An 893,737-nucleotide genomic window follows, 5' to 3' on the forward strand; every position below is an offset into this window, starting at 1 on the left:
AGACAACTGATCTACTATGGTGACATGTAATGACAGCAGCAAAAAGAATAAAAAGAAGTCAAATGGGTTCCTTTGCAATAAAACTGAAAGCAATTCTTGTATCATCATTTGACCATGCCAGTAAAATGCAGCCAGTGTTAACATTTACATCACAATTACATGAAAACTCTGATAACATACTATAATACTGTACAAAGGTTTTAGGAACCCTTGAAGTCTGATACAATAAAATGTAGTCTGTTTAATTTTTGTACACAGATCTACTGTGGCAACCCCAAGTGAAAAAGGAAGACACCGAAAGAACTTTTATCTTTTTTGTCAGAATTTTTTTTTTTTAAATGGGCTTGAGTGTTACACCTGTCTTCAGAAAAAACTGTAGTTGAAATTTTACATTATTTTTAAGAAAATCATGTCTGTGCCAATCCACCATGAAACTGTGTAAGTGGTGATGCAACAGATATGCTGCTCTTTGGACAGACTCTCCATGCAAGAAGGAGACTGCTGATGTAAATGTCCTTCTGGTATGGACAGTCAGTTTTTGACAGATTTACCATTCAATACCATTCCATTCTTTCTTAATGCCCGATGCAAATAAAATTCAATACATAATAATAATAATAATAATAATAATAATAATAGCAACCTTTATTTATATAGTACGAGAATACACCCCAAAGTCTTTTACAGCAAAAAAAAAGTACATAACCCTAACCCTGTAAAAAAAAAAGATAAAATCCACAAAATTTAATGAATAACAATAAAAATTAGATAAAAACATAGCACAGTAAATAAATACAGCAACAAATAAAATGTCACAATAAAATAACTAATAAAACAACTTAAAAATGCTTGCCAATAAAAGACTATCAAAAAATAACACATATGAAAATAGTACAGTGCATTAAAGTTTTTGTGTTATCATATTTTCTGGAAAATAGCCAAAACATCAACTGTCAACTTTGCGCACAACTGATTTTGAAAATACTGAGTGAGCAAACTTCCCTTATATCTGTTGGTAGTGTGTTCCATAGTTTGGGTGCACAGTAGACAAATCCTGCATCCCTCATCTGTCGGCTGCTTCTGGGGACCATCTGTAAACCTGCAGGAGATCTCTGCAGTGTCCTACAGGGCAGGTAGCTCATCGGGGAGTGGGTGTTGTAGCTGGATCCTTGCCGTTTGGGTTTTGTATACCAGGACAAGGACCTTAAAGGCCATTGTAGATGATACAGGCAGGCAGCGCAGAGCAGCTAACACTGGACCAATGTGATCACTCCTGATTAAGGTCCAAGCTGCAGAGGTTTGGATGAACTGAAGTATGTATGTACCTTCTTTTTTCTTGGGGGAGGTGGCTATATGTAAGTGAGACACTTGCATATAGCAATAGTCAAGCAAGCAAAGGCATGAATCAGTTTCTCAGCTTGTTTTTTTTTTTAATGGTTGTACATTTGGAATATTTCAAAGAAGAAGTAAGTACTATATACACCCTGAGGCCCATTGGTGCCAGTGCTTATATATTTCCATACCATCAAGCAACTAAGAGTCTACAACTCCCCCCTGGATGGGACACCAGTCCGACACAGCCAGCACCCATTTGCAGCTGGGTGGACTGAGACAAAGCAGATAAAGTGTGTTTTTGTTATTTATTGTTTTTGTTTAATTTTTGTCATTTTGTGTTTGTTTTCACCATAAGTTTAAAGGGTATAACTTGAGAAATTTTAATAAAGAGTAGTGTAAATTCGCTTTTTTTATGTCATGAGAAAATTAGGATGTGTTAAAGGCCTGAGGGTTCCCAAACTTTAGTCTGCCACTCTACATGCATACATACATACAACAAAATAAAACAGATGCACAATGCAGTACATATACTCTGTACTGTATCCTGAAGAATACCTACTGCATCAGAGAAAATGTTCTCAGAGTCACTTGTATGAATAAATCATGGTGTCCTCACAGTATCGTTTGCCAGTTACATTAAAGTCTGGACAATACTGATGTGATTTATGGCACCCAACTTAATACCGGCGACAGGAATACTACACAGACAGGCTGTAACTGGCAAATATCTGTTTTAATAGAGTGAGAGCTGTGTGTAATATTCCAACGCTTTGATTTATCTAGTACTGCTTTTGATTGATCAACCTATCTATCTATCTAAACCTTATTTCATGTCTCTTGCATATTTGAGTACATTATGACATTACAGTATATCATAGAAACCTACCACAGAAAAGGATTAAGAGTGTTTATATTGTCATGAGTGTTGGGTGCTTGTATCCACAGTAATGTAGCATGTAAGAAACTCACAGACAGATTATTGTTTTGGCTGCCTATAGTTAAATTGTCCAGTGCTAACTGGCATTGAATGGTGGTCAAACAATTGATCATAAGTGTTTTCTGAGATTTCACAGTATATGAAGTGAACAGAAAGGTACAGTATAAGGACATTAGGTGGCACTTGGACATAGTAGTATGGACAACTGACCAAATGCAAAAAACTAACCCCTGTTCAGTCTTGTATTTTTTTAAAATCAGTAAAATGTGTGCTTGCTTATATTTTCAATTGATTTTTTTTTACGAGGGTAGGCTGAAAAGTTGTAAGGCTCCCCATGAAGGAGTAATGCATTAACTGCATTATAGTGAGCCTTAGAACTTTCCAGCCTACCCTCGTACATTTATTTTTCTTTATATAGCGCCAAATCACAACAACAATGCCTCAAGGCGCTTCACACATGTAAGGGCAAACGACAGTGGTACGGAAAAACTACCTATTGATAATGAGGAAGAAACCTCAAGCAGACCAGACTCAGAGGGGTGGCCCACTGCTTAGGTAATTCTAACAGTTACAAGGCTTATACAAAAGCAGGGAGGGGGCAGAAGAAACAGAAAAAAAAACAGAAGAACATCAAAAACATTTATTTATTATTTATTGAGATACAAATGGGCCATCTTGGTGCTTATTCTCTGTTTCCAGGTCTTCAGTACTTCTAGTAGCAGATTTCAAGCACAATGATGGGTTTTTCCAATCTTCTACATACAGGGCTAGTGTCCCTACAGTGTTCGTAAGTGCCTCAGAAAGAGCAAGAAAGAGCAGAATCAGTCGACTGGAATCACCAGCACCTAAAGGCATTTTGGTCACCAGCAGTAAATCAACAGGGAAGCAGGGAGAATACTAAGATGGTCATCAGCATCTAGCCCTGTGCTTCACTAACACACCCAGAATTTAGATGTTGTGAGGCTGAGACCTGTTCCATTGCTAATAATATGATTTCAAAGGAGAGGAAGCATAATTCCATACTACATTTCTTCTCGTATGCTAGCCATACAAGAAGAAGAATAGATGTATTTTTAGTCTGGACTTGAATGATCGATGCATAATGTCTTTTTGTGGTCTTTTGCAAAGCACTCGTAGGCTTTGGAAAAGCTTTGGCATGTACCCTGTAAAATGCAATGATTGAATAGACTGATGACTGAGTACATCTCTTCTAATTCGTTAACATAACTATTACCTTGTGTGTGTCTCGAAATTAAACCAGCCAGCAAATTTGTTTTGCTTCTGTAAAATCCTACAGACCTGCCTGCCACCTGCTGAACACTGACACCTGCTGGATGGTTAGTAGATGCTGTATGGATGGTGAAAGAGCAGCGGGTGTGGTTATCAGTGACAGAAACAGTCTGTTTCTGCGCAGAAATTTAATAAGACAAAGAAGTAAACTATTATTATTCTCGTATAACTTCAAATCAGAACATGTTGGGACAATATGGAAAATGCAAATACGTAAAAGGAAAACACATTGATCCTTAACTTTGCTTTGAATTGGGGTTCACTGCAGGCAGTATGAACCCAAGATATTTTATGTTTTGTGTGGTCAAGATCTTTTCATTTGTTGATATACATCCATTCCTACATTTAAGGCCTGCAACACATTCCCAAAAAATTTGGAACAAGGCCATTTATGCTAAACATAAGGATTAAATCATAACTTTTGCAGGCAATTTTTTGAGGGAAGTCGGGGGATGAATACATGAACACTTCCACATCACTGAATATGTATTAGATTTTATTTACATCAATTATTAAGGCATGCAAAAACAAGATACATACATATACATATGTATACATACATATGAGTTCCCATGGGATAAAAAAAAAGCTTTTCAGCCTACCATGGTTCTCAAGACCAGGCACCTAAGTGGCTCTGCTCTCTCTCTGTTTTTTTTTTTTAAGATATTTAGGTGTACGTTAGTATACACTAGTAGAGTTCCACCTTAGATTTGGAATGTATAATAGAAGATATATATATATATATATATATATATATATATATATATATATATATATATATATATATAATAGTAGTGCTATGTGACTAAAAGGATTAATACAGGTTTTGAGTATATTTCTTATTGTTACATGGGAAACAAGGTACCAGTAGATTCAGTAGATTCTCACAAATCCAACAAGACCAAGCATTCTTGATATGCACACTCTTAAGGCTATGAAATTGGGCTATTAGTAAAAAAAAAGTAGAAAAGGGGGTGTTCACAATAATAGTAGTGTGGTATTCAGTCAGTGAGTTCGTCAATTTTGTGGAACAAACAGGTGTGAATCAGGTGTCCCTTATTTAAGGATGAAGCTAGCACTTGTTGAACATGCTTTTCTCTTTGAAAGCCTGAGGAAAATGTGACATTCAAGACATTGTTCAGAAAAACAGCATAGTTTGATTAAAAAGTTGATTGGAGAGGGGGAAACGTATATGCAGGTGCAAAAAATTATAGGCTGTTCATCTACTGTTGTGTGGGCCGCTGAAGAGGAGGTACTGCTGGCCCACTACCAAAGGGCGCCCTGCCTGAAGTGCAGGCTTCAGGCACGAGAGGGCGCTGCCGCCTCACAGGAACAGCCAGGGTGACAGCTGTCACTCATCAACTATGACAGCTGTCACCAATCACCTGGTCTTCAACCACGCACACAAAAACCGGACGACATCTCCACTTGGTCGCCGAGATATCGTCTGCCTCTATGGTAAATTCTCAGCCGTTTTGACTGTGCCATTACACACATAATTCCTTTCTGAGTGTTTGCAGGAGTTGCTGTAGCTGCTGTCTGCTGGGTGCAGCGTTTTGTGGTTCCGTGAAAGTGATGTTCTTCACCCTCATGCCAAAACGCTAAGTAGCTCTTTGGCTCTGCTTACCTGTGTTCTGTGTTAAAGGTGGAGGTGTTGTTTCCCACCTAGAATATCGAATTGCTGACTGTTTACTGAGTGTATTGTCACACACTCATCACATCTGTTCTTCTGCCAGCAGTACCAGATCCGACAGTCGGAGACGGTGACCACCTGGGGACTCGGGACTTGGCGGCTCCAGTATCCTTCAGGTTCGGTGGCAGTGGAAATCCTGTGGGATCCGGTTCTTCTCGGGACAGACGTCTTCTATCCTCGAGCCTACCCACACATCACCTTGTACAATTTGATTGTGATCCAAATTCTGCATTTGTCTGTATTCTCGTTGTGCGTTTTTTCACATCAGTCAAGTGTTGTATTTTTGGCTCATCTATTGTCCGCTCATTTACGCCCCCTGTTGTGGGTCTGTGTCACTACACTTTCCCAACAGGATATCTCGGCCATCGTCATGGATCCCGAGGGGTGTCAACCATCTGTTGAACAGCCAATGGAAGAGCAAGGTGCACAGGCGTCTGCAGGAGGCGTGTTAGGTGAGTTGCAGCAAATCCTCACCACCTTTACTGCTCAGTTGCATCTAATGACCGAGCAGAACGTCATCCTCAATTACCGGATGGAGGCTCTCACCGCGCAGGTGGAAGCGTGCGCTCAGGATGCTGCTGCAGCTCCTCCTGCTGACCCGGTGCCAAATATAGACATTCCACTGGTCATTCAACGAACCCCCTCACCATCCCCTGAAGCATACATAAGTCCCCCAGAGCCGTACGGAGGTTGTGTGGAGATGTGCGCAGACTTTTTAATGCAGTGTTCGCTCGTCTTTTCACAGCGTCCCGTGATGTACGCGTCCGACGCCAGTAGGGTGGCTTATGTGATTAATCTGCTTCGAGTTGAGGCACGCGCCTGGGCTACGGCACTCTGGGAGCAGAATTCACGGCTCCTTACCTCTTATACTGGGTTTGTGAGGGAGTTCAGAACAGTATTTGATCACCCAAACAGAGGCGAGACTGCTTCAACAGCGCTGCTGTCAATGAGACAGGGGCATCGGAGTGCAGCAGAGTATGCGGTCGACTTCCGCATCGCGGCTGCGAGGTCCGGCTGGAATACCGCTGCACTCCGCGCCGCCTTCGTAAATGGACTGTCGTCAGTCCTGAAGGAGCATCTGGTGGCTAAGGATGAGCCGCGGATTTAGATGGGCTTATTGATCTGGTCATACGATTAGACAATCGGTTAGAGGAACGCCGTCGGGAGCGAGACGAAGGGCGTGGTCGGGTACGCGCCGTCCCTCTCCCTTCTGGTTCTGAAAAGGTACCGCCCTCCCCACGCTCCACTGCCTCAGCGCTCCGTTTGGCGACAGCTCCCCCTGCTGACGATGCTATGGACACGAGCAGGGCTAAAGTCAGAGCCACTAACAGACAAAGGAGACTGGTCCACGGAGAGTGCTTTATCTGCGGCTCAAACGAGCATCAGCAGAGAGACTGCCACAAATGGTTAAACACCAACGCCCGCTCTTAGAAACTGGGCTAAGGGTGGGCCAAGAAATACACATGGGACAAACCCGTCTTTCTGCACGACTCCCAGTTACGATCTTGAGTGGGGCTGTAACCCTTCAGGCCCCAGCACTGGTGGACACGGGGTCAGAAGGGAATCTGCTGGACAGCAGATGGGCAAGGGAGGTAGGGCTCCCTCTGGTGGTGCTTCCTTCACCATTGAAGGTGCGGGCACTAGATGGCACCCTTCTCCCTTTAATCACACACAAGACACTGCCAGTAACTTTGGTAGTGTCTGGGAATCATCGGGAGGAGATCGAGTTTTATGTGACTCCTTCTACCTCCCGCGTGATTTTGGGCTTCCCTTGGATGATCAAACACAACCCCCAGATTGATTGGCCGTCTGGGGTTGTGGCTCAGTGGAGCGAAACCTGTCACCGGGAATGTCTAGGATCCTCGGTTCCGCCCGGTTTGACCGCTAACGAGGAGGTTAAACTCCCCCCCAATCTTGCAGCGGTGCCTGAGGAGTACCACGATCTCGCTGACGTCTTCAGCAAAGATCTGGCACTCACTCTTCCCCCACATCATCCGTACGATTGCGCCATTGATTTGATCCCGGGCACTGAGTTTCCGTCCAGCAGGCTGTACAACCTCTCACGTCCTGAGCGCGAATCAATGGAGACCTACATCCGGGACTCGTTAGCTGCCGGGTTGATCCGGAACTCCACCTCCCCAGTGGGTGCAGGTTTCTTTTTTGTGGGCAAGAAAGACGGCGGCCTCTGTCCATGCATTGACTACAGGGGACTGAACGAGATCACGGTCCACAACCGGTACCCTCTACCCCTGTTAGATTCGGTGTTCACACCCCTGCATGGAGCCCAAATATTCACAAAAATTGATCTTAGGAACGCGTACCACCTGGTTCGGATCCGGAAGGGAGACGAGTGGAAGACAGCATTCAACACCCCATTAGGTCACTTTGAGTACCTGGTCATGCCATTCGGCCTCACCAATGCCCCCGCGACGTTTCAGGCTTTGGTAAATGACGTCTTGCAGGACTTCCTGCACCGATTCGTCTTCGTATACCTAGACGATATTCTCATTTTTTCCCCGGATCCTGAGACCCATGTCCAGCATGTATGTCAGGTCCTGCAGAGGTTGTTGGAGAACCGGCTGTTTGTGAAGGACGAGAAGTGTGAGTTCCACCGCACTTCTTTGTCCTTCCTGGGGTTCATAATCTCCTCCAACTCCGTCGCCCCTGATCCGGCCAAGGTCGCAGCGGTGAGAAACTGGACCCAACCGACAAGCCGTAGGAAGCTGCAACAGTTCCTCGGCTTTGCGAATTTCTACAGGAAGTTCATAAAGGGCTACAGTCACATAGTTAGCCCCCTGACAGCTCTGACCTCCTCCAAAGTACCATTTACTTGGTCGAATTGGTGCGAGGCCGCGTTTAGGGAGTTGAAACGCCGGTTTTCTACTGCACCAGTTCTGGTGCAGCCCGATCCTAGACGCCAGTTTGTGGTAGAAGTGGACGCCTCGAACTCAGGGATAGGAGCCGTGCTGTCCCAGAGTGGGGAGTCCGATCAGATTCTCCATCCTTGTGACTATTTCTCACGCAGGTTAACCCCAGCTGAGCGGAACTATGACGTGGGCAATCAGGAACTCCTCGCGGTGAAGGAGGCTCTTGAGAAGTGGAGACATCTGTTAGAGGGAGCCACGGTACCATTTACGGTTTTCACGGACCACCGGAACCTGGAGTATATCAGGACCGCCAAGCGGCTGAACCCCAGGCAAGCCCGCTGGTCATTGTTCTTCGGGCGTTTTGACTTCCGGATCACCTACCGCCCCGGGACCAAGAACCAAAGATCGGATGCTCTGTCCCGGGTTCACGAAGTCGAAGTCAAAACCGAGCTGTCAGATCTGCCGGAATCTATTATACCTGAGTCCACTATCGTGGCCACCCTCACCTGGGACGTGGAGAAGACCGTCCAGGAGGCCCTGGCATGGAACCCAGACCCAGGTAAAGGACCGAAGAACTGCCTCTACGTCCCACCAGAAGCCAGAGCTGCCGTCCTGGACTTCTGTCACGGTTCCAAACTCTTCTGCCATCCGGGGGTGCGAAGGACCGTGGCAGTGGTCCGGCAGCACTTCTGGTGGGTGTCCATGGAAGCCGACGACCGGGACTATGTCCAGGCCTGCACCACCTGCGCCAGGGGAAAAGCTGATCACCAATGGGCACAGGGACTCCTCCAACCGTTACCTGTGCCCCGTCGCCTCTGGTCCCACATCGGCCTGGACTTCGTCACGGGCCTCCCGCCGTTCCGGGACATGACTACCATCCTCACGATAGTGGACCGATTCTCCAAGGTGGCCCATTTCGTGGCCCTCCCGAAGCTCCCTACGGCCCAGGAGACAGCAGACCTCCTGGTCCACCACGTCGTGCATCTGCATGGGATACCAACAGACATTGTCTCAGATCGTGGTCCCCAGTTCTCCTCTCAAGTCTGGAAGAGTTTCTGCCGAGAACTGGGGGCCACCGTGAGCCTCTCGTCCGGGTATCACCCACAGACCAACGGACAGGCAGAACGGGCCAACCAAGAACTGGAGCAAGCCCTGTGCTGTGTGACGTCTGCACACCCAACGGCCTGGAGTGAACATCTGGCCTGGATTGAGTGTGCGCATAACAGCCAGGTGTCCTCTGCCACCGGCCTCTCCCCGTTTGAGGTGTGTCTGGGGTACCAGCCCCCATTGTTTCCCGTTGTGGAGGGAGAGGTCGGTGTGCCCTCGGTCCAGGCCCACCTCTGGAGGTGCCATCGGGTGTGGCGCACCGCCCGTTCTGCCTTGTTGAAAGCCCAGATGAGGGCCAAAGCCCATGCAGATCGCCGGCGTTCCCCGGCCCCTGCATACCAGCCCGGGCAGGAGGTATGGCTTTCCACAAAGGACGTCCTGCTACTAGTGGACTCCCCGAAACTGAAAGACATATACATTGGACTGTCTAAGATCCTCAAGGTCATCAGTCCTGCCGCAGTGAAGCTACAGCTCCCAGCTTCACTGCGGATCCACCCCGTTTTCCATGTCTCCAGGTTGAAACCCTATCACACCTCACCCTTCTGTGCTCCCGGACCGATGCCACCTCCTGCCCGGATCATCGACGGGGAGCCAGGTTGGACTGTGCGTCAGCTCCTGGACGTCCGCCGGAAGGGCCGGGGTTTCCAGTACTTGGTGGACTGGGAGGGTTATGGACCCGAAGAATGCTCCTGGGTGAAGAGGAGCTTCATCCTGGATCCGGCCCTCCTGGTCGATTTTTACCGTCGCCATCCCGACAAGCTGGGTCGGGCGCCAGGAGGCGCCCATTGAGGGTGGGGTCCTGTTGTGTGGGCCGCTGAAGAGGAGGTACTGCTGGCCCACTACCAAAGGGTGCCCTGCCTGAAGTGCGGGCTTCAGGCACGAGAGGTCGCTGCCGCCTCACATCTACAATGATGTCCAATGCTTTAAAATGGACAAAACAAACCAGAGACGCGTGGAAGAAAACTGAAAACAACCATCAAAATGGATAGAAGAATAACCAGAATTGCAAAGGCTCACCCATTGATCAGCTCCAGGATGATCAAAGACAGTCTGGAGTTACCTGTAAGTGCTGTGACAGTTAGAAGACGCCTGTGTGAAGCTAATTTATTTGCAAGAATCCCCGCAAAGTCCCTCTGTTAAATAAAAGACATGTGCAGAAAAGGTTACAATTTGCCAAAGAACACATCAACTGGCCTAAAGCGAAATGGAGGAATATTTTGTGGACTGATGAGAGTAAAATTGTTCTTTTTGGGTCCAAGGGCCGCAGACAGTTTGTGAGACGACCCCCAAACTCTGAATTCAAGCCACAGTTCACAGTGAAGACAGTGAAGCATGGTGGTGCAAGCATCATGATATGGGCATGTTTCTCCTACTATGGTGTTGGGCCTATATCTCGCATACCAGATATCATGGATCAGTTGGGATATGTCAGAATACTTGAAGAGATCATGTTGCCTTATGCTGAAGAGGACATTCCCTTGAAATGGGTGTTTCAACAAGACAATGACCTCAAGCACACTAGTAAATGAGCAAAATCTTGGTTCCAAACCAACAAAATTAATGCCTCACAGATGTGAAGAAATCATGAAAAACTGTGGTTATACAACTAAATACTAGTTTAGTGATTCACAGGATTGCTAAAAAAGCAGTTTGAACATAATAGTTTTGAGTTTGTAGCATCAACAGCAGATGCTACTATTATTGCGAACACCTCCTTTTCTACTTTTTTTTTTACTAATAGCTCATTTTCATAGCTTTAAGAGTGTGCATATCATGAATGCTTGGTCTTGTTGAATTTGTGAGACTCTACTGAATCTACTGGTACCTTGTTTCCCATGTATCAATAAGAAATATACTCAAAACCTGGATTAATCTTTTTAGTCACATAGCACTACTATTATTCTGAACACTGTGTGTATATATATATATATATATATATATACACATACACACACACACACACACACACATTCATCAGCTACTTTATTAGGTACACCTTGCTAGTGCCAGATTGGACCCCCAGAACTGCCTAAATTCTTCGCAGCATAGATTCCAAAAGGTGTTGTAAGCATTCTTCAGAGATGTTGGTCCATATCATATCAAATCAATTTTATTTATATAGCACCAAATCACAACAAACACTTGCCCCAAGGCCTGCTATGAACATAGCAGCATCATGCAATCACCCAATCTCCTCTGACCTCTGAACAAGGCATTTTTCTCCACAGAACTGCCGTTCACTGGATATCTTCTCTTTTTTGGACCATTCTCTGTAAAAACTAGAGATGATTGTGTTTGTAAATCCCAGTAGATCAGCAGTTTGTTAAATACTCAGACCAGCCCATCTGGCATCAACATCCATGCCACATTCAAAGTCAGTTAAATCCTTTTTCTTTCCCATTCTGATGCTTGGTTTGAACTTCAGCCAGTCATCTTCCCCGCGTCTAGATGCCTAAATGCATTGAGCTAATGCCATGTGAATGGCTGATTAGCTATTTGTGTTCACAAACAATTGAATAGGTGTACCTAATAAAGGTAAAGGTGTGTGTGTGCGTGTGTGTGTGTGTGTGTGTGTGTGTGCGTGTGTGTGTGTGTGTGTGTGTGTGTGTGTGTGTGTGTGTGTGTGTGTGTGTGTGTGTGTGTGTGTGTGTGTGTGTGTGTGTGTAAAAGCACTTATGGAGCCTAATATTATGACACTGAAGTCCATTCTAAAAGCTTCATGTGGTAAAGCGGGTTGTCCTTTAACTTCAGGCTCAGTGGATTGATACCCTGCTATTCCTGCATGTGTGTGTGTTAAAATGTAAGAGGACATTCCTGGCATGAATGTGTGATTATGAATTGATATGGAAGTCTCAATATGTGAGCATTAGAATAAAAAAAAAATCATTCCAGCCTCAATGGGTTTGTATTCTTTCAGTTGCTCAGTCTACAGTTTGTATTTAATTGTATTGTATGTTTGCTCGTACGCGGTATAAAGTGCCGCTGTAACTTTTTCCCTGATATGTCATCCCTGCTCTCCATTCCCATAAAGGGGTGCAGATGGGAGGTAAGAAGGAGAGAAATGAACTCCATCAGGAAGCTGGATAAAATTTCTCTGACACACACAACCTTGGTCCAGTAAGAATATCCCCGTATCCTGCTGTCATGTGATCTTCTGAATCTATCTGGGACAGCTTGTCTCACTGAACTCTAAACAAGTCCTTTCAAGCTGCATCATTCATCAATTTCATCCCTGTTTGTGGGCTGCAGATGATACCCACACGCTCGATAGCTGGCAGACATTTAACAATATGTCACAGGGGCGTTATTCGACAACCCGCCGTTAAAGGCTTTTACTAGTCTAACGCAACACGAAATGCGTACGTGTTGAGAAAAGCTGATCACACACTATTGTTGCCATAACAGCACTTAATCAACATTTATTTACAGGTGAGCCTTGCAGAATTGTCATTACTGTTCCTGACACCTGAGCATGTAACTCTGCTGGAGAAGACGTAGAGGTTTCAAGGCAAAAACCTGTCTTTCTTTGTGATGACAGGACAGTACGGGCAAAGCACTTTCTACTGATGGAGAGGTTCAGCAGATAAATGATGAAAGGAGTTCTCTGAGAACTGCAGTGATGGCTCTTTGAAGAAGTTTTTTGTTTTGTTTTTAACTGTCTTACTTCCCATGATTGCCGGAAGGTCCAAATGTCTGCACCACCCTGTGCAAATTGTCTGTCTTGTGTACTTTTGGACATCACTGATAGAGTGATTGAAAGACTGTATTAGTTGTGCTACACTTGTTATTTCACCCATATTGGCTTCTCTTCATTGGCTCCCTGTTAATTCCAGAATAGAATTTAAAATTCTTCTTCTTACTTATAAGGTTTTGAAATTAGGTCCCATCTTATCTTAGGGACCTCTTAGTACCATATCACCCCAATAGAGCGCTTCGCTCTCAGACTGCAGGCTTATTTGTAGTTCCTAGGGTTTGTAAGAGTAGAATGGGAGGCACAGCCTTCAGCTTTCAGGCTCCTCTCCTGTGGAACCAGCTCCCAATTCAGATTAGGGAGACAGACACCCTCTCTACTTTTAAGACTAAGCTTAACCCCTTAACGCAAATCGTCGCATATATGCTACAATCTCTGACTCAAATATGCAACTTACCAAATTGACCTATATGCCCGCTGTTGCAAATTTGCAACATACCATCATTATTATTATAACATTATAAAATAAAGTCATTACCAGAATACCCAATATTACTATCTAGTTATACTATCTAGTAATATTACTATCTCTACTGGTGGTTGGCTCTCACTGCGGTATTGTATCACTTCCTGTTCCGGAGCACAGCGGTGTTTTTCTGTATCTGTTAGCTGTTTAATCTGCGCAGTTAGATTGATCTAGTTATCTAGATTACGATTTGTTTCCCAGTGTAATCTTTACGTGCCTTAACTAAAGCACTCCTTCTGCTGAATCACCTCTAAATTATTTACACATTATTCACTTTGCGTGTTTTTGGGAATCCGCTAGCTTAGCGTAGCTACTAGCTCTTAGCCGATTTAGCATGGCGGCTTCTCCTGTCTCTCCCGCACTTTTCTGCTCTGGGTGTGAAATGTTTAGTTATTCCTCGGCCTCCTTTAGCAGTAACGGTACTTGTAATAAGTGTAGCTTATTCGTAGCTTTGGAGGCCAGGCTGGGCGAATTGGAGACTCGGCTCCGCACCGTGGAAAATTCTACAGCTAGCCAGGCCCCTGTAGTCGGTGCGGACCAAGGTAGCTTAGCCGCCGTTAGTTCCCCCCTGGCAGATCCCGAACAGCCGGGAAAGCAGGCCGACTGGGTGACTGTGAGGAGGAAGCGTAGCCCTAAACAGAAGCCCCGTGTACACCGCCAACCCGTTCACATTTCTAACCGTTTTTCCCCACTCGGCGACACACCCGCCGAGGATCAAACTCTGGTTATTGGCGACTCTGTTTTGCGAAATGTGAAGTTAGCGACACCAGCAACCATAGTCAATTGTCTTCCGGGGGCCAGAGCAGGCGACATTGAAGGAAATTTGAAACTGCTGGCTAAGGCTAAGCGTAAATTTGGTAAGATTGTAATTCACGTCGGCAGTAATGACACCCGGTTACGCCAATCGGAGGTCACTAAAATTAACATTAAATCGGTGTGTAACTTTGCAAAAACAATGTCGGACTCTGTAGTTTTCTCTGGGCCCCTCCCCAATCGGACCGGGAGTGACATGTTTAGCCGCATGTTCTCCTTGAATTGCTGGCTGTCTGAGTGGTGTCCAAAAAATGAGGTGAGCTTCATAGATAATTGGCAAAGCTTCTGGGGAAAACCTGGTCTTGTTAGGAGAGACGGCATCCATCCCACTTTGGATGGAGCAGCTCTCATTTCTAGAAATCTGGCCAATTTTCTTAAATCCTCCAAACCGTGACTATCCAGGGTTGGGACCAGGAAGCAGAGTTGTAGTCTTACACACCTCTCTGCAGCTTCTCTCCCCCTGCCATTCCCTCATTACCCCATCCCCGTAGAGACGGTGCCTGCTCCCAGACCACCAATAACCAGCAAAAATCTATTTAAGCATAAAAATTCAAAAAGAAAAAATAATATAGCACCTTCAACTGCACCACAGACTAAAACAGTTAAATGTGGTCTATTAAACATTAGGTCTCTCTCTTCTAAGTCCCTGTTGGTAAATGATATAATAATTGATCAACATATTGATTTATTCTGCCTTACAGAAACCTGGTTACAGCAGGATGAATATGTTAGTTTAAATGAGTCAACACCCCCGAGTCACACTAACTGTCAGAATGCTCGTAGCACGGGCCGGGGCGGAGGATTAGCAGCAATCTTCCATTCCAGCTTATTAATTAATCAAAAACCAGACAGAGCTTTAATTCATTTGAAAGCTTGACTCTTAGTCTTGTCCATCCAAATTGGAAGTCCCAAAAACCAGTTTTATTTGTTATTATCTATCGTCCACCTGGTCGTTACTGTGAGTTTCTCTGTGAATTTTCAGACCTTTTGTCTGACTTAGTGCTTAGCTCAGATAAGATAATTATAGTGGCCGATTTTAACATCCACACAGATGCTGAGAATGACAGCCTCAACACTGCATTTAATCTATTATTAGACTCTATTGGCTTTGCTCAAAAAGTAAATGAGTCCACCCACCACTTTAATCATATCTTAGATCTTGTTCTGACTTGTGGTATGGAAATAGAAGACTTAACAGTATTCCCTGAAAACTCCCTTCTGTCTGATCATTTCTTAATAACATTTACATTTACTCTGATGGACTACCCAGCAGTGGGGAATAAGTTTCATTACACTAGAAGTCTTTCAGAAAGCGCTGTATCTAGGTTTAAGGATATGATTCCTTCTTTATGTTCTCTAATGCCATATACCAACACAGTGCAGAGTAGCTACCTAAACTCTGTAAGTGAGATAGAGTATCTCGTCAGTAGTTTTACATCCTCATTGAAGACAACTTTGGATGCTGTAGCTCCTCTAAAAAAGAGAGCTTTAAATCAGAAGTGCCTGACTCCGTGGTATAACTCACAAACTCGTAGCTTAAAGCAGATAACCCGTAAGTTGGAGAGGAAATGGCGTCTCACTAACTTAGAAGATCTTCACTTAGCCTGGAAAAAGAGTCTGTTGCTCTATAAAAAAGCCCTCCGTAAAGCTAGGACATCTTTCTACTCATCACTAATTGAAGAAAATAAGAACAACCCCAGGTTTCTTTTCAGCACTGTAGCCAGGCTGACAAAGAGTCAGAGCTCTATTGAGCTGAGTATTCCATTAACCTTAACTAGTAATGACTTCATGACTTTCTTTGCTAACAAAATTTTAACTATTAGAGAAAAAATTACTCATAACCATCCCAAAGACATATCGTTATCTTTGGCTGCTTTCAGTGATGCCGGTATTTGGTTAGACTCTTTCTCTCCGATTGTTCTGTCTGAGTTATTTTCATTAGTTACTTCATCCAAACCATCAACATGTTTATTAGATCCCATTCCTACCAGGCTGCTCAAGGAAGCCCTACCATTATTTAATGCTTCGATCTTAAATATGATCAATCTATCTTTGTTAGTTGGCTATGTACCACAGGCTTTTAAGGTGGCAGTAATTAAACCATTACTTAAAAAGCCGTCACTTGACCCAGCTATCTTAGCTAATTATAGGCCAATCTCCAACCTTCCTTTTCTCTCAAAAATTCTTGAAAGGGTAGTTGTAAAACAGCTAACTGATCATCTGCAGAGGAATGGTCTATTTGAAGAGTTTCAGTCAGGTTTTAGAATTCATCATAGTACAGAAACAGCATTAGTGAAGGTTACAAATGATCTTCTTATGGCCTCGGACAGTGGACTCATCTCTGTGCTTGTTCTGTTAGACCTCAGTGCTGCTTTTGATACTGTTGACCATAAAATTTTATTACAGAGATTAGAGCATGCCATAGGTATTAAAGGCACTGCGCTGCGGTGGTTTGAATCATATTTGTCTAATAGATTACAATTTGTTCATGTAAATGGGGAATCTTCTTCACAGACTAAAGTTAATTATGGAGTTCCACAAGGTTCTGTGCTAGGACCAATTTTATTCACTTTATACATGCTTCCCTTAGGCAGTATTATTAGACGGTATTGCTTAAATTTTCATTGTTACGCAGATGATACCCAGCTTTATCTATCCATGAAGCCAGAGGACACACACCAATTAGCTAAACTGCAGGATTGTCTTACAGACATAAAGACATGGATGACCTCTAATTTCCTGCTTTTAAACTCAGATAAAACTGAAGTTATTGTACTTGGCCCCACAAATCTTAGAAACATGGTGTCTAACCAGATCCTTACTGTGGATGGCATTACCCTGACCTCTAGTAATACTGTGAGAAATCTTGGAGTCATTTTTGATCAGGATATGTCATTCAAAGCGCATATTAAACAAACATGTAGGACTGCTTTTTTGCATTTACGCAATATCTCTAAAATCAGAAAGGTCTTGTCTCAGAGTGATGCTGAAAAACTAATTCATGCATTTATTTCCTCTAGGCTGGACTATTGTAATTCATTATTATCAGGTTGTCCTAAAAGTTCCCTAAAAAGCCTTCAGTTAATTCAAAATGCTGCAGCTAGAGTACTGACGGGGACTAGAAGGAGAGAGCATATCTCACCCATATTGGCCTCTCTTCATTGGCTTCCTGTTAATTCTAGAATAGAATTTAAAATTCTTCTTCTTACTTATAAGGTTTTGAATAATCAGGTCCCATCTTATCTTAGGGACCTCGTAGTACCATATCACCCCAATAGAGCGCTTCGCTCTCAGACTGCAGGCTTACTTGTAGTTCCTAGGGTTTGTAAGAGTAGAATGGGAGGCAGAGCCTTCAGCTTTCAGGCTCCTCTCCTGTGGAACCAGCTCCCAATTCAGATCAGGGAGACAGACACCCTCTCTACTTTTAAGATTAGGCTTAAAACTTTCCTTTTTGCTAAAGCTTATAGTTAGGGCTGGATCGGGTGACCCTGAACCATCCCTTAGTTATGCTGCTATAGACGTAGACTGCTGGGGGGTTCCCATGATGCACTGTTTCTTTCTCTTTTTGCTCTGTATGCACCACTCTGCATTTAATCATTAGTAATCGATCTCTGCTCCCCTCCACAGCATGTCTTTTTCCTGGTTCTCTCCCTCAGCCCCAACCAGTCCCAGCAGAGGACTGCCCCTCCCTGGGCCTGGTTCTGCTGGAGGTTTCTTCCTGTTAAAAGGGAGTTTTTCCTTCCCACTGTAGCCAAGTGCTTGCTCACAGGGGGTCGTTTTTGACCGTTGGGGTTTTACATAATTATTGTATGGCCTTGCCTTACAATATAAAGCGCCTTGGGGCAACTGTTTGTTGTGATTTGGCGCTATATAAAAAAATTGATTGATTGATTGATTGATAGTTTTTGTGCAAAAGTGAAATTAATAATCTCAACATTATTTACCATCTACTTAAAGGCAAAAACACACACAAAACATTTTTTTATATACAGCTATATAAATTCGGGCGTTAAGGGGTTAAAACTTTCCTTTTTGCTAAAGCTTGTAGTTAGGGCTGGATCAGGTGACCCTGAACCATCCATTAGTTATGCTGCTATAGACTTAGACTGCTGGGGGTTTCCCATGATGCACTGAGTGTTTCTTTCTCTTTTTGCTCTGTATGCACCACTCTGCTTTTAATCATTGGTGAATGATCTCTCCTCTCTTCCACAGCATGTCTTTTTCCTGATTCTCTCCCCTTAGCCCCAACCAGTCCCAGCAGAAGACTGCCCCTCCCTGAGCCTGGTTCTGCTGGAGGTTTCTTCCTGTTAAAAGTGAGTTTTTCCTTCCCACTGTCGCCAAGTGCTTGCTCATAGGGGGTCGTTTTGACCGTTGAGGTTTTTCCATAATTATTGTATGGCTTTTGCCTTACAATATAAAGCGCCTTGGGGCAACTGTTTGTTGTCATTTGGCCCTATATAAATAAAATTGAATTGAATTAAATTGAATTATTCTCTGCTGAGTACCACATTTGATCTGGAATTCCATTCTCATGCATTTGCTAAATTTTTGTGATTGAATGGCTGTGATTTTGTGAGTGTTACAAAGGCAAATTAGAGAGGGAATAATTTGAAGGACAACCCTGTTGTAAAGGAGAAATATTGGAGGATAATACATTTAATTAATGAATCTTTATAACGTCTGCATATTTATTTTGACACTGCGTTTACACCAACATTATGCTAAGAGGGCCCCATTCTTTTTTCAGCTGTAATCCTTCCGTTTCTGCAGCTGTAATTGCTTCATGACTGCATTTTTTTTTTTCAGTTCATCAAGTGCAGTTCCAAATAGCATCGTGCAAAATAATGACTTCTTCACAGTGGAGGAAATGTTCACTGGCCACACTAGTCCTGTTTTTTTATTAATATATTTTAGTAGGTTCTTTTGCAGTGTGAATTTTTAATACATAACTCTGTCTGCTATACGTAGTCCTGTGCTAAAGCGTTATGCCCTCTATTGTTTCTATGAGTGTTTACATTATATATATATATATATATATATATATATATATATATATATATATATATATATATATATATATATATATATATATACATACATATATATATATATACATATATACATATATATACATATATACATATATACATACATATATACATATACATATATATATATATACATATATATATATACATCCATCCGTCTTCTACCGCTTAGTCCAATCAAGGGTCGCGGGGGGCTGGAGCCTATCCCAGCAGTCATAGGGCGTGAGGCAGTTTCCTCCCACATCCAAAGACATGTGGGTTAGGTGGATTGGAATCTTTAACAATATTGTCCAATATATATATATACACACACACAGTGCAGTTTCTCTAATTATTTTGAGCAGAATACCTATCTGTCAGGAACCTGGACCCAAAAAGCCTGGATACAAATGCAAGACTCACACAGAGGCCATGAGAAAAGGATTTACTGAAGAACCAGGCAAAGGTCGGTACACAGGTAGGCAAGCCAAAAACAGCAACAGTATCCAAGTCATGAGATGAAAGCGAGGTCAAAAAACGGGCAAAGGGTTCAATAATATCGCAAGGCAAAACCAAGATCAAGAACTGTGAAAAAAGGCTGGAACAAAGATACAAGGAACAACAAACTGGCAAAGACAGAGGGAAAACGGAGGGTTTAAATAATGGGGGTGATTAGGGAAAATGAGACAGAGGTGTGGGAGAACAACCAAGAAGAGGGTGTGGAAAACAAAAGGGACAAGATACACCCAGACCCACCATTGAACACATGACAAGAGAGTGCAGTCAGAAAAATAGACACAAAAACCTGAACATAAAGAAAAAAAACAAACATGAATTCAATGAAAATACAAAAACCAACACATGAAAAAACAACCCACATGACATCTTTCTATCTATCTACAACCCCTGGCAATAATTATGGAATCACGGGCCTCGGAAGATGTTCATTCAGTTGTTTAATTTTGTAGAAAAAAAGCAGATCACAGACATGACACAAAACTAAAGTCATTTCAAATGGCAACTTTCTGGCTTTAAGAAACACTATAAGAAATCAGGAAAAAATAATTGTTACTTTTTTAGACCAAGCAGAGGGAAAAAAATATGGACTCACTCAATTCTGAGGAATAACTTATGGAATCACCCTGTAAATTTTCATCCCCAAAACTAACGCCTGCATCAAATCAGATGTGCTCGTTAGTCTGCATCTAAAAAGGAGTGATCACACCTTGGAGAGCTGTTGCACCAAGTGGACTGACATGAATCATGGCTTCAACACGAGAGATGTCAATTGAAACAAAGGAGAGGATTATCAAACTCTTAAAAGAGGGTAAATCATCACGCAATGTTGCAAAAGATGTTGGTTGTTCACAGTCAGCTGTGTCTAAACTCTGGACCAAATACAAACAACATGGGAAGGTTGTTAAAGGCAAACATACTGGTAGACCAAGGAAGACATCAAAGCGTCAAGACAGAAAACTTAAAGCAATATGTCTCAAAAATCGAAAATGCACAACAAAACAAATGAGGAATGAATGGGAGGAAACTGGAGTCAACGTGTGTGACTGAACTGTAAGAAACTGCCTAAAGGAAATGGGATTTACATACAGAAAAGCTAAACGAAAGCCATCATTAACACCTAAACAGAAAAAAACAAGGTTACAATGGGCTAAGGAAAATCAATCATGGACTGTGGATGACTGGATGAAAGTCATATTCAGTGATGAATCTCGAATCTGCACTGGGCAAGGTGATGATGCTGGAACTTTTGTTTGGTGCCGTTCCAATGAGAATTACAAAAATGACTGCCTGAAGAGAACATGTAAATTTCCACAGTCATTGATGATATGGGGCTGCATGTCAGGTAAAGGCACTGGGGAGATGGCTGTCATTACATCATCAATAAATGCACAAGTTTACGTTGATATTTTGGACACTTTTCTTATCCCATCAATTGAAAGGATGTTTGGGGATGATGAAATCATTTTTCAAGATGATAATGCATCTTGCCATAGAGCAAAAACTGTGAAAACATTCCTTGCAAAAAGACACATAGGGTCAATGTCATGGCCTGCAAATAGTCCGGATTTTAATCCAATTGAAAATCTTTGGTGGAAGTTGAAGAAAATGGTCCATGACAAGGCTCCAACCTGCAAAACTGATCAGGCAACAGCAATCAGAGAAAGTTGGAGCCAGATTGATGAAGAGTACTGTTTGTCACTCATTAAGTCCATGCCTCAGAGACTGCAAGCTGTTATAAAAGCCAGAGGTGGCGCAACAAAATACTAGTGATCTGTTGGAGCATTCTTTTGTTTTTCATGATTCCATAATTTTTTCCTCAGAATTGAGTGATTCCATTTTTTTTTCCCCCTCTGCTTGGTCTAAAAAAGTAACCATTACTGACTTCCACAGTTTTTTTTTTTCTTGATTTCTTACAGTGTTTCTTAAAGCCAGAAAGTTGCCATTTGAAATGACTTTAGTTTTGTGTCATGTCTGTGATCTGCTTTTTTTCTACAAAATTAAACAACTGAATGAACATCCTCCGAGGCCGGTGATTCCATAATTTTTGCCAGGGGTTGTAGAAACTGGCCTTTACCACAGAATTAATTTGCTTGTCCATTTTGAAGGAGCTGTCAAAAATGACCCCCAAATTTCTGACAGAATCATGCACACAGGAAGACAAAGGACCAAGCACATCATATGAACCAGATGACCATGCAGGGCCAAAACCAATTATTTCAGTTTTATTCTCAATGAGAAATAGAAAGTTTTGAGCCAACCAAGTTTTCACTTCCTGCAGACAAAATAGTAAGAGAATTTGATGAGAGCTTAAGTGGCAGATAGATTTGCAGGTCATCAGCATAAAAATGAAAACATACACATAGAGAGAGAGAGAGAGAGGGAGAGAGAGAGAGAGTTTCAGAAAAAGATCAAATTTCCAAATGTTAAATTAAGCACAAAGTCAAATGTTGGAGGACTATGTCTATCTGAAGAGAAGTTTTAAAAAAAAGGGGGAAAAAAGTTTAATAGATAGAAAGACTCGTTTTGAACACAAACAGGACCAGTAATCACTAAATAGTTATTTGATCAAAATAATCTTTTTGTGAAACTATGGGATATAATTCAGTTTTTCAGGAGAAGAGTAGTAAAACTACATTTTTATCAATTATGTATTATTTAGTCTTTCATGTGAAGCACTCTTTATCACAAAGTATTTGACATTGAGAAATTTTTGCAGTATTTTTGTAGTATATTTTGCTGATGAAAAATGTTTCATTCAGATAATTTGTGCATTGTACAACAGAGATACACAGATAATCAGATAGATGTGCTAAAAATGTGGAAACCTGAATCACCTTTAAAATGCACTCTAATTTGTTACATCTAAATGTATTACTTTTGTCAATGTACATTTATAATATGGGTTGAAAACTTAAATGTTATTTCAGACAAAACAGTGAATATCAGTACAATATTCATTCATTTTCTGTATCTGCATATTCCAGTCAAGGGGCACACAGTAGATGTAACATATTAGACCACTTTTTAAGTTGATTCAAGTGTCACCTTTTTTTGGATAGATAGATTAGATAGATTAGATAAGATAGATAGATAGATAGATAGATAGATAGATAGATAGATAGATAGATAGATAGATAGATAGATAGATAGATAGATAGATAGATAGATAGATAGATAGATAGATAGATAGATAGATAGATAGATAGATAGATAGATAGATAGATGGATGGATGGATGGATGGATGGATGGATGGATGGATGGATGGATGGATGGATGGATGGATGGATGGATGGATGGATGGATGGATGACTTTTTCCAGCAGCAGCAGCATTGCATTATAATTATCTTTGTTGTGCATTAGATTTTTGTTGTTGTTTTGCATGGTACTATATTTTATTTAAAATGGCCATTATAATGGTTTTCTGTCAGATTTTTAAAAAAGAAAAAAATTCTCATTGCATTTGCTATCTAGAAATGTTCAAAGATGCTTGTGCAAAAACATGCAAAAATGCATCTTGATTCATTTCATTTTGTAGCACACCAAACTTAATTTGTTATTTAGGCCACTCTGACTTAATGGTGCGCCGTATGAGGGTGTGTAATAGAGCTGAAATATCATCCTTCTTCAGAATTACGAATGTGCTTTTGAAATGGCTTAATCGGTAGTCCTGCCATCTATTACACTGACAGCCGGGTTCTTGGGTTCAACACAGGGAGAGACTCGGCCCAAAAGGAGGCTCAAGTGTTTCCTTAAATGAATAAGACCAGGAACACTGTTGACTGTTGACCTGGGCCGTGTGCTTATCCTCTTCACCTGCGGTCAGTCTTCCCAGTTTGCATACATATTCTAATTGAAATGTGCTGAATAAAAGCAATAAGCTTCTGCATGACCCTGGGAAAACACTGAAAATAGTTTTGGTTATCCACATCAGGGAGATGAACACAAAGTGCACAATTCTCTAAATGTGACCTTAAAAAGTTAGAATCTAGTGTGCAGGATTGTCTGACAGAGCTGGAAGTGTGAGGGACAGGATAACAGAAGAAGTCAGCCACGCGCTTTTTTTTTTTTTTCTCTACCCCTCACTTTCCTGCGTCAAATTCAAGGCTGCATTTTTGAAATGGCTTGATCAGTAATGCAACCATCTGTCATTCTGGCAGGTTCAATACAGGACTCATGAGTGCAGCACTCAAAAGGAATCTAAGGTTCTTTCATGAAAGACAGCATCCATACAACGTTAACAGCACCTGCAAAACTTGCCATACTGGATAAAAATTATACTGTGGTATTGAGGACATCCTATAGCTGGATTTTTTTTGTTTTTTGTTTTGTTTGTTTGTTTTTGTTGTTTGGTTTGTTTGTTTGTTTGCAGTGAAAACATGAGAAGAAATTTGTTTATTACAGGATGTTTTCAGCAACCTAATATTAGGTCACCTAGGACCTCATTTATAAAATAAGTAAACGCAGAAGAAAAATGTGTGCACTATTTGCCACACGAACTGGAATTTACAAAATAAAAATGTGCAGTGAGAGCGTGCATACCCCGTATATGTATACTTTAGACCATGAGTACATTTTTCAGAGTAACTCAAGCCTGACATAGTGAAGTGGACATGTTAAGGAGAGGAAGAATTTATTGTAAAACAAAGCAGCCAGGGTCACAGAGCTGAAATTTCTTATTAAAATGAAGTGTTCTTGCACGCCCACTTACAAAATATGTGCAATTTGCTATTCACAAACAGCATTGGAAATGATTGCATATACACTGCATTTTATCAACACTCTCTCTCTCTCTCTCTCTCTCTCTCTCTCTCTCTCTCTCTCTCTCTCTCTCTCTCTCTCTCTCTCTCTCTCTATATATATATATATATATATATATATATATATATATATATACATACTAAAACTTTAACAATTAAATTTTTGAAAATGATTTTATTTAAGTTGGCAAACTCAAATGGTTTAAGGCAATTGGTTTCCTCAAATGATTTGAGTTCAATGAACTCATTGAGTTTTACAGTGTTGTAATGTCAATCTGAAGATAAAAAAAAAAGCCATTGACACCTGTAAATATGATAACACTGCTGTGTTTACACTGAGAATAATGCTACTGTAATGTTACTGTACTCACAGGTGGTAGTCACTGGAGAAATGGGAGCAAAACCAAAAGTGTTGCGTTTATATCGTTTATATTTTTGTTGAGTGTGTATATATATATATATATATATATATATATATATATATATATATATATATATATATATATTTTTTTTTTTATTTTTTTATTTTTTTTTTTTTTTTGTGGTTGCAGCTGTATGCTCTTTGCAAGTTGTTCACCTGTTCCTTTTTCCCATTCAGTAGCTTTTCTTTTGTTTGCAAATCCAGAACAGAGACCTTCATCCACAAAGGAAACGGTTACAGTCTTAATTTAACATTTGGCATCACTGTGTTTTTTGCATTGTTTGATTTTTTTTTCATTGCCACATTGCTCTCTGTGGTCTGTGAGAGGAAATGAATCACAGAGAGGTTTGATCATAACAAATGGAAATTTTGTGGAACAAGCTAAAATTTTCAAGATAGGCACAGAAAAAAGTCATGAATCACATACTAAATGGCCCCAACCAGCGTGTGTGTGTGTGTGTGTGTGTGTGTGTGTGTGTGTGTGTGTGTGTGTGTGTGTGTGTGTGTGTGTGTGTGTGTGTGTGTGTGTGTGTGTGTGTGTGTGTGTGTGTGTGTCTGCTCCCCCACCCCCCAAATCCCAAATGGTGACCAAAATGGCTACCATTTCACTTATTTTTAATACCCTTGCTTCTGGAATAGTTAAAATCTTAATTTAAATGTCTAAATTATGAAATTAACTAATGAAAAACTCTTAATGATTACCCAGAGCAGGGGTGGGCAACGAGGGCTGAGACACTGCAGGTTTTCCTTGCAACCAATCACCTCAGCACGTGGGTTGCTGATGAGCTTCTCCCTTGAACATAACCATCTGGTTGTCAATGAAACACCTGCTGAAACACCTGAACATTAATGAAATCACCTGCTGAGGTGATTGGTAGCAAGGAAAACCTGCAGTGCTTCGGCCCTTCATGGCACACGATTGCCCACCCCTGACCTAGAGGTTTCTATTTTTGGAAATGTCAGAAATTAAGATGTTGGCCATATTGGAATCAAAATGTGGTTGCTTTTGTATTTCAACCCGATCACACTTGCAAAAATGTGATTACATCACAAAAAGTGATTTAATATAGTAGTTTGTGATATCAATGTCACATATTTCATGACGGTAACATGAAAATTTGGGGTGATATGGGGGGGGGGGGGGGGGCGCATTCGGGTTATGATTATGGTTAAAAATAGTGACCAAAAGTTGACCGCGTCACGAAAATGTCACACATTTCGTGACAGTATTGCAGGGAAAAACAACCAGGAGACTGGGCTGTGTATTTATGTGCTTTACATATTTTTGCTTCCAGAAAGGTGGGATACCTGATTTAAGTGTCTTGGTACATGTTTTACAGTATGAGAAGCTCTGTTCAGTATTACATAGCGGTTTAATTTTTTTGAAAATGTAAGAATGTAATTAGATGATGTCCATATTTTAATCCAAAGGGCCACAATTTTACTTTGATTTATTTATTTTTTTAATGAATTTTTCTATTGATACGTCCACTGGCCACTGAGGATTAATTTATATGGCACACTCCACATGTTTAGTTTTCATCCCTCTTCACCTTGATGTTGTGTAAATAAAAGCAGTGCATCCGTGTAAGACTGCACTACTGTTCTTGCACTTCATTGTCCACTGTGGATTCTAAAACATATATTTAGCGTAATGATCCAGCCCTTTAGGGCCAGTTGTTGTAGTTCTGGACTCTTTTCCACTTCCGTGCTCTGAGCCTTCTGTGTTTTATTCATGTCATGTCTTCTTGGTCATGCTCAGTTTATTATTGGTTTTGTTTCATTTATCTTCTGTCTATCTCATTTTGCCATTTGTGCAGTTCTGCCTTAGTTTCTGTAGTTGTTTATTGTATTCTTTCACTCTTGGTCCGTTAAGTTACTTTAGTCTTAGTTTAGTTCTGTTTATCACATTTACTGTATTGTGCTTTAGTCACAGGCTTCGGTTGTTATTTATCTTCAGTGTTTCTTATCGGATTATGTTCTATTTCTTATTTATTGTATTCTCTGTTGATCAGTTATTTTCTTATTCTGTAGTCTCTGGTTTTGTCGTTCTGTTCATTTATTTTCGGTGTAGTTATAAGTTTACAGTATGTTGTCATCTCATTATCAGTTACTGCATTTACTTTTATACTTTAATCAGTATCAGTTCTGTTCTAGTTTCGATTATAATCATTGATCTTCTTGTTTCCCACTTTTTAGATTAGTCACATTATTTACTAGTTTTCTCCCTTTGTTTTGTTCACATTAATCAGTGTTTGTCGAGGACGTCAGATTTTGCACCGCTGGTGTTTCTGTCATTTATTTATTTTGCCCCAGTTCGCTTTGCTTTTGTCTCACTGCACTCTATTGCACTTAACTTTGTCTTCCCCGGTCAGATTTTGTGTCACTTCCCAGCCTTTGTCCCTTGCTTTGTTTTGTCCTGTTTTGCCTGCCAGTATTTTGACTTTGCCTGTTTTTGACCTCAAGTTTGCCTTGCCTCTGATAGCTTTAAACTGTGTATTTTGACCTGCGCCTGCTTATTGAACTACACGTCAGCCTCACGCCTGTCTGCTACCTCTGCCTCGCTGCTGGACCACACGTGTACCAACCCCCTGCTTGTTGTACTTGTTAAACCTCTTTTTGAACTCTATCAGTTGTGTGAGTTAGCAGTTGTGTCCATACAGTTTGTGCCATGCCTGATATTTAGACACTTCAGTCTGGTTCCTATCCTTTCCAGAAGCAAAGATATGTTTAAAAAATGAAATGGCTGCCATTTTGGATGCAATCTTAGATTTAGACAAAGCTACAAGAGGGATTTTCAGGCACTTTCAATATGTGATGCTACATATTTGTTGGACCTATCCTGAAATTTCATCTTGTTCTGCAAAAGTTCCATTATTTGACTATGTTTGAGATCATTCTCTTGGACTGTATGCAAATGATTATTTTACAGAGTTTCTATGTCCATTCATGACTAAAGATGGGAGGGGAAAACAGGCACGTGTAAATGCATATAATTTCATGATGGCTGAGATTCATAAAGAAGAATCATGCATGCACATGGCTTTATAACTCTGGCAAAAACAATGCATATGCACATTTCTGCCTTCATTTGTTATTCTATAGAGGGTTTTATAAATGAGACAGACCCCTGGTGTCTTAAAAGCAGATATTAAAATTTGGAGCTAAAAATACCCAAAACATAGAGGTGACTCATCTTCAAGTCTCTAATAAGCAGCCTGTTTGTGTGCCTGTCAATTTTCAATGGAAAGCCGCTGCTGTTCACCATATTCCCTTTCTCTTTGGAGGGCGTGTGTGTCTCTATGCTCCTCCTACAGACCAGTGGCAGGTGGGCTGGAAGAGTCTTAAATCATTTACTTTAGTGACCAATCTGCCTGGAATGAGAGCATTAAAGGCAGCGCTGTCATCTCTGAAAAGCATTCTCACAAAGGTGGGTGATCAGTGGCAATACCAGCTTTCTGTAGACCTATTCATTCTGTATGTAAACTGGTATGGATTAAAGGTGAGTAAGGGGCTGGTATGATGTGCTGCCAGACCAGCATCTCAAAGCACTTTTCTTTTCTTTTTCTTTTCCTGCACAATGTTTCCGTGAAGGCTCTCAGTTGTCCTGGTGGTTTCCATAGTAGAGAAGCTTGAATCTTCGACTGGACTGGGTTTCTTGCCACGAGGACATTTCGCTTCTAATCGCAGAAGCTTTCTCAGCTAAATTTCTTGCTCCGTTAGTCTGACTTCTGTCTTGACTTCTTCTGCTTCTGTTATTCTTCTCTACAAGAGTCAAGACAGAAGTCAGACTACCAGAGCAAGAAATTTAGCTGAGGAAGCTTCTGCGATTAGAAGTGAAACGTCCTCGTGTCAAGCAACCCAGTCCAGTCAAAGATTCAAGTTTCTCTACTATTTTCCTGCACAGTGAGATTATGGCTGTTGGCAATTGGTGGAAGTGTCATGTTTGTCTCTATCACTTTCATGTCACAGCAAGTGATGAAACAAAGGTCTTCAGTCTTCCTCGTGCAGACATTCCCTACTTACTTCAAATTGGCTCTAGTATGGTGCTTAAAGAGACTCCTGACCTCCTTTGTCAATCAGGGCTTCAGGCTTGGATGCTAGGGTACACCTGAATGTGTTTGTTGATTTCTCAACACAGTTCTGTAGTGAGAAGAGTACAGTGGATGTGTACTCATCCAAATTCTCATACGCAAAAATATCCCATTTACTCTGTTCAAAACAATCTTGAAGGTATGAGGAAGGTCTGGTGCCACTCGTATGCTGTGTGTATGATATGATACAGGCTGCATCAGAATAGGTGCTCTTCTGTAAATTTATAGCACCAAGCACATAGTCTAGAGGTATGCCAGTGTTATCATTCAGTGAAATGTAAACAGTTCTGACTATGACAACAGTTCGCTGTTGTCCAAATCAGAAGAACAGTCTTTGTTGAGGCTTTTGCATCAGTTTTTATGTTAAAAAAACATAACACCCTTCCCTTGCTCTTATCAGAGGCTTTGTTTCTATTCCAACAAAATGCTATGCAACTTGCTCACTCTTTGGCTACATGTGGGATAAGTGAGTGTAACTACATCTATGTTATTAACAGAATACAACAATTCACTGAGATCTACAGATTTAATTTGCCTGTTTTGCTGATAATGGCATTAGTGATCCCAGTGGCCTGGTTATCTATAATGAACATGGAAATTCACTTATAAGTGCCTGGTTCTGTTGTAATCCCACGATGACAAGAACTTTGTGATTGTAAGTGGGATTTGCACAGGCAAACTCAACAACGGTGAATAGACACAAAAACACATTAAAAAAAGGCACTGAAAAGTAGTGTCAAGCTTTTGCATCTGTTTGCACCGCCATGTTAAACATGCATGTTAATCACATAGGCTCAGTGGGCGTGTCTGACAGAGAACAGAAATGTTATATGTAGGTAATCGAGTTATGCCAACCAGTTCCACAAAACGTGATTGTTTAATTGGCCAAACATGCAATTAATTGTAACAATTTGTTCCCCCATTTAATCAACAAGGTCTGACATAACTAGATTAAGTAAATATAACATTAAATGTTTTTTATTATTATTTATTTATTTATTAGAGTGTGTATTGTCCACTCATTAAGAGATTGTATGAGTGTTTTCTCCCATAATTCCACATAGACTACAGAATTGCAGAATTCCCATTTGAGTCTGGTCTGCTTGAGGTTTCTTCCTCAAATCATCAGAGGGAGCTTTTTCTTACTGCTGTCATCTGTGTGCTTGCTCTAGGGGTTGGTAAGTTAGACCTTACTTGTGTGAAGCACCTTGAGGCAACTTTGGTGTGATTTGGCACTATATAAATGAAATAACTTGAATCGAATTGCAGACAGTACAGTATATGTTATGTTATAACCTTATTCCAAAATGGAGCAAATTCATTTTTTCCCTCAAAATTCTACTCACAACACATACTCACAGACTCAAGGCTTCTTGAATATGATGCCGCAAACTTAGCGCATCATTGGGCAATTTTGCCCATCACGTTTGATGGGGAGTGTCATTACACAGCCAATTTCAGATCTCTCCAGAGATATTCAGTCAGATTCAAGGACATTCACAGAGTTGTCCTGAAGCCACTCCTTTGATATCTTTGCTGTGTGCTTAGGGTCATTGTCCTGCTGAAAGATAAACCGTCACCCCAGTCTGAGGTCAAGAGCGCTCTGGAGCAGGTTTTCATCTAGGATGTCTCTGTACATTGCTGCATTCATCTTTCCCTCAATCCTGACTAGTCTCCCAGTTCCTGTGGCTGAAAAACATCCCCACTGCATGATGCTGCCACCAGTATACATCACTGTAGGGATGCCTGGTATTCACATAAAAGAGTTCAATCAGACCAGAGAATTTTGTTTCTCTTAGTGTCAGAGTCCTTGAGGTGCCTTTTGGCAAACTCCAGGCAGGCTGCCATGTGCCTTTGACTAAGGAGTGGCTTCCATCTGGCCACTCTGCCATATAGGCCAGATAGGTGGATTGCTGCAGAGATGGTTGCCCTTTTGGAAGGATCTCCTCTCAGCACAGGGGAATGCTGGAGCTTTGACAAAGTTACCATTGGGTTCTTGGTCACCTCCCTGGCTAATGCCCTTCTCCCCCACTGGCTCAGTTTAGACGGGTGGCCACCTCTAGGAAGAGTCCTGGTGGATCAGAACTTCCTTCATTTACGGATGATGGCGGCCATTCTCCTCATTGGGACTTTCAAAGCAGCAGAAATGTTTCTGTACCCTTCTCCGGATTTGTGTCTCGAAACAATCCTGTCTTGGAAGTCTAAAGACAATTCTTTTAATTCATAATTGGTTTGTGCTCTGACATGCACTGTCAACTGTGGGACCTTATATGTAGACTCATCACTCACTCACTCACTCACTCATCTTCAATTGCTTAATCCAATTAAGGGTCATGGGAGGCTGGAGCCTATCTCAGCAGTCATAGGGCGTGAGGCAGGCTACACCCTGGACAGGGTGTAGCCTGTTCTGTCTCAGGGCCACGTATAGACAGACAAATATATGTGTGTGTGTGTGTGTGTGTGTGTGTGTGTGTGTGTGTGTGTGTGTGTGTGTGTGTGTGTGTGTGTGTGTGTGTGTGTGTGTGTGTGTGTGTGTGTGTGTGTTTCCAAATTATGTCCAATCAACTGAATTTACCCCAAGTGGATTCTAATTAAGCTGTCGATACATCTCAAAGATGATCAGTGGAAACAGGATGCACCTGAGCTCAATTTTGAGCTTCACTGCAAAGGCTGTGAATACTTAGGTACATGTGAATTCTTAGGGTTTTTATTATTGTTATTATTATTATTATTATTAATAATAATAATAATAATAATAATAATAATAATAATAATAATAATAATAAATTTGCAAAAAATAAAAAAAAACCTTCTTTTCACATTGTCATTATGGGGTATTGTGTGTTTAATTTTGGGGCGAAAAATGAATTTCATCCATTTTGGAATAAAGGCTGTAACATAACAAAATGTGGAAAAAGTGAAGAGCTGTGAATACTTTCCAGATGAACTGTATATGGTGACTCTTCCAGTGCAGACTTTTTTTTTGTTTTGTTTTGTTTTTTTAAGTCTGACTTCATATTTTCTCTGTGGTGTTTCTTTTAGCCAGTGAGGTTATTTGCTGTAAATGTCACCTGGGACGCTGAGTGACAAAATAATGACAACCTTTTTTTGAGGCTGAGCAATTTCCTAGAATTGAATGAGCAGGATGTGTGCAGAGCGAACAATATGTGCACTCGCCTCTCGATTGGTCTCTGTCAATACCGTTCTGACATCTCTCTGAGAATGTGTTCAGACAAATAGATCAGACAGCTTCCCAACAGACACTGAGTGGTGTTGTTTATTTAGAACTCCCTTTAGATAAAGAAGTCAGATGCAGAAATGGAGCACATGGGCCGGGTCAAGAAATGTATTTCTGTTGGAATATGCTGCAACTGGAGCATAAATCAAAGCCAGAGCTCGCGCATACCTACATGTTCAGATATATGTATTAGTTCAAGTGTCACTGAACTAGGTGTGTAGTGTGACAGAAAAATCTATGCATTCCATTGACATAGTAACTGTATCTATTTACATGTCAAATGTCAAAAACAGTATTGAGTTTTGATGTGACAAATACACGTCTCACTAATTCCTGTTACATGACACCATTACCCGTGTAAAATGGAGAGCTGCGGCGTTGTTCAAACAAAAAGGTCATATTTGAATTGGAACCATAATCATGACAGCTCTTAATTCTTATGTTATGTTGATTATCTAGGTAATATTCCCAAATGTTATTTTTAGAAGAATAATCTTTCCTGTCTTTTGTTAATGACATTTTCCCCTGACATTTTTGCAAGGATGGGGCTGCACTGCTGAATGGATGGTGGTTTTTGTACATCTGCTGATAATTAAATGGTTCATTGAGTTTGAAAATTAAATAAAGGAAAAAAGTTATACCTTGCATTTTAGAAAAGGTAGTAAATGTTACCAAAATAATTCCTCGAATGAAAGGAGAACACATATCACACTGCAGGTATAAGCTGCAGTATCTCATGCATGGTTCTGTGATTTTATGTTTTTTTTAAATGGGGGGTGGAGGGGTGACTGAAATAAGGTCTGAGAAGCACTGAGCGAGTGCATAATAGGTTGGATTTATATAATGCATATTTTCAACAGTAAAAAAAAAAATCTGTGATAATTTCAGGTTAAAATAAAGATATCATATGTACAATTTTTTCCACAGATGGTTCTATAAATTTATCAATTCATGGGTGCAGTTCAGCAAATCAAACTTTCAATAGCAAGTTTTTCAGTTAACTTCAAAAACCATTAGTGGAACAATCACTCACTCACTCACTCACTCATTTGTTTAAAAATAAACTTTAATAGTCAGAAATGTTTGTCGCCCCTAAAAATCATATACGTTCACAAACTCATACATTACTCCAGCAAGCTAAACTGAGAAATTGCATAAAGGCAACAAGCATCATCTCGAGGAGATGGAGAAGCAGGAGGTAAACCCAGAGTAAATGCATTAATTAGATTATTAAAAATATTTCCCATCATAATTTTTATTTCTTAACATTTCTTAATTAACACTTTTTGTACTGTGGATAAACTGTACATTGAGTAGGAACTACTGTTTAATTTATTTTGTTCAATAATTATTTATGCACATTTTGATCATCTCATTTTAGCACACTAAACCTTTTTTGTGATCTTCTATGTTTACATAACGTTACAATTTCTGGCCTTTAAGTATGTTTACAGGGTTTTAGAGCCAAAAAACAAATCAAAACAAAAAAGCCAAAATTAAATTCATGTAATAAAAGTTTGGGCTTTGCAGTTGATTGTAGCTTCAGCTAAATATTCTAGTGCAACAGATACCAGAATATTTACAGAGGAATCTTTCAAATGGTGAAACAAGCAACAAATTCAGTACAAATGCTTCTTAGACATCACTCTTGAAAAAAACAGATTGGCCACTTGAATTTTCAATAGACAGCTAGGTAGGGATTAATTGTAGAATTACACAGGGGTCAAAATTAAAAGATGCTCCAATCATATTGAAAACTACATCACATTATTTGTTTGATCATAAAGGACTATGGACTATGTGACTGAATGTTATGGGGTAAAAATAGCAAGAATTGTGACAAAGGTCAATTTAGTTTGTACAGGTCAAAAGTTAAAGTTGCTCTAATTTTGATTTTAAAGATGGTGCAAATTATTGGGTGAGCTAATCGAATTAATAAATGGAATAGTTTTGACTGTCTGGAATGCTTGGTCTGCAAAGTAAAGGTCAAACAGTGTCGATGTCTGTTGCATTCTATGACGTGACATATATTATCCTGTAGCATAATAACGAAGCATGATACATGATGCAAACTATTCCTTTTTAAAACTATATCAACTATATTATCTTTTCATTTTGACCCCTGTGTAACTCTTCAATTGAGCCCTACCTGGTTGCCTATTGAAAATTCAAGAAGCCAGTCATTGTTTTTTTCCAAAAGAGTAATGTCTAAGGAGCATGTGTGCCAATTTTGGTGCTTGTTTCCAGAAATGAGGGATTGTTACAGTTATGTGCTCCACTATTTTCGTGGTTTGCCTGTTTAGCATTTAAACAGTTAACTTTTCAGTTTGTAGATTAATGGTTATGGTAGTTAACATTTAGGTTATCTGTACCCACTGCTGATATTTACATTCATTTAAAATCATAAAGGAGCATCGGCCTGTACTGTCCCACACACACGGGGATGTGTTGTATCGAGCACCTATCAGCTCAGCAGACATGCCTCACTGACCCCTTTACGGTGTCAAATCTCGTGCATAATCACGTTCTCGCTGGGGAGGTTGAGATTTTGTTGTCAGTGTAAACAAGCGTTTGCGGCAACTTGTTTGCAACATTGCGTCGTTATGGAGGTGAGTTCAACCAAAATTTGTATTTAGGTGTTTAACTGAGGTAATTGTGAGTCTTTAATGTGAGTTTTATTAAAAAAAAAAAAGCGTGTTGCTGTTAGCCAGTTTTTTTTCCCCCACTAAAGATAATTTTATTAACTACACAGATGTATAATAAAACAAATGGTGACTGGTTTATAACACAATGATGACTAGGGATGGGTATCGAGAACCGGTTCTTTTCGGGTATCCTTAAGAAATGATTCAATCCATCAACATCAATAGCCTTTTTGTTTAACGTTTCCCTTATTGGTCCTTCAGAGTAGCTGTGGTTTTTGGGGGAGTTTGTCAGGAAAATGATCATTTCTCTACATTGATTACAGACCCTGCGGGTCTGTATAATCAACCGTTTCTGCAGCGCGGCTTTGCTTTGAACCTTGAACCAATGAAGTGCTCTGCTTCACTGTTGCTTCATTGGTTCTTTATTTTATTTCGCTTTATCTTAATTTTTCCCCACTAAAACCCAAAAGGGCATATGTCTGAGTAATATTTACCTTTTTTTTATGTTAAACCAACCTGTTATGGTCTTCTGAAACAGTTGATAGATATATTTTATAACTTAAAAACTAGGGATGTCCCGATCCGATCACACGATCGGAAATCGGGCCCGATCACGTGGGTTCAGACTTGATCGAAATCGGACGTTGCATCCCAATCAGGAATCCGATATAGATTTTATCCTCATTATTTTGATCAGCGCTATTTCAAGCTCATTATTGCAGATGGGCCTTTCACATGTCGGAAGTGTCAGAGGCATCAAGAATCGGTCTAAAAAGCATTATTTTCAATGAGACACGTTGCTTTTTAGAGGCGTCAGAAGCGTCACGTCAAATACTGAGCTAAAGCGACGATTCTGACAGGAGCGCGCATTGCCGCTTGTTGGCAGGCTGACGCGGTCAAAGTTCAACCAAATCTTTTTTTTTCTTTTTTCTTTTTTTTTTTTTTATTGAACAAAAGAAAAAACATAACATAACAACCCAATCCAACTTTCGACACTCTGAGCTTTGCCTTAGCTTCGGGCTGTCCAATAGGAACGACGTGTCGGGCCAAAACACGGAAGACTAGTGGCACAAACCACTGATCTGTACAAAACAGAAACATGTCACAGGACTGCTCATTTATAGAGCAGTTTTCTGAAGAAAAATCCTTGGAAATGTTTTTTATTGTTGTTGTTTGTTACCTCAAATTTTCTGATTACTGTTTTAAAAAGTTTAGAACACTTGTAATTAAAATAGCTAAATCAATAAATGGTTCTTTAGAAACCTTTCATCTGTAAATTAAAACCACCTGTTATTTCAGATTAGATCATTTCTTGTTTGACATAAGGGACCTTGGACATTTATTTTTAGACAAATAAAATAACATGGAAATTTGTACATTTTTTTTAAGTCTGGTAGATTTTTACTTGATTCTTCAAGCTACCTCAAGGAGAAGTGCACTGTTTAAGTGATAAATAATAAAATAAGGTGATTAAAGCATTTATTCATTCAGTTTTTTAAAGTATCGGATCGAGACTCTGTATCGGCAGATACTCAAAATCAGATCACTCAGATCACTTTGGATTGGGGCCAAAAAACCTGATTGGGACATCCTTATTAAAAATGGGACCAATGTGAACACGTTAGCATGTCTATGGCATTTTCAGTGTTAAAGTTAGCATTAAGGTAAGCCATTTTCAAGTCTCCCTCCCCAGTGTGCAAAGGATTCTGGGATACTCGATAACCGTGAATAGGCACAGCAGGAGTCCACAAATTGAGTTGCGTAAATGTTGCTTAAATCAGTGTAGTACATACATACATGTACAGACCACAGACAGATTTCTAGGACACTGAAGTTGTTAAACATGTTTTGTGGCTTCTCTGGTTTGCTTGATGCCACCACAGCAGATCTGGTAAGGATCCTCACATGTTATACCAAATGTCCTATTTGACACAACTCCAATGATAATGGGCAGGGTGGGCTTTAAACCCTGGATCTTCTTACTGAGAGACGAGTCATAAACTTTTAACATGAAACCGTATTCACATTTAACTATAAAACGTAGATTAAAACCTGAATTTCCTCAAACTATTCTAATAGAACACAGTAGACAGCTCAAGAGTGATACAGGAGTATCCAGTCTTTGTAAAATTCATCCATAAGGGGTGCTGAATTTGACAGGATTGGCTATATTAAACAATATCATATTCTTTCTAGGGGGCCCTCCCTAATTACTTTTCTGCCAAGAATCTATTGCAGCTTGTCAGAGTTGAATGTCTCCAGTGGTTTTTTTTGTTTTTTCTTTTCTTTTAAGGAGCCATACTAATTAAAAGATTCCAGGTAGCATTTTCTCAGTGTGACATTGTGATATATATCAGGCGTACAGTATATCTTTTTCTCCTACGCTGTCAGATCCTGTGGTGGTAGACGAGGTTCTCCTATCAGACACTCAGCACAGCACCGGGAAGAGTGGCACAAAAGCAGGGAGTCATAAAACATTCAACATCATTCAAAGTCCTTCTCCCATGCACGCTAAGACAATGTGACATTCAAAACAACAAGAGAATGTCAGTCCAGGAAGCATATTTGAGGAAATATTTTTTGACTTGTGGGAAAAAAATGTTTCGGCATAACATTTGGACTGTCACCCACTGTGTGGTGAAGAAATATAAAAACAGTCACAACACTATATGTTCATATTTCCAAGTGTGCTTCAATTACATCATGTTATTATTCAGAGGCAGATGCACTGTATTTTTAATTGACATTATTTTTAAGCAGAATCTTGGTATTATTGTTGTCATATCACTGAAGGTACATTCTTTCTACAAAATGCACCTTTTTTGTTGGTTCATTTCTCTTACTTGGTTTCTTGCGTTATGTGTTTTTTCATCTGTGAGCGCTCCTTTTGTTTCCCTCTGCTGCACCTTTGTGGAAGAAACAAATCGGGTTACCGTGCGTTGAACTGTTTAAGAGCGAAGCAAGTGGATTTGATGAATTACAAGTCAGTTAGTCCATTTTGCTGACAGAATGCAAATTTATTTATGAACCTGAGACCAGAAGGGAATTAAATCATCATATATTTCCAAATATTCACACAGTGTTTTAGATTACAGGAATCTATTTTGAATGGAAGCACATTCTATGAATAAATTGCCCGCGTTTCTTCTCTGAGCAACGATTGGATGAGCGGTGCCTCGACCCCCCCCCCCCCCCACACACACACACACACAAACCGCCACCATCAAAACGTCTTAAATGTGAACATAAAGAATATGCATGAAGGGAAATCTTAATTCCCCCCGGTGTGACCGGATGCCCTTTCTTCCCGACACGTGGGGTGAGTTGCACTTTGAATCCGAAACACAAAATCAACTTTAATTTTTGGAGTGTCTGCTTTTGATTTATAGTCACGCAGGCCATTTCATATGATTTGGTGGTTACCCCATTTTATATTTTCATCAAATCACATTCTTGGCCCCTATCTGTAAAATTGAGAAATCATCAGAGCTGAAGTGGCGGGATATTGGAAGTTCAGCTTCATCAGCAGTCTGTGCTACTGAAATGAGAGACCTTCAGTATTGGCTCCTTCATCCGACCCCCCGACACACACACACACATGCACACCCACCATGTATCTCTCACTCTCATTTGGTTTCCCCCTCACTCAACTGCAAACCGACGTGGCAAGATCACACAGAGGATATTTTATCTCCACGTGTGTGTAAAATAATTTAATTAAAGGCACGGCTGTGTGTGTTGTGTCCGGATCATATAACATGTGTTGAATGCAGCAATCCGCCGATGGACGCGATAATTGGACTTGCACTAAAAGTATACGCGTAATGCTAATGTAGTGATGATGACAATGCCTTTTATAGCCCCTTGAGATAACATGATTTAACAACTTCATTATGAATTTTCAATGTCATTTCACAGAATGCTGCAAACCTGAGTGGTTAAGCATCGAGCTTCAAACCAGAGGCTCCTCAGTTCAAAACCCAGCCAGACTGGAAATTCACTAAGGGCCCTTGGGCAAGCTCCTTAATCCCAGAGTTGCTCCCAGTGTGTCGTGAGCGCCGTGCATGGCTGCACCCTGACAGCAGTGTGTGAGTGTATCTGCACTCACAGAAATATTTACTCTAACTTTTAAGATTTATGTAATTTTAATACATGACAAATTCCCATTTACTTTTTTAGATCATTTTAATACAAACCTACCAAATAAACCTTACATGATGCATGTTCATTAATCCTATTTATGTACAAAGCATAATTCTCAGCTTTATGTATTTAGTATTAATAAAATATAATTACTCTAAATCAGTAATAATGACAGTATTTATTTAAAAAACATAAAGTATATTGTTTGAATTGCATAATAATTATGTTACCTATGCCATTTATCTTGTATAGGTAACATAATTATTATGCAATTCAGACAATATACTTTATGTATTTTAAATAAAAACTGTCATTATTGTTGATTTAGAGTAATTATATTTTATTAATACTAAATACATAAAGCTGAGGATTATGTATTTCAAATAAATAGGATTTATTACAGTAATGAATATGCATCATGTAAGGTTTATTTGGTAGGTTTATATTAAAATTATCTAAAAAAAAAAAAAGTAAATGGGAATTAGTCATGTAATAAAATTACATAAATCTTAAAAGTTAGGGTAAATATTTCTGTGAGTGTGTGTGAATGGGTGAATGTGAGGCATAATTGTAAAGCACTTTGAGCTTCTGATGCAGATGGAAAAGCGGCATATAAATGCAATCCATTTACTATTTCAAAAAGAATGGAGGACACGCTGTAGCTGACAGTAAAATCTTGGCTTTTCATTTGTGATTTGTTCAGCTTCTAATTCATTTTCCTAACCTGTATCAGTAATATTTAATTAAATTGATACCCTATTGATCATCACAGTCATTTTACAGGGTACGTAATTAATGGCTAAAATGCTGCGATATGCAAATCTGAACCTCAATTTCATTCTCATTGGACTGCATCCTCATAAGTGGTTTGCAACGCAATATGCAATCCGCTGATGGCTTATTAAGATCTTTACAGTCATTTAATCTGAGACTGTGGTCAATTATATCTCTCTGGAGTAGCATTGCAGTTTAATTTGATATAAACAAAACAATAGGCTGTGAAGCTGTGGTCATGATAGTTGATACACTCGCTCTCTCTCTCTCTCCACAAGCCTGTGCTGGAATGCAGACAGTCAGAGCCTGAGCTGCATGCTCCTCGTGGGACCTACACTGCTGTTTGTAAACAATAAATAATATTAATTTCACACCGACACCTTTGCTGGATCGATGTGTATCGACAAAGCAAAGCTGATGCATGGGTTGTGTATGTTCAGGCGTAATTACTTCGTTTATGGAAGTATGGAAGTTTATGGTTTATGGCCATGTTTTCTTAATATCGGTCAGTGAATCTTGTCGGCATTGAAGATCTGCTCTGAATTATGCAAGAAAATGGTCAGTTTGAATTTTGTGACTGCAAGAGAGCACGCCCGTTCAAATCTTTCGATATTGTAATTCAAGCAGGTGACAGAGAAAAAAAATGAATTACAAAACCAAAAATCAATGAACAAGTGAGTGTGTCAACTCCCAAAAGTGTTGTGATTGTTCATTCTGGACACCAAAAGAATGAGTGGAAGAGCAGCAGAGGTCATGTTGTGGAACGCAATGAGTTCTGCTTTGATTCAACACACACACATTAAAGAAGAGCATTTCATGTGGAGGAGTTCAAGTGTCTCGGGGTCTTGTTCGTGAGTCGGAGTAAGTTGGAGCATGAGATTGATAGATGAATTAGAGCTGCGTCTGGCATTTTGTAGATGCTGTACCAGACCATCGTGGAGAAGAGAGCTGAACTGGAAGACAAGACTCTCGATTTGCGCTCCTATCCTCATCTATGTTGATGAACTTTGTGTAATGACATCAAGGTCATGGATACAAGCGGCGGAAAAGAGATTCCTTCATCAAGTATTTGGCCTTACATTGCATCCAGAAAGTATTCACACTACTTCACTTTTTCCACATTTTGTTGTATTACAGCTTTATTCTAAAAGTAAGTCTCTTGTTTTGCACTTGGGGTCACCACAGGAAATCCGAAGTGGATCTGCATTTTGAATTGGCACAAGTTTTATGCTAGATGCCCTTGTTGATGCAACTGCACATTACATTGAGAAATGTGGCAAAGGTAGGGTTTGAACCGGAAGCTTTCTGCACTGATACCAAGAACAGTAACCACTTGGCCTACAGCCTTATTCCAAAATGGATGACCCCCCCCCTCCCCCCAAAAAAAATTATACACACAATACCCCATAATGACAATGTAAAAAATGTTTTGTTGAGATATTTGCAAGTTTATTCAAAATAAAAAACTAAGAAATATCATGTACTTAAGTATTCACTCCTTGTGCCATGACGCTCAAAATTGAGCTCAGGTGCATCCTGTTTCCACTGATGCACATTCAAGGACAGGGCGATCATCTCAAATATCCACAAATAACTTGGAGTAGAGCCACTGCTTCTTCTCCTTGATAGGTGAGGATGTCCCTTGGTTGTCTCTCTAGGGAGGTCTTCCAGGCACATCCAATTGGGAGAAGGCCCAGGGGAAGACCCAGGACATGCTGGAGGGATTATATTTTACCCGCTGGCTTGGGAATGACTCATAATCTCCCAGGAGACATTAGAGGACTTGGCCGGGCAAAAGGAAATAAGGGATGAGCTGCTTGGTCTTCTGCCATAGGTACCGAGACCTGGGTAAGTGGCAGAAAATGAACTAATCACATATCCACATGCTCTGCAAGTTGGTAGAAAAAGACAACAAGCCAAAAAAATTGGACTGAAATCTGACCCACCTTGACTCTGTACATGCATAATAGAGAATTCAAAAGAATGCATGCACGTAATGTTACAATGGTTCAGTGTATTCTGTCTACGCCTGATGCAGAGATGGCGACTACTGCTCTTGTTTTGTACAGGTTAGAATACTGCAAAGTCTTATTGTTTGCACTCATGTTAGCACTGAAAGTCTTCAAACAGCTCAGTCTGTTGCCGCTCGGCCTCATGTTCTCCATCCATTTCCTAAGCCCACATGTTTGAGTTCAGGGTCACAGGGTGTTGGCGCCTATTCCAACAGTCATTGGGTGAGAGGCTGGTTACAAGGCCAATACATGTAGACACACGGTCACTCCCACCGACTGTCAATGTAAAGCAACCAATTCACCAAACCTGCATGTCTTTGGAAGCGGGAGCAAGCGGGTACACCTGGAAGGAACCCATGCAAACAGCTGGCGGAACATACAAACTCCACATACTCTCACTGTGAGGTAACAGTACGAATCACTTAGTACTTACACAGTAAAATCACAAGTGTAAAACTAACACTGACAGTGTTAAATTAACACTGACAGTGAACATATGTCCCACTCTGGCCAGAGTAGGACCATATGTTCACTGACAGTGTTAATTTAGCACTGGTGATCTGTGTATAATTAGCTGTTGTGTCTTTATGCTTATCCAGTTGCTCTGTTTGTAAAGCACAGGTTTCTCATCAGTGTTCATACGTATTTTCTGAAAAGATTTTTTGTCTGCTTGACAAAAAGCTGGGCCCTTCTCCATACCCATTCTTCTTCCCCTACATCTTTCAGCACCATCTCTCTCTCCACTTTGCTTTCTTTGTTTCTTGACTCTCAGATCTTCTCAGTGGACCATCAGTGACTTTCACTTTGGCCAACATCTTCCGTCATCTGCTGTCTATTCGCTCTCTCATATGGTTCTCTGACAATCACACTGACCTGATTGTCTGTGATAACTCACTTACTCACATATTTGTGTTCATTTCTCCATCTGTATCTCTGGTTAGGTATTCTGTTTGTTCATAACTGCAGTACTGTTGTGCATCTTTCTTTCAGCAGGTTTCATCATCCGATGCGAAGATCTGATGACAGATCTTGTGATGCTACTACAGATTCTGAGGTGATTGACATGTGACATCCGCAGTCCCTGCACTTAATTAGTGCCATTTTGGTAATCACTCTTCTTCACAGCATTATTATTACTGTGTGTATTTCCATCATGTGTCTCCTTTTGAGGAATTACTTTGATTAAGATGAAATGTCATTGCTATCAAGATATCCCCAAGCCTGAGCTTGTCACGGGTCATGTTTCTGGTGTTTGTTTCTGATCTCTGTGTTAGTCTGGTCCTGGCATTTGTCTCCCACGTATTATTGTTTTTCTGGTGTATTTATTGCTTTCTAGTTATTTTCCTGCATGCCTGTTCTCTTCGTCTTCTCTGGTGTCATTCTCTCTCATGTTAGATATTCTCTGTGTTCTCTGGTTATTCTCTCCCACATTAGATTATCTCTGGTACTTTTACACTGATGTCTCTTTTGCTTTCACTCCATGTACTGTAAATTCCTGTTTCTGGCCTTTAGGGTTCACGTGCCTCTGCGCTCCCACGTTTGTTTACTTACCTTTACAATCATCGTCAACGCGTTAACTCATCGCCAGATTGTCTAGGTTTCTACCTGCTCTCTCTCGCATTGTATTCTCCAGTTTTCTTCAAGTGTTTGCATCTTTGATACAGACTCATGCTGCTGTATTTCCTGAGTTTGCCTGTCGCTGCTGGATTTGTTTGCCTGGTATGATAGATCACTGTGCATTGACCTTCTGCTGTTCCCTCCTAAAAATGTTTGCCTGTTGGGCTGATCACCCGTATTCCTGAACTCTGCATGTTTTTAATGACCATGCCTCTTTTCTGCCGCTCTTGAGAACTGCTGCTGCAGCTGCCTATGTTGCCTGTGGAGAATAAACCAGTTTTTACTGACCATCTTTGTGGTTCCCTGGGTTGGGATCCACCACAGAGCTCATGAAGTTTAAATTTTCTGTCCAGATCACTGCTGTGGGGCAGATTATTATTTTTTTGGGGGGTGTTTTCACTGCCAACGGTAGCTTGGGCTCACCACAGCAGATCCGATACTGATCCACACTGAGATTTCTCATAGGTTTTACTCCTTAATTCAACTCTGGTTCTACGTACAAAACACGCTCAAAGCTCCTGGTGCTCATGACTGTGCTTATGTGAACTCAATGAGGTCATATTTGGATCCCTGTTTCCGTAATGAAGAAGGAAGAAAATGACAAACCTCTTGCTGGAACTTGGTACCACCGAGCAACACATAGTTTCTCCCTCAGTGAAAACAAGAAAGCTTACCTGCAAGGTTATTTTCCAACCAACTTTCTTGAGTTGGCATTACAACCTGGCACACAACATTATGCTGACATCATCCACAAAATTCACTCTCATAAAAAGCATTTTTTTTTCCCCCCCAGACTGTCTGTGTCAAATTTGCAGAAAATTAAACTACTTGGATCATTTATCTTGACCATTCACTGAGGCATATTTAATTTGGTGATCCAGGTGGAAGCTAGGCCGGATGATAGGTTATCACAAAATGGACTTTGTGCACTGCCTTTCTGTAGGCCCATGTCTTTAGGGTCCTGGTGCTACTTGTCTTACTGCACACAACACTTGAACACTAACCAGTGACCAAAGATGACAACAGGTTGTCTTCGGTTCTCAGTCTCTTTGGAGGATCCTTGGTTACTGCTGGAATTATTGTGTCAAATGAACGCTTACTTTGGGAGACTTGGATGAGAAGTACCACTTGCATTGTGAGGCAGCATCAGCCTCGACATTTCGGCCATGTGGCACATATATCCGTGCATGAGCCAGGATGTAAATGCCTCAATGTTGAAGACCCAAGTGACCAACAAGACGCCCACGGTCAATCTGGCAACAACAGATAGATGGTTACTTTTGAGAGATGGGAGTGGACCAGTTATCTGCCTTGGTGGGTGCCATACAGGACCAGCGGTGGTTCCATAGTGTAGCAGAAGTGGCAACACACAGCGCCAGTGCATGGTCCAGGAGCTGACTTGACAACCTGTTGCACTTTTTCTTCATCCGAGATGAACATCCAACATGCAGGTCAGAGATAGAGCTACATGCTGACTTGATACGTTTTTATGCTGTTCCTGATGCAACTCCGTGTTACATTTGAGCAAATTCAACTTTACTGAATTTACATGCCATTTGTCCACACTGAAAAAAAGGATTTGGTGACTCCACTTGACTCAGTCATGACATCATACAGCTTTGACTGAATTATGTTATGTCAATTACAGTGTCAAGGATTCAGCTTTATATAAAACTGACATGTTATACTTAAATACCACCCAATGCAACACTCAAGGCTCAGTTGGACTCACCAAATCCTTTTTGACATGGTCTCCAAGCTAGAAGATATGAAAGACTCTGGTATAAACAAATTTATTTAAAAACCTGCCTAACCTCAACAGTTCTGGTATTTATCACTAGAAGAAGACCTATGTAGGGCCCAGTCGAGGCCTGTCAGTGGCGGTCTTTATCTCCAGATTCCATAGCTATAAAGTGGATGAGAGTCTACAACTCCCCGCTGGACAGGACACCAACTGACTCTGGTTATTTCCCCAGCCAAGGACATTACCCATTGTCAGATGGGTGGACTGAGGCAGAACAGATTAGGTGTGTTGATACAGTATTTATCACAAGCTGGGCAATAGTTATAATTTGCAAATTTATGATTTGGAAAAATGCAGTTTAACTACATGCTGTGCTCTATTGCTGGCCTTATATTAATATTCTTTTTTTTCAGCAATTTGTTTAAAGTGAGATTTCTGTTGTACAATGCTGTTGTAAAAGTTTAGTAGTGTGCTTTACAGGCTTGAATGCTTAAAAAAAAGGTTGTAAAAAAAAAAAGTGAACATCCTTTGACAACAACGTAAATTCCTTCAAAAGCCTCTAAATTTTGAGGACGACATTGATTATTGTTTATTAGAGATGCTTGTGATCATGTGATTGGTCTCTGTAGCTGTGTATCTTCAGAACACTTAGACTGTATCTAAGCACTTTTAATCTCGTTGGGGTGAGTGGGTCGGTGGGAGTTGAGGGGTAATTGGTTTTGTGAGCTGGGTTGGAAAACAGGCCCTGGAAATAGAAAGAATCAGCATAGGGCAAAAAGCTTTTTGCAGCACGGTTCCTGGCTGGTTTGCTGTTTCAGACGGTTGAAGTCACACAACAGCTCGTGCTGCCTGTTCGGACACAAGCGCAGATTAGCAGAATGAAAATGAAATCATGATGAACATCCTCATAAGTCACTAAGGCTGAGTCATCCTTTTCCCATTTAGCTGCTGTGCATCTGCTTTCTTTGTCAACCCGTTCCCTACCCATCACGATTTGAACATCAACTACGGGTTTGCAGCAGTTGTATGTCGGCATGTGTGTGCATGCATATATGCTTTGTGCCGTCTTTGAGACTGTGACTCTGACCTTTACCAAGGCATGCTGGCTAGAGAGAAGACTTAATGAGTTTGTATGATATCTGAGCTCTATCTGAAGAATAATCCATCTACATGAGCCCCATAATTAGCTGGTAAGACAGTGGTCCAGTTCTTTGCTTCCACTTATTATTTTGCTGCCTAGAGTGAAGAAATGTATAAACAACCCGGTTTGAAGTATATTAATAATCTGTTGTCGGTTCTGGCAGGAACTGTAATAGGCACGGCTGAACAGTCTGATAATCACTCCTCTGACACAGAGACCAATCTGGAACATAAGTCGCATCTTGGTTCAAGTTCACTGACAGGTGCGCGCTCTGATGAGGGTGCTAATCCTGGCGGTTGATTGTCTGTGTGTGTTGGTGATGTTCCTGCAGGCAGCAGGGTTGCCACAATGCTAAAATTTCAAACTCAATACCGAAACCCAGTAAAATACTTGACAACATTTTCGATAGTGCATAATACTAAAAGATGATATTTTTAAGTCGTCTTAGGTTGTGCAAAAAATAAAAAAATCCCCCAACATATTCATGTCTTCCTTGTAAAGACAACAAAGCTTGAATATATTACTCTGTGCGTCAGAGGTAGATCCAGGATTTTTTTGTGGTGGGGTCTGTGTTGTGTGTTGGGGGGTGTGGCTGGATATTTTGGTGTTCTTTTCTTTTCTTTGCTCTTCAGGTGGCATGGAAACTGATTTGTCTGTGGAGAAGGTGCTGGCTGAAGAGTCCTCACCCTCATCAACATCATGTGTAGCACCTGTGACTGGTGCTCACATGCAACCTTAAAAAGACTTTCAGCTGAAGCAGATAATTGGATGGCGTTCTGCATTTAAGGCATGTGTGATTCAAGCAGAACTGCCGGGAACTCGACCTTGTGATGTTCGTTTGTGAGACGCTGAGGACCGCGCCTGGGTTTGACACATCAAGCCCGTGAGGCAAGGAAGGGTGAGGACACATGCTGTCAGCACACATCAAAGGTGATTAAGTGTTTGACTAATTGTTGATAGTAACTTGGTGTTTTGTTACACAGTATACTTGAATTGTGATGAGAATTGTGCAGCTTGCTTCTCACTGCTGTGGCGTGCGGATAAGTGATCCTCCACCTGTTGTGAGAAGCTGCTCATTTGCATAAAGTTAAAAAAGATACAGACCTGAATGTGTTGCTGATAGCGTGTGTCTTTTGAAAGATATTGTTGTAACTGCTGACTTACCTCACCTCTTCTTTGCTTCACAGAGAGTCGGTTTGTCGTGTCCACCTGGGGGGTGTTTGGTGGTGGTAGTGGGTCCAGGACCGCCGGGCTTTGATCCTTATGGGCGCTGGAGAGCGTGCCAACAGTCACTCCACCAGAAAGACGCTGTTTAGTTTGTACACATTGTTATGCACCAAAGAGGGTAAAAAATAAATTGTTTTGTTTTGGAACCGCTTTCTGGTTATTTTTAGCGCTGGGTTCTGTCAGACGCAGGTCCGCTCCTCAACCCGCGTCGACACATAACAGTAGTTCCCGGCCATTCCATAATGGACCCAGCGGCAGAAGCGGTTCCTTTTGCCGAAAAAGTTCAAGAACACTTGGAGAAAATATGGGAGCAAATTACAGCATCTCGTAAACCAAATTAAACAAACAGACGCCCGTGTTCCGCTTCCTGCTGCTCCAGCTGCGGCACCATCGATACTGGTGCAGATAACTTCGTCACCCAGAGATTCGGCGTCCGAACCGATTGTTTGTCGTCCGGAGCCTTGTACGGGAGATGTCGAAGCCTGTGCTTTGATGCAATGTTCTCTGGTTTCTGCTCAGTCAGGTTGGAGCGCCGCAGCTTTACGAGGAATGTTTGTAGATGGGTTAAATGAGTCATTAAAAGACGAGCCGGCAGTCCGTGACGAGCCAAACGATTTAGATGAGCTAATATCGTTGGTGATTCGTCTAGATGATCGGATGAAGGAGCGTGGACGTGAGAGAGGGCGACCTTCAGAGCGGGTTTTTTCGTCTCGGGGCTTTCCCCGACACCGATCTGGGCCGCCTCTTTTTCGCTCCACTGAGGCTCCTCCGACGGGACCTCTGGCTCCTCCTGTTGACGAGCCCATGCAGCTCGGACGAGCAGAGATCACTGTATTGCCCCGACATGTAAGCGTCAACAGAAATAATGGTGACGTATCTCCAAGTGTTCTGGGACAGGCAAAATAACACACATAAAAAAAAAAAAAATCTATCACGGGTAAATGTTTTGTTTTCTTTAAATAGGGGTTATAATTGTATGGGGAGTCAGAGGCGTATTTGGTGGAGTGAATGTTAGGCAGTTAGAAGTCTGCCTGGGCTCACGTCATTGTTAATATTTATGTGTTTTTAGGTATTTTCTGTTTGGGTTGTTGGGTCGTTTTATTTTGTTGTTTTTTTATTTCTCTACATCCCTAACCCCAACCTCACTTGCCCCAAGACCGTTTGTCTTGTGGGTTGTGGGGTGGTGCAGGTTGGTCACGCTGAGCATTCTCAGAAGACCTCTGCACCTAGGGGGGGGATGTTAGAGGCGTTTTTCTTGGTTTGGTTAGGGCCCGGTTCCACTCCAGCCTCGGTGAGCCTTTGTACCGTTCGTCATTGGTGTTGCCGGGGTGTGGTGCAGCGGAGACTTACCTCAGTCGGAGGGGTGGGCCGATCTGTTGCCGTTCGCCATTTCGGTAGTTCCACCCCTCCCGAGAGGCTGGGGTATGGTCGAGTTGGGGCACCGGACGTATTTCCGGTTCTCCGCTGCGCCTTGGGGTTGGAGCTGGGTTAGTTTTTTCCTGTTCCCTTCTCCGGCTTAATGTTTTGAGCCGTTCGCCAAAGTTGAGCCGCCGAGGGGCTCTGGGAGGGACCCGGGGTCTTTCGGGGTGCCGGGGAGGGTAACAGGGTTTACGGTCGTTTTATATCCCCCCGGGGTTGTTTTTGGTAGTCCTCCGGGGGTTGATTTTTGATTTTGTTCTGTTTCCTTCCGGGTTCCACCTCCAGGGTTGATGGGACGGTCCTCTGGGGGGAATTGGCTTGGGGTCAACTAGCCAAGTGTGACCGGGTCTGGGGTTCCGGGGTTGTGGGGAGGGTACCTCCTGGGGTTGATGGTACGGTCCTCTGGGGGGCGCCGTTTGCTCCATGTACACCTGGGGACCTTTGTGGGATTATGGTTCTGGCTGTTCCTCCTGGAACTGGCGATGAGGGCCTTCTGGGGGGGGGGGGTTCGGCTCTGCAGGTCATTCTGGGGGGGTTGTTTGTTATTTTTCTTTTATGCATTTACGTTTGTATTGTGTTTGTGGGGCTGTGTTGGGTTTTTGCGTTTGGGAGTTTTTCTTTTCTTCCCGGGGTTTGATGGGACGGTCCCCTGGGGAGGTTTGGGTGGGTTTTATGTTTTTTTCTGTGTGTTGAATTGTACTGGGGAATGTTTTGGGGCTTTTGTTGATGCCGGCCGGCCTTCCAGCTGCGGTGCCTGTCCTGCTGTCTGTGGTGGACCTTAGGAGCGTGGTGCTGTCTGCTTCCTGACGTGGACCCCGGAGGGAGGTGCTGTTCTCGGGCCTGGTCTGTTCGGTCGTCGGGAGGCTTCCCGTTGATGGGGGGGTACTGTTGTGTGTTGGGGGGTGTGGCTGGATATTTTGGTGTTCTTTTCTTTTCTTTGCTCTTCAGGTGGCATGGAAACTGATTTGTCTGTGGAGAAGGTGCTGGCTGAAGAGTCCTCACCCTCATCAACATCATGTGTAGCACCTGTGACTGGTGCTCACATGCAACCTTAAAGACTTTCAGCTGAAGCAGATAATTGGATGGCGTTCTGCATTTAAGGCATGTGTGATTCAAGCAGAACTGCCGGGAACTCGACCTTGTGATGTTCGTTTGTGAGACGCTGAGGACCGCGCCTGGGTTTGACACATCGAGCCCGTGAGGCAAGGAAGGGTGAGGACACATGCTGTCAGCACACATCAAAGGTGATTAAGTGTTTGACTAATTGTTGATAGTAACTTGGTGTTTTGTTACACAGTATACTTGAATTGTGATGAGAATTGTGCAGCTTGCTTCTCACTGCTGTGGCGTGTGGATAAATGATCCTCCACCTGTTGTGAGAAGCTGCTCATTTGCATAAAGTTAAAAAAGATACAGACCTGAATGTGTTGCTGATAGCGTGTGTCTTTTGAAAGATATTGTTGTAACTGCTGACTTACCTCACCTCTTCTTTGCTTCACAGAGAGTCGGTTTGTCGTGTCCACCTGGGGGGTGTTTGGCGGTGGTAGTGGGTCCAGGAGCGCCGGGCTTTGATCCTTACGGGCGCTGGAGAGCGTGCCAACAGTCACTCCACCAGAAAGACGCTGTTTAGTTTGTACACAATGTTATGCACCAAAGAGGGTAAAAAATAAATTGTTTTGTTTTGGAACCACTTTCTGGTTATTTTTAGCGCTGGGTTCTGTCAGACGCAGGTCCGCTCCTCAACCCGCGTCAACACATAACAGTCTGATTCATTGCAATTGGGCAATCCGCTGAGTGGATTCCACTCATTCGTGTAATGACAGCATAATATTGTCACTGATATTGGAAAAAAATACTAGTCATAAGCACCTCTTTCCATTGTAAATACGAACATAAAAAGTCAAATTTGCAAAGTAAAATATTTATCTTTATTGTAAACCATATCTTTTATAATCACCACTGAATTTTTGAAAGAATGGTCAGGAACCTCCAAAACAAACAAATAAAAAAACTTTAATCTATAATAGTATCATTCAGATCATAGACGTTTATCCATGGACCCATGATACAGCGACCACTCGAGATGTAGAGAAAGAGAAAAGATGATATTTTTAAGTTGTCTTAGGTTGTGGTCAGAGAAAGGAGCAGACCCTATAAGCATATTTTTTGATTGTAGGAGGAAACCAGAGTACCCACAGAAAACCCACGCAGACACGAGGAGAACATGCAAACTCCACACAGAAAGGATGGGAAGCGATCCCACGACCTTCTTGCTGTGAGTCATTAGCACTTATCACTACGCCACTGTGCCATCCATATATTGTGTATTAAGTGGAGGAAACAAAGTGTGTGTGTGTGTGTGTGTGTGTGTGTGTGTGTGTGTGTGTGTGTGTGTGTGTGTGTGTGTGTGTGTGTGTATAAAATCAAATCCGATACAAATTTTTAGTATTGATTAGTATCTGAGTCTCGAATTTTCTTTTTTATGGCAATCCTAGTACACACACACACACACACTAGAGGTGGGTGGATCGATCCTAATATCAATAATATCGATACCAATGCTGGTATTGATACTGAATGATCCTCGTGTAAAAAGATCGATATTTCAATTTATTTTCCTTTATATAGTGCCAAATCACAACAGAGTTGCCTCAAGGCGCTTCACACAGGTAAGGTCTAACCTTACCAACCCCCAGAGCAACAGTGGTAAGGAAAAACTCCCTCTGAGGAAGAAACCTCAAGCAGACCAGACTCAAAGGGGTGACCCTCTGCTTGGGCCATGCTACAAACATAAATTACAGAACAATTCACGGACGAATATACAAGAAATGTTATTGGCGCACAGGACAGGAGGATCGCCAACACGAATACAACTCCCATCTCTGGATGGAGCGGCACCTTAAACAGAAAGAAAAAACAATCAGGCATCAGAAAGACAAAAAATACTGTATAATTTACCAGCATTAATCAACAAGAAAAACAGAAGAAATACTAAGGTGATCGCCGGCCGCTAGCCCTAAACTTCACTAAAAGACCCAGAATTTAGGTAAAGTTGAGGCTGCAGCCCGCTCCAATTACTAATAACATGAATTAAAAGAGTAAAAAGCGTAAAACAAAACTGTACCAGTATGCTAGCCATATGAAAGAGAAAATAAGTGCGTCTTAAATCTGGACTTGAAAGTCTCCACAGAATCTGATTGTTTTATTGACGCAGGGAGATCATTCCACAGAACAGGAGCACGATAAGAGAAAGCTCTGTGACCTGCAGAGTTCTTATTCACCTTAGAGACACAAACTAGTCCTGCTCCCTGAGAACGCAAAGCCCGGGCCGGTACGTAAGGTTTAATTAGGTCAGCTAGGTAGGGAGATGCCAGTCCATGAATAATTTTATAGGTTAGTAGCAGAACCTTAAAATCTGATCTCACTGGGACAGGAAGCCAGTGAAGAGATGCCAAAATGGGTGTAACGTGGTCAACTTTCAGCTTTGTGTCAAAACTCTGGCTGCAACATTTTGAACCAATTGGAGACCCCTAATGCTAGACTGCGGTAAACCACAAAATAGAACATTGCAGTAGTCCAATCTAGAAGAGATGAACGCATGGATCAGGTCTCAGCATCAGCCATAGACAGGATGGGACGAATCTTCGCTATATTTCGCAGGTGGAAGAAAGCAGTCCTAGTAATATTTCTAATGTGGAGGCCAAAGGACAACGAAGGATCAAAAATTACCCCAAGGTTTCTCACTTTGTCAGTGTGATGTATGACACACGAGCCTAGGCTGAGTGTTAACTGGTCAAATTGATGCTGATGTCTCACTGGACCAAGAACCATCATTTCAGTCTTATCAGAGTTTAAAAGTAGGAAGTTTCTTGACATCCAACTTCTCACTGCTGCAAGGCAATCTTCTAAGGATTTTTTGTGAACAATACTTGAGTATCGATATCGATATTCAAGCTTTTTTTCTCTCCTGCATGCACTGACTATTGTACTGTGCACGCAGATTCATCAAAGTCTACTCTCTGTCTGTAAGAGCAGCGCTGCGCTGTGTCACACAACATGGAGCAGTGAACCTTTGTATTGTGGTTTGTCAGCCCTCTAACTCAGGAGATTTTGTTTTAAGTTGTGTTGAGTGATATTTTTTTAAACAAAAATGTTGATTGTGATAAAGTATTTTGTTGTCATGTACAATGTTTGGTGAAATTCTATCCTAGGTCTTTTGGATCCTTTGAATCTATGAAGCTTAAATATGAAAAAGTATCGGTATCGATATCGGCGATACTGGGCCTGTACGAGGTCTCTTAGAAAAGTATCTGACTTTATTATTTTTTCAAAAACCATATGGATTTGAATCACGTGTGATTGCGTCAGACAAGCTTGAACCCTTGTGCGCATGCGTGAGTTTTTCCACGCCTGTCGGTTGCGTCATTCGCCTGTGAGCAGGCTTTGAGTGAGGAGTGGTCCACCCCCCTCGGCGGATTTTCATTGTCAGGAAATGGCGGAATGATTTGGGCTTTTTTTCCATCAGAATTTTTTCAGAAACTGTTAGAGACTGGCAGCTGGAAACCATTAGAAAAATTTATCTGGCTTTCGGTGAAAATGTTAAGGGCTTGGTAGAGAATAAGGAGTGTTACTGTCACTTTAAGGACGGCCCCCAGCGGCTGTGGGGCACGCCGTGCTCCGAAACCGCCATCGACAGGTTGAACAACCATTTCATTTCTAAACGGATGGCTGTCTGGATCCGTGACCATCGTGTGCCATTTCTCTGGTTATCACAAGAGCTGGACATCAACCATTTTCCGGCAGATTTCACTTTTAACAAGAGATTTTGTCATGGAAAGCCGAGCGGAGGCTTCGCGCGTCACGATGGATTCGCTACTGGAGCGAGACAAAACCACCTCCGTTTTGGTCTCACGGGATGGCTTTGAGATGGTGTTCAGACAGCTGTCGGTGGTTTTTCCATCGAGTGATTATCCAAGAAATTGTGGATGTGCCTGGACATGCCAGAACATGTCCTGTGAGGCTTCATCACGGCGTTGCTGTGCACCATGCGGCAGCACCGTGACGCGCGAAGCCTCTGCTCCTCTTTCCATGACAAAAACTCCTGTAACAGTGGAATGTGCCGTTCATTTCCAAATTGGACGCTGTGTTTTATCCGGGACGTCGTCTGACTAGCACAGGAATTGTGAAAAGACGTGGACATCAGCACTTTTTTGGCACATTGAGACAGACGTGCGGAGGAATGTCGCGTGTCGCGGCGGTCCCGCATGGTGCAAAGCAACGCCATGATGAAGCCTCATGGGACATGTTCTGGCATGTCCAGGCACATCCACAATTTCTCGGATAATCACTCGATGGAAAAACCACTGACAGCTGTCTGAACGCCATCTCAAAGCCGTCCTTTGAGACCAAAACGGAGGTGTTTTTTTTCTCGCTCCAGTAGCGAATCCATCGTGACGCGCGAAGCCTCCGCTCGGCTTTCCATGACAAAATCTCTTGTTAAAAGTTAAATCTGCCGGAAAATGGTTGATGTCCAGCTCTTGTGATAAACAGAAATGGCACACGATGGTCACGGATCCAAACAGCCATCCGTTTAGAAATTAAATGGTCGTTCAGCCTGTCGATGGCGGCTTCGGAGCATGCCCCACAGCCGCTGGGGGCTGTCCTTAAAGTGACAGTAACACTCCTTATTCTCTACCAAGCCCGTAACATTTTCACCAAAAGCCAGATAAATTTTTTCTAATGGTTTCCAGCTGCCAGTCTCTAACAGTTTCTGAAAAAATTCTGATGGAAAAAAAGCCCAAATCATTCCGCCATTTCCTGACAATGAAAATCCGCAGAGGGGGTAGACCACTCCTCACTCAAAGCCTGCTCACAGGCGAATGACGCAACCGACAGGCGTGGAAAAACTCACGCATGCGCATGAGGGTTCAAGCTTGTCTGACGCAATCACACGTGATTCAAATCCATATGGTTTTGAAAAAAATAATAAGGTCGGTTACGTTTCTAATAGACCTCGTATTTACTTGGTATCGGATCAATACCAAAATCGCCAACCTCTAACACACACACACACACACACACACACACACACACACACACACACACACACACACACACACACACACACACAAAAAAAATCAAGACTATCCAGTCATAATAAGATGAAAGTCAATGACATGCAGATGCAATCTGCTTGGATTTGTATGCAAAGCACAGCATCTGATTCCTATTTACAGGACTCAATGTCATAGCCAACATTTTCATGTTATGCAGATGATTCCCCCCCCCTCCGTACTCTATGTCATGCAATCCCAGTACGTGGTTTGTTTTGGCTGCCCAATCAAAATATGCAAATCAGTGAAGGGGGAATAAATGACAGCAGAGTGCGGTGCGCTCTTATAGGACGATCCGTTCCACTCCGCTCCTGGTTTTGCGGCTCTGCTCCTCCTCAGCGCTCGCTGCTGCTGCTGCTGTCTGTGTGCAAGCTTTCTTTCTCACAGAAGCCACAGTTCTTGGCCGTTTTGGCGTTTGGAGAAGGCGCTGCTTCGTCGGGAGACTGCAAAGTGGGAACAAACAACAGGAAAGAGTCTGGCTGAGCTCCAGAGGGCGGAGCGGGCGACCTGCGAGGGGACATCGGCTTTTTTGGAGGAGCAGCAGAGAAAAGCTGCACTACCAGCAGCACCAGCAGTTTTGTTCTTCACCACACCTGTGATGTTCTGAGCCGCACCGCCAGGATGGCCACGCCACGGCGCTAGGATTTTCCTGCTGAGGAAAAGGCGATAAGTGTTCCAGTCAGAGGACACTAAGCTCTGGACCCTAAAACACCCCCTCTCCGCGGCCGTCCTTCATCTCTCCTCCCCGCCCTTTGAATCTTATGTGATAATAACAATTAAAAACAAACAAACAAAAATCTTCACGAAGATGCCCGCACTTCTGAGTCTCTTTGTCCGCCGTGGCTCCAGCGCTGCGCTCTGTTTCTTCTGCTTCTTCTTCTTCGCTGGTTTCACCTGCACCGGTGAGTTCATCGCTTTTATCTGGAATTTTTAAAAAGCCTTAACAGGAAGACGCCACAAGTTTACACGTTTGTTTCTTTTTCATTTGACGTGATAACACCTTAGGGGCGGATACATCCTCCAGTAATTAGCTATTACCATTAAATCAAAGTTAAAACTCAAGGGTGATGCTGGGAAACACCCCTAATTTCAGTTTGAAAACTTTTCAGCTCCCCGCGTTTTATAATATTATTAAACATGTTTCCAGCAGCTTTTAACAGTCTTTGTTTGCTGCTTTGGCTGAATGAAGCTACACCTGCGTGAATATATGAACAATGAAACTCGCGCTCCGTCTTATAAACAATAACGCTCCCCGCCTTATGTGGACCTGTCTAATTCCTGAACACTACCACCACTTATACGTCGCAGTTTAATTATTTTATTTTTTAAAACCACGTCGTGTGTGGTTGTTTATTTACAGCAGCAGCGGAGAGGGTGATTGAACTCCACGTTTTTGTTTTCTCTCTCTCTCTCTCTCTCTCTCTCTCTCTCTCTCTCCTCCGGCTCCGACTCGTTGCTGCTGCATTGGCAGTATGGTGACAGCTTTACGGAGTTAGACGACCTACTCCCACTGATGAGTTACATTTTATGACGTGGTCTGCTGGCCTCTCACACTCCCCAATGCATGCAAATGTGCCTTGATGGAGAAAACAATCACTAACATTGGAGAGAGTGGGGGGGGGGGGGGTATTCCGATCAACACAAGATTCAAAGCATCAGATAAAAAAATGAAAAACATTAAATACTGTAAAGCAATGCTGCTGAAAAGAGTCATTTGAGCTTTTTTTTTTAAAGAACAAAAATCAAAGCCAAATCAGACAGCAAATCATAAAGTCCAGTCTCATGTTTGAGGTAATTTCATTGTTCAGTGAAATCAAATGACAGTGTTGTTTCAGTTAGTCTATAGAGGGTTTTCATGTGACGTATCGGTTACGTCATTTTGTGTCCTGCGGCCATTCTGGATTACAACGCGGTGGCCGCTGTGATACACTACGTGCATTTGGCGAACAATTGCAGAAGCTTCAACGTCGGTGTGAAGAAGCCTCACGGCACCGTGGCGCTGGGAGAGATCCGCCGCTACCAGAAATCTACTGCTACCAGAATTTTTATTTTATTCGGCAATAAAATTATATAAGAATACATAAAAATACTGCCAAGGATAACACAAGAAGGCTTCCAATACAGATGCTTATTTACACTGTGGTCCTCGAGCACCGAGCTGCTGATCCGCAAGCTGCCCTTCTAGCGCCTGGTGAGAGAAATCGCTCAGGACTTCAAGACGACCTCCGCTTTCAGAGCTCCGCTGTGATGCTCTGCAGGAGGCCGGCGAGGCTGACCTGGTTGGCAGCTTCCTAGTTCACAATATTATAATTACTCATAACCATCCCAAAGACGTATCGTTATCTTTGGCTGCTTTCAGTGATGCCGGTATTTGGTTAGACTCATTCTCTCCGATTGTTCTGTCTGAGTTATTTTCATTAGTTACTTCATCCAAACCATCAACATGTTTATTAGACCCCATTCCTACCAGGCTGCTCAAGGAAGCCCTACCATTATTTAATGCTTCGATCTTAAATATGATCAATCTATCTTTGTTAGTTGGCTATGTACCACAGGCTTTTAAGGTGGCAGTAATTAAACCATTACTTAAAAACCCATCACTTGACCCAGCTATCTTAGCTAATTATAGGCCAATCTCCAACCTTCCTTTTCTCTCAAAAATTCTTGAAAGGGTAGTTGTAAAACAGCTAACTGATCATCTGCAGAGGAATGGTCTATTTGAAGAGTTTCAGTCAGGTTTTAGAATTCATCATAGTACAGAAACAGCATTAGTGAAGGTTACAAATGATCTTCTTATGGCCTCGGACAGTGGACTCATCTCTGTGCTTGTTCTGTTAGACCTCAGTGCTGCTTTTGATACTGTTGACCATAAAATTTTATTACAGAGATTAGAGCATGCCATAGGTATTAAAGGCACTGCGCTGCCGTGGTTTGAATCATATTTGTCTAATAGATTACAATTTGTTCATGTACATGGGGAATCTTCTTCACAGACTAGGGTTAATTATGGAGTTCCACAAGGTTCTGTGCTAGGACCAATTTTATTCACTTTATACATGCTTCCCTTAGGTAGTATTATTAGACGGTATTGCTTAAATTTTCATTGTTACGCAGATGATACCCAGCTTTATCTATCCATGAAGCCAGAGGACACACACCAATTAGCTAAACTGCAGGATTGTCTTACAGACATAAAGACATGGATGACCTCTAATTTCCTGCTTTTAAACTCAGATAAAACTGAAGTTATTGTACTTGGCCCCACAAATCTTAGAAACGTGTCTAACCAGATCCTTACTCTGGATGGCATTGCCCTGGCCTCTAGTAATACTGTGAGAAATCTTGGAGTCATTTTTGATCAGGATATGTCATTCAAAGCGCATATTAAACAAATATGTAGGACTGCTTTTTTGCATTTACGCAATATCTCTAAAATCAGAAAGGTCTTGTCTCAGAGTGATGCTGAAAAACTAATTCATGCATTTATTTCCTCTAGGCTGGACTATTGTAATTCATTATTATCAGGTTGTCCTAAAAGTTCCCTAAAAAGCCTTCAGTTAATTCAAAATGCTGCAGCTAGAGTACTGACGGGGACTAGAAGGAGAGAGCATATCTCACCCATATTGGCCTCTCTTCATTGGCTTCCTGTTAATTCTAGAATAGAATTTAAAATTCTTCTTCTTACTTATAAGGTTTTGAATAATCAGGTCCCATCTTATCTTAGGGACCTTGTAGTACCATATCACCCCAATAGAGCGCTTCGCTCTCAGACTGCAGGCTTACTTGTAGTTCCTAGGGTTTGTAAGAGTAGAATGGGAGGCAGAGCCTTCAGCTTTCAGGCTCCTCTCCTGTGGAACCAGCTCCCAATTCAGATCAGGGAGACAGACACCCTCTCTACTTTTAAGATTAGGCTTAAAACTTTCCTTTTTGCTAAAGCTTATAGTTAGGGCTGGATCGGATGACCCTGAACCATCCCTTAGTTATGCTGCTATAGACGTAGACTGCTGGGGGGTTCCCATGATGCACTGTTTCTTTCTCTTTTTGCTCTGTATGCACCACTCTGCATTTAATCATTAGTAATCGATCTCTGCTCCCCTCCACAGCATGTCTTTTTCCTGGTTCTCTCCCTCAGCCCCAACCAGTCCCAGCAGAAGACTGCCCCTCCCTGAGCCTGGTTCTGCTGGAGGTTTCTTCCTGTTAAAAGGGAGTTTTTCCTTCCCACTGTAGCCAAGTGCTTGCTCACAGGGGGTCGTTTTGACCGTTGGGGTTTTACATAATTATTGTATGGCCTTGCCTTACAATATAAAGCGCCTTGGGGCAACTGTTTGTTGTGATTTGGCGCTATATAAAAATAAATTGATTGATTGATTGATTGAATATCGGAGTGTGACACTGTCGGCCAGTTCGTTACATCACCACTAAATTCACTATCTGGTACAAGATACGGATCCACTGAACCAACTGCTACACATCTATCACAATAAATAGCTTTATCTCGAGGATTTAAAGCCTCGTAATAACTATACATTCTCTTCATTTTTCTATCACGCGCCAGCCTCCTTGTAATCCAGAATGGAGACGGCACCTGTACTACAGCAAATCGGTCACGTGATTGAAAACCCTGTATAGACAACCAATGGATGGAGTCATGTATTTTGATGATTGCCTCCTCCATCTGACAGAGGAAGGAGGATTATCCATCTGTTTGCCTTTTGACTTCAATACCTATATATGTTTTATGTTTTTATGGAACATTTTGTGGTACATGGTCATCTGTTGTAGAATAGTTGATGAAGTTATTTGATGCTGATAAAGAGCTTTAAAAAAAATCACATCCTTTTATTTTTTTCCCGGGCATTTCCAGAGCAGGTCTTATGACATCATAAATGTCTATATATACAGCAGGATACACAAAGACTGATAGAGCAGTTGCATGTCATCATTCCATTCGCTGCTGTGTATAGCAGGGCAGATATGTGTAATATGGCACTACGGGTTGTGTGTTTTATGGCAAAAGCAGCAAATTTTGTGCAGATATTGTTTGATATATAATAAAAAATGGATGTCATGTCAAGCTCAATTTTTTTTCTTTTTTTTTTAATCAATATAATTGTGGTTGGAATGGGTGCAGCATATTGGCAGCAAGGTGGCTTAGAGGTTAGAACTTGCCTCAGAGCAAGACGGTCCTGGGATCACTTCCCACATGGTCCTTTCTGTGTGAAGTTTGTATGTTCTCCCCATGTTTGTGTGGGTTCCCTCTGGGTGCTCTGTCTTCCTCCCACTTCTAAAGACATCTAGGTGAATTGTAAACCTTAAAATTGGCTGTAGATGTTTGTCTGTCTACATGTGGCCCTGTGATAGACTGGTGTTCTGTCCAGGGTGTATATATATATATATTATATATATATATATATATATATATATATATATATATATATATATATATATATATATATATATATATATATATATATATATATATATATATATATATATATATATATATATATATATATATATATATATATATATACACACACACACACACACATATATATATTAGGGCTGAAACGATTCATCGAGTAATTCAAATAATTCGATTACAAAAAATTCTTGAGGCAAATTCTTTGCCTCGAGGCTTCGTTTAAAGCTGTAGTACATACACCAGGCCTGTATGTGGTGCTGTAACGCTCCCACAAAAAATACAGAAGAAGACCATAGCGCTAATCAATGTAGCAGGCGATGCTACAAGTTTGCAAAGCCACACACTGAGTAAAATAAAGCCTTTTAAGAGAAAGGGTCTGTGAGGATTATCTGAAACGGACTTATTGCACATTTAAAGTGAAGCAGTGTGTTTGTATATATTTAAAAAACACATTTTGCTCCACTGGTCGTTCTCCACCTCCGCAGATGAAGCGAAAGGACGCGCCCTTTAAATGAGTCATGTTTAATGATTAAAATAAAGCTTTAATTCAGATTTGGTAAGAGTTTTTATTAAACATCAGTTTTTAGGCAGCTTTTGTGGAAACGCTGCAATCCACAGCCATTTTTCAAAGGCTCTGTTATTCGCCATGTATCCACAGAAAACAAAGAATTTGACTTTGGTTTGAGCTACACTCTGTACGGCATGTATAAATATACACTAAACACTGAATAAATCACAGTAATAAAAAGTGCAATGAAATATGCAATAAGAAGGGAAAAAAAGAATGCAGACTGAAGATTTCACAGACTGCCTGGGCTTATGGTTTGGCAAAGCTCTAAAACTCTTAATATGAAAAAAATTAATAACCCGGTAAAACAGAGAGAGGGAACACCCTAAACTTAAAAATCTGCATGATGGCACAGCAACATTGTGTTAGGGAGAGCCCTGCCACGACTGATATTGTTTAAAAATACAAAGGTACTTTTTATCTGATTACTCGATTAATCGATAGAATATCCGATTCCAAAAATATTCGATAGCTGCAGCCCTAATATATATATATATATATATATATATATATATATAGGGATGGGTATTGATAAGATTTTATAAATATCGATGCCATTATCGATTCCCTTATCAATACCTCTTGTGAATTTTCTGTGTAGTAAAAGTAGGCGTTTACAGGTTTTCGATGTCAACAACATTTTACTTGAGTCTTAAACTAAATAAATATGAAAATGGTCACTGGATCCTTGATCTCTGGACATAAATAAACTCTACATGGTGGATCCTAGATCTCTGGACATAAATAGAAATAAACAAAATTTGTAGTTTTTGTCAAAAGTATTTCCTTTCAGACATTAATGGCACAAATGGAACTCCATATATAGCCTCTGAGCTCAGCCGGCTGTGCTGCAAGTCAGGATGTAATTCATAAAGAACGCAGGGCATCTCATTTTGGGAGGAAAAAACATTTTGGTCGATTGTAGTTTATTCTTTGTATTACAACGTTTGGAAAGAGGTGTCATTTGATTTAAAATGGTGATTTGCTTTGAAGTTATTAATTCCGGCTGGACTCTAACGTGACTCGGCACAGAGCAGCGCAACGTTTGGAGCTATGCGAACGGAACGGAGGACGATTCTTGTTTCTTGCCTGCAACAAGACAAGAGTCCCAGTTAGTGACTTTAATCAGCACAAAAGTGACTCATGACTGACATCTTTAAATGGCTTTGAGAGGGGTTAAGAAGCGGAATTGCCACTTCTGCAAAGCAGAGAACCAATGAAGCAGCAGATTGGGGCATTGCTTTGTTGGTTCAAGCTTCAAGCAGAGCCGTGCTGCAGAAGCGGTTGATTGCAGACTCGCTGCAGTCAACCAGTTCTCGATAACGAACCGGTTCTCGATACCCATCCCTATTTTTATATATATATATATATATATATATATATATATATATATATATATATATATATATATATATATATATATATATATATATCAGAGACTTGCAGTGAGGTTGATGGCTGGTGAGGCACTGACTTCATCACAATCAGATTTACATGCATATGAACCCCACAGAGTAGCTTATTCACCGTTTGATTGGCAGCAGTTAACGGATTATGTTTAAAATCTCTCATCAGCATTCTTTACACATACAAACTGTAGCACACAAAAAACACATTTAATTTAAAAAATGTTATTATGGACTTACCTTTCAGGGGTCGAAATACATTTTTTAACCTACTTGCACTGGTGCTAGTAACAAAAAAATTACTTGCACCAAAAAAAAAGTTACTTGCACAACCAAAAGTCAGTCTTATATCAACCTTAAAACTCCTCCTCTGATGTGTCAGACTCTTCCTTTCTGGGGAGAGATTGAGGGGAGAGCAGCAGCAGCAGCAAAACAGTTTTTTTTTTTTCACGTGCGCGCGCGAGTGAATCGTCCGTGAAGATTATTTTATTTATTAACTACACAGATGTATAATTAGACAAATGGTGACTGGTTTATAACACAATTATGACAGAGTTTCAGGGGAGAGAGAGCGAGGAACTACGGAGCCCTGGAAGTGTCATCGCAAAATGTTTTGCATGTGGAGAGAATGTGCGCCCGTTTTAAGCATCGTTTGAGTAAAACAAGGGCACGATCTACTTAAACGTGGCCACAATTTGTAAAACGTGCACTCAGTTATTCAGTATTGTCTTAACACATAAATGTTGGCTATTAGTCAACAAACCAGCAGACAGTGTTATACATTTCCCCATTAGAAATGGATGTGGTCAGGGTATATCATCATGGTTTGGGCGCACAAGGACACATAGAGAACTCCAGCTGCCCAGCATGGCATCATCTGGATTTAAGTACATTAAAAAGGATGCTGAGGGTGAAGCGTCTCCCTGCCATTAGGATGACAATAAGCGAAGTGCGCATCGCATCTGCGCATGCGTGGGTCAAATGGGGGCAAAAATCCCAGCTACCACACTCACACTGCTCCCATTGAATTTCGTATACAGTAGCATTACTGGACTGTAAAAATTAAGGCTTACAGGGATTGTTTCAAAGGCTTTAAGCCTTAAGCGACACATACAATAATGACAGTTTTCAAATGCTCGAACGGAATTTATAGGCTTGAAAGTTGGCTGAAAACACACGATTACAAACCTCCGCCAAGACCAAACAAAGAGGGAAAGAAGAAGAAATGTGGTCATAAACCTCTGTTCATTCTACACAATTTCGCCACAGAAAAGAAAGATCCAGACGGACGTAAAAGACGGACTAAAATTGTAAGTTTCATGCACATTTATTGTGTCAATATCCTGAAACCGTGCCGCTGTTTTCGTGCATCGGCGTATGACTGTAATGTCGCGCCATGAATGACGTGGCGCGTAATATTGTAAAATTGGCATGTTCTATAAACAAACTGCATGCATGCACATATTATTGTATGTCTGTCAACTTATCAAAACAAACATGACACCAAAGAGGTTATATGTGAGACTCACCGTCATTGTCGTCATTATGAATTCAAGGATTCAAAGGATTCAAAAGAATTTTATTGTCATATGCACAAAGGAACATGTTCCCTGCACAATGAAATGTGTCTACTGCAATAAACCCATCCTAATTGCCATTTAGGAGCAGAAGTCGCCATTAGGCGCCCGGGGAAGTGTTGATCTTCTTGAGGAGGTTTGTTATCGCAGCAGCCTTGAAGTGCAGCTGTGTTTGGGGAAGCCAAATGAATATCCAGATTAGCAGACGCCTGAAAGATTCCACAGTTCTGAGAACAGAGTGGCTCTCAATACATCTGAATGTAGGATGTGGTCTTTACTGACGGCCAAAGCGGATTTCCAGAGCTGCAATCCTGCCCGAGATGTTTTCCAGCATGCGGTTAACACCCGCCGACTGTGCAGCCACTGCCTTCCCAATTGAATCAATCATTTGGGGCAGCCTGGACGGCCCAATTATCGCTGCTTCCACCTTCATAATTTTCCGGTAAACCAGTGCCATGCCCGCTCCACACAGCAGAAAGCCAGTCACCACCAAGCCAAATATATACACATCTTCGACGTCCTCCACAGAAAGCGTGTAAAGGCACATGACCTGCCATCTCCTACACGAGTCCATCACGTAACCCATCACATGCGTCCCGGCAGGACAGGTCGGGTCCTCCACCCCCGAATGTCTTGTGGAAAAAATAGTGTCAACTGCGTTCAGAGACCACTTTAACAGATCCATTTTTGTCATTTTCCAGAAGAGCAAAGCTGCAGCCTCACATACAACACACCACAGAAGCAGGAAAGATAAGGATGGAGGGAGAAGATAAAATGCGTCCATCTCGGCCGAGTGCAAGCTGGCAAAAAAAAAAAAAAAGCAAGCCGGCGGAGTCGCGATTTCTCATCCCTGCTTAGCAAATATTCTGCAATATCCACAGTTTCAGTCTCTGGACTTCGTCTAACCATCCGTCAGTGGCCTTCAAGGGGTCAGAAATTTGTTTTTCTCCAACTATCAACAAGCATGGGTCATTTTCGACAGCAGCGCGCTCTTCCTCCTTTGTCTACACTAACGGTACTTTCTGTACAGATGCAGCACACGCAAGCACAACCAGCTCTTCTTTCCATTTCTGTCCACTGCCGTACGTAGTCCTGGTTGTAACAGGCAATCCGCGGAGCTTACAAAAACGCTTTAAATCGTCAACTTTCCAGCGGTTGAAATGATCCAAATCACAGCACTCTTCGCTGCTTTCCGCACACACACACACACACATATGTATATATGTGTGTGTGTGTGTGTGTATGAAATATACGTGTGTGTGTGTGTGTGTATAAAACAATGTTTGATACAAATATACGTGTGTGTGTGTGTGTATAAAACAATGTTTGATACATAATTTGACACGCAAAATTTGGTGCTTTTACCATAAAACACAATTGTTTCACATTTGTCCTGCTAGTAGCTCCAATTTAGTTTTTCTCATTATTCTTAATACAGTGTGGTGCATGGGCGTGAAATCGTAGGAAGATTTCCACTTGAGTGCTGATCTCTTCATTCCAAGTTGTTTGTCCTTTCCCAGGGTTTTTAAGCAAAAAGGCAATTAAAAGTTATTGAGAGTTACAGGTTGTCTCCTGACAGTTCCCTAAACTTTGGCAATCGTAGTGTTGTCACATTTGTGAACAATCTTGCAATATTTTTCTGGGAAAATGTGAATCCACGTAGCTCAGTAGTGAAAAACCATGTACCGGAGCTCTTCCATTGATTTGTGCAATGTGGTGCTACTTTATGGCACATGTATAATGTGTTGTAATGTGGCATTATGACTAAAGACAAGACACATATTTTGCTCTTTCTCACAGTGTTGTTGTTGTTGCTGCAAGAATTTTAGTCATGTGCATCATTTTGTGGAGTCATTTTTAAGGAATAGAATATATCAGTGCTGTCACAACATTGCCAAGGCTTAAATCATGATTTTGAGCATGCAGCGATGCAAAGGTCACTGTTATGGGCCAGATTCCGATGCTACTGTAATTTCTAACATGTTGAATTTGCTTCAAAAAAGTTAGGTAAGTGATTGACTCTATTTCACCAATTAATGTTGAAAAAATTACTTCATCTACATAAGTATACTCCTTAACATGTTTTTTTTTTCTTTCAAATTGAGTTGTGCAGTGGAGTGATGTGTGTTTGTCAAGTCAAACTGAAGTCGGATTTGCAGTGTCTTTGTCTATCCAATCCAAATGCTGTGAAAGACTGCTGTAACAAAATGACTATAGCTACCTGACCTCAGAAATCCTGATATTTATCAATATCTCATCAATGTGCCACATAAGCTACAGTCTGTTGTTGTTGTTTTCTTTTTGTTTGTTTGATAGTATGTTGTAATGAAAAGTTTGAAATTTGTGATTACAATATAAAGGGAAAATCTTTGTGTAATGAACTACACTTTAGAATAATATTTACAACTCAGGCTGTAAAAATGAATGCTAATTGTCACTTGTTAATGGCTGCAGTGTGTTTGTGTTTTTATTTTGGTCAGTGGTAGGCCAAACAACACTTTGCAGTAGTAAGTTATTATGTACGTTGATGTGGAAGCTAAACACTACAGATGTTCTTACATTTATTTCTGCTGTCTACAGTGGCTTGCAAAAGTATTCAGCCCCTTGGTATTTCACACATTTTCATTTATTTATGCCATTTTAAATATAAAAAGTAAATCAGGCTTCTCAATGTAAAACTTTCTAAAATCATCTTCCTTAAACTTAAAGTCAAACCAAGTCTCTACAACTTGATATAAATTAATTAAAAATATAAAAGCCAACATGATTGGTTGCATAAGTAATGGGCCCCTTTGGTATAATACATGTAAATAATCAGTTTTAGCCAGTTTTCTTCAGATAAGTCAGGAGATGGATACATGAACATTTCCAAGTCACTGAATATGTCTTGAACTTTATTTACACCAATTATGAAGAAATACAAACAGTATGGCACTCTGTGGAAAATCTGTGTGGAGTAGACAGTTCTCAAAAACTGAGTGACTGTGCAAGAAGGAGAAGAGTGAAGAAAGACACCAAGACACCCAGAAAACTCAGAAGAAGTTATAGGTTTCTGTGGCTGTGATTGGAGAAATTGTGCACAGTGCGTTTTGCATTTTGTATCACCAGTTATACAGCTTCATGATGAAGTAGTGTAGAGGAGGATTTTCTTAAAAAGAAGAGCTGAAAGTTCAGCTACAATTTGCCAGAAGGTACAGCTGGGATGAAAACCTAGATTTGATGTTTTGCTCCACTTCATCATGAAGTGGTTGGAATGATAATCAAGAATCCTTCAACCTTGAACCTTCATGGATATTTCATAATATCATTCCAGAAAAAAAGGATTCATAATACAGAAATGTTGAACATCTAAAAAGTATCTTTTTTTTATGCACCCAATATTTAGTTGGGGCTTCTTTTCAGCCTGTGGTATTGCTGAGGTGCTGCAGAAGGCCAGGTTGCTTTGATAGCGGTCTTCGGCTCATCTGTAATGTTGGGTCTGGTGTCTCATCTTCCTCTTAACAATACCTCATAGACTTTTTAAGGGGTTCAGATCAGGAATTTGGCTGGCCAATCAGGTGTAGACAGTAATGCCATGGTCAGCAAACCAGTTACTTGGCTCTGTGGGCAGGTGCCAAGTCCTGCTAGAAAAAGAAATCAGTATTTCCATAAAGCTTATCAGCAGATGAAAACATTATGTGCTCTAAAATCTCCTGGTTGATGACTGCTTTGTGTGTCTGAAAAAACAACACTAGCAAATGACATGGTGCCCCAAATCATCACTGAAACCTCACACTGGACTTCAAGCAACTTGGATTCTGTACCGCAGTCTTTGGGACCTTGACTTAGCAATGAAATGTAAAATTTTCTTTCAACTGAAAAATGGACTTTGGACCACTCAGCAACGGTATTGGTCTTTTTCTACTTTTCACAGGTAAGATGCTTCTGACATTGTCTCTGGTTCAAGAGTGGCTTGACACTGGGAATGCGATATTTATAGTCCATTTCTTGGACATGTCTGTGTGTGGTGGCTCTTGATGCACTGACTCCTGCCTCAGTCCACTCCTTGTGAATCTCAGCCAAGCTCTTGAATCGGCATTGCTTGACAATCTTGTCAAGATTGAGGTCATCCCTGTTGCTTGTGCATCTTTTCCTACCACATTTCCCTTACTGTCAACTTACCATGAATATATTTTGACATAGCACTCTGAACAGCCAGCTCTTTCAGTAATGACGTTCTGTGGCTTACCCTCCACAGAGGTAGGCCTCCTTGTTAGTGTATGTCTTCTGGACAACTGTCAAGTCAATGGTCTTCACCGTGATTGTAGTTGTATCTAATGAACCAGACTTAGAGTTTATATGTATGGTATGTATACTGCATGAATAGTGAGTTACTCAGACTTGAAATTAAAAATTCTGATATTTAGAGATAGTAAAGAAGCTTGAATCTTCAACTGGACTGGGTCGGTTTAGAGATTTTTTTTTCTATTTTCTAGCTATAGCCATAATGATCAAACATAAAATAAAAGATGCGCAAAGCATTTTAGTTTATTTGTAATGAGCTTAGAATATATGTATAAAATTCTCTTTCTGAAATAATTCATAAAAATATTGGACTTTTCCCACAATAATCAGATTTTTTTTTTAATTCACATGTAAATATCCACAGCTGATCATCTTGAATTTTATTGCAGTACTTGAACACGATTTATTTATTGCCCAACCCACGTTGAAATCCGTATTTTTTCAACCCCGTGACCCTTATTTGGAGTAAGCGGGTGTAGAAAATGGATGGAAGCTCGCGAATGCAATAATAATAGGTACAACTACATGCTGTGACTGAATGTGCCTAGATTTTGTATTTAAAAAAATGCAAATACTCTCTGGTTTCAGTTTCTCAAATTTCTTCAAAAACAAACATTGAATTCTTTTGGGTTCTGTAATGTTATTTGTAACAAAGTTAAACTAAACAAAACAAAAACCCAGAAACATTTGAATGTGTCACATTCAGTTGTGGGACTTTTTGATGGAAACCATTCATTAATTTGTGGAATTTTTATCAAACATGCCAAAGGGTGGCAAACATTTTCGAGCACATCATAGTTACTGCTGCTTTGTTTTGAGTGGAGTTTTGTTCTGTTGTTGTAAAATTCTCATCATTGTGATAGTGTTTGTTTCTTTCTCTGACCAATGTGAGTTTCTTGTTTTTCTTTTGTTGCCTGTAAGACATCTGTCTGTGTTGTGTAACTAATGCTGTTTTTCCTCATCAAATCTTGCTAATGTGACTGATGTTCCCATGTGAGTGCTCCGCCCATCTCGGCATTTGCTCTGCATGCCTCATTTTGGGTACCACAGACGAAATGTTTAATTTAGCAAAAATAATAAACAAATTCATCCTTTATGGGAACAATCAGTATTTCCAGCCCTTCATCATTTTATTGTTGCCAGTAATAAAGGATTGTTAACCGAGTGCGAGGTCTGTATGGGGAAAGATCAGACTGAGGTGTAAGTATGGACCTCTCTGGCCCTCGGTCCATGCAAAAAAACACAGAGGTCTGATATTTCAGTACAGGCCAAGCAAGTGAGGTTACTCATTCATTTATTATATGGCTATTTTATATATATATATATATATATATATAAAATACGTGAATGCCCGAATATGGAAGCTGCTGACGGCTCATAGTCAGAGCGGAAGTGAAGCCATTCACTTCAGCAGTGGAGGTGAAATTTACCTCCAAAAAAAGAAAAAGAGCAACTTCACCTCCTCTGCTCACTTCAGAGGTCTGAAGCTGAGCTGAGCAGCGGCTCATCTCAGCTCACCTCCGAGCTGGCGGCCGGTGTCCCGACAGACCAGTGGAGCAGAGCAGGAACTTGCTAACAGATGGTCCGGTTGTTAGCTGGTAAGCATTCAATCTGTGTGTTTTTTCAGATGCTGTTTAGATATTTATGGAGTACGTTCATGTCCATCCGTGTGCATTTTTAGCTTCCTGGTTTGTAAAGAAAATAAGTGTTCGGACCGAAAGAAAGTATGTGTTCGGAGAGATTGTCATAGAAACCGGTCCAGATATAGATAAATATCAGACCAGTAATCAGCCAATCAGAGCGCGTAGCATCGCAGCCATATGATAATATGAAATATTCATGACACTTGGAGAATAATCAGATTATTTTTAGAGACATTTTTATCTTGAGGTTAAGAATTATCTTCTATAAATGCAGCACAGCTACAGTGGGCCAGGGAAGTATTCACAGCACTTCACTTACACTTACGTTACAGCCTTTATTCCAAAATGGATGAGATTCATTTTTTCCCTCAAAATTCAATACACAATACCCCATAATGACAGTATGAAAAATGTTTTTGGAGATGTTTGCAAATTTATTAAAAATCAAACAACAACAACAAAGAAATCATACTTGCGTAAGCATTCACAGCCTTTGCCATGAAGCTCAAACTTGAGCTCAGGTGCATCTTGATTCCACTGATCATCCTTGAGATGTTTCTACAGCTTAATTGGAGTCCACCTGCAGCAAATTCAGTTGATTGGACATGATTTGGAAAGGTACCTGCCTACATAATAAGGTCCCACAGTTGACACTGCATGTCAGAGAACAAACCAAGCATGAAGTCAAAGGAATTGCCTGTAGACCTCTGAGACAGGATTGTCTCGAGGCACAAATCTGGGGAAGGGTACAGTGACCACAGTGGCCTACATCATGCTAAAATGGAAGAAGTTCAGATCCACTAGGACTGTTTCTAAAGCTGGTCGCCCGTCTAAACTGAGCGATTGAGGGAGAATGGCCTTAGTCAGGGAAGGGACCAAGAACCCAATGGTCACTCTGTCAGAGCTCCAGCATTCCTCTGTGGAGACAAGAGAACCTTCCAGGAGGACAACCATCTCTGCAGCAATCCACCAATTAGGACTGTATGATAGAGTGGCCAGATGGAAGCCAATTCTTTGTAAAAGGCACATGACAGCCACCTTGGAGTTTGCCAAAAGGCACCTGAAGGACTCTCAGACCATGAGAAGCAAAATTCTGTGGTCTGATGAGACAAAGTTTGAACTCTGTGGCATGAATACCAGGCATCATGTTTGGAGGAAACCAGGTGCCATCCCTACGGTGAAGCATGGTGTTGGCAGCATCATGCTGTGGGGATGTTTTTCAGCGGCAGCAACTGGGAGACTAGTCGGGATTGAGGGGAAGATGAATGCAGTAATGAAAACCTGCTCCAGAGCGCTCTTGACCTCAGACTGGGGCAGTGGTTCATCTTTCAGCAGGACAATGACCCTAAGCACACAGCCAAGATATCAAAGGAGTGGCTTCAGAACAACTCTGTGAATGTCTTTGAGTGGCCCAGCCAGAGCCCAGACTTGAATCTGATTGAAAAGTCTCTGGAGAGATCTGAAAATGGCTGTGCACTGACGCTCCCCATCTAAGCTTCAGAGGTGCTGCAAAGAGGAATTGGCAAAACTGCTCAAAGATAGGTGCACCGAGCTTGTGGCATCATGTAAAAAAGACTGTAATTGCTGCCAAAGGTGCATCAACAAAATATTGAGCAAAGGGTGTGAATACTTCACACCCTAAATCATATCCTCAATGCTCACATCCCCTCATTCCACAGCAATACTGAAATAAACTGCAACCTTTTCATGCAATTTTTCACATCAAAAATAGATAACATCCGTACCTCATTTTCATCACTCGACAGTACTACACTCGACCTACCCATAACACCAGCCACAAACATACTTACCCAATTCACTGTCGCGGCGCAGCAGGAGGTCGAGAAGATCATCCATAGATCCAAACCATCCACTTGCCTACTCGATCCCCTCCCATCACCTCTGCTCAAAACTCATTGCTCCTCCATCAGCCCCCTTATCACAAAAAATAATCTATACCTCCCTAGAAACAGGCCATGTCCCTAACACCCTCAAAATTGCTATTATCAAACCCCTCCTCAAGAAACCCACGCTGGACCCCAAACCTCTGTCAAACTACAGACCAATATGTAACCTCCCATTTCTTGCAAAAATTCTAGAAAAAGTTGTCTCCTCCCAGCTCCATCATCACCTGAAATCTAATGATCTTTATGAAAAATTCCAATCTGGTTTCCGCCCTTCCCACAGTACAGAAACAGCCCTCATCAGAGTCACCAATGACCTGATCAGGGCTTCTGACTCCGGTTCCACATCCCTCCTCATTCTTCTCGACCTCTCTGCTGCGTTTGACACTGTAGACCATCACGTCCTCCTACACCGTCTCCAGCACTATACAGGTCTCTCTGGCACTGCCCTTCACTGGTTTCACTCCTACCTCTCTGACAGAACCGAGTACGTAGCTCTGGGGGAAGCAAGATCCACACCCCACACTGTTACCTGTGGGGTCCCCCAGGGCTCTGTACTCGGCCAAACCCTCTTCACCATTTACATGCTTCCCCTCAGTCGTGTCGTCAGCAAGCATGGAATTAATTTTCACTGCTATGCTGACGACACACAATTCTACCTCACCATCTCTCCTTCTTGTCCCCCCCTCGGTCACAGTCTCCCGCCTCAGCTCCTGCCTGGAGGAGATAGAGGCGTGGATGAGTCAAAACGTCCTGCAGCTAAATGGCTCCAAAACAGAAGCCATCCAAACTGGTACCCCCCGTCAACTCCGCTCCTCCCCAATCACCTCTGTTTCATTTTTTGGACACAACATTCCCCTCTCTCCCTCTGTGATAAACTTGGGGGTCAAATTTGACCCCCACCTCTACTTTGACAATCATGTCAACTCCATCTGTAAAATTGCCTTCTTTCACCTCCGTAATATCTCCAAACTTCGGTCTTCTCTTTCCCTCCCTGCTGCAGAGAAGCTCGTCCATGCCTTTGTCTCCTCCAGGCTGGACTACTGTAATGCGATCCTCATCGGGATCTCTGGCAGGAGCATTCAAAAGCTCCAGTATGTCCAAAACAGCACTGCCAGGGTCCTGATGAGGGTGTGCAGGCACGAGCACATCACCCCCATTCTTCACTCCCTCCACTGGCTCCCCATTCACTGCCGTATTCAATACAAAGTCCTCCTGCACACTCATCACTGTCTCCACAGTGTGGCCCCCACTTACCTCACTGAACTGCTCATTCCACACACTTCCACTAGGACCCGGTCAGGCCAACAGCACTGTCTAGCCGTGCCCAGGACACAGCTCAAGACCATGGGTGACAGGGCCTTCTCGGTGGCTGCTCCCTGTCTATGGAACGCCCTTCCAGACCACCTCAGGGCTCCACAGACTGTGGATGCTTTTAAAAAAGGACTCAGAACCTACCTTTTTACTCTGGCCTTTAGCTAAATAACTGCTGCTGTTTTATCATTCTTATTTTGATTTTATTGTTACTGTTTTATTGCTTTTACATTGATTTATAGTCTTCTGTGTTCTTCTGTTCTTCAAAGTGTCTTCTGCACTTTGGGATTTGGTGTCAAATGTAAAGTGCATTACAAATAAAATTTATTATTATTATTATTACTTATATACCGGCAATTTCTTAGTTTTTTATTAATAAATTTGCAAAAATAAGTAAAAAAAAAAAAAAAACTTTTTGATTTTGTCATTATGAGGTGTTGTAAGTAGAATTTTGAGGGGAAAAAATTAATTTACTCAACTTTGGAATAAGGCTATAACATATCAAAATGTGGAAAAACTAAAGCACTGTGAATACTTCCCGGATGCACTGTAGAAGCTGCTCATAAGTATCCAGCACACAGAAATGTCTCACATCATTTGCCTTCCTTGTCTCTGAACTGTTAGCCTCACTTTGGGCAGAAGGCATGTGTGTTAAAAGTAGTGTAATTGCGTCTCTTGCTTCAGGACATTAAAGTGATGAATTAAGAGGGATTTTCTTTTGTATTAATGTGTGTAATTATGAATCTTTTAGCAAGGGTTCTCAGATGTCAAACATGCTAAACTGAATTGTGCTGGTATTTGCAAGTTCTGTTGGTGTGTGTTGAGACTGATGTATTTTGATTATATTTTCTGGGTTATACGAGTAGTGTGGGGCTTCTGACATTTGGTTGGGTTGCCTCACTTTAAATGTGTTTATGTGTGTGTCTCCTCTTCTTCCTGTCTTTGCATGGGTTTGTCCTTTTGTTATAAAATTCTTACAGTAGTGATAGTGTTTGCCTGTTTCTTTGTTAGCTCAGTGATAGACCGGTTGGCTCTCCGTGGCGTTTCCCTGCCTTATACACAGCTCATGCTGGGATAAGCTCACAGCCCTTCTATGACCTTAAATAAAAGAAAACTGTTACAGCAAATGGATGGCTGCAGGGTTCTACGTAAAATTTATTTGAGCCTTTCTCTGTCTAGTGTGCCATGTTTCCAGCGAGAGCCTTTCTCTTTGTTTAGGTTGTCTGTCTGTCATATTTTAGGGCATCCTTATAAACTCCCAACACGGCTTACAGGCTGCTTTTATAGGACAGAACATGTTTCAGAAATGGATCAGTGGGTAATTTGGTAGCCCATTCTTTCTCCATCAGTGCTGGGACACTCTCAGCTGAGATCAGTCAACCTATCCTCTGTAGTGAGAGAACGTGCTTACTCAGCATTCGTCGGTATCGAAAGCCAGCTTGTCTTTTTTTGCAGGGAAACATAACTCAGTCAGTAATAAAGGTAGGCCTGTCAATCCAGAATGAGCTAGCTGAGCAGTTTCACTGTGGTGTGTGTGTGTGTGTGTGTGTGTGTGTGTGTGTGTGTGTGTGTGTGTGTGTGTGTGTGTGTGTGTGTGTGTGTGTGTGTGTGTGTGTGTGTGTGTGTGTGTGTGTGTGTGTGTGTGTGTGTGTGTGTGTGTGTGTGTGTGTGTGTGTGTGTGTGTGTGTGTGTGTGTGTGAGATCTGACGGGTCAGACAGGGTAAATATGCTTTCAGCCTTAGCAACAAAGACCTGTGCTGGTTTGCCTGTGAGTGCAATGCAGTTGATGTTTTCAATATGCACAGTGCATGTGTGTGTGTGTGTGTGAAGGTGTTTTCTCACCAATTTGCATATATGCATTTTTGCTGTGTAGGTTATGTGTAAAAGTCTACAGATTTGCCATCTTTCTGTCACTCTTGCATTCATTAAAAACATCTTAAAAACATCATAGCTCCTCCTGCTCATTTGCTTGTTTTTCATCCTGTATTACAGAGATCGTGTCAACAACCACTGCAGATAGAATAAAATCTTGAGTTTTTATTTGTTTTTCTTTCTGCCCAGGGAGAGTGTTGCCAAGCAGTTGTTGTGTAGTTCATTGAGGGACCATGGGATTTGATACCAGGCACCCTTTTTACTTGTGTGAACAGTCACCTCAGAGCAGTTTACACGCTGTGTAAAACCTCTGACGATGCACGGAGGTGGATGGTAAAAGACAATGAGCAGAATTCTGCTGCATAATATGAACATTTGCAAGTTTCTGTTTCTTGGTGTGGTGATATATATGTGATTCTTGTGCCAGATGTCCCTCGTAATCCTAATGGGAGCCGTTTCAGGCTTGTCGTACTCATAGCCAGTTTTGTCTTTTTCTCATTGACTCACTAAAGAATGCGATAAGGAGGGTGAAAGCTGAAATTAACATAATTTATTGGAGGAAATTGCCTTCTGGTAAAAGGAATTTAAAACCACTTTGTTTCCATCCCATAGCTAATGCATGGGAAATGATCAGTGCATATTTGTGGGAGGATGTGGTATTTTATAAGGAAGTGATAATTTACTACTATAAAAAAAATTCCTCCCTCAGGTCATGAGCGATGAATTCAATAGACATACACAAGGAAAACACAGTACAAACTAGGGGAAATATTTATGGCCATTTCTGGAAAAAGTCACCAAAGAAATTAGCATCAGTGTACAAAACAGACTGTTTCATCCAAAGGGGGGGGTGAAGGGGTGCCTACAGAATTTGAATTGTGTAAAAGCAAATTTTAAAAGAGACACAGAATTTGCAGGAGATGCAAAGCTGATCAAACACATTTTTCATTCACTGGCCATCATGGTAAATTGTCCATCGTATTTATTTACATAAAATATTCCCATACACGTCTCGTGGGTTTTAATTTCTTTAGCTACTTACTGTGATTAATGAAGGCATAGATAATAACTCCAGCATGAAAGAATAAAAGCTAAACAGTGTATGTCAGTATAGGTCATATTTAAACAATGGAGGTGCACGCTCCATTTGGTGACAAATGCACAGCCTGCTTATCTTTGAGAAGGCTGTGTCCCTGTCCTTATCATCTTCAAGTGGCAATCTTGAGGAGTAAGGGAAGGACACAGGCATTGCCGAGGACACAGTGAGGATGAACCTTGGAGAAGGGAGGTGTTAGGTGTTATTTTCTGCAGCCTGTGCACAGCTCCAGGTAAAGCACTACATCTCTGTCAAACCCTGCCCTTTTGTTTAAATTACTCCATTTCTATGATTCAGGTCTATGTGAGGGCTCTTACAGTGTTGAAGCTGGGCTGATTCCCTCCTGAAAGTAGCCACTCTGTAGTCACTCTGTAAACGTACTATTAAAAATTGACCTTTCACCTCTGATGTGCCACGAAATTAGCCTGTGTCTGGATGGGAACCTGAACGATAATTCATGGAAGGCCCCTGTATGTCATATTATATTACCAGTTGGGAAATTGCCCAAATTTCTGCTGTTGTGTTTCTGCCGCTCCTAAACATCCTATGCCAGCTGCCGACCTTACATGATCACCAGTGAGAAGTCAGGATGAATTGAGTTTTGAGTTTTCCCTGGAGGGTCAAATCAAACGTTCTTTTCTCTTGACCATCCTGTTTTCTCTGTCTCTCTGTGCCCTTGTGGAGAGATCATACAGCACTGACCTTAACCTAGCAGCTGTGATTTTTTTTTTTTTTTTTTTTTAACTTAGCACAGAGTAAGGTACAAGCAGAGGTTGATGGTCAAAGGTCAGTCTCAATAGAAAACTCTGCTCGCCAAGAGATTTTGTGATAAATCCATCTCTCAATTGCATGTGCTGAGACCTTTTTGTGGATGCTAACCTATTTCTTGATTTATGGCCAAGATGTGAGATACGTATGTGTGAAGTGCCAGGTATTTTTTTGTTTGTGTTGTTTTAAATATCAACGTTTCTTTTGCTGCTCACTTTGGATTATGAGAACAGTGGTATGTTCAGAGATGTCTTGCCTGCTCTCCAAGTGATCAATACTCTACTCCAAATAATTAATTGGCCATCAATCACTGTCAGTAGAAGTGCTTAGGAATCCAGAGGTGTCTTGGCGCAGCTCATAATAAGACTTTGTCCAGTCCTTTGGGCCCTTTCTTGGCCTTTACTTCAGGCCAGGTGGTGACTGGGGAAAGTGGATCTGAATGCAATATGGAGAGCTGTAGATTAATAGTTCCTTAGTAAGGCCACCAGGGAGCGATGTGAAAGCCACTTCCTCTTCATCATACAGTGGACTGCATGGAAAGTCTGCAAAGCATGCAGTGAGAGAGGAACAGTACTAAGGTCATTTGATCTAATCTGGTGTATAGCACATTTCACTCAGTTCATTCAGATTTTATTTTGTGAAAGCAGACAGTATTATAAATTTAAAAACAATTTATTTTTCCTTTACAATGGCACCATTGTGTAAAACATTATTTTTTTAAATCATAAACACTGTATTACTGTATTATTAAAGCTAACTTACCAAATTTTAATTTTTGCTGTGCTACTTTGCAGCAGTTCAATTGTCCAAGACAGTGACGGTTTTAGTTGTCAGTGCAACCTTGAACTGGAAATACACATTCATTCACATACACATACACACTGATTATCATGCTTCCCCCTATTTAGCAAAAGACATAATTAGAAATCACCTAAGGCTACCCAGATAGTCCTGCTAGAGCTTGAGTGGCATGGGTAACTGAGGGGGACAGGCTCAGACGATTTTGTTGACAAGACAGAAGGCAAACTGACCTTTCCTAATTATATGTATGTGTCCAGGCACTGATGCCTAAGGCAAGCAATTCAACTGAGTCAACAGAGCGCTGACACTCAGAGAGCATTCCGCCCCAGACAGCATTTTGTGCGATTTTAAGGTTAGAATATGCCGATGTTTGCAGCAAGCTTGTTAATTCAGGATACAAAATATGCCCTGAGAATGACATACATGTCTTGTATTGCTTCTTGGTTACTCAGTCATATTAAAAGGAACAAACTCAAAACTTGTAATACAGTCAGATTAGGCATATAAGTAGTCATATTGTAATATGTAAAATATAGCTAGACTTTATCTGGAAATGTGCATTGTTTTCCACATAGTATAATTTAATTAAGAATGTAATTTGAGAGTTATAAGGTCTTCGGTTGAATCCACCAAGGTCATGGTTTCACCTGTTTCTCTTTGCTTATTTCTTTGTTACCAGGCTTACTGATAAACGTAGGACCGGTCGTAGACGATCGGTACTTGGACCCAAGCTGTTTATTTTGTATATCAATGATTTTGTGAATGTATCCAATGTGCTTGGCAGCATTTTATTTGCTGATGATACAACGCTGTTTTACTCTGGATCAGATATACAGGAAGTAGCACAAGTGATAAATACAGAGTTGGAAAAAGTTAAACATTGGTTTGATATAAACAGATTGTCACTAAATATTAATAAGACAAATTTCATATTGTTTAATGATAGAGCGAAAAAAAAATAATGTGTCATTACAAATAGATGGAATGGATATACAAAGGGTAAAAGAAATGAAATTTTTAGGAGTCATGATTGATGAAGATCTTACATGGAAGTCACACATAAATTACATAAAAGGAAAAATAGCGAAAGCCATTGCTGTTTTGCATAAAGTAAAATATTCATTAAATAGTTATGGTTTATTAACATTGTACAATTCATTGATTGTCCCATATTTAACTTACTGTGTAGAAATCTGGGGATCAACATATACAACCTATATACAACCTTTATTTATTTTGCAGAAAAGAGCTTTAAAAGTGATTAGTAACAGTGGTTTTAGAGATCCATCTAATCCATTGTTTATTAAGTATAGGGTACTTAAATTTCATGATTTAGTCGATTTGAAAATATTACAAACGATGTACCAAGTTAATAAAAATACTTTACCAACAAACATTCAAAATATGTTTGAAAAAAGAGTAAGTAGTTATAAATTGAAAGGAATAGAAGGCTTTAAAAAACCAAGATTTAGAACCAAAGTAAAGGAAAGGAGTATTGCAGTAAATGGTGTCAAATTATGGAACAATCTTAATAAAGAAATTAAAGAATTAAGGTCGCTTAAATTATTTAAAAAAACATATTAAATTAGATGTATTAAGTAAGTATGAAACTATGAAGTAAGTCAGTGGGCTGCAAGAAAGTCAAAAAAAAGAAAAAGAAAAGTAAACTGTTAATAATGTTTGGAGTGTCTTAAGTTTAAATGTAACCTGTCAGTGTAATCTATTAATTAATGGTCATAATTATGAAATGGGTCAGTGGTATGTGACAAGTTAAAGAAATGCAATCTGTTAAATAATGTTGACTATGATGCTGTGAAAGATTGTATTGTTAAAAGGGGCAGAAATCATAAGACTTGTTCTTCTTTCTGCTCCTTTTCATTCTGGTATTGTGGTGCTTTTGTTTTTTGCTTTTCTGTTTTTCTTTTAAATGAATGAAATCAAAAAAAAAAAAAAAAAAAAAGTTATTTTGTTGAACAATGGCAGAGGGGTGCCGTGTGGGCTGAAGCCCCGGTCACACCACACTAACGAAGGACAGCGAAGCCAAAACAAAACAAGAAGTCTGGACTTGGGCTGACTTTCGGAGACATTGTTTAACTATCGTCCAGCGTCGTTCCTGTAGCTGGCATGTTCCTTTGGCTGGAATGTGCGTGTGCACACATGTTGTTGTAGTGAAGACAACCCTGCTGTCAAGACAACCAGATCTCATAGCTGCAGGTGGCGCGGACACCATAGGTTGGCTGCAGACTTGAACCCAGACTGGTCCTAAATGCTTGTATTTGCTTTTATTTCATTTTCAAATTTTTGTTAATAATTAGGTTTCAGTGCAGTTTGACTTCTAACTTGACTTGGCAGAGAGCTGCAGCATCCATTTTGGTGAGGAAAAAACACAACTTTCCTTATTCAAATTCATTCCAGTAGTATTCTGCCCTTACTAGGATGCAGCAGTTTTGTAGCTTGGCAGATAGTTCTGGAGGAAATCACACTGTTACGTCTCAAGAAAATAACAAATTGAAAATATGGTTTGACCGAAACAAATTGTCATTAAACTTAAATAAAACAGGGTGTTATGTGTCGGACGCAGCCCGGAGAACCGACCAGCGTTTGAAGGACCCAGTATAAAATAAGCAGAGCACGGTACAAAGGATAACAGAGTTTAATGAACATAACAGTGTTGTGAAAAAATATAAAAGTGCGCAGTCTGGCGTGGTGGTTTTGCGGTGCGCTCCCAGCAGCCGCCAACGGTCCGGAGCCAGAACCAATTCGGACCCAAGGACCCCGCCGACACCCCCCAGGTGGCCGCGACAAACCGAGTCTGTGAAAGAAGGAATCATTATGTGAGTCCACACTCAACACACAGAGAGAATGCTCAAAGGTGCACAAACAGCAAACACTTCCTGGCTTAATTACTAATCAGCTTCCCACCCTGCAGGCATGGAACATCCAGTTCACAAAACTCCACAGCAGTGGAAGCTGATTACACGACCAACATACAGCTCAATATAATAAGGTGTGAGGGACACCACATTTACTGACTGTATAAATGTTAGTCACAAAATCTAACGTACCTCAGGAAGTGTGCTGACGAGCGTGAGACCTCACCCCCTCCTCTTTCACAGACCATCCATCAAACCTGGACGTTCTCTGCATCCACTGATGATGAGATGGCTCCCGAGACGACGATCTCACCCGTCTGGTCACAAGGTCGAGTCTCTGGCAAATACACACTGTGTACTCCAGTCTTAAATGCCACCATGTTCCAATCCATTGTAGATGCACCACAGCTGTGAGTCCTGACGAGCCGCAGGTGATCAGCCTCAGGTGATCAGGGTGAGGTCCTGATAAACTCAGCTACACAGCCACTCAGTCCCAAATGCAAGCCACCTGGAAGGAAAAACAAAAGACAGGACAGAAAACAGAAACAAAAGGCAGCCAGGCCCCCCCAGCCACACAACACAGGGATGAAGTTGAGGTGTAAGAGTCACTAGGTGTTCACAGAAAACGGTTATTTCGATATGTATTTATTTATTTTCATTGTTCATTGGTTTTATCTTTTCTGTTGTGTTTTGTTTCATCAGTTTCTTTTTGTCTCTTTCTCTAAAATTGTATTGTAGCATTATTAGTTATTATGAGTTATTACTATTCTTGTTATTGCTATTATTATTAATATATGAATAAAAATACATTTTTAAAAATTACAATTTGACTCTTTACGACAATGAACGCTGAGCCATTAATTATTATACAGAAAACAAATGCACACAAACATGCTGAGATGCGAACAGCTTAATGCTAACTTTAACATTGAAAATGCCATAGATATGCCAACACGTTAGCATCTGTCCTGTTTTTAAGTTATAAAATACATCAACTGTTTCACAAGACTATAACAGGTCGGTTTAACAAATAAAAGGTAAATATTACTCACAGACATATATGCTCTTTAGTGTTTAAGCGGGGAAAAATTAAGATAAAGCGAAATAAAACAATGAACCAATCGAATCACTGCTTCGATTGGTTCAAGGTTCAAAGCAAAGCCACGCTGCAGAAAAGTTGATTACAGACCCGCTGCAGGGTCTGTAATCAATGTAGAGAAATGATCATTTTCCTGACAAACACCCCCAAAAACAACGGCCACTCTGAAGGACCGATAAGGGAATCGTTAAGCAAAAAGGTTATTGATGTCGATAGATCGAATAATTTCTTAAAGGAGACCTGCACTGAAATAAATGTGGTCAGATTTCAGAAAAGAAATAGCTGATATGTATTTATAAAACCCTTGTGAATGCAGTAAAGTAAATCTGTAAGCCCAAATTTGTAATTCAGCGGAGAAATATTCGTTTAAAAATGACAAATTTGCAGCTAACATTTAGCCCTCTGTGAAAACAGTTTGTACATCCGGATCATTTCCATGACGTCGGTGACAAGATGACGCGTTCCCGCCTTCAGTCCGATCCCGCATTGAAATTGATTTTATCTCTTAGTAATGTTACTGTTATACACATCCTGGTTTCAACATCCAAAACTAAGCTGCAATGAATGTGAGATACAGCTCTGCTTGCTCAGATCCGGGGATCAGATCAGCGGCGGCCTCGACAGCGGGCGACATTATTCCCCGACGCCTCGCTCTTACTGCTCCCGATACGCTTACCGAGTGCATGTGCTCGTTAAATGCCGCCGCGGCACTCACACCCCTGTGTCTGCTGTACAGCCAGCACCACCTCTCTGTCTACTGAATGGAGTTGCAGCCAACTTGGCACAAGTCCAGAGACTACGCTCGCCGTTTTAATGCAGTGCACGCGGTGACACCTGTTGCTGCGAGGACAGACTTCTTGCTGCAAAATCCGCAGCGCCGCACGTCTCGGTAATCGGAGCCGCAGAGCTCCGTGGCCGCTGAGAGAGGTTTATATATTTTTAATGACTTGAATTCTTTGCGGGTCTCGCCTCCGTAGCCCGCGACGGTACACCGGAGGTGAAAGACAGTAGATTTTCAATGCAACACCACTCAATCAAACAGGCGTATGAAAAAGTCCACAAAAATAATTTTCAAGCACAAATAAAAGAAATGTGTACTCACCAAGCATACCGCAAGACAATATGAAGTTTTAAAAAGTAGATCCTTCCGTATAAATACAAGAAAAAGGTGCAGATGCAAACTGACGTAAATCCACAAATTACAGTTGGCGCACGCAATGCATGCTGGGAGAGGGTCTTGTCCCTGACGTCTCGGCAGCGTCCATGATGAAAGGGACAGTTTGCGGAGGGCTAAATGTTAGCTGTAAATTTGTCATTTTCAAATGAAGATTTCACAGTTGAATGACAGATCTGGGCTTGCAGATTTACTTTACTACATTCAGAAGGATCTTATGTGTAAATATGTCATTTTTTGGTCCAAAGATCTGACTGCATTTATTTCAATGCAGGTCTACTTTAACAATACCTGAAAGGAACCGGTTCTCGATACACATCCCTAATGATATCCGATAAAGGCTACTGTTTGCTACAGGAAGCTCAGCACTGACATAATGTATCACCTTTTTACAGTAAAGAGCTGCTGTTGCTTTAAGATGTAACAGCTTTCATTATGAAGGACATTCAGGTAAAGATCACTTAATACCAGTCACTGTACACATTTTCCTCATGCATGTGCCAATACAGTAAAAAAAAAAAAAAAGCCTGAACCTCTTCAGGAAGAAAAAAAGCAACACAAAATTATTGTTAATGGTAAAGTAACCTAAAATTCCCAGTTGATTTGATGAAAGTGGTTCTTCAACTGTTGAATGTTTGTAACACATTTTCTGGCAAAGTGGTGTTACTCTACAAAGTCTTTCTAAAGCAACAGGTCTTTCTTGGATGTACCTTTTTAAAACCAAGCATTTTGGCATTACTATCTGTTTATGTTTTTTGTATATTTCACTACGTTATTAGTATTAAAGTAGAGCGGTCCCACATTTCTTGGGAACTTGTGCTGGCAACAGATTTGGAGCTTCCTTTTATAGAATGAGGTTCCTTGATTAACTGTTTGGCACAAAACAACAGTTTTGTGCCATTTTTTTTATTTAAACATCAACATACACATTAGTGATTTAGTGCTTTATTTACATTTCACAGACTCCTAAAATGAAATTGTGGCGTGTGTAGTAATATTGTTGTGTGATATTGTGCCATTTGATTGCCACAAAATGCAAACCATTTATCATCCATGTGTAGGTGCAGAACAGCATCTTGATCAATGCTGGGCCGCCCGTTATTGTTTTCTCAAACACTGTTTCTTGTTATGAAATGCAGTCTGAATTCAGATTCAGAGCTTAAAGCAAAGCAACAGATTTTCTTGGCAAGGCCATCAGGACCTCTAGGCTGATGGAGTTATGCATTCAAATAATGACTCCAGTAGAATTAATCATGACACCACAGCAGCCATTAGGATCAGGCACTCCTGTTTTACAGCATGCCTCACAATTGATTATGTCTTCTAAATGCCTAACTGTGTATTCACATTCAATTAGGGTAGGTTTTAGTGTATCTAGTTTCTTGGAATTGTGTTGCATCTTGTTTTGTGTTGTGCTGCTGTTTCTGTTAATTATCAGCTGCTGTATAATTGTTTCAGGCAAAATTCATCATGATTTTGATACTTGGATATTGTGATAATTGAGAAATATGTTGTGGTTTAGTAGGATCTAGAACTCTCACAGTAATTAATATATTGACTCATTGATATATTGATATGGTCAAGAATTTTTTTTGCTGAGCTTTATTATTTTTGTGTTTACATTAGGGGTGTCATGGTACACAGAAGTCACGGTTTGGTTCCTATTCGTGTTTAGATGTCACAGTTCGGTACAGGAGCTTTAATCTGTGGGCACCAGAGAGCTGCCGTCAGCCACTTTAGCACTGTGAGACAAAATGTAAATGCAAACTTTTTTTTCATCAAACATTTATGAGTTGGATTACAATTCTTGTCATTCATGTTTGGATAAATTTACTGTGCAGCGTGTTAATTGTTTGGTTTTTGTTTGTTTATGTCAGGCAACGTATGGAGCCAGACTCCCTTCAATATCTTGTTGATTTTAAGTTTGTTTTATTTTTGCACAAATGACAGCATCTCATAAAACGTCACTCTGTACAATTTTGAAATCATTCTACACATTGTTGCTATTCGGCGACCATCACATCCATGAAATTTTACAACCCCTGGCAAAAATTATGGAATCACCGGCCTCAGAGGATGTTCATTCAGTTGTTTAATTTTGTAGAAAAAAGCAGATCACAGACATGACACAAAACTAAAGTCATTTCAAATGGCAACTTTCTGGCTTTAAGAAACACTATAAGAAATCAAGAAAGATAGATTGTGGCAGTCAGTACCGGTTACTTTTTTAGACCAAGCAGAAGAAAAAAATATGGAATCACTCTATTCTGAGGAAAAAATTATGGAATCACCCTGTAAATTTTCATCCCCTAAATTAACACCTGCATCAAATCAGATCTGCTCATTGACATTGACCCTATGCCATGACATTGACCCTATGTGTCTTTTTGCAAGGAATGTTTTTGCAGTTTTTGCTCTATGGCAAGATGCATTATCATCTTGAAAATGATATCATCCCCAAACATCCTTTCAATTGTCCAAAATATCAACATAAACTTGTGCATTTATTGATGATGTAATGACAGCCATCTCCCCAGTGCCTTTACCTGACATGCAGCCCCATATCATCAATGACTGTGGAAATTTACATGTTCTCTTCAGGCAGTCATCTTTATAAATCTCATTGGAAAGGCACCAAACAAAAGTTCCAGCATCATCACCTTGCCCAATGCAGATTCGAGATTCATCACTGAATATGACTTTCATCCAGTCATCCACAGTCCACAATTGCTTTTCCTTAGCCCATTGTAACCTTGTTTTTTTCTGTTTAGGTGTTAATGATGCTTTTCGTTTAGCTTTTCTGTATGTAAATCCCATTTCCTTTAGGCGGTTTCTTACAGTTCGGTCACAGACGTTGACTCCAGTTTCCTCCCATTCATTCCTCATTTGTTTTGTTGTACATTTTTTGATTTTTGAGACATATTGCTTTAAGTTTTCTGTCTTGACGCTTGATGTCTTCCTTGGTCTACCAGTATGTTTGCCTTTAACAACCTTCCCATGTTGTTTGTATTTGGTCCAGAGTTTAGACACAGCTGACTGTGAACAACCAACATCTTTTGCAACATTGCGTGATGATTTACTCTCTTTTAAGAGTTTGATAATCCTCTCCTTTGTTTCAATTGACATCTCTCGTGTTGGAGCCATGATTCATGTCAGTCCACTTGGTGCAACAGCTCTCCAAGGTGTGTTCACTCCTTTTTAGATGCAGACTAACGAGCAGATCTGATATGATGCAGGTGTTAGTTTTGGGGATGAAAATGTACAGGGTGATTCCATAATTTCTTCCTCAGAATTGAGTGATTCCATATTTTTTTCCTCTGCTTGGTCTAAAAAAGTAACTGTTACTGACTGCCACAATCTTTTTTTCTTGATTTCTTATAGTGTTTCTTAAAGCCAGAAAGTTGCCATTTGAAATGACTTTAGTTTTGTGTCATGTCTGTGATCTGCTTTTTTTCTACAAAATTAAACAACTGAATGAACATCCTCCGAGGCCGGTGATTCCATAATTTTTGCCAGGGGTTGTACACTAATTGTTATAAAACATCAACTTAGAAGTTGGCAGTGCTTTCTGTGTAAACTTGTATGTGCATTACTATGGAGTTAAAATTGTCTCATTAATATTTGTAAATGCACACAGGGTGATCTACAAATAATCATTGATTTGCAAATGTGTTCAGATATCCACAAATGCAAATTTCATATTTGTAACTTGTAAATTGGTCTTCGCAAATAATGTTGTATTTGCAAATATAAAACTTAATTTGTAAAAAAAAAAAAAAAAAAATACATTTGTAAAACTGGAAATTGTATTTGTGAATTGAGTTGCAGCATTTGTGGATCACCAATTACATGCATTCATTGCCTCTGCGACGTCATTTTGAGACATTCTTTTCGCGAACGCAGATCCACAAACAAATGCCGACTGATTTACAAATACACACTCATGCACACTGGATATCCACTAGATGGCAGTGTGGTTCCATTCATTGATGTGGCTGAAACTATATGCTCCCGGATGAGAGAAGACCGACATTTCAGAATAAATCATTTCACATTACCGTAATGGAGGCGTCTGATGGATGGGTATCTATGTGGTGATATTATCTGCAAGGTCAATTATATTTTAAAATTATGGTGTGTCCGCGGATTTCATCATGGGGAGGGGGGCGGGGGTGTTAGTGTTGTACTCTTTAACGCAGTGGTTCAAATAAGCGTATTAAACAGCATTGCGCCTGTGCGTGCTCCTTGACACAGACATGCTGCATCCGAGGAAACTGATTTGTATCTACACAGATCAGTGTCCGCGGACTTATAAAACTTGCATGATGTCATAAAAAAAAGAACGCTTTGCGATAAGCATTTTAAAAACTCAGTAGCAATCACGATTAAAGAGTCATCCGGGAGCATATAGTTTCAGCCACATCAATGAATGGAACCACACTGCCATCTAGTGGATATCCAGTGTGCATGAGTGTGTATTTGTAAATCAGTCGGCATTTGTTTGTGGATGTGTTTGCGAAAAGAATGTCTCAAAATGACGTCGCAGAGGAAAGCAATGAATGCCTGTAATTGGTGATCCACAAATGCTGAAACTCAATTCACAAATACAATTTCCAGTTTTACAAATGTAAATTTTTTTTTTTTTACAAATTAAGTTTTATATTTGCAAATACAACATTATTTGCAAAGACCAGTTTACAAGTTACAAATATAAAATTTGCATTTGTGGATATCTGAACACATTTGCAAATAATGATTATTTATAGATCACCCTACGTGCATTTACAAATATTAATCAGACAATTTTAACTCCATACATTACTCTCGTCCAGCGACAGCGATTCAAAACAAATATAGGATTGTATACTTTCTCAACTTCCCTGAGGGAGTCTTCCCAAGAAATTAATAAAGTTCTATCTAGTCTAATGTAATCTAATCTAGTCTTTCATTTTTAGGTTCATATCTGGGAAGTAAAAGATAAGTTAACTAATTCCATTTATGCTTCCAAAATTTCTGATTGGAATAATCTGGTCGCTTATTTTAACAGGCTGTTTCCTATGTTTGACTCACACACAAACAGCTAAACAGCACAGACACTAAGCTTTGACTACACCTCCTGCACTAAGGGTCTGGCTACGCCTCCTGCACAGAGCATGAACCTGGAATGACACACAGTCTTTGGAAATGAGGTGAAATCTCAGTGACTTATGAAAACAAATCAGCACATGCCTATAATCATACTGTGCAGAGTCGTACCGTGTATTGTGCGTGCAGTTCTGTGCACTGAACCGTCACCTGTGTACCATACAATTCAATACAAATGCATGTATTGTGGCAACTCTAGTTTACATGCATGTTTGTTGTTTGTTCATAAGAAAGCCACCAGCATTTTTGTTTCTTGATGCCATCATAAACAACAGGGATTTTTACTAGAGGTGGTCAGCATAAATGGTATATTAGGCACACCAGTATTAATTTGGCCTATGGCAAATTAATATTAACCTCACAAACCAATATGACAGACTTAACAGCATCTGCAGGAGGGCCTGCGTGTGCGAATAATTTGTCTGAATAATTAAAGCAACTTTTTCTTTTTGGTTTTGTTTAATTCAGGATTTATAAGCCATCCCTGTAAAGGTTTAACATTCTCAGTCTGTATAGTTTTCATTGAACTATTTTGGCACACACAATTCTGCCAACTAATGAAATAGTTATATTGATTTTATTGATTACCTATGAATGATTTCTGGTGAGATATCATTGTTTCCAAGCGAAGGCAAATAATTCCTGGAAAAGATTCTTTAACCCTCTGGGGTCCGAGGGCATTTTTTGGACAGTTCACTCGCCTGGCATAAATGTTTTGTTATTGCTGTTAACAGCTCTCCCTGAATCCCACAATCAAGTTTTATTTCTCTTTTTTCAGGACAACCTGTGCTTTCATAATATATATGCTTTTGTTCAAATTCAAATTGATTAATTTATATAGCGCCAATTCACGATGAAATCGTCTCAAGGCGCTTCACACAACATAAAACAACAAAAAAAACTGAATTAAAAATTTAAAACACAATAAAAAGACGACCATAAAAGAATACAAGAATAAAAACACATCATAACACTAATGATAAAACAGGGAAAACAAATGAGTCTTTAAACGTGACTTAAAAGTCTCCACAGTATCCGACTTCCGTATGTGTGCCGGGAGATCGTTCCACAGAGCTGGGGCACAGTAGGAGAAAGCTCTGTGACCGGCAGACTTTTTATTCACCCTGGGAACACACAGAAGTCCTGCACCCTGAGAAAGCAGGGCCCGAGCTGGTACATAGGGTTTTATAAGTGTACATTTGGTACAGTGTTGTGTTTTATAAGTGTAATAAAGGTTTGCAATCAGAAATAAGAAAGGAAAAAGTAAAGCGGAAAATAATTTTCCACACACATTTATTCAAAACACACAGCGAACTATAATAAACAACTGTTTTGGCACTTTATAATGGTAATTTGAGGTCTTGTGTGAAAGACTGTACAACAGAAAGGTTCAAACAATAAACACAAATGCACATTTTGAACAATATATACAAAATGGTCTATGCGTTTTTGTTTGTTTTCATCTCAAAGCAATTTCTGTCTGCTATTACACAAAGGTTACATCACAAACTTCTACTGTGTTTTGGAGTGTTCTGTGCTGCTCCTAAAGCAGCTTTCATTCACACTTTGGCCCACTTTGGCTCCTTACAGTCTGAGGAGCGGCCCTCCCCCTCGCTCCATTGATATGGTAAACAGTGCTTTACGCAGAGAAAGCAACAGAGTTATCCAGTAACATTCACATGCAAACTAGTGGAGCAATCCTGATAGTTACACACTCTTTGTTTGAGCATGTGAGATTGTCATCAGAGGCTCTCTGTCTGCTTTCACTGATCGCTGTGCGTAATGGCGCAGGGCGCATGGAGCCCAATAGTATGTACTGAATTGGAGCACCCAAGGGGCTATTGAAATGGGCCAACTCGTAACATATCACTCCTGAAAACGTTCTTTGGCTTTTCACGTGAGGTAAATCTGCCCTACGATTGGATTTTGGAAAACCATGTGACGGTGAACCAATTCCAATTGGACACTCACATTGCGCACGTCATCACACAGCTTCTGTGAGGAGTACAAAGATGGCCGATGGCTGGCTCAAAAGTCCGCGGAGTTAACTTTTCAGCAAAAAAAAAAAAAAAAAAAGTAAGTTTCTATCTCATATCATTAAAAAGTTATTTATAATTTAGTAAAGCTTGTCGTATACGACAGTGTCGGCCCCAGAGGGTCAGTAGCCAAACCAGCATTAAACATCTTAATAGAAGAAAGATTTTTTTTTTTAATGAAATCCCATCCAGATCATAAACATTAAATGACTTTTATTCAGAGATATTTCTACAGTGAACCTGAAAGCAGTGGCCAATGAGCAAAAAAGAATTACGGAGGAATAGGGTACAGCAGATAGTGTCCAACTATCAACACATGCTCTTATGGATTAATTTGGCCAGTTTTCATCCTTATATTACAATATTTTCTGAAATATAACCCATGATTTTTTTTGTTTGTTATAGTCTGGTACAACTTATATGCTGAAAAATAATGATTTTGTACATTTTCATGACAGTGGAAATGAGAAACAACATTAAACTACTACTACTAAACTTTTTTTTGTTTTCTTTTAAATGAATGAGAGAGTAAGAAGGAAACCATGATAGGGTTCAGTTACTTTCAGCATGCGTTTAAAATTGGGTCACACAGTCGGGTCAACCTTAAAGTATTCCTTATATGAGTGACTGTGATGGCATCACTACTTTAATCTTTTCTCCATGTCTTTGTAATCGTCTGGCTCCAGAGATAAACAAGAATTAGCAGTTGTATTCATTTCAAGCAAATATGAATAAATGTCTTTACAACACTGCAAAATATCCTTCCAGATGACACCAACAATGGCCTAAATAGACGTCTGTTCTTGTGCACTGCTGCCCGAGATGTTTTACTGCACGCAGCAAAAAAAATCAGAATGTAAACAATGACAGCTAAATGCTATGGTGAGCTGGGTTTGCACTGGACTCACCTTTTTGTTGTACAACCCCTGGCAAAAGTTATGGAATTACCGGCCTCGGAGAATGTTCATTCAGTTGTTTAATTTTGTAGAAAAAAAACAGATCACAGACATGACACAAAACTAAAGTAATTTCAAATGTCAACTTTCTGGCTTTAAGAAACACTATAAGAAATCAGGAAAAATAATTGTGGCGCTCAATTCTGAGGAAAAATTTATAGAATCATGAAAAACAAAAGAACGCTCCAACACATCACTAGTATTTTGTTGCACCACCTCTGGCTTTTGTAACAGCTTGCAGTCTCTGAGGCATGGACTTAATGAGTGACAAACAGTACTCTTCATCAATCTGGCTCCAACTTTCTGTGATTGCTGTTGCCAGATCAGCTTTGCAGGTTGGAGCCTTGTCATGGACCATTTTCTTCAACTTCCACCAAAGATTTTCAATTGGATTAAGATCCGGACTATTTGCAGGCCATGACATTGACCCTATGTGTCTTTTTGCAAGGAATGTTTTCACAGTTTTTGCTCTATGGCAAGATGCATTATCATCTTGAAAAATGATTTCATCATCCCCAAACATCCTTTCAATTGATGGGATAAGAAAAGTGTCCAAAATATCAACGTAAACTTGTGCATTTATTGATGATGTAATGACAGCCATCTCCCCAGTGCCTTTACCTGACATGCAGCCGCATATCATCAATGACTGTGGAAATTTACATGTTCTCTTCAGGCAGTCATCTTTATAAATCTCATTGGAACGGCACCAAACAAAAGTTCCAGCATCATCACCTTGCCCAATGCAGATTCGAGATTCATCACTGAATATGACTTTCATCCAGTCATCCACAGTCCACGATTGCTTTTCCTTAGCCCATTGTAACCTTGTTTTTTTTCTGTTTAGGTGTTAATGATGGCTTTCATTTTCCCCATTTCCCCAATCCCATTTCCTTTAGGCGGTTTCTTACAGTTCGGTCACAGACGTTGACTCCAGTTTCCTCCCATTCGTTCCTCATTTGTTTTTTGGTGCATTTTCAATTTTTGAGACATATTGCTTTAAGTTTTCTGTCTTGACGCTTTGATGTCTTCCTTGGTCTACCAGTATGTTTGCCTTTAACAACCTTCCCATATTGTTTGTATTTGGTCCAGAGTTTAGACACAGCTGACTGTGAACAACCAACATATTTTGCAACATTGCGTGATGATTTACCCTCTTTTAAGAGTTTGATAATCCTCTCCTTTGTTTCAATTGACATCTGTCATGTTGGAGCCATGATTCATGTCAGTCCACTTGGTGCAAAAGCTCTCCAAGGTGTGATCACTCCTTTTTAGATGCAGACTAACGAGCAGATCTGATTTGATGCAGGTGTTAGTTTTGGGGATGAAAATTTACAGGGTGATTCCATAATTTATTCCTCAGAATTGAGTGAGTCCATATTTTTTTTCCCTCTGCTTGGTCTAAAAAAGTAACCGTTACTGACTGCCACAATTATTTTTCCTGAAAGTGTTTCTTAAAGCCAGAAAGTTGCCATTTGAAATTACTTTAGTTTTGTGTCATGTCTGTGATCTGCTTTTTTTTCTACAAAATTAAACAACTGAATGAACATCCTCCGAGGCCGGTGATTCCATAATTTTTGCCAGGGGTTGTACCACTGTCATTCACTTCAGGAAGTGTTCCACATACAGAGAATGCCACATCCGAACCGGAGTTTTCTCAACAGCAGAGTCGGTGCTACGTTAATGGGCACAAATTGTCAGATCCATGTGTGGTAATCAGTGATGCCGGTAACGCATTACTTAGTACTCTTCCAAACTTAGTAACGCGTTACTCTAATCTAACCACTTTTTTCAGTAACGAGTAATCTAACACGTTAATCTTTCCAAATCAGTAATCAGATTAAAGTTACTTCTCCAAGTCACTGTGCGTTACTATTATTTTTGCATTGTGGGTTGACAGCAGCATTAAACTTGGTCCGTGGGCAGGAGGTCGGGGTTCGACTGAACTGCCCACTTTAAGCGAGCTGTGAGCTTTTATCCGCGGTTTTCTGCAGCAGCTCATCATCACCTCTTAAAGCGCGGTGGCAACAGCACACCTGCACTGAGCTTTACAAAGACATTTTATGCTTTTTTTCTCCTTTATTTAGAATTCTGAGCTGAGCCGCTCCATATCTGCTCGTTAAAAACAGCTGATCCTCTGCGACGCGTCAACACCTAACACTATTTTCCACTCAAATGCACCTAAACTCTCTTTCTGAAGACCACATGATGTGAAAACGCAATAAAACTTTCTTACCTGTAAATCTGGTCATGTTTTCTGCATAAATAAATGTTATCCATTCTTTGTGCTCAAACGCCAAAGCAGGGGCGAATCCAGATGAATGGGGCGTGGGGCAAGGATGTGCACCCCCCCCCCCACAACACCCCTAGATTAAAGGTCCAGTTTTGAAGCCTTTTTTTCACTACAACTACTAATACTGCTTATAATAAGAATAATTTCGACAAGTAAAATGTTTAGAGATAATTTAAATGTTAGAAAAATGTTAGAAAGAATTTAATAGTTACATTTATAAACAATGTAGGTTAGAAATTGCAAGTTTTACTGTCACAGTACTGTCAACAGTTAAATATGAGGTCAAGAAAGAGGTCTTTATTTTACTTTTTATAAAAGAAGTATTTATTTTCATTGAAATCAAGAAAGGGTGACTATAAAGTGAGTTTTGGCTAAACAAGTATCATTGTCATGTTGAAGTGGCAGAGGGTTGTTGTCGGCAGCTGGGGAAAGTAACTAAAAAAGTAACTCGTAATCTAACTTAGTTACTTTTGCAATTGAGTAATCAGTAAAGTAACTAAGTTACTTTTTCAAGGAGTAATCAGTAATCAGTAATTAGATTACTTTTTCAAAGTAACTGTGGCAACACTGGTGGTAATCCGTCATTGGTTATTAAATGAGGAATGGAACTGTTCCCTAAAAGCAGATTCCACCCGATGTACAGGGACTCAAAAAAAAATCATCTTTTTCTGATCACGAAACTTAGGCTCATATAGTAGCAGTGGTTATCTTCTTCTGCTGCTGCTGCTGCTGCTAATGAAGAAGAAAGAATAAGATCCCTGATCTTGGCTTCTTATAAAGACGCCTAGATCGCTGCACCATGCTCGTTGTCTCTTTTGTTGACCAGTGGTCACTGAGTACAACACTGAGATGAATTCTGCATACGTGTGAAAGTAGGCTAACATACAAACTGTTATACCTTGTCAATGATATTTTCAATAAAAAGTTACAAATTACAATTTTAATGTTTTCTGTTCAACCTTAGCTTGTGTGTTAGAATGAAGTCCATTGGAACATATCAGGCATACTTCCTCCACAACACCATGTACGAGTATATTACCCATTTAGACTAGTCTTGAATCTGTGCAAGTCCAAATGTCTGATAATTCACCCTTTACTCTCAGCCAGTGGTGCGCACAGTTCCGCTAATCAATCAATCAATTTTATTTATATAGCGCCAAATCACAACAAACAGTTGCCCCAAGGCGCTTTATATTGTAAGGCAAGGCCATACAATAATTACGTAAAAACCCCAACGGTCAAAACGACCCCCTGTGAGCAAGCACTTGGCGACAGTGGGAAGGAAAAACTCCCTTTTAACAGGAAGAAACCTCCAGCAGAACCAGGCTCAGGGAGGAGCAGTCTTCTGCTGGGACTGGTTGGGGCTGAGGGAGAGAACCAGGAAAAAGACATGCTGTGGAGGGGAGCAGAGATCAATCACTAATGATTAAATGCAGAGTGGTGCATACAGAGCAAAAAGAGAAAGTAACACTCAGTGCATCATGGGAACCCCCCAGCAGTCTAAGTCTATAGCAGCATAACTAAGGGATAGTTCAGGGTCACCTGATCCAGCCCTAACTATAAGCTTTAGCAAAAAGGAAAGTTTTAAGCCTAATCTTAAAAGTAGAGAGGGTGTCTGTCTCCCTGATCTGAATTGGGAGCTGGTTCCACAGGAGAGGAGCCTGAAAGCTGAAGGCTCTGCCTCCCATTCTACTCTTACAAACCCTAGGAACTACAAGTAAGCTTGCAGTCTGAGAGCGAAGCGCTCTATTGGGGTGATATGGTACTATGAGGTCCCTAAGATAAGATGGGACCTGATTATTCAAAACCTTATAAGTAAGAAGAAGAATTTTAAATTCTATTCTAGAATTAACAGGAAGCCAATGAAGAGCTAATCCGCTAATTATCGAAGATAATGTTTTCATTATCAAATTAGCTTTTAGATAACTTTGAAAACCAGCATCAGATCATTTCTCTTTGATAAGTTTTGGTCCGATAATTTTTAGACCGCTAACATTTTTGCAGATGTAGCTTTTTGTAGTAGATGTGCAGTTCTATCCTCTACAAACAGAGAAGAGCTGGTTCTAGAAGAAACCACTTTATTTATTATTTACGTCCGTGTTGGAAACCATTCAGAAGATTCAGATGGCTTTCGGTGGCTTTTCAGTCTAGTGAGTTTCCGAGAAATTGTGTAACAGCTGGGCATGTCACAACTTGTCCTGTGAGACTTCCAACACGGACGTGCTTTTTGTTGTGCGCCATGAGCGGCTCCGTCCCGACGCGCGAATTCCTCCGCACGTCTTTCATTACAAAATCTCTTGTAACAGTGGAATGTGCCGCAGAAGTGCTGATGTACACCTCTTCCACAATTTCTCTGGTAGTCAGACGACATCCCGGATCAACACAGCCTTCACCTTGGAAATGATCTGGTCGTTTCAGTTTATCGATGGCTGCTCGGAGCGCGGCGTGCCCTGCACCGCTGTGGGCCATCTTTAATCCGGTTGTAATGATCCTTAATCTGTGTGACGCCCAGAGTATCTTCACCGAAAGCCGTCTGAATCTTCCGAATGGTTTCCACCTGGCTGTCTCTCACAGTTTCTGGAAAAATTTCATTCAGCACTGCTCCAATCGCTCAGCCATTTTCCTGACAATGAAAATCCGACACGGGGGGTGGACCAGAGCTCACTCAAAGCCTGCCCACAGGCAAATGATGCAACCGACAGGCGTGAAAAAACTCACGCATGCGCACGAAGGTTCAAGCTTGGCAGATGCAAGCGCACATGATTCAAATCTGAATGCAAAATATTAAACCCTGTTGTAGAAATAAGTGAAACTTTTGAAAAATTACCAAAGCATAACACATAGTTTAATACAAGCTTTAATAATATAAACATTAAACAACAGTAAGTACTGCAGTGAAATTGCAATCAAATTTATGAATTTATATATACAGTGTAGAGCAGGGGTGGGCAATCATGTGCCATGAAGGGCCGAGACACTGCAGGTTTTCCTTACAACCAGTCACCTCAGCAGGTGATTCCAATAATGATCAGGTGTCTATGTTCATGGGAGAAGCCCATCAGCAATCCACCTGCTGAGGTGATTGGTTGCAAGGAAAACCTGCAGTGTCTCGGCCCTCGCTGCCCACCCCTGGTGTAGAGTGTAGACTGACTAGACTGCAGAGTCTGTAACTGAGGAAGTAGTGACTGTTGCAGTTAATGTCTTCTTGCGGCAGTCTGGGTAATCTTTGTGGTGTTTTTCAATCATTTTTAGCAGGTACTGCAGCTGAGATTCATCCTTTGTAATAAGACCACAGTATTCTTGAACAAGGGCTACACCTGGCTCTGCATGATCATTCACAACTTTGATGGCCATCACAGTTTTGCAAGCCAGTTGGTAGTCTTCCCTTTCATCCCATTGTGCTGGTTCTACTTCAAGAAATGTTTCTGGCAATTTCAGCATGTTAAAGATAACCTTGGATTCTGGCGAAACAAAATCTTCAAGATTTTTGGTGTTGATTGAAGTAAGGTCTGCTTGGATTCTTTTGCTGTGACCAGTGTGACCTGTATTCTGGTCATCATCTGAAACATCGTCAACTTTGGACATTGCCATCACCATAAATCTCTTCGTTGACATGTTTGTCAAAAAATGCCAGACTAACTCTGCAATGAATTCAGCTTCCTTTTTATTTTGTGTTTCTGACTGCCGTCCTTTGTTTTTCTTCAGAAGTCGCCACTGTTCAAATATTTTTTCCAGTTTCTTCTGACAGTGCTGATTGTCTCTTATGGGAATTCTAGCTTTATTCCAAAATAGGGAAATCTCCTGCACTGCAACGTCTGATGCTTGTCAAACCGTTTTATTAACTTCTAGATAATGGTGCAGAAAGAAGCCAATTGCCATGTGAACTGATGGGAGTTTTGAACCTGTTAACTCTGTTACAGTAGATCCCAGCAGATATATAACATATTGTAATTTTGCTCTTGTTGCCATTGTGTTTACTTCACAGCTTGCCTGTAAATACACAGTTACGATGAAATTGCCAACTTTTGGAAAGTCAGTGAAAACATCAGACAATTTAATTCATTATTAAACTAGTTTGTCATTGACTAAGTTATTAAGAATCAACAAATAGTGTCCAAAAAGTCATAATTACCATGTCTGAGATTGGAATATGTTACTGGAAGAGAGACAGGAGGTTTCCAACTTTCAGTTATACCATGCCATTTGATGTAGAATTTAACTAAAACTATGACACTTTAGTCCAATTGAGCTACCAGTAAATATTAACCAAAAGCCCTAATATTTTCAGAATATGGTTTTATGTAATAGAGGAATAATTTAAGAGGGTGAGACCAATTTTCTTAACAAGTTAAAAAATAAGCTCCACCCTAGTGGTTGGGTCTTCCAGCATGACAGTGACCCCAAACACACAACCACGGCAACTAAGGAGTGGCTCCGTAAGAAGCATTTCAAGGTCCCAGAGTGGCCTGGCCAGTCTCCAGACCTGAACTCAGTAGAAAATATTTGGAGGGAGCTGAAACTCCAAACCTGAAAGATCTGGAGAAGATCTGTATGGAGGAGTGGACCACAATCCCTGCTACTGTGTGTGACATCTTGGTCAAGAACTACAGGAAATATATGACCTCTGTAATGGCAGATAAATGTTTCTGTACCAATTGTTAAGGTCTGTTTTTCTAGGGGATCAAATACTTATTTCATGCAAAAAAAAATGCAAATTAATTATTTAAAAATCATACAAGGTGATTTTCTGGATTTGTTTTTTTAGATACTGTCTCTCACAGTTGAAGTGTACCTACGATAAAAAAATACAGACCTCTCCATTCTTTGTAGGTGGAAAAACCTGCAAAATTGATAGTGGATCGAATACTTAATTCCCCCACTGTATTTACGTAACTTAAGAATTTATAATCATTTTTTGACTGTTTATGCTGCATGTCAAATCTTATTCATGTTTCATTATCCCTCTACAGGACTGACATTAGCAAGATTTGTTTTTTTTGGATTGAGCAGAGATTCTGGATAGTGCAGTTCTTGTTAGTGTTGCAATTTTCGTGAAAAAGAATGATGTCGAGCAATCTGGTTTAACAGATGCTCTTTTAGTATAATTGCCTATTGAATGTGTATCTGCTGGTTTGCTGCTTGTAGACTCGAGAATGCTTTTACAGATTATTGATGGAATTTTTTTGATTGCTTCTTTTGTGGGCTTTTTGTTGGCAAATTCAATAAAAAAGCAGCTAAGTTCAATTAATTTTGTTCTTTTAATTAATTTTCCTGACGTAGTTGGAGGGGGCCATTTGCCAATAACTGATAATATAGAGAACCATAGACATCCCATAAGAGACAGGTATTTTGGTCATGTGACCTGGAGCGCTGACCTGCCCATCTTCGAAGGTTGAAGCGCTGCAGCGGTCTCGCGCTGTCAGTGGGAAATGCATGTTCTGCGCTTGTAATCACTGTTGATTCTCTGTCAGATTTATCATATACTCAACAAAAATATAAACGCAACACTTTTGGTTTTGCTTCCATTTTGTATGAGATGAACTCAAAGATCTAAAACTTTTTCCACATACACAATATCACCATTTCCCTCAAATATTGTTAACAAACCAGTCTAAATCTGTGATAGTGAGCACTTCTCCTTTGCTGAGATAATCCATCCCACCTCACAGGTGTGCCATGTCAAGATGCTGATTAGACACCATGATTAGTGCACAGGTGTGCCTTAGACTGTCCACAATAAAAGGCCACTCTGAAAGGTGCAGTTTTGTTTTATTTGGGGGGGGGGGGGGGGATACCAGTCTGTATCTGGTGTGACCACCATTTGCCTCATGCAGTGCAACACATCTCCTTGGCATAGAGTTGATCAGGTTGTCAATTGTGGCCTGTGGAATGTTGGTCCACTCCTCTTCAATGGCTGTGGGAAGTTGCGACGACGAACTGGACTCAGGTCGAGACCCAGATGAGGACGACGAGCATGCAGATGAGCTTCCCTGAGACGGTTTCTGACAGTTTGTGCAGAAATTCTTTGGTTATGCAAACCGATTGTTTCAGCAGCTGTCCGAGTGGCTGGTCTCAGACGATCTTGGAGGTGAACATGCTGGATGTGGAGGTCCTGGGCTGGTGTGGTTACACGTGGTCTGCTGTTGTGAGGCTGGTTGGATGTACTGCCAAATTCTCTGAAACACCTTTGGAGACGGCTTATGGTAGAGAAATGAACATTCAATACACGAGCAACAGCTCTGGTTGACATTCCTGCTGTCAGCATGCCAATTGCACGCTCCCTCAAATCTTGCGACATCTGTGGCTTTGTGCTGTGTGATAAAACTGCACCTTTCAGAGTGGCCTTTTATTGTGGACAGTCTAAGGCACACCTGTGCACTAATCATGGTGTCTAATCAGCATCTTGACATGGCACACCTGTGAGGTGGGATGGATTATCTCAGCAAAGGAGAAGTGCTCACTATCACAGATTTAGACTGGTTTGTGAACAATATTTGAGGGAAATGGTGATATTGTGTATGTGGAAAAAGTTTTAGATCTTTGAGTTCCTCTCATACAAAATGGGAGCAAAAAGTGTTGCGTTTATATTTTTGTTGAGTGTAACTGTTGATCCTTTCTCCATATAAGGCTGTGAATGGAGGGTAAAGTGGGGCTCCTGTATGGGGCCATTGTTGTAGCACAAGTATTTGCAAATGCGTATTTTGATCTGTGTGTGTAAACGCATCCACAAATGCGTAAAAAAATCTGTCCGTGTGTATTCGTGTGTCTGTGAAAATCGGGCCACTTGATTGGATGTGTTCTTACACGTGACGTTTGCTACATTTCTGCCACGTTAGATCTGTAAATAGGGCTGCAGCTATCGAATATTTTTGGAATCGAATATTCTATCGATTATTTTATCGATTAATCGAGTAATTGGATAAAAAGTACCTTTGTGTTTTTAAACAATATCAGTAGTGGCAGGGCTCTCCCTAAAGCACTGGCACAATGTTTCTGTGCCATCATGCAGATTTTTAAGTTTAGGGTGTTCCCTCTCTCTGTTTTGCTGGGTTAATTTTTTCATATTAAGAGTTTTAGAGCTTTGCCAAAACATAAGCCCAGGCAGTCTGTGAAATCTTCAGTCTGCCGACAGTGCATTCTTTTTTATCTTCTTATTGCACATTTCATTTGCACTTTATTACTGTGATTTATTCAGTGTTTAGTGTATATTTCTACATGCCGTACAGAGCAGCTCAAACCGTTCTTTATTTTCTGTGGATACTTAGCGAATAACAGAGCCTTTGAAAAACGGCTGTGGATTGCAGCGTTTCCACAAAAGCTGCCTGTTGATAAAAACTCTTACCAAATCTGAATTAAAGCTTTTTTTAATCATTAAACATAACTCATTTAAAGTGTGCGTCCTTTCGCTTCATCTGCGGAGGTGGAGAACGGCCAGTGGAGCAAAACGTGTTTTTTTTTTTTATATACAAACACACTGCTTCACTTAAAATGCGCAATAGGTTCGTTTCAGATGATCCACGCAGACCCTTTCTATTAAAAGGCTTTATTTTACTCAGCGTGTGGCTTTGCAAACTTGTAGCATCGCCTGCTACATTGATTAAGGCTATGGTCTTCTTCTGTGTTTTTGTGGGAGCATTACAGCACCACATACAGGCCTGGCGTATGTACGAATTACTCGAATCGTTTCAGCCATATCTGTAAATGCGTGCAGGGATTTGTGTGTGTGTGTGTGTGTGTGTGTGTGTGTGGAGACTTGTCTGTGTGCCTCCACCAGAGGGCGCAAGCACCAATGACATTGCTCACAACTGTTGTTGTTGTTACACTGGTCTACAAATATTTAGAACTTGTCTGCTTCAGAAATAAAATGTGCTATTTATTATGGATTTGGTGTGTTGAATTCAAATATGACAATAACAATGGCTAAATGGCTGCTGTTTCCAAGATATACAAGGTTTTACATTTTGCATCTACATAATTATATAGTGTTAACAGTAGAGTTTTCAGGAAAAATCCTAATGTAACACTTTAAAAATCAGCAAAAGCGTTATATATTAATCCTTAGTAGACAGTAGTAGCATTTCTTAAAACTACAGCCAATCAGTTATTTCAAACGACATGTTCAAACTCAATCAATCGCAGCTATGAGCCATTATTGTAACAAAAGTATTTGCAAATTTAATGCAATCTGCATTTAACGAAATAAATGAGGTTTTGGCTCCGATAACCGTTCATTTGTAGATACCGCATGCAAATTAAACTGTGTGAGTCCCCGTCTGTGATTGGTGGATGATTTCAGGGGCGGAAACAAAGCAGTGTTTTTTTTATGCTGTGTGTCCAGCATAAACGACACACTGTTGCATCGTTGACTTGGAAAATTGTCTCATCTTTTCCAGCCCGACATTTGTCTTTTGGACATTTACGGGGCCATTATTGTAGGAAAAGTATTTGCAAATATGTATTTTGATCTCTTTGAGAGACCAGCCAGGGTTAAAACGACAGCGATGAGTGATGTCATTGGTGCTTGCGCCCTCTGGTGGAAGCACACAGACAAGTCTCCACACATACACACACACACACACACAAATCACTGCATGCATTTACAGATCTAACGCTGCAGAACTGTAGCAAAAGTCACGCGTAAGAACACATCCAATCGAGTGGCCCGATTTTCACAGACACACGGATACACACGCACAGATTTATTTTTTACGCATTTGTGGATGTGTTTACACACACACACACACACACAAATCAAAATACGTGCACACAGATTGAATGAAATCATGTGCAGAAGAGAAAAAACAGGCGGTAAAGCCAGAGCCAAGGCGAAGACTCGCTCCTCCCCTGCCACATTGTAGTTTCTAGTCAGCGGTGTCCGCTGTCTGCTAGGGGGTTGTGCGGGTGCCGGAGCCCCCGTTTACCTGGCGGCTGTGCTTGAGTGTCTGGCCGCTGGGATCCTTGAGGTGGCCGACGGCGCTGCTCAGGACAATGGGAAGACTCGTATCATTCCCCGTCACCTGCAGCTAGCTGTCCGCAATGACGAGGAGCCGGCCGGTTCGGGGATCTCAGTGGTCGGGTGCTCAAGTGCCGCTGAGTGGGCGGGCTCTCCGGCACCCACACACTCTGTGTGATTGCCCTTCTTCGGCGGGCAGTGGGCATGGTCGGCTGGGGACTGCGGTTCAGCAGGGATGATTTCGTTCTAATCCTTTGCTGTCAAAAAACACAGAGAGAAAAAATGAGGAATCAGCCAGAGACTTGACTGATGACAAGAGTTTTCTATTGACAGGAGCGCCACTTTACGCTCCATTCGCAGCCTTATGGGGAGAAAGGATCAACAGTTATAATAAATCTGACTTCAGAAATCGAATCGGCCAGAGAATCAACAGTGATTACAAGTGCAGAGCATTTTCCACTTACAGCGCGAGACCGCTGCGGCACTTCAACCTTCCAAGATGGCGGGGCTGCGATCCGCTCGGGTCAGGGCTTTTATACAGCTTGACCCTATCTAGTAAGTCTGTGTAGAGAGCTATCGAGAGTTTCTGCCTTTTTGCCTGGACTTGGTAAACAAATGGTTGACCCCTTTCAAGTTGTGTTTGATATACAACAGTAAATTTCCATTTAAGGCTGGAAAAAAAAAAAAACATAATTATCATAACATCTTTAACAGTATAAAGATAAGGTTTGGACATTTTACTTGATATAGATAGATCTAAGTGCCTGTTACAGAGCAGGAAAAACGTGAGGACAGCCAATCGTTGGATGTCAAGGCGCTCACCGCAAAATGTTGTTTGAACTACTGGTTGTGAAAAAGCCCTGAAAATGGAAAAATAATGGGTGAATCCAGGGATGAAAGTGACTGTGAAAGTAAACTCATGTCATGAAAACTGATGGAATAGTAATGCAACTGAGGGCTATAGCCGCACTTACCTTTCACAATAAAATCCAGAGGTGTCCAATATAGCTACAGTACATGACATCTGTCTGCGTTGAAAAACACATACATCGTGACAATATGCTACGCTGCCTAGAACTTGCAACAGGACAGAAGAATCAGTCCAAAGCGTAGTTTCATTTCTTGAAGAAAGATGAAAGAATGGTACGGTTAGTGTCTGTACAACAATGCTTTCAAGTAAGAGAGGAAATAAAAGCAGTATGTTTGACTCACATGTGCCGCTGCTTCTCAAATATCCTATGTTCAAACAGCATTCGCACCACTGCACACGTTGACACCGCTATCACATTTTTTTTTCTTTGAGTAAGAAAACCTAAATGAAAATGCTGTACAAATATTCTACATTTCATTCATTTTAGATGATGACGACAGAGTAAAGTGTTGCTACAGACGACTCTGAAGGTATAGCCAGTTGCTCGACTCCCAGATCAGCTCCCAGCCACCAGAACCCTTTCATGTTGTCTGCATGACGAAGGAAAATGAGAGAATAAGGCGTAAGAGTGTCACCGTGTAGTCACAAATTCTTAGGGAAAGGTTTTCACCTTTTCTTAACAACAGAAGAAGCAGAATTTTTTCAAGTTCAAATTCTATCCTTTAAAAAACAAGAGCAATGCCAAGTGGGGCATATGCCCCAACTCGTATGTGAAGTTGGTGTATGGTTTATAGTAGAGGTGATAATGAAGTCTGCAAATTTTTTGATAAGGAAAGACTGTTGTTTTAAAGATGCTGTATGGTCTTTTTGTACACCAAAAGATTGCTGCTTTACAGTTGGTATGTGATGTACTGACTTCCATTTTGAATTTTGAATGTAGAATTATTGTTCAGCTGTGTGGCGCTGTCTTTTGTCCACAGGAAAAACAGTGTCCCTCCGTTAGCCTTCTCCAGACTTGCCAGGGCTCCCAGCAGCTTAGGTTAGTTATTGGTTTAGCTCAGCTTAGCCAATAACACTAATGGCTAGCTGGTCCACACCATAGCTCTCCTGTTAACAGCAGTCTCTTGTCGTCACATTCTGTCTGACTCCATGATCATAGAAGCAGCTTCCTCAGCAAGACTCGGTGGCATCCCTCACATAGCAGCTTATCTTAGCATGGTGTGGCACAAACCACAAACATGGCTGGTTACAGGCTTTCAGAACAACACGCTTAGTTGAGGGCCCCTTCACGTATAACACAATTGAAGCTGACTAGTGCACGAAGGAGGAAAAGCACGCTATTTCTGAAAAATCAGAGCTGCCTCCAATGACTCGTACAGCTGTTGCAACAATTACTTGCGCACATCAGTGGCTGAAAAACAGAGAGAGCCCTGTGAGAGCTCATTCAATCCCTCTCGTAGCACGTGTCAGCCAAATTCCAGGTGACACACAAACCTGTGCTTGTGTTGTGCTTGACACTTGTGCAGCCATTTGCGCTGTTAGCACGAAAATAGTGAGCAGAGGATCACTTCTGAGCTGGATGTGAAATTTGTCTAAGTGCCCCCATGAGTGTGGCATTGCAAAGCAACACACATGGCATGCATGTGTATCACACGTGTGTCGCACTCCCCCCCCAACACATGTGGCGTGCGGGGGGAGAGCACACTTGCATGCTGATGATATGTATTTACAGACATGATCACAGCCACATCTGAGTGCACACAGCCGGGCTGCAGTGGCTGCACACAGCACACGTCGGCAGGCTGCTCCATGTCAAACGGACCGTCAGATCACACAGCAGGTGATCTGAATGTTACACGTGTCCGGACCCGGAACACGCTTGTCGCAGGACTATGACAATATGACAAGCAACAGCACCAGAAATATGCCACTTTCAGTCACGTATCACCAAAAATACGCAGTAACAAACGTCATTTTGTCAGTTGTTACCTCAAAATATGTTTATCTCCTTGTTTATTTTAGCCATTTTATGCTCCTGTTGTAAGACTGTGATTGTAGCACAGTGATAAAGTTTCCGTCTGGCAGTCAGAGGTTTTGTAAATTTCAGGTTTGAATCCCGTGAGTGGCATTTATTTTTTATTTAACCAGGGTTTTTTAACCGTAGGGTTCTGTATTTCATCCCCTTTTATTTTTTATTTATATCAACCTAGTGATATTCATAATTATACAGCTGGTTTTTATTTTATTTTTCTCCACATCAGTGGCGCGATGTGGTGCAACACGTTCCAGCTGCTCGCACTGTGTTCATGCACACACACGATGGTTCATAGTTCCCCATTTCGTGTTTGGTTCGCAGATTTTCTTCCGGTTTCTGCGTCTTTCGTGTTATGTGTGAAGGGGCCATAAGAGTTCCCCTGGCCACATGAATGGAAAGGATAAAATCCGTGGTTAGATCCCTGTTTTGAAGACCATTCTCACGCTGTGCTGGGCTTAATTTCTGCAGTCTGGCCCAGAGGCACTAGAACAAACAAAAACAACCTTCTCACTTTCCTCCTCAGAATATTATCTTTGGAAAATCTGTCCATCTAATAAGCAACAACATTAATTTTACTGCATCCTTGCAAGACACACATTTATCCATTTTGACATAAAAGTTTTTCCTATTCATTTTAATAGAGAGCCTCGAGGGGGCGTTACCCTGCCTGATGTCATCAAAGTCCAGTTTTCTGAGAGGTTCATGTTTCTGAGTGTCTATCAGCAGCAGGTTTAATCAGGCTAAATTCCTCATGTTTGTGACTTAATTTCTCAGGACATATGGCACCAAAAATTATGGCACCAAAAATAAAATTTAACTCATCAGACTACTAGAAGACTACTCAGAAGTAGACATTCAGACTTGTGTTAAACACATATTGTTTGATGGATTGGAATATATGCAGTTTGGGAAATTGAGTTTGTAAGTTTGAGCAAAGGTGCATATAAATACTCACGTCTGCAACTGTGCTTGTATTTGGTATGTGATTACATAATTTTTATAGCTATCTCAGATTATGCTTCAAATGACAAGACTTTTTTTGTCTTAATTAAAAACTTGTCTCTGAGAAATGCAGAAATGTGAAAAGCTATTGCGCAGAAGAGCTTGGTCGTCATTTTAACAAGATTGCTACAAAAATGTCCTGAATGCAGTTATCCCTCAGACCTCCTCAACTCCCTGTCTATATTTGTAAGAAGGGATTTGTCCTCCTTATGTTCAGAGGTTCAAGATGAAATTGTGAATCCAACCAATCCTCTGCATTGTAAAATACTTCTGTACTTGGATAGATTTTTAAAGATCTCTCCTCTCTCTTTTTTTTGTTTAGGCAGGCTTCAACTTTCCTTCGTGCAAGCATGTCTTACCTTTCAGACTCCATTATATTAATCAATGACATACCTTAACTGTCTTCACTCATTAGATGAGGTTTAAAAGCTGACAGTCCATTGGAAAATATGATCCCCTCCTCCCTACTTTTCCATGTTGTATGTATTAACTGCAGCTCAGATGTTTAATGTAGTTAAAGAAAGGAGTCCAAATGAATTTGCAGAACTTCTCGTCATAGAAACCGTAGTTATAGTTTTGTAACGTTGGCATTTTTATAATAAAGTGCTGCATTATCTGTGACCATCCTTTGTAACGGGCTGGCATTTTGTGTTAAGCAAGCACTGATGTGTTGAGCCTCCACAGCCTTGTGGAAATTGCCAGCGCCGAAAGGAAACAGTAGAGCCCATGGTCTCACAAGTACGAAGCAGCCAAGTAAACCCATTAACTGCTTACGCAGAGGTTTGTGCTATTGCCTTCATACTACACTGGCCATGTATGAACTACAAGTTGGTTTACCTTTTGGCTATTCCAAAAACCTTCATAACTTTGTACCTAAATGTTACAGCAAGTTAAAAAAAAATTGCTCACCTCATTTAACATTTGTGATGAGAGTCGTTGAAAAGTTGGAAGCTTTGCAGATAATTTATAGCTTTGAAAATCTGTGTATTGTACAGTAGCGCTGGTAAATCACAGCGTAAGCATTTTACTTGGAAGATATAATTTGACAAGTCTGCAACATTTCATTTTAGGGCAGTGAGGCATGATACTTTCTTATTCTGAATTCTTCCAAAAAAAAAAAAAACTCCCCAAGCCCTCCCCATTCTCTGAACATATGATGCCCGACTGTACAATTTATTTCAATGGTTAGAAGTTGTTTGAATTATGCTGAGTCTGAGCTATCAGCTGCAAACAGGCCATGTAGCGTCTTTCTTATCATTCCACCCAGCTGCTTGCAGAATTTCTGCATGTTTCTGAGCTCATCCCTAAATACGTGGACAACAATCATGAACAAAACACAGACAAAAAGTGCTACTTGCAGCAAAATGAGAGCTTCACCCTCTTGCCTAATGTTTGTGTCAGATTACATTACAGTATGTCTGACGAGAGGTCAACTTTGTCATGTTTAGGCACAATTCAAACTGTCATGGCTACTACCCAGTGTGGCCCCTGTCACAAAATTAGCTCCTTGCTTTTGAGATAGCTAGAACAAAGGTGAACTTGGACAGCTAAGCCTGTGTTCAATCAGAATGTAAGGGTGTTTTATGTGTGTGACACTCTGATCACTGTCGGGCACTTTCTTGACCAAAGAAGTCATTGGCTGTCACTAAAAATCACTGTCACCCTCCTCACTGATGGCATCGTCAGATTGTGCTATAAGAAACAAAAGCTGGTTGTACGGAATATTGAAGAAAAATAGAGCAATCCTATTTGGACTGCAGGCTTTGGAATTTAACAACGGCCGCAGGCCTATAGAAGTGTCACGTCGGATGTTAACCAAAGAAAAGTTATAAGGTGGTGTGCTTCGAGGTAAACTGGTACTTCCCTCAACAAAATAGAAGACAAGCGTAATAAAACAACAACTTCAGTTTCTCACCACAGTTCAAAAGATGTTTTATAGCTGCGTAGCTATATCTTATAACAGCAGTGTAATGCTGGGGGACACAGAAATCACACGTGCACAAAATCTTTCAATTTGTTATCATGGATAAGTAGTTGGGCTACCAATATGAAGAGCTTGGGTTTGATTTCCAGTCATGTTGCGTCTCTTTGTCCTTGGACACAGACACGCAACATGACCCAGTACAACCAGCTGTAAATGGGTACCATCCATGACTGGTGAAGTAACCCCCATCCAGGGGAAGCTGTAAACTCATCCACTTCACACTTCAGGATTTGAGGATCACCACTGAGTCATACAAGCGTCTCATCGTGACATGTGAGGGAACAAGCATAAACATAAGCTTGGAATCGCCACATCTTCCATAATTGCCCTTTCCTGCTACTTGTCAGCCACCACTACATTTGGTTGGACGGCAACTGCTTGTCTGTGTGGACCTTGAAGTCCCAAAATGCTTTAGCTGTGTTGTTCTCAACCACTTTTAGGGCTCTCCCCACTTGATTTTTTTTTTTTACCCCATGTCTGTATTTGGTGCAAATAATCATGTGCGTTATCTCAGCTACCTTTCACTATACTATAACACCTCGCTTCTTTCACTTTGAAACTATGTGCAGAACTGTGTCAGGGGCATCTTTGCGCTGTCTGCACCCCAGGTCCTGTCCACTGTGGTAGAACCCTTCCTCCTGTTCTTGTGCTGCCATGACCAAAGGCTCTGTGCTATCCTTCAGGGTTTTTGCCTTTTGTAGTCATTTTCTTGATGTCAGCCAACCTTTCTAACTGCAGCCAAAACTGCTGTAGGAGACTCTGCTCAGCTGCTGTGACACAGATGCAGTTGCCGTGACTCTGCACTGCCACGCTCAGCACTGCACTGCAGTAGCACAGTTAAAGCTTAGAGTCACAGCAAGAAGTGAAAGACATGTGCCGTGTTAAACAAAAACATACAAAGGCATTTAAACTGGAAATGGATCAGGCCCACAAAGCCGATTTCAGCTGAATGAAAAACATCAGCATTGAACTGAATTCCTGATTTGAACTGGTATTCGGTACTTTGGTCCTGATCTACTTAAGGTTTGCATGTGTTAAAATGTGCACAAACACCATAGCACTATATATATAGTACATATTTCCATTTCATGCATTTGCTTTTATGAATATGCACTTTGGGGGTTTGTGCACCTGAGGAGCAAAAGTGTGAGAGAGAACATGCAAATAGGTGAGATTTACACACACAACTCGATTTGTCAAGGTCAAAAGAAAATTTCGTGGATGCTGATACCATCTGTGTCTTGCTTATTTTAAACCTTGGCATTAACTTATTGCTCTTGACAGACAGCTGTTGCAGCATCAGGGAGGCCACTATCTCCTCGTAAACAGAATAAAAAAAAATGTAAAAAAAAAAAAAAAAAAAAATTCATTGTAAATGTTGGGCAAATTTAAAGAGTTAATGTTTACTTCATGCACGCTTCTTTAAGAATAAATATATTCATTTGGAGCAGGTGGACCATGGTACATTTTGGAGCAAGTCACGGTCCTTAGTGTCATGGATGTGTTACACTGTACCAATCAAATAAACACATGCACATCTCAGAGTCTTGTTTGGGAAGATGCAAAGCTGTCTGTGTGCACAGCAGTGAAACACACACACAGCTGTACACTTAGTGTGCACAGACATAATTAGTAACCCTTTTGCTTAAATACTGTGGCTGGAACAATAATTAAATGTCTAAAACAGGATTTGGTTTTTTTTTTTATTTGTTTTTGTTTTGTTTATTTGCCAACATGTGAATATGATCATTTATGTGGCACAATTTGTGCATAACAGGGCTATTCCACAGGATGCCGTTCTACTACGATTACCCATGATCCAAAAAGTGCAAAAACTGGATAAAGGGCTTAATCCGGCTTGCCTCCTAACAGGCTGGCTTATAAAGTGCAGACCGGGCAACTGGCTGTCTTATAAAGTGCAGATCTGGCAACCCCCTTGAAAAAAGAAAGAAAGGAGATGTGCCCCTTGGCCAGACGTGATCAAGTTGTTCAACTTTGAATAAAAACTGCAATAAATGCTGCATCAGCTTCAAATTTTGACCCTGATGGAACACGATCAAGCAAGTTTCAGTCCGTATTCATGACAAATAAGCCGTTTAAGGAAGTTCAGACATGATTGAAACCGTTAATGCCTGGAATTTACCACATAATATCAGCCATTTTGAGAATCGGGATGAAATTTTTGACCCATTCAGAAGTTGGATTCCGATTTCAAATGTGGTGCCAATGATGGCCATAACTATTACGTATTGCAAGTTTGCTCAAGATTGACGAAGATGGATCAAAAAGTTACTATGATGCTTCAAAACATGCCCAATCTGCTATTCGGGAATAAACGAGAAGGAATAGCATTGTGGAATAGCCCCATAAGGAAGCACAAGGTGCCTATCTGGAAGTGGCTGGCTTTGCAAATCCCTGTCCACCCCAGTGTGCAAAGAATTGGACTGCCTACCCAATTTAGCACTCATTGTCTGAGATCTTAGTAAATCAGACCCTTAATATTTTTTTTCCTGTTTCAGTCTTTTAAAAAATATGATTCCTTTTTATCCCACACTGGCCAAAGACCTGAAGGGGGATTTTGTCATGATGATCTCCGTCTGTCTGTCCATCCGTCCCAAAAAGAGTATAAGCATTCTGAAATCAACTCCTCTCACGTTTTTAGGAAGAATTTTGTGAAACTTGGTACAAGTCATTGTTAGAGGTTGGTAATACGTATATTATCATATCATTCAAGTTGGGCCCATTTTACCAAAGTGATGATCCTTGATTAACAAATATCGACTGCTTCAATTTCATGAGTGGGTGCCTGCATTCTGAAATCAACTCCTCATATTTTTAGGAGGATTTTTGGGAAACTTGGTACAATTCCTTGTTATAGGTTTTTAATATGCATATTGTAATATTGTACAAGATTGGCACATTTTTGCAGAGTTATGGCCTTTGATTAGCAAACCTAGGCACTAAAAGTTTCATGAGTTGGTGTCTGCATAACACATACCTTGTTATCAGAATGGAGCAAGCACTTGTACCAAAGCATTTGCCAGAGGGGATATTGTGTTCTCAGAGCACTCTTTATAAGGAAAGATTTACTCAGTTACACATTATAACCTACCATTTTCTGTAATTCATTAAAAAGACCTAAATTCATTTTTGTACAAAACAAATTAGAAAACAAACAAACACCACACAAAAAAGAGGCACAGCATTCATTTTCAAAGTGCCTTTTTTTTTTTTTTGAATGTTGCTCCAATGTAGAATGGTGCTCATGCTAATAATGACTCCATTGGGCTCTAAATACATGATTGCTGTATGCATTCACACAAACACAGTTCCATTCAACCTGTCCATGTCTAAGGGGTGGTTAATCATATGCAGACAAAAGAAATTTTTTATAATTTCCTTATTTCCTCTGAGAGGTGGCTGTGGGTAGCCCTAATTTGGGCTTTAGTCAGTCTGTTACTATGACACCTGAAGAAATGCGTAATACCACCTACCAGCTCCAGACAAATCATTCAAGATGGATTATTTTATGTACATTAGCAAATATCAGCAATTAATGTCCCCTGTTTTATTTCATAATTAGACACATCATGAGAAACGGAAACCAAAATTTCTAAAATGGGCACGTCTCAAATGGTAAAGAATTAGGATGAATGTACAATCTTGGCTTTTTCCTGATCTTTGATATGCTGATATTTCCAAAGTCATTTGGTGTGATATGATGCCAATATACACACATAGAATTAACTGATTACTTTTATTTTGATGCTTACTTGAATATTCAAAGATAGTGTAAAACAAGACACTGGTATTTCATGCATTTTAATTTGTTTATGGCATTTCAAATACAAAAAGTAAATCAGGCTTCTCAATATAAAATTTTCTAAAATTATCTTCCTTAGACTCAAACTGAAAGTAAATTTCTACAACTTGATATAAATTAATTAAAAATATAAAAGCCAAGATGATGGGTTGCATAAGTAATCAGCCCCTTTGGTATAATACCTGTAAATAATCAGTTTAATTGCCAGTTTTCTTCAGACAAGTCAGGGGATGGATACATGAACATTTCCAAGTCACTGAATATGTCTTGGACTTTATTTACATCAGTTATGAAGAAATACAAACAATATGGCACTCTATTGTAAATCTGTATGGAGTAGACAGTTATTCAAAAACTGAGTGACTGTGGAAGAAGGAAAAGAGAGAGGAAAGTCACCAAGATACCCAGACAACCCAGAAGAAGTTATAGGCTTCTGTGGCTGTGATTGGAGAAATTGTGCATAGTGCATGTTTTGCATTTTGTATCACCAGTTATACAGCTTCATGATGAAGTGGTATAGAGAAGGGTTTTATTATAAAGTAGAGCTGAAAGGTCAGCTACAATTTGTCAGAAGCTACATCTGAGATGCAAGCCTAGATTTAATGTTTTGGTGAAAGAAAATACACACACATGTGCGCGTTAACTGAGCATGGTTGCATTTCCAGTATGCGTCACGTTATGCAATACGAACAAGTTTGATACAGTGATGTCATTTTCAACAAGTGAACAATTTCATGCATGAATTGAAACATTAAAACATTTTCTGTAGGCTAACAGTGCTAACAACTCAAACAAACCTAATTTCCCATCATGCATTGCCAGTTCCCCAGCAAATCAAGATGGTGTTCATCATAGGGGCTGTATGATTGATCATATTAAGACTGCGATCTCTACTCATACCTGGATGCGATCTCACGTATTATTCGGAATTATTCTGACATATTTTCGCTTGTGGCATCAGTTGTATCAAATCAAGTGCTCGTATTTCTCCTCTAGCTCACAAAAAGGTGGAATTTAAACTGTGCAATAAGGAGTGGCAGAAACCAAAAGTCAACTAAGTGAAAGTGAGTGAGACGTAGTTCAGTTTAAATTTTGTTCAATTTAAACTGAACACAGAGTTTGTACATGGGGTTAAAAAACTACTCCTGTCTTCCCTTAATGATTCACACCCACACTGTGCTCATGTTGGAAGGGTTAATTAGGGGTTCAAGTCAGAATGGGCTAGAAACAGCCCAGTAGGAATGGAAATCCTATTGTTTTTGCTCTAATGGAGTGCCTCATTATGCAAATTACACTGAACACCCCCCCCCCCCCCAAAAAAAAACCCTTAACAAATTTACCAAAAATCACCCCTTTGTCCTACAGCGCTGAAACTTTTTCAGCATATCCAGTAAATATAGACCAAACTTTAAAACACTGGTATGTATGGTCTATTTTGAAGTCGGTCACTCTATATTTGTCAAAATATGACCTGGAGTGAATGCTGAAGGTGTGAGTAGGATAGTAACCATCTTTTACAACTCCCAGCTGCAAAAGTAGCTGCTCGTACAAAAACATTGTCATGACTTTGAGAATGTTTAACATCAAAATGTAATCATACTTAACATTAAAAGCCAGCTTTCTGATTTGGACCCTTTAAAAAAATTCTAGAATCTGTATCTTTGCCCATATTCAACTAATCGTTGAGGAGAAATGAGTCGTGTGAACACTCTTCACAAAACACAAAGCATTTAAGAGTATCAGATCAATATGTTTTTTTCTACACAGAGAGTGAAATTACATTGCTCTCACCATCAGGACAGGTAATCGGTAATAACACAAAAATGCAGTATGAAGAATAATTTGTAATTTTCCTGTGGCTATGGAAATTTGAATGAGCTGAATATTGTTTCTGATAACAAGTCGCTCCTAAATTAATTTTTATGACATGCCAGTGTTCGTCATCCTGCCAGTATTCAATCTAAAATGGCAGTTATCATTGCCAACAGACTCTGTATTTTCATTTCTTTATAATTATTGTCATAGAATCACTTTGAAATAGAATTAATGTATTTTGCTTCATAAAGGATTTTTTTTTCTGGAGTGTGCATGAAATACTTTAGTGAATTATGAAGCTTTGCTGCTTCATTATACACTTGAAACTGCAGCTGTTAATTAGACAAACCACAGACGACAAAAAAAAAAAAAAAATGCAATCAAAATAGTTTCCCCTGTTATGGGGCACAACTGTCTTCTTGGTAGAAATGCTAATATTAACAATTTCATAGGTTATTGGATTTGGATTTAATTGGATTAAAACACAAGCTTCTTTTCCACAGTTGTTTTGTGTTTTGTTACAGTGTGTTCATGCTCATAACTTGTTGTTCTCAAACTAACAGGGTGTGGTGTGATGATTTACAAGAAATAGCCAAAGGGAGATTTCTGCTGCTTTTGGTAAAGTCTTGGTTTTCTTGTGTAAGAGGTCAGATGTGGGAGGATGCACTGGTGCTGGGTGTCACTGCACCCACTACACCACAGAAGCACCCTGGGTCCTGGATGGCAACCACAATGGCAGACAACTGGTCCATCCCCTCCTTTGGAAAGTAACCTATGTATTTGCTGCAGCCAGTTGAAACGTGGTCCTTGGCCTTCTCCTTCTCCAGCCATTGGGGTCCTCAACACTGAGGTACTTGTATGTTGGGTCATGCACACAGAAATGCACTACATGGCGACATGGCTAAAATGTTACAGCTGACGTTCCCTCACAATGCAAATGATACTCCTGAATTGAGTATTCCTAAGTAACTGTTCGTTTGACACAAAGTCAATGCAGTGATACCAAAAGATCCTCAAAAGGGACCTGGCACCAGAAACATCTAATCATCACATTAGGTCACTTTCTACCATCTAAGTCTCAAAACATACAGTAAAAAAAGAAGCACCAGGACCCTAAGGATGTGGACCTTCATTCTCCTGCTAAGATACTGACATTGCCAAACAACTCTGTCCAGTGACCTCCTGACTCTATATTCTCTTCCCAGTCATCTCTCGAGCTCAAGGACCGAGACCTAGAGACATGAATGTCGGTCACTGTCGACATAAGTGAATTTCTCTACAGTTTTGCCACTTTGACCACATACAGATACACTTTTGATGGTTGAGTCCAGGAAGTCATTATAAGACTGGCTCTTCATCTTGATCCAGAGCAATTGTAAACCCAGACACTCAGATTCCTCACTCAGTTTTCTGGTCTGATCCTTTGTGTCACAAAGACTTTATTTCTAATCTTAATGTAATATTTCCACACAAAGTACTGGGGAGTATTGTATACAGAGTCATCTTTGAAATGTGATATATTTCTGTTGCGCATTGCAGGATTATAGTCACTTCACATTTATTTGTCAGTGACATATGTAGTTAAAATGTTAGCCAAGAATTGCAGACCCACTCAGTGTTGAATTTTAATTTTCTTTGACTGGCGCTCCTAATGCATCTGATAGAATTAACAATATGAAAGGATTACATAACATTTCATAGAATGTGCTGAATGAAATGTGCTTATGTTCATCCAAATTTCCCTGACGTCCTGCTGGTTTATCTGCAATGCCCTTGTTAATTCCACCTACATGCTGGGTTACTGCATGCAAACATCTTCTGTTGGTTTGTCCTGAATACTGGCTTACTCATTCATTTTTACCTCTGCCTCAGAGGTTAGGTTTCTCTTTTTCCTACTTTCATTGTTGTATCGTCTTCGGGGTGGATTCTATTTTTTAGCTAATATAGAGCTATCAGGGATCTGATCTGTTTATCGACTTCAGCACTAAAAACTGTTATCTGCACTGTGCATTGTTGCTGTTTTTTTGTTTTTTTGTACCAGTATGGCAATGTGGAATTTCTTATTCAGTTTGATTAAAGATACAAGGGCCCTCTGTCAGAACATTTGTACAATATTCATATGCCGCAAGAGGGTTCGATGGGCTTGCACAGCACACACGCTGTCTTTCAGCTGCTGGTGTGTGCAAATAGTTGTAGCAACAGGTATGCGAGATGTTGGAAGCAGCTACGATTTTATGCGTTTTGCATACGATTCCTGCTTCATGCGCACTTCATGCGCAGTTCGACCAAATTCGCACTATGTGTGAAGGGGCCCTTAAAATCTGATCTCACAGGGACAAGAACCCAGTGAACAGTCTGCGTGTAATGTGGTCAAACTTTCTGCCTCGTGTCAGAAGTCTGGCGGCAGCATTTTTAACCAATTGGAGACCCCTAGTGCTGGACTGCGGCAAATCAGAAAATAGAACATTGCAAGTTTGCAGTGGAAAACATGCAAACTCCATGCAGAAAGGACACAAGTGGGAATCGATCCCATGACCTTCTTGCTGTGAGGCAACAGTGCTAACCACAAATCCACCGTGCTGCCCCAATGAACTCATAAATGTTTAAATTTAGATTAAGGATAAGCATACACAGTATATGTCTACTTAATAATAAAAACAACAACAATAAATCCATTTGGGTACCACTCTATAATAAGAATGCCCTCAAAAATTCGTAAACTGGTTATTAGTTCATTAATTAGGTTGTGAATACTTTTTACTTTTTTTTACTTTTTAAAAAAGACACGGCAACAACCTGCTGCTTGCCAAATATTGAGCCCACATTTATATGAACTGCTTTGCCTCAAACCGGTTACTTGGCTTACTTTGTGTTTTCCATCAAGCAGTCCCCTTTGTATGTCTTTCACACTTTACATTAAGGGCCCCTTTTGGCAGTTAGAAAAGCATTAGTAACTCATAAGTAAGTGGTTGTGATTTTTAACACATAAATAAATGGGCATAATGATCTGCTGAGTGAAGATGACTGATAAAGTAACAAGACAGCAACAGCTCAGGTTTAACAGAATAAATAGATAATTGCAACAGTAATTTGATCTTGCCAATAGGATCCTCGGACTTGGGCTACCACGGTTGGCAACAATTATGTATGCACTGCAGGACAGACATGTTTTTGGATTTCTAAAGAACACAAAAACACACAAAACCCTAGATAATGAACAGCAGAAATTATTGCACTGACAAGTAATTTTGGTTTAATTTTAATTCCTGGTTTTCATCAGTGGCACCAAATTTTTTCAACCTTTATAGGCTGCAACTATTTTTTTTTTATTCAGTTAAGGATAGGCACACATTACAGGGTATCTTCGTAAAATATTTGACCTCTGGTTCAGATGGAAAACAGTGCTGTACAGGGGTGCACATAACTGGTACTCATTGTGCTCATGTGTGCTAAACATCATTGATGCACAGCAGAGGGAAACACTTTTCCTACAGTCTGTCATTGATTTCCTCTTATGAAGTTTTCTGCTGTGCATCATTTATTTTTAGCATGCACAAGCACCATGAGTATCAGTTATGTGCATGCCTGGCTATATAAATGCAGTCCATTCACCATGTAAATCACAGTTTTCCTTTCCCTTTAACCCTCTGGGGCCGACGCTGTCGTATACAACAGCTGAGACCAAGTTTTACTAAATTCTAAATAACTTTTTAATGATATGAGATAGAAACTTGCTTTTTTTGCTGAAAAGTTAACTCCGCAGACTTTTGAGCCAGCCGTCCATCAGCTTTGTACTCCTCATAGAAGCTGTGTGATGATGTACGCAATGTGAGTGCCCAATTGGAATTGGTTCACCGTTGCATGGTTTTCCAAAATCCAATTGTAGGGCAGATTTACCTCACGTGATAAACCAAAGATTGTTTTTAGGAGAGATGTGTTATTAGTTGGCCCGTTTGATAAGACCCCTGGCTGCTGGCTCCAATGCGCCCTGCGCCATTACACACAGTGATCAGTGAAAGTGAGCAGACGGAGGGCCTCTCATACAATCTCACGTGCTCAAATAAAGAGTGTGTGAGTATCAGGATTGCTCCACTAGTTTGCCTGTGAATGTTATTGGATAAGCCTGTGGCAAGCTCTCTCGCACCACAGCGTAAAGCACTGTTTACCATGTCAATGGAGAGACGGGGAAGGGGCTGCTTCTCAAACTGTGAATGAGCCTTGAAGTGTGAAAGCTTTTCAGTGCAGGAGAGAACAGACACACAGTTTGTGATGTGACCGTTGTGTAATAGCAGACAGAAATTGCTTTGAGATGAAGACGAACAAAACGCATAGACCATTTTGTATATATTGTTCAAAATGTGCATTTGTGTTTATTGTTTGAATCTTTTTGTTGTACATTCTTTCACACAAGAACTCAAATTACCTTTATAAAGTGTCAAAGCAGTTGTTTATTATAGTTTGCTGTGTGTTTTGAAAAAAATGTCTGGAAAATTATTTTTTGCTTTAATTTTTCCTTTCTTATTTCTGATTGTAAACCTTTATTACACTTATAAAACATCGCTATAGCATATATATTCTGAAAGTACAGGTTGTCCTGAAAAAAGAGACATAAAACTTGATTGTGGGATGCAGGGAGAGCTGTTAACAGCAATAATAAAACATTTATGCCAGGTGAGTACACTATCCAAAAAATGCCCTCGGACCCCACAGGGTTAAAATGTAGACCAGTCACAGCCATACTGTAAATAATTATTCTATTTATACTTGATGAAAGAAAATACAGCATGAATGACTGCCCAGATGGCATAAATACCAGTTTGAAATAATCAGAGACTCTGACTCTGATTTTCCGAGATGGCACCGTTGTATGTGGCCTGCCGTCGGTACTCGCTTCTTTTAGTGTCGTTTTTATTGTTTTTACACTTTGTTGCATGGAATGTGTCACCGCTCCTGGTGTATGATCGCCAGACTCTTATCAGCGTTCGGGCTTCGCTGGAGAATTTCGCTGTTCCTGGCTCGGGCGGACAGCCAGGGACGCGGCTGCCCCCGCCGCCTGTCTTAACGTCCGTACCAGACTTTCTACGCCGGCCGCTTGGCGTGTTGCCTCGGCGTCTGCGTCGCAGAGGACGTGGGAAGAGAGGAGGAGTCCGTGTTCGGCTCAGAGTGTGCCTGGCTGTTTCCTGCAAACATGCTCCACGACAATTCATAGCCGGATTCTTCACACCATATGACGGCTACGACGTGCGGCGTTCCCTGACTTTTCACTATCGGTGGCTCCGGCCGGTTGTCCGGGGTGCCGGGTCTCCACTTCCGCGTCGCCGTCCTGTGAGGAGCTGCAGTCGTGGCTGCGTGCAGGAGAACCTGCGCCCGCTCAGTCGTGTCTCGCAGCAGACTGACGTGCGCTCAGTCCGTGTGGCACTCGTCAACACAAGGTCACTCACAAGTAAGACTTTCATTTTGAATGACTTATTCTCCAGTCGTGATCTGGACTTTCTCCTGTTAACGGAGACCTGGTTGAAACCAGGTGAAAATAGCGCCTTTTCTGAGCTCCTCCCCCCCGGCTGCTCGTTTTTCAGCTCCCCGCGAGCATCAGGTCGAGGCGGGGGTGTGTCCACGATTTTTAAAGACAGTTTTAAATGCCGATTTTTATCTTCTAATGTCTACTCCACTTTGAACTTCAGTTGTTTGTGATGGAGTTCGACTGTCCTGTGCTCTGTGCTGTTGTTTATCGTCCACCAAAATTTAATAAGGGTTTTATTCCGGAGTTTTCTGAGTTTCTGGCAGATTTTATCCCAAAATATGACAAATTTTTGGTCTGTGGTGATTTTAATATTCATATCTGTTGTCCTTCTAATCAGCTGGCTGATGATTTTAAAAGCCTCCTGAACTCTTTTGGTCTAACACAAGTTGTGGATGGACCAACACATAATCTTGGACACACCTTGGACCTGGTTATTTCTTTTGGGCTCTCAGTTTCACTTAAGGACATATCAGACATTGCTATTTCAGATCACTTTCCTGTTATTTTTGAATTTATTGCTCCTCCATCTGCTAGTAAGCCACTTGTTCCTGTCTCTCGCCGCCGTTTGGTCACCTCCTCGACAGCGGGGGACTTTGCTGCTGCCTTCATGGACTCTCAGTTTTATGCCATGAATGGACTGGTTTCTCCATTACTCCCAGATAACATCCTCTCTTCTTTCCACTCTACATGCACAGTCATTTTGGACTCTGTTGCACCGATGCGCTGCAAATCCAGGAAATCAAAATCCGACCCCTGGTTAAATGCCACGACCCGTGCCCTCAGGCAACGCTGCAGACGGGCGGAGAGAAAATGGAAAAAGGACAAACTACAGGTGTCTCTGGGTTTTCTGAGGGACAGTCTAACTGACTATCAGAAGGCTGTGAAGGAGGCAAAAGCACAATATCTGTCTCATATTATTTCGAGCAGTTGTCATCGTCCCAGTGTGTTATTTCAGACTATAAACTCAGTTGTAAATCCACACACCTCTGTTTTGTTGGACGCTACAACCACAACCTGTGAGGAGTTTCTTCAGTTTTTTATTAATAAGGTTTCATCAGTCAGACAGAACGCTGATCAGAACTGTAATGTTGAGTTGTCTGCTCCTCGTGCACATTCTGCTGTGCTCGAACAGTTTGAGCCCATTTCTTTTGCATCTCTCGCTGATGTTGTAAAACACATAAAATCTACAAGTTGTCCTTTTGATGTTGTTCCAGCTAAGGTGCTGAAGGAGGTTTTTAATACTGTTGGGGCGGGTCTCCTAACTTTTATCAATGCTTGTCTTAGATCAGGGTCTGTTCCAGCTGCTTTTAAACATGCTGTGGTTCGACCTCTTCTTAAAAAACCTCACCTGGACTCATCAGTTTTATCCAATTTTAGACCTGTCTCTCATCTGCCATTTCTATCTAAGGTTTTAGAAAAGGTTGTCTTTTTACAGTTACAATCATTTTTAGAAGACAATCTCATCCTTGAAAAATTCCAGTCTGGGTTTAGATCGCGACACAGCACTGAGTCAGCACTTTTAAAAGTTCCTAATGATATTACTCTGTCGGTGGATGCAGGGAATCCTGCTGTGCTGGTTCTGTTGGACCTCACAGCAGCCTTTGATACTGTGGATCACACAGTACTTGTTTCCCGGTTGGAACATTTTATTGGCATTCATGGTACTGCACTTGAGTGGTTTAGATCATATTTGGCTGAAAGGAGCTTTTCTGTCATGATTGGGACCTTTCCTCATCAACTGCTCCTGTGTGCTGTGGAGTGCCGCAGGGATCTGTCCTTGGGCCGATTCTATTTTCTTTGTACATTCTGCCATTGGGGTCAATTATAACCCAGCACAATTTGTCCTTTCATTGTTATGCAGATGATCTGCAAATCTATCTGCCTGTGAGGACTAATGGGAGTGATGCTTTGTCATCATTATTTAATTGTATTCGTGATGTAAAGCAGTGGCTGTCCCGAAACTTCCTTTACCTGAATGATGGTAAAACTGAGATCATGGTGTTTGAGCGCACTGGCATACCAAATGTGGTAACACCAAATTTTGGTGCTTTGGCTAACTATGTAAAACCAGCTGTCAAGAATTTGGGAGTGATATTTGACAGCTGTTTGAGGTTCGATCAACAGATAAATTCTGTTGTCAAAGCTAGTTTTTTCCAACTTCGCCTCTTGGCTAAAATAAAGCACTTTCTCAGTAGACGTGATCTTGAGACGGCCATTCATGCTTTCATCAGCTCCAGACTTGATTATTGTAATGCACTTTATGCGGGCATTAATCAGTCGTCTCTTGTGCGTCTCCAGTTGGTGCAGAATGCTGCTGCTCGTCTTTTGACAAACACTTCTAGACGTGAGCATATTGCGCCCATCCTATACTCACTCCACTGGCTTCCAGTTCGTTTTAGAATTGATTTTAAAATTTTAATGTTTGTTTTTAAAGCTATTTATGGCCTTGCACCTCCCTACTTGTCTGAAATTTTAACTTTGCGCACCTACAGTAGGACGTTAAGGGCGTCTGGCCAGCTTTACTTAGATGTTCCAAGGTCAAGATATAAACGCTGGGGTGATCATGCTTTCGCGGTAGCTGGCCCCAGACTGTGGAATGAGCTACCTCTTGAGTTACGTACTATTCCTGACCTAGCACTTTTTAAATCTAAGTTAAAGACTTATTTATTTAAACTGGCTTTTAACACTTAGTGGGGAGGTGACATGTTCTGTTATTTTTATGTTCTTTTTTTTATGTGTTGTTTTAAAATTTTATTTTATATGTGTTTTATTTTGTAAATTTGTGTTTTTAATGTTAAGCACTTTGGACACCAGTCGGTGCTGTAAAGCGCTTTATAAATAAATGTTGATTGATTGATTGACTGATTCAGAACAGAAAAAAAAACTACAAGAGGAGAACTGTGAATAATATGAACAAATGTGTGCATTGGTTGTTGTATATTCAAAAATAGAATCTTTTGGCATGGTTTTTGGGATGTTTTTGTTTGAGATGGTTGAACATGTTTGGTGACAGTAGACTGCTGAATACCTGATCAGTAGAAATCAGGCCAATCCAAACAACAGAAATGGAACCAATCTTCTTGTTATCTTTTGCTCACAAAGGAACTTCTACCTCCAAGATGCATTTTTTTCATCCAATGAGCATTTTCTAACAATATCATCTAATCATGTTTGTGTTTCCTTCATGTTGAGTTGAAAGATCACTTTGAGGAGCAACACCACTGTTAATTATTTAATGACACATTCAGTATGATTCCCACGAAAAGCAGATCATATGCCAAATTAAGTTTGTCCTATATACAGTATGACCATGAGATCACCTCTATCCTCTTTTAGACACTTGTACAAGAAAGCTATATTCTAACAAAGGTAAATTTCACAACTGCACCCTCAATGTCATTGACATCTTATAACAAGGGAGAGCAAACATCAGTGATATAACTCCATTAAATAAAACCTTGACCTTGGAGATGCTGGGATGATCTATTTCCTCGAAGTCCTTTTACTTCCCTCCAGAATGGAGATCCCACAGAGAGATTGTTGCCGCACTATCTCCCTATCTTTAATTTAGAAATGCACCAAGACGGCACATGGGTGCGATGGTTATCCACATCAAGTGTCTGCCTTGTAGCGTCACACGTTAGCTTTGCAAAAGCCTCCTTTGGGACGTCATATCTGGCTTTGAGCCAGTACTTTAAAATTGCTCTTTTTGTCCATCTTTTCCCTAATGACCACTGATAGAGCCAGTGATGTCAGCGATAATATCCATCTTGATGCATTTTAGGTCTCACATATCCTACAGTAGAGGTCTTATTATTAATAATGTAATTCCTGCACAAAGAGTTGATGAACTTGATATGTCTATGAATGTTGCAAAATGAATTCTGCAGTGATGTAAGTGTTTGCATTTCAACACAAGGGTGAATGCACAGACTGAGGTAGGTCCACAGTAGTTGTGTCCTGATTAAGGACTGTGTCCCAATTCAGGCACCATATCCTTTGAAAACTGCATCCTACCCAGATGTGGCATTCCCGCCATGACCATGAAAGTCCTATATGAATGCAGTTCATTTGCCATTTGTCTCCTTCACTTTGGAAGGAATGAAGGTTGCATTCGCCTGTCTCCTTCCAGGGAGCCTTTGACATGAGACAGCCTAGTCGTGCCACTTATGATGTATGTGGCTGGATGTAGCCTGTGAAGGATGCAGCCCTTGACTCAACACACAGTCACTGTCTTTTCTAACTATAAAGTGTCCTTTGACTTCAAAATTAGTTGAATAATTGGGGGCAGCTGCTCATTGTTGTAGTTGACAGTCGATGGTAATTTGAAGTGACTAAAGATTAGTCATTGGAACAGAACATTTCTACTTGTATTTCACGACCACTGCAAATCCTCTCTAATGGAACGGTGCACACTATATCTAGTTTCTCAAGCTTAGAAATGTCTGCTTTTATCCCTTCAGTGATTTCATATCTTAGATTCTAAACTTAATTGACAAATTTACTCAGTTTTGTGCACTTTTTTCAAACCTGAATACTTTAACAAAGTGTTTTAGCTTTTGCAAGATACTGTCTGTTAAAGCTGTTGTTGCTCAATTCAGCACAGTGTCCTCCTGTCAGGTCTGAGCAGTGGCAATGACAGTGTCTCCAGGGTTTCATCTTTACTCCTTACATTTGCCTTAGAAAAAACTGAAAGCGAAGAAAACAGTGCAGCTTGTCTAAAAGGAAGTGAGTCTGATCAATAAGATTTACATTACAGTTATGTTTTCATACTGCAGTAAAGGCAGCTCTGATGAATGACGCATTATTGTGCTCGACCCCTCTCTCTCCCATGTCGATCTGCAGCTCCTGAGGCCTGTCACTGCGGTGACGCAAGAGTGCCTGGATGGCTTTGTGCATTGTAAATGAATTGTCCTTAATGTGATCTCTCCAGTCAACAGCTGTCCCTTTTGTCATTGTAGATTTTAGGCGGTGTCTTGAAGCAGAAATTGCCTTTGCAGAAAGATTTTCTTTCTGAGAGCTGCATTTGTTGAATTATCACTTGATCTCTAGTTCTTCTATAGATGGATTTAGGCAGTTTACCTGTGGCCCTGTTTAAAGCAAACTTAGGTTTGATCTCCTAATAATACTACTGTTCAAACATTGACTTTGTAAACTATGCCTGTGCAATGTATTCCCATGACTTTTTGTGGGAGGTGACAGGCCTAGCCTTGGCACGGTGTATATTTTCATTTTAGCCCCAGTATATTTTTTGGTATAGTTGCCTAGGCACCACATTTATATTCTTGCAACATCCAGTTATCTATCAAGAGGTTATCTATCAAGGTTCAGCCTTCTTCAAACAGCGGTCCCTGGACCACTGGTGGTCCATAAGTGACCCCTAGGTGTGAATATATTGGTACAATATCACATTTTAAATTAATATCATATTCTAACTTAAGGCAGGAGTGGTGGCCAAGTGATTAGTGCACTTTGTTTCAGTGCAGAAGGTTCTCGATTGATACCCCACCCCTGCCACATTTCTCCATGTAATGTGGACTTACAGGACATGCAGCATAAAACTTGTGCCAATTCAACATGCAGATCCACCTTGGATTTGCTGTGGTGACCCTGAGTGCAAATGAGAGCAGCCGAAGGGACTTACTGTCATATTCTAACTTAAGTGTTTCTGAAACTGTTTAATATTAAAATGTATACTCTGGGATATTTTGTGTTTTGACCATTTGGAACTGTGTTAAACTCTCATTTCCCATGCTTTCTGGGAGTGAGTTATTTTGCTATGTCATCATTATTCATATATGTACAACTCAATGTCTTTAAGACATTACTATAACATTACTATAAGGGCACACAATTCTTAAAAAGTCTGATCTCTTTAATTTGTTATCAAAGTGCACCAGATTGATACATTTCATTTTGAAATGTACACCATTGCTTCCAGGGGAGCTTCCCTGGAGACCTTAGAGCAGGGGTCACCAGCCCTGTTCCTGGAGATTACCTGCTCTGCATGTTTTCCATGTGTACTTGTTGCAGCCACAGCTGATTAGTCAGGTCTGTTATTTACGAGCTGTTGATTAGCTGAACACACCTGACTTAGATAATTAGCAGTAGGTGGAGCAGGGAGAATTGGAAAACATGCAGGGCACATGGCCCCCTGGTCCAAGATCCACCTAATCTCGCTCTCAAATGTTGTTGTTGTTGTCCTTTTGGCTGCTCCCGTTTTGTTTGGGGTCGCCACAGTGGATACAGCCAGATCCGCACTGGTATTTGCCACAGGTTTTACGCCGGATGCCCTTCCTGACGCAATTCCAGTGTTACCTGGAGAAACACACACAGCCGCTGGTGTTCCAAAGAGGTCTCCCATCCAAGTACTAACCAAATCCTGCTCTGCTTAGCTTCTGAGATCTGACGGGGATCAGGCTGACACAGAGCAGATCGGCTGCACCGATCTCTCACAAATCTCTGTGGGAAATACAAAACATCATAGTAATACTAAGGACCTTGCCCATTATGATTTGAACCAAGGACCCTCTGGTCATAAGCCTACCGCTTTAACCACGAGACCATGACCTCTCTTTTTGCAATGGGCAGTTGTTAAAATGAAACAGTGGTCCATGGCAGTGGACACATCACATGCAGGAAATGCTGATTAACAGCCATGCAGACAAGCAGTGGATGTAGGTGTAAACTGTGACAGCTCATTCTATAATTTGGTAAACCACTCTGTGATATAACTGTGACAGGTCAGCGAGATAATGCTACACAAAGGGCAAAACAAATCTGGCTTGCTCACACACGGTGGGGATTGCTCATTATGCCCTTGGCAAAGACAAAACAAATGACCATAGGCCTACAGGTGCATCCGATTTGCAATGCTGGTACATAATCACTATTCATCATGTGGGCCATGGCAGCATAATATTTATGGTTAGCGTTTAATGCTGTCTTATACATGCATGTCAAAGAAAGAAAGAAAGAAAAGGAAATTGCACTTGCTCTCGCAGCTTAGTTTGCAGACGACCACCCAGGCTTTGTCAAAGATAGCAGACAGCAGCTGTGAAAAATTGTGCAGCTTTACAAGTTATCTATTTCCTCTTTGTTGCTGTGCATCTGTGAATCACTTGTGTCTCCAGTATATTTGCAATTTATTAGGTTTTGTAGCTGGCTGTATTTAACTACATTGTATATAATGAATTATTAAACATTGAATGTGCACTTATACTTGATGACATAAAACCTGAAGTAAGCAAGTTGGATTGCATTGTTATTACAGACTATAAATCAACAGGCAGACTTGGACCACTGCTGTGGTCATTAAAAATGACTTTGAAAATGTGTTTCATCTGTCACAATATCAAATGACAGGAAAATTAGTCAATGTGCAGCTTTCTGTAAACACCATTTTTAATTTAACATTTATTTAACCATGTTAGTCCCATTGAGATTGAGATCTCTTTTACAAGGGACACTTGGGCCCAGTTTCATAAAGCAGTCTTGTTTAGTCGAAAAATATACAACCTCAATTCCAATGAAGTTGGGACATTGTGTAAAATGTAAATAAGAACAGAATACAATGATTTGCAAATCCTCTTCAACCTATATTCATTTGAATACACCACAAAGACAAGATACTTAATGTTCAAACTGATAAACTTTATTGTTTTTGTGAAAATATTTGCTCATTTTGAAATGGATGCCTGCAACACGTTTCACCTTTCCTTCTAACAACACTCAATAAGCGTTTGGGAACTGAGGACAGTAATTGTTGAAGCTTTGTAGATGGAATTCTTTCACATTCTTGCTTGATGTACGACGGACAACAATCTCCACCTGAATGTGGAGAAGACGAAGGAGATTCAGGAGAGAGCCTGCTCAGCATGCTCCACTAACCATCAATGGTGCTGAAGTGGAGCGGGTGAGCGGCACAAAGTTCCTGGATGTACACATCTCCCAAGACCTGTCCCGGAACATCAACACCACATCTCTGGCCAGAAAAGCCCAACAGCGACTCTACTTTCTGTGGAAACTGAGGAAAGCAACCCCATCATGTACTCCTTCTACAGGGGTACCATTGAGAGCATCCTGACCAGCAGCATCACTGTGTAGTACGGTGCCTGCACCATATCCTGCCGCAATACCCTGCAGCACACTGTGAAAGCAGCTGGGAAGATCATCTACCACACCCGCCAAGCCAGCAGGATCGCAGGTGACCCCACCCACTCAACTCAGTCTTTTCAGCCTGCTGCCGTCGGGGAGGAGACTGTAGAGTCTCCTGGCTAAAACCAGCAGGCTCAAAGACAGTTTCTTCCACCAGGCACTCAGGATGCTCAACTCCCTCCCTGCTCTGCCCCCACTCACCCTCCGTGACCCCTCACCACTGACTCTGCCCGCCCATTCACTCACCAACCTCAGGACTGCACACTTCACTTTATCCTCCCCCATTGCACTATTGCATCCACATCAGGACCGCCTATACTGGTACATTAGTATATAGCCATTGCACTATTGTATTTAATGTTATACTGTTTACATCAGCATACCGCTACTTGCACTATTGTATTTAATGTTATACTGGTTATATTAGTACACTGCCATTTGCACTACAGCATCATACTGTTATACTTACACTGTTTATACTGTTTTATATTGTTATTTTTATTTTGTAAATCAGTAGTATTTAAGGTAATTTTTTTACTTAGCTTAGTAGTAGTTTTTAATTCTATACTCTCCACCGTGGGTCTGAGAGGACTGAAATTTCATCTGTGCTGCATGTCGAGCATGTATAACATATTTGACAATAAAGTTGACTTTGACTTTGACTTGACTTCAGTTCAACAGTCCGTTCATAATGCGCCACACATTTTCAATGGGCGACAGGTCTGGACTGCAGGCAGGCCAGTCTAGTACCCGCACTCTTTTATTACAAAGCCACACTGTTGTAACACGTGCAGAATGTGTCTTGGCATTGTCTTGCTGAAATAAGCAGGGACGTCCCTGAAAAAGACGTTGCTTGGATGGCAGCATGTGTTGCTCCAAGACCTGGATGTACCTTTCAGCATTGACGGTGCCATTACAGATCTGTAAGTTGCCCATGTTATGGGCACTAACACACCCCCATACCATCACAGATGCTGGCTTTGAACTTTGTGCTGGTAACAATCTAGATGGTCTTTTTTCTCTTTTGTCCGGAGGACACGACGTCCATGATTTCCAAAAACAATTTGAAATGTGGACTCATCAGACCACAGCACACTTTTCCACTTTGTGTCTGTCCATTTCAAATGAGCTCGGGCCCAGAGAAGGCAGCGGCGTTTCTGGATGTTGTTGATGTATGGTTTTCGCTTTGCATGGTAGAGTTTTAGCTTGCACTTGTAGATGAAGTGATGAACTGTGTTATCTGAAAATGGTTTTCTGAAGTGTTCCTGAACCCACGCGGTAAGATACTTTACATAATGATGTCAGTTTTTAATGCAGTGCCACCTGAGGGATCGAAGGTCACGGGCATTCAGTGTTGGTTTTCGGCCTTACCGCTTACGTGTAGAAAGTTCTGCAGATTCTCTGAATCTTCTATTATGGACTATAGATGATGAAATCCCTAAATTCCTTGCAATCGAATGTTGAGAACCGTTCTTAAACTGTTGGACAATTTTTTTCACGCAGTTATTCACAAAGTGGTGATCCTTGCCCCATCTTTGCTTGTGAACGGCTGAGCATTTTGGGGATGATCCTTTTATACCCAATCATGACACTCACAATTAGTGTCCTCAGTTCCCAAACGCTTGAGTGTTGTTAGAAGGAAAGGTGATGTAACACAATGGTAAACATACCACTGTCCCAGCTTTTTTGAAACATGTAGACATCCATTTCAAAATGAGCAAATATTTGCACAAAACAATAAAGTTTATCAGTTTGAACATTAAATATCTTGTCTTTGTGGTGTATTCAATTGAATACAATAGGATACATGGTGTTCACCAGCAGAAGTCACATAACTGTGACAAGAGGAACTGACATAAGATCATTTATCATATCACACATTTTGAGGTATAACGTATGAATATAGCTATGCAACTAAGGCCTATTTTTTAAATCAGTTAACCTGTTTGTCATTTTTATAGTACCTATGCAGGGTTCTCACCAGCATTATAATAAAAAAAAATTACATTGCAGTTGGGCCGTTGTTTTTGAGGGTGTGTAATGGGAAAATAATAATTTCTCTATGTTGACTGTGGAGTTGCTGGTTCTGATGTAGAAGCAGCACATCCACAGTTTATTCATCAACCTGTATTAAAGCCATTCTGCCTTTTCTGCAGATTAAAGTCTCTAAACAGGTCTCCTTTTTCTGCGAGAATCGTCCACCGCTTCACACGGACAGTTTATATTCGTTCGTCATTAATGTGCCTATTTTGTGGGGCAGCCGACGACGCGGATTTCTGCCCATGGACTGGAACCTTAATGTCTCCTGCTTCTCTGGTTCCTAAACTAAAGTTAGTGTCCCTCATGAAAATAATAATAATAATAATGATAATATCCTCCGCTCCATGTCTGTGTGTGTGTTGTGGGATTTGCTGAGGCTCTCTGCCGAGTAAAGGTGGAAAGACATATCATTCGGCAATCAATAACTTAAAACCAAATCGCCGTTTTAAATCAAATGTCACCTCTTTCCAAATGTTGTCAAACAGACAGACTAAAACCTACCAAAACTGTTTTTCCCCAAAATGAGACGTCCTCCGTTCCATCGGGGAGAACTTATCCCGGTGTCACAGTCTCAGCAGTCCAGGCTGAGCACAGCCGTGCAGCAGCGCTCCAGGTGCGAGTATTGTAGGGGAGACCGGCGCCAAAGTAACATTTTACATTTATATCCCTCTGAAACACTACTGCCTGCAGTTTGAGGCCCAAATTTTGTGGAAACATGTGGCATAAGTAATTTGTTTCTTTGATCAACTAATCATGTAAAGCATATTGTGCAAACATGTTATCAGAATTAATTGGGACCTTCTTAGATCTCATGTCTTCTCCTGTAAAAAGTGTAGCCCTTAGCTTCAGGGATTAATCCTAAAGGAGATCCTGTGCTGTTTGTGTAGGTGTTATGATCCACTGTTGTCTTCAAAATGAAATCCCGCTTTGATGGGTGGTAGTTTGTTAGAAATATAGAGGTCTGTTGGGCTACTGTAATCGTTCATCTTCACCTGAGGACCAGTAAGATCTAGCACTGAGGAAATCACACCATTTTCCACAAACCTTGTATAGTTCAGTTTTACGTCATTGCAGGTGACATGAAACAAGCTGAATTGTAAACTGTCTCTGTGATTGTCTTAATGCCCAAGTCTTTTTTTTGGGGGGGGGGGGGGGGGGGGTTCAAGGTGCTTTAGCTGAAACTTGTTTCATACAAGTCAAGTTCTCCCATTTCCTTCTACACAACTCTACAAATACATACAGTTTCACAATCAACAGTTGGCTGTGGTGAAAGCGATTACAAGTGTTTCACAGTATGTTACCGTTTAATCTCTTATGATTATGATTTGTGTTTTGCTTCCACTGGCATCCTTTTTTTTAATCATAGTTCTCAAGTAAACATTTGGCTTTTTCCCCCTGCTAAGCCTAACTTCTGCATTTCCTTATCACTTGTTTCTCATCAGTTATTATTTTTTCCATTACTGTGGTATGTCACGTGGTCCTCATAGGAGGTAAATGGCAATAAGGGTTGTAACTACATCAATAGAGAATCAGGGCAGAACTCGTTTTCGAGGGATTACAGCAGGCTTTGTTTTGCTATTACATCCTGATCATATCACTGGCAGTCTGTTTCCTCTTTTGACCTTATTTGAATTCTTAGATAAGCATTGCTCTAACAAAATTGAACCAAATTTGTCCTTCATCTGCTTTTTTCTTCTTTTTCTTAAGGGAACACGTTGTCACTCTGCTTGTCTGCTGTACTTGTACTGTAGATATCCTCAGATGCTGGGTGATTTTTATTTTTGCTTCCCCCTTTCAATTCCATTTTTTTACATGGCTGCCAATGCTTATTTGGTTCCCAGACAGGGAGCACAGTGACCTTAGTCTAAACATCTTTAATGCTTCATCAGTTGTTCTAACAAACAGAGATGCCAACAAATCTGGTTGGGTCTAACAGTGTTCCAACACATTAAAATGCAAAAATAAACAGTAGGCTTGTTGAAGTCTATAACAGCTTGGTACTACAAGCTGGCATTACATTATCTCATGTATCTAAATCTGCAGGGACATTGCTTTGCTGAATAAAATATTTAAAGGCTCGAAATTTATTGAAGTCAGGGAACAATGACATATGAATGACATATTTAAATAGTTTTTATTACACTAAAGACACATATGCCGCAACTGTGCATATAATCACAATATATTTTGATATTTCAGCACTCATTAAAAGGGAGTTTATTATTTCAGATTAAATTAGTTCAGGCAGCAGTTTTTAATGGTCCTGTTCAGTGTTATTCAAACTTAAGTAAGTTAAAGCCAGTGTTCTTTTACCGTCTTAAATTTAATAATAAACTGGTCCAAATGTACTGATTGTGTAACATGATTTTCAAGTTTCCATGTATTACTAAATGTGTAATCCCATTGGATTTCAAGTCATAAAAAAGGTTTCATTCTGTGCTATTATCATTTTATTAGGATTCAAGTAAAGGATTTGCAATTTTACGTCACTAATGTGCTCAAAATGTCACTTTGGGGAAAAAAGGGTACTGCTATGCTACGTATAATAGTGTTAACTACATGGGGCCGAAGGAACATGGAAGACCTTAAATTGTGATTGAAAGGCTCCCCCTCCCCTCATTCTCCCCAAAATAGGAAACAAAAGTCAGCAAAGGACACAGCTGATAAGCGTCATAGACCCAACAGAGATCGGGAAGAACTGCAGATAAATCAGGAAATACTTCACTGTAATGTTTGGTGGATATGTGGTAGACACAGGTAAGACAACAATCACACAGGTCTACTGTGGCAGTTGTCAATTCCAGTGTTAGTTATAGGTAGAATGTTTTTACTTGGTTTGCTAAAATGAGTCAGTGGAGTGACTATTGGTTTATCTTAGCTTCATTGGATGTATGAGGGGTGATTGAGAAAATTTGAGCCGAACCAAGAAAAAGTATGGTTTTTTTGCATTCTGAGAAACCAGTATTTCTCAATATTGCACCCAGTGTGTCGAAACTTCACACATTCTTGAAAATGTTGGTTTCTCAGATTACAAAAGCTGGAGAGCCACGCCATAGTTTTTCTTGGTTAGGCTCCAAACATCTCAATTGTCCCTCGTATTTTTTTCCATATTGTAGTTCGGAAATTCCAATACCCAATTTCCATAGAATGCAGCATGAACTCTGAACGTTGCCCATGCACTTCCTTTTATATATATATATATATATATATATATATATATATATATATATACGTGGTCTGTCCATAAATTAACGGTCCTTTTTATTTTTTAAAAAACTATATGGATTTCATTCATATGTTTTTACATCAGACATGCTTGAAACCCTCGTGTGCATGCGTGAGTTTTTCCACGCCTGTCGGTGACGTCATTCGCCTGTGAGCACGCCTTGTGGAAGGAGTGGTCCCGCCCGTCGTCGGATTTTCATTGTCTGGAAATGGCGGAATGAAAAGGACTTTTTTCCCATCAGAATTTTTCCCGAAGCTGTTAGAGACTGGCACCTGGAAACCATTCGAAAAATTTATCTGGCTTTCAGTGAAAATTTTACGGGCTTCACAGAGAATATGGACTTTAACTACAGGTTTAAGGACCCCTTTAAGGACGGTCGGTGCGGCACAAACCACTGGATCATTTCTAAGCTGATGGCTCTGTGGATGCGAGACCGTCGTGTGCTCTTTCTCTGGTTATCACAAGACCTGGACATCAGCCATTTTCCGGCCGATTTCACTTTTAACAAGAGATTTTGTCATGGAAAGCCGCGCGGAGGCTTCGCGCGTCACGACCGATTCGCTGATGAAGCGCGACAAAGGAACACCTCCGTTTCAGAGTGTTAGAGGACAAGTTGGGACATGTCCAGCTCTCCACAAGTTCTTTTATACTCACTCGACTGGTAAACACTGAAAGCCGAGATAGACATGTCCATGGGAAAGAGGGTCACTGCGCCTCTTTGTTTTGGCTATGTGCCCCCTTGCAGATATTTTTTTGAGCATTATTCCTAGCATAGAGCCTTCCTCGCAGACATCGATTCTTCCGTAAATACATAGCATTGATGCCAGGAAATAGCAAGCCCATTCATAATAAACAGCAGGGCCCCTGGGCAAGGTCTTCAATCCCCTATTGCTCCCGGTGTGTAGTGGGCGCCATGTATGGTAGCACCCTCACACCGGGCGTGACGTGAGACATTATTTGTAAAGCACTTTGAGCATCTGATGCAGATGGAAAAACGCACTATATAAATGCAGTCCAGCCCATTTACAGCATTTTTTCCCCCCCAAAAAAACTAAAAACGTGCAGAATGACAGTAAGAATGCATAAACATGTCCTATTTCACGCAGTTCCCACACTCTGTGTTGTTGTTCCTGTCCTTCAAGAAGTCTCAGAATGCCCCCAGAAAACACCAGTATGTGTGTGTGTATATATATATTAGGGGTGGGCAAACATAAAAAATCTTAATCGCATTAACTCAATGACTTTCTGTGATTAATCATGATTACTGCATGGTATATGTGAAATCCAAAAATGAATTCAAAAGCCGCTTAAAGCACAGTTTTATTTGAAAATGTAAATGAACATTGCATAAATTTGAAAATGTAAATTTCAACTGAACACACTAATGAAATCAAATATAAAACCACCTGCAGGTCATTTGTTATCTGTTTCATATCAAAATAACAATATTCATGTCCATGACTAAATGTACTAAAACAAATATGTCACAATTGTACACATACCACAATTTGATATGTGTACAATTGTGATGTATTTGTTTTAGTATATTTAGATTTTGTTGTGATTTGGCACTTTAATAGCCGATTAAATTGAATTGAAATTGAACATTTTATTGAGTCTTAAAGTAACTAAATATGAATTTGGTCACTGGATCCTTAAACTTTGTACATACTGAACTCTACATGGTGAATCCTTGATCTCTGGACATAAATAGGAATTAACAAAACCTGTAGTTTTTGTCAAAAGCATTTCCTTTCAGACATTGGCATGAATGTGTTTCCATATATCTGAGCTGAGCTTAGAGCTGCTGTGCTTCACTTCAGGATGTAATTTGAAAAGAAAATACAGCACGTTTCATTTGGGAGGAAAAAAAAAACGTTTTAGTCGATTGTAGTTTCTTGTCTGTATTACATTTGGAAAGAGGTGTCATTTTTATTTAAAGCGGCGATTCATTTTGAAGTTTTTAATTCCGACCGGACTCTGTCTCAGGCGCGCAGCGTTTCGAGCTGTGTTGAACGGAACGGAGGACGATTCTCGTTTCTTGACAGCAACAGACAAGAGTCCCAGTTAGTGAATTTAATCCACACAAAGTGACTGACGATATTTTAATGGCTTTGCGAGGGGTTAAGAAGCGGCTTGCCGTTTCTGAAGAGCAGTGAATCAAAGAACCAACGAGCTACTGGATCGAAGCATTGCTTCAATGGTTCATGGTTTCAAAGTGGAGCCTGCGCTGCAGAAATAGTTTATTACAGACCAAACCCTGAATATCCGACTTTATTTGTACGTCCGTATGACTCTGAAACTCGGAAAAATCAGTATAATTTACGGACTATAGGTTGACATGAAAACCACCGAAAAGCTGTATTCACCGCGGGGACAAGTTCGGCTATTGAGATTATTCAAGTTTTTTTTACAGATGACGAACGAATGCGTAAAAAAAATTGATCCGGGCTGATCCTGTAGAAATTTGTACCGAAAATGTCCATTCAAAAGTTCGGCGTCTTTCTGCATTTTGTTTTGTTGTGCATTGCATAAGCCTGATTTTCTCGCTCCTCGAGTCGTTTCTGTGGAACTCAGCTATCAGCAGGAAGCTGCAGCTCGCCCCCGACTGACGCTTTCAAAATAAAAGGCAACGAGCAACAGTATAAAAGGCTAAAAAAAAAAAAAAAAAAAAAAAAAAACGCAGCGTTAAGGGGAGAGGAACAAAATTGTTGGTGATAATGACCTCAATAATTAACGCAACGTAGCGCGGTTCACGTTGCCCAGCCCTAATATATACCAGGGCTGTCAATAAAGTAACAGTCCTTTTTATTTTTTTTCAAAAACTATATGGATTTCATTCATATGTTTTTACGTCAGACATGCTTGAACCCTCGTGCGCATGCGTGAGTTTTTCCACGCCTGTCGGTGACGTCACTCGCCTGTGAGCACTCCTTGTGGGAGGAGTCATCCAGCCCCTCGTCGGAATTCCTTTGTCTGAGAAGTTGCTGAGAGACTGGCGCGTGTTTGATCAAAATTTTTCTAAACCTGTGAGACACATCGAAGTGGACACGGTTTGAAAAATTAAGCTGGTTTTTCAGTGAAAATTTTAACGGCTGATGAGAGATTTGAGGTGATTCTGTCGCTTTAAGGACTTTTCACGGTTGCGAGACGACGCGCAGCGCTCTCAGGCGGCGTCATCAGCCTGTTCAAGCTGAAAACCTCCACATTTCAGGCTCTATTGATCCAGGACGTCGTGAGAGAACAGAGAAGTTTCAGAAGAAGTCGGTTCAGCATTTATCGGATATTCCACTGTTAAAGGAGATTTTTTTTTAATGAAAGACGTGCGGACGGATCCGCGCTTTTCTGCACTGTGAAAAGTCCCTTAAAGCGACAGTATTCACCTCAAAATCAAATCTTCATCAGCCGTTAAAATTTTCACTGAAAACCAGCTTAATTTTCGAACCGTGTCCACTTCGATGTGTCTCACAGGTTTAGAAAAAAATTTGATCAAACAACGCGCCAGGCTCTCAGCAACTTCTCAGACAAAGGAATTCCGACGAGGGGGCCTGGACGACTCCTCCCACAAGGAGTGCTCACAGGCGAATGACCGTCACCGACAGGCGTGGGAAAAACTCACGCATGCGCCCGAGGGTTCAAACCATGTCTGACGTAAAAACATCTGAATGAAATCCATATCGTTTTTGAAAAAAATAAAAAGGACCGTTACTTTATGACAGCCCTCGTGTGTGTGTGTGTGTTGCCCCACCCCAAATGAATACCAGTAAGTAGAAAAATTAGCAGGAGGTTTAGAACAAACCACAAAAATAAAGGTATATTTTAATAATTAGATTTTGACAAAAAGTAAATTTGGTCAGTTTTGTGAAAAATGAGACTAACCCTTTAAGCATTGAGCTCCATTTATACCAACTACAATAGCTGATTCATTCATTACATAATGGTGATGGATTAGTAAATGTTTTCTGTTTTAAATTTAAAGTATGATGTCATTCCACTTGGATCAGGCCTGTTACAGTGAATACGAGGCGAGCAGCCACCTTGTGCGGAACACTTTCAGTATGTGTTGCTGAGGCTGGAATGAACAGATAAACAATTCTAAAGGGGAAATGATTCTGTCCTTAATCAGATTTATTTACACAGCCCACTGAGGAAGATTGATGTCTTATCTGTAGCTGTGGATTTCAATTCTCTATGCTATGATGCAGATAAACAAATCAGCCTGCCGTCTCTGGTGCTTTTTTTAATTGTGTATGGTCTGTGTGTGTCTGCAGGCATGCGTGCCTATTACTTCTGTCAGCTGAATTTTGACAACTGAGACGGTTTCGGAATAAAGCCACGTCTTTCTCTCTGGCTTTTTCACTATTTTTCATGGCTGTAAATGCCAGACATATGCTCTCACATCTTGTGACTAGCAATTGAAAAGTGGAGCTCAAGCAGAGATCAAACCACTGCTGTTGCTCTGTCTAACAGGGAGACATGTTTTCTCCTGAGTGCGAAAGAGACTGAGCCACCATTTTGACTGTGATATGTCATAATTCATGTAGCGTCTGTCTTTCGTTTTTTTTTTGTTTTTTTCTCGAATACTTAACGTTTTTGGAATACTTTTACATTTATACTTTTGTTTGGAGGGGGGTTTTCATGGTCCTTATGTTAGATTAAAATAAAATGCTCCTGAAGACTACAGTGACAAAGTGATTGCTAAATGAATTTGTCAGTGAACAACAGCGAGGTGCACTATGTCTGCTCACCCAAGGAATGGAGAACTCCTTACTTGTATGTTGGCCTATATTCATGTGGCACATTGTTTTAATGACTCACTGTGCAAGGGACATAGACTACTTTTTTACTATCATATAGTTATATGGCATATTGATGTTAAAGTTCAGTGTAGTTTCCATGGTACCGACTATATTTGATGACAGTGGCTCTGCACTGTGTTGCGTTGGGAATTAGTGGTGGAATGCTTTTTAAAAATAGGCCAGTCAAAGTAAGGTGTCAAAGGAGGAACCAGTTAAATACCTCCACAGGCTGGTGGAGCCTCTAAGGTGACAAATTCTATAGTAGGGCTGCGGCTAATGATTACTTTTTGGTTAGATTAATCTATCGTGTTTTTATAAATTAATCAATTAATATAATGATTTTCTTATTAGTCTGTTAATTCTTTTTGGATTATGTGACACTTAAGTAGATCCGTGTCATTTAATCGATTCAGAATCCATTTTCGATTCAAAGAGCTCTGAGAAATAGTATATTACTTAAAAAATGTTTATGTTTAAGAAATGCAGCTTTTACAAGGTTAATCAAGTGATTCTAGATGTATATTACTTATCTGCTTTGCTCGTCGGAGTTGGCTGGCAGTTTAGTGAAGCGCTGGTCAGTAGTCGGCAGATAACGCTGCTCCCCTCTTTTAGCGCGGGTGATAGCGTAGCATGTGGGCTTGCGGATTTGGAACTGTTTCCGAAGTTACTTGACTTTCATTTTATAGATTCTGCACACTGCATAAGTCATGTCAAGCTCCTTCTTACGCAGCAAATAATAAAATCCAAAATGCGCCCAAACAATTTGCCTTCAGCAAAGCGGTGCTGGCTGAATTAGCTCTTCGTCCACAATGCTAAGCTACAGCCACTGAACTCTGCAGCGCACGAGTGTTTGAAGCACGCCAGACCACCCCACCAACCCCCCCCCCCCCCGCTTTGCGGGGACGCTGTAGTACAGAAGCCGTTGCTTGACAACAGTACACACAGCAAGTAAGCAATATTCTGTTTAAAAAATGCTTTTAAAAAATCGATTTTTGGCCATTTTGGATCGATTCAGAATCGTAATAAATAAGAATCGCGATTCGGACGTGAATCGATTTTTTTTTCCAACACCCCTAATATAAATTAAATACTTTGAATTGAATTAAATTCTTTTATGGATTATTCCATTAGTTGTTTGGTCCAAAAATTATGAAGATACCTATCACCATTTCTCAAAGCTCGAGATTTATCCATTCATTTTCTGCCTCTTGTATGGGTCATGGTGGCAGCTCAGTTCATACTTGCCTATCCTGACCTCAACTCTTCCTGAGGGATCCTGAGGTCCCAAGCCGTGAAGTATAATTCCTCTAGCACTTCCCCGGGGCCTCGTCCACCTTGGATGTACCTGGAAGACCTCCCCAGGGAGATGAGCAGGAGTATCCTCACCAGATGCCTGAACCACCTCATCTCGCTCCTTTCAATGTGAAGGAGCAGTGGTTTTACTCTGAGTCCTTAAGTGACTATTCGAACTTCTCGCTCTATTCCTGAGTGTAAGCCTAGATAACTACAGAGGAAACCTCATGTCCGCCACTTGTGTCTGCAGTCTGTTATGTTGGACACTACTCAAAAACTGATGACTGATGACGTTTGATCTTACCTCTTCTCATAAACAAGACCCGGAGGCATAAGCCCACATGGATTTAAAGCCCAAGATGATGTCCTAAAATGTATTCTTTTGTCCACAATCCAGAGATATTCTGTAAACTGTCACAGATGAGCAAAGAAACGAGTAGAGAGACCAGTAGTACATTTAACAAGTGAAATCACAGAATTTGAACATTAAAAGGAAGACAAAAGAATAATTGATTGCCACAATAGTTGGTGATAAATTTAATTATTGAATAACAATATTAATTGTTGCTGCTCTGTTCCAGAGGTACGCTTTTTTATCCTTTCTCACACAAATTCAGATGTTGATTGACAGTGCTTAGGTTTTTGTAGTAATAAAGGATTTTGTGACTTTTATCGCATTGAAGCCTTTTCCCGAGGAGGTAAACTGCAACACAGGAGCAGGCGAGATCTGAGTGAGATTGCCTTCCCTCTCCCTACTTAGACAGCTCGTCTATTATCTCCTGAAATGGCAAGGTTACAGTACCTACAGGTGCGGAAGAAGGTGAAAGTGTTGGGATTTTAATCTTAAACCAGTCAACCTTAACAGGCAAGCACACCCTCAGAAGCATCATCAGCTCGAGGAGGAATAAACATCCTCTTGCATAGAAGTTTTGCCATTTAGTGAGCTCCTGGATGGGGAAATGGGTAGAGAATGCTGAATGTATTAGGTGTGTTAATGGACCCTACAGAAATATTGGAAAAACACCCTTGCTTACTTCTGGCATAATATAAATGTATGAGAAGGATTAGGCCAATCTCCTGCCAGAGCTGTGAGAAGTTCTTTTGTCAGTCAGCACACGTTTAGCATAAATCACTCAGTCGTCCTTTTTCTGCAGCCACCTGGAATCTATTAGTATTCACCTACATTTCTGTTGTACGGTATTTGGTTTATCCCAGTGTTCATTACTGGGTGAGATTTTGGCAATAGTCAGTTGCATTGTTGTTTAAATCCAACAAATGAGGAATGTATCTGCTGCATTAGCAAAATGACTCCCAGTACAGAAGGCATGAATGTCAGTCATGTCTTAATTTTTTTTTTTTCTTTCATTCTCGGCAGTAGTTGATCATTGCATTCCTCATTTGACCCTCTAAAAGTTGCAGAATCTTGTTCTTGCTGTCCTCCAATTAGTATGCTGATATGTTATTGTATTTAATATAGTCTTATTTATTTCAGTTTTCATAGCTGCTGGGCAATTTATTAAACCCCCAGAAGCAAAGGTGAGGGCGGGGGGTATCACCATCCATCTGTTCATCCATCTGGTAAGCATAGACCCCCCTAACCTGTTGGTGATTTCAGTGAAACTTCTTACAATGGCAGCACACATATGGAGATGTGCACAAAGGAAAATAAGTCCGGTCTGGTCGCCAATCCCATTGTGTCAATGGCAGGGTGACGATGAAGTCGTCGTAGCACACCAGTAGGCATGAAAATTCAGTAAGGTATATCTTATATATTATGTTCCATTTCTAAGGTGGAAACTATGCTAGTATACTAAGGTATATCTAAAAAGGAAGAGTAAAATGGAAGAGTAGAAAAGATAGAGTAGAGCCACTTAGGTGCCTGGTCTGAGAACCAGGGATGGTATGTACAGTGGGGAAAATAAGTATTTGACCCCCTGTCAGTTTTGCAGGTTTTCCCACCTACAAAGAATGGAGAGGTCTGTAATTTTTTATCGTAGGTACACTTCAACTGTGAGAGACAGAATCTAAAAAAAATCTAGTAAATCACATTGTATGATTTTTAAATAATTAATTTGCATTTTATTGCATATAAATAAGGATTTGACCCCCTACCAACCAGCAAGAATTCTGGCTCTCCATGACCTGTTCATTTTTCTTAAGAAGACCTCTTATTCTGCACTCTTTACCTGTATTAATTGCACTGTTTGAATTGTTACCTGTATAAAAGACACCTGTTCAACACTCAATCAATCACACTCCAACCTGTCCACCATAGCCAGGACCAAAGAGCTGTTTAAGGACACCAGAGACAAAACTGTAGACCTGCACAAGGCTGGGATGGACTACAGGACAACAGGCAAATAGGCTTGTAGAAGACACACAACTGTTATGATTATTTATTAGAAAGTGGAAGAAACACAAGATGACTGTCAATCTCCCTCGGTCTGGGATTCCATGCAAGATCTCACCTTTGTGGGGTAAGGATGATTGTGAGAAAGCTCAGAACTACACAGAAGGACCTGGTCAATGACTGAAGAGAGCTGGGACCACAGTCACAAAGATTACACTAGTAAACACATGATGCTGTCATGGTTTTAAAATCCTGCAGGGCAGCAAGGGCCCCCTGCTCAAGCCAGCACAATGTCCAGGCCCATTTGAAGTTCACCAGTGACCATCTGGATGATCCAGAGGAGGCATGGAGAAGGTCATGTGGTCAGATGACCCCAAAATAGAGCTTTTTGGAATCAACTCCACTTATCATGTTTAGCAGATGAGAACAACCCCAAAGAAACCATCCCAACATGGAGCATGGGGGGTGGAACATCATACTCTGGGGGTGCTCTTCTGCAAAGGGGACAGGACGACTGCACCGTATTGAAGGGAGGATGGATGGGTTCATGTATTGTGAGATTTTGGCAAGCAACTCCTTCCCTCAGTAAGAGCATTGAAGCTGGGTCATGGCTGGGTCTTCCAGCATGACAATGACCCCAAACACACAGCCAGGGCAACTCAGGAGGGGCTCCGTAAGAAGCATTTCAAGGTCCTGGAGTGGCCTGGCCAGTCTCCAGACCTGAACTCAATAGAAAATCTTTGGAGGGAGCTGAAACTCCAAACCTGAAAGATTTGGAGAAGATCTGTATGGGAGGCGTGGACCAAAATCCCTGTTGCAGTGTGTGAAACTTGGTCAAGAACTACAGGAAACCTCTGACCTCTGTAATGGCAGCACATGTTTCTGTACCAGTTGTTAAGCTCTGTTTTTCTAGGGGCTCCAATACTTATTTTATACAATAAAATGCAATTAATTATTTAAAAATCACTACAGTGTGATTTACCTGGATTTTTTTTTTTACATTCTGTCTCTCACAGTTGAAGTGTACCTACGATAAAAATTACAGACTTCTCCATTCTTTGTAGGTGGGAAACTTGCAAACGAACAGGGGGTCAAATACTTATTTTCCCACTGTATGTATGTATGCATGTACAGCAGCATGAAGAGTCCACTTCGACTGACCAAATCGAATGCCTTTGTCAAATCGAATGAACGCACGGTAAAGATGGCATCTGCTGCTCATGACACTTCTTCTGCATCTGGTGGAGTGAGAAGATATGTCCGCTGTTGAGCGACCAGCCCTGAAGCCGCACTGGGACTCTTGGTAGATGCGGGAGGTGAGGGCTTGCAGGCGAGTAAGCGCAACACAGGCAAACACTTTGCCAACGTTGCTTAACAGGGAGGTGCCCCTATAGTTGTTACAGTTGCTGCTGTCTCCTTTGTTCTTGTATAGGATGTTAGCATCACTCATGTCCTGAGGGATGTAGCCCTGTTCCTAGCAGAGGGAAAGCAAGTCATGAAGTGGCCTAAGCAAAGCAGGTTTCCCGCCCTTGAGGACCTCTGGTGTAATGTCATCACTGCCAGGGGCTTTCCCACACGCAAGGCAGTCGATGGCTTTGCTAAGTTCTTCCACTGTAGGTGGAGCGTCAAGCTCCTCCATCACTGGCATGTAAGGGATGGCGTTGAGGGCAGCATCAGTGACGTTTTCTGTCACGTAGAGTTCCAGGTAATGCTCTGTCCACGCTGAATCTGCTTTCCATGTCAGTAATGATCTCCAGTCTTCGACATGAGGGGTGCAGTTGGCTAGAGCTGGGCCCGTTGCCTTCTTGATGCCCCATACATTCCTCTCACATTCCCAATCTCAGCAGCTGTTTGTATGCTGCTGTAGAGGTTTAGCCAGTAGGTGTTGGCGCAGTGACGGGCAGTCTGCTGGGCTTTGCTTCTGGCAGTCCTGAATGCTTGACATGTGCTTGGGCTGGGCTGAGCTTTGTGTGCCAATAGGGCCTTCCTCTTCGCCTCAATTACGGGTTCCATTTCCTCCCAGTGTGCCTCAAACCAGTCGGTGCTTTTCCGCTCTTCCCGTGAGCAGAGATGGAAGAGTTGTACACAGCATCATGAAGGCGGGGCCATTTGGAGTCGATGGTGTCATCGGTAGGAGCTTGAGGGAGGTTGGCTTCCAGCTTATGATGAACTGCTGAGTTTTGTCAGGATTTCTGGCACAGCAGATGTTGATGCGAGGGTGCCCCTTCTTCTTTGCGTGGTGCTACTTCTTTGGTGTTATACGCACCTTACTAGCAATGAGGGCATGATCTGTGTTGCAGTCTGCACTGTGGTAGCTGCGAGTGAGGAGCACACTGGCGAGGTTCACGCGTTTGTGATAACTAAGTCCAGCTGGTGCCAGTGGCCTGAACGCGGTTGCTCCAGGACACCTGATGGATCCATTTGCAATTAATGAAGGTATTGGTCATGCATAAGTCTCGGAGGCAGCATAACTTGAGCAGTCTATGGCCATTGTCGTTGATATTTCCCCTCCCAAATCTACCAAGGCATGTAGACCAAGCCACGTGGTCAGCTCCTATTCATGCATTGAATTCTCCTAAAAGGTAGAAGCCTTCAGTGCGGGGGGTCTTAGATATTACTACATCTAGGGCTGGTAGAACTGGTCTTTCTCTTCAGAGGTGGAACAGAGGGTTGGGGCATAGACACTGACGATGTTGACTAGCCCTGAAGATGTTGATAGTCGAAGACTGAGGATCCTCTCTGAGCCTAGGTGGGAGGCTCGATGAAGCCAACAAGGGTGTTCTTCACTGCGAATCCAACACCGTGCTGCCTCAGTAGTTTTTCTGAAGCCTTTACTTGCCAATAGAAAGTGTAGTTCCTTCCCTGATGGTGCCATTTTCTGCCAGCCGAGTCTCCTGAAGGCAGGCGATGTCAAGGTTTAATCTGGCGAGCTCTCTGTTGATGACAGCAGTCTTCCTTGCGTCAGTCAGTAGAAGGTCTGCAGAGAGACCGGGACACATAGTCCTGACGTTCCAGCTAGCGATACGAAGAGCTGGAGGCTGCCCAGTTTGATGTGGGCGGTAGTGTCTGATGAGGTGTGATGATTTCTCCCACCGTCGGAGGTTACCCCTGGCGCTCATTCCTTCGCCAATCGGATGAGCTTATCACGGTGACTGTCCCCTCCGTGTTGTGCCGACATCTTGCAATGGCACTGGAGTGACCTCTCCAGTGGAGCGACAATAGCCTGGGCAGGAGCGTATGGAGGATCAGCTGTTGCCCATGGAACAGAAGCCCCCCCCAGAGCAATTGACGGATCCAAGGGAGCAACAAAGTCGATACAGCTTGGCATCAGCTGCACCGCAGGAGTTATCGGTGATGACCGCTATATTGTCAGATTGCCTTGGGACTCCAGCTCCGGATTTACTGTAGGGGTTTACTCCCTTAGCCTTTCCCATGAATGGGTTTGCTGCAAGGCAGCGGAGGTTTGAAATCAGAGTTGTTTTCTCCTAGAGGAGCTACCACCCAAGGTTAACGAGCCCATCTGCCTGAAGCAGTTGGTTTTAAGGTGCCAGCAGTCCGCTTTTCGCCCCTTCTGCTATTAGTGGAAACAGTTTTGCAGGGCTTATGACCTAAGCCGCACAAGAAGGCTAGGAGCTGGACTTGGTTGTCAGAGGCTATCCGAGACGCGCACCTTAGGGGAACTTTTATAGGGAGTGGGAGCTTATCCCACTTCCACCCCAGACTTAACAACCTTGAAACCACATAAGTCACACCACAGTATCACTTGCAGGACCACCCAAACTCACGACTTGTACTCCAGAAATTGCGGTAGTTTTTCTACATTGTATTGTTAGTGTTATTTTGTATTTTGTTTACTGTATATTTTCTGTCCAGCTGAGTTTTAAGCCATTACTATTCATCTAAGATGAGCCCCACAAAGCTATATTTCTGTTTATTAAAAACTAATTTACAGTACATACAATTTACAGTACTAACAAGCTGACTTAGCTTGTTAATTAAAACTAATTATACCATGGTCAGTGAGAATTCCATGTCTAACTGGCGTGCGTTATTTTCGTGTATACACACACGTAGTTCGGCGAGTTAAGTCACTCTAATATCACTCCACTCTGGTCATCACCATAGCAACGCGCAAATCAGTTGGCGCAGATCATGCGATAAAACATGGATTTACAAGTGAATTTTAATATTTTTGGCCAAAACAAAATGTTTGAGGAATGGGAAGAGGAGGAGAGCAAACGAGAACAACAGCAAAAGCAGCGGCATAAAGATTTAACATTGGACGAACTGGACAAGATTGAAGACAGGAAAGAAGAAGAGAACACGAAAAAAGTTAAATACATATTTGTGTGTTAGCTCAGTGTATGGGACCATGGCATAAGTGGATTAAACAACTTGAAGCCGTGCATTATACGGTTTGAATGCATGACGTGGGGTCTAAAACACCACAACGCGAAGCGGTGTTACTTCTCATTGTTAATCATTGTTGTTTAATCCTTACTTAAATGACACATTGATTCAGCTGTAACATTAATATGATTTTGAAACAGCAACAATTTGTGAATACGCAAGAATAAATACAATACAAAGTAGTCTAAATAGTAAATGCCCCTTTGGCGTATTTTTAACAGACTTATTTCCAGAGATTTATTTGAATAAGCTTCTTTAAAGGAGACCTGCATTGAAAAAAATGCAGTCACATTTTTTGAACAAAAAATTACTTTACACATGAGATCCTTCTGAATGTAGTAAAGTAAATCTGCAAGCCCAGATCTGTCATTCAACGGAGAAATCTTCATTTGAAAATGACAAATTTACAGCTAACATTTAGCCCTCCGCAAATTGTCCCTCTCATCATGGACGCTGCCGAGACGTCACGGACAAGACCCTCTCCCAGCATGCATTGCGCCAATTGTAATTTGTGGATTTACGTCAGTTTGCATCTGCACCTTTTTCTTGTCTTATACGGAAGGATCTACTTTTTTAAAACTTCATATTGTCTTGCGGCACGTTTGGTGAGTACACATTCTTTTATTTCTGCTTGAAAATTATTTTGGGGGACTTTTTCATACGCCCGTTTGATTGAGTGTTGTCGCAATGAAATTCTCCGGTACCATCGCGGGATATGGAGGCGAGACCCGCAAAGAATCCCAGTCATTAAAAATATATAAACCTCTCTCAGCGTCCATGGAGCTCTGGGGCTCCGATTGCCGAGACGTTGCGGTGCTGTGGATTTTGCTGCAAGGACAGACTTCTTGCGGCAACAGGTGTACCGGCCGCTTCGCATTAAAACAGCGAGCGTAGCGGAGGCAGAGAGCGGGAGAGGAAGAACGGCGCCCGCTGTCGATGTCGTTGCTGATCTGAGCACACAGATCTGTATCTCACATTCATTGCAGCTTACTTTTGGATGTTGAAACCAGGACGTGTATAAGTAACATTACTAACAGATAAAATCAATTTCAATGCGGGATCGGACTGAAGGCGGGAGCGCGTCGTCTTGTCCCCGACATCATGGAAATGATACGGCTGTACAAACTGTTTTCACAGAGGGCTAAATTTTAGCTGCAAATTTGTCATTTTTAAACAAAGATTTCTCCACTGAATTACAAATTTGGGCTTACAGATTTACTTTACTGCATTCACAAGGGTCTTATAAATACATATCAGCTATTTCTTTCTGAAATCTGACCACATTTATTTCAATGTAGGTCTACTTTAACTAATAAGCAAGAAGAATGAGTGGTATCCTTTTGCCCACTTGATCTCCATGTTTCTTTTGGTGGTTTTCACTATTTTGGCATCTTATTGCTAATGGCATACCATAAATTGGTGAAGTTATTGATTGTGCCTCATTTGCATTTGCCTGAAGCTTGTAATAAATTGAGCCATTTCCCTTCGTACATTCCTTTTGCTATCTGTCCATTAGTAGGAGGGACCTTTTACAGGTGAGGCAGCTCTGGTCTGTCATACAGTGATTCATGAATTTGGTGAATAGACTCTAATGAGCATCATATTTAAATCAGCTCAAGAATCAGGCAGGGAGCATCTCCTCCTGCTTTTAATGGTAATGGTAATTATCAAAGAAATGATGTGGTACATGTCTAATTTTAAAAGTTCATAAAGCCACATTTTAAACTCAAAGAATATTTTTTAGTATAATTACCTCCAGTGACCTCCATAAATTACAGTTTGACGAAATGCATATGTTTATTTGTATTTATTTTATTGTATAGCCATAGTTTATTTTAGCTGTTTTTACGCTACAGGTGTTGATGCCCAATTTAGATTTTCTGCCTATATCTGATTTTTATTAATTTATTTTATTCTTCTTAGTGTAATTTTTTATGCTTTTTGAAGTGGCCTTTTCTGATACAATAGTTTACATTGATCCAATCTCTGAAATCACGTTAAATTGTTCATGTCCATGCCTCTCGTCAGTGCATCTTCTGTAGTATTCAGATTAACGGATGAAAGAAGGAGTCAACCAGAAGAAGCATGTTTGTGTTTTTGTGTTTCGCTGTCACATAAGAGACTGAATGGGAGGTCTTTAGTCCGCACTGAGGGTGCACACAGAGTGCATTGTGCTGAACACACAGGCTGCACAGCATTAAATGCACACTTTCATTGTTTATTAAAACTACGTGTATGTGTGGCTTGCCTCACAACAAGAAGGCCATGGAATCGCTTCCTGCATGGTCCTTTCTGTGTGGAGTTTGCATGTTCTCCTTCTGTTTGTGTGGGTTCCCTCAGTGTGCTCCAGCTTCCTCTCACCTCCAAAGACAAGGTTAGGTGAATTGGTGACTCTAAATTGACCGTAGGTGTGAATTTGTTTGTCTGTCTGTATGTGTCTCTGTGACAGATTGGCATCCTGTCCAAGATGTACCCCATCCAGAGCTCATCATCCTTATCGACTTGATTTTTATCACAGTATGATATCATGGCCAAGTGGCCATTCTTGAACACACTCAACTGAGTTCCAGACTACTTTCACATCCAGGCCTAGTCACCTGTTTCTCGTGCACATCCCCATTCTCTGCATCTTTCCGAGTCCTTACACCTGTTTTGTGTATACTGTATGACCAGATTTTACATAAACATAAATCCTTCGCGGTTTAGTTCACTGCACATTTGCTAGATTGTCGTGTGTTAATACGGTCTCTCTCCGGTACTTCACTGTTGCCTACTACCAGTGTCTCGGTAACTTCTGTGTGTGATTCAAATTCTGCTTGCTGATTGAGATTGTATCTGTCTAGCTGTTACTATCTGTCTGGATGTGTCTGAACTGTTTGTCTTTGAGTCTGATTCTGCCTGCTGCTTCACCAAAATTTACATTAGAGGGAGACTTTTTGGTCATTTTACCAATTAAAGACACTGTCATTTGTGTCTGTAGTTGGGTTCTCTGAGTGTACCTTCAATATAATTAAACCTTCGTGAACCCAGCACACACTGCAGGTTTTTAGGCCTCCTGGTCTACCAGGCTCCGTTAGGTACATCAGAACGTGAGCGAGTTCATGCACTATGCAACATGCAACATCTGCAGGTCAAGAGTGAGCAAAAAACGCAAAGAACGCCACCCTGGCTGCTTCAGCACAGTTTCCAACACCACCCAACTGCCAGACCCACCCTTGTCTAGTGAGCCAAGCAAGTACTAACAGTTTTTCTCCATGTGCGTCATCATTTTTCTGCTAAAGCCAAAGATGTACACCACTGAATGACAGTTGGTGAGGTACCTAACGTCATGGTTACACCATCACCCAGCTGAGTGGTTCTGTGTTCTGCCAGTCACCAGATCTATTCCAAGAGCAGCTTAAACAGATCTGGAGCATGTTGCTGCCTGGCAGGAAAGCAGCCCACATCCTCCTCCACATTTGACAAGGAAGACGCTCAGTGGATGCGTACACCAATGAGTTCCACAATGTAGCAGAAAACAGTACCTGAAACCAACCCGCACTTTTTTTTATTTTTTTGTAAAGGACTCTCAGATTGAACCAAAGATGAACATGTGCCATGTGGCACCCCTGGCTCTTAAGATGGTCACGTGCCATTAAGCCAAGGAATTATACTGCAGGTGCAGATTCAAGTGTTCCTTTTGTATTTCAGGGGCTTGGTCTGAATATTAAACCACACAAACTTTAGAAAAGACCTGTTTTGGGTGAGTGGTTATATCACCCGTATCTGTCTGAATTGAATTTATTACGTCTGCCAAGGACAGAATAAATTCACCTGCATCTTATGTCAAAACTGCTGCACGGATTTTGACAAAATTTTCACCACAGATAGATATTAGGCCATGGAAGAACCCGTTAAATTTTGGACTTGATCTGGATCCGGACCGGATTCCGGATCAAGTTTCACTTTATATAGGCTTTGAAGGATTGCTGTTAGCAAGATTACGTCAAAGCTACTGCATGCATTTTGATGAAATTTTCAACACAGATACATATTAAGGCGTGAAAGACTCCGTTAAATTCTGGATGTGATCTGGATCTGGATCTGGATTCTGGATCAAGTTTCACTTTGTATAGTTTTAGAAGGATTACGTCAAAACTACTTCATGGATTCTCACCAAATTTTCACCATGGAAACATATTAGGCCATGGAAGAATCCACTGAATTTTGGAGGTGATCCACATCGGGATCTGGATTCTGGATCAAGATTCACTTTATATAATCTTTGAAGGATTACATTAAAACTACTTCACAGATTCTCACCAAATTTGCACCACAGATACATACAGTAGTGTTCAGAATAATAGTAGTGCTATGTGACTAAAAAGATTAATCCAGGTTTTGAGTATATTTCTTATTGTTCCATGAGAAACAAGGTACCAGTAGATTCAGTAGATTGTCACAAATCCAACAAGACCAAGCATTCATGATATGCACACTCTTAAGGCTATAAAATTGGGCTATTAGTAAAAAAAAAGTAGAAAAGGGGGTGTTCACAATAATAGTAGTGTGGCATTCAGTCAGTGAGTTTGTCAGTTTTGTGGAACAAACAGGTGTGAATCAGGTGTCCCCTATTTAAGGATGAAGCCAGCACCTGTTGAACATGCTTTTTCTTTGAAAGCGTGAGGAAAATGGGACGTTCAAGACACTGTTCAGAAGAACAGCAGAGTTTGATTAAAAAGTTGATTGGAGAGGGGAAAACTTATACACAGGTGCAAAAAATTATAGGCTGTTCATCTACAATGATCTCCAATGCTTTAAAATGGACAAAAATCCAGAGATGCGTGGAAGAAAATGGAAAATAACCATCAAAATGGATAGAAGAATAACCAGAATGGCAACGGCTCACCCATTGATCAGCTTCAGGATGATCAAAGACAGTCTGGAGTTACCTGTAAGTGCTGTGACAGTTAGAAGACACCTGTGTGAAGCTAATTTATTTGCAAGAATCCCCCGCAAAGGCCCTCTGTTAAATAAAAGATGTGCAGAAGAGGTTGCAATTTGCCAAAGAACACATCAACTGGCCTAAAGAGAAATGGAGGAATATTTTGAGGACTGATGAGAGTAAAATTGTTCTTTTTGGGTCCAAGGGCCGCAGACAGTTTGTGAGACAACCCCCAAACTCTGAATTCAAGCCACAGTTCACAGTGAAGACAGTGAAGCATGGTGGTGCAAGCATCATGATAAGGGCATGTTTCTTCTACTATGGTGTTGGGCCTATATATCACATACTAGGTATCATGGATCAGTTTGGATATGTCAGAATACTTGAAGAGGTCATGTAGCCTTATGCCTCATGCGCTTGAAATGGGTGTTTCAACAAGACAATGACCCCAAGCACACTAGTAAATGAGCAAAATCTTGGTTCCAAACCAACAAAATTAATGCCTCGCAGATGTGAAGAAATCATGAAAAACTGGTTATACAACTAAATACTAGTTTAGTGATTCACAGGATTGCTAAAAAAGCAGTTTGAACATAATAGTTTTGAGTTTGTAGCGTCAACAGCAGATGCTACTATTATTGTAAGTCCGTTAGCCGCCGTTAGTTCCCCCCTGGCAGATCCCGTGCAGTCGGGAAAGCAGGCTGACTGGGTGACTGTGAGGAGGAAGCGTAGCCCTAAACAGAAGCCCCGTGTACACCGTCAACCCGTTCACATCTCTAACCGTTTTTCCCCACTCGACGACACACCCGCCGAGGATCAAACTCTGGTTATTGGCGACTCTGTTTTGAGAAATGTGAAGTTAGCGACACCAGCATCCATTGTCAATTGTCTTCCAGGGGCCAGAGCAGGCGACATCGAAGGACATTTGAAATTGCTGGCTAAGGCTAAGCGTAAATTTGGTAAGATTGTAATTCACGTCGGCAGTAATGACACTCGGTTACGCCAATCGGAGGTCACTAAAATTAACATTAAATCGGTGTGTAACTTTGCAAAAACAATGTCGGACTCTGTAGTTTTCTCTGGGCCCCTCCCCAATCAGACCGGGAGTGACATGTTTAGCCGCATGTTCTCCTTGAATTGCTGGCTGTCTGAGTGGTGTCCAAAAAATGAGGTGGGCTTCATTGATAATTGGCAAAGCTTCTGGGGAAAACCTGGTCTTGTTAGGAGAGACGGCATCCATCCCACTTTAGAGGGAGCAGCTCATTTCTAGAAATCTGGCCAATTTTTTGGGATCCTCCAAACTGTGACTGTCTAGCGTTGGGACCAGGAGGCAGAGCTGTGGTCTTATACACCTCTCTGCAGCTCTCTCCCCCTGCCATCCCCTTATTACCCCATCCCCGTAGAGACGGTGCCTGCTCCCAGACCACCAATAACTAGCAAAAATCTATTTAAGCATAAAAATTCAAAAAGAAAAAATAATATAGCACCTTCAATTGCACCACAGACTAAAACAGTTAAATGTGGTCTATTAAACATTAAGTCTCTTTCTTCTAAGTCCCTGTTGGTAAATGATATAATAATTGATCAACGTATTGATTTATTCTGCCTAACAGAAACTTGGTTACAGCAGGATGAATATGTTAGTTTAAATGAGTCAACACCCCCGAGTCACACTAACTGTCAGAATGCTCGTAGCACGGGCCGGGCGGAGGATTAGCAGCAATCTTCCATTCCAGCTTATTAATTAATCAAAAACCTAGACAGAGCTTTAATTCATTTGAAAGCTTGTCTCTTAGTCTTGTCCATCCAAATTGGAAGTCCCAAAAATCAGTTTTATTTGTTATTATCTATCGTCCACCTGGTCGTTACTGTGAGTTTCTCTGTGAATTTTCAGACCTTTTGTCTGACTTAGTGCTTAGCTCAGATAAGATAATTATAGTGGGCGATTTTAACATCCACACAGATGCTGAGAATGACAGCCTCAACACTGCATTTAATCTATTATTAGACTCTATCGGCTTTGCTCAAAAAGTAAATGAGTCCACCACTTTAATCATATTTTAGATCTTGTTCTGACTTATGGTATGGAAATAGAAGACTTAACAGTATTCCCTGAAAACTCCCTTCTGTCTGATCATTTTTTAATAACATTTACATTTACCCTGATGGACTACCCTGCAGTGGGGAATAAGTTTCATTACACTAGAAGTCTTTCAGAAAGCGCTGTAACTAGGTTTAAGGATATGATTCCTTCTTTATGTTCTCTAATGTCATATACCAACACAGAGCAGAGTAGCTACCTAAACTCTGTAAGGGAGCTAGAGTATCTCGTCAATAGTTTTACATCCTCATTGAAGACAACTTTGGATGCTGTAGCTCCTCTGAAAAAGAGAGCTTTAAATCAGAAGTGTCTGACTCCGTGGTATAACTCACAAACTCGTAGCTTAAAGCAGATAACCCGTAAGTTGGAGAGGAAATGGCGTCTCACTAATTTAGAAGATCTTCACTTAGCCTGGAAAAAGAGTTTGTTGCTCTATAAGAAAGCCCTCCGTGAAGCTAGGACATCTTTCTACTCATCACTAATTGAAGAAAATAAGAACAACCCCAGGTTTCTTTTCAGCACTGTAGCCAGGCTGACAAAGAGTCAGAGCTCTATTGAGCTGAGTATTCCATTAACTTTAACTAGTGATGACTTCATGACTTTCTTTGCTAACAAAATTTTGACTATTAGAGAAAAAATTACTCATAACCATCCCAAAGATGTATCGTTATCTTTGGCTGCTTTCAGTGATGCCGGTATTTGGTTAGACTCTTCTCTCCGATTGTTCTGCCTGAGTTATTTTCATTAGTTACTTCATCCAAACCATCAATATGCTTATTAGACCCCATTCCTGCCAGGCTGCTCAAGGAAGTCCTACCATTATTTAATGCTTCAATCTTAAATATGATCAATCTATCTTTGTTAGTTGGTTATGTACCACAGGCCTTTAAGGTGGCAGTAATTAAACCATTACTTAAAAAGCCATCACTTGACCCAGCTATCTTAGCTAATTATAAGCCAATCTCCAACCTTCCTTTTCTCTCAAAGATTCTTGAGAGGGTAGTTGTAAAACAGCTAACTGATCACCTGCAGAGGAATGGTCTATTTGAAGAGTTTCAGTCAGGTTTTAGAATTCATCATAGTACAGAAACAGCATTAGTGAAGGTTACAAATGATCTTCTTATGGCTTCGGACAGTGGACTTATCTCTGTGCTTGTTCTGTTGGACCTCAGTGCTGCTTTTGATACTGTTGACCATAAAATTTTATTACAGAGATTAGAGCATGTCATAGGTATTAAAGGCATTGCGCTGCGGTGGTTTGAATCATATTTGTCTAATAGATTACAGTTTGTTCATGTAAATGGGGATTCTTCTTCACAGACTAAAGTTAATTATGGAGTTCCACAAGGTTCTGTGCTAGGACCAATTTTATTCACTTTATACATGCTTCCCTTGGGCAGTATTAGACGGTATTGCTTAAATTTTCATTGTTACGCAGATGATACCCAGCGCTTTAATCCATGAAGCCAGAGGATACACACCAATTAGCTAAACTGCAGGATTGTCTTACAGACATAAAGACATGGATGACCTCTAATTTCCTGCTTTTAAACTCAGATAAAACTGAAGTTATTGTACTTGGCCCCACAAATCTTAGAAGCATGGTGTCTAACCAGATCGTTACTCTGGATGGCATTTCCCTGATCTCTAGTAATACTGTGAGAAATCTTGGAGTTATTTTTGATCAGGATATGTCATTCAAAGCGCATATTAAACAAATATGTAGGACTGCCTTTTTGCATTTACGCAATATTTCTAAAATCAGAAAGGTCTTGTCTCAGAGTGATGCTGAAAAACTAATTCATGCATATTTCCTCTAGGCTGGACTATTGTAAATTATTATCAGGTTGTCCTAAAAGTTCCCTAAAAAGCCTTCAGTTGGTTCAGAATGCTGCAGCTAGAGTACTGACGGGGACTAGCAAGAGAGAGCATATCTCACCCGTGTTGGCCTCTCTTTATTGGCTTCCTGTTAATTCTAGAATAGAATTTAAAATTATTCTTCTTACTTATAAGGTTTTGAATAATCAGGTCCCATCTTATCTTAGGGACCTCGTAGTACCATATTACCCCATTAGAGCGCTTCGCTCTCAGACTGCGGGCTTACTTGTGGTTCCTAGGGTTTGTAAGAGTAGAATGGGAGGCAGAGCCTTCAGCTTTCAGGCTCCTCTCCTGTGGAACCAGCTCCCAATTCAGATCAGGGAGACAGATACCCTCTCTACTTTTAAGATTATGCTTAAAACTTTCCTTTTCGCTAAGGCTTATAGTTAGGGCTGGATCGGGTGACCCTGGACCATCCCTTGGTTATGTTGCTTTAGACGTAGACTGTGGGGGGTTCCCATGATGCACTGTTTCTTTCTTTTTTTGCTCCGTATGCATCACTCTGCATTTAATCATTAGTGATCGATCTCTGCCCCCCTTCTCGGCATGTCTTTTTCCTGGTTCTTTCCCTCAGCCCCAACCAGTCTCAGCAGAAGACTGCCCCTCCCTGAGCCTGGTTCTGCTGGAGGTTTCTTCCTGTTAAAAGGGAGTTTTTCCTTCCCACTGTGGCCAAGTGCTTGCTCATAGGGGGTCGTTTTGACCGTTGGGGTTTTTCATGGTGGCCTTGCCTTGCAATATGGAGTGCCTTGGGGCAACTGTTTGTTGTGATTTGGCACTATATAAGAAAAAAGTTGATTGATTGATTGATTGATTGTGAACACCCCGTTTTCTACTTTTTTTTTTTTACTAATAGCCCAATTTCATAGCCTTAAGAGTGTGCATATCATGAATGCTTGGTCTTGTTGGGTTTGTGAGACTCTACTGAATCTACTGGTACCTTGTTTCCCATGTAACAATAAGAAATATACTCAAAACCTGGATTAATCTTTTAGTCACATAGCACTACTATTATTCTGAACACTACTGTATTAGGGCAAGGACGAGTCCACTGAATTTTGGAAGTGATCTGGATCTGAATCTGGATTCTGGATCAAGATTTCACTTTATATATGCTTTGAAAGATTATGTCAAACTATTTTATGTCAAAACTATTTCATGGATTCTCACCAAATTTTTTACCACAGATCAATATTAGGCCATGGAAGACTCCACTGAATTTTGGAGGAGATCCAGATCTGAATCGGATTCTGGATCAAGATTCACTTTATATAGGCTTTGAAGGATTACATCAAAACTATTTCACAGATTCTCACCACATTTTCACCACAAATACATATTAGGTCACAGTCATACTGGTCAGTGATGATTATGTAGCGATGTAAAAGTAATACATTTGGATGCAGCTATTTCCGCATCAGTATCACCAGTAGTGGTGGGTGGATTGATCCAAATATTAATGCCTATATTGTTCGATACTGGTGTAATGAGATTGATACTTTAGTTTTATTTTCTCTCCTGTCTGCAATGCTGTATTCAGAAAAGAAGTGCACTGAAGAAGATAAATTTTGTTTTGTTTTTGTATTTTATTTCCTGTACACACATTCTACTTGAAATTCTTCTTGTTTTATAACATTACTTGTGAAGTGATAATTTTGTACACTTTGTTTATTTAAAAAATCCAGAAAAGAAGTGCAATGAAGCGAGAAATTTTAGTTAATTTTTGTCTTTTAGTTTTGAACTCTGTGCCTGGAAAAAAAATAATTTAATTTGTTCTCTAATGATAATTTTGTACACTTTGTTTATTTAAGAAAAAAAATCTGAACCTGACAATGTATGGCAAAAATTGTTTTTGTTTTTTCTGAACAACAACTTTTATGATGACAATTAAGTATCAAATTCTGTCCTGTGTTTTAACAAATTAGTAATCCAAAGGAAAAAAGTAAGAAAAACACATAACGGTCATGGAAATTCATTCAGATTAAGCAATGTTATGATGCAGCCACCTTAATTATTAAAAAAGTATCTTTATCAGTATCAGTGATACTGGCCCTGTATTTACTTGGTATTGGATCGATACCAAATCTTGCAGTGTCACACAACTAATCACCACTATCACATGCCACTCTCCTATCACAGAACCTCGGGTACACAACATTGTTGAGAAAAGTTTCCTTTTGTCTTTGCGGTTCTTCACAAAGATTTTTAAACGCTCACGGTCTCGGCTGAACGACATGTTCACTGTGAGAAATGCTGTGTGTTCAGATTCACTGTCTATTAACACTAATGGACAGATGGTGGCGGCAATGCAGTTGTTGGTCTGGCAGCCGTTATAAAACTCCCTAGAAGAAGAAGCGTTATGACTAGTTAGCATGCTAATACTTTTGTCTGAGATGATAGTACCTAATTCTATATAACTGTGAGCAGCATGTGAAAATTAACCTCCCTATTTTACTCCAGGGTGTACATTATGTTATGTCACAGGGCAAAACTCACGTCGATTACCTGAGCCATTTTGGTGTGATGCAGGATCCGACGCACGGGCAGACATTTGGTGAATTATAGTATAGATTAAATAAATATGTAGAGTATATACAGAAAATATGATTACGGCACATGTAGAAATGTATAGATTCATTGATACATGCTACAGTACTGTATCTCTGGTTATACTTTACCTGACACGGCAGAGAGGCAAGTAAAATTTAAGAGAAATCCAAGATAACTCAGTCTTGCACATTGCTTCAAGCTCTATTCTGAGATAACGTTTTTGCTTTGTGTACAGACATTGCTTATTTGACTTGTTCTGTTATCAATACACTTTATTATCTGCAGCCCAAAATGGCTGCTGTTTGAGGATTGTTTGCATTCTCTCTGTGCTGGGTGTAATTGCGCCCAATAGGTAGTAAAGCCTGCATCATAAATCAAACTCTTCCACAGTTATGAATATGATGGGAGCTCAGCCTCTGTGCACAAACATTTACCCAGGTCTTCTGGACCATGATGCTCCGACCTTGGGGAGAAAAGCTTTGGATCAGGACCCTCAGCGGGATTCCCCATGCTACTGGAACCGGTTCAACAGTTTGAGCTCACAGCTATTATTAGAACAAGGTGTCCTCTGTCGATTTACTTTTCCTGGACTCTCAAATGGTCACTCACCCCCATTAATGCCTTAATGCATTAATCTTTTTATTATAAGACATACTAAAGTGATTTAAAATGGTAAGTAATGTAGTATACTTTGTCAGTATTTCTATGAAATATGTCGAAAGGTTAACAAAGGGATCAGTGAGCAGCAGAGCTTTATATTACATTTAAGGCTGCACGTATAACCTGAACATCATATTTAACATGGCTTCAAAGTGTTTACTCAATATGCACGTCAAGCAGCAAAGCTTTCATAACGCTCACCTCTCTCCGATAGGGCTTTTCATTTAATTTGTAGTGTTGCAACTCAATGAGTTGTAACTTTGGAAAGTAACCTATGATTTGCTGCAGCCAGTTGAAACGTGGTCCTTGGCCTTCTCCTTCTCCAGCCATTGGGGTCCTCAACACTGAGGTACTTGTATGTGGGTCATGCACACAGAAATGCACCATGGCGACATGGCTAAAATGTTACAGCTGACGTTCCTCACATGCAAATGATACTCCTGAATTGAGTATTCCTTAACTGTTCGTTTGACACAAAGTCAATGCAGTGATACCAAAAGATCCTCAAAAGGGACCTGGCACCAGAAACATCTAATCATCACATTAGGTCACTTTCTACCATCTAAGTCTCAAAACATACAGTAAAAAAAGAAGCACCAGGACCCTAAGGATGTGGACCTTCATTCTCCTGCTAAGATACTGACATTGCCAAACAACTCTGTCCAGTGACCTCCTGACTCTATATTCTCTTCCCAGTCATCTCTCGAGCTCAAGGACCGAGACCTAGAGACATGAATGTCGGTCACTGTCGACATAAGTGAATTTCTCTACAGTTTTGCCACTTTGACCACATACAGATACACTTTTGATGGTTGAGTCCAGGAAGTCATTATAAGACTGGCTCTTCATCTTGATCCAGAGCAATTGTAAACCCAGACACTCAGATTCCTCACTCAGTTTTCTGGTCTGATCCTTTGTGTCACAAAGACTTTATTTCTAATCTTAATGTAATATTTCCACACAAAGTACTGGGGAGTATTGTATACAGAGTCATCTTTGAAATGTGATATATTTCTGTTGCGCATTGCAGGATTATAGTCACTTCACATTTATTTGTCAGTGACATATGTAGTTAAAATGTTAGCCAAGAATTGCAGACCCACTCAGTGTTGAATTTTAATTTTCTTTGACTGGCGCTCCTAATGCATCTGATAGAATTAACAATATGAAAGGATTACATAACATTTCATAGAATGTGCTGAATGAAATGTGCTTATGTTCATCCAAATTTCCCTGACGTCCTGCTGGTTTATCTGCAATGCCCTTGTTAATTCCACCTACATGCTGGGTTACTGCATGCAAACATCTTCTGTTGGTTTGTCCTGAATACTGGCTTACTCATTCATTTTTACCTCTGCCTCAGAGGTTAGGTTTCTCTTTTTCCTACTTTCATTGTTGTATCGTCTTCGGGGTGGATTCTATTTTTTAGCTAATATAGAGCTATCAGGGATCTGATCTGTTTATCGACTTCAGCACTAAAAACTGTTATCTGCACTGTGCATTGTTGCTGTTTTTTTGTTTTTTTGTACCAGTATGGCAATGTGGAATTTCTTATTCAGTTTGATTAAAGATACAAGGGCCCTCTGTCAGAACATTTGTACAATATTCATATGCCGCAAGAGGGTTCGATGGGCTTGCACAGCACACGCTGTCTTTCAGCTGCTGGTGTGTGCAAATAGTTGTAGCAACAGGTATGCGAGATGTTGGAAGCAGCTACGATTTTATGCGTTTTGCATACGATTCCTGCTTCATGCGCACTTCATGCGCAGTTCGACCAAATTCGCACTATGTGTGAAGGGGCCCTTAAAATCTGATCTCACAGGGACAAGAACCCAGTGAACAGTCTGCGTGTAATGTGGTCAAACTTTCTGCCTCGTGTCAGAAGTCTGGCGGCAGCATTTTTAACCAATTGGAGACCCCTAGTGCTGGACTGCGGCAAATCAGAAAATAGAACATTGCAAGTTTGCAGTGGAAAACATGCAAACTCCATGCAGAAAGGACACAAGTGGGAATCGATCCCATGACCTTCTTGCTGTGAGGCAACAGTGCTAACCACAAATCCACCGTGCTGCCCCAATGAACTCATAAATGTTTAAATTTAGATTAAGGATAAGCATACACAGTATATGTCTACTTAATATAAAAAAACAACAATAAATCCATTTGGGTACCACTCTATAATAAGAATGCCCTCAAAAATTCGTAAACTGGTTATTAGTTCATTAATTAGGTTGTGAATACTTTTTACTTTTTTTTACTTTTTAAAAAAGACACGGCAACAACCTGCTGCTTGCCAAATATTGAGCCCACATTTATATGAACTGCTTTGCCTCAAACCGGTTACTTGGCTTACTTTGTGTTTTCCATCAAGCAGTCCCCTTTGTATGTCTTTCACACTTTACATTAAGGGCCCCTTTTGGCAGTTAGAAAAGCATTAGTAACTCATAAGTGGTTGTGATTTTTACACATAAATAAATGGGCATAATGATCTGCTGAGTGAAGATGACTGATAAAGTAACAAGACAGCAACAGCTCAGGTTTAACAGAATAAATAGATAATTGCAACAGTAATTTGATCTTGCCAATAGGATCCTCGGACTTGGGCTACCACGGTTGGCAACAATTATGTATGCACTGCAGGACAGACATGTTTTTGGATTTCTAAAGAACACAAAAACACACAAAACCCTAGATAATGAACAGCAGAAATTATTGCACTGACAAGTAATTTTGGTTTAATTTTAATTCCTGGTTTTCATCAGTGGCACCAAATTTTTTCAACCTTTATAGGCTGCAACTATTTTTTTTTATTCAGTTAAGGATAGGCACACATTACAGGGTATCTTCGTAAAATATTTGACCTCTGGTTCAGATGGAAAACAGTGCTGTACAGGGGTGCACATAACTGGTACTCATTGTGCTCATGTGTGCTAAACATCATTGATGCACAGCAGAGGGAAACACTTTCCTACAGTCTGTCATTGATTTCCTCTTATGAAGTTTTCTGCTGTGCATCATTTATTTTTAGCATGCACAAGCACCATGAGTATCAGTTATGTGCATGCCTGGCTATATAAATGCAGTCCATTCACCATGTAAATCACAGTTTTCCTTTCCCTTTAACCCTCTGGGGCCGACGCTGTCGTATACAACAGCTGAGACCAAGTTTTACTAAATTCTAAATAACTTTTTAATGATATGAGATAGAAACTTGCTTTTTTTGCTGAAAGTTAACTCCGCAGACTTTTGAGCCAGCCGTCCATCAGCTTTGTACTCCTCATAGAAGCTGTGTGATGATGTACGCAATGTGAGTGCCCAATTGGAATTGGTTCACCGTGCATGGTTTTCCAAAATCCAATTGTAGGGCAGATTTACCTCACGTGATAAACCAAAGATTGTTTTTAGGAGAGATGTGTTATTAGTTGGCCCGTTTGATAAGACCCCTGGCTGCTGGCTCCAATGCGCCCTGCGCCATTACACACAGTGATCAGTGAAAGTGAGCAGACGGAGGGCCTCTCATACAATCTCACGTGCTCAAATAAAGAGTGTGTGAGTATCAGGATTGCTCCACTAGTTTGCCTGTAATGTTATTGGATAAGCCTGTGGCAAGCTCTCTCGCACCACAGCGTAAAGCACTGTTTACCATGTCAATGGAGAGACGGGGAAGGGGCTGCTTCTCAAACTGTGAATGAGCCTTGAAGTGTGAAAGCTTTTCAGTGCAGGAGAGAACAGACACACAGTTTGTGATGTGACCGTTGTGTAATAGCAGACAGAAATTGCTTTGAGATGAAGACGAACAAAACGCATAGACCATTTTGTATATTGTTCAAAATGTGCATTTGTGTTTATTGTTTGAATCTTTTTGTTGTACATTCTTTCACACAAGAACTCAAATTACCTTTATAAAGTGTCAAAGCAGTTGTTTATTATAGTTTGCTGTGTGTTTTGAAAAAAATGTCTGGAAAATTATTTTTTGCTTTAATTTTTCCTTTCTTATTTCTGATTGTAAACCTTTATTACACTTATAAAACATCGCTATAGCATATATTCTGAAAGTACAGGTTGTCCTGAAAAAAGAGACATAAAACTTGATTGTGGGATGCAGGGAGAGCTGTTAACAGCAATAATAAAACATTTATGCCAGGTGAGTACACTATCCAAAAATGCCCTCGGGACCCCACAGGTTAAAATGTAGACCAGTCACAGCCATATGTAAATAATTATTCTATTTATACTTGATGAAAGAAAATACAGCATGAATGAACTGCCCAGATTGGCATAAATACCAGTTTGAAATAATCAGAGACTCTGACTCTGATTTTCGAGATGGCACCGTTGTATGTGGCCTGCCGTCGGTACTTCGCTTCTTTTAGTTGTCGTTTTTATTGTTTTACACTTTGTTGCATGGAATGTGTCACCGCTCCTGGTTGATGATCGCCAGACTCTTATCAGCGTTCGGGCGCTTCGCTGTGGAGAATTTCGCTGTTCCTGGCTCGGGCGGACAGCCAGGGACGCGGCTGCCCCCGCCGCCTGTCTTAACGTCCGTAACCAGACTTTCTACGCCGGCCGCTTGGCGTGTTGCCTCGGCGTCTGCGTCGCAGAGGACGTGGGAAAGAGAGGAGGGAGTCCGTGTTCGGCTTCAGAGTGTGCCTGGCTGTTTCCTGCAAAACATGCTCCACGGACAATTCATAGCCGGATTCTTCACACCATATGACGGCTACGACGTGCGGCGTTCCCTGACTTTTCACTATCGGTGGCTCCGGGGTTGTCCGGGGTGCCGGGTCTCCACTTCCGCGTCGCCGTCCTGTGAGGAGCTGCAGTCGTGGCTGCGTGCAGGAGAACCTGCGCCCGCTCAGTCGTGTCTCGCAGCAGACTGACGTGCGCTCAGTCCGTGTGGCACTCGTCAACACAAGGTCACTCACAAGTAAGACTTTCATTTTGAATGACTTTTCTCCAGTCGTGATCTGGACTTTCTCCTGTTAACGGAGACCTGGTTGAAACCAGGTGAAAATAGCGCCTTTTCTGAGCTCCTCCCCCCGGCTGCTCGTTTTTCAGCTCCCCGCGAGCATCAGGTCGAGGGGGGGTGTGTCCACGATTTTTAAAGACAGTTTTAAATGCCGATTTTTATCTTCTAATGTCTACTCCACTTTGAACTTCAGTGTTTGTGATGGAGTTCGACTGTCCTGTGCTCTGTGCTGTTGTTTATCGTCCACCAAAATTTAATAAGGGTTTTATTCCGGAGTTTTCTGAGTTTCTGGCAGATTTTATCCCAAAATATGACAAATTTTGGTCTGTGGTGATTTTAATATTCATATCTGTTGTCCTTCTAATCAGCTGGCTGATGATTTTAAAAGCCTCCTGAACTCTTTTGGTCTAACACAAGTTGTGGATGGACCAACACATAATCTTGGACACACCTTGGACCTGGTTATTTCTTTTGGGCTCTCAGTTTCACTTAAGGACATATCAGACATTGCTATTTCAGATCACTTTCCTGTTTTATTTGAATTGCTCCTCCATCTGCTAGTAAGCCACTTGTTCCTGTCTCTCGCCGCCGTTTGGTCACCTCCTCGACAGCGGGGGACTTTGCTGCTGCCTTCATGGACTCTCAGTTTTATGCCATGAATGGACTGGTTTCTCCATTACTCCCAGATAACATCCTCTCTTCTTCCACTCTACATGCACAGTCATTTGGACTCTGTTGCACCGATGCGCTGCAAATCCAGGAAATCAAAATCCGACCCTGGTTAAAAGCCACGACCCGTGCCTCAGGCCCTGCTGCAGTCCGGGCGGTAGAGAAAAATGGAAAAAAAAGGACAAACTACAGGTGTCTCTGGGTTTTCTGAGGGACAGTCTAACTGACTATCAGAAGGCGTGAAGGAGGCAAAGACACAATATCTGTCTCATATTATTTCGAGCCGTTGTCATCGTCCCAGTGTGTTATTTCAGGACTATAAACTCAGTTGTAAATCCACACACCTCTGTTTGTTGGACGCTACATAACCACAACCTGTGAGGAGTTTCTTCAGTTTTTATTAATAAGGTTTCATCAGTCAGACAGAACGCTGATCAGAACGTAATGTTGAGTTGTCTGCTCCTCGTGCACATTTCTGCTGTGCTCGAACAGTTGAGCCCAGTTCCTTTTGCATCTCTCGCTGATGTTGTAAAACACACATAAAATCTACAAGTTGTCCTTTTGATGTTGTTCCAGCTAAGGTGCTGAAGGAGGTTTTTAATACTGTTGGGGGAGGTCTCCTAACTTTTATCAATGCTTGTCTTAGATCAGGTCTGTTCCAGCTGCTTTTAAAGCATGCTGTGGTTCGACCTCTTCTTAAAAAACCTCACCTGGACTCATCAGTTTTATCCAATTTTAGACCTGTCTCTCATCTGCCATTTCTATCTAAGGTTTTAGAAAAGGTTGTCTTTTTACAGTTACAATCATTTTTAGAAGACAAATCTCATCCTTGAAAATTCCAGTCTGGGTTTAGATCGCGACACAGCACTGAGTCAGCACTTTTAAAAGTTCCTAATGATATTACTCTGTCGGTGGATGCAGGGAATCCTGCTGTGCTGGTTCCTGTTGGACCTCACAGCAGCCTTTGATACTGTGGATCACACAGTACTTGTTCCCGTTGGAACATTTTATTGGCATTCATGGTACTGCACTTGAGTGGTTTAGAATCATATTTGGCTGAAAGGAGCTTTTCTGTCATGAATTGGGGACCTTTCCTCATCAACTGCTCCTGTGTGCTGTGGAGTGCCGCAGGGATCTGTCCTTGGGCCGATTCTATTTCTTTGTACATTCTGCCATTGGGGTCAATTATAACCCAGCACAATTTGTCCTTTATTGTTGATGCAGATGATCTGCAAATCTATCTGCCTGTGAGGACTAATGGGAGTGATGCTTTGTCATCATTATTTAATTGTATTCGGGATGTAAAGCAGTGGCTGTCCGAAACTTCCTTTACCTGAATGATGGTAAAACTGAGATCATGGTGTTTGAGCGCACTGGCATACCAAATGTGGTAACACCAAATTTTGGTGCTTTGGCTAACTATGTAAAACCCAAGCGTGGCAAGAATTTGGGAGTGATATTTGACAGCTGTTTGAGGTTCGATCAACAGATAAATTTCTGTTGTCAAAGCTAGGTTTTTTTTTCCAACTTCGCCTCTTGGCTAAAATAAAGCACTTTCTCAGTAGACGTGATCTTGAGACGGCCATTCATGCTTTCATCAGCTCCAGACTTGATTATTGTAATGCACTTATGCCGGGCATTAATCAGTCGTCTCTTGTGCGTCTCCAGTTGTGCAGAATGCTGCTGTCTCGTCTTTTGACAAACACTTCTAGACGTGAGCATATTGGCGCCCATCCTATACTCACCTCCACTGGCTTCCAGTTTCGTTTTAGAATTGATTTTAAATTTTAATGTTTGTTTTTAAAGCTATTTATGGCCTTGCACCTCCCTACTTGTCTGAAATTTTAACTTTGCGCACCTACAGTAGGACGTTAAGGGCGTCTGGCCAGCTTTACTTAGATGTTCCAAGGTCAAGATATAACGCTGGGGGTGATCATGTTTTCGCGGTAGCTGGCCCCAGACTGTGGAATGAGCTACCTCTTGAGTTACGTACTATTCCTGACCTAGCACTTTTTAAATCTAAGTTAAAGACTTATTTATTTAAACTGGCTTTTAACACTTAGGTGGGGAAGGTGACATGTTCTGTTATTTTTATGTTTCTTTTTTTATGTGTTGTTTTAAAATTTTATTTTATATGTGTTTTATTTTGTAAATTTGTGTTTTTAAATGTTAAGCACTTTGGACACCAGTCGGTGCTGTAAAGCGCTTTATAAATAATTGTTGGTTGGTTGATTGATTGATTGACTGATTCAGAACAGAAAAAAAAACTACAAGAGGAGAAACTGTGAATAATATGAACAAATGTGTGCATTGGTGTTGTATATTCAAAAATAGAATCTTTTGGCATGGTTTTTGGGATGTTTTGTTTGAGATGGTTGAACATGTTTGGTGACAGTAGACTGCTGAATACCTGATCAGTAGAATCAGCGCCAATCCAAACAACAGAAATGGAACCAATCTTCTTGTTATCTTTTGCTCACAAAGGAACTTCTACCTCCAAGATGCATTTTTTTCATCCATGAGCATTTTTCTAACAATATCATCTAATCATGTTTGTGTTTCCTTCATGTTGAGTTGAAAGATCACTTTGAGGAGCAACACCACTGTTAATTATTAATGACACATTCAGTATGATTCCCACGAAAAGCAGATCATATGCCAAATTAAGTTTGTCCTATATACAGTATGACCATGAGATCACCTCTATCCTCTTTTAGACACTTGTACAAGAAGCTATATTCTAACAAAGGTAAATTTCACAACTGCACCCTCATGTCATTGACATCTTATAACAAGGGAGAGCAAACATCAGTGATATAACTCCATTAAATAAAACCTTGACCTTGGAGATGCTGGGATGATCTATTTCCTCGAAGTCCTTTTACTTCCCTCCAGAATGGAGATCCCACAGAGAGATTGTTGCCGCACTATCTCCCTATCTTTAATTTAGAAATGCACCAAGACGGCACATGGGTGCGATGGTTATCCACATCAAGTGTCTGCCTTGTAGCGTCACACGTTAGCTTTGCAAAAGCCTCCTTTGGGACGTCATATCTGGCTTTGAGCCAGTACTTTAAAATTGCTCTTTTTGTCCATCTTTTCCCTAATGACACTGATAGAGCCAGTGATGTCAGCGATAATATCCATCTTGATGCATTTTAGGTCTCACATATCCTACAGTAGAGGTCTTATTATTAATAATGTAATTCCTGCACAAAGAGTTGATGAACTTGATATGTCTATGAATGTTGCAAATGAATTCTGCAGTGATGTAAGTGTTTGCATTTCAACACAAGGGTGAATGCACAGACTGAGGTAGGTCCACAGTAGTGTGTCCTGATTAAGGACTGTGTCCCAATTCAGGCACCATATCCTTTGAAACACTGCATCCTACCCAGATGTGGCATTCCCGCCATGACCATGAAAGTCCTATATGAATGCAGTTCATTTGCCATTTGTCTCCTTCACTTTGGAAGGAATGAAGGTTGCATTCGCCTGTCTCCTTCCAGGGAGCCTTTGACATGAGACAGCCTAGTCGTGCCACTTATGATGTATGTGGCTGGATGTAGCCTGTGAAGGATGCAGCCCTTGACTCAACACACAGTCACTGTCTTTTCTAACTATAAAGTGTCCTTTGACTTCAAAATTAGTTGAATAATTGGGGGGCAGCTGCTCATTGTTGTAGTTGGACAGTCGATGGTAATTTGAAGTGACTAAAGATTAGTCATTGGAACAGAACATTTCTACTTGTATTTCACGACCACTGCAAATCCTCTCTAATGGAACGGTGCACACTATATCTAGTTTCTCAAGCTTAGAAATGTCTGCTTTTATCCCTTCAGTGATTTCATATCTTAGATTCTAAACTTAATTGACAATTACTCAGTTTTGTGCACTTTTTTCAAACCTGAATACTTTAACAAAGTGTTTTAGCTTTTGCAAGATACTGTCTGTTAAAGCTGTTGTTGCTCAATTCAGCACAGTGTCCTCCTGTCAGGTCTGAGCAGTGGCAATGACAGTGTCTCCAGGGTTTCATCTTTACTCCTTACATTTGCCTTAGAAAAAACTGAAAGCGAAGAAAACAGTGCAGCTTGTCTAAAAGGAAGTGAGTCTGATCAATAAGATTTACATTACAGTTATGTTTTCATACTGCAGTAAAGGCAGCTCTGATGAATGACGCATTATTGTGCTCGACCCCTCTCTCTCCCATGTCGATCTGCAGCTCCTGAGGCCTGTCACTGCGATGACGCAAGAGTGCCTGGATGGCTTTGTGCATTGTAAATGAATTGTCCTTAATGTGATCTCTCCAGTCAACAGCTGTCCCTTTTGTCATTGTAGATTTTAGGCGGTGTCTTGAAGCAGAAATTGCCTTTGCAGAAAGATTTTCTTTCTGAGAGCTGCATTTGTTGAATTATCACTTGATCTCTAGTTCTTCTATAGATGGATTTAGGCAGTTTACCTGTGGCCCTGTTTAAAGCAAACTTAGGTTTGATCTCCTAATAATACTACTGTTCAAACATTGACTTTGTAAACTATGCCTGTGCAATGTATTCCCATGACTTTTTGTGGGAGGTGACAGGCCTAGCCTTGGCACGGTGGCAATAAGCCCCAGTATATTTTTTGGTATAGTTGCCTAGGCACCACATTTATATTCTTGCAACATCCAGTTATCTATCAAGAGGTTATCTATCAAGGTTCAGCCTTCTTCAAACAGCGGTCCCTGGACCACTGGTGGTCCATAAGTGACCCCTAGGTGTGAATATATTGGTACAATATCACATTTTAAATTAATATCATATTCTAACTTAAGGCAGGAGTGGTGGCCAAGTGATTAGTGCACTTTGTTTCAGTGCAGAAGGTTCTCGATTGATACCCCACCCCTGCCACATTTCTCCATGTAATGTGGACTTACAGGACATGCAGCATAAAACTTGTGCCAATTCAACATGCAGATCCACCTTGGATTTGCTGTGGTGACCCTGAGTGCAAATGAGAGCAGCCGAAGGGACTTACTGTCATATTCTAACTTAAGTGTTTCTGAAACTGTTTAATATTAAAATGTATACTCTGGGATATTTTGTGTTTTGACCATTTTGGAACTGTGTTAAACTCTCATTTCCCATGCTTTCTGGGAGTGAGTTATTTTGCTATGTCATCATTATTCATATATGTACAACTCAATGTCTTTAAGACATTACTATAACATTACTATAAGGGCACACAATTCTTAAAAAGTCTGATCTCTTTAATTTGTTATCAAAGTGCACCAGATTGATACATTTCATTTTGAAATGTACACCATTGCTTCCAGGGGAGCTTCCCTGGAGACCTTAGAGCAGGGGTCACCAGCCCTGTTCCTGGAGATTACCTGCTCTGCATGTTTTCCATGTGTACTTGTTGCAGCCACAGCTGATTAGTCAGGTCTGTTATTTACGAGCTGTTGATTAGCTGAACACACCTGACTTAGATAATTAGCAGTAGGTGGAGCAGGGAGAATTGGAAAACATGCAGGGCACATGGCCCCCTGGTCCAAGATCCACCTAATCTCGCTCTCAAATGTTGTTGTTGTTGTCCTTTTGGCTGCTCCCGTTTTTGTTTGGGGTCGCCACAGTGGATACAGCCAGATCCGCACTGGTATTTGCCACAGGTTTTACGCCGGATGCCCTTCCTGACGCAATTCCAGTGTTACCTGGAGAAACACACACAGCCGCTGGTGTTCCAAAGAGGTCTCCCATCCAAGTACTAACCAAATCCTGCTCTGCTTAGCTTCTGAGATCTGACGGGGATCAGGCTGACACAGAGCAGATCGGCTGCACCGATCTCTCACAAATCTCTGTGGGAAATACAAAACATCATAGTAATACTAAGGACCTTGCCCATTATGATTTGAACCAAGGACCCTCTGGTCATAAGCCTACCGCTTTAACCACGAGACCATGACCTCTCTTTTTGCAATGGGCAGTTGTTAAAATGAAACAGTGGTCCATGGCAGTGGACACATCACATGCAGGAAATGCTGATTAACAGCCATGCAGACAAGCAGTGGATGTAGGTGTAAACTGTGACAGCTCATTCTATAATTTGGTAAACCACTCTGTGATATAACTGTGACAGGTCAGCGAGATAATGCTACACAAAGGGCAAAACAAATCTGGCTTGCTCACACACGGTGGGGATTGCTCATTATGCCCTTGGCAAAGACAAAACAAATGACCATAGGCCTACAGGTGCATCCGATTTGCAATGCTGGTACATAATCACTATTCATCATGTGGGCCATGGCAGCATAATATTTATGGTTAGCGTTTAATGCTGTCTTATACATGCATGTCAAAGAAAGAAAGAAAGAAAAGGAAATTGCACTTGCTCTCGCAGCTTAGTTTGCAGACGACCACCCAGGCTTTGTCAAAGATAGCAGACAGCAGCTGTGAAAAATTGTGCAGCTTTACAAGTTATCTATTTCCTCTTTGTTGCTGTGCATCTGTGAATCACTTGTGTCTCCAGTATATTTGCAATTTATTAGGTTTTGTAGCTGGCTGTATTTAACTACATTGTATATAATGAATTATTAAACATTGAATGTGCACTTATACTTGATGACATAAAACCTGAAGTAAGCAAGTTGGATTGCATTGTTATTACAGACTATAAATCAACAGGCAGACTTGGACCACTGCTGTGGTCATTAAAAATGACTTTGAAAATGTGTTTCATCTGTCACAATATCAAATGACAGGAAAATTAGTCAATGTGCAGCTTTCTGTAAACACCATTTTTAATTTAACATTTATTTAACCATGTTAGTCCCATTGAGATTGAGATCTCTTTTACAAGGGACACTTGGGCCCAGTTTCATAAAGCAGTCTTGTTTAGTCGAAAAATATACAACCTCAATTCCAATGAAGTTGGGACATTGTGTAAAATGTAAATAAGAACAGAATACAATGATTTGCAAATCCTCTTCAACCTATATTCATTTGAATACACCACAAAGACAAGATACTTAATGTTCAAACTGATAAACTTTATTGTTTTTGTGAAAATATTTGCTCATTTTGAAATGGATGCCTGCAACACGTTTCACCTTTCCTTCTAACAACACTCAATAAGCGTTTGGGAACTGAGGACAGTAATTGTTGAAGCTTTGTAGATGGAATTCTTTCACATTCTTGCTTGATGTACGACGGACAACAATCTCCACCTGAATGTGGAGAAGACGAAGGAGATTCAGGAGAGAGCCTGCTCAGCATGCTCCACTAACCATCAATGGTGCTGAAGTGGAGCGGGTGAGCGGCACAAAGTTCCTGGATGTACACATCTCCCAAGACCTGTCCCGGAACATCAACACCACATCTCTGGCCAGAAAAGCCCAACAGCGACTCTACTTTCTGTGGAAACTGAGGAAAGCAACCCCATCATGTACTCCTTCTACAGGGGTACCATTGAGAGCATCCTGACCAGCAGCATCACTGTGTAGTACGGTGCCTGCACCATATCCTGCCGCAATACCCTGCAGCACACTGTGAAAGCAGCTGGGAAGATCATCTACCACACCCGCCAAGCCAGCAGGATCGCAGGTGACCCCACCCACTCAACTCAGTCTTTTCAGCCTGCTGCCGTCGGGGAGGAGACTGTAGAGTCTCCTGGCTAAAACCAGCAGGCTCAAAGACAGTTTCTTCCACCAGGCACTCAGGATGCTCAACTCCCTCCCTGCTCTGCCCCCACTCACCCTCCGTGACCCCTCACCACTGACTCTGCCCGCCCATTCACTCACCAACCTCAGGACTGCACACTTCACTTTATCCTCCCCCATTGCACTATTGCATCCACATCAGGACCGCCTATACTGGTACATTAGTATATAGCCATTGCACTATTGTATTTAATGTTATACTGTTTACATCAGCATACCGCTACTTGCACTATTGTATTTAATGTTATACTGGTTATATTAGTACACTGCCATTTGCACTACAGCATCATACTGTTATACTTACACTGTTTATACTGTTTTATATTGTTATTTTTATTTTGTAAATCAGTAGTATTTAAGGTAATTTTTTTACTTAGCTTAGTAGTAGTTTTTAATTCTATACTCTCCACCGTGGGTCTGAGAGGACTGAAATTTCATCTGTGCTGCATGTCGAGCATGTATAACATATTTGACAATAAAGTTGACTTTGACTTTGACTTGACTTCAGTTCAACAGTCCGTTCATAATGCGCCACACATTTTCAATGGGCGACAGGTCTGGACTGCAGGCAGGCCAGTCTAGTACCCGCACTCTTTTATTACAAAGCCACACTGTTGTAACACGTGCAGAATGTGTCTTGGCATTGTCTTGCTGAAATAAGCAGGGACGTCCCTGAAAAAGACGTTGCTTGGATGGCAGCATGTGTTGCTCCAAGACCTGGATGTACCTTTCAGCATTGACGGTGCCATTACAGATCTGTAAGTTGCCCATGTTATGGGCACTAACACACCCCCATACCATCACAGATGCTGGCTTTTGAACTTTGTGCTGGTAACAATCTAGATGGTCTTTTTTCTCTTTTGTCCGGAGGACACGACGTCCATGATTTCCAAAAACAATTTGAAATGTGGACTCATCAGACCACAGCACACTTTTCCACTTTGTGTCTGTCCATTTCAAATGAGCTCGGGCCCAGAGAAGGCAGCGGCGTTTCTGGATGTTGTTGATGTATGGTTTTCGCTTTGCATGGTAGAGTTTTAGCTTGCACTTGTAGATGAAGTGATGAACTGTGTTATCTGAAAATGGTTTTCTGAAGTGTTCCTGAACCCACGCGGTAAGATACTTTACATAATGATGTCAGTTTTTAATGCAGTGCCACCTGAGGGATCGAAGGTCACGGGCATTCAGTGTTGGTTTTCGGCCTTACCGCTTACGTGTAGAAAGTTCTGCAGATTCTCTGAATCTTCTATTATGGACTATAGATGATGAAATCCCTAAATTCCTTGCAATCGAATGTTGAGAACCGTTCTTAAACTGTTGGACAATTTTTTTCACGCAGTTATTCACAAAGTGGTGATCCTTGCCCCATCTTTGCTTGTGAACGGCTGAGCATTTTGGGGATGATCCTTTTATACCCAATCATGACACTCACAATTAGTGTCCTCAGTTCCCAAACGCTTGAGTGTTGTTAGAAGGAAAGGTGATGTAACACAATGGTAAACATACCACTGTCCCAGCTTTTTGAAACATGTAGACATCCATTTCAAAATGAGCAAATATTTGCACAAAACAATAAAGTTTATCAGTTTGAACATTAAATATCTTGTCTTTGTGGTGTATTCAATTGAATACAATAGGATACATGGTGTTCACCAGCAGAAGTCACATAACTGTGACAAGAGGAACTGACATAAGATCATTTATCATATCACACATTTTGAGGTATAACGTATGAATATAGCTATGCAACTAAGGCCTATTTTTTAAATCAGTTAACATGTTTGTCATTTTTATAGTACCTATGCAGGGTTCTCACCAGCATTATAATAAAAAAAAAATTACATTGCAGTTGGGCCGTTGTTTTTGAGGGTGTGTAATGGGAAAATAATAATTTCTCTATGTTGACTGTGGAGTTGCTGGTTCTGATGTAGAAGCAGCACATCCACAGTTTATTCATCAACCTGTATTAAAGCCATTTCTGCCTTTTCTGCAGATTAAAGTCTCTAAACAGGTCTCTTTTTCTGCGAGAATCGTCCACCGCTTCACACGGACAGTTTATATTCGTTCGTCATTAATGTGCCTATTTTGTGGGGCAGCCGACGACGCGGATTTCTGCCCATGGACTGGAACCTTAATGTCTCCTGCTTCTCTGGTTCCTAAACTAAAGTTAGTGTCCCTCATGAAAATAATAATAATAATAATGATAATATCCTCCGCTCCATGTCTGTGTGTGTGTTGTGGGATTTGCTGAGGCTCTCTGCCGAGTAAAGGTGGAAAGACATATCATTCGGCAATCAATAACTTAAAACCAAATCGCCGTTTTAAATCAAATGTCACCTCTTTCCAAATGTTGTCAAACAGACAGACTAAAACCTACCAAAACTGTTTTTCCCCAAAATGAGACGTCCTCCGTTCCATCGGGGAGAACTTATCCCGGTGTCACAGTCTCAGCAGTCCAGGCTGAGCACAGCCGTGCAGCAGCGCTCCAGGTGCGAGTATTGTAGGGGAGACCGGCGCCAAAGTAACATTTTACATTTATATCCCTCTGAAACACTACTGCCTGCAGTTTGAGGCCCAAATTTTGTGGAAAACATGTGGCATAAGTAATTTGTTTCTTTGATCAACTAATCATGTAAAGCATATTGTGCAAACATGTTATCAGAATTAATTGGGACCTTCTTAGATCTCATGTCTTCTCCTGTAAAAAGTGTAGCCCTTAGCTTCAGGGATTAATCCTAAAGGAGATCCTGTGCTGTTTGTGTAGGTGTTATGATCCACTGTTGTCTTCAAAATGAAATCCCGCTTTGATGGGTGGTAGTTTGTTAGAAATATAGAGGTCTGTTGGGCTACTGTAATCGTTCATCTTCACCTGAGGACCAGTAAGATCTAGCACTGAGGAAATCACACCATTTTCCACAAACCTTGTATAGTTCAGTTTTACGTCATTGCAGGTTGACATGAAACAAGCTGAATTTGTAAACTGTCTCTGTGATTGTCTTAATGCCCAAGTCTTTTTTGGGGGGGGGGTTCAAGGTGCTTTAGCTGAAACTTGTTTCATACAAGTTCAAGTTCTCCCATTTCCTTCTACACAACTCTACAAATACATACAGTTTCACAATCAACAGTTGGCTGTGGTGAAAGCGATTACAAAGTGTTTCACAGTATGTTACCGTTTAATCTCTTATGATTTATGATTTGTGTTTGCTTCCACTGGCATCCTTTTTTTTAATCATAGTTCTCAAGTAAACATTTGGCTTTTTCCCCCTGCTAAGCCTAACTTCTGCATTTCCTTATCACTTGTTTCTCATCAGTTATTTATTTTTCCATTACTGTGGTATGTCACGTGGTCCTCATAGGAGGTAAATGGCAATAAGGGTTGTAACTACATCAATAGAGAATCAGGGCAGAACTCGTTTTCGAGGGATTACAGCAGGCTTTGTTTTGCTATTACATCCTGATCATATCACTGGCAGTCTGTTTCCTCTTTTGACCTTATTTGAATTCTTAGATAAGCATTGCTCTAACAAAATTGAACCAAATTTGTCCTTCATCTGCTTTTTTCTTCTTTTTTCTTAAGGGAACACGTTGTCACTCTGCTTGTCTGCTGTACTTGTACTGTAGATATCCTCAGATGCTGGGTGATTTTTATTTTTGCTTCCCCCTTTCAATTCCATTTTTTTACATGGCTGCCAATGCTTATTTGGTTCCCAGACAGGGAGCACAGTGACCTTAGTCTAAACATCTTTAATGCTTCATCAGTTGTTCTAACAAACAGAGATGCCAACAAATCTGGTTGGGTCTAACAGTGTTCCAACACATTAAAATGCAAAAATAAACAGTAGGGCTTGTTGAAGTCTATAACAGCTTGGTACTACAAGCTGGCATTACATTATCTCATGTATCTAAATCTGCAGGGACATTGCTTTGCTGAATAAAATATTTAAAGGCTCGAAATTTATTGAAGTCAGGGAACAATGACATATGAATGACATATTTAAATAGTTTTTATTACACTAAAGACACATATGCCGCAACTGTGCATATAATCACAATATATTTTGATATTTCAGCACTCATTAAAAGGGAGTTTATTATTTCAGATTAAATTAGTTCAGGCAGCAGTTTTTAATGGTCCTGTTCAGTGTTATTCAAACTTAAGTAAGTTAAAGCCAGTGTTCTTTTACCGTCTTAAATTTAATAATAAACTGGTCCAAATGTACTGATTGTGTAACATGATTTTCAAGTTTCCATGTATTACTAAATGTGTAATCCCATTGGATTTCAAGTCATAAAAAAGGTTTCATTCTGTGCTATTATCATTTTATTAGGATTCAAGTAAAGGATTTGCAATTTTACGTCACTAATGTGCTCAAAATGTCACTTTGGGGAAAAAAGGGTACTGCTATGCTACGTATAATAGTGTTAACTACATGGGGCCGAAGGAACATGGAAGACCTTAAATTGTGATTGAAAGGCTCCCCCTCCCCTCATTCTCCCCAAAATAGGAAACAAAAAGTCAGCAAAGGACACAGCTGATAAGCGTCATAGACCAACAGAGATCGGGAAGAACTGCAGATAAAATCAGGAAATACTTCACTGTAATGTTTTGGTGGATATGTGGTAGACACAGGTAAGACAACAATCACACAGGTCTACTGTGGCAGTTGTCAATTCCAGTGTTAGTTATAGGTAGAATGTTTTTACTTGGTTTGCTAAAATGAGTCAGTGGAGTGACTATTGGTTTATCTTAGCTTCATTGGATGTATGAGGGGTGATTGAGAAAATTTGAGCCGAACCAAGAAAAAGTATGGTTTTTTTGCATTCTGAGAAACCAGTATTTCTCAATATTGCACCCAGTGTGTCGAAACTTCACACATTCTTGAAAAATGTTGGTTTCTCAGATTACAAAAGCTGGAGAGCCACGCCATAGTTTTTCTTGGTTAGGCTCCAAACATCTCAATTGTCCCTCGTATTTTTTTCCATATTGTAGTTCGGAAATTCCAAATACCCAATTTCCATAGAATGCAGCATGAACTCTGAACGTTGCCCATGCACTTCCTTTTATATATATATATATATATATATATATATATATATATATATATATACGTGGTCTGTCCATAAATTAACGGTCCTTTTTATTTTTTAAAAAACTATATGGATTTCATTCATATGTTTTTACATCAGACATGCTTGAACCCTCGTGTGCATGCGTGAGTTTTTCCACGCCTGTCGGTGACGTCATTCGCCTGTGAGCACGCCTTGTGGAAGGAGTGGTCCCGCCCGTCGTCGGATTTTCATTGTCTGGAAATGGCGGAATGAAAAGGACTTTTTTCCCATCAGAATTTTTTCCCGAAGCTGTTAGAGACTGGCACCTGGAAACCATTCGAAAAATTTATCTGGCTTTCAGTGAAAATTTTACGGGCTTCACAGAGAATATGGACTTTAACTACAGGTTTAAGGACCCCTTTAAGGACGGTCGGTGCGGCACAAACCACTGGATCATTTCTAAGCTGATGGCTCTGTGGATGCGAGACCGTCGTGTGCTCTTTCTCTGGTTATCACAAGACCTGGACATCAGCCATTTTCCGGCAGATTTCACTTTTAACAAGAGATTTTGTCATGGAAAGCCGCGTGGAGGCTTCGCGCGTCACGACCGATTCGCTGATGAAGCGAGACAAAGGAACACCTCCGTTTCAGAGTGTTAGAGGACAAGTTGGGACATGTCCAGCTCTCCACAAGTTCTTTTATACTCACTCGACTGGTAAACACTGAAAGCCGAGATAGACATGTCCATGGGAAAGAGGGTCACTGCGCCTCTTTGTTTTGGCTATGTGCCCCCTTGCAGATATTTTTTTTGAGCATTATTCCTAGCATAGAGCCTTCCTCGCAGACATCGATTCTTCCGTAAATACATAGCATTGATGCCAGGAAATAGCAAGCCCATTCATAATAAACAGCAGGGCCCCTGGGCAAGGTCTTCAATCCCCTATTGCTCCCGGTGTGTAGTGGGCGCCATGTATGGTAGCACCCTCACACCGGGGTGGACGTGAGACATTATTTGTAAAGCACTTTGAGCATCTGATGCAGATGGAAAAGCACTATATAAATGCAGTCCAGCCCATTTACAGCATTTTTTTCCCCCCCAAAAAAACTAAAAACGTGGCAGAATGACAGTAAGAATGCATAAACATGTCCTATTTCACGCAGTTCCCACACTCTGTTGTTGTTGTTCCGGTCCTTCAAGAAGTCTCAGAATGCCCCCAGAAAACACCAGTATGTGTGTGTGTATATATATATTAGGGGTGGGCAAACATAAAAAATCTTAATCGCATTAACTCAATGACTTTCTGTGATTAATCATGATTAATCGCATGGTATATGTGAAATCCAAAAATGAATTCAAAAGCCGCTTAAAAGCACAGTTTTATTTGAAAATGTAAATGAACATTGCATAAATTTGAAAATGTAAATTTCAACTGAAACACACTAATGAAATCAAATATAAAACCACCTGCAGGTCATTTGTTATCCTGTTTCATATCAAAATAACAATATTCATGTCCATGACTAAATGTACTAAAACAAATATGTCACAATTGTACACATACCACAATTTGATATGTGTACAATTGTGATGTATTTGTTTTAGTATATTTAGATTTTGTTGTGATTTGGCACTTTATAAGCCGATTAAATTGAATTGAAATTGAACATTTTATTGAGTCTTAAAGTAAATAAATATGAATTTGGTCACTGGATCCTTAAACTTTGTACATACTGAACTCTACATGGTGAATCCTTGATCTCTGGACATAAATAGGAATTAACAAAACCTGTAGTTTTTGTCAAAAGCATTTCCTTTCAGACATTGGCATGAATGTGTTTCCATATATCTGAGCTGAGCTTAGAGCTGCTGTGCTTCACTTCAGGATGTAATTTGAAAAGAAAATACAGCACGTTTCATTTTGGGAGGAAAAAAAAAAACGTTTTAGTCGATTGTAGTTTCTTGTCTGTATTACATTTGGAAAGAGGTGTCATTTTATTTAAAGCGGCGATTCATTTTGAAGTTTTTAATTCCGACCGGACTCTGTCTCAGGCGCGCAGCGTTTCGAGCTGTGTGAACGGAACGGAGGACGATTCTCGTTTCTTGACAGCAACAAGACAAGAGTCCCAGTTAGTGAATTTAATCCACACAAAAGTGACTGACGATATTTTAATGGCTTTGCGAGGGGTTAAGAAGCGGCTTGCCGTTTCTGAAGAGCAGTGAATCAAAGAACCAACGAGCTACTGGATCGAAGCATTGCTTCAATGGTTCATGGTTTCAAAGTGGAGCCGCGCTGCAGAAATAGTTTATTACAGACCAAACCCTGAATATCCGACTTTATTTGTACGTCCGTATGACTCTGAAACTCGGAAAAATCCGTATAATTTACGGACTATAGGTTGACATGAAAACCACCGAAAAGCTGTATTCACCGCGGGGACACGTTCGGCTATTCGAGATTATTCAAGTTTTTTTTTTACAGATGACGAACGATGCGTAAAAAAAAATTTGATCCGGGCCTGATCCTGTAGAACTTTGTACCGAAAATGTCCATTCAAAAGTTCGGCGTCTTTCTGCATTTTGTTTTGTTGTGCATTGCATAGCCTGTACTTTTCTCGATCCTCGAGTCGTTTTCTGTGTGAACTCAGCTATCAGCAGGAAGCTGCAGCTCGCCCCCGACTGACGCTTTCAAAATAAAAGGCAACGAGCAACAGTCATAAAAGGCTAAAAAAAAAAAAAAAAAAAAAAAAAAAAACGCAGCGTTAAGGGGAGGAACAAAATTGTTGGTGATAATGACCTCAATAATTAACGCAACGTTAGCGCGTTAACGTTGCCCAGCCCTAATATATACCAGGGCTGTCAATAAAGTAACAGTCCTTTTTATTTTTTTCAAAAACTATATGGATTTCATTCATATGTTTTTACGTCAGACATGCTTGAACCCTCGTGCGCATGCGTGAGTTTTTCCACGCCTGTCGGTGACGTCATTCGCCTGTGAGCACTCCTTGTGGGAGGAGTCATCCAGCCCCTCGTCGGAATTCCTTTGTCTGAGAAGTTGCTGAGAGACTGGCGCGTTGTTTGATCAAAATTTTTCTAAACCTGTGAGACACATCGAAGTGGACACGGTTTGAAAAATTAAGCTGGTTTTCAGTGAAAATTTTAACGGCTGATGAGAGATTTTGAGGTGATTCTGTCGCTTTAAGGACTTTTCACGGTGCGAGACGACGCGCAGCGCTCTCAGGCGGCGTCATCAGCCTGTTCAAGCTGAAAACCTCCACATTTCAGGCTCTATTGATCCAGGACGTCGTGAGAGAACAGAGAAGTTTCAGAAGAAGTCGGTTTCAGCATTTTATCCGGATATTCCACTGTTAAAGGAGATTTTTTTAATGAAAGACGTGCGGACGGATCCGCGCTTTTCTCGCACCGTGAAAAGTCCTTAAAGCGACAGTATCACCTCAAAATCAAAATCTCTCATCAGCCGTTAAAATTTTCACTGAAAACCAGCTTAATTTTCGAACCGTGTCCACTTCGATGTGTCTCACAGGTTTAGAAAAAAATTTGATCAAACAACGCGCCAGTCTCTCAGCAACTTCTCAGACAAAGGAATTCCGACGAGGGGCTGGACGACTCCTCCCACAAGGAGTGCTCACAGGCGAATGACGTCACCGACAGGCGTGGAAAAACTCACGCATGCGCACGAGGGTTCAACCATGTCTGACGTAAAAACATATGAATGAAATCCATATCGTTTTTGAAAAAAATAAAAAGGACCGTTACTTTATTGACAGCCCTCGTGTGTGTGTGTGTGTTGCCCCACCCCAAATGAATACCAGTAAGTAGAAAAATTAGCAGGAGGTTTAGAACAAACCACAAAAATAAAGGTATATTTTAATAATTAGATTTTGACAAAAGTAAATTTGGTCAGTTTTGTGAAAAATGAGACTAACCCTTTAAGCATTGAGCTCCATTTATACCAACTACAATAGCTGATTCATTCATTACATAATGGTGATGGATTAGTAAATGTTTTCTGTTTTAAATTTAAAGTATGATGTCATTCCACTTGGATCAGGCCTGTTACAGTGAATACGAGGCGAGCAGCCACCTTGTGCGGAACACTTTCAGTTATGTGTTGCTGAGGCTGGAATGAACAGATAAAACAATTCTAAAGGGGAAATGATTCTGTCCTTAATCAGATTTATTTACACAGCCCACTGAGGAAGATTGATGTCTTATCTGTAGCTGTGGATTTCAATTCTCTATGCTATGATGCAGATAAACAATCAGCCTGCCGTCTCTGGTGCTTTTTTAATTGTGTATGTGTCTGTGTGTGTCTGCAGGCATGCGTGCCTATTACTTCTGTCAGCTGAATTTTGACAACTGAGACGGTTTCGGAATAAAGCCACGTCTTTCTCTCTGGCTTTTTCACTATTTTTCATGGCTGTTAAATGCCAGACATATGCTCTCACATCTTGTGACTAGCAATTGAAAAGTGGAGCTCAAGCAGAGATCAAACCACTGCTGTTGCTCCTGTCTAACAGGGAGACATGTTTTCTCCTGAGTGCGAAAGAGACTGAGCCACCATTTTGACTGTGATATGTCATAATTCATGTAGCGTCTGTCTTTCGTTTTTTTTTTGTTTTTTTCTCGAATACTTAACGTTTTTGGAATACTTTTACATTTATACTTTTGTTTGGAGGGGGGTTTTCATGGTCCTTATGTTAGATTAAAATAAAATGCTCCTGAAGACTACAGTGACAAAGTGATTTGCTAAATGAATTTGTCAGTGAACAACAGCGAGGTGCACTATGTCTGCTCACCAAGGAATGGAGAACTCCTTACTTGTATGTTGGCCTATTATTCATGTGGCACATTGTTTTAATGACTCACTGTGCAAGGGACATAGACTACTTTTTTACTATCATATAGTTATATGGCATATTGATGTTAAAGTTCAGTGTAGTTTCCATGGTACCGACTATATTTGATGACAGTGGCTCTGCACTGTGTTGCGTTGGGAATTAGTGGTGGAATGCTTTTAAAAATAGGCCAGTCAAAGTAAGGTGTCAAAGGAGGAAACCAGTTAAATACCTCCACAGGCTGGTGGAGCCTCTAAGGTGACAAATTCTATAGTAGGGCTGCGGCTAATGATTACTTTTGTGTTAGATTAATCTATCGTGTTTTTATAAATTAATCAATTAATATAATGATTTTCTTTATTAGTCTGTTAATTCTTTTTGGATTATGTGACACTTAAGTAGATCCGTGTCATTTAATCGATTCAGAATCCATTTTCGATTCAAAGAGCTCTGAGAAATAGTTATATTACTTAAAAAATGTTTATGTTTAAGAAAATGCAGCTTTACAAGGTTAATCAAGTGATTCTAGATGTATATTTACTTATCTGCTTTGCTCGTTCGGAGTTGGCTGGCAGTTTAGTGAAGCGCTGGTCAGTAGTCGGCAGATAACGCTGCTCCCCTCTTTTAGCGCCGGGTGATAGCGTAGCATGTGGGCTTGCGGATTTGAAATGTTTCCGAAGTACTTGACTTTCATTTTATAGATTCTGCACACTGCATAAGTCATGTCAAGCTCCTTCTTACGCAGCAAATAATAAAATCCAAAATGCGCCCAAACATTTGCCTTCAGCAAAGACGGTGCTGGCTGAATTAGCTCTTCGTCCACAATGCTAAGCTACAGCCACTGAACTCTGCAGCGCACGAGTGTTTGAAGCACGCCAGACCACCCCCCCCACCCCCCCCCCCCCCCCGCTTTGCGGGGACGCTGTAGTACAGAAGCCGTTGCTTGACAAACAGTACACACAGCAAGTAAGCAATATTATGTTTAAAAAATGCTTTTAAAAAATCGATTTTTGGACATTTTGGATCGATTCAGAATCGTAATAAATAAGAATCGCGATTCGGACGTGAATCGATTTTTTTCCAACACCCCTAATATAAATTAAATACTTTGAAATTGAATTAAATTATTTTATGGATTATTCCATTAGTTGTTTGGTCCAAAAATTATGAAAGATACCTATCACCATTTCTCAAAGCTCGAGATTTATCCATTCATTTTCTGCCTCTTGTATGGGTCATGGTGGCAGCTCAGTTCATACTTGCCTATCCTTGACCTCAAACTCTTCCTGAGGGATCCTGAGGTCCCAAGCCGTGAAGTATAATTCCTCTAGCACTTCCCCGGGGCCTCGTCCACCTTGGATGTACCTGGAAGACCTCCCCAGGGAGATGAGCAGGAGTATCCTCACCAGATGCCTGAACCACCTCATCTCGCTCCTTTCAATGTGAAGGAGCAGTGGTTTTACTCTGAGTCCTTAATGACTATTCGAACTTCTCGCTCTATTCCTGAGTGTAAGCCTAGATAACCTACAGAGGAACCTCATGTCCGCCACTTGTGTCTGCAGTCTTGTTATGTTGGACACTACTCAAAACTGATGACTGATGACGTTTGATCTTACCTCTTCTCATAAACAAGACCCGGAGGCATAAGCCCACATGGATTTAAAGCCCAAGATGATGTCCTAAAATGTATTCTTTTGTCCACAATCCAGAGATATTCTGTAAACTGTCACAGATGAGCAAAGAAACGAGTAGAGAGACCAGTAGTTACATTTAACAAAGTGAAATCACAGAATTTGAACATTAAAAAGGAAGACAAAAGAATTAATTGATTGCCACAATAGTTGGTGATAAATTTAATTATTGAATAACAATATATTAATTGTTGCTGCTCTGTTCCAGAGGTACGCTTTTTTATCCTTTCTCACACAAATTCAGATGTTGATTGACAGTGCTTAGGTTTTTGTAGTAATAAAGGATTTTGTGACTTTTATCGCATTGAAGCCTTTTTCCCGAGGAGGTAAACTGCAACACAGGAGCAGGCGAGATCTGAGTGAGATTGCCTTCCCTCTCCCTACTTAGACAGCTCGTCTTATTATCTCCTGAAATGGCAAGGTTACAGTACCTACAGGTGCGGAAGAAGGTGAAAGTGTTGGGATTTTAATCTTTAAACCAGTCAACCTTAACAGGCAAGCACACCCTCAGAAGCATCATCAGCCTCGAGGAGGAATAAACATCCTCTTGCATAGAAGTTTTGCAATTTAGTTGAGCTACCTGGATGGGGAAATGGGAGAATGCTGAAATGTATTAGGTGTGTTTAATGGACCTACAGAAATATTGGAAAAACACCCTTGCTTACTTCTGGCATTAATATAAAATGTATGAGAAGGATTTAGGCCAATCTCCTGCAGAGCTGTGAGAAGTTCTTTTGTCAGTCAGCACACGTTTAGCATAAATCACTCAGTCGTCCTTTTTCTGCAGCCACCTTGAATCTATTAGTATTCACCTACATTTCTGTTGTACGGTATTTGGTTTATCCCAGTGTTTCATTACTGGGTGAGATTTTGGCAATAGTCAGTTGCATTGTTGTTAAATCCAACAAATGAGGAATGTATCTGCTGTCATTAGCAAAATGACTCCCCAGTACAGAAGGCATGAATGTCAGTCATGTCTTAATTTTTTTTTTCTTTCATTCTCGGCAGTAGTTGATCATTGCATTCCTCATTTGACCCTCTAAAAGTTGCAGAATCTTGTTCTTGCTGTCCTCCAATTAGTATGCTGATATGTTATTGTATTTAATATAGTCTTATTTATTTCAGTTTTTCATAGCTGCTGGCAATTTATTAAACCCCCCAGAAGCAAAGGTGAGGGCGGGGGTATCACCATCCATCTGTTCATCCATCTGGTAAGCATAGACCCCCCTAAACCTGTTGGTTGATTTCAGTGAAACTTCTTACAATGGCAGCACACCATATGGAGATGTGCACAAAGGAAAATAAGTCCGGTCTGGTCGCCAATCCCATTGTGTCAATGGCAGGGTGACGATGAAGTCGTCGTAGCACACCAGTAGGCATGAAAATTCAGTAAGGTATATCTTATATATTATGTTCCATTTCTAAGGTGGAACTATGCTAGTATACTAAGGTATATCTAAAAAGGAAGAGTAAAATGGAAGAGTAGAAAAGAATAGAGTAGAGCCACTTAGGTGCCTGGTCTTGAGAACCAGGGATGGTATGTACAGTGGGGAAAATAAGTATTTGACCCCCTGTCAGTTTTGCAGGTTTTCCCACCTACAAAGAATGGAGAGGTCTGTAATTTTTATCGTAGGTACACTTCAACTGTGAGAGACAGAATCTAAAAAAAAATCTAGTAAATCACATTGTATGATTTTTAAATAATTAATTTGCATTTTATTGCATAAAATAAGGATTTGACCCCCTACCAACCAGCAAGAATTCTGGCTCTCACAGACCTGTTCATTTTTCTTTAAGAAGACCTCTTATTCTGCACTCTTTACCTGTATTAATTGCACCTGTTTGAACTTGTTACCTGTATAAAAGACACCTGTTCACACACTCAATCAATCACACTCCAACCTGTCCACCATAGCCAAGACCAAAGAGCTGTTTAAGGACACCAGAGACAAAACTGTAGACCTGCACAAGGCTGGGATGGACTACAGGACAACAGGCAAATAGCTTGGTAGAAGACAACAACTGTTATGATTATTTATTAGAAAGTGGAAGAAACACAAGATGACTGTCAATCTCCCTCGGTCTGGGATTCCATGCAAGATCTCACTTTGTGGGGTAAGGATGATTGTGAGAAAGCTCAGAACTACACAGAAGGACCTGGTCAATGACCTGAAGAGAGCTGGGACCACAGTCACAAAGATTACACTAGTAACACATGATGCTGTCATGGTTTAAAATCCTGCAGGGCAGCAAGGGCCCCCTGCTCAAGCCAGCACATGTCCAGGCCCATTTGAAGTTCACCAGTGACCATCTGGATGATCCAGAGGAGGCATGGGAGAAGGTCATGTGGTCAGATGACACCAAAATAGAGCTTTTTGGAATCAACTCCACTTATCATGTTTAGCAGATGAGAACAACCCCAAGAAAACCATCCCAAACATGGAGCATGGGGGGTGGAAACATCATACTCTGGGGTGCTCTTCTGCAAAGGGGACAGGACGACTGCACCGTATTGAAGGGAGGATGGATGGGTTCATGTATTGTGAGATTTTGGCAAGCAACCTCCTTCCCTCAGTAAGAGCATTGAAGCTGGGTCATGGCTGGGTCTTCCAGCATGACAATGACCCCAAACACACAGCCAGGGCAACTAAGGAGGGGCTCCGTAAGAAGCATTTCAAGGTCCTGGAGTGGCCTGGCCAGTCTCCAGACCTGAACTCAATAGAAAATCTTTGGAGGGAGCTGAAACTCCAAACCTGAAAGATTTGGAGAAGATCTGTATGGAGGAGTGGACCAAAATCCCTGTTGCAGTGTGTGAAAACTTGGTCAAGAACTACAGGAAACCTCTGACCTCTGTAATGGCAGACAAATGTTTCTGTACCAGTTGTTAAGCTCTGTTTTTCTAGGGGCTCAAATACTTATTTTATACAATAAAATGCAAATTAATTATTTAAAAATCATACAGTGTGATTTACTGGATTTTTTTTTTTACATTCTGTCTCTCACAGTTGAAGTGTACCTACGATAAAAATTACAGACTTCTCCATTCTTTGTAGGTGGGAAAACTTGCAAAACTGACAGGGGGTCAAATACTTATTTTCCCACTGTATGTATGTATGCATGTACAGCAGCATGAAGAGTCCACTTCGACTGACCAAATCGAATGCCTTTGTCAAATCGATGAACGCACTGTAAAGAGGCATCTGCTGCTCATGACACTTCTTCTGCATCTGGTGGAGTGAGAAGATATGTCCGCTGTTGAGCGACCAGCCCTGAAGCCGCACTGGGACTCTTGGTAGATGCGGGAGGTGAGGGCTTGCAGGCGAGTAAGCGCAACACAGGCAAACACTTTGCCAACGTTGCTTAACAGGGAGGTGCCCCTATAGTTGTTACAGTTGCTGCTGTCTCCTTTGTTCTTGTATAGGATGTTAGCATCACTCATGTCCTGAGGGATGTAGCCCTGTTCCTAGCAGAGGGAAAGCAAGTCATGAAGTGGCCTAAGCAAAGCAGGTTTCCCGCCCTTGAGGACCTCTGGTGTAATGTCATCACTGCCAGGGGCTTTCCCACACGCAAGGCAGTCGATGGCTTTGCTAAGTTCTTCCACTGTAGGTGGAGCGTCAAGCTCCTCCATCACTGGCATGTAAGGGATGGCGTTGAGGGCAGCATCAGTGACGTTTTCTGTCACGTAGAGTTCCAGGTAATGCTCTGTCCACCGCTGAATCTGCTTCTCCATGTCAGTAATGACTTCTCCAGTCTTCGACATGAGGGGTGCAGTCTTGGCTAGAGCTGGGCCCGTTGCCTTCTTGATGCCCCATACATTCCTCTCACATTCCCAATCTCAGCAGCTGTTTGTATGCTGCTGTAGAGGTTTAGCCAGTAGGTGTTGGCGCAGTGACGGGCAGTCTGCTGGGCTTTGCTTCTGGCAGTCCTGAATGCTTGACATGTGCTTGGGCTGGGCTGAGCTTTGTGTGCCAATAGGGCCTTCCTCTTCGCCTCAATTACGGGTTCCATTTCCTCCCAGTGTGCCTCAAACCAGTCGGTGCTTTTCCGCTCTTTCTTCCCGTGAGCAGAGATGGAAGAGTTGTACACAGCATCATGAAGGCGGGGCCATTTGGAGTCGATGGTGTCATCGGTAGGAGCTTGAGGGAGGTTGGCTTCCAGCTTACTGATGAACTGCTGAGTTTTGTCAGGATTTCTGGCACAGCAGATGTTGATGCGAGGGTGCCCCTTCTTCTTTGCGTGGTGCAACTTCTTTGGTGTTATACGCACCTTACTAGCAATGAGGGCATGATCTGTGTTGCAGTCTGCACTGTGGTAGCTGCGAGTGAGGAGCACACTGGCGAGGTTCACGCGTCTTGTGATAACTAAGTCCAGCTGGTGCCAGTGGCCTGAACGCGGTTGCCTCCAGGACACCTGATGGATCCATTTGCAATTAATGAAGGTATTGGTCATGCATAAGTCTCGGAGGCAGCATAACTTGAGCAGTCTATGGCCATTGTCGTTGATATTTCCCCTCCCAAATCTACCAAGGCATGTAGACCAAGCCACGTGGTCAGCTCCTATTCATGCATTGAATTCTCCTAAAAGGTAGAAGCCTTCAGTGCGGGGGGTCTTAGATATTACTACATCTAGGGCCTGGTAGAACTGGTCTTTCTCTTCAGAGGTGGAACAGAGGGTTGGGGCATAGACACTGACGATGTTGACTAGCCCTGAAGATGTTGATAGTCGAAGACTGAGGATCCTCTCTGAGCCTAGTGTGGGAGGCTCGATGAAGCCAACAAGGGTGTTCTTCACTGCGAATCCAACACCGTGCTGCCTCAGTAGTTTTTCTGAAGCCTTTACTTGCCAATAGAAAGTGTAGTTCCTCTCCCTGATGGTGCCATTTTCTGCCAGCCGAGTCTCCTGAAGGCAGGCGATGTCAAGGTTTAATCTGGCGAGCTCTCTGTTGATGACAGCAGTCTTCCTTGCGTCGTCAGTCAGTAGAAGGTCTGCAGAGAGACCGGGACACATAGTCCTGACGTTCCAGCTAGCGATACGAAGAGCTGGAGGCTGCCCAGTTTGATGTGGGCGGTAGTTGTCTGATGAGGTGTGATGATTTCTCCCACCGTCGGAGGTTACCCCTGGCGCTCATTTCCTTCGCCAATCGGATGAGCTTATCACCGGTGACTGTCCCCTCCCGTGTTGTGCCGACATCTTGCAATGGCACTGGAGTGACCTCTCCAGTGGAGCGACAATAGCCTGGGCAGGAGCGTATGGAGGATCAGCTGTTGCCCATGGAACAGAAGCCCCCCCCAGAGCAATTGACGGATCCAAGGGAGCAACAAAGTCGATACAGCTTGGCATCAGCTGCACCGCAGGAGTTATCGGTGATGACCGCTATATTGTCAGATTGCCTTGGGACTCCAGCTCCGGATTTACTGTAGGGGTTTACTCCCTTAGCCTTTCCCATGAATGGGTTTGCTGCAAGGCAGCGGAGGTTTGAAATCAGAGTTGTTTTCTCCTAGAGGAGCTACCACCCAAGGTTAACGAGCCCCATCTGCCTGAAGCAGTTGGTTTTAAGGTGCCAGCAGTCCGCTTTTCGCCCCTTCTGCTATTAGTGGAAACAGTTTTGCAGGGCTTATGACCTAAGCCGCACAAGAAGGCTAGGAGCTGGACTTGGTTGTCAGAGGCTATCCGAGACGCGCACCTTAGGGGAACTTTTATAGGGAGTGGGAGCTTATCCCCACTTCCACCCCAGACTTAACAACCTTGAAACCACATAAGTCACACCACAGTATCACTTGCAGGACCACCCAAACTCACGACTTGTACTCCAGAAATTGCGGTAGTTTTTCTACATTGTATTGTTAGTGTTATTTTGTATTTTGTTTACTGTATATTTTCTGTCCAGCTGAGTTTTAAGCCATTACTATTCATCTAAGATGAGCCCCACAAAGCTATATTTCTGTTTATTAAAAACTAATTTACAGTACATACAATTACAGTACTAACAAGCTGACTTAGCTTGTTAATTAAAACTAATTATACCATGGTCAGTGAGAATTCCATGTCTAACTGGCGTGCGTTATTTTCGTGTATACACACACGTAGTTCGGCGAGTTAAGTCACTCTAATATCACTCCACTCTGGTCATCACCATAGCAACGCGCAAATCAGTTGGCGCAGATCATGCGATAAAACATGGATTTACAATGTGAATTTTAATATTTTTGGCCAAAACAAAATGTTTGAGGATGGGAAGAGGAGGAGAGCAAACAAGAACAACAGCAAAAGCAGCGGCATAAAGATTTAACATTGGACGAACTGGACAAGATTGAAGACAGGAAAGAAGAAGAGAACACGAAAAAAGTTAAATACATATTTGTGTGTTAGCTCAGTGTATGGGACCATGGCATAAGTGGATTAAACAACTTGAAGCCGTGCATTATACGGTTTGAATGCATGACGTGGGGTCTAAAACACCACAACGCGAAGCGGTGTTACTTCTCATTGTTTAATCATTGTTGTTTAATCCTTACTTAAATGACACATTGATTCAGCTGTAACATTAATATGATTTTGAAACAGCAACAATTTGTGAATACGCAAGAATAAATACAATACAAAGTAGTCTAAATAGTAAATGCCCCTTTGGCGTATTTTTTAACAGACTTATTTCCAGAGATTTATTTGAATAAGCTTCTTTAAAGGAGACCTGCATTGAAAAAAATGCAGTCACATTTTTTGAACAAAAAATGACTTACATTTACACATGAGATCCTTCTGAATGTAGTAAAGTAAATCTGCAAGCCCAGATCTGTCATTCAACGGAGAAATCTTCATTTGAAAATGACAAATTTACAGCTAACATTTAGCCCTCCGCAAATTGTCCCTCTCATCATGGACGCTGCCGAGACGTCACGGACAAGACCCTCTCCCAGCATGCATTGCGCCAATTGTAATTTGTGGATTTACGTCAGTTTGCATCTGCACCTTTTTCTTGTCTTATACGGAAGGATCTACTTTTTTAAAACTTCATATTGTCTTGCGGCACGTTTGGTGAGTACACATTTCTTTTATTTCTGCTTGAAAATTATTTTGGGGGACTTTTTCATACGCCCGTTTGATTGAGTGTTGTCGCAATGAAATTCTCCGGTACCATCGCGGGATATGGAGGCGAGACCCGCAAAGAATCCCAGTCATTAAAAATATATAAACCTCTCTCAGCGTCCATGGAGCTCTGGGGCTCCGATTGCCGAGACGTGCGGTGCTGTGGATTTTGCTGCAAGGACAGACTTCTTGCGGCAACAGGTGTACCGGCCGCTTCGCATTAAAACAGCGAGCGTAGCGGAGGCAGAGAGCGGGAGAGGAAGAACGGCGCCCGCTGTCGATGTCGTTGCTGATCTGAGCACACAGATCTGTATCTCACATTCATTGCAGCTTACTTTTGGATGTTGAAACCAGGACGTGTATAAGTAACATTACTAACAGATAAAATCAATTTCAATGCGGGATCGGACTGAAGGCGGGAGCGCGTCGTCTTGTCCCCGACATCATGGAAATGATACGGCTGTACAAACTGTTTTCACAGAGGGCTAAATTTTAGCTGCAAATTTGTCATTTTTAAACAAAGATTTCTCCACTGAATTACAAATTTGGGCTTACAGATTTACTTTACTGCATTCACAAGGGTCTTATAAATACATATCAGCTATTTCTTTCTGAAATCTGACCACATTTATTTCAATGTAGGTCTACTTTAACTAATAAGCAAGAAAGAATGAGTGGTATCCTTTTGCCCACTTGATCTCCATGTTTCTTTTGGTGGTTTTCACTATTTTGGCATCTTATTGCTAATGGCATACCATAAATTGGTGAAGTTATTGATTGTGCCTCATTTGCATTTGCCTGAAGCTTGTAATAAATTGAGCCATTTCCCTTCGTACATTCCTTTTGCTATCTGTCCATTAGTAGGAGGGACCTTTTTACAGGTGAGGCAGCTCTGGTCTGTCATACAGTGATTCATGAATTTGGTGAATAGACTCTAATGAGCATCATATTTAAATCAGCTCAAGAATCAGGCAGGGAGCATCTCCTCCTGCTGCTTTTAATGGTAATGGTAATTATCAAAGAAATGATGTGGTACATGTCTAATTTTAAAAGTTCATAAAGCCACATTTTAAACTCAAAGAATATTTTTTTAGTATAATTACCTCCAGTGACCTCCATAAATTACAGTTTGACGAAATGCATATGTTTTATTTGTATTTTATTTTATTTGTATAGCCATAGTTTATTTTAGCTGTTTTTACGCTACAGGTGTTGATGCCCAATTTAGATTTTCTGCCTATATCTGATTTTTATTAATTTATTTTATTCTTCTTAGTGTAATTTTTTATGCTTTTTGAAGTGGCCTTTTCTGATACAATAGTTTACATTGATCCAATCTCTGAAATCACGTTAAATTGTTCATGTCCATGCCTCTCGTCAGTGCATCTTCTGTAGTATTCAGATTAACGGATGAAAGAAGGAGTCAACCAGAAGAAGCATGTTTGTGTTTTTGTGTTTCGCTGTCACATAAGAGACTGAATGGGAGGTCTTTAGTCCGCACTGAGGGTGCACACACAGAGTGCATTGTGCTGAACACACAGGCTGCACAGCATTAAATGCACACTTTCATTGTTTATTAAAACTACGTGTATGTGTGGCTTGCCTCACAACAAGAAGGCCATGGAATCGCTTCCTGCATGGTCCTTTCTGTGTGGAGTTTGCATGTTCTCCTTCTGTTTGTGTGGGTTCCCTCAGTGTGCTCCAGCTTCCTCTCACCTCCAAAGACAAGGTTAGGTGAATTGGTGACTCTAAATTGACCGTAGGTGTGAATTTGTTGTCTGTCTGTATGTGTCTCTGTGACAGATTGGCATCCTGTCCAAGATGTACCCCATCCAGAGCTCATCATCCTTATCGACTTGATTTTTATCACAGTATGATATCATGGCCAAGTGGCCATTCTTGAACACACTCAACTGAGTTCCAGACTACTTTCACATCCAGGCCTAGTCACCTGTTTCTCGTGCACATCCCCATTCTCTGCATCTTTCCGAGTCCTTACACCTGTTTTGTGTATACTGTATGACCAGATTTTACATAAACATAAATCCTTCGCGGTTTAGTTCACTGCACATTTGCTAGATTGTCGTGTGTTAATACGGTCTCTCTCCGGTACTTCACTGTTGCCTACTACCAGTGTCTCGGTAACTTCTGTGTGTGATTCAAATTCTGCTTGCTGATTGAGATTGTATCTGTCTAGCTGTTACTATCTGTCTGGATGTGTCTGAACTGTTTGTCTTTGAGTCTGATTCTGCCTGCTGCTTCACCAAAATTTACATTAGAGGGAGACTTTTTGGTCATTTTACCAATTAAGACACTGTCATTTGTGTCTGTAGTTGGGTTCTCTGAGTGTACCTTCAATATAATAAACCTTCGTGAACCCAGCACACACTGCAGGTTTTTAGGCCTCCTGGTCTACCAGGCTCCGTTAGGTACATCAGAACGTGAGCGAGTTCATGCACTATGCAACATGCAACATCTGCAGGTCAAGAGTGAGCAAAAAACGCAAAGAACGCCACCCTGGCTGCTTCAGCACAGTTTCCAACACCACCCAACTGCCAGACCCACCCTTGTCTAGTGAGCCAAGCAAGTACTAACAGTTTTTCTCCATGTGCGTCATCATTTTTCTGCTAAAGCCAAAGATGTACACCACTGAATGACAGTTGGTGAGGTACCTAACGTCATGGTTACACCATCACCCAGCTGAGTGGTTCTGTGTTCTGCCAGTCACCAGATCTATTCCAAGAGCAGCTTAAACAGATCTGGAGCATGTTGCTGCCTGGCAGGAAAGCAGCCCACATCCTCCTCCACATTTGACAAGGAAGACGCTCAGTGGATGCGTACACCAATGAGTTCCACAATGTAGCAGAAAACAGTACCTGAAACCAACCCGCACTTTTTTTTATTTTTTTGTAAAGGACTCTCAGATTGAACCAAAGATGAACATGTGCCATGTGGCACCCCTGGCTCTTAAGATGGTCACGTGCCATTAAGCCAAGGAATTATACTGCAGGTGCAGATTCAAGTGTTCCTTTTGTATTTCAGGGGCTTGGTCTGAATATTAAACCACACAAACTTTAGAAAAGACCTGTTTTGGGTGAGTGGTTATATCACCCGTATCTGTCTGAATTGAATTTATTACGTCTGCCAAGGACAGAATAAATTCACCTGCATCTTATGTCAAAACTGCTGCACGGATTTTGACAAAATTTTCACCACAGATAGATATTAGGCCATGGAAGAACCCGTTAAATTTGGACTTGATCTGGATCCGGACCGGATTCCGGATCAAGTTTCACTTTATATAGGCTTTGAAGGATTGCTGTTAGCAAGATTACGTCAAAGCTACTGCATGCATTTGATGAAATTTTCAACACAGATACATATTAAGGCGTGAAAGACTCCGTTAAATTCTGGATGTGATCTGGATCTGGATCTGGATTCTGGATCAAGTTTCACTTTGTATAGTTTTAGAAGGATTACGTCAAAACTACTTCATGGATTCTCACCAAATTTTCACCATGGAAACATATTAGGCCATGGAAGAATCCACTGAATTTTGGAGGTGATCCACATCGGGATCTGGATTCTGGATCAAGATTCACTTTATATAATCTTTGAAGGATTACATTAAAACTACTTCACAGATTCTCACCAAATTTGCACCACAGATACATACAGTAGTGTTCAGAATAATAGTAGTGCTATGTGACTAAAAAGATTAATCCAGGTTTGAGTATATTTCTTATTGTTCCATGAGAAACAAGGTACCAGTAGATTCAGTAGATTGTCACAAATCCAACAAGACCAAGCATTCATGATATGCACACTCTTAAGGCTATAAAATTGGGCTATTAGTAAAAAAAAAGTAGAAAAAGGGGGTGTTCACAATAATAGTAGTGTGGCATTCAGTCAGTGAGTTTGTCAGTTTTGTGGAACAAACAGGTGTGAATCAGGTGTCCCCTATTTAAGGATGAAGCCAGCACCTGTTGAACATGCTTTTTTCTTTGAAAGCGTGAGGAAAATGGGACGTTCAAGACACTGTTCAGAAGAACAGCAGAGTTTGATTAAAAAGTTGATTGGAGAGGGGAAAACTTATACACAGGTGCAAAAAATTATAGGCTGTTCATCTACAATGATCTCCAATGCTTTAAAATGGACAAAAATCCAGAGATGCGTGGAAGAAAATGGAAAATAACCATCAAAATGGATAGAAGAATAACCAGAATGGCAACGGCTCACCCATTGATCAGCTTCAGGATGATCAAAGACAGTCTGGAGTTACCTGTAAGTGCTGTGACAGTTAGAAGACACCTGTGTGAAGCTAATTTATTTGCAAGAATCCCCCGCAAAGGCCCTCTGTTAAATAAAAGATGTGCAGAAGAGGTTGCAATTTGCCAAAGAACACATCAACTGGCCTAAAGAGAAATGGAGGAATATTTTGAGGACTGATGAGAGTAAAATTGTTCTTTTGGGTCCAAGGGCCGCAGACAGTTTGTGAGACAACCCCCAAACTCTGAATTCAAGCCACAGTTCACAGTGAAGACAGTGAAGCATGGTGGTGCAAGCATCATGATAAGGGCATGTTTCTTCTACTATGGTGTTGGGCCTATATATCACATACTAGGTATCATGGATCAGTTTGGATATGTCAGAATACTTGAAGAGGTCATGTAGCCTTATGCCTCATGCGCTTGAAATGGGTGTTTCAACAAGACAATGACCCCAAGCACACTAGTAAATGAGCAAAATCTTGGTTCCAAACCAACAAAATTAATGCCTCGCAGATGTGAAGAAATCATGAAAAACTGGTTATACAACTAAATACTAGTTTAGTGATTCACAGGATTGCTAAAAAAGCAGTTTGAACATAATAGTTTTGAGTTTGTAGCGTCAACAGCAGATGCTACTATTATTGTAAGTCCGTTAGCCGCCGTTAGTTCCCCCCTGGCAGATCCCGTGCAGTCGGGAAAGCAGGCTGACTGGGTGACTGTGAGGAGGAAGCGTAGCCCTAAACAGAAGCCCCGTGTACACCGTCAACCCGTTCACATCTCTAACCGTTTTTCCCCACTCGACGACACACCCGCCGAGGATCAAACTCTGGTTATTGGCGACTCTGTTTTGAGAAATGTGAAGTTAGCGACACCAGCATCCATTGTCAATTGTCTTCCAGGGGCCAGAGCAGGCGACATCGAAGGACATTTGAAATTGCTGGCTAAGGCTAAGCGTAAATTTGGTAAGATTGTAATTCACGTCGGCAGTAATGACACTCGGTTACGCCAATCGGAGGTCACTAAAATTAACATTAAATCGGTGTGTAACTTTGCAAAAACAATGTCGGACTCTGTAGTTTTCTCTGGGCCCCTCCCCAATCAGACCGGGAGTGACATGTTTAGCCGCATGTTCTCCTTGAATTGCTGGCTGTCTGAGTGGTGTCCAAAAAATGAGGTGGGCTTCATTGATAATTGGCAAAGCTTCTGGGGAAAACCTGGTCTTGTTAGGAGAGACGGCATCCATCCCACTTTAGAGGGAGCAGCTCTCATTTCTAGAAATCTGGCCAATTTTTTTGGATCCTCCAAACTGTGACTGTCTAGCGTTGGGACCAGGAGGCAGAGCTGTGGTCTTATACACCTCTCTGCAGCTTCTCTCCCCCTGCCATCCCCTTATTACCCCATCCCCGTAGAGACGGTGCCTGCTCCCAGACCACCAATAACTAGCAAAAATCTATTTAAGCATAAAATTCAAAAAGAAAAAATAATATAGCACCTTCAATTGCACCACAGACTAAAACAGTTAAATGTGGTCTATTAAACATTAGGTCTCTTTCTTCTAAGTCCCTGTTGGTAAATGATATAATAATTGATCAACGTATTGATTTATTCTGCCTAACAGAAACTTGGTTACAGCAGGATGAATATGTTAGTTTAAATGAGTCAACACCCCCGAGTCACACTAACTGTCAGAATGCTCGTAGCACGGGCCAGGGCGGAGGATTAGCAGCAATCTTCCATTCCAGCTTATAATTAATCAAAAACCTAGACAGAGCTTTAATTCATTTGAAAGCTTGTCTCTTAGTCTTGTCCATCCAAATTGGAAGTCCCAAAAACCAGTTTTATTTGTTATTATCTATCGTCCACCTGGTCGTTACTGTGAGTTTCTCTGTGAATTTTCAGACCTTTTGTCTGACTTAGTGCTTAGCTCAGATAAGATAATTATAGTGGGCGATTTTAACATCCACACAGATGCTGAGAATGACAGCCTCAACACTGCATTTAATCTATTATTAGACTCTATCGGCTTTGCTCAAAAAGTAAATGAGTCCACCCACCACTTTAATCATATTTTAGATCTTGTTCTGACTTATGGTATGGAAATAGAAGACTTAACAGTATTCCCTGAAAACTCCCTTCTGTCTGATCATTTTTAATAACATTTACATTTACCCTGATGGACTACCCTGCAGTGGGGAATAAGTTTCATTACACTAGAAGTCTTTCAGAAAGCGCTGTAACTAGGTTTAAGGATATGATTCCTTCTTTATGTTCTCTAATGTCATATACCAACACAGAGCAGAGTAGCTACCTAAACTCTGTAAGGGAGCTAGAGTATCTCGTCAATAGTTTTACATCCTCATTGAAGACAACTTTGGATGCTGTAGCTCCTCTGAAAAAGAGAGCTTTAAATCAGAAGTGTCTGCCTCCGTGGTATAACTCACAAACTCGTAGCTTAAAGCAGATAACCCGTAGTTGGAGAGGAAATGGCGTCTCACTAATTTAGAAGATCTTCACTTAGCCTGGAAAAAGAGTTTGTTGCTCTATAAGAAAGCCCTCCGTGAAGCTAGGACATCTTTCTACTCATCACTAATTGAAGAAAATAAGAACAACCCCAGGTTTCTTTTCAGCACTGTAGCCAGGCTGACAAAGAGTCAGAGCTCTATTGAGCTGAGTATTCCATTAACTTTAACTAGTGATGACTTCATGACTTTCTTTGCTAACAAAATTTTGACTATTAGAGAAAAAATTACTCATAACCATCCCAAAGATGTATCGTTATCTTTGGCTGCTTTCAGTGATGCCGGTATTTGGTTAGACTCTTTCTCTCCGATTGTTCTGCCTGAGTTATTTTCATTAGTTACTTCATCCAAACCATCAATATGCTTATTAGACCCCATTCCTGCCAGGCTGCTCAAGGAAGTCCTACCATTATTTAATGCTTCAATCTTAAATATGATCAATCTATCTTGTTAGTTGGTTATGTACCACAGGCCTTTAAGGTGGCAGTAATTAAACCATTACTTAAAAAGCCATCACTTGACCCAGCTATCTTAGCTAATTATAAGCCAATCTCCAACCTTCCTTTTCTCTCAAAGATTCTTGAGAGGGTAGTTGTAAAACAGCTAACTGATCACCTGCAGAGGAATGGTCTATTTGAAGAGTTTCAGTCAGGTTTTAGAATTCATCATAGTACAGAAACAGCATTAGTGAAGGTTACAAATGATCTTCTTATGGCTTCGGACAGTGGACTTATCTCTGTGCTTGTTCTGTTGGACCTCAGTGCTGCTTTTGATACTGTTGACCATAAAATTTTATTACAGAGATTAGAGCATGTCATAGGTATTAAAGGCATTGCGCTGCGGTGGTTTGAATCATATTTGTCTAATAGATTACAGTTTGTTCATGTAAATGGGGAATCTTCTTCACAGACTAAAGTTAATTATGGAGTTCCACAAGGTTCTGTGCTAGGACCAATTTTATTCACTTTATACATGCTTCCCTTGGGCAGTATTAGACGGTATTGCTTAAATTTTCATTGTTACGCAGATGATACCCAGCTTTATCTATCCATGAAGCCAGAGGATACACACCAATTAGCTAAACTGCAGGATTGTCTTACAGACATAAAGACATGGATGACCTCTAATTTCCTGCTTTTAAACTCAGATAAAACTGAAGTTATTGTACTTGGCCCCACAAATCTTAGAAGCATGGTGTCTAACCAGATCGTTACTCTGGATGGCATTTCCCTGATCTCTAGTAATACTGTGAGAAATCTTGGAGTTATTTTGATCAGGATATGTCATTCAAAGCGCATATTAAACAAATATGTAGGACTGCCTTTTTGCATTTACGCAATATTTCTAAAATCAGAAAGGTCTTGTCTCAGAGTGATGCTGAAAAACTAATTCATGCATTTATTTCCTCTAGGCTGGACTATTGTAATTCATTATTATCAGGTTGTCCTAAAAGTTCCCTAAAAAGCCTTCAGTTGGTTCAGAATGCTGCAGCTAGAGTACTGACGGGGACTAGCAAGAGAGAGCATATCTCACCCGTGTTGGCCTCTCTTTATTGGCTTCCTGTTAATTCTAGAATAGAATTTAAAATTATTCTTCTTACTTATAAGGTTTTGAATAATCAGGTCCCATCTTATCTTAGGGACCTCGTAGTACCATATTACCCCATTAGAGCGCTTCGCTCTCAGACTGCGGGCTTACTTGTGGTTCCTAGGGTTTGTAAGAGTAGAATGGGAGGCAGAGCCTTCAGCTTTCAGGCTCCTCTCCTGTGGAACCAGCTCCCAATTCAGATCAGGGAGACAGATACCCTCTCTACTTTTAAGATTATGCTTAAAACTTTCCTTTTCGCTAAGGCTTATAGTTAGGGCTGGATCGGGTGACCCTGGACCATCCCTTGGTTATGTTGCTTTAGACGTAGACTGTGGGGGGTTCCCATGATGCACTGTTTCTTTCTTTTTTTGCTCCGTATGCATCACTCTGCATTTAATCATTAGTGATCGATCTCTGCCCCCCTTCTCGGCATGTCTTTTTCCTGGTTCTTTCCCTCAGCCCCAACCAGTCTCAGCAGAAGACTGCCCCTCCCTGAGCCTGGTTCTGCTGGAGGTTTCTTCCTGTTAAAAGGGAGTTTTTCCTTCCCACTGTGGCCAAGTGCTTGCTCATAGGGGGTCGTTTTGACCGTTGGGGTTTTTCATGGTTATTGTATGGCCTTGCCTTGCAATATGGAGTGCCTTGGGGCAACTGTTTGTTGTGATTTGGCACTATATAAGAAAAAAGTTGATTGATTGATTGATTGATTGTGAACACCCCGTTTTCTACTTTTTTTTTTTTACTAATAGCCCAATTTCATAGCCTTAAGAGTGTGCATATCATGAATGCTTGGTCTTGTTGGGTTTGTGAGACTCTACTGAATCTACTGGTACCTTGTTTCCCATGTAACAATAAGAAATATACTCAAAACCTGGATTAATCTTTTTAGTCACATAGCACTACTATTATTCTGAACACTACTGTATTAGGGCAAGGACGAGTCCACTGAATTTTGGAAGTGATCTGGATCTGAATCTGGATTCTGGATCAAGATTTCACTTTATATATGCTTTGAAAGATTATGTCAAAACTATTTTATGTCAAAACTATTTCATGGATTCTCACCAAATTTTTTACCACAGATCAATATTAGGCCATGGAAGACTCCACTGAATTTTGGAGGAGATCCAGATCTGAATCGGATTCTGGATCAAGATTCACTTTATATAGGCTTTGAAGGATTACATCAAAACTATTTCACAGATTCTCACCACATTTTCACCACAAATACATATTAGGTCACAGTCATACTGGTCAGTGATGATTATGTAGCGATGTAAAAGTAATACATTTGGATGCAGCTATTTCCGCATCAGTATCACCAGTAGTGGTGGGTGGATTGATCCAAATATTAATGCCTATATTGTTCGATACTGGTGTAATGAGATTGATACTTTAGTTTTATTTTCTCTCCTGTCTGCAATGCTGTATTCAGAAAAGAAGTGCACTGAAGAAGATAAATTTTGTTTTGTTTTTGTATTTTATTTCCTGTACACACATTCTACTTGAAATTCTTCTTGTTTTATAACATTACTTGTGAAGTGATAATTTTGTACACTTTGTTTATTTAAAAATCCAGAAAGAAGTGCAATGAAGCGAGAAATTTTAGTTAATTTTTGTCTTTTAGTTTGAACTCTGTGCCTGGAAAAAAAATATTTAATTTGTTCTCTAATGATAATTTTGTACACTTTGTTTATTTAAGAAAAAAAATCTGAACCTGACAATGTATGGCAAAAATTGTTTTTGTTTTTTCTGAACAACAACTTTTATGATGACAATTAAGTATCAAATTCTGTCCTGTGTTTTAACAAATTAGTAATCCAAAGGAAAAAAGTAAGAAAAACACATAACGGTCATGGAAATTCATTCAGATTAAGCAATGTTATGATGCAGCCACCTTAATTATTAAAAAAGTATCTTTATCAGTATCAGTGATACTGGCCCTGTATTTACTTGGTATTGGATCGATACCAAATCTTGCAGTGTCACACAACGCTAATCACCACTATCACATGCCACTCTCCTATCACAGAACCTCTGGGTACACAACATTGTTGAGAAAAGTTTCCTTTTTGTCTTTGCGGTTCTTCACAAAGATTTTTAAACGCTCACGGTCTCGGCTGAACGACATGTTCACTGTGAGAAATGCTGTGTGTTCAGATTCACTGTCTATTAACACTAATGGACAGATGGTGGCGGCAATGCAGTTGTTGGTCTGGCAGCCGTTATAAAACTCCCTAGAAGAAGAAGCGTTATGACTAGTTAGCATGCTAATACTTTTGTCTGAGATGATAGTACCTAATTCTATATAACTGTGAGCAGCATGTGAAAATTAACCTCCCTATTTTACTCCAGGGTGTACATTATGTTATGTCACAGGGCAAAACTCACGTCGATTACCTGAGCCATTTTGGTGTGATGCAGGATCCGACGCACGGGCAGACATTTGGTGAATTATAGTATAGATTAAATAAATATGTAGAGTATATACAGAAAATATGATTACGGCACATGTAGAAATGTATAGATTCATTGATACATGCTACAGTACTGTGTCTCTGGTTATACTTTTACCTGACACGGCAGAGAGGCAAGTAAAATTTAAGAGAAATCCAAGATAACTCAGTCTTGCACATTGCTTCAAGCTCTATTCTGAGATAACGTTTTTGCTTTGTGTACAGACATTGCTTATTTGACTTGTTCTGTTATCAATACACTTTATTATCTGCAGCCCAAAATGGCTGCTGTTTGAGGATTTGTTTGCATTCTCTCTGTGCTGGGTGTAATTGCGCCCAATAGGTAGTAAAGCCTGCATCATAAATCAAACTCTTCCACAGTTATGAATATGATGGGAGCTCAGCCTCTGTGCACAAACATTTACCCAGGTCTTCTGGACCATGATGCTCCGACCTTGGGGAGAAAAGCTTTGGATCAGGACCCTCAGCGGGATTTCCCCATGCTACTGGAACCGGTTCAACAGTTTGAGCTCACAGCTATTATTAGAACAAGGTGTCCTCTGTCGATTTACTTTTCCTGGACTCTCAAATGGTCACTCACCCCCATTAATGCCTTAATGCATTAATCTTTTTATTATAAGACATACTAAAGTGATTTAAAATGGTAAGTAATGTAGATATACTTTGTCAGTATTTCTATGAAATATGTCGAAAGGTTAACAAAGGGATGAACTCAGTGAGCAGCAGAGCTTTATATTACATTTAAGGCTGCACGTATAACCTGAACATCATATTTAACATGGCTTCAAAGTGTTTACTCAATATGCACGTCAAGCAGCAAAGCTTTCATAACGCTCACCTCTCTCCGATAGGGCTTTTCATTTAATTTGTAGTGTTGCAACTCAATGAGTTGTAAAAGTAAATGACATAAAATTGAAATAAACTTAATTGCCTCAAAATCAGGCAAAGTATTTTAATTAACCTTTTTAATTAAAGAGTCAACACTGAGCTGAAGGAGCAACATGTCAAGACCAAACCATTCTTTTCACACCAAGAGGAAAGTATATGTCTAAAAGTGTTCAGTATGTTTTAAGCATTCATAAACCACAAAGGCGTTGTTCTCTTGTTCACTCTGAAGATCATGTGATGTCAGATCTTTCAATGATGAGAAGCTCTAACATCATTTCCTTTTCTACCTACAATTTCTACTTTGTAAAAGTGTTTTCTGACACATCTTAATGTAAACAGGTCAGCAGCATAAAAAAAAAAAATCAGAAATCAAAATTGAGCTCATACGAGGTCTGTTAGAAAAGTATCGTACCTTTTTATTTTTTTTCAAAAACTATATGGATTTGAATCACGTGTGATTACATCAGCCAAGCTTGAACCTTCGTGCGCATGCGTGCGGTTGCGTCATTCGCCTGTGGGCAGGCTTTGAGTGAGCACTGCTCCACCCCTCTCGTCGTTGTTTCATTGCGAGGAAATGGTGGAATGATTTGGGCTTTTTTTCCATCAGAATTTTTTCAGAAACTGTTAGAGACAGGCAGCTGGAAACCATTTGAAAAATTTATCTGGCTTTCGGTGAAAATTTTACGGGCTTCACAGAGAATAAGGAGTGTTACTACAGCTTTAAGGACGGCCCACAATGGCGCACGGTGCGCCGCGCTCCAAGCCGCCATCGAGAGGCAGAAACCACCACATCATTTCTAAACGGATGGCTGTGTGGAGCCAGGACCGTCGTGTGCAATTTCTCCGGTTATCACAAGAGCTGGACATCACCATTTTCCGGCAAATTTCACTTTTAACAAGAGATTTTGTCATGGAAAGCCGCGCGGAGGCTTCGCGCGTCACGACCGATTCGCTGATGAAGCGAGACAAAGGAACACCTCTGTTTCGGAGTGCCAGAGAACAAGTTGGGACATGCCTATCTCGGCTTTCAGTGTTTACCAGTCGAGTGAGTATAAGAGAAATTGTGGAGAGCTGGGCATGTTCCAATTTGTCCTCTGGCACTCCGAAACAGAGGTGTTCCTTTGTCTCGCTTCATCAGTGAATCGGTCGTGACGCGCGAAGCCTACGCGCGGCTTTCCATGACAAAATGTCTTGTTAAAAGTGAAATCTGCCGGAAAATGGCTGATGTCCAGCTCTTGTGATAACCAGAGAAATTGCACACGACGGTCCCGTAAAAACATATGGATCAAATCCATATAGTTTTTGAAAAAAATAAAAAGGTGCGTTACTTTTCTAACAGACCTCGTATACGAGGTCTGTGAGAAAACTATCCGACCTTTTTATTTTTTTCAAAAACTTTATGGATTTGAATCACGTGTGATTGCATCAGCCAACCTTGAACCTTAGTGCGCATGCGTGAGTTTTTCCACGCCTGTCGGTTGCGTCATTCGCCTGTGAGCAGCCTTTGTGTGAGGAGTGGTGCTGTGCGTTCGGCGGATTTTTGTTGCAAGGAAAATGGGGGAACAATTTGAGCAACGCCATTGCATCAAATTTTGCCAGAAACTTGGCGACAGCCAAGTGGAAACCATTCAAAAAATAAAGACGGCTTTCGGGGATGAAGTTATGGGCGCCACACAAATTAAGGAGTGGTACAACCAGTTTAAAGACGGACGCGTAACGGTGGAGAGCGAGCCACGCTCCGGCCGACCATCGACGTGCCGAAATGAGGAGATCATTTCCAAAGTGAACGCTGTGGTAATGCGGGACCGTCGAGTGACCATCCAAGAAATTGCGGAGGAAGTGGACATTAGTACTTTTTCGGCACATTCCATCGTGACAGAAGATTTGGGCATGAAGCGCGTGGCTGCGAAATTCGTGCCGAGGTTGCTGACGGCGGCTGACCAAAAGTACCTCCGTGTTGAAGTCTCACAGGACATGCTGGACTCCATTCACACATCCCAACTTTATGGACACTATTATCACCGGTGATGAGTCCTGGGTGTCTGGGTATGACCCGGAAACCAAATTCCAGTCGTCACAGTGGAAGCATTCCACGTCGCCACGACTGAAGAAGGTGCGCCAAGTGCGCAGCAATGTGAAGGTAATGCTGACTATTTTTTTTTACTCCGGCGGTGTGGTACACCACGAGTACGCACCACAGGGTCAAACAATAACGAAGGAGTATTACAGGGATGTCCTCCGTCTCCTCCGTAATGCTGTACGGCGCAAGAGACCGGAGTTGTGGGACACAGGAAATTGGCGCCTCCACCACGACAATGCTCCAGCACATTCCTCGAACTTAATTCAGACTTTTTTGTCTCAAAACCAAACTCCTGTGGTTCCACAGGCTCCATACTCTCCTGACATGGCCCCTTGCGACTTCTGGCTGTTCCCAAAAATTAAAACACCATTAAAAGGAATGCGTTTTGAGACGAGGGAGGACATCATGGCTGCAATGACGGCGGAGCTGCACTCCATCCCAAAAGAGGCTTTTTTGGAATGCTTCCAACAGTGGCGACACTGCTGGGAGAAGTGTGTGGAGTCCCAAGGAGACTACTTCGAGGGTGATTAGGTTTCCAACCCTCCAGGTAAGCCAGTTTTTTTTCCCCGGCCAAAGGTCAGATACTTTTCTAACAGACCTCGTATCTTATATTCAGGCCTGTGGATAGTGCTGTGAATTAGGTATGTCCTGAGCAGGTTTTTTGGCCCCGATCCGATTCTGAGTCATCTGATTTTAAGTATCTGCCGATACTGAGTCCCAGTCAGATACTTTAAAAAACTGAATGAACAATGAACAAAATGCTAAATATATAATAATTTCATTTTAATCACCTTATTTTATTATTTATCACTTAAACAGTGCACTTCTCCTTGAGGTAGCTTGAACAATCAAGTAATAATCTACCAGACTTAAAAACTGTACAAATTTCCATGTTATTTTATTTGTCTAAAAATAAATGTCAAAGAAGAAATTATCTAATCTGAAATAACAGGTGGTTTTAATTTATAGATGAAAGGTTTTTAAAGAACCATTTATTGATTTAGCTATTTTAATTACAAGTGTTCTTTTTAAACAGAGTGTTCTTTTTAAACAGTAATCAGAAATTTTGAGGTAACAAACAATAACAACAAAAAACATTTCCAAGGATTTTTCTTCAGACACGTGGTTTCTGCTCTGGTCTGTGGTTCAAATCCCCGCCTGACTGGAAAATCACTAAGGGCCCTTGGGCAAGGTCTTTAATCCCCTATTGCTCCCGGTGTGTAGTGAGCGCCTTGTATGGCAGCACCCTGACATTGGAGTGAATGTGAGGCATTATTGTAAAACGCTTTGAGCATCTGATGCAGATGGAAAAGCGCTTTATAAATGCAGTCCATTTACCATTTGTACAGATCAGTGGTTTCTCCCACTAGTCTTCCGTGTTTTGGCCCGACGCGTCATTCCTGTTGGACAGCGCAAAGCTACGTCACAGCTCAGAGCGTCGAAAGTTCAAAAGTCAAATTGAAAAGTAAAAGGAAAATAAAAAAAAAAACAACTTACATTTGCGTCCTGACAGTCCTCAGTGTACACCCTCTGATCAGTGTTCAACAAGTTCAGAGCAGCGCAGTGAACGTGAATGAAGACGGAAACTCTTTAAGACACGCTCCTAAATGTGATGAGTGTGCACGTCGTGGCCTGTGGAATGTTGGTCCACTCCTGTTCAATGGCTGTGCGAAGTTGCTGGATATTGGCAGGAACTGGTACACGCTGTCGTATATGCCGGTCCAGAGCATCCCAAACATGCTCAATGGGTGACATGTCCGGTGAGTATGCCGGCCATGCAAGAACTGGGACATTTTCAGCTTCCAAGAATTGTGTACAGATCCTTGCAACATGGGGCTGTGCATTATCCTGCTGCAACATGAGGTGATGTTCTTGGATGTATGGCACAACAATAGCTGCGTTTACATGGACCAAAAGTAATCTGATTGAACAATCGGATCAAAATCATGCCATGTAAACAGCTCCATCTGATTAGAATAGCCCAATCCGATCGAAATTACGATCGGGTTAGAGGAGGTGGTGTAACCCTGTTTTTAACCCGATCATGTTCCATGTAAACGGCAGGTCGGATTGTCCGCCTGTGAGGAGCCTTACTGCGTATGTCTGTTACGTCACATCACCACGTGACGCTTCCTGCTCTGTGTTCACGGAAATGGCGACAGAAAAAACACAGCTGGACTTTACAAGAGACAACACTCCTCAACGTTTTAAAAGAATTTGAAATAAGTGGAAAAGTTTGACGGATGTAAGTTGGCAGCACAGACTTGTTGTGTCCGGAGTTAGCAGGTCAGTGGAGCAAATTAAAAACCGCTGGGAAGCAACGAGCGCTTTGTACAAGGAGAAGCTAAACAAGCAGAAGTGGCGCGGCTCCAACCAGCTTCACTTATTATGAATTAATGGATAATAATCGGAGGTCGACCATCTCCAAGGAGCACACTGGAGTAGAAGTCGGTTTTCCACTGGAGGAAAGTTCACCCGAGACACTGGAAATCCTGGAGGTAAGTCCTGATAAAATCACGCTAACTCAAGATTCCCTTTTCTTTTTTTTTCCTTTCTTTTTTTCCCGAGACGTACTTTGAGCCAAATGTGTGGCTTTAGTTCAAGTTAATGTTGGGGATTCATGTTAAGTTATCCCATAAGCTTATTCTCGGAGTAAAGTGCATGAACACAGTCTGATCGTCGAGTTAACCAACACTCTTTATCCTCGTTCACATTAGTACATCACGTTAATTTCTGCTCTCATATATACAGATGATGATGTAAACAGCACGTCGGAGATTGACGACAGCAGCTTAACACAACCTGAAGACCACAGAGGAGCCTCCAGACAAAAAAGTGAGGTTTTTTTAAAGAGTAATATGCTGCAAAATAAGACCGCAGTGAGTTATTGAAATTTCCTGTAGAGCTTGTTGAAAAAATAATGTTCGTCATTGCATATTTATTTGGAGTGCTTTATTTTTTAGAAATGGTAATATTACAAAGTTCCAGCAGAATATGACAGTTAATATCCTTTAGACAGTTGAGACACAAACATATTTTCATTTCAATTTTGTTTTCCTGTTTTGAGCTTTGTGAAGTCAAAAGCCACGTGGATGAGTACAACATATTTGAATATAGAAGCAGGATGATTCTTTGGTATAATGCATGACAGAGATCCACAAAGAGAAAAACATAAACCCTCTTTTTCTTTGCTAACTGAAATTATACGTTCTTTCTAGATCAAAAGCCATCATCTGGTGATGCCAAGCTCCTGGGTGATTGGTCAGCCCAGCAGAGATCTTTCCTGGACAACATGCAACAGCAGCATGAGAGGAATCTGGAAAGAGAAGAGAGGCTTCTTTCCAGGTTTATGGAAGAAAATACCCGCTCAACTGAAAGCATTATAGGGCAACGGTTTTATGGTCTTCAGGCTCTCCTTTCTCAGTCCTACTCATCAGCTCCACATTTACATGAACAAAGTTAGTCTCGGACCTAGCTGAGGCAAGCATGGAACAGCCCGAAAATGACCACTCGTCCCAAGTGTTACTTCAAATACAGCTGGATTTTCTAAACCGCAGCAGCTGTAGGTTTTCCAAGGTACTCGGTATGCTCAGAATGACCAGTACATGTTTAGAAGGGTCATAGAAGAGTGTAAAATTTTTATATTATATATAATTTTTATATTTTAAGAAAAAAACATTAGGTCAAAAGACCTACATACAGTCTGGAATCGCCACATATTTAGTATCTTAAACTTTCTGTTGTGGATGTTCCCTGATAATCTTTAAAACATTTAAGACCTCTAGATACTGCTGTCTGCCAAAGATACAAGGTTTGTTTTGTATTATCCACTTTAAATGCATATTCCATTGATAACAGGACTGAAAATAAAAATTTCATATTTGGAAAATGTTCGTTTTCTTTGGATGTGTGGTAATACGTTGACCCACTTATTTTAGCCATTTTCTCGTAAAATATCAAAATAGAAATTTTACACTCTTCTTTGACCCTCCCAAAAATGTACTGGTCATTTTCAACATGTTCAACACCTTGGAAAATCTCTAGCTGCTGCTGTTTAGAAAATACATCTGTATGAAAAAGGGTGTGGGCATTTTGGGCTGTTTGTCCTGGACAGAGATTTTGGCACATATCTCAAGTTGTTCATTGGGGTCATATTAGTCTGGAACAGGTAAGTTAATCTCTCCTAAATGATGTGCAAGCATCTCAGCTTGGTCCTCTACTAAGTCTACTGTTTCATCACCAATCACAGCAAGCCACCTGACCACCCAACCCAAGTTACCACCTGCCACTTCAGCACACGCAGAATAATCAAAATAACAGTGGAAACATTGACTACAGCCTACAATAATCAAAATAACAGTGGAAACATTGACTACAGCCTACACAACATGTAGAAACTGAATATAAGAAACTGGCCCTGATGTTTAGTTTCTTCAAATTTTCCCTGATAGTATGTTATTTTGCTGACAAAGAGCTGCCTTTAGGGTTTGGTTTTATGATCTGACATCACAGTAATGCCAGTTTAAGAAGTAATGCCAAGCTCTGATATAAGTGATTAAAAGTTTTTAGCACTATATTTTATTTTTAACCAAATTGTTGTGGTGCTGCCAGGTTTTTATTTTATATATGTGTATGGAAGAAAGTTGTATTCACTTTAATAAAAAAAGAGAAAATGTGTTTGTCAGATTTATTTATTTTTTTGTTAATGGAGATGACCATTTCGGAGAGGGAAGTGATTGAACATGTACTCCTTCAATGCCATCGTTGTCCTGCTCCCACTGGAATGGCTCTGCATCGAGACTGGTGGTCCAGGCTGAGGAAAGATGCCATCAAAGTGACCAGCATTCTCCAACCAGTTGTTGCTTGCGTTGTTCCTCTCATTTTGACAGAAATTAGGAAGTGCACAGCAGGTTGCTATCACAGCTGGTGTAAAGGTGAAGTGAAAATCTCCACCTCGACTTCAAAATCCCTAAAGTGTTTTCTACTGTTACACAGAGTGAGCTGAGGTTCACATTAACAAATTTCTCCTCTGGGTTCAGATGTGTAGAATTTATGCAGCCTTTCAGCAACCAGTCGAGGAGTGGATCTGCAGGGTCACCAATGATTTGTAGCCATACGTTTTTCACACCCTAAAACAGAAAATGGTTAAGTATTTTAAAATTCTGATGCTTAATGAGTCATTATATTCTTAAGAATAAATCAGGTGAACAAAGCACAGGGTGTAGTGGATATGACTTTTTCCTCTTAAGTTTGAAAGGTATTTGGCAGTTGTTGAGCTCTCAAAAAGGTCTGAATGGCACAAAACATTGGAATCTTGGGCTTTTCCAGGCATTTTGCAACTGATGTTGCAAAATCTCAAAGCAAACAACTTGTTTTAGTTGAGTAAAGTAAGTAGGAAATGTAAAAAGGCCTCTCACAAGGTTTGTTTCATTTATTCATGAAACTGCTTTATTGTCATATTTTGCAAAAGTTCATTGTTTAAAATAAGTTTTGTGAGATTTCATAGTGGACTCTACCTAAAAGCCACTGAAAAAAAAGAAGTCATAAAAGTGGCAGCTGTATTGATTGGGTCAATAAAAACGACAGACGTTCAGAAATAACCTACCTGCATGTGTCTGTGAGTCCCGTCAGTTATTTGAGGAATATGATGCGTTTCCTCAAAGCTCCGTCTGATCTCCAACGCTTCTTTTTCATTTGGCTCGTAAATCAGGTGTTTAATCCGTCGGTGTTTTCATTACGGCTTTCCATGCTACATCACGTAAAAACACATTCCGCCGCGCTCGTTTCTTTCTGAACAAGTCCTGAAGAAGAAGCATGTTCCTCTGATGCTACAGTTTCAAAAGAAACGTGCAAAAAATAACAGTAATCTTGATTACGCTGGTTAACAAATCCATTGTTTATACGGGCGGGCTTCCGGGTGCAACTCATTTGCGTATGTCACAAACAGCAGACGTCACAATTATGGGATTGCTCTACTGACTGAATCGGATCGTAACCACGGTGCATGTAAACACGCACAGCAAGCGGATCACTTTAGAGCACATTCATGTAAATAGGACAATCTAATCCACCAATCACATAGAATTCAATCAGATCAGAAATAAAATGTCCATGTAAACGTAGCTATTGGGAATCAGGATCTCGTCACGGTATCTCTGTGCATTCAAAATGCCATCAATAAAATGCACCTGTGTTCTTCGTCCATAACAGACGCCTGCCCATACCATAACCCCACCGCCACCATGGGCCACTTGATCCACAACATTGACATCAGAAAACCGCTCACCCACACAACGCCACACACGCTGTCTGCCATCTGCGCTGGACAGTGTGAACCGGGATTCATCCGTGAAGAGAACACCTCTCCAACGTGCCAAACGCCAGCGAATGTGAGCATTTGCCCACTGAAGTGCTGTTGGGAGTGAGGTTTACTAACTACATATGCACAGCGACACCTGCTGGCCTCCGTTACATAAACTCAAAATGAATGAATGGAATGCACTGGAAATACATCACCAACACTTAAATGCCCCAAAACTTTAAATGCACTTAAAGGAACTGAGTTGTTATGACAACAATTCGTTTTTGAGTTGGTTTAATTAATGGAAATGAGTAACTCATTTTTTCAAAGTTTGAGTTACATTAACTTAATTATTGTATTAAAATGGAGTGTTCGGTTTAACAGTGTAACATGTCGTGCTAATGTATTAGTGAAAATGCATTAGCCCTCCTTCTTATTTCCTCTGTGTTTGTGTATCATACAGAAAAGTGTTATAGATATTCAGATATGTCATATACCAGGCCAGTCTGTTAAGTCTGTTTGTTCTGGCCTTAATGGCCAGAACAAACAGACTTAAAAATAGCTTTGTGGGAAGAGCTATTTGTGCACTGAATGCTGCTGGACCTGCCATTTTATGATTGTGATTGAGTGTTTTAACTAGGTTTTATGTAGAATTTTTAGGGTTATTTATTATTCTATTTATTTATTTTAAATGTGCTTTTAAGAGATTGTTTTTAATTTCATTGTCATGCACAATATTTTTTTTCTGGTGTCATGTACAATGATAATAATAAATTCTATTCTATTCTATACAGTAGTGTTCAGAATAATAGTAGTGCTGTGTGACTAAAAAATTAATCCAGGTTTTGAGTATATTTCTTATTGTTACATGGGAAACAAGGTAACAGTAGATTCAGTAGATTCTCACAAATCCAACAAGACAAAGCATTCATGATATGCACACTCTTAAGGCTATGAAATTGGGCTATTAGTAAAAAAAAAAAAGTAGAAAAGGGGATGTTCACAATAAAAGTAGCATCTGCTGTTGACGCTACAAACTCAAAACTATTATGTTCAAACTGCTTTTTTTTAGCAATCCTGTGAATCACTAAACTAGTATTTAGTTGTATAACCACAGTTTGTCATGATTTCTTCACATCTGCGAGGCATGGAGTCAACCAACTTGTGGCACCTTTCAGCTGTTATTCCACTCCAAGATTCTTTAACAACATTCCACAATTCATTCACATTTCTTGGTTTTGCTTCAGAAACAGTTTCTTTGATGTCACCCCACAAGTTCTCAATTGGATTTAGGTCCGGGGATTGGGCAGGCCACTCCAAAACATTAATTTTGTTAGTTTGGAACCAAGATTTGCTCGTTTACTAGTGTGCTTGGGGTCATCGTCTTGCTTACATGGTGTGTCCATAAAGTAACGGTCCTTTTTATTTTTTTTAAAAACTATATGGATTTCATTCATATGTTTTTACGTCAGACATGCTTGAACCCTCGTGCGCATGCGTGAGTTTTTCCACGCCTGTCGGTGACGTCATTCGTCTGTGAGCAAGCCTTGGGAAGGAGTGGTCCCGCCCCCTCGTCAGATTTTCATTGTCTGGAAATGGCGGAATGAAAAGGACTTTTTTTCTATCAGAATTTTTTCAGAAGCTGTTAGAGAGTGGCACCTGGAAACCATTCGAAAAATTTATCTGGCTTTCTGTGAAAATTTTACAGGCTTCACAGAGAATAAGGACTTTCACTACAGCTTTAAGGACCCCTTTAAGGACGGTCGGTGTGCCGCGCTCCGAGCTGCGACTTCGCAGCACAAACCACTGGATCATTTCTAAGCTGATGGATCTGTGGATACGAGACCGTTGTGTGCTCTTTCTCTGGTTATCACAAGAGCTGGACATCAGCCATTTTCCAGCAAATTTCACTTTTAACGAGAGATTTTGTCATGGAAAGCCGCGCGGAGGCTTCGCGCGTCACGACCGATTCGCTGATGAAGCGAGACAAAGGAACACCTCCGTTTCGGAGTGTTAGAGGACAAGTTTGGACATGCCTATCTCGGCTTTCAGTGCTTACCAGTCGAGTGAGTATAATAGAACTTGTGGAGAGCTGGACATGTCCCAAGTGTCCCCATGTGACCAGATTTGAGACAATGCTTTGTTTTTACAGTGCATTGTTGCAGCCTTCCAAGTGTCTTGTTAGATAGAACATGAACACAATACATTAGATCTTGCCAAAGAGTCATGCAAGGGAGGTATTTCTGCATTATTTTAAGAAGAGTCATTTCTGCATTTCAGAAGTTAAAGTGAGAGTTATTTGCAAATTTATAGCAAGAGCAGTCAGATAAGACAAATCATTACCAGTGCTCAAAACCACCATCTGTTCAAACCTACAGCTGTTTCGTTGAGATGCAGGATATGGAAAAGAACCATTTATCTAAAAGAGAAAGTTAAAACAGAGAAAATCCCTCTTTAAGACAGATTCAGTTAGGACAAATCCTAACAAATCCTAATTGTTGTTTTTGTAGGGAGTATATAGGAATCAGTTTGTCCATCCATCTGTCCATGACTCTTTTAAGCACCAGTTTACAAATCTTCACATAATGGCAGCACACCATAAGATATTCATGAAGGAAAATAATTCCAGTTTGATGTCTTCAAGGGGAGATGAATGGAATTAGTTTTTTGTTTTTTTTTGGATGTCATATTTGTTAGTTTCATGCATAAGGGCCCCTTCACACATAATGCAAAGTTTGGTTGACGTCTGGTCGATTACAGCGAAACAGCGCAAAACAGTTCGAAATTAGTGCACCACAAACATCGCGCCAACAGGCAGGCGTGCATGAACCTGATGCGCGAGTTCGTGCACCCGCCTTTGTCTTTTGAGCAGGAACAGTGCCAGGTGCAGCACATGGCGCAGCTCATGTGGAAGAAATAAAACCCAGCTGGTAAGTGTGGAACCACATCGTGCCACTTATATGGAATAAATAAAAAAATAAAAACCAGCTGGTACCTGTGGGACCACATCGTGCAACTTATGTGGAATAATTAGAAAATAAAAGAAAGAAAAAGACACACCACCTGGGATGTGAACACGCACCTTTCAAAAGCTCTGATTGCCAGGCAGCGACTTTACCACTGAGCTACGGAGCTGTTCTTTGAAAGCTGCAGGAAGCTGCCTCATATCAGGAAGGACATGGAAATATTACAAAAAAAATTTAAATCCCACACCATATAAAAACAACACATTTATCAAGCGAGCAATACAAATATGATTTATCTGTTCCTCTGGTGATGATCCATGGTCACTGACATACAGTCATGAAATGACATGAATGAGAAGCAGTGTGCTCTGATGTCCACAACTCCTGGTCTGGTGCGTCCAGTCGGCCGTGTGCGTGTCCTGCCCGACACACGTGTCTTGTGGACGGCTCACTGCAGCACAAACACCGCTTCATGTGGAACAGAGCTCACGTGGGTGACGTGACGGTCAGATCACCTGCTGCGTGTTCTGATCTGATGGGCTGGTGGGCTGTCAGTGTCCGCTCTGTGCACGCATGCTGGCTGCAGCTTGTCGCCACTGCGATGTGGTTTTATTTATGTCCACGTAAATACAGCAATCAGACACATGTATCTCACAGTGGACAGTTGGTAGGCCATGTCTGTCCAAACACAGTAGGTGTTGTCTAGCTGGAATGTCCAGAATGGCAGATTACCACGGCTGCTTCTGTCATAGCCACACCTCCTGTTAGTTCTCAGCATGCACACCAAAGCCACAGTCGTGTGGAACTTAGACAGATTTCTCTGCCAGTATGACAGTAGTCGTCTGCAGTCTACTGTCGTATGAAGAGTGCGACTGGCCACACATTTTCTAAGTGCCATGCGAGCGGTTTTAGATGTTCGTGTGTGTCACCTGGAATTTGGCTGACATCTGCCGCGAGAGGGTGCGATGGGTTCACACAGCGCACACTTTGTCTTTCACCACTGGTGTGCGCAAACAGTTGTAGCAACAGGTGTACGAGGCGTTAGACGCAGGGACGATTTCACCTGGTTTGCTCACGATTCCTGCGTCATGCGCACTTTGTCCAAACTTCACACTCTGCGTGAAGGGGCCCTAAACAAGAAGCAAGAAGGTACTGGGATCGCTTCCATCCTTGTACTTTCTGTGTGAGGTTTGCATGTTCTCTCTGTGTTTGCTTGGGTTCCCCTCATGAAGGTTAGGTGAAATGGAAATTTTTAATTGACTGTGTGTGTTTGTGTGTCTATGCGATAGACTGGCGGCCTCCCCGGGATTTACCCCACCTCTGGCCTATTGAATACTCAGATATGCTCCAGCATCTCTACCCCCCCCCCCCCCCCTCCCCCCAATCCCTTAGTTGGAATAAACAAACCTTTTGGGCTCCTCTCTTAAGAGGATGACCGATTTGTTAATTCGGGTATTTCATCACAAAAGATTTACTACAATGGCTAAATAATACATAAAGGCAACTCGTATAGCTGGGGGGGCATTTTATATGCTTGTTCACAGATCTCTTATTTTTCCTCTCAGTAAGGTCAGTGTTATTTGGTAGGATATTTGTTTATTGTATATTTAGTGCCCAACTGAGTTTTCAGTCATATGTATTTATCTATCAGACGGTGCAGAGCCATTAAAGCAAGTACAAATAAATTGAAAAACAGTTTCTACCCAAATGCTGTTAGAGCTATGAATGCCACTGGAACAAAATAGCCAGGTCACATGCCACAGTTGAGTGCAATATTTGTTTATGTGCAGTATCCACTGCCACTGAAATATCCACAGTTTTGTACATACTTTTCTCTTTTTTTTAAATATGCAATCTATTTTTTTGCTACTATGCTCTTAGACTTTGTCTCCTTTTTTATTTTGCTCTCTGGACATACCTCTTTTGTTCACTTAAATTTTATGATTATTTTTCTTTTCTTATCCAGACCTTTCAATCTGCGTGTGGTTTACTCGGGTTTATATTTGCACTGAAAGACTTGCACCTGACCTTTCACTGTACAATAAATAATCTTTATCTGTATCTGTAAGGTGAGTCCTACAAAGCTAAATACATGTTTTGCAAGAAAAACTACTTTACAATTTGTACAATTTACAGTATTAATTAGCAGTCTTAGCCTGTTAAGTAAAACTAATTAAATGAACATTGAATCAGCTGTAACATGAACATGGCTTTGATACAGCAACAAGTGCTTAATGCTTAAGAATATATGCAGTACCAAGAAATCTGAACAGTTACTTCTTTTTGTGTGTTTGTTTTTAAACAGACTTCTTTCTGGAGATTCCATTGAATAAACTTATTTTAAAATGACAAATATATGATGTTCTAAAGAGCTTACATGTCGAGGATTGTTTGCTGTGACACTCCAATGATACAGTAATTACAAGGCGAATGACAAGCTTCTGTCTAAATAACATAAGACTTTATTCTGCTCTTTCATATCACTTTTGTGGCACATTCCACTGTTACAGGAGATTTTGTAATGAAAGACGTGCGGAGGAATTCGCGCGTCGGGACGGAGCCGCTCCTGGCGCACAACAAACACCTCTGTGTTGGAAGTCTCACAGGACAAGTTGTGGCATGCCCAGCTGTTACACAATTTCTCAGATACTCACTCGACTGAAAAGCCACCGAAAGCCGTCTGAATCTTCTGAATGGTTTCCAACACGGAGGAAGTTTGTTGTGCGCCATGAGCGGCTCCGTCCCGACGCGCGAATTCGGCCGCACGTCTTTCATTACAAAATCTCCTGTAACAGTGGAATGTGCCGCAAAAGTGCTGATGTCCACATTTTCTGCGATTTCTCTGGTAGTCAGACGACGTCCCGGATCAACACAGCCTTCACTTTGGAAATGATCTGGTCGTTTTAGCCTGTCGATGGCCGCTCGGAACGCGGCGCGCCCTCTGCCGGTGTGGGCCGTCTTTAATCCGGTTGTAATGGTCCTTAATCTGTGTGACGCCGATAGAATCTTCACCGAAAGCCATCTGAATTTTGCGAATGGTTTCCACCTGGCTGTCTGTCACAGTTTCTGAAAAAATTTTCATGGAGCAAAGCGGCGTCGCTCAGCCATTTCCCTGACAATGAAAATCCGACGAGGGGGCTGGACCAGTGCTCACTCAAAGCCTGCCCACAGGCGAATGACGCAACCGACAGGCGTGAAAAAACTCACGCATGCGCACGAAGGTTCAAGCTTGGCTGATGCAAGCGCACATGATTCAAATCCATATAGTTTTTGAAAAAAATAAAAAGGTCCGTTACTCTTTGGACAGACCTCATATCAAAAGAAAACTTTGGAGAATATATTTATGAACCATGTACTTACTATATGAGTATACTGCTAAGTTGTGTCACCGGCATATTACAGGCATTGATTCACAGTGCAGAAGAAGAGTAAAATAAATGCACCACATTATAAAAAGATAGGTAGTGGGGGTAGGGGGGAGCAAAAGAATCACTGAATAAGAGCATATTTGCTCAGTTCACCAAACATTTTGCTTAATGGGTTCAATCTGTCCCCTACAGATGGTTATAGCAGAGGTGTACCAGGGTGAATGGGTGCATAGAGCAGGTGGATTCAATCAAGCTGTCTAATGGAATGTAAATCTAAAAGACGCCAGGATCCATAGATCACGTCCTGCATATAGCCGTGCCCTTCACATGGTGGCTAAGTGCAGGAGCACATCAGATGACACTGGGTGACACTGGGGAGGAGGCAGTAATCGACTGTATGCAGAAGTAAGCATTCAACCCAGAGAATGTGTGGGGCGGTGGGAATATTATCAAGCTCATTGAAATAATGCACGTGAGGTAATGCCTGAGAGAAAAATTGCCTTCATCACTTTAGTGTCCTACATCCTCCCTCCAACTGTCCCGATGAAAGTGTGGGTGCGTCATTATTGTACTTTGAGGTGGAACGTAATTATCCTCCCTTTCGCACGGATGGTTCAAGTGATCCAGATGTGGATGGGGGCCAGCTTGTTGTGGCTCAGACACATCAGCCCCGAGGAGGCAGTTGAGGAGGCGATTTCAGTCTTTGTGTCACTGAATATTTCTTCCCACTTGTGCACCCGGGGGTTGTATCTGTTTATCCTGCAGTGCTGATAGCGCCGCATACGAGGGAGGAAGTGGAAGATGGAATGGATGCTTCTCTGATGTAGAAATGCCTTCTCTGAAATGTCTGCATTTAAGGTGGTGTATCTGTAGCACAGAGCACCTAATGTGGCATGGTTAGAGTGCTTAGCTGCGTAGCTAAGCACACATATCAAGTGGGGCAAGTGGCAGAAAGTCAACCTGCAAGACATTTACACGATAAATATTACATTCCAGACAAGAACTCTGCATTCCTAAGACATAGGCAGCAGGGAATCTTTTCTCTGTGCCATCGCTGTCAGATGAATGCTGGGGTCGTTGTGCATCTCCACCACCATGCTGACATGGGTTGTTCTGTTGTGGTTGAGGAAGGTTCCCCATATGGAAATTTTTAAGTCATGGATAATTCTCTTTTTTGAAACAATAATTTAACTGTTTTTCCCCCAAGCTCAGTTTATTTGTTGTTATTTGTTTTGCTTGTTTTTTAGTAAAATCACAAATGCCAAATGTCAAAACAGAAATGAAAAACACACCAAAATACACTTCGTATGTAACTAAGCATTAGAATCTGCTCAGTTTCTTGACAAATGCCGTTCATGATACTTAAACCTCAAACCAAACTTTTAGTAAATGAGTCCTGTAAAATCTCTTTGACCCATCAGGCTAGAACATTTCTGCATATACCTTTTTGTTATTATTATTATTATTATTATTATTGTTATTATTGTTATTATTATTATCATTACCTTAAATGAGGAGGATGAGTGTCGGCAACTCCTTCAGGACAGGTTGCTAATCCTTCACAGGTTACTTCCCCAGCCAAGGCTGGTAGTCGTTTATAGCTGTGTGGACTGGGACAGTGCACATGCATTGTCTTATTCAAAGACGAAGACAGGTAACCTAATGCACAGACCTGCAATCAAATCAGTATAATTTAATTTATTTAAATTTATATAGTGCCAAATCACAACAAAGTTGCCTCAAGGAGCTTCACACAAGTAAGGTCTAACATTACCAACCCCTAGAGCAAGCACCCAGGCGACAGTGGTAAGGAAAATCAACCTCTGTTGATTTGAGGAAGAAACCTTAAGTAGACCAGACTCAAAGGGGTGACCCTCTGCTTGGGCCATGCTTACCGACACAATTTACAATAGAATATACAGTAAATTTTGGGAGTCCATGCTGGTGCACAGGACGGGAGGTTTGCAGAAGAAGACACCACTCCTATCTCTGGATGGAGCCACACCTCAGATAGAGAGTAAAAATAGAATCACACATCAGAAACACAGCAAATACAGTATAATTTGTCAGCATTAAGCAACAAGAAAAACAGAAGAAATACTAACATGATCACCGGCCACTAGCCCTAAGCTTCACTAAAAGACCAAGACTTTAGATAAAGTTGAGGCAGCGGCCCGCTCTGTTTACTAATAAAATGAGTTTTAAAGAGTAAAAAGCATAGTAACATATTATGCCAGTATCCTCGCCACACAAAAGGGAAAATAAGTGCATCTTTAGTCTGGACTTGTAAGTCTCTACAGAATCATCTTCTTTGTCTTTCGGCTGTTCCCGTTAGGGGTCGCCACAGCAGATCAATCGTTTCCATCTCACCCTGTCCTCTGTATCTTCCTCTGTCACACCAACCACCTGCATGTCCTCCCTCAGTACATCCATAAACCTCCTCTTTGGCCTCCCTCTTCTCCTCCTGCCTGGTGGCTCCATCCTCAGCATCCTTCTCCCTATATACCCTGGGTCCCTCCTCTGCACATGTCCAAACCATCTCAATCTTGCCTCTCTGACTTTGTCTCCAAACCGTCCCACCTGAGCTGTCCCTCTGATATGTTCATTCCTAATCTTGTCCATTCTTGTCACTCCCAAAGAGAATCTCAACATCTTCAGCTCTGCCACCTCCAGCTCTGCCTCCTGTCTTTTTGTTAGTGTCACTGTCTCTAAGCCGTACAACATAGCTGGTCTCACTACTGTCTTGTAAACTTTCCCCTTCACTCTTGCTGATATTCTTCGGTTACAAATCACTCCTGCCACCTTTCTCCACCCACTCCACCCTGCCTGCACTCTCTTCTTCACCTCTCGACCACACTCTCCATTACTTTGAACAGTTGACCCCAAATATTTAAACTCATCTACTTTTGCCACTTCTACTCCTTGTAACTGCACTATTCCACTTGGCTCCCTCCCATTCACACACATGTACTCAGTCTTGCTTCTACTGACTTTCATTCCCCTTCTCTCCAAAGCATATCTCCACCTCGCCAGACTAGACTCAACTTGTTCTCTACTCTCACTACAGATCACAATGTCATCTGCAAACATCATAGTCCATGGGGACTCCTGTCTGATCTCATCCGTCAACCTGTCCATCACCACTGCAAACAAGAAAGGGCTCAGAGCTGATCCTTGGTGTAATCCCACCTCTACCTTGAATGAGTCTGTCATTCTGACTGCGCATCTCACCGCTGTCACACTATTCTTGTACATGTCCTGCACTACCCTAACATACTTCTCTGCCACTCCAGACTTCCTCATACAATAGCACAGCTCTTCTCTTGGCACCCTATCATAAGCTTTTTCTAAGTCCACAAACACACAGTGTAACTCTTTCTGGCCTTCTCTGTACTTCTCCAACAGTATTCTCAGAGCAAACATTGCATCTGTAGTGCTCTTTCTCGGCATGAAACCATATTGCTGCTCACAGATCTTCACCTGTTTTCTAAGCCTAGCTTCTACTACTCTTTCCCATAACTTCATGCTGTGGCTGATCAACTTTATGCCTCTGTAGTTACTGCATCTCTGCACATCACCCTTGTTCTTGAAAATAGGAACCAGCACACTTCGTCTCCACTCCTCAGGCATCCTCTCATTTTCCAAGATTTTATTGAACAATCTGGTTAGAAACTCTACTGCCGTCTCTCTTAGACATTTCCATGCCTCCACTGGAATGTCATCTGGACCAACTGCCTTTCCACTCTTCATCCTCTTCATAGCAGCCCTCACTTCTTCCTTACTAATCTCCAGCCTTTTCTCTCACTCATTTTCTTTATTCATCAGCTCTTCAAAATATTCCCTCCACCTTCTCAGCACACACTCCTCACTTGTCAGCACATTACCATGTGCATCTTTTACCACTCTAACCTGCTGCACATCCTTTCCAGCTCTGTCCCTTTGTCTGGCCAATCGGTACAAGTCCTTTTCTCCTTCCTTACTATTCAACTTCTTGTACAGCTCACAATATGCCTTTTCCTTTGCTTTTGCCACTTCTCTTTTCGCCTTACGCCATATCTCCTTGTACTCCTGTCTACTTTCTTCATCTCTCCGACTATCCCAAACCTTTTTCACCAACCTCTTTCTCCTTATGCTTTCCTGGACCTTTTCAGTCCACCACCAAGTCTCCTTGTCTTCCTTCCACTGTCCAGATGTCATACCCAGTACTGTCCTAGCTATCTCCCTCACCACATCTGCAGTACTTTTCCAGTTGTCCAAAATTGCTTCCCCTCCAACCAGTGCTTCTCTCACCTGTTCTCTAAATTTCACACAACAGTCTTCCTCCTTCAGCTTCCACCATCTGATCCTTTCTTGAGCCCTAAAATATTATCTACAGAAAAGCTGTCCACCTAATAAGCAACAATAGTCATGTGACTCCATCCTTGCAAAACACACATTTTAACAATTTTGACATATTCCCAGTCAAGCACCCAAAAAACACAGATTTTACACTGTACAAAATTGCATTTTCCCCTCATTCATTTCAGAGGCGTGACCTGAGAAAATGTCTCCAAAGTTCATATTGTTGTCAGCTTGAGGTTTCTAAACGTTTATTAGCAACAGGTGAAATCATGCTAATTTTCCCATCATGTTTATGACTTTATTTCTCTGGTCACAAAAAATAAAAAGAAATACATCAATATTTTCATGCGTTTTTATATATTTATAATAGCCAACTCATTTGACATTTTATTTACTAGTGATAGACACTTTAAACAGTTGCAATATACATCCATGCACATCCACAGTGGACAGTGAACAACTTTCACACATAGCAGTGGAGGCAGGGTGTTGATCCAAGTGTCAAAGCCGTCATTACACTTCCAATGTTTTGTGGTACTGATTCAACATGATTCAAGTCCTTTCCAAAAATACTCTCACTTCCAAGTGCACCCTCTCATTATCTGCGGGTAACCACTTGATGCACTTGATGGTTGTATGGAGATGTGGCCATGTTTATTTGTGGTTTCAAATGTGAACGCAGTGAAACTCAGAAAATGTTTTAGTTCTCAGTCACTTTTTTCCCTGCTAATGCTGCTATTTCTCTCTCTCTCTTTCTATTTCTATCTCTCTCTCTCTCACTCACTGACCACCACTGCTGCTCTCGCTTTCAATCATTGAGCCAGTAGGAGGGTCCAACTTTGAAAAAAGTAGATTCCCATTTGTGTTACATTGTATGTTGCTTTAAGCAACCTTTTGCAGATAAATGGTAGTATTACCCCCAGTCTGAGTCCTCCATCATAGGGGTCTGGTGACCTATGCACCTTCCAATTGTGACCATACTACAGTAATTAATAATAATTAAAAAAAAAAAAATAAATAAATATATATATATATATATATATATATATATATATATATATATATATATATATATATATATATATATATATATATATATATAATATAAAGAATATGGTAAATAATACCTTCTTAATTCAACTTACACCAAATAAATCTTACATTTTGTGATGAATAGATGTTATGTTTAAAATAAATCACCAATTTTAAAAAAGGAGAAGCTGAAGGGACTTACTGTATGATTTTAATGTCAGATACAGTGGTGGCACAAGTGCTTAGTATGCTTGCTATTGTACATTTAGAGTTGCATCAGGAAGGGCTGTGGCAACCCCAAGCAAAACAAGAGCAGCCAAAAGAAATTATTACTGTATTTACTGGAGTATAGATCACACTTGTCAAAAAATGCCACTTGAACAGGAAAAATAAATTTTTCTATAAGTCGCACTGTACTTTATCGCACAGAAAAGCTCTTTATTTTGGGATTTTTGTGCCTTGTTCAAGTGTACTTTTTATTATTGGCATTTATTCTGTTATTATTGGAGTTTATTTTGTTTAGTGCGTTTATTCCTTGAAAAGTCATATATAAATAGCTGTTATAAATAATTATTAACAAAAGTGTGATTTTTTTTTTTTTTTGTTTTTTTTTTTTGGTATATAAGTCGCTGCAGAGTATAAATTGCAGGGCCTCCCAAACTAGTAAAAACAAAAAAAACAAACAAACAAAAAAATATACTTCAGAAAATAAGATATATATATATATATATTGTGTTGGGAATTTCTGTATTTGTTTAAAAAATGTGAAAAAAGTCATTGAATATGAGACTGAAAAATTGATTAATTGATTGTAGCATGATTGTTAGTTGCAGCCTTCAAAATGTTTTTCTGGAGAAGGCAAGTCTTCCAATTGCTTCCATCTACTGCCTTTTTGTTGAGTAGTAGCAGTTATAAAATGCCACAAACAACTTACTTGTTGTGGTGCCCACCCTCAGGCATTGTTGGTTTTTAAAGGTTTGTTTTACTTCCCAATTCCGCACTTCGTTTATTTGTTGTCCCAGTTTTATCAGCCCCTCAGGCTTCATGTAAACAGGCTAATTTTAGAAAAGTTAATTGTAAACGCGTAGCTCTCTATGTAAAATGCAATCTGAAGACAGAAGAGATAATGAAATCCTTATAAAAAAAAAAATCCAGTGTGTAATTGGCAGTTTATTCACTGTGCAATAGTGAAGGATGGATAGCTCAAGCAGGAATGGCTGGTCTCTCAGCTTTCTTGTCTACTTTGACCATCATTTCATATGTAAATTTCTTACATTCTTCATCTTTGTGTTGTAATTATGCAACAAAAGTAGCTCATTCTTCAGTCCGTTATTTAAAAAAAAATCACTCTATTTAGCACGGCTGGCCAATCAGACTAGCAGAGTCATATTGCAGCTCATGGATTTCAATTATTTTGATACATCTGAGTGTTTTTTATGGCAAGTTATTCAACTGAATTATTTCTCTTTTTCATTGCACAGCTTTTGTGCAGATGCAGTTCATGATTTAGAGAGCCAACAAACCTGGATAGGCTTTGAAATGCAAAAAAAGGCTATATTTTCTGAATGTAAAGTTCTGTGTGTAATTACTCATAAAAGCCGCTCAGTTGCCATAGTGTGTGTAGATGGTATTATATTTTGTTTTGTTTTCACTACTTGCAAGTGGGTGTGTGTGTTTTGTGTGAGGCCTGTTAGAAGATGGATATTAGCGAATCGCCCTCAAGGGGAAAGATTCCATTTCTTGGGGAAAGCGCCATATTTCTCTGCCCACATGGCTTCATTGTACATAGCAGTCCCTGCGGTCCAATCAAATGCTGTTTCATTCAGACAAATGACTTTCACAGTGTTTGTTTGCTGGGTTTGACCACACTACCAGGCATTGATATCCCATGGTTTATTTTTGTTTTTCTTCTCTTCATACTTATTTCCCTTTTACTTCACACAGTAGTAACCTGGTGTCCACATAGATCACAAACACTCCCACGTAGTCCTCAGGTGATAAAAGACAGTCATCGATTTTTCCATTGCAGCATACCTCCATGCTCACTGGAGCTGATCCCTGGCTGTTGTTATTACAGCAGCAGCCATATGGTTAGTACGTTCTGCCACCTGCCTCTGGTGCTAACCAGGCGGGACTGGGAATAGGATGTCGGTTTGGGATGAAGGATTGGCAAGCTGGGCTGCCGTGAGAGCAGGAAATCACAAAGTCTCCAATCTGACTGAATGGACATGTACTGGTTGGCTGAGATTGGTTCACAGAGCACACAAGGACTTCAACTGAAAGCAAAGCCCTTCAGCAATGGAATTTAGGTCTGCAGCAACATTAGTAGGGTCATTTTGTTCTCTTTATAATTCAGCTGTTCATTTATTTTACATTTGCTCCTCATTTAGTCATTCTTTGTCCCATGAAATGTAAACTAATATACTGAGTTTAAACTACTTGGTAAACATAGCACTTAAAAGTGATCATGCTTCAGCTTCAGAAGAAACAATATTTCCAACCAAAAAATGCAGACTGGGTTGAACCCATCTATCTTGCTGTACAGTTTCCTCACTTACAGCAGATGTTTGTATTTGAGATTTCAGAATAATCAGAACTCCGATATGAAGTCATCACCTTTCAGGCTTCAACAAATGATTATTTTCATAATCCGTTAATTGACTGATGACTTTCTCGATTAATCAATTAATGGTTGGGCCCATAAAATGTCAGAAAATTCTGAAAAAAATTGATCAGTGTTTTTCAGAGCAGACAATGCCTTTGAATATGGACTCTAAAAAATTAACCACTGTCTCAATGAGAAAAAGTGATGTAAAAATTTGCATAGATTTTTTTTTTTTTGTTATTTCAACTTAACTAGAGAAGTCTTATTGCATTAACTCTGTTGAAAGTTGAAATAACTTTTAAAAAATCAATGCAAATTGTAACATCAATTTTTCTCGTTGAGACAGCAGTTCCTTTTTTAGAGTGTGGGCTTAGGGGGAATGGTTTGAAATGGGTTGGATGTTACCCCAGGAACAGGAGACAATTTGTGAAGATGGGGAGCCTATCAATCAGAATGTTTGGACATTGTCTGTGGTGTCACCCAGAGGTCCAAAACCTTTCATTATAGACATCAATGACCAATGTAAATTGATGCAAACACTGAAATTCATTTTATTTGCGGACAATACGAACCTTTTGAGTCCTGGTTAGAATTTTCAGCAACGTTTAGACACAGTCACTTCAGAATTTGCCAAAATGAAGTTATGGTTTGACATGAATAATTTATCACAAAATTTGAACAAAACTAAATTTATGGTGTTTGGCAGCAGTAGTCTTACTAATGATCAGGCACAGATAAAGATACAGTATGTAAACATAGAGAGAGTATATGAAACAAAATTTGTTGGAGTGTTGGTAGATGACAAAATTTGCTGGAAATTGCACTTTAACTACATTCACACTAAATGATCCAGAAGTATTGCAGTTATGGCAAAAGCAAAGTGTTTCTTATATAATAGATCACTTCATATTCTGTATTGTTCACTGATTTTACCTTGTCTAACCTACTGTTCAGATGTCTGGGCTCTCTACATTCACTCTTTATAGTGCAAAAAAGAGCCATTCGACTTGTTCACAATGTTGGGTTTCAGGATCATACACATGCATTATTTCTAATATCTAAAATACTAAAACTCTGTGACATTATTGAATTGCAAACCACACTGTTTATGTATAAAATGGGTGATTTGTTACCTAAGAACTTCTGGAAAATGTTTCACGACAGACGGGGAGCATAGTTTGAGGGGAAGACTAAATGTTAAGACCTGCAGTATTTGAACCACAATGAAAAGATTTATCGTATCAAGCAGTGGGGTTAAACTTTGTAATGGTCTGAAAGGGAAACTAAAACAATGTCCAAACATAATTCCGTCTAAAAACAAACATAAGATTATTTTTAATAGGTAAAGGGAGGAGGGGGCGTAAATGTCACAGGTATGTCTGTTAAGACGTGAGTAATTACACAGTATAATACAATATGTATATATGTAAGTAAGGTATTGTATAAAGTTGAGTATGTATAGCTGTATATATGTCTATATACGATACGATACACTTTATTGTCCCCTCAGGGAAATTTGTCTTGGACTCATGCTAGGTGCCTTACAAGAAAAGAGAAAACAAACAATACAGATAAAAACACAACCACATCCATAACAAATTAACATGACAGGAGTCAGGAGAAACACCACAAATATTGCATAATTCCAATTTTAAACATTATTGTTTAACAATTTAATAGACATGGGGACGAATGAATTTTTACTCCGAGGAACTCTGTACCTTCTCCCAGAAGGAAGGAGAGTGTACTCTGCGTGAAGAACATGAACTGAATCCATCAGTATTTCAATACAATACAGTACATCAATATGTTTAGGTGTATATGCTGTAAGTGTGTGTGTGTTTATTTATTCATATATATATATATATATATATATGTTCTCCACTCAGATTGTAATAGCCAATCACAGATTAGCCTTTCTGTCCATCATTTACCTGTATTTTGGCATGCTTGGCACCAGAAAGTTATGGCACCAAAAAGGCTAGGACCAAAAGTTATATTGGATCGGTTCCCACTGACCAATAGTGTTAGAGCTTACTGCCAACAGCTAGCCAATCAGAGCGCGGCATATGAAGGTCAGGAACTAGCTGACAGACGCTGGTTGAAAAAATGGCAACAAACTTGTCAACAGCAGCAACAACAGCTTTTTTTAATCCCTCTTTCTCTGTGATTCAGTCAATGCATTTCAGCTGGAGGCTGAACATGCAAGCCTCGCAGTCAGGTTTTTTTTTTTTTTTTACTATTATTATTTTATTTGAGTTACTGTGTTTGTGAAGTGTTGTGTATTGCCCAAAAAAGCAAAAATTAAAAAGTGAAACACAGTGCGAGTCTGAGCAAAACACAGAAGGAAGAGTGGACTTCTTCCAGAGACTGTTTGTCAGTGTGGCCGGGACGGAGCTGTGAGGACAGTGCTGAGCCACTCACACCGGGCAGAGAGAGGCAGCCACCGGCCGCCACGAGAATAGCCACTCCCCACGTAGAGCAGAGAGCAGGCAGTGGATGAAACGGCATTTTGTTTTATAAACAGACAAACACACTGCTTCACTTTAAATGCGGAGTAAACTATTTCAGTTTATCAGCATGGACGGTTTTTCTCCTAAAAGGCTTTAATTTACTCTGTCGCATTGGAAAGCTGTAGCTATTGTGCTAATTTGATTAGCGCTTACTCGGCTCATGCATGCTCTAGTCTTCTTCTGTTTGTTTTTCTGGGTACGTTACAGTGCCACACACAGGCCTGGCATGTGTACTACACCGTTAAGCGAAGCTTCGAGGCACAGAATTTGTACCTCGAACATTTTTGTTTCAGCCCTAGTACACCTGTTGCTACAACTATTTGCACACACCAGCGGCTGAAAGACAGAGTGTGCCCTGTGAGAGCCCATTCAATACCTCTCGCGGCAGGTATCAGCCAAATTCTAGCTGACACACACGAGCATCTAACACCGCTCGCTTGGCACTTAGTGTTGGGTATTTTCTCCTCCAAACATTCTTAAAACCTTTGATAAGACAAACAGAGTCAAGAAACACCAGTGAGACAGAAAGTCAAATTAATCACGCGCGGAGTGCGGCCAGGCTGTACACCAAGGCTACACTAAAGTCTGGCCTGTGCTCCCGCTCTTTTTATTAGAGATGCCCTCATTACATCATAAAACTTGTCCTAAGGGGGGGGGGGACAACGCGAGACAAGTTTCTTCCCGTAACATAAACACATACGTCAATAAGCGCAGCTGTAAGGACAAACAGTTTCTTTCTTTTACTCTTATCGTCGGAGGTCAGCACATCTCGTTCGTCTGTTGCAGTTATCAGCTGTTGTGCATCTGCCTGGAGTGTCCTGGTCTTCACACTAAGCATCACGTCACAACAGTCAAAACAACCTTCAGTTCTTTTACTCCCAGTTCAGCCTGACCCCGTCATGCTTCACTCCCAGTCGTTAGCGGCTACGAAAACAAGTTGTATAATAATAATAATAAGTACATCCAGCTCTTCATTCCCAGTTCAGATTGACCCCAGCATGCTAAAACAAGGTTGAATAACACATACATTCTCGGGGTTAGGTGCAAACAGCACAACACCGTTTTCATAAGAAAGAAGACGAAGGTACAAATGTTTAACAGTGATAACATATATATATATATATATATAAAATCCTTAACATTTCCCACCTGTTTATCGCCTGTTAAACATATAGTAGGCATCACCCAGCTTAGTTAGTTAGTTTATTAACTTAGTTTATTCTGTCCACGTTTTTATTAATTGAACACCACCAACAGATGGAAGATTCGAATCCAGCTGCTATTTGATCAACCAGTTTATACTCGTCAGGCACTCCTCTGGGGACTCCTATTGCGTCAATATATGTTGGATTTCCTACTCCTTTCCAATCTCTTTTTACTCTATGTCTGGCTATGCCTTTCTGCCAATCCTCAGGAATAAGAGAGGCTGCATATGTCGTAACGTCTTCAGGGGTCATGGGTATGGCTTTAACTGGTAACAATAATGATATTAATGCACAATAACCTGACACATTTCGTGGCAGTCTGTCAAAGATTCTGTTATCACCACACCACCACCATACATCACTTCGGCTGACTGGTATAAATGAACCGTTTTTCTGTATTATTCGACTACACCACTTGTCTTATTACTTTTTCAGCTAAAGCTTCATAGGCTAAGAGTGTGTTAACTCATCACGTCAACAGTTCAAGCTTGAACTGGAGTTGTGAGCTTTTCAATATCATCATAATTCTTAGTACAGTCATTATAGTTTTCTCCACTAAGGTCTGACTGTTTCAATGCTTGATATTTTGGCATAGTTGTTGGAAGGCCAGATTACACTGTACAAATGTATTTGACACCATTTTGCCAACCATTGTTTTGATATAAGGGATCACACAACACATGCAAAGTCCAATCAGAATTAGGACTATAATAACTGGTGTCACCATTTTCAATAGTAACTGCCAACATGGTCCTGAAGTCAACCAGGACCAGGGATTCCACCGGTTCACGGCTAGGGTGTCTTTATGCATTGCATCACGAAGTTTATTCAGCTCTTCCAATGCGTCCTGCATATCCACTGAATGAATGGAGTCTGGGATGAAAGTACAGCATGTTGTGTTCAGCAGAACACAAACTCCTCCCTGTGAACCAGTAAGCAAGTCTAAAACCATGCGATTTTGCATCACCATGGTACGTAAAGCATCTATTTCAGTGTTTTGAGCTGCTACTATTTTTTTAGTTACATTCATGAACAGACCCAATCGATAATTCAGAGTTTCAATCATTAATGAATTTTTTCCCACTCCTATCCAGGGGAACAATGAATGTGCTATTTTATCTCCTACAGACCACAATTTTTTGGTCCTTTAGTACATCCGAGCCCCACATGTGATCATGTGGTAACACATCTGGGTATATCAATCTCCTCCGTCTGGTGCTGCCATTCTTCTCTGTGGAGGTCCTACCACATATGTATGGTCAGTCACCTGGGTAGGTGCACACACACCACCCCAATTTGGTGGGAGACTCATGTACAGTCTGGAACCACAAAGCCAATAGATGTCATCATACACCGGAGTACCATTTACAGGTGGTAGCAAAAACTTACTAACATAAGCACATGATTCATCCGTTCCCCATGGACAGGAGCCTGTATAATTACATCCCCGTCCAATGTGATGAAGATAAGTACCATCCACATATTATGTTTTGGCTAGGCTTAAATTATTTGATAAAACATACGTTTGGGTACACAGACGTTTCTTAATTTTACCTACAGTTTTATTCCCTGTCCCGTAAAAGCAATTTGGGAATGGCCGTTGTGATGACAATTTAACGTGATGATATTTTTTGCGTTTCCCTTCAGTCTAGTCAATGGAGCAGCACTTGGGCACGCTTGTACGTCCTCTGTTGAAATCCCTATCATATAAGTGGTTGCACTGAGGCAAGTGGTGTTAGAACTGCCCCCGAAATACAGTTTGATTATGCATCCGTATGATAAGACATTCTGTCACCCTAGCAGGGTACGGTTTAGCCGTCAGAGCTGGGTGTGTTGAGGATATAGGTATTTGCGAACAAACATAACAATTAGTAACGTAATTCCATAGCCAATAAATGAACATATCTGTACCACATATTAGTATGGTATATATGAGGGTGTCCATCTGTCTCGTTCACATTATGAATAAACCTCTTCTGACGTTGCTTGCGTTGTTCTCTGGCTCGGTCCACAGTGAGCTGCAATTCTTGGGTCAACCACCAGGCCAGGAATCCGAGGAGCACGAAACACACTAAGATCACAACGCAACCGGCTGCCCTACCAACAGTCCGGCAGCGGCGGCGCTGAGCACGCCGCTCCGGGGTCTGCTGTAGTTCAGTCATGATTGCTAGGATACAGTGTTGTTAACCACCTCACCTAATAGTGCAAGGATCTCCCTGCTTCACTGGCATTGAGACAATCTATTGCTAATTAAATAGACTCCCTTTGTAGCCAGACTTCCCCTTACACTGTGGAGGCCGCCAACACACGCTGTATCTTACAGTGATGTATCCACGTTGATCTCTCCGCTATCTTTACTGCAGTTGGTGTTGTTAACAGCACTTGGTATAGACCTTCCCAACGAGGACTGGACTCTGATGAACACCCAGTCTCCTGGCTAGACTACTGGAAGGCCGTCCTGTGGAAGATCAAAATTATTCGGCAGTAAATGTGTTTAAGTTATCTGTTTCTGTGTTAATGTCTTTTTCATAAAATTTGCTAATGTTTGTTCCTCATCTGCTGTTTTAGTATCCATGTCAAAATTGGTAGACGATATGGTCGTCCATAAAGTATCTCAAATGGTGTTAACCCTGATGGTGTTGGTGTTATTCTCATATACAATTTTACTAGGTCCAACATTCAATCCAGGTTCGTTTTGTCTCTTCTATACATTTCCTTAATCTTATTTTTATTGTGCCCTTTGTCCTTTCCACTAATCCGGCACTGTGTGGTTGATAAGCACAATGATTTTTGAGATTGACCTGTAGCGCTTCTCCTACGTATTGCACTATTGTATTAACAAAATGCGCTCCATTATCTGAATAAACTGTTTCTGGTATTCCAAATCGTGGAATGATGTCTTTGCACAATGCCTTAGCCACTGTAAGTGCATCTGCATGTTTTGTAGGGAACAATTCTACCCATTTTGAGAAGGCATCAATTACGACTAAACAAAATTCCTTCCCTTCATGTTTACTCAGCTGTATATAATCCATGTGAATCACTTGAAAGGGATATTGTGGTGTTGGAAATTTGCCTCTTTGGGGTCTCAAATTGCCTTGTGAATTGTGTTTTGCACATGTCATGCATGCTCTACAATGCTGTTTTGCATATGCATCGAACCCATAAAGACAAAAAATAGATTGCAATTGCGATATCATACCCCCTGATGAGACATGCGTCACGCCATGGCTCATAATAGCTGCCCATTTAAACATATTTTTTGGCAATATGGGTTTCTTTTGTGGGCATACGTACAAATCATTTGCATACGTAGCTCCTTTATTTATCCACATCTGTTTTTCTTTCAGTTGCCTGCTGTTGCATGTCAGCAAGCAGTGTATGACCTAAATGCAAATCTGGAGTGGTTTCCTGTACAACAAAAATAGAAGAAGCTGCTGCTGCCTCTTTTGCTGCTCTGTCAGCAAAATCATTTCCTTTTGAAATACTGTCAGAGCCCTTGGTGTGAGCCGCACATTTGCATATAGCAATTTGTTTAGGCAATTTCACAGCCTTCAGTAGTGCAGTTAGGAGTGTGGCATGAGTCACTGGCTTTCCAGATGATGTCACCATTCCACGCTCTTCCCACAGTTTTGCAAACACATGCACTGTGCTAAAAGCGTACTGGCTGTCTGTATAAATTGTTACAGCCGTACCTTTAAACAGATAGCATGCTGCAGTTAAAGCAACTAATTCAGCTGCTTGTGCTGAAAATGAGGATGGCAATGAAGCAGAATCCAATACTTCTGAATTTGTGACAACAGCATATCCAGATTGTGTTTGTCCATAAGCGTTTTTAGTGGAAGAACCATCCACATACACAATTGTACTGTTTGGGATGGGTGTGTCCTGGAGGTCTGGGCGTGCTTTCGTACAGACCGTAGCTACATCAAGACAATTGTGCGGCTCACCATCCTCAGGTAAAGGTATCAATGTGGATGGATTCAATGTTGTACAGCGCTCTACCGTAAGGTGTGGTTGTGATAATAGCAAGGACATGCACGAAAGATGTCTTGCTGGGGACAAAAGGCTCATGTTTGTCTGCAACAGAAGTGCAGAAACTGCATGTGGAACTTTCAGTGTCAACTGATGGAATAGAACAACATTACTGCTACTTTGAACAGCCATAGAGGCTGCAACAACAGCCTGTACACATGGTGGTAGAGCACTTGCCACTGCATCCAATTTAGATGAGTAGTAGGCAACTGGCCTTAATTTTGAGCCATACACTTGAACCAAAACACTAGTCATGAACTTATTCTTACAATCAGCTGTTTGAATGAATGGTTTACTATAATCTGGTAGTGCCAAAACTGTGGATGACACTAATGTTTGTTTTACTTTTACAAAAGCTTCCTCAGCATCTTTGTTCCATTCCAACACGGTTGACATTGAAATATCATTCTTGTACATCAAATCAGAAAGTGGACTAGTCAATTCTGCATAACAGGGAATCCATGCCCTGCAGTAATTAGTCAGTCCAAGAAATGACATCATCTGCTTTTTGGTTTGTGGTTTTGGAGCGTGTAAAATTGCTTCCTTCCTGTCAGACAGGATCGTGCGCCCTGTGGCTGATAATTCATGTCCTAAATATTTTACTTTATCCCTACACAACTGAACTTTGTTTTTACTCACTTTGTGGCCATTATCAAATAAGAAACATAATAATGCTACTGTCAGTTATGCAGTTTTCTCGTGTGTCAGAGGCAATCAAAATGTCATCAACATACACTAATAGTTGGCTATCTGCCGGTGGAACAAAATTGGCTAAACATGCTGACATGACTTGAGAATAAATAGTTGGACTCTCTGCGTAACCCTGCGGTAATCTGGTAAATGTATATCGTTGTCCTTTAAAGGTAAAAGCAAACCAGAATTGACTATCTGGGTGTACTGGCACAGAGAAAAATGCATTACTTATGTCAATTACTGAGAAACTATTAGAATTTGGTCTCAGCGAATTTAACAAGGTGTGTGGATCTGGGACACATGGTGCTCTTTTAATCACAGCAGCATTTACTGCCTGCAGATCTTGAATCATTCTCCACCCCACTGAGGGCGGAGCCTTTTTTTACAGGAAATATGGGTGTGTTACATGGTGAATCTGGACATGGCACTATTACTCCTGCTGTTAATAAATTCTCTATTACTGGCCTGATTCCTTCAATTGCATCAGGTTTCAATGGATACTGTCTTACACATGGTCTGTATTCTGTTTTTGGTCTTATAACTACAGGTTGTGCATTTTTTATCAGTCCTACGTCTGAAGGACCTGTTGTCCACAATCCTGATGGTACCGAAGAGAGAAGATCATCTTCTTCAGGACTCAACTGAAACACTCAGGATTGTGAAGTGGACACATCAATGTGTGTTCCAGCTGTCAGCACCAATGAGACATTAACTGGCACTTTATACAATTTAGTTGATGGACTGAACTCCGTTCGTGGTCCAACTCTGCTCCAATCAGTGGCTGACAAAGCTGTTATGACTGTCAGTCCCAATTCTTGCCATTCTGTCAAATATGGCTTACAAAGTGACACATGTAATGGCATACCTGTGAATCTCAATTTTAAAACATCTTCAGTGGCACCTGTTACTGTTATGACAGCTGTTGAGTTGCCATCATGAATCAAATCGGTCATTGTCAGCTTCACAGGTGAAATATTTTTCAATTTGTTTTCATACACTGGTGTTCCTGGCAATATGCCACTATGGACTCTAAATACACTCTCAAATCTGCATCTAAACTCTGTCCATGGCTCTCCTTCTTTCTGAGTTGTCCTGGTAATTTCAGTATAATTTATCTTTGGTCCTAACACACCTTTTGCACGTGTAATCATAGCTTCCACTCTTGTTTTCAAGACTGGATCATCATGTGGCAATGGTACGCCATCCTGGTCTGCAGGATTCCAGTCTCCGCGTATCTGACTCCATTTTAGGGCCACATGCTTTCATCCACACCTGTTGGACTTCAGGTCCACTAAGGTGGTAAGAACTTCTAATGTTTTCTATATCCTGCATAAATCCCTCAATGTCGACATGTGGCGATGGTATCATGTCGACTGCTGCTTTGATATCATCAGCATTCCATGTTCGATATACGAGCATGGTTGATCGCTGTCCTGCTGTTATTGCACGAGGATTTGGTACTTCTGTCATAGGATAGGCACCTCCCTGATCACTATGTTCCACCATGGGAGGGGCTGTAGGCACTTTCGCTTGACTGCGTGTTTGTGGTTTTTCTGGTTTTTCTCTTTTTAACTTAGGTTTTACTGCCAAATCATACTGTGGTGGCGGTACATCGTCATCCTCTGGTAGAGGAGATAAAGGTCTCTTTGTCACCGACGATCCAGCCGGCGGTGATTGTTGAGGCTGTTCTGGCTCTCTGTGCTGAATTATCACATCTTCTTCTGCCTTACCTACAGCTTTCTTTTTCCTTGCTTTCTCTAATCGTCGCTTCTCTGCTCCCTTCTGTCTGTTCTCTGCTTCCTCCTCCCAAAATGCCACTAAATCTGCCCCTACTTTCTGCATCTTTTTCTCATCACCTTTATGTTGCTGTTCTAACTCCTTCTTTAGCTTCTGTATACTGATCAGGTTCAGTCGTCCGTCAAAGTCATGTTTATTTATCCAGGTCTCCAATTTCTTTGTTGCTTTTGGATTTTTTTTGCTTCCATAAATTTCCAGTCGTCAGTTGATAAATTTTCCTTATTTTTAGACGTCTTACCCCCCATTTTTATTATCCCTTGTTATAATTTGGACTTCAGACGGGGGCACACCTAGGGTGTTCTAAATCTGAAGTTTTCACACTTTCTTTGGACGTGACAATTAATTTGCCGTCGTGTGGTTGATTCCTTTCACCTCCCCGTAGGAAGCGGAATCACTTGCCTCTGCTTCCACACGCACGGTTGTCACTAACGTTGTCCAAAGTATTACACTTTCACACAGTTATTTACACTTACACAAAACACTATTTACACATAGAAACACTTTTAATAATCGTACGCGTATTCTTATGCCAGGGGAGCTCGCCCTCCCGTGAAATTTAACTAATGTCCTGCATTAGGGGACTCCGCCGTCCCTGCCAGATTTAACTGCTTTTTTACAGTGCACGTATTTCTACCCGGGATTTCCTTTACGTATTAAAACAGAGGAGTCCGTATCCTCCTTCCGGAATTTAACTACGTGCGTCCCTCGCAACCGTAGAGGAGTCCGCCCTCCTTACAGAGTTTAACTGTGTTTCATTAACAGACGATTCTGTATCATCGCTTACGGAGTTTAACTGTTTTATGTGATCACTTTTATCCCCTACCGGTACGCGTATATAAACAGAGGAGTCCGCACCCTCCTTACAGAGTTTAACTGCTTTGCATTAACAGACGATTCTGTATCATCGCTTGCGGAATTTAACTGTTTATGTGATCTGATCACCACTCACTCAGTACTGTTTACAAAGAAATTTTACTCACTGACTCGACTTCCTGTCTGTCTTCTTCGGGAAAATCTCGTCAACCAGACGATGCCAACGGTGGTCGACAATTGCAGACACGATCAATCGATCGGACCTTGGCCAAGGATTTACGTCTGGACTTGACGACCTCCGCTGGACACCTCCGGTATTGTTGAGATCCCGGACTGAGCCCCCAGTCAAGTTGGGTATTTTCTCCTCCAAACATTCTTAAAACCTTTGATAAGACAAACAGAGTCAAGAAACACCAGTGAGACAGAAAGTCAAATTAATCACGCGCGGAGTGCGGCCAGGCTGTACACCAAGGCTACACTAAAGTCTGGCCTGTGCTCCCGCTCTTTTTATTAGAGATGCCCTCATTACATCATAAAACTTGTCCTAAGGGGGGGGGGGGGGGGACAACGCGAGACAAGTTTCTTCCCGTAACATAAACACATACGTCAATAAGCGCAGCTGTAAGGACAAACAGTTTCTTTCTTTTACTCTTATCGTCGGAGGTCAGCACATCTTGTTCGTCTGTTGCAGTTATCAGCTGTTGTGCATCTGCCTGGAGTGTCCTGGTCTTCACACTAAGCATCACGTCACAACAGTCAAAACAACCTTCAGTTCTTTTACTCCCAGTTCAGCCTGACCCCGTCATGCTTCACTCCCAGTCGTTAGCGGCTACGAAAACAAGTTGTATAATAATAATAATAAGTACATCCAGCTCTTCATTCCCAGTTCAGATTGACCCCAGCATGCTAAAACAAGGTTGAATAACACATACATTCTCGGGGTTAGGTGCAAACAGCACAACACCGTTTTCATAAGAAAGAAGACGAAGGTACAAATGTTTAACAGTGATAACATATATATATATATATATAAAATCCTTAACACTTAGAAACAGTCAGCAGACGATCACTGTCAAGCTGGTGGTGAAATTTGTCTAAGTGTCCCCACAACTGTGGAGTTGCCTAGTACACATGTGGCATGCCAGAGTGTTGGCTCCCCCCCGCAACACGTGTGCATGTGTTTTGCGTGCTCCCTCCGCTCTCCCCCCAACACGTGCGTGTGTGTGGTTTGCGCGCCTCCCCATAGGCGAGGTGCCTCTCATCTGATCACATAGTGACACCTTGGTCTGTGCGCTGAACAGACAGGGGGCGTGGCTGGCTGGCTCTTTTCCTGGATGTCACAGTGGCAGAACACGTACAGTGTTTTGACGGACATGCGCGTGTGTGGAAATACATAAAAACATATATCGCTTTTGCAACGGGCTGGAGAACGCGCACATTGACAGGCTGCCCCAGCTGAAATGAACTCTCAGTTCATGTGGACACGCAGCAGGCAATCTGAATCTCACATCTGTCTGACAGGACACATATGTCCTGTGAGCGGCGTGTCGCAGGACTATATGACAAGCCAACAGTGCAACAATTGCGCCACTTTCAGTCACGTATCAGCAGAAATATGCCATATCAAATGCCATTTGGTCAGTTATCGCAACGTATTTTTTAAAAATAAAATAAATTTATGTCCTTGTTGATTCAGGCATTAACGGGGTTTACCTGTATTTAAATTTACCTTCCATTTTTAGAAACCTTGCATGTTATGTCCTATAATCTGTGCCTCTATTGTCGGACACGTTTATCTTGAGAGAAATTGTTTTTGTGCTGCTGGAATCGCCCGACTGGAGTGTCACATTGCAAAATGTGAGCAAAATCAATACAAAGTGTGGGGCGAGCTGTCAATTAAAACATAAATATAAAGACTATTTTTTGATGCATGTTCAGGTGCCTGTCAAGTCTTTCATTGTTATCTGCATTGTATTGGCAAATCAATTCGAGAAAGGCAATACTGAATGTCACGTCAAGGTAGCTTTCAATTCACTAACAGCTCACTTTTGTATACATGGAGGATCTCTGTCAAGTTTGCCATTAATACAATTATGTCCCGTTAAAATAATGAATCTTCTTCCTGTTTGAGTGATGCAAATCCATGTTAATAGGTACCTCATAGTTGTAGAAAGAGTGTTCCAGAGGACAATGCTTTATAGTCTGCAGCAGTAATGAGGAGACACTCCTGGCCTCCTAATTACTTGCCAGACCTCACCATGGCTCATCAGAGAGGGGCCTAATTGGCCATCACTACCCAGGCAAGCATGAGGCTAAAGCTAGGCCCGTCCTGGCGTGCTCACCGCTGCTACGATGCTTACAGAATAAGTAAGCAGCTCCATTTATTCTGCATTGCTGCCACTAATGAACACAGTTTAGCCCGAAGGGCTTGATCATTGTATCACACTCCATCTCAGTCTTTTCTGTGTTTGGTGTGTTTGTAACCGCAGTTTGTGAGTGTTCCTTTCTTTCATATTTTTCCCCCTTTTCTGTTAAGCATCAATGTAATGAAGTGCTTCCTGCTTTTGGTATTGGGGTCTCTAGTGCAAAGCTGACTCGCTGGGAGATAAGTGTTTTCAGCTGCTGGCAATCAATTTATTTGCCCTCTAATGTTGACTGTGGTGTGTGTGTGTGTGTGTGTGTGTGTGTGTGTGTGTGTGTGTGTGTGTGTGTGTGTGTGTGTGTGTGTGTGTGTGTGTGTGTGAAATGAATGCTGAAAGACACACAATGATAGAAGAGGAAACAGGAGTTAAAATTGCTGCCGATGTACATTCTGTCCTTCCTTTTGAAAAATGGTCCTTTCAGTGGAACTGTACATCTCTTCATGGACCATTACGTTATTCTGAAAAATACAATCACACATGAATGCAGGGATTTCAGAGCTTATTTTATTAGACACCTACTTACTGTTGACAGCCGAGCAAGAAATTTTCTGTTTTTTCCTCTACACTTTGCCATTTATGCATAATTGTTAGATTTCCTTGTTTTGTCTTGATAAGCCACACACTGCTTTTCTATGTGCACAAATATCTATCTATTTACCCTTCACAAGCATTTTCGAGTGAGACTTTAGCAGTCTGCCTCTGTCCTTGGAAAAGTCACCACAACCCTGAAAGAAAAAAGACACCCACACATAATGCAGTATTGATTGATGCTTAAATCAGTTTGATAACAGCTTTGTCAAATCAGCTCTTTTAACAATCAGATTAGAGCTTTTAGTACAATCGATCGGTGAGGGATTTCAAATCTACAAGATGACAGTTACAGAGGAGCGTACAGCTGGAGCTTGGCCACCTATGAAAAAGCACGTAAGCGTGTATCTGCAGTTCACAGTCGCTTCTCTTGTGTTGGATTTCAGTTATGCTCGCAGACCATTTTAAAGCAATCACTGCAACAGAGGAGTATGGCAGCGCAGAATAACCAGGTTTGTGAACAAACTGGTGTGCGACTTCTGGGATAACAAATGCTCAAGATTCTTTGTAGTAAATCCCACAGATGTGACACATTCATGTTGTGTGGGCCGCTGAAGAGGAGGTACTGCTGGCCCACCACCACCAGATGGCGCCCTGCTTGGAGTGCGGGCTTGAAGCACGAGAGGGCGCCGGAACCAGTGGAGTGACAGCTGTCACATCATCACCACCAGCTGTCACTCATCTACGTCAACCACCATAAAAGCCGGACTGCAACTCCACCTCCCCGCCGAGAAATCATCTACCATACAGGTAACTTCTCTGCTGAATCTAAAAACCTTGTGTAATAGTCTGATCTCATTTGCAGCCATTTTCCTGTGACGGTGTCCTTATTCTGCGGTATTGGCGTTTGGTGTGGACTGCGACGGCTTCGCCTCACACCCCAAACCAGAAAAGTGGTTAAACAGGAGCTGCACGAGTGTGTGACTGGAGGTGGAGGTGCTCCCTCCTAACTGAACACAAACTGTGGGATTACTGAGTGTGCGTACTCACACTCATCAAACTGTTTCTGTTCTCTGCCAGCAGTACCGGGTCTGACTGCTGAAGACAGTGGCCATTGGCGCAGTGGCGCAGGGCTTGGCGGCTCCGGTGTTCTTCAGATCCGTTGGTGGTGGAAGCTGTGTGGGTTCCGGCTCTTCTGTCACCAGACGTCTTCTATCTTCGAGCCTGCCACACGCCACCTTGTGTATGATTGACATTCCGCACTATTGTTATTGTCTGTACTTCGTTGTGCGCTTCACAACATTAAATTGTTACTTTATGGCTTATCCATTGTCCGTTCATTAACGCCCCCTGTTGTGGGTCCGTGTCACGACACCTTCCCAACACATTCATTTGCTATCTAAAGATAAAAAGATAAAAGTTAGAAATTTACTCAAAATACAAGAAACAAATCTGGGTTGTCGTGGTGTTATCCCCCCCGCTTCTGCTGGCTGTGTTAAGTGTGGGCTCATGTGCATTGACTGACTTCTGTTTGGACTTCCTGCTAGGGCAAGGTAAGAGTAAAAATACAGTTTTAAAAAAGGATTGTTCCTCTAAAAAAAAAAAACAACAACAACAACAAAAAAAAAATACTTTTTTGCCAATGTGCATTTGTTGCAGCGCCTTACTACCCACCCCCCTTCGGTGGTTGCATATAATCACAACTTTGATTCTTGCAGGTAAATTAGAAGTCTTATGTTGTGATGTGTAGCTGAAATGCCAAATAAAATGCCATCTTCCAGAGGTGACAAACCCCACAGTGACCAGATATTTGCAGAAGAAAGCCCAACCTGCTGAGACTACCACCGTTTCTACTTAAAACACAAGCCATTATGCTGTTCCAGCCATTATTTTAGTATGGTGGCTGAGCATGCATCTGGGATGAATTAAATGTGCCTTTATGATTCCCCACATCAGTTGGTGAAATGGAGCTACAGAACGGCGCTATTCACCAGTAATTGCTGATATTCACTATGTTCAATGCTGAAAGGTGCTCCCGTCGAGCTATATTTTTGGTTGCCAAGTCAGCGAGAGACGACAATGAGACTGTGCTAGCTTCTCTCTAGGGCTTCTTAATTGGCTTTGTTATTGCAGACCTGCGCAGGGTGAAGGCAGTGACAGAGAATCTCGGGCTTTGCTCGATAAGATACAAAGCTTTTGACTGTGACCCTCCTCCCAGGGGCAGAGTGTTCACAGCTGCTCTCTCTGGAGAAGGTGACCTGGCTTTGGATTCTTCTCCCAGTGGACTCCACCCCCTCCCCATCCTTCCCGGTCCTCTCATTCCTTCCTCTCCTCTCAGAGGTCATTTTCTCCATACTGTCATGAAGTTTTCTCCTCCCTCTCTTTCTGCATCCATCCGTTTGACCCAGTGGGGAGTCGATAATTCTCTCCGGTCTGCAGATTTCCACACTTTTCAGAGTGGCATGCCAGTGCTTTTTCCAGTGCCATCACCCCTTTTACACATGTGCACACACATAAACTCGCTTCCTTTTACTGCTTAAACCACATGCTTACTGGGCTTTTAGACGTGAGAGAACAGGGGTGGGATCTGTGCCAGTCGCAAAAGAGTAGCACTTTTATTTTGGGTTCTGCCACAGGCATTTGACATATTTACTAACAATGATGTTCACTGAGCATTTCTTCTGCTGACCACTGTTTTCAAAAGCTCAGGAATAAATGACTGTGAAGGTAGCTGCAAGCTTTCAGTGAGAGACGAGCAATTCTGTATGTGTGCAAGGTGGCTGACATTTGAGTTTGACAAAGATGGGCCAGAATCCAGGTGGTTTACTATGTTACTGCAAGAGAGCAATGTGCAGTCAACAACTTAGGGCCCTGTCCCACTGGCGTTTAGGAGGATTTGCGCATGGAATGCGCACAAAAGTGGCCCACATCCGCCAAACAACCGCAATAACCGTGTAACATTCCTGTATGAGTCGGCCACCATCCGAACACGTCCGTGATCATCCGCAGAGGCACGCATGTCCGCAGCCAGGATTTTTGAGCGGATGAGGTCCGCATCACTGGCTGAAAACATATTGAAGACATACGCAGGACATACACAACCAACACGCCGCATATCCCCTGTCATCCGCTGATATCCGCAACCGACGGGTTGGCGCGGCTTGGTGGTGGACTGGGACAGCGTGCAAAACAGATATGACGCGTGCCCAGCACGGCCACATCACGGTGGCAAATGGTATGTCGCGCATGCAGACAGAGTGGGCATGGATGAAGCGAGTGCATCACAGCCACTGTGCCCCTCATGGGGGCGCCTCCGCGGTCACCTTCGCTTCTGTTCCCTGTTATATCCACTTTTCTTCCTCATGTATTCGCTGATCCACCCCGGGACTTTTGTCATTTCCGCCCACCTTTGTTGCGGATGCTCAGCTGTTGTCTCCTCATTTCATGCGCAAATCCTCCTAAACGCCAGTGGGACAGGGCCCTTACATTCTTGACAGGGTTGGGACAACTAATGAAAATCATTAGTCAAGTACCATTAGTCATCGAGTAATCGATAACTCATCTTGACAATAAATGAATAAGGTCAAATCAATGCATTGAAACTGCACATTGGCTTATATATAAAAGTACAAGTTGAAAACAGCATTAATAGTGTGAACATGGAAATAATGTAAGATGTTTACTCAGGGCTGTTAAGTGAAGGGAGTGCTTGGGGCTGTTGGATGATGACCTGTGCTGATTAAAATAAACTATGATTAAAGTGAGGTGGATCAACAGCAAATTTAATTATTTGAAAATTATTTGAAAGAGATCATTTTTGTTCATAATTTACCCTTAAATTGTTGGAGAAATATGCTATCTGAAGTATCCGGCTAGTCGAAGAAAATGAAAATTGGTAGATTTGTCAGGTACTAGCTTTTCATTGTCAACTATTATGGTTAGTCATCCCAACCTTAATTGTTGACTTATTGTCTCATACAGCTTATTGTTGTTGTGTGTCTACCACAATGCTGTAGAGATAAAGACACATACATTTTATTATAACTCTGATTTCTAAATGATTTTCATGTAGACATTAGTGTACATGTGACTTCATTATGTTAGAATGGGAGGCAGAGCCTTCAGCTTTCAGGCTCCTCTCCTGTGGAACCAGCTCCCAATTCAGATCAGGGAGACAGACACCCTCTCTACTTTTAAGATTAGGCTTAAAACTTTCCTTTTTGCTAAAGCTTATAGTTAGGGCTGGATCAGGTGACCCTGAACCATCCCTTAGTTATGCTGCTATAGACGTAGACTGCTGGGGGGTTCCCATGATGCACTGTTTCTTTCTCTTTTTGCTCTGTATGCACCACTCTGCATTTAATCATTAGTGATCGATCTCTGCTCCCCTCCACAGCATGTCTTTTTCCTGGTTCTCTCCCTCAGCCCCAACCAGTCCCAGCAGAAGACTGCCCCTCCCTGAGCCTGGTTCTGCTGGAGGTTTCTTCCTGTTAAAAGGGAGTTTTTCCTTCCCACTGTAGCCAAGTGCTTGCTCACAGGGGGTCGTTTTGACCGTTGGGGTTTTACATAATTATTGTATGGCCTTGCCTTACAATATAAAGCGCCTTGGGGCAACTGTTTGTTGTGATTTGGCGCTATATAAAAAAATTGATTGATTGATTGATTGATTATGTGGCATTAGTTTATTTATTACCGAGTTATGAGCTGCTGTCATAACTAAGGCTGTCTTGGCACTTGCAAACACGGCATTGGTGTCCATTTGTGGAATTAAAGTTGCAAATAACCGTTTCCGTTTTTTTACACATATGAATTCAATATTTCCAAAGGATTATAAATGTAAAAAACAAATATTGTAAAATGTGGAATATACATATTTTTAAATGTGATATTGTACACTGTAAAACTTGAAGATTTTGTTCAACTTGAATTGCTTGACAAACAAATGGTAAATGGACAGCATTTATATTGCGCTTTTCCATCTGCATCAGGTGCTCAAAGCGCTTTACACATCAATGCCTCACATTCACCCCAATGTGAGGCTGCTGCTATGCAAGGCGCTCACTACAGTCAGGCTGGGATTTGAACCGAGGATCCTCTGTTCAAAAGCCCAACGCTTTAACCACTAGACCGGGGTCCCCAACCTTTTTTGAACTGAGATCTACTTTTAAAGTTGACAGTGTATCGAGATCTACCAAGCCATATCGAACGCCACAGTGTAGCCGCAATATATTGTGCGCCAATAACAATTTTCTGGCAGGTTTTAAGGATAATAATGCATCATTGAAGTAAATCTGCATGGTGGAAAAGAATAAGCACAAGTAGGCCTAGGACTGGCCTCAAGTTGGAAAAGTTGTTCCCTACCTTAGTGGGACTTCTGGCCCAGAGAGGAGGAAGCTGGTCTCTCATAGTCCGGACAGTAGGAGCTGAGTGCAGCCGTGAGCAGGCACTCTCTGTCTGCATTAGATTCCAGATTTGGACATTCATGTCAGGTGTTGTTCTGGATTTGAGCTCAGTGTCATTTTTCAGTGTGAGGATCCAGGTTGAAGAGTGATGCCACTTTGGACAATATACAGTCCACATCTATATTTTCCCCAAATGGATAACAGAGAAAACTGACAATAGGCTCTTTGGATGCAAAGTCTGTGAAGTGCCTGTCAAATTCTGACAAGATGCTCTGCACATGATCATCATAACGTGGACTCTTAGGCTTGACGGCCTTTGTCCTGGTGCTTAAGTTCTGTGTCCATGTGTGGAAAGTTCTGAAGGTCACACTGTTACAGCCTGCTTGATAACACATGTAATATGTTTTTAAACTTGCTTTCAAATCCAAAAGCTGTGCATATTAAGCATGATTTGAACGTTTCTGAAATTCTTTAATTTCAGGCAGAAGACTGTTCCAGAAAGGGCTGGACTGAAAGGCACTGTCAAAAGGGGTAATAGAGATAAGTGTAAAGATGACTGAATATATCATCAGAGCAGTAAACTGATCAGTCCATGTGAACGTCGCACAGAACGCTGCTCCGTTCAGGTACCGTCGGAAATTACAGGACTTTTTTGTTGTTTCAAACTCAGCAGTTACTTGTGGCAGGTGTGTGGTTTTTTTTTTTTTTTTTTTTGGTTAAAAAAAAAATTGTATCCACACAAAAGATTCATTCTGGCCTATATAATGTGCCTGAGCCCAGTGAAGTAGACCCCCCCAACCACATAAAAAAATCCAAGCACACAAGCTGGAATTTCCATCGGTACATGAACGCAGCAGCGATCTGTGCGGTGTTCACACGGACTGATCAATTTACTGCTCTGATGATATATTCAAGCGTCTTTACACTTATAGTTATTACCCCTTTTGACAGTTTTGTGTTATAAATCTATATATGGCTTAGTAACGTAATACAGTGATACAGCAGCCACCATACCTCTGCTGAGCCACCTAATGTCTGTGTGCAGCAGATATGTGTGTCCTCCAGCTGCGAACAAAATAAATGCGTCCTCAGACTCCTGGCCTGAACTGTAATCTTGTTCGCCACATTCATCACTCTTCATATTTATGGACCATGAATCATTGTGCTGCTCGCCGATTTTTCAATTCCTGGACTTTCCGAGTGAGCAGAGGGGATTTAGTCGGGTTAGCATTAGAAGTTACCATCGTATTTCTCGTGAATCGTCTGAAATGCTGCACCAAATTCTCTTTCTTCAGTAAAGCCACATTTACATTGCAGATAAGACAGATGGATTTGCCATTCGAATAAATGAAAAAATAATGCAAGATGAAAATTACAATTTTCCTTATCCACCACTGAAGAAGAGCTGTTCTTCTACTCTGGCGTTTAACGGTAGCTGGCATCCTTCTTGGTGCATTGCTGCCACCTGCTGCATCAGTCTGTTATAGCAGCACTAAATCCTCTCGAGTCCAGGTACAGATTTTTTTCGTGCAATCGACTAGAACTCAGCCCGATCGTGATCGACTGGTTGGGCACGCCAGCACTAGACCACTAGTGCCCCAAACAACTAATTACATTTATTTACGTTTAGTTAGCATACATCATTTACTTCCTTTTAGGTTCCTATTTCAATGCCCCCATTCCCCTTGTTGCTCCATCTGGAATTACATCAGGAAAGACATCCAGCGTAAACTTTTGCCAAACCAGTATGTGTTAAACCAAAGCAAACGGAGAAGTCGAAGAACTTAACAGTACATCATATTTTTCGACGGTTCTTTAGTTGGCCATCACATTTAAATTGGACTCTCTTCATCCTGTACTTGCTTCAAAGACACGTCACTGTTACCACCCAAACGTGTCAACGCCAAAAAAAGGAAACGCGGGACAACAGGAGGAATCCAGGAGTGGATTAAAAGGCAACCCTACAGATAATCTCTTCCATCTGTCATGCTCGCTAATGTCTGAAGCCAACATAACATATTGGATGAGCTGCGGGTCTGCACTCAGTACCTCTCGGACTACTGGCAGTCGTAACTTATCTGCCTGACAGAGGTGGCTTATGGGTGCGGACCCTGATTCAGCAGCCGAGCTGGAGGGTTTCACACTGACGATGGACTGCAACCAAAACTCTGAAAAAGCAAAGGTGGAGGTGTGTGTGTGTGTGTGTTTGTATTAATAATAAGTACTGTTACCCTGCTCACATTACAGTGAAACACCAGGTATGCATGAAGGACATTGAATTACTCGAGTTCAGCTTAAGGCCCTATCATCTGCTTAAGCTGGGGTTACGCTGTGCGAGTTTTGGCCCTTTTTGAGCCGATTTTTCACTCGTGTGAGTATTTTTTGGATTGCGCTGAGTTTCACCTTAATCGTGCGTCCTGCATCGTGCAGTATACATGGAGTAACGAGCTACGTTTAACCTCTCACGACCACCTCTCGATCGGCAATGGTATAGTTGGATGAAAATCAAACCTGTTTGATATTCTGGTTGTCCATCGTGAGAGTATCCCGCTGCTGAAGCGCTACAAGCGTCCAACCTCTTGCACTGTGCGTGTGCAGACACCGATGCGGAATTGGAGAGAGCATAAACAGTGATCATCTCTTTGGGAGAGCGGCTTCTGTTTCTTTTTCCCCCTTATTCTTCAACACATGTAAAGTCTTGTTTTGTTTTTTTATTGTTGTTGTTAAAACTTTGATGTCTCTCATCGAGAGTTTTTGTAAAATTAAGAAATGTAAATAAAGTTTGAAAAAAAAAAGCTTCTGTTTTCGTTTTGCTTCTGGAAACACGAGTCCGACGTGGTTTTTGAACGTACAATGTGAGTAGTCAGATCGCATCAGAGCATCGGGCCGTATAGTGTGAGAACATAAATCATGCGCTCTGAACTTTTACACCCTGCTGTTTTGTCGTACAGTTTGAGCTGGAGCTGAGTACAGTGATTGAAAATATCATACGGTGTCTGCCCAGCCTTAGAGAAATACACCAATAAGACTTTTTGTTGTGTATATCACCCCCTCTGTCGATACACAACTGCTTCTTTCACGATCCATGATCTTGTAGCTCAGGCAGAGTCAGAGGCTCCAGATTCTGCTAACTGTTGTGATGGGAGACTTCAATTTATGCAGCCTGAAGGAGCATTTACCCACATACCAGCAAACTGTCAACTGTCTCACTTGCAACACAGCCTGTCTTGACCAGTGCTATGGAAATATCCAGGACGCCTTCTACTCTAAAGCACTGCCCGGTTTAGGGAACTCGGATCACAACATGATCAAACTGATGCTCGCATATGTGTCCAGGTTGAGGCGTGAGAAAGTCAGAAAGGTGTAGGTTAAGAGCTGGACTGCTGCCGCAACGGAGGCACTGCGAGATTACCTGGAGCTCACTGATTGTAATGTAGTAACCGATGGGTCCAGAACATTTACAACGCAGCGCTTGCTATCTCGGGGTACATTGTTATGATGTTTCCAAACAACAAGACCTGGGTAACCCCAAAACTAAAACAACCTCTTAAGCAAAACAAAAAAAAAAAAGCGACTGTTCAGATCGGGAGGAAGTGCAGAAGAAAAAAGGACTGTGCAGAAAAACATGAAAAAGTATAATTATGGACTGTAAAGTAGCATATAAATGCAAATTAGAGAACGTTTTGAGAAATGATGCTAGGAGAGCATGGCAGCGGGTTCAGGCAATTACAGGATACAAGCCTAAGAAATATCTCATGGCAGTGAAAAACGAACCTGAAATGGCCAGTGACTTGAATGGTTTTTGTTGTAGGTTTGATGTTCATGATTTTGCAGCTGAGCAGGGATTGGTTTATAAAGATATCAGTATTATAAAGTGTGTGGACATTGACATTTCTGTAGATCAGGGGTGGGCAACTTGTTCCAGAAAGGGCCAAGAGGGTGCAGGTTTTCTTTGCAGCCAGACTCCACCAGGTGATTTCACTGATTAATATCACTTTGAGCAGATGGAATCAGTTAATCAGTGAAATCACCTGGTGGAGTCACATGCCTTGTTTTAGACATGTGAATCCTCGTAAAGCTAGGGGGCCTGATGGTATTAGTAGCAGGACATGAAGGGTTCTGTGATCAGATCAGCTGGCACAGCCCTTTCAAAAGCTGTTCCAGCTATCACTAGACACTGGTGTAGCTCCTTGTTTATGGAAAAGATCTTTGCTCATGCCCGTATCCAAATACAATAAATTTCGGGAACTTAATGACCTGCGTCCTGTTGCCCTAGCATCTACACCAATAAAATGTTTTGAAAAAGTAATCCTGAAACACCTTTTATGTGAGGTCATCCCTTCTTAGACCCATATCAATTGGCATATCGCGCGATGAGAGAGAGGGGTTGAAAGCACGCTGCTGACTTTGACAAACAACATATATGAGCACCTAGAACAGGCAAATGGTCTTGTCAAGATTGTGTTCATAGATTTAGCGATCAAGTTGTAGACCTCGAAAATTTAACCTACCTATAAAAGTAAATTTTGATTTTGACACTACCGGGGGCAGTGTTTAGCTAAACATAGCAAGTTTGTTTTGCTAGTGGATGACGACTTCAAGGAGCCAATGAAATCTGCTAATTCTACTAACACAAAAAACCAAATCCACTATGCTGGAAGCCGTCTGGAGGCATGAATCAGCGAGCAGCAGTGAGCGAGCAGCAGAGCAGACGGTCGGTGTTTGTGCAGATGGCCGTACTGCTTCCTACAGCCCGCAGCCATGTTTGGAGTCCACTGGCCAGGCCCGTGGGCACGTCTGTGCCCCCATCCAGGCTCGTGGCTCGTCGGAGGTTGCAAACCAGGCCCGCGGCTTGTCGGAAGTAGCTAACCATGCCCGCGGCTCATTGGTGTCTGCCACCCAAGCCAGTGGCTTGTTGGAGGCCGCCAGTCGGACCCGCAACTCGTCAGAGGCCGCTAACTGGGCCTGCGGCTCATCTGAGGTCACTAACCAGGGCTGCGGCTCATCGGTGTCTGCCAGCTGGACTTGCGGCTCGTTGGATGCTGCCAGCCGGACCCGTGACTCGTCAGAGGCCACCAGCTAGGCCCGCTGCAGTGGTGGAGGCCGCCACCACATTGGCATTCAGCTTGCCGTCCCTGCTTCGGAGCCCGGACGCCACAAGCTACGCTAAGCTTACCAGCTGGCATCGGGATAAGACCGGCCTTCAGCCGCACCCTTGTCGGAGGTCGCTCCAGCGGCAGCAAACCATTTTAAACACTAGCGGATACCTTTTGCTAGCAGTTAGCTGCGTTCAGCTAGGTTGACCCCCTCCTGCCATTTTCCTTTATTACTGTTTTTAACTGTTGTGAGTTTTAGCTGTTTTACTCTTGTGTCAATTTTAGGAGCGTTTTACTTTTAGGAGTTTTAGGAGTCTTTATGTAAATCCTGCATGATGCTGGCAGAAAGAGTGGCTCTTTTAGAGAGCCGTGTCCATAAGATAGAACAGCTTATTAGCTCAGTGGAGATAAATGTTATGGGCATTCCAGACAGTTGTTGGGCTGGCTGGCATGCCCATTGGCATCAGCCTTGAATCACCGGCTGTGGAAGACAGTTTTGGACTGTGGTTAGATGGAGGAAGTCACGTGGGGCTCTGCACCCAGTTGTGGCACCCAAATCACACTCGCCTCTGTGAACTGTGAGCCGATTCTCCCTTGGATATGCCTGATGTGAGTTCCTTTGAGCCCACGGTTGACTTCCACTCCTGTCTCCAAGGCCGAATGCCGGGCTTAGTGATACGGGAATCTATAACCTGCAAGTCTGGTTACAGATGTCAGCTAATGTTAAATGTATTCCTGGGGCTAGAACTTCTGACATTGCCTCCCACCTCAGGGTTCTGATGCTCCAGAAAGGTAGGACAGGACTAAGGAACATGCCATGAGATGCAACCACATACTTATTCACGTCGGCGGCAAATGATGTCAGAATGAAGCACTCAGAGGTCACAAAAATGGATATAGAGAGGACATGTGACCTTGCTAGAAAGATGTGTTGGCATTGATTAATAGTCTGTGGTCCCCTCCCGGGATAATGATGAGGTGTTTAGCAGGCTGATTTGTTAAATAGGTGGCTGGCACAGTTTTGTAGACAGCAAGGCTTTAGTTTTATTGATAACTGGCCTTTGTTTTGGGGCCGCCGTGACTTGCTGATCCTTTCCTTAAGAATCTTAAAAGGACATGTTTTGCAAACTTAATACCCATTACTACATTGGATTACATTGAAATTGAGGGTGGCCTGCTGGCTGTTCTAGCAATATTAAATATTCCGTGTCTGCTACCTACAATCCACATGGAATGTCTTAAACCTAATCCTACTTCCAGGCACCTTATGTATGCTGCTCTGGAACCACCCCTAAATCCGAACAGTCCAACTGTCAACCTCACTGAGGTCCTTAATTTGGGTCTCATTAACATAAGAGCACTGTCTTCAAATCATTGTTGATTAATGATCTAATTATGGATCATCATTTAGATATGATTGGGTTATGTGAAACCTGGCTTAAACCTACAGTTGTCTCTCCCTTAAATGAGGCCTGCCCACCGGCATACACATTTAGTCACGTCCCTCATGATGTGAACAAGGCGGGGTTGTTGCTCTTATTATAAATCTAGGTTACCTTATTAACTGTTGGGGGTCACAAATATAACTCATTTGAGCATCTCATTCTCAGGATACTACACATCGCCAAGGTCAGAAGAATAAAAAATCAGCCGTATTACTTTGTCACTGTATATAGTCCTCCTGGCCCATATTCTGAATTCTTAGATAAATTTGGTGCGTTCATCTCTCACTTGTCAACTAGTGCAGATAACATTCTGATCATTGGTGACTTTACGTGTATATAAATAAGCCTTCTGATCCCTCTGCAAATCATTTATTTAAAATTGTGGATGCATTAGGATTTCGGCAGTGCGTTCGGGACTCGACTCACATTAGTGGAAATACCCTGGATATGGTTCTCGCACGTGGTATTGCTGTCACGACTATTGACATCATGCCTCTTGCATCAGTGGTCTCTGACCACTCACTTACTAGGTTTACAGTTTTGCTGCCATGTTTAGTGGAACAACAACCTTGTTTATTATTGCGGCAACACATTACCTCCTCAGCTATAACTGAACTCCAAGCTAGACTGCCAGGTATCTTAGCTTCACGTTTGGAGAATGCCCAATCAGTAGACAGTCTTGTGGATAGTTTAAACTCAGCGCTCAAAACTAAACTTGACAAGATTGACCTCTATTAAAACCACGCCTTCCTAAAACACAGTCGCCTTGGTTCAGTGGTTACTTGCGTGACCTCAGGCAGAATGCTAGAGGCATAGAATGGAAATGGTGTAGCTCCAAATTAGAAGTATTCCACCTTGCGTGGTGTGATGCTATTTTAGACTATAAGCATGCACTACTAGCTACAAAGCTGGCCTATTACTCTGATCCGATCAATAAAAACAAGCATAACTCAAAAGTTCTTGTTTGAAACGGTGGCAACACTTATTCATGGACAACCACCTGTAACTCGCTCTCCCTTTTCAGCACAGGACTTCTTGGATTACTTCGAGAAGAAAATAGAAGACATTAGGTTGAGCATATCCCAGCAAGTCTTAACCAAGCCACACTACACCCTGCTATTGAGGTGGGGGCTACCACTGAGGTGTTACCTAGATTTACACAATTTGATAGTATCTCACTAGGCGTGCTGATGAAACTCAAAACGTCTACAAAAGCACAACCAACAAAACGGTTTAATGACCTGTGGCCCACTCTTGGGCCGACTGTCCTGGAAATTGTTAATTTCTCATTAACTTCGGGATCTGTTCCAAAATTTTTCAAATCTGCAGTGATTAAACCATTATTTAAGAAATCTAATCTTCATTTTTTTTTTCAATTTATTTCATTTATATAGCGCCAAATCACAACAGAGTTGCCTCAAAGCGCTTCACACAGGTAAGGTCTAACCTTACCAACCCCCAGAGCAACAGTGGTAAGGAAAAACTCCCTCTGAGGAAGAAACCTCAAGCAGACCAGACTCAAAGGGGTGACCTCTGCATGGGCCATGCTACAAACTTAAATTACAGAACAATTCACGGACAAATATACAAGAAATGCTGTTGGTGCACAGGACAGGAGGATCGCCAACATGAATACAGCTCCCATCTCTGGATGGAGCTGCACCTTAAACAGAGAGAAAAAAACATAATAAGGCATCAGAAAGACAAAAAATACTGTATAATTTGCCAGCATTAAACAACAAGAAAACAGAGAAATACTAAGGTGATCGCCGGCCACTAGCCCTAAACTTTACTAAAAGACCCAGAATTTAGGTAAAGTTGAGGCCGCAGCCAGCTCCAATTACTAATAAATGAATTAAAAGAGTAAAAGCGTAAAACAAAACTGTACCAGTATGCTAGCCATATGAAGGGAAAATAAGTGCGTCTTAAGTCTGGACTTGAAAGTCTCCACAGAATCTATCTGTTTTATTGACGCAGGGAGATCATTCCACAGAGCAGGGGCATGATAAGAGAAAACTCTGTGACCCGCAGACTTCTTATTCACCTTAGGGAAACAAAGTAGTCCTGCACCCTAAGAACGTAAAGCCCGGGCCGGTACGTAAGGTTTAATTAGGTCAGCTAGGTAGGGAGGTGCCAGTCCATGAAAAATTTTATAGGTTAGTAGCAGAACCTTAAAATCTGATCTCACTGGGACAGGAAGCCAGTGAAGGGATGCCAAAATGGGTGTAATGTGGTTGTACTTTCTGTTTCGTGTCAAAAGTCTGGCTGCAGCATTTTGAACCAATTGGAGACCCCTAATGCTAGACTGCAGTAAACCAGAAAATAGAACATTGCAGTAGTCCAAACTAGAAGAGATAAATGCATGGATCAGGTCTCAGCATCAGCCATAGATAGGATGGGACGAATCTTGGCTATATTTTGCAGGTGGAAGAAGGCAGTTCTGCCAATATTTCTAATGTGGAGGCCAAAAGACAACGAAGGATCAAAAATTACCCCAAGGTTCCTCACTTTGTCAGTGTGATATATGACACACGAGCCGAGGCTGAGTGTTAACTGGTCAAATTGATGCGATGTCTCACTGGACCAAGAACCATCATTTCAGTCTTATCAGTGTTTAAAAATAGGAAGTTTCTAGACATCCAACTTCTCACTGCTGCAAGGCAGTCTTCTAAGGATTTTATGTGAACGAGATTACCAGAAGTTTTCGGCATGTATAACTGAGTATCATCAGCATAGCAGTGAAAGGTAATCCCAAAACGCCGCAATATGTGCCCAAAGGGTTCCGTATAAAGGGAGAAAAGCAGGGGGCCTAAGACAGACCCCTGTGGAACCCCAAATTTCATGTCACTAAGGTTAGAGGTAGTGTTACTGTACAAAACACAGTGAGAACGACTGGTCAAGTATGACGGCAGCCATGCAAGGGCACTCCCAGTAATCCCAAAATGATTTTCCAGCCTATCAAGTAGAATATGATGATCTGCTGTATCAAATGCAGCACTGAGATCTAACAGCAACAGAACCGTAGTGGTGTCCGAATCCATTGTAAGCAGAAGATCATTCACCACTTTAGTGAGTGCCGTCTCTGTGGAATGATATTTTCTAAAAGCAGACTGCAGTGGCTCAAAGAGATTATTCTCAGTACGATAGTCTACGAGCTGCCGTGACACCACTTTTTCCAGAATGTTAGAGAGAAATGATAGCTTTGATATCGGCTGATAGTTTTTCAATACACTAGGGTCACGATTAGGTTTCTTAAGTAATGGTTTAATCACTGCAGATTTGAAACATTTAGGAACAGATCCAGAAGTTAAAGAAAGATTAATAATTTCTAGCACAGTTGGCCCAAGAGTGGACCACAGGTCCTTAAACATTTTTGTTGGTATAGGGTCAAATAAACAGGTTGTGCTTTTTGTTGACATTATGAGTTTTGTCAGCATGCCTAGTGAGATACTATCAATTCTTTAAATCTAGGTAATACCTCAGTAGTGGCACCCACCTCAATAGCAGGGTGTAGTGGCTGGGTTAAGGCATGCCGGGATATGTTTAACCTGATGTCTTCTATTTTCTTCCCAAAGTAATCCAGGAAATCTTGTGCTGTAAAAGAAGAGCGAATTACAGGTGGTTGTCCATGCTTAAGTGTTGCCACCGTGTCAAACAAGAACTTTGAGTTATGCTTGTTTTTGTTGATCAAATCAGAGTAGTAGGTCCGCTTACATTACAATCTTGACCCTAATGTATTGAAAAATTATAGGCCGATATCACATCTATTATTTTGCTCTAAAATTCTGGAAAAAGCGGATTCATGGCAGCTTGTGGACCACCTTACTGAGAATAATATTTCTGAGCTACTGCAGTCTGCCTTTAGAAAATATCACTCCATAGCTCTCACTAAAGTGGTGAATAACCTTCTGCTGGCAATGGACTCGGCCACCACTACGGTTCTGGTGCTATTAGATCTCACTGTGTTTGATACCGTGGATTATCATATTTTACTTGATAGGCTGGGCAATCATTTTGGGATTACTGGAAGTGCCCTTGCGTGGTTGACATCATATCTGTCCAGTCGTTTTCAATGTGTTTTGTATAATAACACTACCTCTAACCTTAGTGACGTGAGATTTAGGGTTCCACAGGGATCCATCTTTGGCCCCCTGCTTTTTTCTCCCTTTATATAGCACCCCTTGGGCATATACTCGGGGTTATGGGATTGCTCTTCACTGCTATGCTGATGATACTCAACTGTACATGCCAATAACTGCTGGTAATCCCTTCTACATAAAATCCTAGATTGCCTTGCATCAGTGAGAAGCTGGGTGTCTAGTAACCTCCTACTTTTAAACTTAGATACGACTGAAATAATGGTTCTTGGTCCAGTGAGACATCGGCATCAATTTGACCAGCCTAAGCTCATGTGTCATACATCATCCTGACAAAGTGTGCAGGGGTAATTTTTCCTTGGGGTAATTTTTGATCCTACATTGTCCTTTGACCTCCACATTAGAGATATTACGAGGACTGCTTTCTTCCATCTGCGAAATATAGCGAAGTTTCGTCCCATCCTGTCCTGAGACCCTGATTCATGCATTTGTCTCTTCAAGATTGGAATATTGCAGTGTTCTGTTTTCTGGTTTACCACAGTCCAGTATTAGGGGTCTCCAATTGGTTCAAATGCTGCTGCCAGACGTTTGACATGAAGTAGAAATGTTTGACCACATTTCACCCATTTTGGCATCTCTTCACTGGCTTCCTGTCTCTGTGAAATTGGATTTAAGGTTGTGCTACTGACCTTTAAAATTGTTCACGGACTGGCAACCTCCCTACTGATCTGGCTACATTGCTGATCTAATTAAACCCTACGTCCGGCCCAGGCTTTGCATTGCAGGATGCAGGACTACTTGGTGTCCCTAGGTGTGAATAAAAAGTCTGCGGCTCACAGAGCTTTCTCTTATTGTGCCCCTGTTCTGTGGAATGATCTCCCTGCTTCAATAAAGAAGTCAGATTGGGCCAGAATTTATACACATGCCCACCACACATACACCCGCCTCATGCGTGGCGGGCATGTGTATAAATTCCAGGTGCTCCATCTCGCCCTGCCCTTTGGATCTTTTGCTTTCACACCAACCACATGCATGTCCTCCCTCATCACATCCATTACCTCCTCTTTGGCTTCCCGTTTCTCCTCCTGCCTGGTGGCTCCTTCGTCAGCATCCTTCTCTATATACCCTGGCTCCTTCCTCTGTACGTGTCCAAGCCATCTTAATCTTGCCTCTCTGACTTTTTCTCCAGACCTTCTTACCTGTCCATTCTCATCCCTCCCAGTGAAAATGATCACATTTTCACCTCTGACACTTCCAGATCTGCCTCCTGTTTGTTTTGGGGTATATTTTTTGTTTGTGCTAATGTTACATTTGAGGTTCCTTGAGCCATTTGCGATTTATTACGTTTGATTAGCAGGGCAAGCATCTAGGCTTAATAAAGTCAGGCAGTGAGTGAGCAGGTTCAAAAAGGTTCCTCCAATAGCTCAGTTAAAACTACTGCTTGTTCATGTTTGACATTTTGGATTCTGGTAGATACTGGTAAGGACCAGTGAACCTCCGATTTTGGGCTCTGCTGGCATATTTTAATGTAATATCTTGCCATTATTCTTTTATTATATTTTAGTCTAAAAAGCAATGTTGACACATTGAGACATGTCTGGGCTTGTTCAGAAAAGCACAAGTAAAGTAAACGTTTTGTTTGCATATAAGGTAAGAAGTCTTTTTGCTAGTCGCAGGGTCCTGGTGGGCAGTAAGAAAACTGTAGCCTGTTTATTTAATATTTGCATTTCATTTTATTATGTTCCTTTTGTTTGTTTAGTCAAAATATCAGAGAAAGACTGTCTTTTATTTTGGAAGTCATTAAATCTTATTTACTTTTTTTAGTTTACTGGCAGAAAATCATGAGGGTGTACATCCTGGGATTGAGCAATAAAAACAGCATCCATTTGTGCAAAGAAAGTATGCAGTTCAGCAACCATGACATGCAGTAGCAATCCCTGACTACTCCTTTATGTCAGAGTGTCCTTGAGTCAGAAACTAAAGCCCAAATTTCTCCCAGACCAAACCTGATTAAAATTCCAGGGAGTTAGTGTGAGAAGTAACATCTGGCTATAAGGACCTTGGCCAAGTCTGTACAAACAACTTTGACCGTTGCGTACATGTGGGAAAAGAATATCTGTAAGGATGATACACCTAAATTAGAGCTGCTTTTTATTCTGAACACATGAAGTGTTTAAAATTAGTTGGAGGATCATTATGAATGAGTGCGCTACTTCAGACTGTTAAATTCAACACTTTAAATAGAATTATTTGATCAGTCCCTGATCAGCCAGGTTTGTTTTATGTTACTACAGTTAAAACATGTTAACGTGTTGGAAAACAGATTTGGGTTGTCATCCAAACCCTTACAATGCCAGCTTTTAAATAAATAAATAAAAGCTATGAAAACTGCATAAAAGTCTTGGAAAGGTGAAGTTCTAATAACTCATAATTGGTATATGCTGTAATTACATGCTAGTGACAATAAAATCAAAATGATGGGCACCAAGAGAATAGCAGCAAATGGATGTCAGCACTGATATCCTTCCTCCAGTGAATAATACAGCTAATGTGCCATGAAACAGTCACATCTGCAGAGTATGAATAAGGCTAGATTTTGGTTGAAGCAAAGATTAATGTTTGGTTTTGCAGCTATTTAGGCCTCTTGTTGCTGTTCGATAAAGCACCAGGACCCATTTTTTGAGGTGTGGAGTGCTTATTTGTTTGCAATGTGTTTCTTAGCAGCCTTTGTAACTTTGTGGTTAGAAAATAAAAAATCTTATCATGACACATTTTGCACAAATAACATTGGTCGGTGTCAGCTGCATCACATCCAAATTCTGATAGCAAACTGTTACCTTTCAGTACATGTCATTTCTAACCTCTACTTCTTGTTCGTTTTTATCTCTCCTCTCTATTTTCTGTATAGGATTTCAAGAAAAATCCTTTTGTAATTAGGTTCGTGCACTAGAAATCCTTTTTGTTCTCCATTTCTACATTGGCTCCCTTCTGCCACAACAGTGAAACCAACCACTGAGGTGAAACAATCATCTAAAAAGCACTCAGCGAGGTCAGAAACTTGATCATGTTTCAACCAGCACACACTCATTACAAATGCAGCATACGTCTTCATTAATGGCAAGTAATCAAAATCTCTCCTAGTGTAGAAGAAAGACGAGCTAAGGTACGTCTGATTAACTGAGCACAGGATGGAAGGGAGGCGACCGGGAGGGTCTCCAGGCTCGTTAACAGCAGAAAGACGCCGACACTTTGGTCTCAGATGGGTTGTGTTAATCACGACCTTACATTTGCTCATCATATTCACTTTTATAGTGTCTGGGATAGATCGGCAAGCCAATGACAAGCAACAATAGGGATTTGAAAAAGCTCTCACAATTACACCAAAAATTCCTTTAAATTTCCAAGCACTCCTCCAAGCAGTTGGTGAATGCAATACCAGGTCCTTTGTGCAGGGTCTTTGTTGGAGGCTGATATTTCAAGCATCTCTGCCCAGATCAATATCTGCTATCATCAAGAGAATAACTGAGCATGCCCAATAGAGCGGGGCCAGATGACAATGTAAAAGTCAAGTTGTCCCATTGAATGGGGGTAATGATGGGTGTTTTGAATCGAAGGCTTTAAACACGTGCTTTGTAATGTGTCTGGGAAAATGTGAGTGATGTGTTGATGTCGTTGTTTTGCATTAATATAAGGTAGATTATAAAATACTAGAAACAAACAAATCTCTAAGGTCATTATTTATGTAGCAGGCAAGATGTGCAACATGATTAGAAACCTCAGGTAAAATTGTCACCTGACTGGCTCACTGTGAGGGGTGTAATGTTTTGACCAAGTTAATTTTGTAAGAAGTGCAAGATTTATGTGGATGCTGTCATGTAGTTTCCACAATTAAAATCGTGAACTGGAGCCTTAAAATGAACTGTGGCTTTCATCATTAACTACGGCTTGTGTATGTTATTTACACTTGTTTCTTCACAGAAATATTCACCTATTCAGCCCCGCCCACTTTTACAACAGAGGTATTTCCGTTTTGTCTTAGGACTTTCCAGTGAGGGGTGTTTTCGGTATAGAACAATGGAGGATATTACATGGGTAAAAACAAAAACCTTTTTGAAAAGCTCAACGGGTCATAACAGAGTGGGAAGATGACATGAAAAAGAGGCCCTCGATTATTTTTAACTAATTTGTGTTGTCGCTCGGCATGGATGTTTGGCTATGAGGAAATACGAGCTCCGTGCCGCATAGCGGTGCGGAGCTTGTATAAAAGCACAATCAAGTTAAAATACTACCCGACAAGTAGTACCACCGTAATGCCAAGATTACGGTATGATAATATACGCATGGTGTTATTTCATGCAGTGCTTGGTTGTATCAAACACCAGAAAATGAATAAATTAGATAGCAGCTAACGCTATAAACACAGCTTACCCGTTTGTCTCACTAGCATCCGCCGTGGCGTCTTTAACGGAGCATTGTAGCTCAAATATTTCTCTGGGTAAATATCCAGTGGTGTGGGGTTTTTTTCTCCATAAAATCAAAAGAACAGACATAGGAACATTTGGGTGGATTTTTAAATTCAGCGCCTTTAGCCAGCACTGGAGATCCACGACTTTCAATGGAGGAGGGGAACAAGTTAAATGCTGGTCCACAGCACTTAGATATCTACTTTCTATTTTCAAAGCATCATTCTGAAAGTGACAGTTTCCTCTTTTTCCAGTTGTTATGGCACCCAAGAACTGAACAATTAATGCTGCTCATGTTTGGACACTTCTAGCATACTGTGTTCCCATGTAACTAATCATCAGACGCAGTGGCAAGCTGGAAGTTGCTTGACAAAATGGAGTCGCCCACCCTGACTTCCTGAATAAGGTGAATAGAGCAATTATAGAAAATAAACAGAAATTTTAACTGATTTCTTGAACAAAAACACTTGATTGATCCTTGTTTGCAGCTGTATTCACACATGCTCCTTATCACAAATAATTAGGGGGGTGATTTGTCTCTTTTTTTGTTTCATGGTGGTTTGGCAATCCATTCAAATTAGAAATTACATTTTATGTTTTCTTGAGAGAATCTCCTGCATATTTGTTCTGCTCAAAGTAAATTGTGCATTTGAGCTTCCAGCTGTGTTGTTGTCCATGTCTGTTGAGGGACTTCCACAGCAGGAGACCCTTCAGCATCACGGTACTAATTTGATTTATGTGTTGGTGAATTGCTAATGCATTGTTCGAAGGGGTGTATTTCTCATCGGAAATAAATGAATTTCAAACATTTGGCAGAATAAGTGTACTTTGCATTTTGAAAAAAGTCCAGGGGCGATTAAGCATTTTTTAATGCCATTAGAAATTGTGCAACATAAACACTGTACACACTTTAACATCATCAAACAGCATCAAAACACTGTTTTAATTTGCTTACTGCTGGCAACAGTAAGTGTAGTCTTTCTAGCCTGCAGTAACGGTTGAAGGGGAAGGTTAGTATGCAGAACTTGTGAAGGCTGATTGCATTCTCATGCAGTGAAGAGCTTGAGGCAGAACCTTCATTGACACATTAGGCAACCTTTGTATTCCCCTTAGAAAACTGTTCATATATGTGGCTTGATTGTTAAATTCATGTTTGTTTGCCACCAAAAAAAAAAAAAAAAAAAAAGCAGAGGCTATTTACATTCCCCAAGTTTCCATTTTTCCTCTGGCTGGAGCCACACAGAAAGCAGTGAAGGCTCGACGCACCACTCTGGCGCCTACAGTCAGACACTTGTGTTCACATTCTTATCAGTCAACATCATGGCATATGAATATATGTATACAGACCAATGTTTGTCTCTGTTAATGTATTTTTTTCCACAAGGTTTTAGATTAGGGCCATGTTGACAGTGTTTAGGATTCACAACATTGTCTTATTGGTGGCTTTAATTAACGCACAGGCAATTTCCTTCACTGCGTTCAGGGCATTAGCCAAAGGAAACACCCAAATTATCTCAAATCAGCAAGCACAACATGTGTTTGTGCTGTGTACAACCCATCTGCCTCTGGAATCCACAGTATATGTCAGAATGAACAAGAATACTGCTGTTAACCATTTGTCCATGGGAACAAATTCCTTCCCTCATCAGTACTGTAGAATATGTTAAACTAAGTTACAGGAATATACTGTAGGTGTTCTGTTTGATGCAACATTTGATTTTGAGCATCACGTTAACAAACGTAGTGTGCTTTCACGTCTACTCAGTTTGGTTTGGACTTTTGGATTTTTCAGTTTAGTAAAGCATTTTTGTGCATGATTCAGGCTTTTGGACCACTTTCAGGAAATTCCAGCAAATAGGTTGTCATCACTAGGGATGGGTATTGATAAGATTTTGTCTATCGGTGCCATTATCGATCCGATTCCTTATCGATTCCCTTATCAATACCTCTTGTGAATTTTCTGTGTACTAAAAGTAGGCTTTACGGTTTCTATGTCAACATTTTACTGAGTCTTAAGTAAATAAATATGAAATCTGGTCGGCTGGATCCTTGATCTCTGGACATAAATAAAAATAACAATATCTGTAGTTTTTGTCAAAGCATTTCCTTTCAGAGCAAAACAGAGGACGAGTCTCGTTTCTTTCTAACAACAAGACAGGAGTCCCAGTTAGTGACTTTAATCTGCACAAAAGGACTCATGATGTCATATTTTAATGGTTTTGAGAGGGGTTAAGAAGCAGAGTTGCCGCTTCGGAAAAGCATTGAAGCAAAGAACCAATTAAGCATTGAGTTGGAGCACTTTGCTCATGCTTCAAGCTTCAAAGCAAAGCCGCACTGTATGTATACAGTTTTGTTGAGACCAATAAAGTGAGTGATGACTAGGGTTGGGTATTGGGAACCGGTTCTTTTTGGGTATCGTTAAAATTAAATTTGTTAAAATCGTTAAAATTATTCGATCCACCAACATCAATAGCCTTTTTGCTTAACGATTCCCTTATTGGTTTTTCAGAGTGGCCGTTGTTTTTGGGGGTGTTTGTCAGGAAAATGATCATTTCTCGGTCGCTGGATCCTTGATCTCTGGACATAAATAAAAATAAACAATATCTGTAGTTTTTGTCAAAAGCATTTCCTTTCAGACATTTTGGCATTATTGTCTCACTATACCTCTGAGTTGAGCTCAGCTGGCTGATGCACGTCAGGCAGGACGTTTCATTTTGGGAGGGAAAAATACGTTTTGATCGATTGCAGTTTATTGTTTGTATTACAACGTTTGGAAAGAGGTATCATTTGAATTAAATGGTGATTCACTTTTGATATATTAATTCCGACCAGACTCTGTCTCTCAGCAGAGAGCCGCACAGTGTTTGGAGCGGTACAAACGGAACAGAGGACAAGTCTCGTTTCTTTCTTGCAACAAGACAGGAGTCCCAGTTAGTGACTTTAATCTGCACAAAAGTGACTCACGATTGTCATATTTTAATGGTTTTGAGAGGGGTTAAGAAGCAGAGTTGCCGCTTTGGAAAAACATCGAAGCAAAGAACCAATGAAGCAGTGAGTCGGAGCACTGTTTCATTGCTTCAGAGCAATAATTTTAACGATTTTAACAAATTTAACAAATTTAATTTTAACGATACCCATAAAGAACCGGTTCCCGATACCCAACCCTAGTCATCACTCACTTTATTGGTCCTCACACAAAACTGTATTCCCATGATTTACTGGATAATCTGCAGCTGTCTCCTCCTTTCATGATTACAACAGCGGTTTTCACACAACCATGTTGGTAAACTGAAATTCATTTTCAGATTGCTCAGAGCAGGTAGCTCAGTGGGATAGGAGTTGGGTTCATATCCCGGACATGCTGTACATGTCTGTGTCCTAAGACAAGACACTTCTTCTGCATGGTCTGAGTCCACCCAGCAGTAATTAGGTACCTCGGCTGTGGAGGTAACCTGCAGTGGACTGACATGCTCCAGAAAGAGTTGCACTTTCATCCACTTCATGCTTCATTATCTAGGGATAAGCTCTGGCCTATATCAGGGCCTATGTGTGACCTACATTTTTCTTTTTGATGCGCATTGTGCTTGAACTGTTGTCACTGGTAGTAATACCGTCGTAATACTATTACAACAGCATCTAAATTACTGAAAAAATGAACTATTTAAATAAAGTTTATTATTAATACAAAGACTAATGATAATGTGACTTAGCAAACAATAGAAAAATTTATCTAAATAACATCTTGAATGGATTATAATGCCCAGCTAGCCTGAAAGTACATGAAGATCACACAAGAAGGAAGAAAAAGTTTTAGCTTGGTACAAATGGATGGAAAAACAAATGAAAGGATAATGAAGTTAATTGGAAAAAATGGAGTTGCAATTAACTCAGAAAACAAGAGTCAAACACAGCGTCACCTGGACATGGTCATGACAGAATTGACCCAGACATTGAAAACACAGTGACATATATGAACAAACACAAATAACTGTCATACATTTTATTAAGATCAGACAAGCAAGCCAAAAACATGGAATGGATGCATGTTAGTATGGATAGAGTGACTTCTGATTTGACAGGACTTTATTGCAAAATGTTTTACATTTTACTGTATAAGTAAGTAAGTAAAATGATGTATCTCTTGTATGCTAAATATGTTGTTAAGTTTTGCTAAAAATGGGTCTAATTTGTGTTCTGTCAAATCTAATCATTTCATATTATGGTTGAGTAAATTTGAAAATAAAAATTGTGAAAACTATAACCATTGTGTTATTTATACATGCACACTGTTAAAGTGCTACAGAAGTTCTATTAATTTTATTTATTTATATAGTGCTAAATCACAACATAGGTCACCCCAAGACCCTTCACAAGGGTAATAAATAAAATAGTTTTTATTATTAGTTTATTATTTTATTATTAGTTTGACATTTTACTGTCCAGAAACTGTGACAAGCCACTATCAGAACATGTTATTACCAGTTTACAAGTGACTGAGACAAGTCATTTCCAAAGCCCAAGATGATGTTCTTTGCTTGGTCTTGTCCACAAATCAAAGATATTCAGTTTACTGTGAGAAAGGAGTAAGGAAAGCAGTACAGAAAAGTGGCAAGTGTTTACATTTAAGAAACTGAAATCAGAAAATTGAGATTTAAAGAAAATTAATTAGTGAATATGATTAATCATTTATCAAAATAGTTGCCAATAATTTAATAGTCAATTAAAAACTTCTCATGCGGGGAAAATGCAATTGAAAATGTGAATTCACAACAAAATGCATTAGAAAATGCAGAGAATTACATCAATAAAATTAAAAGGCTGTGTTCAAATTTTTTAATATTTTATGCACTGATAGTAATCTAAGCAGCCAAGGGCATGGTGGCCTCAAGTAAAAATGTGTGGTTTTGGACTTTTACCATTTTGCATCTAACCTCTTTAGTTGATTAATGGATTAATTATTGTAGCTCTTGTTTACACCACTCATAAATTTTGTTCTCCCAAAACATTTAAAAAATATTCAGACAATAATGAATGTAACAGCAGTTCTTAATTTGATTATACATACAAGGTGAGATCAAATCTGTGCATACAAACATGCCATAAACATAGACTATTGAGGTTTAAAAAAAGAACAGTATTACAGTAATGACAGGATAACAGAACAGCTCATGAAATGCTTTGTGTTATAATAGCATAAACATCCAGGTCTACGTATTATCTAAATATAATGCAATGGTCAAATACCCTCGGCTGTATGAGCATTGTTTCTTTATAATTTGCAGTTGCTTAATTGGTATCCCACAGCAAAATGTGTGTGTGTGTGTGTGTGTATATATATATATATATATAGATATATATATAGATATAGATATATATATATATAGATAGATAGGTAGTAGTTATTTACATTAATTATTAATATTATCCTATTGTTTTATGTACAATTTGTACACATTCAATCAAGCCCCTCTATTTTGACGTGAGAATTTCACAAGGACTACAATGGAAATAAGCATTTATGCTTTATTGTGTTATCCATGTGTCACTGATACATTCACTTCTGTATGTTTATATTGATTTTGCAGAATAAACTCAATCAGTCAGTCATAAACAATATTTTATTTACATTTTAATAGAGTCTGCAGGAGGGCGTGCATGTGCGAATTCATTAACTTTTGATGAGCGGAATTTAGCTTTGAGTTAGCGGAACTTAGCATGCACGCTGACGTCTGAGAGATGTCTTGTATATCACTCCAGAGGTGTTATCAGGTTACAAAAACAGCATTTTCAGTTTTTGAAGTGTTTGTTGGTAGCTTTTACATATTATGTGAGAAAGATGTTATATTTACACACAAACAAAGTGAAGTTAGCAGCTAGCTTGACCAGCCAGTGACATCATCACATTAACATCCGCCTGATGTCGTGTAAATCACTCCAGCAGTATTATCAGGTTACAAAAACAGTGTTTTCAGTTTTAGAAGTGTTTATTTCTCGCTAGCTTTTACATAATATATGAGAAATGTGTTTTAATTACACAGAAATGAAGCAGTTTTGGAGCGCCAGAGAGAGACCAGTGACGTTACGGTGCTGCTCTACTCTGATTGGCTGTTACACCTGCCCCTAAAAAAAACAAAAAAACAAAAAAAAATGGATTGGCATGATTCATAGCATAAAAATATGAAACAGAATGTGACTTTTTAACTTCTTAAAATAGGTCAAGGTTGGCCAGCTTTGAATTTGTCCAATGTCTGTGTCCCAAGATTGTTCCCTGTGAATTTGAAAACTCTGGCATTAATAGGACTGGACTTATGCTGAGAGATGGGCGACAGGACCCAAAGCCTTTACAATAGCCCATGTCCATGTTTGATGGCCTCGGGTAAAAATGGTGTGTGTTGTTTTGATGTAGTTTAATTATAGAGTCAAACTTTCAAATGTTGTTTTTCTGTAACATTCATTATGCTTTTAAAAGATAGTTTTACAGGAGTTAGTAGCTTTCTGTCTTATCATTCCTAAGAGACGTTCACATCATTTGTGTGTTATATGCTGTTAATGAGGAAGAATAAGTTCAATGTGATGTATATAGGAGAACCAGGTACGTTTGAATTAGCTCAAAACTCATCTTCCTCTTGCACTGACCTTTTTTTATAGGTTGTCCAAAAGAGGAATAGGAATTACTTTTGTCCTACTTTAACTTCAATTGTAGGAAAAGCTCTAATCTAATATGTCTATAAATAGGGGTACGTTGATTTAGATTCACTAAACTACACCAATGTTTATTAGCATATAAATGGTTTTCAGTTTGACAGCCTGTAGTTGAAATGCAATTACTATTTTTCCCATCATCGAAATCTTATCAAAACAGTGCTGCATTTGCGGTGAGGGACATGGCATGACATTATCACAGGAGGGAAACATGAGTTGGCAAGTTCACCATTTATTTTGCAGCAGGAACAGATCTGCAGCATGGAAAGCACAATCCGTTTGAGTGATCGCACCAATACAAATGTGGTCTTAGTTCTGGGCTGTCGATACCGTCATGCTCAGCTGAAGATAAGTTCCTCCATGATGGAGCCGCATGCTCTCTGCTGCTCTGCGTGCTGTGGTAGGGCTGTATCAGGACAGTCTGTGAGTAATACCACGCTGTTGGCTCTCATTGCAGCCGATTACTTATCTATTGATTGAAGCCAGCGTTGTGCAGATGGATGCTTCGAATGTGACAAGTGCTTTAAGAATCCTGAAACCTAATGCTCCTAATGTCACTCTGGGTCCATGTTAAGTAATGTCCCACCTCTAAGTCACCGGGATTCACTGACAGTCAATCTCGACCACGGAAAAGGAATCCATCTTGACTGGTTGTCTTCAGGCCAAAAGATCTATGGCCGCAATTACACGTAGCCACTCCTTGCTGCAGCTGGTAAGCTGTAATAAATAGCTTTAAGAACTGTGAAAATCCTTTAAATACACTCCCCACCCCCACCTTTCTCTTCTGCATGACAGTCGGGACAAGCAATGTATTCCCAGTGTTCGTTGGAAGCAGCCTGTGAGATGTTCTGCTGCTTATCACCTTCACTTAAGCTGCTGGGAGATTCGGTCACACTCAGATTTGTACACACCCACACAAACAAAAATATTTGGCCAACAATTTTATTGTTCATGCCAGGCAGGGGATAAAAAACAGTGCAGTGCCGCACTGGTGCTTTGTCCTGTTGATAGTTTGGTTCACATGAAAATGTTCCTCAAGACACCATGCTTACCTCTCTGATGTACTGCTGTGATGGACTAAATGTACTGTTTTCATATGAAACCAAGCCTTCTCAGATTTCCTTTGCTAGGATCTGGAAAGTGTTCATCACTGCTAAAGCCTGGGTCCAACCGAATAATAAGCCATGAATAATGAGCCATGCATGGGTGTGAAGTGATTATTCGAAGAATGGACCCACGTTTTCATCTATCACGTATCCACTACTAGGGCACCACTATGTGCCTCTCTGTACCTCGCATGTGCCATGGAGCAGCCTCTAGTGAGCCACGCTGACCAGTCATTAGAGCCTCGAATGGCTCGTATCAGCCACACTAAGCCACATATGTGCCACACTTGTTTCCTCATGGAGCAGGAAAGAGAAGAAAAAAGCGTCCAGATTAATAGTCTTCTTTGATTCCAGAAGCGATTAGAGGGTGTTTCCAGCATCCAAGGTTTGGCAGAAAATGATTATAATCCACTACAAAATAATTATTTTATATACAGCGTCCGGAGCACAGAGCAGCTGGAATTGTGCATGCAAAAGGGCAGCCGCTCCAAAAGCTTCTCAGGTCCTGCGTAGCTGCCAGGCGCTGGGATGATGGGCTTTTATCAGCCTCGTAAGCACCACGCACATGCCTCTAAAATCCTCATTAGTCGTCGTAGTAACTCGTACACAAACTGCCCCACGCTGTTGTTGCTAAATTTTGAACATCTTGAAATTAGCACCACGCTCAGAGAGGAGCCTTGTTAACTGAAGATAATGCCTCTAAGAGCCACTCAGAGCCACGAAACGCCCACAATAGTTGAATAACCCTCTCGTAGCAAAAAAAAAAAAAAGGCTCATTATTCAGCCTTCATTATTTGGTGGGACCAGGGCTTAACTATCAACCAGTGCTCAGCCAGTTATTTGCATAATCACAAGTGTTAAAGGCTGACACACCCACAAGGATATTAAAATGAGTTGACTCATCTCGTAAGGCAGAATTTTTACTTTAAGCAGTACAGGGGCCTGAAATGTACAAATCCAGCAGCTGAAGAAATAACTCATTGCTGCACAGTTTGCAATCATCAGAAATTATGGAGTCCATTATTTTAGGACTTGGCTGAATTTCAGATGTAACTAGAAAGGCATGCTTGAGAGTCAATCCACCAAAGGGACAGAAAAAAAGTCCAGCTTTCAACTCGTCTCATTGTTGCTCAGGGTCGCAACAACTGATGATTTATGGAGATCTGGCACAAATTGTATGGCAGATACCCTTCCTGACATAATTCCAGATGTATAGGGTGACCAAGAAAAAAAAAAAACCCAGAACCCATAAAAATTGTAAGGAATCCTACAAAGGTCCAAATCCTACTTACACTTCAGTCTGTGTACGATCTTGGTCGCTTTTTATAAAAGTCATATTCTTTCAAAATTATGCTCCAAATGTCATGATTTGTTGGCAAAATAGGCCTCCAGGCAGTCTGTCTTTTCCTTGGTTGACCAAGACATGTTGGGAAAGATGATTGGAACAATAGACACAGACCGAAGTTTAAGTCCAGCAAATTTCTTGAAATTTGTAGGATTGTTGTAACTTGTACAATTTTTATGGGTTCTGCTTTTTTTGAGGGGGGTGACCATGCATATGCAGAGTAGGGAGTAAGTGGCCTTGAACCTACATTGTTTGTTGAGAGGCAGGCACACTACTACTGCACAATCATCTTAGACTACTCAAAAATGTGTTAAAATCGTGGGCATATTATTTGATATTTACCACTCTTTTCTTGTTTTCAGAGCACATTGTATTGTTGCATGCACTGCAAACCTTTGCATACCTTTGTGTAAAAACATGGTCAGATAAGGGAAACTGACATTGTGATATTCCACTGGAGAAATCATCATCATACCATCTGTTAATTGCTTTGGGTGCTTCAACTTCAGAATCATTTTACATTCCTCTGACAACAACACCCAGAACAACGAGATTTGTGTGCTTCAGTCTCACCTGAGCAACACACTTGATTACATTTTGGTACCTCCATGACTGCTTCGTTATTTTTTGTTGCTCCTGAATATTTATGGTTTGACAGCAGGCATGGGCCATTGAAGGATTTTGACGCTATGCTGTCCTTTTCCAAAATACTGCGGTACACATAGATTCTGCATACGTATACTGAACAAACCTCTGTGATGTCACTCGTAGGTTTTCTGAAGAGTGGTTATGAAGCTGAAATGTGGCAGCTCTGAATGTCATTGTTTTAGTAGTGCTTAACGCTGTCTAACATTGGCCAACCCATCAATGACCAATACCAGCGTAACCTTGCCGCGCCAAATGAAGCTAGAGCATGCCCCCATCTCAGAGTTACCAAACAAGTTAAAGCTAATGGGCTAACCTTGGTTCGGGCGTTTTATCAGCACATTTTTGTTGTCTGGATGGTGTTTTGAATGTGGGTAATAAAATTATGACAAGTTTATTGCCTGAGTAAATGTGCAATAACAGTGGAGGTCACACCAGCAAGCTATGGATACCTGCTAACAGTGCTAACATACAAATTAAATAACAGGAAAATTTAGCTCAGTGGAAATACTGTAGCAGATTTCTTTGATGGTCTGTTCATGCTACTGACCACACAACAAGCTACATTATCTTAGATATTTGTAATAAAATGCTCAGAAAGGACAGACAAAGTCGGTCCACAACAATTAACACCTGCTAGCGACTTCTGCTAGCTGGGCTCTGGGCAAGTCTCATCAGCCATTTTTGTACCAGGCTGTAAACATTTATATTTTTGCTGTAAAGATGGGCATTTTAACAAGTGCTTTACAAAACAAAAATACAAAAATAATAATAATAACACACACATGAAAACCACACTATTACTAGTTCATGAAAAGTAAAATAATTTAAAATAAATTCCATCAAAGCAGAATTAAGACACTAAGCACCTTAAGACTCATTTCCCACCGTCAAAAATTGTAGGCAGCTGAGAAAAGGTGGTAGTGATCGAGATTAAAAAATGTCAAACAGAACTGACTGCCTAATCCAGCCTGCACTTTGTTCCCCACCAGCCCAGGTCACAGAATGCAAACGATTGATTTCTTCCCTAGCCTTAGGGACACATAGCAGACCAGCCCCCTATGATCCTAAGACGTAATTATGGCCGAATCAAATCGGCCGTATAAGATGCATTCAGCAGCTGCAAAATCTTACTAATCGCCACCATCATGAACAGGTCCACCCAAGGACGAATGCCAGCACTGGGGTTATGTGATAAAACCTTCAGTTCTTGAGTCAAACATACGCAGCTGACATTCAAGGACACTGCAAGATTTGCCACTCAACCAAGTTTGCCTCATTTAAAAGGACCAGAGGATGGGGCTTGGGTACCTGTGTTGACCACCTCCCTGGAAACATTATTTCATGTGATACAGATAGTATTTCTTTTTTTCCCCTCTCTCTCTCTTTCTTACTTTCTCTCTCTCTCTCTCTTCATAATCCAATGACAACATATTAATCAGAATTATTGTATCTTTTGGTTTCTCCACCTGTCGGCTACTATTATCTATCAGTTATGTTACTTTGAATTGTAAATATTGTATGTGTATTCTGTTTAAGTGTTTCCTGTCATGATTTATTTATTTTGGTATGTTGTGTAAAGACCACACAACATACCAAACATAAATAAATCATCTGTCTGTTTCTATGTTACTGGGACTACAGATGGGAAAAGAGCATCTTGCTATAATCTGTCCATATTTACATGTAACAATGTTCATTAATATGCATTGTCCCATTTCAATATATATATATATATATATATATTATATACTATATTTTTTTTTTTTTTTTCCCCCCCAAAGCAAAGCCTCACAGAGCAGCATGTTGTTTTAATTGAAAAACAAACAAACAAAATAATAATAATCCAATTCTCTGCTCATCGGTCAGAGATAAATTTCCAACAGCAGATTTGAGAGACCTCACATGACAAGTGTAATGCATTTTGTTGAGCAGTTTACTGACTGGCATTTGCACTTTGAATCCTGTCAACAACGAATGTCAGAGGGGCAGAAAAAACACCCCTCAGAAATCAGTAGGCTCATGAGCTGTGTTAGCTATCTCGTTAGGGAGATTAAGATATTTATTTGAATAAAGTACAACTCCCTACCTAGTTCATGATGTTGGTAATTTCAAAATTCAGAAAAGAGAAAGGGGCAGTGTGGTCCCCTCTTTAAAACACACTTTGTTATTAGGAGGCTTTCTGCCTTAATACTGCAGGTGTGTTGCGTGTGTATTTGTATGACAGAACATGTTTTCTCAAACTCATTTGGCTATGATATGCAGCTTGTGTCTGTATACTATGATATCACTCAGGAATGATTCGGTGTGATTGGATGCAAATCTTTGTTAAATCTAGACATTGTTTTTCATGATAATTACAATAAGCCAAAAAAGGGGTTGCTTATAGTTCAATGGGACATTCATCCGTTACCTGCCTTGCACTATCAGACATGGCTTTGTTTTTAATGTTGCAAAGTGAACATTCCTGTGACCAGTTTGGCGAGAGTCTCATTTGCCAACCTTTGAAGTTTTACAAGCTTTTGAAGACTAGGAATTAGCAGCGAAACAACTTAATTCAACCGATTTAAAAAGTTAAAATAGAGACAGTTGTCTTATTACTTTAAAAACAATTTAATTTGTAATGGTTGCTGTTTCACCTCCTGTAGCAACACAAACTTCAGTGACCAAACCCTGTAGAATGACGTCAGGTTGTTTAGAGAACTCTCTATGATATAGCTGAGCAGCAAATCTCTGTTTTGGCTCCATGGCATGTTCAAACTATGGTGTACTCAGAAACCGCTAATCGGCCCATGGATATTTGACAGGTGACCAAGTTCTGTTTTTGCTAAATGTCTTTACACAAATTTAACTCTGTTATAGATTTCATTTCATTTTTTCTTCCTCAGTATCAAATAGATTGAGATTGTACAATAATGATTTTTTTTTATTGTAATATATCTTTTTGTGTTATTCTGTTTTGTTCTCAATAACATCGTATTGTGTGAACAGCACATGTTCAGAGTTGTGCATTCTTACTTTGCCAGCTCTTTACCCTTTATTAAATCTTCTAATTCAAGCATTATTAATTTCAGACATGTCTCACAGAAATTCAAAGGCAGAGGATTTTTTTTTTTTAAATCAAACATCAAAGGAAGCTCATTTCATTGCATCAGCCCTTCGGCATAGAACACACAACAGGATTTCTGTTGGTTCAGGATGTTATTGCTTTCTTGTCTGTTTTTTATTTTGGCAAGATTACAATTTCTTTCGTTCTCACAATTTTTGCTCACTCGATGGCGCTTTTCATTTGCACTTTACCACAGCACAAGGACAAGCTCCCCCTGAGATTGACTAGTCTTCACTTAACCACAAGCCTGAAAATAGCTGGACACTGCGGCCTGTCTGGGAAAGAATACAGTGATAACTGAATATCCTGCTGAACTAGACCATTTGCCATCTCCACTCCCATTTACCATAGATTCGCCTTGATGATTTCCTGCTGAAAATCAATGATTCACTCACTTTCTGAATAGCAGTTCCTCTGAGGGTGTTGGCTCGGTCTCCAGTGCATATGATTTCAATCACGAGGTGTGCGAAGTCTCAGGCCTTTCACAATAGAATGGACACTCTGTAATAAATTGGACAAATAAGTAACTTCTGTGTAGAAGATGGATTTAAATTGATTCATGTTGCGACCTCTCAACACATGCTACATTCCCAGATGCTGCGTGCACAGTGCTGTGCAAACAGCCGCCACACACAAGCACTCAACTGTTCTGCAGGTGCAATGACCGACAATGTTTTATTTGAGAATGCTCAGATGTTGAGGCTCTTTGAACCAGAGCATACAACAAATACTAAGGGTATTCTTACATACATACAGGACACCTAACAACGTCGACCTTTATCAGGTTAATTGCCTGCATTGTGGTAGCTGTTGGTTGGGAGGGATAAAGGAATAGGGAGAAAATACCACATTTCTTCCATGACTGTGACAGAAGGTTGTCTGTCAAAGCTCTGCAAATTGCCAATAGATTTGGAATGAGTTTCTGAAATGCTGCATTGTTTTGATTGAAATTATTCATCCCAGTAGCACACTTGTCTCATTAATATTTACCAAATGTTCTGCTTGTTAACCATCGCATCAACAGCACTTATTCTGATGAATTTACAAAATGCAGATATCGTTTTTTTTTTTTTTTTTTTAAAATCCACAGCTAAAAGTTGTACTGCTAAGTGTTTTTTTTTTTTCCTATTTCCGAGTGCTGGTAAGCGTTAGGATTCAGGCATTTATATTGGGCATGATCTGTTTATTATCTTTTTATTTCTGACTGCACCAGTTAAATTGAAAATGTGCTGAAGCCTGCTTTAAAATCCAATAAACTCTCGTAGTATATCCATCTCAACATGGCAGAGAAAATAATAGCGCATGTGTCTGAGATGTTCATCTAAAAGGCACATCGCAATCTAATTTACAACTAAAGGTGCCATGTAATGTGTTTTAATCCTGTAAAACCACTACACGCTACTTTAATCCCATATTACCATTCAAATGAGACTACACTTGTCTTCTTTCCTGATGAACAAATGTCTCGCATATGTTCATACTCTCTAAAGCTTGGATGTGTCTTGGAGTAGTACATCCACTTTTGACTGTGATGGCAGGAAACTCTTGCAAATGTCTAGCAGCAATATTTGGATTTTGGAGAAGGATTAGCAATGTAACTGGCCGTAGCTTTTTGGACAGACACATTAAAATGACCGGAGAAAACTCTACACTGTGGTTTTTCCAGTTTTGACCAATTAGTTCACGTTGTTGCAAAAGTAGATTTAAGCTCTTAGTCTTGACTCTGCAGAAATTTTGTTGCAGTCCTGTTCTTTTTTTCCTCCTTTAAATTAATGGAGGTCTTGCTGCTCCAAGCCAGGTGGAAGCAGAGCAGTAATAAATGTGGTCCAATATATCATCCACAGCACATTACAGGGAAGCTGGGGGTGATTATTCATGCTGGCAGGGGCATGAACAGACCTTTCAGAGGTTCATGGGCTCAAACTTTGAAAAGGGCGTTTCCCTCATCTTTCTCAACAGGGTAGGTAGAGTCTCCCCTCCTTTGCTTTCATTCCGTTGGCTTTAAACTCTTAGTGATTGCAGTGAAAATCTTCAACATCCACCTGGATAATTGAAATTTGCCATTTCTTTTAGCTGATTGCTTGATTAATCTGAATTGTTTTTATGTGTATTTGTCAAGGGCCTTTAGTTTGTTGTCGCCCACTTACTGTAATCACCATTGAATTCTTTAACCTTAATCATCAGTGGCAAACACTGCAGCTTGTAATTTGTAGTGTTTACGTTGCATTGTTAGCTCTTCAAATCGTGATCATACAGACCATTCGATTAGGCTTCACTGAGTCTTAAGTCCCAAAATTAGCTTCTCAGATGCATGTAATCAACACCGTATTCACAGGGAATCAACATTTTTTTCATCATCAGCGACATTCTTGGGCTCGATTACATGCATCAGTTTTGCAGGCATTTAGTTGAGGGCTGTGAAATAATGGCATTGTGAGCAGCAGGACTGGTTGGTCATGGTAGATGAGGCGTTGTGTTTCGAGCAGCTTGCCTTTTCTCTGTTTGTGACTGTCACAGCATACACACAGACAGTTGAGGCACAACAGCTGGCCCAAATGCGTGTTGGGTAGGATCAGCCTGGCCCAGTCACAGCACATCAATAGGCACATGCGTTAGCTGACGCTAAACTGCACTCGCCTAGCAGGTGTCATGGGCACAGCCCCAGCACAGGTGAGAGGAAAATAGGCAATCTGTCTTTTTTAGTGGAGGAGTAGTAGTAGGGGTGCAGGGGTGCCACTGGACATCAGAACTGATCCTTCACAACAAAGAACAAAAGGATCCTTTTACACAATGGCGAACATTCATAAGCTCAAGCAGCAGCATTTCTCTGAAGCACCTGCAGGGAGCAGACAGGCGTTTTCAGTTTGATTTTCAGCCTGAGTCACACTGGGTGCCTCACTTATGACTAGATTTCATATCACAGGCATATTTTTCCTCTTTCATAGGGAAGCATATAGAAATATTAAGCTCCCTTATTCAGCTTATTCAGTCTTGTTTGTTCATGGCTTTTTTCCTCTCTTAAATTGTGCCAAAATTTACAGCAGGTTTGTGTCATCACTGCTTGTCAGAGAGACAAAGAGAGCTGTATGAGTGTTTCTTTAAACCAGATTCTCACATCATTTGATTCAGCCTTGTTGTATCAGCTTAGCCACACACACACACACACAACACACACACACACACACACACACACACACACACACACCACACACACACCACACACACACACACACACACACACACTGTTTAAAAATGTATGTTGGTTGCTAAATGCCAGCAATGGAGTGTGCAGTGTGGTGCATACCACACTGTATTTAGATATAGAACAAAATGAAAATGCAAGTGGAGCAAAATAAACTACAAAATAATGTCATAAATTGTATAAAAAATGAGATATTAAAGTACTTTTGTTTAAAAAAAAAAAAATTATTATACTGCACCGCCACATTCATTGAAAAGATGCATCATAAAATTCAAAGTTAGAAAGTGTTTTTGACGTAGGGATGCACCAATCAACAATTTTTCACTTCCGATCCAATCGCGATACCTGCATTTGGATATCTGCCGATACCGGTACTTTTCTGATCCGATACCAGAGCTCTGTTTGCTTTAATATTATTATCATTATTGTTGATTTTATAATTATATATGGACTTAATGAGTGACAAACAGTACTCTTCATCAATCTGGCTCCAACTTTCTCTGATTGCTGTTGCCAGATCAACTTTGCAGGTTGGAGCCTTATCATGGACCATTTTCTTCAACTTCCACCAAAGATTTTCAATTGGATTAAGATCCGGACTATTTGCAGGCCATGACATTGACCCTATGTGTCTTTTTGCAAGGAATGTTTTCTCAGTTTTTGCTCTATGGCAAGATGCATTATCATCTTGAAAAATGATTTCATCATCCCCAAACATCCTTTTAATTGATGGGATAAGAAAAGTGTCCAAAATATCAACGTAAACTTGTGCATTTATTGATGATGTCATGACAGCCATCTCCCCAGTGCCTTTACCTGACATGCAGCCCCATATCATCAATGACTGTGGAAATTTATATGTTCTCTTCAGGCAGTCATCTTTATAAATCTCATTGGAACGGCACCAAACAAAAGTTCTAGCATCATCACCTTGCCCAATGCAGATTCGAGATTCATCACTGAATATGACTTTCATCCAGTCATCCACAGTCCACGATTGCTTTTCCTTAGCCCATTGTAACCTTGTTTTTTTGTTTAGGTGTTAATGATGGCTTTCGTTTAGCTTTCTGTATGTAAATCCCATTTCCTTTAGGCGGTTTCTTACAGTTCGGTCACAGACGTTGACTCCAGTTTCCTCCCATTCGTTCCTCATTTGTTTTCTTGTGCATTTTCGATTTTTGAGACATATTGCTTTAAGTTTTCTGTCTTGACGCTTTGATGTCTTCCTTGGTCTACCAGTGTGTTTGCCTTTAACAACCTTCCCATGTTGTTTGTATTTGGTCCAGAGTTTAGACCCAGCTGACTGTGAACAACCAACATCTTTTGCAACATTGCGTGATGCTTTGTTTCAATTGACTTCTCTCGTGTTGGAGCCATGATTCATGTCAGTCCACTTGGTGCAACAGCTCTCCAAGGTGTGATCACTCCTTTTAGATGCAGACTAACGAGCAGATCTGATTGATGCAGGTGTTAGTTTTGGGGATGAAAATTTACAGGGTGATTCCATAATTTATTCCTCAGAATTGAGTGAGTCCATATTTTTTTCCCTCTGCTTGGTCTAAAAAAGTAACCATTACTGACTGCCACAATTATTTTTCCTGATTTCTTATAGTGTTTCTTAAAGCCAGAAAGTTGCCATTTGAAATGACTTTAGTTTTGTGTCATGTCTGTGATCTGCTTTTTTTCTACAAATTAAACAACTGAATGAACATCCTCCGAGGCCGGTGATTCCATAATTATTGCCAGAGGTTGTAAGATGAAACCTAGATTTGATGTTTTGGTGAAATAATTAAGTACTTTTATTTTTTATGGACTTTAATAGCCTTATTTTTATAGACTTAAAGAGAAAAGACAGCACTCTCTGTCTGTCTGTCTCTCCTTCTCAATTTTCAGTTTCAATTTATTGATATGGGAGACATGTTTACATTGTCATAGCAAGTGTTAAGAGTAAAAATTAAGTCCTCTGTCTCTCTCTTTCTCTGCCTGTCTGTCTCTCTCTTTCTCTACCTGTTTCTTTTGCTCAGTTTCTCTTTCCCTCTGTCTCTCTTTTTCTTTCACTCTTGCTGTTTTTGTGCTGCGCAAACTTCAAACTTTTTGGAAACATGAATCCTTTCAACTGTAAAATAAATGTATCATCATCGGCACTCACATGTAGGAGTTTAATGGAAACTTTTTTCCCTTTCAGTGGACAGAATTTCTATTCGCTGTCTTCCTCCACTGCATGCTGAGCTGGCTTTTCATAGCGTTTTACAGCCTCGGGACAGTGAAGTGGCTAACTTTCTAGACACATTTTCAAGCAACAGTTGAGTTAATTTTTCAGAAAATCTGTGCTCGACGAACACACAATTTGAACCCGAGAGCCAGGCAGAAATTTGCTGCTAAAACACTGCGGAAGAGAGCTCTCTCAAACAGCCCGGCTTTAGAAACAGCCTCTCCTCCTCCTGCTCGGCAGTAAACAAGCAGAGAGCAAACAACAGCAGTTGAGAGGATTCACAGTGGTCTCCGGTATTGGAAAATATGGCGCGTTGGATCGGTATTTTCTCATACGTGAATTACATCGGTATTGGGTTCCGATACGATCCGTGATCGGATCTGGTACATTCCTATTTTAAAGGGCAGGTTTTCTCTACATACAGTAGTGACTGCGTATGTTACATTTGTTTTTTATTTTTCTTTGTGCACTCTAATGTTAAGTTATTTCAGCTTCTTTCTTTTTTGTTTGGAGTCACCACAGCACACCCAATGTGAATATATTGATTTGGCACAACTTTTACACCTGACACCCTTCCTGACGCAACTCCATCTTACCACATCCGCCAAACAACCGCAATAACCGTGTAACATTCCTGTATGAGTCGGCCACCATCCGAACACGTCCGTGATCATCCGCAGAGGCACGCATGTCCGCAGCCAGGATTTTTGAGCGGATGAGGTCCGCATCACTGGCTGAAAACATATTGAAGACATACGCAGGACATACACAACCAACACGCCGCATATCCCCTGTCATCCGCTGATATCCGCAACCGACGGGTTGGCGCGGCTTGGTGGTGGACTGGGACAGCGTGCAAAACAGATATGACGCGTGCCCAGCACGGCCACATCACGGTGGCAAATGGTATGTCGCGCATGCAGACAGAGTGGGCATGGATGAAGCGAGTGCATCACAGCCACTGTGCCCCTCATGGGGGCGCCTCCGCGGTCACCTTCGCTTCTGTTCCCTGTTATATCCACTTTTCTTCCTCATGTATTCGCTGATCCACCCCGGGACTTTTGTCATTTCCGCCCACCTTTGTTGCGGATGCTCAGCTGTTGTCTCCTCATTTCATGCGCAAATCCTCCTAAACGCCAGTGGGACAGGGCCCTTACATTCTTGACAGGGTTGGGACAACTAATGAAAATCATTAGTCAAGTACCATTAGTCATCGAGTAATCGATAACTCATCTTGACAATAAATGAATAAGGTCAAATCAATGCATTGAAACTGCACATTGGCTTATATATAAAAGTACAAGTTGAAAACAGCATTAATAGTGTGAACATGGAAATAATGTAAGATGTTTACTCAGGGCTGTTAAGTGAAGGGAGTGCTTGGGGCTGTTGGATGATGACCTGTGCTGATTAAAATAAACTATGATTAAAGTGAGGTGGATCAACAGCAAATTTAATTATTTGAAAATTATTTGAAAGAGATCATTTTTGTTCATAATTTACCCTTAAATTGTTGGAGAAATATGCTATCTGAAGTATCCGGCTAGTCGAAGAAAATGAAAATTGGTAGATTTGTCAGGTACTAGCTTTTCATTGTCAACTATTATGGTTAGTCATCCCAACCTTAATTGTTGACTTATTGTCTCATACAGCTTATTGTTGTGTGTGTCTACCACAATGCTGTAGAGATAAAGACACATACATTTTATTATAACTCTGATTTCTAAATGATTTTCATGTAGACATTAGTGTACATGTGACTTCATTATGTTAGAATGGGAGGCAGAGCCTTCAGCTTTCAGGCTCCTCTGTGGAACCAGCTCCCAATTCAGATCAGGGAGACAGACACCCTCTCTACTTTTAAGATTAGGCTTAAAACTTTCCTTTTTGCTAAAGCTTATAGTTAGGGCTGGATCAGGTGACCCTGAACCATCCCTTAGTTATGCTGCTATAGACGTAGACTGCTGGGGGGTTCCCATGATGCACTGTTTCTTTCTCTTTTTGCTCTGTATGCACCACTCTGCATTTAATCATTAGTGATCGATCTCTGCTCCCCTCCACAGCATGTCTTTTTCCTGGTTCTCTCCCTCAGCCCCAACCAGTCCCAGCAGAAGACTGCCCCTCCCTGAGCCTGGTTCTGCTGGAGGTTTCTTCCTGTTAAAAGGGAGTTTTTCCTTCCCACTGTAGCCAAGTGCTTGCTCACAGGGGGTCGTTTGACCGTTGGGGTTTTACATAATTATTGTATGGCCTTGCCTTACAATATAAAGCGCCTTGGGGCAACTGTTTGTTGTGATTTGGCGCTATATAAAAAAATTGATTGATTGATTGATTGATTATGTGGCATTAGTTTATTTATTACCGAGTTATGAGCTGCTGTCATAACTAAGGCTGTCTTGGCACTTGCAAACACGGCATTGGTGTCCATTTGTGGAATTAAAGTTGCAAATAACCGTTTCCGTTTTTTTACACATATGAATTCAATATTTCCAAAGGATTATAAATGTAAAAAACAAATATTGTAAAATGTGGAATACATATTTTTAAATGTGATATTGTACACTGTAAAACTTGAAGATTTTGTTCAACTTGAATTGCTTGACAAACAAATGGTAAATGGACAGCATTTATTGCGCTTTTCCATCTGCATCAGGTGCTCAAAGCGCTTTACACATCAATGCCTCACATTCACCCCAATGTGAGGCTGCTGCTATGCAAGGCGCTCACTACAGTCAGGCTGGGATTTGAACCGAGGATCCTCTGTTCAAAAGCCCAACGCTTTAACCACTAGACCGGGGTCCCCAACCTTTTTTGAACTGAGATCTACTTTTAAAGTTGACAGTGTATCGAGATCTACCAAGCCATATCGAACGCCACAGTGTAGCCGCAATATATTGTGCGCCAATAACAATTTTCTGGCAGGTTTTAAGGATAATAATGCATCATTGAAGTAAATCTGCATGGTGGAAAAGAATAAGCACAAGTAGGCCTAGGACTGGCCTCAAGTTGGAAAAGTTGTTCCCTACCTTAGTGGGACTTCTGGCCCAGAGAGGAGGAAGCTGGTCTCTCATAGTCCGGACAGTAGGAGCTGAGTGCAGCCGTGAGCAGGCACTCTCTGTCTGCATTAGATTCCAGATTTGGACATTCATGTCAGGTGTTTTCTGGATTTGAGCTCAGTGTCATTTTTCAGTGTGAGGATCCAGGTTGAAGAGTGATGCCACTTTGGACAATACAGTCCATATCTATATTTTCCCCAAATGGATAACAGAGAAAACTGACAATAGGCTCTTTGGATGCAAAGTCTGTGAAGTGCCTGTCAAATTCTGACAAGATGCTCTGCACATGATCATCATAACGTGGACTCTTAGGCTTGACGGCCTTTGTCCTGGTGCTTAAGTTCTGTGTCCATGTGTGGAAAGTTCTGAAGGTCACACTGTTACAGCCTGCTTGATAACACATGTAATATGTTTTTAAACTTGCTTTCAAATCCAAAAGCTGTGCATATTAAGCATGATTTGAACGTTTCTGAAATTCTTTAATTTCAGGCAGAAGACTGTTCCAGAAAGGGCTGGACTGAAAGGCACTGTCAAAAGGGGTAATAGAGATAAGTGTAAAGATGACTGAATATATCATCAGAGCAGTAAACTGATCAGTCCATGTGAACGTCGCACAGAACGCTGCTCCGTTCAGGTACCGTCGGAAATTACAGGACTTTTTGTTGTTTCAAACTCAGCAGTTACTTGTGGCAGGTGTGTGGTTTTTTTTTTTTTTTTTTTTGGTTAAAAAAAAATTGTATCCACACAAAAGATTCATTCTGGCCTATATAAGTGCCTGAGCCCAGTGAAGTAGACCCCCAACCACATAAAAAAATCCAAGCACACAAGCTGGAATTTCCATCGGTACATGAACGCAGCAGCGATCTGTGCGGTGTTCACACGGACTGATCAATTTACTGCTCTGATGATATATTCAAGCGTCTTTACACTTATAGTTATTACCCCTTTTGACAGTTTTGTGTTATAAATCTATATATGGCTTAGTAACGTAATACAGTGATACAGCAGCCACCATACCTCTGCTGAGCCACCTAATGTCTGTGTGCAGCAGATATGTGTGTCCTCCAGCTGCGAACAAAATAAATGCGTCCTCAGACTCCTGGCCTGAACTGTAATCTTGTTCGCCACATTCATCCTCTTCATATTTATGGACCATGAATCATTGTGCTGCTCGCCGATTTTTCAATTCCTGGACTTTCCGAGTGAGCAGAGGGGATTTAGTCGGGTTAGCATTAGAAGTTACCATCGTATTTCTCGTGAATCGTCTGAAATGCTGCACCAAATTCTCTTTCTTCAGTAAAGCCACATTTACATTGCAGATAAGACAGATGGATTTGCCATTCGAATAAATGAAAAAATAATGCAAGATGAAAATTACAATTTTCCTTATCCACCACTGAAGAAGAGCTGTTCTTCTACTCTGGCGTTTAACGGTAGCTGGCATCCTTCTTGGTGCATTGCTGCCACCTGCTGCATCAGTCTGTTATAGCAGCACTAAATCCTCTCGAGTCCAGGTACAGTTTTTTTCGTGCAATCGACTAGAACTCAGCCCGATCGTGATCGACTGGTTGGGCACGCCAGCACTAGACCACTAGTGCCCCAAACAACTAATTACATTTATTTACGTTTAGTTAGCATACATCATTTACTTCCTTTTAGGTTCCTATTTCAATGCCCCATTCCCCTTGTTGCTCCATCTGGAATTACATCAGGAAAGACATCCAGCGTAAACTTTTGCCAAACCAGTATGTGTTAAACCAAAGCAAACGGAGAAGTCGAAGAACTTAACAGTACATCATATTTTTCGACGGTTCTTTAGTTGGCCATCACATTTAAATTGGACTCTCTTCATCCTGTACTTGCTTCAAAGACACGTCACTGTTACCACCCAAACGTGTCAACGCCAAAAAAAGGAAACGCGGGACAACAGGAGGAATCCAGGAGTGGATTAAAGGCAACCCTACAGATAATCTCTTCCATCTGTCATGCTCGCTAATGTCTGAAGCCAACATAACATATTGGATGAGCTGCGGGTCTGCACTCAGTACCTCTCGGACTACTGGCAGTCGTAACTTATCTGCCTGACAGAGGTGGCTTATGGGTGCGGACCCTGATTCAGCAGCCGAGCTGGAGGGTTTCACACTGACGATGGACTGCAACCAAAACTCTGAAAAAGCAAAGGTGGAGGTGTGTGTGTGTGTGTTTGTATTAATAATAAGTACTGTTACCCTGCTCACATTACAGTGAAACACCAGGTATGCATGAAGGACATTGAATTACTCGAGTTCAGCTTAAGGCCCTATCATCTGCTTAAGCTGGGGTTACGCTGTGCGAGTTTTGGCCCTTTTTGAGCCGATTTTTCACTCGTGTGAGTATTTTTTGGATTGCGCTGAGTTTCACCTTAATCGTGCGTCCTGCATCGTGCAGTATACATGGAGTAACGAGCTACGTTTAACCTCTCACGACCACCTCTCGATCGGCAATGGTATAGTTGGATGAAAATCAAACCTGTTTGATATTCTGGTTGTCCATCGTGAGAGTATCCCGCTGCTGAAGCGCTACAAGCGTCCAACCTCTTGCACTGTGCGTGTGCAGACACCGATGCGGAATTGGAGAGAGCATAAACAGTGATCATCTCTTTGGGAGAGCGGCTTCTGTTTCTTTTTCCCCCTTATTCTTCAACACATGTAAAGTCTTGTTTTGTTTTTTATTGTTGTTGTTAAAACTTTGATGTCTCTCATCGAGAGTTTTTGTAAAATTAAGAAATGTAAATAAAGTTTGAAAAAAAAAGCTTCTGTTTTCGTTTTGCTTCTGGAAACACGAGTCCGACGTGGTTTTTGAACGTACAATGTGAGTAGTCAGATCGCATCAGAGCATCGGGCCGTATAGTGTGAGAACATAAATCATGCGCTCTGAACTTTTACACCCTGCTGTTTTGTCGTACAGTTTGAGCTGGAGCTGAGTACAGTGATTGAAAATATCATACGGTGTCTGCCCAGCCTTAGAGAAATACACCAAATAAGACTTTTTGTTGTGTATATCACCCCCTCTGTCGATACACAACTGCTTCTTTCACGATCCATGATCTTGTAGCTCAGGCAGAGTCAGAGGCTCCAGATTCTGCTAACTGTTGTGATGGGAGACTTCAATTTATGCAGCCTGAAGGAGCATTTACCCACATACCAGCAAACTGTCAACTGTCTCACTTGCAACACAGCCTGTCTTGACCAGTGCTATGGAAATATCCAGGACGCCTTCTACTCTAAAGCACTGCCCGGTTTAGGGAACTCGGATCACAACATGATCAAACTGATGCTCGCATATGTGTCCAGGTTGAGGCGTGAGAAAGTCAGAAAGGTGTAGGTTAAGAGCTGGACTGCTGCCGCAACGGAGGCACTGCGAGATTACCTGGAGCTCACTGATTGTAATGTAGTAACCGATGGGTCCAGAACATTTACAACGCAGCGCTTGCTATCTCGGGGTACATTGTTATGATGTTTCCAAACAACAAGACCTGGGTAACCCCAAAACTAAAACAACCTCTTAAGCAAAACAAAAAAAAAAAGCGACTGTTCAGATCGGGAGGAAGTGCAGAAGAAAAAAGGACTGTGCAGAAAAACATGAAAAGTATAATTATGGACTGTAAAGTAGCATATAAATGCAAATTAGAGAACGTTTTGAGAAATGATGCTAGGAGAGCATGGCAGCGGGTTCAGGCAATTACAGGATACAAGCCTAAGAAATATCTCATGGCAGTGAAAAACGAACCTGAAATGGCCAGTGACTTGAATGGTTTTGTTGTAGGTTTGATGTTCATGATTTTGCAGCTGAGCAGGGATTGGTTTATAAAGATATCAGTATTATAAGTGTGTGGACATTGACATTTCTGTAGATCAGGGGTGGGCAACTTGTTCCAGAAAGGGCCAAGAGGGTGCAGGTTTTCTTTGCAGCCAGACTCCACCAGGTGATTTCACTGATTAATATCACTTTGAGCAGATGGAATCAGTTAATCAGTGAAATCACCTGGTGGAGTCACATGCCTTGTTTTAGACATGTGAATCCTCGTAAAGCTAGGGGGCCTGATGGTATTAGTAGCAGGACATGAAGGGTTCTGTGATCAGATCAGCTGGCACAGCCCTTTCAAAAGCTGTTCCAGCTATCACTAGACACTGGTGTAGCTCCTTGTTTATGGAAAAGATCTTTGCTCGTGCCCGTATCCAAATACAATAAATTTCGGGAACTTAATGACCTGCGTCCTGTTGCCCTAGCATCTACACCAATAAAATGTTTTGAAAAAGTAATCCTGAAACACCTTTTATGTGAGGTCATCCCTTCTTAGACCCATATCAATTGGTATCGCGCGATGAGAGAGAGGGGTTGAAAGCACGCTGCTGACTTTGACAAACAACATATATGAGCACCTAGAACAGGCAAATGGTCTTGTCAAGATTGTGTTCATAGATTTAGCGATCAAGTTGTAGACCTCGAAAATTTAACCTACCTATAAAAGTAAATTTTGATTTTGACACTACCGGGGGCAGTGTTTAGCTAAACATAGCAAGTTTGTTTTGCTAGTGGATGACGACTTCAAGGAGCCAATGAAATCTGCTAATTCTACTAACACAAAAAACCAAATCCACTATGCTGGAAGCCGTCTGGAGGCATGAATCAGCGAGCAGCAGTGAGCGAGCAGCAGAGCAGACGGTCGGTGTTTGTGCAGACGGCCGTACTGCTTCCTACAGCCCGCAGCCATGTTTGGAGTCCACTGGCCAGGCCCGTGGGCACGTCTGTGCCCCCATCCAGGCTCGTGCTCGTCGGAGGTTGCAAACCAGGCCCGCGGCTTGTCGGAAGTAGCTAACCATGCCCGCGGCTCATTGGTGTCTGCCACCCAAGCCAGTGGCTTGTTGGAGCCGCCAGTCGGACCCGCAACTCGTCAGAGGCCGCTAACTGGGCCTGCGGCTCATCTGAGGTCACTAACCAGGGCTGCGGCTCATCGGTGTCTGCCAGCTGGACTTGCGGCTCGTTGGATGCTGCCAGCCGGACCCGTGACTCGTCAGAGGCCACCAGCTAGGCCCGCTGCAGTGGTGGAGGCCGCCACATTGGCATTCAGCTTGCCGTCCCTGCTTCGGAGCCCGGACGCCACAAGCTACGCTAAGCTTACCAGCTGGCATCGGGATAAGACCGGCCTTCAGCCGCACCCTTGTCGGAGGTCGCTCCAGCGGCAGCAAACCATTTTAAACACTAGCGGATACCTTTTGCTAGCAGTTAGCTGCGTTCAGCTAGGTTGACCCCCTCCTGCCATTTTCCTTTATTACTGTTTTTAACTGTTGTGAGTTTTAGCTGTTTTACTCTTGTGTCAATTTTAGGAGCGTTTTACTTTTAGGAGTTTTAGGAGTCTTTATGTAAATCCTGCATGATGCTGGCAGAAAGAGTGGCTCTTTTAGAGAGCCGTGTCCATAAGATAGAACAGCTTATTAGCTCAGTGGAGATAAATGTTATGGGCATTCCAGACAGTTGTTGGGCTGGCTGGCATGCCCATTGGCATCAGCCTTGAATCACCGGCTGTGGAAGACAGTTTTTGGACTGTGGTTAGATGGAGGAAGTCACGTGGGGCTCTGCACCCAGTTGTGGCACCCAAATCACACTCGCCTCTGTGAACTGTGAGCCGATTTCTCCCTTGGATATGCCTGATGTGAGTTCTTTGAGCCCACGGTTGACTTCCACTCCTGTCTCCAAGCCGAAATGCCGGGCTTTAGTGATACGGGAATCTATAACCTGCAAAGTCTGGTTACAGATGTCAGCTAATGTTAAATGTATTCCTGGGGCTAGAACTTCTGACATTGCCTCCCACCTCAGGGTTCTGATGCTCCAGAAAGGTAGACAGACTAAGGAACATGCCATGAGATGCAACCACATACTTATTCACGTCGGCGCAAATGATGTCAGAATGAAGCACTCAGAGGTCACAAAAATGGATATAGAGAGGACATGTGACCTTGCTAGAAAGATGTGTTGGCATTGATTAATAGTCTGTGGTCCCCTCCCGGGATAATGATGAGGTGTTTAGCAGGCTGATTTGTTAAATAGGTGGCTGGCACAGTTTTGTAGACAGCAAGGCTTTAGTTTTATTGATAACTGGCCTTTGTTTTGGGGCCGCCGTGACTTGCTGATCCTTTCCTTAAGAATCTTAAAAGGACATGTTTTGCAAACTTAATACCCATTACTACATTGGATTACATTGAAATTGAGGGTGGCCTGCTGGCTGTTCTAGCAATATTAAATATTCCGTGTCTGCTACCTACAATCCACATGGAATGTCTTAAACCTAATCCTACTTCCAGGCACCTTATGTATGCTGCTCTGGAACCACCCCTAAATCCGAACAGTCCAACTGTCAACCTCACTGAGGTCCTTAATTTGGGTCTCATTAACATAAGAGCACTGTCTTCAAAATCATTGTTGATTAATGATCTAATTATGGATCATCATTTAGATATGATTGGGTTATGTGAAACCTGGCTTAAACCTACAGTTGTCTCTCCCTTAAATGAGGCCTGCCCACCGGCATACACATTTAGTCACGTCCCTCATGATGTGAACAAGGCGGGGTTGTTGCTCTTATTTATAAATCTAGGTTTACCTTATTAACTGTTGGGGGTCACAAATATAACTCATTTGAGCATCTCATTCTCAGGATACTACACATCGCCAAGGTCAGAAGAATAAAAATCAGCCGTATTACTTTGTCACTGTATATAGTCCTCCTGGCCCATATTCTGAATTCTTAGATAAATTTGGTGCGTTCATCTCTCACTTGTCAACTAGTGCAGATAACATTCTGATCATTGGTGACTTTAACGTGTATATAAATAAGCCTTCTGATCCCCTCTGCAAATCATTTATTTAAAATTGTGGATGCATTAGGATTTCGGCAGTGCGTTCGGGACTCGACTCACATTAGTGGAAATACCCTGGATATGGTTCTCGCACGTGGTATTGCTGTCACGACTATTGACATCATGCCTCTTGCATCAGTGGTCTCTGACCACTCACTTACTAGGTTTACAGTTTTGCTGCCATGTTTAGTGGAACAACAACCTTGTTTATTATTGCGGCAACACATTACCTCCTCAGCTATAACTGAACTCCAAGCTAGACTGCCAGGTATCTTAGCTTCACGTTTGGAGAATGCCCAATCAGTAGACAGTCTTGTGGATAGTTTAAACTCAGCGCTCAAAACTAAACTTGACAAGATTGACCTCTATTAAAACCACGCCTTCCTAAAACACAGTCGCCTTGGTTCAGTGGTTACTTGCGTGACCTCAGGCAGAATGCTAGAGGCATAGAATGGAAATGGTGTAGCTCCAAATTAGAAGTATTCCACCTTGCGTGGTGTGATGCTATTTTAGACTATAAGCATGCACTACTAGCTACAAAGCTGGCCTATTACTCTGATCCGATCAAAAAAACAAGCATAACTCAAAAGTTCTTGTTTGAACGGTGGCAACACTTATTCATGGACAACCACCTGTAACTCGCTCTCCCTTTTCAGCACAGGACTTCTTGGATTACTTCGAGAAGAAAATAGAAGACATTAGGTTGAGCATATCCCAGCAAGTCTTAACCAAGCCACACTACACCCTGCTATTGAGGTGGGGGCTACCACTGAGGTGTTACCTAGATTTACACAATTTGATAGTATCTCACTAGGCGTGCTGATGAAACTCAAAACGTCTACAAAAAGCACAACCAACAAAACGGTTTAATGACCTGTGGCCCACTCTTGGGCCGACTGTCCTGGAAATTGTTAATTTCTCATTAACTTCGGGATCTGTTCCAAAATTTTTCAAATCTGCAGTGATTAAACCATTATTTAAGAAATCTAATCTTCATTTTTTTTTTCAATTATTTCATTTATATAGCGCCAAATCACAACAGAGTTGCCTCAAAGCGCTTCACACAGGTAAGGTCTAACCTTACCAACCCCCAGAGCAACAGTGGTAAGGAAAAACTCCCTCTGAGGAAGAAACCTCAAGCAGACCAGACTCAAAGGGGTGACCCTCTGCATGGGCCATGCTACAAACTTAAATTACAGAACAATTCACGGACAAATATACAAGAAATGCTGTTGGTGCACAGGACAGGAGGATCGCCAACATGAATACAGCTCCCATCTCTGGATGGAGCTGCACCTTAAACAGAGAGAAAAAAACATAATAAGGCATCAGAAAGACAAAAAATACTGTATAATTTGCCAGCATTAAACAACAAGAAAAACAGAGAAATACTAAGGTGATCGCCGGCCACTAGCCCTAAACTTTACTAAAAGACCCAGAATTTAGGTAAAGTTGAGGCCGCAGCCAGCTCCAATTACTAATAAATGAATTAAAAGAGTAAAAAGCGTAAAACAAAACTGTACCAGTATGCTAGCCATATGAAAGGGAAAATAAGTGCGTCTTAAGTCTGGACTTGAAAGTCTCCACAGAATCTATCTGTTTTATTGACGCAGGGAGATCATTCCACAGAGCAGGGGCATGATAAGAGAAAACTCTGTGACCCGCAGACTTCTTATTCACCTTAGGGAAACAAAGTAGTCCTGCACCCTAAGAACGTAAAGCCCGGGCCGGTACGTAAGGTTTAATTAGGTCAGCTAGGTAGGGAGGTGCCAGTCCATGAAAAATTTTATAGGTTAGTAGCAGAACCTTAAAATCTGATCTCACTGGGACAGGAAGCCAGTGAAGGGATGCCAAAATGGGTGTAATGTGGTTGTACTTTCTGTTTCGTGTCAAAAGTCTGGCTGCAGCATTTTGAACCAATTGGAGACCCCTAATGCTAGACTGCAGTAAACCAGAAAATAGAACATTGCAGTAGTCCAAACTAGAAGAGATAAATGCATGGATCAGGGTCTCAGCATCAGCCATAGATAGGATGGGACGAATCTTGGCTATATTTTGCAGGTGGAAGAAGGCAGTTCTGCCAATATTTCTAATGTGGAGGCCAAAAGACAACGAAGGATCAAAAATTACCCCAAGGTTCCTCACTTTGTCAGTGTGATATATGACACACGAGCCGAGGCTGAGTGTTAACTGGTCAAATTGATGCCGATGTCTCACTGGACCAAGAACCATCATTTCAGTCTTATCAGTGTTTAAAAATAGGAAGTTTCTAGACATCCAACTTCTCACTGCTGCAAGGCAGTCTTCTAAGGATTTTATGTGAACGAGATTACCAGAAGTTTTCGGCATGTATAACTGAGTATCATCAGCATAGCAGTGAAAGGTAATCCCAAAACGCCGCAATATGTGCCCAAAGGGTTCCGTATAAAGGGAGAAAAGCAGGGGGCCTAAGACAGACCCTGTGGAACCCCAAATTTCATGTCACTAAGGTTAGAGGTAGTGTTACTGTACAAAACACAGTGAGAACGACTGGTCAAGTATGACGGCAGCCATGCAAGGGCACTCCCAGTAATCCCAAAATGATTTTCCAGCCTATCAAGTAGAATATGATGATCTGCTGTATCAAATGCAGCACTGAGATCTAACAGCAACAGAACCGTAGTGGTGTCCGAATCCATTGTAAGCAGAAGATCATTCACCACTTTAGTGAGTGCCGTCTCTGTGGAATGATATTTTCTAAAAGCAGACTGCAGTGGCTCAAAGAGATTATTCTCAGTACGATAGTCTACGAGCTGCCGTGACACCACTTTTTCCAGAATGTTAGAGAGAAATGATAGCTTTGATATCGGCTGATAGTTTTTCAATACACTAGGGTCACGATTAGGTTTCTTAAGTAATGGTTTAATCACTGCAGATTTGAAACATTTAGGAACAGATCCAGAAGTTAAAGAAAGATTAATAATTTCTAGCACAGTTGGCCCAAGAGTGGACCACAGGTCCTTAAACATTTTTGTTGGTATAGGGTCAAATAAACAGGTTGTGCTTTTTGTTGACATTATGAGTTTTGTCAGCATGCCTAGTGAGATACTATCAAATTCTTTAAATCTAGGTAATACCTCAGTAGTGGCACCCACCTCAATAGCAGGGTGTAGTGGCTGGGTTAAGGCATGCCGGGATATGTTTAACCTGATGTCTTCTTTTCTTCCCAAAGTAATCCAGGAAATCTTGTGCTGTAAAAGAAGAGCGAATTACAGGTGGTTGTCCATGCTTAAGTGTTGCCACCGTGTCAAACAAGAACTTTGAGTTATGCTTGTTTTTGTTGATCAAATCAGAGTAGTAGGTCCGCTTACATTACAATCTTGACCCTAATGTATTGAAAAATTATAGGCCGATATCACATCTATTATTTTGCTCTAAAATTCTGGAAAAAGCGGATTCATGGCAGCTTGTGGACCACCTTACTGAGAATAATATTTCTGAGCTACTGCAGTCTGCCTTTAGAAAATATCACTCCATAGCTCTCACTAAAGTGGTGAATAACCTTCTGCTGGCAATGGACTCGGCCACCACTACGGTTCTGGTGCTATTAGATCTCACTGTGTTTGATACCGTGGATTATCATATTTTACTTGATAGGCTGGGCAATCATTTTGGGATTACTGGAAGTGCCCTTGCGTGGTTGACATCATATCTGTCCAGTCGTTTTCAATGTGTTTGTATAAACACTACCTCTAACCTTAGTGACGTGAGATTTAGGGTTCCACAGGGATCCATCTTTGGCCCCCTGCTTTTTTCTCCCTTTATATAGCACCCCTTGGGCATATACTCGGGGTTATGGGATTGCTCTTCACTGCTATGCTGATGATACTCAACTGTACATGCCAATAACTGCTGGTAATCCCTTCTACATAAAATCCTAGATTGCCTTGCATCAGTGAGAAGCTGGGTGTCTAGTAACCTCCTACTTTTAAACTTAGATACGACTGAAATAATGGTTCTTGGTCCAGTGAGACATCGGCATCAATTTGACCAGCCTAAGCTCATGTGTCATACATCATCCTGACAAAGTGTGCAGGGGTAATTTTTCCTTGGGGTAATTTTTGATCCTACATTGTCCTTTGACCTCCACATTAGAGATATTACGAGGACTGCTTTCTTCCATCTGCGAAATATAGCGAAGTTTCGTCCCATCCTGTCCTGAGACCCTGATTCATGCATTTGTCTCTTCAAGATTGGAATATTGCAGTGTTCTGTTTTCTGGTTTACCACAGTCCAGTATTAGGGGTCTCCAATTGGTTCAAAATGCTGCTGCCAGACGTTTGACATGAAGTAGAATGTTTGACCACATTTCACCCATTTTGGCATCTCTTCACTGGCTTCCTGTCTCTGTGAAATTGGATTTTAAGGTTGTGCTACTGACCTTTAAAATTGTTCACGGACTGGCACCTCCCTACTGATCTGGCTACTTGCTGATCTAATTAAACCCTACGTACCGGCCCAGGCTTTGCATTTGCAGGATGCAGGACTACTTTGTGTCCCTAGGGTGAATAAAAAGTCTGCGGCTCACAGAGCTTTCTCTTATTGTGCCCCTGTTCTGTGGAATGATCTCCCTGCTTCAATAAAGAAGTCAGATTGGGCCAGAATTTATACACATGCCCACCACACATACACCCGCCTCATGCGTGGCGGGCATGTGTATAAATTCCAGGTGCTCCATCTCGCCCTGCCCTTTGGATCTTTTGCTTTCACACCAACCACATGCATGTCCTCCCTCATCACATCCATTACCTCCTCTTTGGCTTCCCGTTTCTCCTCCTGCCTGGTGGCTCCTTCGTCAGCATCCTTCTCTATATACCCTGGCTCCTTCCTCTGTACGTGTCCAAGCCATCTTAATCTTGCCTCTCTGACTTTTTCTCCAGACCTTCTTACCTGTCCATTCTCATCCCTCCCAGTGAAAATGATCACATTTTCACCTCTGACACTTCCAGATCTGCCTCCTGTTTTGGGGTATTTTTTGTTTGTGCTAATGTTACATTTGAGGTTCCTTGAGCCATTTGCGATTTATTACGTTTGATTAGCAGGGCAAGCATCTAGGCTTAATAAAGTCAGGCAGTGAGTGAGCAGGTTCAAAAAGGTTCCTCCAATAGCTCAGTTAAAACTACTGCTTGTTCATGTTTGACATTTTGGATTCTGGTAGATACTGGTAAGGACCAGTGAACCTCCGATTTTGGGCTCTGCTGGCATATTTTAATGTAATATCTTGCCATTATTCTTTTATTATTTTAGTCTAAAAAGCAATGTTGACACATTGAGACATGTCTGGGCTTGTTCAGAAAAGCACAAGTAAAGTAAACGTTTTGTTTGCATATAAGGTAAGAAGTCTTTTTGCTAGTCGCAGGGTCCTGGTGGGCAGTAAGAAAACTGTAGCCTGTTTATTTAATATTTGCATTTCATTTTATTATGTTCCTTTTGTTTGTTTAGTCAAAATATCAGAGAAAGACTGTCTTTTATTTTGGAAGTCATTAAATCTTATTTACTTTTTTAGTTTACTGGCAGAAAATCATGAGGGTGTACATCCTGGGATTGAGCAATAAAAACAGCATCCATTTGTGCAAAGAAAGTATGCAGTTCAGCAACCATGACATGCAGTAGCAATCCCTGACTACTCCTTTATGTCAGAGTGTCCTTGAGTCAGAAACTAAAGCCCAAATTTCTCCCAGACCAAACCTGATTAAAAATTCCAGGGAGTTAGTGTGAGAAGTAACATCTGGCTATAAGGACCTTGGCCAAGTCTGTACAAACAACTTTGACCGTGCGTACATGTGGGAAAAGAATATCTGTAAGGATGATACACCTAAATTAGAGCTGCTTTTTATTCTGAACACATGAAGTGTTTAAAATTAGTTGGAGGATCATTATGAATGAGTGCGCTACTTCAGACTGTTAAATTCAACACTTTAAATAGAATTATTTGATCAGTCCCTGATCAGCCAGGTTTGTTTTATGTTACTACAGTAAAACAATGTTAACGTGTTGGAAAACAGATTTGGGTTGTCATCCAAACCCTTACAATGCCAGCTTTTAAATAAATAAATAAAAGCTATGAAAACTGCATAAAAGTCTTGGAAAGGTGAAGTTCTAATAACTCATAATTGGTATATGCTGTAATTACATGCTAGTGACAATAAAATCAAAATGATGGGCACCAAGAGAATAGCAGCAAATGGATGTCAGCACTGATATCCTTCCTCCAGTGAATAATACAGCTAATGTGCATGAACAGTCACATCTGCAGAGTATGAATAAGGCTAGATTTTGGTTGAAAGCAAAGATTAATGTTTGGTTTTGCAGCTATTTAGGCCTCTTGTTGCTGTTCGATAAAGCACCAGGACCCATTTTTTGAGGTGTGGAGTGCTTATTTGTTTGCAATGTGTTCTTAGCAGCCTTTGTAACTTTGTGGTTAGAAAAAAAAAATCTTATCATGACACATTTTGCACAAATAACATTGGTCGGTGTCAGCTGCATCACATCCAAATTCTGATAGCAAACTGTTACCTTTCAGTACATGTCATTTCTAACCTCTACTTCTTGTTCGTTTTTATCTCTCCTCTCTATTTTCTGTATAGGATTTCAAGAAAAATCCTTTTGTAATTAGGTTCGTGCACTAGAAATCCTTTTTGTTCTCCATTTCTACATTGGCTCCCTTCTGCCACAACAGTGAAACCAACCACTGAGGTGAAAGCAATCATCTAAAAAGCACTCAGCGAGGTCAGAAACTTGATCATGTTTCAACCAGCACACACTCATTACAAATGCAGCATACGTCTTCATTAATGGCAAGTAATCAAATCTCTCCTATGTATAGAAAGACGAGCTAAGGTACGTCTGATTAACTGAGCACAGGATGGAAGGGAGGCGACCGGGAGGGTCTCCAGGCTCGTTTAACAGCAGAAAGACGCCGACACTTTGGTCTCAGATGGGTTGTGTTAATCACGACCTTACATTTGCTCATCATAATTCACTTTTATAGTGTCTGGGATAGATCGGCAAGCCAATGGACAAGCAACAATAGGGATTTGAAAAAGCTCTCACAATTACACCAAAAATTCCTTTAAATTTCCAAGCACTCCTCCAAGCAGTTGGTGAATGCAATACCAGGTCCTTTGTGCAGGGTCTTTTGTTGGAGGCTGATATTTCAAGCATCTCTGCCCAGATCAATATCTGCTATCATCAAGAGAATAACTGAGCATGCCAAATAGAGCGGGGCCAGATGACAATGTAAAAGTCAAGTTGTCCCATTGAATGGGGTAATGATGGGTGTTTTGAATCGAAGGCTTAAACACGTGCTTTGTAATGTGTCTGGGAAAATGTGAGTGATGTGTTGATGTCGTTGTTTTGCATTAATATAAGGTAGATTATAAAATACTAGAAACAAACAAATCTCTAAGGTCATTATTTATGTAGCAGGCAAGATGTGCAACATGATTAGAAACCTCAGGTAAAATGTCACCTGACTGGCTCACTGTGAGGGGTGTAATGTTTTGACCAAGTTAATTTTGTAAGAAGTGCAAGATTTATGTGGATGCTGTCATGTAGTTCCACAATTAAAATCGTGAACTGGAGCCTTAAAATGAACTGTGGCTTTCATCATTAACTACGGCTTGTGTATGTTATTTACACTTGTTTCTTCACAGAAATATTCACCTTATTCAGCCCCGCCCACTTTTACAACAGAGGTATTTCCGTTTTGTCTTAGGACTTCCAGTGAGGGGTGTTTTCGGTATAGAACAATGGAGGATATTACATGGGTAAAAACAAAAACCTTTTTGAAAAGCTCAACGGGTCATAACAGAGTGGGAAGATGACATGAAAAAGAGGCCCTCGATTATTTTTAACTAATTTGTGTTGTCGCTCGGCATGGATGGTTTGGCTATGAGGAAATACGAGCTCCGTGCCGCATAGCGGTGCGGAGCTTGTATAAAAGCACAATCAAGTTAAAATACTACCCGACAAGTAGTACCACCGTAATGCCAAGATTACGGTATGATAATATACGCATGGTGTTATTTCATGCAGTGCTTGGTTGTATCAAACACCAGAAAATGAATAAATTAGATAGCAGCTAACGCTATAAACACAGCTTACCCGTTTGTCTCACTAGCATCCGCCGTGGCGTCTTTAACGGAGCATTGTAGCTCAAATATTTCTCTGGGTAAATATCCAGTGGTGTGGGGTTTTTCTCCATAAAATCAAAAGAACAGACATAGGAACATTTGGGTGGATTTTTTAAATTCAGCGCCTTTAGCCAGCACTGGAGATCCACGACTTTCAATGGAGGAGGGAACAAGTTAAATGCTGGTCCACAGCACTTAGATATCTACTTTCTATTTTCAAAGCATCATTCTGAAAGTGACAGTTTCCTCTTTTTCCAGTTGTTATGGCACCCAAGAACTGAACAATTAATGCTGCTCATGTTTGGACACTTCTAGCATACTGTGTTCCCATGTAACTAATCATCAGACGCAGTGGCAAGCTGGAAGTTGCTTGACAAAATGGAGTCGCCCACCCTGACTTCCTGAATAAGGTGAATAGAGCAATTATAGAAAATAAACAGAAATTTTAACTGATTTCTTGAACAAAAACACTTGATTGATCCTTGTTTTGCAGCTGTATTCACACATGCTCCTTATCACAAATAATTAGGGGGGTGATTTGTCTCTTTTTTTGTTTCATGGTGGTTTGGCAATCCATTCAAATTAGAAATTACATTTTATGTTTTTCTTGAGAGAATCTCCTGCATATTTGTTCTGCTCAAAGTAAATTGTGCATTTGAGCTTCCAGCTGTGTTGTTGTCCATGTCTGTTGAGGGACTTCACAGCAGGAGACCCTTCAGCATCACGGTACTAATTTGATTTATGTGTTGGTGAATTGCTAATGCATTGTTCGAAGGGGTGTATTTCTCATCGGAAATAAATGAATTTCAAACATTTGGCAGAATAAGTGTACTTTGCATTTTGAAAAAAGTCCAGGGCGATTAAGCATTTTTTAATGCCATTAGAAATTGTGCAACATAAACACTGTACACACTTTAACATCATCAAACAGCATCAAAACACTGTTTTAATTTGCTTACTGCTGGCAACAGTAAGTGTAGTCTTTCTAGCCTGCAGTAACGGTGAAGGGGAAGGTTAGTATGCAGAACTTGTGAAGGCTGATTGCATTCTCATGCAGTGAAGAGCTTGAGGCAGAACCTTCATTGACACATTAGGCAACCTTTGTATTCCCCTTAGAAACTGTTCATATATGTGGCTTGATTGTTAAATTCATGTTTGTTTGCCACCAAAAAAAAAAAAAAAAAAAAAAAGCAGAGGCTATTTACATTCCCCAAGTTTCCATTTTTCCTCTGGCTGGAGCCACACAGAAAGCAGTGAAGGCTCGACGCACCACTCTGGCGCCTACAGTCAGACACTTGTGTTCACATTCTTATCAGTCAACATCATGGCATATGAATATATGTATACAGACCAATGTTTGTCTCTGTTAATGTATTTTTTTCCACAAGGTTTTAGATTAGGGCCATGTTGACAGTGTTTAGGATTCACAACATTGTCTTATTGGTGGCTTTAATTAACGCACAGGCAATTTCCTTCACTGCGTTTCAGGGCATTAGCCAAAGGAAACACCCAAATTATCTCAAATCAGCAAGCACAACATGTGTTTGTGCTGTGTACAACCCATCTGCCTCTGGAATCCACAGTATATGTCAGAATGAACAAGAATACTGCTGTTAACCATTTGTCCATGGGAACAAATTCCTTCCCTCATCAGTACTGTAGAATATGTTAAACTAAGTTACAGGAATATACTGTAGGTGTTCTGTTTGATGCAACATTTGATTTTGAGCATCACGTTAACAAACGTAGTGTGCTTTCATACTCAGTTGTTTGGTTTGGAATTTTTCAGTTTAGTAAAGCATTTTTGTGCATGATTCAGGCTTTTGGACCACTTTCAGGAAATTCCAGCAAAATAGGTTGTCATCACTAGGGATGGGTATTGATAAGATTTTGTCTATCGGTGCCATTATCGATCCGATTCCTTATCGATTCCCTTATCAATACCTCTTGTGAATTTTCTGTGTACTAAAAGTAGGCTTTATCGGTTTTCTATGTCAACATTTTACTGAGTCTTAAAGTAAATAAATATGAAATCTGGTCGCTGGATCCTTGATCTCTGGACATAAATAAAAATAAACAATATCTGTAGTTTTTGTCAAAAGCATTTCCTTTCAGAGCAAAACAGAGGACGAGTCTCGTTTCTTTCTCACAACAAGACAGGAGTCCCAGTTAGTGACTTTAATCTGCACAAAAGTGACTCATGATTGTCATATTTTAATGGTTTTGAGAGGGGTTAAGAAGCAGAGTTGCCGCTTCGGAAAAGCATTGAAGCAAAGAACCAATTAAGCATTGAGTTGGAGCACTTTGCTCATTGCTTCAAGCTTCAAAGCAAAGCCGCACTGTATGTATACAGTTTTGTTGAGACCAATAAAGTGAGTGATGACTAGGGTTGGGTATTGGGAACCGGTTCTTTTTGGGTATCGTTAAAATTAAATTTGTTAAAATCGTTAAAATTATTCGATCCACCAACATCAATAGCCTTTTTGCTTAACGATTCCCTTATTGGTTTTTCAGAGTGGCCGTTGTTTTTGGGGGTGTTTGTCAGGAAAATGATCATTTCTCGGTCGCTGGATCCTTGATCTCTGGACATAAATAAAAATAAACAATATCTGTAGTTTTTGTCAAAAGCATTTCCTTTCAGACATTTTGGCATTATTGTCTCACTATACCTCTGAGTTGAGCTCAGCTGGCTGATGCACGTCAGTGCAGGACGTTTCATTTTGGGAGGAAAAATACGTTTTGATCGATTGCAGTTTATTGTTTGTATTACAACGTTTGGAAAGAGGTATCATTTGAATTAAATGGTGATTCACTTTGAATATATTAATTCCGACCAGACTCTGTCTCTCAGCAGAGAGCCGCACAGTGTTTGGAGCGGTACAAACGGAACAGAGGACAAGTCTCGTTTCTTTCTTGCAACAAGACAGGAGTCCCAGTTAGTGACTTTAATCTGCACAAAAGTGACTCACGATTGTCATATTTTAATGGTTTTGAGAGGGGTTAAGAAGCAGAGTTGCCGCTTTGGAAAAACATCGAAGCAAAGAACCAATGAAGCAGTGAGTCGGAGCACTGTTTCATTGCTTCAGAGCAATAATTTTAACGATTTTAACAAATTTAACAAATTTAATTTTAACGATACCCATAAAGAACCGGTTCCCGATACCCAACCCTAGTCATCACTCACTTTATTGGTCTCACACAAAACTGTATTCCCATGATTTACTGGATAATCTGCAGCTGTCTCCTCCTTTCATGATTACAACAGCGGTTTTCACACAACCATGTTGGTAAACTGAAATTCATTTTCAGATTGCTCAGAGCAGGTAGCTCAGTGGGATAGGAGTTGGGTTCATATCCCGGACATGCTGTACATGTCTGTGTCCTAAGACAAGACACTTCTTCTGCATGGTCTGAGTCCACCCAGCAGTAATTAGGTACCTCGGCTGTGGAGGTAACCTGCAGTGGACTGACATGCTCCAGAAAGAGTTGCACTTTCATCCACTTCATGCTTCATTATCTAGGGATAAGCTCTGGCCTATATCAGGGCCTATGTGTGACCTACATTTTTCTTTTGATGCGCATTGTGCTTGAACTGTTGTCACTGGTAGTAATACCGTCGTAATACTATTACAACAGCATCTAAATTACTGAAAAAATGAACTATTTAAATAAAGTTTATTATTAATACAAAGACTAATGATAATGTGACTTAGCAAACAATAGAAAAATTTATCTAAATAACATCTTGAATGGATTATAATGCCCAGCTAGCCTGAAAGTACATGAAGATCACACAAGAAGGAAGAAAAAGTTTTAGCTTGGTACAAATGGATGGAAAAACAAATGAAAGGATAATGAAGTAATTGGAAAAAATGGAGAGTTGCAATTAACTCAGAAAACAAGAGTCAAACACAGCGTCACCTGGACATGGTCATGACAGAATTGACCCAGACATTGAAACACAGTGACATATATGAACAAACACAAATAACTGTCATACATTTTATTAAGATCAGACAAGCAAGCCAAAAACCATGGAATGGATGCATGTTAGTATGGATAGAGTGACTTCTGATTTGACAGGACTTTATTGCAAAATGTTTTACATTTTACTGTATAAGTAAGTAAGTAAAATGATGTATCTCTTGTATGCTAAATATGTTGTTAAGTTTTGCTAAAATGGGTCTAATTTGTGTTCTGTCAAATCTAATCATTTCATATTATGGTTGAGTAAATTTGAAAATAAAATTGTGTGAAAACTATAACCATTGTGTTATTTATACATGCACACTGTTAAAGTGCTACAGAAGTTCTATAATTTTATTTATTTATATAGTGCTAAATCACAACATAGGTCACCCCAAGACCCTTCACAAGGGTAATAAATAAAATAGTTTTATTATTAGTTTATTATTTTATTATTAGTTGACATTTTACTGTCCAGAAACTGTGACAAGCCACTATCAGAACATGTATTACCAGTTTACAAGTGACTGAGACAAGTCATTTCCAAAGCCCAAGATGATGTTCTTTGCTGGTCTTGTCCACAAATCAAAGATATTCAGTTTACTGTGAGAAAGGAGTAAGGAAAGCAGTACAGAAAAGTGGCAAGTGTTACATTTAAGAAACTGAAATCAGAAAATTGAGATTTAAAGAAATTAATTAGTGAATATGATTAATCATTTATCAAATAGTGCCAATAATTAATAGTCAATTAAAAATTCTCATGCGGGGGAAAATGCAATGAAAATGTGAATTCACAACAAAATGCATTAGAAAATGCAGAGAATTACATCAATAAAATTAAAAGGCTGTGTTCAAATTTTTTAATATTTTATGCACTGATAGTAATCTAAGCAGCCAAGGGCATGGTGGCCTCAAGTAAAAATGTGTGGTTTTGGACTTTTACCATTTTGCATCTAACTCTTTAGTGATTAATGGATTAATTATTGTAGGCTCTTGTTTACACCACTCATAATTTTGTTCTCCCAAAACATTTAAAAAATATTCAGACAATAATGAATGTAACAGCAGTTCTTAATTTGATTATACATACAAGGTGAGATCAAATCTGTGCATACAAACATGCCATAAACATAGACTATTGAGGTTTAAAAAAGAACAGTATTACAGTAGACAGGATAACAGAACAGCTCATGAAATGCTTTGTGTTATAATAGCATAAACATCAGGTCTACGTATTATCTAATATAATGCAATGGTCAAATACCCTCGGCTGTATGAGCATTGTTTTCTTTATAATTTGCAGTTGCTTAATTGGTATCCCACAGCAAAATGTGTGTGTGTGTGTGTGTGTGTGTATATATATCTATATATATATATATAGATATATATATAGATATAGATATATATATATATATAGATAGATAGGTAGTAGTTATTTACATTAATTATTAATATTATCCTATTGTTTTATGTACAATTTGTACACATTCAATCAAGCCCCTCTATTTTGACGTGAGAATTCACAAGGACTACAATGGAAATAAGCATTTATGCTTTATTGTGTTATCATGTGTCACTGATACATTCACTTCTGTATGTTTATATTGATTTTGCAGAATAAACTCAATCAGTCAGTCATAAACAATATTTTATTACATTTTAATAGAGTCTGCAGGAGGGCGTGCATGTGCGAATTCATAACTTTTGATGAGCGGAATTTAGCTTTGAGTTAGCGGAACTTAGCATGCACGCTGACGTCTGAGAGATGTCTTGTATATCACTCCAGAGGTGTTATCAGGTTACAAAAACAGCATTTTCAGTTTTTGAAGTGTTTTGTTGGTAGCTTTTACAATTATGTGAGAAAGATGTTATATTTACACACAAACAAAGTGAAGTTAGCAGCTAGCTTGACCAGCCAGTGACATCATCACATTAACATCCGCCCTGATGTCGTGTAAATCACTCCAGCAGTATATCAGGTTACAAAAACAGTGTTTTCAGTTTTAGAAGTGTTATTTCTCGCTAGCTTTTACATAATCTATGAGAAATGTGTTTTTAATTACACAGAAATGAAGCAGTTTTGGAGCGCCAGAGAGAGACCAGTGACGTTACGGTGCTGCTCTACTCTGATTGGCTGTACACCTGCCCCTAAAAAAACAAAAAAACACAAAAAAAAATGGATTGGCATGATTCATAGCATAAAATATGAACAGAATGTGACTTTTTAACTTCTTAAAATAGGTCAAGGTTGGCAGCTTTGAATTTGTCCAATGTCTGTGTCCAAGATTGTTCCCTGTGAATTTGAACACTCTGGCATTAATAGGACTGGACTTATGCTGAGAGATGGGCGACAGGACCCAAAGCCTTTACAATAGCCCATGTCCATGTTTGATGGCCTCGGGTAAAATGGTGTGTGTTGTTTTGATGTAGTTTAATTATAGAGTCAAACCTTTCAAATGGTTGTTTTTTCTGTAACATTCATTATGCTTTTAAAAGATAGTTTTACAGGAGTTAGTTAGCTTTCTGTCTTATCATTCCTAAGAGACGTGTCACATCATTTGTGTGTTATATGCTGTTAATGAGGAAGAATAAGTTCAATGTGATGTATATAGGAGAACCAGGTACGTTTGAATTAGCTCAAAACTCATCTTCCTCTTGCACTGACCTTTTTTTATAGGTTGTCCAAAGAGGAAAGGAATTACTTTTGTCCTACTTTTAACCTTCAATTGTAGGAAAAGCTCTAATCTAATATGTCTATAAATAGGGTGTACGTTGATTTAGATTCACTAAACTACACCAATGTTTTATTAGCATATAAATGGTTTCAGTTTGACAGCCTGTAGTTGAAATGCAATTACTATTTTTCCCATCATCGAATCTTATCAAACAGTGCTGCATTTGCTGTGAGGGACATGGCATTGACATTATCACAGGAGGGAAACATGATGTTGGCAAGTTCACCATTTATTTGCAGCAGGAACAGATTGCAGCATGAAAGCACAATCCGTTTGAGTGATCGCACCAATACAAATGTGGTCTTAGTTCTGGGCTGTCGATACCGTCATGCTCAGCTGAAAGATAAGTTCCTCCATGATGGAGCCGCATGCTCTCTGCTGCTCTGCGTGCTGTGGTAGGGCTGTATCAGGACAGTCTGTGAGTAATACCACGCGTTGGCTCTCATTGCAGCCGATTACTTATCTATTGATTGAAGCCAGCGTTGTGCAGATGGATGCTTCGAATGTGACAAGTGCTTTAAGAATCCTGAAACCTAATGCTCCTTAATGTCACTCTGGGTCCATGTTAAGTAATGTCCCACCTCTAAGTCACCGGGATTCACTGACAGTCAATCTCGACCACGGAAAAGGAATCCATCTTGACTGGTTGTCTTCAGGCCAAAAGATCTATGGCCGCAATTACACGTAGCCACTCCTTGCTGCAGCTGGTAAGCTGTAATAAATAGCTTTAAGAACTGTGAAAATCCTTTAAATACACTCCCCACCCCCACCTTTCTCTTCTGCATGACAGTCGGGACAAGCAATGTATTCCCAGTGTTCGTTGGAAGCAGCCTGTGAGATGTCTGCTGCTTATCACCTTCACTTAAGCTGCTGGGAGATTCGGTCACACTCAGATTTGGTACACACCCACACAAACAAAATATTTGGCCAACAATTTTATTGTTCATGCAGGCAGGGGATAAAAAACAGTGCAGTGCCGCACTGGGTGCTTGTCCTGTTGATAGTTTGGTTCACATGAAAATGTTCCTCAAGACACCATGCTTACCTCTCTGATGTACTGCTGTGATTGGACTAAATGTACTGTTTTCATATGAAACCAAGCCTTCTCAGATTTCCTTTGCTAGGATCTGGAAAGTGTTCATCACTGCTAAAGCCTGGGTCCAACCGAATAATAAGCCATGAATAATGAGCCATGCATGGGTGTGCAGTGATTATTCGAAGAATGACCCACGTTTTCATCTATCACGTATCCACTACTAGGGCACCACTATGTGCCTCTCTGTACCTCGCATGTGCCATGGAGCAGCCTCTAGTGAGCCACGACTGACCAGTCATTAGAGCCTCGAATGGCTCGTATCAGCCACACTAAGCCACATATGTGCCACACTTGTTTCCTCATGGAGCAGGAAAGAGAAGAAAAAAGCGTCCAGATTAAATAGTCTTCTTTGATTCCAGAAGCGATTAGAGGTGTTTCCAGCATCCAAGGTTTGGCAGAAAATGATTATAATCCACTACAAAATAATTATTTTATATACAGCGTCCGGAGCACAGAGCAGCTGGAATTGTGCATGCAAAAGGGCAGCCGCTCCAAAAGCTTCTCAGGTCCTGCGTAGCTGCCAGGCGCTGGGATGATGGGCTTTTATCAGCCTCGTAAGCACCACGCACATGCCTCTAAAATCCTCATTAGTCGTCGTAGTAACTCGTACACAAACTGCCCCACGCTGTTGTTGCTAAATTTTGAACATCTTGAAATTAGCACCACGCTCAGAGAGGAGCCTTGTTAACTGAAGATAATGCCTCTAAGAGCCACTCAGAGCCACGAAACGCCCACAATAGTTGAATAAACCCTCTCGTAGCAAAAAAAAAAAAAAAGGCTCATTATTCAGCCTTCATTATTTGGTGGGACCAGGGCTTAACTATCAACCAGTGCTCAGCCAGTTATTTGCATAATCACAAGTGTTAAAGGCTGACACACCCACAAGGATATTAAAATGAGTTGACTCATCTCGTAAGGCAGAATTTTTACTTTAAGCAGTACAGGGGCCTGAAATGTACAAATCCAGCAGCTGAAGAAATAACTCATTGCTGCACAGTTTGCAATCATCAGAAATTTATGGAGTCCATTATTTTAGGACTTGGCTGAATTTCAGATGTAACTAGAAAGGCATGCTTGAGAGTCAATCCACCAAAGGGACAGAAAAAAAGTCCAGCTTTCAACTCGTCTCATTGTTGCTCAGGGTCGCAACAACTGATGATTTATGGAGATCTGGCACAAATTGTATGGCAGATACCCTTCCTGACATAATTCCAGATGTATAGGGTGACCAAGAAAAAAAAAAAACCCAGAACCCATAAAATTGTAAGGAATCCTACAAAGGTCCAAATCCTACTTACACTTCAGTCTGTGTACGATCTTGGTCGCTTTTTATAAAAGTCATATTCTTTCAAAATTATGCTCCAAATGTCATGATTTGTTGGCAAAATAGGCCTCCAGGCAGTCTGTCTTTTCCTTGGTTGACCAAGACATGTTGGGAAAGATGATTGGAACAATAGACACAGACCGAAGTTTAAGTCCAGCAAATTTCTTGAAATTTGTAGGATTGTTGTAACTTGTACAATTTTTATGGGTTCTGCTTTTTTTGAGGGGGAGTGACCATGCATATGCAGAGTAGGGAGTAAGTGGCCTTGAACCTACATTGTTTGTTGAGAGGCAGGCACACTACTACTGCACAATCATCTTAGACTACTCAAAAATGTGTTAAAAATCGTGGGCATATTATTTGATATTTACCACTCTTTTCTTGTTTTCAGAGCACATTGTATTGTTGCATGCACTGCAAACCTTTGCATACCTTTGTGTAAAAACATGGTCAGATAAGGGAAACTGACATTGTGATATTCCACTGGAGAAATCATCATCATACCATCTGTTAATTGCTTTGGGTGCTTCAACTTCAGAATCATTTTACATTCCTCTGACAACAACACCCAGAACAACGAGATTTGTGTGCTTCAGTCTCACCTGAGCAACACACTTGATTACATTTTGGTACCTCCATGACTGCTTTGTTATTTTTTGTTGCTCCTGAATATTTATGGTTTGACAGCAGGCATGGGCCATTGAAGGATTTTGACGCTATGCTGTCCTTTTCCAAAAATACTGCGGTACACATAGATTCTGCATACGTATACTGAACAAACCCTCTGTGATGTCACTCGTAGGTTTTCTGAAGAGTGGTTATGAAGCTGAAATGTGGCAGCTCTGAATGTCATTGTTTTAGTAGTGCTTAACGCTGTCTAACATTGGCCAACCCATCAATGACCAATACCAACGTAACCTTGCCGCGCCAAATGAAGCTAGAGCATGCCCCCATCTCAGAGTTACCAAACAAGTTAAAGCTAATGGGCTAACCTTGGTTCGGGCGTTTTATCAGCACATTTTTGTTGTCTGGATGGTGTTTTGAATGTGGGTAATAAAATTATGACAAGTTTATTGCCTGAGTAAATGTGCAATAACAGTGGAGGTCACACCAGCAAGCTATGGATACCTGCTAACAGTGCTAACATACAAATTAAATAACAGGAAAATTTAGCTCAGTGGAAATACTGTAGCAGATTTCTTTGATGGTCTGTTCATGCTACTGACCACACAACAAGCTACATTATCTTAGATATTTGTAATAAAATGCTCAGAAAGGACAGACAAAGTCGGTCCACAACAATTAACACCTGCTAGCGACTTCTGCTAGCTGGGCTCTGGGCAAGTCTCATCAGCCATTTTTGTACCAGGCTGTAAACATTTATATTTTTGCTGTAAAGATGGGCATTTTAACAAGTGCTTTACAAAACAAAAATACAAAAATAATAATAATAACACACACATGAAAACCACACTATTACTAGTTCATGAAAAGTAAAATAATTTAAAATAAATTCCATCAAAGCAGAATTAAGACACTAAGCACCTTAAGACTCATTTCCCACCGTCAAAAATTGTAGGCAGCTGAGAAAAGGTGTGTTAGTGATCGAGATTAAAAAATGTCAACAGAACTTGACTGCCTAATCTCAGCCTGCACTTTGTTCCACCACAGCCACAGGTCACAGAATGCAAACGATTGATTTCTTCCTAGCCTTAGGGACACATAGCAGACCAGCCCCCTATGATCTCAAGACGTACTTATGGCCGAATCAAATCGGCCGTATAAGATGCATTCAGCAGTGCAAAATCTTATAATCGCCACCATATGAACAGGCAACCAATGGACAGATGCCAGCACTGGGGTTATGTGATCAAACCTTCACGTTTGAGTCAAAACATAAGCAGCTGACATTCAAGGAACTGCAAGATTTGCCACTAACCAGGTTTGCCTCATTTAAAAGGACCAGAGGATGGGGCTTGGGTACTGTGTTGACCACCTCCCTGGAAACATTATTTCACTGTTGATACAGATAGTATTTCTTTTTTTCCCTCTCTCTCTCTTTCTTACTTTCTCTCTCTCTCTCTCTCATAATCCCAATGACAACATATTAATCAGAATTATTTGTAATTCTTTTGGTTTCTCCACCTGTCGGCTACTTATTATCTATCAGTTATTGTTACTTTGAATTGTAAATATTTGTATGTGTATTCTGTTTTAATTGTTTTCCTGTCATGATTTATTTATTTTGGTATGTTGTGTAAAGACCACACAACATACCAAAATAAATAAATCATCTGTCTGTTTCTATGTTACTGGGACTACAGATGGAAAAGAGCATCTTGCTATAATCTGTCATATTTACATGTAACAATGTTCATTAATATGCATTGTCCCATTTCAATATATATATATATATATATATATATATATATATATTTTTTTTTTTTTTTTCCCCCCCAAAGCAAAGCCTCACAGAGCAGCATGTTGTTTAATTGAAAAACAAACAAACAAAATAATAATAATCCATTCTCTGCTCATCGGTCAGAGATAAATTTCCAACAGCAGATTTGAGAGACCTCACATGACAAGTGTAATGCATTTTGTTGAGCAGTTTACTGACTGGCATTTGCACTTTGAATCCTGTCAACAACGAATGTCAGAGGGGCAGAAAAAACACACCCTCAGAAATCAGTAGGCTCATGAGCTGTGTTAGCTATCTCGTTAGGGAGATTAAGATATTTATTTGAATAAAGTACAACTCCCTACCTAGTTCATGATGTTGGTAATTTCAAAATTCAGAAAAGAGAAAGGGGCAGTGTGGTCCACTCTTTAAAAACACACTTTGTTATTAGGAGGCTTTCTGCCTTAATACTGCAGGTGTGTGCGTGTGTATTTGTATGACAGACATGTTTTCTCAAACTCATTTGGCTATGATATGCAGCTTGTGTCTGTATACTATGATATCACTCAGGAATGATTCGGTGTGATTGGATGCAAATCTTTGTTAAATCTAGACATTTGTTTTTCATGATAATTACAATAAGCCAAAAAAGGGGTTGCTTATAGTTCAAATGGGGACATTCATCCGTTATACCGCCTTGCACTATCAGACATGGCTTTGTTTTTAATGTTGCAAAGTGAACATTCCTGTGACCAGTTTGGCGAGAGTCTCATGCCAACCTTTGAAGTTTTACAAGCTTTTGAAGACATGGAATTAGCAGCGAAACAAACTTAATTCAACCGATTTAAAAAGTTAAAATAGAGACAGTTGTCTTATTACTTTAAAAACAATTTAAATTTGTAATGGTTGATTGTTTCACCTCCTGTAGCAACACAAACTTCAGTGACCAAACCCTGTAGAATGACGTCAGGTTTGTTTAGAGAACTCTCTATGATATAGCTGAGCAGCAAATCTCTGTTTTGGCTCCATGGCATGTTCAAACTATGGTGTACTCAGAAACCGCTAATCGGCCCATGGATATTTGACAGGTGACCAAGTTCTGTTTTTGCTAAATGTCTTTACACAAATTTAACTCTGTTATAGATTTCATTTTCATTTTTTCTTCCTCAGTATCAAATAGATTGAGATTGTACAATAATGATTTTTTATTGTAATATATCTTTTTGTGTTATTCTGTTTTGTTTCTCAATAACATCGTATTGTTGTGAACAGCACATGTTCAGAGTTGTGCATTCTTACTTTGCCAGCTCTTTACCCTTTATTAAATCTTCTAATTCAAGCATTATTAATTTTCAGACATTTCTCACAGAAATTCAAAGGCAGAGGATTTTTTTTTTTTAAATCAAACATCAAAGAAGCTCATTTTCATGCATCAGCCCTTCGGCATAGAACACACAACAGGATTTCTGTTGGTTCAGGATGTTATTGCTTTCTTGTCTGTTTTTTATTTTTGGCAAGATTACAATTTCTTTCGTTCTCACAATTTTGCTCACTCGATGGCGCTTTTCATTTGCACTTTACCACAGCACAAGGACAAGCTCCCCCTGAGATTGACTAGTCTTCACTTAACCACAAGCCTGAAAATAGCTGGACACTGCGGCCTGTCTGGGAAAGAATACAGTGATAACTGAATATCCTGCTGAACTAGACCATTTGCCATCTCCACTCCCATTTACCATAGATTCGCCTTGATGATTTCCTGCTGAAAATCAATGATTCACTCACTTTCTGAATAGCAGTTCCTCTGAGGGTGTTGGCTCGGTTCTCCCAGTGGCAATGATTTCAATCACGAGGTGTGCGAAGTCTCAGGCCTTTCACAATAGAATGGACCACTCTGTAATAAATTGGACAAATAAGTAATTTCTGTGTAGAAGATGGATTTAAATTGATTCATGTTGCGACCTCTCACCACATGTACATTCCCAGATGCTGCGTGCACAGTGCTGTGCAAACAGCCGACACACACAAGCACTCAACTGTTCTGCAGGTGCAATGACCGACAATGTTTTATTTGAGAATGCTCAGATGTTGAGGCTCTTTGAACCAGAGCATACAACAAATACTAAAGGGTATTCTTACATACATACAGACACCTAACAACGTCGACCTTTATCAGGTTAATGCCTGCATTTGCGGTAGCTGTTGGTTGGGAGGGATAAAGGAATAGGGAGAAAATACCACATTTCTTCCATGACTGTGACAGAAGGTTTGTCTGTCAAAGCTTCTGCAAAATTGCCAATAGATTTGGAATGAGTTTCTGAAATGCTGCATTGTTTTGATTGAAATTATTCATCCCAGTAGCACACTTGTCTCATTAATATTTACCAAATGTTCTGCTTGTTAACATCGCATCAACAGCACTTATTCTGATGAATTTACAAAATGCAGATATCGTTTTTGTTTTTTTTTAAATCCACAGCTAAAAGTTGTACTGCTAAGTGTTTTTTTTTTCCTATTTCCGAGTGCTGGTAAGCGTTAGGATTCAGAGCATTTATATTGGGCATTGATCTGTTTATTATCTTTTTATTTCTGACTGCACAGTAAATTAAAATGTGCTGAAGCCTGCTTAAAATCCAATAAACTCTCGTATCCATCTCAACATGGCAGAGAAAATAATAGCGCATGTGTCTGAGATGTTCATCTAAAAGGCAAATGCAATTAATTTGACAACTAAAGGGTGCCATGTAATGTTGTTTTAATCCTGTAAAACCACTACAGCTACTTTAATCCCATATTACCATTCAAATGAGAATACACTCGTCTTCTTTCCTGATGAACAACATGTCTCGCATATGTTCATACTCTCTAAAGCTTGGATGTGTCTTGGAGTAGTACATCCACTTTTGACTGTGATGGCAGAAATCTTGCAAAATGTCTAGCAGCAATATTTGGATTTGGAGAAGGATTAGCAATGTAAATGGCCGTAGCTTTTGGACAGACACATTAAAATGACCGGAGAAACTCTACACTGTGTTTTCAGTTTTGACCAATTAGTTCACGTTGTTGCAAAAAGTAGATTTAAGCTCTTAGTCTTTGACTCTGCAGAAATTTTGTTGCAGTCCTGTTTTTTTTTCCTCCTTTAAATTAATGGAGGTCTTGCTGCTCCAAGCCAGGTGGAAGCAGAGCAGTAATAAATGTGGTCCAATATATCATCCACAGCACATTACAGGGAAGCTGGGGGTGATTATTCATGCCGGCAGGGGCATGAACAGACCTTTCAGAGGTTCATGGGCTCAAACTTTGAAAAGGGCGTTTCCCTCATCTTTCTCAACAGGGTAGGTAGAGTCTCCCCTCCTTTGCTTTCATTCCGTTGGCTTTAAACTCTTAGTGATTGCAGTGAAAATCTTCAACATCCACCTGGATAATTGAAATTTGCCATTTCTTTTAGCTGATTGCTTGATTAATCTGAATTGTTTTTATGTGTATTTGTCAAGGGCCTTTAGTTTGTTGTCGCCCACTTACTGTAATCACCATTGAATTCTTTAACCTTAATCATCAGTGGCAAACACTGCAGCTTGTAATTTGTAGTGTTTACGTTGCATTGTTAGCTCTTCAAATCGTGATCATACAGACCATTCGATTAGGCTTCACTGAGTCTTAAGTCCCAAAATTAGCTTCTCAGATGCATGTAATCAACACCGTATTCACAGGGAATCAACATTTTTTTCATCATCAGCGACATTCTTGGGCTCGATTACATGCATCAGTTTTGCAGGCATTTAGTTGAGGGCTGTGAAATAATGGCATTGTGAGCAGCAGGACTGGTTGGTCATGGTAGATGAGGCGTTGTGTTTCGAGCAGCTTGCCTTTTCTCTGTTTGTGACTGTCACAGCATACACACAGACAGTTGAGGCACAACAGCTGGCCCAAATGCGTGTTGGGTAGGATCAGCCTGGCCCAGTCACAGCACATCAATAGGCACATGCGTTAGCTGACGCTAAACTGCACTCGCCTAGCAGGTGTCATGGGCACAGCCCCAGCACAGGTGAGAGGAAAATAGGCAATCTGTCTTTTTTAGTGGAGGAGTAGTAGTAGGGGTGCAGGGGTGCCACTGGACATCAGAACTCTGATCCTTCACAACAAAGAACAAAAGGATCCTTTTACACAATGGCGAACATTCATAAGCTCAAGCAGCAGCATTTCTCTGAAGCACCTGCAGGGAGCAGACAGGCGTTTTCAGTTTGATTTTCAGCCTGAGTCACACTGGGTGCCTCACTTATGACTAGATTTCATATCACAGGCATATTTTTCCTCTTTCATAGGGAAGCATATAGAAATATTAAGCTCCCTTATTCAGCTTATTCAGTCTTGTTTGTTCATGGCTTTTTTCCTCTCTTAAATTGTGCCAAAATTTACAGCAGGTTTGTGTCATCACTGCTTGTCAGAGAGACAAAGAGAGCTGTATGAGTGTTTCTTTAAACCAGATTCTCACATCATTTGATTCAGCCTTGTTGTATCAGCTTAGCCACACACACACACACACACACACACACACACACACACACACACACACACACACACACACACACACACACACACACACACACACACACACACACACACACACACACACACTGTTTAAAAATGTATGTTGGTTGCTAAATGCCAGCAATGGAGTGTGCAGTGTGGTGCATACCACACTGTATTTAGATATAGAACAAAATGAAAATGCAAGTGGAGCAAAATAAACTACAAAATAATGTCATAAATTGTATAAAAAATGAGATATTAAAGTACTTTTGTTTAAAAAAAAAAAAATATTATTATACTGCACCGCCACATTCATTGAAAAGATGCATCATAAAATTCAAAGTTAGAAAGTGTTTTTGACGTAGGGATGCACCAATCAACAATTTTTCACTTCCGATCCAATCGCGATACCTGCATTTGGATATCTGCCGATACCGGTACTTTTCTGATCCGATACCAGAGCTCTGTTTGCTTTAATATTATTATCATTATTGTTGATTTTATAATTATATATATGGACTTAATGAGTGACAAACAGTACTCTTCATCAATCTGGCTCCAACTTTCTCTGATTGCTGTTGCCAGATCAACTTTGCAGGTTGGAGCCTTATCATGGACCATTTTCTTCAACTTCCACCAAAGATTTTCAATTGGATTAAGATCCGGACTATTTGCAGGCCATGACATTGACCCTATGTGTCTTTTTGCAAGGAATGTTTTCTCAGTTTTTGCTCTATGGCAAGATGCATTATCATCTTGAAAAATGATTTCATCATCCCCAAACATCCTTTTAATTGATGGGATAAGAAAAGTGTCCAAAATATCAACGTAAACTTGTGCATTTATTGATGATGTCATGACAGCCATCTCCCCAGTGCCTTTACCTGACATGCAGCCCCATATCATCAATGACTGTGGAAATTTATATGTTCTCTTCAGGCAGTCATCTTTATAAATCTCATTGGAACGGCACCAAACAAAAGTTCTAGCATCATCACCTTGCCCAATGCAGATTCGAGATTCATCACTGAATATGACTTTCATCCAGTCATCCACAGTCCACGATTGCTTTTCCTTAGCCCATTGTAACCTTGTTTTTTTCTGTTTAGGTGTTAATGATGGCTTTCGTTTAGCTTTTCTGTATGTAAATCCCATTTCCTTTAGGCGGTTTCTTACAGTTCGGTCACAGACGTTGACTCCAGTTTCCTCCCATTCGTTCCTCATTTGTTTTCTTGTGCATTTTCGATTTTTGAGACATATTGCTTTAAGTTTTCTGTCTTGACGCTTTGATGTCTTCCTTGGTCTACCAGTGTGTTTGCCTTTAACAACCTTCCCATGTTGTTTGTATTTGGTCCAGAGTTTAGACCCAGCTGACTGTGAACAACCAACATCTTTTGCAACATTGCGTGATGCTTTGTTTCAATTGACTTCTCTCGTGTTGGAGCCATGATTCATGTCAGTCCACTTGGTGCAACAGCTCTCCAAGGTGTGATCACTCCTTTTTAGATGCAGACTAACGAGCAGATCTGATTTGATGCAGGTGTTAGTTTTGGGGATGAAAATTTACAGGGTGATTCCATAATTTATTCCTCAGAATTGAGTGAGTCCATATTTTTTTCCCTCTGCTTGGTCTAAAAAAGTAACCATTACTGACTGCCACAATTATTTTTCCTGATTTCTTATAGTGTTTCTTAAAGCCAGAAAGTTGCCATTTGAAATGACTTTAGTTTTGTGTCATGTCTGTGATCTGCTTTTTTTCTACAAATTAAACAACTGAATGAACATCCTCAGAGGCCGGTGATTCCATAATTATTGCCAGAGGTTGTAAGATGAAACCTAGATTTGATGTTTTGGTGAAATAATTAAGTACTTTTATTTTTTATGGACTTTAATAGCCTTATTTTTATAGACTTAAAGAGAAAAGACAGCACTCTCTCTGTCTGTCTGTCTCTCCTTCTCAATTTTCAGTTTCAATTTATTGATATGGGAGACATATGTTTACATTGTCATAGCAAGTGTTAAGAGTAAAAATTAAGTCCTCTGTCTCTCTCTGTCTGTCTCTTTCTCTGCCTGTCTGTCTCTCTCTTTCTCTACCTGTTTCTTTTGCTCAGTTTCTCTTTCCCTCTGTCTCTCTTTTTCTTTCGCTCTTGCTGTTTTTGTGCTGCGCAAACTTCAAACTTTTTGGAAACATGAATCCTTTCAACTGTAAAATAAATGTATCATCATCGGCACTCACATGTAGGAGTTTAATGGAAACTTTTTTCCCTTTCAGTGGACAGAATTTCTATTCGCTGTCTTCTTCCACTGCATGCTGAGCTGGCTTTTCATAGCGTTTTACAGCCTCGGGACAGTGAAGTGGCTAACTTTCTAGGACACATTTTCAAGCAACAGTTGAGTTAATTTTTCAGAAAATCTGTGCTCGACGAACACACAATTTGAACCCGAGAGCCAGGCAGAAATTTGCTGCTAAAACACTGCGGAAGAGAGCTCTCTCAAACAGCCCGGCTTTAGAAACAGCCTCTCCTCCTCCTGCTCGGCAGTAAACAAGCAGAGAGCAAACAACAGCAGTTGAGAGGATTCACAGTGGCTCTTCTCCGGTATTGGAAAATATGGCGCGTTGGATCGGTATTTTCTCATACGTGAATTACATCGGTATTGGGTTCCGATACGATCCGTGATCGGATCTGGTACATTCCTATTTTAAAGGGCAGGTTTTCTCTACATACAGTAGTGACTGCGTATGTTACATTTGTTTTTTTATTTTTCTTTGTGCACTCTAATGTTAAGTTATTTCAGCTTCTTTCTTTTTTGTTTGGAGTCACCACAGCACACCCAATGTGAATATATTGATTTGGCACAACTTTTACACCTGACACCCTTCCTGACGCAACTCCATCTTACATGAAGAATGAGCATGGGTGGTCTTGAACTGGGAAGCTTATGTTTTGGCAAATGTATGCTTTATTTGTTCACTATTTAACTAAAATCTCCCTTGGGGGAAGCATTTTCAATATTTGTAAAATGTCAAAAATACACAACACCAAAGTAACTACATACATATTACAACGTAGCCCCCTCCTTTAAATGGGAAAGCTCTGATTTTTATGTTTCAAATGCATATTTTAAACAGGTCAGGTCTGGGATTATCTGATAGTCCCACTTGTTGCTGCACTGAACACACTATGGCAAGCATCCAGGCAAACAACCTATATTTTAAATACATTTTTAAGAAATACCACCCGTCCCTGAGAAGTACACTATACATTTCACAATAATTTCAAGGCCGTATTTTCATGTGTACAATCGGACCCTAACTGCACAAATGTGAGTTTAATTATAGTACCAATTTAAGCAGGATATTATCAAATCGATAACACCACGGTATTTTTGTGTGCATTTGTGTGTGTGTGTGTGTGTGTGTGTGTGTGTGTGTGTGTGTGTGTGTGTGTGTGTGTGTGTGTGTGTGTGTGTGTGTGTGTGTGTGTGTGTGTGTGTGTGTGTGTGTGTGTGTGTGTGTGTGTGTGTGGTTTTAACATTAAAATTGGGAAAGAGAGCCTCTGATAGTAAATCTGAGTTGGTGGATACAAGAAGCTTTCATCTGGTAAATCAGGTTGACAGGTGCTTTTAAAATTCCTTCATTTGTGCCAGAGATCTGACAGATTGTGAAAATAACATGACAGTGGTGTCCATGAAACATAATTCTGTTTGAAATGTCTTTATATTTCACTTTTTTGTTTCCTAGCTCTCCTTTACTTTGAAATATACAACTGTGGTCTATATTAGTCAGCAGCCAGGCATTTATTTTAAGACAGGGATGACTTAAGAAGACCACTTCAGAATTAGAATCATTTTATTAACTGTGTTTAATAAATAGAGGAATGTGGCATTAGTCAGACTCACAAATAATGCACAGAAATGCTGAGAGATGCATGGCACAGTTACTTTTCTTATATACATGCAGTTAATGTCGATAAGGCTTTTAATCAGTGGTGGGCACAGCTAACCAAAAATATTAGCTTTAATAACAGATAATCAGCTAACTGAAAAGTTATCTTTTATAAAGCTAAACTGATAAACCACCCAAAAATTTATCGGAAGCTACAGATAACCGATAAATTCCAGTATTGTCTCCAGTACACTTGCAGTTACTAATAAGCTGATTTTGAGTTTTAACACCACAATTGCTTCTGGGAGCATCAAAGACAACGACAGACGCAAACAATGAGTCAGCACTTCTGTCTTTGAGCGCCCTGCCCCATGCTGGAAGCTCATGTTTACTACATAGCTTCCAGCAGCAAAACAGTTGAGAGGAACAGCGAAGCTCTACTCAATACTCTACTCGATAACAGCGCTGCTGACTTATGGTTTGGTGTATAAATAAAATTAATACTGATAGAATAACTCCATTAGTGTCATTTCTGTCATTTGTACAAAGTTAAAATATAACATATATCTTTTATTGTTGAATAATGCACTAATTTTGAAGTTTTGTAACAACCACAGACAGATGGCAAAGGATTATGGGTATGTGCCTCCGCTAACACTGATTGGTTCACTCATTCATTCTATGTAAACACCAACACGTTAATGTGAGGTGTGTCGTGTTTTGGTGTTTACAGATAAATGTGCTTTTGTAAAATATGCCATTTTTTTATTTGTAAAAAAAAGCCAAGTTGTAATTAGATAACCGTCTGATATAACCGGTGTCAAAATAAATAGAGCACTGTCATGATCTACTGGTGCCAGACATTCAGTACTTAAGCTGGGCTTACACTGTGCGAGTTTTGGCCCTTTTTCAGCTGATTTTTCACTTGTGCGTGAATTTTTTGGATCGGCCCGAGTTTCAGGTTGATCCCGCGTCCTGCATCGTGTAGTATACATGGAGTAATGAACTGCATTTAACCTCTCACGACCACCTCCTGATCGGCAATCGTATGGTCAGAGGAAAATCAAACCTGTTTGATATTCTGGTCAAGCGTCGTGAGGGTTATCCCGCTGCTAAAGCACTACAAATGTCCAACCTCTGGCACTGTGCATGTGCAAACACCAGAGAGAGCATAAATAGTGATCATTTCTTTGGAAGAGCAGCTTCTGTTTCTTTTGCCCCCCTTTCTTCAACTCATGTAAAGTCTTGTAATTTTTTTTTAACTTTGATGTCTCCCATCGAGAGTTTTTGTAAAAATACAAAATGTAAATATAGTTTGAAAAAAAAAAAGCTTCTGTTTACGTTTTGCTTCTGGAAACACGAGTCCGACGTGTGGTTTTTGAATGTACAATGTGTGTGAGAACAAAAATTGTGCGCTCTGAACTTTTAGACCATGCGGTTTTGTCGTACAGTTTGAGCTGTAGCCGAGTACAGTGATTGAAAATATTGTACAGTGTCTGCCCACCTTTAGGGCGAATACAGTCATGAACACTACTGGCCAGTAGATGGCAGTAGTGTTCATGGCTGTAACTTGCCAAAACAAAATTCCAGATAATCTGTGTCTGCTACGTTTAAGATGCGTGGAATTTAATAAACGCAAACACAAATGCAATAACGACATCTATAAACTCGGAGAATATATTCACGAGAGTTTTAGGCACAATATACAAAGAGTTTAATGCTATTGTCCGTGTGGAGCCTGATCACAGCGTCTCAAATGCATTTCTTCTGTCATGAATGTACTGAGATACCCATAATGCACTGCTGCTGGGCACAGCATCTCCACACTAAAACCTTCAAAATTAGCGCATTACTTTAACACTAAAACATATATCTGATATTTTCACTTTATAAACCTCACATATGATGTTAATTTAAATAACTTGTCCAAAATTAGTTTGGTTAAAATTTTAACCATAAGTTAAACCTGTATGCCTGTGGATGACTTGGGTGATATTGCCAGCATATTAGTATGGGGTCAAAAGAAATGAGTTTTTTTTTTCTTTTTTGTGACCAGTTTTCCTTTGTCTGCAGAGGATAGAGCGGTCTCTTCTGGAACCAGTTCTCCTCTATTTATGGAGGGTAGAACTACACATCTGCTACAAAACATTTAATGAGTTGGTGCTAAACTGATTTAGAATTTTCTAAATGTTTGTAGCTATTCAGCTTTGTTTACCACATACGTTAGCGGTCTACAAAATTATTGAACCAAAACTTATCAGAAAATAATTAGTCCGATAATGGTTTTCAAAGTTATCTGAAAAGCTAATCCGATAATGAAAACATTATCTTCGAAAATTAGTGGTTAGCGGATTAGTGGAACTGTGCCCACCACTGCTTTTAATGACACATCAAATCATCCTCTCAGCAAATAACAGAAGAAGTCAAAATGCTGACTGCAGCAACTTAGGAAGTAGTGATAAAGATTTGAGCTCCAAAGAGCTATGAAAAACTATAAGGGTGTACCTCAGTACACCTCTACAGGAGGAATAATGACCGACCAACAGAGTTTGGTTGTTTTCCCTCTGATAGCATGTTTGCACCTATGCATGAAGTTTTCTGCAAATGACAAAGTTTGGATTCAGTCACCATGTAACATGCCCCATGATGGACTATGGATCTTTCCACAATCATCTGTATGTGAGCACTACTCATCAATCTTTGTGAAGTCACAAGACAAGAATGTTATAAATCAAGATCAAAGGAAAGCTTTGAGTAAAGACCACAGAGTTAAACTTTGATAATTGGTCACACCAAAATTTAAACAAACTTTTATTTGTGTTTTTTAAGTATGTGTGAAAATTTGTCATCATATACCCTAAAGTCCGCCTCTGGGTGTTTGCTTTTCCACCTTCCTCAGTCAGTTGGAGGTGGTAATTAGGGATGTCCCAATCCAATTGAAGTGATCGAAATAAGGCCAGATCAATTTCAGTTCAATTCAATTTCAATTTAATCATCTTATAATGCACCAAATCACAACAAAAGCCATCTCAAGGCACCTCACACAGAACAATTCAATATAAAAATTAAATAAATAATTAAAAATTAAATACATAATTCAAATACATAATTAAAAACAGAAGTAAAAGAATAAAACAGATAAGAAAGAGAATAAAAATAGGTTTTAAGTCTTGACTTAAAAATGTCCACGGACTCCGACTGCCTCACAGTCGCAGGAAGACCGTTCCACAGGGTGGGTGCACGATGAGAAAGCTCTTTGACCCGCTGACTTCTTCTTCACCCTGGGAACCCAGCAAAGTCCCACATCCTGCGGCGGCAAAGCCCAGGCTGGCACGTAAGGTTCCACCAGATCAGCCAGATAAGATGGCTCAAGTCCATGAACAACTTTATAAGTCAATAACAAAACCTTAAAATCTGCTCTCACAGAGACAGGGAGCCAGGGTAACAATGCCAAAATGGGTGTGATATGTTCAGACCTTCTGCTACGTGTCAAAAGTCTTGCAGCAGCATTCTGAACCAGCTGAGATCACAGAGGCTGAGATCACATAGCAGTCAACGCTCCCACTGAGCATAAGCTTGTATTTCGTACACTGCAACAACATGTTAAATTGCATGAATGTCAGTATCAGCTTTTACCCTGCTCCTGTTTCTTTGCTGCCTTAAATCATGTCTTCTCTCTGAAAACTCTGGCACTGTCTTTCTTGTCCTGTATGTCAAGGTAGTTCCAAATAACTTTGAATATCACTCAGGTATCCAAATGGCATTCAAACACTTGTCGACTGAAGATATATTTTACGAGGACCATTTTCTTGCTATTTTAACAGTAAAAAAAAAAAAAAAAGTCAAATAAAACACCTTAATGGTACTTAGTCACTGCCGCTTTCTTTTCTATGTAGCATTTAAGAAAGAAAAAGGTGTCATTTTGACTCAATTTACCAAAAAGTGTTCTTATTAATTTATGTAATAACCTTTCTTTCCTTTATGCTCGATGCATTACATCGGATAAGTCGACAGCCCTGATGACAAGTCTCCACTAGACCCATGACTGAAATTCTGTTGGTATATTTTCCATGTGCAAACTACCTCTTTTCAGATATTTATTGTCGGCCGCCTAATGCTTTGCTATTGTTCGTGCACATTATGTGGTTGGTTGGGGAAAGCAATTCTGTCTCTGTAATGTAGAGCATGGCCATCAAGGCTCTTTATGGATTTGGGAAAGTAGAGAGAAGAAAAACCCAGACCGGCCATTGTTGTCATTGTTGAAGAAAACTCAACATTTACAGTATAATTGTGAAAACACAAGCACCGGATTTTTATTTTTTTTTTTAACTCAATGCAGCTGGCATATTTCAAAGCACAAGAGTCTGTAGAAGACTTGAAGGATTGCTGGTGGAATTTGTCCAGAAGGGGATAACCCTCTACACATATGAGTGAGGGGGAAAAGGAGTTGACCACTGTGCTGATAAATTCAATGCCCTTCATCATTAGCCAGCATCATTTTTCCTCTTTCTCACTGCTGCAATGAGGCATTGTTTCTGCAAAACAAAGTGCTTTGGGCTGTTAATTGTTTACATAAAGACACACATTTATCATGACCCCCCTCCCCATGGTGGACATGAGACCTTTTATTGATTCTGAAACCATCTGTGAGGCAAGTTTGGACTACAACTAACCACTACTTCAGCATTTCATTCATCTGTTGAGCAATAATTTGGTTAACTTTTGTCAGTGTTTTATTACACTTCACAAGTATTTTGTTAAAAAATTGAATATCAGAAAATAGGTAAGTGTGGGTCATGTGACACTAGAGCATGTTTTTTGTCCAAGAGAAACAGAAATCAGTAGTGAAATCAATTGCTTTAAAAAAAAATATTATTGGATTTTATGGTTTTTGTTGACTAATCACTGCAGCCCCAATGCAGAAATAACTGTGGTAGATAATAGTTGTTATCTACAAGTATTATCTATTACTACTTAATCTGCAAAAATGCTATTACACATTGCCATTTTTAGCTTCCTGCACAGTAAATGATTTTCCATTTCACTATGTTGCGGACACAGTGTCACCTCACTCTAATCCCATTTTATTTGCACTCCTCATCACCTTGCCTGTTCGGGTCTCATTACCAGCCACTTTACAGTTTTTCCTCCAGCTGTTTCCTGTCTGTTGATTACATTCACCTGCTATTTATCAGATCATCTCCTCTAATGTATGAGCAACCATCTTATCCACGCTGGATTGTGCTCGTTTTCTCACACTTGATTTTATGTGTCATTTGGTTCTAGTGCTCGGTACAGAATCCACACTATGGGAAAAGACACTGGGTACAGCTTTGTGCAAGCATATCTTGATTGTTTCATTTTAACTCTATTGTAGTTATGCATAGAGGCAAAATTGCAAATATTGTATCTCTGCTCAAATACTTATGGACCTGACTGCAGCATTACAAGACCAAACATTTACAATGTCAAACTTGCAATATTTGACACAGTAAACGCAATATGACACTTTCTTCCAGTTGTGCATCCCTAGGTGCTCCCATGTCTTCTCCGGTGATAGGCAGTACTGTATGTAGGCTCCTCATTTCACAAAAATGAGACTTCTCAAGCTTGTTCGTCTGTACTAGTAACCAGTAGACAGTAATGGGGAGCAACCAGGTCGGTTATAACCAACCTTTATTTCACACTTCCAAGTGTGCATATTGTGCTTCATGACATTGAAAATCAAGTCACCTTAAAAAAATTCAAGATGTAAAAAAACTAATCAGCAGTATATGAAGTACTGAACCACCTGTTAAACTGAAGGGTAAGTGGACTGTATTTAATGAAGAGCACTTTACCATCTGATGCACTCACATAAAGCACCATTCATGCACACGCACACAGGTCTGGCATATATGGCACTCATCTGCAGATTTGACCCCCAAAAGTCCAGTGGGTTTAACTAGTGTGAGTGCACAGCACAATGTCTGAACCCACTTGCAGAGGTGGTCTGGGGCAAGGGTTCAGTTGAACATGAGGATGGTACGCATGTACTGTGATCGCTAACCGCACCCGAGTACGGATCTCAGACATCACGTCAATAGTACAGCTGCTCTATTCAACTGTTACGGCTAATATTATTATTACAACTTGAATATTACAGTCTTCAATTCATTCAAGAGCATTTATATTTAAAATGGTCTGTTCTCTCACCTTATTGATCACTGTGAATCAAGGAGCAAGGCTGTAGAGTGCGCCCTCATCACCTGCTGCCTCCATATAAATCTTGTAACACATGCAGCATGATTGATTGATAAATCCCGTATTGCATAATTTATCATGGTAGACACGTGAGAAGCCATTAAGGCCGAAATACGTCTCAACATAAACCACAAATTCAGTACTATGTCAAACTGCATTATTGTGGTGTTGGAGCCGTGTTGCCACGTCTGGGGTTTTTACTACAGAAATGGGCTAGTTTTGAAATGTTGCAGATTTTACTACTGTCTATAAGCACTTTTAACTTCTTCCATTCTTTGAGTTTATGATGATGTAAATGTGCTTGGGTGGGTAGGGAGTGGGATATTCATCTCTGTATAAGGCAACAAGGAATAGCACCTTTAGTGATGACTATGAGGGCGAAACATGCTGTCTTTCACCTTCTTGACCCACATTTCCCCATCTGGTGGGGAGATTGAACATATGACCTCAGCTGACAAGCTTAATTCTTTAAAACCCCCTTTACACTGGCTAAAGTTCATTGTGCTTCCCTTGTGCATCCTCCAAATGTGCTAGGACACCATTGGAAGCTCAAGGGAGGCACACAGGATACCCAGGTCATCCAAGGGATGCTCACTGGAAGCACGGACAGCGCTTTGAATGCTATGTTTGCCTTGAATTATTTACCATGGTCAAAACAAACGTTAAGCAGACACCGAGCTCGTTCAAAGAAGACACAGGGGAGGCACAAAAGAGGCACAGGGCAATGCCTAGGTCATTCAGGGATCACTCAGAGACACTCAACGGGTGCACAATGATTGGGGCTATTTGGGGCTATATGGAACAAGCACAGAGACTCATCTCTGTGCTTGTTCTGTTAGACCTCAGTGCTGCTTTTGATACTGTTGACCATAAAATTTTATTACAGAGATTAGAGCATGCCATAGGTATTAAAGGCACTGCGCTGCGGTGGTTTGAATCATATTTATCTAATAGATTACAATTTGTTCATGTAAATGGGGCATCTTCTTCACAGACTAAGGTTAATTATGGAGTTCCACAAGGTTCTGTGCTAGGACCAATTTTATTCACTTTATACATGCTTCCCTTAGGCAGTATTATTAGACGGCATTGCTTAAATTTTCATTGTTACGCAGATGATACCCAGCTTTATCTATCCATGAAGCCAGAGGACACACACCAATTAGCTAAACTGCAGGATTGTCTTACAGACATAAAGACATGGATGACCTCTAATTTCCTGCTTTTAAACTCAGATAAAACTGAAGTTATTGTACTTGGCCCCACAAATCTTAGAAACATGGTGTCTAACCAGATCCTTACTCTGGATGGCATTACCCTGACCTCTAGCAATACTGTGAGAAATCTTGGAGTCATTTTTGATCAGGATATGTCATTCAAAGCGCATATTAAACAAATATGTTGGACTGCTTTTTTGCATTTACGCAATATCTCTAAAATTAGAAAGGTCTTGTCTCAGAGTGATGCTGAAAAACTAATTCATGCATTTATTTCCTCTAGGCTGGACTATTGTAATTCATTATTATCAGGTTGTCCTAAAAGTTCCCTGAAAAGCCTTCAGTTAATTCAAAATGCTGCAGCTAGAGTACTAGCGGGGACTAGAAGGAGAGATCATATCTCACCCATATTGGCCTCTCTTCATTGGCTTCTTGTTAATTCTAGAATAGAATTTAAAATTCTTCTTCTTACTTATAAGGTTTTGAATAATCAGGTCCCATCTTATCTTAGGGACCTCATAGTACCATATCACCCCAATAGAGCGCTTCCCTCTCAGACTGCAGGCTTACTTGTAGTTCCTAGGGTTTGTAAGAGTAGAATGGGAGGCAGAGCCTTCAGCTTTCAGGCTCTTCTCCTGTGGAACCAGCTCCCAATTCGGATCAGGGAGACAGACACCCTCTCTACTTTTAAGATTAGGCTTAAAACTTTCCTTTTTGCTAAAGCTTATAGTTAGGGCTGGATCAGGTGACCCTGAACCATCCCTTAGTTATGCTGCTATAGACTTAGACTGCTGGGGGGTTCCCATGATGCACTGAGTGTTTCTTTCTCTTTTTGCTCTGTATGCACCACTCTGCATTTAATCATTAGTGATTGATCTCTGCTCCCCTCCACAGCATGTCTTTTTCCTGGTTCTCTCCCTCAGCCCCAACCAGTCCCAGCAGAAGACTGCCCCTCCCTGAGCCTGGTTCTGCTGGAGGTTTCTTCCTGTTAAAAGGGAGTTTTTCCTTCCCACTGTTGCCAAGTGCTCTCTCACAGGGGGTCGTTTTGACCGTTGGGGTTTTTTACGTAATTATTGTATGGCCTTGCCTTACAATATAAAGCGCCTTGGGGCAACTGTTTGTTGTGATTTGGCGCTATATAAATAGAATTGATTGATTGATTGATTGATTTGCTGTCATTTTCATGGATTGTGTGGTCGCCTATGATCACCAATGGATGCACAGAAGGAGCAGAAATGATGCAGAGAGGAAGAAGAAGGGTCGCCAAGATAGCTGGAAGTCGCCGATGGTTGCACAGAGGAAGCTCATTGGACATATAGGTCACTCATTTAATGCCCAAAAAACTGACCCAAAATTGCATTTTAGAATACAGAAACAACCCCCAAAGGATGCTGAAGCATTTACACAGAAACGTGTTTTTCACTCCTTCTGCCTCCCTTGTGCGTCCTGGCCGTTTTTAGGATACACACGGACGCTAATTGGACACCATCCTGTGTAAGTGGGGGCTTAAACTTTAGACCACCACTTCCCCACTGCTTACATGCTAACACTTGAGAATTAGTAGTGACTTATGGTATTTTAGAAATGCAGGTTTATCTTTGCTATCGTATTTCTGCCTTTTTTTTTAAATAAAATACCGGTATGTATTTCTTCCACAACTGGGAACATTCAGTTCTTCAGCCTCCTTTATGTTATACTTATTAGGTGTTTTTTTTTTTTTTTTTTTTACAGCAGTGAATGTACGGGCTTCTGTAGGACCTGAGACTCAGTTTTTGAAAGTGACCTGCTCTATACAAATTTACAACTCATAATAATGTAATCAATAAAAATCATATTACACATCATATTAAAAATTCTGTTTGTTCACATTGGTATTTTGTAAAAAAAATAATAATTAAAATAATCAATAAAAACATTAAGGAGCAGCTTCAATTGAAGGCAGTTTTTTATACGTGGCAGAGCTGTTCTTTTGACAAGCATATCCATTGGATTGACTTTAATGTACACATATTGGATCAGGAGTCTTTATTGGCTAATAACTACTATTAAAATGTAGGTGACACAAAAAAATGTGCACAAATAATCACGAAAAATGATGAAATGTTATTTTTAAAAAATCCTGAACAATAAAAGTTGATAAGTGCACAGGTGAAGGATAAATTACAGCTGTCTGAAGCCTGTACTCTATTTCAGCCCTCAGCCGCGGTCATATTGTTGCTACGTCATCACCGGAATGGCACGTGCTGATTCAAGCCCAAATCAATTGTAACACAGCGGAGGTCAAGCTGTTTCCGGATGATTTTTTTATAGTGTGGAGCTTTTTGTTAAAGTCTAGTCTGGAGGATGTTTTTTTTTTTTTTTGTAGTGTGGAACTGTTTTTTGTTTTTTTTTTAAATCCAGTCTGAAGGTTTTTCTGAAGCAGCTGTGGGGGACACAGCATTTATGGTTTAGAGCCTTATTTAGATGACAATAAACTTTGGAGGAAAACCTTCAGTCTGACAACAGTGACGATATTAGCAAAGTTCAGGACACAGAATGGTACTTATAAATAAATAAATAATGCAGGCGATTTCGGCATGGGTGGTGGTGATAAACTGGTTCTATTTTGTTTGTTTTTTGCCAGCTCTTTGCTCGTAATCAACTGATAAAAATTTGTTTTTCTATCTGTGAAATTAGAAAAAAGTGAAGTGTGGATTGTTTTTTATTTGTTTTTGTTTTTTTTGTTTTTTTTTAGAAACAATTTCAAATCTGAAAAATGACACGAGGGGCTGAAAATATCAACTATTTTTAAAATAAATATTGTTTTCCATCTTGAATACATTATTACTAAATATTAAAACCATTCACACAAGAAGTAAATATATAGTCTTACCTGTGCGTTTCAGTGAGATCATCTTTAAACTTGAAAAATAATTCCTTTTGTTCTGGTTGAAGAAAACTCCATTTGACACACAGGACTTTGGTGCTAGGTTCCAGCACCAGCTGTAATCCGTTATTGCGGCTGATCTATCCAGTCTGTGTTGTTAATGAGCTGCTTTGCGCTGCAGGAAAAAGACTGTCACAGCCTCATCTGCTCATAACATCTCAATCTGCAACCGACGACATTATCCCATGATCCAGAAAACAATAAAATAATCTGAAGATCCTCAGTTTTGTCTCAGTGTTGAGTGGAGAAGCCAGGGACTCCATGTAAGTGCGTGCTCTTCAATGTAAATGTTCCACCTGCCATTCTGCTGGCGAAAAGTAACCATTCTGACCCCGAAAACATGGTGCAGCTCCGACCTGAACCACAGGGCTGTCAGTAGCCTGTAAAAATCCATAAGTTAATGGGACATTTAAGATAATGGTTCCAGAGCTGGCGCCACTTCCTCCTTCTTCTTGTCCAATGTCACGCCGGGAAGTTCCTGGTTTTGTAGTGGCGCGCAGTTCAAAATCTGAATATTTATCTCTTCAAGAACTGCGCACCAGGAAAGGATAAATTTCAAACTGTTGTTTAATTTTAGTCTTAAATATTCATGAAAACATAGCATTATGTGTCACCTACACTTTAAATGGCTGCTCATGATTTGGTAGGTAAAATAAGTTGAACAAAGAGAAAAAGTCTGAATAGCAGATCAGTGATTAAAAGAATAAATCCTCCAGTGTCTGTAACTGTTGTTGCATTTAGAAATTAAAGGTTTATTTTGCAGATTAAAGGATGTTTCCTTCTGTGTTCCATGTGTTGGAGGCGTGGTTTAAATCAACTGCTGCTGCAAGGAGAAGCGGGGGCGGGAGGAGGGGTGAGAGGAGGAGAGTGGGGGGGGGGGGGTCATGTTATGTTCATCCAGTGTTAATATGTTATTAACCTATCAAACATTATTTATGACTTATGCGTAACATCAGATGACATGAAATATAACAAAATAACGAAGCAAGACATTTGCATCGTATTTACTGTATCTTAAATTGCCTTAAGTTGTAGGTATTACTACGGCCTTTTCAGACTGTTTGAGTGTCAGGATAAAATGTTAGAACACCGGCATTTTCAACAAAAGTAAGATTTTGATCTTGTTCACAAAGTAAAGACATGATAATATTACACTGACTGATATAATCAAAAACATGTTTCAATAGTCGTGACTGGAGGAAAAGGACAAGCTCATAGATTATTTCTCTGACTCTGTGACTCTGTGAGCTGAATGCTTCTGGTGTCATGACCATTTGTAGTACGCTTCATGTGGAAAACGGTGCCTTTGTGACCACGCCAAAACAGTAAAACACAAAGTTGCCCAAAAGTCTGTGCAGTCAGCAAAACAACTTTCAGTGATGTTTCTCGCTGCACAGAAGGCTATGAATGGTCATTGATTTTTGAAAAAAATATTATTTCCAGACTTTCTTGTGTTCATGAAGTGTTGGTTTTCCCGTTGATTCTGGGTATTTGCTGAAAGATGGATCATGTGTTGACTGTGGTTAAAAAGCCATTCAACCACTCGATTAATGCGACCTGATCTTACTGTGAGCAACCTGGAAATGGCTGAACTACTTAAAATGAAAATGAAATAAATTAAGTTAAATTCTGATCCAAGTGGTTCAGGTGTCATATTGGCTCAATAAAAGCTTAGTTCAACCTAAGCTGTTTCATTGTCACTGATACATGATAAAGCAGCACTGCCATGCAGTTTTAAAATTTATTATTTTGCCTCATATCATCTAGAACCTCAGTGTATGGAATCTACACAGCTGTGAATGACAGATGTATTCTACTTCTGAATATGAGGTCAAATAAGTTTAATTGAATATTGTTCAATCAGTTTACCGTGCGTTGTGGTGCAGTTTCAAATTCTGCATAATTGTGTCCTCGCTGAGGGGTGACTTGTATCTCATGAATGGAAAGTTATTGTAATGGAAATGCGTACAGTTTTTTTCCTGCTGCCACGACCCTCACTTTGGGAAAATATGTAAAATACAAAAACTTTTCAGGAGCAAATACGGACTTTTTGCTCTATTCATCCTTAAAATTGTGCTTAATGCACCATTTGGTACCCTTCCACACCCTCCACAGCGTTGACACTTGCAATCCAATGGTTTCAGATTTTTTTTTGTCCTCACGCTACTTACATGTCTGGAATAAGTGAAAACGGGTCATTTTTGTTTTTTTCTGTTTGCCAGTGATTTTATTTATTATTAGCCTATTCTAAATATGAAGAGAAAATCAAACCATTTTTAAAATTTCTGCTCATTCTTTTTGACCAGTAAAAAGAAATACAATTTGTATTTAATCTTTTGTATTTTAAAAGATTTCTGTTGTTTCTGATTGTTTTCTTAGCTGTCTCCACCTTGTTTTACCTTACATCCTAGGACATGATGGAAAAATTAGTGTCTATAAAAAGGAGATGGCGAACACCTTATGATTTGGCCTTAAAAAATGTAATCCCTGCTAATGACAAATGCAAATGAGCACGAGTCATTCTTAAATATAGAATGTAGAATATAGAAGTGTAAAGCCTGAGCTTGTTGAGTGCTGCTGTTCATATCCACCGATGTAAATATATCGTGCGTCTTCTGTCACGTGCTCACAGCTTAATTTCATTCTCACTGTATCCATATTAGTGCTTCACATATGTTATTGTGCTGACTTAAAGTGGCTAAGAAACTCCAATTCATTTCTGGAGGTAGATATAAGCTGAAACTGCGGAGGTGTTTTTGTGAGTAATGAAAGATTTGCTACTTTCAAACTGATTTGTATTCATGCTTTGCTAAATCGAGGATGTCGGGGTGTCTTTGCTTTTAGTTGTGATGTCTGGAGGGAGCTTTAAAAAAATCAACAAAAAATAAATAAAAATGGAGAGAATAATCAAAAAGCTGTTCAGGTTGAATTGAGTTTCTCCGACTGCTCACTGCCTTTGCCTTCCACTGATACCGCACACGCACACAGAGTTAAGATGTGCTGCAGTTTTGCTTTTGAGGGAATGTCACATCAGATAACCATTTTCTGTTTTTCATTTCGAGACAGGTTGACACTTATCTACATATTTCCTAGTTATATTTTTCTTTCAGGTCCAGAGCCTCTGGATCTGAGACCTTGCCACTTGTGAACAATGTGACATTTTTGTTAAAGGCATTTGTCTTTTGATCATGCTGCCTCCACTTTGACTTCACAGACAATGTGCAGCTTGCGACATCCATTATTCTCGCCATAGTCTTGGATTATATAGGCTTTATTTGGATTTCAGTGCAAAAGTATGGAAGATTTGGAAAAAAAGGAGTAGCTTCAAGTATTTATGCATGGCTCATTAAGTGAGTAACAACATTGTTAAAACTAGTTTATGTGACTTTTGTCATCACAACCTCAACAAATGGCACATTCCTTCTGCACTGAAGTATGTTTTCCTGTATGCGTACATTATTAAGGGCCCCTTCACACACAGTGCGAATTTGGTCAAAGTGCACATGAAGCAGGAATCATATGCAAACCATGTAAATTCATAGCTGCCTCGAACTCCTCATACACCTGTTGCTACAATTATTTGTGCACACCAGCAGCTGAAAGACAAAGTGTGCGCTATGCGAGCCCATCAAACCCTCTTGTGGCAGGTGTCGGCCAGTTTCCAGCTGGCACACACGAACATCTAACACCGCTTGTTTGGCACTTAGAAAATGTGCGGCCATTCATACTATCATCACAAAAACAGTCAGCAGACAATCACTGTCACTGCACCATGTTTTGACAGACACGTGCGTGGGTATGCTTGCTGTCCTCACATACGCCACTTTCAGTCACATATCAGCAGAAATACACCATACCAAACGCTGTTTGGTCAGTTATCACAGCGCTTTTTTCTTTTTCTTAGCTTGTTGATTTTAACCATTTCACGCTCCTGTTATGAGACAGTGATTGTGGTGCAGTGGTAAAGTTTCTGTCTGGTAATCAGAGCGTCCCCTTTTATGTATTATTTATATCAACCCAGTGATATTCACTATTTATACAGCTGGTTGTTATTTTATTTTCCTCCACATCAGCACTGCGCCTGCCCATCGGTGCAATGTTTTGTGGTGCGCTAATTCAAACTGTTTCGCCCTGTTTCGCTGTAATTCGACCAAATTCACACTATGTGTGAAGGGGCCCTAAAATTTAGTTGTGTTGTTATCTGGAAGTATTTTTTTTATTTCATTTCATCTTATTTTTTAAATGTAGAGTTGTGCATTGTGGCATACCTACTACGCTGAGTTACGCATCTCAGTGCCGACTTTTTGCTCCCTAACGCAGCAGTAAGTGGAGGGGTACGTGAGGCAGACACAAGAAATTAAACATGTGATCAGTGGACGGACTCTGAACTTTGTGATCTGATGTTACGAGCCGTGACGAGACAGCAGTGTTTTCCAAGCGCAGTGGTTTTCTGTACAGCCGGCAGGAGTGAACTGAAAAAGTATGTGCACATTTCTGGCGTACTCTAAACGCAACACAATGCAACTCTACGTTTGCGCCTGTGTGAAAGGGGCTTTAGGAGGCAATGCTTTGTGTCAAACTTGTTATGGATCATGTCAACATGTTGTATTGTAATTCACAATCTAATGAAGAAAAGCTTCCATGCGATGTCATTCTACAGTCATTAGAAAGGACACGTCTTCCCTGCTTCGTTCCCACTATATTGAGGGTAACAGCTGAGATAAGGAAGCGGAAGAGAAAGGAATCAGCTGGTTACCATGGTTGACAAGTGCCACAGGGGGCCTCAAGCTTAGAATGGTTTGTGTCAAAAGCCTCCTTAGATCAAACTGAATAACTCAGATCGAGCTGCAGCAAGAGCCAAAAGTCACACCGTCTCTGTTCGTTTGTCATTTCAACACATTAAAACTTCTTCTGTTTTTATTATTATTTTTTGTTTTGTTTTGTTTTTTATCTTGGCCAAGGAGGATGTCCTTCCTTGCTTACGTTCGGTTGTCAGCAGGATTCCTCAAAAACAAATTTGCCAATATTTAACAAAAAAATTGAGGGAAGGTTGCATGTGGCCCAGAATAGTAACCATTAATCTTTGACCCACATTTGCTCAGAGAAGCTGAGCCAAAATATTGCAAGTTTTTTCCTCTTCTTTTTATTGTTGTAATTTTTGATGTATTTATTGTTTGGTTGTTTGCATTGTGGGCAACATTGTGGCTTAGTTGTTAGCACTGTGGTCTCACAGCGAGACGGACCCAGGTTTGCTGGTCCTTCTGTGTCATTTGCATGTTGTCCCCATATTTGCATGGGTTCTCTGTGACCAGAAATTTTCAAGCTATTCTTAAATACATATTTTTACAAACATCTATGGTGTTTTGGATGTTGGTGGTAGTATGCATTATAATTACTGTTGATTAGTCATTTAGTTGATCAACAGATAATCAACTCTTTTGATGATGGAAGTATCCTACAGTATGTCTTTTTTTTTTTATCCTGGAAAACGTTAAAACTCTAAAGTCACACTCTAATTCTTATCTTGTGTCCATGCTTACTGCTATTTCTATACATGCAGCATTCCATGCCATATTCACAGATTTCAGACAGTTTTCCCAACTGACCATTTTTGATATGTTACATATTCACATAATTCATTTAATTGTACTCAACATCTCACTCAATTATCTTCAGCCGCTTGTCCGGGATCGGGTCGCATGGGCAACAGCTCCAGCAGGGGATCCCAGACTTCCCTTTCTTGGACCACTTTGACCACCTCTGACTGGGGGATCCTGAGGCGTTCCCAGGCCAGTGTGGAGATAGAATCTCTCCACCTAGTCCTGGGTCTTCCCCGGGGTCTCCTCCCAGATGGACGTACCTGGAACACCTCCCTAGGAAGGCGCCCAGGAGGCATCCTTACCAGATGCCCGAACCACCTCTGCTGGCTCCTTTCAATGTGACGGAGCAGCGGCTCTCCTTCGAGCTCCCCATCCATACTCAACATCTGCTATGCCAAATGGCTTGTATCTTCTTTACTTTCTGAGATATGGAAGCTTTACTTCCATTGGTCATTTTGAAAGTGTTCATGCTACCTGTTTGAAATTTGCACAGTTGTTCAACACTGTTAGACTTCTAAAGTGGTTGGCCTACAATTGCATATTTGCCAAGTTATGGTTTGCAGAAAATTGGATTTAAAAAAAAATATTTTGTGCTTTGGAGCTGCAGACGTTCTGTGTAAGCTTGATTCTGTCAGATCTCAGATGCTAAACAGAGTCACTCCTGGTTAGTACATGGATGGGAGACCTCTTCGGACAACCTGGTCTCACTGCAAGTCGTGATTCAGCAGCACGAAATATACGAGGTCTGTTAGAAAAGTATCGGACCTTTTTATTTTTTGCAAAAACCTGATGGATTTGAATCACGTGTGCTTGCATGAGCAAACCTTGAACCTTCGTGCGCATGCGTGAATTTTTTCAAACCTATCGATTGCGTCATTTGCTGGCAAGCAGCCTTTGTGAGGACGTGTGTAGTGCTCTCGTTGGATTTTCATTGCAAGGAAAATGGCGGAACGACTGGAGCAGCGCCGCATCAAATTTTGCCAGAAACTGGGCGACAACCACGTGGAAACCATTCGGAAGATTCAGATGGCTTTTGGTGTCGATGCTATGGGCATCACACAGATTAAGGAGCGGTACAACCGGTTTAAAGACGTCTGCACAATGGTGGAGAGCGAGCCACGCTCCGGTCGGCCATCAACATGGTGAAATGACCAGGTCATTCCAAAGTGAACACTGTGGTGATGCGGGGCCGTCGTGTGACTATCCAAGAAATTGTGGAAGAGGTGGACATCAGCACTTTTTCGGCACATTCCACTGTGACAGAAGATTTGGCCATGAAAAGAGTGGCGGTGAAAAGAGTGGCGGTGAAATTCGTGCCGAAGCTGCTAACGGCGGAGCAAAGGCACCTTTGTGTTGAAGTCTCACAGGACATGCTGTGACATGCCCACCTCTTCCACAATTTCTCGGATAGTCACACGACTGAAAAGTCACCAAAAGCCGTGTGAATCTTCTGAATGGTTTCCACGTGGTTGTTGCCCAGTTTCTGGCAAAATTTGATGCGGTGCTGCTCCAGTTGTTCCATCTTTTTCCTTCCAATGAAAATCCGATGAGAGCACTACACACGTCCTCACACAAAGGCTGCTTGCCAGCAAATGACGCAATTGACAGGCGTGAAAAAATTCACGCATGCGCACGAATGTTAAAGGTTGGCTGATGCAAGCACACGTGATTCAAATCCATCAGGTTTTTTCAAAAAGTAAAAAGATCCGATACTTTTCTAACAGACCTCGTACATTAATCTATTGGTTCGTGATAGTCACTGATATCATTGATCAATAAACCACTTAATTGTTTTGGTATCTGTATCATTTGTAAGTATATTATCAATAAGGGTAGCTGACTGAGAAGTTATTCTTGAAGGCCTAGTCGTTTTTGGATATAAATTTAAGTTGTACAAGGTATTAATGAAATCATCTGTCACTTTATGTTGATGCGGATTTAAAAGATCAATATTTATATCTCCACAGACAAATCCTTGCTTATTACCCATCTGTGAAAAATATTTCTCAATCCAATTTTGAAATTCTTCCATTTTTGAGCCAGGAGCTCTATAAATACAACTAATAATTATATTTTTACTTACCAATTGACAAAAGTGGCTCATTTTCATCACGGCAGCATGAATTCATTCTAATTCATTCCATGATGGCTGCACAAAATTAAGTAAAGCGTGCGGGGGGGCGTTATGGTTAGGGTGGGGGGGAAGGAGTAGGATTAGGTTATGGTTAAGGCTATGGTAGGAGTAGAGTTAGTAATAGTGAGTTAAAAAAGAAAGTCATGAAAATTTGACTCATTTCGGGATGGGAGCACAAAAAAAAAAAAAAAAAACGTGAGACTGGGCTGCTTTGGAACACCAGCCGCTGTGTGTGTTTCTCCAGCACTTGCAGATATTCTTCGGTCACAGATCACTCCTGCTACCTTTCTCCACCCACTCCACTCTACCTGCACTCTCTTTTTCACCTCTCTACCATACTCTTCATTTGGGCCCCTTCACACATATTGCGAATATGTACAACTCAGGGTGACTCACGGCGGTAGAGCTCATATGAGCACACCACGAAACATTGCGCCGATGGGCAGGCGTGCACGGTGCTGGTGCGACGGTTCGTGCACGCGGGAACACAGTGCGAGCAGCAATGCAATGCGTAACCACTAGGGCTGCAGCTATCGAATATTTTTGGAATTGAGTATTCTATCGATTATTCTATCGATTAATTTTTATTTTATCGATTAATCGAGTAATCGGATAAAAAAGTACTTTTGTATTTTTAAACAATATCAGTAGTTGCAGGGCTCTCCCTAAGCAATGGCACAGTGTCGCTTTGCCATCATGCAGATTTTTAAGTTTAGGATGTTCCCTCTCTCTGTTTTCCCAGGTAATTATTTATTTTTTCACATTATTAAGCGTTTTGGAGCTTTGCCAAACCATAAGTCCAGGCGCTCTGTGAAATCTTCATTCTGCGGACAAGACATTCTTTTTTTTTTTTTATTATTGCACATTTCATTTGCACTTTTTATTGCTGTGATTTATTCAGTGTTTAGTGTATATTTCTACATGCCGTACAGAGCAGCTCAAACCAAAGTCAAATTCCTTGTTTTCTGTGGATACGTGGCGAATAACAAAGCCTTTGAAAAAACGGCTGTGGATTGCAACATTTCCACAACAGCTGCACTGATAAATTAACTCTACAGCCTGTTGATAAAACCTCTTATCAAATCTGAAAAAAGCATTTTTTTTTTTTAATAGTTAAACATGATTAAAGTGCGCTTCCTTTTGCTGGAGAGCAGCCAGTGGAGCAAACCACGTTTAAAAAAAAAATATATATATATATATATATATATAAACACACTTCTTCACTTTAAATGCATAACTCCATTTCAGACAATCAGCACAGACCCTTTCTCTTAAAAGGCTTTATTTTACTCAGCATGTGGCTTTGTAAACTTGTAGCATTGCCTGCTACATTGATTAGCACTTACATTAGTTATGGGCATGCTCTACGGTCTTCTTCTCGTTTTTTGTGGGAGCGTTACAGTGCCACCTACAGGCCTGGAATCTGCACTACAGCTTTAAACGAAGCTTCTTTGCCTCAAACATTTTTTGTAATCGAATTGTTCGAATTACTCGATTAATCTTTCAGCCCTAGTAACCACATCACGTAGCTGCTATGAAAATAAAAAAATAAAAATAATGTCACCCGTGGGATTCGAACCTGTGCTTTCCAAAATCTCAGGTTCCCAGTCAGAAACTTTACCACTGAGCTACCATTGCTGGCCTGTGAAAGCTGCAGGAAACTGTCTGGTATCAGGAAGGACATGGACGTATTTAAAAAATAAATAAATAAAATCACACACACCATATAAAAACATTGCATTATATTGAATCCCTCTTATCAAGCGGGCAATACAAATATGATTTGTCTGTTCCTCTGTAGATGACCCATGGTCAGACGTATAATCATGAAATGACATGAATGAGAAGCAGTTCGCTCATCTCATCATGTCAACATCTGCTGGCATGTGTCCAGCCAGCCTGCTCGCGTGTCCTGCCCAACACGCATGTCTTGTGGATGGCGTGCTGCAGGACTGAAACCGCGTCATGTGGAACAGAGCTTACATGGGTGACGTGACAGTCAGATTGCCTACTGCGTGTTATGATCTGACGGTCCGTTTCAACATGGGGGCAGCCTGTCAATGGGCTGCAGCGTGTGCACAGTGGGCAGTTGTTTGTCCATGTCCATCCAAACACAGTAGGTGTTGTCCAGCTGGGATGTCCAGAACGACAGATCTCCACAGCCGCTTCTGTTGGCGGCCACACCTCCTGTCAGTTTAGCGCATAGACCAAAGCCACACTCATGGGGCACTTAGACACATTTCACTGCCAGCACAATAGTGATTGTCTGCTGACTGTTGTCGTGTTAATAGTGCGAATGGCCACCCATTTTCAAAGTGCCAAACGAGCGGTGTTCGATGTTCGTGCGTGTCACCTGGAATTTGGCTTACACCTGCCACGAGAGGGTTCGATGGCCTTGCACAGCGCACACTCTGTCTTTCAGCCGCTGGTGTGCGCAAATAGTTGTAGCAACAGGTGTACAAGGCAGCTGCGATTTTACACGTTTTGCGCATGATTCCTGCTTCATGTGCACTTTATGCGCAAATCGACCAAATTTGCCTCCTGCTCCAGCGTATGTGCTGATGTTCAATATACTGGTAATTTGACTCCTGAGGGAGCAGCTCCTTCTCGTAGTGATGTTAGAGAAAGGAAGTACCATTGAGACAAAGCTGCAAGCTGTTGCATTTGCCAAAACAAAACAGCAAGGTAGGTACAGTTTAGAATTAATTTTTTTCTAAGACCGCTGCAGAGTGTTGCCTTAAAATCCTAAGATGAAATGGCATGCCACAGTGTCATTTGCAGAGGAACGATGGTAGGTGGCGCACTGGTATGGATTTGATTTAGCACTGCATTGATTTCTTACGATCCCATTATAAGATATTGAGAATGTCTAACTAGATGCTACATGACAGATGCAAAGCGGCTGTCTTTGGTTCACCACACCCAGGGATATGTGTGAGCAATTAGCATTTTGTTAATATTTGCCGGCCCTGAATAATCGCCTGCCTCGTTTAGGCGCCGGGTCTGCACACGGTTTGAAAAAATAAACGCCCTGGCTTTTAATCAAAGAAATACGGTAACAAGAAAAGAACATGAGAAACCTTACGAGACTTTTTAAGATCAGTGAAACATGTATGAAGGGAAGCCATCAACACATACCTGTACTTTAGCTGTAACATCAGGTTACGGCCTTGATGTTGATTTAACATTTAGTGATTGCATTTAATAGGTAATAATAATTACATTAAATCAATGTGTGTTTTATAGGTTAATGCTCAGTGTTTGACAAATTGTCTTTCATGTTAACATCAATTGGCCAAGCTATTCACCTCCTACTGAAGACGGCTGCCTCTGATAGACAGTCTTGGCATTAGTTTGGACTGGTGTGGTTTTTATAGACCAGTTGGAAAACTGAAAATGTCAAATGAAACTGTGTAGTTTAATAAAAGACAAGTATATGAGAAAAATGGATAAATCTTATTTTAGAGTGCGGCATCAAGACATTCTAACCTTTTCAGTATTGTATTATGTACATAATATTACATTACATACATGATACATCCTTAGGCTGTTGCTAGATGTTCCTCAGAAGTAAATATAAGTGCCTTTGAATTCTGGACTTTTGCTTGGACACAATTTTGTAGGTGTGCGTTTTCTATTTCTACCTTTTTTTAGAACGACAACTCAGCAGATTCTAATAATTGGTATAGTTTCTAGTTGAAATAACTGAGTTGTAGCTTGAGGTGGTTCTGTAAATGAGGAGGGAGGATGTTTTCTAAAATGTTGGTGTATTTTTACTGACAGCATTTATATTATTGTATTCTCCAAGGCTAGCATTAGAAAGTTGAATTTAATCACAAAACTCTCTGAGTAAGGTTTACAATATTAGAAAAGGCGTGTTGACTTTATTGCAGCTGGGAGTTGCAAATTGCAGTTTTATAGGGTTTTCCTTGTAAACAGTGGTGATTACCAGTGATACCAACATGATTTTATTTCAGGTTTCTCAGTCATTATGGTTATCTTCTGCACTTTCTTCAGTTCCAGTGTTGGTCTGCAGTTGCAGAATACACTGAGAAAACCTCCCATTTTAGCTGTGAGCATAAATGAAGGATTAATTTAGTAATCTAAATTGTCTCTTGTCTTTTCCTTCCTCCTATTATTTCTAACATCCATTTCAAAGATTTAAGAACACCTTCTTCCCCTCTTCGTCTCTTTTCCTTTCCGTGCCCGCACTGAGTCCTGTAATCAGCTTGCTTTTGGATAACCTCATTTCCGGCTAAGCGTAAGGGGACGACAAATCCTCAAGCATGTTCGTGCCTGGGATGGCAAAGACTCTGAGTGCGTCTGCCCCTCCTGACAGCTCAGGATGTCTTCAGCTCCTTTGAGGATTGTGTGTAGTTATTAAGTCAAAATGTGTTTAAATCTCCATAGCTCCTTGGAAAACATGATGCATAACCCTGCCAAACAGGTACAGATTTAAAGAAGCTGGGACATTTACATTCAACTGTTTTACTACACAAAGACATTTTTATTTGCCCTCTAAATGAATACAGTCAATACATTTTTTCCTTGTGTCTGCACAAGCTTTACTAGCCCAAAATAACATCATTTTTACAATTCTTTATGAATGACTTTCTGTGGCTTTTCAAGCTGTGCAGCGTAGTAGTTCCAAATCTGACCCATATGGTACTGGTCCATAAAATACACATTTTCCAGTACCTGACAGTATGACAGAAAGGTTTTTCATGTTTTCTGCACATTTCATTGCATATTTCAATGTCACATTTAGAGATTTTTCTTATTTTAGTGTGAAAAATATTACAACTGATTTTTCAGTTTCACTTAATGCGTCATTGTAGTAGTAAAATTAGGGCACTCAGAGTAATATTCTGTTTTAGTTTTTAAAAATACATTTATTACACTTACACTATTATTGGCCAACATGATTTTTCTTGCATGGAGTTTTTTTCAACAGATTTTGGGTAATTTGGGGGTGCTCAATCCGAATCTGGTCTTAGTTTTTTACCAATCACATCACGTTTTTGAGATATGAACAGTGGTGGGCACAGATAACCCAAAAATTAACTTCGATAACAGATAATAAGATAACTGAAAAGTTATCTTTGATAAAGATAAACCACCCAAAAATGTATCAGAAGTTACAGATAATCGATAACCGTTAAATTCCGGGGTTGTCTATAGGACATTTGCAGTTACTAAAGAGCTGAAATTGATTTTTAACACTCTCGATTTTGAAAGCATCAAAAGCGGTAAAAGATCTAAAGAATAAGCAAGAACGTTTGACCATGCTGCCCCCTGCAGGAAGCAGCACAAACAAATCCTGAGAGCACCCACAAAATCAACTCTTTACTAATCATAATTATTTTTCTTTCAACATTCTGCCCCTGCTGGAAGCTCTTGTTTACAACAAGGCTCCCACCACAGAGGCACCCCGAGAGCAGCCATAAGGCCAACTCCCTAGCAATTTCAACACTCCGGTCAGACGGAGGTCTTGAAAAATAAAGTCATACTAACTTATGGTTTTTTGAAAATACTGATAAAATAACTCCATTAATGTCAATTCTGTCATTTGTACAAAGTTAAAATATAACATATATCTTTTAATGTTGAATAAGGCACTAATTCTGAGGTTTTGTAACAAACACAGACCGCAAAGCATTCTGGGTAAAAGTGCTAAACAGTGATTGGTTCAGTAATCCATTATGTAAACCAACACGTTAATGTGACGTGTGTCGTGTGTTGGTTTAAAGATAAATGTGCTTTTGTAAAATATTCCATTTTTATTTGTAAAAAAAAACTTAAAACTTTTATGATGTTGTAAAACGTGCACTCAATATTAGTAAGTAAGTAAGTAAATTTATTTATATAGTGCCTTTCACAGATATAAGGCCATGTACACACGTTGTCGGGTATTTGTAAAACCGAATATCTTACCCTTTCAGTTTGGGGAAAAAACTTCATCCACACTACGTCGTTTAAAAAAAAAATCCATCCACATCGAACCATATAAATGTGTTGTAATTAGTCTGCCAAACCTTTGGGTGGCGGTACTGATTAAAATTCTATCCAATCAGGAGCCTTATTCTCTTGTCGTCACTTCCACAAAAACTAAAAACATGGCGCCAGCCTCGTTCGTGTGGACCGATAAGGAGTCGGAATTACTTCTAACCGTAGTTTTAGAATACAAAGTTAACATATATGCACACAAAAAGCGCCTGGACAATGGACAGTACCAACACTTTGAGAGCAGCCATGTACCCAGACGTTTAATACTGCCAGGAACACTCCTGGCCAGTAGATGGCAGTAGCGGCCTTGAAAAAATGTCAAACAAAATTCCAGATAATCCGTGTCTGCTACATTTAAGATGCGTGGAATTTAACAAACGCAAATACACTAACGTGTATAAACCCAGAGAATATATTCACGAGAGTTTTAGGCACTAGAGTTTAATGCTGTTATCTGTGGACCCTGAATAGAGTGTCTGAAATGCATTTGTCCTGTCGTGAACGTCTGAGATTACCTTATGCTACCCATAATGCATTGCTGCCTGGCACAGCATGTGCTCACAAAACCTTAAAAATTAGCACATTACTTTAAAATGAAAACATATATGATATTTTCACTTTATAAACTTCAGACATGACAATAATTTTAAATAACTTGTCTAAAATGAGTGGTTAAAATTTGAACCATAAGTTAATATGTATGCCTCTGGTTGACTTGGTGACATTGCGATTATATTAGTATGGTGTTAAAGGAAATGACTTTTTTTTTTTTTGGTCACCAGTTCTCCTTTGCTTACAGATGATAGAGTGGTTTCTGATTGCAGAGGGTAGAACAACATGCCTATTAGGAAACTTTTAACAAATAGGTCTCAACAGCTTTAACAGTTTTAAAAATGTTTTTCACTGTTCAGCTTAGTTTAGTACGTTATCGGTCTAAAAGTTATCGGACGGTAATTCATCGGAAGATAATTAGTCCGATGATGGTTTTTAAATTTATCTAAAAAGATAATCCGATAATGAAAACATTATCTTCGATAATTATCTGTTATCGGATTATCGGAAGTGTGTCCACCACTGGATATGAAAAAATATTTCATGTATCAAGCATTGAAGCAAAAGCTGCAGTCTCGCACACCACTTCTGCGCCATAAAATATAATACAGCACTTGTTCACATTTCACGAACCTGGTTTAAAAACTATGCTTTTGAAGCTGCTTTTGTTTATAATTAGTGGCATCAAACTCATGAGTGAATGAGCAACTTTTGTGAAATCCATCAATACAGAACATGCAGATTGCAAAAATGTGATGTGATGAAGGAAATCTGTGCTCATAGTCAGATTCAGCACCCCAAAATGACCACAAATCAGTTCTCAAAGTCCATGCAAGAAAAAAAAAATTGTTCACCAGTGTTATAAAAAGGTAAAAAAAAAAAAAAAAACAATCTTCAAAAGTGGATGGAAAACAGACACAGTGACTAGAAGAAAGTGTTCATTTATGTGGGAAGCAATACCTGATTGGCTGGTAAGAATTTGCGCCATCTATCACAAATCAACTTGGTGTGTATTTGAAGCGAAGGAGAGTGACATGTTTTTAAGTGCGTGGTCGCAGCATCGGCACTTGGTTTATGAAACAGAGCAAAACTGGTGCACGCTGTTGATGTGTGTGAATAAAATAGACTTGCATATTTACAGCAATGAATAGCATTATGTGCTTTCAAAACGTGCACCGTGGTTCTGTGCTGAAGCTGCCATGCTGACTGTCTACTTGTTCTGCATGCACCGCGTGTACGAAACGGAGCGAGAGGAAAGATCTATCCATAAAAACGCTATAGGGGCACTGGGCCTCACACTGCAGTGGCTCGTGTGTATAAAGCCCTGATTGGGCTATTAATGAAAGTATGAGTATGAAATGTAGCGGCCGCACTGGCACAGGACGCCACAAAAATGGTGTCTGGCCATTCAGCAGGGCATAATATTGATTCTTGAATCTGCGTAGCTCCACAGCCCACCAGCTGTAAATGTGTATCGGCCTTGACTGGGGATGTAACGTCCAATGGACTGGTGTCCAATCCAGGGGGACTTATCGAATCTCATCTTCTTTCATGCTTCACTTTGGATAAGTGCGGCACGAGTGCACCCACAGTGTTTTTAGTCACAGCCACAGAAATGTGTAACATGAGTTGTCATGGGTGTCTTGGTAGCTTCCCTCGCTCGTCTCTTCCCTACATGGCCACTCAGTTTTTGAAACCTGCCTAACCATCTAAGCTTAAGGAGTTTTCCCCCTCCCCCTAACCAAGTATTTTGGCCCTTTTCAAATATCCTTTTTCATACAACCCCTGGCAAAAATTATGGAATCACCGGCCTCGGAGGATGTTCATTCAGTTGTTTAATTTTGTAGAAAAAAAGCAGATCACAGACATGACACAAAACTAAAGTCATTTCAAATGGCAACTTTCTGGCTTTAAGAAACACTATAAGAAATCAAGAAAAAAGATTGTGGCAGTCAGTAACGGTTACTTTTTTAGACCAAGCAGAGGAAAAAAATATGGAATCACTCAATTCTGAGGAAAAAATTATGGAATCACCCTGTAAATTTTCATCCCCAAAACTAACACCTGCATCATATCAGATCTGCTCGTTAGTCTGCATCTAAAAAGGAGAGAACACACCTTGGAGAGCTGTTGCACCAAGTGGACTGACATGAATCATGGCTCCAACACGAGAGATGTCAATTGAAACAAAGGAGAGGATTATCAAACTGTTAAAAGAGAGTAAATCATCACACAATGTTGCAAAAGATGTTGGTTGTTCACAGTCAGCTGTGTCTAAACTCTGGACCATATACAAACAACATGGGAAGGTTGTTAAAGGCAAACATACTGGTAGACCAAGGAAGACATCAAAGCGTCAAGACAGAAAACTTAAAGCAATATGTCTCAAAAATTGAAAAATGTACAACAAAACAAATGAGGAACGAATGGGAGGAAACTGGAGTCAACGTCTGTGACCGAACTGTAAGAAACCGCCTAAAGGAAATGGGATTTACATACAGAAAAGCTAAACGAAAGGCATCATTAACACCTAAACAGAAAAAACAAGGTTACAATGGGCTAAGGAAAAGCAATTGTGGACTGTGGATGACTGGATGAAAGTCATATTCAGTGATGAATCTCGAATCTGCATTGGGCAAGGTGATGATGCTGGAACCTTTGTTTGGTGCCTTTCCAATGAGATTTATAAAGATGACTGCCTGAAGAGAACATGTAAATTTCCACAGTCATTGATGATATGGGACTGCATGTCAGGTAAAGGCACTGGGGAGATGGCTGTCATTACATCATCAATAAATGCACAAGTTTATGTTGATATTTTGGACAATTGAAAGGATGTTTGGGGATGATGAAATCATTTTTCAAGATGATAATGCATCTTGCCATAGAGCAAAAACTGCAAAAACATTCCTTGCAAAAAGACACATAGGGTCAATGTCATGGCATAGGGTCAATGTCAATGAGCAGATCTGATTTGATGCAGGTGTTAATTTGGGGGATGAAAATTTACAGGGTGATTCCATAATTTTTCCTCAGAATTGAGTGATTCCATATTTTTTTCCTCTGCTTGGTCTAAAAAAGTAACCGTTACTGACTGCCACAATCTTTTTTTCTTGATTTCTTATAGTGTTTCTTAAAGAGAGAAAGTTGCCATTTGAAATGACTTTAGTTTTGTGTCATGTCTGTGATCTGCTTTTTTTCTACAAAATTAAACAACTGAATGAACATCCTCTGAGGCCGGTGATTCCATAATTTTTGCCAGGGGTTGTATAAGCTACTAGACAGTATTGCTTTTACTGAAGCAAAGAAGCAAAGAATTTTGTTATTCAAATGAATAGTTTTCCGTCGGGATAATGTGCTTTCTCTGAGGAAAAAAAAAATTATTTGATGTTGAAAGAGAACTTTTCCAAATTATATTGTATCTTGATCTTGACTGTCTTCAGTTTGAATTATGTATTTCCAGTAAACCTCTTGATCTCTTGAGATGTTAGAGAATATATAACGTGTTCGTGTACACGCTTAATTTGCAATGCAATGAAATTACTAATTAAAGACGACAGCTCATGTGTAAGTTAAAATGCAAGCCAGTGTTGTTGCTGAATTATGCAGTGTGGCCTCCAAAACTTTATTGGAGAGTCTCTACTAGTGATTAAATCTGCTCTATATACTGAGCAAATCTTCCAGCGCAATACTAAAAATACAATATATTTGGTAAGGCACCCAGTATATTGATTTATGGACAATGAGTTTTTCTTTTTGCTGCAAGAAAATACTGCTTTGCAGTGTGCATGGTTCACTGTATTCCTCATTGGCAAGTCCTTTTGTAATTTGATGAATCTCATGGAAGGGTTCCACATTAAGTACTGGTTTGCATTACCATGTCTCTAATTCTGGTTTGTGTAAAGTGATTTCCAGCTGGAAGGAAAAGCACGACTTTTGTGTTTGTTGGTGGAATGTCGCACCGTCAGGTTGCACCATCATTTGATGTTGATGTGTTCACTATTTTGCAGTTGTGGAGTCAATGCCATAACACACGCAGAACAACGACGCAGTCACAATGAATACTCATAGAACACCCACATCTGCGTGTCCAACGCCAACAACCTCATGTCCTTTCTGCTACTGTGCCATACACCAGTTTTGTTTCTCCAAGACCACAGTTTATCAGTATGAAACCTGAGTGTAACAATAAAGTTTATTTTCTTAAAGTCTCAATTAAGGCCACTGTAGGATTACAAAGTAATAATACTATAGAGCGGAAGGAGGGACAGGAAAACAATTTACGAATTTTACATGGTGAAAAAAATGGGATATTTTCCAAGATCAATTTGAGAATAAAGGGTAATAAAATCATGAGGGGAAAAATCCAGCCTCATTACATCACAGACACTTTGTGTCCAATGTATTCTCATGATGTGTTTCGTATAATATTATACAAAAAAGTAAATTGTGATATTTCATGCATATTCCTGTGAACCTTGCACAACACACATTTCATATTCAATAGTCAGAAATGAGTGTGTTTTGGTTCAGGTTAGTACTAGGGTTAAGTTTAGAATAAGATTAATAAGTAAAAGATGAATTTCCCTCTTGGGGGGAGTAAAAGGACTGCATATATGTAGCACTTTTCCATCTGAATTAGAAGCTCAAACACTTTACATTGATGCATCACATTCACACAAACTGATGGGTGCTGCCATCCAAGGTGATGAACTGCACACTGAGAGCAATTGGGCGATTAAGTATCCTTGAATATCCTGTGGTCTCAAGCCCACCGCTTAACTCATTAACTTCCAGGATGGGAGGGGTCCGCCATCTTGTTTTCAGATGCAGCTGATGAATGCATGGGATCTGAATAACGTTTTGTTCATTATTTTTCACATTTTGCTTCAGATTTTTTTGGTGAGGATAACCTGCAAAGCTGCACATTAGTGACGTGGAACAGCTTTGAATCTGGCCATATATTTATATTGCCATTAACTGTGTGTATGTGCATGCTAGAGAGACAAAAGCTCTCTCATCCACACAAATGCACAAACACACAGAACTGTTGCAGTGTATGTATATTGTTGCCAGTGCAGTTGACTGCATGTATTGAAACTCACTTCTTACATTGTCGCAACACTTAGGGCCCATCTCATTCATGGATTTGCCTCCCACAAGGACACAGTTTATAACCATGAGAAATTGACATTGCCCGTGCATGTGATCTAGTGCATGGTTTGATGACCTAATGCACCAGAGGTTCACAATGTCGTGTGTGAAAAACCAAAAATGAACCAATAGCTTGACTGTAGTGTAAGTTTAGCACAACCTTGTTGCTTCTGGAAAACCAACCGACTACATTACAAGTACCACGGAAATGCAAGGGATTACCAAAGTATTTCAAAGTTTGCAATGTACAAAAAATAATTTTTAAACATATTGAAAATGTCACCACTGTTAAAAATAAGACGCTATCACTATGATGGAATATCCTGGTTCAGCAAGGAGACTTCCAGATCCTCTGTTTAATTAAAACTAACTTTCCAGGTTGCGTATCTGTGAAAGGTTAACACGTCACCTTTCTGCTTCACTCCTTCATCTCAGGGAGCTTTGGTTTCCGCTGGTGTGCTGACATGTTGGCACACTTTTTGCAGCTGATTTATTTCATTTATTTTTTGTGCAGTCAAGACTGGACCCTCAAATTTTGGCACTCCAGTTTTCCAGTTGTGTTTTGGAAATAATTTAAACTTTAGGTTTTTTCTGGCATTTTCAAGACTAAATCAGTCAGGTTGCGCAATAGGGAAAATCCCCCCATTATTTGCAGACATAGTGTGATTCAGCTTCCACATGAAGCTGGTAACTGATTTGTTCATTGAAGCATCTACAAATAAATTGGGACAAATCATTTTCTGTAACACTTGAGCAAAGAATTTGGATATTTCAGTCTGAGAATTGTGTTCCTTGCAGTGTTAATGGTGCATGTAAGAGTCATAACTTAGTAATTGAATCATGTCTGCAAATTTAGATAAAGCCGTCTCCAATATTTTTGTGTTAGTATGTTTCACCATGTGCACAAATCCCAACTTCCAGCTGTTGCGTTTATTAAATATCACATTTAGCCATTTTTGTCACAGCCAAATGCGGATGTTCACATTTAACACCGAGAACTACACACACAGGCATACATGCCGTTTCAAGTTTTTCAAATTGTCAGCTCTTTTTTGTTGATAACTGAAAAACTGTCTCTATGGTTCCAAGGCAAAATGCGCCTTTCAAGACAGAGCTGCCTTGAAATTGGAATGAAGCAAACGTGTCGCCGAATGTCAGAGCTGGTGGCAAAGGTAGATGGTGCAAAGTTGTTTTTTTTTTTAATCCCTGCTTGAACCCCCTGCCGAGGCACTACTTCAAATAGATGACAGGAAAAATACTAAATACAAAATAAACAAAATGGAATAACTTGATGTTTAAGATCCTCTTCAAAGGTGTAATGCTGATTAATAGTGCTACTGTGCAGGTTTTTTTAATAACTCAGATAAAAACTTTTTCTTTTGTTGACAAATGCCTTAAGAACACAAGTCAGAAAACAGTTTTTAATCACTCCACGTTCTGCCTGTTTGAGCAGAAATGATTTATGTTGGTAGTTCTTGATGGCACGCCTCAAAGTCGACCAAGTAACCTGAGTCTCTTGAAAGCACCTATCGTCAAAATATTCTCATCAAGCGGCGCTGTTGGGCTTGGGCTGGGGGCCCGGTGGGGCCGGTGTATGTGGCCTCCTCCCCTCGCCGCGCCTCTTCTTCCGCCTGCTGCTTGGGGTTGGGCCTCACATGTCACACCCTTTTAATGCACTTCACTGGGTCAGCACCTACACGCACATATTTCAGGCTCCTCTCCTGTGGAACCAGCTCCCAATTCAGATCAGGGAGACAGATACCCTCTCTACTTTTAAGATTAGGCTTAAAACTTTCCTTTTCGCTAAGGCTTATAGTTAGGGCTGGATCGGGTGACCCTGGACCATCCCTTGGTTATGTTGCTTTAGACGTAGACTGTGTTTCATAATTATTGTATGGCCTTGCCTTGCAATGTGGAGCGCCTTGGGGCAACTGTTTGTTGTGATTTGGCGCTATACAAGAAAAAAGTTGATTGATTGATTGATTGACATATTGGGTTGTAAGTAGCACATTGTAGGTCTCACACAGATCTGCGGTAGGGTGTTGGGGATGTGTTTACAGGGCAGTCTGTGGCGTAGCTGTGTACTGCAGCCTTCCACTGCAGTCTCCATTCGCCACTCCTGCCTTGCAATTTTAATGCACACACCTTACTTCTACACGTTTAGTAAACACCACCAATTTAGAGTCAGGGTCACTAGGCCGTGGTGGGTTTGCAGGGCAGGCTGTGGCACAGCGGTGTGCCTTGGCCACCCACGGCAGTCTGCCACCTGCCGTCTCTTGCCCTGCTTTTAATGCAACACATTATCTTTGCACACTTAGGGGGTCGTACACAGCAAGGGAGATTAATTGTAACAACTATGTGGGGGCAGTAGATAGGGTGAGTGTGGCATGTGGGGTTGGCCCCAGGTGGCTGTGGATGTCTGGGCCTCTGGGGTGGGGGGTCTGCTTCGTCAGTTCTGCCATGGTCCCGTGGCCCTGCTCTGGGCCTGTGGGGCTTGAGGTCCTGCGATCTGTTGTGGGGGTGGGGCGCGGGTATTGGCACTGGGGGGTCGGCGGCTGCTGGGGGGATGGGGGCCGTGGTCTCCGCGGGGAGGGCCCCGCTCTCGCTCAGGTCATGGGCTTTGGTGTTTGGGTTGGGATCCGGGGTGGGGGAGCCTGCTGGTTGCGCTGGGGGGCCTGGGCATCCGGGGGCCTTGTGCTCTTCCTGGCCCCGGGGTTGGGCCTCGCCTCTTGTCTGGGGGCCGGGCCCCACCCTCGTATGGCTCAGTGGTCCCTACCTTGTGCTTTGGATTCAGTTGCGGTGGCTCCTTTGCCCCCCGCCCTTGCCGCCGCCCGTTCCCGCCCTCCGGGGCCGTGGCCCTGGTGGTGTGGTTCTGGGCTTCCCCCTATTGGTGGGCCTATGCCAGCGCCCTGTGTGCTTCCCTTGGGTTTGGTGCTGGTCCCCATGCTTCCATTGGGAGGGGTGGTGTCGGGGGTGCGTTCCGACGCCTTCGGGCCGCTCCCCTGTTGGTTTGCTGTGCTGCCCGGTGGCTCTGGGGGCTGCCTTTCCTGGCCCCTGTGCCCTTCTGCTGCCCCTTTTCTCCTAGTTCCCCCAGGGCCCTGCATCCTGGACCCACGTCCATCGGTGCTCGCGGCTGGCCGCATGGCTTCTGATGTGCCGGAGTGGTCCATGTCATATGGTAAGGTTCTGTACTCTTGTCTTGGCCCAACACACCAGCCACAGTAGTGATCGGATATTTAGCTGTGATCTGGGTCTCTGTGTGTGGTTGATGGTTGCGTGTTTGTGGCCGTCACCACAATTCGTTGTTTGGGTGATCTTAAGGGGATTAACACTACGGTGTTCTAGATTAGGGTATGGATGCTCACTAATTAGACAACAGACTGTTGCTGTCACTGTTTGTTCATGTGTGGTTGTTTGTCATGGTATGTCGTATGGTTGGGGCCCCGTCTCCTCGGTGTCTCATATCACAGTTATTGTCTTCACGACTTGTCTCTCATTCTTGTCTGTCTTCATGTTGTTTTGGTGGTCGGCCCTTCCTGATAGAAGTTGTCAGTTGGCTTTGAGTAGGATGTTGTAGGCTGATCGTTAAGGGCGGATGGGGGTCACACACACACCACATTCACTCATGCACTACATACCTTCTGTCTTGCAAGAATAAATCGCATATATGGGCATTAATGATCATAAATGGTTCTGCCAGTGTGGCACTTACCATTACTATATATGCAGACAAGGAAAAAAAAAATCAAGCGGCGCTGTTGTTATAACCCAGCTAGTTTACACACGCAGATGTGCAGCTCTTTATTGACGTATATGCTTATCGGATGATTTTGTATTTATTTAAATGGAAGAAAATGTAATAAATTCGCATGTGGCATGTGTGAGAATGATTTGCATGTTCACCCCCGTCCTCCCGGTCCTCTCCTTCTGTCTTTCAGTCTTTCTTTCCACCATGGATGCAAATGAGACTTAATGAAATTTGGGCTGCTGTGTGTGCTGTGAGTTTGTTTAATGCGTCTGGAATCTTTATTCAGAGTGAGCATTTTCCAGTGATTTATTATTTTTCAGATCAGCGAGAATGAGCAGGGATTTTTTTTGCAGAGGTCTCTCAATTTTTCAGTGTTTGAACATTTCTGTGAAACTTGTAGCTTCTGTGTTGTGTTTTGTGTATGCCTTCATTTGTTCTGTCTTTCAGCGGCACTTTGCACAAGTTTGTGAGCGTGTGTGTGCATTTGTCAGACAGTGGTGTGTATAGTTGACCGAACATTTATTGAAGCGTTGAAAAATTCATTCTGAGTCCCAGGCCTGCGAAGGAGTAAATATTTGTCATCTGCAGACAATCATACATCAGTCAGCCACGTTTCAGATTATACATGATGAGGGATAGAACGTTCCCCTCCTGCTGTTTCTTCTGTTTGATCACTGCCAATGTTCATTTTGTCAGACATTAATAAGCAATGCTCCCATGGCCAGGAGCCTAACAAACAATATCTTAAGCAGATTCTCAGTAAATACTCTAAAGAAAGCTGTAGGATCAAACCACAAAAACACTCAGCCCAGCAAGGTGGATGTGACAAGTTTGATTTTGCTTTGTTGTTAACGGCAACTAAACATGAAATGGTTTCATATACTGGATAGTAATTTTAATTTAATTAATTTCAGAGGGCATTGTAAGGCGCTGATGGTGTCATAAAACACTTGTTATAGTTGCTGTTCATCACTGCGGTGTAAATTATGCTCAGTGATTGCTCAATGATGCTTTCCTCTAGGGACATGACGTTGTAAAAAAAATATGTATAATTGACTCCAAAGGGCACACAGTGTGTTTGTGCCATGTGGGAGAAACACAAAAATGAGTTATTTTCTCTCCACCAATGGTTCCCCCATGCTGACATTGTTGCCTTCAACAATTTAGCAGATAATGAGGAGATATAAAAATAAATAAAAAATAAATTTCAGTTGATAATTGCACAGTATGTGGCATGTGTGCACTATCAGACAGATTATATGTATATGCTAGATATACCTCAGAAAACAGTACAGGAGGTGATAAGAAGAAACTAAAAGGAATGTTAACTGTAAAGGCAGTAGAAGTTCTTCCTGATATGCAACTAGGGCTCTTTGTTGTTTCTCAAAACTCAGTACAATACGATGTGATGTGTATCATTGAACGTCCGATGCTCGATACATATCATGATATTGATACATTTATGTGCTTAATACTGCTTCTATAAATTTTATTTAAATGCATTTCTGTGACATACTGGCGTCCTGTCCAGGGTATACCCTGCCTCATGCCTTATGACTGCTGGGATAGACTGGGATAACCCCCGCAACCCTTAGGGCCCCTTCACACATAGTGCGAATATGTACAACTCAGGGCGACTCACGTCGCAACAGCTCGTATGAGCGAACCACAAAACATTGCGCTGATGGGCAGGCATGCACGATTCTGGTGCGACTGTTTGTGCATGCGGGAACACAGTGCCACCAGCAGCTGCTGTGAAACTAAAAAATAAATTAAATTACATGCCACCCACAGGAATCAAACCCGCGCCAAAAGCTCTGATTACCAGTCCGTCCTTCTGTCTGTCCGGCAGCAATTCGTTCGCCGCCTGGTTCACACGCCAATATTCTAAAATTATCTGTAGGTTTCCAAAACCTGAGAGACCACACACGTGGAGATAAAAATATCATAGATCTAATGGTTTTGGTCGTACAGTGTGTGGTGTGCAGCCACATGGTAAAGACAACACACCACACACGAACAGATTTCATACACAAACATTTCCAGGTCAGACGGGGAATCTCACAAACTCTTCCGAGATTAAACGTGACTTCAGAGTAAACAAATGGAGATAGTTTGTGGACCATTTGCAACAGAGAAAAAAAATGATGGAAGAAGAAAAAGAAAAGGTGTTCTTTAGTGGAATGGAAAGACAGTGCGACCACTGGATTTTCTGGTAAGCCATAACAACCATTTTGAATTTAGATTCCGCTCCATCCGTCCATCACCTCGCTTTCTGATTGGCTGCATGTCACAGTCAGCAGGCTGCATGCTCATTTGTGGTCAGGGGACACCACACACACTGCAATATCGGACCAAGACAGTCCAACTTGTTGCGGTCTGAGCGCTCCTGACGTCCTTCTGAGCAGATCAGAGCGCTCTTAACACACCACACACGGCAGGAATGTCTGATAAGTTTATCTGTGGCATCATCACGATAATCGGGGTGTCCTTAAGATTGTCAGGAAGGGGAAGATCGGGTTGACAATAGACCCCCTCTGTGACTAGTGCCTCTTCACTGTGCAAACTCTAAGTCAAAATATGAATACACATGGGAGGAAGGATTGTTGTTGGCATGGAGAAGATGGTCAGTTGAATAAATCCGGAGGTCATCAGTAGTTAGCATCATGAAGACCTCTGCACCAGTTTGTCCAAAACTGATGTATTCAAGAAAACCTATAGGTCAAACCAGCATGCTACTGCACAGTGATACATTTAAAATGTCCATGTTACAGCAGGCTCTTACATAAATATGCTTTGTGTATGTAACTGCAGTAGGATTTTCTTAAAAAGAAGACCTGAAAGTTCAACTACAAATTGCCAGAAGGTACATCTGAGATGCAAGCCTAGATTTAATGTTTTGGTGAGAGAAAACCCTCCTCTATACCACTTCATCATGAAGCTGTATAACTGGTGATACAAAATGCAAAACATACACTATGCACAATTTCTCCAATCACAGCCAGAGAAACCTGTAACTTCTTCTGGGTTGTCTGGGTGTCTTGGTGGTTTTCCTCACTCTTCTCTTTCACACTCAGTTTTTGAGAACTGTTTACTCCACACAGATTTACCACAGAGTGTCGTATTGTTTGTATTTCTTCATAACTGTTGTAAATAAAGTCCAAGACATATTCAGTGACTTCGAAATGTTCATGTATCCATCCCCTGACTTGTCGAAAGAAAACTGCCAATTAAACTGATTATTTACAGATATTATACCAAAGGGGCTGATTACGTATGCAACACATCATCTTGGCTTTTATATTTTTATTAATTTATATCAAGTTGTAAAGATTTACTTTCAGTTTGAGTCTAAGGAAGATAATTTTAGAAATTTTTATATTGAGAAGCCTCATTTACTTTTTGTATTTGAAATGGCATAAACAAATTAACCCACTGTATCTGACGAACATATATGTCAACATGCATCCAAACAGCATCTGTAAATGTGAACAGTGTTCACTGTCTGTCTGACAGCATCTAATTTGATTAAGTATGCCCAGGTATAACAGAAATGCATGCTCAGGCACATTTGTACTGAGCAAACAGCTTACTTTTTGGGCAGTATACTAGTAGACTTAGTGGAAGTAGATATGATGGGATATTAGAAACAAAATAGGCTGTGTCCGCAAAACCATGCTTGATTTGAAGGTTTTAGTATGATTTTCTTGATCAAAGGCCCATATCCCATACAATACACCCAAAGGTGTTCAGCCAGTAAAATCTTTGTTGTTCAGTGTAATGTGTCTCTTCTTAAAATTAAAAGAGTGGACAGTCCTTCACCATCAGTCCTTCAATATCATCCAAAAGTGTATAAAATCATTTTGATTAAATAACAATTGAATCAAACATTTTGATTAAATGAAAATGGCTTTACGTTCTTTGAACACAATATTTCAGCAGACACATCTGCTTGTTTTTGTTTCAACTGTGTTCAGCTGCTTTTGTTGTGGAGACGCTCAGGGTCTGATTTGGGAATTCGCATGATCAAATGGACAGATGAGACATGAGGTCCATGTGCTCAAGGAAATTTGCCCAGGACATCAAGACTCAGGACAGCAACAGCTGGTGCACTCTTGCTCTGTGTTGTTTTCAGACAGTTGAATGGTTTCTGGAGTGAACAGCAGCTGCAGACAAATATCACAAAAACTGTTCTTTTGTAAAGTGAATATTCAGAGTAGACACTTGTTTTGTTTTTTTTGTTGTTGTTGTTTTTTTTTTGTTGTTTTTTTTTTGCCTTCATTGAAATTAAACAGGAAGCCACAGTGTTACGTAGCTTTCATTGTGCACTGTACCCATACAGCATAATTACCTCTGCCAACAAATAATAGTGTTTTCACCCCGTTTGTTTGTTTGTGAACAGCGTGTAACCTGCAATTTTTCATATATCAGTATGAAATTTTTACAGAGGATTTATATCCTGATAGGCAAGAACTGATTCAATTTTCAAGGTCAAAGTCAGGAAAAATCTTGGAGAATTGGAAAAATCCCTATCCTTTAACACTGAACAAATAGAGATAGATAGAATTCCTTTCGTAATTGAGAGCATTATGTAGCTCATCATCTGCTTGGGACTCCGACAAGGACGGTCGCATTCCTCCCCTCTCCTCTCCTCCTTTCTGTTCTCTATTTCTGCTTTGACCTTCAAAGTCCCAGCTTCACCAGACTGTGAATTCTTCAAATTAAAATTTGGATTAACCATGGAATTGATCATCTGGTCTCTCAACGCAATTGACACCATTTTTTTTTTGACAAGGAAATCAGGGCTGGGGGACCCTACGTGCCTTGATGGAACCTACCCAGTGGGCTATGCTCTCAACGCCTGAGAGAATGGAGTCTTTACATGCTTGGCTCCACTCTCTGTGGAAGATGTTGAGGATTTATTTCTATTTGCTTTAATGGTGGGAGGTTTGGCGCTGATTGGTTTCTGTGCTGCCCTGACCCACAGGAATATTAGCAAGACGGCTTGCTTCCAGAATGTCGTTCCCTCATCTGTCCGTCATGATTAATGAGTTGGGCAATGCTGTGAAATCTCAGACTGCGTGAACTCTTGAACTCAAACGCAAAATGGATACCATCTTGGAGCATATCACAGCATTACAAAAGAATGTGCTGCTGAGGACTGGAGAATATTCTTCATAAATTTGGACTCTAGATAGTCAGAGGTGTAGTAAATGGAATTGTGTATCTCTCCACGTAACATCAACATGGCAGCCTTATCGGCTCCTGAAGGCCAAATACCCTGCTCTTCCCCCAGAAGGATCTACGGCCTTGGTGAAGGAATTTGGCTCCCCCTTCTCATCTATCTACCCCCCCCCACACAACCTGCTAGCAAAGTCAGACTTTACACACACATGGACAGAAACTGACAGAAACTTAACTCATCTGCACACGATGCATGTCTCCCTCCCTCCATCCATATTATCCCCCCCACCCACGTCTCTCCACTCCCCTCACCCTGGCTTCCTCCCTGCCACCCTGGAGGCAGCATGGTTTATACTGCTGCAGCCAACAACTCCCCAAGCTGGGCAGCGCAGGCCCCTCCTGCTGCAGCCTTCACCGACTTTGCCTCAATTCGGATGACGGACTGCTTCAAGTTTAGTGCACATAAACAATGTCAAATGTATATGTGTTGTCTTTAATTCTGATGTGTGCCACTATTACGGTAAACAAGTAATAATTGTGGATTAATTGCTGTATCTTGTCTGAGGTAATTGGAGTGTAAACATAATTTTGTTGTTGTTGCACTTGTGTAATGACAGTGACAATAAATCTCATCTAATCATCTAATCTAATCTAGCGTTATGTAGGCTGGTATCTTTTATCGACTGACAAAGTTTGATCCAGTCCGGATTACAGATTTTGTCGGCATTTAAATTTAACACTGAAAACCCCATTTAATGTATATTTTACATTATATCTTAATCAAACATGCCCAATCACTCTCATATTTGAAAGTGATGCGCAGACTGGCACTAACTATCACCTAAAAAAGTTGATCTGATCTAGATTGTGGATTTTGTGGGCATTTGAATTTCATATTGAAAAGCCCATTTGATGTACATTTTGCATTACAATCAAAAGTGCCTCAGTCACACTTATTTGTGACAATGAGGTGCAAACTGGCACTCTCAATGAAATGACTAAGTTTGAGCTGCATCTGATCCATATTGCAGATTTAGCAGATATTGATTGATTTTGATCTTAATTTTAACATTGAAAAGCCCTTTTTGATGTATATGCTGTATTGCTTATGAAAAGCCACTTCTAACAGGACTGACTTTGAAAAATTTTTCCAAGGTAAAAAAAATTGTGGAATTGGAAACTAGTGTTGGTGGAGGATTGTGCTCTACGTGCGTGGTGCTCTAGTATATCAATGAAATCTTCTTCATTGGCCTTAGGATCAACAAGGGAGACATTTAATGGCCTGTGATTATTGTGTGTATGTGTGTGTAAAAAAAGTGATCTGGCAGTGGGCCCACAAGCCTGTAACATAATGGTGGCATTAGCCAATCGCATTCTGTGGATTCTAATGCAGTTCCCATAGAGCTGCTGTACGTCTATTTGATTTGTGCATTGACCCACAAGGAGTCTGTTAAGTGGCTGATACTCCCTGTGTGTGTGTGTGTGTGTGTGTGTGTGTGTGTGTGTGTGTGTGTGTGTGTGTGTGTGTGTGTGTGTGTGTGTGTGCGCTTTGACTTTGAAGTACATTGTGTCGTGACAATAATCTAAGCCAATTTACTCCACATCAGCCCTCCATTATGGCTTTGATATAAAGCCGTACGTGACTAGAATGTCCTCCCATAAAAACGGCAATTTACCTCTCAGAAGAAATTACGTGTTTAACCTCATTAACCTAAAGTGGATGTACTAAAGTGGACGGCTTACCACCCCCACCCTCCCCCAACACTTCTGATGACACACAAACACACAAACACAAATTTGAAACACCATCAAAAGTTGAGAGTTCATGTTGAACGTGACCCTGTGTAAATGAGAAGCCAGCGGTGTAACAGTTCATCAAGATGTTCTCACGACATGTGGCTGTCTCATGTGGCTTTGCTTTCACCCTCTCGACATCATATGTCCTCAATGAGATGATTAACCTGGCAGGTGTGAGGTGAGTCTCGCCCACTGTTTTACTGAGCTGTCGTCTTCAGTCTGCGGAGAGTACAGAGGGTCAGACTGGTCGGCTAATGACCGCGGTCACAAAGCTGGAAGCTGGCCCATTATAAGAATCATTAGGACCAACACACTTTCAACAACACACTTTCAAAACAGCCTGACCTGCTGGTCACACACTGTTTATTAGCAAAGTTTTGGCTCTCCGTTAAGGCAATTATGTGTTGTATTCATGATGAACTGTGGCCTCTTCCTTGACACCATGAAGCAAAACAAGATCAACACATTCATACTAAGTAATGTTTCTGTAGGATGTGTTCTCCGGGATAGGGAGCTGCCACATTAATGACATTCTCTTCTCTAAAAAAAACATGCTTGGAAAACTTGGTGGGAAAAAAGAAAAGTGTCAGCAAGTGATGTATGTCTTTCATTGGACACAGAACATTTAGTTTTCATTAAGACTAAACATGTACACGAAACTTTAATGGGGTTCAGCAGCGGCGGCCGCGTGCTTCACTGTATCTCATCCTGATAAATTAGCAACTCAGCACACAGGGGTAAAAGGGAAAAAAGGACATTAATATCATGTGTAGTGGCTACGGAACTGACAGTTAATGTCTTTATTCAAAGATTGGTGTTTATGTTTATGGTGCAGTGTAACATTATCCCTGACTGAAAGCACTGGCAAGCTGCAGGATGCGTGAAATGCAGGGTTAGGGAGGAGAGTCACAGAGGAGAGAAAGGTCAGCACAAGTGTTGCTGTTTCATTATGAGAGACGTGGACTCCCATCCTCCCTTGCTGCACAGGGAGTGATGGAAAGGGTTCTTAATGCCCAGTCTGTCAGCTGTATTGGATTTAGGGCAGTAAATTAATATTACACTCCTTTAACGTGGTTTTATTTTGGGATTGTTGCATTCCTCTGAGTGTTAGAGGTGTAAAGAGGTTATTTGTGCGTGTGTGTGTTTTTAACTATGTTTTGTGTCCTCTCTCTCGAGCTCTCGGGGATGGCTAATATGTTTAGAGAGAGAAACTGGATGTATGCACTAATGGCACAGTTGTGCCATTCTTCGTGTACACCATTTTTCTGCTAATGTGAAACTTTGCTGTAAATTGTACTTTTGTCCCTCTGAAGGATGGCTCCTCTATCTCTGCACGGTGGAGATGTTATCTTTTCGCTGTTTCTACATCATATGTCATGAGAGATTCTGCAGAAATGAAAGTGGCATCTATCGGATGTGATGTCAGTTTAACAGGCTGTCTGCCTGTCAGTCATCTCCACCCTCCTCCCTCTCGTCCCTTGTCTTGTTTAATGCGGGTTGAGTTAGAGTCCCGGTTGAAGAGCCGTATAACATACTGTGTAGTAGCCTAGTCGCTCAGACTGGATTTATGGTCGTCAGTCCTTCAGTGGTGATGCTAAAGGACTGTGAAGAGCAGGAGAAAAGATGCAGAACCCAATAGCCATCCAAACAGTCAACAGCACACAAGTCTGAGCTCTGTCAATGCCACACTCTTTCCCCCGTGTCTTCCATACAGTCTATCTATCTCTGTCTCCTTCTGTCTCTTTTATATGTGTGTGGGTGAGCTGCAAGTCACCAAGCACGCTGAATCTTGGCATATATGGTGTCAACTGTATTTTCATGCCACTCTTCACAAGCCAAGAAATCTCAACAACAAACACTTTCAATTATATTTTTGACTGATGTCCCCCACTGGGCACCTAAAATCAGGTTAGGTTTGAAAACCAGCACTGATTCTGTACATTCACCAGCTTATGTGGGTCTTGACTTGGGTTACCTAGACAGACCTGCCATCCATCCTTTTACCCCAACAATAGTCTTTTTTTTTCTGTGACATCAGACAATATGTCAGTTAGGATCAAAGCTCAGTGATGAGGTCAAAGATCACTCTTCAGAGTCAGAGGACACATAACTTGAATGTTATCTTTGTCTGCTCTACCTGCAGCTGATTTGTTCAGACAGGGGTCTATCAGTTATTGATCGGCTGAGGACACTTGAATGAACGAATTGAATTGTCGTAGAGCAGGGAGAGATAGAAAATGTGCACGTTATTTTCCCTGATTGCCAGGATTGGGAGCCACTGATCCATATCAAAATTGATTTTTAAAGTTCAGTGATCAGGGTCAAACATTAGCAAATGAAGTTAAAGGCCAAGAGCATGACCAAAGATGAGTGAGCAGAATCAGACGTCAGGATCAAAGATGAGTTATCAGGAATAAAGATCAGGATCAGTGGACATCAATTGGAAAGAAAGGTGAGGATTTGGAATCAGTGTCAAGATCAGGATTAGTAATTACTGTTCAGGCCCCCATGATTCTCTGTCTGTGTGTGTGGGGGGGGGGAATTCCCCCCGTGCATGCAGCTGATCTTACCGGTGGTCAGCTGACAGCACCTCTGTGAAACCACACGTTGTGTTGATCGTGGTATAATATATAAACTTAAAAACATGAATATATAAGTCCATATAGATTGGCCTGCAATGAACTGGCATCCTGTCCAGAGTATACCCTGCCTCAACCCCATGACTGCTGGCATAGGCTCCACTGCCCCTGCGACCCTTACTTGGAGTAAGCGGGTATAGAAAATAGATGAATGGATATTTAACTGGTTCCCATGGTATTCATGCAAGCTAAAAATAAATGGTGCACAACAGAAAACACAGAGGGAAGTGCTTTTTCTGCAGTCTGTTGGCATTGCTTTCTTCCTGAGAAGCAATTCCCTCCTTGTTCTGCTGTATGTACTTAATTTTTAAGATGTAGGAGCAGTATGAGCGCCAGTTATGGGCATGCCTATATACAGACGCACCATCTGAACCAGTAGCTTTTCCATTTTTAGCTTAATCTGGATCATGTGGATCATAGAGCTGTTTGTAAATTTTATTTGAGGAAGTTAAGAAGAGAAAAGTGATTTCTTGTCACCGGACAGCAGTTATGTGAATTTTTTCAATCACCAAAATTGTTTTTAAAAATCAGTTTTCATTTTTTTTTTTTTATGTCTGACTGCTTCCCCTGGCATAGAAATTCTATTAAAAGGTGTTAATTATTTAATGTCCCTGGTGTGATGTCAGTATGTCTGAATATCAGTTCTGTTTTTTCTGTGCTCCGCTCATGTCACACATGAAAAATAAGTACCACCCCGAATCTCTAGAAGGGCGTGGCAGCTGTGATGCGAAACATGCATCTGAGACGCTTTCCTCATGCTGGCAGTGCGCATGCTATAATCTGTTTTCACGGCTGCTGATATGAAAATCATCACACAGTGCAGCAGCAACGTGATTCAGATCTAAAGAATGAAATTTCATTTCTGGCTTTTAAAATAATGGAGATTGTGAGGCCTGTGTAGGTATGGGCTTTCCCACCGTAGTTTGTTTTTTTGTTTGTTTGTTTTTTTTTTTGCTTTTGTATCATCTCTGTAATATCTGATTCTTATCCTTGAAGGTTCCGAGCACACCGCCACAGCAACACTTCCCGCTGCTTTCTCAGACCTCTTACCTCACTTCTTGGTGGAGCCGGAGGACGAGTACATCGTGAAAAACAAGCCAGTCACTCTGACCTGCCGATCCACACCTGCCACCCAGATCTACTTCAAGTGTAATGGCGAGTGGGTTCACCAGGATGACCATTTGATTGAGCGGAGTGTTGACCCAGCCACAGGTACACACAGAACAAAACAGCTGCACTGTCTTTCAAAATATTTGCATTTCATTCTTGCTCACATTCCCACATTATTCAGATTACGGTTGGTATGAACAGCACTTTCATCTGTTTTGTGTTCTCTGTTGTCGATGTCTGTGTCTGACATATATGACATCAGATACATTATACATAGTGTTTGCACTCTGAAGCTAAGGTTTGCAATTTGCAAGTGATTACTGTGCTCCATCATGCTCTTGGCTCATCCTCCAGCCTATTTAGGCTGCCAGTCTCATAATAAGCACATTGGTTTCACTCTCAAAAATTTTCTTGATCACCTTGGAGACCTATTTGTTGTTCTTTCTGTTGTGCTGCAATCCTCCGCCTCTACCATCAGTGTCACAAACATGTATGACACTGATGTGGTGTGATTCAGAACTGATCTGCAAATTCAAACCATCCATTCACAGTCTGACAGCTGAAATGTGGAAATAACAGGGTTTTCTGAGGTGCAGCAAACACACTCATGCACATACATGGATGCACAATCACATTTGTAGCTGTGTGTAACAGGCATGTGAGCAAAGGTTGCCCTATCTGTTTCACTTTCTCACACATACTAGACATATTTGCATTTCTCTCATGGCACTCACTGTGGGGAGGTATTTAAAGTAAGAACGTGAAAATGCAGTATTGAACGTGTATGAATATGTGATTATGTTGGTGTTTAGTTTTAAAGGTGATTGCATACCTTATGTTAACATGAACCAACCCCTCAAATGAGGGGACACATTTTTCTGCCATGTACAGTGAGGAAAATAAGTATTTGAACACCCTGTGGTTTTGCAAGTTCTACCACTTAGAAATCATGGAGGGGTCTGAAATTTTCATCTTAGGTGCATGTCCACTGTGAGACACATAATCTAAAAAAAAAAAAAAAATCCGGAAATCACAATGTATGATTTTTTAAAATAATTTATTTGCGTGTTACTGCTGCAAATAAATATTTGAACATCTACCAACCAGCAAGAATTCTGGCTCACACAGACCAGTTAATTTTTCTTTAAGAAGCCCTCTTATTCTGCACTCTTTACCTGTATTAATTGCACCTGTTTGAACTTGTTACCTGTATAAAAGACACCTGTTTACACACTCAATCAATCACACTCCAACCTGTCGACCATAGACAAGACCAAACAGCTGTCTAAGGACACCAGGGACAAAACTGTAGACCTGCACAAGGCTGGGATGGACAACAGGCAAGCAGCTTGGTAGAAGACAGCAGCTGTTATGATTATTTATTAGAAAGTGGAAGAAACACAAGATGACTGTCATTCTCCCTCGGTCTGGGATTCCATGCAAGATCTCACTTTGTGGGGTAAGGATGATTCTGAGAGAGCTCAGAACTACACAGGAGGACCTGGTCAATGACCTGAAGAGAGCTGGGACCACAGTCACAAAGATTACATTAGTAACACATGATGCTGTCATGGTTTAAAATCCTGCAGGGCAGCAAGGTCCCCCTGCTCAAGCCAGCACATGTCCAGGCCCGTTTGAAGTTCACTAGTGACCATCTGGATGATCCAGAGGAGGCATGTGAGAAGGTCATGTGGTCAGATGAGACCAGAATAGAGCTTTTTGGAATCAACTCCACTTACCATGTTTAGAGAATGAGAACAACCCCAAGAAAACCGTCCCAACCGTGAAGCATGGGGGTGGAAACATCATACTCTGGGGGTGTTCTTCTGCAAAGGGGACAGGAAGACTGCACCGTATTGAAGGGAGGATGGATGGGGTCATGTATTGCGAGATTTTGACAAACAACCTCCTTCCCTCAGTAAGAGCATTGAAGATGGGTCATGGGGTCTTCCAGCATGACAATGACCCCAAACACACAGCCAGGGCAACTAAGGAGGGGCTCCATAAGAAACATTTTAAGGTCCTGGAGTGACCTGCCCAGTCTCCAGACCTGAACTCAATACAAAATCTTTGGAAGGAGCTGAAACTCCAAACCTGAAAGATTGGAGAAGATCTGTATGGAGGAGTGGACCAAAATCCCTGCTGCAGTGTGTGCAAACCTGGTGAAAAACTACAGGAAACGTTTGACCTCTGTAATTACAAACAAAGGCTACTGTACCAAATATTAACATTGATTTTCACAGGTGTTCAAATACTTATTTGCAGCAGTAACATACAAATAAATTATTAAAAAAAATCATACATTGTGATTTCCGGATTTTTTTTTTTTTTTTTTAGATTATGTCTCTCACAGTGGACATGCACCTAAAATGAAAATTTCAGACCCCTCCATGATTTCTAAGTGGGAGAACTTGTAAAACCGCAGGGTGTTCAAATACTTATTTTCCTCACTGTATATCTATCTTTGACATTTTCCACATGACGCTAAAGTACAAGATTTTTTATTTACTTTATTGATGAACAAAATAGTGGGGTGTGAGATGGAGGAGAAGTGAAATTTCTGGAGTGAGATAGGTGAGATGGTGGAAAGTTGTACCCAGTGAAGAAAAAGTTGTGATTGGAGTGGACTTCAATGGGCATGTTGGTAAAGGGAACACTGGTGATGAGGAGGTGATGGATTAGTGTGGTGCCGAGAACAGGAATGTGGAAGGGAAGAAGACAGTGGATAGTGGGTTGTTGTTTTTTTTTAAGTGAAGGAAATGCCTGTGGAGGTGACTACATATTTTAGAAAGATGACAAACACATGGTGACATATGAGTGGTGGAAGGTGCACACAGGTGCAATGTGTCCTATGCAGGATGTGCAACTTGAAAGAAATTGGAGACTGTAAGGTGGTAAGAGGAGAGAGTAGCTGCAGCATCGGATGGTGGTTTATAGTGTGACTTTGGTGGTCAACAGCAGGAAGAGAGCTACAGATGGTGCACAAGTTGAAGGAGGAATTTTGCCGTGTGAAATCTTGGAGGAGGTGAGACAGGCGCTGGGTGGTGGTGAAGAGATGCTTGATGACTGAGCAGCAACTGTTGCAGAAGTGGTGAGGGTGATAGTTATGAATGTACTGAGTGTGCCATCGGGATACAGGAAGGAAGAAGAGGAATGGACAAGGTGCACCAATGAAGAAGTAGAGGAAAGCATAAGGGGAGGATGGCGTAAGTGAAAAAGAATTTGAATAGGTACAGAGACAAATGAAGAAAACAGGAACACGATGCGAAACAGTGTAATGTCAACAGAGAGGCGGCAAAGGCTAAGGGAAAGGTGTATGTGGAGACTAAAGAAGGACAAAAGGACTTGTACTGATTGGCCAAGCAGAGGGTCTGAGCTGGAAAATCTCTGCAACAAGTTAGCGTGATAAAGGATGCAGATCAAAATGTGCTGAAAAGTGATGAGAGTGTGTTAAGAAGATTGGGGAGGTAGTTTAAATAGCTGATGAATGAAGAAATTGAGAGAGAGAGAAGGCTGGATGATGTGAATCAGCAAGGGATTAGTAAAGATGAAGTGAGGACAGCTAGGAAGAAGATAAAGAGTGGAAAAGCAGTTGGCCCAGATGATATAACAGTGGAGGTTTGGAAATGTTTAGGTGAAATGCCAGTGGTGTTTTTAAAAAGACTGTTGAATGAAATAATGGAAAACAAAAGGATGCCTGAGGAGTGGAGGAGAAATGTACTGGTACAGATAGAGAAGGTTGATCTGCAGAGCTGTAGTAACTACAGACACATCATCAGCCATGGCATGACATTATGGAAAAGGGTGGTGGATGTTTGACTGTGGAATGAGGTGAAGATGGGTTTATATGCATGCCAGGATGGACAGATGCAATGTTTGATGATGTTTGTTTGATGGAGATGTACACGGAAGGCCTAGAGGAGTTGCACTGTGTGTTTGTGAATTTAGAGAACACTTAGAAAAAGGCTGTTGAATGAAGATTTGTGATGTGATATGAGAAATTCAGGAGTGGCAGACAAGTTTGTGAAGGTGGTGCAAGATATGTATGAGGATAGTGTGACAGCAGTGTGTTGTGCAATAGGTATGATGGACAGGTGCAACATAGAAGTGAGATTGCAGCAAGGAAGTCTCACAATGCTGATTATATTGTGATCTGTTGTGAGGGCAGGGAGCAGGCTGAAACAAGCCTTTAAATGTGGAGGAACACAATGAAGAAATGGAGAATGAGGGTCTGCAAGAGATGGACAGAGGGTGACAGAAAGGTACAGTTGCGAGGAGTTGAAGTGGCAAAGGGTGGATATACTGGGTCAACTGCCCAACGTAAAGGAGAATGTCGTAGAGAGGTGAAGAAGAGAGTGAAGGCAAGGTGGAGTAGATGGAGAAGAGTGGCAGGGGTGATTTGTGTTAGAAAGGTATCTCCAAGAGTGTGTCATGTTTTGTCATGATGTGTTTCATATGATATGAAAGGTGAAGTGCAATATTTAGTGCATATTCCGACAAATTTCCATGTGCATGTGCACCGTGCGTGTCACATTTAACATTCAGAAACTCACATTATGATGCTTTCATATGTTGGCTGTAAGTGGCAGATGGTAAATCGGATGTTCCATTGTTTTCATTGAGAGGTTAATGAAAAAATTTTGTCACCTTTAGCTATGTGCACGGCATGTAATATCAAACTTTAAAAATGTTCAACTTTTGTGCTTACTACAGTGAAAGGGACAAACCGGATGTTGTTTTATCAAAGATGGATCGAATTGCGCATTAAGTGCGCATGAAGCAGGAATTGTATGCAAAATGTGTAAAATCGTAGCTGCATCCAACGCCTCGTACGCTTGTTGCTACAACTCTTTACGCACACCATTGGCTGAAAGACAGAGTGTGCACTGTGCGAACCCATCGAACACTCTCGCGGCAGGAGTCCACCAAATTCCAGGTGACACACATGCATATCTAACACCGCTTGCATGGCACTTAGAAAATGTGTGGCCAGTCGCACTGTTAACACGACAACAGTCTGCAGACAATCACTGTCAGGCTGGATGTGAAATTTGTCTAAGTGTTCCACGAGTGTGGCTTTGCAAACAGACACATTTAGTTCTGGACGTCACAGCTGGACAACACGAACTGTGTTTGGATGGACATGAACTACCAGCTGCCCACTGTAACACTCTTGTGTCTGTTTGCTGTCCTCATGGTGGACATACATAAAAACATTTATCGCTGTGGCGACAGGCTGCAGTGAGCGAGCGCATGCACGCCACGCACGTTGACAGGCTTCCCCAGGTTGAAACGGACCGTCAGATCATAAAACGCAGCGGACGATCTGACTGTCACATCACCCATGTGAGCTCTGTTCCACATTACGCGCTGTCCACCTTTTTTTTTTCATTTATTCCACAGCATCAGGCAATGTGATTCCACACATACTAGCTGGTTTTTATTTTTTATTTATTCCACAGCAGTGGCGCAGTGTGGTTCCACACATACCAGCTGGGTTTTATTTTTTATTTATTCCACAGCAGCGGTGCAGTGTGGTTCCACACGTACCAGCTGTTTTTTGTTTTTTTTTTTTCATTTATTCCACAGCATCGGGCAATGTGATTCCACACATACTAGCTGGTTTTTATTTTTTATTTATTCCACAACAGTGGCGCACTATGGTTCCACTAGTACCAGCTGGTTTTTATTTATTCCACAGCAGCGGTGCAGTGTGGTTCCACATGTACCAGCTGTTTTTTTTTTATTTTATTTATTCCACAGCAGCTGTGCAATGTGGTTCCACACGTACCAGCTGGTTTTTATTTTTTATTTATTCCACAGCAGCGGCACAGTGTGGTTCCACACTTACCAGCTGGTTTTTATTTTTTACTTATTCCACATCAGCAGCGTGATGTGGTGCACCTCGTCCCACGGAAAGACACTGTCGCTCGAAAGGCACCGTCTCGTGCGCAAACCATCGCATCATGATCGTGCACAACTGCCCGTCAGCGCGATGTTTCATGGTTTACTCATATGAGCTATTTCACTGTGAGTCGCCCTGAGCTGTACTTATTCGCACTATGTGTGAAGGGGCCCTTAGCGACAAATATGGCCGAGTGGGATCCTTTATGTTGCCCGGAAACAGCTGTACTGAAGGTATGTGTTCAAAGCCCCGTTTACACATAGACGGTTTTGTCAGCGGGTAGTACGTAGACTGAAGTTCACGGTAGTTCTGGCTGTTTTCGCGGTGGAAAGGGGTGGAGCATTTCACCGGCGTTTTGACCGCCGTACTATCTGCAAATAGGCGGATAAAACGCCTCTAAATCCGCCAAATAATGCGGCATTTTGACGCCATAGCATCCGGCACACGTCAGGCAACGGGGGTTAATACCCAGTTCTATCCTTTACAATCGCAGGTTAAGACGCCTCTGTCACTGCAGGGGGAGGGAGATCATCCTCAGCCTTTTCTTCTCCTTCCTTTCCCCCTCCTCAACGTGTTGCTCCATCTCCACCACAGGCCTCCCCTCTGCTTCTGAACCAGACCTCTTGGTTTCCTTCTTCTTTAAGTCCTTGCCACTGCCAACTTTCTTTTAGGAGGCATACTGGAGCTTCTCTGCAAAAATATCTGGAGCTGGCCGCGAGTGAGAGGCCTGCATGCAGCGCGCTAGTGTTTTTATACTGACTGCTGCCTATCGGCCGTTTGGAACACCGTTTTAACCGGGAGGTGGCGTTTAGAACGGCATACTGTCCGCTAGCGCCGCCGTTTTGTCTGCCTCTGTTGCCGGTTAAAACGCTGTTGTGTATGCCGATGTGGGCTCTATCTCCATTTTATACGCCGTTGATTAAGGATTCAACGCCGGCCGCCGAATAACGGCGGTGTAAACTGTGGCACTACAGGAAGGGACAGGATGAAACGGCGATTAAAAAGTATCAAACGCTGTTGTTCTCGTTGTCTCTGTCGTCACGCGAATTCTCCGGGAGCGCTCCCGGAATTATTCGACATGTTGAATAATTTTTTCGACGATTCCCGGGAAGCCGGAACTAAGCCACGCCCCCTAGCGCCGGCGTTAACAACAGCGTTTGATCCCTAAGACGGCCCGGAGGAGCCAAAAACTCTTCCGGGACGCTTCCAGGAGCTCTTACCGTCTATGTGTAAACAGGGCTTAAGGTGATCGCTGACAGCTAACCCTGAGCTTCACTAACAGACACAGAAATGAGGCTGAGACCTGACCCGCTGCTAATACGATGATTTAAAAGGATAGGAAGCATAGTTCCATAATATGCCAGTATGCCATATGAGAGGAAGAACAGATGCGTCTTTAGTCTGGACGTGAATGTCTCTACGGAATCTGACTTTTTTATCTCAGCAGGGAGATCATTCCACAAAACAGGTGCAAGGTAAGGAGCAGGCTTTGTGGCTTGCAGACTTTTTTAACCTTTGGGACAGAAAGTAGTCCTGTGCCTTGATAACGCAGCGCATAGGCCAATACGTAGGGTGTAATTAGGTTAGCTAATTAGGTAGTAGTAGTAGTAGTAGAAATCTCGCAAAACCTCAAGATCAAATGTGACTTCAGCGTAAACAAACATGGCGGAAGAAGAAAAAGCAATGGTGATAGTTTGTGGGCTATTTCTAACTGCGAAAAAAGATATGAAAATTAAAAGAAAAAGCATTGGTTAAAGGAGTGGAGACAGTGCGAGCACCGGACCTTTTGGTGCGCCATGACAGTTGCTTTGATTTTAGATTCCCCTCTGTGCTTACGTCAACTCCCTTTCTGATTGGCTAAACGTCACATTCAACTGGCTGTGTACGAGTTTGTGCTCAGGCACACCCCACACACTGGGATATCGGGCCAAGACAATCCAACATGTTGAATATTCACGATTTGACTTCTGAGTGGTCCTAACGTCCTTCCGAGCAGAGTAGAGCACTCTTAACACACCACACACAGCAGGAATATCTGATAAGATTACCTTTACAGCCGTCGCGATAGTCGGGGCTTCCTTAAGATTGTCGGAGGTGGAAGGTCAGGTCAGAAATTGGCATAATTATCTTGCCGTGTGAACCAGGCATAAACAATGTCATCGGCATGTTTTACAACAATAAAGTTGCAAAGATACTGATTGCGCTGTTTCTTTTACCCATCATGAGATGTTTCTTGTGTGACAGTTTGGTAATGAGGCAACTTTTTATAGGCCATCATTTGGGACTGAACCAGCTGATAACTGTTTTCTCTGACAAGAGGCCAGATTGTTTTCTAATTACTGATAGATTTCAGCTGGTGTGTCGGCTTCCGTGCCTTTTTGCACCTTCTTTTCTTCAGATGTTCCATGCTTTTTCCCTGTGTCATTTCACATTAATACACATGACCTAATTTATGGACACTTGTGGTTTGATTTCTTTGTATGTGTGGATTATTTAGGTTATTACCAACATCTGGTGAAAATTTCAACTTTCAACAGCAACTTTAGAAATATATTTACTGAGAAAAGTGGTGATGTGTTCAATACTTATTTTACCCCTGTCAGGGCTGGACTGGGACAAAATTAGGACCTGGACTTTCTGGTCCAAACTGGCCCACCACTACAATCCGCGTGCAGTTATTGTGCCAACATGCTCCCTGTTGAAGTGCATATAAACACACAAGCCCTTAATAACACTACTATCTAACAATATCCCTTTATATTCTGGAGTCTTGAATAAAATAAATGATGCAAATTGTGAAAATAGCAGATCTACATGCCCAAACCACATCACATTGCAATATGTGAGTTGTAAGATTGTAGACATGCAATTATACATGGCATCCTTTGATGAAAGTATAAAATGGTGGTTAAGTGGTTATTAATTGAAGCAACTAATCAGTTAATCAGGATGTGAACATGATATTGTTTTCCAGTACTTTAGATACCTAGATTTAGTTATAACACACTACACTATGCAGAGTTTGTTATGAGTTGAACGTTTATGGAGACGTAAATCTCTTAGACCCATAGGTGCAACCGTAAAAGGGGGGCTATTTTCATTTATATGAAAGGCTAAATATTTATTTGAATGTTTAGCCACACCATGCTGCCACACCTACTATCATCACCATCACCACCAGTCATCTCCTGCTCCTGTACCACCTCCAGGACAGCGGAAGCCTCACTGTCCGACTTTCACATCACTTGCTGCTGCTGACAGGGACCCACAGGTGCTCCTGCCAGGCCGGCCACCTCCGCAAACATCTCTGAAATTTTTCTGCTCTTAGCAGTATCAGTTGCGAGAGCTTTTTTTTCTTTTCCCTCAGTTTTTCTGCACTGCCTTTCCATATTTTTTCTCCATTTTGTTACTCACTTTTTTTTCATGTTCTGCTGTGTTGTTTGTGTCTCTCTCTCCCATCATGATTGCTCATCATGAAATGTGATTGGATGCGAGGGGTGTAGACCATGTGTGGGTGGGACTCCTGGGCCTCTGTAGCCTATCATAGGGCCAAAATTAGGTCAGGTATTCTTTTGACAGAAAAGCCACTGAGCCTATGTCCGGTACTCCCAATGGCCAATCCACCCTTGTCCCCTATGTAGATAGATATATAGATAGATAGATAGATAGATAGATCTCAGACAGAGATTTCTGCATAAAACACATGTGCAGCAGAAAAAGTAAAAAACTCACTGAATCGATGTCATCCACATCCTCCCTAGACATTGTTTACAAGGCTTTGAAATGCCGGTACTCTGCCTGCGCCGTGGTGCATCCTGGGAAGCACAGGGAGCCACCAGGGGGATAATGGGAAGCATTAAAGCAGCGAATGAGAGCATGCACTGGTGCTGCAGCATCCACTACACTACAGAACCACTCTGTGTCCTGTTTGGCAATCACCCAAGCAGACACTGAGGATGGGTTCAACTGCACCTCCCCAAAGTAGCCATCTCTCTGGCACAAGAACTGATAGCTGAGTGGTTTTGGAGTTGAGCCACCAATATGTAGACTCTCAGCCGTGCTACCTGTCTGCTTCTGCATTGTGCCAGTCTACCCAGCTGTAAATGAGTACCGGCCTTGGTTGGAGAACTAACCTGAGGTGGACTTGTGTCCCACCCAAGGGGAGTCATGGACTCTCATCCACTTCACACTATGGTGTCCAGCGATAAGCTCTGGCACCAATGGGCCTCAAGGCGTATGTAGGACAGACTACAAGTATCTGACACAGGCAGGTAATATCAGCTGCTGAGAGGTAAAATAACTATTTTTGACATAATGGTATTGTAATATCCTCAGTTTTGCTAGTTTTAAAATTAAATGTAGTTTGTTATGGCTTCCCACTTTCTTTGACATCTAAAATTGGCACTTCCTGAAAGATTTCTTTGTTTTCCAATGTTCTTTCTGAACTTTAAAGCCCGATATCTCAGTACATTGCCTCTCATATGTGGGTGTTCCCTTGGCCTTTTACAGTTACTGGGTTCCTGAACACTGAGGCACCTGCATGCTGGCTCACGTTCCAGGAAGCCATAGTGTCATAGCTGACCTTCCCTTCACAAAGTACTCTGCCTCATCTGAATGTCCCAAAGTACTTTCCCATTTAAAGCTAATTTTATTAAGATGCTGAATCCACACACTAGCAGATTTGATTAAAATTTGTCCCTGATTATCAATCATTTTCATATTACTTGTGTCGATTATCATTTCTGCTTGTGTTTTTCACTCAGCAATATGCTCGTACCTTATAAGTTTGCTGAGGGGAGTGATACAGACTTAAACTTTATCAACATGATAACAGTTTGCCCATGCATTAAAGAAATATTCAGTTTTGTCTTTCAAAACTCCTAAATGACTACCTATAATGAATACAGAGTGATTCGCACTACAGTGCACTACAGTGTTCCACCTTTTTTCTGTGTTATCAGGACTTGAATTTGGGATTTTTGTGCTTTGTTGTCATGTACTTTAATTATTGCCATTTAATCTTTTATTGCTGGAGTTTATTTAGTTTGCTGCTTTCATTCCTGGGAAAGCCATATAAATAATAATTATTATTATTAATAACAAACAAACGTTTTCAGTATGTCAGTCATATACATCATTAAATATAATTTGCAAATTGTTCAAACACGTAAAACACCATTTTCATGATTAATTTATCTGTGGTGCGTAGCTCATTGGCAGAGCTTCCTTTTCTTTTGCTGCAGTTGGCATCATGCTTGACAGTGTATTACTGCCACCTGCTGCTCCGGAGTAGGAATCGTACAATACATTTTCAATATATGAGAATTTATTAGCATTTTGAAAGGACAGGGGCATTTCAGGGGCCAATCTGTTTTCGGCTGAAACCAGCGCTCCTCAGACACTACCCCTGAATTAATGTAAAGTTTGGCAGATCACTATATTGCCACTGAATACTACTTTTACAATATCAAATTCACTTTTTTTCTGTTTTACATGTATGATGTCTTATTTGTAGCACCAGCTTTATGTAGCTTGCAAATACATGACATTACAGTGTCGGCTGCCTCGCTTTTTGCTGCTGTGAAGATGAATTACATTTTGTCACTTCTAAAGAACAGGATCTGCACCATAAACTGCAGAGTTTATGAGAACATTGCATTACCAATGCATGGTTGCTCTGCCAACATTTAATGATGATAGACCATTTGCCATGTGGTTATGTGCTGTTACAGTCAGCATTTATTTGTCTATGAAACAAATCTGCCATGCTGGGTGCCGTAAACACCCGCAGAACAGACAAAAAACACTGCAGAGCGCCAAGGCCTACTCTCAGCATTCCACATCGCCACCTTTGATGATGGATGTGTTATATGTGCCATTATGAAGGACGCGTGGCTGTCCAAAGGTATGGTTGCTCCAAGGTGCCCACATCGATCTCTCAAACACTTGTGCTGTTTAATGTCAGCACTGCCCTGAGGAGTTTACTGATAGCTCACTCTAATCCCGCTTCCTGCAAGAAACATGTGAAGCGCTCACATCCACCTGCAGTGAAGGCGTGTGCGTCAGTGCACATATAGCTCAGTCTTGTCAGGCTGACTGGTCGTCACAGTCACACTGGACTCGAAACTCTTACCTGTTGCCAAGCAACGGGGACGTGTGTCACACCAAAAGCTGCCTGATATCAACATCTTGCCTGGAGGAGGGAGACATCAGAGACTTATCCAGGTTTGACGAAAAAAAATTGATTGACAATTTGTACGGAGCATAACAGTGAAAAATATCTCCTCAAAGTGGGCTGTTTCTCTAAAAGGAACTCTGGGACAGAGTGGCTGTCTCTGACCGAGCTATGAGCAGATCCGACGCCCTAAAAAAAAGAGGGGAAGCGAGAAAATAAATACCAACCAGTAACAGTTGTGAAGTGACTGCGTTGTCAACCTCAGTGCCCCTGGCTTGCCTCATTGAGAAGCCATTGTTATGTAAATGAATGATGGGACTTAAGATGTAATTAATGCGTTTAATGCAAAAGGTAAAATAACATAAACAGCATGTATCTTACCAGAGTAAACAATCTCAGCTGGAGATGACGTGTTGAAGAAAATGAAAACTATGATCCAGGGGACCCTCAGACAGCATCTGCTTCCACCAAGGCCCAGCAGTTGTCACTTTGTCCTTGAATGTGCTCAAGTGCTGGTGGGGCACAATTTTACAAAAGTAATTCTAACATTTTCACCAGTGGGAGACATTATACGAGGTCTGTCCATAAAGTATCGTACCTTTTTATTTTTTTTTTAAACTATATGGATTTGATTCATGTGTTTTCACGTCAGACAAGCTTGAACCCTTGTGCGCATGCGTGAGTTTTTCCACGCCTGTCGGTGACGTCATTCGCCTGTGAGCACGCCTTGTGGAAGGAGTGGTCCCGCCCTGTTGTCGGATTTTCATTGTCTGGAAATGGCGGAATGATTTGGGGTTTTTTTCCATCAGAATTTTTTCAGAAGCTGTTAGAGACTGGCACCTGGAAACCATTCGAAAAATGTATCTGGCTTTCGGTGAAAATTTTACGGACTTCACAGAGAATAAGGACTGTAACTACAGCTTTAAGGACGGCCCACAATGGCGCTCGCCGCGCTCCGAGCCGCAACAACAGACACGAACCACCGGATTATTTCTAAAGGGATGGCTGTGTGGAGCTGGGACCGTCGTGTGCACTTTCTCTGGTTATCACAAGAGCTGGACATCAACCATTTTCCGGCAGATTTCACTTTTAACAAGAGATTTTGTCGTGGAAAGCCGCGCGGAGGCTTTGTGCGTCACGACCGATTCGCTGTTCGAGCTAGACAAAGAACGCCTCCGTTTCGGCGTGTCAGAGGACAAGTTGGGACATGCCTATCTCGGCTTTCAATGCTTACCAGTCGAGTGAGTTATAAGAGAAATTGTGGAGAGCGTGACGCACAAAGCCTCCGCGCGGCTTTCCACGACAAAATGAGGAAGAAACCACATCCACATTCTACTCAGATTCTGCAAACCCTTCCAAAAGAAGTCCTCTGCTCAAGGCTGAGGGCATAATGTGTTCTCTGCTATACTGTTTAAATGTTATAAATTCACTATATTTGCCCTGTTTGGTTGTTCAGTCAGCACAAGCAATTTGTAGACATTTAGAGAAAAGTGTGGAGTATTTTTCAAACTGTTTTCATTAATTTACTAGACTGAAAAAGTACTTCAGTATTTAAAAAATAATCAGATGACAACAGTCAAACATGAAATTAGTTGCAGGCCTAAAGCACCTTTTTTGCTATGTTAAAAATGTGGTAGTTCAAAGAACTGACCATTTAATAAAAACTAGTTGTTTAGCTTTTTCTATTAAACTGTGAACTTTAAACTGTGAGCTTAAATTAGTCTTTTAAGATTTTCTTCTGCAACGCTTGAATCAAAAAACAGCATGAAACAAAACCATTTTAAGGGTGGCGTGCTTTACACTGCTGTGAATTAATTTTAACAAAATCAGTCTCCTGTGACTTTAGGGTAAGAATATTTTAATGTGAAGTTTATTTGAGAAAATGATTTTGCTGGTTTTTATAATCAGATTGATTAAAAGAATGTACCACATGGGAAGAAATTGTTCAAATTTAAGCAAAGGAGCGAGAACATCTTTTTATAGCTTGAAAGTCATGCTGCTCATGCTGATTCCAAATGCATCACTGATGCACTTGAAGCAACCTTTTCTCTACTGCAACAATATGTGAATTGAAAATGTCAAGAATTTCTGACAATCTTAATGACTTATTTAATTCCTGTGAGATATAAAATGTACAACAGCAGATCATGATTTCAGGCTGAGTAACATTTATCCCAGTCCACTATTAGGCAGCTGTTCTTCCCTGTTTTATACAATCACAATTCCAATGAAGTTGGGATGTTGTGCAAAATGTAAATAAAAACAGAATACAATGATTTGCAAATCCTCTTCAACCTATATTCAATTGAACACACCACAAGACAAGATATTTAATGTTCAAACTGATACACTTTTTTTTTTTTTGTGCAAATATTTGCTCATTTTGAAATGGATGCCTACAACACGTTTCAAAAAAGCTGGGACAGTGGTATGTTTACCACTGTGTTACATCACCTTTCCTTCTAACAACACTCAATAAGTGTTTGGGAACTGAGGACACTAATTATGAGTGCCATGATTGGGTATAAAAGAAGCATCCCCAGAAGGCTCAGCCATTCACAAGCAAAGATGGGGTGAGGATCACCACTTTGTGAACAACTGCGTGAAAAAAATAGTCCAACAGTTTAAGAACACTGTTGCTCAATGTTTACTTGCAATTCCATCATCTACAGTCCATAATATAATCAGAAGTTTCAGAGAATCTGGAGAACTTTCTACACATAAGCAGCACGGCCAAAAACCAACATTGAATGCCCGTGACTTTCAAGGTTTTTCAAATCATTGTATTCTGTTTTTATTTACATTTTACACAATGTCGCATCTTCAGTGGAATCAGGGTTGTAATAACAGGAGTGAAACACCAATGCCAAAATAGGTGTTGTGTAATATAGTATCTTAAGATAAAAGTTGAACTGTAGAGACTGTCAAGGGAGGACAAACCAGGAACAATCTTTTCACCTTTGTACTATGGAAAGTTGTAATATCTGGTACATGTTTGTTTCAGAAAAGAACTGATCTTAAATTAATAACAGACCCGGTCTGAAGTGCAGACATGTCCTCAGCCAGACTGCTCAGTATTCAAAGCTGAGGCGGTAGAAAACACAACATGTGGATAGCAGACATGACCTCTGCCCTCATCAGACAGGTCTGTTTATCGGAACCAATTCTGTGCCGAAAAGACAGATGAGCTCCTTCGGCTGACTGTGCGCAGCTCAGAGTTACACTTGCAAGGCTATTGACACCATCTTTAATGTCTTCCTGCTTTGGAGTCACACATACACACACCTGCACACTTGTCTCAGAAGCTAATATGAACATGGAAAAGAACAGAGATGTCACAATTTGGCCTTCATCTCCTGATATCAATGCCCGATATCGATCCATCGTTACATCTATCAGGTCTTGCCCTCAGGAACACATTGCACTTATTATGGCTGTGGCTGTGGCTGGCTGCGCTCCTTTCCCAGGTCATCCTTCATACAGCAGGAGAGCCGCCTGCATCTGGCCAAGCCTAATAAAGATATATCCCCTCTGAACAAATCAATTCTGACAGTGTGTTTGCATAGATTAGGAGATCCTCGCGCACGCTATAATTTCTCATCACACACATGATGAGGAGAAGGGGAGATTGGCATTTGAGCAGAGGATTGTTGTATTGGCCAGGCTGATTTGATTGTGTTTGCATTTCATCTGCCAGCACTGATGGAGATGATTTGATCCATCCACTGCCTTGTCACCTCTGCCGCAAACGCTCTCAGGTGGAAAATACATGCATTTCACATTCCAATTTCAGTAAACATCAGCATCTGGTTTATGAAGATGCAGAGATTATATTTTCTTTGTTGATTAGGATGGGTGTCTGCAATAAAACCTGAAACGGATGGAGAAAGTAATCAAACCATTCACATTTCAGAGTTTAAGCCACTAATAAGTGCTTTAATATTGTTTTATTTAAATTACTTTACGTTATGTAGATGGCCATTGAGATACTTTGAACCCTGAGAAGAGAAAACGTCTCCTATAACCCTCAAGTTTATCAGCCTCAGCTCCTGTCCTCCATCAATCCTTTGAAGTCTAAATGCTGCACATGACGTCGCCAGTAAAGCTTTTAAAGCCATCGATCACTTTCCGAGTAAAACTAATAAATTGTGATGGTGCCACAGGGCTAACCCCTGTGCCTGCAAACCAACGAGGATTCACTTTACAAAATATGTATTTTCTGATTGACTAGATCCTGGATTGTGCTGTGATGACATATTTAATTTCTGATTTAAGGGGAGATAAGCTGAGCTTAGCTGAAATGATCTCTAACCTTTATTTTAATACCCCAGTACTTACCTATGGTATTATATCAGCCAGTCACCTCTCTTTGTCTCTCCCTCTCTTTTTCCCCTGTGTGTTGCAGACTTGTTTTTCTTTCTCTTTTATAGGTCAACAATATTGATTCAGTGTAGGTAAATACCTTTATTTTTACACTGACATAAATTAATTCCTCTGTATTTAAAAAAAAAAAGTGAACCTTTTTTTCTTGCTACAATTCAGGTAAATTTGAGAGAGCAGAACTCATGCCAGGGGCAGCACAACAGTGATTAAATATGATCTTTAAAGGAGTATTGAAAAGCAGTCCTGCTGCAATTTAAGCAAAACCTGATAGTCCTCTGAGCCAGAATGAACAAAAGGAAATAAGAGAATCAAGAGGAGCAGAACAATATAGTCCTAAATGAGCAAGCTGGCCTTGTACCACCTGCTAAGCATCGATCAGTAGCCAAAGGGACTAATTGATAATGTATTATTAACTGCTTCTCTATAATGGGGTTTGTATTTCATCCTGTCCTTGATTGCAAGACGAAGAGGGAGGGATTTGGCAGTGAAGCACCGAAAAACAGATGGCAAGGTGAATTGCTCCCATGACACATCTGCAAACGTGGCTATTAGGCTCCTCACGCAGGTCTGTATGATTCCAGTGTCTGTGTCCTCATCTGTGTGTGCACACACACATGCACATGTGGAGTTAGACCTTTCTCAAAGCAACACGCCTCTGACTGAAAAGGGAGTCAAAGTGGATTTCATTGAAGTTTGTGTTTATCTGGCCTTGAGACAACTGCAAGTGTAGTTGGTGTAGTGGGAGTGAAGTCAGGCAGGGAGAATTAAAACAGAGCAAGCTGCTGATTGATCTTGCCCACAGACTCATCCAAGCCAGTTTGTGTAAATTGTATTTTTTTATTAGGTGGGAATTTGAAGCATTTGGGTACATTTCTTTGAAGTTGGTCTTGACATTAAGGAAGAATACATTTCATAATTAACTGCAATTAATAGAACAAAAGGGGGGAAAGGATCATTGCTATTTGTCAAACAACGCTGGTGTTCAGATCTCCCACGCATGTAGCCTTTGTGCTCACACCAAAACATATCTTGTGTCAGCCCTATGCCTTCTTTCTCGAAATTATTTTTTATTTGCCATTTTCACAAAAGCTGAGCCCCTGCTGGAGGTTGGAACACATGCAGCATTTGGAGTGGGTATTTGTTTCACAGCAGTTGAAATTATTTTTCTTGTGTGGTAAAAGCAGTCATTGTCTCACTGTTGTCCCACAATGCAAGTGTTTGTCTGCATGTTGATGAATGAATGCTTGAATTGTTCAAGCTTACACTGTGCGTTTCACTTTTTACCTGAGACCATCAAATATGGCCATCGGATATTGCAAAGGCTTTTCTTCTCTCCGTCTGTCTGTGCTCAGCATAAGTCCAGTCCTGTTACTGCCAGACTCTTAGAATTCACAGGGAACATTTTTGGGACACAGACCTTGGACAAGTTCAAAGATGGCTAACCTTGATGTATTTTAAAAGGTTAAAAAGTCACATTCTGTTTCAATCTGATACATTTGTTTTTGATTGACATGGGTGGGTAGAGCTGCACCGTGATTTAATCGCTGGTCTCTTCAAAACCGCTTTGTTTTGTGTGTTTACATACATATTTCTCATATATTATGTAAATGCTAACAAGAAATAAACACTTCTAAATCGGATAACGCTGTTTTTGGAACCTAATAACACCTCTGAATGTATTGACAAAAACATTTCGCAGAACTTAGCATGGTGGCATCACTTCCTGGTGTACCTACTTGCTAACAGCTCCGTTTCTGGTATATTTTGTAAATGCTAGTGAGAAATAAACACTTCTAAAACTGAAAACGCTATTTTGTAACCTGATAACACCTCTGGAGTCATTTACAAGACATTTTGCAGATGTTAGCTTGCACGCTAACCTTCGCTAACTCAAAGCTAACTTCCTATGGAGTTAAATTTGTCTCATAATAACTGCAAATGCACAGAGGGTGGTCTACAAATATTCCTTTATTTGCACAAAATGAGCAAATGATGATTTGATTTGAATATGTACAAATTATACGTAAGACAATAGGATGTTAATAATTAATTAAACAACTGCAAATTATAAAGAACACAATGTTCACACGTCTGAGGGTATTTTAGCATTGCGTTAACACACATTAAAGTACGTAGGACTTCACAATTAATTCCATCAAAATCTGACATTAATTTCACCCTCGTCGGATGTGTTGCTTGAGGGCCCCTTCACACACAGTACAAATAAGTACAACTCAGGACGACTCACGGTGGAACAGCTCATATGAGTGAACCACGGAAACATCGAGCCAACGCGCAATCGTGCATGATGCTGTTGTGACGGTTCATACACGCGGGAAACACAGTGCGAGGAGCTGCACGACATGGTTACACATTGTGCAGCTGCTGTGAAAAAAAAAAAATAAAAAATACATACTGTGACGGTTTCGTGCACACAGGAACACAGTGCAAGCAGCTGTGCCACATCGCACATCTGCTGTGAAAATAAAAAATAAAAATACATGCCACCCACGGATTCGAACCTGCACTTTCCAAAAGCTCTGATTGCTGGTCAGACATTTTACCACTGAGCTACCATCACTGTTCTGTGAAAAAGGCGTGATATCAAGAAGGACATGGATGTATTTTAAAAAATAAAACCACACCATTTAAAAACACCGCATTTTATTGAATCCCTCTTATCAAGCAGGCAGTACAAGTATGATCTGTTTGTTCCTCTGTAGATGACCCATGGTCACATACGTACAGTCATGAATGATACGAAAGAGAAGCAGTGCGCTCTTATCATGTCCACATCTGCTGGCGGCGTGTCCAGCTGGCCCCGTGCGTATGTCCTGCCCAATATGCGTGTCTTGTGGACGGCGCGCTGCAGGACAGACACTGCATCATGTGGAACAGAGCTCACATGGGTGACATGATAGTCAGATCACCCACTGCATGTTATGATCTGAAGGTCCGTTTCACCCTGGGGGCAGCTTGTCAATGGGCTGCAGTGAGCTGCAGTCTGTCGCCACTACAGTGTTTTTATTTATATCCACATGATGACAGCAAGCAGACACGCATGTCACAGTGGGCAGTTGTTAGTTTATGTCCATCCAAATACAGTACGTGTTCCCCAGCTGTGACGTCCAGAACCACAGATCTCTGCAGCTGCTCCTGTTGGCAGCCATGCCTCCTGTTAGTTCAGCGCACAGACCAACATGTCACTGTGTCTGTTTGAAACACCACACTCGTGGGGCACTTAGACAGATTTCACATCCAGCTCGACAGTGATCATCTGCTGACTGTTATTGTGTTAACAGTGTGAATGGCCACACATTTTGTAAGTGTCATGCGAGCGGTGTTACAACCTCAATTCCAATGAAGTTGCAAATCCTCTTCAACCTATATTCAGTTGAATACACCACAAAGACAAGATATTTAATGTTCAAACTGATAAACTTTATTGTTTTTGTGCATATATTTGCTCATTTTGAAATAGATGCCTGTGACGTTTCAAAAAGTTGGGACAGAGGTATGTTTACCGCTGTATTACATCACCTTTCCTTCTAACGACACTCAATAAGCATTTGGGAACTGAGGACACTAATTGTGAGTGTCATGATTGGGTATAAAAGGAGCATCCCCAAAAGGCTCAGCTGTTCACAAGCAAAGATGGGGCGACGATCACCACTTTGGGAACAACTGTGTGAAAAAATAGCCCAACAGTTTCAGAACAATGTTTCTCAACGTTCAGTTGCAAGGAATTTAGGGATTCCATCATCTACAGTCCATAATATAATCAGAAGATTCAGAGAATCTGGAGAACTTTCTACACGTAAGCGGCAAGACCGAAAACCAACATTGAATGCCTGTGACCTTCGATCCCTCAGGCGGCACTGCATTAAAAGCTAACATCATTGTGTAAAGGATCTTACCGCGTGGGCTCAGAAACACTTCAGAAAACCATTGTCAGTTAACACAGTTTGTTGCTACATCTACAAGTGCAAGATAAAACTCTGCCATGCAAAGCAAAAGCCATACATCAACAACATCCAGAAACGCAGCTGCCTTCTCTGGGCCCGAGCTCATTTGAAATGGACAGACACAAAGTGGAAAAGTATGCTGTGGTCTGATGAGTCTACATTTCAGATTGTTTTTGGAAATCATCAATCAATCAATCAATCAATTTTTTTTTATATAGCGCCAAATCACAACAAACAGTTGCCCCAAGGCGCTTTATATTGTAAGGAAAGGCCATACAATAATTATGTAAAACCCCAACGGTCAAAACGACCCCCTGTGAGCAAGCACTTGGCTACAGTGGGAAGGAAAAACTCCCTTTTAACAGGAAGAAACCTCCAGCAGAACCAGGCTCAGGGAGGGGCAGTCTTCTGCTGGGACTGGTTGGGGCTGAGGGAGAGAACCAGGAAAAAGGCATGCTGTGGAGGGGAGCAGAGATCGATCACTAATGATTAAATGCAGAGTGGTGCATACAGAGCAAAAAGAGAAAGAAACAGTGCATCATGGGAAACCCCCAGCAGTCTACGTCTATAGCAGCATAACTAAGGGATGGTTCAGGGTTACCTGATCCAGCCCTAACTATAAGCTTTAGCAAAAGGAAAGTTTTAAGCCTAATCTTAAAAGTAGAGAGGGTGTCTGTCTCCCTGATCTGAATTGGGAGCTGGTTCCACAGGAGAGGAGCCTGAAAGCTGCAGGCTCTGCCTCCCATTCTACTCTTATAAACCCTAGGAACTACAAGTAAGCCTGCAGTCTGAGAGCGAAGCGCTCTATTGGGGTGATATGGTACTACGAGGTCCCTAAGATAAGATGGGACCTGATTATTCAAAACCTTATAAGTAAGAAGAAGAATTTTAAATTCTATTCTAGAATTAACAGGAAGCCAATGAAGAGAGGCCAATATGGGTGAGATATGCTCTCTCCTTCTAGTCCCCGTCAGTACTCTAGCTGCAGAATTTTGAATTAACTGAAGGCTTTTTAGGGAACTTTTAGGACAACCTGATAATAATGAATTACAATAGTCCAGCCTAGAGGAAATAAATGCATGAATTAGTTTTTCAGCATCACTCTGAGACAAGACCTTTCTGATTTTAGAGATATTGCGTAAATGCAAAAAAGCAGTCCTACATATTTGTTTAATATGCGCTTTGAATGACATATCCTGATCAAAAATGACTCCAAGATTTCTCACAGTATTACTAGAGGTCAGGGTAATGCCATCCACAGTAAGGATCTGGTTAGACACCATGTTTCTAAGATTTGTGGGGCCAAGTACAATAACTTCAGTTTTATCTGAGTTTAAAAGCAGGAAATTAGAGGTCATCCATGTCTTTATGTCTGTAAGACAATCCTGCAGTTTAGCTAATTGGTGTGTGTCCTCTGGCTTCATGGATAGATAAAGCTGGGTATCATCTGCGTAACAATGAAAATTTAAGCAATACCGTCTAATAATACTGCCTAAGGGAAGCATGTATAAAGTGAATAAAATTGGTCCTAGCACAGAACCTTGTGGAACTCCATAATTAACTTTAGTCTGTGAAGAAGATTCCCCATTTACATGAACAAATTGTAATCTATTAGACAAATATGATTCAAACCACTGCAGCGCAGTGCCTTTAATACCTATGGCATGCTCTAATCTCTGTAATAAAATGTTATGGTCAACAGTATCAAAAGCAGCACTGAGGTCTAACAGGACAAGCACAGAGATGAGTCCACTGTCCGAGGCCATAAGAAGATCATTTGTAACCTTCACTAATGCTGTTTCTGTACTATGATGAATTCTAAAACCTGACTGAAACTCTTCAAATAGACCATTCCTCTGCAGATGATCAGTTAGCTGTTTTACAACTACCCTTTCAAGAATTTTTGAGAGAAAAGGAAGGTTGGAGATTGGCCTATAATTAGCTAAGATAGCTGGGTCAAGTGATGGCTTTTTAAGTAATGGTTTAATTACTGCCACCTTAAAAGCCTGTGGTACATAGCCAACTAACAAATCATGGATGTCGTGTCCTCTGGACAAAAAGAGGAAAAAGACCACCCAGATTGTTACCAGTGCAAAGTTCAAAAGCCAGCATCTGTGAAGGTATGGGGGTGTGTTAGTGCCCATGGCATGGGCAACTTACACATTTGTGATGGCACCATCAATGCTGAAAGGTACATCCAGGTTGTGGAGCAACACATGCTGCCATCCAAGCAACGTCTTTTTCAGGGACGTCCCTGCTTATTAAAGCAAGACAATGCCAAGACACATTCTGCACGTGTTACAACAACGTGGCTTCATAGTAAAAGAGTGCGGGTACTCGACTGGCCTGCCTGCAGTCCAGATCTGCCGCCCATTGAAAATGTGTGGCGCATTATGAAGCAGAAAATACAACAACAGAGATCCTGGACTGTTGAACAACTGAAGTCGTACGTCAAGCAAGAATGGGAAAGAATTCCACCTACAAAGCTTCAACAGTTATTGTCCTCAGTTCCCAAATGCTTATTGAGTGTTGTTAGAAGGAAAGTGAACTTATACACTTTGTTTTTGTGCAAATATTTACACAAAAAACAATAAAGTGTATCGTTTGAACATTAAATATCATGTCTTTGTGGTGTCTTTAATTGAATATAGGTTGAAGAGGCAGGGCTCGACATAGCCATTTGCCCGCTGGCCCGGCGCTGATTTGGCCCACGTTCGGGCTACTTCGGACCAGTAAAATTTATCAAATGATGGCCTGCTCAGCCCACTACAAAAATACGCAAAATTCTATTTATTTCACCACATTTTGCGGCAGCAAAGTTGAATTTCTTCACATCTCTGTCATCAAACTTCACTGAGTCTGCCATGTTTATTTCGGTCTCGCACCACGCTCTATGCTCCAGAATCTCACGCACATTGAAATGTGTGTTGTTGATGCGTGGGGCGTGCATTCGGCCGTTTCCATCACCGATCTTCGGCAGTGTTTGTTAGCATCTTTAAATGCGCAGGAAGCTGTAGGAAACGAAGACAAACAAGATGCCCATCTAACAAAACGCTTTGAAATTCGAATTGAAATATGTTTAAACTACAACCACCCAAACCCGGACAACAACCAGGAAAGAGTTTTGCTAAAGTCATTGGCCAAAAGAGGAAGCTTAGTGATGATGAGTTCATGGAGAGAGACAGGCTATATGAAAGAAACAAGAGGAAGAGAGGTTTTGTCCCGACCTGGCCACAGAAATAGCCATGGCTTGATCATGACCAAGAGAAGAATGGGGTTTTCTGCCAAATCTGCAGGGCCTATCCGTCATATGCTGACAAGTAAAGTAAAGTATATGCTTGGTCCTGGTTGACCCTGGCTGTTCTGAAGCTATTTTAAAAGTCTAACCAGCTTGCCTTTGTGGAAACCCCACGGTGACAGCATTAGCAAAGGAGCCAAGCATAATTTATTTTTTTCAATTTTGAGATCTATAACTCCAATCCAGACAAGGCATACTTTTTAGTTTTAATATGGACCTACATCTGTATTTTACATTCCTGACTGTGAGTTAGCCAACTCTGAGGGTTGCTAAACAATGCCCTCTAAATTTTATTGGAGTCATTTCTCCAATTTCACTTTTTATTGGAGTCACTTATCACCCTCTGATAAATTCTGTTTTTTTAACTTCATGGTCCATAGACTATTTTATGTTTTTTTTCTGGATTGGTTTATATTATATAGGCAGTTTTATTTGCAGGATTTCAGGGTGAAATATCATGAACTCTCGCGCACAAAACCATGGGCCAATGCTCCTACACTGTGGGCCACTAAGTTCTAAATTCTACTGGCCCTGTGAGCCAGTGGGGCAAATTGGTTTATGTCAATCCCTGAAAGGATTTGCAAATCATTGTATTCTGTTTTTATTTACATTTCACATAACGTCCCAACTTCAATGGAACTGGGGTTGTAGATATTTGTGTGTGTCACCTGTAATTTGGCCGACACCTGCTGCGAGATGGTTTGATGGGCTCTCACAGCACACACTCTGTCTTTCAGCCGCTGGTGTGCGCAGATAGTTGTAGCACCAGGTGTACGAGGCGTTAGAGGCAGCTATGATTTTACATGTATTACATACGATTCCTGCTTCATGCGCACTTCATGCGCAATTCGACCCAATTCACACTATGTGAGAAAGGGCCCTTTGCATGTTTGTGAAGGTTATTGTTTGGGTGAGGTGTTTCCTGCTGTTAATGTGAAGGATCACCGCTGCAGTGTGTGTGCATGTGCTCTAAATGAGACAGCAGAAAAAAATATAATTTGTATGTTGCAGTGAAGTGCAGCACTGTCATTCCTCATGTTTCTTGTAGTGGCCTTACAAAAACAAAATGCTTACAAAAAAAAAAATAAAAAGGTAAACATCTTCTCTCCATTGCATTTTCCCCAGTTTTTGGCAATAACCTATTTTTGCATTTCACATTTTCAGTCATGTAACTTTATCTTTCAGCTTAGCCCCACATCCCTGGGAAAAGAAGGATATGATTGCTGTGCTGACAAGTGGAAACAAGAGTGGGAGTTTGTGATGTCACTCAACACCTGCTCTGCTGAAATAGTGGAGCTAGGAGGTGTAGCACGGGAGCTGACAGCTAAATAGTCAACGGAGAGTTGTGATAGGTTGGAGGAGATTTGGAGCTGACAGTTAATGCTTTGTATGTTTGGCCCCAAGCTGACTTTCATTGTAGATATTTTACGCACTCCTCTAACAAACATTAACTTATCATCCAGCTTCATTTTAAATAAGGACCTCGGGGCGTCCTGGGTATAGGGGATGCTGCCCCAGCAGGGAAAATATGTTCTGTTTTATACAGTGAGGGAAGAAGAATAACTTTAATCTTTTAATGATCTGTTGCAGAGGCAGAAAGCCTCCACAGGAGGGGAAAAATCTCTTGAATTATCGGAAATGGAATGTGGGGGTTTTTCGTGTTTAGATGGAGGTATGCTTCATTAGTCCAAGAAAACCTACAGCAGCAGGCTGCTGGACTTTGGTTCAGGTAGGTGAAAGAGTGAATAACAAGAACACAGATGTGTTCTGCCTCATGTCACAGACAATAAAAAAAACCCAGTATGTACAGTCACCTGATTAATGGTCTTGTGCACTTATAACGGTTCTCGATTTAATATCAGAGGGTCAAAGTGTCACACAAGAAGAACAAGATGCAGTAGCAACACAACATATGAAAGTCTTTGCATTGGAGCCACTGTTCAGGAACAAGTACTGGACTGTATGCCTTCAGGAAGCAATACTATAATATTATTAATATATTAATGATTCATCTATCACATGGTTTTAGACAGTGGTGGGCACAGCTAACCAAAAAAGTTAGCTTTGATAACCATTAATCCGCTAACTGAAAAGTTAACTTTTATAAAGCTAAACTGATAAACCCCTAAAAAATTTAGCAAAAGTTACAGCTAAAAGCTAAACCGTATTGACTCTCAGGGTTCTCCCCAGAAATTTTTAGTATAGCAGTGCTGTTAGGAAATATCACCGCACGCAAGGCTTTCACTCCGCGTCCTGTCCGACCTTGCGTCCTGAAGCCCTAAGACAAAAATAAAAATCTTTTAGTACTGTTTCTGGTCTGATTCTGTGCTGAATTGTTGATTAGTTAAATTAATCTAAAATGTTTGTGTTTCATTGACACACTATGTAACAAATGTTCAATAAACTTATTTGAAAGAAAAAAATAATGTACTGAAAGACAGTTTAAAATGTGGGAGATTCCATACTTTTTTCTACTTTTCCCCAGCATAGTTTTCAATTTGAAAAGTTTGATTTCCCAAGTCACAATATCACCAGGCTGGGGGCATTCACTTCAGAGTGTTAAAATCTCACATTGTCCTTGTGATTCAGATTTTGACACCCTTCTATACTGTCAAAAAAAATGGAAAAACAAAAGGTCCAGCTTTCCTCCCCGAGTCAGCAGGTGCATTTCTGGAAAACGTCTTATTACTCTGCATTTTAGTCTGCATTTGTTGGCATTTCTCGACGTGTGATGTACATTTTAGGAAAAGCAGAAACAACAGGCTGACACAGTGAAGAAACAAACACTACTTCATCTGATAATGAAGCTTGTGAGCTTTCATCAAAAATAAAGGTTCGGATTTACAGGAGCTGTACAGAGAGACAGGAGGCGACACACTTCACTGCAAAACTCTTAATTTTTTCTGAGTCTGTCTGATTTTGGATTCTAACGTGTGGTGACGCTGCTGTTTGTGTCACTGGACACTATTTTAGTCCTGCCGTGAGCATACACGCGGAGTGTATCCAAGTCGCAGTTTCTTTACCAGCTGGATACGCAGATGGATTTTTTTTTTTTTTTTTTACATTGGGAAAAAGTTGTAATACATTATTTTCAGGAGATAATGGACTTTCTATCCAACTGTGAAAAAACTTGTGAGGAGCTCCGCAAAACCGGCTGGCGATCGCGCGCGATCCGTGCGTGGGGACTCCTTTGGTGGAGCAGACTTTGGAAATCACAAGTGGATGACTGTTCAGGTTTTTCTTCTTCTCAGTGGATCTGGTAGGCTTTATTTTTATTTTACTTTGAGTGTCTGTCTTGACGTGAGACTGTTCTGTAATGGAGCAGCATGCACCACACTCGCACAGTTTTTGCACAGTGAAAAGCGACTGCTTTTACCGTGACTGCATCAAACAGTTATAACTTAAAAAAAAAACGAGTCACCATAACACCACAGCACACTTATATAAACTTTGTAATTAATCTGTGGTTCCGTTTTTAATGTTTACAGCGTTCAAGTGTGTGGTTTCCTCTAAGAAATGCTGTCGGAAACACTCGGAAATGTTCTGATTTCAGTGCGACATGTCCTTTAAAACATAGAAGAATGGAATTACACTCAACAAAAATATAAACGCAACACTTTTGGTTTTGCTCCCATTTTGTATGAAATGAACTCAAAGATCTAAAACTTTTCCTCATACACAATATCACCATTTCCCTCAAATATTGTTCACAAACCAGTCTAAATCTGTGATAGTGAGCACTTCTCCTTTGCTGAGATAATCCATCCCACCTCACAGGTGTGCCATATCAAGATGCTGATTAGACACCATGATTAGTGCACAGGTGTGCCTTAGACTGCCCACAATAAAAGGCCACTCTGAAAGGTGCCGTTTTATCACACAGCACAATGCCACAGATGTCGCAAGATTTGAGGGAGCGTGCATTTGGCATGCTGACAGCAGGAATGTCAACCAGAGCTGTTGCTCATGTATTGAATGTTCATTTCTCTACCATAAGCCGTCTCCAAAGGCGTTTCAGAGAATTTGGCAGTACATCCAACCAGCCTCACAACCACAGACCACGTGTAACCACACCAGCCCAGGACCTCCACATCCAGCATGTTCACCTCCAAGATCGTCTGAGACCAGCCACTTGGACAGCTGCTGAAACAATCGGTTTGCATAACCAAAGAATTTCTGCACAAACTGTCAGAAACCGTCTCAGGGAAGCTCATCTGCATGCTCGTCATCCTCATCGGGGCCTCGACCTGACTCCAGTTCGTCGTCGTAACCGACTTGAGTGGGCAAATGCTCACATTCGCTGGTGTTTGGCACATTGGAGAGGTGTTCTCTTCACGGATGAATCCTGGTTCACACTGTCCAGGGCAGATGGCAGCCAGTGTGTGTGGCATCGTGTGAGTGAGCAGTTTTCTGATGTCAGTGTTGTGGATCGAGTGGCCCATGGTGGCGGTGGGGTTATGGTATGGACAGGCGTCTGTTATGGACGAAGAACACAGGTGCATTTTATTGATGGCATTTTGAATGCACAGAGATACTGTGACAAGATCCTGAGGCCCATTGTTGTGCCATACATCCAAGAACATCACCTCATGTTGCAGCAGGATAATGCACGGCCCCATGTTGCAAGGATCTGTACACAATTCTTGGAAGCTGAAAATGTCCCAGTTCTTGCATGGCCGGCATACTCACCGGACATGTCACCCATTGAGCATGTTTGGGATGCTCTGGACCGGCGTATACGACAGCGTGTACCAGTTCCTGCCAATATCCAGCAGCTTCGCACAGCCATTGAAGAGGAGTGGACCAACACTCCATAGGCCACAATTGACAACCTGATCAACTCTATGCGAAGGAGATGTGTTGCACTGCATGAGGCAAATGGTGGTCACACCAGATACTGACTGGTGTCCCCCCCAATAAAACAAAACTGCACCTTTCAGAGTGGCCTTTTATTGTGGACAGTCTAAGGCACACCTGTGCACTAATCATGGTGTCTAATCAGCATCTTGATATGGCACACCTGTGAGGTGGGATGGATTATCTCAGCAAAGGAGAAGTGCTCACTATCACAGATTTAGACTGGTTTGTGAACAGTATTTGAGGGAAATGGTGATATTGTGTATGTGGAAAAAGTTTTAAATCTTTGAGTTCATCTCATACAAAATGGGAGCAAAACCAAAAGTGTTGCGTTTATATTTTTGTTGAGTGTAATACACGCAGCTATCCAGCACCAAAATCTCAAAGTGTGTCTCGGTACCTGAAGAATTTCGAATTACGTTCTGCTGTTTTCTTCATAAAAGCCTCCCTGTTCACTGTCACAGAGGCTGCAGTATCGTTCTTAGCCTCTGATCTGATCAATCCGACAGCAGACAATGTTATCACGAACCAATAGATTAATGTGTATTTCATGCTGCTGAATCACGGCATGCCGTGAGATATGGTTGTGTTGCTCAAGTCGGCTGTGCACCTGCCTCCATGACGCTCGGCGAATGCTGCGTCCCCGCCAAGACGAAACAAAAAAAGTGCAGAGATCTGGCTTCATTTAAGGCTTGTTTTGTCATGGTTTGTGTCATCTGGATGTAAACAGGATAAAATAAATAGCTGAAGTTGTTTATGTGAAATTTTCCGCAAAAGCGGGTTTGCATGCCTTTAGATTCCCACTAATGAATGGATGGCAGTGTTCATTGCCACACATTCGCTAAAAATGCTGAATCACTTAACAAACAGAATTTTCAGTTTTCAAATTGCCTTTTTTAATGAATGAAAAAAAATGACATATACAAATACAGATTTATTTGTAAGAACCAACACATGTTACAGTAACTTGTGTGTTGCTTTTTTTTTACATATACCGACTAGAGCCCGACCGATATGGATTTTTTGAGGCCGATGCCGATAACGATATTTGGATGAATTGTAACTAAAAATTTTCAAGGTAAAATTGGCTTTTTATAAGCTAAAATATAATACAAATTATAGATCAAAAGGGCTTTTCAATATTAAAATCAAATATCTGCAAAATTCGCAATACGGATCAGATGCAGATCAAACTTAGTCTATTAATTAAGAGTGCTGGTTTGCACCTCACTGTCACAAATGAGAGTGATTGAGGCACTTTTAATTGAGATATAATACAAAATGTACACCAAATGGGCTTTTCAATATTAAATTAAAATATCCACAAAATCCACAATCTGGATCAGATCTAGATCAAACTTTGTCAGGTAAACTTTGTCAGTGAGTACCGGTCTGCACCTCACTTTCAAATATGAGAGTGATTGGGGCAGGTTTGATTGAGATATATTGTAAAAAAAAATACATTAAATAGGGTTTCCATGTTAAATGTAAATGGCTACAAAATCTTTAATCTGGATGAGATCCATATCAAACTTTGTCGATAAAGGATACCGTCCTACATAACGCTCTCAAATATGAAAGAAATATGATCTTTCTTGACAGCTACAAATTTTTGAAAATTTGTTCAATGTTAAAGATAGGGATTTTTCCTGACTTCCCTTTGACCTATGGCCTTGAAATTTGAATCAGTTCTTGCCTATCAGGATATGAAACTTCAGTAATATAAGAAAAATTGTGGGTTACAGGCTGTTTAAAAACAGACAAACAACCAGGGGCAAAAACATACCTTAGGGCCCCTTCACACATAGTGTGAAGTTTGGATGAAGTGCACACTTAGTGCGCATGACGCAGGAACCGTGTGCAAACCGTGTAATGTCATCCCTGCCTCCAACACCTCATACACCTATTCCTACGCCTGTTTGCGCACACAAACGCCTGAAAGACAATGTGTGTGCTGTGCAAACCCATCGCACTCTTTCGCGACAGGTCCTGGCCAAATTCCTGGTGACACACAAGAACATCTAATACCGCTCGCATGGCACTTGGAAAATGTGTGACGAGTCGCACTCTTCACACGACAACTGACTGCATACAATCACTGTCATACTGCTGTGAAATTTGTCTAAGTTCTCCACGAGTGTGACTTTGCAAACACACACGCTGACACGTGGGTGTATGCACTCCACTCACGGGAGGCGTGGCTTCCGACAGAAGCAGCTATGGTGATCTGTCATTCTGGACATTCCAGCTAGACAACACCTGCTGTGTTTGGACAGTCATGGACTAACAACTGTCCACTGTGAGGTGCGTGTGTCTGATTGCTGTATTTTCGTGGACATAAATAAAAACATCTCTCGAAAAAGCTCTCGATTTACCGATCGATCTACATTCCGATCCTCACCTATGGTCATGAGATTTGGCTCATGACCGAAAGAACGAGATCGTGGGTACAAGCGGCCGAGATGAGTTTCCTCCGCAGGGTGGCTGGGTGCTCCCTTAGAGATAGGGTGAGGAGCTCGGTCACTCGGGAGGAGCTCGGAGTCAAGCCGCTGCTCCTCCACGTCGAAAGGAGTCAGTTGAGGTGGCTTGGGCATCTTTTCCGGATGCCCCCTGGACGCTTCACTGGAGAGGTGTTCCGGGCACGTCCCATTGGGAGGAGGCCCCGGGGAAGACCCAGGACATGCTGGAAGGATTACATCTCTCGGCTGGCTTGGGAACGCCTTGGGGTTCCCCCAGACGAGCTGGGGGAGGTGTGTGTGGATCGGGAGGTCTGGGCAGCTTTGCTTGAGCTGCTGCCCCCGTGACCCGACTCCGGATGAAGCGGAAGAAAATGGATGGATGGATGGATGGATAAATAAAAACGTATCGCTGTGTTGGCGATAAGCTGCAGCAAGTGAGCACGCGCATGGAGCAGACACTGACAGCTTCCCAGGTTAAAATGGACCATCAGATCAGAACACGCAGCGGGCGATCTGACCTTCACATCACCCACGTGAGCTCTGTTCCACATGGCACGGTGTCTTTGCTGTGGCGCGCCATCCACAAGACATGCGTGTTGGGAAGAACACGCACGCGGCTGACTGGATGCACCTGACCAGTAGATGTGGACATCAGAGCACACTGCTTCTCATTCATGTCATTTCATGACTGTATGTCTGTGACCATGGGTCATCACCAGAGGAACAGACGGATCATATTTGCATTGCTCGCTTGATAAATGCGGTGTTTTTATATAGTGTGGGATTTCTTTTTTTTTTTGTAATACTTCCATGTCCTTCCTGATCTAAGGCAGCTTCCCACAGCTTTCAAAGAACAGCTCCATAGCTTAGTGGTAAAGTCTGTAACTGGGAATCAGAGCTTTTGAAAGGCGCGGGTTTGCGTCCCGGGTGGTGTTTTTTTTCTTTATTTATTCCACGTAAGCGGCGCCGTGTGGTTCCACATATACCAGCTGGTTTTTATTTCTTCCACATAAGTGGCGCCGTTTGGTGCACTGGCACTGTTCCTGCTTGACGGACACCAGTGCGTGCATGAACTCTCGCACCGGGTTCCTGCATGCCTGCCCGTCGGCGCAATGTTTTTTGCACTAATTTCGAATTGTTTTGCGCTGTTTCGCCATTTTCGTCCAAATGCCATCCAAACTTCGCACTGTGTGTGAAGGGGCCATTGTGGTTGTCATCACTGCTTTATATACTGCAGAATATTTCCATCCTGGAATTAAAAAAGTATATACCTCTGTTTTATATTTATGGAGGCAGGTAATTTGAAGACTAACTTAACACAACATTTTATTGAACTTCTTTGCCAATCCTTTCAAAGACTATCTGCCTAATTTTTTCTAAGTTTGAGGAAAATAAAAAAACATCTTTGATCTTGTGTGCAACCACTGGGGTTTTGCATATAAGATTGTGCTTTAGTTAAATGCCTCGGGTCAAGTGTAACACGAAATAATGCAGGTAAACAACATGACGATATTGACTGTCCAAGGAAGTCTGATAGAGTATGAAAGATAGATGTCCATTATTGGACAAGACCAAAACATGTGAGTGTGCGATGCTGGGTTGCAATTACATCAATCACACAGTGAATCTATATTGGACAAGCTGAGTTCAGTCCAGTGTGTGATGTACAGTCTTGAAATGTTCTAGTCCATGCTTTGCGCAAATTGATTGGCTATGTACTATGCATAGAGCGGTCTCCCAAGACTCTTCAGTGATACATTCCCCAACTTCCTCCTCCCATTGGGTTTTTATGTCAATATATTTTATGGAATATGATAGAGCCATCAGTTTACTATAAATAGCTGACATAATGCTCTTAAATGATGGCAGCTGATCTATTATGTGGCCATAGGGGTGCAAGGAGGATTAGAAATACAGAGAAAATATTCAGAGGGAAGTCACAAATCAAAACTCTTGCAGTGCTTCACTCACTGCAGGTTATAACTTTTAACACTGGCATGCAGTGCTAGTGCATACTGGTGTATTGTTTCTGGTATTGTGTATCAGTGTGTTTTGGAATAAAAGAGTTTCAATTCAATTTGAACCAAACTTGGTGCAGCTGAGGGCTGCCCAAGAACAACGTGCTGATTGTCCAAGGCCAAAGCTTAACAATTCATAATTCATGGGTTTCAGGGCATTTTTCCTATGAACTATTTTTCATTTGTGAGACGATAAAAAAGACATGCACACAACATGGTTTGATGAAGACATGCAAAAGCTTTATAGATTCATTCAGAAACCTTCCATGGGATACAGAACAAGGTGTCTGCTGTAATCAGTCACTTTGTCAGGCCTCTGTCTGTGCTTTAGCTTTATCATCCATCCTTTTTCTATGCCCGCTTACTCCAGTTAAGGGTAACGGGTGCTGGAGCCTGTCCCAGCAGTCATAGGGCACAAGGCGGGGTACACCCTGGACAGGATGCCAGTCTATCGCAGGGCTGATGTGTATCAGTACATAACAGATCTTGCTGGAATTGTACTATTACTAAACTAGACTTGAAGGCCTTGTTGTAACTGCTATTGTAATAACTGCCATTATAGGCAGGTAACAATTACTTTCCTAATAATTACTACAACACCAGGCAAAATTGCATGCGAAACTCAACCACAACTGCACTAAATGTTATAGTATTGTCATTAATGCTTCTTTCAATGAATACAAGAGTCTGATTACGTATTCCTGATCAGTTAATCATTTTTCTTATAATTATTATGTCTCAGGTGCAAATGCGCAGTGAATCCTGCTTTTGAATGAACAGTGTTGTTTTCAAAGTCATTGAGCCCTATTTGTCATGGTGACCCCTCCGCAAACACACTCACACACCAATATCAGGGTGCTGCCATGAAAGTTACTCAACTGCAGACTGAGATCAATTTTGGAATTAAGGTCCTTGCTCAAATGCACCTTTGTGATTTTCTTATATTATCAGGTAATTGAACCTATGACCTTCTGGTTTGCTTCTCTAAATTTGCAGTGCTACCAAAGTGGTAGTGTATGTTCTTTACACTGAAATCTGGTTTGGGCATCTGGAAGTATTTTTAGGCCAGCACAGCATGTGGAGCAAAGGTGGGTGAAGAGCTGCAAATGTCAGAGTTTGAAACAAACGAGGCAGTGCCATGTCAGTTGCTGGAATTTTGCTGGAAATTGGGTGTTAGATGTGCTGTAAACAGACTATTTAGAGCAACATCTGTTCATGGCACAATCGCTTTGCAAATAAAGTGAAAATTCTGTCAAAAACCTGCAAATTAATTATTTTCTGTAAACATGGTGCTGAAAGGTGTAAATAGTTTCACGGAAACATTTTACGTAATATACACATTTTTATAGAGATAAATATATTTTTATGTGATGACAGCAGTATCTTAAGTGATCGATTGTGACCTGCGAATATAAGTATGTATGTGTGTGTGTTTGTTTGTTCTTAGCTACTGCTTTATAATGTATGACAGCAAAATAAAACAGATTATATTTAAAAAAAGAAAAAGAAAAGAAAAGAAAGGAACTTGCCCACTGCTTTAACCTGTTGACCATCAATGCAGTGGTGCTTCTCATTGTTTATTTTTAAACATTTTTCTTCAATACCTCATGATTATCAGCCAAATTTTGAGAGAAATTATGCATTAGTATGAAAAGATTAATATGTCTGTTTTGTATTTATTTTTGTTTTAGCTGATAAAAATCATCAGTATGAACTGGTTGTATATCAGCTTGGTACAAAATAGCACCAAGAATATAAGCAGACAACATGATGGTAGAGTATACCAGGGTATTGGTTTTGGTCCTGTGTGGCTGTATGTGTATGAATAAAATAGTTTTGGTACAGTTTGGACCAAACCTGGTGGAATGATTGACAGCCAGCCAAGGACAACATGATTTGATTGAACAAGCCCAAAGCTTGATAACTGGCTCATAAAGTACAATATGCTTGAATGTTGAAATCTAGTTATTACAAGAAATGTTATATCTGTGGAATATCACAAAATCTTACAGACAGCACGGAGGAGGAAACACATGCACAAGATTCAAAAATACATGCTGCATTTGATGGAAACTTGGAACGGGGACTTTCACACGTACCACTCGGGGGGAAAATGCATCTAATAAAGCTGTGATAAAACAGTCTCCCCACTGACTCATTTTGGCAACCCACATAAAACTATTGGGACTGTAGCTAAAGGTAGATTTGACAAATGTTACAGCAGACCTGTGAATGTCGTCTTACCTGTGTCAAACAGATATCCAGCGAACATTTTGTAGGAAATATGTCCAGATTTTATGTCTGGTGGCCTACACATTTATTAGTAGAGTTCATCACCATCTTTCAGTTTCCATTTTACTGTCTGTTGTAAAGCCAGAAAAATTATAACTCCAAAACGCAGGACCCGAGCACACTGAGGATGAGGTGAAATAAAGAGTTTTAGTATTAGTAATACTATTAATGGTGATAATGGTATTATTACTACTTCAAACGTGAAATTACATCAATCCAATCCACACTATAAGGAAAGAAGGAATCCAAAATAGGGCAATCATGAACGCCACAGCAAGCATGGTTGTGCAAACATAACTTTACAATTAAGCAGCAATTAACTGAAACAGAAGCAATTAAATTCTGTGAGGAAGCAATCAGGTGGATGAATGAATTAACAAAATGACAACAGCTGTGCAACAAGACATCGTGAAAGGACCACACCCACATGTACAGTGCATTTGTAAAGTATTCACAGCGCTTCACTAGTAAATTAGTAAATTAATTTGTCCCTCAAAATTCTACTCACAACACCCCATAAAGGCAAGATGAAAAAAGTTTTTTTTTAATTTTTGGAAATTTATTAAAAATAAAAATTAAAAAAATCACACATACATAAGTCTGCACAGCCTTTGCTCAATACTTTGTTGATGCACCTTTGACAGCAATTGCAGCCTCAAATCTTCTTATAAACCTCTTCTTACAAACCTTGGTGCACCTATTTTTGGGCAGTTTTGCCCATTCCTCTTTGCAACATTTCTCAAGCTCCATCAGGTTGGATGGGGAGTATCGTAGCACAGCCATGTTCAGATCCCTCCAGAGATTTTTAATCGAATTCAGGTCTGTGCTCTGGCTGGGCCACTCAAGGACATTCACAGACTTGTCCTGAATCCACTCCCGTCAGGATTTCCCCCAGATCCTGGTTTTAGCTCTTTGTTTTTACCAGTGTCATGTGTTTTTTTTCTCCACGAGATGGCACCCTCAGTTTTGTTTCACACTTGGATCAGATGAGAAACTAATTTCTGATAGACTATTTAAACCCAGACTTTCTGTTTTTTAATTGCGGGATTCTTCCAAGAGCCAAGCCAGATACTTCTCAGACCTTTGATCCTTGAGATTTCCTCGTTTTGCCTCACCAGCTTCCCATCCTCATCCATGATCAAGACAGAGACCCGAAGGACCAAGCCTGACGCATCTTCCGGCTGTGGATTCAAGACGCTGAAGCTGTCCGCAGCTTAAGCTCATGTAATGCTGGCCTCCCCCTCTAATTCCCGCATTTGAGTGAACCGTTTTTTTTCTGATGATCCAGACGATTCCAGTATGGCTCCCAAGCGGAGCTGGACCCTGGCACTCACCACCTGCACCGCAATGTCACTTTGTTGAGACGCATGGAGCACCTCTCAACTAAACGCCAGTTAAGTTCTCCTTCCTCTCAGTGGGATCCCGTTCTCACTTGTTCCTTTTTGTGACTGTGCTATGATAAAGAACTATTCCAAGAACTCTGTTTAAGAACTGCATGAACTCTGGTATAAAACAATTGAAGAACCCGGCCAGCTGTATGAAGTCCTGCTTAATTGGCACTGCGCTTCAACACACAGCACTTGACCTCTGACCTTTGGATACAACTTACGGACTATGAACAATTGCTGAACAGTGAACTGTTTTTATTAAGAAGATAACTCTATTTCATGAACTCTGAAACAGCCTGTGTTAACCCTTTTATGAACTTTACCTGGTTTGAGGCTCCAGCGTTACGAGTGATTCTGGAGTGCTCTGGAGCAGGTTTTCATCCAGGATGTCTCTGTACATTTGCTGCGTTGATCTTTCCCTCATCCTGACTAGTCTCCCAGTTCCTGCTGCTGAAAAACAGCACAGCAGGTGCGGCCACCATTATGCTTCACTGTAGGCATGGTGCCTGGTTTACTCCAAACATGATGCCTAGCATTCACTCCAGATAGTTCAGTGTTTGTTTCATCAGGTCAGAGAATTTTGTTACTCATGGTCTGAGAGTCCTTCAAGTGCCTTTTGGCAAACTCCAGGTGGGCTACCATGTGCCTTTTGCTAAGGAGTGGCTTCTGTCTGGCCACTCTACCATACTAGTGCAGCAGATAAGTGAATATTTACTGAGGGATCCTTCAAATGGTGATGCAAGCACCAAATTTGGCACACATACTCCTTAGACATTACTCTTTTAAAAATGCCGGATACCCACGTGAACTTTCAATAGGCAGCCAAGAAGGGGTCAGTTGAAGTATTACACAGGGGTCAAAAATAAAAAGTGATGCAAATTATTAGTTGGGTGAATACGGTTTTAAAAAGGAATAGTTTGCATCATGTATCATGCTTAGTTATCATGTTACAGGGTAGCATACGAGTATGTCACATGTCATAGAATCCAATGGATGCTGATATTGTTTAACCTTTACTTTGCAAACCAAGCACGCATTTATTAATGGATGCTTGCAAACCAAGCACCCATTTATTAATCCTATTAGCTCAGCCAATAATTTGCACCACTTTTTACCAAAATTGGAGCAAGTTTAACTTTTGACCCCTGTACAAACTGAAATTGACCTTTCTCAGTGTGCTTGCTGTTTTTACCCCATAACTCCAGACGATTCATTCACAGATAGTCCAAACTATACCTTTTTGGAATCTTTATGATCAGACAAATAATATGGAATACCTTTCAATATGATTGGAGCATTTTTAAATTTTGACCCCTGTGTAATACTTCAATTGACCCCTTCTTGGCCGCCTATTGAAAGTTCACGTGGGTACCCGGCATTTTTAAAAGAGTAATGTCTAAGGAGTATGTGTGCCAAATTTGGTGCTTGCATCACCATTTGAAGCATTTTTTTTTCAGTTATCCGCTGCACTATACAGACCTGATTGTTGGATTGCTGCAGAGATGGTTGTCCTTCTGGAAGGTTCTCCTCTCTCTTCACAGAGGAATGATGGAGCTCTGACAGAGTAACCATTGTGTTCTTGGTCACCTCCCTGACAAAAACGAAGTTCCCAGATCACTCAGTTTAAACGTGTGGCCAGCTCTAGGAAGAGTCCTGGTGGATCCGAACATTTTCCATTTACGGATGATGGAAGCCACTGTGCTTATTGGAACCTTCAAAGCAGGCAAAATGTTTTTGTACCCTTTCCCAGATTTGTGCCTTGGGGCAATCCTGTCTCAGAGGTCTACAGACAATTCCTTTGACTTCATGGAGACAGGTGTGTGCCTTTCCAAATCATGTCCAATCAACTGAATTTACCCAGGTGGAAAACAATTAAGCTGTAGAAATATTTCAAGGATGATCAGTGGAAACAGGTTGCATCTGAGCTCATAGTGCAGTATGGAGTGTACTCCCATAAGATTTTCATGCTAAAATTAATTTTGTTGCTCTTTGGGTTTCAATAGGGCCTAGACTGTCAGAAAATGATGGGGTTAAATTTTTCAGACCCCTGTTTCTATTCTGCAAAGGGACAAATGTTAGTATAGGGGTAAATTGAAAATCAAGTTAAATTACATTAAAATATATACCAATATATCCGTCTTGTTGAGAGGATTAAAATTAGGTATAGTTTGTCTCGGTTCCAACTAATAGTTAGACAGGTAAAGGTTCAAGGTCATCTGTGGTAAATGATCAGATGTTATTGAAAGTAGTGCCAAATGATTCCTCTTGTCATACTAAAGCAGAAAATGCATTTTAACTAATTTGGTGATAGCACCATTTGCAACATCCAGGGAAAATCTTGGTGACCTCATAGACCATGTAGACCCGTGATACATTTTACCATTTAATTATACAAGCAAATGCCACACACTCTAAAATACTACATTTTTGGATCCTACGAGACAATACGAACAACTTGTCACCAGTTTCAGCAAAATCTGAGCATCAGGTAAATTTTACCCTAGGATGACCTTGAACCATTATTGGGCTATACCACTTCAACTACAGGGTGTAACCTAGGCAAATATATACTTTTTTCCGATCCTTATAAGGAGACAAACATGTTAGTGTACATTAAAACACATTTTGGCTTGATTTCAGATTTCCTCCTGTACTGATATTTCAGCCCAGTCTCACGTTTTTTTTCGTGCTCCCGTGACGAACTGAGTCAAATTTTCATGACAGGATTTTTTAAACTCACTATTCCTAACCCTACTCCTACCCCCAACCCTAAAAGCCCTTTCACACCGGGGCTGCTCCCAGTTGCTTCCTGTGGTGTCATGACGACGCAGGAATTTCGGCGTCATGTGCGCGCAGCAGGGGGCAGAGAGGAGGTGAGAACGCAGCCTGCAGGTTCTCTGCACAGAGAAGTCAGAGTGCACAGTTTGGCTGCAGACAGACTGTGCACTCTGACTTCTCTTCTACTTGTTGTTGTGCTGAGCTGCAGGGCTGCCCTCTGTTATAGTTTATCTTTCCTCCCTTGACTGTGAGATGCGCACGCGCGTGCAAATGTGGAGATGTCTGGAGTTCTACTTGATGTTGACATGTCCTGGACTTATGGCCTTTTTTAACTGTGATGAGAGAGTCTGAGGAAAGAAAGGAACTAACTGCCTGCAGACAATTTTTTTTTCTTTTCTTTTCTCCTTTGACTGCGAGGTGTGCGCACGCGCGTGAATGAACCGTCAAGCAAATGTGGAGATGTCTGGAGTTCTACTTGATGTTAACATGTCCTGTCTCAGTACTTATGTCCTTTTTTGGCCTTTTTTTTTAACTGTGATATGAGAGTTTGAGCAGAGAACAAGGAAATAATGCTTACAGCCAGACTTTTTTTTTTCTTTTAATTGTTCACATGTGTGCGCATGAACAAACGTCCATGAGTGGACTAGAGATGTCCGGACGTTTTACTGGATATTTCTGACAATCAGTCTGCATTTTTTTTTTCTGTGGTCTTTTTTTTTTCAGCGTGTAGTTTTTACTGCATTAAGTACACGATATAAAAACAATCCTGCGTGATTTATACTGTGGGAACAATGGAACACAGCAGGAATCATAAATTGGCTTCCGAGTCACACCGGGTAACGCCTCTTTGCCCCGAGTTACGCCTCTTTGCCCCGACTTGCGCTGGAACCACTTCCTTTCTGCATCAAACACAGGACGGCAAAAAAACTTAAACAGGTTTAATTTTTCGGTGCCCGACTTGCCTCCTCCTTTGCGTCCTTCGCGCTGTTGTGGCGCCGAGCTGCATCGTCTCGGCACTGAGTTGCTTCCACGCGGCGTCGTCATAATGACGCACGGCACAACTGGAAGCAACCGGGAGCACCCCTGGTGTGAAAGGGGCTTAACCCTAACCATAACCACCCCGACCCCCACGCTTCACTTTTAATTTCGTGCAGCCATCACGGAATGAATTAGAATGAATTTGTGCTGCTGCGACGAAAATGAGGTGCTTTTTGTCACAATATCACAAACCAATAGATTAATGTACATTTCGTGCTGCTGAATCACACCTTGCTGTGAGACCAGGTTGAATATTTTCCCTCCTTGAAGAAGGAAGCAGCAGTCTGAAAATTTGAACCCCATCATTTTCTGACAGTCTGGTTCCTGTTGAATCCAAAACAGCAAGAAAATCAATTTTAGCACAAAAATCCTATGGGAACTGTTTCATTGACATACCATACCACTCTATCAATTTTGAGCTTTACGGCAAAGGCTTTAAATGCTTATGTACATGTGCTTTCTTAGCTTTTTTATTATTATGTTTAATAAATTTGCAAAAAGCTAAAAAAAAAACCTTTCATATTTTCATTATAGAGTATTGTGAGTAGAATTTTGAGGAAAAAGCTGAATTTCATACATTTTGGAAAAGGCTCTAACATAAGAAAATGTGGAAAACGTTGTGAATACTTTCCGAATGCACCATACAGAAGGAGTAGAGGGCAAACAGGAACAAACACTCAAAACATTAAAACTAGTGCACTGAAACCAAAGTGGGACTCAAAAAATGGCTAAAGTATAAAACAACAATACCCAATTCACAAATAACTAACAAAAATGAGACACTTTCACTCATAAAACCGGACAATACATTTCGAGAAGCTGTCTGCTTCAGAAATAAAATGTGTTTTTTTATGGATTTTGACATGGTGAATTCACATATGGCAATAAAAATGGCTGATGGGCTACTGTTTACAAGATATTTAAGTTTGTATAGTTTACACAATTATATTGTATTGATAGTAGAGTTTTCATGATAAATCATAAAGATAAGATATTTTCATGTTTCTCTGATTGTATTGTAATTTTGTCTTTGTCTTTTGTCTTCTTTTTTTTTGGCTGCTCCCATTAGGGGTCGCCACAGCAGATCAATCGTTTCCATCTCACCCTGTCCTCTGTATCTTCCTCTGTCACACCAACCACCTGCATGTCCTCCCTCAGCACATCCATAAATCTCCTCTTTGGCCTCCCTCTACTCCTCCTGCCTGGTGGCTCCATCCTCAATATCCTTCTCCCTATATACCCTGGGCCCCTCTTCCACACAGGTCCAAACCATCTCAATCCCACCTGTCTGACTTTGTCTCCAAATCGTCCCACCTGAGCTGTCCCTCTGATATGCTCATTCTTTTTCAGTTTTCAGTGTTTTTATTAGTGCCACTGTCTCTAAGCTGTACAACATAGCTGGTCTCACTGCTGTCTTGTTGACTTTCCCCTTCACTCTTGCAGATATTCTTCTGTCACAAATCACTCCTGCCACCTTTCTCCACCCACTCCGCCCTGCCTGCACTCTCTTCTTCACCGCTCTACCACACTCTCCATTACTTTGGACAGTTGACCCCAAGTACAGTGGTATGTAAAAGTTTGGGTACCCCTGATGATTTCCATGATTTTCCTTTATCAATCGTTGGTTGTTTGGATCAGAAATTTCAGTTAAATATATCATATAGCAGACAAACACAGTGATATTTGAAAAGTGAAATGAAGTTGGTAGGATTTACAGAAAGTGTGCAATAATTCTTTAAACAAAATTAGGCAGGTGTAGGGATGGGTATCGAGAACCGGTTCCTTTCGGGTATCGTTAAGAAATGATTTGATCCACTGACATCAATAAGCTTTTTGCTTAACGATTCCGTTATCTGTCCTTTAGGGTGGCCATTGTTTTGGGGGGTGTTTGTCAGGAAAAGGATCATTTCTCTACATTGATTACAGACCCTGCAGCAGGGCTGTAATCAACTTTTCTGCAGCGCGGCTTTGCTTTGAACCTTGAACCAATCGAAGCAGTGGTTCGCAGATTGAAGCAGTGCTATTGCTTCGTTTGTTAATTTTTTTCCTTTCGCTTTATTTTTATTTTCCCCCGCTAAAACCCTAAAGAGCATACGTCTGTGAGTATTATTTACCTTTTTTATGTTAAACCGACCTGTTATGGTCTTCTGAAAGAGTTGATAGATGTATTTTATAACTTAAAAACATGAGCGATGCTAACGTGTTAGCATGTCTATGGCATTTTCAATGTTAAAGTTAGCATTAAGCAGTTGCAGCTGTCATCACGTTCGGCTGCATAAGCGTTTGTTGTCGTAAAGGAGTCAAATATATTGCAAATTGTAATATTTTTTAAATTTATTTTTGTTTATATATTAATAATCTAATAATTAGTTATATACATTCAACAAAAATATAAACGCAACACTTTTGGTTTTTCTCCCATTTTGTATGAGATGAACTCAAAGATCTAAAACTTTTTCCACATACACAATTTCACCATTTCCCTCAAAAATTGTTCACAAACCAGTCTAAATCTGTGATAGTGAGTACTTCTCCTTTGCTGAGATAATCCATCCCACCTCACAGGTGTGCCATATCAAGATGCTGATTAGACACCATGATTAGTGCACAGGTGTGCCTTAGACTGTCCACAATAAAAGGCCACTCTGAAATGTGCAGTTTTGTTTTATTGGGGGGGATACCAGTCAGTATCTGGTGTGACCACCATTTGCCTCATGCAGTGCAACACATCTCCTTCGCATAGAGTTGATCAAGTTGTCAATTGTGGCCTGTGGAATGTTGGTCCACTCCTCTTCAATGGCTGTGTGAAGTTGCTGGATATTGGCAGGAACTGGTACACGCTGTCATATACGCCGGTCCAGAGCATCCCAAACATGCTCAATGGGTGACATGTCCGGTGAGTATGCCGGCCATGCAAGAACTGGGACATTTTCAGCTTCCACGAATTGTGTACAGATCCTTGCAACATGGGGCCGTGCATTATCCTGCTGCAACATGAGGTGATGTTCTTGGATGTATGGCACAACAATGGGCCTCAGGATCTCATCACGGTATCTCTGTGCATTCAAAATGCCATCAATAAAATGCACCTGTGTTCTTCGTCCATAACAGACGCCTGCCCATACCATAACCCCACCGCCACCATGGGCCACTCGATCCACAACATTGACATCAGAAAACCGCTCACCCACACGACGCCACACACGCTGTCTGCCATCTGCCCTGAACAGTGTGAACCGGGATTCATCCGTGAAGAGAACACCTCTCCAACGTGCCAAACGCCAGCGTATGTGAGCATTTGCCCACTCAAGTCAGTTACGACGACAAACTGGAGTCAGGTCGAGACCCTGATGAGGATGACGAGCATGCAGATGAGCTTCCCTGAGACGGTTTCTGACAGTTTGTGTGGAAATTCTTTGGTTATGCAAATCAATTGTTTCAGCAGCTGTCCGAGTGGCTGGTCTCAGACGATCTTGGAGGTGAACATGCTGGATGTGGATGTCCTGGGCTGGTGTGGTTACACGTGGTCTGCGGTTGTGAGGCTGGTTGGATGTACTGCCAAATTCTCTGAAATGCCTTTGGAGACGGCTTATGGTAGAGAAATGAACATTCAGTACACGAGCAACAGCTCTGGTTGACATTCCTGCTGTCAGCATGCCAATTGCACACTCCCTCAAATCTTGCGACATCTGTGGCATTGTGCTGTGTGATAAAACTGCACCTTTCAGAGTGGCCTTTTATTGAGGGCAGTCTAAGGCACACCTGTGCTCTAATCATGGTGTCTAATCAGCATCTTGATATGGCACATCTGTGAGGTGGGATGGATTATCCCAGCAAAGGAGAAGTGCTCACTATCACAGATTTAGACTGGTTTGAGAACAATATTTGAGGGAAATGGTGATATTGTGTATGTGAAAAAAGTTTTAGATCTTTGAGTTCATCTCATACAAAATGGGAGCAAAACCAAAAGTGTTGCGTTTATATTTTTGTTGAGTGTACAATTTTAGAGAAAGAGACAAAAAAGAACCTGAATAGAAACACAACTGAAAATATAAAACCAACTAACAATGAACATACATAAATAAATACATACATACGTACATACATACAGAAATAAATAAGTGTTTCCTGTGAACACTTAGTGACTCTTGAACCTCCATTTCATCCCTGTCTTATTTAAGTTTAATGACAGTTTGTTTCGGTCAAACCATATTTTCAATGTGTTAATTTCTTCAGTGATTTCCTCCAGAATTATCTGCCAAGCTAGAAAACTGCTGCATCCTAGTAAGAGCAGAATACTACTGGAATGAATTTGAATAAGGAAAGTTGTTTTTTTTTTTTCTCTCTCTCTCACCTAAATGGATGCTGCGCTCACTCCAGTTTATTGTCTGCAATAGTCCCAGATTGCATTTCAGAGCTTCTAGAATTCAAACATTTTCATGCAGGTGGTGTTGGGGGGGTAATTTTGGGTTTCAGCTTTTTTTGTTTTTCACCACTTTCATCCCTGAATATGTCAATTGTGAGTCACTTTTGTGCGGATTAAAGTTACTAACTGGGACTCCTGTCTTGTTGCGAGAAAGAAATGAGAATTGTCTTCCATTCTGTTCGCAGAGCTCCAAACGCTGCGCGGCTCTCTGCCGAGTCAAGTTAGAACGATAGAGTCCAGTCGGAATTAATAACTTCAAAGCGAAACACCATTTTGTTTATTTTTATTTATGTCCAGAGATCAAGGATACAGTGACCAATTTCATATTTATTTACTTTAAGACTCAATGAAATACATAGAAAACCTGTAAAGCCTACTTTTAGTACAAAATTCACAAGAGGTATCAATAAGGGAATCGATAAGGAATCGGATCGATAAGCAGAATCGATAATGGCATCGTTATCGATAAAATCTTATCAATACCCATCCCTAGGCAGGTGCATAAATTTGGGCACCCCAACAGAAAAAATACATCAGTATTTAGTAGATCCTCCTTTTGCAGAAATAACAACCTCTAAACCAGGGCTGGGCAGCGAGTGCTGAGACACTGCATGTTTTCCTTGAAACCGATCACCTCAGCAGGTGGGTTGCTGATGAGCTTCTTCCGTGAGCATAAACACCCATCAATAAAAGCACCTGCTGAGACACTTGATCGTGAAAGAAATCACCTGCTGAGGTGATTGGTAGTAAGGAAAACCTGCAGTGTCTCGGCCCTTCATGGCACATGATTTCCCACCCCTGCTTTAAGCGCTTCCTATAACTTCCAATGAGAGTCTAGATATCTTGTATCGAGTCTAATATTTTGGACCATTCTTCTTTACAAAATATCTCAGGTTTGTTGGTTTCCAAGCATGGACAGCCCGCTTAAAATCACACCACAAATTTTCAATAATATTCAGCTCTGAGCCATTCCAGAATATTGTACTTGTTCCTCTGCATGAAGGCCTTAATAGATTTTGAGCACTGTTTAGGGTCTTTGTCTTCCAGCCCCGGCACAACTTCAGCTTTGTCACTGATTCTTGAACGTTGTTCTCAAGAATCTGCTGATATTGACTGGAATCCATGTGACCCTCAACTTTAACAAGATTCCCAGTACCTGCACTGGCCACTACAGATCACAATGTCATCTGTAAGTATCACAGTCCATGGAGTCTCCTGTCTGATCTCATCAGTCAACCTGTCTATCACCATTGCAATTAAGAAAGACTCAGCTGATCCTTGGTGTTATCCCACCTCCACATTGAATGAGTCTGTCTTTCCTACTGTGCATCTCACCACAATCAAGCTATCCTTGTACATATCCTGCACTACCCTGACATACTTCTCTGCTACTCCAGACTTCCTCATACAATACCACAACTCTTCTCTCAGCACCCTGTCATAAGCCTTCTCTAAATCCACAGATCTGGCCTTCTCAGTCAGGATTCTCAGAGCAAACATGGCATCTGTAGTGCTCTTTTTTTTTTTTTTTTTTTTTTTTTGCGCATAAAAGCATATTGCTGCTCACAGATCTTCACATGTTTTCTAAGCCTTGCTTCTACTTCTTATTCCCATAACTTCATGTTGTGTCTGGTCAACTTTATGCCTCTGTAGTTACTAGGGATGTGAATCGTTCAACAACTCACGATTCAATTCGATTCCGATTCTTGGGGTGACGATTCGATTCAGAATTGATTTTCAATTCAAAGAGCTCTGAGAAATAGTTATATTACTTAAAAAATGTTTATGTTTAAGAAAATGCAGCTTTACAAGGTTAATCAAGTGATTCTAGATGTAAATTTACTTATCTGCTTTGCTCGTTCGGAGTTGGCTGGCAGTTTAGCGAAGCGCTGGTCAGTAGTCGGCAGATAACGCTGCTCCCCTCTTTTAGCTCCGGGTGATGACGTAGAATGTGGGCTTGCGGATTTGAAGTGTTTCCGAAGTACTTGACTTTCATTTTGCAAATTTTTGCACACTGCATAAGTCATGTCAAGCTCCTTCTTACACAGCAAATAATAAAATCCAAAATGCGCCCAAACATTTGCCTTCAGCAAAGACGGTGCTGGCTGAATTAGCTCTTCGTCCGCCATGCTAAGCTACAGCCACTGAACTTTGCAGCTCACGAGTGTTTGAAGCACGCCTCCACACCTTCTAAGCACACTTTCCTTGCTTGTCAGCACACTTCTTTTCACCTCTTTTTGTAATCCTTTGAAATGAGCAAAATGGCTATGTATTAACCCTTTGTAGCACAGCAGTAACATTTTAAAAACGAGAGCCAGTCAACGATTTCAAATATCATGGCTTAAAATTTGTAAAGTTTGACTGTATTTATTTTGGAAGCATTTTGGCTGTAGACCAGCATAATTGAAAGTCTGTCATGTTTCTTCAGCTCCGAGAAGTCATCGTTGGCATACACAGCACAGCAGTGCCCTTTGACTCTCAAAGGGCTTGCTGGGAAACTTTCCCAGTGTGTCACAATGTCTTGTTGCTGTAATTTTTACCTGCATATTTTAAAATTTGAAATGTTTTCAACTTAGCATTTTTGTTGCTATATGATTTTGAATGCTGTATTGAATTAAATTATAGTGGTGTGGAACAAAATCTTTTTTATGATTTAAATCATAATAAACCCAAAGGGATTACTCCTTTGGACAACATACAACTACACTGTGCCCCGCACCTGAATTTGTACTCAGAATATGCTCTGTGAAAATAGCAAAGTGGAGTTGAACATACCTCAGATCCATTTGATCCATGCCCTTTAGACTGTGTGCTGTAGGTTATCAAGACATGGCCCTCATTGTTTGTACAAATAGTAAACTTTAGAACTTTTTGATGTCCACTGATGCAGAGTGCAGGAGCAGTGGACATTTGACTTCAGCAGTCCAGTTAAAACAATATGTTCTTAATTTTAGTCAAAAACATTTACGATTAAAATTTGCATAATACATGAAGGATTTTGTTAATGTTTTGAAGTGATTTTTTTTTTTTTTTTTTTATCTGCAGCATCATGTTGCTTCACACATTGAAGAATGATCCCAGTTGTGTCCACACAATAATTCATTACATATGGATTTTTAACAGCCGAAATTAACAAATTATTTTGCTTTCTTCCCCTCGTCTGCTGCCACCTCAGTGGGCACTAATTATTCTTCTTGTGAACATGTATTTAATGCATTAAATTACATATTTGTGTGAACTACAGTTGTTACATGTGCAGTGTATTACTCTGTATGAATGCAAAACACAGGGCTCCATCATGTGTGTGTGTATACGTCATTTCTTAGTTCCTTCTGATGCACTTGGCACTTTTAAGCCCTCATCCTGTAAATAACAATACTACTTGCACTCCTGCAGCTGTGTTGTTTGAAAATTCAGGTGTCGTCCAGCGCAGAGTTGGCACATTGATATCGTCCATCTCCAGAAAGCATTGGTGCCTTTATCCACCAAAAACCTGCTCTAAAGTCCAGTACTCTCTAGTGCTGTACAAAGTAACTGTCACAGTGCAACCATCACATGTGCCAAAAGCTTGACATAAACTGCGGAGACTCTGGTTGACTGCACATGCACGAGCACACACACACACACACAAAACGCGCGCCTCCAGACAGCTTACAGTGCTTACTGCGCTGTCTGGATGCTGTTAGCAGGACGTTAGAATGAAAACCTGGACTAATTTCTGACATGTTTTTTTTTTCTGCACTGAGGAAGTACAGTCTTTTTTTTTTGGTAGTACATGCACACACAACCGTTTCGCGGTTGTGTGAGCTCGCACACGGGACAACGACACAAGCGGGACTATGATTTGATTGTGCTAACTGACGGTGCTAGTTCTTGTAACACACACACACACACACAAAATCCACTCCGCTGTAATCCATCTGGATACATGAAGAGGTGTTCAGATGAAAAGCTGACGTGATTTTTGGCTGGACTGAGGAACTACACAAAGTCTTTTTTTATGGAAGTAAGAAGTTGGTGCACAGCATCACACGGACTACACGTCACAATTTGGATTCCTATTTATAGTTCATGTTGAACTTTAGCAGCAGTGGAACACCAAATTATAAGTCCCTTTTCTGTTGTTTGTAAATTAATAAAATATCAAATGACAAGGATCTATTTTAGCCGTCATATAAAACAAATAATGAATGTTTTTACATTCTTTCAATGGAATGAATATTTAATTTGGTGAAAGCTGGAACGAATGTTCAATTTGGTGAAAGCTGGAATGAATATTTAATTTGGTGAAAGCTGGAAGGAATATTCAATTTGGTGAAAGCTGGAACGAATATTTAATTTGGTGAAAGCTTGAACATACCATTCAACCAATCAATCAACTCAACTTTTTTTTTATATAGCGCCAAATCACAACAAACAGTTGCCCCAAGGCGCTTTATATTGTAAGGCAAGGCCATACAATAATTATGAAAAACCCCAACGGTCAAAACGACCCCCTGTGAGCAAGCACTTGGCAACAGTGGGAAGGAAAAACTCCCTCTTAACAGGAAGAAACCTCCAGCAGAACCAGGCTCAGGGAGGGGCAGTCTTCTGCTGAGACTGGTTGGGGCTGAGGGAAAGCACCAGGAAAAAGACATGCTGTGGAGGGGGGCAGAGATCGATCACTAATGATTAAATGCGGAGTGATGCATACAGAGCAAAAAGAGAAAGAAACAGTGCATCATGGGAACCCCCCCACAGTCTACGTCTAAAGCAGCATAACCAAGGGATAGTCCAGGGTCACCCGATCCAGCCCTAACTATAAGCCTTAGCGAAAAGGAAAGTTTTAAGCCTAATCTTAAAAGTAGAGAGGGTATCTGTCTCCCTGATCTGAATTGGGAGCTGGTTCCACAGGAGAGGAGCCTGAAAGCTGAAGGCTCTGCCTCCCATTCTACTCTTACAAACCCTAGGAACTACAAGTAAGCCTGCAGTCTGAGAGCGAAGTGCTCTATTAGGGTGATATGGTACTACGAGGTCCCTAAGATAAGATGGGACCTGATTATTCAAAACCTTATAAGTAAGAAGAAGAATTTTAAATTCTATTCTAGAATTAACAGGAAGCCAATGAAGAGAGGCCAACACGGGTGAGATATGCTCTCTCCTGCTAGTCCCCGTCAGTACTCTAGCTGCAGCATTTTGAATTAACTGAAGGCTTTTTAGGGAACTTTTAGGACAACCTGATAATAAAGAATTACAATAGTCCAGCCTAGAGGAAATAAATGCATGAATTAGTTTTTCAGCATCACTCTGAGACAAGACCTTTCTGATTTTAGAGATATTGCGTAAATGCAAAAAGGCAGTCCTACATATTTGTTTAATATGCGCTTTGAATGACATATCCTGATCAAAAATGACTCCAAGATTTCTCACAGTATTACTAGAGGTCAGGGAAATGCCATCCAGAGTAAAGATCTGGTTAGACACCATGCTTCTAAGATTTGTGGGGCCAAGTACAATAACTTCAGTTTTATCTGAGTTTAAAAGCAGGAAATTAGAGGTCATCCATGTCTTTATGTCTGTAAGACAATCCTGCAGTTTAGCTAATTGGTGTGTGTCCTCTGGCTTCATGGATAGATAAAGCTGGGTATCATCTGCGTAACAATGAAAATTTAAGCAATACCGTCTAATAATACTGCCTAAGGGAAGCATGTATAAAGTGAATAAAATTGGTCCTAGCACAGAACCTTGTGGAACTCCATAATTAACTTTAGTCTGTGAAGAAGATTCCCCATTTACATGAACAAACTGTAATCTATTAGACAAATATGATTCAAACCACCGCAGCGCAGTGCCTTTAATACCTATGACATGCTCTAATCTCTGTAATAAAATTTTATGGTCAACAGTATCAAAGCAGCACTGAGGTCCAACAGAACAAGCACAGAGATAAGTCCACTGTCCGAAGCCATAAGAAGATCATTTGTAACCTTCACTAATGCTGTTTCTGTACTATGATGAATTCTAAAACCTGACTGAACCTCTTCAAATAGACCATTCCTCTGCAGGTGATCAGTTAGCTGTTTTACAACTACCCTCTCAAGAATCTTTGAGAGAAAAGGAAGGTTGGAGATTGGCCTATAATTAGCTAAAATAGCTGGGTCAAGTGATGGCTTTTTAAGTAATGGTTTAATTACTGCCACCTTAAAAGCCTGTGGTACATAGCCAACTAACAAAGATAAGTTGATCATATTTAAGATTGAAGCATTAAATAATGGTAGGACTTCCTTGAGCAGCCTGGCAGGAATGGGGTCTAATAAACATGTTGATGGTTTGGATGAAGTAACTAATGAAAATAACTCAGACAGAACAATCGGAGAGAAAGAGTCTAACCAAATACCGGCATCACTGAAAGCAGCCAAAGATAACGATACATCTTTGGGATGGTTATGAGTAATTTTTTCTCTAATAGTCAAAATTTTGTTAGCAAAGAAAGTCATGAAGTCATTACTAGTTAAAGTTAATGGAATACTCAGCTCAATAGAGCTCTGACTCTTTGTCAGCCTGGCTACAGTGCTGAAAAGAAACCTGAGGTTGTTCTTATTTTCTTCAATTAGTGATGAGTAGAAAGATGTCCTAGCTTTACGGAGGGCTTTTTTATAGAGCAACAAACTCTTTTTCCAGGCTAAGTGAAGATCTTCTAAATTAGTGAGACGCCATTTCCTCTCCAACTTACGGGTTATCTGCTTTAAGCTACGAGTTTGTGAGTTATACCACGGAGTCAGACACTTCTGATTTAAAGCTCTCTTTTTCAGAGGAGCTACAGCATCCAAAGTTGTCTTCAATGAGGATGTAAAACTATTGACGAGATACTCTAACTCCCTTACAGAGTTTAGGTAGCTACTCTGCTCTGTGTTGGTATATGACAATAGAGAACATAAAGAAGGAATCATATCCTTAAACCTAGTTACAGCGTTTTCTGAAAGACTTCTAGTGTAATGAAACTTATTCCCCACTGCAGGGTAGTCCATCAGGGTAAATGTAAATGTTATTAAAAAATGATCAGACAGAAGGGAGTTTTCAGGGAATACTGTTAAGTCTTCTATTTCCATACCATAAGTCAAAACAAGATCTAAGATATGATTAAAGTGGTGGGTGGACTCATTTACTTTTTGAGCAAAGCCAATAGAGTCTAATAATAGATTAAATGCAGTGTTGAGGCTGTCATTCTCAGCATCTGTGTGGATGTTAAAATCGCCCACTATAAGTATCTTATCTGAGCTAAGCACTAAGTCAGACAGAAGGTCTGAAAATTCACAGAGAAACTCACAGTAACGACCAGGTGGACGATAGATAATAACAAATAAAACTGGTTTTTGGGACTTCCAATTTGGATGGAAAAGACTAAGAGACAAGCTTTCAAATGAATTAAAGCTCTGTCTAGGTTTTTGATTAATTAATAAGCTGGAATGGAAGATTGCTGCTAATCCTCCGCCCCGGCCCGTACTACGAGCATTCTGACAGTTAGTGTGACTCGGGGGTGTTGACTCATTTAAACTAACATATTCATCCTGCTGTAACCAGGTTTCTGTTAGGCAGAATAAATCAATACGTTGATCAATTATTATATCATTTACCAACAGGGACTTAGAAGAGAGAGACCTAATGTTTAATAGACCACATTTAACTGTTTTAGTCTGTGGTGCAGTTGAAGGTGCTATATTATTTTTTCTTTTTGAATTTTTTTGCTTAAATAGATTTTTGCTGGTTATTGGTGGTCTGGAAGCAGGCACCGTCTCTACGGGGATGGGGTAATGAGGGGATGGCAGGGGGAGAGAAGCTGCAGAGAGGTGTATAAGACCACAGCTCTGCCTCCTGGTCCCAACGCTAGACAGTCACAGTTTGGAGGATCCAAGAAAATTGGCCAGATTTCTAGAAATGAGAGCTGCTCCATCTAAAGTGGGATGGATGCCGTCTCTCCTAACAAGACCAGGTTTTCCCCAGAAGCTTTGCCAATTATCAATGAAGCCCACCTCATTTTTTGGACACCACTCAGACAGCCAGCAATTCAAGGAGAACATGCGGCTAAACATGTCACTCCCGGTCTGATTGGGGAGGGGCCCAGAGAAAACAACAGAGTCCGACATTGTTTTTGCAAAGTTACACACCGATTTAATGTTAATTTTAGTGACCTCCGATTGGCGTAACCGAGTGTCATTACTGCCGACGTGAATTACAATCTTACCAAATTTACGCTTAGCCTTAGCCAGCAATTTCAAATTTCCTTCAATGTCGCCTGCTCTGGCCCCCGGAAGACAATTGACAATGGTTGCTGGTGTCGCTAACTTCACATTTCTCAAAACAGAGTCGCCAATAACCAGAGTTTGATCCTCGGCGAGTGTATCGTCGAGTGGGGAAAAACGGTTAGAGATGTGCACGGGTTGACGGTGTACACGTGGCTTCTGTTTAGGGCTACGCTTCCTCCTCACAGTCACCCAGTCGGCCTGCTTTCCCGACTGCCCGGGATCCGCCAGGGGGGAACTAACGGTGGCTAAGCCACCTTGGTCCGCACCGACTACAGGGGCCTGGTTAGCTGTAGAATTTTCCACGGTGCGGAGCCGAGTCTCCAATTCGCCCAGCCTGGCCGCCAAAGCTACGAATAAGCTGCACTTATTACAAGTACCGTTACTGCTAAAGGAGGCCGAGGAACAACTAAACATTTCACAACCAGAGCAGAAAAGTGCGGGAGAGACAGGAGAAGCCGCCATGCTAAATCGGCTAAAAGCTAGTAGCTACGCAACCTAGTGGATTCCTAAAAACAACGAGGTTGAATGGTATGTTCCAGCTTTCACCTCATGAAATATTTGTTCCAGCTTTCACCAAATTGAATATTTCTTCCAGCTTTCACCAAATTAAATATTCAGCTTCATTATTTGTATAATAGTGCATTATGACCATGAAAGGGAAAGGAAAAATAGTGTGGAGAAGGGGGGAGACAGTCTTGTAGTTTGGCTGTGCAGTAGTTCTGTTCACTTTTTATAAATAGATTCAAGACTTCAGCAAGTATCTTCAATTCACTGTGAGCAAAAATGTCTTGGAAGGGAGGTCAGTGTCAAGTTCAACAAATCAGAAGCCAATCAGACACAACCTACTGACAAGGAAAAAGCTTCTTTTATCCCCTGTATTCATGTGCACCTGAACGTCTTGAGATTTTATCTTTCTTTGAAAGAGTTAGGTTACCAGTGGCAGCTGGTGCTAAACATTTTAAAGCCGGGGGGGGGGGGGGGGGGCACACCTTTGGAGAAAACAAAATAAAAAAGCACTTCATACAAGAGTGTCAAAAGAACAAACTAAAGACAAATCAAAATTACAATACAACCTACTTTATTCCTCCACAACACCATTCAGAGGCACTATTTGAACAGAAATTTTGCCCTCCTTTGTTTCTGGACTGCAAATTTCTCGATGACCCTCTGATTAAAGTCCATCAACTCCGTCACCAGTTTCTTTTCCATTGACAGCATGGCCAGTGCATTCACCTGTCCTGGTTCATTGTGTTTCAGAGAAAAGTTTTGATTCTTTTCAAGGTGGAGAAAACGTACACTAGATCCTATTCATAGCCAACCATGATCTTCACACTCTGGTTTCTCAAGGTTGTGGTCTGTGAGCTTCTTGAAATGTATATCTTTGAAAGTCAGAATGGGGCAATGAACAGCCCTTCTTGGGATCAACGAAATTCTCTGGAATTGAAACACCTGCAAAAATACAACGCATCATAGGCATTTGATTCTACAAATAGAAGCACGTGATCCCAACCCACTGTGGAGATCTGTGCGCACATCGGTGAATCCAGCTGCTCTGGTGGATCCCTCCAGAACAAAAGAGGGATTATCTCATCAGAATCCTCACTATCTGGTTCAGACTGACTGCACGCTGCGCACTCCGTCTTGCTCCAATTAAAAACAATCCAAAAAAAAAAAAAGCTGGTTTGGTGTGGTGGCTGCTATTTCGTTGTATTACGTTACTAAGCCATATATAGTGAGGGAAAATAAGTATTTGAACACCCTGCAATTTTGCAAGTTCTTCCACTTAGAAATCATGGAGGGGTCTGAAATTTTCAACTTAGGTGCATGTCCACTGTGAGAGACATAATCTAAAAAAAAAAAATTCCGGAAATCACAATGTATGATTTTTTTATAATTTATTTGCATATTACTGCTGCAAATAAGTATTTGAACAGCTGTGAAAATCAGTGTTGATGTTTTGGTCCACTCCTCCGTACAGATCTTCTCCAAATCTTTCAGGTTTGGCGTTTCCGCTCCTTCCAAAGATTTTCTATTGAGTTCAGATCTGGAGACTGGCCAGGCCACTCCAGGACCTTGAAATGCTTCTTACGGAGCCCCTCCTTAGTTGCCCTGGCTGTGTGTTTGGGGTCATTGTCATGCTGGAAGACCCAGCCATGACCCATCTTCAATGCTCTTACCGAGGGAAGGAGGTTGTTTGCCAAAATCTCGCAATACATGACCCCATCCATCCTCCCTCCAATACGGTGCAGTCCACCTGTCCCCTTTGCAGAAGAGCACCCCCAGAGTATGATGTTTCCACCCCCATGCTTCACTGTTGGGATGGTTTTCTTGTGGTTGTTCTCATCCTCTAAACACAGTAAGTGGAGTTGATTCCAAAAAGTTCTATTTTGGTCTCATCTGACCACACAACCTTCTCCCATGCCTCCTCTGGATCATCCAGATGGTCACTGGTGAACTTCAGACGGGCCTGGACATGTGCTGGCTTGAGCAGGGGGACCTTGCTGCCCTGCAGGATTTTAAACCATGACAGCATCATGTGTTACTAATGTAATCTTTGTGACTGTGGTCCCAGCTCTCTTCAGGTCATTGACCAGGTCCTCCTGTGTAGTTCTGAGCTTTCTCAGAATCATCCTTACCCCACAAAGTGAGATCTTGCATGGAATCCCAGACCGAGGGAGATTGACAGTCATCTTGTGTTTCTTCCACTTTCTAATAAATAATCATAACAGTTGTTGTCTTCTACTAAGCTGCTTGCCTGTTGTCCTGTAGTCCATCCCAGCCTTGTGCAGGTCTACAGTTTTGTCCCTGGTGTCCTTTGACAGCTGTTTGGTCTTGGCTATGGTGGACAGGTTGGAGTGTGATTGATTGAGTGTGTGAACAGGTGTCTTTTATACAGGTAACAAGTTCAATCAGGTGCAATTAATACAGGTAAAGAGTGCAGAATAAGAGGGCTTCTTAAAGGAAAATTAACAGGTCTGTGTGAGCCAGAATTCCTGCTGGTTGATAGGTGTTCAAATATTATTTGCAGCAGTAACATACAAATAAATTATTAAAAAACCATACATTGTGATTTCCGGATTTTTTTTTTCTTTTTTTTTTAAGATTATGTCTCTCACAGTGGACATGCACCTAAGATGAAAATTTCAGACCTCTCCATGATTTCTAAGTGGGAGAACTTGCAAAACCGCAGGGTGTTCAAATACTTATTTTCCTCACTGTATATTGATTTATAACAGAAAACTGTCAATAGGGGGAATAAATATAAATGTAAAGATGATTGAATATATCAGAGCAGTAAGTTGAATAGTCCGTGTGAACGCAACGCATTGACTCCCCATGTGCTGCCTAGAGATGAGTATGGAGAACCGGTTCCTTTCGGGTATCGTTAAGAAATGATTCGATCCACCGACATCAATAAGCTTTGTGCTTAACGATTCTGTTATCGGTCCTTCAGAGTGGCCGTTGTTTTGGCGGGTGTTTGTCAGGAAAATGATAATTTCTCTATATTGATTACAGTCCCTGCAGCGGGTCCTTTATCAACTTTTCTGCAGCGTGGCTTTGCTTTGAACCTTGAACCAATCGAAGCAGTGGTTCGCAGATTGAAGCAATGCTTCGATCGATTGCTTCGTTTATTTCTTTCTTTCACTTAATTTTCCCCAGCTAAAAAGTACGAGCAGAATACTACTGGAATGAATTTGAATAAGGAAAGTTGTTTTTTTTTTCTCTCACCTAAATGGATACTCCAGTTTATCATCTGGAATAGTCCCAGATTGCATTTCAGAGCTTCTAGAATTGAAACATTTTCATGCAGGTGGTGTTGGGGGGTAATTTTGGGTTTCAGCTTTTTTTGTTTTTCACCACTTTCATCCCTGAATATGAGTTGTGATTCACTTTTGTGCAGATTAAAGTTACTAACTGGGACTCCTGTCTCGTTGCGAGAAAGAAACGAGAATCGTCCTCCATTCTGTTCACACAGCTCCAAACGTTGAGCGGCTCTCTGACAAGTCAAGATAGAATGATAGAATCCAGTCTGAATTAATAACTTCAATACGAAACACCGTTTTGTTTATTTTTATTTATGTCCAGAGATCAAGGATACAGTGACTAATTTCATATTTATTTACTTTAAGACTCAAGGAAATACATAGAAAACCTGTAAAGCCTACGTTTAGTACAAAATTCACGAGGTATCGATAAGGGAATCGATAATGAATCGGATCGATAAGCAGAATCGATAATGGCATCGATGAAAATCTTATCAATACCCATCCCTAGTGCTGCCACAGATCCACAACATGAATTCTGCCTTCCAGAACAGCTCTTTATTTAGTCATCTTTATTTAGCCACATGTACTGAAGGGTTGGACTGTCATTCCTATACTTATATTGTTATATTTAATTTTTTTTAAAATGATAAGAGCACGCAGCAGGTGATGGCTGCCACTGAGGATGGCGCTGCGTTCAAGTACCGCACAACATTTTTTGTTGTTTCAAATTCAGCAGTTGTTTGTCACAGGAGTGTGGTTTTCATTTTTTTTTTCATTTCATTTTTTTTTTACATATTTTTTATTTATTTACAGTATTTATTTTATTTGCAGTATTTGTGAGCATACATTACTTGCGTACTGTTAATAAAAAATTTTAGTGTGCGCTTCTGAGCGAATATGAATGGCTATATTCTGCATGTATGTATACAATATAAACATACAGTGCTAAGAAAATTTAGAAAATTGGAAAGTAGGCTGAAGTAACCTGTACCCTGATGGTTTCATTGCTTACTTGCTTTTATGACTGTAAAAGGTGTAACTCCTACCACACAACCTTCATGGATAACCAAATGGAAAATAAGTCAACTTATTCTTGACTTGTGGAAAAAATAAAAATATAAACCAATTGACAGTTCAGTTGTGTAACACCAATACAATTACTGATTGTGTAAATAAGGGAATGAATGCAATAATTAATACATCTAAATAGTTGCTGCTTTGTACAGTATACTTCATTTGTGTAGGAATTCAATAATTTGGCATCATTGATATTACTGGCACTATAACAAGAAAGCACACACTGGCACCAAGCATCCCCCGCTGGTAATTTGCACAGTGGCCTTCAGTTGGCTTAGTGTTGGCTTGAATCCTGTGGTAGTAAAGCAGGAGATCTTCAAGAAGTGTGTCATTTGTGTTCTGATACTGTATTTGGGATTAAAATCAACCAGCTGTGTTACTGAGAAAACCTTGGTACTATATTGGCATTTTGTTCAGTAGCTCATTTGAAAATTAAAACTGGGAGGTTTATAATTGATGTCGACCAAATATAGATTTGTGTGTGTGTGTGTGTGTGTGTGTCACTGATTGGTTAGGGTAAGAATATGAAAAACAGCAAACTGGCACCACACACTATACATAATGGTAAAAACCTTCATGACATCACCCACAGGATTTTTTAAGAATGAGATTGAATCTCAAATGGGTTGACTTTGGATCTTTCCATGGTGGCCATGCGTAACTAAAGGGGTGGAATACAGGTAAGCCCTGCATGACCTGGTTGTGACAAACAAAGCCAGAACACCCCCAGTTCTCTGATCTCAAAGTTACCAAGATAGCTAAGGCTCTCAAGCCTTAATCTAACTTTGGGTGATTGATTAAGGTATGTTTTTGCAGAATGGATGGTGGGTTTAATAACAAGTAGTTTGGGTGTGATTTTTAAATATTATGACCAGCATATAGCTGCAATAACCATGGCATTGTCAGTGTACCCAATGTCAACCCAATACCTGACATTTGTCCTGATGACGGTAACATAGAAATGAAACGATACTAAAACTGCAGTAACTGGAAATATCGCAGCACACATTTTGTGGCTAGCCCAGTCATACAGTTAACCACACAGCAGGCCATATTATCTCATATAATCTATATTTGTAGAACAATGCTCAGAAAAGACCAACACAGTCAAGTCCACCTCTACTGGCCTGCTAGCAGTCTCCACAAGTGTCTGGCTGCCTGGGCCTTTTACACACAAGCTGTTACTTAATTCAACCATGCACCTAATCATACAAAACTTTATGGCTGGAAATGGGTTCAACTGATTAGTCATATAAAAAATGCCAACATATTCTTATGGAACATTAAATGTAATAGAAAGTTAAGTGCAATATTTGGTGCATTTTCTTACGAGTGTCCACCCACATGCACAATGCCCATTTAACATTGAGAAATGCACATTTATGTTTTGGTTAAGGTTAGGGTTAGATTTTGGGTTAGAATAACAGTAAGATGACTTGGCACATTCTCTCCTCCCCAAGCTTATATGGTCCGCCATCTAGTTGTTGATGAAGTCATCACTGCCCCACGGCAGAAAATGTGGGGAATATGTATAAATTCGTATATATATATATATATATATATATATATATATATATATATATATATATATATATATATATATATATGTAAAATATACAAATATGTACAAAATTTGGTGCATTCCTTTTTCCTACATTTTACTTCAAATTTGTTGTGAGAATAGGCTGAAAACTAATTCCCCATACAGTTGTCATGAAGAGGGAAGCTAGGTATAATGACCAAAACTTATTCCCCCATCACACATAACCAGAATCACGCAGAATGACAAATCGGCGCACATTCGAAAAGTGTCGGGTTTCAGTTCCAAAATGTTCTGACAGCCAACTGCGAGAGTCCACACAGTTGGTCAAAATTGGCCAGCAGCCCTGAGTGTGATGCACATGTTCAGAACCCTCCGGTCAGCGTCGAGATGGGGCACCTATCCAGCAGCGGTTTATGTGCAGTCTGAGGACCATCTGACCGCAGTTTACATATTCCGATGGTGGCAAAACAGGATCCTAAACAATTTGAGCACATACAAGGGAACCTTGAGATGGATCTGGCACGGCAAAGCCTGCCGGTATGACCTGCATGTGCCATGTGGAGTGCAAAGGAACTGTTGAAATGTATGTGGCACTCTTCATCATGATAATAATTATGAATTATTATCATGTACAGTGAATATAAACAGCGGCTATCAAACTGAAGGCACCGTGCGCTACTGTGTGCAAGCCGCCACAAATCTGAACAGGCCGTTATAGCCACAATAGACCTTACAGTACAGATATTTGTCCAGTCCTTCCCATGGGCAACGTAAATAATGTGAACTATTGTCTCCATCATATCTGTATATAACACGGGCAGCTGCAGCTCCCTGTAGTACGCATCATTGCACATGTCAGGCTCGGAGCTGAACGGATCTCACCTTATATGATAACCTTCTAACTCTGTAGGACATATGACATGGAACTGTTGTGCCAGGCCGTGACAGCACTGATAAACATGAATCTCACCTCCAACAGCGGCCCATGAGTGTTTCACAGCGCAGACGTGAATGTGGAACTGGGCCGCACAATGTGATTAAAATCCTCTCACCGGCTGCTGTGAATCATGCAAAAATAAATCCCATGTGATAATCCAAAAATCGCAGTGGCCAGGGTTGTGTTGTGCTCCTGAAGTGCGCAAAAAATAAATTAAAGTGCGCTGGAAAGGCTCCATCTGACGCATGGGATAGCATGGCCTACTGCCAACAAACGTTCAGCAAAGCTGTCCAGTGGCACGTGCGCACACATGCACCCCGCGTGTGCGCTTAGTGGCTTATGCAGCGTTATGCATACACTCACACACAGACACATGGCTGAGAGGTATTTGCAGCCCCACTTGTGATTGTAGTTTTCTTTTACTATGACTGAATGGAAACATAAAATTCTAGATTGAAGACAGCGCGTGTGCGCGTGGCACGAACACACGCTGTCTTCAATCTTTAGCACCTTTTTTGTCAGTCTGACAGCAGTCTGTGTCATCTACCTGTTCTCTACATGTGCTTTGGATGCCATTGTGCAGGTGTGGACGAGGTAATCTGCATGCGTTCTGACACTGCTGACCACATGTCTTGACTTCCCGACTGCGTCGGATTATGGCAATAATTGCCATGTCTGGCATGGTTCCTGCACATTCTTGGTATGTGTGATGGGGGCTTTACTTTTGTACCAAGCTGTAAGCATGTTTATTTCTGCTGTAAAGCCGCCCATTTTAACACGTAGATTTGGATTGATTTGCTCCAAAAACAAGTCAAGCAAAAAAATTGTCATTGTCACAAATATGTGCTTCACTGTATATCTATATGAGGAAACTGCATGTCAGGGTTTATGGTCTCACTGCTCTGTTCACAGTTGATTGACTACATCTGCTGTCCATCAGCTCTTGATTGTCTCAACACACCTGACTGAGCTAATTGGCTGTGGCTTGAGCACAGAGACATGACGGGGCCTCTGGAGATCAGGAATGAAAGTCTGTGCCATAAATATATTTTTGGGTAGAATTAATTTTTATGATTTGTTTCTTATTTCTTTTACAGATGTTTTTTAGCTTCAGTATGCAGGTAGTGTTGTCAGTTTTTGTCTGTCTAATTTGTCTAGTTTGTTCTAATTGTTTTCCTAATGTCTGATCTAACTTTTTTTGGGACGGAATTTGCCATCTAACCTGGGAACCAGACGAATTTGAGAGCTCAAAAAAAAAAAAAAAAAAAAAAAAAAATAGGTCTTAGATTGGCCCCTCTCCCATAGAAAGTGATTTCTGCCAGACTTTAAACAATGATAGACAGTTAGGGGCCGTAACAACATTTACACTAGTTTATCCCAGCTGGTGTCCCTCTTGGAATAGCAGATCACAGTGGAGACCAATACTGGGACCACTGCAGTGAATTTGGGATCCATAGTGGGGAAGAAAACCTTGAGGAGACATTGGCAGCTTTTATTTATTGTGGTTAGAAAAAAGCAATTACACTATCTACATTTACAATTTTATTCTCCATCTACATTGTTTGTATGGTAAAACGTCATTGCATGCATGCATTTAGTAGCACCCCGTAAACTGACAGCTGTAGTGGAATGACCACTTACATGGTTGAAAATAAGAAGTTTTGGATTGATGGCTTGCTCCTTGGTTGACAGCCTTTTAGGTCATGGTGATGGAGTGTCCTCTTAAATGTGGATGAGTTGACATTTCTGTCTGATGTCTCTGGCTCCTTCATTCATTAGTTATGATCCTGAAGGACTGTTTGACCTCAAAAGTTCATTAATTCCTATATGTTAAATTGGGCCTCCTACTTCAATGTTGTAAAGTCAATATCTGTGATTCCCAAAGTGTGTGATGTGCGTAGCTACCCTTTTTTTTTGTAAGTGTGGTGCAGTAGGAGTTGCAGTGCAAACTGCACCAGTGGTGCATTGCTGTTTGCATTTGTTCCATTATATCCCACCTCCAAGTGCCTTTATGCTGCATCAGTAATTTTGTTTTCTTCTACAAGGGGGTGAGCCAAGTCATTATCAATATACTGGTAGAAATTCTTCCATGGCAGGATTTCTCATCCCATGAGATAAATGATGTAGTTAATGGCACTTCATCATATGCAATGTGAACAACTCAGGCAAGACGATGGTGGAAGAGTTTATCAGCTATAAGGAAGAAAAGCTTAGCTGACCATAAAATAAATACAATGTGTTAATGCCATATCATAAATGCATCAGCATGATGAAGAGCTTTCAGAACCATGGAATAATGTGTTTTGTTTACTGCGCTCTGTCTTCCTCTTCTCAAGACAGAGAAGTGAGGAAGGCGCATGTTGGCCTTGCCTTCACTCCATGCGAATGTCCACAGAGAAAGAATTTATTTATTTTTTGTAGAGGCCACAATTCACAATGCTCCAAACGTTTGCATTATGCACAATTTATACAATTTATTTGCACAATTTTATTAATTAGTTTCTATGTTTGATTAGTTTGTGTGCTATAACCCACAAATATATTTATTGAGCACGGAATAGAGTTTGTTAGTTCAGAGAGATGTCTGCATGCAGAGAAATTAATGTCTTGACTGTACGCACTGAGCAAATTATTTATTTAACTTCATACACAAATTAAAACAACCAAACTGTGGGAACAGATTGTGTTGTGTGCACACATAGTAGGTCAACCCCTATGTATTTTTGGATTGTTTCCTCTCCATGACCCCTCCGGTGCACTAATTTTTAACAGTTGTTTGAATCCAAAAATTTTATTTGACACAATCAGAGATATTGTTACACCTGCCTGTCCTGCTGCAACCATTCAGTCTAATGAAGACTGTGAGAACTTTTTGTCCTTTCCTTTATCAGTAAAATGCATGATATCAGGGCAAACATCAACCCCTCTCTTCTGTCATCTGTTCCATGTCTCACCCGGTCATCAGCACTGGACAGTTTCACACCGATTCTGTCAGGCTTACTGAAATGGCGTGGCTGGACACAAATGCAGGATTCAGATGTCAGTAAAACAGAGTTTAATGAAAATTCAGGCCAGGTTCGGTACACAGGTAGGCAGACCAAGATAAGCAGCAGGATCCGAAGCATTAGGCAGAGACGATGTCAAAAACAGGCAGGCAGGTTAAAAACACGGGTAGCCAAAAACAGGACAGAAATGCTCAGAAGTGGCTCAAGGCTCAACAATCTCGCAACCAGACAAGGTGACAGGTGTGACTAAAATAGTGGGAGTGATTAGCAGGAAATGCAGGACAGGTGTGTGTGGAAGGATCTGGAAGGGGTGTGGCAAGCTGGAGAGAGGATCACAGGGAAACGCCCACCACTAAGCAGAAGACAGAGCAGAAAGATCCCATCACCAAACATGACAGTGACAAAGAATGGTAGCTACAAAATAAAGAAACAAAAAGACACAACATACAAGCCCCAATCATGACAATATCATTGAAAGAGCTCATCAGTCTGGTTGAGAGAATGAAACCTTCCTCCTGTCCACTTGATGTCGTCCCCACCTCATTATTCAAAATGTTTATCCACGCCACTGACCCATGTGTTTTCTGATTTTTGGCTGTATATTTTGATAAAGTGGATCATCATATTCTACTTGATAGGCTGGAAAATCATTTTTGGATTACTGGGAGTGCCCTTGCATGGCTGACGTCATACTTGACCAGTCGTTCTCACTGTGTTTTGTACAATAACACTACCTCTAACCTTAGTAACATGAAATTTGGGGTCCCACAGGGGTCCGTCTTAGGCCCCCTGCTTTTCTCCCTTTATATAGCACCCCTTGGGCACATATTGCGGCGTTTTGGGATTACCTTTCACTGCTATGCTGATGATACTCAGTTATACATGCCGATAACTGCTGGTAATCTCGTTCACATAAAATCCTTAGAAGATTGCCTTACATCAGTGAAAAGTTGGATGTCCAGAAACTTCCTACTTTTAAACTCTGATAAGACTGAAATGATGGCTCTTGGTCCAGTGAGACATCGGCATCAATTTGACCAGTTAACGCTCAGCCTAGGCTCGTGTGTCATAGATCACACTGACAGAGTGAGGAACCTTGGGGTAATTTTTGATCCTACATTGTCCTTTGACCTCCACATTAGAAATATTATGAGGACTGCTTTCTTCCACCTGTGAAATATAGCGAAGATTCGTCCCATCCTGTCTATGGCTGATGCTGAGACCCTGATCCATGAGTTTATCTCTTCTAGATTGGACTACTGCAATGTTCTATTTTCTGGTTTACCGCAGTCTAGCATTAGGGGTCTCCAATTGGTTCAAAATGCTGCAGCCAGACTTTTGACACAAAGCAGAAGGTTTGACCACATTACACCTATTTTGGCATCCCTTCACTGGCTTCCTGTCCCAGTTCGATCAGAGTTTAAGGTTCTGCTACTAGTCTATGAAATTATTCACAGACTGGCACTTTCCTACTTTGCTGACCTAATTAAACCTTACGTACCGGCCCGAGCTTTGCCTTCTAAGGTTGCAGGACTACTTTGTGTCCCTAGGGTGAATAAGAAGTCTGCAGGTCATAGAGCTTTCTCTTATCGTTCCCCTGTTCTGTGGAATGATCTCCCTGCATCAATAACACAGTCAGATTCTGTGGAGACTTTCAAGTCCAGACTTAAGACGCACTTATTTTCCCTTTCGTACGACTAGCAGACTGGTATAGTTTTGTTTTACGCTTTTTACTCTTTTAATTCATTTTATTAGTAAACGGAGCATGCCACGTCATCAACTTTACCTAAATTCTGGGTCTTTTAGTGAAGTTTAGGGCTAGTGGCTGGCGATCACCTTAGTATTTCTTGTTTTTTTCTTGTTGTTTAATGCTGGCAAATTATACAGTATTTCTTGTCTTTCTGATGCCTGATTCTGTTTTTTCTCTCTGTTTAAGGTGCAGCTCCATCCAGAGATGGGAGTTGGATTTGTGCTGGCGACCCTCCTGTCCTGTGCACCAACAGCATTTCCTGTATATTCGTTTTGTGAATTGTTCTGTAATTTATGTCTGTAGCATGGCCCAAGCACAGGGTCACCCCTTTGAGTCTAGTCTGCTTGAAGTTTCAGAGGGAGTTTTTCCTTACCACTGTTGCTCTGGGGGTTAGTAAGGTTAGACCTTACTTGTGTGAAGTGCCTCTGTTGTGATTTGGTGCTATATAAATGAAAATAAATTGAAATTGAAATTAAAAATTAAATTATCTCTCGGTATTTTAAACAGGCTGCTATTCACCCTGTTTTTTTTTTTAAACAGCCTAATTTTGACCCTTCTCTTCCTCAGAATCTTTGACAGATTTCAAAATTACCTTTTATCTCCAAAATTTTAGAAGAAGTGGTGGCCAAACAGCTTACAGTGAAGAAAATCATAATGTATGATTTTTTTTTAATAATTTATTTGTATGTTACTGCTGCAAATAAGTATTTGATCCCCTACCAACCAGCAAGAATTCTGGCTCACACAGACCTGTTAATTTTTCTTTAAGAAGCCTTCTTATTCTGCACTCTTTACCTGTATTAATTGCACCTGTTTGAACTGGTTACCTGTATAAAACACACCCGTTCACACACTCAATCAATCACACTCCAACCTGTCCACCATAGCCAAGACCAAAGAGCTGTCTAAGGACACCAGGGACAAAACTGTAGACCTGCACAAGACTGGGATGGACTACAGGACAACAGACAAGCAGCTTGGTTGAAGACAACAACTGTTATGATTATTTATTAGAAAGTGGAAGAAACACAAGATGACTGTCAATCTCCCTCGGTCTGGGATTCCATGCAAGAGCTCACTTTGTGGGGTAAGGATGATTCTGAGAAAGCTCAGAACTACACAGGAGGACCTGGTCAATGACCTGATCAAGGATCAAGGATCAAGGAAAGTTTATTGTCATATGCACAGAACAGAAGAACCTTCCTGCACAATGAGATGTGGCTACTGCATTTAACCCATCCTATTTGCCAGTAGGAGCAGAGGTCGCCATTAGGCGCCCGGGGACCAGCTCCAGATGTACATCCCTGCCTTGGTCAACAGCAGGGCTGAGCAAACCAACACCGAAGAGAGCTGGGACCACAGTCACAAAGATTACACTAGTAACACATGATGCTGTCATGGTTTAAAATCCTGCAGGGCAGCAAGGTCCCCCTGCTCAAGCCAGCACATGTCCAGGCCCGTTTGAAGTTCACCAGTGACCATCTGGATGATCCAGAGGAGGCATGGAAGAAGGTCATGTGGTCAGATGAGACCAGAATAGAGCTTTTTGGAATCAACTCCATTTACCATGTTTAGAGGGTGAGAACAACCCCAAGAAAACCATCCCAACCGTGAAGTATGGGGGTGGAAACATCATACTCTGTGGGTGCACTAATGCAAAGGGGACAGGACAACTGCACCATATTGTAGGGAGGATGGATGGGGTCATGTATTGCGAGAACAACCTCTTTCCCTCAGTAAGAGCTTTGAAGATGGCTCATAGCTGTGTCTTCCAGGATGACAGTGACCCCAAACACACGGCCAGGGCAACTAAGGAGGAGCTCCGTAAGAAGCATTTCAAGGTCCTGGAGCGGCCTGGCCAGTCTCCAGACCTGAACTCCATAGAAAATCTTTGGAGGGAGATGAAACTCCAAACCTGAAAGATTTGGAGAAGATCTGTATGGAGGAGTGGACCAAAATCCCTACTGCAGTGTGTGCAAACCTGGTGAAAAACTACAGGAAACGTTTGACCTCTGTAATTGCAAACAAAGGCTACTGTACCAAATATTAACATTGATTTTCACAGGTGTTGAAATACTTATTTGCAGCAGTAGCATACAAATAAATTATTAAAAAAATCATACATTGTGATTTCTGGATTTTTTTTTTTTTTTTTTTTTAGATTATGTCTCTCACAGTGGACATGCATCTAAGATGAAAATTTCAGACCCCTCCATGATTTTTAAGTGGGAGAACTTGCAAAATCACAGGGTGTTCAAATACTTATTTTCCTCACTGTAGGTTTTAGCTGAACACAATATTCTTGGCAAATTTCAATCTGGGTTCCATCACTTGTACTCTACTGAGGCAGCTCTTCTTAGAGTGTCAAACGATATTTTAATATGCACAGATGCAGGTGAATATTCAGTACTTGTACTTTTGGTGTATACTTGTCCTTCTGCTTGTGTCTGGAGCTTTTAACAAAGCTGATCATGGTGTTTTAATTGAGAGACTAAGGACATGGGTGGACATCTCTGGGTCATCCCTAGATTAGTTTTTAGTCTATCTCTCTAACTGGAATTTCTCAGTTGCTGCAGCTAAATATATGTCCTCTTCTGCCATTCTGTCCTGTTGTGTGTCCCAAGGTTTTGTTCTGGGACCTATTTTATATGCATTGTATTTGCTCCCACTTGGACACAGCTTGAGTGTTTTTTAACGATGTCTCATATCATTGTTATGCAGAAGACATACAGCTGTACATCTCCTTTACTCCACAGAATGGTACTAAGGTATCTGTCCTTCAGAACTGTGTAAATGTCATAAAAAAATAGATGGTTGCTAACTATCTGTTACTTAATACAGCAAAAACTTAAGATCTTGTTTGTGCCCCTGAGGAGTTTGTTCCCTCAGTGATTAAGAACCTTTGCTCTCTGTCCTCTTCTGTTCACACAGCATTCAGAAATCTGGGTATTACATTTGACCAGGCTCTCAGTTTTGACACACATTACCCGTCTTGTGCAATCTTTGCTTCTTCCATTTATGGAACATTGCCCACCTTAGAAACATTGTGTCCCAAGCTGAGCTGGAAATGATCGTCCATGCTTTTATTTCATCACGTCTTGACTATTGTAATTTGCTGTTCCCTCGCCCCAGTAAGTGTTCTCTGGATTGCTTACAAATGGTCCAAAATGCGGCTACAAGGCTTCTTACAAGGTTATCTAAGAAGTCTCGTGTAACACCCATTCTGTCCTGCTTACACTGGCTCCCCATTCAGTTCAGACTGCAATTTAAAATATTGGTGATGACATTTAGAGCTCTGCACAGTCAAATCCTGCTCTATGTCAGTGAACACTTGCACCCTTATGTAACAAGCAGGTCTCTGAGGTCCTTGGACCAAAACCTTGGTTGTATCTAAGTCAATGCTGAAGACCAAAGGAAACTGCATTTGATGTTATGGCTCCCAAACTGTGGAATGCACTGCCAATGCACCTACGTTCTGTGTCTGTTGGATCTTTTAAAGAGAAGCTCAAGACCCAATTGTACAGGCTTGCTTTTAACTAGTTTTATGTTATTGCTGTTTTAAATTTTTTCACTGTATTTTTCACTGATTTTATCATGAAAGGTACTGTTAGCTTCTTTTATCACGGTGAGACCTCCAAAAATAATGGGACAGGAAACGGACTTCAAACTTTAGATGTTTGAAAAGAGTTGTTGCACCAGTACAGTTATCTCAGCGCTGGGATCTTTGCTGGTCGCATGCAAACACCAGGAACAAAGAACCCAGACTTCTTTGTTCTCTAACTTTTATAACCAGCCTAAGCCACCCCCATATGGGCGGTCCTGAACCTGGCTTGAGTCAGTGTCTATGTGAGCTGGCTGCACAGTGGTGAAAGTGGGCGGTGTCTTCGCAGTGTGTTCATGGTTGTTATGTAAAAATCTTATAGTGTGTGTTTATGTATGTAGTGTAGTTTCATGCTCATTCTTTTTCCAAACACACATACTAAATACTTTAGTTTTATCAGTTTAACATATATAAAAAGATCAGATGGTTTTATCAATTAGACAGCTGTAAAAGGATCTGATAGTTTTGCCAAATACAAGGAAATTTTCTGCGTCAGCCATTTTGAAAGGCACTTAGGATAAGATCAGATAGTTACAAGGACATTTTGGATGTGTGTCAGCCATTTTGTATTATGCATCATGGATCCACTCTTACAGTACTATACAAATAAACTTTACTTGTTTACTGTAACACCATCAGGGGGACACCAGGGATGTCTAGTCCTTTACAGGTATGCAGCTTTTTTTCAGCTACACCCATTGAGGATTTTAAATAATGCAAGTATTCATTTCCTCCAAACACAAATTCTTTATGAAAATCTTGTGAACTTTGACTATAATTGAGTGTGATGAATGTTTTCACAGACATTCGTATGCTTTAAGCATAATTTATGACAGACACAGCTTGTCTGAAATGGTGACATATGTAACAAATACTCCAAATGATCTGATTTTATCCTCATATGATTAAAAGACCTTCCCAACCCACACACAGGCTCTCTTAATGAGATGCAAAGTGATATCACACAGCAACAGCACCTTAACTGAGGTGATTAAAAAATGTTTGAAAATACACTTTGTAGTGCAGCAATAAATCATGCTCATTGTGTTCAAAAAGTGCCATTTTTGAAAGGTTCATAGATTGCACAGTTAATGTTTATACATCAAAAATATTTCTGTAATTGTTTGTAGTGGGTGAGGTTTTTTTCTCTGTTTTTGCATTCTTGAGAGCTACGTGATTTTAGGGCCCCTTCACACATAGTGCGAATACGTACAACTCCAGGGTGACTCACGGCGGTAGAGCTCGTATGAGCACACCGCAAGACATTGTGCCGACGGGCAGGCATGCACGATGCTGGTCCAACGGTTCATGCATGTGGGAACACAGCAGCTTTTCACAGGAGTTGCACGATGTGGTTGAAAACAAAAAATTAAGATTACATGCCACACACGGGAATCAAACCCGCGCCTTCCAAAAACTCTGTTTTCCAGTCACAAACTTTACCACTGAGCTACTGTTGCTGTCCTGTGAAAGGTGCAGGAAAGTGCCTGATACCAGAAAGGACATAAATAAATAAATAAAACCACACACCTTATAAAAACACCACATTTATCAAGCGGGCAATACAAATATGGTTCGTCTGTTCCTCTGTAGATGACCCATGGTCACTGACTTACAGTCATGAAATCACATGAATGAGAAGCAGTGTGCTCTGATCATGTCCACATCTGCTAGTGCGTGTCCAGCTGGCCCACGCGCATCCTGCCCACGCACTGCAGGACTTGCACCGCGTCGTGTGGAACAGAGCTCACATGGGTGATGTGACAGTCAGGTCGCCCGCTGCGTCTTATGATCTGATGGTCCGTTTCAACCTGGGGGTAGCCTGTCAGTGGGCTGCAGCGTGCGCACGCTCACTCGCTGCAGCCTGTTGCCAAGCGATATATGTTTTTATTTATGTCCACATGGTGACAGTAAGTAGACACACGCGCACAGTGGGCAGTTGTTAATCCATGCCTGTCCAAACACAGTACGTATTGTCCAGCTGAGATGTCCAGATTGACAGATCTCCACAGCTACTTCTGTCAGTGGTCACACCTCCTGTCAGTTTAGCGCACATACCAAAGCCACACTCGTGGGGCACTTAAACAAATTTCACTGCCAGCCCGACAATGATTGTCTGCTGACTGTTGTCATGCTAAAAGTATGAATGGCCACACATTTTCTAAATGCCAAACAAGCGGTGTTAGATGTTCGTGTGTGTCATCTGGAATTTGGCTGACACCTGCTGCTAGAGGGATCGATGGGTTTGCACAGCACACACTCTGTCTTTCAGCCACTGGTGTGCACAAATAGATGTAGCAACATGTGTACGAGGCAGCTACAATTTTACACGTTTTGCACATGATTCCTGCTTCATGCGCACTTTATGCGCAAATCGACCAAATTCGCACTATGTGTAAAGGGGCCCTTACTGTTTGGGTTTTTTTTAAACAAAACTATACATGTGATTAATTTAGATTAATTCAAAGTTTGTAATTACCATAATTACATATATTATGGGTGTCACAATACATGCATTTGTATTGAACTGTACTGTACACACATGGTGGATCAGTGCACAGAGCTGTACGCAGAATACATGGCACAACTCTGTACAGTATGTTTATACACATACATATTTGTTTCCATAAGTCACTGACATTTCATCTCATGTCCATAGACTGTATGTCCCTCTAGAAGGAGGAGTAATTTAATACATTTCTGAAATCTTCCATGCTTTTTAAAGAAGCATTTATATTGGTATACATTACCAGTCAAAGTGGTTTCCCATTTAATTAAATTCACTTGTCTAAACCGGTGCTGTATGTGCTGGTTCACCCACTGAAATGCTGACATTGTGAGGAAAACTGAAATAAATCTGAAAGTATTATTTTTAAACTTTATGTGAAAATAAATTGCACATTTTAACTGACTTTTTAGCCAAGGTGTATGTCTGCAACTGTCGTACTGTAACAATCATTGCATTTTACAGTATCTCAGCATAGTTATGAGAAGTGTCTTTATTTTGTTTACTCCACTCCACTGGCACCAGTGCACTTGCGCTTATTAATCCAAGGACAACTGCCAGCACTGACAAACCAGTCTTGTGCATTGTGTTTTCACCCTATAAGGCAGGGGTGGGCAATCATGTGCCATAAAGGGCCGAGACACTGCAGGTTTTCTGTGCAACCAATCACCTCAGCAGATGATTTCATTAATGATCATGTGTCTCAGCAGGTGATTTCATTGACAACCAGGTGTTTATGTTCAGAGCAGAAGCTCATCATCAACCCACCTGCTGAGGTGATTGGTTGCACGGAAAACCTGCAGTGTCTCGGCCGTCGATGCCCACCCCTGCTATAAGGTGTCTCACTTCATGTAATTTCTGTGCCGGTTATGTTACAGTCTGCAAGTGTCTTCATTCACAGTGTTAATTATTAATGATGTTACATTTGAACAAAGAAATTAATATTTGAATGCTCAGCCTGCATTTGTTTGACACTGATTCATTCCAAGATCTCTCACCTTTGCTTGAATCAACTCAAAGTATACTCAGAGTGCTGACCCACAGTTTTGAAGCATTTTAGCAGCTTTAGCATCATCCTCTGCTGGTTGTACTTAGATACAAGTGCTTGAGCTGTATATAGAACGTGTATATTTTATGCACCTACATGTATACACATAGAGATGTAGCCATTTTTGTACCCCATGCATGCATTGGGCGGTAACTCCATTAGTTGCAGTGTTTACCCCGTAGATGCTAAGGGCAGGTTAAAGTAGTCATGGGCCTCTGGGCTGTACTCATCTAAAATATTGCAAACAACACTTCCTACCACACTGAGCACATTTTTCCCCAAAAAATGTGAAAATATCACTTTTATTGAAACGCCTCTGTAGGGACGTCCCCAAAACGAAGTACATGACTTCAAATGATTATGTAAATGAGGTGCAGTAGTAGCTGCTGTGCAATGGAAACTTATTGTGTTAGTTGTTGGTACGTGCTTAGATGGACAGTGTTTTTAAAAATGGCTGTAATCCCTCAATGGTAAAAGCTATATTTTTGTTAAAAAGTAAGCCCCTTCGGCTGCTCCCTTGTTTTGACTCGGCAGCAGATCTGAGGAAGACCTGCATGTTGAATTGACACAAGTTTTACACCGGATGCCCTTCCTGATGCCACTCCACATTACATGGAGAAACGCAGCAGGGGTGAGGTTTGAACCTGGAACCTTCAGCACTGGATCCAAGTGCACTAATCACTTAAATTTACTCTTTCACTTCCCACTGTGTTTATTATGTCCCACTGTCAGTTAATTTTGGCTTTAGACAAAAATTTCCAAGTGAATTGACCCTGAATTAGGGCTCAGGGCTACAGGCTGTTTTTCACTTGTTTTTCCATGCTGTTTTGGTTCCATGTGTTCATACACATGATCCATGTGTGTCTGTTTTCTGTAACAAGACTGTGTAAGCAGAGGTACGCTCTTGCATGTGTGTTATAGTGGTTATAAAAGACAGATTGAAATCTCAATAAGAAGGCAGAAAAGTCTGAGATCAAGTGTTAAAAAACATAAGCAGGCATTTGATTCCAAGAGGGATAAAACTGGAGTCACGCTTGGAGGGGAATATGAATGTTGGTGCACATTGAAGAAGGAGCTGTAGCTGTGTAAACATTTGGATTTCACTGCCAGGATGATGGCTGGATGAATACATGAACAAACACTGGCTTGTATTCCTTTTATTTATTTATTTGTTCTTGTTTTAAATTATACACAAGGCAGTATCATAATTGACTCTCAATAGACTAAATATAATGGCATGTATTTACTTTAGCCACACAAATGCACCAAATTACTGCCTCCACCAGATGGTGTATTGCTTTATTTATGTCCTCGCTGGCAAAACAGATTGTGCCTGATTGCAAGATTTTTGCTGTTGTTCTTGTTGTTGTTTTTTTAATACACTTCTGCAGATGAATTAACAAATGGCTTCTGGGCATTTTAAAGGGACAAGAGACAAGTGGTCACTATGCCGCCCAGTAGGCAGGACCAAAATGTATGAGAAGTCCATTTTAATCAAATACTGAGTAATGCGACACAGTGACTGCCAATCCAAGTGAGGGCAACTTGACAACAACATGTGACATACGTTGGTTGGTTGCTTGGACAAAATCGTTCAAGTTGGTGATGATCCTAGAGATTTGTATCTCTGTATAAATCACTTACATTTTGCAAAAAGCTATCAACTAAACACTTATAATTGGTAGATCAGTATTGTACTTTTTTTAAACTCCCTAATATCTGTATCATATCGGCTCAGAAAAATCCATAATGGCTTGGGAAAATGTCATTTCTTGTAGACTCAGTCAAAAAAGACTTAGCACCTTTAAATCTGAAAATCTCCTAAGAGCACATCTTGTTTGTTTCATTTCAGCTCCATTGTGGTGATCCACAAAAGTAAAATCATAAAACATTATCACTGTTCAAATACTTAGGGATTTCACTGTACTTGCATTTTTTTTCCTTCCCATGTTTTGGTGTTGTACTTTACACAGGGTATTTTTAACTGACATTCCTACTTTTCTTCTGCTGTGCACCACCACACAAAAAGCACTTTTCTGTTAATCGTTAGGAAAGAAGAGATGAAGGAATTGTTTCTCCTTACACATTTTCAAAATGAATTCAGAAGTAGATGCCAGTTCTATATATACATCAATACACATCACAGATGCTTGCTTTCAGGGGTTTCTTATGATGTTTAAAGTCAGAGTTATTCATGCCAGCTCAGTCGTGGGCTGATTTTTTTTTTTTTTTTTTTTTTTTAACATATCACAGTGCCTTAACAAGGCGCTGTAATTATGCTTTGCCTTTTGTTTTTCAATTTTGGCAAAAGGCCAAAAATGTTAAAATACTCTTTTCTCTCTTTTCTTGTTGAGTTAGAAAAGCTGGAGGGGTAAGTGCCATGTGAATTGTACACTTATAGTAAAGCCAAGAATTTGAGTTTGAAGTATGACTGAAAGATGGCTTGCTTAAATATTGTTTTGTGCAGGGTCATACCATTTATTCTGAGCTAATCACTTTCCAATGGTTCCCCCCACCACCACCCACCAGGTAGCTGCTATTTTGTACCACTTTTTTTCCTACCTGGCGACCAAGCTATAAGAACTTTATGCCCCTATTCCACCGAGCACTATTCCTTCCTGTCTCATCCCGAATAGCAATAGCGCATTTTGAAGCGTCACACTAACTCCTTGATCTCTCTTTTGTCAATCTTGAACAAACTTGGTATATGCAGTAGTTACAGCCATCATCGGCACCAGTTTTGAAATCAGGGTGAAATTTTCGAGCTGTTCAAAAATTTCATCCCGATCCTCCAAATCCGCTTCATTATGCAATCACTTACGGGTATTCATAGTCATAACCGCTTCAGTCATGTTCAAACATCTTTAAATGGGGTAGTCCAAGTGAGTACAGCTTGATATTTGTTTGATTGTGCTTCATTGGGGTAAAAATCTGAAGCAAAAGCGGCGTTTGTTGCATTTCTGGCTGAGAACGCAGCTGGGCGCAGTTTTCGTTTTCAAGTGGGTTGCCAGGTATGCACTTTATAAACCAGCCTGATGGGAGGGTTGCCAGAGTAAGCAGTTTCATCCTGTTTTTGCACTTTTTCTGGATTGTGGGGCATTGTAATAGAACAGTGTCCTGTGGAATAGGGGTGTGAAATAATCGTGAACTGACTTAATCGGGCAAAATGGAATTCTTTCATAAGAATGGCAGATTATAAAATGGATGCTGGTTTATATGATATAGAGTGGGTAGCAAAGTGTTTGGTGGAAATTAGGTCATACGTATGTGCATAGGCATTAACAGTTACAACACGACTCCACCTATAAATAATGTACATGATTAAAAGTGAACAATGTGAACTTTAGCAAGTCACTGTGTCTCTAAAATGTAGAGCATGAAAAAATATTTTGAGTCTTGTATAAAGACTTTCGAAGCCTCTGTGTTCCCTCAGGCTGTTTACTGAATGCTGTTTGTTGTGTTAATATTTACATTTGCCCACACACCTTCATTGGATCACCAAAAAAAAAAAACACTGACTTTTAACTCAGACAGCACTGCCGGCCAAAGACCCATGAGAGACTAACTGATCATGAGAAGGAGAAGAAGGCCCGAATACAATTTGTATGGCACACGGCGCTCTGGAGCCAGATGGGAACCAGGCAGACTTTCCTGAAGCCACTTTCCTTATTTACTTCAGCGCACAAGGCCATGTCAGATGAAGAGGGGGGGATGTTACCCTGTGCAAATTATCATGGCTTTCATGTGGGTAACATTCTATCAGATCCTGCCACTCTGCAGAATGTAATGGAAGCAGAAGTGAAGCGCTAAAGGCCTTCACCTCAGACGGGTTCTCGTTCAGGCTACGACAAGGTGTATGCGGGAGATAAAGAGGTAGCTCCCAATCATTGCCAGCGTGAAGGCTGTGGCATCCAGGACATTCTGCCCTTTGCCAGTCATCAAGGTCAGGATATTGGATACAGAGTAATTACAAGGAGGGCACTTTGTAAGCGCTCTGTGGTCAATCACAATGCTGCTTGTGTGAGAAAGGGTGTGCTAGCCAGGAAAGGTGGGGTAAACAAATTACGGCGAAACAGTGTAAAGAGAAAATTCTACTGCTTTGAATTCATTTTCACTGGATTTAATCAGTACTACGATTCTATGGTGGCTGGTGGCCACATATACATACGGCCTGTGTAACTTGCATCATGTGCGTAATCTGTGTGTGCTGATGTGGGATAGCTTTTGTGTATTAGTTCATTATCACATTCCAAACCTATGAACACCTGTGGAATTGAAATGTCTATGTCACATACATATATATGTTGCGCGTTGTTGTGAAATCCTGTTTACAACTACAGCATGGTGTTACCGAAGTGATGATGGCAAAGTGATATTTCTTACTGTCCTGGGAAATGAAAAAAGTTTGCACTGTTATCCATTCTTTCATATGTTTTCAAAGGCCAACTCTTAAAATTTCTATGTGAAATTTCACTTTGACCATTGTGTCACTAAAGCACTTCAAGTAGTTGGACGGTTGCAGTTTTTGTCATTTTGCCTGTGTACACCACAGCAGTGGAGTTGAAACTGAACAGTTATGGTGTGCTCATAGTGTAGACTTTCATCTTTAATTCAAGGGGTTCACCAAAAAAAATTCACTGGCTACTTGCAAAATATATATAATATAAATATAGCCACTTTTATACACAATCACTCAATTTCTGGAAAAGAAAACAGAACAGTTCTAAGATCTATTCTCCCATCTGCCTTCTGGGAAACATTAGCTGAAATTTCATGTCAACTTTTTAAGAAAATCCAGAGAAGCCCTTTAACCCCTCCAGGGTTATGGGTGGCTTGCTGGCTTCCCTCAATAATTTTTTTCTTGCATGGTTGCTCAGCTTTTGAGATCAGATTTAACATACAGTACCATGCTGTTTGTATTTCCTGATGTTGCAAATGAAGTTGAAGAAATTTTCAGTGACTTGGAAATGCATCCAATCCCCCGAGTTGAAAAAATCCCCTGAAAAAAGTTAGATTAACACACGTGTTAATCTAACCTATGAATTAAAAAAAAATCATCCCTCAATACTTTGTTGATGCACCTTTGGCAGCAATTACAGCCTCAAGTCTTCTTGAATATGATGCCACAAGCTTGGCGCACCTATTGTTATTCCTCTTTGCAGCACCTCTCAAGCTCTATCAGTTTGGATGGGGGAACGTTATGCATTATAAAACTTAAGTCTATGTGTTTTTATATATTTATGTTTTAAAGTTGATATATTATAACACATTAAACTATAGAGTACATGTTGTTTCGGAAGTTGCCAGATGGATGCTGATAAGCTCATTTGTGACGGCAAAAAAAATTGTGGCCAATGTATTCGCCGGCCACTTGACCTTCACATAAGTAATTTTCCATTGTGTGGTTCCCAGCAGCAGCAGCAGCTCCATAAACTGACATGACATTGGAGTTTACGTTGTAGAAAATAACCACAATTTAATTCCCAATCACAGAAATTAGGGGGGGAAACTATTCTGATGAGATTTTCTACTCAGTCATTCACTCCCACCCCAAGTTGAAGAGCCAAGAGAGTGACTGGCCTGTCATCAAGTCTTCAAACCTCAAACACAATGGAGAACAGTGGGGTGATGGGCCGTCAAGGCTTTCTGATGAGGAGAGTTAAGAATAGCAGGTGCAGACATAAAGGTCTGTCTCTTCTCAAGGGTAATGTGGTCCTCTGAATGAAGCATGACGCTATTAACCAGCAAGAATGGCGATGGAGGGGGGGGAGGCAAACAACCTCTGGATTCACCTCAAATACAGTACTCAGCCGTCCATTCAGCAATGCTGGAGGGGTTGTGACTTAAGTCAGTGGGACAGTGTTCTGGGTCAAGGCTCTGCCTCTGGTTATGACCAGCTATTCAACAGCTTCTTTTGATTGAGCTGTCCATTTTCCACAATGAATGCAGGCTGCAAGGCCCCTGCTGATGCTCCCAGTGCCATTACAGATTATTCATGGCTGACAAACAGGCAAGGAGGTAGTTCTAAAATCAATCCAGCTAGATTCAGTCTAATGCCAGTCCAAGGAGATTTGGGATGGAGCAAGATGACCAAAAAATATGGTACCCAACAGGAACAGTAACGAAAGAGACACCAACATGGCTGCTTCATTGTTAGAATGAAGAGATGGTTCATAAGTATTTGGGCAGTCAAACAATTATTACAATTTTGCCTCTGTACCCCACCAGCAACATCTCTTTGGTTATGTGGAGCATTTCTCTGGATGTGATCCAACATGAAGTGTTGAAGACCCCAGCGACGAGAGATGGGTAAGGGGATGCTCACTTTTCAGTTGGCTTTGGGAGATGAATGCCTACTTTCAAGAGGTGTGGATGGCCCGGTTGTCTGTCTCGGTGGTTGTCCAGGACTCAAGATGTTTCTGTAGTGTGGTGGATGTGACACATGCTGGTGCTGTGTATCATCTGACTCCGACCTGTTACTGCCACAACGAAGTTGAAATGAAACATGCAAGATGTGTTTGTAGTGTGGAGTTTCAGCTTTACTTAAAGGGGTTTATCAAATTATTGCATTACATTATAAGATACTTTGATTTCTATGCATGTCAGAGGCCATAAGTACACTAAAAAAAGAAAAAACTTAATTGAATTGTTTCAGTTGGTAACACCTGAATGAATTAAGTTCTTTGAAATTAAGTTAATAAATTAGATGAACATGTGTTCATCTAAATGATTAACTTAATTCAATTAAGTTGGTTGAAGTATTTTTGTTTTTCAGTGTAAATGGTTGTATGAAATGTAAGGAGTACTGTTCATGTCTTGACAGCCTTTTTTTTTTTTTGGACAAGTCGGGGTGGATACATTTCTATGTCACTGACAATGTCGTCAACTTAATTTACAACATCAGGAAATACAAACACTATGGTACTGTGTGTTAAATCTGTTTGGAGTAGGCAGTTCTCAAAAATACCAGGCGTCATGTTTGGAGGAAACCAGGCACCATCCTTATAGTGAAGCATGGTGGCAGCAGCATCATGCTGTGGGGGTGTTTTTCAGCAGCAGGAACTGGGAGACTAGTCAGGATTGAGGGAAAGATGAATGCAGCAATGTACAGAGGGATCCTGGATGAAAACCTGCTCCAGAGCGCTCTTGACCTCAGACTGGGGCGACAGTTGATCTTTCAGCAGAACAGTGGCCCTAAGCACACAGCCAAAATATCAAAGTGGCTTCAGGACAACTCTCTGAATGTCCCTGAGTGGCCAGCATCTCTGGAGAGATCTGAAAATAGCTGTGCCCTGACGCTCCATCGGGTTGGATAGGGAGCATCCTACCTAAAGCTTGAAATTCACCTGTGGAAGCCATCTTGAATTTCTAAATGAGCGCACAGGAGGATTCATCAGGACTTTTGATATGTTGTTTAGGATGGGTTGAGGCACTATTAAGCGTTAGTTTGTATAGCGTTATATAGCAGAAAATAGCAAATTTCAATGCTTTTGCGCTACCTCTAAAATTAATTTATGCAAACAAAATTGTACACAGCATGTTTTTTCATCAATTGGAACCGATTCAGGGGGATCAGAGTATTAAATTTGAAAACTTTGCAAACTAAGGACCACCTTACTGTCTTGTACAACCAGGACTAGAATTCAAACCCATGTGTTCATATTGGTACCCCAGCTCCTTTTCCTACTGAGCTACCTGCTTGGTAATGCGCCAATAAAAATCAAGACACTCCATTACCATGAAGCACATGCAGCACATGTGGAGTGAAACAGACTTGAGGTCTTTATGCACTAGATCATAACCACAGAAACACTTCACATGGCAAAAATGTGACTGAAGTTCCCTCACAAAGGAAGTGCTACTCCTCATCTCCATAAGTATCTGTTAGTTTGTCACAAAGTCATTCCAGTGGTAGCCAAAGATCCTCCAAGGGGACCTGGTACCAAAGACATCAAATCAATGCTTTAGGTCACTGGTTAGCCTCCAAGTCTCACAACCACACAGTCAGACAGGAAGCACCAGGGCCCTAAGGATTTGGACCTTTGTTCTACTTTGTCCTGTCAAAAGCTAAGGACACAGAGATATGAACCTCACTGCCCAGATAAGTGAATCCCTCTGCAAGTTTGACACTTTTTTACCTGATGACCTTAAATGATACAGCTGACACTTCTGCACATTAGCTGCTGAGCTAACATTAGCGTCACTATCAGAAAGCATCTGCTGCTATGAATACAGGCTCAGAAGTTCAAATCGACTCGAGGAATTGTAGTTTGAGATCACTATCTTAGTTAGTGATCTTTAAATTGTGTTTAAGTAGAAGATTTAGAAGAGTGACTGTTGACATTCATGATCTGTTTGTACAGCACTATCTGCTATCCACATGTTGGGGCGGTGGTGGTGGGGTATATTTTTGTTGTTGATAAAGTGAAGAATATAAAGTAACGTATGGTATTGCTCTTTTTAAATGTCAGAATAATACATTTGTTCATTCATCCTTTGCACGTGTGCGCGCACACACATACACACGCAGCTAGTATGCATGGAGCATATTTGACAAAAGCCAAGAGTTTCACTCTCTGTCTTTTGGCCAACTTTCACATTCCGTTAATTAGCTACAGCTGACTACATTTGCTTGGGAGAGTTGTCATTATAAATCATTGTGGGATTATTCTGTCAGCTTGGTAAGACAACATGAATGTATTGTAGCATCCACAACATGTGTATTCACACATTACCCATCATGCTGCTGCCTGTGCAGGAGATATTATGAGTTAATTGCCCCAGGGAGCTCGTATGTCATTAACTAAAAGAAAAAAGCAGCTTCAAATCATAAAGTTTGGAAAGCATGTAAAATGCAAATGATAAAAAAGCAGTCATTCCTACATTTACTTTGACTTCTGTTTCATTGCAGCCAGTATAAACCCAAGATATTTCTTGTTTTTTTTGTGGCCAAGCATTATTATGATATATATTATTTTCTAATATACATCAGTTCCTGTATTTGAGGCGTTCAAGGCATTCCATAAAAGATGGGATGTTAAAGAATTCACCAATTTGTAATGTTGATTTTCCTTTTGACAACACTGAGAACATTTTGGCATTGAGGGTACAAAGCAATGAAGCATTTCAGGTGTTATTTTGTCCTATTCCTCCTGCATTTCATTACTTCCTGGTGTACGTCTAGACAGAGGCTAAATCCGCTCTTTGTAACATGAATTAAGTATTATAAATTGTGGTGTTTCTTTTCATTTTTTGCTCCACTGCTGTGTTCGCAACTTTCCACGTGCTCACACTGTGTTTGTGCACGCAAACAGGAGCGTGCACAAAACCATCGCCACGGTATCGTACATGCCTGTCCGACCGTGCGTCCCTCCCAACAACAGGTGGAGTGTTTCGTGGTTCCCCAATTCCTTTTTGGTTTGTGGATTTTCTTCCAGTTTCTGCGTCTTTCGTGTTATGTGTGAAGGGGCCCTAAGGTGTGCAACAATACAGGGTTGCATTTTTTCTTTCAAAATTCTCCACACATTCTCTGTTGGAGACAGTTCAGGGCTGCAAGCAGGCCAGTCCCGTGTCTGTTATGCCTTTGTAATCTCTGTACAAGCTTAATATAGGGCTTCTTTTTGCACAGTAAAGTTTTTAAGTAGCATTTGTGAATGTAACTCCAAAGTAATCCTTTGCCCATATCAACTGTTGATGAATGAATTTTTGGGGTTTGGAGATCATAGGTCCTCAGCTTAAGCCCCGTTTACACATAGACGGTTTTGTCGGCGGGTTGTACGTAGACTGAAGTTCGCGGTAGTTCCTGCTGTTTTCACGGTGGAAAGGAGTGGAGCATTTCGCCGGCGTTTTGACCGCCGTACTATCCACAAATAGGCGGATAAAACCCCGCTAAATCCGCCGAATAAAGCGGCGTTTTGACGCCGTAGCATCCGGCACACGTCAGGCAACGGGGGTTAATACCCAATTCTATCCTTTACAATCGCAGGTGTTCTGCTGCCGCCGATAATGCCCTGTGTACCGTTGGTTAATACCCAGGTTTTTATCCAGGCAAATCCTGCGTTACTCCAGGATCATTTGCATATAGGCACCGCCCCCAGAGTATAATAGGCTGAAGCAGCAGGAATACATGCCTCTGTCACTGCAGGGGGAGGGAGATCATCCTCAGCCTTTTCTTCTCCTTCCTTTCCCCCTCCTCAATGTGTTGCTCCATCTCCACCACAGGCCTCCCTCTGCTTCTGAACCAGACCTCTTGGTTTCCTTCTTCTTTAAGTCCTTGCCGCTGCCAACTTTCTTTTAGGAGGTATACTGGAGCTTCTCTGCAAAAATATCTGGAGCTGGCCACGAGTGAGAGGCCTGCATGCAGCGCGCTAGCATTTTTATACTGACCGCTGCCTATCGGCCGTTTGGAACGCCGTTTTAACCGGGAGGTGGCGTTTAGAATGGCGTACTGTCCGCTAGCGCCGCCATTTTGTCTGCCTATTTCGCCGGTTAAAACGCTGTTGTGTACGCCGATGTGGGCTCTATCTCCATTTTATACGCCGTTGATTAGGGATACAACGCCGGCCGCCGAATAACGGTGGTGTAAACTGCGGCACTACAGGAAAGGACAGGATGAAACGGCGATTTAAAAAGTATCAAACGCCGTTGTTCGCGTTGTCTCTGTCATCACGCGAATTCTCCGGGAGCGCTCCCGGAATTATTTGACATGTTGAATAATTTTTTCGACGATTCCCGGTGAAGCCGGAACTAAGCCACGCCCCCTAGCGCCGGCATTAACAACGGCGTTTGGTCCCTAAGACGGCCCGGAGGAGCCAAAAACTCTTCCGGGACGCTTCCAGGAGCTCTTACCGTCTATGTGTAAACGGGGCTATAGGCTTGTGCCTTTGCCCTTTACACACTGAAATTCCTCAAATTCCTTGAATCTTTACATGATCTTATCTACTGTAGAGAGATAAATATACAAATTCCTTCCCATCTTTCTTTGAAGAACATTGTTTTTAAACATTTCTCTAATTTTCTTACAGATTTGACAAACTGGAGATCCTCTGGCTATGTTTGCACCTCAAAACTCAGCCTTTCGTTGATACTGCTTTTGTATCAAATCATGATTACATTCACCTGTTGCCATCATCTGTTTGAAATAGCATCATTATTTATTTATGTATTTTGTTTCTTACCTCATTATTAGCCCTCAATTCTCCCGACCTCATATAGGAAAAATCTATCCAGAATGCATTGCTTCGTCAACAACTTTTTTCCCCAGTCAGTCGAATTTCTGGTCCAATGTTTACAGTGGTTAGCTTTTACTTCGTATTTTTTATATGCAACTATGAGATAGCTGTGCAAGGTGACCATTAGGGCTGCAGCTATCAATTATTTTAGTAATCGAGTATTCTATCGATTATTCTGGCGATTAATCAAGTAATCGGATAAAAAGTACTTTTGTGTTTTTAAACATCATTAATAGTCCAGGGCTCTCCCTACTAAGCAATGGCACAATGTCCCTGTGCCAAAGCTGGGCTCGACAATAGCACTGGTCCGATGGCCCGGCGGCCTTTTTTACATGTTCCGGGCCACAATGGGCCAGTGAAGTTCATATTTCACTGGTCCGTATGGGCCAGTAAGAATTAAAATCGCTTTGGGCAGATTTATTAGTCTAATGCCGCGTTCACACCGGGCGCGATCAGATGCTACAAATTCGCGGGGGTTGCGTGGCAACGGACGCGCCTCCTTCACCCGGTGTGCATAAATTGCCTTATTGTCAAGCCCTGCAAAGTCTTGACATTTTGCTGAAATGGCGATGGGATATGTCTTTCTGTTTTGTTCTATTAACCATTTTAAAAAAAAAAATTTTATGTTGGTGGACAGGGTTCCTGTGTGATTTTTTTTATTTTTTTATCTTTTTCTCTACGATTCAGCAGATGCATTTCAGCAGAAGGGTGAACATGCAAGCCTTGCAGTCAGTTTATTTTATTTTATTTTATTTTAAGTTACAGTGTTTGTGAAGCGTTGTGTGTTGCCCAAAAAAGTGAAAATTAAAAAGCGAAACACTCAGCGCGAGTCTGAGCAAAAGTCTGAGTTGACAGAGTGGACTTTTGCTGAGAGAATCTTCTTTCAGAAACTGTGTGGCCGGGAATGGAGCTGTCTCTGTGTGAGGGGCGAATAGTCACTCCCCATGTAGAGGGGACTGTATGTTTTTTAAAAATAAACAGTCAGTCTATTTCAGATGATCAATGTGAACCGTCTTTCTCTTAAAAGGCTATTATTTACTCTGTGTGTCACGTTGGAAAGGTGTAGCTATTGTTGCTAATTAGATTAGCTGTTATGCTCTAGTCTTCTTCTGTTTTTTTGTTTGTTTGTTTGTTTTTTTTCTGGAGACATTGCAGCACCCCACACCAGCCGGGCATATGCACTACAACGTTAAACAAAGCTTGGAGGCACAGACTTTGCCTTGAATATTTTTTGTAATTGAATTATTCGGGTTACTCAACTAATTGTTTCAGCCCTAGTGCCCATGACCATGAAAGCTTGGTGAAGAAGCTATGATCTCAACAGCACACCTGTGGTGTTGACAAAGGACTTTGAAGCAGTTAACCCTGCTAGCTGTTAGCGATCTCTATGCTTACCAGCTTATTGACTGTGGCTCGAAAAATGAAAGAATCAAAAGGTGACTATGGCAGTCAGATATTTAATGACCATCATGTGTAACTTGTGGAACTTTGAAGTATGGAAGCATATGAAGCCTTGTGAAGTGTGAAGCAGCGTGGGACAGCAGGTCGATGTTCTCTGCTACTGCTGTGTGCTCCTTAAGAAGTAAAATCAGCAGGATGCAGTTGTATTGCAAGGTATGTATTTATTATTTGTTGCTCAGTTTGTCCAGTCTGGGTTACACTTATTAGATGTATTTTTAACACTGGGTGTGCCAGTTACAGTGCAACTGGAAGAATGACTGTTTGTAAATCTCTTAAATAATAATAATATGTGGTAGGGACAATTGCCCGCATCCTATCTTGTTTGTTTTTTTAAAGAAAATGTTGCAGGCCTGAAATGCTGGAATGGACGTATGTATGGTATATTGACAAATGAAATGAAGTAAACCTGACAAAAGCTAAAATATCTTGGTTTCTTTTTCTTTTTTAATTTTTTGTGTCTTTATCTTGTATTCCTCTCCATTCACACACACATTAAATCATACTGTACTGGGATCGGTACGCATTGATTGACATCTCTCCGTTTGATTCTTAAACAATTCAAGCAGTTCAAATGTGTTCTGTATTCCAATATTGTATCAGTGTAAAATCTTAAAATTGTGGCCCAATTAACAATATGTAGCATTTGTTTGTTTGTTTGAAAATGTGATGATGAATTTCCAAATTATTCATGTTGGTTTGATTAGTACACATTCATTCATTCATTCATCTTGTATACCCGCTTACTCCAGTCAAGGCTCCCAAACAAGCTGGAACCAAATATAGTGCAGCAGATAAGTGAAACAATCATGCAAATGGTGATAAAGGCATCAAATTCGGCAGAAATACTCCTTAGACACTCCTCTTTTGAAAAAACGATTGGCCACTTGACTTTTCAATCGATGGTCAGGTAGGGGTCAATTGAAGACTTACACAGAGGTCAAAATTAAAAGATGCTCCAATCATATTGAAAAAATATTCCACATTATTTGCCTGATCATAAAGATTCCAAAAAGGTATAGTTTGGACTATCTGTGACTGAATTCTATGGAGTTACGGGATAAAAACAGCAAGAATGGTGACAAAATTCAGTGTCATTTTGTACAGGGGTCAAAAGTTAAAGTTGCTCCAATTTTGGTAAAAAGTGATGCAAATTATTGGTTGAGTTAATAGGATTAATAAATGGAATAGTGTTGACACTGTTGAATGCTTGGCCTCCAAAGTAAAGGTCAAACAAGTCTACATCTATTGGATTCTATGGCATGTGACATATGTTACCCCGTAAAGTGATAAGTAAGGATGATACATGGTCCAAACTATTCCTTTTTAGAACCGTGTTAACTCAACTAGTAATTTGCATCATGTTTTACCAAAATTGGAGCAACTTTAACTTTTGACCCCTGTACAAAATGAAACTGACCTTTGTCTCCATTCTTGCTGTTTTTATCCTGTAACTCCATGGAATTCAGTCACAGATAGTCCAAACTATACCTTTTTGGAATCTTTATGATCAGGCAAATAATGTGGAATATTTTTTCAATATGATTGGAGCATCTTTTAATTTTGACCTCTGTGTAATTCTTCAATTGACCCCTACCTGACCACCAATTAAAAATTCAAGTGGCCAATCGGTTGTTTCAGAAGATGAGTGTCTGAGGAGTATTTCTGCCGAATTTGATGCTTTTATCACCATTTGCAGGATTCCCCTCTAAATATTTTCTTATCTGCTGCACTAATAAGTCATAGGGTGTGAAACAGGGTACGAAGTCTATCACAGTTTATTGGCACACAGCGAAATAAAATCAAAATACTATTAACTGGTTTAGGTTTTTATCCAGGTGTAAAAGTATTTTGACACTGAAGTCCTTCAAAGTAGACCCCTTAATTCCACAGTGCAGATGTTCACTACATTTCAGTCACAATGAGGTCACACTCAGTGAATTCCACACAAGACAACAATGCATGTTATTATTGAGATTCGCGGAGGAAAAAATGCCACTCAAAGCCTGGCTGTTACGAAAGCGGGACTGGTTGGTTGCTGCGGTGACATTGTGTGGCTCCTGTGCGAAGCTTAGCTAAACGTAGCATGTGGACATCGCACACTTTTAGAACTTTCAAGTTTTAAAAGAAGAATTTTGCAGCATGTCTGTGTCTTGGAGCAACATCAGACAGAGCAAAGATGGCGAGAAAGACGTTTTGAAAAAGTGTGATAAGGACAAGAATCCGTGGAATTGTTGCTGGCTTCATGAACACACCTGAAAGATAAACGGGAAAAGTGAACTGGTAAGAATTTTTTCTCTCTCTGGAAAATAAACATTGTGCTGTTCAAACAGGATTTCAGAAAAGATTATGTACCTTTTTTTTCTTTCATTAATCTAGACTTTCTTTCATTGAAAAAAAGACATTGTGGCTTTGAATAAACTTAGGCTACATGAATTTACACAACAATGTAAATTAGTTTTTATTAATGTAGACTTTTTTCATGGGAAAAAAGACGCTGTGGCTTTGAGTAGATTTACAGGAATTTACACAAGAATGTGTGGCTTTTTTACTATAAGGTATGTTATTGATATTTTACCCTGATTTTTAAAATATTCTACAATCTTTAGCTGTGGTTTTTGACATGGTTTAACAGTCTTTTCAGTCTTCATGAATTTTATGTAGTTTAATTGTTCTGAGTTAATGCATAATTTGGTTTACAATTAAAAGGAAAATCATTCCAGGTCCTACTTCCACGTCGTATTCTGTTATTTCAACATGATCATTGATGGTTCAAATGAAAGGTTGAATCTAGGATCATTTAAATATGCACTAATTTTGAGATTTGTTCTTCCAGGACATGTTGAAAATGTATCAGTAGATGAAAATTTAATTTGGTTTCTGGGGCCCCACAAGGCCCTAGACCTGGCTCCTGGGGAGCTGCACCCCCCAGACCCCCTGCAAATTTTCCTCAGATTTTACAATTTTCATTTCACAGCCCTGATTTTGTAAACGAAAATAAATGCTGTTAAAACTCCCTTTACACATGATGGGGTCTGCCCAGTAGTCCTTGTGCGGTCACGAAATTGCATCAAACGTTGCATGATGCCAAAGTAGCTCAACCTTGCCAGGACTTTACAAGGTCCTCTCATATCCTCTCACAAACTGCCATGGTCACATAGCTGCCGTGAAGTATGAAGCTGCACCTGATGTCCACAGGAGAGTCGCCAGTCCCAGAAGATGCACAATACCGCAGAGGCCCTCCAAAAACACCTCACAGACCACCACCATGTACGCCCGACGGGCGCCCAGTGACTGCAGTGAAAAATGCTGTGGCAACAGCAGATCAACCACTGCAACATGACTGGAGTGACATGTGTTTGGACATGAATTCAGAAAAAAAGAGCAATATCATTTCAATATCACAGTCAACAGCTGCACAATGATCGGGGCTGTGTGCCATGATTTTTGTGAATAAAGTTAATTTATAAAGTGCTGTTTTAAAGCAAAAAAGAGTTCCTTGTCAGCTGATGTCCGCTGAGTTTATTAGAAACATTTGTGCGTGTTCAAATCTGAGCAGCGATCAGGCGGAGAGACTCATCTTCTACTTTTCCTGCAGCTAATGCTTCATTCTGGGCTTTTGAAAGCTCCGGTGCCAATTCAGCACAAGCGGACATGCAGCTCGACTGTCACCGAAAGCGCACGTCACGTGTGACATATTTCTGTACATGCACATTCAGTTTGTATTATGTATGTGTGTGTGGTGGTTTTTTTGCACTACCGTGTGCCTGACAACACCTGTCTAAAAACACCTTGCATGGAACGTTTAACTGTATAAGTAGATATATTAAATTAATTGTGGACTCACCACAGTTTTTTTTCCATGAACTGTATAATCCAGAGTTTGGCTTGCAGAACTCCAAGAAGACCACAAAAAGTGAGTTTTCTGATAAGGACAACAGTCGTGACTTTTTCAGTAACTGCAATGATTTTTTTAAAAATCTGTTTTTATTTTTCATGCCTGTCACTTGTTTTCCAGCCATAGAAAGTCCAGTGATGTAATTTTTCAGCAGATTTAGCTGACGCTGCCTGTGAATGATGGGGAAACGCACTCGCACACAAGTGCACACATGCACACTCACACAAGATAAATCCACACTGACGAGCGTGGAAAATTAACCATTTAATATTGAGCTCCTTCTGTCCTCTCTCTCTCTCTCTCTCTCTCTGTCCACTCTCCCTCTCTCTGCTCTCTCAGTGCACACATACAGTACAATGAAGAGATATGACAGCAAACCACTCAAAATACAGCATATATGGCAAAAAAAATCAGCAGATCTCATTGGAAATGTGACATCATCTGTAGTGCACAGCCGCCGTGTAAAACACAAACACGCAAAAGGGTTGCTGAAGTGGTTACACAGAAAGGTCCATCCATCCATCCATTTTCTTCCGCTTTATCCTGAGTTGGTGTTTTTGCATAACCTTTGCGGATCGGGCACATTTTAAGCCTCACGACAGACTCACAACTGCCCCTGTCCTGTGTAAAGGGGCTTTGAGAGCTTCATAAGGTGAGCTGTCCTTGGTGCTGATCAGTTGTGGAACACAGTAACAGTCTGAATCATGTAAATGATTGTCAGTCGTGCTGTGGTATATTTAAATTAAAGCTGGAAGCACATAATTGGATAAACAATATTACACTTTAAATGTTACAGAACTCATTCATTCATTCATTTTGTATGCCTGCTTATTCCAATTAAGGGTCACAGGGGAGCTGCGGCCATTGGGCAAGAGGCAGGGTACACCCAGGACAGGATGCCATTCTATCCCAGGACCACATGTAGACAGAGAAACACATTCACACTCTCACTCACAGTCAATTTAATGTTTTCATTTCACCTAATCTCCATGTCTTTGGAAGTGGAAGGAAGACTGAGCACCTGGAGGGAGCCCACACAAACACGAGAGAACATGCAAACTACACACAGAAAGGACCAGGTGTGAAATGATCCCAGGACCTTCTTGCTCATAGAAACCACAGTTCTGATCAGATACGGTTTTTAAGCCACGGATCGGATCATTTTACAGAATGGCAAAAAAACGACAAATACTACTTTACTTTTATTTTTAAAAATAACTTCAATGAAAACAAGGAATATTGCTTGTAGTCCTGAATGAAAAGAAGTTGGCCAATGTTTTCATAAAATATAAAAAATGTAATTGTTGTATTAAATGCTAATATGAACAGTTGTCATTGTGATAGTCCCTCAGCGGTGACGAAGATTGTCTCTTGTTCAATTCCCAGATGGGATGGTGGATACGGAAATGACTGCATATGCCCAGTGTTGACGCACACTGTGTCTGACAGATGCTGCATGTGGTTGTGGTAAGAGGCTTCTGCAAGATCTTACTCTTTCTCCTTCTTTCTCCTCTTCTATGTGTTGACTGTCGGCTTGTTTTCAAAGACTCCCACTCCCATGGGGACCATTGTTTGTCAGTTGGCTCCGTCCCAGGTTCTTGTTCTTTCCAGGTGTTTCAGTCGATGGAGCAGCTCTTGAAGTTGTGCTTGAAGAGGTCCTTGTAGTGTTTCTTCTCTTCTTCTCTGGACCATTTACCTTCGGCCACCTGGGAGTAGAAGATGTGCTTGCGAAGTCAGCTGTCATCCATGCTAATGAGGTGATCTACCCACCTAAGCTGGTTCTTGATGATGACACATTCATATGACACAGCCATTGCTCTGGAGCTTGGATTCAACCAGGACGCTGATGTTGGTCTTTCTACTTGATGTGGAGGATACTACTCAGGCAGCATTGGCAAGCAAACGCTCTGAAGCAGTCGGGAACACTAGCAATTTTCCAGAGCTGTGAACTTTCAGCAAGCTTGGCTGCACATATGTGTCAAGCACGATGATCAGTTTGCTGGGCTAACAGTTGCACAAGGCAGAGACGACGGACACTTTATCCTCAACTGTTTTAACGTTAATGGAGATTATTTTTGTGGATGGATCCAGAAGTGCGCAGAGCCTGGTGTCTACAGTGGAGCTCAAGGCTGTAACAGGCTGCATGAGGCTGTGTGTCTGTGCGTGTGTGTGTGTGTGTGTGTGTGTGTGTGTGTGTGTGTGTGTGTGTGTGTGTGTGTGTGTGTGTGTGTGTGTGTGTGTGTGTGTGTGTGTGTGAGAGAGAGAGAGAGATTGCAGAGCAGCTGCATGTCGTCCACTCAGACTGTGATTTTACCCCAAATTAACACAGTTACCACTTTAAAATCACACCACCATGACACCAAATCCCATTTATCTGTGGTTCGCATGCATGCCAAACAAGTCAAATGTTTTAACACACTTTCCCATTGATATCAAGATGTTGTTGATGTATGAAGGAGAAGTAATTGCTGTAGAGATAAACACTTTGTTACTTCAGCACCCCCCCACCCTTAATTGGTGTAAGCAGGTATAGAAGATGGATGGATGGATAGATGGATGGATGGATAAACACTTTGTTCCTGTGAATGCAGCTCTGGACACTCATGGTGGTTGATGATATTGATGCCATCTGGTACAAAGACCCATAGGAGGAAATGAAACCCTCAGCGTATGTTTTTGGCCAACCGCCAGGATGTGCCGACAGTGCATTCTTAAAAGCGCTCTTCTGTGATGTCTCCTTTCAACCATTGTGAACTCGCTCCCTTGAAATGGTGTCTTTCTCTGATGTGGAGTCACCCAACCCTAATCCTCCTATATTCACTGATGAATCCCAACCACACACACAGTGGGGATTTCACCTAATTGAATTTTCTTGGTCACAATGAACACACACTCAGGACGTGCGGGTTCCAGGCTTTAGCTTTGATAAGCAAATGACCCCTGTGGAATTGAGGTCACAGCCTGGGACAACAAGCGTGAGGGAGAGAAAAATAAAGTCCAGCATTCAGACAACCCCGATATCCACTCACCCAGGATTGAGTTCTTGATGGTTACCCTGTTTGTGTTGGGACCTTTGGCTCAGAATGTGAATCATCAGATAAACATACACCCTCACAAAACAAAATATCCTGCCTGTTGTCACTTACTTTGGGATGTCAATCATTTCCTGCATTTGAAGCGAGTAAAATGTCAATGATCTTTACGGTCCAGTAAGTTTGTGAGGATGATCTCCAGTCGTAGTGTTGTGCAGCTCCCACTAAAGACTTTGATCGCTTTCATATAATAGTAAAGTCAGTTATTTCATGAACTTTGCCACTCTGCACTTTTCCTCCACTTCATTTTTCTGAGAGATTCAGTGCAGTACACTACACTGTGTTGAGAGTTTTAAGCCTGCAGCCTCCTTCTATGAAATTTTCAAGGCTGCTAATCTTTGGATGTGTTCACACTTCACCTGCTTGACTTGCACCGTGATTATGAGCATGATTGCCCCACCCGTTGCCCTGCACTCTGTTTCAGGCCAGACAGAGCATGTTAGGCCATTACAACTTGTTTTTTTTTTGTTTGTTTGTTTTTTTAGAAGGGGCACTACTACTACTGTGCTTAACCCCCTGTCAGATGAGATTAGTTTTATATGGGCAGGTGGTGTAATGTACAACTTATGGTTGATTTGCCCTGGATAATAAAGTACGATATAAATGACAGATAGGTGTGGCCACTCAATAAACAGGCCTCATACATGGTCATCACTACTCAAAATTAAAAAGAAAAAATTACCTGGCTCCTGGCTTCACTTTCTGTGATGTTTGAGCTCTGCATAGTGATGTGCACTCCTTGTGCCCAATGTAAAGCAGGTGGTCAGAACAACTGTCACACAAGCACAAAACAAACATCTCCCGCAACACTGGTTTTGGTTTAATGTGCAGCTTTTTTCAAATGCATGCAGAACTGTCATGTTTCCGAATGCAGGTAATCAAAAGATGCACAGTGTGTCTTTCAAATGTGTCTTTGTGAGCCTCCATGCCTGAGATAAATAGAAGGAAACTCTTTTTTTCACAGGATATTACCAGAATGTAACCTCAGGTAATTTGTACACATCATTTTACCGAATGTAAAATTTGCTGGAATCTTTGCGGACACAGGAGCACACAGTCTAAAAATTACTGGAATGTCACATTTGGATGTGAAAAAAAACCACAGAGGAAACCTGGTAATAATTACTTTCCCCCACCTCCCCTTATAAAACTTGTCTGATCTAAACAATTGTGCAGTAAGGGATTAATCAGTCAGTTGTGCTGCATGCATAACAAGATTTTTACAGAGGAAGCAGATGATAACCAAATATGTTGTGGCTTTGCATGCTGGCCAGAACCCTTTTACAATCCATATGTTTTTGACTTGACTGTATTATCCAAAAGATAATAATAGTATTAGTCATAATTATTAAATGAAACAGTCGCATCAGTGTAAAGACATGGGTGTTTTGGGTGAAATTAATTGGTGAAATTGTTTGTGATGTATGCCGCGCTTGAGTTGAACTGACTCATGCCTCTGACCACCTCTGCAAGTCTGGCTAGGTATGGCAAAGCATAAAGTGTTTGTGCACTCACACTCCTCAAATGAACTGGACTTTGGTGGTCAAACATGCTTGGGCACGGTACAGATTGTCTTGTGTGAGTATGCTTTTAAAGTACAGGTCTTTGTGGTGTTGTGTGTGTTGATTGCCAGACATGTATATATTGAGAGAATGCTTGAACCCAAAAGAGTGATATGATCTGAACCAGTAATCTAATAAAAGTAATGCACTGTTTGGCAAGATCCAATTTCTAGGTTTTTCTGCCTAAAATTGTCATTAAAAAAAGGCTTTTATCCTTATGATCAACTCATAGATGATGTCATATTTCTGTGTGATGCCTCCACCTCGTACTTTGAATTTTTTTGAGACGACTCCTATGGATGAGCTTGACCTGTGGACATGTAATATTTTATTCCAGATGACTTGCCTCAATTCTTTTGATTTCTTTACTGCTCTCAAGTGTAAGAAGGCACTGGTTCTACAAGAAAACCATTCAGTACAGCTAAACATACCACAGTTGCTTAATTATGGCAATTAATTCAAATACAATCAATCAATTACAAGTGATTCTGTCAGTTTGTGGAATCTGCTGGACTCTTCCATGCTGTTTAAAGAGGCATTCATGTTGTACTAGTGACTACCCATTTACTACGATCATTAACTGCGCAATAAAACGGTGCCCATGCACATGTTTCTGTCGTACCCATGAAAAATCACTTCAGTGTAAGTGACTGCACTGCCTCATCATAGAGGTTCACCTTGGCTTATAGCATGAAGATACAGTCTATAAAGACTCTGTTGTAACCAATCTGTAGCCTGGTAGTTCCTGGTAGCACAGTCAAACAGTTCTTTGCTGAAAAAGATTTAATTGCTGTAAACAGAAACTTGAGATTTCCTTTGCATAGCAGTAAAAGCAGAAGCTGTAATATGTCACCAGTAACATCCTGTTTTCCAGTGCCCTCTGTAGTAACAACAGTCCTATGCTAATTTGAAGCATAACCCTAAAGGCCCCCTGACACGAGCATGACTTTGATTCACGCACTTGCACACCCGTTGTCGTGATGATCCCACCCGCTGTGTTCCCAGCTGGACGCCATTCTTTGTTCCAGTGGCTCCCACTTGCTCTGCACTGGACGCTGCGTATATAAAATAATTATTTTGTGGCGGATTAATCATTTTCACTGCAAATTGGCCATTAAAAATGGCTGTAATCACTTCATGAATCACAGAGGACCGCTCCAGCTTCAGCCGTTCACGCGTGTGCCTAACAAGCTGCAGAAAGCATTTTAAGCCGTCTAAAAAGGTAATTATTTGTCATGTTTACATTGTCATGGCTTGGTAAAACAGTTGTGTGTTCTTTCCTTCTTGTGTGCAGCTGTTAAAGTATGTTTATAACAGATTTAACTTCTTGTTATAATCGTTCAGACAAGCTGCGCTCTGATGTGATCCGTTGATGTCACCACTTGCTCTGTTCACATCTTCTTTATTCCACTTTATTCCACAAGCTGCACATCCCGTTGGCGATTAGAACGTGCCACGTAGCACGACATTTATGCATGAAAAATTTTTTGAACATTTCAAAATTCTCTGTGCGGAATAGCACGCACCGATGCCCCTCTCGCGTCCTGTCTGCACCCATTAAAAACGAGTTTACTCTCGAGCACGACACAGGTCGTGCTAGTGCGTGAGTCAAAGGCATGCTCGTGTCAGGGGGCCTTAAGCATGGGTGAAAGATCCCCCAATCTTCCTGAGGGAGGATGGGAGGTGAGCAGTGAGACCTAAACACCAACCTGCAAGTCAGCCACAGACAGAGCCGGCAGTCATTATTAGTAAGATGTAAACCAGTCACCCAATGAAAATGTAACATAGTGAATAACAAGTAAAAATATTGTGACTGTTACTTTTTAAATTACTTTATGTGGAAATAAAGTAGACATTATGATTGACTGAACATATTTATTGTTTTATTAAATGGATTGTCTGGCAATTAGAGAAAATTGATCTTGAAAATCTTAAGCCAAGGTATGTAAAATTATGTCTGTAGCTGTTTACAGTGTGCATCAAAATTCCTCTATGCAAAGTGTGGCAGTACAAGTCCTGCACTTATCCTGTTTAGCTTTTAATTATTCAAAGACTTTACAAGGTCAAAACCTTTTAGATGTTGTGCCTTGTTTTTCCCTTTTAAATCTCGTCAGTCAGGTGTGTCCAAATAAAATCTCATGTCCTGCTTTTTATGACCAGAAACAATCGTTTCATTTTTAATGAATCCATTTTTTAATCAAGAGGAAAATGATCAGCATCTGGTTGAATAATTAATGAATTGCATAACTCATTTATCAAGGGAAAATGCCATCTATAGAATATTTGAAATCGGTTCCTGCGGCTGCATTTTTCTGAGCAGTTATGCATCACAGTTACTAAAATTTGCATAATAAAAGATAAGTTCTGATTAAACCTTGAAGGAAAGAGGTTGGATGCAGACAGAAAAGTACAGGCATAACAGAATTTCACCATTCTGTCCAAGAATTCTCTACTGTTTTCTAAATAAAAGTGACAAATGCCTACCTCAGTGTTTCCAGTCCAGTTTATAACAACAGGAACCTTTACTGTTATTATTTTCTTTTTCCTTTTGATGATAACACAACATACTAATTAATTAGGATGCTAATGATTTCATCACATGCACAGTATTTGATGGTGGCTTTCCTGAACACACATTATCTTCTGTGGAGTAACTTTTTCTTTTTTGGGGTTATTTTACAACACATTAAATTGCCTTTTATTATTTTTATATTATTAATTTACTTTTATTTGATTATTTTTGTGGCGGTCACGTCAGAGCAGCATGATGTTAAAATGCATTATTGCATTATTGAAGGTAAAAGTGTCATTTTGAAAAAAAGGTATACAACTTTAATCATATTTTTGTCGGACAGCGGCTTGTTAAGTCAGCCACTGTGCAGTGTCCTGAATCAAGGCTGCTAACCTCTAGTCCATGGGCCTCTTTTGAGCCAACCGCTATTTGTTTTGAAAAGCTTCACAAGGTGATCTGGAGTCAACCTTTCAAGGAAGTAGTGGATGCACACAATAAATGACAATAAATATGAACATTAACTTTTGCTTTTAACGAAATATACAGTGCATCCGGAAAGTATTCACACCGCTTCACTTTTCTCACATTTCATTATGTTACAGCCTTATTCCAAAATGGAGTAAATTAATTTTTTCCCATCAAAATTTTACAAACAACACCCCATAATGACAACATGAAAAATGTTTACATTTTTGAAAATTTGTTAAAAAAAACTAAACAATGACATGTGCATAAGTATTCTCACTCTTTGCTCAATACTTTGTTGATGCACCTTTGGCAGCAATTGCAGACTCAAGTCTTCTTGAATATGATGCCACAAGCATGGTGCACCTATCTTTGGGTAGTTTTGTCCATTCCTCTTTGCAGCTCCTCTCAAACTTCATCAGGTTGGATGGGGAGCATCAGTGCATAGCCATTTGCAGATTTCTCCAAAGATGTTCTGTCAGATTCAGGACTGGACTCTGGCTGGGCCACTCAAGGACATTCACAGAGTTGTCCTGAAGCCACTCTTTTGATATCTTGGCTGTGTGTTTAGGCTCATTGTCCTGCTGAAAGGTGAACTGTCACCCCAATCTGTGGTCAGGGGTTGTCTGGTGCAGGTTTTCATCCAGGATGTCTCTGTACATTGCTGCATTAATCTTTCCCTCAATCCTGACTAGTCTCGCAGTTCCTGCTGCTGAAAAACATCCCCACAGCATGATGCTGCCACCACCATGCTTCACTGTAGGGCTGGTGCCTGGTTTCCTCCAAACATGACGCCTGGCATTCACATCAAAGAGTTCAAACTTTGTTTTGTTTCTCATGGTCTGAGAGTCCTTCAGGTGCCTTTTGGCAAACTCCAGGTGGGCTGCCATGTGTCTTTACTAAGGAGTGACTTCCGTCTGGCCACTTTACCATACAGGCCTGATTGGTGAATTGCTGCAGAGATGGTTGTCCTTCTGGAAGGCTCTCCTCTCTCCACAGAGAAATGCTTGAGCTCTGACAGAGTGACCATCGGGTTGTTGGTCACCTCCCTGACTAAGGCCCTTCTCCCCTGATCACTCAGTTTAGATGGCAGCTAGCTCTAGGAAGTGTTCTGGTGGATCCGAAGTTCTTCTATTTACAGATGATGGAGACCACTGTGTTCATTGGGACCTTCAAAGCAGCAGAAATGTTTCTGTACCCTTCCCCAGATTAGTGCCTCAAGGTCTACAGACAATTCCTTTGACTTCATGCTTGGTTTGTTCTCTGACATGCACTGTCAACTGGGACCTTATATGTAGACAGGTGTGTGTCTTTCCAAATCATGTGCAATCAACTCAATTTACCCCAGGTGGACTTTAATTAAGCTGTAGAAACATCTCAAGGATGATCAGTGGAAACAGGATGCATCTGAGGTCAATTTTAAGCTTCATGGCAAAGGCTGTGAATACTTATGTACATGTTATTAATCCTCAAGTTTATTATTATTATTATTATTATTAAACTTGCAAAAATCTGTTCACTTTTGAGACGGCTTTTGCTGTGATTTGGTGCATTATAAGCTAATTAAATTAAAATTCAAATTAAATCTCCAAAAGAAACCTTCTTCACATTGCCATTATGGGGTAATGTGTGTAGAATTTTAGCGGAAAAAAAAATGTATTTAATCCAATTTGGAATAAGGCTGTAACATAAGATGTGGAAAAAAGGAAATGCTGTGAATAGTTTCCAGATGCACCGTCATATTTGCAACCATGCACATTAAATATGCACATGCAATATGCATGTACCTGTACAGCAGTTAGTTTGGTGGATAAGGAACTGGCCTGTCAGTATGTAAACCTGGGTTCAAATTTCCGTCATGCTACCTGTCTGTCCTTTGACAAGATACATAATCTAGATCATCTCAGTCCACCAGCCACCCCGCCTACCCTCAAATGGATAATGGACTTGGGTGGTAAGTAACCTGCGTTAGACTGACGTCCCATCCAGGGGGAGTTGTAGACTTTCATCCACTTCACACTGCAGAATCTTGAGATAAGCACCAGCAAGCCTCAAGGCCTGTATAAGACAATAAATTTGCACATTAAATTTTGCTTTAAACAAGATATGTTTGCAGCTATGCAGTTAGTAAGAGAGAGTTTAGTCATGCTGAAACTGAGTGATCCTTGTCCTCGGATATTTTTGCTCATGTGACTTTGTTATGTTATATACATGTAACTCACTGTTACATTTCATAGAAAAACATATTCCTATGATAGTCAATTAACAGCTTTTGTCTTTCAGAGACTGACATTTTTCCATATTTTTTCTTCTTTTTTCTGTATCACTGGGGACTGAAAAAAATCCTTAAGAAAACACTTTTTTTTAAATGGGGTTTCCCCATAATGTCATTGGAGATTCCTCTAACATTTCCTTACTCCCTGCACAGGGAACAGTTGGAGCTATATTTGAAGACAGTTTCAACTACAAAACCAGGTGTAGACTTAACCATGCTAGTTTTCTCTTTCATTGAAACTACTATGTTAATTTAAATCAAGGTGTAGTTTTACATCGCTATGTCAAGGGGGGTAAGCGTACTCATGCAAATCATGTCCAGCCTCACATATGTGGGGATTTGCTATTTTTCTCAATTTAAATCAATCAATCAATCAATCAATCAACTTTTTTCTTGTACTGCGCCAAATCACAACAAACAGTTGCCCCAAGGCGCTCCACATTGCAAGGCAAGGCCATACAATAATTATGAAACACAGTCTACGTCTAAAGCAACATAACCAAGGGATGGTCCAGGGTCACCCGATCCAGCCCTAACTATAAGTCTTAGCGAAAAGGAAAGTTTTAAGCCTAATCTTAAAAGTAGAGAGGGTATCTGTCTCCCTGATCTGAATTGGGAGCTGGTTCCACAGGAGAGGAGCCTGAAAGCTGAAGGCTCTGCCTCCCATTCTACTCTTACAAACCCTAGGAACTACAAGTAAGCCCGCAGTCTGAGAGCGAAGCGCTCTAATGGGGTAATATGGTACTACGAGGTCCCTAAGATAAGATGGGACCTGATTATTCAAAACCTTATAAGTAAGAAGAAGAATTTTAAATTCTATTCTAGCATTAACAGGAAGCCAATGAAGGGAGGCCAACACGGGTGAGATATGCTCTCTCCTGCTAGTCCCCGTCAGTACTCTAGCTGCAGCATTCTGAACCAACTGAAGGCTTTTTAGGGAACTTTTAGGACAACCTGATAATAATGAATTACAATAGTCCAGCCTAGAGGAAATAAATGCATGAATTAGTTTTTCAGCATCACTCTGAGACAAGACCTTTCTGATTTTAGAGATATTGCGTAAATGCAAAAAGGCAGTCCTACATATTTGTTTAATATGCGCTTTGAATGACATATCCTGATCAAAAATAACTCCAAGATTTCTCACAGTATTACTAGAGATCAGGGAAATGCCATCCAGAGTAACGATCTGGTTAGACACCATGCTTCTAAGATTTGTGGGGCCAAGTACAATAACTTCAGTTTTATCTGAGTTTAAAAGCAGGAAATTAGAGGTCATCCATGTCTTTATGTCTGTAAGACAATCCTGCAGTTTAGCTAATTGGTGCGTATCCTCTGGCTTCATGGATAGATAAAGCTGGGTATCATCTGCGTAACAATGAAAATTTAAGCAATACCGTCTAATAATACTGCCCAAGGGAAGCATGTATAAAGTGAATAAAATTGGTCCTAGCACAGAACCTTGTGGAACTCCATAATTAACTTTAGTCTGTGAAGAAGATTCCCCATTTACATGAACAAACTGTAATCTATTAGACAAATATGATTCAAACCACCGCAGCGCAATGCCTTTAATACCTATGACATGCTCTAATCTCTGTAATAAAATTTTATGGTCAACAGTATCAAAAGCAGCACTGAGGTCCAACAGAACAAGCACAGAGATAAGTCCACTGTCCGAAGCCATAAGAAGATCATTTGTAACCTTCACTAATGCTGTTTCTGTACTATGATGAATTCTAAAACCTGACTGAAACTCTTCAAATAGACCATTCCTCTGCAGGTGATCAGTTAGCTGTTTTACAACTACCCTCTCAAGAATCTTTGAGAGAAAAGGAAGGTTGGAGATTGGCCTATAATTAGCTAAGATAGCTGGGTCAAGTGATGGCTTTTTAAGTAATGGTTTAATTACTGCCACCTTAAAGGCCTGTGGTACATAACCAACTAACAAAGATAGATTGATCATATTTAAGATTGAAGCATTAAATAATGGTAGGACTTCCTTGAGCAGCCTGGCAGGAATGGGGTCTAATAAGCATGTTGATGGTTTGGATGAAGTAACTAATGAAAATAACTCAGACAGAACAATCGGAGAGAAAGAGTCTAACCAAATACCGGCATCACTGAAAGCAGCCAAAGATAACGATACATCTTTGGGATGGTTATGAGTAATTTTTTCTCTAATAGTCAAAATTTTGTTAGCAAAGAAAGTCATGAAGTCATTACTAGTTAAAGTTAATGGAATACTCAGCTCAATAGAGCTCTGACTCTTTGTCAGCCTGGCTACAGTGCTGAAAAGAAACCTGGGGTTGTTCTTATTTTCTTCAATTAGTGATGAGTAGAAAGATGTCCTAGCTTCACGAAGGGCTTTCTTATAAATGAATGAACTGAAAATGAACTGAAAGTTAGAAAATTTGCTTAGTAAATGTGTTTATGAAAGTTTATGAAACACATCCGGGTGCTCACCCCCAGATACCGACACTCAAAACTGTGTACATTCAGAAATTGTGTGTTTCATTTTGGCCAACTGCAGCTGATGAGGTTGCCCTGCTGCACTTCAATAAATTTATAATCACTGGGGTTTTCCCTAAGCTTTAGATTTATATAGTGTCAATCACATAATCATCTTTTTAATTTTTCACAGCAGTTTCCATGAGTTTTGGGATATGAGCTCTTTTACAAATGGGCTGCGGATAAAACCAAAGGCAGGGGGATTTGTGTCATTTTAATTATCGTTGAACAGAAATGTTAAGTGTTTGCTCACTATCTTGCAGGAGTGGAAGTGTAAATTTCCTCCTCTCTCTTTAACACCTTGGAGGCAGCTGAGTATACTGTTATTAATTGTTAATTGCTATTGATATAAAAGACACACACACGTGTGTGTGTGTGTGTGTGTGTGTGTGTGTGTGTGTGTGTGTGTGTGTGTGTGTGTGTGTGTGTGTGTGTGTGTGTGTGTGTGTGTGTGTGTGTGTGTGTGTGTGTGTGTGTGTGTGTGTGTGTGTGTGTGTGTCCCTGCCCCATTACATGACACACGCTACTTTGTAGCAGTCGACAGTGGAGTGGGTATATCAGTCATTTTTGGTGGTGGTATTCACAGGGTTTAAGTGTACTCACAGTTCTACCAATTGACTTGGTAAAATATTTGTTAAAAGCCATTTTCAGTGATGATTAACTGTTATAAAAAATATACTACTATTTTGTTCACAAAGCAATGTGATTATTTTGTCTTAGTTATTAATTGAGTGAAATTGGACAGAATGATTCATAGCACTGTTACTGGAAGGTGTCAGACACAGAAACTAGGTAATTAAGGAGACAGGAAGAGATAAGGAAACAGAATGCAATTAGCCTGGCAAGCAGAGCTTCAAATTGCTCTTCTTAGGAATTCTCACATCAGGTTTAATGCTTTGCTTCTCCATACTGATCTTTACTTTTGCACCCTCAAGCTCACAGAGGTAGGTGTGTATTAGCCAGATTTATACTGTAAATGGAGATTTTTACGAAGCAGTGACTGTGGCTTTTCAGAATCCTAAATATGTATATATTCACAAATATTTTTCAAAGTGATTTTGCACACATAAAGATGCTGTGTGTGCACTGTGCAACCGTTGCTCCCATTGTTCCCTCTGTGTAAGTCTAATTATTTCTCAACATTTACACTTTGTTTTCACGTTCACGTTTGAGGGCACAGTTCAGGTTTTATTTTTTCTCACTGTATGTCATGTTTCTTTGTGAAACGTTTTCAACCCTCAAGCGACCAAGCTATTTTAGCGACTAATATGAGCGAGTGGAGTTATTTATCCGAGTTAGTCCCCGTCAGCTAGAGTACTGACAGGGACTAGCAGGAGAGAGCATATCTCACCCGTGTTGGCCTCTCTTCATTGGCTTCCTGTTAATTCTAGAATAGAATTTAAAATTCTTCTTCTTACTTATAAGGTTTTGAATAATCAGGTCCCATCTTATCTTAGGGACCTCGTAGTACCATATCACCCTAATAGAGCGCTTCGCTCTCAGACTGCAGGCTTACTTGTAGTTCCTAGGGTTTGTAAGAGTAGAATGGGAGGCAGAGCCTTCAGCTTTCAGGCTCCTCTCCTGTGGAACCAGCTCCCAATTCAGATCAGGGAGACAGATACCCTCTCTACTTTTAAGATTAGGCTTAAAACTTTCCTTTTCGCTAAGGCTTATAGTTAGGGCTGGATCGGGTGACCCTGGACTATCCCTTGGTTATGCTGCTTTAGACGTAGACTGTGGGGGGGTTCCCATGATGCACTGTTTCTTTCTCTTTTTGCTCTGTATGCATCACTCCGCATTTAATCATTAGTGATCGATCTCTGCCCCCCTCCACAGCATGTCTTTTTCCTGGTTCTTTCCCTCAGCCCCAACCAGTCTCAGCAGAAGACTGCCCCTCCCTGGGCCTGGTTCTGCTGGAGGTTTCTTCCTGTTAAGAGGGAGTTTTTCCTTCCCACTGTTGCCAAGTGCTTGCTCACAGGGGGTCGTTTTGACCGTTGGGGTTTTTCATAATTATTGTATGGCCTTGCCTTACAATGTGAAGCGCCTTGGGGCAACTGTTTGTTGTGATTTGGCGCTATATAAAAAAAAAGTTGATTGATTGATTGATTGATTTATGACCCCACCGACTTTATATTGTAACACTTGTATATGAATTATTATTTCACTCCCTCGTATCGTTGTCCATCATATAATGTAACATTTTTTACAGAAAAACACACAGTGATAGAACAATATTACATTTATTTAGGCAACCCTTGTCTGTTACGTCTTGTAAAATGCATGTTACCTTTTATTTCTTTTTGGATTTTTTTTCCTTGCATCAAAAATTAAAACAATAAATCATAAAAAGTAAAGTTTGAGGAAAATATGTATTACAACGTGGTAGGTGTTGTGAAAGCGTCGTGACACGGACCCACAACAGGGGGAGTTAATGAACGGACAATGGATAAGCCAAAAAGTAACAATTTAATGTTGTGAATCGCACAACAACGTACAGACAATAACAATATGGTGGAATGTCAATCATACACCAGGTGACGTGTGGGCAGGCTCGACGATAGAAGACGCCTGGAGAGAGAAGAGCTGGATCCCCACACAGCTTCCACCACCAACGGAGCTGAAGAACACCGGAGCCGCCAAGCCCTGCGCCCCAGGTGGCCGCTGTCTTCAGCAGTCAGACCCGGTACTGCTGGCAGAGAACAGAGACAGTCCAGATGAGTGTGAGTTCGCACACTCAGTAATCCCACAGTCTGTATTAAGTAAAGGAGGGAAAACCTCCACCTCCAATCACACACACTCGTGCAGCTCCTGGTCAACCACTTATCTGAGTTGGGGTGTGAGGCGAAGCCGTCGCTGTCACACCAAACTCCAATCCTCCAGATAAGGAAACACTCCAGGAAAACGGCTGCAAATAGAAGTTCAGGTTAAACACACACAGTGTCAGTCAGCAGAGAAATTACCTGAATGGTAGTTGATTTCTCGGCGAGGAGGTGGAGTTGCAGTCCGGTCTTTGTAGTGGTGGTGATGGGTGACAGCTTATTTTGATTGATGACAGCTGTCACCTCCAGCAAAGCCGACGCCCTCTCGTGCTTGAAGCCCGCACTTCAAGCAGGGCGCCATCTTGTGGTGGTGGGCCAGCAGTACCTCCTCTTCAGCGGTCCACACAACAGGACCCCCCCCTCAACGGGCGCCTCCTGGCGCCCGACCAGGCTTGTCCGGGTGCCGCCGGTAGAAGTCGGCCAGGAGGGCCGGGTCCAGGATGAAGCTCCTCTTCACCCAGGAGCGTTCTTCGGGTCCATACCCCTCCCAGTCCACCAAATACTGGAACCCCCGGCCCTTCCGACGGACGTCCAGGAGCCGGCGCACGGTCCAAGCCGGCTCCCCGTCGATGATCCGGGCAGGAGGCGGCGCCGGTCCGGGGGCACAGAGGGGTGACACGTGGTGAGGTTTGATGTGGGACACATGGAAAACCGGGTGGATCCGCAGTGAAGCTGGCAGCTTCAGCTTCACTGCGGCTGGACTGAGGACCTTGAGGATAGGGAAAGGTCCGATGTATCTGTCCTTCAACTTTTGGGATTCCACTTGCAGGGGAATGTCCTTTGTAGAAAGCCAAACCTCCTGCCCAGGCTGGTACGCAGGGGCCGGGGCACGCCGGCGGTCTGCATGGTTCTTGGCCCTCGTCCGGGCTTTGAGCAGGGCAGAGCGGGCGGTACGCCACACCCGACGGCACCTTCTCAGATGGGCCTGCTCTAGTTCCTGGTTTGTCCGCTCTGCCTGCCCGTTCGTCTGGGGGTGGTACCCAGACGAGAGACTGACGGTGGCCCCCAGTTCCCTACAGAAACTCCTCCAGACCTGGGAGGAGAACTGAGGACCACGATCCGAGACAATGTCTGATGGAATCAGACGCACGACGTGGTGGACCAGGAGGTCTGCAGTCTCCTGGGCCGTCGGGAGCTTCGGGAGGGCCACAAAGTGGGCCGCCTTGGAAAACCGGTCCACTATCGTTAGGATGGTGGTGTTTCCCTGGGACGGCGGGAGGCCCGTGACAAAGTCCAGGCCGATATGAGACCAGGGGCGACGAGGCACTGGCAGAGGCTGGAGGAGGCCTTGGGCCTTATGATGGTCAGCTTTGCAGGCGGTGCAGGCCTGGACATACTTCCGGACGTCGGCTTCCATAGACGCCCACCAGAAGCACTGCCGGACCACTGCCACGGTTCTTCGCACCCCTGGGTGACAGGAGAGCTTGGAACCGTGACAGAAGTCAAGGACCGCAGCCCTGGCCTCTGGTGGGACCTACAGTTTGTTCTTCGGACCGGTCCCCGGGTCCGGACTCCGTGTCAGGGCCTCCCGGACGGTCTTCTCCACGTCCCAGGTAAGGGCGGCCACGACAGTGGACTCGGGGATGATGGTGTCAGGGGGGTCTGACAGCTCAGTCTTGACCTCCTCTTCGTGCACCCGGGACAGGGCATCAGATCGTTGGTTCTTTGTCCCGGGGCGGTAGGTGATCTGGAAGTCAAAACGCCCGAAGAACAGCGACCAGCGGGCTTGCCTGGGGTTCAGACGCTTCGCGGTCCGGATGTACTCCAGGTTCCGATGGTCCGTGAAAACTGTAAATTGTACCGATGCTCCCTCCAACAGGTGTCTCCACTCTTCAAGAGCCTCCTTCACCGCAAGAAGTTCCCGATTGCCGACGTCATAGTTCCGTTCAGCTGGGGTCAACCTGCGGGAAAAGTAGGCACATGGATGGAGAACCTTGTCGGACTCCCCGCTCTGGGATAGCACGGCTCCTATCCCTGAGTCAGAGGCATCCACTTCAACAACAAACTGGCGCTTGGGATCGGGCTGCACCAGAACTGGTGCAGTTGAGAACCGGCGTTTCAACTCCCTAAACGTGGCTTCGCACCGATCCGACCAGGTGAAGGGGACTTTTGTGGAGGTCAGGGCTGTCAGGGGGCTAAGTACCTGACTGTAGCCCTTGATGAACCTCCGGTAGAAATTTGCAAAACCGAGGAACTGTTGTAGTTTCCTACGGTTCGTTGGTTGGGGCCAATCTCTCACCGCCGCAACCTTGGCCGGATCAGGGGCGACGGAGTTGGAGGAGATTATGAACCCCAAGAAGGACAAAGAAGTGCGGTGGAACTCACACTTCTCACCCTTCACAAACAGCCGGTTCTCCAACAACCGCTGTAGGACCTGACGTACATGCTTAACATGGGTCTCAGGATCCGGAGAAAAAATGAGTATATCGTCTAGATATACGAAGACAAACCGATGCAGGAAGTCCCGCAAGACGTCATTAACCAATGCTTGGAACGTCGCGGGCGCATTGGTGAGGCCGAACGGCATGACCAGGTACTCAAAGTGACCTAACGGGGTGTTAAATGCCGTCTTCCACTCGTCTCCCTCCCGGATCCGAACCAGGTGATAAGCATTCCTAAGATCCAATTTCGTGAAAATTTGGGCTCCATGCAGGGGCGTGAACACTGAATCCAACAGAGGTAACGGGTATCGGTTTCGAACCGTGATCTCGTTCAGCCCTCTGTAATCAATGCATGGACGGAGTCCGCCGTCCTTCTTGCCCACAAAAAAGAAACCAGCACCCATCGGGGAGGTGGAGTTCCGGATCAACCTGGCAGCTAACGAGTCCCGGATGTAGGTCTCCATTGATTCGCGTTACGGACGTGAGAGGTTGTACAGCCTGCTGGACGGGTACTCAGCGCCCAGTATCAAATCAATGGCACAATCGTACGGACGGTGCGGGGGCAGCGTGAGTGCCAGATCCTTGCTGAAGACGTCAGCAAGGTCGTGGTACTCGGCTGGCACCGCCGCCAGATTGGGGGGGACTAAAACCTCCTCCTTAGCTGTCACACCGGGTGGAACCGAGGATCCTAAACACTCCCGGTGGCAGGTTTCGCTCCACTGAACCACAACCCCAGACGGCCAATCAATCCGGGGATTGTGTTTTAACACCCATGGAAAACCCAATATCACTCGGGAGGTAGAAGGTGTTACATAAAACACAATCTCCTCCCTGTGATTCCCAGACACCACCAATGTCACTGGCTGAGTCTGGTGTGTGATTAGTGGAAGAAGGGTGCCATCTAGTGCCCGCACCGACAATGGTGACGGTAAGGCCACTAGAGGGAGCCCAACCTCCTTTGCCCATCTGCTATCCAGCAGATTTCCCTCCGACCCCGTGTCCACCAGTGCTGGGGCGTGAAGGGTTAAATCCTCACTCAGCATCGTGACTGGGATTCGTGCAGATTTACGGGGTCTCCCCGCGTGGGTATTGTGACCCACCCTTAGCCCAGTCTCTAAGGACGAGTGCTGCTGTTTTGATCGTTTGGGGCATTCTCTCTGTGTGTGCTCAGTAGAGCTGCAGAGAAAACACTCTCCACAGATCAGCCTCCTTTGTCTCTGATCTGATCGTTTTTTGTCCCTGCTCGTTTCCATAGCAACGTCAGCAGGGGGAGCTGTTGTCACGTGGAGAGCCCTGGCAGTGGAGCGTGGGGAAGTCGGCTCCCTTTCAGACCCGGGAGGAAGAGAGACGGCTTGTGCCTGACCACGCCCTTCGTCTCGCTCCCGTCTGTGTTCTGTTAATCGGTTGTCTAACCGTATAACCAGGTCGATAAGCCCATCTAAATCCCGCGGCTCGTCCTTCGCCACCAGGTGCTCCTTGAGGACCAGAGACAGTCCGTTTACAAAGGCGGCGCGGAGCGCAACAGCATTCCAGCCGGCTCGCGCTGCCGCGATGCGGAAGTCGACTGCATACTTTGCTGCGCTCCGACACCCTGTCTTATCGACAGCAACACACTTGAAGCGGTCTCGCCTCTATGAGGGTGGTGGAACACCTGTCGGAACTCCCTCACAAACTCGGTATAAACCGTTAGGAGCCGTGAATTCTGCTCCCAAAGCGCCGTAGCCCAGGCGCGTGCATCTCCTCGAAGCAAGTTTATAACGTAAGCCACCCGGCTGGCGTCTGACGCGTACATGACGGGACGCTGTGAAAAGACGAGCGAGCACTGCATCAAGAAGTCCGCGCACGTCTCCACACAGCCTCCGTACGGCTTATGTATGCTTCAGGGGAAGGTGGGGGGGGTCGTTGAATGACCAGCGGAATGTCTGTTTCTGGCACACGGTCAGCAGGAGGAGGTGCTGCAGCAGCGCCCTGAGCATGCGCTTCCACCTGGGCGGTGAGAGCCTCTATCCTGCGATTGAGAACACTGCGCTGCTCGGTAACTAAGTCCAACCGAGCGGCAAAGGCGGTTAAGATGTGCTGCAGCTCACCCAACACGCCTCCTACCTGTGCACCTCGCTCTCCCATTGGCTGTTCAAGCGATGGTTGACGCCCCTCGGGATCCATGACGCTGGCCGAGAAATCCTGTTGTGAAAGTGTCGTGACACGGACCCACAACAGGGGGCGTTAATGAATGGACAATGGATAAGCCAAAAAGTAACAATTTAATGTTGTGAATCGCACAACAACGTACAGACAATAACAATATGGTGGACTGTCAATCATACACCAGGTGACGTGTGGGCAGGCTCGACGATAGAAGATGCCTGGAGAGAGAAGAGCTGGATCCCCACACAGCTTCCAACACCAACGGAGCTGAAGAACACCGGAGCCACCAAGCCCTGCACCCCAGGTGGCCGCTGTCTTCAGCAGTCAGACCCGGTACTGCTGGCAGAGAACAGAGACAGTCCAGATGAGTGTGAGTTCGCACACTCAGTAATCCCACAGTCTGTATTAAGTAAAGGAGGGAAAACCTTTCTCGGCGAGGAGGTGGAGTTGCAGTCTGGTCTTTGTAGTGGTGGTGATGGGTGACAGCTTGTGTTGATTGATGACAGCTGTCACCTCCAGCAAATCCGACACCCTCTCGTGCTTGAAGCCCACACTTCAAGCAGGGCGCCATCTTGTGGTGGTGGGCCAGCAGTACCTCCTCTTCAGCGGCCCACACAACAGTAGGACAATTATAGCATCAAAATATAGAAGAACCGGTGACTAGCAAATATGTCAATATGCCTATATCAGTGTGGTCTGACATCACAGAGATACGCTCTTCACTGTCTGATGCTGAATCATCTCCATCAATGAAACTATTTTCATCCTCACTCTGGGCATCAAGAATCAGTCTCAACACTTGTGCAACTGTAAATCTTGCTATTCTAGGTCTGTTGGCCATGCTCCCTTGCAAAACAATAAAATATAATTAGAGTTTGCAAATTACAATACTGTCAAAAATCTCATAGAGCCTCCTAGGAGGGTCATAAGTGACCCTGCACAAGTTTGGATTATACATGCCACACGGATTGGCCGATCCTTGCAAAACACTATGAACAAATGGCAGGACAAATAGAATGACAAATTCATGGTAGGAAACTTTTTTTTTCGGATTAAAATTAGAAAAACGGTGCACAAAAATATATGGCCGGGGTCATAAATGACCCCACTCGGTCGCTTGAGGGTTAAGAGGCCACACACAACCACATGCACAGACTTAAAAAAAATAAACGGCTCGGCCTGGTTTATCATTTGTGTTCTTACTGTGAATTAAAAGTTGATATGAGCAGTGCATGTTACCTCAGACTGTGCTGTTCATCTTCAGGAGTCAGACACGCCTATCCTAGTGCGTCTTAGTGCATCCTAGTTCTTCACCAGTGAATCTTCAGTAAAGATTTCATAACAATATATGACAAATTGTGGGCTCCAGGTTGTTCACAAACAAACAAACAGACAGACAAACAACCAGGTTTGAGAACATAACCTCCTTCAACTTCGTTGGTGGAGGTAATAACAGTGATTTATTATGAATATTTTGTGTTTGTTCTCATGGTGACCTCGTTGATAGTGTGTAAATAAGTGATTATTATTATTATAGTGCTTGATAGAATAGCATTTGACTGTCTGTTGTGTGTTTGAATACAGACCAGTACTTTCAGGTGTGAGGAATGAGATTAATGAATGTTAGCTAACATTGTATCAACATCATCAAAGAGAATTTCTGCAATACTGCTCTTATGCATTGATAATGATTTAAAATTCTTGTTTAGAGTAGGGGATAAATGCATTGGACACAGTAATATCAACATTATGTACCTTAAGTAACGTTATGTTGCCTTGATGTCTCAAATGTAGTCCAGTGGTTTAAGTGGTTATGTGACTAAATGTGAATTGAATTGCATTTTGCTGTAAAATATGGGTACTTTTCTGTTGCTGTAGAGAATATTTTAATGTTCTGCTCTTGTGACTATTGTTTGTGCATCCAGTCTAGTATGGTGCTTTAAGGGGAACCACTGAGGGACACAAACTGTGTAGGCTGGCTGTGTTGATCCACTTCTGTATGATACATGTATATGGCACACAAACATGGTAAATACTGCTGCTGTCTCTGAGGCAGAGGCTCAGAGAGCTGCACAGCAATGCTTTACACACACACACACTTGAATGTCAGGCACTCAAATCAATATGATCTTGGTCACTGCCTTCGTGATGGTGATGATGATGATGATGATGGTGAGACATTGCTGGAAAAAACAGCATGTGTTACAATGATGTCACCCAGCTTTTCTGTCCTCTGGTCTTCAGATTTAAAACAAGCACTTTGGTTTTAAACTGCACACACATTGGAAAAATGCGTCACGCTGGTCCATCAGTGGAGTTGGACTACTGATATGTAGACCTGAGTTTGATCGCGGGTCGCTCTACCTGTCCGTGTCTTTGGAAATCTGGGAAAGTTGCATGAACTTGATTTTTGCATTAATGTTGTGTCACTTTTATAAAAGCCTGTACAAACATACATATTGCTTTTTAAATTCCTTTTTAGCACATTTACATCAGCTTATGGAGGTGTTGTTGTACCCAGAGGATACTGAGTAGCCTTCATCTGTCTTTCTGTCTGTTCCTTAATGTTGCCACATTATCTTCTGAAGAAACCAAGATGTAATTTTAAAGATTTTCTTTTACAAAATTTACAAAAAATTATCTCATATGGAAATATACTGTACCAGTCCAAGGTTTGGACCTCTAATTGAATTGCAAAGTGGGTCACTGGTAGCATAGGTGTTATAATTTACTATCCTTTCCATGTTATATCATAAGCGTACAAGTGGTTTTGTTGCTGGTATTCATACTGGGGGAATGCCATGGCAAATATAGTGAGTTTGCTCTGTGAGAGTTCCCAGACGACATCAAGGTGGAAACATATGTGCGAGGTTCGATGTGTGTTCAGTGGAAACTGACTTGCATCCAGGAAAACTGCTTTTAGTAAAGCTTTAATTAAGCATTAGTCTCCCCACTGGCTCATTTCGGCAAACCAAGCAAAAACAATGTAACCAAAGTTAGTCTTGACAGCTACAAAAAAAAAAAAAAAAAAAATCCAGCAAAACCCTCATATGAAATATGTACATATTTTATCTGTAGTTCTCCCCAACAGGATCTCTTCTGGCTTCAGATTATTCATGGTGTTCTTCTTTTCATTTTGATTGTATTGGCGATATAATATTGTGAATCCTTTATTTTAATACACTGTTGAAGGGGAAAAAATGCACATGTCTGATCATGAAAATAAAAAGGACTGCAGCTTGAAGAATCTTTGGATAAACTGGGGCAAAATCGGCATTCAAGGATATTCTGGTTTTGACCTTGTGTATGCTAGGTCAGAGGTCAGGAAGAGAAACCACTGTTTAACTGCTGCCGTCAATAGACATCATTGCAGTTATCACACAAACATTCACTCACTCACTCATCTTCATCTGCTTACTCCAGTCAAGGGTCGTGGGGAGCTGGAGCCTATCTCAGCAGTCACAGAGCATGAGGCAGGATACACTCTGGATAGGACGCCAGTCTGTCACAGGGCTATCACACAAACACCTCAAGCAAAATGTTAATTCACTGATCTCTGCTATAACTTTGCATGTTTTAATGGGTGGAGGGAGGGGGTGTGTGCTGTAGCATCTTATTTAGCTTTGCCAACTTGGCGACTTTCTTGGTGACTTATTTTCTCAAAAGAGACTAGCGACAAATCTGTCTAGTTTTCCTGGCATTATTGGAGACTTTTCCGGTGTTTGGCGACTCAAAAGTGAAAGCACGTATTGATTCACAGTCTCTGTTCTCACCCAGTGGCAGCGGGTGCTGCCGTGAAGTCCCCACTGCCCTAAAGCAGTCACACGCGGTCAGTACACACAGTGTGCTCCGCCTGTGGCAGCAGAGCGGACGAGCTACACTCATCCGCATCCGAAGTGCAAATGAATCACACACGTGCGATGGCGCTGCGGCTGATCCTGCCCTGTTTTAGAGCGGGATCTAAAACTAAAAAATTGTTTCTCACCTAAATCACTGCTGCTGCAAATCACTGATCTGATCGTTGTTATTTTATTTTGAGAAGTGATGGCCAATTTTAATGGCAAAATAAATAAACAAACCAAGAATCAAGTTTATTTTTAATTCTAAATATATTTCTATATTATTAAGGTGTTTTTACTCACTTTTTTGTCTCTCCCACGTTATTCTTTTTTCCTACAGCATCTGTTATGACATCATATTATGCAGATAATATGCAAAGATGCCATTTAGTGAATTCTAGTGACTTTTAGGACAGCCAATAGCTACTTTTCTTACTGAGGAGTTGGCAGCACTGATGTTATTGCAACAAATTCTTCAGCCATTTATCTTCAGCATGAGTGCAGTATATGTATCATGGAGACACAAAATGTACACTCCACACCCACTCAGGCCCCTAAACACACACACACACACACAAAAAATCCAACAAGAGACAGCACCCGAGGCCGAGGCGTGTGAGGCACTCTGCCCGTTATTTTTGAACCAGCTGTGAGCGAAACATGGATGACAGCACGCCTGTGCTATGTTTCACACAGCACAGGGTGTTGTTGATGCTCTTAGTGGTGCTGCAGGGCTGGATTGGCTGCACGTGTACACACATTTATCGCGAGCAGATATAGTGAAATCTCTCCCACGTTTAGGCACTAACACACGAGCGTTTGCTATGACCCTTGCAGCAACTTCATCACTGTGTGCCTGCAGGCGATGGAGCAGCTCTGCTCTCTTGCAGCTCAAATCACGAGCAGGAAAGTTTGCACACACAGATCCACAGAGCTTGTTTACAAAGTGTTTCCATGTTGGGTTGATGAATACGTTGCATGAGTGTGAGGGCTTTGTGTAGCTGCCGCGTAGGTTTGATGACCTGATAGGTGCCGTTTAGTCCGGCCTCAGACTGGAGCTGGAAATGATCACCGCGGACAGATCAAGTGTGTGCGAGCGTTAGCTATGCTTTTATGTAAATGGAAGTTGAAGAGCTCTGAGTATGCAACGGTGTCAGCCTCGGTTGTGCTCGGTGCGACTGTAAAATGTTCTTTGTTCGTGTGAAGAGATAAACAACTATAACACCCAAAGACTCCAGAGAGAGAACAGATCAGACAAGCAGAGCTGAAAGTGAAGGAAAACTTGGCAGTTTCTCAGTCAGAGGGACTGAAGTGGGGAGAAAGTAGGGCACATTGTAGGGATCAAGGTTGTTGCTTGGTAAAAAAAATAAAATAAAAACGCTCCAGATTTTGGAGTACAGGTCCAAAACAATGGCCTGACACAATATTGCTGGATTAATTTAATCCTGAAGTGTAACTGTGTTTTTCCGTTGAGCTGATAAAAATGTTCTCTCTACCGTTATTGCTCGTCACAATCTACAGTGTTGTAAAAAAAAAAAAAATTGCTCTCTATATTGTGAAATCTTCCCTTCTCTGGGATTTAATAGAAGCAGGTCACAGTGAGTGTTTTTATTTTTAGACGGTTTACCAAGCCCTTCCCAACTGTTGCCGTTTTCACACTGCCCAATTACACAGCGAGGATGGCTGCGAGGCTCTCGTCTCATTTTTCCCAATTAACAAGCGCCATGTTTATATATGATTATGGTTCTCTGTTTGTGTATTCTGCCTGGCTTTAATGACTTCGCTGGTTTAGTTCGGAGAACAAATGCACTAAAGGATTCATTTCAGCACATTTGTTTCTCTATCTGCTGAGCAGTATTTATTGCCATTGAAGTCTTCCACTTCCACGCAGGTTAATATTGATTACCTCATTGTTTTCCAGCATTTCTGATGATGTGATGCTGTTGTTTTTTTACTTTACAGCGTTGCCTGTTATGCAAGTGACGATTGAAATCACAAGGCAGCAGGTGGAGAACATCTTCGGCCTGGATGAGTACTGGTGTCAGTGCGTCGCCTGGAGCACCACTGGAACCCAGAAAAGCCAAAAAGCATACATCAGGATTGCCTGTAAGCATACTTCAGATTTTTACTGCATCATTACAAATGCAAATACAGCTTAACAAGGTGCATGACGGTATTTAATAAGTGGGTATTAGCAAGATGAATCGTTCACTTTGGGTTGCTAGGGGGGAACTATCTTTCATTTAATAATTAGCCCAGAGGCAGGTATGATCCACCGCAGTGTATTGCTGTGATTATAATTTAGTTAAATCATATTCCTGAGACTCACAAGAAAAAAAAGTACTTTAGCACAAGGAGGAAGAGAGAAATGCATATGCTTTAAAAAAAAGAAAAAAGTGGAACACTAAATTTGAGTATTCATGAGCACATTTTTCAGAGTGTATCAGAAATGATCCCGATGAAAGTAAGTAGAATAAAAACAGATTTGAAATTTATTGCTGTGCTGCAATCGTAAATCTGTCTGGGCAGCACAGACACATCCCTCTCTGCAGCCTCAAAAGCTTTATTAGAAGAAGCCATTTTGCATTTGAGTATTTTTAAAGCACTTGTGCTGATTAATTCCCACATACATTTGCATTATTTCAGACAGAGCTGAACACAGTCTGTGTGCTGTGAAATCACACTTTGAGTATTTAACCTTGTTTGAGAGTTCACCAAAGTCAGTTTGAGAAAGCACATGGGGTCATGTACATGAACGGAGGGCTGTGCCCCCCGTTACAATGATGTTTTATTGCCTCCTCCAACGAAGATGGACGTTATGTTATCGCCCCTGTTTGTTTGTTTGCGTGGGTGCTAGTTGTCCGTCAAATGACGGAAATCCGTCAATCGAAATTCAGTTTCCATCATTTCCATCAGAAGTTCTCAGTGGCTTAGTTAAAAAACTATTTTAATGTTTTACTTTGACACAAATCAGTTGAAAACCAAAGAATTCTATAGTGTTGTGCAATAATGGAGGTCGCCATTACCGGAAATGAAACCGAAGCGAGTTGATCTGTTACACGAGCTGTGAGTGGTTGGATTTCGAAGCGTCTCTGCCACTGTGCCCTCAAATACAGTAAGGTAGGTATAGCACATGAGTTAAAGTTCTCCATCACCACGACGGATTTCTGTCATTTGGAAAATTTAACCAAGCATACTCACGTTTTGAGGCCGAAATATGATACTCTAACTGTCAAAGCAACATCCCATTCTGCGCTAATTAAAGCAGCCCAATGTCAGCATGGATGGCGCCGCACTGCGGAGGAAGGGACTGTGTGAATTTTCACTCCTCTCCACTCTGTTTACTGCTTGCCATGAGCCACGGTCCTTCCCCTCTCTGTCTTCGTGGGAACATTGGCAGACCTTCCCCAAGTAGAGCAGGGCATGGATTTGCTTTGAACTAATGAAGCATTGATCCGACTCGCTGCTTCGATGGTTCATTGTTTTATTTTGCTTTATCTTAATTTTGCCTCGCTAAAACCCTAAAGAGTATATATCTGTGAGTAATATTTACCTTTTTTGTGTTAAACCGACCTGTTATGGTTTTCTGAAACAGTTGATAGATGTATTTTATAACTTAAAAGCGGGACCGATGCTAACACGTTAGCATGTCTATGGCGTTTTCAATGTTAAAGTTAGCATTAAGCTGTTCGCATCTCAGCACAGTTTGTGTGCATTTGTTTTCTGTATAATAATGGCTCAGCCTTTGTTGTCATAAAAGAGTCAAATGTATTATGAATTGTAATATTTTTTATTTATTTTTATTTATATTTTAATAATAATAATAGCAACAATAACAATAGTAATAATAACTAATAATGCTAAAATACAGTTTTAGAGAAACAGACAATGTAATATGTATTATGTTGTCAGTGGTTGAGATAGTTGCTGTAGGCATCTAAAAATGCTCATAATCGGGTGAAACCTGATGGAAATCTCTTTGTGGAGTGTCGGTGATGTGTGTATGTGCAAAATAAAACAAAACACTACTCCAGGTATGTTTTTGACGAGAATATAACATCATAACTTTGTTGCATGCTCAAACTTTGATGTTGCGTGATAAAGGCCTTTTAATAATAACTCAAAGAAATAATGGCAAAACTCACGTGTAAAAAAACAAAAAGAACGATTATTGGAAAAAATAATCGATTACTAATATAATCATTAACTGCAGCTAGGGATGGGTATTGATAAGATTTTATCGATATCGATGCCATTATCGATTCCGCTTATCGATCCGATTCCTTATCGATTACCTTATCGATACCTCGTGAATTTTCTCTGTGCTAAAAGTAGGCTTTACAGGTTTTCTATGTCAACAATATTTTAAATTGGTCACTGGATCCTTGATCTTTGGACATAAATAAAATCTGTAGTTTTTGTCAAAAGCATTTCCTTTCAGACATTTTGGCATGAATGTCTCTCCATACCTCTGAGCTGATCCCAGCTGGCTGCTGCACATCAGCGCAGGACATCTCGTTTTGGGAGGAAAAAAACATTTTGATCGAGTTTGCTTGTATTACAACATTTGGAAAGAGGTGTCAATTGATTTAAATGGTGAGAAAAAAACACAACTTTCCTTATTCAAATTAATTCCAGTAGTATTCTGCTCTTACTAGGATGCAGCAGTTTTCTAGCTGGGCAGATAGTTCTGGAGGAAATCACTGAAGAAATGAACAAATTGAAAATATGGTTTGACCGAAGCAAATTGTCATTAAACTTAAATAAAACAGGGATGAAGTCGGGGTGTAAGAGTCACTAGGTGTTCACAGGAAACAGTTATTTATTTCTGTATGTATTTATTTATTTTCATTGTTAGTTGGTTTTATCTTTTCTGTTGTGTTTTGTTTCATCAGGTTCTTTTTGTCTCAATCTCTAAAATTGTATTATAGCATTCTTAGTTATTATGAGTTATTATTACTATTATTGTTGTTGTTGCTATTATTATTAATATATGAATAAAAATTAAAAAATACAATTTCACTCTTTTACGACAACGAACGTTGAGCCATTAATTATTATACAGAAAACTTGCACACAAACAAGCTGAGATGCGAACAGCTTAATGCTAACTTCAACAATGAAAATGCCATAGACATGCTAACGCTTTAGCATTGGTCCCGTTTTTAAGTTCTAAAATACATCTATCAACTGTTTCAGAAGACCATAACAGGTTGGTTTAACATAAAAAAGATAAATATTACTCACAGACATATGCTCTTTAGGATTTAGCTGGGAAAAATTAAGATAAAGCGAAATAAAACAATGAATCAACGAAGCAGCAAATCGAAGCACTGCTTAGATCTGTGAATCACTGCTTCGATTGGTTCAAGGTTCAAAGCAAATCCGCGCTGCAGAAAAGTCAATTACAGACCCGCTGCAGGGTCTGTAATCAATGTAGAGAAATGATCATTTTCCTGACAAACACCCCCCAAAACAACAGCCACTCTGAAGGACCGATAAGAGAATCGTTCGGCAAAAAGGTTATTGATGTCGGTGGATTGAATAATTTCTTAACGATACCCGAAAGGAACCAGTTCTCAATACCCATCCCTAGTTGCAGCTCTAGTTTGTTTTACGAGTGAGAGCAGTTTGAAGTGAGTTTTCTTTGTTTCAGAGGACTTCATACCCATTAAAATTCACTAGAATATACAAAATTTGACTTGCTCTTTTAAAAAATTTCTGGGGGAGCACCCCCGAACCCCCATAATCAGGGATGAGATTTTTCCGCGGATCCGCGGATGTCCGTGGATTTGACAGTTCCAGGGGTCAATTTTGTGAAACGTCCAAATCCGTTGAGAAAATTTTAGGGGGGATAAGAATGCAAAAAAAAATTAATGCCAGGAGTACCTTTGTTTAATAAAATTGTCGTCTGTTCAGAACACTGAGTGGTCTTTGTTTGTTATTGCCGACGCAGCAAGTTCGATCAGTCCGTCAGTCAGCCGAACGCGGAAGTAACGCTGTGCTGATCAGTGACCAGTATGAAGTAGGTGCACAATGAGCATGTAGTATAAGGGAGGTAACTGTGTAGTCTTTCAACTTCCAATATTTGGTAGTTTTCTCTCCAACAAATCATAAAACCCGAGACTGTATCGAAGCGCAGTCGAAGCTATTACTTATGCACATTTTCATTGGTTATTACAAAGCTTATGACCAATCAGCGCAAAAGTTGTATATGCGTTTCTCTCGCCCTTTCCTTTCTCCCGCCCTTACATGTATGTTTGTTGACAAGTGTGCCATGCTGAAAGTGGAGAATGCTGAAAATCAAGTAAGTCTAGTTATGAAAAAATATTTTGGTCACAAAAATACACATGTACAGTAGATGGTCTTAGTAAGAATTTACAGTTTGAATTATAGATATGAACACCTTGCATTTATAGTAGTTTTTAATATAATTTTAGTGCAATTTACATGTATTAAAACAGCAAAAATGCTTTGCCTTCAGGGGGACAAAGAGGGCTTCATACCTGAGAAAAAGTGATTTTTCTAATTAAGAATTGTGTGTCTACAATTCTTAATTAGAAAAAGTGATTTTTCTAATTAAGAATTGTGTGTCTACAATTCCCAGGAATGCACCAAAATGCACCATTTTTTTTTTATTTCCTGGGGGCATGCCTCCGGACCCCCAGTAAATTTCACGCCTGCGGCACTTGTATTGTGCAGCTTTGCCGCACAAACCGTCCACAGCCAAAAAATGTTCAGTCAAAAAAATTTTTCTCACCAGTACCATGTGTTTATCTGTTTGTAAACAGCCTGGAGCCCACAATTTTTCATATATCATTATGAATTTTTTACTAAAGATTCACATCCTGATAGTCAAGAACTGAATAAATTTTCAAGGTCATAAGTCAAAGGGAAAAGTCAGGAAAAATCTTGGAAAATCAGAAAAATCACTATCTTTAACATTGAACAGATTTTCAAAAATTCGTAACTGTGTCAAAAAAGATCTAATTTCTTTCATATTTGAGAACATTATGTAGGATGATATCCTTTATTGACTGGCAAAGTGTGATCCGGATCTGATCCAGATTTGGGGAATAACCCTGTTGTGTCTGATGATTTGCAGACATTCATGCTGAATTTTACGGTCACAAATTGAGTTTTACTCATTAGCAGAACCAGTAAAAAGGAGTTTTAAAAATGGATATTTGCAACCGTAATCCAGCATGAATGTCTGCAAATCAACAGACACAACAGGATTATTCCCATTCTAATCCAATTCCATCGTTTGCATGTTTTTTTTTTTCTGTAAGTAATTCGGTCAGCGAATCGTTGTGAAAGGGTGTGGTCGGCTCATCAAAGCTTACCGTCACAACAGCTGCACTGCCGAATTTGGAGAGCAGCGCGTGCCAGCCGACACAACAAAAATTAAAGTGAGCCTTTTTATGTACGCGTTACATGTTGTGTATCTCAGGAAAAAGTGATAATAATGCAAATAACATGCATTTGTCGTGCTGTATGCATTTTCTGAGTCCCTCCGTCCATGCCGTCGCCCGCAATGACAGATATTCGCCCTCTTCTAACTCAGGCGAATATCTGTCATTTTGGGCGACTGGGCATGAACGTTGGGCCTCTGAAAATGCATACCGCCCTCCAAAAGCATGTTATTGTATTATTATATCTGAAATAAATGTGCCCCAGTCACTCTCATATTTAAAAGAGAGGTGCAGACAGGCACTCACTATCACCTGACAAGTTTGATCCGGATCTAATCTGGATTGTGGATTTTGTGGACATTTGAATTTACAACCCCATTCCAATGAAGTTGGGACGTTGTGTGAAATGTAAAAAAAAAAACAGAATACAATGATTTGCAAATCCTCTTCAACCTATATTCAATTGAATAAACCACAAAGACAAGATATTTAATGTTCAAACTGATAGACTTTTTTGTTTTTGTGCATATATTTGCTCATTTTGAAATGGGTGCCTGCAACATGTTTCAACAAAGTTGGGACGGGGCAACAAAAGACTGGGAAAGTTGTTGAATGCTCAAAGAACATCTAATTGGAAACAGGTTAAGGTCATGATTGGGTATAAAAGGAACATCCCCAAAAGGCTCAGCTGTTCACTAGCAAAGATGGGGCGAGGATCACTGCTTTGTGAACAACTGCGTGAAAAAATAGTCCAACAGTTTAAGAACAATGTTTCTCAACGTTCAATTGCAAGAAATTTAGGGATTCCATTATTCATTAATTTAAATTTAAATTTCATCCCCTTAAAGTTGCCATGAGTGGGGAAACTAGCTATAGAGACCTGGACTAAGCTGTAAATGTGTCTATTTCTTTTGTCAAGTTAGGCATCTTAACATGAGCTTCTATGGGGAGTGATGTGCTTTTGAAGCTCGTTTATGTGGTTATTCAAGGAACTGCAAGATTTCATACCTCTGCCTTGGCTTCATTTCCCAACTCTGGAGATTAGAACTTGGAGAAACACCAACATGATCCATCAGAGGGGGACAGAGTGGGGCATATACCCAGAATGCACCATGTTCACCTCAAATTCAGTCCAAATTACAGATGGATTCCAAATTTATAGAAAAATTCTGGCACAGTATATTTGAGTGTTCCAAGCACATCTATATATTAAAAGCCAAGTGGCCTCTGTGTATGTGCATGGATGTATGTGTGCGTGCGTGTGTGTATAACTTATGTCACGGACAAACTGGGAAGAGCTGACATTTGCCATTTGGTGTGCTTATGTATTTTGGGTCAAGGATAAACGCCGCCAAAATGAAACGTTGTTAGGACTAATATTTTTGGAGAAAATCATTATAGAAACTTTGCATAATTTATTACCACCCTTAAAAAATGTCAGCTACCTATTGTATAAACACTACCAAATCTAGAGCCTGTAGATCCCCACGGGCAATGTGCTAGTTGTATCTTAATTCTCCTGCAGCCACATTATGACTTGTGTTAATTAAATGAAGTGTTGTCAAGCCAACTTCTTGCAGTTCTCTCAGTATGTTTAGCTGGGAGGCTCATCATCTGTTTAATGGAATTATTCTGCAGCTCTGAGCTGCACCCTTGGGGGCTCACACCACAAAATACATTGCTCCACCCTGGGTCAAATCCCAAGAGGCATGCACCAAATTTGTTTCAGTCTGGCAACTAGCTGTGGCCTGTCAGGCTTAGAAGACACAAATAGACCGGTGTAAATTTCCCCCTCATAAGAAATAAGAATTGCAAATTTTACCTGGGCTTCCTGATTAACGTATGGCCGTGTAATGTGAACTCCCATCCAGTCAGCTGGGTTTGCAGGAGCTGTTGTCTGTGCACCTCAGGGCTTTGTTTTCTTGCGACTGCTGCAAGCTCTTGTACTGATGGGAATGGGAGGCTGGCAAACACTGGAGTGAGGAGGAAAGGGTGGGAGGAAAGAGAGGAGGGGTAATACAATTGCTTTTCTTGATGCTGGGCCCTTCTGGCAGCAGAAGAGCATCTCTGAAGCAGCCAGGCAGCCTGTTATAGGCAACACGGCTGGTGCTAGCAGACTCCATTCGAAGTACAAGCCAAGTGGATTGCAGCGGGTTTAGCGAGGGCAGAGGTGGGCATATTCAGAAAAGAGAAGCCACAAAGCCAGGTTTTGTTGATGCCAACATTTGTTTTAAAACTTTAATCATCTCACTCTCGTGTTATAATTCGCTTTGTTTCCCATCATCTCCCCTCCACCAGACCTAAGAAAGAACTTTGACGAGGAGCCCCAGGGCACAGAGGTGGCATTGGACCAGGAGGTGTTACTGCGCTGCCATCCCCCCGAGGGCGTTCCACAAGCCGAGGTGAGATGTGGCAGGAGCAGAAGTTATTTATAGGCATCCATCTAGCATGCTTTTACCCTTTTCTCACCCCGAGGACAAAGAGCAAAAAGTCACTTTCCGCTGCACCTGGGAACAGACAGCCTTGCCACAGATAAATTACACCTCTAATTATTCCCTGTTATTGATTTATTATCCCTCCTATGTCTCCGAGAAGGCGTATATCACATCATCTCATCACATCAGCCAGAGGTTTTGGATACTTCGGTCCCCGTTTGGCATCTCTAAAGGCTGATCCATAATTAATGGGTGTATTTGCCTCGCTCCCTCCCTATTGCATTCTCTCTACTTTCTCTGCATGTACTTTGTCTATACTCTTCTGTACAAGCCTGTCTGTGTGTTTTTTTCTCTCATCTCCCCTCCTGTCATTCTACTGTTTGTTTGTTTGCGGAGCAGACTGAGGCCAGCTGTTTTCACCTCGTCTGCTGCATCCTCCTTTTCCCAGATAGGCTGTAAGTGCTGTAATAATAACAACACAAAGGGAGGTTAGGCCAGCCCCTCAGACAGCCCGCAGAGCCGGAGGTGCAGCCCGACCAATCACAGCTCCACAGTGTCGCTTTCAGAGAAATGGTAAAGAAGGTGCCAGCAGAAAAGAACTTCAGAGCTGATGTCAGAATAGGGATTCCAAAAAAAGCTACCTAATTATAAGCAGCATCACAACTGTCAACAATGCTGCTGTAGTGGAGCAACTCTCAAGACGATGCAAGGTCAAGAAGGAGCAAAAACACAAGCGATCCAATCTTGAAGTACACCTGGACAAAAAAAAGGAATGGAACCAGTTTTAGCAGCAGCAGTTGGAGAGGTCCAGAACCTTCAAAATATCAAAGATCTATTTCTCACCTAATCACAGAATGAAAATTGAAACAAGTTGTACATGAAAATTTCATTCCATTCACTGTGTCTGTCATTGTTGGGGTTAAAGATAACACTATTCCTGAGTTTGTATAACTCTCATCGGTTCAGAGTTAAAGTTACACTTTTAATAGTATTAAAATGCAATTTTAACACTGCAGAGCGTCACTTTATGTCATATGACAATATATTTGCATCACCATGCACAGAGTGAATTTTTAATAGACATATTTTACACATTTTTAGGTATTTTTTTAAAATAGACATATAACACACAAAAGCCTCTGGTTGCATTTGAATCCCTAACCCTCTAGTTATGAGGCAAGAGCACCCCCACTGAAAACTCACAGCAAAATGCAAACTCTGTTTTCTTGTTCTTCACTCATTTCATGAACATACTTAACATTAATCCTTCAGAGAGTTATCTTACACTTTTGGAGAAAGAATGTCAAGATTGTGTAAGGTTTATGTCAGGTCGGGTTCCTGTCTGGCAGCATTGGAAGGAGCTGCTGTATGTTTTATATTGTGTTGATATGATTTTTGACCACTGAAACTATTTTCAGGTGGAGTGGCAGAGAAATGAGGATGTGATCGATCCAGAGAGTGACCCCAATTTTTTCATCACGGGTGACCATAATCTCATCATTAAGAAAGCCCGCCTGGCAGACACGGGCAACTACACCTGTGTGGCCAAAAATATTGTTGCTCGCCGTAAAAGCACCTCGGCCACTGTCCTCATCTACGGTAAGCAATGTCTTCTTTCAACTGTACTGATGTAAAAGCTCATGCAAAGCACATCTTCTGAACAGAAATATAAGCAACTCGCATGAATTGTTACATTTGTACATTAATCATTTAGCCTTCTTGTTTAAAGCTGTACTTGTGCTTCAGATTTCACAAAACTGACAAAATTTACTTTCTACTGAAATCCAGGCTTGAAGATATCAGTTTCTTTTTGTAACGTGTTGCAAAATTACAGTTCATTTTAATGAAAACAACATATTTACCTCGGGGAGTCCGATAGCAAATATTTTCTTTTCCTTCTGGCGGCATCTACAGGAGTTAAGCGCATGTGTGCATGCGTGAGGTTTTGACGTTTGACCTGACACACTTACGTGAAACGTGTTCCCGGGGCGTGCACACTAACATACATAAGATGTCTTGTAAATCATTTCAGAGGTGTTTTCTGGTTTCAAAAACAGCATTTTTAGATTTAGAAGTGTTTATTTCTAGCCAGCTTTTCCAAAATATATGAGAAACATATTTGATTTACACAGAAATAAGGTGTTTCGGAGTGTTTCCACCATCTTGGTTTATTTTGTTCCAGCAAGCACCCAGCTGACATCACACTGCCTTCCTTTACTCCAATTGGCTATCACTGTGTGCTTCCCAGCATCCCTCACGTAAGTCGGGGGAAGACGTCTAATCGCTTGAAATAATCCCCTTCAAGGGCAGAAATTATAATTTTTTTGCTGACAGCATGAGTTTTGATCATACTGGCAATATCATATGATGAATCCCTTATTTAAATGCTAAGGAATAAAATTATAGTGGTGCCAGAGAAAATTCTTTTTATGACTTAAATCTTAAAAAAAAGAAACCCAGAGGCAGCACACGATTAACGTTGAGATTCCACACTGTAGTTGTAAAAAAATAAAGAAATAAATCAAAAATACACTTGCTGGCAGACACAATACATGACGTCAGCCCACATAAAAAACAAAAAAACAATTCTGTTTTAGAAAACAGTGAATTAGGTTATCATGAGAAACTACAAGAAGAGACAGTGGTCTATCTGCATACCAATTACCACAACTTAAAATGTTATTGGCACCCATTCTACCAGAGCTGGCAGGCTTCAGTGTTGGGCCTGCCATCCTCTTCTCTGCTGTGCATCCAATATGAGCAGAGAAATTGAATTAACAGCAAACTATAAAAAATGACTTGGCATGATTCTGACCTTTATTAAAATGCAGATAAACATCATATTTTCAACTAAAGTTTGCATACATTACAGCCTGGATTAATTCTCTGCTACATGCAAACATGAAAGGCTTTTCAAATGGGAACGCATCATGAAAGTAACTTTGTGTATGTAAGAAGGGTACAATCTGGCACGTTTTGTTGAGGCTGCCAGCAGAGACGACACCGTCATGCACAAAGTCAAAAAGAACACGAGTTCTTGCTTCTTCCAACAGACGTGTCAGTAGAGGAAACACACCATATGCCACTAGAACACAGTGCTTTAAAGAAGTCTGCTCACCCTCTCAGTTTTTGCACATTTAGAAGACTTGGTGTGAGGTATGTATGCTTAGTGTTTTATAGAACCTTTTTCTGAAAATGGAAAATGCATCAAAAATAGGACAGGGTGGGAGGTGAAATCACACTCTAAGAGGGAAATATTTGCTGACAATTTCATACTATGTTATGTATTCATTCTTGTTGTTTCTACTAAATTATTAAGTACAACTTAAAATTGCAGTGCCTGTTTGTTTTTAGCCAACAAAAGTGCTCACTGCAGTCAGAGTGAGGTTTAGGTTGTAGGGTGCATTTCTTTAAGGCGAGGGTACTTGTGGAGTGATTGGGAGTCAAAAGCCAGTCATACAGTACATGATGCAATACGAAGCCACATGACAGCTCTGTTACAGAGAAACGCACACCATATTACAAGTGTGGAGCAACTGTATTATGTTTGTGCATGTTCTCGCAAGGAGACTACATCGCAACAACTCTAACATGTTCAAAAATCCATTGATAGGACCAGTCCCATATTTACCGTATTGCATCATGATGCATATCGCATGGTCTTCCATCCATGTTATTACAGGCAGAGAGGCATGCACATAATGCACATAGTCACAAGGGCACTCAAACATGTACTCAAATAGGCAGGTAAACACACATACTGCACCGTTGCACTTTATTCAGATGTAATGTCGCACTTATCTGTTACAAAAGTCCACTGGATTTCCATAAAGGATGTGTGTGAGGTAGTGACTGATATTTCCATTCATGAAACACTGACTCCCATGGTGTTATGAAGGTGTCCAGGACACACTCACAGTGCTCTATATTGGCTAGAGAAAAAAAGAGATACAAAAACAATTATATGGCACTTGAACAGCTATTGCATGTGCATAACATGTAATTTGTTCCAACGGTTTACACGATTACACAAAATGAACAATTAAGTAGTGTTGGCCGTGGACACAACCTAAGTGTCAAATTAAAAATATCTGCAGAAACATACCCAGGGGAACCTTCAGTGAAGAACAGCAATAGTTGTACATTATTTTCTAAATTGAGCACAATTCTTATACCCCTGTCACACATCGCCAGAATGAGGCCGAATGGCATCAGAGTGACGATTCTCCCCTCATCCAAAAAGTGTCCAGTTGCAGTTCGAAAACCTTCTAACAGCCATCTGCGAGAGTCTACACAGTTGGTCCCAATCGGCTGGCGGCCCCAAGTGTGTTGAACATGTTCAAAACCCTCTGGGCACTGTCGTGATGAGACAGCGGTCCATGTGCAATCTGAGCACCATCTGACCGTAATTTACATATTCTGATGGCAGCAAAACAGGATCCGAAACAGTTTGAGCACGTTAGGGCTGTTCATGTTATAAAGTGAAAAAAAAAGAAGTTGTGAGAGACTTCGGGCCACATGTTGTTTTTGTTCCACTTGGGGTTTTATAGGTGCAGGCCAAATTTGAACTCAATCAGATAAGATGTGGAGGTCCCCCAGAGTGACACATTTTCCTCTCCCTCTGCTGGCAAGGCACAGTCACTCTAATGGGAGAAGACTCTGATGCCTTTTTTTTTTTTTTTACAGGTACATGTGATGGTTTCTACTTGATTGGTCACCCAAAGGAGAACATTACTGGAATTACTGGATTACTACATTGCTTGTTTGGGGAAAATTGTTACTTTGTGGGGGACCCCTAAACAATGCGCGATTACAATAAAATTTGGCACAAACCTTTTATTTTATTAGTGGGACAAGAACAACATGTGACCCAAAAGATATTGTAACATTTGACATTTTGAACAGTTCTGGCACAGCAAAGCCTGCCAGTATGACCTGCATGTGCCACATATAACAATATCCACCTCCAATGTCCCTCCTCCCCCCACCCCCAGAGCGCAAAGGATCTGTTGATATGTATGTGGCATGTTTCATCATGTACAGCGAAAGTGAACAGCTGCTATCAAATGGAAAGCACCATGTGCTACTGTGTGCACGCCGCCGCAAATCTGTACAGGCTGTTATATCCACAATAGACCTTACAGCACAGATATTTGTCTAGTCCTTCCCATGGGCAACGTAAATAATGTGAACTATTATCTCCATCATATCTCTATATCTCTATATACCATGGGCAGCTGCGCCTCCCCGCGGTAACGCGTCATTGCACACGTCAGGCTCAGAGCTGAACAGATCTCACCACTGTAGTATATGATCACGTTCTAATTCTGTAGGAGATATGACGTGCAACTGTTGTGCCAGGCCGTGACAGCATTAACAAACATGAATCTCACCTCTAACAATGGCCCAGGAGTGTTTCACAGTGCAGACATGGACGTGGAGCCGGACCCCAGTCTGTGGTTAAAATCCTCTCACCCGGCTGCTGTGTGCTGTAATCAACCACGCAAAAATAAATCCCATGGGATAATCCAACCATCGTGGTGTACGGAGTTGCATTGTGCTGCTGAAGTGAGCTAAAACACAAAAAAATAAATTAAAGTTCCCTGGAAAGGCAGTGTCTGATGCATGGGACGGCATGGCCCACTGCCAGCAGTGTCCAGCAGTGTCCAGTGTCCAAGCTGGTGAAACATTGAAATGCTGCAATGTGATTGCAAATGCATTTGAAAATGGAGGTGTGCACACTTTGATGGGGAATGTTTAATTTTTTCAGGCGAGCTGTGTTAATTTACAGCATACAGTCAAAAACTGCGTTATCTTTTTTGCCTCCAGCACAAAAAAATCAAACGCATAATTATTCTTCTTACTGATTGTAACTGATTGTTTTGCTACTCTGTGGATTTTAAGATTCAGAAATCTGGAGTTAGAATGATAGTGGAGGCGAGAGCAATCGCACTTTTGTTAGGCTTTTGTGTGCCGTCTGACACTTAGATTCTAACTGGCACAGAAAATATGAACAAGTTGCCGGGATATACATGTTTTACTTCTTCATGCTTTGGTGAGATGATAAATGATTAATCATTGCGGCGTCAGTTGCAGTTAAACCTGCCGTGTTCTTCCACATATGAAAGAAGAAATTTGCCAGCATAAGAGTTTATTGCGCCGGTGCAGTTGTAGGAAGTCATAATAGTACCTACTTTTCAAAGGGGGTTCAACGGGGGGCCAAAGATGCATTTTAACAAAGCCTGGCTGGTGTGACTGCACTGTGTGCTAAGAGGTAATCAGGGGCTGAGTTGCCTGGCAATTTACCTCACCATGGCGAGCAATCAATTGCATAGAGAGGGCAAGGAAACGATTCAGCCACGACAAGTACATAGAGAGTTAGGAGGAAATTAGGAAGTGGTATGTACAGAGAAGGAACAGCAGCCCTGTTCAAGTCAATAAATCAGGCATCTTGGTGTCTTGATGGTGAGGTAAACAACGTAGAGGCAGGAAGAAGCTGATTAAAATTAAACTGGTGTGATTTGATATAACGGGCTGCCGTGATTGGGCTGAACAGCACTAATTATGTGCCAGTGGATGGCTCGGATTCACTGAGAGTCTGCAAAAAGAATTCAGCATGCAGGTTTTGAACTGGATGAACTTTCTGTTTCAGATATAAAAAAAGAAAGATGATTAAATTACCTGGTTTTGTTAGAAGAGGTGAGTTTGAAGAATGAGGATAATGGTAAGAAATCAGTGCTGGATGTGTGAAAGGACACAGTCAGAATTAATGACAACATTTTTAGTTTTGAACATGAATATTACATTTCTTAAAATTAATTTTACTTTGACTGCACTGAATAGCAGTGCATTGCTTTGGTAAAATTTGGAAGGATGTTCTTCCATGCGCCTGGTAGCACCTGCACGTTTTTTTCCAGGATAAGGTCAAGGACGTTCTGCTCCCTGTAGCAGCCGCTTGGTTTTTCCGGCAGCCAGCTGCACTTCCAGGTGGAACACAACAAGCTGCCTCTTGCTCTTATTCTATCATTAGTTCATCGGGCAGGTCAGAGAGTGTCAACAACAGTCTCAGTAACTGTGGTCTGGAAACAGCTGTCCTTCACGCATGTCGGGTAATCCTGGCTGCTCTGTCCCTCCATCCCTCCTTCCAACCTTCTCCCTCCCTCATCCCTCCATCCCATTGCACTGGCTGAACAGTCAATGGCGGCTGGTCCACATGGACCACCTGGTCGTCCTGCAGCGCCGTGTGTGGGCGTGGCTGGCAGAAGAGGAGTCGGAGCTGTACCAACCCCACCCCGTTGAATGGAGGCACATCCTGTGAAGGGCAGAACGTCCAGAAAAGTGCCTGCGTGGCCACCTGTCCAGGTAACTACCAGGCAACCCTGTTTGTCCTGTGGTGCTTGGCTTCTTGTGGCTTTTTCTTTCTTTCCTTCTTTTTTCCTTTTTTTTCTTTTTTAACCCCTAGAAATCATTTATCAACCTTTGTTTTTGCACTTTTGTACCTGCACCTCTGCTTGCTATAATGTCTTCTCTGGTCGTTCTCTGATAGTTTTTGCAATTAGTTGGCTTACACAGCAAAGCCCATTCATCCTGAAACAGATGCACTTTTATAACCCTGCATTCACGCATCTTCTTATCTTCAGCACTGTGCGTAGATCTCGATTTTATTTAATAGATCTGTCTCCTTTAAGAGACATGGTCCCGACCATAGCAGCTAGTGCATTTGTTATTATTTGCTCCTCACGCTGTGTAGTAAATATAAGCAACAAAAAGCTGCAGCCTGCATGCTATGTGTACGTGCGAGTGGTGGAGGATGTGTCACTTTCCCACCTGCGCACTCTCACTCTCTCTCTCTCTCTTTCTCTCTCTCTCACCCTCTCTGTCTTCTCTCCCCCCCTCTCTCTCTGGAGAGCGCCTGACAGGCAGCAAGTGTCCTGCCTGATACTGAGCAACACATATCGATCTCTGGTAGCCTGAGATGGAAGTCAAGCTGCTTCATTTGGAGGCCCACATTAGCCCCCTGACAAAGGAGAGACGAAGGCAGAGAAGGTGGGGGGGGGTTAGGAAAAAGTAAGTGGAAGCAAGGCTAGAAACAGATGGAATTAGATACAGTGTGAGGACGGTAGGAGCAAAGTACCAAGTTGGAAAGCTGAGAAAGACACAGCAAAATTCTGTTCTGCAACCAGCAGATCAAGTTTGGTCGACAGTTTGCTGACCACAGGAGAAATGTCCCACAGTCTGTGAATGGCAGAAAGAGAAATCCAACACTGTGGCAGTGGCAGCATCTCCCAGCCTAAACCAGAGGTTATTTTCCTCAGCGAGTCAAGGTGTTATGTTACACATCCCCCATGTAAAGACATGATGAGATGTCAAGCATGAGTGTAAGTAACATGGCCCATTGGACCAGCAGCATGATGAGGAAGACAAAGGAAACACATGATGCTCTGACAGGACGCTATCCCGGTGGGTTTGGAATTATTAGCACCGTAGTGATGTGTAATGGAATTAAAGAAGTGTCCAGGGATGCTTGACATAACCCCTAAAGCAAGGCGGGACGGTGACCTCGATGAGCTTAGAGAGATTAATGTCAGTCCAATCTGCTATTGTTAGACCAAACTCCACCCTCATCTATCTCTCTGTTGCCCCACAAGGAGAATGCGTGTAATTTCAACCCTTAGGGTATTGTGACAGAAATTGCATTGTGCCCCGTGAACACGTTTTTGCACACGACTTTGGGAGTAAAAGAGCTTCTTTTTCCTTCCTTTTTTGTTTTGATGAGCAATACAACACTCTGCTCGCCCTCCCGCCTTAATCATCTTTGTTGTTTGGCCACAGAGGTCGTCTCTGCCTCCTTTTCTCACTGCTCTCGGACCATCATCTTGCAAAAACAACCCCGGTTATCTGCACCTCAAGGCATAGTCCATCACGCCAGAGCCTGGAGGATTACAGGGTGTTGTTTCCAGTCACAAGTGGCAGTGCTGTTGTGTGTTCGCAAACGAGTCTCTGATCACCCTTAAAATGAAGTGACTTCCCATTATTTATCACCAAGCACACACACACACACACACGCACACACACAGGCCATCGGTAAACATCCCACGTACATCTGAATCCTTAAGTTGATCCTTCACATACGAGGAAGACAGTTGAACTTCTAGTACTCAAGAAGGATTTTGGGATGGGCATGCAATGGAGAATACCTGACTCTGGTCTGATTACAGTGAACTGAAATGCACAGGCAGCAGCATTTCCCTTGCTGAAGCAACAGTCTGTCAAGGGCATAAATTAACATCCAGGTCTCAAACACACAATATATAGGCGCAGTTAGAACCCGCTGAATTTCCTATTGATTTTGATCAGCCTTGTTACGTGTGCAAATCTCACCTATTTGCATGTTCACAACCTATAAAATTGCACAGTCACATAGATACCCCAAATTGTAAATTCCTGGAGGCAAAAACCGTTGGACAATATGCACTATTTGCACTATTTTTTGCACTGGAAAATACAATCCTCAGTAGGCACCATGAGTAAATCAGTATACACTTTGATGTTTGTGCATGTTTTTAGTAAATCAGGCCCCGTATGTTATGATGACAGCAAAAGAATGGCATTAGGTTTGCGTCTACACCTGGTTTTCTGAATCATGTTTTTTTTTTTTTTCTGCTCCTGTTACGGGTCTGTAACAGCAAATCATCCATCTGCATCTCACCCTGTCCTCTGTGTCTTCTTCTATCACACTAACCACCTGCATGTCCTCCCTCACTACTACATCCATAAATGTCCTCTTTGACCTCCCTCTTCTCCTGCCTGGTGGCTCCATCCTCAGCATCCTTCTCCTTATATACCCTGGGTCCCTCCTCTGCACATGTCCAAACTATCTCAATGTCACTTCTATAACCTCGTCTCCAAGCCATCTACCTGTGCTGTCCCACGACACATTAATTCTTAATCCTGTCCATCCTTGTCACTTACAAAGAAAATCATATTTTCAGCTCTGCCTCCTGTCTTTTTGTTAGCCCCGCCGCCTGTAAGCTTTACAACATAGCTGGTCTCAATACCTTCTGGTAAACTTTCCCTTTCATTCTTCAACATATTCTTTGTCACAAGTCACTCCTGCCACTTTTCTCCACCCACTCTACTTTGCCTGCACTAGTCCCAACCATTCCCTAAAGTCCCTTTCACACTGGGCCAACATAGAGTTGCATAATGCGGCGTACTGACTACACCAAGCTTATGCAGGCCTATGTGGCAATACGCTGAGGGACGCAAAAGGGTCCGCGAAATGGACGCAAAAAATGTAACCTTTCGGCATAGAGCACTGGACACAGTACATCATGCCTCCGCAATTGTACACTACCCTACGCCAGTCCGGCAAAAAATCCTTTTAGATTTTTTTAATCAGTACATATCTGCGTTGCTAGATTCTATTCATTCTGCTGGACTCTCCTGAACTTTACTGGCAGTGAAGCTTCAAAATCACAGAAGAAGAAGAGGCGGGCCACACTTCCCCCTGCGCACAACATATGCAGCCATACATGCAGCACAACGCAGGCCCGGTGTGAAACAGGCTTTAGTAGGGAATATGGAAATATAATTGGAATCACCAGTGACATCATAAGGAAACTCCAGTATGTAAATAACACATGGCTGTTCTTGGTGATGAATATTGTGTGTATCTAACACTGTAATGTGGCTCTGTCTTGGTAAAATGTAAAGTCTGTACTTTTCTTGATTGTTTGTATTTGGAGAAAAGCAGGGAATTCTTGGCTTGAATGACAGAATGCTGTAGGCCTTGTCTCATATGTGCTTATTCAACCTTTCTCCTGAGGTTCATTTGGAACTTACTAGCTGTTGTTATGCTGATTTTGAGGGCTGTTTATTTAATTCAATTTCAATTTTTTTTTATTTATATAGCTCCAAATCACAACAAAGGTGGCACTTCACACAAGTAAGGTCTAACCTTACCAACGCATTTAGCTATTTAGCTGGAAAAGGCTATGGGAGCGCCCACATTTGGCCTGGCTGCAGCACGTATTTGTTTTTGAGAGTTGGGGATGGCCCAGTTTTCTGATTCATTGCCATTTAGGACCCAGTGTGGTTCTGTAGTATGGTGGATGTAGCACCGTGTGGCACAAGCGCATGCTCACAGACTTGATTTGACTTGATGTGTTTGCTCTGAAAAACACAGTTAAAAGTGAAGAGTTTTCAGCAGCCTGCAGCACAGTTTTGATTTTACTTTGTCTGTTTGACTGTGTGTTTGTTTGTTTGTGTGTATGTTTAACCTGTCAGACATAAACCAGTCGATGCTACGTGACAGCTAAAACTTTGTTTTCGTTCATGAAGAGATCATAAAGTCACTGTTATGCTGTAAACCCCAGAACATTAACACAGTACGTCTGATCAATGATGGGACAGTATGGTCACATGTGGCTTTTATTCACATGGTTTGGGCCACCTAAAAATCTTGTTGTGTGAAAACAAAATAAGGGAAAAGTGTATAATTTTAACATTTTGGCCCCTGGTCCTGTCCAAAACAAATGAACTACTAGCTCTGAATACCAATTAATTAAAAAAAAAAACCTCTAAGTTCAGCTCTTCATTAATTAAGTGTGCTGTGACGATTGGTAATGAGGGATGACAGAAACAGCTCAAGATCAGGAAGTTATTTTTGTTTAATGCATTCACACTGGAAATATTAATGCACAAGATAATGCCTTCATTTCCCCATCCTCCCAGTCTCAGCTTCAGGTTTGATATACAATTTGACTTTTTGAAATCTTGTATTGCATCGTGAGTATTGCTGGGCTCATTTGTTTGTCAAGGACTACTAACTAAAGGGATATCTTTGATGTATTTTTCTCAGTAAACGTCTAAAAAACCATGTTGTTTTGTTCAGAGCCTCCAGTGGTTCATTGTGTTTGTTGTTCTGTCCTTCTCATGTTCTTCTGTGAATTGGCGCCATTATTATTGTCTCATAAAACACAAAATAAAACTAAAGGCCCCTTCACACATAGTGCGAATACGTACAATTCCAGGGCGAGTCATCGCAAAACAGCTCGTATGATCGAACCACAAAACATCGCACCGACGGGCAGGCATGCACGATGCTGGTGCGACGGTTCGTGCACGCGGGAACACACTGTCAGCAGCTGCACGATAAAAATTAATGAAAAAGAAAAAAATACATGCTGCGACGGTTGTGTGCACACGGGAGCACAGCAGCTTTTCACAGCAGCTGCGCCATCGTGGTTACACATCGGCATGTAAATAAAAATTACATGCCACCCACGGGACTCAAACCCGTGCCTTTCAAAAGCTCTGATTACCAGTCAGAAACTTTACCACTGAGCTACAATCGCAGTCCTGTTAAAGTTGCAGGAACCTGCCTGATATGAAGAAGGAGATTGACATATTTAAAATGAAATAAACCCACACACCATATAAACACACCGCATTTATCAAGCAAGCAGTACAAATATGATCCATCTGTTCCTCGGTAGATGACCCATGGTCACAGACATACAGTCATGAAGAGGCCGTTAAGTAACCCTGGTTAAATAAAAAGAAAAAAGCCACGAGATTTAAACCCACGCGCTCTGATTACCAGATGGAAATTTTACCACTGCACTACAATCACTGTCTTGTAACAGGAGCGTGAAATGGGTAAAATCAACCAGCAGATAAACATATTTTCTAAAAAAAAAAAGGGAAAAAAAGCTCTGTGATAATTGACCAAACATTGTTTGGTACGGTGTATTTCTGCTTATACATGCCGGAAAGTGGCGTATTTGTCATACTGTTGGCTTTTCCCGGTCCTGCGGCGTGCTGCTCACAGCACTCACAGCCCGACACACATGTCCTGTCAGATGTGACATTCAGATCGCCTGCTGCATGTCCAAATGGACTGACGGCCCGTTTCTCCTCCCATCGCAAAAGCGATATATGTTTTTATGTATTTCCACACAAACACACATGCGCGTGTTCGTCAAAGCATGGGACGTGTGCTGCAGCTGTGTTGTCCAGAACCTAAGATGTCCCAACAGCTGTAGGCAGCCAGCCACGCCCCCAGTCCTGTCAGTGCACAGACCAAGATGTCACTCTATGATCAGATGAAAGATGCACGCCTGCGCTGGAGGGAAACCACATGCACAGATGTGTTGTGGGGTGCGGGGGGGCGCAAAATACACGCACACATGTTGTGGGGGATGCCGACACTCTGGCACATCACATGTACACTCGGTAATTTCACAGTCGTGGGGCACTTAGACAAATTTCACATCCAGGTCGACAGTGATTGTCTGCAGACTGTTTTTGTGATAATAGTATGAATGGCCACACATTTTCTAAGTGCCATGTGAGGGGTGTTTAGATGTTTGTGTGTGTCAGCTGGATTTTGGCGACACCTGCCACGAGAGGGTTCGATGGGCTCGCACAGCGCAAACTCTGTCTTTCAGCCGCTGGTGTGCGCAAATAGTTGTAGCAACAGGTGTATGAGGCGTTGGAGGCAGCTACGAAATTACACGTTTTGCAAACGATTCCTGCTTCATGCACACTTTCTGCGCAAATTGACCAAATTCGCACTATGTGTGAAGGGGCCATAAAGTCAACAGAATTAAAGTTTCTACCCTTTAAATATGTATTGCTGTCTGAATTATCTGTGTGTTTATGGGTTGTCAGCTAATTGTGTGCCCACCCCATGTTTGGGTCAGATTGTGTCCTCTGTGTGTTGTCCATCCTCTCTATTAATTCCAGTGTTTTTTCTTCTTTCCTTCTGTTCATAATGTCTCACCACTATGGACAGAGGACGCAGGACCTTATGTCCTTGTGTGTGAGTGTGTGAATACATTCTTATAAACACAATAACTCAGAATTTATACTTTAGACAGTTTGACACACATAGCCTTTAAGACATAAATAAACTAAAGTTTGGGGAATTCTGTCTATAAATTTCTATTCTACTGCGATAGACTGGTATCCTGTCCAGGGTGTTCCCCACCTTTTGCCCAGTGATCACTGGGATAGGCTCCAGCTCCCCCGTGACACTTAATTGGAATAACGGCAAATAGAAAATGAATGAATTTCTGTTCGAATGAGGGCAAAATAGTCTGTTGGAACCACTGCACCTCAGTTCTACTAAATGTTGGAAGGTTCATGTTTATTCCATGGATGCAAGGTCTGGAGAACATGTTGCAAAACGAGTGTTGCTAAGATATTTGCATAAATTTGCATTCCACTAAGTGGCAGCACTCTGTCTTGGCATTACAGCAAAAATGTGGATTTGGTTCATTTCTGCATGGAATTTGTATGTTTTCCTTGTGTCTGCGTGTTTTTTTTTTCCCACCATCAACACATGGACGATGAGTACAGTCAGATCAGTAATTACTTGGACAGTGACACAAGTTTTGTAACTCTGCCTTTGTACACCACCACAATGGTGTTTAAATAATAATAATAAAAAAATTGCGATTGATTATAGTTTAGACTTTCTGCTTTTGTCAAGGGGATGAACAAAAATATCACATTAACCATTTTGAAATTACAGCCATTTTCATGAACAGGCCCTCCAGTTTTAAACACTGTAACAACTGTGACAAACTAAATATAATTGTTCAGACAAATAATCATTTTTACAGCCAGTTTTCTTTAGACGAGTAAGGGGATGGATACATGAACATTTCCAAATAACTGAATATGTCTTCAGCTTAATTTCCAACAGTCATTAAAATATGCACACTGTCTGGTATGTTGTGTAGAGACAAAGCATTTTCTTAAAAAGAAGATGATGTGAAATTTCAGCTACAGTTTGCCAGAAGACACATGGCACACTCAAGCCTAGATTTGATCAGTTTTGTTGTACATTATTATAATCCTTTTACTTTCCACTTCACCATTACGTTGTGGTGGAACAAACAAACAATGCACTCTGCCCAGTGTCTCCAATCACAGTCTCAGAAGCCAATAACTCCAGTGAAGTTATCAAGGGTGTCTTGATGCCTTCCCTCAATAGTCTCCTTTTTACACGATCACTCTTTGAGAACTGCTTTCTCCAGACAGATTTACCAAATTTACACTACGGTGCTGTTTTTAATGTTATTAATATTATTAATATCCAGGGTGTACCCCGCCTTGTGCTCCATGACTGCTGGGATAGGCTCCAGCCCCCCATGACCCTTAATTGGACTAAGCGGTTGAAGGTGTGTGTGTGTGTGTGTGTGTGTGTGTGTGTGTGTGTGTGTGTGTGTGTGTGTGTGTGTGTGTGTGTGTGTGTTAATGCAAATGAAGTCCAATGATAACAGAGGGTGTGTGTATATAAATAGTTGTAGTTCGTAAATGGTTCATGCAATACTTTTTGCGAATCTTCAGAATCAAAGCTGAAACTCTACACTACAAAGACCTGTTGATTTTCAGCTCACTGTCCCAATAAATATGGAGATGACTATACATCTCCAAACAGGGACTGGTGACAGCATACATCCAGTACAAAAATACATCAGCTTGGGGATTGTTGTGGTGTTAAGTATTCATCCTCATTGGGATACAGCAACATGTATTTGGAAGCATATATTTATAAGTTTAGTAGTTTAATGATTATATTTTCCTTTTTTCTTGCTACATCACACCAGTGCATAGTCGTGGAAACGCCATATTTATATTTTTGGAGCCTCGTGGAGTAGATGGTGTAAAATCTGTGTCTTGATATTTGCAGTTAACATTAACAATGTTAGTAGCATTTAGGAATTAAATCAGGTACTTAGGTTTTAGGGGAGTTCTGATCATAAACTTGTATGTTTTGGGTTTACCTCTGGCTATCTGTCACCTGTACTGAGCAGTGGAAAGGTTATATTCACATGATGGCTTCCTTGTAACGTAAGTAGACTGCGCCTTGTATTTTGTACCTAACAGTCTGGATACACTGAGGGTTATCCTGGTACTGTTCACTATTACCTTCCGCACTATAATGCCTTGGCTCATCATATGTAATGACCATAATTTCAATGTGCTTCAATGGAGAAACAGATGACATGTTCCATTTTGGTCATCAGCTTACTTCAGCATCTTGGTGGACATTATGCTTCCTGTTTTAATGTTATTATTTATGCCATCTCGTAGTTCTTTTTTCATGCCATTATTTTACAGCTAATCCTTCTCTGTCCACTGTCAATGATCCTGCTCTCTTTCCATTTCTCTTCTCTTTTATCTGCTTATCTTTCTCTGTCACTACATTTTTGCTCACCCTCCAGGATATGAGTAGTAATGGCACAGATAGACTATAGACGTGGCTGACATTTGGATTCAGCAGTGCTGTTCTGTACTTTTTTGAAGCCAGCCTTGAGAGACTGATTTTGTGTGCACCGCTTTTGTTTTCAAGCTGCATTTGAAAAAAAATTGCATGATTTAATGCTGGTCTTGTTTCAGAAGTTTATTAATTATGTAGACTAAGACTGTTTGTTGATTATTAGCTCTCTAGTGCATTAAATAATACAGATCTTTGGAATAGGTTTCAGAAAAATGCATTTACTTATTCTGTGTAATTTGTGGTTGAAGTCTGTTTCTGTTTAATGGAAAGCACATCATTGGACTCTCAAATTTGCTTTACTCCCCCTTTGGGGCTCATGAGATGCTGTCAGCTGAATGAATATTAGCAAGAAACAAATCAGTTTAAATTTGGAACCAATAACATGTAAAAGCTCTAATTTGTCTCTTCTTCATCCAGCTAAATCAATACACTTTATAAGGTCTTGGGCAGACTGAGTGGCACCCCTATATTTTAAGTGCCCATTTTAAAGTATGTTCAGAAATAAATGCAAATAAACCAATTTTGTGTAATTGACATATTTAAAAGTCCAAAAATGCCTGAAGGTACTGGACAGAAACAACAAAACAAAATGCTTTCATGTAAATTAGGTCCAAGACATTCAATTATATAAATATATGGCGATGGCACATATTGATGTGCCCTCCTGGAGAAGCTGGACTACCTGTGCAACCTCTGTAGGGTCCAGGTACCGAACCATGCCACTAGTTGTGACGCTGCCCTAGCCAACTGCAAAACTCAGTCAGAAATGATGAGGAAGGGGAAAAAATGTCAGTGGCATCCATGTTAAAGAATTTTAAAGAAAATGTACAGTTTTTACGCGCTGTTCCGGAACCAAAAGTGGTCTTTAGCTGTCTTCTGTATTGTTTTTAACTCGCACCTCACAGCCTTATCGTATCTCACACCTCACTGCTCTACACACGTTACAGTCAAGCTCAAAGGCATTACGGGGTTTTTTTCTCCGCGGTGACTCCCAGCCACACGCCATTCGTGCACGTAAGAAAAACAGTTCTCACCGTGGTTGATTCTCTGTCGCTGAAATTTGAATGCCTTCACCTTGATGAGTGCCAACCCGTCAGTCAAGGAGGAGTCTGTCCCCGGAAAGGGTCTTTAACGTCGTGGCCACGGTCTTACAATGGAGTCCTCCCCCGTGGGCCGACAATCCTTAGGTCTATTGGCATCCGGCTCCGAAAGACCATGAAATGTCAGCGTGTATGGCATTCTTATGGGACAACACACATCTCTTATAATCAACTAATCTCTCATCTTCACTATCAGGCCCGGCTATTTTCTGCAAGTTTGGTAACCTATAGGGCCTGCCGTATAAAATTTCAAATGGTGTAAGGCCAGTCTCTGAGCTGGGTGTTATGTGCATGTATAATTTCACCAAATCCAAACAATAAACCCAATTTTTCCGTGTTTCTTCCATACATTTCTTGAGCCTACTTTTAATTGTTCTTTTCACTAAACCTGCACTTTGAGGATAGTACGTAAGCACAATGTGTTTTTGCATTTATTCTCAAGTGATCTGCTAAATGCTGAATGATTTTATTTACAACATGTGTGCCATTATCAAATTAAACATGCTCTGCAGAAAGCCTTCGCATATGCCTGAAACCCGAATGTTAAGAAATGAGTATTTATCCAGTCCAACCAGTATTACCAGTCCAAACATGGAAACACCAATGTTTGGACTGGTAATACTGGTTAGACTGGATACTCTTTTTTTTTTTTAGAATGTGATTCAGGAAATAATGTTAAAGAATTTTAAAGATAATTATCAATTATTAATGTCTTTGATCCTGTCTATGATTCTGTCTTCCATATATATGCGTACATATATATGTGTGATTTCACTTAATATTACTTTCCTAGTTAATCACTGAACTGTTCACACTGTAAAATGACCTTTTGCTTACATTCTCACAGTTTTCATGTAAGCAGAAGGTAATTTTACAGTGTGAACAGTTCAGTGATTAACTGGGAAAGTAATATTAAGTGAAATCACGCATATATATGTATATATGGAAGACAGAATCAAAGACAGGATCAAAGACAATAATTTATAAGTATCTTTAAAATTCTTTAACAGTCCACTTGTATGTGTGTGTGTGTATATATATATATATATATATATATATATGTCCAGAGTAGCCAGTTCTTAAAAACTGATTGAATGTGCAAGAAGAATGCTGCTGAGGGAAGCTACCAAGACACTCATGACAACTCTGAAAGTGTTGTAAATTTCTGTGGATGTGATTGGAGTAACTGCACACGGTGTGACTTTTGTCTGCTGTATCAACAGTCACAGCTTCATGTTCGAGAGGGGCAGAGAAGGCTCTTCTTCCGAGAAAATGGATTCAATCGAGGCTTTAGTCTATTGGAAACTAGGAATGACATTTATGTTGTGCTTTGCACTCCTTGACACCAAGTGGAAGCTATGGTTCTGAAAGTTACAGCATTCCTTCAGCACCACAGACGCACAGTAGTGTTTATCGTACCATGGACCATTAGATTACATTCTACACATTGAGTAACAGAACTTTTCATGTGGAACTGTGCGTCTAAATGTGAGTTCACACCTCTTCTTCGAAAAAGTGTGAAGAGAGTGTGGCTCATCTGTATTTTTGTCGAAGTCTCCAAAGTGTTTAATGGGAGTTGGCGGAGGCCTGTACGGATCAGATGGGCTCCATACTGGGAGCAACACAGGAAGCTTTTTGGAGGCTGAGGAGGAAGCTGAGGATAAAGCCTCAGTCTCAGAGCAGATCCACACTTCAGTGAGTAGCCAAACTGTGCCGGGGCTTATCTCTATTTTTCTCTCTCTCTGTCTGTCTTCATTTTCCCTTTGTTTCCCCCTCATCAGATTCCACTGAAGTGTCCCACAAAATTGTGCAGTCTGTGCCTCACCCCTTCATTGACTGTGTCCCTGCAGTGACTTGTGGTCACGGCCCAACAGTCCTGGCAAAATGTCAGATCACACCAATATTAGGGACAAAGACAGACTACCTGAGCCAACAGCAATCAGCATAGATTCATAACGTGTGTGAATTATTCAGATATTGCACCAGTTCCTGCAGCTTGCCTGATGAGTGTTGAAATTTCTATATTTAAAAAAATATTCCAAGAATGTTGTGCTAGTACATGCATGCTTATTCTCTGGACTGCAGGTGAATATCTCTGTTGAAAACATCTACTGTATGTCTTAATATCATTTCTACTGCACAACTGACTTGATCCAAAACAAAATGACACATAATATTGAGTTCAAACATCTAGAAATTTAGAAGAATTTGAGCACACAGAAATATGGTTCTGTGCTAACAGGCTGCAGCCTAGTGTTAATGTTTACAAGAATTTTAAATTTAGTTTTAGTCTGAGTCAGTTATTGAAAATTGTAGAAGGTTTAAAGTCACATTTTAATCTTTTTTTCCAAGTTAAGATTTCTTCATTGGAGTCTTAATTATAGTCTATGTTTTAGTCATAATTATCATGATATTGTTTGGAACTAGGGTTGGGTATCGAGAACCGGTTCTTTTCGGGTATCGTTAAGAATTAATTCGATCCACCGACATCAATAGCTTTTTTGCCTAACGATTCCCTTATCAGTCCTTCAGAGCGTCCGTTGTTTTTGAGGTGTGTTTGTCGGGAAAATGATCATTTCCCTATGTTCATTACAGACCCTGCAGCGACTCTGTAATCAACTGCTTCTGCAGCGTGACTCCACTTTGAAGTGTGAACCAATGAAGCAGTGCTTCGATCTGCTGGCTCATTGGTTCTTTGAGTCGCTGCTCTTCAGAAGCAGCAAGTCCGCTTCTTAACCCCTCTCAAAATCATTAATATATGTCAATCGTGAGTCACTTTTGTGTGGATGAAAGTCACTAACTGGGACTCTTGTCTTATTGCAGTCAAGAAACGAGTTTGTTTATTTCTATTTATGTCCAGAGATCAAGGATCCACCATGTAGAGTTTATTTATGTCCAGAGTTTAAGTATCCAGTGACCAATTTCATATTTATTTACTTTAAGACTCAATAAAATGTTGTTGGCATAGAAAACCTGTAAAGCCTACTTTTAGTACACAGAAAATTCACAAGAGGTATCGATAAGGGAATCGATATGGAATCGGATCGATAAGCGGAATCGATAATGGTATTGATATCGATAAAATCTTATCAGTACCCATCCCTATTTGGTATTGATTTTGTTGAAGCACATTCAAACAGTAATTATTTTAGAAGTAAACCTACCTTGAACTATGTGTTTAATCATTTCTATTGAAAATGTGTTACTGACTTACCATAATTCTTTCATATATCACGAACAAATGAATGCCAAAAATTTGTTAAAAAAGAGTGCCGCTCAGTCATATTTCCTTCACAGGTTGTTTATTTTCTCAACAGTTCTGCTGCACATACATACACATACATAAGGCATCAAAGCCTGAATCAAATTTTAATTTTTTGCCTATTCACAAAAAATTTGATAACACACAATAAAAACTATTAAATTTCACAAATCTTTTTACCAGTTTTTAATGCTAACACCGTTCTATGTCTACATTATAATGTCATCAGGCAATGTTGTCACATCCTTTAGTAACTGTTTAAGTCTGAGTCACACTGTGACGGATTGAGGAAACAGATGAGTAATAGATACAAAATTTTGATATCTGTTCTTATACATCTTTGTCCTGTACAAATCCTTTTCTCATTCATTAAATGCATTCCTTGTCAGCTGATGGGAGCTGATGTCCAGCAAGTCCAGCAGAAAGTTTTCTGTATGCTCAAAACTTTGAGCGAATGTAAAATGGAGAGCTTTCCGGATGGTTGTACATTTGTTTACTGGTTTGTCCTGTACTTGTTTGTTAGTTTGCCAGTGGATGTCCAGTAGATGTTAGATTTGTCCGTGCATCATCTGTTCATCTTTTGTTTGCATCCAGAAGTGCTGCATGCCCTAAATTCAGTGGCTAGCCACTCATTTCTTCAGAGCCCCAAATCTACTGGAGATCAATGGATTAGCCGATTTTTGCCACCGGACAAATTATTTCTATCGGTTATTAATTAGTTTGCGCAGTCCGATACAGTGTGACTACACTTTTAGCAACAAATAGACCTGAAATCTTTTAGCCCCTCTGGTAGCTTTTTCTCAGTATGTTCTACTCACATAAATTTCGGCAACCATAAAGCTCACTTATACTTTCAAAATTATGTTAATATTTGGTCATTTGAGTTTGATAATAGCATTCACCTCTTCTTTGTTGGTTAAAAAATGAACATGACGTTGGGACTGTAACTTGCCGTGGACATGCTGGAGATGAAAACTGAGGTCATAGCTGACCTTCCTCATCCTGGTTTTAAAACTTTTCTTTACAGTTACTGAAGTAAATATGCACACGTGCACCTGTCTCTATTTGTGTGTGCACGCGCTGCGGTATTTTGGATGTACACCTCCTGCTGTTTAACGAACAAACTAAATACTTAACCATAATTTAGGTCAGCTGTCTCTTGTCTGTGGAAAGGGTGCTTGGAATTTCATGTCATTCTTACTCCTCAGTAAGTGTTGAGCGATATGCTGCCTCCATGATACGATACATATCACAATCCATAATTACATCACTGTTCACATTAATTATATGAGGTCTATTAGAAAACTAACCGGCAGTTTTATAAAAAAAAAAAAAAACTATATGGATTTGAATCACGTGCGATTACACCAGACATGCTTGAACCCTCGTGCGCATGCGTGAGTTTTTTCACGCGTGTCGGTGACGTCATCCGCCTGTGGGCAGGCTTTGAGTGAGCACTGGTCCAGCTCTCTCGGCTGAAATCCTTTGTCTGAGACGCTGCTGGAGACGGCGCGCGTTGCTTTATCAAAATTTTTTCAGGACCTGTGAGGGATATCCGAGTGGACACTATTCGAGAAATTCAGCTGGTTCTCGGTGAAAAGTTTAACGGCTGATGAGAGATTGTGGAGTTTCTTTCACTTTAAGGACAGCTCACAAAGCGGATCGGCGCGGCGTGGTCGGAGGTGGCATCCGTCTGGCTGTTTCAAGCTGAAAACTTCCACATTTCAGGCTCTGTTCACCCAGGTCATCATCAGAGAACAGAGAAGTTTCAGAAGAAGTCGGCATGAGGAGTTTATGCGGACATTCCACTGTTAAAGGAGATTTTGTAATGAAAGAACGTGCGGGCAAATTCGCCAAGTCGGTTCCGTGACGACGACGCAAATCCGTCTGCGCCGCGACAGGAAAAACACAGCCGTGTTGAAAACCATTTGTAAAATTCAGGCGGCTTTTGATGGCTTTCAACAAGTGAGTATCTGAGAAATTGTTTAACAGCTGGGCATGTTCCAACTTGTCCGTTAAGGTTTTCAATGGAGGTGTTTTTCCTGTCGCGACCCCCCGCGGTCGGGTCCGGCCCGACATGCGAATTTGCCCGCACGTTCTTTCATTACAAAATCTCCTTTAACAGTGGAATGTCCGCATAAACTCCTCATGCCGACCTCTTCTGAAACTTCTCTGTTCTCTGATGACGACCTGGGTGAACAGAGCCTGAAATGTGGAAGTTTTCAGCTTGAAACAGCGAGACGACGCTGCCTCGGAGCGCAGATCGCCGTCAGGCGCCGTGGGCCGTCCTTAAAGCGACACTTACAGACCAAAATCTCTCATCAGCCGTTAAAATTTTTACCGAAAACCAGCTGAATTTATCGAATGGTGTCCACTCAGTTGTGCCTTACAGTTTTTGAAAACATTTTGATCAAACAAAGCAGCAGTCTCTGAGCCATTCCTAAACAATGAAAAAACGACGAGAGGGTGGGCCACTCCTCACTCAAAGACTGCCCACAGGCGAATGACGTAACCGACAGGTGTGAAAAAACTCTCGCATGCCCACGAGGGTTCAAGCATGTCTGATGTAATCACACATGATTCAAATCCATATGGTTTTTGAAAAAAATAATAAGGTTGGATACTTTTCTAACAGACCTCGTATAGAAAGTAATCTGAGGTGAATGTTTAAAGAAACATTATTCTGAAGTATTAGTAAAGTTTTTTGTTAGTGTTGAGTTTGTGTGCCAAATAAATTCATTGATTCATTCATTCATTCAAGTATTAATTGTAATCCTTCATGTTATTTCAATTTAATTTATTTTATTTCTGTAGCGCCAAATCACAACATTGCTGCCTCAAGGTGCTTCACATAAGTAAGGTCTACGCATACCAACCCCTCTGGAAAAACTCCCTCTGATGATAATGAGCAACCTGGTCTCACAGCAAGTCGTGATTCAGCAGCCCGAAATATACATTAATCTACTGGTTCGTGATACTGTGACGAAAAGCGCCTCATTTTCATCACACATTTTTCTTTTTGCTTGCTTGCCTCTACTGGTGGTTGGCTCTCACTGCGGTATTGTATCACTTCCTGTTCCGGAGCACAGCGGTGTTTTTCTGTATCTGTTAGCTGTTTAATCTGCGCAGTTAGATTGATCTAGTTATCTAGATTACGATTGTTTCACAGTGTAATCTTTACGTGCCTTAACTAAAGCACTCCTTCTGCTGAATCACCTCTAAATTATTTACACATTATTCACTTTGCGTGTTTTTAGGAATCCGCTAGCTTAGCGTAGCTACTAGCTCTTAGCCGATTTAGCATGGCGGCTTCTCCTGTCTCTCCCGCACTTTTCTGCTCTGGGTGTGAAATGTTAGTTATTCCTCGGCCTCCTTTAGCAGTAATGGTACTTGTAATAAGTGTAGCTTATTCGTAGCTTTGGAGGCCAGGCTGGGCGAATTGGAGACTCGGCTCCGCACCGTGGAAAATTCTACAGCTAGCCAGGCCCCTGTAGTCGGTGCGGACCAAGGTAGCTTAGCCGCCGTTAGTTCCCCCCTGGCAGATCCCGAGCAGCCGGGAAAGCAGGCTGACTGGGTGACTGTGAGGAGGAAGCGTAGCCCTAAACAGAAGCCCCGTGTACACCGCCAACCCGTTCACATCTCTAACCGTTTTTCCCCACTCGGCGACACACCCGCCGAGGATCAAACTCTGGTTATTGGCGACTCTGTTTTGAGAAATGTGAAGTTAGCGACACCAGCAACCATAGTCAATTGTCTTCCGGGGGCCAGAGCAGGCGACATTGAAGGAAATTTGAAACTGCTGGCTAAGGCTAAGCGTAAATTTGGTAAGATTGTAATTCACGTCGGCAGTAATGACACCCGGTTACGCCAATCGGAGGTCACTAAAATTAACATTAAATCGGTGTGTAACTTGCAAAAACAATGTCGGACTCTGTAGTTTTCTCTGGGCCCCTCCCCAATCAGACCGGGAGTGACATGTTTAGCCGCATGTTCTCCTTGAATTGCTGGCTGTCTGAGTGGTGTCCAAAAAATGAGGTGGGCTTCATAGATAATTGGCAAAGCTTCTGGGGAAAACCTGGTCTTGTTAGGAGAGACGGCATCCATCCCACTTTGGATGGAGCAGCTCTCATTTCTAGAAATCTGGCTAATTTTCTTAAATCCTCCAAACCGTGACTATCCAGGGTTGGGACCAGGAAGCAGAGTTGTAGTCTTACACACCTCTCTGCAGCTTCTCTCCCCCTGCCATCCCCTCATTACCCCATCCCCGTAGAGACGGTGCCTGCTCCCAGACTACCAATAACCAGCAAAAGTCTATTTAAGCATAAAAATTCAAAAAGAAAAAATAATATAGCACCTTCAACTGCACCACAGACTAAAACAGTTAAATGTGGTCTATTAAACATTAGGTCTCTCTCTTCTAAGTCCCTGTTGGTAAATGATATAATAATTGATCAACATATTGATTTATTCTGCCTAACAGAAACCTGGTTACAGCAGGATGAATATGTTAGTTTAAATGAGTCAACACCCCCGAGTCACACTAACTGTCAGAATGCTCGTAGCACGGGCCGGGGCGGTGGATTAGCAGCAATCTTCCATTCCAGCTTATTAATTAATCAAAAACCCAGACAGAGCTTTAATTCATTTGAAAGCTTGTCTCTTAGTCTTGTCCATCCAAATTGGAAGTCCCAAAAACCAGTTTTATTTGTTATTATCTATCGTCCACCTGGTCGTTACTGTGAGTTTCTCTGTGAATTTTCAGACCTTTTGTCTGACTTAGTGCTTAGCTCAGATAAGATAATTATAGTGGGCGATTTTAACATCCACACAGATGCTGAGAATGACAGCCTCAACACTGCATTTAATCTATTATTAGACTCTATTGGCTTTGCTCAAAAAGTAAATGAGTCCACCCACCACTTTAATCATATCTTAGATCTTGTTCTGACTTATGGTATGGAAATAGAAGACTTAACAGTATTCCCTGAAAACTCCCTTCTGTCTGATCATTTTTTAATAACATTTACATTTACTCTGATGGACTACCCAGCAGTAGGGAATAAGTTTCATTACACTAGAAGTCTTTCAGAAAGCGCTGTAACTAGGTTTAAGGATATGATTCCTTCTTTATGTTCTCTAATGCCATATAACAACACAGTGCAGAGTAGCTACCTAAACTCTGTAAGGGAGATAGAGTATCTCGTCAATAGTTTTACATCCTCATTGAAGACAGCTTTGGATGCTGTAGCTCCTCTGAAAAAGAGAGCTTTAAATCAGAAGTGTCTGACTCCATGGTATAACTCTCAAACTCGTAGCTTAAAGCAGATAACCCGTAAGTTGGAGAGGAAATGGCGTCTCACTAATTTAGAAGATCTTCACTTAGCCTGGAAAAAGAGTCTGTTGCTCTATAAAAAAGCCCTCCGTAAAGCTAGGACATCTTTCTACTCATCACTAATTGAAGAAAATAAGAACAACCCCAGGTTTCTTTTCAGCACTGTAGCCAGGCTGACAAAGAGTCAGAGCTCTATTGAGCTGAGTATTCCATTAACTTTAACTAGTAATGAGTTCATGACTTTCTTTGCTAACAAAAATTTTAACTATTAGAGAAAAAATTACTCATAACCATCCCAAAGACGTATCGTTATCTTTGGCTGCTTTCAGTGATGCCGGTATTTGGTTAGACTCTTTCTCTCCGATTGTTCTGTCTGAGTTATTTTCATTAGTTACTTCATCCAAACCATCAACATGTTTATTAGACCCCATTCCTACCAGGCTGCTCAAGGAAGCCCTACCATTATTTAATGCTTCGATCTTAAATATGATCAATCTATCTTTGTTAGTTGGCTATGTACCACAGGCTTTTAAGGTGGCAGTAATTAAACCATTACTTAAAAAGCCATCACTTGACCCAGCTATCTTAGCTAATTATAGGCCAATCTCCAACCTTCCTTTTCTCTCAAAAATTCTTGAAAGGGTAGTTGTAAAACAGCTAACTGATCATCTGCAGAGGAATGGTCTATTTGAAGAGTTTCAGTCAGGTTTTAGAATTCATCATAGTACAGAAACAGCATTAGTGAAGGTTACAAATGATCTTCTTATGGCCTCGGACAGTGGACTCATCTCTGTGCTTGTTCTGTTAGACCTCAGTGCTGCTTTTGATACTGTTGACCATAAAATTTTATTACAGAGATTAGAGCATACCATAGGTATTAAAGGCACTGCGCTGCGGTGGTTTGAATCATATTTGTCTAATAGATTACAATTTGTTCATGTAAATGGGGAATCTTCTTCACAGACTAAAGTTAATTATGGAGTTCCACAAGGTTCTGTGCTAGGACCAATTTTATTCACTTTATATATGCTTCCCTTAGGCAGTATTATTAGACGGTATTGCTTAAATTTTCATTGTTACGCAGATGATACCCAGCTTTATCTATCCATGAAGCCAGACGACACACACCAATTAGCTAAACTGCAGGATTGTCTTACAGACATAAAGACATGGATGACCTCTAATTTCCTGCTTTTAAACTCAGATAAAACTGAAGTTATTGTACTTGGCCCCACAAATCTTAGAAACATGGTGTCTAACCAGATCCTTACTGTGGATGGCATTACCCTGACCTCTAGTAATACTGTGAGAATCTTGGAGTCATTTTTGATCAGGATATGTCATTCAAAGCGCATATTAAACAAATATGTAGGACTGCTTTTTGCATTTACGCAATATCTCTAAAATCAGAAAGGTCTTGTCTCAGAGTGATGCTGAAAAACTAATTCATGCATTTATTTCCTCTAGGCTGGACTATTGTAATTCATTATTATCAGGTTGTCCTAAAAGTTCCCTAAAAAGCCTTCAGTTAATTCAAAATGCTGCAGCTAGAGTGCTGGACGGGGACTAGAAGGAGAGAGCATATCTCACCCATATTGGCCTCTCTTCATTGGCTTCCTGTTAATTCTAGAATAGAATTTAAAATTCTTCTTCTTACTTATAAGGTTTTGAATAATCAGGTCCCATCTTATCTTAGGGACCTCGTAGTACCATATCACCCCCAATAGAGCGCTTCGCTCTCAGACTGCAGGCTTAACTTGTAGTTCCTAGGGTTTGTAAGAGTAGAATGGGAGGCAGAGCCTTCAGCTTTCAGGCTCCTCTCCTGTGGAACCAGCTCCCAATTCAGATCAGGGAGACAGACACCCTCTCTACTTTTAAGATTAGGCTTAAAACTTTCCTTTTTGCTAAAGCTTATAGTTAGGGCTGGATCAGGTGACCCTGAACCATCCCTTAGTTATGCTGCTATAGACGTAGACTGCTGGGGGGTTCCCATGATGCACTGTTTCTTTCTCTTTTTGCTCTGTATGCACCACTCTGCATTTAATCATTAGTGATCGATCTCTGCTCCCCTCCACAGCATGTCTTTTCCCTGGTTCTCTCCCTCAGCCCCAACCAGTCCCAGCAGAAGACTGCCCCTCCCTGAGCCTGGTTCTGCTGGAGGTTTCTTCCTGTTAAAAGGGAGTTTTTCCTTCCCACTGTAGCCAAGTGCTTGCTCACAGGGGGTCGTCTTGACCGTTGGGGTTTTACATAATTATTGTATGGCCTTGCCTTACAATATAAAGCGCCTTGGGGCAACTGTTTGTTGTGATTTGGCGCTATATAAAAAAAAAATTGATTGATTGAATTGAGTGGTGCAACAAGTGTGGCATCCCGAGGTCAGTCCGGCACCCTGGGGTGTAGGGCCACGATCAGTCAATGGTGTTGTGCCTCGGAGAGAGAGAAAAACAGCAGAATCAGTCGGCTGGAAATAACTGCACCTAAGGCATTAATTCAGTAAATCAACAAGGTAGCAAAGAGATTGGCTCGCCCTGTGCTTCACTAACAGACGCAGAATTTAGATGTAGTGTGGCAGAGACCTGTTCCATTGTTAATAATATGAATTAAAAGGAGAGAAAGCACAGTTCCATACTATATGGGTGTGCTCGTGACACGAGAGGGAGAGTAGATGCATCTTTAGTCTGGACTTGAATGTCTCTATGTAATCTGACTGTTTTATTAGATTAGGGAGAACTTTATTGATCCCTTGGGAAGACTCCCTCAGGGAAATTGAGGTTCCAGCAGCATTGTATAGCAGCACACAGGGTAAGAAGCACACAAAGTATCAAAAGTGAAAGTAAAAAAAAAAAAAAACAACTTGCAAATATAAATATAAATACACAAATGTAAATACCAGACACACTGATCAATACTGGTTTACTGGCTACTACTGTTCCTCTCCTTCTCGTCCTCTGTCTTCCTGTTTGTCCTCCTCTCCTGGAGTGAGGAGTTGTACAGTCTGATGGCCTGAGGGACAAAAGAGTTTTTCAGTCTGTTGGTCCTGCACTTGGGAAGGTGCAGTCTGTGGCTGAAGAGGCTCTTCTGGTTGCTGATGATGATGTGCAGAGAGTGACTGGTATTGTCCATCATGTCCAGCGGTTTGTCCAGTGTTCTCTTCTCTGCCACCGTCACTAGAAAGTCCAGCTTCATGCCAACCACAGAGCCAGCTCACCTGATCAGTCTGTCCAGCCTGGATGTGTCCTTGGATGGCCTGCCGCCCCCAGCACACCACACTGTAAAAGAGGATGCCGGTTACTATGGACTGGTAAAACATCCACAGGAGTTTCCTGCAGATTTTAAATGACTGCAACCTCCTCAGAAAGTACAGCCTGCTCTGTCCCTACCTATACAGGTAGTTGGTGTGGGTTGTCCAGTCCAGTTTGCTGTCCAGCCACAGCCCAAGGTACTTGTAGGAATCCACAGCCTCCACCTCAGCTCCTTCTATCAGAACTGGGAGCGGACTTGGTCTGGACTTCCCAAAGTCAATGACCAGCTCCTTTGTCTTTGAGGTGTTGAGCTGTAGATGGTTTGTGTGGCAGCAAAGTCCTTCACTATTTTCCTGTACTCCTCCTCTCTGTCATCCCTGATGCATCCAACAATGGCCGTGTCATCTGCAAACTTCTAGATATGACACATCTCAGAGTTGTAGCAAAAGTCAGAGGTGTACAGGGTGAAGAGAAGAGGGGCCAGCACCGTTCCCTGTGGTCCTCCGGTACTGCTGATCACAGTGTCAGGCGTGGTGTTCCTCAGCCTGACATGCGTTCATCCGCCAGTCCAGCAAAACCTTCCATGCCCTAAGGGCCCTGTCCCACTGGCGTTTAGGAGGATTTGCGGATGGATTGCGCACAAAATTGGCCCATATTCACCAAACATCCGCAATATCCGTGTAACAGGCCTGTATGAGTCGGCCGTCATCCGAACATGCCCGTGATCAACCGCAGAGGCACGCATGTCCGCAGCCAGGATTTTTGAGCTGTTCAAAAATCTGAATGCGGATGGCATCCGCCTCACATACTCCATATGTACTCAATTCATACACAATACATAGTCACTCTATGCGCTGTATATCTGCTGTTAACCGCTGATATCCGCAACTGACGGAGATTTGCGGCTTGGCTGCGAACCGGGACAGTGTGTAAAACAGATATATTGCGTGCCCATCATGTCCACATCACAAACTAAAATATGTTGTAGCGAATGCATACAAATCGGCCACGAATAAAGCGTTTTTATTACATCTGCTTTGCAGCTGATTTGCGGACAATCTGTGAATGCATAACAAACACGTCACGTAAACCCAAAGTACTATATGTGGCAGAAAGCGACATACCTGCCAGTCAGTGCCGGTCCGGCTGTGTAAATCCACAAAGACGTAATACCTGCTGCAATCCAGGACTTTTATTTAACACCAACAAAAGGAAGAGTTGCTGTTTGCCCACAACTCACTCAAAAAAAAACAAAACACACCATCTCACACCCCGAGCGGCTTCCCCCCTCCGGCTCCCCAAACTCATGAACAGTTAACCCTCGCATGGCAAAATGAACATTAACTCTGTGATCAACTTGTCCAAGTCCAGCAAATGCTCCAGAGCCTGTATTGTTGGTGTGAATAGTGATGCCGGCGGCCCGAGTGAGCTTATTTTATGACCGCAGTGCAGATGCCGTGCACGCGCAATACTTGCGCGATGCATTCATAATACACCCGTAATACTGCTGTGATAATCTCAATGTGTCAGATCAGTTTCCTCACTACATGCATGATATAACTGTGATTGTTCATCATATATTCGCTATATATTATTAATATATCCGTAATTCATACTGGGACATTTGTCATTTTTGGCCATTTTTGTTGCGGACGACAACGAATGCCCGTGATTTGTGTACTCAATTCATGCGCAATTAATCCTCTCCCCAGTGGGACAGGGCCCTAAAATCAAGAACCATAAAAGTTTCAAAATCAAAATTTGTACACGTTAGTACTGGGAGGTAAAAGATCTGCCTGCCAAACAATCATGCATTTCTGACATTTATAAATGATTTTTTTTTTCACTGTATAATTTGGTTTCAAGCAGAATATGTACAGAAGCCCTGAAATGCTCACACTGTCTGTTAGATGGCAACTAAAGCTGCTCAAATGTGTAGTAAGGTATCAAATGTACATTTATTTGAGAAGTTAACTTTTGGTGAAAATAAGATGAGATAATAAGACAGTCAAAACTCAGCTTACAGTTTCTTCCCTTGCACTTATGGGCAATTTACTTGTCATCAATGTTATTGCATTAATGTCATGAAATAAAAGTTCATCAACAAAATATTTTTCAGCAAAAAATTTCATTGACAAAATTAGCACTTCGGCAACTTCATTTCTTCTTCTGGGCTCCTCCTGCTCTGTGCCTTCTGTCACTGTATCCAGCACTGCCATCAAATAAAAACCAAGCTTAAGAGTTCCTTTGTTCACTTATTCTGGGCTTTCTCATGTCCTCATCAGCGAATGGATGCATGATGGGAATTTGCCTATGAATTGCCATGGGTGTGAATATTTTTAAGGGAAAAAATACTTAGTTTTTGCCAGCTACATTGCTGGATTTTTTTAAGATTTTGGTCCTTTTATAATGAATGATGAAAGCTCTTATGCAGTTTGTGCTGGGCTCATAAAAACTTGACAAGAGGAAAAAATAATAATTTGTTGTAAATGTTGGGCATATCTGAGATAAACAGCTTACTTCAGGCTTGCTTCATCATTACTTTTGCTGTGTCCAGCGGCTTCATTGAAACGGAAAAGACACTTGACATCAACACAGACACACAAAAATGCACACAGGTGTGTCTGACTGTTACAGCTGTTCAGAGCCATTGTCATGTGCATAAAGCGCTCTGTGTGCTTCCACTGACAGAACAGCATAACTATTTACCAGTTTGCTTAAATACCGTCCACTGAAACATTTCAATGTCGCAGATTCATTTATTTATTAAATACTAGTGCACAAATTCAGTTATGTGGATGGGTTTGTGTGCAATGAAGCACACAGGTTGTGAACACAGACACGGCAGCGTATATAAAACATGCCGATTAATTCCTCACAAATCTCAGAATTTATTTAAATACTGAGCTAAAAGGTGCATACATTCAATCAGTATCCACAACCAGGGGTAGATAAAAGCACAGGTTTGCCTGAGCTGAAGATCAGTGGCTCAAAGTGACATAGGGGGCCCACATTAATGTGCACCAAAATTTTTTGGAGAACACACATAACAACATGAACACAAATAACAAAGAATAATAAAATACTATCACTAACAACTACCACTGATCACACAGACTGTATTAAGGAGCGACAGCGTTCAGACCGTCTGAGCGGGGCCCACAGGAGCCTGCGGATTACAGAGCAGTGTAAAGTGAACTGAAACCAGAATAGGTGTGGTTATAGCTATAATGCTGCAGAGTTTGTTTGTTTTTTATTAGTTGTTTATGTTAAAGTTTATGAGCTATCTTGGATGTTGTTTTTGAATTTGTGCTCAATGTGTGGCTAATCAACTTCTCATGTGGTTAATTGAAATTGTCACCAATTAGCCATAGTGGCTAACAGTTTTTGAACCCCAGACAGAGCCCTGCTTATTAATTACAAACTACATCGTGTGTCAACGATCAAGCAAAAATTTTCAGTTATAAATTCTCCAAAAAATGTCAAATTCTTCCCAAGGTGTTCAAATACAGACATCTTTGGCATTTCTCCCGTTATCTGTTTGGAGATTGAAGGGCACTGCGCTTTTTACTTTGCCAGATATGCATGTGAAAGTGTTGTTAATGTCACTCCACATGGCACATGTTTCCATTACAGACACCAAAGAGCATCATTTGAGGCACATGGTGGCAAAATGTCAACGTGTAGACACCTTTAGTTAAGACCGGGCTGAATTTGCACCACTGAGTTTCATTATTAATCACAGGTCACCTGGTTCTGTGTAAACCCGCCATGCAGATGTTTGCTTATCTGTTGGGTTTCTTTTAATCAACCTTTGAAAAGTAGGATTAGATGCAGTGACTATGCGTACATGTACTTTGGAAGGACAGCCAGAGCAGAGAAGAGGCCTGCCGATCTCCGCGTTGCCTGTCCACCTGCTCAAGGACACAGACGCCGCAGGTGTCCGGTGATGTCAGACTGTCAGTCAGCAGCCACTGTCGTACTGAACAGCGAAGCCTCCAATCAGCCCTCCCACAGGCCTGTAAAGAATGGTTGGGCTCCTTTTGCTTCTCCCCTTGACAACATGTTCAAATAGGGGTTTGCTGCTGAGCTATTATATGACTCTCCTTCCTTGGAGACCTGCCTGACCTAAAACCTGTGGTGCTGCATGATTGAAAAACTGCTGTGGTGCTTTTTTCAGCAGGGCTAACAATCTCTTTCTTGGGATTTGATAAAGAAAGTTATGGCTGTCAATGGTAATTTTCTGTAGTGGGTTCTGGGAAATAAAATGATGGCCTCTGTTTTTGTTTGTTTTGTGAAGCAATCAAAATTTGGTTGGGTGAAAAAAAAATCAAGAGAAAAGTGGTAGTTTTCATGGTTTGCTCCATTTACGACTGCTTTTGAAAGACCTACAAGAAGTTCCTGTCATGATTTTCAGATTTCCATAATCTCTCGTCATGTAAAAAGCTTCTTCTGTTTGAGATGCATTTGAAGCATATGTTTACTGGCCATTAAAGGCTGTCTAAGCGGCTTTATCTTCCTTTGATTTTCATCCGTTTGGCTCGAGCTCATTCAGATGCTGCGCGAGCGGCACCCTGTTTCCACTCCAATCCTCTTGTTTGAAAATGTTATTTGCATGGCCATTAGTCTTGCTTTGTGGTGAAAAGGAGAAGTTGAATTTCATCACCTCATTGGGGCAGATGCTGATCTTATCTCTTTATTTCACAGTGGTGTGGATAAATTGAGGGGCAACATAATATATTCATTAGGATATAATTCGCTATTCAATCATTCTCCTTCCCAGCCTGGATAATCAGCCCACTGGCCCACAGATGGGTTCACTCACTGCCAAACAAGGACAATTATGTGATTGGTTCTGCTCTCACTGCCAAATGGATCTGACTGCAAAGTGGGCCGAGCTGTATCGGCGTCTCACTGCACATGCAAACACTCTCACATGCTCTTGCGGTCGTCTGGCACCTGCGCAGACTCGTGTGGGTCTAATTCACACGATGCACATCTGTGCTGAAGTCTGCTGTCCTCACTGGAACCTTTAGCTCATTTTCCACAAACCAAATGACATTAGTCGGCACATTTATACAATATCAGACATCCCAGCCTGAGTAACATGTCATCGTCTCACTTATATCTTATTAACCGAAGCCTCTGACCTACTCTCTGAGGGCGGTTGGTGCCCCCTGCTCTTTTTATTGCTGGGATTAATGAGCACTAAGGTTGCGGTGCCCTGAGGTCAGTCAGGAGGACGGTTGCCACTATCACAGTGGTTTGCATGTATCGTGTGTGTGTGTGTGTGTGTGTGTGTGTGTGTGTGTGTGTGTGTGTGTGTGTGTGTGTGTGTGTGTGTGTGTGTGTGTGTGTGTGTGTGTGTGTGTGTGTGTGTGTGTGTGTGTGTGTGTGTGTGTGCATGTCAGTGTGCGTGCGTGCGTGCATGCGTGCATATGTGTCGCCGGTTGTGATTCTCGTCAGGCACCCTCCACCCTTATATTTGAAAGAGAGAGACGATGCCACTGTGGCATTTTCTCTCATGAGAGCTCATTACTGCCCTTTTCCCCATTATCCCTATGGTAACTTTCTCCAGACCTGATGCTGTGTCACTCTCACCATCACTCCCAGCCACTGCCTGCCCCCACCCACCCCCACCCCCTGGCACACACACACACACATACATCCCTCTCAATACCACATTACCCCCAGCTTGGCAAAATGGCTTCCCTCTCTGCATGTGGTAAAGGTGCTGATATTTCTTAGAGCAGCCGGGCAGAACTATTACAGACCCATTTCCATTAGTGTCATTTTGCCGGCACTGATGGTGGTAGTGTTTGAAGTTTTGTTCGACAGAAATAAGCTGCAGGTGTAAGACACATTTGTCTCTGTTGAAAGAAATACCACCTGTGTTGTATCTTGCATTCACGTTTTGTGCAGGTCCTGCTCACGTTGCTGAGGAAACCGCTTGTATCCCTGCACAGTTGAACCATGGTAGAATGGCATCACTACAGTGTTGATTATTTAACAATTCTTAAATGCACAAATTTGCATATTTTCATTTAAGTATCATCAGTGGTGGGCACAGTTCCACTAATCCGCTAACCGATAATTATCGAAGCGAATGTTTTAATTATCGGATTAGCTTTTCAGATAACTTTGAAAACCATCAGCGGACCAATTATCGTGCGATGAATCTTGGCCCGATAAATTTTAGACTGCTAACCTATTTTTGCAGGCGTAGTGAATAAAACTTAACAACAAACACTTATGAAGTCCGAAATCAAAGATTTGAGTACCTACCTGTTAAAACTGTTGAAACTGCTCTATCCTCTGCAAGCAAAGGACAACTAGTCACAGAAAAGAAAAGCTCATTTCTTTTGACCCCATATGGATGTGCTGGCAATATCACCCAAGTCATCCAGAGGCATATTGTTTTAACTTATGGTTAAAATTTTAACTAAACTAATTTCAGACAAGTTATTTAAATTAACGGCACGTCTGAAGTTTTATAAAGTGAAAACATCAGATATATGTTTTAGTTTTAAAGTAATGCACTAATTTTGAAGGTTTTAGTGTGGACATTGTGTCTCCACAATGTGCGTTATGGGTAATCTCAGTACATTCACGACAGGAGAAATACATTTGCGACGCTCTGATCAGGCTCCACACGGACAACAGCATTAAACCCTTTGTATATTGTGCCTAAAACTCTCGTGAATATATTCTCTGGGTTTATAGATGTTGTTATTGTGTTTGTTTTATGTAAAAATGCCAGAAGAAGCTCAGGTTGCTTCTCCATTATTTTCAATTGGAATCATTGTGAGCTGCAATGCTTCGTGTTCTTTAACGTCTTGCTTTTGTCAAACACTGACTGTCCTCTTTGTTCCAGAGTAATATATATAAGATGTCTGAAATTCGGTTTGCGTTTATTAAATTTCACACATCTTAAATGTAGCAGACACGGACGGATTATTTATTTGGAATAATAAATGATCCGTATGAAAACTGCAAGTTTTGAGGGTCCATCTACTGGCCAGTAGTGTTCATGGCAGTATTCGCCCCAAGTACCAAGCGTCTGGGCAGCAGTAGATGGCAGTGTTCTATTTATTTTGACCCTTGTTATATCAGACGGTTGTCAAATCAACTTTTTGGCTTTTTGCAAATGGCTTCTTTTTTTTTTACAAATAAAAAAAATGGCATATTTTACAAAAACACATTTATATGTAAACACCAACACACACACCTCACATTAACGTGTTGGTTTTTACATGAATGAATGAGTCAACCAGTCAGTGTAAGTGGAGGCTCATTTACCCATAATCCCTTTGGCATCTGTCTGTGTTTGTTACAATACTTCAGAATTAGTGCATTATTTAAAATGAAAAGATATATGTTATATTTTAACTTTGTACAAATGACAGACTTGACATTAATGGAGTTATTCTATCTGTATTAATTTTATTTACACTTTAAAACCACAAGTCAGCACTGCTTTATTTTCCAAGACCTCTGCCTCACGGCAGCACTGCTATTAAGCAGAGAGTTGAGCTTTGCTGCTCCTCTCAGCTGCTTCACTGTGACAAGCTATGTAGTAAACAGGAGCTTCCAGCAGTAGGCAGGGTGCACAACGACAGAAGTGCTGACTCATTGTTTGGGTCTGTAGTCACCTTTGATGCTACCATTTCAGCTTATTAGTTACAAGTGTACCGGAGACAATACTGAAAGTTATCGGTTAGCTGTAGCTGTTGATAATTTTTTGGGTGGTTTATCGGTTTAGCTCCATAAAAGATAACTTTTCAGTTAGCTGATCTGTTATTGAAGTTAACTTTTTGGCTAGCTGTGCTCACCACTGAGTATCATACAAAAGATAAAAGGGTCAAAACCTTCTTGTTATGTGGATTCAGTTGGTTTTAACAGCTGGTTGCACAAGGCCACAGCTCGAACCCGTCTCCCTCACTCTACTGGGGTTTCACTTAGTTGCATCTGATTTCCATGTTGAAAATAAACAAAGAAGGCAGAATAGAGACAATATGGCTCTCTTCAGCAGTTTTACACGCTTTGGTTTCCCCATGCATCTGCTGAATTTGAATGTGTGCAAGTGGATTTGCATGTCTTTATAATGTTTTCCCTACCAAGTTTCCATCTGAGAGCAAGTGGATTTGCACATAACAACACAGTATTTTTACCAGTTGTTCTCATCTCTCACCCAAACACACCACTGCCTGTACGCCGGAGTCACAGCTGAACTTCACCGTGAAGCGTTTGAACCACTTAACAGTTTTGTAAGCAGGAGTTATCACTTGCTGTATTGAGTTTCATCTTGTGATATATCATACAGTGTAAGCCATGTGTTGGAAGAGTCTCGTGCGTGTGTGTGTGCGCCACGCTCACCCGTGTTTTCTGTGTGCTTACAGTGGATGGCGGCTGGAGTGAGTGGAGTAAATGGTCAGCGTGCGGCGAGGACTGTTCAATGTGGAGGAGCAGGGAGTGCACACAGCCTTCTCCTGGCACAGGGGGCAAAGATTGCCAAGGTGTCGACCTCCAGTCACTTAACTGTACTAGTGAACAGTGCCCGCAGAGTGAGTGCACAACTATCACGACTCAAACCACTGATCACTTCCATTTCTGCAAAGAATCCCACAAAAAGTTAAGTTTTGCTGCAGAGCTAAATAACAACTTTTTAATGGGGGCACTTTTAGGAGATGCCAGGCTATACGGGTTGTTTGATAAAGGAATGTTTCTTATTTTTACACACATGCACAGGGGCGTTGTTTTCAGCCCTGTGCGCCCCCGTGGGTACGACTGTAATGACGTTGTGTCAGTCGAACAATAACTTCAGGTGAAGGATCACTTGCATGGTGAGGCAGTGTTGGTTATAACATTTTGGAAAAGTCACTAGGCCTGTTGATAATATTGTGATATTATTGTCAACATTATTTTCAGACCATTTTATGCCACTGATATAATGATATAGCATAATAATGCAAGTATGTCCATTTAAATGCTGGTTTTTCAAATCCACTGCATGTCTTTAATTGAAAATGAGTAACACTGTGAATGTGCAACATTTTCCGCTGTGTTTGGAATGACTCAAATGAGTGGTTACTGAGAGAGAGTAAGATGAGGTGTATCACTTGCATTGTGGGGAGCATCAGCTGAGACATTTTGGCCATGTGGCGCATCTTCCTATGCATGATCCAACACACAGGTGCCTGAGTGTTGAGGACCCCAGTAGCTGGAGAAGGCCAAGGGGATAGCCACGTTTTACCTGGCTGCAGCAGATAGATGGTTATTTTAGAGATGTGGGAATGGTCCAGTAGTCTGCCTGGGTGGTTGCCACTCAGGATCTGGGGCAGTTCCTAGGTGTTGTGGATGCGGCAATGTAAAGAGAGATATATGAGGGCAGCAAAATGATTTAACTAGTTTTATGTTACTGCTGTTTTCATTTCTGTGTATCTATTTTATTTTATTTCAGTGTAAATCACTTTGTGATTTTATCTTGAAAGGTGCTATACAAATCAGCTTTACTTACTTACTGAGTACATACTTGACTCATCCGTCCATTTACCTTTGTGTGAACAAAATAAAGAGTTTGGTTCCAATTTGCACCAAACCTGGTGGATTGTATGTGAATAAGTGGTTCATGTCTTTGTTGCCAGTAACACGCTGGTCATGCACCAGCCTTGCAACAAGAAAGGTGTGTGTGTGTGTGTGTGTGTGTGTGTGTGTGTGTGTGTGTGTGTGTGTGTGTGTGTGTGTGTGTGTGTGTGTGTGTGTGTGTGTGTGTGTGTGTGTGTGTGTGTGTGTGTGGCCTGACCTGCACACTTTGAGCTGCAGCTCTCACGTAAACAGTTCATGAAGAAAAAGTGCTACATCTCATTAGAAACCTGTCCTGACAGAAGAACAGTCTGCAAACCGTGGCAGGCTGTGTGACCGTTTACACGATCACTTCTAATTAACACCAGTGTGACACTCACAGCTCAGATAAGCTATGATCTTTTCATCTGTGTTGGTCCTTTGACACTCTTTGGCCTATAAATAGAGCTGAGACGCCTCTCCTCTGATTAAAAGACAAGCTGCCAACTGAAGAGTCAGAGGTCAACTCAGGTATAAAAGCGCGCTTGTGCATGTGTGCCATGACTCTTTACGTTGACAAATATATAGCCGCATATCCAACGTAGATTTCATTTGCCTTGTAAAACAGTAATGTGTCGCCGCTCCCCATGTGCCATTGATCGGGCTTGTGGAGCGCTGTCAGGATTTAAAACCACAAAGCTCAGAGAGACGAGCCGGCAGCTTTGAGGGAAGTAGCACCGCAGGATCCACGGCCGACCAGATGGACATGAAGGGAGAGCTATATCACTCCCTGCAGACTTCAAAGGAACAAAAATATTGCAGCTTCCCATCCACAAATGATGTATCACAGGGTGGCATCTCTCTTAGAGATACCCTAATAAATACGGTATTATTTAGCTGATCTGCATGGCAGACACTGAGCATTCATGACACTTCGGTCAACACGGTCCAGTGAATTCATAAAAGGAATTATGTATCTTGGCCTGATTGACATGATCAGATAGACTAATGTGTGGAGGGCAAGATAAGGTCATCTGCTGACATCTTGTATATTTCAGTGTTGCATTGTGCACATTAGTTACAAATGTGTGCATGTACACTGATGTGCAAAGTTTTAGGCAGATCTTAATCTTGATATTAATAGCAGTGCCATTTCCAGTTTTAATGTCCCAATACTTCCGAACAAGTCTGTTACAACAAAAATTGTGTGCGTGCGTGCGTGTGTGTGTGTGTGTGATCTTTACATTTCATTAGCCAACAAGAAGGCACTCACAATGCATAGGTTTGCCAAGGCCACGTATTGCTTTAAACTTTGTCTAGCTCCAAAATATGTTCTGTATCAAATTCAAAATAATATCCCTCATTTTTTATAGGGCATTCTCAAAGTTGCTCACCAAATTTCATCGACATCCTCTCACAACTTTTTGAGTTAAATGTTGCTATGAGCCAAAGATTCTTCCAGGTGTCAGCATGGGCAGCGCCAAGGGGGTGCTAGAGCTCCCCCTGGATTTGTCATAGCACCCCCCACGAAAATAATTCCTCATTTATTATTTTCATTTCATTTCATCCCATGTTTTTAAGGCCTTGTCCACACTGAAACTAAACTTCTGCTATAATCTTTTTTCTCTGTCATTTTCAAAAAGTGTTCCATTCAAGAAATGTTTCTGTTCTCACAGATCCTGTGAAACTCTGTGAAAATGCTGTAGTACATATGCCAGGCCTGTATGTGGTGCTGTAACACTTCTACAAAAAATGGAGAAGACGACGTGGGGCTAACAACAAAAACTAAAACTTTAGAAGCCAGCTCATGGATTCAATAAAGTCTTTTAATCTGACCTGTTGCAAGGATTCTTCATCACAGATGAAAACTGTTCTCCACATGACACCCTTGTTTTGGAAGATGACATCTGGAAATGCATTAATTCGTTATGACAGAAGTTACTTGTTAAGTGTTTTTTAAGGGTTTTTTTAAAGACTTTTCAGAGAAGTCCCTCAATGTCTGTCTGCTCTGGGTGAGTTTTTCAGCTGGAGGACACCAGCACTTTGTCTCAGCACCAACAAGAAGAAAAAAAATGATAATATGCTAAATTAGACTGTTAAATTACACTGTGAACAACATGTTACAGAGGTAGGGCGATGACATCATCCTTTCAGTTTTCCACAGTAAGACACTTATGGCATTTTCAGATTTATGAGATTAGATAAATATTGCACTCATAAAAAAATAAACATTCATCAACAGAACTGATTGTTTTAGAGAAAATTGGTGTAATGTGACATTCAATGACATCACGTTCAACAGTGTCATGATAATAATAATAAAATTCATTCATAATGAGAGACTAAAAAAAAAACTCTTAAGATAAAAACAGTCACCAGAATGTAATAAATCCAAAAATAATAAAATAGAATAAAAAGACTAAGATGCAACAGATTCAAATTACTGAGACCTGTGATAGGCCTGTCTAAACAGGTATGTCTTGAGGCTTTTTTAAAAGCTTCCACAGTTTGTGGAGCCCTCTGGTGGTAAGGGAGGGAGTTCTAAACATGAGGGGCAGCTAAACAGAAGGCCCTGTCTCCCATTGTGTGACGTTTGGTGCGAGGGGGATGGAGAAGATTAGTGATGTATGAACGGAGGGAACGGGAGAATGTGTGAGGAGTGAGGAGGTCTTTGAGGTATGTGGGGGCATTGCCATGGATGCATTGGTGGGTGATGAGAGGAATCTTAAAATGGATTCTGTAGGTGATGGGGAACCAGTGAAGGTTATGGAGTATAGGTGTAATGTGCTCCTGTTTACGTACTTTCATCAGAATTCTAGCTGCACTGTTTCAAATGTATTGAAGGCTTTGAAGGTTTTTTCCCAGAGATCCCAAAGTGCAGGGAGTTACAGTAGTCAAGCCTGGAGAAGACAAAGGCATGGACAAGTTTTTCCAGCATCAGTGATGATGTCGTACTGCAGTGAGTGTAGTTTCAAGTTGCTGAAATGGTTCAGTTTTTGCTGCCTAAATATCCATGAGTGGAATTGGACAGAAGTGAAGTCTGTGTCACCTACAGAACTACCTGAGGAACAGCAGAAGGCACAGACAAACCAGTGACCCGGTGTCACTCCTGGCAATTACCCCTCAGAGAACACAGTCCCTGGACAACAACCAAATCATTGATGCTTTTGCTCTTAACCACAACAGGCGCATTGTGCTATTATGGAGGCATCAATGGTAGGTGAAAGATTTTCTCTCTGCCTGCCTTTAGCATTTTTCTCCTGAGACTATAGGCTACGTGTGAAGGTCTGTGAATATTTGTACTGAACAGTAGCCTAGGTTTGTGTGTGTGAGTTTGGTCATTCTGTATGTCATTAGTGACTGTCGCAGATCAGAATGTGGCTACGTGTACGCAGGCCCGTGAATATGACAGAGGTGTAGTAGAGAGCCATCGCGACACATGAGCCAGTAGCATCCTCATAAAAATGCCAAGCTCCCCCACAGCACCTGCAGAAAAAAATCTCTGGAGCCGCCACTGGGTGTCAGTTCTAGAATACATTACGGATAACCTCCAAAATTGAACCCCTTATTTCCCAGAACACCAAAATTCATTGAAATCATGAGTTATCCTGCTAACAATCAAACGCCGGTAAAAACATTACCTCCTCCTTGGCGGAGATAATTAGAAAGCTACGGTCACATTAGCTACAAGTGACAGCAAACAAGAGATGCAAAGCGACAACTTGCCCATGCTGATCAAAAATGAATTGCATTTTGCAAAGGCATGAGACAACGGTCCCTCTACTGTCAGCTGGTGGGGCCAGAATAGACCTGAAGTCTGTTTCATGAAAATTAGCACTGAGTCAGTTCTGTCAGTGTTCTGTATACAGATCAGCTGCTGGCTACAGGCTCAGCCTCTGTGTTCTCAGCTAGTCAGAGTGAATAGGCAGCGTAACGTCAGCTGATTGCTCGCTCAAACAGAATAATCAAACATGGGAGAAAACTCTCTGAAACAGCCGCGTTTCTCACTCACTCATCTTTAACCGCTTACTGCAATTAAGAGTCACAGGGGGCTAGAGCCTATCCCAGCAGTTACAAGGCATGAGGCAGGGTACACCTTGGACAGGACGCCAGTCTATCACAGGGCCACATATAGACAAACAAACACATTCACACCCGCACGCACACCTACGGACAATTTAAAATATCCAGTCCACCTAACCTGCATGTCTTTGGATGTGGGAGGAAGCCGGAGCACCCGGCAAGAACCCACGCAAACGCAGGGATAACACGGGGAGAAAACTCCACACAGAGAGGCCACAGGCGGGAATTGAGCCCATGACCTCCACTAGACAGGCTGCTCCACAGCCTGTCTAGTGGATTTTTATTTTGTTTTAGCACTGTTGTCGTGCGTTGCCTGTGCTGCTCCACAGCCTGTCCAGTGGATTTTGATTTTGATTTTATTTTTTTTGGCACTGTTGTCGTGTGTTACCTGTGCTGCTCCACAGCCTGTCTAGTGGATTTTTATTTATTTTTTACCACTGTTGTCGTGTGTTACCTGTGCTGCTCCGCAGCCTGTCCAGTGGATTTTTATTTTATTATTTTATTTTATTTATTTATTTATTTTTTTTTTTTTTAGCACTGTTGTCGTGCGTTACCTGTGCTGCTCCACAGCCTGTCCAGTGGATTTTTATTTTATTTTTTAGCACTGTTGTCGTGCGTTACCTGTGCTGCTCCACAGCCTGTCCAGTGGATTTTTATTTTATTTTTTACCACTGTTGTCGTGCGTTACCTGTGCTGCTCCACAGCCTGTCCAGTGGATTTTGATTTTGATTTTATTTTTTTGGGCGCTGTTGTCGTGCGTTACCTGTGCTGCTCCACAGCCTGTCCAGTGGATTTTTATTTAGCGCTGTTGTCGTGCGTTACCTGTGCTGCTCCACAGCCTGTCTAGTGGATTTTTATTTTGTTTTAGCACTGTTGTCGTGCGTTGCCTGTGCTGCTCCACAGCCTGTCCAGTGGATTTTTATTTTTATTTTATTTTATTTTTTAGCACTGTTGTTGTGCGTTACCTGTGCTGCTCCACAGCCTGTCCAGTGGATTTTTATTTTGTTTTAGCACTGTTGTTGTGCATTACCTGTGCTGCTCCACAGCCTGTCTAGTGGATTTCTATTTTGTTTTAGCACTGTTGTTGTGCGTTACCTGTGCTGCTCCACAGCCTGTCTAGTGGATTTTTATTTTGTTTTAGCACTGTTGTCGTGCGTTGCCTGTGCTGCTCCACAGCCTGTCCAGTGGATTTTTATTTTTATTTTATTTTATTTTTTAGCACTGTTGTTGTGCGTTACCTGTGCTGCTCCACAGCCTGTCCAGTGGATTTTTATTTTATTTTATTTTATTTTTTAGCACTGTTGTTGTGCGTTACCTGTGCTGCTCCACAGCCTGTCTAGTGGATTTTTATTTTATTTTAGCACTGTTGTCGTGCGTTACCTGTGCTGCTCCACAGCCTGTCTAGTGGATTTTTATTTTGTTTTAGCACTGTTGTCGTGCGTTGCCTGTGCTGCTCCACAGCCTGTCCAGTGGATTTTTATTTTTATTTTATTTTATTTTTAGCACTGTTGTTGTGCGTTACCTGTGCTGCTCCACAGCCTGTCTAGTGGATTTTTATTTTATTTTAGCACTGTTGTCGTGCGTTACCTGTGCTGCTCCACAGCCTGTCTAGTGTCGGATTCCCTGTTTGGGAATCCGCTAGCTTAGCGTAGCTACTAGCTCTTAGCCGTTTTAGCATGGCGGCTTCTCCTGTCTCTCCCGTACTTTTCTGCTCTGGGTGTGAAATGTTTAGTTATTCCTCGGCCTCTTTTAGCAGTAACGGTACATGTAATAAGTGCAGCTTATTCGTAGCTTTGGAGGCCAGGCTGGGCGAATTGGAGGCTCGGCTCCGCACCGTGGAAAATTCTACAGCTAGCCAGGCCCCTGTAGTCGGTGCGGACCAAGGTAGCTTAGCCGCCGTTAGTTCCCCCCTGGCAGACCCCGTGCAGTCGGGAAGGCAGGCTGACTGGGTGACTGTGAGGAGGAAGCGTAGCCCTAAACAGAAGCCCCGTGTACACCGTCAACCCGTTCACATCTCTAACCGTTTTTCCCCACTCGACGATACACTCGCCGAGGATCAAACTCTGGTTATTGGCGACTCTGTTTTGAGAAATGTGAAGTTAGCGACACCAGCAACCATTGTCAATTGTCTTCCGGGGGCCAGAGCAGGCGACATCGAAGGACATTTGAAATTGCTGGCTAAGGCTAAGCGTAAATTTGGTAAGATTGTAATTCACGTCGGCAGTAATGACACTCGGTTATGCCAATCGGAGGTCACTAAAATTAACATTGAATCGGTGTGTAACTTTGCAAAAACAATGTCGGACTCTGTTGTTTTCTCTGGGCCCCTCCCCAATCAGACCGGGAGTGACATGTTTAGCCGCATGTTCTCCTTGAATTGCTGGCTGTCTGAGTGGTGTCCAAAAAATGAGGTGGGCTTCATTGATAATTGGCAAAGCTTCTGGGGAAAACCTGGTCTTGTTAGGAGAGACGGCATCCATCCCACTTTAGAGGGAGCAGCTCTCATTTCTAGAAATCTGGCCAATTTTTTGGGATCCTCCAAACTGTGACTGTCTAGCGTTGGGACCAGGAGGCAGAGCTGTGGTCTTATACACCTCTCTGCAGCTTCTCTCCCCCTGCCATCCCCCTATTACCCCATCCCCGTAGAGACGGTGCCTGCTCCCAGACCACCAATAACTAGCAAAAATCTATTTAAGCATAAAAATTCAAAAAGAAAAAATAATATAGCACCTTCAATTGCACCACAGACTAAAACAGTTAAATGTGGTCTATTAAACATTAGGTCTCTTTCTTCTAAGTCCCTGTTGGTAAATTATATAATAATTGATCAACGTATTGATTTATTCTGCCTAACAGAAACTTGGTTACAGCAGGATGAATATGTTAGTTTAAATGAGTCAACACCCCCGAGTCACACTAACTGTCAGAATGCTCGTAGCACGGGCCGGGGCGGAGGATTAGCAGCAATCTTCCATTCCAGCTTATTAATTAATCAAAAACCTAGACAGAGCTTTAATTCATTTGAAAGCTTGTCTCTTAGTCTTGTCCATCCAAATTGGAAGTCCCAAAAACCAGTTTTATTTGTTATTATCTATCGTCCACCTGGTCGTTACTGTGAGTTTCTCTGTGAATTTTCAGACCTTTTGTCTGACTTAGTGCTTAGCTCAGATAAGATAATTATAGTGGGCGATTTTAACATCCACATAGATGCTGAGAATGACAGCCTCAACACTGCATTTAATCTATTATTAGACTCTATCGGCTTTGCTCAAAAAGTAAATGAGTCCACCCACCACTTTAATCATATTTTAGATCTTGTTCTGACTTATGGTATGGAAATAGAAGACTTAACAGTATTCCCTGAAAACTCCCTTTTGTCTGATCATTTTTAATAACATTTACATTTACCCTGATGGACTACCCTGCAGTGGGGAATAAGTTTCATTACACTAGAAGTCTTTCAGAAAGCGCTGTAACTAGGTTTAAGGATATGATTCCTTCTTTATGTTCTCTAATGTCATATACCAACACAGAGCAGAGTAGCTACCTAAACTCTGTAAGGGAGTTAGAGTATCTTGTCAATAGTTTTACATCCTCATTGAAGACAACTTTGGATGCTGTAGCTCCTCTGAAAAAGAGAGCTTTAAATCAGAAGTGTCTGACTCCGTGGTATAACTCACAAACTCGTAGCTTAAAGCAGATAACCCGTAAGTTGGAGAGGAAATGGCGTCTCACTAATTTAGAAGATCTTCACTTAGCCTGGAAAAAGAGTTTGTTGCTCTATAAGAAAGCCCTTCGTGAAGCTAGGACATCTTTCTACTCATCACTAATTGAAGAAAATAAGAACAACCCCAGGTTTCTTTTCAGCACTGTAGCCAGGCTGACAAAGAGTCAGAGCTCTATTGAGCTGTGTATTCCATTAACTTTAACTAGTAATGACTTCATGACTTTCTTTGCTAACAAAATTTTGACTATTAGAGAAAAAATTACTCATAACCATCCCAAAGATGTATCGTTATCTTTGGCTGCTTTCAGTGATGCCGGTATTTGGTTAGACTCTTTCTCTCCGATTGTTCTGTCTGAGTTATTTTCATTAGTTACTTCATCCAAACCATCAACATGCTTATTAGACCCCATTCCTGCCAGGCTGCTCAAGGAAGTCCTACCATTATTTAATGCTTCAATCTTAAATATGATCAATCTATCTTTGTTAGTTGGTTATGTACCACAGGCCTTTAAGGTGGCAGTAATTAAACCATTACTTAAAAAGCCATCACTTGACCCAGCTATCTTAGCTAATTATAGGCCAATCTCCAACCTTCCTTTTCTCTCAAAGATTCTTGAGAGGGTAGTTGTAAAACAGCTAACTGATCACCTGCAGAGGAATGGTCTATTTGAAGAGTTTCAGTCAGGTTTTAGAATTCATCATAGTACAGAAACAGCATTAGTGAAGGTTACAAATGATCTTCTTATGGCTTCGGACAGTGGACTTATCTCTGTGCTTGTTCTGTTGGACCTCAGTGCTGCTTTTGATACTGTTGACCATAAAATTTTATTACAGAGATTAGAGCATGTCATAGGTATTAAAGGCATTGCGCTGCGGTGGTTTGAATCATATTTGTCTAATAGATTACAGTTTGTTCATGTAAATGGGGAATCTTCTTCACAGACTAAAGTTAATTATGGAGTTCCACAAGGTTCTGTGCTAGGACCAATTTTATTCACTTTATACATGCTTCCCTTGGGCAGTATTATTAGACGGTATTGCTTAAATTTTCATTGTTACGCAGATGATACCCAGCTTTATCTATCCATGAAGCCAGAGGATACGCACCAATTAGCTAAACTGCAGGATTGTCTTACAGACATAAAGACATGGATGACCTCTAATTTCCTGCTTTTAAACTCAGATAAACTGAAGTTATTGTACTTGGCCCCACAAATCTTAGAAGCATGGTGTCTAACCAGATCGTTACTCTGGATGGCATTTCCCTGATCTCTAGTAATACTGTGAGAAATCTTGGAGTTATTTTTGATCAGGATATGTCATTCAAAGCGCATATTAAACAAATATGTAGGACTGCCTTTTTGCATTTACGCAATATCTCTAAAATCAGAAAGGTCTTGTCTCAGAGTGATGCTGAAAAACTAATTCATGCATTTGTTTCCTCTAGGCTGGACTATTGTAATTCATTATTATCAGGTTGTCCTAAAAGTTCCCTAAAAAGCCTTCAGTTGGTTCAGAATGCTGCAGCTAGAGTACTGACGGGGACTAGCAGGAGAGAGCATATCTCACCCGTGTTGGCCTCCCTTCATTGGCTTCCTGTTAATGCTAGAATAGAATTTAAAATTCTTCTTCTTACTTATAAGGTTTTGAATAATCAGGTCCCATCTTATCTTAGGGACCTCGTAGTACCATATTACCCCATTAGAGCGCTTCGCTCTCAGACTGCGGGCTTACTTGTAGTTCCTAGGGTTTGTAAGAGTAGAATGGGAGGCAGAGCCTTCAGCTTTCAGGCTCCTCTCCTGTGGAACCAGCTCCCAATTCAGATCAGGGAGACAGATACCCTCTCTACTTTTAAGATTAGGCTTAAAACTTTCCTTTTCGCTAAGGCTTATAGTTAGGGCTGGATCGGGTGACCCTGGACCATCCCTTGGTTATGTTGCTTTAGACGTAGACTGTGTTTCATAATTATTGTATGGCCTTGCCTTGCAATGTGGAGCACCTTGGGGCAACTGTTTGTTGTGATTTGGCGCTATACAAGAAAAAAGTTGATTGATTGATTGACCTTCTTGCTGTGAGGCAACAGTGCTAACCACTAAGCCACCGTGCTGCCAGCTATGTTTCTTTGTAAATCTAATATGTTTTTCATGTTTTGTAAAAGTTATGAGAAATAAACACTTCTAAAGTTGAGACAGGAACTCTATAAAATGTTATGAATAACTGGATAAATTCATCCTTAGCCTCCAGTTTATTAATGTGAAAACTCAAAATCCATTAATGTCATATTGTAGCTCACCAAATGAAAAGGGAAAAAAAGAGAATAAACTCATTTGACAGTTAGGTCTATGCAAGAGATCAGTTCAAAAAGTGACCTTTGCTTATGTAATATAACGTAAACCTGTTGGCCACCTGCTGGACACATCTGGGAGTTTTGCAGGGAATCATCTTATCATCAAATGCATGAAGGAAATTAGGAGCAGGTGTGGCTAAAATCACAAGTAGCTTGAAATGAGCTTGTCAATTTCTTACAAACCCCAGGTCTGGTGGGCATTCTGACCACTCCTGATTGTATAACAGCAGCACACACACGAATACACAACAAAAATAGGTTTCTTTATTGGTGGACATGACTGTACCTGGAAACACAAAGCTGTCGAGCAACTCTCTTAAATGATTGCGGCAAATCCATTAAATACATCCCACCAAAATGAAATGATGCAAACTGGACACACATCTTGTAGTTTTCAAAAGTGTCTGTCAGATTAAATGCGTCTAAACATTTTGTGTAGTACTCCGGTATATATGTGTGTTTGTCATCCAATAGCTGAGTTTGGCTGGTGCAGTGAACCAGGAAGCTCAGTCGGGCAATCATCAAAGGTCAGCAGCTCCTCCCGAGAGAGGCATGATGTGTGCACAGAGATGCCAGCCATTGTTAAACACACACACAGACGCGCACACATCCAGTGACAGCCGCTCTGTATTTACACTGACTGTGCAGAGCAGCGTGCTGGCCTCTGAAGAAAGCCTGTCCCAATCTGTTCCCAGCAGATGTGTTTCCATAGACAATTGCTGTGTGAAGTATTATAATAAGCAAAATAGCAAGATGGTTTTGGCTTGTCAGCAACTCCCATACTTCAACCGTGTCTGCAGGCTATTAGCTGAGATGGAAAACTTCCCTCTGAAACAAAACGCATCCTTCTCTTCCAGTGTAATCTAACAATACAATTGCAGAGTGAGCCAGAGTTACTCTGCAACAAAAGTTGTCCTCCATCAGAGGACTTACAAACATCTCTAATCTGCATCATTAAGAAAGAAGTGGCATGTGTTACATCAAGTTATTGTTTTGGGATATTTGCATATTTTAGTGATTGTGTAGCAAATATGTTTTGTTTTTAAGTCCAAACTGACAAGATTGGACCCAAACGGGATCATTTTCATAAAGCAAACAAGTGAAGCTATGCAAAATCTCTACAGGGAAATAATAAATGGATAGGCACGGTGCCAGAGCCGAAATAGCTGACAGGTGTTGGAGGGCACAAACGAGATGAGGAGAACAATAATAATGCTCATATGCTGCGCTACTGAAAATTGGGACATAACATAAAAACTGTTATTTGACCTAATGTGCTTAATGAAGGTAATGGACCTAAATTGTTGCAGCATTCAAATTTATGTCTTCAAAAAATTAGCTCAGATATATCAATATAATTGTTTTTGCACTGCTTTATGGTCACATCTAACAATTATGTTCAACACTGAGCCATCTGTTAACTACTTTTTAGGGCTGTCATGATCCACTGGTTTTCTATCGATTAATCTGTTTTGCCGATTAGTAGATTAATCTAAATTTTAAATTTTCCTCCAAACAGTTGTTTTAATAGCATTGGCTGTCACCATTATCAAGCTCCTTTACAAAATATTTTGGAAACTTTGGAAGCGGGGGGTGTCTTCCTGCAGCACCTCTGCAGAAAAGTGCATAGAGAGGAAACTAAATGATCTTGACACGTTCCCAGTCCGATGAAAATTTGAGTGGCGGGTGTTTCACCTGCCGTTTCCTCTTTGCCAGGGGCACAGCGGTGCCACTCGCTCGGAGAGTGGTGGCAATGACGACTCCACATCGCTGGAGGCCGAAGGAGCAGGAGATGTGGGCTTGTTCGGAATTGTTTTTTTGGATAAAAATAAAACGCAGCCAAGGGAGAAATTAAAAAAGTGGCCCAGAAGAATAAAACGCGGCCAAGAATAAAAACTAAACAAAACAAAACTGTGGTACACAAAAAAGCTGCCCAAAAAAATCAAAAACGACCAGAAATGAAACGACGACAGTCAGCTTCGCAACGGTGAACAGTCCTCAAATAATGAGTCCAATAAAAGTGAAGCAATGATCTTGCAGTATTTATAGCTCCAGAAGAACAATGGAGCCCGGCAGGAGGTGTGAAATGGCGTCCAGTACCGTTTTGCAGCGTGGGCGGGCTTACAATAGCGGACAGTAGCACGACACTGCGTGTACTCGCGTGAAGGCTCCATGCTGTGCTGTACGCTGAAGAAAATTAAACAGGTTTAATTTATTCCGTCCTACGCGCGTAGCCCTCAACATACTGCTGCATATTGAGAAAAAACTCCTCGTGAAGTGGGCGGAGAGCTGCTCATTACAGCATAGACGATACGCTGTAATGAGCAGCTCTATGAATACGCCACTGTGACAGGCCCTTTCGAATATAATGAAAAAAACACGATTATAAAAATTTATTCAAAATTATTAAATACGAGGTCTGTCCAAAAAGTAACTGACCTTTTTATTTTTTCAAAAACTATATGGATTTGAATCACATGTGATTGCATCAGCCAAGCTTGAACCTTCGTGCGCATGCTTGAGTTTTTTCACGCCTGTCGGTTGCGTCATTCGCCTGTGGGCAGGCTTTGAGTGAGCACTGGTCCACCCCCCTCGTCAGATTTTTATTGTCAGGGAAATGGCTGAGAGACTGCTGCTTTGCTCCATGAAATTTTTTTCAGAAACTCTTAGAGACAGCCAGTTGGAAACCATTCGAAAGATTCAGATGGATTTCGGTGAAGATTCTGTCGGCGTCACACGGATTAAGGAGTGTTAAAACCTTTTTAAAGACGGCCCACAGCGGCGGAGGGCGCGCGGTGCACCGAGCGGCCATCGACAGGCTGGAACGACCAGATAATTTCTAAACTGAACGCTGTGTTGATCCGGGACATTCTGTGACTACCACAGAAATGGCAAGAGAGCTGGACATAGCACTTTTGTGGCACATTCCACTGTTACAGGAGATTTTGTAATGAAAGACGTGCAGAGGATTTCGCGCATCGGCACGCAGCCGCTCATGGCGCGCAACAAAAAAAACACCTCCGTGTTGGAAACCATTCAGAAGATTCAGACGGCTTTCGATGGCTTTTCAGTCGAGTGAGTATCTGAGAAATTGTGTAACAGCTGGACATGCCACAACATGTCCTGTGAGACTTCCAACACGGAGGTGTTTTTTTTGTTGCGCGCAATGAGCGGCTCCGTGCCGACGCGCGAAATCCTCCGCACGTCTTTCATTACAAAATCTCCTGTAACAGTGGAATGTGCCGCAAAAGTGCTATTTCCAGCTCTCTTGCCATTTCTGTGGTGGTCACACGATGTCCCGGATCAACACAGCGTTCATTTTAGAAATTATCTGATCGTTCCAGCCTGTCGATGGCCGCTCGGTGCGCCGCGCGCCCTCCGCCGCTGTGGGCCGTCTTTAAAAAGGTTTTAACAGTCCTAAATCGTGTGACGCCAACAGAATTTTCACCGAAATCCACCTGAATCTTTTGAATGGTTTCCAACTGGCTGTCTCTAACAGTTTCTGAAAAAAATTTCATGGAGCAAAGCGGCAGTCTCTCAGACATTTCCCTAACAATAAAATTCCGACGAGGGGGGTGGACCAGTGCTCACTGAAAGCCTGCCCACAGGCGAATGACACAACCGACACGCATGCGCACGAAGGTTCAAGCTTGGCTGATGCAATCACACATGATTCAAATCCATATAGTTTTTGAAAAAAATTAAAAGGTCCATTACTTTTTGGACAGACCTCGTATATGCTGATGCATATACAAACTATAATCCAGCAAACCAGCTATGTAATGTGTGAGTGTCTTATATAGTGATATAAGTCCTTTAGAAACTATTATAAATGCAGCTGTCATCATTTCTGTTCAAACGTGAAAACAGTTGTTTATATACACAAATTATAGAAATAATTCATGTAAAATAAATATATAAGCTTCAACAAGTAATGTTTATCATCCACTTGATACTGGGCTTAATAAATCACCTTCTAGACCAGGGGTGGGCATCGAGGGCCGAGACACTGCAAGTTTTCCTTGCAACCAATCACCTCAGCAGGTGGGTTGCTGATGAGCTTCTCTCCTAAACATAAACACCTGATTGTCATTGAAATCACCTGCTGAGACACCTGAACATTAATGAAATCACCTGCTTGACCACCCCTGTTCTAGACTGAGTCACTGTGCCCCGATTCACTGTGCCCCGGGTGCATGTGACACACATAAGTCATGTTATCAAATATCTGATTGTCTGGAGAAGACATAACACATACATCAGTTGGACAGGGTAGTCTTCTAACTAATAACAATTTTTTTTTGGGCCACATGTCCTCTGTTGTGAGAAATAAATACAAAGACACTGACATCCACGAAATTTACTTTTGATAGGAAAAAAGTGACTTCACTTGGCACTTAGATTTACCCTTAATGTATCCAAAAACAAAACACTAATTTATAAGGGGGATGTCTTTATGCATAAAAATATGTATATGTAGTTTTGCAGATATAGCTACTGATTAACTGTGCCCCAGTTTCCCCTACCACCTCTCAACCCTTTGAGTTACTGGCTAAGCTGAGCTGAAATGATGGATAGCTAAAAGTGCTACCAGGAGCTCGCAGTGACACCAGATCCACCAGATCCGCAGGCTGACGAAGGGACGTTGTTTTTCAGTGGAGCTCCACACAGCGGAAAAATAATTCTACATGGCTCTGTATGTGAACACAGCAGGAGTGAAATCAGAGACACCACTGTCACAAAACAACCCAGATTGACTGTGTGTACTGGTGCACGCCATGAAGTGGACACAGGTGGATTGACCTTCAGGCAGCACCTTAGGTTATGCCACTTTTATGGCTTAAAAATAGCTGTGAAGCTGTATGCGTTTTTCAGACGCTGTATTGGCTAATTTTACTTTGACCAGCTATATCAGGATTTGCACAAGTTAAAGAGTTGGAAATAATGAGTCATACTGTGGTATATATTTTTTAAGATAGTGTTGATTGGAGTGCGATATGCTCTTTAAGTTAAATCAAACAGAAAAAAAAAAAGTCCATTAATTGTCTCACTACTTTAGCACAAGGTTGTTTTTGAGTTTTGGAGCTGAGTTGGCTCTTGAGCACTTGATGTCTTGTCATGGGTTTATTTGTCAGAGTGAAGTCACTGGCTGTGGGGAAAAATGGCTGCGCATTTATTTCGGGCAGTATTTCACAGGGACTTGCTGAGAGATGGGACAACTGTATTGTGGAGATAGTAATGGTCACGTTCACTTTGAGAGTTTTAGTAGCCATATTTTCCCTGACCTTAAGAATTCTGGTGTTATTCATCTTCAGGCGAGTCACTGGGATTGGCCATGGGATGAAATATGTTCTTGGAGCTCTTGATAAATGCCCAGGGAAGAGACGCAGGAGGCTGCAAAGCTTTTATTTATCAATGCAGAACAGACAAAAAAAGGAGCAGGTAAGGAGAGGTGTGAAGTGTCTGCTGTGTGGACATGGACTGCCAATGCTGCAAAACTCCAAACTTCAAGTTCATCATGACAGAGGAGATGAATTACAACTCCATGCTAGCCCATCTAGAGTCTGATACTGATCCCTGCTCAGCCAGCCCTGGAGCTAGTCTGTAAAGCTGAACTGAAGCAGAGGGAGAGGGAACAAACAGAGATTGGCCTGCGGTCAACTCTGAAAATAGCTCATCACATCCACAGATTATCCGCAGGCGTGTGTCAATCATGAAGAGAGGTCACAGACAAAGAGAATCAAAAGTTATTCAACAGCAATTATGTCAAGTGGACATGAATGATGGAGTAGCGGATGACTGTGTCTGGAAAGAGGAAAGATTGAGCATTAGAGGGGGACTAAAGCAAAGCCTAACCAATTATAAAACTTGATTATCTATGTCAATTGCAGTGTGATGGATGTCTCCTCAATTATTGGCCAGCATCATGAAAATCAATGAGTGGGCCAGAAGGATCTCAGAGCGGTGCCGGTTAGGGATGTAGTGAGCATCAGGATCGTTTGGCTGTGACACCTGGTGGGTCAGATAAAACTTCACTCAGTGATGCCCCGATAAGCCACCAGAGAATACAGAGAGGATGAAACAGAGGGAGGAGGAACTCTGATTGACAGACTTTATTGTCTGGGTGCAATAGTGCAATATGGAGGGGGAAACAGTAGAGATAGTGGATCTTTGCATCCTGGGTGAGATGGGTGCCTTTGGCTTGCCCTTAGAAAGTAAACACCAACTGGCCAATTTAAACCTGTGTTGATCCAATTAGCAGAGTCCTGTCTGGATGTCTCCTTGCTGAGCAGCGCTTTTCTTTCTCGAGCCAGAATGCACATCTCTCAGCAGACTAAAAGGCAAGCTATCACAACCTTGACTGGCCTCTGAATCACCAAGACAGTTGGATTTGGGAAGCTCAATGAGAGGTTCAGCTGTTGTCTCTCCTCTTTGTTTGGAGTTTATTGTGAGAGGTGGAAGGTTTAGTCAGGGTGCTTGCAGTTAAGTACCTCTCTGTTCCTCTGAGGTACCAAGGAGATGACTGAAGAGTTACCACTGGCTATTTCAGGTCTTCCATTATGTACAGTACATTTCCTACAATTTATTTTTTTATTATTGTCAGTTCTGATGTATTTTGCATACCTGCAACATATTTGACACAACAAGCCACTCTGTGTTTTCCCTTCATGTTACATATGCATTGTAATGACAAAGTAATACAACTGACACACTGCTGACATGTGGCCAAGCTAACAGTTAAAGTTTATCTAAAATCTATGTCCCCGTGCAAATGTAGCCTGTTTTTCTTTTTTCCTTTTTCTAGTGGAAAAGCACTGAGACATATGCTTCATCCCTGCAGTTTCAGCATTTTCAGTTGGAATAAAAGCCTGCATGTAGTATTTGTGTCTGTGACAACAATAAACAGCTAACAACTAGCTTATAATGTACAGTGATTAAAAAGTACTCACCCTCCACAAGAACCAAGTATCTGTCCAATTTTTTATGGCAGCTGCGTTTTTTGTCTCTATTTTGATCGATTTTGAGTCAGCAAAAACGTTTGTACACTTTCCTTTAAAGGTGCTGCAGTACCATCACAGCGTCTTTCTGAAAAGTTGAGGGATGCTGCCACCCAGAATAAAAAGCTACATGGACGCAGGCTAAGGCTGCTTAAATAATGCATTAATTTAGATGAATTAATTATAGAAAAAACACAGATTAATCACACACCAATAAGGCCTTTTTTATCCCATCCACGGTAACTTTGTATACATGATGAATAGGTTTACAGTAAAAATGTCTGGATGGAACTATTGAACGCTGTTCTGTGCAGCATCTGCACTGACAAATTTGCTTGCCACCATAGTTTGTGAAGCCTTAAATATCATCTCAGGTCAAAGCAACAGCCAGCTAAGAGGTAGCACAGCAGCTGATGCAACCAGCCTCATTAAATCAGACGTAGACTCACCTTTGATTGCACCAGGCACACCTTTATAAGTCATGCTCACAGTGCGTCACGGTTTAATCTGTCATGCATGGGGCTTCATATCCCTCCGGCACCACTTTAGAGCAGAGTATTTGGTGGGGGGTTTTTGTTGTTGTTGTTGTTGTTTTTTATTTGTTTGTTGTTGTTGGGTTTTTTTTTTTTTTTTTTTGACATTTATCTGTGAATTTTGTGCTTCTAAAATCTATCAGATCGATGTAACTGCATGGTTCTTTTTTGTATTTCTTAATAATGTCTAATTTTGTTATTGTTGTTCCCGGTGCCAGACACAGAATTGTGGTGGGGCCTTGCATTGCTCTGAGGGGAGCCTTTTTTTTATTTTTATTTCGGCCATAAGTGTAACATAGAGCCCTGTGTGGGACTATTTTCTCACCCCGCTCCCAGTGAATTTTGGATCATTACCGCCCACAACTGCAATGTGTTGGGAAAGTGTAGTGACACGGACCCACAACAGGGGGCGCAAATGAACGGTCAATAGATGAGCCAAAAAGTAACAATTTAATGTTGTGAATGTGCACAACGAACATACAGACAATCGCAGAATATCATAACAGTCAATACACAGAGGTGACGTGTGGGCAGGCTCGAGGATAGAAGACGTCTGTCCTGAGAAGAGCCGGAACCACACGATTTCCGCCGCCCCAGAACCTGGTGAATACTGGAGCCGCCAAGTCCCGAATTCCCAGGTGATCACTGTCCCTGACTGTCGGATCTGGTACTGCTGGCGAAGAACAAAGACAGTCAAGTGTGGGTGTGTGTACACCCAGTAACAACAACGGTGGGAATGCCACCTCCACCTCTCATTCAATATGTTGCAGCGGTCTCAGCTGAAAAGGAGCGCCGTCTTGCACAGCCTCCTCACAAACGACCGGTTCTCCTGCAAATTCTCACAATAACAGAGTTACAAATCTCACAAAAAGGCTGAGAGTATTACCTCCTATGAAGTATGATATCTCGGCAACGAGGTGGAGATGATGTCTGGTCTTTATGGAGTGAGATGATGTTGAGTAGATGGGTGACAGCTGTCAAGAGGTAATGAGCGACAGCTGTCACCCCCGGCTGTGTCCATGGCGGCAGCGCCCTCTTGTGCCTGAAGCCCGCACTTCAGGCAGGGCGCCCTCTGGTGGTGGGCCAGCAGTACCTCCTCTTCTGGCGGCCCACACAACAGGACCCCCCCTCAACGGGCGCCTCCTGGCGCCCGACCAGGTTTGTCGGGGTGTCGGCGGTAGAAGTCGGCCAGGAGGGCCGGATCCAGGATGAAGCTCCTCTTCACCCAGGAGCGTTCTTCGGGTCCATACCCCTCCCAGTCCACCAAGTACTGGAACCCCCGACCCATCCGACGGACGTCCAGGAGCCGGCGCACCGTCCAAGCCGGTTCCCCGTCGATGATCCGAGCAGGAGGCGGCGCCGGTCCGGGAGCACAGAGGGGTGAGGTGTGGTGAGGTTTGATGCGGGACACGTGGAAAACCGGATGGATCCGCAGTGAAGCCGGGAGTTGGAGCTTCACTGCGGCAGGACTGAGGACTTTGAGGATCCTGAAGGGGCCAATGTACCTGTCCTGAAGTTTTGGGGAGTCCACCTGGAGGGGGATGTCCTTCGTGGAAAGCCACACCTCCTGCCCGGGCTGGTAAGCAGGGGCCGGGGATCGCCGGCGGTCTGCATGGGTCTTCGCCCTCGTCCGGGCCTTCAACAAGGCAGAACGGGCGGAGCGCCACACTGTTGGGAGCTTTGGGAGGGCCACGAAGAGAATCGGTCCACTATCGTGAAGATGGTGGTGTTGCCCTGGGACGGCGGGAGGCCCGTGACGAAATCCAGGCCGATGTGGGACCAGGGGCGATGAGGCAGCGGCTGGAGGAGTCCTTGGGCCTTCTTATGTACTGCCTTGCCCCTGGCACAGGTGGTGCAGGCCTGGATATATTCCCGGACGTCGGCCTCCATAGACGCCCACCAGAAGCGCTGCCGGACAACTGCCACGGTCCTTCGCACCCCTGGATGACAGGAGAGCTTGGAACCGTGACAGAAGTCCAAGACTGCAGCTCTGGCCTACTGACGGTTCTTCGGACCGGTTCCGGGCTCCGTGCCAGGGCCAGGGCCTCCCGGACGGTCTTCTCCACGTCCCAGGTGAGGGTGGCCACGATAGTGGACTCCGGAATGATGGGCTCCGGTGGATCCGACAGCTCTGTTTTGACTTCGTCTTCGTGTACCCGGGACAAGGCATCCGATCTCTGGTTCTTGGTCCCGGGGCGATAGGTGATCCGGAAGTCGAAACGCCCGAAGAACAGTGACCAGCGGGCTTGCTTGGGGTTCAGCCGCTTGGCGGTCCTGATATACTCCAGGTTCCGATGGTCAGTGAAAACCGTGAACGGCACAGACGCTCCCTCCAACAGGTGTCTCCACTCCTCAAGAGCCTCTTTCACCGCAAGGAGTTCTCGATTGCCGACGTCATAGTTCCGTTCAGCCGGGGTCAACCTGCGTGAAAAGTAGGCACACGGGTGAAGAACCTTATCGGTCTCTCCGCTCTGGGACAGCACGGCTCCTATCCCGGAGTCAGAGGCGTCCACTTCAACCATGAACTGGCGGCTAGGGTCGGGCTGCACCAAAACTGGCGCAGTAGAGAACCGTCGTTTCAACTCCTTGAACGCGGCTTCGCACCGATCCGACCAGGTGAAGGGGACTTTTGGAGAGGTCAGGGCTGTCAGGGGGCTGACTACCTGACTGTAGCCCTTAATGAACCTCCTATAGAAATTAGCAAAGCCGAGGAACTGTTGCAGCTTCCTACGGCTTGTTGGTTGGGGCCAATCTCTCACCGCCGCAACCTTGGCCAGATCAGGGGCGACGGAGTTGGAGGAGATTATAAACCCCAGGAAGGACAAAGACGTGCGGTGAAACTCGCACTTCTCGCCCTTCACAAACAGTCGGTTCTCTAACAACCGCTGCAGGACCTGACGTACATGCTGGACATGGGTCTCAGGATCCGGAGAAAAGATGAGAATATCGTCCAGATATACGAAGACGAATCGGTGCAGGAAGTCCCGCAAGACGTCATTAACCAAGGCTTGGAACGTCGCGGGGGCGTTGGTGAGGCCGAACGGCATGACCAGGTACTCAAAGTGACCTAATGGGGTGTTAAATGCCGTCTTCCATTCGTCTCCCTTCCGGATCCGAACCAGGTGATACGCATTCCTAAGATCCAGCTTAGTAAAGATTTTGGCTCCATGCAGGGGGGTGAACACGGAATCTAACAATGGCAACGGGTATCGGTTGCGAACCGTAATCTCATTCAGCCCCCTGTAATCAATGCATGGACGGAGTCCGCCATCTTTCTTGCCCACAAAAAAGAAACCTGCCCCCATCGGGGAGGTGGAGTTCCGGATCAGCCCGGCAGCTAATGAGTCCCGGATGTAGGTCTCCATTGATTCGCGCTCAGGTCGTGAGAGGTTGTACAGCCTGCTGGACGGGAACTCAGCGCCTGGAACCAAATCAATGGCACAATCGTACGGACGGTGCGGGGGAAGGGTGAGTGCCAGATCCTTGCTGAAGACGTCAGCAAGATCGTGGTACTCAACCGGCACTGCCGTCAGATTGGGAGGGACTTTGACCTCCTCCTTAGCCTGTGAACTGGGAGGAACTGAGGATCCTAAACACCCCCGATGGCAGGTTTCGCTCCATTGAACCACCACCCCAGACGGCCAATCAATCCGGGGATTGTGCTTCAACATCCATGGGATGCCCAAAATCACGCGGGAGGTAGAAGGAGTCACAAAAAACTCAATCTCCTCCCGATGGTTTCCAGACACTACCAGAGTTACTGGTTGTGTCTTGTGTGTGAGTAAAGGGAGGAGGGTGCCATCTAGTGCCCGCACCTGCAATGGTGAAGGAAGCGCCACCAGAGGGAGCCCTACCTCCCTTGCCCATCTGCTGTCTAGCAGATTCCCTTCTGACCCCGTGTCCACCAGTGCTCGGGCTTGAAGGGTTAAATCCCCACTCAGGATTGTGACTGGGAGTCGTGTGGCAATTTGTGTGTGTCTCACTTGAATGGTTTGACCCCTCCTTAGCCCAGTCTCTAAGGGCGGTTGTTGTCGTTTTGGCCGTTTGGGGCAGTTTCTCTGTGTGTGCTCAGTTGAGCTGCAGAGAAAACACTCTCCACGGATCAGCCTCCCCATTTTGGCCCTGTGCGTTTCCCTAACAACGTCAGCAGGGGGAGCTGTTGCCCCACAAAGCGCTGCGGCTGTGGAGCGTGGGGAGGGCGGCGCCTTATCGAACCCGGAAGGGAGAGGGGCGGCGCGTATCCGGTCACGTCCTTCGCCTCGCTCCCGACGGCGTTCCTCCAACCGATTGTCTAACCGTATAACGAGATCGATAAGCCCATCTAAATCCCGCGGTTCCTCCTTAGCTACCAGCTGCTCCTTCAGAACCAACGACAGTCCGTTTACGAAGGCGGCGCGGAGCGCAACGTTATTCCAGCTGGACCTCGCAGCCGCGATGCGGAAGTTGACTGCATAAGCGGCTGCTCTCTCACGTCCCTGTCTCATTGACAGCAGCACGGTTGAAGCGGTCTCTCCTCTGTTAGGGTGATCAAACACTGTTCTGAACTCCCCCACAAACCCAGTGTATGCTGATAACAACCGTGAGTTCTGTTCCCAGAGCGCCGTAGCCCAGGCGCGTGCTTTACCCCGAAGCAAAGCAATCACATAAGCTATTTTACTAGCATCTGACGCGTACATGACGGGACGTTGTGCGAAGACGAGCGAACACTGCATAAGAAAGTCCGCGCACGTCTCCACACAACCCCCGTACGGCTCAGGAGGGCTTATGTATGCTTCAGGGGATGGTGGGAGGGGTTGTTGAACCACCACTGGAACGTTTATATCCTGCACAGGGTCGGCAGGAGGACGAGCTGCAGCAGCGCCCTGAGTGCTCGCCGCCATCTGTGCGGAGAGAGCCTCCACCCTGCGGTTCAGGAGGATGTTTTGCTCAGTCATTTGATCCAACCGAGCCGTAAAGGCGGTGAGAATGTGCTGCAGCTCACCAATCACGTCTCCTGCAGACGCCTGCGCTCCCTGCTCTCCCATTGGTCGTTCAACAGCCGGGTGACGCCCCTCGGAGTCCATGACGCTGGCCGAGATATCCTGTTGGGAAAGTGTAGTGACACGGACCCACAACAGGGGGCGCAAATGAACGGTCAATAGATGAGCCAAAAAGTAACAATTTAATGTTGTGAATGTGCACAACGAACATACAGACAATCACAGAATATCATAACAGTCAATACACAGAGGTGACGTGTGGGCAGGCTCGAGGATAGAAGACGTCTGTCCTGAGAAGAGCCGGATCCACACGATTTCCGCCGCCCCAGAACCTGGTGAATACTGGAGCCGCCAAGTCCCGAATTCCCAGGTGATCACCGTCCCCGACTGTCGGATCTGGTACTGCTGGCGAAGAACAAAGACAGTCAAGTGTGGGTGTGTGTACACCCAGTAACAACAACGGTGGGAATGCCACCTCCACCTCTCATTCAATATGTTGCAGCGGTCTCAGCTGAAAAGGAGCGCCGTCTTGCACAGCCTCCTCACAAACGACCGGTTCTCCTGCAAATTCTCACAATAATAGAGTTACAAATCTCACAAAAAGGCTGAGAGTATTACCTCCTATGAAGTATGATATCTCGGCAACGAGGTGGAGATGACGTCTGGTCTTTATGGAGTGAGATGATGTTGAGTAGATGGGTGACAGCTGTCAAGAGGTAATGAGCGACAGCTGTCACCCCCGGCTGTGTCCATGGCGGCAGCGCCCTCTCGTGCCTGAAGCCCGCACTTCAGGCAGGGCGCCCTCTGGTGGTGGGCCAGCAGTACCTCCTCTTCTGGCGGCCCACACAACACAATGTGTGTGTTACACTCCCGCCAGTTCTCGCAAAACTCTGAGAATTTATGCCCACACAATAAGAGATACATTGATTTTGTGTCTTCTCCTGTCCCACTGGAGAAAACATGTCATTTAAGCTATTAATAAAGATATTCCTGGGGTTGCTTTGTTTTGTTTCCTTGGCCTGTATGTCTTTTGACACACTGGTCATGAATATTGTTTCTATTTTGTTTCAGATTCTATTTGTAGTATATGTGTGCCATATATGGTCATGCAGTAAAGTTGGACTTGTGGTCGGGTTGCTGGGGTAGCACCTGCTGCAGCTGCGTCTGTCTCTGTATGTGTACCTGATGACTATTAGGCTATAGCCTAATAAATACTCCATATTTTATTTATCATTATTATTATGAATCTTCTATCTTGGAAATTTATACAAATTGTAATCATGGTAGCCTGCGGATTTTTATTATTATTATTATTATTGTTGTGGTTGGCGGGTGACTGACAGGCTCATCCGTTCAGGGTGGTCCCAAATGACTCCGAGAGCAGGCAAGGCACCTTAAGGCCCGCCCATGATGCTGGGTCTGGTTGTGATTATTAATAATATGAATGTGATTTGTAGGCTGCACAGTGCTTTATTTTGAAAATTTGCTTCCTGTCTGGTGTAATCTGCTCTGTGCAGGTTGACCTACCTACTTGTGATAGATTGCTTTTTTGTGTGTGTGTGTGAACAATTTATATATGATTAATTTTGATTATTTAGTCACAAAGTATGTAATTAATTACATTTTTTTCATCCCCTGACATCCATGCTAAAAACAGAAGTTAAACATCATGTAACGTATTGGCAGATACTGCGTTACATATGCCAAGTGACATTCAATGTTGTGAAAATCTTGCAACAGCAGTGATGCTTTTTGACAGTTGTAGTAGTACCAGTAGTACAGTAGTCAGTACCACATATTAGTATTGCACAGAAACTAACAAAATCGGCATTTACTTTATCTTCAGTATTTCATGTTTTTAACCCTCATTTGTTACACTTTGTTAAGACTTGGAAAATAGTTTTGTTTTTTTAGATATGTATACCCAGCCACATAAAGGTAACAGACAGTTGCTCAAAACTGTCATGTTCCTCTCTCAGAAAATTTTATTTCTACTACTGACTACTTTAGTTTCTCAACCTCCTCTAAAACTTGTGGAAATAGCTGAGAAGGGAGGCACAGACAGGTAAATGGATGGGGTGAGGAGTGGGGGAGGCCATGTCCCATAAGACTCTTGATGCCTTAAGTGTTCTGTGGATGGATCCGCGATGTTAAGAACAAAACACACGATCTCGTGTTTATCTTCAGCCCATCATACGCAATTGATTACATGTCAAGACATCTCTGGCATTACGATCTGCCGCTATACAGCTGGACTACGTATAATCCTGCTACTTAAGGTATCAGATTGCACTGAGATAATCACCCATGAAATAGATTCTGGCATTTCTCTTAAATACCTGGGTATGTCAGACGGCTTTGTGCAAATAAATGGATTTTTCAAAGGAAAAAGGAGAAGGCAAGGACAAATAGATGAAAAGAGGTGAATAGAGATGAGAGTAAGTGAGGACAGAAAGAACGAGAGTATTAAAAAGTATTATGTGACCATTTCCCCTTGTTTTCAATTAAAGTTATTAGCGGTCTGCTAATTTAATTTAATTTCATGTCACAGATTCACTAACACCAATTAAAAGTTGTCACATTGCTGTTTCCGGGGTTTGGAGCACAGTTTGTGTCTAGAGATACTCATCGCATCATGTCATATCTCATCAGATTGAGTCAAACCTTTTGGATGTGTTTTTGTTGAAATTCAAATCTCGCATGCTGTCAGTCACAGGCACATGCTCTCTCTTCCTTGTCTTTCTTGTCTTGTCATTCTCTCACTTTGTTTTTTTTTCATCCCTGCACGTGTGTTCTTGCCGTCGACTCACCACACACCATCCTTCACTACTTCAACCTTTGGCATCGTTCTCGTTCTCTCAAAGCCATGCTTGGGAGTGGTCCCATCTTCAACTGTGTTCATCTGACAGCACGACGCCCCCATGGTTCCCTGGGACAATGGCCCTCCACAAAGGCCCCTGGTGCATACACCACCTCCGCCACCAAATTCTCCAAGCAGAGGCAGCCATAGAAAAATCCCATTCTCCTGCAAAATGCTCAGAAATACATGCACACAAAGTCACACACACACTGATGTTTCTCTGGGGTTAGCTGTCATCTTCATACAGTACAGTGTTTTTGAGAGAAAGACATTTCCTTGCATTTGAGAGAAAAGGGAGCAAGAGACAGAGAGAGAGAGAGAGAGAGATGTACAGTAAAATGTGCTCGAATTCCTAAACTAAATCCTTCATTTTTTTGCATTCACTCGTGGGGGCGGCATTGTGAGCATTAAAGAAAGGCAAGGAAAGAAAGAACTCCTAGCATTTATTTATCCATTGCAGCAGTGACATAAGCTAATGCTGAGAATCTGCTTTAGAAAACCAAAGATTCTTTTCAACAGTCCAGGACTTGACAATGAAACTGAAGTTTTTAAAGCTATTTAAAGTCAAGAAGGTTGTCTAACCTTTGTTTTACTTTTTACGTACATAGTCAAGGACAAAATTGAACAGAATTATGCATAAAGCAAGGATAACGTTTTATGCTTTTAAGTAGATACTCAAAGCAAAACCTTCACATACCACTTTTAAGTATTTCTTGTAAAGTAAAATATTTAGGTAAAGAAGATATGGCATCAAAATGTGGCGTAAAGCATGCCAGCACACTAGGCCTCATGCAGGAACCAGTCATACTAGCAGACTAGCAGATTTGTAAATGTCGAGTATACCTGACTGAAGATTATTTCCCACTATCACCAATTTTCTTGTATTTTTGTGTTTTTGTTGTTGTTTTTGCTTGTTTGTTTGTTTTATTTTGTTTTGGTATAATAGGGTAAGGGTGGCATACAAAATTGTTTGGTTTACACTCTGGATTTATGGTAGTATTGCAAACTAATGTAGGAATTTGTCTTAAACTGATTCAAGGTATCAAGGTGTCTTTATTATCCCCTCGGGGGGCAATTTGTTGTGCAGCCAGGAGTAGAACACATTCATACATGCATAAACATAACATGATCTTAAATGTGTCATGAAAACTCACCAAACAGTAGACATAATAACACAACATAAAATAATAAGATTTAATGATTTAATGTTTAATTAAATAATTTAATTTAAATAAATGTTTTATTTATTTATTTATTTATTTATTTTATTTTCCTTTATATAGCACCAAATCACAACAAGAGTTGTCTCAAGGCACTTCACACAGGTAAGGTCTAACCTTACCAACCCCCAGAGCAACAGTGGTAAGGAAAAACTCCCTCTGAGGAAGAAACCTCAAGCAGACCAGACTCAAAGGGGTGACCCTCTGCTTGGGCCATGCTACAAACATAAATTACAGAAACAATTCACAGAACAATTCATGGACGAATATACAAGAATTGCTGTTGGTGCACAGGACAGCAGGGTCGCCAACACAAATACAACTCCCATCTCTGGATGGAGCTGCACCTTAACAGAGAAAAAACAGAATCAGGCACCAAAAAGACAAAAAATACTGTATAATTTGCCAGCATTAATCAACAAGAAAAACAGAAGAAATACTAAGGTGATCGCCGGCCGCTAGCCCTAAGCTTCACTAAAAGACCCAGAATTTAGCTAAAGTTGAGGCCGCGGCCCACTCCAATTACTAATAACATGAATTAAAAAAGTAAAAAACAAAACTGTACCAGTATGCTAGCCATATGAAAGGGAAAAGAAGTGTGTCTTAAGTCTGGACTTGAAAGTCTCCACAGAATCTGATTGTTTTATTGAGGGGAGACCATTCCACAGAACAGGGGCACGATAAGAGGAAAGCTCTGTGACCCGCAGACTTCTTATTCACCCTAGGGACACAAAGTAGTCCTGCACCCTGAGAACGTAAAGCCAGGGCTGGTACGTAAGGTTTAATTAGGTCAGCTAGGTAGGGAGGTGCCAGTCCATGAATAATTTTATAGGTTAGTAGCAGAACCTTAAAATCTGATCTCACTGGGACTGAAGAGACGCCAAAATGGGTGTAATGTGGTCAAACTTTCTGCTTCTTGTCAAAAGTCTGGCTGCAGCATTTTGAACCAACTGAAGAGCCCTAATGCTAGACTGCGGTAAACCAGAAAATAGAACATTGCAGTATTCCAATCTAGAAGAGATGAACGCATGGATCAGGGTCTCAGCATCAGCCATAGACAGGATGGGACGAATCTTTGCTATATTTCGCAGGTGGAAGAAAGCAGTCCTAGTAGTATTTGTAATGTGGAGACCAAAGGACAACGAAGGATCAAAAATTACCCCAAGGTTCCTCACTTTGTCAGTGTGATGTATGACACACGAGCCTAGGCTGAGTGTTAACTGGTCAAATTGATGCCGATGTTGTGAAAGTGTAGGAACACGGACCCACAACAGGGGGCGCAAATGAACGGACAATGGAGGAAGTCAAATAATAACACTTTACTGTTGTGAATGAGCACAACAAACACGGCAGATCACAATAGAATGCAATGAAGTCAATTCACAGAATGTGTCATGTGGGCAGGCTCGAAGATAAGAGACGTCTGTCCAAAGCAGAACCGGAACCACACGATTTCCTCTGCCACCGAACCCCGGGAATACTGGAGCCGCCAAGTCCCGAACTCCCAGGTGGCCACTGCCTCCGCTTGTCGGATCTGGTACTGCTGGCAAGGAGCAAAAACAGTTAGATGTGGGTGCGTTTACACCCAGCAACACTTATGGTGGGAAATCCACCTCCACCTCTCAACAGAAAACTGGTATGTGCAGGAGTATGAGTACTTATCAAAAAGGTTGGTGAAAAGTCCAACTCAGTCTCCAGCTGCAAGTACTCACTGACTACTGTCAAAACACAAAGCAACAATGTTTATTGTCTGAAAGACAACACAACGGCTGAGTACGTTACCTCCTAAGAAGAGCGATATCTCGGCAAAGAGGTGGAGATGTCGTCTTGCTGATATACAAATGATGATCAGATCATTGGTGACAGCTGTCATAGGTGATAAGTGACAGCTGTCACCCCGGCTGCTCCTGTGAGGCGGCAGCGCCCTCTTGTGCCTGGAGCCCGCACTCTAGGCAGGGTGCCCTCTGGTGGTGGTGGGCCAGCAGTACCTCCTCTTCAGCGGCCCACACAACAGCCGATGTCTCACTGGACCAAGAGCCATCATTTCAGTCTTATCAGAGTTTAAAAGTAGGAAGTTTCTAGATATCCAACTTCTCACTGCTGAAAGGCAATCTTCTAAGGATTTTATGTGAAAGAGATTACCAGCAGTTATCGGCATATATAACTGAGTATCATCTGCATAGCAGTGAAAGGTAATCCCAAAATGCCGCAATATGTGCCCAAGGGGTGCTATATAAAGGGAGAAAAGCAGGGGGCCTAAGACAGACCCCTGTGGAACCCCAAATTTCATGTCACTAAGGTTAGAGGTAGTGTTACTGTACAAAACACAGTGAGAACGACTGGTCAAGTATGACTTCAGCCATGCAAGGGCACTCCCAGTAATCCCAAAATGATTTTCCAGCCTATCAAGTAGAATATGATGAATCACTGTATCAAACGCAGCACTGAGATCTAACAGCAACAGAACCGTAGTGGTGTCCAAATCCATTGTAAGCAGAAGATCATTCACCACTTTAGTGAGAGCCATCTCTGTGGAATGATATTTTCTAAAAGCAGACTGTAGTGGCTCAAAGAGATTATCAATCAATCAATCAATTTTTTTATATAGCGCCAAATCACAACAAACAGTTGCCCCAAGGTGCTTTATATTGTAAGGCAAGGCCATACAATAATTATGTAAAACCCCAACGGTCAAAACGACCCCCTGTGAGCAAGCACTTGGCTACAGTGGGAAGGAAAAACTCCCTTTTAACAGGAAGAAACCTCCAGCAGAACCAGGCTCAGGGAGGGGCAGTCTTCTGCTGGGACTGGTTGGGGCTGAGGGAGAGAACCAGGAAAAAGACATGCTGTGGAGGGGAGCAGAGATCGATCACTAATGATTAAATGCAGAGTGGTGCATACAGAGCAAAAAGAGAAAGAAACAGTGCATCATGGGAACCCCCCAGCAGTCTACGTCTATAGCAGCATAACTAAGGGATGGTTCAGGGTCACCTGATCCAGCCCTAACTATAAGCTTTAGCAAAAAGGAAAGTTTTAAGCCTAATCTTAAAAGTAGAGAGGGTGTCTGTCTCCCTGATCTGAATTGGGAGCTGGTTCCACAGGAGAGGAGCCTGAAAGCTGAAGGCTCTGCCTCCCATTCTACTCTTACAAACCCTAGGAACTACAAGTAAGCCTGCAGTCTGAGAGCGAAGCGCTCTATTGGGGTGGTATGGTACTACGAGGTCCCTAAGATAAGATGGGACCTGATTATTCAAAACCTTATAAGTAAGAAGAAGAATTTTAAATTCTATTCTAGAATTAACAGGAAGCCAATGAAGAGAGGCCAATATGGGTGAGATATTATTCTCACTAAGATAGTCTACGAGCTGCCGTGACACCACTTTTTCCAGAATTTTAGAGCAAAATGATAGATTTGATATCAGCCGATAGTTTTTCAATACATTAGGGTCACGATTAAGTTTCTTAAGGAATGGTTTAATCACTGCAGATTTGAAACATTTAGGAACAGATCCAGAAGTTAAAGAAAGATTAATCATTTCCTGCACAATCGGCCCAAGAGTGGGCCACAGGTCCTTAAACAGTTTTGTTGGTATAGGATCAAATAAACAGGTTGTGCTTTTTGTTGATGTTACGAGTTTTGTCAACATGCCTAGAGAGATACTATCAAATTCTGTAAATCTAGGTAATACCTGAGTAGTGGCACCCACCTCAATAGCAGGGTGTAGTGGCTGAGTTAAGGCATGCTGGGATATGTTCAACCTAATGTCATCTGTTTTCTTCTCAAAGTAATCCAGGAAATCTTGTGCTGTAAAAGGAGAGCGAGGTACAGGTGGTTGTCCATGAATAAGTGTCGCCACCATGTCGAACAAGAACTTTGAGTTATGCTTGTTTTTGTTGATCAAATCAGAGTAGTAGGTCCACTTTGTACTTGTTCAGTCTTAGTTGAGGAGTTGATGCATCGCTGCAGTGATAAATAAGGTTGTTGTTCCACTAAACACGGCAGCAAAACTGTAAACTTAATAAGTGAGTGATCAGAGACCACTGATGCAAGAGGCATGATGTCAATATTCGTGACAGCAATACCATGTGCAGGAACCAGATCCAGGGTATTTCCACTAATGTACGTCGAATCCCGAATGCATTGCCGAAATCCTAATGCATTCACAATTTCCATAAATGATTTGAAGAGGGGATTAGAAGGCTTATTTATATGAATGTTAAAGTCACCAGTGATCAGAATGTTATCTGCACTAGTTGACAAGTTAGAGATGAGCGAACCAAATTCATCTAAGAATTCAGAATATGGGCCAGGAGGCCTATATGCAGTGACAAAGTAATACAGCTGATTTTTATTCTTCTGACCTTGGCAATGCGTAATATCCTGAGCAGAGTGGAGATTCAGATGCTCAAACAAGTTATATTTGTGACCCCCAACAGCTAATAAGCTAAACCTAGATTTATAAATAGGAGCAACACCCCCACCTTGCTTCGCATCACGAGGGACGTAAGTAAATGCATATGCTGGTTGGCAGGCTTCATTTACGAGGAGGACAGATGTAGGTTTAAGCCAGGTTTCACATAACCCAATCATATCTAAGTGATGATCAATAATTAAATCATTAATCAACAATGATTTTGAGGACAGTGATCTTATGTTAATGAGACCCAGTCTAAGGACCTCAGTGGGGTTGACAGTTGAACTCCCACACGCACCAACCCGATTCATTGTGTGTATCACACAATACCATATCCCTCACTCTCGATTCCTTTGTGGCGGTAGAACCGTGTTTGAGTTTTAAAATGTAACCACTGTGAAAGAATCAGAAGGTGAGGGCTTACTTCTCCGATTTAGTGCTTTTTTTCTGTGCTCTCACTGATTACCACACCTGCTCCTAATCCATCATCAATCCTTCATCTCCTAATTATCCAGGAGATGGCAGTCACATCTTATTACATAAGAAAAACAAAGATGCTTTTTAGATTGATCTGGTTTGTCCTCATGATGTACCATTTTAATTTGGTGAGTTAAAGGATAATAGCATTTATTGTTTTTAAGTTATTGTCTTAAACTGGTGGACTGATGGACTCATTTATCTAGCGCTTCACTTGCTGCATTTTTTTTTTTTTTAAACAAAGATGTTCACTTCACAATATAACTCTCAGCTTTGTGTCTATTAGCCAGTACCATCAAATCTCTGCTTACATACATTATATTACTCTGTGTTCTTATTATCTAACACCTGTGGAAATGTTTCATCCATTCAGCTACAAATCAAACTTTGCTTACTATGTTTTGATTCTGTTTCTGGGCCAGCAGCTGTGTCCGGGACCGAGGATGTGGCACTCTACGTGGGCATTGTGGCAGTGGCTCTGTGTCTGACTCTGCTGCTGATCGTGGTGGTGCTGGTCTACCGGCGTAAGAAGGAAGGCCTGGACGCCGACGTAGCCGACTCCTCCATCCTCACCACTGGCTTCCAGCCCATGGGCATCAAGCCCAGTAAGCCAGGTGTGTGGGCACCGCGGCCACGCAGGCCTCTCCCCCACAGCAGTAGGACACTGTTCTTTGTTTTACCCTCCACTGTGCATCCATTGGTCCATTCATCTGTCCGCTGTGACCGTGCAGCACTCATCTGCATGTACCGTTGGTCCTGTTTGTTTGTGGTCGTGGAGCTGGTGAATGTGAATGTGTTTACAGCGGTTTGTAGTCTAAGCAAGACGTGTGGTTCACAAACTGTCTGCCTGACACATTATGTCTCTCCAGCACCTCATTGTCAGGAAATGTACCCATTCTGTTTACTGCCTGTGTGTGGCCTCTGAGAGGAATAGAAATACAACTGTAAAGAGATGGGAACTGGGCTGCGGCACTTGTGATTCACCATGAAAGAAACCTTTATACATTCCCGGTGCTAAGCTGTATCCGAGTTGTGTTTTGCACTGATTGTGCAGTTACTAAAGAGGGACTGAGAGAGAGATGGCAGCAGAAATGACTGCTTTTGGGTGGAATGTGTTTGTGTATTGTCGGTGTGAACGGATGAGTGTTTATATTTCCAACAGAGTGACTCATTGTTTTGTTCATCATGTGTCTTTTCCTCTGTTTCACTTTTTTGCATTGTGTTGTCACAGCTTCAGAGAGTGTGAAGTCTGTGATGTCTCAATGAAGAGAGTCACACATTTTCTTTTGTCTGGTTTTTATTCCAACAGAGAATTCCCATTTGCTTACTATCCAGCCTGATCTAACCACTACTACCACCAGTTACCAGGGCACCCTGCGCTCGCGTCATGACACTAGTGGAAAGTTTTCAATGACCAACGGGCCCCTTCTGGACCCTCTTCCTAATGGTTCCCACACCCTGCACAATGGCAAGCTTAACTCTGATCCTGCTGAGTTTGTGAGCAGGTTGTCCACTCAGAGCTACTTTAAAACGATGCCCCATGATGTAGCCAACACCTCTTATGGAACATTCAACTTTCTGGGAGGGAGGCTAACCATCCCCAACACAGGTGAGGATTTTTGTTTCTAAAAGCTTTTTCCAAGATACACTTTCCTAATTTGAAAGGTCAGGTCAGGACTAAGAAAACAATCGTGCTGTGCATTGCTGTAGCCACCACCCAACCAAACTGCAGTGGGTCCTGATTGTCAGTCAGGTAGTTTGATAACTTGTCCGTCTCAGACTCTCAAAAGTAGTCATCTACTATGTCTTCTGAATGGGCGTTGTCTCCTGGAGATCACCTGGCGTGCATGTTTTCCACGTCTGCCTGTTGTAACCACAGCTTGTTCGTCAAGTCTGGTGTTTCCTAGATCTTGATTGCATGAGTATTGAGTACACCTGACTTAGTTAATTAGTGGTGGATTGAGCAGGGAGACTTAGAGAACACATAGGGCAGGTGACCTTCAGGAGCAGAGTTGGCGACCCCTGATTTACATCAGTCATAAAGAAACCCAATCAGTATGGTACTATATGGTAAATCTATCTTGAGGAAGCAGTTCTCTATAACTGAATGCAACAGGGAGACTAGTGAGGGAAGCCACCAAGCAGCCATGAACTCAGAAGAAACTGTGCAAGTAAGGGTGGCATACAAAATGGTTTGGTTCACACTCTGGATTTATGGCAGTATTGCAAATTAATGTATAAATTTATCTAAAACTGATCATAATATGTTTAGTTGCAGTTAGAGGGCATCGAAGATAAGCTGAGGAAGGTTTTCTGGACTTTGCAATCAATGCAGTCATCTTTGTGAAGATTGTCCTGGATCAAGACTAACCAAGACTTCATTGACTTTCTGGACTCATCATCAAACGTGTGACAATGTGTTAAACTTATAGAGACGTCCACTAATCTCAGCAGTGACATTCATGTCTCTGGGTCCTCAGCCTCTGAGAATGAGAACTGCCTGGGAAGAGCTTAAGGAGTCATGAGGTCACTGGAAGGAGGTAATCTATGACTTAGAGCAACGACTAGATGTATTAGGTCTCTTCAGAGGTTCCTTGGGTACTACTGGAATGACTTTGTGTCCAGTGAACAATTAACTAAGGAGACACAGATGAGGAGAACCACTTTCTTTGTGAGGGAACATCAGCTGCAATATTTTGGCCATGTACTTTTCTCTGTGCATGATCCAGCATTCAGGTGCCTCAATGTCCAGGACTTCAGCGGCTGGAGAAAGCCAAGGGGATGTCCATGTTTCACCTGAGATAGATGGTTCCTTTGAAGAGGTGGGGATAGCCCAGTTGTGCCTGGTTGGTTGCTATCCAGGACCAATCCAGTTCCATAGTGTGTTGGATGTGGCAACATGTGGTGCAGGTGCATGCCCCCAGACCTGACCTTAAGTGGGAAAGCTGAGCTTTTCTAGTTTTGTAAAAATGTGTTGCTTTATCACACCCTGTCAAACACTGAAAGGAACTTTTATTTTTCATTGCTCCACCTCATTTTGCGTGTCTCGTCCAAAGTTGAATTGCTTCTTTTCCATGTCAGACCCAATGTTCTTACTAAGTTGGAGGAATACTGCAAATACAAAAAAATAGGCCAAATAACTCAAATAAAAAAAGATAAGCACATTTACATGCTGCGTCACTGAGCTACTCCTACACAACAAATGTTAAGGGATGCAGTGATATGAAGCCAAATACCGCGTAATCTAAAATGTTCCTGGAATAAACCTTTGAAGAGCAGTCTGATAAAGGTCTGCCATCCTAACTCCCATCTTTTCCTTTTTAAATGTACATTATCTGTGTGCAGAAATTTTGTAATTACACTAAGCAGCACAGCTTTCACTTGGCTTTTTGTGCATTGCCCACATTTAGTGACTATGTCAGTATTTCCTTTTCTTGTGAAAGAGGTGGTATTTTTTCTGTGTATTATTTCACTATCACTCAGTGTTGTATATAATGTCTTATATTAACACCCATCTTCTCTTATGGGCAGGACGATGTCAGCCCGCTAATCTACCCAGCAGAGATATGTTGGCATTTAACAGTTTTACAGGTCATGGTTTATAGATCCAGATGGGGCATCAAGCACTCGGGCACCTTCATCTTATTCAAACATGTTCCTTTATGTTGAATAGATCCTGTTTGTAATCCAGCGGCTGTTAAGATTGCATCACGCAGTCACTGTTGGCACTGTATTTTAAATAGGATTCTAAGTGGGTGATTTTGACATGAGAACCCACAACACAACACTCAAACTACCTCAATAGCTCTTACTAATCTCCAAGGTACATTCCAACACTCTCATGGGGAAGTGCAATTTTCCTGGAGCAGTCTGTTCCACGGGCTCAATTATCTACTCGGCGGCAGACGGGGGACATTTATACTGCGATGCATCGTGTGCTTTTGTCTCTGCTAATTGTTGACCGTGGGGACGTGTGCCGCCTGAGCTACCGGTGTAGATATTTGCATCTCCCGTACCTGACAAAGGGTGCCTCTGACCTTCAGAATAGATTTGTTTTTTGTTTTTGCAGCAGTGCAGTTTTGTTGAGCCGGCTTCTTTTGTGCAATGACAAAAGCGTTGTTGAGTCAGAACAAATGAGTCTGTCCCCCCCCCCATCCCGCTCATCCCCCTCTCTCCCTTTGTTGTTATTTGCATTAGGAATCAGTCTGCTCATTCCTCCCGAGGCCATCCCCAGAGGAAAGATCTATGAGATTTATCTCACTGTTCAGAGGAAGGAAGATTTAAGGTGGGTCTTTTAACACTGCCTAACTGGCAATCTTCCCTGGATGCCACTCAGTTGTTTGTTTTGATACTCTTCTGTTCCATTAGGAAAGGCTTAGGAATCTGTGCCAGTATTGTGGAGGAGGATGTAAATAAATAACGTAGCCTTTTACCATGATGTGCACTATTTCATTTAAATGAATTGTTTGGAAAACACTGTTTATCTGGTTTGGTTTCACTCAGCCTCGCAAGACAGTTGCTGTTGTTGTTGGTACACACTGCGATAGTGTAATCCCTGACAAAAAACAAGTAAGCCAAGAGTATCCATTCATTAAGTCTACTTCTGTGAAGTACTGCATTTGTATTAAGATTCTATTTGTATTTAAGTAGACTAGTTTAGAATCTTGAGGTTTAATTGGCCTTTTTAGAAGTGCACTAGGAAGTATAGTCTTTAGGGGTCATACTTTTATAACACACAGATGTATGGAAATCCAGATAGACCCCAAAGTGGATTTTATTTTTTTTTTAAAAAGAGAAGATTCGTTGATCAGTCTGCTTGTCTGTGTCTCACTCAATAATACACGCACACACACACACGCACGCACGCTAATGTCTGCCCCTGTCACAGTTTACTGTGTTTCTGGATCCACGAGCTTAACATAGAAGAACGTTCTTTATTCTGTGCTTGAATATTTTCATCTGAACATTAATGGAATGTTTGGAATCACAGATGTGTTGTTTTGATGGCAGAATCTCATTAACAGTCTCAGCTGTGACTGAGCTCTATGTGTGAGAGTGTGTCCTGCAAAGAAAACACTAAACAGACCGTACAGAAATTTGCTATGCTGGGATTTCAACAATTAGTTAAACAAAAAATTCAACCAATATACATGTACAAATATATATATATATAGAGAGAGAGAGAGAGAGAGAGAGAGAGAGAGAGAGAGAGAGAGAGAGAGAGAGAGAGAGAGATGGATATATAGCCCTATATCTAGAAATACTTTGATGTATGGTTAAAATATTTGTTTAATTAATAGGTGGCTTGCACTGACGTCACGGATTTCCCATGATAAGCTAGTGTCCACCATCTTTGATGTACAACAAGTGTTGTGAAAGTGTCATGACACGGACCCACAACAGGGGGCGTTAATGAACGGACAATGGATAAGCCAAAAAGTAACAATTTAATGTTGTGAATCGCACAACGAAGTACAGACAATAACAATATGGTGGAATGTCATTTATACACAAGGTGACGTGTGGGCAGGCTCGACGATAGAAGACGTCTGGCGAGAGAAGAGCCGGATCCCACACAGCTTCCACCACCAATGGATCTGAAGAACACCGGAGCCGCCAAGCCCTGCGCCCCAGGTGGCCACTGTCTTCAGCAGTCAGACCCGGTACTGCTGGCAGAGAACAGAGATAGTACTGATGAGTGTGAGTTCGCACACTCAGTAATCCCACAGTCAGTGTTTATTTAGGAGGGAGCACCTCCACCTCCAATCACACACTCGTGCAGCTCCTGTCTAACCACTTATCTGGTTGGGGTGTGAAGCGAAGCCATCGCTGATCACACCAAACGCCAATCCCACAGATAAGGCAACACCACAGGAAAACGGCTGCAAAGAAGTTCAGACTATTAGTCAGCGTTAAGTGTAGCAGAGAAATTACCTGAATGGTAGCTGATTTCTCGGCGGGGAGGTGGAGTTGCAGTCCGGCCTTTATGGTGGTGGTGATGTGTAGTGGATGAGTGACAGCTGGTACGGATGATGAGTGACAGCTGTCACTCCCGGTCGCTCCGAGGCCCTCTCGTGCTTGAAGCCCGCACTTCAAGCAGGGCGCCATCTTGTGGTGGTGGGCCAGCAGTACCTCCTCTTCAGCGGCCCACACAACAACAAGGTGGTGGCAAACGTTGAGCAAGGTGCAAAATGGGAGTTATATGCGCAGTTGTCGGGTGTTCTAACAATTCTGCTCGAGTGCCAGGAGTGGGCAGTGGGTCCCTCTTTACAGCAAAGAACCACAGTATGCTGTCTTTTGAAGAGGACAAGGAGCTGCCTTGTTTGAGTGAGCCAGAGTCCTCACTACCACTGTAGCTCGGTGACTGTGGGCGAACGATGTCCCATGGCAAATCAGCCACCAGGGATGGCTTCTTAAACAACAGAGAAACTTCCCGAATATACTTCACCTCCAGTGTCACCTCTCTGCCGGCCTTCTTCAGCGCCTGCACCGCCAGGTCATGCGTCGCGTCGTGGAGGTCGTTCCCATCAGACAGGATCGCGCCCCCGACCTGCAGAGCTTTGCTCTGGTCGCCGGCGAGTCCCAGGAAGATCTTGGAGATGAGAATGGGCATGCGGTTCTCCCGGCCCCCTTTAATACTGATCCCTAGCCCACCGGACTCCTGCTTGACCACCCAGACCTTCCGCACCACTTCCAAGGAGATGTCCGGATTGACAGGAAATCGCCTTTCCAAGACCTGAAGCTGGACCTGGGACGTCCGTAGCTGGAGCAGGGGCTGCCGTAGTCCGAGTTCACAGGATTATCGGAACATTGATGTAGGGATCAATCCCCCCACACTGTATGATCTTTTCTCGATATCTGGCCTTGTCATTGCTACTTAATGCACAATAAATCTTAGAATAACTACATGCATCTGCCATTGAGCCTTGTCACGATGCAATTGTACACATAAAAGATGGAGGACACAAGTGAATCGGGTATTATCATGGGAAATGTGACCTCAATCGCAATAGAAGATTTGTTGAAATCCTGTCATCACAAATTTCTGGAGGGACTGAATAAATCCTCCCCAAAATTCTAGGCTAATTGAAACTGTTCCACAAGGTATTTTGCAAGGACATTATGGAGTGAAATTAAAATGCAAATAATCAAAATTGTTGTACATGTTACAGATAATCAGGGTATTGTAATATTTTTAAGGAATTTTCAGGTTTTGTTGCAGGTTTGAGAGTGTGGGAAAACCTTGTGAGGCACATATTGCACAAAGTTTCATTTTTGGATCTCTGAGCTATAGCTCAGTTGGCTGAAAACATGAAGACGTGTTGAACAGACACATTAACTCCGTCTTTTGTGTCTGCTTTTCGTCTGATAGGAAGCATGATTTTGACTTCAAAAAGGTTGTTGACCACTGCTATCGATCAAACGTTTGCTTGAAACTGTTTTATTTTGTGTTATTTTCAAAGTAGTGTATTCTGGAAGCTTCCCAGTACAACCAGAGGTTAAAGTAGAATTTGGCATTGTTGATAACCCTATACTCACACCTCAAAATAAGTCCTAAATAAATAAATAAATCTACAACAGTAAACTAAACTAATTGCTAGTTGATTTGGAACTGTTCTATGTGTGCTCTTGACCATGCCTAAATGCATTGTGTTTCTGCTTCAATGAGCAGTTGAACAGGTAGACCTAATTAATTTGCATACATAAGGATATCACAGTTAAAATGATATAAGACATTCCTTTATTAGTCCTGCATGGAGAAATCTGCAGCCTCAGCAGCAGTGATAATAGAATTGTGCAACAATAGGAAAGAGTATAATGTACAAATAGAAGGCAAACACAAATACCTAGGCATGGCAAATCGAGAAAATTTAAGATAAATACTATGTATATTGTAAGCTCAACACAAAAACAGTATATGCTGTGGACAGGGTAAGTCCAATGTGCGTACAAGTAAAATTTAAAAGAAGCATTGTATAGTGTGTTGACCTGGAGTAGACATACATAAGTAAATATATAGACTTACTGGAAGCAGTGCAAAGTGTCCAGTCTACCTACAGTAGCAACTTAGTGTACGTACTCGGATTTTCAAAAAGTTGTTTTCTGCTACAGCTATTAGATAATTTACAGAAAAGACAACATCATATGCTGCTTGTAAGAGATCAGTAAAATTGCATGAATAACTGAGTGAGTACAAACACTTATTATTCACTAGGACTAGCATGTTGCCCATGGGGATCCACGGGCTCTAGATTGGATAGTGTTTATAAATTAGGTATCTGACATTTTTCAAGGGTGGTAATAAATTAAGCAAAGCTTGCATAATGAGTTGCAATTGTGTGAGTCCAGAATGTTTTTAGAACCATAGACCTCAACAATTTTTAGAAGAGGAACTCAACCCTTTTATTTCCTGTTAATTCCGTAATTTTTTATGTTAATTTACTGTCTTAATTTATTTATAAATTGTTTAGGTTCTTATCATATAAACACTATTATTATTATCATTATTAGTATTACTATTATTATTATTATTATTATTATTAGTAGTAGTAGTAGTAGTATATTTTATTATTACTTCTGTTGTGTCATTTGATTTTTAAATGGACCACAATGGAAATACGTGTTTTCATTTTCTTGTGTCATCCATATATTTTTAAAGTATTTACAATTATATTATGTACTTACATTGAACTTACTAAATAAAATCACGCACGCACACCCTCATGCTTTTAATATAAAGATGAATTACCACCCCCTGCTGGAATGGCGTGTTTGTTCAGAATGTAATCAGCAATGTTAGCTAATATCCATAGTTTCTCCAAAAATATCAATGTCCTGTCAACGTTCCGTTTTGGCACTAGTTGCACGCACACAGAGCTTTTTGCTTTTACTGCATTCTGCTGCAAGTAGGTGCTTTTAATTTTTACACACTCAAAAACAGAGACGGTGGCAGAAGACATCAAAGGCAATACTCTTCTCACTCATGGAAATGACATTACACTTAACAAAACAGACTAAACCAATTGAACCACAAAAGCATAATGAATCAATAACACTAACAACACTGTTAAACGATCATGGACCACAATAACAACATTTAAAAACCCCAAACTCCCATGGGGCATTGCAGCACAATGTCCATTGTTTACTGGTAAGCTAAAATTCCTAATTTCTCCAAAAATATTAGACCTATCAACTTTCCGTTTTTGTGCCATTCGTCCTTGACCTGAAATACGTAAGCATACCAAATGGCTAATGTCAGCTCTCCGCGGTATCTGCATGATCTACGCTATTCACACGTATGCACACACACAGAGGCCACTTGGCTATTATAATACAGATGAGTCATCTCACGCTGTCTCTTCTGTCCATGGTGTAGGTTGTCCCTGGCCGGTTGCCAGACTCTGCTCAGTCCCATTGTGAGTTGTGGTCCTCCTGGGGTGGTCTTGAGCCGGCCAGTTATTCTCAGCATGGACCACTGCTCAGATGCATGTCTCGATAACTGGGCCATCCATCTCAAGAAGCTAAACTACGAGGGTGCTTGGGAGGTGAGACAGCACTGCAACTCCAGTACAAATCCTCCACAGAAACCCAAAGTTACCACGCATAGAATTGAAGTCAGAGAGTCTTACCTGACTTGCCAAGAGCTTTACATGAAAAGTACAAAATAACTTGAAACATACACTGGAAAACAAACGATGCAAGGGTGGTTCTGGCCCAACACTCATCGACTCCATGGGGTGTGAAGTATGTTAACCATTAGGTATTTTTTTCTTCTGGTTGGAAGAAAATCCTGGAAGCATCGTCTCTCGCCAACACAAGTGTTGCTAGGCAACGTTTCACAAAACAGAAATTCTCTAAGCAAATTACTGATCCTCAAAGTACTCTCCTGAGTGCTCCTTGACCATTTTTGACCGCTGCTTCCAATTACAGAGCTCTCTCCCCGTTTTTCTATCCATGAAATTTGAAAGTAACCAGAGCTGTAAGACTCCGCTAGGATGTAGTTGAGAGGAACTGCTGGTGTCCCCACATGTACATTTATGCACACATTCAGGCAAACAAAAGTGGTTTGAGGCAGTATACCCATCTCAACAATCTGGAGAGATTGGAGAAGGGTGCTAGTGGGCTTTGGAGTGTTAGTGGGTCTTCTTTCATGTTCAATATTGTGCATAAATTATTCAGCCTCCCAGTGTGTGTTGGCAGTGGGGTGTCAGTGGGATGGATTGGCCTGTCTGAGGCTGAGGTTAGACCAGCACTTTTAATTATCAGGTGGACCAAAGATAGTCCAATGGCATGCCTGTGTGGCCACTGCAGGACAAAGTAGTGCAAACAACCTCTGAGAGATTGAACGAAGGAAAAGAAGAACGAACAGTGACGTGGACAGAAGCGCAAAGTAGGTTGTCGGGTAATGTAGTTATACAGGCACGAGTGAAAACATGATGGGTGAGGAAAGAGAAGTGGTGAATATGGATTAGCAACCTGCAGAAGAAGGAGAACAGACAGTGATTGAATTGTGTCGTAGTGAAGCCGCCTTGTTTTCTGTTACACTTTGAAGAAATATTAAGATGACGAAAAAGTGAGACTCCATTGTGGTTACACAGCAAATGAGTTGTGTCAATACTAATTCTATTGATATAGTGTCTAGTTGAATCGATCCTACAGGGGCTCAGCGGGCATTTGGCAGGCAGAATGCTCTCTTCAGCTTGATTGGCTAATGGGAAGAGTCAGTCAACTGGCATGATGGGATTTTAGAGAAAATCTTGTCACCTTGGGCTCATTTTGTCCCCATCAAATTAGCCTGGAGGACAGTTCAATGATCTCATAAAAGTATCTCGTACTGTGAAGGGATATTTTTGCAAGTCTGACATTTTTGTTGTGCTTGTGATCCAGAATTGTCTATCGGAAAGAAAAAAAAAAGCTAAATGTTGCTTCTGTGCCAATCAGTATATTCATGTACTAATTAATTCTTTACCATCCAGGCTAGTGTTCTTGTGTCAATAAAGGGCTGCAACTATTTTTACTGATTAGTCAGTTAATGTAAACAATTCATTTTCCTCCAAAAACTATATTGCAGAGTAATTGGCAAGACTTCAAAAGCAGCCCAATTCCACAGAAAACCGCGGACCTGGCAGCAATTACTCCCACACCACAATAAAGAACTGTGAAACATTACTGACTTTGCGGCTATTTTTAAGACTTTTTTCTGGCCTTGACAGCCTCTCCCATAAATTTTGCAATACAGGATATATCAAGAGTTGTATTTCTCTAGATTTCAGCCTCAAAATCTATATTTTGACTCCCCCCAAAAATTTCTGTCACATTTCATAAAGTAGCAATGGTGAGGGCCAATGGCTGCTATTAAAAGCACAGCAAAGCTCTCCATCCTAATAGTAATTTAATACACCTGAATAGACAATTCATGAAGTGGTTTTGCCTTTTCTGGAGGGACATGATCCAGAATTGCACCGAGATGTTTGATCTTCAGGTCTTCGTGCATGGAGGTAGTGCTGCTGTGGTTTGACCGCTTGAAAACTTGCACACCTTTTAGTTTTGAGGTCATTTGAAATAATCCTATACTTGTGATGCCTTCTGTCTTTGGGGCCGGGTAGCAGCAGAGTCCGATTCTGCAGCAGCTGCTATGATTTTATTTTATTTTATTTTTTAAAAAAGGAGCTGAACCACCCAGTGAATTGAGTCACATCACCCACACAGCAACCATATTGTATAGAGCCCGACTAGGGGCATGGTGGTGAATTTTTTTTGGCCCAGATTATTGCGTTCCCTCGCAATTTTATTTTGCGTTCCCTCGCAATATTATTGCGTTTCCTCGCAATAGTTTTTGCGTTCCCTCGCAATAACCTAATATATTAAAGCTCATGCCTGTCAGAGCACATTGAGAGGAATCAGGTGCGAGAGACTGAACGCATATGCGTGCACGCACACACACATACACACAGCAGACAGCAACAGGATTCACAAGAGATGAGGGAGTAAATTGCTACAACTTACACATCTGTAAGACTCCGTATGAAATATAGTTTATTGATACAACAGTGATAGTAAGTAGCAACACCTGTTAGTGTGCCTTATTAGCGTTTATGTTTTCTTTTTTACCATCCCCTCATGAATCCTGATGCTGTCTGCTGTGTGTGTGTGTGTGTGTGTGTGTGTGTGTGTGTGTGTGTGTGTGTGTGTGTGTGTGTGTGTGTGTGTGTGTGTGTGTGTGTGTGTGTGTGTGTGTGTGTGCACGTGCGTGCGTGAGCGCGCACATATGCATTCAGTCTTCCCCCACCTGATTCCACTCACTGTGTTCTCCGACAGGCATGAGCTTTAATATGATAATAGGTTATTGCGAAGGAACGCAAAAACTATTGTGAGGGAACGTAATAATCTGAGCCAAAAAAATTAACCACCATGTCCCCAGGCGGGCTCTGTAATATTGTGACTTTCTGCAATAACATTTTTACCTCCACCAACGAAATTTGTTTGTTTATTTGTCTGTTTGTGAATAGCCTGTAACACACAATTTTTCATAACATCATTATGAAATTTTTTACAAAGGATTCATATCCTTTCCAAGACCTGACTTTCAAGGTCAAAGTCAGGTCTTGGAAAGTTGAAAAAAAATCCCTATCCTTTAACATTGAATGAATTTTCAAAAATTCATAACTCTGGCAAAAAAGATTGAATTTCTTTCATATTTGAGAGCGTTATGTAGGATGGTATCCTTTACCGACTGACATCTGATCCAGATGACAGATTATGTGGCCATTTAAATTTAACATTGAAAACCCTATTTAATGTATATTTTACATTATATGTTAATCAAATGTGCCCCAATCACTCTCATATTTGATAGTGAGGTGCAGACTGGCACTCACTATCACCTGACAAAGTTTGATCCGCATCTGATCCGGCTTGTGGATTTTGTGGACATTTGAATTTAATATTGAAAAGCTCATTTGGTGTACATTTTGCATTATATCTCATATATCTCTCTATAGAGCGCACCTGAATGTTAGCCACTCCCACCAATTTTTAAAAGAAAAAAGAAATTATACATAAATAGGCCACACACGTCTATAAGCCGCGGGTGTCCACGTTGTACCCGAGATATTTACACAGAAAGATGTTAGAAATAACGATTTTTTTAAACTTTTAATTAAATACTTACCGTAAATGCTTTTTTCCACCAAAGTGTTACATGGAAATATTGATGTGCACGTCATCCAGCGCGTCATGGGTGCAATTTGGTGGGGGATAGGGGGGACATGTCCCCCCCACCTTTTCAACCAAGGGGGACAGAATATGGTATGCCCCCCCCCCCACCTTCTGACATATATGTGTGTACTTAAAACATGCTATGCCAGTCTTATGTGCAAAACCATGTCACAATTGTTATGTGTCGGACGCAGCTCGGAGAACCGACCAGCGTTTGAAGGACCCAGTATGAAATAAGCAGAGCACGGTACAAAGGCTAACTGAATTTAATACATAACAGTGATACAAAAAATAAAAGAAAGTGCGGTCTGGCGTGGTGCGCTCCCAGCAGCGCTAATGGTCCGGAGCCAGAAGCTGTTCGGACCCAAGGACCCCGCCGACACCCCCCAGGTGGCCGCAACAAACCGAGTCTGTGAAAGAAGGAACCATTATGTGAGTCCACACTCTACACACAGAGAGAACACTTAAAGGTGTACAAACAGCAACCACTTCCTGGCTTGATTACTAATCAGCTTCCCACCCTGCAGGCATGGAACATCCAGTTCACAAAACTCCACTGCAGTGGAAGCCGATACATGACTAACATACAGCTCAATATAATAAGGTGTGAGGGACACCACATTTACTGACTGTATAAATGTTAGTCACAAAATCTAACGTACCTCAGGAAGTGTGCTGACGAGCGTGAGACCTCACCCCCTCCTCTTTCACAGACCGTGCATCAAACCCTGGACGTTCTCTGCATCCACTGATGATGAGATGGCTCCCGAGACGACGATCTCACCCGTCTGGTCACAAGGTCGAGTCTCTGGCAAATACACACTGTATACTCCAGTCTTAAATGCCACCATGTTCCAATCCATATAGATGCACCTCAGCTGTGAGTCCTGACGAGCCGCAGGTGATCAGGGTGAGGTCCTGATAACCTCAGCAACACAGCCACTCAGTCCCAAATGCAAGCCACCTGGAAGGAAAAACAAAAGACAGAAACAAAAAGGCAGCCAGGCCCCCCAGCCATACAACAACAATAGTATCTTTGTTTCTGCAAGTTTGTATTTTTAGCAGCATTGACTTGTTTTCAGCACCTGTTTATTGTTTGTCACATTCAGAATTTTCTGGGACTGCATTTGCCCAGAATTGAAACCAAAAATAGTTGCCTCTAGGGACTAGTGTCTACACATAAGTATCAATGGACCATAGGCTAATTTACTAAATTCTGAAAGTTAGAAAAGGAAATCAGAAAAGCTATCTGGGACCTCAGAAAGCCCATCTGCAATTAATGCTTGATCTCCAAAATCAGTCAATGCAAACGAAATTATGTTCAGTATGAGTGTTGTCATTAGTGCCACTTTGAAAATTAAATTCATGATAAGTAATTTATCCTAAACTTATGATCTGTTGTTTTTTCAAACTTATGCAAAAACAAATCTTGAGGAAAAAAAAAAATACAGTATGCGATAGTTAATAATTATTACTACATTTTACCACATTGCAGTTGTTTTTTTTTTAATGAAAACTCAACCTATCATTCTTTTTGAGTTCTACACATGTGGTGATACCTTATTTACACCAGGATGTTAATAAAATCAATGCTGGCTATTCTCAGAATAAAGTACTTATATCCACAGTTTCAAATTGCGTAAGTCAAATGGTGTCCAATTTATGGTCTTCTCAAAACATTAAATTTAATGTTCTGGATGCTCAGAATGCATCTGAGCTATCTAGAAACCGTTGGCTTCTGGGGGCCTAAAGCGGCCCCCAGACCCCCAGCCTATGGGCTTTGGCCCTGCGGGCCTTGCACTTTGTTTCCCCAAATTTCTAGTTCTAAATTGCACCCTGCAGCACGTGCTCGCACTGTGTCTCTGCTCCACAAGGAGAACTGAGTAATTTTAACTTTTTCTTTTTGTAACTTTCATCGCGTGCAGCCAGGATTGGTAAATGAGACGTTAAGGAGGCGCTGTGACTGTTTACACTTCTTGCACCAAGACAGAGAACCGGTTTGGAAGGGTGGGGGGAGAAGGGTCCAGTCCACTAACTGATATGATGGCACAACTGTGGCGCAAAGTGCCAGAGAGGGACTTTTCTTCACTAAAACAAATGGGGAAGACCTTATATGTACACTGTGTGTCAATTTACACCACATGAGGAGCGCAGCTTTCAGGAAATCAAGCGAAAGCATCGACGTATGTCGACTTATGAAAAAGCCTGTAAAAATCCATGAAGTAGCCGCATCACTGTAAAAGCCGCAGTGTTCAGAGCGTGTGAAAAAAGTAGCAGCTAATAGTCCAGAAATTACGGTATTATATTTTATCTTATGAAAAGCCACTTCTAACAGGACTTTAACCTTGAAATTTTTTTTCCAGGGTAAAACATTGTGAAATTGGAAACTAGTGTTGACGGAACTTTGTGCTCTCTGAGTATGTTGCTGTTGTTTTTATTGTTGTTGTTGTTTTTTTATTGAAGCATGAGGAAAATCAAAAAGGTAAATTAAAAAAAATAATTTTTAAAACAGCACATCAGTTAGCAATATTGATGTTGATGCATTTTCAGCATTAATTACTCAGCTAATCACGGCAGCCTTATGTGGCTACACCACCACATTCTTCTCACCTTTCTTGACAATACCCCAGATTTCCAGAAATCGTCCAAAATCAAATATTTACTGTTGTTTTACAGTCTTCCATTTTTCTATCATATGACCATCTATTTTCTTGCCAGGAATCTATTTTGGTCTCCTTTCATGTCGATTGAGCACCTCGTTCATGCATTATTAACTAAACTAATAGTGTCCTGCAGGATATATGTCTTTGTATGAGAGATTAGACATCATTGTGTCAATATGAAGCAAGGACACTGTGGTGAACAGTGAATTTGAAACAATAACAACATATCTTCTTTTGATCTAAATTATTTCACAGATACTCTGCATAATCCTGTTGCTTAAATTGGATCCCTGACTTTTAACCCACACGTTGTCCATACGTTGTTTTGGCCCCCCATGTCCAGGACGTCCTTCTGATGGGGGAAGAGCTGGTTTCAGACCCCTATTACTGCCAGCTGGAGGCCGAGACATGCCGGTTGTTCTCAGAGCAGCTGGGCAGCTTTGCACTGGTGGGAGAATCCCTACACTTGGGCGCTGCCAAGCGCCTGAGGCTGGTGCTCTTCTCTGACGCATACTGCTCCACGCTGGAGTACAACATCAGGGTCTACTGCATGGACGACACACAGGACGTCTTCAAGGTAAATTCATTGCCGCCTCTTACTCTCGTAGTTTTTAGAAAGACAGGTGCCGTCAGCAAGACTATTATGTGTCATAGCGTTGGAAGGATAGTCGAAGTTAGCACAGACACGCAGAAGTCAAACATGCCAAATGGAAGAATATTATGGGCCTAATAACACTTGTGTTGAAATGGTGCCAACATCTTCCGTTATACAATCACTACACACAACTGTTTTAATCATTTGAGCGAGTCAGAGGATCAGTTTGGTTGCTGTGAGCTAAGAAGTTTCACATCACTTTGTTCAGTACCATATTTTCCATCTCTTTTCTGCTCTCCACATGGACAGAGTATAATCAAGCACTAATGCCTTCCTCCCTCCCCCGAGGTCTGCCTCTAAGTTGCCTGTTAATATTTCATTTGCATGGTTAATTACTAAATTAAAAGGAAAGCCTTTCCCAATCTTTTCCTGCAACCCCTTTTGCGCTCTTCTCTTCTCTCTCTCCCTTTCTCCACACCTCTTTTGCTCTCCTCCACTCCCAAGCTGTTCCTTTTCGCCCGTCACCACCCACAGCCAGAAGTGTCACGTCTCACTTAAGCCCACTCTTGCCCGCTCTACTGGTTGACCTCACTGTGCAGAGAGGCGCACCACCAGGACAGTCTGTGGATGAGTGTGGATGGGTTGTGGGATGGAAAAAAATGGGAGGTAGCATGGGGCTCAGCTTGAAATTAGTACTCTCACATTCAGGGAGCCAAAGATGAGAAGAGAACTGCGCTTGGGCTGGAGCTGTGGTGTGGGAATTACTAAAAGCTCTTCTAGCTTACATCTGTCTCTCCATGGCTCAGTTGTGCCCTTGCTGCTATCTTTCTGTGTTTCCGACAGCTAGCGTTTGATAGCGGGAGTGCTCAGAGAAATTGTTGGCTGACATTCAGCTCTGTTCTCGTATATGAATGTAAAATGTAAAATATAGCACACAGGAGACTGCAGGCCAGGCAGCAGGCCATTATCAACTGGAGGGGCTTCTTTGTTTTGTTTTGGTTTTTTTTTTTTGTTTTTTTTGTTCTTTTTTGTGGGGGGGCGGGGGTTGTATTTGAAATCCTTACCAGAGATTTTTTCTTTACACAGATGACAGATGACTTCAAATCAAATCAAATCAAATCAATTTCATTTATATAGCGCCAAATCACAACAAACAGTTGCCCCAAGGCGCTTCATATTGCAAGGCAAAGCCATACAATAATTACAGAAAAACCCCAACTGTCAAAACGACCCCCTGTGAGCAAGCACTTGGCGACAGTGGGAAGGAAAAACTCCCTTTTAACAGGAAGAAAACTCCAGCAGAACCAGGCTCAGGGAGGGGCAGTCTTCTGCTGGGACTGGTTGGGGCTGAGGGAGAGAACCAGGAGAAAGACATGCTGTGGAGGGGAGCAGAGATCAATCACTAATGATTAAATGCAGAGTGGTGCATACAGAGCAAAAAGAGAAAGAAACACTCAGTGCATCATGGGAACCCCCCAGCAGCCTAAGTCTATAGCAGCATAACTAAGGGATGGTTCAGGGTCACCTGATCCAGTCCTAACTGTAAGCTTTAGCAAAAAGGAAAGTTTTAAGCCTAATCTTAAAAGTAGAGAGGGTGTCTGTCTCCCTGATCCGAATTGGGAGCTGGTTCCAGAGGAGAGGAGCCTGAAAGCTGAAGGCTCTGCCTCCCATTCTACTCTTACAAACCATAGGAACTACAAGTAAGCCTGCAGTCTGAGAGCGAAGCGCTCTATTGGGGTTATATGGTACTATGAGGTCCCTAAGATAAGATGGGACCTGATTATTCAAAAGCTTATAAGTAAGAAGAAGAATTTTAAATTCTATTCTAGAATTAACAGGAAGCCAATGAAGAGAGGCCAATATGGGTGAGATATGCTCTCTCCTTCTAGTCACTGTCAGTACTCTAGCTGCAGCATTTTGAATTAACTGAAGGCTTTTCAGGGAACTTTTAGGACAACCTGATAATAATGAATTACAATAGTCCAGCCTAGAGGAAATAAATGCATGAATTAGTTTTTCAGCATCACTCTGAGACAAGACCTTTCTAATTTTAGAGATATTGCGCAAATGCAAAAAAAGCAGTCCTACATATTTGTTTAATATGCACATTGAATGACATATCCTGATCAAAAATGACGCCAAGATTTCTCACAGTGTTACTAGAGGTCAGGGTAATGCCATCCAGAGTAAGGATCTGGTTAGACACCATGTTTCTAAGATTTGTGGGGCCAAGTACAATAACTTCAGTTTTATCTGAGTTTAAAAGCAGGAAATTAGAGGTCATCCATGTCTTTATGTCTGTAAGACAATCCTGCAGTTTAGCTAATTGGTGTGTGTCCTCTGGCTTCATGGATAGATAAAGCTGGGTATCATCTGCGTAACAATGAAAATTTAAGCAATACTGTCTAATAATACTGCCTAAGGGAAGCATGTATAAAGTGAATAAAATTGGTCCTAGCACAGAACCTTGTGGAACTCCATAATTAACCTTAGTCTGTGAAGAAGATTCCCCATTTACATGAACAAATTGTAATCTATTAGATAAATATGATTCAAACCACCGCAGCGCAGTGCCTTTAATACCTATGGCATGCTCTAATCTCTGTAATAAAATTTTATGGTCAACAGTATCAAAAGCAGCACTGAGGTCTAACAGAACAAGCACAGAGATGAGTCCACTGTCTGAGGCCATAAGAATATCATTTGTAACCTTCACTAATGCTGTTTCTGTACTATGATGAATTCTAAACCCTGACTGAAACTCTTCAAATAGACCATTCCTCTGCAGATGATCAGTTAGCTGTTTTACAACTACCCTTTCAAGAATTTTTGAGAGAAAAGGAAGGTTGGAGATTGGCCTATAATTAGCTAAGATAGCTGGGTCAAGTGATGGCTTTTTAAGTAATGGTTTAATTACTGCCACCTTAAAAGCCTGTGGTACATAGCCAACTAATAAAGACAGATTGATCATATTTAAGATCGAAGCATTAATTAATGGTAGGGCTTCCTTGAGCAGCCTGGTAGGAATGGGGTCTAATAGACATGTTGATGGTTTGGAGGAAGTAACTAATAAAAATAACTCAGACAGAACAATCGGAGAGAAAGAGGCTAACCAAATACCGGCATCACTGAAAGCAGCCAAAGAGAACGATATGTCTTTGGGATGGTTATGAGTAATTTTTTCTCTAATAGTTAAAATTTTATTAGCAGAGAAAGTCATGAAGTCATTACTAGTTAAAGTTAAAGGAATACTCGGCTCAATAGAGCTCTGACTCTTTGTCAGCCTGGCTACAGTGCTGAAAAGAAACCTGGGGTTGTTCTTATTTTCTTCAATTAGTGATGAGTAGTAAGATGTCCTAGCTTTATGGAGGGCTTTTTTTATAGAGCAACAGACTCTTTTTCCAGGCTAAGTGAAGATCTTCTAAATTAGTGAGACGCCATTTCCTCTCCAACTTACGGGTTATCTGCTTTAAGCTGTGAGTTTGTGAGTTATACCACTTCACAAAGTGATTTACAGCCAAGGCTAGTTAACAAATGCAAAATGCACAAATGGCCAAGCTTAGTACATATGACCCATCAAAAGGCTAAATTCAGCCATAGGTATTCTCCCATTGCCATTTTGGCCCCTTGTTACATCCCAATTTCAAATTTGAGGAAATTGGACCCAATTTTTTTTTTATAGCATGGGTTACACCCGAGTTGAGGCCCTGATTGAGTATCTGAAATGTAGACGGTGGGGTATTAAATATTATTATCACTTACTGAGGCGTTGCCGGGCCGGTAGCATAGATTTACATTTACGCTACCTGCCTGTACCTGCCCGCAGTAATGGGCGGGTATCCCAATACCCGCCCGCTGTGCATAAAGTGATGACGTCATATCATGCGCAACCCAAGAACTGTCCGCAGACGATAACATGAAAAGGCGAGAAGTGTGTGTTGGTCCCAATATGGATATTCCGGATGATTTTATCATGGATAGTCCGACAATGAACAGCAGCCAAAATAGCCAGCTTAATGAGGACGCCCTGACGAATTTGGAGACCAGCGCGTTACCAGCCAACACGACAAAAGTTAGTCAGCCTCCAAAAGCATGTTATTGTATTAATAGCAATGGGAGATTGCTCTAAGTTAATACACTAATGCACCACTGCATATACACATAAAAAAACTGCCAAAGACGTACTGTTAGGAGAGTAGTGTGCATCGCATCATCACAGAAGCCCCGCAGAACAGCGTTTCTAAAGTTAATCTGCACATCTGTGGGATTTTATCCAAAGCCTTTCTCAGGTGAAGCATACTTCTTTGTTGATCTGAGAAAATATGTTTCAAAGTCAGCAATGGGTTCTCACATCTTGGTGTTTAGGATCCTAGATTCAGTGTTAGCTTAAATGCTGTCAAGACTGAAGTGTTGTCATCAGTGTTTATCCATAGTTTGGCAAAGGTTTTGCAATTGTCCCTGACTTGTGAGACTTTGTTAAATTTAAAATTGGTACTAGCTTTGCTAGTTGGTGGCCATTCCAAGGAGCTGCTAACTTTAGCACTAGTTTTGCGAGCTGATGCTCTTTACTGCAGTAAGCTGGTGACTACAACTAACATAGCTTGTAAATGTGGTATTTGGGTTAGGGTTGGGTTAGCCACATTGTTTCTTGATGTATCACTGTCAGATACATCCCCAGTGTGTTTTAAGCCAACTTCTTCAGCTAGCTAGCTGACTCATTGCAATGTTATTACCAACAACAGCTAACAGTAGCCTCAAACACTGTCGTTTGAAAGGTGATTTTAATAATTTATCATCAAGCCACATTTTCTAGATAGACTACCCAGTTTGTAAGCATTTAGATTGTTTACATATAATAGAATAGTATATAAATAATGAATGTTTATGAGTTCAATGGTACAAATATTCGCTTCATTGAATGGTATGTTTCAGCTTTCATCGAATTAAATATTCGTTCCATTGAAAGAATGTAAAAACATTCATTATTTGTTTTATATAATGGCTAAAATAGGTCCTTGTCATTTGATATTTTATTAATTTATAATCAACTGAAAAGGAACTTACATTTTGGTGCATCACTGCACTGACTTTGTGTCTTTTCATTTTCTTCTTAAATGGTTATTTTCATATATATATACTATTCTATTAGTAAAATGTCCGATTGGAAACTATACTAGTAGAGTCTCCGATCAGAGAATCTATTGGCAGAATCGGAGACTTTACCAGTAGAGACTCCGATCGGAGACTCTACTAGTAGAGACTCTGATTCTACGAAGCCATTCATTATCATGACAAGATGATACCTAGACTTAGAATGACAGCAATACCTTAATGTGGAAATAAGACAAAAATCTGTCATATCAACTTCACATTAGAGCCACACCATGTTTAAGTAACCACAGTAAGAACGTAAGAACTTGTAATCAACAGAAACTCTACTAGTAGATTCTACGATCGGAGACTCTACTAGTAGAGTTTCAGATTGGAGTCTCTACTGGGATTCTGCCAGTAGATTCTACTAGTAGAATCTGCAATTCTACCAAATTGCACACTCTGCTTTTACATATATATATATATATATATAATACTCCTCATGTCTACTTGTGTCTGTGTTTATCTGCACAGTTGTAACATAAGCCGTTTCATTCTGGATTAATAATAAACGTTTTTTTCTGATTCTGATAACTGATGGAGCGATTATAACAACAGGGTTCTTGTCATATTTTCATCTCACTGGCTCAGCCGGTGGTGTTTTACTGCAGAGTGGCTGCTGTAATGACCTTGTGTGTCCGATTTTGGATGCAGGAAAGCTGTTGGTGCACAAAAAAGGTCTTTCTCTGCCTGTCACTCCTATCTACAGTAGCTCTTGTTCTGCTTTTCTGCTGCTCTCTTAGCCTGGAAAAGGACATCTGAGCTTGTTGACTCCAGCACTTGCGCTGCTATACTCTGCAGCTCCCTCAGCGCCTTTGAGTGCATTAGCTCCCCGTCTTCCGCACAACCTGGTCCTGTGGTAAGCCACGGTGTCTCGGGGGTTTTGTAGTTTTTAGTGAGTGATTTAGAAGGCGACCCACACTGTTTAGTAATCTTGACTTCACACTGCTCTTGGTGCTATTATGGAGGAAGCAGTTCATTTAGCAAGTACATTAACCACTTTGAGTGGAGATTAAAGTTCCCCTGAGAGCTTCAGCCTAATCACTAATCACTATCTTTAAAATGCACCATTTATGATTAGACTTTCACTATATCAGCTGTTAGAATTAATTCCGGGGTGTAATAGTTGTGGGATTTTAGTTGGTGGGAGAGGGATGGTGCGACACCATTTCTTATGTCTGTGTTGATATACAGAGAAGTTTCAGCCCATGTGAGTTTTAGAACAATATGTGCAGCCTCCCGAGCTGTTGCACCTTGCCTTTCAGAGAAGCCGACTTCCCATGAATTAAACACACTGTACTTTTGATGGGAGATGAAAAAGAGCGTGCATTTTGCTGTTGGCTGTTCGGTAGCAGGGGGCACTATGGAAGCAAAAAGGGAAGCTGCTGTTTTCTTTCCAGTCCTGTTACTAGCTGTCAGTCTGCAGTGACGAGCTCCCGTCAGTGAGAATGACACGTACCCACACACATAGGCACGCACACTGTGCTTATGCACGCTGTACCATGCAATCTCTTATCTCCCAATTACGGCAGATTAGAAACAGTGTTATTGTCTTTGATCCTGAGTGCGCAGCAGCTCTGGGGAAACGGTGACATTTCTGTCTGATGTTTGCCGTATGTTTGCGGGCCTCTGGCGGGACCAATTAAGTTAATATTTAATGTGCGTCCCGCTCTTGATGGGCCAAGCCAAGGCTGTCACAGCGGCAGAGGAGACACGAGCGGCATTTGGTAGCGCCCTCACTGTGCACTTGGTTGTTCCCAGCTCGAGCTGTAGGAGAGCATCCATGATGTTCTGCCATCCCACAACTGACTGAACCACCTGCAGTGAACCAAGGCTCTGGATCGGTGCCGAAACAGATAGAAAACCAGCATCTAATCAGACTGGAATGATGCCATCAGTGGTGTTTTATCCAGACTGGAACATGATGGAGATACGCTTGTTTAATTGCTTAGTTTGTGATATTAACAATATATAATCCTATAGTATGACAGAATGTTTTCTTTAATCCCTTTTTGAACCACAGTGAAGTGTCTAAATATTTATTGATGAAGAATATTTCCACCCACGTCTGCTAAATGAAGGCAATGCTCTACAGGTGTTAAGAAAAAGAAACATGGATAATGACGTGTAATCTGCCCACTCCCTGTCAGATTATTCCTTTTGTTTTACACGCTTTCAGGTCCAACTCAGTTCTTACATATTGTGTTTTTGAGGAGTGTTTCCCCCCCATCTCCCCTAATATTACAGAATGTAATAACTATTTGTATGTGATATCTTCGACTGCTTAACCATATGGTGAGAAACTCTTTCCATTAACCTCTCTTGTATTCCCACCGAATACAAACTTTATCCTTTTATCAATATTCTTGAAACGAGGCCAATCCATTCAGCTTTTTGTCTCCTGTAAAACTCTGTGTTCCAATATTAAATGGCTGTTTAATTGATGTCTTCAGCTGGTTACATAGCATCTCCTGGACTTTCCTGTGCATTGTTCGACCTCGCGCTATCATTCTTATTCGTGCTTGAAAGGGCTCATAAACTTTTTATTACCTCCCACTACGATGTTCGAGTTGTAGCTGCTGAGCAGCGGGCTGCATTCGAACATGAGTGATTTAAATCTTTTTTTTGTTGTTGTTCCCCTTTCATGCACAAGAGCTAATCAAACCAGTTTGCACAAAATGTAATTCCAACAGTTTTTCTGATCCCTCCATCAGAGTAGTTAATGGCAAAACATGCTACTTACAAAAAAAAAAGTAGCAGAAGTGCACCATGGAGTAATTACTGGCATTAAGTTAAACATGACAGTGAGCTTTATCACCAAACCCAGCTGAGAAATTGTTTCCATATTATATTTCTGTGTTCCTGTGCACTGTTTTCCTCACTGTTGTGTGATTTATCAGGCAGAATGTGCATCTTTTCTCAAGCAAACACAGTCCCCATTTATAACCCACTAGACAAGTCCCTTCTATTTGTAGTTATTAATCAGAGTTGACTGTAGCGGGCACGGCCACTGGAGCTCAGACTGATAGACTCTCAGTCAGAGAGGAAAAGCCTGTCACATCGCGCTGACAAATACACAGATTTATGGAGCCCACATAGTCAGGCTGCACTCCATAAACAAATGCATTTGCCTGAAAAGAGCAGCTCTGAAAATGGATCGTCGCTATGAATGCACATTTTTAAACATGAGGGCATAACATCGCAAAGAGGGGAGGGGTGAGCATGAGTTTATGAGGATATTAAAGCCAATGATTCTTTGTTCAAGTCACAGACAGCACAGAGCCTTGACTAATTAGACGATCACACACCGTTTACAGGCGCACTCGGTGCTAGTTTGTCTTCAAGATGTCAAGCTTGAAAAGTCACGTTGACGTCATGACCCTGAGCACACCGCTTTGAACTTGTAGCCTTGAGTTTGTTTTGTTTTTTTAAATCATGACCCTTCTGCTCACACTTTGATTCGTTTGCCGCGTGTGTCATCCGACGTCCGACTGTTTTTGTTGCAAGCGAATTTGGCGCAGCGGCTAACCCCTTTCTGTCAGCAGCAGCGTGAGGAGATTAGTTGCGTGAGTGTCTCTTGTTTCCCGGTGGAGCCCAGCCCCAGTCCATCACCGTCTCAGCTCTGGTCCACGCCAAGAGGTTGTTGGGGAGGGGAGTGAGGGTGGGACGAGGGCTGAAGTCACAAAAAAAAAACTGTGGCCATGATTGCCATAATCCCGTTATCTGTCCTGCTAGAGCTGGCCACTCCAGTGACCTGAAGGCGCAAATGTTAAGCTGGCTCTCGCTTGCTCTTGCTTTTTTTTTTTCAGGCTCCTTCGCTGTATCTCACTCTCTTTAGTGAGCCTCATTGAATGTCAGGGGGTGGTCTTGGCTCGGCCCAACTCTAAATTCACAGTCTTCACACATACTCCACATGGTATCTTGAATTCCGTCAGAACAAAAGCGGTTTTTCTCCTGCTGTACTTGAACTTGGCGTCCACCTCATGCATCTTAATGTTTCTACCGCTGTACGAGGTCAGGGTGCCTGAAAGGGGAAGTGTTCAGTGAGTGGAAATGCAATTTGGCTCAGAGTTGATGATTAATATGTGATTTGATAAACTAATTTAAGCCTTGTGCTGTTTTCCTGCAGAAAGAGTAAATAATATGGTCAGATTTAGCTTCTCATCTATTAGCTCCCTCACGCTGTCATTTGTTAACAGGATAATGGGGCGTAAAGAGGGCCATTATTCTCTCAGTCCTGAACATACGCTTATCCACACACTCTGGCACACAAACGATAAACTGGGAAGATAGCAGTTTTAAAAATTGAGGATTCGACAGTTTCAGATTTACCGAAAAGGCTCGTTCGGTTACTGATGACATTAGAATCTGTCATATCTTCACTGGCTGTTAAATACAGTTGGACATCTGTCCTTAAACAAAAGGTACAGTTGTGATGGGAGCCGGTTGGAAGTGATGACTGAAAATAAACCGAATGCAGCTACAAAAGTCAACGCCTTCTCCGACTTCATGAAACAAATTTGTGATGCTTTTGTAAAAATAAAGTGGTAATAAAGATTTCATATTAACAAACAAAATTCCATGTAAATGCTAATATACAATAATAAAAGAAAAGTGTTTTGTATTTTACTTTTTTACTTACCTAACAGCCCCAACTTTCATCAGTTTATAGTAAAGGCATGTCCCCTGTAAAACATAGTCAGTGAATCCATCCCCTCCACTTTGTAACACCATAACTTAAAAACAATTATTGTTGTGATGTTCTAACTCACCAACTCAAAAGACTGTGTAATGAGGACAAAGTCATAGCCATTTTCTGGGCTTAGAATCACTTTTTTCTTGCTTACCTGATAGTTCAAAGTGACTTAAATATGAAAAAATACTGCATTATCATCTGTGGCCACAAGATGGCACTGTCTACATGTGTGACAAGATGCTTCTGTATCCTGAGTAAGGTATTGTCTGAAGAACACTACAGAGTAGAAAGTGTTGATAATGCACCATTAAGCTGGATGACAACTGCCAGCTGTGCTGTGTCTTAGAGGATGAGTGGAATGAGTGAATAATAAACCATACTGTCAACCTGAAAGACCACGTGCTTGTATAAAGTTAGGAAAGAGCCTTTAAGCCTTGGTCCCACCGAATAATAAGTCATGAATAATGAGCCACGCATGGCTGTGTCAGCGACAGTGGTGGGCACAGCTAACCAAACGTTAGCTTCAATAACCATAAATCCAAAATTTATTGGAAGTTACAGATAACCGATAACTTTTAGTATTGATTCGGACGCGGCCACATCAGATTACACTGTCAGCTTCTGATAAACCAGTTTCACTTTAAGGGCTGCAGGGGTTGCTGGGTAAATTCAAAGAACAAGTCATTTCCAGGCAGGATTGCAAATACAAGTCATTCCCAGGCAGGATTGCAAATACAAAAAGAACGCACAAAAAATAAATGAATAATAAAAAATAAAACCCCAAACACTGTCATCATCTTTCAAAAGCAGTAAAATACAGTATTATAAGTCACAGTTTGTATCTGTATTATATACACCTTCATATACACCTTCATTTACAAACTAAAAATTGCTGCTTTTTTCACACGCTTGGAACCTTGCGGCTTAAACAACCGAAATACGTCCATTAATGCATTGAATGCATTGATTGGCAGAGTAAAAGACACATAGTAAATATAAATTCTTACCTGGTAGTTTCAGTGGGATTTATTAAATTCTGAAGAAAAATAATAATCCACATAAAGCGTCCTGATTATCCAAAACGGTGTCTAAACAGTGAAGAAAAGTCCTTCTGTAACACAGCTGCACTGTGAGATCTCCTCTCTCCCACTGAGTTTTGGTGATTAAATATCCCGTCAGCCACAAAGAAAAAAAATAAAACAATGTTAAAATTAGTCCAATTTGTTTCTGTGTCAAGCGGACGGCAACACTGTAACGTCCAAAGTGAACCTGAACTACATTACCCACAATGCTCCCTGTGTCGACCGGCCAATCATGTCTTGCGCTTAATGACGTCATCACCGAGCGACATCTAGTCTGCCATAAACACACGACAGGGACTAAAATGTTTGATTTTAGGGTTTACAAACGTTTTTGACCATTAAACTTTGCTCACTTTACCAGCAAAAAAATTGTTAGCGAACTGAAAGTGATCGGAACTAAATTTATCGGAAGATAATTGGTCCGATGATGGTTTTAAAAGTTATCTGTTAAGCTAATCTACTAACAAAACATTAGCTTTGATAATTATCGGTTAGCGGATTATCTGAACTCTGCCCACCACTGGTCAGCAGTTTCCTCAAAGAATGAGCCACCTTTTAAGCTATCGCATATCTACTACTAAGGCACCTCTCTGTGCCTCTCTGGACCTCACATGTGCCAGGTATCAGCCTCTAGTGAGCCACGACCGACCTGTCGTTTGAGCCCCTTCCAGCCTCGAATGGTTCTTGTCACCGCATATGATCCATGTCAAGCCACATATGATCCATGTAGCACCATGTAACATGACGTTGGTGCACATTTAGGCATGGGTTTGGTCCAAACCTCCAGTCCTCCCACACTTGGTCCCTTTAAAGTGTGGCTTTTTAAACGCAGTCCAAAAATAGACACTCCAGTACAGTCCAGCGGGTGTGCGCCGTGCGCCAGGCTGTTGTTCCCCTGTGTTCCAGAGTCATTAAATGCACCAGACCAGCCAGAACCGAACCACGGGTGCATTTGCCTCAGAGCTTCTTCTCGCTGGCTTTATTTCTTCCGTGGCATTTCGACACTGTGATCTAACTTTTAACTTTGTGTTTGTCTGTTAATGTCTGCAAAATTGCTCTTTTGTATTAGCACGTTCTGCGTTCCTGGGCAGTCACCTCTGTGCTCTTTCTCGCTGGCTTTATTTCTTCCACGGCTTTAAACACACAGTCATTTTGACACCGTGATCCAAATTTAACGTTGTGTTTGGGCGTTATTGACTGCAAAATTACTCTTTTGCGAGCTGGTGTTTTGCGTAAATGCTCTTCTTGAGCGCAAGTCATTGCGTCAGTGCACACAGAATGTGCCTCATCTGATCCATTATAACAAGATGTTAAATCTATCATAAACATACTTTTACAGCAACTTATAAAGAAGGAATGAACATGCAACTGTTTTACCAAGCTATTAAAATAAAAAATAGTTACGTCAAAGCTCTTCCAAAATACATTTCACCACTTCATGGAGCAGGAGAGAGGGACAAAAAGGGTCCAGATGAAATGATCGTCTGTGATTCCAGAAGTGATTAGAGGTATTTTCAACATCCAAGCTCTGACAGAAAGTGATTAATATGCTATCAAATAATTATTTTATATACAGCGTCTGCGCACAAAGCAGGTGGAATTGTGCACAAGAGGGCTGAGCCAAAAAAGCTTGTCCAAAACAGCCACTGCGGTCCTCGTAGCTGCCAAGCGCTCGGATAACAGCCTCGTCCTCACCACACACATGCCTCTAAAATCCTTGTTTGTCCTCGTAGTACCACATACGCAAACTGCCCCACGCTGTTGTTGCTAAATTTTGAACTTCTAGAAATTAGTGCCATGCTCATAGATGAGCCTCGTTAGCCAAGTATTCTGCCTCTAAGACCCTCTCAGAGCCACTATTCTCTCACGATTGCTGAATAACTGGACTCGTACCAGAAAAAAAAAACATGCTATGTGGCTCATTATTCACTGTTCATTATTTGGTGGCACCTGGGCCTTATACTACTTAGCACTCCACTTACTTGTACTTAAAGGGTGTCCCAAAAGAAGTGCCACAAAAATGAAGTCATAGAAAATCTACAAACATTTGGATACTGAAATCTGTCATATGTCATTTTGAAGCATATCTCAGAGAATTTTATCTTTGGTGTTCATTTCGAATTTCACCTCAGTTTGTAAGAGTTTTTGCATTCACAAGATCTGCTCAATATGTGCACCGCTCCTCTGGTTCTCCATTTGTTAACATTGTGAACAGTTCTATCAGTTTGAAACTTCTTTACAATCCTCCATATTGTCTTTCTGTCTGGAGCTTTTCTAACTGCAAAATGACATTGATATTGTTGCTGGGTTTGCACAATCGATTTTGGTAGAATTCCACCAGTTTCCCTTTTTACTCGATTGTAATCGGCATCCTCATTGGGTCTCAAACTACATCAGAACAAATTCCTCTCATTTATCTTGATGTTTGGAAAAAATGAAATTGAATTCAGATTAGCCATTGCAGAATAAGAGTCTAATGATTTTGTGGCACTTTTTTGGGGACACCCGGTATTTGTGGGACAGAAAGAAGTACAATCAGAAGGACAGCTAGGCTAAAATAAGGCTAAATATAATGTTTAAAAATGTATCTGAGTTTAAAACATTTGATTATATTTACTGAGGTAAACATGCACATTTATCTTCTTGGAGTTTTCATCTGTTCTTTGATGACAAAAAGCAGTTTACTCTCGAGTCCTTTGCCACTCATACAACAACATTAATAACAACCCCAATTCCAATGAAGTTGGGACGTTGTGTAAAATGTAAATAAAAACAGAATACAATGATTTTCAAATCCTCTTCAACTTAGGGTTTGTAAGAGTGGAATGGGAGGCAGAGCCTTCAGCTTTCAGGCTCCTCTCCTGTGGAACCAGCTCCCAATTCAGATCAGGGAGACAGACACCCTCTCTACTTTTAAGATTAGGCTTAAAACTTTCCTTTTTGCTAAAGCTTATAGTTAGGGCTGGATCAGGTGACCCTGAACCATCCCTTAGTTATGCTGCTATAGACGTAGACTGCTGGGGGGTTCCCATGATGCACTGTTTCTTTCTCTTTTTGCTCTGTATGCACCACTCTGCATTTAATCATTACTGATCGATCTCTGCTCCCCTCCACAGCATGTCTTTTTCCTGGTTCTCTCCCTCAGCCCCAACCAGTCCCAGCAGAAGACTGCCCCTCCCTGAGCCTGGTTCTGCTGGAGGTTTCTTCCTGTTAAAAGGGAGTTTTTCCTTCCCACTGTCGCCAAGTGCTTGCTCACAGGGGGTCGTTTTGACCGTTGGGGTTTTACATAATTATTGTATGGCCTTGCCTTGCAATATAAAGCGCCTTGGGGCAACTGTTTGTTGTGATTTGGCGCTATATAAAAAAAATTGATTGATTGATTGATATTCAATTGAATACACCACAAAGGCAAGATATTTAATGTTCAGACTGATAAACTATATTGTTTTTGTGCCAATATTTGCTCATTTTGAAACGGATGTCTGCAACATATTTCAAAAAGCTGGGACAGTGGTATGTTTACCACTGTGTTAGATCACATTTCCTTCTAACAACACTCAATAAGCATTTGAGAACTGAGGACACTAATTGTTGAAGCTTTGTAGGTGGAATTCTTTCCCATTCTTGCTTGATGTGCTAATTCAGTTGTTCAACAGTCCGGGGTCTCCATTGTCATATTTTGCACTTTATAATGCCCCACACATTTTCAATGGGCAACAGGTCTGGACTGCAGGCAAGCCAGTCTAGTACCCGCACTCTTTTACTACGAAGCCACGCTGTTGTAACACGTCCAGAATGTGGCTTGGCATTGTCTTGCTGAAATAAGCAGGGACGTCCCTGAAAAAGACATTGGTTGGATGGCAGCATGTGTTGCTCCAAAGTCAAAGTTAACTTTATTATCCCAGAAGGGAAATTCAGTGTTGGGAAAGTGTAGTGACACGGACCCACAACGGGGGGCGTAAATGAGCGGACAATGAAAATGCCAAAAGATAACAATTTAATGTTGTGAAAATGTGCGCAACGGAATACAGATACAACTTTAGGTAACAGTCAATTAAACAATAGGTGACGTGTGGGCGGGCTCGAGGATAGGAGACGCCTGTCCAGAGAAGAGTCGGGCCCCACACGATTTCCACTGCCAGCAGAGACCTGCAATACACCGGAGCCGCCAAGTCTTGAGTCCCCAGGTGGCCACTGCCTCCATCTGTCGGATCGGGTACTGCTGGCAGGAAGCACAAACAGATCAAGTGGGTGTGTGCACACCCAGCAAACAGTCAGCTAAGTCACAGTCCCCTCCTGAGGGAAAAATCCACCACTCCCAGGAAACAGGAACACTAAGTACGTGCAGTACCAATAGTATACTTAAGTGATCAGGAAAGTGAGGAGTGGGAAAAGCCAACTCCCTCCAACTTCCACAAACCCAGCTCCAAGCTGCGAGTATACAAAGGTTACGACTGCCAAACTCAGTAGCAACTAATGTGCGAACGGCACAATAACGGCTGAAAACGTTTACCTGTCGGGTAAGCTGATTTCTCGGCAAAGATGTGGTGTCTCCTCCAGGCTTTTATGGTAATGATGATTGATGAGTGGTGACAGCTCTCCGAGCTCCTGGAGCTCCCATGCGGCGACTGCGCCCTCTGGTGCCTGAAGCCCGCCTTCAGGCAGGGCGCCCTCTGGTGTTGGGCCAGCAGTACCTCCTCTTCGGGCGGCCCACACAACAGGGACCCCCCCCCCCCCCCCCCCCAACAGGCGCCTCAACGCCCGACCAGGCTTGTTGGGATGCCGCTGGTAGAAATCGGCCAGGAGGGCCATGTCCAGGATGAAGCTCCTCTTCACCCAGGAGCGTTCTTCAGGTGCGTAACCCTCCCAGTCCACCAGATATTGGAATCCCCTGCCCCTCCGACGAACATCCAGGAGCCTGCGGACAGTCCACGCAGGCTCGCCGTCAATGATGCGGGCAGGAGGCGGCGCTGGTCCGGGGGTGCAGAGGTTGGAGGTGTGACACGGCTTGATCTTGGAAACATGGAAAACTGGATGTATCCGCAGTGAAGCTGGTAGTCTCAGCTTCACTGCGGCTGGACCGAGGACTTTGATGATGGAAAATGGTCCGATAAATCTGTCATTCAGTTTCTGGGAGTCTACATGTAGAGGGATGTCCTTGGTGGATAGCCATACCTCCTGCCCGGGCTGGTATGCAGGAGCCAGAGTACGCTGGCGGTCTGCATGGTCCTTAGCCCTCGTCCGGGCTTTCAGAAGGGCAGAGCGGGCTGTGCGCCACACCCGACGGCACCTTCTGAGGTATGGCCTGGACCGAGGGGACCTCGACCTCTCCCTCCATGGCTGGGAACAATGGGGGCTGGCACCCCAAACACGCCTCGAAGGGGGAGAGGCCGGTCGCCGAGGAGATTTGGCTGTTATGGACGTACTCGTTCCAGGCCAGATGTTGACTCCAGGCCGTCGGGTGCGCGGAGGTTACACACTGCAGGGCCTGCTCCAGATCTTGATTCACCCGCTCTGCCTGTCCATTGGTCTGTCAGTGGTATCCGGACGAGAGACTCACGGTGGCCCCCAGTTCCCTACAGAAACTCCTCCAGACTTGCGAGGAGAATCATGGTGTCTAATCAGTATCTTGATATGGCACACCTGTGAGGTGGGATGGATTATCTCAGCAAAGGAGAAGTGCTCACTATCACAGATTTAGACTGGTTTGTGAACAATATTTGAGGGAAATGGTGATATTGTGTATGTGGAAAAAGTTTTAGATCTTTGAGTTCATCTCATACAAAATGGGAGCAAAACCAAAAGTGTTGCATTTATATTTTTGTTGAGTGTAGTTCCTTTCATCCGGGGTCAACATGTGGGAAAAATAGGCACAAGGATGGAAAACCTTGTCGGACTCCCCACTCTGGGACAGCACGGCTCCTATCCCTGAGTCAGAGGCATCCACTTCAACTATAAACTGGCGATTGGGATCGGGCTGCAGTCAGAACTGGTGCAGTCGAGAACCGGCGTTTCAACTCCCTAAACGCGGCTTCGCACCGATCCGACCAGGTGAAGGGGACTTCAGTGGAGGTTAGGGCCATCAGGGGGCTAACTACCTGGCTGTAGCCCTTTATGAACCTCCAGTATAAATTTGCAAAGCTAAGGAACTGCTGCAGTTTCCTACGGCTTGTCGGTTGGGGCCAATCTCTCACCGCCGCAACCTTGGCCGGATCGGGGGCGACGGAGTTGGAGGAGATTATGAACCCCAAGAAGGACAAAGAAGTGCGGTGGAACTCGCACTTCTCGCCCTTCACAAACAACCGGTTCTCCAACAACTGCTGCAGGACCTGACGTACATGCTGCACATGAGTCTCAGGATCCGGGGAGAAGATGAGAATATCGTCAAGGTATACAAAGACGAACCGATGCAGGAAGTCCCGCAAGACGTCATTAACCAAAGCTTGGAATGTCGCGGGCACATTGGTGAGGCCGAACGGCATGACCAGGTACTCAAAGTGACCTAATGGGGTGTTAAATGCCGTCTTCCACTCGTCTCCCTTCCGGATCCGAACCAGGTGATACGCATTCCTAAGATCCAGTTTTGTGAAAATTTGGGCTCTATGCAAGGGCGTGAACACTGAATCCAACAGAGGTAACGGGTATCGGTTGCGAACCGTGATCTCGTTCAGCCCTCTGTAATCAATGCATGGATGGAGTCCGCCGTCTTTCTTGCCCACAAAAAAGAAACCAGCACCCATCGGGGAGGTGGAGTTCCGGATCAACCCGGCAGCTAAAGAGTCCCGGATGTAGGTCTCCATGGATTAGCGCTCCGGACTTGAGAGGTTGTACAGCCTGTTGGACGGGTACTCGACGCCCGGGATCAAATCAATGGCACAATCGTACGGACGGTGCGGGGGCAGCGTGAGTGCCAGATCCTTGCTGAAGATGTCAGCAAGGTCGTGGTACTCGGCTGGCACCGCCGCCAGATTGGAGGGGACTAGAACCTCCTCCTTAGCTGTCACACCGGGTGTAACCGAGGATCCTAAGCACTCCCGGTGGCAGGTTTCGCTCCACTGCGTCACAACCCCAGACGGCCAATCTATCCGGGCATTGTGCTTTACCATCCATGGAAAACCCAAAATCACTCGGGAGGTAGAAGGTGTTACGTAAAACACAATCTCCTCCCTGTGATTCCCAGACACAACCAATGTCACGGGCTGTGTCTGGTGTGTGATTAATGGGAGAAGGGTGCCATCTAGTGCCTGTACCTTACCTGTACAGAAAAAACACTCCCCGCGGGCCAGCCTCCATTGTCTGTTATTTGATTTAACTTTGGCCCTGCTCGTGTCCATAGCTTCGTCAGCAGGGGGAGCTGTTGCCACACGGAGCTCTCTGGCTGTGGAGCGTGGACAGCGGCACCCTTTCGGACCCGGAAGGAAGAGGGAGGGCTCATGCCCGGCCACGCCCTTCGCCCCGCTCCCGACGATGTTCTTCTAATCGGTTGTCTAACCGTATAACCAGAACGATAAGCCCATCAAAATCCCGCGGCTCGTCCTTAGCCAGCAGATGCTCCTTCAGGACCGGAGACAGTCTATTTATGAAGGCGGCGCGGAGTGCAACAGTATTCCAGCCGATACTCGGCTGCACTCTGACACCCCTGTCTCATTGACAGCAGCACGTTCGAAGCAGTCTCGCCTCTATTGGGGTGATCAAACACTTGTTTGAACTCCCGCACAAACCCAGCATATGTTGTTAGGAGCCGTGAATTCTGCTCCCAGAGCGCCATAGCCCAGGCGTGTGCCTCTCCTCGAAGCAAGTTTATAACATAAGCCACCCGGCTGGCATCTGACGCGTACATGACGGGACGCTGTGCAAAGACGAGCGAACACTGCATCAGGAAGTCTGTGCACGTCTCGACACAACCTCCGTACGGCTCCGGAGGGCTTACGTATGCTTCCGGGGGGGGCGGTTCGTTGAACAACCACTGGAATGTCTGTATTCGGCACTCGGTCAGCAGGAGGAGGTGCTGCAGCAGCGCCCTGCACGTGCGCTTCCACCTGAGCGGTGAGATCCTCCATCCTCCGATTGAGTATAACGTTCTGCTCGGTTACTAAGTCCAACCGAGCAGTGAAAGCGGTTAAGATTTGCTGCAGCTCACCTAATACGCCTCCTGCTGGCATCTGTGCCCCTTGCGTTTCCATTGGTGGTTAACTCGATGGTTGATGCCCCTCGGGATCCATGACAATTGGCCGAGAAATCCTCTTGGGAAAGTGTAGTGACACGGACCCACAACAGGGGGCGTAAATGAACAGACAATGGTGGCCACTGCCTCCAGCTGTCAGATCGGGTACTGCTGGCAGGAAGCACAAACAGATCAAGTGGGTGTGTGCACACCCAGCAAACAGTCAGCAAAAATCACAGTCCCCTCCTGAGGGAAAAATCCACCACTCCCAGGAAACAGGAACACTAAGTACGTGCAGTACCAATAGTATACTTAAGTGATCAGGAAAGTGAGGAGTGGGAAATGCCAACTCCCTCCAACTTCCACAAACCCAGCTCCAAGCTGCGAGTATACAAAGGTTACGACTGCCAAACTCAGTAGCAAGTAATGTGCGAACGGCACAATAACGGCTGAAAATGTTTACCTGTTGGGTAAGCTGATTTCTCGGTAGAGATATGGTGTCTCCTCCAGGCTTTTATGGTAATGATGATTGATGAGTGGTGACAGCTGTCAGCTCCGAGCTCCTTGAGCTCCCATGCGGCGACTGCGCCCTCTGGTGCCTGAAGCCCACCTTCAGGCAGGCGCCCTCTGGTGTTGGGCCAGCAGTACCTCCTCTTCGGGCAGCCCACACAACATTCAGATGGTCAAGGTGCGTATAGTACAGACAACTTCAGACGAGGTAGACAAAACTTAAAAACAGATAAATAAATAAATAAATAAATAAATAAATAAATATTATTTATAATATTTAAATAATAAAAGTAAAAGTATGTAAGTATGTTTATGATAGATTTAAAAGTAAAAAGGTACATCCAAAACCTGGATGTCCCTTTCAGCATTGATGGTGCTATCACAGATGTATAAGTTGTCCATGCCATGGGCACTAACACACACCCATACCATCACAGATGCTGGCTTTTGAACTTTGCACTGGTAACAATGTGGATGGTCTTTTTCCTCTTTTGTCCGTGTGACACAACGTCCATAATTTCCAAAAACAATTTGAAATGTGGACTCATCAGACCATAGCACACTTTTCCACTTTGCGTCTGTCCATTTCAAATGAGCGCAGGTCCAGAGAAGGCGGCGGAGTTTCTGGATGTTGTTGATGTATGACTTTCGCTTTGCATGGTAGAGTTTTAACTTGCACTTGTAGGTGTAGCGACAAACTGTGTTAACTGATAATGGTTTTCTGAAGTGTTCTTGAGCCCACGCGGTAAGATCCTTTACACAATGATGTTGGTTTTTAATGCAGTGCCGCCTGAGGGATCGAAGGTCACAGGCATTCAATGTTGGCTTTCGGCCTTGCCGCTTACATGTAGAAAGTTCTCCAGATTTTCAGAATCTTATGATTATATTATGGACTGTAGATGATGGAATCCCTAAATTCCTTGCAATTGAACGTTGAGAAACGTTGTTCTTAAACTGCTGGACTATTTTTTTCACGCAATTGTTCACAAAGTGGTGATCCTCTCCCATCTTTGCTTGTGAACGGCTGAGCCTTTTGGGGATTCTCCTCTTATACCCAATCATGACACTCACCTGTTTCCAATTCGGTGTTCTTTGACCACTCATCAACTTTCCCAGTCTTTTGTTACCCTGTCCCAACTTTTTTGAAATGTGTTGCAGGCATCCATTTCAAAATGAGCAAATATTTGCACAAAAACAAAGACGTCTGTCAGTTTGAACATTAAATTTCTTGTGTTTGTGGTGTATTCAATTGAATATTGGTTGAAGAGGATTTGCAAATCATTGTATTCTGTTTTTATATACATTTTGCACAATGTCCCAACTTCATTGGAATTGGGGTTGTAGCCCATTAGCTTCTGCTTAGGAATGTTGTGTTTCGGTTATAACAAATAATGCACAAATTAAATTAATTTCGCTTTGTCTTGCTTAAAGCAGTAGCACGATATTTCACAAATATGTAAATGCAACTTATAGACTCATGCAATTGTTTTTTTCTGTTTTTTTTTACTCGTCATGGTGCATTTTTGGACAGTTGCGACTAATATTCCAGTAATATTCCAGTGTTAACTTTCATGCACCAATCCAAGAAGCAACTTGCTTTTTTATGTAATATGCCATAGAGCTGTTTGGAACCTGCTGACCATGTCTGGACGTGTTGCAGGGAATAATCTTTTATCCCTGGTGATAAGATTTAGCTCTGGCTAGAGTTTCATGTAGCTTGAAATGAGCTTATTTGTCAGTTTCTCTCATTTCCAAAGCTGAGGTCAGGTGGCACCACGACCACTGCTGCTTGTTTTTAACTTGTGCAAATGGGAACACCACTGGTGTTGGTTCATTTACCAATATTCACAGACAGCTGCAAGTCTGTTTATCAGGTCAGTTTGGCTTTGAATTCATTATACAAAAATTACATGCAAAGTGTGTGTAGTGCTGAAAGAAGATCAAATTCACTTTTCTCCCTCACCATTTACACAGGAGATGTGATGATCAACCCTGCTCTAGCTAGAAGTCAAAGGTTTTGGTATATTTCTTCCCACTCATTATTTTCCCTCACTGACAGCTGCGTGATCTGTGCTTGTGTCTTGCACTTTAGAGATTAGCCAACTCAGGGCAACAAACGAAACAGTGTAACTGAAACATTTACAGATGTCAAAGCAACCAATTAAACACTAAGACTGATAAGCTTCTGGGGAAAACCTGGTCTTGTTAGGAGAGATGGCATCCATCCCACTTTGGATGGAGCAGCTCTCATTTCTAGAAATCTGGCCAATTTTTTAAATCCTCCAAACCGTGACTATCCAGGGTTGGGACCAGGAAGCAGAGTTGTAGTCTTACACACCTCTCTGCAGCTTCTCTCCCCCTGCCATCCCCTCATTACCCCATCCCCGTAGAGACGGTGCCTGCTCCCAGACCACCAATAACCAGCAAAAATCTATTTAAGCATAAAAATTCAAAAAGAAAAATAATATAGCACCTTCAACTCCACCACAGACTAAAACAGTTAAATGAGGTCTATTAAACATTAGATCTCTCTCTTCTAAGTCCCTGTTAGTAAATGATATAATAATTGATCAACATATTGATTTATTCTGCCTTACAAAAACCTGGTTACAGCAGGATGAATATGTTAGTTTAAATGAGTCAACACCCCCGAGTCACACTAACTGTCACAACGCTCGTAGCACGGGCCGAGGCGGAGGATTAGCAGCAATCTTCCACTCCAGCTTATTAATTAATCAAAAACCCAGACAGAGCTTTAATTCATTTGAAAGCTTGACTCTTAGTCTTGTCCATCCAAATTGGAAGTCCCAAAAACCAGTTTTATTTGTTGTTATCTATCGTCCACCTGGTCGTTACTGTGAGTTTCTCTGTGAATTTTCGGACCTTTTGTCTGACTTAGTGCTTAGCTCAGATAAGATAATTATAGTGGGCGATTTTAACATCCACACAGATGCTGAGAATGACAGCCTCAACACTGCATTTAATCTATTGTTAGACTCGATTGGCTTTGCTCAAAATGTAAATGAGTCCACCCACCACTTTAATCATACCTTAGATCTTGTTCTGACTTATGGTTTGGAAATTGAAGACTTAACAGTATTCCCTGAAAACTCCCTTCTGTCTGATCATTTCTTAATAACATTTACATTTATTCTGATGGACTACCCAGCAGTGGGGAATAAGTTTCATTACACTAGAAGTCTTTCAGAAAGCGCTGTAACTAGATTTAAGGATATGATTCCTTCTTTATGTTCTCCAATGCCATATACCAACACAGGGCAGAGTAGCTACCTAAAACTCTGAGATAGATTATTTCGTCAATAGTTTTATATCCTCTTTGAGGACAACTTTGGATGCTGTAGCTCCTCTGAAAAAGAGAACCTTAAATCAGAAGTGCCTGACTCCGTGGTATAACTCACAAACTCGCAGCTTAAAGCAGATAACCCGTAAGTTGGAGAGGAAATGGCGTCTCACTAATTTAGAAGATCTTCACTTAGCCTGGAAAAATAGTCTGTTGCTCTATAAAAAAAAGCCCTCCGTAAAGCTAGGACATCTTACTACTCATCACTAATTGAAGAAAATAAGAACAACCCCAGGTTTCTTTTCAGCACTGAAGCCAGGCTGACAAAGAGTCAGAGCTCTATTGAGCCGAGTATTCCTTTAACTTTATCTAGTAATGACTTCATGACTTTCTTTACTAATAAAATTTTAACTATTAGAGAAAAAATGACTCATAACCATCCCAAAGACATAGCGTTCTCTTTGGCTGCTTTCAGTGATGCCGGTTTTTGGTTAGACTCTTTCTCTCCGATTGTTCTGTCTGAGTTATTTTCATTAGTTACTTCCTCCAAACCATCAACATGTCTATTAGACCCCATTCCTACCAGGCTGCTCAAGGAAGTCCTACCATTAATTAGTGCTTCGGTCTAAAATATGATCAATCTATCTTTATTAGTTGGCTATGTACCACAGGCTTTTAAGGTGGCAGTAATTAAACCATTACTTAAAAAGCCATCACTTGACCCAGCTATCTTAGCTAATTATAGGCCAATCTCCAACCTTCCTTTTCTCTCAAAAATTCTTGAAAGGGTAGTTGTAAAACAGCTAACTGATCATCTGCAGAGGAATGGTCTATTTGAAGAGTTTCAGTCAGGGTTTAGAATTCATCATAGTACAGAAACAGCATTAGTGAAGGTTACAAATGATCTTATGGCCTCAGACAGTGGACTCATCTCTGTACTTGTTCTGTTAGACCTTAGTGCTACTTTTGATACTGTTGACCATAAAATTTTATTACAGAGATTAGAGCATGCTATAGGTATTAAAAGCACTGCGCTGCAGTGGTTTGAATCATATTTATCTAATAGATTACAATTTGTTCATGTAAATGGGGAATCTTCTTCACAGACTAAGGTTAATTATGGAGTTCCACAAGGTTCTGTGCTAGGACCAATTTTATTCACTTTATACATGCTTCCCTTAGGCAGTATTATTAGACAGCATTGCTTATATTTTCACTGTTACGCAGATGATACCCAGCTTTATCTATCCATGAAGCCAGAGGACACACACCAATTAGCTAAACTGCAGGATTGTCTTACAGACATAAAGACATGGATGACCTCTAATTTCCTGCTTTTAAACTCAGATAAAACTGAAGTTATTGTACTTGGCCCCACAAATCTTAGAAACATGGTGTCTAACCAGATCCTTACTGTGGATGGCATTACCCTGACCTCTAGTAATACTGTGAGAAATCTTGGAGTCATTTTTGATCAGGATATGTCATTCAAAGCGCATATTAAACAAATATGTAGGACTGCTTTTTTGCATTTACGCAATATCTCTAAAATCAGAAAGGTCTTGTCTCAGAGTGATGCTGAAAAACTAATTCATGCATTTATTTCCTCTAGGCTGGACTATTGTAATTCATTATTATCAGGTAGTCCTAAAAGTTCCCTAAAAAGCCTTCAGTTAATTCAAAATGCTGCAGCTAGAGTACTGACGGGGACTAGAAGGAGAGAGCATATCTCACCCATATTGGCCTCTCTTTATTGGCTTCCTGTTAATTCTAGAATAGAATTTAAAATTCTTCTTCTTACTTATAAGGTTTTGAATAATCAGGTCCCATCTTATCTTAGGGACCTCGTAGTACCATATCACCCCAATAGAGCGCTTCGCTCTCAGACTTACTTGTAGTTCCTAGGGTTTGTAAGAGTAGAATGGGAGGCAGAGCCTTCAGCTTTCAGGCTCCTCTCCTGTGGAACCAGCTCCCAATTCAGATCAGGGAGACAGACACCCTCTCTACTTTTAAGATTAGGCTTAAAACTTTCCTTTTTGCTAAAGCTTATAGTTAGGGCTGGATCAGGTGACCCTGAACCATCCCTTAGTTATGCTGCTATAGATGTAGACTGCTGGGGGGTTCCCATGATGCACTGTTTCTTTCTGTTTTTGCTCTGTATGCACCACTCTGCATTTAATCATTAGTGATCGATCTCTGCTCCCCTCCACAGCATGTCTTTTTCCTGGTTCTCTCCCTCAGCCCCAACCAGTCCCAGCAGAAGACTGCCCCTCCCTGAGCCTGGTTCTGCTGGAGGTTTCTTCCTGTTAAAAGGGAGTTTTTCCTTCCCACTGTAGCCAAGTGCTTGCTCACAGGGGGTCGTTTTGACCGTTGGGGTTTTACATAATTATTGTATGGCCTTGCCTTACAATATAAAGCGCCTTGGGGCAACTGTTTGTTGTGATTTGGCGCTATATAAAAAAATTGATTGATTGATTGATAAAAGTTGAAATATATTCCGACCAGCATTCAGCCATCTGGCATATCTTCAGCGTGCGACTCACGACAAAAATAAATCTCATTTGATCCACAAAGACAAAAACAAAGAAAAGCATAATAATGACCTGAATAAATTCAGTGTTTTTGAAGAGGTCCCTCAAATGTTTGTCTGTTCCGGGTGCATTTCTCAGCGTGAAACACAGGACGCCATCACTTTGTTCCACCAACAACGACCAAAATAATATGGTCCATCTGTGTGGAGTAGACAGTTCTCAAAAAACTGAGTGACTGTGCAAGAAAGAGAAGAGTGAGGAAAGCCACCAAGTCACAACCAGACAACCCAGAGGAAGGTACAGGCTTCTGTGGCTGTGATTGGAGAAATTGTGCATAGTGCATGTTTTGGATTTTATATCCCCAGTTATACAGCTTCATGATGAAGTGGTGCAGAGGAGGGTTTTCTTTCACCAAAACATCAAATCTAGGCTTGCATCTCAGATGTACCTTCTGGCAAATTGTAGCTGAACTTTCGGGATAAACATAATAATGACCGAGTAAATGCAGTGTTTTTGAAAAAATAACGGTATTAACCAGTTACCATTATTTTAAAGAAATGGTTCTGTTTCAGATCATAAAAAATATAAAGTTTGTGGTTTCATTTTCATTACTAGAAAAATTCCAAACATTTCTGGTTTTCCTTTTCATTCCACAAACCAATTCAAAGCCCTGATTAGTGTGTGTGTGTATATATATATATATATATATATATATATATATATATATATATATATATATATATATATATATATATATATATATATATATATATATATATATAAGTATGGGCACCCCTGATAATTTTCATGATTTTTCTTTATAAATCATTGATTGTATCAGAAATTTCAGTTAAGTATATCATATAGCAGATAAACACACTGATATTTGAGAAGTAAATGAAGTTTATAGTAGTTACAGAAAGTGTGCAATACTTATTGAAACAAAATTAGGCAGGTGCATAAATTTGGGCACCCTTGTTTTATTGATTTGAATAAATTTAGCACTAATTAATGGAATACAAAATTGGTTTGGTAAGCTCACTGACCCTTGACCTCCTTACACAGGTGAATCCAGTCATGAGAAAGGGTATTTAAGGTGGCCATTTGCAAATGTTTCCCCTCTTTGCATCTCATCTAATGAGTGGCAATATGGGAGCTTCTAAAAAACTCTCAAATGACCTGAAAACAAAGATTGTTCCACATCATGGTTTAGGAGAAGGATACAAAAGCTATCTCAGAGATTTCATCTGTCAGTTTCCACTGTGAGGAACATAGTTGGAAATGGAAGACCGCAGGCACAGTACTAGTTAAGCCCCAAGTGGCAGGGCAAGAAAAATCTCAGATAAGCTGAAGCGAAGGATGGTGGGAACAGTCAAAGTCAACACAAAGACCTGCTCCAAAGACCTACAACATGATCTTGCTGCAGATAGTGTCTCTGTGCATCGTTCAACTATACAGCGCACTTTGCACAAGGAGATGCTGTAATGCAGAGGAAGCCTTTTCTGCGTACACGCCACAAACAGTCGCTTGAGGTATGCTAAAGCACATTTGGACAAGCCAGCTTCATTTTGAAATAAGGTGCTGTGGACTGATGAAACTAAAATTGAGTTATTTGGACATAACAAGGGGCGGTATGCATGGCTGAAAAAGAACACAGCATTCCAAGAAAAACGCTTGCTACCTACAGTAAAATTTGGAGGTGGTTCCATCATGCTGAGGGGCTGTGTGGCCAGTGCAGGTACTGGGAATCTTGTTAAAGCTGAGGGTCACATGGATTCCAGTTAGTATCAGCAGATTCTTGAGATCAATGTTCATGAATTAGTGACAAAGTTGAAGTTGCGCCAGTGCTGGATCTTTCAACAAGACGACTGTAAACACAGCTCAAAATCTACTAAGGCATTCATGCAGAGGAACAAGTACAACGTTCGGGAATGGCCATCTCAGTCTCCAGACCTGAATATTATTGAAAATCTGTGGTATGATTTTAAATGGACTGTCCATGCTCAAAAACCAACAAACCTGACTGCACTGGAGATGTTTTGTAAAGAAGAATGGTCCAAAATACCTTCAACCAGAATCCAGACTCTCATTGGGAGCTATAAGAAGCATTTAGAGGCTGTTATTTCTGCAAAAGGAGGATCTACTAAATATTGATGTATTTTTTCTGTTTGGGTGCCCAAATTTATGCACCTTCCTAATTTTGTTTAAAGAATTATTGCACACTTTCTTTAAATCCTACAAACTTCATTTCACTTCTGATCATTGATCATTGGCCTCTACTGGTGGTTGGCTCTCACTGCGGTATTGTATCACTTCCTGTTCCGGAGCACAGCGGTGTTTTGCTGTATCTGTTAGCTGTTTAATCTGCGCAGTTAGATTGATATAGTTAACTAGATAACGATTTGTTTCACAGTGTAATCTTCACGTGCCTTAACTAAAGCACTCCCTCTGCTGAATCACCTCTAAATTATTTACACATTATTCACTTTGTGTGTTTTTAGGAATCCGCTAGCTTAGCGTAGATACTAGCTCTTAGCCGGTTTAGCATGGCGGCTTCTCCTGTCTCTCCCGCACTTTTCTGCTCTGGGTGTGAAATGTTTAGTTATTCCTCGGCCTCCTTTAGCAGTAATGGTACTTGTAATAAGTGTAGCTTATTCGTAGCTTTGGAGGCCAGGCTGGGCGAATTGGAGACTCGGCTCCGCACCGTGGAAAATTCTACAGCTAGCCAGGCCCCTGTAGTCGGTGCGGACCAAGGTAGCTTAGCCGCCGTTAGTTTCCCTCTGGCAAATCCCGAGCAGCCGGGAAAGCAGGCCGACTGGGTGACTGTGAGGAGGAAGCGTAGTCCTAAACAGAAGCCCCGTGTACACCGCCAACCCGTTCACATTTCTAACCATTTTTCCCCACTCGATGACACACCCGCCGAGGATCAAACTCTGGTTATTGGCGACTCTGTTTTGAGAAATGTGAAGTTAGCGACACCAGCAACCATAGTCAGTTGTCTTCCGGGGCCAGAGCAGGCGACATCGAAGGAAATTTGAAACTACTGGCTAAGGCTAAGCGTAAATTTGGTAAGATTGTAATTCACGTCTGCAGTAATGACACCCGGTTACGCCAATCGGAGGTCACTAAAATTAACATTGAATCGGTGTGTAACTTTGCAAAAACAATGTCGGACTCTGTAGTTTTCTCTGGGCCCTTCCCCAATCGGACCGGGAGTGACATGTTTAGCCGCATGTTCTCCTTGAATTGCTGGCTGTCTGAGTGGTGTCCAAAAAATGAGGTGGGCTTCATAGATAATTGGCAAAGCTTCTGGGGAAAACCTGGTCTTGTTAGGAGAGACGGCATCCATCCCACTTTGGATGGAGCAGCTCTCATTTCTACTAATCTGGCCAATTTTCTTAAATCCTCCAAACCGTGACTATCCAGGGTTGGGACCAGGAAGCAGAGTTGTAGTCTTGCACACCTCTCTGCAGCTTCTCTCCCCCTGCCATCCCCTCATTACCCCATCCCCGTAGAGACGGTGCCTGCTCCCAGACCACCAATAACCAGCAAAAATCTATTTAAGAAAAAAATAATATAGCACCTTCAACTGCACCACAGACTAAAACAGTTAAATGTGGTCTATTAAACATTAGGTCTCTCTCTTCTAAGTCCCTGTTAGTAAATGATATAATAATTGATCAACATATTGATTTATTCTGCCTTACAGAAACCTGGTTACAGCAGGATGAATATGTTAGTTTAAATGAGTCAACACCCCCGAGTCACACTAACTGCCAGAATGCTTGTAGCACGGGCCGAGGTGGAGGATTAGCAACAATCTTCCATTCCAGCTTATTAATTAATCAAAAACCCAGACAGAGCTTTAATTCATTTGAAAGCTTGACTCTTAGTCTTGTCCATCCAAATTGGAAGTCCCAAAAAACAGTTTTATTTGTTATTATCTATTGTCCACCTGGTCATTACTGTGAGTTTCTCTGTGAATTTTCAGACCTTTTGTCTGACTTAGTGCTTAGCTCAGTTAAGATAATTATAGTGGGCTATTTTAACATCCACACAGATGCTGAGAATGACAGCCTCAACACTGCATTTAATCTATTATTAGACTCGATTGGCTTTGCTCAAAATGTAAATGAGTCCACCCACCACTTTAATCATATCTTAGATCTTGTTCTGACTTATGGTATGGAAGACTTAACAGTATTCCCTGAAAAACTCCCTTCTGTCTGATCATTTCTTAATAACATTTACATTTACTCTGATGGACTACCCAGCAGTGGGGAATAAGTTTCATTACACTAGAAGTCTTTCAGAAAGCACTGTAACTAGGTTTAAGGATATGATTCCTTCTTTATGTTCTCTAATGCCATATACCAACACAGTGCAGAGTAGCTACCTAAACTCTGTGAGATAGAGTATCTCGTCAATAGTTTTACATCCTCATTGAAGACAACTTTGGATGCTGTAGCTCCTCACAAACTATAACTATAAACTATAACTCACAAACTCGCAGCTTAAAGCAGATAACCCGTAAGTTGGAGAGGAAATGGCGTCTCACTAATTTAGAAGATCTTCACTTAGCCTGGAAAAGAGTCTGTTGCTCTATAAAAAAAGCCCTCCGTAAAGCTAGGACATCTTACTACTCATCAATAATTGAAGAAAATAAGAACAACCCCAGGTTTCTTTTCAGCACTGTAGCCAGGCTGACAAAGAGTCAGAGCTCTATTGAGCCGAGTATTCCTTTAACTTTAACTAGTAATGACTTCATGACTTTCTTTGCTAATAAAATTTTAACTATTAGAGAAAAAATTACTCATAACCATCCCAAAGACGTATCGTTCTCTTTGGCTGCTTTCAGTGATGCCGGTATTTGGTTAGACTCTTTCTCTCCGATTGTTCTGTCTGAGTTATTTTCATTAGTTACTTCATCCAAACCATCAACATGTCTATTAGACCCCATTCCTACCAGGCTGCTCAAGGAAGCCCTACCATTATTTAATGCTTCGATCTTAAATATGATCAATCTATCTTTATTAGTTGGCTATGTACCACAGGCTTTTAAGGTGGCAGTAATTAAACCATTACTTAAAAAGCCATCACTTGACCCAGCTATCTTTGCTAATTATAGGCCAATCTCCAACCTTCCTTTTCTCTCAAAAATTCTTGAAAGGGTAGTTGTAAAACAGCTAACTGATCATCTGCAGAGGAATGGTCTATTTGAAGAGTTTCAGTCAGGTTTTAGAATTCATCATAGTACAGAAACAGCATTAGTGAAGGTTACAAATGATCTTCTTATGGCCTCGGACAGTGGACTCATCTCTGTGCTTGTTCTGTTAGACCTCAGTGCTGCTTTTGATACTGTTGACCATAAAATTTTATTACAGAGATTAGAGCATGCCATAGGTATTAAAGGCACTGCGCTGCGGTGGTTTGAATCATATTTATCTAATAGATTACAATTTGTTCATGTAAATGGGGAATCTTCTTCACAGACTAAGGTTAATTATGGAGTTCCACAAGGTTCTGTGCTAGGACCAATTTATCTATCCATGAAGTCAGAGGACACACACCAATTAGCTAAACTGCAGGATTGTCTTACAGACATAAAGACATGGATGACCTCTAATTTCCTGCTTTTAAACTCAGATAAAACTGAAGTTATTGTACTTGGCCCCACAAATCTTAGAAACATGGTGTCTAACCAGATCCTTACTCTGGATGGCATTACCCTGACCTCTAGTAATACTGTGAGAAATCTTGGAGTCATTTTTGATCAGGATATGTCATTCAAAGCGCATATTAAACAAATATGTAGGACTGCTTTTTTGCATTTACACAATATCTCTAAAATTAGAAAGGTCTTGTCTCAGAGTGATGCTGAAAAACTAATTCATGCATTTTTTTTCCTCTAGGCTGGAGTATTGTAATTCATTATTATCAGGTTGTCCTAAAAGTTCCCTGAAAAGCCTTCAGTTAATTCAAAATACTGCAGCTAGAGTACTAACGGGGACTAGAAGGAGAGAGCATATCTCACCCATATTGGCCTCTCTTCATTGGCTTCCTGTTAATTCTAGAATAGAATTTAAAATTCTTCTTCTTACTTATAAGGTTTTGAATAATCAGGTCCCATCTTATCTTAGGGACCTCATAGTACCATATCACCCCAATAGAGCGCTTCGCTCTCAGACTGCAGGCTTACTTGTAGTTCCTAGGGTTTGTAAGAGTAGAATGGGAGGCAGAGCCTTCAGCTTTCAGGCTCCTCTCCTGTGGAACCAGCTCCCAATTCGGATCAGGGAGACAGACACCCTCTCTACTTTTAAGATTAGGCTTAAAACTTTCCTTTTTGCTAAAGCTTATAGTTAGGGCTGGATCAGGTGACCCTGAACCATCCCTTAGTTATGCTGCTATAGACTTAGACTGCTGGGGGGTTCCCATGATGCACTGAGTGTTTCTTTCTTTCTTTCTTTCTTTCTCTTTTTGCTCTGTATGCACCACTCTGCATTTAATCATTAGTGATTGATCTCTGCTCCCCTCCACAGCATGTCTTTTTCCTGGTTCTCTCCCTCAGCCCCAACCAGTCCCAGCAGAAGACTGCCCCTCCCTGAGCCTGGTTCTGCTGGAGGTTTCTTCCTGTTAAAAGGGAGTTTTTCCTTCCCACTGTCGCCAAGTGCTTGCTCACAGGGGGTCGTTTTGACTGTTGGGGTTTTTACGTAATTATTGTATGGCCTTGCCTTACAATATAAAGTGCCTTGGGGCAACTGTTTGTTGTGATTTGGCGCTATATAAATAAAATTGATTGAATTGATTGATTGACTTCTTAAATGTCACTGTGTTTGTCTGCTATATGATATATTTAACTGAAATTGCTGATCCAAACAACTAACAATTTATAAAGAAAAATCATGGAAATCATCAGGGGTGCCCAAACCTTTGCATACAACTGTACATTAGTAGCTGTTAAAATATATGTGCAACTCGCTCAAGTACAGTCCAGAGTAAGGGTCACCAACCCTGCTCCTCGAGATCACCTTCTCTGCATTTGTTCCACATCTGTCTGTTGCAACTACAACTAATTGGTCAAGTCTGGCGTTTCCTTGCTCTTGACTGGCTGAACACTCCTGACGTAGTTCTCTCAGTGGATGGAGCAGGGAGAGTTGCGAAATCAGTCAGGACAGGTGATGTCCAAGTGCAGTGTTGATGACACCGGTCTACTGTATGTGTAGGAAACACTATAGATAGTCATGCCCTACTGTAAGCTGTAGGATATCTTCCAATGTCTGGTCTTTAGCTTACTACCAGGCCTATGTGTATATCTGCTACTACAGGTCAAAGGTATGATCAAAGTCCACCAGACTCAGAATTTGAAATGCTAATTGCCCCAACAAGTAATTGTACTTAAGAACTGTTAAATGAACCCCTCTGGAAGACCCTCATAATGTGCCTTTTTTATGAGTGCTAGGCATAATAGCAGAGAGCTTTTAAATCTGTGGAGAATACACTGTCCTCTGTTATTAATTCATTAAACCTCAGTGCTTTGATTCACAGCCATTGTCCGACCTTCCCACTCACACGAAGTATGCTCGGTAATATTACACTGCTGTGACACGGTGGTTCAAGAAGAACATACCAGCTAGCTGCAGTTAATTTTGAGTTAGAATCGTTGTGTGTTTTATTGTTCTGCTGTGTTTGGGTCAATGCAGTAAACTAATGGAATGTCAGGAAAACCCATAGCATGGGGCATGATATTCATGCTAACAAGAGGATGAGCACTAAGCAAACATGGAAATTAGCAACATACTGAGCAAACACGAAATTCCATTTCTCAGGCTGAACTGAAAAGTGCTTGTTCAGTGAAGACGCGCACACATCAAATAACAAAAGCAGGTAGAGATTCCAACTAGATAATTAACGGCTTCCTTTCTGCTATAATTGGAATGAGTCCAGTTTCATTCCTGGGAAAGGGGGCAGAAAATTGAATCAGTGTTGTGCAGAGAGAAATTACTGCAATTCTCTACCTTAATTAAATGTCTTTGTTGAAATCATACATACCATGAGCAACCATGCTGGCATGCAGAGCTCAACATATGGCTGCTATCTATACACTCATCTTTCTTCCTGGAGATGTCATCTTTGAGATATGGCTCCTCATCTCCCATTTCGATGGCTTTCCCCTGCTCCCATCTTGCTACCCTCTTCAAAGAGATTAAAAGAACATCTTATTTGTGAGTTCTTCCCAGACTGCTAATTTAAGAAATGTGTTATTCTCTGTTGTAATATGCTCTCCTCAGTGAAGTGTGAGGTCGCATATGTGAACAGCATCCAAAGTGTCGGATTCTTAAGGAGTCATTCAAGATGAAGCATCTGACTTAAAATGAATTGATAGATTAGAAGAAAACACATCGGATATTATCATCCCGTTCCAGATGGTCATTTGGATGGCAGCAAATGGTCCACTGAGCAAGTCCCACAGAGATTAAAATATTAAGCATGCATTTACAAATCTCTGCTGGCACAAAAACAAAATGAAATTAAGGGGATTTGCCATGCAAGAACAATGAGCGCTTGACTAATGGCTTAGTCAGTGACTTCATCACTGCCCAGGTAGCTAGTCTGCCTATATGGCTGCAGTGCTCGAATGCAAATGCGACTGCAGAAAGTCAAACACAAACACACACAGAGGTAGGAGATCAACCTTGTAATGACTTTAATGTGTAAGCCTGCTATTTTTATTATTTTATGCAACAGAGACACCTCAACAGAAGGCAGTGAAGGTGGTGTTCACATAGACAGTTACACATTTGGCACGTACTGTCTGACGGAAATGATGAATGCATAGAGTTATATATACAGGTAGACGTGACACACAGGTGAAATGAAACGTAAATCTGCACAATATGCTGCGGTGGGTTGCAAAAATTGTCGTAAACAAAGCAGTTAAAAAAGCCCACATCAGACAGTTCAGACCATAAAATAACATTCCACCAGTGAGTAGATTTTGCTTCATAGTAAATAATGGCAGTAAATTTTGTCATAGGTTTCTCACAGTTTAGTTTTGCCACTTTTATACTGTCTTGCCATACAAGACCGAATGACAGCGACTCACTGACTGATCAAAAAGCATCGATCAGTGTCATTGAGTATATTTCTCATCTTTAGAGAAGCCCTGGCATGTTCACTGTAAAATACAGTGAATAGATAGATAGATACCTACATACCTACCTACCCACCATACTGTATTTTCCAGACTACAAGTCACACCTTTGTTTGCTTGTTTGGTTGATCCTGCAACATACGAGGTCTGTCCAAAAAGTAACAGAACTTTTTATTTTTTTCAAAAACTATATGGATTTGAATCTTGTGCGCTTGCATCAGCCAAGCTTGAACCTTCGTGCGCATGCGTGAGTTTTTTCACGCCTGTCGGTTGCGTTATTCGCCTGTGGGCAGGCGCACAACAAACACCTCCGTGTTGGAAACTATTCGGAAGATTCAGACGGCTTTTGGTGGCTTTTCAGTCGAGTGAGTATCCGAGAAATTGTGTAACAGCTGGGCATGTCACAACTTGTCCTGTGAGACTTCCAACACGGAGGTGTTTGAGCGGCTCTGTCCCGACGCGCGAATTCCTCCGCACGTCTTTCATTACAAAATTTCCTGTAACAGTGGAATGTGCCGCAAAAGTGCTGATGTCCACATTTTCTGCAATTTCTCTGGTAGTCACACGACGTGCCAGATCAACACAGCCTTCACTTTGTAAATGATCTGGTCGTTTCAGCCTGTCGATGGCTGGTCGGAGCGCGGCGCGCCCTCCGCCAGTGTGGGCCGTCTTTAATCCGGTTGTAATGATCCTTAATCTGTGTGACACCGATAGAATCTTCACCAAAAGCCATCTGAATTTTCACCTGGCTGTCTGTCACAGTTTCTGAAAAAATTTTCATGGAGCAAAGCGGCAGTCGCTCAGCCATTTCCCTGACAATGAAAATCCGACGAGGGGGGTGGACCAGTGCTCACTCAAAGCCTGCCCACAGGCGAATGACGCAACCAACAGGCGTGAAAAAACTCACGCATGCGCACAAAGGTTCAAGCTTGGCTGATGCAAGCGCACATGATTCAAATCCATATAGTTTTTGAAAAAAATATAAAGGTCCGTTACTTCTTGGACAGACCTCTACTTGACGAGAAAATACTGCATTATCGTCTACTGCCACAAGATGACACCGTATGTGTGACAACAGAATGGTGTGCCTGTATCCTGGTCTGAATGAAAGAGGAGGAAGGGGCTTCATGTTAAAGAACAAGTCCCAATAGCACTTCACTTGTTTGGGCTTTGTGGAATAGCTGTAATGGAGGAGGGCAGTGAGGCTAAGTTAAGGCTAACTATATAATCAGTCATTTTCAAAAGCTGTTTACATTTAGTCAGGTAAACAATGCACACATTTACTGCCACAGTGGTGTATGCATCAGAGTATTTCAAAATATTTTCACCTGTTCACTTCACTAGCAAAAAGAAGCACTATACTTTGAGTTCTTTTTACCTCGTATAATAATATTAACTAGCCTATTAGAAGTTGCACACTGTTTGCATTATAAATAAATAATGTGAGTGAAAGATGACCCCCAAAACATATAGATTGATGCAACTTGTATAGGTGTTTTCTTCTTCATGATACATTTTTGTGACAGATGTGGGGAACACTCCGTCCGGTGCAACATATCTTCCTGGAAAATGTGGTAGAAAGATTCCATCCCCTCCAGTTTGTTAACATGGTAACTCAGAAACGAGAAATGCTGTCATTTACTAGCTCGCCAAATTAAAAGCCTATGAAGAGTGCAACCTATTAAAATTTGTTGAATTTTTATTTCATCAGATCAGTCGAGAAAAACAACTTTCTGTTGCCTAATTAATATCCAGATAGCTGTGCATTCCACATGCTGGATGGTTACTAGATGCTGGATTGATGATGTATTAGAAACAGGTGTGGTTGGTTGGTTAGTAATAATGTACTAAATCAGAGAAGTAAACTTATTTTCTGATAGTTTAATAGCAGTTATGTTGTAGAACTCATATGACCCGGTCGTACCTCCACTGTGTTAATTTCTTCAGTAATTTTGGGCCACAGCTTTTTTTTTTTTTCCACCACTTTCATCCCTGAATATGTCAATTTTGAGTCACTTTTGTGCAGATTAAAGTCACTAGCTGGGACTCCTGTCTTGTTGCGAGAAAGAAATGAGAATCGGTCTCTGTTCTATTCACACAGTTCCAAACGCTGCGCGCTCTCTGCCGAGTCAAGTTAGAACGATAAAGTCCAGTTGTAATACAAACAAACTGCAATCGATCAAAACTTTTTTTCCTCCCAAAATGAGATGTCTTGCACTGACGTGCAGCAGCCAGCTGAGCTCAGCTCAGAGGCATGGAGAGACATTCATGCCAAAATGTCTGAAAGGAAATGCTTTTGACAAAAACTACAGATTTTATTTTTATTTATGTCCAGAGATCAAGGATACAGTGACCAATTTCATATTTATTTACTTTAAGACTCAATAAAATAAATAGAAAACCTGTAATGCTTACTTTTAGTACACAGAAAATTCACAAGAGGTATCGATAAGGGAATCGACAAGGAACCGGATTGATAAGCAGAATCAATAATGGCATCAATATCTATAAAATCTTATCAATACCCATCCCTATTCAGGTCTGGGGGCTGAGATGGCCATTCCAGAATGTTGTACTTGTTCCTCTGCCTTTAGATTTTGAGCAGTGTTTAGGGTCGTTGTCTTTTTGAAAGCTCCAGCCCCGGCGCAACTTGAACTTTGTCACTGATTCATCAACATTGTTCTCAACAACCTGCTGATATTGACTGGAATCCAAGTGACCCTCAACTTTAACAGGATTCCCAGTAGCTGCACTGGCCACACAGCCCCACAACATGATGGAACCACCTCCAAATTTTACTGTAGGTAGCAAGCGTTTTTCTTGGAATGCTGTGTTCTTATTCAGCCATGCATACCGCCCCTTGTTATGTCCAAAAAACTCAATTTTAGTTTCATTAGTCCACAGCACCTTATTCCAAAATGAAGCTGGCTTGTCCAAATGTGCTTTAGCATACCTCAAGTGACTCTGTTTGTGGCATGTACGCAGAAAAGGCTTCCTCTGCATTACAGCATCATACAGCATCTCCTTGTGCAAAGTGTGCTGTATAGTTGAACGATGCACAGAGACACTGTCTGCAACAAGATCATGTTGTAGGTCTTTGGAGCAGGTCTGTGGGTTGACTATGACTGTTCTCACCATCCTTCGCTTCAGCTTATCTGAGATTTTTCTTGGCCTGCCACTTCGGGCCTTACTGTGCCTGTGGTCTTCCATTTCCTCACTATGTTCCTCACATTGGAAACTGACAGCTGAAATCTCTGAGATAGCTTTTTGCATCCTTCCCCTAAACCATGATGTTGAACAATCTTTGTTTTCAGGTCATTTGACAGTTGTTTAGTGGCTCCCATGTTGCCACTCATTAGAAGAGATGCAAAGAGGGGAAACATTTACAAATGGCCACCTTAAACACCCTTTCTCATGATTGGATTCACCTGTGTAAGGAGGTCAAAGGTCAATGAGCTTACCAAACCAATTTTTGTATTCCATTAATTAGTGCTGCATGTATTCAAATCTATAAAATGACAAGGGTGCCCAAATTTATGCACCTGCCTAATTTTGTTTAAATAATTATTGCACACTTTCTGTAAATACTAGAAATTTCATTTCACTTCTCAAATATTAGTGTGTTTGTCTGCTATATGATATATTTAACTGAAATTGCTGATCCAGACAACCAATGATTTCTAAAGGAAAATCATGGAAATCATCAGGGGTGCCCAAACCTTTGCATACAACTGTACAACTGTACCTCTTTCATTTGGTTAAATTTTATGTTCATTTTTCTTTTCTTCTCCCTACCTTTAAAGTGTGTGTATGGTTTACTCAGGTTTACATTTGCACTGAAAGGCTTGCACCTTACCTTTCGTTGTACTTTGTTACAATGATAAATAAAGTATCTCTATCTGTAGTAGAACGGTGCCCAGTGGAATACCCCTGCACTATTCCACTGGGCTCCCTCTGACTCACACACATGAACTCGGTCTTGCTCCTACTGACTTTTAGTCCTCTTCTCTCCAGAGCATACCTCCACCTCTCCAGACTAGTCTCAACCTGCTCTCTGCTCTCACAACAGATCACAATGACATCTGCAAACATCATAGCCCATGGAGACCCCTTTCTGGTCGTGTCTGTCAATCTGTCCATCACTCAGGGCACCTTGCTCAGAGTGCCACTCTCATTGGACTGACATCTCTGCTATTTTGGCATTGTGGGATATCTTGCGCCCACAGATTGAACTCGCCGGACTACTTTCCCCACCCTGCTCAGCGTGCCACTCTCGTTGGAGCAGCAACACATAGAATGTGTCTCTTCCAGATAGAGCTCTTTCATTGCAGCTTCTTGTTCTGACTTTAACACGAAGTTAACACCAAAGTCTTTCATCACCAACTGTAAATGGTAATGTATCTGGGAACTACTTTTTGCACAGGAATTCATCAAGCACGTCAGCCGCGGGCATGTACTAACATAGAATACCCAGAAACTGGACAGTTGTTTGGCCATAATGAGAGCGTCCACTTTTAGCTTGTCATAAACTAAGCTACTGGCGCTCATGAGAGTGTGGGCTTAGGTGTGTAATCCCACCACCCCCGTTGAATGTATCAGTCATCCCTGCTGCGCATTTCAACACAGTCTCACTGTCCTTGCACACATCCTGCACCACCCTCTCATACTCTCTGCCACTTCAGACTTCTTCATACAATACCACAACTCTTCTCTTGCCACCAGATTTATATAATTCTCCCATCAGCACTCTCAGCGATCATTCTCTTGCTCTGCATGAAACCATATTGCTGCTATATGTTATGTATTCAAACTCTATGACATATTAATTAAATAAAAGTCAGTTAAGAATTTTAGAAAAAAGACAAATTTCATGAGAGATGGTGCTTTTTTCGGTCATGTGCATTTGTTTAAAAAAATAGGTGTGCCCCTCACAATATGGCCCCCAGCTTTATATCCATTAGCCAATGCCATGAAAGCGGCATGTTGTCTCTATGTACTGTAAATACACGTATCTGTGTGGGTGAACAAGTTTCCTTTGAGCCCTGACGGCACTCCTCTTCTTCCCCACTTTCATCAGGAGGTGATGCAGATGGAGCGGCAGCTCGGCGGTCGACTGATTGACGAGCCACACGTCCTGCTTTTCAAAGACAGCTACCACAACCTGCGCTTGTCCATCCATGACATGCCCCAGACGCACTGGAGGAGCAAGCTGTTAGCCGGCTACCAGGTGTGCTGTACAGCCCTGCGGGGCTGCAGGGGTCAGAAGTCGCTCAAGGACAAAACGCAAGCAGATGAAGGGGGATTGAAGTCCTGAATCTGTCCAGATACTCTCTACAGAAGCTATTCTGCTCATTTTAAACTCAGTTTAAAAGTGAGAGAAATTAAAAGTTACTGAGTAATCAAAGGTTCTTCAGGACCAACTTTTCATTGTTAATGAGAGTTCACTCCACGGTCTGTTTGCATCTCTGGAAAGCTGTTTTTAATTTGGCTTGCTTTGGAGCTTTAAGTATGTTTGGATTTGCTCGAGTTGACCACAAAAGAGGGTTTGGGGTGTTTTGTTGTTGTTGTCTTACTGCGGGACTCTGTGAGGGCACAACCTTTGTTGTTTACAGAGTCGAGCGCACCTTTTTTCCCCTCTGTCTCTGTATGCGTATGTGTGTGTGTACAAAGTGTGTGCATGTGAAGAGGTTTTTTGTTGTTGTTTTTCCTGATTGATTACACTATCTACGGCGCTCTCAGAGGGAGCTCCAGTGAAATATAGAACAACATGTAAATATATGGAACTTCACATCCTGAGTCTTGGAAGCTCTCTGCAGCTACCCCCCCCCACACACACACACACACACCGCCACCACCTCCGCCACTTGCATGGCCCACTGCACTGCGGCCCGGCGACAGAGGCTCGAGGGCTATTCAAAGAGGACTATAAAAATGTGCAGGCTGTAACTGTGGAAGCAGTGAGCTCTGGGTCCCTGAAGAGAGCAACGCCGGCTGTGCCAGGCACGCAGCGGCAGCAACAATGCAGCCAGAACAGAGGCTTATTCCTCTGGACGCCGCCCGTTCATTTGGAAGTGTTATTCCCCTCTCAGCAATGCGGCCAAAAAAGGCCTTTGGTCTCTCTGGGGCACCGTGAAGACATTTGTACGTTTCACCGTCGCCATACTCCACCCGTCTGCCTGGGTAACAGTGCCCCTGTTTGATTGCCAGGGTGTACTGCATGCCCATTTTGCTCTCAAAATGAGTTTTTGTCAGCTGCTGAAACCAAAGTGCAGTGAGGAGTTAACATGCCCTGTTTTCTTTTTTGTTCCCCACCACCACCACCACCAGAGTTACCTCTTTGCTTCCCTTGAGATATGCAAAATGTGCACGAATGTGGAGCAACAAAGCACGCTGTAGAAGTTGTCAGCCTTGAATAAATTCTACCAAACACTCCCCTGGTTACTGTTGGCTCCAGAGAGGCTTATTCTTGCGCACACATCTGTCTCCGTCACAGGGTGCACTTTCGATGCAGACAAGAAATGTGATGTTTGTGAGGGGAAAAAAAACATCATTTGTGTCATTGATTCAGATTTGTCCCCAGAAAGGCACCTTTGTGCCTCCAAAGGGAGACTGAATCAACAAAAAAATAATTGACAAATAGAGAAATGTGTCCCATGCTGGAGGTACAGTCGCCGTGCTGTTAAAGTTCTAATAGACTGTGTTTGATTGCTTCTCTAATGAACTCTGACAGTTCTTTGAGTCAGGAAGCTCAAAACTCCCTTTAAAGAGACGATTTAGCAACAGCAGCACGTTGTTTCTGTTCAACATACATGAGAGTTGTCAGTCTGCTGCCTCAGATATATTTAGCCGTTTTTGCTTAACGGTGACAGGCGACGTCAGCGTGATTAACGATGATGTCGACGGGCTCCAGGCAGGCGGTGTTGTTTCTGATGTGTTGCAAACTCAACTTCCTGACTGTGGCGCGGTGCTGCCGTTTGTGGTTTTCTGCAGGAGATTCCATTCTACCACATCTGGAACGGTTCCCAGCGGTACCTGCACTGCACGTTCAGTCTGGAGCGGCTCAGCCTCAGCACCTGCGAGCTCACCTGCCAACTGTGTGTGTGGCAGGTGGAAGGGGAGGGCCAGAGCTTCAGCCTCGACTTTAACATCGCCAAGGTAACGTTCAGCATCACATTAAGCCATTGTGCAACAGTTGTGTGGCTAGTTATCCCCAATCGGCTCTGCTGAAGTCCAGCTGCTGTTTTAAACAGGACACCCGAGCTGTGGACTCTGAGTTTCTGTTAATGGACAGTAACGCCACAGCCCTGGCAGGACCGAGCGCCTTTCAGATCCCGTACCTCATCAGGCAGAAGATCTGCAGCAGCCTGGACACCCCCTGTCCCAACGGAGCCGACTGGAGAATGCTAGCACAAAGACTTAAACTTGAGAGGTAACTATCCACTACATACAGCGGCTGTGGAATAAAAGCTTCTTCTTTTACATTTTTTTATACCCGTGAACAGAACCATCATAGGTGCAGTTATCGGTGCTGTGTGTCTGTCTGTCTGTGAACAAAACAACTTGACACTTGATCCAATTTGGCCCAGACTTGGTGAAATGACTGAGGGTTATTCAACAAAACACATTTGCTTTTTTTGCTTTGTTTTGTTTTTTATACAGAAAAAAAAAAATTTCAGTTAAAACTCACAGTTGCAAGCCAAAATCAACATTTGAGCCCAGTGCTATAGGGAATATTTAGAATGGCTATTCTGAGGAATTGAGCACCGTAGTCTCATTTAAGGGTGGGCGATAAAGGGTTAAAATGAAAGTGCATATGCTACATCCGGGGACAGCCGCATTATCGGCCAGTCACTCGTCTGGCTCATTATTCACATTAAATCTTGCTAAAACTTACCGACACAGCCTCTCCCATTTGTGTCTCGTCTTCCCTTTTCCACTGGAATCTGAAAAAAAAGGCACTTTTCACGACTGCTTTGGTGATTGCAGCCGAAAAAAAAACAGTACACCATCGTTCCCTGTGGAGTGATGCTGTGTTTGTGTTGCACACTGTCAAGCTGTCCCGTAATATCGCGCAGGGGTTCAAACGAGACCCATTGGTTCTGGATACAAATGTTTGCTATTAAACATTAATATGAAGTTGTGTATCACCTTTTCATTGCTGGCATGACCTTTGACCTTGGGCGACCCTAAAAGCTCAAACAGAAGGACATAATTGTTTATGGTGGAGCCGATATATATTCAGGTACAGTTGAGGACAAAGTGGACATGATTGATGAAAGGCCACACATGACCGCATTGTGTAGTATGACTGAATCACAAAGACTGAATTTACATTATTGAGTGTCAAACATGTAAGCCGCGGGTGCTGCACACTGAGTGCCACTTCTTGTTGTTTCATTTGTTTGTTTGTTTGATCATTTTCTTATTTGGGTTGTGTAATGTTTTAAGAATGTGTTTCCACTTTGAGATTAAAGAGCATAACTTTACATAAAAAAGAGTACACAGTAGTTCTACAGTCCGTTTTCCATCGCCTCACAGTCACACACCTACCAGGGAGCTCAGGGGTAACATTTGTTGGGCATGAATTCCCACTGAAGCTATACTTTTCTATGTCTTTTACAAGACACTTCGTCTGCATTGTCCCAGTCCGCCCAGCTATAAGTGGGTACCAGACCTGGCCGGGGAACTAACTTGTGATGGACTGGCGTCCTATTCTGAGGGAGTCATAGACTCTCACTCGCTTCTCACTATGTTATCCAGGGATTACCCCCCGTGTCTCTCCACTCCCCTCACCCTTGCTTCCTCCCTGCCACCTTGAAAGCAGCGTGGTTTTTACTGCTGCAGCCTTGAACCCCCAAGCTGGGCAGCCCTCCTGCTGTGGCCTTCACCCACTTTGCCTCAGTTTGGATGACTGCTTCAAGTTTAGAGCACATAAACAATGTCAAATCTATATGTGTTGTCTTTAATTTTGATGTGTGCCATTATTATGGTAAACAAGTAATAATTGTGGATTAATTGCTGTATCTTGTCTGAGGTAATTGGAGTGTAAACGTAATTGCCCTTTTAGGGATCAATAAAGTTGTCTGAAGTCTGAAGTCTAATCACCGGCCCAGTGGACCTCAGGGTTACTTCTTCTACATTCACACATACTCTTGCAAACAGCTTCCATGAAAGTTGCTCATTTGTCGTAACCATGCTTAATGGCACTTTGATGGTGGCAATAAAAGTTGGACAAGTGCTGTTCATCACCTTCCCCACTCATATTTTCAGGTCAGTCAAGGGAATCAAATATATTAACTATCAATCACAAGTCTGTGTCTGTAACCTTTCGGATAGGATTTGTCCTTTTAAATTCCATAAGTGGGTTGTATTTTCATTAATCTGAGTGAGTGAGTCAGTGAGTGTATCCACTCTTTCAGACACAGTAACTCCCAAACTAAGAATGCCACTATCTTGATATTTACTGTGCCACATGTTGACATGTAAGAGATGATGTCGTTAATGTTTGATGATTATAGGTATTGGGTAACATGTTCAAATATTGATTGACTAATTTTTAAAAACAGCTATTATGAGTGCTGCTGGATATGTAAGAAGACACTGCTGCCTGCCAGTCTTTACCTAGATTTGGAAACATTGGATTGATACCTTGTTATGACAGGTGCAACAGGCCAGTATATCAGAACAAAATGTCACATGATCCTCAAACTAGGTCAATCCTAAAAATAGATCTGATGCTGTCTGTGGAGAATCGGCTTGCAGCGACAGTAGTGTCACACAGGAAGCTTCCTTGCCGTCCATGCAAACACATGAACAAGCAAAACAAATAAGCAAACAAATAAGCGAGTGCAATACAAATGGAGGTAAAGTACAAATGGATCCTGACTCCTGGTTATGACACGTGCAACAGGTACCAGTACAAAATATTACATGATACCCAAACTGGGTCAATGATAAGATCGGTCAGTACCAGTCAAACCAGATCAGCTGTCAACGAACATATTACTTAACCACGTGGAATTAGAGAGAAGAAAGATGCATGGTCTGTACAGCTGACTTTTTGTCATTTTATACAAGGATAAATGTAGCAGTAACCCAGTAAATACATAAAAAATGTGAATACATAAAATTAAGTTGTTAAGAAATAATTATTAACCAAATACCGTATTTTCCGGACTATAAGTCGCACCGGAGTATGTCGCACCAGCCACTTTATCTATTATAAAGAAAAACAAACCATAAATAAGTCGCACCGGAGTATAAGTCGCACCAGCCACTTTATCCATTATAAAGAAAAATAAACCGTAAATAAGGTCCACTGGACTATAAGTCCCATGGACATACAGGTATGTTAACATGAAAAGTTCAGATGATAATATTGTGACGGCTACCGTTTTCGGATGCATATTTCACCAGTCGCAACTTGTAATCTGCAGAGTATGATTTTCTTTTTGGTGGCATTTTTTCGGGCCTTCTCCGTTGTCTTGTTATGTTATCAGTAACGTTAAAATTTTTATTTTTCTATGGTAGTCAGAAGTCGCAGGAACAGTCACACAAGCCTCGAGTGCCCTCTCGTGAGCTGCATTTTACCTACGGATATGTTTGTATTTTGCGGACGACATTGCGAGCCGAACCATGCAGCGCCTACCTGCGCAGCTCATGACCTCCCAGCGGTGTCGATCCAGCTCCTTCCAAGTGCAGACGCTAATCCTCCGCCGTCGCTCAGTGCTCCCATGCAGCTCTCAGCGTCAACTCTGCTCACACTGATATCCAAGGGTTGAAGCTGTCTTGTTAGCCGTCCCGGAATAAACACCATGTTCGTCTGCTTCAAACGCTTTTCACAATCATCGACGACAGCTCCTTCCAAGTGCACACGCTAATCCTCCGCCGTCGCTCACCCAATGCTCCCACGCAGCTCTCAGCGTCAACTTAAACACTCTGCTCACATTGATATCCAAGGGTTGAAGCTGTTCTGTTCGCCAAGCCGGAATAACAGCAAGCACAGAGTTTGTCAGCTTCACACGCTGTGGGTGAGGTGAGGAATACGCATCCAAAGTTCTGTTCTCTGATTGGTTATCGCGACCAGCGTGACCTATAGGATGGCCGTCATACTACAGTGCCCATGATGCATTGCATTTCCTTTTCCGGTGGCCATTTTAAAACATAGATCGACTCTGTCACGTAAAATTGTTTTGTTACAGTAAATTAATTGAGATCCTACCGGTATATTTTTCATTTATAAGTCGCACTGGAGTATAGGTCGCACCCCCGGCCAAAACATGTAAAAAAGTGCGACTTATACTCCGGAAAATACGGTATATGAAATTTAAATAGAAATTTCCTTCTGGTTTATTTTGATGCACTTTCACTTAGGGTATCTTGTATTTTGCAACTCAAAACATTTCAAATGTTCTTCCTTATCTTCAGAAATTATTGAGAAAGTTTTTAGGTACTGTACAAACATAATCATGATTCCTGTGACCTCTAGAGCACAAACAGTTTAAAAATACTCCACAGAATCTCACTGATCCAAATTTTTTGTGTCAAGATGTTGCATGTGTAAACACCATCTTGTTTGAAAATGTTAATAGGTTTTGAAGTGCTGCACATATTGTTTTGCGTTTTAAGAATAGTTTCTTCACAATCGCAGAGAAGTGCACCGCTGAAGTGTTCCTGCTAAAGTTCATATAAACGAGGTTCTGCCTTAGCAGACTAATCCTGGTCTGACACAGCTAACATTATAGGATTAACGCGCGGGCTGATGGATGCACTTATTGCTTCTTTAAGGGAACACAGCCACCTCCTTCCATTTTTCTGCACAAACAGGTAAGCAGATTAGTCTGCTGCTAAACTTGCAGCTTCTACATTCTGCTCAGTGGCTGTAATTGGAAAGGTAACAAACGAACTGCCCATCACCAGAAAAATAAAAAATCATCTGTGCCATACTCGGACCAATTCGCTCTCACACATGCTACTGTATTTTATTAGTACCTATTGAGAAAAAAAAGACATTGATCCATTAGCTCCCAATTTAATTTCATCCACATAATGAAATCAAATAGCGACACTTAATTTGTCTGATCAACTTCATTTATCCCAATTAATCACGAATGGAATTGATGCACTACAGCTTTAATTGGCGTTGTTTTGCTCAACATAATCAATTCCCATTTCGGCCGTATGAAGGAGCAAGTGCTCTGTTGTTTGAGCTGCGCTGAATAATATGGTTTCTCGACAAAAGCAGCAGCTCCTCAGTATTCTGTCACGGAGGATTTCTGCTTGTTTCTGTGCGTTCAGACTAAGCCAAACCGGCCCAATCAATAAAACTTAAAATGCCAACAAGCTTTTTATGTGATCTTTCTCTCCCAAGGCTGTGCAAACGTCTGTGTCTGAACCCTACAAGATAAGCCGGTGTTCGACACGGCGAGGTGAATAAGAGGGGTTGACACGTCGGACACTAAGCTCCGTCTGTTTTTATCTGAATAATGAGGCGGAGGTTCGGTCCCAAACGCCTTTTGACCAGCGCTTCTCTTTGTTGTGCACTCCTGGTGCAGACAGAATGCAACATTTGCGAGAAAATCTATGTGGCTTAAAATAGTAGGGTGACGCCGCATCCTCTGGAATTGTGCGAGAACGCTTCACCAGTTTGAAGATTTGACAAACTAACAAGTTCTCGCTGACCTTTCACAAGATGAGAAGGACAAAGTGGCATCTGGACTCGTCGTCTCACCACCGTACACCGGGCAAGACAACCACACAACACAATCCACCAAAGTGGACTTTTTTTCCACCACCGTGTGCTCTACATATACTGGCTAAGGCCCCAGACATTTGGAGAACAGAAAAAGACCATTAAATCAGACAAGCATCTTCGGGTACCACAGGGATCAGGCTCCACTCAACATCAAATATACAGCCGGTCGGGGCCACTGCTTTGTTGTCATTGATTGGGTTTGATCATCAAGGTTCTGCTGCTAAAATAGAAAAGGTCACTTCCGACTTAACTGTGAAAGTCCACATAGGATTTACTATATGGGATTTAGGGCCAATTTCAACATCAAATAAAGAATGAGGCTTACGTGCTTCAGCTTGAACAGAGCGTCAAATGAAAATTGATGAAGAGTCTATATGACAGGAGTTTCAAGAGCTAAACTTTTTTTTTCTCAGTGCAATGGATGTAACAAAATAGTACATGCAAAAGCTGGTATTGAGTTACAAGATGCAAAAGAACAGTAAAAGTACACCTGAAATGGTTCTACAAAATGTCTGTTTGTGTAGAGAACACTGAGACTAACTGGATATTTTTTTACAGGGGTAATACACTTAGCGCTAGCAGAGCCGGCTCTTGGCATGGCCGTATAGTCAGTCACCTAGGGCTCCACCTGCTGGAGGTGCGCTGCTGTAAGCCCTCGCAAGAAATAATAATAATAATAATGCCTGTTCTTTTCTCTGGGACAAGTAAAAAAATTGTGATTGGATACCACAGATCAGACAAATCCAATTTTCTTTCTAACGTGGTGAAATCATTTTTTTGTGTGTGTCTGTCATTGTGAGTTTCGGCGCTTTCCCAACAGCATGTGCATGTTTGTGCACATTATGACCACAGCCTGTAAACATCAACCTCATGTGGGGTTGTGGAGTGCAGCTTTTCCATAAAAGACACATTGATAATTCCATCCTGTTCATGATGAAAGCTCTCATCAAATCCAATAAGAATCCATATAATAAAGGTGTTTTTTAGTAAGTCAGTTGATTCACTTAAATAAAAGTGCACATCCTCTCGCTCCAGGGCGTCGACACAATGCCCTACATTTTTTTTAAATCCATGAACCAACTGCTTCACTTTAAATACGCAATAACTCGATTCTGTCTCACTGTTTGAGAGCACGGAGTCGAAAAGAACAGACAGCAAACACTTTCTTTGCAGCTGCACAGACACACTGCAGGTCTCAGGTGCAAGGGTGGACCCACAGGAGCAAGGGGTGGGAAAGTCCCCCCCCCCCAAACTCCTTAAAGGCCCACTTTTGTAGCCATTTAAAGACTTTTTTGCATATAATAAATAGTAATAATAATAATTATGATCATAGTCAGATTCTAATACTTTGAAAAAATAAGATTATTCAATAATGTATTATTATCATCATCATCTGGTTGCTATTTGTAAAATATCAGAATAAAGTAATTGTGCCAAAAACCCAGGAGCTTCATACACTAAATACCATACATAGGTGGTATATTATTTTAAAAATGACTGTATAAATTAAAGATATATATAGAGAAGAAATCCTACTCAGAGATTTCACTGATGTCACTGTTCATAACAGAAATGTACATGCTGCTGTTATAATGCAGACAGGTAGACATTTAAGGTAGACCAGATTTGGATAGGATTTTAGTGCTACATTATAGTTTTATGTTGTCTTGTTTGCACATTCTGCTTTTATACGGCCCCTTGTTACCAAATACAAGTGCAAAGGATTCACTGACCATATATATATATATATATATACACTCCGATAACAGATAATTATCGAAGATAACGTTTTCATTATCAGTTAACATTTTCATTTCATTTCATTATCTTTTTAGATAACTTTAAAAACCATTATCTGTCTAATTATTTTCCGATGAATTTTTGTCCGATAGCTTTTAAAATCACTTGAACACCTACCTGATAAAAGTTTCCTGACAGATGTATGGTTTCACCCTCTGCAAACAGAAGACAGCTGCTTCTATGAAGAACACTAGCCTCTGCAGGCAAAAGAAAAACTGTTTTTTAAGAGAAAAAAAAAAATCATTTCCTTTAACACCATACTGATATGCTGGCAATATCACCCAAGTCATCCAGAGGCATACATTTTTAACTTATGGTTCAAATTTTAACCAAACTAATTTTGGACAAGTTATTTAAAATTACTGTCATGTCCGAAGTTTTATAACGTGAAAATAACAGATATATGTTTTAGTTTTAAAGTAATGTGCTAATTTTTAAGGTTTTAGTGTGGACATGCTGTGCCGAGCAGTGCATTATGGGTAGGATTAGTACGTTCACAACAGGACAAATGCATTTCAGACACTCTGTTCAGGCTCCACGGACAACAGCATTAAACTCTAGTGCCTAAAACTCTCGTGAATATATTCTCTGGGTTTATAGACGTTATTGTATTTGCGTTTGTTAAATTCCACGCATCTTAAATGTCGCAGCAGACATGGATTTACTGGAATTTTGTTTTGGAAAGATTTCAAGGCCTCTACTGCCATCTACTGGCCAGTAGTGTTCATGGCAGTATTCGTCCTGAAGATGAGCAGACACTATATTTTTAATCACAAGTTACGTTTTTTCAAATTTAATTTACAAAAACTCTTGATGGGAGACATCAAAGTTTAAAAACAAAACGACAAAAAAAAAACATTACAAGACAGCTCTGCGGTGTTTGCACATGCACAGTGCGAGCGGTAGGACACTTGTTGCCCCTCAGCAGCAGGAAACCCTCATGACGGCCGACCAGAATAATATCAAACAGGTTTGATTTTCATTCAACCATACGATCAGCAATCAGGAGGTGGTCGTGAGATGTTAAACGCAGCTTGTTACTCCATGTACACTACATGATGCAGGACACGCGATTAACCTGAAACTCGGTCCAAAAAATCCTCTCATGAATAAAAAAATCATCTGAACATTCTCACATTCTCTCCACATGCAAAACATGTTGTGATGACACTTCCAGGGCTCAGTAAAAATGCCTGTTTTTTTCAAATAAAAAATGGAATATTTTACAAAAGCACATCTGTAAACACCAACACACAACACACGTCACATTAACGTGTTGGTTTACATAGTGAATGACTGAACCAATCAGTGTTTAGCAGAGGTACATTTTACCCAGAATCCTTTGCGATCTGTCTGTGTTTGTTAGAAAACCTCAGAATTAGTGCATTATTCAACATTAAAAGATATATGTTATATTTTAACTTTGTACAGACGACAGAATTGACATTAATGGAGTTATTCTATCAGTATTCATTTTATTTATACACCAAACCATAAGTCAATATGACTTTATTTTTCAAGACCTCCGCCTGACCGGAGCGTTGATTGGTAGAGAGTTGGGCTTGGTGACGATTCGCATCATGTCTCTGCACTGTAAGCTGTGTAGTAAATAAGAGCTTCCAGCAGGAGGCAGGATGTTCAAACATAGAAGTGTGGGCTCATTGTTTGGGTCTGCTGTTGCTTTGATGTTTCCAGAAGCAATCGTGGTGTTTAAACTCAAATTCAGTTTATTAGTAGTTGCAAATATACTAGAAACAATACTGGAATTTATCGGTTATCTGTAACCTCCGATACATTTTTGGGTGGTTTATCTTTATCAAAGATAACTTTTCAGTTATCTGATTATCTGTTATCGAAGTTCATTTTTTGGTTATCTGTGCCCACCACTGTATGTGTGTATGTATATATATATATATATATATATATATATATATATATATATATATATATACACACACACACACACACACACACACACACACAGTTGTATGCAAAAGTTTGGACACCCCGGATAATTTTCATGGTTTTCCTTTATAAATCATTGGTCTGGATCAGAAATTTCAGTTAAATATATCATATAGCAGACGAATACACTGATATTTGAGAAGTGACATGAAGTTTCTAGTACTTACAGAAAGTGTGCATTAATTATTTAAACAAAATTAGGCAGGTGCATAAATTTGGGCACCTTTGTCGTTTTATTGTATGCAGCACTAATTATTGGAACACAAAATTGGTTTGGTAAGCTCATTGACCCTTGACCTTCTTACACAGGTGAATCCAATCATGCGAAAGGGTATTTAAGGTGGCCATTTACAAATGTTTCACCTCTTTGCATCTCTTCTAATGAGTGGCAACATGGGAGCCTCTAAACAACTCTCAAATTACCTGAAAACAAAGATTATTCAACATCATGGTTTAGGGGAAGGATACAAAAAGCTATGTCAGATTTCAGCTGTCAGTTTCCACTTCCATTTCCTCACTTTGCATAGTGAGGAAATGGAAGACCACAGGCACAGTACTAGTTAAGGCCCGAAGTGGCAGGCCAAGAAAAATCTCAGATCAGCTGAAGCAAAGGATGGTGAAAACAGTCATAGTCAACCCACAGACCTGCTCCAAAGACCTACAACATGATGTTTCTGCAGATAGTGTCTCTGTGCATTGTTCATACAGCGCACTTTGCACAAAGAGATGCTGTAATGCCTTTTCTGTGTACACGCCACAAACAGAGTTGCTTGATGTATGCTAAAGCACATTTGGACAAGCCAGTTTCATTTTGAAATAAAGTGCTGTGGACTGATGAAACTAAAATTGAGTTATTTGGACATAACAAGGGGCGGCATGCATGGCTGAAAAAGAACACAGCATTCCAAGAAAAACACTTGCTACCTACAGTAAAATTTGGAGGTGGTTCCATCATGCTGTGTGGCTGTGTGGCCAGTGCAGGTACTGGGAATCTTGTTAAAGTTGAGGGTCACATGGATTCCAGTCAATATCAGCGGATTCTTGAGAACAATTTTCATGAATCAGTGACAAAGTTGAAGTTACATCAGGGCTGGATCTTTCAACAAGACAACAACCCTAAACACTGCTCAAAATCTACTAAGGCATTCTTGCAGAGGAACAAGTACAATGTTCTGGAATGGCCATCTCAGTGCCCAGACCTGAATATTATTGAAAATCTGTGGTGTGATTTTAAGCGGGCTGTCCATGATCAGAAACCAACAAACCTGAGATGTTTTGTAAAGAAGAATAGTACAAAATACCTTCACCCAGAATCCAGACTCTCATTGGAAGCTATAGGAAGTGTTTAGAGGCTATTATTTCTGCAAAAGGAGTATTTACTAAATATTGATGTATTTTTCTGTTGGGGTGACCAAATTTATGCACCTGCCTAATTTTGTTTAAAGAATTATTGCACACTTTCTATAAATCATATAAACTTCATTTCACTTCTCAAATGTCACTGTTTGTCTGCTTTGTGATATATTTAACTGAAATTGTCGATCCAAACAATCAATGATTTATAAAGAAAAATCATGGAACTCATCAGGGGTGCCCAAACATGTTTGTTTGCAAAGCAGCCGAAATGTTTCTGTACCTTTCCCCAGATTTGTGCCTCCACAGCCCCACACGAGGTTGATGCATATTGTCTCACTGCAAACATGCTATCATTATTTTATTTATATCCTGTTTCTGTTTTTAGACATATGAGTTTCTTTGCATCCAAAGCGAGCCCAACCTCTGTGATTCTGGACCTGTGGGAGGCGCAACATTTCCACAGCGGGAACATCAACCAGCTGGCCACTGTCATGGCTGACATCGGCAAACAAGAAGCCATGATATTCCTGGTCTCTGATGGCGAGTGCTAACCCAGAAAGGACAGACTGGTCGAGAGGAAAGTTAATACAAAACGACACTCGTAACAATCGTAACTGCAGCAGGATTAGAAGTGCAGCGCTGTCCCAATGTTCACTTAAAGGATACTAAACGGTTAATACAGGTGTCACTCCCATTTTTGTGTAAAATAATTTTAAAGAAACTAAAACGAAAGACCAAATGAAGGGAAAGATGGAGTGTGAGGGTGTGAAAATTTTACTCCTGTTAGCAACACAGTGAAGCAGACCTGAAAATTCCCTGAAAGAGTGCTCAGAGTTTTCAGGATGTTACCAGAACTTCAGATTTGCGGCGGACCATTAGTTATGCCATCAACATTCCATGTTTGATTCCTAATGGATCATATTAAAGAAAACACTAACACAGTTAGCACCAGGCCTGAAAGTTAGCATAAGCATATGTGGTCCTGCTCACCACAGTCACATTAACCACACGTTAACAGATGATTTTTATTTTTTTCTATATGTGGTCACATTAATGGCAGTAACATAATGGGATGTTCTAACCATACTTAACATCCACTCATGCTAACCCATGATTAGCATATGCAGTTTTATTAAATCTGCTAACCACATTTAGCAAACATGACAGCTAGCAGCACCCTTATGTGGTCACATTATCAATGGTTTTGCTAATTAACTGTTATCTGTGTTACATGGTCAGGCTAACTGCATTTAATATGTGGAAGGGTCACTCCCATGCTAACTATGCTAATCACGGTTGGTGTGACAGTTAGCATTCACATATGTGGTTACACCTAACTGCAGTCACATTACAAATATGTCATAACTGACTGGAAAATCAGGTAATATCAGTAAAACGTTCACCACTCCTGAAGTTTAAAAATTATTTGAAGTTGCTTCAGTCCTTTTGCGGATACAGGTCACATATAGCTACTGAGAAACAATATGCAAAAGTGATGGTATTAATGGCCAAGCTTATAGATTAAATGAATATATATATATATATATATATATATATATATATATATATATATATATATATATATATATATATATACACACACACAGTTGGTTTTGTTTTCCAAAAGGAGACATTAAAAGGGGACATGACCAAATAAAAAAGCTGCCAGTTATTTCAGCTGGAAGAGAACAGAACTTATGCAGCTGGCAGCTTTTTTTTTTTTTTTTTTTTACAAACCATCAGACAGCGGACATATTCTCAACAAGGTCGTCAGGGTCTGTGAATGTCCCCTTTTGTCAAGTGACAATGTCAACATCATATCACTGTTTAACACACACACAATAGGTTTGTAGCAGAAATTGCAGGTTTAAAGCAGATTGTATTTCCAACCTGTCTCATGTTTTTAAGTGAAGCCAGTGTCACTGTCGTGAATGTAACATCTTAACATCTTGAGACAGCGAGATGCTCCACAGCTTAAAAAAAAAAAATCAATCTGTGGGGTTTGGCTTCTTTGAAGTGTTTTTTCCCCTGCAGGAGTGAGTAAGTCATATCTCAGAAGCCATTTCTATTACAGCCTGTGATTTTGATCCGACCACTTTTCACGACTAATGTTACCAAATCGTTCTGTGCCATTTTCTGTTTCAAATTCCACACTAATGAAGGAGCCATAGGGCCGAAAGTCATTATAGCTGCTGAAACGAACAGTGAATGTTGTCAAAATTCATCTTAAAAATGACCCCCCCACACCTTTATTCTGTAGCAACGTTTTGTGTTCCACATGAACACAAGTGCAGAAAGGCTGTTATCCTGTATGAATAAATAAACATCACCTACTAAAAAAAAAAAAAATTCATTAAAAAATGTAACTTTCATATTGATGTTGTGCAGCATTGTTTTTGTAATTCAAAGCAATGTTGGTGGGAATTTCTGTCTTCGTTTCGCTGATATTTATTGATGGTGTGGTAAAAATCACATTAACACAACAAACGTAACAGTATATTTGTTGTTCATGCTTTGCATTTATTTGCTGTTATTTTACTAGAAAACTGCCAGGTGTGGCCCTGTAACAGCATCGTTAAAATACGCTTTCGCGAAAAATCTCAAATCAGCCATAGTTCTCCGTCTGCCTCAGGGTTGCATGTGAATCTGAAAAGCGAACGCTCTTTGTCAAAGCCCTTCTCAGCCAACCAGCTCCTGGATCGCCAACCTTTAAATGGAGCCTCTTTGATGATTGTCACTTTTTTATGTTTTTTTTTTTTTTTTTTTTTGGAACGTACGTTTACAGTGCATCCAGAAAGTATTCAGTGTTTCACTTTTTCCACATTTTATGTTACAGCCTTATTCCAAAATGGAGTAAATAATCTTTTCCCTCAAAATTCTACCCACAATATCCCATAATGAACACATGAAAAGTTTTTTTTTATATATAAAAACTTAAGAAATCACATGTATGTAAATGGGTGATTCTTTAACTACGGGCACTATTGGCCTTGTAATTGTAATTTCCACCACACCATTGCCTTACAATATAAAGTGCCTTGGGGCAACTGTTTGTTGTGATTTGGCGCTGTATACATGTGCTCTGATGTCACTGTTTATCTCCATAGAAACTACCCAAACAATCTTTCATACAAACTGTTTAAAGGGACATTACAGTGTTTTGGTGGAAATTATGGCAATAGTGTGGGACAACTACATTTTGTTTAAAAAAAATCGCAACAGTTGTATGACATTGAATACCCCAATTATGTTTTGATTATTTTACTGATATTTTATTCAGAGATATTTTAAAACATTAGAAAAAATGTTTCTTTACCATTCATTTTTATCATTGAAGATCAAAACTCTGGGTGTGGGACAAGCACAAAACGGCAATATTTGCATATAATGATGCTGAAAAAAGGTGAAAAAGTCATCATAGACTACTAGAACAAATTTCTTAACACACTTTCATTGTAAAGATAACTATAAAAGTGTGAAATTTCCCCTTTTTTCTGTTTTTCATACAATATGATCAAAGGACATAATAAGTGTCCGTAGTCTAAGAATCACCCAAATATTCACACCCTTTGCTTAATACTTTGTTGATGCACCTTTGGCAGCAATAACAGCCTTATTAAATATGATGCCACAAGCTTATTGCACCTATCTTTGGGCAGCTTTGCCCATTCTTCTTTGCCGCACCTCTCAAGCACCATCAGGTTGATGGGGAGCGTCGGTGCACAGCCATTTTCAGATCTCTCCAGAGATTTTCAATCTGATTCAGGTCTGGGCTCTGGCTGGGCCACTCAAGGACATTCACAGAGTTGTCCTGAAGCCACTTCTTTGATATCTTGGCTGGATGTTTCAGGTCACTGTCCTGCTGAAAGATTAATCGTCGCCCCAGTCTGAGGTCAAGAGCGCTCTGGAGCAGGTTTTCATCCAGGATCTCTCTGTACATTGCTGCATTCAGCTTTCCCTCAATTCTGACTTGTCTCCCAGTTCCTGCCGCTGAAAAACATCTCCACAGCATGGTGCTGCCACCACCATGCTTCACTGTAGGGATGGTGCCTCATTTCCTTCAAATAGGACGCCTAGCATTCATGCCAAAGTTCCATCTTTGTCTCATGAGGTCAGAGAATTTTGTTTCTCATTGTCTGAGAGTCCTTCAGGTGCTTTCAGACAAACTTCAGGTGGGCTGCCATGTGCCTTTCACTAAAGAATGGCTTCCCTCAGGCCAATCTACCATACCTGATTGTCCTTCTGGAAGGTTCTCCTCTCTCCACAGGGGAATGCAGGAGCTCTGACAGAGTGACCATCAGATTCTTGATCACCTCCCTGACTGAGGCCCTTCTCCCTCGATTGCTCTGTTTCAATGGGCGGTCAGCTCTAGGAAGAGTCCTGGTAGATACAAACTTCTATTTACAGATGATGAAGGCCACTGTGCTCATTGGGACCTTCAAAGCAGCCGAAATGTTTCTGTACCTTTCCCCAGATTTGTGCCTCGAGATAATTCCTTTGACTTCATGCTTGGTTTGTGCTCTGACGTGCACTGTCAACTATGGGACCTTATATGTAGACAGGTGTGTGCCTTTCCATATCATGTCCATCAACTGAATTTACCCCACGTGGCCTCCAATTAGGCTGTAGAAACATCTCATCTTCATGGCAAAGGCTGTGAATACTTATGTACATGTGACCTGTTAGGTTTTTTTCTTTTTAATACATTTGCAAAATATCTTTTAAAAAAAAACACTTTTACACTGTCATTATGGGGTGTCGTGTGTAGAATTTTGAGGGGGGAAAAAAAAAGATTTTCAGCCATTTTGGAATAAGGCTGTAACATAAAAAATGTGCAAAAAGTGCAGCACCATGAATACTTTCTGGATGCACTGAATCTTTCCCTGTTGAAGGAAAATTACGTATGGATATATATATATTTTTAGATAACATTTAATTTCTTGTATCATTTGTCATTTAGTTTTTTTTTTTTTTCTTTTTTTTTTTCTTTAAGAATTTTGAATCAGCCATTTCTGGTAAATCCAATAGCTTTTTCCACATTAAATGGATCGTCGTCACATGTAAATACTTGACCAGCCTCGCTTTGCATACTGTATAGCAGCAGAATTGGTAACCAAAGTTTGAGGATTATCAGAGGCCCACACATTCATCATCTCTGACCCATACATTGTCCGAAAAGTGTCGCCAGTGATTTTTTTTTTATTTAGTAAACATTGCCACTAATTTAGCATTACTTTCTGTCATGCATAACGAACTTAAAAAAAAGTCCAAATCCTTGCATTGTTTTGCTTTTGTCTGTGAGGCAAATTCATGCAGATCTAGCAGTAATATGTTTATTTTATCACTTTGTAAAGAAATGTAAATTATATTTTAATAAGAAGCCAAAAACAAACAAAAAAAAAGAAACTTAAGTGGCGCAGCATTTGTCAAGTCTAAACCGTGACGTGTTTGCCTATATAGCGTTCTCTGGAGATCTAGAAGTGAAGACTTTTTTGCAGTGTTAAGGCTAAAGAGACTGTTTCAGAACAAGATTCTACACCTTTTGTTCATCCTTACTCTGCATAAGCCTACCTTATTATTTCTATAATGGTAAGAATTTTAAAAAGTATGTGGAAATGGTCACTGCACTGGACACAGTAGGATGGGGTTTTGCGGGATGGTGTTGACACGCTGCGTTCAGACAACCTGTGGCAGTTGTACAGACTGTATGGAATGTTATCATTGCCATCGTCTTGGATGTGATGTCGAAGCACATTCCAGCAACGTACTTCACCAGCCGCCAGGATGTTAATGAGCATCTTTACATCTAACAATCTGTAACGTCTGCTCACGTGGCTAATTTGTTTTCCCCTCAATGTGGGCTTAAAAAAAAAAAAAAACTGTACTCTGTGTCATTCATTATTATTCAGTCATGGACACGCACGCACTTACGTATGTTTGCGTGTGTGCGCACACCTCTCACTCTGGCTGAACTGTTCTTTTGAACTGGCAACAATAGATTTCTGTACTTGTGATTGGTTTTTATATTTAGTTCCTCAATTCATTGTTCCTTGCCTTTCTGCAAGTCAAAAATGCTGTATTTATTACATGCCACAGCGCTTATGCAATTGTATAATCTAATCTATAATTTTTTTTTCTTGGTTTTGTTTTTTTTTTTTTACCGTTTGTGTTCCTTATCGTCAATGTAAATTGTTGTCAAAACTTTTGTGGCAATGGAGGAAAACTTCTGCTGAGGGAGATTTTCTGTACCTTTTGGACAATTATATGAATTTGTGGGTAGAATTTTGGAAATTCGTTTCTAAGTGCTTTCAAGTATTTACTTGGCCTTATGTATATATATCTATGACATTTCAGAAAGGTATGTATAGTAATTCAACCTGAAATTGTTGTAAATAAATTATATATTGTTAAATCAATGACTATGTCTTTTACTTGAACAGTGGTGGTTATAGTAGAGCTTCATTTTTGTGATAAGAATCTCTAATTTAAGAGTGGACATTACACTTTTTCAAACTCGTTTCCAATTTATGTCTTTTACTTGAACAGTGGTGGTTATAGTAGAGCTTCATTTTTGTGATAAGAATCTCTAATTTAAGAGTGGACATTACACTTTTTCAAAACTCGTTTCCAATTTAATCATTTTGACATACCCAGAGTACAACCCCCCCCCCCCCCAAAAAGTGATACAATTATGTTTCTAACTTATTTATATATATATATATATATATATATATATATATATATATATATATATATATATATATATATACAACCCCTGGCAAAAATTATGGAATCACCAGCTTCAGAGGATGTTTTCAGTTGTTTACTTTTGTAGAAAAAAAAAGCAGATCACAGACATGACACAAAACTAAAGTCATTTCAAATGGCAACTTTCTGGCTTTAAGAAACACTATAAGAAATCAGGAAAAAAAATTGTGGCAGTCAGTAACGGTTACTTTTTTAGACCAAGCAGAGGGAAAAAAAAATGGACTCACTCAATTCTGAGGAATAAATTATGGAATCACCCTGTAAATTTTCATCCCCAAAACTAACACTTGCATCAAATCAGATCTAGTCTGCATCTAAAAAGGAGTGATCACACCTTGGAGAGTTGTTGCTCCAAGTGGACTGACATGAATCATGGCTCCAACATGAGAGATGTCAATTGAAACAAAGGAGAGGATTATCAAACTCTTAAAAGAGGGTAAATCATCATGCAATGTTGCAAAAGATGTTGGTTGTTCATAGTCAGCTGTGTCTAAACTCTGGACCAAATACAAACAACATGGGAAGGTTGTTAAAGGCAAACATACTGGTAGACCAAGGAAGACATCAAAGCGTCAAGACAGAAAACTTAAAGCAATATGTCTCAAAAATCGAAAATGCACAACAAAACAAATGAGGAACGAATGGGAGAAAACTGGAGTCAACGTCTGTGACCAAACTGTAAGAAACCGCCTAAAGGAAATGGGATTTACATACAGAAAAGCTAAACGAAAGCCATCATTAAACACCTAAACAGAAAAAACAAGGTTACAATGGGCTAAGGAAAAGCAATCGTGGACTGTGGATGACTGGATGAAAGTAGTAACGTCAAGTCAGTAACGGTTACTTTTTTAGACCAAGCAGAGGGAAAAAAAATATGGACTCACTCAATTCTGAGGAAAAAATTATGGAATCATGAAAAACAAAAGAACGCTCCAACACAACACTAGTATTTTGTTGCACCACCTCTGGCTTTTATAACAGCTTGCAGTCTCTGAGGCATGGACTTAATGAGTGACAAACAGTACTCTTCATCAATCTGGCTCCAACTTTCTCTGATTGCTGTTGCCAGATCAGCTTTGCAGGTTGGAGCCTTGTCATGGACCATTTTCTTCAACTTCCACCAAAGATTTTCAATTGGATTAAGATCCGGACTATTTGCAGGCCATGACATTGACTGTGTGTCTTTTTGCAAGGAATGTTTTCACAGTTTTTGCTCTATGGCCACATGCATTATCATCCTGAAAAATGATTTCATCATCCCCAAACATCCTTTCAATTGATGGGATAAGAAAAGTGTCCAAAATATCAACGTAAACTTGTGCATTTATTGATGATGTAATGACAGCCATCTCCCCAGTGCCTTTACCTGACATGCAGCCCCATATCATCAATGACTGTGGAAATTTACATGTTCTCTTCAGGCAGTCATCTTTATAAATCTTTGGTAAAAATTTGGTAAGATTGTAATTCACGTCGGCAGTAATGACACCCGGTTACGCCAATCGGAGGTCACTAAAATTAACATTAAATCGGTGTGTAACTTTGCAAAAACAATGTCAGACTCTGTAGTTTTCTCTGGGCCCCTCCCCAATCGGACCGGGAGTGACATGTTTAGCCGCATGTTCTCCTTGAATTGCTGGCTGTCTGAGTGGTGTCCAAAAAATGAGGTGGGCTTCATAGATAATTGGCAAAGCTTCTGGGGAAAACCTGGTCTTGTTAGGAGAGACGGCATCCATCCCACTTTGGATGGAGCAGCTCTCATTTCTAGAAATCTGGCCAATTTTCTTAAATCCTCCAAACCGTGACTATCCAGGGTTGGGACCAGGAAGCAGAGTTGTAGTCTTACACACCTCTCTGCAGCTTCTCTCCCCCTGCCATCCCCTCATTACCCCATCCCCGTAGAGACGGTGCCTGCTCCCAGACTACCAATAACCAGCAAAAATCTATTTAAGCATAAAAATTCAAAAAGAAAAAATAATATAGCACCTTCAACTGCACCACAGACTAAAACAGTTAAATGTGGTCTATTAAACATTAGGTCTCTCTCTTCTAAGTCCCTGTTGGTAAATGATATAATAATTGATCAACATATTGATTTATTCTGCCTTACAGAAACCTGGTTACAGCAGGATGAATATGTTAGTTTAAATGAGTCAACACCCCCGAGTCACACTAACTGTCAGAATGCTCGTAGCACGGGCCGGGGCGGAGGATTAGCAGCAATCTTCCATTCCAGCTTATTAATTAATCAAAAACCCAGACAGAGCTTTAATTCATTTGAAAGCTTGACTCTTAGTCTTGTCCATCCAAATTGGAAGTCCCAAAAACCAGTTTTATTTGTTATTATCTATCGTCCACCTGGTCGTTACTGTGTTTCTCTGTGAATTTTCAGACCTTTTGTCTGACTTAGTGCTTAGCTCAGATAAGATAATTATAGTGGGCGATTTTAACATCCACACAGATGCTGAGAATGACAGCCTCAACACTGCATTTAATCTATTATTAGACTCTATTGGCTTTGCTCAAAAAGTAAATGAGTCCACCCACCACTTTAATCATATCTTAGATCTTGTTCTGACTTATGGTATGGAAATAGAAGACTTAACAGTATTCCCTGAAAACTCCCTTCTGTCTGATCATTTCTTAGTAACATTTACATTTACTCTGATGGACTACCCAGCAGTGGGGAATAAGTTTCATTACACTAGAAGTCTTTCAGAAAGCGCTGTAACTAGGTTTAAGGATATGATTCCTTCTTTATGTTCTCTAATGCCATATACCAACACAGTGCAGAGTAGCTACCTAAACTCTGTAAGGGAGATAGAGTATCTCGTCAATAGTTTTACATCCTCATTGAAGACAACTTTGGATGCTGTAGCTCCTCTGAAAAAGAGAGCTTTAAATCAGAAGTGTCTGACTCCGTGGTATAACTCACAAACTCGTAGCTTAAAGCAGATAACCCGTAAGTTGGAGAGGAAATGGCATCTCACTAATTTAGAAGATCTTCACTTAGCCTGGAAAAAGAGTCTGTTGCTCTATAAAAAAGCCCTCCGTAAAGCTAGGACATCTTTCTACTCATCACTAATTGAAGAAAATAAGAACAACCCCAGGTTTCTTTTCAGCACTGTAGCCAGGCTGACAAAGCGTCAGAGTTCTATTGAGCTGAGTATTCCATTAACTTTAACTAGTAATGACTTCATGACTTTCTTTGCTAACAAAATTTTAACTATTAGAGAAAAAATTACTCATAACCATCCCAAAGACGTATCGTTATCTTTGGCTGCTTTCAGTGATGCCGGTATTTGGTTAGACTCTTTCTCTCCGATTGTTCTGTCTGAGTTATTTTCATTAGTTACTTCATCCAAACCATCAACATGTTTATTAGACCCCATTCCTACCAGGCTGCTCAAGGAAGCCCTACCATTATTTAATGCTTCGATCTTAAATATGATCAATCTATGGCTATGTACCAGAGGCTTTTAAGGTGGCAGTAATTAATCATTACTTAAAAGCCACCACTTGACCCAGCTATCTTAGCTAATTATAGGCCAATCTCCAACCTTCCTTTTCTCTCAAAATTCTTGAGAGGGTAGTTGTAAAACAGCTAACTGATCATCTGCAGAGGAATGGTCTATTTGAAGAGTTTCAGTCAGGTTTTAGAATTCATCATAGTACAGAAACAGCATTAGTGAAGGTTACAAATGATCTTCTTATGGCCTCGGACAGTGGACTCATCTCTGTGCTTGTTCAGTGCTGCTTTTATTACAGAGATTAGAGCATGCCATAGGTATTAAAGGCACTGCGCTGCGGTGGTTTGAATCATATTTGTCTAATAGATTACAATTTGTTCATGTAAATGGGGAATCTTCTTCACAGACTAAAGTTAATTATGGAGTTCCACAAGGTTCTGTGCTAGGACCAATTTTATTCACTTTATACATGCTTCCCTTAGGCAGTATTATTAGACGGTATTGCTTAAATTTTCATTGTTACGCAGATGATACCCAGCTTTATCTATCTATGAAGCCAGAGGACACACACCAATTAGCTAAACTGCAGGATTGTCTTACAGACATAAATACATGGATGACCTCTAATTTCCTGCTTTTAAACTCAGATAAAACTGAAGTTATTGTACTTGGCCCCACAAATCTTAGAAACATGGTGTCTAACCAGATCCTTACTCTGGATGGCATTACCCTGACCTCTAGTAATACTGTGAGAAATCTTGGAGTCATTTTTGATCAGGATATGTCATTCAAAGCGCATATTAAACAAATATGTAGGACTGCTTTTTTGCATTTACGCAATATCTCTAAAATCAGAAAGGTCTTGTCTCAGAGTGATGCTGAAAAACTAATTCATGCATTTATTTCCTCTAGGCTGGACTATTGTAATTCATTATTATCAGGTTGTCCTAAAAGTTCCCTAAAAAGCCTTCAGTTAATTCAAAATGCTGCAGCTAGAGTACTGACGGGGACTAGAAGGAGAGAGCATATCGTACCCATATTGGCCTCTCTTCGTTGGCTTCCTGTTAATTATAGAATTTAAAATTCTTCTCCTTACTTATAAGGTTTTGAATAATCAGGTCCCATCTTATCTTAGGGACCTCGTAGTACCATATCACCCCAATAGAGCGCTTCGCTCTCAGACTGCAGGCTTACTTGTAGTTCCTAGGGTTTGTAAGAGTAGAATGGGAGGCAGAGCCTTCAGCTTTCAGGCTCCTCTCCTGTGGAACCAGCTCCCAATTCAGATCAGGGAGACAGACACCCTCTCTACTTTTAAGATTAGGCTTAAAACTTTCCTTTTTGCTAAAGCTTATAGTTAGGGCTGGATCAGGTGACCCTGAACCATCCCTTAATTATGCTGCTATAGACGTAGACTGCTGGGGGGTTCCCATGATGCACCGTTTCTTTCTCTTTTTGCTCTGTATGCACCACTCTGCATTTAATCATTAGTGATCGATCTCTGCTCCCCTCCACAGCATGTCTTTTTCCTGGTTCTCTCCCTCAGCCCCAACCAGTCCCAGCAGAAGACTGCCCCTCCCTGAGCCTGGTTCTGCTGGAGTTTTCTTCCTGTTAAAAGGGAGTTTTTCCTTCCCACTGTCGCCAAGTGCTTGCTCACAGGGGGTCGTTTTGACCGTTGGGGTTTTACATAATGGCCTTGCCTTACAATATAAGGCGCCTTAGGGCAACTGTTTGTTGTGATTTGGCGCTATATAAAAAAAATTGATTGATTGATAAATCTCATTGGAACGGCACCAAACAAACGTTCCAGCATCATCACCTTGCCCAATGCAGATTTGAGATTCATCACTGAATATGACTTTCATCCAGTCATCCACAGTCCACGATTGCTTTTCCTTAGCCCATTGTAACTTTGTTTTTTTTTCCGTTTAGGTGTTAATGATGGCTTTCGTTTAGCTTTTCTGTATGTAAATCCCATTTCCTTTAGGGGGTTTCTTACAGTTCGGTCACAGACGTTGACTCCAGTTTCCTCCCATTCATTCATTTTTGTTGTGCATTTTCGATTTTTGAGACATATTGCTTTAGGTTTTCTGTCTTGAAACTTTGATGTCTTCCTTGGTCTACCAGTATGTTTCCCTTTAACAACCTTCCCATGTTTGTATCTGGTCCAGAGTTTAGACACAGCTGACTGAACAACCAACATCTTTTGCAACATTGCGTGATGACTTACCCTCTTTTAAGAGTTTGATAATCCTCTCCTTTGTTTCATTTGACATCTCTCGTGTTGGAGCCATGATTCATGTCAGTCCACTTGGTGCAACAGCTCTCCAAGGTGTGATCGTTCCTTTTTAGATGCAGACTAACAAGCAGATCTGATTTGATGCAGGTGTTAGTTTTGGGGATGAAACTTTACAGGGTGATTCCATAATTTATTCCTCAGAATTGAGTGAGTCCATATTTTTTTTCCCTCTGCTTGGTCTAAAAAAGTAACCGTTACTGACTGCCACAATTTTTTTTTCCTGATTTCTTATAGTGATTCTTAAAGCCAGAAAGTTGCCATTTCAAATGACTTTAGTTTTGTGTCATGTCTGTGATCTTTTTTTTTTTCTACAAAATTAAACAACTGAATGAACATCCTCCGAGGCCAGTGATTCCATTATATATATATATATATATAAGGGCAACACTGTGGCTGACCTTCATCCACCGACCAAGTTTGGTGGAAACTGACCAAAGCATCTGGGAGGAGCATGGAAATAAACACATTGCTGAAACTGTAAAATGATGTGAAAATATCAAATTTGACATTTGTCCCCAAACCACATCAGTTTATTTTTGCGTTAAGTGATTGTTTCAACTCCAGTTGTGTCGCTTATTAATGAACTGGGATACTTGGATGATTTAAAAACATTTTACATTGATCTTTATTAGCACAGTCAACCAACAAGAACCATACAAAAAAAAGTTTACATTAACATGATTAAGAGACATTTGAATTCAACATTATTCAATTAAACAAATTTAGTAATTACACCTCTTCCAGTCCTTTGATTCAGACATCTCTAAACTGCACAAATTACTTTTAATGCATTTGCACCAAAGGACTCGCTGATGTTTTTACTCACAACAAACTGTTGGTGTAAAACTTGATTTTAATAACAAGGCACTTAATATAATGGACTTAAAAAAAAACCCCAGAGCACAACACGGAAGAAGTCCATTTCTGGGGAGCAGGTGTTAGTGAGCATGAAGAAGGCCAAGACATCAGTCAGTGGAAAATCTTACACGAGTTCACATCCAAAAAAAAACAAAAAACACTTGAGCACCAACACATGGTGTTATTAAAGACTTCTGAAACTTCCAGCAGCTATAAAAACAACTTACAGACCCTTTGTGAAGCAATATAAATACAACCATGCCTTAAAAAGTACTCAGAGGAATAATCACAGTAACACCAGGACACAAAGGATTTCTCTCACAGAAAAACATCCCTTTCTAAGCTCTTACCAAACTGGATTTCTTACAGTTTCCTCGTAAGGAGTACAACATCCGACAGCCGTGTTTAAAGTTTGCCACTCACCTTTTTAAAATACTTTTTCTCTGAGCTTTTAGGACAAAACAGATGGTTTTTGGTGTTTTAGCGGTTTAGTGGTTGAGGGCTTGCAACCAAATCAAATGTATATTTTCATCAATAATTCAGTGCATGCTGCAGAGTAAAAAGATAAAAACTAAGACTGGATCGAAACTTTGCATACAATGACATTCAAACTTTTTCTGGTATCAGAATTTGTAAGATTTAGTTTAGTCATCACATTCAACTCTGTGTTTGAGAGACCAAACATCTTATCAAAGCCGATGAAACTTTAAACCGGATTGATTACGCATAATTGCACAAGTCAAATTATACTTATTTACTGAAGTACAGGCTCTTGCTCGCTAGAGCTAAAGCGTTTACGTGAAGAGGCGCAGGGGGTCGAGTGGATCAGAAATGGCTCTGCGTTGCTGGACGCCCTGTTACATGGACGGGTACTGCAAAGAGAGCCGGTGATTGAACAGAGGTGCCATGCACTCTGCGCGCAGGGATTAGACGCAGCTTGCCCACTCTCAAGACACTTCAACTCTGCTCAGACTGAACAAGGACACGGTGAGCAGAACTGCCAGAATTATTTTCATGTAACTAATTAAAGATGATACAAGTCACAGTGATGTCATGAAACAATGCCGCAACATCTTACAGTAATAAAACAGCACTTTGCATTACAGGCAGTAACACAGAGACAGTCCTAGCAGCAAGGTAAGTAACAGCACAAAAAACTCGCAGTAAGTACAGAAAGAAGGCATAAAAAAAAAAAAAAAAGGGAAAAAAGTGGTTTAATTATTGGTGTGGTAGAAAAAAAGGGGGTGTTTAATCAGAAGATGAAGCGAGCTCAAGATCACACTGGAGCGAAGGCGTGGCCTTTGCACAGCGGCTTATCCTTCTTGGAGTAGAACGTCTTCCCCTCCAAGTTCATTTGGCAGAGCTTTAAAGGTGGGATAAAAAAAAGGGAGAGAGAAAAATCAGAAAACTGTAGGATGCAGTCGATAAACATCAATAATGTGAATTTATTTTCCAGGAGGCACTGCGGGCACATGTTACACGCATGGCCATGTGTACTTTCTGTAAAGATTGAAGGAGAGATGGAGGTGACGGGATTGTGTGACACGGCGTTGTGCTGGGACAGTGGGGTGGGGGAGAGCCCTGCAGAGAGCTCGATCAATCAAAATGACTTACGGCACAGACAAAGCACGTATCATGCCAGCTGTAGCCCAGAGCCTCCAGAAAACGATCGCCGGCATCAATCTTAAAGTCACAGCTGTGGCACTTGGTGCCAAACATCTTCTCGTAGTCTGGAGAAGGAAACGTGAAGAGGGGAGGTGCAAAACATTACATTCTTAAAGCACTCATCAACATGGACATCAAGTCGCGCCCTCTCCGTGGCGTCTGCAATCATCATATGTAAACATCGTTTCGGCTTTAAAGAATGCGGAGCGTTAAATGGGCTTCTGCCTCATCTTTTTAAAAATAGGAACTTTGCAAAACATACTTTCTGATGGCACAGCTCTAACTAAAGCAATCTACACCTCAAATTATTAGTATGAGGAGCGCGAACCAGTTTTTCTTGTTCTCCTTTAAATGGGTCATAAATGTGCAACATTTGTTTTAATCTCCATTTTTACTGTTACATATCTGGGGTTTCATGTCAAACATATAAAAGTCCACAAGTAGAACATTCCTGCTGTAAGTACAATTTAAACCTGAAACTTTACACATCAAGGAAGTCCATATGTACTCCTGTTTGCATGAGAAACTCCCAGTACGGAAGTCTCTCTGTGTGCCACTCCTACATTATCTATGGGAGAGAGATGCAAAGACACCCCCCCCCATATATGAAGGTTGAGGGGGCGTGACCAACAGCAGGTCCTTTTGCTTTAAAACTACAGAAACAGAAAGTTTCTTGGATGCCTAAAGTTTTTTTCCCATTTGATAAATGATAATTTAAGGATGTATTATCTCAGCATCTTGTGATAATTCTGGATAAAAATTTTAACACCTGTTTTTAAGACATGTGCTGACTTACAGTAATACTACAGAAAGTTGAAAAGGTTTAAAACATGATCTCAGCGACAAGAAGCTAACGGGATAATTAATGTACGAGGCCCAAAGAATTCATAGTAAAATGCTTCTTGTTGCCACTGAACAAAAACATCTGTTCAGAGCTAAACAGGCGCATGTTTATATAACTAAATGTAATTAAATGTTTTAAAACTCATACATTTTTAAGAGATTATAGTAAGGCTTACTTTAGCCTAACTGTTTTCCTAGTTACTGTTCTTATTGTCCAACACAGTCAAGTGACAAGTAGTGTATGAAGACTATTCCTGCTATTTACTCAAGAAATTCTTTCAGTTTGAGAGCATGATTCATTAATTTCACTCATTCTCAACACACCCTTCTCTTTAAGCTGTTCTTGTTTTACGGTGGTTTGCATCAAGCTTAAATGGTGCATTGCTGCAACCTTCTGTTCCAGTGTGAATCACAGCATCTCTTTAAGATCACTATACAGGAGCAATTTGTCATGCCTATAGACTGTGCCATCTTGTGGACACAGTCTAAACTTGCATGGTTTTCCATATAAAAGTAACTCCAAAATAGAAGTCAAAGGACCAGCAATACCAGTTTTAAAAAAACATGACTTATAGTCCAGAAAATACAGTATATACACTCATATTGTTGCAGCTGTTATTGTGTAACACTGTGTACTGCAGACATAAAAAAGTACGTCCCTTTAGCTGCTCCCTTGTTTTCACTCTCTGTCACAACAGCAGAACTGAGGTGGATTTACATGTTGAAGTTTTACGTGTAGTTTTTTTCTGAGGCAACTTCATATTAAATGGAGAATGGACAGGGGTGGATTGAACCAGGGACCTTCCTCACTGAAAACAAGCGCACTTAGCTGCTTGGCAACCACCCATACGGTGTGCTACAGACATACAGTCCTTTTATTTTATATTTTAATCTTAAAAGAAGTCTTCAAGGGTTCCCCCAATAAAGTAGGAGCAGGTAAAGAGTTTTCCTCAACTCAGAAATCACTTTTTGCTGGAGCTTGCATAGATGTTTTTGCTTTGATTTCCCACAATGCAATACTTTACATCCAAGAGATACCTACCATCGACATTAACGCTTGTCCGACTGTCCGGGACAAGTGTAAAATGTGATCGGACTAGCAATAGCTCTAAATCGTTGTCCAACCGGACAAGTTGTTTTCTTATTTACAAATTGTCTCGCACCTCGCAAGAAAGCGTCTTCGGTTTTTCACACAACTCTCCACGCAGCGGACAATCGGAAAACATGATATCACAGGGTCCTCTCCAGACAGTGGAACAACGGCGCCGCGCCACCAGTGTTCTGACAGTGCCATCACACTCTGCCCTGCTATCAGGTAGTTTTTTAAAAATCCAGCCAGGCTGTTTGTGCAACTGCCCGCTTGTCCTCCCTCCACCGGCAGAGAGCCGAGTAGCGCTGCAGCACGAAAAAAAAAAAAAACTCCGGCAGTCTTCAGGTAAAAAGAGCTCATTCTGCTTGTACAGTCCCAGAAATTCATTTCTAGGCTTTATTTTACAGTTGAAAGCCTTCATGTTTCCAAAGTTTGCTCAAATACGGTGTGAGAGAGAGAGAGAGAGGCAGGAGAGTGAGAGAGAGAGAGAGACGCAGGAGAGTGAGAGAGAGAGACAGGAGAGTGAGAGAGAGAGACAGGAGAGTGAGAGAGAGAGACAGGAGAGTGAGAGAGAGAGACAGGAGAGTGAGAGAGAGAGACAGGAGAGTGAGAGAGAGAGACAGGAGAGTGAGAGAGAGAGGAAAAAGTGTTATCAGACGCTACAGCTGTAAAAAAGCAGCGAAACAATTTTAATCAATGATCATCTTCAACACACAGCCTCAGTGAAACAGTAAAGTGTGAAAAACTGATTCAGAAAGTTTTTTCATCCAGGATTCATCTTTAAAAGCGCAGATTTACTCCTTTACTTCTTCCAATTTTTTTTTTCATTTTCTTTTTATTATTGTTTATGCATCAATGACACCAGATCAAATTACTTGTATGTGAGAACTTACTTGGCAATAAATTTGATTCTGATTTGACAATCAAATCAGTCCAGATTTAGCTCTTGTTCAAACAAGACAATTAGGGGTTATATTGTTTTTTTTTTTTTTTTTTTTTTTTTAAAGTATGCAATTCCACTCAAAAATGTTGAAGAAAAAAAAAAAAGCTAAACTGTCAACATGACAGAAAAACTCAGCTCTTTTTAAAGAGAGCAAATGTTATGTCCATCAAATAATGTGTTTTTAAACTTTTCATTGTCATTTATTTTCTTAGCATAGACAGAAAAATACAAAAAAGAACTTCGACATTACAACATAAGTGTAAATTTTTTGTCTATTATTCTTGCTTTCAATGCATCTAAAACCAGTCAAAATGACTCGCAACGCGCGCCGCCTCGGGCGATAATTGCCAACCGCACCGCTATACTAAAAATTTCTGGGGAGAACCCTGTATCATGTGTGCACAAGACCACTGTATGGAGTGTGCGTTCGTAGCATCTTCTTGCAAGATGCTGTGGTGGGAAACATTAGATAAACATCGCATCGATTAACATGCCTTTTGAAGAATATATTGAACAGAATGTCTTTTTTAAAACCTCCGAAACCGGGCCAGATACCAGGGAAAACACCAGTCAAACGCAAAGCATCAACCCCTGCAAGTGTAGAAGCTTCAAAGAAGAGTTATGAAGAGAAAGGAAGAGAGAGGAAGTTTGTGAGTAGCTGGACACAGGATTATCCGTGGCTGGGGCACAATGAAGAGGACAACACAATATACTGCCATGTCTGTCGGGGTTTTCCTTCAATTGCGGACCAGTAAGGCATTTTTAAATGTTGAAATAAAAGAATTTGATTTTGCTTTATCAAAAAACATACTGGCAAATGATCATGCATTGAACAGTGATGAATTCAGAAAACACAGGAGAGAAGCAGATGCATATTGGCATTTACCAACTATTTAAATTTTTTCCCCAATTATGAACAATCGCAGGACAGAAACATTATGAGCTATGTCTTGGTTAACAGATTAAAAGGCTAGAGGCTATACATGCAATATGTAAAAAAAAATATTTTTTGGAAATTTAATTTTACCACCCACACAGGAGAGAAGCAATTTATGAAAAAATGTAATGTCAGTACTTCCACATTAGCATGCCCCCAGACACCCCTAGGTGACACATGCCATTGGCGTATGTATCGCGTTAGGCACGCCTTAGGCACGCTTCACACAACTCGCGCCTGTGGCGCTCGCTTGTCCGGACAACCAGCTTTTCCTATAGGACAAGTAAACCACCAGGGTTACTTGTCCTATGGACAAGTACACTAAAAAGCTTAATGTCAATGCCTGGATACCCATACTGCGGTTACAAAGACTGAAGCGGTGTGCAGGGGAGGGTCTGCCTTGGTGAAGGTGCGCGCTCTCGTCGGTGCTCTTCTTGTCCAGTGTTTGACACTTTGTCCTTCCACTGTACATCAGTGTTTCCAGAGTGGAAGAGACAGATTAGGAAAAGTGGAAATTGCGCCAGATACTTAAACCTGGATTTGGCCGCTTTCTTCAAATGGATTTTGGAGAACGTGTCGGGTTATAACGCTGTGTGGGTGAGAGACGCACAATACCTGAAAGCTGCTGAGGCAGCAGAATGTTTATCAGCGCTAAAGGCATTATTCAGAGTGCGAGTGCTTGGGTTGCGGCTTTGCCTGTGATAAAGCTGGAAACGGCACCTGAGCCTGAAGAGTGAGAAAGGCACAGCGCCCTGAGAAATCATCTGCTCCACAAAAGAGCACACGCGCCATTCATAAAATCTATTGGAGAAATGTGTGACGTAAACAGCAGCTAAATATATTACAGCAGATGAAAACATCACACTTCACGATTGAGTGCAGTGCACGCCGCCAGATTCACGATGTGGGTCCGAGCTGTAACCCGCAAGCAATAACGCTGCTGTAGATTGTTTTACAAGCAGCTCGATTAAAAATATATCAAAATTATACAAACATAACAGATGTCAGCATTTTTCCCCTCCTGTCCAAAACAAATTTCTCAAACACTCGGCACTAGCGCAAACATCATCCAGTCTGTGTCTGTTTGATAACAGACGTCTCAATCACAAATTTCTTTCTGTGCCACAGAATATCCGCTTGTGTATTTGTGCACGGAGAAGAATCCAGACTGGATTCACAGCAGATGTGCAAGAAAAAAATGGCATTTGTGTGAATCTATAGAACACAGAAATCAGTTTTCAACTGGAATTGTTTTTTTATTATTTTTATTATTCTTTTAGCTAATCTTTAATGGAAAATCTCTTAACAGGTGGTATTATTATTCACCTTTTCAGGTGAAACTAATACACAGGCACTCAAGGCAATAAGTCTTAAAAACAGACTGCACATACAGATTGGACAAACCCTTCATGATGTCTGAGGAGTGGGTCTGAAGCTCAAATAGGATTTTTCAAATGTTGCCATGTTGGCAGTGCCCGTCACCACCTACAGCAAGTCCCAGCCAGATCATAAATAGGTTAAGAGGTGGCATATGTGCAAGACCAGCGTGACTTGGGCAGGATGAACGATGCTCTAACACACCCCCACCCCCACCCCACCCCACCCCCCACCTGAATCTCAGAGTCCCCAAACAAACGAAGGGTAACATGCTAACTTTGGTCTGGATGTTTGATTAATGAGTATTTTGCAGAATGGACAGTGATTTTCCTAACAGGTGGCTTAGGGTGGGTAATAAAAGCTATGACTGGCAAAGCGCCTCAGTAACCGTTCACACCATCAGTGCACCTAATGTCACTAAGATACCAATATGTGCTAATTAGTGCTAACATACAAATTAAATAATGCTAAATTTTATTGCATCTGTAAGACTTCTTAGATGGCCCCTTAGTTCAATTAAGTGCATATCAAACCATATTATCCTACATATTTGTAATAAAGTGCTCAGAAAAGAGGTACACGGTCGAGTCCACGGCAGCCAGCACCTACAGCTAGCGGGGCTCTGGAGGCTGGACGCCTCTCGCCGGCACACAGGTCTCACACCAACTGATCATGCCTCTAATTTTTCATAACTTTATAGCTTAAAATATTTTAAACTGGTGAGTTATAGTAAAAGTCACCTTCTGTCAGATCATGTGAGCTCCTTGCACAGAGGGCAAACCTCCTCAGTGGGCGTGTCTCACTGCAAAGGCACTTGTACAGATACTGAGCTACACGACTTACAATATTGTGCAAAATATTTCAGCAACCAAGAAGTCTAAACATTCCTATTGCAACAAGTCAATTCAGACTTTCACTGCACACAGTGCACAACCCCGCAGCAGATCAGGATTATAACAGAGTAATAGTAAAATCCTAATAAAACACAACCTGATGTTCTTACAGACTGCAAGAAACAAACTAAAACTCATTATGTTTTCTTATGCAAAAATGTGTTTCACATCTTCCTCTCCACCTTTGCTGCATGCTTGTGAGAGTCTGCTGTATGAACCCCAAGGTTAATCAGACTTTTTGGGTTCAATGTCTTGTCCAAGGACAACATTCAGCAACAATCAGGGATCAAATGCACCATAACTTCATTTAACAGACAGATTGTTGTGGGTGCCTAAAACTTTTCTGCATACATCTGTGCATCTTCTTAAAAGAGCTGCAACTGGTCTAAATTTTCTTTCCAGCAGCAGTTTTTCACACACACACACACACACACACACACACACACACACACACACACACACACACACACACACACACACACACACACACACGGCGCTACAAGGATGTTTAATATGAACATTTAAAACAGTCAAAGGTAGATAAAAGCTGTAGAATGATTAATCCACTTTTATGTATTACATTGTAACGCTCCCCCCCCCCCCCAACTCAGGCTTAGTGTGAATTTTAGAAGGGGGAAAAAAAAATCTATTACCTCACAATGAAAATTGTGTGGTAATTTACACGAATCTGACAGTTTCAGCAGATTTTTGGCAAAACTTTCCTCATCGACTTTCCCATCACTGCTCGTCATAACCACAGAGTTCTATCTTGATTCTTGGCCCAGAAACCACATTAAATAAACACGTTTGTTTTTGCCTTCCAGCTGAGGAGTGTGCACTGTGGTGCAACCGGCATCTCTTTTTAACAACAGTCAAGATTGTGACAGGAAATGTTTTTTTATTTTTTATTTTTATGTTGAAGTATGAATGTGGAGAAAAGACAAACGAGAGGGAACACATTACAAAGCGCTCACTCAGGGATTTGATGGTTAAAGTCATTTCAATTTTTAAGCGCTTACTGTTGCATTAAACTGTTACCCTGTTAACATTTTAATTCTCTCTGTAAGTGAAGCCGGATCGGTTCCTTCTTTATTATCCAGGATAAAAACGGTGAGCTTTAACTAACTGATCTCCTGCCACCCCCAACCACCACCTTCTGCTCATGATTTTAAACCTGGTCGCTGAATTAGTGCAGACCTCTTTGCAGAACATGCAAATATAAACGATGGTTAGTGGTTTACGTTTAATGATGGCTGGCTAACAGAAACTAGCTGCTGGAGACACAATTGGATACACGACCTGCTTTCACAGTGTAGCAACTAATATAAAGGTGACTATATATTCTTTTCAGCACTGTAGCCAGGCTGACAAAGAGTCAGAGCTCTATTGAGCTGAGTATTCCATTAACTTTAACTAGTAATGACTTCATGACTTTCTTTGCTAACAAAATTTTAACTATTAGAGAAAAAATTACTCATAACCATCCCAAAGACGTATCGTTATCTTTGGCTGCTTTCAGTGATGCCGGTATTTGGTTAGACTCTTTCTCTCTGATTGTTCTGTCTGAGTTATTTTCATTAGTTACTTCATCCAAACCATCAACATGTCTATTAGACCCCATTCCTACCAGGCTGCTCAAGGAAGCCCTACCATTATTTAATGCTTCGATCTTAAATATGATCAATCTATCTTTGTTAGTTGGCTATGTACCACAGGCTTTTAAGGTGGCAGTAATTAAACCATTACTTAAAAAGCCATCACTTGACCCAGCTATCTTAGCTAATTATAGGCCAATCTCCAACCTTCCTTTTCTCTCAAAAATTCTTGAAAGGGTAGTTGTAAAACAGCTAACTGATCATCTGCAGAGGAATGGTCTATTTGAAGAGTTTCAGTCATGTTTTAGAATTCATCATAGTACAGAAACAGCATTAGTAAATGTTACAAATGATCATCTTATGGCCTCGGACAGTGGACTCATCTCTGTGCTTGTTCTGTTAGACCTCAGTGCTGCTTTTGATACTGTTGACCATAAAATTTTATTATAGAGATTAGAGCATGCCATAGGTATATTTGTTCATGTAAATGGGGAATCTTCTTCACAGACTAAAGTTAATTATGGAGTTCCACAAGGTTCTGTGCTAGGACCAATTTTATTCACTCTATACATGCTTCCCTTAGGCAGTATTATTAGACGGTATTGCTTAAATTTTCATTGTTACGCAGATGATACCCAGCTTTATCTATCCATGAAGCCAGAGGACACACACCAATTAGCTAAACTGCAGGATTGTCTTACAGACAAAGACATGGATGACCTCTAATTTCCTGCTTTTAAACTCAGATAAAACTGAAGTTATTGTACTTGGCCCCACAAATCTTAGAAACATGGTGTCTAACCAGATCCTTACTCTGGATGGCATTACCCTGACCTCTAGTAATACTGTGAGAAATCTTGGAGTCATTTTTGATCAGGATATGTCATTCAAAGCGCATATTAAACAAATATGTAGGACTGCTTTTTTGCATTTACGCAATATCTCTAAAATTAGCATCACTGCAGAGAAGAGATACAGCAACTCTGCCTAATGCCTTATGTTTTTATTTTTTTTTTTAGGTTTGTCACCTCTCTCACAGTAGGGTTCACCCTCCTCCATGTAAAATGCTTGGTTCCTGATGGGAATCTTGCAGGCTGCACATTTGAAACACTGAATATGGAAGGTCATCTTCAGTGCATGCATGATTTCCTGCAAAAAGAGGACAAAAGGTTACAAACTATTGATTTTGTGTTTAGCTGCCACTATTGGACTGCAGACTTTCTGTTTTCAGGAAAATGACAAAACTGTCTTTTCAAGAGTCTGTGCCAAACATTTCTCCTGATTAAATCTCCTTCAGTGTTTGTGCTTTGTGTCCAGAATCTGCTCTCACCCCTGAGATCTTCTTTTTGCACTTGGCACAGGTTGGGGCGTATCGGTTATCGTGACACTTGGTACAGTAGACGGAGCCTCTTTCCTCAAAAAAGCCCCCCTCCTCAAGGACCGCCTTACACTGTGAACACGTGAACTCCTCCGGGTGCCAAGAGCGTCCCAGTGCGACCAGATATCGACCCCTGGAAAACACGTATACGTAGTATCAGTGCACCAGAAGCATTACTGACAAGAATGGCATGATTTTCCTACTACAGACAAAAAAAAGAAAAAAAAAAAAGAAATGACAACACCTGAAACAGAAACTTTAGATCCACAAAAGACATAAGCAACTAAGAACAGGCAGTAAAAATGCATCAATATCTACTGCCAACAACACAGGACTCACTTATTGACACACAGTACACTTACAACAGTGATCACAGTCAGAATCCCCCCCAATATCTTTATAAATAAAGTTAGAATTATTTTGTCTCCATGCTGTGTTAATTAGGTGTTGCAATCGATAATGATATGCCATTTCATTACAGTTTTATGCAAAAATGTGTACACTCCTGGGCAAATTACATAATGTATTTTTTTTTAATCATCACTCACTCATCTTCAACCGCTTTTCTGGGTTCGGGTCGCAGGGGCAACAGCTCCAGCAGGGGACCCCAGCCTTCCCTGTCCTCTGCCACATTGACCACCTCTGACTGGGGGATCCCGAGGCATTCCCAGGCCAGTGTGGAGATATACAACCCCTGGCAAAAATTATGGAATCACCGGCCTCGGAGGATGTTCATTCAGTTGTTTAATTTTGTAGAAAAAAGCAGATCACAGACATGACACAAAACTAAAGTCATTTCAAATAGCAACTTTCTGGCTTTAAGAAAAACTAAGAAATCAGGAAAAAAAATTGTGGCAGTCAGTAACGGTTACTTTTATAGACCAAACAGAGGGAAAAAAATATGGAATCACTCAATTCTGAGGAAAAAATTATGGAATCATGAAAAATAAAAGAATGCTCCAACACATCACTAGTATTTTGTTGCACCACCTCTGGCTTTTATAACAGCTTGCAGTCTCTGAGGCATGGACTTAATGAGTGACAAACAGTACTCTTCATCAATCTGGCTTTTACTTTCTCTGACTGCTGTTGCCAGATCAGCTTTGCAGGTTGGAGCCTTGTCATGGACCATTTTCTTCAACTTCCACCAAAGATTTTCAATTGGATTAAGATCCGGACTATTTGCAGGCCATGACATTGACCCTATGTGTCTTTTTGCAAGGAATGTTTTCACAGTTTTTGCTCTATGGCAAGATGCATTATCATCTTGAAAAATGATTTCATCATCCCCAAACATCCTTTCAATTGATGGGATAAGAAAAGTGTCCAAAATATCAACGTAAACTTGTGCATTTATTGATGATGTAATGACAGCCATCTCCCCAGTGCCTTTACCTGACATGCAGCCCCATATCATCAATAACTGTGGAAATTTACATGTTCTCTTCAGGCAGTCATCTTTATAAATCTCACTGGAACGGCACCAAACAAAAGTTCCAGCATCATCACCTTGCCCAATGCAGATTTGAGATTCATCACTGAATATGACTTTCATCCAGTCATCCACAGTCCACGATTGCTTTTCCTTAGCCCATTGTAACCTTGTTTTTTTCTGTTTAGGTGTTAATGATGGCTTTCGTTTAGCTTTTCTGTATGTAAATCCCATTTCCTTTAGGCGGTTTCTTACAGTTCGGTCACAGACATTGACTCCAGTTTCCTCCAATTCGTTCCTCATTTGTTTTGTTGTGCATTTTCGATTTTTGAGACATATTGCTTTAAGTTTTCTGTCTTGACGCTTTGATGTCTTCCTTGGTCTACAGTATGTTTGCCTTTAACAACCTTCCCATGTTGTTTGTATTTGGTCCAGAGTTTAGACACAGCTGACTGTGAACAACCAACATCTTTTGCAACATTGCGTGATGATTTATCCTCTTAAGAGTGTGATAATCCTCTCCTTTGTTTCAATTGACATCTCTCGTGTTGCAGCCATGATTCATGTCAGTCCACTTGGTGCAACAGCTCTCCAAGGTGTGATCACTCCTTTTTAGATGCAGACTAACGAGCAGATCTGATTTGATGCAGGTGTTAGTTTTGGGGATGAAAATTTACAGGGTGATTCCATAATTTATTCCTCAGAATTGAGTGAGTCCATATTTTTTTCCCTCTGCTTGGTCTAAAAAAGTAACCGTTACTGACTGCCACAATTATTTTTCCTGATTTCTTATAGTGTTTATTAAAGCCAGAAAGTTGCCATTTGAAATGACTTTAGTTTTGTGTCATGTCTGTGATCTGCTTTTTTTCTACAAAATTAAACAACTGAATGAACATCCTCCAAGGCCGGTAATTCCATAATTATTGCCAGGGGTTGTAATCTCTCCACCTAGTCCTGGGTCTTATTGTACCCAGGCTAGCTTGTACCCGCCAGTTGTAGTTCTTTTGGTTATGACCCAACCCTCATGACCATAGGTGAGAGAAAGAACAAAGATAGACCAGTAGATCGAGAGCTTCCCTTTTGAGTCAGCTCCATTTTCGTCACAACAGTACGGTAGAGCGAATGCAACACCGCCCCTGCTGCGCCGATTCTCTGGCAAATGTCACGCTCCATCGTCCCCTCACTCGTGAACAAGACCCCAAGGTACTTGAACTCCTTTACTTTGGGGCAAGGCCGCATTCCCTGACGGGAGAAGGCAATCCATAGGTTTCCTGCTGAGAACCATGGCCTCAGATTTAGAGGTGCTGATCCTCATCCCAGCCGCTTCACACTTGGCTGCGAACCGATCCAGTGAGTGTTGGAGTCACCGGTCGATGAAGCCAACAGGACCACATCATCTGCAAAAAGCAGTGATGACACCCTGAGTCCACCAAACCGGAAACCTTCGTCCCCCAACTACGCCTCGATATCCTGTCCATGAATATCACAAACAGGATTGGTGACAAGGCACAACCCTGGTGGAGGCCAACCTCCACCGGAAACGAGTCCGACTTACTGACAAACACCCGAACACAGCTCTCACTTTGCGAATACAGAGATTAGATGGCCCTGAGAAGGGACCCCCTCACTCCATACTCCCGCAGCACCTCCCACAGTATCTCCCGGGGTACCCGATCATACGCCTTCTCCAAGTCCACAAAACACATGTAGACTGGGTGGGCATACTCCCAGGCACTCTCCAGAATCCTTGTGAAAGTAAAGAGCTAGTCAGTTGTTCCACGACGAGGATGGAACCCGCATTGTTCCGCTTCAATCAGAGGTTCGACTATCGGCCGAACCCTCCTTTCCAGCACCCTGGAGTAGACTTTACCAAGGAGGCTGAGTAGTGTGATGGCCCTGTAGTTGGCACACACTGTCTGGTCCCCCTTTATAAATATGGGGACCACCACCCCAGTTTGCTACTCCTTAGGCACTGTCCCAGACCTCAACACAATGTTGAAGAGACGTCTCATCCAAGATAATCCCTCCACACCCAGAGCCTTCAGCATTTCTGGATGGATCTCATCAACCCCCGGGGCCTTGCCACTGCGGAATTGATTGACTACCTCAGTGACTTCCACCAGGGAAATTGATGAAAATCCTTTATCTGCTTCCAGCTCTGCCCCTACTATAGCAGGCGCTCCAGTCTGATGCAGGAGTTCCTCAAAGTGTTCCTTCCAGCACTGGATTACATCCTCAGCTGAGGTCAACAGAGTCCCATCCTTACTGTTGATAGCTTGGATGATTCCCCATTTTTCCCCTCCTGAGGTGCCTCACGGTCTGCCAGAAGCACCTTGGTGCCGACCGAAAGTCCTTCTCCATGGTTGCTCCGAACTCTTCCCACACCCGCTGCTTTGCCTCCCCCACAGCAGAGGCTGCTGCCCTTCAGGCCTGGCGGTATCTTGCAACTGCCTCTGGAGTTCTCCGAGATAACATGTCCCGGAAGGACTCCTTCAGTCGGACGGCTTACCTGACCACCGGTGTCCACCACGGTGTTCAAGGGTTGCTGCCCCTTGAGGCACCTAAGACCTTCAGGCCACAGCTCCCTGCTGTAGCTTCAACAATGCAAGCTTTGAACATTGCTTGCTTGTTGTTGGGGGCATTCTGGTTCAATGCCCCCAACCTCCACAGGGATGCTAGAGAAGCTCTGCCGGAGGTGTAAATTGAAGATCTGTCGGACAGCGGGCTCCTCCAGACATTCCCACTTCACCCACACTATCCATTTGGGCTTACCAGGTCTGTCCAAAGTCCTCCCCCACCCTCTGATCCAACTCACCACCAGATGGTGGTCAGTTGACAGCTCTGCCCCTCTCTTCACCTGAGTATCCAGAACATACGGCCTCAAATCAGATGATACGATCACAAAATCAATCATCAATCTTCGGCCTAGGGTGCTCTGGTACCATGTACACTTATGAGCATCCTTAAGTTTGAACATGGTGTTCACAGAAGTCCAATAAACAACCATTCGAGTTTAGATCAGGGAGGCCGTTCCACCCAATCACACCTCTCCAGGTGTCTCTGTCATTGCCCACGTGTGCATTGAAGTCCCCCAGCAGAACAATAGAGTCCCCTACCGGAGTCCCATACAGGACTCCATTCAGGGACTCCAAGAAGGCCGAATACTCCAAAATGCTGTTCGGTGCATACACACAAACAACAGTCAGAGTTTTCCCCCCCGCCACCCGAAGATGCATGGAGGCGACCCTTTCGTCTACTGGAGTAAACTCCAACGTAGCGGCACTCAGCCGAGGACTCATGAGTATCCCCACACCCACCCGGTGCCTCACCCCCTGGGCAACTCCAGACAAGAATAAGGTCCAACCCTTATCAAGGAGAGTGGTTCCGGAGCCGAGGCTGTGCGTGGAGGCGAGGCCCACCAGATCTAACTGGTATCGCTCCACCTCCCACGCAAGCTCCGGCTCCTTCCCCCACAGCGAGGAGACGTTCCACACCCCCAGAGCTAGCCCCTGCTGCCCGGGTCTGGTCTGTCGAGGCCCTCGACTTTCACTGCCACCCAAAGGACAGCGCACCCGACACCAGCGTTTCCCCTACGGGTGGTGAGCCCACAGGGGGAACCGCAATTATTTTTTTTAATTGAAAACTCAAAATTAAATTATGCTCTTAAAGTGAAAACAAATCCATACAACATGATGTCAAATAAAAAAAAAAAAAAAAAAAAACACCGTCATACATTTCCTTTTGATTGATTTCACTGAAAAGTGTTATTCAGGAAGCTGACAATACTGACTTGTCTAAAGTCAGCTGGCTGTAAAAGTGATAGTTTAGTTGCATTTCATTAAAAGGGTACTTCGTGAGGCAACAGACAAAAGTTGCACTGTGCATAGTTTCTCTAATCACGGACACAGAGGACTAACTCCTTCAGCAACGGGGTCTTGGTGGCTTCCTTCACTAGGCTTATTCTTGTACAGTCAGTTTTTGAGAACAGATTCCTCCAGACAGATTTACCACACAGTAGCTCATCTTGATTGTTTCATTTCAACTCCATTGTGGTTGTGTAAAGAGGCACCCAAACTGGTACTGTCCAAATACTTATGGACCCAAGTGCACTTCGTGTGTCACAGGTTTCCCCAAGAGAAATGTGGGTGTTATGAGAAGACGTGGAAATGGACAAGACAAGAGGCCGAGCAATACACATCAGTAAAGTTTTAAATGTGTTTACTGTTCTAACTGTATAATTTGTTGCAATTTACACTGAATTATTCCAGACAAGATCAGACTTTAATAGCCGTTGCTCTTTTTGTCCTTTGATTTAGTGCTTCCCTTTATATTGTGAAACTCTTTGTAAATTTGGACAGGAATCAAACTTTTTTTTGCATTTGATGATGGCGAATGAGCTACACCATCAATGTTGATAACGGTTTGGAAGTTACAGCTGTGATGAAATATTGAATCAGTGACTAAATGACACATTATTACATGTGGTATAAATAAAGTCAGTCATGCATAATGGCTGAGAGGATCATTGCGCCAGAGCTTGTTGGACCTGTAAATGACAGTTTACAGATGCCTTTATGACAGATTAATTATTTAATTAATGGCTGCTATAAAAAAGCGATGCGGCTCTGTGTAAGGATCACAGCTGTGGCTGTTCGAAGACATCATCCAATTTGGTGAAATTGAATTTCTTCTCTGCCGTTCTTTTCATTTATCACATCCGTATAGTACTACCGTTGTACATACACAGGCTTTTTAGTGTCAAACCTCCAAACGGTTTTGTGTCCCTGCTGTCAAAGAAGCAACAGTGGCTCCTTGTGGTGTCAAACAATGTAACTATTCAAGCCATTGTGCAATCTGTGTGTAGCAGAGAATTATTAAAATTAAACCAGGACAACATCATCAACAAAAAGTAATCTCTAGTTCCCAGAGACAACAAATAAATCAGAGAAACAACCCAAGATGAAGATCATATACATCACAGACCCACTCAGAGAGAAAAAGTCGATCATGAAAATATGCTTTTGTTTACATTACCTTCAGAAATCCATCTACTGGGGACTGAGAGGGCGATTAATGTCAATACTACTAGTCTACTGCCAAGTATGAGCTTATTCTCAAAGATCCAGCTCTTCTACCAAATTCAGATCTTCTTGTCATAGCATCCACCTTAGCAGTGCATTACAGTCACCTTCTGCTCAGACTGTACTTCATTCAGATTAGCGTACAGGAGCAGCTCTCAATTGTCACGTGCGCAGACCACGTCATCTTTTGACCATAGATGATAATGAAGTATATTTTTTTGATATACAAGTTGCTTCGAAATACAAGCAACACGAGCCAAATAATCAAAATAAATAAATAAAGTCTAGCTTACAGCCTGGAAAATACATCAATTCAGAGGAAGACAATACTGTTTTAGTGTCACACCTTTCAACAAAATTCAGCAGCCTGGGGGGGGGGGGGGGGGGGGGGGGGGGTCGCCCTCATATGTTTTACACACACAGTCTATGGTCTCAGTCTCACCTGATGATTTTGTTGCAGGTGCCGCACACCGGGGTCCTCCCGCTGTCTTCAGGTGGCTGCTGTGCTGCCTGCAGGATGGAACTGCGACTCTCCACAGGCGTCGGCTGGACCGGCTGCTGGTGCTGGGTCAAGACGGTGCTGGTCTTATCTGGGCCAAAACGGTCTGCAAAACTGGGGTCAGTGACCCACGGTGGTCGACAGGAAGGAGCTGCGCTGCCTCCTGCAGTCTTGGAAGCTGTGCAGCAGAAAGCAAGCTAATTTGATTTAACATCACAACGTTTATTAAATCCTGGCTGTGGCGCTTAATAATTTTGCAGGGGGGGGGGGGGCTTTTTGATGAAATAAACATGCTCCCCCAAGATGTCTTTTGTGAGATTTTTGTGCCATGTTGTTGCTCGTGTATTGACACTTAATAAGAATCTATTAGCACCACCTCTGTTCACACACTGCTGGGTTTTTTAATGCATCAGCGGGAACAGAAACTCACCATCTGGTTTATCTGCTGCCTGGGCCCTGGCAGGTGAAGGACTTGGCTCAAGACTGTGGGGAGAAAATGACTAATTAGGTATATGCATACACACTCCTCATAATCATCAAATAAGCCTCACATTTGGATATCAACAACTGTGATCGCCCCCCCCCCCCCCCCCCCCCCCCCCCCCCCCCCCCCCCCCCAACATTTCATTCATCAATATCAGACTGCAATGCTGCTGTCTATCAAACTGCTAAAGTGTTAAATAAATTGCAGCGAATGTTAAAGAAAACAATATTGACATTTCTACTGACAATTCTATTCCACGTCAGTGTTGGAGGTTTACAGCAGATTATCATGTCGGAATCTAATTTATATTAATACACAAGACATTTTGAGACATTTGCAAAAATCAATCGCTTAATTCTAAATAATCAATGAAGAGCAGGCACCATGGTCTGTTTTTAATGAAGACATTTTGCCTTCACACTGAAACGCTTTAAAAGCTAAAACTCTAAATGGGACAAATGACAAACCTGAATGTCTCAATAGATCAAATGACATTCAGACAAATGGAGTGAGAAGAGAAGACATGCTGTGCTGTCAGATTCAGATGCACAAGGTTTTTTTTCCCCCCCTCTTTCAATCCTGCATGTGCAGAAGTTTGGAAATGAGTTCTTTTTATGTTTCAAAACTCCTGTTAGCCTGCAGCAAGCACCACTACATACTAAAAATCTTCAAGCAGTCACTCTATCGCCTACTGCAGAACACTGAACTGTGTCTTAAGATCAAGAAAACAATTTCGGAGCAGAAGATAAAACTATCCAGGAGCTAAAAAGCATAATTTAGGAAAATGAGAACACACACACACACCAGGAGGTGATTATCAAGAAACTGCAGAATGTCAAACTGAAAGAAGTGTGAAGATGACCTCTGGACAGTTCTGTTTGACGCAGAGCCACCACCTTGTAAAATCATGGTCAACGCCACAGTCTGCTCTCCATGACAACAGGCTACATTCACTGACATTTATCTGGCTGCACGTCAGAACTCTGCAATACTTACTGTCACCTGCAGCAACCTGTTTTTTTGTTTGTTTTTTTTACATTTTCATCATCCTACCTTCTGTGGATGTCATATGTCATGCCGCTGCAGGAATTGTGCATCATACAGTGCAGACAGGTTGCCCCTCCAAAGCAGCGTTTTCAACACGCCGAAGAGTGTCAACCCATGAAACCATCTTGACATTTCCCGTTCAGCTTTTGCACTTTTCTGATTTCACGTTCACGTTTTGTTTTCCAACCAGCATCCCTCTCCTGTGTGAAAAGTGCACTGGGGCACTTAGGAGGAGTCGAGGCATTTGTTGGCAACAAGAGACAGGAGTTGGTTTTGATTTCAGACAGCGCAAGAAGGCACTGACATCTGCCACCCTCTGTAGCGAGGAGGAGGTGAAGGTGATGCAGAGCTACAAGTACCGGAATGTGGCAACTGACAAACTGTCACACCATGGCGGCACGAACGCAGAGGGTAGAGCGCAGCAGCTTCTTCTCCGCTTTGTTCGGTTCTTCAATGGATTCAACAAGCTTTCTTCTTTCTTATTGTTATTTACCAGGAACCTCACGTTAAAACAGCTGCAGCTTTACCTCCACCGAGGAGGTTATGTTTGTACTTGGCACTGTTTGAAGGATTGCTAACAAGACTTCACAAAAAGGAAACAATTTTCATGCTGCTGAAAAGGTTTAGGTCTGGCCTTGAATACAAACATGTTGCTATGGATTTTTTGGTTTGTTTGTTTGTTTTTAAATAAAGGGGGTGGGTCAGGCAGGCAGAACCAAGAAAAGAAATTTAATTGTGGTTGTTAAATCCCGACATGGCCATGTCATGTTCCTCTTCTGGGTCATCTCAGCTCCAGCTGGGAGTAACGTGTACCGCATTAGCACCCTGTTCAGGAGACTCACAGATTAATCTGCTACATGCTAAAGTCTTTGGTAGATACTCTGTCTCACATGCTCCAAGACTCGTACACGATTTGTTTTACAACTTCATTATGCTAGTGAAATAAATGAACCCTCAGGGTTATGTTTGAAGTACTTAGAGATTTGTAATTAAATTGCACAATCACAGATACAAATGTCAACAAAAGTGCCAGCCAGCGGTGAAGTACATACTCTAGGAGGTTTTGAATGTGCTGCCACTACAAGTCCACAAGTGCTCAGCATTCCCAAAATACAGACCTGATTTGTATCTCAAAGAGGAAAAACAAATCAGGAGGTTACAGGACTTTGTTTCTCTGAAATAACTTGTCTGCAGAGATGAACGTCGACAGAGTTCTTTGAAACACTTCAATGTATAATATTATTGGCGGTTCCTATGCCTCAAAGTTTACCATTTTACTCTCTAAAAGAAATTATAAATTGGCAAATGAGACGATCACTACAACTAAATTACACTTTATTTTTGCATGGAGGTTTCAATGGATTTTGGGTAATTTGGGGGTGCTGAATCTGAAGTTAGTTTTTGCCAATCACATCACGGTTTTTAGATATGAAAACATATTTCTCGTATCAAGCATTGAAGCAAAAGCTGCAGTCTCGCACACCTCTTCGGCGCCATAAACAATATCACTGCTCTTGTTCACATTGTGTGAACCTGGTTTGAAACTATGCTTTTGAAGCTGCTTTTCTGTATGATTAATGGCACCAAACCCGTGAGTGAATGAGCAACTTTTACGTAATCTATTAATACGGGACATGCAGACTGCAAAAAAACATGATGTGATAAGGGAAATCTGAGCTCAGAATCGGATGAGCACCCCAAAATTACCCTAAATCAGTTCTCAAAGTCCAGCAAGAAAATGTTTTTTGTTGTGTTAATATAGCTATTTAAAAAAAACCCTCTGTTGTTAGTCATGGATAATGGAGTAAGCAAAACTAGTTAATTTTGCACATTTTATATAAATTTAGGTCAAGCAGTTATGGCCATATAACATTGCATTATCTTTCAAAGCTGTATCTGATTCATGAGGAAAGTAGTATGTTACAAATTTGGTTTTGCCTATTTCTGACAGCTTCCTTGTTTAGTCAGGGGGGCTAATAATTTTTGCAGTGTTCGCACAACATTTCCTGAGAAGTACCAACAATTAACTGTATTTACAAGTGACAAAATAGTAACCTTCATTTTTTTTTTTTTTTTTTTTAAATATAATGATTGGTATTTTTTCTTGAACATGCACAATTTTCCTTTCCAAATTGCAATAATGTGATCCAAAGTAATTAGGCTGGCACATAACCTGCCATGTTTCCATTAATGTTTAGCACAAAAAATAAATCACGCCACACCCGTCAGTTTTTTCTTCAAACAACTTAACATAAACGTAATTTAGTATCTGTTCAATGTGCAAGTACCCTGAATCATTTTTACTTTTTTTCTACCTAAAATAAAATCTCTTACCCATTATAATGTTTATCAACCACAGCATTGGTTGTAAACTATCCAAAAGCAGCTATTCTCTACCACCACCAGGTCGTCTACCAACTCAGTTTATTCGTTCCACATTTTTAATCACTGTATTTTAGAGCTGCAACAATCATTGATTAATCAACTACCAAATTAAACAACTGTTTTGATAATCGAGTAATCATTTTTATAGTCTTTTTATTAACAGCCAAAGTGTCTCATTTCAACTTCTTTAATATGACTACTTTATTTTACTAGTTTCTTTACTCCTCTCTGATAGTAAAGTGAGTATCTCTGGGTTGTGTACAAAACAAGACATTTGAAGGCATCATGCTGGACTCAGGAAAACATTGACATTTTTCAACCAGCCGAACACTTTATCAAAGAAACGACTAATCATTTAGCCAAGTGACTATTTTCTCAATTAATCTGTAATGAACAATCTTTGTCACAGCTCTCCTGTCTTTGTTAGGTCTAAATACAATAATGGTCTAAATACAATAATGCCATTTTTTCTCCTTTAAATCAATTTTCAGCTTTTAAATAAAGTAACATGCTGGAAGACTATGTTTCCATTTAGCACCACTGCCCTTTTATGAGTTTGCACGCATACCACACAATTTTCCTCAGAGGCAATAAAAGTAAGCTGTGACCCTGATCTTTGAGAGGGTGACCCATTAATTCAGGACTGCATAAATATGGAGGAAATCTCTGCTTCTACATAACCATTTTATCTGGTGCACCAGGTGTTGTCTCACCTGGAAGAAGGCAAGATATAAGCTTCAACAGTCAAGCAAGAACAAAGAAATGAGTGAAACAAGACAGAAGCAAAAGAGATTTTATCAGATGTTTATATTTTTGATGACGGCAGAAATGAAAACTCAAAAGATGAAGTCAATAAATGGAAACGAGAGAAATTAAAGAAGGGTCTGAACTTCACAATCAAAGGAGCATAAAGAACAGAAAAGAAAAAAAACACTTCCCACAGCTGTGAGCCTACTTCCCATCTTCTTAACAGTTCAGGAGCATGTGAAATGGAAAACCGGGATAGTGACACTGTGGTCCACAATGATATCAACACTCAAGTCAGAAATTGGGATGGAGATCTTTTGCTTAGGCGCAGTATGCAAGATTCCACTCTGGGCTTTTTCATTTCAGCTACATCACTCCTATTTCTGGTTTTCTTTTTTCACCCCTTCATTATCTGTAAGGTGAATTTGTTAACTGCCATTGGATAGTCCGCTATCTTTGTTGTCTTTGTCACGTAGTCACTGCAGTGTCGCTACTGCCAGCAGGCTGTAGGTGTGCTCTGCATCCCGCGGCATCTAGGTTGTTGCTCAGGATTTGATATTGAGGGCACGAGCAGACCTGTCGTGGTGCCAATCCCGCAGGCGGGCATAACGGGGACTCTTAATCTCAGTGAGAAACTTTTCCCTGACCAGGGGAACAGAGATAAGAAAGAGGTAGATAGGATGAAAATGGAAAGAAAAGAAAGGCAAAACATGTAAAGAGGAATAAAAAGAATAATATAAACAGTAATGTGCGAAAAGCCAAGTTTAAAAACAATAGCTGAGGAATAAAACAGGTGAAACAGCAGGGCAGCAAAAGCCATAGCAAACTTCTTATTCCATATGCTTACATGCTCTGATCACAACACACACACACACACACACGTGCAAAAGTGTACACCTTACAATGACCCCCAAGGGGGAGCACTTCAGGCTTCTTTATCCAAAACTTTTCAAATGACTAATTTAACTTGACTCCAAAAAATATTCAACACCTTGGAAATGTTCTTCTCTCCCTCCCCTTATTTATCGAAACACCCACAGGCTGTAATTCTAATTTACAAATTCACACAGCCATAGTTTTAGACCAAAATAAGTAAATAAACAACTAAGTTCTAAGCGCCTATAGGCCCAGAGGCCCATTGGTGATGGTGCTTATCCCTGAATACAATCACCTGATGTAGATGAGACTCTAAGGCCCAGTTCAGACTGGGCATCGCAATTCGGCTCGAGCTGGATTCGACCAGATTGCTTTCAACCAGGATTGTGGTTCAGAAGGGTTTGTCAAAGTCCGACTCATTCTACATGCGTCCAAACTCAATCTGGCTCAAGAAGAAAGAGATGTGCCTAAAGAGAGAGTGCAGAGGTGTGTGCTTTTGGATGTGGACATGACAGCTCAGGTGTGTGTGTGTGTGTGTGTGTGTGTGTGTGTGTGTGTGTGTGTGTGTGTGTGTGTGTGTGTGTGTGTGTGTGTGTGTGTGTGGACATAACACCTCAGGAGTGTGATCTAGACATGTGTGACACATGGAAGGGAACGCACCTGGCAAATTTTCTTGGTAAAACGGCATAAATCCTGCTCAAGCCGGATTGCCAACCCAAGCCTGAACGGGGTTCAAGACTACTGAACTGGATGCCAGTCCATCACAGGTTGCTTCCCCAGGCAACGCTGATACCCACTTATAAGTGGGTGGACTAAAAGAATGCAGATGAAGTGTCTTCCAATTTTTTAAAGTCTTAAATAAAAAAACATTTTCCTTCAGTACTTCACAAAAGAAATTAACTGATGATAGCATTATAAACATGCTCGATTTAATAAAACAACTTAGGTGCACTGTGCCGCACATTAAAACTTTTTAAATGGTGAAAAGTAGAAGTGCTGACATCATGTACTTATTAACATTTCTTTATAAGTGTTAGATAAATTGTAGCTTAATTTTTTCCAAGAAAATTATGCACTATAAATGTTATTATAATGCTATATTATAAAGAAGTTTAAACTGTCCTCATTTTAAAGTCACAAAAATAAAACATGATTCGCTCAGGGGCACCTAACCTGTTGCATATAACATCTGTATTTAAAGCAGCTAAATTAATAAGCACTTTTTCCCCCTTTTTTTTGTCTTTTTACAGTGACCAAACAAACATCAGCACATGCACATTAAACACTACAACACTTGCGTACAAGGAGGTTAAAAAGCAAAACTGTTCAAATAACCAGTATCCAGTCTTTACCTGGACCGCTTCATGCTTTCATCATCTGGGTCCTGCACTGAGATCCGGGAGAGATGTATACATATCAGAATACCTTAATGATTTACTCAACACAAACATCTTTACGCAACTAATATTAGCAATAGCTAACTACAGATCTCATACCAAATCAAATGTAGGCCTGTCATAATAACAGGTTTGGCTGGACTATACATGGTTTCAAATAATTGAGAAGTGACCTTATCATTTTAAGACACTGTTGTGCACCTGGTCAGACAAGTATGATGCAAGAGCAATGAACATTTTGGGCACTTTCACATGTTGTAGTTTGTTTTTGTCCAGACCAGAGACCATAATGTTATAATGACGACATTTAAATGGACAGCAATAAGCCAACAAATGACCTTACTAGATTTAAGATGATATTTCAAGGATGCTATTTAAAGAATAACCCATTCATATTCCTGTTTACATCTTACAAAGAGTAATCCAATTAATAACCACACAGGTAAAAAGAAAAAAAAATGTTGTAAAAACTCCAACAGAACATCTTAAGGTGTATGAATGTCGAAAGCTATGTTCCGCTTACAACACTTAATTTGTTTGCCAAATGCAGACTGTTTTATGACTCTTAGCATGTGAACACGTAAAGATTCTGGTCACTATAGGGTAGAAAATGAAGTACCTTGAAATATGTAATGTAACATACCATTTTAAAGGGTACCGTCAGGAGTATTAACCTGTGAAGTTTCAGAGCTTAATACCTGCTCAGTGTGGAGACACAGCTGTTTCAACATTCAGAGCACCTCGCCACAGGCAAAAAAAATAAAAATAAATTGTTGAAGATTCTTGGACCATAATTTGACTAGTCTGTTTACTTAAAACTAATACTCTTACAACAGCATGTCCGTATTTCTGGTCCAATACTAGATACACAAAAATGTGATGTACACGAAAACGTGACGTACAGCAACTGAGAGAGATTTGTTGGAACAGTTAGCTACTGCTTGAATGCTTGAAGTGTTCAAACCAAGATGTATTGTGAGTACCAAGTATTGTGAGAGTACTCTTAATCATGGCATATAGTTCCAAGCTGGTTCGGTAACAAATAGAATGCCATCGAGCGTGATGTACACAAATCGTGACGTACCATGTCTGTGTATCATTAATGGACGTGGTATCAAATACAGTCAAAGAAATAGATGACTAAATAGTAACTACATCTTAACTACACCTTAACTACTGACATTCCATAAACAGCTGCCATCACTGGTATGTCATGCATACCAAGTGCAAGTTTTTGTGACGTACTCCGTAACAGGTGTCAGGAAAGATGACTTTAAGCTTGCTTTCAGCTTGTTTTCATCTTGGAATATAATACGAGCCATGGAATTAAAATACATGCTGTTGGATTAAACTGCACAGTTTTTGGTACCTTCCAGGAGTAAGTGAGGTCATACCGGACTTTTCCATTGCAAATGGGGAGGCCCACGGAATGAACTCGGTGGTGAAGACGAGGGAATATGTCTAAGAATGATTCTAACATGACAAGTATGATCAAATGGAGTATTAATGTGTTAAAATTAAGAGTTGATTAGAAAAAGTATGTTACGAATAAGTGAAATGAATGATTATATGAGTTGTTTTTCATAAGAGTGCAGAGTCAGAGAAAAAGAGGAAGTGAAGAAGATGTTGCAAGTGGGGCAAGAAAAGCTGATGTTAAACAACTGATCAAATGATTAAGATGTTGGTAAAAAATGAAATGAATAATAAGGAATGAGAATGTTTGTATATGATCATATGAATTGTTTTTATGTGAAAGAGAGTTGTAATGAAATAATTGAATATGACTGATGTGATTTTGAAGAAATGATTTAAAAGAGTGAATTCTCTGGACTCGCTGTACGAGTCACTAAATTTAAAATCTAGAAACATTCCAAGAGCCCTGATCCATAAGAGGAGAGCTGCCGTTAACGGGCGTGGCCAGTTCGTATCCTGGTTCCTGAGAAGGCTATTCGACCGGGGTGCGAGATCAGCTTCAGCGGAGTGGACGTCCGGATGGAGGCAGTGAGCAGCTAGACGAATCTCCTCGCCACCAGCTTGAACAACCTTTGTGCAGCCCTGCCGGGTAATACCCGTGGAGACACGAAGGTCGGACCCCAGAGACGGAGAGCTGTTTTTACACAAACACACTCATCGGAGGGTGAGCGTGTGCCGTGTATCTAAAAAGCGGGATCTGACACAGGAAACAATTGAGTGTACATGTTCCCATGCAACAAGCCTTAAAACAGCTTTATTAGATGCATTTTTCCAAGTTGTAAGTTGGAAATTCTGAGTTCCCCACATCTATTGAATGTAGCATGAATCTTGAACCTTGCATGTGCACTTCCTCCTCCACTTAATCGGCAAACTCTATATTTACTTTTCCAGCAAAACAATTAGCTGCAATTTTGCAATAGATGACAAAAATAAAAAGTACTTTATAACTATATTTCAACCAGAAACATGTATGTAAACAACAGGTAATACTGCAGTCAGAATATATATATCTCGTAAGATAATTTGTGACAAAAATTATAGTGTCACGCCAAACTAAATGTTAAATTTTATGAATATTCTTTTGCACAATCCACATGCAAAAGTTAATTTTTCAAACTGGCTGCACTCAAAAAACAAAATATATGGCTGTGATTCAAGACAGCCGACATTCCTGGTTATGGCTAAAAGATCATACTTGCATAGTTTGACTACACTCATGTTAGAACATTTCCTGACACCTACATATCAATCTGATGATCAGAGAAGCCTGCCTCCACATTTCTACGCACTGGAATAAGCCAGACCTCATCCCTGACTTACTGAAGTCTGTGCCTGTGAGCTGGGCCAGGATACGGAAGGAGCGGGACTGGGTTGTGCCAGTGCGGGGCTGCCAGTCCTCCGTGTCCTGAATCAGTCTCTTCTTGCTGCGATCGTTGGGGATAAAACAGGGCACATTGTCCACCCTGAGGCTGTGCCTGCACACACACCCAGCAGGCACAGACGGCAGGTGTGGTTAACACAACAGCACGTATGGACTACCCACTCACACCAAACCATTAACCAGGTGTCCTTGAAAACAGAAGACATCCTTAAGGTTTCATGCAGTACTTGGCGTCAAAGTCACAATTAAGCACACTAATGGACGACCGTTAAAGAGGGTTTATGATGGGGACATCGCAGAATCATACGCAGACATTACCTCATTAGAATTCAAAAGTATAAGTCATTAAAAATCAGAATTAATTTCAGGCAACTATTCTTTTTGGGGGGGAGAGGAATGCTGCTTTACATTTAATGAGGAAAATGTCTCTGATGAGATCACAAAGAAGCATTTCTCGCCTCAATCTTTCAGTATACTGTACAGCTGGCACTCGTCAAAAAAAAAAAAAACAAGCAAACATGAAATGAAAGAAGAAATGTTACTGATGAAGCAGTATGTAACGTTGTTTTTGCAAAGCTTTCTTATAAACCTAATCATGCAAAAACTGAACAAAATCAATCCAAACATCTCAAGTTGTCCGTCTTATCTACTATAACACGGCCACATATTATACCCTAATAAGCAGCCAGCATGCAGCTGTCCCTTACTTGGCTTCTTGGTACATTTCATCAACATAAGTTGCTTCCCCCCTGCAGAACAGAACAAAAATCAAATATATGGACTGTAAGAAGTTGGCAGCAGAAGCAACACAGAGAAAATTAGCCCACAAGAGAGTTTTGACAGATTGCAGCATCGATGCATTTATCCTGATATAACTTAAAGGGATACTTCACTGAAGGCCAAGGTAAATAATATATCTGTAGGCATTAAGGCTTCATATCAGTTTCCACAAAACCTCATGTATTTACTATTTTTAATGAATGTTTAAAATAACACTAGGCACACACTTCAATGACCTGCGCTATTTTGGCTTATTATGTAATCAATATATGTACAGGCAACATAAAGAGTACTGTGAAAATTCGTTCACAGTAGTACCCTGTATGTCCTGTGACGATGAAGATGGGAGGTTTATTTTTATTTTCCCAACAATGTGGAGGGGTACAACTTGATCAACCTGAACCAAGGAAAATGGAGTGAGGGCAGAGGATGTAGAACATGATCCATTTAAACGTGAAGCAGGCTTTCCTACAACAGTGAATCAACATGCTGTGATTGGCGCAGCGCGATGGAGGCAGCTATTATGATTGCCCCTACCCACTAAAACCACCACAAACACGATAAATGATCTGCAACATAGGATTTCAGATGACAATTTGGACTTTTGACCTTCTCACACCCTTGGTAGTCATAAAGGGGCATAACAAAGATGAATTTCTGTCAACCAATAAGTCAGAGGAAGGTTGCCCAAGCATTTCAATGGTAGCAAATAACTTTTCTCAATACCCTTTGATTAAGTTTACTGAATGTACTGATCAACAGCCATAGTAAATATAAATATAAACAGTCATGATATGGCTACACCCATAAAATCCACCCATACACTCACTCATCTTCAACCGCTTACTCCAATTAAGGGACCTGGAGCCTATACCAGCAGTCATAGGGCAAGAGGCCGGGTACACCATGGACAGGACACCAGTCTGTCGCAGGGCCACATATAGACGGACAAACACATTCACACCCGCATGCACACCTACAGACAATTTAAAGTTTCCAATCAATCTAACCTTGTCTTTGGATGTGGGAGGAAGCCAGAGCACCCGGAGGGAACCCATGCAAACACAGGGAGAACATGGAAACTCTACACAGAAAGGTCACAGGTGGGAATCAATCCCATGACCTTCTTGCTGTAAGGCAACAGTGCTAACCCCTAAGCTACTATGCTGCCCTCCACCCATCCAATCATAATGCAATTAAAAAATACAAAGTGTAGTAAGATCATAAGAGGTTACTCAAGACATGTTGGTTTGCTGATAATATGTTAAGGCCTATTCAGACGAGATTAGGTTGACTACCTGCTGTTTTTTTGTTGTTGTTTTTGTGTGTTTTATTGTGTTAAACAACATCCCATGTGGCTAAATAAAACTGTCACCAAGTAGCCCCAGTGGCTGTTTTTGAACCCCAGAGAGAATACTAGTTCAAAAGACAGACTGTGTTCTTCCATGTCAGTAAAGATAACAGCACCTTTTACCTTCAGTAAAACGTACTGTCATATTTACCTCAATTTATATCAATTCTAATCAAATGACATGTTAGTAACATGTAGAAAAGGAGTTTTCCGCTGTTTATCTCAAGTATGGAGGCACTTAAAGATGCATCTGGAAGACAACTCATCAAAAGTAGAGATTTTATTTCACACTCAAGTTTTATTTACAAAGTATTTCTTCATGAATTTCGACATACATTGTGCCTCAACTCTGTGCATCTTGGAAATACCTGCTCTGCAGAGCTCTCTTATTCTGTACAAATCTGCTGCAAATATTAGACATACCACACTAAAAAACAAAAATACATTACCTCCCCATATAAAACTAGTGCCGTCCAAATAGAGCTTCAGTCTGTAAATGATTGTGTCAGTGAAGTATCTCTTTAATATTCAATGTACCAAGCACAGTGAAGGGTTCTACCCAAATAGGGACTGAACATGTAATAAAGAAAAAATTCAGCACACACTCCAGTAATAAGATGGTACTTGTAAAGGTATGAGTGACTAGCAACAATCTCTATTTCAGACACATGAGAAAGGAAAAACAGCTTTTACTAACTTGTCAGAAGTTTCCATCTGCAAAGTTAGAGAAGAAAAGAAAGTGTGAGAAAATGGGGTCAGAGTTCAGTTTTGGGGAAAAAGAGAAACAGATGTGGTTGAACACATCAAAAGATAATTTAGTAGGATGCAGAAAACATGCCAAGAGGTGGCAGGAGACATGCGGTTATTGTCAGCAGGCTCTGTGAGAGACAGATACCACTGTCAAATACTTTCTACGTACTGTCACCCTTACCAACAATGCTTCAGCAGAATTGGCACAAACTCATTGCCATTCTGCTCCTCAGTCATGCACAGTGAACAATGCTTAAAGGAGACCTGCATTGAAAAAAATGCAGTCAGATTTTTTGAACAAAAAATGACTTACATTTACACATGAGATCCTTCTGAATGTAGTAAAGTAAATCTGCAAGCCAAGATCTGTCATTCAACAGAGAAATCTTCATTTGAAAATGACAAGTTTACAGCCAACATTTAGCCCTCCGCTAATTGTCCCTCTCATCATGGATGCTGCCGAGACGTCACGGACAAGACCCTCTCCCAGCATGCATTGCGCCAATTGTAATTAGTGGATTTACGTCAGTTTGCATCGCTTACCTTTTTGTCATATGGAAGGATCGACGGTTTTTTCAAACTTCATATTGTCTTGCGGTACGTTTGGTGAGTATACATTTATTTTTATTTTTACCTGAAAATTATTTTGGCGGACTTTTTCATATGCCCATTTGATTGAGTGGTGTCGCAATGAAAATCTACTGTCTTTCGCCTCCGGTACCATCGCGGGATATGGAGGCAAGACCCGCAAAGAATCCCAGTCATTAAAAATATATAAACCTCTCTCAGCGTCCATGGAGCTCTGGGGCTTCGATTGCCGAGACGTGCGGTGCTGTGGATTTTGCCGCAAGACGTCTGTCCTTGCAGCAACAGGTGTACCGGCAACTTCGCATTAAAACAGCGAGAGTAATCTCAGGACTTGTGCCAAGTGTGCTGCAGCTCCATTCAGTAGTGATGCCGGTGTTGTGCGCTGAATCTGGCACAACACCGGCTGCAAAGCAGACACGGGCGGTGTGAGTGGCCCACGTTGGCGGTTAACGAGCTCGTTAATGAGCCCGCAGACTTAATAAGCGCAGCGGAGGCAGAGAGCGGGAGAGGAAGAATGGTGCCCGCTATCGATATCGTTGCTGATCTGAGCACACAGATCTGTATCTCACATTCATTGCAGCTTACTTTTGGATGTTGAAAGCAGGACGTGTATAAGTAACATTACTAACAGATAAAATCAATTTCAATGCGGGATCGGACTGAAGGCGGGAGCGTGTCGTCTTGTCCCTGATGTCATGGAAATGATACAGCTGTACAAACTGTTTTCACAGAGGGCTAAATTTTAGCTGCAAATTTGTCATTTTTAAACGAAGATTTCTCCGCTGAATTACAAATGTGGGCTTACAGATTTACTTTACTGCATTCACAAGGGTCTTATAAATACATATCAGCTATTTCTTTCTGAAATCTGACCACATTTATTTCAATGCAGGTCTACTTTAAAGTTATGCAAATGGTTGTGACATTTCCTAACAACTTGGCTAAATTCTGTGCCATCACACTTAATCAAATTTATCTTGTTCTCCAACACCCACTCAATAATACACACCACAGCAACGACAGATCTTTGTGTGACTGCGGAAGTTCTGCACAAACAAACAAACAAAAAAAAAGGCACACAAATCCTCTTGCAACAGGCCGAGACACTGACATATGCTGTGAAACAAATATGAACAATAGTGTTTCTTAAAGCGAGGATCTGGACAAATATGACCAATAAGGTATGAGGACACAAACACATCACAACACCATGACACAGACCAGAGGAACCTATTCATCTACTACCTATTCATCTACATCTGGAGACAAGAAGGATATAACTCAAAGGATTGCTGATCATGGAAAAGTAGAACTGAGAACATTTAAATACACAGACCACAATGTACTGGACTTGGAGCACGATATAGACCCAGACAATAATTTCTTCTCAAATATCAATGACAGTTGTTGCTATTATACAGATGAACAGTTTAATCGGATCATTAAAACGGATAACAAATTATCAATAATCCATTTCAACAGCAGAAGTCTATATGCAAACTTTAACAACATTAAAGAATATTTAAGTCAGTTTAAAGAAATATTTAACATAATTGCTATATCAGAAACATGGATCAATGAAGATAAGGAATGGATTTTGAACTGGATGGATATGAATTTAATTGTGTAAACAGAAAAAATAAGAGTGGAGGAGGAGTGGCTGTGTATGTGGATAAGAACATGGATTATAAAATAGTAGACAATATGACAACTGTGATTGATAACTTATTAGAATGTATAACTATTGAAATATGTGAAGAAAAAAGCAAAAATGTATTAGTCAGCTGTATATATAGAGCACCAGGATCTAGTATTGAAACATTCACTGACTGTATGGGAAAAATGTTCTCAAAAAATAATCAAAAAACTGTGTTCATTGTGGTGACTTAAATATTGATCTGCTCAATCCAAATAAGCATAAAATAACAGATGAATTTATCAGTATAATGTACAGTATGAGTTTATATCCAAAAATCACCAGGCCAAGCAGAATTACATCCCATAGTGCCACCTTAATTGATAATATATTCAGCAATGATATTGAGAATAACACTGAGTGGATTATTAATCAATGACATTAGTGATCATCTACCAGTTTTCATCGTTTATAATAGAAACCATCGGCGGAATCAGCCAGAGGAGAAAATAAAATACAGGCGAGTGCGGACAGAGGAAAACATGAACACACTAAAGAAGGATTTACAGGAGCAAAACTGGGAAAAGGTATACAGTGAAAGTGATGTTGATAGTGCATATGAAACTTTTTTACAAATATTTACATCATTATATGATAAAAATTGTCCAATTAAACAAGACTACAGAAAACAAAAAATCCAAGCTCGACCATGGATGACGAAAGGGTTACGAAATGCATGTAATAAGAAAAATACACTGTATAGAGAATTCATAAAACTAAAGACTAAAGAGGCAGAAAATAGATATAAGAAATACAAAAATAGATCAACTAATATTATACGGGTATGTAGGAAGGAATATTATAGTAACATATTATATAATAACAAAAACAATATTAAAGGAATATGGGATATATTAAATAGCATTATCAAAAATGGTAATAAAAAACAGAGTTACCCTCAGTATTTCATTGATAATGTCAAGAAGGAAAATAAGGATGAGGTAGTCAACAGTTTTAATAATTTTTTTGTAAATATTGGACCAAGCTTGGCAGAAAAAATTCCCGATTCCCAACCTGAGGATTGGGATAATAATCTCATAGAAAGAAATCCCTGTTCAATGTTCCTCACAGCAGTGGATGGAAATGAAATTATAGACATTGTGAATAATTGTAAATATAAAACATCTACCGATTTAAATGAAATTGATATGGTGGTGGTAAAACAGGTCATTGAATGGATTGTAGAACCATTAACATACATCTGTAACTTATCATTTCAAACCGGTAAATTTCCCAATCAAATGAAAATAGCTAAGGTTGTGCCGCTGTATAAGACTGGGGATAGACACCACTTCACAAATTATAGACCTGTTTCTTTGCTTCCACAATTTTCCAAATTATTAGAAAAGTTATTCAATAATAGATTAGACAAATTCATAAATAAACATAAATTACTTACTGATAGTCAATATGGATTCAGAGCACATAGTTCAACATCACTTGCATTAATAGAATCAGTTGAGGAGATTACAAACGCCATAGACCACAAATTACATTCAGTTGGAATATTTATAGACCTTAAAAAGGCTTTTGATACAATTAATCATGACATATTAATCAATAAACTTGAACAGTATGGGATTAGGGGGTTGGTGTTGCACTGGGTGAGAAGCTACTTAAGTAACAGAAAGTTTGTGAAGTTGGGGGAATATACATCATCATGCTTGGACAATGCTTGTGGCGTCCCACAGGGGTCAGTATTGGGTCCAAAACTGTTTCTAATTTATATAAATGATATTGTCAATGTTTCCAAAATATTAAAATTAGTATTATTTGCAGATGACACAAGCATTTTTTGTTCAGGGGGGGGATTTGCAGGAGTTACTGAGGAGGATCAGTATAGAAATGGGAAAATTGAAAATATGGTTTGACAGAAACAAATTATCATTAAACTTAAGTAAAACAAAATACATGTTATTTGGCTATTGTAATACAGACATACAGGTTCAGTTACAAGTCGAGGGGGTAGATATTGAAAGGGTATATGAAAATAAGTTTCTGGGGGTGATAATAGATGATAAGATAAACTGGAAGACTCATAAAACATATACAAAGTAAACTGTCAAGAAGCATTTCAGTTCTAAACAAAGCGAAACATATTCTGGACCACAACTCACTCCGCATTCTTACTGCTCACTGGTTTTACCATATTTACAGTACTGTGCAGAGGTATGGGGTAATACTTATAAAGGTACAACACAATCACTATCAGTAATGCAGAAAAGAGCTATAAGAATTATTCATAATACTGGCTATAGAGATCATACAAATCCACTATTTTTACAATCCAAATTCTTAAAATTCACAGACTTGGTTCATTTTCAACAGTACAAATTGTGTATAAAGCAATAAACAATTTACTTCCAGCAAATATTAAAAATATGTTTTTTAACAGATCAGGGGATTACAGTCTGAGGGGGAAATTTAATTTAAAGCATCAGTGGGCACGAACAACATTAAAAGGTTTCTGTATTTCTGTCTGTGGGGGTGAGGATGTGGAACAGATTGGGAGTGGGGCTCAAGCAATGTCCAAGCATGAACCAGTTCAAACAGCGGTACAAAAATATGGTTTTTTCTGGGTATAGGGAGGAGGAAGGGTAATGAGGGTTAGGGTGTTTTTGTTTTTTGCTTCGGCTTGTAAATATATAGTATTTTGTATGTAAGTAGGTATGTGTAGGTGTATATTTATGTTTGTGTATATATATGTGTATATATGTATATGTGTATATATGTGTATGTATATGTGTATGTTTGTTGATGTGTGTATGTATATATGTATGTGTATGTGTATATATATATGTTGATATCGGTTTAGGTGTGTAGGAATCTATGTGTATATGTGGCAAAGGGTATTACTGGTTGTGGGGAAGAAGGGGTAGGGATAAATAAGCTGATGCTTCACCCTACCCCTTTTCGGACATGTTGGGTACACAGTAGGAACTTTTTTGTTGTTGTCTTTACTGATCTATCTTGTAATTGTTGTTGTATCAAATGTTCGAAATAAACAGTTTTCATTCATTCATTGCAACACAGTGTTTACTGGCTGGAATCATTCAATAATATCTGCAGTAAAGCTGGGCTGTTCTTTCCAAATATGGCCAGAGGAATGGCACTCAGCCATCTGTAGAAGAACCTCACGTCCATGTAGCACCTCTATAAGTCAGGCTGCTTAAATACTCAGTCACAATGCAGTAAAACCTTTGTGAGAACTCAGCAGATTTTAAAAAGAGAGGCTAAATACAGCAAAAGAGCCAAAACTCACTGCTCGACCACTACAGACAGAAAGACAAACGATGGAACCCCCCCTTTACAGGACTTCAAGATGGCACCTGAAGGCACTTGAGGTGATTTAAGTGCCATTTTCATTCACCCACAGAAGTTCTATAAAATCTCTAGGACAACCATGAAATTCAAAGTTGAGCTACAGTAGTAATTACCTCTTCAGTTCAATGTGTTAGCAATGAAGAAGCAGGTCTAACTGCAGTCTCACAAGCAACTGCATGGCGTGCCGTCACCTACTACATGAAACTCCAACTTCACAGTGCAGCTTCCAATAAAACTCAAACTCTGCATCAGCTTAGGGTTAAAGGTTAAGAGATTTGTATCAATTCAGTTTTTGGGGCTTTTACTGCTGCATGTCCAGCAGAAAGTTAAAATTGCAGTGAAAAAGGTGTGTCGTAAAAAAAAAAAAAAGTGGGTGTGTCGTAAAGCCTGTGAAAACTGCGGTTAAACACTTGTTGCAATTAAAGCAACAGAAGTTGGAACTGTTCTGAAACATCTTTACAACAAAGACGTCAAAACCCAAATGACAGATTCTCGAGAAAATGAAATTTACCTTTTTACTTTGATAGATACAATTTATCCTCTGAGGACTAATGACTGCACAGTGAAAACTAAAAGCTTCCTCTTATCGTGCACCTGTTCTGTGGAATGATCTCCCCGCATCAATAAAACAGTCATTTCTGTAGAGACTTTCAAGTCCAGACTTAAGAGGCACTTATTTTCCCTTTTGTATGGCTAGCATAATGGCATAGTATGGTACTATGCTTTCTACCCTTTTAAATTCATTCTATGAGTAACCATAGTGGGCCGCGGCCTCAATTTTATCTCAAGTCTGGGTCTTTTAGTGAAGCTTAGGAAAAGTGGTCGGCGATCACCTTAGCATTTCTTCTGTTTTTCTTGTTGCTTAACTGCTGACAAATTACACTGTATTTGTTGTCTTTCACTTTTGAAAGTGATGGAAAAAAAAAAAAAAAAAAAAAAGCTGAAATCCAAAATTACCCCCACCCCCCACCCCAACACCACTCGCACGAAAATGTTTGAATTCTAGAAGCTCTGAAATGCAATCTGGGACTATTCAAGACGATAAACTGCAGTGAGTGCAGCATCCATTTTGGTGAGGAAAAAAACTTTCCTTATTCAAATTCATTCCAGTAGTATTCTGCTCTTACTAGGATGCAGCAGTTTTCTAGCTTGGCAGATAGTTCTGGAGGAAATCACTGAAGACATTAACACATTGAAAATATGGTTTGACCAAAACAAATTGTCATTAAACTTAAATAAAACAGGGATGAAGTGGAGGTGTAAGAGTCACTAGGTGTTCACAGGAAACCTTCGTGCGCATGCGTGAGTTTTTTCACGCCCGTCGGTTGCGTCATTCGCCTGTGAGCATGCTTTGTGGGAGGAGTGGTGCAGCCCCCTCGGCGGATTTTCATTGTAAGGAAAATGGCTGAGCAACTGCCGCTTTGCTGCATCAAAATTTTTTTCAGAAACTGTGAGAGACAGCCAGGTGGAAACCATTCGGAAAATTCAGATGGCTTTCGGTGAAGATCCTATGGGCATCACACAGATTAAGGAGCATTACAACCGGATTAAAGATGGCCCACAGCGGCTGAGGGCACGCCGCGCTTCGAGCGGCCATCGACAGGCTGAAACAACCAGATCATTTCCAAAGTGAAGGCTGTGTTGATCTGGGACGTCGTCTGACTACCAGAGAAATGGCAAGAGAGGTGGACATAGCACTTTTTCGGCACATTACACTGTTACAGGAGATTTTATAATGAAAGACGTGCGGTGGAATTCGAGCGTCAGGGCGGAGCCGCGTAATGGCGCAGAACAAAAAGCACCTCCGTGTTGGTGTCATGAATGTACTGAGGTGCCCATAATACACCTGGGCACAGCATGTCCACACTAAAACCTTCAAAATTAGTGCATTACTTTAAAACTAAAACATATATCTGATAATTTCACTTTATAAAACTTCAGATGTGACATTAATTTAAATAAGTTGTCCAAAATTAGTTTGGTTAAACTTTTAACCATAAGTTAAAATTGAATGCCTCTGGATGAATTGTTTGATATTGTCAGCGTATCATTATGGGGTCAAAAGAAATGAGCCTTTTTTCTTTTTTGTGACCAGTTCTCCTTTGCCTGCAGAGGATAGAGCAGTTTCTTCTAGAACCAGCTCTCCTCTGTTTATGGAGGATAGAAATGCCCATCTACTATCAAACATTTAACAGGTAGGTGGTTAACTGATTTTAGATTTCATAGATGTTTCCAACTATTCAGCTTTGTTTACCATGTCTGCAAAAATATGTTAGTGGCCTAAAAATTATCAGACCAAAACTTATCTGAAGATAACTGATGGTTGATAATCAATGACTGTTTTCAAAGTTATCCGATAATGAAAACATTATCTTCGATAATTAGCGGAACTGTGCCCCCACACACATACATATACATACATACACATACCTATACACATACGAGGTCTATTAGAAAAGTATCCGACCTTATTTAAAAAAAAAACAAAAAAAAAAAACATATGGATTTGAATCACGTGTGCTTGCGTGAGCCAACCTTGAACCTTCATGCGCATGCGTGATTTTTTCATGCCTGTCGGTTGCGTCATTCGCCTGTGAGCAGGCTTTGAGTGAGGACTGGTCCACCCCCCTTGGCAGATTTTCATTGTCAGGGAAATGGCTGAGAGACTGCTGCTTTGCTTGATCAAATTTTTTTAGAAACTGTGAGGCACATCCATGTGGACACCATTCGAGAAATTCAGGTGGTTTTTGGTGAAAGTTTTATGGGCTTCAAAGACATTAAGAGATGTTACTGTCGCTTTAAGGACGCCCACAGCAGCTGTGGGGCGCGCCGCGCTCCAGCTGCCATCGACAGGCTGAACGACCATTTCTTTTCTAAACGGATCGCTCTGTGGATCCGTGACCATCGTGTGCACTTTCTCTGGTTATCACAAGAGCTGGACATCACCCATTTTCCTGCAGATTTCACTTTTAACAAGAGATTTTGTCATGGAAAGCCGAGCGGACGCTTCGCGCGTCATGATGGATTCGCTGCTGGACCGACACAAAACCACCTCCGTTTTGGTCTCTCAGGACGGCTTTGAGATGGCGTTCAGACAGCTGTCGGTGGTTTTTCAGTCGAGTGATTATCCAAGAAATTGTGGATGTGCCTGGACATGCCAGAACATGTTCTGTGACGCTTCATCACAGCGTTGCTTTGCGCGTCGCGGCACCACCGTGACGCGTGGAATTCCTCCGCACGTCTGTCTCAATTTGCCGAAAAAGTGCTGATGTCCACGTCTTTTAACAATTCCTGTGCTAGTCCAGACGACGTCCCAGATAAAACACAGCGTCCAGTCTGGAAATGAACGGCACATTCCACTGTTACGAGGAGATTTTGTCATGGAAAGGAGCGGACGCTTCGCGCGTCACGACGGCAAGCGAGACAAAGAACACCTCCGTTTCGGAGTGCCAGAAGGACAAGCTGGGACATGCCTTTCAGTGCTTACCAGTCGAGTGAGTATCAGAGAAATTGTGGAGAGGTGGACATGTCCCAGCTTGTCCTTCATATACATATACACATATATACACATACATACACACACACATATACACACACATATACACTCAACAAAAATCTAAATGCAACACTTTTGGTTTTGCTCCCATTTTGTATGAGATGAACTCAAAGATCTAAAACTTTTTCCACATACACAATATCACCATTTCCCTCAAATATTATTCACAAACCAGTCTAAATCTGTGATAGTGAGCACTTCTCCTTTGCTGAGATAATCCATCCCACCTCAAGATGCTGATTAGACACCATGATTAGTGCACAGGTGTGCCTTAGACCGCCCATAATAAAAAGCCACTCTGAAATGTGCAGTTTTATCACACAGCACAATGCCACAGATGTCACAAGATTTGAGGGAGCATGCAATTGGCATGCTGACAGCAGGAATGTCAACCAGAGCTGTTGCTTGTGTATTGAATGTTCATTTCTCTACCATAAGCCGTCTCCAAAGGCGTTTCAGAGAATTTGGCAGTACATCTAACCAGCCTCGCAACCGCAGACCACGTGTAATCACACCAGTCCAGGACCTCCACATCCAGCATGTTCACCTCCAAGATCGTCTGAGACCAGCCACTCGAATAGCTGCTGAAACAATTGGTTTGCATAACCAAAGAATTTCTGCACAAACTGTCAGAAACCGTCTCAGGGAAGCTCATCTGCATGCTCGTCGTCCTCATCGGGGTCGCGACCTGACTCCAGTTCATCGTCGTAACCGACTTGAGTGGGCAAATGCTCACATTCGCTGGCGTTTGGCACGTTGGAGAGGTGTTGTCTTCATGGATGAATCCTGGTTCATACTGTTCAGGGCAGATGGCAGACAGCATGTGTGGCGTCATGTGGGTGAGCGGTTTTCTGATGTCAATGTTGTGGATCGAGTGGCCCATGGTGGCGGTGGGGTTATGGTATGGGCAGGCATCTGTTATGGACGAAGAACACAGGTGCATTTTGTTGATGGCATTTTGAATGCACAGAGATACCGTGACGAGATCCTGAGGCCCATTGTTGTGCCATACTGTACATCCAAGAACATCAGCTCATGTTGCAGCAGGATAATGCATGGCCCCATGTTGCAAGGATCTGTACACAATTCTTGGAAGCTGAAAATGTCCCAGTTCTTGCATGGCCGGCATACTCACCGGACATGTCACCCATTGAGCATGTTTGGGATGCTCTGGACCGGCGTATACGACAGCGTGTACCAGTTCCTGCCAATATCCAGCAACTTCGCACAGCCATTGAAGAGGAGTGGACCAACATTCCACAGGCCACAATTGACAACCTGATCAACTCTATGCGAAGGAGATGTGTTGCACTGCATGAGGCAAATGGTGGTCACACCAGATACTGACTGGTATCCTCCCCAATAAAACAAAACTGCACCCTTCAGACTGGCCTTTTATTGTGGACAGTCTAAGGCACACCTGTGCACTAATCATGGTGTCTAATCAGCATCTTGATATGGCACACCTGTGAGGTGGGATGGATTATCTCAGCAAAGGAGAAGTGCTCACTATCACAGATTTAGACTGGTTTGTGAACAATATTTGAGGGAAATGGTGATATTGTGTCTGTGGAAAAAGTTTTAGATCTTTGAGTTCATCTCATACAAAATGGGAGCAAAACCAAAAGTGTTGCGTTTATTTTTTTGTTGAGTGTATATACATACACACACACACACACACATATATATATATATATATATATATATATATATATATATACACATACACACACACACACATACGTGTATATATGTGTGTGTGTTCTCAAATTGTTATGGATGGGCTGATTTTGTGTTTGAGAATCTTTTTTTTGGTGGGGGGGGGTCCTGTGATCCACACAGGCGTATGTAACATGCGGGTGTATATAATTAAAGCTGCTTCCTCCTTGTGGTGGCTTTTTTTTTTTTTTTTTTGGTCAAACAGAAACCTTTGGTTCATTGTTTTTTTTCTCCATCACTTTTTCAACCATGGATGCACACGCGCGCAGAACTGCATTTAAATGACTGTCAACACAGGTGAACTGCAGCCTGACGCACGATGTGCACACAGGTCCGACTGTGCACGAGTGTGTTTTTTGGGCCGCGTTTAAAAAGTTCCTCAACTTCAGAGCACATCCTGCTGTTGCACTCAGCCCAAACAGACGGAACCAGACAGCCAGGGCTTAATTTGAGGGGGAGCAAGCCAGAACCTCTGACGCGCGCTCCGGAACCTCTGACGCGCGCTCCGCCAGCTATTTATACTGGATCCGTGATCCGCCACCTCTCTTGACTAACAAAATATTAAAAAAAAAAAAAAAAAAATCACCGCGATTGCTCTCACTGCCAATCACACCGCCACCCTCCTGTCTGCTGTGCGGAATTGCGCCAAATCTGGCAACAGGTCCAGAGGCTACGCTCGCTGTTTTCCGGATGTTGACCGTAGCCGCAGAGCTCCGTGGCCACCGAGAGAGGACTTGGATTCTTTGCGGGTCCCGCATCCGTACCTTCGGAGGCAGTGAGTGAAGGCAGAGCCGCACATTGTGTTCTGAGTGTGTCTGTTTATAATCTTCTCGCACAGAAGAAAAAAAGAGAGTGTTTACACAAGAGAGAAAAGTGAGAAAATGTTAAAGCCTGTTTGAGAAAAGTGTGTAGTGAGGGGTTTTACTGCCTTAAAACATCTATAATAAGTGTAAAAAAATAGCGCTACTTCGCGGATTTAATACCGCATTCACACCGGACGTCATCAAATAGGAGGAGCTTCCATTCTGCTCGGTGTCAAGTCATCATGACGGACCTTGATCACATGGAGCAAGTTGTTGTGAAAAGCTCCCAATACAGAGAGTATCATTATTTGCTGCAGGAGCTGCGTCCGGATGACGGCCGCTTTCAGCGGTCCTTCCACCTCTGCGGGACCCAGTTTGTGGACCAACTGTCCCGTTCACACGCGCACATGTAAACAATTAAAAAAAAGAAACTCCGCTGCTTGCTGTAGCTGGCTCTTCCCCCAAAAACTGTCATAATTGTCTTTAGAAACCAGTCACCATTTGTTTTATTATACATCTCTGTAGTTAATAAGTAAAATAATCTCCATGGATGATTCCCTCACGCGTGCACGTAAAATAAAAATAAAAACTCCGCTCCCCCTGCTGTGGTGCTGCTGCTCGCTCCAAAAACTGTCATAATTGTGAAATAAAGGGCAAAAGAGACATCCTGCTCACAGGCTGCTACCAGATACAGGACATGTTCACATCCTCAGTCAAACTCCAGACACCTCCACGTCACTACATATTCAGTCCCTGAATGGTCATTGCAGCGCGACTAGACGAAAAAGTTCAGATTTTTCAACTTGGGGAGGAGGGCAACGCAACGTGACGCAATATCCCGCCACAAACGCGCAAAATCGCTTCACTCGCGTCCATCGCGTCGCGCTGCGCGGTTTGGCGCCAAAACGCGTCCTTACATAGGGATTACATGGCAACCTGTGGCTGCAGTCGCTCGCGTCGCGCCCGGTGTGAACGCGGAGAATGTAACTCCTGCGATAAATGAGGGACCACTGTACATCAGGAATTTGTACTCTATCCGGATTTGGTGTGACTAGTGTTATTAGGCCTACAATACATGCCCAGTTTATTTTCGGTGTGGCGCACAGCGTTGTTCGCAAGCCCCCCCGCACCCTTCTTTTTTTTTCTGCACCGGAGCCACCCATCCGCTGCGCTCCGGGACCTCCCACTTTACAAATTAAGCACTGCAGACAGCAGAAAGATCGCAGACAGACATCAACAGGCTGATAACAGCGATCCCTCACGTGACCACTGATAAAATAACTGTAAGCCTACAAAAACTTGAAATCCTTCATGGTCGTCGTCTCCAACACTTAATTTAATTTCTCACAATATCACTTTCGATCTTCGGCATCAAGAGTTGACACACAGTCTAAAGTCATCTTCCCGTGCGTTTTTTCCCCAATCACATCTGCTTAGAGTCTGGGGTTTTCTGCATACCGTCTGTGTGCGCATGTGCAGGAAAGGTGGAATTAAATAACAACAGCGATCCCTTCTATTGTAGCATTATTAGTTATTATTACTGTTGTTGTTGTTGCTATTATTATTATTAATATATAAATAAAAATAAATTTTAAAAAATTACAATTTGTAATACATTTGACTCTTTTACGGCAACAAACACTGAGCCATTCATAATTATACAGAAAACAAATGCACACAAACGTGCTGAGATGCAAACAGCTTAATGCTAATTTTAACATTGAAAATGACAGACATGCTAACACGTTAGCATCGGTCCCGTTTTTAAGTTATAAAATATATCTATCAAATGTTTCAGAAGACCATAACAGGTTGGTTTAACATAAAAAGATAAATATTACTCACAGACATATGCTCTTTAAGGTTTTAGCAGGGATTAAGATAATTAAGATAAAGCAAAATAAAACAAAGAACCAACAAAGCAGCAGGTCGAAGCACTGCTTCATCGATTCAAGGTTCAAAGCAAAGCCGCGCTGCAGAAAAGGTTGATTACAGAACCACTGCAGGGTCTGTAATCAGTGTAGAGAAGTTATCATTTTCCTGACAAACACCCCCAAAAACAACGGCCACTCTGAAGGACCGATAAGGGAATCATTAAACAAAAAGGCTATTTGACAAATAAAATATATTGTAGTGTTCAGAATAATAGTAGTGCTGTGTGACTAAAAAGATTAATCCAGGTTTTGAGTATATTTCTTATCGTTACATGGGAAACAAGGTACCAGCAGATTCAGTAGATTCTCACAAATCCAACAAGACCAAGCATTCATGATATGCACACTCTTAAGTCTATGAAATTGGGTTATTAATAAAAAAAAAAAAAAAGTAGAAAAGGGGGTGTTCACAATAATAATAGCATCTGCTGTTGACGCTACAAACTCAAAACTATTATGTTCAAACTGCTTTTTTAGCAATCCTGTGAATCACTAAACTAGTATTTAGTTGTATAACCACAGTTTTTCATTATTTCTTCACATCTGCGAGGCATTAATTTTGTTGGTCTGGAACCAAAATTTTGCTCATTTACTAGTGTGCTTGGGGTCATTGTCTTGTTGAAACACCCATTTCAAGGGAATGTCCTCTTCAGCATATGGCAACATGACCTCTTCAAGTATTTTGACATATCCAAACTGATCCATGATATCTGGTATGCGATATATAGGCCCAACACCATAGTAGGATAAACATGCCCTTATCATGATGCTTGCACCACCATGCTTCACTGTCTTCACTGTGAACTGTGGCTTGAATTCAGAGTTTGGGGGTCATCTCACAAACTGTCTGCGGCCCTTGGACCCAAAAAGAACAATTTTACTCTCATCAGTCGACAAAACATTCCTCCATTTCTCTTTAGGCCAGTTGATGTGTTCTTTGGCAAATTGTAACCTCTTCTGCAGATGTCTTATTTAACAGAGGGACTTTGCGGGGGATTCTTGCAAATAAATTACCTTCACACAGGAATTTTCTAACTGTCACAGCACTTACAGGTAACTCCAGACTGTCTTTGATCATCCTGGAGCTGATCAATGGGTGAGCCTTTGCCATTCTGGTTATTCTTCTATCCATTTTGATGGTTATTTTCCATTTTCTTCCACGCGTCTATGGTTTTTTTTGTCCATTTTAAAGCATTGGAGATCATTGTAGATGAACAGCCTATAATTTTTTGCACCTGTGTATAAGTTTTCCCCTCTCCAATCAACTTTTTAATCAAACTACGCTGTTCTTCTGAACAATGTCTTGAGCGTCCCATTTTCCTCAGGCTTTGAAAGAGAAAAGCATGTTCAACAGCTGCTGGCTTCATCCTTTAAATAGGGGACACCTGATTCACACCTGTTTGTTCCACAAAATTGACGAACTCACTGACTGAATGCCACACTACTATTATTGTGAACACCCCCTTGTCTACTTTTTTTTTTTTACTAATAGCTCAATTTCATAGCCTTAAGAGTGTGCATATCATGAATGCTTGGTCTTGTTGGATTTGTGAGAATCTACTGAATCTACTGGTACCTTGTTTCCCATGTAACAATAAGAAATATACTCAAAACCTGGATTAATCTTTTTAGTCACATAGCACTACTATTATTCTGAACACTACTGTATTTCATTCATGCATTTCTTTAATATGAAAAAAACAAAGTAGAAAGCTGCATTACAACCAAAATTATTTGATCACTGGCCAACGGTTCATTGACTCTACTTGGATATTAGAAATACACAATAAATCAATATTTTGGAGAAACTAACGAGATAAATTATGCAACATGAATGGAGATATGACATCAGACTATGGTAGTGACACAGATTTATGATGGATTTTCAGAAAGAAACAAATACAATAAAAACAATTCATTTAGTGGATGCATGAACATGGGAAATCAAATTTAAAAAGTCACGCTATCCTCACATTCTGTTAAACTGTTGGCAAACACTGAGGCCAGGAAGATATTTGGACATCACTCCTATATTCCTTCTGTCAGTAAAATTCCTGATGCCATTTTGACATTGTTCTGCAGTAGTGATAGAAACTAATTTCTTAAGCTAATGCAGTCTGGAAGTCATTACTTCCTGGTGCTTTCTCTGGAGTGTAAAACCAGATGAGTGAGACAACAAAAAGATCACAAAACCACATCAGTTACACTGCCATTCCCAGGAGAACAATGACTGTTTATTTAATCATCCACCTACCCGTTCTGTGGCTGCTGCACACTGGCACGGCCCTGTGAGTGCGGAACGCTAAGCTTAGGCGAGTAGGCCACGGGTTTAATAGCAGGTCCTGAGTTGGTACTACCACCACCTGGTGTAAAAGGCCTCGCCATCTTGTTAATGGTTGTGCTGGGGGCAAACGAGTACTTTGGCTGAACAGAAGTCAGGGCAACTGAATCCTATGAAGGCGTAAGAGAGGAACACAATGCAACACAACACACAACATGCAGTTATACTGTTTTTGTTTGTATGTTTGTTTTTGTTTTGACAGACAGTAATATTTCCTTTCTGCTACTGCAAACGCCCATGTTTTATCAGGACATTAATCATGAAGCACAATACAGTGTCCCTAAGAATCACAGTGCTTAACCCCATGTCAAAAATCATGGAGATTATTAACCCTTTCAAGACAAAATTACAGGCATAACACACCAATCTGGAAGCACTATTTCATACTGCAACTAGAAGCACTCGGAGAGCACAAACCTCCGCCAAGGCCATAGGGTCACTGACGTCACATGGAATACCTTTTGGCAAAGAGACTTATTCCACGTCGTTTCACACATCTACCGTCATGTTTCAGATTCAGTGGTTAACCCTCTGGGGTCCGAGGGCATTTTTTGAAAAGTTCACTTGCCTGGCATAAATGTTTTATTATTGCTGTTAACAGTTCTCCCTACATCCCACAATCAAGTTTTATGTCTCTTTTTTTCAGGACCTGTACTTTCAAAATATATATGCTATAGTTGTGTTTTATAAGTGTAATAAAGGTTTACAATCAGAAATAAGAAAGGAAAAAGTAAAGCAGAAAATAATTTTCCACACACATTTATTCAAAACACACAGCAAGCTATAATAAACTAGTAACACATCACTCCTAAAAACAATCTTTGGTGCGTCATGTTAGGTGAATCTGCCCTACGATTGGATTCTGGAAAACCACGTGACGGTGAACCAATTCCAACTGGACACTCACATTGCTCATGTCATCACACAGCTTCTATGAGGAGTACAAAGATGGTGGACGGTGGCTCGAAAGTCCGCAGAGTTAACTTTTCAGCAAAAAAAAAAAAAAAAAAAAAAAAAAGTATGTTTCTATCTCATATCATTAAAAGTTATTCATAATTTAGTAAAGCTTGGTCTCAGCCGTCATATACGACAGCGTCAGCTCCTAGAGGGTTAAGCTCTTAGATCTTCAGCAAATGTATTTATAAAGAGAAACTGCATGAACTACACAAGTTTTTTTTATTTTCTAATAAGTTTATTTAATGAGGAGAAACAAATGCTAAATTATTGTTGTGTCGTAACTTAATTTTTGTTCAGCCTTTGTGACCCGTCTTCATGAAGGTAGATGCAAAAATTTTGAAATTGGCCCTATCCTGCAATGATAAAGAATCCTTAAAAAAATTACTGGATCGGGATCATGTTCTGGATCATTACCAAAATTTAATGACTTCTAAGTTAGGCCAAGATACACCCCTGGTAAAAATTTCATTGAAATCGGTTGAGGATTTTTTGAGTAATCCTGCTAACTAACAAACCAACCAACCAACCAACCAGGGGTTGAAATAGTAAGTGCATGTGCTAGTTTGTGCACATATGATTCGAGCGGTGCACGTAATTTTATACTGCACTAGCACTGGTGCAAGTAACTTTATCCAAGTTTTATCAACTATAAGCACCAGTAGAATGAAGCAATAAAGGAATAAATAAGGAAAAAAACAATTTCCAGTGTGTTGTCTTCGTCTTCTCTGCATTTTATGACTCTCACACACGGAGCGAGTTGCTCTATTTGTTGTGTTCGTGCGCGCACATGTAAACAAAAAAGAAAAAAAACTGTCTCTCTCTCTCTGCTCTCAAACTCTGTCATCATTGTGTTATAAACCAGTCACCATTAGTTTTATTATACATCTGTGTAGTTAATAAAATTATCTTCACAGACGATTAGTTCGCTCGCGCACGTGAAAAAAAAAAAAACTGGCTGCTGCTGCGGTTCCTTTACAGAACCCGGGAGAGGTCACTTAAAGTGATTTTTTTTTTCTGGCCATGATAATTTGTGCGCACGTTTTCCTTTAATTGAGCCCACGAATTAATAAAACGTGCTCACGTTTTCCTGACCATGATAATTCGTGCGCATGTTTTCCTTTAACTGAGCCCTCAAATTAATAAAACATGCGCACGTTTTCCTTTCATTCAAAATGAACTTCATAATATGAGCTAAACTGTCATACTCATGAGGAGGAGACGCTTTGCCCTCAGCATCCTTTTTAATGTGCTTAAACTCCAGATGATGCCATGCTGGGTAGCTGGAGTTCTCTGTATGTCCTTGTGCGCCCAAACCGTGATATACCCTGACCAGATCCATTTCTAATGGGGAAATGTATTACACCGTCCCCGGGTTTTATGGCTAATAGTCAACATTTATGTGTCAAGACAATGTTGAGTGCACATTTTACAAATTGTGGCCACGTTTAAGTAGATCGTGCCCTTGTTTTACTCAAACGATGCTTAAAACGTGCGCACAATATCATAAAACAAGTGCACAATATACGAAAAAATGCGCACATTCTCTCCAAATGCAAAACATTTTGCGATGACACTTCCAGGGCTCCGTAGTTCCTTGCTCTCTTTCCCCTCAAACTCTGTCATAATTGTGTTATAAACCAGTCACCATTTGTTTTATTATACATCTGTGTAGTTAATAAATAAAATAATCTTCACGGACGATTCGTTCGTGCGTGCACGTGAAAAAAAAAAAAAAAAAAAAAACAACTGTCTGCCGCTGCTGCTGCTCTCCCCTCAAATTCTCCCCAGAGAGGAAGAGTCTGACACATCAGAGGAAGAGTTTTAGGGTTGATACAAGACTAACTTTTAGTTGTGCAAGTAACTTTTTTTGGTGCAAGTAATTTTTTTTGCTACTAGCACCAGTGCAAGTAGGTTAAAAAAAATGTATTTCGACCCCTGAAACCAACCAACAAACAAAAGGACGGGACCGAAAACATAACCTCCTTGGCGGAGGTAATAAATATGAAGGAAAGAGATATTTTCTAGTATTCTCTCACAGCAAAAAGACTGTGCTGCATGGGCAGCTCTCTTAAAGCCTGCAGGATTTTTTTTCCCCTGCAAGAAGACCTAAGACATGTGAGTGCATAATACCGCATTCATGTTGACTGGTTAACATAATCTGCTGCTGCAGTTTATTTTCAAGAAAAACAAAAAGTTCAAATGTTGTAGTGACAGGTCTCACTAATGAGATTCTCACAGAGCACTGTGCATGGGCAGCAAAAAGTGTACCAACTAAAATAGAACACTGACTTTGTTATCTTCTGTGAGAAACAGCGAGCAACAGAAGGCAGGACATGGCACAGTTATCACAATCAAAAACTACAATCAGCAGGATAAGTCATTCCCAAGAGGTCAGACAGTAAAAGGAAATGTGGCTGTTTTAGAGTTATGCCAGGAACTGTGCAAGGCATCACAAAATTAACCACAGGAAATTCTCAAAGCAACATTCACACCATTCTATCAGGCAAACAACCAATTTAGTGACTCAGTGATCCTTTGCAAACAATGTGTGAGCCATGTGAGACTGAGATGTAGCTTAAATAAACACAAAGTGACATAACACAGTCAAAGTAATTGAGAGCATTTAATGGAAATTTCAGATTCAGTAATGAAGTCACTGTAGGTCAGACAAAGACCTCATGACAAAGCCTCCAGGGGTCACACAGAGGAGAAATTATGTTGCACAGAAACACAGTCTTACCTTCTGGTCACCACCCGTTTTAAAAGCTCTGCATGGAGAAAACAAAGTCATGAAACAGTAATTAGGACATTGTTACATTAAACTAATTTAATTACAATTTATTACAAGTCTTAAGTACTGCAGTTTCCTAAAAATGCTCCCATGGGACTAATCATGTCAGTATTGGCACCATATAATAGATTGCATCAATCAACAGCTCCTACTGCTTCTGCCGCCAGTTCAACGTGTACAACGGGAACTGCTTCAGGAAGATCAACCCATATAAACTTCCACAAAAAGAACAACCCGACATGACAAAAATGGGACAAGTCAAAATCTAGACAACAAAACAGACCAGCTATCACGCTTTCAGTATGTGACCAGAGAATGGCACACAAGAACAGAAGTAACTATTTAAAAAAACATGTCATAGTTCTCGCTAGTGTTATAACAGAGCAACGGCCAGTTACACTGCTGCCTGAAAAGAGTATGCTGCAGTTGGACCTTTACATTGTTTTAGAGTGTGTAGCGGGAAAATGATCATTTCCCTATGTTGATTGTGGAACGCCTTGGGGTTCCCCCGTAGGAGCTGGGGGAGGTGTGTGTGGATCGGAAGGTCTGCGCTGCAAAAGCGGAAGAAAATGGATGGATGGATGGATTGTGGACCAGCTGCTTCTGATTCATAATCAGTGGATCCACAATCTATTCATCAACCTCCATTTAAAGATGTCAATCGTGACTCACCTTTCTGCTGATTAAAGTCGGTCCAGTGTGACTTGCATATGGGTCTTTACTCTTCAAAAGGCTTTTTTATAAACAGGTGTAATTGATAAACCGGATAATATGATGTATTTAATCAGTTACTACAACTTTATTACCTACAGTTACTCCAACCCAGTTACTTTTTTGAGGTTACCACCAACCAATCTACAAGCTACACTTGCATGGCTCTATAGCTTACCGCAAGTCATCCCGTTACCCTTACTTTGAAGTTACTTGCCTTTGATTAATGGTCAAATGAAACATCTGGATTCAGACACCAATTTAATCAGCTTTTCCCAAGGTCTACACCACCAAATTTCATTACATTGGTCAACTGTTGTTTTAGATATTTTGCTGACAAACAAACAGTAAAAAATACATAACCTCATCAGCTGAGGTACTGAAATACTCATGCCTGTGCAGCCACTGACAGAGCAATGTTAAAGACAGAATGACAGCACTGTAAAACATGATAATATAGATACAGAGAGAATAAGCAGCGTGACATGTCTGAGCATGACAGACGTTTGTAAAAACAAGAGAAATCATTGTGCCACATATACGGCAACTCGCCTGCTGTCTTTTTACAGCCTCCCATTATTTGAACCAGACTTTGACCAGGGATTTAAGGAATGTGCATGACTACATCAACAATATTTATTTTGGCAAACTGGACTGCAGTGAAACAAATGTGGAGATTATTATGTTACACTTTCAGGTAATACTTTGTCTCATGTTCTAGTTTGTCCTGTGTTGCAACCTAAAACTGTATGCACACACTATGAAATAATTTCCTGATACATTTTTTAATTCTTCTATATTTTAGTTGATATGCATTTAACTTCCCAAACGACACTAAATATTTTTTTTTATATTTAGAAAAAATAAAATAAATAAAAATAATAATAAACCTTGCGGTAATGAAGATTGCGTATGTCACTGACATGCTCAATTCACAAGCCTGGACGTTAATCACTGGCACTGAAACACAGACTGACTCCTTGCAGATGCTAAGCGATACCACGCAGAGTTCTTCCTACAATCTAAAGCTCTTTTTTATTATAATTATTCCACTCCCTAAAAAATCTGGACAAAGCCTAAACCTTTCCCATAAAAGAAGCCATAAACTGCACTTTGTTGCTACACAAAATGAGACACTAAACCTAAACAAGCAATCCACTCTATTTTATCAGTACAGCTGTCCTCCTCTCCTGACCAAAAAAAGAAACAAGTTGATCAATTGCAACATAAGAATAAATAAAACTGACAAAAACGCTTCACTGAGAAGTGTTTTAGGAAACCAATACTTGCTTACCTTGCAATGCAATAACAATAAGAGAGGGCAAGATAATGACTTGGGATTTATGGAAAGAGTACCATGGGTAAAAGAGGAGAAAAAAAATGAAATGTTTACAACCACTAAACTCCACAAGGAGGTGGGAAAATGAACAGGCAAACCACAAAGTGGAGTGTGGCTGACTTGAAGCAAACATATAAACTTACTGTAGGACACAACACTCCCTTATATGAGATAAAGGGTATAAAAATATCCACTAAATGTCTAAAAAGCACTTTTTTTTAGTTTCCATTGCTAAGGAGATTATGTTTTTTGGATTCATCTCATCTGTCTGTGGACAGCATAACTCAAAATGTTGGGGGAGCACCCAAAAAAGATTGGAAATGACCTTCATACAGTGCATCCAGAAAGTAGTCACAGCACTTCACATTTTGTTATGCTACAGCCTTATTCTAAAATGGATGAAATATATTTTCCCCTCAAAATTCTACACACAACACCCTATAATGACTATGTGGAAAAAAGCTTTTAGAGATTTCTGAAAATTTACTTAAAAAAAAAAAAAAGAAATCACATGTGCATAAGTATTCACAGCCTTTGCCATGAAGCTCAAATTTGAGCTCAGGTGCATCCTGTTTCCACTGATCATCCTTGACATTTCTACAGCTTAATTGGAGACCACCTTGGGTAAATTCAGTTGATTGGGGATGATTTGGAAAGGCACACACCTGTCTACATATAAGGTCCCATAGCTGACAGTGCATATCAGAACACAAACCAAGCATGAGGTCAAAGGAATTGTCTGTAGACCTCTGAGACAGGTTTGTCATGAGGCACAAATGTGGGGAAGGGTACGGAAACATTTCTGCTGCTTTGAAGTTCCCAATGAGCACAGTAGCTTCCATTATCCATTATTAATGGAAGCTGTCTTGATTCACCTGTACTCTTCCTAGAGCTGCCCGCCAGTCTAAACTGAGCGACCATGGGAGGAGGACCTTAGGGCCCTGTCCCACTGGGGAGAGGATTAATTGCGCATGAATTGAGTATACAAATTGCGGGCGTTCGTTGTCATGTGCAACAAAAATGGCCAAATGTCCCAAGTATGAATTACAGATATATTAATAATATATAGCGAATATATGATGAACAATCAAGGTTATATAACGCATGTAGTGAGGAAACTGATCCGACACATTGAGATTATCACGGCAGTATTACGGGTGTATTATGAATGCATCACGCACATGTTGCGCGTGCACGGCATCTGCATTGCGGTCATAAAAGAAGCGCACTCGGGCCGTCGGCATCACTATTCACACCAACAATACAGCCTCTGGAGCATTTGCTGGACTTGGACAAGTTGACCACAGAGTGTTGTCATGCGAGGGTTAACTGTTCATGAGTTTGGGGAGCCGGAGGGGGAAGCCGCTCAGGGTGTGAGACGGGTTTTTTTTGTTGTTGAGAGTGTCACAGAAAACAGACCTCAGCATGAGTTGTGGTTAAACAGCAACTCTTCCTTTTGTTGGTGTTAAATAAAAGTCCTGGATTGCAGCAGCTACGTCTTTGTGGATTTACACAGCCGGACCAGTACTGACTGGCAGGTATGTCGCTTTCTGCCACATATAGTACTTTGGGTTTACGTGACGTGTTTGTTATGCATTCACAGATTGTTCACAAATCAGCTGCAAAGTAGATGTAATAAAAACGCTTTACTCGTGGCCAATTTGTATGCATTCGCTACAACAAATTTTAGTTTGTGATGTGGACATGATAGGCACGCAATATATCTGTTTTACACACTGTCCCAGTCTGCTCCAAGCCGCAAATCCCCGTCAGTTGCGGATATCAGCGGTTAACTGCAGATATTCAGCGCATAGAGTGAGTATGTATTGTGTATGAATTGAGTATATATGGAGTATGTAAGGCAGATGTCATCCGCATTCAGATTTTTGAACAGCTCAAAAATCCTGGCTGCAGACATGCGTGCGTCTGCGGATGATCACGGGCGTGTTCGGATGACGGCCGACTCATACAGGCATGTTACACGGATATTGTGGATATTTGGCGAATATGGGCCAATTTTGTGCGCAATCCATAGGCAAATCCTTCTAAATGCCAGTGGGACAGGGCCCTTAGTCGGGGAGGTGACCAAGAACCTGATGGTCACTCTGTCAGAGCTCCAGCATTCCTGCGTGGAGAGAGGAGAAACTTCCAGAAGGACAACCATCTCTGAAGCAATCTACCAATCAGGCCTGTATAGTAGAGTGGCTCGACGGAAGCCACTCCTTAGCAAAAGGCACATGGCAGCCCACCTGGAGTTTGCCAAAAGGCACGTGAGAGACTCTCAGATCATGAGAAACAAAACTCTCTTGTCTGGTGAGACAAAGATTGAACTCTATGGTGTGAATGCCAGGTGTCATGTTTGGAGGAAACCAGGCACTATCTCTACAGTGAAGCATGGTTGTGGCAGCATCATGCTTTGGGGATGTTTATCAGCGGCAGGAACTGGGAGACGAGTCAGGATTGAGGGAAAGATGAATGCAGCAATGTACAGAGACATACTGGATGAAAACCTGCTCCAGAGTGCTCTTGACCTAAGACTGGGGTGATGGTTTATCTTTGAGCAAGAAAATGACTCTAAGCACACAGCCAAGATATCAAAGAAGTGGCTTCAGCATAACTCTGTGAATGTCCTTGAGTGGCCCAGTCAGAGCCCAGACCTGAATCTGATTGAACATGTCTGGAGGGATCTGAAAATGGCTGTGCACAGATGCTCCCCATCCAAACTTATGGAGCTTACAAGGTGCTGCAAAAAGGAATGGGCAAAACTGCTTAAACTGCATTTTGATGCTACGTTTTCCTCAATATCAAAGTCACACCCTTGTGTAAAGTGACTGCTCCATGCCTTACACTGCACATGCTCCTTTTAAAGATATCCACCACATAAGGTCAGGGAAGGACTGGTGTGGTACTACAGTCTCAAAAGACTACAGCGAGCACAAAGTGGGTAGAGGCACATGCATAGAGAGATTTCATGGGCTTATGTGCAAGTGGCTGGAGCATTACTTTTTGTCATTGAAGTTATTGTTATCATTAATTCCCCCCCATTTTGTTACTGCACATCACTCAGACAGGACACTTTTGCCGTCAAACTATCCTAATTTACCATGGGTCTGCTCTCTTGAACTGGTATGAGTAGTCATTATAAAAAGGTAACTGATAATCCCACCAAATTCATATCCTGGAATGTTAAAGGGGTCAATAACCCAGTTAAAAGACAAAACGTTTTATCTTATTTGCAGCAGCTGAATGTAGACGTAGCCTTTTTAACAAAAAATCCACCTATGTAATGCAAATGTTGCCAGTCTCAAACGAAGATGAATCGGTCAAGTATTCCATTCAAAATTTAATTCAAAGGCAAGAGGGACAGCTATATTAATAAATAAAAATATAAAAAGTTATTAGCAATCCTAATGGGTGATATGTTATTGTGGCTGGACAGTTCTTTGCCAATCCTGTAATTTGTATGCACCAAACTGTGATGACAGTAATTTTTTTGAAAAACTATTTTTGATGATACCCAAGATTGATAATGGATAGCTTATAATAGGAGGGGATTTCAATCTTGTACTGGATGTCACCCTGGATAGGTCATCAGCTAAACCTCAGAGCCTTTCTAAGTCTGCAGGAGTTGTGAATGATTTCATGCGTCAGTGTGGCCTTTCAGATGTTTGGAAATTAAAATTTCCTAACACTAGAACTTATTCTTTTTTCTCAAATGTACATCACACCTACACCCGCATAGATTATTTTTTATTGGCTAATAGGCTTTTACCTAAGGTCAAAACTTGTTCATACACCAGTATTATCAGATCACAGTGTTTTACAGCTTAACTTGGATCTTCCAAACTGCCCCACCCCTAACAGAATCTGGAGATTTAACCCTCTTATTCTATCAGATGAGAAATTCATAGAGTTTATCTCATCCCAAATTAAATTTTTCCTAGAGACAAACACCTCCCCTGAGGTTTCATTTGCCACACTATGGGAGACTCTTAAAACATACATTCGTGGATAAATCATAGCTTACTCCTCTGCACTTAGAGAAAAGCATTCAAAACTGCATGAAATCTCCCAACGAATACTAGATATTGATTTGAAATATGCTCAAAGCCCGAATCCGGTTCTTTACAAAGACCGCTTGAAATTACAAACTGAATTCGACCTACTAACCACTGATGAGGCAACATGCCTAATTATGAAAGCCAGGCATAATGTCTATGAATTTGGACACAAATCAAATGGACTATTAGCTCTGCAAGCTCGTCAGGCAGTAGCTGCTAGCTCGATCACAAAGATCCAATCACATACAGGTGAGGTAATGACAGATCATGATGACATAAATAAAGCTTTCTCTCAGTTCTACTCTGAGCTTTATACATCAGAATGCAGTGGTGACTCTGTCCTTGCTCACAACTTCTTCAAAAACCTGAATCCCTAGCATATCAGAGGTCCAAAATGCTAAACTGAGTGCAGACATTTCCATTTCTGAAATTGTTGCAGCTATTAATTCCATGCAAAATAAGTCACCTGGCCCTGACGGGTATATGTGTGAATTCTACAAAAAGTTCGTCCACCTACTAGCACCAATTCTTCAATCTATGTTCAGAGAAGCACTCTCTCTAGCTACCCTTCCAGTGACACCGAGACAGGCCATTTCTCTATTGGCAAAAAAACAAAGATCCACTCTTCTGTGCATCGTATCATCCAATTTCTTTGTTAAATGTTGATTTTAAAATATTATCCAAAGTATTGGCCAAACGCCTAGAGAGTGTGATCCCCGATATTATTTCACCTGATCAGACTGGATTTATACAAGGCTGACACTCTTACTCCAATTTGAGAAAGTTATTCAATATCGTACACTCAACCCAGTCAACATGCCCCGAGGTAGTAATTTCGCTCGATGCTGAAAAGGCCTTTGACCGGGTCGAATGGGAACATTTATTTTTTACTCTTCAAACGTTTGGCTTTAAAGAGGCGTTCATAGCCTGGATCAGGTTGCTTTACTCTTCCCCACTGGTGTCGGTGATCTCTAATAATACTCCATCTGGTTACTTCCCTCTCAGATGGGGGACAAGACAGGGTTGTCCTCTGTCCCCTCTCCTTTTTGCACTGGCCATTGAGCCCTTGGCAATTGCACTGCAACATTGTAAGGACTTTAAAGGTATACAGCGGGAAGGCTTAGAGTTTAAAACTTCTCTTTATGTAGATGAAATGCTCCTGTACATTTCCGACCCAATCTCATCCATCCCTTGCATTTTAGATATTTTAAAACAGTTGGGAAAGATCTCCGGATATAAACTGAATTTGCAAAAGAGCAAACTCCTCCCCCTGAACTCTAAGGCAGATGAAATTCCCTCTAATCTTAAGAAAAACTTTATCATTGTCGTTAATAAATGTAAGCGGGCCTCTCTACCATTGTCAATAATAGGACGTGTTAACCTTATTAAAATGATAGTCTTGCCAAAATTTTTATATCTTTTCCAAAACATCCCAATTTTAATAAAAAAAAAAATATATATATATCTTTCTTTAAAACACTTGATAAAACCATTGTCTCTTTCATATGGGCAAACAAACCTAGCCGTATTAGTAAGACTCACCTCCAAGGATTAAAGTGTTCTGGAGGACAGGCGCTGTTGAATTTGATTTCTTATTAGTGGGCATGCAACATCCAGAAATGAATTCATTGGTTGGAAAATGACCTGGCCGCAGAGACAGCAAACTGGGCACAATTGGAGCTTTCATCATGCCAACATCACCTAGGCTCAGTCATCTGTGCAGCCTAGCCACTTATAAGCAATACTCTGAGCTCAAATGCAACAGTTAATCAATCATAAGAATTTGAGTGCAATTTAGAAGACATTTTGGGCTTCAGGGGCCTTCTGCTCTCTCTCCTGTCAGGTCAAATCACATGTTCATTCCCTCTTGCACTGATATTGCATTCAATTTGTGGTTTAACAAAGGGATCAAGTCTATTTGTGACTTGTATATAGAAGACATATTTATGTCTGTCTTTCTCTCAACTATCCTAAACCTACGATTTACCTAAGAGCCATTTTTTCCGTTATTTACAGATAAGGAGCTTTGTACAAAAGACATTTAATTCATTTCCACATAAGCCCCCCCCCCCAAAAAAGTCACATCAAATACATTCTGGAACTGAAATCAGACCGGAGAGGGCTTGTAACCCAGATCTATGATCTCATCCAGAACATTAACCCACAGTCCACTGAAAATTTAAGGAAGGCCTGGGATTTTGATCTTGGAATAGTTTTCAGAGACGATCAATGGGACTCCATCTTAAAACTAATACACACATCTACCTCTGCTAAGCACAGTTTAATCCAACTGAAGGTGGTGCATAGAGCTCACTTTACCAAGGCCAGGCTGGCAAAGATCTATCCGAATGCTAACCCATTATGCCCCCGGTGCAGAGCTCAACCAGCAGACCTAATCCACATGTTCTGGCTGTGCCCGAACCTCTCCAACTTTTGGTCGAGCATTTTTAAAGCCTTTAGTGAGATGTTTGGAACCCAGTTAGATCCTGATCCAATCTGTGCCCTTTTTGGTCCAACTCCAGAGAGATCTCGGGCTGTCTTACCCGCTCAAGCACATGTAGTTGTAGCCTTTACCACACTCCTGGCGAGATGCTTAATCCTCCTCAGGTGGAAACAACAAGCCCCTCCATCTTTCTCTCGTTGGGTTAAGGATAGTATGTATTTCTTAAAACTAGAAAAAAAAAATTAAATATATACACTTAAAGACTCCTCTCAATGCTTTCTTAAAACATGGAGGCTTTTTTTTTTTTAAGACCTTTTATGACTTGTTGCAGGAACCCCTTGACAATGAGGCAGAACTGACACATGATCGATTGTAGCAGTGACACCCCCCCCCCCCATTTAATTATTCGTTTAATTATTGACTCTTATTTTAACTTATTTATGTTATTGTATTATTTCATTACTTTTTTTTCTCTTTTTTTTTATTTCTTACAAGTATATATACAGAAAAGAACAGTAGTCAAACAGTATGGGATCAGCTCACAAGGGACAGGAGGCATTACAGTTTCAGATCACATTTTCATTTATATAAGTGAAGAGAATAAAAAATAAAATCCATTCAAATGTTAATGTCTTTGTTTATATAACTTATCCATTTGCACCATTTCCTATTATAATCTTCTTTTTTAGTCTCAAACAGTAAGTCATTTTTTCCATCACACAAATTTCCTGTACTATATCCAACCATTCTTTTTGTCTAGGTGGGTCTGAGGAAAGCCACTTTCTTGTTATGGCCTTCCTGGCAGCCGTAAGAAGAATTTTTACCAGATAATTATCCTCTTTCACTACTATACCTATATTTCCCAAATACAGGGTGGAACAGTCCTTGGAAACCCTATATCCAAGCACATCATTTATCACAGTGTTCACGTCATCCCAAAACAGTTCTATTTTAGGGCAACACCAGAAGATGTGTGTGGTTTGCATTTATTTGACCACATTGCCTCCAGCAAAATGCAGTCATTCCATTTTTCTTCCATTCTTTAAATGTTCAGTCATACAGCCCAGGCCTAAATTCACCATCCAATGTTATCCATTTTAATATTTTTAGCCCCTTTTTCAGTTTAAGTTGTCTGGTAAGAGTAAACCACATTTCCAGTGTAAATATTGTTATTGGATCAATCAAATTCCTAATATGGCCAGGGATTGTTTTTTCTCTCCCAAGAGTGTTTAGATGTGATAGTCAGGGATGTATGTCTCAACCTCTTTCCATCTTGCTATATAATTTTCATCACACCAGTTAACTAGTGGTCGAAGCTGAACTGCATAAAAATATATCTTAAAGTTTGGGAGTGCCATTCCACCTTTATTCTTTGGCAATTGGAGCGTAGTGTATTTAACTCTGGCTTTCCTCCCTCCCCAAATAAACCTAGATACTAATTTATCCCATTCTATAAATTGTTTTGGTGGAATATCTATTGGCAGGGATTGAAATAAATACAATAACCTTGGTAAAATATTCATTTTCACTATATTTATCTTACTACTAAAATCCAATGGTAAGACCATCGTTCCATGTCCTTTTTTATATTTTGATTTATGTAGTTGTAATTAGCCCCATACAGATTTGAGATATTTTTGGTTATATATACTCCTAAGTATTTAATCTGTTTTGAGTCCCATTTACTCCATATTTATGTTTGATTTGTATTGAGGGGGTGTAATTAAATGAGAGAATCTGGGTTTTTGCAAGATTTAATTTGAATCCTGCATAACTGAATTTTTCTATAATTTCCATCATTCGCAGGAAAGAGGTATCTACATCTGATAAGTAAAGCACTATATCATCCGCAAAGAGGCCTATTTTTTGTTCCCTATTTCCAACAGTTATACCCTTCAATTCCGTATCCTGGCGGATTGCTTGTGCCAATAGTTCTATATAAATGGCGAACAATGTGGGGCTAATCCAACATCCCTGTCTCGTTCCTCTACCCAGTACGATTCTCTCAGTTAATGATCCATTCACCTTTACCCTTGCAGTAGGTTGTTGATAAATTGCCTTAATACAATTAATTGATTCTTCAGTGAAGCCAAATTTTCCTAGTGTTTGGTATAAAAAAAATCCCAATTTACTCTATCAAATGCCTTTTCTGCATCGAGGCTTATCATAGCTGCATTGTAGCTTTCTTTTTGAATTTTATGTATGATGTGTAGCGTTCTTCTAATGTTGTCTTGTGTTTGTCGGCCAGATATAAATCCTGTTTGATCTTCCTCAATTAAGTCTGGCATGAACTTTTCAAGTCATTTACAGATAATTGAAGTGTATAATTTATAGTCCACATTTAGAATTGATATGGGTCTATAATTACTACAATTTTCCTTATCTTTGTTTTCTTTAGGGATTAAAGTTATAATTGCCTCTTTCCATGATGGGGGTATCTTACCTTCTTTCATAATCCAGTTAAAAGTCCTAAGTAGAAGTGGACTCAGTTCATTTTGGAACACTTTATACCACTCTACAGGAAAGCCATCACTACCTGGGGTTTTATTTGTTCTTAACCTACCTATTCCCTTCTACATCTCCTCCAGTGATATTTCTGATGTTACTATCTTATTTTGTTTCTCTCCAATACTAGGTAGATCAAGTGGATTTAAAAAAATCTCTCATTAATTTAGTATCTACCGTCGATGTTTGTGTATATAGTTTTTTATAATAGTCCCTGAAGATATGTTCTATTTCTTTTGGCTCGGTCATCAGTTTGTTTGTATTATGATCTTTTATTTTATGAATTGTATTATCAGCTTGCTGTTTTCGTAATCTCCGGGCGAGTAGTTTAGTGGATTTAGGGCCCAATTCATAATATGCCTGTTTTGTGAATCTTGCTTTTTTCTCTATCTCTTGACCCAATATCTCATCTATGCGTCTCTTCAAAACTTGTTCGTAAATTTTCTGATCCTTATTTTTGCCATATATCTGTTCCGATTCGTTCAAATCTGAGATTAATTTGTTATATGTTTCTGTTCTGATTTTCTTCAAATAAGTCATCCTCACAATTAATCTGCATCGTATTACAGCTTTGAGAGAGTCCCATAGTTTAATCTAATTTATATGTATGTATGTTGGTTTCTTGCTGGCCAAGTGTACATCATATCCTATGAACCTGTGGGTGGGTAGGTGGGTGGGAGGAGAGGGGAATAGGGGTTCCAATATGTCAGTGTATTTGCTGATGATAATTTTTGCAGTGTGGAGATGAGTGTATAAATTGAAACGATATGCATATGTTCTGTATCTATTACCTTTGTGGGACAATAACTGGAAGAAAATAAAATAAAACGGAGTAAAAAAAAAAAAAAAAAAAAAAAAAAAAAGACTACAGCGATATGAATCATGGAGTGGAACAGAGGAGAAGTTTCATAAAAACAGATATATTTCATCTGCAGTTTGCCAGACGTTGCATGAAAGACCTCAGCCTATTACTGATCACTTTTTGCTAACAAAATCCTTCTCTGTTCCACACCAATATAAACCTGTGACTGGTGACAAGCCAAAAAAACCTGTAACTTCTTCAGAGTTGTCAATGGTATCTTGTTGGCTTCCCTCAATAGTCTCTATTGTCTGTAATTTTAAAATGTCGCAATAACATTTTTGTTGTTACTGTTGTTCATTAACTTTGGACACTTTCATAAATACTCTAATTGCACAAAACAGGTTTACACGCATTTTATTTCTGACCACATCTTAAAGTCTGTCTTTAAAAACCTGGGGTACTATTAATACTGACCTGAACTGTATTTCCATTGGTAAATGCAATCTGACCGTTGATCTTCATCGCTTCCCACAGTGGACTCTCTTCTCTCACTGTCTTTTTTGTTTGACATGTTCTCCTCCAACAAACTGTTCTCCATATTATTTGCTTATTCAGTGTAGCATGGATGCTTAGTGGTTAGCACTGTTGCCAAACAGCGAGAAGGTACTGGGATGGCTTGCAACCTGGTTCTTTCTTTGTTGTGCTCACGAGTTCTCCCTGCATTTACGTGGGTTCCATTTGCGGCTCCAGTTTCCTCACAGTTACAAAGACACGCAGGTTAGATGCAACTGATAAGCGTGAATGTGTTTGTTTGAATTTCAGCTTACCCAATGCCTGCTGGGATAGGCACCACTACACAAACCCCACCCCCAAGCCACCGTGACCCTAAAGCCTCGGCCCCACCGAGTGAAGAAGGAGCCACGCACCCTGTTTTTTTTCTTTCGTGAGCTATCGTGGCATTATAGTGGCTCAGAGTGGCTCTTAAAGGCATTATCTTCAGTTAACGAGGCTCCTCTCTGAGCATGGCGCTAATTTCAAGATGTTCAAAATTTAGCAACAACAGTGTGGCGCAGTTTGTGTTCGAGTTACTGTGACGGCTTAGAGGCATTTGCGTGGTGCTTACGAGTCTGCAAAAAGTCCATTATCCGTGCGCCTGGCAGCTTCGCAGGACCAGAGAGGCTATTTTTGGAGCGGCTCCTCCTCTTGCGCACACAATTGCACCTGCTCTGTGCGCTGGACTCTATATATTTTGTAGTGGGTTAATCATTTTCTGCCAAACCTTGGATGTTGAAAACACTTCTAATCACTTCTGGCATCACAGAGGACTGTTTCATCTGGACACTTTTTTCCTCTCTTTCCTGCTCCATGTGGGATGTATTTTGAGCAGCTTAAAGTAATTATTTTTAATGTTTTTTATAGCTTGATAAAACAGTTCCTTGCTATAAAAGTATGTCTGTATGTTGATGTCTGTTGTATGTAAAAGTATGTTGATTTAATATCTTGTTAATGGATCACTGTGTGCGCGTACTGAGGCAAGACCTGAGAGGCTATTTTTGGAGCGGGTCTCCTCTTTGCGCACCAAATTCCACCTGCTCTGTGATTATTTTGTAGCAGATTAATCATTTTCTGTCAAACCTTGGATGCCGAAAATACCTGTAATCACGTCTGGAATTAATGTATCACATGAGCTCCGCTGTGTGTGTGCACTGAGGCAATAGTGACTCCTCACCACGCTTCAAACGAGCATTTAGGCAGAACGCCAGCTCACAAAAGAGTGATATTTCAGTCAATATTGGACGAACACAAAGTTAAAATTTGGGTGACTGCGTGAAAGTGGATGTGTGTTTAAAGCCATGGAAGATAATAACTCCAGTGGAGCAGCTAAGAGCAGGAGCTGTGCAGCAACACAGGTGGAGAGCGCGCAAAAGACGGATTTTGAAGACATAACACAAAGTTAAAAGTTGTATCATGGTGACTTGTAAGCTGCGGAAGAAATAAAGAAATATATATATTGAAAATGATCCACAGGTGTATATAATAAAATGGCCACCTCATTCTATATGCAGAACGGCACCACGCGCAAAAGAGCGCTTTTGCAGAAATAAACAGACAAACACAAAGTTAAAGTGGAATCACGTTGTAAAAATGACTGTGCTTAAAGCCAGGGAAAAAATAAAGCCAGCAAGCCACGGATGGAACAGAAGCCAGAAAGAGCAGAGAGGCGGCTGTCCATGAAAGGACAACAGCAGCACGCGCGCAAAAGAGCGATTTTGCAGAAATAAACGGACAACCATAAAGTTTTGTGGGTTTAAAGCCACAAAAAAAAAAAAAAAAGCAGCCAGAGAGCCGCGGAGCCAGCGAGAAGCACAGAGGCGGCTCTCCAGGAACCCGTAGTTCGGGTCTAGCTGGTCTGGTGCATTACAGGTGGACTGCAGCCTGGCGCACAGCGCACAACTGCGGAACTGTGATGGGGTGTCTATTTTTGGACTGTGTTAAAAAAAAAAAAAAAAAAAGAAGGGACGTCTTTAAATGCTGCTGTGAATCTGTGAATTGAAAACCCACACTTTGAAGGGACCAGGTGTGGGAGGGCTGGAGGTTTGGACCAAACTCATGCCTAAACGTACGCCAACATGGCGTTATCATGGCACTACGTGGCTTAGTGTGGCTGATGCGAGCCATTCGAGGCTGTAATGACAGGTCGGTCGTGGCTCACTAGAGGCTGCTACGCGGCACATGCGGGTTACAGAGGCACATAGTGGCACCTTCATAGTGGATACATGTTAAGATGAAAACGTGGGTCATTCTTCAAATAATCACCCCACACCCATGCGTGGCTCCTTCTTCAGCCTTCATTATTCGGTGGGACCGAGGCTTTAGAGGAATAAGTGGGTTCACAAAATGGATGGATTTGCTAATTTATCTTTGCTCATCTTTCAGTCTCTTTGCAGTTTCACAAGAACCAAGAACTGTCCATTTGAACAAATAAAGTGGAGTGAGTAGAAACATTCAGTAGTCTGGTCTACAATATACTGAATAATGAACAACATCTCTGAAACAAAACAAATATCCACCAGGATGTCTAAATCTGAGACTGTTTGATTACGTTCCTTCTCTACTTTAATCTGTAAAGTCCTATAAAAATGACCTGTGGCTGTCTGGCTCAACAAGTGAACAAAGTAGATTTGTCAGCAGTTAACAGCAGTGCCTCTTGGCAGACAACAACAAAGTGATCTAGCTGTAAAAGTAGCCACGTGTAACAGCTGCGCTCACAAGCCCTACACTCAGGAGAACCACTAAATCAAAAAGGAGCCACATGGTTCCGTCTTTATTATTTCAGTCAACATCTTCTCATTTCTGGGGGCTTTACGTTCTTTATAGTTATATTTCATCTGTCTTTGGGTGGGAAACTGTTTCTCTTATAATTAAGCTCCTGATGAAACATTTTGGCTTGTGCTCTGCAGAGATACTCAAAGCAGGAATTTCTGGAAGGACTTGTGTGGACAGGTATGAATGCCGCCTGAAGGAGAGTTATCCCGTGTTAATTAAAATAGCTTGGGGAGGGGAAAAAAAAAATCCTGCTTTCAATTTAACAACAGTGTTTTAATCTGAAGGTTTTTCTAATTTCATTATAAAGGTTGAGGCATGACGCAAAGCTCCCAAGTTTCATTATTTCTATACAGCAAAGAACACTGGGACCAAAATAACAATAACCATGATTTTTGGAGACTGTTTCAGTCCTGAAAATATCACACCTTTGTGTTGCTTTGGAAAGTTATATTGCAGGATTTCATCAAATGTGTTAATGTGTTGTATATTTAATGTCAACAGAACAATAAAACTCAGATATTAAAATGTTCAGTTGTAATAACCTTAATTAAAAAATAAAATGTTTATTGTATCACCATCACCAATGTGTTTGCTCATGGGTGTTGCTCAAGTGTAGACGTTCTTCATGTATGGTACTTTGAAGTGACTTGTGCTATGATGGTGCTGTATGAATAAGATGGAATTGTTTTGATGCCTCATTGTTCTTGGAGTTGTAAGCAAAAAATGTAAAAGTGCTTTATAAATGGTCAAGTTGACCTTAAATGCACCCAAATATAAGCAGCATTTCTTCCATTGTCATTAATACCGTGTTTGCTCATTTACACATATTCCGCTAACCAGTAGACACAGGAGGACATACCATCCATGGAGAGGGTTATTTTTGTTTTGGGAGGGATGAGGACATGCAGTGTATTTTGTGGAGATTTATATTGTGGCATTTGCTCATGATAACAATGGAAAGTATCATGTAGGCTTGCACTGCATCATGCAACACCAAAAAACTTACTTGCTGAGAGTGAGAGTGAGGGAGTCTGTTGCTGCTCTGATCTTGTTTTGCGCCTCAACATGGGTCATGTCCTCTGCAATGGCATCACCAATAGACACAACCCAGTCTCCTACCCCAACACCGGCCTGAGCTGCCTTCCCACCCGGGGTCAGCTGTCAACGAAAACACAGGAACAAAACTGTAACCACAAACTACGTCATACTTACTAATTTAGTTTAAATTCACATTAAATCTCACAATTACTTATAATCCCAGTCGGCATGTCAGTTCTCACTGATGAGATTCTTCAAACCAAAGCAAATAAAAAAGTATGCTGCAAGACATGAAAGAATTTCAATGAACAAAATATTATGACCCATTATATTACCAAAAACTATAAAACGTGTGTCATGTTAAAGTACACTGAACTGCTTTTGCAGTGTTAAAAAAAAATCACTTGAACAGCAAAACGAGTCTGTGAGTTGGCGCGGACAAGCTATCTGAGGTATTTCACTCAACACTATCAGGAACACAAATTACAAGTCATCATTGTGACGCCACTCACCAGCAGATAATGTACCACAGATGTGGCAAATATAGAGAAACTCTGCAGATGGGAACCACATGTTTCATACAGATGATTCATGTTACATACGGGAAAAAGCCAAGTACTTCTTTTATCAAGACAGACAAGTCATTGACTGGTCTCGCCGACAAACCAATGACATCACCCCACCAAGGTGTCACACAGACAGCACATGCAGTGAGTCAGATGAATGGGAATGTGTCTTATTACACACCGGAGGATCACGACATAGTCTGTAATGGTTCTTTACATATATGTAACCTTTACTGCCGGCTAAGTCTTTTAAGACTGCTATACAGAGTGGAAATGCCAAAACGTGTTTTGTAAGGGCTTAGTCAGCTTTGCCCGTACAGCTTAATGAAACTGGAGACTCCTGTCAAATTCTCAGATAACTGGAGTACAAAGTGTTCAGCATCAGATAAGTGAGCAGTGCCAGGATTCCTGGCAAAAAACCCATTAGGATTACTCTCTGATGTCATGGATCCCTACAAATGTTTGCGCATCAAAAGGCTCAGGACTCAGTGGTTCAATCAATAGTTTTCTGCCACCTTCGGCTAAGCTATCACACTTGCCTCTTTGATTCTGTACATTAAACATAAACACTTGTGAGCAGCAAGTTAATATGCTCTGTAAACTAACGACAGCTCAAGCTCAAAGCTACTCTGCACCCGACAAAGACAACGAAGTCAAAGTCTGCCTTGCATCAAAACATGGCAAACCTAAAAATAGGAAGAAATGCATTCCTCAGAGTCAATCCAAGCCATTTTTATTTTACAGCCAAGTACAAACATAACTTTGATTTGCACTCTGTGGCAGCAATTAGCGGGGTTAGAGAAATGATATCTTCAGCGCAGAAGAACTTCAAGGAGTCCAAGCTGTTTAAACTGGAGAGACTAAAGTATGATTTTACAGTCCCTTGTGACATATTCTGAAAAAGGGTATGGCCTAATGTCACTTAGGTACACAACAGAAAGGACTCATTTTGCCACCGCAATTGATAATAAGAGAGTAGATCACCTTTTTCAGTAACCATTTTTCAAACAAAATGCATTTTGTTCCATTTAGCAACACACTGAGTCAATTTAGCTACATACAATGCATTCGCCTCTGGCTTATTCTTGGCTTGATGACTTTAAAGATAAATTAGGAAATATTCACTGGAGCATGTACTTTGTGTACTGATACTGTATTTGGAAATAAAAACAACCAGGTGTGTTGCTGATGTAATCACACTACCACATCTGAATTTGAGAAAAACAGAATACTGGCAGCTTCACTTTTGAAATTTGCAGTAGGCAGGTTTACAATTTATATAGAACAAATATCAGTGTTGTGTTTTTGTGGCTGACTGGTTAGGGTAGGGATATGAAAGAGCCAGATAGACAAAAACTATACAATCATCATAACAACAAGCAGCTGCTAGAGGATAATAAATTACAATAAACAGAGATGTACCATTTAGCCTTTTTTTAAGCCTTGATCCCATTCAGAATCATTTAGCAATTAGTATCTGGCGATACAGAGTCCCATTTCATTTTCTTTGATATTACACTTGTACAAGGTAGAATGCAAGCACATGAAAATCAATCCAATGTATGTGGTTGGCACTTTAACAGCTCTGCCATGAATTAAGGAAAAAAAAAAAAAAAAAATCAATTCTACTTCATGCAGAAATGTAGCAGTAAAACTAAGCACTCTAGGCTTGATTTATGAACGTTTTGCACGTGTAAAAATATGCACAAAACACACCTGCAAGCTGAGTTACTAACCGTGCACAACGAGTACTGCAGCTTTCTAATTCTCAAAATAGCATGGTCGAAAAATCGAAAAATCTTAAAAATTGTTGGACTGTGTGTACCAACAGGAAGGGTGTGGGAGGGGTGACCTCTCCCACCGGTGTGTATGCGGGGGGGAGCTCCCATGGGAATTTTTTTTTTTTTTGAAAATGCAGTACCAAATGGTGCATTTTGAGCACAATTTTAAGGATAAATAGAACAAAAAGTCAGTATTTGCTCACAAAAATGTTTGTGTTTTACATTATTTTCACAGTGAGCAGAGAAGAAAAGCAGAAAAATTGTATTCATTTCAGTCCAACAACTTTCCATTCATGACACAGAAGTCAAGTCAAAGCGAGGACACAATTATGTAAAATTTGACACTGCACAGTAAACTGATTGAACATTGTTCAGTTAAACTTATTTGAACTGATATATTATAGTAGAATAAATTTGTCATTCATAGCTGTGTAGATTCAAAACAATGGAGTTCTAGATGATATGAGGTAAAATAATCAATTTTAAAACTGAATGTCAGTGCTGGTGACAATGTAATAACTCAGACTGAACCAAGCCATTATTGAGGCAATACACCAGAATCATTTGTGGATCCAAATCAACACTCAAACTGTTTCATTGTCATTTATATGTTATTCAGCCATTTCCAGGATGCTCACAGTAAAATCAAGGTCACATTAAGCGAGTGGGTGAGCACAGTCAACACATGGAAAACAAATAATCGATCGTTCAACAAAAACCCAGAATCAATGGGAAAACCATCACTTTACACATAGTACGAATAAGTACAAATCAGGGAGGGTGAATCATGGTGAAACAGCTCGTATGAGCAAACAACAAAAAAACATCAAGGCGACGTTGGCAGGGACACGTGGTCGGGCAGGCATGAACTATCCCACTGCGCCAGTTTTGTGCACACTTGTGCACAAAACCATCATAGCGGGAACACCATGCAAGCAGCTGGAGTATGTGTAACCACATCGTGCACCTTCTGCGGGAGGAAAGAAAACTCATACATGCCACCCGCGGGATTCAAACCTGCAATTTACAAAGTTCTGACTGCCAGCCAGAAACTTTACCACTGCACTACCATCGCTGTCCTATAAAAGGTGCGTAAAATGCCTGAAATCAACAAGGGGATAAACGTATTTTAAAAAATATTACCACACACCACGGAAAAAACAAAAAAACAAAAAACAAAACGCATTTTACTGAATCCCTCTTATCAAGCGAACAATACATGTATGACCCATCTGTTCCTCTGAAGATGACCCATGGTCACAGACGTACAGTCATGAAATTACATGAATCAAGCAGTGCGCTCTTATGTCCACATCTGCTGGCCTGGTGTGTCCAGCCGGCCCAACATGCGTGTCCTGTGGACAGCTCGCTGCAGGACAGACACGACGTCATCTTGAAACAGCTCACGTGGGTGGTGTGACATTCAGATTGCCTGCAACGTGCTATGATCAGAACGCCCCTTTCACCTGGGGCAGCCTGTCAATGTGCGCTCGCTCACTGCAGCCCATCACAACAGCAATATGTTTTTATTTATGTCCACAGGAGGACAGCAAGCAGACACATGCGCATCACAGTGGACAGTTAGGTCATGTCTGTCCAACCATGGTATGTGCTCCCCAGCTGGGACATTCAGAACCAGATATCTCAACAGCTGCAGCTGTTGGTGGCCATGCCCCCTGTCAATTCAGCACACACACCAACATGTCACTCTGTTTCTGTGTTATGTGATTTTTTTGTTGTTATTTGTTATGCAATTGTGTATGCAGGTAGTGTAGTATTATTAATATACCTGTCCTGGCTGTGGTCTCTGTGTTTGTACTGTGACACGTCCTGTGCACTGAGCAGTCATTTGTGTCTCTGGTCAGCAGCTGGGAGGCGCCTCCCCGTGCTGTGTGCGCTCTGATGTGGCTGTCCACCCTGCATGTGTTCATGTCTGTACATACATATAAGCATTTTATGCAAGTGTGCCCCCCCCCCCCCCCACACGCCATATGTGTAGGGGGGAGGGACGTGAAACACACATGCCGGGGGGAGCAACACACATGCACACGCATGAGACACATGAACCACATGTTGCTTTTTGCAACGCCACAATCGTGAGAGCACTTACACCAATTTCACATACAGCTCAAAAGTGATAATTTGCTAACTGTTTTCGTGCTGACAGCGCAAATGGCCACACATTTTCTAAGTGTTAGGCAACTGGTGTTGGATGTTCATGTGTGTTACCTGGAATTTGGCCGACACCTGCCGCAAGAGGGATCAAATGGGCTCTCAGAGGGCACTCTCTGTCTTTCAGCCCGCTGGTGTATGCAAATAGTTGTAGCGACAGGTGTACGAGGTGTTGGAGGCAATTTTTCACAAATGGCATGCAATTCCTCCTTCGTGCGCTAGTCGACTTAAATCATGTTATGTGTGAAGGGGCCCTTCATGAAAAGAAGAATTCAGGAAATAATGTTTTTTTCAATAATCGATTATTTTTTACAAAAGATCATGACACCAGAAACATTCAGCTTCCTCATGTTATGGTATGGTATGATTTTATTTCTCAGGGACAGTGCACAATAATACATTGACCTAAAAAACAGGAAAGATGCACTGTGCCAGGTTATAGCAAAAATACTCATTTCCACCTGTAGTCCCTGGACAGGTTGATGTCTAACTATAAGTGACAGAGTTTGTAAGTGAAAAGAAAGTCCATTTAGCACAAAGACTATTCATACTGTAAACATACCATACCTCGCCCCTCAAATATACCATTCATAAAAACTTTCAACATTTTATCAATTCAAAGACATATACAAAAGATACCACTTTGTTCACACACATACATACATACACACACAGTCACACATCTTCACGCTATACTCTCACGCATAGGCACATACATACAAATCATACTTTTCAGACACCTGCACTCTATATCATGCCTTTACCGAGTGAACAAGCGAACATTTTTCTATGTCGATTACAGACCCTGTAGTGGCTCTGTAATCGACAGTTTCTGCAGCGTGACACCACTTTGAAGCGTGAAGTTTTGAAGCAATGCTTTGATCCACTGGCTCCTGGTTCTTTGATTCGCTGCCCTTCAGAAGCGGCAAGTCTGCTTCTTAACCCCTCTCAAAGCCATTAAAATATCGTGAGTCACTTTTGTGTCTATTAAAGTCACTATCCGGGACTCTTGTCTTGTTGCAGTCAAGAAACAAGAGTCATCCTCCTTTCCGTTGACACAGCTCCAAACGTTGCGCGGCTCTCTGTCCGAGTCCGCTCGGAATTAATAAAATGACACCTCTTTACAAACGTAATACAGACAAGAAACTACAGTCAACAAAAACGTTTTTTCCTCCCAAAGTGAGAAGTGCTGCATTCTTTATGAATTTCATCCTGACGTGCAGCACAGCCAGCTGCAAGAGCTCAGCTCAGATGTATGGAAAGATATTCATGCCAATAATGTCTGAAAGGAAATGGTTTTGACAAAAAAATACATATTTTGTTTATTTATATTTATGTCCAGAGATCAAGGATCCAACATGTAGAGTTTATGTCCAGAGTTTAAGGATCCAGCAACCAATTTCATATTAATTTAAGACTCAATAAAATGTTGTTCAATTTCAATTTAATCAGCTTATAAAGCACCAAATCACAACAAAGGCCGTCTCAAGGCACCTCACACAGAACACTTCAACATAAAATTAAAATAAATAAATAAAAATATAAAAATTCAAATACATAATTAAAAACAGAAGTAAAAGAATAAAGCAGATAAAAAAAATAAAAAACTATTCATAAGAAAGAGAATAAAAATAGGCTTTAAGTCTTCACTTAAAAATGTCCACAGACTCAGACTGCTTCACAGTAGCAGGAAGACCATTCCACAGAGTACGTGCATGATAAGAAAAAGCTCTTTGACCCACTGACATAGAAAACCTGTAAAGCCTACTTTTAGTACACAAAAAAATTCATAAGACGTATCGATAAGGGAATCGGATCAATAAGCGGAATCGATAATGGTATCGATAAAATCTTATCGATACCCATCCCTAATCTCCATTGACCTAATACATGGCATTTTGGCAGCCCCAATGACTGAAATCTGTCATGACGACTGAGAACTTTAATCCCTGAAATTGTATTTTACTTCTGGAGCTCAACATAAGGAAAAGCTCAAAGTACGTAGTAATGGCATCAGGATCGCTTGTATAAAGAAAGTTTTAAGTGTGACCAGACATTGTTTCAAACTTTTCTGAATGTAACTGAGCCCTGTTAGGAAGTTTCCAATTCTTACTTTTTTAAAACAAAAAAGGCAGTTTAAATGATGAGTTTCTTGTTTCCACTGTAATGAAAATGTCTGATCACAAATTTTTTCAGTATACAGTACAATAAAATATGGTAATTTATCCAATACCGATCAATCAAAAAAATGCCTCTTAAGTAGAGTGGGTGGTCCTTCGAGGATCAAATGTCAGTTCCCAGACCTGTGCTCATGTAAGATGTCCAGTTCAAATTTGGTAAAAAAAATAAATAAATAAAAAGCACATTTTGATCAAGTTATATCACAAGAAACTTGTAATTGATGCAGGCCCACAGACAACTATAATTCAATAATCACCTTCTGGTCAATGAAATATCTAGCGGTAAAGCACAAAGCATAACATACCGGTACTTGAAATTGAAGAATTCAAGTAGCTTTGTCAGTTCAACAGCTACGTTGTACTCGACACTTTACAGTTTTGCACAGGCTACACAAAAGCACCTTTCCATGAACTTTCACGAATGCTGGAATGTTCAGTTTTTACAAGTCAGTATAGTTGTGAATGCCTGTTTAACTATGACAAAGCAGAAAATGACATGATTCAGCTTTTCAGAAAGACAAAAAAAAAAAAAAAAAAAAAAATCATTTGGAAATTCTACTGAGCAGTAAAACCTAGGCAAACGAAAGTCAAAGCACACGCCTGGAGAGACTTCACAAAAACAAGAAACCAGCAGCCGGTTAACACACAAGGAAGGAACTCAAAGCCGAGACACGAGGAGAAAAATAAATTAAAAAAAATATAACGCAATGCTAAAACACCCTCGGCCATATAAGCATTGTGTTATTTATAATTTGCAGTTGTTTAATTATTATGATCCGATTACCTTACGTACTATTTGTACATTTTCAAATCAAATCATCATTTGTTCATGATGTGCAAATCAAGGAGTATTTGTAGATCACCCTCTGGGCATTTGCAAGTATTAATATTAATGATACAAATTTAACTCCATAGAAAGTTAGCTTTGAGTTAGCGAAATTTAGCATGCAAGCTAATGGCCACAAAATGTCTTATAAATGACACCAGAGGTGTTAAAGTTTACAAGAACAGCATTTTTAGTTTTAGAAGTGTTTATTTCTTGCTTGTTTTTACATAATATACCGGAAACGAAGCAGTTAGCAAGTCGCTAAACTAGGAAGTGATGTCACCATGCTAATCTCCATAAAATGTCTTCTAAATAAGTTCAGAGGTGTTAACAGGTCCCAAAATCAGCGGTTTCGGTTTGAGAAGTGCTTACCAAAGCGGTTTTAAAGAAACCGGCAACTGACGTCACAGTGCAGCTCTACTCTAATTGGCTGTCACCCGCGTTACTCAAGCACGAAATGGATCAGAATGCAACGTTTTAAACCTGTTAATATACATCAAGGTTAGCCACCTTTAAACTTATCCAAGGTCTGTGTCCCAAGAATATTCCCTGTGAATTTGAAGACTGTGGCAGTAATAGAACTGGACTTATGCTGTACACAGACAGACGGACGCCAGGTTTTCGCAGTACCCGATGGCCATATGTTGGCCTCGGCAAAAAATAAAATTGGACAGGATATAACACAGTCCATGTGAGGTGACGTGATAAGACAGCATACTGCAGTGACAACACAGACTTAATAGTCGGCAAATACTTTGGATTCACAATTTCAACCACTAGATCACAATGTATGCAAGTTAGCAGGAGTGATCAAGATCAATATCAGTATTGGATATAAACACACACACACACACACACACAACCTGTGCATCAATTTGATGGATCTTCTTCACACATGCAATTTAAAGCTGTAGGGACCAGACCTTCCAACTTTATTTTATCTGAAAAGTGTTTCAATTAAACCCCCCCACCCCAAATAAATACCTTATTACAACATGCTGCAGCATAAAGTCAGATTTAGAAAAAAGATTTTCTGTTCAAATTCTCTGTCAGGTGACAAATGAGAAGAAGTGATCATTATTATTCATTATTATTACCACTTCTGTTTTTTTTCAAAACAGGAGCATGCAGGGAGCCAGCTTATTTTTTTTCAACAGGAGCCGGAGCAACTCCAAAATGCGTGGAGCCTGTAAAGCTCCAGAGTGAGGGGCAATAACAGCCATGGCCGTCATGGAATTTCCATGCTGCCGGACACGCGTCAAAGGAATTGCACGAATCATAGACAGACATTTTGGTCACTCAATCTGCGGAAATCCACAAATCTTCAGAATTCCCATGTCTGTTTTTTTTTAATTTGCATTTTCTATGTTGGCCCAACTTTTTCTGATTTGAGGTTGTATACTTATTTGTTATGGGTCAGTAAAAAGAAAAAAAAAATGTAATGGGATATTTGAATTGTTTTAATGTTTGTAATAGTTTGTTTCTTCAAATCGAAACACTTCATGTGACCTCACTCTGGGTTTTCTACCTGCTGTTCTTTACATAGATAGTAGTAGCCAACACTGTGACATGTAGTCCCTTTTAGAGCATTGATAATCCAGATTTAGTAATCCTGAAAAGTCTGTATCTGGGTCAAATCCAATGTTGCTTTGAAAAATGATTGACTGATTAAGTATTCCTGGATAGCAAATCATGGGATTTACAAATCCAGATCGATCTAACCCACATTAAACCTTTTCAATATCTGGGTCCAGGAATCAACAACTATTTATTCTAAAATGTCAACCAGAATCACAGGAGGAACTAATGAAGGAGCTGAATGCATCAAATAGAAATGTGACATAATGCACCTTTTAAGAACACAATCCATCCTCATCCACTACAGACAAAGCCACGATTCTAAAATCTAAACAAAAATCTTAAACATTTACAGCTGATCGCATGGACAAAAAGTCGTGCATTTTTTTAAAAAATCAGTTTTGGATGAATGGCTGAAACTTCATTTATGTATCAAGTTTCCCCTTGATACGCAAAGTCAAGATTGTCCTCTTATAAATGTTTGTTAAGATGCTGAATTCACAGACTACATGGAGACACATGGACGAGCAGACAGAAACACACGGAGACAAGCAATTCCTAGACCTGCTCACAGGACAATATAGGTAGAAACCAAAATAAATCTACACTGTAGCTATTACTTTTTGAATTCCCTTACCAAAAAATAGTACTGATAAGTATATAAAAAGTAAACTAGAAGTATACTTGAAACATACGTGCATATACTACTTTTTGGTAAGGGTTGCTTTATACGGAAACAAGTCACTATTCAAACTGACTTAATGCATGTATTGTTTGACAAAAACATGTAACATGCACAGCTGGGCAAGACTAAGTTTGAATGTTTTTAGCCAAGGTGTATGTAAGTTTATGTTCCCGATTGCATTTAGCCATAAAGACACTGTAAGTAAACTTTATGCATGTGTGTCGAGTTACTGATGGACATGGACACCTGCGGTCCTGGCTCAGGTTTAGAGTGCAGCTGCTCCCTTACTTGAGAAGGCAGCAGTTAAAGTTGCTGTGTTAAGACCTTTGGTTGGCAGGGGTCAGACAGAAACCAGACACCTCTAATAGTTTGTCAATATCGCGACAGACAGTGAAAAACATCTTCCTGAATGCAACACACTGCACCTCACAACAACCTGCAGCCACCTAACATGGAGCCTTAGTGACGTAAGAACCAATATAATGTGGTAGCTATGTGGCCATTTCCCCTTGCACCTCAAAACAACCAGGTCACAATGTCACGCATGAATGAACTTAAATACAGTTCATTTTGCTTGCATGACATCGTGTTTCAAAGTGAAGCTACCCATAATTGCAGGGTAAGTATAACAAGCCATTTCCACTGTGTGCAGCGGCGGAGCTGCGAAAGACATTTTAGAATCCTATAGTCTGAAAGAATGGTCCAAATTGACCTTTAAGCTCCAACAGCTTCAAATTTTTAACCTGACAGGAATCACAGGTGAGCAAAGTGCCCATAGTCATTTTTGGTTAAACTAACAATGTAACCTAAGGGTTTCGACCTGCACCAGCTCGCTTTTATTCTTTTCATGGCTACTTGAGGCCTGAGAGACAGTCTGTCCTTACATCACTCACACAGCACAGCTGATGCAACGCCATAAATATCCCTCTGAGAAATGGAAAACCAAACCTGCAAGTATGTGGCCACCCATAATGACTGCAGTGGGAAAAACTGGCACAAAGACACCTTAAAAACACTGCAACACTGATCACAACAAAAGACTTTCACACACAAAATGCCCCTGTGAGCAATCTGTCAGTTATCTCTGAATTATTAATTCACTCCCTTAACAAGGTCTCTGTGTGTCTCTCTGTAGTCATGCTCAACCAACAAATAGCCTATGATTCAAACAAAGACGTACACAGAGAAATAGCAATGAGCCTCGATGACACATCCAGCTGTGGTAGAGACATTCACAAATCTACCCACTGACTTTCTGACATGACATCATCTGCAATTTCCTTGCAACATTTAATTCCATCACTGTGGCATGTACATGTTGACAGAAACCAGATGGTCGTCAGGAGACTCATTGTTACGACATCATCATGTTTATGGAATTGAAATGGCAGCAGATCCAGGGGAGATATAATAAGAGTAGCTGTGGGGTTGCCCAAAACAGCAATAAAAACAGTATTATAACAATATATTGTTTCTTTAGAGGGTTTACTCATTCAGGTACTGAACAGAGCCCTCATATCTAATGTTTTTTGCCCCACAACTTTTAGGTTGTTGCCCCCCTTAAGTTTTGGACAGAATGCCTTGATGTTTATGAAACAGATGTGAAGTAATCTTACAAAACAATTCTTACCAAAGCTAAAAGGTTTTATGCCAAATGTTGGAAACACTCAAGTAGAAAAAAAACAAATTCCATTTCAGATGGTTCAGTCAGCCAATGCCACTAAAGTCATTTCCCCTAAAACAGTGATTAACTTAAAAAAAAAAAAAAAATTGGACTGTCATGAACATTAATTTTATAGCACTTCTGAGGTACATCCTGTCAAAATGACAATCCTTTCAACAAGCTTTACTTGTACCTAGGATGTTCACTGAACAAGGAATAAAGTTTTAAAACCGTACACCCTATCTATTTATTCAAAAAGAGTGTGACAGACTAAAAAAAAAAAATAATTTCCACTCATTTCCATAGACCAATTAATCATAAGTATTTTTATGACATGTCCAAATTCTCTGATTTCATCTTCTTAGACCACACGCCTCACCTCTAAGAATGACCTGAATATCTTTAGGTTTTGGGCAAAACAAAACATTTGCAAATGTCATCTTGGGCTTTGGGCAACTGACATGTTTTCACCATTTTCTGACAATTATGGATCAAACAACTAATCAATTGATTCAGAAAATAAAAGAGATTAATTAAATATGAAAATAATTCTAAGTTAAAGCCCTAATACAATATGGAAAATGTGAATAAAACAGAAACACGGTGCTCTGTGCATATACTTTGACTTGCATTTCATTACAGACAGTATGGACACAAGATATTTCCATGTTTTTTGTGGCCAACTTTTTTTTTTTTTGTTTTTGTTAATGAATTAGCAAAAATCTTAAACAAAAAACAAAAATCTAACACTGTCATTATGGGGTACTGTGTGTAGAAGTTTGAGGAAAAAAAGGAATTTCATCCATTTGGGAATAAGGCTGTGAACATAACACAATGTGGAAAAAGTGAATACTTTCCAGATACACTGTACCACCTCATCATGAAGCTGTATAGTTGGTGATGTAACAGACAAAAGTTACACTGTGTAGCTTTTCCAACTGGTTTGAGAAAGTGTGCATAATGCAAAGTTGTCTTGGTGGCTTCCCTCAACTGTTTTTTTTTTCCCAGCATGGTCACTCAGTTTTTGAGAACTGCCAAACTGACACAGATTGGCAATTGGGTTTTGTATGTGTATATATTACACACACACACACCAAAAATATAAATGCAACACTTATTTTTGGTCCCATTTTCCATGAGCTGAACTCAAAGGTCTAAAACATTTTCGACATACGCAAAAGACCTCTTTCTCTCACATATTGTTCACAAATCTGTCTAAATCTGTGTTAGTGAGCACGTCTCCTTTGCCGATATAAACCATCCCACCTCACAGGTGCGGTATATCAAGATGTTGATAAGACAGCAAGATTAGGCTGGCCGGCTATAAGGATCTAAAGAGGAAAGTCATATTCAAAAACACTGAATCGTCCAGAATCGCCTGCACTGACAATCCCTTCTGAAAAACGTCAAATCAAAATAGTCTTTTAACCAGTAATCTAAATTTTCAGGGTCCACAACTTAACCATGAGTAAAGCCAAATCGCAACTTACACATGAGCGAGTTAACAAGGCTCACCTGTACACACACACAGATATATATATATAAAATGCACACAAAAATCAATGACACAAACGGCCAGCATTGACCATGACATTACGATGGGGTTTGCTGGTCCATCGAAATGTTTCACAATGCTCATGCACCATAATCATTGTTTGGAATGTGTAGATTGTAAAATACATTTAAAAAGTAAACAAAGAAAGAAAATCACCACATGGCTGAATATTCTGCCTCCTTTTGTTGAAGAGAGTAAAATCTGATTCTAATCTAATTACATTTTTTCTGCAAATCTGATTGGTTAATCGTGTGAGATTTCAGACCGTAAAATACCACGTGGACTGTGGCAAAATATTAAAAACGTTTCACCTTTGATGTGTTACTCCACCCCCTGACCGTGTTGCTGCGCAGGTGTCACTATGGCACTGTCAGCTGAGAGCGACAGAAACTTGTGCAGAGACGACAATGCCGAAATGCGTGGATTTATGGTAAATCAAATAAAGAAAATTATTCTTGGCAGAGCCTTCCTTTTTTTGAATTCATTGAAAAACTAACCACACAGCAAATCATATGTAGAGAAATCTGTCTGTAGAAGATATAACACACACACAAACAAGGAGATGAGAGGATCTTCTGTGGCCAGCAACAGGGTGGATACTAGAAAAATGCCAGGAATGCTGAGAAAGCACAGCTTTCCTGGCTCACAAACACAGGAAGGAAACACAGCATTCATACTGCATGGACATCTACATTTCAACATCACACCTTTCCAAAAGTCAATCCAATCCTCATTTACAACAAATAGAGCGCAAATGATCAAGAATGTTTTATGACATCACACCATAAACAAAATAACTACAAGACCCACTACATGTTTGCTTATACGAGGTCTATTAGAAAAGTATCCGACCTTATTATTTTTTCAAAAACCATATGGATTTGAATCACGTGTGATTACATCAGACATGCTTGAACCCTCGTGGGCATGCAAGAGTTTTTTCACGCCTGTCGGTTACGTCATTCGCCTGTGGGCAGTCTTTGAGTGAGGAGTCGTCCACCCGCTCGTCGATTTTTTTCATTGTTTAGAATGGCTCAGAGACTGTTGCTTTCTTTGATAAAAATTTTTTCAAAACTGTAAGGCACAACTGAGTGGACACCATTCAATAAATTCAGCTGGTTTTCGGTAAAAATTTTAACGGCTGATGAGAGATTTTGGTCTGGTAGTGTCGCTTTAAGGACGGTCCACGGCGCCTGACGGCGATCTGCGCTTCGAGGCGGCAGCGTCTCGCCGTTTCAAGTTGAAAACTTCCACATTTCAGGCTCTGTTGACGCAGTAAGTCGTCAGAGAACAGAGAACTTTCAGAAGAAGTCGGCATGAGGAGTTTATTCGGACATTCCATTGTTAACAGTCATTTTGTAATGAAAGAACGTGCGGGCAGAGTCGCATGTCGGGCTGGACCCGACCGCGGGGGGTCGCGGCAGGAAAAACACCTCCGTTGGAAATCTTAACGGGCAAGTTGGAACATGCCCAAGCTGTTAAACAATTTCTCAGTTACTCACTTGTTGAAAGCCATCAAAAGCCGCCTGAATTTTACAAATGGTTTTCAACACGGAGGTGTTTTTCTGGTCGCGGCGCACACAGATTTGCCGAGTCGTCACAGAAACGACTCAGCGAATTTGCGCGCACGTTCTTTCATTACAAAATTACCTTTAACAGTGGAATGTCCACATAAACTCCTCATGCCGGCCTCTTCTGAATCTTCTCTGTTCTCTCACGACGTCCTGGGTCAACAGAACCTTAAATTAGGATGATTTCAGCTCGAAACAGCCAGACAACGTCGCCTGGGAGCACTGCGCGACGTCCCGCTCCGTGGGAAGTCCTTACACCGACAGAAACACCCCATAATCTCTCATCAGCCGTTAAACTTTTCACAGAAAACCAGCTTAATTTCTCGAATAATGTCCACTCGGATATTCCTCACAGGTCCAGAAAAAATTTTGATAAAGCAACGCGCGCCGTCTCGAGCAGCGTGTGAAACAAAGGAATTCAGCCGAGAGGGCGGGACCACATCTCACTCAAGACCTGCCCACAGGGAAATGACGTCACCGACACGCGTGAAAAAACTCACGCATGCGCACGAGGGTTCAAGCATGATTGGTGTAATCGCACGTCATTCAAATCCATATAGTTAAAAAAAAAAATAAAAGGGTCGGTTTATTATCTAAGAGACCTCGTATATACACATGGTACTGCTTTTAGCCCTTCAAAATGCATAGATCTTCCAAGAGTTCTCTCTTCCAGTATTATTGCAGTTCAGCTGTCCTCAGAGCCTTTTGTCTAGTCACTTTGCGTGTTTTTCATTGCATAATTGCTTTTTAACCGACTCACTAAACAGACATGCTTATCTCATCATCTACAAGCCAGTGAAGTCGCCCCACCACTGAACCCACACAGTGGAAGGCAGTCAGTGTAGGCCAAACCCTGCACTGACTGAGATACTGTATATCTTTGGGTTTTATGTCTCCTCAATGGGCCGTTTCCACTCTCTGTGACTGCGTGATTCACTGTCCAGTCTTTTATGATAATCGTGCGGAGAGGCAAAGGGAGAAACCCTGTCACATCTTTATTACTCCTGCACCCTGAGGTCTACACTATTCGAACGAGCACCACAGATATTAGCCACTATCCAGCCGTTAAGTTCCCAATCTTAACAATGCTGTTTCTTTCAGAATATGAGCTATTTTCAATGTGACACCAGGCTTCTTATAATAACTTGGGGTCTAACAAAATTTATTAATGCATGGAAGCAGACCAGCTAGCAGGGAAATCCTCTGCACTGTAGAAATTGAAAAACATATTTCTGTCAAGCAAGAAAACAGTCACAAGGTCTAATGTACATGGACTGCAGGGAAAGTAGCCTCCTGAGCCGCCTGATTAGACAACATGACAAGATTTCTAACTCACCTCCCAACATTCAACCGAAATCTGGCTAGACTGAAAGTCCTTTAATGCTATTTTGATATCCCTCATAAAATCCTACTATGGTTTCAGCCATTCATCATACAAAGTTTTACATCTGCTCAGTTCTTTATTGGAAGAAGAAATGTTTCTTGTCATACATCCAAGGGGGAGCATTCTGTTTCTGCCTGCCTTAGAGCAAAACATGCACCAACAAGGCAGGTGATTCCTGCTGCCGTCACCACAGGATGACATCAGCCGTCTCTATGCACAATCCTTCATGTGAAGTAACTTAAAATACACTGTACAAACAAACTGTCCGCTTTTCATCTCAATCTTTGTTCCAGTACAAATTATGCATGCGAATGTTGGATGAAGAAACTCAAAGATCGCACAAACAGAGCACACTATTAATCGGACGACAGGCCCTTTTACACGGCCTGTTCAAGGCAGGAATGCTGCACAGTTATTTCAAACAAGTAGAAACTTATTTGTGTTTGTCATTAATGTACTTTCTTTCTGCATTTACCCATAAAAGAAGTCTCTTGCTAACATGTTATATTATTCTCTAGAAATCCTGTCGCAGCAGAAAAGGCAGAAATTAACTAGAGTCCATGTGGAGACAAAAGAAATAAAAGACCTGTTGCTGGAAATGGACCATGAAGATGAGTAAAAGGATTGCATTTGAATGGAAAGACTAAAGGGCCTATGAAGAGCAGTTGACGACTGACACGCAGCAGGCAGAGACATGAGCACGTGAGGCGAACAGACAGGAGTAGGCAGAACAGATGAATGTCTTGGGAAACATGTTTCGAGACATTCAGTGCGAGATGCTGAGTCAGACCTCACTTCTGAAGGACCTGAATTCACACATGCCAGACTACTGTGCCACAGCACCCAGTTCCTTCTTGTGCATTTGAATGCTTACGCTAATGTGGAGTAGTAACTTTTAGCGAAGCATGAAAGATTCCATTACTGCCCAATACCCATTCATTCCTAATCAACTCAAACAGAAAACACCAAATATTAAGCAAAACAGGCAAATTAACAAATGCAAATCAGTCAAACATTTAAAGATCATCTCAGCCTCTAAGGTAGTAATATAACAACGCAAATGGAAAATGATGAATGCACAAGAGAATGCCAGATAAGTGTGCGCAATAGCTGGCGGCAGTGTTGGAATGACTTTGCGTGTGCACATGCATCTAAATAAAAATCTGGATGTGTATGTAGCAAAGCAGCACTGCACTTATAAGGCTTGGAAAGTTGTTGCTGCTCTCTTCAGTTAGAACAGTGACTTGCAAAGCATTTGAAAATAAATTCAGTGTCGAGGTAGAAGCCATCCAAAACACTGCAAAGCAAATGACAGCGTGTCCTTGTGATAGAGGATATTATAGACATGAATATGTAAATGACAAGATGAACTGGGTGAGTGCTGATATCATAATAATCTGAGTAAGAAGAAAATGAAATAGAAAAAAGAGACCATCAACAAATAGACAAAAATAACCTGCCACCGAGCGTAAAGATATTTGACTTTGACCAAGAGATTATTTTAACCATCTGCTAGCATATAGAAACTGAATGCAATTACATTTTTTATGCTCCAAGTGCCCACTGTCATATTTGAGGACATTTATTGCCAAATCCTAAACAGTACAGGTGCTCTACCCTCCCCTTCTTTTAAAAAGAAGAAAACTAACTGGCTGCCCACTCATTTCATGCACAGCTGTGTGTTATTCAATCATCTTATTTACATGTAACAAATAAACAGGTCTAGAGTTGATTTCAAATAAACAGGTCTAGAGTTGATTTCAAATGTCATTTTCGCAACTAGAATCTGTTGCTACTATCTATCAATATGAATTCTAATCCAATTACATTTTTTCCGCACATCTGATTGGTTAATAGTGTGAGATTTCAGACAGTATAATATCGGGTTAATGGTGGCAAAATATTTGACTGTTTCACATTTGGATGTATTACTCCACGCCCTCGCTGGTGTTCTGACAAGATGTCATTTCTGTCCTCCACGCAACTGCGCATGAGCAATATTGTCGGGACGTGGAACTGTCGATTTATGCAATGAGATGCACAATTTGAAAGAACACCAGCTGCACGCGCTGCTAACTGTTAGCTCTCTTAACTGAGAGCGAGAGAAAGTCACGCACTGATGCTGCCGTCGAAATGGGTGAATTTAAGCTACCATATGAAAGTATTGATGTGGATTCTGATACAGAATTACCATTTCACATTTGATGGATTACTCCGCTCGACGGTAAGCCTTGCCGACCGAATTACCTACAGAAAAATAAACCGTGCAAACGATGGAATTGAATTAAAATGGGAATAACCCCCTTGTGTCTGATGATTTGTGGATGTTCGTGCTGTTATATGGTGGCAAATAGTTCTTTTATGGCTCCGCTAACGTGTCGCCATATAACTCCTTTTTAAACCTCAATTTGCGACCGTATAACCAGCATGAACGTCGGCAAATCAGAGTTATTCCCCAATTCTACACAGCTGTCATCAGTGAAACACGACATAATTACACTGAAAACCCAAACCAAATGCTGCACATAGAGCAAGAACATTAGGCATGGCTAGACCAACTATTTAATGCATTTTATTTTAATTTGTTTTCCCTGATGAATAAAAATCCTTCACAACAATTGGCCAGATGAAGAACCCTGCCCCCCGTCCAAAGGATAAGGAAGTGTAATCGACCTAACTGGCAACACTCAAAAACAGGAAGGCATTCATGAAGCACAACAAAGATGAGATAACATTCAATGTGCCAAAATGATGAGAAGTTTGGAGAAGTGCTCATGACCCAAAGTAAATCAACTCATTTGTGAAGCATAGTGGAATAGTTGATTGTGGCACTGGCATGAAAAGTTGACTGTGGAACTGATTCCACAGTCTGATAACCAAACCAGGAGAAGGAATTGTTAACATGTTACATGTTATAACATGGGACATGTTATTGGATTACATTCAGCCAAATGTTTCACAACTCGTTCTCAATGCCCAAAAGCATAGAGCAGAAACAACCCAATACTTTAGGCCAAAAAAGGATATTCTATAATAGCCAACAAAACACACATAAAAAAGTGCTGTAATTCCTGCTCCGTTTGACTTCAGCTGAAAGTCTCACTGTGATATTTTTATTGCCTTCAAACCCAGCATGCCATGGCAGACAACTAAAACAACAATACCTCTATTAATGTCCCAAATATATTCTTAAACAAGGATACATGGAAATACTCAAATATTGACACTAAGGTGACCAAACCTTTATTGAACACAGCTAGAGTCTTGGAAATGCAACGCTGTAAAAAAAATCTTCATGATGTGAAAAACAGTTTCTTACCCTTGACACAGTGAGGGGCATGCTGAAGTCCTTGCCACCCTGCAGTCTGAAGCCCCAAGGCGCTGGGCCGCTGAGGGTTACAGAGTATACACTCATTGCCTTAAGAAAAAAGGAGACAACCGTGGTTTTGATTACTTAAACGTCTGGTAAAAGTTCCCTAGGTCAATGGTCACGCATCCTTTTCTGCTGCATCCAACAAGTCTAGCTGTAGGCTGTTTACATGCTTTATCAATAAAAACAAACACGTACTATGCAAACGGCTAGTCCACTTAAGAGAAAAAAAAATAATTAAACCCATACAATTCTTGTTTGTGAGAAATTGTAATTAAACTAATTACAAAATTTCCCTTTCGTATGGCTAGCATAGGATGTTACTATGCTTTTTACTCTTTCAACCCATTTTATTAGGAAACGGTGCAGGCTGCTGCCTCAACTTTATCTAAATTCTGGGTCTTTTAGTGAAGCTGAAGCCTAGTGGCTGGCGATCACCTTAGTATTTCTTTTGAATTTCTTGTTTAGTTAATGCTGACAAATTATACTGTATTTGTTGTCTTTCTGATGCCCGATTCTGTTTTTCTTCTGAGGTGCGGCTCCATCCAGAGATGGGTGTGGTGTCTGCTTTGGAAAAACTGATGTCCTGTGCACCAGCAACATTTCCTGGATATTGTATTGCAACTGTTTTGTCATTTGTGTCGGTAGCATGGTCCAAGCAGAGGGTCACCCCTTTGAGTCTGATCTGCTTGAGGTTTCTTCCTCAGAGGGAGTTTTTTCTGTGCTTGCTCTGAGGGTTGGTAAGGTTAGATCTTACTTGTGTAAAGCGCCATGAGGCAACTTTGTTGTGATTTGGCGCTATATAAATTAAAATAAATTGAAAATTGATATTAATTAAAAGTTCCTACAGGAAATAGGATTTGAAGCCAACCTATCATAATACGTGACACTCCAATACAGCTACACTCAATTATAATTTTATTTTGTAGAGTACAATTCACGGAGGCTTTTTTTTTTTTTTTTTTTAAACACTAGTCTGGGACATCCTGTGACCTATACTCCAGTGCAACTTAATGGAGAAATTATGAGTTTTTTGTTGTTGTTACTATCATCAACAACAACAGTTTATGTAGGGCTTTTCCAGGAATCAGCGTACTAAACAAATTAAACTTCAAGAATAAATGCAATAATAATAAAAGAACATTACAATAATGCACAAAAAACCCAAATCCCCAAGAGCTGATAAATACAGAAAAATGTGTGACTTATAATTCTGAAAATGATATCCACTGCACCAAAATCTGATTGTTCCATTTTGTGTATCAGTGTCATCCTACAAATAAAGACAGAAAACACCGCTATTATGATAACTATGACAGCCAGGCAGTCATCTGAACACTTTCAGTGAAGAACTGTAGGAAATGTATTTAATTAATTTAATGATGAAAGAGAATTGTAATGCCACACTCTTGGTATCCTCAGAATGAAATAATTTCAATACTTTATACAGAGACGGGCTTTTCCACAAAAGGAGAATTTAATAACACACAAATGCATAACAATAAATACAATAATAAAAAAAGACAGGATAACAGAAAAAGACTTGGCTTGATGTCGTCTAGTCAGTGCCTCTTGGCTTAATATGACTAACATTGGCGAAGCCAGGTTGAGGAGGTGCAACAAAGTTATTCCAGGTGCAAGTGATATAAAATACAATCACTGATTTCGTCAACAAACCAAAAAGTTGACCACAGATTCAGGGTTGCTGAAATGGAGAAGAAGCGTGATGTGTACAACAGTGAGCGATAGCTAATGAGGGAGGCTTACCAGAAAGCAAGCACAATATATAAAGTAAGACGGGGGAGAGGAGAAAAAAATAATAATAATAGTAAAATAAACCAGAAAATATTCATATATAAGAAGCTGAAATCAGAGAACTGATACTTTAGAAAATATCCTCAAAATCATTACTCAACAGGGATGGTATGATTTAAATCACTGTTTAAAAAAAAAAAAAAAGAAGAAAAAAAACAACACACACCAAAAATGATTTTTTTTAATAAATCAGTACTTAAAACATCACCAAAATATGAAATGAGTACCATTAATTAATGGTACTTCTACATGTTGTATGCGCACCTTTATGTTTTGACATTTCAATAAAGCCTATAACAAATTATATTATTTGTATAGTCTCATTTCAAAGCGTGAATAAAAATTAAAAAAGTCTATTTAAAAAATAAATAAATAAATAAAAATCAATAAGTCTATTTAAAATAGAAAAAAATAAAAAGAATTGTGACTTTTTCACAAAAAAAAATTTTTTTTAAACCGGCCTTGTTACATGACAATCAAAATAGTTGTAGATTCATTTAACACCACTATTCCACATGAAACCATTCTACAATCCCCCACAATCCAGTAAAAGGTGCAAAAACAGGATGAAATGGCATGTCTACTATCAGGCTGTCTTATAAAGTGCAGACCTGGCAACTGGCTGGCTTATAAAGCACAAACCTGGCAACCCACTCAAAAACAAAAGTAAAGCTGCACCCGGCTGCCTTCTCAGCCAGAACCACAACAAATACTGCTTTTACTTAAAATTTTTACCCTGATGGAGCACACTCAAACAAGTATCAAGCTGTACTCACTTGGACTACCCCGATTAAAGATGTCTGAACCAGTTAAGACCACAAACACCTAGAAGTGGCGGTATAATCACGCTGATTTGGCGAACCGGGATGAAATTTTTTTTAACTGCTCGAAAATTTCACCCTGATTTCAAAACTGGTGCCAATGATGGTTGTAAATACTGCATATACAAAGTTTGTTCAAGATTGACAAAGGGTGGATCAAGAAGTTACTGTGAGGCTTCAAACGCACTACAATTTCCTTTGAGATGACACTGTGCTCTGTGGAATAGATAGATTAGATAGATAAGATAGATAGATAAGATAGATACTGGTCTGATAATGTTAACAACTGCAATAATATATTAATCAAATCTTTGAATTATATATTATATGAACAGCAGTGTTCATGAGCACAATAAATGCTATAATAATGGTCACAATGTTAATATACTAAAAGTACATCACTGCATGCTAAAAGAGGTATTTAAATGCAGGGTAATGACAATTAAATACAGTACTTATGGCCTACAAGAGAAAATGGTTTATGACAACATAGTGAAGACTGAGTAAACAAAAAAGGCACAAGCCTGGCTGTTAACTAGGCTAACCACACACACATGCGTCATCACTGTAATTTATGTCAATTTATACATGAAACTGATTTATGGTGAAATTCAGTCAGTTTAACTGCAAAATCCCAGTTTAAGCCACCATCTATGGTTTGCAAAATAGCTCCGTTGTGAAATCATGCAAACAGATTTCAACAAAATTGTACTAAAACAAAAACAAGAGCAGGTAATTTTAAAAACAACTGTGGCTGTGGGGCTCAATTAGTTACAGTGAGGTACAGATATATCACTAACATCAGTACTTGCACCCCTAATCTTGTTCCTCCTCCTCCTCCACACTCCCAGGTGTCACTGCTCTTCGTGACTTATAGCAAGCTACCTGATGCCACCATGCAAACCTACCTTGTCCTTAAGGACCGGCTGGTCGCCCAAACCAGGCAGAAAGAGCCAGTAAGCTGGGGCAAGCAGATTCCCTGTGTTGGCAAACTCAACACGTCTGTGACACAGGCGAGCGCTAGCTTCTCCTTACTCCTCAGAGGCTATATAAGGAATGTAAAACTACACCAAACTATTTCAGCTCAACACCCACATGAGTCACAGAGAGACAGGGGGGAGGAGGACAGAGAGCGGTAACATCAACTACCAGTATGTTCTTGTAAAAGCCTGTTACATCAAAGCCAATGCACTTTTAAGTGTACTTATATGTGTGTGTGTGTGGGGGGGGGGGGGGGGGGGCGCACAAATTAAGCAAATCCTATGGAAAACAACATTCTTTCTGGAGGAAGGAAGCACAGTCCAAACAAGCCAGAAATTAGCTTGACGTCAAGGTCCTAAAGCAACGGGGGAGCTCACTTCTAACAAAAAAAAAAAAAAAAAAAATCAACTGAGATAAATGTGTTACTTTAGGAAATTAAACAATTTAAAGTTGGTATTTTCATTGTACTGCAAACTGAACAAGCAACCAGCCAAGGGTAGATTACGCAACAAAGGTCTTCCATTCCTGAAAACCTGACAATTTAATAAAAACTCCTTAAACGCCCTCTTTTCTACAATTTAGCCTCATTTCCACTGAACATGGAACAGTAACAAAAGGAAGGTGCTAACACACTGTTGTCCATTTACTGGCTCAACATATCACCCTGTGACAGGTTACAGAATCCTGTCAAAAATATATGGGGCATTTTAAATATCCACACAATGACCTAGCGCTTAGCCTAGGTTCATGTGTTATACATCATACTGACAAAGTGAGGAACCTTGGAAACAAAGCTTTTATGTGCCAGCGCATGACCACCAACCATGCACTGTGCTCTCCAGTCTTCATGACTGACTTATTAAGGCTTCCATGTAAAATATGTATACACACCCTAAGATGGTGACTTGTTGCTACACTTAAGATTAAAGTGGAAACGTATTTTTGAAGAATACTACAAAATATGGTTGCAACTAAATGACTTTGGTATTCAATTTTTATTTTATTGAAATTAATTGGATCTATTGCCTAAATGTCAGGAAAATAGCAGATCTAGCAATGCAGGTATGTACTGATAAAAACAAAAAAAATAAAGGATTTTTCTGGCATAGGATTGTGTACAATTGCGGTGTACAGTAGCGAAGTGTTGTGTAGACTTGCATGGAGCACTGCATCCAGAGCTCTACACCAAAAGTCCTCGAAAAAATTAAACATGTTTAACTTTTTGCATCCATTTCACGGTCCCCTTTGTGTCCCTCAGCGTATTGCCACTTGGGCTGTATAAACTCGGCGTGGAGCTGCATAAGCTCAGCATAGTTGGTACGCCACATTACGCAACTCTACGTTGGGCCAGTGTGAAAGTGGCTTAAGGTGGTCACAGTATGTAATTCTGTACTTTAACATTTCCCATAATGCCCCTGGCGGCCCCCTGTGCTTCCCAGAATGCACTGCAGTGCCAGCAGAGTTCCGACGTCTCACACAAACAATGACTAACAAGGACATGGACGGCGTTGATCCAGCGAATTCACAGGCGATTATGATGATGACATGCTCGCCCAAGTTCAGAGGGTTATCTAGAGGAGATGTAGCACCTGTGATGAACTTCTGCCGTGCTTTGATGTTGTCTTGTTGTCCACACTTCACGTTACATTGTGCCCTAAACCGGAATTCTGCTGAAACTGATCTCTTGCACGAGACACGGACCGTGAGATGGCGCAAGATTCACAACTGCGAAAACACCGCATATTGTGAAACATGGAACCAAAATTGTAGGGTAAATGGAACAAGTAAGTAGCATCACGTGATATACAAACCACCAATCAAATGACAAGGATCAATTTAGGTGTTATATAAAGACATCTAACACATTCGCACACACATGCACACCTACAGCTAATTTAGAGCCACAAATTCCCAAAACCTGCATGTCTTTGGAAGTGGGAGGAAGCCAAAGGGAACCCACATAAACACAGGGAGAACATGTAAACTCCACTCAGAAAGGATGATGTGATGGATATCAGTAGAGAGAAGTGGAACTCCTCCAATAACTTTGCTCGGGCCATACTAAAATACAAAATGGAGGAAATGGGACTGATAATCACGAAATGGGGGTAAAATGAACCAGAGTGAACCAGACTGACTCCAAATAAGTACTTTCATTTAATGTTTGGCTTTTGTTTTTTGTGAGATGCGTTCAGTACATGTAATAGGGGCAGGTGTGCCATCTGGCGTTCAAGAAATGAAACTTCAGTCAATGGGTCAGTCTGCTCCATTTCGTAACGTTTTACCCCATTTTGTTATTATCAGTCCCCATTTTGCTAAAAAATTTTTTTAAAGAGTACTTAATTGAATCATATTTGGAGTCAGTCTACTCCATTTCATTACGCTTTACCCCCGTTTCACTATAATCAGTCCCCATTTCACTTCATTACGTATTATACAAATAATAATACAATAACATGCTTTTGGAGGGCAGTATGCATTTTCAAGAGGCCCGACGTCCATGCCCAGTCGCTCAAAATGACAGCTATTCGCCTGAGTTAGACGAGGGCGAATAGCTGTCATTTTGGGCGACGGGATGGACGGAGGGACTCAGAAAAATGCATACCACACTACAACAGCATGTTATTTGCATTATTATCACTTTTTACTGAGATACACAACACGTAAGGCGTACATAAAAAGTTGGCTCACTTTTGTCGTGTCTCGCGCTGTCTGGCGCGCACTGCTCTCACTCATCAAGCTGGCTGCTTTAGCTGCTGTTCATTGTCATACTATCCATGAGAAAATCATCCGGAATATCCATATTGGGACCAAAACACACTTCTCGCCTTTTCATCTTTTCCTCTGCGGACAGTTTGTTTTTTTTCCCCTCTGCGGACAGTTCTTGGGCTGCGCGCGCGCTATGACGTCATTTGTTTACGCACAGCGGGCAGGTATAGCCAGATACTGTCTACGTAAATCTATGATACCGGCCTAGCAATGCCCCGGTAAAGTGATAATAATGAATGTTTATGAGTTCAATGGTACGAATATTTCATGAGGTGAAAGCTGGAACAAACCATTCAACGAGGCTTTCACGGAATTAAATATTCATACCATTGAAAGAATGTAAAAACAGTATTTGTTTTATATAACGGCTAAAATAGATCATTGTCATTTGATATTTTATTAATTTCTAAACAACAGAAAAGGGACTTACATTTTGGTGTTCCACTGTGACGTGTAGTCCAGTGATGCTGTGCACTGACTTGGGACTTCCATTAAAAAAATAAAAATAAAAAAAAAGAAGAAGACACTGTGTAGTTCTTCAGTTCAGCCAAAAATCACATCAGCGTTTCATGTTAGCAGCTCTTCATGCATCCAGACGGCTTACAGGGGAGTGGATTTTGTGTGTGTGTGTGTGTGTGTGTGTCTGTGTGTGTGTGTGTGTGTGTGTGTCAGCATCAGTTAACTCAATCAAATCATGTCGCTGTCCCGTGCGCGTGTCCATGCAACCAGCTCGGTCCAGCTGTACCTCTTCAGTGCAGCAAAAAAAAGTCACGTCAGAAATGCGTCCAGGTTTTCTTTCTCTTCCTGCTAACAGGCAGCACAGTGGATTTGTTGTGTGTGTGTATCTTACAAGAATTAGCAGTGTCAGTTAGCTCAAATTATGTCTCAGGAGAGTCGTGTCCCCCCGCGCTCACAACACACGCGCAACCTGGTCGGCGCTTGTGCATGCGTGAACAACAAAAATAAGACTGCATACGTGCTCAGTGCAGCAAAAAAAATAAATAAATAAATCACGTGAGTCCAGTTTTTGTTCTCTCTTCCTGCTAACAGCCTCCAGGCAGCACAGTGGATTGGTTTTGTGTGCACATGCGCGCGCACGAGTATGCGTGCACATGCGCGCGCACGAGTATGCGTGCACTTGCACACAAGGACGTGCGTGCACACGTGCGTATGTGTGATCACATGTGCGCGTGTGCACACGTGCGTATGTGTGATCACATGTGCGCGTGTGCACACGTGCGTATGTGTGATCACATGTGCGCGTGTGCACACGTGCGTATGTGTGATCACATGTGCGCGTGTGCACGAGGTCCTGCACGTGCGAGTGCAATGGTACCAAACGTATGGAACCAAATTTGCACTCTAAATGGAACCGAGCTCTGAATACAATGCAACAAATGGGATGAATTAATCCATGTCATGTGACATACAAGCGCCAATCAAATGACAAGAATCCACTCAGCCGTTATATAATTTAGTATAGCCGACTTTGCTCCAATGTGCCTTAGTGCAGCACCGCATTGTATTATGGGAAATGACAAAATTATGTGTGTAAATTTGTTGCAGAGTTTTAACTGACTGAAAACCAACAGGTAAGCACCCTTTAAAACATTTTTGCTTGAAGGCAGGAACAAAAATCGTTTCAAAATCATGGCAGATGTTATGGCAGGTTGAAAATGTGAAATTATTCTTTAACTGGCTAAATGTTTCAGCTCTAACCAAGTATCAACGTGGGAGGGTTGACAACTACTGAAAACTTATTTAGTCAATTAGAACAGTCAGTTTTTCCTGACAGAACACAAACACACAAGAAAATACATTTTCAAGCATCTTTATAAATATGATAAGGTTCCCTGGAAGATTTAAGTAATATAGATGGACACTTTAGTTTATAGAAAGAAAGGCGTAGAGACAGTGTGTTGTACTCAATTTTCACTCAAGTGGTGCTTTTGGTATTTATTGCTAGCCTATTTATAATCGACGGTGTCACCATATACGACACGCCACGAACTCTACAAGTTCTTATGTATGTTATTCTGTCAGGCTTCATCAAGTGCACAATGGGCAAACTAAAAGCTGCAATTCAGACTTTAAAAACATTTTAAGAACTAGCCTAAACAAACTTCTGCACTCTCAAACTATTTCGTTCAGGTATGGTTGGTGTAGCTAGCTAAACTGTAGGAAACTTCAGAGCGAAACACAGCTCCTACAAAGTACACTTTTTCATACACGGAAATATTAAATACTGTCTTTAAAAAGTAACGATACACACACGAGGAGGACCGCGCTCAGATATTTGTGTAGTTTTATTATTACCTCTTGTTCCTGCGTGTTCTCGCCAGACATCGTGAGTCTCAATCAGTCAACTAGTGGAAAAAAATAAAAAGCGTGTGGGTAAAACAGGCTTTAAAAAATAATAATAACCTATGGGACTTCCTGAGGAAGCCGCCGTGAATCCCTCAGTGTGCAGCAGGATTACATTCCCTGAAAAAAAAAGAATTCCTTTTAGCAGGACTGAAGTGAAACGTCACAGGTCACATGGCCGTCGCTTCACCTCCTCCACCAGCAGAGGTCATCCTTGTCAAACTGTCAATCAACTGACGCTACTGGCACAGTGTTGTTTTTTTAATCCTGCCAAGATGAAGTTTTGTAAGATGTTACTCATAGTCCATAAGCCAGTCATGAATTTTGACCTAATCGGTACCACTTAAGGGGAAAAAACGACACTTAGAGTCCAGCCTCAGTGTATCATGGCCTATACAAAAATGTATGATACCCATCCCAGGGTGGTAGCTGTCACCAGGTAGGGGTCAATGAAGAATTAAACAGAGGTCAAACTTTAAAAATGCTCCAGTCATGTTGAAAACTATATCACATTATTTGTCTGGTCATAACAATTCCAAAAAGGTATAGTTTGGACTATCTATGATGGAATATTCTGGAGTTATGGGGTAAAAACAGCAAAAATGGTGACAAAGGTCAATTTCAGTTTGTAAAAAGTAGTAAAGTTTGTACAGGGGCCAAAAGTTAAAGTTGCTCCAATTTCAGCAAAAAATGATGCAAATTATTGGTTGAAATAGAAGGATCAATAAATGAAATAGTTTTGACTGTGATGAATGCTTTGTCTCCAAAGTAAAGGTCAAACAAGGTCAGTATCCATTGAATTCTATGACATGTGACATATGTTACCCTGTAACATGATAACTAAGCCTATTAACCCAAACCCTATTAACCCAAACAATAATTTGCATAATGTTTTACTGAAATTGGAGCAACTTTAATATTTGACCCCTGTACAAACTGAAATTGACCTTTGTCATCATTTTTGCTGTTTTGACCCCATAACTCCAGAACATTCTGTCATAGATAGTCCAAACTATACCTTTTTAGAATCGTTATAATAAGACAAGTAATGTTATATAGTTTTCAACATGATTGGAGCATTTTTAAAGTTTGACCTCTGTGTAATTCTTAATTGATCCCTACCTGGCTATAGCTTTTTGTGTAGGCCATGATACACAGACGCTGGATTCTAAGTGTTGTTTTTTTCCCCTTAAGTGATACCAAAAACCTGCTTGGCCCATGAACTATCAGTATGTATGTCTATTTGTTTGTTTTTATCTTGCCAAAAACGAAGATTTTGCAAGGTGTGTTACTCAGTATGTTTGTTTGTTTGTTTCAGGTTTTTTTTTTTTTTTTGGTAATCATTGCATTTTCCACCTTTAACTCGCTCTGACTCTTGCAACTCACAGCAAGACACCTTTCAGCACACAAAAGGATGAAGCTTAAGGTCAAAGGTCACAGGAAGGTCAAACACTAAATTCAACAAAACAACTTTCTGGTTGCAATTTTGAAATTTTGCCTCCAAATTTTGCATGAATGACTTTGCCCATCAGTTCTTCATTATGGTGGTCATTCCTCGTGGTAGTCTCTCTTGATCATCTTTTGGCAAGATACCCGTCACCCTCAGGGTGACAGTTTTCATGTTTTCAGTTATTTTGGGGGGAGGGAGGGAGGTAAACAGCCAAAATAAAAGGTATGTCAAATATTTGTGTGTGTGTGTGTGTGTGTGTGTGTGTGTGTGTGTGTGTGTGTGTGTGTGTGTGTGTGTGTGTGTGTGTGTGTGTGTGTGTGTGTGTGTGTGTGTGTGTGTGTGTGTGTGTGTGTGTGTGTGTGTGTGTGGTTGTATAAACCTATGTATGTATATATGTATATTTTAGAATGTTAAGTGTACTGTGTGAAGTAAGCATTACATGACTCATTGTTGATCACATATGAGGTTGCTTCTTTCCCCTCCTTCTGTCGGACAAGCAGTTTTATTGATAAAACATAACAGATGGCTTTGCCAATATCACTCCTCTTTCAATAAATTCAGGGTACAGTCGGCTGCCATCAGAGCATTCAGCCATTTCAATCAACCTGACAAACAGATTCTGGGACCACTGTGATCAAATTTTATAAACCATTTCAATTTCATACTGTAAATGTTTAAAGTAGACCTGCATTGAAATAAATGCAGGCAGATCTTTGGACCAAAAAAATGACTTATATTTACACATAAGATCCTTCTGAATGTAGTAAAGTAAATCTGCAAGCCCAGATCTGTTATTCAACGGAGAAATCTTCATTTGAAAATGACAAATTTACAGCTAACATTTAGCCCTCCGCAAACTGTCCCTCTCATCATGGACGCTGCCGAGACGTCAGGGACAAGACCCTCTCCCAGCATGCATTGCGTGCGCCAACTGTAATTTGTGGATTTACGTCAGTTTGCATCTGCACCTTTTTCTTGTCTTTATACGGAAGGATCTACTTTTTAAAACTTCATATTGTCTTGCGGTACGCTTGGTGAGTACACATTTCTTTTATTTGTGCTTGAAAATTATTTTTGTGGACTTTTTCATACGCCCGTTTGAGTGGTGTCGCATTGAAAATCTATTGTCTTTCACCTCCGGTGATATAAAAATATATAAACCTCTGTCAGCGGCCACGGATTTCTGCGGCTCCGATTACCGAGACGTGCGGCGCTGCGGGTTTTGCAGCAAGAAGTCTGTCCTTGCGAGCAACAGGTGTCACCGCGCGCACTGCATTAAAACGGCGAGTGTAGTCTCTGGACTTGTGCCAAGTTGGCTGCAACTCCATTCAGCAGACAGAGAGCTGGTGCTGGCTGCACAGCAGACACAGGGGTGTGAGTGCCGCGGCGGCATTTAACGAGCACATGCACTCGGTAAGCGTATCGGGGGCAGTGAGAGCGAGGCGTCGGGGAATAATGTCGCCCGCTGTCGATGCCGCCGCTGATCTGATCCCCGGATCTGAGCAAGCAGAGCTGTATCTCACGTTCATTGCAGCTTACTTTTGGATGTTGAAACCAGGATGTGTATAACAGTAACATTACTAAGAGATAAAATCAATTTCAATGCGGGATCGGACTGAAGGCGGGAACGCGTCGTCTTGTCACCGACGTCATGGAAATGATCCGGATGTACAAACTGTTTTCACAGAGGGCTAAATGTTAGCTGCAAATTTGTCATTTTTAAATGAATATTTCTCCGCTGAATTACAAATTTGGGCTTACAGATTTACTTTACTGCATTCACAAGGGTCTTATAAATACATATCAGCTATTTCTTTTCTGAAATCTGACCACATTTATTTCAATGCAGGTCTCCTTTAATTTGAACTTTAAAACAAAGGGTGTGGTCTGGTCTGGGGAGGATGCACAGATGCTGCATGATACAGCATCCAACACAGCACAGAATCACCTCGAATCCTGGATAGCAACCACCTGAGAAGACATCTGGTCCATCCCTCCTTCTCAAAAGCAATATGAGAATAAAAAGCACCAGATAAAGATATTATTTAGGAGCTGTGTGTGATTCTCCGTATAAAACAGGAGTAGCGTTGTGAAGGCCATCCAGTGTAAAACTTGTGCCAGATCCCAGTGTGGATCTGTTCTAGATCCTCTGTAGCAACTCTGAACAAGTAGGGGAGCTGAAAATTAAGCACCTTTTAGAGTAGAATGTCTGTTCCAAAGAACTGGTTGACGATGCACCTATGGTTACTATTAAACACTAATATGAAGTTAAACATCACTTTTCTGTTGGCCACATGACCTTTGACCTTGTCAAACTCAAGATAATATCTGTTTGATAAAACAATTTAGAACCAACACTGATTAATCAAAGTGGAAGGGTTGTGTTTGTTGAGTATAAAGTGGTTCAATTTTGGACAGAATTTATCAAATGTCAAGTCCAAACAGAACAGTATATTACAATAACGTCATAGATTTCCATTCAGAATTATGTTACTGAAGTGCTGCAGTAACACTTTCACACCTGGGGTGTGGGTGGCGCTGTTTCACACACTGGAATAGCAAATAGCTGATTTCAGGAAAACAGGCATATCTATTGCAGGATAACAACCATATTTCTGTGTTTCAGGGAGAAACAATGTGATTTTTGTGAGTGTATGTATGAATGTATGAGTTTATTTTATATACACTAAGTGGTTCGCAGCTTTTCTTACATTATGTTTTTCAAAAGTTGAATCATAAAAAATACACAAAAAGCATAATTTTTAGAAGTTTTTCAAACTTTTATTTGTGCACTTTCAAATCTGATGAAGCCGTCCTCTGTCCATTCTTGTCCATCCTACTTGATGAGGTATTTTGCCGTTAAGAAGCCCGCAAAAAAACAAAATACCACCAGCAACAAAACTTTACCGACTGTTTTTCTGACCAGATGATTCTCGCTGGTCGCTGTCCTTCTTGGTTTCAACCTCTTTTTGGGAACTTGCTTCCCGGGCCTCCAGCTGCTTTTTGAATTTTTCCTCCTGGGCCTCCAGCTCTTTTTCAGCCAGCTGTCTTTGGCTTCAAGCTGCTTTTGAAATTCCTCCTTTTGGACCTCCAGCTCTTTCTTGAAGCAGTCTTCTTGAACTGCCAGCTCTTTATTGAAATGGGAAATTGTGTCTTCCAGCTTTTTTCTTAATCTTTCCTCTTTATCTCTGAACATGTTGTTTGTCTCTTTGTTGTGGTGAGCCTCCTGGATCATCTTGTCTGCATAAAATCTTTCTTCCAGGGTGACCATCTCATTTGCGAAATATTCATTTTTAGTTTTCATCTGTTTCTTAAAAATGTTTTCATTTTCCCGCAGACATTTTTCCTTCTCCTCCATCTCTTTCTTAAATTTATATTTAATGTCTGACAGTTCTTTTTTGGACTGCTTTTTGACACCATCCAGTTCCCTTGTCAGAACTTTGACATCTCCACTTTGCTGGACCAATTTCTTCATATTATCTTCTGCCTCCTTCTCCAGGGTTTTCTTGAGATTGTTGATCTCTTTGTCCTTTTCATTCATCCTGGTTGTAAAGTGGAGGACTGTCTTCTTTAAATGCTCCACTTCAGTCAGCCCATTGTAGTTGTCCTGTTTTTGATGTGCACCAGAAGGACCTTCTTGGTCACCACCAGATTGAGAGCAGAGAGTTGGTTCAGTTTTTGGCCCATTCTCAGTCAGTTTCACCTTACTGCTCTCCACCAAAGGCTGCTGTGGGGAACCAAAAGAGAAAAAGAAATGAGTGATTATGAAGTGTGATCTATCTGTCCACCCCCTCTATAACTTACTCACTAACTCAGTGCTCAAAACTACACTCGACATGATTGCACCACCTGTGTTAAAACCACGATCTCCCAAAACACAGTCACCTTGGTTCAATGATTGCCTGCGTGACCTCAAGCATAAGGCTAGAGGTCTAGAACGGAAATGGCGTCGTTCAAAATTAGAAGTATTCCACCTTGCGTGGCATGATGCTATCTTAGACTATAAGCATGCATTACTGGCTACAAAGCGGACCTATTACTCTGATTTGATCAACAATAACAAGCATAACTCAAAGTTCTTGCTCGACATGGTGGCAACACTTATCATGGACAACCACCTCGCTCTCGCGTTCGCTCACGTTTTACAGCACAAGATTTCCTGGATTACTTTGAGAAGAAAATTGAAGACAATATCCCAGCAAGCCTTAACCCAGCCACTACACCCTGCTATTGAGGTGGGTGCCATTACTGAGGTATTACCTAGATTTACAGAATTTGATAGTATCTCACTAGGCATGCTGACAAAACTTGTAACGTCAACAAAAAAGACAACCTGTTTAGTTGATCCTATACCAACAAAACTGTTTAAGGACCTGTGGCCCACTCTTGGGCCGACTGTGCTGAAAATGATTAATCTTTCTTTAACTTCTGGATCTGTTCCTAAATGTTTCAAATCTGCAGTGATTAAACCATTTCTTAAGAAACTTAATCTTGACCCTAGTGTATTGAAAAATAAGAAAAACTATCGGCCGATATCAAATCTATCATTTTGCTCTAAAATTCTGGAAAAAGTGGTGTCACGGCAGCTTGTGGACTATCTTACTGAGAATAATCTCTTTGAGCCACTGCAGTCTGCTTTTAAAAAATATCATTCCACAGAGACAGCTCTCATCTTCTGCTTACAATGGATTCAGACACCACTACGGTTCTGGTGCTGTTAGATCTCAGTGCTGCATTTGATACAGTGGATCATCATATTCTACTTCATAGGCTGGAAAATCATTTTGGGATTACTGGGAGTGCCCTTGCATGGCTAACGTCATACTTGTCCAGTCATTCTCACTGTGTTTTGTACAGTAACACTACCTCTAACCTTAGTGACATGAAATTTGGGGTTCCACAGGAGTCTGTCTTAAGCCCCCTGCTTTTCCTTAAAGTCTTTCTTTACTCAGCCTTTCCTTTTCTTTCTTGACTTGTTATGCTTCATCGCAGACTAAACAAAAATACAATAAAATATATACAGTGCAAATGAGTACATTAAAGACAATAATTTAAACAAATAACACCAAAACATTTGATCCACAGCCTAAAAAAAAATCTAAATATTAAAATTGTGGGAAAAAAATTAAAATAGCTAATTACATTAAAAATTCACATAGCCAGTGACATTCAGAGAATCTGGAGAACTTTCTACACATAAGCAGCAAAGCTGAAAACTAGCAATAAATGCCCGTGACCTTCGATCCCTCAGGCGGCACTGCATTAAAAACTGACATCATTGTGTAAAGGATCCTACTGTGTGGGCTCAGAAACAATTCAGAAAACAATTGTCACTTAACACAGTTTGTCACTACTAGTTAAAACTCTACCATGTAAAGCGAAAGCCACACATCAACAACATCCAGAAACGCCACCGCCTTCTCTCGGCCTGAACTCATTTGAAATGGACAGACGCAAAGTGGAAAAGTGTGCTGTGGTCTGATGAGTCCACATTTCAAATTGTTTTTGAAAATCATGGACGTCGTGTCATCCGGACGAAAGAGGAAAAAGACCATCCAGATTGTTACCAGTGCAAAGTTCAAAAGCCAACATCTGTGATGGTATGGGGGTGTGTTAGTGCCCATGGTGTTGTGGGCTGGGGTGTTTGGCTGGCTTGGTTTTTGTTTTCTGTTTCTCCCACCAGGTGGTATGCATTCAGGACTGAGTGGCTGAGCATTAGGACCTCACCCTGAACACCTGAGGCTTGTTATCACGTGCAGGTCATCAGGACTCACAGCTGTGGTGTATTTTGTCTTGATCAGAGATTGCTGCATTTAAACCTTGAATGCACAGTGTGTGATTGCCAGAGACTCGACCTTGTGAGCAGACGTGTGAGATCGACGTCAGAAGAACAATCTCACCATCACGGACGCAGAGACCGCTCCAGGTTTGACGCCACAGTCTGTGAAGGAGGATTGGGTGAGGTCTCACGCTCTTCAGCACACTTCCTGAGGTAATTTGGTTTTGGTGACTTTTATGAAGTAATGACAGTGGATTTGGTGTCCCTCACACCTTGTGTTATTGAGCTGTCACGTTATGCTAATTGTCTAATCAGCTTCTGCTGCAGTGGAGATTTGAACTGAGTTGTTCCGTGCCTGCAGGGTGAGAAGCTGATGTATAGATTTAAGCCAGGAAGTGTTTGCTGATTGCATGCACCTTTGAGTTGTGTCTCTCTGTGTGGAGTTGGACTCACCTCATGTTTTCTTTCTTCACAGACTCGGTTTGTCGCGGCCACCTGGGGGGTGTCGGCGGGGTCCCTGGGTCCGAACTGCTGTGGCTCCGGACCGTTTGCGCTGTTGAGAGCGCGCCGTGTTTCCACCTCACCAGACCGTGGACTTTTTAGTTGTTTAGCACTGCATCTCACTGTTATGTTTATTAAATTCTGTTATCCTTTGAACCGTGCTCTGCTTATTTTATGCTGGGTCCTTTCAAACGCTGGGTCGGTGCTCCGACCGCATCCGAAACATAACACATGGCATGGACAGCTTACACATCTGTGATGGCACCATCAATGCTGAAAGGTACATCCAGGTTTTGGAGCAATACATGCTGCCATCTAAGCAACGTCTTTTTCAGGGACGTCCCTGCTTATTTCAACAAGACGATGCCAAGCCACATTCTGCAACAGCGTGGCTTCGTAGTAAAAGAGTGCGGGTACTAGACTGCCCTGCCTGCATTCCAGACCTGTCACCCATTGAAAATGTGTGGCGTATTGTGAAGCGCAAAATACAACAACGGAGACCCTGGACTGTTAAACAACTGAAGTCGTACATCAAGGAAGAATGGGAAAGAATTCCACCTACAAAGCTTCAACAATAGTATTGATGTGGATTCTGCTCACAGAATTTCCAGTTTGGCATGAAGACGCTGTTGCTACGCTAAGCTTTGATGAGCTGACCACACCCTTTGTCTGCGAAACAGTTTTATCGAACTGTATTATTATGCAGATTAAGATGTAGCCTTCAGTGGTGAACTCTTCTTTTGCTATTAACACAGATCCGTGCAAACGTTGGAATTGGATTAGAATGGGAATAACCCCCTTGTGTCTGATTTGCGGACGTTAATGCTGGATTACGGTCGCTAACATGTCGCCAGTAAAACTCAATTTGGGAACATAAAATCCAGCATTTTGACACTGATACACCAACCTTCAGAGTGTTCTTTACTTGGTTAGATGTTATGAAGGAGTTTTTCTTCACCAAGAACAGAATTCTGCCATCATTCACTTCAGCTGTCTTTTGTGGTCTTTCGGGCCTTTTGGCATTGCTTAGTTCACTAGTGCATTCCTTCCTTTTGTGAGGTTACCACATTGTTGACTGGCCAGTTCTAAAATTTCTCCTATCTGACTGGCAGGTTTATTTATTTATTTTTTTCCCCAGCCTAAGCATAGTCTCCTTCACTTGCACTGACACCTCCGTGGACCTCAAACTGAGAGTCCCAGTGGACCTCTACCAAATGCAAACTCAACACTTGGAATCAACTCCAGACATTTTATCTGCTTAATTTTCTGTCAAATAACAAGGGAAAAGGCCATCTTTGTCCATGAAACTGCTGGTCAGTCAATTGTCTGTTTGCTTATGGCCTTTGAAAATAAAGGTTGGAATTCCTAAATCATTAATGCATTATTTTTATTAAACTTCCATCCAATGGGGAGCCATGAGACTCTCCACACTTCACACTATAGGCATTTCATTTCATCTATATAACGCCAAATCACAACAAAGCTGCCTCAAGGCGCTTCACACAAGTAAGGTCTAACCTTACCAGCCCCTAGAACAAGCACACAGGTGACAGAGGTAAGAAAAAACTCCCTCTGATGATTTGAGGAAGAAACCTCAAGCAGACCAGACTCAAAGGGGTGACCCACTGCTTGGGCCATGCTACCAACACGCTTGACAATACAAATATATAGGAAATTTAACGAGTCCAGGATGGGAGGCTTGCAGAAGACACAGACTCCTACTTCTGTCTCAAACAAAAAGAAGAAAAAAAAAAAAACAATCAGGTGACAGAGGCACGTGAGGCTCCTGAAGATGCTTCAGGAGCTATGCAGGACTGAGTTGTATGTTGAATTACAATGTTAATTTTGCCTAGAGACTCTAAATCTGCCTGAATTGAAATTTTATCTGTTACACACACATAAATACACACATGCGAGCAGACACATTGTAAGTCTCAGTCAGTCCTCCCTATTTAAAAAAAAAGTCAACGAAAAACTTGGGAATTCCTCAGGAACCCACTGCAGATCCTTCAATGTGCAGCAGAATCATTCTGAAGAACTGGAGCTTTGAAGAGTGGAGACTGTGACAGCTCCCTTCTCTGAAGCTGTCTCAGCTGTCAGTTAACAGGACAAGTACTCCTTTCATCTGTAGTAAGAGCAATGTGTGCCACTCCAACAGTGGATTAATCACCTCTGCTGTTAAGCAATGGATAAAGAATCAAATAATTATTAGATCTAAAATTATAAAAGCTGTTTGTAACTCCAACAGGAATTAATTGCTCTGAGACATTGATTAAATATTTCACTAATGATAATCATCTGGTGAAACAAACTTTAATTCAGGTTCATGACAACATGCAATCTGAGCACCTGGGCAGAGATGAAAATTATAAGAAACAGAAAAATTGACACTGCTTCTGGTCACCACACTGACTGATGGTGGAAAAAAGGTTTTCTGTGTCTGAAAATTTCAATCATTATTTTGACTTCATTGAAAAAAAGAGAGAGAAATCATATCAATGTGCAATAAATTTATTTTCAAAACTAAAATTGTCCTGTTCTTTTGTGTGATAGAATAAACCTCAGTAAAAAATGACTTTTTTTTCTGAACATTTGTGATTTTGATTAATCCTAATATACCTGGCATCCATAAAGTATTCACAGCGCTTCACTTGTTCCACATTTATGTTACAGCCTTATTTCTAAATGGATGAACTTTTGTTCCTAAAAAATTCTGCACACGATACCCCATAATGACAATGTAAAAAAGTTTTTTTTGTTTTTTTTAGATTTTTGCAAATTTATTAAAAATAATAAATAAATCAGACGTGCATAAGTATTCACAGCCTTTGCCATGAAGCTCAAAATTCAGCTCAGGTGCATCCTGTTTCCACTCTTCATCCTTGAGATGTTTCAACAGCTTAATTGGAGTCCACCTGGGGTAAATTCAGTTGATTGGACATGATTAAGAAAGGCACACTTCTGTCTACATATAAGGTCCCACACTTGACAGTGAATGTCAGAGCACAAACCAAGCATGAAGTCAAAGGAATTGTCTGTAGACCTCTGAGACAGGATTGTCTCGAGGTACAAATCTGGGGAAGGGTACAGGAACATTTCTGCTGCTTTGAAGGCCCCAATGAGAACAGTGGCCTCCATCATCTGTAAATTGAAGTAGTTTGTATCCACCAGGACTCTTCCTAGAGCTGGCCGGCTGTCTAAACTGAGTGACTGGGAGAGAACAGCCTTAGTCAGGGAGGTGTTAGGAACAAACTGAGTCTCAGAATAGAGACTGAAAAATGTACTTCCCACTTTAAAATAAATGAGTTATTTTAGTAGAATGACAGGTCAGGTCAGATCTGGAAGCACATGCTACACTAGAACTGCCTTGCATCCTGGATGGCAATCACCCAAGCAGACAACTGGCCCATCTCCAGTCTCCTAAAATAATCTACCTGTCACAGTCAGGTTATACATGGGCATCTGCCTTGGTCTTTTCCAGTTGCCAAGGTCCTGTTGAGGAAAGTGTAGTGACACGGACCCACAACAGGGGGCGCAAATGAACGGTCAATAGATGAGCCAAAAGGTAACAATTTAATGTTGTGAATGTGCACAACGAATATACAGACAATCTCAGAATCTGATTATAGTCAATTCACAAAGGTGACGTGTGGGCAGGCTCGAGGATAGAAGACGTCTGTCCTGAGAAGAGCCGGAACCACACGATTTCCACCGCCACAGAACCCGGTGAATACTGGAGCCGCCAAGTCCCGAATTCCCAGGTGATCACCATCCCCGACTGTCGGATCTGGTACTGCTGGCGAGGAGCACAAACAGTGAGATGTGGGTGTGTGCACACCCAGCAACAAAAACAGAAGGTGGAACGTCACCTCCACCTCTAATCACACACACGTGCAGCTCCTGTTAAAGCACTTATCTGGAAGGAGTGAGAGGCGAAGACGTCGGCACTCTCATAAACCACCAATCAGCTGACAAAGCTCCACAGGAAAACGGCTGCAAACAGATCACAGTAAGTCACAGTTCTGACACAGCAGAGAATATTACCTTCACAGGTAGATGATATCTCGGCAATCAGGTGGAGATGACGTCCAGTCTTTATGGAGTGAGATGATGTAGAGCAGATGGGTGACAGCTGTCACTCATTATCTCTTGACAGCTGTCCCGGTTGTGTCCGTGGCGGCAGCGCCCTCTCGTGCCTGAAGCCCGCACTTCAGGCAGGGCGCCCTCTGGTGGTGGGCCAGCAGTACCTCCTCTTCTGGCGGCCCACACAACAGGTCCTCAACGCTGAGGGACCTGAGGAGATGGAGAACATCTCCCCAGCACCTCAGTTCAAAGTTTGCAGTGTTGAAGACAGCGTGACACTCAGTTCTGAAGATGCCAGTTGGGAGCTTGGCTGCGACTTGGAAATGAACCCATATCACAGTCAAATGTGCAAGCTAGTGCACCACCACCTATCTCTTTCATTATTATTATTATTATTATTATTCAAGATCATATTTTGGGCCCAGTGCCCAGACTGTGGTTAAGTAGAATTGCACATTAGAGGAATTACATAAAGATGCTGCAAATAGTTCTTCTGCCACTAGATGTCAAACTTGTGCAATATTTCAGGATGCAAACAAAGCTGTCCTCTATGTGAAAAAAGCCAGGTGGAATATGAATTCAAGTAAGTGGAATCTCATTCACTAAACATACATGTATTGCCAGCATACATAACAAGGACAGAAAAACTAAGAGTTCAGAGGAAGTGTTTCTTAATTCTCTGAACAGGACACCATTTGTCCATAACATTTTTACATAGAAAATAGTTGTTGGTGGCTAGTTTAATGTTTAAAATGCCCTTTAAAACACCATTAAAGATACACCTATGGTTACCATTAAAAACTAAAATTAAGCCGTATATCACTTTTGGCCACATGACATTTGACCTTGTGTGACCTTGGAAATTTAACCGCAAAGTCACACCTGTTTAATCCAAACAGTTTAAATGGTGTGTGCGTGCGTGTGTGCATCAAAGACAATATTTGACTGAAGCAATACAAATGTCAAGGTCATACAAAACCATGTTATCACCAAATCACAGTACATAAATAAATAAATTACATGAGTGTCGCACTACAAAGTACCACTTCTAAAAATTTGTTAAGAAATACCTTTGTACTTATTCTTCTCTGTCAGAAGTTATCAATGTGAAATGCTAAAACCAAATCATTAAGCCACATAAGAGTGGCAGATGATTTGTCAACATATTTTGATATGCAGCTGCAAGAGAAGGTACGTCTGATAGCCAGCAGGTGGAGACAAACTGCAACAAAAGAAAGCTGATGCCGACAGGGACCTGCCCTGCTCCATCATCACCAGCTGAGCCCGACATCATGAATCGTCTGTGAGGGCCTTAAAGTGATACGTTAGTTATTTGTCAGTTGGAATACAGTGATACGACTTAAATCATTTTAATTAGCCTTGAAGAGTTTGTCTTCATTTTAAGCGTTCGTAAAACTTGTAAACCACTTTTGTGAAAGATGGCTGACAACGGAGCGCACCCGGCTGAAGAGGACCCAGCAGCGGCTTTCCTGGCTCAGCAAGAGAGTGAGATAGCGGGGATCGAAAACGATGGAGAGGGCTTCGGGACGTTGGTCGGAGCGTGCGATCAACAAGAACAACAACAAGAACAGCAGGGGCAACAGCAGCAGCAGCCTAACTACGGTAAGTTTACATCTGAGCTAACATTAGCCACAGCTAGCAAGCTAATATTCAGTTCAGGCTAAAGGAGCTAGTTAACGAACATTAGCTGACTCCCTAAATTCTCATTAAAACATAACTAGTTAACTCTGGCTGTTAGCAGTAGTTAACTTGGACATTTTATTGTTGCAGCCTAATGTAACGTTAACTGGCTAGGCTAGTTAGCATTTTGCCAACGTGTCCAGTTGTAATAACACATGATTATTAGCTAACAGTTGTGTTTGCACGTTTCCTGGAGAACCTGTTAACAAAGCTGCACAGACATCAGTGTGCCCAAACAGGTGCTGCCGCATTTCTTTCCTCTGATCCCCAAAAGAAAACCGATAGTTCACATAAAGTGAGCCTGAAAACGACGAGAAACCTGTGTTTTAATACAGCTGTATTTTTCGGATCATGTCAGAGTTTTTCCAGGAAGAACCTGCTACACTGAACGGGGATCTGTTTCAGGTGAGTTTATCAAATTTCAGTGGGATCATTTCAGAAGTACAAGTCTTGCAGTCAGTTACATGCATATTTGGTCAGTGACATCATTTTTGTAATGTTGCCTCTGAACGCCACCACAGTGGAGTTGAAATGATGGAAGAAGTTCTTATTATGTGCTTTCAAGTTTCATTCAAAGGATTCAACAAAATTATAACATTAACCATTTAGGAATTACAGCCATTTTTATATGTAGTCTATTTTTGGAGGACACTCCCAGTTAGACAAACTAAATAGAAAGATAACACTGGTCCAACACCTTTTTTCTTGCATGGAGTTTTTCAATGGACTTTGGGTAATTTGGGGGCACCAAATCTGAATGTGGTTAGTTTTTGCTAATCACATCACATTTTTGAGATATTAAAGTAATTTTTTGTAAATAATTAATAGTTTTTGCTGAAAGTTTAAAAAAACAAACAAACATTGCATTTAAGCACTCGGATATGGAATAATTTTTGCAATGGAAGGCATCTACTCCCCGCGACCCGATCCCGGATAAGCGGTTGAAGATGAGTGAGTGAGTGAAGGCATCTACTCCCTTTAGAATGTATTTCCAAAACTACTTTTATGCTTGCACCCTTTTTGAGCATTACTGACCGCAGTATATAAATACTAAATAAGAGAAATTATGCATTATGCCCATCACATTATGCATTATGCTTATCACAGGTAAGGCACCACTGAAAAACTAATTTTTTTTCTTAGTTTTGTGTCTTTCTCACAGAATTAAATTTGCAGCTTTAAAACCACAAGCATACAAAAAATACATGAAAAGGTAACACTGTCACTTTAAAACAATCAGTGTTGCATAAATCCAAAACATATATCGGCAACATTAAGACGTCATAAATTTTCTTTCTGTAGCTGATCTCTTATGAACTGCATAAGGGACATCTTTCATCAAACTCATTTTGCAGTTCCATTGACCTTGGAAATGTTCTTCCATCAATTTGATGTCCTGATGGAAATGCTCACCCTGCTCTTCACTTACATCACCAAGGTTCTTGGGAAACTCACTGAGGTGGCTGTCCAAATAGTGCACTTTAACGCTCATCCTCATCCTCGTCTTACAGGCTGAGGACAAGCTCCTCCACCATATCTCTATAATTGTCAGCTTTCTTATTGCCAAGGAAGTTACACACCACATTAGCAAATCCATTCCAAGTTCCATTCCATTGCCTTGATGTGATGGAAATAAAGTCCCAAGACATATTCAGTGACTTGGAAATGTTCATGTATCTATCCCCAGACTGGTCTAAAGAAAACTGACTGCAAAAGTGATTATTTGTATTAACAATAATCCTGATATTTAATAAGTCTAATTAATTATAAGCTGTGAGAATAGAAGGACTGTATAAAAATGGCTATAATTTCTGAATGATTGCTATGTTTTTGTTCAGTGCTTTGAACTAAAGTTAAACATTTATGTATTGATTGTTTCATTGTGGTGGTGAGCAGAGGCAAAATTACAGAAATTGTTTCACTGTCTAAATTATTTCTATGTCTGTATTGTTTCTCACTTTAGGCACGATTATATGCCTTAATTTATCACCATTTTTCAACAAAATCTATGTTTAGATCTGTATTTAATAGTTCATATTATGCTGTTTCCAGTTGCTTTAATGTTTTCTCTCTTTCAAAAAGGAGGCCAATGGCCCAACAGACTCTTATGCAGCTATCGCCCAGGTGGATCATCAGAGGCAAGAGCCAGAAAGTTTACGCAAGTGGAGGGAGGAACAGAAGGCACGGCTTGAAGCATTAGGTGAGCAAAGATGTTGGACTTTCACTTGAAATGAGCCAGAAGTGCACACAAAAAACAGGAGGAACTGGAACTCAGTGCATAACATATATTTCTGTACAACTAATAATCTCTAACATTCTCAAGTTCACATTAGAATTGCTAATTTTCAGCAAGTAATGTCACTCGGCACAGAACAAGAAAGTGGGACATAGGAAGAATAAGGAAGTAACCTGCTGATGCTGTTTGAGAATTTCCTTTATTTTTAATTTCATTCAAACATCTTGATTTTTCATTCTGTTGGATTTCATTGAGCACATTCACAGACAAATAGTAAACAGAGAAAATTGTTCATATTAAAGAATGATACAATACAACTTTTTCAGGGGAGGTGGTTATCTATTGCACCAAGTAACCAGCTGCCACTTACTATGTATGAAGAAATTTTTATTTATTTTTTCATTATGACAGGAGTAATTAACATGGACAGGTTCCTTAGAGAGTTTGCTCAGGACTTTGTCAGCACTGCCTCCAGTCCTGGCCACAGCAGAAATAGTCAACTATTTAATTTCAGCACCACACTAACCCCCAATCTCAATTCTCTTTTGTACCCCTTCCCCTTGGCCCTACCCCTTCACCTACCCCTTTAAAGCAAAGGGTAAGGCGAAGGGGTATGCCTCTAGCCCTATGAATTGAGACACCCCTCCGCCTCAGGAGGGAAAAAAAAGTGCTCGTCTCTAACTGCCGTCTTCACTGTTTAACATGGCAACCGAAATACAACTTATTGCAGTAGCCTGTTTGCTCTTTTTTTCTCGCCTTTCTGCGTAAATGCAAAGAAATAGAAGAAGTAGCAGATTTCTTCAATGCATCGCAATCATGTCATGTTAATTAATTTAATTTTGTAATTTATAATAATAATATTAATAATTAATTATTTAGTAATTTATTAATGTTAATAATACTAATAATTAATCAGTAATAGTAATTAATATTGTTTGATTACTCATGAATTGATTGATTAGTAATTCATTAGTAATTAAAATAATTTATTAATTTAAAAGCGCCAAATCACGATTAATCGCCTCAAGGCACTTCACAAACATCATTTAAAAGCAGAATAAAATGAAATAAGATTAAAACACAATAAAAAAATTTAAAACATAAATAAGTAAAAGAAGTAAAATAATAAAGAATTAAAAAAAATACACAATCATAAAAAATACTAATGATAAAACAGGAAAACAGTTTATTTATTTAAAATAAACACAAAATATATCAGTCTGTGTGCAGTGAATGTATATATTATACATTTTTCACTTTTTGAATGGAATTACTGAAATAAATCAACTTTTTCATGATATTCTAATTATATGATCAGCACCTGTATGTATGGGCTGCATCTAGTTCTGGTATATTTCTTTTTCAAATTCTCTCGTTTTTTGCATCCAGCCGTATTTCCTTTAGAAATTTCCTTGACAAATAATATCAGTCTATTAGGACGTCAGTTATGTGTTACACATATATATGTGTGTGTATATATTTTCCAACTTATTCCCATTAATGAAACTTCTCATTTTCTGCCTGAAAGCTTATTAGGAGACGAGTGTGTTCAGGGCTCCGTTTGATTACAAAATACACACACGTTACAGATCTTGAAATCCAACAGCAGGGATTGATATTATACAAAGATTTATGACCATACAAATTAACGTGCTTATCCTTTATCATGATTTTCTCCATTGTGAGATATAAAAGTGTCTTATCGTAGCATTCGTGTGTATCTGCATTATAACGCCTCAGCGCACGAGCGAAGTTACGATATTCCTCAGAATGACAATATATGCAACATGCATCCAGCAGCATACACGTTGCTGTCATAGACAACTGCCTGTAAAGTTTTTTTGGCAAGTTATAACTTTCTAAACAGCGTAATTTGTAATGAAAGCCGCTTCATTTATGCGGCTCTTTCGGCGCCATGTTTGTTTTTTCGGAGACAACAGTAAGCTCCTCCTACCCCTCCAAACGGAGTGTGCATCCAGATTCACTCCAAACGGAGGGGTTTGAAGCCCTTCGCCTACCCCTCCGCCTCGCTCCAAAAAGAGAATCGAGACACCCTTCATCTCTCGTGCCCGCGCAAAACGGAGGGGAAGGGGTAAGGGGAAGGGCCAAGAGGTAGACTTGAGACTCAGCCTAAATAATCCTTAATAGGGCAGTGTAGTCTTGTTTGATCCCTGCGTGAAGTTGCGGAATTTGACCATATATGGGGACAGCCAGTACAAACACAGCATCACTTTTAACAGAGAAATAGTGTATTGTTTTGTTTTCGGCTGTAATCACCAAAGCAGTCGTGAAAAGCTCAGTTTTTTGGGGGGGTCGGGGGGGGGGTTCCCAGTGGAGAAGGGAAGATGAGGCAAATGGGAGAAGTCGTGTCGGTAAGTGTTAGCCTACACACCTAGCCAGAGTAGCTGCGTTCTTTCACCTGCACAACCGCCTTGACATGTTTGAGCTCCGGGTCATAAACAACCCGCAACACGTCCATTTTCCACTGCATTGCCACTTTTTCTTTGCATTTTCACTTTGTTTGCCGTTTAATTTGCCCAAAAACCCAGAGAAAGTGCCAGGTTTCTGATGGGGACATACGAGGGCTGTCTCCGGATGTAGGATTATTGCGCCATATGCATCATATTTTAACCCTTTAGCACCCGCCCTCAAATGAGACTGCACTGCCCAATTTGTGGAATTTGAATTTAGACTTTTTTGACCGGTGGTACCAAACCATGTTTTCATTACAACCAAAGAATCCACCAGCTGATGTCAGAGATAACGATTACTTCTGAGTTCAGTTGGTTGTCTTGTTGTCTAGTTTGAGACCAGGCTCTGTGACGGTATTTATGTGAACCTCTGTCCTAAAGATTTGAAAAAAAATGTTTTTTTTATTTTTTGCGCGCGGTGCGGGGAATAGTTACACGTGGTCTTCTCTATTGCTGGTATAAAATTTATGTATACACAAGGACTTTAAAAAAGTTGATCCATAAATGCTCTTTCAACCTAATGATGTTTTTGAATTAAATAATGAGCTGAATAATCATTGAGCTCTTTTCCTTTTGCTCCTCAATAAGATTTAGCATCCAAGGCAGCAGAGGCAGAGTGGCGAGAGAAAGCCAAAAAGGAGCTGGAGGACTGGCACATACACCAGAATGAGCAGATGGAGAAGAACAAGGCCAACAACAGGTTAGAGTCTGTCATGTCCCCTGTTAACATGCAGTGAGGTGCCACCTTATCATCGTTACATGAGCAGTAGTCCGTGCACTTGCTATGCTCCGCTCAGTCCACCAAATGTATGCAGTCCACCAAATCACAGTGAGATTGTACAGGTGGTGAAACAACTGGAAGGCTGGTTGCCCTGTGGTCCCATTTGGCTTGTGTTACAAGCAATATTTACTTCCAGCCTGGAGATGGGTGTCTCCCAACAGACCTGTTGTTCCGCTCTAGAAAGGTCCAGTCTAGGTCAAAGTTCAGTTTTAACAGCTGAGGCCTATGCCTTACTTTTAACAATGGAATATACAGTGGGTAAAATAAGTATTGAATACATCACTGTTTTTCTCAGTAAATATTACTATTGCTGCTATTGACTTGAAATTTTCACCAGACATTAGTAACAACCCGAGTAATCCACACATACAAAGAAACCAAAACAAATAAGTACAGAAATTAAGTTGTGTAATAAAATGGAATGATACAGGGGAAAAAAGTATTGAACAGGTTTTATTTGTTTTATTTATTATTTTGCACAAAAGTCTTTGTTGGTTGTTGATAGCGTCAAGGCACCTCCTGTATGGATGCATTACTCAGGTGTGATTTTGGCCCATTTTTCCACACAGTCTTCAAATCTTGAAGGTTCTGCGGACCTCTTCTGCGAACTCTGATCTTTAGTTCTTTCCATAGATTTTCTATTGGATTCGAGTCAAATGATTGGCTGGGCCATTCGAGCAGCTTTATTTTCATTCTCTGAAACCAGTTGAGTTTCCTTGGCTATGTGTTTGGGATGACTGTCTTGCTGAAATGTCCACCCTTGTTTGATCTTCATCATCCTGGTAGATGGCAGCAGATTTTTATCCAGAATGTCTTGATACATTTTTATATTCAGCTGTCCTTCGGTTATGTGAAATTTGCCAGTGCTGTATGCTGATAAACAGCCCCACACCACAATGTTCCCACCTCCAAACTTCACTGTTGGTGTGGTGTTTTTGTGGTGATGTGCAGTGCCATTCATGATCTGTATTATGGCATCCAAAGAGTTCAGTTTTGGTCTCATCTGACTAGACTAGATTCTCCCAATATTTCACAGGCTTGTCTAAATGTTATGCAGCAAATGTTAAACAAGCTTCAACATGCTTTTTCTTCAGCAATGGTGTCTTGTGTGGTGAGTGTACATACAGGCTTTGGCGGTTGAATGCGTTACTTATTGTTTTCCATCCATTTTCTTCCGCATCATCTGAGGTCAGGTCGTGGGGGCAGCAGCTCAAGCAAAGCCACCCAGACCTCCCGATCCACACACACACAGCTCCTCCGGGGGAATCCCGAGGCGTTTCCAAGCCAGCTGCGAGACGTAGTCCCTCCAGCGTGTCCTGGGTCTTCCCCGGGGCCTCCTCCCGATGGGACGTGCCCAGAACACCTCTCCAGCGAGGCGTCCAGGGGGCATCCAAAAAAGATGCCAGAGCCACCTCAGCTGGCTCCGTTCAACGTGAAGGAACAGCGGCTCGACTCCAAGCTCCTCCTAAGTGACTGAGCTCCTCACCCTATCTCTAAGGGAGTGCCCAGCCACCCTGCGGAGGAAACTCATCTTGGCCGCTTGTACTCGCGATCTTGTTCTTTCGGTTATGAGCCAAATCTCATGACCATAGGTGAGGGTCGGAACCTAGATCGATCGGTAAATCGAGAGCTTTGCCCCCCTGCTCAGCTCTCTCTTCACCACGACGGTCTGATACAGCGACCGCATCACTGCAGATGCTGCACCGATCCATCTGTCGATCTCATGCTCCATCCGTCCCTCTCTCGTGAACAAGACTCCGCGATACTTAAACTCCTCCACTTGAGGCAAGGACACTCCACCGACCTTTTTCCGGTCGAGAACCATGGCCTCAGATTTGGAGGTGCTGATTTTCATCCCGGACGCTTCACACTCTGCTGCAAACCGCCCCAGTGCACGCTAAAGGTCCCAATTTGACGAAGCCAACAGAACCACATTGTCCGCAAACAGCAGAGATGAGATTCTGTGGTTCCCAAACCGGACCCCCTCTACACCCTGACTGCGCCTAGAAATTCTGTCCATAAAGGTAATGAACAGAACCGGTGACAAAGGGCAGCCCTGGCGGAGGCCAATGTGTACTGGAAACAGGCTTGACTTACGACCGGCAATGCAAACCAAGCTCCTGCTGCGGTCGTACAGGGACCGGATAGCCCTTAACAAAGGACCCCGTACTCCCGGAGCACCCCCCACAGGGCGCCTGGAGGGACACGGTCGAATGCCTTCTCCAGATCCACAAAACACATGTGGACCGGTTGGGTGAACTCCCATGAACCCTTGAGCACCTGATGGAGGGTGTAGAGCTGGTCCAGTGTGCCGCGACCAGGACGAAACCCACACTGCTCCTCCTGAATCTGAGGTTCGACTATCGGTCGAATTCTCCTCTCCAGTACTCTGGAATAGACTTTACCGGGGAGGCTGAGGAGTGTGATCCCCCTGTAGTTGGAACACACCCTCCAGTAGAGATGGGTATCGAGAACCGGTTCCTTTCGGGTATCGTTAAGAAATTATTCAATTCACCGACATCAATAAGCTTTTTGCTTAACGATTCCGTTATTGGTCCTTCATAGTGGCCGTTGTTTTTGAGGGTGTTTGTCAGGAAAATGATCATTTCTCTACGTTGATTACAGACCCTGCAGCGAGTCCGTAATCAACTTTTCTGCAGCGCGGCTTTGCCTTGAACCTTGAACCAATCAAAGCAGTTGTTCGCAGATTGAAGCAGTGCTTCGATCTATTGCTTCGCTTATTAATTTTTTTCCTTATGCTGTATCTTAATTTTCCCCCGCTAAAACTTACCTAAAGAGCATACGTCTGTGAATATTATTTACCTTTTTTCTGTTAAACCGACCTGTTATGGTCTTCTGAAACAGTTGATAGACGTATTTTATAACTTAAAAACAAGAGCGATGCTAACGCGTTAGCATGTCTATGGCGTTTTCAATGTTAAAATTAGCATTAAGCAGTTGCAGCTGTCATCATGTTTGGGTGTATTTTTCTGTATAATAAGCGTTTGTTGTCATAAAAGAGTCAAATGTATTATAAATTGTAATTTTTTTTTAATTTATTTTTGTTTATATATTAATAATCTAATGATTAGTTATTATACACAATTTTAGAGAGACAAAAAGAGCCTGAATAGAAACATAACAGAAAATATAAAACCAACTAACAATGAACATACATAAATAAATAAATACATACATACATACAGAAATAAAGTTTCCTGTGAACACCTAGTGACTCTTACACCTCCATTTCATCCCTGTCTTATTTAAGTTTAATGACAGTTTGTTTCAGTCAAACCATATTTTCAATGTGGTAATTTCTTCAGTGATTTCCTCCAGAACTATCTGCCAAGCAAGAAAACTGCTGCGTCCTAGTAAGAGCAGAATACAACTGGAATGAATTTGAATAAGGAAAGTTGTTTTTTTCTCACCTAAATGGATGCTGCACTCACTGCAGTTTATTATCTGGAATAGTCCCAGATTGCATTTCAGAGCTTCTAGAATTCAAACATTTTGTGCAGGTGGTGTTGGGAGGTAATTTTGGGTTTCATCTTTTTTTTTGTTTTTCACCACTTTCATCCCTGAATATGTCAATCGTGAGTCACTTTTGTGCAGATTAAAGTTACTAACTGGGACTCCTGTCTTGTTGCGAGAAAGAAACGAGAATCGTCCTCCGTTCTGTTCACACAGCTCCAAACGCTGCGCAGCTCTCTGCCGAGTCAAGCTAGAATGATAGAGTCCAGTCGGAATTAATAACTTCAAAGCGAAACACCATTTTGCTTATTTTATTTATGTCCAGAGATCAAGGATACAGTGACCAATTTCATATTTATTTACTTTAAGAATCAATGAAATACATAGAAAACCCGTAAAGCCTACTTTTAGTACAAAATTCACACGACGTATCGATAAGGGAATCAATAAAGAATCGGATCGATAAGCAGAATTGATAATGGCATCGATATCTATAAAACCTTATCAATACCCATCCATACCCTCCAGTCCCCCTTCTTAAACAGAGGGACCACCACCCCGGTCTGCCAATCCAGAGCCACTGTCCCCGACCGCCACACAATGTTGCAGAGACGTGTCAACCAAGACAGTCCCACAACATCCAGAGACTTAAGGTACTCCAGACGGATTTCTTCCACCCCAGGAGCCTTGCCACTGAGGAGCTTTCTGACCACCTCTGTGACTTTGGCCTGGATGATGGATGGGTCCACCTCTGAGTCCCCAGTCTCTGCTTCCTCTTCAGAAGACGTGACGATGGGATTGAGGAGATCGTCGAAGTATTCCTTCCACCGCCCGACATCCCCAGTCAGGGTCAACAGCTCCCCACCCACACTGTAGACAGTGTGGGTGGAGAGCTGCTTCTGCCTCCGGAGGCGTCGGACGGTTTGCCAGAATTTCTTTGAGGCCGACCGATGGTCCTCCTCCATGGCTTCCTCATACTCCTCCCAGACCCGAGTTTTTGCCTCTGCGACCGCACAGGCTGCAGCACGCTTGGCCTGCTGGTACCTGTCAGCTGCCTCCGGAGTCCCACCTGCCAACAAAGACAAGTAGGACTCCTTCAGCTTAACGGCATCCCTTACTTCTGGCATCCACCACCGGGTTCGGGGATTGCTGCCGCGACAGGCACCAGAAACCCTGCGACCACAGCTACGAGCGGCCGCATCGACAGTGGAGGTGGAAAACATGGTCCATTCGGACTCCATGTCTCCATCCTCCCCCGGGATCTGGGAGAAGCTCTCCCGGAGGTGGAAGTTAAAGACGTCGTTGACAGAGCACCAGAAACCCTGCGACCACAGCTACGAGCGGCCGCATCGACAGTGGAGGTGGAAAACATGGTCCATTCGGACTCCATGTCTCCATCCTCCCCCGGGATCTGGGAGAAGCTCTCCCGGAGGTGGAAGTTAAAGACGTCGTTGACAGAGGGTTCCGCCAGTCGTTCCCAGCAGACCCTCACGATACATTTGGGCCTGCCAGGTCTGACTGGCTTCCTCCCCTCCCAGCGGATCCAACAAAGTCGATCATCGACCTCCAGCTCAGGGTGTCCTGGTGCCACGTGCACTTATGGACACCCTGTGCTCGAACATGGTGTTCATGATGGACAAACTGTGGCTAGCACAGAAGTCCAACATCTGAACACCACTCGGGTTCAGATCGGGGAGGCTGTGCTTCCCAGTCACCCCCCCCCCTCCAGGTCTCACTGTCGCCGCCCACGTGGGCAATGGAGTCCCCAGTGGGAGCACTATCTAGTACCCCTCCCAGGGACTGCAAGAAGGTCGGGTACTCTCCACTGCTGCTCGACCCGTAGGCCGAGACTGTTGTCTCTGTTGTCTCGGCCTACGGCCTACTTTGTATTTAGGTGAATCTTTAATTGTTTTCTTATGTGTGATTTATTTATTTGTTTCATCTTTTCTCTGTATTCACTACCTTTTGTCATGAAATAGCTTTTTAATCATAATCTGCTACAAGTACAACTACTCCAAAAAGGAAAGGGTGATGGTCTGGATTGTAATAACTGCTGATTGGATTACACTTCTGTTTGGGCAGGACACTTGTAAAGGTTGTTCTCACTTGGATTCAGTGCCAGCTAATTGTTGATCAGTGACCGAAGCGGTTCACACCCAACAAGGCAATTCTAATTATATCCGAACTCTTGGACTTGATTTATTTATTTTGCAAAGCATATGATTTGGTTGATTGTCTGTCTGCTTTGGAATATATCCTGACAATTAACGGGATCCCTAATAAGTTGTTGGATGCCATACCCAGGTCAGTTTGTACACATGCACTTCTCTAGCATTTATCAGGAATGTGTTCTGGCTCCTACTCTGTTCAGTGCTTGCATTGGAATGGGTGTTTAAGGTTCTGGACTTCAGCGACTTTGGTGCTTTTGTCAAGGTTGTCTACTGACCTTAACTTTGTGGAAGATGCTGTGGTCTTTGTGGAATCTGTAGATGAGCACTTAAGAAGTTGAGTGAGGAGTAGGGTGTGTCTGGATTTCTGATTGTCCTGCATTAAGACTAAGGTCCAGGCATTGGTTAACTTCATGGACCCGGCCATTAGAAATATGTATGTGGTGGAAGTGTCAAACATGTAGAGAGATTCACTTAGCTTTGCAGTAACATTTATTCATTCATGCTAACCAGTGACCTAAGGCAATGACTGGATGTCTTTGGTACCAGGACTCTTTGGAGCGTCCTTGTGTATTGCTGGAATGACTTTTGAGTCCATCCAGTGGTTACCTACGAAGACTAAGGTGAGGACTATCATTTGCATTGTGACGGAGTGTCAGCTTCAACGTTTTGGCCTTGTGGCATGTTTCTCTGTGGGTGATCCAGTACATAGTTGTCTAAGTGTTGAGGACCCCAGTGGCTTCAGAATGCCAAGAGGACACCCATGCGTAGTTATTTTATAATGTGGGGATGGACTGGTTGTCTGCCTGAGTGGTTGTCATCCCAAGGCGGTTCCATGGTGTTGTGGTTGCGGCAAAGCGCATGTTCCCAGACTGGAGATGACTTCACATTCATGTCCCTGGGACTTCAGGGTTTGAGGTTGAAAGATGCCCGAGAAGAACTTCTGTAGTCACAAGGTCAATGGACAGAAGGGTTTGGTGATGTTAATACCTTTGGAGAATAAAGGTTCATATCCTCGCAGTTCTGGTGCTTCCAGTTTCACTGTATGGTAGTGAGACCAAGTAACCTAATGCAACAACAGGATGCCTTTGGTACTAGGTCTCTCCAGTAGGCATCGGCCGGTATGAGATTTGGATGTTATGATAACCGTGGGCAAAAATACAGTGGTTTCACTGTATTATGTAGAGCTTTAAAATGTGCTTTAACAACACTATGGCTGTTTGCATATGAAGCACATGTGAATCAGGCGCATTAATTGAGGCGATGTCTACTGCTATGAGCACTATACCGCTGATAACTTTAGAGAAAATACCAAAATAATAGTCACTCTTTTAGACATGTAGCATCTGCCCCATGGGAAACATGACTTACTTGCTTAGGGAGAAACGTGGTTGAAATAAGGTCCGGAACTCCGGATGCTCAATACTTGGCCCAGCTTCACCAACAAAGTGCTTGGAATAGATTCATTTGTCCTTCTTGACGTGTTTGTGGGAGAAATTTGGTCAACCATAAGCACGACTCGAGTCCACCGCTTGTACTTCTCAGTTGTTTCAAAGATGGGATAAAGTTTACTCCTTCCATGTAATCCTTTGCGGGTATCTTGAATCACTCCGCGTCCGACACAGGCCAAAGCTACGGTGCTTTGCCACTGTTTTTGGCTTGAAGGGCTATTCCGCAGAACATAAAACGAAAAGCCGTCTTGGTCCTTTTAGACGGAGGGAAAAATTCAGTGCAGGCTTCACCTCCTTCAGCCATGATGCAGAGCTAGCTAACGTTAGCTGCCTGTTTGTAAACAGAGACAGAGCTGCGCGCCAGGGGGAAAGGCGGCAGCCTCCACTCTGCCTGTCAAGAATTCTCATAACCTGCTCATACTGTAGGGACGGTATAACAGAAAATTTTAGTGGTTTTGATACCGTGGCTTTTTCATACCACGGTATACCGTGAAATCAGTTATCTGCCCGTGTCTACTCTCCAGAAGATCATTGGGTACTGGAATGACTTTGTGTGACGTATCACTTGCATTGTTATGTAATGTCCGCTACTGTGGCCACGTGGCATGCTTCCCTGATTATGATCCAGTGTGCTGGAAAGTGTGTTGAGGACTCGAGCAACTGGAAAAAGCCAGGGGAACTCTCACGTATCACCTGGTTGGCACAGATAGATGTCAACATTCAAGAGGTAGGGATGGGCCGGTGATGTGCTTGGATGGTTCCGGGGTGATTCTGGTGGATGTGGTGAAGCCTGGCACCAGGGCTCCAAAACCTGACCTGTATGTGAAAATAAATGTTCTGGTCAGATTTGTCTAATGCAGACTCTTCATGTCCTGTGTTCTGCTTAAAGATAATTATTTTACTCTGCCATCTAAAATCTTGACACCCCCCCCCCCCCCCCCCCCCCCCCAAAAAAAAAGCCCTTCAGTTTTCCTTTTCTTGACTTTGCTAACACCTTCTTCTCACACTTTCCCACAGGCTATGTCCAAGTCTGGCACGGTATCACTCGCTCACCTGCACCAGTTTTTGCTTTGCCTGTGCAAACACTGAGAGATAATCCTCTGATAACAGTCTAAAGTTGTGCATGTTGTGAAAACTACTGCCTAACGAACAGGCGAGAAGAAATGCAAACAGAAAATATTAGTCATTGTTTGTGGTGTGGCCCAATTCTAATGTTTTGTCTGAAATCACTTCCTCTTCTAAAATGGTGTTTGTGTGTATTCTTATTTTTGTTTCCGCCTCATTAGAATGAGTTCTCTCAGTTGCTAACAGCCATTTTTTTGTAATGCACACTAATTGGTTGACACTAAAACTGTTCTCCTCTCTTCCTCTTTCCTGCTTCCTCGGCTTTGCCTGCCTGCTAGGATTGCTGACAAGGCTTTCTACAAACAGCCTAACTCTGATGTTATAGGCTTTGTGTAGGTTTAAACTTTTTAGGCTTTGAAGTTTGTGTGTCCCACCCATATGTTAACACTTTTGTTTTTTTTTCCACACTGCATGCCATACAAGAATTACAAGTCTATTTTTCAAGGCATAATTTGGTACTTCTTTGTACTCTGAGTTGATGATAAGCTTGTAATTTATGGTGGGTTAAACATGACTTACAGCAGGAGATGCATGCGCTTTATTTTTAAATTTTATGCACAGGTGCTGTTTCATGTGCAAGTTATTCTGCTCAGCTTGCTGCAAAGTAACCGTCGTACTGCCGCTCACTTGTTTTCTCTTTTGGTGTCCTTACTGTAGAGCTTCAGAGGAGACTTTCCTGGCGGAGAGCGATGGCGACAGTCCAGGATCCCCGTGGGAGAGAGTAGCTCGTCTGTGCGACTTCAATCCTAAAACCAACAAACAGTCAAAGGATGTGTCTCGGATGCGTTCTGTCCTCATTTCGCTCAAACAGATGCCTCTCATTCGCTAGAGAACAGATGGAATGTTGCCTTTTCAGTTTTAGCCTCATGTTACATCGTAAATGGCCTTTTACCATCAACCTACTGGTATGTTTTTAATGTTTGACATCTTCCTGTCTTTCTTTATGTCAACACTAATCATGCACTTCCCTGGACTTTGTTTATGGCCCGGTCACACGGCGATTCCTGAACGAAGGGGGGAAAAAAAAGTCACAAATCGTTGAGAAAAGGTGGACGAAAGAGCTTTATCACCAAACAGCCTGTGAATCAAGAGCACAAAAGGGACAAAAGAGGAACAAAACGAAACCGAAGCTAACGTTGATCTTGCCGCTTTAAACGAAGTGCGCCTGGAGCCACTGCTGGAGCAGTGTGTGTCTGCATCTCTGAGTTCCCGGACTCGGCGCTGGGACCGAGCTCATAGCGCCTGAGTCCTGGAGAAACTACAAACGGAAGCGCGCGATCCAACCCACTGTGGAGATCTGTGCACAAATCGGTGGGTCCACCTGCTCTGGTTCCTTGTCCAGAACAAAAGAGGGATCATCTCCATCATCAGAATCCTCACTGTCTGATGACACGCTGCGCGCTCTGTCTTTCTCCAATAAAAAAAAAAACCTCTGGTGTGCCGTGGTCACTGCTGTATCACTGTATTGCATTACTAAGACATATATATTGATTTAAAACAAAACTGTCTAAAGGGGGGATAAGTAATATAAGTGTAAAGATGATTGAATATATCAGAGCAGTAAATTGATCAGTCCGTGTGCCATGCATTGACTCCCCATGTGCGGTCATTTCCACGAGCTGCAGCTGAACCACAACATGAATTCTGCCTTCCAGAACAGCTCTTATATAATCATTTGAATCATCTGCCTGTTGCCACATGTACATAAGGGCTGGATTTTCATTCCTACACTCATTATATTTAATAAAAATAATAAACACATGCAGGAGCTGCTGCTGCATTCAAATACCGGCGGTAATTACACAACTTTTTTGTTGTTTGTGGCAAAATAATTGTATTCACACAAGATTAATTCTGGCATATATAAGGTGCCTGAGCCCATTGAAGCTGACCCCCCCCCCCCCCCCCCCCCCCCACCCAGATAAAAAAAAATTCAAGCAAACAGGTTGAGTTGTCCTGTAATTTCCAACAGTACATAAACACAACGGCGGCAGCAGCACTCACAAATGGCTTTTGTACTGTATGAAAATATTCAGCTGGTCGGAAGTCAAACTAAACGCTAACATTACAAAAACTAAGCAAATGATTAAAAAAAACCTGTCAAGTACTACAGCAAAATGAAATATGGACAAATTGAGGTTTTCGTTGCCCTTCGTCCAAATTTTTCAACAATTTAAAAATCCTGACGAAGCACCAGCTGCAGGAATGAAGCTGTGTGAAGGTTAAACGATGCCAACGAAAGTCAACAGAAGTCCAGATTTCTTGTTTCGTTTGGACTTCGTTGCCTTTCGTTAAGTGCCGTGTGACCGGGCCTTTAGCTGGGCAGTTTTATCGCTGCTTTACTTAAACTATTGTTACTCTTAAGTTTATTTTTTTGTTCTCCTTTTAACTTAAACATTTTAGGTCAACTTTATTGCATGCCTGTGGAAAGTTTTTCAACATACAATTTTTGCATTTGATTAATTTCTATATTTGGTCAATGTCTGTAGCTTACAAATTGAGCAAAAAAAAAAAAAAAAAGAATTGGATTGTAACCACTTAATGCCTCATAGCTACACAAAACCATAATCACATTCACATTTGTTGCATCATGTGGCCTTTTGACAGTTCTCACTTAAGATCAAGCTATTAGTCAGATTTTCTTCAATTAGGCAAAATGTTTGGGTGGAAAATGTGTTCACAACCAAAGATTTCTGCTATCTTTGATTTTTTTTTTCCCCTCTTAAAACCATTAATAATTTGAATTATTTCACAGATGCTGTCAGCAAATGGTTTCTGTTTTGTTTTTTGTTTTTTACAGCAGTGACTACATATTGTTTCACATGTTGCCTATTTGGACATTTTGAAAAATCTGGATTTAACAGAACTGGACAATAAAGAGTGTGGTAAGCAAAATAAGCTCATCTTTAAATATGTCCCTGTTGAGCTCATCAGCTGCTGATCAAGAAGTCTAACTTGTACAGGAGAAGCTCTAGTTACATAGAGTAGCCCTTACATTCTTCCATGAGTTGGGTCAAAAAATCTGTGAAAATGTCCACATAGTCCTCTATACATATTGACATTTGTTGGCTTAAGAGTCAAACTGTTTCCCCAAACCTCTTTGTAATTACCATTAAAGCCTATGAATAGATTTGTTGAGCAACACACAAGGCAATGGAATTATATAAAAATTAAAAACGGTTAGCCTCTTGTTCGGGCAAAACTCAGTGATGCTTTCATTCTATTCCATAAAGTGAGCAGATGACGTAGTTATTTGTGTGTGAATGTCTACGTATATGACTATACTGATTACATAAAGTTGATTTCCATTGATCAAAGTATATTTGCAATATTTATATTTTGATGCACTGGATGCTGATCTGGGGTCTGTTCCATAAAACAGAATTACCAAATAAAACTTTCATTAATCTGTCTTATCATTGGAAATTAATACAGATTAATGAAATAAGCCTGTTTTATTTGGTAATCCTCTTTTATGGAATGGGCCCCAGGTTAACATGAAGGATTTGGATTGGGGTGGACTGGATCTGTACACATTCCTTAAACACAGTGGGGGATTATGGACACAACAAACTTTTTTTTTGTTTTTTGTTAAAGTCAGCATGTTCACCTTGTTGCAAATGTTGTCACATAAGCCCCCCCCCCCCCCCCCCCCCCCAAAAAAAAAACAACAAGAGCTATTCTTGCTACTAGCTGAGCATTCCCCCCAGATCAAGTCAATGGAAAATGTATACAAACCACTAAACATTGAAGGAGGCATTATGGATTCAGCTTTTTGGTTGAAACTCTAAAACAAATACTGGCACAAGTCTGAAAATGCAGATCAGTATGCAGTTCAAGTTCAGTGCTAATAAATCTGTTGGACTTGGCTAATTGAAGGAAAAATGGTTGACGGGAGCTGTCATTTGCAATCTATGGAAAAATCAAACCTGAAAAACAAATCAGCAGCTACAGGAGTTGGTGTTTGTGGGGGGGGGAAACAAAGAAATTGGCCGAATGAAATGAGACATAGCACATATCAAAGTCAAAGAAGCAAGAGAAGCAATGACTATGGACAAAGGGATTAAAGTAATATTCAGGAATGACTCGTGAATCTGGATTGGCTAGGGAGATGGTGCTGGAACTCTGGTCTGGTTATGTTCCAATGGAACCTTCAGTCCCCACTCATTTAAAAATATGTTTGGAAAAAAGGCTCAGAGAAAACAGCAGTTATGTCGATGCACAGTTGTGCTGTGACGTTTTAGCCATGTGGGTGAGGTCCTCCAAGAACTGTTAAGTGGCTGGAGAAAGCCATGGGGATGTACAAGTTTCACCTGGTTGAAGAAGATCTGGGGGGTGTCATCTAGGGCCCAAGGCGATTCTGTGGGGTCATGGATGGAGCAAAACGCAGCACCAGCGCATGCTTCCTAGACCTGACTTGAACATAAATGGTGGAACATTCTGACTGGTGATCGCATTTTTAGCAGGTGTTAAATAAAATCCACTATTTAAATGTACTGACCCAGGCTATAAATAAACACTTGATTTCAGACAGTTTGAACAAGTTGGAAACATCTGGGGTTGACAGCCAACCAGGCTTTTAAAAGCTGGTCAACTCATTCTTAAAAGCAGCAGTTAAGAGAGTCAAATGGTTAACCTTATTTTATTTTAAAGCCACTTCAAATATTTATACTCTGTTGAAGGAATATACCCAATGGTTTTTTTTAAGCGCCTTTGGTACCCGTTGTTAAACACACCCTGAATAACCTAGTGATTGTGCAGTTTATCCGAAATACAGCCAGACAAACTAGATGCGGTGACATATTAGAATGCAGACATTTATTTCCATAAATTTAAAGGACAAAAACATTAAGAACAGTTGAGTTTTTCAGCCATCATAAACAGCATAATAAACACTTCATTGTTCATCTATGTTTAGCTTTGTTACTTTTTACAAAATAAGTAGAGCTGAACTCTGGCTCCTTTCATTCCTCCGCTCTGATTATCTAGTGCTGTTAACAGCTCACTGTGTTCACAAAATAAATATTGTTGGCTTAAAGACTGACATCTGAATAAACTGACATGAGTTCATTTGGATTACAAGAACAGTTGTCCAAGTTGAACGATGGGCCACAGAGGTATGGAATAGTGTGGCTTCACTGCTTGGGTTTCCAAGATGCTGCAAACACGCCAATGATAATGGCAACTACAGTGAAGCCTTGACCAAGGATTCGGGTCCTCATCAACAGCTGGGACTGTCTGGTTTTGCCTTGATGGAAGGAGCGGAGACCAAATGTCAGCGCTGCCAGTGTGCCCAAACAACCTGCAAAACAAAAGTCCAGACCATTACTGACATAATTTGTGAGAACAGTGATGGTCACAGAAAAGTAAGTACAAGTGGAAGGTTCTATCTATCTATATGAAATTCTGCCTGAAGAGGGAGTGGACCGATCCATGAGCATGGCGAATATCATGTATATTGGAATGCCAATTTCAATAAAATGTGTAATTTCATTTCAAATAAAAAAATATCTCACCTGATTGTGTCCACTTTTCCTGTCATTTTCTCATTCATTAAATTTCAGGTGGGCATTTAACTAACTTCAAAAAGGGGCTCTGTAACGTCCGATCAAATCGGATATATGTATACCTTATCACGTCTGTTTACGTATCACGCCCTATATTATGCCCCGATGTATCTGTATGAGCCTGAGTCCGAAGACATATATACTCAACAAAAATATAAACGCAACACTTTTGGTTTTGCTCCCATTTTGTATGAGATGAACTCAAAGATCTAAAACTTTTTCCACATACACAATATCACCATTTCCCTCAAATATTGTTCACAAACCAGTCTAAATCTGTGATAGTGAGCACTTCTCCTTTGCTGAGATAATCCATCCCACCTCACAGCTGTGCCATATCAAGATGCTGATTAGACACCATGATTAGTGCACAGGTGTGCCTTAGACTGCCCACAATAAAAGGCCACTCTGAAAGGTGCAGTTTTATCACACAGCACAATGCCACAGATGTCGCAAGATTTGAGGGAGCGTGCAATTGGCATGCTGACAGCAGGAATGTCAACCAGAGCTGTTGTTCATGTATTGAATGTTCATGTCTCTACCATAAGCCGTCTCCAAAGGCGTTTCAGAGAATTTGGCAGTACATCCAACCAGCCTCACAACCGCAGACCACTTGTAACCACACCAGCCCAGGACCTCCACATCCAGCATGTTCACCTCCAAGATCGTCTGAGACCAGCCACTCGGACAGCTGCTGAAACAATCGGTTTGCATAACCAAAGAATTTCTGCACAAACTGTCAGAAACCGTCTCAGGGAAGCTCATCTGCATGCTCGTCGTCCTCATCGGGGTCTCGACCTGACTCCAGTTCGTCGTCGTAACCGACTTGAGTGGGCAAATGCTCACATTCGCTGGTGTTTGGCACGTTGGAGAGGTGTTCTCTTCATGGATGATGCGAAGGAGATGTGTTGCACTGCATGAGGCAAATGGTGGTCACACCAGATACTGACTGGTATCCCCCCCCAATAAAACAAAACTGCACCTTTCAGAGTGGCCTTTTATTGTGGACAGTCTAAGGCACACCTGTGCACTAATCATGGTGTCTAATCAGCGTCTTGATATGGCACACCTGTGAGGTGGGATGGATTATCTCAGCAAAGGAGAAGTGCTCACTATTACAGATTTAGACTGGTTTGTGAACAATATTTGAGGGAAATGGTGATATTGTGTATGTGGAAAAAGTTTTAGATCTTTGAGTTCATCTCATACAAAACGGGAGCAAAACCAAAAGTGTTGCGTTTATATTTTTGAGTATATATACACATACATACATACATACACACACACTTTCTATACTTGCATGGAACTGGCAGAACAGTTTGGACAGGTTTCCATTCAGTTTAATGTACAGCAGTGTTCAGAATAGTAGTAGTGCTATGTGACTAAAAAGATTAATCCAGGTTTTGAGTATATTAATGTTACACGGGAAACAAGGTAAAAGTAGATCTAGTAGATTCTCACAAATCCAACAAGACCAAGCATTAATGATATGCACCCTCTTAAGGCTATGAAATTGGGCTATTAGTAAAAAAAAAGTAGAAAAGGGGTGTTCACAATAATAGTAGCATCTGCTGTTAACACTACAAACTCAAAACTATTATGTTCAAACTGCTTTTTTAGCAATACTGCGACTCACTAAACTAATATTTAGTTGTATAACCACAGTTTTTCATGATTTCTTCACATCTGCGAGGCAATTTTGGTGGTTTGGAACCAAGATTTTGCTCATTTACTAGTGTGTTTGGGGTCATTGTTGAAACACCCATTTCAAGGGTATGTCCTCTTCAGCATAAGGCAACATGACCTCTTCAAGTATTGTGACATATCCAAACTGATCCATGATACCTGGTATGCAATATATAGGCCCAACACCATAGTAGGAGAAACATGCCCATATCATGATGCTTGCACCACCATGCTTCACTGTCTTCACTGTGAACTGTGGCTTGAATTGTGTTGAATGTCCCATTTTCCTCAGGCTTTCAAAGAGAAAAGCGTGTTCAACAGGTGCTGGCTTCATCCTTAAATAGGGGACACCTGATTCACACCTGTTTGTTCCACAAAATTGACAAACTCACTGACTGAATGCCACACTACTATTATTGTGAACACCCCCTTTTCTACTTTTTTTTTACTGATAGCCCAATTTCATAGCCTTAAGAGTGTGCATATCATGAATGCTTGGTCTTGTTGGATTTGTGAGAATCTACTATAACTACTGGTACCTTGTTTCCCATGTAATAAATATACTCAAAACCTGGATTAATCTTTTTAGTCACATAGCACTACTATTATTCTGAACACTACTATAGGTACGTGTCCAAACTTGACTCAAGTTGCATGCCAAACTCCTTAATTTGGGATTATTGTGCACTGTTGTGTACTTTTATTATTGCCATTTATTCTTTTATTACTCGAGTTTATTTTGTTTAGTTTTAATTTCTGGGAAAGCCCTATATAAATAGTTATTTTTAGTAGTAAGAAACTGAAGGTGTTTTTGGCGTATAAGGTGCAGGGCATCCCAAAGTAATAAAAAAAAACTGATACACTCCAGAAAATATGGTATTTCTCACTTTTTAAACAGCAATATGCATTCACATAACCCAAAATGGCTCTGCACTCTGAGCAGTTCATTTTTGCATCTGCCATGAAGCTCCCCCCGCCGCCCCTTTGTAATGTCACATAAGGAAAGGCAGTCCCACACTACAAAATATAGTTTACTATTGCAAAGAAAATCTATTTTTATGATTAAGCTGTAACACCTCACAACTGTAATAATAATAATGATGTACATTATTTCAAAGAGCTGTTTGAATGAATAACAGCTCAATTTCAGAGATAATTTCTAACAATGAAAAATGCTAAATAAGCAAAGTGTAATTTCAGAACACAGTAAATTTAATTGATCCAATACCTCAACTGTTAACCATTAATTTCGTGTTGACCAACTAACAGATGGACAGAGTATTCATTTCCACACAAACCTACCAAAGAAACTAAAAGCCTTCTGGATGTGCAGTTTGTCAGTTTAAAACTATGACCATATAAAAAAAAAAACAAATCTACAAATCCAGCGATTCCAAATGTAATTTATTTTACTTTACAATATTAAAGGTTTTGTTCAATCACTTCATATAAATTCATCTTTTCTAACTTATTTTAATGGTATCATCTCATAGCAATTAAGCTATTTTGTGTGCAGAAATCCATAGAATTCCACTGCAGATTCTTCTGCGACCTAAATGCAATGGCAGTGAGTGACAGTTTGCTTATGGGGGGTGAAAGAAATGAAAAATGCCTTTAGAAAAACTCAGAAATGTACCCATCACATAAACTCCCTGTCAACAACTCAGAATCTTCCCCGATAAAAACTGCTGACAGAGAAGCCTGTGGATTTATCACAGCTGTAGGGACTCTACTTCTGGCAAGTCACATTGCTGTTACTTTTCCAAAGCACAATGTTTTGCAACTTGAAAAGCACAAAATTCCCAGTTCCATGCCTGGTTTGGAGTTTTAGAACACTCAGAGGTATAACTTTAAAATCCAGGTGTCATATCTAAAAGCTGACCCAAAACCACAAAGAGGCATCAATTATTTATCGTGAAATATCATATATGCATTTGTGCATGATATTGCTTATGGAGCATTTGTAAAAAAAATATACAGTTGTGGTTGCAAGTTTACATACACTCATCATGGCATGAATGTCACAGTAATTTTAGGCTTTTAATGAGGTCTTTGAACTGTTCTTTTTGCCTGGGTGGGATGATTACACAGCATACATCATTAACTTGTTATATTATATTGGTGCAGTCGTAATATGTATTAGATATACTTGTAATATACACAGGGGTGCATACAAGCACACAGATCTGCACACAACACACTTAGCCATTGCCAAATGCTGCAGTCTATATTGCTGTGGCAAGAGCAAGCAGCAACACTCGAGCCTGAATTTTGGCCCGAAAGCAGAAGTCATTTTTCTTGTAGTTCTTGACTGGCCTCTTGAGGCTGGCTCCAAAACAGAGCACCTTCCCATAGGACTCTGTGTTAAAATGTCCAATTTTAGAGCAGAAACAAACATGTTTACAGTGTGGTACAAAAACCGGTTTTGGTCTTTATAGTTTACACCTCCATGACAACTGTACGGGGGTGATTTTTATTCTAACTTCTTTGTTTGTCTGACGTTTTAAGCAATAAAGTTCTGGATAATTGTGGGCGTGGTTGCTGGATACCTGATGAGTTCAGTGACTCCTCTCATTGCCTCTGCTCATAACTCAGAGTCCGCTGACAGTGGCCACTTGCTGTCGTGTTGTTGCTGTGTCTGTCTGAAGTATCTTATTACAAACACCTGGCGTAATATGGCTTCTGCAGTGAAACATCCTAACGTTTCAACAAAAATGCCTCTTGAAATATTCAAATCAAATCAATTTTATTTATATAACGCCAACTCACAACAAACAGTCGCCCCAAGGTGCTTTATATTGTAAGGCAAAAGCCATACAATAATTACAGAAAAACCCCAAAGGTCAAAACGACCCCCTATGAGCAAGCACTTGGCGACAGCGGGAAGGAAAACTCCCTTTTAACAGGAAGAAACCTCCAGCAGAACCAGGCTCAGGGAGGGGCAGTCTTCAAGTGGGACTGGCTGGGGCTGAGGGGAGAGAATCAGGAAAAAGACATGCTGTGGAAGACAGCAGAGATCAATCACTAATGATTAAAAGCAGAGTGGTGCATACAGAGCAAAAGAAGTGAATAAAAAGAAACACTGGGTGCATCATGGGGAACCCCCCAGCAGTCTAAGTCTATAGCAGCATAACTAAGGGATGGTTCAGGGTCACCTGATCCAGCCCTAATTATAAGCTTTTTCAAAAAGGAAAATTTAAACTTAATCTTAAAAGTAGAGAGGGTGTCTGTCTCCCTGATCCGAATTGGGAGCTGGTTCCACAGGAGAGGAGCCTGAAAGCTGAAGGCTCTGCCTCCCATTCTACTCTTACAAACCCTAGGAACTATAAGTAAGCCTGCAGTCTGAGAGCGAAGCGCTCTATTGGGGTGATATGGTACTATGAGGTCCCTAAGATAAGATGGGACCTGATTATTCAAAACCTTATAAATAATATATATATAAAATTCATAACCTTATAATTTTAAATTCTATTCTGGAATTAACAGGGAGCCAATGAAGAGAAGCCAATATGGGTGAAATATGCTCTCTCCTAGTCCCTGTCAGTACTCTAGCTGCAGCATTTTGAATTAACTGAAGGCTTTTCAGGGAACTTTTAGGACATCCTTATAATAATGAATTACAATAGTCCAGCCTAGAAGAAATAAATGCATGAATTAGCTTTTCAGCATCACTCTGAGACAAGACCTTTCTAATTTTAGAGATACTGCGCAAATGCAAAAAAGCAGTCCTACATATTTGCTTAATATGCGCATTGAAGGACATATCCTGATCAAAAATGACTCCAAGATTTCTCACAGTATTACTGGAGGTCAGGTTTAAGCAATGCTTTCTAATAATACTGCCTAAGGGAAGCATGTATAAAGTGAATAAAATCGGTCCTGGCACAGAACCTTGTGGAACTCCATAATTAACCTTAGTCCGTGAAGAAGACTCCCCATTTACATGAACAAATTGTAATCTATTAGATAAATATGATTCAAACCACTGCAGCGCAGTGCCTTTAATACCTATGGCATGCTCTAATCTCTGTAATAAAATTTTATGGTCAACAGTATCAAAAGCTGCACTGAGGTCTAACAGGACGAGCACAGAGATGAGTCCACTGTCTGAGGCCATAAGAAGATCATTTGTAACCTTCACTAATGCTGTTTCTGTACTATGATGAATTCTGAAACCTAACTGAAACTCTTCAAATAGACCATTCCTCTGCAGATGATCAGTTAGCTGTTTTACAACTACCCTTTCAAGAATTTTTAAGAGAAAAGGAAGGTTGGAGATTGGCCTATAATTAGTTAAGATAGCTGGGTCAAGTGATGGCTTTTTAAGTAATGGTTTAATTACTGCCACCTTAAAAGCCTGTGGTACATAGCCAACTAATAAAGATAGAATGATCATATTTAAGATCAAAGCATTAATTAACGGTAGGGCTTCCTTGAGCAGCCTGGGAGGAATGGGGTCTAATAGACATGTTGATGGTTTGGAGGAAGTGACTAATGAAAGTAACTCAGAACAATCGGAGAGAAAGAGTCTAACCAAATACCAGCATTACTGAAAGCAGTCGAACATAAAGATATGTCTTTGGGATGGTTATGAATAAATGTTTCTCTAATATGGCGATTCTATGGTAACGGAATTATAATTGGAGCACATTTTTAATGGGGAGCTAAAATATGGCCAGATTTTCCCGTCATAATTCCGTTACCATAGAATCACCCAATAGTTAAAATTTTATTTGCAAAGAAAGTCATGAAGTCATTACTAGTTAAAGTTAAAGGAATACTCGGCTCAACAGAGCTCTGACTCTGTCAGCCTGGCTACAGTGCTGAAAAGAAACCTGGGATTGTTCTTATTTTCTTCAATTAGTGATGAATAGTAAGATGTCCTAGCTTTACGGAGGGCTTTTTTTTATAAAGCAACAGACTCTTTTTCCAGGCTAAATGAAGATCTAAACTAGTGAGATGCCATTTCCTGTCCAGCTTACAGGTTATCTGCTTTAAGATGCGAGTTTGTGGGTTATACCACGGAGTCAGGCACTTCTGATTTAAGGCTCTCTTTTTCAGAGGAGCTACAGCATCCAAAGTTGTGCTCAATGAGGATGTAAATCTATCGACGAGATAATCTATCTCACTCACAGAGTTTAGGTAGCTACTCTGCACTGTGTTGGTATATGGCATTGAAGAACATAAAGAAGGAATCATATCTTTAAACCTAGTTACAGCGCTTTCTGAAAGACTTCTACTGTAATGAAACTTATTCCCCACTGCTGGGTAGTCCATTAAAGTAAATGTAAATGTTATTAAGAAATGATCAGACAAAAAGGGGTTTTCAGGGAATACTGTTAAGTCTTCAATTTCTATGCCATATGTCAGAACAAGACCTAAAGTATGGCTAAGGTGGTGGGTGGGCTCATTTACATTTTGAGCGAAGCCAACTGAGTCTAATAATAGATTAAATGCAGTGTTGAGGCTGTCATTCTCAGCATCTATGTGGATGTTAAAATCACCCACTATAATTTTCTTATCTGAGCTAAGCACTAAGTCAGACAAAAGGTCTGAAAAATCACAAAGGAACTCACAGTAACGACCAGGTGGACGATAGATAATAAATAAAACTGGCTTTTGAGACTTCCAATTTGGATGGACAAGACTAAGTCAAACTTTCAAATGAATTAAAGCTCTGTCTGGGTCTTTGATTAATTAATAAGCTGGAGTGGAAGATTGCTGCTACTCCTCCTCCTTGACCCGTGCTTTGAGCATTTTGACAGTTAGTGTGGCTCGGGGGTGTTGACTCATTTAAACTGAGTTTCACGCCAAGTGAAACTCTGGTCTCACTTAAATGTGTGCTAACGGTGTTAACACTTAGCAGCTGTCGGTAGGTCCACTTAATGCACGATTACTGAGGAAACATGCAGTGCATAACTTTTGCTGTCCACACCAAAATAAACCATTAGGAGAACCCCCATCTAGTGTGGGCAGAATGCAAGATTCTGAGGAACTTTGAAACAGAACTGCTACAGTTAATTATTAATTTACAATTAAATTGTGCAACAACCATTGTGATATTCAATTAAGTTAATTTTTTTGTTGCTGCACCCCAAGAAAATACCTAAATTCTGATTTCAGCTTTTTAAATGTGAATATTTTCTGGTTTATTTTATTAGTTTCTTTACTCCTATGTGGCAGTAAACTAAATATTTCTGGGTTAAGGACAAAATATATTTGAAGGCATGATCTTGGGGTCCTCAAAACATTGGTATTTTTCTGACATTTTATGGACCAAATAACCAATCATTAAACAGCAGGACACCACTATTAAATGAAGGCAAGGCCAATGTTTATAAATCTTTCATAGGTAAGCCACAGGCTTTCTGTGCTAATGTTCTCAGGACACATGAAACCAGAGTGGAACTCTTTGGAATGGATCAGTTTGTTTATACAGCAGCAACTGAATCAGAAGGAAAATAATCTGAGGAGTGGTGGTGGTTCTGACACACTCTGGAGGAGCTTTGCTGCCTCTGGTACTGGAGGCACAGATTGTAATCAAAGAAATGATGAAATCAGAATATTGTGTCTGAATATAAGATTTGAGATGAAGGTCTCGATTTGTCAGTAGACAACGACCAAGACAGGGCTGTGAAATGAAAACTGTGAAATCCGAGAAAAATCCGCAGGGGGTCTGGGGGTGCGCAGCCTCCCAGGAGCCGGGGTCTAGGGCCTTGTGGGGCCCCACAAACCAAATAAAATTTTCATCTACTGATACATTTTCAACATCTCCAGGAAGAACAAATCTCAAAATTAGTGTATATTTAAATGATCCTAGATTCAACCTTTCATTTGAACCGTCAATGATCATGTTGAAATAACAGAATATGATGTGAAAGTAGGACCTGGTATGATTTTCCTTTTAATTGTAAACCAAATTATGCATTAACTAAGAACAATTAAACTACATGAAATTCATGATGACTCAAAAGACTGTTAAACCACGTCAAAAGCCACAGCTAAAGATTGTAGAATATTTTAAAAATCATTGTAAAATATGAATAACATACCTTATAGTAAAAAAGCCACACATTCCTGTGTAAATTCCTGTAAATCCAGTGTCTTTTTCCCATGAAAAAAGTCTACATTATTAAAAACTAATTTACATTGTTGTGTAAATTCATGTAGCCTAAATTCATTCAAAGCCACGTCTTCTTTTTTTTTCAATGAAAGAAAGTCTAGATTAATGAAAGAAAAAAAGGTACATAATCTTTTCCGAAATCCTGTTTGAACAGCACAATGTTTATTTTCCAGAGAGAGAAAAAAAAATTACCAGTTCGCTTTTCCCGTTTATCTTACAGGTGTGTTCATGAAGCCAGCAACAATTCCACGGATTCTTGTCCTTATCACACTTTTTCAAACCGTCTTTTTCTCGCCATCTTCACTCTGTCTGATGTCGCTCCGTGACACAGACATGCTGCAAAATTCTTCTTTTAAAAACTTTAAAGTTATAAAAGTGTGCGTTGTCCACATGCAACGTTTAACTAAGCTTCGCACAGGAGAAACAGTGTCGCCGCAGCAACCAACCAGTCCTGCTTTACAACATTTATGACAACTGTCGTAACGGTTACGCTTTGAGTGGCATTTATTCTCCTCGAAACTCCGCGGATCCGAGGAAACTGATTTGTATCTGTAACACACAGATCAGTGTTTGCGGACTCATAAAACTTCCATGATGTTGTAAAAAAAGAACGCTTTGTGATAAGCATTTTAAAAACTCAGTAATGATCACTATTAAAGAGTGCAACACGCCCCTCCCCATGATGAAATCCGCGGAATCCCGTGGAGTTTTCACAGTCCTGCCAAGAGCACATCCAAAAGCACCAAAGAATGGCTGAAAAGGGTGTAACGATGTTTAGCACTGTTGCATCATAGCGAGGTTACGGGATCACGTCTCAGCTGGGCCTTTCGGTGTGGATTTTGCATGTTCTCTCGGAGTTAACCCAGGTTCTCCGGCTTCCAAAGACATGCGCATGTTACGTGACTTTAACTTGACCGTAAGTGTGCACGTGTTTATCTGTGGCCAGACTCGGACTGATAATCTGTGATTTTGGGCCGCTGCACGTTTAGACGTGCGTGGGCCGGCCCTCCCATATTTATAGAGATTATGGAAATATACAGTGTTCTCAAACCGCGCGCTGCTGTCAACACGAGGAAAGGCCGTGATCGGTGAAGCTACAGCATTTAATCGGCGCAGCTGCAGTTCCACTTCCTGAATTTGTCAAAATAAAAGTTCTGTAGTGTTTCATACACGGCGCAATCTTATTCTAGGTTTCAGTTTTGTTTCCGTTTGATCACACAACGGAGACTTACATCGAGCACAATGATTGACATGACCAACAGCCAATGACAACTGGAGAAGCATACAGGGTGGTCAATCAGATTGCAAGAAGAGCAGGCGGCCGCTCCCGCCCCTGTGAATGGACTGACTCCTCGGCGCCTGGACTTCTCGCCGCTCTCCTACTGATTACAAGGTTGGAATCGTTTCTTTTATCCACATTAACTGTGCTTTACTTTTGTTAATCTTTAAATGCAACAGCTACGGACTTCAGCTCCTTAATTTCCTGCTGTGTGAATCCTAGCAGTGGTCTCTCTCTCTAAACTTTTTTTCCGCTTGTGTGCTGCTTTTGCTTCCGTTTTGTCAGACCCAGCCCGAGAAAAAAAAAATTAAGGGGGCGATGAGTTTATCATCGCCCCCCCCCCCCCCCCCCCCCCAAAAAAAAGTGCAGAGGAGACGTGCGCTCCTGGAAAGCTCGTGTATTTACGCTGCACTGTTGTAAGAGACTGACTAGGAGTGAAGAGTGATGACAGTATTTTTTTTTTAATTATTATTTGAACGTATAGACGCTCGGTCAAGTGATCTCCTGCATACCACAGAGCCGGTGTTCTGTCGAGATGAGGTGCGCCAACTTTCGACACTCTGAGCTGTGACGTACCTTCGCATTCTCCAATAGGAACAACGCGTCGGGCCAAAACACGGAACACTCGTGGCAGAAACCACTGATCTCTACAAAATGGATTGGACCAATCCGATTGGTGCAGAGAGCACTGATCTGTACAAAACATTAACTTGTGACAGGACGCTCATTTATAGAGCAGTTTTATGAAGAAAAATCATTGGAAATGTTTTTTTGTTGTTGTTACCTCAAAATTTCTGATTACTGTTAAAAAAAAGTGTAGAACACTTGTAATTAAAATAGGTAAATAAATCAATAAGTGGTTCTTTAGAAACCTTTCATCTATTAAAACCACCTGTTCCTTCAGATTAATTTCTTGTTTAACATAAGGAACCTCAGACATTTATTTTTAGACAAATAAAATAACATGGAAACGTATATTTTTTGAAGTCTGGTAGATTATTTATATCTTATTTCAACCAGAAAAACAAACAATAATAAATACAAATGTTTATTATAAATGCAAAAGGAAATAATTTAACAATGACTGCAGTGTGATTGTAAAGTAGGATTTCTGTGACATAAACCTCATGTTTATATATATATATATATATATATATATATATATAAATAAAAGGAATATCCGAGTGGACACTATTCAAGAAATTAAGATGGTTTTCGGTGAAAAGTTTAATGGCTGATGAGAGATTATGGGGTGTTTCTGTCGGTGTAAGGACTTCCCACAGAGCGGGACGTCCTGCAGCGTTTCCAGGCGCCGTCATCGGCCTGTTTCGATCTGAAAACATCCTAATTTAAGGCTTAATTCACCCAGGACGTCGTGAGAGAACAGAGAAGATTCAGAAGAGGCCGGCATGAGGACTTTATGCGGACATTCCACTGTTTAAGGACATTTTTTAATGAAAGACGTGCGCGCAAATTCGCCGAATCGTCTGTGTGCGCCGCGACAGGAAAAACGCCTCCGTGTTGAAAACCATTTGTAAAATACAGGCGGCTTTTGATGGCTTTCAACAAGTGAGTAACTGAGAAATTGTTTAACAGCTTGGGCATGTTCCAACTTGCCCATTAAGGTTTCCAACGGAGGTGTTTTTCCTGTCGCGACCCCCCGCAGTCGGGTCCGGCCCGACATGCGACTCTGCCCGCACGTTCTTTCATTACAAAATGTCTGTTAACAATGGAATGTCCGAATAAACTCCTCATGCCGACTTCTTCTGAAAGTTCTCTGTTCTCTGACGACTTCCTGGGTCAACAGAGCCTGAAATGTGGAAGTTTTCAACTTGAAACGGCGAGACGCTGCTGCCTCGAAGCGCAGATCGCCGTCAGGCGCCGTGGGCCGTCCTTACGCCGACACTACCAGACCAAAATCTCTCATCAGCCGTTAAAATTTTTTACCGAAAACCAGCTGAATTTATCAAATGGTGTCCACTCAGTTGTGCCTTACAGCTTTGAAAAAAATTTTATCCAACAAAGCAGCAGTCTCTGAGCCATTCCTAAACAATGAAAAAAAAAATCGACGAGAGGGTGGGCGACTCCTCACTCAAAGACTGCCCACAGGCGAATGACGTAACCGACAGGCGTGAAAAAACTCTCGCGTGCCCACGAGGGTTCAAGCATGTCTGATGTAATCACACGTGATTCAAATCCATATGGTTTTGAAAAAAATAAGGTCGGATACTTTTCTAATAGACCTCGTATATATATATATATATGTGTCATTTAAACTTGTAATTTTGTCAAAATATGTAATTGCCTTTAATGTTATCAGGATGCCCCCTCGTGGCGCCGGGAACGCGTTTTGTACTACGATCAAGGTGAAATGACAGTGAAAGTGTGCGTTTAGGTGTGTGTTCATGGTGTTTAAGTGTATAGTATTTGTTCATTGGGGGTTCGGTATGGACGGGTGGGTGTGCGTGTTTGGGGGTGGATTCGTCGGCCCAATAATGGGCTGGTCCAGAGGAAAAATGCCAGGGCCGAAATTTGTTCCCAGTCTAACCCTGTCTGTGGCCCTGTGACAGACTGGTGGATTTTTTTCCCCCCCAACTTTTTCATTTTTGAATTCTTTTTCAGATAATTTTCACAGAGCATTGTTATCTCTGCTATGCACAGTTTGTCATTGCTTTTTGGCATTGTTTCCAATTGATAACTGCAAGATAGACAAACAGGCATAAAATTGGAACCTCCATCCAATTTAGGTGGTGTAGGTAAATCCATATCAGAAAAAATTAGAGTGACTGAGGCAGTTTTGGTTGAGATATAATGCAAAATGTACACCAAATGGGCTTTTCATTAAATTCAACCATCCACAAAATGCACAATCCAAATCAAACTTGAATGTCTACAGAATCTGACTGAGAACAATAACCAACAGAACTTAGATCCGGGACTACCAAATTGGCTGACACTGATAACTTACACTGTTAAACAGAAGGCAAGTTCCTAACTCACATTTGTTGGAGATTACGGACACTTTTCTGCGGTATTTTGTTAGTTAGCTGTTTAAAGTTAACTTCACTAGCTTCTGCAAAACTCACCAATAGGGACGAACGGATTCTCCTTTGTTTTTCGAATAAATTTTTCCTGGAAGGTCTCCCGTTTGATTTCCGTCGAAGGACTAAAGCCCGCGATAACGGGAGGCCGTGAAAAGTCAAACGGGATAGTGGCGGCCGGTTGACTTTGTGAGTTTGACTCAGACACCGAGGGCACCGCCATCTTTGCTTTGGCACAACTACTTCTTTCAAGAAGTGTTCAGACGGCAGCTGCTGTTTGTGATGGTGCTTTACTGCCATCTTCTGGATGAAGGAATAACTGCAGGACACAAACAAAATTAACAAGTACCAAGTTTGCTTTAACTTCAAATTTAATCTAACTAAAACGACTAAAGAAAACTTGTGCGATGAAACATCTGGTAAAGCTTTGTGGCAGTTGCATCCAAAACCTGGTGTCAGTTTTTGATGAACCCTATATGACCCGAGCAATGCATTCGCATAACACGACATGCATACAATATTCCTCACCACACGACAAGCACGTGAACCTCTAGCTGTAGAGTTTTCTCTGTGATTCTGGGAGCGATGACAGAATGGTTTCATCAGCCAAGTCATTGGCTATGAAATATGGCACAGGCTTTATTTTATACGTGGCATCAAGAGGGACGCATAGGCACAACAAATTTTGATCCCTGTGTAATTCTTCAATTGACCTCTACATTGCAGTCTATTAAAAATTCAAATTGCCAGTCCGTTTTTTTTTTAAGGAGTAACGTCTACAGCGTATTTGTGCTGAATGTAGTGCTTTTAGTCACAACTGGAAGGATTCCTCTGTAAATATTCTGTTATCTGCTGCACTATTTCGTCACAGTCCGTGAAGCTGTACATGAGTAACTTCATGCTGTAGTGTCTGGACATAAGCAGCAATGAGCCTTGGGCCTTAAAGGAATTCCACACCAGCCACGTTATTAAGTTAATAAACACCTGCTGGATCCCCTTTTTACTGTCAGACCCACCTTAAACATTTGTGGCAGATTTAACAAGGTGCTAAATATTTATGCCCATACTGACATACTACTGCAGCAGAACTCGAGCCTCATCAAACCCAAAACATTTTTCCAGTCTTCCACTGTCGAATTTTGATGAGCTTCAGCTTTCTGTTCCAACACGACAGGAGTGGAACCCAGTGTGATCTTCTCGTGGTGTCATCCATCACCTTCAAGGTTCTGCATGTATGTTCAGAGAGGTTCTTCTGCATACTTTGGATGCGGTTAGTGTGTATTTTAGCAGCTAGTTCATCTCTGACCTCAGCCATCAATACTTTTAATCTGAGGAACCACTGCTTACTGGATTTTTTTTTTTATGTCGAGTAGATCAGTGGTTTCTGAAACAAGTCACCAATGACCACACCACATTCAAAGTAATTTAAATTGCCTTTCATCCCAGTTCTGATGCTTGGTTCAGCAGATCCAGTTAACCAATGGATGTGCTTAATGCTTCAATGATTTAAGCCTCTGCCTTGTGGTTATTTGCTTTACAACAGGTGTACCCAATAAAAGTCTACAATTTAGCATGAAAAATAGAATAAATAAATAAATAAAACCCACACACTTGACGTGCTAATTTGAAGCCATAAGACTACATATGATGAAATCCAAAATAACATACCACATAATTCTACAAATAGTTGATAGTTTATAAAAGGGCCACACATATTTTTGAATCTTTTTATTGAATATTAAGGTAAATATTTCACATTAATACAGGCTACATAAAGTAGAGCCACTATACGACATGAAATTTACTCTCATTTTAACCCTTTTTAGTATGTAAACAATTATACATGTATTTACCACTCTAAAAGGTTGTGATTTCTTTCTGTTTAGGTAATCATCTAGTTCTGGGCCAAGTTTAAATAGCTACTTCATGTTGAGCCCCCTGCAGCCCGAGAACAGTGTATGTGGGGTTTAAGTCAAAAATCGCTAAACTACGCAGAGGATGATCCTGTTGAACAGGTGATCGCGTATGTTTGCATCATGGGGACACTGACAACAGCTCTCACCCAATTTCCTCTCTCCTTATTTAGGATAGGCACATCAAAGAAGGGCGTCAAGAGAACTTCCGATTCTTCAACCTCTCCTCTGCACTCTGATTTCTACTACAGTTAACATTTCGCAAGTTTTCTTCGTCTTATTCGGTCATATTGGTCAGTTGGTATTACATGTTTACGCCGTGGGTCATGCTGTGTGTTTGGTTGCCGTGGACACAGTCTAGTTGACGTGGTTCAGGTGCACGTTGCCCACATGAGGTGTCCAGGTACTGGGCCAAACCTGAAGGGACAAAAAAAGCAGCTTTGAGTTAGTGAGTGCAGGTTTAGATGGCGTGGTTCTGCCCTGAACAGGCTTTACCTGCTGTGGGTCAGAGTTATCTGCGTTGTTTGGGACCACTTTGATAATGGGGTTCCATGCGGGGTCACCAGCGTGCAAGCCGTTGCACATCGGTCCCCCGGGCCCCTCTGCCATGGCAGGATGAGGGGGCAACATGGTTCCTCCATACATGGACATGGGCATCCCCTGTTCAGACATGTTTAACTTGTAAATAAAATGAGAACATAAAGAGTGTCCAATATTCTGGGGCCTCATGTACATAGCATGTGAACAAACAAAAACGTGGCGTACGCCCGTCTCTACGCCAATCTTCAGATGTATCAAAAGTGAACTAACCGTGGTGCGGTTCGTCACTCAAAAATCCGAATGTCATCCAGGTACAACATTAAAGCGTAATTTGCAGCAAGAGCCAGTTTAGTTAATGTAATGGGAGCTATTGACTGCACACATATTGCTATAAAGGTGCCATCACATGATGAATTCATTTTTCAGGATTCTTGCCCAAGCAGTTGAGCAAAGGGGGCCCCTACGCTGTGATTTGGGCTCCTATGCTGTTATTTAACCAGCATGGGGGGCTTTTCTGTTTTGTTTTTTTTCCCCCTTTTCATTTTTAAAAGGACATGTTGCTCGTTATTTAACATCCCAGTTAGCAACACAAAGTGGCCCTCAAAATGTAGGAAACTGTTTCAAAGGATTATAAATTTCAAAGTTTTCTTGGGCCCCCCCAAGAAAACTTTGAAATTTATAATCCTACAATACTCCCCCATGGTAGTATTGTAGTAACTTCCCCCCATGCTGTGAAAAAAAAAAAAAATCCTGGTGAGAACCCAGTTTTTGTTAATGGGAAACATTTTAATTACATCAATGTTCAAATCATATGTGATACGCAAATGCATCTAACATCGTGGCTCGGTGGCCTGGTTCAACGCAGCCCAGTCTCTCTTTTTCAATGCTCCCATCACAAAATGAGTGACATTTCCGTGACACGTTTTTATTTTACTATTCTAACACTAACCAAAACAGATCCCACTCCATGCCACCCCACATTTCGTGCCCCCATCTAGCACGTGGGCGATGAGTAAATAGTTATTCCCGTAATAATTCCGAATGAAAGCAGCGCGGGCACATTTAGGCATGTGCACATTCAAATATGTTTATTATTATTATTATTTAGTTTTTGGTTTGTTTCTCAAATCTGAAACTAGAACTTCTTAACAGGCCCCCTGATTGTCTCCCTTGTGTTTAGTATTTGTCAATACACGGTTGTGTAATGTTGTGAATGTCACATACTGTCGGCTGCGCTGCCCCTCACTGTTTTAACTTCAGTGTGTGTGTGTGCTGCCCTGAGCAAAGTGTTGCAGCCTCACACATGCTCCCACTAACCCCCCCGTTTCATGTTTATTCCATTTGACAGAGTCCCAAATAAACTATCCTTGCATGTCTCCATGTCATTTCCAGTTATCTATAGCACACATGCTGTATAATTTCTTTTCTGCATTCATGTTGACTGATGTGACGAAGGGGAATTCCCAGCTCCCAGGACCTATTTACATGGATTTGCATATTTAAATAGGAGCGTGAGGGGGGGGGGGGGGGTAGCTTGGTGCATGTGCTCAATTCCACGTTCAGTGAGATGTACAAATGGGACATGCTTGGATCCACGTGTATGCACACTTTGATACATCTGGATTTTTTTGTGCTTATGCCAGTTGCAGGTTTTGGCGTATGCCATGTTTCAGTAGGAAATCCACGCAAGTCTTTGTACATGAGGCCCCTGAACAGCAATAGCGTTGTTACCTTTGGGAAGTCCATGTAGCTGTTAGGCATATGCTGAGGCTGGTGATAGCTGTTAGCAGGATTTGCAATGCCCGTATCGTCCTGCTCCATAGGCTGGTGCTGAGAGAACGCAGACTGCTCTGCCTGCAGCTGAGGGTGCATCATGTGGCTGCTCATCAGAGGCTGGGACCAACCAGACATGGCCTCTGTCACAAGACAAGAATGGAATTCAGCCCCTAGTCATATACTAGAGGGGATGTCACAGATCAGAAAAGCCACAGTTCAGATTGGATACAGTTTATAAGTCATGAATCTGATCATTTTCCGGATCAGCAAAAAATAAATAAATGAATAAATACTCCTTTGCATTTCATTTTTTAAAATAACAATGGACAAAGAAACAGTTTGCCTGTGGTGACTCATGTTTTACATAATATTTCAAAAGAAAAATACTTCATTATTTTATTAAATAGCAATATGAACAGTAAATAGTGAATAGGGTTGGGTATCAACAACCGGTTCTTTTCGGGTATCGTCAAGAAATGATTTGATCTACCGACATCAATAGTCTTTTTGCTTAACAATTCCCTTATCGGTCCTTCAGAGTGGCCATTGTTTTTGAGGGTGTTTGTCGGGAAAATGATCATTTGCAGTGGCGCTGTAATCAACCGTTTCTGCAGCACGACTCCACTTTGAAGCGCGAACCAATGAAGCATTGCTTCGATCCACTGGCTCGTTGGTTCTTTGTTTTATTTCGCTTTGTCTTAATTTTTCCCAACTAAAACCCTAAAGAGCATATGTCTGAGTAATATTTACCTTTTTATGTTAAACCGACCTGTTCTTCTGAAACAGTTGATAGATGTATTTTATAACTTAAAAACAGGACCGATGCTAACGCATTAGCATGTCTATGGCATTTTCAATGTTAAAGTTAGCATTAAGCTGTTCACATCTCAGCAAGTTTGTGTGCATTTGTTTTCTGTATAATAATTAATGGCTCAGTGTTTGTTGTAAAAGAGTCAAATGTATTAAAAAGTGTACTTTTAAAAAAAAATGTATTTATATATTAATAATAATAGCAACAACAACAGCAAAAATAGTAATAACTCCTCTTTAGAAGCGGCAAGTCCGCTTCTTAACCCCTCTCAAAGCTAAAAAACGTGAGTCACTTTTGTGTGGATAAAGTCACTAACTGGGACTCTTGTCTTGCTGCAGTCAAGAAACGAGAATCGTCCTCTGTTTTGTTGGCACAGCTCCAAACGCTGCGCCGCTCTCTGCCGAGACAGAGTCCGGTCGGAATTATTAACTTCAAAACGAATCGGCTCTGTAAATAAAATGACAACTCTTTCCAATCGCTGTAATACAAACTACAACAGACTAAAATGATTTTTTTTCCTCCCAAAATGAGACATCCTGCATTCTTTATGAATTACATCCTGACATGCAGCACAGCCAGCTGCAAGAGCTCAGCTCAGATTCATGCAGCACAGCCAGCTGCAAGAGCTCAGCTCAGATTCATGCCAATGTCTGAAAGGAAATGCTTTTGATAAAACTACAGATTTTGTTTATTTCTATCTATGTCCAGAGATCAAGGATCCACCATGTAGAGTTTATTATGTCCAGAGTTTAAGGATCCAGTGACCAATTTCATATTTATTTACTTTAAGACTCTATAAAATGTTGTTGACATAGAAAACCTGTAAAGGCTACTATTAGTACACAGAAAATTCACAAGGAGAATCAATAAGGAATCGGACTGATAGGCGGAATCGATAATGGTATCGATAGATAAAATCTTATCAATACCCATCCCTAATAGTGAATAAAAATGGTTTTTGGCAAAAATCACAAAACTGGGCAAAGCTGAATTAAGTTTATGTCTGGTGGGAGAGCAACAATAATAATGTTATTCATAACCCTTTCAGGATAAATACATATGTCCTACCAAGGTTCAGTGAGCTCAAGACTCTACAGGGAACAGAGGATGGACACTTCACCCTCATCGCAATTTCTTTCCAGAGAGACTGTCAAATTTTGGAACCAGATGTGTGCAGATCCTGCTCAGTTTCAGCCAGATTTTAACAGGCTGCGTGAATGTGCACCTGGAACTCCCCACGAGGCTATTTAAACACACAGCTGTATGTGTTCCACTCACTCTCTTCAACGTTACTGCATCGACAAGGGACACTTAAGAGCGTTCACCAAGCTGCCTGTCTGACGGAACATGAGACTGTTTTTAACAGACTGCGTTCACGACTGATCAGCACAAGCAACAGCCGCCCCTGTTCTCACAATGAAGAGGGGCTGGCCTTATACCGCAACTGCATCAAAATTAACAGTTATCACTTTAGAAATGAGTCATGACAAATCACACTTACGGTGCTTCCAGAAAGTATTCACAGTGCTTCACTTTTTCCACATTTTGTGTAAAATAATTTTTCCCCTCAGAATTCCACTGACCACACCCCATAATAACAAAATGAAAAAGGTTTTTTTTTTTTTTTTTTTTTGCAAATTTATTAAAAATAAAAACAAACCTAATCAATCATATGCACATAAGTATTCACACCCTTTGCTCAATACTTTGTTGATGCACCTTTGGCAGCAATTACAGCCTCAAGTCTTCTTGAATATGATGCCACAAGCTTGGTGCACCGATCTTGGGGCAGTTTTGTCCATTCCTCTTTACAGCACCTCTCAAGCTCCATAAGGTTGGATGGGGAGCGTCGGTGCACAGCCATTTGTAAATCTCTCTAGAGATGTTCACTTGGATTCAGGTCTGGGCTCTGGCTGGGGCACTCAAGGACAGTCACAGAGTTGTCCTGAAGCCACTCCTTTGATATCTGTATGATTTGGGTCATTGTCCTGCTGAAAGATAAACTGTCGCCCCAGTCTGAGCTCAAGAGCACTCTGGACCAGGTTTTCATTCAGGATGTCTCTGTACATTGCGCCATTTATCTTTCTCTCCATCATGACTAGTCTCCCAGTTCCTGTCAGGCAGCATGGCGGCTTAATGGTTAGCACTGTTACCTCACAGCAAGAAGGTCATGGTTTTCGATTCCCACTTTGTGGCCTTTCTGTGTGGTTTTTGCATGTTCTCCCCATGTTAGCGGGGGTTTCCTCTGGGTGCTCCCTCTGGGTGCTCCAGTTTTCTCCCACATTTAAAGACATGCAGGTTAGGTGATTTGGAAACTTCATAATTGTCCAGGTCTCCCTTGCAAAAGAGATCTCGATCTCAATGGGAATAATCTGGTTAAATAAAGGTTAAAAGAAAAAGAAAAAAAAAAACATCCCACAGCATGATGCTGCCACCACCATGCTTCACTGTAGGAATGGTATTGGCTAGGTGATGATCAGTGTCTGGTTTCCTCCAAACATGACATCTGGCATTAAAGACAAAGTTCAATCTTTGTCTCATCAGAGCACAGAATTTTGTTCCTCATGGTCTGAGAGTCGTTCAGGTGCCTTTTGGCAAACTCCAGGCAGCTGCCATGTGCCTTTTATTAAGGAGAGGCTTCCATCTGGCCACTCTACAATACAGGCCTGATTGGTGGATTGCTGCAGAGATGGTTGTCCTTCTGGAAGTTTCTCCTCTCACCACAGAGGAATGCTGGAGCTCTGACAGAGTGACCATCGTGTTCTTGGTCACCTACCTGACGAAGGCCTTTCTCCCCCATCGCTCAGTTTAGAGAGGTGGCCAGCTCTAGGGGAGTCCTGGTGGATCCAAACTTCTTCCATTTATGGATGATGAGGCCACTGTGCTCAATGGGACCTTCAAAGCAGCAGAAATGTTTCTGTACCCTTCCTCAGATTTGTGGCTCGATACAATCCTGTCTCGGAGGTCTAAAGACAATTCCTTTGACTTCATGCTTGGTTTATGCTCTGACATGCACTGTCAACTGTGGGACCTTATATGCAGACAGGTGGGTGCTTTACTAAATGATGTCCAATCAACTGAATTTACCGCAGGTGGACTCCAACTAAGCTTTAGAAAAATATCAAGGATGATCAGTGGAAACAGGCTGAACCTGAGCTCATTTTTGAGCTTCATGGCAAAGACTGAATACTTATGTACAACCTTTTTCACATCGTCATTATGGGGTATTGTGTGTAGAATTTTGAGGGAAAAAAAAAGAATTTTATCCATTTTGGAATAAGACTGTAACATAAAAAAATGTGGAAAAAAGTGCAGCATTGTGAATACTTTCTGGATGTACTGTATTATGTAAGTAAGTCCCTTCAGCTGCTCTCTTGTTTTCACTCGGGGTCGCCATAACAGATCAATGTTGATTTGACAAGTCGGATGCCATTCCTGACGCAACTCTCCATTACATGGAGAAATGTTGCAGCAGTGGGGTTTGAACTGGGAACCTTCTGCACTGAAACTAAGCACACAAACCACTTTCCACCACCTGTCTGTGGATGCACTGTGTATAAATTCTACAATTAATCCAGAGCTCACATGCGTTCCGAACTGCAGGGGGCAGTCATGACGGCAGGGATCATGGATCAACAATGACCCATTACACCACTACATACTAGCGCAGTGGTTCCCCGCCCTGGATCAGGCATCTCTTAACTGAACATTTTCCATATTTCTCTGGTCTGCCCAAAGCTGATGAGCTAATTGAAACATCTGTCAGCTCTTGATTAGCAGTGAGTGTAGAGTACAGTGGTGACTTCAGCCACGATGGAAAACCTAATGGGGCTGCACAATATTCAGTTAAACTGAGAATCACTCCTGAATTTGACTTTTGAACTGACGTAGCAAACAGGATGCAGAATTACAATTCTAAAATTTTGCACAGCCCTGACGCCAACAAGGAGTACAAAAAATGAGTTTAAAAAATGGGGAGAGAAAATGGCATATTTTCAAATGTACTTTTTTTTAATTAAAATAATCTGAACTCAAAAATGCAACTAAGCTAGTCAATCTAATAACATGGATAACATTAGCAACATTTAGCACAGGAAGTAAAACATAAGAAATGTGCCATTGTCATTTTTGGATTAATTAGTCTGCGCAGACTAATGTATCATACAGTGCACAAAATGTGATCAAAAAATTCGTGGAGCCAATCAAACAAATGTATGGCATCAATACTGCTAAGTAAACTTAAACCTATATAAATCAGTAATTGAGTAGCACCATAATAACCAATGAACACATACTAGCATATTTGTTCATAAACAATTTCAACAAGCTCAATTTTGAGCCTATTCTATACCAATTAGCTAATGTTGCTCACTTGGGAAACCACTGCAGCAAATGAAGTCACAGTAGCTGTCTTGGTTAATAAATGGACTATAAATTAACATTTACTATCAATCAATCAATCAATTTTATTTATATAGCACCAAATCACAACAAACAGTTGCCCCAAGGCACTTTATATTGTAAGGCAAGGCCATACAATAATTACGTAAAAACCCCAACGGTCAAAACGACCCCCTGTGAGCAAGCACTTGGCGACAGTGGGAAGGAAAAACTCCCTTTTAACAGGAAGAAACCTCCAGCAGAACCAGGCTCAGGGAGGGGCAGTCTTCTGCTGGGACTGGTTGGGGCTGAGTGAGAGAACCAGGAAAAAGACATGCTGTGGAGGGGAGCAGAGATCAATCACTAATGATTAAATGCAGAGTGGTGCATACAGAGCAAAAAGAGAAAGAAACACTCAGTGCATCATGGGAACCCCCCCAGCAGTCTAAGTCTATAGCAGCATAACTAAGGGATGGTTCAGGGTCACCTGATCCAGCCCTAACTATAAGGGAGCTGGTTCCACAGGAGAGGAGCCTGAAAGCTGAAGGCTCTGCCTCCCATTCTACTCTTACAAACCCTAGGAACTATAAGTAAGCCTGCAGTCTGAGAGCGAAGCGCTCTATTGGGGTGATATGGTACTATGAGGTCCCTAAGATAAGATGGGACCTGATTATTCAAAACCTTATAAGTAAGAAGAAGAATTTTAAATTCTATTCTAGAATTAACAGGAAGCCAATGAAGAGAGGCCAATATGGGTGAGATATGCTCTCTCCTTCTAGTCCCCGTTAGTACTCTAGCTGCAGCATTTTGAATTAACTGAAGGCTTTTCAGGGAACTTTTAGGACAACCTGATAATAATGAATTACAATACTCCAGCCTAGAGGAAAAAAATGCATGAATTAGTTTTTCAGCATCACTCTGAGACAAGACCTTTCTAATTTTAGAGATATTGCGTAAATGCAAAAAACCAGTCCTACATATTTGTTTAATATGCGCTTTGAATGACATATCCTGATCAAAAATGACTCCAAGATTTCTCACAGTATTACTAGAGGTCAGGGTAATGCCATCCAGAGTAAGGATCTGGTCAGACACCATGTTTCTAAGATTTGTGGGGCCAAGTACAATAACAATAACAGGAAATTAGAGGTCATCCATGTCTTTATGTCTGTAAGACAATCCTGCAGTTTAGCTAATTGGTGTGTGTCCTCTGGCTTCATGGATAGATAAAGCTGGGTATCATCTGCGTAACAATGAAAATTTAAGCAATACCGTCTAATACTGCCTAAGGGAAGCATGTATAATGTGAATAAAATTGGTCCTAGCACAGAACCTTGTGGAACTCCATAATTAACCTTAGTCTGTGAAGAAGATTCCCCATTTACATGAACAAATTGTAATCTATTAGATAAATATGATTCAAACCACCGCAGCGCAGTGCCTTTAATACCTATGGCATGCTCTAATCTCTGTAATAAAATTTTATGATCAACAGTATCAAAAGCAGCACTGAGGTCTAACAGAACAAGCACAGAGATGAGTCCACTGTCTGAGGCCATAAGAAGATCATTTGTAACCTTCACTAATGCTGTTTCTGTACTATGATGAATTCTAAAACCTGACTGAAACTCTTCAAATAGACCATTCCTCTGCAGATGATCAGTTAGCTGTTTTACAACTACCCTTTCAAGAATTTTTGAGAGAAAAGGAAGGTTGGAGATTGGCCTATAATTAGCTAAGATAGCTGGGTCAAGTGATGGCTTTTTAAGTAATGGTTTAATTACTGCCACCTTAAAAGCCTGTGGTACATAGCCAACTAATAAAGATAGATTGATCATTTTTAAGATCGAAGCATTAAATAATGGTAGGACTTCCTTGAGCAGCCTGGTAGGAATGGGGTCTAATAGACATGTTGATGGTTTGGAGGAAGTGACTAATGAAAGTAACTCAGACAGAACAATCTGAGAGAAAGAGTCTAACCAAATACCGGCATCACTGAAAGCAGCCAAAGATAACGATACGTCTTTGGGATGGTTATGAGTCATTTTTTCTCTAATAGTTAAAATTTTATTAGCAAAGAAAGTCATGAAGTCATTACTAGTTAAAGTTAAAGGAATACTCAGCTCAATAGAGCTCTGACTCTGTCAGCCTGGCTACAGTGCTGAAAAGAAACCTGGGGTTGTTCTTATTTTCTTCAATTAGTGATGAGTAGTAAGATGTCCTAGCTTTACGGAGGGCTTTTTTTTATAGAGCAACAGACTCTTTTTCCAGGCTAAGTGAAGATCTTCTAAATTAGTGAGACGCCATTTCCTCTCCAACTTACGGGTTATCTGCTTTAAGCTGCGAGTTTGAGAGTTATACCACGGAGTCAGGCACTTCTGATTTAAAGCTCTCTTTTTCAGAGGAGCTACAGCATCCAAAGTTGTCTTCAATGAGGATGTAAAACTACTGACGAGATACTCTATCTCACTTACAGAGTTTAGGTAGCTACTCTGCACTGTGTTGGTATATGGCATTAGAGAACATAAAGAAGGAATCATATCCTTAAACCTAGTTACAGCGCTTTCTGAAAGACTTCTAGTGTAATGAAACTTATTCCCCACTGCTGGGTAGTCCATCAGAGTAAATGTAAATGTTAAGAAATGATCAGACAGAAGGGCGTTTTCAGGGAATACTGTTAAGTCTTCAATTTCCATACCATAAGTCAGAACAAGATCTAAGATATGATTAAAGTGGTGGGTAGACTCATTTACATTTTGAGCAAAGCCAATTGAGTCTAATAATAGATTAAATGCAGTGTTGAGGCTGTCATTCTCAGCATCTGTGTGGATGTTAAAATCGCCCACTATAATTATCTTATCTGAGCTAAGCACTAAGTCAGACAAAAGGTCTGAAAATTCACAGAGAAACTCACAGTAACGACCAGGAGGACGATAGATAACAACAAATAAAACTGGTTTTTGGGACTTCCAATTTGGATGGACAAGACTAAGAGTCAAGCTTTCAAATGAATTAAAGCTCTGTCTGGGTTTTTGATTAATTAATAAGCTGGAATGGAAGATTGCTGCTAATCCTCCGCCTCGGCCCGTGCTACGAGCGTTCTGGCAGTTAGTGTGACTCGGGGGTGTTGACTCATTTAAACTAACATATTCATCACCACATTTAACTGTTTTAGTCTGTGGTTCAGTTGAAGGTGCTATATTATTTTTTCTTTTTGAATTTATGCTTAAATAGATTTTTGCTGGTTATTGGTGGTCTGGGAGCAGGCACCGTCTCTACAGGGATGGGGTAATGAGGGGATGGCAGGGGGACAGAAGCTGCAGAGAGGTGTGTAAGACTACAACTCTGCTTCCTGGTCCCAACCCTGGATAGTCACGGTTTGGAGGAGTTAAGAAAATTGGCCAGATTTCTAGAAATGAGAGCTGCTCCATCCAAAGTGGGATGGATGCCGTCTCTCCTAACAAGACTAGGTTTTCCCCAGAAGCTTTGCCAATTATCTATTTAGCCCACTTCATTTTTATACTTTATTTTTATATATTATTTTCATACTAAAAGGGAATGCATTTCTGTAATCCTGTTTTGCTCACAACTCACTGCAAGCTACTGGTACATTGATCAGTTTCAGTTTTTGTTGGAACAGGTAATACGTTTGTAGCACAGGTTTTTTTTTTTTAACCCCTATATATTTAAGACCGTGTACATCTGTCAACTCCAAGATAAGCAGGATTAAGACAGTTTGTGTGTGTCAAGTTTGTTTGTTTATACTTTTTTATGTAAGCCCTGAGGAAGACCGGGTGTATGGTCAAAACACGGTGGCTTGGCCATTAAAATAAAGGCCTTTTAATACCTCCTTGTGCAGCTCATATTTTTGGAGTGCCTGGACTGCATTTGTTTTTGTAGTTTGTGACTGGTTGTATTTGCAGATGTGATATAAGACCTCACCTGAACCACTGCCAACACCAAACGACCAAATGCCTCCTTGTCCGACAGATGCTGTGTAGCTGGTGGTGAGAAGAGGTGGGTTGACCGAACCAGTCTGCCTGATGCGTGCCAACCGCTCCGTGCCAATGGGTGGGGGAACCTTGCGATCCTGCTGCGTGGAGTTGCCTTGCTTGGGCTGGGGAGGAGGGGGCATAGTTGAGGTGGAAAGGGTGGACGATGTCACAGTAGGTGGCGGTGGCACAGGAGACTCACCTAGTGGACATCAGCAAAAGTCAGGACTCATGGAGATTTACACTTTGAAAATACCTCTATACATTATGGCTAGAAGAAGAAAACTTGATTAAAGGGGATATAATCCCCCCTTAATACAACCCCAATTCCAATGAAGTTGGGACGTTGTGTGAAATGTAAAGAAAAACAGAATACAATGATTTGCGAATCCTCTTCAACCTATATTCAGTTAAATACGCCACAAAGACAAGATATTTAATGTTCAAATTGATAGACTTTTTTGTTTTTGTGCAAATATTTGCTCATTTTGAAATGGACCAAAAAAAAAGAAAAAAAAAAAATCAAGCTAATGGATCGGCCTAATCAGAGAAGTGGATAAAAACACGCACCTGTTTTCGTTCTCTCCTGTGAATAAAACAGAGAAGCAGCAGAGGTTTTTTTTTTTATTTTTAATCTGGACTGTCAGTGTGATTTGAGGTAAACACGTTTTCCAGTGCGCCTGTTTAAATTTTATTCTTCACAAAGTGGTGATCTCTGTGCCTCTTCTACCTCAGACTTCTTTCCCTCTCTCGTTTTTGCACAAACCAAAGAGACTTTTGTGTTTTTTCCGCATTAAGGGAAACTGCTTAAACTTTTGACATAAAAAAAAAAAAAAAAAAAAAATATCTGATTGCATTTTCCCCCACTTCAGACATTTTGGAGGTGATGTCATCGCGCTGTGTTTTGGCTGGTATGTCGGGAGGCTGCATGGAGAACTGCAGCAGCCAGGCGATAACCACCGGCTGAGGACTGCGGGGAAGTCCGGAAAATCAGGTGCGAAGTGCGGCTGTCATTTCCTTGCAGGGTCGCAGGTGGCCGAGTTCGCCAGCCAATCACAGCCATTCTTATCATCCTCCCCTCTCCCTCCCGTCCATCCTCGCCTTTCTTACTCTTATTTTCCATTCCCCATTCTCATTCAGCACTCTCCATGTACCCCTTTGAGCTGGACCGTATCGGAATCCTCACCAGACACTTAGTCCGTGTCATCCACAGGAGTCAGTGTGGGTACACAGTCATGACATGCTGGCACCCTGCCTTGCGTTGTGCCTGCAGAGCCCCCGTCTCCAGCTCACAGTTTCCTCCATCAGCCAGAGCTGCGAGCTCACCTCCAACAGCACCTGACGCTGCCCGCGAGGACTAAATCTGACTCCTGCTCCTGTCTTGGCGAGGACAGACCCGCATCCCTGTTCTTTTCCTCATAAGAATTAAATATGGAGACTTTATGCACTGGATTATGCATCTGTCCATGTGGCCAGGTATCCCGCTAGGGGTCAGCAAGGTGGTCTGGAGTTGCTCGCCTCTTAAGCGTGGGCACCCTTTCACCTGTTCCTCTCCCCGCTGTGGACGCACAGCACTTAAAAGCACCAACTTCTCCCCTTTGCTCCCCCGCCAACACGCGCCTGCTGGACTCTCCACCACATTCTGGACAGATGTGCGAGGTTGAGATTAATAAGTGCAAATTTCTTCAGTAAGTAATATACATAAGTACTACTATGTATATTACTTACTGAAGAAATTTGCACATTATCACTTACATGTATGTTTACAAGGCTAAATACTTGAATACTATGTTCTGTGCTTACAAAGTTCAGTGCAATGTTCAGTCTATTGTGGCTGCACAAATCAGTTTTTTTTTTTTAATAATGGTGGTATTTATTTTAAATTTTATATTTATTTCTTGTCATGTTTGGTGCCATTGTTAATGCAAAAACATTTATTTGCAGCTGTTTTCAAAACATTAATAAATTATTATTAAAATAATAACTATTAATTTAATATTGAGTATTAAGAAGTTACTCTGGAAATGAAGAGAACCGCACTGGAATTCTGAATTATTGTTCATTGTAATGATGAACAGGGACTACAAAGCACTTGTGCTTGGGGCACCCAAATGGCTAGCACCAGCCCTGATATTAGCAATCCCTTATGACAAAGAAATGCAGTTGACGCTTGATGTTTTACAGTTTAAACATGAACTTTATTATAAATAACTACAAATATAACCAACAACTAACCAAAGTATATCATGCTGCCATCACTTCCGACTAGCAGTTATGGTCATTGCTCAGCATGCGCATAAAATCCACATCTATTTTGGGCCCACCTAGCTGGCAACATAGTGACAACTTATCACTTGTCACTGTAAAACACCCACTGATTGAAACTAAATGGCAGCTGGTGACTTTTCCTCTCTCTTGTACGTAATTTAACCAAAGGTTGGTGGGGCGTTCAGCCATGCTTTACAGCATTGTAAACAATGCTGTCTGAGCGTCCTCTACCAGACTACTTAATGACACCCTTTCAAATAGCCAATGTTTTCTTCATTGTTCATTTGGCAAAATAAGAGTTTTCATGTCAGCAAAAACAATGCAGATACTGATATGTTTGTGAAAGGCTCATATTGGCTGAGCTCTAATTCCAACAGCTCTCCAAGTGGGACACAGACGCATGGGGATTCTAGCCTGACCACCTTCTTGGTCAGACATTTGTTGCCTCAAAAAGTGGATTCTGGAAAAACTTCTGAACAGAAAGAGGGGGGAAAAATACATTTGTAATGTCCAGTATCTGGTTTGTGGTTACCATCCACAAACCAGGTCATTTTCACTGTGCGGTGGATATGGCTACACGTTACCAGTGTAAGTTCCTCGACTTGATCAAATGAAACTGAAAGGTTCATGCATTAATATTACTAACGATGACACAGAAAGCAAGTGAACTTCCACACAGTTTGTTGTGCCAGTCATCGCTCACATTATTTTCCCAGCAGATCAATGGAGCGCAGAAAACAACCAGCAGCAACAGCTGACCTTATGTCAATATGAGTTTGCACCATCTTTAAAGTAACATCACAGTACTATAGGCTGTACTGTACGTTATCCACGTACAAGCTGGGTGGTCTATTCATACATGCATGTTTTAAACAAAAACATAAAACCTTTAAAGTGGATGTGACACTTAAAGACAACATAGTCTTATTACATGTAACAAAGGTTATATAATTCGGTCAACCTAAGCATTTTGGGAAGATGGACGCGGTTCTCCAGTTATATACAACATATGAACGTCCTGCCACTGAAAAATGTGCACGCCCCGTGACCAGCTTCCCGCTGAGCACCAAGCCTTAAATACGTCACTGCGTGTAGACCGTATCGGCTTGCGCGCCTAGCGGCCGTTGTTTACACTTTTTTTTAGCAGCAAGAAACTTTGATTAAACACAGCTCTCAGGGGACTTGTTTGTCGATATGCCTGACCAGTGTGTCACAGCATATTGCACAAACACAAGGGCGAAAGGTTTTAGCCTTTTCAAGTCCAGGCAGATTGATCAAAAGCCGCAGTGTTGTGCGATGCACGAAATGTCAGGCTGCCGCTCCCTCCGCTTACACACACGCATTTGCTCCCGACAGCAGACACTTTCCTCTACCGTCTCCATGTTCTCGCACTGCTCACAGGAACACCTAAAATGTCAATCCCAAATAATATGTTCACAATAATCTTGAAATGGTCAAGGAACTTGTAAAAATATCAGTGCAATACGGAGTAAACACGGCGGTGGCATGTTCGCTGTTGTTTTCGGCGATCTTTTTCGAAACATTCCCCATTTATTTCCTATTCTTTTATGAAAATAACGTAACTAAACACGGATGAATGCAATGCCAGGCACTCGAAAACGGCAAAAACCCGAAGGTAATGACGGTGGTCCACAAGTAGTAGCTACAGTATCGCAGCTCCGGAACAATAACAAAGGCAGTAAACAGACGCTACAATCGAAAATGCTATAATTATAGTGTTATAAACAGCAGCAACAAAAATCAAATCCTCCCTTACCATTCCGTATTCTGCAGCCTTTCAAAATCCATCGGAATTGGCACGTCTCTTGCCTCTGCTTCGGTTCCGCCATGAGCTCCGTTGGCATTATTTTCCAGAATGCTCCTGGTTTGAATGTTCGTCCGAAAAATACGGCTCCAATCTGTAGGGTCTAATCACTGCTGCGACATCCTAAGGATCCGAGTCAGTCTCGATTTCCTCACAGAAATAATCCACACTTGAAGAGTCAGAAAAGTTCTCGATCTCGTCACTGTCCATGCTGAGGTCCATCTGTTCCTGTTGTCAATCGAACAGACAAAGACGGGACTCTACACGTTGTGACGTCACAGCATCACGTGACCGCTGATGGAACGCGCTTTCCAAGAAACACACTTTTGAGAAGCTGTACAAACTTTATTTCTCAGTGATAATGATTAAAACCACTTTCAACTTACTATACTGTATGTATATTTTGATATTTATATCAGTTTTACCTCATTTTTTAGGTGTCATATCCACTTTAACTACTCACATGTAGCTCAACGTTGGAAATTATAAAAGCTCAGTTACATGAAACAAACATCTGAGGGATATTCTGTTTACTGCCTTTGGAACCAATAAATGGCAAACAGCCATCAGAGCAGTGCACTCCTCAGGGATTTAAAGTGGAACACAGCAAAATCATTGGAATGTGCGCAACACTTGAGTTGGAGCTTACTAAACTACATCATACATAAACAACAAATATGTTCCGGCAGTCACCCCACACACACAAAAAGAGAACAGACATACACAAGAGGAAGACCAAGCGACCAGCACCATTTGTTGCCACAACACACAAGGCAACCAGTGTAGCTACGCTTTAAATTTGAAAGCTAAGGTTCGTGTGTACTTCACAAACATGCAGCAGACTGCCTGAAAGAACATCAACATGACTAACTATTCACTTTGTACATTCTTTCATTTTTAACTCCATATAAAGGTTGCATTTCTACACTGGAGAATATGCGCCACTGTAGAGCCATTGTGAAGCCCATCTAGAAATAAAAAATATTTTCCAACTTCTTTTCCGGTTGTGCATAAACGTGGATCTTTTGGTTTTTCTGTTACTTTCAGACTAAGTCACATACCATTACCATCAAAACAATAGATGATTCTCTCTATAGACTTGGAAGGAAATTCTCACCAATGAACTCCTTGTTCTTTTGAACAATCATCAATCGAGGTGCATCTGCCTCAGTCCACCCACAATGTTTGAGAAACCACTCCGCCACACTATACGCCTTACATCCAATACGAGGTAAAATACAAACTACAAGATGAGACTGAATGAGACAAAGTCGTAAATATTTCATTATTTCTCAGTGATCAAAAATTTGATCAACGGTAATCAGTCAGTCAGTCATGGAGTCCATGAATTTAAATGTTCCTGTGTGTCACCGCTATCTTCTTACACCGCTTAACTCTTCCTTTTCTTGTCTTCCTTTCTGTCATCTGTCTGCTTCTCAAAAACAAACTTTTGCCATTACAGCCTGTTAGATACAATGTTATTCCCTGTGTGAAGAACACCACTGCAGTTTCAAGAATTAAAGCAAAAAACACTTTAGACTGACAATTTTTTTCCATGGCCAAATTATAAGCTGTTTATCATTTACCTTTTAATAGAAACCCTTATGCAATCACATCCTACAGTTTTTAATGTAAAACAAGGTGGAGACAGCTAAGAAAACACCAAATCGCTCTCCTGCTGAACAAGATTATATTTCACTCACTAACCATTTCTAATGTAGCATATTATAGAAAGCCTTTAACCTACACATTCTGTAAATACTTCAAGATAAACAGATTTTAAGGGGACAGCTTTTCCTTAATTTAATACCAATTAAAACCTCAGGGCTGTAGCCAGGATCTAAGATGGGCTGGTGAAAGTGGTCCTTTGTCAGTAGGGGATAAAATTTAGATTTTTGATGTCCAGGGATGCATTCTGGAGGGTTTTTTGATGACTAATTTCTCACCCCGATCCCCCTCAATTTATTTGTGCTGCTTAATGCATGTTGTATTTGTATTTTCTTTTGCACATTTATGACAAGGCTCTATTTAGGTGTTGAAAAAACAAATAAATGTTTTCCATTCTTGCAATGGAAAAGATTTTGTTGTCTGAAACTCATGAAAATATTCTTACCACTGCACTCAAACACTCATTTATATAATAACAAATTGGTTGGAGATTTTCAGTTTGTGTTGTCAGGTCTTTGCAGTTGAAAACTTGAGTCTTTTAAACTTGGATGCACAGTGGCCTCTTTATGCAGCCTCCAATCATTGGTGGCAGAGCTACAAAGATATTTCAAGCAGTCTACTCTCTGCATGGCAATTCTACTCCAATTCGTTAACCAGCACATTTCACGTCAAGTAAACATCAGCAGAAGGCCTAAAAATGCCAGCCATTTAATGGGTTACAGAAAATTGCCAACATAAAAAGAGTGTTATACATAACTGTCTGGTTGAAATGTTAGAAAAGTGTTTGGCCAGTACCAGATGTGGATGCACTCCAAGGATGAGGGGAAAAGTGCTGTCGGCTGAATGAGGGTGTGCCAACACCTGTGTGACCATGCAGATACACAGGACTACCAGAGATATTGGTGGCATAGCTGGTCAAAGCTGTGGGTGGAGACAAAACAAGCAGCTCATGATAGTGTACAGAGGAGTGCAAACATCCCCATAGTGATAAGGCACAACAATAAATAAGAAAACATAAGCCAATATTTATTCAAGTGCAATTTATTTTCTTAACAGCAACTGCAAGTACTTTTTATTCATTATTTTGGCTTTGTAGCTCAAATTTGTTTTGAACATTTTTTTTCATATTCCAACTTCAATGTCTGAATACATTCTAAAAAATTACTATTTCAAAGAGTGTATTTGCATCATTACCATATTTTACAGAATATGTCACAGCAGAGCATTTCTGCTCCAAAAATTATTTTAATCCTACTACATAATGTAAGAATTTATTGAATCAAAAATGTAAAAGCACTGAATGGTCATGTATAAATTTGCAATAGTTATACCGATGGGACTGTTGACCATTCTCTGAGAGGCAGAGCGGTAGCCAGGGGCTTTGGAACTGTCTGGAGGAGGTGGGGGCATCATGTTCTCCATCTGGCCCATGTTCATGAAGGCTGGCGGTGCAGAATATGTCTGGTCTGGAGGTGAGCGAGCTGGCAGATGACATGCACCCCACACCTGATTGTTTCCCACCTGCAGAGTAAGCACAATTGACACCACCCGAGAGCTAATGTTGAGTTGTCAATCTCTATGTGTATATACTTTATACTATGTGTGTCAATAACACACACAGTATAAAGCCCCTTTCACACTTGAAGCTGGGTATACTTCCAAATGATAATCAACCAAACAGTAACAAAGATTTGACACTGAAACAAGTCTTTGTTATACAGACTTTCTGTAATTACTCTCTTCACACATATTTTGGTTCTCATCTCTAAAATCATGTGAGCACCATCTGCTCTGTGTGATGAGAGTTCAAGCAAATCGTAGATCATACCAAAATTTTATGAAGTGCTCTAAGACATACTTGTTCTAAATACAGCATCACGTAACCCATGTTGTTACTTGATCAGTAATGGGCAAAACACAGATCAACTTTTACATGTCAAGTGCGACGCCATTTATCCAGCTAGCACTAGAACATTAAGAATACACATTTTTCATCCCGTGTGAAGTCCCTTTGGCTACTCCCTTGTTTTTCCACTAGGGGTCGCCATAGCAGATCCAATGTGGATCTGCATGTTGAATTGGCCCAAGTTTTACCTCGGATGCCCTTCCTGATACAACTCATTACATGGAGAAACCTGCAGGAGCAGGGTTTCAACAGAGAACCTTCCGCATTGAAACCAAGCGCCCTAACCACTTGACCGCCACCCCTGCTCTTTTATCCTAAGTGCGAGGGTACTTAAACTGCAATGCACTCTACATTTTTTTTTCCCCAAAAATCAGCTCTGCCATTTGATGTCACTGAATAAAAGAAGCCCAGTCTAAATACAATGCATGACTTGTGGTTTATATTGCATGCGGCACTTCAACTCACCTGGCTATTGTTATCAAAGATGCTGCTGAAATTGAAGAGACCTGCAGGACTGAAGTTTGGAGGTATCACTTGAGACTTTCCTGCATTGGGCAAGTGCTGAATCTGGGACCCATTCATCATGCCAAGGTTAGCTGACACTTGCAGGGAACCTGGAGCTTGCGCTTGAGCCTGTGGAGGCAGACTCGTGGACTGAGACGTCTGGTTTTGGGTCTGTTTGGGTGGTTCTTGCTGAGCATTGAAGGGCACAAAGACTGATTGTTGCTGCTGTGTCTGCTGCTCAGAAAGGGAGTAGTAAGGCCCTGGTGGCTGCATACGGTGGGACACTCTGGGTGCAGGGGCTGAGAAATGGGGTGCCGTGTTGTTGGGGTGTGCAACATTGTGTGACAGGGCGGGAGGAGGCGCTGTGGGGAGGTGGGAACTCAGCTGAGGGTTTAAAAGAGGTGGTGGAGCCTCTGTGGATGAAACAGTAGAGGAAGGCAGAGGTAAATGCTGTCGAGCCTCTGACTTTGGGGGTAAAGCCCCAGCAGGGGCAGTGAAACCCACAGAGTTAACGCTCTCACTGACAGAAACAGGCTGATTTTCTGTTGGTGCAGAGGACTTTTCTTTTCCAGGAGTGGCCACCGCACTGGGCTCTGTTTTAGCAGGCTGGATTGGGGGCTGTGCAACAGGTCCTACTTGCTGCTGAGAGGCATTAGGGTTATTCGCTGTGGAACTGTGAAGAGCAGGAGACGCTGAGCCTCTTACCGCAATGTTACCACTCGTAACACTGGCAGCAACAGATACAGGGTTAACACATGCAGGCTTGGGATCAACGGGGAAGAGCTGTTTCTTAACAGAGGAAGGAGTAGGAACGCTTGGTTGGGGATTGTATGGAGTAGGAGTTGTGGTATGAGGTGAGGCAGTAACTGTGGCTGTATTAGGAGCACTGGTGGTGGTGGTCATTGTGTTAGTGATTGGGGCCCCTGAGCTGGCGGAGTTGCTCTGCTCACTGTGGGTAGCAGAACTGGGTCTTGCTTGGCTTCCAGTGCTGTTGCTTCCTCCATTGTGTTTGGGAGAGCTGTTAGCACTGCCAGGACTCACAGGCCGCACAGGGAATGGCCCCCAGGTGCTGGCAGCAGGAGAAAACGTACCACCAAACTGGGCCATGGGTAGCCGAGGGTGTCTGATCTGGTGCATGGTCTGGGCAGCCAGTAGAGCCAGCTGAGGGTGGGTATATGCCAAAGGCAGAGAGACAGGAAATGGTTGTCTCACATTTGATGATAGCCCCTTCCCAAGCTTTCCCCCAGTCTGAGAAGAGGAGGAAGACGTAGATGATGAAGACTGGAACGATACCCCTGTGGAGGTGACCAAAGAGCTCAGTGCTTTTGGCCCCGTTGATCCAGTGGTGGCCCCTGTGGTACTGGGAAAGGAAGCCGACGAAATTTTAGAGCCTGGTGCTCTGATGTGATTCCGAGGGATGAGGTCTTCAAGCTCTTTGGCTGGATCCTGGATCAAAGCATTGATCAGCTGAACTGCATACCTTGTAGACTCTGTGCCTCCTCTGAAACAACATAAGTGGTCATAAACTAAGGTTATGTAGATGAAATGTCACTGAACAGTACTGTTATTGACATGTTAGTATTTTATTTAGTGTTGTCAGTGCAGCTGCATTAAATGCATTTACACTGAGCTTAAGTCTGATGTAACAACTGGCCCAGCATTGTGTAAACATTCCTGAATTCATTCAGAAGGGCAAGTGTGACCAGACACCTGGAATCTATCTGAAACCATTTTGAAGCTGACTGCAGCAGATTAATTATTTGACCTATTGACATTGTTCTTGTAATTTTATGTAAAGATATGATTTGATATGATTGTAGATTTGCAAACAGTAGCAAAGTGTTGCTCAGACCTGCTTAAAAACTGCATGGTTTCTGCATCCAGTGCTCTACTCAGAAAAAATTAAACCTATTTAATTTCTTGCATCCTCCTCGCGCAGCCCTCAGCATACTGCTGCATAGGGAGCAAAAACACAGCAGAGAGCTACTTAAACTCAGCACAGAGCTGCATAACCCAGCGCAGACAGTATGCAGTTCTCTGTTGGCCCCGCTGTGAAAAGGGCTTAAGGATCACGTGCGTTGGAATGAGTGGATTGTGGACCAGCGATGCTACTTTTTTCCACACTCTGAACACTGCAGCTTAAACAATGATGCAGCTAATTTATGGATTTTTACAGGCTACTTACAGCCCCGTTTCCACAGAGTGGCTCGGGTCGGTGCTGCACGGTATACGTGTCAGAACGGTTAAGTCTGGCAGGCAGAACCCTTTTGATTGGCAGGCGGAACACTTATATCAATGAGCCCGCATGCATGGTGTCGTGCAGCGTCTCCACTCCACATGGAGGCAAAAACTGAGTATTTTTACATTATTTTATTTTTTTTGGATCATGGGATAATTTCAATGCATGCAGACAGAATCCACTGATGCTTGTGCTAACAGACATTATGAGCAGATTAGGTGCTGAGAGTCAACTTGTGGCGCAAAGCAGCCCGCTGGAAGAAAAGGAGGCCCCACTCACAGCAGAGACTCGAACCAGCACCCACAGACTCAATCAACAGAGTAGGGCTGCACAATATGACCTAAAATCCATAACGTGGTATCAATTTAATCCCTTCACAGTAACGGTATATATCACGATATAAACCGAACTGTAAATATTATAATGTGTTTCTGAATGGGTCCCTTAGCAAAGGTAAATAGATGAAAATAAATAAAAATGACAACAAAAAAATAAAAGATAACGTAACTTTGAAAACATTTATTGTGCAGATCTCAAAACTACTGGTGCAATTTGCCAGAAGGTAAATCGAAGATACAAGCCTAGATTTGATATTTTGGTGAAAGAATTAAATAAATTTATGGTCAGCGGCTGAAGTTTCATCTCTTGAACTCTAGATGGCACACCCGCTCTGAATACATGACGGCAAAAAAAAAAAAAGAAGAAAAAAAAAAAAGAAAATCATTGCGTTATTAAATGTGGTACTTTCTCAAATGTTTGATTCAGGTCGCGACGGAGCCTCCGCCTTCCCCCAGTGCGTCGACTGAAATAAATCAACAACGGCTTTGCAAATATCAGTGACAGAACAGGCGTCTCACAAACTTACATGAACAGCAGTGAGAGTCAGTCACCTCAGCTCAGAATACCCCTCCCCCCGCAGGAAATTGGTTCACACACACACACAGCCGCTTCACAGAGGAGTTTTCCTGGATCAAAAACTCTGTGGCTGTTATCGCGATTAGTCTGTGGAGTCCAACTCGCTACCGTCAGCCAAAATTCTACAGTTTATCAGATAAACCACCTAAACCGCGCAGGCCTACAACAGATTACACCTGTGTCGGCGCTGTAACCTGGTGAAAACTACCGGAGTTACAGGGAGACTTTTTCTTCAGTGAGGACAAGGAATTAAATTACTTTTAGACATCATTTTCCAAAATTGGGCTTTATGTGGATACGTTTTCTGACTGTGAAGATGATCTCACAGGTAAGACTTTATATTTACACCGTGTGTGAATGGTTTTAATATTTAATAATGTTACGCTACTAAAGTACAGTACACCAACTGTATTCAAGAAGGAAACAAGATTTATTTTAAAAATAGCTGACATTTTTAGTCCGTCGCAGGTGCTGTCATCTTTCAGATTTGAAATGTATGTACCTGTTTCTAAGAAAAAAAAAATCCACACTTGCTCATCACTTTTTTCTGATGTGAAGGATAGTAAGACAAGCTTTAAAAAATAAATTATCATCCGTTATGACCAAAGAGCTGGCAAAACAACAAAAAATGATGCATCATCTCCACCCAAATGCCGAAATCGCCTGCATTATTTATTTTTTTATATTCACCATTCTGTGTTCTGAACTCTGCCAATACCATCACAGAAGGTCTTCCTCCAAGGTTTTGTCTCCCTCATTGTGGTTTAAATAAGGCTGAAAACCATAAAACTGTACCCCCAACAGCTTCTTCAGAATCACCTTCAGACTGGACTTAAAAAAAAAGAAAAAAAAAAAAAAAAAAAAAAGAAGAATTGCCCGTAAACAGCTCGACCTCTGCCATGTTTACAATCGATTTGGGCTTGAATCAGCAGGGCCCATTCTCCCAATGATGTCACAACAATATGGTCGCAGCTGAGGACTGAAACAGAGTGCAGGCCTTCTGCTGTTGTTTATCCTTCATCTGTGCAGTTATCAACTTTTATTGTTCAGGATTTTTTAAAATATCAATATTTCATCATTTTTAGTGATTACTTGTGCACATTTTTTAGTGTCAACTACTCTTCAACTGCATTTGCATGAAGAGTAGTGTTCCCAAATTTCAAACTGTGCTACTGCATTGTGGGACTGGGCAGTAGCAATCAATGATATTCAAACAAAGCATAAATCTAGCCCACTACCACAATTCATGCGGTACATCATTTTTACCTTATGGTGATCATCCTCTCTCCATTCTTGTCCTTCTGCTTGTCTACATCTATGTGAGCTCCTGTCACATCTTGGATGGCTGTGATGTTGCAGCCTCCTCGGCCCATGATCCGAGACACCACAGACGCTGGCACAGAGAGCTTCTTCGATCTGCAAAGCAGCAACAGAATTTCAGTTCAGTTGCATGTTTCTACTTGCTGACACAATCTAACACACCTACAGTATACATGAAACCAGAAATTAGTTTTACAGCAGAATTTTTAAGCCAATCACACATTTGTGTTCAAAACAATAGCAATGTGTTTAAAAAAAAGTGAGTAAAACTCAAAATACTTATAACAGCTATAATTTCCATACATACAAATGCATTCTATTCCAAATCAAAACGAAGAAAATGTATCAAATTTATTATTAACAGAAAGTGAAGAAAAACAAATATTAGGCTGTTGAAAAAAGCAGCATCTACATTATTCTTTGTTCTGTTTGTTTGGGGGGGGGGGGGGGGGGCAAACAGGTGGCCCTTATTTAAGGACGAAGGCAACGTGTACATGTTGGTTGTAGTGCATTTCTCTCTGAATATCTTGGTAAAATGGGCCATTCCAAATTAGGGATGGGTATCGAGAACCGTTGAGAAATTATTTGATCCACCGACATCAATAGCCTTTTTGCTTAACTATTCCCTTATCGGTCCTTCAGAGTGGCTGTTGTTTTTGAGGGTGTTTGTCGGAAAAATGATGATTTCTCTACATTGATTGCAGACCCTGCAGCAGGTCTGTAATCAACCGCTTCTGTAACAGCTCTGCTTTGAAGCTTGAACCAACGAAGCAGTGCTCCGATCTGCTGCTTCGTTGGTTCTCTACCTCGCTGCTTTTCAGAAGTGGCAAGTCCGCTTCTTAACCCCTCTCAAAGCCATTTAAAGATGTCACTCATGAGTAAAAACTTTTGTGCGGATTAAAGTCACTAACTGGGACTCTTGTCTTGTTGCAGGTAAAAACAGAGAATCATTCTCCATTCTGTTCCCACAGCTCCAAATGATCCGCGGCTCTCTGCCGAATCAAGTTAGAGTCCGGTTGGAATCAATAACTTCAAAACAAATCCCTGTTTTAAATCAAATGACAACTCTTTCCAAATGTTGTAATACAAACAAACTACAATTGACCAAAGTGTTTTTTCTTTCTCCCAAAATGAGACATCCTGTGTTCTTTATGAATTACAATGATGCTGACGTGCAGCCGGCTGTGAGAGCTCAGCTCAGAGGTATGGCGTGACATTCATGCCATTGTCTGTAAGGAAATGCTTTTGACCAAAAAAACGACAGATTTTGTTTATTTCTATTTATGTCCAGAGATCACCGATTCACCATGTAGAGTTTAGTTAAGTCCAGAGATAAAGGATCCACTGACCAATTTCATATTTATTTACTTTAACACTCAATAAAATGTTGTTGACATAGAAAATCTGCAAAAACTACTTTTGCAGGCCTGTGAAATGAAAATTGTGAAATCCGAGGAAAATTCTCAGGGGGTCTGGGGGCCGCACCCTACATGAAATTCATGAAGACTGAAAAGACTGTTAAAGTATTTCAAAAACCACAGCTAAAGCTTGTAGAATATTTAAAAAAATCAGGGTAAAATATCAATAACATACCTTATAGTAAAAAGCCACACATTCTTGTGTAAATTCCTGCAAATCCACTCAAAGCCACAATGTCTTTTTTCCCCATGAAAAACGTCTACATTAATAAAAACTCATTTACATTGTAGTGTAAATTCATGTAGCCTAAATTCATTCAAAGCCACAATGTCGTTTTTTTTTTTTCTCAATGAAAGAAGGTCTAGATTAATGAAAGAAAAAAAAAAGGCACATAATCTTTTCTGAAATCCTGTTTGAACAGCACAATGTTTATTTTCCAGAGAGAGAAAAAAAAATTCGTACCAGTTCGCTTTTCCCGTTTATCTTTCAGGTGTGTTCATGAAGCCAGCAACCATTCCACGGATTCTTGTCCTTAGACTTTTTCAAACCGTCTCTCTGGCCATCTTTGCTCTGTCTGATGTCGCTCCGTGACACAGACATGCAGCAAAATTCTTCTTTTACAAACTTGAAAGTTCTAAAAGTTTGCAATGTCCACATGCTACGTTTAGCTAAGCTTCGCACAGGAGCCACAGTGTCACCGCAGCAACCAACCAGTCCCGCTTTATGACAACTGTCCCAACAGCCAGGCTTTGAGTGGCATTTATTCTCCTCGAAACTCTGCGGATCCAAGGAAACTGATTTGTATCTGTAACACACAGATCAGTGTCCGCGGACTTAAACTTGTATGATGTCACAAAAAAAAAAAAAAAAAAAAAAAAAAACGCTTTGCGATAAGCATTTTAAAAACTCAGTAACGATCACGATTAAAGAGTACAACACTAACACCCCCCATCCCTCCTCCCCATGATGAAATCCGCAGAATCCCGTGGATCCGTGGAGTTTTCACAGCCCTGCTTTTGGTACACAGAAATTCACAAGCGACATTCAACATTCAGACTGTACAATGAACAATGCTAGTACTGTGGTAACCATAGCAACCAGGACAATAATCATGTCATTACCTGCTGTATTTATTAGGTGCAATAATTTAACTTATGGTGCAAACTCAAGTCCCTTTACCTACTATATTTTAACCTGTCCATATTGTAAATATCAGAGTAACTTATCGTACATTTCACGCTGAAGTCACTTTATCGGATCACTTTCACATCCCGACAGTGTATATCATCCCGGCAGTGCAGCATTGAACTGAACAATGGTTCTTAGCTTTACCTGGCACTCAGTGCTTTTATTAGTTCTTGTATTTAAGAGATGTTTGTTTTATTGTATGCCCTTCTGTCTATCCCTACTGTTCTATGCTGCGATGTGACACTGAAATTTCCCCATTGAGGGATGAATAAAGGATTTTCTTATCTTATCTTATTGATAAGGGAACCTGGTTACAGCAGGATGAATATGTTAGTTTAAATGAGTCAACACCCCCGAGTCACACTAACTGCCAGAATGCTCGTAGCACGGGCCGAGGCGGAGGATTAGCAGCAATCTTCCATTCCAGCTTATTAATTAATCAAAAACCCAGACAGAGCTTTAATTCATTTGAAAGCTTGACTCTTAGTCTTGTCCATCCAAATTGGAAGTCCCAAAAACCAGTTTTATTTGTTGTTATCTATCGTCCTCCTGGTCGTTACTGTGAGTTTCTCTGTGAATTTTCAGACCTTTTGTCTGACTTAGTGCTTAGCTCAGATAAAATAATTATAGTGGGTGATTTTAACATCCACACAGATGCTGAGAATGACAGCCTCAACACTGCATTTAATCTATTATTAGACTCAATTGGCTTTGCTCAAAATGTAAATGAGTCCACCCACCACTTTAATCATATCTTAGATCTTGTTCTGACTTATGGTATGGAAATTGAAGACTTAACAGTATTCCCTGAAAACTCCCTTCTGTCTGATCATTTCTTAATAACATTTACATTTACTCTGATGGACTACCCAGCAGCAGGGAATAAGTTTCATTACACTAGAAGTCTTTCAGAAAGCGCCGTAACTAGGTTTAAGGATATGATTCCTTCTTTATGTTCTCTAATGCCATATACCAACATAGTGCAGAGTAGCTACCTAAACTCTGTAAGTGAGAGAGTATCTCGTCAATAGTTTTACATCCTCACTGAAGACAACTTTGGATGCTGTAGCTCCTCTGAAAAAGAGAGCTTTAAATCAGAAGTGCCTGACTCCGTGGTATAACTCACAAACTCGCAGCTTAAAGCAGATAACCCGTAAGTTGGAGAGGAAATGGCGTCTCACTAATTTAGAAGATCTTCACTTAGCCTGGAAAAAGAGTCTGTTGTTCTATAAAAAAGCCCTCCGTAAAGCTAGGACATCTTACTACTCATCACTAATTGAAGAAAATAAGAACAACCCCAGGTTTCTTTTCAGCACTGTAGCCAGGCTGACAAAGAGTCAGAGCTCTATTGAGCCGAGTATTCCTTTAACTTTAACTAGTAATGACTTCATGACTTTTTTTGCTAATAAAATTTTAACTATTAGAGAAAAAATTACTCATAACCATCCCAAAGACGTATCGTTATCTTTGGCTGCTTTCAGTGATGCCGGTATTTGGTTAGACTCTTTCTCTCAGCTTGTTCTGTCTGAGTTATTTTCATTAGTTACTTCATCCAAACCATCAACATGTCTATTAGACCCCATTCCTACCAGGCTGCTCAAGGAAGCCCTACCATTATTTAATGCTTCGATCTTAAATATGATCAATCTATCTTTATTAGTTGGCTATGTATCACAGGCTTTTAAGGTGGCAGTAATTAAACCATTACTTAAAAAGCCATCACTTGACCCAGCTATCTTAGCTAATTATAGGCCAATCTCCAACCTTCCTTTTCTCTCAAAAATTCTTGAAAGGGTAGTTGTAATACAGCTAACTGATCATCTGCAGAGGAATGGTCTATTTGAAGAGTTTCAGTCAGGTTTTAGAATTCATCATAGTACAGAAACAGCATTAGTGAAGGTTACAAATGATCTTCTTATGGCCTCAGACAGTGGACTCATCTCTGTGCTTGTTCTGTTAGACCTCAGTGCTGCTTTTGATACTGTTGACCATAAAATTTTATTACAGAGATTAGAGCATGCCATAGGTATTAAAGGCACTGCACTGCGGTGGTTTGAATCATATTTATCTAATAGATTACAATTTGTTCATGTAAATGGGGACTCTTCTTCACAGACTAAGGTTAATTATGGAGTTCCACAAGGTTCTGTGCTAGGACCAATTTTATTCACTTTATACATGCTTCCCTTAGGCAGTATTATTAGACAGCATTGCTTAAATTTTCATTGTTACGCAGATGATACCCAGCTTTATCTATCCATGAAGCCAGAGGACACACATCAATTAGCTAAACTGCAGGATTGTCTTACAGACATAAAGACATGGATGACCTCTAATTTCCTGCTTTTAAACTCAGAAAAAAACTGAAGTTATTGTACTTGGCCCCACAAATCTTAGAAACATGGTGTCTAACCAGATCCTTACTTTGGATGGCATTACCCTGACCTCTAGTAATACTGTGAGAAATCTTGGAGTCATTTTTGATCAGGATATGTCATTCAAAGCGCATATTAAACAAATATGTAGGACTGCTTTTTTGCATTTACGCAATATCTCTAAAATTAGAACGGTCTTGTCTCAGAGTGATGCTGAAAAACTAATTCATGCATTTATGTCCTCTAGGTTGGACTATTGTAATTCATTATTATCAGGTTGTCCTAAAAGTTCCCTGAAAAGCCTTCAGTTAATTCAAAATGCTGCAGCTAGAGTACTGACGGGGACTAGAAGGAGAGAGCATATCTCACCCATATTGGCCTCTCCATTGGCTTCCTGTTAATTCTAGAATAGAATTTAAAATTCTTCTTCTTACTTATAAGGTTTTGAATAATCAGGTCCCATCTTATCTTAGGGACCACATAGTACCATATCACCCCAATAGAGCGCTTCGCTCTCAGACTGCAGGCTTACTTGTAGTTCCTAGGGTTTGTAAGAGTAGAATGGGAGGCAGAGCCTTCAGCTTGGTTCAGGTGACCCTGAACCATCCCTTAGTTATGCTGCTATAGACTTAGACTGCTGGGGGGTTCCCATGATGCACTGAGTGTTTCTTTCTCTTTTTGCTCTGTATGCACCACTCTACATTTAATCATTAGTGATTGATCTCTGCTCCCCTCCACAGCATGTCTTTTTCCTGGTTCTCTCCCTCAGCCCCAACCAGTCCCAGCAGAAGACTGCCCCTCCCTGAGCCTGGTTCTGTTGGAGGTTTCTTCCTGTTAAAAGGGAGTTTTTCCTTCCCACTGTCACCAAGTGCTTGCTCACAGGGGGTCGTTTTGACCGTTGGGGTTTTTACGTAATTATTGTATGGCCTTGCCTTACAATATAAAGCGCCTTGGGGCAACTGTTTGTTGTGATTTGGCACTATATAAATAAAATTGATTGAATTGATTGATTGAAGAACAATATACTTTGATTATAAAGATGACTGGAGAGGAGAAACATAAAAAAATACAAAAAATGATAGGCTTATCACCTAAAATGATCTCAAATGCTTTAAAATGGCAACCAAAACCAGAAAGACCTGGGAGAAAATGAAAAACCACCACTCAAATGGATCAAAGAATACCCAGAATGGCAAAGACTCAACCAATGATCAGCTCCAGGGCGATCAAAGAAGGTCTAAAGATAACTGTGAGTACTGTAACAATTAGAAGGTGCCTATGCAAAGCCAAGATATGGGCAAGAAGACCACACCCTTGAAGTCCCATTGTTGAAAAAAAAAGAAAAGAAACTGTCATGTTGAAGAGGTTACAATTTGCCAAACAACACACTGACTGGCCTAAAGAGAAATGGCGCAACATTTTGTGGAGTGATGAAAGCAAGACTGTTCTTTTTGGGTCTAGGGGCTGTAGACAGTTTGTCAGACAACCCCCAAAAACTGAATTCAAGCCACAGTGCACTGTGAAGACAGAGAAGCATGGTGGAGCAAACATCATGATATGGGGATATTTCTCATACTATGGTGTCGGGCCTAATCATCGCATACCAGGGATCATGGATCAATTTGACTACGTCAAAATACTTGAAGAGGTCATGTTGCCTTATGCCAAAGAAGAAAAGTCCTTGAAATGGGTGTCAACAATACAACAACCCCAAACACTCCAGGAAGTGAGCGGCATCTTGGTTACAGACCAAAAAGATTAACGTTATGGAGTAGCCAGCTCAATCCAGGGACCTTAATCCAAAAGACATCTTGTGGGGTGACATCAAAAATGCTGTTTCTGAGGCAAAACCAAGAAATGTGGAATTGTGTAAGGTAGTCCAATCATCCTCAGCTGGAATACCTGTTGACAGGTGCCAGACGCTGTCGACTCCATGCAACACAGATATAATAATGATCAGAAATAATTGTTATACAACTAAATGTTGGTTCAGTGATTCACAGGAAAGATAAATCTTCAAGCATTCTTCAGTTTATACAGTAAATGTTTGAGTTTGTAAAGACAATGCAGACACTTTTTTTTGGAGCAGCCCAATATTCCTTTTTCATCACTTTCTATGAAGTGATCAATTTTTCTTCATGCTATGAACTGGAATAGAATGTCCAGTGTTCCCAATGCGTTTGGATGTATGGAAATACAAGCAATTGTAAGGATTTTACGCTTTCCTCACTTTTTTAACACACTTATTTTGAACACAACCATGTTTGGCCACATTCAACAAAACAAGTCCATGCATAAATAATTTTTTGCCGTTATTTTAAGTAGGCATACACAGAGCACAAACTTAGTAAAACACTACAATTAAAACCACAGACCTTCTGACCACCTCTTTCCAACCTTCTTCTCTCTTCTGGCCTCTCTTGGGACTTGTGAGGCTGAATTTACTGTTAGAAGAAGTGACAGGAAGGACCATTGTCTTGAATGAAGATGGCAAGGAGTGGGTGGAGTCGCTGAAGTCTGGACCTCTGTAAAGATTTTTTAAAAAGTCACACTGAACTTGTACACAAATCTTTCACCACTTGACATTTTACCATAGACAAATATGATTTACAGAAAACTAAAGTCCAATCATTTCCCCTTGAAGACTTCAAACTAGAATTCTTTTTCTTCTTGCACATCTTACATGATGTGCTATGACTGAATTTCACTGAAATTCACAAAGGTTTTCACAAGAAATTGCACTTACAGGATTCACTAACAAAAAAACACAAAACAAAACAAAAAAACTAAAGCTGCTGGTAGACAATAATTTACAATAAATAGTCTGTTTATTAATCCTGCGGTTAAGAAGGTCTTCGTGAAACCCAATCAAGCTCAAATTTGAACTGCTCTGTGACACTCAAAGTCATTCAATTCAGATTTCATAAAAGCTGGTAAATCCTTGATTGATTTTGTTCAAGTTATCTTGGGCACAAGAATCCATACTATATTTACGGCCCCTTCATACATAGTACGATTGAAGCCAACTTGCGCATGAAGGAGGAATTGCATGCCATTCGCGAAAAATCGGAGCCACCTCTAACACCTTGCACACCTGTCGCCACAACCACTCACGCACACCAGCGGCCGAAAGACAGAGTGTGCCCTGTGAGCGCCTGTTTGAGCCATTTCGGCAGGTGTTGGCCAAATTCCAGGTACCACACACGAACATCCAATACCACTCGCAGAGTAGTTAGGAAATGTGGTGCCATTAGTGAAGACAAAAATAGTGAGCAGGCGACCACTTTCGAGCTGGCTGTGAAATTTGTCTGTGTCCCCACAACTGTGGCATTGCCAAGCAACACACGTGGCGTGCCAGTGTCGGCTCCTCCCTCAACACGTGTGGTGTGCGAGTGTTCATTTGTGACACAAATTCTAATTTGTTGAAAATCTGATCAATTTTGTTCACATCCTCATGGACAGAAGGAAGTGCATTTCTGCATCTTCCTTCTGGCCTCACAGCTGAGGGAGGATAATAAATAAATAATCATTTTATAGCTCTGTATTTTCTGCTGTAACCACACAAAGACTAGATGATGAGCTCTGCTGTCAGGGACTCACTTTTGAGTTGGTTTTGAGATGGAAACTGTGACCTTGTTGTCAGTCTTGCTGTCAGACACTAGCTGAGGACAATGTCTTTTCTCTGGACCAGGTAAAAACGCTTGAGACTGGCTTGCTCCCGATAAGAGGGCTGAGGAGGAGGAGGAGGAAGACGACGACGACGATGAAGATGCAGAAGAGGTGAGGTCTGGGAGGTAGTTGAGCTCCTGACTCTTGCCTCCACTGCTGCTGCTTTCACTGGCACAGTCTGTGCTATCCAAGGGGTCAGAGTCGCTGTTGCCACCTGTCACTCCCCCACCCCCACCTCTAGGCTCCCCATGGATCTTGTTCTTGTCAGCCTTGTGTTGCGCTAGTGCCACCTAAAAAGACACACAAATGTCATATTTGTTCTTTTAACAAAAGTCATTAGTATCCATAAATGCAGTAATTCAAGAGCCACGTGAGAATGTAGTCCAGTTATTCAATGTTTCTAAACTTCCCAATAAAATTTAATATTCAAGGCTACGTCATCAAGCTGCGCCGAAAGACGGCAACACTGATGGGGAGCTCCGTTCAATTCGCACTCTTTGTTCATTTTTTTTGTCTTATTTTACCTTTTGCACTTGCAATTTACCACATGAGACACTACGCTTCGAGTATGACCATGCAACACTTTTGGATTTACATTCCTTAGCGGGAGAGGAGCCGCTCTTCAAGGACGGTGCAGCGGACGTGCTGCCCCTGGTCCTAAACGAGCTTGTGTTTCTTTGTTCTTCACGACGCCGCGGGAGAAAGAAAAAGACACGGAGAGGAAAAAGAGCCGGTATTCTGTGCAGAACTCGACAGAGACTTAATAAACCTCTGCTTCCCTCTATCCTCCTCGCCAACGTGCAGTCTTTGAGGAATAAAATGGACGATTTACGTGCACAGATTAGCTGTGAACAGGACATTAGAAGCTGTTGTGTTTACGCCTTTAGCGAGACCTGGATGTAGCCGGACGTGCCTGACGGCTTGTTAACACCAGATAACAACACCATTCATCGGCTGGACCGGACCAAAAACCCAGGCAAGCTGGGCGGAGGGGGTGTGTGCTTTATGATTAACTCCTTGTGGGTCACAGACGTTCGTATCCTAGCATCTCATTGTACACCAGTCCTAGAGTTACTCACCATTAAAGTAAGGCCCTTTTATCTGCCCAGAGAATTCAGCTCAGTGATACTAAGTGTAGTGTATATTCCACCTACTACATCCGAGGCTATTAAAACCCAAGCCCTGGATGAGCTGTATGGGATTATAAATGGACTTGAAAACACACACCCTGATGCCGCTTTCATTGTTTTGGGAGACTTTAATCGAACAAACATGAAAAAAGTATTGCCCAAATACTATAAGCATATTACTATGGCCACCAGGGGAGATCAGACCCTAGACCACTGCTATACACCCTTTAAGGACAGCTACAAACCCCTCCTCCGCCCCGCTCTAGGCAAGTCGGACCACAACATGGTCCTCCTCCTTCCTGCCTACAGACAGACTGAAACAGGAAAAACCGGTTCCTAGGGAAATATTCAAATGGGACACTGCAGCAGACGAAGCTCTCCAGGACTGCTTCGAGACAACCGACTGGCAGATGTTTACTGACTCAGCAGAAGGAGACCTCAACGAGTACACAGACTCTGTCATTGGTTATATAGGGAAGTGCATTGAGGATATCAATCAATCAACTTTTTTCTTATATAGCGCCAAATCACAACAAACAGTTGCCCCAAGGCGCTCCATATTGTAAGGCAAGGCCATACAATAATTATGAAAAACCCCAACGGTCAAAACGACCCCCTATGAGCAAGCACTTGGCAACAGTGGGAAGGAAAAACTCCCTTTTAACAGGAAGAAACCTCCAGCAGAACAAGGCTCAGGGAGGGGCAGTCTTCTGCTGAGACTGGTTGGGGCTGAGGGAAAAAAACAGGAAAAAGACATGCCGTGAAGGGGGGCAGAGATCGATCACTAATGATTAAATGCAGAGTGATGCATACGAAGCAAAAAGAGAAAGAAACAGTGCATCATGGGAACCCCCCCCACAATCTACGTCTAAAGCAGCATAACCAAGGGATGGTCCAGGGTCACCCGATCCAGCCCTAACTATAAGCCTTAGCGAAAAGGAAAGTTTTAAGCCTAATCTTAAAAGTAGAGAGGGTATCTGTCTCCCTGATCTGAATTGGGAGCTGGTTCCACAGGAGAGGAGCCTGAAAGCTGAAGGCTCTGCCTCCCATTCTACTCTTACAAACCCTAGGAACTACAAGTAAGCCCGCAGTCTGAGAGCGAAGCGCTCTAATGGGGTAATATGGTACTACGAGGTCCCTAAGATAAGATGGGACCTGATTATTCAAAACCTTATAAGTAAGAAGAAGAATTTTAAATTCTATTCTAGAATTAACAGGAAGCCAATGAAGAGAGGCCAACACGGGTGAGATATGCTCTCTCCTGCTAGTCCCCGTCAGTACTCTAGCTGCAGCATTCTGAACCAACTGAAGGCTTTTTAGGGAACTTTTAGGACAACCTGATAATGAATTACAATAGTCCAGCCTAGAGGAAATAAATGCATGAATTAGTTTTTCAGCATCACTCTGAGACAAGACCTTTCTGATTTTAGAGATATTGCGTAAATGCAAAAAGGCAGTCCTACATATTTGTTTAATATGCGCTTTGAATGACATATCCTGATCAAAAATGACTCCAAGATTTCTCACAGTATTACTAGAGATCAGGGAAATGCCATCCAGAGTAACGATCTGGTTAGACACCATGCTTCTAAGATTTGTGGGGCCAAGTACAATAACTTCAGTTTTATCTGAGTTTAAAAGCAGGAAATTAGAGGTCATCCATGTCTTTATGTCTGTAAGACAATCCTGCAGTTTAGCTAATTGGTGTGTATCCTCTGGCTTCATGGATAGATAAAGCTGGGTATCATCTGCATAACAATGAAAATTTAAGCAATACCGTCTAATAATACTGCCTAAGGGAAGCATGTATAAAGTGAATAAAATTGGTCCTAGCACAGAACCTTGTGGAACTCCATAATTAACTTTAGTCTGTGAAGAAGATTCCCCATTTACATGAACAAACTGTAATCTATTAGACAAATATGATTCAAACCACCGCAGCGCAGTGCCTTTAATACCTATGACATGCTCTAATCTCTGTAATAAATTTTATGGTCAACAGTATCAAAAGCAGCACTGAGGTCCAACAGAACAAGCACAGAGATAAGTCCACTGTCCGAAGCCATAAGAAGATCATTTGTAACCTTCACTAATGCTGTTTCTGTACTATGATGAATTCTAAAACCTGACTGAAACTCTTCAAATAGACCCATTCCTCTGCAGGTGATCAGTTAACTGTTTTACAACTACCCTCTCAAGAATCTTTGAGAGAAAGGAAGGTTGGAAATTGGCCTATAATTAGCTAAGATAGCTGGGTCAAGTGATGGCTTTTTAAGTAATGGTTTAATACTGCCACCTTAAAGGCCTGTGGTACATAACCAACTAACAAAGATAGATTGATCATATTTAAGATTGAAGCATTAAATAATGGTAGGACTTCCTTGAGCAGCCTGGCAGGAATGGGGTCCAATAAACATGCCGATGGTTTGGACGAAGCAACCAATGAAAATAACTCAGACAGAACAACCGGAGAGAAAGAGTCTAACCAAATACCGGCATCACTGAAAGCAGCCAAAGATAACGATACATCTTTGGGATGGTTATGAGTAATTTTTTCTCTAATAGTCAAAATTTTGTTAGCAAAGAAAGTCATGAAGTCATTACTAGTTAAAGTTAATGGAATACTAGGAGGATATTGTACCAAAAACCACCATCTGCACCTACCCCAACCAGAAACCATGGGTCGGGCTAGAGGTACGTGCCAAACTCAAAGCACGCACAGCTGCCTTTAATTCTGGAGACCGAGGCCTACAAAGCAGCCAAGTATGACCACTAGAAAGACTGTACAAACATCACAGCGGGAGTATAGGAAGAGGGTCGAATCTGCCCAACAGAGCAACGACGCGCGGCAGGTGTGGTATGACCTCCACATGACGGACTATAAGGGGAGGAGCAGGTCTGTGGAGATGTCCAGCGCATCATTTCCGAACGAGCTCAACACCTTCTACGCCCGGTTTGATGCAGACAACACCACACCTGTCACCAAACCACATGTGGACAGTGAGGACGCCACACTCCACATAGACACAGCTACCGTGAGACGGGCGTTCAAGAAAGTAAACCCTCGTAAGGCTCCCGGGCCCGACGGCATTCCAGGGCGGGTGCTGAGAGTCTGCGTTGACCAACTCGCCGAGGTGTTTACCAACATCTTCAATCTGTCAATGAGCTTGTCTATTGTGCCCACCACCCTTAAGACCTCCACCGTTGTTCCTATCCCAAAGACCCCCACAGCAACCTGCCTAAATGACTTTCAGCCCATAGCACTCACATCTGTCATCATGAAGTGCTTTGAGCGGATCATTAAGAAACATATCTGTGTCTCCCTCCCCGACACCCTAGACGCCCTGCAGTTCGCATACAGAGCAAACAGGTCGACAGAGGACGCCATTGCTCTGGCAGTTCATACCTCCCTCAGCCATCTGGAGAAGGGAATACGTATGTGAGAATGCTCTTCATTGATTACAGCTCAGCATTCAACACCATAATCCCCTCCAAACTGGTCACCAAGCTCACTGCCCTAGGCCTGGAGAAGTCCATATGCTGCTGGATCTTGGACTTCCTCACTAACAGACGACAGGAGGTGAGAATCGGCAGACACCTCTCCTCCACACTTGTCGGGTGCTCCTCAGGGCTGTGTTCTCAGTCCACTTCTCTACTCCCTCTTCACGTATGACTGTACAGCCAAGCACTGCTCTAACGTGATCCTCAAGTTTGCTGATGACACCACCATCTTGGGCCTCATCACTGACACGACGAGACTGCCGACAGAGATGAGGTGAAATCACTGACCAGCTGGTGCCAGGAGAATAACCTCTCTCTGAAAGTCAGCAAAACTAAGGAGATGATAGTGGACTTCAGGAGACAGCGCGGAGGTCAGCACTCCCCCATCCACATCAACAACACCGAGGTGGAGCAGGTCAGCAGCTTCAAGTTCCTCGGCGTCCACATCACCGAGGACTTATCCTGGACCTTACATGCAGACACTGTGGTTAAGAAAGCCCAGCAGAGACTCTACTTCCTGAGAAGGCTGAAGAAGTTTGGCACGAACACCACCATCCTCACGAACTTCTACAGGTGCATCATTGAGAGTGTGCTGACGGGCTGCCTCACAGTGTGGTACAGGAGCTGCACGAGCCAGAGTCAGAAAGCACTGCAGAGGGTGGTGTGCACAGCTGAGGACCTCACTGGCAGCAGTCTTTCCACCATCCAGGACATTTACCACAGTCGGTGTCAGCGTAAGGCACGCAGCATCATTAAGGATCACACTAACCCCGCAAAAGGACTATTCGAACTGTTACCCTCTGGCAGGAGGTATAGGAGTCTGCCAGCCCATACCAAAAGACTCAGGAACAGTTACTATCCACAGGCTGTCAGACTACTGAACTCTAAATAACACAGAACTATGATAATAACACTGCACTAAGCCACTTCTTTAACACTATGTCTATTGCTGTTATCAATGTGACTGCATCTTGTATGTCACCACCTTACCCTTCATAACTCATCTCAGCTTTTACTATTTATTATTACCTGTGCAATAACTTGCTACACAACTGTGCAATATGTCATGTGCAATAATACTATGTGCAATATGAACAATACTACAACCTGTGAATACTACACCTGACTACTGCTATTTTTTTTTTTTTTTTTTACATATGCTTATATTTTCGGTATTTATATTGCATGCTATTAGTACTTCCTGCGAGTCTGAACAGTCCTTCTCATCCTAAGCATTTCATTGCACTGTTGACTCTGTGTTAACCTGCATATGATCAATAAATTATCTTTGTACCTCTTGTACCTTGTAACATTATTTCTCCTAATTAGTTGTCCATTAGACTACCAATATTACCTGAACACCAACATTAACCTTTCAAAATAAGTTAACTTTTTTCTGTGTGCCCAATCTCTGGTGTGCCATTTCATCTGAAATAATTCAATACAAATTATCAGCAGGAGCTGGGACAACTGCCACGGACTGTGGAAAAGTAAACACTTGCCATCATTTTTTACAGTTCTTTCACAACTGGCAACCTGTGGAATTTAATTTAAATATTTTCTGTTGTTTATGTCGTAGCATGTTTGGGACAATCCAGATGGATGCTCTGACAAACTAACTCAAGTACAAATGCATACAATGGCAACAAATCTACAAATAGTGGAAGTGGAAGATATGCTTACCTGTGGATCTTGTAATATAATAGGCTCATTTGGCGAGGAGTCTTTGTTTTGTTCTTTTGTTCTTGCGATTGGGTGCTGGGGGTGGTGGCCACATTTGCTCGCTTCTTACCAAATGCTGTAGTGAAAGTGGTGGAGGTGGCAGATATACCAATGGTTGTCGTGGTAGTTGCACTTGGGGGCTCAATTGGAACCTCGATTTCTGAAAAATAAATGATGTGGACTGGAATAGGACCATTACCAATTGCATGACAATGACTTTATGACAAGTTTTAATTGATTAATCCTCTCCCTCCCAACTCTTCTGTACTTTGCTGCACGGTGAAGCCACCTGATAAAACCAATGATTAAGTTGTGCATATATCATTCATTACAGAACCTACTGTGGACAAACTGTATCTACATGAATTACAGACCAATTCCCATTTAAGTCAAAATGAGCCTTGCTACTGTCAAGACATGAAGTTTGTATAAATGTGTTAAAAAAAAAAAAAAAAAAAATTATAATTTTGCTTGGGAGGATTAATCTTCAAGCAAAAGTCATAAAATGTTACCTTCGGCTGAATCATCCTTCTGCTCCTGCATCTCAGATGACTCATCCTTGGTTTTCTGCCCCTCTTCTTCCTCCATCTTCCTTTTCTGCTCCTCCTTCTTCTTCTTCCGTTTCTCTTTACGCTTCTCACGTTGGCAGCCAAGGCCTGCTTCTTGCTCTCCTCTCGAGGACTGTTGCACACAACAGAGAACATTTTAAAAGCATGTTTGTCTCCATGTATACACTTTATAACGATAATTTGAGCTTCCAAACCACTATGTCAGGATCTGACATCACCTTCTCCAGGTCAAGCTCCTTGAGCAGGATGCTAGCATTCTTGTTGGCCTCAGCCGCCTGCTGGTCTTTGGCTTTCACAATGGTTTCCATGCACTGATGGCACTTCTTCAACAGCTCCTGCACCAATGAGAAAACAATGACCTGAGTTGCAGTTCTGGTAAAAAAAAAAATCCTATTAATATCAATCACATCCAATACAGCTAGTAAACATGAAAGAGAATCAATACCGACCTTGTCAGCAATGGTGGCAATATATCTCATGCACTCGATGTCTGACGGGAACTGGTGACTTGTTTTCACAAGATACTGCACCACTTGACATGACCCTAAAGTACAATTGTTAGTAATTAGAGATATGGTAGAGTGTGGCATCTGCGTACTACCAAATAGTGCTGTTTATAAACAATGAGAAAGGTAATCATAGGACGACCTTGCGAAAAGCAGCCATGAGTGGAGTAATCTTGCGGTTGTCCGCGGCATCCACATCAGCACTGGCATGGACCAAGAGCTGGACCACATCAAATGACCACCATTGGCTGCTAGCCAAAGAGGTGTGTTCCCTTTCTTATTACGTACATCGATATGTGCACCCCCTGTAAAGACAGGAAGCAATGTTGCACAAACAAATCAGAAGAAATATTTGGCAAATAAAATGCCTCCTGGGATAGGTTGCATCAAAAGGGGATGTAAAATAACAGTACTCCGCAAAACATTTTACTTATGTAAAATTGCAAATATTTAAAGTAGCCTGCATTGAAATAAATGTGGTCAGATTTCAGAAAGAAATAGCTTGATATGTATTTATAAGACCCATTTGAATGCAGTAAAGTAATCTGTAAGCCCCAAATTTGTAATTCAGCGGAGAAATCTTCGTTTAAAAATCTAAAATTTAGCCCTCTGTGAAAACAGTTTGTACATTCCGTATCATTTCCATGACGTCAGGGACAAGACGACACACTCCCGCCTTCAGTCTGATCCCGCATGTGAAATTGATTTTATCTGTTAGTAATGTTACTTATACACGTCCTGGTTTCAACATCCAAAAGTAAGCTGCAATGAATGTGAGATACAGATCTGTGTGCTCAGATCAGCAACGACATCGACAGCGGGCGCCGTTCTTCCTCTCCCGCTCTCTGCCTCCGCTGCGCTTATTAAGTTCTGCGGGCTCGTTAATGAGCTCGTTAACCGCAGACGCGGGCCACTCACACCGCCCGTGTCTGCTTCCTAGCACAACACTGGCATCACCTCTCTGTCTACTGAATGGAGCTGCAGCACACTTGGCACAAGTCCTGAGATTGCGCTCGCTGTTTTAATGCGAAGCGGCCGGTAAACCTGTTGCTGTAAGGACAGACTTCTTGCGGCAAAATCCACAGCACCGCACGTCTCGGCAATCGGAGCCCCAAAGCTCCATGGACGCTGAGAGAGGTTTATATATTTTTAATGACTGGGATTCTTTGCGGGTCTCGCCTCCATATCCCGCGATGGTACCAGAGGCGAAAGACAGTAGATTTTCATTGCGACACCACTCAATCAATCAGGCGTATGAAAAAGTCCCCCAAAATAATTTTCAAGCACAAATAAAAGAAATGTGTACTCACCAAACATGCCGCAAGACAATATGAAGTTTAAAAAAAAAAGTAGATCCTTCCGTATAAGACAAGAAAAAGGTGCAGATGCAACTGATGTAAATCCACAAATTACAACTGGTGCAATGCATGCTGGGAGAGGGTCTTGTCCGTGACGTCTCGGCAGCGTCCATGATGAGAGGGACAATTGCGGAGGGCTAAATGTTAGCTGTAAATTTGTCATTTTCAAATGAAGATTTCTCCGTTGAATGACAGATCTGGGCTTGCAGATTTACTTTACTACATTCAGAAGGATCTCATGTGTAATGTAAATCATTTTTTTGTTAAAAAAAAAAAAAAAGACCTTTTTTCAATGAAGGTCTCCTTTAATATTCATCCTGCTCTTTCTCTACTTTCTTGTTCTTTCTACTCATTCTAGAACATAACAACAAGATCTACCTTTTGTGGCCGTCTTGTTCTCACCTTACACGGAGGGGTTGATTGCATTTAGGGCAAGCTTGTGAATGAGATATGACATAGTTGGAGCTCACCTAAATGGTCAGGGCTGGGATTTTCAGGTGTATCCTTTCAACGTCTAGTGAACCCTTGCGAGTTCTCCAGTCTTACCTACCCTAGCTTTGAGGAGCAGCATGCCCTTGAGGACAATTTGTTAATAAGCCACACAAATCATTTAGTGGACAGCCCTCTCCATCAACTGAGCTTTAGACATGCTCAAACATTTATAATTAGAAAATATATCTAAATAAATATAACTTGACAGCACTTTTCGTGCTCAAAAACACTGCTATTTTTAAATGACATCTTGAAATTTATACTGTCAGGTTGTGTTTGATAAGGTTTTTCAAAAACAGTTCATGTATCATTGCAGCCCACTTAAAAGGTTACAAAGGGGGGTCTGAAACAGATTTCGCTATTGAAAAGCCCGAGGTGAACAAAAATGTCTACAAAGTACTGCATATGACTCTTCTAGGTTCAAGGATAATACAAATTAAAAAGTTCAATTTCAACATCTTTAGCAACTGCAACGGGCTCTGGGAGTGGAAGTTAATAATGGCAAAATATAATCCACATTAATATGTACACAGCTATCATTTCATGGATACATAACCCAAACAAATATTTAAAAATAGTAATACACATGAGACAGTGCTTACATAGTGGGGGGCAAAGCACTGACCTGTTGATCAGCAGCTCACAAAAACTTGTAGTGGCCCTTATCAGCTGCATATGGTGAGGGCAGTGTCTCGAGATGAAGGAACAGGAGGGGCATTGACATCAGCGCCTTTATCCAACAGCACTCGGCCCACCTCTGCATAACCACCGGAAGCTGCTTCCATTAGTGGGGTGAGACCGGTCTGCAAGAAGGGAGGAATTCTTATCCACAGACAAAAAGATTACACTGTCTACATGTGTCACAAGCTGCTCATGTACACTGGTCTAAAAGAGATACTGGTTCACACTCTGGAGCAGAAGGGTGGCAATAATGCACCACAGCCAAATGCCCACTGCTATAAAACAAGAAGCCCTGAATAAGGAGAACATGCCAGATCTTAGATAGTGAAATTATAAATCATGCTCTGAAACTAAAAAGACCACACTCAAATAAAACAGGGAATTTAACAGTCATACTACTCAGCACTACTAGTTTGGACTATATGGGACAACAGAACAGCTAGAGCAGGACAGCTAGGCTAAAGTGAAAGGTACGTTTTTAAAAAGTATTGCCTTTCAAACCTTTAATTATACTTAGGAAGGTAAACATGCACATGTTTACCTCTGACAGAGCAAATGAACAGACATTTTCATCAGTTCATTGAGAACAAGAAACAGTTGATTCCGAGTTCTTTGGGGCTGGTACAACAACAACATTAATTCTCCCGACCACATATATGAGAAGATGAGAAGGAGGAGAAAAAACACTTCAACCCAGAATGCCTTGCGTTAACACTGAGGCTTTTTTGTTTTGTTTTTTTTACCAGCTCAACGCCACTTCTGGTAGCAGTTCAGATTTTCGCACCACCTGGCTATGTAATTTTGTAATCATTTTTAGCATCTATTTATCGTTCTTTCACAATCATCTCCAAGTCTGTCATCGTGGAGGAGCGTGAAAATTTCAGTAATATGACAGCTCTCACAGCCTGAAAAAAATGCCTCGCTGTAAAGGGTGCTTACCTGCAATGGAAAACTAAGTCAGGAGTCATTGGGCCTCATTTATCAACATGCGTAAAAATTGGTCTTACGACAAGACACACGTGTGATTTATGAAAACATTCGTATCTGACCAATGCCAGCGCTACGACTGATCGGCTCTTGATAAATGTGGGCGGCTGAATTTAATCGTCATTAGCATGTTACGCCCTTAAATATTCATGGTTCGGAAGCCTCAGCCCACTGAGCTCACATGAAGAGAAGAAGCCACTGGGAAGAAGAAAAACTTTTCAGAGATAGGAAATCGGCCTCCTAACATCAGAGATGGCGAAAAACATACTTTTTCGCAGGCTGAAAAGTGGAGTCAAAGGCGCTCATAAAAAATGCGTGTGGAAGAGTGTAACGGAGGCGGTCAACAGTGGTTGCCGCAGAGGACACGGACTACTGGCTGAGGTATGAAGAATTCTTTGAACTTACACCTATGCTTACTGATTTTGACCCAATCTTTATGTACCCACAGGTTAAAGCTTATGCTACTATTGATTAAGAATTCTTTGCATTTAGGTCAATGAAAAAGTGGTCCGATTTAGCTGGCCCCCAAAAATGTGTTGCGACACCTTAAGCGCAGCCTTAGGCAGAACTGGGGGAAACCCACGGGAACCCGAGGCTATTTTGAGTTTGTTTGCAAACACAGATTTCAGCTTATTTATGATTATTTCACATTTAATGTGCAATGATTAGTTGTCATGTTTAGGCTATTTAAGCACATGTATTTTTTATTTTACAAAGGAAGCAGCATCCATTAATAACGTGGCTTTTTAAAATTTATTTTGTTTAATCCATTTTAAGATTCCATTTGATCTGTTCTGAATATGTGGCCGCTTATGCTTGGATGACAGCTGAGTTTGTTTCATAATTATTTTCAGACTCAGATTTTGTAGTGCCTGCGCCGTAAATCCACAGACTCAGATTTTGCGTACACGAGCTCAGACCAGACGTGAGCTCTGTCGTGAGATCCGTCTTAACCTCGCGCTCACGTCCAAAATTGATAAATACCGAAGTTGCGTAAAATTGGTCGAACGCACGTTTTCTGCCGTACGTTCGTTTGATAAATGAGGCCCATCGAGTTTCAGTGAAAGCCACACACATTCATCCAAATTTGGAAAAGCGTGACCACAAAGACCGTAGAGAAAGCGACGGCAGACAGTGTTCATTTTGTTACCTTTTTTTTTTCCCAATTTAGTCTTAGTCTTGTGTCAAATGTGCTTATTAGTTTTAGTCATATTTAGTCATTCACATACTATTTTTATGAGTCAGGTTTTAGCCGACTAAAAGTGTTAATTTTAGTCTAACTGTAATCAAAACAGAACTCCGTGTATTTTAGTCTCGTTTCAGTCAAGACCTTTTAGTATTTTGATAAAAGCAGATTTCTGATTACTATTTCAGACAACATAGTGTTTCACACATCTCACATACTGAATGTGATCATTACATGACAAAATACACTTGATAGTGTTCATTTTGCCACCTGTTTTTTGTTTTTTATTTTAGTCTTGTATCAAATGTCCATTTTAGTTTTAGTCATTTAAACCATTTTTATTTAGTTATGATTTAGTCTACTAAAAGTCTGTTCATTTTAGTCTAGTTTCAGTTAGAAACTGAATGCATCTTAGTCCTCGTTTCAGTCAAGACATTTTAGTATTTTTGATTAAAAACAGATTTCTGATTAACATTTCAGTCAGTGTACTGTAAATTGTAATCCAAAAAAAAAAAAAAAAATCAAAACATCATTTTTTTTTTTATATAGCGCCAAATCACAACAAACAGTTGCCCCAAGGCGCTTTATATGGTAAGGCAAGGCCATACAATAATTATGTAAAACCCCAATGGTCAAAACGACCCCCTGTGAGCAAGCAACTTGGCTACAGTGAGAAGGAAAAAACTCCCTTTTACAGGAAGAAACCTCCAGCAGAACCAGGCTCAGGGAGGGGCAGTCTTCTGCTGGGACTGGTTGGGGCTGAGGGAGAGAACCAGGAAACAGACATGCTGTGGGAGGGGAGCAGAGATCGATCACTAATGATTAAATGCAGAGTGGTGCATACAGAGCAAAAAGAGAAAAGAAACAGTGCATCATGGGAACCCCCCAGCAGTCTACGTCTATAGCAGCATAACTAAGGGATGGTTCAGGGTCACCTGATCCAGCCCTAACTATAAGCTTTAGCAAAAAGGAAAGTTTTAAGCCTAATCTTAAAAGTAGAGAGGGTGTCTGTCTCCCTGATCTGAATTGGGAGCTGGTTCCACAGGAGAGGAGCCTGAAAGCTGAAGGCTCTGCCTCCCATTCTACTCTTACAAACCCTAGGAACTACAAGTAAGCCTGCAGTCTGAGAGCGAAGCGCTCTATTGGGGTGATATGGTACTACGAGGTCCCTAAGATAAGATGGGACCTGATTATTCAAAATCTTATAAGTAAGAAGAAGAATTTTAAATTCTATTCTAGAATTAACAGGAAGCCAATGAAGAGAGGCCAATATGGGTGAGATATGCTCTCTCCTTCTAGTCCCCGTTAGTACTCTAGCTGCAGTATTTTGAATTAACTGAAGGCTTTTTAGGGAACTTTTAGGACAACCTGATAATAATGAATTACAATAGTCCAGCCTAGAGGAAATAAATGCATGAATTAGTTTTTCAGCATCACTCCGAGACAAGACCTTTCTAATTTTAGAGATATTGCGTAAATGCAAAAAAGCAGTCCTACATATTTGTTTAATATGCGCTTTGAATGACATATCCTGATCAAAATGACTCCAAGATTTCTCACAGTATTACTAGAGGTCAGGGTAATGCCATCCAGAGTAAGGATCTGGTTAGACACCATGTTTCTAAGATTTGTGGGGCCAAGTACAATAACTTCAGTTTTATCTGAGTTTAAAAGCAGGAAAGTAGAGGTCATCCATGTCTTTATGTCTGTAAGACAATCCTGCAGTTTAGCTAATTGGTGTGTGTCCTCTGGCTTCATGGATAGATAAAGCTGGGTATCATCTGCGTAACAATGAAAATTTAAGCAATACCGTCTAATAATACTGCCTAAGGGAAGCATGTATAAAGTGAATAAAATTGGTCCTAGCACAGAACCTTGTGGAACTCCATAATTAACTTTAGTCTGTGAAGAAGATTTCCCATTTACATGAACAAATTGTAATCTATTAGACAAATATGATTCAAACCACCGCAGCGCAGTGCCTTTAATACCTATGGCATGCTCTAATCTCTGTAATAAAATTTTATGGTCAACAGTATCAAAAGCAGCACTGAGGTCTAACAGAACAAGCACAGAGATGAGTCCACTTTCCGAGGCCATAAGATCATTTGTAACCTTCACTAATGCTGTTTCTGTACTATGATGAATTCTAAAACCTGACTGAAACTCTTCAAATAGACCATTCCTCTGCAGATGATCAGTTAGCTGTTTTACAACTACCCTTTCAAGAATTTTTGAGAGAAAAGGAAGGTTGGAGATTGGCCTATAATTAGCTAAGATAGCTGGGTCAAGTGATGGCTTTTTAAGTAATGGTTTAATTACTGCCACCTTAAAAACCTGTGGTACATAGCCAACTAACAAAGATAGATTGATCATATTTAAGATCGAAGCATTAAATAATGGTAGGGCTTCCTTGAGCAGCCTGGTAGGAATGGGGTCTAATAGACATGTTGATGGTTTGGATGAAGTATCTAATGAAAATAACTCAGAACAATCTGAGAGAAAGAGTCTAACCAAATACCGGCATCACTGAAAGCAGCCAAAGATAACGATACGTCTTTGGGATGGTTATGAGTAATTTTTTCTCTAATAGTTAAAATTTTGTTAGCAAAGAAAGTCATGAAGTCATTACTAGTTAAAGTTAATGGAATACTCAGCTCAATAGAGCTCTGACTCTTTGTCAGCCTGGCTACAGTGCTGAAAAGAAACCTGGGGTTGTTCTTATTTTCTTCAATTAGTGATGAGTAGAAAGATGTCCTGTGCCACTACAGTTCCACAGCACCGTAGTGGCGCAGGTCCGTTGAAAAGAAACATTTGTTGGATGTAGTTATTCTATTTGCACATTCAGTTATGGCTGGAAATTTGTTAATGCAAAGCAGGATAAAATAAAATAATTCAAGATTTTTAATGTTTTTATCTATTGCAATGTCCAGAAACTGAGGCAATTTAATTTAAATATGATGCACACTTCGTATTTCACAATTGTTTTTAGATTTAATGTGATTTGTTATATATTAGTCATAAATAATGTTATTGGATGGATAAAGCGTTTGTTGCTGTTAAAAAATCTACACACAGTATCTTTAATCTGAGCCTCAGAGAGTTGATCAGACACTTGAAGACAGAGTGTAAATGTCAACTATTTTTCATTAAATATTTCTCATTAGCTGCAGCACATTTATTTTTTGGTTTTATGTTTTTTTGACAAGTCACGTGATGTGTAATGTAATTAGTGTCATCCTTTTCTTAAACACGCAAACCTTTTGGCCTTTTGGTTCGTAGTTTATAAGAAAAATGTAAGTTAACCCTCTAGTGGTGTCCACTCTACAGATCTATGCTCAAACACATACAGGATGACCCACCACCCCCTCCTACTGACAGGAGACGGTGGAGCTGGCAGGGCATTCAAACAAAAACAAACATTTTATGATAAATCAATTTTTGAAGATTTGGAAGATTTGTAATATTTTTATTTATTAGAGCCACAACCCAATATAATTTAAATATGATTCACAATTCATATTTCATGTTATTTGTTATATATTAGTCATACAACCCCAATTCCAATGAAGTTGGGACATTGTGTAAAATGTAAATAAAAACAATACAATGATTTGCAAATTCTCTTCAACCTATACTGAATAGAATACGCCACAAAGACAAGATATTTAATGTTCAAACTGATAAACTTTATTGTTTTTGTGCAAATATTTGCTCATCTTGAAATGGACGCCTGCAACACAAAAAAAAAAAGAAAAAAAAAAAAGCAGTTGTTCAACAGTCTGGGGTCTCCGTTGTCATATTCTGTGTTTCATAATGTGCCACACATTTTCAATGGGTGACAGGTCTGGACTGCAGGCAGGCCAGTCTAGTACCTGCAGTCTTTTACTATGAAGCCACGCAGTTGTAACATGAGATGAATGTGGCTTGGCATTGTCTTGTTGAAATAAGCAAGTACGTCCCTGAAAAAGACGTTGCTTGGATGGCAGCATGTGTTGCTCCAAAACCTGAATGTACCTTTCAGCATTGATGGTGCCGTCACAGATGTGTAAGTTCCCCATGCCATGGGCACTAACACACCCCCATAGCATCACAGATGCTGACTTTTGAACTTTGCGCTGGTAACAGTCTAGATGGTCTCTTTCCTCTTTTGTCCGGAAGACACGACATCCATGATTTCCAAAAACAATTTGAAATGTGGACTCATCAGACCACAGCACACTTTTCCACTTTGCGTCTGTCCATTTCAAATGAGCTCGGGCCCAGAGAAGGTGGCGGCGTTTCTGGATGTTGTTGATGTATGGCTTTCACTTTGCATGATAGAGTTTTAACTTGCACTTGTAGATGTAAGTGACAAACCATGTTAACTGACAATGGTTTTCTGAAATGTTCCTGAGTCCACGCAGCAAGATCCTTTACACAATGATGTCGCTTTTTAATGCAGTGCCGCCTGAGGGATCGAAGCTCACAGGCATTCAATGTTGGTTTTTGGCCTTGACACTTATGTGTAGAAAGTTCTCCAGATTCTCTGAATCTTCTGGTTATATTATGGACTGTAGATGATGGAATCCCTAAATTCCTTGCAACTGAATGTTGAGAAACATTGTTCTTAAACTGTTGGACTATTTTTTTCACGCAGTTGTTCAGTAAGAGGTGATCCTCACCCCATCTTTGCTTGTGAATGGCTGAGACTTTTGGGGATGCTCCTTTTATACCCAATCATGACACTCACCTGTTTCCAATTAACCTGTTCACCTGTGGAATGTTCCAAACAGGTGTTCTTTGAGCATTCATCAACTTCCCCAGTCTTTTGTTGCCCCTGTACCAGCCTTTTGGAAATGTGTTGCAGGCATCCATTTCAAAATGAGCAAATATTTGCAAAAAAAAAAAAAAAAGTCTATCAGTTTAAACATTAAATATCTTGTCTTTGTGGTGTATTCAACTGAATATAGGTTGAAGAGGATTTGCAAATCACTGTATTGTTTTTATGTACATTTCACACAACGTCTCAACTTCATTGGAACGGGGTTGTAAATAATAAAACAAATTCATATTTGTGCTGCTGTGTTAAAAAAATCTACACACACTAGCTTTTATCTAAGTCTCACCAAACTGATTAGGAACTTTAACACATGGGACAGTGAAAGTGAGCAGTCAAACAAACGTTTTAGCTTTTCGGTTCCTGGTTGGTAAAAAAAAAAAAAAAAAAAAGTTAAACAATTCCGTTTATTCTTCCAAACTTTCTTGAGGCTGGTGTCCACTCCAGTGGCCTTTACAGATCTCTGCTCAAATACACAGCAGGTTGAACACAACACTCCCCACCCCGCACAGGAGACAATGGCGCTGACCGCAGCAATAAGAATCAAACACAACGGAGACATTATTTAACCTCTTAAACCCTAGAGTCCCCAAATTTGGGGACTTGCCCTGTTTTGGAACATTTGAACACTCATAACTAACCAATGCTGACACCAACATACACTTATTATACATGAAAATGTCAAGTGAAGTATCCACTTCAATCACATTAACTAACCACAGCTGAAACACCAAGCAAAGACATAAATCGGAATTCATTTTTTGAAGAAAAAAAATAAATAATAAAAAAACCTCATTTACTTTTTGCATCCACAACATCCCCTAGGACCTGTCTTTTAGGTGATCCAAACTTTTGCATTTTTGACCTTGTACAAGCTGAGAAATAAACCATAATGTATGGGTATGTGATTTCGGTGAAATAGGCTCTAGGGCTTAAGGGTTAAAAAAAAAAAAAAAACACAAAACACACACAAAAAAAGTAACAAAAACTATTTTTGAATGTGCAGATGTCCTGCGTATTGTCAAAGTGTGCATGGTACATTTTATATCTTGCGTCCAGCCTTGATTTTGCATCAGGACGGCAGATTTTGGAAACGTTTTCAAAGCATAAGAGCTTGTAGGCAAAACTGGAGATAGATTTTATTTCATGCAAAACATTTTAGTCTTGTCTTATTTCCATAGACAATAACTATGTTAATATCTTAATAAGCATTTTAGAACACTGATGCAGTCTCATATTAGTCATAAAAAATAAATAAAAAGGTCATTAACAAATATATTTAGTCTCCTCTGACAATATTAACACTAGGCAGACCTGTTTGCGGAATCTGAACATGAGAGCTAGGATATGAAAATGGGACTTGAAATGGCTACCAGCCATTTGTGTTAGCAATGTGTACGTTTACCGGCTCATTACCTGTGGACAGACAAATGAAACTACAGCAACCATGCCAATGCTCTTTTAAAAGAACAAGACACCGTGTAGTGTGAACTGTTTTTCCAGGGTGGCCCTTTTTTTGTCCTCACTCTGAGGACGGGAAAAGAAGGGGAAAAAAAAAAAACACCTCACCAACAGCAGACGGAAAACTAAGGCAAATGCAGTTGGCATAAGATTTAATTTCTGACACTTTAAATGCACCATGCCCACATAAATGTCCCCCACCCCAAAACAAATATAGATCCAAGCCCCCAAAGCACAGAAAACCAAGAACTCCCATTAAAAAAAAATTACTGCTCATCTCAGCTACCTCCTCACTGAGACAGCTAGAAAATGCGTTTTTTTTTTCTCTCAATCTAAGACTCCCATACCTTAGCACGATGCTCCACGTTGGCTTTTCGATCCAGCAGCAAACTTACAACCTCAGCCCGCCCCTGGAAGCAGGCAAGGGTTAGAGCTGTGTTGCGGTTGGTCTCAATTTGGGCATTGATGTCTGAGCCCATATCCAGCAACAGCTTTACTGCAGGTACATGACCGTTCATTGCCGCAAGCATCAGAGGAGAAATTCCCAGCTTACTGCCAGTCCTGGTAAGTTAAAAAATAAAAATAAACCAACATTGCTGCTAATCTGACATTCCTCCAAATATCAAAATCAGCTTTGTGTTACCATATCCACTGACATCTAGGTGGACTGTGACAATGCAGATTAACTGCCTTGTCCAAGGACACAAACAGGTAGCACAACCTGGATTCGAATGAGGTCTACATATTGGCAGGCCAGCTCCTTATCCACTGCGCTACCTGCTCTGCAAACTACATTTAGCACCTACTACAAATTAATTTCCCCATTGTACAGTCTCTGTAGTGCTGCACCATCTGAAGCTGCACTGAATGAGCGTCTTGTTCAGTTTTGGAGCGAAGGTATTTCACTCACAATATTGGAGGCAGCTCTAACAATTATACAGTATTGTAGAAATTTTTTGGACCCCTTAAAAAGTAGCAAAAATACTGAGCAGCTTCCAAATACAGGTGAACCCTGTTAACTCGCACATGCAAATGCATGTGCGTGTTAATTTGATTAAGTTGACTGTGGACCCCCAAAATTTTAACTACTGTAAAATATATATATATTTTTTTGTTAACCTTAACTCACAGTTTCCAATAAATTGTGGCCCGATTTTGTGGATCCCAACTCACACAAGTTAACAGGGCTCACCTGTAATGTGCAATGTGATGTTTTTCATCATGGAAAAAAGTTATTTTATACACTTATTTTGTTAAGGAAACACACACTACCTTTTTTATTAAGTTAAATTTAACAGATGCATGTTTTGCAGTGCGAGTGATCCAACAAAGTACTGATGCATTATCAAACCATAATCGAACAAGATCCAAACTACATGATGTACCGTATTTTCCGGACTATAAGTCGCACTGGAGTATAAGTCGCACCAGCCACTTTATCCATTATAAAGAAAAATAAACCATAAATAAGTCGCACTGGACTACAAGTCACATGGACATCCAGGTATGTTAACATGAAAAGTTCAGATGATAATATTGTGACGGCTACCGTTTCGGATGCATATTTACCAGTCGTAACTTGTAATCTGCAGAGTATGATTTTCTTTTGGTGCATTTTTCGGGCCTTCTCCGTTGTCTTGTTAAGGTTATCAGTAATGTTGAAATTTTTGTTTCTATGGTAGTCAGAAGTCGCTAGGACAGTCACACAAGCCTTGAGTGCCCTCTCGTAAGCTGCATTTTACCTACGGATATGTTTGTATTTTGCAGGACCACATTGCAATTCCGAACCATAACCCACACCATCGCTGAACGGTTCTTTCTAACATATTACCCGCTGTGGACCATAGTACACACCAGGTGTCAGCTGCCATGTTCGCGCAGCATCTACCTCCCCGTGGTGTCGACGTCAGCTTCTTCCAAGTGCAGACGCTAATCCTCCTCTGTCACTCACCCCAGTGCTCCACGCAGTTCTCAGCGTCAACTTAAACACTCTGTTCACACCAATATCCAAGGGTTGAAGTTGTTTGTTAGCCCTCCCGGAATAACAGCAAGCACCGTGTTTGTCTGTGTTCACACGCCGTTTCACAATCGTTGCCTGGGTGAGGTGAGGAATACGCGTCCAATGTTCTGTTCTCTGATTGGTTTATCGTGACCTATAGGGCAGCCCGGCCATACTACAGTGCCCATTGATGCATTGCATTTCCATTTCCGGTGGCCATTTTAAAACATAGAGCGACTGTCACGTAAAATTGTTTTATTACGGTAAATTAATTGAGAATCTACCGCTATATTTTTCATTTACAAGTCGCTCTTGAGTATAGGGTCGCACCCCTGGCCAAACGTAAAAAAGTGCGACTTATAGTCCGAAAAATACGGTACACTGGGGGTCAAAGCATAACTACAACATCAATCATGTATTTATTATGCACCCGTAAAATACTTTCATCTAAAATAACTTACAATTACTGACACACCAATGAAGGCATATTCAATGCCAGGACATTGTGTACACTGCCAAGAATTTAGAGGTCAGTATCTTGTAGAAAAATTGTTTCACACTAATAGGAGTATCAGAAAATAACCTTTCAACTTTCACTTCATGTTCAATTCAAGTGTACCAATTAAACCATGCTGTCTCATTTGCGCTTTGAACTTTCATCCATCTCTTTAGTCTTTTATTTCATGACAACTCCTTTTTTACTTAAGTCAACAAGTACAACACACTAAAGAAAATACGTTTTTGCAAAAAAAAAAAAACCCTTGCACCAAGCAACCATCCCACATACAGTAGTGTTCAGAATAATAGTAGTGCTATGTGACTCAAAAGATTAATCCAGGTTTTGAGTATATTTCTTATGGGAAACAAGGTACCAGTAGATTCAGTAGATTCTCACAAATCCAACAAGACCAAGCATTCATGATATGCACACTCTTAAGGCTATGAAACCTGGGCTATTAGTTAAAAAAAGTAGAAAAGGGGGTGTTCACAATAATAGTAGCATCTGCTGTTGATGCTACAAACTCAAAACATATTATGTTTCAAACTGCTGTTTTAGCAACACCTGTGAATCACTAAACTAGTACTTAGTTGTATAACCACAGTTTTTCATGATTTCTTCACATCTGCTGAGGCATTAATTTTGTTGGTTTGGAACCAAGATTTTGCTCATTTACTAGTGTGCTTGGGGGTCATTGTCTTGTTGAAACACCCATTTCAAGGGCATGTCCTCTTCAGCATAAGGCAACATGACCTCTTCAAGTATTGTGACATATCCAAACTGATCCATGACACCTGGTATGTGATATATAGGCCCACACCATAGTAGGAGAAACATGCCCATATCATGATGCTTGCACCACCATGCTTCAACTGTCTTCACTGTTAAATGTGGCTTGAATTCAGAGTTTGGGTGTTGTCTCACAAACTGTCTGTGGCCGTTGGACCCAAAAGAACAATTTTACTCTCATCAGTCCACAAAATATTCCTCCATTTCTCTTTAGGCTAGTTGATGTGTTCTTTGGCAAACTGTAACCTCTTCTGCACGTCTATTTAACAGAGGGACTTTTGCGGGGGATTCTTGCAAATAAATTAGCTTCACACAGGCGTCTTCTAACTGTCACAGCACTTACAGGTAACTCCAGACTGTCTTTGATCATCCTGGAGCTGATCAATGGGTGAGAGCCTTTGCCATTCTGGTTATTCTTCTGAACAATGTCTTGAGCGTCCCATTTTCCTCAGGCTTTCAAAGAGAAAAGCATGTTCAACAGGTGCTTGGCTTCATCCTTAAATAGGGGACACCTGATTCACACTTGTTTGTTAAACAAAATTGACAAACTCACTGACTGAATGCCACACTACTATTATTGTGAACACCCCCTTTTTTTTTTTTTTTACTAATAGCCCAATTTCATAGCCTTAAGAGTGTGCATATCATTAATGCTTGGTCTTGTTGGATCTGTGAGAATCTACTGAATCTACTGGTACCTTGTTTCCCATGTAACAATAAGAAATATACTCAAAATCTGGATTAATCTTTTTAGTCACATAGCACTACTATTATTCTGAACACTACTGTAATAAGGTTATTGTATCTAACCTGGAATTAATTTCTGCCCCAGCATTGAGGAGTATCTTAATGATGTTCACGTAACCCCCAGAGGCAGCAAGACTAAGAGGTGTGTAGTCTGAAACATTGCGATGTTCCTTATTGGCTCCCCGCAGCAACAATAACTCCACCACCTGACCAACAGAAAGGACAGTTACACTCAGGGTGAATACCAGTAAAAACGGAACATCCAGTAAAGACCAATTTAAAGTGAGTATATATACCTCCTGGCGACCCCCAGAGCAAGCCAGGGAGAGCGGTGTGTCTTTGGTTCTCTCCGACTGTGCCTCAATGTCACCCCTTTGTCCAGGAGCACTTCTACCACTCCTACATGGCCAGCAGTGGCAGCCAGAATCAGAGGCGTAAAACCTTGAAATGAAAAATAAAGGGTTATTGTAACTTGAGAAAAACAAAGTTTAATAATAAATACAGACCTGATTACTTTTTAACTCTAACACCATTCCAAGTTTTTTTCATATACTCAGTCTATTAGTCCACGTATTGTAATTTCATACCCTTTTGTCCCGGTGCTCAATATTGGCTCCTCGTGCAATGAGGACAGATACCAGCTCCTCGTGCCCGCCTGCACACGCCAACGTCAGCGCTGTGTCATGGTTACTCTCCGTCTGAGAAGACCACAACATCTCTCAACAGGGCAGGGAATTTAGGGGACATGCATTTGCTTCCGCCATAAAGAATTTTATAGATCCTTCTGTCAAAGTGCCAATTTGTCTTACATGTGCATCAATGTCAACGGAAGGGTAGAGGGGCAAGACAGAGGGAGGTGAAGCGATGTTTGCAGGGGTCTGTGTGAGCGGCTGGGACAAAGGTGTGGGTGATGATGTAGTGTTCAGCATGGGCACGCGACTGCTCACAGCTGCAATACAGTAACAGAATAATAAGAATGAATTTCCACATGCTATGACAAATAAAAGCTACACAAAATACTCAGAAGCTCAATATCACTGCAAAACATGCAAAGTTAACAACCAACGCATCAAGTGCACTCCACAAAAAATAAATAAATAAAAATAAATAAAGTACTTACCTGCCATGATGTCATCTAGCGTGTCCGTGAGTGTCTGTGCAGGTGTAGCTACCATGAGCCCGTCTGGGGCTTGCTGAGGTATCATTCCTGGGACAAGCCCAGCTAACTGTTGACCCTGGCCCTGCCCAACGAGTACCCTCTGCAGCTCTGGGCTGGTACTTCCCGGGTATTCGGCAGGATTGTAGTCCGGCAAAGGCTGGATAGGAACAAAGGCAGTTTGGAGAGGGGGAGGAGGCGGTTGGGAATGAACTTGTGGCGAAGGGGGCAGAGGAGGCTGTTGTGGTGGCTGTGGCCCATCTCTGTAGAGGATTGTGTCCACCTGAGGAAGCTTGGCGTAATCGTCATCTCCCTCTGCCTCTTCTTCAGACCCCTCATCCTCTTCATCATCATCTTCCTCTTCCTGAAAAGGTGGAGAACAGATTTTAAATATTGGGAGGTCAATGAACCATATTAAGAGCTACAGCTGACATTTCATAACAAATCCTTGAAGAATATTTCAGTGAAGGTTTGACCTCTTCTCCATCTCCGGGATGCTCCTCATGCTCTCCATCTTTATTCGCCTCTTCATCTGTGTCAGAGCTGGTGTGTGCTTGGACAGAGGCGAGAGGCCCGAGAACAGATGTTGTATTCCCGGGCCCCGGGCCCGGGCCCTGGCTCTGACCAGCCTCTTGATCCTCCTTTAAGCCCTTAGCCTCCATGTACTCTTTGGTAAACTGTTGCTGTGTTTTAGCTGCAGCTGGCGCTCAACCTTCTGCAGCTCCTTCAGGATTTTCTTTTTCTTTTGTACCTAAGTAGGTAATCACATAAAAGTCACATTATGACCAACTTCACCATTTGTAATACAAACTACTACTTTCAATCAAACTTTAGTTTATTTGTCCCCAGTGGAGCAATTTGTTGTGCAAACAGTATTTAAATTTAGAAGATGAACTAAAGGACATGAATAAAACATTAATATATAAAATCAAAGTACAACAGTAATTTTATGGAAAATCTGCTAACAGGGTAGCCATCTGGCTTAACTGAAATACTGAATGATTTCAAAATCAGAGAAGATTATTGCATGTGATTTACCTGCTCCTCTCGACTCTTCTTCAACTCTTCAATCTTGTCTTTGGTGAGCGGCTCCCCCTGAATGAGCTCCAGCGACTGAAGCTGGGCTTTTTCAATAGCACTGATTCTCTGGCCCAGTTCATTCAGTTTCCCCTCTGTCTCTTCAACTATGCATTCTAGGGGCTGACACAAGTGAAAGGGTGGCAGAGGTTCCGTTTCAGGTCCTCGGCCAACTGAGCTGGGGACACCAGGCTGAAGGGATGCTTGTCTCTGTTTGGACATAACTTAATTTGACAGAATGACATAGGTGGTGAGCATTTCTGCAGGTTAATAATAAAAATGACAAAACAGCTGAGGTTTGAAACTTAATTTCAGTTGTACACTCCAGCTAACTAATTTCAAAATGTACAGCAAATTACAGCACCAATTACTTTTGCTGGAGATGGGTGGCGGCGTGGCGATGTTTGATGGGGCCCGGTCTGGCTCCTGAGGGGGCACCACCATGGCGAGAGCTTGGAATGGAACACGAGGAACCTAGAACCCAAGACCGGTTTAACTGATCATAAAGTGTTACTTTTGTGGTTCTTGTGAAATGAACATTTTAACAGGGAAAGTTTGATAACATCCTGACTACAGACTCTCTTATTACCTGAGAGGTGTCTTGCGAAGGGGGAGTGAGCTGGGAGAGATCAGGAGCTGGCACTGACAGGATGTTATTGGGGTAGTCCAGCAGGTAGGACACCACATTTGTGTGGCCGCCCTTAGCAGCTTCTATCAACATGGTCGAGCCATCCTGCAAAAACAAATGCAGATACAATGATATATCCATAGATGCATTAATATTTCTATTGGTCAAACTGTTGTCCAGAGGATGTGCTCTACTTTGAGTCTGTGCGTAGGATCAGCCCCATGTGCCAGCAACAGCTCCACCACAGCCAGATGTCCTCCAGCACACGCAAGAGACACCACTGTGTGATCATTATTGGCAGTAGCTCTGTTCACATTAGCACCTTCACATGAAAAGAATGACAATAATAAGCAGTGTTTGTGAGATTACTCAATTCATCAGGTTTGTGTTCCAAATTACTCAGGTACAACTGTAAAGGTAAATATCTCAGTCATGTTAACATCCACTTTTGAAGTTATATTTAAGACATTTTTGTGAAGAATAACAGAATTTTAACAACTAAAGCACAGCCACCAGTTCGAACCATATTGTCCAATAAATATTACTGTGTTCTAGTTTTCTACTGTAATGTTGCACTCAGTGTACACGTCACCAAAATGTTTAATACAGTTCCCCTTTTTAAATTGTGAAAATGCACCTTTGCTGATAAGAAACTGCACTGTACAGAGGTGTCCTGCCCTTGCTGCCTTCATCAATGGAGTCCTTCCCCCTTCAGACTCATGTTCCTAAAGAATGAAAATTAATGAACATTAGATAAATCATTGTTCAATCCACCAGTGAGACAGTCAAAATTGTACAAGGATGAGTACACTGTTATGTTTGAGAAATTTGTCCCAAACATTTTTCAGAGAAAAAAAGTCCTTTCAAACCCCACAAATTAAAAACAGCTGCTAATCCAATTTTGGATTAACAATTTCATAATAATTAAATAAATAAAACCCATCAGGATACATTCCATGTATTTGTGTTCTGGATGTAAAGGACTGTTCAGAAATAACAAAAAGAGAATCTAAATGTGATACCAAGTTGGCTCCAGCCTGCAGCAGTACGTCGGCCACATCAGTATGCCCATTCTCACATGCATATGTCAATGCTGTGTCACCTGTTGCAGTGGTGGCATGAACATTTGCCCCTAAAGAACAGAGCGCTTAGGATCACAATCAAAGTAGAATTACAAACACATTTAATATTGTGCTCTTTAAAGTGCAGGTGTGTTGAGCTCCAGCTTCTCACTCACCTGCAGCCAGCAGATATTTAACCAACTCTAGGTGACCTTCCTGTGCAGCTTCCATTAGTGGAGTGGAACAACCCAACTCAATGTCAGCACCTGCTTTGATCAGGAAGTCAGCCACTTCCAAGAAACCTCCACAACAAGCTAGAGTCAGAGCTGTCTCCTGCGTCTCCTCTGTCTGGGCATTAATGTTAGCACCTGGATGAAAACAACTGCAAATTACAATACTTTACTCTCATAAATAGCTAGCATTTTTTTGTACCCAGCCAACATACAAAAAAATGTAAAATGTAAAAAAAAAATCCAAAATAGATTCTATCACATGTGACAAAGTATGATTAAAAGAGAGGGACTCAAAATTAATGACATCTTCATTTGTAAGATTTAGGAGCTGAAAATTACCAATTCAACAAGAAAGAAGAAAAAAAATTACTGATAAATTACTAAAAAATTACTGATGTGACATACTGGAGTAAACATTTTTTTTCCAGGTTGGACAATGTTTAATAAATAGAAAGCTGACTGTCTTTTTTTTTATCCCTGGTCAAACTGTCCATTTGTGTAATGGAGAGATGAAGGTCACTGGTTGGTTAATGGTTGTCATTTGGTAAGCATTTTGAAATTCACAAAATGTATGCACTGTGTTAAAACCACAGAACTAGATAATAACACGGTCATATTGTGACAGCTCACACTCTTGGGCCCTTTGCCTTTTATACAACAAACCAAAAGAAATGCAGAAACATTGATTATTCATTTTGCAGATCTATGAAGGTTGCTTGATTACCTTGCGCCAGCAGCAATGCTACCATTTCTTCATGACCTTCTCTAGCTGCCTCCATTAAAGGGGTGTAGCCCTCATCATTTACCTGGATACAAATGAAACGGACAATAGCTAAAGAACAGTGCCAGCTTTGACTCACTGTAATGTAATTCCCCAGTGTAAACTTCACTGAATATATTTGTGCTTGTTGCGCAATACATCAATTATGCACATTACTTAAAAGAAGTTGTACAGTTGCGTTCAAACATTTACATACACCTGAGCTAAAAACTTTAATTTAAGCAAGTCTACATATTCCATTTTATCAAGAAATACATGGAATTATATTATCTTTTATTTTCAGATGGTTCTTTAAAAGCAATACCAGTTGAAAAGTAATTTCATTTTACAAATGTGAAATTGTTGTGTATTGATATTTTATTATGCAGTGCACTTTGAGTGCTTCACTCAAAACTGACATAAAAAACAAATTCACAATCATTATTAAGATAGCTTAATTTACTGTGACAGATTTTCAGTGAGTTACTGGGGTAAATACACCAAGAAGAAAGCCTCTAAACTGCATGGAAGAGGCCAAAAGACTCCAAAATTGACAGATTTTTAAAAGGTTCTGAATTACTACTTAGCAGAATTAGGGGTTAAATGGTGCACGTTATGTGGCATTTAAGGGATCACTATTAGGATCAGTGACATCTGCAAAAATGGTTCCTCTTTAGGAACCTTAGGATCCTCACTCTACAAAAAAAGAACGCAATGCTAAAATACCCTCGGCAACGTTTTGACCGTTGGGGTTTTTACGTAATTATTGTATGGCCTTGCCTTACAATATAAAGCGCCTTGGGGCAACTGTTTGTTGTGATTTGGCACTATATAAATAAAATTGATTGAATTGATTGATTGAAGAACAATACTTTGATTATAAAGATGACTGGAGAGGAGAAACATAAAAAAATACAAAAAATGATAGGCTTATCACCTAAAATGATCTCAAATGCTTTAAAATGGCAACCAAAACCAGAAAGCCCTGGGAGGAAAATGACAAAAACCACCACTCAAATGGATCAAAGAATACCCAGAATGGCAAAGACTCAACCAATGATCAGCTCCAGGGCGATCAAAGAAGGTCTAAAGATAACTGTGAGTACTGTAACAATTAGAAGGTGCCTATGCAAAGCCAAGATATGGGCAAGAAGACCACACCCTTGAAGCCATTGTTGAAAAAAAAGAAAGAAACTGTCATGTTGAAGAGGTTACAATTTGCCAAACAACACACTGACTGGCCTAAAGAGAAATGGCGCAACATTTTGTGGAGTGATGAAAGCAAGACTGTTCTTTTTGGGTCTAGGGGCTGTAGACAGTTTGTCAGACAACCCCCAAAAACTGAATTCAAGCCACAGTGCACTGTGAAGACAGAGAAGCATGGTGGAGCAAACATCATGATATGGGGATATTTCTCATACTATGGTGTCGGGCCTAATCATCGCATACCAGGGATCATGGATCAATTTGACTACGTCAAAATACTTGAAGAGGTCATGTTGCCTTATGCCAAAGAAGAAAAGTCCTTGAATGGGTGTCAACAATACAACAACCCCAAACACTCCAGGAAGTGAGCGGCATCTTGGTTACAGACCAAAAAGATTAACGTTATGGAGTAGCCAGCTCAATCCAGGGACCTTAATCCAAAAGACATCTTGTGGGGTGACATCAAAAATGCTGTTTCTGAGGCAAAACCAAGAAATGTGGAATTGTGTAAGGTAGTCCAATCATCCTCAGCTGGAATACCTGTTGACAGGTGCCAGACGCTGTCGACTCCATGCAACACAGATATAATAATGATCAGAAATATTGTTATACAACTAAATGTTGGTTCAGTGATTCACAGGAAAGATAAATCTTCAAGCATTCTTCAGTTTATACAGTAAATGTTTGAGTTTGTAAAGACAATGCAGACACTTTTTTTTGGAGCAGCCCAATATTCCTTTTCATCACTTTCTATGAAGTGATCAATTTTTCTTCATGCTATGAACTGGAATAGAATGTCCAGTGTTCCCAATGCGTTTGGGATGTATGGAAATACAAGCAATTGTAAGGATTTTACGCTTTCCTCACTTTTTTAACACACTTATTTTGAACACAACCATGTTTGGCCACATTCAACAAAACAAGTCCATGCATAAATTTTTTGCCGTTATTTTAAGTAGGCATACACAGAGCACAAACTTAGTAAAACACTACAATTAAAACCACAGACCTTCTGACCACCTCTTTCCAACCTTCTTCTCTCTTCTGGCCTCTCTTGGGACTTGTGAGGCTGAATTACTGTTAGAAGAAGTGACAGGAAGGACCATTGTCTTGAATGAAGATGGCAAGGAGTGGGTGGAGTCGCTGAAGTCTGGACCTCTGTAAAGATTTTTTAAAAAGTCACACTGAACTTGTACACAAATCTTTCACCACTTGACATTTTACCATAGACAAATATGATTTACAGAAAACTAAAGTCCAATCATTTCCCCTTGAAGACTTCAAACTAGAATTCTTTTTCTTCTTGCACATCACATGATGTGCTATGACTGAATTTCACTGAAATTCACAAAGGTTTTCACAAGAAATTGCACTTACAGGATTCACTAACACAAAAAAAACAAAACAAAACTGGTAGACAATAATTTACAATAATAGTCTGTTTATTAATCCTGCGGTTAAGAAGGTCTTCGTGAAACCCAATCAAGCTCAAATTTGAACTGCTCTGTGACACTCAAAGTCATTCAATTCAGATTTCATAAAAGCTGGTAAATCCTTGATTGATTTTGTTCAAGTTATCTTGGGCACAAGAATCCATACTATATTTACGGCCCCTTCATACATAGTACGATTGAAGCCAACTTGCGCATGAAGGAGGAATTGCATGCCATTCGCGAAAATCGGAGCCACCTCTAACACCTTGCACACCTGTCGCCACAACCACTCACGCACACCAGCGGCCGAAAGACAGAGTGTGCCCTGTGAGCGCCTGTTTGAGCCATTTCGGCAGGTGTTGGCCAAATTCCAGGTACCACACACGAACATCCAATACCACTCGCAGAGTAGTTAGGAAATGTGGTGCCATTAGTGAAGACAAAAATAGTGAGCAGGCGACCACTTTCGAGCTGGCTGTGAAATTTGTCTGTGTCCCCACAACTGTGGCATTGCCAAGCAACACACGTGGCGTGCCAGTGTCGGCTCCTCCCTCAACACGTGTGGTGTGCGAGTGTTCATTTGTGACACAAATTCTAATTTGTTGAAAATCTGATCAATTTTGTTCACATCCTCATGGGCAGAAGGAAGTGCATTTCTGCATCTTCCTTCTGGCCTCACAGCTGAGGGAGGATAATAAATAAATAATCATTTTATAGCTCTGTATTTTCTGCTGTAACACACAAAGACTAGATGATGAGCTCTGCTGTCAGGGACTCACTTTTGAGTTGGTTTTGAGATGGAAACTGTGACCTTGTTGTCAGTCTTGCTGTCAGACACTAGCTGAGGACAATGTTTTCTCTGGACCAGGTAAAAACGCTTGAGACTGGCTTGCTCCCGATAAGAGGGCGGAGGAGGAGGAGGAAGACGACGACGACGATGAAGATGCAGAAGAGGTGAGGTCTGGGAGGTAGTGATCTGCTCCTCTTGCCTCCACTGCTGCTGCTTTCACTGGCACAGTCTGTGCTATCCAAGGGGTCAGAGTCGCTGTTGCCACCTGTCACCCCACCCCCACCTCTAGGCTCCCCATGGATCTTGTTCTTGTCAGCCTTGTGTTGCGCTAGTGCCACCTAAAAAGACACACAAATGTCATATTTGTTCTTTTAACAAAAGTCATTAGTATCCATAAATGCAGTAATTCAAGAGCCACGTGAGAATGTAGTCCAGTTATTCAATGTTTCTAAACTTCCCAATAAAATTTAATATTCAAGGCTACGTCATCAAGCTGCGCCGAAAGACGGCAACACTGATGGGGAGCTCCGTTCAATTCGCACTCTTTGTTCATTTTTTTGTCTTATTTTACCTTTTGCACTTGCAATTTACCACATGAGACACTACGCTTCGAGTATGACCATGCAACACTTTGGATTTACATTCCTTAGCGGGAGAGGAGCCGCTCTTCAAGGACGGTGCAGCGGACGTGCTGCCTGGTCCTAAACGAGCGTGTTTCTTTGTTCTTCACGACGCCGCGGGAGAAAGAAAAAGACACGGAGAGGAAAAAGAGCCGGTATTCTGTGCAGAACTCGACAGAGACTTAATAAACCTCTGCTTCCCTCTATCCTCCTCGCCAACGTCAGTCTTTGAGGAATAAAATGGACGATTTACGTGCACAGATTAGCTGTGAACAGGACATTAGAAGCTGTTGTGTTTACGCCTTTAGCGAGACCTGGATGTAGCCGGACGTGCCTGACAGCTTGTTAACACCAGATAACAACACCATTCATCGGCTGGACCGGACCAAAAACCCAGGCAAGCTGGGCGGAGGGGGTGTGTGCTTTATGATTAACTCCTTGTGGGTCACAGACGTTCGTATCCTAGCATCTCATTGTACACCAGTCCTAGAGTTACTCACCATTAAAGTAAGGCCCTTTTATCTGCCCAGAGAATTCAGCTCAGTGATACTAAGTGTAGTGTTATATTCACACCTACTACCATCCGAGGCTATTAAAACCCAAGCCCTGGATGAGCTGTATGGGATTATAAATGGACTTGAACACACACACCCTGATGCCGCTTTCATTGTTTTGGCGAGACTTTAATCGAACAAACATGAAAAAAGTATTGCCCAAATACTATAAGCATATTACTATGGCACCAGGGGAGATCAGACCCTAGACCACTGCTATACACCCTTTAAGGACAGCTACAAACCCCTCTCCTACGCCCTCGCTCTAGGCAAGTCGGACCACAACATGGTCCTCCTCCTTCCTGCCTACAGACAGACTGAAACAGGAAAAACCGGCTTCCTAGGGAAATATTCAAATGGGACACTGCAGCAGACGAAGCTCTCCAGGACTGACTTCGAGACAACCGACTGGCAGATGTTTACTGACTCAGCAGAAGGAGGACCTCAACGAGCTACACAGACTCTGTCATGGTTATATAGGGAAGTGCATTGAGGATATCAATCAATCAACTTTTTTCTTATATAGCGCCAAATCACAACAAACAGTTGCCCAAGGCCGCTCCATATGTAAGGCAAGGCCATACAATAATATGAAAAACCCCAACGGTCAAAACGACCCCTATGAGCAAGCACTTGGCAACAGTGGGAAGGAAAAACTCCCTTTTAACAGGAAGAAACCTCCAGCAGAACAAGGCTCAGGGAGGGGCAGTCTTCTGCTGAGACTGGTTGGGGCTGAGGGAAAAAAACAGAAAAAAGACATGCCGTGAAGGGGGGCAGAGATCGATCACTAATGATTAAATGCAGAGTGATGCATACGAAGCAAAAAGAGAAAGAAACAGTGCATCATGGGCACCCCCCCACAATCTACGTCTAATAGCAGCCCTAACCAAGGGATGGTCCAGGGTCACCCGATCCAGCCCTAACTATAAGCCTTAGCGAAAAGGAAGTTTTAAGCCTAATCTTAAAAGTAGAGAGGTTATCTGTCTCCCCTGATCTGAATTGGGAGCTGGTTCCACAGGAGAGGAGCCTGAAAGATGAAGGCTCTGCCTCCAATTCTACTCTTACAAACCTAGGAACTACAAGTAAGCACGCAGTCTCGAGAGCGAAGCGCTCTAATGGGGTAATATGGTACTACGAGGTCCCTAAGATAAGATGGGACCCGATTATTCAAAACCTTATAAGTAAGAAGAAGAATTTTAAATTCTATTCTAGAATTAACAGGAAGCCAATGAAGAGAGGCCAACAGGGTGAGATATGCTCTCTCCTGCTAGTCCCCGTCAGTACTCTAGCTGCAGCATTCTGAACCAACTGAAGGCTTTTTAGGGAACTTTTAGGACAACCTGATAATGAATTACAATAGTCCAGCCTAGAGGAAATAAATGCATGAATTAGTTTTTCAGCATCACTCTGAGACAAGACCTTTCTGATTTTAGAGATATTGCGTAAATGCAAAAAGGCAGTCCTACATATTTGTTTAATATGCGCTTTTGAATGACATATCCTGATCAAAATGACTCCAAGATTTCTCACAGTATTACTAGAGATCAGGGAAATGCCATCCAGAGTAACGATCTGGTTAGACACCATGCTTCTAAGATTTGTGGGGCAAGTACAATAACTTCAGTTTTATCTGAGTTTAAAAGCAGGAAATTAGAGGTCATCCATGTCTTTATGTCTGTAAGACAATCTGCAGTTTAGCTAATTGGTGTGTATCCTCTGGGCTTCATGGATAGATAAAGCGGGTATCATCTGCATAACAATGAAAATTTAAGCAATACGTCTAATAATACTGCTAAGGGACAGCATGTATAAAGTGAATAAAATTGGTCCTAGCACAGAACCTTGTGGAACTCCATAATTAACTTTAGTCTGTGAAGAAGACTGCCCCATTTACATGAACAACGTAATCTATTAGACAAATATGATTCAAACCACCCGCAGCGCTAGTGCCTTTAATACCTATGACATGCTCTAATCTCTGTAATAAAATTTATGGTCAACAGTATCAAAAGCAGCACTGAGGTCCACAGAACAAGCACAGAGATAAGTCACCTGTCGACGCCATAAGAAGATCATTTGTAACCTTCACTAATGCTGTTTCTGTACTATGATGAATTCTAAAACTGACTGAAACTCTTCAAATAGACCCATTCCTCTGCAGGTGATCAGTTAACTGTTTTACAACCTACCCTCTCAAGAATCTTGAGAGAAAAGGAAGGTTGGAAATTGGCCTATAATTAGCTAAGATAGCGGGTCAAGTGATGGCTTTTTAAGTAATGGTTTAATTACTGCCACCTTAAAGGCCTGTGGCTACATAACCAACTAACAAGATAGATTGATCATATTTAAGATTGAAGCATTAAATAATGGTAGGACTTCCTTGAGCAGCCTGGCAGGAATGGGGTCCAATAAACATGCCGATGGTTTGGACGAAGCAACCAATGAAAATAACTCAGACAGAACAACCGGAGAGAAAGAGTCTAACCAAATACCGGCATCACTGAAAGCAGCCAAAGATAACGATACATCTTTGGGATGGTTATGAGTAATTTTTTCTCTAATAGTCAAAATTTTTGTTAGCAAAGAAAGTCATGAAGTCATTACTAGTTAAAGTTAATGGAATACTAGGAGGATATTGTACCAAAACCACCATCTGCACCTACCCAACCAGAAACCATGGGTCGGGCTAGAGGTACGTGCCAAACTCAAAGCACGCACAGCTGCCTTTAATTCTGGAGACCGAGGCCTACAAAGCAGCCAAGTATGACCACTAGAAAGACTGTACAAACATCACAGCGGGAGTATAGGAAGAGGGTCGAATCTGCCCAACAGAGCAACGACGCGCGGCAGGTGTGGTATGACCTCCACATGACGGACTATAAGGGGAGGAGCAGGTCTGTGGAGATGTCCAGCGCATCATTTCCGAACGAGCTCAACACCTTCTACGCCCGGTTTGATGCAGACAACACCACACCTGTCACCAAACCACATGTGGACAGTGAGGACGCCACACTCCACATAGACACAGCTACCGTGAGACGGGCGTTCAAGAAAGTAAACCCTCGTAAGGCTCCCGGGCCCGACGGCATTCCAGGGCGGGGTGCTGAGAGTCTGCGTTGACCAACTCGCCGAGGTGTTTACCAACATCTTCAATCTGTCAATGAGCTTGTCTATTGTGCCCACCACCCTTAAGACCTCCACCGTTGTTCCTATCCAAAGACCCCCACAGCAACCTGCCTAAATGACTTTCAGCCCATAGCACTCACATCTGTCATCATGAAGTGCTTTGAGCGGATCATTAAGAAACATATCTGTGTCTCCCTCCCCGACACCCTAGACGCCCTGCAGTTCGCATACAGAGCAAACAGGTCGACAGAGGACGCCATTGCTCTGGCAGTTCATACCTCCCTCAGCCATCTGGAGAAGGGGAATACGTATGTGAGAATGCTCTTCATTGATTACAGCTCAGCATTCAACACCATAATCCCCTCCAAACTGGTCACCAAGCTCACTGCCCTAGGCCTGGAGAAGTCCATATGCTGCTGGATCTTGGACTTCCTCACTAACAGACGACAGGAGGTGAGAATCGGCAGACACCTCTCCTCCACACTTGTCGGGTGCTCCTCAGGGCTGTGTTCTCAGTCCACTTCTCTACTCCCTCTTCACGTATGACTGTACAGCCAAGCCACTGCTCTAACGTGATCCTCAAGTTGCTGATGACACCACCATCTGGGCCTCACTCACTGACAACGACGAGACTGCCGACAGAGATGAGGTGAAATCACTGACCAGCTGGTGCCAGGAGAATACCTCTCTCTGAAAGTCAGCAAAACTTAAGGAGATGATAGTGGACTTCAGGAGACAGCGCGTGAGGTCAGCACTCCCCCAATCCACATCAACAACACCGAGGTGGAGAGCAGGTCAGCAGCTTCAAGTTCCTCGGCGTCCACATCACCGAGGACTTATCCTGGACCTTACATGCAGACACTGTGGTAAGAAAGCCCAGCAGAGACTCTACTTCCTGAGAAGGCTGAAGAAGTTTGGCACGAACACCACCATCCTCACGAACTTCTACAGGTGCATCATTGAGAGTGTGCTGACGGGCTGCCTCACAGTGTGGTACAGGAGCTGCACGAGCCAGAGTCAGAAAGCACTGCAGAGGTGGTGTGCACAGCTGAGGACCTCAATGGCAGCAGTCTTTCCACCATCCAGGACATTTACCACAGTCGGGTGTCAGCGTAAGGCAGCCGCAGCATCATTAAGGATCACACTAACCCCGCAAAAGGACTATTCGAACTGTTACCCTCTGGCAGGAGGTATAGCGAGTCTGCCAGCCCATACCAAAGAGACTCAGAACAGTTACTATCCACAGGCTGTCAGACTATGAACTCTAAATAACACAGAACTATGATAATAACACTGCACTAAGCCACTTCTTTAACACTATGTCTATTGCTGTATCAATGTGACTGCATCTTGTATGTCACACCTTACCCTTCATAACTCATCTCAGCTTTTACTATTATTATTACCTGCTGCAATAACTTGCTACACAACTGTGCCAATATGTCATGTGCAATAATACTATGTGCATATATGAACAATACTACAACCCTGTGAATACTACAACCTGACTACTGCTATTTTTTTTTTTTTTTTTTTTTTACATATGCTTATATTTTCGGTATTTATATTGCATGCTATTAGTACTTCCTGCGAGTCTGAACAGTCCTTCTCATCCTAAGCATTTCATTGCACTGTTGACTCTGTGTTAACCTGCATATGATCAATAAATTATCTTGTACCTCTTGTACCTTGTAACATTATTTTCTCCTAATTAGTTGTCCATTAGACTACCAATATTAACCTGAACACCAACATTAACCTTTCAAAATAAGTTAACTTTTTTCTGTGTGCACCAATCTCTGGTGTGACATTTCATCTTGAAATAATTCAATACAAATTATCAGCAGGAGCTGGGACAACTGCCACGACTGTGGAAAAGTAAACACTTGCCATCATTTTTTACAGTTCTTTCACAACTGGCAAACCTGTGGAATTTAATTTAAATATTTTCTGTTGTTTATGTCGTAGCATGTTTGGGGACAATCCAGATGGATGCTCTGACAAACTAACTCAAGTACAAATGCATTACAATGGCAACAAATCTACAAATAGTGGAAGTGGAAGATATGCTTACCTGGGGATCTTGTAATATATAGGCTCATTTGGCGAGGAGTCTTTGTTTTGTTTCTTTTGTTCTTGCGATTGGTTGCTGGGGTGGTGGGACCACATTTGCTCGCTTCTTACCAAATGCTGTAGTGAAAGTGGTGGAGGGTGGCAGATATACCAATGGTTAGTCGTGGTATTGCACTTGGGGGCTCATTGGAACCTCGATTTCTGAAAAATAAATGATGTGGACTGAATAGGACCAATTACCAATTGCATGACAATGACTTTATGACAAGTTTTAATTGATTAATCCTCTCCCTCCCAACCTTCTGGTACTTTGCTGCACGGTGAAGCCACCTGATAAGAACCAATTGATTAAGTTGTGCATATATCATTCATTACAGAACCTACTGTGGACAAACTGTATCTACATGAATTACAGACCAATTCCCATTTAAGTCAAAATGGAGCCTTGCTACTGTCAAGACAGAAGTTTGTATAAAGTGTTAAAAAAAAAAAAAAAAAAAAAAAATTATAATTTTGCTTGGGAGGATTAATCTTCAAGCAAAGTCCATAAAATGTTACCTTCGGCTGAATCATCCTTCTGCTCCTGCATCTCAGATGACTCATCCTTGGTTTTCTGCCCCTCTTCTTCCTCCATCTTCCTTTTCTGCTCCTCCTTCTTCTTCTTCCGTTTCTCTTTACGCTTCTCACGTTTGGCAGCCAAGGCCTGCTTCTTGCTCTCCTCTCGAGACTGTTGCACACAACAGAGAACATTTTAAAAGCATGTTTGTCTCCATGTATACACTTTATTAACGATAATTTGAGCTTCCAAACCACTATGTCAGGATCTGACATCACCTTCTCCAGGTCAAGCTCCTTGAGCAGGATGCTAGCATTCTTGTTGGCCTCAGCCGCCTGCTGGTCTTTGGCTTTCACAATGGTTTCCATGCACTGATGGCACTTCTTCAACAGCTCCTGCACCAATGAGAAAACAATGACCTGAGTTGCAGTTCTGGTAAAAAAAAAAATCCTATTAATATCAATCACATCCAATACAGCTAGTAAACATGAAAGAGAATCAATACCGACCTTGTCAGCAATGGTGGCAATATATCTCATGCACTCGATGTCTGACGGGAACTGGTTGACTTGTTTCACAAGATACTGCACCACTTTGACATGACCCTAAAGTACAATTGTTAGTAATTAGAGATATGGTAGAGTGTGGCATCTGCGTACTACCAAATAGTGCTGTTTATAAAACAATGAGAAAGGTAAATCATAGGACGACCTTGCGAAAAGCCAGCCATGAGTGGAGTAATCTTGCGGTTGTCCGCTGCATCCACATCAGCACTGGCATGGACCAAGAGCTGGACCACATCAAAATGACCACCCATTGGCTGCTAGCCAAAGAGGTGTGTTCCCTTTCTTATTACGTACATCGATATGTGCACCCCTGTAAAGACAGGAAGCAATGTTGCACAAACAAATCAGAAGAAATATTTGGCAAATAAAATGCCTCCTGGGATAGGTTGCATCAAAAGGGGATGTAAAATAACAGTACTCCGCAAAACATTTTACTTATGTAAAATTGCAAATATTTAAAGTAGACCTGCATTGAAATAAATGTGGTCAGATTTCAGAAAGAAATAGCTGATATGTATTTATAAGACCCATTTGAATGCAGTAAAGTAAATCTGTAAGCCCAAATTTGTAATTCAGCGGAGAAATCTTCGTTTAAAAATCTAAAATTTAGCCCTCTGTGAAAACAGTTTGTACATCCGTATCATTTCCATGACGTCAGGGACAAGACGACACACTCCCGCCTTCAGTCTGATCCCGCATTGAAATTGATTTTATCTGTTAGTAATGTTACTTATACACGTCCTGGTTTCAACATCCAAAAGTAAGCTGCAATGAATGTGAGATACAGATCTGTGTGCTCAGATCAGCAACGACATCGACAGCGGGCGCCGTTCTTCCTCTCCCGCTCTCTGCCTCCGCTGCGCTTATTAAGTCTGCGGGCTCGTTAATGAGCTCGTTAACCGCAGACGCGGGCCACTCACACCGCCCGTGTCTGCTTCCTAGCACAACACTGGCATCACCTCTCTGTCTACTGAATGGAGCTGCAGCACACTTGGCACAAGTCCTGAGATTGCGCTCGCTGTTTTAATGCGAAGCGGCCGGTAAACCTGTTGCTGTAAGGACAGACTTCTTGCGGCAAAATCCACAGCACCGCACGTCTCGGCAATCGGAGCCCCAAAGCTCCATGGACGCTGAGAGAGGTTTATATATTTTTAATGACTGGATTCTTTGCGGTCTCGCCTCCATATCCCGCGATGGTACCAGAGGCGAAAGACAGTAGATTTTCATTGCGACACCACTCAATCAATCAGGCGTATGAAAAAGTCCCCCAAAATAATTTTCAAGCACAAATAAAAGAAATGTGTACTCACCAAACATGCCGCAAGACAATATGAAGTTTAAAAAAAAAGTAGATCCTTCCGTATAAGACAAGAAAAAGGTGCAGATGCAAACTGATGTAAATCCACAAATTACAACTGGTGCAATGCATGCTGGGAGAGGGTCTTGTCCGTGACGTCTCGGCAGCGTCCATGATGAGAGGGACAATTTGCGGAGGGCTAAATGTTAGCTGTAAATTTGTCATTTTCAAATGAAGATTTCTCCGTTGAATGACAGATCTGGGCTTGCAGATTTACTTTACTACATTCAGAAGGATCTCATGTGTAAATGTAAATCATTTTTTGTTAAAAAAAAAAAAAAAAGACCTTTTTTTCAATGAAGGTCTCCTTTAATATTCATCCTGCTCTTTCTCTACTTTCTTGTTCTTTCTACTCATTCTAGAACATAACAACAAGATCTACCTTTTGTGGCCGTCTTGTTCTCACCTTACACGGAGGGGTTTGATTGCATTTAGGGCAAGCTTGTGAATGAGATATGACATAGTTGGAGCTCACCTAAATGGTCAGGGCTGGGATTTTCAGGTGTATCCTTTCAACGTCTAGTGAACCCTTGCGAGTTTCTCCAGTCTTACCTACCCTAGCTTTGAGGAGCAGCATGCCCTTGAGGGACAATTTGTTAATAAGCCACACAAATCATTTAGTGGACAGCCCTCTCCATCAACTGAGCTTTAGACATGCTCAAACATTTATAATTAGAAATATATCTAAATAAATATAACTTGACAGCACTTTTCGTGCTCAAAACACATGCTATTTTTAAATGACATCTTGAAATTTATAACTGTCAGGTTGTGTTTGATAAGGTTTTTCAAAACAGTTCATGTATCATGCAGCCCACTTAAAAGGTTACAAAGGGGGGTCTGAAACAGATTCGCTATTGAAAGCCCGAGGTGAACAAAATGTCTACAAAGTACTGCATATGACTCTTCTAGTTCAAGGATACTACAAATTAAAAAGTTCAATTTCAACATCTTTAGCAACTGCAACGGCTCTGGGAGTGGAAGTTAATAATGGCAAAATATAATCCACATAATATGTACACAGCTATCATTTCAGGATACATAACCCAAACAAATATTTAAAAATAGTAATACAACATGAGACAGTGCTTACATAGTGGGGGGCAAAGCATGACCTGTTGATCAGCAGCTCACAAAACTTGTAGTGGCCCTTATCAGCTGCAATGGTGAGGGCAGTGTCTCGAGATGAAGGAACAGGAGGGGCATTGACATCAGCGCCTTTATCCAACAGCACTCGGCCCACCTCTGCATAACCACCTGAAGCTGCTTCCATTAGTGGGGTGAGACCGGTCTGCAAGAAGGGAGGAATCTTATCCACAGACAAAAGATTACACTGTCTACATGTGTCACAAGCTGCTCATGTACACTGGTCTAAAAGAGATACTGGTTCACACTCTGGAGCAGAAGGTGGCAATAATGCACCACAAGCCAAATGCCCACTGCTATAAAACAAGAAGCACTGAATAAGGAGAACATGCCAGATCTTAGATAAGTGAAATTAATAAATCATGCTCTGAAACTAAAAGACCACACTCAAATAAAAACAGGGAATTTAACAGTCATACTACTCAGCACTACTAGTTTGGACTATATGGGACAACAGGAACAGCTAAGAGCAGGACAGCTAGGCTAAAGTGAAAGGTTACGTTTTTAAAAAGTATTGCCTTTCAAAACCTTTAATTATACTTAGGAAGGTAAACATGCACATGTTTACCTCTGAACAGAGCAAATGAACAGACATTTTCATCAGTTCATTGAGAACAAGAACCAGTTGATTCCGAGTTCTTTGGGGCTGGTACAACAACAACATTAATTCTCCCGACCACATATATGAGAAGAGAGAAGGAGGAGAAAAACACTTCAACCCAGAATGCCTTGCGTTAACACCTGGGCTTTTTTGTTTTGTTTTTTTTACCAGCTCAACGCACTTCTGGTAGCAGTTCAGATTTTCGCACCACCTGGCTAATGTAATTTTGTAATCATTTTTAGCATCTATTTATCGTTACTTTCACAATCATCTCCAAGTCTGTCATCGTGGAGGAGCGTGAAAATTTCAGTAATATGACAGCTCTCACAGCTGAAAAAAATGCCTCGCTGTAAAGGGTGCTTACCTGCAATGGAAAACTAAGTCAGGAGTCATTGGGCCTCATTTATCAACATTGCGTAAAAATTGGTCTTACGACAAGACACACGTGTGATTTATGAAACATTCGTATCTGACCAATGCCAGCGTACGAATGATCGGCTCTTGATAAATGTGGCGGCTGAATTTAATCGTCATTAGCATGTTACGCCCTTAAATATTCATGGTTCGGAAGCCTCGCCCACTGAGCTCAACATGAAGAGAAGAAGCACTGGGAAGAAGAAAAACTTTTCAGAGAAGGAAATCGGCATCCTAACATCAGAGATGGAGAAAAACATACTTTTTCGCAGGCTGAAAAGTGGAGTCAAAGGCGCTCATAAAAATGCCGTGTGGAAGAGTGTAACGGAGGCGGTCAACAGTGTTGCCGCAGAGGAACGGACTCTGGCTGAGGTATGAAGAATTCTTTGACTTAACCTATGCTTAATGATTTTGAACCAATCTTTTATGTACCCACAGTTAAAAGCTTATGCCTACTAATTGATTAAGAATTCTTTGCATTTAGGTCAAGAAAAAGTGGTCCGATTTAAGCTGGCCACCAAAAAATGTGTTGCGACACTTAAGCGCAGCATTAGGCAGACTGGGGGAAACCCAGCGGGAAACCGAGGCTATTTTGAGTTTGTTTGCAAACACAGATTTCAGCTTATTTATGATTATTTCACATTTTAATGTGCAATGATTAGTTGTCATGTTTAGGCTATTTAGCACATGTATTTTTATTTTACAAAGGAAGCAGCATCATTAATAACGTGGGCTTTTTAAAATTTATTTTGTTTAATCCATTTTAAGATTCCATTTTGATCTGTTCTGAATATGTGGCCGCTTATGCTTGGATGACAGCTGAGGTTTGTTTCATAATTATTTTCAGACTCAGATTTTGTAGTGCTGCGCCGTAAATCCACAGACTCAGATTTGCGTACACGAGCTCAGACCAGACGTGAGCTCTGTCGTGAGATCCGTCTTAACCTCCGCTCACGTCCAAATTGATAAATACCGAAGTTTGCGTAAAAATGGTCGAACGCACGTTTTCTGCCGTACGTTCGTTTGATAAATGAGGCCCATCGAGTTTCAGTGAAAGCCACACACATTCATCCAAATTTGGAAAAGCGTGACCACAAGACCGTAGAGAAAGCGACGGCAGACAGTGTTCATTTGTTACCTTTTTTTTTTTCCCAATTTAGTCTTAGTCTTGTGTCAAATGTGCTTATTAGTTTTAGTCATATTTAGTCATTCACATACTATTTTTATGAGTCAGGTTTTAGCCGACTAAAAGTGTTAATTTTAGTCTAACTGTAATCAAAACAGAACTCCGTGTATTTTAGTCTCGTTTCAGTCAAGACCTTTTAGTATTTTGATAAAAGCAGATTTCTGATTACTATTTCAGACAACATAGTGTTTCACACATCTCACATACTGAATGTGATCATTACATGACAAAATACACTTGATAGTGTTCATTTTGCCACCTGTTTTTTGTTTTTTATTTTAGTCTTGTATCAAAATGTCCATTTTAGTTTTAGTCATTTAAACCATTTTATTTAGTTATGATTTAGTCTACTAAAAGTCTGTTCATTTTAGTCTAGTTTCAGTTAGAAACTGAATGCATCTTAGTCTCGTTTCAGTCAAGACATTTTAGTATTTTTGATTAAAAACAGATTTCTGATTAACATTTCAGTCAGTGTACTGTAAATTGTAAATCCAAAAAAAAAAAAAAAATCAAAAATCATTTTTTTTTTTATATAGCGCCAAATCACAACAAACAGTTGCCCCAAGGCGCTTTATATTGTAAGGCAAGGCCATACAATAATTATGTAAAACCCCAATGGTCAAAACGACCCCCTGTGAGCAAGCACTTGGCTACAGTGAGAAGGAAAAACTCCCTTTTAACAGGAAGAAACCTCCAGCAGAACCAGGCTCAGGGAGGGGCAGTCTTCTGCTGGGACTGGTTGGGGCTGAGGGAGAGAACCAGGAAAAAGACATGCTGTGGAGGGGAGCAGAGATCGATCACTAATGATTAAATGCAGAGTGGTGCATACAGAGCAAAAAGAGAAAGAAACAGTGCATCATGGGAACCCCCCAGCAGTCTACGTCTATAGCAGCATAACTAAGGGATGGTTCAGGGTCACCTGATCCAGCCCTAACTATAAGCTTTAGCAAAAAGGAAAGTTTTAAGCCTAATCTTAAAAGTAGAGAGGGTGTCTGTCTCCCTGATCTGAATTGGGAGCTGGTTCCACAGGAGAGGAGCCTGAAAGCTGAAGGCTCTGCCTCCCCATTCTACTCTTACAAACCCTAGGAACTACAAGTAAGCCTGGCAGTCTGAGAGCGAAGCGCTCTATTGGGGTGATATGGTACTACGAGGTCCCTAAGATAAGATGGGACCTGATTATTCAAAATCTTATAAGTAAGAAGAAGAATTTTAAATTCTATTCTAGAATTAACAGGAAGCCAATGAAGAGAGGCCAATATGGGTGAGATATGCTCTCTCCTTCTAGTCCCCGTTAGTACTCTAGCTGCAGTATTTTGAATTAACTGAAGGCTTTTTAGGGAACTTTTAGGACAACCTGATAATAATGAATTACAATAGTCCAGCCTAGAGGAAATAAATGCATGAATTAGTTTTTCCAGCATCACTCCGAGACAAGACCTTTCTAATTTTAGAGATATTGCGTAAATGCAAAAAAGCAGTCCTACATATTTGTTTAATATGCGCTTTGAATGACATATCCTGATCAAAAATGACTCCAAGATTTCTCACAGTATTACTAGAGGTCAGGGTAATGCCATCCAGAGTAAGGATCTGGTTAGACAACCATGTTTCTAAGATTTGTGGGGCCAAGTACAATAACTTCAGTTTTATCTGAGTTTAAAAGCAGGAAAGTAGAGGTCATCCATGTCTTTATGTCTGTAAGACAATCCTGCAGTTTAGCTAATTGGTGTGTGTCCTCTGGCTTCATGGATAGATAAAGCTGGGTATCATCTGCGTAACAATGAAAATTTAAGCAATACCGTCTAATAATACTGCCTAAGGAAGCATGTATAAAGTGAATAAAATTGGTCCTAGCACAGAACCTTGTGGAACTCCATAATTAACTTTAGTCTGTGAAGAAGATTTCCCATTTACATGAACAAATTGTAATCTATTAGACAATATGATTCAAACCACCGCAGCGCAGTGCCTTTAATACAGTATGGCATGCTCTAATCTCTGTAATAAAATTTTATGGTCAACAGTATCAAAAAGCAGCACTGAGGTCTAACAGAACAAGCACAGAGATGAGTCCACTTCCGAGGCCATAAGATCATTTGTAACCTTCACTAATGCTGTTTCTGTACTATGATGAATTCTAAAACCTGACTGAAACTCTTCAAATAGACCATTCCTCTGCAGATGATCAGTTAGCTGTTTTACAACTACCCTTTCAAGAATTTTTGAGAGAAAAGGAAGGTTGGAGATTGGCCTATAATTAGCTAAGATAGCTGGGTCAAGTGATGGCTTTTTAAGTAATGGTTTAATTACTGCCACCTTAAAACCTGTGGTACATAGCCAACTAACAAAGATAGATTGATCATATTTAAGATCGAAGCATTAAATAATGTAGGGCTTCCTTGAGCAGCCTGGTAGGAATGGGGTCTAATAGACATGTTGATGGTTTGGATGAAGTATCTAATGAAAATAACTCAGAACAATCTGAGAGAAAGAGTCTAACCAAATACCGGCATCACTGAAGCAGCCAAAGATAACGATACGTCTTGGGATGGTTATGAGTAATTTTTTCTCTAATAGTTAAAATTTTGTTAGCAAAGAAAGTCATGAAGTCCTTACTAGTTAAAGTTAATGGAATACTCAGCTCAATAGAGCTCTGACTCTTTGTCAGCCTGGCTACAGTGCTGAAAAGAAACCTGGGGTTGTTCTTATTTTCTTCAATTAGTGATGAGTAGAAAGATGTCCTGTGCCACTACAGTTCCACAGCACCGTAGTGGCGCAGGTCCGTTGAAAAGAAACATTTGTTGGATGTAGTTATTCTATTTGCACATTCAGTTATGGCTGGAAATTTGTTAATGCAAAGCAGGATAAAATAAAATAATTCAAGATTTTTAATGTTTTTATCTATTGCAATGTCCAGAAAACTGAGGCAATTTAATTTAAATATGATGCACACTTCGTATTTCACAATTGTTTTTAGATTTAATGTGATTTGTTATATATTAGTCATAAATAATGTTATTGGATGGATAAAGCGTTTGTTGCTGTTAAAAAATCTACACACAGTATCTTTAATCTGAGCCTCAGAGAGTTGATCAGACACTTGAAGACAGAGTGTAAATGTCAACTATTTTTCATTAAATATTTCTCATTAGCTGCAGCACATTTATTTTTTGGTTTTATGTTTTTTTGACAAGTCACGTGATGTGTAATGTAATTAGTGTCATCCTTTTCTTAAACACGCAACCTTTTGGCCTTTTGGTTCGTAGTTTATAAGAAAAATGTAAGTTAACCCTCTAGTGGTGTCCACTCTACAGAATCTATGCTCAAACACATACAGGATGACCCACCACCCCCTCCTACTGACAGGAGACGGTGGAGCTGGCAGGGCATTCAAACAAAAACAAACATTTTATGATAAATCAATTTTGAAGATTTGGAAGATTTGTAATATTTTTATTTATTAGAGCCACAACCCAATATAATTTAAATATGATCACAATTCATATTTCATGTTATTTGTTATATATTAGTCATACAACCCCAATTCCAATGAAGTTGGGACATTGTGTAAAATGTAAATAAAAACAATACAATGATTTGCAAATTCTCTTCAACCTATACTGAATAGAATACGCCACAAAGACAAGATATTTAATGTTCAAACTGATAAACTTTATTGTTTTTGTGCAAATATTTGCTCATCTTGAAATGGACGCCTGCAACACAAAAAAAAAAAGAAAAAAAAAAAAAGCAGTTGTTCAACAGTCTGGGGTCTCCGTTGTCATATTCTGTGTTTCATAATGTGCCACACATTTTCAATGGGTGACAGGTCTGGACTGCAGGCAGGCCAGTCTAGTACCTGCAGTCTTTTACTATGAAGCCACGCAGTTGTAACATGAGATGAATGTGCTTGGCATTGTCTTGTTGAAATAAGCAAGTACGTCCCCTGAAAAAGACGTTGCTTGGATGGCAGCATGTGTTGCTCCAAAACCTGAATGTACCTTTCAGCATTGATGGTGCCGTCACAGATGTGTAAGTTCCCCATGCCATGGGCACTAACACACCCCCATAGCATCACAGATGCTGACTTTTGAACTTTGCGCTGGTAACAGTCTAGATGGTCTCTTTCCTCTTTTGTCCGGAAGACACGACATCCATGATTTCCAAAAACAATTTGAAATGTGGACTCATCAGACCACAGCACACTTTTCCACTTTGCGTCTGTCCATTTCAAATGAGCTCGGGCCCAGAGAAGGTGGCGGCGTTCTGGATGTTGTTGATGTATGGCTTTCACTTTGCATGATAGAGTTTTAACTTGCACTTGTAGATGTAAGTGACAAACCATGTTAACTGACAATGGTTTTCTGAAATGTTCCTGAGTCCACGCAGCAAGATCCTTTACACAATGATGTCGCTTTTTAATGCAGTGCCGCCTGAGGGATCGAAGCTCACAGGCATTCAATGTTGGTTTTTGGCCTTGACACTTATGTGTAGAAAGTTCTCCAGATTCTCTGAATCTTCTGGTTATATTATGGACTGTAGATGATGGAATCCCTAAATTCCTTGCAACTGAATGTTGAGAAACATTGTTCTTAAACTGTTGGACTATTTTTTTCACGCAGTTGTTCAGTAAGAGGTGATTCCTCACCCCATCTTTGCTTGTGAATGGCTGAGACTTTTGGGGATGCTCCTTTTATACCCAATCATGACACTCACCTGTTTCCAATTAACCTGTTCACCTGTGGAATGTTCCAAACAGGTGTTCTTTGAGCATTCATCAACTTCCCCAGTCTTTTGTTGCCCCTGTACCAGCCTTTTGGAAATGTGTTGCAGGCATCCATTTCAAAATGAGCAAATATTTGCAAAAAAAAAAAAAAAGTCTATCAGTTTAAACATTAAATATCTTGTCTTTGTGGTGTATTCAACTGAATATAGGTTGAAGAGGATTTGCAAATCACTGTATTGTTTTTATGTACATTTCACACAACGTCTCAACTTCATTGGAACGGGGTTGTAAATAATAAAACAAATTCATATTTGTGCTGCTGTGTTAAAAAAATCTACACACACTAGCTTTTATCTAAGTCTCACCAAACTGATTAGGAACTTACACATGGGACAGTGAAAGTGAGCAGTCAAACAAACGTTTTAGCTTTTCGGTTCCTGGTTGGTAAAAAAAAAAAAAAAAAAAAAAGTTAAACAATTCCGTTTATTCTTCCAAACTTTCTTGAGGCTGGTGTCCACTCCAGTGGCCTTTACAGATCTCTGCTCAAATACACAGCAGGTTGAACACAACACTCCCCACCCCGCACAGGAGACAATGGCCGCTGACCGCAGCAATAAGAATCAAACACAACGGAGACATTATTTAACCTCTTAAACCCTAGAGTCCCCAAATTTGGGGACTTGCCCTGTTTTGGAACATTTGAACACTCATAACTAACCAATGCTGACACCAACATACACTTATTATACATGAAATGTCAAGTGAAGTATCCACTTCAATCACATTAACTAACCACAGCTGAAACACCAAGCAAAGACATAAATCGGAATTCATTTTTTGAAGAAAAAAAATAAATAATAAAAAAACCTCATTTACTTTTTGCATCCACAACATCCCCTAGGACCTGTCTTTTAGGTGATCCAAACTTTTGCATTTTTGACCTTGTACAAGCTGAGAAATAAACCATAATGTATGGGTATGTGATTTCGGTGAAATAGGCTCTAGGGCTTAAGGGTTAAAAAAAAAAAAAAACACAAAACACACACAAAAAAGTAACAAAACTATTTTTGAATGTGCAGATGTCCTGCGTATTGTCAAAGTGTGCATGGTACATTTTATATCTTGCGTCCAGCCTTGATTTTGCATCAGGACGGCAGATTTTGGAAACGTTTTCAAAGCATAAGAGCTTGTAGGCAAAACTGGAGATAGATTTTATTTCATGCAAAACATTTTAGTCTTGTCTTATTTCCATAGACAATAACTATGTTAATATCTTAATAAGCATTTTAGAACACTGATGCAGTCTCATATTAGTCATAAAAAATAAATAAAAAGGTCATTAACAAATATATTTAGTCTCCTCTGACAATATTAACACTAGGCAGACCTGTTTGCGGAATCTGAACATGAGAGCTAGGATATGAAAATGGGACTTGAAATGGCTACCAGCCATTTGTGTTAGCAATGTGTACGTTTACCGGCTCATTACCTGTGGACAGACAAATGAAACTACAGCAACCATGCCAATGCTCTTTTAAAAGAACAAGACACCGTGTAGTGTGAACTGTTTTTCCAGGGTGGCCCTTTTTTTGTCCTCACTCTGAGGACGGGAAAAGAAGGGGAAAAAAAAAAAAACACTCTCACCAACAGCAGACGGAAAACTAAGGCAAAATGCAGTTGGCATAAGATTTAATTTCTGACACTTTAAATGCACCATGCCCACATAAATGTCCCCCACCCCAAAACAAATATAGATCCAAGCCCCCAAAGCACAGAAAACCAAGAACTCCCATTAAAAAAAAATTACTGCTCATCTCAGCTACCTCCTCACTGAGACAGCTAGAAAATGCGTTTTTTTTTTTCTCTCAATCTAAGACTCCCATACCTTAGCACGAATGCTCCACGTTGGCTTTTCGATCCAGCAGCAAACTTACAACCTCAGCCCGCCCCTGGAAGCAGGCAAGGGTTAGAGCTGTGTTGCGGTTGGTCTCAATTTGGGCATTGATGTCTGAGCCCATATCCAGCAACAGCTTTACTGCAGGTACATGACCGTTCATTGCCGCAAGCATCAGAGGAGAAATTCCCAGCTTACTGCCAGTCCTGGTAAGTTAAAAAATAAAAAATAAACCAACATTGCTGCTAATCTGACATTCCTCCAAATATCAAAATCAGCTTTGTGTTACCATATCCACTGACATCTAGGTGGACTGTGACAATGCAGATTAACTGCCTTGTCCAAGGACACAAACAGGTAGCACAACCTGGATTCGAATGAGGTCTACATATTGGCAGGCCAGCTCCTTATCCACTGCGCTACCTGCTCTGCAAACTACATTTAGCACCTACTACAAATTAATTTCCCCATTGTACAGTCTCTGTAGTGCTGCACCATCTGAAGCTGCACTGAATGAGCGTCTTGTTCAGTTTTGGAGCGAAGGTATTTCACTCACAATATTGGAGGCAGCTCTAACAATTATACAGTATTGTAGAAATTTTTTGGACCCCTTAAAAAGTAGCAAAAATACTGAGCAGCTTCCAAATACAGGTGAACCCTGTTAACTCGCACATGCAAATGCATGTGCGTGTTAATTTGATTAAGTTGACTTGTGGACCCCCAAAATTTTAACTACTGTAAAATATATATATATTTTTTTGTTAACCTTAACTCACAGTTTCCAATAAATTGTGGCCCGATTTTGTGGATCCCAACTCACACAAGTTAACAGGGCTCACCTGTAATGTGCAATGTGATGTTTTTCATCATGGAAAAAAGTTATTTTATACACTTATTTTGTTAAGGAAACACACACTACCTTTTTTATTAAGTTAAATTTAACAGATGCATGTTTTGCAGTGCGAGTGATCCAACAAAGTACTGATGCATTATCAAACCATAATCGAACAAGATCCAAACTACATGATGTACCGTATTTTCCGGACTATAAGTCGCACTGGAGTATAAGTCGCACCAGCCACTTTATCCATTATAAAGAAAAATAAACCATAAATAAGTCGCACTGGACTACAAGTCACATGGACATCCAGGTATGTTAACATGAAAAGTTCAGATGATAATATTGTGACGGCTACCGTTTTCGGATGCATATTTTACCAGTCGTAACTTGTAATCTGCAGAGTATGATTTTCTTTTTGGTGGCATTTTTTCGGGCCTTCTCCGTTGTCTTGTTAAGTTATCAGTAATGTTGAAATTTTTGTTTTTCTATGGTAGTCAGAAGTCGCAGGAACAGTCACACAAGCCTTGAGTGCCCTCTCGTAAGCTGCATTTTACCTACGGATATGTTTGTATTTTGCGGACCACATTGCAATCCGAACCATAACCCACACCATCGCTGAACGGTTCTTTTCTAACATATTACCCGCTGTGGACCATAGTACACACCAGGTGTCAGCTGCCAATGTTCGCGCAGCATCTACCTCCCCGTGGTGTCGACGTCAGCTTCTTCCAAGTGCAGACGCTAATCCTCCTCTGTCACTCACCCAGTGCTCCACGCAGTTCTCAGCGTCAACTTAAACACTCTGTTCACACCAATATCCAAGGGTTGAAGTTGTTTTGTTAGCCCTCCCGGAATAACAGCAAGCACCGTGTTTGTCTGTTTCACACGCCGTTTCACAATCGTTGCCTGGGTGAGGTGAGGAATACGCGTCCAATGTTCTGTTCTCTGATTGGTTATCGTGACCTATAGGGCAGCCGCCATACTACAGTGCCCATGATGCATTGCATTTCCATTTCCGGTGGCCATTTTAAAACATAGAGCGACTGTCACGTAAAATTGTTTTATTACGGTAAATTAATTGAGAATCTACCGCTATATTTTTCATTTACAAGTCGCTCTTGAGTATAGGTCGCACCCCTGGCCAAAACGTAAAAAAGTGCGACTTATAGTCCGAAAAATACGGTACACTGGGGGTCAAAGCATAACTACAACATCAATCATGTATTTATTATGCACCCGTAAAATACTTTCATCTAAAATAACTTACAATTACTGACACACCAATGAAGGCATATTCAATGCCAGGACATTGTGTACACTGCCAAGAATTTAGAGGTCAGTATCTTGTAGAAAAATTGTTTCACACTAATAGGAGTATCCAGAAAATAACCTTTCAACTTTCACTTCATGTTCAATTCAGTGTACCAATTAAACCATGCTGTCTCATTTGCGCTTTGAACTTTCATCCATCTCTTTAGTCTTTTTATTTCATGACAACTCCTTTTTTACTTAAAGTCAACAAGTACAACACACTAAAGAAAATACGTTTTGCAAAAAAAAAAAACCCTTGCACCAAGCAACCATCCCACATACAGTAGTGTTCAGAATAATAGTAGTGCTATGTGACTAAAAAGATTAATCCAGGTTTTGAGTATATTTCTTATGGGAAACAAGGTACCAGTAGATTCAGTAGATTCTCACAAATCCAACAAGACCAAGCATTCATGATATGCACACTCTTAAGGCTATGAAACTGGGCTATTAGTTAAAAAAAAGTAGAAAAGGGGGTGTTCACAATAATAGTAGCATCTGCTGTTGATGCTACAAACTCAAAACTATTATGTTCAAACTGCTTTTTTAGCAAACCTGTGAATCACTAAACTAGTACTTAGTTGTATAACCACAGTTTTTCATGATTTCTTCACATCTGTGAGGCATTAATTTTGTTGGTTTGGAACCAAGATTTTGCTCATTTACTAGTGTGCTTGGGGTCATTGTCTTGTTGAAACACCCATTTCAAGGGCATGTCCTCTTCAGCATAAGGCAACATGACCTCTTCAAGTATTGTGACATATCCAAACTGATCCATGACACCTGGTATGTGATATATAGGCCCAACACCATAGTAGGAGAAACATGCCCATATCATGATGCTTGCACCACCATGCTTCACTGTCTTCACTGTTAAATGTGGCTTGAATTCAGAGTTTGGGGTGTTGTCTCACAAACTGTCTGTGGCCGTTGGACCCAAAAGAACAATTTTACTCTCATCAGTCCACAAATATTCCTCCATTTCTCTTTAGGCTAGTTGATGTGTTCTTTGGCAAACTGTAACCTCTTCTGCACGTCTTATTTAACAGAGGGACTTTGCGGGGGATTCTTGCAAATAAATTAGCTTCACACAGGCGTCTTCTAACTGTCACAGCACTTACAGGTAACTCCAGACTGTCTTTGATCATCCTGGAGCTGATCAATGGGTGAGCCTTTGCCATTCTGGTTATTCTTCTGAACAATGGTCTTGAGCGTCCCATTTTCCTCAGGCTTTCAAAGAGAAAAGCATGTTCAACAGGTGCTGGCTTCATCCTTAATAGGGGACACCTGATTCACACTTGTTTGTTAAACAAAATTGACAAACTCACTGACTGAATGCCACACTACTATTATTGTGAACACCCCTTTTTTTTTTTTTTTACTAATAGCCCCAATTTCATAGCCTTAAGAGTGTGCATATCATTAATGCTGGTCTTGTTGGATCTGTGAGAATCTACTGAATCTACTGGTACCTTGTTTCCCATGTAACAATAAGAAATATACTCAAATCCTGGATTAATCTTTTTAGTCACATAGCACTACTATTATTCTGAACACTACTGTAATAAGGTTATTGTATCTAACCTGGAATTAATTTCTGCCCCAGCATTGAGGAGTATCTTAATGATGTTCACGTAACCCCCAGAGGCAGCAAGACTAAGAGGTGTGTAGTCTGAAACATTGCGATGTTCCTTATTGGCTCCCCGCAGCAACAATAACTCCACCACCTGACCAACAGAAAGGACAGTTACACTCAGGGTGAAATACAGTAAAAACGGAACATCCAGTAAAGACCAATTTAAGTGAGTATATATACCTCCTGGCGACCCCCAGAGCAAGCCAGGGAGAGCGGTGTGTCTTTGGTTCTCTCCGACTGTGCCTCAATGTCACCCCCTTTGTCCAGGAGCACTTCTACCACTCCTACATGGCCAGCAGTGGCAGCCAGAATCAGAGGCGTAAAACCTTGAAATGAAAAATAAAGGGTTATTGTAACTTGAGAAAAACAAAGTTTAATAATAAATACAGACCTGATTACTTTTTAACTCTAACACCATTCCAAGTTTTTTTCATATACTCAGTCTATTAGTCCACGTATTGTAATTTCATACCCTTTTTGTCCCGGTGCTCAATATTGGCTCCTCGTGCAATGAGGACAGATACCAGCTCCTCGTGCCCGCCTGCACACGCCAACGTCAGCGCTGTGTCATGGTTACTCTCCGTCTGAGAAGACCACAACATCTCTCAACAGGGCAGGGAATTAGGGGACATGCATTTGCTTCCGCCATAAAGAATTTTATAGATCCTTCTGTCAAAGTGCCAATTTGTCTTACATGTGCATCAATGTCAACGGAAGGGTAGAGGGGCAAGACAGAGGGAGGTGAAGCGATGTTTGCAGGGGTCTGTGTGAGCGGCTGGGACAAAGGTGTGGGTGATGATGTAGTGTTCAGCATGGGCACGCGACTGCTCACAGCTGCAATACAGTAACAGAATAATAAGAATGAATTTCCACATGCTATGACAAATAAAAGCTACACAAAATACTCAGAAGCTCAATATCACTGCAAAAACATGCAAGTTAACAACCAACGCATCAAGTGCACTCCACAAAAAATAAATAAATAAAAATAAATAAAGTACTTACCTGCCATGATGTCATCTAGCGTGTCCGTGAGTGTCTGTGCAGGTGTAGCTACCATGAGCCCGTCTGGGCTTGCTGAGGTATCATTCCTGGGACAAGCCAGCTAACTGTTGACCCTGGCCCTGCCCAACGAGTACCCTCTGCAGCTCTGGGCTGGTACTTCCCGGGTATTCGGCAGGATTGTAGTCCGGCAAAGGCTGGCTAGGAACAAAGGCAGTTTGGAGAGGGGGAGGAGGCGGTTGGGAATGAACTTGTGGCGAAGGGGGCAGAGGAGGGTGTTGTGGTGGCTGTGGCCCATCTCTGTAGAGGATTGTGTCCACCTGAGGAAGCTTGGCGTAATCGTCATCTCCCTCTGCCTCTTCTTCAGACCCCTCATCCTCTTCATCATCATCTTCCTCTTCCTGAAAAGGTGGAGAACAGATTTTAAATATTGGGAGGTCAATGAACCATATTAAGAGCTACAGCTGACATTTCATAACAAATCCTTGAAGAATATTTCAGTGAAGGTTTGACCTCTTCTCCATCTCCGGGATGCTCCTCATGCTCTCCATCTTTATTCGCCTCTTCATCTGTGTCAGAGCTGGTGTGTGCTTGGACAGAGGCGAGAGGCCCGAGAACAGATGTTGTATTCCCGGGCCCCGGGCCCGGGCCCTGGCTCTGACCAGCCTCTTGATCCTCCTTTAAGCCCTTAGCCTCCATGTACTCTTTGGTAAACTGTTGCTGTGTTTTTAGCTGCAGCTGGCGCTCAACCTTCTGCAGCTCCTTCAGGATTTTCTTTTTCTTTTGTACCTAAGTAGGTAATCACATAAAAGTCACATTATGACCAACTTCACCATTTGTAATACAAACTACTACTTTCAATCAACTTTAGTTTATTTGTCCCCAGTGGAGCAATTTGTTGTGCAAACAGTATTTAAATTTAGAAGATGAACTAAAGGACATGAATAAAACATTAATATATAAATCAAAGTACAACAGTAATTTTATGGAAAATCTGCTAACAGGGTAGCCATCTGGCTTAACTGAAATACTGAATGATTTCAAAATCAGAGAAGATTATTGCATGTGATTTACCTGCTCCTCTCGACTCTTCTTCAACTCTTCAATCTTGTCTTTGGTGAGCGGCTCCCCCTGAATGAGCTCCAGCGACTGAAGCTGGGCTTTTTCAATAGCACTGATTCTCTGGCCCAGTTCATTCAGTTTCCCCTCTGTCTCTTCAACTATGCATTCTAGGGGCTGACACAAGTGAAAGGGTGGCAGAGGTTCCGTTCAGGTCCTCGGCCAACTGAGCTGGGGACACCAGGCTGAAGGGATGCTTGTCTCTGTTTGGACATAACTTAATTTGACAGAATGACATAGGTGGTGAGCATTTCTGCAGGTTAATAATAAAAATGACAAAACAGCTGAGGTTTGAAACTTAATTTCAGTTGTACACTCCAGCTAACTAATTTCAAAATGTACAGCAAATTACAGCACCAATTACTTTTGCTGGAGATGGGTGGCGGCGTGGCGATGTTTGATGGGGCCCGGTCTGGCTCCTGAGGGGGCACCACCATGGCGAGAGCTTGGAATGGAACACGAGGAACCTAGAACCCAAGACCGGTTTAACTGATCATAAAGTGTTACTTTTGTGGTTCTTGTGAAATGAACATTTTAACAGGGAAAGTTTGATAACATCCTGACTACAGACTCTCTTATTACCTGAGAGGTGTCTTGCGAAGGGGGAGGTGAGCTGGGAGAGATCAGGAGCTGGCACTGACAGGATGTTATTGGGGTAGTCCAGCAGGTAGGACACCACATTTGTGTGGCCGCCCTTAGCAGCTTCTATCAACATGGTCGAGCCATCCTGCAAAAACAAATGCAGATACAATGATATATCCATAGATGCATTAATATTTCTATTGGTCAAACTGTTGTCCAGAGGATGTGCTCTACTTTGAGTCTGTGCGTAGGATCAGCCCCATGTGCCAGCAACAGCTCCACCACAGCCAGATGTCCTCCAGCACACGCAAGAGACACCACTGTGTGATCATTATTGGCAGTAGCTCTGTTCACATTAGCACCTTCACATGAAAAGAATGACAATAATAAGCAGTGTTTGTGAGATTACTCAATTCATCAGGTTTGTGTTCCAAATTACTCAGGTACAACTGTAAAGGTAAATATCTCAGTCATGTTAACATCCACTTTTGAAGTTATATTTAAGACATTTTTGTGAAGAATAACAGAATTTTAACAACTAAAGCACAGCCACCAGTTCGAACCATATTGTCCAATAAATATTACTGTGTTCTAGTTTTCTACTGTAATGTTGCACTCAGTGTACACGTCACCAAAATGTTTAATACAGTTCCCCTTTTTTAAATTGTGAAAATGCACCTTTGCTGATAAGAAACTGCACTGTACAGAGGTGTCCTGCCCTTGCTGCCTTCATCAATGGAGTCCTTCCCCCTTCAGACTCATGTTCCTAAGAATGAAAATTAATGAACATTAGATAAATCATTGTTCAATCCACCAGTGAGACAGTCAAATTGTACAAGGATGAGTACACTGTTATGTTTGAGAAATTTGTCCCAAACATTTTTCAGAGAAAAAAAGTCCTTTCAAACCCCACAAATTAAAAACAGCTGCTAATCCAATTTGGATTAACAATTTCATAATAATTAAATAAATAAAACCCATCAGGATACATTCCATGTATTTGTGTTCTGGATGTAAAGGACTGTTCAGAAATAACAAAAAGAGAATCTAAATGTGATACCAAGTTGGCTCCAGCCTGCAGCAGTACGTCGGCCACATCAGTATGCCCATTCTCACATGCATATGTCAATGCTGTGTCCCCTGTTGCAGTGGTGGCATGAACATTTGCCCCTAAAGAACAGAGCGCTTAGGATCACAATCAAAGTAGAATTACAAACACATTTAATATTGTGCTCTTTAAAGTGCAGGTGTGTTTGAGCTCCAGCTTCTCACTCACCTGCAGCCAGCAGATATTTAACCAACTCTAGGTGACCTTCCTGTGCAGCTTCCATTAGTGGAGTGGAACAACCCAACTCAATGTCAGCACCTGCTTTGATCAGGAAGTCAGCCACTTCCAAGAAACCTCCACAACAAGCTAGAGTCAGAGCTGTCTCCTGCGTCTCCTCTGTCTGGGCATTAATGTTAGCACCTGGATGAAAACAACTGCAAATTACAATACTTTACTCTCATAAATAGCTAGCATTTTTTTGTACCCAGCCAACATACAAAAAATGTAAAATGTAAAAAAAAATCCAAAATAGATTCTATCACATGTGACAAAGTATGATTAAAAGAGAGGGACTCAAAATTAATGACATCTTCATTTGTAAGATTTAGGAGCTGAAAATTACCAATTCAACAAGAAAGAAGAAAAAAATTACTGATAAATTACTAAATAAATTACTGATGTGACATACTGGAGTAAACATTTTTTTTCCAGGTTGGACAATGTTTTAATAAATAGAAAAGCTGACTGTCTTTTTTTTTTATCCCTGGTCAAACTGTCCATTTGTGTAATGGAGAGATGAAGGTCACTGGTTGGTTAATGGTTGTCATTTTGGTAAGCATTTTGAAATTCACAAAATGTATGCACTGTGTTAAAACCACAGAACTAGATAATAACACGGTCATATTGTGACAGCTCACACTCTTGGGCCCTTTGCCTTTTATACAACAAACCAAAAGAAATGCAGAAACATTGATTATTCATTTGCAGATCTATGAAGGTTGCTTGATTACCTTGCGCCAGCAGCAATGCTACCATTTCTTCATGACCTTCTCTAGCTGCCTCCATTAAAGGGGTGTAGCCCTCATCATTTACCTGGATACAAATGAAACGGACAATAGCTAAAGAACAGTGCCAGCTTTGACTCACTGTAATGTAATTCCCCAGTGTAAACTTCACTGAATATATATTTGTGCTTGTTGCGCAATACATCAATTATGCACATTACTTAAAAGAAGTTGTACAGTTGCGTTCAAACATTTACATACACCTGAGCTAAAAACTTTAATTTAAGCAAGTCTACATATTCCATTTTATCAAGAAATACATGGAATTATATTATCTTTATTTTCAGATGGTTCTTTAAAAGCAATACCAGTTGAAAAGTAATTTCATTTTACAAATGTGAAATTGTTGTGTATTGATATTTTATTATGCAGTGCACTTTGAGTGCTTCACTCAAAACTGACATAAAAAACAAATTCACAATCATTATTAAGATAGCTTAATTTACTGTGACAGATTTTCAGTGAGTTACTGGGGTAAATACACCAAGAAGAAAGCCTCTAAACTGCATGGAAGAGGCCAAAAGACTCCAAAATTGACAGATTTTTAAAAGGTTCTGAATTACTACTTAGCAGAATTAGGGGTTAAATGGTGCACGTTATGTGGCATTTAAGGGATCACTATTAGGATCAGTGACATCTGCAAAAATGGTTCCTCTTTAGGAACCTTAGGATCCTCACTCTACAAAAAAAGAACGCAATGCTAAAATACCCTCGGCAATATGAGCATTGTGTTCTTTATAATTTGCAGTTATTTAATTGGTATTCCAGTGCAAAGTGTGTGTGTGTGTGTATATAAGTGTGTGCGCGCGCACACACACACACAAAATTTATTGTTATTACATTAATTAGTAAGATCCTATTGTCTTACGTACAATTTGTACATTTTCAATAAAACTCCTCCAGCAATTACAAACAACATTTACATTTTAATGGTGTCTGCAGGGGGGCGTGCACGTGTGCATATGTGAGAGCAAAGGTTAGCTTTGAGTTAGCTGAAGGTAGCGTGCACACCAACATCCGTGAAATGTCTTCTAAATCACTCCAGAGATGTTATCAGGTTTGCTATCTTTTACATAATATATGACAAAGAGGATATATTTACACAAAAACGAAAGGGTTTGCAGCTAGCTAGACCAGCCACTGGCATCACAGTATGTATGCAAATGTAAGATGAAGAGTGACACCACTATTACAGCATGTGGGTTTTGAAAAGTGACCTGGGTTACTTTAAAGCAAAGGTTGGCATCTTTTGCTAACCTTTGCTGCATTACTTGGTTATTTGGGAACACAAATGATTCTTCATTCCTCACATTTGTCAAAATTTGCATAATGTGAAATCATATAGGGGAATATATATATACACACACACACGGGAAGCCAAAATTAGCTTATGATGTTCCCAAAGCTTTTCCATGCACGGTGGTGTACACATCCTTTACATACTTCCTCCAAGTTGGCTCCTCTTTCTATGAGTAGGGCTGCCAGCTCCACATGTCCACCACAGGCTGCAAGCGTGAGAGGGGACTCAAACGAATCAGCTGGCATGTTGACCTGCGCACCGCTGTCTAACAGCAGCCGTGCCACCTCCACATGGCCATCCTGGGACAGCGAGACACACGAAGAATGTAGAGATAAGCACCTCAAGATCTATAAGTAAGCTCACAAAATTATACCCCACCCCCACTAGTTGCTTGCAAGTAATGTATCTACAGTGGCAAATCTTTTGTAATGCAATACCTAAATGGACAAACGAAAGAATTCCACAAGTCATTTTTTACGTCATTGACAAATAAGGCAGTCTGTAGCAGAATATCCCACACCGATGTCGCAGACCGAACGGCCCGCCCCTAAAATTGGTCTGCCCTGCCTCCACTGCGCATGCGTCATTTCAGAGCTCAGAAGCTCGTATGATATGGACTCTCTACACCCAAAGCAATCAAATGGATTAATGGGATTATTAACTATCAGATGACAAGGTAAAACCTCTTAAATCATTCTAAAGTCAGTTTTAAGCAGAAACGAGGCGATACTTGGTGATGCTTTGAAATGACAGACGCTCAGTGAACGCATCAGCCAGCCGCTCGAGTAGCCACGGCGTTATGATCACTTCCTCTGTCTTTTATGATGAAATAATGCTGAATTTATGTGGAAATGATTGTTGTACCAAAAGCTTCAGACATCTGTCACCGAGATAGATGATGACTGGAGGGCAGTTTGAAGCAAAAACCAGGTGTTAATCCGCGAACCGCAGCCAATAACGCATGTGCAGTGAAGGCAGAGCGGACTGATTTTTAGGGGGAACCGTTCAGTCAGCAACACCAGGAGTAACTGAAGCATTCATGTGTAACTCGCACTCATAAGGACAGACGCACAGAGAGAGCACATTTCTGTATGGACCAAAAATTCAAAGGTTGGGGAAATCTAGCATATGATTATGCATTGAAATTTTGGAGCCAATCAGCCAGAGGTTATAGACATTTTCCACCAACAACATAACGTACAGAGTCCAAGTGTTTGAAGTGGCTCTGTTGTAAAATCCAGCCAGATAGCCTAAAAGCTGAAAGGGTGAGGAAATGTATATAATTATGCAAATCAATAATGTAATAATTGGAAAAGGCATTTGTAAGTTATAGTGTTGGGGGGGCCTTGAGTCACGCATGCAGACAGAAAGAGCACAATTCTGTATTTCCTGCCCTGGCGTGTCCACTAGGTGTGGGGTAAATTAGATTTTTCAAATAAAGAGTCTAATTATCTCCCCTTAAACAATGGGCTGGAATTATTTTCCTCTTCACACACTATCACATTATGTGTTACCATTGTGTGAAGCGTCACTGAAATTGATAAACTGGTTGAAGAGGTTGCAAGACTCATGGATAGTGTAATTCCTATGTACACACCCAAATTTTTGCTTGCAGGGTAGAGATGGGGTTACAAACAAATTATACTAACACTAAAAAAATGAATGCTCAAATCTTTCCCAACCAATAGCCAGAGGCTCACATTACAACTAAAACAGAAAATTAAAATAATGTGAGTAAAATACAGGAATCATCATTACTGACAGTGACCACGAAAATTTTGATGCACATAAGAATATGTGACATATCTTTCATTTTTAGTTTTGGAACAGTTTAAATTACAGTTGAAAATTTTTAATAAAGCTTTCAATTTATTTTTTTTGTAAAACCAAGGCTATATTAATGTGGTACATTAATCTGTAATCACAAACTCATGTTGTGTTACTAAAAATAAGAAATAATTTTATGTGGCACTGAAAAATAAATTTACCTCGCAAAACTTTGACCCACAAAACTGCAAAACTTCCATCCCACAAGGCTAACTTTAATTTCCCAAATTTTTCTTCTGTTCGGATCTGAAGGGAATCTGTACATCTTGAACACCTTGTTGTGTCTATTTATGCATCCAAATGCACAACAACCCGGCATTTTCATAAATAAAATAGTTGGATTTACATGCAGATAATTTTTTTTTTTTCCAGCTCGTCATGTCGCTACTCTGAATAAAAGGGACTCAAGGTGTGAGTATATCAGACGGACAGCGAAGGTATTAGGGTTTAGAAAGAAAGGCATTTGGGAGATGGCTGATATGACTGAGGAAGATAGGCACCTGAAAGAAAAATCAACAAAAGAAAAAGACTGTGCACTTACAGTGTTTATTTTGAAGTGCACACCAAAATGTGTCACCATTAATTGCTTTATGCATTTCACTTACTGCTGGTTGCAGCAGGAACAAAGAAAGTATTAGATTTGTCTCCAACAGCTCTGTGTGTTGATTTGGAGTGTTTCTACATAGTGCAGTGTAACTGGTGACATGTATACCTGGTACTCAAAATATGTTGCTTATAGGTCTGTGTGAACTCCACAAAAGCCAGATTCTTATCAGACTGCGCCAATCAAAAGAAATAATACTTACTTGTAAAATTACTCAGCTGTCGCAGCCCTTGTCTTAATATATTTGGCAATGTGAATTGACCAGATGAGGTAACTATGAAGATGTGTGGGGCAAATATTCACCATGCACGCCTCCATTAGTGCCGTGTGCATCTCATCTGTCTTATGTTCCTGGTCTGCTCCAGCTTCCAATAAAAACCGCACCATGTCCAAGTGGCCTGCAAAGCAAGTGAAAATAAACGTCTCTGCCTTTTAACAATATGAACAAGATATCTGTGAAGACTATATTAATATTATACAATTACTGAACCAAATGGGTCATAAGACTATTAGAATTCTGACCTTTGTAGCAGGCGAGTGTCAGAGCGCTTTCTTTGAACTCATTGGAGTGTGTGTTGATGCCGGCGCCATACTCCAGCAGTACCCTTGCCACCTCCACATGGCCTGCACTGGCTGCCTCCATGAGAGGTGTATGCCCATTCTCATTGTGGTCCTCAATGTTAGCACCCTCTTTTAGCAGCACTTTTACCACATCCACGAAGCCACCAGCACACGCATACGTCAGAGCTGTGTTACCTGAGAGGCCAAGGACAGGAGACAAATTAAAGCCTGTCTGGACCACCCAGACAGTGCATGGAAGAAGTAATACGAACTGTGAGAAATGCTTTAGTTTGGTCTTACCTGTGGAGGACTGTGCATTAACATCAGCCCCATGGACAAGAAGCAGTTTGACTATGTCTACATAGCCCCCACTCGCAGCAGCCATAAGTGGTGTTATGTCACCCTTGATGCCCCGGTCCTCCACATTGGCATGCATAGCCAACAAAACCTATGTATGAAAAATAAAAAGAGGGTTTATTTAAAATAAATAAATAAAATGTGTCCCATAACTACCAACTTGCAGGATACAGACCAATCCCATATTTCATTTATAGCATGATTATTTAATTATACAAATCTGACTGCCTGCAACGATATGAGTAAAAATCACATCTGATAGCCTAGGCTTCCTTTTACCTACCTGTGCAAGTTCATAGTAGCCAGCCGAGCAGGCAAGACACAGTAAGCTCTCTCCTTCCTCTGTGTGTTCGTTGACGCTCCGCCCTTCGTCCAGTAATTTCCGCACAGCATTTACATCTCCATCAGAGCACGCCTCGGCTAAACTACGGCTGAAAATAACCAGACTGCTACAATTACTGCGACTGTGACAGGTGAAAATATACACGCCTCATAACTACACAATTACTACAGGCAAGGGGGAATAAATAAATAAATAAATAACAACAACAATAACAAAAAACACCAGACACAGTTTATCGAGGACACACCTTTAAAATATCTACTGTATTTTCCAAAGTACAAGTGCAGCCCATCTCAAAAAGAAAAAAAAAAAAGCCTCTCTTGGGGTTGGGGGCCAAAGACAACATGCAAGTCCCTCCCGAGTATAAGTCACCTTTTTTTTCTGCAAGTGGAACCCCTTTTACATAGCGTTTCCCTGCGTTTAACAGTAGACTAGAACTTCCACCCCATTCAGATTCGGGTTTGCAATCCAGATTGCTTTCTAGCTGGATGGTGCTCAGACCTGTTTTTCAAATAGGCTCATCCTACACGAGTCCAAACTCAATTTCTAGCCAATTTGATGTTGTATGTTTTTATCTACACTTATGCTGTGTTCAGACGTAGGTGTCAGGAAAAAAAAAAACAACATCCCAGAATTTCTGTCATCTTCAGTGGCAGACTATAGGTGACGGCATGAGGTGCTGTCCTTTTTCAATGATAACACGGACAATAGCGATACTTCTCATTTACAAACACTGACACATGCGCATTGACGTGGTTGGCAAGGGCACGTGTAAACTGATACCATGAAATACAGAAGGTATGGCGCCTTTGGGTTTAGGAAGTGATTTGATGGTCTCCGAATACGTTTGAAACCTAGACAGTGCAGCAAAAGCAAAGTATTTCTCTAAGCTAACTTACGACAAAACCAACCACGCTAGTCAACACACCCAGGATACAATCCCAATTCCAATGAAGTTGGGACGTTGTGTGAAACGTAAATAAAACAGAATGCAATGATTTTCAAATCCTCTTCAACCTATATTCAATTGAATACACCACAAAAGACAAGATATTTAATGTTCTAACTGATAAATTTTATTGTTTTTGTGCAAATATTTGCTCATTTTGAAATGGATGCCTGTAACACATTTCAAAAAAGCTGGGACAGTGGTTTGTTTACCACTGTGTTACATCACCTTTCTTTCTAACAACACTCAATAAGCGTTTGGGAAATGAAGACACTAACTGCTGAAGCTTTGTAGGTGGAATTCTTTCCCATTCTTGCTTGATGTACAACTTCAGTTGTTCAACAGTCCGGGGTCTCCGTTGTTTTATTTTGTGCTTCATAATCCACCACACATTTTCACTGGGCGACAGGTCTGGACTGCAGGCAGGCGAGTCTAGTACCCGCATTCTTTTACTACGAAGCCACGCGGTTGTAACGTGCAGAATGTGGCTTGGCATTGTCTTGCTGAAATAAACAGGGCGTCCCTGAAAAAGACATTGCTTGGATGGCAGCATGTGTTGCTCCAAAACTGAATGCACCTTTCAGCATTGATGGTGCCATCACAGATGTGTACGCTGCCCATGCCAAGGGCACGAACACACCCCCATACCATCACAGATGCTGGCTTTTGAACTTTCCACTGGTAACAATCTGGATGGTCTTTTTCCTCTTTTGTCCGGAAGACACGACATCCATGAGTTCCAAAAACAATTTGAAATGTGGACTCATGAGAGCACAGCACACTTTTCCACTTTGCGTCTGTCCATTTCAAATGAGATTTTCTGAAGTGTTCCTGAGCCCACTCTAAGATCCTTTACAGAATGTCAGTTTTTAATGCAATGCCGCCTGAGGGATCGAAGGTCGCGGCCATTCAACGTTGGTTTTTGGCCTTGCCGCTTACGGGGAGAAAGTTCTCCAGATTCTCTGAATCTTCTGATTATATTATGGACTGTAGATAATGGGATCCCTAAATTCCTTGCAACTGAATGTTGAGAAACATTGTTCTTAAACTGGTGGACTATGTTTTCACGCAGTTGTTCACAAAGTGGTGACCCTTGCCCCATCTTTGCTTGTGAACAGCTGAGCCTATTGGGGATACTACTTTTATCATGACACTCACAATTAGTGTCCTCAGTTCCCAAACTTACTGAGTGTTATTAGAAAGAAAGGTGATGTAACACAGTGGCAAACAAACCACTGTCCCAGTTTTTTTGAAATGTGTTGCAGGCAACCATTTCAAAGTGAGCAAATATTTGCACAAAAATAATAAAGTTTAACAGTTTGAACATTAAATATCTTGTCTTTGTGGTGTATTAAATTGAATGTAGGTTGAAGAGGATTTTCAAATCGTATTCTGTTTTTATTTACACTTCACACAACATCCCAACTTCACTGGAATTGGGATTGTACATGACGTCACTGGAAGTGACATCATGTATTGAAAGATTAAATAATTTGAACATTTTTCACAGTGTTCCACTAAAGCAAGAGACCTTGGCTCTGAGGGTAGCTTAAGTATAATTTAGAACCTCACAAAAAGTTATGTCAGTCTGAAATATCACAATCACTTATCTGTTTAACACCAGGCGACTCTCTGCACTTAAATAATCCAACTCTCGATGTACATTTTTCATAACAGATAGCTGTCACCTCTGGAGGTGACCACAGCAGCAGTGCACCACAACTTAAAAGTTTAAAATTTTCAACTCTAGCTGCTTAACGGAGCAATGGAAACAAACGGGATGTTATTTTAACAAGGAAGAATAATGGACAGCAAGACATGGATTATTTAAGTGCAGAAAGTCATCTGATTTTAAACAGGTAAGCATGACTAATTTGTGTAATATCACAAAGTAATTCATTCTGAACCTCTCAAAAAGTTAACTTTAACTGCCATCAGAGCCAGGGTTTCCAGTTTTAACAGAATGCTGTGGAAAAGGTCCAAACTCTGCTGTAGCTTTCTACTAATAAATTGTTGTCCGTGACACTATCATTGAAAAATGATGGCACCTCAAGTCATCACCTGCAGTTTGTTGCTGCAGGTGACAGACATTCTGCAATAATGACCATTGTGACGGGTCTTCTGATGTTGAAGAGTGTGTGTGTGTGTGTGTGTGTGAGTGAGTGAGTATGAGAATGCAGAGAAAAATGGTTGTTTGCTTTACTGGAAAAGACAGTGAGCACACAGATGTAATGAGGAAGTTTGATGTCATGATCCCTAAGCTAGATTGTAGCCACATTTGCATTCAGATCTTGGGGAATCCCTTGTGGTGGGTTGAGCCAGATGGAGAACAAGCTTAAGTCGGATCTGTGTCATTCAGATTCAAGGGGGGAAAAAAAAAAAAACCCTATCCGGCTCGAATCCGGATCAAGCCAGATTGCCAAACCCAATTTGAACGGGGTCTGAGTAGCACATGTGCATACCACAGCATGCACCGTTACTCAACATAAGTACTTTTAAATTCCTAAAGAAAGCAAGATAAATGTAGATGTTGACTGATTGAGTTTGGACAAAAGAAAACCGATGGACACGGACCACTGACCCACAGCATTAAAATACTACAATAAAAACACGCGTTCAACTGATTTATTTATTTTTTATATCAGCTCTAATTTGGGATTTTGTGCTTTGCTGTAGTGTAGTTTTGTTATTTGAGTTTCTTCTGTTTATTGCATTGATACATGAATGTCATCACCATCATTATTATTAATGATAATAAATCACTCCAACAATGTGTGATTTTTTTTTTTTTTTTCAGTATTTAAGTAGTAAGATTCCATACTAGTTAAAAAAAAAACAGACTTGCACTCAGGAAAATATGGTAAATATGAAAACTGTGCAAGATAAACTGTGTATGATATAAAATGATACATAGCAGTGTCAATATGAATGAAATACATACTTGTCTGCTTGGCCAGCATTGAGTGTGTTCTCAGCTCTCATACGGGTTAGGGCAGCGGCAGCTTCGTCCAGGGCACAGCTCACAGATGAAGTCAGTCGCCGTAGCACCTCAGGGTCTGCAAAAGCTTTACCATCGGCAGTGGACAGTTTACCGATGCCTGCCAAAAACCAAAAGGGCAGAGATGCATAGGCCAAAGCAAACCGCAGAGGAGCAGTACCACACCAGACCAGAAGTAGTAAATCCAGTCCAGCCATATCCAATCCAGGGTTAATAGCAACAAACACCAAGAGGAAAGAAAAAAAAAAAAATTCACACAGACAGAAAACACACACACAAGCATTGTTAATATTGCTTAATATTTACATTTTTCACTACTTTCAATACACCATCTATGATTCTTAATCTTTTTAATTCTGCCATTTGTCAGCAAGGTAGGAAATTATATCCATAGCCATTGAAATGGTCAAGAAAGATCAGCTCTTTGACCAGAAATAAACGGAATACTGAGGCAAATAATGGTGGATCTATATACTGGTTTAAACTAGCAGATAATGTTTAGGATCAGGCTTTTTATGCTAGGGGGAAAAAAAAAACAGTGTCCTCCTTTTGTGAATTATAGATGGGTAAGAGGCAGCAGTGAATGTGAGAGAAGCAGAAACCGGAGACAGTGGTCAGCTAGAGAGGAAGGCACAGCTGAACAGGGAAAAAATATCAAATTTGTGCAGAAATGTTTGTTACAAAAGAGAAGATAAGTCAAAGAGGAGAACATTGGGGAAGCTAAAGTATTTTTACTGAAGGATATCATCTTCCTGTGTTATTGTTTAGGTGGAGGCATGATTTAAAGACACTTAAAACTGAAAGAAGAAAGCAAAACAAGAATGAATATAAAGTGTCTGCTTTGAATCTTTCAGTCCAAGCCAAAACCTATGCATTAGCCAGACAGAAAGGAGCTCTTGACATTGTGGCCTTTGTGCATTTTCCCGAACTAAATTTGCAACTTGAGCTAAGCTTAGTATAGCTTTCAGAACTAATCTGTAACAGTCTCCAATGCAAAAGAAACAAGTTCAAAAAGTTGATCAATAATTGTCGTTTGTCTTTCAGCTGCCCAAGTTTGTTCAGAGTCTCCATGGTGGATCCAGAATAGAACCACACTCAGATTTTGCCAGACGTTTTACGCCAGATGCCCTTCCTGACACAACATCTACAAAAACAAACAGCCCCTGGTCTTCCTAAGAGGTACCCCATCCAAATACTAACCCTAACCCAAAGAAGTTGAATATTAAAGTTTTTTTTTGTGAATGCAGGCCAGGAGCACTACAGGAGCAAGCTGAGCACACAGAGAGAGAGAGCTTTTCATCAGTCGGGCCTGTGCCCTGGAGGAGGGACGTAGTCGGTAACAGACATTAACAGATGGTGGCAGCGGTAGAGAAGTCGTCATTTGGCAGAAAAGCGCTTAATCACTGAAGTCCCACAAAAACAACACACGGATTTTTGCGATTACACGAGGGACCATAACTTTAACTTGCTGTTGGTGAGCCGGTAGCAGCGGCAGAGAACGATTCATTTGGAGAGAAAGTGTTTAATCACTGAAACCCCACAAAAACAACACACGGAGGATATTATTTTTTTTTACCAATTTTTTTCCCCTTTACATGAGGGAACATAACTTCAGTTTACAAACTGGCGAAGCGTCCAGTCCATGTAAGAGAGCCGTTTGCGCTGCTGCTGCTCCATGAAAAAGACACATTAATCATGAATGAAAGAAAAAAAAAATGTGCGGTGTGAAACCGATGATTCTTGTTACTTGTTCACGACAATAGACAAGAGTCCCTGTTAGTGACTTTAATCAGCAGAAAGGTGAGTCACGATCGATATCTTTAAATGGCTTTGATGATGACTGATGAATAAATTGTCAAATCAAAAAAACATTGCAAGATGAGGCCACAGTATAATGGCGCTATGATGAGCGTATAACAGCGTGGCACCATTATTTCATTGTCTGGGGAGAACCCTGAAGCAGTATTAAGCGCATAAATGTATTTAACGTGACAGAGTATTTGATGTACAACATATTGTATTTAATATTGAGAAATAATAGTCTTGGTCTTCTTAAGAGGTCTTCCATCTGAGTACTGATCAGGACCTAGCCTAGCTTCTGAGATTTGACAGTATCAGCGTTACACAAAGCAAAGCAAGAGCTAAGCAAAAACCATTAAAAATGCCAAACAGCAGAGCTCTCGTCCGTCACCTCTCCCCAACACAGGCCCGGCGAACCCTCATCTTATACAACCCCTGGCAATAATTATGGGATCACCGGCCTCGGAGGATGTTCATTCAGTTGTTTAATTTTGTAGAAAAAAAGCAGATCACAGACATGACACAAAACTAAAGTCATTTCAAATGGCAACTTTCTGGCTTTAAGAAACACTATAAGAAATCAAGAAAAAAAATTGTGGCAGTCAGTAACGGTTACTTTTTTAGACCAAGCAGAGGGAAAAAATACAGACTCACTCAATTCTGAGGAATAAATTATGGAATCACCCTGTAAATTTTCATCCCCAAAACTAACACCTGCATCAAAATCAGATCTGCTCATTAGTCTGCATCTAAAAAGGAGTGATCACACCTTGGACAGCTGTTGCACCAAGTGGACTGACATGAATCATAGCTCCAACACGAGAGATGTCAATTGAAACAAAGGAGAGGATTATCAAACTCTTAAAAGAAGGTAAATCATCACGCAATGTTGCAAAAGATGTTGGTTGTTCACAGTCAGCTGTGTCTAAACTCTGGACCAAATACAAACAACATGGGAAGGTTGTTAAAGGCAAACATACTGGTAGACCAAGGAAGACAACAAAGTGTCAAGACAGAAAACTTAAAGCAATGTGTGTCAAAAATCGAAAATGCACAACAAAACAAATGAGGAACGAATGGGAGGAAACTGAAGTCAACGTCTGTGACCGAACTGTAAGAAACCGCCTAAAGGAAATGGGATTTACATACAGAAAAGCTAAACGACAGCCATCATTAAACAGAAAAAAACAAGGTTACAATGGGCTAAGGAAAAGCAATCGTGGACTGTGGATGACTGGATGAAAGTCATATTCAGTGATGAATCTCGAATCTGCATTGGGCAAGGCAATGATGCTGGAACTTTTGTTTGGTGCCGTTTCAATGAGATTTATAAAGATGACTGCCTGAAGAGAACATGAGAATTTCCACAGTCATTGATGATATGGGGCTGCATGTCAGGTAAAGGCACGGGGGAGATGGCTGTCATTACATCATCAATAAATGCACAAGTTTACGTTGATATTTTGGACACTTTTCTTATCCCATCAATTGAAAGGATGTTTGGGGATGATGAAATCATTTGTCAAGATGATAATGCATCTTGCCATAGAGCAAAAACTGTGAAAACATTCAGTGCAAAAAAAGACACATAGGGTCAATGTCATGGGCACAAATAGTCTGGATCTTAATCCAATTGAAAATCTTTGGTGGAAGTTGAAGAAAATGGTCCATGACAAGGCTCCAACCTGCAAAGCTCATCTGGCAACAGCGAAAGTTGGAGCCAGAGAAAGGAGCCAGTTTGATGAAGAGTACTGTTTGTCACTCATTAAGTCCATGCCTCAGAGACTGCAAGCTGTTATAAAAGCCAGAGGTGGTGCAACAAAATACTAGTGATGTGTTGGAGCGTTCTTTTGTTTTTCATGATTCCATAATTTTTTCCTCAGAATTGAGTGATTCCTTATTTTTTTCCCTCTGTTTGGTCTAAAAAAGTAACTTACTGACAGCCACAATTTTTTTTCCTGATTTCTTATAGTGTTTCTTAAAGCCAGAAAGTTGCCATTTGAAATGACTTTAGTTTTGTGTCATGTCTGTGATCTGCTTTTTTTTCTACAAAATTAAACAACTAAATGAACATCCTCCGAGGCTGGTGATTCCATAATTTTTGCCAGGGGTTGAATAACGCCAATGCTTTGAACAACCAACCATCATACGCATTCCCACCCACACTTCTTTCAGATTCAAGCATAAAACTAGCCTCCTCTATATAAATAAATTCAGCAACCATAGACCAAAACTACAAAACTTCCTTCCATCCAAATACAACCATCTGATAGACAAAGTTGTGGTGATAATAAAACCAATGTTGTAATTCATCACAATTCATAGTTTAGCAATAACCTTTTTTTATAAATTAATTAATTTATTTATTTTTTATTTTTTTTTAAAGGGGGGGACCCCGCAATCTTTAATCTGTCCTTGTTCTCCATGCAGCAGATAATTCACTGTTGCCACTATACACAGCCAAGAACATGAGCATTTACTGGTGGCAGAATGCAAAGTTTAGAGCAGCCAATGTAAATTAACCAACACAATCTATGTATTAAAAGCCAAGTGGCCTCTGTGTACGTGCGTGTGTATGGCTTTGATCACGGAGAAATTGGGGAGAGCTGACATTTGGTATGCTGATGTATTTTGGGTCAAGGGTGAACACTGTCAAAACAGAATGTTGATAGAACTAATATTTTTGGAGAAACTACAGATACTGGCTAACATGAGTGAACAATGGAAGTTGATCATTACATTCTGTACTAGGGATGGGTATCGTTGAGAAATGATTCGATTTACCGACATCAATAACCTTTTTGCTTAACGATTCCCTTATCGGTCCTTCAGAGTAGCTGTTTTTGGGGGTGTTTGTCAGGAAAATGATCATTTCTCTACATTGATTACAGACCCTGCAACGGGTCTGTAACAGTAAAGCCTACTTGTAGCACACAGAAAATTCACAGGAGGTATCGGTAAGAAATCGGATTGATAAGCGAACTCTTTAACGGTATGAAAATCGATAAAATGCAATAAGATGCAATTTACGCATAATCCGACAAGTCGACTAATCACAAAATAATCGTTGACTAGTCGACTATCAAAATAGTCATTTGTGGCAGCTCTATTTGTCTCACATACCTCTGATATCAGATAACACAGATATTGAACTGAACTGTACAACCCCTGGCAAAAATTATGGAATCACCGGCCTCAGAGGATGTTCATTCAGTTGTTTAATTTTGTAGAAAAAAAGCAGATCACAGACATGACACAAAACTAAAGTAATTTCAAATGGCAACTTTCTGGCTTTAAGAAACACTATAAGAAATCAGGAAAAAAAAAATTGTGGCAGTCAGTAACGGTTACTTTTTTAGACCAAGCAGAGGGAAAAAAAAATATGGAATCACTCAATTCTGAGGAAAAAATTATGGAATCATGAAAAACAAAAGAACGCTCCAACACATCACTAGTATTTTGTTGCACCACCTCTGGCTTTTATAACAGCTTGCAGTCTCTGAGGCATGGACTTAATGAGTGACAAACAGTACTCTTCATCAATCTGGCTCCAACTTTCTCTGATTGCTGTTGCTAGATCAGCTTTGCAGGTTGGAGCCTTGTCATGGACCATTTTCTTCATCTTCCAAAGATTTTCAATTGGATTAAGATTCGGACTATTTGCAGGCCATGACATTGACCCTATGTGTCTTTTTGCAAGGAATGTTTTCACAGTTTTTGCTCTATGGCAAGATGCATTATCATCTTGAAAAATGATATCATCCCCAAACATCCTTTCAATTGATGGGATAAGAAAAGTGTCCAAAATATCAACGTAAACATGTGCATTTATTGATGATGTAATGACAGCCATCTCCCCAGTGCCTTTACCTGACATGCAGCCCCATATCATCAATGACTGGAAATTTACATGTTCTCTTCAGGCAGTCATCTTTATGAATCTCATTGGAACGGCACCAAACAAAAGTTCCAGCATCATCACCTTGCCCAATGCAGATTCGAGATTCATCACTGAATATGACTTTCATCCAGTCATCCACAGTCCACGATTGCTTTTCCTTAGCCCATTGTAACCTTGTTTTTTTTTTGTTTAGGTGTTGATGGCTTTCGTTTAGCTTTTCTGTATGTAAATCCCATTTCCTTTAGGCGGTTTCTTACAGTTCGGTCACAGACGTTGACTCCAGTTTCCTCCCATTCGTTCCTCATTTGTTTTGTTGTGCATTTTCGATTTTGGAGACATATTGCTTTAAGTTTTCTGTCTTGACGCTTTGATGTCTTCCTTGGTCTACCAGTATGTTTGCCTTTAACAACCTTCCCATGTTGTTTGTATTTGGTGCAGAGTTTAGACACAGCTGACTGTGAACAACCAACATTTTTTGCAACATTGCGTGATGATTTACCCTCTTAAGAGTTTGCTAATCCTCTCATTTGTTTCAATTGACATCTCTCGTGTTGGAGCCATGATTCATGTCAGTCCACTTGGTGCAACAGCTCTCCAAGGTGTGATCACTCCTTTTTAGATGCAGACTAACGAGCAGATCTGATTTGATGCAGGTGTTAGTTTTGGGGATGAAAATTTACAGGGTGATTCCATAATTTATTCCTCAGAATTGAATGAGTCCATTTTTTTCCCTCTGCTTGGTCTAAAAAAGTAACCATTACTGACTGCCACAATTATTTTTCCTGATTTCTTATAGTGTTTCTTAAAGCCAGAAAGTTGCCATTTGAAATGACTTTAGTTTTGTGTCATGTCTGTGATCTGCTTTTTTCTACAAAATTAAACAACTGAATGAACATCCTCCGAGGCCGGTGATTCAATAATTATTGCCAGGGGTTGTATCTGTAGTTTAACAATTGTAAACTGGTGAAATGTGACCAAACAAAATAAAATACAGCCGAACACATCGCTAGAGCACAAACTGCCATATTAATTTGTACATGCCTCACAAATCAGAATCAGAATGGCCTTTATTAGCCAAGTATCCGCAAGAACACAAGGAATTTGAATTCGGTTTGAGCTGCACTCTCTCTGTACAGCATGTATAAATATAAACTAAACACTCAATAAATCACAGTAAAAAAATGTGCAAATGAAGTGTGCAAGTAAAATAAAATGTGCAATAAGAAAAAGGTGCAAAACAGACAAACATAATGAAGTTGAATATGAGGTATATGAATTAGTGAGCTTTTTGGCAGGCTAAATTTTTGGCAGGTTAAATGATCACTAAGTGCTTGTGTTCCACACAGGCCTGGTGCACTGGCAAAACCAGCTGCTGACTTTTCTCTGTTTGAAAACTGGGCAGATCACGCACCTCTTCCTCTGACTTTGGCCCTCCTGTCTGATGGCTTCTTGTGGCTAGGTGGTGGTTGTGTTTTATTTTTTTTAACCCACGTCTTCCCACTGCCTCAAGAATATGCTTTTGGAGTTTGGGCGTGCCCTCCAAGCGCCTCTTCATATGCGGCATGACGAGCTCTTTGCTCAGCTCCTTGATGAATAACCAGTGTATGGTTCACACCACCCATATAATCAGGATGCTGTGAAGTTGATGTAGGCATTGAGGGTGGCAGCATCCAGCATTATTTCCATTCCTCTATGTTTTAAAGGACATGTTGCACTTAAAGTATAGCATTTCCAAGTGTTTCCGATAGCGTTTCTTTGAGGGAAAACATCCCAGGACGCGCTTGAATAGAATGTAGCTTCCAACATTAAAAACGGAGCCACAGATTAATTACAAAGTTTCCATAAGTAGGACGTCGTGTTATGATGACTCGTTTTTAAGTGATGACTGTTAATTTTGATGCACTCGTAGAAAAAACAGCAGCCGCTTGCTACTGTGAGAAAACTTACAGCCGCTTTCCACTCTGCAAAAACGGTGCGCATGCACGTCCATTAATCATAAACGCAGCCTATTAATTTAGTACATGGTTAGCTTTGTGCATGCTAAGTGTTCTCATGGATATAACTGTCAAAATAAGCGAAGTGCGCATCTCAGGCCGCGCGTTGCATTATGGGTAGGCTAAATCTTTCGGTTACCAACCCACAAGCTATGGCGGCAGAAAGCAGCGAGGAGTGCTGTGATTTGGATCATTTCAACCGCTGGAAAGTTGACGATTTAAAGCATTTTTGTAAGCGCCGCGGATTGCCTGTTACAACCAGGACTACGTACGGCAGTGGACAGAAATGGAAAGAAGAGCTGGTTGTGCTTGCGTGTGCTGCATCTGTACAGAAAGTACCGTTAGTGCCGATGAAGGAGGAAGAGCGCGCTGCTGTCGAAAAAGACCGGTCCTTGTTGATAGTTGGAGAGAAACAAATTTCTGACCCCTTGAAGGCAACTGACGGATGGTTAGATGAAGTCCAGAGACTAAAACTGTGGATATTGCAGAATATTTGCTAAGCAGGGATGAGAAATCGCTACTCCGCCGGCTTCGTAATGACAACGACAGTGAGTCCCACATATAACCTCTTTGGTGTCACGTTTGTTTTAAGTTGACAGACATACAATATGTGCATGCATGCAGTTTGTTTACAGAACATGCCAATTTTACAATAGTACGCACCACGTTATTCATGGCGCGACATTACGGTCATAAGCCGATGCACAAAAATGGCAGCACGGTTTCAGGATATTGACAAAATAAACGTGTGCAAGAAAATTACCATTTTAGTCCGTCTTTTATGTCCATCTGGATCTTTCTTTTCTGTGGTGAAATTATGTAGAATGAACGGACGTTTACGACCACATTTCTTCTTCCTTCTGTTTTTGTGTGGACTCAGTGGAGCTTTGCAGTCGTGTGTTTTCAGCCAACTTTCAAGCCTATGAATTCCGTTCAAGCATTTGAAAACAGCACAATGCGCCCTTGTCATTATTGTATATGTCGCTTAAGGCTTAAAGCCTTTGAAGCAATCCCTGTAAAAGCCTTAACTTTTACAGTCCGCTAATGCTACTGTATACAAAATTCAATGGGAGTGGTTTGAGTTTGGGAGCTGGAATTTTTGCCCCCGTCTGACCCATGCATGCGCAGATGCGATGCACACTTCGCTTATTAGGGTTGGGGATCGGAACCGGTTCTTTTCGAGAATCATTAAGAAATTATTCGATCCACCAACATCAATAGCCTCTTTGCTCAACAATTCCCTTATCAGTCCTTCAGAGGGGCCTTTGTCTTTGAGGGTGTTTGTCTGGAAAATGATTTCTCTACGTTGATTGCAGACCCATGCAGCGGGTCTGCAATCAACTGCTTCTGCAGCATGGCTCTGCTTTGAAGCTTGAAGCAAAGAAGCAGTGCTCCGACCCATTGCTTCTTTTCTTCACTGCTTTTCAGAAGCAGCAAATCTGCTTCTTAACCCTTCTCAAAGCCATTAAAATATGTCAATCATGAGTCACTTTTGTGCAGATTAAAGTTACTAACTGGGACTCCTGTGTTGTTGCGAGAAAGAAACGAGAATCGTCCTCCGTTCCATTCACACAGCTCCAAACGCTGCGTAGCTCTCTGCCGAGTCAAGTTAGAAAGATAGAGTCTGGTCGGAATTAACAACTTCAAAGCAAACTGCCATTTAAATCTAATGACACCTCTTTCCAAACATTGTAATATGAACAATAAACTGCATTTGATCAAAACTGTTTTTTTTCCCTCCCAAAATAAGACGTCCTGCACTGACAAGCAACAGCCAGCTGAGCTCAGCTCAGAGGTATAGAATGACCTTCACTCCAAAATGACTGAAAGGAAATGCTTTCGACAAACTACAGATTTTATTTTTTTTTATTTGTATTTTTATTATTTAAGGATCAAGGATCCGGTGACCAATTTCATATTTATTTACTTTAAGACTCAATAAAATGTTGTTGACAAAGAAAACCTGTAAAGCCTACTACTTTTAATACACAGAAAATTCACAAGAGGTATCAATAACTGAATCGATAAGGAATCTGATCGATAATGGTACGAAAAGATAAAATCTTATCAATACCTATCCCTAATCAAAACACATCTGTGATCAGACAGATCAGACAGCAGGCTGTCTGACAAACGGTCTGAATAACCGCGAAGAGGTGTGTATGAGGTCTGTCCATAAAGTATAGGTCCTTTTTATTTTTTTTCAAAAACTATATGGATTTCATTCATATGTTTTTACGTCAGACATGCTTGAACCCTCGTGCGCATGCGTGAGTTTTTCCACGCCTGTCGGTGACGTCATTCGCCTGTGAGCACTCCTTGTGGGAGGAGTCGTCCAGCCCCTCGTCGGAATTCCTTTGTCTGAGAAGTTGCTGAGAGACTGGCCGCTTTGTTTGATCAAAATTTTTTCTAAACCTGTGAGACACATCGAAGTGGACACGGTTCGAAAATTAAGCTGGTTTCAGTGAAAATTTTAACGGCTGATGAGAGATTTTGAGGTGACACTGTCGCTTTAAGGACTTCCCACGGTGCGAGACGTCGCGCTGCGCTCTCAGGTGGCGTCATCAGCCTGTTTCAAGCTGAAAACCTCCACATTTCAGGCTCTATTGATCCAGGACGTCGTGAGAGAACAGAGAAGTTTCAGAAGAAGTCGGTTTCAGCATTTTATCCGGATATTCCACTGTTAAAGGAGATTTTTTTAATGAAAGACGTGCGGACGGGTCCGCGCGTCGGCTCGCAGCCGCCGCGACGCTCCACCACAGGAAAAACACCTCTGTTGGAAGCCTTAAAGACGAGTTGGAACATGTCCAGCTGTTAAACAATTTCTCATATACTCACTCCACTGAAAGCCATCAAAAGCCGCCTGGATTTTACAAATGGTTATCAACACGGAGGTGTTTTTCCTGTGCCGCCGCTCCGCGCCGGCTGCGTCCCAACGCGCGGACCCGTCCACACGTCTTTCATTAAAAAAATCTCCTTTAACAGTGGAATATCCGGATAAAATGTCCACTTCGATGTGTCTCACAGGTTTAGAAAAAAATTTGATCAAACAAAGCACCAGTCTCTCAGCAACTTCTCAGACAAAGGAATTCCGACGAGGGGCTGGACGACTCCTCCCACAAGGAGTGCTCACAGGCGAATGACGTCACCGACAGGCGTGGAAAAACTCACGCATGCGCACGAGGTTTCATGCATGTCTGACGTAAAAACATATGAATGAAATCCATATAGTTTTTGAAAAAAATAAAAAGGACCTATACTTTATGGACAGCCCTCGTATGTATGTTGCACTGTTACAGAACAGACATTACGACAGACTCTCAAAGTAAAATAGAAATAAAGCCTACTGCTACACAGAGGAACACTGGGGGGGGGGGGGGGGGGGGCACTCACTCGTGATTTCCAAAGTCCACTCCACCAAAGAGTCCCCACGCACGCAATTGCCAGCCAGTGTCATGGGGCTCCTTACAAACCCCTCTCACAATTCTGGCACATTAGATAGAAAGTCCATTATCTCCTCAAAATAAAATTCTGACTTTTTTTTTTCCAATGTAAGAAATCCATTTGAGATTTTGAGATAAAAAAGCAACAACAACAAAAAACATAGCTCTAACAGGTTTGGTCGTACGGTGTGTGTTCAGCCACACGGTCAAATCAACACATCACACACGAACATTCTCAGGTCAGACAGGAAATCTCGCAAAGTCTCTCGAGATTAAACGTGACTTCAGAGTAAACAGATGGAGATAGTTTGTGGACTATTTAAAACAGAGGGAAAAAACGATACAAAAAAAAAAAAAGGCGTTCTTTAAAGGAGTGGAGACAGCGCGACCACCAGACTTTCTGGTAAGTCAGAACAGCTGTTTAGATTTTATTTTCCGCTCTGTACATCCGTCACCTCGCTTTCTGATTGGCTGCATGTCACATTCAGCATGCTGCGTGCTTGTTTGTGCTCAGAGGACACTATACATGCTGCGATATCGGGCCAAAATAATCCAACATGTTGAATATCCCCGATTTGCGATCGGAGCGTTCCTGACGTCCTTCCGAGCAGATCAGAGCACTCTTACCACACCAGACATGTCAGGAATATCCGATAAGATTATCTTTATCATCACGATTGTTGGGGAGTCCTTAAGATTGTCGGAAGGGGAAGATCGGGTCCGATATCAGCTCAATTATCTTTCCGTGTGAACCAGGCTTAAATCCGAAGGTTCACTTTCGAATGAAAGCTCAGCTATGCTTTGTTATCAGACGAAGCAGTGTTCATTTCACTGTCAGCCAGCCATCGGGATGTTTCTACTTTTCCTAAAATGTGTAACACACGCTGAGAAATGCAGTAAGACATTTTCCAGAAATGCACCTGCTGACTTGGAGAGGAAAGCTGGACCTTTTTTTTTTTTTTTTTTTTTTGACAGTATAGAGGGGTGACAAAATCTGAATCTGAAGGACAAGGTGAGATTTTCACACTTTGAAGTGAATGCCCCCAGCCTGGTGATATTGTGACTTGGGAATTCAAACTTTTCAATTGAAAATTATGCAGGGGAAATATGAAACAAAATAAGTCTTGAATCCGCCACATTTTAAGTGGTTGTTCTGTACATTATTTTTTCTTTTAAATAAGTTTATTTCACATTTGTAACATGTATACAGTGCATCAATGAAACAAACATTTTAGAATAATTTCACGAATCAACAATTCAGCACAGAGTCAGACCAGAAACAGTACTAGAAGATTTTCATTTCTATCTTTGGACTTCAGGACATAAGGTCAGATAGGACCTTTCGCACCGCACTGTGCACCACTTCGGTTTATAGTTGAACCCTGTGCAGAAATACAAAAGCTGTGCTTAAATGGTAAATGGACTGCATTTATATAGCGCTTTTCCATCTGCATCAGATGCTCAAGGCACATTACAATTATGTCTCACATTCACCCATTCACACAAATACGCTCACACTGATGTCAGGGAGCTGCCATGCAAGGCGCTCACTACACACCGGGAGCAACTTGGGGATTAAGGACCTTGCCCAAGGGCCCTTAGTGATTTTCCGGTCAGGTTGGGGTTTGAACCAAGGATCTTCTGGTCTCAAGCCCAACGCTTAACCACTAGACCATCACTTCCCCTTGTTGATAAAGAAAATAAAGGAAAATAAAATAGGAATAGCAAATGATAAAATTAATTTATTCCAAAGATACGTATATCATAGAAACACTCAATCATACATGAAAAAAAAACATAGAAAATGGATATGGGTCATTTTTTACCCGTGTTGTGCATTAGCTTATTAATTAATCCAAAACCCAGACAGAGCTTTAATTCATTTGAAAGCTTGTCTCTTAGTCTTGTCCATCCAAATTGGAAGTCCCAAAAAACAGTTTTATTTGTTATTATCTATCGTCCACCTGGTCGTTACTGTGAGTTTCTCTGTGAATTTTCAGACCTTTTGTCTGACTTAGTGCTTAGCTCAGATAAGATAATTATAGTGGGCGATTTTAACATCCACACAGATGCTGAGAATGACAGCCTCAACACTGCATTTAATCTATTATTAGACTCTATTGGCTTTGCTCAAAAGTAAATGAGTCCACCCACCACTTTAATCATATCTTAGATCTTGTTCTGACTTATGGTATGGAAATAGAAGACTTAACAGTATTCCCTGATAACTCCCTTCTGTCTGATCATTTCTTAATAACATTTACATTTACTCTGATGGACTACCCAGCAGTGGGGAATAAGTTTCATTACACTAGAAGTCTTTCAGAAAGCGCTGTAACTAGGTTTAAGGATATGATTCCTTCTTTATGTTCTCTAATGCCATATACCAACACAGTGCAGAGTAGCTACCTAAACTCTGTAAGGGAGATAGAGTATCTCGTCAATAGTTTTACATCCTCATTGAAGACAACTTTGGATGCTGTAGCTCCTCTGAAAAAGAGAGCTTTAAATCAGAAGTGTCTGACTCCGTGGTATAACTCACAAACTCGTAGCTTAAAGCAGATAACCCGTAAGTTGGAGAGGAAATGGCGTCTCACTAATTTAGAAGATCTTCACTTAGCCTGGAAAAAGAGTCTGTTGCTCTATAAAAAAGCCCTTCGTAAAGCTAGGACATCTTTCTACTCATCACTAATTGAAGAAAATAAGAACAACCCCAGGTTTCTTTTCAGCACTGTAGCCAGGCTGACAAAGAGTCAGAGCTCTATTGAGCTGAGTATTCCATTAACTTTAACTAGTAATGACTTCATGACTTTCTTTGCTAACAAAATTTTAACTATTAGAGAAAAAATTACTCATAACCATCCCAAAGACGTATCGTTATCTTTGGCTGCTTTCAGTGATGCCGGTATTTGGTTAGACTCTTTCTCTCCGATTGTTCTGTCTGAGTTATTCTCATTAGTTACTTCATCCAAACCATCAACATGTTTATTAGACCCCATTCCTACCAGGCTGCTCAAGGAAGCCCTACCATTATTTAATGCTTCGATCTTAAATATGATCAATCTATCTTTGTTAGTTGGCTATGTACCACAGGCTTTTAAGGTGGCAGTAATTAAACCATTACTTAAAAAGCCATCACTTGACCCAGCTATCTTAGCTAATTATAGGCCAATCTCCAACCTTCCTTTTCTCTCAAAAATTCTTGAAAGGGTAGTTGTAAAACAGCTAACTGATCATCTGCAGAGGAATGGTCTATTTGAAGAGTTTCAGTCAGGTTTTAGAATTCATCATAGTACAGAAACAGCATTAGTGAAGGTTACAAATGATCTTCTTATGGCCTCGGACAGTGGACTCATCTCTGTGCTTGTTCTGTTAGATCTCAGTGCTGCTTTTGATACTGTTGACCATAAAATTTTATTACAGAGATTAGAGCATGCCATAGGTATTAAAGGCACTGCGCTGCGGTGGTTTGAATCATATTTGTCTAATAGATTACAATTTGTTCATGTAAATGGGGAATCTTCTTCACAGACTAAAGTTAATTATGGAGTTCCACAAGGTTCTGTGCTAGGACCAATTTTATTCACTTTATACATGCTTCCCTTAGGCAGTATTATTAGACGGTATTGCTTAAATTTTCATTGTTACGCAGATGATACCCAGCTTTATCTATCCATGAAGCCAGAGGACACACACCAATTAGCTAAACTGCAGGATTGTCTTACAGACATAAAGACATGGATGACCTCTAATTTCCTGCTTTTAAACTCAGATAAAACTGAAGTTATTGTACTTGGCCCCACAAATCTTAGAAACATGGTGTCTAACCAGATCCTTACTCTGGATGGCATTACCCTGACCTCTAGTAATACTGTGAGAAATCTTGGAGTCATTTTTGATCAGGATATGTCATTCAAAGTGCATATTAAACAAATATGTAGGACTGCTTTTTTGCATTTACGCAATATCTCTAAAATCAGAAAGGTCTTGTCTCAGAGTGATGCTGAAAAACTAATTCATGCATTTATTTCCTCTAGGCTGGACTATTGTAATTCATTATTATCAGGTTGTCCTAAAAGTTCCCTAAAAAGCCTTCAGTTAATTCAAAATGCTGCAGCTAGAGTACTGACGGGGACTAGAAGGAGAGAGCATATCTCACCCATATTGGCCTCTCTTCATTGGCTTCCTGTTAATTCTAGAATAGAATTTAAAATTCTTCTTCTTACTTATAAGGTTTTGAATAATCAGGTCCCATCTTATCTTAGGGACCTCGTAGTACCATATACCCCAATAGAGCGCTTCGCTCTCAGACTGCAGGCTTACTTGTAGTTCCTAGGGTTTGTAAGAGTAGAATGGGAGGCAGAGCCTTCAGCTTTCAGGCTCCTCTCCTGTGGAACCAGCTCCCAATTCAGATCAGGGAGACAGACACCCTCTCTACTTTTAAGATTAGGCTTAAAACTTTCCTTTTTGCTAAAGCTTATAGTTAGGGCTGGATCAGGTGACCCTGAACCATCCCTTAGTTATGCTGCTATAGACGTAGACTGCTGGGGGGTTCCCATGATGCACTGTTTCTTTTTCTTTTGCTCTGTATGCACCACTCTGCATTTAATCATTAGTGATCGATCTCTGCTCCCCTCCACAGCATGTCTTTTTCCTGGTTCTCTCCCTCAGCCCCAACCAGTCCCAGCAGAAGACTGCCCCTCCCTGAGCCTGGTTCTGCTGGAGGTTTCTTCCTGTTAAAAGGGAGTTTTTCCTTCCCACTGTAGCCAAGTGCTTGCTCACAGGGGGTCGTTTTGACCGTTGGGGTTTTACATAATTATTGTATGGCCTTGCCTTACAATATAAAGCGCCTTGGGGCAACTGTTTGTTGTGATTTGGCGCTATATAAAAAAAATTGATTGATTGATTGATTGATTAGAAGGGTAGCGATACAAAAAGGGTTTAATTCAAAAAAAAAAAAATAAATAAAGGAAAAAAAATAAAAAGAATGCATGATGATCAAAAACAAGTTCATTGAGGAATACCTTGAATAGCAAACAGTGGAATTAATTTATTGCAAAGATACAGAAAATAAAAACTCGGCCGGGTCATTTTTAACCAATGCTGTGCATCAAAGGGTTAAGAGTATGGTAGTGAGAGATAAGAAATCAATGTTTGGTCAGATGGATGCTTCTTGAGACCGACCTCTCAAGAAGCATCCATGGCATAGCAGACAAGAAAATCTATAGGTGTCTGTATTTTTGATTGTCTGTTCCAACTTGGACAGTAAAACAAATTTTTAGCATGCAGAAAATATCCAATTATTTCCCATACTTGACTCATCTGCACTGTGAATGAATGAATGAATGGATTTATTCGGCACACACACAAATGCGAAAGAACAGAAACATACCAATAATATGAATGTTATATAAACAAGCCTGTGAGTCTGAAGGGTGTGGGCAGAAGCAAAGCTTATCAACGCCCACCCCTGCTAGAATGAGTCCAACAATTATAACAGTCATAACAACATATACGCAAATTCACAACACGCTACATATCAACACAGACATACACTTCAATATTCAATTACATTTCAATTCATGTATAAGTATGTTATGTATAAAGCGCCAAATCACAGCAAACTTGGCCCAAGTCACTCCATATTAACCTTGTCGACCCCCAGAGCAAGCACTAGACAACT

General features: G+C 41.1%; 5 protein-coding genes and 3 long non-coding RNA genes across 15 annotated transcripts in view; 4 read left to right on the forward strand and 4 right to left on the reverse strand.

Annotated features, from left to right (window-relative positions):
• Window positions 1–3,194: 3,194 nt before the first annotated feature.
• On the reverse strand, window positions 3,195–5,066 carry LOC117519940. Its single transcript, XR_004563487.1, has 3 exons — window positions 5,054–5,066; window positions 4,485–4,487; window positions 3,195–3,294 (listed from the first exon to the last, which is right to left on the reverse strand). It is a non-coding gene; the product is annotated as an uncharacterized LOC117519940 (long non-coding RNA).
• Window positions 5,067–55,684: 50,618 nt separating this feature from the next.
• On the forward strand, window positions 55,685–622,146 carry unc5a (unc-5 netrin receptor A). Of its 5 annotated transcripts, none has more exons than XM_034181446.1 (16): window positions 55,685–56,054; window positions 359,307–359,522; window positions 474,069–474,212; window positions 481,820–481,923; window positions 483,375–483,555; window positions 489,151–489,318; window positions 519,589–519,753; window positions 552,815–553,045; window positions 553,699–553,998; window positions 556,587–556,674; window positions 561,769–561,937; window positions 568,617–568,850; window positions 608,532–608,681; window positions 610,445–610,609; window positions 610,705–610,883; window positions 621,715–622,146. In XM_034181446.1, the coding sequence occupies exons 1-16, from the start codon at window positions 55,961–55,963 to the stop codon at window positions 621,878–621,880; spliced, it is 2,754 nt and encodes a 917-aa protein (XP_034037337.1). In that variant the 5' UTR covers window positions 55,685–55,960; the 3' UTR covers window positions 621,881–622,146. The 5 variants fall into 5 exon arrangements, with proteins under 5 accessions (XP_034037337.1, XP_034037338.1, XP_034037339.1 ...); XM_034181447.1 differs by having other exon boundaries at window positions 552,815–553,003; XM_034181448.1 differs by lacking the exon at window positions 519,589–519,753.
• LOC117520145 lies at window positions 326,920–342,046 on the forward strand. Its single transcript, XR_004563547.1, has 3 exons — window positions 326,920–327,008; window positions 337,948–337,956; window positions 342,036–342,046. It is a non-coding gene; the product is annotated as an uncharacterized LOC117520145 (long non-coding RNA).
• On the forward strand, window positions 471,922–472,233 carry LOC117520146. The gene is made up of 2 exons (XR_004563548.1): window positions 471,922–472,013; window positions 472,051–472,233. It is a non-coding gene; the product is annotated as an uncharacterized LOC117520146 (long non-coding RNA).
• A 12,324-nt stretch (window positions 622,147–634,470) lies between the features above and the next one.
• Window positions 634,471–729,274, reverse strand: pdlim7 (PDZ and LIM domain 7). Of its 2 annotated transcripts, none has more exons than XM_034181451.1 (11): window positions 729,094–729,274; window positions 720,341–720,439; window positions 701,029–701,180; window positions 684,784–684,811; window positions 681,000–681,196; window positions 652,885–652,937; window positions 652,398–652,632; window positions 645,395–645,575; window positions 645,093–645,213; window positions 636,336–636,451; window positions 634,471–636,084 (listed from the first exon to the last, which is right to left on the reverse strand). In XM_034181451.1, the coding sequence occupies exons 1-11, from the start codon at window positions 729,121–729,123 to the stop codon at window positions 635,998–636,000; spliced, it is 1,299 nt and encodes a 432-aa protein (XP_034037342.1). In that variant the 5' UTR covers window positions 729,124–729,274; the 3' UTR covers window positions 634,471–635,997. The 2 variants fall into 2 exon arrangements, with proteins under 2 accessions (XP_034037342.1, XP_034037343.1); XM_034181452.1 differs by lacking the exon at window positions 729,094–729,274 and adding an exon at window positions 723,936–724,054.
• A 12,927-nt stretch (window positions 729,275–742,201) lies between these two features.
• cltb (clathrin, light chain B) lies at window positions 742,202–757,379 on the forward strand. Of its 3 annotated transcripts, none has more exons than XM_034181454.1 (6): window positions 742,202–742,577; window positions 743,014–743,060; window positions 744,738–744,855; window positions 747,951–748,062; window positions 756,254–756,274; window positions 757,019–757,379. In XM_034181454.1, exons 1-6 carry the CDS (start codon window positions 742,394–742,396, stop codon window positions 757,188–757,190), a joined length of 654 nt encoding a protein of 217 aa, XP_034037345.1. In that variant the 5' UTR covers window positions 742,202–742,393; the 3' UTR covers window positions 757,191–757,379. The 3 variants fall into 3 exon arrangements, with proteins under 3 accessions (XP_034037345.1, XP_034037344.1, XP_034037346.1); XM_034181453.1 differs by lacking the exon at window positions 756,254–756,274 and adding an exon at window positions 756,640–756,693 and having other exon boundaries at window positions 742,204–742,577; XM_034181455.1 differs by lacking the exon at window positions 756,254–756,274 and having other exon boundaries at window positions 742,206–742,577.
• A 3,773-nt stretch (window positions 757,380–761,152) lies between these two features.
• On the reverse strand, window positions 761,153–775,292 carry higd2a (HIG1 hypoxia inducible domain family, member 2A). Its single transcript, XM_034181456.1, has 3 exons — window positions 775,103–775,292; window positions 761,472–761,663; window positions 761,153–761,438 (listed from the first exon to the last, which is right to left on the reverse strand). The coding sequence occupies exons 1-2, from the start codon at window positions 775,278–775,280 to the stop codon at window positions 761,497–761,499; spliced, it is 345 nt and encodes a 114-aa protein (XP_034037347.1). The 5' UTR covers window positions 775,281–775,292; the 3' UTR covers window positions 761,153–761,438; window positions 761,472–761,496.
• Window positions 775,293–776,778: 1,486 nt separating this feature from the next.
• ankhd1 (ankyrin repeat and KH domain containing 1) overlaps window positions 776,779–893,737 on the reverse strand; it is a 158,257-nt gene continuing 41,298 nt past the window's right edge. Inside the window, 44 exon segments of the mRNA XM_034181457.1 lie at window positions 776,779–777,387; window positions 777,466–777,630; window positions 779,242–779,426; window positions 788,420–788,671; window positions 795,026–795,151; window positions 795,562–795,751; window positions 796,602–798,141; window positions 801,061–801,210; window positions 808,472–808,621; window positions 809,697–810,055; window positions 816,080–816,118; window positions 816,121–816,278; window positions 847,487–847,655; window positions 847,763–847,879; window positions 847,994–848,089; window positions 848,196–848,207; window positions 848,209–848,298; window positions 848,300–848,360; window positions 850,523–850,698; window positions 856,843–856,849; window positions 859,374–859,580; window positions 863,111–863,253; window positions 863,343–863,488; window positions 863,635–863,746; window positions 863,857–863,996; window positions 864,168–864,252; window positions 864,254–864,567; window positions 864,677–864,953; window positions 865,239–865,433; window positions 865,436–865,500; window positions 865,648–865,750; window positions 865,866–865,889; window positions 865,891–866,010; window positions 866,100–866,227; window positions 866,544–866,631; window positions 866,926–867,035; window positions 867,142–867,333; window positions 867,924–868,005; window positions 869,421–869,576; window positions 872,012–872,106; window positions 872,231–872,464; window positions 872,570–872,717; window positions 872,910–873,057; window positions 876,860–877,016. Of these exon segments, the coding sequence (XP_034037348.1) occupies window positions 777,328–777,387; window positions 777,466–777,630; window positions 779,242–779,426; window positions 788,420–788,671; window positions 795,026–795,151; window positions 795,562–795,751; window positions 796,602–798,141; window positions 801,061–801,210; window positions 808,472–808,621; window positions 809,697–810,055; window positions 816,080–816,118; window positions 816,121–816,278; window positions 847,487–847,655; window positions 847,763–847,879; window positions 847,994–848,089; window positions 848,196–848,207; window positions 848,209–848,298; window positions 848,300–848,360; window positions 850,523–850,698; window positions 856,843–856,849; window positions 859,374–859,580; window positions 863,111–863,253; window positions 863,343–863,488; window positions 863,635–863,746; window positions 863,857–863,996; window positions 864,168–864,252; window positions 864,254–864,567; window positions 864,677–864,953; window positions 865,239–865,433; window positions 865,436–865,500; window positions 865,648–865,750; window positions 865,866–865,889; window positions 865,891–866,010; window positions 866,100–866,227; window positions 866,544–866,631; window positions 866,926–867,035; window positions 867,142–867,333; window positions 867,924–868,005; window positions 869,421–869,576; window positions 872,012–872,106; window positions 872,231–872,464; window positions 872,570–872,717; window positions 872,910–873,057; window positions 876,860–877,016 (7,571 nt within the window). The 3' untranslated portion in view covers window positions 776,779–777,327.

The sequence above is a fragment of the Thalassophryne amazonica genome, chromosome 11 (assembly GCF_902500255.1).
Source record: "Thalassophryne amazonica chromosome 11, fThaAma1.1, whole genome shotgun sequence".
NCBI lineage: Eukaryota > Metazoa > Chordata > Actinopteri > Batrachoidiformes > Batrachoididae > Thalassophryne > Thalassophryne amazonica.

Coding starts and splice junctions, on each gene's coding strand:
- unc5a (XM_034181446.1), top strand. CDS start 55,961: ATGCCCGCACTTCTGAGTCTCTTTGTCCGCCGTGGCTCCAGCGCTGCG. Junction 56,055..359,306: donor CGCTGGTTTCACCTGCACCG/GTGAGTTCATCG, acceptor TTATCCTTGAAG/GTTCCGAGCACACCGCCACA. Junction 561,938..568,616: donor ACTACGAGGGTGCTTGGGAG/GTGAGACAGCAC, acceptor CCCCATGTCCAG/GACGTCCTTCTGATGGGGGA.
- pdlim7 (XM_034181451.1), bottom strand. CDS start 729,123: ATGTCTGGCGAGAACACGCAGGAACAAGAG. Junction 652,938..680,999: donor GTGCAGCAGCCACAGAACGG/GTAGGTGGATGA, acceptor TTCTCCCCACAG/TCTTGAGCCAAGTCCTTCAC. Junction 645,214..645,394: donor GCAAAAAGAAGATCTCAGGG/GTGAGAGCAGAT, acceptor CTCTTTTTGCAG/GAAATCATGCATGCACTGAA.
- cltb (XM_034181453.1), top strand. CDS start 742,394: ATGGCTGACAACGGAGCGCACCCGGCTGAAGAGGACCCAGCAGCGGCT. Junction 742,578..743,013: donor GCAGCAGCAGCCTAACTACG/GTAAGTTTACAT, acceptor GGATCATGTCAG/AGTTTTTCCAGGAAGAACCT. Junction 748,063..756,639: donor AAGAACAAGGCCAACAACAG/GTTAGAGTCTGT, acceptor CCTGCCTGCTAG/GATTGCTGACAAGGCTTTCT.
- higd2a (XM_034181456.1), bottom strand. CDS start 775,280: ATGGCGGTGCCCTCGGTGTCTGAGTCAAACTCACAAAGTCAACCGGCC. Junction 761,664..775,102: donor GAATCCGTTCGTCCCTATTG/GTGAGTTTTGCA, acceptor TTTGTTTTGCAG/GTTGTTTGGGCACACTGGCA.